This window comes from Notamacropus eugenii, chromosome 5 (genome assembly GCF_028372415.1).
Source record: "Notamacropus eugenii isolate mMacEug1 chromosome 5, mMacEug1.pri_v2, whole genome shotgun sequence".
Lineage (NCBI taxonomy): Eukaryota > Metazoa > Chordata > Mammalia > Diprotodontia > Macropodidae > Notamacropus > Notamacropus eugenii.
Window position 1 is genome coordinate 211,453,581 of NC_092876.1, and position 1,153,433 is coordinate 212,607,013.

The 1,153,433-nt window shown below is 35.2% G+C and overlaps 2 protein-coding genes and 4 pseudogenes across 4 annotated transcripts; 1 reads left to right on the forward strand and 5 right to left on the reverse strand.

The window, feature by feature from the left end:
- The first annotated feature begins 98,592 nt into the window (after nucleotides 1–98,592).
- On the forward strand, nucleotides 98,593–899,548 carry GALNT13 (polypeptide N-acetylgalactosaminyltransferase 13). Of its 3 annotated transcripts, XM_072612001.1 has the most exons (13): nucleotides 98,593–98,866; nucleotides 222,664–222,909; nucleotides 425,385–425,553; nucleotides 546,146–546,312; nucleotides 547,632–547,839; nucleotides 552,292–552,462; nucleotides 570,268–570,385; nucleotides 626,230–626,410; nucleotides 766,041–766,180; nucleotides 800,470–800,568; nucleotides 859,944–860,078; nucleotides 887,917–888,114; nucleotides 893,795–893,882. In XM_072612001.1, exons 2-12 carry the CDS (start codon nucleotides 222,768–222,770, stop codon nucleotides 888,100–888,102), a joined length of 1,716 nt encoding a protein of 571 aa, XP_072468102.1. In that variant the 5' UTR covers nucleotides 98,593–98,866; nucleotides 222,664–222,767; the 3' UTR covers nucleotides 888,103–888,114; nucleotides 893,795–893,882. The 3 variants fall into 3 exon arrangements, with proteins under 3 accessions (XP_072468102.1, XP_072468103.1, XP_072468104.1); XM_072612002.1 differs by lacking the exon at nucleotides 887,917–888,114 and having other exon boundaries at nucleotides 893,795–899,548; XM_072612003.1 differs by lacking the exons at nucleotides 98,593–98,866; nucleotides 222,664–222,909 and adding an exon at nucleotides 320,603–321,067.
- Nucleotides 412,270–413,485, reverse strand: LOC140505731 (muskelin pseudogene; annotated as a pseudogene).
- On the reverse strand, nucleotides 718,832–722,391 carry LOC140503210 (large ribosomal subunit protein eL8 pseudogene; annotated as a pseudogene).
- On the reverse strand, nucleotides 745,066–746,878 carry LOC140505732 (methylsterol monooxygenase 1 pseudogene; annotated as a pseudogene).
- Nucleotides 825,339–825,705, reverse strand: LOC140509088 (large ribosomal subunit protein eL31-like). The gene is given in 1 exon segment (XM_072616969.1): nucleotides 825,339–825,705. A coding segment is annotated over 1 exon segment (333 nt). The 3' UTR covers nucleotides 825,339–825,372.
- Nucleotides 899,549–986,573: 87,025 nt separating the features above from the next.
- On the reverse strand, nucleotides 986,574–986,833 carry LOC140507799 (elongin-C pseudogene; annotated as a pseudogene).
- Between the last annotated feature and the right edge of the window lie 166,600 nt (nucleotides 986,834–1,153,433).

The following is a 1,153,433-nucleotide window of genomic DNA, read 5'->3' on the forward strand; positions in this document are numbered from 1 at the left end:
CCTTACACTCTCTTCTTATTGGAAGCAAGGCATTCTGTTATCAATACCTTTTTATTTGTATTGGGAGTTTTTAAAAACAACACCTATGGCAAACTTCTGAGACAAATTACTTGTTTATTCTTGTTAGCATCTATGTGGGCACAACTAGTTAGAGTGCATCAGTATAGTTATATTAACTTGTAGCAGACATCAAGCATTTTCATGTTAAAATTGATTTTAACTGTTTAAATGCTTTGTTTGTCCTTTTGTTCTTATGCCACAATAAGTTCCCAGTGATATTTCCACAAGGCCCTCCCTTATGTCTTTGGTCTCCTTTAAGTCACATAGTAGGATGACTGGGTCAAAGGATAAGTGTAGTTTAATAATTTTTCTCTTATAATTTTAGAATGTTTTCCATGACAATTGGATAAATTCAAAGATCTAAAAGTGTGTGTTTAAATTCCCTTAGATCTTTCAATACTATTTCTTTTTTTTTTGCTATTTCTAATTTGATAAGTATAAGGTGAAACCCCAGTACTTTTGAATTTCCATTTCTCTTATTGTTAGTGTTTTGAAAGCTTTGTTCCTAAGGTTGGTGTGGTCATCCTTCATTGCTGAAGAAGACCATGCCATCAGAGAAATAGTGACATGACTTGCACTTGACTTTGTTTTTTTTTTTTTTTTTGAATGAGGGAGAGCTGTGCAGGTCACCAGCCTCTCTTCAACTCCAGAACCATCTGGATCCAGTGACCAGATATTCATTAGGATGACTGGAAATGATCCAGGATGAGGCAATTGGGGTTAAGTGACTTGCCCAAGGTCACACAGCTAGTGAGTGTTAAAGGTCTGAGGTGAGATTTGAACTCAGGTCCTCTTGACTCCTGCACTGGTGATCTATCCACTGCACCACCTAGCTGCCGTTCATGTGGTTATTCATAATTTGACTTTCTAAATTTGAAAGCTTTTTATATGAAGAATGTCTAGTCTTTTTTCTTAAATTATTCCTTCCTTGTTCATTTGTTTGAGATCGGTAATTGTAAGTTTCTGTCCCCCAACAGCTCAATGACATGCTTATTACATGGCATTAAAATCAGAAAACAGAAAGTGAATACAAAAGAATAGTGTCATAAATGTTAAGTATTAGAATAAGCTGATGTTAGTGATAAATGCTAAAGAAATAAAGTAGGCTTCTTTTTGGCCATATTAAGGTTAAAAATTCAATAAAAGTTCTGGACATTGCTCAGTTTGGCTTATGTGATGATAATATTTTACCTTAATAAAGTATTGGTATGTATTTTTGTTTTGTTACTTTTCTTTGCTACAAGGAGAATTCAATCCAAAGGCAGGGAGACCTTTTTTATTTACTCCCTAAAACAACTATGTATGCTATAATAACAAAAAGACATTGCAATGCATTTTTGAAGTAAAGAAAAATATACTTAATTTTTAATCAGTTTATTTATTTTTAGCTATTTAGAAAAGTACTTTTATAATGGAGTTTGCTCTTGCTAATCCATGTTGAACACTAGTCTTCCTTGCCTTAAACTAATTTGGTAGTTCATCAAAAGAAATGTCAAAGCTTTTGGGTTAAAGACCTCATATCTTAAAGCTGAAATAATTAAAATCTAGAATCAGGGAGCTGTGTGGGGACATTTTATAGTAATTTAATATAGTACCCATTAAAGAGGAGTGCACTTAAATCATTCAAGACCAATCATAGCTATACTCATTCTACTTTTTATATCGATATTAGGAAAATATTTCATTTAAGTGATATGTAGAATATAATACCAGCAGGAAGAAGAGAATCATAATTGATTATGAGAAAAGTGAAAATATTTTTATAATGTTTGGATTAGACAAGGACTACAATCATTCATTTTATACCCTACTTTACATGCATCTCTTTCTTAAAAAGTCTAACATTCAGCTGCCAGAACAAGAGGCCCTAGCACACAAAACCAGTAATCAGACTTCTAGCCCCCAGCATAAGAAGCATGGGACAGAGCTCCTTGTGTCCCAGAAGCAGAGAGCCACTTTAAAAGCCAGGAAAAGGGCAAATATATTGAGCAAAAAGCAACTTAGAAAAGTAAAGATCATAGATTCTTACTATGGGGACAGAGATGATAAAAATACAAATTCAAAAGGTGACAACATTGTCACTATATCTGCATCTAAAAACTCAAAGGGAATGTGAACTATAGTCCGCCCCAAAAAGCTCTCTTGGAAGAACTCAAGAAGGATTTCAAAAGTCAAATTAGAGAGGAAGAAGAAAAATTGAACAATTCCTTAAAAATACAATTAACAAAATGAAAAAAGAATCACTGAAGAAGATAACTCCTTAAAAGTAAAATTGGCCAAATGAAAAAGGAGGTACAAAAACTAACTGAAGAAAATTATTAGTTAAAAATTAGAATTGGGCAAGTAGAAGCTAAAGACACTATGAATCATTTAATTCTGTGTTTATACCACATTTTCAGTGCTGCTGAACAGCAAGTCAATTTTAGCAATTATAGCACACTGGAATGTTGTGATGGGAAGCTAGGTGGCACACTAAATAGAGTGGTAGGCCTAGAGTCAGGAAGACTCATCTCCCTGAATTCAAAACTGGCCTCAGACGCTTGCTACCTGTGTGACTCTTGGCAAGTTAACCATGTTTGCTTCAGTTTCCTCACCTATACAATGAGCTAGAGAAGTAAATGGAAAACCACTCCAATATTTTTAATATGAAAACATCAAATAATATTCTGCAGAAGTGAATAAGACTGAAAGGACTGAGCAAGAAAAACAGAAAATTGTAGTATATTTTCTATAACTTGCACATTGATACAAACATTAAATAAGGTAAGAAAAAAATGAATAACATGTTTACTAATTTCAGACCTGAAAAGGAGATTTCTTTCCACTAAAGTAACTACTGGGCTATATTCATTGACCTTGGAATGGATCCACACTGCTAACTGTACCAGTAAGCTACTTGATGATTTTCTTGACCCAAACAAGTTGGACATTCAGAAAAACTACTTCATGAGATTCCTTAATTTTTTCCTCCAGAACTTGGTGGGCAAAGATTAAGACTCTGCCTCCCAGACATGACTTTTCTGCCACTATAAATATTGCTAATGTGCTGCTCTTTATTTCTGCTTAAATTCAAGACAATAATTAATCAAAAAGTAGTTTTTGTGACCCAAAGTGATTGTGGAAAATTTACCATTTAAGGGGAATATATCATGTTTGTATATATTTTTCAACAAGTAAAAGCTCCTACTCAATTTGTTGAGCAACTTATATTCATTCTACAGTAGGCACATCTCAAGGATGGGGATGTCATGATAAAACAATTCGAGAATTATATAAATCCCTAAACCTGTGAGCTAGGAGAAGATAGACATGAATTTTTGCTGTTCTTTGTTCTGCTTACTCTCTAGAATAAAAGCAAGAGAGTACTCAGGGAGAAGCAGTGGGATCAAATAGAACTACTGGCTAATCCTGTTACTTGGAGATGTTGAAACTGCCCTCTCCTTTAATTCTTGCAGATAGCTGTTTCTTATTCTGGATTAAAAAAGCAAATTAGAATACCTTCACTCCTTCCTTTAATATCACTTCGTTAATGGATATATTTCACTTACAGTAGCTTATAAGCAAACCCTTGGTTCTAATGAGATATTTGCATTAGTTTAATGCAAGAAGTAACTCATTTTAAGAGATAAGATTGGAATCAACGAGTTACATCATTATTAATGGCTGTCTTATTGGGACAGTTACAGAGAAGGAAAGCAGCATATAATTATTGAGAGAAGAGAAGAGAGAAAGGGTAAGTTGGAAAGTGGCAGTCATTCTTTTATCACATGGGCTTCTTAACAAACTTTCTATTCTTAAGGAAAGGGAGGTGTTCCCTGAGTCCCTTGCTCAAGTTCAGAATGTTTCTCATGTTTTAGAATATAGTATTGAAATCCTAAAAGCAGAAGCAGGAGCTGGCAGTCATAATCATGTTCATCTGATCAGTCTGCTTGACAATACTGGACAAGTAATTTCCCTTAACACATTTAAGTTCTTGAGATGGCTATCTGACTCTGATAATCAAAAACTACTGCAGAGAACAATCTTTTTCAAAAATTATTCTGATCAGAAATTTGCAATGAACAAATAGGATCCAAGCACATCCCACAAGTATACTCTAATGCATATGTAGTGTACTTGCTTTGAAGTTTTACTAAATATAGACATGAGTGAAAAATGTTTGCAAGTTGACTCAAAAGGTATTGCTTTCAGAATAATTATATATTTTTATATATTTTTATTTTTCATAACATGAAAGGTCATTATGGAAAATACAGAAGTCTGGGGAGGGATTTAGAAATGGGAAGCTAGTCAAATAGCTTTTCTTAAGATTACTACATACAAGGCACTATAGTAAATGTTGAAAAACATTTATGAGCAAAGTAGTTAACGTCATAATGAAAAAATAAAGTAAATAAAAAGAATCTAGAAGGAGGTTGTTAGGTAATATTATCTGAAAGGGCCTCCAAAAATGGAGGTTCTAGGATCAACAGTGGGAAAAGGGGGGTGCAATGGTGGAGGAAGAAGACAGTTGAAATATTCTGGCAACATTATGAGAGCAAAATGAAAGAAGAGGCTGACGATCCACTAAATTTTTCCCGTGGTCCTTTTCAACTGGCATTTACAATGGCACCTTCAAATGGCACCACTGCCCTACATACTCCATTTCCTTGTTATCATGAAGTTAAACAAAAGACAGAAAGACTCTTTCTCTTGCCTCATGTAGTGGTTTAAGTTTTAGTGTTCAATTCATTCAATACCTTTTCAGTAAACTTAAAAATATTGGCTTGTTTTGGTTTTCATGTTGCAGACATTTACAGAGTGCTTTCGTTTCATAAAACATTGTAACAAAACAAAAGAGTTAAGAAAAACTAAGAATAATGAATTCATCTGAAAGTTCATGAAAGATTTCACATCTGTAGTATCCCCACAACCTCTCCATTAAAAAAATATTAAAAAACTCTTTTCCCTCCTCTCATCCACCCCTCTTCATTGAGAAAAAAAGAAAACAAAGATAAATTTCTTATTATAAATATGCATAGTCAAGTAAAACAAATGACTGCAAACATCTATTTGTGTATATATATATATATAATATATTCATTTATTTATTTATATGTGTATGTGTGTATGCATATATTATATATATATATATATATATATAGTACACATACAAATATCTTTCTGTGCAATATATTTTTGTCTATACAGCTACACTATAGACAGGTAGATAAAGATGACAGAGATAGAGATAAAGATAGAGACAGAGATGTTCCTGAAAACCTATATCTATCCTTTCTCTTTAATGGATAGTATGTTTCATCACCAGTCTTCTGGAATGGATGAAGTCATTCTGTTGATCATAGAACTTACAGCTTTCAAAGTTATTTACTTTGATTGTATTGTTTATCATTATATAAATTGATGTCCTACTTTTTTCATTCTTCATCAATTTATGTCATTCATTTTTATAATATTGATAATATACAGATTTAGACATATAATACTTATATATTGATAATATTATACACATTTATAATATTGATAATTATGTATGACATATACATGATATATTACATATACTACATATAATATTGATATAATATAGCAATATTATATATTGATAATATCATACAAATTTATAAGATTGATAATATAGTCAAATTGTTCTACTCATTCTGTTTCCTTCATTTTGTATCAGTCCATATGAATCTTTCCTAATTTATAATCATCTATTTATTTCTTTTTATAGTAATATAAAATATTTATTTTCATAGCAATTTATAGCACTGTAACATATTCAGCCAATCCTCACATTCCCCAGTTCCTTAGTTTTCAGCTTTTTAGACACTTGAAAAAAGAATAGCCATAAATATTTTTATACCTAAACGATGTTTTCCTGTTTCTTTGATCTCTTGTGGACATAGACCTAGCAGTTGAATAGCTAAGATGACAAGCATGAACTGCTTAGTAACATTTTGTGTACATTATAAATTGCTTTTCAGAATAATTGAACTCCTTCAAAGGTCCAACAATAGTGCATCAATGTGCCTGTTTTCTCACAGCCCCTCCAGTGTTTATCATTTCCTTTTTGGGGGGAATCATCTTTACCCCTCAGATGGGTATGAGGTCAAATCTCAGAATTACTTTAATTTAAATTTCTGTAACTAGTAATGATTTAGACCATTTTTTCCCCATCGGCTGTAACTAATCTAATTATATACTAAATTGAGGTTGGGTATCAGGAATTTAGGGTTGCTTTAGTATTAGGAAAAAATATAAATTCAATTAACCATATTAATAACAACATAACAGTCATATATTAACAGATGCAGAAAAAATATCTATAAAATCCAATACCCAGGTCTCTTTAAAACACTAGAATATGTAGAAATAAATAGAAGTTCCCTTAAAATGATGAACAGTATACCTCTAAAACTAAGAGCTATCGTTCTTCATGGGGATAAGGGGAAATCATTTCCAATAAATTCAGGAATTAAACAAGGATGCCCATTGTCAAAACTTCTATTTGATACAGTACTAGAAAGATGAGCTATAATAATGACAAGAAAAAGAATTAAAGGAATTGTCACAGGTAAAGAAGAAAAAAAATGTCACATTTTGTAGATGATATAATATAAAAAACATAAAGAGACAACTAAAAAGTAATACCAGCAACAAATTTACAGGATATAAAATAAATCCACACAAACATCATATATAAAACTCAGTAGGATATGATATAACAAGAAATTCCATTTAAAAATACAATTGAAAATATAAACTACTTAGGAGTCAACCTTCCAAGGTATACATGAGAATTTTGTAAATAAAACTACTATAAATTTTACTAGAAATAGGGACCTAAATACATGAGCCAATATGATTAAAAAACAGCACCACCAAAATAAATGTATTTACTCAATGACATATCAAAGTACCAAAGGATTAGTTTATAAAACTTGAACAAATGATTTTAAAAGTCCAGATGGGGGAAAAGTCATTAATCTTAAGGGAAAAACTGAAAAGAATTGTTAAATGTGCCTAACTATGCCAGATCACAAACTTTATTACAAAACAATAATTACTTCAAAAATTTTGGGGCACAGCCATGATGACAGAGTAGAAAGATGCAACTACTCTAGCTCTTCCCCCACCACCCATAAAATACTTGTAAAAAATGACTCTAAACAAATTCTAGAGCAGCAGAAACTGAAAAAAAACGACAGAGTGAAAGAGATTAACAGCCCAAGGTAGCCTAGAAGGCAGACAAGAAAGTTCTATCACATTCGGCACAGAGGGGAGAGCAACCCACAGAACCCTGCCCAGCCTTGGCCATGCAACACCAGCAGAAAGAGGAAGGCACCAGGCCTCAGGGGTGTAATCCCCAGCAGTAGCTGTGGCTCCCATATCCCTCAATGCAAAAATGCCAAAGGTATCTTCAAAGGCCAGTGAGAAGGGAGCAGGGTCCTCCCCTAGCCCTAAACCCAGGTGGTGGCAGCGTCCATTTATGGGGTCCTCGTCATAAAGACCCTGGGGTAATTGAGCCATTACTCTGGGTCTCAACCTTGAGCAGAGGCTCAGGGGTGAGGAAGAGTGCTGGCTGGCCTGATGGAACAGGTGGAGGCTCTGGAAAGGGAATTCTAAATTGCAAATCCTGGACAGAAAAGCTTTGGTAGCTCCCAGACCAGAGTGCAGGCCAGGACAGGAGTAAGCTCTTCTCCTTTGATGTGCCTCTTTGGAGGACCTGAGAACTTACAGGTCTCCAGAGTATACCCTCCTTTTGACAAGGGACTCAAAAATCAAGCAACTGGCTGGGAAAATTCCCCAAAAAGGGGAAAAAAAATAAGACTATAGAAGGCTACTTTCTTGGTGAATGGCTATTTTCTACCATCCTTTTGGATGAGAAAGAACAATGCTTACCATCAGAGGAAGACATAAAAGTCAAGGCTTCTGCATCCAAAACCTCCAAAATAATTATGCAATGATCTCAGGCTGTGGAGTAGCTCAAAAAGGATTTTGAAAATAAAGTAAGAGAGATGGATTAAAAATTGAGAAGAGAAATGAGAGTGATGTAAAAACTTCATGAAAAGCAAGTCAATAGCTTGCTAAAGGAGACCCAAAAAATGCTGAAGAAAATAACATCTTTAAAAATAGACTAACTCAATTGGCAAAAGAAGTCCAAAAAGTCAGGGAGAAGAAGAATGCTTTAAAAAGCAGAATTAGCCCAGTGGAAAAGGAGGTTCAAAAGCTCACTGAAGGAAATAGTCCCTTAAAAATTAGAATGGAGCAGATGGAAACAAATGACTTTCTGAGAAACCAAGAAATTACAAAACAAAACAAAAAGAATGAAAAAATGGAAGATAATATGATATATCTCATTGGAAAAACAACTGACCTGTAAAATAGATCTAGGGGAGATCATTTGAAAATTATGGAACTATCTGAAAACCATGATCAAAAAAAGAGCCTAGACATCATCTTTCATGAAATTATCAAGGAAAACTGCCTTGATATTCTAGAACCAGAGGGAAAAATAAATATTGAAAGAATCCATCAATTGCCTTCTGAAAGAGATCCAAAAAGAGAAATGCCTAGGAATATTGTAGCCAAACTCCAGAGTTCCCAGGTCAAAGAGAAAATATTCCAAACAGCTAGAAGGAAACAATATGAGTATTGCGGAAATACATTCAAGATAACACAAGATCTAGCAGCTTCTACGCTAAGGGATCAAAGGGCTTGGAACGTGATGTTTCAGAAGTCAAAGGAACTAGGATTAAAACCAAGAATCACCTATCCAGAAAACTGAGTATAACACCTCCAAGGAACAAATGATCATTCAATGAAATAGAGGGCTTTCAAGCATTTTTGATGAAAAAACCAGAGCTGAAAATAAAATTTGACTTTCAAACACAAAAATTAAGAGAAGCATGAAAATATAAACAGGAAAGAGAAATCATAAGGGACTTATGAAAGGTGAACTGTTTACATTCCTGCTTGTAAAGAAAATATTTGTAACTCTTGAAACCTTTCTCAGTGTTTGGGTAGTTGGAGGGATTATACATACATAAATACACACACACACACACACACACACACACACACATATATATATATATGACAGAAGGCATAGGGTGAGTTGAATAGGAAGGGATGATGTCTAAAAAAAAAATTAAGGTGTGAGAGAAAAATATATTGGAAGGAGAAAAGGAGAGATAGAATGGGGCAAATTGTCTCTCATAAAAGAGGCAAGAAAAAGCCTTTTCAATGGAGGGGGAAAAGGGGGAGGTGAGAGGGAAAAAATGAAGCTTACTCTCATCACATTTGGCTTAAGGAGGGAATAACATGCACACCCAATTTGGTATGAAAATCTATCTTTCACTACAGGAAAGTAGGGGAGAAGGAGATCAGTGGAGTTGGAGGGTGATAGAAGGGAGGGCAAATGGGAGGAGGGAGTAATAAGAAGTAGTCACTTTAGGGGAGGGATAAGGTGTAAGGAGAGAATAGTATAAATATGGGGCAGGATAGGATGGAGGGAAATATAACTAGTTTTTCACAACATTACTATTAAGGAAGTCTTTAGCAAAACTACACATATATAGCCTATATTGAATTGTTTGTCTTCTCAGTAGGGATGGGTGGGGAGGGAGGAAGGGACAGAAGTTGGAACTCGAAATTTAAGGAATGCATGTTGAGAATTGTTTTTGCATGCAATTGGGAATTAAAAAATACAGGTAATGGGGTATAGAAGTCTATCTTGCCCTACAGGAAAAGAGAGAAGATGGGGATAAGAGAAGGGAGAGGTGCCATAGAGGGGACAGCTGATTAGGGGAAGGGATAATCAGAATGCATGATGTTTTGGGGTGGGAAAGGGGAGAGATGGGGAGAAAATTTGGAACTCAGAATCTTGTGGAAATAAATGTTAAAAACTAAAAAGAAAAAAAAAATTAAAACTTTTAGTTTCAAAAGAGAGATATTTCAATGACTGGAAAAGATTTGGTATACAACATCCAGAAGGAAATGAATAAAGAAACAAATAAACAAATAAACAAAATCCCCAGTTCCTGGGATAAGGACTCTAAATTTGAGAGTAACTGCAAAAAAAATAGGAGAGTAGTATAGAAGATAAAAATCTTTGCATCAAAACTTCCTATCTTATATGAAGATAATCTCTAAATCAGTAGATGGCCTACATATAAAAGATCACATTATTAAGCAATCAGAGAAATTTGGACAAAGTGTTTATCAACTCTCTGGATAGAAGAAAATTTCATGACCAAATAAGAAATAGATTGGATAACAGAAGATAAAATGGATAATTCTGATTATATAAAGTTTGAAAGTTTTTCTACCCAAAACAATCTTTGCAGTAATTTTATCTGATAAAGTTCTCATTTACAAGATCTAAGAAACTGGTACAAATTTATAAGAAAAAGAGCCGTTTCCCAATTAATAAATCTAAATGTGCTATCAAGCAGTTCTGAAGCAATTCAATTAATTTCAATAAGAACTTCTTAATATTAATCACATACTATGTGCCATGCACTATTCTAGTTTGTGGGGATACAGAGACAAAAATATAATAGTCCCTGCTCTCCAGCCATTTCATTCTACTATGGTAAAACAACTTATGTAAAGTCACATAAAACTGAAGCATTCATAATAAATACAAATTAATTATATGGAGTGGGGGCATTAGTAAATAGAGGAAACGGAAAAGGTCATTTGTAAAAAATGGCACTTGAGTGAAAGAAACAAGGTATAACTATAAAGACTGAAGATGAAAAAAATGAGAAAGCAAGACATGGAGTTTAATCTCTACAAGGGCACAGAGATGGGGAATGAACTCTCATGTATAAGAAAATCAAGTGTCCAGTGTATAGCACTATCTGCCCTTGGGAAACTTAGTAAATATATAAAAAGTAGTTACAGGGGAAAAGGGTAACTTCTTCCAAATGTTCTGAAGTGATCAATCAAAAGAGTTACTTGGTTCATCAACCTTATTTTGCTCTCATTTTCAATAAATGAAAAGTCACTTTTGTATCTTTAATATTGTCTGATCTTTATTATCAAAGTAAGAATTACTTAATGAGAATATGGAGGTGAAAGATAACCATGAAAAGTACAATTTATGCTTACTTAGTCAGTGGAAGTTCAAGTGAGACCAATAAAAATGAAAATGGCATAATAAGTATGTGAGTGAGCTTCATCAGGGGCAGAAAGTTTATTTACAGTAAGAATGTGTCATACTCATTCTCAATCTGTGACAGAAGTAGGCTCCAAGGCACCATCCTTAGTCTAAGAATCAGCCACTGGAGAGCAGTTTAGTATTTTTCCCTAGGGATCTGGAAAGCACAACTTAGTGAAACCTTCACTCCTAATACGAGGCTGGTATATTCTAATTTTAGTTTGACCAAAGGTCCTTTGTAAACCATTTTCTGCTAGAGAATATCCACTTCAAAATGGTTCACAGAAGAGCAATTGTCTTAAAAATTAAGTACATTGGCTCAACATGTTTAACCTTAAGAGATCCCACTTGGATTTTTCCTACTTTATTCTGTTCCTCCAGCCAGTATTCCTTGAACAAAAAGTCTGGAAATGGTTCCCTGAAGATCCTATCAGCCACACTCCTTTTGTCACTGGCAGTGGGTTATTAAAGCAATGGAAAAACCTTCCACCCCTTGAAATCTGAGGCTGTTGTCCTGACAGCATTCAGTTATTTTCCTAGACAAAGAAGTTTTGGAATAGGCTTGAGGCAGGAGACACAAGGAAGAAAGACAGATTCAAAGACCTAATCTTTATCCTTGGAGAAATTCTTGTTCACATCAATCCTTTGTCTGGAAGCAGTGAAAATATTGCAACAGTGAAACCTGAAAGAACATTTTATACTATTTTTTCAGAGATGATTTGAAATGTTGACATGAAATTCATATTCTCTTTCATAGGTCCCAGACCCTCAGCCACCAACCTAGTTTTTGACTAGGGCACTGCCCTCTTTCAAGTTGTCCTACCCTTGAACCTTTCTTCTCTCTCTCTCTCTCTCTCTGTCTCTGTCTCTCTGTCTCTGTCTCTCTGTTTCTCTGTCTGTCTCTCTCTGTCTCTCTCTCTCTCTCTCTATATATATATGTATATGTATATGTATATGTATAGATACACAAAAAGAGAGATATAGATATGAATATATATACATATCTATAAGTATATACATATTCATATATACTGATGCAATGCAGCCAGATGTCTCATTAGGTAGAACGCTAGACAAAATAAGGAAGATAAGATTGAATCTTGCCTCTGAAAGTTCTTAGATATGTGACCCTGGTCAAATCCTTAAACATCTTTCAGCCTCAGTTTTTTCCCCTGGAAAGTGGTGATATAATGTCACTTATCTCACAGGGGTATTGTGATAATCAAATGAAATAATACATGTTAAGCACTTTTCAAACCTTAAAGGGAGATATGCATGTTGTATGATATAACTTTTTGTCATTATATGTATATGCATATATAATTATTAAAAGGCATGTGTGCATATAGTCTTTCACTCCAATAGATTTGTGATTATATTGATGTTACTATGACCTTCAAAGATGCAGAAGTGTCATCCAAGCCTGTACATTTTATGTGTCTCTAATTCATATTCTCTTGCATATTTGACATAACCAACAGACCCAACAGACTGAAGTCCTCCATTTGCCCTTTTGCCATTGTCTGAATGCCATTGAAGCACATAGACTCCTCATAAGTTATCTCTTGTTATTTATAAAATATCAGTGCAATTTAATGTTCACAAAACATTTTACCAACATTATTTTATATTCATAATAATTGTTAGGTAGCTGCTATTATTGTTCATTGGTGGACAGGAACGGTAGGATTGCTCACGTGACTAATAAGAATCTGTCGGAGGTAGAGTTTAAACTTATCTTCCTGATTCTAATTCCTGCACTATATTCATTATATTAGAAGAATTAGAAGCTATCGCAATATGTTGCTATTTTTCTGTTCTGCAAATTACTTTTCTTACTGTTTACCTTTGCATCCTGTTTTAATTTTTTTAAGATTATGAGATTAAGATATTTTTCTACTGCTGACTAATACACATTTTTTGATAATAAGTCATTGCATTTTCCAATCAATTTCCCAAATATGAATTTTCTGTGACTTCAGCATTCCTTTGAATGTTATGATATGAAATCCATATCATCCAAATGTCACAGTGTGAGAGAAAGCAGGGAATGTAGTTAACATTTGAATGCTATCCACTTGCTTTGGGTATTTCTACCCTTTTAGCCAGCATTTAATGCATTGTGTTTATGAGAAGTGCAGGAAGAGGTTGCATATATTTTCATGTGAAGGATGCCGTCTTTATTCCTGATAATTTAATAACTGAAGAGTTGAGTGCAATTACTTCAAATATAAAATGGGGACTTTAACTGACACAGCACTAAAAATGACTTGGTGAATTTCATAAAGACATGTCTGGAATGATGGTTAGCCCATGTTTCCCAATGGACAGTTAATGACTGAAGGGAAGACTCATTTGTATTGACATCCTTAAGGAGCAAAAAGCCATTACAGTATGGTATCTGGAGATGTACTTTTATTTAAATAGTTAGAACTGGCACATTGATTCTCTAATTGGGCTTTTACTAAAGCTATCCTTCCATATTTGGATTCTCTCCACAGGATATTTAGTTTTCATTTACTTACCCTTTACCATCTTGGGCTTAAAAGTAGAGGAAATATAGTTTGTCTGCATTATATCAATTTCTCATGCACTATATCATTGCTGGTTTCAGGAATGTTGTATTACTTGCATGTGCATTGTGGGTATATAAAGAGATGCACAGGTGGCTGGTAATCTTTTCTGCACCATCTAGATGTGAGCACTGACTGCCATTTGCTTCGTAGCCCAAGAAGCTGTTGGGGTGGCCTGTTGAATTCAGTGGTTCTGACTCCTCTCTTCATAGCAATGCACAGCTAGTGCCCCACCCCAAAGGACCACCCTGACTCTAATTGTTCCTATCTAAATTATGCCTTCTAGCATTCCATAGCCCTGGAATGATTTAGGCAGACAGTTAACATCATGTACCGAATACCTGCTGTGTACAGAAACTGTCGCATTTGATGCTATGCTTGAGCTCATCACTCCCGTGCAGGTTGTCATATGGCTGGTATTCCTGCCCTGAAGCATTGCTGTATAAAATGAACCAGTTTAACATAATCTTCCTTCTGCAACCATACTTAACAACACAACAAGGAAATGTGGGCCTGGTTTAGATTATGTTTAGTGTTCTATGAGAAGCTCTGAAATTAGTAGGCTATAAGCATCAGGAAAAAAAGCCCTGTTTCTCAACTAGAAGATAGATACTCTATATATATTGCTGTGTTCTTAAATCATACATTCAAACCAACAGGCAAGAAGTCACAGAGGTTGCATTGGGTAGTGAATAGAGTGCTAGACTTTGAGAAAAAATACCTGAACTTTAGTCTTATTTCAGATACTTATTACCTGTGTGACCATGGGAAAATTGCTTGAATTTTCTAAGCTTCAGCTCCTCATCTGTAAAATGCGGGTAAAATACCCATATAACCTACCTTAAAAGGTTATTGGCAAGCTCAGTTGAGATAATATATGTAAAACATTCTGCAAACTTGAAAGTACTATATGTTTGCTCTTGCTATTTTGAACCCATTTTAGAAATAAAACAATTACAATCTGACAATAAGCCAAAATATTAATGTCTTATACTATTCTTTCCAATATTACCAATTCAATATGGCCCTTCTTAATAGTAGCAATACCAATAAGATGAAGGAATATAACAATTCCTCCAACATGGATATGGTACTCTATTACCTTTGATGTCATACATATAAATTTGGGCTATAGAGAAAGTCATGTTTCGATGTGAGAACCTTAAAGTGAAAGAGCTTTCTTCCAGCTGGAAATTGTTTTAACTTTTCTTAAATCTATCATGGAATGTTTTTGTACATTTCTTATTAAGCTGATTTGTTTTACATTATAGTCATTTGCAAATGAGTCAGATTCCCATTACTCAATTCCAATTCCTTGAGGATATGGGCCATGTATCTGTTCCTTGAACAGTTCCTTACATATAGTAGCCTATCTATTATATGTGGACTATCTGTGCCCAACCTGTGGTAGAGCATTCTGAGCTCATATTGGTCTGATCAGCCACAGTCAGACACACTGAAATTTCACTTTACAATGGTGGTATCATTTTGGTCCTCTTCGAAGATGAAGGACAATAACCAACAAATAGTAAGTAGCCATTTAATAAATGTTGAATTCTGTCTAATGAAATTTCATCAGAATAGTCTGTCGTACTTTATTTCTATTGGTACATTCATCATGTAGCATTTTTGCTATGTTCCTCACTTTTTTTCCCCTTCCATGAATGGAGTTATTACACGCCCTTATGTTTGCATTGAAAGTATAATAAGTGAGTGATTATTAAGGTCTTACTTTTAAAGCTATTCCCAGAATGTTTGTGGATTATGGCAGAGAAGTCAAAAAAAATCCAAATACCATGATTGTTACATGTAGAAGATTCACAAAGGAAACCTTGAAGCATCCCCCCACACTTCCCCCCCAAAAAAAGCCAAAACAAGGCAATTACATGACCTGGAAAAGTTCAAAACCTTTCTCTCCGTATATTAAAGAAAATATTCCCTCTGTGTGTGATTGTTCCACAGAGGCTTTAACCCTTCATTATAACATGACTTTGTCTTTCCAATCAATTGAAAAGCATCTACTAAGTGCCTGTTCTGTTCTATTTACTATGTAACAGTCGATTTGGCTATACAAAACCGAAACATGGAATACTCTCTACCCTCAAGAACTCATATTCTATCAAGGAGAAGAGCATTCATTTATATAAATAAGAAGGTAATTAAGTCAAGATTAAAGTGAGGAGAAACGTGGAGAGAAATCATTATGAATGGATAGTTATCTGTGCTTCATTCTTGAAGAACATGACATCATGGGGAGGATATAATGACATGTAAGTGAGTTGGATTTAAGAGAGGGAGGGCTGTTCAAAGTCATCAGCCTTGCTTTTCCTTCTGGAGCCATCTAGGTCTAGTGGCAAGGTATAGATTAAGAAGACTGAAGATGGCACTGGATGTAGTGAGAGACCTTGACCTTTTTAAGCTAAGGTCTTTCCCACGTCTCAGTCTGACTGAGGCAATGACCATTTCTTGATTAAGGCTAGGTAAAAAATAAGGCAGAGTATGTCTTCTTTTACCCAGTTAAAAAAAATCAGTCTGGGAGGGGAAGACTCTCAAGGTTTCTGGCCAAAACAGAAACAATTGCCATTCTCACTTACTCTGAACTATCTGGACCCAAACAATGACCAAGAAAGGTTTGAACTAGAAAGTATTGTTGACCAATCAATGAGAGCCAGAGTGATTTGCATTTAAGACATGATCTTTAAGAAAGAAGTCTAATCTTAGAAATCTTGCCAGTTTTTATTGATCACAATTTGCATTCCTTTGGGCAGAACACCAGCAGATGTATGATTCCCTATGTAGACAGAGAGAGAAAGAGGAAAGGAAGGAGAGAAGGAAGGAAGGGAGAGAGGGAGGGAGAAAGGAAGGAAAGAAGGAAGGAAGGAAGGAAGAAAGGAAAGAAGGGAGAAAGAATGGGAGGGAGGGAGGAAGGAAGCTGCATTTCTCAACTGAAACTTACCAATTTGGTACCCATTACAGTAGCTACCACTGCCCACAAGTTGTTTGCCATAACTTACAAACAAATTGGATTTAAATGAGGGAGGGCGATGCAAAGTCACCAGTCTCACTCTGTCCTCTGGAGCTATGTGATTTTACTGGCAAGATACAGATCAGGATGACTGGAGATTGTCCAGAATGCAGTGGGAGGCCTTGTCCTCTTTAAGTTAAAGTCTTTCCCTGGTCTCAGTTTGACTGTCTACTAATACAATACTTTGAATGTAATATATTCACAGAGTAAAATTATAGTATCTGTATGCCATGGAGAGCAGAATTGGTTATCATTAAAATGTGGGTAGTCATTAGAATCTAGGCTCCTTGAGCGAAGGGACTCTTTTGCCTCTTTTTGTATACTCAGTGCTTAACACAATACCTGGCACATAATTGGCACTTAATAAAAAATGACTAATTGATTAAAATAAATTTTTACAATTTCCCATGCTTCACGCATAGAGTTCTGTTCTATTTAGCTATCTCCTTTTCCTATTCTTAGTCTGTCCTCCTGTGCTAAGTCTGCTATGATCCTTGTAGGTCCTATGTACAGAGGTGCTAGAAAAACAATCCAAGATGTGTGAGTCTACAAATAAACTGGGTTATAAGACAGAATGGAATGCAAGGAAAATCAAGGTGAGCTCAGAGCAGAGTTTAACCCAATTCTCTGGGGCTCTGTGGCCTTGCTCCTGCTTTTAAATATGCTTGCCCGCACTATCTTGTTTTATGAAGCAAGTCACTGTGCCAGGAACAGCCACTGACAGCATAAAACTTCCTTTGTTTCTCTTTGCTGTCTGAAATACATATTATAGTGGAAATCTCATCCATCTCTTATTTTTTGGATTTTTATTTACTCCTTTCTAGTGTTCGTTCTAGTATTAATCACAGGAGATGAGAACTGCCTTTTTGTTCATTTTTTTGCTTTACAATTTTGTTACATACAGTATAGTGATGGAAAAAGTACTCTATAACAAACTGTTCACTCTGTCGTGTTTATGGGTCTGTCTAATGCTTACAATTACCTTTTAGGTTGACAATTCTTAAAACATCAGTAGATATGGATGACAATTTCATGAAATATCTTTGAACATGTGACATTTAGACTTCTTTAAAACATCTTAGAATATTTCCCACACTGAAGGGATAGATTCAAACCTCTCAATTTCCCCATATCCAAATAGTTAATCAAACATATATTTAATCATGCCATTATAAAATCTAAAAGCACAAAGTAACAGTATAAAGCACTGGGTATAATCCAGGCATGAACAGAACAGAAACACATGGAAAGGTGCCAGAATAAGCCCCAGAAAGAAAAAAAGTGTAGTACCATGGAACTATCTTCTTTTAAAGCCTCTCTCCTGAATTCCAGTTTTAACAGCCTCATACTGCAATATGAATATTCAGTGTCCCTCTCTGTGTGGCAGGGTTGTTCTTTGTTGGCAGAAACCCATGCTAATGGCTTTTTCTCACCATGTTCCACCCTCATCAAAACTTACCTCTCCTGTCTCCTATTCCCTTAGAGCCCTATTCTTTTTCAATTGAAAATACCTACCTGTGTGAGCTTGGAGAATTTGCTCAATCCCTCTGGATATTAGTTTCTTCATCTGTAACATCAGAGGTTTGGAACAAATGACCTGTAGAGTACTTTTTGACTGAAAATCCATGATTCTATGTTATCAAATGAATTCCTTTCCAGACAACATATTATATTTTATCAAGGGATTCTTGAAATGATTATAATAACAGAATATCAGAACTGAACAGGACTTTAGAAATCATTCAGTATAACCTACTTACTCATATTCCTTACTTTTGGATAGTGTTTTATAAAGTGATTGCACTTACATTCTCTCATTCCATCATCATGATAACTCTGTAAGGTAAGCAAGATAGAGATCATCACCAGAATTTTACAAATATAAAAACTGATCCTCAGAGAGTTAAAATGACTTGATCAAATTCACACAGATAGCATGTGACCATGTCAGTTCTAGATTCCAGGTATTCTGACTCATATATCATTCTTGACTCTACTATATCCTATTTTTCAGTGGTCAATATCTTAACACAAAGGAATGAACCTAATTGTGAGTTTGCAAAGCACAATAGCAGGTCATTTGAGAGGAATTAGGGAATATTTTGATGACAGTTGGTCTGCCTTGGCTATGTAATCTGTCTATGAGGTGTTTCATGAATAATACTCAAGAGATTCAAATTCAAATTTGTCTCCTTTCCCCAGTAAACTATATAAGTTGAGGGAAATAATCCTAAAGATAAAAAGGGATAGAATTAAAGTATAAACAGCTCTCTTAAGACCTGAGAGCATACTAATGAGGGAGGAGGAAGACAGACAGGTAGATACCCAATGAGAGAGAGACAGAGAGAGAGAGACGGAGAGAGAGAGACAGAGAGAGACGGAGAGAGAGAGAGAGAGAGAGAGAGAGAGAGAGAGAGAGAGAGAGAGAGAGAGAGAGAGAGAGACAGAGAGAGAGAGAGAGGGAGAGAGGGAGAGAGGGAGGGAGGGAAAGAGGGAGGGAGGGAGGGAGAGGGAGAGGGAGAGGGAGAGGGAGAGGGAGAGAGGGAGAGGGAGAAAGAAGAGAAGAGAAGAGAAGAGGAGAGAAGAGAGAAAGAAAGAGAGAGAGAACTTTCCTATATGCTTCTCATCACTAAAATACAAATCAGTGATGATTAGGAGTTTCTGAAGTTTCCATAGCCTGCTACTCAACTCCCAAGTTGTATTGTGTGCATTTCATAGTGTCAAATTTCATGTCCCACTGATGCCATTTTGGAGGTGATGAATCATGTTTATGGAATAGGAAATTTTTAAGTCAAAACAGTTCAGTGCTATTAAGAAAATAAAGCTGCCACCTCAATCTAGTCATGCAACCAACTGTCTCACTTTAGCAAATGTCACATAAGATTCCTTAAAATATTTAATGGCAAAAATGAATTTTAGAGACATTGTAACTATTAATATTAAGCAAGGTATAAAATAAGATGATGGTTAAAATTTGTAACATATAATGAGGAAAATAATCTATTGTATTAAAATTTTTTAAAAAACAAGGTGATGTATACTCATCAAAAATACTTCCTACTCTCATGTTTTCCTACTCTGAAGACCAAATGCAAATCAAAGAGGGATTCACTATACATGATAAAATCCTCCAGAGGGCTGTACTTTGGATGACACTGTGGTGACTGCACCATGTCCTGGAACTTTGAAAAAAACAAGCTATATTATCCCTCAAAAAATTGACTACACCCATATGTAACAATATACAATATATGTATGTATGTTTATACACAGACATGCATACATCATGTATAGTATCCTCAAAGTCTTATTGCAATTTTAAGTTATTAAAGCTTAATTATGCTTGCATATAGACTCACAGATATTACAAATGTACAATGAATTAGGCTCACAATTAAAGAAGAGGATTCCCTTAGGGAAACTATTCAGTGCTTTCACATTTCTCCTTGAACAAAAATCTTATTTTTTAAAACAACTTTCTTTTAGTGATTCTAAATTGGCCGCAAGTCATAAGATACTGTTATCACCAAAGAATGAAAATTGAGGATCATCCAAAGGGCAAAGAAAAAGTATATGATAGAGATGAGCAAGCTGAAACCCATTACCAATACATAATTGCACAAGTGACATAAAGATTTCAGACTGATGACCAGAAAAATTAAGATGGGGTGTTGCTGTAGGAAGAATAAAGAATCACCAAGGAAAAGCTCTTGTGCATCACTGGTAACCACACAATTTCAAGAGATCTAAAGGATAGCACCAGCAGGTACCTATTGCTTCTGTTTTCTTGATTGGGTTTTTAATAATGGTCATTTAAAATGAATTTTCGTTTACTATCATTTGCTGGCTGAAAACCAATATTAATGTTTTCTCAACCTATTAAAATAGATATTTTTAAGGGACAAAGGAGTGACTATGACAGGAAATGGTGCTAGTGAATATGGGAGAGGCCAATGCTCATTTTTCTTCTTGAATAGAACTTTTCTGGGCCTACTGAAAACTAGAAAATTATTTGTAAAGCTGCTAGAGAAGGAAAAAAATGGAATTTCATTTTAAAATACATGATAAAATGAAAATATACCTTTAAAATTCTGTCATTATTACATTCCTTGAAAAAGTATCTAACATTTATTTGGCACTTTTAGCTTACCCCCTCAAAAACTTGCAGAAAACAAACAAACAAAACTTTCCCAAACATATCAATAATTGTGCTCCACGACTGCACAAATCTTGCCAGCACAGACTATCACTGAACTATATGATCCAACTTCAGACTGGCCCTATTGTATATTGATTTTATGTGGAACTGAAAGATGTTGTTCTAGTTTTTTTTTTTTTTAAGAAAATCTGATAGATAAAATTACAAGCTACACCAGTGTCTTCACATACCTTTCCTAAGTAAAAATGAAAAAAAGAGCAAGAACCTTTAAGCAAATATAAACCATATCGCCTATTGTGACAATAAAATATCATCACCAAAATATTATCACCATCACAAAAATTGTGTAGTATGTGGTATTAAATAAATACTCCCATGGCTGAATTTCATTATGAGTTGTGTGGGTTGCACTACGACTACTGACCCAGTCAATACTCTCATGAAAACAGGCATACAAAGGAAAAGTTATTGATAGATAACTCAGGCCTTCCTTGAGGAATACACAACCTATACTATAGCACTGCAGAAGGTACTTGGGGAAAAAAATCAAATTAATATGGTTTCTGTCCTTTATGATTACATCTTAAATGTATGTCATATGAACAAAATGATACTAGAGTGAATTTTTTATTATTCTGGTCCTGTAAGAAGTAGTGATCTAGGATAATATTGATCTGAACAAATTCACAAGGGATATGAAAACAACAGAATAACAAGAGAAAACAGAACAGCTTGGTAGTAAAATACTTGCATTCTATGACCAATACAAATAAGTATATTTTAATGTGGTTACTGGGGGTCTTTTTACTTGTTTAATCATGCCTGTTTCTCCTTCTGTGTTTCATGTGTGTGTGTGTGTGTGTGTGTGTGTGTGTGTGTGTGTGTGTGTGTGTGTGTGTGTGTGTGAGATATGCTATTATTTAGACTCTCCCTACATTTCATTCTGGGAACCATTCTTCCACTTCAGGTGGTTGCATCCAGATACATGATGATGCCAGGTTTGTTACGAGGCTTTCCCTAGGCATGAATATACTGAATCAGAACATTTAGCAGACTCCATTCAATTACACTTTTTCTTAAAATGCATGATACATTATTTAACTAGGATAGTTATTTAGGATTTCTTAGAAAATAATGCAATTTTTGTAGGATTTGAAGACATGCAACTTTTAGCATTTCCTGAGTAAGATGTAACTTTTATTTGGTGCTCATTCATTGGACTCTGACTTTTCACTTTCCTTCAAGGAAAATCCTCTATCTCTCCTTCCCATTTCTCTACTAAAGGTAGCAAAATGCTTTAGGGCCAGACCCAGTACCTTGACTTAAATAAGTGCTACTAGAAATTCTCTTCTACTTCTGATAATAATTACTCTTGAAGAAGAACCTTATCTATGATTTCTTTCTATGGTTCCCTGGAAAGGCCTCAGGACTACCTTATCCTGCACTCTTATCATTTCTGTGCTATGCTCTCCCCTTCTTTTTCTAAAAAATAACTGCTGTTTTTCTATTCCATACAGGTTTTGTTCCACACTGCTTTATTTAAGCTGGGTTGGAGAGAGATTATGACTACTTCATTTACATGTTCATATGTAGAGACAAGATTCTATTATTTCTATTTGTGAATAATTTCTTTTTTAATATACCTTTTGTCTCTTCATTTTGAATGCAAAAACTTTAAAGACTCAGACACTTCCCTTCCCAGAATTCATATTGAAAAAAATTATCATATGCATATGTGCAAAGTTAACCACCAGTGCAGTCAGTCTGTATGACCTCATGACCTTTTAGGCTTTAGATATATGCTGAGATGGCTGTAGTGAAAATACCCTTAGACGTTTCTACTAACTCTATCTCTCTATGACCCTGAGTTTAAAAGCATGGACTAATAAGTATAGGGAAGATTTTACTGCAGTCTACAAATATTAGAGAAGACAATTAACTCAGCATCAGAGAATTCATACAAGAGAAGAGGATGTGTATATGAATACAACATATATACAAAGGCTTTTTTAAGAGGTTGATGTATTGTTCAATTTCTTTTTCTAAACTAGTATGTATAATATGATTAATATAGTAAGTGTTTATGTTGTATAATTATTACATTTTATATCTATATTTCAGATTGTATAACGATATAATATAATTATATAATGTACTAATAATTAATATAATTATAAATAATTGTATTTTATAAAATAGTATTCTAAAATGGTAAGTATTCTATTTTCTCTTCTGTTAATTTTGACAACTTGCATGACTTATAGATATTCGTTTCACTTAGATTGTCAAATTTATTGGCATGTATTTGGCAAAATATCTCCTAATAACTGCTTTAGTCTCCTCTTCTTGTTGAATGTACCCTTTTAACTTTTTTCCTGATAATTTAGTTTTCTTCTTTCTAATTTTTAATAAAACCAATGGTCTATTTTGTTTTACTTTTTTATAAAACCAGATCTTAATTTTATTTATTAGCTCAATAGTTTTCTTACTTCCAGTTTTATTAATATGTCCTTTGATTTTTCAGGATTTCCAATTTGTTGTTTAACTGGGGATTTTTAATTTGCTCTTTTCTATTTTTTCAGTTGTATGCCCAATTCATTGATCTACTCTCTCTGCTTTTATTGATGTAAGCCACTCTGTCCCTCCTCATCGCTATTTTGGTTTTGACCACTGACTACTATGATCCAACTTCCCTTCTATCAATCCCTCCCCTTCTCTTGTCCCCTTTTTAACCTATTTCCCTAAAATGTAATATAGATTTCTATACCCAACTCACTGGGTCTTTTACTCCCTGTATGAGTCAATTCCAATGAGAATATGGTTGCCCACCACCAATTTGCTCCTCCTCTGTGATAGATCTTTTATGCCTCTTTTATATAAAGTAATTTGTCCCATTCTACCTCTTTCCCCTGCCAAGGGTTTCTATACTCCCCCCAGCTTTAGAGTGATTATCAACAGTAACTGTTGCTGTTTCCCACCCAGCCTGATGTCTTTGTTTTTCTTGACCTCATTAAAAGGTCCTTGCCTGGTTGACTTCTTAAAAAGTCTATTCAATGAATGGGTGTTGCCTCACCCTAAGTGAGCACCTGCAAAGACCTTGGCCTAAAGGGCCCAATGTCTCCCAGTGCATCCTGGGCCATTTCCAGTCATTCTGAGGAATATCAGGTCACTGGATTCAGATGGCTCTGGAGGAGAAGTGAGGCTGGTGACCTGCACAGCCCTCCCTCTCTCAAACAAAGTCAAGTGCAAGTCATGTCATCATTTCTCTGATGGCATGGTCTTCTTCAGCAACAAAGGACAAGCACTATCCTTCTCCTAATGCATCTCTGTTTCTTATCCCATATTTTGTAGGGGGCGGGGGAAATAATTTTATTGTTTTTATTTATATTTGATTGAACTATTTTATTGCTCATACCCACACCCTCTATCTATGGATGTGACTTTTAATTGCCCTAATAGTGACAAAGAATTACAAATAAAGTGTCTCCTGTAATCTCCTTCCAACCAGTTTTCTGAACCCCCCCACCCCAATTTTCTGTGGGCTGAAAATCCCAGGAGTCACTGATACTGATTCAAGTTGCCTCCAAGGCCTGAACTGGCTTTCTGGATTAAGGCCTACTGCTGGCTTGGGCAAAGCAAGGGTCCCATTTCTGACTCCTCCCAGGGCTCAGGGCCTTACTCCTGGTTTGGGATAGGGCCCAGAGCCTCTCTTATGCCTTGCTAAGGCATTGCCTTTTGCTGGCTTCCCAGGGCCTTCTGTGCTGAACTCCAGTGTCATCTCAGTGAGGTAGACATTTCCTGTCAATCTTTTAAATTGTCTTGGGCTAAAGGATTTTTTTCACCCCATACTTTTGATGATTTTGCCATTCCAGAATTTATATTGAGGTATTTACCATTGTTTGGAGGGTAATTTGGGAGAGCACAGCAAGTTGTAACAATACTGATGTAGAATCTTTGCTACAAGGTTGTAATATACCTAAATCGACAAGAAAAAGAAAATATATCAAATCATTTTTAGACTATGGATTTACTTCTAATGATGAAGTAGGAAAACCTCTTTGCTTAATTTGTAATGAAGTTTTGACTGCATAGAGCATGAAACCAGCCAAAATAAAAATAATTTCTTTATGGTAAGCATGCAGCATACTACAAGAAAAAAAGGAATATTTTGAATGACTTTTAAAATCTTCAAATGAAGAAATGCAATGTTTTGAGAAATTTGTTACTGTCCACAAAAATATTTACTTGCATCTTATAAGACTTCCTATTTAGATGCAAAAATTAAAAACTCATATGTGATAGGAGAAGATCTCATGTTAAGTGCTGCTATTAAAATATCAGAAATAGTTCATGGGAAAGGTATGGGGATGAAATCCATAAAATTCCTTTATTGAATGATACCGTTTCCAAGAGAATTTTAGAAAGTAGCAATGATCATTTCCAGCAATTTGTTATGAGACTTAAGGGAAGTTCATAGTTTACATTTCAATTAGATGAAACATCTGAAATTTCCAATATGTCGCAATTCTTACTTTCTGTAAGATATGTTTATGAAAGAATCATATATGAGGAATTATTGCTTAGTTGCCCTTCGGAAGAACACACAGGAAAGGAAGATATATATATATATATATATATATATATATATATATATATATATATATATATATATATATATATATATATATATATATACATACATACATATAAAGTCAATGAAGTTTTTCAGAAATGACTGTTAACAATGGAAGAATTGCGGAGTCTATGCAGACTGTGCTGGAGCAATGATAGGTGAGAATGTTGGATTTGTAGCAAAGGTTAAAGCTGGTGACAAAGAACATTTCTCTTTTACTTACTGCATAATCCATTGGGAGGCACTTATAGCCAAAAATTATCACCAGAGTTAGATGTTGTGCTTTGCAATACTATCAAAATCATTAACTTCATTAAAGGCTATGCCCTTAGCAGTTGCTTGTTTTCAAACCTTTAGAAAGATGAATTCTGATTACAAAATAACTTGTTACTACATGCAGGGGTACAGTGGCTTTCAAGAGGGTGAATTTTAAACAGCTTATATAAACTGAAAGATGAGGTTGTTATATTTTTGACAGAGCAGAAATACATTTTTTGTTGTTTTTCACATAATGACTTATGGCTTTAAAAACTGTACTATTTGTTGGATATTTTCAAAAAAACTCAATGATTTGAAAATGTCACTTCAAGGAAAATATTGTCGTATTTATGTTAAAAAATAGAACTGAAAGTTTTATTTGAAAAGTTAACATATGGAAGAATAGGGTGGAAAATGATTCTTTAAAAATGTTTACTGTTACAGATGATTTTATACCTGAAAATAATCCTTCCCAAAGATTTAATTTTAACAGTTATAATTGATCATCTGAAGTGCCTGGAGACACTTTTCAGAAAGTTTCAGAAATACTTCACTTCAAATTTTGATTCTAAAAAAAGTTGGATTCATAAATCATACTCCATTGAAATAAAAAATGTCAGTCATCTGCCATGAAAAGTTCAAGAAAAATTTGCTGAGTTATCAAATGACATAGGTTTAAAACTTGTTTCCTAAAAAAAGTCATGAAGTGAATTTTGGCTTGGGATTAGGACAGAATTGTCAATAGTTTCTGAAATGGCCCTAAAAATACATATGTCATTTTGTGCTATGTATTTATGCAAAGTGGCATTCTCAGCATGGATGATTACAAAATCAAAATATCAATCAACTCAGAAAAAGTGTTGAAGATGCTTTCCTTCCTGTAGTAGCAAATACTCCATTAAGATTTAATTCTTTAGGTAAAAATAAACAAGCATATCCATCTCACTGGTGTGCAAATCTACTTTCATTTTTAATAAATGGTAAACTTAAGTGTATACTAATGAATTATTTTAAACATTGATGATTTATTATCAGTAAATGTTTGATTTGCATACCTTTATATACCTATATACTTGGTACTACATAAAAATTTCTCAGGCAAAAAGGGGTCATGAATGAAAAAAAGTTTAAGAAGTACTAATCTAATCCATGTTCCTTTATCTCAACTGCAAGAATAGCTTTAAAGACTTTGTCAACTGCTTTCTCATACAGTAGTTCTATAACATTGCCTCAATTTCTCTCTCTCTCTCTCTCTCTCTCTCTCTCTCTCTCTCTCTCTCTCTCTCTCTCTGTCTCAGAGACAGAGACACACACAGAGAGAGATTGAGAGAGAAGAGAGAGAGAGAGAGAGAGAGAGAGAGAGAGAGAGAGAGAGAGAGAGAGAGAGAGAGAGAGAGAGAGAATCTTTTAATAATGGGATTGTTCTAGCATAATATGTTCTTATTGAAGCCATGAAATGTAATCACCAGTTACTTTCTAAAGACTCACAAACCATTCATTTCATTGAATGTCTTAGAGTTTATCCAGGAAAAGAAATCAAGTTTTCTACCCATATAATTTGATTAGCCAACCTTTTTTCCCTTTAAAAAATGTAAGATAGTTGCTTTCTCTAGGACTATAGTGTTTTCCTCTTTCTCTGGAATTTTTCAAAGATCTTTAACAGTGGCTCAGCAATCAGTTTTGAGAAACCCCTGATTCAGTTCATCCAAGCCTAATGCTTTGAATTCATTGAAGGAAAGTAGATGTTATCTTAGAGCCTGCTCATTTATCTTGGCTTTCCACTCCCCAGTAACCACTTTTATTCTGTCTTTCCCAGTTCAAAGATTATTTTCCTTAGAAGAGAAATGAAGAAACCTAAAGCTTTGCTAGTTCTGTCTTCTCATCGTTATCCATTATCCTTATTCTATTTACTGTAATCAGGAGTTTTGTCCTTTCTTGAATCTTCTTTCCCCAAATATGTCTTTATATTTAAAAGGACAAAAATTCATTGTATTAGGCATTAATATCTAGCTCTAGATGTATGTGAGTATTTTTGCTTCTTTCTGGACTGTGCACATCTTTTGTATTTATCCTTCGCTAATTGCCTTTTCATTCAACTTCTACATATTTCTGTTAAAAATAATGTTGGTTAGAACAGGTTTATTTGATGTGGTGGAATGGAAAAGGCACTGAATTTGGAATCAACCTGGATTTTAAGTCTGCCTCTGTTACTTGCTAACCATGTAAGTTTGGACAAGCCATTAAATGTCTCTCTGAAAAAAAATGTTTCTTCAGTAGGCTATCTGCAATCAGTGCCTTTACTCCCTTTCCTCTTATTCTTTTAACTCTCTGGAGTTTGGCTTCTGGCCTCATCATTAAACTGAAACTGTCCCCTCCAAAGTTCCTAAGGATCTCTTACATCCTCAAACTAATTTTTTTGCCTCAGTTCTCATTATTCTTGATGTCTTCACAGCTTTCAACACTGTTGACCACCCTCTTTGCCTTGACTACCTCCCTTCTCTCCAAGTTTTCCTCATGCTGTTCTCTCCTCATTTTCCTCCCTTCTGCTTGACCACTTTTTCTCAGGTTGAATCTGAGAGCTAATAATATAATAGTTAACAGTTACTATGTGCCAGGCACTGCACTCAGCACATTATGATTATTACCTCACTTACTGTTCACAGCATCCTGGGAAATTGCATGTTATTATTCCTATCTTACCATTAAAGAAACTGAGGCAAACAGAGATTAAGTGACATTCCCAGAGTCACACAGTCAGTAAGTATGGGGCTGTATTTGAACTCAGATCTTCCTGACTCACCTATGCTAAGAACCTCAGTGCGGCAGCTTGGACTACTCACAGGTTGTTTGTCTTTTGTTCGCAAAGAGGACCATGATATCAGGAAGATGATGTGATGATGTGCAGGTGAAGTGAGGGAGAACTGTGCAAAGTCACCAGACTCACTTTCTCCTTTGGAACCATCCATTGTCCACTGGCAAGATATAGACCCAAATGACTGGAGATGGCCCTGGATGCAGTGGGAGATCTTGGCTTTTTTAAGCTAAGGGCTTTCCAAGTTCTGACTTTGACTGAGGCCATGCCCATTCAGTGATTAAGGCTGCTTAAGAAATGAGCCAAGGAATGACCCCTTTTATTTAACAACAACAACAAAATCAATCTGGGAGGGGAAGACAGAAACACTTAATACTTACATTCACTCTGAGCCATCTCTGCCCAAACAATGACCACTAAATGGTTCTTGGGCTGGGGCCCATTGTTAGCTAGTCAAGGAGAGGCAGAGTGAATTGGGTTGAAGGCATGGTCTTTAAGAAACAAATCTTGCCAGTAAACCTCAAGACATCTTGCTAGGTTTCAGCCACGAAAATTTACATTCCTTTGGACAAAGCATCCACAGGTAAGGGCATGATACCCGCTATGGACAGAGGGAGAGGAGAAGGACAAGGGGAGAGGAGAACAGAGGAGAGGGGAGGTTGGGTCCCCAGTGGGACAGCTTGGATTACTCACAGGGTGTTGTTTGTTCTTCATTCTGGAAGAAGACCATGACCTCAAGATGATGATGCCATGCCTTGCAAGTGAATTGGATGTAAGTGAGGGAGAGCTGTGCAAAGTTACCTGTCTCGCCTTCTCCTCCAGAGCCATCCAGGTCCAGTGACAAGATATAGATCAGGATGACTTGAGTTGTCCCTGGTTGCAGTAGGAGACCTTGACGTTTTTAACCTAAAGTCTTTAACAGTTTGACTGAGGCAAACTAGTGATTAACTGCCCCTAACTTCTCTCCTAACTCCTAACACTGTTAACTGCTGATCTCCACTCTCAAATTGCCACCTTCCCAGTGGACATCTGGATCTGGATGTCCATACACATTTTAAACTTAACATTCCCATAACTCAATTCATATCACCCCCACATGCACATAGACACAAATCTCTCCTGTTCCATACTTTCCTAATACTGCTAGGGGTACTACAATTCTTCCAGTCATCTAGTCTTCACAGCCTAGGTTTCATCCTTAACTCTTCGTTCTCACCCTATCCCCATATCCAACCAGTTGCTAAGTTGTATTAGTTCTACTTTGGCAACATTTCTTGTATATGTACGGTTTTTCACTCTGACACTAACATTAACTTATTGCAGACATTTATTCCTTGACTAATACCTTTTGTTTGGTCTCTTGCTTAAGTCTCTCTTCTCTTGGGTCCATCTTCCAATCAGTTTCATATTCATCCTCCTAAACTACAATTCTGACCACATCATTGCCACCCTACTCCTTTCCCCACACCCATTCAGTAACTATAGTGTCTGGCTTTTACCTTCATAATTAAATATAAAATTCTTTTTTGGATTTGTAAAGTTCTCCATAACCTGTTCCCACCCTATCCTGCCTTTGGAAGATGAAAGGTGACCTTTCATCTTACTCCCACAGTATTCTGTGATAAACTCACCCTGGCTTCCTTGCTCAGTGCTTCATTCTGAAATCAGACCATTGTCACTAGTTGTATCCTATGCCCAGAATTCCTCCTTTCCACCTCCTGGATTCCCTGGATTCCTGCAAATCTCAGGTAAATCACACCTTTTGCAAGAAATTTTTTATGGTGGTCCTTGATGCTAGTGCCTTCCCTCTGAGAAGATTTTTAATTTATGCTGCTTAAATCTTTTTCATAGATAATTGTTTGCACTATGGTTCTCTCTTTAGACTGTGAACTCCTTGAGAGGAGGGACTGTCTTATGCTTTTCTCTGTATTTTCAGTGCTTAGCATCATGCCTGGCATATATTTGACCCATAATAAGTACTTGTTTTGTGATTGACTAAAGTGCAAATCACCCTACACTTCAAAATCAAATATCCTACAAAGATAGATATAATAATTCTTTGTGGTAAAAGATGGACCATCAAGAGAATCATAGGTTGTTAATTACACCTGTGGAAAGGGAGGTAAATAGAATCTTTAATATGTAAACTGCAAACAAAACAAGCTTACTGATGTTATAGAATTTCATATAAAGCCTGAAATTCCTGAATAAAATGTCAATCTTTGTATATTACAAGGAAGAGAAAAAGATTTGTTCTTTAGAAATCATGACTTTCAGGGACTCATTGATAACGTGAAGATATTATCTATAGGGGATAAAAGAAAATCCATATGTGAGGGATAAAGCAAGAATATCTTGTAGGAAGGAAAAAGAGAATACCAAGAATTTCAATGGTATTTCTTAGAATCAAAGAACCACAAAAGAGACTAATTTGTACAGGATCCTTGACTACATTATTTGGAGAACAGGTAAAATAAGGATTTTATGTAGTGAGAAACATCATATCCAATTATAGCACTGACCATTTATGTTTAAACTTTACCCATGAAAATGTAAGAAAACTACAAAATTCATTAGAAAGCAGAACACAATAATTTCCCAAATAAAAGAGATGCACTTAAACAATGAGATAGAACAAAATATGGTATTATTTAAATAAATAAAAATGAAAGTATAATCATGAATTCAAGTAATATAAAAATAAACACTGCAATGGAATGAACAGGGAAATTACAGTATGCTGAAAATAAGAATTTGTAAATTGTTACCGGAATGCTTGGTACACAGTTGATGTCTAACAAATGGTTGTTCCCTTGCTTTAAGGCACAATAGATCATAGCCAATACCAGTAATAATTGTATATGCAGCAAATGGCCAACCGTGTGAGCGCTCAAAGAAAAGTCTTTTTTCTTTTAATTATTTATTTATTTAACTTTTAACATTCATTTTCACAAAATTTTGGGTTCCAAATTTTCTCTCCTTTTGTCCCCTCCCCCTACTCCAAAACACCGAGCATTCTAATGGCCTCTATCACCAATCTGCTCTCTCTTCTATCATCCCTCTCTGCCCTTGTCTCCATCTTCTCTTTTGTCCTGTAGGGCCAGATAACTGTCTATACCCCTTTACCTATATTTCTTATTTCCTAGTGGCAAGAACAGTATCCAACTGTTGTTCCTAAAACTTTGAGTTCCAACTTCTTTACCTCCCTCTCCCCGCCTCCCCCTTCCCTTTGGAAGGCAAGCAATTCAATATAGGCCATATCTGTGTAGTTTTGCAGATGACTTCCATAATAGTTGTGTTGTGTAAGACCAACTATATTTCCTTCCATCCTATCCTGTCCCCCATTACTTCTGTTCTCTCTTTTGATCCTGTCCCTCCCCATGAGTGTTGACCTCAAATTGCTCCCTCCTCCCCATGCCCTCCTTTCCATCATCCTCCCCCACCCTGCTTATCCCTTTATCCCCCACTTTCCTGTATTGTAAGATAGGTTTTCATACCAAAATGAGTGTTCATTTTATTCCTTCCTTTAGTCGAATGTGATGAGAGTAAACTTCATGTTTTTTTCTCACCTCCCCTCTTTTTCCCTCCACTAAAAAGTCTTTTGCTTGCCTCTTTTATGAGAGATAATTTGCTCCATTCCATTTCTCCTTTTCTCCTCCCAACACATTTCTATCTCACTGCTTGATTTCATTTTTTTAAAATATGATCCCATCCTCTTCAATTCACTCTGTGCACTCTGTCTCTATGTATGTGTGCGTATGTGCATGTGTGTGTGTAATCCCACCCAGTACCCAGATACTGAAATGTTTCAAGAGTTACAAATATTGTCTTTCCATGTAGGAATGTAAACAGTTCAGCTTTAGTAATTCCCTTATGACTTCTCTTTGCTGTTCACCTTTTCATGGTTCTCTTCATTCTTGTGCTTGAAAGTCAAATTTTCTTTTCAGCTCTGGTCTTTTCATCAAGAATGCTTGAAAGTCCTCTATTTCATTGAAAGACCAATTTTTCCCCTGAAGTATTATATTCAGTTTTGCTGGGTAGGTGATTCTTGGTTTTAGTCCTAGTTCCTTTGACTTCTGGAATATCCTATTCCACACCCTTCAATCCCTTAATGTAGAAGCTGCTAGATCTTGTGTTATCCTGATTGTATTTCCACAATACTTGAATTGTTTCTTTCTAGCTTCTTGCAATATTTTCTCCTTGACCTGGGAACTCTGGAATTTGGCCGCAATGTTCCTAGGAGTTTCTCTTTTTGGATCTCTTTCAGGTGGTATTCTGTGGATTCCTTGAATACTTATTTTGCCCTCTGGTTCCAGAATCTCAGGGCAGTTTTCCTTGATAATTTCATGAAAGATGATGTCTAGGCTCTTCTTTTGATCATGGCTTTCAGGTAGGCCCATCATTTTTAAATTGTCTCTCCTGGATCTATTTTCCAGGTCAGTTGTTTTTCCAATGAGATATTTCACATTCTCTTCCATTTTTTCATTCTTTTGGTTTTGTTTTGTGATTTCTTGGTTTCTCATAAAGTCATTAGCCTCCATCTGTTCTATTCTAATTTTGAAAGAACTATTTTCTTCAGTGAGCTTTTGAACCTCCTTTTCCATTTGGCTAATTCTGCTTTTGAAAGCATTCTTCTCCTCCTTGGCTTTTTGAACCTCTTTTGCCAATTGAGTTAGCCTATTTTTCAAGGTGTTATTTTCTTCTACATTTTTTTGGGTCTCCTTTAGCAGGGAGCTGATCTGCTTTTCATGCTTTTCTTTCATCTCTCTCATTTCTCTTCCCAGTTTTTCCTCCACCTCTCTAACTTGATTTTCAAAATCCTTTTTGAGCTCTTCCATGGCCTGAGCCCATTGGGTGGGCTGGGATACAGAAGCCTTGACTTCTGTGTCTTTCCCTGATGGTAAGCATTGTTCTTCCTCATCAGAAAGGAAGGGAGGAAATACCTGTTCACCAAGAAAGTAACCTTCTATAGTATTATTTTTTTTTCCCCTTTTCTGGGCATTTTCCCAGCCAATGACTTGACTTCTGAATATTCTCTTCACACCCACTTGGCCTCCAGATCCTCCCAGCCAGTGCTTGGGGTTTGAGATTCAAATGCTGCTTCCCAGCCTCAGGGCTTTCAGTGTGGGTGGGGCTGCTATTCAGTGTGAGGTTAAGTTCAGGTGCTCAGGTTGGGGCAGGGCTGCCACATGGGGCTCAGTTCCCTCAGAGGGTTTATGCAGAGACCTTCAACAATGGATCCAGGCTCCTGCCTGCTTGGGTTGCCCCAGTCTGCTGCCACCTCTGCTGCTGCCTCCCGAGGGGGCCTGAGTTATGGGGGCACCCCACTCCCTTCTCAGCAAGCCGAGAAGAACCTCTCACCAATCTTTGGGGCCCGTGGGTGGAGGGACCTGCGTGGCTGCTGGAGATTCCATTCCTGAATCCTGCTCGGATGCACTCCTCTTGGTGCTGTGTGGCCAAGACAGGGCTGGGCTCGGCTCTGGGTCCGCAGCATGACGGACCTTTGGCGTCAGGTTTTCAGGGCTCTCTGAAACAGAAATCTCATCTGCTCTGTTGTTCTGTGGCTTCTCCTGCTCCAGAATTTGTTGGGAGTTCTTTTTTACAGATATTTTATGGGCTGTGTGTTCGGATCTAGCGTATGTGTGTCTTTCTACTCTGCCATCTTGGCTCTGCAGAAAAGTCTTAATAAAATGAGAAAAAAAAAAGACCAATATATTAAGAAAATAGTTGCAGGTGAATCAAACATTTCTCTTTCAAATTTTGTGAAACTAACAGCAATGTAATAAAAGCAAATTTATAAATCTGAACAAAATACTCTTTTTTTAAAAAAAAAACTAGTTTTGCTTGACGGAAGGATATTATTGAATGAGGATTTTAACGAATATACTTTTTTAGTATCACACAAAGATCTTTTCAAAAGAAAGTAATCATATGCTTGGACATAAAGAATTTATAACATTCTATATAGACCATAGGACAGAATTCTAATAAGCAAAGGAAATAGGAATAAAAGTTAGATATAAATTGAGAAAAATCAAAACTTCCCAAAATAGTATAATGAGTTATTACATAAAAATGATAAGAGAAACTAATTAAATGTGTGAGAGGCAGCAAAAGTAACAGGAAAAAATTTTCTTTCTGACTATATTAACAAGGCAGTAGACTAATGCGCAGAGCATGTAATTGTTCAAAAAAAAATAGAAAGAAACCTAATGATTCCAAAAGAAACACAAAGGAAGAGATTTTTTAAAAATCAAATGAGAGATAAATGAAATTCCAAAGAGTGCTGAATTGATTGATAAAACAGATATATTTTTAATTGACAAAATGAATAAAATACAAATAATTTGGTTTTGAAGCAATATCAGTAAACCAAATTTCCAAATTTAAATATTTAAATTAATTCATAATGAATGAAAAATAATGAAAAATGCAAACAACTAGTATATTCAATTAAGTACCAAGAAATCTAAAACCTTTTACGAAAATTGCTAATAACTACAAAAATACCAAGATTATAAAAAACAGGCTATTGGTAATTTTAGAACATTAGAGATATGTTTGTCTTCTCTATCACAAATTCTTCAACGAAGTGGTCACCTTTCCTCACATAAATCATAGCCAGTTCCATTGTCATGGATAGTATTTACCTGTTCCATTCCATATATATTTTTGATGATGTACCTGCACTGTGAATTCTGGGCTCATCCCTTACGATGTATGAGAGATATATGTTTATTCATAGGACACTGGTGAATATATTGCTGTCTGTTTACCTTTTAAGCAGCATGACAAACAATTATACCATGTGACAATTACACAATGAAAAGTTACAAACCAATTTTTGGACTGAAAAAAAATAGGGTGTGTTGATTATTCAGTGGCAAGGATTATGCATTTAAATATGGTACCCTCAATAAAGATGATCTTCCATTAGCTGAGTTTCATGAAGAGGTTTTAGCAGGCTTATTTTCCCCTCTACTTATTTTTATTCTTTTGTGTTCTTTATCATTTTTAGTGTCATATTCTTTTCAACTTTTTACAAGTGAGCTTATACTTATAAGGTTAGGTATCAGCCTAAACAATTACCTTACTCTACTTACAGTAATGGAAAAAATGATAGCCCTTTATACTTTTGTGAAAACATATTCAATTAAATCAACAAATTAGAGGTATGAATTGTCTGTGAATAACTATTGGAATCCATCAATTTATCCGTCAATCAATCAACATAAAGATATTTTAGTTATTGCATTGGTGTAGGACTTGGTGCCTCAGCTTAAATCTTTTGAGAGTTAGGTAAAATAGTACAGTATGACAGAACCCAAGAAATTTGAGCATCTACTTGATGGTGGAGAGTAGAAAAAAAAGATACTCCCTAAGAAACTACACGGGAGGTAGGGAATGCATTGCAATTGGCCTAAATCTCATCCCCCTTCAAACAGAACCTAGTGAATTTTGGAGAAAAAGAAAATTTGAACTTTCATGAACATCCTTCTAGTGTCCCCTAAAAATAAATGGCTCACAATTCTGTCTGCATTGATGGCCAAGGAAATATTGTAAATTACGAGAAAAGACTGACCCAATGCTCTACAAAGAACATAGGGGGAAAAATCACCTATTTTTTTCCACAAGGGTACACCTTGAGAACTTCAGCAAAATTACTTCCTAGAGCTGTGAATTACTTTTATTCTCTATATGTGTTCACTAAACTTAATTACCAACTAGTGACTGATATGAGGGGATTTTCTTTTCATTATTATTATTCATCATCATCATTATTCAACTGTAGTAAAAAAGCATTTAAAAAAAAGTAAATTAAGCCTACCTAACAGATATCAACTGATAATCATGAGAGAAACAACCAAGTGGAGTCTACTAATTTCTAGCATTAGATATATACTCCAGTGTCTCAGAGCTACCACTTACTGACAAGTTAGGTTTCCATTGCTCAGTTACTAGGACAGGGTCTGTGGGAATTGAGATGGTAACTTTGTTGCATTGCTACAATGAAGCAATTGATCAATAAACATTTATTAAGCACTCACAATGGGCCAGGGCAATGTGCTCAGTTCTAGTGATATAAAAAGAGGCAAAATAAGCTAATGTTTCTCTTGAGTCCCATTTTCCTTTGTATCATGGAATTTAAGTGCATTATTTTTCCATTGAGACAATTTCTTGGTTCTTTTAACCTCTTTATTAGTTTGACTATTTCATATTGTTTAAACATAGTAAAAATCAAAGTCTATACTTTTTACTCCTCCCCCCATTTCCTGTTTTCTGTTTCAAGAGATTGTTTAAATAAATCAAATTTAAACCATTGTAGTTCCATCCAGTGTCTACTCAAATATTTGTTTTTTCTTCTAATGTGGTATTGATTTTGTCCTTTGATGAGCAGACTGCAAACAAGCGGCTGATTCTGAAAAAAATCCTGCATCAATAAAACGTTGTTGTTTGTCTGTTAAGACATCCTCAATTTCATTTTTATGATGTTTGTTCTTGCTACATTGGTTGCCTTCTGATTCCATGCTAAAGTCATAATGCTAGTCAAGTATTTGCATTTGTGGTTCTCTATAAATCATTCACCTCTTTAATTTCTTACTGTTGAATAATTTTCCAACATCTTTCAATGTCTTCAACGGTTCACCTTTACGTTTGTCAGTATCATGGTATATGCTAACAGTGACTTTGTCACATTCTTAGGAAAACATCCTCCCTTAATTTTCTTCAATAGATGTTGATAATTATCTACAATTATATTCATTAAAGTCTGTTTATTTTTCTCATGAGTACTGGAAGACAATATGACTTAGGTTACATAGACTGACAATTATCTTTAGCTACCCAATTCTCCAAATGCTTTATTAACCTTTCTCAGAAAAACCTATGAATTTTTCTTTTTTTTCTTTGTAAGTTCTTCATGTCTTTGGTTTTTATTTCTCGCCAGGCTGTTAAGACAAATGTGGTTCATCTTTTCTAATAAGGTATTAGATCATTGTTAGAAAAAAAAACTTACAAGAGAAGAACAATTACATTAATGCATGTAAGTGACTGAAAATCGCATCGTTCTTAATACTTTCATTCCTTCCACCATTCTGCAAAAACAATTCTCAGGGTTAAGGCTCATTTTAAATTTCTATTTATTTCCTGGGTTACCATTGCCAGAGTGTTCACCATCTACTAGCCAATTTTATGACATTTAGCCTGTCTATACTTGGCTAATCTTGCTTTTGGAAGCTCACAAAGGTCAGTTATTAACACCATCCCAGCTTGGAAAAAATACCTAGAACTTGAGCTCTCTTAATATACCCCAGCATAACAGACTTAATTAGTTAGATGATTTTTCAGAGGCTATTTGGTCCAAAATGCATATGACCAAAAATTCATTCTGTAGTAATACATATAAGTGGTCATCTTGCTCCATTATTGAGATGAAATTCACAAACTTTTCAAGTAGATCATTCCACTTTTCCACAGAACTGATTAGAAGCTTCCCACTCCCCCATTCCATATTTCAATTTCCTTTTTTCTCTAATTCTTATACATTGCTCCTTCTTCTGACCTCTGGAGCTAAGCAGAGCAAATATACTGCAACTTATTTCTATTTTCATCTAATTCTGAACTTAATAAACAAAATAAAGTACCAAATAAAGTAAATGTTTCCATATACAAAGAAAAACAGAAAAAGACAATTTTATATGATCCCGAGAATCTCTAATAATAGTGGGCTTTTTTTTTTACATTAAGTATATAACAGTTCAAACTAATTGCTTTTCCATACTACAATACTGCTAAGCACTCCACAAGTAGTATCTCATTTGAACTGCACAATTATCCTGGGAGGTAGAAGTTATTAATATCTCTATTTTATAGATAAGGAAATCAAGGAAAACAAAGATTAAGTGACTTGTCTGGAGTTACACAAGTAATAACTATCTGAGGCTGACTTTGAACTTAATTTTTCCTATTCCAGGCCTAGAACTCTATCTGCTGTATCACCTTGTCATTATCCAGAGACATTCCCCTTCCAAAAGGAATTTCTTTTTATTTTTTTTAATTTTAGACAAATACTAGAACTTAAATACATAAGGAAAGAAAAAGAAGCATTATAAACACATATTAAACTTAAATATAAAATAAGAAAAGGAAAAATACATGTCATGTGCACAGCAGGACATAGGGAAGGATTGTAAATATATAGCAATAGCTAATCATTTCAAGAAAGCCTATATATTAAATACTGCGCATTAAGTTGAAAGCTGTCCATGTTTTCTTTGCTTCCTTGTAGATTTTCTTTTGTTCCCTGCCGTAGACTTTTCAGTTTGTTCTTCCCCCGCTTCCTCCCCTCTTCCCACCACACCAAGGCTACAATTAAGCATGGATATATCAAACATGGATATATTTATATAGAGGTATTGATACATATATATACATACACATATACATATATACACACGTATAAACATGTACTTTTTCTAAGAGATTCTTGTTTTTGTTCATGCATATCTCTTTTCCTATTTCTTCTAACATCTCTGATTTACTTCTACCTAATACCTTGCCCTCCTATTACTTAACCTACCCCCACTCCAGCAATCCCTCTCTAAAACTCCCATTCCTCTAAATTTAAACTCCCTTTTGTACACTCATTTAACCTATTCTATCCCCTTCCCCTCTAAAACTCCCTCCTTCATCCTCCCATCCCACTAAATCTAAACAACTTTCTATACCCTCCTTTTAACCTATTTCCTCACCCTCCCCTCTAGAGATCCCTTCTTTATCCTCTCCACCTTCCTATCTCCTTGGAGTTTGATTTCTTTTTTTTTTTTTTTGTAATTTAGAATACTCTTCTAGATGCTTATGTATTTCCCCCTCTTAAATCCATTCCCTGTGAAAGTAGGTTTCCTGAACTAACAGCCTTCCTCCCCCATCTAATTCTCTGTATTGGTTCATCCTCTTGAACCTCATTTGTATAATTACTCTTTAATCTGTTCTTGAAAGGTTTTACTTTTTAAAATTATTTCATACCCAATCTTTCTTATAAGCTACCTATGTATTAATAACAATCTTAGCGATATGTTTACATTTTCCATCCATTCTAGTCTTATTGAGTCCCTGGTAGTTGGTCATTGGCATATACCTTATATTTCTCTTGGCTCTTGCATGTCATATCTTCTATTGAGTTCAGGTTGGTTTTTTAACAAGGTCCTGAAAGTCTGACAGTTGATCAAATGCTCATTTTTTCCGTTCAAAATGATGCTTAGCTTTGCTGGGTATGATATTCTTTTGCTGTTCAATATATAGTGTTCCAAGACCTGTGATCTTTTAGTGTCACCAGTTCTAGGTCTTGTGTGATTTTAGTTGTGGTACTATTACATGTAAATTGTTTTATCTTGTTGCTTGTAATATTTTGTCCTTGATTTGAGGGCTTCAAAATTTAACTATAATATTCCTGTGAGTTTTCCATATAGGATCTCTTTCAGGTGATGATTGGGGGATTCTTTCTTTTTCAATTTTCCCCCCTTGTCCTAATGCTTCAGGATAATTTTTTAAAATTATTTCTTGTATTATTGTATCAAGATTCTTTTTTTGATCAAAACTTTCAGGTAGTTCAATTATTCTTATGTTTTTTCTTCTTGATCTGTTCTCTAGATTCATTGTTTTCTTATATGTTTCACATACTCTTCTACTTTTTCTTTCTTTATGTTGTTTTTTTTTTTTTTTAATATCTTTGTCTCTTATGACTTCGCTGGCTTCCCCTTGCCCAGTTCTGATTATCAAGGAGTCACTTTCTTTCTTAAGATTCTGGATACCTTTTGTAAATGGTTGACTTTCTTATCATAATGTTTCTTTTCTTGTATTATTCTTTTTTCTTTTAAAATTTTTCCTCAGTCTGTCATTTTATTTTTTAAGTCCTTTTTAAGTTCTTCAATGAATTCTTTTTGAGCAGGTGACCATTTCACATTATTCTTTGGGGTAGAAGAGAATTTCTTTGTTCCAGTATCCTCTTCTGAGGATTAACCCCCAGTCTTCTCTATCCCCATAGTACCTCTCTATCAATGAATTTTTTTCTCTTTTGTCTGTGTAATTTTTTGGTAATAATTTAGTTTTTATAATAACTTCTAGTCCTGGGGTGTGGGGGAATGGTGCCTTTGGCCTCTGATTCTCTTCAGTTCTCCCCTCTGATCTTGAACTCAATCCAAGACCCCCAGCTCCTGTAAGTGCCCACAGCCAGTGGTGTCCCTGACTCACTGTTTCTATACTCACTGGGCATGTACTGGTTCCTTCTCACCTCTGCCTCTCTCCACAATACAGCTTGATTCCTTGTCAGCAGATGTTCCCTAGATCTTCCCCAGGTCAGATGTCCAACTCCTCTTACTGTCCTGGGGTAAAAGTTCCTGTGCCTTCAGAGGCAGCTTCCCAAAACAGCTAATCCCAGGGTTTACCCCTTGTTATTTAAGCAGTTTGCTACTTGTTAACAGGGACCTTAGCCTGGGGGTGTTTACTCTTTACTAGGAGGAAATCTAGTCCTGGGATTTTTCTTCAGGTCTTCACTGATCATTCCAAGATGACCCCTGTTCTGCCCCTTCTCTTATTTATTTTTCATGGCTTTCTGTTTGCCCAGAGTTGCTATTTTATCTCTTTTGTGAAGGAAAATCTTGAGAACTTGAAATTTTCTGATCTACTGTGCCATCTTCTCAGAATCCTCTCCCAAAAGGAATTCTTATCTCCAAACTAATCTCCCCTACATCAATCAGCTCATCACCCTATGATATGTTCTCCATTATACTCACCTTCTTCTTGATCTATTCTAGATTGTCTATGTCCTTATCAAAATGTGGTACCCATAATTGAACATTACATTCCAGATGTAGTCTGACCACCCAAAAAGCATTGAAGATAGATTTTCTCATTCAGAATTCTTTCCCTTTTCATTTTACAGTCAAGAACCTAGGGTTAACCTCAAAACTCATTTGTGTCAAGTAATATTTTTGTAGAATATTTGTATGCTTATATATATGTGTTTTTATATTTGTCACAAAGTATGTGTATGTGTACATGCATGTGTGTGTTTGTATACATACATATGTGTATGCATATAAAGTCTGATTCTTTTTTTAAGCCATTCCAAATATTTTAATAAGAGTTCTCTGCAAGGCATTTAAAACACCAGTTTGTAAGGATAAACTCTGTTGGAGAGAGAGAATATAGAATGCAGATAGATAGCCAAGGAGCTGAGGAATTTTCTTGATTTGGGCGAGGATCTGAGTCTAGTTTTCTATTCAGTCTTGTGCTGCTGTGTAATCTCGTACTTCTCTTTTTCTGTAACAAAATTTTCTTTCTTGGTGTCTAGGTTTATGGAGCCTCTTCCTCTTGAAGTAAACATCACTAATATGATTTTGAATTTTTACACCTGAAAGGTTAACCCTGATAGAGGTGGCAATGACAAATTTCCAATGGGCCTTCTCCAAGGAATACAGTTGATGGTCAGAGTTCAAGTCACCAGTAGCAAACCACTAGTCAGTTCCTTCAGGAAAAGCACTGACTTGCTCCTGTGGTGGTCATTGAGCATGATCAGAACTGTGCCTGGGGTGATGCTAGCTCCAAGTCTCCTCATGTGCTGGCTGAAGCTCTTTTTGCCATGACTTAGTGGCTTTCTGGGCACATCCTCTGTAGGGTAATACCTAAGCATTTTGTGAATCTTTGCCATATGGGTTCCTCCATCTACCTTTGATATAGTAGTAGACACCTTGTCTTGCTTTTTCCTTTCAGTCTGGTTTTTGGTGCAGTGTATTTCTGCTTGTACGTGATTGTCCAACTTCAAGTATCTACCAATCCCTTGGGCTGGGCCTGGGTTCCAAGTGTAATGCTTTGAGTCTTTTTCACCACTTTTTCAGCCAGGTCTTCCTTTTTCTTCTTCTCCTTTTTTCCCCAGTTCCTTTGGGTTCTTTTTTGTCTGCCATATTGAGAGAAGAGAAAGAGCTAAAGGCTAGTTTTTACTTGAGCAGTAAGATATATCTGGAGAGGCAGCAGACGGTCTCAGGCATTCAGAATATTATTTTAATCTTAAAAGGTCTTTTGTCCAAACAAGAAATGCAAGAAAGACTTTGCTTAGGAAGCAAGGCTTTAATAGTACTATGTATGGCAAAAAACTATCCCATTATATTCATAGGCCATAATTTGTTCAGCTATTTCCCAGTTGATGAAGACCCCTGAAGTTTCTAGTTCTTTGCCACTACTACAAAAAGAGTAGCTATAAGTATTGTTGTACAAATGGATACTTTACTTCTTTTTTTCTCTTTAAAATATAGGATTATTGCTTGGTGAAGGGTATGCACAGTATAAATTGTCTTAACTGGTTACATTCTTTTCTCCCCATTTGTGTGGATATATAAAATCTCTGTGTGAAATTTACTCTTTAGGATAGAATTTTACATTTTCTTTTTCTTTTCAATCTCTCTATCCTGTATGCAAAAATAAAGCTTATTCCTAAGCATAATTATTGGTGTTACTGAATGATTTCCTTAAAGAATATGTACACTTACGTATGTATTTTTTAAAGATCTTGTTGATGTGAGAACTGTTTCTAGGTTTTTAAAACCCAGAACTACATTTTCAATTATTTTTTTTCACATATTTCATACTTTGTTTATGTGTGAGATGTATTTCTTGTCATTTATGATTCCTTCTGGCTCTCTTTTTGAAGTTTTATAATATTTAGCAAAGAGGCTTATATAACTATAAACCTTTTGTCTCTTTTATAACTCAGTCTTTAAAATATACTCTCAAACAAACCTTTCACCTTTCTCTCCATGTTTGATGGTGTCTTGAATTTACAAAGTACTAAAGCATATGTTGAACAAGTTTGAAGGTTATTATCAAATTCTACATAAAAATTCCCTGCCTCCATAAACTCTGCAACAGATATTGGTACATAAGATTCAGTTGTGTGCATAGCAGGCTTTTTAATTATGTTCATCACGAATATCAGGGTACAATGATGAAATTTTCCATGCAATGATACTTTTCATTACTATTGGGTACATTATGAAACTAACTTCAACAACTCATTTATTTGCCTATTCAAAGAAAATCTCAGATACTTTAGTTGCAACTTCCAATATTTCCAGTTTCACTGATCCAGAATACTTATATTATCAAGTCTCAATTAATGTTTTTATATAGTCCAAGAACTAGTCATTTATTTAATAGTAAATTACTAACTTCATTAGTAATTTAGTAAACTAATTAATGAGTAATTTAATAATTAACTAATTAATTACTAATTTAGTAAACTAAATAATTATTAGTGTTCTCTGCCTCCTTTGAGTAGGCTACCACCATCACTTTGGAAATAGAAGGGAGGGTGTATAAAAGGCTAGCCTTATTTTTTATTCTTCTTTATTTCTTGTATTGCCATTGCCAAATAATTCAACTCATAATTGCAGATCTACTGGTATTCAGTTTCTTTAGTCTTATCTGGGATAGTCTTCATAGAGCAAAAGTGATTTATAATGAAATGGTTATGAAAGTCTTTTCATAATGATGAAATCTGTCATAGTTTTCATTCCACTGGTACAGCCTTTGAGAATGGACAGTACCATCCCTGATGCAATACTAATTACAGCTCAATAATATTCCATTATATTCTTAAACCATAATTTGTTCAGCCACTCCTTCATTGACATACATTGCTGAAATTTCTAGTTTTTTCCCACCACTACAAAAACATAACTAGAAATATTTTCTACATATGGAATCACATTTCTTCTTCTTTTGGAACTTTTTATAGAATCATTGCATATATGAGTATGTATTAGTATATACATATATATCTATGTGTACACACATATACATATACAGATCTTAAATTAATTCATAATATAATATTTTGAATTGATAAATTAGCCCAAAGGGAATTTTTTCTTTTTAGTAGTATCACTATCAATATTTTTTATCTTTTATTGGTATATATGAATTTCAATACATGAGACTAATTTTGATTAAATACTTTTGATTCTTCCATCCTTTGTGATAAAAAGATGGAGCACTGATACTGTCTCATCCTACCTGGTATTTTTTTTTGGATGGCTGTGAGGGAGTGGCATAGCCTGGATTTGATATCTTTGATGGCTTGTTTAGTCCTTTAATAGATGAGGAAATGGAGGTTTGTGGAGGTTCAGTACTTTGCTTAAGGTTACTGTCAGTAAATGCCACCAGTAGGATTTCAGTCCAGGTCTTCTGACTCCAAAATCAGTTCTCTTTACATTATGACTCAGTGCTTTGATTTCTAGGAGAAACCTAAAACCCCTGGTGTTCAAAGTGGTGTTCTATCCAAATATTACCAGGACTTGCTTGGCTTCTGGGGTTGAATAAGATCAGGCAATGTCTATGAACATTCTTTTACAAGAAAGAATAAAAGTACATGGAAAGCTTAGTCACCTCAGTGACAATACTGGAACTGTTGAAAGAAGTAATGGTAAATGTATAACCTCAAGGTTGATTATGTGGAAGGAGCTTTCTGTTCTTAGATTTCTCTCTATGGAAAGTACATGCTCTAGAGAAAATTCCATATTTTTGCTAGAGTACTATGATGATGATGATGATAACTAGCATTTACATGGTACTTTTAGATTTGTATTGCACTTTAAATATATTATTAATTTTTCTTTTCTGGGAGTTAGGTTTAATCCTCATTTTAGATGGGGACTTCCTGACTCCAAGTCTCACAGTCTATCTACTTCATCACATAGCAAGAGTGGAAAGAGCCCTCACCTGAGAATCAGAGGTCTTTAATTCAAATTCCATCTCTGGCACTTACTGGCTGGGTACCTTGAGAATGCCATTGAACTCCCATGAGTCTAAGTTTCCTCATCCAGAAAATGAAGGGATTTAACTTGATGGTTCCTGAGACCTCTCCCCACTCTATATCCCTGTTCCTTTTAACCAAGTTTATCAAGTAAGTCTCAAAAGAAAATAAAACAATTAATAGTCACATAAAAATATTCACACTTTAAAAGCCAGGGAAATGTGAATTACAAGTAATCTTATATCACTCTACATTCATTAAATTGACAAAGGCAATTAAAAATTATAAAATTCAGTGAGAATAGGGATTGCGGATAATGATAACAGTGTTAAACTTATTTTTTGCTAATGGTAGCAAGAAGAAGCATGCACTCTGAATTTAAAAGTACATTGTCCTGGGTGGAACTAAGGATCCATGAAGTCATGGTATGAAGCAGGCTTGTCCAACTGAGAGGATTTGGGCTCCTCAAAGGCACCATTAAATCTGCTCCAGGCCTAATTATATAACAGTTATCTCAAGAATATGTTTGAGATTTAGAAAAGCCCTGACATATAAACCACCACACTTGCTTTAAGGATAATTTTATTCTTCAAACAATAGAGGAAGGAATGAAAAGACCTGCCCCACTGGAACTGATCTTGATAAATAGAATAAATAGATAAATCTGGGCATGCCCAGATATTTCCCAGCAATAATTTCCTCCTCCTTTGTGTCACATGATAAGGAATGTAGTCACCTTTGACAGAATCCCTTGTCATTGATGTAGCAAATGAAGTTCCTAGATTTGAAATTAAACACACAATTTTAATTCATGTGCATACATTGGCCTTTGGACTTGGGCTTTGAGAGGATCCACATTGTACAGGGAATGAGAGAAGAAGAACAAGAATAAGAATAAGAACAAGAAGGACAAGAACAAGAACAAGAAGAACAAGAACAAGAAGAAGAAGATGAAGAAGAACAACAATGAGAGATGATCAGAGACACAGAGACAGAGACTGAGGAAACAAAAAGATAAACAGATATTGAGAAAGAGAAGAGATAGCATATAGGAGTCATATATATTTATGTATAATGTAATATATATGAAATGTTTTATATAAGTATGTTTATGAATGTGTGTAAATATACACACATAAATACATATATGTATGCATTTGTGTGCTAGCCAAATAATCTTAGAAAAAAATTAAATTCTAGGGATAAAAGGAGCCAACTTCTTCTATTTTCATGGAAAATTATACATAGGAAAATAATCTCAAAATGTACCCAAAAAAAATCTTTGGAGAGAAATTCCCAAGTCTGAGTATACTCTATATGAGCTCATAAATAAAGGCTTGTGTCACAGGTTATAACAGTAAGAAAAAATGTAAATTATGAGCTCCTTGAGACTAGGGGCTTTTTACCTCTTTTAGTATTCTCAGCACTTAACACAGTGCCTGGAACAGAGTAGAAACTGTATAAAGACTTATTGCTTCCCTTATGGCCCAGGTAAAAAACTTCATCGTAGAATACTGAATTAGCTAACATGATAACAGAATGGGGTATGTAGGTATAGGACTGGAGATCATAAAATGTCGTCCTTATTTTTAAGAGGGGAAATGGCGTTGTAATTTTAAAAACTGGTCAATAAACTTGAGTTTTATCCCTGACAAATCTCTAGACCGTATCATTACAAACTTTCTGTGCTGTATTACTCTATGACAAGGACAAACACATCAAGTGAGCATGCACCTCCCTGTTTTATGTCTTGCTTGATACTAATTATCAGAAGGTTGTTGAACAAGAATAACCTGTAAGGGGGCATTTTTTTCTGTCAAACCAAATGTTTTGTTTTGTTTTTTTGGTTTTGTTGTGTTTTAACAAATGTAGCTGACAATTACCCCAGAGAGAAATTATATTCTTCTTACCTTCTCAATCAATTGGGTAATTGAAAAGATATGGTCAATTATGGGATATTGAAGGCAGAAGGCTGTTCCTTTATTGTACTCTGAAGAATTCCCACAATGATTTTATAAATTATTCTCATAAATATTTTATATAGATGGGAAAGTATGCCTCCAATGGGCTGACTTCCACATATTCTTCAGAATTATAGACATTTCACTGAAAAATATAACAGATAACCCAATTAGATAACTCTGAAAACTAATATCAAGCAAGGAATTAAAAAATAAAACAACAGAAAAAAATACAAACTCTTGAGTGTGGTTCACCCATATCATGTTGAAATCTAGTATAGTTATACTTTGATTAAAAATGTGGCTCATTATGTCCCCAGAATTTAGAATTAGACCAGGATTAAAACTCCACCTCACTTATTGTCAATTGAAGTAGGATAAAAGAGAAGAGTCCTTTTGGTCTGTACTAGTTTATTTTCATCACAACCTATCCTTTCCCTCTATATAGTTTCACTTCACCTCTATTTGGGCAGATCCAATAAAACTTTCATGAGAATGGCTACAACAGGAAGAGGTGTATGGATGTCATTGCTGTTATCTGGGGAGGGGAGAGAAATTCACTTTCTCTGTGTCTGTGTTTAGTGCTTTGTCTTTGCCCACATTTTTTTGCCTAAAATTTTATCTTAGGTAAAGGATGCTATCTTCTAAGGATGTTGATTTTATGAGATCCTTGAGTCTCCTCTAAAGATGTCACTTACAAACTTATCTGGGACTTTTTACTTATGTGGTTTGTTTTATCTCATTCATTCAAGTTAGTTACAAGTTGAAATGTGCAGAACATACAGAAATATTTTTTCTTTATCTTCCTCTTTCTTTTAACTCTCTATATTTTATCACTTCTTCACAGACATCAGATACTTTCTTAGGTTCACCATGCTATTATTATTCTGTACTGAGTTTTGTCTGGTTGTGATTTTGTATCTTTATCTTTTTCTTTGAATTACTAGGAACTAAAGGTTATGCTTCTGAATTCCAAATTCATATATACCATTCACTAAAGGGAGAGAAAGGTAAATATGTGCACTCTTTTATTTTTTATAGTTGTTAGAAGCTAAGATTTCCACAGCTAAAAAAAGGAAACCATTTTTAGAATCACAGTATTTTTTTTTAATTTACCTTCTACTATCTATAAAGTTGTCATATCAAAATAAGATCAACACAAAGACATTGGAAAGATCATTGGTAGGGTTTTTAAATGGATATATACTGTCAGGGTGTTCTTAGAAAATAAAACAATCAATAGAGGATTACAAAACCACTCATTGGTTTATAGTGTCTAGTATAAGGAAAGTGATTGCCTCAAACTCTGCCTAAGCAGACTAGATCTGTGGTATTGAGTTCAAACCTGGACAACATATTTTAACTGCATCAGAAACAAAATGAAGTAGGTCTGAAGGAAGATGATCAAAATAGTTGAGATGTAAATCATGTAAAATATATGAAATGCATGAAGACATTGAGAATGTTCAGCGTCGAGTTAGTTGTTTTACCCTCAAACACAGATCTGCAACTCTGAGGGAAGTGGATAACTGAGCTGTCAGGATTCCTGGGAGTGAGCAGTGGATAATTTCTGTGCAATTCAATGTCCTTCAGATAATAAAAGAAATTGACTAGTCATTCAAAGGTTGAAACAGCTTTGAGGTAAATTCTACAATCAAATGCTTCCAAGTATAGTGTATTTCAGCAGCATATATGTTCATCTCATTTTGCTAAGAGATGAGAACAAGGAAGGTCCACAAGTTCATGCAGACATTCTAGGTGTCTAATACATATTTGAAAATCCACTGAGAATCAATACAGTTTCTTTTGCTTGAGAGATCATCTGGTTGCAATAGTATATGGGACATAGTGCAACAAGTATATAGATTGTTTTTACATTAACAAATTGACTGAAGTTACTTCCCATTCCTTGATATAACTTTCTGATTCTTCAAAATTCTGATTAAATATTGTTGTATTTACTTCCTGATTTTAACTGAAATGTGAAGTATTTATCAAGTGTTACATATATATGTAAACCACAGGCAAAAAGCAGTCATTTTCCAAATGGAGAGACTGAAGCTTTAGTTTGTGAAAGGCACTAAGGGCCATGAATCAACAATTAAAGTGAGGTTTTTGTTGCTTATACTGTGAGGCAGGGCTACAACTGTGGAAATTGAAATCTTCCTAATGAAGCTCAATAAGAAGACAATCACCATCTTGATATATGTATTCAAGTCAAAAGTTCTGAATTATGAATTTATTGCATTCAATCATTCAGATTGACCACGTCCTTTGATCATAAGATCACGACAGAGGGAGAGGGAGATGGAAAGGAAGAGGGAGAGAGAAAGAAGATGGGAGAGAGCGACAGACAGAGACAGAGAGAGAAAGAGAGAGAGAGAGAGAGAGAGAGAGAGAGAGAGAGAGAGACAGAGAGACAGAGAGACAGAGAGACAGAGAGACAGAGAGAGACAGAGAGAGATTTAGAAACAATATAAACAATATAGACTAATGGGTTCTTTTCATTGCAACAATTCCATCCATATCCTACTGCAAGGTGTACAAATGACTCATCATGACCACTCTTGGGAAAGAGTAGAAGTTACCAAAAGTCAGTCTATATTTGAAAACACTAAATAAGAGCTTCAAAATACTAAAGAACAAGTCATTTGGTCACCAGTACCAGCTACATAGGCTAAAATCAGGACAAATTCTAATAAGGGAAAATTGAATAATGATAAACATAAATGCTTATATAGACATGAAAATTTTACTAGATTGCAGTCTATCATGGTAGCTGAAATGTGGCCTTAGATTACTAATGTTTAACATTAAAACATAATATTCAAAGTAAAAGAGGCTATATTCCTTCTGTACCCTGTCCTGGTTAGTTTATATCTAGAACATTGTATTCAGTTCTGGGAGTCATAATTTAAGATGGACATTGAAGATCTAAAGCTAGTCGAATAGAGGGAAATTAGCATTCTGAGAAGACTGATGCCTATGGTGTATAGGTATTGATAGTGACATTGTGAATGTTCACTATGCCAGAAACACTCAGAAGTGACAGATAACAATTTTCAAATATTTGAAAAGCTTTCATGTTTTTCTTGGTCATTTTTGTGATACCCTCTGAAACTGCTGAATAAATTAACAATTCATTTTCCTGTATCAACCACTGAATGATTCCTTATTTTACTTTTGTCCCCTCTTACTCTCAGTCCATCTAGCAGTCTTGTTTATGTTTTTCACTCAGTCTTCCTTGAGGCTTGCTTCCTTGATTCAAACAAGGGTCTGGATAGCTCTATACCTTACATTCAATACCTACCTTCAATTTTATATACCTGCACCTAGAAAAATAATATTTTAAAATAAAGTTTTAATTTCTCCACTTTTAAAATGAATGATCATTTACTGAATAGGAAATTTCTTGAGAGCAGACCTGTCATGATCCAATTCATAAACAAAAGATGTGGGAATGTGAGGGCTAATGGGAAGGGAAAGAGAATCACTTGGTGAGAGGAAATATTATTTGTATGAATGGGCTCAGAGAGCTGAATTTTCATTTGAATGACCTTGAAGATAGGAAATTGGCATGTTCTGAGGCTGTGTACAATTCTTAGAAATAATCAATGGTCATTCCCTCTATTTTTTGGACCCCAGCTTCCCAAATTGTTAAATAAGGAATTGGATCATATAATGTAACCATCTCTGAGATCTCCCACTCTGATACCTGTGATCTGGGATCCAAGGGGTTATTGCAAAGAGTGATGTTCCTGTGTGTGTGCTAAACTGCCCTCTTGAAATACCTGCTCCAAAGAGCAGTCTCAATATGGATTCAGCATTTTATTCTGGTCTATTCAAAGACAAGACATTTTTGGATCAAGATGTCAATGCTATGGAACTTCTGAATACGTGTTCTTTCACAGAGTCATGGAGAAGATAACTTCTTCAAAAAACTGATCATTTCCTGAAAGATAGCATCCTTTTCCACAGTGTAAATATAAAAATCACAAAAATTCCTTTTTACCTATTAGATGTTATCTATGAAGTGAAATAAAAGGACTTCCAAGAAAATCATATTATCTCTGAAGATGAGTGCCATGGCATACAAATCAGAAATACCAATTTCATTAATAAACACGTGTAGATTGTGATTTGTCTTTGTGATAGTAATTCACTTTCCCACATAAACAGATTCTACTAAGATAAAGACCTACTTCCCAAAGGAGAAGACCAAGGATATGTTCAAGTTGATAAATAGATTCAGCTTTCCAGAAAGGAAAGCATTGAAATGGATGCATTTACCATCTTAATCATTATCTAAGCTGAGAATATTCTTGAAAAGAAAAAGCAGTTTAGTTATTGAATATGATCCCTTAACGTATAACTTTCTAGAAAAATCCAACTCATTTGTGAAGAAATTGCTTTTCCTTATGGTGGCATCAGACTCTGCACACTAGAACTAAGAGCTACATGGTTTCTTCCTACAGAATAGATGTCCCTGAAATAGTGAGTTAGACTATTTTAACAAGAGTGAACAGGAAATCAGTAGAAGACACGCATCTTGATGGAAGGATAATAGTTTTTGCTATGTTGGCCATGGGCTCATGAGATGTGTGTAAAGAGCTAACATGGAAAAGCACTTCAGAAATGAGTTTTCACTCCATAATCTGCTTCATGGAATTACCAAGCTCAACATTTCCAATCTTCTTACACCTTACTCCCCTCCATAGTACTTTATATTCCATTGCCATTGTTTTCATTCCTATTCCTGGAACAAGACATCCATTTCCTGACCGTTCATTATTACTAACCATCCCTCACATTTGGAACTCTCTCCCCTATTGTTTCTGCCTGCTAGTTTTCCTGAATTCCTTCAAGTCTCAACTAAAATCCCATTTTCTGGACAAGAAAGCTTCTCTGATTGCCTTTATTACCTTCTCCACTTTATCCTGTATACATTGTTTTTACGTAACTATTTTCATGTTGTCTCCTATATCAGATATTTGACTCCATGATAGCAAAGGCCATTTTTTACCATACATGGTAGCCCTTGCACTTGGTATAATGTCTAGGGGTGGGGAACCTGCAACCTTGAGGCCACATGTGGCCATCTAGGTCCTTGAGTACAGACCTTTGACCAAATGGATTCACTGCACTTGAGGACCTAGAGGGCCATACATGGCCTCAAGGCTGTGGATGCTTCCCCTCTGGTTATTCTATAGCACAGTAGGAGCTTAAAAATTGGTTTTCGTCTTAATAAATACTCATTTAATATGTTAAAAAGCCTAATGTAGAAACAAATTTTATTGTTTCTGGTTCATTTCATGGTATTGTGCAAAAAAAGTTCACATACAATATTTTAAAAGCAAAAATATATACAGTTTCTCTCTCATACACAAAGGAAAGGCATTTTATTTGCTTCTCCATACATTCTTCACCTGTCACCACAAACTAGAAGAAAAATACAGTATATAATTTGGGGGTTTGAAAAAATTAGCAGTTGATTCAGAGATAACTCCTTTAGGAAGTTTGTTAATGGAGGTAGAAATCCAGATCACTACTTAAATGTGTCCAAAATATTATTACATCCAGATGACCTCTCTGTCAAAATAAAGCTTTGAATAGAATTTCCAAGTCTTGAAAATGCTATTACTTTAGTTCACAGCATTATTTGATAAAGTTGGTGTTTTGATTTTAGAAACATCCCCGGCATAATGTGACCAAAAGAGAGCAATCTCCCATTCTGGCTAATGTTGAAGAGGTTTTGAAGAGTGTGTACCAAAGTCCTAGGGGCAGTATTCTGGCACAAATTAAAGATGTTTATTACATTTAATAAGGGAGTCCCTGGACTTTTATAAAGATAAAAAGATCATTTCCAAAGGAAAATCTGAATCTATTATTTATATGAAGAGAAATGAGAGGCAGAGTACAGGAAAACAGGCATTGGTAAAATAATACCAGCTGTAGTACAAAATGACAATTATGGTTCCAGAAGAACTAGTGTTTTGAAGTGAATATATATCTCATTGACAGTGTGACCAGTAAGAGTGCGAGGGCAAAATTTTATTTTCTTAATGTGATAGTCTTGATAGGCCAATTATGCTATATTCAAAACAAGGATAAATGTAGTTATTGTAGAATTTAAGTAGTTCAAAGGATTAGATATAAAATGCTGGATAAATCCTTTTTTGACTAAAGTGCTTATTTATTAATGCAGTTACCATTATAAAACAAAGATGAGTAGTTTAGTTGTCTGAGAAGCTGTATTGGAAATTTGCAAACAGATTTCAGTGTAGGGGCATTTTACAAATGATAGAAATAAGATATTTTTCACTTCCATTAAGGCCCAAATGAACTCATAAATATTAAAATTTACAACTAGGGAAACCAATCTACTCTAAGGGTGATTGATATAATATGATTTTTGAACTGCAGGTAATGTACAACTTTAGAGAGTTGAGGAGAGAAGTAGTGCATATACATTTGCCAGGTGGCTAAAGTAGAAGCATACAATTTCTGTTTTAGACTTCTACTTTGATAGAATACCAAACTATATTAGGGAATTGTAATTTCTTTAGCAATTCATCCTCTTCTGTTTCTCATCTCTACTTTTTAAGGGTGTACCATAGTCAGATACCCAAATGATCTTCTCAGGGTCAGTGTTGTATGATCTATGAAAAGAAGACCTGATGTCAGAACTCTGAGTAAGATAGAGCCTACCAATTGAGTTCAATTGAATTTAAGGTCTTTTCATATAGAGAATGATTTGCTTTTATCTCTGTGTTCCCAGCATTTATCCCAGTGCCTTGCATAGAGTGGACACTTAATAAATACTTATTGAAGGACAGAGTGGATGAATTATCTTCTTCCTGTTACTAATGAGTGCTATGGAATTATCTTTTTAGGGAATTTTAAAGAATGATTAGAGGAGACATGAGATTCATTATTCTGTCTTTCATTATGATCAACAATGGAGGGCTAATTGTGAAAGAAAAAATATTGGGAACCATGGGAGGCAGCATGAATGATATTAGAGCTCATGAAAGAAAAGCAGTAGAATAACGAGCAATACAATGACAAAATAGGGATCCCCGAAATTTAAAAAAAGGAAACTTGGGTATGGGAGAATTTGAAGAATAATATTCTGCAAACAAAGTTCAAGAGGGAAAGGGAAAGGTATCTAGCAATGCCATTATGGCTCACTAGGGAGATTATAAAACAATTAAGATTTTTAAATGAAATATATAAAACCCAAGTTCAAATACAATTTCAGGCATTTGCTATCTGTGTGACACAGCAAAAAGAAATTACTACCTGTATGACAAAGCAAGTCATTTAACTTCAATTTTCTCATCCTTAAAACCAGATATAATAGCACCTACCTTCCAGGGTTTTGTTTGTTTGTGTGTTGTTGTTATTGCTGAAGATAAAATAAAATAATATTTGTGAAGTCATTTCCTCTGGTGTTCAAAGTCCTTTGTGACTTGCTCCACATAGACACATACACATGCATACATGCGCACGTGCATGCACAAACACACACATACACACACACATCCCTTTCCAATCTTCTAAAACCTTTTACCCACCTACATAATTAAATTCATTAAAAAGGCCCTTTATTGTACTTGGAGCAAGACATTCCATCTCCTGACTTTGGACATTTTCACTAGCTCTTCTCCAAGAATGGAATGCTCTCCCTCCTCATCTCCATCTCCTGTCTTCCTTCAAGTCCCAGCCAAAATCTCACCTTCTATAAAAAAAAGCCTTTTCTAATTTCATCTAATTTGCAATGCCTTCCTGCTATTGTTTTCCATTTATCCTGTATATACCTTGCTTGTACGTAGTTGTCTGTATATTTTCTTTCTAGTTTTAATGGGACCTCCTTGCAAAGAGGGGCTATCTTTTGTCTTTTTTTTGTAGCACAGTACCCAGCACATAGTAGGTGCTTAATAAATGTTTATTGACTGACAAAGGTTGAAGTGTTATATAAATTCTAGCTGCTGCTCCTGTTGTTATAGATAAAAGCAAGTGTAGCACCTGAGAATAAATACAAGCGTCCAATATGCTATGTGTCAGGAAGTCTAAAGACCCAGGAGCTGAGCCCAGTAATAAACGCTAAAGAAAAAATAATTATTATATTGGTTGTATTCATTATTAAATAATGTATTCATAATTTCATTCATATTCAAAATAAATGTCAGATAATGAATATGATCATTGCTTAGAGTAGATGAGACAACAAAGGAAAACATAAAGGAAACAGAATTACATATTTTCCTACTGCTTTGTCTATTCAAGAAAATGTTTCCAAAATGAGAAAATTATAATAAAATTATTAATTATAAATCAAAAGTCAAGATAGATAAGGACATGATAGGAGAACATCTAGCAGTTTTCAGTGAATTAAATTCACCTGATCTAAATGAATTAGTTCCCATTGTACTCAGAGAACTTTTGAGTATGATTGCTGAAACTCCATTGGTGAATTTTTATGAATCCTGGAGAACAGTACAGTTTCTGGTTTTCTGGAGTTGGCCAGATGCCTGAACTTTCAGACAGTAGGAAAGTAGCTTCTTAAGACTATAAGGTACTATGACTTCTGGGAGCCAAGAGGTTGGAATAAGAAGTAAATTGCTATAACTCTCCCATACTCACCTTCAAATAACCATAAAATTGTGCCCCCAAACAAATTTTGCAATACTAGAACCAGCAAAAAGACAAAGGGAAACAATCTTTGAGCCCAATAAACTTGGAAGATCAGCAAGATGGGTCTATATCAGTCTTGTAAAAGAGGAGCACAGTCCAGGACAGGAAACATCCCAGCAAGCCATCAACAAGCCACCAACAAGCCTCATCCCAGCAAACCAGTGGATGCTTCTGAGCCCCAGTACAGTACAGTAGTGCAGTAGACAAACACTGACACCGAGACCCCCTATGTGCGTCAACATAGCTAGAGTGAGGTCAGATTCCAGCTTTGAGAACTGCCTCTTGCTTCAGTATAGCCCAGGGCTAAGAAGAAACCTACAACCACCAGACTTCCACATGCTTCAGTGTAGCTGCAGGCAAACAGGCAGCCACTAGCAGCCAGACTATCACATGCCTTAGTGTAGCTGCTGGGAAATGCAGAAACACCCCCATCAACTTCAACACATTACAAATACCACCACTAGGACCCTGGATAACCAACAAGCAATTTGCCAGACCCATAAAGCTTCTGGCAGTGCCAGCAACACCCCACTCCACTTGCTCAGTGCAGCACTAGACACAAGAGTCCTGAGTGGGCCTGAAGCAACACCATTGCAGCACCAGGAAAATAACCATCACCTGTAGCTTCAGGCACAAGAAACCCGAGAGAGTGCCATTATCACCTGGGGAGCAGAGCTCAAATATAAAAGAAAGGGAAAAGACCAACAAAGGTGAAAAAACAGAGGATCTGATGATAGAAAGTTATTAGGGGGACAAGGAAGATCAAGACACAAACTCAGAAGGGGATACAATGTTAAAACACTTATGGGAAAAACCTCAAAGAAACAGGAAGCAGAACATATGGAAGAGCTCAAAAAGGAGCTGAAAAATCATCTAAGAGAAGTAGAAGAAAAATGGGGAATGGAATACAAGAGAATTATGAAAAAAATGTACATTCAACAGCTTGAAAAAAGAGAACACCTACTTAAAAAGGAGAATGGGCCAAACAGAAAAGGAGATACAAAGATCTGCTGAAGAAAGCAACTCCTACATAAGTATAATGAGCCAAATGCAAAAGAAAGTACAAAAGTTAATTGACACCTTAAAATTTAGAATTGGGCAAATGGAAGCTTATGATTCTATGAGACGTCAAGAATCAATCAAATTCAAAAGAATGAAAAAAAAATGGGGAAAAATGTAACACACCTCATGAGAAATCAACTGACTTGGAACAAAGATCCAAGTGAAATAATATCAGAATCATTGTCCTCTCTGAAAGCCAGAATCAAAAGGAGGACCTGGCAGCATCTTTCAAGCAATTATCAAGGAAAACTGCCCCGATGACCTGGAACCAGAGGGCAAAATAGGCATTCACAGAATCCACTGATCACATCAACAAAGAGATTCCAAAATAAAAACTCCAAGATACATTATAGACAAATTTCAAAGTATAAGATCAAGGAAAAAATAATACAAGTATTTTTACAAGAAAGAAAGAATTAACATATCTGGAGACAATCAGGATTACAGAGGTCTTGGCAACTGTAACATGATATTCTGGAAGGCAAAGGAGCTAGGACTACAACCAAGAATCATTTACCCAGCAAAATTAAGAAACTACAACAAAGGGAAAATGGCCATTCAATGAAATAGGAGTTAAAAATTTCATAAGGAGAAGATCAGAACTAAACTCAAAATTTAATCTCCAATATCAAGACCTAAGAGAAGTATAAACAGGTAAAAAAGTGGGGGAGGGACAGAAGGGATTCAATAGAGCTAAGCTTTCCATGCCTACATGGAAAGATGATATTTGTAATTCTTTAAAAAAGCACACACACACATATATGTAATAATATAGCTATAAGGAACATACATAGAGTGTACAATATAAGGGAATGTGAGGGAATGACATAAAAAAATAAGAGATAAGAAAAGGGAGTACATTAGGTGCAGAAAGAAGGGAGAGGTAAAATTGGGCAAATTATTTCATGTGAAGAGGCATGAAAGACGTATTAAAGTAGAGGGGAAAATGGAAGGGTGGGTGATTGGCATCACTAGAGCCTTACTCTCATCAGGATTGACTCAAAGAGTGAATAATATATACAATCAGTTGAATATGGAAATCTATCTTACTGCACAATGAAATAGGAGGGGAAGAGATTAAGTAAAGTGGGGTTGGGAACTGACAGAAAGGGAGGCAGATCAGGGTGGGTGATAGACAGAAGCAAAACACTGGTGAGGAAGGAAAAAATGAGAGAGAAGACAAATCAGGAGTAAGAACAGGATGGAGGGAAATACACAATTAGTAATCATTACTGTGAATGTGATGAACTCTCCCATAAAATGGAAATGGATAACAGAGTGGATCAAAAATCTCATTTCTACAATTTGTTGTTTAAAGGAAATATATTTGATTCAGTGATACACAGAATAAAGGTAAGGGGCTAGAGCAGAATGTATTATGCTTCAACTAAAGTTGAAAAAAAACCCACCAACAACAGGATAGCAATCCTGATCTCAGACAAAATAAAAGCTAAAACAGACCTAATTAAAAGAGACAAGGAAGGAAACTACTTCTTGTTAAAAGATACCATAGATAATGAAGTAATATCATAAACATATATGCACCAAGTGATAATGCAACCAAATTCTTAAAGGAATAGTTAAATGAGTTACAGGAAGAAATAGACAGCAAAATTATACAAGTGGGGAACTTTAACTATCCCTTCTCAGAACTCAACAAATCCAATCAAAAATTAAACAAGAAAGAAACTAAGGATGTAAAGAGAATATTAGAAAAGCTAGAAATGGTAGGCTTCTGGAGAAAATCTAATTGAGATAGAAATGAATAAACTTTTTCTCAGAGGTGTATGGCACCTACACAAAAAATGACCAATGGTGCATAAAAACCTCAAAATCAAAGGAAAATATTAAATATATTCTTTTTGGATCATAATGCAATAATAATTACATTCAACAAAGTTCAATGTAAAGGTAAATTAAAAATAATTGAAAATTAAATAGTCTAATCCTAAAGAATAAGTGAATCAAAGAATAAATCATAGAAACAACCAGTAATTTCATTATAGAGAATGACAGTAATGAAACAATATGCCAAAATTTATGTGATTCAGTCAAAGAAGTACTTAGGAGAAAATGTATTTCTCTGAATTCTTATATCAACAAAATGGGAAAACAATGGATCAGTGAATTGAATATGCAACTAAAAAAGAACTAGAAAAAGAACAAAGTAAAAATCCCCACTTGAGTACCTTATTGAAAATCCTGAAAATCAAAGGTGAGGTTAGTAAGATTGAAAGAAAAATAAAATTGTTGAGCTAATAAATAATCTAGGAATTGATTTTATGAAAAAGAAACCAATAAGATAAATAAGCCATTGGTTAATTAGATTAAAAAAAAAGTAAGAAAACATTGTCTGGTACCAAAAATGAGAAGGTTGAAATCATCATGAATGAAGAAGAAATTCAGGCAATCATTAGGGAATATTTTGCCCAATTACAGGTCAACAAATCTGACAGTCAGAGTGAAATTGCTGAATATTTAGTAAAATGTAATTTACATAGATTAGCAGATCATGAAATAGAATGCCTAAATAACCCCATCTTAGAAAAATAAATTAAGCAAGCCATTAATGAACTCCATAGGAAAAAAATTACCAAGGCCAGATGAGTTCATGAGGGAATTCTATCAAACATTTAAAGAATAATTCATTCCAATACTATATGAACTATTTGGAAAAATGGGGGAAAAAGAAGTCCTACCAAACTCTATTTATTTTACTAATATATTGCTGATACCTAAATGAGGAAGAACTAAAGCAGAGAAGAAAAATCATGACCAATTTCCCTAATGAATATTGATGCAAAACTTTAAACAAAATGCTAGCAAGATGATTAGAGCAATATATCACAAATATTATACACTATAACCAGGTGGAATATATACCAAGAATGCAGGGTTGGTTCAATATTAGGAAAACTATCAACACAATTGACTATATCAATTTCAAAATGAACACAAATCACATGATTCTCTCAATAGATGATGAAAAAGCTTTTGAGAAAATACACCGCCCATTTCTATTAAAAACACTAGAGACCGTAGGAATAAAGGGTCCATTTCTTAAAATAAGCTGTGTCTTTCTAAAACCAGAAACTAGCATTATCAGTCATGGGGATAAATTAGAAGCTTTCTCAATAGAATCAGGGGTGAAACAACAATGCACATTATCACTACTACTATTCAATATAGTACTAGAAATGATATAAGAGAAGAAAAAGAAACCAAAGAAATTAGAATAGGCAGTAATAGAACAAAACTATCATTCTTTGCAGATGGCATGATAGTATACTTAAAGAACACTAGAGAATCAACTAAAAACTATTTGAAATAATTAACAACTTTAGCAAAGTTGCAAGTTATAATATAAATCCATATAAATCATCATTAATTTAAATGACCAACAAGGCCCAGAAGCAAGAGATTCCATTTAAAATAACTGTAAACAGTATAAAATATTTGGGAAGCTAACTACCAATACAAACCCAGGAACTGTATTAGCACAATTATGAAATACTTTTCAAATGAATAAAATCAAATTTAAATAATTGGAAAATGTCAATTACACATGAGTAGGTGGAACCACTATAATAAAAGTGACAATTCTACCTAAACTAATTTACTTATTCAGTACCATACCAATCAAACTAACAAAAGTTGTTTTATAGAGCTAGGAAAAAATAAAAAGAAAAGTCATTTGGAACTACAAAAGGTCAAAAATATCAAGGCAATTAATGAAAGAAATACAAAGGAAGATGGTCTACAAATACCACATCTCAAATTTATTATAAAACAATCATCACAACTATATTATATTGGCTAAGAAACAGAGTGGTGGATCAGCAGAATAGATTAGGTATACAAAACACAATTGTCAATGACCATAGTAACCTAGTGTTAGATAAACCCAAAGATATCAACTTTTTCTATAATCACTCACTATTTGACAAAAACTGCTGGGAATAGCCAAACATCCCAGTGCTTAGCACAACAACTCCAAAAAGTAAAACTACAGGCAAGCAGATATCTTCCAATAGCCAAAACTTCCAGTGCTTCAAAGCAGCCCAGGTAAGCAGGTGTTCTCCAGGGGCCAGATCTCCCGAACAACATGAAGAACTTCAGTGTTGCTGACTCCAGCTTATCACCACATAAGCTGCCAGACCCCTATACCTCCAGATGCCAGAATCTGGAGCCCCAGCACACAAAGCCAGGGACCAGCTCTTTGGCCCCCCAACACAACAAATTTAGGTGAGTGCCCCCTGTAAAACAGCAGGATACCTCAACTTCAAAAGCCATAAAATAGGCAAACACCATAAGCAAAAAGCAGAAATAGACAACGATCGTAGATTCTTACTATGGGGACAGGGAAGATCAAAACACAAATTCAAAAGATTACATTGTCAATATATTGTCAAAGGCACTATAGAAAACAAAGTAATATCTTTGCTAAACAGATGAAACAAGTGGCATAGCATTCAAATTCTTAGAGGAGAAGTTAAGGGAGTTACAGGAAGATATAGACAATAAATCAATACTGGTGGGGGATCTCACACTTCTCCACTCAGAACTAGATAAATCTAACCACAAAATAAGGAAGAAAAAACTTAAGGAGGTGAATATAATATTAGAAAAGTTACATATGGTAGACCTCTGTAGAATATTGAATGGGGATAGAAAGGAGTATACCTTTTCTTAGCAGTATATGGCACCTACACAAAAATTGGTCATAAAGTAAAAACTTCACATTCCAATGCAGAATGGTAGAAATATCAAATGCATCCTTTTCAGATGATGATGTAATTTTTAAAAAATACATGTAATAAATATCCATGGGAAGATACACTAAAAATTGATTGGAAACTAAATAATCTAATCCTAAAGAATGGGTGTATCAAACAACAAATCATAGAAACTCTCACTGACTTCATCCAAGAGAATAACAATAATGATACAACATACAAAAATTTATGGAATGCAGCAAAAGCGGATCTTAGGGGAAATTTTTATCTCTAAATACTTACATGAATAAAATAGAGAAAGAGAAGATAAATGAATTGGGCATGCAACTAAAAAAAAAAACTAGAAAAAGAACAAATTAAAAATCCCCAATTAAATCCCAAACTAGAGATTTGGAAACTCAGAGATTAATAAAATTAAAATTAAGGAAGCTGTTGAACTAATAAATAAAAACTAAGAGCTGATTTTATGAAAAAAAGAATAAAACAAAATTTTGGTTAACTTGATTAAAAAAAGGAAGAAGAAAATCAAATTACCAATATCAAAAATGAAAAGGGTGAATTCACCATCAATGAAGAAAAAATTAACACAATAATTGAGAGCTATTTTGCCAAGTTGTATGTCAATGAATTGGACAATCTTAGAGAAATGACTATTTACAAAAATATAAATTGTCCAGATTAATGGAGAGAAAATAAAATATTTAAGTAACCCCATCTGAGGAAAAAAATAAACATGCCACCAATGAACTCCCTAAGAAAAAATCTCCAGGACCAGATGGATTTACAAGTGAATTTTACCAAACATTTTAAGAGCAATTAATTCCAATAATATATAGAGTATTTGTGAAAATTGGAAAAGAAGGAGTCCTACCAAATTCTTTTTATGATTCACATATGGTGCAGATATCTAAACTGGGAAGAGTCAAAACAGAGAAAGAAATTATAAATCAGTTTCCTTAATGAATGTAGATGCAGAAAAATTTAATTAAATATTAACAAAGTGATTACAACAACTTATTTTGAGGATAATACACTATGACCATGTAGGATTTATACCAGGAATGCAGAACTGGCTAAATATTAGGAAAACTATCAGTATAATTTACCAATCATGCTGATATCAACAACAAAACTATCAGAAGGCATAAAATTATCTCCGTAAATGCAGAAAAAGCTTTTGACAAAAATACAGCACCAGTTCCTATTAAAAACACTTAGGAGCATAGGATAAATGGAGTCTTCCTCAAATTGATAGGTAGCACCTATCTAAAACTATCAGCAAGAATTATATGTAATGAGGATAAGCTAGAAGCACTTCTAATAAGATCAGGAATAAAGAAAGATGTGCATTGTCACTACTGTTGTTCAATATTGTACTAGAAATGTTTGCTTTATCAATAAGAGAAGAAAACTAAATGAAAAGAATTAGAATAGGGAAATAAGAAATAAAGCTGTCACAGTTTGCAGACTATATGATTGTGTATTTAGACAATCCTAAAGATTCAGGAAAAAAATTATTTGAAATAATAATCAAATATAGCAAAGTTGAAGGATATAAAATAAACCCACATAAATCATCAGCATTTCTATATATTACTAACAAAACCCAACAAGAGATAGACAAATTCCATTTAAAGTTACTGTAGATTTTGGAACAGAGCCAAGATGTCATAGTAGAAACAGGGACCTACTAGAGCTCTCCCTCGAAACCCTCAAAAAATCCTTTAAAAATTACAGTAAACAAATTCTAAAGCAGCAGAAGCCATAACAGGACAGACTAAAGCAAATCTTCAGCTGAAGAGGATATGAAAAGTTAACTAGAAAGGTCTATTGTACTGGGCTTGGAGCCCAGTTCAATGTGTGCCATGTAGAAAAAGCTGGAGCATGTCTTATGGGATTGAATCACTAGTGGCTGCTGCAGTTTTCAGACTTCTCAACCCATAACCACTGAAGACAGCTTCAAAGGACACTGGCAAGTGTCCCTCATCTGGCTGAGAGGGGAGCTTGGTCCAGTCTCAACCGCAGCCCAGAACCAAATCCTGGATCCATCCCCAGGGCTTCAGCAGCCACTAGTGAAATGAAGTTTGCTTCTTGAGCCCTCTACTTAACAAACAGCTCAAAATTCAAGTAATTGGTGGGGAAAATGAGCAAACATGGGGAAAAGAAACAGATTATAGATTCTTACTTTCTAGGTGAAGAGGTATTTTTTTTTTACATCATTGGTGATGAGGGAGATCAAAACATGCAACCAGAAGAAGACAACAAAAGCAAAACTCCTATATCCAAAGCCACCAAGAAAAGTATGAATTGGTCTCAGGCCATGGAAGAGCTGAAAAAAGATTTTGAAAATCAAGTAAGAGAAGTAGATGGAAAATTGGGAAGAAAAATGAGGATGATGCAAAAAAATTGTGAAAAATGAATCAACAGCTTGTTAAAGGAAATCCCCAAAATTGCTGAAGAAAATAATCCCTTTAACATTAGACTACCCCAAATGGCAAAAGAGGCCCAAAAAACCAATGAGGAGAAGAAAGCCTTATAAAACAGAATGGGCCAAAGGGAAAGAGAGGTCCAAAAGGTCACTGAAGAAAACAATTGCTTCAAAATTAGAATGGAGCAAATGGAAGCTAATGATTTTATGAGTAATCAAGAAATTATAAAACAAAACCAAAAGAATGAAAAAAATAAAAACAGAAGACAATGTGGAGAATTTCAATGGAAAAACAACTGATCTGGAAAACAGATCCAGCAGAGATAATTTAAAAATTATTGGTCTACTTGAAAATCATGATAAAAAAAGGAGCCTAGACATCTTCTTGCAAGAAATTATCAAGGAAAACTGCCCTGATATTCTTGAACCAGGGGGTAAAATAGAAATGGAAAGAATCCACTGATCCCTTCCTGAAAGTGAGTCCAAAAGGAAAATTCTTAGGATTATTGTAGCCAAATTCTGGAGTTCCCAAGTCAAGGAGAAAATATTACAAGCAATTAGAAAAAGGCAATTCAAGTATTGTGGAAACATACTCAAGATAGCATAAGATTTAGCAGCTTCTACAGTAAGGGATCACAGGGCTTGGAATATGATATTCCAGAAGTCAAAGGAGCTAGAATTAAAACCAAGAATCACCTACCCAGCAAAACTGAGTATGATACTTCTGGGGAGAAATGGAACTTCAATGAAATAGAGGATTTCCAAGCATTCTTGTTGAAAAGAACAGAGCTGAATAGAAAATTTGACTTTCAAATGCAAGAATCAAGAGAAACATGAAAAAGTAAACAGGAAAGAGAAACTTTTAGGAATTCATTAACGTTGAACTGTTTACATTCCTACTTGGAAAAGATGTTATTTGTAACTCATGATACCTTTCTCAGTATTAGGACAGTGGAAGGGAGTGTGTGTGTGTGTGTGTGTGTGTGTGTGTGTGTGTGTGTGTGTGTGCATTATGATAAAGAGGTCTCAAGATGAACTGGATATGAAGATATGAAGGGATGATATCTAAAAAAAGAAAAGTGGTGAAAGAAATATATTAGGACAAAGAGAAAGGGAGAGGTAGAAAGTAGTAAATCATCTCACATAAATGAGGCAAGAAAGAATTTTGACAATGGAGGGGAAGAAGGGGAAAATGAGAGGGAATAAGTGAGCCCTTCCTTTCTTTGGATTTGGCTTCCAGAGGGAATAACATACACACTCCAAGGGGTATGGAAGTTTATCTTACCCTACAGGAAAACAGGGAGGGGTAAGGAGATAAGTGGGGGATAATAGAAGTGATGGCAAACTGGGAGAAGAAGTAATCTACTTTGTTAGACAGACAGGTCAAAGGAGAGAACAGAATAAATTTAGGGCAGGATAAGATCTTTTACAACATGTTATGGAAGTTTATTGCATGACTGCACATGTATAACCAATATCGAATTGCTTGCCTTCTCAGTGAGAGTGGATGGGAAGGAGGGCAGGGAGAGAATGTGGAATTCAAAGCTTTAAAAATGAATGTTAAGAACTGTTTTTACAGGTAATTAGGGAATAAAATATATAGGCAATGGGATATAGAAATTTATTTTGCCCGATAGGAAAATAGAAGAGAAGGGTATAACAGGGGGGTGATAGAGGGAGAGAAGATTGGAGGAAAGGATAATCAAAATACACACTGTCCTGGGGTGGGAGAACAGGGGAGATAGGGAGAAAACTGAAATTCAAAATTTTGTGGAAATCAATGTTGGAAACTGAAAATAAATTTTAAAAAGCTCAAAACAAAGTTACTGTAGACATTATAAAATATTTAGGAGTTCACCAGCCAAAACAAGCCCAAGAACTATATGAAGAAAATTACTAAACACTTTTCACACAAATAAAGTCAGATCTTAATAATTGGAAAATATCAATTCCTCATGGGTAGGTCAAGCCAATATAATAAAAATGACCATTCTACCTAAATTAATTTACTTATTCAGGGCCATACCAATAAAACTACCAAAAATTATTATTGCTAAAAAAAAAATATAAAATTCATCTGGAAGAACAAAAGTTCCAGAATATAAAAGGAATTAATGAAAAGATATTCAAGGGAAGGTGGCCTAGCTGTAACAGATTCTAAGTTATATTATAAAGCAGCCATCTTCAAAACTACTTAATACTGACTAAGACATAGAGTGATGGATGAGTGGAATAGGTTAGATACACAAGACAAAACAGTCACTTCCTATAGTAATCTACTGTTTGTTAAATCCAAAAACTCTAACTTCTGGGATAAGAACTCACTATTTAACAAAAACTGTTGAGAAAAGTGAAAAAGAGTATGACAGAAACTAGGCATAGACCAACATCTTACAGCATATATGAAGATAAAATCAAAACATCTACATGACAGATAGATAGACAGATAGACAGACATGGACATAGGCATAGGCATAGGCATAGACATAGACATAGACATAGACATAGACATAGACATAAATGGATATTCCATACAAATTCAGAGAGCAAGGAATAGTTTAATTGTTAGATCAATAGAGAAGGGAATAAGTTATGACCAAACAAGAGATAGAGTATATTATGAAATACAAATGAATGGTTTTGATTACATTAAATTGAAAACTTTTTGCACTACAAAGCTAATGCAACCAATATTACAAGGGAATCAGAAAGCTGGGAAAAATTTTTTATAGCCAGTATCTTTGATAAATATCTCATTTTTGAAATATATCGAGATCTGAGTCAAATTTATAAGAATACAAGTCATTTTAAAGAATTCAAGTCATTCCTCCATTGACAAATGGTGAAAGTAGGTGAACAGGCAGTTTTCAGATGAAGCAATTAAAACTATCTATACTCATATGGAAAAATGCTCTAAATCACTATTGATTAGAGAAATAGAAATTAAAATAACTCTGAGGTACCACATCATACACATCAGATTGGCTAACATGACAAACCAGGAAAAAGATCAATGTTAGAGAAGATGTGGGAAAATTGGAACATTAGTGCATTGATGGTGAAGTTGTGAACTGATCCAACCATTCAGAAGAGCAAGTTGAAACTATCCAAAGAGGAAAAAAAAAAAAACAAAACTGTGCATACCCTTTGACCTGGTAATACCAAGTCTAGGACTTAATCTAAAAAGAGATTATGAAAATGGGAAAAGGATCCACATGTATAAAAATATAGCAACTCTTTTTGTAGTGGCCAGGAACTGGAAATGGAGGGGATGGTCATCAACTGGGGAATGGTTGAACAAGTTGTGGTATATGAATGTAATGGAATACTATTGTGCTGTAAGAAATGCAGAGCAGGCAGACTTCAGAAAAACCTGAAAAGATTTATGTGAATTGATGCTGAGTGAAGTGAGCAGAACCCAGAGAGCATTGTACACAGTAACAACCACATTGTGCAATAATTATCTTTCATTGACTTGACTCTCCTCAGCAGCGCAAGGATCTAAGACAACTTCAAAAGACTCATGACAAAAAAAGCTATCTATATCCAGAGAAAGAATTATGGCATCTGAATGCAGATCAAAACATACTATTTTCTCTCTCTTTTTTTATTGCTGTTGCTTTGTTTTGTTTCTTCTTTCTTATGGTTCCTCCCATTGGTTCTAATTCTTCTTTCCAACATGACTAATGTAAAAAATATGTTTAATATGATTGTATATGTAGAGTCTATATCAGCTTTCATGCCATCTTGTGGAGGGAGGAAGGGAAAGATGGGGAGAAAATTTAAAACTCAAAAACTTATGGAAGTGAATGTTGAAAAATAAAAATTAATAAATAATTTTTTTAACTGCTGGGAAAACTGGAAAACAATAGGACTTTCACCAGGTATTCACACTAGGTATTCACCAACATTTCATACTGTATGCAATTCAGGGTCAAAATGGGTCAATGATTTAGACATAATGGGTAACACCATAAGAAAATTGGAAGAGCTAGAAACAGTCTACCTGCCAGATCTAGGGGGGAGGGGAATAAATCATGACAAGGTAAGAGATAGAAAACATTGCAAAATGTCAAATAGATAATTTTGATTATATTAAATGAATAAGTTTTCATACAAACAAATCCAATGCCACCAGGATTAGAAGGAAAACAGAAAGGTGGAAAATAATCTTTACAGCAAGTGTCTAAGATAAAGGCGACATTTCTAAAATATATGGAGAAATGAGTCAAATTTACAAGAAAAAATCCATTCCTCAGTTGTGAAATGGTCAAAGGATATGAAAAGGCAGTTTTTAGATGAAGAAAAAAACCTATCTGTAGGCATATGAAGAAGTGCTACAAATCACTTCTACTTAGAGGAATACAAAGCAAAACATCTCTAAGATACCATTTCATACCTTTAGATTGGCTAATATGACAAAAACAGGGAAAATGATAAATGTTGGAGAGGATGTGGGAAAATTGGGACACTAATGCACTGATTGGTAAAGTTGTGAACTGATCCAACAACAAACAAGTTGGGGATATGTCCAAAGGACAACTGCAATGTGCATGCCCTTTGATTCTGCAATACCACTACTATGTCTGTATCCCAAAAAAGATAATAAAAAAGGGAAAAAAGACCTATATGTCCAAAAATATTTATAGCAGCACTTTTCATAATGACAAAATATTGGAAGTTGAGGGAATTTCATTCAACTGAGAATGACTGAACAAGCTATGGTATATGAGTGTAATGAAATACTATTATGCAAAAAAAAAATATTTACAGACAAATTTCAGAAGAAAAAAAAACTTGGAAAGTATTCTATGAACTGATGCAAAGGAGAATGAGCAGAACCAGGAAAACATTGTACATAGCATCAGCAACATCATGTGATGGTCAGCTATGAATGTCTCAGCTCTTCTTAGCAACACAATGATCCAAGGCAAGTACAAAAGATTTATCAAGAAAAATCCCATGAACATCTGAAAAACAACAAAAACAAAGTGATAGACTCTGAATGCAGAAAGAAGCATATTTTTCTTTTATTTTTTTAATTAATTAGGTTTTAGTTTTCAATATTCACTTCCATAGAATTTTGAGTTTCAAATTTTCTCCCCATTTCTTCCTTCCCCCACCCCAAGACAAAGTACATTCTGATTATCCCTTCTGCCAATCTGCCATCCCCTCTTGCATCTCTGGCCTTCTTTTATCCCCATCCCTTCTATTTTCCTTTAGGGCAAGATAGATTTCTGTACACCATTGCCTGTATAACTTATTTCCCAGTTGCATATAAAATCAATTTTTAACATTCCTTTTTAAAACTTTGAGTTCCAGAGGCGGAGACAAGATGGCGGAGTGAAAGCAACGACTCACCTAAGCTCCTGGAAAAACTCCTCTGGATATCTCTGGGGGGAGAGTCTGACCAGACTTTGGAGGTGTAAAATCCAGTGGGTGACGGACTTTGACGGATTCGGAGCCCAGGCTGGACCGGAGGGTCCACGGGAGGGATCTGTTCCGCGGGGGTAAGACCCCGGCGCACAGTGCAGCGCTGTCGGCGCGGCAGGGCGGAGGGGACCAGAGGAGCCCGAGAGTGGCGGGCGAGACCAGCAGAGCAGGAGATAAGCCAGGCCGAGCCGGTGAGAGCCGCTGAGTACCAGACATCACCGCAGCAGCCCTTGAAATATTCAGCCTGAAGACGGACTTCGATGGGTCACTACTTGAACTTCCAGGAACTGGGATGGCAGAGTGATCAGTAAGTGCTCTCTCCTCCCCCCTGATGACCGTGAGGGAACCATAAAATTCTTCCCCAGATTAATCCTGGATCAGCGGGAACAGCAGAAGGGGGCGGGTGGTTTCATAACACCAGAGGCTGGAAAAGTGGCAAAGGGGGATTCTTCCTACTGTGGTGGAGGCGATCTGGAGGGACAGACCACCCAGGGCAGAGAAAATTCGCACTGAGACCCAGGCAAGCCTCAGAGCCAGGAGACGAGCCCCAGGAGGGGCGGGAACACGCGTTAGCTTCTAGGCGTGCCCCAGCCCTCCAGGGGAAAAGGGAAGACAATAGGGAAGCTGGGATTACCATCCCCTGACCTTGCCTTTGCCTCAAGTCAGCTGAGGAGATAGCCTGAGACCAGACCACACCTCCCACACACCTAACAAGCTAACCCCAGGGCTGATCTGGGAAACAAAAAAAAAAAGCCTGCTTTTAGCCCAGACACACATCAGCTCAACTTAAAGATCTGTACCTTCTGACTGAAAGAACCAAAAGCTACAACACTCAGCCAACATCATGAATCGGAAAAAGCAGACGAAAAGTGAAAAAACCATAGAATCTTTCTATGGGGATAAGGACCAAAACACAAACACCAAAGAGGTTAGAGCTGAGACTGTACTTCCATCTGAAACCTCAGATGGGACTATGAATTTCTCGCAAGCACAACTAGATTACCTGGAACGTCTGAAGAAGGATATAAAAGAAAAACTGGCCAATGATTTTAAAACTATAAAAAAAGAATTCACTGATGAGAACATCACCCTGAAAAAGAAAATTGAAGAAATGGAAAAGGAAGTTCAAAAATTAACTGGAGAGAATAATTCCCTAAAAGGAAGAGCTAATCAAATGGAAAAGGAAACCCAAAACCTAATTGGGAAAATTGATCAGATGGAAAAGGAAACCCAAAACCTAACTGGGAAAATTGGTCGATTGGAAAAAGAAGTACAAAAATTAAATGGAGAAAATAGCTCCCTAAAGGGAAAAATTGGTCAGATGGAAAAGGAGATGGAAAAGCTAACTGAAGAAAACACTACGTTGAAGATTAGAATTGGGCAAGTAGAAACTAATGACTCAATGAGGCAACAAGAATCAGTCAAACAAAATCTAAAGAATGAAAAGATAGAAGAAAATGTAAAATATTTAATTGGAAAAACAACTGACCTGGAAAATAGATCCAGGAGAGAAAATCTAAGAATTATTGGCCTGCCAAAAACCCATGATGAAGAAAAGAGTCTGGACAATATCTTCCAGGAAATCATCAAGGAAAACTGTCCAGAAGTACTAGACTCAGAGGGCAAAATAGTCATCGAAAGAATCCACCGTTTCCCTCCCGAAAGGGATCCCAAACTCAAAACCCCAAGAAATATAGTTGCCAAATTCCAGAGCTATCAAGTGAAGGAGAAAATACTACAAGCAGACAGAAAGAAACAATTCAAATATCAAGGACACACAGTCAGGATCACACAGGACCTTGCAGCTTCTACATTAAAACATCGAAAGAATTGGAACCCAATATTCCGTAAGGCAAAGGAGTTGGGACTTCAACCAAGGATCAACTACCCAGCAAAGTTCAGCATAACATTTCAGGCAAGGAGAAAGTCATTCAATGAAATAAGGGATTTCCAGAGCTTCCTGACCAAAACACCAGAACTCAATAGACAATTTGATCTTCAAATGCAGGTCTCCAGAGAATCATAAAAAGGTAAACAGAGGGGAAAAAACAAAAACAAAAACTTGCTACTCAATTAGGGCAAACTGTTTGCCTCCCTATAAGGGAAGATGATACCTGTTAATCTTGAGAACTGTGCAGCTATTATGATAAAAGGGATATATGTAGAGGGAACGGGCATAAAGTAAATGATGTCATGTCAAAAATATGATTTAAGTATGAGAAGGGAATGTAATAGCAGGTGTGGAAAGGGGGAAGCAGAAAATGGCAAATTATATCACATGAAGAAGTACAAAACTATAGTAGAGGGAAGGAGGGGAGGGAGATGAGCATTGTTTGAGAGGTACTCTCATCTGATTTGTTCAAAGGAGGGAACAATAATCTTAAGTAGATAAGCCTAACTAGCTCTATAGGTAGTAGGAGGGGAAGGGGGAAGAAAGGGGAGGGTGGCTAAAAGGGAGGAAAGAAGCAATAAGAGTAAAGGGAACTAAAAGGGAGGGGGGTCAAAAGAAGGAGGGGAAGGCTGCAGGAGGAGGGGGAGAAAAGTGAATACTATGAGGAGGGGAAGGGAGACAGGAGAGCTAAAAGCACAAATGGTGGGAAAGAGGTTGGAGGGAAATACACAGATTGTAATCATAACTGTGAATGTGAATGGAATGAACTCTCCCATAAAACGGAGACGGATAGCAGAATGGATTAAAAGCCATAATCCAACAATATGCTGCTTACAAGAAACACATTTGAAACGGGGGGATACACATAGGATAAAGGTCAAAGGATGGAGCAGAACATATTGTGCTTCAGCTCATGTAAGAAAGGCAGGAGTAGCAATCCTAATCTCAGACAAAGCAAAAGCAGAAATAGATCTAATCAAAAGGGATAAGGATGGAAACTATATCCTGCTAAAAGGCACCATAGACAATGAAGCAATATCATTACTAAACATGTATGCTCCAAGTGGTATAGCATCCAGATTCTTAGAGGAGAGGTTGGGGGAGTTGAAGGAAGAAATTGATAGCAAAACTATACTAGTGGGGGACCTCAACCTCCCCCTCTCTGAACTCGATAAATCCAACCTCAAAATAAACAAGAAAGAGGTTAAGGAGGTAAATAAAACTCTGGATAAGGTAGATATGATAGATCTTTGGAGAAAATTAAATGGGAATAGAAAGGAATATACTTTTTTCTCAGCGGTACATGGAACATTTACAAAAATTGACCATGTACTAGGACATAAAAATCTCACAATCCAGTGCAGAAAGTTAGAGATAATCAATGCATCCTTTTCAGATCATAATGCATTAAAAATTACATGTAATAAAAGGCCATGGAAAGAGAAACCAAAAATCAATTGGAAACTAAATAATCTAATTCTAAAGAAGGACTGGGTTAAAAAAGAAATCATAGACACAATCAACAATTTCATTCGAGAGAATGACAATAGTGAGACAACATACCAAAACTTATGGGATACTGCAAAAGCAGTTATTAGGGGAAGTTTTATATCTCTGAATGCTTACATAAATAAAATAGAGAAAGAGGAGATCAATGACTTAGGCTTGCAGTTGAAAAAGCTAGAAAAAGAACAAATTGAAAATCCCCAAGTAAATACCAAATTAGAAATACTGAAAACCAAAGGAGAGATGAATAAAATTGAAATTAAGAAAACTATTGAATTAATAAATAAAACCAATAGTTGGTTTTATGAAAAAACTAATAAAATTGATAAACCTTTGGTCAATCTGATTAAAAAAAAGAAAGAAGAAAACCAAATTACTAATATTAAAAATGAAAGGGGTGAACTCACCTCCAATGAGGAGGAAATTAAAACAATAATTAGAAACTACTTTGCCCAACTTTATGCCCACAAATTCGATAATCTAAATGAGATGGATGAATATTTTAAAAAATACAAATTGCCCAGATTAACAGAAGAGGAAGTTGAATACTTAAACAACCCCATCTCAGAAAAAGAAATTGAACAAGCCATCAATGAACTCCCTAGGAAAAAATCTCCAGGGCCAGATGGATTCACAAGTGAATTCTATCAAACATTTAAAGAACAGTTAATTCCAATACTACATACACTATTCTTGAAAATTGGGGAAGAAGGAGTCCTCCCAAATTCTTTCTATGATACAAATATGGTTTTGATACCCAAACCAGGAAGAGACAAAACAGAGAAAGAAAATTATAGACCAATTTCCCTAATGAATATAGATGCAAAAATTTTAAATAAGATTCTAGCAAAATGAATACAGCATCTTATCATGAGATTAATACATTATGATCAGGTAGGATTCATACCAGGACTACAGGGCTGGTTCAATATTAGGAAAACTATTAGCATTATCGATCACATCAACAACAAAGCTAACAAAAACCACATGATTATCTCAATAGATGCAGAAAAAGCTTTTGACAAAATACAACATCCATTCCTACTAAAAACATTGGAGAATGTAGGAATAAAGGGAACTTTCCATAAAATAATAAGCAGTATCTATCTAAAACCTTCAGCAAGCATTATATGCAATGGGGATAAGCTAGATGCATTCCCAATAAGATCAGGGGTGAAACAAGGTTGTCCATTATCACCACTATTATTTAATATGGTACTAGAAATGTTAGCTGTAGCAATTAGACAAGATAAAGATATCCAAGGAATTAAAATAGCCAAAGAAGAAACTAAGTTATCACTCTTTGCAGATGATATGATGATTTACCTAGAGAATCCCAGAGATTCAAGTAAAAAATTACTAGAATTAATAAACAACTTTGGCAAAGTTGCAGGGTACAAAATAAACCCACACAAATCTTTTGCATTCCTATATATTAGCAACAAAGTCCAACAGCGAGAGATAGAAAGAGAAATCCCATTTAAAGTTAGGGTAGACAGTATAAAATACTTAGGAGTCTACCTGCCAAAACAAACCCAGGGATTATATGAACACAATTACAAGACACTTTTTGCACAAATAAAGTCAGATTTAAGTAAATGGAAAAACATTAGTTGCTCATGGGTAGGCCGGGCTAATATAATAAAAATGACAATTCTACCCAAATTAATATACCTATTTAGTGCCATACCAATTAAACTATCAGACAATTACTTTCTAGAGCTGGACAAAATAATATCAAAATTCATTTGGAAAAACAAAAGGTCCAGAATATCAAAGGGACTAATGAAAAGAAATGCTTGGGAAGGTGGCCTAGCGCTACCAGACCTCAAACTGTACTATAAAGCAGCAATTATCAAAACCACTTGGTATTGGCTAAGAAACAGAGAGGTAGACAAGTGGAATATACTTGGCACTCAAGATGCAGTAGGCAAGGAATATAGCAACCTTCTGTTTGATAAACCCAAGGACCCCAGCTTCTGGGATAAGAACTCATTGTTTGACAAAAATTGCTGGGAAAACTGGATAATAGTGTGGCGGAAATTAGGCATAGACCCATACCTGACACCGTACACAAGAATAGAGTCCAAATGGGTACATGATTTAGGTATAAAGATTGATACCATGAATAAACTGGAGAAGCAAGGAATAGTGTATTTATCAGATCTATGGAGAAGGGAAGAATTCTTTACTAAAGGAGAGATAGAATGCATTATGAAATGCAAAATGGATAACTTTGATTACATTAAACTGAGAAGTTTTTGCACAACCAAACCCAATGCAACCAAAATCCGGAGGGATGTAGTAAATTGGGAAAGAATTTTTACAGCTAAGCTCGGGGATAAAGGCCTCATTTCTAGAATATATAGAGAACTGATCCAAATGTACAATCATACAAGTCATTCCCCAATTGATAAATGGTCAAAGGATATGAAGAGGCAATTTTCAGAGGAAGAAATTAAAGCTATCTATAATCATATGAAAAAATGCTCTAAATCACTATTGATTAGAGAGATGCAAATCAAAACAACTCTGAGGTACCACATCACACCTATAAGATTGGCAAACATGACAGAACAAGAAAATGATAAATGCTGGAGAGGATGTGGGAAAGTTGGAACACTAATTCATTGTTGGTGGAGCTGCGAGCGCATCCAACCATTCTGGAGAGCAATTTGGAACTATGCCCAAAGGGCTACAAAAATGTGCATACCCTTTGACCCAGCAATATCGCTACTAGGACTATATCCCCAAGAGATCATAAAAATGGGAAAGGGTCCCACATGTACAAAAATATTTATAGCAGCACTCTATGTAGTTGCCAAAAACTGGAAGTCAAGGGGATGTCCATCAATTGGGGAATGGCTGAATAAATTATGGTATATGAATGTAATGGAGTACTATTGTGCCATAAGAAATGATGAACAAGAAGACTTCAGAGAGGCCTGGAAGGACTTATATGACCTGATGCTGAGTGAAAGGAGCAGAACCAGGAGAACTTTATGCACAGCAACAACCACAGTGTGTGAGAGTTTTTTCTGGTAGACTTAGATTTGTGTAATAACACAAGAACTTCTTACCAAAAAAAAAAAAAAAAAAAATCCCAATGGAGGATCTCAAGGCAAAATGCCTGCCACACTCAGAGAGAAAAATATGGAAGTCATTCGCAAAATGTAGCAGATCATGTTTGTGTATGTGTATGTGTTTGTGTATCATGTTCTGATTTGTTATATGATTTCTTTCATTTATCTTAGTCTGACTACATAGCATGACTATAGTGAAAATATACTCAATAGGAAAGTATATGTAGAATCTATACAGAATTGTATGCAGTCGTGGGGAGGGAGGGGGGGAGTGGGGGGCAGGTGGGGGGGATAAAATCACAATTGTATGGCAGTGATTGTTAAACATTACAAAATAAAAAATAAATAAATAAAAAACAAAAACAAAAACAAAAAACTTTGAGTTCCACATTTTCTCCCTTTCTCCTGCCCCACCCACCCTCCTTGAGAAGGCAAGCAGTTTGATATAGGTTATACATGTGTAGTCACTCAAAACACTTCCATAATAGTCAGAAGCATATTTTTTAATTGCCTTGTTCTTTTTGTGTGGTTTTAATCCTTTTGATCTGTCACAACTGTGAATAATATGAAAATATATTTTACATGGTAGCACATATATAACCTATATCAAATTGCCTATCATTTTTTGAAGAGGGATGGAGAGGGAGGGAGGAATAAGAATTTGAAACTCAAAATCTTGTCAATATGAATGTTCAAAGCTGTCTTGACATGTACTTGGGAAGAAAAACAAAATACTATTTTAAAAAAACTCTAAAAGGCACTATTCCAGACATTGCTTCTTGGTGAGATTGAAGGGAAGCAGTAATCACTAAGAGGTAGACAAGGATTTAATAAAAAGTCTTCCTTTATTAAGTTTATTTCATTTCATACAGTTTTACTAGAATTGTAGATCTGAGGAACTGTGGACATAATTAATAAAGATAACAGCAAGGCATTTGGAAATTCTCCCACAACATTCTTTTGGGTTAAATGGGGAGAAATCCCAAAGGGAATCCACTCTAATGCCTTTTCTCCAAATTGCCTTCCTTACGCAGAAAGAATCAGTTCCTAAGTCACCCTAAACTTTTCCCTCACCCTCAGAAACAATCACTTGCCAAGTCTTGTCAGTTCTCCTTTCTCAGCAGTTCTGGATCCATCCTCTTCTCTTTTACTCCACAATTCCCCCTCTCATTTATACATTATCTCTCACCTGGACTACTGTAATATAACAACTTTAAAATAATAATACTTGTATCGTGCCCCTTTCCATTTACTTCACAAATGTAAACATAATTTACCTAGAGCCTAGATGAGACCATTTTACTAGCCTACTCTGAAGGCTTCTGGGACTTCTATTTCTTCTGGCATAAAGCAAAAATGACTCATTGGCAAATCAATCCATCCAAAGTCTTGCTCTCATCTACTTTTCCATAATGTATTTCATGTAACTCTCACGCCGTCTGTATTTCAGGCAATCAGTGCATTCTATTTCTAATATCTTTGTAATTTATCAGTCTGTCCCTTTTGCTAGGAGATGTATCACCCATTCACCCCCGCCTCTCAGAGTTTTTATATTGGTCCAAGGATTAGTTCAGTTTCTCTCCTCTCTGAAACCTAATTTGACATCCCTGGTTGTCTGTCCTTTCTTCCACTTAAATTGCATTACTTTTGTTTATCTTTAAACACGTCAGGTCCCCCCATAGTATACAACCTCCTTAAGTACATGGACTTTTCCTTTTGTCTTTGTATCCTCAGAGTCGACCGTTTAAGACTAAGTTATACATAAATTGTAATCTATGTCAGTGAAGAGAATTCCTTATGGAGATGAAATAACTAACACTTGGTGTATTAATGGCTATACCAATCACTTGCAATAAACTGGACTTGAATTGAAAATTAACCTTACGATAGCACAATTAAGTAGACTTTGAATTGGTACTTACAACTGGCCAAATCATTAAAGGACTGATATCAAAGTAAGAGGCATTTTCAAGTTTTTTTTTTTTTTCGGTGATGTTGAAAAAGAAATAGAAGCCACACTTACCCAACCCTTGAAAGACATGAAGTAGGTAGAGATGGTTAATATACTACTAGTAGAAATGATAGCCCAAAAGAATTTGACAGGCTAAGAGTGGTTGAATGACTAGTGAACTGAAATTTAACAAGAATGATTATGGAATCTTGTGTTTAGATTAAACAAGTAGATGCTATAAGCAGGGGTTGGGGTGAATGTACCCAGGCAACAATTTGTGTGGAAACAATTTTGGAGTTTTAGTGAACTGAAAGCTTAATATGAGCCAAAATTATGACATTACATACACATGCATGCATGCATGTGTGCACATGCACACACACACACACACACACACACACACACACAACAAAATTAGTTGTGTCCAAATGGACTGTGCTTTCCCCTGGTCAGAATATATCCATTGTACTGAATGTTGTTCTGTTCTGATAACATTTTAGGAGGGTCACTGACAAACTGTTCCTTGAGAACAAAATTAGGACCAAAAGAGGCTGATTTTTGCTTAGCACATGGAAAAACATTCTGACAATTGGAACTACCCCAAAATAGAATGAACTGCCTCAGGGATAGTGAGTCCCCTATCAGTGAAGGTCAAGGTTTTACGTCGCAGTCTATGTTACTTGTTTTGCCTGCTATATCTAGATTCATGACTTGGATAGGGATGGTGATAGATTAGATATGAATGAAAGACCCACCCATTCTGTAATTCTATGATTTACTGATTTAGTGATGATTAAAGCATCTAGGAAGAAATACTAACCTTGGAGAGATCTTGAGATCATCTTGCTTTTGTAGTCCTATGATACTCTATATATAATATATATGATAGACAACTTTACAAAATGTTACGTGACATATAGTTCCAACTATGAAATTAATTCCATGTGTCTAGTTCTTAAAATAAATGGGAACTATTAGCTGAAGTTGTGAAAGGCTCTGATTCACCATTAAATCAACTGTTAAGTTTTTATTCCCTGAGATAAGGTGAGGAAAATACGTATTTTTGTTAACTTTGAACAGCTAAATATTATATAAATATTCCTTTACACAAAATAATTTGACAAGTATGGTGTCGAACAACTGTGCTCTGTGCTTTCATGACAAGTGAGGCTTATGAATTGCTTGTGCTCAGGAGTTCTCATGCTAAGTTTTTTGGGTGACTGTACTAAGGCTGAAACCAATATGTTAGGTCCCTGGGATTAGGAGGTCACCAGGCTGCTTAGAGGGGATTAATTGACCCAAGTTAGAAACATAGCATATCAAAATGCGTGGTTATGGGATCAACCTTGTAAGTGATCATTTCACTTCTAGCTTTGAGGAGCTAGGGAATAGTCTCTAAACATAACAGCTACAACTACAAAAGCAAAACTCATCTAAACTCCTCACCCTGAAAAATAAATAGCTTGAAATATCTATATTTGAGAATAAGATATTTTCAATGCATCATGGGACTCCCTGGAACTTCTATGTGTATATATATGTGTGTGTTTATATATATATATATGTGTGTATGGATATGCACCTGTAAATGCATATATGTATATATATACACTATATATGTATATATAATATACACACATGACTAAAGCAAAGAGCATAGTAAATGATCAATTAGAATGAGCTCTTTGGTACAACAGAAATATTTTCTTTTCATCCAATAAACTGATATTATGTTTCTTGTGTTTAAATATATTCAACAATTCAAGGAAATGTTACTAAATTGAGAATAATGGTGTGAGTGATTAACTTCATGCTTTGTTTCAATATCCAGTAAGTAAATTGTCATGTAAGTCAATCTTCTGTTTGTGGAGTATCAGAAATATCAAGCCACATGGAAAAATATGGACATTTAAAGTAGAGAAAGTTTACTAAGTAAGTTTAGTAGAAAATATTGGTTTTATTATTTTTAATAATGAAGAAAATTTCTCGTCAGCCCACAGTTATTCTTTTTTAATGTCCAAGTAAAATATATGCTTTGAAAATCTTAAAAGTAATTAGAAAGTTCAACTCTAAAGATGCTTACAGTTTAGCTTAGAAAACTAGAGAGGAAATGTAGAATATAGAGATCTGGTCTAAAATGCAGAAAGAATAGAATGATTAACACCTGTGACATTCCCTAACTGTGCAACCTTGGATAGGTCATTTAACATTTCTGTGTACAGGCATTATTTTTTTAAATATACATTTCAGATCTGTATTGAGAAGACATTTCCACACTAGATTTCCTCATTTCAATTAAAGTATAGGCTTAGACTTTATAAAAAAAAAACATTATTTTGATAAGTAACACATCACATCATTTCTCACATGAACAGTCTGAGTATATTTGTTTTAACAGCCTTGACTGGGGGGTGAATAAGGTGGATCCATTAGGGGTGTCTCTGTGAAGTACAATCCAACTGGCTTTCTAGTGTATCTACTTTTCCCTTTCCTTTCAAGGAGCCTTTTCTGCTGTCTTTTTTTGTACAGTTTGTCTGGTTTAAGATTTGGATTGGTTTATTAGTGCTTGGTTTCTTTTTGAAAAATTCACAATATACCAAAAAAGGGGGAGAGGCTTCCGTTTTTTTATAAACTTTTGTAAAGACTTTTGTAAAGTATTTTATACTCTTTTTTGGAGTAAATACTTCATTATTTTGATTTAAAAAATAACCCAGCAAAACTATTATTAAAGATTATAATATGGTATAGCATAATATAAACTCTCTAAGATCCTACCATAATATCAAAATATGATTTATCTTGACTTATTTTATATTATAATTTAGATAGCATTCTGCTTTAGCTGTCAGAGATTGGGAAAGCATAATGCAATATGATGCTAAAATACTATGTGCAATAATATAGCATAGTTGAAGACCCAAACTGATATAAACCAAGATAGCAGCTTCTAGACTTTGATGAATGAACAGCATTCTTGTTCTCCCTGCTATGGCTTGACCACTTGGAGCTGTTTCAGATTAGTCCATTCTAAGTAGTGTTTGTATAATTATAGCAATTCATCACTTTAGAATTGTGATTTTAACGTCTAAGTTAAGGTGTTGTTTATACACTATTGAAAATGAAAGGATATGTATTGATCCTTTTTTCTGGTGCTATAACAAAATAAAATAACTTCATGAGAGTTTTAGCCTTGACTTTTTCATCCTGATAGCCTTTTGTTTGAAGATATCTAAAGGATCTTTTCAACATTATAATATCAAGAGTAGTATATTCAGACAGATTACTAAATAGTAAGATAAGTACCTAATGATCAAATATTTTGAAAATTATGCTTTTACATATGAATATGAAATGTACATACCTGATAGATTACTCATCCCTAGAAACTACATGAATAATTTTTGTATTTTCCCATAAAACACATTTAATTCATATTCATATTGTATGTAATGTTTACTAATGTTATTATTAAAAATAAAATTAATGTTAGGTGAACAGGTGCTTAGATAAGGAAACTCTCATAGCTTTGCAGTATGGAAGCTTTCAATACCTTTTTTTAAAGAATCATAGAAGCTAACATGGATCTTCCAAAAAAAAAAAAAAAAAACAGATTAAGTATAATAGTCATTTTTTCTCTCAAGTTACTGGGTGTACTTTCTTCATGGTACACAATATTTCCAAGAGGTTATTTTCAGAAATACATATAATTCCAGGTAATGACATAGGAAACTTGAAAATCTGATTCAAATTCTATTTAATCAAGTATTTCTTTGATGCAGGTGAATGAAGCCAGATTGGTTGACATGGTCCTAGGAGGTAAATATGTTTATAATCTTTAAAGTCATTTAATGTAGTTGGAATGTGGTTGCTTAATTGGTTTAATATGTAAATATGCTCCAGGACAATAAGTGCAGTTGCATACACAGAAATGGAGATATATAAACAAATGGCAATGTAATGCAAAATCTGTGGGCAATAAAATCATAGAAATAGTTCATTCAACCTAGAAGGAACCTTAGATGTCATATGGTCCAACCCCCTCATTTTCAGATGAGCAAACTAAAGTCCATGGTGCATACCAAATTTACACTTAATCAACTCTATGGGTTGTAAATCATTTGACTCTTGGGGCCACAACAGAACTCTCATGTTTTGATGGTTTCATTCATAGGTGACTCTCTGTTCTTGGTAAAGTACCACATTGCTATACAATTTTTTCTAGGTAAATGTATTTAGAAGAATTATCTAGCCATATACTTTCTGACCAAAACCAATATAATTTCTTTTTAAAAATGTGAAAAAATGGCATTTTAGTGATTGGTAAAATATTAAACAATCTAATCCCTATCTATCTGTATATCCTCCAAACTTTCTTTCTATAAATACTAAAACAAAAATATTATAAATATCTAGAGATTTTCTATATTTCAGATATATGATTCACTCTTAAGAATGCTTGAGATCAATGAGGCAAAGTTTAAATAGTTGTTTCATCAGAAGAGTATCCTTGGTAATCTCAGGAAATCCTTATCTTCACAAAATAGTCCAAAATGACACCAAATTAAAGGAATAATGAGCAAAACAGTTGCATATAAGATATAAAGAGGGATATGAAATAGACACATGAAAGGATCTCCTGCACACATTACTAAGGGTTGCTATATAGAGTGATAGATACATACAGAAAAGTCCAGATTAATGATATATCTTGGAAAATTGCATAATATAACCAACTATTTCCAGAACCCTAGAAACATTTCAGTTTGAGTCATTCACCATGCAACAAATAAAACTGCCCAAATTCTGCACAATAAACAGCAGGATATCTTTTAATACATTTTCCTCCTCTCAAGTCCCCACTACATACTGCCTTTATTAACACATAATTAAGCACTGCAATCAATATGCTATCTACCCAATGGCATACTTTCAATCCATCCACACATTTGCAGCTTCTTGTAATATCTTAAGTCTAAACTGGTAGAATAAGGCTGCCTAGCAGGCTTGGTTCTGTCTGTAGTGCTGATTCAGCCCTTTCTCAGCTTCAGCAATATCACTGACCATGGTACCAATACAACAGATATAAGTACTTCTTGCTTTCCTAAATTTTAATATTACTTAATTAGTTAAGGGCCAATAGCATTTGTTTTTATTTTGCTTCATTGTAATTATACCTGCCAGCTCCACAAATGGTTCATTTTTTTTATATTTCTAACTTTATACAGCATTACAGTGGTTATTATTATTTAGATTTTATATTGTGTAATAATTTGAAATTTTCTATTATAAAAAGATTGTACAAAATAATCTGCATGTAATGTTAGTATCCTATGCACTATATTAAAAACAATGAGCTCAAAGATGTTTAGACTGGTAGAAAACTGACCTGGATTCTGTACTGACTAGAAAAATCACTTCAAGAAAGCTGCTTAAACTTTTGGTCTTAGTTTTATGATTGATAAAATAAGAGAGTTGGACAACAAAATCTCAAAGATCCCTTCTAGCTCTAAAATTACATGATATCATTATGAAAAAAACTATATTTTCTGGGCCCAGATTAAGGAAGTTTTAATATAATTTTGGGATAAGCTTATAATCCATGAAAGCTCACTTCTAATACCACCTAATTTGTCATTTCATCTTATGGTTCCCATTATTCTTATGAGTACAGATGAAGCTGGCCTTATAGTTCACAAGTTCCATAAGATCTTAGTAATTTGTGACATTTTTATCCATCAGTAGAGAGGTATTTCTTTTTAGTTTCATATATTTTCCCCAAAATAAGGACAAACTTTATTTGGATAGCAAATTCTTTTCTTCTTCATATCCTTAAAATTGTTCAAATAAAAGATAATATTCTATTACCATCCTTTAAAACAAGCTGAAACAATAATATTGAATATAATTCTTGTACAGGTCTTGATAATAGTTGATAGTGACTTCTTAAAGTATGTTCAGAGGCATGAAAGGAGAAAACATGAGTCCTGCCTACCTTTATATTCTTACACATTTAAAGAATGTTTTTTCACTATGTCTCAAGTTTATCATGCTTAAAATGAAAGTGAATGATACTAGATGAGATCACGAATTTAGATCTGCAAGGAGCTTCTCCAACTATTTCATTTTGCAACTGAAAAAAAAAATCTGATGCTCAGGAAAGTTGTAGTACATGAGCAAACAGATAGTAAAGTTAAAAATTAGACCCACATCTTCTAATCTCCTAGCCGTTCTTCTTTCTTCTGTAGGAGAGTCTCTACAATAATAATAATAATAATGTCTGAAAAAAATCTCCAAGTTTCTTTCTTGTCCTGAGATTATGTGATTCTATAACATAAAAGCAGTTAAGAACATCTTTTGTATTTGGTCCCCCATACAGAAGATACTGAGATTTCCTAATACCATAATAGTTGGGTGAGAGGAAAGGAGTTAGACAGTAGCATGTTTTAATGATTGAAGTTCCAGAGAATGAGTGGACAGCATGGTCAGGAGTGTGAGATCAAAAGGAAACAATCCTTATAGAATGTCAAAGCTAAAAACAGCTTATATACCTGAATATCACAAACATCTGGAAGATAGATAAATGAAATTAATGGAATTAATTAATGGAATTAATAGCCAAAAGAGACAGGACAGAACAAAGGGACAAATATAATAAGACAAATTTAATAATAAATATTAACATTTCATAGGTTAAAAATCAGCTAACTATAAAATGAAAATTATATATTTTTATGATTGCTTATAATATAAAATGAGCATTTTAATAGAGTACAAATTCAATGTGTATCAAGTGTAATTCAGCAACCCAATGATAGAATATTTTCTTAACCTTAATTAAGAGACACAAATACAGCAGTTGGGTATAGTTAAACAAATTATGATGCAGAAACATAATGGAATGTTGCTATGGCATAAGAAGACCTGAATTAAAATTGAATCTTAGATATTTCCTAGGTATGTGACCCTGGATAAGTGATCTAATCTCTATCTGGCTTAATTTGTCATTGGTAAAATGGGGATAAGTATAGCTAATATCTTGTAGGATTATTGGAGAGGTAAATTGAGATAATGTATGGAACTCATTTTACAAACCTTAAAATGCTTCCAAGTGCCTCCTAGCTATTATTAAGAAGGTGGTTGACATAATCTTAGATGTACCATTTGTGGATATAGATGGTTAATGTGGTTTTCCAATTGAAATGACCATGAAATGTTTCCTTTTGGATAAAAGAAACACAGAGTTGAGGATGAGTTGAGATTGGGATAGCATGTGAGAGAATTGTCACTTACATTACACTATGATCCTATATCTTCCACATGGAAAAGTAATGTGGAGTCACAGGATGGAAGCTGGGGTGAAGCATTATCAATAGCCTTACTAGTTCCTGGTCACCAGTGGAATGTATAACTTTCTATTATATAGTCTGCAGGTCCTTACGATGTCCATAGGCAGACGTATAATTTAATCTTATACTTTGTGCCTACCTCCACCCTATTGCAAATGAGGATTTTCCAACTTGTTCTAAATTGGTCTCATCATAAGCTGAATCACTATATCAGAAGTTAATAGAAGAGGCTACTATCTTTTGGTAATTGCAGTGAAGGAACTGTAATTGGGCAAATGTCTCTTCATCATCAAGAAGAAAATGATTTTAATAAATGTTGGGATATTGTTTTCACTTCAGATATAGAGTTAATAAGCCTTGATGGACCTGGACTCTGTACATTAGCGTTATGGAACAACCATGGAGGTAGTATTTCATTTTGTGACATGGCTTTTATTTTGGCTTCAGTAAGACTTAATATGTGTTGGTATTCATTGTATTTCCCTGACTGTCTTGGACTGTTCTAGTATGTCAGGATTGTCTGGAGAGAATGTAACAAGTATCATTGGCAATATTTGAAAATTAAGATCAGTTTGTTATTATAAAGGAAAAGGTTAAGCTATGCCATTTTGATCACTTGGCTCTGATACCACAAAGACAAGATTTGAGTATATCAAAGATACTGCCATGCTCTTTTTTTACACCCCTGGGCTATCACCATGAGTAACTATATTGAGGGTAAAGGGTATATTTGAGTACTTTCATAACCACAGGGTCAGTTTTCATCCAGGGTATACTTTATATTTATTTGGTGAGATAATTATTTTGTGAAGGTCTCCTTAGGCCATGGAGAGCACAATGGGTACTACTTGATGCTTCTTAAGCTGATAAATGGCATGATCATTGGTAGGTGAATGATATGAGTAGGGGCAGATAGATGATGAAATGGAAAGAATGATAGACCTAGAGTCAGGAAGAATGAGGTAGAAATCCTACCTCAGAAACTTACCAACTGTGTCAGCCTAGGCAAGTCACATAAGCTCTGTCTGTCTCAGATTTTTCACTTTTAAATGGGGATAATAATATCTGTCTCCTAGGGTTGTTATGACAATAAAATGAGATCATTTTATTTAGGCAGATAAGTAGCAGAGTAGATAGATTGCAAGAAGTACCATCAGGACACTTGAATTTTAATCCTGCTTCAATCACTTACTATATGTATGACCCTAGACACATCACTTAATCATTTAATCCCTTTTTGTCCAGGCTTATACATCCACAAATAGCAATAATAAAAATAGTACCTACATTGCAGGGTTATTTTGAGAACCAAAATGAGTTAACACATGTAAAGTGCTTTGGAAAACTTAGCATCCTGTTTTAATCAAGGGCTGGATACCTAGATTTGATAGTCTTTGGATAGATGTGATAGTTGGGACCTGATGAAAAAGTCTAGGGAAAGAACAGTCTAAGTATGGAGTCCTGGGGACATTCATGCATAGGTGACAGGGCATAGATAATAAATTTGTAAGGAATAGCAAGAATAAATTGTTCCCCAGATAGATGGAGAAATATGACAGAGCAGTGTCATGAAAATTTAGAAAGGAAAGACTATCCAGAAGGAGGATCTGGCTGATGAAATCAAGTAATTTTATTGGTCATTTCAGTCATGTCTCACTGTGACCCCATTTGGTGTTTTCTTGTCAAAGATGCTGAGGTGATTTGTCATTTCTTTCTCCAGTTTATTTTACAGATGATGAAACTGAGGGAAAGATGATTAAGTGATTTGCCCAGGATCACACAGTTGGTAAATATCTGAGGCTAGATTTGAACTCAGGTCTTCCTGCCTCCAGGCTCTGCACTCTATTCACTATGCCATCTAGTTGCCCTTCTATATTCTACAGGAAGGTTAAAAATAAAAGGATGACCACTGAGAAAATACTATTAGGTTTCTAAATAAATAGATCATTGTTGACTGAAGGACAAGTAATTTAGGTGGATTGTTGGAGACAAAAGTCAGGTTTTTAAATGACTGAGGAGTGGGAGAGAGAAAAATAGAACATAGAGCAGAAAGAACTATTTCTAAATATGGTTCTTTGTCAAAAATCACTTGGAACATATGGATAAAGTCTTATTATTGAATAAATAAGACATTGCCTAATAGATAACCTATATAGCCAGGATGTTGACCAAATAACTCATATTTGCAAATTAATTGGGGAATATGATGGAATCTAGCCCCATGTAAAAGTGAGCCTAGGAGAAAAAGCTAGGCTAATGCCACTGAGAATCCCTCAAATTGGCTGGGTGTTTGATGGGTCCCTGGTGTCAAAACAATTCAATATAAGCACAAAACAAGTTATTTCATTCAGGAGAGTTATTTAATTATGTTGTTATGCTAGTATAGATGATTGTTGTGCCATGGGGTGCAAAGGACTTCCTTTAACCTTCTCTTCTCAGCAATAATTTTGATTGAGACTTGTGATTTCATAAGGATAGGGAATTCTCTCAACCAACACAAATTGGCATCTATTTAGCAACTTATTTTCTCAGAGTTTTTCCTGGGGCATTGAGAAGTTAAAGGATATGCCTAGCATCACATTTAGATGTCAAAATTTGAGGTTTAGTTTTCCTATCTTTGAGACTAACCCTATCTGGTCTGCTATACTTTGTCATTAATATTAAATTTATAAATACAAAGTATATTACATATTCATAGACTATGAAAGTGTTTTCATATTCTGATCCCCTAAAGAAACTGTACAAGATAATTACATGACATTCACATGAGACTTAGAAGACATATCGCATATTGATTCCCTTCTTTTCCTTTGGTGATGGTGCTAATAACTAGGAAATGTACAAAAGCAGGCAAAATGAGAAGAACAGCAGAAAGAAGGGGAAGTAACAGTCCTGAATAATCTATGTGTGAATAATAAAGCTGCAATTTTATGTTGTTATGCAGATTTATTCAGAGACTTTACACTTTCTTGTGAAATTCTGGGAATTCACCACTTTCAAAGGCAGACTATTATCAGAAAACTGAACTCATTTTTTTAATACTTTGCAAAGCATAGTTCTGAATTGTTAGGGAGCTGGACTTACTATCAAAGAGGACCAAGATTTTAAAGAATAGATAATTTTTAAAATCCTTGTTCCTTCTTGCATTCATACTATTCTGAGAGACTTAGGGCAGATTATCACAAGCAAAAATAAAAGAAAAATAAACTTTCTTAAGTTAATTACACTTTTCAACCAGTGTCATTTGGTGCCAATTATATGTTCTTTATGTAGAACAAAGTGGGAACATTGGGAGCAGGAGGGAAGAGGAAATATTGGGATAGTCGAATTAGAAGAGATCTTCCATTCAAAAGAGGTCATAAGCTCCTTCCCCCAAATACAAAGGAAGCATCACTTAGTAGTTGAAAAGCCATTGGACATGTAGTCTGGAAGAGCTAGGTTCAGATCCTACCTAAGATATTTACTAGCTGTATGACTGGACAAATTGCTTGACCTCTCTGAATTTCAGTTTTCTCATCAGTAAAATAGAGATAATAATTGCTCCTGCTCTTTGAATGGTCATAAGTATTAAATGAATGAAGTATATAAATTGTTTAAAAAATTTTTAAATGGTATTGAAATGTAAATTTATATTACAACAAGAATTCAATAAATAGCAGACCTTTTCTTCTTTGTTCCTAGGTTTAACTCACCTGTGATGAGATCAAAAGCTCTAACAGGATGAGATTTTTAGGGGGGAAAATCTAGTGACTTTTCCTTCTTTTTTTCTTGACTATTTGCATAAAAGGATATACATTTAAGATTTCTGAGATGTGACTAGGGTGTGGTTTTGAGGTGTCAAGGAACAGTTAGCTCCAAATATATGAATATTTAAGTATAAGGTTTCAATATGAAACTTCAATGAAAATTGTGACTGGAGTTGTTGAAATATAAGGAAAGAAGAGGCTGACTGACATAGTTCTTTACTGTTGAGATATGCTAAAATATTCCTAATAGTTTTTATTCCTTCTTTATTTTTCTTTATAGGAAGAGCAACTGGGAAGATTTGTTGCTGAATTCACCTCAAACCCTCACTGTATACCCTATGGACTGGTTCAAGCAGCTTATAGAAGGCAGGAAAAAAATCCCATGAACCTCTGAGATTGTGGAGTAGGAACAATTACAAATAAAAATTTTATGGATTGGTAAATGCATTTGTTGGGTTATTTTCACACTCGTGTATCATTTGTGTTATTCTTTCTTAGTGTATTCTTTGCTATTTTGCAGTTTGTTAAGGTTTGGTAAAATTAGGATTCCTATTCAAGTTCTGAGATGCTGATTCAATTTTGGTAGATCTGAGTTCACATTTTAGTCAGGAGTTGGAATAGATGTTCTTTAAGGTCCTTTCCATTTCTGGGACTAAGCTATTGCGTGAACTTTTGTTTCAATTTCTTTAATGTGTGCCCAGAGTGAGTGAAACTAAGCCTTTTTTATCAATATTGAAGATCAGAACAATGGCAACTCATATATATGGAAAAAGTTCACAGGGAAGTGTTATTTTCAGTCATTTTCATTCACCATTTTCCTTCTCATTCTGTGGTATATGGTAAGTTATAAAAATATCTAGAAGTAGCCATGCATGATATGTAGTATCTGAGTTCAAATTACACAATTTATTTTTATTCTCTAGTGAAGAAATAACCAAGGAAAGCCCCTGGAATTTTTTCTAATCAATCAGTCAATAAACATATATTAAGTGCTTGCTATATGCCCGGCACTGTGCTACCCAATGAGGATACAAAAAGCCAGTTTCTGCCTTCAAGAAATTAACTACCTGGTGGGTGAGGCACTAAGCAAAGAAATATAAACAAGGAAACTATGTACAGGATAAATAGAAATTTATTATTAATAATAATTATTATTTATTAATTATTATTAATAATAAGGCACTTGAATTAAAAGAGGAAAGACTTCCTGTAGCAGGTGGGATTTTAGGTGGGATTCAGAAGGAATCAAGAAAAATCAGTAGCAAATTTGAGAACAGAAAGCATTCCACACCTGGGGGGGCTATGCCAGAGAAAACTGCTATAGCTAAGAGATGGAGACAGTGACATTATCACCCTGATTGTTTATTTATAATCCTAACCAGGTGAGAAGAAACATGAAAGATGATGATTCTTCATTTTCATTGCTTGATACTAGATACCAAATTTAAAAAGTAAAAGGACTTTATACACTGTCTAGTCTCATTTCATAGGTAAGGAATTGAAGGACTAGAAAAGTTAAGTGACTTGCCAAAGGTCACAAAAGTAATAAACCACTAAGCTGGGAATCCAACCCAGATTCTCTGACTCCAGATATAGCAGTCTTTCACTATAGCACAATGCCTTCACTAGCCTGGGAGAACCAAGTCACTTCCAGGCAATTGTAGTAGCATCTACCATCTGGGTTTAAAAGTGATCCCAAGGAGTAGGGTGAATGTTTGAAGATATAATCCTTACACTGGCTACTGAAAGACCCTCTCCTTATCCAGGGCCCACCTAGATATTTTTCGTTGTCAAGGAACTGCTAAGGACATACAACTAGCCTGTCTGCCAACCATAATTGTTATTGATTCTGATCGTAATTACGCATTCTTGTCCTATGTTTGACAATTGTAATCCTTATCACCTAAGCTATATATGTGTACATATACACACATAAATATGTGAATACACCCACATATGGGTAGATATACAAGTATGCATATATTTGTTGATGTAATAATCTATATATTTATTTCTTATTTGTTTGCTTTTGCTTATAAAGCTCCCTGGCTCATGGGCCCAGACCTTACAAGTAGGGTCGTAGAAGTAGGTTCAAAATTTCTTTTGAGAGAAAGAGGGAAGGAGAATATTGTCTACATATATTCTCCAAATCAGATATGATAGCTACAACACAGCAAGAATAGCCATGGAAGTGTTGAGATATTTTCACAGGAGATTCAGCCTAAAAAAATTGGTAGAAATAAACCTCATGGCCTCAGATGTTTATGCAGGAAAGCACAAAGTAGCAGGAGCAAGCAAGATTCTAGAGATTCTGGCATAAAGAGAGATAAATTTGACCTTACATATTTGGGATAAGTTTCATGCCTGGAATTTGACTCATGCAGGTTGTGTCTTATTCAAAAGAAACACAATAGGTAAAGGGGGACATGGATGGGGACATAAAATTGTATATTAAAATATAATCATGGGAAGAAATTCTAAGTACCACAAGAGGGAATTATGGTGGAGTGTATTTAAATGAAGGCTAATGGGGGTAAAAACAGAAGTGATATTGTCCTTATACATTTACTACAGAGCACCTGGACAATAAAAGGGAGGAGGGATAATGTAGATTTCAGGAAGCTGACTAAAGTTCTAGCATGGAGGCATGATTAGGGATTTCCATTAGCTGGATATGTGCTGGAACTCTCTTTTCAAAGATTTCAAAACAAATCAGCTAAGAATTTCTTTGTCCCCTTTAATCACATCTTTTTTCAAAGAGCCAAGGAATAAGGGAGAACTTTTGTTCTGGACCAAATTTTCACTAAAAGAGGAACTAAGTGCTGAAATAGAAAGGATGAGAACTTTTTGAGGAAGCCACTGTTTCATTTTACAGTTTGTGATAGAGGAGAAAAAATGTTGGGTATAACCTGACATGATCTAGTCAGTTTTTTTAGACAGATTTTGAAGGATTCAGTGAAAATATTGGTAAAGTTCTAAGGACTATAATCTAACAGGAGATGCCAACTGAGGAGGGAGAGAAATCTATAATGAATCAAATTCTGAAAATACCAAAAGAAACAATTTTGATGAAAAGAAAGAAAACAACATAGTTGTTTAAAGAGACATTGTGGTGGAGAAGAGGAAAAAGGAGAAGAAGAAGTAAGAGGGGAAGGAGGAGAAGGAGAAGAAGAAGAAGAAAAGGAAGGAAAGAAGGAAGAAAGGAAGGAAGCAGGATTATTTCACTCTTCTTTTTGTTTCTCTTTTCACCACTAACGAGAATGATCATTCCATTAGAACCTTCAGAACAAAAATAACTAACAGTAGTTGATTGATTATTGACTGATAGCCCAGATGAGTGGTTAGACAGTCAAACTGAGAGGAACTCGACAGGAAAATTATGCTGGAAATTGAAAAAAAACTGGCAGATGTGAATGCTGAGATAGTGTTAGAAATTCTGAAAATATTAAGGAGAGGGATAGTACTACAGGATGGAAAAAGAAGCAAAAGAGCAAAAAAAAAAAAAAAAAAGCAAAGGTAAATAGACAATGGAATTTTTTTTATTATAGGCCAGTGAAGGGAGTCTGACTTCAAATCTTGGAAGAAACATAGTAACTATTAAAGAGAGGTTTACTGAAGTCTAGAAAGATAAGAAATAATCCTCCTAAGTCAGCATGACTTCATTAAAAACAGGCTATGCCTTATTTCCTTTGTTAAAAAAAAAAGTTACAAGAATGGTTATATCAGAGCAATGCTGAAAATGTAATTTGCCTGCATTTTAGCAAGGTATTTGACAAGGTATTGGATTGTTCTCTAAGTGGGAACATAAATCCAAACTTCACAGAAAAAAAATCCCCTTAATAAGGTAATGCGTTCTATAAAACTTGGACTCAGTCAAAAGGCCACACCCAAGGACCTAGAAGGCCACCAGTGGCCTTGTGGCCGTAGGTTGCCCACCCCTGGCCACTAGATGATAGTGCAATTGGTTAGATTCAGACCTATTTAAGGTTTCGTTCTGTCATTTTCAGTTGTGTATGGGTCTTTGTGAATCCATTTGGTGTTTTCTTGGCAAAGATACTGGAGTAGTTTGCCATTTCCTTCTCCAGCTCCTTTTAGAGATAAGGAACTGAGCCAAGCAAGGTTAAATGACTTGCCCAGGGTCACACAACTAGTAAGTGTCCTCAAATTTGGAGGATATCCAAATGTTGTAAGAAACATCCCCCTCCCCATGCTTTTGATGAGTATTATTTCCACATTATATATAAATTAACCTTCTTTGGAAAACTTTTAGACAGACTTTGGGTGTTCATTTCATTGTAATTTGCAAGGTGAAGTACCTGACTGGCTTGAATCAGGCCAGGCCTTCAAAGAAACTTCAAAAGCTATCTAGTCTTAGGTATATTTGAAAAGAGGATCCCTTTTGCAACATACCTGACAAGGAAAGACACCAAGTGAGGTAAAAACTATTACCTTTAGAGGCATTCTATTCCATTTTTTTAATTCATCTGCTTATTAGAAAGATTTCTCTTATATAAAGTGGAAATTCATCTTTTTTGCAACTCTCTCCATTGCCCCTAGCCCTACCCTCTGGAATATCTAGTTTTGTTCTTTATTTATGTGTGTCTTCTCTTCCAAATCTAATATTGTTCAGGATCTTCAACATCCTATCTGCTCTGTTTAGTTTGATGTTACAAGCAAATTTAATAAGAAAAAAAAACCTTACTCATTATCTAATCCATTAATAACATTTTAAAATAGTACCCAGTTCAGAATCAACACTTCTACATTGCTCAGTGATGTCCTCCCTCCTGTTCTCTGGCTGACACTGAATAATTTATACTTTCACCTGATTTGAATTTTCCTGGTCATTACACACAAAAAGAGCAGCCAGTAATTTCTGTTTTATGCAAAGAGTTAACGACCTAAATAGTTTGCTTTGTGTTTACACAAAGCTGAAGAAAAATGGAGAGTTTGGTTTTACACTGGAATGGGCCTGAGGTAAAAAATCTGATCTGAATTCTGGGGACAAATTGTTTTGTAAACCTTTGAATGGACTTCTAAAGCTGCTTTATTCCTTTTTCATTCCCTGCTTCTTTTTGAAACACATCCTAGGCCTATAGGGCAGTCACTTGCCTCCCTAGTCTTTTGATGAGCTATGGAGCAGTAGCTGTCTCTTGACTAAGCCTGTCAGTTTCACAAAGGACTATAAAGTTGTGACATTTTGTGTGTAGGAGTTGCAAGTAAGGCTTCAAATATCTTATTGAAACACATCGGAAGACCCTTCATCACAAGAGGGAGATATTTTAAGGATTGCTTGAAAATGAATTCCAAATGAAATGAATGAGATTTACAGTACTATATAACTCCTTCTGGCTATCATTCTGGTTCAGTGAAGAAGTAGGAGTACCCAATGAATGTCATTACTTCAAAGTGAAAAGATACTATTTTGGATCTCTGAATGTCTATGTACATTTGACAAATTATTCTTGATTTGGTCTAAGCTATTCTAGGCAGAAGAAACATGATCAGTAAGGTGTATATAGTTTGATAATCATATGATATCATAGGAAATTATTTTTTAAATGGTACTAGAAGGTATCTGAGAGATCATTCTAAATAGTTTCTGAATTTTAGAGGTAAGGAAACAGATCTACAGATATAAAGCAGTTTTCTCAGTCACACAACTAGGATGTGGGAAAACCTTGATTTGAACACAAGTCATCTGAAAACAAATCCAGTGCTCTTTCTACTACTCGTGTTACCTTTATGCTAGCGTGCTTCTCCTATTCACAATAGTTTAAAATACAAATATGACTTCGTATATTGTACTCTCCTCTATTCCTGAAGCATTTGAAATCTGTACTTCTCAATTAGCACTTAGTATAATGTACTCTGTACTGCTTATGTATGTGCATAATATTTCCAATTTGACTACAAAATTCCCCTTAGGGGCAGAAATGAATTTCCATAAACTATGTGCCATGATCAGTGCCTGAATACAGTAGACATTCAGTACATGGATATTGATAATTTGGATTATAAATGCGAACTTTTTGTCCTTCATGGAGGAATTAATCACCCCTTTGAGTTCCATAGCACTTTAGACTTTTCAGAGTACTTCCACATACATTATCTCAGTTGATGTCATGGTAATACCACTGACAAAGGTAGGCCAGGAATTATTTATTATCCTAATTTGATGGATGAAGCTGAAACACAAAACTGGGGTAAGTGACTTGTTCAAAGTTGTCATGGAAATCAGTGTGAGTGATGGGACTAGAACCCAGTTCTCCTGACTTCCAGCCCAATGTTTTCTGCAGGGCACAATTTTCTCCAGTTATTTGAGACTATTATATATTGGGTCCCATTCTTCTCTGGAGAAGGAAAAGACTCTCAGAAGGAGGTTGTTTTGCAAATCATCCTAGGTAGCAGATTTCAGGTTTTTGTTTTTGTTGACAGATTTATCTCAGGATATGCACCAGATGCAGTTAGATGACACATGTGTTTTCAGGGATAATGATTCAGACTTTCCTGCATGGTACATTTGTTGTTGTGGTTCATTCATTTTCAGTCATTTTTGACTCTCCATGCTCACATTTGGGGTTTTCTTTGCAGAGATACTAGTTTGCCATTTTCTTCTCTAGCTCATTTTAGAGATGAGGAACCAAAGGCAAATAGGGTTAAATGACTTGCCCTGGGCCACATAGGTAGTAAGTGTCTGAGACCAAATTTGAACTCAGGAAGATAAGTCTTACTCCAGATCCATCATTCTATCTACTGTGCCACCTATCTGTATGGTATATATTAGGTTCCTGATAGATATTATTTTATATTATTATTAAATTATTAATTATTAAAATGTTAACATTTACATAGCCTTTTAAAGGTTGAGAAGTATTTCACATATATCATCTCATTTAACCCTTTCAACACTAGGAAACTGGTGCATCAGCATCTCAATTTGTGGACAAGGAAACAGAATAAGAGAGGCTAACATGCAAGGTGTCATAGCCAGTTATGTCTGAGGAGAGGTTTGAAATCAGATGTGAAATGCATGTCATCATTTTACCCATGCATCTGTTTACCAAGAGATGTCTTAACTGTCACCTGTGCTGACTGTCTTTCAACACAACCAGAAAAGTAGAAATAGCTAAGGTGCTTAATAAATGCTACTTGAATAATTTATAAGAGGAGAAGAGTCCTTGGATGTCTGCAAGTAAAACACATTTTTTTTTTAAATGACTGCCTCACAGGAAAGCCAATGTTCATGGGAAGGAGTACCAGGACAAGAAATCCAAGACCTGGAGAGGATGTTTATAGTATAAAGAAGACAATGCCTTTTATAAAATTCCACACAGAGGATAGCATTAGTGGGTGCTTAATCCCTGATTCTCTTCAAGAGTCAAATAAAGTTCACTTTGGCAAGAGAACTTTTTGCATCCTCCCAACTCTTCCCCATCCAGAACTCCTTGTATCTATTTTCATGTGTTTGATATCTTAGATATGTTTATGCTGTCTCTCGTGTCAAAAAAACAAACTCTTTGGGAAAAAGGACTCTTGTCTTTTATAATCCCAGGACCTACATAATGTCTGGCACATAGCAGATGTTTAATGAATGCTAGTTGATATAGTCTAGTAAGAAGATGGAAAGAGCAGAATAGATGAGTGGCCAATTTGAAATGGTAAATACTGAAATGCACTCAGGTTCTCAAATAAGAAAAAAGTAGATGTTCAAATATGTATGATTAATGATATAGTTGATTAATTGTCTTGTAAAAAGAGGAAAGAATCTCCTTAAAGGACATGCCTCTTTTTGCCCATTCTTTAAGGTTCTCCTTCCCCAACAGCATTCTTATACTTGTGTGGGTTCCTAATTTCACTATGGGGATACTCCCTTCACCAATGCAAATCCTCACCATCACTTTTAGAGATTTTTGTCATTGTTTTCTGATTAATCCTCCATTCACTGTCTCCTCAATCCACTAAAGGCCTTCCTCTTGTTCTTTTAAAATATAATGCGGTACCAGGGTGCTTCTTGGCTGCACTTTTCTGTCATTTTTGAAATTGCACATGCTCAAATACTTGTTCTCCATGTCTTTTATGACATGAATCTTCTCAAATACAATTAATTATTAATATTATTTTATGTCGTGTTAACAATTTCAACTTTTTAGGAGAATTTCTTTTACATACCCTCATTTCCTTTTCACAATAACCTGATGATGTTCCGGAATTCATTCTTGTCCCTACTTGACAGATGAGGAGAAAAGCAAAGAAACGTTAAGTGACCTACACAGAGTACCTCACAGAGCTGACATTAGACCCCAAAGATCCAGTCCAGACCCATATGCTTTCCATTAAGCTGCTTCAAAAGCTTAACCTTTTGTTCAAGAATTAAAGGCTGCATGTCTGAGCGCTAATTTATGTGGATCTGTTTTAAAGACATAATACGGTACCTTGTCTTGATGGTTCTAAGAAAAGGATCCTGAGAAAACACAAAATTGCCTGGGAGGTAGACCTAGAGATCTGATTTCCTCCCGCCATTAATTAAAGGTTTGCTTTTGCCACACCCCTCCGGAGCAAATTAAGGGCACCCGTGCTCCTCGGTTTTCCAGCATAATCCGACAGGGAGAATCTGTAGCCAGTTGGATTACTCAGAGCCGATCACAACGTTTGGACAGCGCTGTGTTGGGAAATCATTCCATTTGTTCCCTTCCCGAATAAACCTAAACTCTCCAGTTAAGCAATCGTTTTGGATGGCAGAGTGCATGCATGGGAGGAAAGGGGGCAAGATCTTGCTTGGGACCCAACCGCATCCCTGTAACCTTCCCCCCCCTCCCCAGAGGGCATTCCACTCTTTGGTGTGATGGACCTGGTACCCGCCAGCTTGCGGATTCTTATCTCTCTCCTGATTCAGGACCCTTCCCGGTAGCCAGGGTTCCAAGTGCTCGGTTTCTGGAAAGAAGGGACCGACCCCAAGGCTGGAATCCGGGGCCAGGCAATGGCCAAGTATCGCGGGACTTGTGTACATTTCTCGAGCTGCCGTGGCTGCTACTAGTACAGCTGGAGCTTGTTCGGCGCGCAGAGCCCAAGCCCGGGGTTGGGGAGAAGGGGGTGGGGAGGATGAGGGATGGAGGGGGGGACTGGTTACGTAAATGATACCAGCCCAGCGAGAAGCCTCCAGGCTTCTGCTATAGGAAGAGGAGGGGTAGAGGGAGGAGGAGGAGAAGAGAGAGGGGTAGAGTGGGAGGGATGAGGGAGGGGGGCGGGGGCGAAGTGACCAAGCAGCGGCAGCGGCGGCGGCGGTACTGCTGCTGCTGCTTATCCATAGGTGACAGCGTTCCCTTTTCTTTTCCCATCCTCTGGCTCATTCCCCGCTCTTCAGCCACTCTCCGAGCCACTGTCATCCCGGGGCTGCGATATGAAGAAGCCTCTCTGGGGTGGGCAGAGGCCGGAGCTGACTCGCTCTTCCCCCGGGGAAGTGTGAAGAGGCTTTAGGGGGAACTGGGGGAGTGATCCGCGGAGCAAAGGGAGGGCAGCCGGATATTTCCAGGTGAGCTCCCCGAGGTTTGCTCCCCAGGCACCTCCACTGCACTGTGGTTTATTTATTATATATTCCTATGGCATTTATTCACTTCACTCCCCCTTCACAGAATCATTGGCAAAGGCGAGCAGGTCTTGTGCTTGGTTGTTTTGCTTTTTTTTTTTTTTTTTCATTCCCTTGGGAAAGGAGGGCACGCGGAGAATAAGGATGGTGGTGACGGACCAGTGGGTGCAAGAAGGTTTCAGCAAGCCCCCTTTGGCCCAAGCTCAGCGGGGTGGGCATGAGGTAGAGTCCCGCTGCAAGTAAAGCGAGGGAACGAGAAAGGGGAGCATCCGAGCTGTATTGGGAGTCAGGGGGAGGCGTGGACTGTCAAAGAGAAGTGGAAGGTGGAACTAGTGATAGGGCTCTGGCCGGGAACGCTCTTTACCCAGTGCCGGCAGTGACGGCAGGTGTAGGTGCAGCGGGGAGAACGGGAGAACCCAGGATGCGCTGAACTTTCTGCAGCCGCTCGCCGCCTTTGCTCCTTTAAATGAACTTGGGGAGGATAGGGGTGAAGGAAAGGATGGCAGTGCTGCGACCCCCAAGGGAGGTATAAAACCATTCAGTCTTCCTGAAGGGAAGTCGGGAATCCTACTATTTTTATTTATTTATTTTTTTGCGCCTCTGCTCTTGGATCTCTACTATCAGCCTTAGCAACTTTCTCCAGTGTATTTGGTCCCCCAGTGTTGAGTTACTCTGTCATGCCAGAAAAGAGGCTTGGGGTAAGCCCTGGTTTCTTCTCCGCCAGAGCCCACGAACTCTGTATGCTTGTGTGCATGGGTGTGCTCGTGTATGTGTGGTGGGAGTAGGGGTGGAAGGAAGGAGAGAGTGTAGTAAAAGGACAAGGGACAAAACCATGTTGTTTTTTATTTACACACACACACACACACACACACACACACACACACACACACACACACACACACACACACACACACACACACACACACACACACACACACACACACACACACACACACACACACACACACACACACACACACACACACACACACACACACACACACACACACACACACCCCCGTTGGTCTCTGTTACCACTGAGGAGGGGAAGAGGGTAAATGAAGGTGTAGGTTCCGGAGCCTTGATGCTAAGCAGGTGCAGAGATTTATTATTATTATTATTTTAGGGTAAGGTAAGATTTTGAGTGGATTTATTTTATTTTTCTCAGTTGCTAATGTGTTGGGTGTCAAGGGTAGAGGATGTGTTTCTACCCTTGACCCAGCCTAAATGTACTGCTTTTCTGCGAAAGAGGCATGGACTGAGGCTTTCCCGTTTGGAAAGTCAAATCTGCTGATAGCTCCCCATGCCCCCTTCCCCTACATTTCCACTTCTCCAGGCTTTAGTGACAGCCCAAATGGGAGCAAGGATAGAGAAGGAAAAATATACAGAAGCATCAGGGGTTCAATGAAACACTGACCCCTAACTAGGTAGCGTTAACCATGTAAGCTGCGTTAGAAGGAAAATGTGCGATGGGTTTACCAGCCCTGGGGCTGGATGAAGTGTTCCCAGTGCTAATCTGCCATTCTCGGAATCCTTTAGATAAGTGGCTTCTTTTTGAGGACTCATTGAGACTTGCTTTAAGATTCTACCTCACAGGAATTGGATAGGTGGTAAAAGACTGGGACCACTTCATCTCTCCATAAATTCAGTTTTCATGTGTGTCCCCTAGATTGTCAAAATCATTTTATGTGAATACTGTCCTTGCCAAGCTTCTTGTGTTTATGTATATATGGGTCTGTGTTTGTATGCCCTCTAGCATCACAGCAACCTACTCATTTGGGGATATTGGACAACATAAAAATCAGATTTCAGTGATTATTTTTGTATTCTCTTTTACCTTGTCTTCTCATTGTGTTGATTCCATCTTTCTTGAGTGTCCTATTCCTTTCAACTATCACCTTTTTAATATCTTCATAATACATAAGCTTTTGTCATACTTAATATAAAACCTGTTCAGATGCACTTAGAGGTAGATAAACTTGGATAAGTTCTGTCCAAATGACAGGTGTTACATATAGGCAACTTTTACGTTTTATTCGGTACAATTTTACAAAGGCAAGAATTTCACCCTGTTCTAACTTCATGGGGGCCTTCCCTCTATTAGCCTTCATTCCATTCCTTAAACATTTCTTTCCTTGCTTGGCAAAGACACTAACTCTGGAGACCTCTCTCTTTCTTGAATGTATAGCGGATACTTTTGAAGCTTCTCTGCTGGTGGCCTGAGTTTCTTTGATTATACCTGTGGGAGACTGTAAGGTTTTTCCATTGCTTAATGTTGTTTGTTGATATGTGTGATGTTTTCTGCATCCTGAGACATGGGCGGGAGGGAGATTACCAGCTCAGGTATTCAGTCCTTATCATAGTGTTACAAAGAAAGTAGATGCTCCATAAAAACTTAATTTGTGATATGCACAACACTTTAAGGTTTCTGCATCTTCTCATTATAAGAAAAATATTGCAAGTTCAGAGTGTAGGCATGTTCTGTACCAATTTTTTTGGTTGCATTGATAATTTTTCATCTACTTTATAGCTAGGATATTTCTTGATGAATGAAAATTGAGGACAAAAAAGGGACATTGGATAATGGCAGCCACTACTTTCTAATTTATTTTATCTGGAATGGAATCTTATCTGTTAATCTTGATTACTATCTAGTGACCTTTTGTAGTCAATTCAGTATTGACAGTATGGAACACAAGATATGATGATAAAGAACCTGATGAGGTGACACCCATAGCATTCTAAACTGAAAGTAAACACGGCATTTAGTATACACTTCGGTGCAACTCTTGACTGTGGAATGTACTTTGAAAAATCTTATGTCAGATTAAATATATTTTTTGGATATATACATTATCTGTTAACTTGATCACTCATCCCAAGTATCTTACCAGGTTCCTCTATGCTATCAAAATAATAAAAAGAGGTGTAATATTTCATGCATATGAGAATCTCCCTCTGTGAGCCCATGGACATGTAATACCTCCTGTTGCATGATGTTTTTAAGACTCTGGGATCTGCAGTTTTGCTTTTCTAGGGCTGTGATACTTGGCTATGATACTTGCCTACTAACAATAGATAGAAATTTGCCATTAATACTTTGGATACATAAAAGCAAACCATAGTCTGTGTTTTAGAAATTACTTTAAGAAGTGAATTACTGTTTATTCCTCACAACAATTGATTGTACTAAAAATCAAAGAAGGGACAGTGGAGGTGGAAGTGTCTTTTAAACAATGGGAGTGAAGTAGAATGAAAATAAGCATATTTTAACATATCATATTCATGTTTCATATTTTTTCTAGCCTTTTCAAGTGCTTTGTATAGGGAAGTTGTGACAAAGTAATAGAGTATAAAAATGTTACCATGATTTAAACTTGATTTTTAGAATTGGGAGTGGTAGGAGAAAACATAATCATTGGAGAGAAAGATTATATCAAAAAATGGTAAAACTTTAGGAAAAGTAATTAACATATTAAAGTACAATAGGAAAAAGCTGATACTATCTATTATTATTATTATTGTTATTATTCCTCTTCTGTTGAAGAATGAAAAGATGCTGGATGTTTCTGAATAATGAGAATAGTAAGGGAGAAATGATTAATGAGAGTAAGACATGAATAGAATTACATCCACTGAACACAGGGGATAATAAGGGCTCATGTCACTGCTCGTTGTCCATTGTGCTTTACAAAATAGGCAGTTTGCAAAATTTATTTCTCTAACTCAGTTGCATTATAAGATACAATATATTGAATCAGTGTTGTAATACATAATACACACCTGTCCATAGCTTTTAATAAACACATCTTTTTAAGGGGTTTGTCTGTAATGTCTGGGAAATGTAGTCATCTTCAAATTAAGATATAGTTTAATGGGAAGAGTAGTTTGAAGCTCATGTTTAGAAATGAATAACTTGGGCTTTTAGGTCTGCATTATTTTCTTTGCCCCTGTCTCTAAATTAGCTGCACCTAAAATATTAAGAATCATGGCATGTATTTAAAGAGTAGAAATCTGTTGAGACAGCTAGGTGGCATAGTGGATAGGGCAAACCAGCCCTGGAGTCCAGTAGAACATGAATGCAAATTGAACATCAGACACTTACTTAGCTGCGTGACCCTGAATCAGTAACTTAACCCAGTTTGCCTAAAAAAATAAAGAAATACAATAAGAGTAGATATCTGTTGAATAGACTCAAAATGAATTTCTGTTTAAAGACTTTTTTTATAACCTGGATTATCAATGTGTTAGGTCATGTTTGTAAATATGTATCATGGCTAAATATGTAAACTTGACTTATGTCCCTATTAGGGAAATTAATTAACAAATTCATATGTTGTACATTTGCTCAACCCTAAGAATTATGTATTTAATTAAAGATTTCTACCTTAATAATGACTGATAGAAAATTTGCATATCATTTTATATTTATTTTTTTACATTCGCGCTTCAGAATAATCCTGTGATATATTTTAAAAATCATAAGATCATAGGTTTTGAGCCTGGAAGGGGTTATAGAGCCATCAATTTCAAATTCCTCATTTTGCAGATGAGGAAACTGATGCACATATAAGTTAAGTGACTTGTTCTGGGTCACAATAGCTAAGTATCTGAGGTAGAATTAGAAACCAGGTCTTAGAAATTTCAGCACTAGAGTTCTATTCGCTCTTCTAGGCTACTCTAGAAAAATATTACAGAGAAATTGATCTACTTGCCTGGGTTATAGTTAACTCTAAATCTATGATCCTTGCATATATATATAATATGTAATAATAATACTGTAATATTTTATATTATGGATCAGTTATTATTGTTATTATTACTATAGCATTTATATAGCATGTTAAGGTTTGTGTACATCCAAGTTGATTTTTAGTTGTAATTATTTGGAACATTTCAATCAATCAATAAGCCTTTATTAAGCACCTATTATGTACCAGGTACTATGGTAAGGGATACAAAGAGACAAAAGACAGTCCTTACCCTTAAGGAGCTTACAATCTAATTGGGGAGATGTCATGCAAACAAATTTATACAAAACATGTTATATGTAGGATAAATAGGCAGTTATTAACAGAGGGAAGACTTTAAGAGGTTTGGGAAAGGCTTCCTGTAGAAGGTGGGATTTTGGTTGGGACTTAGAGGAAGCAAGGGAGGTCAGTAGTCAGAGAGGGAGAGGGAGAGAATTCCAGAGGTGTAGCCAGAAAGAATGCTTCAAACCAAGAGATGGAACAACCAGGAGACCAGTGTCACTGGATCAAAGAGTGCATGTTAAAGAGCAAGGAATAAGAAGGCTGGAATAGTAGAAGGGGACTGGGTTATGAAAGGTTTGGTATGTCAAACAGCTTTTTATATTTGTTGCTGGAGATAATATGAAGCTATTGGAGTCTCTCTTCTCTGTCTCTATCTGTTTCTGTCTCTGTCTTTCTGTCTCTCTCTGTCTCTGTCTCTGTCTGTCTCTCTGTCTCTCTGTCTCTCTGTCTTCTATCTCTCTGTCTCTCTCTCTTTCTCTCTCTGTCTCTCTGTCTCTCTGTCTCTCTCTCTCTCTCTCTCTCTCTCTCTCTCTCTCTCTCTCTCTCTCTCTCTCTCTCTCTCTCTCTCTCTCTCTCTCTGTTTTGGACCTGTATTTAAGGAAAATCTCTTTAGTGCCTGGATGGAGGATGGACTAGAGTGGGGAAAGACTTGAGACAGCCAGACTCACCAGTAAGTCATAGCAATAATCAAGGCATGAAATGATGAGGGCCTCCACTAAAGTGGTATCAGTATCAGAGAAGAGAAGTGAGCATATCTGAGAAATTTTGCAAAGGTAAAATACACAGGCCTTGGCAATATATTGGATATGGATGGTGACAGATAATGGAAAATCCAAGATGACTCTTAGGTTGTGAGCCTAAGGGACTGGGTGGATGATCTTGCCCTCCAAAATGACTCTTAGGTTGTGAGCCTAAGGGACTGGGAGGATGATCTTGCCCTCTACAGTAATATGTAAGGTAGGAAGGGGAAGGATTTAGGGAGAAAGATAATGAGTTCTGTTTTAAACATATTGACTTTAAGATGTATATTGGGCATCTAATCCGAGATATCTGAAAGGCAGTTGGATACATGAGACTGGAGACAGCAGAGTAATTGGGGAAGAAAAGGTAGATTTCAGAATCATCAGCAAAGAGATGACAAAGTCATTGGGGCTGCTTAAATCACAAAGTACAATAGTATAGAGGAAGAAGAGAAGAGGGCCCAAGAAAGGATATTGAGAGACACATGATTAGAGGGCATAATCTTTTGACAGATCCAGCAAAGGAGACAGAGGAGTGATTAGACAAATAGGTAGGAGGAAAACCAGGAAAGGTTGATGTCCCAAAAGCAGAGAGAGAAGAGAATATCTAGCAAGGGTGATCTACAGTTTGGAGAGAAGTAGTATGATACATCAAAAACCAGATTGTGAGGAGTTAAAAAGAGCATGAGAGGAGAGAAAGTGGAGGTACATCCAAAAGTAGAAAGCTTTTTCAAGAACATTAGCTACAAAGAAAAAAGAAATCTAGGTTAGTAGTTAGTAGGGATTCAGGGGTCAGGTGAGGGATTTTTAGGTTAGGTGAGACATGGACATGTTTGTAGGGAAAGATCCAGTAGACAAGGAGAGACTGAAAATAAGTAAGAGAGCAGATAGCAGAGGAGTCAGTGTATTGGAGGAGATGGATGAAATGGGATCTCTTGAATAAGCAGAGTGGTTAGTCTTGGTAAGGAGTAAGATTACTTCCTCATGTGAAGCAGAGGTAAGGGATGTGAGTAGCAAAAGTCACCTGAGTGATAGGAGATGAGGGAGGTCATGGTGAATCACTTCATTTTTCCCCCCTATAAACTATGAGGCAAGGAAAAAGAAATCATATTAGGAGAATTCTGCCTATGACAGGGTGACTGCTTTATTCCAGGTACTGAAATCTATGAGGTTCTAACTACATATTTCACAATTTCAGCAATGTAGAATACCTATTTAGCAAATGTAATTAGTTAGAACAGAAGCTAGTCCTTCCCTCCACCTGAGGCAGGGCTATTCCAGGTGAATTCCTTTCTGGGTCTTGCTCAGTCCTACTTCCTCCGTTACAGGTGGTATCAATATCCTAGTATTTTCTTCCTATTTCTAATCTTAGAAGTCAGTGTCCTTGGGACTGTTACTTCTCTTTCTCCCATGATGCATGGGACAGTATTCTGGGTGCTTTTTTATTTATAAGGCCTTATGTCTTGGAATGTCTTCCCTTCAACTAAATCCAACATTGATTGACAGTGACTTTTCATACTTCTTGCTGAAGACCTATTTTATGAAGCTTTCCCTGGGTACCAAAATTGTCATTTGTGGATCTAATATTGGTAAGAAAGTTAAATATCTCACCAAGTATGAAGTAAAAAAGTAGGTCAGTGCATTGTTGAAGTGTTGCTCAATTATGAAGGTAGATGAGAATTCTCTTTGATATTGAACATTGATGACAAATAATGGAGGGCTAATTTGGTGATGTTGTAGTGTTATTATATTGTGCCATTATTTATACTGTATGTCTCAATGTGAAGCAAGTCCTAGAAAGTATTTCCTATAAATTTCTGGGTAATTTATCTAGTTACATAACTCTTATTATAAAAAATATAACATTCTTAAGGAATATCTACTGTGAATAGATTAGTAAATTTCAAATGGAATGCTCATAAGGATAAGCTCTCTAAATACAATTTAGGATGGAATTAGTTGAAACTATCAGATTAGATAATTCAATCTAATTAAGTTCAATACAAATGAATTTTTTTAAGTGCCTTCCTGTGCTATATCATGGAGGCACAAATAAAAAAAAAATCACTTCCTGTCTCTTCACAAAGAGTTTACCTTCTAGTGGTCTAGCTACTTGTGTTTACAAGGTAGCATGAATGCAACACCTCCTTATTAAAGAGGTTTTGGCATCAATTTTGGGAAGAAAGCATCGATGTGTAGGTTGATAGCATGGTGTGCAGGTAAATGTTTAACAACTGAATCTCTGGAAAGTATCATACACTTTTATATTTAATGTGCATCATTGGTACTTTCTATGGTCTGGACAATCAAGAATACAGTAAATCAAGTCCTGATTTGTAGAGTTTGCCGATTTCTGAGGTGTAAATGCTCACACTGAAAATTTCACAATAGGCTCCTGTAATCCAGTTTGAACTGATTCCAGCACAGTCTGGATAGAAGGGTATCTGTCTGTGTGATCTCCTCTTCCCATCCCCCGCTCATTCCCTATTCTTAGGGTAATGTGGGGGAAGGCTGCATTGCGTAGTGTATGAATATAAGAATACTTTTATATTTCCACTGTAATCCTGAAGGGAAAAAATATCTTTTAACTAGTTGGTTTTATGTAGTCTGTGCATCAGTCATCATGTTTAGAAAAGTAAGAGAGGAAGAGAATACGATGTAGATTATAAAAGGAATAAAAAGTGGGGTTTAAATGATGGGTTCACTTCTCAATCAAATTCCATGTTATGTTAACATCTAATTGCTGCATCTTCTACTTACTCCTTTAGTGGCACTTGTTAATGTGGGAGACTCTTAGGTTTCTTGATAGGTTATTTCATTGATATACACTATTTATTGCCAACAAAATATGATGTCGACTTAGAGTTAATGGCCTTTTTGGGGGGACATTAGTGTAGCCTATGATCTCTTGACTATCATGTGCTTCTCCTGACTCATGTTGAGCTTTGAGATTCCTAGAACTCCATTGACTTTTTCTTTTGAATTGCTTTTTAGCCATATTCTCCCTAACTTCTCTCATTTGCCTGTGTAGTTGATTTTTTTGAGCTCAAGTGTAAGACTTTATCCATTCCTTACTTCTTCCCATTTGAATAGCAGCAGAATGGTGTGGATGGTATTTGCAGAATTGTACATTGCTTCTAATGCCTCAAGACCTTTTTCTAAAAGGAAGGTCTATCTTTATAACACCAGAATTCTTCCAATGATACTTTATGTCTGTGTAGCATGGAATACTATGCTAGTAAAGAACAAGTTTTAAGTCATACAAAGGTCAATAGAGAGATGAATGGTGGGTATAAGTAGGTGACAGCATATTACCAATGACTAAATGCACTGGAAAAAGCAATGCAAAAGAAATGTATGAACCATTCAATGAGGTGGGCTAGTTATGTATCAAGTTCAAAGAATAACTGACATATGACCCTTTTGTTTCGCTGGTATCCACACGATGCTAAGAGATCTAGAGAAATGTCCCATATATGTTTATTGGAATCTCTGTGGAGGATTTACAGAAGAGATATGAACAAGGGTCAAATAGGGAAGCCATGAATAGTCTCTATTGCACATCATTGGAGAGAGTGCTCCCATCATTGATATAAGTCCCTTGCTATATCAGAATTTCATACTGTTAATTTTTATATTTTATTTCCAGTCTGCTGATATTTTTGAATTTTTGAATCTCATATCCAGTGTGTTAAATACCCCCTTCATATCCATGTTATCCAGAAATCTGAAAATCATACTGTATTGTCTTCACCCAAGCTACTGTAAAGAAAGCCAAATGCCACAAACTTCAAAGACCAAAATCCAAGTCCAAATTCCCCTGACATTCTGCTGGAAATGTCCATTCCAGTTGAAATCAATTAATTAGTTCAGTCATTTATAGGTCATTTATAACCCATTTATAGTCCACATGACTATACTAACACATAACCTTATTTTCTTTATCCTGCCCACAAGATTATCAGTCATCATAGTAAAGTTCCCATATACTGCTTTCTTCTAGATTAGTAGCTATGTTTAAAAAAAGGATAAGTTTAGCATGGCATATTCTACCTTTATGGACTCATACTGGATTTTAGTTATCATCTGCTTAAAAGAAGAACAAAAAAATAGCGTTGAAATAGATCTTTGTGGCCATCTAGTCCAAGTTATATCCCAAAATATTACCCTTTATAATGTATTCATGAAGTATTCATTTAACCTCTTCTTGAACATATTCAATGAGGGAGAATCACTCCACTCAAGACAGTGCATACCACAATGGGACAGTTATAACTGTTAGTAATATTTTCTTGATACCAAGTCTAAATTTACCTTTTTAAACTTCTGCCTGTTGATTCTGGTTTTGTTTTCTATGGCCAAACAGAACAAGTCAAATTAATCTTCTACATGATAACTCTTCAAAGATTCTTAGTCATTCGGACAAGTACAACTCAACTATCCTCTCAGGAAAAACCTAGTAGAGGAAGGATGTCTCTTGTCTAATTTATGATATGGAGTTCCAAAGATAACTCATAGAGCTAGTTCATGAACACATACATCTTGGACAAACACTGCAAATAGAAAACTAAAACCAGAATTGGACAAGGCATATAGACTTAGTTTAGAAAATTGCAAACTTGTTTTTATGATCCTATATGTTTCCCTGAGGAAGTAAGTGCCTTGCACAGTGTTCCTTAGATGATATGTGTCAGAGATGGAACATGAATGCAGTTCTTCCTGACTCCAAAGTTACCTCCAAAGTAGGCTGTGTATTCAAAACTAGGCCACTTCTTATTTTATTCAATCAGTTCCTTTCAAAAATGTTATCTTTCCATTGCCATATTTCAGTAATATCATATCTCTCTAAATATCAATTATCCATAAGACATCATATTTACTTTTACTCATTAATAATAGCTTATCATTTGTGTACTACTTTAAGGTTTGTGAAGCCCTTAACAAATATCTCATTTTAGCCTTGCTACAACCCTGGAAGGAGCTTCTCCTTTGCAGATGAGGAACTCAGAGCAGATGTAGGATATATGACTCGCCTAGAAGTACACAGCTAGTAAATGTCTGAGGCTAGATAAAATGTAATTCCAGTCTTGTCATAGAAACAATTATGCACATGATTATTGCATTATCATTCCCCTAGTCAATGCCTCCTAACCATTCCTTAGTTTTGTTGTTGTTGCCACTGCCACCATTTTCCCTGTAACCCATCTCCCAGGCCCAAAGGCTCTGGTTTTGTGTGGACCAGATTCACATAATTCTCTTTGTCTTATTCTCCCATCTATGACTATAAGAACATCAGTTTGGGGCTCATATGTAGGTCTCTAATAAAAAAAGGGGAAAGAGCCATTATTCCCACCTGGTCTCAGCACTCCTCTGATAGATTTAGGTACACTTCTTTCTGAGAACTCAGCTTTATCCAGGATCTCCTCCCCTTCTTTTTAAAAGCTTGATCCAAGAACTTGGTATTTTCCAGGAACACTTCCTAAAATACTTGGTCCTAGAATTCCTCTGTTTGATAGGAAACTCTCTGTTTGCTGTGACACTGTAGTTCTACTGCTGCCAACCCAATCCTGCATCTCTGCATCTTCTTCCTTCACTCAGGAATGCTTGATGTTTCACTATTAACTCTGTGGCCATGTGGTTCCCATCTCCTGGAAGACAAGTTTTCTGGAGGGCCTATGGAGACCATTCTGGTTTCTCTTCAAGGAAATTGGAGTGTGTGTGTGTGTGTGTGTCTGTGTGTGTGTGTGTGTGTGTGTGTGTGCGTGTGTACGTTTGTTCAAATCTGAAAGACTTCTCTTTGATTTTATCAATTCTAGCTTTCTCTACATGTCTGTGTCTTGTGTTTTTATCCCTCCTTTTAAAGGTCAACTCCAAAGGTGTACTTTAGGAGTATGAATCAACCTGTTATCTTTAATGTGGAGTTAACTTCAACGGAAAATTTTAATTGGCTAGAAGTCTGGATAAACTTCCTCAAAATGAGAATTGTCTAAAAGTGGAGTAGGATGCCACCTAGAGGTGTTAGGCCATGGATATGTTCAGAAAGATGACTGCTTGGGAGACATTTTATAAAGGGGAAATCTTTCATGTATGGGTTGGACTCATCTAGCTCATATTCCTCCCAACTGTCAAATCCCTGATTCTATGAACACGTAGGGCAGGGCAAGGACGTACCTTTTCCAAGAGACATTATCCATGGAAAACAAAAAGCCTCATTATTATTAACATTATTAACAAGTAAGAAACATTTCAGAAATATAATAAAGAGGTCTTTATTACCTTCTTTTTTGTTATGTCATATCTTATTCTCTTTTACATCTAATTCAAGAATTCCCTCTTACTTCATGTACAGTATGTACACACATACTGTAGTCCAAATGTACAGTACTCTGCCTTTTAAATTCCTTTATAATCTGTTCTTTCCCTACTTATTTATTCTTCTTACACCTTACTCTTCTCCATATACTATAATAACAGTGACACTGACCACCTTGTTATTTCTCATGCAAATCACTCCATCTCCTCACTCTTTGAATTTTCTCTGTCTGTGTCCTGTGCCTGGAATTCTCTCCCTCTCAGGCTGTACCTCCTCCTTATCATCTTACTTCCACTCTCAACTAAAGTCATACCTTCTTCAAGAAGGCTTTCCTTGTTGTCCTAAGTGCTAGTGCCTTCTAATTTATTTTATATCTATCATGTTTTTACATAGTTGTATTTCTGTTGTATCCTCCATTATAATGTGAACTTCTTGAGGGCAGGAAATTCTTTTTTGCCTTTTTTATGTGTGTTCATAACACTTAGTAAAGTGCCTGTTGCATAGTAGTTATCTAATAAATATGTTAACATGTTACCTAGTTCAGCAAATTTCTCAGCATACTTCCTTCTCATATATTAATCCCAAACCACCTTAATCAGACCAACTAATCTCCAAAAAAAAAATATACTTTTTTCCTATATTTAGCATCATTGAATTGTAGAGTAGTCAAGAGTGTTAGAGACTGCAATTTCAAAATGAGAAATGAATAAAATATGAGGTTAAATAGTGTATGCTTAATAGTAGTATGCCCACTGAGTTCTGTTTTTCCACCAATGCACATTCATGTTGATGTTTCTAGATTTTGGTCCTATGTCTTTCTCTTCAGAAATTACCAATATTGAAAGACACCTCATAGATTATCAGAAGTGAAAAAAAGTTCCTTATAGATCAAAGAGATTTAATTCTTACTCCAAATGAGGAAATTGAGGCCATAGTATTTAATTTACTTTCTCAGAAACCAGGTTAGGATTTTTCACTTAATAGTTCAGTGCTATTTTTGAAAATGGAAATCTCCCCAGAGAGAACAAGTTGTATTTTCAAAATAGGGCTTATAATTTTGCTCTTTGAAATCAGATTGTCAGATTAATCAAGACAGAAAGTAGATTATAAATGAAATTTTGTAATGCAGCAGTATATAGTAATTCCTCTCAGCTTGATTAATATTTATAGAAATCTCTAGGTAAAATTAAGGAAAAAAGATTAAAATTAATTTTAAGTTCACATAGCATGATCTATGTATTTTTATTAGATTTTATTTTCTATCTTAGTACCTTGAAAATATTGTTGTTTGAGCTCTAGGGAAAGGAAAAACGTTGGATGGATCATTGTAGATAATCTGAGTTTCTGACCCTCATGATAAGTCATATGGTTTTGTCCTCATCTTACTTATTTTTAAGCATTTGGCACAAGAGAAAACATCAAAATTGGAAATAGGAGTCCTGAGAAAAGCATGGAGTTTTGTGTACTGTAGACAAGAATTATATATTCTTAATGCATAGCCAATTATGAAAAAATAAATAAGATTATTTTACGTCTCATTTTCATAATTACATTGATTTGATGTATAATAGTGATGTCTTTTGTAAAGTAGTCACATCATTTCAGTTTTTCTCCAAAAATAGTGTAGTCAACTATTTCTCAAAAATAGTTCTCAAGATACTTTCATGACAACATGGAAAATAATAAATTGTAATCACTGAGGATCCATAAGAAAATATTATGTTAATCTATGATAATATACATTGTAATTACAAAATAGATACTTTCTTTTGTATTTTCTAAGATCATCATAATTATGGTTTGCCTTGTCCTTATGACCATTCAGTTGACATTCAACAGATCACTGTTTATTACTAAATTTGTTTAATTTGTGGAAACATTTTTAAAATGTAGCTTTTTAGCTTTGATATACATTTTATTTAGAGATTAATTTTTATGCTTGGTCAGATTTATATGTTATTTAAATTGGATCTCTCCAATATTTACTCACTTCATACTCACTAGTTTGGAAGAGCAAAAAGTGTCCATAAAAGACATTCTTTACAAAGCATGTAGCATCTAGATAGCTATTTTCAGTTTTCAGAGAGACCAAAATATTTATTGTGGGGTTGAGTGGGAAGGTGATTGTGAAATATACAATTTCATGGTTTAGTTCAATATTTTCTCTTCACTCTAAACATTTCCTTCTCCACCTGAATCCCTCAGGTTTATATTTCTTTGATCTTGTTAATAGTTCCTTCTCAAGTGGGGTTATTTGTCATTTGCCTTGAGAAATATCAGAAACCATCCATCTCTAGGGACTCTTTGGGCTTTTCTCACATCCTCAAATTTTTAGTTCCATTAACTATTTTTCTCCTTTGTAGTATCCCATAGGTCTTATTCCTGATTAAATTTCTTCTTATTCAGTATACCTGTCTTTAAAACAAAATAACAAAAGCCACCAGTATGTTCCTATATTTTAAAATTGTCACCCTTTCCATAAAACTTACTAAATACTCATATGGGATCAGCAAAACAAATTCATGATCCCTGCCCATTCCCTACTGTGAAGAAGATAATTATTCCTGCTCCATCCATCAGAATTTCTGAATGCATACGAGGCAGACTTCATAGTTCCTGTATTTGGGTCATTTAGCAGTAGTTCAAGAATGTTAAATCAGTATCTTGTTAATGTTTTCTACTTTTAGAATACTGTATTGGACCCTATGGTCAGTTGGCAGAACCATGACACTAAAATGCCATGCTTGTTGAGGAGGTGCCAATTTTAGTTTGCTTGCAATATTTTTTAATCTTTAAATTAGGCATTGCCTATTAAACACACACACAGACACACACACCACATCACATCACATCACACCACATCACACCACTACTAAAGACTGGTCTTGAATTAACCCCAGAGTAACTACAGTGATCTTCATATCTAAATGTTTTTTCCATATTATTTATTCTGATTTATTCAGTGATGTTTCTTATTTTCCATAGAAGTCCTACTCTGATGCCCCATAATGGAAGGGAAAGCTTTCAGAGGGACAAACTCCAAAACTGTTAAATTCTACTAAGTATGAAAGACTTTGAGTTTGGATCTCTGTCATCAGCAAACAAGACTAGCTAAGTACAGAGTATGTATTTGCCTAAAGGTTGACCATAGCAACTGCATAAAGAATACATAATAAGGTAAAAGTGGTTGTGGTTTCTGTTGGTTGCTGATCTTCATTGGTAAAGGAAGTTTTTTGATTGAGAGAACTCTAAGCCAATTAAATCACAAGGACAGAATAAAATGATGTGTTTTATTTTAAACCCAATTTAACCACTAAGGAACTGTTGCATACCCTTTTCAATTGAATAATATTTATTCATGTCCTTTTCCCTATTTATATTCCTAGCCAGCTGTCTCTATTTTTTTTCAATCTAGGCAGGGTTAGAATCCATGAACAATATATATTACAAAATATTAATTTTATCTTTTATACTCTGAGGCTGGTATAGATATGGAGCTCCCTAATTCTGTTTATGATTGTGTGTTTCAGAATTTTATTGTGTCTCAAAGCTTTGCTCAAATCTGAACCTCATTCCTAATTGTTTTAAAAGTAGGGATGTGTTCCCTTTTAGAATATTTAATAGCTGGGGATGGTAAGATCCCTGGGTATATGGAGAAACTAGGTTCTGGCATACCAATTGATTAAACAAGAAAATGACTCAGAAGAGTATAACATAACCCCTGTTTCTCTCCTGTTTGATAAAATTGTCATATAGAGCAATGGCAGCTAGGTGGTGCAGTGGATAGAGCACCAGTGCAGGAGTCAGGAGGACCTGAGTTCAAATCTTACCTCAGGCCCTTGGTACTCACTAGCTGTGTGACCTTGGGCGAGTCACTTAACCCGAATTGCTTCCTCATTCTGGGTCATCTCCAGTCATCCTGATGGATATCTGGTCACTGGATTCAGATGACTCTGGAGGAGAAGTGAGGGGATTTAGACGTGTAAGAGACCTTTTGAGGGAATCTTAATAAACCATTTTATAGATGAGGAAACTGAGATCAGAGAGGCTAAGTTATTTAACTGTCATGGAGGGCTAAATTCAGGTCCCTTTTCTTAATTAGTGCCCTTTCCACTCTATTATGTCACTTCTCTAAGCCCTGTTATGATGTATCATCATAGCAGAAAGATAATGTTGATTTCTTCAGGGTTATGCCATGGACCTTGAATTCTTAAAGGTTCTGTGAAACAGAAGAGGCATTGAGTATGTCACAGATTGTGTCTTTTCTTTGCAGATCAGCCAAGTTAAATTTTGGAGAAGGATATTGTTAGAAATTTAGTCTCCATGAAAACATGAACTATGTGTCAGAGAACACTGACAATTGCTTTTTATGAATATGGGACCATATAGTTGAAATCACAGATCTAAGGACCAAAATAAGATAATTCCATGTATAGCATATAAATAACCATATATAAACATATAGTCAAGTATATAATATATACATGCATGTTGTATAGTACTTTTGTGGGGTAAGAGGAGGACAAGCCATGAAATTTAAAAATTAGTGGCAATAATAGTTACAGCATGATGTGGAATGCTGCATTTCGAGTCACAGGAACATGGCTGAAATTCTGGTTCTGCTCCTTACTACCTGTGTTGCCTTTGACAAGGCACTTCATATCTCTGTGCTTCAGGTATTCCATCTCTAAACTCTATCTCTAAAACAAGAGGGTTAGACTAGCGAGTATCTCAATTCCCTTCTAGTTTCAGATATGTTACTAGTAGAGTGTCACAGTTCTGTAAAAATTAGAGATCACTTCATTATGAACAAAGAGTTGTGAGTAGTGATTATCATCCATTCTATGACACATTCCATCTTGGAGACATATGGGATCAGAACACAAGCAAATCAGCATGACCCAAGCAGCCATAGCATAATTTATGTTATGTACATGGAGTTTTCCAGCATTGATAGTATTCCTTCTATATTATAGATTCTTAAAGTGTCATTGTGCAGCATAATTCATTTTATTTTTAAATAATATTTTATTTTGTCCAATTACATGTAAAAAGCTGTTTTTAATATTTGTTTTTTATTTTTAATTTTGAGTTCCAAATTCTCTTCCTCCCTTCATTGTAACAATATGCCACAACTTATTCAGTCATTTCCCAATTGATGGACATCCCCTTCATTTCCAACTCTTTTCCACCAGAAAAAGAGCTGTTAGAATAATTCATTTCTAAAAACAATACTGTGACTCCTTGATTGGAAAAAAATTATTCCTCAGCCTGGATACTTTAAAAGACTAATAATGCCAAAAGTTGCTTAGATGGGGGAGAGGGGAGGGAGGGAGTTGGACTAAATATCCTTGTAAAATAAATCCATTATCTTGGGGGAAAAGGAAATATAGACCCAGAAATGTAATTTTTTTTAAATAATGTTTAGTAATCCAGTTATTTGCTTTGTTCTCCAAATATGATCTGTGAATGCACTAGTGTGAAGGCACAGGAGTTTTATCTCTACCACAAATAATAGAGAAGTGGATGACAGAGACTCTGCTAAATGCTGAAATATAAATTGACAAAAGTGTATTTATCTCATAAACATGGAAAGATCTGAAATCTTCTCTTTCGGATAGATTCTAAAGATTGTATTTACTGCTGACATCAGGCATTCATGGGTAGTTGAGTAACCTACAGTCTCATTCTCTTTTTTGGTCACTGGCTTAGTTTTAATTGTATTCTTATGGATAATCAGTAATTTTTTCTTATAAATGCAACAAATAAGGAAAGTTTAACATTAAAAGTTATCCTACCCTTATTCCTTTGAATTGGTAAGGTGACACTCATGTTTTTTCTATTTTCCATTCCATTAAGTCCAGTTGTAATTTTAGAATGTGAGGTTGTTTGCAACAACATAAACAACAGTGCTAAGTTGAAGATTGTCAGTTCTCACAAAAAAAGATGAATTACAAATAACAAACTGCCGCTGATTTCTTATCTAGAAATAGTTGAATTCTAATTTTCTTATCATGTGGGGGGGGGGAATGTTGTTTTGAACACTGATGGTTTCTCAGTTCCTTCACAATAATTTGTGCAGATGATAATTATACATAAATTAATAAACTGCTAGTGGGAATCTAATGATGCTTCATGCTGTTTCTGATTTATTCCTAGGTTATTTGCAGACTGTTGGAATATATCTAGACTTCAACTAACCTAAAAACTCTAATTCCAAAAAAGTAAGTCTTTACTAGAAAAAAATCATTTTCAAAACACCCTTGTTAAATAACTTTATTAAGCTAACTTATTTTAAATGGCATTTTTTTTCAAATAAAGGATAAATGTAGTGCAAAAAGACTTTATGAACATTTCTTTAGGGAACTGATTTTATTAAGACTTAATTACTAGAAATTTTTTTATGAAATCATCCAATAGGAAGGCTACAAATAATACACAACTTTATTATTTTTATTTACTATTATCTTTATTTTATTGTATTGTATTTTGGAGTAGGTAAAGCATCAAAAGTTTTTGAGCATACAGTCAATTGAAATGATTTTTTTTTCTTTTACAAGGATATTTAATCCAATTCTACTCTCCCCCACCCCCAACCTCCATCTAAGTGACTCTTGGCATTATTAATCTTTTAAAGTATCCAGACTGATGAATCATATTTTCTTTTATTTAATATAAACATGTCTACTAAAGAATGACTCTTCTTGATCATTTTCAAATACCTCACAAGGTAGCTCATTCCAATTTGCCCAGCCAACTTTATTTGGTAGAACAATGATCAAAAATATCTTTTTTTATATTGAGCTTTGTGTTTCTACCCATTCAATCTATAACTGCTTCCCTCCTCCACATAGCAACTCTTTGCATATTTCCTTTATAAAAATTAAATATGTTTAATGAATGAAAATCTATCTTATTCTCTTCCATTTGGAGTGTCCCACTGTTGGAAAAGAAAGAAATACAAAACCCTCCTAGGATATATGTATAGTCAAACAAAAGAAATTCCAAAATCTACCTAGCCTGACTCAAACTTTTTGCTATCCTCTAAGCCCAAATCTCTAATTGCTTTTCAGATATCTCAAGCTGGATATCTGGTATACATCTTAAACTTAACATGTTCAAAATGCAGGTGATAGTCTTTGCCCCTAAGTTCTTCGCCCCTCCTAATTTCCCTGTTACTGTAGAAGGCAACACCATCTTCCCAATTTCTCAAAATCCTAAGTAGATGTCATCCTCAACTCCTCACTGTCTCACTCCCTCTCCCAACCCCCATATCCAATCTGTTGCAAAGGTTTGTTGATTTCATCTTTGGAGAATCTCTTGAGTACACTGCCTTAACTTCTCTGATGCTACCACCTTTCTTGTGCAGGACCTAATCACCTACTGCAATAGCCTGCTTCTATGTCTATGTGCTTCAAGTCTCTCCCCACTCTACTCCATCCTCCATTCAGTATCCCAAGTGATTTTCTTAAAGTCTGACCTTGTCACCACCACCCCAGTCAATAGATTCGGGGTCAATTACAAAATCCTGTGTTTGGCAGTCAAAGCTCTTCATAACATAGCACCTTCCTACTTTTCTAGTCATCTTACACCTTATTCTCTGAATAAGCTACTCTTTGATCCAGTGACTCCAGTCTTCTTACTGTACCATGAACAAGGCACTCCATCTTATGTTTGGTCTTTTTTTTTTTATTGTCCCCAAAGCCTGGAATGATCTCCTTCATATCTACCTACTGTCTTCCCTAAATTCCTTAAAATACTATTGAAAATCTTGCCTTCTTCAGGATTTTCCAACTCCTTTTAATTGTATTGCCTTACCTCTCTTAAATACTTCCTATTTATCCTGTGTATAGCTTCTTTGTACATATTTGCTTGTTTATTTTCTTTCCCCATTATATTGTGAGGGCACGGAGTATCATTTTGTATCCCTATCCCTTAGCACAGTGCCTGACACACAGCAAGCATTTAATAAATGTTTATTTACTGACTGAAATCCTTTCAATGGCCAGTACCAAAAATATATTTTACCCTATGCCCTGAGGATATCACCTCTATGTAAGGAGGTGGATATCATGCTTCATCTTCATTCACATGGAAACATATTTCTATGAATTTTTCTGAATCCTTCTCTGCTTAGTCTCTGATACTCTAAGCTGAACATTCTTAAGTATTATAACTATTTCTTAAAGACATGATTCTGGGTTCTTTTTCCCCCAATTATCATCTTCTGGTCTTTTTTCTGACTTGTTCTTGTCCATCTAAAATCATGTTATTCAGAAATGAAAATAATATTCCAGATGTAGTTAAACTATGGTAGAGTAAAGTAGCATTATTACAACTTTGTTATCTTAACTTCATATTCTGTTGATGGATTTGTATTTTGGGGTAGCCAAAGTGTCAAAGCTTTTTGAGTTTGCAGCCAATTAAAATAATTTTTTCTTCTTGAGTGAATTGCTTTTAAGCTAAATTTCCCTCATTCTGTATTGGTGCTGTTGATTTTTCTAAGCCTAAATACATGCTTTTAATGAGATAAGATTAAATAGCTACAAATGTAGTTTCATCCCATCATTCCAGTTTGCTGAAATCTGTTTGGATTCTGATCTTGTCATCTAGCATATTATGTATTCCTTTCAGCTTTGTGGCATCTATAAATTTGATAAGCATGCCAACTTTGTCTTCATCCAAGTTATTGATTAACAAAAAGAGGACAGAGCTAGGAAAGAGTCATGGGGTAAAGGCTTTTCTCTAGCTTGACCTCAATCCATTAATCAACATTATTTGTTTCTGGTGTTCCAACCAGTTACACACTGAACTAATTGTACCATCGTACAACCTATATTTCTTAGCCTTGTCAACAAGGATATTATAATATGGTCTACATTGGTTTTTGGATTTACCAGTCCTGTAATCTATCAGAAAAGGAAGTAATGACAAGTTTCTCAGGTTTGCAGGGGGTCTAGAATTCAAAAGATTAACTAGGGTACTAGGGACCAACAACAGAAGAATTGTATAAGCTTGTGATGTAGGCAGGTGTTTCAGAGAATATTAAATTAAGTGTCTCCAATTTAGCCTGCTTAGTGACAAAAGAAATTTATTACCATGTGCTAAGTGAGGTAAACTAGACAGAATCTGTGAATTAGAATCATTCCTGGAAGAACTGGATAAGCAAGTTGTAAAAAGTTTTCTGAAGGTACCCAAACTGAAGGAAATATCTAAGGAAAGAAGTTTGGTCAGAAGTTTACAAGCAAATCCAGATGAGATTGAAGGGATGAATCCAGAATATATGAATAGTTAGAACTAAGACAAATAGTTAGAACTAAGTGACTCCATTGAAGCCACTATGTTTCAAAAGCTCCAGGGAGTTCCTGTGGCCCTGGCTCTTCTAGTATATAGAAAAGGTTCAACTTTACTTGGCTGTGGCAAGGTTGGACCAACTTCTTTTTTGTTTTTGCACTATGTGAGTGGCTCTTAATCATTGATTTCTGTCATAAGTGAGTTGAAGAATACTAGATGTGAAATTTCTTTCAGGCTTCTCCTCCAAAATACCAACATTTCATATGGCATGAGCTTCTACTGTCTTAGCAATCAGTCAGTATTCCCTACTGCCAATAGGTCTTCTACAGTTTACTGGTTTTCAACCTCTGTAATCTCATATTACTACCCTAGATAAAAATCACATGCCTTGCTATTTCTTTCCAAACTATATCCCTGTTCAAATCAGCCTTACTGTCTGTTTCCCAGGTCCATTACATGAGAGGGATCTCAATATCCATCAAAGTGCATCTTTATCTGAATAGGAACTCCCCTTTACAATATTCCTGGAAAGTGATCCTAGAACTCCTTGAAGATTTCTTACTAATGTGGACTGTAATTAGATCTGAAGCCACTCCATCTTCTTTTGGTTTGGACTATAGAGAACTTTTTTTCCCCCTAACATTGAGCTCAGATATGACTGCAACTTTTGCCCATTGCTAATGATTCTGTTATCTGTATTCAAGGTGAACAAGACTGATCAGTCTTTTACATTATAATACTTGAAATATGTGGCTATTGTTTCTTTTTAAAATCTTCTCTATATTAAACATTCCCTATGTCTTTAGTCGATTTTCAATATTCTCTAATATCTTTACTCTCCTAGCCTCCCTATTTGGAGATACATCCAATTTTTTTTCCAAAATTGTACCCACAACTTGTCATCAGAACTAAACATCATATTTTAGGTTTACCTCTCCTATCATGTTCTATTTTGACTTTTGAAACTGCTATTCTAAAATCCCAAATACCCTCTAAGTTTTCCTCCAATATTGTTTGAATCTTGCTTTATCTGATGCTTGACTTTCCCCTGAGGAAAATCCATATCTTGCAACATTTTTCATTTGAAGGCAAATTCTGATTCTATTTTCTGTTCCCTCTATTCATAGAGTTAGAAAGAGGAAGACAATTACTTTCCTCCCACAATACCATTTTTTATTCTTCCTATGCCACCATCTAATAACTTTTCCTCTTTTGAAATCAATTCAGCTCAACTATGCCATCTTCTCTCCATCAAAATTATTATTGTCAATTGACTTACAGATTATTCTGATAACTTTCTCGATAATTGCACCAGTTAGCTCTAAGTTTTCCTCTTCACTCTATCCACAGGTGTCTCCTTCAGGAATACCATTCACCACATTATTCCCTCAAGCACAAAATTATTTCATCTCTTCAAGTCCAGCAGCCTCTTTCTGTATTCCACTTCTGCTACAACCAGCATGGTTACATGATCTTGTGTAATATCAATGTAAACTATTATTCCTCTCTACCAAAATCCTTTTCTGATGGCTTTTCACATTGTGGAGGTGGCCAGGGAGTCCTGAAGGCTCTACCAGAAGAGTGGAAGACCTGGCAGTTGAAAGACTATAGATCTGGGTTAAAATACTTCCTTATGAGCTCTTTGAGGATGGGGACTTTGCTTTGCATCTCTTTGTATTCCCAGTGTTTGGCACAAAGCCTAGCACAGAGCAGGTATTTCATGTTTATTGAAAGATTTATCCCAAGGCTCAGGTTAGCAGCTTGGGTAAGTCTGGCTATGAAGTGAAGCTCATTTATTGATTTGTTTGCTTGTTGTGTAGGCTACTGCAATTCTTAAAGAATAGTTACTTAAAGTTTTGGGAGAGGGTTTATGATAGAGGGGATAGTTGCAGTAATTTGATTATAGGTTTTTGTGTCACTGAAGTATTTTGACTGTATTTGCTCCATATTTCCTCCTTCATTTGCCACTTTATGGATTCATAAGTCACTGCCCTGGAATCTACAACTTTATTGATTTTCACAATTTTTGACCTAATAATTAACTGTGGAAAATCTCTAGCATGCAATTTTTTCTAATCGTGTTGGGCTGCTGAAAGTTGCTAGAGAACATCATAAGGGGAAGGATTATCCATTTTACTTCCCTAATTAAAAAGATCCAGTGCTCCCTATTGCCTTCAGCATCAAATATCAATGCCTATGTTTGATTTTCAAAGTCATTTTTTTAAAATATGGCTTACCATATAGCAGACTACCTTTTTAGGTTTATTGGACATTACTCACTTTCACATATTCTGCAACCCAGTCACACAGGAATACTAATTCATTCCTATACATGGCAGTCTCTATGCCTTGTAAGGCTGTCCTCTGTACCTGGAAAGCACTGTCATCTTTTCTGGAAACTGGGTTAAGTGACTTGCCCTGGCTCACACAGCTAGTAAGTATCTGAGGCCAAATTTAAACTCAGGTCTTCCTGGTTCACCACCTAGCTGCTCCAAAAACAACTTACTTTCACATGTTTTGCTGTGCAGTCATGCAGAAGTGCTCTTTCCCTTATACATTATACTCTGTGCATTGTAAGGCTGTCCTTTATACCTGGAAAGCACTCACTCATATCTTCTGCATCTTACACTAATCCCTCACTGCTTTCAGAGTTCATGTCTAGTCCCACCTGTGGTATAAGTACTTTCCTGATCCCAACCCCACTGTTGTTGTTATCTGAAATTAGTCTGTATTTACTTTGTATATGTGTTGTATTTAATTATATGTGTGCATGTCCTTTTCTCTCAGTAGGATTTAAGATCTATGTGGGCAGGGCCTATGATATTTTTGCCTTTGTATTCATAATGTCTAATACTGTGATTGACATATGGTAGGCATGTAAAAACATTCTTGGTGATTGATTAATTGCATTTTCACATGGACTGTTCCCAGTCATTTGTGTTACTCTCAAGTCCCCAACTATGTCACCTATTAGGAGAGGAAGCTTGAAAGAATAGAAGAAATCTAGTTCTGGAATTAGGGGACATGAGTTCTCCTTCCCATATCCTGTGTAATTTAATCACTTCACATCAGCAGACTTCAGTTTCCTCCTTTATAAAATGAAAGGGGTAGGACTAAATGGTGTTTAAGGGCACTTAGAACTAAAGTTATATGATTCTAAGATACTTTGATCATTTTCAACAGTGACAGCAGATATCCCAGGGTTGAAATTCAATGAGAAGATTATGAACAATCCAGAAGTAGGTCCCTCAATTTTCCTCCCTCTAACCTCTAAACTTTTCTCTATTGTCATTTTTTTTCTCCTCTTTCCCCATTGTCCCAGAGGAAGAAATGACCTTACTATCAGTAATACTCCTCACATACTGCTGGCTCCATTCCTTTTACCTGCTCAGGAACATTGGTATTAAAATCCTAATACTCAGATCTAATCATCCATCTTCAACTTTTCTTGCTTATCTTAATATTTTTTCCCACAGACCTGCAAAAATATTCAACTCTCACTATTCTTTTAAAAATTATTTATTTATTTAAAATATTTTTTTTTTGAATTTTGAGTTCTAAATTCTCTCCCTCCTTCCCACCCCTCCCCTACCCACTGAGATGGTAAGCAGTATATCAGTTATACATGTGAAATCATGCAAAACATTTCCATATTTCAAAAAAAGCAAGAAAAATAAATTGAGAAAATTATACTTTAATTCGTACTTGGAGTTCTTCAGTTCTCTCTCTGGAGGTGGTTAGCATTTTTCATCTTGAGTTCTTTGTAATTATCTTGGATCATTGTATTGATCAAGTAGCCAGCTTTTTCACAGTTGAATATCATTACAACATTGCTGTTACTGTGCACAGTTAGCTCCTTGTTCTTCTCTATATAATCAGTTCATATAGATCTTGCCATGCTTTTTTTCTCCCTTAAATCACCTTTCTCATCATTTCTTATGGTGCAACAGAACTCCATCCCAATCAGTTATCACAACTTGTTTGTCTGTTCCCCAATTGATGAGCATCCCCTTGATTTCCAATTTTTTTAACATAAATAGAACTGCTACACATATTTGTTTACGTATCTCTCTCCTTATATGTATATGTATATGTATGCAAGTATGTATGTATATGGTTGGTTGTTGTCCTTCATTCTCAAAGAGGATCAAAATGACATCACTATGATAAAGTCAAGTTTCAATGTGTCTGACTGTTGCTGATCACACCAATGTGAGCTGAGAATGCCCTACCACAGATTGGGCACAGATAGTCTGTTTAAACATTTGGGGTAGACACTCTAAATTTATGCACCCTACATTTTCTTTTTGCTGTTTCAATTCTGCTTTGGTTGTAGAGCACAGTACCCTTTCTGATGTGTGCACGCCATGCTGAGCAGTCCAGTGTCAGTGTCTCCCATGTCACACAATCAATTCCAGAGTTCTTGAGAAAGACCTTGAGAGTATCCTTGTATCTCCTCTTCTGACCAGAATGTGATCGCCTGCCCCATGTGAACTGTCTATAAAATAGTCTTTTTGGCAAGTGTACATTTTGCATTCCAGCAATGTGACCAGCCCATTGGAGGTGCTCTCTGTGAAGCATAGTTTGAATGCTTGGAAGTTTAGTTCAGTTAAGGACCTCAGTGTCTGGGACCTTATCCAGCCAGGTGATGTTCAGAATCTTCCTAAGACAGTTCAAATGGAAGCAATTCAGTTTCCTCATTTATCTCAGGTTGAAGTCAGTCCCTCCTTAGGTGAACTTCCAACTGAAGAAGAGGTTTTGAAGGTCATTAGGCTCCTTTCATGTAGCAAAACACCTGGCGCTGATTCTATTTCAGCTGAGATTTACAAGGTGGGGGTCCATTACTCATACAAAAGCTGACTGAAAATTTCCAGGTAACATCGCAAAAGGAGGTTATCCCCCAGGAGTTCAAGGATACCTCCATTGTACATCTCTGTAAAGATAAAGGAAATAGATTTCCTGCACCAATCACTGGGAGGGTGCGGGGAGTTCTCTTTCTTAGTCATTCCTGGCAAGATTCTTGCTAGAGTCCTTAATAGGCTGATCCTTCACCTGGAAGATGGTCATCTACATGAGAGCCAAAGTGGCTTCAGAAATAATCGAGGAATAGTTGATATGGTGTTTGCTGCCTGACAACACCAGGAGAAATGCCAGGAGCAGAACAGAGGTCTGTCCACAACATTTGTAGATCTGACCAAGGCCTTTGATACTGTTAGTCATGAGGGTGTATGGAAAATTATATCAAGATTTGGTTGTCCAGAGAAGTTCATCAATATTGTACATCAGTTTCATGACGGCATGCTTGCCCAGGGTTCTGGATAGTGGACAATGCTCTCGTGCCTTCCCAGTCACCAACAGAGTGAAACAGGCCCGTGTGCTTGCTCACATGGTTTTTAGCATGGTGTTTTCATCCATGTTGTTTTCAGCCATATATATTACATATATGAATATAAACACATATAAATAACTTTTCCTTTCTTCCTTGAATTCTCTGCAATACAGACCTAGAAGTTGTATAATTAGGTCAAAGGGCAGGCAGAAGTTTATAGTCCTTTGGGCATAGTTTAAAATTATTTGCTAGAATAGTTGGATCAGTTCACAATTCCACCAACAGTTCGTTAGTGTACCTATTTTTCCCTTATCACTTCTAGCATTTTTCATTTCTGATAAGTGTGAGTTGGTATTGGAGTTGCTTTAGTTTACCTTTCTCTAATCAATATTGATTTATAGCATTTTTATTTGACTATAGATAACTTTGATTTCATATGAAATTTACCTATTCATATCCTTTGAGCATTTATCAATTGAGGAACAGCTTTTATTTTTATAAATTTGATTCAGTTCTATACTCAGTATATATTTGAGAAATGAGATCTTTATCAGAGAACCTTACTGAAAATTATTTAAAATTACTTCAAATCTATCTCTTTTGTCTATTTTTGCTTTTGTTTTACCTGAGATCTCATTTACTACCCCTGCCTTTTTTTTACTCAGTTGAAATATATTATATTCTGTTCTGGTCCTTTATTTTAACATTATGTGTGTGTGTGTGTGTGTGTGTGTGTGTGTGTGTGTGTGTGTGCTCGTGTGTTTCTGTTTCAGGTGTTTCTCTTGTAAAGAACATATTGGTGATTTCTGGTTTCTAATTTATTTTGCTATCTACTTCCATTTATGGGTGAGCTCATCCCATTCACTTTCACTGTTGTGAATATTAATTGTGTATTTCCCTCCATCCCATATTCATTCATTCATTTTCTCTCTCTGCCTCTCTCTGGTTCTGTCTCTCTGTCTGTCGCTCTTTGTTACTCTCTCTCTCTCTCTCTCTCTCTCTCTCTGTGTCTCTCTCTCTCATCCTGTCCATCCTCAAAACTGTTTTGCTTCTAACCACTGCCTCCCTTACTCTACCCTCCTCTTTATCTCATCCCCCCATTTCTGTGATCCACTATACCTCCTATTTCCCTATTTGATAAGTTACATTTCTATATTTCTATATACAACTAAGTGTGTATATCTATATCTATGTATATATAAAATTTTCTTCTGCAAACTCATTCTGATGAGAATGAGGTTCAAGCATTGCCTAGAATGCCTTACCCATTTCCCCTCCATTGTAACTCTCTTTAATGTCAGAAAAATTTCCCAAGTCTATTTCAAATCAGAAAAATTTCCCATTCTCCTTCTTCTTTTTCCCTTCTCCTAGTGTTTCCCTCTTTCTCACCCCTTCATTTTTCTGGACATCATTCAAATATAATTAACTCACATTCATGCTCTCTGTCTATGCAAACACCTTTTGATTGCTGTATAATTATAAAATTCTAACTTAGGAGTTTCATGTATCATCTTCCCATATAGGAATAGAAACAGTTTAACTTTATTGATTCCCTTATGATTATTATTTTATATTTACATTTTTATGTTTCTTGAGTCTTCTGTTTGAATGTCAACTTTTCTATTTAGCTCTGATGGTTTTATTAGGAATGCTTGGAAGACCTCTATTTATTAACTATCCATCCCTCTCCCCTACCCAAGGATTATACTCAATTTTGCTGGTTAGATGATTCTCGGTTTTAACCCTAGCTCTTTTGCCTTCTGGAATATCATATTCCAAATCCTTTGCCCCTTTCATATAGAGGTTGATAAATCTTGTGTGATCATTATTGTGGCTCCATGATCTTTGAATTGTTTCTTTTTAGCTGCTTGAAGTATTTTGTCTTTGATCTAGCAGTTCTCTAATTTGGCTATAATATTCCTGGGCATTTTTATTTTGAGATCTCTTTTAGGAGGTGATCAGTGGATTATTTTGATTTCAATTACTTTCTCTATCAAAGATATCAATGGAATTTTGTATTATAATTTCTTGAAATATGTATGATGTCTAGGCTTTTTATTTGATCATGACTTCAAAGTAATCCAGTAATTTTAAAATTATCTCTCCTGAATCTATTTCCCAGATTAGTTTTCCCCCAATTATTTCACATTTAAAAAAAAATTCTTCTTTTGGTTTGATTTTATTGTTTGTTAGTGTCTCATGCATTCATTAGCTTTTACTTGGCCAATTCTAATTTTTATGGAATTATTTTGTTCTGGGAGATTTTGTGCCTTTTTTTTTTCATTAGGTCATTAAAAATAGTTCTTTTTTTCAGTGAATGTTTGTGCTTCTTTTACTGTTAGGCCAATTCTATTTTATGGTGTTATTGTCTTTATTATTTTTGTGCCTCTGGTATCAACTTGTTAATTCTCTATTGCTACTGAGCTTTCCTTAAACCAATAAGTAATATCTATCTAAAACCAAGAGCGGGCATTATTTTAATGGGGATAAGCTAGACACTTTTCCAATAAGGGCAGGGCTAATGCCAAATCCATGCTGTCCATTATCATAATTATTATTCGGTATTGTATTAGAAATGATAGCTATAGCAATAAGACAAGGGAAAGGAGTCAAAGGAATAAGCCTAGGTCATAACAAAATAGAATTATCATTTTTTGAAGATACGATGGATTAGTTAGAAAACCATAGATATTTTACCAAAAAAATAGAGTTAATTACTTTAGCAAAGTTCAGCAAAATGTACACACAGAAAGCATCACATTACTATATATTACCAACAAAATACAGCAGGAAATGATAGAAATGAAAATTCTATTTAAAATAACTACAGACAGTATAAAAGATGGGTATCTACTTGACAAGACACATAGGAATTACGTGAACACAATTATAAAGCACCACACAATTAAAGACAGATCTAAATACCTGCATCAATGTTAATTGATTGTAGGTAGGCCGAGTCAATATAATAAAAATGACAATATAGCCACATCCAATTTACTTATTCAGTGTCATATGAATCAAACTACCAAGGAATTACTTAAAGAGCTAGGAAAAATAGATTTTTTTCTGGAAAAAGAAGAGGTCAAGAATATTCAGGGAATCAGTAAAAAAATAGAAAAATAAGAGGCCTCTTAGTACCAGATCTCCAATTATATGACAAAGCTGAAATCATCAAAGCAATTCATTACTGGATGTGAAATAGAGTGGTTGATTAATAGAACAGACTAGATATGTACCATACAGTAACAAAAGGGTGAGGTGACCTAGTACTTGATAAGTTCAAGGATTCTAGCTATTGGAGCAAGAACTCACTATCTAACAAAAATGTTGGGAACATTGGAAAGTATTCTGACAGACCTGGGCTTAGACCAACATCTCATACCATATACCAGGATAGCTCAAAATTGGTACGTGTTTTAAACATCAGAGTGATATCATAAGCAAATTAGTGGAACATAGAAGAAATTCCCTGTCAGATATATGGAGAGGTGAAGAGTGCATGACCAAACAAGAGGTCTGTAGGAAGTAAAGGGGATAATTTTGAATGCGCTAAATTAAAAATTTTATACAAAGTGCAACCAAAATCAAAAGAAAAGTGAGAAACTGGAAAAAAATCAAATTTCTTTGATAAAGATCATATTTCTCAAATATATAAGGAATTGAGCCAGATGTAAAATAATAAAAGTCATTCCCCAATTGATTAATGAAATTAATTAAATTGAAACAATTCTGAATTCCCATTAGATTGGTTAAAATCACAGTAAAGGAAAATGACAAATGCTTGAAGGGATATGGGAAAACAGGTACATCATCGCACTGCTGTTGGAGGTACGAACTAGTTTAACTGTTCTGGAAACCAATTTGGATCTATGCTTGCAAATCTATTAACTGTGCACACCTTAGCTCCATTGATACTGTAATTTGGTCTTTAACCAAAGGCATCAAAAAAAAAAAAAAATGAGGAAAAGGGCCCATGTGTACAAAAATATTTATAGCAACTATTTTTGTGGTGGCAAAGAGTTGGAATCTGAGAGGTTGCTCATCACTTGGGGGATGGCTGAACAAGTGCTTGTTCATGAATATGATGGAATAATATTGTGTTCTAAGAAGTGATGGAGGCAATAGTTTCAGGGGAAAAACATTAGAAGACTTATATAAACCAGTGCAAAGTGAATTGAGTAGAATTGGAGAGAAATGTGTGTTGTAACAGTAATATTATAATAAAGATAGACAAAGGTGAATAACTTTTAGCTGATCAACCACATATCCCACCACAATTCCACAGGATTTAGGATTAAAAATACTATCCACTTCCAGAGATATCACTGATGGACTCAGAGGGCAGACTGAAGCATATTTTTTCTCTACTCGTGCTCATTTTTCAGTACCTTTTTAATGTGAAAAATTGCTTTGAATGACTTCAGATTTGTCATGAGTTTTCTGTCTTTTGTCTTCTCAATAGATGGGGCAAGGGAAGGACAGGGAGAAAAATTGGGACTTAAAAATAAAACAAAATGTTTTTTAAAAAAATAACACTATAAAATAGCCTTCCCAATCATTAACAATGACTGTTGATTCACCAAATCCATGTATTTCCTCAGTCATCATCCTCTTGAAATCTTTATCTATTTGACACTTTTCGCCACATATTTCTTCCCTAACCCTCAAACTGGTATAATGTCTTCGGCTTCAGAGATGCAAAGCTTCTCTCACTCTTTTGTTTCAAACCACTGGCTTCTCTTACTTTTTCTAAAGTAAATGGATTTCCCCTAAGTGGATATTCCCCTAAGAGTCTTTCTTCTGCACTCTTCTCATATTCCCTACATTCCTCCCTCCTTCATTGACTTCACTTTAATAGAAATTAGCTATCAATTGTAGGGATAGCTTGACCAGAGTTAGTGACTGCAAGATCTACATCTGTAGGTGTAACTTTTCTTCAGAGTTCTTGAGCAGCATTTCCCATGTTTATGGCATCTATTTACCTTAATATTTACCTCAAATTTAGCATGTTCCACTCCAGGATCACATACTTTACACACAAACCTACTCCTCCTCATCCCACCACTTGTGCCAGTGGTACCTCCATTTATCCTTTATTCACTTTTCAAACCCAAATCCAAACATTATTTTTTTCCTTTTCCTTAATCTCAGCCATTTAAATAGTCTAAAGTCTATCCTATTCTGTATCCCCAAGATCTCTAACATCTCTGTTCTCCATTTAATTCTCAGTCACCAGCCTAGTATGGGCTTCATCATACTACGCATTTGGTTTAGGGCAGCAGTTTCCATTCTACTCTTTTGACTTCTTCTCTCTTTCCTTTGCTTCATATTTCTGCTAATATTCTTAAGACATAAACACTGTAACAAATAATAGGAATATATAATTGATCTGGTCATGTCAACCCTCTACTCATAACTTTTTAATAAACCTTTAATGACTATTAGATAAATGTCACATTTTAAAGCCTAGCACTAAAGGCCCTCAAAAATCTTGTGTTTCTCCCATTTACTCATGAAATCTTGCACATCGTGGAGCGTGATTTTTTGAAACATTTTGGAACATGGGATAAATTTTTGCAATGAAGAAACATTTCTTTTAAATTTACAAGAAAAATTACACATTTATTTTGTACCAATCCTTCAAATGTAGGGAGAGTAGTCATTTGAAAATAGATGCCTACCAAATCATAAGCAATTAAAAGTTTATTCAAAGCAATATTATGTAGTGGGAAGAGTGTTGGATTTGCAATCAGGATACCTGGCTTTGAATCCTCACCTCAATGTTGATCTGCTATGTCAACATACAAAAAAGTGTTTTATTTTTTCTGGGTCTGAATACTCTATGAATTGGGAAGAGTTTTTAAAATTTTTCTTCTTAAAAATTTCTGATCTTAAAAAAAGAATAAATTTGGTTTAGCATATACATAGTAGAACAAAAAAGAGGATTGTACATGAAATGGCAGAAGTCATATATAGGTTGCTTTGCTTTTTGAATATGTAAGAAATTCAATAAGTAATTTTCCAAGCTATGCTGCTTGTCTGTTGTTCTTTCTGACTTTCCTCTTGTTTTCTTCTGTTCATTTTTAGAAAGATCTTTTAGTGAGATTTCTTCCCTCTCTCCCTCCCTCCTTTCCTTCCTTCCTTCCTTCCTTCCTTCCTTCCTTCCTTCCTTCCTTCCTTCCTTCCTTCCTTCCTTCCTTCCTTCCTTCCTTCCTTCCTTCCTTTTTTCTTTTCTTTGTCTTTCCACCTTTTTTCTATCCTTAACCTCTTCTTCCACCTAATCCTCTGTTGCGAAGAAAAAAGCAAAACAAAGTATTGTAACAAATATGCATAGTTCAGCAAAAACAAATTCCCTCTTTGACAGTATTTGAAAAATGAATGCTTTATTTTGCATCCTGAATCTATCACCTCTCCATAAGGATGTAGATAACATGCTGCATCATCAGTCTTTTACAGTCTTAGTTGGTTGTTACATAAATCAGAGTTCATGTCATTGAGGTTTGTTTCAATATGAAATATTATTATATAAATGACTCTCCACTTTCTGCTCACTACAGCAGTTCATATACTTTTCCAGGTTTTTCTTAAATATTACTTTCCTCATGTCTGATGATGCAACAAGATTCTGTTATAGTATCATACCATAATTTCTGCATTTATTCCTCTTAAGTTCCAGTTCTTGGCAATACTACCACCACCACCACCACCACCACCACCACCACCACCACCACCACCACCACCACCACCAGCACCACTACTACTACTACTACTACTACTACTACTACTACTACTACTACTACTACTGCTACTACCACCACTACCACTACTATTACTACCAGCAACAATAATAGCTTTTATAATATCTTGTACATGTAGGACCTTTTCTTTCTTTGATATCTTCAGGGGGCATAGGTCTAATAGTTCTGTCAGTGGGTCAAAGGGTATGCACACTTTAGTTACTTGTTTTGCCCTAGTTCTAATTGCTTTCCAGAAGTCTATATCAATTCAAAGTTCTACCAACAGTTCATGAGAGTGCCTATTTCTACAAATTATAAACTCTCCTACCCCAACCCCTTATGGTTGTTATGAGGAAAACACTTTCTAAACATTAAAGTTGTACTACAGACATTTAATATTACAAAAGATACTAAAATATATAATAATTATTGTGCTACATAATTCTATGTAATGCAGCCTTATTTCATTATATAAAGTATACATTAGTGATTAAACTCAGTAACTTGCTTTTTTTATTTATCATTGTCTTCCATCAGCAGTTTGGAGGGAAAAGCAGGTTATAACTTTTTACTTATAGGACAAACCAAGATCCAGAAAGACTTTGGATTCTGATCATTGTCACAGAGTAGTCTTTTGTCTAACTCATCACTGAAATTCGAAAGTGTATTTCTAGCAGTTTACCAAAGACTTAGTAATAGTTTATAGAAATTTGTGTTGAGCACACTCAATAATGGATCATTTTTGCCTGTATTTATCAGAACTAAGTTCTACCCTCCCACAACTTTTCATTTCTTGTTCCCGAAACTTGTTTCCCTTACCAAGCTAGTACCCTCAAATATGATTGCTCAGTTGTCTTCATTCCTTTCCTCTGCCCTCCTTTCCATAAATTGCAACACCGACTTATACTAATAAGCAAAAAATTATTTTTTATTTGTTGCACATGCAATATACTTCTGACCTTGAAGTGCTCTATATCTGTTTTTCCCTGTCTTTATTCTGTAAACAACAATTGCTAGAAGATTACCTTTATTTTGCTGTTTGTGGAAGGTATGCTATATAAAACCAGAATTTCATTATCATACTCTAAGTTCCCAATAAGCCTGAGTTGCCTACAATATCGGTCACTCCTCACACTTACTGGTATTAAGCATTTTTTTTTTTTTTTTGTATTATTGAATGGTTGCCACATTCAGACCCAGAAATAGCCACACTTCATTGGTGCATGAAATGATTCCGGCATAAACAGTATGCATAATCAGTTTTAAAAGTTGGTCAGCGGTTTGGGGATCCACTTAGCTGAAAGGCACTATGTAAATGCAAGATCAGGCATTCCCCAAATTTCATTAACTGCCACCTCCTTCCAAATGGATTTTAAGCTATGGGATCATGCTCAAGGCACAGAATTACCTATTGCTGTTCCAAGTCTCAATTCCCAGTGGGAGTACAAAGCAAACATTTTTTAAAAAAATATGTCTGCATTTCTGACTGCTTTCTGATCAGGGGCTGCTTTACTAATGTGCCGTGCCATTATGGGAATGATTTTGTTATTCCTTTAGTGCCTCACTTCCTTATTCAAGGTTGAACTGACTTTGCAAAGTAGGGCAAGACATTTTTACAATGCCAAACTGCAGGGTAAAGTACTAGAAGTGATTTAATCTTTTAGGGGCAAGGAACTTATTTTTTAAAAAAATGAACTGGAGTTAATCTGTTTTGTTATAAAAAATCATTTATTTTATGCAGAAATTCTATATACTCTTGTGATAAACATGCTCACTTTTGGAAGAAAATACTTGTGAGGCCAGGAAAGTTCTCATTACATTTATTTTTCCATTCATTGTTTCTGAATGGGTTGCTTCCTAATGGAGTATGCTTGCTTAGACAAATGCAAGGCCTTTTATTTGTTCCCAATTTGAATTTCCTGCCCCTACTCTCATTGGTCAGCATCTAACTGCACCTAAACCCCACCCCACATGGGTGTCCTTCCCTGCTTACATTTCTCATTTTCTTTATACTTAGTAAGAGAATGACTTCACTTCATAAATTATTTTAAAGGAGTTTCCTCAGGTGAAAAGAGATAGAAGCCAGGATGTTTAAGTTTCCTTCACCATTAAAATAAGAAGAGTCCTAACATTCAAAAAAGTGGTGTGGAATGAAGTTCTCCTCTGGCCTTTGGAGTTTTGGATTTTATCCAAAGTACAAAGAAGAAGTTATTCACCTTTAGATATGCTGATAAGAAGACACACACATTGTGTTGAGTGAAGTGTTAATCAGCATTCCTAAGACTTTGCATTTGTTTTTCTGCATTCCACAGTAAATTAAAAAAAAAAAATCTGATTTACATTACATATTTTCTGTGGAAACAAAAGTTTGATTCATCACTTATACTCTAGATTAATATTATAAAATTTATTAATTAGAACACTGATTCAGTATACAGTACTTGAAAACTAACTTAAAGGAATTCTCAGGTTCTCTAACATGTGCATGTCAATAAATGTGTTCCCCACAGTTTCCTTTACTGTTCTGTTTATTTTGCTAAATTTTTGCTTTTGTTTGTTCATTTACTACTGTTCAGGGTCTTGGAGATCATGGTTAGGCTCTCTAGTATTTATTATCCTGTCCTGATACTATATGTGGCTCATTGCCACAAAATATGTCATACAGAGATCATGGAACTTGCCTATCTCAACCAATGGCATTTCTGCTTTCAGAGATAAAATTACAGATAGCCTTTACTTAAATTTGTTACACTGATAATCCATTTTCATGCCCACTTCTCAGCAAAATTGTTAGTTACATTTCTGCTGTTACTAACACCTTACCAACACCTGAGTCAGATTCAGTATGTTCACAAAAAAGTAAAAAAACAAACAATTTGCATTCCTGAGGTCATTTCTTCTAATGGTTGGGCTCTCTATTTGTGCTTTTAAACTACTAGTAGAAAGTGCTAGTACAAAGTTGCTCCAGTGTCTCTCAATTCTATTGTGTAGAATCTGCATATGGTTAAAATTTTATTTCTTTCTATCTTGGGATCTTTATCAGGTTGCTCACAATGACTGCTTTACCTTCAAATGTGGTTTCTTCAGCCTTTTCCTGCTGGTACACACCAGCTCCTTCTAAATTTTCCTCTTTGAATAGAGATGAAGATCTATCTTATTTATTCATGGTAATGAAGTTTTAGTGTCATATATCTTGGATATGCATATCTATGTCAGTGTGTCTATCTTAAATTATGAACTCCAAGGAGTTCTAACATAATTCAACATAATTCTTCCTGAACACTGACAAACACAATGCCACATGCAATTTAAAAGCACATATATTTGTGTGTATATACACACATATATATACACATACATATTTAAAATTAGTTCACATGTACATGGAACATGGCCTTATCCCTCTGACAGCAGAGGGAACTTTGAAAATCATTCTAGGCATAGGAGATCATTTCTATCCAGGATTACTAAAGAAATACTTGAAGGCTTTATTGAATTCTTTCTTCCCTAATCACAGACCATCTACATTATTCCTTCTTGTGAGTCTTATTGGGTGTTTGAGGTAGTGATGGCTTAATGGTATTCTAATAGGGTGCAACACAAACCCTGCCACTTAATACCTATGTAATGTTTGGTAAGTCAGTTATTCTTTCTGGGCCTGAGTTATCTCAGTGGAGGAAGTTGTATTAGATTACCTTTAAGGAACCTTCTAGCTCAAAATCTATGGTCCTATGAGTATAGGAAACATTTGTATTCAATGGGCTGCTGGAGCTAGCTTAAACTGTCTCCTAAGAGCCAGTTGGCAAATTATCAGTGTGAGTATAACTATCATGGAAACCAGGAAATTCTCCAAATCAATCAGTTATTTATTTTTGTTGATTGTATATACTGAAGAGAGTTATGGAGAAAATATTAATAATGCAGAACAAAGTAAAAAGTGTGTCATATGTACTTTTCCCCTCCCTCCTCCCCTCCCTATAGCCACTTGTGAGACATTCACCAACACACCACTGGTTTTATTTGCCATTTCCTATCAGTGACTAGTACAGTGTCTGGCATGTGCTAGGTGTTCAATATTTACTGAATTGAATTCCCTAGAGTAATTATTTCCATACCAAGTCTGCTTTTTGTAGGTGCTTGCCTCAAACTTGTTTTCTTTTCCATTGATAAATAGCTTCTTTCAAATCTTTAGGTGTAATTAAGGATTAATCTTGTCTCACCTACATTTAGGCAATATGGTATTTCTTAATTCTCTCAATAAGAGCATTGGATTATTTTAGTAACAAATATCTAATGAGTAATATTTCAGGAATTATTTTTTTAAGTCTAAGTTAAATATTTACTACCATTGTTAAAGTCTATTCCAATACTTTTTTCTATTCTAATCAAGCATTGCTTAGACTTCTTTATAATAAATCTTAATAGAAGAAAATGAAGTTTAATCTACTGTTGTCTCTTCAACAGACGACGGATGATTTCAGTCCAGTTAGATATTCTTTAGGTATATGCATGTAACACCAAGCAAAGTAGAATCTTTTGCTGTCTGAGTGTTAGCCCATCAAGTGCCTTTGATAGAGTCTTGCCTTTGATTGAAGCAGTCAAGTCTTTGACTAGAAACCTTACATATGTTGTAGAGAGAATGCAGTCAGAACCTGAACTGAGAGAAGAGAGAAAAACAGAGCTGAGAGAGATGTAACAGTGAGTGGGCTAGGGGAACTTGCTTGTGGGGAGGTCTAACAGAAAGAATGTTTGAGATATTGACACTCTGTGTGTTGATCTGTATTAACTCCTCAGACAGAATCCCTATCTTTTAATCTGTGGTGATTTCTCAGACAGAAGTCCTGTCTGTTGGTCTGTGTTGATTTCTCAGACAGAAACCCTGTCAGTTGGTCTTTATGAGTAAATTGAGATGATGGCACTGGTAACGTGTTTAAATATTATAATAGCTCTGTTAAGCTTTGTTTTCCTAGAAAAAGAAGCTATGGGCAGGAATTCCTAGAGCCTGCTTTCAGGCAGAAGCAGAAAGAGTTTGGAATGGAACAGTCCCCATGAGCTGGGACAAGGAGCAGGAGCAGAGAGAACTACCTGTGTGAACCCAGGCAAGAGTTGGAACTGGTTGGCCCACTGGAGGAGGAGCCCTGGGGTTTGGAAGTCAGCTTTGAGTCAAGATGAGAGAGGACTTTACTTGGATATTGGGTATTGATTAAGAAGATTGTTATTACTGTGATCTAGGGGTGGATGGTGTGGTATTTTGAAAGAGGCCTTTAATTGGACTCTTGGTATTGATTAAGGATGTTGCTATGAATGTTATTTATTTATGAATGTTACTTTATTGAACAATGTGTAATTTATTGCTGAAAAAAATAGAGAGTTCATTATACTATGAGATTAGACCCTTGAAATTATTCACAGCAGCAGTCCTCAGGTGTGCTGCCCTGATTGGTGTTACAATACATGATTCCCTAAACTTTTCTATTGTTGTCATTAGTGTCCAATGGACCCATTCAGATTTCTCTAGATTTCTAGTAAATGTGTACCTACCATCTGGTGCCATTCTGTACATTAATGAAGATCTAATCTGCAAATGCTGTGGGGGAAAAATGTTTCCTCACTCTTACACGTGGCATGTAGAAATCATTTTAGCTTTTTAATAAAAGCATCAAACAGCTAACTTAAGTTCAGCTTTTGTTTACTACTATTCCCAGGCAATTTAATGCTATATTTAAGTGGCTCTTAGAATTCTTCATCCTATAGTTTGGAAGTTTGTATTTCTCTAAATGTACTTTATCCTACTTGTGCCCAGTAAATTGTTAAATATTTTTTCTGACCTCTTATTTTGCATACTGCATTGCTTTTGAATTTTAACAAATCTGACAGAACTCCATACCCCTGTCTCAAAATTTCTCTCATCCACAATCTTCATGAACCTATTTCTTGTTCTGTCATCTGACCCTCTGAAACACTATTTGTTTTGCTCCATTAAAGAAAGGTCAACTGATTGAATTACTGGTAACTAGTTATCCTGCCACCTAAGGCATTTGATATGGTTCACATTGTATTTTCTTTGTGGATTAATAAGAATATCATAGAGAACAGAAATAAAAACCTTATTGAAGCTGAGATATATTACTTTCATCTCCCTGCCACCCTGCAGTTACAGGTCCTGTCACTGTTTCATAGAAAAAATTATTTTGACCTGAAGTAATTCACTTTTTATATAAAAAGTCACATAGGTAGCTAACCTATTCTCTCAGCTCTTCAGGGTACCTTAAAATAAAATTTTTATTTATTCTATTTTCATAGGTACAAAGGAAAGCCACATAGTAAATAATTTCTAGTGTTACCACTGTTCCCCCCTTCCTCCCGCAAAAAAGTAACCTTATTCATTTGTCCTTTTGTATTTCCAAAGGACTTTACATGGTTGTATTCTATTATAAGCAACACCTACTAAAGATTCTGTCTTAATAATGTTAGGATTTGGAGTGCGTGTCATCAGCTCTACTGCTTTGAGTAATTGCCGATTTTAAATGTAAACTCCACCTAATCCATTAACCTCTTTATATTTACACTTGACTCCCTCCTGGGTTTTATTGCACAGTTAAATTATTTCCTGCTCCCCCTACTAATTCTAGGTTACTTTGACCTTCTACACTGTCTGCTATGGCAATCTCAAGTCCACTATCACCCCAAATATCTTCTTTCTCTAGTTCTCAGGAACTGCTGCTGCAGGAAAAATGCATAGAGCTGGGCAGACATGACCTGCTACAAATACTTGCTACTGAATTGTAACTAGGTTTTTCTTGAATTTCAACATTCATTCATTCATTCTTTTCATACGAATTATTTAATGCACTTTCCCAAATAGCTGTTCCAAATATTTTCCAGTGCTACCTACTTCTACACATTTTATGCTGTTAACAAATAGCCTAACTTCTTAATTTACTGGAGAAGTTTAGGCCAGATGTCTCAAATTCTATCATTCCTTCACCTTAATTCAGAATATTTGATTGTCCTTTCACTCTTTTCCTTCCCTCATCTTTCAAAGAAAAATTCAATAATAATTTCAACTTATTTTGTGAAGATAAAAACTGAATCTGTGGTCTTAATTCTCTTTGTTCCTAAGACCTTTGGAACTTTGCCTTCCCATAGGTTTCCCTTCTCTCCCCTTCCCTACAAATCATCAGTGTGCTTTCTTGTTATTTTCAAGCTGCCATGTATCTCTGCAATCAAATGACATATTTGTGAAGTGCTTAGCATAGTGACTAGCTATATTAATGCCTATTCCCTTCTTTTCCCTTACCCCATTCAACCCAACCCTCTGACCCCCCAAGTTAAAAGTCTCTAATTTCAACCCAGAATTCAAACTCTACCCTGAGACCCTAGGGTTCTGATAGGTGAGCACTCACCTTATGTTGCTTGGAGCCAGACTTACCTTACCACTTTCTGGCCATCTTCATAGCACCCTTCCCACCATTCCTCCTTGCTGCTTTCCTCCATGCTTCTATCTCTGAGAATATTACTTGAATCAGTGTGAGAGTTTCTGGAAAGGTTAGAAATCTAATACCTTCATTTTTGAAGCTTCTATCTAGTGCAGTGGCTAGGGCAGTGTGCTAGGATTCAAGATGACCTGAGTTTAAATCCAGCCTCAGGTATCTGCTTGCTGTGTGACTCTTGGCAATTAATTTACACTCTCTATGTCTCAGTTGTCTCAGCTGCAAAATTAGAATAATACTAGTGGGTATGTCTGAGGGTTGATGTGAAGATGAAATGAGATATCTTTAAGGCATGTTGCACTATGCCTGGAACATAGTAGGAACTAAATAAATCTTTTTTTTACTTCATTTAATTGATGATAAAACTGAGATAGAAGCAAAGCACCTTGAATAAGCTCAGAAAGATAAATAAAAATGTGGCATTTGAAGCAAGATGCCTCAAAACACAAATGCAGGACTACTTTCTCAGTCCTCATTTGACATGTGTTCTTTATAAATGTATCCTTTTAATATATTTGTTATACCCTATTTATTTCTACTTCCATCGGAGGGAAAACACACACACACACACACACACACTACTATCCATGTTCTAAAAGTACTTTTTATAATGAAAACAGTTAAACTAATTGTGTGATTATTTTCAATAGTATACTACCTGTATCATTAAAATAACTGAGTTGGTTGATGATTTTCCTTAACAGCTGTATCAGTCCTTTATACAGTCTGCCCTTTGTGTCCTCATTGGATTATTTGTTAGTTGTGTCATCAGAATATTGTTCACAAACATTTTATTTCTCTTCAGCTACCCCCTCCTCTCCCTGTAAGTCTTGGATTCATAGCTTTAGCACTAGAAGACATCTCAGAAATAGACTAATAAAACTTCTATTAACTTGTTATTTATTAAATTCCAGGCATTGTGCTAAGCAGGGAGAATGCTAATTCAAGTGAAAGGTAGACTTTGTCTGTCCTCAACAAGCGTACATTTTAATGGGAAACTAACACATAAAAAAAAAAAAAAGATGCTAAAAAGCAGTGGGGTGTATGGTGATGGAGAAGATAAAGAAGTCAAAGAACAGTGAGTATGGATACATTCAGATTGAGAACAGAGGAACTTAACCACTGAAGGAGGGGACAAAGACTTTTCCAATGCAAAGAAGTTGCTGGGGTGAAAGCAGAAATAACCTGCTCCTTTTACGGATGAAGGAACTGGGTGTCATATACGTTAAGATATTAGGTTTTTTCCCCTGATGTCACAGATATTAGTTATCAGAAGGGGAATTTGAACCTAGGTTCTCTGACTCTAGGGTCAATGATTTTTGCACTGGAGTCTGACTCATCATTGCTGTAGGCTCTTTGGCATTGCATTTTTTCTAAACATAGGATACACATAAAGCTGTATCTGGTATTCTTTTCTTTATTCTTTTCTCTAATTTGACATGGTCACCTTCTCTAAGATTATTCTACTTTTATTTTCTTACTGATCAGAACCTAGTCAATAGTAGTCTACCGTCTTTTAAAGAATAACATTTTCAAAGCAGATCAAGAATCTATCTTTAATTTTAGCATTGTGAAATTATTAGCAAATATCTAAATCGTTGAAATCCTCATTCATTATGGTGGGATTACTGATTACTGTTCTAGTTTTGTAATCTAATTATGAAACTTATTATGTATCCACGATTTCCTTCTGGCTCCATGCACATAATAATGTTGCTTCTGTTTCTCATTCTGTGGGTCACAAATGCTTTCTAAGATAATGCATGCTATTTCAAAACAATCAGCTGTCATCAAGTCATGTTTTTAATGAATTCTGTCTTTATATAAATACCCCAGGGAAAGGGGGAGCTACCATTGATGATATGAATTATTGTATTTTGTATGCAGTGCAGATTCAATGGAGTCAGTAATCATTTCAGTGCCTAGTATGTGCTAGTTAAACACTGGGGATACAAAGAAATACATGAAACAATCCCAACCCTCAAAGACCTTACAATCTGATGGGGGAAGATAACACATTAAAATAAGCTAAAAGATGGGGGAAGGGGAAGATTATGTGGCTGGGGAACATGAAGAGCTTCTGCAGTCCACGTGGGAAATGATCTGAGGAGATGCAAGTTTGAGAGTTCATTCTTCTTTCAAAATGATAAATTTCTAGAGATGATGGAGAGGAAAGTAGCCTGGTGGGAAATAATGAGAATTTGCTGGGTTCCCTTCTTAAATGGTGAAGGATCTAAAAGTTCTTCAGTGTCCACCCTCTCCAGAGGGAAAACTCTGGTGTAAAGGTTACTGAGGAGGTATGAATTTCAAAATTGGTTTTATCTTGTAGAATAATGAATTTCTGGAGATCATGAAATACAGGAACAAGCTAGAAATGATAAGAATTGCCTGAGTACTCTCCTTAAATGGTAGAAGATCTGGAAGGAGCACTCAGTGGGCTATTAAATGTTTGATTGAATAAATGATCTAGTAAACCAATGAATTGGGATTAAAGGAGTTATTGTTCAGAATAATTATATTCTATAACAAAATATTTTTTCATCATTCCATAGTATATATAATTCACAAATATTATTTTTAAATTGAAATTAAATACTTAGGTCACATTAGGTCTTATTTTAATTAAAGTCTAAATCTTAATTTTTATGCATAATGAGTAAATATAAAATCTCAACCTTACTTTTCTTTTTATAAATTCTAATTGCAAGACCACAATATAGTCTACCATTTAATTTTTTCTATTTCCATTTCATTGACCAGTTATTCATACTTGGAGTGTGCAAATCTAACTCAGTAGAATCTGTAGGCCATACTAAAGTGTCAATAAGATCATGCATCTTAGAACAATTGTGCCAGCTGGAGTTCAGTTTTATTCTTGGGGTCTTTCACAAATCTGAGGGAGATAAATTAGACTTTTCATACCATAGGTCCCGTCTGTCTGCACATAGGAAATCTTGATGTGATTACCTTTGTACAATTCTTATTAGGTATATAAGTACCGCTTTATTCGTCTATATTCTGTTATTTCTCCTGAGGATGATGAAGTGATTTCCATTCAGGCAACAGCTCTACTTGATGCTCCCTAAAGGCTAAACTTGCTTAAGTCAAGACACATTATACAACTGAAGATTGAGCAGTTTAAAAAAACATGTCATATGTATTAAATGTCATAGGAGAATTTTGTTTTTTACTCATTGTTAACCTGGCATCCTCTTGTGAATGCTTAAAATGTGGTCAGTTTTAATTCAATTGAGACTTTTCCTTTTGAATTGGTATTTTACAGGATAATTTACTGGTTTTTTAATATCACTTAAAATAAATATCCTTTTGATTTTGAAATGAAATATTCTTCTTCCTCTTATACTGTGAAGCTGTTTAATTACTTTCTCACTACTATTCACTTTGACTTACTGATTAAGCTAAAGTTACATTTTCTGCTTTACAATTAAAACATTATTTTTTCCAAATTTTCAATACCTTCCTTTGATGCAAAGGTTTATTTATATGTTGAAGTGAGTTCTGTTAACAACATACATATATATTTTTTTCTTTTCTGGAGGGGCCTGGGTTTTCAGTTAGGATATGTCCATGAATGTTGTCTGTTGAAATAGTTATCTGGGTTCTTCAAGCAAAAAAAAAACTGTTTTAAAATATTGATCTAGATAATTCAAGAAAAAGCAGATTTTTTTTCTTTGACCCAGCAATATTGCTTCTAGGACTGTATCCCAAAGAGATTAGAAAAATTGGAAAGGGACCTACATGTACAAAAATATTTATAGCAGCTCTCTTTTTGGTGGCCAAATACTGGAAATCAAAGGGATGTCCATGGAGAATGACTGAACAAGTTGTGATATATGAATGTAATGGAATACTATTGTGCTATAAGAAATGATGAATAGGAAGACTTCAGAGAGGCCTGGAAAGACTTATATGAACTGATGCTGAAAGATGATATGAACTGATGATGAAAGAAGCAGAAACAGGAGAACTTTGTATACAGCAACAACCACAGAGTGTAAGGAATTTTTCTGGTAGATTTAGTCCTTTGTAACAACAAGGACCTAAAAATTTCCCAATAGACTTTGAGGCAAAACACCTTCCACATCCAGAGAAATAACTATGGAACTGGATCTCAGAATGAAGCAGACTATTTTCTTTTGTGTTATGTTTGTTTTGTTTTATGGTTCCTCCCATTCATTTTAATGCTTCTATTCAACTTGACTGTGGTGAAATTGTATTTAACAGGAATGAATGTGTAGAACCTATATAAGATTGCAGGCCATCTTGGAGAAGGCATGGGGAGAAACAGGGGAAAGGGGAGAAGGAGGGGAAAAAAAATCTATGATATATGAGAGTGATTACAGAACACTGAACACAAAATAATTATTTTTAAAAAATAATTTAAAAAATTAGCTAGCAAAAAAGGTGGATTTTTTAAAAATCCAAGTTTTTGAGTAATCAACTCAATTATCTATTTCTTTTTGTAGATGGGAATATCATTTTTTCCAAAGTTATTTTTAACTGTGTCCGTTTTCAGATTATCATGATGTCAATGTTAGGGGTGGACTCTTTTCATTGCATACATTTTATTTTTGTTACTCTTATTACTTCATATTCTACCACTTGCCTCTGTGCTTTTACTTAGGGCTGCCTCAGTTCTTGGAAATAGCTTCTTTATCAAGTAATGACTCTAAAATTCTTATGTCCCTTCAAGCTTCACTTGCTGCTTCCTAAAGGAAAAATTTTCTTAGAATTCTTTACCTAGGGTGAATGCTGTTCTCCTCCAATTGTCTTGAATTTACTTATCTGCTTCCATAACGTAGATTCCAATAGAATGTAAGATCCTTGAGGTTAGAGACCATTCTTAGGTTTTTTGTTGTTATTTTGTGTATTTTGGTTTTTTTTTTTCTTTTGCCTTTGTATTTCCAGTGCCTTGCTTATACAGTTGATTTCAATTTTTTCATTTTAAGAACTGATATTTGTAATGCATTTTGTTGTTTAAATGTGTGCAGGTAATGTGTCATTTGATTTTTATAACAACCTTGTGAAATAGTTAATGCCACTGTTTTTCCTATTTTATAGATGAGAAACATGATACTCAGAGAGATGAAGTGACTAATCATAGATTACACAGCTAATTAGTGTCAGAGCAAAAATTTAAACTCAAGCTCATTGAAGCTCCAAATTCAGTGGGTATCTTGTTGCAAACTGTTAACATATTTTTATTTATTCCACTAAATATTTCCCAAATACATGTACAATATTTTTAAATTCATTTAAAAGAACATTTCTTCTTCCTTCTGGAAAAGGTAAGTAAATTGATTTGATGACATGTGAAGTTACATAAAACATATTTCCATTATTAGCTGTTGCAAAAGACAATACGGACAAAAAATAGCCAAAGAAAAGTAAAGAAAGTGAAAAAAGTATGCTTCAATCTTGCATTCAGATTTCATCAGTTCTTTTTTTGATGGTGGATAATATTTTTCATCATGAGTCCTTTGGAATTGTCTCAGACAATTATCTTGATCAGAATAGCTAAGTCTTTTACAGTTGATCATCGTTACAATATTACTGTTACTGTGTATGGTGTCCTCCTGATTCTACTCACTTCACTTTGCATGACTTCATATAAGTCTTCCCAGGTTTTTCTGAAAGCATCAACAGGTGCTTTTAAAATGACTTTTGAATGTATCAACTGTTCCTTAATGGATCTTCAAAATGATCATTTGGAATCATCTTCGATAGAGATCTTTTGTTAGAATTTTTTATGTCAGCACTGTCCTGCCTACATAAATATGTTTTGTGCCTACTCCATATTTTCTGCAGCCACTCTTCAATTCATTAAAATAGGGTCTGGGTGGTGGAATACACGCATATCAAAAATTGGAGATCTTCCTTTCTATGACATTAGAAAAACTACTCTTGATTGCTCTTTTTCTGTTTCTACAAATGCATACTGTAGGAGTATTGTGCATATGAGTGTTTACAAAGCATTTTGAAATTGCTAAGTGCCATATTCAGTAAGTACTATGTATTTTTATTCCATCACTGGATTGTAGCCACACTGAAAGAATTTGGCAGGCATTAAGACAAGCCACATTTTTAGTTACAGATTTATCTCAGGATTTCTGTGCAATGAGAACAATATAGGAAAGAGATTTTAAAAAATAATGTGGAGTTTAAAAGTCTGAGCAGAACTGTAGTCACTTAAAGGTATCTAATCAGGTATTTTCCTGTTTTCTCAGAAATATTTCTTGTATCACATTCAATACTTGTTTTCTTTATACTGTTTTCCTTACTCTTTTTCTCATATTGAGGAAGGCAGGAGTGGCAGTGGGAAGTGGAAAGAAGGGGCTGGATTAGTTATAGTCAAAATTGAAAATTAATCATAGGTATAAATACATAGATTTATGTCTATAGACACATATACATATATATTGACATGTAGATATAGCTATATCTATCTCTCTCTCTCTATATATATATATGTATCTATAGACACTCTCCCCTATCCGCATATTATCTATCTGTATATCTTTGATTTGAGGTCTCAGACCTCACAGAGTTCAATACATACAGTAATCTTTTGAATTTTATTTCTGCCTAAGAGTTAGCTTGAAAGATTTGTAGATTTTTTTCTCTTATTCTCTTACAGTTATTTTGATTGGTACCTTCTGATGCTGGATTTAGCCTGTCATGAAAAATGGGAAATGTGAAAATATGAATTAACTGAAAGAAAACAGTTAATTGACTGGATGTTTATGGGAGTTTTTTTTTTAAATTAGGTCAAGTTTTTATTGACTCTGTTCCCAAAGTCTCCTACCTTTGCTTTATTAAACTAATATTTTATAACAAGAACCAAGTCACTAGTCTGGAATGTAAGAACCAAAGTATAATGATAATTGTATTAATGTCAATCCAGTAAGAGTTCTTTAGTGGACTGTACTTATTTTGTTTCACTTTTTTTTTCAGCAAATTGAACAGAATCATAATTCCTTGTCTATCAAATCTATGGATGAGACCAAGCCAGTATAGTTAATTAACACTTTGAATGACAGAATCCAAAAGAATTAGATTTGTTTATATTAGAAATGTCAGGCAGAACTAGTGTGAAGTGCAATACAGTTAAGTATCAAACATTTTACTTTGGTTACCAAAGGACCTGGCCAGACTATTATTGGATATGCCACTTTAAGTCTGATGTGCCATATTGCAGGAAAGTTATTTGAAACCATAGAAAAACCATGGTATATAAGGACAAATTGAAGTACGTGGGCATGTTTAACTTTGGAGAGAACATTAATAATCTTTTCAGGTATTGTTATACCACACTGGAAGAATGATTAAACTTTTTGATCACAGAGGGAACACTACTGAACAGTGTATGAAAGTTGCAGAGAGATAGATTTCAGTTCAATAAAAGGAAAAGCTTGTTAACAATTGCATCTCTCTCAAAATTAGTTTCATTTTTAATTTGATCATTCCATTTTACTTAAAAGCAGAAGGCAGATAAACACATGTTATGAATGTTATAGAGCAGAGATTTGGGGGTCCATATATTTCCCATTAATAAGTTTCAGGGCATGTGTGAACTTGGATGAGGAAATTTGTAATTCGTATTAAAACAAAATCAGTTTCTCATGCAATCCCACATATTTTATTTTATGAATAAAAAAATTCTGAAAAGTGGTCCACAAGCTTAATGAGAATTCTAAAAATATCCATGTCACAAAAAATGTTTAAAAAAATCATTGATGGACCAAGATGGTGGAGTGAGAGGAATGACTCACTTAAGCTCTTAGACAAACTTCTTCAGATACCAATAAAAAGAGAATCTGACCCAATTTTGGAGTGCAGAATCCAATAGGAGACATACTGTGGCAGATTCATAGCCCAGGACAGATGAGAAGGTCCATGAGAAGGATCTGTTCTGCAGGGGTGAGCCCATAGTGCACAAGACTGCATGTCCAGTGCAGAGGAGCAGGAGGGCCCCTGAGAGACCTGGCAGAGCAGCAGCCCAGAGTGAGAGACCAACAGAGCCAAGCAAGTGACAGCCGCTGAGCCCCAGATTTCAGCCACAGCAGCTCCTGAGACTTTCAATCAACAGATTAAACGTGTGTAAGTCACCTACATGAACTTCGGGGAGCCAGGATGGTGGAGTGATCAGTAATGCTCTCTCCTCCCCCCTGATGACCTCAAAAGAACCATAAAATATTTTCCCAGAAAAATTCTGAATCAGTGGGAACAGCAGAGGGGGCAAATAGTCTCATAACACCTGAGGCTAGGAAAATAGCTAAGGGGGATTCCTCCTACTGTGACAAAGGCGAACTGGAAGGAGAGGGGCCCCAGGGTGGAAGAAACTAGCACTAGGGCCCAGGTATGCCTCAGCACTAGAAAAGGAGCCCCAGGAGGGGAGGAAACTCACACTAGGACCCAGGCAAGCCTCAGCGCTAGAAGAAGAGCCCCAGGAGGGATGGAAACTTGCACTAGGATCCAGGCATGCCTCAGCACTCCATGGGAAACAAGAAGACAATAGGGCAGCTGGGATCACCAACCCCTGAGCTTGCCTTTGCCTCAGCTCAGCTGAGTAGATCTCCCTTGACCAGACCACCCCTCCCCCATGCTTAACAAATTAGCCCTGGGATTGATAGGGGAAACACAAAACAAAAAGATAAAAAGACACTTGCCCTTAGTTTTTTCACACCAATCAGTTCAACACCAAGTTCTGCAGCCTCTAACTGAAAGAACCAGAATCCACAATACCCAATCACCATGACCAGAAGGAAAAAGTAAAACAAGGGTGAAAAACTCATAGAATCTTTCTATGGAGACAAAGACCAAAACACAAATACCAAAGAGGTCAGTAGTGAGACTGTAGTTCCATCTGAAACTTCAGAAGGGACTATGAACTGCTCGCATGCACAAACAGGTCTCCTGGAACAACTGAAGAAGAAAATAGAAGAAAAACTGACCAATGAGTTTATAAGTATGAAAAAGAATTCACTGATGAGAACATCTCTTTAAAAAGGAAAATTGAACAAATGGAAAAGGAAGCACAAAAACCTAACTGGGAAAATTGGACAAATGGAAAAGGAAGTACAAAAATTAACTGGAGAAAATAACTCCTTAAAAGGAAAAATTGGACAGATGGGAAAGGAGGTGCAAAAGTTAATTGAAGAAAACAATTTGATAAAAGTTATAATTGGGCAAGTAGAAACTAATGACTATGAGACAGCAAGAATCAGTCAAACAAAATCTAAAGAATGAAAATTTAGAAGAAAATGTAAAATATCTAATTGGAAAAACAACTGACCTGGAAAATAGATCCAGGAGAGAAAATTTAAGAATTATTGACCTTTAAGAAAGCCTTGATGAAAAAAAGAGTCTGGACAATATCTTCCAGAAAATTATCAAAGAAAACTGCCCAAAAGTGCTAGATCCAGAGGGCAAAATAATCATCAAAAGAATCCACTGTTCACCTCCAGAAAGGAATCCCAAACTCAAAACCCCTAGAAATATTGTTGCTAAATTCCAGAATTATCAAGTGAAGGAGAAAATACTACAGGCAGCCAGAAAGAAACCATTCAAATATCAAGGAGCTACAGTCAGGATCACACAGGACCTTGCAGCTTCTACATTAAAAGATTGAAGGAAATGGAATGTGATATTCCAAAAGGCAAAGAAACTGGGACTACAACCAAGGATCAACTACCAGCAAAGTTCAGCATATTATTTCAGGCAAGGAGATGGTCATTCAATGAAGTAAGGGATTTCCAGACCTTCCTGACAAAAAAAATGCCAGAACTTAATAGAAAATTCGATCTTCAAATGCAGGTCTCAAGAGAAGCATAAAAAGGTAAACAAGGGTAAAAAAAGACCCCAAAAACTTGTTACTCAATTTGGGCAAACTCTTTACCTCCCTATAAGGGAAGATGATACCTGTTAATCTTGAGGATTGTACATCTCTTATGAAATATGAAAGGTATATACACAGAGGGAATGGGTATAAAGTAAATGATGTGATAATAAAAATACGATTTAGGCATGCGAAGAAATTGTAACAGGAGATGTGAAAAGGAGGAAGCAGAAAATGATAAATTACATCACAGGAAGAAGTACAAAATTATTGTAGAGGGAAAGAAGGGAGGGAGATGAGCATTGTTTGAGAGGTACTGTCATCTGAATAGGTTCAGGGAGGGAACAACAAACTTAAGTATATAATTCTAACTAGTTCTATAGGTAGTAGGAGCAGAAGGGGGAAGAAAGGGGAGGCGGCGCTTAAAAGGAGGGAAGAAGTAGTAAGAGTAAAGGGGATTAAAAGGGAGAGGGGAAAAATAAAGGAAGAGAAGGCTGCAGGAGGTGGTGGTGAAAAGTGAAAACTATTGAGGAGGGGAAGGGAGACAGGAAAACTGAAAGCACAAATGGTGGGAAAGAGGATGGAGGGAAATACACAGATTGTAATCATAACTGTGAATGTGAATGGAATGAGCTCTCCCATAAAATGGAGACAGAGAGCAGAATGGAGTAAAACCCATGATACAACAATATGTTGTTTGCAAGAAACACATTTAAAACGGGAGGATGCACACAGGGTGAAGGTAAAAAGTTGGAGCAGAATATATTGTGCTTTAGCTGATGTAAGAAAAGCAGGGGTAGCAATCCTAATCTCAGACAAAGCAAAAGCAGAAATAGATCTAATCAAAAGAGATAAGGATGGAAACTACATCCTGCTAAAAGGCACCATAGACAATGAAGCAATATCATTACTAAACATGGATGCTCCAAGTGGTATAACATCCAGATTCTTAGAGGAGAGGTTGGAGGAGTTGAAGGAAGAAATAGACAGCAAAACTATACTAGTGGGGGACCTCAACCTCCCCCATTCTGAATTTGATAAATCTAACCTCAAAATAAACAAGAAAGAGGTTAAGGAGGTAAATAAAATTCTGGATAAGGTAGATATGATAGCTCTGTGGAGAAAACTGAATGGGAATAGAAAAGAATATATCTTTTTCTCAGCAGTACATGGCACATTTACAAAAATTGACCATGCACCAGGACATAAAAACCTCACAGTCCAGTGCAGAAAGGCAGAGAGAGTCAATGAATCCTTCTCAGATCATAATGCAATAAAAATTATATGTAATAAAAGACCATGGAGAGATAAACCAAAAATCAATTGGAAAATAAATAATCTAATCCTAAAGAAGGAGTGGGTTAAAGAAAAAATCATAGAAACAATCAATGACTTCCTTCAAGAGAATGACAATAATGAGACAACCTACCAAATCTTATGGGATACTGCAAAAGCAGTTCTTAGGGGAAGTTTTATATCTTTGAATGCTTACATAAATAACATAGAGAAAGAGGAGATCAGTGACTTGGGCATACAGCTGAAAAAGTTAGAAAAAGAACAAATTGAAAATCCCCAAATAAATACTAAATTGGAAATACTCAAAACCAAAGGAGAGATTAATGAAATTGAAATTAAGAAAACTATTGAACTAATAAATAAAACCAATAGCTGGTTTTGTGAAAAAAAAACTAATAAAATTGATAAACCTTTGGTCAATTTGATTAAAAAAAAGAAAGGAGAAAATCAAATTACTAATATCAAAAATGAAAGAGGTGAACTCACTTCCAATGAGGAGGAAATTAAAACAATAATTAGGAATTACTTTGCCTAACTTTATTCCCATAAATTCGACAATCTAAATGAGATAGATGAGTATTTTAAAAAAATATTAATTGCAAAGATTGACAGAAGAGGAAGTAGAATACTTAAACAACCTCATCTTAGAAAAAGAAATTGAATAAGTCATCAATGAACTCCCTAGGAAAAAGTCTCCAGGGTCAAATGGATTTACAAGTGAATTCTATCAAACATGTAAAGAACAGTTAATTCCAATACTATATATACTATTTTTGAAAACTGGGGAAGAAGGAGTCTTCCAAAATTCTCTTTATGATACAAATATGGTTTTGATACCTAAATCAGGAAGAGAAAAAATAGAGAAAGAAAATTATAGACCAATTTCTCTAGTGAACATAGATGCAAAAATTTTTAATAAGATTTTAGCAAAATGAATACAGCATCTTATCATGAGAATAGTACATTATGATCAGGTAGGATTCATACCAGGAATGCAGGGCTGGTTCAATATTAGGAAAACTGTTAGCATTATTGATCTTATCAACAACAAAACTAACAGAAACCACATGATTATCTCAATAGAAGCAAAAAAATCTTTTGACAAAATACAACAGCCATTCCTATTAAAAACACTGGAGAATATAGGAATAAAGGGAACTTTCCATAAAATAATAAGCAGTATCTACCTAAAACCTTCAGCAAGCATTATATGCAATGGAGATAAGCTAGATGCATTTCCAATAAGATCAGGGGTGAAACAAGGATGTCCATTATCACCACTATTATACAATATGGTACTAGAAATGTTAGCTGTAGCAATTAGACAAGATAAAGAAATTGAAGGAATAAGAATAGGCAAAGAAGAAACTAAGTTATCACTCTTTGCAGATGATATGATGATATACTTAGAGAATCGCAAAGATTCAAGTAAAAAACTACTTGATGTAATAAACAACTTTGGCAAAGTCGCAGGTTACAAAATAAACCCACAGAAGTCTTCTGCATTCCTATGTATAAATAAGAAAGTTCAACAGTGAGAGTTAGAAAGAGAAATACCATTTAAAGCTAGGGTATACACTATAAAATATTTGGGAGTTTACCTGCCAAAACAAACCCAGGGGCTATGTGAACACAAATACTAGACACTTTTTGCACAAATAAAGTCAGATTTAAGTAAGTGGAAAAACATCAGTTGCTCATGGATAGGCTGAGCCAATATAATAAAAATGACAATTCTACCTAAATTAATTTACTTATTTGGCGCCATACCAATTAAACTCTCAGATAGTTGTTTTCTAGAACTGGATAAAATAATATCAAAATTCATCTAGAAGAACAAAAGGTCCAGAATATCAAAGGGACTAATGAAAAGAAATGCTAGGGTAGGTGACCTAGGGCTACCAGATCTCAAATTGTATTATATAGCAGCAATTATCAAAACCACTTGGTACTGGCTAAGAAATAGAAGGGTAGGAAAGTGGAATAGGCTAGGTACTCAAGACACAATAGTCAACGAATATAGCAATCTCCTGTTTGATAAACCCAGGGACCCCAGCTTCTGGGATAAGAACATTCTATTCAACAAAAATTGCTGGGAAAACTGGATAACATTGTGGTGGAAACTAAGCACAGACCCATGGCTGATACTGTACACAAGAATAAAGACCAAATTGATACAAGATCTAAGTATAAAGATCGATACCATGGACAAACTGGAGGAGCAAGGAATAGTGTATTTATCAGATTTATGTAGAAGGGAAGAATTTTTGACTAAAGAAAAGATAGAAAGTGTTATGAAGTGCAAGATGGATAATTTTGATTACATTAAACTGAAAAGTTTTTGCACAACCAAACCCAATGCAACCAAAATTTGGAGGGATGTAGTATATTGGGAAAGAATTTTAACAGCTAATCTCAGGGATAAAGGCCTCATTTTTAGAATATATAGAGAAGTGAGTCAAATGTACTACAAAACAAGTCATCTCTCAGTTGATAAATGGTCAAAGGATATGAACAGGCAACTTTCAGATGAAGAAATTAAAGATATATATATATATATATATATATATATATATATATATATATATATATATATATATATATATATATATAATCATATGAAAAAATGTTCTAAATCACTTTTGATTAGAGAGATGCAAACCAAAACAACGCTGAGGTACCACATCACACCTATCAGATTGGCAAACAGGACAGAACAGGAAAATGATAAATGTTGGAGAGAATGTGGGAGAGTTGGCACAGTAATTCACTGTTGGTGGAGCTGTGAGCTCATCCAACCTTTCTGGAGAACGATTTGGAACTATGTCCAAAGGGCTACAAAAATGTGCATACCCTTTGATCCAGCAATATCACTTCGAGGACTACATCCCCAAGAGACCATAAGAATGGGAAAGTGTCCCACATGTACAAAAATATTTATAACAACACTCTTTATAGTGACCAAGAACTGGAAATCAAGGGGATGCCCATCAGTTGGGGAATGCCTCAATAAATTATGGTATATGAATATAATGGAACACTATTGCGCTGTAAGAAATGATGAACCAGAAGACTTCAAAGAGGCCTGGAAGGACTTATATGATCTGATGCTGAGTGAAAGGAGCAGAACCAGGAGAGATTTTTGCACAGCTGCGACTACAGTGTGTGAGAGTTTTTTTCTGGTAGACTTGGATCTTCATAGCAATGCAAGGACTTAAAACAAAAATTCCCAATGATCTTCTAAGGCAAAATGCCTTCCACATCCAGAGAAAGAACTATGGAATTCAATCACAGAATGTAGCAGATCATTTTTTGTGTGTGTTTAATGTTTTGGTTTGTTATATGATTTCTCCCATTTATTTTAGTTCTTCTACACAGCATGACTATAGTGAAAATGTATTTAATAGGAATGTATATGTAGATCCTATAGAGAATTGGATGCCAAGCCGGGGAGGGAGTGGGGTGGTGGGAGGCAGGTAGGGGGAAAAAGTCTAAGTTTTATGGTAGTGATTGTAGAACACTAAAAATAAATTAAAAAAAATAAAAAATAAATAAATGAAATAAAATAAAAAATAAAAAAAAATTAAATTAAATTAAAAAAATAATGAGTAGAATTTGGAGAGACAAAGAGAAAGGGAGGTTTTCCAGGCATGGGGCATACATAGCATGAACAAAGAGGCAGATGTAAGAATTTGGCTGGAATGTTTGTGGGATGCTAAATGATTGATCTTATAAAATAGAGGATGTATGTTGGGAATAATTGGGAAATAAATATTCAAACTCAAAAAAAATCATTGATCTAGAAGATCTTTTATATTAATTAAATTATTATGAGGACTACTGGAATTCATTTCAATTCTGAGGTTTTGATTTTGACTTGAAGTTTTTAAAAAATCATGCTATCTCCTCATGCCATTTGGAATGTTAATAGAATCAACTCTGTGTTTGTTTAATTGCAGTTTCTTCTTGGGTTAAATAAAAATAAAAAAGTTATTGAGAATGTATGACTATGTCTTAAATTTTTGTTTATCTCACGTTACAGTCGATGAAAGAGTTGATAGCAGGCCTAAAATAAACATTTGTCTAAAGGAATGGGTACCCATTTTGCTCCTATGCCCTAAACTCTACATTTTATGACTTACAATAAGTCCTCATCACCCAATAGTGATTTTAGATTGAGAATATTTGTTGTCTGAGGAGGACTAAATAATAGACTAGTATCCCATATTCAAAAGAATATTTTATGTACTTTAGGCAAAGTTTTTAAATAGTGGTTCTCAATGATTTTTGAGCCTTTGGTAGTCTGATGAAGTCTGTGAATATCTTCACAAGAATCTTTTTTCTAAATAGCATTTTTTTTTCCCCAATTACATGTTAAAACAATTTTTGGCTTTCATTTTCACAAGATTTTGAGTTCCAAATTTTTTCCCACCCTCCCTCCATTCCCCTTTTCCTAAAAAGATAGGCAATATAATACATGTTATTCATGTGCTATCATGTAGAGTTATATTCCTTATTAATCACAGTTGTGAAGGAAAAGACAGATCAAAAGAAAAAACACAAAAAAAGACTGAAATGGAAAAAATAAAAGAGTATTATTTGATCTACGTCCAGTTCTTTATCTGGATATGGATAGTATTTTCCTTTGTGAGTTCTTTGTACTTTTCTTAGATCATTGTGTTGCTGAGAAGAGCTTAATTATTCATAGTTAATCATCACACAATGCTGATGATACTGTGTACAATGTTTTCATTTCAGTTCTCATCAGTTCATATAAGTTCTTCTAGGTATTTTTTTCCTGAAATCTACCTGTTCATCATTTTTTTATTGCACAATATTATTCCATTGCATTCATATATGACAGCTTGTTCAGTCATCCCCAACCAATGAGCATCCCATCAGTTTCCAATATTTTGCCACCATGGAAAGGGCCCCTATAAATATTTTTTGCACATGTAGGTCATTTTCCCTTTTTTATGATCTCTTTGGGTTACAGACCTAGTAATAATATTTCAGGTTTTCAAGGGGTATGCACAATTTGTTTGTCCTTTGGGCATAGTTCCAAATTTCTCTCCAGAAGAGTTGGATCACTTCACAATTGAATCAACAATGCATTATTCTAATTTTCCCACATCTTCTCCAACATTTATAGTTTCCCTTTTTTGTCATATTAGCCAGTCTTCTAGGTGTGAAGTGATACCTCAGAGTTGTTTTAATTTGCATTTCTTTAATCAAAAGTGATTTAAAGCACTTCTTCATATGCCTTTAGCTAGCATTAATTTCTTCATCTGAAAACTACCTGCTCGTATCCTCTGACCATTCATCATTTAGGCAATGACTTGTATTCTTATAAATGCGACTCAGATCTCTATATATTTGAGTAATGAGGCCTTTATCAGAGACACTGGTTGTAGTTACCAGAGAGAGAAGTACCAGCATCTAGGTTTTCAAAACTGGGGGCTGTTATCAGCTTCCCAGAGTCTCATCTGGCATACAAACCTTTTTCCAAAAACTAAGCCCCAAAGTAAAACATCACCTCAGAGTATTTATACAATTTTCAGAGCCAGAGGGCATCACAACCCTTGAGAATCAATGCCTCCTTAACAAAAGGTGTAGACCTTCCTATAAATCTTCTCAGGCTCATTAATAGGTGGGGAAGATCTTTTTTAATCATATTATTCAATCAGAGGCACTTGATTATACTAAAACAAAAAAATGCATTATCAATACAAAATGCTATCTGGTAATTGTGCATAATCCTTGTTATATATTTCTGTAACTGCCTTCCTAGTATTTCATCCAAAATATTTCCATCAATATTCATGAGGGAAATTGGTGTATAATTTTTTTCTGTTTTATTTCCTCCTGGTTTAGGTATAAGCACCATACTTGTGTCTTTTTTTTTGTTTTTGTTTTTAATAATTAAATTTATTTATTTAACTTTTAACATTCATTTTCACAAAATTTTGGGTTACAAATTTTCTTCCCTTTTATCCCCTCCCCCCCCAAACACCAAGCATTCTAATTGCCCCTATGACCAATCTGCTCTCTCTTCTGTCATCCCTCTCTGCCCTTGTCTCTGTCTTCTCTTTTGTCCTGTAGGGCCAGATAGCTTTCTATACCCCTTTACCTGTATTTCTTATTTCCTAGTGGTAAGAACATTACAGTTGATTGTAACACTTTGAGTTCCAACTTCTTCACCTCCCTCCCTCTCCACCCCTTCCCTTTGGAAGGCAGCAATTCAATATAGGCCAAATCTGTGTAGTTTTGCAAATGACTTCCATAATAGTTGTGTTGTATAGGACTAACTATATTTCCCTCCATCCTAGCCTGTCGCCCATTACTTCTATTCTCTTTTGATCCCATCCCTCCCCATGAGTGTCGACCTCAAATTGCATTCTCCTCCCCATGCCCTCCCTTCTATCATCCCCCCAACCCTGCTTGTCCCTTTGTCCCCCACTTTCCTGTATTGTGAGATAGGTTTTCCTACCAAAATGAGTGAGCATTTTGTTCTTTCCTTTAGTGGAATGAGATGAGAGTAGACTTCATGTTTTTCTCTCACCTCCCCTCTTTATCCCTCCACTAATGAGTCTTTTGCTTACCTCTTTTATGAGAGATAATTTGCCCCATTCAATTTCTCCCTTTCTCCTCCCAACATATTTCTCTCTCACTGCTTGATTTCATTTTTTTTTTAAGATATGATCCCATCCTCTTCAATTCACTCTGTGCACTCTGTCTCTATGTGTGTGTGCGTGTGTGCATGTGTGTGTGTGTGTAATCCCACCCAGTTCCCAGATACTGAAATGTTTCAAGAGTTACAAATATTGTCTTTCCATGTAGGAATGTAAACAGTTCAACTTTAGTAAGTCCCTTATGACTTCTCTTTGCTGTTCACCTTTTCATGGTTCTCTTTATTCTTGTGTTTGAAAGTCAAATTTTCTTTTCAGCTCTGGTCTTTTCATCAAGAATGCTTGAAAATCCTCTATTTCATTGAAAGACCAATTTTTCCCCTGAAGTATTATACTCAGTTTTGCTGGGTAGGTGATTCTTGGTTTTAGTCCTAGTTCCTTTGACTTCTGGAATATCCTATTCCATGCCCTTCGATCCCTTAATGTAGAGGCTGCTAGATCTTGTGTTATCCTGATTGTATTTCCACAATACTTGAATTGTTTCTTTCTAGCTGCTTGCAATATTTTCTCCTTGACCAGGGAACTCTGGAATTTGGCCACAATGTTCCTAGGAGTTTCTCTTTTTGGATCTCTTTCATGCGGTGTTCTGTGGATTCCTTGAATATTTATTTTGCCCTCTGGTTCTAGAATCTCAGGGCAGTTTTCCTTGATAATTTCATGAAAGATGATGTCTAGGCTCTTCTTTTGATCATGGCTTTCAGGTAGTCCCAAAATTTTTAAATTGTCTCTCCTGAATCTATTTTCCAGGTCAGTTGTTTTTCCAATGAGATATTTCACATTATCTTCCATTTTTCCATTCTTCTCTCTTTGTTCTGTGATATCATGCTTTCTCACAAAGTTCTTAGCCTCCATTTGTGCCATTCTAATTTTGAAAGAACTATTTTCTTCAGTGAGCTTTTGAATCTCCTTTTCCATTTGGCTAATTCTGCTTTTGAAAGCATTCTTCTCCTCATTGGCTTTTTGAGCCTCTTTTGCCAATTGAGTTAGGCTAGTTTTCAAGGTGTTAATTTCTTCAACATTTTTTTAGTTCTCCTTTAGCAGGGGCTGATCTGCTTTTCATGCTTCTCTTTCATCCCTCTCATTTCTCTTCCCAGTTTTTCCTCCACTTCTCTAACTTGATTTTCAAAATTCTTTTTGATCTCTTCCATGGCCTGAGCCCATTGGGTGGGCTGGGATATAGAGGCCTTGACTTCTGTGTCTTTGCCTGATGGTAAGCATTGTTCTTCCTCATCAGAAAGGAAGGGAGGAAATGCCTGTTCTCCAAGAAAGTAGCCTTCAATAGTCTTATTTCTTTTCCCTTTTCTGGGCATTTTCCCAGCCAGTGACTTGACCTCTGAATATTCTCCTCACACCCACCTCACCTCCTGATCCTCCCAGCCAGTGTTTGGGGACTGAGATTCAAATGCTGCTTCCAGCCTTAGGGCTTTTGGCGGGGGCAGGGCTGCTATTCAGTGTGAGAATTAAGTTCAGGTGGTCAGGTTGGGGCAGGGCCGCCTCTCAGGCTCAGTTCCCTCAGGGGGTTTATGCACAGACCTTCCACAATGGATCCAGGCTTCTGCCCACTCGGGGAGCCCTGGTCTGCAGCCGCCTCTGAGCTTCTACCTCCCGGGGGGGCCCGAATCATGGGGGCACCCCACTCCCCTCTCGACCCACCAAAGAGACTCTCTCACCAACCCCCGTCACCTGTGGGCAGAGGGACTTGTGCGGCCACTGGAGATCCTGTCCTTGAAGCCTGCTCGGGTCTGTTTCTCTTGGTGCCGTGGCCGCAGCAGGTCTGGGCTAGTCTCCGCGTCTGCAGCACGACGGACCTTTTGCGAGAGGTTTGCAGGTCCCTCTGTGGGTGGAGCGACCCGCGTGGCCGCTGGAGATCCCGTCCCAGAAGCCCGCTGGGATGTTTTCCTCTCGGTGCCGCGGCCGCGGCAGGGCTGTACTCACCTCCCAGTCCTGGCGCCCAGTCGGCAGTGCGAAGGACCCCCTGCGAGAGGTTTGCAGGTCTCTCTGGAACAGAAATCTCCCTCGCTCCAATATTCTGTGGCCTCTGGGTGCAGAATTCGCCATGAGTTACTCCCCTGTAGCCGTTCTATGGGTTGTGGGTTCAGAGCTATGTGTATGTGCGTCTTTTTACTCTGCCATCTTGCCATACTTGTGTCTTAAAAGGAATTTGGTAGGATTTCTTCTTCAAATATTTTTCCAAATAATTTTTATAGTATTGAAATTAATTGTTATTTAATTTTTCGGTAGAATTCACTCATGAACCTATCTGGCCCTAGGAATGTTTTCCTAGGAAGTTCATTAATGGCTTGTTCAATTTATTTTTCTAAAATGGTATTATTTAGACATTCTATTTCCTGATCTGTTAATCTAAGTAATTTAATCCCCATATACCACTGGTGAAATACATTCTTGCTCTGTTTACCTTGTAAGTGGTGTGAGGAACAGAACTATGCCATGTGATGATTACACCACGAAAGGTTATAAATCAGTTTTTGGACTGAAAGAAAAAAGGTTCAACAATCAGGCAGTGGTAACGATTATGTGGTGAAATCTGGTATGTGCATATGGCAACTGAGTGATAATACTATCTGTTCACGCAATCATTTTGACCAGAACTGCACTCCTTTTTTTCCTATGCTAGTTCTGTATTTAGACTGAAGTGAAAATTTGCAGGAATAGTCATTACCAATTTCTATATTTGAATTTCCAGAGGCTGGAGGCAGGGGACTATCCTGACAGTTGCAATTCATTCTTCAGTAAATTTAGAGTAACTTATGTTACTCTGTGCTCACTAATGTGGGAAGAGATAAAAGTATATGACTTAGTCCTTGTCTTGCAGAAGCTGCAAATATAATGATGGAAATTGAAAAGCAGACATATAGTTATAATACAAACAATGTAGATAAGTGTCATATGAGTCGTGTCAATGGATTGCTAAAATAATTTAAAGGAAGAGATTGTTTTTAGTTGGATGGCCAATAAAAAATATTATAGGAAATAGCATTTAATAGAAGTCCTTGCTGAATTTTGACAGGTATATGAAGAGGGGACTGAAGCAAAAGGAACAGAATGAATAAGGGCAAGGAGGTGGGAGAAGGCACTTTCAGTGAAGAGTCTGAGCACAGTTTAGTTTCACTGAAGTTAAAGGGAAGTTAGGTTGGGAAATTATCAGCCTAGGGATCAGATTATGTTTAAAGGAAATGATATAATGAAAGGAAAGCTTATGGAAAAGAAACCAATTTAGTCCTCTATTAATTTTGGCTGAAGGAATGTACAAATGAATGAAAAACAATCAATAGTATTTGTTAATGGATTGAATTTGAAAGAGGAAGGGAAAGAGAATAATCGTAATCATAAGATTATAATCACATTTATATAGCCCTTCACTCATTATAAAATACTTTCCTATAGCAACCCAATGTAATGTAAATATAATGTTTATTTTATATCTAAAGAATATAAAGTTTAGAGGAATTAGGATATTTTCCCATGATAACAAAGTTAACAATCAGTTTTGGAACTGGGACTTGAACCTTTATCTTTAGTTGAAAAGCTACTCTTTTTCCTGTACCATATTCTTATATAGAAAGTGACTCCAAAGTTTTGAGTCTAAGTGATTAGATGATAGTAGCACCTCCATAGTATCCTGCAAAAATGTACATAGAATATTGCAAAAATAGATGCTGTCATCACATACCAACCTTTTATAAGATACAGGAGAAAAATTTTCCTTTAGCTATTTTAAATAGAACTTCCTCTCATAGCTGGTAATGGATCTGTTGTGCACATATATTTGGATGCTTTGAGACAATAGGGACATTTTTATTTATGATCTGACTGTTATAAATTAGAATAATAAATATGTTATTTAGTGTGACATGTTTTCATCCTAAGCAAAACTTCATACAGAACAAGAACAGAGTGCCCAATTCAAAAATTTAATTTTTTTGAGTTCATGAAAAATCAACCTTTTTGGTTTGCTTTGCATGCCTTCTAAATGACTGGTAAGAAAAAAAAGATTGCCTTTTCCAATTTTGTGGCATGCACCATCATTTTTATCTATCACTTATGATTTTAGAATGAATTGTTTCCAGTTCTTATTATTTCTTACCATAACTCTTTGAGTTGATATTACCTCGAATTTGTAAGAAATGGAGACAAAGGGGATTTGTGAGCAGAAGGAGTTTGTAAATCTCTGTCCTTGTTACCATGTGATTTCTGAAATAGCCCAAATCATTTCTTCTTGTAAGGAGAGGGTGCTGTTTATCCATGTTATTCAATACTAATTGATATATGATTTTTTTTCCTAGAACAAGAATTGAACATTTGAAGAAGTAAAGTGTAATTTCTTTGCTTTTTTAAATACAAAGTATGATTTCTATTTTGTGCACAATCAGTGATCAGTTTTGTATCAGGAGAATTAGATTTTGAAGTTTGACGTTGTGAGGTTAACTCATGTTGACATAAGTACCAACCTATGAGTCAGGAGACCTGTATTCTAGTTCTAGCTACTAATGAATTATGTGACTTTTTACTATGCCTCACAACATGTAGCAATTTAGCCTCAGAGTGAGACAACTTCACTTGTTGGTTCTGATCCATTTTGATCTTCAACCAGTTATAGGCAGACAGTCCTTTGTGGTCTAGAGAAAGCATCAGTTTCTGCCCTTGTCAAATGTAGGGTTATACTAGATAATTTATAAAGTCCTTTCTTAATCTAATATTATACTGATTCCTCCTCAGAACTTCTAGTATTCATATTTTTTATCCAAGATTACATTGAATATATGCATATATGTTGTTTTTTGTTTCAGCATACATGTGTACCTATACACATGCGTAAGCATGTACCTTGTCCAAAAAGTCTTAGTGCACAACCTATATATGTAAACATTCATACATATGGATATATATTGGTATACATATGTGTTTATAATATAGGCATTTATGGTACATATGCACATGCATACATTACATGTGTACACATTAAACACATAATGTAATATATGTATTATATAGTGTGTGTACATATGTTTTGTAAATATATGTATATTGATGTATATGGGCAATTAGGTGGCATAGTGGATAGAGTGCTGAAAGTGCTGTAGTCAGGAGGACCTGAGTTTAAATCTGGCTTGAGATACTTATTAGCTGTGTGACTTTGGGCAAGTCACTTAACCCTGTCTGCCTCAGTTTCCTCATTTGTAAAATAAGCTGGAGAAGAAAATGGCAAATCATTCAAGTATCTTTGCCAAGAAAAAACCAAATGGGGTCATGAAGTGTTAGATACGACTAAAATGATTGAACAACAACAACAAACTTATGTATATATACCTTGACCGACATTGAATAACATGGATAGTGGGACTTGGCTTGGAATCCATTGTTGGCCAAGTGGTGAGAACCAGAGTGATTTGGATTTAAGGAATGGCCCTTAAGAAAAAAGCTTTCAATGATCAAAATTTATATTGCTTTGGGCAGAACATCTGTAGGTAGGGTATGTTGTCCTCTGTGGACAGAGGGAAGAAGAAGGAAGGAAAGAAGGAAGGAAGGAAGGAAGGAAGGAAGGAAGGAAGGAAGGAAGGAAGGAAGGAAGCAAGCAAGCAAGCAAGCAAGATAGCTGTGTTGCTCAGCTGGCCAGTTATAGTTAGGTCATCCCCAGTGAGCAGCTTCTATATGTACTCACAGAGGTTGTTGTTTGTCCTTGCTTCTTGAAGAGGACCATGACATTGGGGAGGTGATACCATGACATGCAAGCAAATTGGATTTAAGTGAGGGAAGGCTGTGCCCTAAATGGCTGAGTGAATGTAAATAGCAATTGTTTCTGTTTTGGCCAGCTCTTCCCTTCCCAGACTATCATTATATTTTTACTAGGTAAAGAGGCCATTCTTTTCCTCATTTCTTATGTATGTAGCCTTAATCACTGAATGGACATTGCCTCAGTCAGACTGAAACCTTAGCTTAAAATGACCAAGGTTTCCCATTGCATCGAGGGCCATCTGCAGTCATTCTGAGCTATGTCTCCTCACTGGACCCAGATAACTCTGGAGGAGACAGTGAGACTGGTGACTTTGCACAGCTTTCTTTCAACTGAAATTTAATTCACTTGCATGCTATGGTATCACCTCCCTAAGAGGAGGAAGAGGAGAATCTCATTATGTGTTGATGGGCTTAATAACATGGAGAAGAGGAAGAAGGAAAGAAGTCTGAATCATTGAATTTATAGCATAGGTATTTAGGTCTTCCCATTAAAGGATGATACAGATTTTCTGAGAGAATCAGCTTTCCAGTTTTCCACTTATGATAAAGATACATTTCTGTATAATCATTACTCTCTGATTACATGATGTGAGAGTTAAAAAACTCTTCCAAAAGCCCCCATTTAAAGAAGACTACCATCTACTCCATTCCTACCAGCTTGCAATCCTTGAACTGCATTCCACCATACCCAAATGTAACTGGTACTTTCTTCTCCAAATGCTCTCCTACCACCACCTCTTCAACTTCCTTTTGTGCTCTGTCTTCCTTTATTAGATTGTAATAAGTACAGAGACTAGCTTTCTTTTTCATATCTGTATCAGTAGAATTTAGCACAATGCCTCAAACATAGGTACTTAATAAATATTTTTTTATTGACTGATTGACATAATTCCCAGAGGAAATCTGGTACCTTAGAAGGAAATAGGTACTAGTGGTCAGTATCCTGGTGATTTTATATTAATCTGATAGAGGCAATGAATAAGTTTTCTGCCTTCCTGGTACTGACTTCTGAGATACACTCTAGAGAATCCCAGGACCTCAAACTCTCTTTTAATGAATCATGTGGGAATTACTGATATCCTGGAAGAAATATGGAAAGATTTTCTTGAGATGCTGACGTTCTGGAACAGAAACTAAATGTTAGGACTTGGAAAGGAACATCAGCTGGGGAAAGGTAACATCTATCTATAAAGATGTCAGAGAAAAGAATTGAATAGATTTTGGGACATGAAGAGACTTATTCTAAAAAAGAATTCAAGACCAAAAATTTGCTACGTTAATCCGTAAAAATTTATAACCTAAAAATAGCAGAATGAGAGAAAAAGTGTACAGATAAAGTTACTAAATGATAGATCATAGAAAAAAATGTAGAATACAGAAAGAAAATTAGAAATGGAGGTAATTGAAAATTCCCCAGGGAAAAAAATAATTTGGAAGAAAGCCATAAAATGGTACTACTGCCCTCTTATGTAACAAAGGAGAAGGATGAGTAATTAAGTAAACTTGAAATTTTAACTCAAAATGGTAAATATGTTCTCATAGGTATTACTGTGATATGATGGGATGTATAGGTAGAATTAGACAATTGAGAGATTCATCTTTGGAGCAGTTTAATTGGAATGGTAATTGTATTTATATTAAAATATAGATTTCTGCAGAATTTGCTTAACCTGAAGGGGAAAACTTGGTGAAAAGTGTTTGGTTGGAATAAGAAGAAAGAAATAGAAGTGATAGAATTGCAATAATACACTAGAGATCACACAGTCAGATGGAGGAAAGGAGTGATTAATTAATACTCTAGAATCAGTGGTGGGGAATCTATGGCCTCTAAGTGTTCAAGTGTGGCCTTTTGACTGCAAACTTCACAGAGCAAATTCCCTTAATAGAAGAATTTGTTCTGTAAAACTTGGACTCAGTCAAAAGACTGCACCAAAGGATATAGAAGGTGACATGTGGCCTGAAGGCCACCGGTTCCCCACCCCTCCTCTACGTCATAAAGTTCTCATGGGGCTAAAATATAGTTTTCATGGTCGACTTTGAAGATTGGAGCATCTGCTAGAGATATCACTTTGGTAAAGCTGATAATTGGATTTTTTTTTTATTATTTGCTTTGCACATAAGTAAGTTTTTCAGAACACAGAGGAAGTGACGAATGTAGTAGTTCTGTTGGTGAAAGAACCCGTGGAAAACGTAATGATATAATGTTAGAATACATGAAACTCCAGAAGTGAATATGTACCAGGTCTGAAGTATAATCTAGACTTTAGGAAAGGGGAATAAGAAAAACAAACATACTTTAATTTCCCACTATTCTGAAAAAATAAATATCTCAAGAAAGGTGCATCTAATGAGCTCAGAATGAGAAAATGATGAGAGAAGGGTTAGATAAGCAACTATGAACACAAAGGGATGGCAAAGTTCTGTAAGAATAGTGTCAGGAAGCTGAGCATGATCTGATGTTTGCAATGACTGCTAAATGAGACTGGGGTGTTTTCTTAAGTTATATGAGGAGTCAAGGGAAAACAACAACAAAGAAAAGGCTTTCTCCTGAGCATGGCTAATAGAATATGACTCAGATGAAAAGTAGAGATTCCACTCTTATTCAGTTTTCTTTATCAGAGGGAATAATCTTAAGAATGAAAAAGATAAAACAAAAATGATTAAAGGGATATTGAAACTCAAGATAAGCGAGTAAAGACAATATATAACTGTCCTAAATGAATTTGTCTTGTTTCAGATGAATTACATCTCAGGATATGGAAAGAGTATGCAGATTTGATCACTGAGCAGAAGACTTTTATTTGTGAGAACACTTGGAGAAATAAAGAAGTCTTGTAAGAATAAAGATGAACAAACATCCTGATTTTTCTAGAAAGAGATTAAGGATAGATTTTGCAAACTATATAGAGTGGAAATTAACATTGATCTCAATGAAAATTCTGGATGTAAGCATTTACTAAAAAAGAACAAATGATCACTTTAGAGCCAGTTTTCTGGAATTGTGTGAGCAGAACTATGGATCATACTGCCAAAGTAATAAATACACATAAACAAATAACTCCATGTGGTGGGGAGTGGGGAGTGGGAAGCAGCAAAAAGACAGAAAATGAGCAAAGAAAGAAAAAAATGCTATAATGAAGAAATATTATGGGATAAGAGGATCCTGGTATAATACTGTAAAAGAACAATATTATGCTCTATTGTTAGAGAATAAGAAGAAAAAGAAGTCAGAGACTTTAGAAAGTTCAAGAAAATAACTGAAGTAAAGATAAGGATGATAAAGTTAAGGAATTTCCAAAAAGAAAATTAAGCACTTGAAAGATAAGATAGAAAAACTTAGCACATCAATGGATATCTTGAAAAATAGAAGAAAAATCTTTAATAGCACAACAAAAATTATGATTAAAAAGTGGCAGCAAAATCTGAAAAAAACTGTAATCAGACTTGATAGACCTGGAAAATAAGGTTCAGAGGAATAATATAAGAATTCTAAACTTTCCATAAAAACATGATAAAAGAAAACCCTTGAATAACATGTTTTAGGGAAAATATGTCTTGTGATATTGGAACTGGAAAGCAAAATCCACAATAGGATACAGCAGAAAGAGAATCTGGGGTTTTTAACTGATTTTTGTTTGCTATCTTCTTGCATCCTACATGAAAGTAAATATTTCAAGGAGCTAAGAATAAATATATTTACATTACAAAAATGTAGTTATGATTACACAGTTTTATGTAGTATGGAATTAAGGGGGAATTTTAAAGTCATGATCCAACAAAAGGAAAGTGGAACACACCCCAGAATAATATTCTACAAATGTAAAGTTTTAAATGAGTAGAAGATGGATATTCAATGTGTTATGACTTTTGAGTATTATTTTATTTTATTATTTACTTATATTTATTTTTATAGTATCTTCACAAGAAAATTTTCAGCATTCAGTTTTACAAGCTTTTGAGTTACAAATTTTTCTCTCTCCCTCCCTTACCTCCCCTCTTCTGAGAATGGTAGGTAGTTTGATATAGTTTATACATGTGCTACCATATAAAAATATTTCTACATTATTCACAAGTGTGAAAGAAGAAATAGATCAAAAGGAAAAATATAAATACGAGAAAGAATAAAGTAAGTGGAAAAAATGCTTCCATCTGCTTTCAGATTCTATCAATTTTTATCTGAATATGGATAACATTTTCCTTCGAGAGTTCATCATTTTTTTCTTGGATCATTGTGTTGCTGAGAAGAGTTGAGTCATTCATAGTTGATCATCATATGATGTTGCTGTTACTGTGTACCATGTTTTGCTGGTTCTGCTCATTTCACTTTGCATCAGTTCATAAAAGTGTTTTCAGGTTTTTCTGAAATCTGCTTGTTCATAATTTCTTATCTCACAATAAATAGTATTCCATTATATTCATATATGACAGCATGTTCAGCCATTCTCACCTGATGGGCATCCCATCAGTTTCCAATATTTTGCCTCCATTTAAAGGGCTGCTATAAATATTTTTGCACATGTAGATCCTTTTTCTTTTTTTATGAATTCTTTGAGATACAGACCTAGTAGTGGCACTGCTAGGTCACAAAGTATCCAGTTTGGTTGCCCTTTGGGAATAGTTCCAAACTGCTCTCCAGAAAGGCTAGATCACTTCACAATTCCACCAACAACTAATTGGTGTCCTAATTTTCCCATATCCTCTCCAACATTTATAATTTTCCTTTTTTTTTTTTTGTCACATTGGCCATTCTGCTAGGTGTGAGATGGTACGTCAGAGTTGTTTTAATTCATATTTTTGTAATCAAAAGTGATTTAGAGCAGTTCTTCATATGCCTATAGATAGATTTGATTTCTTCATCTGAAAACTTCCTGTTTATATACTTTGACCATTTGTGAGTTGGGGAATGGCTTGTAGTCTTATAAATTTGACTCAGTTCTCTATATGTTTGCTATTCACCATCTTAGTTTCATTTTTGTTTATTTTTTGGCTATATTTATTGAATTCTCAAAGGGTACAGTTAAGGTCCCCTACTAGTACAATTTTAATGTCTATTTCTTCCTGTAACTCACTTAACTTTTCCGTTAAGAATTTGAATGCTTTACCACTTGTTGCATATATATTTAGTACTGATATTACTTCATTGTCTATGGTATCTTTTAGCAACATGTACCTTCCTTCCTTATTTCTTTTAATTACATTTATTTTTACTTTTACTTTGTCTGAGATCTGAATTGCTACCCCTGCTTTATTTATGTCAGCTAAAGTATAATAGATTCTGCTTCAGCCTCTTACCTTTACTCTGTGTGTGTGTGTGTGTGTGTGTGTGTGTGTATATCTACTTCAAATATGTTTCTTGTAAACATCATATTTTAGGATTCTGGTTTTTGATCCACTTTGCCAACTGCTCCAGTTTTATGGGAGAGTTCGTCACACTCACAGTTATGATTACTAGCTGTGTCTTTTACTCCATCCTATTATTCCTCCTATTTGCCCTCTCTCTCCTTTCATCCTTTTCCTCCCCACCAGTGTTTGTCTTCTTTCTATCAGTTACCTTGATCTGCCCTTCTTTCTCTCAGTCCCTATTCCCCTCACCCCAACTTTACTTAATCTCTCCCCATCCTACTTCCATGTTGGGTAAGATTGATTTCTATATTTAACTCATTGTAGATATGTTTCCCTCTTTGAACTAATTCTAATGACAGTAAGGTTCAAGTGATGTTCATTGCCCACCCTCCTCATTCGCTCCATTATAATAGGTCCTTCATGCCTCTTCATGTGAAATAATTTGTCCCATTCTACCTCTCTCTTTCTTCTGCTTCTTCTTTCTCATCACATAAGTTTACTTTTTGTCATTCCCTCAAATTCAGCTTATACCCATACCCTCTGTCTTTGTACATTCCTTCAGGTTATACTGTTAGTGATACAATTTTTAAGAATTACAAGTATCATCTGCCCATATAGAGATGTGAATAGTTTAGCTTTATTGAAACCTTTGTGTTTTCTTTTCCCTTTTTTGCCTGTTTATGCTATTCTTGATATTGTAGGTCAATTTTTTTTTTGGTTTAGTTCTGATCTTCTTCTTATGAAATCTTGAAATCCTTTTACTTCATTGCATGATTTTTTCACCTTGATACACTGTACTTAATTTTGATAGGCAAGTGATTTTTACTTGTAGTCCTAGCTCCAATGCCTTCCAGAATATCATGTTCCATGACCTCCAGTCCTTTAATGTTGCATCTGTCAAGTCCTGTGTAATTCTGATTGTGGCTCCTCAATATTTGAATTGTTTCTTTTTGACCACTTTCAGTATTTCTTCCTTGACAAAATTTGGCTATAATGTTCCTTGGGGTACTTATTTTGGGTTCTCTTTTCTGAGGTGGTCAGTGGATTCTTTCAATGCCTATTTTGCCCTCTGGTTTCAGGAAAATGGGTAATTTTCCTTGATAACTTTTTGAAAGATGATGTCCAGGTCCTCCTTTTGACTTTGGCTTTCAGTGAGCCACATGATTTTGATATTGTCTCTCCTGGATCGATTTTCCAAATCAGTTGTTTGTCCCATGAGGTATTTTACATTTTCTTCCATTTTTTCATTATTTTGAATTTGTTTGATTGATTCTTGATGTCTCATAAAGTCATTAGCTCTACTTGCCCAATTCTAACTTTTAAGGTGTTGTTTTCCTCAATTAACTTTGGTACTTTCTCCTCCGTTTGGCCACATGTACTCTTTAATTTGTTTTCTTCATTGAGTTTTTTTTTTTTAATCCCTTTTACCCAATTCTACTTATTAAGCAGTTTTCTAAGCTGTTGACTCTTTTTTCATAATTCTTTTGTGTCACTCATTTATTTTTCTGATTTTTTTTCTACCTCTCATGTTATTTTTAAGCTCCTTTTTGAGTTCTTTCATGAGTTCTTTTTGAGCTTGAGACCACTTCCTATTTTTCTTTGGGGTTTTGCCCATAGGTGTTTTGACATTGTTGTCTTCTTCTGAATTTGTGCCTTGATCTTCTCTATCACTATAATAGCTTTTTATGGTCATATTCTTTGTTGTTGTGTGCTCTTTTGTAATTTTTTTTTTTTTTGCTTTCTCCCTTTCTTTTAAATTTGAGCTTTGCTCCCAGTGTCAAAGGGGGCACTGTCTTAGGCTACCTATGCCACTGGCTACATGCCCTGGCTGTTTACTTAATGCTATGCTGTTGTTGCCTTGAGGCCTCTGGGGCCATTCGTATGTGGTGCTGTGCTGAAGAGGTGGCTGGAGCTGCTCAGGAGGCCATAAGGATCTGGCAGCTTACCTGGTGCTGAGCTGGGCTCCTAGTGGTGGTGTCTACCATGTGCTGAGGCCCAGTGAATTATTTGTACATTTCATCAGAGCTACACTGAGCACATGGTTCTCAGAGTTGGAGTGTACTGGTTTCCTAGGTATGCTAAGGCAAATGTGGGGTGTTCTTATTAGTGTTTGCCTACTCTACTATGCTGGGTCAGGATCTCTCTCTGGTTTGCTGAAGTGGGGCTTGTTGCTGGCTTGCTGGGATACTTCCTCTCCTGGTATGGTCTCCCCTTTTATCTGAATGAGAGGGAACTTTCTTGATGATCTTCAAGGTTTCTTGGGTGAAAAGATTGGTTCTCCCCATATTTTTCCTGGTTCTGCTGTTCCAGGATTTGTTTGGGGGCATAATCTTCTGATTGTTTGGAGATGAATATGGGAGAGTTACAGCAGTTTACTGCTTACTTTGCCACCTGGGTTCCTAGAAATTCCTCTGAAAATTATTTCAGAGGGATCCAAATTGACTCAGAGTCTCTGAAATATAGTGTGAATAAATGAGATTTAAGAAATGTAAACAAATTTGAATAATTAAAAATGACTATGATAACCTCTAGTCATTGCTTATATTCTGAAGTTGACAGAAAATAAAATTATTCCTTGAAATCATAACTTGTTCAAAGTTAATTGAGGAATATTTAAAGATAAGATCAAATTTTAGATGTTCAGCAATCACTTTAAAAAAAGAAGGGAGGAAATTAATATTTCTTATAATTAGGAAATGAAGGACAAAATCATTCAAATATATAGATGAGGGTCAGGATAAGTTTGTTTCTAATGTACCTCCCTCTTATCCTGACTAATTAAGGGAAAGCATATATTTAGTATATTATATGTATAATTTGACATAACATAATTCAAATTTTGTATATATTCAGAGAACCATAGATTTAAAGATCAAGAGCATCTTGTAGGCCATTTAATCCAACTCCCTCATTTTAAACTTGAGGAACTCAGATCTGACAAGTATAATTGGCTTCCCCAAAGTTACAGGCTAGGACCCAAAATGAAGCCTTTAATTCTAAATCAGTGGAAGTGCAGTCAAATAAAGAGGTGTTTGGACTGCAGTAATGAGGGAAAAGACGATTGCCTAGAAGGCTGGAAATGTGGAGGGTATTGCTTAAAGTAAAACTTCAACTGTGGTAGACTAAAATGAAAGGGTGGAAGAGGGAAGTCAAAAACCAATGATTTGGATCTGAACTGCAAAAGGAGAAGAAAGAAAAATGAGAGGCATCACTTTTTCTATGTCATGTTAACTATGGATACCTAGTCATCAGCTATTTCTTTATTTAATAATTATTGTTTCAGTATTTCATGGAAGGGGAAAAGTATGTTAAAACATTACAACTGTAAGTCTGAATGTGAGCGTGTTGAACTACATTACAGTAATGGAAGACATCACATAATGAATTGAAAACAAAACTCAACAATTTTTTATATGAAGAAATATACTTAAAATGTAAAATGTTATGTAATTAAAATGATATTTTGGCTTAGAGTGTATTATTTCTCAGCTAAATCCAAAGAAGCACAAATAGTCATGATCTAATGCAAGGCAATAGTAAAAATAGAAATAGCTATGAGAAGTAAGGAAGGTAACTGTGTTTTGCTTAACAGCACCATAGATCAGGGAAAAGAATGTAAAAAGAAATTTACATGCTACATTGAGTAGCTTAGCAACTAAATCAGCAGTTCTTAATCTGCATCTATAAACCCCTAAGGGACAGATAGGTGGTATAATGAATAGAACATTAAGCGTGAGATCATGGAGTCCTGATTTCAAATCTGACCTCAGATATTTACTAGCTGTGTGATCCTGGGCAAGTCACTTAACCCTGTTTGCCTCAGTGGATGAAGAATCATCTGTAAAATGAACTGGTGAAGGAAGTGAAAAACCACTCCAGTATCTTTCTTTGCTAAGAAAGCCTCAAATAAGGTCACAAAGAGTCAGGAATGACTAAAAAGACTGAATAACATCAATATAAACCCCTAAGGCACCAATGGATGAATTTCAGAAAATTCATGAAAGTGGGTTTGAAGAATTATAGTTTTTTTCTCTAATCTCTAATTGAAACTTAACGTTTCCTTCAATTATTTTAAAATGAAATCTAAGAAGGAGTCAATAGACTCTACCAGACTGTTAAAATGATCACAAAAGAAAGTATAATAAATCATTAATCATAAGCCTGAGTTACAGAAAGTGCTACACAGTGATACAGTATTTTTTGGGGGAAATTTCATATTCTCCCTTTAGACATATGTAAAAGAAAGATAAGCAATATTTAAATTAAGGATCTTAACAGAATAATAGAAAAGCTATATATTATAGGACTTTGATGATTATTGAGTGGGAGGTTTACAGAGGCATAAAGCCTTGTTTGTTTAGCAGAAAGTAGCACCTTTAAAAATATGATTACTTTACAGGGAACAGAGGATACATAAGTAAAAGTAGAAAGGCATAAATATTAAATGTCCTTTACAAATCACAACTTAATCAAAATTGTCATCAAAATGGGGCATATGAACAGAAGATGTGGATTCAAATGGATACTAAATTATGTAATTCTAAATAACTAGGGGTCAAAATAATTTTGTTAAGGAAAATTATAACAATGATATAATACCAAAATTATTTGATGTAGCAAAATTAATCCTGATAGAAAAGCTTCTGTCTTGAAATATTGACAAATGGGAGAAAGAAAAAGTTAATGAATTGAACATGGAACTAAAAAACCCCCTCTAAAACAGATAAAATAATCCATAAACACAAATTTAGCTATTTTGAAAATCAAAGAAAAATCAATGCAATTAATAATAAGAACTATTTTAGCCAATAAAGAAAAAGCTATTTTTGAAAAAACAGCCAAAATAAGAAAACATGAGATATTTCAATGAGACAGAAAAACAGAGATGCAATTATCATTTTCTTAAATGAATGGATGATCCACAAGCAATGGCGAGGAAATAAAGAAAAATTTCAACACATAACTATACTAACAAAATTGAGAATTTCGAAAGAATTAATTATTATTTGTAAAGACATAAAATATCCAGTATAGCAAATCCAGAAATAGAGCATTTAAATAAGCCAATTTTAGATGGAGAACTTGAGCACAACATAAATGAACTCCTCCGGTAGGGGAAAAACTATAGATTATATGAATTTGCATCAAATATATTCTATCAAATATTAAAAAATAGATAATTTATATAAACTACATATGTTATAAAAACTATATGTGGAGAAAGAAGTCATTCTACCACATTCCTTCTATGACTCAAATGCAGTTTGAATATCCAAACCAGGAAGAAATCATCATCCAGCATCACTAACGATGTAAAAATATTCAATAAAATATTAACAGAGACTACAACAATATATTCAAAATATTCAGTATAACTAGGTTATATTTGTATCTTGAAAAGAAGACAGATTCAAGAGTACATGGATTCAAACAATCATTAATAGCATAAAATTATGTAATTATGTCAATAGACAAAAATCTTTGATATACTTTGTTAAAATTCAAAAGCAGAGGAATAAATTGATCATTTATTAATGTGATACTAAATATTTGATACTAAAAGCTATGATTTGTAAAGGAAAAACACTTCAAATTCTTTTAAGATGCTTAGAATTAAAGCAAGGATTCTCAATGTCTCTGTTGTAATCTGGGATAATTAAAGAATTTTAGTTATACTAATGTCAGTCATTCAAGAAGAATTTATTCAGTGCATACTCTAAGTATATACTACACTTAGACAGTATGCTGAGAAAGACATATATAGTCCCTGCCCTTAATTTAAATAGGGGAGAAACATTTGAAAAGGTCAGAACATACAAAGTATACACTGAGAAGAAGAAAGGTAATCTTAACTCAGAAAGCACTAGCAGCTGAGGAGAGGCAAAAGGACTGGAAATACCATTAATAGAAAGAAGGTCATAACTGACCTAAATCTTCTTTTAAATTTTTTTTATTTTTCCCCTTTCACCCCAGAAAGCTCTAATTAAGTTTGGGTATGTTTTCTATAAGCATAGATATATACATACACATATACTTTGCCAAACAAATTCTATTCCTAATCTTTGCTTTTATGTTTGTCCATATCTCTTGTTTTCTATCCCTCTGCCTCATCTACTTCTAGTTACTACTTTTTCCTCCTATTATGTGTCTATCCCCCTCCAAAAATCCCTCCCCTATCCTCCCATTCCTATAAATCTAAACACCCTTCTATATCCCCCCCTTTACCTATTCCCTCACCTTCCTTCTAAAGATACCTCCCTTGTCTTCTCCTTCCTCTCTATGCCCCAACATTTCATTTCTTCTGAATTTGGAAGACATTTATACTTTTCTAAATATATATATATGTATATATATACATGTATATATATAGATAGATAGATAGATAGATATATAGATATATATATATGTATGCATGTATTGTTCCCTCTTAAACCCGTTCCCAATGAAAGCAGGTTACCAGAAGTACCAGCCCTCCTCCCCCATCTAAGATGTATCAATTCTTCCTCTAGTACCTTGTTTGTATAAAATAATTACTCTTCTTAGCTGTTCCCAAATGATTTTACTTTTAAAATTCATATCATAGGTTTAACCCAATCTTTCTTATGAGTTACCCAATTATTAATAAGAATTTTACACATATATAAAAGTATATATATATATTTTATATATTTACATTTTTTTGAATATAAAAAAATTTGTCCTTATGAATCCCTTATATTCAGTCTTTGGTATGTACCTTATATTTCTCTTGGCTTTTGTATCTCAAATCTTCTGTTAAGATAAGGGTTTTTTTTTTTTTTAACAAAATCTTGAGAAACTGACAATTGATCAAATGTCCATTTTTTTTTTCATTCAGAATTATGTTTAACTTTACTGGGTATGATATTTTCAGTCAGAGCCCCAGTTCTGTTGTTTTTTCATATACAGTGTTCCAAGACCTGTGGTCCTTTAATGTCTCCACACTGCTAGGTCTTGTGTGATTCTAATTGTGGTATGACCATATTTAAATTGTTTTATTATTGTTGTTTTTAATATTTTATCCTTGAGCTTTAAGGAAGGGACAGCAATTAAAAAGACACCATGATGAGAGATGGAATATTGTGTTTGATGACCAACCAACAGGTAGGCTACTGTATCTGGACTATAGTGTTTGTAGAAGGATGTAAAATATACAAGGACTAAAAAAGGAGGCCAAGTTATGAAGGACATTAAATGCCAAAAAAGAGGATTATAATTAATGTTGAAGATGATAAGTCTCCACTGGAGTTTACTGATTAGGTAGATGACTGGTCATATCTGAATTTTAGAAAAAATCAGTTGATAACAGAGTGGTGTATTGGAGTGGAGAGAAACTTGTGGCAGGGAGAAAAATCAGGAGGCTATTGTAATAGTATAGGCAAGAAGTGATGAGCTCCATTAGGAGCTCAACTAGGGTTAGTGACTGCCTCAGTGGAGAGATGGGAACACATAAAGAGATATGAGAATATCTCTTAAAATAAGAGGTATCTCTTACAATAAAGTGATGTGTCATAGAATAAGAAAAGGTAAATTGAGAAAATAAAAATAAGAAAATAGGAATAAATGTATCTCTACTCATAGATAATACTTTTAAAATAATTTTCTTGAAGAGACATAGAGAATTAAAAAAAAGAGATACAGAGAATCACTGGGAAAAAATGAGGCCATTAATACCCTCAGTAAAGAAGCATGGTGTAAAATTAATCCATAGAAATGCACAGAAATTTTCAACCTCTCATCACCTAGTTTAATGTATATCTTATAGTAGGTCCCTAATAAATACCTGTTGATTGATTGATGTATTGCTTTTAAAAATAAGAGGGTATGATAAGAAGAAAAAAATGTCCATTTAGGATAACAGCCCAATATTATAAATATCTGAGGATTAATCTATCAAGAAGCACTAAAGATTTATGAAAAATGCAGGCACAAAACTCATTTTAATTAGGAAAAAGGACAAAATAATTGGAAAGATTTTCTTGTTCATAAACAAGCCATACAAACATAATAAAAATTATAGTACAATTGAAATTGCTTTATACATTTAGTACCATGCCAATGAAAATAGTGAAGAAATGCTTTATAGAATATGACCAAACAATAATGACATTCATTTGGGGGAGTAAAATTTCAAAAATATAAAGGCATCTAATATTTAAAATATAGGAAGAAACAGTTTTGGTGCTTTAATATTTCAAAATAAACTACAAAGCAATAATTATTTGGTACTAAGGAAAAGATTTTTGAACAAGTAAGTCAAGGACAGAAGATAAATGCACACACATCAGTATAATGTTCATCAAACCCAAGAATGCAAAAATCTTGGGAAATGACTCTTAATCTTACAATAGCTGTTATGAAAAAGGGAGAACAATTTTAAAAAATAGATTGCTATTTTGTATCATATCACTACAAATTCCAAATAGAAAATGTAAAAAAAAGTCTTACTATAAAAAGAGAAATATGGAAGATTATTTCTTTCACATTTATTAATGGTGAATTATCTATAACCAGACTAAGGGTTCTAAGAAGCTACAAAATACAAATAGATTAACTTAATTACATTAAACTGAGTGATTATCTTAATTATTTAGAATTAATAGATTATAAAAATCATATGTTATCTTAATTGTGTAAAACTAGAATGAATTTAAACAAATAAAACTCAGTATAGCTAATATGTATGGGAGGGAAAGGACTTTGCCTTAAATGTGTTTGATATGAAGAATTTAGAGAGCACATCGAAATACCAGTATGTTGGATGAATTCAGATCATTTGTTAAGTTTTTATTGAGTGCCAAGTACTGTGACACAGAATGAAAAAAAGTAGTGCCAGATGAGCAGAATAAAAAATGACTTCATTTATGTAAATAAAATCAACTGATAGAGGAATTAAACCTGATTAGATGCAATAGTCAGTGTCAATAGCAAATAGCTGAAATTAAAGGACACATTTTGGTTTTCAATTAATAATAGGAAAATCATTTGTGGAAATGTGTCTTGTAAAGAAGCTTGTTCAAGTATTTCTTGGGAAGTACTTGTGTGAATTAGCTGTTTTAAAAAAAAATGTGCTTTTTATGTGGAGGTGTGGATGGAATCATAAAAAATAAATCATTAAGAACAATAAAAGTTCCATAACTTGGGTGATGATGCAGCAGGAATTCTGGATTTGTAGTACCTCAATTCAAACCCTTCATCTGCCACTTACTCCCTACTTTGGGTCACCCAATTCACATAATCTCTGTCTCAGATTTTTCATGTGTAAAATGAGAAATTTGGATAATATAGTCTATAAAATTCGTTCTCACTCTAACAATGCGATTGTATTAGTAAGGCAGGCCAGTTATCCTGCTGTTAGTTCATGAAACAACAAAGATATTATTCCCCTCCAATGTCCATTCTTGTGGAAGCTGAATGAAATAGAAAGGTGGAACTTGAACAGTGCAAAGAATGCTGATGAGGAATAGATGACTGGAAACTTAGATAGGCATAGTGTGTCCCCAGAATATTTCCTGGAGAAAATGTTTTGTAATGACGGAGAATTGCTCAAAGTAGTAGAACGTACAAGCATAATTTTAAGGTGGAAAGAACCTTAAAGTCATCTAGACTAACTCCTTCATTTTATGAAAGGTGAAACTGAAATCCATGGAGGCTGAAGGTCCCATGGGTAGTAAATGACAGAGTTGTGAATTTAACCCAGTTCCTTCAACATGAAATCTAATGCTTTTTCCACTACATTGCACCCAGAATATACACTGTTTGAAAGGCTCTAATATTATGTTGTCACAATGAAGTGATCATAAATCTATAATTTAGAATAAAGACTAAGACCTTGGTAGAGGAGGAGTAGTCTGAAGTAGACCTGAAGCCTATTGGACAGGCATTTTGTCCTAGCCTTATATCACAAATGATTGTTTCTAACTAAATGTATTATTTAAAACCAGAACCACCAAAATCTTGGGTTGTCTACATTCTCATGTCTGACTACATTTTTATCTTTCTAGAATACACATTAGAATGCTTCTCTAGAAGCCCATTAGTGATGGTTTTCATTTATGTAAAGCAGGGTTTCAGTCTTTATTTAGGATAGTCAGGAATGTCTGGGTGAAATTATCATGGTGTTTCTTTAGTTGTGTGTACTCAGTTATTGCTAACCATGGTACTATGGCTATAAAATTTAAGAGTTTAAGCCCTGCTTAGTTTGATAGATTTCTGTTGGGGCCCTAAAACTCTGGTTTACAATACAAAGCATTAGTCTAAATGTTCTGTTTCCCTGGGACATGATCAGGAATGTGTTGAACCCATCTCCAATTGACTAGAACCAATTGTTAACTTCTCAGTGAGCATTTATATATCAAAATTGTAAACTGCTACAAATCAGGGCTTCATTTATTATATTGTTGATTACATAGGTTTATGAAAGTGTTAATAATGAAGAGCAAACTTAAAAACATGTGAATCCTTTTTTGTTTGTTTTTCCAGAACTTGGTTATTAAACATTTAGGAGGACATTCTTGTATTAGGGTATAGATATTGCTTGAGCTCAGCAGGAATGCAGCAAAAAACTCAAGTACTGAATTTATTACCAGACTAGAGTGCTGGTGACTACAGGATGATGATGATGACAATGATGACAACAATGATGACAATGAGGATGATGATGATGATGACAAGAACAGTAATAAGCTGACGTTATTAAAATACTTTAAGATTTGCAAAATGCTTTACATTAATTATCTCATTTGAGCCTTACAATATTCCTCAGTGTATAAGTCAAATATTCTAAAATTAAGCCCAAGTAGGAATGTTTCTCCTTGAATTTCTGGGGCTACAGTGCTTAAGTTACAGTGTCCCAAATCTTCAGAGTTAGTAGGGACTCCAAAGCCCTCTAGTCCATACTATTTGTGAAATGAATCTCCACCCTAATATACCCAATAAGAGGTTATGTAGCTTCCGTTGGGAAATCACCTCCACTTCTCAAGGAAAGTTATTCTCCTTATTCTAGAAACTTATTCTAAATGTGGGAAATTCATCCTGACATCAAGGCTAAAGTTTCCTCTTTTCAGCTTTCATCCATTGCTCCTGACTTTGTTCCCAGAGGTCAACAAAACAAGTGCAATCTCTATTTGGCAGTTAGGTGCCACATTTGATAGAATGCTGGACCTAGAATCAGGAAGACCTGAGTTCAAGCCTCAGACACTTACTGGATGTGTGTCCTCGGGCAAACCACTTTATCTCTGTCTGCCTCCATGTTCTCCAGTGTAAAAGAGGTATAATCATACCATATACCTCATAAAATTGTTGTGATGATCAAATGAGATATTTGTAAAACTGTTAGCTACTTGGTACTTAGTAGGCACTATGTTTATTCCCTTCTCCATTCTCTTCCACACGACAGTCCTTCAGATTCTTGAAGACAACTATTATGTCTCCACATATTCTGGTAAATATTCTCTATTCCTACAACCTATCCAAATATGACATGGACTTGAGGACCTTCAGCATCCTCATTGCTCTCCTACTTTTCTTAAACAGTGGTGCCTAGAATTGAATACAGTAGTTCAGATATGGTCTGAATAAGTCAGAGTACAGAAGGTTTATCACCTGATTCTGTTGACTAATCTAGACCAACATTCAAAGATAACTTCCATCATTATTCAAAGAAAGCATTAATGGCAAAACCAAACTAAATAAAAAAAAAACAAAAACATCTCTTTTCAAATAATACAATTCTACTTCATTCATTCAGTCAAAAAAACATGCCTTAAACATTTAGGGACTTGGTACATTTATTCAGTGTTATGAGCCACATACACAATACAAATGAAACAAAAACTGTGAGACAACAGGGAAATAGTACTGCACGTATAAGATATACACAGTGTAAAAGGAGCAAGATCTCAAAGACAAAGCACTAAAAATGGAAGGAAGTGAGAAAAACATCATAGAAGTTGAGATTTGTGCTGAGTCCTGAAGTAGGAGGGAAGTCAAAAGGTACAGATGAGAGTATTCCTGGTCTGAGGGACAGTCATTAAAAGGGCTTGGTTTTGGGAGATGGAGTGTTTTGTGCTATTAAAAATCTGAAAGTGCAGCTGGATCATAAATTAGAAAAGGTATAAGAAGACTGAGAAAGCCCAAAGGACCTGAATCAGAAAGATCTTTAAGTGCCAAAAAAGGAATTTTTACTAGATATTGGGGGCAACAATGATCCACTGGATTTTATTGGTCATAACTGCTCTTTAGGGCAATTATTTTGGAAGCTGAAAGGAGTAGGAGTTGGAATAGAGAGAGATTTGAGGCAAGGAAACCAACCAGAAGATCATTCCAATAGTCTCTGTAGGAGCTGAGATGGCTGTGAATACCAAATAGTGTGTAAGAGAGATGTTAGGAAGGGAGAAATGATAAGATTTGATAACAGATTGGATATGTGGGGGAAGTACAAATGAAGAATCTAGCATGGGTGACAAAGAGAATCCTAGAATCCTTGTCATTAATAAGAAAGTTGGGAAGGGAGGGGGAAGTATAAGAAACTGTAACAATTTCTATTTTAGATATGCTGAGTGAGGCTGATTTCTGGATGAACACAGCTTAGGAATGAATAATGCATATGACATCATTGTCAAGTATGAGAGACAATGCCCCCGATGGCTGTGTTACAAACATCTGATTATCACCAGCGGTGGAGAACTTGTGGCCTTAAGATCACATATGGCCCTTTGACCGAATCCAAACTTCATAGAGCAATTTGTTCAGAGGATTCAGTCAAAGGGTCACACTTGAGGACCAAGAGGGCCACATGTGCCTCGATGTCGACCCCTGAATTGTTGTAGCCTCTTTCTCCTGAGTTCCACCTCACTTAACCAATCATCAGAAATTCTGGACTGGATCTTCTATAATCATCTCAATTCAACATTTAAATAAGTATCTTTCTCATTATCTCTCCCAAAATATATCCATATTCCAAAATTACCTGTTCCTCTCTAATGCATCACTATTCTCCCAGCTAACCAGGTTCACAATCTCATTGAAATCATTGACTCCTCACTCAAAGTCATTAAATTTTTCTTTTTTCTGCCTCTCCTGTGTATATCCCCTTCTCAGTAATTGTTCAGGCTCTCTCTTTGACTATTTCAATAAGCCTTTGAATTTATCTCCCTTCTTCAAGTCTGCAAACTCTAATCCTGCCTCCTTGCAGCTGTCAAAATGATTTTCACAAAGTGCAGGTGTGTGTTTGTCCTTTGTTGCTGAAGAAGACCATGCCATCACAGAAATAATGATATAACTTACATTTGACTTTGTTTTGAGTGAGGGAGAGCTGTGCAGGTCACCAGCCTCACTTCTCCCCCAGAGCCATCTGAGTCCAGTGACCAGATATTCATCAGGATGACTGGAGATGACCCCAGATGAGGCAGTTGGGGTTGTGACTTGCCCAAGGTCACACAGCCAGTGAGTGTCAAGTGTCTGAGGTGAGATTTGAACTCAGGTTCTCCTGACTCCTATACTGGTGCTCTATCCACTGCACCACCTAGCTGCCCAAAAGTGCAGGTATTATAACAGGACAGATATTCTAGGATTACTTAGGAAACTAGATGGTATAGTGGGTAGTGGGCCTGGAGCCAGAAAGACAGGAATTGAAATTGATAATCAGACCTTAGACACTTTCTTGTCCTATGACACTTGAGAAGTCATTTACCCTCTGTCTGTTTAGTTTCCTCAACTATAAAATGAATATAATGACAACAACTATTTTCTGGGGTTTTCATGAGGCTCAAATGAGATAGTTGTAAAACACTTATCATGCTACCTAGCACATTGTAGGTACTTAATAACGTTTATTTCCATCCTTTCTTTCTTCCTTCTTCCTTTCTCTATTTGGCATTTAAAGTTCTTCATAGCTTCCCACTTTTGTACATTTCTAATATTCTTATACATTACTTTCCTCTACAAACTCTACAGAACTGCCTCCGTCGTGTTCCTCAGACATGACACTACATTTCTCGTCTCCATGCATTTTCACTTGGTGGTCCCTCTCCTCATTTCTACCTCTTAGAATTTCTAACTTTCCTCAAGGTTCAACTTAAATGCTATCTTCTTCCGAGGATATAATTTTGACTATTGTTAGTACTTTCTCCTCTTAAGTTGCCTTCGTTTTACTTTGTATATATCTTGTATATGTGTAGTTCAATGAAGGAGACAGCATCTAAGCAGCTATGTGTACAACAAGATACACACGTGCAAACACACACATATAATATGATAAACTGGGTAGTCTCAGATCTAAGGCATTAAAATTGAGGAGGACTGAGAAGGGCTTATTAAAGAAGTGGTACCTTACTTGGTGCTTTGGAAAATACAGGAAGCTGATATAAAGAGTGAGTGAATTCCAGGCTTGGGAGACAGCCTGTGAAAATGCTTAGAGTCAAGTGTTGGATTACCATGTTTAAGGAAGAGCAAGGAGGCACATATCACTAAAATATAGAATACATGAAAGTGGGGTAAGATAAAAGGAGACTAGAAATGTAAGAAGGGACCAGATTAGGAAGGGCTTTAAAAGCCAAACAGGGCATTTTTTATTTGATCTCGAAGGAAACAAGGAGCCGCTGGACTGTTAGAATGGGGAGGAGGGGTAACAAACGGTTACATGTTCATATTTACACTTTAGGAAGATCAATTTGACAGCTAAATGGAAGAGGGATTGGAGTGGGGAGAGACTTGAAGAACAATCAACATTCTATTGTAATAATTGAGGTATGAGTTGACAAGATCCTGCACAGTGGTGTCAGGATTAAAGGAGAGAACAAGCCATATTTTACAGAGATATTAAGAAGATAGAAACAGCAAAATTTGAAAACTGATGTGGGGAAAGAGAATAAAAATTTGAGGATAATACTTAGGTTTTGAGTGTGAATGACTAGGAGGATGAAAATAATGTCACAACCTCTGACATGAGGTCTTCCATGAGGCTTACATCCAGTGAATTTGATTTAATTTGTATATATCTTGTGTAGACTCACACACATATGCAGTTATACATTGTTTCCCTCAACAAAATGTAATCTTGAGGACAGGGGATGTTTCATTTTTTTAAAATGTATTTGCAGCCTATCACAGTTCTGACCTAGGGTAGTCACTTGATAAATACTATATGTTATACTATATGTGTCATGCAGTACTAACTAACATTAACCCTCCCTCTAGCACAGGTGGAAACAGGGAAAACTAGTCAGTTGAAGGTTTTCCTGATAGCTGCTTAGGAAGACTACCCAGTAGACAGATATCTTAGGTGACAGGCCATATACTAAGAAAGCAGTAATCAATCAGTCCCATTGTTATTAGAAAGATACAGAGTTGGCTGGAGTTCTTTTTGCACTGAGGCAAATTCAGGTCTTAATAGTTATGGGATTAATGCATGTACTACAAAGACTTATTGATCAGTGAGCTTACAGTCTCATGGCAAAGATGGATGAGAGAGGATCCTGACCCTTGACTTGAAGGAAGGGACAGAATGTAATTTCTTTGAACACTGTATTATTAATCTCTTATGGTCTCTTCTGCCCCCCTAGGGGGTCTTGGTTAGTCTAACTGCCAAGATCAAGTGATACCAGGAAACATTTAGAAGGTGTTAGATGATAAATTAAAGGCAGTGTCTTTCTGGGGTTCATGATGCCCCTCTGCTGATCAGTTCTGAAAATGAGCAAAGGATATAGTTAGAGTATCTGATAAGATAATATGAGAGAATGAGAATAGAAACTAGAGCTAATGCTTTGAGAGATAGATGAGTCAGTCACAGCAGAGATCACTAGGACGTAGGCCAGCTCTACCAGTGGCTTAATTTTCAAGGCCAGTTTTCTAGGATTTGTGGGTTTTTATGTGGAAATGCAACCCTCACCTGTGGATACTTCTGTCTGCTCTCTTCATCTGTAGTGGAGTTGGGTTGTTGGCAACCAAACAGGATTTCACTAAGAAAAAATCATATCAGGATAATACTATTTATTGTTAAAATTACCTTATTATATTGATGAATTAAGGCCATGCTAAAGAAATTATATTCTTTGAATTCAGCAAGATACTTGACTTGTTTTATTCTCCTGTACAAGGCAGAGGGAAATGCATTGGATCATAGCATAATTAGATTAATTCCTAGTTGAAAAATATTCCCAAAGAAGGTTGGCTAATGGATCAATGCCAAAAGAAATGTATGTCTCTACTGGGCTGCTTTAGGAATTGGTTCTTGGCTGTGCAAAATTTTTATCATTTATTTGCATGAATATAAAAGTGTCATGCTTATTAAATATCTGAATGATGTGAAACTTAGATAAATTGTGAAGACATGGAGTGACAGATTCAAAATCCAGACAAGCTGGAATCATATTCCAAGTCTAACAAATTTGCCACAATGGAAGCAAACATGAAGTTCAGTACCCAATTTTAAAAATAGCTGCACAAAGATAGAGGATATATAGTTAGATAGCATTTTGTGTGAAAAAGACACAAGAATTTGATTCTCCTGCAAATTCACTATGCACAAGTAATTTAATGTTACCGCCCTTCTCCTTAAAAAGGAAAAATTCAAAAAAAAACACTTAATAGGATATTATTGTTCAGTGATTTTTTCAATCATGTCTGACTCTTTGTGACTCCATTTGTTTTGTTTTTTGTTGTTGTTTTGGCAAAGACACTGGAATGGTTTGCCATTTTCTTCTTCAGTTAATTTTACAGATGAGCAAACTAAAGCAAACGGGGTTAAGTGACTTGTCCAGGGTCACACAGCTAGTAAATATCTGAGGTCAGATTTAAACGTAGGAAGATGAGGCTTTCTGGCTCTTGCCCTGGTCCTCTATTCACTGTGCCACATGGCTGCCAACAATAATAGGACCTTAGTTTGCTCTAGTCAGACTCTATCTGGAATAGTGTTATGTACACTTCTGTGTATCATGTTTTGATAATTTGGAGAATGTCAGAGAAGAGTAACCAGGAAGATCACTCAAAAGTATTTTATAACTATTTGGAGATGTTTATAATGGAAGAATAAAAGTCTTGTGGACATCTTCATTATTGTCCTCAAATATTGGAATAATGTCATGTGGAGACAAGGAGTTTACTTTGCTTTTCCTGAGATGAGAGAATTAAAACCAAAGTGTAAAATTTATAGGAAGGAAGACCAACTTCAATATACAGGAGGATTTCTTAATGATTAGAGTTGCCTCAAATGGAATGCTTTGCCTTAGCAGACAGTGAGTTCATCATTCCTGGAAGTCTTCAGAGGCATGTCTAATGAGGGAATGATATACAGTTGATTTATATTTTAAGAAAGGGTTTTATTAGATGACCTGTATGGCCCCTTGCAACTCAAAAATGCTATCATTTTCTATATGTAACTAAATAAATGACAAATGACTTTTTTTTCTTTAGCACATCAGAGAATAATTTGTAAATGAAATGTCTCTGATGTAGTGAGGCTGACAATTCTGAAATGTCACAGCCATGAGGTCAGGAGCACCTATCTCTTCTAGTGTAGAGGTCCAAGAATAAAATGTATTGGAAAAAATGTGTTAGATCTCCATCACTGTGTTTATATTAATGTTTTCACCTTTTTATGTTAGTGGATAGCATTCAAAATAAGAGAGAATTGCTGACAGATTTTCAAGGTACTAGTATTATTTTCCTTCAACTCAGTATAAAATGCTTCTTTAAGGTAAAGCTCCATTTCTCTTATTTTTCTGTATCTATACCCTTTTGCTTCTACCACTGTGGAATAAAGCACTTTTTTTCTTTTGGTGTGTAGTTGTAAACTCTTCTTGAGTTTACTAGCATGGATTGGCGGTTATGATACCCTCTATAAATAGAAGTATTAGTAAATGCTTGGGTGCCATATGGTAAAATGCTATATATTGTTAAACTGATTAAACTTTGTAGTAAAACCATTTATGCTCTGTAAGAAGATGATGTTTGCTGGAAAAGAACAGAGAATATAGACATGGCATTTTTCCCCCTTAAAGCTAAATAGCTCTCTCACTAGATATATAACCAACCATATCCAAAGCATGTTATATATTACTTATACACTTATACACACAGTCATTTTATATACACATATATGCAGTTATTTTTCTATAGTGTTCATGTTTACACATAAACCATAGATATTATTACATGGTTATTTTATTTGAATATTTTTGAAGAATTTACCATCTTGCAACAGACATCTAAAATAGGGTTAAAGAAATTGAAAAAAGTTTGACTGTAAAAATTCTCTGAGAGCATTTACTCTTGAGAGGATAAAGAAAAACCTCCAAAACATTGCTAAGTAATTTGATGATGAATTTTATCAAAATATGTCTATAGAAATGCAATACTTTAGCTACATGGAAATCTCATCAAATTTTTCCCCAAATTGCCTGCTTGCAATCCAAAAAAAAAAAACAAAAAAACCCCAGAATCTCCACATGTGCAAGGAAGAATTCTGCTGTTTGTGTTGCCAGGCAACATCTATCAGTATCAGAGGCTCCCAAGTGAGCAGCCACTGGCTCATATGAGAAGATATCTGATACAATAGAAAGAACCTCATATTCATCTTGGTTCTCTATACAGAAACCATATTGTGAATTGTGATTGTTAACTGTGTAGTTCAATCCATCCCCAACCCACTTTTCCCAGAAACATACAGAAACCTTTGCACAAATGAATATTATCTCAGTTTTCTTTTCTTTTTTTTTTTCACGTGTGTTTCCTGGACTGGTAATAATTAGGATGAGACTTGGGGAGAGGTGGAGAGTTAGCCTTGTCCTACAGGAAAGATAAATAACATCCCAGAAAATCTTTAGGCTGTTCTCTTCAACGCTGTTAACATTTCAGTTGTTTAGTGTTATATTTGAATTGAAACAAAATGACTGACATAATGTTAAACTTTGTAAACTTGAGCATAATCTTTTAAACTGTTGAAAGCTTTGAGGAGAGGTTTTTATTCAGTGATGCAAATTATGTGTTGTGACTACATTGATTATGTAATTGGCTGCTGTTTGTCTTTGCTGCCATTATGCTGGTTATTTTATGGCAAATATGGCAATTAACTCTCATCTTCATAAAGATGCATAGAGTTTACCATTGCAATACTGTTTTCCCCCCTTGCAGAGTGTGTAGCCTCGTCCTGAATTTACAAAATGATTCTAATTCTCTCAGTCAAGACCTAATTGATTTTGACTTCAGTTATTCCAGTTGCATCCAGGTTGAAATATCCAATTTATTTGGTGTTCATGGTTGTGTGTAAGATGGCAAGCACTATTTCTTGCTGATTTCTCAGAGAGGACATGGGCAAGCATTTAGAGATCATTTTGTCTGTTTTTTTTTTCTTTTCTTGTTTTAAATTTGAAAGGTGTGCATGAGAGTGAGCTTAGCTGGAGTTCCTCTGACTTGTTTATTCTCAGGTTAATTATAATCTTTCAGTTTTTAGGGATAATGATGACTCTTGATTACTACAGAATCATCATATCAGGTATAGGAAAGTAGGAAACAAATGAACTCTAAAATTCTAGTTTGACTGTAAAAGGTTTTATTTTCCTGATTACAAAGAACAAAGCCTTCCTATATTTCTACAGTGACCATTCAGTCTGTGAACAGATGGCAAGATCACTTTCATGATCTGCACATACTGTTTGCTCCAAACTGAACATCCTAAAAGCTGTCTGTTGTGAGATATGCTTGAAAGAAATGTGATTATGTAACATATTCTAATTTCCTGCTAATGAAATCTCTGAGGAAAAATCATTAAAATATCACAAATATTGGAATTAATGCTAATGAACATATAATATGTCTGAGATTGAATAGATCAAGGAGGAGACTTAAGAGAGTTTTCAGGCTACGAATTTGTCTCTTTCTGGAAATCCTGTTCAGAATAACTCATAGTCAAGTTATCTGTATGGCATCACCAAAAAGACAATGGAATTTTTTTTTTTTTTGCAGATAGAAATTTTTGTGAACTTTTGCTTTAGAAAAGATTACTCTGGTCAGGAAAGTCCTAATGGTAATCCTTAAGTGGTTCTGCTTTTTTTAATGTGTGCATACATGCATAAATATATACACACATGTATAACTGTATGGGTAGGTGTAGGTATATGTATGCATGTATGGTATGTATATATATGTGTGTGTTTGTCTATACATATACGTATGTATATTTATGGTTTTTATATACACACATATGTAAACACATGTAAAGTCAAGCAAGTTGAAACTGATATCCTAATGCAAGGCAATTTGATTTATTGGATTCCATGGAGATATACTCCATGCCTTGAATATAACTTTACCAGAAATAGAATAAGTATAAATAAATGGTTGGAGTAGGATGAGATATTAAGAAAGCATGTTAATATGAGGAAATCTAGGAATCAGAAAGAGAAGCAAGGTAAGAAAGCACTTGGATGCAGATCACCACATATAGAAATATAAGTATCATTGTCATCAGAGTTTAATATGAATCTTCAGAGCAGAAAAATTAATAAATATTTAAGGAAACATCACAAACCTGGCACGGGACCATGATCTGATAGTGATAGGGCAATATAAATTCCCTGACTCTTATCTTCCTGTCTCTATTTCTCTCTTAGTCTCTGTCTCTTTCTTTCATTTAACCTGACTCTCTGAAATCTGTATGAATGTACACATAGGGAACAAAATCAAGAGTAGCAGTCCAAATCTTAAAATATATGTGTAGTAGGTAATATACCCAAGGTGAGAAGGGAATCCTCTGCCTTTTAGAAGCATTGACACTAATCAGACTTTGAGAAAGGTTTGACTTCCCCAAGGACAACTGGCTTAAGAGAGAAAGCCAGAGCAACACAGGCAATTTGAAGCAAATGAAAACAGTACTTACCTCGTAGGGTGGTTGTGAGGCAAATGAGATATTTGTAAAGCTCTTATCACAGTGCCTGGCATGTAGTCAACATTTAATAAATGCTTGTTTCCTTTGCCCCCTCTTTATTTTGTTGGGACTACTCTTTCTCCAGGATTTCTTTGCTTTACTTTGCTCTATGAACCCTTGATTTTCTTTTGGGACTGTGTCTTCTTCAATATCCTCAATTCTTAACCCATACGTATGAGCACAGGGGAATGATAATTTCTCCCTCTCCTATCACTTTTCCACATAGTAAATGGGAATTTGTCATCTTTTTTGCCAAACTTTTATCTTTATATTAATTCTATGATATTACTTAATTATATTCTCTTTTAGAATCTATATTATATTTGTCATTGATTAATCTAGAATAGCATTAATCACAGTTTTCTTGTGATAAGGGTTCTTTCTTAATCTAATAAAAACAAAGATAATGCAATTTTAAATCTGTAGGATTCTTTAGAATTCATTTGATTTTTCTCTTATTCTTAATTATTCAGTATCCAATTACTCAATTCATGGGTGAGTTAGATCTTCTTTCCTGGCTATCTTAGATCATTTGCCTTTTACACTATGTCATTACACTTTAACTGCAAAGCCAGCTGTGAAAAAACAGGGCTGCTACTATTCAAACTAGTGTTCAAACTAGTGTTTCCTTAGTTGATAGTTCTAGTAAAGGGACAGAGGTAAGGTAGAAGTAAGAAGACTTCACTCATTTTGTCTTCTAGTGCTTTATGCTACATGGCAGTAATCCTGACCTCTCAAATGGTACAAAAACTGAGTACAGACTCTGGAAGTTTCCACCAAAGACTATGTGCCTGCAATTTGATGCCCAGACAAGATAAGTTCAAAAAGGTTTCTCAACAAGTTGGCTGGAAGGTACCAGTAACTTCAGGGGTCACAATTTGTGAAATATACCCTCCAAGTGACAGAGGGATTATGTTACGATTTAGTGGTGCAAAAGTATGGATCCTTGAAGAAATCGGTTTTTAAGATTTTAGATTTCTCTAACATTCATGGTAGCTTTCCCACAATATAATACATGATTGAGCTCTGATTTTTAAAAATTGTACATGGATGTTATTTTTGTTTGTATAGTATTATATATTCAGATTCATATATTCAGGTTCTTTACCCATTTTTTATTGCAAAATAAAAATATCTCCAAGTAAGACAGAATCCCCCTCCTGTTCTTCCTTGTATTCCAGGAGAATGCTCAGGCATTAATAATCCTTTGTCTCTGCTTTCTCTCTTACACTCTCCACTGTTTCCTATGTGAAAGATGGAGCACCTACCGTTTTTATGCTATTACTGTATGAGTTAACATGGTGCTTCATTCTTTGTGTCACTCACATACAGTACTTTTATTTCAAAAGGAAAACTGAAATAATAAAATGCCATCATTATTAGATACATTTCAGAATAATAGCATATGGTACCATGTTATTCTGAAGTTCTTTTAAATGAAAAAAAAAACCCAAAACAACAACAACCAGTAAGTTGGGGTTAAGAATTTCTGATGGTCTGATAACACATTGGAAATAATCTGCTTTTTAAAATTTAATCAAGAAATTTGCTGCCAAAATGGCTTGGTAGGTGATAAATGCATTTTTGGAATTGTATAAATGTACTCTGCCTTCAGATCATTTGAGAGGACAGGACCACTGTCATGACAGCCTAAAGTGTTTACTTTTTATTCACGAGGTGGCTGTTAATGATCAGTGTAATTCACTGGAGTACCCATTTTCAAGATAAATAATGGATAATTGTTAAACTAATGTAAATAAGTAATGAGTAATTATTTTAAAAATAAGAAAAATTAAAGAATGAACTTAATCAATTCTATCATTTTTAATAACTAATTACAGTTTTACATAATAATATATTATTGATTTTGCTATTCAAACATGAATCAGTTGTAATTCATATAATCAAGTAATACTGAAAACTGACCCCTGACTTACAGTCTAGACTTAATGTCACTTTTAGATTGGAGAATGTGTATCCTTTTATAGATTGTGTCATTTTCTTTCAAGGATATAACAGTTTAGTGGGCAGAAGGAAATATATGCAGTTATACTCATAAACTCATACACACATATATGTATAGGTATATATATCATATATGATATAAGAAAGTTTAAAAGATGATGTGGTATAATAACATGCTAGATTTAGAGTTAGGAAAATAATTCACAGATTTTATAATTGTCTCCCAGATGATTAAAAGTGATTGAGATATGGATTCCAAACCAAGTTCTGACACTATTTATGTAATTATGAGTAAATCACATAAACTCTCCATGCCAAAGCTAATTCTCTAAGGCTAATTAAAGAGTAGTTGTAATCTGCATTAGGAAAGATGAGTCCCCACCTATGCTTACAAATTCACAAGTTCTTAGAATAACAATATAATGACAAGGGAGAATATGATAAGTGCAAAAAAAAAAAGTTCAAAATACTATAGCACAAAATACCATGAGATGTTTGAGAACAAAGTGATTGCTTTCGTCTGTGAGAGTCAGGGAAGATTTCCAGAAGGCAAAGACTAAACTAAACAGTGAAGTACTTTAACAATTAGAGAGAGAGCTGGGAGGGTCAATTCTTGGCATGGACAATTACATGAGAAAAGGCACTGAGATGGAAGAAGGTAGGGGAAGAATAAGGAATGGAAAGAATTCCAATTTGACTGGAATTTTGGGTAGGTGAGGGGGAGTACAATGTTTTAAGTGATAACTCTTTGAAGTGGGAGGAGGATGAACAAAGGGTTTAATCCATGCAAAATAAAATCAAAATGTATCAGTAAAATGTATACTTTTTATAATGCATTATATTGCCAACAACAAATTATATTCAAGAAACATGATAAAATTACAATCTAAGGGATATATGGAAGAAAAAGCACATGGTCCACCATGTAATGAGAATGAGAGATAACAGATGGACAGCTAATGTGTTTCAATAGTGTTAAGAGACTTAAAGTAAGATTAGCATACTGAATAAACCTCCTTCAGAGATTTACGAGAGGACATGGCTAAGAGTCAAAAAGATTAAGGATCAATGGACAAGTAAAATAACACCTTATTATCAGAGGGTACTGACACTGATGTTACGGATTCATTATGGCATAAGAATCATAGTTATAGAAATTCATTTTAAAGGGACTTCATAGTTGTTTCAACTGATATATAAGTAAGAATTTCTTTTCTAATAGACATAACTAAAGATCAATCAGTCTGAATATTTCTAAAGAATTGCCTTTGTCTCGCTAAACCTTAACAGCCTAAAGATGCCCATTTCATTTCTTGATAGCTCATTAGGAAAGTGCCTTACATTTAGGCTATGAGAATTTGCCTTTTTTGAAATTTCAACCTCTTGTTCCTAATTCTACCCACCAGAAAAAACAGACCAGGCCTCTATAACAATCAGTCCGTTGTTTTAGTGACCTCTGCCTCTAGATTTGGTGACTTAAATTCATTGAGGAAAGATAGATTACCTCTTACTATCTCCTCTACATTTCTGGTTTCAACTTTGTATTAGTCACTATTGTACCTTTTTGCTTTTTGCATTCCAAAAATCATTCCCTTTGACGGATAGTTGAATGGCTGATTTGTGTCCTTCATTCTTAAAGAGGACAAAATGACACCACCATGTTAGAATTAAGTACAGTGTGAACAACTGTGGCTGATCAGATGCATATGAGAATGGAAGGCTCTACCACAGAATGGACACAAATTGTTTACATGAACATTTGGAGTGGAGTTGTCTCTAAATTTGCACATCATGCATTTCTTGTAAAATTTTTTATTTAGTATATTATTTTACATGTAAAAACAATTTTAACATTCATTTTTAAAACTTTGAGTTCCAAATTCTCTCCCTTCCTCCCTTGTCACCCCCCTCACAGAGAAGGTAAGCAATTTGAAATAGGTTATACATGTATAGTCAGACAGAACACTTCCATAATAATCATGTTGTGAAAGACTTGATTTCCATCCATCCTATTCCCCCCTCCTTGCATATTCTATTCTCTCTCTGTCCTTGCACCATGTCCTTCCTCAAAAGTGTTTCCTTCTGACTGTCCCCTCCACCTGTCTTCCCTCCCTTCTATCACCCTTCCTTCTCTTATTCCTTTCCCCTCTACTTTCCTGTAGGGTAAATTTCTATACCTGACAGCATTTGTATGTTATTCCCTCTTTGAGTCAATTTTGATGAGAGTAAGGTTCACTCACTCCCTCTTTCCTCCTCCCTCTTCCCCTCCACTATAAAAGCTTTTTTTTGCCTCTTTTATGTAAGACATTTTGCCCTATTCTGCCTCTCTCATTCTCTTTCTCCCTCTCTCACCTCTTAATTTTAAATATCATCCCTTCATATTCAACTCAGACCTATGCCCTCTGTACTCATACATATATACATAGATATATATGTATGTATATATGTATATATATACACATATATATATATATACACACAGACACACATATATAAACCCCATATATACAGACATACATATATGTATACATACACATATACACACACACATTCTCTATTTAGCTTTGGTCTTTTCTCAAGAATGTTTGAAATTCCTCTGTCACATTGAATGTTTATTTTTTCCCCTGAAGGATTACACTCAGTTTTGCTAGATAGGTGATTTTTGGTTATAATTCTAGCTCCTTTGTCCTATGAAATATCGTATTCTGAGTCCTGCAGTCCTTTAATGTAGAAGCTGCTAAATCATGTGTTCATGATACTTGAATTATATCTTTCTGGCTGCTTGCAATATTTTTTCCTTGACCTGGCAACTTTGGAATTTGCTATAATATTCCTGGGAGTTTTTATTTTGGTATCTCTTTCAGTAGATCTATGGTTTCTTTCAATTTCTATTTTATCTCTAGTTCTAGAATATCAAGTTTTTTAAAGCATCCTTCTCCTCATTGGCTTTTTGGACTTCTTAGTCTATTTATAAGGTGTTATTTTCTTCATTATTTTGGGAGTCTCCTTTATGAAGCTCTTGACTCATTTTTCATGATTTTCTTACTTCACTGTCATTTCTTTTCCAAATTTTTCCTCTATTTTTCTTGATTTTAAAAATCATTCTTGAGCACTTCCATTCCCTGAGACCAATTTATATTTGGAGCTTTGACTTTATTGTCCTCTTCTGAGAGTATGTTTTGATCTCCCTCCTCACCAAAGTAAGTTTCTATAGTCAGTTTGTTTTTCCCATTATTTGCACATCTTTCCAGAATATTATTTGATTTTTTTAACTCCTTGTAAAAGTAGGAATCTGTTCCCAGTGTTGAGCGTGAACTGTTCCAGGCTTCAGGGGTTTTGTGCATGTATTTTAAGAGAGACTTCTAGGGACCTGTGTTTTCAGTTCTTCCAAGGTGGTATAATCTAATAAGAAGTGTTTACTCCTTTCCTGGTCTGTGCTCTGGTCTGTGAGTGACCACAAGCACTTCTTTCTGCCCTGGAACTGTGAGGAGGGTCCCCTCTCCCTGCTACCACAAGGTCTATTATGCCAGTTCTCTTTCTTGCCCTGGGACTGCTACCTAGATCCAAGTATGGGCAAAGCAACAGAGTCCTGCCTCAGTGCTAGCAAAGAGACCCCTGCAATATCCTTCTGGCCACTTGTTCAATCCCCTTATCATCTTATTGTTGTGAGCTCAGTAAGCAGCTACTGCCATTGCTGATTCAATCACTCCAAAGATGTGTTCTTTGTTGGCTGGGACCAGGCCTGTGCAAACATTACTCCTCTCTCAAAAGCAGGTCCAACAGAATTTTCCTGCTGACCTTATAAGCTGTCTTCACTGTTTGTGGACTGAGAAGTCTGGAAAATGCCACTACTGCCAGTGATTCAGCTACACAAAGAGTTAGGGGGGAGAGCTCAAATGAGTCTCTGCCTTTACTCCCACCATTTTGACTCCACCCCTCACATTTCTTTTGAGATATTGCACTTCTGTTTTACAACTGGAGTAGCATAATTTCTTTGATGTAGGTAAGCCATACTGGTGGTTTTTGTCAGTATCTCCCATGTCATATAATTCATTCCAGTGTTCTTCAGAGACACCTTAAGAGTGGTTTTTGTATCACTTCTCCTGACTTCCATGTGAGTGTTGACTTGTGTGAGTTCTCCATAAAATAGTCTTTAAAGCAAATGCACGTTTTGTATTTCAACAACATGGACAGTTTATGAGCAGAAAAAACTGAAACCAAGCAAAAATCTAGCAATTTTGGCCTATTTATTGGCATTTATCACTGTTAACATTATTACTGTCACTTGGCTTTCATTTTATTCACACTTCCTCTGCCCAAATGGAACTAGCAATCCTTTGTATTTCCCTTAGTTTGCCTGTTCACCCTTAGGCCTTTCCAAAGGTTTAGTGCTTCTGCTACTATTCTTAGAGAATCTTATGCACATGTTTCTCATTCAAGACTGGAAAAGTAGGTTGGAGATAAATGGTAAACTGTCTGGAAGGCTAGAGACAATAGTTTGTATATTATTCTGGTTGGAGGGGAAGGCCAGAGAAAGTTTTCTAGTAGAGGATTTTGATATAGAACAGTGCATTAAAAAAATATGTAGGCAGAAATATGAAAGACTGCTTACAGAAGGTAAACTTTCATCAAGAAGACATAAATTATTACAATAATCTAAGTAAAAAGACAAGTATCTGAATTAGGGTATTGCTGTCCATGTTTGGGTCAGCGGGGAACTTCTTTTCAGTAGCATGTGAATTTACTCTTCTAGAATTTCATCATTTATAGTGGGACTACATACTTAGAGCCAGCTAGGAATAGTGGAATCTCAGAGACTGAAGAAACTAAATCTTACTTGCATATGGATCATAGCCCTCCAAACAAATGATCATCATATGCGCTTGACTATGTCTAGTAATGGAAAACTAACTATTCTTTCCCTCTGTGCTTCTAATTCTATCCATGTCTTCCCTATGGGCCATACTGTACTTTTTCTTAATAATAAACATTTTAAAACTGTCTTCCTTTCTTTAGGCTGACCTCCTTCAATTCCTAGAACAATACAATCCTCATATGGCATGATTTCTTGCTTCCTCACCTTCTTACACTCCCTTGTGGGCATGTTCTAACTTGATAAAGTTCTTTCTAACATTGTGTATCCAGAACTAAACAAAATAATTGTACTGAAATGTAATTTGACCAAAGGCAAGGATAGTTTGTACTATCCCCGTCCTCTTCATGCACATTGATATTCTATTAATATATCATTACATAAATTTGCTTTTGGAGGACTGTCATATAATTTAGTTGACTCATAGTAAGAAGTTTATTAAACCTACAAATATTTTTCATATGAACTGTTATCTAGTCATACTTGCTCATCCTCTACGTGTAATTTTTTTAATTAAGTGTAGGATTTCACATGTAAGCATATTAAATTTTGTTTTTAATAGATTTAACTAATCATTTCCCTTGTCACAATCATTTTGGATCACCATTTTATTGTTCATCATTCTTTCTATCACTCACACTTCCATTTAAGAAGAAAAATGGATAATTATGTCATGTATGCCCTTGGTCAAGTTAGGGAAAGTTTTTGAGCAGAGTACAGGCACAAAAAGAACCTTGTGATAATGAAATGAAGAATGGATTGTAGCTTGACATTAATCTATTAATTACTGTTCTTTGGATACAATCATTCAACCATTTCCTAAATTCACTTAACTGTATTATGATCCTGCTTGAATCTCTGCAAATTGGTATAAATATTTGTATATGGAATTTTCTGAATGACTACCTGAAGCATTATGATTTTTGGTGTTTTAAATTTCCCAGAGGAGCTTTGAGTTTAACATTACATTCTAGGTTCATTTTGGCAGCTTAGAGTATTTCTATATAAAATAGATTGAATAAATTTCTACCTATTATGTAACTGCAATGCTAAGAGAACAAAAATGAGAGTACTGAGACAATTATGGCTAATGGAAAGCTATGTTATCCTTTGGTAAGTTTAGTGCATTATAAAGATAACTACCTGATATTTTTCCATTGCTTTATTGCTAACTTTAAAACGCTGTTTGCAACATTCTAAACTTTGTCGTGGTTTTTACTGCTTCATATGCTAGAAATGAATCCCTGAAAAGGATAGGAGAAAAAGGTTCTTCAGTCTTTATAGTAACTCAAGCCATGTAGAATCTCACAAAATTTCTGAATATCTACCCATGTGCAGAAAGGATAAAAAGATGAATTTGGGAGATGGAAGTTAACTGGCAAAATGAGCAAGAATCCATTACTACTTTTTCTTCTCTTAATGGGCTGCTATCCAGATTCATGTTTAAACATAATAATCTTTTTAAAAGTTTTTGAAAAAAATAGGCACATCATGTTAGACTTAAAGCTCTGAAAGCTACAGCTTTATTTTATTTCATTAAGATAATCTGTAGTACCGCAACCACTAAAAGCCGTAGGTCTAAAACCCCAACTAATGGCTTTTATGATAAATCTGTTCAAAGCATTAAGAAACAAGAAAAAAATGACTCCATATACACCTATTGTGTACACTAGGTTACCATTTCACTAGGACATACATATAGAGAGCATATGAAAAAGAACATGTACAAAGTGGTAAACATGCCAGGTATGCACGGAACCAGGGCAGGATGAATGCTGAGTAGAGAAATGTGTAGCCAGGGTATATTGTGACTGTGGCAACTCATAACTCAAGTTTTAGAGTCCTCTGAGGATGACGATTTGCTGATTTCTTCTGCTTTCTGTTGGATATGGTTTCTTCATTTTGCATGCCACCATTTATTTTTTTTCTACTCTAAATTTATTTATTTTTTTAGCTTTCAACATTCATTTCCACAAAATTTTGAGTTCCAAATTTTCTCCCCATTTCTCCCCTACCCCTACCCCAAAACATCGTGCATTCTGATTACCCCTTCCCCCAATATATCCTCCCTTCTATCACACCCCTCCCTTCCTTTATCCCTATCTTCTCTCTTTTCTTGTAGGGCAAGATAGATTTTTATACCCCATACCTGTATTTCTCATTTCGCAGTTACATGCAAAACCAATTCTCAACATTGGTTCCTAAAATTTTGAGTTCCAACTTCTCTCCTTTCCTCCCTCCCCACCCATCCCAACTGAGAAGGCAGCCAATTCAATATAGGCTATATATGTATAGTTTTGCTAAAGACTTCCTTAATAGTCATGTTGTAAAAGACTACCTACATTTCCCTCCATCCTATCCTGCCCCTCCATTTATTCTTTTCTCTTTTATACCCTTGTCCCTCCCCTAAAGTGTTTACTTCTAATTATGCCCCTCCTCTCATTTGCCCTCCTTTCTATCATCCCCCTCCACACCCAACTTATCCCTTTCTCCCCTACTTTCCTGTAGTGTAGGATAGATTTTCAATACCAAATTGAGTGTGCATGTTACTCCTTCCTCAAGCTAACTGTGATGAGAGTAAGCTTCACTTTTTCTCTTTCATCTTCCCCTTTTCCCCTCCATTGGAAAAGCTTTTTCTTGCCTTTTTTATGAAAGATAATTTGCCCCTTTCCATTTCTTCCTTTCTCCGCCCAATATATTCTTCTCTCACCCCTTAATTTTATTTATTTAGATCTCATCCCTTCCTATTCAACTCATCCTGTGCCCTTTGTCTAAATATATGTGTATAATCCCTCCAACTACCCAAACACCGAGAAATTATCTTTCTATGTAGGAATGGAAATAGTTCAGCTTTAGTAAGTCCTTCATGCTTTCTTTTTCCTGTTTACCTTTTCATGCTTCTCTTGATTCTGGTGTTTGAAAGTCACATTTTCTATTCAGCTCTCCTCTTTTCATCAAGAATACTTGAAAGTCCTCTATTTCATTGAATGACCATTTTTTCCCTTGAAGTATTATACTCATTTTTTCTGGGTAGATGATTCTTGGTTTTAGTTCTAGTTCCTTTGACTTCTGGAATATCATATTTTAATCCCTTAAAGTAGAAGCTGCCAGAGCCTGTGTTATCCTGATTGTATTTCCACAATACTCAAATTGTTGCTTTCTGACTGCTTGCAACATTTTTTCCTTGACCTGGGAACTCTGGAATTTTAGTACAATATTCCTAGGTGTTATTCTTTTTGGATCTCTTTCAGGAGGTGATCAGTGAATTATTTCAATATTTATTTTATCCTCTGGTTTCAGAATATCAGGGCGGTTTTCCTTGATGATTTCATGAAAGATGATGTCTAGGCTCTTGTTTTGATCATGGCTTTCAGGTAGTCCCATAATTTTTAAATTGTCTGTCCTTTCCATTTCAGTTGTTTGTTCAGCAAGATATTTCACATTGTCTTCTATTTTTTCATTCTTTTGGTTTTGTTTTGTAATTTCTTGGTTTCTCGTAAAGTCATTAGCTTCCATCTGCTCCATTCTAATTTTTAAAGAACTATTTTCTTCAGTGAGCTTTTGAATCTCTTTTTCCATCTGGCTAATTCTGTTCTTTAAAGCATTCTTTTCCTCATTGGCTTTTTGGGACTCTTTTGTCATTTGAATTAGTCTATTTTTAAAGGTGTTAATTTCTTCAGCACTTTTTTGTGTCTCCTTTAGTATGGTATTGATTCTCTTTTCACCATTTTCTTGCATTGCTCTCATTTCTCTTCCCAATTTTTCCTCCACCTCTCTTACTTGATTTTCACATTCCTTTTTGAGCTCTTCCATGACCTGAAACCATTGCATATTTATTTTGGAGGTTTTGCATGCAGAATCCTTTACTTTTAGGTCTTCTTCTGAAGACCTAAATTGTTCCTCCTCATCTGAAAGAATGGAAGAAAATAACTGCTCACCAAGAAAGTTACCTTCTATTGTCTTATTCTTTTTCCCTTTTTTGGGCATTTTCTCAGCCAGTTACTCGACTTTTGAGTTCTTTGTCAAACAGAGGGTATACTCTGGGGACCTGTAAGTTTTCAGTTTCTCCAAGGTGGCACAATCAAGAGAGAGGAGTTTTTTTCTCTCCTGACCTGCACTCTGGTCTGTGAACAGGATTCCCTCTCCAGTGTCTCAACTAGCCCCATCATGCCAACCAGCACTCCTCCTCACCCCAGGGCCCCTGCTCAGGGCTGAGATCCAGATCAGCTGCTCAATGCCCCCAGGAGCTTTAGGCCAGGGCTCCAATCAAATGGAAGCTGCCACTACCTGGGGCTGGGGCTAGACCACTGCTTTCCCTTCTCACCCAAGTGAAAGAGCTTTCTCACTGATCTTTGAAGCTCTCTTTGGCATTTTTGAGTTGAGGAATCTGGGACCCACAGCTGCTGCTGGTCGCATGGTGCCTTGAAGCCTGCTACAGTCCTGTCCTTACCATGGCGCAGCCCATGCTGATTGGTGCTTGTGCAGGCTGCGCTCTGCTTCACACTTGTCCATACTACACCTGTCCATTTATGTTGGGAATGGTATCTTCAATATCTACTGTTTTCTTGATTGTTGTACTGGTCTCTGCTACCAATTGTTGGATTTCAGTCTTTGAAGGCTTATTTTCTACTCTTTGCTATTCTTTTCTAGGGCAGAGTGACTAGTAAGCTTCTCTTGGCAAAAAAGGGTCTCAATTTCCTTCAGTTCATAGGGAAGGGACTGTGTGTTGCCACACCCACCCCAACAACCAACAAAATAGAGTAGAATATTCTGGGTTAAGAAAAAGATATCTTTTGTACTTTGCTACTCTGATGCCTCTTCTGACTATTTTTTAACTTTTATATTAGTTATGTCCAGAAATCCCTTTTACTTCTAATCATATCCCTTGGAAATGTTTGCCAGGGCAAATGGGTGAAAAAACTTAGGTGCAGAGGTTGCTTTCAAGCTTCCCAGGCATTCTTACCCTGTTGTTCTATAAAAATCACAGAGACTGGGATTTATGGAGAGTACTGAAAGGAATAGCTAATTTTGACCTATTTCATCCAGAAAGTTTGTTACCACTTTTTGTTAATGACTGTGTCTGCGTACTTGGTGCCCTTTACTGTTGCATTCTGTTCTGTTATATTAAGACCATAGACTTTGATCAGGAAGGTAACTTAAAACCATCTAGTCCAATACCTTCTCAGATTGATGTGGAAACCTAAGCAAACAGATATGAAATGCTTTGCCCTGGATCATTTAGTAGAAGAAACAGTATTAAAAACAAATTTATCTGATCATTAGTACAGTAATTTTCCCAAGTGAACAAAAGAAAGATAAAAAATTAATCATTCATTTTGCAAAAAGAAAATGACCTGTCTTTGAACATTTTTGGACACTTCCTATCAATTGAATTATTTCTACAAAGCAAAGACATTTTGGAATTTGTCATCTTCCTTAATATTTATCCTTCCAAATAAGGAATGTGTTGTACCTACTTTGTTAATGTAGAGATATTTATATTAAGTGTTTCAGTTTAGAATCTAATCTATAGATAATATGCTCTTCAAATTCATTCATCATTCACATGGAAAAGAATATATAATGCATACAAAGGCCAAATAAAGTGATTATTTGTGGTCAATCATATTTATTGTAGAATATAACTCCATTGTTTGTGGTTATTTCTTTTTTTAATATATATTATTTATTTATTTTCCAGTTCTTAACATTCACTTTCACAAGAATTTGAATTCAAAATTTTCTTCCCATCTCTCCCCACCCCCACCCCAGGACTGCATGCACCCCATGCACTCCTTCTTCTAGTCTGTTCACTCTTCTATTACCCACCCCTCTTCTATTCCCCTTCCCCTCTGTTTTCCTGTAGGGCAAAATAGATTTCTCTACTCCATTGCCTGTATTGCTTAATTTCCAGTTGCATACTAAAACAATTTTTAACATTCATTCTTAAAGCTTTGACTTCTATATTCTCTCCTTCTCTCCCCATTCACCCTCATTGAGAAAACAAGCAATTCAATATAGGTCATACATATGTAACAAAGCAAAGCACTTCCATAATATTTATATTGTAAAGGACTAACCACATTTCACTCTGTCCTGTCCTGCCCTTCATTTATTTCATTCTTTCCCTTGACCTGTCATCCCACAATATTGTTTACTTCTGATTATCCCTTTCCCCAATTTGCTGTCCCTTCTATTATCTTCCTTCTCCTATCCCCTTGCCTGCCTACAGAGTAAAATAGGTTTCCATATCCAATTGAGTGTATGTTATTCCCTTTTTAAGCCAAATCCCATGAGAGTAAAGCTCAATTATTTCCTTTCATCTCCTCCCTCTTCCATTGTAGAAGCTCCTCCCTCCCTCTTGTGTGTGTTATGATTTGCTATATTCTTATTCCTAGTACATTCCATTCAACAATAAATTTTATTTTATTTTTTTAGAGATTCTCCTTTAATATTCAGCTCACCATGAATTCTCTGTCTATGTGTGTGTGTATACACACACATATGTATACATACACATATACATATATACACACATGCACACATGTACATATACATACCTACACATATATAATATGCACCTACATATATATCCCCTCTAACTATCCTAATACTGAAAAATGTCTCATGAGTTATAAATAACATCTTTCCATGTAAGAATGTAAGCATTTCAACTTTAATGAGTTCCTTAAGGCTTTCCTGTCTACCTTTTCTTGTTTCTCTTCTTGTATTTGAAAGTCAAATTTTCTGTTCAGCTCTGGTCTTTTCAACGTGAATGCTTGGAAGTCCTCTATTTCATTGAAATTCCACTTTTTCCTCTGAAGTATTATACTCAGTTTTGCTGGGTAGGTGATTCTTGGTTTTAGTCCTAGTTCCTTTGACTTCTGGAATATCACATTCCAAGCCCTTTGATCCCTTAGTGAAGAAACTGCTAAGTCCTGTGTTATCCTTATTGTATTTCCACAATATTTGAATTGTTTCTTTCTGGCTGCTTGTAATATTTTTTCCTTGACCTGGGAACTCTGGTTCCTAGGAGTTTTCCTTTTTGGATCTCTTTCAGGAAGTGTTCAGGGAATTCTTTCCATTTCTATTTTACCCTCTGATTCTAGAATATCAGGACAGTTTTCTTTGATAATTTCTTGGAAGGTGATGTCTAGGCTCTTTTTATTTTATCATTGTTTTGAGGTAAACCAATAATTTTTAAATTATCTCTTCTTGATCGATTTTCCAGGTCAGTTGTTTTTCAAATAAGATATTTCACATTGTCTTCTATTTTTTCATTTTTTTGATTTTGTTTTATAATTTCTTGAAGTCTCATAAAGTCATTAGCTTCCATTTGCTCCATTCTAATTTTTAAAGAACTACTTTCCTCAGTGAGCTTTTGAATCTCCTTTTCCACTTTGCTAATTCTGCTTTTTGAAAGCATTATTCTCCTCATTGGTTTTTTGGACCTCTTTTGCCATTGGGGTTAGTCCATTTTTAACGGTGTTATTTTCTTTAGCATTTTTTTGGGTCTCCTTTAGTAAGCTGTTGACTCACTTTTCATGATTTTCTTGCATTGCTCTCATTTCTCTTCCAAATTTTTCCTCCACCTCTCTTACTTTATTATCAAATTTCTTTTTGAGCTCTTCCATGGCCTGAGACCACTGCATATTTTTTGGAGGTTTTGTAAGTAGAGACCTTGACTTTTATGTCTTCCTCTGAGGTATGCTTTGTTCTTCTTCATCCAAAAGGATGGAAGAAAATACTTTTTCACCAAGAAAGTAACCCTGTATAGTCTCATTTTTTTTTTCCTTTTTGAGGGCATTTTCTCAACCAGTTACTTCATTTTTAAGTCCTTTGTCAAGTGGAGGGTATATGCTAGGGACTTGTAAGGTCTCAATTCTTCCAAGATGGCATAATCAAGGGAGAGGAGTTTCCTCTTCTCCAAGCCTATGCTCTGCCCTGGAAGCAACCACAAACTTTTCTGTCCAGGATCTGCAAGTAGGATTCTCTCTCTACAACTTCTACCAGCTCCACCATGCCAGTGCTACAACTCACCTCACGACTGCCACTCAGGATTGAGACCCAGATCAGCTGCTTGATTCCCCCATAGTCTTTAGGCAGAGGGCTCCACAAATGGACACTGCTGCCACAGTGGCTGCCATCACCTTGGGGCTGGGGCTGGGACCTGACCTGCTCCCTTCTCACCCAGGTGAAAGACCTTCCTCACTGACCTTTTAAGCTGTCTTTGGTATGTGTGGGCTGAGAAATCTGGGGACCACATTGGCTACCCATCATTCTACTCCCTGAAGCCTACTCCAGATCAGACTGTGCTCTGCAGCAAAGGCTGGACTGCACTCCCCTCTGAGCCTGATGTGATAGACCTTTCCTCTTGGCCTTCCAGGCTGTCTTGGACTGAAAATCTTTTCCACGGTGTTGTTTTGTGACTTTTGCTGCTGTAAAATTTGTTTAGAGTCATTTTTACAGGTATTTTATGGGCTATGGGTGGAGAGCTAGAGCAGGTTGTCTTTCTATTCCACCATCTTGGCTCTGGTCCCACATTCCATCCCCCAGCCCCTGTTTGTGGCTATTTCTTTAACAAAATCCACATCTTCTTACCTACATTTCTTCATTTTGCCACTAAAACTAGAAATAGTGTGTGAGTATGTGTTCATAAATGACTACATCAGTTGCATGTTACAACACAAATTCTTTACCCCAATCAACTCATTTTAAAAAGTTTGTTTTCTGTTGGAATATATAGATGTTCTTGATCCTTTAGGAAACAAAAATGAGATAACCAGGGCCTAGGAAAATTGGAGTGGGGGTATGATTCTGTATTTTGGCATAAAGATCTTATGATTTATGTAGATTCTACACATGCTTTATAGATCTGGGGTAGATTACTAGCTTTATTTAGCTTGGGTTCCTATAGCTTTAGAGACTGAGAAGAATATATCAAAATAAAAATCAGAATTCACAAATATATTCACAGCTCTTAGCATAGTGCCTAGTACATATTAAGTACTTGGTTTGAATATTGAAATAAAAGAAACATCTAAGTATTAGTTATCTTAATAACAAAGAAATAAATTGCATTTGGGTTGATGAGATTCATAGTATTTTTTATGGTATGGATCCCATTTTTATTATTTGTTCTTTTAAGCAGGAATAACATTGAAATGCTATATGTAATATTCCTGTTTTGTTCTCTAAGACAAATTACAGTAACTATCCTGGATATGGGAGTCAACTAGCAAGATGAAAAGATAACCTCTGTATATAAATGTCTTTAAAGAATGAAACGGCTGATTGTTTTCATGAGAAATAAGAAAGTTGGCTTTCTCTCAGTACTGTAAGCTTTCATACATAGAAAACTGATGATTTATTAGACTAAAGAAAGTATTGCAGCAATTATAAATTGTATGACAGTTTTAGTTTTATATTCTTCCTAGACTATTTTAATTCAAATTATCAATGACTTTTATTGACATTTATTTCAAATAATATTACAATAAATTGACATTTATTACACAATCTCCTTGTCTTGAAATTTCTATATTTAATATTGAGTGATTTCTGATTTTTCTTATTTTAATAAAGTATAATGCTTTATACTTTAAAATTTGATTTTTACCTAGGTAATCTTCTTTGATCCTTAGGACATTAGATTAAGGTAGGAACAAACAAGGAATAGTACCCACATTGGCTTTCAGTCAATTGAAAAGGAAAGATGCATAGTGACATAATTCAAGCTAAATGCCTAGTTCTACCATGATGAGGACTAGAACTCAGAACTAATTTTACAGGTGTTCTTATTGTAAGGTACTTCTCCTGAACATAGGGTTTACATTTTCATAAGTGAAACTACTGTAGTTTTGCAGGGGACTTTGTCCATGAGAGTAGATTATGGTAGTACAAACTAAGTTCTAAAATTTAAGACATATTTGTCCATGAGACTGGATTCATGGTCCAAATCAAGAATTCATATTTTTATCAAGTACGATATTATTCAGAATTATCCTCTAGTGTTTTAGGTTTTGAAGTATGACATGTTCAAAAAGATTTCTCAGAAAAGAAATGAAAAAATAACAGAATCCAATTAATTAGCATTTCGTGTTTAAGTTGTATAAAAAAAATTTCCATGAAATAAGATACAATCAACTTCCCTTTTCCTCCATTTTAACTTTGAACCTTTGATGAATCTGTGGTTTTACGGGTGTGAATAGTTGCTCTTCAGACCTCATCAGTCCATGTAAATATTATTCACGAATTTCCATAAATTTTTTAAAGAGGATACACCCAATTGTCTAGAAGTATTCTTTTTCTCATCTCATTTTGCAGGAGTACCTTCATGCTACTTGACTTTTTCATCTGCTGTTTCTCATTGTCATTATAGGACCAATTTGCTTCTTTTTTATGGTCCTATATTTCCTTGCTGAGGTCTTTCAGGCAGTCTTTGTTCTGAGTGCTGAGGCTCTAAAAAAGCCAAACCAAAAAAAAAAAAACCAAACCAAAATGTGTTCATGTCATCAAGACACTGTTGGAGGGGAGAGAAGAAGAAAGGGAGAGAAAACAGTAAGCCCATAGATAAGTAAATACAAATTCATTTGGAAGAGTGAGTTAACAACTAAGGTACTACTGAAATGTCTATTAATGAAAATGGCACTAAATCCAATCTCTGAGCAGTTCGTAGAACCCTGAGAGGCAGAGAAAAGGAGAGGGGAGAAGTACAGTTATCCCTTCCCTATCAAAGGTGTTAGGGGAGCAGTGCCCACACGATGTGAAAAATTGGAATACAATTTTTTGCCCTCCTTTCTTACAAGAAAAGGAATGTGAATGTTTTTTCTTCGTCTTTTATGAGGTGTTTACAATACCTTATTATAAAATTTAGGTTAGGTATTTGGTCATATTTTAACTTAAAAGAAATTGTGTGTATTTGTGGCATAAAAAGGTAAAACATATTACATAATACCCTGTGTAGATTTTATGCATTTTTGAGTTCCTGAACTTTTTCTATATTGTATGCCAGCTTTTATGTATCATCCGCAAAACTCCCCCCAAATTTCCATTCAATTCCTTATGCCAATCTGCGACATATTGAAATCATGATGGGGAAAGTTGCAATGTGGAAGGTATAACTGTATGCAGGTATGAGAAAAAGCATGTGCAGAAATACAGAGTCAGAAGGCTAAAGAAATAAAGAAACCACAGAGAAGGCCTGTTAAGTTGGCAAAATAAAGTATATGAGTGGAAGTTAAGGGAAATAAGCCTGGAAAGATGGGTTGGGTTCATATCTTGAAAAGCTTTAAATGGTAAACAAGAAATTGATAAGATATCCTGGTAGCAATAAGGAGCCAATAAGCTTCTTCAGCAAGAAAGTGTCACATAACAAGATCTATGATTTAGAAACATTAGTGTAACAACTATGCAGATGATAGTGGCAATGGTGATTCACAGCACATGAAGGATAATTTTCCTTCCTTCCCACTGCCCCAGAGGTGGCTACCATTAGACACAAGTTTATGTATGCGTGTATGTGTGTTATGCATGTATGTATGCACATGTACATATGTGAATACACATATGTATTGTGTGCATACATATACACACATATACATACTATATAAAATTATATATATACATAAAATTATTCTGTGCATTTATCAGTTATTTCTCTGGATGCAGATAGTATCTTTCTACATGCATTCTATATAGTTCATTTGGGTATTTATAATAAACAAAATTTATTTGCTCAAAGTTGTTCTTAAAACAAAATTGCTGTTACTGTATACAATGTTTTCTTACTTTAATAAAATTTGGAGCATAATTCCAGATTGCTCTCCAGATTGGTTGGATCAGTTCACAATTCTACCAACAGTGAATTAGTGTCCCAATTTTCTACATCCTCTCCATCATTTTTCACTTTCCCTTTCTATCATTTTAGCCAATCTGGTAGGTGTAAATTGATATTTCAAGGTTGTCTTAATGTATTCTTCTCAAATCAATAATGATTTAGAACATTTTTATATGACCACAAATTGTTTTGATTTCTTCATTGGAAAACCCAACCATTGATAACTACTTTGAAGTAAAACAAAAATGTGGGTTCATGTTCTGAGAGAGATAGTGAGATTAAAATAACACTCCTACCCTAAAGAGATATTTTGAGATGTATCTGTGATTTGTTTTTATTGAGATATCTGCATTCATTGAAAACTATGCTGAATTCCCTAAATTTAAATATGTATTGCTTACTCTTTTGTCATCAGCTTAGCTCATTTCTTCAACAGTTCTCTCTCTCTCCCTCACACACACACTGATATATAACATATATACATATACAGACAATAATAGTTTGCTTGATTCATTACATATAGTTTTGGGAATGTGCTTTTTTGTTCATTTTAATTTTCTAGATTAATCTTTCAATCATATTTAAAAACTCTAAGATTCTAAAATTTGAACAGTATAAGGATTTCTTCAACTGCCATACATTTTGATATCATTAGAGTTCATTAGATAGTCTATGTAATTTGCTATAGCCAAAATGAAATTCATCATTTTGTGGCCACACTACTGCAACTAGATGTCACTGAATTCAGTAAAAGTCATTGAATAACAGACATTAAGTTTCTTATTTAAAACCCTTTCAGCTTGGAAGAACATGTCAGAGTTTACATTCTAATGACAATATTAGAAAACCCAGAGTTACTTCTATGTCACTGTGGGGTATCACAGTAGAATTTTAATAGAAATTTTTTCATGAAATACAGACTAATTGTTTTGCATAAATGTGAGCAGAAATTGCAGTAGTCAAGTCACCAACTATTTATCAAGTATCTACTACATTCTTGTCACTGTTAAGTGTTAGAGATACAAAGTAAAGGCAAAAATAGCCCCTTCAAAGAATTTGCAGTCTAATGAGTGAGACAAATTGAAAAAAAATTAAAACTAAGAAATTTTCAGGATAAATTGGGAAGGTCTCGGCATTAAGTGGGGACAGCAATGTCTTATACACAAGGCAGAATTTTAGCTGGGAGCTGAAGAAAGTCAGGGAAGCCAGTAAACAGAGTCGAGGAGGGAGAGAATTCAAGGCAAAGTGGACAAAAAGTGAAAAAGTTCAGAGTCAGGAGATAGAGTAAAATATTCAAGTGACAGCAAGACGGCCAGTGTTACTGGACTTTAGAATATTTATAAACAACTAAAGTGTAAGAAGAATAGAAATGAAGGAATATGTCAGGTTAACAGGGAATTTAAATGCCAAATACAGGATTTTATACCAGATCCTGGTGGAAATAGTGAGCCAACAGAGTTTATTGAATAGAGGGCTAATTTGGTAAGAGTTGGTCTTTAGGAAAGCAAATTTGATGTCTGAGTGGACTATGGTCTGGAGAGACTTGAGGCTACCACAGTAGTCCAGATGTGATGTGACAAGGGCCTGTACCAGGGTGGTGGCAGTTTTAAAAGAGTAAAGAAGAAGGAAGATATTATTGGATGTGGGTGGGCATAACAGATAGTAAGTAATCAAAGATTATACCAGGGTTGTTGTCCTGGATGCCTAGGAGAATGGTAGTGTCCTTAACAGTACTAAGAAAGATAGCAAGAGGAGAAGGCATTAGGTAAATATCCTAAATTCAATTTTGGACATATTGAATTTAAGATGCCTATAAGGCATCCATTTTGAGATGGCCAATAAGTCATTCAAAATGTGAGTTGGTATGAACAGAGAGATGTTAGGATGAAATGAGTAAATCTAAAAATTATCTGCACAGAAATAAAAACTGATTTAAGAAAATTGTTTGGTATAATGATAGGAGTTTAATATAAAGTAACAGTACATAAAAAACTAAAAGCCTGAAATCATAATGGATTTAAATTTTTACAGATATTTCTCAATTAGATGTAAATATTTTTTTCAACAATTATTTTTTTTAATTGAGTTCAAAATTCTCTCCCTCCTTCCCTCCCTTCTTACTTATTCTTGAGAAGGTAATCAAATGGATATTGGTTATACATGCAAAACATTTCCATATTAGCCATATTGTCCTTCTATCCAAAAAACCTCTACAAAAATAAAAAAATATACAAATAAAGATGGTAAAAAGAAATATATTTCAATCTGCATTCAGAATTCATCAGTGTTTTCTCTGGAGGTATATAATATGATTTTGTCATGGGTCCTTTGAAATTGTCTTGGGTTTGTTTGTGCAAAAACTTTTCAATTTAATGTAATCAAAATTATCCACTTTACACTTCATAATGTTCTCTATCTCTTATTCGATCATAAATTTCTCCATTCTCCATAAATCTGGCAAATACACTATTCCTTACTCCCCTAATTTGTTTATATTATCAATCTTTATACCAAGATCATGTATCCATTTGGACTTGATTCTTGTATAGAGTCTCAGGCATTGGTCTATGCCCAGTTTCTGCCAAACTGTTATCCAGTTTTCTCAGCAATTTTTGTCAAACAGTTGGTTCTTATCCCAGAAGCTGGAATCCTTGAGTTTATCAAACAGTAGCTTGCTATATTCATTGACTACTGTGTCTTGAGGACCTAACCTATTCCCTGGTCTACCCATCTATTTCTTAGCCAGTACCAAATGGTTTTGATGATTGCTACTTTATAACGCAATCTGAGATCTGGTTGGGCTAGGCCACCTTCCCTAGCATTACTTTTCATTAGTTCCCTTGATATTCTGGACCATTCGTTCCTCCAGATGAATTTTGATATTATTTTTTCTAGCCCTACATAATAATTATTTGGTAGTATGATTGGTATGGCACTGGCTAAGTAAATTAATTTAGGTAGAATTGTCATTTTTATTATATTAGCTCAGCGCACGAGCAACTGATGTTTATCCACTTACTTAGATCTGACTTTATTTGTGTGAAAAGTGTCTTGTAATTGTGTTCATATAGTCCCTGGGTTTGTTTTGATAGGTAGACTTCCAGATATTTTATAGTGTCTACCATACCTTTAAATGGGATTTCTCTTTCTATCTCTTGCTGTTGGGTTTTGTTAGTAATATACAGAAATGCAACTGATTTATTTGGGTTTATTTTATAATCTGCAACTTTGCCAAAATTGTTTATTATTTCAAGTAGCTTTTTACTTGATTATCTAAGTATATCATTATATCATCTGCAAAGAGTGGTTACTTAGTTCTTCCTTGCCTATTCTAATTTCTTCAATTTCTTTTTCTTTTCTTATTGTTACAGCTAGCATTTCTAATACCGCAATGAATAATAGTGGTGATAATGGACATCATTTTTTTCACTCCTGATCTTATTGGAAATACATCTAGCTTCTCCCCATTGAATATAATATTTGCTGATTCTTTTAGGTAGATACTGCTAATTATTTTATGGAAAGTTCCCTTTATTCCTGTGATTTCCAGTGTTTTCAATAGGAATGGGTACTGTATTTTGTCCAAAGCTTTTTCTGCATCTATGAGATAATCATGTGGTTTCTGTTAGTTTTATTGTTCAGAGGATCAATAATGTTAATAGTTTTCCTAATATTGAACCAGCCCTGCCTTCCTGGTATAAATCCTACCTGATCATAATGTATTATTCTTGTGATAAGTTGCTGTATTCTCTTTGCTAAAATCTTATTTAAATTTTTTTCATCTATATTCATTAAAGAAATTGGTCTATAATTGTCTCTGTTTTGGCTCTTACTGGTCTAGGTATCAGAACCATATTTGTATCACAAGAAGAATTTGGGAGGACTCCTTCTTCCCCAATTTTCCCAAATAGTCTATATAGTATTAGAATTAACTGTTCTTTAAATTTTTTATAGAATTCACTTGTAAATCTCTCTAACTCTGGAGATTTTTTTCATAGGGAGTTCATTGGTGGCTTGCTCAATTTCTTTTTCTGAGATGGGGTTATTTAAGTATTCAACTTCCTCTTCTGTTAATCTGAGCAATTTATATTTTTTAGAATAATCATCTGTCTCATTTAGATTGTCAAATTTATGAGCATACAGTTGGGCAAAGAATTTTCTAATTATTGCTTTAATTTCCTCCTTGTAGGAGGTGAGTTCACCCTTTTCATTTTTAATATTGGTAATTTTTTTTTCTTTCGTTTTTTAATCAAATTGACCAAAGGTTTATCAATTTTATTGTTTTTTTCATAAAACCAATTCTTAGTTTTATTTATTAGTTCAGTAGTTTTAATATCAGTTTTATTAATCTCTCCTTTTGTTTTCAGTAATTCTAATTTGGTATTTACTTGGGGATTTTCAATTTGTTCTTTCTAAACCTTTTTCAGCTGCATGCCCAATTCATTGATCTCATCTTTCTCTATTTTATTCATGTAGCCATTCAAAGATATAAAACTTCCCTTAAGAACTGCTTTTGCAGTGTCCCATAAGATTTGGTAGGTTGTGTTATTATTGACATTTTCTTGAATGTAGTTGTTGATTGTTTCTATAATGTGTTGTTTAACCCACTCATCCTTTAGGATTAGTTTATTTAGTTTCCATTTAATTTTTGGTCTATCTTTCCATGACCTTTGATTAGATATAATTTTTATTGCATTATGATCTGAGAAGGATGTGTTGAATATCTTTGCCTTTCTGCTCTGAATTATGAGGTTTTTATGGCCTAGTACATATGGCCAATTTTTGTATATGTGCCATGTACCGCTGAGAAAAAGGTATATTCCTTTCTATCCCCATTCAGTTTTCTCCAGAGATCTGTCACATATACCTTATCCAGAGTTTTATTCACCTCTTTAACTTCTTTCTTGTTTATTTTTAGGTTAGATTTATCAAGTTCAGAGACAGGGGGGTTGAAGTGCCCCCCTAGTATAGTTTTGCTGTGTGTTTCTTCCTGTAACTCCCTTACCTTCTCCTCTAAGAATGTGGATGCTATACCACTTGGAGCATATATGTTTAGTAATGAAATTGCTTCATTGTCTATGGTGCCTTTTAGCAGGATATAGTTTCCTTCCTTATCTCTTTTGATTAGATCTATTTCTGCTTTTGCTTTTTCTGAGATTAGGATTACTACCCCAACTTTTTTTACATCAACTAAAGCAGAATATATTCTGCTCCAACCATTTACCTTTACCCTGTGTGTATGCCCCCATTTCAAATGTGTTTCTTGTGAACAACAAATTGTTGTATTATGGGTTTTACTCCATTCTGCTGTCTGTCTCTGTTTTATGGGAGAGTTCATCCCATTTACATTCACAGTTATGATTACTATCTGTGTCTTTCCCTCCATCCCCTTTCCCCTTGTTTATGCTTTAATTCTCCCTTCTCCCTTCCCCTCTACAATAGAGTTTTAATTTTTGATCATCACTTCCCTCAGTCTTCCCTTCCTTCTTTCAGCACCCTTCTCTTTTAATCCCCTTTTCTCTTACTACTTCTTCCCTCCCTTTTAGCCTCCCCTACCTTTTCTTTCCCTGGTTCCCATCCTACTGCTTATATAGCTAGTTGTACTTCTATACTTACCTGAGTTTGTTGTTCCCTCCTTGAACCTAACCAGATGAGAGTAACTCTCAAAAAATATTCATCTCCCTCCCCTCTTTCTCCCTACTGTTATATAATTTTTGTCCCTCTTCCTGTGATGTAATTTAATTTTCTCTGACTCCTCCTTTTCACATCTCCCATTGTAATTCCTTCACACTCTGAAATCCCACTTTTGTCATGACCATTTACTTTATACTGCTCCCTCTATCTATGTATATCCCTTTTAAATATCATAGTAAATATACAGTTCTCAAGATTAGCAAGTATCATCTTCCCTTATGGGGATGTAAACAGTTTGCCCTTACTGAATAATTTTTTTTTTCCTGTTTACCATTTTATGCCTCTCTTGGGACCTGCATTTGAAGATCGAATTTTCTTTTTAATTCTGACCTTTTCATCAGGAAGATCTGGAAATCTCTTATTTCATTGAATGTCCATCTTCTAGCCTGAAATATTATGCTCAACTTTACTCTGTAGTTGATCGTTGGTTGTAGTTCCAACCCCTTTGCCTTATGGAATATCGTATTCCCATACCTTTGGTCTTTTAGTGTAGAAGCTGCAAGGTCCTATGTGATCCTGACTGTAGCTCCTTAATATTTGAATTGTTTCTTTCTGGCTGCCTGCAGTATTTTCTCCTTCATTTGGTAGTTCTAGAATTTGGCAACCATATTTCTTGGTGTTTTTAGTTTGGGATCCCTTTCAGGAGGTGAACGGTGGATTTCTTCAATGACTATTTTGCCCTCTGGATCTAGGACTTCTGGGCAATTTTCTTTCATGATTTCTTGCAAGATATTTTCCAGCCTCTTTTTTTCATCATGACTTTCTGATAGATCAATAATCCTTAGATTTTCTCTCCTGGATCTATTTCCCAGTTTAGTTGTTTTTCCAATTAGATGTTTTACATTTTCTTGTACTTTTCATTTTTTTTATATTCTGTTTGCTTGATTCTTGATGTGTCATATAGTCATTAACTTCTACTTGCCTGATTCTCATTTTTATCAAATTGTTTTCTTCAGTTAACTTTTGCATCTCCTTTTCCATCTGTCCAATTTTTCCTTTTAAGGAGTTATTTTCTCCAGTTAGTTTTTGTACTTCCTTTTCCATTTGTCCAATTTTTCTTTAAAATTCTTCTGTGACTTCTTTTTTCATATTTTTAAAATTATTGGTCAGTTTTTTTTCTGTTTCTCTAGTTTTTTAAAATCCTTCCTGAGCTCTTCCAAGAATGCTCTTTGTGCTCATACCAGTTCATATTGCCTTCTGAAGTTTCAGATGGGAACTACAGTCTCAATGCTGACCTCTTTGTTATTCTTGTTTTGGTCCTTGTCCCCATAGAAAGATTCTGTGGTCTTTTCTTTTTTACTTTGCTTCTTACTCATGATGATCACCTGTTTCCTGGCTTTTAAAGTAGATCTCTGCATCTGGGGCACAGGGAGCTCTGTCCCACAGTTTTTGTGCCTTAACTTGAGGCTTTGTGTGTTGTGGACTCTGGTTCTTTCAGCTAGAAGCTAAAATGCTGCAGCTTTCATGGTGCTGAACTGTCTGGTGTTGGAAAGCAGAGGCCAGGTGAAGTCTTTTTGGGTTTCCCTGGACTTACTCTGGAGCTAGTCTCATTAAGTGTGGAGGAGGCATGGTCTGGCCACAGGAGGTCTCCTCTGCTGAGCTAGAGCATAGGCAAGTTTAGAGGTTGGTGGCCCCATCTACGCTTATGTCTTCCTGATTTCCCTGGGGTGCTGAGGCACACCTGGGGTCCTGGTGTTGGCAGTTGGAGGTTTCACTCCTTTGAGGGTCAGGATCTTCTCCTAGTATGCTGTGTTGGGGTTGTCTGCCACAGCTCTGGTCCTGCACTGCTCCCCTTCAGCCACAGCAAGAGGGACCCTCCTTAGTGATTTTCCTAGACTCACAGGCTAAGAGACTGTTTACCCCTCCTGCTGCTCCCACTGTTCCAGGGTTTTTCCTGGGGAGATATTCTTTGGACTCTTCAAGGTCAACAAGGGAAGGGAGACAGCAATTACTGATCACTTCATCTTGGCTTCTCTTTGTTTTCTTCTAATTTTGGCTTCATTTTTTTTTTTGTTGTTGCAAAAGCTTTTTACTTTCATGTAATCAAAATTGTCTGTTTTATGTCCTATAATTTCCTCTGTCTCTTGTTTAGTAATAAATGCTTCCTTTATGCATATATTTGTCAGCTACATTTTCCATGCTTCTGTAATTTAATAAATGTCCCAGGCTTTCTTCACTAATTTAAATATCCCGGGCTCCCTACGCTAATTTTCCCTCCCTGGGCTTCGCTTGCAATCTTACCTCAAGATCTAGATCTAGATCTCTATTGGTCTTCGGACATCTCCGGCCCCTCCTGTGGGGGAGGGGAATAACTAGACAGAGCACCCGAGTTGGCAGCTGCACACACTTTAATGGTTACATCACTCCCCCTGGAATCCCCCCAATGCCCCAGTATATCTTTGGTCACCTGAGCTCCTCCCATGTTCCTCCCCATAGGCGGAGCCTATCCTGTTATTGAGGCATTCCCAGTACCACATAGCCTACTAGACCAGCTAGCATGCCACGTAAGCAGGTTAGCACCTCCAGGTGTCTCAACTTTCCATACAGGAGGCCAAGGTCCAGAGCTGGGCCCCAGCAAATTATGATACCACTCTTTATGTCTAAATCTTTCATCCATTTTGACCTATTGTTGGTGTATCTTACAAGGTATTTGTTTATGTTGAGTTTGTCTTTTTTTTTTCACAAAATTTCAAGTTTATATACACAAAGCTTGGATCATCGGGTTTATCAAACAGTAGATTACCATGTTTTTTACTAATATGCTTTATGTCACTTATCTATTACACTCATTCACCACTTTATTTCTTAACCACTACCAGATTGTTCCAATAATTGTAATGTAATTTGAAAACTGGAACTGTTAAGCTGCCTTTCTTAATATATTTTATTCATTGATTCATTTGATTTTCTTGACTTTTTTCCCCCAGATGATTCTTGGTTATTTTTATCTAACTTTATTAATAAACCTTTGGTAGTTTGTTATAATATTGAATAAGCTTGGGTAGAATTGTCCTTTTTATTATATGTGCTTAGTCTACTCATGTGCAATTAATATTTCTCCAATTGTTTAAATTTTTCTTTATTTGTATGACAAATATTCTGTAATTGTATTCATATAATCCCTGGGCTTTGCTTGACAGGTAGACTCCTAAGTATTTTATATTGTCTGCAGTTATTTTGAATGAGACTTATCTTTCTATCTCTTGATGGAGGGTTTTGTTTGTAAAATATAGAAATGATGATAATTTTGGGGGGTTAATTTCATATCCTGCAAATGTATTGAAGTTGTTAATTTTTTCAACTACTTTTAACTTGATTCTCTATGGTTTTCTTAATGTACCATCTTATTATCTATGAAGAGTGATAGTTTCATTTCTGCTTTGCCATTTTTTATTCTTTCAGTTTCTTTTCTTATTGCCATAGCTAGCATTTCTAGTACAATATTGAAAAATAGCATTGAAATTTATTATTGGTGCTTTGCCCCTGATCTTACAAGGAAGAATTTTTGTTTATGCTCATTATAAATAATGCTTGCTTTTAGATAGATACAATTTATCATTTTAAGAAAAGCCTCATTTATTCCTCTGTTTTCTAGAGTCTTTCAAAGGAATGGGTGTTGTATTGTGTCAAAGACTATTTTCTTCAACTATTCAGATAATCAGATGATTTTTGTTGGTTCTGTTATTGATATGGTCAATTATGCTAACAGTTTTCTTAATATTGAATCAGCCAGCCTTGCATTGCTGGAATAAGTCTCATCTGGTGTAGAACCTTTGTGATATATTGCTGAAATCTCTTTGCTAGTATTTAATTTAAAATTTTTGCATCAATATTCATTAAGAAATTTGGTCTATAATTTTCTTTATCTGTTTTGGCTCTTCCTGGCTTAAGTATTAAAATCATATTTGTGTCATAAAAGGAATTTGGAAGGATTCTTTTTACCTATTTTTTAAAATACTTTGCATATTATTAGGATTAACTATTTCTCAAATGTTTTGTAGAATTCACTTGTGAATCCCTCTGGTTCTTGGGATTTTTTCTTATGGAGCTCATTGAATGCTTTTTCATTTTTTTTTTTTAAGATTGGGTAATTTAAAAATTTATATCTTCTATTAATCAGTTCAGGTTAAATTCTTATAAATATTTATCCATTTCATTTAGGCTGTCAGTTTTACTAGGATATAATTGAACAAAATTAGTCCTAACTTGAATTTGATCTTCATTGGTGGTGAAATCACCTTTTTCATTTTTGATGCTAATTATTTGATGTTTTCTTTTATAAATCAAAATAATCAATGATTTATCAATTTTGTCCCCCCATAAAATAAGACCCTAACTTTATTTATCAGTTAAATGATTTTACTTTAAATTTTATTTTTTGTATTTAATTAGAGATTTTTAATTTGTTCTATTTCTATTCTTTTAAAAAATTTAATGCCCAAATCTTTGGTCTGCTCTTTATCTCTTTTATTAGTTTATACATTTAAATACGTACATTTTCCACTAAATATGGCTTTGTCTGCATCCCATTAATTTGAGATGGTTGTTACTTTTTTAATGAAATTATTCGTTGTTTCTATGATTTGTTCTTTGACCCACTCATTCTTTATAATTAGAGTAGTTTGTTTCCAATTACCTTCTAATCTGTGCTTTCACACCTCCTTATTATATGTATTTTTATTGTGCTTTGGTGGGAAAAGGATAATATTTCTGCTTTTCTGCATTTGGTTGTGGGGATTTTATGCCTTAATTCAAGGTTAATTTTTGTGAAGGTGTCATATACATCTGAGAGCAAGGTACACTCCTTTCTATTCGCAGTTTTCTTTTTTTTTTTTTAAATATAATTTATTTATTTTCAGTTTTCAACATTCACTTCCACAAGATTTTGATTTCCAAATTTTCTCTTCATCTCTCCCTTCCCCCATGCCAGGACATAATGCAGTCCAACCACCTCTTTCCCCAATATGCCTGTCCTTCTATCATTCCCCACCCCCACCCCCGCTTCTTCCATCCCTTTCCCCTCTATTTTCCTGTACAGCAAGATAGATTTCTATATCCCATGGCCTGTACAACTTATTTCCCATTTGCAAGCAAAAACAATTTTTAACTTTCGTTTTTAGAGCTTTGAGTTCCACATTCTCTCCGTTCCTCCCTCCCCACCCACCCTTATTGAGAAATCAAGCAATTCAATATGTCATACATGTGTAGCCAGGCAAAATACTTCCATAACAGTCATGTTGCAAAAGACTGACCACGTTTTCCTCTCTCCTGTCCTGCCCTCCATTTATTCAGTTCTCTTCCTTGATCTGTTCCTCCACAATTGTGTTTACATCTGGTTACCCCTTCCCTCAATCTGCCATCCCTTTTACATATGCTCCTTCTGCTATCCCCTTCCCCCCTCTTTCCTGCAGATAAATTGAATGTGTGTTATTCCCTCCTTAACCCGAATATGATGAGAATAAGGCTCACTTATTCCCTCTCACCACTTCTCCCCTTCCTTATACCCTCCCCCTACCATTTTCCTCTTCATTATAAAAGCTCTTCCTTGGGGATTTTATGTATATGCACAAATACACATGCATACATATGCACATGTATATATAGGAGATAACTTTTCCAAGTATTTCCCTATTCTTCCTCCTTCTGTCAATGCATTCGTTCTTCTTGCCTATCCATTGTTTTACATCATCCCAGCATAATCAACTCTCTTCTGCATCATCTTTCTTATGTAGAATTCTTAACTGCCAAGTAATGATAATATTCTTTTAAAAAATGTGTCATATTCCCATATAGAAAGGGAAACAGTTTTACCTTATTGAATCCCTTCTGATTTCTCTATCATGTTTACCTTATTGTGCTTCTCGACTCCTATGTAAAAGTCAGGTTTTCTATTCAGGTCTGGTCTTTTTCATAAGAAATACTTGAAAGTCCTATAATTCCTTAAATATCCTTCCCCTCAAAAAGAATTATACTCAGTAGGTTATTCTTGCTTATAATCTCAGCTCTTTTGCCCCCCAGAATATCATATTCCAAATCTTCTACTCCTTTTTGGTGGTATCTGCTATATCTTATGTGATCCAGATTGTTACTCAATGATAATTTAATTGTCTCTTTCTGACTGCTTATAATGTTTTCTCCTTGACCTTAATACTCTAGAATTTTGCTATAATATTTCCACGAGTTTTCATTTTGGCCTCTCTTTCAGGAGAGGAATATTTGAATTTTCATTTTACCTTCTGACTCTAGCATTTCAGGTCAGTCTTCCTTCAAAATTTCTTGAAATATGATGTCTAGGCTCTTTTTGGTCATGGATTTTAGATAGTTCAATAATACTTAAATTATCACTCCCCAATCAATTTTCCGGTTCAGTTACTTTTCCAATGACATATTTAACAATTTTTTCTATTTTTTTCATTCTTTTATATTTTTTTTTATGTCTTGTGAAATTATTAATTTCTACTTGCCTAATTCTAATTTTAAGTAATCATTTTCTTCAGTGAGGTCTTTTCTGGAACATTTGGTCATGAACTCCTGTTCATTCAGGAGTTCTTATTGGTCTTATTTCCAATTAACAATTTATTTTGAGGCTTTGGTAGTACCTGTTTTGACTTCATTTTCTTCTGACTTTATGTCTTGGTTTTACCTGTCACCACAGTTGCTTTTTATGCTCAGGTTATTTTATTTTGTTGTTGTTGAAGTTATTATTTGATTATCTTTTCTACCCATTTTCTCAACTTGGAACTTTATGTTAATGTTGGGCTTTGTTCTCTTTTTAGTTTCTCTCTCTCTCTTTCTCTCTCTCTCTCTCTCTCTCTCTCTCTCTCTCTCTCTCTCTGTCTCTCAGACTTTTTCACACTACTCATACTGCTGTTTTTAGAAGTAGTTCTGGGGATTTGGAAGGTTTTTGTTTGTTTGTTTTACGCTTTCAAGGTGATGTGACCTGGGGAGAGATGTGGTACCTGTTTATTTGGTTTGCTCTCTGATCCTTCCCCAGGATGGATTCCTTGGGATTGCAATCATTTTTCTTCCTTAGAATCTCTTCTCCCTTGGGACCAAAAATGTTGCTTTTCCTCTGGTCTTTGAAGTGATACTGCATCTCAGAACTTCCATTCCCATTTGACTGAAACTATTCCTCTCTGCTCTTGAACTATTATTCAGAAGTGGGTATAGGCAATAGAATGGCTAAATAGCATCTGGTCTTAAGGCCAGTGCAAGCACTGCAAGTACCCTATAATTTTTTTTCTGAGTAGTTGTGAGGTTCCCTTTTTGTCTTTGGCTTGAGAGCTCCTGAAGATGTTACTGCTTTTGTCTGTACCATCTAGTCCCATCACTGACCTTTTGTTGACTGGCACTCTAAAGTTTGATTTGAGGCTTTATTTTAAACTTGTTTGGAGGGGAATGTTGGGAGACCTCAGTTGGGTCCTCTCTCTACTCTACCATCTTTATTATGCCCTCAGAAGTTCCAAAAATCATAACTTAAAAAGAAACAATACCATACATTGGAAACCCCGGACAATCCAACATTCTTCATCAATGATATCAACTGATTTGTAAATTGCAGCAGAATTAGAATTTGCATAATGCATTCTTTTATACTTTGTTAACTGTCAGTCTCTTGTAAAGTTTTCTGAAATGAGCATTAGACTAGGTAGGCCATGAAGCTTTTGTGGTGCTGTATAATAAGTGGCCTGCCTTTCATTCAGTTTGGGTATTGAAGATGTTAGGCCTCATGAAATTGAAACTTCATGTTTCCATTCTGAGACAAAGATTTGTGAAATATCCCTAGGATCTTTATATTTAACTCTTTTTTGTTATACGTTTCAACAAATAAACTACATATCTAGCTTGCACAAAGAAATTTGCAAAACAATTGTAAAGAGTCCTTTAGATACAATAAGTGCTGTGTTTGGTTTGGGTTTTAACTTTCTGAGTCATTGTGAGTGTTTTATTCATGCCATTTTTGTACTACTGTAAATCATTCTGATTGTCCATTTAAACACACACACACATACACACACACACACACACACTCTTCACAACTGTATCAAAAAATAATCAAGGATTCCAAAAATGTATTATGTTTATCTCAGCAAATAAGAGTTCATGTCAGAAAAGGAGGAGAAGGTAATTTAGATTACTTTGCATTATTATGTTGTGCCTCCATCACAAAACCAGATTTTTAAAAAAAATCTCATATCATGTCAGCTACTTAGATATTTTATTTACAGTTCATTGTAGTTTTTTTCATCATATTTAACATTTAGCAGATCAGAAAAATAGAAAGAGATAATTCAAGGGAATTGGCTAGATGTACAGTTCTAAAGAAATAATAAATTTAGAATCAGATGTTAGAAATTCAGACTTCTAGGCTACTTGTAAATTTAATTTTGTTGGATTCTAGATTTAATATTTAAATTCTGAGTGCCTCTTTATACTGAAGTATTTGGGGACCTTTAATATGTGACTATTTTGCCACCTCAAAAAACAAAAAACAAAAATAAAACCAAAAAAGACTCTATAGTAAATCAAATTTTTCTTTTCATTACAGTGGGATGCCCCTGCATTCATGCTGGATCTTTATCTCTGTGGCTTGGATTCAACATAGTAGCAGCTGCCCTTATTTTGTGTGTTAACTAGAAATCAAGGAGAGACATGAGAAGATTTGTTTACTGCAAGGTGGCTTTAGCCACTTCCCTAATGTGGGTTCTTGTCGATGTCTTTTTACTCCAGTACTTTAGTGAATGTAACAAATGTGATGACAAGAAAGAGAGGTACCTGCTACCTGCGTTGAGGGGTAAGTATTCTAAACATGAAAATTATTTTTTAACTAAAAATCAGTGACTTCCGATGAAACATCCTAAAATGCTGCCAACTTAGAAAGAAGCAAAATTACAAGAAAAACTGAATATTTCAAATTAAGTCACTCCTATACCTTATTGTCATAAATTGACAAAATACCCCTTTCCAGCCTTCTTCTTTTTAGGTATCATTTTCCTCATATGTAACATAAAGGGATAAGATGAGATAATGCTAAAATCTCCTGGAGAGCTAGATTTTTTAAAATTTAAACTTAAATATGAATTTCTGAATTTTAAAAAATTAATCATTTGAAAGATATATAATTTACAATACTTTCAAGAATATAAAGTAACAACTAAATGTTTTTAGTAGAATAAAAAAATGATTTCTTCAAAGGACCTAGTTTAATGATTAAGGATTATATGAAACAGTGTATTTGTTATATGCAGATATAAGTGTAATTAGAAATAAAGAAATGAGATTTGTTTACCACAAAAGATTCTAGCCCTTTCTTTAATGTAGGTGTTTTATTAGTGTTTCAATAACTGTAACAATGTTTGTGAAATATACTTAGTAAATAGGTTTTCCAGAAGTAGGTAATGATGCTTGGCATTCCACTTGAATAATTTAAACATATTACCAGAAACCATCTGCATATTTTTAATTTCCTTTGAAAACACTCTACTTCACAGCAAATGTGGGATTAACTTTTAAAGTTTTGTCCAAAAGGGGAGTAATTATAAATATCAAATATGTAGTAGCACCATTTTTAAGAAGCCTTATAAATTATTTATTCTTTTGATAAATTGTTTTAATTTCTAAGGTTGTTTACTAATTGAAATATACTTCAAAATAGAACTGGGTTTACATACTTTAGACATGTGGAGAGTACCACAATATGTGGGACATTAACTTTCTTAGGTGCTTCAATGGTTCATTGATTCATTGTGCATGTGCTGTGTGTATACACACATAAATGCATATCCATGTACAATGTATACATATAAACACACATGCACATATATGTGTATATATGCACATGTGTATACTTGTATGTACACATGTATCACAAAATCTCAGAATTTTCTTGTTAGAAGAAATCTGATTATCAATCTAGTCCAATCCATACCTTCAAAGAACACTTAAGAATTTTTTTTTTAAGTTTCTGCTTTACAATTTTCAATATATTTCCTTCCCATGTGTTCTGATCCACCTTTGCAATTCTCTAATTGTTAGGCCATCATCAAGACTGAATTTACTTCTTTTTTTTTTTTTTAATTCAATTTACCTGGTACTATTCTATCAGATCAAATAAAGCAAGTTCAATTCCTCTCCTATATGATATCCCTCCAAATGCTATTTGGGCCTTTAAGCCATTTTTAAGATACTCATCACTGACTACTTCAGCTCATTCTCATACAGCATGGACTCATGTACTCTATAATCCTTCTTCATTGAGAGGTTCATCAGCTTATTAGCATTTTTTTAAAACTGTAGTGTCCGGAACTGAAGATAATACTCAATGTGTGGTCTGACTATGAGAGAGTGTTCAAAAATTATCATTAGTTTTCTTGTCTCTATTAATGCAATGCATTATCCAGTGGGTTTTGGATCTTTACTCATCTAGTAGTGATCTCTTCCACTTTTTTCATCATTTACATATTTGAAAAACATGCCATCTGTGCCTTCTTCGAAGTCTCTGATAAAAATGTTAAATCACACAAAACACAAGATCTATGGCACGCAACCTAAGACTTCTGGCTAAGTTGACATAATACCCTTTATCACGGTACATTTTATATCTGGCTTTTCAGTCAGCTCTGAATCCATTTAAATGGACTATTATCTAGTCAAAATCTCTTCATATTTTATGCAGAATGTTTTACAACATGTTGCAAATGCTTTGCAGAAATCTAGGTAAGTTAATCCATGGTACTATCCTGATCTATTAATTTAGTAATCCTATGGCAGTGGAAAGGGAGCTGCTCTCATCACTGCTTTGGTTTACCAGATTCAAGATGCTGGACAGTGATAGAGAAATAACTGAGCCCAGGAAAGAAATGCTGGAGGCTTTCTTGACCATCTCCTTTTTCCTTTTTTTAGAAGAAAAAATCCTTTGGTAAATTGTAAGTGAAATTGCACCATGCTGAATCTTCATCCCCTTGTGTCACAGACTCCCTTGCCTTTTGGTTCTTTTAAAAAAAATTGAGAGGACATCATGGTCTTGAGTTTTGTCTTGAATTCCTCTTCTAGAGTTCTGTTGAGTGCCTAGTACCCTGACCAAATGTCACAAGTCCAATCAGTTTCTGTCATTTCCCTCAATAACCAGGCCCCCATTAGTCTTTACTAACCTCTTCACAATGCAGTGATATTGAATAAGATTAAAATTTAGTGCCTCTTAAGGTCTCCATAATTCCTCTCCAGTCTGCATGAAGTACATATCTGTAGGATCTTTTGCACTCATATGTTTGATAGTACTGTGTCATCTTTTTAGTGGAATCTGTTACCCCAACAGCTTAGAAGTAGCAAAAGCTCGGAGATGTTGCGTCCCTACCTCAACCCTAGGTTTAGGGTGTGAGACATACATATGGCTTAAAATGCATCAGAGTCTTGAGGAAATCCTGATTATCTTCAGAAAAGGAGGATTGGATTTGAATAAAAGGGACCTGGAGGCCCAGTCATGGGAGTAGGGAGGTAGTTGCCTCTCCTGGTTCTGCACACTCAGCCTCCCACAAGCCATGAGCCTGTTTGCTGACTTCCTTTCCCCTTCCTCTAGAAGTGAAAATAATGTATCTTCCAATTATGTTAATAGAATGAGGTTTATTTAGTCTGTGAAGTCAGTCTGCACCTTCATGCTGATATTTTAGGTAATTCATGAAATGTAGTTGTATTTATATGTTTCTTTTGTGTTTATATTTGTGTTGTATTTACATAGTTTCTTTTATGTACATAGTCACAAAAACTGGTCAGACTATCCATGGGAATAATTTTTTTTTTTTAGTTCAGACAAAAAAAAAAAAGTAATCCTATCAAAAACAAAAATAAGTTTAGTCTGCAGTGACCTGTTCTTGATGGTGCCATGCTGGCTCTTAGAAATTACCAATTGTTTTTTCTGGGTGTTCATTCACTATATTTTTAGTGATTTATTCTAGAATTTTTTTCTAAGAATTGAAGACAGTCTCACTGGTCTCTAGTTTGCAATGTCTTCCTCATCTTGAAAATCGGATTTTCTCTTCTCCAGTCCTCTAACATACTGCCCATTCTCCAAGAACTTTCATGTATAACTGAGATCAGTTTATCAGTTTCATTCACTGAAGGGACCCAAGGATATATACTTTTATAACAAGTGACTTCAGTGTAAATGCAGGCTTAGAAGAGAACATTGAAAAATATATTGGAAAATAGGATTCAGGAGGAAAAAATGAGAATGACCAAAACATTGAGGAATGTACAAGTTTCATTCTCATTAGTTATGAATACTTTTATGGGGGGGAAAGCTACAAGGGACTGGGCCTTATAAGCACCAAATAACACAATAAATAATGAAATTTTTATTATAAAATAAATTATATATCTTAGGATTCTGATATGAGGATCATTTCCCAATCAGTTGTTTGTGTCAGACAAACATCTTGTTAAAGGTCTAAATTAATAGCAAACTAGAAGAAGAAATTAAAATTAGGGAAAAAATAAAGTATACAGTTAAAACAACTCCAACCTGCATTATTTAAATAAAGTGATGGCATTGCAAAATAGGCAAATTACTTTTTTAAAAGTTCATCTTTGTATATGAAATTTTTCCAATGTGCACTTTCTATGTTAAACTGCAATGCTGTACATACTCACTTTCTCCTAAGGGTAGAACCAATATGAAAAAGAAAATTCAGTAATTATAGTTCTTGAATAGCTTACAAAATGAAGAAGTGATTTAAAAGGAAGAAATGTTGGAGGCAAGACTCATTTAGCGGGTATATAAACATTTTTATGCCTTTTTCCTAAGGTTATTCAGGGAGGGGAACTTTATGAATCCATCAGCTTTTGATAAATGAATATGTGGATTGATTTGCTGATCTATGTATAATGTTTAGAATAAATCAGCCCGCCCTGCATATTGGAGGGAATCAGTTGAGCCATTCACTTGGCTGAAAATGGAAATACTTTGTGATAGAGCTCATCTGTTTGGAATGATCACTTTGTCATTTATTGAACTGAGCCATTTAGCTCAGTCACCAAAAATACCAGAATTTGACTCGGCAGAAATATGACAGAATTTTCTATAAAGGCGACAAAACCAATGTCACTTCACTGAATTAAATCCTTAATTTTCTGTCTTCAATCTTAATCTATAACTAAATCTTTTCCATAAACTAAAATCCATTAGTTAATTTTCAAGCTCAAATAGTGATTCTTTTCACCTTGCATTTGAATTTAGTAGACTTTTTTGCATTAAAAAAAACAACTTGTTTACAACTTTGGTTGTTTGAGTAAATACAAAGTACACCTTTAGAGTTATATTTTGGTTTTTCATATTTGTATCTTATTAAGTATATTTATTTCTGGTATAATGTTATTACATTGTAAATCATAGTGGACATTATATGTGCACTGGCAGCATAGTATGTCAGAACATGGAAATGAGAATTAAGAAACCATGTGTCGGCTGGTATTTAGGATAGTATCTGGCACAGAATAGGTACTTAATGGTTGTTGCTTAATTGCCTGTTCTCTTGTGGACTAGACCAGAGGTGGGAAACCTGTGGTCTTGATGTCACATCTGGATTCAGTCAAAAATCTGTGCTTAAAGATCTAGAAGGTCATATCTGGTACCCAACACTGGGCTAGACACTAAACCTTTACTGGCCTCAGTTTTTTCAGTAGTAAAATGATGGAGTGTGATTGGTAAGACATTTTCATTCTCAGAAAATAAGGTCAGAAGTTGTGTACTGATCTACAGTGGGATAAGGTCTGTCAGTAAGGGAAGAATGGACGGGATAAGTAGTAATTAAATGCATTATATGTGCCTGGCATTGTTACAAATATTGTCTCATTTGATCCTCACAATAACCCTGTGAGATAGGTAGAACTGCACTTTCTGTCTGAAAGATAAGAAAATCCAGTCTTCCATAACTTCTCAACTGTCAGAGAAAATTCTTTTTTAAGGCTGCCTGGAATGTGGCTAATCCTTCAAGCAGTCATTAGATAGACATAGTATAATTCTGACAAGTTACTTGCTAAAGAAATTTGAAGGGGTAAACCTTTTACAAAAGTGTGAATGGACCACTAACACCCATTAAGCATTTCACACCCTTAACAAGCTGTGAATATAGCCTCTCATAGTCTGAAAGGGTCAAAACTTTAACACCTCCTTGTCTCTGTCACCTGTCTTTTACATACTACTATTTTATCAAATGAATTGGGAGTACTCAATATATCAGTATCAGAAGATCCACTGATCAACACAAAGTCCCAAACACTCACATCACATATAAAATAAGAATGTTGGACTAGATTATGACTAAGTTCCCTTCCAGTTTAAAACACTATGATAATTTTTTGTGGTGTGGGCCTGATTCTGGTTGGTCTAGTGGTTAAGTGCTAGACTTTACTATAGACCATCTCACATATAGCAGAAAAAATGTTTACTTAGCCATAGAATAGAAAGGATAATTAGAAGCATATATCTTTGATTTAGTTGGGCATGACTTCCCTGCCTCTGTCATAGATGTGATGGTGCCATGGTAAGTGTGTTGGCTTTTGTACTTAGATTAATATAGTTGGAAGTAATTCTAGCGTTGGTCCCCTAGACCAATAAAGTGTTGAAAACAATTTCAATACATATTAAGGAAAGATTAGCCTAGTTTGCATCATATTGATACAGATTTACTTGTTTCCATTTTGATTGTTCTGGCCCATTTGTTGCCTCTACACTTTCTCTTTGATCCTTTTATCACTCTGTCTTTGAGTGTCAGTAAAGAAACAGGACATTTTCTTAGTAGATATAGGAATGAACACTGGCCTGAAGCTATTGAGTTCTAGAATAGCGTAGTGGTTTGCAGTGGAAGATGGAAAATCAATACAGAAAAGTTATATCTCATGGTTCCTAGTAGTACTTTGTATATTAGGGAGTTGTTCATTAAATGATTTAAAAAAACTCACTGCATTTGATCTTTGGTCATTGTGAAGAAAGTGACTGTGCTTGGTTTCAAATAAGTCTGACAGAGGATAAATCAAAAATAAGTTTAATTAATTATGGGGTTCAATGTCCAACAAGGTTTTTCTAATATTTTATTGGCCCTTTAATCATGCTTTAACTCCTGTAGGTAAGATAGACCAGATGCATGATAATATATGAGTGATATTGTAATTACTCTGAGCTGGTGATAGTGACTTCTAGCATATGCAGATTATAATTTTATCTGTAGTCAAATAAGATGTGATGCATAAATTATAGTGTACTTTAGTTTCAGGACATATAGATTTCCTGGATAACATATCCTTAAAGTACAAAATGTGAATGGCCATTCTGCCATTCTTGCAAATGATTTTGCAGAAGTTATTATTAGGGCTACATAAATTTGTTTTGACCTTGGGAATTTACTTTGGATCTGCTTATATTTTCCAGGTTTCTGACTGTTCATTCAAACCATTTCTATCTCAGTTTGCCATTGGCTAAATAAATAGGATCATGATATTTGCATATAATACATTTATTGTTCCCAATAAACATATATGATCTTGAAAACTATATAAGAAAAAAAGGAAAAATGACAGGCAGATAGTATGTGTCATTTCCTTTTCTGAGTCTGTTGGGTAAGAATTTCAAGAGCCATTTCTTTTATTTTAATAAATGTTATGTATGAGTCTGCCTGCCTCAAGTCTATCCCTACTACAGTCTATTCTCCATTCAACCACTGAAGTGATTTTTCTAGAACACAAGTCTGATCATCTCCCCCACTCAAATTCCATGGCTCCCTATAACCTCCAGGTTCAAAAACAAAGTTCTAATCGGCATTCAAAAGTCCTTTATACATAGCCTTCTCCCATCCTTCATGTCTTCTTACAACTTACTTCCCAAACCATATCCTTCAATCCAGTGATAAAGGTCTCCTGACTGTTCCAAAAAGATGACAATCTATCTCTTGGTTGTGGGAATTTTCTCTGTCTGTTCCCCATTCCAGGAATGCTCACCCTCCCCACCTGTGACTACTGATTTACTTAATTTCCTTTAAGTTCTAACTATACTCTTATTTTCTACACTAAGGTTTTCCTAACTACTCTTAATTCTAATGCCTTCCCTCCATTAATTATGTCCCATTTGCTCTGTATTTATCTTGTTTTGTATGTATTTGTTGCCATCTTGTCTCCTCCATTAGATTGTGAACTTCTTGAGTGCAAAAACTATCTTTTGCCTCTTTTTGTATCCCCAGGGCATAGCATAGTGTGTGGTTCATAGTAGGCATGTAATAAAGGTTTATTTAATTATTGATTGACTGATAAGTGATGCATCCATCTTACCACAAGGTCTGACTTTGATGATTTCATGTCTCTAAATTTAAAAAAAAAACACTTTTTTGCAAACTTTTAAAGTTCTGAAAGTGACAGTTCCTTTTTAGCTACTTTAAATATTTTCATTTTATTTTGTGTGATGTAAATTTTTAAAATATATATTTTTAATTTTTGAATATCAAAATCTTCAGAAATTTAAAAAGGTTTTCTAGTTTATTTCATAAGCATCCCAATGGATAAAATAAAATCTGGTATTTTTATGCTATATATTTTAATATGAATTTAAGTAAAATTTTAAAGGATGAAAGCAATTTATTAATTAAAATCATTTGAATTAAATCTTAGCTAAATTGCTCTGAGAGATCATTAAATACTTAACCTTATCATTAATTAGTGGTGACAAAGCATCCCTGTAGGTTTGTTGAAGCAGCTTAATTCTTCTTTGAAAGAAAGAAAAAAAGAAGAAAGTAGGAAAGAAAGCAAGGAAAGAAGGAAGGAGGAAGGAAGATAATCATCACTTAAATTCTTTACTTATGTAAGTCTTGTGTCATAGATGTTTATAGAACGAAAGGCTTGAGTCATTTTATGTAATTGTCACATTGTTCTTGACTAGAGCACCCACCTGACAAGCTAGAAACATCTTCCCACATGATAGTACAGTATATTTATATTCCCTCCTTTAGGAGTAAGAAAGGAACAGTGCTTTCATTCACTTAGTGAATGTAGGAATACTGGACTGAAACTGAAGATTTAGAGCTAAGTTGAGCATGTTGAATAGGGCCCTGGAGTTTGGATTAAGGAAGACATGAGTTCAATTCCTACCTCAGACCCTGGCTGTGTGACTCTGGGCAAATACTTTAACCTCTCACAGCTTCACTTTCCTCATCTGTAAAATGGGGACAACAGCAGCACCTCACTTATAGGGTTATTGTAAAGATCAACCAAGATAACATGTGCTGTGTTTTGAAAACCTCCAAGTGCTATATAAGTGCTTGCTATTATTATATTATATCGCCATCACTACTTTATCTGCAAGCAAAGTGGCCACAAGTAGAAAAAAAAAATCCATCACCTAGTTACGAACAGGCCATGAAAGAACTTAAAATGTTCCTGACAGAAGGGACCTTTGAGATCCAACCACTTTGTTTTGCATATGGGAAAATTCATGTTTGAACAAATGAAGTGGTTTGCCCCCTCACCAAGTTAGTAGTAGAGGTGGGAATAGAACTCAGGTCTCTTTATGCCTACTACTGTGCTGTTTTCACTACACTATGCTGAACCTCCTTGTTCTCCGTTTCCCAATGCCCTACAATCGTAGTGTCATTTATAATCCATATATAAGGGTTTTTTTCTTCCATCTAGAGGAGTCTCAGATAACTTTCAGATCACTCCCTCTTCATCCCAGTGAACCCACCCCCATGGTACATCTTTCTTTTGTCATGACTTTTGTCATGTGGTGAGCTTGCCATTCTGTGAATAAGCAGATTGCTTAGTCTTTTTCTACTGGAAGGGTTGAGAGATAAATAAAATATATAAATATAAATATATAAATATATATATATATATATATAAATATATGTATTTTTTACCATAGAGACTATAGTCTTTTAATCAGTCAATCAGTTGCTAAGTATATATTAAATGTTTACTATGAGCACTAGGGATACTAAGAGACACTAAACAATTCTCATGTATCTCATGGGGCAGACAATAGACAAAAAATTATGTACGTATATGAGATATACTGAATAAATTGGAGGTAATCTCAGAGTATAGCTTGGGGGAAGGAGTTGGGATAGAGTGGGAAGGGGCAGGAGAGGGGAATAGAAAGGCTTCTTTTGAGCTAGGATTTGAGCTGAGTATTGGAGGAAGTTAGGGAATCCAGGAGGTTGTGATTAGAAGGGAGAATAATATAGACAGGGGGACATACAGTGAAAAGTCAGGGATTGTGTTCATCCTTCATTGCCAAAGAAGACCAGGTCATCAGGGAAATGATGACATGACTTGCATTTGACTTTGTTTTGAGTGAGGGAGGGCTGTGCAGGTCACCAGCCTCACTTTTCCTCCAGAGCCATCTGAATCCAGTGATCAGATATTCATCAGGATGACCAGAGATGACCCAGGATGAACTGGGAGACCTTGAACTCAAAAGATGGAGTATCATGTGTGAAAACCTGCAAGAAGTTTACTGGATCATAGAGTACAGAGAAAGGCATGAAATGTAAGAAATCTAGAAATGTAGAAAGAGGCCAGATTGTAAGAGGATTTAAAAAATAAATAGAAAACTTAATGTTTGATCTTAAAGATAATAGTTATCACTAGAGTTTATTGAGTAGAGTAACAGATGCTACTATTTTTAGGAGGTTGCACTGGAGTGGGGGGAGAGACCTTAAAGTAGGGAGAACAACTCAAAGATTATTGCAATAGCCAAGGTATGAGGTGATAAAGACCTGAATCAGAACGATAGCTATGTAAATGGAAAGAAAGGAACATAAATGAGAGTTTTCATAAAAGTAAAAAGGACAAGATATGGCATAAACATAGATATAGATGGTAATATGAGTGAAGAGATAGAGATGATACCAAGAATCAAGCCAGATTACCAGGAAGTTAATGTTGATCTCAACAGTAATAGAAAAGCTGTGAGGAGGATATGGTTTGAAGGCAAAGATAATGAGTTCTGTTTTGAGCATGTTGAGTTTGAAATGTCTACAGAATATCAAGTCTGAGATTTCCACTAGGCAGTTGATGATATGAGACTGGGGGTTAAGGAGGTTAGGGCCAGATAAATAGATTTGATAAAAATTTGCATAGAGATGGCAATAGAAACCATGAGATCACCAAGTTACATATATAGAGGGAGAAGAGAAAAAGGTCCTGGGGAGGGTCATGGGACACATCAAGATTTAGTCAATATGACTTGGAGGAAGATCCAGCAAAGTAGATTGGGGAGATGCTAGACATAGAAGGAAAACTAGAAGACAGAGGTACATGAAAACCTAGGAAGGAGAGAGTATGGAGAAGAAGGAAGCAATCAGGAGTGAGAAAGGCCAGAGAGGGATCCAAAGTATGTGAAATGAGAAAAGGCCAGTAGATTTTGTATTTAAGAAATCTTTGTTAACTTGTCCAGGGCAGTTTTAGTTAGTGATAAGGTTTAGAAGGAAGTGAGTAGATAAGGAATAGAATAGCTATTATAGAGAACTTTTTATTTTTTTATTTGAAATGTTTTATTTTTTCCAATTACATGTAAAAATAGTTTTCAGTATTCATTTTTGATAATTTTGTGTTTCAAATTTTTCACCCTCCTTTCCTTTGCTCCCCTTCTCCCCAAGACAGCAAGCAGTCTGATATATATCATACATGTACAATCACATTAGACATATTTCTACACTAGTCATGTTGTGAAAGAAGAATCAGAACAAAAGGGAAAAACTACAACAAAGAAAAAACAAAAACAAATTTTTAAAAAAAGTGAAAATAGTATGCTTCAATCTGCATTCAGACTTCCTAATTCTTTCTTTGGATGTGGTTAGCATTTTCCATCACGAGTCTTTTGGAATTGTCTTTGGATCATTGTATTTTTTTTTAATTAATTAATTTGTTTTCAGTTTTCTACAATCACTTCCATAAATCTTAGATTTTCTCCCCCTCCTTCCCCTCTCCCTCTCTGAGACAGCATGCAATCTTATATGGGTTCTACACATATATTCTTATTAAATACATTTTCACTTTTGTTATGTTGCATGGAAGAATTAAAATGAATGGGAGAAACCAATAGAGAGCTTTTTAAAGGATAGCTAGTAGGGATGGTTAAATCAGATTATTTAACATAATAATAACAATTATGACAATAGGAAAAGAGGGATAGGGATCAAACCTATGTGGAAAATAGCATTATCCCCATTTTTCAGATGAAAAAAACTGAGGCTGAAGAAAATTGTTCATGGTCATTCAGCTACTAAGTGTAGTAACAGAATATTGACATCTGAAACCCAGGAACTTTGTTGATTCTTCTAGATGTTAAAGGTTTTCTGACAGATGTCACAGCTCTAGAGAATGATCAGATGGTCACACTATCAGATAACTTTTTTTTGAGATATATCCCCTCTCTTCAGAGTTAAGTACATAGAGAGAGTTTCTGGTTTGGTTTGGTTTGGTTTTACTAACAAAGTGATAGTTGTAGGCTTTATCATATACAGTCACTTTAATTATATTTAATAGATAAATAGAAATATTTTCCCAACCCTGGTGAGCTTCCTGCTTCTTGGCATTAGGCTGGGGTGTCTTTTTCCCAAGAGACTAATCTCTTACTGATTAAGTCTTATAAGATTTCCAGTGATAAATAGCAAGGCCACTATCTCAATCCCAGATGAAACTGTGATTTTTAGAAGCTCTAAAAGTATACATTCTATTCCTGCATATAATTTTTCCAAGTCAACTTAGGGAGAAGGGCAATCAATTTAATTTATTTCATTTAATTTCTATTCTGAAATTCAATAAGCATTTCTTAACTATCTACGACTGCTGAATGTTAGGAAATAAGATGACAAAAATGAAATTTTCTGTCTTTAAGAAGTTTTTCATTCCCATCATAGGTAAACATGCAGATAAATACATATCAAATACAAAGTTATTATGAAATTATTTTTATGAGGAGGATAGAAAAACAAGTGTTAGCCTATATATGAACTGTTGTGAAGAACCTAAAGATATTTGGAAAGAAGTGGATAAATGCACTGATAAGACTTCAAGGACTTGATGGATACTGGAAGGGTGGGGAAAATTGAAGGTAAACTTGAGTAACCAAAAACTGCCATAGCAGGAATTCAAATATTTGTTCAAATTAATGAAAGCAAAATGTGTTAATGTACAGTATGATGAGATAAATTCATGTATATATGTGTGTGTGTGTGTGTGTGTGTGGGTGTGTATATATATATATATAATATATATATATATATATATATTAAAAAGGAATACAGTGATTAAGGCTATGTGTATTACTCCACACTTTTGTAGAAAAGACCTGAAACCTTGAGATCACTATAATTGTGACTGAGGGCAGTATGACACCTTGAAGATGTGTGAGAGAAAGATCACCATGATCAATATACCTGTGCAGAAGTCAGTGTCAATGTGGTCTGAAGGCCAATGTGGGTAAAATAATCAAAATAACCAAGTGTTAATAGGATTATTTTTGTCATCTAGGCATAGTTTAAATATAGCATGTTATTTCTTGTATGCCTTAGTGACCCGAAGAATGTTGATTTATCTCCTTAAGTGATAAATTTATACCCAGGGGAAGAGCTCCCTCACTTTAGAGCCAGACTTCTTTCTGGCATGTAATTAACTATGATTAGATGAATATAAATTAACAGGATGGCAGTGCTGTCACTGAGGAGAGATTTCAGTGGAAAAACTGTGTCAGGTGGGCAGATGAAGGAACTGAGTGAAGTCATAAATAATGGGCAAAGTAGAAGAGGTCATGGAAGGTAGCTTGAAATAAGACAGAAAAGCTATATAGGCGGTATACTTGATTCATCAGCATCAGAATGTAGGGGTGGAGGAAGGAGATGAGAAAAAAACATGCAAAGAAGAACAGAATGCTGAAAAGCTTTCAAGATAATGAAAACGTTCTGCCTTAATGAGGAAAGCTACAGGCAGTGAGTAGATAAGTTTGTACAAAGGGAAGCAGAGTTCGAGAAACTAAAAAGAGTCAATGATAGAGATACAATTTTAGAACCTGAGTAGAAGGAGAATATCAGAATTGAAGGGGAAAGGTGATTTTAAAATAAACAAAGGCTTTGTTTGTGAAGATTAAGACAAAGGTTTATATTTTAGAGACTGTGAGTAAAATATTGGTGTAACTGTTTTAGTGTAGTCTCTTCTAGAGTTTTATTATTTTCTGTTTCTGAGAAATACTATGTGAATTGGTTTAACATATTTTACTTTTAGATTTTATTTTATACAATTTGTATTACTCTATGTCTGTTTCTGTGATATGAAAATCTCATGGGGTAAAGTGGAGACATTCAGAGGTTTCCAAACCTGAATGTTTGGAATTTAGTAAATAGTTATATGCATGTTTTCTTTTCATCTGGGTGTTCTTATGCCCTCTAAATTTTAGTTATTCCATTTAATGGCAACTTATGGGAACACTGCAGAACAGATTCAACTTTGATATGAGTATTTGATTCTAGTCATTCATCTGAATAAGACCAGGATATGATAATGTGATACGCTGTGAGAATTCATTCTTATAAAGTAAAATGGATACAAGGTATAGATACATACTTACAATTAGTTTGACACCTTGTCATCTCTTCCTGACTTTCTTTGATTACATCTTCAGATTCCTGGGGGTAGGGGTGGAGAGAGGTGTAACAGTAAGCACCCCAACATACACAGGGGGTCTGCTATCACAGGTTCTTAGATCTGCATTCATAAAAGGAAAGACAAGTTTTGAGGGGTTAACAATCAGTTTAAAGAAGCACAGGTATCAGAGAAAATGAAAGTCAAAATTTCAGAGAAATTAAAAATCAACACAGTGCTTCCAAATTACTTGACCATTATATATATACATCTTTCCCAGAGAGGGAAGCACCAACATCTGAGCTTTCAAAAAAGCAGAGGGGGGTGCTGCTTAGTAGCTTCCCAGAGTCTCATCAGGAACACAAAACTTCTTCCAAAGACTAAGTCCCCCGAAGTAAAGGCTCAACCTCAGAGTATTTATACACTTTTTAGGGCCAGAGGACATAACACACTGACTCAGTGCCTCAATTGAAAAAAAAACTAAAGATACTTGAGACCCTCCTAGAAAACAATTCCCCTAATCAAGGGGCAGGCCCATCAATGGGTGGGAACGATCCTCCCCAATCAATTAGAGGCACTTTTAAGTGAAACAAAAACAACAAAATTTCCTAATTTGATTGCCATTACAAGAGAAATTGGACAGAAACTGACTGCCCTATACTTGGTATTCAAGAAACCTGCACTGCTAGGGGATGTTGGTGGAGTGGTAACCTTTATCACAAATTGATGCATTTGGGGAAGGAGATAAAAGAAGAGGAAGTTGAAACCAACCTCTTTCCCATTCCTAAAGAATCTGTTAGAGCTGGAAAGGACCTTACAGATGAACTATTACTGCTAAGTGATTTTACAGAGAAGAAAATACATGCCCCAGAGAAAGAAAGTGTTTTGCCTAAGATCACAAAGAAAAATTCATTCAGCTTTTATTGGAACTGAGACCAAATTGAAGTGGATTCAGATAGAGCCCAAACCTTGTAAACGTATAGACTATTAGAACCAGAAGGAGAGATCTAGAGTTATTGTCAGACCAGGGACTAGAACTTAACTATCCTGATTCCCAGAGTCTCTACTTTTATAACACAGGATGAACAGCTGAGGCAACAGGCAGATATCTAGGCACACCCTAACACTAAACTCAACTCTCGAATTTCAAGGTTAACTAGGTTGGGAGGTCACAATTTTGAGGGGAGAGGGAATCCAGAACAATGATACAATCTCAGGCATACCCAGAAAACCTTAACTCCCTTCCCTGCCATGCCCTAGCCCAAGTGTCTCTTAATCTGCCTCAAGATTTCATGGGCCTTTTGAAACATAACCTTCCTGAAGTACTCCTCTTTCCCCTCAAAGGATTTCCCTGTAGTGCCTCCATTATTTTCTTGGGGCAGCTTCTTTACCTGTAAAATTGAGAAGGAGTTTACTTGTAGGTAAACTGGATTTGAACTTGGATCCTCTAAATCCAAATTGAGTATTTCCCTGTTCTACCTTGCCTTTGAATCCATATTCTTTAGAAAGATCAGTTATTGATTTACAGTTCCTACTCCAAATATGTAATTATCAGCAGCTCTTGAAACGAATAACTTCTCATACTTGAGGAAAACACAGGCATAGGTCCCTTCTAAAACTCTCTGCCAAAAAATAAAACAGAAAGGGCACTTTTTGGGACAGGGAACCAGAAGATCAGGTTTCAAGTACCAGCTCTATATTGATCCTGACAAAATCACTTCCCTGTCCTTATTTCCCTTCTCTATAAAAAATGAATACTCTGCTAAATGGTCATGAAAGTTCTAGTTCTGGATAAGAAACATATTCTTTTTGTTTTTTTTTTTCTATTTTCTATTGTTTTTTTTATTTTGTCAAATATTTCCCAAGTATATGGAAAAAAATAACAATCATTTTCACATTTTTGTGTTCCAAATTCTCTGCTTCCCTCTTGAGTCTTCCTCCTTGGGAAGAAAAGCATTTTATTTTCTATTATACATGTGAAATCATGCAAAACATATTTCCATATTACCCATGTTTGAACTACTTGACAAATCCTTTAAACCCAAATCAATCTAGCTTTCCTTGAATAGCTCTCATCATAGCCCTCAACCCAAGCCTTAGTGACTCATTTTTTAGGTCTGATGACTTAGAATTAGTGTAAGTAGCAATTGTTTTCTATTTTGGCTAGAAACTCTAAGAGTCTTCCACTTGGAAAATGATAGTTGTGTGATGATACATTGGGCTATCTCTGTCTCATTCCTAACCTAGCCCGTAGTCACTGAATGGTCATTGCCTCAGACAAACTGAGACCTGGGAAAGACCTAATTTAGAAAGGCCAAGTTCATACATTGCATCCTAGGACATTGCTAGTCATATTGACTTTTGTATAGCTACTGGATGTCAATGACTATGGAATAGAGATTGAGGCTGATGACTTTGTGCATCTCTGGTTCACTTAAATCAAATTCATTTGAAAGTCATGAGCCTTGTGATATTATTGATCCTATTCAAGAAGGAAGAATGAACAGTACCAGCATTAGCCATGCACAAAGAAAACACACAAAAAATAACATAATTAAAATGAAAATTTTTAAAAAGTATGCTTCCATCTGCATTCAAGGTGCATCAGTTCTCTTTCTGGAGGTGGATAGCATTTTTCATCATATGCCCTTTTGGAACTGTCTTGGATCATTGTCTTTATCAGAGGGGCTAATTCTTTCATAGTTGATCATCTTTACAATATTTCTATTATTATGTACATTGTTCTCCTGGTTCTGCTCACTTCACTTTGCGTAAGTTCATGTAAGTCTTTCCAGGCTTTTCTGAAAACCATCCCCCTTGTCACTTCTTATAACATAATATTCCATCACAGTCATATACCAGAATTTGTTCAACTATTCCCCTATTGATGGGTATCCCCTCATTTTCCAATTTTTCTCGCTCTGAAAAGAGGTTGGGAGATGTATTCTTAACCAAACAAGAGATAGAAGTGGTTGCAAACATAGACATCTTGTATTACTTGAAACTAAAAAGTTTCTGCATAGACAGAATTAATGGATCTAGAAAAAGAAGGGGAGTGGTCAAATGGGGAAAAAACTGTATAAAATTTTTCTCATAAGGGTTTAGTATCCTAGTTATGTAAATAAATTATATATACACATATATGCACATATATGTTTATTTAGACGTATATAAATATACATACAAATATGCATTTGTATGTGTGTGTGTGTGTATGTGTGTGTGTGTATACACATACCCACATATCTAGTTGCTGCATGGAGCAGAACACCGTGCCTGGAGTCAGGAAGACCTGAAATTCAATATGGTCTCAGACATTTACTAAGTCATTTGTGTGACCCTACTGTAGCAGCAAAATGCCTGAGATATCCAGGATGGCCTGCTAGCCCAGGTTCTTAGATCTGCTTTTCTAAAAGGAAAGAAACTTTTGAGAAGTCAACAATCTTCTTCAATAACATATACCAACAGAGAAAATACAAGCAGAGAAATAAAGACCAATAGACAGAGCTTCCAACTGTCTGACAATAAACAATGCACGCTTCACAGATCAACAAGTAGATTCAGTTGTCTGACCATTACATGCGGAAATACACAGTTAGCAGAGAGAAGGGGCGAGGAGGCAGGTGGTGCTCCTTAACAGCTACCCAGAGTCTCATCTGGAACATGAATGTTCTTTGGAAGAATAAGGCCCGAGGCCTATTAATTATTGGGGAAGATCTTTATATTACACCTAGTCAAGTCACTTAACTCTGTTTGCCTCAGTCTCCCCATATGTAAAATGAACTGGAGAAGGAAATGGCACACTGCTTCAGTATCTTTATCAAGAACACACCAAGTGGAATAACAAAGAATCAGACAACTGAAACAACTGACTAACAATATATTTGCGTGCATATGTATGTATGAATACATATACATATATAAGTATATATATATGACGTTTTCTCTAGTAGATAAATGGTCAAAAGAAATGAATAAACCATTCTAAAATAAACTGCAAAGTATTCATAGTCACATGAAATAATGCTCCAAATAACTACTGATAAGAGAAATGTAAATGAAAACAACCTTGAGGTTCCTCTCCCACCCTGGAGATAAGCAAAAATGATAAAATAAAAAGTCAGCAATCCATGTTGGAAGAGTTGTGGAAGGATAGGCCCACTAATACATTTTTAGTGGATCTGTGAAATGGTACAGCCATTTTGAAAAGAAATATGGAATTTAATAATAAAGTGACTAAAATAGTCATACCTTTTGAACCAGAGACTCCATTTCTAGGCTTACACTCCAGGGAAGTGATCAATAAAAAGAAAGTCCCCAAATACATCAAAATATTTATAGCAGCACTTTTTGTAATAGCTAAGGTTTGGGGGATCAAAAGGAGATGTTGATCATTGGGAATGGGTGAACAAATGATGGTACATGAAAGTAATGGAAAATCACTGTGCTGTAAGAGATGTGTGATCACTGCAAAAAAAGCACAGAAAAATCTGTATGAGTTGAATTGATGCGAGTGAATTTAGCAGAGCCAAGGAAACAGCATGTACAGTAACTACAACAATGTAACATCAAAAAATCCAAAGTAAATGTAATAAAATTATATGGATCAAGCAGGACTCAAATGAAGAAATATGAGAAGATACTCCCCTTCCAACCTTCTCCTTCATGGAGGTGGGAGATCCATAAGTTTTATACATGTTTTGGGACTTTTTCAATATACTGACCGGTTGTACTGTTTTATTTTGTCTAAAATAATAATATTTGTCATACCAGAAGGCTCTGTGAGGGGGGAGGGATATTTGGGATATATAACTATTGTGATATAAGAAATAGAAAATATTAATAAAAATGTTTTTAAAAGTGCTATTTGTTCATCTTCACTTCTTGGTTTGGGAAACAACTAAGTCCCTTGCATTGATTGTTGGAGTGTAACTTGATAACTTAACCTGTACTTACTTTACACTCTGACCCATATCCGCCTACTTTAACCCTAACTCTTAGGATCTCTGTTCTTTTTCAGTCTTGCTATCATAGATGTTTTCCAAAAAAATAAAAAAAAAAAAGTAATGTCCATGAAATTTTCAATTTGAAAGACCTGCATTTGAGGCCTAAAAGACTATGGAGGATCAAATAACATTATATCTGAGAACTACTTTCATTGTCTATGTCCTTGGAAACTTCAGCTCTGGATATGATCACCATTTAATAACAAGTTCACTAAGGCACAGGACAAATCCATGGTGTGTGTGAGGGAGAACAAAAGAAGGATCTGTTATTACTAAGTATCTTAAAGCTTTTTTCTCCCTTCTCCCTCCATCAGAATTTAGGAAGCCGTCATCGCCCTCCCTGCAGCCCCCCATTTTAAGTTAAAATCAGATATTGCTACTCTTATTTTTATATTAATTCCTTCAACCTGCTTCTCCTTTGAACCTCTTGGAATTCAGGCCTCTAGAAAGTTTGAGAACCTAAGACAGGCTAAATTATAAGTGAAAAGAAAAGCTTCTCAGGATAAGGGAGGTGTCCATAAGAAGGTATATATAGGCTTAGCTTGGTACTCTCTCCTTTCTTTCTTCTTTTTTGTGAACCACTTGTGGGAGGGGAGGGAGCAACTTCCAGCCTCTCTGTGGTCTCTAGTTGTCTAATTTCCTAGGAAACTCTGGGCTTGCTATTCTAATTCTAGGCGTGGTCAGAGCTTGAGTAGTCTATGGTTTTTTGGGGTTTTTTTGCCCTAAGAAGCCTCTCCAGACAATACAAACATTCTTTTCCTCTTCCCCTCTAGTCATTTAGTTACCTACTTCCCACTACTCAACCTCTAGCCCACCTGGCTGCCATCTGGTGTCTAGACCGAGGTCCTTTAAAATGCCTCTCCCTGGGGTAATGTTTCCTGCCCTTTAGCAATTCCCCACCCTCGTCAGTTGTGGACTCTGGAATTTTACTAGGAATTTCTCCTCTCAAAAGGATGAAAAGGAGTGGAAGCAAAAATGAATCTATAGAAAGTGTTGTAAAAATATTCAGCGAAACCAGGTCATCTTGAGAGCATTTATAGATAAAATGGGAAGTAGAGCAACAAATAAATGTGAAATGGAACAGATGTGTCAGCATTTCCATAGCAATCTATTCTCATAGTCTGGGAAAGTGGAAATGACCACATTTGGACTCTAATGCATCTATACCCAGTATGCTATATGAGGAAGGTGAAATAATATTAAGAAGATGAAGACAGGAAGCACAATAGACAAAAGCTGACCGAATATCTGCCAATGAAATTAATGATGATGACAACACAATTTTAAATGATGCAAGGATTGATTTTCAAGGTTTCTCAGAGAAGTTTACAAAGGAGCAGAAAAGATCATAGATCATAGGTAATATCAACAAACTAGATGGGTATAAAGATATTAGAAAATACTAACCTTACGCCTATTTTCTTATCTCTATTAAAATAAGTAGGAAATTATTTATCTATGATTATTTATCTATATTTTGAGCTTATCCTTAATGAACATATGTAAAAGGGACAGTACAGTTTGTAGAGACAGTTTGTTTATGAAGACAGTAACTTCATAGTAACATAGGTAACAAAGGTACAGAGTATAATATCATATTGTGCTTATTTGTGGATTCAAAAAAAAAAAAGCATTATATTCTGAGTAAAACACATCCTTGAATATTGTGCCAAAGAGGAGTATGTTTATATATGCAAGGTGTCCCAAAAGTCTTAAAGCAGTTTTAATTTTAATAGCTAGAGATTATTCAAGATTTTGTCCTAAAAATCTTAGTGTGGTTTTTAACTCAAATAGGTATTAAAACTTAAAATTCTAAAGAATTTTGAGACACCTTAAATTTACACTATACATTTAAAGACTATATAAGGAATCTTTTTAGTTACAACCATTGAGGTGATTTGGTTCAATGATAGTTTGATTAGCAATATCACCTGAAACATAGGGAAATCAGTGGTGATCAGTGCAACAAATGATTATACTCCATTTCCCTGCTTTTGCACTGGATATTCTCCTAGCCTGGAATGGTTTACTACCTCATCTCTTCCTCTTGTTCTCTCCAGTTTTTTCCCCGCCCCCCAAAAAAATGTAAATCCCACCATCTACATCAGGCCTTTCCTACTCCCTTTATCTTCCATCACATTTGCACATATCTTGTTAGTGATTTGCATATTGTTTTACCTATCATAATGTGAATTCATTGAAGGAAGGGGCTGTTTTTTTCTTGCTTTCTATCCCTATCACTTACCACATTGTAATAATTCAATCTTTTCAGTTGAGTCTGACTCTTTGTGACTCCCAGTTTGGATTTTCTTGGTAAAGATCCTGGAGTGGTTTGCCATTTCCTTATGCAATGCATTTTACAAAAGAGAAAACTGAGGCAAACAGGGTTCAATGACTTGCCCAGGGTCACACAGCTAGTAAGAGTCTGAGATCAGATTTGAACTCATCTTCCTAACTCTAGACCCAACACTCTATCCACTGTTCCACCTAACTGCCCACACTTAGCACATCCTAGGTACTGAATCAATACTTATTGACTGGGCTGCGTAAAGTCCAAGTTGGAAAAGTAGCTACCTAAAAGTCAAATGTTAAAATTTGTATGTGATATTGTGTTGTTTGCATTGAACCCTGGAATGCTATGTAGACTCCTTTAGGATTCATACATGATAAAAAGTAATCAATTTAGCAATGCACACAAGAAAAATAGATAAATAGTGCATATAGAGATTATGGTATGCAATTAAGTGAACTCATAGTTTGTCAGTATGCATATTTTTTTTTCCCTGCACTAAAGATGGTGTATGAACTGAGCCTAGTGTAGAATAGGAGAAAGTAAGCTAGATTGCCTGAGAAACTATATAGTATTTTTAATGAATTTAAATTACTTTCTGGTACAAAAGCCTATATAAAAGTCTACAAGAAGCCTATAAACCTACAAGTCAAGGAACATCATAATTTCAAAAAATTCAGAATTCTGTGACTCAAAGGACAATAAGAAAACACATGGTAAGTATTCATGAATTGTAGCATATTAACAGCAGTGACATGCATACAAGAAAGGACATAAAAGTCATTACTAAGAACATATTGACCAGGAAAGAATATAATCAGGCATTCATGTAACAACAGGGAAGGATACTTGATAACTAACCCAGTAATGGTATTGATAGTCAAAGAAGCATTTAGAATAAGATCTGTGGCACATTGAGTACATTGTCTGTAGGAAATTTATAGTATGAATGGACAAGAATCCCACAGGATGCAAAGCCATAAATGAATTGTGATCTTACTGTTGGAAAGAATGACCACATCACTGTAATCTGTTGAAATATATAAGTATAGTTATGAGTACAATATTTTGGTCTCTAGAACTGGCTGTATCAAGGTATTGTTTGAGTGTGAGGTGAAGATCAATCAGAGATTTTCTTTCAACAAACACTGATGATCATTGATTCTGTGCATAGGATTCTTCAGTGTATTTGGTAAGATATTTTGGAACAAAATACAAAGCATAACCACCAACAATTAACCAGTGTTATTGCAACTTACTAATATGGTTGGAAATCTGAAGAAATGTTATGTTCAATATAGATAATATTGTCAGAGGCAGGTTTTAAACCCACATGTTCCTGTCTTTCTTTCATATCCAGCCTGCTATCTACTGTTCACACACACACACACACACGTATATACGTATAGATAGTATTCTGCATAGTCATATCTACACACATACTATATGTATACATGTGTACATATACTATTTTATGCATATTTATATTTGCATATTACATATAAATCTATATCAATGTATACCAATATACTTATCTATCGATTTCTGAACCTCCATCTATGTATCAAAGGAATTGTATTAGACACTGTAGGGAGTAGAGAAATGTAGAGAAAAAGCAGAGAAAATAATTATTGCTCTTGAGGAGTTTATAATAGAGTTGGAGAGGAGATATAGAAATATAATAAAAAAGATTCAACATCCAAAAATATCCTTATAATGGAAACTTGCATATAGGGGACTTTAGTGAGGTGCTTGGAATAGTAGAGGCAGCCTCAGAATCAGAAAGGCCTTAGCATAATTTGTGGAATAAAGTAAGCATTTTCATAAGATAGCACAACAAAAAAGATGCTTGTGCATGAAACTTCTAGCTCTAATATTCACGACTTGCTTTTCCTTTCAAATATACAACAAAATTATCATGTAAATTTCCTTTCTCTTTTTTACATAATAATTATATAATATTAAAGAGAGGTTAAAAATGGAATCTCTTATACTTTTCCCTATGAAGTACACACAAGAAATAGGATTTTATATCTATGTCCTTTGGACTCCCACAAGACAAAGCATGATATCATTATACTGAAATGGAGGTAGAAGTGTCCACATTCATAGCAATGATGAAATAAAGATTGGGGGCATGTCAGAGATTTTACTTGATGAGCATTTATTACTATCAACTGCTGTGCATAGGACACATCATTAGGCTCACTGAGATGTTTTGCATCAAATGGAACCATACAGTCATCGCTTCTTTGACAGTATAAATGCAGTTTACATACTTTGGTTGGATTTGTGAAGGAGAGCTAAGAATAGATTCAAAATCCCTGAGAAGCTATTATGAGGAAAAATAAACTGGAACAAGATAGTCAAAGGAGACCAAAAACATCTTGGAAAAATATCAAGCAATAAGTGAGAGAATAAGTAATAGGTAATTAGGGAAGGGCAGGAAGTCAATAGCATATTTACATTCAGCTAATCAGACTGGGACCATTTTGTTCCTTTTCATTAAATTGTCTAAACCATGAAGCAAAGAGACAGAAGTAGAAATAGTGACTAGACCAACCTACAGTTGCAGCTGGAGTTTCTCTGGACAAAAGTGCAGGTGGAGGATTCTAATGGGAAATGACATTTCAATTCTTTGTGCTTCAGTTTTTTTGTCTCTTGAGTATATTCTTTCAACTCTGTAGATTGTTCCTTTATTTTGAATTTAATTTTTATTTTATTTTTCTCAATTATATATAAATAAAAAAATATATTCTTTTTTTTAAAGTATGGGTGGTACTGCTGATACAAAGAATATGAGCTGTGTGATAGCCCTTTGACATAGTTCCAAACTGCTTTCCAGAGTGGTTTCATCAGTTCATAACTGAAACAACAGTGTATTAGTGTCCTTATCTTTCCATTTCCCCTCCAGCATTGTCATTTTCTGTTATATTAGTCATTTTTGACACTTGTGAGGTGGTACCTAAGAGATGGTCTCCTTTGTATTTCTCTAATCAATAGTGATTTAGAGCATTTTATATGCCTATAGATAGCTTTGACTTTTTTCTTCTGAAAACTGCCTGTTCATATTTTTTAACATATTCTTGCAAATTTGATTTTGTTCTTTATATATTTGAGAAATGAGACCTTCATCAGAAACACTTGCTATAATCTCTGTTCCCCCAGTGTCCTATTTCCTTTATAATCTTAACTGCATTGGTTTTGTTTGTGTACTACCTTTTTAATTTAAGGTAATCAAAATTATCCATTTTACATCCCACAGCGCTCCCTATTTCTTATTTGACCATAAATTCTTTCCTTATTCATAAATCTGACATGTAAAATATCCCATGTTCTCCTAATTTGCTTATAACACCTTTTATGTCAAAATTATTTACCCACATTACCTTAACTTGCCATATGGTGTGGATCTTTCATTTTCAAAACAAAGATTTGTGACTAGGTGCTCCATAAGTTTCCTCCTAGTTAAAGTAGGCTCTAACTCTAGAACAGGGGTGGGGAAACATGTGGCCTTGAGGTCAATGTAGCCCTCTGCACCTTCAAGTGTGGTTCTTTGACTGAATCTAAGGTACACAGAACAAATCCCCTAAAAGGATCAAAGGAGTTTATTGTGTGAAGTTGGGATTTAGTCAAAGGGGTGGACTCGAGGTCCTAGAGGGCTTCATTTGGCCTTAAGGAAGCAGGTTCCCTACCCTCCTGTTCTAGGACTGTGGTGGTCATTTTAGCTGTACTTTGTTTTTTTTTCCATTTAAAACAAATTGTCTTGTTATAAAATCTGAGGTCATCAACATTAATATGTTTGTAATATTTTATATACATATGTTACACATATATAAATATAAATAAACATTATATATATGAATGATATGTATGTGTATATATGTGTGTATGTATGTGTATATGCATGTGTCTATGTATTTATGTATATATGATGATGAACCATGGAAATCATTGCTATAACCTAGCATTTTAGAGTAAGTAAAATTGGAAAATTTTCTCTTGAAATTATATTCCCTGACTATTTTTTTCAGTTGAGATAACTATCTAATTAGTCACTCAAATATTTATCTAACTATAAAATGTTTCATATATTTTTTATGATCTTGAGAAGGAAGAAAATGTGTATGAGAGAATATTGACTTCAACATTAAGTCATCCTCATTTCATTTTATCCCTAGAAGTATCATTGAGTTATTTGTGTGATTAAGAACAAACTAGCTAATTTCTTTTCCTGTGCATTTCTAGTTGCGGTTCTCTGAAAAATGAGATGTCATGACCTAAGTCATGATTGATCCATTTGTATGGAATGTAAAATTCAGCATATATCATAATGCTTAACTGTTTTAAAGTACTTTTTGTTGCCCATATTCAAACTGGAAGGTGAAAGTGTTTACATAATGGTCGTGTGATTCTATTTCAAGAAAAAATAATTCTAATAAAATTTTTTAGAACCCATTCTGGTGTTTATTTTTTTTTTAACATAGATGCAAAGTCAGTTAATATAATTTTAGTACATACCATAAATCTAATGCTTTAAGGACATGGGCAAGTGGAGGAGGAGAATGAAATAGATAAACAATATGTAATCCAGGTTTTGGAGGAGATTTTAGTCCATTTGAGAAGAGAGTGTGGGAGTATTGTGCAGTTGGTGGTGAATATGTTTGAAGTAGAATAAACTTGCCAGAATCAGACTGGGCAATCAAGAATGATTTCCTAGAGAAATTGGATGCTGTGCTAGATTTTTCAGAAAGGAGTAAGAGAAGTGACATGGTATAAAGATAGAGAGATATCCTTGGTGTCAGGAAGATTTGAATTCAAGTCTCACATATTCATTGACTGTGTGAGCTTGGTTAAGTCTTGTAATTTCTAAGTGCTCCAAACTACTTTCTCAGACTATAAATTGCAGAGCACTTGCTTATCTTCATTGGCAGAATGAGTTTTCCTTATCCAGAGTCCTCCTACAGATCTGGATCATGAAAAAAATGGAAATAAAAGAATGGGAAGGACTCATGATGAAAAGAATTGAATGCTGCAAAGACACAATTTAGAACTGAAACACTGTCCAAATCAAATGAACAAGGCTTGAGAAGATCATTTTGATTAGCTAGTAATGAAAAGATAAGTTGGTGGGGTGGTGGAAAAACTAGCATGGGATGAAATCTCACAGAACAGTAACAACTTCAGATGAGATACAGAATTGGGTTGCCATTGGGTCTTAAAGTAGGTAAGGATTTGATTTAAAGTTAGGCAAATGTAATAATGCAATTAGTAAATGATTTGGGGATGATTAAGGATATGAATATGGAAACAGAATTATAGAAGAAATTATAGGGAAAATAGGATTTTTATGGTGAGGAATAAAGAATGAAATATAGGTAATAAGATTAGGAGAAAAATATTTCAAATCTGTGACACTGGAAGACCAGGAAGAGCATGTTGGAATATATGAATTTTGGCAAATTGTAAAAGAATTGAAAAGTTTAGCATAGCCAGTTTTCAGCATGTTAAAATTCAGTTGTTGGGATTTGCTAGTGTGGATATTTCAAAATATGAAAATGATCAGTGAAATAAAGTCCATGGATATAAAGATATCACCAAGTGAAGTAACAGAGGGACAAGAAAAAAGGGCCCAGGACAGAACCCTGCAGGATACCCAAGGTTAGTGCACACCACTTGATTGACAATCCAGTTGTAACAGTTAAACTAAGGCATATTGAGGCACAACATTCCAAGAATGATCGATTTATTAGTAAAGCATGATTTTACCAAATAAATAGGATTTTAGCTTTCTCAGCAAAGCTAAGACCTCAATTGAAGGGCTGTTCTCTTTTAAAGTTTTGGGGAGTACAGAACAAAGAACAGGACTTCATAGACAGGGAACAAGTTATGATTTGTTAAAAAGAACTGGGCATCATGAATGATGAAATCAGTATGGTTGATTATAGAACTGAAGCATGGGAAGGTAATATCATTCGTTGGAAACTGGGAATGAGAGGCTAGCAACAACCCCTCCTTTTCTCCTGTGACTAAGAAATGTACATTGTTTGAGTCCACCTGTAAGTTTAGAGACAGGGGACCAGACTTCTTTGGAAAGCAAGTCAGACACCCTTGAATGACAGCTTGGAAGCAAACAAATAAAAATGGAATAATGATGATAATTATCAAATTAATAATAGCAATAACAATATTAGTAATAAAACTAATAGCTAATATATAATAGCACTTTAAGGTTTGCAAAACATTTTACACATATTATCTTATTAAAGCCTTACAGAAACCATTTATCTCCATTTTACAAATGAGAAAACTAAGAGATTAAATGATCTGCCCAGAGTCAAATAGTTACGAAGTGTCTGAAAATTCAGGGTTTCCTGACTTCAGATTCAGGGCTATATCTGCTCTGCCACCTCTCTGCCTTAATAGCTCAGCCTTCAGAACCACTGTCCATTACCATCACTATGAACAGTAGTCATCACTTCTTTTATAAAAATTGCTATTCTTATAAAACTCTTTTTTTGTGCTTTGAATTGTTCTACAACCTCAGATTGTTATGGGATTTATCCATCTACTTTTTAATGGGTCACCTTAATCTTCAGTTTTCTTTCTTAGTTACTTTTCACCATTTCCTTCTCCCATAAAAAAAGGAGTCTGACTCGGTTAATGAATTCCTTGTGAAGTCACATATCTCCTTAAGCTTTTTTCCCTTTTTCTTATTAGAAATGTGATCGTTTTGATTTTTAGATTTTTATTCTTAATAACTACCCTATCTTTTTTTTATCAACTTCTACTTGTAAGATGAATGTAGCTTATTGTTTTTTATCTGTCTTTTCCTTTCATCTTTTGAAATCTGTTCTCTTAAAATCTTTGGCGCTTGTAAGACCAAGCCCGGATTTCCTCTTTGCTATTACAGAATTTTTTGGTGTGTTCTCTTTTTCCAAAGGATCCTGTTATTTTTACTTAAACCGTTTCTTCCATGTTAGTCAAATTTAGGCCGAGGATAACAACTCTCCTTGTCATTGCTTTTTCTACCTTTTGAAGGATGAAATTATCACTTTAGGCAAATCAAAAATTTTTCAGCTGCTTTTCATTTAGCAGAGAGAGAACTTCATAAAATGTCTGGATAGCTGAAGTTACCTATCATTACTGTAGCATCTTTTTTTTTTTTTTTTTTGCCAGGTGTGTAATCAATTTCCAAAGTCCTGACCTAATTCCATCTTTTACTCAAGTAATCTGTATTGTGCATTAATAACAATATCACTTCTATTTCCTTCCCACCATAGATTCCTTCCAAAATGCTCATTATATCTTTTCAATGGATTGTTGAAACTATTAGATTTACTTGAGGAAAGAAATTTACTTATTCTTATACAATGTTAATCTGCTCTCCTCTTTTAAAATTCTGATGCGTTTTTTTTCAATAGGATATATCTTTCAAGAACCACAATCCAGTCATTAGACCTATCCCATCAAATCTCTGTATCCTGTTAAGTCAAATTTAACTTCATGGGTTAGATCCTTTACGTGTCCTCATTTATTACTTATACTTTGTACATTTGCATATTGATTTAGGAGAATGTTGTCCTAACCATGAATTTTCTTTGTTGCTTTATTCTCAGATGTTACCTGCACTGAATTCTTGATCCTCCATCTTACTCTTCTTTCCTTGTTTAGACCTTCTAATCTATTTCTGTAAATTTACATCAAACATTTTCCCTATTCTCCCCCTGCTTTTTTGCTGAAATTTCTTTTGCTCCAGTTTCTGAAACTTTAAACAGAAATATTTTACCGACTCTTATTAATTATATTTCATTAAACTCAGTCAGTTCATATGTTTCAAGTATTTGTCATTTCCAAACTAAATTAGACAATAGTTAAGCATCTCTTAGAGAAGAACATATCCCATGCCACCACTAAATCATCCTTCAGGGGAGGGGGAAAGGACTTAATAGTAATATGGTCAGTACTATCATAAAGTATTTAAATGGCACTTTAAACTTTCCAAAGCTCTTTCCAAATATTGTATCATTTGATCATCATAACAACTCTGGGAGTAGGTGATATTATTAACCCTATTTTATAGGTAAGGAAACTGACTTAGTCAAGTCAAGTGATTTGTCACAGCTCATACAACTAATGGATCATTGAGGCTGCTTTTGAATGCAGGTCTTCCTAATTCTAGGATCTTTTTCATGGTTGCATTTGGTTATCCTCAGTTTTGGCAGGCTTGTTTAAGGAGCCCCTCCATCACAAATTGGACAGGTTTTCCAAGTTGACTGTTCTCTCGTGTTTTTGACTAGTTAGTTAATAAATGTCTCAAAGCTTGTAAACAGGGAGACATGAACCAGAACTGCTCACTTATTTTTCTTCACATCATTAGTGTGTGATCTTAAATACACAGGTATTTGTGGTACCCTTAATATAATGTGAAGTCTTGAGGGCAGGTGAAGTTTTGATTTTATCCCCCATGCCTGTCACTTACTAGGAGCTTAATAGAAGTTTGTCATTTGAATTAATGATTCACCATTCATCAAAGCCCAAAGAGGCGCTTTCTATCTACTGTAAGAACCTCAGTAAAATATTCAGTGATCTTTTTTTCCTTCCCTTTCCTCTCTACATTGTATCCATCCATCCTTCAGCTACCGGATAAACATTCCTACTTTTTCACATTTTTTTTTCTTGTTTTTGAACCTTCATAAACTTTTAAAAATCTTTCTGGAAACATTTTGTTTCCCTGATTCCCTGACGAATCAAGACACATTGCTTCAGCCTTGGGTACATTCTTCTATGAGAAAGAGATAAATCAACATTGTGTGTATATGTAGCTGTTACTAGGGACTGTTATAAAAGTAAATACTCCTGGCAGGTCACAATTAAACTTTTGTCTTTGGAATCAGACTCAGTGAACTTCAGAATTGGAAGGAAGCTTCATGGTCTTCCCATTCCAATAAATTCTTGAAAAAAAGAATCTCTGTTATAACATCAATTAGTTTTATTCTAGGGCTTTGTTTCATTTAAATGAAATTTCTCCACTAGAATTTATAACAAATGTTCTCTGAGTGATTTTGTGATAAACTAGTGACCATATCACAGAGACAAAGGCCAAGACTTCCTAATGAGGTTCATTGAAAGATATTCTTCACTTCTTGTACACTGTATACAAGATTCTAGAGGGATGGAAATGGGGAGAAGGAGGGGATGAAAAGGAAGTGCTTTGTTTCTACTAGTTTGCATCTCAAATTGAATCTTTACCAGTAAAGTAACATAGGTTGTTCAGTTGTTTCAGTGGAGTCCAATTCTTTGTAACCTCATTTGGGGTTTCACTTGCAGTGATACTGGAATAGTTTGCCATTTCTTTCTGTAGCTCATTTATAGAGAAGTAACTGAGGCAACAGGATTAAGTGATTTGACTAGGATCACATAACTAGTAAGTGTCTGAGGCCAGATTTGAACTCAGGAAGATAGTCCTCCAGACTTCAGGGCCAACATCCTACTGCTGTATCTACCTGCCCAAATAAAGTAGCACAGGGGCCTGTATTCATTTTCCTTTTGGTTCTTGATGAAAACAACTCCCCAAATGGCTTCATAAATTTCCTTTTTTTATCTGAAAAATTTTTTCTGATTAAGTGTCAATTTTTATTTCTGATATGTGTCAATGATGTTGAGCAATTAGTAGGAAAACAGGACTTTTTTTTTCCTGTTCCCAGACCTACAATCCAGTAACTTTGAGCATCATCATTGTTTTAATGGGAAAAAGAAAGGGAAGTGAGGGGGAGAATATAACATTCTGTTGTTTACTTTGAAAGGATATTGGATCTATTACTGTTACCTTAGCTGAGAACTGGGAAACTATGTCTGTAAAGTTCCCAAAGCTCAGAGTATATTCTCCACATAGTTTATAATAGCTTATTGAGAGTTTGCCTAAGGAGAATACAGAGTTAGCAAATGGTGAAACAAAAATAGAGGAGCTAGGATCTGTCCATTCGCTCCATGTCAAAAATTTAGCTCTCTTGACATAATCTCCAGGTCCAAGAACTGAGTTATTATTGACTCAGAATTTGTTTTCAGCACTTCATATGTTAAGGTGTCTTGTACCTGTATTATTAACCAACAAATCAGTACTAGGGGACAGAATAGACCCGGGAGAAATAATACAAGTAGTCATCTTTTCTTTGCTTAAGGACATCCAATAAAGCAGAATCTATTAATACACTAACACACAAATACACACACATATGCACATGTGTATAAATATGTGCATATGTGTATATATGTATGTATATATGCACATGTACTTAGATTTGCAAATATTAAGAAGGGAATGGGAAAGAATAAGTATGTACATGTTGCCTACTTTGACATAACGATCACTGGGCTAAGCACTTTGCAAATATATCATTTAATCCTCACAACAATTCTGAAAAGTAGATGTTCTTATTGTCTTCATTTTAGAGTTGAAGAAACAGTCAAATAGAAATTAAGTGACTTGCCTAGGTCACTTGGTATTTCAGATTGGATTTGAAATCACTGTTACTGACTCCAGGCTCAAAACTCTATCCGTTGCCCCCTCTAGCTGTTTATTACTTTACCATCATGCCTTTTAAATCATATAGTATAATGGCTGCCAAACTTCCACAAATTACTGAAGAACTGCCAAAAGAAGTTTATTTCTTATGGATTATATCTATGGGTTTTTACTGAATTAGTAATTAAAGTGTGATTTTATACCCCTACAATGTCCTGAGGTACCTCCAGGGATCTTCAGATAACACTTTGAAAACTGTTGCAAAAGTAGAATGTAAGGGCCACTAGATAGGGAATTTTTCCTACATCTTTGTGACATCCACTCATTGTTCCTATTTCTACCCTGAGCCAAACAGAATGAATATAATCCCCTCTGTCACCTGACAGCTTTTCAAATACTTGAAAACAGCTATTATGCTCTCCCTTAATCTTAACTTCATACCAGATCTCTTCTTCAATCTAAGAATCCACATTCTTTCAAAGATTCCTCACATGGCTCATGAACTTGAGGCTGTCAACTATTCTAGGCATCCTCCTGTGAGCATCCTCCATTTTACTAGTAGCCTTCCTAAATTATATTTCCAGGACAAGTACAGATGTGAAAAGACTAGTATAGATGTGTGCTCATCCAGGCAAAGGAGAACATAAGTACTCTCTCTTTGTTCCTAGACTCTGTCTCTCTACATTCAGCCTGAGATCACATTAGCATTTTTTGGTTGCCATTTTATACTGTTGTTTCATATTGATCTTACAGATTACTAAAGACCCCCTATCTGTTTAGACAAATTCCTGTCTAATCATATCTCTCCCATCTAATTAAGCTAATTTTTGAATTGAGGTGAAAGAAGCTGCTTTTATCCTTACTATATTTCATCATTTTAGGTTTAATACAGTGTTCCATCTTCTCAAGATTTTTGGATTATTATAATCTTCCATCGTTTTTCCTCCCAGCTTTGTGTCATGCTTATTTGATAAGAATGTCGCCTATGCTTTTATGCCTTGTCATTGACAAAAATGATAAATAGCCCAAGGGCAATCCTGGGTCACTTTGTTAGAGTGTTTTACTTTGTTGTATTCTTATTTCCTTCAAATGCTAATTTAAATTGTTATTGAACCAGTTCAAAATCTATTTAAAATTATCTATAGGTAGCATAGTGGATAGAGTGCTGGGCTTGGACACTTACTAGCTGTGTGACCTGCTTAAGACCCTGGTTAATCCTGTTTGCCTCAGTTCTTTATCTGTAAAATGAGCTGGACAAGTAAGTGGCAAAGCATTATGGCATCTTTGCCAAGAAAACCCCAAATGGGGTCCCAAATAGTGGAATATAACTGAAATGACTGAACAATAAAAATAAAATATAATCTATGCTGTAGCGTATAGTATTATCTATATGCTGTTGTTTTACAGCCCACGTCTCTCCATACTTCACTGAAGTCATTGTTTTCTTTCTGGTAGGTCTCTTGGCTCACCTTTGTGTTTATCTGCAGCTGCAAAGTGCTTGCTTCCACCCCACACACTTGATTGGCTCTGAGTGTCATCTAGCTTATTTGGGGTCCTTTGGAGTTCAGTTGAGTTTATTTAGGGAAGTCTTCATTTTTTCTTCCAATAGCATGATGCCATCTGTTCCAGTGATTTGAACTGGCAGTTTTTGTCCTACCCAAGCACAGATGTAACAAACAGTAATTCATCCAAAATGAGAGTTAGATCCACTCACTTTATTTCTCCTGACTGATATTTTCCAGATACCTGTTCTATTTCTTTTGCTGCTTGGTGGATTTTTGTTTGCCGTCACTGCACGCTCTACCATGGCGTAGTCACAGTCAATATTTACTATCTTTTGGGTATTGGCATTCATATTTATGATACTGAATAAAAACTAACTTATTTTTCTAGAGGCTTGTAAAAATGAGAAACCTTTTCATCAATCATTGTTTTTAGAGAAGGGGATTTTTGTGCCATGTAGTTTTAAACAGTGACACATAGGGAAGTTTTCTTATGTGTCTCTTTAGCTCTGTCAGAATAGTCTGCAGTCAGAATTAAACAAACAAACCAAAAAACAAAACAAAAAAACCCCAAAAAAACTAGAGCCATGGCAGGAAAAACAAAGGTCCGAGAGTTTTATATGATCTTTATGTGTAGATTGGAGTTGAAATCATGTGAGATGATGACTATCCCAAGTGATTAAGTGTATCTAGAAAGTGAGGACAGATTATGAAGGGACCTTGGAGATTCCCAGTTAATTTGGGAGGAGAGGAAGGGGAAAAGGAAGAGGAATTAGAAAAAGAGAAATAGCAGAGACCTGAGAAAAAAGCCAGCAGATACAGTGCAAACCCATGCAAAGTCTTCCTCCTGTGATTTCAAATACTTGCAGTGCCATAAGAAGAGCATATCATAGAGAACAATGGTGATTTGTTCCATTAATTCTGCTTACAGACAGTTCTGAGGAGGATGGGGTTGAATGAAAGGAAGGGACACCTTTTACTTTAGCAGTTGAATCTCCGAATGTCTGTACTAACCATAATAATTCAGATGAAAGTGAGACACAGATATGTTTATACTCTGGTTATAAGCAACATCTACATAGAAACTGTCAGAAATTCTTACTTTATTTAATATGGGTAATCCAGATGGAATTCATACGTAGCCTTTTCATATAGCTGTCCTTATTAATAAAAAATAACATGAAGGAAATAAATAATAATATACCAAATCATTTACTTAAAGTGTTTGCCTGAAATATAGATAGATAGATAGATAGATAGATAGATAAATGGATAGATAGATGGATAGATAGATAGATGTTGATTTCCTACCCATTATGCTATATTGTATCCTAATTTTAAGGGCAGTAGTTTCTATAATGAATTCACAGAATATAAGAGCTGAAATGGACATTAGAGATCAAGTATATGCCCTAATTTTTCTGATTAGGAAATTTAGGACCTGAGAGGTTAATGACTTACTTGTACAAGATAACATGACCCCTCAATGACAGAGCTGAATTTGAACACAAATTTCCAGAGAGTAAGAATAATGCTTTCTGCGTTACATCTTGTTCCCTTCAAATTGATCAGATATTAATGAACTTGAATTTGACGTAACAATTAACACCAAGGAAACACAGATGCTCCATCAGCCATCACCACACCACCCTTAAGTGGAACCATTAATTGTAGCAAATTGAAAAGTTTTGAATGTTGTGATTAAGTTCACTTACCTTGGTAGTATTTGCTCCAGGGATGTATGCATTGATAATGAGGATAATGCATGCACATTACCAGAGCTAACTCAGTGTTTGGGAGGCTCCAAAGTACTGTATGGAAGAGAAGTATTAGACTGACTTCCAAACCAAAGGTCTACAGAGCTGTTGTGCTGATCTCATTGTTGCATGCCTGTGAAACACAGATAGTTTACCAGAACCATGCCAGGAAACAGAACTGTTTCTATTTGAATTGTCTTAGGAAGATTCTGAAGATCATTTGGCAGGATAAGGTACTATACACTGAGGTTCTTTTTCAAACTAAACTGCCAAACATTCAAACTCTGCTTCAGAGAAGGCAATTCCAATGGGCTGACTCTGTTGTTTGCATGCAAAACATGCCAAAAAGACTACTTTGTGGAGAACTCACATAGGGCAAGTGGTCACACAGTGGTCAGAAGAAGTGATACAAGGACAGTCTCAAGGTCTCTCTTAAGAACTTTGGAATTGATTATGTGACATAGGAGACAGTGGAACAAGACTGCTCAGCATGGTATACTCATATCAGAGGTGCTGTGCTCTATGAGCAAATCAAAATTGAAGAAGCACAAAGGAAATACAGGATGTACAAGTCTAGAGAATCCACCCCAAATGTTCACATGGAACATTTGTGCTTGATGTGTAGCAGAGCATTCCAAGCTCATATTGATCTGATCAGCCATAGTTGGACACGTTGAAATTTGACTCTACCATAGTGATGTCATTTTGGTCCTCTTCAAGAACAAAGGACAACAACTAACCAACTTTGCCCAAACTACAATTATTCATTAAAAGAGAAATAGACTGTGCTAAACTCAAATGAATTTGTGTGAGTTAAAAGACCCTTACCAAAAACTTTAAATAAATGAAGAGGCTTCTCAATAAGAACAGAAAGTGATTTATTCAGTTCTTGTGAGAAAGGGGCGTCTCTCCACCAGGACGGGACTGATGGAAGGAAGCAACTTACAAAGGATAAAACACTACTATATACACTAACACAGAGAATCCCACCTCTCCACTATCCCACCTCTCCATTGGCTGGGAGGCAGGCTTACAATCTAAGTATGAAAAACTAATCAAACCCCCGGAAATATTCATCCATCCCAACACACTTCCTTATAACTAATCCCTAACTAACTACAGATGTGGCTTATTCTATAACTAAAGTAAAAAGGAGGGGAAGGGGAAGGAGGGAGCTGATACTGTAAAAAACAAAGGGGAGATTTTAGTCCAAGTTTCCTCTACAATCCACAGCACTTTCACAGAGAGAAGGGAAAAGAAGGGAGGGGGTCCAACTGCCCACAAGGCTGGATTCCTGGAAATCAGGTATCCAGAAAGAGAGGCCTTATGGAAAAGAAATTTTATTTTGAAAATACAATATTCCCATATATTTTATTATGAAAAGCCTTCACAATGTCCTCATTTCACTCAAATTGAATGAACAAAATAATTGGTAGAAGTAATACAACTCTGAAACTTTGTCCAAATTTGAAAAAGGAGACCTTCATTCTAATAGCTGCTTCAGAAACAGATTTATCTATGAAACTGCTGTTTGGGAGCATCTGACATTGAAACCATAATAAATAGATATAATCTCATCCACTATTCATGATTTAATTATAGCCATATCATTTGTGGCAGGATTTTTGGCAAAAGATAAAAAGCAGGGCATTCTGAAAATGAAGTAAATTTTATTGTTTAATCTTTAATTTCCTTCACTAGCATGTTGTGTTTAAGTGTAGTGTAAAGGTGTTCTGAGTTCTTGAATATGAAGCCAGTGGAATACAAATTCTGATAGTCTTTACTAGACTAGAGAGGGTTTGTATATACACCTGGTAAATATGTTATCTGAGTGACAGTTTAGCTAAATTAGTAAAGTCTCATTTCCTGGTTAGTTGCAGGATGGTGAATTTTTTATTCATGACAACTCAGTGAGACTAGCTACTAAGTAAGGCTTTAGGAGCTGATGATTTGCAGAGTACCCCTACATGCTGCAGTGGATAGAGTGCCAGGAATGGAGTCAAGAAAACTCATCTTCCTGAGTTCAAATCTGACCTCAGACACTAGCTGTGCAATACTGGGCAAGTCACTTAACCTGGTTGTCTCAGTTTCCTCATCTGCAAATTATCTGGAGAAGGAAATGGCAAACCACTCCAGTATCTTTACAAAGAAAACTCCAAATGGTGTCTTGGTGCGATGGCAAAGAATCTTTTGCTTGATCTTTTGCCATTTCTGTTTTAGTATTTTCAAGTGCCTCTGATTGTAAGTACAAAAACAAAAAGTTTCTTTAACTTGAAATAGTGTATGTATTTGTATTGTTAATTATTGTGATTAAAGAGCTTCCTCACCCATTAATGGACCTGGGAAGATTTGTAAGAAGGCCCACACCTTTTGTTCAGGAGGCATTGGTTCTCAAGGGTTGTGATGCCCTCTGGCTCTAAAAAATGTAGAAGTACTCTGAGGGTGAGGTTTTACTTTGGGTAACGATGTGGGTGCTTCCCTCTGTGGTAACTGTGGTCAGACAGTTGGATCTGTCTGTTGATCTCTGGTGTATGTATTGCTTATGTCAGACAGTTGGAAGCATGTCTGTTGATTTTGATTTCTCTGTATTATCTCCAAAGTTCAGGGTGCTAATTTTTTACCCTGAACTAAGTGAATGCTGCATGTGCTTGATTAAACTGATTGTTGACCCCTCCAAAGTTGCCAGGGTGCTTTCTGTTACACATGGAGACTCACACATGACTGAAAATGGCTGAACAACAATAGTGATTTGCAGTGGGGGTGAAAATACCAGCATAGACAAAATAGCCAATTTTGGGGGCATTAGAGCATCTCTTAAATTTGTAGGTTTAACTTACTTAGTGCTAGTTATATAGGAGTGAAGAGATTTTTTTTTTTGGATTTTATTTTTGTTGATTGAACTGTGCTCAAAATAAATTGTAGCTATTTCATCTATAGAAGAAAAATGGACCCCAGTTAAAGGCTAGTTAAATTTGAAATGCATGAAGTTTAAAATGTCTTTGATTGGAGTTAAAGGAAAGATGAATGAAATTTATATTTAATTTGAAAGCACTTGACTGTGACTGTCCAATGTTTTTGTTGTTAATATAAGGGAATACTTCCTTTTAGGGAAAAAAAAACAAACCTTAAAACAAGTATTTTATTAGCAATGAAGAAATTAGAACTCTTTTAACAACTTTGATCAGGTCCAATCTAGAGGCCATATCTTATCTGCCACCACTTAATATGTAACAAAATTCAAATTATCTACAGATATTCTAACCAAGCTAAAGTCCTTGATATTTCCTGTCTTTTACTTTTTTCTCCATTATATCTTTGTTTATGCTATTCTTTTACCTGGAATATAATATTACAATAATTTAGATGTTATGGTATTAGAATTTGATTAGATAATACAATATATCCTTTTAAAATCCTATATTCCTCATAGTGCCACCCTATAATTATTCCCTCCAATTAACTGAGCCAGTCAAGATCTTTTGTCATTTTGTTCCTAATAATTTTATACTCATCATAATCTGTCTTATATTATCTGTGTATATTACTTATATGCTTTGGTAGATTAAAAGCTTTTTGAGGTTGGAAATATGTCTAATTTGTCTCAAACTCTTTAAAATATCCACAGTATCTTACATATTGCAGATATTTATTGAATGAATATATTTTGAACATGGTCTTTTGGAGAATATTTAGGAAAAATATAATTTGTGAGTGAAATATATATGACCCCTATATTTATAAAGGGAATAAGGAAGAAAATTTTTTATGGAACCACTATTATTTAATTGCTGGTTTCTGGAAATTGGAACCTTCCCTTTCCATATAAAGAGAAGGGTAAAAGAAGGTTCCATATGTATGTATTTGTGTATGTACATGTATACACACACACACACACACACAGAAAGAGAGAGCTTCTTCCAGTTTTCCTAATTGGTAGAAACATTCATAATCTGATCTTTTCTTTTTAACTTTAGAGGGAGATTCCTGTTGAAGTACAGCTTTTTTGTTTTGCTTGAACTGATCTACTTGAATTTCAGTTAAGTACTACCAAAAGATACAGAAGATAATAAATCAACTACTGTTTCTTAAGCATCTACTCTATGTTGGGTTCTGGCAACAAAATGTATAGTGAATGAATGGCAATTATCTATATCTACATATCTACATAAACATCTGTCGGTAGATAGATATATGTATGTAAACATATATGTACACACATATATACACATACATGTATACATTTTAGTTGCCATAATTAAAATCTGTTTTTGATTTGAGGGGGAAAACACTTTATGTGTACTTCCTGGGAACTATCAAGGAACAGCTAGTTACCAACTGAAGGGTAAATGATTTAAAAAGCCAGCAAATCAAACAACAGCAACAACTAATGATGGGGCAAATGCTTTTAATTAAATCAGAACCTTCAAGTCAAATCAGAGTAACACTTAATTAAATATCATAAAATGACTGAATGAATTGAAGGTGATGACTAATGATTATTGGTGGAAGGGATCTTAGAGGCCACCAAGTCCTAGCCCTGATTATACAGAAGAGAAAACAGACTTAGACATTAAGGTACTGGGCCAGGATCAGATGGATAGTAAATGTCTGAGAGTACCTATGACATTTGAAGACCATTGAATGGCAAATAAAAAGAAGTACTTCTTGAGTCAAATAAGCACAATCTCACCTCTTAACATAACATAAATTCACTGGACTCACTTCTAATTAAAGGATGTTGGAGACTGAACCAAGAAATCTTGTAATTTTACCACTTTGGTTGATATCAGTGGAAAATAGGAATATGAGGAAAAAGACAAATTAATTTATGATAAATTATTGAGATAAAAAAGCAGTAAAAGTTCAAAGCATATTATCTTTTTTGAGAATGAAGTCACATATTATAACTGCTCTTTTCCCCCTATGAATTGTCTCTTTAGTAATATTATCTGAGATAGGTTACTGAACTCTATAGATTCATGACCCAATTTCAATTTGAAACATGAAAAATCTTCCTAATTATTAGAACTGCTTAACAATGGTGTTAGGGGAAGGCCTGAGTCAGGTCTTTACCCTGTTAGTGTTGAAATGAACTGGCACATTGGTAGGTCATCCAATGATTAACAACATTTTACTTATCTTCAGTAAAAGGCTATAGCAGTTCTTGGCTCATGTAGTTTTGCCCTACCTCCTTATAAAATGTTGCAGGTCTCTTTAGGAAGGAACTTCTGGTTAGCAGAAGATAGTTTAGTAACTGGGGTACCCTCAGCATATCTGCCAAGTATGAAGAAACCAAACTCAGTGTGGGTGGGACCTTAGATTTATACCTTAGATGAATAGCAAGCTGAGGCATTGTAGCCAAAGACTACCCAGAAGGCTACCACTTTCAAGAAAGACAGAGCTTGAGCACTGGATCTCTGGACCATTGGGTTCTAGGAACAACTTTTTTTTTAATTTTCTAGGAAAATTAGCAAAGAACCCTGGTAGAAATTGGCCTTGTTGTTACCTTTCTTTGAAGCCTTCAAGCAAAAGCTGTATGACCATTTTACCTGCATATTGTAGGGGGGATTCATTTTTTGATCCATTTGACCAGATGGTTACACAAATCCTTTCTGAATCTCAAATTATGCGATTGTTTTTTTCTGACTTATAATGATATAACTTATGTTTTAAGATAATTCACAGGAAATATTTTTCCAAGATCAAGAAAATGAAATCTTTTAGTTTGGGGTCTTGTACTAGGATTTTCTGCAATGTTAATAAAGACCACTAACTCATTTCATAGAGATCATTAACTAGAACACAGGTTCTTAACATTTTTGTGTCATAGATCACCTTGGAAGTCTGGTGATACCTACAGGATCCTTTTAAGAATACATACATATATATACACATACACAAACATAAATATGTATATATAGATACACAAGTATATATAGGTATTATATCTGTATTATTTAAATTATTGATTGAAAGAAATATAAAATTTTAGTTAGAGGTTATTGAAAATAAAGGTATAGTTTTCCCCCCCATCTATGTTTATGGATATTGTGGAGTCCATGTTTCTTGGATACCAAATTCAGAACTCCTGTCTTGGAGGGTGTAGATATAGAAATATATCTTAGACTTTGCCCAGCTGCATTGAATCCAAACAAGTGATCCATATCCAATCTTCTTTATCTTAATACAGTCTTTATTTATCTTCTTGCTTATTAATTTTTCTATATTCTTTTTTTATTAATTTACTACATATTTTACCATGTCTATTTCAGTAATGTCACTTGATAAGTGAGTAGCCTTGCATCTTTTTCTTACTGTGAAGGACAAAGAATTACCAAACATTGACTGCCCCTTGACTGGAGGGGTTGAAATAGTATTATCTCAGCTTTCTGGTGCTCTTTCAATGTGACACCAAACTTTAACAAATGTGTGCTGGGAGAAATTAACAGTTCTTTCTCATCATATTTCACTACCACCCACAACAATAAACACGTTTCCAACATTTATCATTTTGGGCAAGTGAAACATTAAGAATCAAAGTGACAGGATCAGGGAAAAGTTATGTTGTGGAATAAAACTTAATGATCCATTTGCAAGCCTGGAAACATACTTGGCTCATTCTAGTAACTAAATATGGCAAAATTTATTTAAATATTGATCTGATTTGCAGTAGAAGCATTTAACGAATTACTCAATGTGGGGGTCATAAGTGCACGCCAAGTTGTTTTTGTTGCAGTCTCAGTATCATATTTTGTCATTCTGCAGGTTCATAAAAGGGTGGTCATTGATAACAGTAACTCCTCTTGTAAGTTGTAACCATGCCATCCATCACTGAGCTTGTGGGCTAATGTCAGTATACTTAGGGGAAAAAAAGTGACAGAGACAGATTATTCTGCATATGTGTGCAACATCTGTCAGAGTAAATAGAAGCCCAATTCTATATGTTTCTAGATCAGGGCATAAGCATCATGAACTTTAATGTGAAATATTGTCAACATCAGGGCATTATAGTGTGCTGTAAAATTGATCCTTCTTCCTTCAGTTGGTAGATTTTTCCTATATTTGACTTTGGGACACATACCAGGAATCATAATTATAATCAAAATCCCAATAGTAATAACTTACATGTAGGTAGCACTTAAAGGTTGGTGATATGGTTTACATACATTATTTCATTTATTTAGTGACATATTGGATTAAAAAAATGTTTATAATGATTCCAAAGAATATCCTAAATGTTACCTTTTTAAAAAATGTTTCTTTTTTAATATACTAAACTTTTCAGCAGAAAATAAGAAAATGAGAGTTTGTGTAATGGGTGCATGAGTCAACAATTCAGTTTCTCTACATGTGGTAAGGTACTGTAGATGGATATTATTAGAATACGACAAAAGAGAGAATACACAGGATTTATTGATTTTGTTGAAAGGAAAGATTATTTTCACACAAAAGGTAGCTTATTGAAAATGAACATACTGCATGAAGTTGATCTGACAAGAATATAAACTATAACTTTTGAGTAGTCTTGTTTGTATTCAACGTTATTTCATTTTTCACCTGGAGGATGAAAGTTTGACAACAAGAGTATTCAATGAGATTGCATTTGGCCTCTACGGAATTCTCCCCTCCCCCAAATTTGGAGTGCTGATACAAATTTGCTTTTCCTTCAACTACTATTCAGGATTAAGATAGGATTAGTTATAATCCTATATAGGATTTAAAAATAGACAAGGCTGCAAAAGCAGGAAGGCAGAAAAATATGACATTATTGCTTATCTCCAATTTTGCTTTTTTTAATGTGTAGAAGTGTTTTGTTTTCTTGTCTCTTGCATTTTTAAAACCTATGTATGATTATTTTTGGAAGTATTAAAGTAAACATTAATAAAGCTTAACTCACGAAGGCAAATTTAGATTTGGACATTTCCATTCTGCCCCTCTTCTCTAAGCTCTACAACTCTGGGCTTTAAAATAATTGCATTATCTTTTAAAAATGCATCATCTCATTCATTTTAGTTTCCCTCCTTCCACCCCCGTCTACTTCTTGATTGTTTGGGGTATTTGGATCCAGGGTCTGGGACTCTTAACAGTAGTTTTCACAGGAATGGATCATGTTCACAATAATGAAAGATTTAAACTGTAGATGTTCTCCAGGGCTATGATTGCCAAATCTGACAACCTAAAATGAGCTTGCATTTGCATAATAAAGTGTGAAGAAGGAATTAGAGTGAAACTGATTCCAATGCTCTCCTTCATGTCCCTGGCAATCTATTTTAACTCTTTAAAGTCACTTTTTAAATATCTAATTGTCATGTAGTAAAATATGTATTAGTGTAAATTATATTACATATTGAATATGACATTTTATTATGTACTATATCATATGCCAAAGACTATAAACATTTTCAAGAAAGGTGCCATTTACTTTATACCTTTTGAGAAAATATTATGCTGCTTTATAAATGAAAAGTAAAGAGAAAGTGAGACCAAGGAAAGTAAATGTTTAATGGTACCTCAGAAGCTCAATAAATTTCATGTATTAGATTAAGGGTGTATAAATCTTATTTGATTATATCCGTCATCTTCAATTTTGGAGTTTTATTTTTTATAATAAAATGCTTTTTAAAGGAATTCATTGAATCTTGAATTTTATTTCTAGGAGATATAGCTTATAAAAGTTAAATGAAATACTCTGATCATCAAAAAATAATTTGATCAGGAACACTTTTTTTAGTATAGTCTTTTTCTTTGTATTTTAGAACGTATTTAAAGTACAAAAATTTTAAAGTTTTTCTTTAGTTAAGCTTAATTATTTTGTATACCCATAGTTCTACAAATAACATTTATTAGATACTCTTTCAGAGACATTTGAAGATGCTAATGAAATAAAAGCAATACTAACCTTCGTAGATTTTTTTTTCAATCTTAAAGAGGCTCATAATAGTTTAATTTCAGCCTGTATAAGTGAAAGTCTCAAAAATAAGTAGAATGTTTGATTTTATGAGATGCTTGGGACACTTGACTCTTCTACCTTGGATCTTATGTCATATGACTCTAGAGTTGTCTCCCTTAAGCTTGAATGTATGGGTATTATCCTGCAAGAGAGTGCATTATGTGAGTTGTCACCAGGTGGTGCTCCATTTGAGGTAGCAACCAAGAGACCTTATCCATTTTTCTCTGGCACAGACAATCTGTGCAAGACAATCTACCTGTTGTGTTCATCCTTCGTTTTCGAAGAAGACCATGACATCAGAGAAATGATGACATGACTTGCACTGGACTTTGTTTTGAGCGAGGGAGGGCTGTGCAGGTCACCAGCCTCACTTTCCCCTCCAGAGCCATCTGAATACAGCTACCTGATATTTCTCAGGATGACTAGAGACAGCCCAGGCTGCACTAGGAGACTTTTGGCCCCTTTAGGCCAAGGCCCATTCAGGTACTCACTTAGGGTGAGGTAATACCCACTCAGTGAATAGGCCTCTTTAAGAAGTAGTCAGGAGATAGTCCTTTTAATGAGCCAAAGAAAAAAATAACTAAATCATGCTGTGAGGGAAACAGCAATAGTTAACACTGATAATCAGTCTTAAGCCAGGAGGGTCCAGAAAACAGCCCTTAAGTGGAGCTTGGGCAGGGACTTTGTGTTGTTCAATCTATGGGTTTCAGCCTTCACTTCAGCTAGGTTTAAGGTTTTGGGAAGCGAAGGGGAAGGGAGGGAAGAGAGGAATTGCAAATTGATAACATTGTAAATCTCTATAGTACAAGACACAGTTGTACTCAGTAAATGACTAGCTAATATATCTTCTCAGTTCCCCAGAATAAACTGGTTTTGTGTTGAATACAGAATGGAAGTAAGTCATTCAATGATGATAATTTTCTGATATATCCTATTTTTAATGGAGGAATTAAACTCACAATCATATTTTAACAACACTTTTCAGAATCTGTAAGAGCATGATATATTCTCTATTACTTTAAAAAAAAAAATCAAAGTAAGTCAGTAAACATTTATTAAACTCCTACTATGTGCCAGGCCCTATCCTGGGCACGTGCTAGGGACACAAAGAAATGTAAAAGATAATTCCTTTTCTTAAGGAACACAGAGTCTAATGGGGTAGAAAATATGGAGATAATTATGTACAAATAAGCTATGTACAGGATAAATTATGTGCAGCAGAGGAGAGGCACTAGAATTAAGAAGGATTGAAACAAGCTTCCTATATAAGAGAAGATATTAGTTGGGCCTTGAAGGAAGCCAGGAGGCAGAGATGAGAAGGGAGAACATTCCAGGCATGGGAGAAAGCCAATGACAATGTCAAGAGTTGGAAGACTGAGTATCTTGTTTGAGGAAAAGCAGAAAGGCCAGTGTCACTGGTAGGTAGAGTATGGAGTTTTAAAGTGTAAGAATACTGTAAAGCTGTGTGTGAAGACAACTTTGACAGCTGAATAAAGGATGAACTAGAGTAGTGAGAGAATTGTGAACGGCGGATCAGTCAGCAGGGAACTAAAACAGTCTGGGCATGAAGTGATGTCTTAGAAAGGGATGTAAGAGTTGAAAATTTAGAGTGAGAAATATCCCTAAAGCATTTCAATAACTGAGACCAAATACACAGTCTAACATACGTACTTATAGCTTTTTAATAAAAATAATAAAAAACAACTTTGTTCCATGACTTTGAATTCTTCTGTTTAATTTTTTTCTCCAGAAAGGGCAAGCTAGTGTACAAACACAATAGCTATTATTTCAACCTTTGATTAGCAGACTGAAACTTGAAAATGGCTATTAGCCTACAGCTTAAGTTCTTTGTAGGGAGGGAAAAACAATTGAAGCCAGCAAATTGACTTCCACTGGGGATGAGAGCCTAGGGTCCTGACTAAGCTCACTTTCGAATCACTTAAATCTTTAGAGAAATATGCTCCACTGGCCTGTGGGCAGTAGAATAAGGAAAGCTGGGCAACTTTACATAAAACTACCCTTTAGAGAATAAGCAAAACCACCTCAATGGCCAGAGGCATCAAATTGTACAAATTCAACATCTATAAATAACGTAGCAAGGACATTAATCTGTAACAATATGGAAATATTTTAGAAAAGGCCAGAACAATACATTTATGAATTAGGGCATTCTCTGTAAGACTTATTCTAACATGCAAGAATATTAGTGCTGAAGGACATATAGTGCTGATTCTAGGTAGAGTCAGTCTGCCCTCTTGGTTGTGGGAGGAAAAGTGCTATCAGGGTTCTTCTCTTGCATTAGAATGGCAAAGTTCTGTAGAATCTTAGACTTTCCAAAGAAAACGAGGTTTGAGGAGCCCTTTACCTTTTTTATAGTCTTTGTTTATTAAAATACTAGATGGTACAGTGGATAAAGTACCAGCATGAAGTTGGGAAGTTCTTATTTCTAAGTTCTTGTGACCTCAGACACTTACAAGTTGTGTGACCCTGGGTGAGTCACTTAATGCTGTTTGCCTCAGCTTCATTATCTGTAAAATGACCTGGAGAAAGAAGTGGCAAACCACTCCAGTATCTTTGCCAAGACAACACCCAATGGAAGCATAGTCCGACAGGACTGAACAGCAGCAGCAGCAGCAACAATCAAATATATACATATATATATATATATATATATATATATATATATACACATATATATATATATATTTTTTAAGACATTTTTAGTAAGACAAGTATTTTTTTTTAAAAACTTTTTTCCTCTCCAACTCCCTAGCTCTTGCTTTGTGGCTGCATGGAGTATCATTCCAGAAAATTAAAGCTGTTTCATATATATATGTAAATTTCATATATGTATATATAAACATCATGTAAGGGACTTTGCAAGTGGAAAGTAAATTTAGTCTATTTCAGCAGTCAAAATGGAATAGGTCTTCTCAATAGATAAACCAACAAGCATTTATCAAGCAAATGACTGACTAGGAGGTACGCACTAGATGCAAAATTTTTAATTACATTCTATCTCATTTGATCAAATCCCCTAAATTCAATGGGCCAAAAATCCCTGCCTTAACTCACATTGAGTCCCTCAGCCTTAATTCACACAGATATAGAAACCACCAGGATTCTTTAGTTGTCAACACTCTTTGATACACCTCTTATTCCTACAGGTATTTCCCCCTCCCCCACCCCAATCACTCTTCCATTTATTCATCTGTAAGCTTTCTCTTGAGGTGTTGTTAAGACTCCAGAAAAAGTGCCTTCTTTCTTCTTTTGACTTTTTGGTCATCCTTCCTCTAACTGACCTGTCTCTAGGGAAATGGTTGTTGGGACAGAAGATGAGCATTTCAACCTCATGACAATTGTTTTTCACCAACAGTTTCACTACTGGTAAAATATCCCTGCACAACTTAAAATGAGGGAGTAATTGGGAGTACCTATGTGTGTCTTCAGTCCTTTGCTACTATTGTCAAGTTATAACAAGAGGTGAAACAACATGACATATTTGGAGAATGATGAATAGCACAGTTTGGGTGAAATTTTGGAAGGCAAACTAGAAGTGAATTGTGAAAGAACATGATAGAATGCTAAGTGCAGTGATACTGTATTGAGATTATTTTCTAAAAGAAAAGGACAGCCATTGAAAAATGGTGATATTAAGGATGTATTGTCCTTTAGGAAATTTTCCAAGGGCACCTGGAAGAAGGAGGTTATAAGGTGGGAGATGTTAGGAGGCTAGGGTGCAAGCAGGGGGAATGGAAGAGGGGACAAAGGCAAAAGCCAATGAAGTAATGAATTGACAAGATTTAGTAAACATTGATTCAGGAGCATTTGAAGAATTTGTGTGTAAATAAATAGAAGTGGGGGAAGCAGGAAAATAAAGTTGGCTTTTTGACAAATAACATTTGAGGTTCCGGAAGGATATCCAGCTGGAAGTGTCCAGCTGGTAGTAGGAAATGAACATAACATCTTGGAAGAGAAATCAATAGTAGGGATATGTATTTGCTAGCATCTGCATAGATATAATGGTTGAAGTTATGTGTTGGAGGTGTGATCTAACACTAGCACCCTCAGTTCTGGTTCATGGAAGGGATGAAGGAGCGACTAGGCAAGTCACTGAATATTTAACAAAGGAGGTTTGCTTTGCTTTAATGCAGAAAATGTAAGCAACAATCATAGAGCAGCACATTAATTCTCTGGGCTTGGATCATCTCACCAATCCCTCCACTCCCTCCATATGTAAATACATCTGGTCAGCAAATCACCAGGTTTTGGCAGTTCACATGGTGGTAGGCAATCATCAAGTTTGAGAGGCGCAGAATATACACTGCTGAAACTTTTTATGTCCTCAGACAACCCAGAAGCCAGGTCAGGGAAGCAGAGGCCAGTAAGGCACCAGGTGCAAATTCATATTCTTTTAGGCAAAACCTCCCCAGTTTTTGGGTTGAAGGAAAGAAGTTGCATCACCAAAATGTTAGTCCTATCATACTATGGGAATAAATGTGATAGCTAAGGGAGAAAAAATAAAAAGAAAAGTGGGGGAAGGGCAATTTTGTATTTAGAGAACTAGAGAATAAAGAAGAGCCAGTGAAGTAGAAAGAAAATTATGAGAGAGACAGAAGGAAAATCCAAATTTGCAGTTACAGAAGCCAAGAGAAGATAAAGTTTCTATATGGAAAGTATAGTCAATAGTATGATCAGCTACAGAGTGATTGAGAAGGATGGCTAAGGAAAGGCATTTGATCTGGTGATAATCAGGGCATTAGTAATGTTGTAGAGAATGGTTTTATTTTGAACAGAGGTCAGATATTAAGGCATTGATGAATAAATTTAAGCATAGGAAACAAATACTATGAGATGATGTAAGAAATTAAACATGCACACTGGTCTCTGAAAATACTTTAATAATAAAAGCCAAAATGTTCTTAAATGGGATTCTTATTGTCTATTGAGACCATATATTTTCTATGAAACTGACATCACATACTAAATGGAAGGAAATCAGAAAATATGTATTTACTTTTAGTCAATCAACAAGCACTTCTTAAATGTTTACTATGTGTCAGACATTTTACCAGATTATGAATATAAATATGTTAAAGTTAAAATGTCTCTGCCTTCAAGGAACTTACATTTTACTGGGACAGATGCAATATGTTCACAGATAAATAAATAAAGGATAAACACACCCCCTACAAAAAAATTACACAGTGATAGAGTACTAACAACTGAAGAAATACGGAAAGGCCAGAGAAGATGGCAACTGAGCCAAACTGGAAGGGAGATTATAATTCCATAAGAGCAGAAATTTGGAAGAGGAGCATTTCCAGCCTGGTAATAAAATGTTGCATATAGGGATAAGCAAAAAGTTCTTTTTTTTCCAGGACTACATATAGTATGCAATATGAGTTCAGGCTTCATTCTGAAGGTTTTTATTGTGCTATTTGTTTTCTGGGTTGTAGTAATAGTCTTACAGTTCACAGAAAAAAAAATCTATCTTCCCATACCACTAACAATGTAGTAGGACTACTGAGAAGAAATGAAGAAAATAATGTATGCTTCATGGCATATTAGAAAAAATAGGACTCAAGAGAAGATATATTTCTAGACCCGCAACTGCCTGACTAGGTGGGATTGAACAATTTGCAACTTTGGGCATAAATTCCCTTGATTTTAAAATGAAAAGTTATTCTAAGTTATTTCTATGGTCTCATAATTCTGAGATCCTGTTGCATGTGACTCATACCATCTTTCTATAAGAAAAAGGTTCTCTTGATCCAGTATTGCTCAGGGAAAAGTGTAATTGTTTCTAGTCATGACAAGTTGCACTGATTGGCCCATACACTTTCATTGTCTTTCTGACTAATGACATGCATTTTTTAATCTTGATGACAGAAGTTAGTGGAAAGGGAATAGAACAGCACTTCCTGAACTATTCAGAGATTAATCAATCAACAATCATTTATAAAGGAGCCAGTATATGCTAACCACTATGCTTGGTGCTGGGAATATAAAAATTAAAATGTCACCATGCCTGCCCAATATCTATATGAACAGGCATAAATCAAATAAATGCAAAGGAAATTTTGGAAGTGGGGAGCATATTAGTAACTAGAAGAATTGAGAAAAGATTCATGTTGAAGGTAGCATTGGAAGTAAGTTGTGATGTGTTAGCCAGCCTTCTTTGGAAATGCCTGGATCTAACATAGAAATGACATTGAGGGGTCTTTTGAGCATGCCCAGTTTGCTTAACATGGAACCATCTGCACCCTCCGTCATGTGGATGGGGGTAGCCTCCTTTGCTTTTCCTGGCAATATGAAGCCATTCATTTGGCCACGCCATTTTTCAGTTATAGTCACTTCAGTGACTCCTATCTGATACTCTAATTATGGATGCCATGAACTGAGCTAGTGAGAGGTGAAGGATTTTACTTTTCTTGATCACTCTCTTGTACTCCATTTTCAATAAATGGACCCTAAAATATCTGTTTCTGCTTTGTGTGTTGCCTGTTCTTGGTGTCTGATGCCAGTGTCCATCGTCACAGGACTGGGAGTTCGATCCATGGTGACCTTGGAGTCTAGATCACAGACAGGGAGGCATAGTCATATTGGTTTCTGGGAAAGTTATCCAAGACAGCACAGGTTTTACATAGCCTTGGTCACATTGAGATTGTATCTATATTTGAATCACTGATGGACAAGTTCTTGTTTCAGGTATGGCTGGGCAGGATCTACTTTTATTCCTTCTACCTTGGAGCATTGATTCTAGGCTGAATGCAGAACCCACCACAGACTTGGGCACCCAGATTCTTCTGCTCTCGGAAATGTGAAACTCTGGTGGCTCAATTTTTTGGTCTTTTAAAATTCACAGGACTATAGCCTCCAATTTCCTCCTCCAAAAATAAAGGAGCAAATATTGAGGCAAACACATAACTAAGGTTTGTATTCATAGGTCATACAGTGCCCACAAAGAAGAGGTCTCAAGACTCCCCTCTATGTAGCTGGACTCTCAACAGAGATCAAAAACAAAGGAGTCAAACCAAGAATAGAGATCCAAATGCCTCACCATGTGAGGAGTAGCATCAGAGAGGGACTCTGCACATGTGCTAGTTGGCCATCACACAAATAACAATCAATTTGCCATTATTTCTAAGAAAAGCCCTTTTCATTGTATTCTTAGGAAATAACTGATTTTCATGGTTTTTTTTTTTATATTTCATTTTTCTCTAAGATTCAACTTCCTTCTCTCAGTGAAATTATAAAATAGTTAAATGTTCTCCTTATTGGAGAATATATTGCAATGGAATATATAGTATGGTCTAGAGAAACATTTCCCCCATTAAGAATAGTTTGGACTAACTTTTATATTCTATGGAAGTAAATCTAAGGTATTTTTAGATGACATAAATGACAAACCATTCTAGTATGTTTGTTAAGAAAATATCAAGTGGATTCTTGAAGATTCAGGCACAACTGAAATAATTGAACAACAATGCATATATATGGTTTTACATTTTCTTAGAAAGAAAAAAGTCATACTTTATATAGAACAAAGGGAAAGAAAGGAAAGGATGAAAACATTTATTAAACATCTGCTATGTGCCAGATACTGTTTATATTTTTCCTATATAATTTCCTCCCCCCTTCCCTCTCATAATTATATAGCAGAGAACTAAAAATTGAGAAAATAACTTAGTCATCAATTATCTGGATTTTTAAAACTGAAGTAACTATTTGGTTCAAATTAGGACCCTGTTTAGAGCATAGGATTTAGTTAGAAGGAATGCTAAAGATCATTTATCCAGTCATTTCTTTTTATATATAGGGAAATGAGGTGTACATGAAGTCATTGATAAATGACTCGATTACGTACAAGTACTTGAAATGAGCAGTGACATAATTTGAATGTTGATCTTTTCATCCTGAATCTTATGTTTTTCCACTACACTTTAATGTTTCTTTTATGTGATAAATATGTCATCAGGCCATGATTCATGAAGCATTTATTAAATGCCTTCTACATTCTGGGAACATGATAGATGCCGGTGATACATATAAAAAAGGAGGATAATTTTTGCCTTCAAGGGCATGTTTTACTGGGATCAATACAAATAGACAAATACTGGTCATATGCAATGAAAATACAAGGTGATTTTAGAAAAGGAACTCACTAACATCTGAGAAAGTCAGAAAAGACCTCTTGAAGAAGATAATGCTTGAACTGAGCCCTGAAGGGAGCTTAGGGTTTCTAACACAATGAAAGTACAGAGACTGACACATAGTAGGTACTTATTCTGTTCTTTATTCCTGTAATAGAAGGCAATAATATAGTTAAATACTAGTACAAATATTTTAAAAAGAAATATATGGATATGAATATAGTTTTATAGTTTATAGATATGAATATAGTTCAGTAAAGTGAACATTTTCTAGGAATAATTTCTTTATTCTATTTCTCTGGAAATAATTTGTAAGTCCACTATCAATCCATAATTCATATTTTCATTTCTTAGCTTAAAGTTCGTGCTATCCTTATTATGTGACTGATCTATGCATGAAAAAGGATTTATCCAAGCATTTCCTAGTCTTTTTAATAGTACTCTAAAAAGATATCACCATTTAATGGACAACATTTTATTCTTAGAGAGGCTTGGTTTTGTATCTTTCCAAATAATAAATTTAATATTTTCATGAATATTATTCTTTGCTACAATATTATGCTACATCAGGACATCAGATACTCATAAATGATATGTCTACATAGAATTAGTGAGAGTCTTTTTTCTTATAAATTACTCAACGTTAGCATTTTTAATATTGTCTATTCCGGATAGGTTGGTTTAAAACATCAGCATACTCTCAATATAGGCATTAAACATTTCTTTTTATTTCCAGGGTAGTCAATAGGGTTTTTAAAAAACCCATTTATTCAGCAAATAATTACTGAGAAATCGTTCTATACTAGATCCTGTACTAGACTTTTAACAGACAAGTGAAGGGTTGAGGAATGATATTGGTAGCAATAAATTATAAATTGGAAATGGTACTTCTTAACAGAAAGCTTATAGGCAACCTGAAACTATTAGCAGTTGTTTAATGACATATTAGCTTGTTTTTCATATTTATTGTCCTTGAGGTTTCATCATAAAGTTTTCTATTTTCTGTTAGAACTTTATTTTTCACTGATTTATGCTTACAATTTCTTTTCTGTGTGTAAATACCAGTAAGGACCCTCCTCCACCAATCTAATAAGTCTCCTGTAAATTACGATGGAAGCGGATTGCCTGAAGCTCTGTGAAATATTTTGCTCTGTGACACACAAAGTTAGGTTGTGTCAGAGGTAAAACATGGACCCTAGACTTTTTGAATCTAAGGACTTCAAGCTATATAAGGACATAGTTCTTATATATAAGAATTATTTATAAGAATTCAGTCTTTTGCATACTAAACTTAAAAAAGTCTAAATGTAAACTCTCAAGTATTAGAAAGAAATATAATTGTAATATTGATTAGCATGTAATAGTCTTTGGAACTTTTGGAAATCTTGGCCAAGATACCTCTGTCAATTGTTTCCCTAATAAGGTGGAAATATTGCTGGTGATTATGTATATATATATTAGGGATCAAAAACTTGTAAAAAGCTTGATCATTATGCAGTTGTGTTAGTTTTATGTGAAGAAATTATACTCTTCAATGAGTGAAAAATGTTATCTTGGCACCAGCAAGTCATTTCACAAATACAAATCAATGATCACAAGAGGGACCAAACAGAAATATTTGCTAAGTTCAAACTCATCTAAGTTGCTGGAAGAAAAAATATTGCAGAGAAATACATTATTGACGATAGGCTACAACACTTGTTGTGAAGAAAAAAGTGAACTGTATAGAATTTCCAACCTTGGCCAATTTTCAGAGGATCCTAAGTTCCTAGAAGAAATATGACAGGAAATGTGGTCCACAAAATATCAATTAAAAGATTTAAAAATTTCAATTTAAAGATTAAAAAAAGGCCCCAATTTTAGACACTCTCTCCTATAGGATTTTGTTGATTCATAAATTCTGTCTCTGTATAGTAGAAATAATAATCTCCTAATTTTAATTTGCTGTGAATATGCGTGTCTTTGTATGTATGTGTATGTGTGTGCATCTATTATAAATACACACATAGGTGGCATAGTGGATACAGCTCTTGGGTTGGAATCAGAAAGACTCATTTTCATGAGTTCAAGTCTGACCTCAGATTCTTACCAGCCATGTGCCCCTGAGCAAGTCAACTTTACCCTGTTTGCTTCAGTTCCTTATTTTTAAAATGAGTTAAAGAAGGAAATGACAAACCACTCCGGTATGTTTGTCAAGAAAATATCAAATGGAATCATGCACTATTGAAATGACTGAACAAGAACACATATCTATGTGGTTTTACCTTTTTTAGGAAGAAAAAAGTCATAGTATATACAGAACAAAAGGAAGGAAAGGAAAGGAGAGGAAAGGAGAGGAAAGGAGAGGAAAGGAGAGGAAAGAGGAAAAAGGAAGGGATGGGATGCAAACATTGAATAAACATCTGCTATGTGTCAAGCCCTGCTAAGTGCTTTCCAAATATTATCTCATTTGATCCTTACAACATCCTGGGAGGTAAGTGTGCTATTGTTTTCTCCATTTTGCAGTTGGCAAAACTGAGGTAGACAGAGGTTAAATGATTTGCCCAGGGTTACAGAGCAACAAAAGTCTGAGGTAGGCTTTCAACTTGGTCTTCCTGACTCTAATTCCAGTGCTCTAAACATTGTGTCAATTAGAACTCTTTACATTAATTAAGTGCCTACTATTTTCCAGACTTTTTCATCTCATTTAATCCTAATAATACACTTGAAAAGTAGATGCTATGATTATTTCTATTTTACAGTTGTGGAAACTGAAGCAAAAAAGAGATTGAGACTTGTTCAAAGTCACACAGATAGGATGAGTCTGCACCTAGATTTGAACTTGTCTTCCTGGTTTTGATCCCAGAGCATTATCTACCGTACAACCTTTATATTTCTATTGTCTTAGATCACAAACACTATTTTCTGATGAATGGCTTGTTAAAAGATTGGAGATAATGGATTCCATTTTCAGATGGTTGAACGTGTTGCTAAATCATATTTGCATTGATCTTTGTAGGATGTAATAATGTTAATAGAATCTTCTCTTTAGCTTTCAGTGGAACTCCAGATTTTCATTTGAAAAAGCTCTATTACATATGTGACCATTTTTTTGTATTTGTTTTGATTACTAGCACAGATTTTCTGATTCCAAGGTCATCTTTGATTGTGTGTGTGCATGTGTGTGCATGTGTGTGTGTGTGTGTGTGTGTTTCACATATGCTATGGAACCATGTTCAATAGTGCACTTTTCTTACTCTAAAAACTTCCAGTATACCTATGCTATCTTGATACCAGGCCACCTATGAGTGGGTTCCTGGAGCAGTAGCGATTTAATATCCTTTCACTTAAGATACACCATAGCTTTGTGTGATTACACAGTGAACATGCATTGCTGATACCACTACAGCTGGACTAGTTTGGCCTAGATTTTGTAAAGGCTGAATTGTCTCTCTGCATCAGGAGAAAATGTTTAAATAGGGTCTAAATAGGGTTTAAATATGACAAATCACATGCACAAGCTTGATCAAATCCCACTTACAACTGGGCATGCCTGTCTATAAATGAGTAAGTTTCTATGAATGATTTTATATATATATTACATATATTTGTCAAGGGATAAAGTCCAAATTTTACAGGTATCTGAATCATCCAGAGAAGTCTGACTGACATATGAAAAGAATAAAATTGAAATAAAATAAATATATTCATTGATTTGATCTAGACAGATGTTAACTAAGTGGTCAGAACATATATGTAAACCTTATCCTACTATATTTCTTTAAGAAAAGAAAGGGGACCTGAGTGATCCACATAGGACTTTTGAAGCGCAGGTAGGCCTATAAAAACACCATTAGTTGATTGCCTCATAGAGTGTTGTACTTGGTATTCTGAACCTCTGTTTCTACCTTTCTAGTTGTTTCTGTTCTGGTCAAAAACTAGGAGGGTCTTCTCCTTCTAGACTGAATCTTTTGCAAAGTCAACCTAAGCCATCTTTTGCCTCAATTCATACCTAGCCTTTAATCACTGAGTAGGTGTTATCTCAGACAGACTGAGACATGGGAAAGACCATAGCTTAAAAAGTCCAGGGTCTCCCACTGCCTCTGGAGCCATTGGAGCCATGGATGACTCCAAAGGAGAGAGTGTGGCTCATACCTCACTGAAATCTAATTCACTTGCAAGTCAAGACATCATCCTCTTGATGCCATTGGTCCTCTTCAAGAGTGAGAAGTTGTAGCTGCCTCCTTAGGGACCCAATGTACCAGTTTCAGTTAGGCAATGCTGCTATTTCCTATTACTTCCCTCTTCCTCCCTCTTTTCTTCCTCTTCCTCTTCCGTCCCCCCTCCTCCTTTTTTCCCTCTGTCCATATGGGGAGTCATATCCTTACATGTAATTTTCATCAGTTATTGCATTCAAGATATTGTGATTTGAGGGCTAGATTTTTTTCTTCCCTATTATATGTCTGTATCTATCTATCTATCTATCTATCTATCTATCTATCTATCTATCTATCTATCTATCTATCTAATCTGGGACAATTATCTCTTTCTTCTCATGTAATTTTCATTCATGATTTCATTGATAATTGTTGTAGTTGGTCCTTTGTTCTCAAAGAGGACCATGATATCAGGGAGGTGATGTCATGGCATGCATGTAGATTGGATTCAAGTGAGGGAGAACTGTGCAACGTCACCAACTTCACTTTTACTTCTGGAGCCATCTTGGTCCAATGGCAAGATATAGATCAGGACAACTGGAGATGACCCTGGTTGCAGTGGGAAACCCTGGCCCTTTTAAACTAAAGTCTCTCTCTACTAGGTCCCAGTTTGACTGAGGCAACATCCTTTAATGATTAAAGTTAAGTAAGAAATGAGGCGGGAATGGCCTTTTTTACCTACTCAAAAAAAAAAAAATCAATCTGAGAAGGGATGACCCTCAGGGTTTCTGGCCAAAACGAAACAAATGGTATTTATATTCACTCTGTCCCAATCAGGGCCCAAAATAATGACCAAATGGGACTTGGACTGGGATCTATTACTGACCAATCAATGAGAGCCAGAGTGATTTGGGTTTAAGGAATGATCCTTAAGGAAAAAAATATACCCTATAAACCCCAAGATACCTTGTGAGATTTCAGTGATCAAAATGTATATTCCTTTGGGCAAAGTGCCTGCAGGAAGTGTAATACCCTATGTGTACAGAGGAAAGGGAAGAAAGAAAGTAAAAAAAGGAAAGAAGAAAAAAAGAAAGAAGGAACTCTATTTTCCAACTGGAGCAGTTCTAGTACTAACAGAGATGGTTGTTGACCAAATGCCAGATAGAGAGATTCACGGGAGATAAATTGGATAATTTTGTTTATATTAAATTTTAAAAGATTTTGCAAAAACAAAACTTATATAGCCAAAATTTGAAGAAAAGCAGGAAACTTGAATAAATCTTTGCATCCCATTTCTCAGGTAAAATTCTAATTTCTCAAATATATAGGGAACAGAGAAAAATTTACAAGAATAAGAGCCATTCCCTAATTGATAGATGTTCAAAAAACATGATCAGGTACTTCAGAAGAAGAAATCAATATTATCAAGTCATAAAAATACTCTGAATCATTAATAGTTAGAGAAGTACAAATTAAAACAACTCTTGAGGTACCACCTCATACACATCAGATTGGCTAAGATGACAGAAAATGGAAATAACAAATGCTAGAGGGCAAGTGATAAAATCAGGATATTAATACACTATTGGTGCAACTGTGAAGTAGTCCATTCTGTAGAGTAGTTTGGAATTATGCCCTCAAAGCTGCAACATAATATATACTCTTTCTAGTAACAATACTGCTAGTTGGTCTATACCTCCAAAGAGATTAACAAAAAAAAGAAAATGATCTTCATGTACAAAAATATTTATAGCAGCCCTTTTGTTTTGGTGGTGATTTGTAAACTGCTGTCTGATCACCATCAATTGGGAAATGACTGAGTAAGTCGCAGTATATGAATGTGGTAGAATACTATTATGGTGTAAAAATGATGGAGACAATTATTTCAGAAAAATCTAGGGAAGATTTATAAGAAGTGATGCAAAGGAAGTGAGCAGAAGTAATAGAATAATTTACACATTAATAGCAGTATTGAAACAATGATCAACTGTGAAGTTGATCATTACGGTGATCTACCACAGTTCCTAAAAACTCATCATGAAAAATTCTATCTATCTCCAGATAGAGAAGAGATGGGCTCACTTTGCTGATTGAAGTATTTCTTTCTTTCTTTTTTTAAATGACTAATGAAAAAATATCTTTTACATAAATTCATATGTGGAATGAGTATTGCATTTCTTGCCTTCTCAATGAGTGGGGGAGAGGTGGAAGGCAGGAGAAAATTTAGAATTAAAAATAAAGTTTAAAGAAAAGATATTTAGATTGAGCTACACTTTGCCACTGATTTCTTGTATAATTCTTCTCTTTTCTTCCAGTTTTTAAAAATTGGAACTATCAGGGGAATAAAACGTGAGATTACATAATTAATATATAAATTTTCATGTGGTATTATGAGATGGTAATCATCAAATTAGTTGTTTTATAATTTCTCTAAAATAAATATCAATAATTTTCTTCACCAAATATGACTCATATGGACAACACAAGATAAAAAAAAGAACAAAATGCATATGTGAAACTCTATGAGTTTATATGGTGAATGAACAGGACAATTGTTGAACACAGGAAGCTCTGCATGGTAACAGATGCTTCATTTCTAATCACCTTTCTTCAGGAAATAAATAATGACTATAAATTTAGATGTGGTCATTATGTTGTTGTGGTAGTGAGAATTTATTAGCATATTTATATGCAGGGGAAGTTCGAGCTTTTCTAATCTTTATAAATGTGCTTTCTGGATTTTTTTCTTTCATCTCTTAATTATCAGTGTTCACCAGGGCTCTGGCATTGACCACCACTTCCCCCACCCCATAGATCTGCCTTTCTGTCATTTCTATAATTATTTTACTTCTTCATGATTTTAGCTATTACCTCTATGTGAATGGTCTATATTACTAGCTCTCAGCTCTCAATTTCCAATTCTATATTGCAATGAGCCTATAAACCATTTCCACTTCATTTACCTGTCATCATCTTATGTACACCCTCCCCCAAACATATATGATTTAACAGGTTGTTAGTTTTGATGGCAGTTATAACAATATGTATTTAATATGGAATTAAGGGTTGCAAAACATGTTACATTTATTATCTAATTTGATCCTCACACAAATACTGGAAGGTAGGTATTGTGATCATCCCCATTTTGCAGATGAAGATAGTACTGAATGCTCTGCAATGTTGAAATGATCCAATAGTTTTCTCACACAAATGTGCACTGCAATTTTTCTTTATAAATGATATACTTGAGACATGTTTTTTGTTCCAATATTGTTCATTAGGGTACTTTGCTATCTGAGATATTAGCATAAGATGCAAGTTTCATTATATTCTTACCAAAAACAGTCCAAAATCTAGAGGGAAGTTGAAAGGCCTGAGCAAAAGGAAAAGCAGCAGACTGTCTTCTTTAATTGATTAAATCTCATGATTAAGCAATCCTTTTAAAAAAGAAATTATTTTCTGTTTGCCAAAAATTAGGTTATGTTTATCTATCTATGGGCCAAAAATATCATCCATTAACATTTGGCATTTATTCATGTGAATGAATCCTACTTCTTTTTCTTAAAAGAATACATGGATATATCTGTTATCTATAACATATATATATATCTATATATATATATGTATGTGTGTATGTTATATAGTGTCCTCTTATGCAAAGGAATGAATATTGATGGAAAATATATGAAATTCAGTGAAATATACGAAATCTCAATCTGATTTTAGAGCTACTGAACTATGTACAGTTTGCAAAGTATCCTGCATAAATTACCTCACCTATAATTTGTCATAGCTCTTGTGAACTATAGAGTATGTCTTTGAACACGTGAAGCATCATAATGAATAGATTACTGGACTGGAATTAGAAGAATGAATATTTTAGATATCTAACCTTTTTGACTCTCATTTACTTAACAAATTTGGACCTGATTATTTTTAATTATGAATTGGGGTTAATGACCCTGCCTGATTCACTGCTGGGTTGTAGGGATAAATGAGATATCAGATCAAATAATTTGTACTTTGGGGAAAATGTAATGATATAAACCAAAGGTTGTACTTTTATTGTAATTAGTATATTTCCTTCTAAGGGGAATATACTTTAATTGACTTTTTCACTTAACCTCTTAAACGCTCCCTAAAGATATAGTAGGCTACCTCTTAAGATATCTGCTACTAGCAGTAGACTTGCCTTAACAGTGGGATTAGCTATAAGGTCAGGTCATTTGCAACTACTCTGAAAAATTACAAATATAATTCAGCTAAAGAAGACTATTCCCTAAATATACACATGTTCATTCTTGGCAGGAATGGGAACAAAGCCAGTGTGTACCTCCATAGTCCCCCTGTGGCCTTTACCACCTGTCCCTTTTCCTCTCCTGCTCAAAAATAATAATACAATTGACCTTTTTCTCCACCACTCACTCTGGCCTGAGTGTTGCGATAAGCTTGAATTTCCAATTCTGACTCTATTAGCTACTTGATTTTCGAAAGTCGTGTGAGTCTCAATTTTTCTCTAAGTACCATGGAAATATTCTTTCCTCCCCTTTTTGCTTTATAATAACGAATGAACTACAGGATTGTCCTATAATGATAAGTTATTATTAAAAAAATAATTTGATATTATGATCTCATGGATTTGGAAAAACGAAAAGCAAATTCTGTTGGAGAAAAAAAAAAGATTGTTGGGTCCCCTATTCTATAACGTGCATTCTGCTATGCTAGTGGCATAACACTGTTATTTTACACTATTTTCAAATTTAACTCATTTACTTCCTTTTTTGATGTTCTAAGGCTGCCAGCTTAGATTCTGTCTCTTCTTTCTTCTCATTTGAAAGTCTTATATCTTTACTTTACAGCAATTACATGTAACAAAAAATGGATATTAGAAAAAATACTAAAAAAACTAAAACAAGGATTTGAATATTTTAGATATAGCCACAGGGGTTCCAGTCAAACTGAGTTCAATAAGTATCTGTTTCCACTATGCTGTTATCAGCACAGATGGTAGCCAATTAGGTTTTTCCTTGGCTCAATACATTATATTAATGATGCAAAATTTCAGATATCTTATCATTTTGTTATTTGTTACATTATTACAGAATAATGTAAAGTCATTTAGAAAGATATGCCCTTGGTTGTTAGTGGACTTGCAATATTTCTTGTTAAAATTAAATATTAGTAGTTTTTCTATATTTTCTTATTTTGGTTACCTTTTCCCACATATCAAGGTAGGCAGTCAATAAGCATGTACTAAGCTCCTATTATATGCCTAGCTTTGAAGATACAAAGGAAAGCAAAAGACAGTCATTGCTATCAAGGAACTAATAGTCTAATGGGTAGACAACATGCAGACAATATTGTACAAAAAAGGCTATATTGGACATAATGAACAGAAAAGGGGAACTAGGATTAAGAGGGATTGGAAAAGTTTTCTCTAGAAGATAAGGTTTGATTTTGCCTGGGACTCAAAGGAAAAAAAGGTGATCAAGAGGTAGAGATGAGGAGGGAAAATATTGCACACATATCATATTTTTACTGAAAGATAATATATTAATGCTAACTTAACATGTTCTGAATTTTTACTTTTTAAGATTAAAAGGAAAAAAAGTGTGACAGCAGCCGTACTGTTTTGTAGGTGTTAATATTCATTTGTTCAAGAAATATTTAGTTAGCATCTTCTAAGTAAAAGCAATGAAAAGTAAAGGGGAGGTGACTCTCAGCAAACTGATGACCTCAGGTACTGTCTGGGAGACCACTATTCTGAGCTGCTCACCACAGCATTTTCTCTTTGGTCCCCTTCCTACTTTCAGGTTTTTTGGACTGGGCACTGATGGACCTCTGTTCAAAGTTAATATTCTTCCTACTTGACTTTCATTTATGAAGAGAAGCAATGACATCACAGGGTGATATCTGGACTGGAGCATGAATTAGGTTTAAATGAGGCTAAGTTGCACTAAGCTGTCAGCCTCATATCTCTTCCAGAGTCATAGAAATCCAACAGCAAGGGAAAAAGTTTGGATGACTGACAATGGCTTGGGATACAGTGGAAAACCTTGGTACCTTTGATATCTGACCGCAGAACTTGCTTCAGTCTCCTTCTTGTCCATTGGTACCAATTGTTCTCATCTACTCACTTGCCAGGGAAAGTCTTCATATGCTTGGAACAGACATCCCTCTAGTTACTGATAGTTTTGAGATGTGTTAGTTGCCCACAGACTGGTTTTGCCTGTCTTGTGAAATGGTTTGCCAGGGTGTGCAGTTTCTTAGAGCCACAGGTGAGAATTGGATTAATCAGGTAGACACCAAAGGTGGATGAGCAGCCTCAAAAAGGGCTAGGGAAGCCCTCACACCAGAGGTGCTAGTCCTCCTTGAACACCCCACAATAGAAAGAGTTGTTTAGCTTTTACAGGTTGAATATATGGTAAGAGTTGGCTATGAGGATTTTTCTTCTGACCCATATCCTTCCCTGAATCTTTTGGATGGAATAGAAGTAATTCTTTTCTCACTTATGATTTCTCTGCCACTGTGAGTACAGATTGTTTCAGTCTTTGCCCTTGTATTCCCACAACCTAGCACAGTCCCCAGTGCATATTAGTTGCATAATAAATACTTTTTGATTTATGCTTGATTGTGTCAAGATGTCCAGATAGATCAGCTGCTCATCAAACCTCTAAGCCCCTCACTGTAAAAATGGTATCTGGAGAAACTCAGTCAATAAAATTCTGACAAGCATTATTATGATATATCTGACATCAGTGTCATCATTTGCTCCTGCAGTGTCATGTGTGACAAAAACTAACGATTATAATACCTGATGTTCATAGAGACTTCATAGTTTCAAAGAACTTTGCATATATGATATCATTTGAATTTCACAACTCTATGAAATTGGAACCACAGGTGGTATAAACCCCATTTTAAACATGAGGAAACTAAAGCTTGTGTTTCTCCTTTATTTTCCAAGAGGACCATGACATCAAGATGGTGACATGATTTGCAGTTGACTTTGATTTGAGTACAAGGTCACCAACCTCACTTTCTCCTCCAGAGCCATCTGAGTCCAGTGACCTGATAGTCATCAGGATGACTAGAAATGGTCCAGGATGCAATGTGGGCCCTTGGCCATTTTAGACTAAGGTCTTATCAGATTCTTACTTTGAGTGAGATACACCCATTCAATGAATAGCCCTCTTTAATTAGTTACTCAAAGGATGGCCCTTTTTAATTAAAAAAAAAAAAAATCAAACTGAGAGGGAAAAAAAAATCAAACTCAGAGTTCCTGGGTAAAAGAGAAATAGTTACTATACAGTGTTAACATTCACTCATTGCCAGTTGAGCAGGGACCTGTTGTCCAGTCTATGAATTCCAGAGTGAATTGGGTTGAAAGCTTGATCTTTGAATAAAAAATCTAGCCAGTAAACCCAAAGGAAAAAAAGGCAGCTTTTGGCCATGGAAGTGTACCTTCCCCTGGGTAGAGCACCCCAGGCAAAGACAGAAAGAAGAGGAAAGGAAAGAAGAGAGAAGAGGAGGAGCTGCTACACTCACTCACAGGTTGTGTTTGCCACTTGTTCTAGAAGAGGACCATGACATCAGGGAGATGATAATGTGACTTGCAGTTGACTCTGATTTGAGTGAGGGAGGGCTCGGCAAGGTCACTTACCTCACTTTCTCCCCCTGAGCCATCTGGGTCCAGGAGCCTGATATTCATCAGGAGGACTGGGGATGGCCCAGGATGCAATGTGGGGCCCTGGCCATTTTAGGCTAAGGCCTTATCAGATTCTCACTTTGAGTGAGACACACCCTTTCAATGAATAGGCTTCTTTAATTAGTTACTCACGGGCTGGTCCCTTTTAATAAAAAAAAAAAAAATCAAACTGGGACGGGAAGGGTTCCTGGGTGAAAGACAAAGTTTGCTCAGAGAGAATAAATTCCTTGAGGAGCTTATCTCTTTCTGTCTATAGAACCTTGCACAATGTTTGGCATATAGTAAAAGATTTGTTGATTGACTGAGTGACTTGCCAGTGGTCATATGTATAGACTCATGAGGTTCATACTGGGCTGACATCATCATAACATGCCTGCATTTCAAATATGACCATTTAAAGGAAGGACAATCCCATTGCCAAGATGTCACAGGGCAAGAATTTTGTTTCTGCTATCCTCTCCCAATAATTCTTTAGAATTTTCTTCCTCTTGGCAGTATCTTATATCAAATAACCCACTGCTCACATAGAACTTTCTAAGCCCTCCCAACCCTCTTCCCCAAGAGTATTCTAATATATCCACCAGTAGCAGTCTATCTACTTCTGGATACCCTTAAAGAACCCCATGGAAATTCAAGACTCCCACAGCACTTTGGAAGTAACTTTCACAATAAACAGCTCTGTCTGAATTTTCTTTTCTTTATCAGTCCTAAATCATCCCAAATTTTGGATTTCTTAGTGGGATAGAGTATGGTTTCAGAGGTTGCAAACCTGACAAATTGAAGTAAGATGCACTATCCTATGGGCCAGTGTAATAGGAGGTTTGTCTGGAATAAATTGGGTAATTCTTAGTGGCATGGCATGGAAAGATGAAAAAGAAAAGATGAGAATGCTTCATGTTCAAGGGACTATGACAAGATAGACACACTCATATATTGTTGGTGGAACAATAAATGTAAATAGAAAGATCACTAAAAGACATTTTAACTCTAAGGAATGGCAGCAAAAAAAACCAAAACAAAACAGCTAAGGTCCTAGAGAAAAATGAAACATGCATCCTTTCTGGTGACAGAGAGGTAGTCTTTTAGGGATGATGACTCATGTATATCGCTGCCTCAAATATTTGGTATCTGTAGGATCATTATTTTTATCTTTGATATCCTTGTGATTTTTCTGGTAAAATGATATGAATAGTTTAGTAGTAACTTTTACTGCATAATTTCAATTGTTTTCCTTATGAATTCCTAGCCCTATCAATAGCACAAGCCAGAGGGTGCCTGGCCTTCTAACTGGTGAATTTTTCTACAATGCTCTGATACAATTTGTGAATAACTGGTCAGCAGAGTGGTTTAATATAGCAATGCCACTGAGACGTAGATTTCCTGATGTGGGCAGGAACCTCAGAATTTTATTGGTCGTTCCTGTCCTTAGAATAACCATGACTGGTAGACCATTCTAACTGGACTAGGGAAGTAACTACCAAGCAAGAAAAGAAGCCCAATCATTGACCTACATAAAAGGAAAGCCCCAGTTTATAATTCTCTAATCCTTTCTTCCTTAGTTTCTAAGCAGGAATCAGACCACCTAACCCTGTCAAAAAGCTCTCTATTACAATGTGGTCAACCCCCACCCCAAAGTTATATTAGGTCTTGAAGCTATTATTGTAGGACCATAGATTTAAAGCTCAAAAAGATTTAGAGATTTTCTAGTCACTCCCTTCATTTCATAGATCAGTAGACTGAGGCCCAAAGAGATTACATGACACTTTGGGGTTCACAAAGGCAGTAAACAATAGAGCCTGGATTCAATTTCAGGTACTCTGACTCCAAATCCAGTGTTAATTCCGTTATGTCACAATTCCTACTTTTTACATGCCAGAAAACCTTTGTTGTAGATCTCCACTTGCTTTTGTGTATTTTATTAGTTATAACTGATCATCATTTTTACAAGACTCCATTCTCTTCCCTTTCAAAGCTTCCCTTCATCAGAGTGATGTGCCCTAGACCCAGATAATTTGTAATTAGTCCCTTAGATAAGGCCATATTTCTTGCCAAGCAGATACTGGGATAGGAATGGAAGAATAGTATTCAATATTTTCCTTAAGCCACCAGGCACATTTTCAAACTTTATAACCTTGAATCCAAGTTCTCTGGCCCTCCAACAATTTATTAGACATTTAGCCTTAGTTGCACTAGTGCCGAGAGATGGAATGTTTACTTGAAAATCATTCATTCATTCAACAAGCATATGTGTTCCAAGCAGTGTTTTTTTTTTTTTTTAACATAGTGGTAAATATGAGAGGTACAAAAAAGAAAAATGGTATCTTTCCTCAAATTGCTTTTGTCATAGAATAAATTTTTTTGCCCAAATAGCAACTTGAGGGCTGGTGGCATTTTTCTCCTTTTTCCTTTTTTATGTCATGTCAAATGAACCAATTGGTCTCTCTTGAGTATGTATTTATGTATGTATATATGTATGTATGCACATATATGTATATATGCATATACATGTATATTTATATACGCATATATGTATGTATATACATAGATAGAAGTTGATCACTTTAGTTTCACATGGAGAGCATAGCAGTACAGAAAATGGGAAAATGGGAAGGGTCTGAACAATATTTCAGAGGTAGAATCTAGAAGACTGGGAACAACCAAATGGACATGGTAAGGGATGAGGAGGGAAGTTAAACATAGCTCTGGCGGTAAACAAAGGCTAGAAGGAGGGAAATTTAGTGGAAGAGGAGAGAGTCTTGGAGAAAAGTAATGCCCTTTATTTTAAACATGTTGATTTAGGGTTGACCATGAAAGTTTCCAAAAGCCAGGTGTCAGGGACAGCTAGGTGATGCAGTGGATAGAGCACCTGCCCTGGAGTTTGGAAGACCTGCGTTCAAATCCAGTCTCAGATACTTTGCACATTTACTAGCTGTGTGATCTTGGGCAAGTCACTTGACCCCAATTGCCTTGCCTTCCTCCCTCCAAAAAAAAAAAAAAAAAAAGGTAAAAAACAAAAGGGATGTGGCAGTGTGAGAGTAGAATTCAGAAAACAGACTGATCGATATATAGGGAATGATATACAGATCTGTGAGTCAACTGTATATCAATGATAATTTGAACCTAGGAAAGGGATGCATTCACCAAAAAAGAGAGTATAGAGAGTTGAAGAGATGAAGGTCCAATACTAAACTCTGAATTATATCCCTAAATAAAGAAGAATATATGTATGTATATATATGATATATATATATGTATAGATAGATAGATAGACAGATAGATAGATAGATATGATAGGGACTGAGAAAAGATCTTTGGATTTGACAATTAGAAAATTATTGCTAAATTTGAAGAGAAGGGTTTCATTTGAGTAAAGAAGGTGTAAACCATGTTGAAGGGGATTGAAGGATAAAGTGAGTGATCTTCACTCACAGAATTTGAGGCAATAAATATAGACAACTTTTCCCCCCTCTGAGTTTGGTTCTGAAAAGGAGAAGAAATATATGATTGCTTGAAGCGATAGCAGGATAAAATGAAAAAGTTTTTTCTTTGTTTGTTTTAAGGACTGGGAAGATGAACAAGATTTCACACACAATGAAAGAATCTTGTAGGAGTTAGGGAAGCATACATTGAAAATCAAAGAAAGTGGATATGACTACAGGACCAAGCTGCTGGATAAGATTGGATAGGATAGCACAGAGGACAACCAGAGACCGCAGTCTTTCCATGAGCCTGAAGCAAAAAAAAAAGCAGAGAAAGAAAGATGATAAAAAGGACATTTGAGATTTAGAACAGGGAAGAAGAGAGAATTCATTGACATTTGTACCCCTACCCTCTATTTTGAAAAATATGTGCTAAGGCCCTCTGCTGAGAAGTAATATGAAAGGCTCTAAGAAACAACTATTGGAAGAGCCACTATAAAGAATTCAATAAATACTGAGGAAATTATTCAATTTGAGAAGATTAAAAGGATTGTCTTTCTGAGGGGAGGGCAGAATTGAGATTAGATTGCATAAATATGTAGTTGATCCAATTGGAAATAGTGCCTGACTTTCTACAGCACTTTTTAGCAGCATGAGAACAAGGAAAGAAAGAATATTAGACCTGGAGACAAGAGTCTTTGGTTTTCTGAATATAATACCTTTGGTTATAGACAAGTCACTTTATAAAGACATAAAAGGTGCTATTAAAAACAGCAGCAACACCAAAAAGATTTAAGTTTTGGAGATGAGTAAAACAAAAACTCCTAGGCACTTCCTGAATTTTGGTTTACTAGTCTACAAACTTCCTCGGCTCTAAAGTTTTTAAATGGCAAACTTAAACCGCTCATTTTACCAAGTAATATCTTGCAGTTCTGCAGACCCCTAGGCAATTGTTCTCTGACTTTTTCTTCCCAGTTTTAACCCTAAGCAAAGATTATCCCTAACTATACTAAAGTAATTTCTTAATTATTCAATTCTAGGTGCTCTGCCTTACATGGAGGCATTGATCCTGATAATGAAATTTAGTTTCTTTGTCAGAAAAAAAAATGACAAAAATTCTTTTAGTGGTATTGTAGGGAAAACATTTTGTAAAGCTTTAAACTGGTATATACATAAGTTATTAAGAGGTTAGCAAAATAAAATTAAAGGATAGAATTTATTGGGTTCTTTCTGTGTTATCACTAAGCTTTATTCAAAATCTTTTGATCCGTAGGGTGGCTTGCTAGCCATGTTCCCTGATAGCCAGAGAAGAGATACAGGACACTTGGAAAAAAAGTCTGATCTTAAGCAGAAAAGGGGAAATGGAGAGATAATCAGGTTAATGGAGATGGAAAACATGTACAACTTTTTAGCCCTTCCAGTGTCTGTTCTTCATAGTATGTGTGTTTCTTTTAGGTTTAAGGTAGAGAGATTCCCCCAGAGTATATATGATATGGTCAACTCATTTCTATTCTCAAGTAACCTAAAGGGATACTTACAATCACCACTGTTGGTTCAGTTTGGTCTCAGTTCTAATTCATTCCTTTGTCACATAGTTGTCTTCCTACTCTGGCTCACTGGTGCATATGTCATTGTCTTTTTCCTTGATTTGTGTGTTATCCATGGATCTGGACTAAAATCCCCCTTTCAAGATCATTTTAACCCCGATACCAAGTTAGCATGGACAAAAAATGCTGTGTTATGCTCAAAATTTTCTATAAATTGTCTATCTTTCTTTCCAGAAAAGTTCCCCAAAGGGTTCTCTGATTCTTTTAAAGAATCAGTTTAATGTCTCTATGACCCTGAGTTTCTGTAACCCATGGTTACACTACAAAAATGCTTAATGAAACCAAATGTAAATAATTCTACAAATTATTTGCCAGTTATAGAATGCTAAAGAAGGAAGGGACCTGAAAGATAATCTAGTTTGCCCTATTTATCTTATAGATGAAGACTTGCCAAAGGTCACAAAGTAAGTTATTGGAAGATCCAGAACTACAACATACGACTTTCAACCCATTTTAAATTTTTTTCTCATTCTTTTCTTTTTAATTTTTTTTTATTTTTAGTTTTCAACATTCACTTGCACAAGATTTTGAGTTCCAAATTTTCTCCCTATCTCTTCCCTCTGCCCAACCGAAGATAGCATGCATTCTGATTATCCCTTCCCCTAATCTGCCTTCCCTTCTGTCACATTCCTTCCTTCTCTTATTGTCATCACCTTTATTTTCCTGTAGGGCAAGATAGATTTCTATACCTCATTGCCTGTATATTTTATTTCCCAGTTGCATGTAAAAAACAATTTTTAATACTCATCTTTAAAACTTTGAGTTCCAACTTCTCTCCCTTTCTTCCATCTCCACTGAGAAGGCAAGCAATTCAATGTAGGTTATACGTGTGTAGTGATGGAAAACACTTGCATAACAGTCATGCTGTGAAAGACTAACTATATTTCCCTCCATCCTCTCCTGTCCCCCATTTATTCTATTCTCCCTTTAACCCTGTTCCTCCTCAAAAGTGTTCTTCTATAATACCCCAGCCCCTTATCACTTTTCACCTGTGGTTTTCATGTTCATGTTATTCCCTCCTTAAGCCAAATGCAATGAGAGAAAGGGGTTACTCTTTCGCTCTCACCTCCACCTCATCCCCTCCATTGAAAAAGCTTTTTCTTGCCTCTTTTATGTGAGAGATAATTTGCCCCATTCTATTTCTCTCTTTTGTTTCCCAATATATTCCTCTCTCACCCCTTAATTTTACTTTGTTTTAGATATCATCCCTTCCTATTCAACTTACCGTGTCCCCTGTCTATATGTATACAATTCCTCCAAGTACCCTAATACTGACAAAAGTCTCAAGAGTTACAAATATTATCTTTCCATATAGGAATGTAAACAGTTCAACTTTATTAAGTCCCTTATGATTTCTCTTTTCTGTTTGGCTTTTCATGTTTCTCTTGATCCATGTGTTTGAAAGTCAAATTTTCTATCCAACTCTGGTCTTTTCCTCAAGAATGCTTTAAAGTCCTCTATTACACTGAATATTCATTTTTACCCTTGAAGTAGTATGCTCAGTTTTTCTGATTCTTGGTTTTAATCCTAACTCCTTTGTCCTCTGGAATATAATATTCCAAGTCCTTCAATCCCTTGATGTATAAGATGCTAGATCTTGTGTTATCCTGATTGTGTTTCAACAATACTTGACTTGTTTCCATTTTCTCCTTGACCTGGGAGCTCTGAAATTTGGCTGCAATATTCCTAGGAATTTTCCTTTTGGGATCTCTTTCAGGATGCAATCTGTGGATTCTTTCAATATCTCTTTTACCCTCTTTTTCTAGAATATCAGGGCAATTTTCCTTGACAATTTCTTGAAAGATGATGTCTAGGCTCTTTTTTTATCATGACTTATAGGTAGTCAAATAATTTTTAAATTGTCTCTCCTGGATCTATTTTCTAAGTGAGTTGTTTTTTCCAGTGAGATATTTCACATTTTCTGCTATTTTTTCATTCCTTTTGTTTTCTTTTTTAATTTCTTGATTTTTCATAAAGTCATTACATTATATCTGCTCCATTCTAATATTTAAGGAATTATTTCCTTCAGTGAGATTTTGGATCTCCTTTTCCATCTGGCCAATTCTGCTTTTTAGGGCGTTCTTCTCCTCATTGGCTTTTTGGATCTCTTTTGCCATTTAGGTTAGTCTATTTTTCAAAGTATTAGTTTCTTCAGCATTTCTTTGGGTTCCCTTTAACAAACAGTCATTTTTCATGTTTTTCTTGCATGCTTCTCATTTCTCTTCCCAATTTTTGCTCTACTTCTCTTACTTGATTTTCAATATCCTTTTTGAACTCTTCCATGGCCTGAAACCAATTCATATTTTTCTTGGAGGCTTTGGATATAGGAGCTTTGACTTTATTGTCTTCTTCTGTTTGTATATTTTGGTCTTCCTTATAACCAAAGTAAGATTCTATAGCCTGATTTTATTTTCGGTTTTTGCTCATTTCACCAGCCATTTACTTTACTTTTGAGTTGTTTATCAAGAGAAACTGCTTCCAGTGGGGGTAGTGGTGTACTGTCAGCCACTCAATCCACCCCAGTCTGTGGACCTAGAGCTCTAGAAACAGCCACTGCTACTACCCCTGCCCCTGCTGCCACAGGTTCCTTAGCCCTCTCCACCACACTGGGACTGGGGCCAAACTACTGTCCTCTCTCACAGGTTTTTTTCCACTAACCTTACAGTTTGTCCACAGTGTTTTGGGGTCATGAAGTCTGGAAACTACCACAGCTACCAGTGATTCAGTCCCCCAAGGCCTGTTCAGGTCTTATCTGTGCCATCACAGCTCATGTTGGACTATGCTCTGCTCCCAGTGTTGTACAATAGGCTGTCTTGGGCTGGAGATTGGTTTCACCCTGTCATTCTGTGGGTTCTATAGCTCCAGAATTTGTTTAGAGTCATTTTTATAGGTATTTGGCTGGACTTTGGGGTAGAGTTCGAGCAAATCTACGTTTTTACGCCACCATCTCGGCTCCACCACATATTTAAACTTTTAAAAAAATATTACTTTTTGCTACCTTTGGGTAATTCTTGCCCCCATTGCTTCTCTGTAATTCACTCTCATTTGTTTGACTGATGATTGACTTCTGAGAGACTTCTTGTGTTTCCTTGTTATAGTTAAGGTGGGGTGACATCTCTGTTTCCTGAACAAGGAATTTACAGAGTAAGAGTAGGCAAGTTAAAGTTCTTTAAATCGAACAATATAATAGAAAATATAAGACTTAGCAGTGGAAGCACCTAGTCATTCCTTATCACTTTCTTAATATTTTGGTGAGTAGATGTTATGCCAAGTGCAAACTTGTTATTATTATCTATGACTAGGGAAAGACTAACTGCCCTATCTACATAGCCACCATGCTTAAGAGTATTTTTTTTTTCTGATTTTGAACTTCAGGTTTCATAGGTATTGATGTTAAATGATCCAAACCCAATAAATAGTTTTGATAATGATGACACTCTTAGGTCAAAATGAATAAGTTGTTCATAAGGGAATAAACTAAAGACCACACTAGAGTCATAATATATTGTGTCTTATTGATTTTTCTGCTCTACCAGCCTTGTCACTATTCCATTAGTCTGATAGGATTTATTCTTAATAGAACCATGCTGATGTTTTTTGTTTTTTTTTTGCCTTGTAGTCCATAATATTGTAGTTGCTTACAAATTGACTTCAATTATGATTTGCTCCTTTCTTTATTTACCTAGAGATGAGAGTAGGAATTACAGTTCTATCATCTCCAGAATTATATTTTTTCCTTTAAATATAGGCACTATATTTGCCCACTTCATCTTCCAAAATCTAATCAATCTTCCACAAGTTCTTCTTTTTCCTATTTATTTATTTATTTTTAGTTTTCAACATTAATTTCCACGAAATTTTGAGTTCCAAATTGTCTCCCCATCTCTCCCTTCCCCACCTCAAAATGCCAAGTATTCTGATTACCCCTTCCACCAATCTGCCCTCCTTTCTAACACCCCTCCCTTCCCTTATCCTCACATTCTCTCTTGTCTTGTAGGACAAGACAAATTTCTATACCCCATTACCTGTATTTCTTATTTTCCAGTTGTATGCAAAAACAGTTCTCAACATTTGTTGATAAAACTTTGAGTTTCAACTTATTTTTCTTCCTCCCTCCCAACCCATCCCCACTGAAAAGGCAAGCAATTCAATATAGGCTATGTATGTGTAGTTTTGCAAATGACTCCCATAATAAACATGTTGTGTAAGACTAACTGTATTTCCCTCCATCCTATCCTGCCCCCAATTTCTCCTATTCTCTCTTTTGACCTTGTCCCTCCCCAGGAGTGTTTACTTCTAATCTCTCCCTCCTCCCATTTGTCCTCCCTTCCATCATCCCCCCCACCATGCTTATCCCCTTCTCCCCTACTTTCATGTAGTGTAAGATAGGTATTCATACCAAATTGTGTGCATGTTATTCCTTCCTTGAACCAAATGTGATGAGAGTAAAGTTCACTTTTTCCCTCTCACCTTCCCCCATTTCCCCTCCATTGTACAAGGTTTTTCTTGCCTCTTTTATGAGAGATAATTGGCCCCATTCCATTTCTCCCTTTCTCCTCCCAATATATTCCTCTCTGACCCCCTAATTTTATTTTTTTTACATATGATTCCTTTTTATTCCATTCACCCTGTGCTCTCTGTCTCTCTCTCTCTCCATATATATATATATATATATATATATATATATATATATATATATATACATATATATATATATGTATATATGTATATATATATATATATATGTATATATATATATATGTATATATGTATATATACATATATATGTATGTATGTGTGTGTGTGTGTGTGTGTATAATCCTTCTAACTACTCAAATAATGAGAAAAGTTTCAAGAGTTACAAATATTATCTTTCCATGTAGGAGTATAAACAGTTCAACTTTAGTAAGTCCCTTATGATTTCTCTTTCCTGTTACCTTTTCATGCTTCTCTTGGTTCTAGTACTTGAAAGTCAAATTTTCTTTTCAGCTCTGGTCTTTTCATCAAGAATGCTTGAAAGTCCTCTATTTCATGAATAACCATTTTTTCCCCTGAAGTATTATACTCAGTTTTGCTGGGTAGGTGATTCTTGATTTTAATTTTAGTTCCTTTGACTTCTGGAAAATCATATTCCACACCCTTTGATCCCTTTATGTAGAAGATGCTAGATCTTGTGTTATCCTGATTGTATTTCCACAATACTCATATTGTCTCTTTCTAGCTGCTTGAAATATTTTCTTCTTGACCTGGGAACTCTGGAATTTGGCTACAATATTCTTAAGATTTTCTCTTTTGGGGTCTCTTTCAGGAGGTGATCAGTGGATTCTTTCAATATTTATTTTGCCCTCTGGTTCTAGAATATCAGGGCAATTTTCTTTGATAATTTCATGAAGGATGATGTCTAGGCTATTTTTTTGATCATGGTTTCAGGTAGTCCTATAATTTTTAAATTGTCTCTCCTGGATCTTTTTTCCAGGTTGGTTGTTTTTCCAATGAGATATTTCACATTGTCTTCTATTTTTTCATTCTTTGGTTTTGTTTTGTAATTTCTTTGTTTTTCATAAAGTCATTAGCTTCCATCTGCTGCATCCTAATTTTTAAAGAACTGTTTTTTTCAGTGAGCTTTTGAACCTCCTTTATCATTTGGCTAATTCTGCTTTTTTAAAACATTCTTCTCATTGCCTTTTGGACCTCTTTTGCCAATTGAGTTAGCCTATTTTTAAAAGTATTATTTTCTTCAGCATTTTTTGTGTCTCCTTTAGCAAGCTATTGACTTGCTTTTCATGATTTTCTTGCATAGCTCTCATTTCTCTTTCCAATTTTTCCTCCACCTCTCTTACTAGATTTTTCAAAATCTTTTTGAGGTCTTCCGTGCCCTGAGACCATTGCATATTTATTTTGGAGGCCTCTGATGGTAAGCATTGTTCTTCCTCATCTGAAAGGATGGAAGGAAATACCTGTTCACCAAGAAAGTAACCTTATATAGTCTCATTTTCCCCCCTTTTGGGGCATTTCCCCAGTCAGTTATTTGACTTTTGAGACCTTTGTTGAGAGGAGGATATACTGTGGGTACCTTTAAGTTCTCAGTTCCTCCAAAGTGACATAATCAAGAGAGAGAAGTTTACTCCTCTCCAACCCTGTAAACTGGTCTGGGAGCAACAAAAAAAATTTTCTGCCCAGAATCTTGTAGTAGCATAATTCCCTCTCCACAACCACCTCTACTTTAGCCATACCAGCACTCCTCCTCACTCCTGGGCTGGGAGATTCAAATCAGCTGCTCAATTCCCCCAGAGGCTTTAGGCTGAGGGCTCCACAAATGAACTCTCCCACCACTGTTACTGCTGCTGCTACTGCCTCCACCACCTCCTGGGGCTGGGGATAGGAGAGAATCCTGCTCCTTTCTCACCCATTTGAAGAAGTCCTCTCACTGATCATTGAAGTTATCCTTGGTATTTGTGGGTTGAGGGATCTGAGCACCATCACTACTGCTGGGGATTCTGTCCCTGAGGCCTGTTTTGGTCCTGTTCCTCCAGGTGCCATGCAGCCAAGGCTGGGCTGCATTTCACTCCAAGTCTGATGTGACAGACCTTTCCTGTTGGCCTTCTAAGTTACCTTGTACTGGAAATCTCTTTCACTCGGTCGTTCCGTGGCTTCTGCTGTTCTTGAATTTGTTGAGTCATTTTTTACAGGTATTTTATGAGCAGTGGGGGAAGAGCTAGCATATGTGTGTCTTTCTATTCCACCATCTTGGCTCCACCTTTCCATCAGTTCTTAAAAACAATTGTTAGTTTTCTTTGATGATTCCAAGCAACTCCTTAAAGTCACTTGGAACTTGAAGATGTAAAATGCTGAATAGTGTTATTCTGTAACATGTTCCTGTTGGGTTCAATTTCTATTATAAAGGTATTTGTAATTGTGGTAAAGTTTTCTTTGCCATCACTCCTTCCTCCTCTCCTTATGGGCCTATGTATTTTATAATATATTGTCAAGCATGAACAACACTTTCAGGTGTTATTTTATAGTTTTCAAAGTATCTTTCCATACATTATTTAACTTAAGACTTATAATTACCTTGTTAAGTAGGTGAGGCGGGGATTATTAGGTCCATTTTACATACAAGCAAACTGAGAATAGTAGAAGCAAAGTAACTTGCCCAAGGAAGAATAACTAAAGAGTGACAGGGCTGCAACTCAAACTTAGGTCTTATTGGTTTAAATTTAATGATCTTTTTATTATGTCATGTTGTTCTCTATGTAGTTTGTAAGAAAGTTCATTTCAGTTTCTCATAGACAGTAACATATTTCTTTGCATACAAACTCAAGGTACCATGCCTCTGTTCCTTTGCTCATATTGTTCTCCATGTCTAAAAACAATCATTTTCTCCTTTCTTTTTTTCCTTATTGAATTCTTGCCCATGTTTTATAGCCTATCTTATATGTCACCTTTTCCAATCAGACTCCCTAATATCACTTTGTGTTGTTGTTGTAAGTCTCTAACAGGCTCATCTTGCAATATTCATCATCTTATATATTTCTATTGGTGTCTCATTCCCATCCTAGACTCTAAGATATAGATGGCATCTTATATAACAGTTTTTCCCACATCTAACACAGGAATCAATACTCAGCAAATGCATTTTTGTATGGTTTGCATCGTGTAATGTGGTATGGTATGGTATGGTATGGTATGGTACGGTACAGTACAGTATGGTATGGTATGGTACAGTATGGTATGGCATGGCATGACATGGCATGGTGTGGTGTCTCTTGGTGTGGTATGGTAGGCATGCCATGCACACCTTACTTACCACATTTACTATGGTGTGGTGTGGTATGATATACTACATTATACTATGTACCATGCCATACCATATCATAGTATAGGATGGTATGGTACTTTATTATATTATAATCTAAGTGTAAACAATTGGTATTCCTATTTTAAAGTTCAGAAAACTGAGGCCCTAGGTTCGTGAAGGTTCAAGACTATATGAATTTAGAATAAGGAAAAGAAACCAAGACCCTTATTACAACATGTTAAGCAACATATAAAATAGGATACCATATTCATGAAAAGGTAATGTGATATCAGCACATCATATTAAAATAATAACAGAAAATCTTATGCAAAATTTCTACAGAATGACACAAGAATGAAGGTAAAGTAGCAATTGTGGAACCTATTTTGGGAACTTTTACTTTTAATGAATTCCATTAACCTAATCTATTTATAGATAATATGATTATAAGCTTCATTTTTATCAATTTTCATTATTCTTGAATGGAATACATTAGTAATTTTCAATTTGCAAACCTGTGCATTTTTTTGAAATTACAATTAGACTTCACCTATTAGCATGTTAGGGTTAATTTGTGACTTTTGCATTTACTGAATCAGTGGCTTTATGAGAAAGGCACTTCAAATAGTCTTTTTTGATGCTTTGTGCAAATAGGTTTAAATTTCCCTAGACAACTTGGGGTAAAATGGTTCTGAATCTTCCTGGATCTGCCCTTGATTTTCTATTTCACACACTGTCCTTACCAGAGAGTGAAAAGTGTGATTCTGCGAAGAGTTAATCAATTAACATTTATAGAGTGCTTATTGTGTACCAGATACTGCGTTCAGCAGTGGGGTTACAAATAAAGGTCTAAGGTATTCCCTCTTCTCACAGAGCTCATAGTTTAATGGGGGAGAAAACATGTAAATAACTATGAGTAAACATATACAGGAAAATTAGAGATAATCAATGGAGAAAAAGCACTAGAATTAAGAGGGATGGGGAAAGGCTTCTCATAAAAGAAGTAATTTTAGTTGAGACTTGAAGAAAGCTGGAGAAGCCAGGAGGCAGAATTGAGTAAGGTGAATATTCCACAAACACGGACACATTGGCACAATTAATATTAATATGTAAGATTATTTGTAGGAATCAGAATCTAAGTAAAACATGTATTTAATTTCTAGGTGAAAAAGAGATTCTTTAATTTCAAGGTCTTACACAGGTTGTACACTTATCTACAAGTTCTTTGATCAGTAAACAATGAATAGTAGAAAAAAGTCATCTAAATAGCACTGTTATAGCCCCAGTGACTGAAATATTTTCATCTGTTATGTTGGTTTAGGGCCTGTTGGACAAGTAGCTCTTTTATCATTCAGTTGTGTCTGACTCTTTGTGACCTCCTTTGGGGTTTTCTTGTCTGGGATTTTTTCTGTTTCCTTCTTCACCTCATTTTTTGGAGGTGAAACAGAAGCAAGCAGGATTATTAAGTAACTACACCAGGGTTACACAGCTATAAAGCACCTGAGGCCAGATTTGAAACTCAGGAAGATGAGTCTTCCTGACTCTAGGCCCAGCATTCTAGGCATTGTGTCACCTAGCTGCTCCTAAGGATGAAATCTACTTTCATTTAATCCTTTTTAGAATCCTAGTAAACTTGAAGGCAAACATAATCAATCAAATGTAATATAATATATACATATATACATATATATGTATTGACATTGATATAGAATGTTAGGACTTACAAAACTTTATGCAAATATTTCTCAGACATATGAACTACTGGGAAATCAGGTATAGAACTGTCAGAGCACTAAGAAATTAAAAGTGTTTACCTATCCTTGTTTGTCTTTATTTCTCTTCAGTAGTATTTGTATTATCAAAAAAAACAATTAAGGGTTAATGTTTAGCGCTAGATAAAATACTAACAATTCATTGGAGGAAGAAAATATATAGAATCTCAAATAAAATAATAAGAAAGAATGATGAAGAAGAGTACTTCTAAACCTCAAATTATACTAGGAACAGTAATCCATAGTATTGAGTACTTCTTAATAGGGAAAAATGAAGTAGTAGAACAATTCAGGTAAGGATGAATCAGAAATAATTGAGGTCAAATCCTCATTTGGATAAACAATGAGAACACAAAGTTCTTGAGGAAAAACTCTATTTTATAGGAAATAGCTGGAAAAAATGTAAAGAAGTTTGCAGAATTAGATTGAGAGTACAACTTGTACTTTATATCATAGAGTGGTCAAAATGAATACATGACCTGGATATTGAAGAGTGTACACATGCACACGTACAATATAATATATGTATCATTTACAATTAAAGTTATAGTACCACAGTTAGGCAGGCAAATAGAAGACAAAGTAGAGAATTTCAGCGAATGAAATTGAAATTCTTTTACGCTAACAAAATCAATGCAACTAGGATAAATGGGAAACCAATATGTGGAGGAGAGAACCTCTAATAAAAGCTAGCTATCCAATATTTTAGGCAACTAACTTAAACATATAAAAATGATAGCCATTCTTCAATGAATAATTTGCGAAGTGATACAAATAAAAAATCCTCAAATAAGATTTAATAAAGAATCCTATTCATAATAATTAGAGAAATGAAAATAAAAGGAACTAGAGGATTTTATGTTATACCCAATAAATTTTTAAAGATAATGAAATACAGAAATAGTCAATATTGGTGGGGCTATGGAAAGATAATAAGGCTAAATCACTTCTGGTGGAGCTGTAAATTGGTTATGATCATTCTGGGAAGCAATCTTAAAGTATTCTAACCAAGTGACTAGAATATCCATAATCATCAAGCCAGATATCCCACTGCTGGTCATATACTCTAGAGACAAGAGATAGAAAATTCTAATATGCACAAAAATATTTTCATCTTTAGTTCTAATAGTCTATGTTATTAGAGGTTTATCATTTGAGGAATGGATGACCATGAGCCTAATGTTACACTCCTATCAATTGGTCAATAACAGTTTATTAAACACCTACTGGTCAGCTAGGTGGCACAGTGGATAGAGTGCCAGATCCTGAAGTTAGGAAGACTCATCTCCATGATTTTAAATCTGGCCTCAGACACTATCTATATGATCCTGGGAAAGTTATTTAACTCTGTTTGCCTCAGTTTCCTCATCTATAAAATGAGATCTCTGCCAAGGAAACCCTAAATGATATCACAAAGAGTCTTACATGACTGAAAACAACTGAACAATAACAAAAAATACCTACTGTGAGCCAGGCACTGTGCTAACTAAGCTCAGGGGTTGGGAAGAAAGGAAAAAACAGTCTCTGTTCTCAGGAAGTTTAAAATCTGATGGGGAAGATGACAGGCAAGCTACTTGTGCAGAAAAACTGTATAAAATATAGATTAGAGATAATTAAAAGAGGACAGGTCCTAGATTTAAGGAGGATCAGGGCAGCTTTGTCATACATGGTGGGATTTTATCTGGAACATGAAGGAAGCCAGGTAATTAAGGAAGAAGAAACGAAGAGGAGAAAATATTCCAGGCATGAAGAATAGCCAGTGAAAATGTCCAGAGTTGTGACAAGGAGTGTTTTACATAAGGAACAGCAAGAAGGGGAATAGTAATGGAGAAGTTTGGAAGGGGACGGGAGGTTTGGGCAAAAGCTAAGTTCAGTTTTGACCCTTTTGAGTTTAAGATGCCTCTGGGATATTCAGTTTGAGATGTCTAATAGGCAGTTAGAGTTGTGAATCAAGAGGTTAAGAGAGAGGTCAGGACTGGATAAATAGACCTGAGAATCAGCAGCACAGAGACTATAACTTAAATCCTAAGCTAATATGATTGCCAAGTAAAATAGTAAAGAGGGTCCAGGGCACAGCCCTGGGGGAACAGTAACTTTTAAGAAGGTGTGACCAGGATGAAGAAGTAACTGCGAATAGAAATACAGTCAAGCATGGGGAAAAAAAATAGGAAATGATGTAAAATGATTTAAGTAGAACAAGGAAAAATATACACAGTGACTGCAGCAATGAAAACAGAAAAAAAAGAAAAAGAAAAAAAGAAAAACAACCACAAATCAAAATTGAACACTGCAGTTACAATCTTGACAATCTATGGAGAGATGAATAAATTCATCTCCTTTTTTTTCAGAAGTGTGGGACTCTGAAGGTGGAGCACGGTATAAAGTGTCAAATTTGATTGATGTGTTGGTTGTTTCGCTCAGTGGCTGTTTTCCTGCTCTTGATACCTTTCCATCTAATCCTGGCCTACTTGCTGTCTCTGTGCAACAATCATTATGGTGTCCTTGTAGAGGCTGTCACCCATACCTGTAATATGCCACCTCCTTATCTCAAACTCTTAGCTTCCTTCACCTCCTTTTCAGTCTGACTTCTGAACTCATTTTGCCAAAGGTACCAATGACTTTTAATTGCTAAATTAAAAAGTCCTTTCTCAGTCCTCCTCCTTCTTTCACTTTATGCCCATATTCGACACCTTTGAGCCTCTCCAGGATTTGTTGACTGCTTTATTTTGCTGTTTTTTGTCCTCCTACCTGTCTGGTTGCTTCTATTCATTTTTCTTTGCTGAATCATGATCCTCAATATACTTTTTAACTGCAAGTTTATTTCAAGGTTTTGTCTTGATCCACTTGCCTTTTCTCTCTACATTCTCATTTGTTGTACCCTATGGAGATAATTCTGAAATTGTACAAACCCACAGTAGAGAGTCCATGACCTCTTATCAGTTTCCAAAAGAGAGTCTTTCCAGCATGCTGGATATCTCCCTTTCTCTCAACATTGTTAAGATATCAGGGGAGCACTTTGGCTATCCACCTGATAATCACTTACTCTTGCTCCTGTCTTCTCTCCTGGGCATACAATTCCTTGATAACCCCTTTTACTATTGAGATTCCTTTGAGTTTCTCAATTGTTATATCTTTCAATGTGCTCACACTTAACATATGCTTTTCAATTGCCCTTGAGTGATACTTACATTCATTTCTTCAGAGGTAATGATATTCCACATCTTACTGCCATAAAAAAAATTGGTAAAACATTTACATTGATAAAAAAGAGGAAGTTTAAGTAAGTTAAAAAAAGGTCTTTGTAATTTCCAAAAATAATCCAAGCAACTTTCCTTCTATTCCATCCTTTGTCCTCTTCCTCTATCATCCTTTAGTACTGTGTATCCCAGCTGTGTATGTATATGTGTGTGTGTATGTGTGTGTGTAGAACAAATTCTATAGCATGTGTAGCCAAATGAACAACAGACAGTCTTCATCCACTTTTTGCTTTCTATGTGGATGGGCCAGACTCTTCTGAGTGATTAGAGTTTTTTTTCTAGGAGACTCCACATCATTTTCAAGCAAAAACATCTAGACTATATCATGATCTACAGGAAAACCATGATATTATTTTTTTTTAAGTGTCAACACAAAACCAAACAATTATTTCCCAATTCACTCCAAAATTTCCCCATGAGACAGACCAGCTATATGAAGGCAAATATTTTCTATATAAAATAAATCCAAGGTATAAGAGTGATATATAAGACTTACATTGATATTTAGAAAAAACAAGATATCAAATCTAGTCCCTTATGACTAATAAGGAATAATAGTTTCAACATTACAGGCAACTCCCTAGTTTCCTCTTGAGAATAAGATGCAATGACTACTCATGGTACCATACCATTATTAGAACCCAGAGATATGCTTCATTCTTCTGAATTTGCATTTTCCTGCTGGAGATAAAATAAAACCACTCCTTTTCAAAAATCCAATCCTTGCCTCTAGGTTAAAAGGGTAAGTTGTTCAAATTCTTCCAAATAACTTCAAAGAGACCAAACAACAGATTATGCTTTCCAATTGGATTCCTTCTCTTTCTGTGGATATCTTTGGAAAGAGTTGAGCTATTAGGAGTTTATACTAAAAATTTGCCCTTGAGCCAAACCCCTTAGAGATATCTCATTAAGAAGTGCAGTCACTATAATTTATGCTATCCCATGTTCTACAATCTACACATCTGCACATGCAAATCCTTGGAATATCCTCTCTTCCCATCTCTTCTTAGTAGGATCCCTGGCTTCCTTCAGAACTCAACTGAATTCTATCTCCTACAGAAAGCCAAATTCAAGTTGCCCCATTTCCAAATGATGACCTCATTTCCTTGTCCCATTGATGTGTATATATTTTTGTTTGTTTTTCTTTTCAAAAGTACCTTTTCTTGATATAATTCATTTTATTCATCACCTATATTTTGCACTTAGCAAAGTACCTAGCTTAACATTTGTTATATTGTATTTCATTATTTCTCATCTTGAAAAACAATCCCTAATAATAATTAAAAATGAGGACTAAAAAAATAACATTCCAAACTAAGCAAAATATCCAAAAAACTTGATTTTATATGGAATATTTTGCACACACACCCCTATATTCTTCCAGTTATACTAAGAGATGGAAAGTAGTACTGTGTTTTTTATGTTTTCTTATTTGTGGCTGTTTTGTCATTATAATTTCACAACATTTAGTTTAGCCTTGATTTTTTTCTCTTGCTCTGTCCAGTTTCTTTACTATATGTATTGTCCACTGTTTCCCTGATTTTGCTTGCACTGCTTTGTGTCAGTTCATACAACTTGTTTGTGATTTTTAAAAAATTTAACATGTTTGTTTTCACAGCACAATTATTTCCTATGTGCCACAAACTTGTTTACCTCTTTTTCCAGTCAATTGACATATATCTTACTTTTAGTTCTTTTGTTACTATAAAAAGTTTTGCTATAAATATCAGGTTGTATGTGGGGCCTTTGTTTTACTTTTTGACGTCCTATTTATCCTCCTAGCAGAGTAATCCCTGGGTCTTCATCATCATTATCATCTACAAAAAATCTATTAAGCACTTACTTTGTGTTAGATACTGTGTTAAGTAATAAGGATATAAATAAAAGCAAAAAAAATGTTTCTTACCCTCTAGGAGCTCACATTCTGATGTGTCAAAGGGAATGCACATTTTCTTTGCATAATTTAAATTGCTTGCTAGAATTATTGTACCAATTCATAGCTCAACCAATCGATTTTTGTGTGTACCATTCAACAATCACTCTAACCTTGATTATATATTTAAATTTCAATTATACATTTTTTTCCTCCCAATAGAATGTAAGCACCTGTAGGGCTGACACTTTAATTTATGTGTTTGTATCTCCAGCAGTTAAGGTAGTGCCTGCCCCAGAGTAGCTGTTAAACAAATATTTGTTAAATGAATTAATGAATAAGTGACTGAATTAATTCCATATATAAGAGTCCAGTTGTCTGCCTATTACTGCTTATGCTTTGGTCACACACATTTGGCAAGGCCTTCTGGTCAGATGACATTTTAATCAACCAAAGTATATAGAGTAATCATTTGGATTTGCCATTCTGAGATTTCAATTTTTCTTCTCAAATTTTGAAGGGAATTCTGAGAAATACAGAATCAGAATTTCTTTATGGTCTTATGAATCTTTTGTATATGACTCGAAGGAGTAGTCTGTCTTTACATTTTCTTTTTTTTGTGAATAATTCATTTTAATCATGAACAAAAAACATAAATAAACAAAATTGAATCAATGAAGTTACACCCTCCACTATTTAATGAACATCATATGCTCTGTAACAACTATGAATTAAAAGAAATTCTTTTTAAAAATTTACTTATTTTCAGTTTCCAACATTCATGTCCACAAAATTTTGAATTTCAAATTTTCTGCCCATCTTCCCCTCCCACCACCCCAGGACAGCACATATTCGGATTGCCCTTTCCTCCAATCTTCCCTCCTTTCTATCACCACCCACCTCTAATCCCCTTCTGTTGTATTTTCCTATAGGGCAAGATAGATTTCTATATCCTATTGCCTATATATCTTATTTCCTAGTTGCATGTAAAAACAATTTTTAACATTCATTTTTAAAGCTTTGGCTTCCACAGTCTCCCCCTTCCCTCCTCCCCATCCACCCTCATTGAGAAGGCAAGCGATTTGATATAGAAAGTACATCTGTAGTGATGTAAAACACTTCCGTAACAGTTATGTTGTGAAAGACTAACTATATTTCCCTCTATCCTGTCCTGCCCTCCATCTTTACATTTTCTAAGAGTTTGCAACAGTTAATTTAATATACAATGTGTCACGAAAACTTGTCACACAAAGCTATTAAAAAATTGATATCTCTTGTTTTTATATCACCACTATTCCCCAATATAATCCCATTATTTCTCACATAAAGCCATTTCTTATAATAAGAATAAAAGAGATGGAGAAAGAAAGAGCTCAGAAAAATTTACCATCACTTTAAAAAATTCTACATTTTATATAGTCTTCCACACCCTTTTTCAAAGAAGTGTAAAAAAAAGTCTTTCTTTGTCTAGGCAGAAACTCTGAACCTCAAGAAGTCACAAGGAAAACTTTCATACATCTTTAAGCAATTAAAAACAAAAGACCTGCAACTAACCAACTATGACAATTTTAACCCCATATTTCCTTTCCTTTGCGTCATATTATACTTATGGAGTATAGGGGGAAGGGAAGAGGAGATAGGGAAAAGGGGTGAGGAGTTGAGGGAAAGGAGGGTGCTCATGCACTAAGACTATCCAGTTCCACTGAGATGAAGACAGATCACTTCTGAAATCTAGATAACTTAGTGGATAGAGCATTTGGGATTAGAATTAGGAAGATATGAGTTAAGATTCTGCTATGTGCTTTGAACACTTAAACTATATGACCGTGGATAAGGCATTAGACCTCTTATATTTAGTTTCCTCATCTATAAAAAAATGTGAGTTAGACTTAATAGTGCCTCAGGTCCTTTCTTGCTCTGCATCTATGATCTCATGCTATTAATGTCAGAGGCCATTAATGAGACTACAGGTGATTTGCAGAAGGATTAAGTGAGTAAGTCAACATCAAAAGCAATAGAACCTCATTATTTTTCCCCATAAATCTTTCCTTCTTTCCAAATTTCTGTTATACTGTCAAGGATATAACCTTCTTCTCAGTCCCGGGGCTCACAAACTAGATGTAATTCTCAACTCCTCACTTTCTCTCATACCTTCCCCCATATCCAGTCTCTTGCCAAGGACTTTGTAGCATTTCTTGAATATGCTCCCTTCTGTCCTCAAATACTGTGCTATCCCAATACATGCCCTAATCTCTTCATGCCTAGATTAATTCCATACCCTGCTGAGGATCATGCTTATCATAAGTCTTTCTCTACTCCATTCCACCTCTATTTAACTTCAAAAGTGATTTTCCTAAAGCACTGGTCTGACCATGTTACGATACTCAGTAAACTCCTCTCATCTACAGGTTCAAATACAAGATTCTTTAGCATTCAGATTTCTTCACAACCAACCCCCACTACACCTATCTTTCTAGTCTTATACCTTCTACTTTGCTATCTCCTGATTAGACTGTGAACTCCTTGTAGTCAAGGACTATCTTTGTTCTTTCTTTGTATCTCCAGTTCTTACTACATTACCTGGTATGTTATTAGCTGTCTGGTCTTTTTATTTGAAGCAGTTAAAGAAAAGCTCCTCAAAAGGAGAGTCAATTCTATCAATTCAAGACATCCAAAGGAGCAGGAGCCTGAGATATCAGGAAAGAGGAAATGGACTAATATGCTTATCATTCATATTTTACTATGATTACTACTTAAAACTATCAAAGGAAACTGATAAGATTAGGGAGGAATGTTACTAGGCATCCAAGAGCATGATGGTGTCTAGGCCACTACAGAAAAGAATAAACAATAGTTTAGTAGCACTAAGACTATACTTCCAAACAGTCCAAGGCAGCTCCTGAATCATTTTGAGTATCTTGGCCCATTCCCACAGCTGCTCATTGTTTTTATAAAGGCAGGCATCCTTCTAAGCAGAGTCCAATTGTTTTCTCACCCCTAAGGTGACAGTGTGATCTGTTTTTCAGTCATTTCAGTTATATCTGACTCTTTGTGACCCCATTTGGAGTTTTCATGGCAAAGTTACCAAAGTGGTTTGCCATCTCCTTCAGTTCATTTTACAGGCAAACTGAGGCAAACAGCATTAAGTGACTTGCCTAGGGTTACATAGCTAGTAAGTGTCTAAGGCCAGATTTGAACTCACAAAGATGAGTCTTGATGATTTTAAGTTCAGTGCTCTATCCATGCCACCTAGCTGCCGGACAGTGTGATACCACTTGGCTAGAAAAATTAAAGTTTCCAGTTGGGGGTATGCCAAATATAAAGTTTCTTGATAGGGAGACAGCACAATATAGTAGTTTCTGAGAATGGAAAGGACAGAAAAGATCAGGGAACTAAGCAGAAGGAAAAGGAAATATGCTTGAAGAAGAAATAACCTTTTTCCCAAAGAAAGACTAGGCTGAGGGTAGGATGAGTGTGAAACAGGTTTTTTTCAAACCACAATAAAGTTCTTTTTTTATGAACTCCACTGGTACTCCCACCCAGGAATCACTCTCCCATCTATACATCTATTTTAGTTCCTAAGAGAGTACTATCAGTCTTAAAGTGATTACTACAAAGTATCATTCCCTACCAAGTTCATTACTGGCTGTAGCATAGCTGATTTTTAAGAACCACTCCCTGGAGTGCTATCAGGAGGTGCTATCTTGTCTTCTAGACTGATTCACTGTTCAAATGGGTCAAGCAAGTTGCTTCTCAGAACCGAATCCTCAATAAGTTTGGCAGCTGCCATCACTAGCAGATTCTACCAGGGACTACAATTGCTTAAACTGGGTGACCCTTCTGAATTTTTGAAGCTCAAAAAATGGTAATCTGGTCCATTCTATTGCCCCAAGTTCAGGTAAAAATAAACAAAACATGGAAAGAACAAAGAGATGCGTCTATTGTTATATGGTAAGCATGGTGGGGAGAAAATATAGCCAGTGGTAGCACTTATTTTTCTTCCTAATCCAGAGGATTATGGTAATTCTTGCCCCACCTTCCACTTGGGAACTGATATGGATTTCTTCTGTTCAAGTCTTTTTTTATGCTGGTTAATTCTGGCTAGATAGCCAATTAAGAGGCTTTTCATCAAACTGGCAGGAAACAGTAATAATATACCAGCACAGATTGTTCATAAGGAAGAAACAGTCCGTCACATCACATATTTCTGCTAGTTCACCAAGTCTCCAGTATGGTGATGCTAGATGGAGCACACTGCCCATGATTAAAGCACTGGGTATTCATTGGCCAGCACCACCATTACATTTCATTAAATCCAAAGGAATTAGGCAAATATGTGTTACCATTATTTTATAGCCATGCTATGTGGATTGAGATATTTAATGAGTTTGAAGAAAGATTGCTTTTTCCCTAGTGCTTCCCCAAGTGGCATTTATCAACAGCTAATTATCACTCATTCTTCTTAGAAATCAATTGACATCATGCAGTGATAGCTACAATAATTTTCTTTATCATAAGGGTTCTGATGAGCAGAGTAGTGGTAGTCACCAGTGAGGATGCAACAAATGGCAGCTGAAACAGTAGGAATGTGAGTCAACCAAGAAGAACCTAAGAGGTTTCCTAGGAATTTCTTTTGAACAATTTGTAGAATTTCTTTCCCTGATACACATACACACACATGTTGTTGTTCAGTTGTGTCCAACTCATTTTGACCCCGTAGACCATATCACTCTATTATTATCTATGAGGTTTTCTTGGCAAAGACAGTGGAGTGGTCTGCCATTTCTTTGCCCAGTGCATTGAAGCAGAGTGTGACTTGCCCTAGGTAACACAGCTAGTAAATATCAGAGGCTGTATTTGAATTTAGGTATTCCTGACTTCAGGCCCAGTGACCTATTCATTGATCCGCCTAGTTGCCTCCATAAACATACATACTTATGTATATAAGAGAATTTTTTGATTTTTAAAACCACAATGGATCAATAAATCTTTATGAGGTTCAGAGACCAATCACACCCTAATCCCCTGCACCAGACTTCCAGCCCTTGACAAATTCTCTTCCAATGAAGATATCTAGAGCAGAGGTGTCAAACACTTAACCTAGGTTACATGTGCCCAAATCAGATTAAAATGTACTTTGGAAATGTTTATTTAAAAAATACAAAAAGCATAGGTGATATTACATTTTAAAATAACTTTTTTTACATTTAAATTAAGTCAATGTTGCCCACAATAATCCTTATGAATGGTTTGTTGGCCTTCATTTCTATTTTATTTTGATACACTATTTTAGAGAATCTAGAGACTCAGAGAACAGTGATGTTGCAGTTCCAAATATTAAGTGCATTTTATAATAAATAGTTGTATCAATATACAGTGTAGGTATGAGAGACACCATTGTAAAGTAGTTAAAGAGCAGGCCATAGCAATAGGGAAATCTCTAATAGTGCAATTTCCTTCTGGTAATTTCTGGCTGTGTGATTCTAGGCAAATTTGTTAACTTCCCTGTAACTCAGCAAGTCTCTTAAAACTGTAAATTGTAGAGCAGATGGTACTCTTCATTGGTAGAAATTTCCTCAGAGGACATTCTGTACACCAATGAAATCACAGGTCAGGTTTAATCTCAATATATGACCAATGAGATGAATAAGCAGATATACCCTTGATATAAGTGATAACCTTATGGAGTGTACAGTGTGTTCAGGGAAAACTGGTGCATGTGTGAGGGCAACTGAGCACTTTTTAGGGTTGCTTTCCACATTTGGAGTTCACTCGACTCATCTATCTCTCACCTGTAGGTCCCTAAAATGCTGTAGGATGTGCTTCAGACACACTCCAGTAAATCATTTTGGCAGATGGGCTAAATCGAAATGAGTGTAACTACAGGTCTCAAACCCATAGATGAGTTAGGTGAGGTATCCACCACAAGCTTGTGAAGACTTCCTCTGATGGAATGGGCAGATGAGAACAATTTGTTCCAATGGCCATGAAAGCTGTTGAAGATTAGAACTTGGTCAGACATCAAAGATGCCTGCAGTGGATGACCTTGGCATCAACAAGTATCAGTTTTTACAGTGATAACTGGCATGTAGTCAATCTTTACTTGAAAACCACCAGGGTGTAGTGGGGAACCTATTACCTCCAGAAATACCTCTTTTCACTTTTAGAATAACACTAATTGTTAGAAAGTTTTTAAGTATCTAAAGTGAATTTTTCCCAATGTACTAATTATTTCTTTTTCTAATCTCTTTCAGTTTTGACAATTACACTTTAGAATAACAACTATTTTTAAGCTTTCTGGGTTCAGCCTAGTAAATATTTGTTTTACTTAGAAAATACGAGTGTTTAAACCTATTCATAAATAGATTATAATTCATTAAATTATTTTAATGAAAGAAACTTATCTCGTCCTCATTATGAAGAAAGAATAGTTAAAGCATAGAAGCTACTGTGGCAAGGAATAAGAAATAATACAAAACAATGAATTTAGATTCAATGCAGGGGAAGGTTGTAACAAATTGGAATTAGATTTGATTTCAGATATGGAAAAATAAGCATGTTATTGGATTTGGAACAAGAAACCTCTTTAGAGATCAAGTCCAACTAAATCTCTCATATGACATTAATTTATAGATGTAGAAACTTTGCCCAAGAATAAGTAACTTGCCCCAAGTCACTCAGTAAATAGAACAACTTGGTTCTGAAATTATCTTTTGATTTCAAATTCAATGTTCTACTCTATCACGTTGTCTTTTGTATTTTTCTCCCATGTACTAAAAATGTTCATATTGATGGTGATCACTCTAGTTAGTATATGGGTGGAAAATCCTGTCTGAGACGATTTCATATTCATCTCAAAATTACCTTCAGTACAGGCACTATCTACTAGGGTGGTTTAGAACTCTTTGTCACATCCATAATTTGTAGGCCTTTTACTCTCTAGCATGGTGCTAGGAATGTAATAGATTCTCACTAAATTTTTTGCTAATTGATTGATAGGTTTTTCTATTATGTCTTGACTTAGGAGATTTTCTTTGGAACAATTCATTTCAACTTCCCTCCAATGTGAGATGATATAAATAACTGTCACAGAAAAGTTAATATGATTGCATTGCCATCTGAAATACTGTGACTTTATTTCATTAATAAAAAATACAAGTTCTGTTTATTCCATTTTGAAGCAGTTTACCAGACATTAGTGTCAAAGCTAAGAAATACTTCTGCAGCAAGACAGTATTCACAAGGGGCCTTAATGAATCATAAAATGATCATATTTTTGTTTACATGTATCTTTCCTGAAAATAGAATGATTGATCCCCTGATATGCTAGATATATATTTTTTAATTGCCTAGCATATAAACCACAAATTCTGCATTGCAGATATGCTGTTTAACTGATGTAAAATTTATGGCATGATGAGCAAAAAGCCTCTGAGAGAATGATTGCTTTACCACAAGCAGTTCATGAATCTCAAATTCCTTTCCCAAACTTTAAATTGGCCTTGACTTATCATTGCTTCATGTTGGCACAAAATAGTAAGGGTCAGATAATGTCCAGCATTTGTAAATTCTTGTACCTATTTTTTTTTCCTTAACTGAGAAAAACAAATCTTTACTTTCTTTTAGATAATTTTGGACAATATTAAATTGCATGTATTAAAAGGCACTGTGAAAATAGCATTGTACATAGTCTACATCTATTTTCACTGAATTTAGCATTATGTAAATTTGAAAATGATGCATTATATTCTCCTTCACACATGGTATCAGCCTTTAGAAACACCAGCATACTCTTTAAATATATTTTTTTTAAATGTTGTTCTTTGCTACAGAGTACACATGTTGTTGTTATAGTAGTGCAGTCCAAGGGTTATAACCAACTTATTACTTTTGATAGATAATTAGTAGAACTCTGACTTTGGTCTATATCATATGCAATGTTGTGCAATAGGTCATTCATTTGCTGCAACTGGGAAAATATACTAATTGCTGCATGTCGACAAAGTTAATACATGCAGTGCTTGAATTTAATTCTTTCTTTTTATTTGTAATGAATTCCCTCAGTATATTGGTGATGATCTGTTACAGTGCTATCTATAATTGAAGATATAGAATATTTCCATCTTTAAAAAGAAGTAAGACATGGATATCATGAAAGCATAGAGTTATGAGTATAAGTTTGGGAAATGAAGAATTTTGCTTATTAAAATGAAACTTTTAAGGCGCATCTAGAAATTCCTTTCCCACAAATTAGTTTAGGAAGAAAACCCAATGTAAACAGCTCCAAAATCTCTATCCAAATTATTTTTTAAATTTCATTTATTTTTAAATTAATTTTTTATTATATTTGCTATTGTGTGAAATAGGCTATTAGCTGGGACAAGGAAAAAATTTTGATCACACAATTTTCATTTTGTTAGTATTTTTCATGAATATGCTGCCATAAAGAAGTAATGGAACCTAGTAGATAGAGATGTGGCAACACTCAATAAATCAATAGACATTTTTAAGTCCCTAATATATGTCAGACACTCCTACAGTATGCAAAATTAAGGAGACGGGTTCAGGTGCTGTCTTTGATAAATACTGGCTCTTGTGAAACTGGGCAAATAATTAGTGCCCCCCCAAAAACCTCTAAAATGACTCTAAGTTGAATTCTACGTTTCTAGAAGTTTCCTTAACTGGAGTTCCCTTGACCAATGAAATCCTAGGTCCAGAACCCCTTCCTGAAAACTGTTGCCATAAAAGGGAAAATTGCTTTATTGTTTTGAGTAATCACGATCAAATTAAAGTCTTTTATTCATGAAGTGAACGCTAATCTTTTGCAAGACACAAGATTAGATGACAAGAAATATATATGGAATAGAGGTTATCATTCAACATCTTCTAGTTTTCTGCTCAAACTCCCTATCACTATACATTGTGTCTTTACATTCCCCATACAGTAAGAACAGGTTAATTTTGGGGGGAAAGTTTATGTGTACAAAATACTTTTTGAAAATTGAACTACAGGGAAAAAACATAGAAATGACATATAAGTAACTTCTAATGCATGGAATTATGGTATGTTGATTAAGAAAATTAGTGGAATAATAAAAAAATTCAAATGGATTTGTATTGTATAATCTGTCATCTTGCTCTTTTGAATAAGTCTTTACAATGTATATCAGATCATGTTTTTCAAAAAGTACAGGAAATGTTATGATACCTTATTCCATGGCTGAATTTCTTTGCTATTTAATTACCAAAAATGTTTAATAAAAAAATCATGATTTAAGAATACTGCGAAAGGATCATTTGTGTGTGTATTATATTTTGATTTGTTATATGATTTCTTCCATTTCTTTTAGTTCGTCTACACAGCCTGACTATAGTGAAAATGTATTCAATAGGAAAGTATGTGTAGATCCTATATAAAATTGTATGCTGTCTTGGGGAGGGAGGGGGGTTGTGGGGGGTAGCCAGGGGGGAAAAAAATCTAAGTTTTATGGTAGTGATTCTAGAACATTAAAAAGAAAAAAAAAAGGAAAAAAAAGAATACTGCAAAGGACCAAGCTCTGTCAATTGACCAATGGATTTTTTTTACGTTCATAAGACACAAAAAAATAGCAATCGCAGTATGTTTTTTCTTTTATTTTGATGTAAATTATAGTGGTTGTTTGTAATTATTTGTATTCACATTGAGTTTGTACAGTTAGGAAAAAATTGCAGTAAACAAAAATATTATTTTGTCAGTTGACATGCTTAGTCCTTATAGTATTGAAGAAATACACTGAAAATCTTTAAAACAGTGAATCTTATTTCTCTGGAATAAGTAAACTTTTATTTGGAAATCATGATGGAAAAAAGAGAGGGACTTGGCATTTTTAATTCCTTATCTCTAGATAGGCTCAGAAAATGCAAATTTGTTTTTATTAGTAGTTGCAGTTCTTTACTTCATAATTTAATGTTTTTTCCTTCTATGAAAATATTAAAACAAAATAAATTGAATGCAATATAAAACAGCACTAACTTTATGCTGAAGATAGTTGTGTGTAAAATATCAAGACAGCTATAACCTCTATCCACAAATGAGTAATTTAGAATTCCTTCAGCCTGGATGATGCCTTTGAGGCCACCCTCTTAGTTAGGCACCTACATAAATACTGTCACAATTTTTGCATCATGGTATGAATCTCAGATTTTTCTCACAGTTACTATTAATTATAGGACAGCCTCCAGCATTTTCCAAAATTATCATTATGTTGAAGATTATGTCAGTGCTGCACAGCTAAATTGGATCTAGAATGGTAGATTTTAATTTTAGTTGATATATTTTCTCAGCTGTATTGCATGATATCTGCACAATTTGTTGTCACTATCTAGTAACTGTTGGAAATACCAAATTAATTTGGTTTTGTTTTGATTTCTTAGTTTGTTTTAATTTCTTTTTTATTGCCCTTAATGAAGAGACTGTCCCAAATATTTATTTGCTCTCCTTTTCATCCTATGGACAAATTCCCAACATTTGTTTCCCATGTTCAGACAACAAATAAGTTAGAAGTTAGGCTCTCAAGAAACTCACAATATAGAGGAGGAGACAACATGCAAGTCACTATGCACAAACAAGTCATACACGGGTTAAACTGGATGTAATTGGTGAAGGGAAAGCACTAACGTTAAGGAAGATTGGTATTCACATGAACAGTATCATCATCCTTTTGTTTAACATTTCAAATGAGAAGCATTTGAAGGAGAGAGAGGATCAAATGTTTTTGGTATCAAGGTACTTAGGCCATTGATGTGTGATTTGAAGAATGATTAATAGGACAAACTTCTAAGTAAATACTAATAGTTTGACATACTAAGTAAAATTTATTCTCGTGTATTTCTGGAAAATATATGCATTGGCTTAAATGGATATCTAATACATCAGATCAAAGAAGACTTTTAAAGTTTCCTAGCTCTGTATCAGAGGAGAAGGGAAAATTATATACTGTACTGGAAAAATCTCAGAAGGGTGAATTAGGAGACCTTTCTTCTGGTCTGGAACTTGTATTAATTTTTACTTAACTGGCTGTTTCCTATCCATAAAATGAGGTTAATAATACCTGCCCTTATATCCCAGAGTTCTATTAGATGCAACAAGAATTTATTGAGTATTTACCATATACAAAGTATCAGACAAGAAACTGGGGATGCAAAGATAAAATAACATCAATAGCAATAATAGTAATAGTAATTGCATAGCACTTTAAATTTTAGAAATTACTTTACAAATATAATTTAACTGTATTCTTATAGAAGTCCTGGGAGTTAAGTGTTATTATCCACATTTTATAGGTAAAGAAACTGAGGCAGCCAGACATCAAATTATTTGCCTAGGGTCACACAACTAGTAAGTCTCTGAGGCTCTATTTGAATTCTATTCTTCCTGACATGGGGGGGAAAAGCTGACATTATGTGCAATGTTCAATACTTACTTTTGCAAAGTAGTATGGAGATTTCTTACATCTCCTCTTTGGGGTCAAGCTTGCTCTTTGTAATTTTGCAACATTTGTTTTCATTTTTTGGTGGTTGGTGTTATTTAAATTTATATCACTTTAGCCATTGTGTATATTGTTCTCTTTGCTCTGCTTACTTCACTTTGTGTTAGTTCATATAAATCTCCACATTAATTATATTTGTGATTTATTATAATATGGTAATATTGCATTCCTTTTGGATTCATGTACACCAATTTGTGTAGTCATCCCCTCAAGTCATGGTCATCAAGTTTTGTGCTGACCTATGGTACTTTGGATATGTTACTAGAGTGAAAGAGAGCAATGAGGGATAGATATAGAACCCATAGGAGTTTGTGAGATTATGAAGATAGAAAGTGTAGACGCAGAAGAGTCCAGAACATCGTCTGAGGACACCCTTACAAAGGGGAATGGGACAACGATACAATCCAACAGAGGAATCTGAGGAAGAACAGAAAAGTCTTCTGATGTCAGATGGGGCAATCTTTCTACTATAATAGGTTTTTGTATTAACTGATGCTTTAACTCATTAAACAAATACTTTGTGACAGCTTAATATATACATGCTGAACATTGTATAGGATGTAGAAGTTATATAATCAGTTCTTCATGAGATCTACGTGGTTCAAGTGTTTTGATTTTTTTATGTTCTAAAATAAGGAAATAGGGGTTTTCTTGAATGAAGTAAAAATGCTAGTATAGCCCCATTATATGTATTAATTTGGGGATGTATTTGCTCTAATATGCCTTAGGTGAATAAATAAAGCTATTAGAACCAGGAAACAAAGTGGGGGTTTAGTTGTTATATTTTGAGTGTCTACTGTGTGTTGATAAACAAATTTCAGAGCAAAATATCTAGGCCTATCTTGAAGTAGTTCAGTGAGGTAATTAAATATTCATAAGCATTCTCAAACCTGATAATATACAGGGAATATCAAATGCAAAAATTAAATGTAATACAGACATATAATATATGATTACAACTATGAAGAAGGGCATAAGAATTATTACATTTCATTGTGGTTGATTAGTAAACGCATAAGTTAACAGAGAAGAGAGGTGAAAGACTATCATGACTAAAACTAGGTAATAGTTAAATTCATGGGGCATGGCAAACAGATTTTATTGGTGGAGTACCAAGTTAGGCTGTAAGAGAATATGAAGTGGAAACATTTGAGGAGGCTACATATTTGAAGATTTTGAATTCTTGACTGGCAATTGTATATTAGAAGTGTACAAAGGAAATTCTTGGTCCACTCACTGTAATTAGAAGAAAATCAACAGTTTAAAAGCAGATTGTGCTAAAAAACCTTTAAGTAGCCATGTTGCTAAGTTACACACAAGCTGAAATTATGTATGGTGTTCATGAATAAAGCTTTGCAACTGACATTAATATCAGCTAAGAGATTCTTTTTAAATTATGTTATTAAAAAAGAAAAAATGACTAAATCTCCCTCTTGATGTCTCTGTTCTGATTTCTTACAGCCAAACAGTCTCCTTAAAAACACTATAGAAGTATAAATAATATTCTTTTGATGATACAGATATATGATTTCAAAATAAGCTCTTGGACAAATCAGTAAAATCCCTGCATTCACTTATTATTGAGTGGGTAGAAAATTGTTATTCAGTAATACAATGGAATATTAATGCATTTTCTCATATTCTAGAATCTGTGTGGGATATTTCAGAGGAGAATACCATATTTCACATTTATCATCATATCTTCTGATTCAGACTTTCTGCTTCACTACTATTAACAGACTCCTACTCATTTAAAAAGTGATTCATCATGTTTTATGACTTACCCCATTATTATTTACTTCACACATATGTTTATGATTCAGATGTTCAGTGCTATTATTTTTTTAAAATAAAGTTTCCTGAGTTACTTTAGTAGTCTGTAAAAAAAAAAAAGTGCTTATACTCTGTTCAAGAATCTCATTATCCATGCATTGTGTTGAGCCTTAACATGTAGAAACTCAATAAATTTTTGATGGTAATGATATTGAAGTTTAAATAATTAATAGATGTGATTCAAGAAATCACCTAATTGTAAGACTGAGTAGGCATTTGAAAGGTGATGTAATCATTTTTCCTGTCTTACTAAGGGTTGTTATTCCATACAACAAATATTTAGTAGGCAACTACTGTGTGCATGGCATTGTATGCATGTGTGTAGATAGGTATATATACATATAATGTGTGTCTATGTATGTACATAAAAATAATATATACATGTATATATAATATGTACATATTTATGTATGTGGGTATATGAATGTGTGTATACATGTAAACACTTCCATGGAAGTTTCCCTAGTTCATCTCCCCCACCCCCAGTATTATTCATCTCTCTTTCTTCAAATTACCTTATAGGGTACTTATCTATATATCTACATCTATCTATCTATCTATCTATCTATCTATCTATCTGTCTGTCTGTCTGTCTGTCTATCTATCTATCCTCACACAAATGTAATATACACATACATACACACACATAAACACATACATATTGCCTCTAACTAATACTCAGAAAGCTCTCATGAGTTACAAATATCATCTTTTCATGTAGGAATGTAAACAGTTCAACTTTAATGAGTCCCCTATGGCTTTTCTTTCCTGTTTACCTTTTCATGATTTTCTTGATTCTTTTATTTGAAAGTCAAATTTTCTATTCAGCTCTGGTCTTTTCAACAAGAATGTGTATTATCAAGGCAATATTCACAACACTGGTAGTGACTATGAATATGCCAGTGTAGTTCTCAATTTTCAAGTATAAAAGACTCTCTCTATAGAAGGCAGAAGAAAAACATTTAGTTAAATTCCAGAACCAGTAAGCAAAATTCATCATGGGGACCAAAATCATGATTGCAACAGAAGGCAAAGCCATTCTCAACTCTCCCCTCCCTCACCCAGGTCATTCTCACTATCAACTGTCACATCATGTCAGTTGGCCTGTGCTCTATCCTTCTGACCTGACCATGCTCACTCACTTCCTCCAGATTCTCCACCTTTCCTATTCTGCCTCTTCAGCAAGCCCTTCCTACCACATGTGACTCAGGCTTCCAGGTGATTTAAGCAGATCATATGGGTTTATTAATTAATGAGAAAGATCTTTCCATTTAAATTACTATTACAGAATGTTTGGAAGCCCTATATTTCACTGAAATTCCACTTTTTCCTTTAAGTATTATACTCAGTTTTACTGGGTAGTTGATTGTTGGTTTTAATCCTAGCTCCTTTGACCTCTGGAATATCATATTCTAAGACCTCCAGTCACTTAGTGTAGAAGCTGCTAAATACTGTGTTATCCTGATTGTGTTTCCCTAATACTTGAATTGTTTCTTTCTGGCTACTTATTATATTTTCTTCTTGACTTGGGAACTCTAGAATTTAGCTGCAATATTCCTGGGAGTTTTTCTTTGGGGATCTCTTTCGGGAGATGATTGGTTGATTCTTTCCGTTTCTATTTTAACTCCGGTTCTAGAATATCAGGACAATTGTCCTTGATAATTTCTTGGAAGATGAAGTCTAGGCTTTTTTTTTTTATCATGGATTTCAGGTAGGCCAATAGTAGTAAATTGTCTCCCTGGATCTATTTTCCCAGTCACTTGTTTTTTCCAATGAAATATTTCACATTGTGTTCTATTTTTTCATTATTTTGTTTTTTTTTTAATAATTTCTTGATTTCTCATAAAATCATTAACTTCCATTTGCTCCATTTTAAACATGCCTTAGCATAGCCAGGGGAATCAGGAAGGCACTAGCTCAGAATGGGGCTCACCAACCACTGAGCCTGCCTGTGCTCTAACTCAGGAGAGGAGACCTCCTGTGACCAGACAACCCCTCCCCCAAGCCTCACACAGTAAGCTCCAGGGTGACTCTGGGGAAACTCAGAAAGACTTCACCTGGCCTCTGCTTTGGCACTTAAGCCAACTCAGCACCAGGTAAACTGCAGCATTCTAGCTGAAAGAACCAGAGGTCACAATATACAAAGCCTCAAGTTCTAAGCACAAGAACTGTGGGACAGAGCCCCCTGTGCCCCAGAAGCAGAGATCCACTTTAAAAATAAAAAAAAAATTCACATAAGAATTTAAAAAGAAAATTGGATAAATGGATAAAGAGCTACAAAACCTAAGTGGAAAATTGGAGAAATGGAAAAGGAGACACAAAAAGTAACTGAAGAAAACAATCTATTAAACATTAAAATTGGGCAAGTAGAAGCGAATGACTCTATGAGACATCAGGAATCAGTGAAACAGAATCTAAAGAATGAAAAAAATAAAAGAAAATATCAAATATCTCATTGGAAAAACATCTGAGTTGAACAATAGGTCCAGGAGAGAAAACCTAAGAATTGTTGGTCTACTTCATTCAAGAGAATGACAATAATGAGACAACCTATAAAAACTTATGGAATGCTGCAAAAGCAATTCTTATGGGAAGTTTTATATCATTGAATGCCTACATGAATAAAATAGAGAAAGAGGAGGTCAGTGAATTGGACATGCAGCTAAAGAAGCTACAAAAAGAATAAATTGAAAACCCCCAAGTGAATACCAAATTAGAAATACTGAAAACCAAAGGAGAGATTAATAAAATTGAAATTAAGAAAATAATTGAATTAATAAATAAAACTGGGTGGGTTTTATGAAAAAAGAAACGATAAAATTGATCAACTTTTGTTCAATTTCATTAAAAAAAAGAAAGAAGAAAACCAAATTACCAGTATCAAAAGTGAAAAGGGTCAACTCACCTCCTACAAGGAGGAAATTAAAACAATAATTAGAAATTGCATTGCCCAACTGTATGCCCATAAATTTGACAATCTAAGTGAGATAGATGAATATTTTTAAAAAAATATAAATTTCCCATATGAAAAGAAGAGGAAGTTGAATACTTAAATAGTCCCATCTCAGAAAAAGACATTGAATAAGGCATCAATGAACTCCATGGGAAAAAAATCTCCAGGGCTGAATGGATTTACAAGTGATTTCTATCAAACATTTATAAAACAGTTATTTCCAATACCATATGGACTGTTTAAAAAAAATTGATGAAGGCTTCCTACCAAATTCTTTTTATGATGCAAATATACCTGATACCTAAATCAAGAAGAACCAAAATAGAGAAAGAAAATTATAGACCTATTTCTCTAATGAATATAGATGCAAAAATTTTAAACAAGATATTAGCAAAAAGAATATAGCAGTTTATCACAAGAATAATACTTTGTGATCAGGTAGGATTTATACCAGGAATGCAAGGTTGGTTCAATATTAGGCAAACTATCAACATTATTGATCATATCGACAACAAAAGTAACACAAACCATATGCTTATCTCAATAGAAGAAGAAAAAGCTTTTGACAAAATATAGCACCCATTACTATTGAAAACACAGAAGAACACAGGGCTAAATGGAGCTTTCCTTCAAATAATGAGTAGTATTTATCTAAAACCATCAGCAAGCATTATATGCAAAAAGAGATGAGCTAGATGCATTTCCAATAAGATCAAGGGTGAAACAAGGATGTCTATTATCACTACTGTTATTCAGTATGGTAATAGAAATGTTAGCTTTAGCAATAAGAGAAGAAAAAGAAATTGAAGGAATTAAAATAGACCAAGAAGAAATTAATTATCATTCTTTGCACATGATATACTTAGAGAGGGATTTTGTGCAGCTGTTTTCAGAGATACCTCTAGAGACTTGTAAATTCTCAGTTCCTCCAAAATGGTATGATCAAAGGAGAAGTGTTTACTCCTCTCCTGGATTGTACTCTGCTCTGTGAGCCACCACAAGCACTCTTTTCTGCCCTGGAATTGTGAGTAGGATTCCCTCTCCACAGCTACTGCTAGCTCCACCAAGCCAGAGCTCCTCCTCACCCCAGGACTGTGACCCAGATCAGCTGCTCAAGACCTCCACCATCTGTAGGCACAGAGCTGCAGAAGCAGCTGCATCTGAGACGGTGTCTGCTGCTGTCCTGGGGCTGGGGTCAGGGTTGGATCATGTTCCTCTCTCACCCAGGTAAGAGAACTTTCCCAATGACCTTTGAAGTTATCTTTGGCGTTTGTTGAGAAGTCTGGAAACCACCATAGCTGCCAGTGAATCAGCTCCCTGAGGCCTACTCCAGTCCTGTCTGTCCCTGCCTATGCTGGGCTGTGCTCCACTCCGAAGCTGGTACAATAGACCCTTCCTCTTGGCCTTTCAGATTATCCTGGGCTGGAAATCTGTTTCAATCTGCCATCTTGTGACTTCTGCTTTAGAATTTGTTTAGAGTTATTTTTACAGGTATTTTGAGGGGTTTGGGGTGACTGCCCAAGCAAGTCCCTACTTCTACCACACCATCTTAGTTCCACCCTCTTTCTCAATCTCTTTCAGCAGAAGATCCCAATAGCACTATAAGTAAGGAGGATTTTAGCGTGTGAATTTTTGTTATTATTTCTCAGAGTTCAGTTTCCCATGATCCATAGCCATAACAATCTCTAGTTCCCAGATACTAGATATGAGTTTCCACAGTTATGGTTCAAAACATTTCCACCATGCTTGTGCGGTGTTATATAATGATAAAGAATATAAACATCCCCTGGAGCTGTGCAGTGAGATACAGTGATACGGTGATATAAACTTGTAAGGCTATTGCTGCCAATATGCCTTCTTTATCTATTGGTCTATAAAACAGGTGGTCACTAGACAGTGAATGGGGAACCCTTAGGGCTGAATGCATAAATGCTTTTATGCCTCAACTGGCCCCCATTGAGGCTTGGGGGGAAACTTAGTATTGAGTGCACAAGATGTAATGTTATGTATGCCTTGATTGGCCCCCATGAAGGCTTGGTGGGAATCTGTGTTTGCCTCAACTGACTCCCATTGAGCTTTGAAGGAATTTAGGAGAAGCACAAGCTGTGCCTGTTTCAATTTACCCCATGGAGACATAAGGATAGTTGCCCCCCATTTTGTCAGCCTCTGTGAGAGGGGTGATTAGGGAATGTTGTAGGGAATGTCATGCTCCGGTTATTAGCAATCCTCTACTGAGAAAACTAGACTAGAAAAAAGTAAGATTATTAACCCGCTGTTAGTGTCTTTCCTGTTTGACCAAATCAAGAGTGAAACTGTGCTAGTAGCCCTTAAGTGTACTGTGTTTATCTGTCTTCAAGTGTCTTGGAATCATATGCTACTTTACTAAGAAAACAGAGATTATCCACCTTCTCCTGTACTGTACAATTCAGAATCCTTCTATATTATTCCTTATTCTCCATGACCTTGCTCCAATTTCTGTGAAAAGGTCATACATCTTGCTAAGCAAAACTCTATATTTGTGTCTTTGATCCTATGCCCTTCCATCTCCTCAACGAGCTTTTCTTTATCATCGTTTCATTCCTCTCCCTTGGCTTCAGTTATTTCTTCTCTTCTGACTCTCACTGCTGTTTAAAAGCATATTTGTATCTTTCTCATGGTTATTAAAAATGTTCTTAATTCTGCCATTCCTTCAAGATATTGTCCTACATCTTTATATTTTACAATCAAATTCTTAGAAAGGGTCTTGTATGCTAGTTGCCTCACGTATTCCCACTCAACTTCTCAATTCTTTGCAGTCTGCCTTTTGAGACTTATTTTGAAACAAAACTGCTTCATCAAGATTAATGCAGATCTCTTATCTGGTATACAGAACAACTATTTATCAGTTCTTATTCTAATTGACTTTCCAATAACTTTTTACAATGTTGACCACTCCTTCCCACTTGATATTTGATTCCTTAGGTTTCCCTAACACTACCCATCTAACCGCTCCTTCAAGTCATTATCAATGAGTGTTATTTAAACTGGCTTAAAAAAAAAAAATATTTGTGGTGTGAGAGGTCTGATGTAATAAAGGCATAGAGTGATGGAGGCAGGACCAGAGCAGAACAATCAAATACCAGTGTGTTAAAACTATCCATACCTTCTACTCAGTATAGTAAGTTTTTAAATAGCTAGTGCGTAGTGTCACTAATGGGAATTAAGACTGAAAAGACAAACCTAGAAGATACATACAAAGTCTTTCAAAAATAAAAATAAAAAAACATGCCTTATAAATTACTTTAAAAATTACATCTCATTTTAATCAAAAAATCACATCCAGGAAATATGTCCTCAATCATGGAAACCATTGCTGATAGTGCCTTTTGGCCCTATGATATGTAGATCTCAGACAAGTTACAGATATCTTTAGTAAGATGAACAAAAAAAAAGTGCTGATAACTTTGAGATGACATGAATAGGTAAATTTTTACTAGAAACTCTCAGATTATTTGGATATGTTAAAGAACTAAGCACAAGATGGCACAGATAGGAGTTGATCTGTTTCCCAAACACCCCTGTAAAATGACATATCAAACTCCTGTCCTCTACTCACTTTTCTGTCTCCCTTGGGTCCATGCTGCCTAGTGCTCCAAATTCTAATTCATGATTGCAAAAGTGATTGTCTGCCTCTCCTTTACTACTCATCCTCTTTTCATACTGCCTGCCTTTCTTTACCACCTGGCTTCCCTTATGCAGGACTTCTGACTCACTACTCTCTTTGCCACTTATCTTTGTACTTTCTGCATCAATTGCTCCATACCCTCTGTGGTGGTGTGATCCCAGCATTACTCCTCATGACCATTATAGTCTTTCCTCCTGAGTAACCAAAGAATCAGGTATGCCTGCCCCATTTCATAATTTCATAGACTGATGATCAATTCAACTATCTAACAATAACAGTTAGCATTGACATAGTGCTTACTATACATCAGACACTGTACTAATTTATAATTTTTATCTCATTTGATTCTCACAAGAATCCTGCTGCTATTACCCCCATTTTACAGATGGTGAAATGAAGGTAAATAGAGATTAAGTGACTTGCCCAGAGTCACACAGCTAGTAAGTATCAGACACTAGCCTTAAACTCGGATCTTCCTGATTCCAGGGCCAGTGCTTTATCTACTGTACCATTTAACTATCCAGTTGGAGTTACTTGGAAGGTATAGAACTTGGTGACAAATTGGATATAAAAATGACAAGGAGGATAAAATGAACATTTCTTGGGAAACGGAGCATAACTTTTCAAATCTGATCCATTCTATTGTTTATCTGACTTACACATTTGAATATCTGACATACCTGAAATAGTCATTATTGTTTAAGTTATTTACCTTCCAGCAGATATTATTTTAAAACTTTTTTTCCCTGGAAGATTTTCTTTAGTAGTCATTCTTCCTTTGATGTATATATTTGTGTTTGTATATGTATGCATGTGTGTGTATATATATTACATAATATGTATCATAACGTACACACATAAGCATATATATGCATGCATGTATGTATACATATATGTGTTCATATGCCTGTACATACATATGTGCATATGTTAGTACAGTTTTTGATAGATTATTTTATGTACTATCATGACAGAACTTAGAATCAGAAAACCTAGGATCATGACTCACCCCTAATGATATCAAACTTTGTGATCATAAGATCCAGAGTTGGAAGAGACTTCAGAAATAATTCATTCATGCCCTCTATTTTAGAAATGAGTAAACAGGTTTCAAAACACAAACCACTGATTCCAAAGTGAACGTTAACTCCACCATACCTTCTCTGTGACCATTGGTTCCCTTATCTGTAAAGTAGGATTTATGATATTTGGAAGACCTGGGAAATAGTCACTGAGACTAACTATTCCATAGGGTTGTGATGAGAGGGGGATATTTTTTTAACTATAAAATGTGGTGTAATATTGAGAACATTAAAATTACAATTATTGTCTTAAGAGTGGGAGGATAGCAAGTAGGAACTAATATTTGTTTGGGAATTGTATGTTATCTTATAAGTGAGGTTATTTGGAGATTCTTTCCACCCTGAAGAGATTCATTCTGATATATTCCATTCATCTTTTTTCTACCACAAAAGGATCACTTGGGGATAAGATGTTTCCACATATGGGAGTTAATGGAAAATGGGATAGTTGCCCTTGTTTCCTGTATCATCAGATTTGAAAAAATAAGATGCATAGATGTTTAACAGTTTTTGATTGTTACTGTTCATGTGCTAGAAGAATGTTACTTTTCTTTGTTAAAAATGTGATTTAAAAAAAAGAAAACCTAATACATTTTACATGTGGGGCTATTTTTTTTTTTAATGACTGAAGGCCAGGATACTTTCTTTCAGAATATGACTTTGAAGTAATCCTCTAAAACAATAGAAAAATAAAACTGCATTTATATCACTGATAGATATAATAAATATCCTGCAATGGCTCTAAGATAATTAAAATATTAACATAATTTAAAATAGCAGAATGATTTGAGAATGATTATAGTCAATTATAACTTTATCTAAAATGGGCAACTTAAAAAACTTGATGAATTATTGCTATATATCTTAGAAATATACTCGAGAAACATGGGTATTTGTGAGAACTTTGATTGATTATGAAGATTTAGAAAAATATAGTTTTTGAGGTGGAGAGGAAAACTAAGGGAAAATCAAAATAATCTTCACCCATTTGAATGCTTAGGAATAGTTTATTTCTAAAGCAGATCATCAAAATAATGACATGTCAAAGAACTGTACATAAAGTAGTATCCTTAATGTAGTACTGGTCATAATGTAGCACTTATATAAAGTATTTCTTTTAATCCCCCCAAATTGAAACTTGGATGAAATCTGAAGATTTATCTTTATTCCTTTGAAGCTCAGATATAAATAGCATGAGATTTGGCCCATCTGAAATACATTTGAAGCTAAATAAGAAGATAAACAATAATAAAAAATATGGCAGGTGAAAGGTAAGATGGTGGAGTAAAACAGGAACTCACCTGAGTTCTCCTAAATTTCCATCCAAAAAACTTCTAAATAGTACCTCCAAATGAATTCTGAAGTTTGAGAACCAACAAAAAGGAGTAAAACAAATTTTTCAGCTCAAGTTAACTTAGAAGGAACAGTCTTTCTCCTTGAAGTGAGAGTGGAATGTAGTCCAGCACAAGCTTGTGGTTCCTCACAGACCAGAACATGGGTCAAAAGAACAGTGATGAAATCTCTCCTTACATCATATTACCTAAGAAGAACTGAAAAATTATAGGACCCCAGAATTAGCTCTGAAAACAGCAGCACAAAAATCTGAGGCTTTGGACAATCAGTTCCCACTCTACCATAATAATTCACCATGAAACAGTGAAAACAAAATCAAGAACAAAAAATAGAAGAAAATTTGAAATGCATCATTGGAAATACAACTGATCTGGACAATACTTTGAGGAGAAACAGTTTAAGGTTTATTGAATTATCTGAAAACCATGATCAAAACAAAGCTTAACATGCTCTTTCAAGAAATTATGAAGGAAAACTGATATCTTGGAACCAGAAGGTAAAATAAAAGTTAGAAGAATTCACTGATCACCTCCTGAAAGAGATCCCAAAATGAAAACTGCAAGGAACAGTATAACCCCAAATTCCAAAGGCTCACAGGTCAAATACTATAAGTAGCTAGAAATAAAGCAATTCAAATATCACAGAGCCATAATAAGAATTTCACACTGTTTATCGGCTTCTATATTAAAGGATCAGAGGAGTTTGGGAAATGATATTCCAGATGACAAATGGACTAGGATTACAAACAAGAATCAGCTAGTGACCAAAATTGAATACAATCCCTCCAGGGAAAAAAAATGAATATTCAAGAAAGAAGGGAACTGTCAAGAATTCCTGATGGAAAGATTCACCTAAACACAAAATTTGATTTTAAAACACAACATTGAAGAATAGCATAAAAAGGAAAACATGAGAAAGGAAACATAATGGATTCAATAAGATTAAAATGTTTACATTCTTACATGTGAAGATAATGCTTATATCCCTTAATAACTTTGTTACTATTAGGACAGTTAAAAGGAGTAAACGAGACAGAGGGTATGGGTATAAGTTGATCATCCCAGCGTAAGTTGGGTTGATATTAAAAAAGACAAGTGAGATAGAAGATTGCACTGGGAGAAGTGGGGAGCAAGAGGGAGAATGGGGTGTATTATCTCACATAAAAGACACAATTGCATTGGAAGGGAAAATGGAAGGGGGGTGCTTGAATCTTAATCTCATTGGAATTGGCCCAAGGAGGAAATGAACAGTTGGGAAAAGAAATCTATTTTCTTCTAATGGGAAGTAGGAGAGAATAGGAATAAGAGAAAGAGGGGAATAATAAAGGTAGGAAGGATTGGGAAAGGCGGGTGTCATAAACAAAACACCTTTGAGGAGAGAGAGAGAGAGAGAGAGAGAGAGAGAGAGAGAGAGAGAGAGAGAGAGAGAGAGAGAGAGAGAGAGAGAGAAATATGGAGTTAGTAATCAAAATTGTAAACATGAATGGAATGAACTCAATCATACAACAGAATTGGATAAATAAAACTAGGAGATAGTTTTATGAAAAATAAAATAAACTATAGATTAACCGCTGGTTAATTTGATTAAAAGTAAAGAAAGAAAGACCAAATTATTGTTATCAAAAATGAAAAGAATGAATGTACCACAAATAAAGAGGAAAATAAAGCAATTAGGACTGATTTTGGCCAATTATATGCCAGTAAATCTGACAATCTAAATGAAATAGATGAATATTTTAAACAATATAAGCTACGCAGATTAGCCAAAAAGGAAAGAGAATACTTAAATAGCCCTATCTTAGAAAAAAGAGATTGATCAAGCCATCAATGAATTCTCTAAGAAAAAAATCACCTGGGCCAAATGGATTCAGAAATGAATTCCACCAAATATTTAAAGAATAAAGAATCCCAATACCATATAACTGTATAGAAAAAAAAAAGAGGCAAAAACAGAACCCCTACCAAATTCCTTTTATGACACCAAGATGATGCTGATACCCAAACCTGGAACAGCACAAAAAGAGAAAAAAGCAAAACAACAGACCAATTTCCATAACAAATATTGATGAAAAGAGATTGCAGTAATATATCAGAAGGATCATATATTATGATCAAGTGGTATTTATACAAGGAATGCAGGGATACTTCAGTATTGAGAAAACTATCAGCATAATTGAATATATCAGGAGCAAAGCCAATAGGAATCATATGATTATCTCAATAGATGTAGAAAAAGCTTTTTGACAAAATGTAACATTCATTCCCATTAGAGACAGTAGAAAGCATGGGAAGAAATGGAGCTATGCTTAAAATGATAAGAAGTAATTATCTAAAACCATCATCCAGTATTATCTATAATGAGGATAAACTAAAATGGCAATAGGAGCCTTCCCAGTGAGATCAGGGCTGAAACAAGGATGCCCATTATCACCACTATTATTCAATATTGTTCTAGAAATGCTAGTTATAGAAATAAAAGAAGAAAAATAAATGGAAGGAATTAGAATAGTCAATGAGAAAACAAAACTACCACTCATTGCAGATGACATGATGGCATACTTAGAAAATTTTGGAGAATAAACTTAAACACTACTTGAAATCGTTAGCACGGATGTGTAACATAAAATTAACCTAAATCATCAACATTTCTATATAATACCAACAAAGCCTGGCAGAAGAGATAGAAAAGGATATTCCATTATAAATATCTGTAGACAATACAAAAATCTTTGGAATCTGCTTCCTAAGACAAACCCAGGCACTATATAAACAATAATTATAAAACATTTTTAACACAAATAAAAGTAGAACTAAACAATTGGAGAAATAGTAATTATTACTAGGTAGAGTGAACCAATAAAATAAAAGTGACAATCCTACCTTAATTAGTTTACTTATTCAGTGCCATATGAATCAAACTACCAAAAATTATTTTATAGAGCTAGAAACAATGGCAAAATTCACCTGGAAGAATGAAAGGTCAAAAATATCAAGGGAATTAACAAAAAAAATGTGAAAGAAGGTAGCCTAGTCATACCAGATTTTAAACCATATTACAAAACAGTAATCATCAAAACAAACTGGTTCTTGCTAAAAGAAAAAAATAGAGAGGTGGATGAGTGGAACAGGTTAGGTATACAGTACACATTAGCAAATGACCATAACAATCTGTTCTTTGATAAACTGAAAGATCCAAGCTTTGGGTACAAGAACCCACTATTTGACAAAATCTACTTGAAAAACTGGAAAAGTTAGGCCAAAATTAGATATAAACCAATATCTCACAATGTAAATCAGGTAAGGTCAAAATGGATACATGATTAAGACATAAAGGTTGATGCTATGAGTAAATTAGGGAATTATGGGCTAGTTTATTTCTCAGATATATAGAGAAGGGAAGGAAACAAGAGAGAGAAAATGTTAAGAGATGAAAGGAGATGATTTTGAATATATCAAATTAAAAAGGTTTTACACAAAAACAATGCAGTAAAGATTAAAAGAAAATCAGTAAGATGGGATGTTTTTTTTTTCAGAAAATGCTCCTTATAAATGGCTCATTTTACAAATACATAGACAACTGAATCAAATTTATAAGAATACAAGTTATTCATCAATTAATAAATGGTCAGTGGACATGAGGGACAACAAGAGGCTCAGTGGATAGAGCCTGGAGTCAGAAAGACTCATCTACCTGAGTTCAAATCTGGCCTCAGATCTTTTCTAGCTGTGTGATTCTGGGCAAGTCATTTAACCCTGTTTACCTCAGTTTCCTCATCTGTAAAATGAGCTGGAGAAGAAAATGGGAAACCACTCCCATGACTTTGCTAAGAAAACCACAAATGAAATTGTGAAGGGACAGACATAAAATTACTGAATAGCAGTGAGAAGAAAGGATAAGAACTGGCAGTTTTCAGATGAAGAAATCAAAGCTCTCTATAGTTATATGAAAAAATGCCCTAAATCACTGTTCATTAGAGAAATCCAAATTAAAATGATTCTTGGTATTACTTCATACCTGTGAGATGTAATAATATGATAGGAAAGGAAAATGATAAATATTGGAGGGGATGTGGGAAAAGTAAAATATTCATGCCTCTTGGTAGAGTTGTGAATCGATCTAACCATTCTGGAGGGCAATTTGTGTGAAAGGGCTTTAAAACTGTGCATACATTTTGGCCCAGAAATACCATTACTAGATCTGTACTCAGAGATAAAAGGACCTATTTTTGCAAGTATTTGTAGCAGCTCCTTTGGTGGTGACAAAGAATTGGAAATTGAGGGGATGGCTATTAATTGGGGAATGGCTGAATAAGTTGTGGTTTATTATTATGATGGAATACTATTGTGCTATGGGAAATGATAAGCAGGATGATTTCATAAAAAAAAATCATAGAAAGATTTAAATGAATTGATGCAGAATGAAGTAAGAAGAACCAAGAGAACACTGTAAATAGTAAGAGCAATATTGCACAAAGATTAATTGTGAATGACTTAGCTATTCTCAATAATACAGTTATCCAAAACAATTTCAAAAGCCTCAAGATAAAATATCCTATCTACCACCAGACAAAGAACTGATGGAGTCAAAAGTGATTGTCAGATTTATTAGCATAGTGTTTGGCAAAATCAGTTCCTAATTATTGTTTTAGGTTCCTTTTCATTGGTTGTGGATTCATTCTCTTTATTTTAGATAGGTAATTTGCTTTTCCTTTTTCTTTAATCAAATTAATCAAAGGTTTATTTTTTTTAATAAAACATGCCTTAGTTTTATTTATTAGTTCAATAGTTTTCTTAATTTCAATTTTATTAATCTCTGCTTTGGTTTTCAGAATTTCTAATTTGGCATTTAATTGGGGATTTTCAATTTGTGCTTTTTCTAGCTTTTTTAGTTGCATGCCCAATTCATTTATTTCCTCTTTCTCTGTTTTATTCATGTAAGTGCTGAGAGATATAAAACTTCCCCTAAGAAGAACTTTCACTGCATCTCAAATGATTTGATATGTTGTTTCATTATTGTCATTCTCTTGAATGAAGTTATTGATTGCTTTTTATGATTTGTAGTTGGACCCACTCATTCTTTAGAATTAGATTATTTAGCTCCCAATTGCTTTTTTAATCTATCTTTCCATGATCATTTATTGCATGTATTTTTATTACATCATGATCTGAAAAGGATATATTTAATATTTCTGCTTTTCTGTACTGGATTGTAAGGATTTTATGCCCTAGTACATGGTAAAATTTTGTGTAGCTGCCATGTACCACCTAGACAAAGATATATTCCTTTCTTGACTCTTTCATTTTTCTCCAATCTAACTTTTCTAAAATTCCATTCATCTCCTTAACTTTTCTTGTTTAGGGAGGAGGAGTAAAGACAGTGACATAGAAGCAGGGACCTGCTAGAGCTCTCCCCTGAAACTCCTCAAAAAACCTGTTAAAAATGACTCTAAATAAATTCTAGAGTAGCAGAAGTCACTAAAGGATAGAATGAAGCAAATTTTCAGTCCAAGACAATCTGGCATATCAATATGAAAGGTCTATATCACCAGGCTGGGCGAGGAGCATAGCTTGGCATAGACCACACTGACGTTGACAGAACTGGAGCAGGCCTTAGTTGACTGAATCACTAATAGCTGCTGCGGTTTCCAGACTTCTCAACTCACAAATGCCAGACAGCTTTGAAGGTTAGTGGGAAGGGTCTTTCACCTGTCTGACAGAGGAGCATGGTCTGGCCCCAGCCCCAGCCATAGCCACAGGTCCAGCCTTGGCTCCAGTCCCACAGCAGCAGTGGTCATTGCTGAAGCAGAGGCAGCTTCTGGATCCCTACATTTAAAAAAGAACTCAAAAGTCAAGTAACTGGCTGGGGAAATGAGCAAACAGGGGAAAAGGAAACAGACTATAGATTCTTACTTTCTCAGTGAAGAGGTATTTGTTTACATCATTGATGACAAGGAAGATCAAAAGATACAACCAGAAGAAGACAACAAAGCCAAAGCTCCTGCATCCAAAGCCTCAAAGAAAAATTTGAATTGGTTTCAAGGCATGGAAGAGCTCAAAAAGGATTTTGAAAATCAAGTAAGAAAAGTAGAGGAAGATTTGGGAAGAAAAATGAGAGTGGTGCAAGAAATCATGAAAAATGAGTCAATAGTTTGCTAAAGGAGACTAGACTAATTCAAGTGGCAAAAGAGGTCCAAAAAACCAATGAGGAAAAGAATGCTTCAAAAAGCATGATGGGCCAAATGGAAAAAGAGATCCAAAAGCTCACTGAAGAAAATAATTCCTTCAAAATTAGAATGGAACATTTGGAAGTTAATGACTTTATGAGAAGTCAAGAAATTATAAAACAAAATCAAAAGAATGAAAAACATAGAAGATATTGTGGAGTATGTCACTGGAAAAACAACTGACATGGAAAATAGATCCAGGAGAAACAATTTAACAATTATTGGCCTAACAGAAAACTGTGATCAAAAAAGAGCCTAGACATCATCTTTCAAGAAATTATCAAGGAAAACTGCCTATTATTCTGGAACCAGAAAGTAAAACAGAAATGTAAAGAACCAACCAATCATCCCCTGAAAGAGATCCCAAAAGGAAAACTCTTAAGAATATTGTAGCCAAATTCCAGAGTTCCCAGATCAAGCAGAAGATTTTATAAGCAGCCAGAGAGAAACAATTCAAGTATTGTGGAAATACAATCAGAATAACACAAGATTTAACAATTTCTACACTAAGGGATCAGAGGATCCAGCAAAACTGAGTATGAATAGAAAATTTGAGTTTCAAATACAAGGATTAAGAGAAGCATGAAAATGTAAACAGGAAGGAAAAACCATAAGGGACTTATTAAATTTGAACTGTTTACATTACTACATGAAAAAATAATATTTGTAACTCTTCAGACTTTTCTTAGTATTAGAGTGTTTGGAGGGAATGTATATATGTGTGTGTAGTGCCCATTGGCACTACCTTCCAATTTTTCTTCTACTTCTCTTATTTGACTTTTAAAACCCTTCTTGAGCTCTTTCAAGAAGGGTTTTTTTGGTTTGAGATCAGTTCACACTCTCTTTTGAGGTTTTTGATGTGTTTATATTGACAATGTTGTCCTCTTCTGATTTTGTGTTTTGGTCTTCTGTCTCCATAGTAAGACTCAATGGTCTTTGTCCATTTCTGCTTTTTGTTCACGGTGTTTGACCGTTACCCAGCTTTTAAAGTTGAGTTCTCCTGCTAGAGCACAAGGGGCACTGTCCCAAGTTTCTTGTGCTGGGGGGTAGGGACCTGGTCACTGGCTTTTTGTGCTGGGACCTCAGATGCTGCCAGATTGAGGCTGTTATGGTCTGACAGTTTTCCTAGTTCCTGAGCTAGGGTCAGCAATAATGAAGCTCTCAGGATGAGGGGGAATGGGAGGGGGGTGTCTGGACCCTGGAGGATGACTGCTCCTCTATGCTGCTTTGAAGCACTGGAAAGCTTGGCTTTTTCAAGATGCCTGTCTACCTAGAGTTGTGCCTCCTCAAACTGTGCTTCCTGTGCTGAAGCATGAGGAAATTTGGCTGATGAAGGATACCTGTTTGCTGGAACACATGGTGGTTTTCCAAACTAGAGTCTACCAATCCCCCTGCTTGTACCAAGGTTCTTGAGGGGTCCTGGTGTTGGCACTTTCCTGATCCACCACACTGGTGCTCAAGATCTCCTTCTGGTTTCCTGAGGTGGGGCTTACCACTAGTTTGCTGGAATACTTCCCATCCTGTACCACTTCCTTTTCACCAGAGTGAGAGAGACATTTCCCATTAATCCCCCAAGATTTCTGGGCTACAGAACTGCTGTCCCTGGTCTTTCTGCTGGCTCAGCTATTCCAGAGTTTTTTCTGGGATGATATTTTCTGGGTTTTTAGAGGTCAGTTGTCAGGGGCGGAACCCTGATCACCGCATCAACTCACCCTGCCCAGGGGTCTTCAGACGTCTCTGGCTCCCCCCTTGGGGATCAGAGGGAGAAATTACCAGGCAGAACTCCGGAGGTGGATAAGAGCACCTTTATTACATGATAGTCAGCCAGAAGTCCCCCCGTCCCCTTCCGTGTTGTGCCTTATATCTCCCAGAACTCGCCCCCCTATTCCGGGTAAGCCCCTCCCCAGTTCCTCCCTGAGGGCGGAGCCCAGCCCAGTCCAGTAGAGCCGCCCCAGTGCCAGCGTGGCAATGCCGCATCAGCAGTGCCACCGTGGCAAAGCCACGTCAGCAGGTCCAGACCCTTGGGCATCTCCTATCCTCTCAGGGGGGCCCAGGTCCAGAGCGCCCCTCACAGTCAGTAAGGAAGAATGGGAGTGATGAGAATGACTTCATTAATCCACCCTCTTGACTCTTGGAAGACTCTCAATTATACTTTTTAAGAAGTATTTTCTTAAGTTAGCTTTTGTAACTCCTTTTAAATTTGGCCAATTTTGTTTTTTAAGGAATTGCTTTCTTTAGTCAGTTTCTATGCTTCTTTTTCAAAATTGTTGACATTTTTTTCATCATTTTACTGTAACTTTCACTTCTTTTCTCAGTTTTTCTTCTACCACTTTTACCTGATTTTTAAAATCCCTTTTGAGCTGTTCCAAGAGAATTCTTTGGCTTGAGAGCAGTTTATATCCCACTTTGAGACTTGATATGTAGGCATTTTGACATTGTTGTCCTTTTCTGAGTTTGTATTTTGATCTTCCTTGTGGCCATAGTTTTCTATAGAAGGTTCTTTTTATTTTTTCCTTCTTTTTTTGAAATTGAGCTCTCTCCTGGGGCACAAGGTGTACTATCCCAAGCTTCTTGTCCTGTGATCCAGGGACCTGGCCACAGACTTTCCATGCCGGGGCCTCAGGTACTTGTTGCCTGCCTGCAACTGGCCTGCTGTGACACTAGCCTGCTGCTCAAGGACCATGGTCACCTTAGTTGCTGATCAGTGCTGGATCTCAGAGTTTTCTACTGGCTTGCTTGGACACCATCTGCACTGGATACCTTTTGTACTGAGCTACCATCTCCTTATTCAAATGAGACAGGGCTTTTCTAAAGTCCTTCTAACTTCTCTTAAACTGAAATATTGTGCACCCTGTCTTTGTGTGGGTTCTGTCACTCCAGCATCCATTTAGTGATTTGATTTGATGTTGGCTTCTCTCTGCCATCTTGGCTCTGCCTCCTGAGAAGAAATTCTTAAAATAAATTTTTTGGGGCAGACTAACTCACTGTACTCAATGATCTACACATTTTTGTTTGTACTTTATTCTCCTCCTTTAAACAATTGATATTGTAGCTTACCTTCTTAATGAATCATCTTAGAGGAAATAAGAAGGTAATGTCAGCAAGACATGTACTGTGCCAAATGTTCATGCTTTCTGGTAATAGAGCTAGTTAAATTTCACTCTTGTTTAACTCTCAATTACTGAAAGAGGTAGAGACTGGAAAGATAGGTCATGCATTCTTGAAGTTGAAGCCTTTCATAATTTATATTTAATTGGAGCCAGAATAAAGTTTTAAAAGCCATTTCATTCAAACATTGTTTTTCTTCCCAAATAACACATATAGCCTTATTATTAAAATTTCTATATGATTTTTGACATATAAGATTTGAGTGCATATTAATGTCGTTATTAGTTCTTACGTGTGTTCCTCTGTCCTTTGTTGCTGAAGATCATGCCATCAGATAAATAATGACATGACTTGCACTTGATATTGTTTTGAGTGAGGGAGGACTGTGCAGGTCATCAGCCTCACTTCTCATCCCAGATGACCCAGGATGAGGCAGTTGGGGTTGTGACTTGCCCAAGGTCACACAGTTAGTGAGTGTCAAGTGTCTGAGGTGAGATTTGAACTCAGTCCTCCTGACTCATGCACTGGTGCTCTATCCACTTCACCACCTAGCTGCCACTAGGTCTTATGGTGGTGGGATGGATGGTGCATTAAGGTGAATGTGTTACTGTTGTCCAGTAACAGTGAAGATTTGTTATGCAAAAGACATCTGTGATAATGATTTGTTGAGACTATTTGATCTATAGCCCCAAATAAAGACTTCATTTATTCCCAGAACATAGAGTGAGTTCAGCTTATATGTAAGGGTTGTAAGTGACTGTGGGAAATGAAAGGGTATTAGTTAGAGGGAAGCAAGAAAGCATATTGGTCAGGAAATGTGTGTGTGTGTCTATTAGAATATTAGAAATATATTAGAAAGTGTGTTAGATATGGAATCAATAGGTACCTGGGATCAAATACTGACTCTATCACTTACTAATTGTGTGAATGTATGGGCATGTGAAAACCACATAAACTCTCTGACCCTCAGTTTCTTCATCTGAAAAAACAGGGATAATATCTATTAATATATATGCATTTTCAGCAGTTTGTGAATATCTTTTTCTCTCCAAATAGTGTGTGTATGTCTGTGTAGTTGTTACCCATCATTATCCCCTTCAACTATATTCCCTCCCTCCCCAAAATGGAGGAAAGACATCTTTATCTAAGTGTAGAGCAGTCATTTCCTAGGGATTTCACACTTTATCTATGAGCATTTTCCTTTCTTTCCTCTAAACCACAATCTTTATGAGGATTAATTCTAGGTAGAGTTGAAGCTTCTGTGGTCTGTTTACCAACACTCTCTACATTAATGGTAACTAATAGACACACCATATGCTCAGGATGATAACTGTATTGTTCTTCCCTTAGACACCGGTAATTTGCTTTATAGTTTTTTGGGTTGTTTGGTACCCTCCTTGGATTTAGTGCACAATAGAAAGCTATAGATTTGATTGAGAATGACTCTGGATGGAGTAATTTCTTGTGTTTGGCTCTAGAGAACAAACAAAAATTCCTTTCATTGAGATGATGACGATAATCAATTACAGAGAAGATATTAATTCTGAAGCAGTGGCCTTTACCAATTATAATCTAGCTATATCACAACTTAATATGTTTTAGCTATGCCATTTTGATTTGCTATTCTTTGGACTCCGTTCCTCCCCTCCTATCTGTCTCCCACTCCCCTTCCTTCTCCTCTCTAAAGGAAGGTAAATTTGGATTGGCAAAAGATGCCCATGGGTTTTTTTTGGCTAGTTTCCTTTCCTTTACCTTCCCTTCCCTTCCCTTCCCTTCCCTTCCCTTCCCTTCCCTTCCCTTCCCTTCCCTTCCCTTCCCTTCCCTTCCCTTCCCTTCCCTTCCCTTCCCTTCCTTTCCTTTTTCCTTTTTCCTTTCCCAAAACCTTAAACCTACTGCACTGTGAAGGTGAGTGCTCGATGGGCCTCTGCCTGAGGGCTCCTCTGGACCCTCCTAGCTTTACAGTGATTATCAATAGTAACTGTTGCTGTTTACCTCCCAGCCTGGTGTCTTTCCTTTTCTTGGCCTCATTAAAGAGGCCATGCCTTGGCTACTTCTTAAACAGGCCTATTCAATGAATTGGCGTTATCTCACCATAAGTGAGTACCTGTAAAGACCTTGGCCTAAAGGACCCAAGATCTCCCAGTGGGTCCTGGGCCATCTCCAGTCATCCAGATGGTCCTGGTCACTGGATTCAGATGGCTCTGGAGGAGAAGTGAGGCTGGTGACTTGCACAGCCCTCCCTCACTCAAAGCAAAGTCAAGTACAGGTCATGTCATCAATTCTCTGATGTCATGGTCTTCTTTGGCAACGAAGGACAAACGCAGTGGTTGATATCACTTATTGTCTTGGTTCAATCTGCATATCTGAGAGAGATCCTTCTTCTATCTGCTGGATCTTAGATCTTTTATCTTCTATAGTTTTGTTTCTCAGAACTTCTCTAATTCCACTTGTTCAACATACTTTCTTGGCACTGTACCCCTTATCTCTGTGGGGTGATTTTTTTTGTAAGAACTCTTTTTTTCTCATTATACACAACATTGTGATTGAGAAAGATAAAGAATATCTTATCTTTCTCACCTTTATATTTATATTGATTGAAATTGACATTTTAAAGGGTGCATACTATGCACAGAATTTGTCTCTTGTTGTTTCATCCCTAAGCAATATTATATCAGTCTTCTATGTTAGCCTGAGGAAAGTGGTCAAAAGCTTTCATTTGCACAGAACAGTTCCTCTTACCACAGGTTCATGACTCTTTGCATCAAGTGTTTGACTCATAGGAGAAGGTTCTAGATATATACACTTGGTTCTAGGCCCCGAATTCTAAAATATTAAAGGGAGAGTTTTCCTCAACAATTCAAGATTTACTAAATCTGGTACCAGGTGTTATGCTGACAGTGTTTATACAAAGATAAAAATGTGACTATCTGCCCTAAGAAACAATAATGAAAAGATGAAAGGACGGTTTCTATAACACAAAGTTCAGGAGACTAAAGTGAAAAGGATTTCAGTCCAAAAGTGCATGCTATTTACAAGGAATTTTCTTTTCTGAGATTTCATATTTCTACTACATTTCTACTTTTCATAAGGTCTTGTACATTCTATCAGGGAAATGACATGTACACATATAACTGAAATGTGTATGGGGTTTGTACTTAGGAGATCCAGATCAAAAGTTATGTTCAAAGTAGGGAATGCTGGGAGCAGCAAAAGTGTCTTGTAGCGACCAGATTTTTCTAAGTTGAAAGTGTCCTTGCCTGTAGTATGAGCCATGTGGGGACTTAGCACATGTTTCATATCAGGGACCAGAGGACAGTAGGAAAGACCAGACTAAGGATGGACCACATCATAAACTAGCCGAGAAGAGCAGGTAAGACAGAAAATATCTAGGCATGTTTACAGAAGGAAGGGTTGGTTAGAGAATCCAAGCAATTTGGCAGCAAGAGACATCTGAGTATCTTAGCATGTAGGTGAATGCACTATGTCAAGGGAGTCTAATGGCAGCTTATTACCAGCACCCCTAGCAAAAGATACTGAAGGCTGGAAGTTTCATCAGTCCTAAGAGTATTGTCTAAAGCAAGGCAGAGCCGAAGTCCTGAAGTTAAGCCTTAAGGTAAAGTTTAAGTGGTGCCAGGTGCAGGTCAGAAGTCGGGCTACTCATTATTGAGGAAATAACACATATAACAACAAGATTGTTATGTTTCTCTAGAGTATATTATGAATTGCATATTATTCTGCCATCACATGGCACATTCATGGTTTTTCAAGGAAATCGCATAAATCTAATTAAAGCATAACTTGTATTTTTGTTCAGAGGATTTTTCTATCCCCTTTATTTTAGAATCCTGAATAATCTTTAAGAGCACAGTTTTATTTATAGAATGCAATTAGCATTTCTCAATAGACTTTTTCAAATCACAATCAAAGATACTGTGTAAAGGGAAATTGCTTATTTGTATTGATTTACATATGTTTGTTAATACCTTTGTGTACTATGTAGCCTTATCCTTATTTCAAAGCAATATTTCCAATGCTCACATTTGGTAATATAGAGGAACTATTGAAAATTTCAAAGGAGCTTAAAGAAACAAATTGGAAAAATGAAAATGGCTTATGAGTATAATTTTTCCAATATCATCCCAGTTACTCTATTCTGTGGCTATCCATCTTTTTCTTTATTGCTTCTGTTTTCTCCATATTTATGCAATTAGAAGAGGTATAACTCTAACTCAGATGGAAATAAGACTATTTCTGAAGTAGATAAAAGCCAAAGAAAGGTGCTTCCTTTCAGAGGCAGGGGAAAACTGTCACAGTTTGGGGGCAGAGTAGATCGATGGAACAAAGTTAGGGTTAGATATCCTAAGGTTAAATTTAAGAAAAACTGATCAGCACAGTGCTACTTCAACTTAATTCAAATGATTATGATGAAGACATTTGACTATTTACATTTTCATGATTTGTAACTTACATTTCAGAATTGATCCTTAATATATTCATTCTAATGCAGTATTAACAAGAGAAAGAACATTATATTTATTTGTGAACTTGTAGCCCTTAGTAGTTTTCTATATTACTATATTACTGTCCCAAACTATCTCCCTGTGTCAGTATTTTTTCATATGAAATGATTAAAACACCAAATGATTTTTATCTGTCTATGTATCTCATTGGTAGGCTTTGAGGAAAATCCATGCTCATCTAAGTATACATACATACATATAATTTCTTTCATGCATGTAAAATTATACAGATACATATAAATATATGCATGCTTGTATATTCATGCATGCATGTATGCATATAGACATATATATGTAATTCAACTTTTCAGGTCATCACCTCTCTTTTGGATTATTGTACTAGTCTACTAATTGATCTTCCTGTTTACATCTCTCAATACTGTAATCCATCATCCACTCAGCTGTTAAGGTGATCTTTCTCAACTATATGTCTGACCATATCACTTTTCCTGCTCAGCAAACCCCAGTGATTTCCTATCATCTTTTGGATTAATTATGGACTCCTCTGTCATTTTAAATCTTTTCATAATGTGGCCCCTTCCTTCATTTCTAGCCAGTCTTTTTCCCCTACCTACACTTGACAGTCCACCTATACTAGTCTATTTTCTGTTCTTCAAAAATGACAATCTCCTATACCTGTACTTTTGCACATAAAGTCAATCATACCTTGAATGTTTTGCCCTCCTCAACTTCACCTTTTAGTTTACCTGGCTTTCATTAATACTCAGCTTAAATACCACTTTCAGCAGTAAGTCTTTCCTTATTATCTTTCTTCCCCTAGATGCTGATATTGTCCTCTTTCAGATTGTCTTCATTGACTCTGTATATATCTTGTATGTATCTAGTTATTTGTATATTTTCTTCTCTATTATAATATTTGGAACAGGGACTGTTTGATTTCTTTTTCTTTTCTTGTATTCCCAGTGCTTTGCATGGTGCCTGAGTCATAGCAAGCAATTAATAAATTTTTGTTGACTCACTGGTGTCATTGAAACACTATGATAGAAATTCAGCAGAGAGGATTCTGGGTTGATGGCAGAGTAGGTCCAAAAATTCCAGGCTCTCAAGATTTTCCCCCTCAAAAGAGCTAAAATAGCACCTTAGGGCAAACAAAGTGTGGTGAAAATAAACAAGATTAGGGACACAACCCAAGACTCACTGGTACAATTAGAGAAGATCGGAAGAAAAACCCCAGAATGAAATTTTGGTCCCTGTGAAGAGTGAACACCTCCAGACTAAGGTCCACTTTAACAACCGCAAGCTGCTTTAGCAACAATATGCAAACCCTGGGGTTAGTTGGTTTGAGAGACTGCCTTGGCCCTAGCCACAGGAACTTTTATATCCAGGACAGTGAGGGGAGTTGGGCATCTGAGTCCAGGAAGACTGAGGGAACCTCTGGTGACAAGGAAGAGTAGCAGGGTCAAGAAGGAATAAGAACTGGCCTGATGAGTGCAGAAGCAGTGGGACAAAAAAGCTATGGCTGTGGCCACTTGCAGGAGTTTGGAGGTTTGGCTTTGGTTCCAGGTTAGGAGAGAGAACTGAAGATCTGGAGCAAAAGGCACCATCCCTCATATCCTAGGGCTAGATGTGATTGCAAAAATTAAGCTATTATCACAAAAAATGCACAGAAAAAGGAGAAAGAATCCAACCATAGAAAACTATTATGGGAATAGAGAAGATGGGGGATTCATCTTCACAAGAGGATATTGAAGTAAAGAAACTCCCAAAGAGTAACATCAAATGCTCACCTGCCCAATAAGAATTCATAGAAGATCTTTAAAAACACTTTAAAAATCAAATGACAGAGATGGAGGAAAAAATATGAATAATCCAAGGAAAAGAAGAAGATTATGAAAGGAAAGTCAAACTGATTAGAAAAGGAGATCCAGAATCTTAAGGAAGATAATGACACCTTGAAAATTAGAATTGGGCAAGGAAAAGCCAGTAAAATTATGAGATCAAGAAATAAACAAAATAGAAATAATGAAACGTAGAAGATAATGTAAGACATCTTATAAGACAAAAAACAGATTTGGAGAATAGATCAAGAAGAGAAAACATAAAAAATAATCAGATTAGCTGAAAGTTATGATCAAAAAAGAATTTTGATACAACAATACAAGAAATAATTAAAGAAAATTCCCCTGAAGCATTGGGGGGGAGGGGAATAGAAATTGAAAAAAATCTATTCATCATCTTAAAAGCGATCCTGTAAGGAAAACTCATAGGAATATCATAGTTAAATTCTCAAACTCCCAGCTGAAGGATAAAATATTAAAAGCAACAAGAATAAACAATTTAATTACGATGGTGCCACAATTAGAATCACCCAAGACCTAGCAGGAGAGACATTAAAGGACCAAAGGTCTTGGACACTATATCTCAAGGAGCAAAAGAAGTGGGGCTCCAGCTGAAAATATCATAACCAGCAAAGTTAAACATAATCCTGAATGACAAAAAAATAGACATTTGATCAACTGTCAGACTTTTAAGACTTTGTTTAAAAAAAACAACTTAATAGAAAATGTGAGATACAAAAGCCAAAAGAAATTTAAGGTACACACCAAAGACTGCCTATAAGGGATTCAATAAGTACAGATGTTTTGCTTCTTATATGTGCATATATATGACTAAGATTCTTATTAATAATTGTATAGCTTATAAGAAAAATTGCAGAAAACCTGTGTATGGTATGAATTTTAAAAGTAATACCATCTAAGAACAGCTAAAAAGAATATTTTATACAAATAAGATGCAAGAGAAAGAACTGATACAGAGAAATTAGATGGGCCAAGAGGGCTGGTAGTTCTGATGGCCTACTTTCATATTTTTATCAGGAATGATTTTAAGAGGGAAAAATACATACATACATACATACATGTATGCATGCATGTGTGCATGTATATATATATATATATACACACAGACATATGTGTGTGTATGTGTGTGTGTGTGTGTGTGTGTATATTTAGAAGAGTATAAAAGTCTTCCAAATTCAGAAGAAACAAAATGGTAGGGGCATAAAATGGGGGCGGGCAAGAGGATACTGGAGGATTCTTTAGAGGGAAGATAAGGGAATGGTTGAAAGGGTATACAGAAGAATGTTTGGTTTAATGGCAATGGGAGGATAGAGAAAGGATCCTTGGAGGCAGGTAGGCAAGTAATAGGAAGTCAAGGTAGCAGGTAGAAGTCAAGTAGAGGAGTCAGGAGGCATAGGAAACAAGAGATATGCACAAACATAGAAATAAAAATCAAAAGTAGAATTTGTTTCAGAAGGCATGTGTCCATACATGTATGTATATATGCATATGTGTAAGCATATATCTATAGCTATAGAGAAACGTACCCAAACTTAATTGTGCCCTTTTGTGGAGGAGGAGGGAGAGGAAATAAGAAACAAAGTTAAAAAATGCACAGCAGAGGTGGATAGTTCTCAATACAAAGTGTATTATGTTTCATACAGTCTTTCTTGAACTGAAAATTTATTGTTACTGAAATCTTCTTTGTTCTCCTATGCACATGATATGGTTTTTTTCTTTCTTACTTTGTATTTAAGTTTGCGATATGTTTTTGTTTCTTTTTTCTATTCTGTGTTTGTGTTCTGGCATTTGAGTCTAAAATAAAATTTTTAAAAAAGAAACTTAGAATTGGAATGGGCTTTAGAGGCCACTTAGTTCGACTCTCAACTGAATATCAATCCACTCTGCAACTTTCCCAGTAAATCATCATTGAGACTCTACTTGAAGAGTTCTAATGGTGGGACATCTTAAGGAAGTTTACAATATGTGACCTGATACCTTTTTCAATTGCTACTAGGGAACAATGCTGTAAGAGTAGGTACCTAGTAAACATTTAAGTGTATATAAGTATTATCCTTCATCTTTTCTTAACTTAGTTACAACCTAGTTATGTAACTAAGTATTTTACTTCTTTCTCTGAAATTGACTTGTCCAGGAACATTTGGCATATTATTGCTTCTGAAGTATGGCCACATATTCTATTGCTTCTTCATGTTTTTCTTCTTGATCTCCTTAATTGTCAATGGTTGGTTGTCGATCACAACCACTATGACGTTAACAAAAATTAAATTTTAATCTGAGTGGGACTACATTGTCTAGCAGAAAGAGTTCAGGATTAAGAGTTACTGCCCTAAGCTTTACTATCAATTAGTTTTCTAAATTTTAATAATTAATTGAATCTTTTTTAATGTCATTTTCCTCACCAATACTAGAAGACTTCTAAGAGTCTTTCCAATTCTAATGTTTTATGAGTTTATTCTTTGTTATCAAGATAAAATTCTTTTTTTCTGCTTCAGTTTTTTTCATTCGTAAAAATATTTTCTGATTAAAAAAAAATGAGGCTTCAACAAGAGTGTATTTAGCCTCTAATCTGGAGAAGGCCTTCCTTATGAAAATATATTTGTCATTATTACTCTTCTATAATAGTCCCATGGTATCTAAATCTTGTATTAGCATCTCTACTATTTCACTTTCATATGAGAAACATAATAATAGTGAAATCTTAATTTTGTGACACTCTATGACTGTTATGTTAAGTGGAGAACTTTCATTTCTTCTTATCAGTCTCAGAGTCCCTTTAACCAGGAGAAAAACTGCCTCAGAATTTCATAGACTGTGTTAATTTTGTGATTCAATTCCATCATTCAGTATCTTTAATTTAAAATTGGAATCATTTAGCCACTATGTTCCAGGTGATTGGTGAATTGACTACATACACTGCTAGGAGAATAGCAGATTTTCCTTCCCTCTTGGATTTGAATAATTGATACCTTGACTTTTTTTCTTTAACATCGGATGAGTAGTTTTTATACAGCCTAATGAAATCAGGGGAAATATAAATGATGATTCTCTTATATTTCTGTATTTGTTTCATCTTTCATTAGTTATAGCATCAGTCTCATATGATGAACACATTTATTATACTAGCTACAGCTTTATTATATATGGTTTGTATGAAGTTTTTAGCTTTTTGATACCTTTCTGTTTAAATCTTTCCACTTATTTTAAGCATAGTACATTAGGATTGGTTTATATATTCTTAATTGTATTCTCACTATGCTCCCCTCCCCCTAAACTTTTACATGGTCCTTGTGACTAAGTCATACTTTAGGATTGTTTTGGTTTTATGCATGTATTTAGAAGTAAGCTTTTCAATTAATCTTCACTGTTACATTTTAATTTATCTTTATGCTTATGTAAGATTTTACTTTGATAAGTTTTCTTCCCATAGAATTTATGTTGTTCTTTTTTCTGCATGTTTTCGGGCTACTTTTTATTGCTCTGTCTGGGTAAATGTGCAGTGAATATTAAATATCCTAATTATCAAATTATAAAGTGACAATCTGGTTCTATCATCACCTGTATGAAGAACAAAGGGAGGAAAAGATGCAAGAGGTAAAATGAACTTTTTAACAATTGATGATTTCTTCTGGACCTTAAAGATGTATTAATGAATACATGAATTTGCATTTGATATAGGAAGTCTGCTGTATAAAAGGGCAAGTCAGACCTGTCATGGTTATGCATAATCCTGTTAAAATTGTTCTCTCAGATATAAATATTCACATATTATTCTTTCATTATCTTCTTTCTTGTTGATAGATAGGAGCATAGATGTCATATTTTCTTTAAAAAAATAAACCCAAATAGAGGTACTGAGTACCAGTAGCCATTGATGCTACTTCTGTGTGAGAGGAGAAGTCAGTTAACCTAACAGCGCAATTAATGGCCAAATCCTTGCCCCCCACCCCCACAGCAAATTGTTAAGTGAAGTCATAGCTGTAGGAGAAGCTCTGAGAACCTTAAATCACTTGAGACAAAAAAGAAAATACCTTAAAATGGCCTTTAAAGCTTCAATGTGTTTTTCAGTGAAGGTTAGATGACATTCACTGTATAATTAAATTGATGAATTTTAATTTAGTACTTTGAACTTCAAGTTAAATTATTCTTGGTACAATCTATCCACTCATAGTTCAGTGGAGTTTATGTTAATATCTCAGTCATCTAGTCATTTGAAAGAGCCAAACAAAAGACTTTCACATCTTTTCCCATAAAAGCAGTATCTTCATCACAATTTATTCAGAAAATTAGCTCCCTTTTGCTTTTTTTTAACACTTTGATTGAGGTTTAAAGTCATATTGCCAAGTGCCTAATAGATAAATTTGTCAGAAAAAAAAAGGAAATGTTCACCCCTGACATTATTTCCTTCCTTGAAATTCTGTCTTTTGATAATCTGATGTTGCTTATGGAATTAAAGCTGTGGAAGAGCCAAAGTAAATGTATTATGTTCTTTGTGGGAAAACCTCAATTAGTCAACCAGAATGTACTGATTTATCTCAAATACACCTCTTACGTGAGACCTTTTCTCTTCCCCAAAGTAATACTACTTTGTCCAAATTACATTTTATACATATCTATGCACATACATTCATATGTGTATATGTATGCACATATACACGTATATACACATATATATTTATGTGTATGTTTACATGCATATGTATGGATTAATTAATGTTTGTGTCTACTCAGTGTCTAAAACAGCACCTGACCCATAATAGACACTTGATAAATAATTGTTGGTTGCTTTTACTCTCCATGAAGTGCTACTATCAAAGCCCTAGAAGCTTAGGTACTAGAATCTCTATAGTTGTAAACATGTACAATTTAATAGGTAGAAGAGTATATTGAAACATGATAATTATTGCCATGTACAGTACAATGCAGAATTATGAAACTACATTAAGTATGGATCAGTGAGAATGGAGAAGCACAGCTTTGGGGGGAAAAAGACCTTCTAGAACTGCAATTTAAAGGGAGTCAGCCATGTTATTTGGTATAAGAGAGAATGGGCATTATACTTTACGTTTAATTCATCCAGGACAGACATAGTAAAAGGGTTGTAACATAGGTGGGGGAGAGGGAGGGAGGGATAGAGGGAGAGAGGGAGGAACAGAGGGAACAGAGAGAAAGAGAGAGAGAGAGAGAGAGAGAGAGAGAGAGAATTTAGTGGAAAGATTAACAGATAATTAAATATGATTGGAGATAGAGATGATAATGAAAGAAGAAAGGACTTCAATATATAGCTAGTTAGTTAAGAACTTTCATTTAAGCATTTTCCCCATACCTGGAACACTGTCCCTCGTCTGCTCTGACTAGTGACCCCTTGGCTTCCTTTAAGTCCCAACTAAAATCCTAACTTCCACAAGAGGTTTTCCTCACTGTCTTTTAATTCCTGTGCTTTTCCTCTGTTACTTATACCCAATTTTTGCTGCACATAGCTTGATTTGTATATATTTGTTGCACATTATCTCTCATTAAATTATAAGCTCATTGAGGACAAGGGCTCTCTTTGCCCCTTTTTTTGTATAACCATTGTTTAGCACAACACTTGATTTATAGTAGGTACGGAGTTAGTGATAATTGATTGACTATAAGCTCTGCCTTATTTTTATCTTAACTCTTACCTCTTGAATAAAGTAAGTGCTTAAGTGTTTGTTGACTTTTTCTGTTGTGATAGTTGAATTTTATTCAAAATGTAAATAGAAACATTGCAAAGGGAAGTAATGGAAATAATTTTGTTACAATCTTTAAAAAATTATTTTAAATGAACAAATACAAGAGATTATAATCATTGGAATAAGGAGAAGTCTTAGAAATGTTGGTGGGGCAGCTAGATGGCAGAGTAGATAGAGGACCTGTCATGGAGCCAGGAAGACTCATCTCCCCGACTTGAAGTCTGGCCTCAGATACTTACTAGCTATGTGACCCTGGTCAAGTCTCTTAACACTGTTTGCCTCAAGTTTTCTCAAATGTAAAATGAACAGGAGAAGGAAATGGCAAACCACTTTAATATCACTGCCAAGAAAACCTGAAATGGGATCATGAAGAGGTAGACATGACCGAAAAATAACTGAATAACAAAAACAACTTGGAAATATTAATTTTTTTCCTTTCTCTGTGATCATTTTAGATAGTTTTATAATTAGAAATTCCATCAAGGCATTTTGTTGTTTTCATGTAAATCTCAGAATCATGAAACAGATGAAGAGTTGTATGCCAAGGACAGTGAGAAGTGTCATTAAGACTGCATTCTTTTGCCTCACAATTTTATTTTTATTTTCACTTGAAGCATTCTATTCTCAGCCCAGGGCCTACACATGTGTATCTTAAATGGAAGAAAAGAAGAATGCTGTAGTGGAAATATGCCTGCAGTTAATGTACAGTGGGTCTCTTGCTCTGTGAAACTCAAAATATTACCTAAAGCAATACTGTAAGTTAGTATTTTCCTGAAAATTAAGTTTTAGTTGGCAAAAAGGGCAGTCACAAAAAGTTTTCATTTGAATGACTACATAATTTGGCCATAGACTTTTTTCACATTCAAGAGGAATTGATTTTTGATGTTAAGTGGTTAGGAAAGAATCCTCTATTGAATTACTTTGTTGAAAATCATAACTCTCTGTTTTTACATTGCCAAGTTAGACATTAGGGAAAATATAATTTCAGTTATAAGGCAAACTTTTTCCATTTTGACATAAAATGAAGGGATGAAATGAGGTTGAGGGATTATCTCTCTCTCTCTTTCTCTCTCTCTATCTATCTATCATCTATCTCTCTCTCTATCTCTATCTCTATCTATCTATCTATCTATCTATCTATCTATCTATCATCTCTCTATCTCTCTATATCTATCTATCTATCTATCTATCTATCTATCTATCTATCTATCTATCTATCTATCTATCTATCTATCTATTTTTGTCTCCCCAATTTTTCCTCTGCTTCTCTTATTTGATTTTGAAAATCCTTTTTGAGTTCTTCCTTGACCTGCAACCAATTCATATTTTTCTTGGAGGTTTTTGAAGCAGGAGCTTTGACTTTGTTTTCTTCTTCTGCTTGTATGTTTTCATCTTTTTCACCAAAGTAAGATTTTATAGTATGAGTTTTTTACACTGGTTGCTCATTTTCCCAGCAAACCACTCAACTTTCTAACTCCGTTAAGTTAGTACTCTGATTCCAGCGTGTAAGACGTCCTGGTAAATTGATTATGAATTTTTGCTTATTGTTAATATAATTTTGCTTCTTAATGGGAAGATCTTCTCCACTCATTAATGGGCCTACCCATTAAGAGGGGTTTAATTAGAGATTTGTAGGAAGGCCCACACCTTTTGTTGATTTTCTAAAGAAACTCTGGTTCTCAAGGGCTGTGATGCATTCTGGCTCTAAAAAGTACATAAAGACTCTGAGGTGTGGTTTTGTTTCAGGGCTTAGTTTTTGGAAGAAGCTTTGTATGCCAGATGAGACTGTGGGGAAGCAGTTAAGCAGCCCCCTGCCCAGCTTTGAAAACCCAGAGGTTGAGGCTTCCCTCTCTGGTACGTAATGGTCAGACTGTTGGATCTATGATATATGTATTGCATATGTCAGACACTTGGAAGAATGTCTGTTGATTTTGATTTCTCTGTATTTTCTCTGAAGTTCAGGGTGCTGACTTTTTCCACTTGAAATAAGTGAATGATACATGTGCTTGATTAAAATGATTGTTGCCCCCTCAAAAGCTGTGTTTCCTTTTAGAAAAGCAGATCTAAGAACCTGTACAGCAGGCCTCCTGTGTATGTCAGCATGCTTGCTTTTACATGTGTCCCAAACTTTAGAGGTTTTGTGCAGCTGTTTTCAGAGATACTTCTAGGGCCCTGTAAATTTTCAGTTCTTCCAAGGTGGTATGATCAAAGGAGAGGTGTTTACTCCTTTCCTGGCTTGTGCTCTGGTCTGTGAGTGACCTCAAGCACTCTTTTTTGCCTTGGAACTGTGAGGACGATTCCTCCTCCTCAACCACACCTCTGTCACACCAGCACTCCTCTTCACCCTAGGACCACCTCCCATGACTGTGACTCAGATCCAAGCAAGTCAACTCAAGAGATTTCTGCCTCAGGGTTAGCAAAGATATCCCTGCAATAGCCCTCTGATCAGTTGTTCAATACCCACACTGCCTGTGGGCCAGGAGCTCCTGAAGCAGTTGCTGCTACCCCCACTGCCTGCTGCCCCAAAGCTAGGGCTGGACCATGCTCCTCTCTCACCCTGGTGTGACAGAGTTTTCCCACTGACCTTCTATGTTATCTCTGGCATTTGTGGGCTGAAAAGTCTGAAAACTGTGACAGCTGCCAGTGATTCAATCCCCCGAGGCCTGCTCTTGCCCTCTATGAAAGGGCACCCAAAGTGGACTGTGCTCTGCACCCAACCCAGTGAGATAGACACTTTCTGTCAACTTTCCAGGCTGTTTTGAGCTGGAAATGTGTTTCACTCCATCATTTTGTGGGTTCTACTGTTCTAGAATTTGTTAAGAGTAATTTTTTACAGATATTTGGAGGGGTTTGGGGAAGAGTTCAGGCAAGTCCCTGCTTTTACTCTACCACCTATCTATCTGTCTATATTTTGCAGTGAAGGATAGACACTATACTATTACTGAAGACCTGTTTTTTTCATCCTGCCCTTAACCCTAGGAGCCTTAAGATTGGCTTAAGAGAGAACTTTACTTAAGAAGCACACTGATTCCCACACAATCCCAAAGAAGGATATATTTGGACAGATGGTGGCTCTTCCTATAATTAGGAAAAACTCTATATAGACCTTCTGGGTAGGAGTTAGTGACCAGATATTCATCAGGATGACTGGAGAAGGCCTGGGATGCACTAGGAGACCTTGGCCTATTTAGGTACTCAGAGTGAGGTAATGCCCATTCCGTGAATGGGCCTCTTTAAGAAATAAACAGCGAATGCAGCCTTTTTTCTTTTCTTTTGCTCTAAAACCGTGTTATAAATCAGTAACCAACAAAACTATTTGGTACTGGCTAAGAAATAAGAGAGGTAGATCAGGGGAATAGGTTAGGCACACAAGATACAGTAATCAATGATTATAGTAATCTCCTGTTTGATAAGCCCAAAGACTTTAGTGTCTGGGATAAGAACTCACTATTTCACAAAAACTACTGGAAAAACTGGAAAACTGTACACCTATATTATGAAAGATAAAGTGAAAGTGGGTGCAGATATATAGTCTTTTTTCTACAATTGCTGTTTCTAGTATCAGGATAAGAGGCTATTTTTGTTTTGGAAAATAAGTGGAATCTGACATCTTGGACAGTATGTAAAGTTGCTGCTTTGACAGAACCCAGTAAATTTGTAGATGTTTCAATACAGTCACTACTGGCTAACTATGGGAATATCAATCACTAAGCCTCTCTGACCTTAGTTCCTCATCTTTATAATGAAGTATTAATGACCTAGAAGGTTTCTACTAGTTCTAAATCTATGCTACCATAGAAAGGTAACTGGGAAGGATGCTAATAAATATACTGTGCAAATTCATGATTAAATGAGTCCCTACAAGGTGAATGTAACCCTATCCTTAAAATGAGACATAATAAGGTATAGTATATGCAAATGCTTAACATCAAGCTAAGGCAACCTAGGTTTAAATCTGGCCACTTATTTATACAGTCACTTATGTGACAGAGGGCAAGTCATGTAACTTCTTTGAACCTCCATTTCCTCAACTGCAAAATGGAGATAATGATTTCTGTAGTAGCTACCTCAAGTTATTTATATACTTCAAAGCCCTATGCAAATATCAATCCTTCTTAATTTTAAAAGAATAACCATTTCATAGTGAAATTTTAAAAAAAAAGTTGTATACAGTTTTGGGTCACCTTTTTAATCTTTCTTTATTAGTTACTGATACTTTGATGTCAACATTTTAAATATAAGAAAAAATACTACTCCACCTATCTCACCTATATAGTTAATATAGTAGTCAATCAATAGCTTTCTACTGGTACTTTTAGGTTCATAGTTCATTTTTTGTTGTTTTGAACAGAATTCAGTTTCTTTGATTTGAATAAAATTTTAGTCTTTATTACTATTTTGAGATGTAGGGTCTGTACTATAAAGAAATTCATCCATAAAGATCTAGGATCAAATCTTATCTCCGACATATATTGGTTGTTTCCCTGGGCTAATCTCTTATCCATGCCATGCTCTTGAAAACTTTCTAATACACATTGCAGCTTTTTTCAAAAAACAGTCTTCCTGGAGCTGTAGTTGAAAGGGAGTGGTAATGTTCTTTGTTACAGAGGGGAAGGGTCATTATACTTTGGGTTTATTTTAGCCAGGACATGGTAGAGGTGTTGCAACTTAGGAGAGAAAGAATTCAAAGGCAAAGAGTTTCCTCTTTGGAATTCTCTATAATAATGAAAGAATAGTTATTGTTCCTATCTTACACCTTTTGTACTGAAAATTTTTGGTGGCATAGGCTGCGTTTAATGTGGCATTTAAAATATATATATAGAAATACTATAGGGAAGTAACAAATCTAAGACTTCAAGTTAAGGCCAAGTTGTTGATAGGCAGTGCTGGAGATTTGGGAGATGCAGTTTCCGCACTGAGAGCTCATGATTGCCCTATCTTCCCCTTCAAAAAAGGAAATAATCATCAAAAATTATAGCATGCATTTTCTTGAGCTAGTATCTCTCTGTGGCTAGAAATGTAACAGTCATTGATCCCAATCTCAATACTGTTTTTTTTTTCTGCTCCAATTTTTCTGATCTTGATGCGTTTACCACTTCTTAGCAGCCTGGTGGTTATGTTGTTGTCATGGTATACACACCTGATTGATTTTAGTCCTACTGGATTTCTAAACTCCCTAGTTTAGAGTATACAACAACTCCGGTAGCAGGGCTTGCTAGCATGTGCACCTGACTAGCAATGCACTTACATATAGATTTTGTTTTGTTTTTACTTTGAAAGTCATTGACTGCTTTTCGCTTTAATTAACAAGCTCATTTAGTTTTCTTCCTGTTCTAGAGACAGATCTAGAGATTGCAAATCATTTAATGAGCGTAATTATATTAAGCCTTGGAGAAAGGCACTCACTTACTTGCAAGTAATCTCTTTTGGCAGGCAAGTTGAATAGAATAGCTGATTTCATTCATTTTATTGTACCATATCTTCATCAATAAAGAATATATTAATGTTTGCCTGAATATTCGTTTTGCATATTTATAATGTATATGTGTATAAGTATTCATGCATCACATATGTATATATGTAATTTGTGTGTATGTTTGCAAGCATATCTATATGCATGTGATGCACATGTGTGTATACATAACACAAGCATGCACACATGCATACACATGCATATGCAAATATACATGTATACATATAAATACACGTATATAAATAATATTTATATATTACATACACATATAAGTATATATATTTAGAATATAATATATATTTTATATATATTTACATATACATATATAAATAAACACATATATACATATAAAATTATATAGATGCAGCTAGTTGTTACAATGGATAGAGTGCCTGGCCTAGAGTAAGGAAGACTAAACTTCATGTCTTCAAATCTTGCCTCATGCACTTACTAGCTGTGTGACCTTAGGCAAGTCACTTAATCCTGTTTGCCTCAGTTTCCTCAACTGTAAAATGAGCTAGAGAAGGAAGTGACAAACCATTCCAAATTTGCTGCCAAGAAAATCTCAGATATGGTCATGAGATGTTGAATATGACTGAAAATGCCTGAACCACAACAGAAATATCTATTTTGTATTAGAGAAGATTCTAAACCTAAGACAGGAGAGAACCTCACTCCTTCATAACCAGGAGCCTTCTGTCTGAAAGCTTTTCATCGGGAGCAAAGAAAGCACATGTTTGGAAATGAAAAACACAAAAAGAGATGGCCATATCAAAGGCTTGCTTAATCTTCAGAGCTTCTTTCTAGCTGCTACAAGTCTCCATTTTACCCCTGCTGGTCTTGGGTGTCTAGGACGTTGATGACGATGTAGAATTCTTCTGTCCTACAAAAATATGGAAAGCAAGATAGTTAGAGTAATACTAATTTATAATGCCAAAATACAATTAGAGATACAATGGGACTGGTTTGGTTGATAAGATATTGTCTCCTATACCATGCGCCATTGAATTTATTTGGCATACATCACTCCACAAATTGAACAAGGGGAATCTAGGTTGGGTCATTGGTCACTTTGAATTTTATGACATTATTATATTATGAAAAAAGAAAAATCAAGCACTTGCATGTTTTGAAGGTGGCACTAAAGTAGTTTATTTTGTGCAATCTCTTAATATTAATTGTAAAAAGCTCATTTTTGATTTTCTGTGTTAAGCTTTCTTCTGACAATATCCCCACTTCTCTTAAATAGGACCTCTTACTTTATATAAAAGTTAGAAATCAAATGATTGAACTTTCCTACATTAAATATTTACTATTTGTTAAGCACTGTGTTAAGTAGGAAGAATACAAGTAAAAAAGCAAGCTAGATCCTGCTCTCAATGGGCTCACATTCTAATTCTGATTTCATATATGGAAAATTTCTGTGGAAGATCAAAAGGGCCTGGTGGTCTTGATGTGGAGCATTGCAATGAATGAATATGTCTTGGGGTCCTTAAGATTTATTGGAAAATCAGAAAGCAATGTCTGGATGTTTGTGGTATAATGGTGTTATGGCAAGTAAAGTAAGATATTTTGCTGTTTTGTTTTACTTTAATCAGGAGGTATAATACTTCTGTTTGTTCCAGGATTCATGGCCATTTAGATTGTAAGGCCAAGGATCCTGGAAAGGTAGATTTTAAGGGCAAGAAAATAGGATCTTTTGCTGTTTTTGTTTTAATATAATCAAGTGCTTCTGATTGAATTTTGCCTTTATCATCCAAGAGTCCTTACTAAGGGTAAAGTATAGAAACAAGAGTTTTGTTAACTAGAAACAGTATATATTTCTGTATTATTAATGTGATTAATGAGCTTCCCCACTCAATGGGTGTTTGATTAGGGAAGATTGGTAGGTAGGCCCATACCTTTTGTTAATGAGGCACTGGTTCTCAAGGGTTGATATGCCTCTATATCTCTCTGTATATATTTACCTATATTTATTTATATCTGTATCCATGAATCTATATGTGTGTCCATTTACATCAGCAAATATCTATATATTATCTCCCTTTGATTCACTGTAAGTCTTTTTGAGACCATGAACTTTTTTACTTTCATCATTAAGTCCCAATGAAGTGGTACATGGTAAGCATATGATAGGCATTTGTCACCTGGCTATACTATTTGGGACTTTTTTTGAATATTATATTCTGTACCCCAAGCTCATTATTGAGGAAACCTCTTAAGACTTTTCCTCATCCCCATGCTTTTTCCTTCTGATTGTAGGGTGGTTCTATCAACTCATAAACCTCCATTTAAGGAAGAGACATGGGCTAGAACATCTCATTTTGTACCTGGTTGCACCCTGCTTTGAGATTTATTTGACTTTTCCACCATGCCCCTTCATTGGGTTACCTCCCCTGTCCCTGACCCACTTTTTAATTTCCTTTTACATATTTCTTTTCCCAATTAGACTGTAAAACTCATTGACAACAAGAACTCTGAGAGTATATGTATGAGTGTATATATGTATGTGTGTGTGAGTTTATGAGTCAGAGGGATCCCCTCTGACTCTAAAAAAAAGGTATAAATACTCTGAGGATGAGGTTTTACTTTGGGGCTTAGTTTTTGGAAGAAGCTTTGTGTGCAAGATGAGCCTCTAGGAAGCCACTAAGGAGCCCCTCAGCTTTGAAATCCCAGATGTTGGTGCTTACCTCTCTGGCAATTGTGGTCAGACAGTTGGACCTGTCTGTTGATTTGATATATATGTATTGCTTATGTCACACAGTTTGGAGGTGCTGTCTGTTGGTTTCTTGAACTAAGGGAATGATATATGTGCTTGATTAAAGGAGTTGTTAACCCCTCAAAAGTTGCCTTTCCTTTCAGAAAAGCAGATCGAAGAACCTGTAATAGTGGGCCCCCCAATGTATATTGAGGTGCTAATTGTTACAAATGGATTGGACAGATGGTCAGGATCAGCAGAACTCCATCTTGCTGGAATGATTGTAATTGGTGATTTCCTTTACATCCAAGTGAGAAGAATAATCATTTCTGCTAATCAGTCAGTTGGTAATTAAGTATTTACTAGTGCCTACTATATGCTAGGCTCTGTGTTGTGTTCTGGGGATATATGAAGAGGCAAAAGACAATCCCTGACCTCAAGAGGCTCACAAATTTAATGATGGAGACAAAAAGAAAACAAATATACACAATTTATATAGACAATGAATAGGAAATAATTAACAGAGGGAAGGCATTACAATTAGGAAGGGTTAGAGAAGGATTTCTGGAAAGGGGGAATGATGTTCTGAATAATGTGGACATGGGGAGGTTGGTGGCCAGCCAACAGGACAGGGAATTTTGGCAGGAAGATTGGAGAGGTAGGATTGTTTCTTCTCACAAAGATTGTTTCTTCTGAGTGCTCTCACTGTAAACTGAGGCAGAGGGTAGATTGGCTGAAGATGAGTATCATACTGAGCCTTCTGGATAAGAGCCATAAAAACTGTTGTTAAAACATGAACTGATCATTGCATTTTATTCTGGAAACTCCTGGTTTATTCTGCAGGTCTTGAGTAGACTTATCTCCTTTTGACTTTGGGTACATTTTTATTTCTAGTGGATATGACTCATCTCCTACATGCCTTTAACCCCAAAGTTCATTCGTTCTTTTCTATCATTGTCCTTCATCAATCTTTCTGTTGCTGGTGGTTTTCTGGAATTACATAGCTATGCTACCTTATTCAAAATGTTTCACACAACAGATTAATGATGACTTTGCAGAGTTTGCACAGCACTCAGGATAAATCATATACTAAAAAGCCTAAAGCCATGCATTGCAAAGGAAAAAGAAATTGTCACTAAGATAGTCAAAAGATGCCACCAAGTTCTGCTGCTTCAGCTTCTTTGTTCATATGGTGTAATGAATGTCTAGTTATGAGGAAAACAAATCAAGAAAGTCAGGGTGATCTTGTGGACACTGAAACAAATATTTTAGAACACATATCATTAAACTCCCCAAATCCGAAAACCTACATGGTTACAATGAACCTTTTATAGCAAGAAGTCTTATGGGTCAGTGGAAAGAACATTGGGCCTGCCATCGGGAGAGACTTGCCTTCAAATCTTAGCTTTTACACCATTATTTGACCACCAATAAATCATCTGACATTTTGGATCCTCAGGTTCTTTATCTTTAAAATGGAACTAGATATATTTCCCCCATAGGATTGTCTTGAGAATCAAACTTGATAATGGAGATAAAGTGCTGTGGAAATATCAACTTTTGTTAAGACCTTAAATTGGGATAAATCCTTCAACTGACATTCACTCAGTGAGGAACTGAGCTAAATGCTGAGAATACACACACTCACACACATACATACATCTATACACACATATACATACACACCCAGTTCTTGCACTCAATGAGTTTACAATCTAATTGGGAAAGGCAATATGCAAAAGGAAACTAAAAAGTGGGTCAGGGATAGGGGAGGTAACCTAATAAAGGGGCATGGTGGAAAAGTCAAATAAATCTCAAAATAGGGTACAACTAGGTGCAAAATGAAATATTCTGGACTGTTCCTCTTCCTTAAATAGAGGTTTATGAGCTGATGGAACCATTCTCCAATCAGAAGGAAAAAGGATGGTGATGAGGGGGAATCCTAAGAGGTTTTCCCAATAATGAGCTTGGTGCAGGATATAATATTCAAAGAAGACCCAAGTAGTACAACCAGGTGACAAATGCCTATCATGTGCCAACAATATGCCACTTCATTGGGATTTAATGACGAAAGTAAAAAAAATTCATGGTCTCAAAAAGACTTACAGTGAATCAAGGGGAGACAATATATAGATATATGGTGATGTAAATGGACACATATAGATTCATGAATACAGATATAAATAAATAAATGAATATATATATTATATATATATATACACAGAGAGAGAGAAAGAGAGAAGAAGAGAGAGAGAGAGAGAGAGAGAGAGAGAGAGAGAGAGAGAGAGAGAGAGAGAGAGAGAGAGAGAGAGAGAGAAGGTGAGAAAAACATTAGTGTAATGGATAGGGAGAGAGAACCAGGAAAGATGTCATGTAAAACATGGCACTTGATATGAACCTTGAAGAAAATTAAAGCTTCTTCAATAAGGTGAAGAGCCATTTTATTTCACAAAGCAAGGCTAGCCAGTGAAAAAGCTGTAAGATATAAAGTAGAGTTCTTTGTTTAAGGAATACAAAGATGGTTAGTTTAACTGGATGCTATTGAGCATGTATGAAAGCAAAAATCTACAGTAGAAGCTAAAAATTTAGATTGGTGTCAGGTTGTAAAGAACTTTAAATGCCAAATAGGTTTTATCTTGATCTTAGAGGTAATGGGGAAACACTGGAGAGTTCTGAATGGGTTGTAATAATCAGAAGCTGTACTTTAGGAAAAATAACTGATAAGTATATGAAGCATAGATTTGATAAGGGAATGACCTGAGGTCATTTAGGAGACTATTGTAATAATTCAGATGAGAAATAATAAAGGTCTAAATAATACTGTTGGGTATATGATTGGAGAGAAGGGAATGGATATGAGAAACACAGTGACAATAGAAAAAAATGTCAATTTGGCAACCAAGATGGTATGTGAATCAATTGAGAGTGAGGAGTTTACAATGGCATGAGTTTCAATATCATTGCCTACACATCTGTATGTTTAAATATGTTTATCAGCATTTAAATAACATTAAAATTTTCTATCAAAGCCCAATAAATACAGAATTTCTGAGTTGTAAGGCATTTCAGAGGTCATCTTGCCCAAACTGTACCTCAGTAACAGTCTCTTCTAAACATCTTTGACAGGTGACCTACTTGAAGACCTATAGGAAGGGGAACGCATTTGTGGTAATCCGTCACACTTTGGGACAATTTTAATTATTAAGAAGTTTTGTTTTTTATTTGTATTACATAAGAATAAAATATTCTTACATCCTTGTTTTCTCATGGACATAATCCTAATATCATTTTCTTATGTTAAATCTCTCTCTTTGCATTTCCTACCAACTGGTAGCAAAACAGAACAAAAATACTTTCTTTTTTTTTGCACAACACCACTTCAAATACTTGTTAAGAACTATCACATCTCTCCTAAGTTTAACATTTTCAAGTTCTTTAGTTGTTTCATCTGTAGTGTTAACTGAAATACCCTGACCATTTTGATACCCCATTTCCAGAACTACTCATTCACAGGATGCCTTTACTAAATTGAATATGATATTCTAGATGTGACCTAACCAGAGCAGTATACAGTTGAATTAACTCTCTTGGTACAGCTCAAAATTTTGTAAGATTTTTGACTGCCGTGTCATACCCTGATTTGAGTTTTCAGGACATTCAGCAACTCAGATCTCTTTTTTTCTTTTCATAGAAACTATTGTCTTCCTTTCTTACTTTGTGTGTGTGTGTGTGTGTGTAGTTGATTTTTCCCACCTCATACAGAACTTTGTTGAAGTTCTGCTACAATGCCTTTGGTATAGAGATCAGCTGAAATATAAGTTCTTGTAGTCTCTATTAAGCTAGAAAGCAGAATAATGACTACCATTTTCAGACATCTGGAGGAAAGCATATCAAAACATGCTGAGGGAAAACAATGAAAAGTAAGCTTAATAAGCTTTTAAGGGGAAAACTCAGTTATGGTAGGGAATAGTATTAGAAGGTACTTTATTCTTTACTACACAAGTCTCCGTGGGGGTAAAGGGAGGGATTTTTGAATAACACTAAGGCTTTCTCACTTAGAAGTCCTAGACTGGGCCAAAGGTGAAGCCCACTGAGATTGAGTCAAATTTAGGCTTGAAAAAAAGTTTCTTAAAAGGTTATAGATTCTCCTATCACTTTTTTAAAAGCAAAGGCTAGATAACAATTTTCTACAGGAGTAGAGGGCATTCCTAGTCAGATATAAGTTGAACTAGTTAGCCTCTAACCTTTTCATTACTTTGTAAATTTGAAGCTGTGATTTTCAAGTAGAAGTAAAACTTGAGCCACTAATTAGAGCTTTGAGTAAAAGTGAGTAAGGAATATATATCAAGTGAACACTTCAAGTACAGAAAATTCACTGCAAAGCGCTCTTGGTGGCATAATAAGCATCTAAACTGCTCTTTTTGTCTGTATGCTGTAAGTGACACTTTCTGATATTCTAGAAGCTACCAAAATTGACTCAAAAACTGGTTTATTTTAGCAGCTATTTGAAATAATAAATACTCCCTCAGGCTGCCACATACAAGCATGAAGTTTTAATGTCTATTGAAAAACAAATAATAAAATCTATATGAAGTGGTTAGCGTGACAATGTGAGAAGGGAAAAGTGATCAAAATATAAAATAAGCTATTTGTTTTCTGCTGTAATGTCTACATTATTGATGGGATTTATAAATGAAGCTGGGTACACAGTAAAAAAAAAAAACAAAACAAAACCTCACTAACCTTGACATTGTTCATTCAAATCTTAGAGTCTTTGTGGGAATGTGGGTTTTCAAGACTATAAACTTTACAAAACCATGTATCCCCTTGATTTAATCTTGTTTCCAAGGGTCACCATGATAAAAATTTATTTTTCCAAATCAAAAAGCCTACAAACAAAATAACTCAACACATATAATAGAAGTATATGCAAAATGTCCTAAAGGAATTGTTTCTTCTGTGGAACATATCTTAAATTGCTGATGGTTATCAGGCTTGGAAGATGACCTTCATTATGCATTGCTGTATTTGGTTACTCATATACTTCATGGGTATAAAGGGTTTCCCCAACTATTAATATTAACTGTAAAAACTATCTTTCATTTATTTTATTTCTTGTCAGAGACATTCAAAACATAGTGGTTACATCTAGATGTATATGTTGATATCTTGGAACAGAAAATGTATTTCTGTAGAGTATGTTATTTCAAAATCTAAAGACAGGATGAAAATAAGCATTTACTAAACATCTACTATGTGCTAGGTACTTTCCTAAGTGTTTTAAAAAAATATATCATTTCATTCGCACAACAAACCCTGGGAGATAAATGCTATCATTATCTACATTTTTAAAATAGTTGAGGAAACTGAGCCATACAGAGGTTAAGGTGTTTGACCAGCAGCACACAACTCATGTGTCTGAGGCTGGATTGGAACTTGGACTTTCCTGAATCCTATCCCAGCATCTGTTGCACCATGTATCAAGTAGCATATGAGAATGCAGAGCATAAAAACTATGGGATTCTACCTGTCTATTGAAAATTAATTTGGAGGTACAGAAAATATGTTTGAGATTCTGTTAGTTTATTCCTAAGGAAAATTCACCAGTGTTTTTATACAGTTGTTTGAATAGACTTATTTTTATTCCCTTGAGCTTTTATTAAATGGCAACTTTTTAAAGGGCATGGAATCTGTCTGTATCAATCTCCTTCACATATTTCCACAGCATCTAGCACACAGGACTATACCAATGGGCATTCAAGAAAAGCTAATGAATGCATGTGTGCTTTCTGGGAATAGTTTAATAATTTAAAAGGGCTCATTCAAAAATGCAAACGTATTGGTTGTTTTCAAAGGTTCTAAAAACTGGGCCATCCATTAGAAGAACATCTTTTATTGAGTGGCGCAATGGTAATTAACACACACTGCCTGCATTATTTGTTTACTTCAACACTAGCTATTACTGATGAATTCAAAATGAGGAAATAACATGACAAAGTTTATGTTGCATTTCTCCACTCATGTCCTCCTCCTTCTTCTAATACTTATCACTTATTACACTTTAAGATTGCAAAATTAGTTTATAATTAGCATCTCATCTGATCCTCACAACAATCCTGGGAGGTGTATGATGCCATTATCCTCGTTGTACATATGAGGAAACGGATAAACAGAGTTTAAGTGACTTGCCTAGGGTCACACAGCTAGTAAGTGTCAGAAGCACTTTTTGAACTCATCTTCCTGACTCCAAGTCTAATGTTTTTTCTACTCCACCAAACTGCCTCATTTTGGCATGATTCTTGGTTTTTGAAGGCTATGCCCCTGCAGCATACATTCTTACAGGTCCTATCTATCACATTAAAAAGGCTGCAGATCTGGGCCCAGTAATATCTATCACATATAACCACTTTATCTAAATGTAAACAAATTTATTGCAATATGGTTTGCCACCAATTAATGATTTTGGAGGGCCACAAAACATGTGAAGTTTGTTCACTAAGGTGTAGAAAGTTACATTAGTACTACATTAGTAACCACATAACTGAAATTATGCATTTTCTGAAATGTGAAAGAAAGAGACATGGTTGAACAGAGTTTAGGACATAGAACTATTAAGAAATTTATCAAATAGACTAAATGATAGTAAATATGTTTAGCTGTTCAGCTGGCAAGAGTTATTAAATTCCTATGTTATACTAAAAATTGTGCCAAGTATCAAGGGCACAAAGGTAAGAGTGAAGGAATCTTGAGAAAAAAAAAAAAACCAATCTATGTTTTCTTCATCTAGCTGAATTCTCTCTTGTAATTCATCAAAGACTTTTTGATTTAGAGTTGTGATTTCGTTGGTGTAGAGAGCTTCTATGAAGGCAGTTACCTCTATTAGAGAAGAACTGTAACTGTTCTATACTATCTAGTCATTGACAGGTGTTTGGAGCATTAAAAGGTTTTATAGTCAGTGATATTTCAGAGACAAGACTTAAACTCCCATCTTTGTGTCTCTAAGACCAATTCTATTCACCACACTATGATGACTCTCCTATAAAGAATGTGATTAAATAAAATAACCTGGGGATCAAAAAAACTTATAAGATTAAAAAAAAATATAGCCCCATTCTTCCTACTTTAAAATCCTGAAAATAGATGAAAGTAAATTATTCAGAGTGAAATATAATTTTATACTGTCGTGACTCATGGCCCACTATCCCTCCAAATAACTGAGATCAAATTTTCTAAATTTGATACTAGGCAGAGGATGAACCCAGAAACATAATTTTCCCTTGTTTTTTTCTCATTGTCTCTCTATTGACATTCTAGCAAATCTCAAAAAATAAGTCATAGGAACAATTTATGGCTATGCTTCCCAAAATTTGGACAAAAGGGCTCCTGAGTTCTGGGTAAGCTCCCAAGTTCAGAACAGTTAAACTGTGTATCATACAGTCTTTATACATTACACAAAATATTCAGAAGATGCTGAGGTCTCACAGGTGCTCATATACAGAAATATGAGTTGATATTACTGATTATGGACAATGAAATCTTTATCATCAAGCATCCTTTATTGTACTCTACATGTGCAAATATATGTAGAAACAATCATTTATATGTAATATTTTAAAAAATGATGATCTCTTTGTCTTTACACCCTTATGTAAGACTGAATTCATTTGAAAGAAACCCACATTTAAGATGTTTGGCTGTATTAACTCCACTCTTACATCTTTATATTATGGCTATTTTCCTTGTTCAATTAATTTAGTTTCTCTAGGGTTTTCTAGCCATTGGTTGTCAGTGTACTCTGGAGTTTTCTAAATTTTGAAGGTTAAACGGCAATGGGAAATATTGTTGTACATGGTCAAATGCAAGTCCTTTATAAATGTATTCACTTTTCAAAATGAAAAAAGTACAAATTAAAGAAAACAAATTAATACTAACATAGTAAACTCTGCCACTCAATACAACCCATCGGTTACTTAACATGGCACATCTGAAGAGGGTCAATTTGAGTTGAAGTGTGCGACATAAAACAGATGAGTAGTGTTATCATTACGTTCAAACATAAAATATGCAAACTCAAAGTTAACTTTTGAACTTTTTAAAAGTTCACTTGCTAACTTCATGTGGAAGTTAAAAAGTACTCTAACATTAAATTTCTCACTATCATTCACTTTGGTAAGTACAAAATAATTCATTAGTTCCAGAACAACTACAACAGTAAAACAATAAAGTTATTTAAAATTATTTTATTCATTTTAATTTTTTGTCAACTTAATTTAAATATCTAATTTTTATAAAGTAAAATGATATCTTTTAGTGATGGATATTATATCACAGAATTACATTTTGGTCCAGGCAAATTGGCATTCCTGGTATTCCTAATAAATGACACTATCTGTCTTGTGTCTGTTCTTTTGGATTAGTGTTCCCTCATGTTTGTATTGAACTTCCTCCTCCCCTGCATCCATTATATTCTTTTGTTCCCAAAACTTTGATCAAGCATCATCGTTTACATATGACCTTTCCTGACACTTCATCCAAAAACTGCCTTGTTTACTTTATATGTATTTGAAATATCCTTACGTAACACCAACTTCAATAGCCCCTAAATGGAGACTACCCATTTTGTAAATGTAACTTTAAGAAAAAAGTGGAAATTGGAGTAGTTACAAGTTAAATGTGATCTGTGATGAATCTATGACAAGACTGAAAGTTTAACTTTCATTCTGGAGAGGATGCTAATTATGATGGTTAGAGAGTGACTATTTGTGCAAACAGTAAAAGGACCAAGAGAATTTATTTACTGGTAGATTAAGTGAATTATTTCTTATCTTGCGAAGAGATATCATGAATAGCATTATTGAGAAGCCACTTCAATTTCTATCCTTAGAGAGATATTCAGAGAGAGTACAGCAATCATGGGACATAGACTGTGGGGAAGTCTTTAGCGGTACTCAGTCATTAGAAGTGACATCATACGATTTTTCTCTGTGATATATTGTTGAGATATTTACTTACTTTGTATTGTTTGTTACACAGTAAACAACAGTACTGATATTTATTTAAACTTTATGAAACTAGGAGGTTTTATATGGAAATGAGCATAAATTTAAAAGGAAAAAAAGGTTCTCCTGGCTTATTTAATAAGCTTGAACATTTCTCAAGAGTAATTGATTAGAGGCATTCTTCATTTTGTCATACATAATTTATTATGTTTCACAGATGTTGTATCTTTTACAATTTGAAGGTTTATGGCAATCCTGCATTGAACAATTCTATTGGCACCATTTTTTTCCCCAGTAGCATGTGCTCACATCATGTATGCCTGCCTTATTTTGGTAATACTTAAAATATATCGAACTTTTCCACTGTTATTCTATTTGTCATGGTAAACTGTGATCACTGATCTTTGGTGTTAATATTGTAATTGATTTGGGGCACTATGAACTATGCCTATATAAAGTAGCAAACAATTGATAAATGTTCTGACTGCTCTATTCCCCATCTCTCTGTCTCTTTTTGGGCTTCTCTGTTCTCTGAGACACAACAATATTGAAATTAAGCCAATTAATAACCCTCCACGTGTTGAAGTGAAAATATGGATCTATAATATAGCAAACTTCATTGTTGTCTTATTTTAAGAGATTGCTACAACCACTCCAACCTTCAGCAGCCACCACTATGATCAATCAGCAGCCGTCAATACCAAGGTAAAACCATCAGTCAGCAAAATATAACTCTTTGAAGGGCCAGATGATAGTTAACTTTTTTTATAAATAAAGTATTTTTTAAAATTATTATAAAAATGATAAAAATATAAATAATACATTGTGTTTTTTTCAGACATAACACTATATAGACTACAGCATAGTGTAAACATAACTTATACTAGGAACCAAAAAAAATCATGTGAATCACTTTGTGATATCTGCTTTACTGTGGTAGTTTGGAACTAAATCTGTGTCTCTGAGCTATGCTAGTAATTAATGAAAGAGATTTTGTATTTTATTTCTTTACAAAGAAGTATCAGAATATAGCCTTTAATTGCCTTGAAACCCGAGATGGAAATTAAGAAACTGATGAGTTAAGTAGAAGGCTGAGCTTTTGGGATTTAGTGTTGGTATTGCATCACATAGTCCACCTAAAAACCACAGATGCTATACATGAAAATACTTACCTTAAATCATGCCATAATTATGTATACTATAGTGGAAACTCCTAGATGTCAGATGCTGTTTTGTTTTTCTCATTTTATCCCTAGAATCTAGCGCACTTCCTGGAGCATAGTAAAAGCCTAATAAGAATTTGTTGATTGTCCAAAACAAAAATTTACTAGAAAAGCTGAAACAAATGCAGGCAAATAAAAAAGGGGAAAATGTAGCAACAGAAAACCAGAAACCCAAACACTCCCCCTTCCTCCCAAAACACAACTCATCATATTTATCTTTTAAATTCATAAATACTTTTACAAATAGAGAGGAAATGCTTTGTGTTTGCTTAGTGAAGATCCTTGAGACACAGATCACTTGAAACCTATTAAATGGAAATAACTTGAAATTTTAAAGGAAAAACGTGGTCAGATTAAAAAAAATAAACTTTATTCATATCATTTTTTTTTCAAAATCAACTATATCTTCCCTTCTGTTCTACCCTTTAGTCCTTAAGAGACACATCCCTCTTGATCTCGGCAACTCTCAAATATAAATTGTATTGATGATGCCTAGCTGAGTTTGTAGAGGGAATTGATTCATTGAGAAACTCATTAGAACAATGAAATCATAGGCCCAGTACCTATCACTATAAATTTGAAAATTGTAGAGGATTTTATTACTGATCTGTCTATCTATCCATCTGTCCGTCTATCTATCTATCTATCTATCTATCTATCTATCTATCTATCTATCTATCTATCTATCTATCGTCTGTCTGTCTGTCTGTCTGTCTATCTGATCTATCGATCTATCTATCTAATTTATCATGAACTCACAACTCTCCAGGCCTAGGGGATGCCCTTAACATGCCCTCAACCCTATAATAACATCAATAATTTGACATAGGAATTATATTCCTTTCTTTTATTCTCATTTTTTCATTTTATTTTTTCAATTTATGGAATAGCATAAGCATTTCCATAATATGGTAATGTATGTCTATGTTTGTCAAATGACAATGCAGAATCACCTGAATGGCTAATTAGGGATAACTTTCTTTGAAACAAAGTTCAGGTACCACTTCTTACAGAATGCCTTTCTTGATCTTCCCAGTTGTTGGTATATTTTCCCCTGACCCCTAGATATTTCATATCTACTTCATATATATTTTGTGTGTAATTTTCTATGTTCCCCTTTTAAATTTAAACTCTTTAGGGGAAAGGGTTGCATTGCTTTGACTTGAAACTGCCAGTGTCTGCCACATAGAAGATGGATAATAAATCCTGGAAGTGAATTAAATGATTAAGTGCTGCGTAGTATAAAATGGGACTGGAACAGTTATTATTACATCTTTTTGTATATTCTCATTCCATATTGAATTTTTAAAAATACATGGCCCAAAGTTTAAAAAAACCTGCCACCACCAAGAAAAGTGGTATTCTCTCATGGTGTAGCTCATAGTTGACTGCTAGCACTCTTGAATACCTTTCTTTACAGTGATAAAAAAAAAAAAAAATTAATCAGATACTAAGGATGAAGCTATGGTTTGTTGTGAAAATAGAATCCTGCCAAATGGCCATTGATTTCTCTCCCCCATATTTTTATAATATGTCTAGTCAGTGTTTAACTATATGAAGTGGCCTTAACCTTTAATGGACACCTATTGTTGATCCACAGTGAAATACTGGGGCTCAAACCAAGACTTTCCTAGACCATGGGCAATGAGTCAAAACATTCTCCTGTTCATTCAAAAATACATTTCAAACATCTTATTGATGTGGCAACTTTCTTCTCAGTTAGGGCATAAACATCTATTTATCTCAGTTTCCTTATGTGTAAAAATGATGATAAAAGTAGCAACTACTTCCCAGGGTAAATGTGAGGATAAAACGAGATAACATTTGTAAAATGCTTTGCAAACCTCAAAAGCTCTCTATATATGATACCATCATTCTTGTCATCATAATGCACATCACACACATGTGCCCCCCCCCCACACACATACACACACACACCCCTACCTTGACTGTGCTCAAATTTAGGTTAAAATATGAAGTCCATTTCTTATACTCTAGCAAGATGCTTTGAAAGCATTTAGAAGCAAACAGATTGCTATCTCTCTGCACATATTGTGCCACTTCATCTCCAGGGCAGACAATAATGGAAGAAAATGCTTTTGTAGTTGAATGTCCAAAATACATTTTTTCCCACAGAAGAGCTATTTTATTCTCAGCATCACAGCTCCAAGGAATAGATGGGTCACTCAATCTACAAATCACTTAACCTTTCTTGTTTTCCTCAAATCTATTAGAAGCAAATATTTTTTCCTTGAAGAGAGAACAAAAGGAAACCAGCTTAAACTGTAGCAGGAGGCATTTAGTTTAAAGATAAGGGAGAAATTCTTGGCAGTAGAGTTTGTGAGATATGGGTGTGAAATAGTCTTCCTTAGGCATTTTGGTGAAAAGAGATTCATTTAAGTAAAGTCTTCCCTAGTAGGAAGGAAGAGGTTATTTTGAATCATCTCTTGTGATTACTCATTCTTTCTGATGTTTGTTTAATTTAGCAGTTGCATTGCCCTTTTAAAAATGCTAAGAAATGAAACCACAACATTGAAGTTTGTATTATACTGTGTGATACATTTCTTTAATTCTTTCTAATTGAGTCAATAGTACTTTCGTGGTTATTCTTCTGTCACTTGGTCAGCTTTGTCTTTAGGATAGTCAATATTATATGTAAATCCTTACTGACCACTTATCAATTGATTTTTTTAAAATATCACTTTCAAGTTGAATGTGTTCTGGCTATAATCAGAATAGAATTAAATGAAATTATGATTTGTGAAACAACATTATGTATTTCTATTAAACAAAATTGATTCATACAAATTCTTAAAATTAATTGCTGGTTAAGGTCACACTTCAATTCTTATAGGAACTACATTAAATAGTGAAACAAAGTTCAAAGTCACTACTGCTCTCTTGTATCATAGGAAAAACAAAATGGAAGAAAAAAATAAATATCATGTTTATATGTCAACCTTGCCATCTGTCTACCTTGTATTGTACTGCAAGTTTTATTACATTGTATTACAAGTTGCATTGTAATACAATTAATTGATAATTAAATTCATCTAAATTTAAAGCATTTTTAAGTGCTTATTATGTACAAGGAATTATGCCAAAGGGAATGCTATGCAAGGTCACTGATAATTCTTTGGACAAAAATGCAAACCAGGTTTGTTGTCTAAGAATCACAAGATATATTAAGCATAAAGTTTCCTGAACATTTATCAATATCCATCTTTTTTTAAAAAAAAATCAACTTAAACTGATTATTTGTGACAATTTACATGAAGCAATTTAAATATTACCACAGATAGAATAATATTCTATTGAACATTGAGTTCCCTCTGTTAGCTTTGTTACTTAAGCATGAAATTCCTTTTTACTTTTTACATTTTAGCAACATTTTTTCCCTTGTGCATTAAAGCAATTTAATTGCTTTAACGTAATGTCAAGGTTGTACCATTCTTGTTCGTGCTATGATTGATTCTCTGCTTTGTATGGTTTTTAAAACTGAAACACAGTGGGTTCTGAATCTGCCAAATAGATTAGTATTTATATAACTTTCTGGTTGTAATATCAGTATCTCAATTTCAATTTTTGTTTCCCATGAAAGAAAAATGTTTGGCAGAAATAATTCCCTGCTGATATTTGTACCAGAAGCATAAGGAAATGGGACCTTAGAAAACATCTTTGTATGGGAACTTAATTTGAACAGAAATGTAACTTAAATTATTGTATTAGATTTGAATTCTTACAATTGATTAAATATTTGTGAAAAATTAGATATGAAACTAACTTAATTAATCAAAATTTAATATTAGTTATAATGTAAATATGAAAGGTTATGAGAGATGCTTCTTTTTGTATGCAGTTCATTTTGTGTTTTCTGGTACATGTGACTTCTTAGCTTTTATTTTTTCTCTTATTCTGTTTTGTTTTTCTCAGTGACATGTAAATATTGAAATTCTTTTTTAAAGGTCTGAGTTCCAAATTATCTCATTCTCCCCTTCCTTGAGAAGGCAAGCAGTGTGATATAAGTTATACATTTGAAGTAATACAAAACATATTTTGGTGTTAGCCATGTTGCCAAAGAAAACACAGACCTCCCACCCGCCCCCCCCCCCCAAAAGTTAGGAAAAATAAAGGAAAAAAATATAATTTGATCTTCATTTAGACTCCATCAGTTTTTTGTCTTGACAGAATTTCATCATAAATATTTCAAAATTTTCTTGGATCATTATACTTTACAGAATAGGTAAGTCATCCACAGTGAATCATCATATAATATTTCTATTATTGTATAAAATGTTCTCCTTGTTCTACTCACTTCACTTTGTATCAGTTTACATAAGGCTTGCAAGGTTTTCTGAAAGTCTGTTGCTAATCGTTTCTTACAGTATGTTAAGATGCTATCATAATCTTGTACCAGAACTTGTTCAGGCATTCCCCAATTGAAGGGCATCTCAGTTTGCAATTATTTGCTACCACAAAAAGAGCACTTATAAATATTTTTGTGCGTATAGGCTATATTCCTTTTTCTATTATGTTTTCTGCCTATTCATATCCTTTGACCATTTATCAATTGGGGAATGACACATATTTGTATAAATTTGACGCAGTTCCCTACGTATTTGAGAAATGAAGCTATCAAAAATGCTAGCTATAATTTTTTCCCAATTTCTTGCTTCTAATCTTGGCTGCTTTGATTTTGTTTGTGTAAAAGCTTTTTAAATTTATTTTATTAAAATTAACCATTTTACATCTCATAATATCTTCTGTCTCTTGTTTGGTCATAAATTATTCCCTCATTCATAGATCTGAGAGGTAAATTGTCCATGTTCCCCTAATTTGTTTATAATATCGCTCCTCATGTTTAAATCATATGCCTAATTTGACCTTATTTTGGTATACAGTGTCAGATGTTTATTTATACCTAGTTTGCCGAACTACTTTCCAATTTTCTGAATAATTTTTGTCAAGTAGTGAATTCCTGTCTCAAAACTGTGGATTTTGAGGTTTATAATACACTGGACTATTATGGTCATTGACTACAGTGTATAGTATACCTAATCTATTTCACTGGTCTACCGCTATTTTTAGTCAGTCCCAGATTGTTTTGATAATTACAGCTTTGTAATACAATTTGAGATCTGCTGTGAAGAATGCAATACACTTCTTTCACATTTTTTATTGATTCCCTTAATATTTTTGACTTTTTCTTCTTCCACATGAATTTAAAAGTTAGTTTTCTAGATTTATGAAATACTTTTGGTCATCTGATTGTTAGGACAATGAATAAGTAAATTGATTTAGGTAGAATTGACATTTCATTACATTAGTCAGTTTTAACCACTAGCAACTGATATTTCTCTATTTGTTTATTTCTGGCTTTATTTGTGTGAAAAGTGTTTTGTAATGGCGTTTAAATAGTTCCTGTGTTTGTCTTGGCAGGTAGACTCTTAAGTATTTTACATAATCTATAGTCATTTTAAATGGAATTTCTCTGTCTCTTTCTGCTACAGTATTTAATATCTTGTAACTCTGCTGAAATTTTTTTTTCAACTTTTTAAAGTTAATTATCTAGGTTTTTATAAATATACTATCATATCACTTCAAAAAGTGATGGTTTTATTTCTGTATTGTCTATTCTATTTTTGTATTCCTTTTTTTTTAATTTTCATTCCTTTGACATTGATGCTTCAAACCTGATCTTATTGGGAAAGTTTTTTTTTTTTAACTTATCCCCATTACAAGTAACACATGCTGATGGTTTTAGATAGATAGTACTTATTATTTTAAGGAATTTGTTGTTGTTCAGTAGTTTTTTAGTCATGTCCAATTCTTAGTGATGCCAGTTCTTTTATTTTTATAAAACTATTGGAATGGTTTGTCATTTCCTTCTCCAGCTCATTTTACACATGAGAAAATTGAGCCAGAGATCAATGACTTGCCCAAGGTCAGACAACTAGTAAGTCTCTGAAGCCATATTTGAACTCAGATCATCATGTATCAAATATCATGATAAGTTCAAAATGATCACCTGATGTGAATATTAAATATCATACTATTCAAAAATTAGATGAGGAGGTCGTATTAATTTTACAGTCATGAGTAAGAGATGAATTTTTAACCAAGAATGGAATAGAGGCAATTTCAAAGGATAAAATATTTAATTTTGGTTACATAAAACTGAAACACTTCTATATAAATACAATTAATGTATTTAGAAGGTAAGAGTTTAACGCTTACCTTCAAGGCAAAACAGTGAAAACAGTTTGTATGAGATTTCTTAAAAGAGCATTTGATGTCCAAGATGTATAGGTAAGTGATAGAAATATCAAAGAATATACAAATCATTCCTCAAATGATCAGTGGCCACAGAACATAAACAATTCTCAAACCAAGAATTGTAAACTATTAAAAATCAAATGCGATGCATTGACATGTATAACTTTATTAAATTGTTTACTGTTTCAGGGAGGGGGGAAGTGGAGGGATAGGTGAACTAAAGACTTTCCAATGTACATATGGAACATTGAAAGTATGTGAAGAGAGTTGGGACCCCTGAAACTTACATTTGGGGAACAGTTAAGTGTTACTCATACCTAAACTTTAATTAGGAGACTTTCTCAGATTAACTGCATATGAGGCTAAAAAGATTGAGAAAAAAATTAAGATTAAGAGTGCATTGGGGGGTCCAGACCTTCATAGTCAGATGTGTATCCCTGTGATATCAGAATTCTTAGGGATTCTTTGGATCTTGTCTCCTCTCACACCCTGCCCATTTGTTTATCTCTCTGTATTGATATAGTCAACTATGCTGATAGTTTTCCTAATGTTGAACCAATGCTACTTGGTCATAGTGTTTGATCTTTCTGATATATTGCTATAATCTTTTTGCTAGTAATTTATTTATAATTTGCATTAATATTCAATAAGAAACTTGGTCTATAGATTTCTTTCGTTCTTTTTGCTCTTCCAGGATTAGGTACTGGCATTGTATTTGTATCAGGAAAGGAATTTGTTAGAGCTTATTGTTTGCCTATTTTCCCAAATGGTTTATATAGTATTAGAATTATTTGTTCTTTAAATGTTTCATAGAATTCACTTGAGAATCATCTGGTCTTGGGCATATTTTCATAGGAAGCTCATTGATTGCTTTTCCAATTTCTTTTTCAGAGATAGAGATATTTAAATATTTGTCTCTGCATGTTTCCTTCTATCTCCATTTCAATCTGTATTTTTCTCTTTCTCTTTCTTGACTCTCTCTAGCTCTCTGCCTCCTTTCTTTCCATTTCTTCTTCCCTCTTGCCCCTTCTCTCACTCCCTCTTTCTACACACACAAATATGCTTGTATATACACATTTTTGTATAAGAAATTAGCTTTCATATAAAAAAGATATGAAGAAAGCTTTATATCTATGGTTATATGTATGTGTACAATATACACATTCATACATGCTTAAATGAGTTTTCTTTTTTCCAAAAAGTTTTTTTTTTTTATTAAACAATGAATTTGTGCTTAATTTTTGAAAGCTAATTTCTTACCATTTTTTCTACACCTGTGGAGGTGATTTGATGGCAATGGGAACTCAGATCAATTCCTTGGGGAAGAAGAATGTGACAAAACACTGGCTCTGAATCATTTAACTCTGAAAGAGATTATATCTGAACTCACGGTTGAAATTCATAGGTTTCAGTCTGGTTCTTTGATGGTAGGTATACTATTTAGGAAATTATAATTACTTTTTAGTGTACTTTGGAATGTCTCTGTACATTTGATTTTCTAAATGATTTCATTAATTATTTTTATGAGTATGATTTGACATTCTACCTCATTTTAAGTATACTTAATAAAAATACATGAAATATATGCTACCACTATTTCTGTCCTGGGTCATTAAATGATTGTCATATTTTATTCATCTGTAGCTATAAAGAGTCATTGTATATAACACAACAGCAGCATTACACAGTGATTAGAAGGCTTGTTTTGGAGTTAGGAGTGCCTAGATTGAAATATCAACTGACACTTCCCAGCTCTTCGACCCTGTGGAAATTGCATAGACTCTTGGTCTTCAACAACTCCTTAGGTCTTAAATCTACTGAGTCATAGATGGTCTGTTTCGATTTCTCTTGGTCTGAAGGAATGACCACACTGAGAGATTTCCACACAGATGAATTCACCAACTATTCATGTATTTCCATAATGTACTAAATCATTATGACATGTAAAAAGAGTTAAAAAATGAAAGAAAAATGAACATATTTAAGGCAAATATATTTTATCTAAAAATGAATTCAACTGATATTTAAATTAAGTTAATATTTTTTTAAAAAAGTAGTAAACTGTATTAACACTCATTTTGGAGACATGATAAAATATTACTAATACTTATTAGCACAAAAATGATGCGACAAACTATTATTGCTGATTTCCTTGTCTTTAAAATACAAATAATGTTATATTTACAAAAAGTTTTGACAGGATTAAGAATGATAAATTTGAATGGGAATGATACTAAACACTTTTAAATAACATTTTAAAAAAAGATTACAGTTTTGAACAAAGTTTAAGGCTGTTTTGGATAGGGAAGAATAATAGAGCCTAGCCACAGAAAATATTAAGTAACGCATATTCTTTTGTTCTTTTGCAGCTCTGGAAGTGTATTTTAGAATTTTTGTCACATTAAGAATATTAAAATAAAATGTTTGCAGATATGTGGAAAAATATAAGTATAATAAATTAATCTGGTATTTATTAAGTGCTTATCAAGTGTCAGACCATGCATTAGTCATTGGGTATGCCAAATTCCCATTCATAATGAGTATATATTCTAATGGAATACATGGTATTTGTTCATTTTACTCATGCTATTTGAGAGGCAGCAGTATAGGGGGAGGAGGACTTGATTTTGCTGTCAGAAGGATAAGGTTTGAGTTTGGCTCTGTCACCTATTTAGCTCTGGAAGCTTCGATAAAGTTGTTTATCCTATCTGTGTCTTAGGACCTGTTAAATAAATAAATCTATCTTAGGATCTATCTGTTAAATAGAAATATTAATAACCTATATTATGAAGTATTTTATGAATAAAGTACTTTATAAATTGATATGCAAATGTAAATTTTAATAATATTATCACTTAATGACTCATCATAATCTATTGGAAAACTCCTGAGTCAACATACCTATGAGTTATATATGATTTTAAAATATATATATCATAAAAATATGTATTATGTGCCCCAAATTTCCTAGAATTTTACATAAATTAGATTAACCTTCTATGTCATAATATCTTTTATTAAGTCCTACCTTTTTATGAACTCATGTTGGGCACTGTATCTATTATTGATATTTAAAAGTATTTAGTTTTGTGCTATCGTTGAAATGGGTACATTCTTTTCCAACAACAAAGTTAACTCTGCTGTTGTAGATCAGTTATTGTAGATTGATTACTGTAATTCTCCCAAAATATGACCATCTGCTAAAATTTTGTCAATAAATTTCATCAAAAACCATTAGTCTTGTCCTTGAATTAGACAAACAAGACAACTATGGTAATAAAAAGAGCAATTGAATTCTGTGTAATCATAATGAACAAACTTGACACTTCAGAAGAATTGAAAATGTGAGAGAATATGGATGTAAAAGTGAGATTTGAGCTAAGTCTTTAAGGAAGCCATAGAAGCTAGAGAGTAGAGGTTAGAAGTAAAAACATTTAAGGTATGGGTGGCAGTCAGTCAAAAAACTTTGAGTAGAGCAACAGGAGAGCAAATGTTGATGGATTACAGAATAACATGAATGAGAATAAAATGTAAGGAGACTCTGAAGAAGGACAAAGTTATGAAGGGCTTTAAAAACCAAATAGACAATTATATATTTGATGTTTGAGGTAACAGGGAGTCACTAAAAATATTGAGAGTAGTGGGGACATGTGGTCAGACCTCCACTTTAGGAAGAATATGTTGACAACACAATGGGAGATGAGTAAGATCCTCAGTAAGATGAACATAACTTACCAATGACTATTACAGGACTCAAAAGTCAGTGGAAATATGCATGGTGGATACATCTATCTTAGTATATTACCAACAGTAATTTTCGCATGTGAAATAGCATAAAAGATATCATTGTAATGTCAATGTAATGTTAATGAGATTTATGTTAACGGAAATTAAAGATCTTCCTGGCCCATTAGTAGGTCTCACCTGGAGCCCATTAAAGGACTCTGATTAATTTCTAATGAGACTGGGTCAGGAAGGTCATGGTCAGGCTCTGAAAAGTGTGTGTGTGTGTATACCTATGCATATACATATGCATGTATACATATGTGTATATATACATGTATACATTTACATATGCATGCATGTGCATATGAGTGTATATACATATACACATGCATATATACATGTATGTATATGTGTGTGTGTGTATATATATATATATATACACACACACACACACACACACACTCAGGGGTGAGGTTTTACTTTGGGGGCTTACTCTTTAGAAGAAGGTTTCTCTGCCAGATGAAACTCTGAGTAGCAGTTAAGGAGCCCCCAACTCCCACCACCCCAGCTCCCTTTTGAAAATACAGATGTCAAAGCTTCTCTGTCTGGAAACTATGTATATACATAGTGGTCAGACAGTTGGATTTCTCTGTTTTGATCTGTGATATATGTATTGCTTATGGTTAGACAGTTAGAAGTCCTGTCTGTTGGTCTTTATTTCTCTGCTTGTATTTTTTCGGTTGGTATATGTAATTAAAGAAAATTGTTGACTCCTCAAAAGTTGCTTTCCTTTTAGAAAGGCAGATCTAAGAACCTGTGCTAATGGCCACCCTGGATGTGTGTCAGGGTGCTTACTGTTATAATCATAAATTACATACATACATATACACATATTCATATACACACATACATATACACTCAAATAGATGTATATATGTATGTATATTTTCTTTAATGACAGTTAACAATTAGAAAATCTGAATGTTATATCAGCATCCACAAAATATATGATAGTTTTGGAGTAAGATTTCTAGCACACTGCCTCAGTTCTATAGGGAGAATATGTTAAAGAATGGAGGAAGAATTTTTCAAGGTAAAAAGTCAGAAATGGGCAAAGAATTAGAAATTGTGGGGATGCCCATTAATTGGGGAATAACTGAACAAGTTGTGGTATATTAATGTAATGAGATACTATTGTTCCTTAAGAAATGATGAGCAAGTAGATTTCAGAAAAAAAATGGACTTACATGAATTGATACTGAGCAGAGAAGGGAGCAGAGAACCAGGAGAACATTGTACACACTAATGGCAACACTGTGCTATGACCAACTTGGATAGACTTATGTCTTCTCAGCAATACAATGATCTAAGATAATTCCAAAAGACTCATGAGGGAAAATGCTATCCACATTCAGAGAAAGAACTGTGGAGCCTGAATGCAGATCAAAGAATATTATTTTCCATCTTTTTGTCTTTCTCGTTGTTTTTCCTTTTTATTCTGGTTCTTCTTTCACAATATGACTAATGTGAAATATGTTTAATATGGTTGTACACATATACCCTATATTTGATTGCATGCCATCTTGGGGAAAGGGGAGGGAAAGGAGGGGAAAAATGTAACATTTAAAGTCTTATGAAGAGGAATGTGAAAACAAAAAATAAACAAAATGGAAAAAAATGAAAAAAAAAAGGCAGGGATGGGTTGCATTCTGCTCAGTCACATAAGAAGAACCCACAATAAGATGATAAAACCTTGCCTGGGTTTTCATAATACTGTTCTTCCATGGTTTTGTTTCTACCTGTCTTTGACAGATGATCTATTCTTATCCAAAACCCACCCCCTTTGCTGTCTCTGTCTTTTTCTCTGCTTAATCTAATTAGCTACTGTGATTTTAGCTATCATCTCTAAGCAGATGACCCCCAAATCTAAATATCCAAGTTTTATCTCTCTTTCTTCAGCTGCTATCTGGTGTCATCATTGGCTTGCTAGATACCTACACCTGAGTTTCCCATAGATATCTCAAGGTGAACATACACAAAATGGAATACATCTTTTTCTCCTAAATGCTTTTCTCCTCTTTATATCCTTATATTGTATTAGGGCACCACTATTCTTCTAGTTGTAAAGTTTTCAATCTAGGAGTCAGTCTCAATTCAATATTCAAACACCCCAGAAATCTAAAAAGAAAAGATAAGTTTTATCATATATATATATATATATATATATATATATATGTATATGCAAAAATTAAAAATTTCAATGAACCAAATAGTTATTTAGGCTCCCTGGTTGAAAATGAAGGCTTCTTACACTACAAAAAAACTTCAAGCATTCTTTACAATTTATTTTAAAATAACTTTGGTGATTGAGACTCTACTGCTTTTACACGAAACTGTTTCACAATTCATTTGTTGTTCATACTCAAGAAACCTATCTTGATATGTCTTTTTTCTTTATAAAAATAACTTTTTGCCAGTGGGATATTTCATATTCTTCCTAAACGCCTATCTCACTATTTTTCCCAGTTTGGTCACAAATTCTAATATCACAGTCATCTAACTGAACCACATTTTACACATATATTCCTGTTTAAATTTAAAATAGATAATGCCATGCTTTTCTCCCTTCGCTTATAAGAATCACTTATTTTTCAAAGCTAGAATGGAGATAGTATATTTCCTTTTATGATCTGGCCTAGGGCAGGGTTAAGGTTTTTTCCGTTAGTATGACAACCCATTACCTAAATGCCATATTAGCTACATGTATAAGTAGAGAGAAAGGAGACGAATTAAGTCTAATTGCCTACTGGACATTTCAAAATGGGTGACCTATGGATAGCAATATGTCTAAAACTAAAATCATTCTTTCAAAACCTTTTCAAACTTCCCCTTTACTGTCAGGGATACCATAATTCTTCTAGCCACCCAGGGTGACAAACTAGGTATCATCCTCTGCCTTTCACTCTCTCACTTTGCGGGGTAAAAGATGAAATGAATGACTGAATAAACAAAAGTTCACACTTCAGATCTTATCGACTTCTTAAGCATTGCATTCCAATTGCATAATTGGGATCAGGCCTCCTCAGGTCCAGGGGGAGACATATTTATGCATTAAAAAATAATAACAAATAGAATACATGAAAGTATATATAATCACTTAATCTAATTTCTAATTAGAGGGAAGATTATGGGCTTCCTGATTTGGGAGAAGGAGTACACACAGTTGTAATTCCATGATATCTGAAAAAAAAGTCATTTGCCTCACCCCAAGTGTCTGTATTTAATGAAAAGAACATGAAAACCATAACTGATTGACAAGAATGGGGCCATTTTTCAGATAAGACATATAAGTTGCTTGAGATGTATAATTATGAGAAAATTCCTTGTATTATGTAATGGTGGGCAAAGTAGGATCTTCTGCTTTTTTTATTTCAGTATAATCAAGTGCTTCTGATAGAATCTCCCCTTTATTAACCAAGAGTGTTTACTAGGAGTAAAATACAGAAACAAGAGCTTCTTTAACTAGAAATAGTATATGTATTTGTATGGTTAATTATTTTAATATGATTAAAGAAGATCTTCCCCACCCATTAATGGGCCTGGAAAGATTTGTAGGAAGGCCCACACCTTTTGATAATTTTCTAATGAGACACAGATTCTCAAGGGCTGCAATGTTCTCTGGCTCTGAAAAGTGTATGAAGACTCTGAGTTGCAGTTTTATTTTGGGGCTTAGTTTTTGGAAGAAGTTTTGTGTGCCTTATGAGACTCTGGGAAGTGGCTAAGCACACCCCTCCCCTCTCCACTCACTCTCCTTTGAAAACCCAGAGGTTGATGCTTCCCTCCCTGGTAACTATGTATGGATATAATAGTCAGACAGTTGGATCTATCCGTTGATCTATGATGTATGTATTGCTTGTGTCAGACAATTGGAAGCATATCTGTTTATGTTTGATTTTTCTGTTTTTTCTCTAAAGTTCAGGGTGCTGACCTTTTCCACCCTGAGCTACTTAGCATGAATGATACATGTGCTTGATTAAAGTGATTCTTGACCCCTCAAAAGTTGTCTTTCCTTTTATAAATGCAGATCTAAGAACCTGTGATAGCAGGGCATCCTGTGTATCTTGGGGTCCTTGCTTTACACATCAATCTTCAGATATGACTAGGTTTCTGATCAGTATAACCTAAGTCTTTAGGTAAGGGTCTCAAAGCAACAGGTAGAGGTAATCCATTTTTCCAACCATTAAGGGCCATCTTCAAATAATTCAAAGGAAAAAGTTTTCTCACAAAAAAGAAATTGGATCAGGACAATAATTTAATAGAAAGGGAATTATGCTAGGTCCAGAAATGTGTAACAAGATAGAGTTCACCCAGTTCCCACATTTGCCTCATCAGCCATCATATCTAATCTGTTGCTAAATTCTAATGATTTTATCTTTGCACCTTCTCTCATAAATGTTAAACTTCTTTCTTCTAACAGTGCTACCATGTGGGTACAAGCCTTCATCATCTCAGGCAATAACTTGCTTGACATCTCTCATTGTCTAGTCTATCCTTTACATTGCTTCCAGAGTAATTTTCATTAAGTACAGATATGACTCCCTTTTTCAACCAATTCCAGTGACTCTCTATAGCTTCTAGGATATAATATTAACTCATTCATTTAGTTCTTAAGACCATACTGACCCTGACCCGAACTTGTCTTTCCAGACTCAGTGGACATTACACCCATCTCATACAACTCTGTGATTTTGTCAAATTGGCCTTCTCTGTTTCTCACACATGACACTCATTCAAAAGGATGATGCTCTTTGAAAGTCCTAAAGTATAGAGAGAGATGATAAAGGTGTATAAAACGGTCAAGACTGATAAAATATTGAAGAAATGGGGAAAATATAGGCACTTAAGATTAGAAAAAGGAATTTCAGGAGTTTTGTTAATCACGGAAGTGGAATAATTGTGATTTGGGGTTATATAGAAGGTATGACCAGCCCTGTATGTAACTGAAGTATAGTGGAATATTAGGTCTTAAGAGTTGAATAGTTTGAGCAATTGATATTTTAGGGTGTTTATGAGAACATGAATTGTATGTCCTAGAATAAGGACAGGAATTATGGTTGAGAGGACTGTGATCCAGGTATTGAACACCAAGCTCCTATTGTTAATAACTATCCTCTCCTGAATTTCTTTGATCTTCCCTTTCTTCATGCTGTTTGCAACTTACTGTTCACTCCTCCATCATGGCTTCCAGAAGTTGAAACAGATGACTTTTACACATTCTGTCTGTGATCTGACAGCTCCAGGAGCATCCATTGCCACTGCTGCTGCAGCCAATTCGGTCACTCCCAAGGCCTGCTTCTGGTTTGCTGGTCCCAGAGCTGGACTGTGCTTCTCTTTCACCTGATTCTGACAGACCTCCCCCCACTGCTAACCTTCTAAGTTGTCTCTGACATCTGTGACCTGAGAAGTCTAGAACTGCCACTGCTGCAAGTGATTCAGATCCACTCTGGTCTGCTCTGGCTATGCTGGTGCCAGTTCTGTGCTGTCAGTCTAGACTAGACTGCACTCCTCTCTCAGCTCAGAGGAGCAGATCCTTCCTGCCAACCTTCCAGGTTGTCTTGGGCTGGAAATATGCCTCACTCTGTCTCTGTGAGTTCTGCCACTCTAGAATTTTTTCAGAGTCTCTTCATAATGGTATTTGAAGAGGTTTGGGGGAAAGCTCAGGCAATTCCTTGCTTTCACTTCAATATCTTGACTCTGTCCTCTGTTTCCACCGGTCAAATTCTTTATGGTCTGTAAGGTGGTAGTTCTTGTAATATGCCATGTCTTGTCCTCAGTTGTATTCTTCTCTTTAATAAGTTGCTAGTGTGAGTAGATAGAAACAGCAAATTCAGAAATTATTTCCATATAAGTAACGGATCACTTCTTTTCTGTTAAAATATCAATTGAATCAGTTTCATTTTGGATGGTGATATTTGGTGCTCACCATGTCGTATCTTATAATAATTTTCTTGAACAAGTTACTCATGAATTATTGACATGAGGTTACTTTAGCGTTTCTCATTCTTTATTACTGAATAACATTCTAATCCATTTGCTACCATCCTCACCCATGCCCACCATTGTCTTGAAGTCAATCCATTCAACATTGTCATATGAGATGATGAAATATCTGGACAAGTTGTTTTTTTTACTGCTTTTAGCTATACAACTAAACCAACTCTAAAACAATCCCTTAATTGACTCTATGTCCTGAGAATGTTTGAGCAGTCCTTTCATTTAATCACAACTTTACTTCATCTCCTAGATGCATTTACAGTAAGGATATTAAGATAAAAAGAAGTCAGTTTCTGCATTCCCTGGTTGGTCATTGGATAAGGGTGCTACATTTAAAGTAGTGCAAGGAACTTAACGTCTATTGATAACCTAAGAACTGTTATTCTTAGCATCTTTTGAAGGGATGAATAAAAACAGCACCCATTAAATGTTAACTATGAGTAAAGCAGGAGACAGCTGATGATTCAATGGATAGAGGACTGGGCCTGGAGTCAGAAGACCTGAGTTCAAATCTGCATCAGAAACTGCCTAACTGTATGATCTGGGCAAGTCATTTAATCTCTGATTGCCTGACCAAAAAAAACAAAAAAAAAAAAAACAAAAAAGATCCACTGCATCAACTGGAGAAATAAAAAAGGCAAATTACTTCAGTGTCTTTGCCAAGAAAACCTCATGGACAGTTGGTGCACAAAAGAGTTAGACATGACTAATCCCAACAAAGATTCTTGAATCCACCAAATATTTCTCATTTTCTTTCACTGGGAAGAATGAGATAAGTGTCAGTTATCTAGTAATTATCTTCTATGATATTTGCCTGTTCAAAGTTATACTGTAAGATTTGGAGCTATATTTTAGTAGATACACGTAGCCTTTTTGCTAACACACTGGACTTCCCTTCAGTAGTAGAAAAGGTTTTACTTTTCTTAAAGGAATAATAAAGATTAACATCTTATCGGTTTATTATAGATAATTTCTAAGCATTTTATTTTAAATAATATTAGATGAGGAATGTGGGTCAAAATAAAGAATTACTTACTCCCCAAATAGTATAAACTAAATGAACTTTCTAAACAAGCATCAAAATCACAGAACTTCTGCTTTGGAATGGATCTCAAAGGACATCTAACCCATGCTTAGAAAATAATTTTCTTACCAGGATACCTGACAGATAATAAGCAAGCCTTTCCCTGAAATCCTCCTATGAAAGGAGCAACTGCTACTCTTTGAGATAGTCCTTTCTAATCCTTTGAGTTCCTTCTCTCACTTCCTGTTTCACTGAATAATATGATCATTGTCTTGGTGAGATTTATTAATTATTTATTTTCTTCATATATTAACCTAGGAAAGTTATTGTGTTCTCTCATTAATTTAATATATAAAAATATATTGAACACAAAAGTGTATATACACCCCCATCCACCCACCCATCTATCTATCTATCTATCTATCTATCTATCTATCTATCTATCTATCTATCTATCTGTCTGTCTGTCTGTCTGTCTGTCTGTCTGTCTGTCTGTCTGTCTGTGTATCTAATCTATGTCTATCTCTATTGCTATCTAAATATCTGTATCTATCTAACTACCTATATAGTTTTTCTGGTTATATGACTGCGACTTTAAGCAAAGAGGTGGACCATACCAGCCCTTAAGGAGTCTGTGTCAAAGTTTGTAGGATTAGATAAATATACAAATAATACGCAAAATAACAATGAACATGGAATACAGTGCTTTGCAGTCTGAAAGCACTTTACATATACTATTTCATTTGATTATCACAATGGTAGTTCCTTTTTACATATGAAGAAACTGAAACTCATAGAGGTTAAAGGCCTTTCCCAGAGTCATACCACTGCCAAGAGTCAAAGGGTATCAAACAATGATTTCTTCTAATTCAAAATCCAACACATCACAAAGTACTTCTAACATGGCAATTGTGATGTTTTACACTGTGATAAGAGAATTGTAAAGAAAACGCCATAAGGTTTTAAAGGAGTCAGAGATGTCTGTACTTTTCCTTAGTACATATGTAGAGTTTTGTGTTCAATGCTGATTGTTGCATTTTAGGAAGGATATTGTTAATTTGGAATATGTTCTGTGGGAGAGTTAACAGGATGTCACAGCAACTGGAAATCATACCAATCAACATTTAGGCAATAGAACTGGAGATACTGGTGCTTGATAAGGGAAGATTTAGGGAGGCTATAATAGCAATCTTCAGGTATTTGAAGAGTTGCTATGTGGAAGACAACTAAGGCTTATTTTATTTGTCCATAGAATACAAAACTAGGAACAATGGTTGGAAGTTGGAAAGAAGCAGACTTAAACTTGATGTAAGGAAGATTTCCTAATCAATTGAGTTTTCTAGAAATGAGATGATCTGTCTCAGGATGGAGTGAGTTCCTGGGCTGTCACAGTTGACAGTTACATATGTTGACTACTTATTATAAAGGTTAAAGAAAAAATATATTTTAAGTATAGGTTAAACTAGATGACCTTTGATATCCATTTGAATCCTGAAATTCTGTGATTCTATAATCTGGTTGAAGGAATTGGGAAAGAAAGAAGTGGGATGGGGAAGAGATAATTCAGGAAATTATGAAAAATCCCAGAGGGTACTTAGGTTCTAAGATTTCTATGTAAATGAAAAGTACTACATTAGTACTAAGCCAATATTTATTATGATCATCAAAGATTGACTGTATTGTTTGGTGGATAGAAAGCTGGATTCAAAAATCAGAAAGTCCTAAGTTAAAGATGTGTCTCTTGTTGGTACTGACTATGTGACCTTGGGCAAGTCACTTATCTTCTCAGTACTCTAATCAACATTCTAACACTAGAAATGACAGAGAAGGAACTAACCTTGCTTAGTAAACAGATTTTCCTGACTGGGAGATTTTCTATACCAATAAAGTTAAATGTCCAGTTCCCTCCATCCAGTTCCTGCAGTCAGTGAGGATTCAAGATGAAAGTAGATAACATCTCCCTTTGCCTCATGTAGGTTCATCATGAGGCCTGGTGTTAGTAACAGACAGGAGCAAGGTTTTGTTTTTCCCTGTGAAAAGAGATATAACCAGTTTTGGGTACAATGTGATGTTAGTATCAAGGCTGCTTCCAATAGCTATTATCTAAGAAGGCAGTACTGCTCAGGAGGTTGTCTAAACATGATTATAAAAGCAAGCACTGAATTTCATTTATCAACAATCTTTCTAGATTTGCAAGTTACTCTAGGACTTAGGAACTTGATCCTCTTATTTTCTACATAATTAAAGTTCTATTGCTCTACAGCTCTTCTGATATTTTATATTTATTCACCTGGGGCTCAATCTGAGAACACTTCCACATTTCCACAAATGCAATAAGGAAAGTGCACGCTACACAAAAGGACACATTACCATCCTCCTTACATTAGTCCAGCCATATCTTCCTACATCCTCAAACAGGATGCTTCATCTCCCATGTTCTTGCCTTGCATGGGTCTAGAAGGTTACTTTTGTATCCTTTGTATCCTACCCTACACGTATCTTGTATATATCTATTTGTATGCATAAAGTCTCTCCCATTAGAAAGGAAAGACATAAGCATTTCTGAAGTACCTATAGTGTCCCAAGCACTGCACTAAATATTTTATAAATTTTATCTCATTTGGTCCTCATAACCATCCTGGAACCTGAATCATCACCTTCATTTTACAGTTGAGGAAATTGAGACAAACCAATTTTAAGTGATTTGCTCAGGGACAACTTTGTTAAGTGTCTGAGACTGAATTTTGAATTTTTTAGATCTTTCTAACTCAAAAGTTAGCTCTCTATTGCTTTCCCACCTTGCTGTCATTAGAATACAATCTTCCTCAGGCCAGGAATTCTTCTAAGTTATTTTTTTAAAATTATATCCCTAACTCTTAGCACAGGACAATGGAGATGGGTTGAGGGCAAGGAGGGAAAGTGGTAGCAAATACAACTGGCAATATGCTTTGGGACCAGATATAGAGGGACTTTAATACCAAAATAAATACTTTAGCCTTCATTGATGGTGTACTGGGACAAAGTTTTGTTTGTTTGTTTGTTTTGTCTTGTTTTTGTTTTTGACAAGAATAACATAATAATAGCTGTACATCAATTAAAACTAACCTGGTCTTGTTGTTCATGACTTAATAGATTGGTGACCTTATTTGAAAGTAGGTAGGAGATTATTGCTGTCATCCAAGTGAGGAGAGAGCCTCAACTAGTATAATGGCTATTAGAAGAGGCAAAAAAATATGACAGATAGATAGATAGATAGATAGATAGATAGATAGATAGATAGATAGATAGATAGATAGATGTGAGAGGCATTTTGGAGGTAAAATTCATACAACATGGTGCCTGGATATTGGGGAATATATATTGGGGTATATGAGGAGGTAGGCCAGGATGAACTTATGTTCTCAAGTCTAGTGGTTCCAGAGACTAGTAGTGATATTAAACAAAAAAAAGGTATCCAAAATAAGTGAGGTTTTAGGGAGATGGTGATGAGATTAATTATATACTTGAATCTCTGACTTTATTTTTATCACATTAGGTTCTTTATTTTACATTATCATTTCTCAAAATTAAAATGATAATAAATACTTGTTGAATTACATGGAACATTTTACTTTCTAATTCATAATACCATTACAGTTAAAATGACTTAGTAATGGTCTAATTTAAATTTTGTGTTTAAAAAAGTGATTGTAGGAGCATTTGAAAACATTATATCCTATCTACTTAGAAATAAAAATTCTTGTAGTATATTCCAGTCTTAAAAATAATCAATAATTCAATTGAGTTCTTAAATGTGGACTTAGAAAATAATTATCCCAATTTATTAAATATTAAATATATGCATAGAACAATTTTTTACTTCTTTTGTAAAACTTAATTTCATTTATGCACCTGAATAGTGGAGTGCAAAATTTAATTTCCATTCTATACTTTAGAATGTGAAATATTATTAGCAAATCAAAGCAAATGAAATTTTAAAAATGAATGACAAATGTTTTTGCTCTGTTCCTTTCTCTGTTTGACTCAATTTGATCTACTCCTGTACTTCTTAGGCTTTCCAGTACCACCTGACCTATATTTATCCTATGTTTATCATTATATTAAGATATTAATTGGGGTTGAAGCATATTAAAATAATCGTATTTGTTAAATAATAAGTTTCACTCTACTTTTTTGTATAATTTTTTGTATGATTTTCCATTTCAAATTATACAAAGGTGATAATAGATAGATCTAAATTCTCTTTGGATAGAGAACTAAATTTTAACTCAGAAAGAACTGGATTCAAGCCTTGTCTTTGAAGTATTCTCATTGTGTGACCCTGGAGACCTTGAACCTCTCAGAGCCCCAGGCAACTCTCTAACAAAATATAAGTTGCCTGAGCTGTACTGGTAGAGGAAATAACTTTATGACAGCTTTCTACACTGATGGACATACAAGCGCAATTAAAAGAGAAACGCAGAGAAATATAGGTAGGTGTGGTAATAATTCTGAGCAAAGAATAAATTTAGAAAATATTTATTTAAGTTCACAGAGAGATATATGTATATGTTTATATATAATGTGCATATCAGTGCATATACATGTATATACATACACACAGAGGTGCATATACATAGATATATATCTTCACCTGTAAATCTCTTTCTACATATGCTAGATGATAGAGCCATATAGGTTGAAAGAGATTGATGATAGAAAGAGATGGATATCAATGTCTCCTTTATATGAGCATAAAATGGTTCTGATCTTCATTCTGTGCATGTTAGAAGATTTTTTTTATTTCAGTCTCATCTATAGCATATAGATACTTATACTTCGTAATACATCTCATTCCCAGATGAGGTAGAAATCTACTGCAAATATGAGAAAAGAAAATTTACTTAGAATATTTTACCATGTCACCCAAACCCTAACTTCTGCTGCCCATAGCAAAGTTTATTTTTCTCTGACAGATTCTTAGTGCTATAATTAGCTTACAGATATTTAGATACCTATGTCAAAGGAAGTATCACCCGGTGGGTGCCCTGGAGTTTTACAAAAGCAGAATTCATCTATAAGCCTTATAATTAAGTTCTCCTTGGAAAAATGGATATCAAATGGATCAGTCTGAATGAATAATTTCTGATTGCCTAAAATATTTAGTCAAAATAGTAAGAATAATGGTTATCCAGTATAGTTTAATTAACTTTCGATAAATTTTAAGGATTTTCCCTATGATAGTTAGTGATAACATTTATTAGAAATTCAATGGGTCTTCCAAAAATTTATCTTTAATCATTTCCTTAAATTTTCTGCCCAAATAAAAATGGCTTATGTGATTGGTTGATAAATATCTTTGCTGCATCTGACAACCATAGTTCTGCACCTCACATTCCCTTTCACCATAAAGTTGAAAATCAAGGGAGAACTAAAGAGCTAGATGTCTTGTTTTGTACCTCTCAGCCACTGGAAACAAGAACTGAAAGTTCTAAAGTTTGGAGACACCCAAGGAGGAAAAGCCACAGAACTTTCTTGCTGGGACTTAACTTCGAATATTCATCCTTTTCTCCACAATTACTAGGAAATGATGAGTTGTGGAAAGAAATAGTTGGAATCCCTGCTAAGCACAAGTCACCAAGGAGAAAAAAAATCCTTCAGCTGTAGCAGCTTCAGTCTACACCAGAGGTGAGGAACCTGCAGCCTTGAGGCCACATGTGGCCTTCTAGCTCCCTGGGTGCTACCTTTTGACCGAGTTCAAGTTTTACAGAACAAATCCTTTTATTAAGGGGATTTGTTCTATGAAGTTTGGATTCAAAGGGCTGTACTTGAGGACCTAGAGGGCCACATGTGACTTGGAGATCCCAGATTTCCCACCCCTGCTGTGGCTTTCCTAAGGCAATGCCGTGAGTGATAAGCAGGAGTCAAGATACAGATCAGGAATTACAAATTCTAGTCACTGTCCCTACTAAATTCAAATAGTTGAATATTGAATATTGTAAACTATTTTCTAAACTCATTTGTTTTCTCTCAAGATTACCTATGAGAATAATAGTGAATGTTCCATTTCTCTAATACTCCCTCTCAAAATCATAGAATCATAGAATATTAGAGTTGAAAGGAAATTCAATAGCTACCTAGTTCAGTCAGTACATGAAGAAATACCCATTCTAACATAATCAAGTCAGCTCCTGCTTTAATACTTCTAAGAAAGAGGAAACTACCACTTCTTCAAGCAGTTCATTCTCTTTTTGGACAGCTCTAATTATTAGGAAGTTTTTCTTAATATCAGATGGAAAGAATGGATAACCTCTAAAGTGAGTACTTCTCAAAGGGTAAGCCTTTTTGTTAAATGGAATCAGCTTAGTATCCATAAGAATTAAACCCTTGTTCCCCTTTTCTGTCCTACCACTTTGCTTAAGTAGCATAATATATGTGATTTACCTTAGAAGCTCTCTGTCTTTCTGTATCTGTCTCTTTCTGCCCCTCTCTGTGTATGTATGTATGTGTGTGTGTGTGTGTGTATGTTAAGAAACTGAGGCCCAGAAATGAGAAGTAAGCTTCCCTATGTCATGCAAGTAATAACTTCCAGAGTCAGGATCTGAATCATATCCTCTGACTGCAACTTCAATGCTGTTTTCACTGAACTCCTTCCCCAGAGAGTTATATATCTATTCATGGATTTCATTGAAAATGTACTACGTACAGTAATAATATAATGTGTGTACTTTGACATATATTAGTTACAGAGTATTATATAGTATTTGCATAGTTTCGTATGAAACATTTTCTGAAAAGTAAATAATCTATTTTTATGCATTGGCTTAATTTTTAAAGCTGGAATTGATTGGTTTTTTCTCCTATATTTTATGACATTTTTTTGAATTCATTATCAACCTCTGTAAGTTTAATGTATTCATTTCAAAATTAGGCTATTTGGCCATGACATCCCTTCTTTTATTTTGAAAAGCAAATTGGAAGAGAAACAACTACAATGAAATATAGATAAAATATTCACATTAAACTAAGTCAGAAGTGTCGTGACCATATGAAATAATCTTATTTTAAAGGGATTTACCCTCATGCATTTGTAAATAAAATATAGAAACAATTTCTTCCCTCTTCTTTCTTCTTTTTCCACAGATAGTCATTAAGGGGATGTGAAATTCTATTGAAATAAGCCTTTCAAGTTAGTACTGGTTGTACGAATTTGTAATCCCTCCAAATGTGGGAGATTAACCCATAGGGTGGCACATTGCTCCAGAGTTCTGTGATACAGTAGAGTTAATGCTCATAGATGTCTGGTGGACACCAGTTTAATGAGACCTCAGAAGCAGGGGGCCACTAGACTAGCCAAGGAGGTATAAACTGGGCCCAGATTTGAAATAGAGATCTGTCCTATTATGACATAAGTTGGGGGGGGGGCACAAAGGTGTCCTGCTTTATGTCAGGGCAAAAGTGCTTTTTTTTGTACTCTAAGAAAGGGCATGCTAACCACAAGTAGAGGACTGATGCATCAATCACACTTCAATGAGGTACAGACAGTACAGGGGCAGATGGCATAGAGACTGAGCAGGAAAGAATTGAAGAGGAAGGCAGACCAAGCTGGGACAGCGCAGCATCGAGACTGATTGGAGAGGGAAATAGGTAGCTCAAGAAATAGGGGAGGGAGAATCATTTTTGTAACTACAGATTGGAATTGGAACACTCCTGCAACATGGACCCCTGACTGGTTGCTATTTATCTTTTGTTCTCAAAGAGGACCAAGACCTCAAGGAGGGGATGCCACGGCATGCCCATGAATTGGATTTAACTGAGGAAAGGCTGAGCAGAGTCACCAGTCTCACATTCTCCTCTGGAGCCATATGCATCCAGTGGCCAGATCCAGTCAGCACAACTGAAATGGCTCAGGATGCAGTGGGGGACCTTGATTTTTTTCAAGCTAAGGTCTTTAATAAGTCTCAGTTTGACTGAGGCAATACTCATTCAGATATTAATATTTAATAAGAAATGAGAGAAAGAATGGCCTCCTAGAAATAGATTTAGGAGGAGAAGAACCTCAGGGTTTCTGGCCAAAACAGAAACAATTGCTATTTACATTCACTCTGAGACAACTTTGGGGCCCAAACAATGACCAAGTAGGGCTTGAACTGGGAACTATTATTGGCCAGTCATTAAGAGCCTGAGAGATTTGGGGTTCAGGCTTGTCTTTAAGAGAAATAAAACAATTCCAGATATTTAAATTTACATTCCCTTTGTCAGAGGTCCCTCGAGTAGTGATGGAAGGTAAGGGTTTTGGGGTCTCATTCTTTTAGGGTCTTGTAAGGGGTGCAGATTAACTCAATCCAAGTATCATTAGAGTCAGTTCATTAACATATCAATATCATCTCTAAGTTATCAACACCGAATTTGGATTCCTTAATTGGTATAACATTTTTCTGGTATTACTGAGCATGTCCTGAGCTTATCTGCAGTTTCCAGACAAAAGGGACTGTTAGTGGAGCCTAGCTGGCTTCTCCTAATTCTTAGTTCTGGATGTGGTCTTAATCAATTTAGTACAGTTTTTTCAGTTGGCTTCTATGTTCCATTCTACACTCTTAATTCCTAATTTTTAAAATAATGCTTTACTTGTTATTCAGTTATTTCAGTTGTATCCAACTCTGTGACCGCTTTGGGGGTTTTCTTGGTAAAGATCCTGGAGAGATTTGCCATTTCTTTCTCCAGCTCAAATTACACATGAGGAAAATGAGGTAAACAGCATTAAGTACCTTGCCCAGGGTCACACAGCTAGTTTGTATGAGGCCAGGTTTGAACTCACAAAGATGTCTACCTGACAGCAGGCCTAGCACTCTCTCCACTGTGCCACTTAGCTCTTCCTTTAGTTACTTCAAACTATTTAAATACTTACCATTCTAACTGGTAGAGGTACTGGGGGATGGTGTTGTTCAATAATTTCATTTGTGTTTGACTCTTCATGATCCCATTTTTGTTTTCTTAGATAAGAAGATACAATTTTAACACCCTGAAAGGTCAAAGCTTTTGAGATGATCAGCCATGGGATGAAGTAGTAGAGTGACTGCTGTACTACCATCCTTAGTACAATAGGGAAGATGAATGTTAAAAAAAAAAAAAAAAAAGAAAATGAAGGCCTTTGAGGGCACTGTGAAAAATATTGTGTTTTATTTTGATCAGTACTTATTATTTGTATTTCATGTAGTAGTTCACATAGAGTTATTTTCAGGAAAAGATCCACTTAAAAACATTAGATTATTTACTAAAGTTATTATTATTTTGAAAGGGTAGTGACTCCCCCCACCTTTCATTTTTTCAAATGAATTGTAGTGATTTGGGCCAAGTTTTGTAGTAGATAAAGTATGATAATAAAAAGTGAATTGTGTTCCAAAACTTGCACTTCACAGTAATTTTTTTGTCTTTACATAATATATAGTATTGCATATCATAAGCTTTCATGGAAGATGAATGAAAGTATGAATCTTTTACTTTCACATACCAATTGTATCTTCACATACTAGTTTGAAGACCTATTACCCTTTACTAATGGGTTCTACTAATTAACTGCTTTTATTTATTTATTAATTTTTAGACTTCAACATTCATTTTCACAAAATTTTGAGTTCCAGTTTTTCTCCCCATCTCTCCCCTCCCCCATCCCATAATACCTTGCATTCTGATTAGACCTTCCCTCAATGTACCCTCCATTCTATCACGCCACATCCTTGCCTTATCCCCATCTTCTCTCTTTTCTTGTAAGGCAAGATAAATTTCTATACCCCATTACCTGTGTTTCTTATTTCCCAGTTATATGAAATAAAAATTTTCAACATTCGTTTCTAATACTTTGAATTCCAACTTCTCTCCCTCCTTCACTTCCTCCCTACCCATCCCCACTGAGAAGGCAAGCAATTCAATACAGGCTATATATGTGTCATTTTGCAAAAGACTTCCATAATAATCATATTGTGTAATACTAACTATATTGCCCTCTATCCTACCCTGTCCCCCTCTTTTTTTAATGCTCTCATTTGACCTTGACCCATCTCGTGTTTACTTCTAGTTGCTCCTTTCTCCTATTTGCCCTCCCTTCTATCATCTCCCTCACCCCACTTGTCCCCTCCTCCTCTACTTTCCTGTAGTGTAAGATAGATTTTCATACCAAATTTAGTGAGCATGTCCTGCCCTACATAAGCCATATGTGAAGAGAGTAAGCTTCACTTTTCCCCTCTCACCTCCTCCCTTTTCTCCTCCATTGAATAAGATTTTTCTTATCTCTTTTATGAGTTAAAGCCTGCCCATTCCATTTCTCCCTTTCTCCTCTCAGTATTTTTCTCCCTCACCCCTTGATTTTTATTTTACTTTTTTATGGATATTATATCTTTTGATTCAGTTCAACCTGTACTCTCTGTGTGTGTGTGTGTGTATGTGTGTGTATAATCCCTCCACCTACCCAAATGCTGAGAAATGTTTTAAGAGTTACACATATTATCTTTCAATGTAGGAATATAAACAGTTTAGCTTTAGAAAGTCTTTTATGCTTTCTCTTTCCTGTTTACCTTTTCGTGCTTCTCTTGATTCTTGTGTTTGAAAGTCAAATTCTCTCTTCAGTTCTGGTCTTTTCATCAAGAATGCTTGGAAGTCCTCTATAACATTGAATGACCATTTGTTCCATTGAAGCATTATGCTCAGTTTTTCTGAGTAGGTGATTCTTGGTTTTAATTTCCGTTTCTTTGACCTCTGGAATACCCTGTTCCAAGCCATCGATTCCTTAATGTCACAGCTGGGTTCTACTAATTAACTACTTTTTATTTATTTATTTATTTTTAGGCTTCAACATTCATTTCTACAAAACTTTGAGTTCCAGTTTTTCTCCCCATATCTCCTAAGAGTTTCTCTTTTTGGATCTCTTTCAGGAGGTGGTCTGTGGATTCTTTCAATATTTATTTTTCCCTCTAGTTCTAGAATATCAGAGAAGTTTTCCTTGATAATTGCATGAAAGATAATGTCTATGCTCTTTTTCTGATCATGGCTTTCAGATAGTCCCATAATTTTTAAATTGTCTGTCCTGGGTCTGTTTTCCAGGTCAGTTGTTTTTCCAATGAGATGTTTCACATTATCTTCTATTTATTCAATCTTTTGGTTTTGTTTTCTAACTTCTTGGTTTATCTCATAGTCATTAGCTTCCCTGAACTGGATTCTCTCTTTTAAAGAACTGTTTTGTTCAGTGAACTTTTGAACCTTCTCTTCCATTTGGCTAACTCTGCTTTTTAAGTCTCCTTTTCCTCATTGACTTTTTGGACCTCTTTTTCCAATTGAGTTAGCCTTTTTTTAAAGGTGTTATTTTCCTTAGCATTTTTTTTGGTTCTCCTTTAACAGGCTGCTGACATGCTTTTCAAGCTCTTCTATGGCCTGAGCCCATTTCATATTCATTTTGGAGTTATAGGAGGCAGAGGCCTTGACCTCCTGTGACAATATGCCTTGTTCTTCCTCATCTGAAAGGATGGAAGGAGACACCTGTTCACCAAGAAAGTAACCTTCTATGGTCTTAGTTTCTTTTTTTCCCTTTTTTAGTCATTTTTTCAGCCAGCTACTTGACTTCTGAATCCTTTGTCAAGAGGAGGGTCCTAGTACCCCTCCTCTTCCCAGTACAGTGCTCAAGGCTGAGATTCAGATCAGTTGCTCAACTGCCCCAGGTGCTTTGGGTAGGGGTGGGGCCACCACTGAGAGCTGAGGTTCAGATCAGCTGCTCAAAGCTGCTCAATTCCCCCAGAGGTTTTAGGTGGGGGCAGGGCTGCCACCAAGGACTGAGGTTCAGATGAGCTGCTCAATTCCACCAGAGGTTTTAAGCTGAACTGCCTGGACAATCGACCCAGGCTGCTTCCATGTAGCCTCCCACCACCAGCTACTGCTGCTGCTGCTGCAGCTGCTGGTGCTACCACCCAAGGCCAGTGCTGGGGAACCCTGGTCCCCTCTTGCTCAGCTGGGAAAGCCCTCCCACACTGACCTTTGGAGCTTTCTTTGTTGCTTGTGGGTTGAGTGATCCAGGACCCTCTCTGATGGGAATTCTGCCCCGGAGGTCTGTTCAGGTCCTGTTCCTCCCAGTGCTGTGTGACCAGGACTGGGCTCCACTCTGCCCAGCATCCTGTGAGATAAAACTTTCCTGTCAGCTTTCCAGGTTACTTTTGGCTGGAAACCTCTTTCACTCTGTTGTTCTACAGCTTTTGCTGCTCTAGAATTTGTTGAGAGTCATTTTTTACAGGAATTTTGTGGGGTGGGAGGGAAGCATTAGAATATATTTGTCTTTCTACTCCACCATCTTGGCTCCACCCCCTAACTAATTTTTTAAAAGCTCTATTTCTAATAGGTTTGAAAATCTATTGCTCTCATTGTATTTACATATACTTCAATCAAGTTTGGTTTATATACCTTATTTAGTTCTCTCTAGAATTTCCATGAATCCCCGAGTCTCTATCTCTTAACTTAAACATATTGAAACCTTTATAATATTGAGGCAATGGAGGAATGGTTTGTGAAGGAGATATTCAAAGTTTATATATCCTATTACTCTACCTAAACATAGGTTTGTGTCTTCATAGAAAGCTAATTAATAATCTATACTTGCATTAAAACTCCTAAGAAAGAAAAATCTCCTGCCTAATTCTGTGCCAACATATGATGGTCCTATTTTTCTAGTGACATTAGGTATTTTTATACAATTAGTTCATAACCTATGAAGAATTAACTCTGACTCAGCAGACATGTGCCCAATACACAGAATATGCAATTATTCACTAAAATATATCTTTATATACTTTTTATATTGAACTACACAATTTTTGAAGAATGACTTCTTATAACCCTTGCACTATTTCTATGAAAATGGAAACTCATTAATTTACTCATGATTGTTTCATAATGAGTTTAATTTCCATCACACTGTTCAAGACTCTGCATGATGGCAAATACATTTTGGCTGGGGATCAACTACTGTTTTGTCACAGCAGGGCAGCAGCACAGCTGACCTGTGAGAGCTGGAGAGGAAGCAGGTACACACATTTACACCCGAAATCCACACTGGTGTTTCCATACCAGCAGCAAGGTCTTCATTTAGCCAGTAAAGCTTCCACTTTCAACTGACACAAATGAATGCTGTTAGAGCTTCCCTTTAAATAGACCTATTAACTGTTAATGACCCATATTCTCCAGAAAGGAATAAGCATTTATTTAGTGCCTACTATGTGGTAGGCACTGTAGTAAGCAATTAACAACTATTATCTCATTTGATTAAGCTTGCCATCAAATGTATATTCAGAAGACTGAGATTAAGACTTTGAAGACATGTCCCAAAGCTCCAAACATATTTTGGGAATCTGCCACATTTCTATAATGTATAGCCCCCTCCCCCTAAGTGCCTGTCAAAAGAGAAAATAATCTTTATTCACATTATATGTTTGGACATGTTAATATTGAAGTGGATATATGGCTTTGTTCATGTAAATACTTCCTCCACCAATATAGATCATAGCCCACCAAGGCTCCCTTTCTGTTGGATAATTTTCCATAAACACTAATTTTATGTGTTTTCCAATAAGTTCTTCACAGAAATTTTGCCCCAAATATTTTTAGATCAGTTTTATTTTTGCCTTTTAGACATATTCTGTGCTTTGATAGGGTATCAATATATGCTTCCAAATTTTTATTTCAGTAACCAAAATTATTATTGCTTTATTTGGGGGCTCTTTGGAGATTAATAGAGATATAATGCTTAAGACTAGAAATACATGACTGGTTCATGTTTAATTTTTCATCTTTTCATTTCAGGTACTGGGAATCAAGGTTTGTTAATTTGTTCATCAAGAGATATTTGCTTCAGATTAAATTGTCTATTAGAATTTCATTATTAACAAGGGAGGAGTGTACTGGGACTCTTCTGCTTAATTTTAGTTTCAAGTTGTTTTGGCTCTTACCAGACACTAGATAACTGACAAAGACATTTTGGATCATAAGAGGAAGCCGCATGAGAAATGTGAAATATATGAGGCAGAAACAAATACTTATTTTCCCATAAGCTGACAATTATATGGTGACTTAAAATCTGAATACTTTGAAAAGATCATGGAGTTGGAAAAATTATAAAGTGACATGAATTATTTAAGATAAAGCAAATAAAACCACATAATTCCTTGAGAGATTCATTTATTTTCTTCTGTTGTACATATTCTTAGCTGCAAATCAACACTTGTTAATATTTTAGTGGATAAAACAGAGATCCAAATATTTTTGGTTTATATAGATAATGCCAAAATTTACAATATGTTTATGTAATATGAATATTTGGCTTTTGTTGGGGTTTGGAAAGTTGAATCACTGAAGCAAGTGATTTTCCCTTCCCTCCCCTAGCAAATCGGGAAATCTATGCAGATTATCCTAGAAAACACCTGATGGAGAGATAGAAGTTCAATACTAGTTAAAAATAAATATAGGTGGACCTTGAATTGAGAAATCTTCATATATATAATACTGAACTTGTAATGCAGGGAAACTGTATTCATGAAATTATTCATCAGAGTTTTATTTTTTTTGTCCTCAACTCTTCTAATTCATGTTGAATATGATCAACTCATAATCCTTTAATTGGCTCATTATATCTTCCACATGACACTAAGTGGACTTATGGGAAAACATAAAATGGGTATTTATGGGAAATTATCCAAGAGAAAGTGAGTCTTGGAGGGGGGCACCATATTCTGCATTGATGAAAGGAGTGTTTACTGGAACAAAACCACATGTCTATATCAATATAAAGTGTCCAAACACATAATATAAATAAAGATTGTTCTCTTTTGGTAGCCATTTAGGGAGAACATTACATACATTATAGAAATGTGGCAGATTCTCAAACATATGTCTTCACCTAGAGAATTTTGGTTGGGAAATCCAGGGAATCTTCCCTTTTTGAGATTACCTAGAATGTGTTCTTATTCACTAGGAGAACGTAGTTTAATGCTTATTTTCAAAGCTGAGCTACAAAGCAAGAGGGGAAAAAGTTTCCATTTTGTAAATTGATGTGGAAGAACCTCCAAAAGTAATTATTTTTTCCAGATGTCCTTGAAAATATCCAGCATAATCCAAACCTATAAACATTAGAGACCATGACTGTGCATATGTAATTAATTGTACAATATTAATAATGAATAATTTCATAGCATCTTGAGTTTTGCTCAGAACAATCAAAGAAGTTATTTATTGTTATCCATATTTTATGGATGAAGAAATTGGGGCTAAGAATATTGAACAATTTGTTCAGGATCATGCATGGATCATACTTGTCAGAGCTATGATCGAAGTCTAGATCTTCTAATTCTAAAATCAGTGATTTCACAATAATATCATAATGTTGTACTAATTAGAACAAAAGGAATACATTGTTAGCATAAATGTGATTATGTTCATGGGCCAATAGTAGTGTATTCATAGTTTTTAGAGTTGTAAAGAACCTTAGTGATTCTAGCCCAATGCCATCAATTTATAGATGGTGAAACCACAGTCCAAAGAGATTATGCTTCTTGCTCAAGGTCACAATGGTGAGTAAGTAGGTAGCAAAGCCAAAATTCAAGATCAAGTCTTTGACCTATAAATTCATTGTTTTTGCTTCTGGGTTTTTTTTTTTCCCCAATACGCTCTGTGTATTCTAAGGAAATATTCCAAGTAACTTTTATTTTATTACTTCCTCTCATGGAGTAATATTTGAACTTCTATACATTGCCAGAATCTCCCAACAAAACAGTAATAATGAGCAGAAAAAAGGCAATATTTTCCCCAATGGATTACATACTAGCTACACTAAAAGTACATAAATACTAGATTTAAAAGTTACTTTAAGTTGGAATATGTGGATATACAGCAGGCTAATCATTATCTAAGTAAAGTTATATGATCATAGATAAGACCAATAAGCCCAATTCTCTTGGTATTTCTAGTTTAAAGATAAATTTAATTATTTCTAATAGAAGGGAAGTCTCCCTACTCAACATGAAGGATGGTCAGTTCAGCAGTACAGAACAGTCATTAAGCTTAAATCCATGAGGGAGAGATTGTTACATCAATTAAAAAAGGAAGTAGCATAGGGCTCTAGAAATTATTCAGTGGAATTTCATGAAGATAGTGTTACAGTTTAAATATGAAACATTAGTGTAGTGAGATCAGGAACACAAAATTAAGTTTTAGGTTGCTGTTGACCAGGTGGTTAGAAAAATTGTGCTGTCATCATAATCAATTTAAAATGACTATTATATAATCTCTTTCTTTAGTGATGTAGGACTACCTGGCTGCTACTAGGCTTTTAACATTTGATTTTAGTTCATGTGTACTCATATGAATACTCATAACTTCTTATTTCCTCTGAATTTCTTTCCCTCACTCAATCAGAAAGTATTCATTATATTGTGATAGGTCAAACTGAAAATTGAATGATCATTGAAATGTGAGGTAAACAGCAATGAGTATAAGTTGAGTTCTACGTTCTCTTATCACACGTTCCAACAGAAACCTTCCTCACACCAGGTGTTTATTATTAGTTTAGTTTAACTTAGTTTAGTTTTGGGGGGAGTTGTGAGTTCATGCATTTCATCTCCTTTCTTTGTGTTGCAAAGAAAACATGCATGCACACATATGCATGGCATCATGACTTGCCCAGTAGATGAACACTGAGCTCTCAATGGTTTAACCTAGCACTGTCTCAGCACTAAACTAGAACTAGCGCAATGAAACCTCAGAGTACTGTAGAAAAGTGGGAAAAGGTTTCAAGATCTTTCAAATTCAGAGACACTAGATTATGTTCTCACAATTTCCAATGCAGTGTCCTTCATTTTATGCCAAAATGCTTCTATTGGTTTGGCAAAAATGAAACACAAAATATGTAATGAAATTCTCTATCATCTCCAGGTTTTGTTAGGGTTCTATATTCTGTTCTAGACTTTATCACTTAAAATATAATTATAGTTTTATATAAGCTGTAATTTACCACCTTCCCAAAAGTTATGTTCTGATGCCTCATTATAGAGTGGTGCTTAACTTAGGTCCTTGAAGGGTAACAAAAGAGAATACGAAATCTTAAACTATAAGGAATTTGAGTACAATCATGGTGACAGATTCTTATGTGAAGTCCAAAGCTCAACCTAGCTAAATACAGAGAAGTACCACACCTACAAGTTGGTGATTAGTTAATCAATTGCTTAGCCATATAATGTAAAATTTGTCTTTAGACATTGTGTGACCATGGGCAAATCACTTAATCTGTCTACCTGAGTTTCGTCACAGATAAAGTATAGATCAACATAGTATCTGCTTCCCCAGGGTTGTTGTGAGAATAAAATGAGATAATATTTATAAAGTACTGCAAAAAACTTGAGTATCATTATTATTTTGAAACTTATAAATCAAAATGAGCTTTGTCCTATATGACCTATTGCTTGCAGAATGACAATGGATTTCAGATTTCTTTGATGTGGGTATACTTTCTAATCGTGCAGGTCACAATCCATCCATGCCTTTCCATTCTGTGAATCTTTTGTCCCTCCCTCCCTATAAATTCCCTACAGGAAATCACCTTCCTGTGGATTCTTTTGTTATCATGAGCCTTGCAGTGGAATGTGTAGGCTATTCATGTGTATATTTCTCTTATTCTCTGTCTTGGCACTCTCAGTTTGAAGTAATTGGGTCACTCATGCTTGAAGTCTTTAATAGAGAATGATGCTAAATCTAACTTCTGATAATGGCATAGTGGGACATAGAAAGTGGGACTTAGATTTTGGTTATGGGATAGAGGGAATTCCAGTGCAGAGACAGAGTGGACTAAACAGGTTGTTTTTAATTCTGAGATTATGTGAGTCTATACCTGTGTGAATCATCTCCTCTTCTCATAAATCTTTCATGGGTACTTTCATTGGAGTCTTATGACAGTCCAAAGCAGTGGTGCAGCTATTTGTTTTTCTTCTTTCATACTGAATGACTAACCCCCATGATGAGTGATGTTTTTATTTTCTTTTACTATAATCATTTGGATATCATTCTTTTGCTTTTCTTTCTTTGTTCCACATAGTTCATATGTCTTACATATTTCTCTGATTTCACCTTATTCATCTCTACTTAGGATATAATAGTATTCCGTTACATACCACAAATTTCCTCAATCACTCCCTTATTTATTAGTGTCTATTTGTTTCCAAACTATTGTTATCAGAAAAGTACACACACACACACACACACACACACACACACAAACATACACAATATCTTCAATGTCTAAATTAATTAAAAAGGATAAATTAATGATTTTATAAAATCCACCCATCAATTAACAATCTCTAAATGGTACAGAACTCACTACCTCCTGAGCAGGTGCATATCCCATTCCTCCTTAGACATCTCACTAGTACAGATCATTTTTCCCTGACATTGATTGAAATAGCTCTATATAATATCATTATCATCAAAATAGCTAGCTTTTATGTAACAACTGCTATGTATCAGGCATTAATGTTAAGTGCTTTAAAAACATTATCTCATTTGAGCCTTACAAAAGCATCTTTTTGATTATATCAAATATCACCATTGATCTTCATAAAAATTATGAGTGTATGTGCATGCATGTAGACATACAAACATATACACACGTGTGTATGTGTGTGTGTGTGTAAAACAACTTTATTTCTTCTTTGAATTCCTTGGGATTACATGCCCAGGAATGAGATCACCAAGTCAAAAAATCTGAACAGTTTGAGAATTTTATTTTATAGTTACATTTTTTCTGAATAGTAAAATAAATGCATAACTCCCCCAGCAGTTATCTATTTTTATAGTCCATTTAACAGTGATCATCTATGCAGTTTATATCTTTACCAATTTGATGGACATGAGGTAAAACATCATAGGTATATTTTTTTATTATTTGGGATTTAGAGAAAACTTCATATGTATATTGCCAGAAGTCATTTTTTTGAAAATTATTTATGTCCTTTGTCACTTATCTGTTAGGGAATCTCTGTCCTCTTTTTCAGCAATTCTATGACTATCAATTCAAAATCAAAATAGGATCATTTGCTCTGCGGGCCATTTTGTGATTTTTTTTTTTGTTTGTTTGTTTTCATGAATTGTCATGGCTTGATTTTTGATTAATCTGACTAATTACTCAGTCACCTGGTTCTTGGACAACAGACTCAATCTATATACCTTAGTAGAATTATTAGAGCTTGTGTGGCACTGTGTAATCTGATGTTGCCTTAATGGAAGCCTAGTGTAATTAACGAGGTGACAGCCTCACGGTAATTTTCCAGGTTGGAAAAATCTACAATATTACATTCAGTTCAGAAAACCAGCATTGGCAAACTGGAATATGTTCAGAGAAGGGTAATCAGGTTAGTGAGAAAAGGGTAAATCTTTGACACAGTAAGAGAGTTTGAGGGTACTCAACTCAGAGGAAATAATATTTGGAAGAGAGACAATAACATTTTCCAAGTACTTCAGAGTTTGCAATATTGAACAACTATGCCTGTGGGAACAACTTGGCAAACTTGAAAACAACTGGTAAGGCAGATAGGTGGATCAGTGGATAGACCCCTTGGCCTAGGTTCAAATCAGGCCTCAGATACCTCTCAATTGTGTGATCCTGGTCAAATGACCGAACTACATTTTGCTTCTATTTTCTGATCTGTAAAATGGAAAAAAATATTTCTATCTCCCAGGGTTGTTGTGAAGATCAAATTGAGTGAATATTTGTGAAGCACTTAACACAATAATTGACACAAAGTAGATGCTTTATAAATGCTAGCTATTATTATTATAATTAGACACATTTCAAATCAATATCACGAAAATTTTGTAATAATGAGACTTCTAAAAAGTAATAGCATGTACCTGATCAGGAGGTACTGATCTTGTTCCTTCTAAAAGCTGTTAGTTGATGGATGAATATGAGGCAAGGTTCTTTATGATGTTACTATTCTATGGTTCTGTTATTACTATACACTTCTGTAGATCCTGAACATATTATTTAAAAAAAAATCTTTCAATTCTACAAAAATAAAATGAGTTTTTCTGTTTTTTTATAAAAGGTTTGGTAAAGAAAATTGATGGAGATTTTCTTACCGATATTAAGAATCACATTGGAGATCAGACCCTCCAAAAATAGGACTGAGCTATCTTGAAAACAACAATATTACTAGACAAAATATGAGTTGCTTCAAATAGCCATCAAAGAGTATTTATTAAGCTCTATAGCCATGTGTGCACAAAGTAAATGAAACACCTCATTGTCAGTTTGTGAAAAGTGATGATCATTGACATATTGTGAAAGAAGAAAAGCAGTTTGAAGAAAGTAGTAGAGGAGAGTGAATTAAAATAAAGCAGTACAAGGTCTAAGAAAACACAGATATGCACATATGCATGTTTGTATGAGCAGATAAACACAGTGCATGACTAAATAAAGCTATAATGAAAACAGAAGCAAGGTTACATTACTTTTCTGCAGACTAAGAGACCCATGAATATGACTATTGTAGGAAAGACCAAATGGATGATGGACATTTATTTCCCAGATTATGATAGGAAGTTGGATGTACAACCTATTCAGGTTGTTTGTCAGTCTGCATAATTGGAATAGGCAAGAGAAATGGGCAATGAGTTGGGTTCAGAGTTAAATAGAAGACTGAGCTGAATTAATTTCAAGAAGTTGCAAAGTTATTTCAATGGTCCTAAGTTTCTCCCAAGTAGAAAGGTCTATGTTTCTAATACCAATATTACACCAGTGTTACAATATGGCTATTAGACATGAAAAACAGCCTCTGGAGAACTGAATGTGAATATCACACAGAGTTGAATGGAGAGGCATATTTTGGACATAAGCAGGTTATGATATGTGAAAAATGAGAACCTTAGAAGAAGTAAATTAATATCTAAGGAAATGTGTGATAGGAAGAGAATTCCTGAAACCATTTGAAGGGTTAAGCAGGAGAAGATGCTATGAAAAGCCTTTCTGTCTCAATTTTCTCACCAGTACTATCTTCTCCTTTCCTCCTTTTTGCTGAACACAGATATCCCCACATAAATCCTCACTCCTTTGGGAGGGTACTCAGAGTCCTCATTCCACTTTAGCTCTCAGGCTCACTCACTTCTTTTCCAAAAGTTGTGGACTGAATTCCTACAGTACACCAATCCTTTTGATAGATTTACTATGGTTTCTCAAAGAACTTAGAGTCCACAGTCTCCTGTCTTTCTAGTAACATGGAAAACCCTTTGACCTTACCATCTTCTCTGCCACTATGATTCCATAGCCTCAATCATTGCAATTCAACCTTCTGATGAATCTTAAAAATTTACCTTAAGGACCCTTGCGTCTTAAGATCTACCTCAATTGTGCCCTTAGGACTCTAGGCCCTTGCATCCTCCCTGCAGCTAACCATACACACACACACACACACACACACACACACACACACACACACACACATGCATCCTCCTAATTAAGATGGAGCTATTTGAAAGCAGAAGCCATCTTGTTTTTCTTTTTGTATGTCTAGTGCTTAGCACAGTGTTTTCTCATAGAAGGCACTAAATAGTAAACAACTGTGGGGTTTTTTAATCATCCTTTTACTACTTGATTCAGTGCCATTCTCCTTATAAGAATTATATCTTAGCTGGCACACAATAAATGACTTCTTAAATTTATTCATTTATTCAAGATACAATGGGTTGGTCATATAAGGATGAGATATGATAAGTATACAGCCCAAGGATTTCCATGGTATCTTTGCAATGCCATTAGAAAACATGGTAATGCCACCAACACCTTGGCAGCTATGGGCAGGTTGTAATTTTTATTGTTGTAGGAAAAATCCAAATCAATGGGATGATATTAGTATTTGAGATCACTAATGAAATCTGGGCAATGTATAAGATTAAGGATGTCACTTATAAGAAATACTGGATCTGTAGGATAGGAGGAAAATAGTAGGAGTTTAGATCATGGGAAAGAGAGTTTGCAATGCTCATGAAAATTTTTGTGAGAGGTAAGAAAATAAAAAGTGCTAGTTGGCAGAAATCTGATACTGGTGCTTTTTGGCTATATTTTGATTTTCGTGGTGACAGTTTGAAAAGTGCTTTTTTTTTTCTTGTAGAATGCAATAAAATGTTTTCCACTCTATGGGTATGAAATACTTATCTATTGATCACCTTGTTGACTAAAGTATTGTGTTTTGTGAAAGACTTGGTATTAATATATTGGTGTTCTTTTTAAAAAATGGTGGAAAAATGTTAACAGTGACCTTAGATTTTAATAGCATACTTTGCTAAATCAATGAACTTGGGCATTCTTCTGTTTCAGATTGTTGAAAAAAATCAAAGGCCTTCTTCCATTGTTCATGATTACTCTCACAGTTGCTTTATTAGTACTAACAGTAAATGCCTAGAGGCACTGGATATCTCAAAACTGAATCTGAAGTAATGTTAAACATAAGATTTATCATGCCTATAAACAAGTACAAATACAAATATGTTCTTTATATAGATGGCAAAATAAAACCAGATAGTTGCAATACACAAAATAGAAACATGAAGCAAGGAAAGAGGTATAAATAGGAGATGAGCATAAAATTAGTCATTACTTTTGCCAAATCACCTTGAATTTTTATATACTATTGAGTAATCTCTCTGTTAGTAAACTGTATAATTGATCAACCTGGGGTGAGGACCCTTATTACCTTGGTCTTGTTTAACAGTCAGACGAGGTGCTGGGAAATTCCATCTGACCCTAGCAGTTGTGAATTCCAACTATTACCAATGGGTATTTAGGGATAATGCTAAACTCTTAATATCACATAGATTTATGGCACCTCTGTTGCTGAAATCTACCTTTCTAGCAGATGACTGTGCCCTTTTCATCAAGGGGTATGGGTCAGCATTAATTTTCCCATTAAAATCTTGATTTATGCTTCTACTTATAGGCAAATTCCACCATTCTTATTCTGAGCTCTATTGCCATGGATTGTAAACACCTGAGCATAACATAATGATGCTGACAACATAAGCATGGTTTAATTGCATACTTTATTTGCCTGACATACATATATGTGTGTATGTACATGTACGTATGTAAATGTACACACATATATACATGCACATATACATATGCATATATACATACACACAATATACATACATACATATATACATACACACATTCACTACCATTTAATTTTGGGGGTGCTAGGTGGTGCAGTGGATAGAGTGGAGGGTCTAGAGTCAGAAATATTTATCTTCCCAAGTTCAAATCTGGTCTCACACATTAGCTACATGACCCTGGGTAAGTTACTAAACCCTGTTCACCTCAATTTTCTTATCTGTAAAATGTGCTGATGAAAGAAATGAAAAATCACTCCATTATCTTTGCCAAGAAAACTCCAGATGGGGTCATGAAGCATCAGACATGACTGAAAACAAATCAACATCAACAAAACCATTTAGGTTACCTATCTGTAGCTCCTCTAAGGGCTGGGCCATGCTTTACTAGTTTGTGAGATCACCCTAAACTTGGAATTTCTTAGATACATAGTTTGGTTGTGTAAAAAGCCTCCTTGACAACTGCTCCCACTGGGTGACAGCAAAAATTACTCAATGCTATTTCATTCATGGCCTCTAAAAGAATTCATATTTAGCTAGTTAGGGAATTTGTGATCTTGCTGATTCAAATAGTCTCTGACGCCTTGTCAAGAGCAGTTAACAATAGTCTGAATTTGGGAAGAGATCACTCCTCTGGCTATTTTTTCCTTACTAACAGCTGATCTTCTAATGACCATCCCTCCAGGTTCAGGTTCTTGCCTCACTGCTTGTCTTACAAGTCTGTTCTATCTAGCACAATCCTCAGTTTTACTGGGTGTGTCTCATTACAGAAATGATTGAAGATCGAGAATATGGCTCTTTTAAATCTGATGCCTTCAAGATTCCCTCACCTTCCAAAATTCAGAAATAGCTGTCTCTATATCATATCCACTTCTTCAGCAATTTCTGTATAAGCCAAAGGTATAGAGCCAATCTAAACCTCAACAGAGGACTCGGTCCATTAGTTGCTGAGCAAATATAACACCTGCTACAGAACAAAACTTCATTAAAAAAGTCATTTTCCCTACTATGATCATTTTATATAGCAAGCTAGCATCATTTCTGAAGTTTCATAAGTAGATGGCATTCGTTTCTAAGATACCAACCCAATTTAATGTGAAAAAGTGTTTAAGGTGATGGGAGATTTAGATTAATTTCTCCCTAAGTTAGTGCAGGAGAAGCTACTGCTCTACTCTGCTGGTGACTTTCTTTAAAAATTGAGATGAAGGAAATTTAAAGATAGCTTTCTAATAGCATAAGATCATTAGTATTACATGAAAACTTAGGACTCCTAATTTATAGAATTGTGTTCTTTTGCCCATTTGTATTTGAGTCCTCTCAAAATTTCATTTGTTTCCCAGTTGCAAAATTCAAATAAGGACATTTTATTTCTTAATGTTATTTTCTAACATTTTGAGCAATTCACATCCTGACTTTTTGTTTTTTCTAAACCAATATATTTGAAGTATTTCTGAAATGTTTAATAAAACTTTGTAAATAAGAACAAATGTTCTCATTCTATTCAAATCCTTACTAGTATTCCTTCCCCTACATAGGGGAATACAGGTAGCAAAGTTAATGACATTAACTTTTTTCATTTTTATCATGAATGATCATGCTTTTTTAAACTAGTTAGTTATACAAGTAATAATAATTAAGATTTTATGGGGATAATGTCTGAATTACTTTGATAACCAGGTGATTATTCATTAATTCATTTGTTCATTCAACAAGCATTTATTAAGTGACTACTATGTGCCAGATAATCTGCTCCATGAAATGATACCGAATGAAACAAAACAAAACAAAAAAACTGTTGGTCTTCCTAAAGGGCTTATAAATTATGAGGGAAATATATGCATAAATCATGTATACTAGATAAATAAATTTTAAAAAAGTAAATAAAAAGCTATATTAGTGGTAGGGGAAAGAGTAATTATCATCTGGAGATATCAAGAAAAGACATATAGGAGGTGGCCCTTAAGCTGAACCTTGAAGAGCCCTAGAGATTCCAAGAGTTAGAGGTAAGGAAAGAGAACATTCAAAGCATGAGGTATTGTTTTGTCAAAGGCATGTAGGTGGAAGAGAGAATGTCATGTACAGGGAACAATAACAAATGTAAGTTAAGCTTGAACATAGAATGTGTGTGTCATTGGCTTAGGAGTTCCTCTAATGTGAGATAGGCACAAAACTGGCAAAAGTCTTAGTTAACTGCAGAAGTAGTGGGAGCAAAAATGACCGAAAGAGAAAGCAGATGTGGGGGCAGGGACCTGTTAGAGGCACAGAGGAGGTAGAAAATAGGCCTTGAAAATTCACTTTCAGAGTCATCTGGGTCACTCTGGACAAAGCGTGCCACCCATTTTAGGACTCTACATTAGATATGTGGATAAGGTTCACAAACTTGGCTGAGTGGTGTTGTGAACTAAGGGAAGCATACTAGCTTTACATGTGAGAAATTTTCACCCAGTCGTGGCTCTGGTAGGCTTGTGGCAGCAGATTTTGAGTAGGCTGCTAATCAGAGAGGAAGGGAAACCAAAGGACCCAGTAGACTCCAGGGACCATTGAAATCATTTTCTAGAAGTTTCTTCCATCTTTGTCTTAAGGAAGCATGAAATTGAATGATATACAGAGACCTAGAAAAGCAGACTGGAGACAGATTGTGACAGACTTTTATGTGTCAAAAGAGGAGGCAATGTTGGCCTTAATCAATAGGAAGCTGTTACTATTTCATGATATGGTGATACATGTGTTTTAGGAAACTCATTTTTGGCAGATATGTGAAAGATGGTTTGAAGAGATAAAAGAAGATCATAGATTTAGAGTTGGAAACTCAATTTTGTTCAACCACATCATTGTGCAAAAAAAGCAAACTAAATCCAAAAAGAATTAAGTTATTTGCTCAAGGTTATGCAAATAGTAAGTGAGAGAATAAAAAAAGAACAGATATGAGAAAAACTAAGGAGGTAGAACTGACAAGATTTAGCAACTAATTGAATGTCTTGGTGAGGGTAAGTGAAGAGTTCTCATCTGAGAATATGAGCCTGGGTAAATGGAATAAAAATGGTGTCATCAATAGAAATTTCTTTTTAAAAAATCTGGATTATAGAGTTCCTTACATGATGACCCCTCCCCCTAGAATTTTTTTTCAATAAGAAAGAATACCAATTCCACTTTATTAGCCTAATTAGCAAGAGGAAAGTGTGGTGAACTGAGGGTATAAAGGAAGAGGGTCAAAACTGAAAACAGTGAGATCCCTTCAAAGATCTGATGTAGTCCTCTATCACTGCAACTTGTCGGTCAAAATCCCACATACTGAACGTAGACTTCTTTTCTTCATAGATGAGACTCAAATGATTCTTTAGTTACAGTGTGATGAGGTCAACCAGGTTTCCTTTGTGAGGGGTCATGCTGTCTGGAAAGAAATTTGGTAAGATATCAAAGAGCTGAGTTCTTTGAGCATAGGTGTGATCCACATCCAAAAAGCTGAGTTCTGTGAAATCTGAGCCAGACTTGAACAGAGCTGAAGCTGGGAGCTGAAATTCTTTTGTTTCCTCTGAGTCTGAATGATCCACAGTTACATAAATGTTATTCTGCAAATATTTCAGAGCACTAAGAGGATCAGTCTGAGCTTTTTCTTCCAACCTGTGTTTCATTATGAGATATTTACAATGCCTCAACAAGTGTTCCTTTGAAGGATGGCAGAGTTTCAGTGACCAGAAGTCATCTAATCTCATCTTTGGAGAACAGGATTTATTAGGATTTCCACCAAACAAATAATGAACCTTGTGTAATTCATCATACACAAGTTGTTGGGCAGATCTCGGGCATGGTTCCTCCTCCTATAGACTTTAACTTGGATTATTTTTTGCAGCTTGATCATTTTTATAGACACAAGACCAACTATTCCTCACAATGTCATAAATGCGGAAGGAGTTCCTGACATTCTCATCCCTCATTTGTTTGTCTCTGCTGAGTTCAGACAGGACATGTATTTCATTCAGTTCTGTATCAATGGTTGCTTTTCGTGTAAAACCCATCATTGGGACCATCCCAGAATCTTTCTTGGTGCTATTTGATATGATGTCCACATGGTCACTGTCTATATCATAACTGAAGAAATCATTCAAGTAAGGTTTTGATCGCTGACCATCAAATACATATAAGCAACAATTTTTTGAGTAAAAAAGCGTGCAGTGTCCTATTCAGGACTGGATGTCCTCCAGTGTAGCATTACAGGAATCCTCTCAAAGAAGTTTCCATGTGTGACGTTGGCAGTTAAAAGCAAATAAACCACTGAATTGATGTTCACTGACTCTACTGTCATCTACACTGCCATTATAAGTCAAAATTCTTCCACCAAAAGTATAGATCATGTGTTTTTCAGAATCCATACACATCTGATGATCAAACACCAATTTGGGTCCTCCATCAGTAGCAGTGTCCTCACTTAGCAACATCCATGGGTTTGCATTGATGTCATAGTGGTAGAAGTCACTTTTCCGATTTGCTGTTTCTCACAGAGGAATCCAAGTAATGTCTCAGTGTATAGATCTGTCTTCACTGAATGTTAATACACATTTTATGACAAGATCTGGCACTAGTGGCCAAATCTGGCATTAGTGGTGGAAGAATTTTGACTTGTAATGGCAGTGTAGATGACTCCATCTAGAATTCTTGGGGGTAAGGTACCATGGGGGTGCCCTGGGGGTAGGGTAGGGAAATGACCCTAGATTCAGTTAAAATTCTGCTTCTGACACTTTCTAGTCATGCAGATATGGGGAAGTTATTTTAATTCTTTAAGCCTCGCTTTCTTCATCTGTAAAATGGCGTATGATAACACCTGTACTACCAATCTAATAGAGTTGTGAATATTAAAAGAAGTATTTTATAATCCTTAAAATATCATAAAATTTTTTTTTCAAAATTCTTTCTAAAAAATTCTTATAAACAGCATTAGTTTTCTAAACCCCCCACATTCTTAAAAAAAGTTCCTTTTGATCAATGATCTTGACTCTATAACTTAATGTTTAAATAAATTAGTCCTAGAATGAAAAGTATATTATTCTCACCACACAATAGTAATAAGCTTTTGATGGTTTGAGTATAGATTACTCAACAAAAGATTCACTTTAAAAATAAATTTACTAATCATGTGGCCTTCACGAGATAGGATTTATACATGATTTGAAATGGAAAAGTATTTTAATTTTAGATAGAAATTATTTTAATTCAATTTCAACATTTCATCACATTGGTGAGTATTCTGAAAGTGTAGTGACTTTTTTCCAGGAAATGTTTCTAATGGTAGAATATGTCAAACAACATTTTTATACATCTAAAATATCTTACTGTAATGACAGATTATTTTGGGTTTCATTAACTTTTTAAAGAAAAAAGTCACATTTAATTATAAAATAAGAAACAGATTTTTTTTTACAGATAAGGATTTGCAAACATGCCTTGTACACTGCTTCTAAACACATTTTCTTTGTCTATGGAATCCCTTATTCCTTTCTTTTGATTCATCCCTATTGGACTTCAAAACCAGACTAAAACTTTAAGTACTTCAAAACACTTTTTCTGACTCCCCCAATCCCACTATGATCAATCTTATCTTTTCCGCTCAATTTCCTAACTCCCCCTTCACCAGCACTTATGAACACATTTATACTGAGGGTAAAATCCCATTATATTGAACTTCATGTGACAGGCAGTTTGTTTGCTTGAAATGGAATTTATTTTCAATGAATACATTGCTGAAAAATCACATTTCTAGTCATTAGAAAGCTAATGCCAAGTGACTATCATAGTTTAAATTAACCAGTGAAAAGTAGAGGTCTGAACACCACAGGCAAGAATTGGCAACTTGTTTAGACTTGAATGAGAATAGCTAGCTTTTATATGGCACCTACTATGTGCAGGCACTGTGCTAAGCACTCCATAAGTATTATCTAAGCAGACCTTCACAACAGCTGTGGGAGGTAGGTGCCATTGGGTTCCATTATGATTTCCATCTTGGAATTGAGGAAACTGAGAAAGACAGAAGTTAAATGACTTGCCCTGAGTCAAACAGGTAGTAATGACATAAGGCTACACTTGAATTCAGGTTTTCTTGACTTTAGGCCCAGCCATCAATACAATGTTCCACCGAGCTTCTTAGGTTTAATGCTATTAACTAAGCCAAGCAATACCTAGATCGGTTACTGAGAGATGAGGTGTTGATAAGGGTGAAGAGAGAAAGGGGAGAATCAACGTTAGTTAGAGGTGGGCAGGAAGAAGAGAAAAAGATCTAGATCTATAATTTTGGTAGGCCACAGTGGAATACCGCTCATCTGTCTCCTAGTTACCTCTTGATGATTTTCCCTTATGTGTTCTTGAAACTCTGAGTGTTTTCATTTGAGATGTTTCAGATAGGAATGACGTGATAATTAACAAAATGATACTTTTGAATATGGGAAGAAATTGTGATACAGTTTTCCTATTTCTCCTTTTTTTCCCCTCTCCTTTAGGTGTTAACTTTCATAAGTGATATTTTTCCCCTGTAAATAGCACATAGTAGTGTATTGTTATGGTAGAGGATGGAGAAAATGTTTACTGCGCTGGAGAGAGAATTTCTCACACTAACAGGAAAGTCCTAATATTGTGGGCTGATACAAAGGTCAATTAGGCTTTAGTTATAGTGGAAAGAGCACAGAAGTAGAGCTGGGGATTGACACTGATTAGCTGCACAGCTATAGGCAAGTGATTGAAACTGCTAGATACGTCAATTTCCTCTTCTGTAAAACAGGGATAATAACCCACTATTACCTCACCAACATATCTCACAGGGCACTTATGAGAAAAATCCTTAAGCATAAACTTGTCTGTAATAGACTCTTTGCCTTCTTCTCTTTCCTTCTCTCTTATCTCTGGGCCCAGAACCTATCCGGGGCATTTGATTGCTCATATGACTTAGACAAGATTGAATCACCAAGTCTACTCCTTCCACTGAGATGGAAGATCAGCAGGCCTATCCTGCAACCTTGTTGCATTAATATGTGATAGAAGCTAAGGGCTCCTGGACCTTCCCATTTGCACCACTGGTATACCATTAAAACTACTATGTCTTTCCATCTTCCCTCTGATTGAATTTTCTTGAAAATTCAGTTGAAGTGTGACTTCCTTAAAAACAGAAAGGTCTCTTTTTTTTTAATATTTGTCATCACTTACACCTAATATGGCAGTGTTTATCATTGGTGTTTAATAAATGTGTTTCATTTATGCAGTGATATTTAAATGTGAACTATTCAAATGGTCCCTTTGTCCTAGTGGAGTAATCACTTTTATTATCATTTTGCAAAAATGTCATCTGTTTAGGGTTAGTTGAAGCACAAATACATCCTACAAGTTATCTGTTAAAATTGCGATTTCACGTGCCAGTTGTCTGTGGTAGTATTAAAAATGATATTTGCCTGCATTTTGGAGAAAACTTCTTACCTACTCAGGTGGCTGATGGAAAAGTGCTGCCTTCTTGATTATCTAATAAGAGTTTATCTAATAAGAAAATGTAGTTTAATGTCTTCTGAATTCGATCCAGTCAGAGTTTATTGTCTATAGTTTTTGGGTTTTTTTCCCTGTATAAAATCCATTGACTGAAATGTAATACAGAAAGAAGACCATTTCAAAGAGATGTAATGGGTAAAAAAAGATAATGTTAATTTTCAGTTAGAGCAGGTTCATGATAAATATTAGCAAAGAAATAGAAAATCCTTCAGTACTATTCTTATATATGTTAAAGTAGCAATGAGAGAGAAATTACCCTATACAAACCTAAGGATATTGTGCAAAAGAGAAGCATGACCTAAAGGACCATGCTAAAGGCAGGATAACAATGTACAGCAGCAGTACTGTCCTGTGAGTCGACTATCTACTAATAATGCTATGGTTAGCTCTTAATCTCATAGAGCATAAAGGAAGTATGGTGATAATTTTACCTTTTTTCCCCTTCATTTATACTTTTTTAATTTAGGCAATTATTCTCCAGGTCCATGATTTGTATTCCTGGGTCCATGGTGCTGTTAGCTGTAAAAAATGAAATTTTAGATGATCTAAAAGACTCCTATTATTATTGCCTCTTCTACTCCCAGTTCAGATATAACTAAGTATGAAATCATGCTTATTGACTTAGATATAAACCCTACTTCTGCTGTTGTACTGGGGGTAGTCTAGACATTACTGATGTGAGGAAACTATGGAAAAAAGAAAGTTCTTTCCTGTAATAAAGTATGATTTTTTTTTCAGAATAATCTAAATGCTTGTACTCCTTACTGAAATCAATCATCCATTAACATTTTACCACTTTCAAATGATGACCCAACAATGTCCACCCTCTTTCAGCTGTTGTGCTTCACTAAATACTTGTATATTTTCATTATCATACCTAATTTTTTACCTCCATTAGTCTCTCAGCTTTGTATACATCTATTAATCTTTTCAAAAACCTTCATTTATTTTTTTTCACAGTGTAAAAATATTTAAGCTTGCACAACTGGATTAGAAGTTTTCCCTTCTATGCAGAAAACTTTCTCCCTTGTGGCATATGATATGATTATAGCATTTGATTAAGCTATAAATTGAAATATTCTGGCTTATTTCTTTGACAGCACAAGATAAAATATTTTCCCCTCTTTCCTCTCCTCTCCTCTTTTCTTCTTCTCTCTTAGATTCCCCCACCCACATATATATGCTTCTGCCTCCACTGGTCCTCCAACCCTACTCAAAGCATTCCACATTTTCAGGATCTATTTATCAGATGTTGGTCAAGTTTCAAACCAATATAGCATTCTAAGTCATAGAATTTGTGACATCCATAGGACTAAGGCTTCATTTATTAGAATTCACTTACTCTCCTTTTTCTGCTTCAGCTTTCATTTCCTAATCAGTAGCATCCTGACTATATTCTTCTAAGCTGGACTGGAAGAAGAAATTACTGCTGTTTCTCTTTAGTCTTCATGACCATTGTCCTCCCAGTTACCTATTTACAACTTTGCTTCAGTCTGCATAGAAGAGCTGGGCTCCTCTAGGAGCCATCTTGTTAACAAGTACGTTTAATCTGCTACCATCCGTCTCTCTAGTAGTCTACAAATGGATTAATATTCTAAATTTCCATAATCTTTCACTTCTTTATGTAGTCACTTGACAATGTCAGCAGTTTGTTGATGGAGGTCTTTAATATACATTTGGGTTCTTTTTCCAACAATTGACTCACATTGGTAAAGTTTCTATTTGAAATTACTTTCAACAGTGAAAATCCTTTCTTCCACCAATATTTCATTTATCAAAAATGCTTTAGTTATATACTTCAGGATTTAGTTATTTTGATGCATGTGCCATATTTTTCTTGAGTAGCTAGGTGGTGCAATGAATGGAGACCTGGCCTGGAGTCAGAAAGATTCATCTTTGTGAATTCAAGTCTGGCCTCAGGCACTTACTATCAATATGATTCTGGACAAGTCACTTAACCCTGTTTGCCTCAGTTTCCTCATCTGTAAAATGAGCTGGAGACAAGTAGCAAACCATTGCAGGATTTTGCCAAAAAAACTTCACAGTCATGAAGAGTTGGACATGACTGAACAACAATTTTTTTCTCATGCTTTCTTCTAGATTTGGACTAATTTTGACTTTGTTTTTGTTTTAAACAAATAAATAGTCTGAATTTACATAGGCAGCCAATTCAAGAATGACTTGCACATTAGTCACAAGTCATTTCCTGTCCCTTAAAATGTAATCAATTTCACTTTTTTGGGTCGTACCATATTATTTGGTACTAGCCATGATCACAGCATTCTACTTCTTTACTTGTCATATTGATACAAGGCTTCTTTGGAGCCTGAAATTCTTTTCATTTATTTAGCTACTTATTCCTGATCCATACTTTCCAATGTACTTTTTGCATGCTCACTTTTTCTCATATTTGCATTGAAGTCACTAAATGTCAAGGTATGTAGAAGCAAAACATATTAGATTTGTGCAAAGACTGCAATTTGATTATAAACTTAAAAAACGGGTCAAGCAAAAAAATAAAATAGATGATTCTTAAAAAACCTCCCCTTCAGATGTTTATGCATTGGCTATGTGAATAAATGCTTTTCTGTATAAATGTCTAAATAAATGCTCGTTACTGTATTATTGTAAGAGTCTGAAGGATAATAGTCAAAAGGATTACCAGTTGCTTTCAGTTGCTCTCAGCATGTCTGTTGACATTTGCATAGAAGGTTCTTCGGCACTTTTTTTAAATAGAAGAGGTGCTGCTAAGTACATGTAGAATTGTTGACCTTGCCTTTATGGAAATATGTCTATAATGATGAGACTCTTGCAGCCTAGCAGCATACTCTTTTCCATCTCTTCTTTGTATTACATGAGAATGTTGGATAAGATGATCTTAAAATCCCCAGCACCAAATTATAAGAGCCTATGACCCTGCAAATGACAATTTTTAGCTTAGAAGGTACATTTTTTTCCTGGCAAAATGTAGGAAAAACAAAGGCTAGTCTTGTCTTTTAACTTTTCAGTCTTTTTTTCTCTTAAGATGCGGGGAAAATTCCCAAAGGTCTACCCATGCCCAGATAAAAGCATTTTTTGAAATGTCAGATGTGTAGTCAGTAGCAGCTATTTGAGGATGGTGCATTTAGCTCTGGGGAGGCTTGTGTTTCCTTGATACACATTAAACGTTTAGCTAGTAATTCACACAAGAACTGGGAATGATTAAGCAACTATAAACTTTAGAAAGCACTATAAATACTCCCAAAATACATCTATTTATAAAGATATAACTGATGGTCATCTTATGTTTGCTCATTATAACAGTTGAAGCGATACAGATTTGTTCCTATAGCAACTTAGCAAACTGTACTCTGGGTTCAAATCTTGATTCTGCTATTAAATATTTGCATGTCTTTATTTTAACAAAGGGATGATTTAAATTCATAAGTAAATGAAAGCAAAATCTCATTAAAAATATGGAAGGTTATGGTCCTTTGTATGTAAGAGAAAAGAGAGTCCAATAGCCTTGTTTTTGAGAGAGACAGAGTAGAAGCGGCAAAGGAGACATCTAGGGTCCTTTCAGTGAAGACATACACATATCCTTCCTCTTTTTCTTATGTATTCTTAACTCATGTTTTGAAGATGTTTTACTTATTAATTACCCTTCTTCAGATATAATTACTCTCAGGCAGCTAGGTGGTCCAGTGGGCAAAGGATGTGACTTGGAGTTAGGAAGACAAGTTGGAATCCATCCTCAGATACCTACTAGCTATGTAATTCTGAACAAGGTATTTAACCACTCAGCATCAGTTTATTTTTTTTTTAATTTGTTTAAACAATTAATTGTTGCTTTTCTTTGGGTCCTGGCTCATACCTTACAATGTTTTCTCAAGTGGTAGGAAAAAACAAATTTAAGCATAATCAAGAAGTGATCATGAAAATGCCTCCCAAGAGTTGCAACATGAATATGTAGAAAGATCTTCCATAGCAATTAACAGGGGTTTTTTTTGTAGGACATTATGTTGAAATTGAAGAATAATCATCTTTTCTTCTATATGACATAGCTTAAATTGTATAGTGGATTAATTTGTGTGACATTTGATGGGGGGGGAGAGAGAGAGAGAGAAAGAGAGAGAGAGAGAGAGAGAGAGGAGAGAGAGAGAGAGAGAGAGAGAGAGAGAATATTGATATGTTGATATAAACTTTGTCCTTAATTATTTTACAGGTTGTATAAGCCATCTCTGACTCACTCCTTTCCAGCCTATCTTTGCTATTAAAGCTAGATTTGTCCTTAAATATAATCTAATCATGTTCAAAACCACTACTCAAAAACCTTTATTGAATTCTTCTGTGCCTAGTAAAGTTTCATTTCTTAGTTTTCCCTTCCAGGATCTCTGCAATCTGTCACTAGTCTTATCTCTTTCTCAGCCTAGCTGATGTTACACCTCTTTCAGTGTTGTTGCATAATTGAATCTATTGTTATTTCATGAATAGTCACCACCATGTTTGGCTTCCTGGCCTTTGCATCCTGTGCTTGAAATGACCTACTCCTACTAAATGAAATGGCACTTTCCATGATTCAAATGTTGTGCCTTTCATGAACCCTTTCCTGATCTCCTCAACTTTCAGGATCCTCTCTTTTTTCTCTAATTGTCATCATATTATTTTTTAGACTTGTTTCTGTGTCCAATTCACAGCAAGATATGCTTTGAGAGGGCAGGGTTATTTTGGTTACTTTTTTGTATTTTTTACTGTAGTAGTTGATTCATAAAGGTAGATTTTGCATAAATTTGAAGCCAGATTTGTGTCAAAGGCTTTTACTTCACAGGAAGGGTCTATATATATTTTTGAGATTTTTGTTTTTTATGTAACCGGCCTTTTCCCTCATCTAACAAAGAGTATATAAGAATCTCACTTTGTGATGTTGCCATGTGTGCTATGAACAGCTACTCTTATAAGCACACAGTTCACAAAAGTCCAAGAGGGAAAGTTATTTTTTTAAATAAAACTTATATTAGAGCTCAGGAAAAAACCACACCAGCAAGAAAAATATCCTATGATGAACAGCCCTTCCATTGGAAACCTATTTAATAACATTCTTGTACCAGATAAGTTTTCCAGGGGGTGTCTTCACTTGAAGGTCTAAAGTAGAACATTCTTCTTATAATTCTGCTAAACTCCTGTCATGTAGCAGTGGTATTGCTTCCTGTCAGGGTGCCTCCTGGGGCTCTGCTTAAAGTAGCTCCTCAAGTCCTTTGCTAGAGAAAACCATCTGTGTATCATCATTCCATGCCAGAGAATCCCTCATTTGTCAGTAGATTCAATTCTCCCTGTTTTCACAGCTCTAATGAAATGCCTGCCAAGATAAGTTTCACTCTGAAGCATTCCTTGTGTGCTCTGTTTTATCCTAACCTGTGACTTCTCCAAAGTTTGCTACAGAATAGAAACATATTTTGTCTGCAGGTGGATCTTAGTCAATGATCACAGGTCCAGGCATAATTTTCAAAGTGTGATTGTCCTGTCTTCTTCAGACTGCCAATATGTTTTATCTCTCAACAGGATGGACATTCACCATTGATCTGGAAGCATAACAAAGTATTACAGCAACTCTAAATGATTATTAATTCTTCTAAATTTCTTTTGAACAGTTGTGTAGAATTGTTCAAGTTCTGCTAAGCTGAGAATTTTTAACTTTTTTTGTGTGTATGTGAGTATATGTGATATGGATCTATTTTGTGGTAGAGTAAAAGCTATAGACACCTCAAATTTAATTTTAAATACGTAAAACAAAATATGGAAAACTGCAAAAGAAACTAATTTTATTGGAATATAGTTCTCTTTTCTTTTTAAGTTCATGGACCCTAGGTTAAGAATCCCTGCTTAAGCTACCATGAGCCTTCATCTGCTAAAGTAGAGAGAATTAGTAGTATGATACTGTACATTCCTTGAAAGAAAAACAGATAAGAAACCCAATCCTTGCTATTATTAAATATACAATTATATTATTATTATTATTAATTAAATATATAAAAATATAGTTAAATATACACATCTATATACACATATGTGTGTATATATATATATATATATATATATATATATATATATATATATATATATATATATATATATATATATATGGAAAACTTGAGCAAAATACAGAGGAAGAGAAAAGCTACAAGGGGTTATAGACATGACTAGAAAAAGTAATAAAAGAAAAAAGGAAGTTTGAGTGAATAAAACAAAAGCCTTACTAGTTACCATTTATTAAATGTCTACTATGTGCCAGTCACTGTAGTAAGTGTTGGGGATACAATGAAAGATAAAAGATAGTACCTGCCTTCAAGGAGTTCACAGTACAATGGGGGAGACAGAATGCATAGAAGTATGCAAAAACTATATAAAGGATAAATGAAATAATCAACAGAAGGAAAGCACTAGAATCAAGAGAGATGTGGAAAGTCTTCCTGTACAAGGCGCTGTGCTAAGCCCTTTTACAAATATTATCTCATTCGATCCTCACAACAAACCTGGATGGTAGGTGCTATTATTATTTCCGTTTTAGAGTTGAGAAGGTTGAGTAAGCAGAAGTGGTTAAGTGACTTGTCCAGGGTCACACAGCTAACAAGTGTCTGAGACTGTATTTGAATTCCTGATTCCAGGCACAATGCTTCATCCACTGTGCAACAAGCTGTCTCTGATCCCACAAAGTATGCTAAGAAAGAGCAGTCATGTAGATGGGAAAAGAACCAGGAAAGAGTGGTGTTGTAAAAACCTAGAGAGAAGAGATTACCAAGGAAAGAGAGTGAGTGGCAATGTCTCAGTCTGAAGTGAAATCAGGAAGGATGAGGATTGTAAAAAGGGTGCTGTTAGCCATACTGTTGTCCTTTTTGGTCTCATAGTTTCTACAGGGTGTTGCTCTGCTGAACACACCTGACAGTAGATGGTTCCCATAGCTATGGAGTGATCTACTTCCTGGCTCATCTGAAAGCTGTGACTCCCTTGCTCAAAAAAAAAAAAAGAAAAGAACAGGTGCCATTAAACTTTGGGGGCTTAAAAACTTGTCAGTTTAAAAACCCATAGGCATTTCTAGCTTTTTTCTTTTTCAGAATTCCAGAAGCGCTTGCCTAAGAACCAGCAGCATTCTTCTTGGATTTTTTTTGCTTTCTTCCCAAGAATCTTGGCTATGGGCATTTGCAAAGCTATTATTTTAAACAAAGAACAGGGTTCTCCCTGCTAGCTAATGTTCTTAAACATAACCTTTCCTTTGAAGTACCTACTGTATGTGTTTGGGTTCCTTCATAAGAGACCTTGCCCTAGCTTATAATTAGTATTTTTTTTTTTTTTACTTTCTGAAGGCTATGCTCTTAAGGCAGACTATTTTGATTTGGTCAGTATTTATCAAACAGTTATGGTTTTCTGTTTTTAAATGCTAATTCTCTTTGATTCTCTCATTTGAATCCATGGTCAGAGAAAAAGCCACAGAGACATCCTTAGCTCAGGGACCAGATTTTTGCTTCTTTTACCAGTGTAACCCTATTCCTGGCTTTTTTCAATGTGGATATAGCCAGGTGAAAGATTCACGGAGGTTTGGGGGCCAACCCCAACATTTTATTTTGTCTTAATTTTACTCCTAATAATTCTTTTGCGAAGCACCATATCTAGGGAATGTATGGCTGAGGCTCCCAGTGGATTTTCTGTTCTCTTGGGTCATAAAATATTTTAACATTTCATTAAGTTTACCTGATGACACATTTTTGTATGAACTTACATGACTTAGTATGTTCAGTTTTAGATTTTTTTTTAAAGAAATGAATAGAGAAAATTCAACAGCTTTAGTGTGTATATATATATATATATATATATATATATATATATATATATATATATATATATATATATATATATATATATATATATATATATATGAGGAACCTGAGGCTCAGACTTGGAAGCTCTTGCCATTTACATTGATTTCCACTTGTATTTTCTCCTCATTGAATAATGAAACGCAAAATAACATGGTAATACAATTTTAATTAACGAATACATACAAGTAATCAAAATCAAAATTGACATTGAAATTATATATCATCACTAGAGAACAGATTCGGTGAAGAATTTAGGGAAAGGGCAGTGCCTTTTTTAAAATATTGCATTAAATTGTCTTCTTTAAAAAGTTCAGTTTTGTGTTCCTGCCAAAAAATAAATAGATTGTTATAACTGAAACTTCCTGCTAGCGTTTCTTTGGATGTTGAAACTAACTAGCCATGGTATAAATTTAAACTCTGAGCAATATTTTTGATTAGGTGCCTATCTTCATATGTCTATAATTCAAATCTTTTCAATTAATATGTACAATGTTCATATTTTAATGTTTTGTGTCTGCTAATGACATTTTCCTTCATTAGAGTGTCAAGGAAAGCTTAGTTCTTCAAGGCTAGGTAGGATATTAGAACCCAAGCTTTGCAAAGGCGTTCATTTCAGATTCTCTCTATCATCCAGCCTAGTTCAAGAAGGCTAGATGCTTATTGCTGGAGGGATTTATTTTTATTTATTTATTATCCATAGCAACTCACAAAAAATAATCTACTAAGGCATATACATATTGTTACCTATATTAGTAGAGAGAATACCCATAAATAAGAAATCATAGATCCTTGAAATTCCAAAGAAATTAGATTTTATCAACCATTTATAATTCACCTTTTGAACCTTTATAGGTTATATATTTTTTGATATTTTGGAAGATGGTTTCAGCAAGGTAATACATTCTACATGGAAAATAGTATATGAATTTGTGCTTGTGTCTGGTCTTTTTTATGCAGTCTCTTTTGCATTAGACAGTGCAGAAAGTGTGTAAATTTGTAAGACTTGATTGTTAGTGTATGGAGCTACTATATAAATAACACATTGCAATCTTGTGTACATGTACTTATACACATATGTCTTACAGCTGTTATTTCAAGAAACCAAGAAGGGCCAGGAGAGATGGGGAAAGCAGTGCGGATTCCTAAAGATGACCAGGAGAAAATGAAAGAACTGTTTAAAATCAACCAGTTTAACCTTATGGCCAGTGATTTGATTGCGCTTAACAGAAGTCTCCCAGATGTAAGATTAGAAGGGTAAGTTGAAAATTGTTTCAGAATCATATCTATTTAATACTCAACAAATCACAGACTATTTTAGTCTGAAAAAATATTATAGTGAACAGTTAATGCCATTTCATTTGCAGAATTTCTTTCAGAATAGCACTGAAACTTATAGAAATATTTGCTGTGAAGTCTACATGTTTGATAAAAGAATATTGTAGTTACACTGGACCTGCAAAATATGTGATTTGCAAAAATCTCAGACTACACTGGTTTAGAAGACTTTCATGGGCCTTTTTATCCTCTTTTGCTTTATGGTGAGCAGAACAGCTGTATTGGCAAATTTATTTGTCGACATAGGAAGGTCTGTTTCCTTTTGCTACAAAAAATAATCAACTTATCTATTCCAATATAAGAATAAACTGTAACCTGTGTGATTTTATATGCTTTTTTATTTCTATTTATTATGACTACCAGTAGCTGGCTAAGCAATTTGCCCAGCTATCTATAATGAGAATACTCAGTTATCAGACAGTAGTGCAGGAAGTATGTATGTGGAACTAATAATTTTACATGAAAAATGCAGTTACAAAATTAAAATTGCATTTGATTAATTGGAATTTTTTTCTAGATAGCAGAATATATTGTGAAGTGAGCATAGCAAAAACTAGAGTATTTAGTACCACTATTTTTATTTTGGGGAAAATCTGAAAACTCAAACAACAGAAAGAATATCCAAAAGCTCTAGCAAAAAAATAGATAATTTAGATGAATTTCAATGTCTTATTTTTATTCTTATAATTATTATAAGGTATATAATTGTATTGCTATTTATTAGTCTATGCTAATAATTATATGTATGTGCATTTTGTGTATATAAAGAAAAGTCTCTACATGTAATTTCAATGGGTAGAGAGGTACAAAGGGAGAAATTTTTCTCAACCAATTTAGATCAGCAGATGTTTTGCAACTTAAATTTTAGAGACTTCTGGGTGGTACTGAAAGTTAAAGAAGAACCAGGTTATGTCAGAGCTGGACATGAATCCATTCTGAGTATAAGGCTGTCCCATCATCCTTCATGCCACAATGCATTACACAAGCAATTTTATTATAATATAAATTAGATTGAAACTGATTTCTTCAAATCACTTGCTATCCATAACAAATGGAGAAAGAATATTTTAAGATTTTAAATTTAGAGTTAGAAGGGATCTTAGAGGTCACAGAGTTCAAAGACCTCTTTTCAGAAAAAATAAACTGCAAAATGAAGGGTCTTGAATAGAAAACCCTCCAAGTTATCTATCTGTACAATCATTTTACAAATAAAATTTCAATTATGCAAATAAGATCCCTTTCCATAACCTCTGATCTAGATATTTCACTCTTAGGCATACAACACAAAGAGGTTACTGACAAGAAAAAATTCCTCATATACACTAAGCTATAACAGTACTTATTTGTTATTGAAAAGAATTAGAAACTAAGTAAATGCCCAACTGTTGGGGAATGGCTAAACAAATTGTGGTTCATAAATGCAAAGAAATATTACCATGATGTGAGAAAGGACAAATTCACTGAATACAGAGAAACATGAAAAGATTTATACTCTCTGAAGCTGAATGAAGTAAACAGAGCCAAGAAAACAATATATGCAATGACCATTGCAACACAAATGGAAAGGATAACCGTAGAATAATCTAAAATGAATGTTGCAAAACTACAAAGAACAAGCATGGCTCCAAAGAAGAGACTCAATATACCTCTACCCCAACTTGGCAGATGGGGAAGGGCTACCAGTTCAGTACATTGCACATATTAGAAGCTTTTTCAATATATTGTTCAATTTAAGTAATTTCTTCTTCCACTTCCACCATCACATTCTTCTCCTCTCTTCTTCTTCTTCTTCTTCTTCTTCTTCTTCTTCTTCTTCTTCTTCTTCTTCTTCTTCTTTTTCTCCTCCTCCTCCTCCTCCTCTTCTTCTTCTTCTTCTTCTCTTCCTCCTCCTCCTCCTCCTCTTCTTCTTCTTCTTCTCTTCCTCCTCCCTCCTTCTCCCTCCTCTTCCTCTTTCCACTTCTTCCTTCCCTCCTTACTATCCTTCTCTCTGTCTCTCTACCTCTATCTTTCCTTCTTCCCTCCCTCTCTTCCTTCCTTACCTTCCTTCTTTTCTTCCTTTTTTCCTTCATATTTATAAAGTTATCTGTTGTTATATGAAATGGTTCTCTATTTGGGATAGAAGTGATACTGGGAGAAATTTTAATGATAAAAAACCCAGTTGTATCAATACAAATTTTATGGAAAATCCTTTCTATTGTCAGATTTAGAAAGACTAGGGAGATAAATGAATATATGTGGAAAACAGATGCAATATGTTACTTGGAAAAATTTAATACACATGCATTTCCAGGAATAATATCCATTTTTTTTTATTTTAGGAAAATAGAACTCTGCTTGACTGAATAGTTTTTTTATTTTAAATTGCAGTTTTGCTCTAGGTCTATGATTTCTGGAAATCTTGCAGTTGTGGACAGACACTTTTCACTGCTACAGTTCAGTATCTTATTTATTACTTAGTCTCAGAGAACTGTATGTAATGCTGAGAATTTAAGTGACTTATCACTTGTTACACAGCTAGCATGTGTCAGAAGCAACATTTAGGTTTGCTACTGATAATTTTCTTTTAAGTGTAAAATATCAGATGAGATATTACCAACAAAGAAAATCATGCTAAAAGTTATACAGTTTTAGTGAACAACTATTTCATTTTTTATGAATGATTTTAGAACACTTAGATACTTTTAAGCATAAAATTTAAAAAGATTTTAGACAGCTTGGTGTGAAAACCAACAATTAAAATAATACTGGAAACCACCTTATTCATATTCACTTTTTGTCCCTATATTTTAGTATCTTTGGAATGATGATGCTTCAGTGAAAAATAGAATTAAATACCAGCTCATTTTGTTTGACTTGATAGCATAGGGTTACAAAATATCTCAAAAATATGAAACAACATTCAAGACATTGACATAAACTTTATAATTTAGGTAAATTTTACTAGCATTAGGTAAATGTTTTCTTATCAAAAATAGAGTGGCTAGGCACAAACGTAAGAGCAATACACCTAGATGGTAGAGTGAAACATTATTCCATTCAGACATATTAAAATGCATTTTGCTTTGCTTGCTCTTGTGAATATTGTGATATGTTCCTCTTGGTTTAAAGTTCAAAATCTAGAAAATAATCCTTTCTGTTCTTGGCATTGCTCAGAGAAAGACAATTTTTATTTCCATGTTTTAAACTCCATATGGAGAAAATAAAGCACATACTGAGATGAGTAAGATAAAAGAAATCAAAAGAAATGGTGGAATTAATGTATTCCTAGGGAAAGGGATCTATGGAGACACTTGGGCTTTATTTTTCACCATGTCCAAGCACATAATTCATTATGCTATCTAGGCATTTTATCTGCAAAACACTAAATACCTGGTTTAACTGAATATTTAACTGAATTTATCAGATAAGTCAGATGTTTTAGCACCATATTTTGGTCTTTCTGGGTACCTTGAAATATTTGAAGATATTTTAGAAAAAAAGGCTCTAATTTGATTATCACTATATTTTCTGATAGTAGAAAAGAAGGAAGAACTAATTTCACATTGACAAATGCCAAAACAAACAAGAGGGTCAGGTTAAGGAATTGATATGCTTAGAAGCATCAAAAATTTCTAATGAAATAATTATATTCTTTGGACAATTTGAGTGTAGCCCTGGTTAGAAGGTGGGAACTAGGTTCTAAAGGTCATCTTCTTCATTGTTGTTGTTTAATCATTATTCAGTTATGTCCAACTCTTTGTGACCCCATTTGGAGTTTTCTTGGCAGAGATAATGGAGTATTTTGCACTTACCTTCTCCAGCTCATTTTATAGAGGAGGAACCTGAGACAAACAGGATTAAGTGACTTGCCTGGAGTCACATAGCTAGTAAGTGTCTGAGGCCAGATTTGAACTCAGGAAGAGAGATCTTCTCCATGTCCCAGTCTCTATCCATGGTGCCACCTAGCTGGCCTGGATCTTCTCCTATAGTTAATGCAGCAAATATTTTACAACATAAAAAAGGCTTGATAACTTAGTGGAAATAAGTGGTGAACTATGAGAAAGATATGTATGTGAGACATTTTGAATCTGAGGTAGTAATGAGATATTGCAGCAAAAAAAAAATATTAAGTAGTAATTTGGAAATATGGGACTGGTACTTGGTACAAGGTCAATTTTGGTGGCATCAGCATAAGATGATAGCTGAATCCATAAGAACGAATAGGTTTTCTAAGCCAGAGAGAAAGTATAAAAAGAGAAAAAATGGTTAAGGCATAAGCCCTGGGAAATTCATCATTGGGGGCAGGAAGAAGAATCATAATTCACTGATTCTATGATAATAAAATTATTTCAGTTACTCTTCTTTGTCAAATAATGTATAACAAGAAAATCCTTTGAGAAAGAGAGCCAATCAGTCAGAAAATATGTAGGCAATGCCTATCATTCAACTTGCACTTTGTGAGTCATCCAGAGAGGTTTTCTTAAAGATGTTTTTGTTTTTTTTTTAAAGAGGAAGGGAGGAAAAAAGCACAATCAATTACTGATCATTTTCCTGGCTGTATTCAGTGATTCTAAGGATACAAGTAATAAAATGATAAATAAATTCTGCATTCAAAGAGCTTATAGTCTCCTAGGAAAATGTAAACCATTCACAGATAAAAAAATACAGAATATACAGAAAATGAATATGCAGTGATAAGGAGTTCTAGCAACTATGGAAATAAGGAAAATTCTCTTAAGGGAAGTAATCCTTGAGTTAATCTGTGAAAGGAGATATGGACTCCAAGAAGTAGAGATGAGAACAGAGAGTATTCCAGGAATGTGAGATGGCCTATTCAAAAGTAGGGAGGTATAAGTCATGCATAGTATGTAAAAAGTATGCCAATACTTGAAAATTTTCCCAGAAATTAGGGCTATCTAAAAGTGGACTACTCTGCCTCAGGAGTTAGCAGATTCTCCTCATTTGAAGCTTTAAGCAAGGGCTACATGATCACTGCCAAGTGTGTTTTAGGGGGCATTCTTCTTCAGAAATAGGTTATGATAGATAGATAGATAGACAGAGAGACAGAGAGACAGATAGATAGATAGATAGATAGATAGATAGATAGATAGATAGATAGATAGATAGATAGATAGATAGATAGATCAACAGATGATTTATTCAAGTTCTTAATATATTTCAGGCACAATTCTGTGTTCTGGGGATCCAAAAACAAGAAAACAGCACTATTGATACTCTAAAAACACTTAAATTCTAATAAAAGAAAAGAAAAAAGATAAAGGAGAAGTAGAAGAATAGGAGAATTTAAGAGAGTCAAGTGCTAGGTGTGAAATTACCTCTAAGAACTGATCCAGCTTTAAGATTTTGTGATTCTCTTATTCTACGTGTGATGCTATGTGTGATATTTAATTCCCTATGGAATTCTGTTGTTATTCAGTCATTTTTTCAATTGTGTTTAACTTGTCTTGACTCCATTTGGGGTTTCCTTGGCAAAGGTACTGAAGTGGTTTGCCATTTCCTTTTTCCAAATCATTTTATAGATGAGGGTTAAGTGGCTTGCCTAGGGTCATGTAGCTATTAATGTCTGAAGCCAGATTTGAACTCCCAATGATGTCTTCCTGTATCCAGACTTGGCATTCTATCTCCCGGGACACCTAACTACCCAGTGTAATCCTATGTGTGCATAAATTATACTCCCATGTCACAGTGACATTTATCAACTCAAGACTGCATCCTTAAATATCAGTTGGCTTTTGTGTGCAACATGAGAGAAACTTCAATGCTAATGTGGTCATTTGGAGGAGAAAAATCCATTACTTTCATGTCTGGCTCAAAATTAGGGCTTTCAATGTATTTTTGTTGTAACATTTGCAAATCATTTATAATATTGCTTTACTGGGTTTTAGAGAAATAATAGGGTCTCAAACGATTGAATAAAGAAAGAAGGTTGAAATTACCAAGGCAAAAAAGCATTTGAAATGTTAATTTTTCTGACTTAAAACAATTTTCCAATAACACTGACTTCAAAAAGTCCCTCAAACAAAAAACACAGTAACATGATCAAATTGATTTTTTGGTCACAAAAATGATGCCTCATACTTAGCCTGCTACACAGAACAAATTAAGTGGAAATATCCCTTGCCCTGTTGATGTTTACAATAGAAGATCAAGAAAAAGCAGGCAGTCACACAAAAGCACATATGGACCCAGAGGTAACTGTACAAATATTAAACAGCTTTAATAAAAGGAATAGATAAATGTATGCAAATTGGCATAACAATGATAATAACAAGGTTTGCAGATATTAGCCCTCCTGACTTTCCAGAGAGTCATTTGGAAACAGTTCTACTCACTTCTAGAAATGTAAGTGATTGGAGAAATGGGTTGCTCCAAACCCAATTCAGTGTTTATTTTTGAAAGGACTTATGTAAAATTGAAAACTATGTTCAAACCCACATGTGCCTTTATTGGCCTATTTTCCATTTTTAAAATTGTGCAAACCAAACTCCCTCAACAATGTTTGTGAACAATAATCCCTGTCCCTCATTGATATACAACCCTATAAAACCTCTCCCTTGGGCCAAGGAAAGACAACATGTTCAAGTCACAAACAAGTCACTCATTTTCTATAAAACCTTTTAATTTCAGACCTTGTGGATTCCAGTAAGTGAGTCTTGTCCTAGTCACATCTAGATTTCTGTACATGAGATTTAATATCTTTCTGTTGAAGCTTTTCCTTTATTTTATTTTCAGTCTTGCCTTCCCATCTCTTCCCTCTTTCCATGAAGTTGCCAAAATAATATCCCTAAATTACAGTTCTGTGACACTCTGTTAAAAATATTCTATGACTTCCTATTGCCTTTAGAATAAAATAAAATTTGTTTTTGAATTTAAATACCTTCATAACATGGCTCCAAACCAACCAACCTACATGCTGTTGTCAGAACTCAAAATTTCATTCCCACTTGTGGGATTTTGCTCAAACTTTCTCTTTTACCTAAAATTTATACTCTTGTTATTGCTGCAGTTTGTATTATTTTGTTTGCCTCAGGTGCCATCTTTTGCACAATATCTTTTCTGATCTCCCAAGTTATTGGTTGTTTCTTTTTCAAATTTTATATATACACATATATACATATATATTTACATATATACATACATACATATATATACATATATGTATATATATACATGGGTTTAAATGTTTTATTCCTCAGCAAAATTTAATCTCCTTGAGAGCAATGATTTCTTGTCATTTTTGTTCTTATATACTTGTTCTAAACACAGTTCCTTATCAAAGCAAATAGATGATCAACATTTCTTGAACTAAATTTAAGTATTTTGATCAAATGCCCTCATCTGTCATCTGCAACATCCTTCCCAATCATCCTTCCGTATCTACCTATTTGCCTTGTCCCAAGTCCCCTCTCTACAGTATCATAGCTTTATAATATTGCTTTATACTACTTGGGTCTAATAAATCTCAAAGGCTCTCCATTTGGCATCTGAAAACTAACTTGTCCACAGCAATTATTTTAAATCTTACTTTCTATATTTTTCTTCTCAATGTTCATGCCTGAACTAATTCAATTAGAATGTTGTTGAATGAAAGCATTATCAAATGGTCAGTCACTGAACAAATACTTAAGCTCCCTTTGCTTCATTTTCATCACTATAAAATGAGGAGTTAAGACTATAAAGCCTCTGGGGTCACTAAATCCATGGATAATAGGTCCTGTGAATCTAAGAAGATATATACTTCCTTTCATCTACTACCTCCCCAACTAAGAAGTTGATCTGGAATCCACATGCCAAATTCTGTTCCATTCTTAATTTAGTTGTTTAATTACCCTTAATTCTTGAAAGATACGTGTAGAAATCAATCAGACATAGACATGGAAACACAGAAATCCATATCAAATAATGTAACACCTCTGGATAAAAGGGATTCTCTTTCTTCATAAATTATTATCTACCAAATAAAGGAATTTTAATCTTTGAAATATTAAAAGCATTTCACTGAAAATATCAAACCCCCAATATCTGTACCATTATAATTTGAGACCTATTCCATAGTGTTAGCAAATTTATATATGTAAATACTCCATTTAATTATTTTATATATTAATATACAAATTAATTAATAAATTAAACTCCAAAAGTGAAACATACAAACATCCCTTAGGAAGCAAATATATAAAAGTTCCTGAGCAATATGTCTACCTAAGATATAGCTCCCACCCTATCCTCCAGAATAATTTTTTTACAGCTATGTGAAAACTAAAATTTGATACAGCATTTAAGTTAGTTAAGACTTTTCATTTTATGACTTTCTTAAAAAAAATTTAATAGCATTTTGTGGTTTTAGAAGTAAACTACTTAAAAAGTGTTTGTGGCTTGCATTTATATATACATCATCTAGGCTCATAGTGTCATAGAGTTAGTCAGAAAGGTTGAAAAATGGGAAAGCAGAAAATCAGTTACAACTTCGTAAAACATAAATAAACCATTGGTTTATACATGAGCACACTTACAAACCTCTATGGAAACAACGATTTAGGCAGCCCTGCTTATTAGTACTAGAAGAGATGCAGCATATAAAATTTATACAATTCTACAATTTATATACATCCTTTAAAAAGCATGACAAGATTATATATCATAAAAAATTGAAATGATTTAGAGTAGGTATATTTTTTCTGTGTCTATCTTGTATACATAGCTGTGATTTACTATGAATCATCTTTCCAATAAATTTAAATATGTTAAATGAAGTTATTGATTCCATGAGGAAGACATAGAAAGTCAGAACATTAATTGAATTCTTAATCTTGGCTCCATATCTTCTCTTTTTTATTTGAGAATTACAGTCACTTTCAGCTGTTGACTAAAATCTTGCTTGAATAAATAGTGATAATAATTACAAAAAATACTTTGATTTATGTAATGTTTCATTTCTGGAATTTAAAGTACTTCTCAGGCTCAGTAAAGTAATTGAGGCACGTGGTGGGATGCGTGTGATTGCATATGTGACAGTAACTCTACTACCTACTATTTATGCAGCAATTCTACTCAAGAAGAAAAAAGAAGAGTAAAATATGTCTGGGTTTGACATATTATTGGGCTTCAAAGTCTCTATCAGTGAAGAAACAAAAGCATATTTCATAGCATTATTTATATTTCCTTTCACAGTCTCTCATTCAAATTGATTCACTGGCTCTTTTTGTTGCTGGGGTTGTTACTGGTGTTGTGTATATGTGTGTGTATGTGTGTTTGTGTGTGTGTGTGTGTGTGTGTGTGCGCACGTTTACTCTCTGGTGAAAATAAGTGATTATTTTTCATTCAAATATTCATATAATATTGACATACAAAAGTATATATCCTTCATATCTTTCACTATTCATAAAGTTTCTAGTATGTATCCAATATCCTATGTATATACAACAGAAGTCAAGACAAATTACTGTCTTGAGGGAGATCAAAAACTTCTTGAATATCAAGAAAACATAAATACACACACACGCACAAACACACACACACACACTAGAAAATTGTTAGGCCCAATAATGTATGTCCAAAATCAATGTTGTGTAGTACAAAATATTAGTTATGGATTTGGTAAATAGATTATAGGCATCAAAGCTTTAGATCTAGATGAGAATTTAGATGTAATCAAATCCACGTGTAAAAAATACTTACTATGTGTAAGGCATGGTTTTAGCCTTCAGGAATACAAAGACAGAACAAATAAAAAATATGCAAAAAAAGCTTTGATTCTCATAAAAGTTGCATTCTGCTATTCATCTTTCTATCTATTGTAGCCTCCTCATTTTGGAGATGTGGAAACCGAAGCTGAGGGATAAAGTGATGTGCCCAAGGCACACAGCTGTTTGGTAGTATGGCTGGGATTTAATCTAGGAGGCTGGACCCTAATTTTGATGATCTTTTCATTTCATGACTAATAGAAGGAATACTATTTGATCGCCTACAATCCATGGTCTAGCCGCCAGTTCTACCATTCACTGTACCCTATACATGACACACATTTTCCCCCTTCCACATCTTTATTCAGATAATTTTATCTCTCCCCTACACATCTGTATGTGTTTTTGTAATAAGAAAAGCATGAAATAAACTTTAAACTGAACCCCTTTGAAATGGTTGAATGAATTATGACATATGAATTCAAAAGCTTTACCAAGCAAGTAGAACTCATGTTTGTCTTATATAGGAATTGTATTGTCAGAAACAAAGGGAAATAGAATGACATTCAGGGGAGAGGGAGTACTGTACTGGAAAGCAGTGATTGTTAAGGGGGAGAGCTTTTAATTTCAGGAGGAAAATGGGGAAATAAAGCACTTATTAAACTCCTGACATGTCTCAGACACTGTGCCAAATGTTTTATAAATATTATCTCATTTAATCCTCTCAACAATCCCACAATTATTGCAGATTATATTGTTATCCCCATTTTACAGTTGAGGAAACTGAAGCAGACAAAGTTGCAATGACTTGCCAAAGGTCACATAGCTACTAAGTATCTGGGTGCAGATTTGAACCCAGGTCTTCCTGACTCCAGGTCCAGCACTTTATCCACTGTTCCTACTAGTTGCTTCAGTAGGCATTGAATATAGAGAAGACATCATGGTGAATGGAAAGAATACTGGATTTAGGTAAAAAGAAAATTCCCTGGTTTGATTCTAATCTCTTGATAATTTTGTGATCCTGTACACTGCATTAAATTTTTCTGAACTTCCATTTTCTTATCTCAAACAAGGTTACTCATCACTATTGTTCTTATTTTAATTCCTTGTCTTCAGTATCTTTTTACCTTTATCTATTCAATCTCAACTCATTCGTAAAGGTGTGGCATCAAGTCTTATCTTTTCCCCAAAGATTGACTCAACTACTTTTTTTTTTTAAACATTGATTAGCCTAAAGTTTTGTCACTTTGGAGCTTTTATAATAAGTAATATATTTTTCTCTCATTATTTCATGGTTTCTGTTTTGTTTTTTTCTTCTTAACTAATTTGTCAGTGTGATAAAACTCTCCCAGGAGGGGTAGAAAGCATAGTATAGAAGAATAAGGGGCATAAAACTATGACACTTTGCTTCTCCTACCTCTAGCCCCCAGGAGAAAATTTTGCCCATTACATTCTCTATTCCACTAACTTCCTTACACACAAATTCAGTGATCTTTCTCAGTTCTTATTTTCTTTGACCTTTACAATATCATATAAGATCTATCACATCATCAAAATTCGTTTTTTCATAATGTTTGCAAAAGCACATTCTTTTTAATCTCCACAGGATCTTCTTTCTCTTCCTTATCATTTAAGGCAGGGGTGGGGTATATTTCCTCATTTAAGAGTCACCTATACCTATGAAAGCACAGGTCTACTACCTATCCTTATCTTATGCTGTCATATTCTGTTCTGCGTTATAGTCACTGAGGAATGAGATCTAGCATAGCCTAATGGAATGAAGAAATAAAAGTCGGGATGTTCACGTGCTGCCTCTGAAACATACTGAGTACATGACCATAGACAAGTCACTTGCCTTAAGGCCTTCGTCAACTATCCAAGATGACAACTTACAGATGTGTTGTAGGTCTCTATCAAAAACCAAGTTTCTAGCAATCAGGAAACATTTTTAGTTACCTACTATGTGCCATACAGGGTGCCATGCTACAGCAGGCCCAAGGCAAAAATGGAATAATCCCTTTCCTAAAGGAAACTACATTCTTTCTAAGGATACAACACACAGTAAGTATATACACAATAGTGACAATGTGGGAACAAAGTAAACTTGGACAGGAAGTCATGAGCAGCAGAGGGCACTAGGAACGGCCTCATGAGAAGAAAGAATTTTGACTAAAAGCCACAAAGTCTAAGAAGTATAGATAAAAAGGGAAAAGAAAAACATTTCAAGTAAGGCTAAATGCAGTGCAAAGCTGAGAGGTTGTGTGTGATGAATGACAAGTAGGCCAATATAGTGGGAACACAGAGCACATTGTAAGGGGTAAGGACACTGAGAAATAGAAATGATCCATGTTGCTAACTAGCAAAAAAAAAAAAAAAAAGAATTCATATTTGACCTAGAAGATTATAAAAGTAACTAGAGGTTATTTAATCAAAGCAAGGTTTACTTAGTAAGATATTTGAAAACCCTGTAGAGGAGGTGAATTGAGCCTGAGCTGAAATAATGGTTAGATGAATAGAGAAAGGTATGTATGCAAAAAGCAATTTATAGATAGAAAAGACAAGATTTTACAACTGATTGGAGATGGGAGATAAGTAAGAATGAAGCAAGGATAACAATATGTTTGCAAACCTGAGTGACTAAAAGCAAGGTGGTGTCTTCAAATATAGTAGAAGAATAGAAGAAGGCTGGGTTTTGAGGAAAAGATAAGTTCTATTTTGAACATATCCTCAGAATTCTTCTAAAATATTATCAAGATCTATCTTCAAAATCTGGTGCCCAGAATCAGGGTGGTGAGCTTGAATGTGCCCTGTCAATTCAATGGCTCTATCATCCCTATAGATGATTTTATCTTTTGTCCTATTATCATAGTCCCATGGTCACTTAAGCATTGAAAAGACTGACAATGAAACAAAAAGTTACTTCATGCTGACTTAAAGAGACTTGCAAATATTCCCACCCTCCTATTGTACTGTCTTAAAGTATTTTGTATTTATGTCCTGAGTCGTGCAGAACACATTTCTAGTCCATATATTAATAGACCAATTAATAAAGATCATGTTAAATTTAGAAATAATGAGTGCTAATGTAATAATTTAATATTGAACTTTACTATTATAAAATTAGGATTCTTGTAGTGTTAAGAATGGTCCTTTGAATGTGTTGGTTCATTATGTAAAAAATAGTTTCCTATAACAGACATCTAATTTAAAAAAAAAAAAAGAAAAGGTTATTTGATACAAGTTCATGGATATTTTCTGATTAAGAAAATAGACAGCTCTGTTCTTGCTGGAAAACTCTGTATAATGTGATTTTATATATTAGAGCAAATTTGATTTCTACAAAACATTCTTTTCAATTTCCCTAAAAAGATCCTTTTTGGTACACATATTGATATCTCAAGGGAGCATTAGTTATAATGCCAAATTATATCATTGAACTTTTTTGTTTTGTTATATTATTTTGACTGAGGGTAAATCTGATAGATGACTAATATGTTCATCATAGGAGAGATATTGTTATTAACACAGATGATTTTGGCACTTGACTAAACAAATTCATTACTTAGCATGCAAATACAATTTTAGAATGGAAGTCATTGCATTTTTCTGAATGGTCATTATTATAGGAAGGGGAAGTTATTTTGTGACATGGGTTATAAATTTAAATCATGACAGTGAAGAAGCTTTATTGTTAAGAAAATCATGTTGAAAAGGGGCCTAAAAGAGTAAATTTCATTCTTTCTTGTTTATTCCAAGTATTTTTGACCTCCTTCTTTCTTATATCCCAGATATAAACAAGTCCTGTCAATTGCACCTCCCTAATATATCACATTCATTCATCCTTCTTTCTGTCACCATCATCAGTGCTCTATTTCATACTCCTCAATATCTCTTGATTAAACTGTGATAATAAATTCCTAACACCTTCCATTTCTCCTTCCTCCAGTCTCTCCTATATGTCTCTGCCAAAGTAATCTGCCCTAATGTAAGCTCTGACAACATCACCACTTTGCCTAGAAGTAATGTCTGACATCTGTATAGCAGTTGACATCCACTACTTAATTTGATCCTCACAATAACTGTGTGAGGTATTACTACAGAATCTTCCTTCTACAAATGAGGAAAATGAGATTCTGAAAGTCTGTCCCCTTTTTCAGTCACAGAATTTATAAAAATGGGAGGTGGAATTTGAATCTGTCTTTCTGGTTGAACTACTTAGTAAAACCCATAATCTTTAGCCTCACATTTTGTGTTCTCTAAAACCTACAACCAATTTGCCAATGAGTAAGAATTCATTAATTACCTACTATATACCCCGTGTGCTAATTACTAGGGAGACTAAGAAAAACGTGAAATTGTCACTGACATTGAAATTTTTAAAGTCTTCTCAGTGAAGGTAATATACATATATATACATATATTTGTTAGTATGGACAACATATGCACACAGTAGACACAAGGTGATGGGGGAGGATGTCTATAGCTGGTGGCAGTCAGGAAGGCTTCATGGAAAAGGGGGGAATTGAACTGTGTCTTGAAGGAAACTAGGGATTTTGAGAGATGGAGGTGAGGAGGGAGAAAATTCAGTACATAGGGGTTATCCCATTCAATAGAAGGAAAACAAGAGATTGAGTATCATTTATAAGAAAAAATAAGGAGGCCAGCTTGCATAGACTATATTGTTCATGGATGGGTTAAGGTGAAAAAGGCTAGAAAGGTTGGTTAGTGCCAGATTGAAAAAAGTGATGGACTTTGAATCAAAAGACTGGGTTTCTAATTCTCGAGCTGCCACATATTAGCAAGCTGTTTTACCATGCAAGTCATTTTACTTCTCTGACTCTTAGAATCCTCATATTTATAATGAGTGTTTAGACTAAATGAACTCTAAGTTACCGTTCATTTCTAATATTCTGTGATTCAGTGGTGTTCCCCTGCATGAAGTACTCTATAGTTCAGCCCATTAAAATTACTGTTTTCTGAATTTGCTCTTCACTTGCCTGTCCAGATGCTTTTCCTTAAGTAATCTTGTAGACTTCTTATGTCAGAAAAGCATATCTTCCTTGCCACATTTCCTTTCGGTCTTCTCCTATATCCACCTGTTGAGAATTTCCCCATTTTTCAAAGCCCAACTCATTCCAACTCTTTTGTGAAGATTTCTTTGAATATCCTGAGTTGATAAATGTTGGGATTGGAAGTTCAAATCCGTGTGGACGGTCTCGGGCAGGTAAAAGTGGGACTTCTAAATCTTAGAGTCTTACGAGGCCCTCCATGAACAGTGGGGATTCGAGAAGGTCAGACTGAGCTAGCTCAGCTAGCTCAGGTATTTCCGCCTCTCCCCGGGAGATACGTGATGGGTGGAGTCTCCCTGCCCTCAAGGTCGTCCCGGATCCGGGCACACTATTGTTATCTAACAGCACGGTATTGAGATGCAAACTGTGTGGCTGAAGGTTAAGTAGGATTGAGGAAGCCTGAAAGCTCTCTTAGCACGTAAGGAGCCAAGAGGACAGTAGGCTCCGCTTTCTTCTTTCATCTCTCCCCTACCCCTCTCTCCCCACTTGTACTTCTACTTCCAATCCCTTAAGATCCTAGCCTCCTTAGGAAATCTCCCCCTCTTCCTCCTAAGGAAGACCCCCCTTCACTTGTAACCTAGACCCAGAAATAAAGCTCAACCCTTGTTCGACTCTGGAACGTCCTTTCTCTCATATGAGCAGCCGGTTTTGGCCAACCGAAGACCTTGGAGGTGAGGTAAGAAGACTCGGGTAGCCCACACAGGCCTCTAGGCCTGGTAAAGTTGTATTCTCTTGAACTTTCTTTGAGAATATCCATTTTTACCTTTTCTAAGAATAACAGAGGGACTGTGCTCAGATTTATTCTTCTTAGTGACCTATACAGAGCATTGATAGTTAATTACTGCCTAGTTTCAACCTAACACAGAAATTTTTGAAACCTCTTTCTGACCATTTGTGACTTAAGTTGGTATTGTATGATGATGAGAAGTTTTCTCACTGCATAAAGAAGAAGAATAATTAATAACTCAGGATCTGCTGAACCAGGACTGTGTGTCAGTAACAAAGATGATGTCAATCTGAATCGCTTTCATTTGACTCTGTGGAGTCAAGACTTTGAACAAGAACCTAGTGCTCCCAGTCACTCACTTGACAAATGATACCCTATAGTAATACCTCACACAGTTGTGAGAATGAAATGAAATAATGGATATTGAGAGCCACACGGATATCAGATATTACTTTTAGGCAGAAGCATGGCCAACAGAAGATATCCTTTTCTCTCTTTGTGTTTATTCTTTCTTTAAATCCGGAAAATGGGTCTTCAGAGGTAGCTCTGTCCATACATTGTGAATACTGGAGTTCCAAAGGTTTCACCAGCAGCCAAAGGCAGTGGCAGTTTAGGCAATCCAATCCAATCAACATTGATTAAGTGCCTACAACATATGTCAGGCATTGTGCTAAATGATGGGGGTACAATTAATGAAAAGAAAGATAATCCCTTGCCCTCAAGGAATTTACAATCTAAAAAGGGAGGAAATATGCAAAAGGAAACAGGAACCTAGGATGGGGACCCTGTAGTGAGTACCCTGTGTAGGGTATATTGTTCTGTAGGTGCTCTGTTCTGCAGAGCACCATATGCAAAGCTGAGGGAGTTCAGAGCCTGGTTTTTGCCCTTTGTAGAGGGAGCTATTCCTAAGACTTTGTTGCTCTACTCTCCAGCCCTCTAATAAGAATGGAGAGGAAGCTGAGGGAAGTAATGTCAATCAGAGTTTGAGTTAGCAAGGTGCTGAGTTTAGAAGAGAAGAGCTTATCCTGGAAGCAGCATTTTGTTCTTTGGAGTTGAAACGAGGAAGAACAGTAGATGTAAAGTGCAGGCAGTGCCATTGTGGGCATTGTAAGGTCTAGAGAGCAGCAGGACAGCAGCTGAATGTCAGTCAGCTCAGTGGTTTCTCTAAAATTAACCAGGCCTGGCACAGTGCCAGCCCAGTAGCAGGATGACAGCTGGCATTTTCCCCTTCCATGACACCAAAGCAGAAAGTGGGGGAATGGGGAGAAACAGCAGTTATGGAGTGGTCCAGCTTCCTGGAAAGAAATCTTGGCCCAGTAGCAGAGAGATTACCTCCTCAACAGGGAGCTATACATGAGGAGAACTTCACAAGGACTCCAGGAAGGAAAAAGAGAATCCCCAGGGCCATGAGATGGAGATTATCTTTTGGGTACATGTGTTCTTCACATGTGTGCCTCACTATTGCACTTTTATTTGGAGCCAGCTCTCCCTAGGAGTCATGTTTACACAAGTGCACCTTCATTAGCAGAAAATGTTTTGTACCGCTTGTTGTGACTTTACCCTCTTATTAAATCCCTTTCCTAAAAGTTAATGAAGTCTGTCTCACTGATTGACATTGAGATGATTTCATGTCTATGGAGCAACAAACCCCATCCTCTCAAGGTTATCCCAGAATACTGAGAAGAGGAATATTCATTTGTCCTCTATGCACCTGATTCACCAAATATGAATAAATGACCTCACAGGAGGTGTTGCATATGCATTTTCCATATTCTGATTTGTATTATAATTATGTTTGTTCTGTGTTCTGCAATTGGATCATAAGCGTGCTGAGATCAGGCATTCTCTCTCCATGTAACTAAAATGTAGGAGATACATAAAACTGTATGCAAGGTAAAGGCACAATTTAATTGTTTCAAGGGGTGCAGCAAAGTAGACATGATTCTTGCCGTTGAGGAACTTATCATCTAGTCAGGCAGAATGACCTACCACATAAGAATTGGAATAATTATTTGCTAAATTATCTTAAGTATGAAATTACTCAAAACCTGAAATAAAAAAAAATAACACATTTTATAGCACTTTAAAATTTAGAAAGCATTTTTTTCTCTCAGCATTTTTATGAGGTAGAGAGTGCAAATTTTATTAATATTTTATAGATGAGAAATTTTAGTAGAAGTTAAGTGATTTGTCTATGGTTCCTGATCTCACTCCAAATATTCTGCTTTTCCTACTTGTTACAAAAATTCTACATAAGAAACACATTTACATGACACTTCTTTTTAAAAAGCATTATGCATACATATGTTTGTATAAGACAAGTATTGCACAAGATATCATGTTACATTGAAATCAAGTTTAAGATGACTTAAAAGATCTCTGGAAACTTTAAAAATCTCCTTTCATGCAAAAGCCTATTTTTCAGGCTGTGGGACAGAACACCATAAAATATATTTATTACTTCAACCTGTACTCCAAGATTCCAAATAAATGATTGGATTCAGGAAGAATAGGGCAGGAAACCAGATTTTTGTCATGAACTTTACTTCTGTCCTGTTACCCTTTGAGTAAAATATAAACACAATTTTCTCATTTGTGATTTTAGTTTCATTTGTAATCATGTGATGAGCATGGATCAGAATATTTCTTATTTGACTAAGAGATTTTTTGGCATAAAACTGATGCCTAGAAAAATAAAGATAAGTTAAATAAGTCACTTAAGGCAATTAAGAGGTTTCTGTCCCTAATTCGCCAGGCTCCAAAGGAAACCCAGATTCTCTATAGCTCAGAGAATGGTTTCCAAGGATGAATAGCTCTGGAGGTTTGCATTGTGAAGGAAAAAGCAAACACAAGTTAACAGTTTTCCCATTAAGGTAAATAGTAATTGATTAAAAAGTGGAAACAGTTTAAATTAGAGACACCTCAAAGTATCCAGATGTTCATTTGATTTAAATTGCTTCTTCCTTTCCTAAGGCTTTTTTACATCAAGTCTTAGATGATTAATATTAATTTTATGCTATATTAATGCTTGTGATGTGTATAGGACTAAAAAGTGTTTTTATGCTTTGTACTTGCTAGGGACATTGACAGTACTCTTTCAGATATGAGCAAAGATAGCACCTTCTTCAAGAAGGCTTTCCAGTCTTCCCTAATCTTTGTGTCTTCCTTTGGAGATTATTTCCAATTTACCCTGGATAGATCTTGTTGGTACCTAGTTGCTTGTATATTGTTTTCACCATCAAACTGTCAGCTCCTTCAAAGCAAATACCAGTCTTTTTGCTTTTCTTTGTATCCCTAGCACTTAGTACAGTGCTGGTACATAGTAAGCATTTAATAAATACTAGTTCATTTGACTTGATTTTTACATAAGCAAATTTATGTAGTACCATGGTATCTCTTATACAGAAATATGTTTTTCTAAAGGTGACTCACCTTGGAAATTCAATAAACTATTCCTGCTAAAGAGAACTAGTTTTTTATAGGTGACAGTTCCAACATAGATCTATAAGAAATATGATTCAAAGTACATTAAATGAGAAGCAAAAGTCATGAGGTGGGGTCAGTAAGTTATATGTAATGCCAGTCAACTAAAGTGCCATATTGACTCCCTGTCTATCAGCAATTTATCTCAATGTTTCCAGTCAAGAATGCTTAGCACCCTTGGGAATTTAGACTTTCTTGGACTATAGATTTGAACTTTAGACCTGTTCTTCTGCATGTCCTACCTGGTAGAACCCCACCTTACCGAATTACAGGAATATCATTTTGGTTTTCACTTTTTGGCTTGACTTAAGATCATATCCTTTTTGGCTATAAGTTTGGTCTCCCAGATTTAACTCTCCATGTTGTTGGGCTGCTTCATCCCATGGTCAATAACAAGAAAAACAAAACAAAACAAAAAAACCCAAGAAAATAAACCTTAAAGTCATCTGTTTGCATCCTCTCCAACTTACAATGAAAAATTCCCAGAGGCCATATGAAAATATTCATAATATTGGCTTGGAATTTGTTTAGGACCTTGGACAAAGTGACTTATTTCATATAATTTTATAGCAAAAAAGAGTTTTGAGGTCACAGGCAAGTCATAAATCAGCTGTTTAGATTTGTAACGATTTTTTTCAAATGGAAGTATGGTACTGGAGTGCTTTTATTATGCATATGGTCAAAAAGGAGATCTTTGAGAAACTTAATTAAGTTATTTGAAAAGGTCACAAATAAGGGAAGAATCAATATTAGAGACTTGAGAAAAATAAAATCAAACTTCTTTCTTCAGAAAAAAAGATAAAGAGCAAAGCAGCCACATTGATTTAATAAAGGCTTTCAGGAGGACATTAAATACATACAGGCACATCACCCAAACTGAAAACTCCTCTGTATTTCCCCTTACTATGTTTACCCTGTAGAAAACAGTGGCATTGTCTGGAAGCTATCCACTATGGAATCTTTTTCATGTAAATGAGGAAGGAAAGTTAATAGCATCAGATACTTGAGCTGAAAAGAATATCAAAGTATGGAAATACTTTTTGTTCAAGGATGATCTTGTTGGAAATCAAAGTTTTTTGAAATTTCCTCATTATTTGAATCCTCATTATTTCCCATTTGGCCTGTGACTGAACTAATCTCCAGTCCCCTTACACCCTTTTTTATTTTGTGCTTGCTACTCTGAACCATCTAAATAATGTGACTCAACTTCTGTTCCTGAACCATCGTGAAAAGAGACTTAATAGTGGAGACTATCAACAAACCAACCCTTTCAGACCCCAGAGAGCACTATGAAGACTGAACCACTGATTGGCTGTGACCAGAGCCAATAACACACAGACACACACAGACACACACAGACACACATACTTACACCATTACATGTAGAAGGGACCTGAAATTAAAAAAAAAAAAAAAACTGCAAGGAATTAAATGCCAATTTCATAAGTGGGACAACTGGATAACTCTGTGAAAAGCATATTTTGCCTGGAGTAAGAAAGATAGTTCAAATCCTTCATTAGACACTTACTAACTGCATGACCTGGAACATGTCAGTTAACCTCTGTTTACTTCAATCTCCTTGTATGTAAAATGGGGATAATAATAGGACATGCCTCACAGGGTTATTGTGAGGATCAAATGAGATAATAATTACAAAGTGCTTAGGAGAGTACCTGAAACAGACGTGCTACATAAATGTTAGCTATTATTAGAAGAAAAAAGGATTATAAAGCATTCAAGATCATATTTAATGGTAGGAGTTAGAAAAGATATCTTCTAGTCCCTACTCACTCATAGTTTTAAGAGAAGGATTATGTATGAGGTTGTCCTTTATGCATGGAAGAAAATGATTAATAGATGACACTAAAAAGAAGAGACTATACTATTTTTATTTCTAATTCTGGAGGAAAAAGGGCAGTCATAGTTAATATTGAAAGATAATTACATATATATGATTTTTCAGTCTCTCCCAGCCCATGTATGTATATTTATATCTATGTCTGTGTGTATAATGTACATTATATATACATATATACATAGCACATATGTTGTATACATACATGTATGTACATACATAATTATACTCATACATTCTATGGTTATTATAATGTTAATTTTGATAGAAAATATATTTATGCTTCTATATAATCAGAATATATATATAATCAGAATAATAATTAGTGCAACTACTACTACTATTACTACTACTACTACTACCACTACTACTACTATCCTGTCTAAATTTACTAGCAAATACTTGACATTTCATTGCAAATTATAAAAGCTTGAACATGACTTAGTTCACTGTATATTTTAACTTTCAAGCAAAAACTGAATTGGACACAAGAAGAAAGAGATGCAAGAGCAAGCTGATATGAACATCATCCTTCACTTGCCTTTTTAATAAAATGACTCTTTTTCCTCTCCCCAAAGTCCTTTCTGAAATGAGCACATACAAATTAGTTATAGGATTGTATTTGATGATACATCAACTCACTATACTTTGCTCATTTGAAACCTATTTCAGCATTGTGTTTTGGCTCATCTTGTACATCTAATTATAATGAGTAGCATAACACATTTTTCCTCTTCTTTCTCAGTTCCTAAGTTAATTTAAAATAAATTATATCAAATTTTTCAAAACTGTTGATCTTCTCTTCATTAGAGCACAGATGTTCTCTTACTTATGGAATCTGTTCTACAAACCTTCCATAAAATGAGATTTGCTTAACTCAGAATTATGCTGAAAGGTTACTTTATCACTGAGAGGAGGAAATAGTGGCTTGTTGTTGACTGGAATGCTTAGCAACCATGATGTCAAGAGTAATTTGAGAACAATTCAAGGTTGTCACTGAACTGTGATCTCACACTTTAGATTCTGGTGCTTCTTTCTAAGTGTTGAGTGCAACATGGCTTCATTTTCTCCTTCTGGTTCTACCTAAAGGATGTGCCTGTCCATCTCTTCTGATAACTGGTTGTTTTTGTTTGTATGACATGCCTTGAAGTACTAGATGAGTAGAAGGTGTAGGTATAATCCTTGCTCTTCACCTTCAGTTCTAGTCTTTGATTTGTCTTCAATAATCTTTTCAAACTAGGTCTAAAGATGTACTATAAAAGCCATAGACATTTAGGAAAAAGAGAGAAACTCTGGAAGCTGTTGTTTCTGGCTTAAAGGTACTCATTTTTAAAATGTTCCTACACTTAAGAGAGGAGCCCAAACAACTACAAAACTTACCTCAGGTGGCATTCTTTCTGTTGAATACAGTAAATAGTGACATCAAAAAAATCATCTTTCTTTTGAATAGAATAAACTTTATCATTACAAATGGCCTTTTAGTTCAGATGAGAACAAGTTCCTGGGCTTTAACCTGAAGAAACTTATTTATGTTTATTTCTCACTCATATTATGTTATCCCTTACATCAGATATTCTGGATTGTGTCCATGCCTTACATAGGTCTTGGTTTGCTGGAGAATGTACTAATAAAATAGGAACTCATTAATGCTAAGCATTGTTTTCACATTCATAACCTTATTTTATGATCTATTTCTAAATTTCAACTCTAGAGCATGGTACTTTAAGCTTGTTCCTAGTGACTAAAAACAATGAATTCTGAAAGACATAGTAAGTTGCTTTTGCAATAGTATTGCATGTCTGTTTTATTTTTATGAATAGTTATCAATTTTTGTTCTGTTTGAACAATCTGGAAACCTGGGAGTTTTCCAGACTATATGTTAAGAGGAAGTTATCCCCTTGGAGTTCAAGGATGCCTCAATTGTTCATCTCTGTAAAGGTAAAGGAAATAGATTGTCCTGTTACAGTCATGGGGGGGATCAAGTAGGTCTCTCTCTTAGTCATGGCTGGCAAAATTCTTGCTACAGTCCTTCTTAATAGACTGATCCTTCACCTGAAAGATGGTCATCTACCTGAGAGCCAATGTGGCTTCAAAAAGTGCCAAGGAATGGTCAATATGGTATTTGCTGCCCAACCACTCTAGGAGAAATGCCAGGAGCAAAACAGTGGTCTACACATGTCTGTAGATCTGACCAAGGTCTTTGATACTGTCAGTCATGAAGGTTTATGGAAAATTACATCAAAATTTGGTTGTCCAGAGAAGTTAATTCATATCATATATCGATTTCATGATGGCCTTCTTGTCTGGGTTCTGGATAATGGACAAAGCTCTTGCACTTTTCCAGTCACCAATGGGGTGAAATAAGTCTGTGTGCTTGTTCCTATACTTTTCAGCATGATATTTTCAGCTATGTTGTCAGGCACCTTCAATGAGGATGAATATAGATCATCAAGGTCAGCTCACTGATGATAAATTCTTCAACCTGAAAAGGCTACAAGGCAAGAACAAAGTGGAGGAAGTGCTGATGCATAATTTTTTGTTACCAGATTATTGTGTGCTTAACAGATCTTCCAAAGCTAGATGTAGCAAAATATGGATTGATTCTGTCTTACTTTTGTTAATTTTGGCCTAACAACATCAAGAAAACATAGCTGCTCCATCACCAAGCACTATACCATCCTTAAATGGAACCATTGGTTAAAGAAAGTGGAGAAGTTTGAATGCTATGGATAAGTTCATTTATCTTGGCAGTATACTTTCTAGCAATGTACACATTGATAATGAGGTTGATGCATGCCTTGCCAGAGCTAGCTCAGTGTTTGGAAGGCTACAAAGGAAAGTGTGATAGAAAAGAAGTATTAGACTGACTACCAGACTGAAGATCTACAGAACTGTTGTGTTGACCTCAATTGCTGTATGCCTATGAAACCTGAACAGTATACTAATGCCATGCCAGGAAACTGAATCACTTCCATTTGAATTTTCACTTGACAGGATAAGATATCAGACACTGAAATCCTTTCTCAAACTAAACTGCCAAGCACTTGAACTCTACTGAAAAGAGCACAACTCTGATGGGCTGGTCACATTGTTAAAATGTCAAATATCAGCTTTCCAAAAAGACTACTTTATGGAAAACTGATACAGGGCAATCATTCACATGGAGGTCAGAAGAATCGATACAAGTGTACTTTCAAGGTCTCCCTTAAGAACTTTGGAATTGATTATGAGACATGGAAGACACTGGCATGGCCTCATCAGAGAAGGTGATGTGCTCTATAAGCAAAGAAAAAACTGAAGTAGCACAAAAGAAATGTGAGATGCACAAATTTAAAGAATCCACCCCAAATGTTCACATGAACTATCTGTGCCTGACCTGAGGTGAAGCACTGCAAGTTTGCATTGGTCTGATCAGCCATAGTCAGGCACATTGCAACTCAACTCTGACATTGTGAGAGCATTTTGGTCATCTTCAAGAATGAATGACAACAACCAACTAATCACCTGATAAATACTCCAATCAAATTTATCAAAAGAATGCATGTAGACCTTGCCATTTGGGGAGCTAGGATATCACAAGTCTATTAAATTGAAGATAGGAAAAGAAGGCTCATCTAGACTTACTGAATAAGAGGTACTTGGATGGTGTGAAAACATGTAAACTTCTTGATCTTTTCTGAGTCTTGTTGCCTCTCTAATTAATGGTGGAATAATGTAAAGATAGCCTGGGGTTCTTCCACTTCTAATGCCAAATGTTATAGTTTTTTGTTCTATGCTTCAAGAACATAAACATGTTGAATAAGTTCTAGGCTTGTCAAATTATGGCCCTGATTGTTCAGGTAAAAACAACTGCTTCAATACAAATTGCTATGTTTGACGGAGGAGTGGGGCACAGCTGCAGTATAAATAATCTAAGTCAGGATTTGGGACTTGTGGCTGAGATGGAAAAACTGGTCCTAAATGTACAAAAATATATTTTTAAAATTGCTTTTTGACCACCACTCAAATGAAAGCTTTGGGAATTTTTTGATATTATAATAACAGTATGGATATCACAGGATCAAACGTAGTAAAATTACCAAGTACATATGTGTGCATTTTAAAACATTATTGAAATTTGTTTTTATGTAGTTTTTCCTGATACGCATTCCCAAAGAACCATCCATTTTTACATATACATAATGTCAGGACTTCCATCAAAAGACTATTTGTCATTTTACTCCTCTCTCTTTTCTTACTATTAACAGACACCTTGTTTTTCAGATTTAAGGCTCAGCAAATAAGCTGTGCCCCGAAACTGGCTTAACAGTCCTTTGTGCTCATTCTCTCCGTGAATTCTGCTGCATTGGCAGCAGATTGGCTCATACCAGCTCCAGGAGGTTGCTGAGCTCAAACAAGCACCTGTGGAACCACATTCTGGTCATGAAGCCCTGCTAGAAATAGACCTCTTGTCTCTAGGCATACTTGGCTCATTGTTGCTGTTACACTTTACTGCCTGTTTCTTTGTTTAGTTACCACTATATGTATCAAGACCAAATCTCACTGCCTTGGGTCTTCTTGGTCTTTTGCTCTGGCACTGCTAGCATCTTCATATAAATGTAAAATTGTTCACTGATGCCATTTTTGATGATTATTTATAATCAGGGCTACACAACGATCTGCACACCTAAGCTATTCAACTCGACCTTTTAAAAGGAGAGTAACAGAGAAGTGAAGAGTAACATAAGCCAAACAAAGCAGTTTAGATACATAACAGAAACATAAATGCATACACTCAAGTTGAAGAGGGGAAAGAATTGTCTGTATATTTAGGGTTCTCTGAGTCGACTAAGGAACTATTTACATTAAAGGAATTCATGGGCACAGGAGAATCCTATCAAGTGAGCCTGCAGTGGGCAGTGTGGATTGTAACAAGTATTCCTTTCCTAGCTGAGGCCACAAGTAGGGGGAACAAAATAAGAAAGGAAGAGAGTAGTGCCCAAAAAACACAGAGAGAGAGAGAGAGAGAGAGAGGGGGGGGGGGGGGGGCAAACAGATAGAGACATAGAAAATTAATCAATAAACATTTATTAAGTACCTGCTATGTACCAGGCATTGTACTAAGCCCTGTACATACAGAAAGAGGCCTTGCACTAAAGGAACTCATGATCAAACAGGGAGACAACACGCATACAGTTACTTTTCAAAAGTAAAGCAAACACAGAGACAAAGAACTATGTACAAACAAATATGTACAAGGAAATATGTACAATTATGTAAGACAATATGAAATAATTAAGAGAGAGAAGACACTAAAATCGAGAGGTTATAAAAGGCTTTCTTTAGAAAATAGGATTTTAATTGATATTTAAAGGAAGCCAGAGAATGCAGTAAGTAGAGATGAGTAGGAAGAAAGTTCCTGACATGGAGTAGTCAAAGAAAATGCCAAGAGTCAAGAGATGACATGCCTTGTTTGTGGAACAGCAAGGTTGTCAGTGTCACTAAATTAAAGAGTACATGGTAGAGAGTAAGGTTTAAGAACACTGGAAAGGTCAGAGGTGAGACAGGTTTTGAAGGGTTTTGAAAACCAGAGAATTTTTTATTTGAACTTAAAGGTGATTGGGAGCTATTGGAGTTTATTGGGTGATATGGTCAAACTTTCAATTTAAGAAAATCAATGGTGACCAAATGAAGAATGGATTTGCCTAAGGAGAGATTTGAGGCAGGCAGCCCCATCTGCAGCCTATTGCCATAGTCTAGGCATGAGGGGATGAAGGTCTATACCAGAGTAGCATCAGTGTCAGAGGAGACAAGGGTTCATATTTGAGAAATGTTGCAAAGATGCAATTGGTGTTCCTTGGCAATGGATCAGATATTGAATGTGAAACATAGTGAGTTGAGGGGGACACCTACAAGCCTGAGGGACAATGATTGGAAGCAAGGATGGAAAAGAGTTTCGTTTTGCACATGTTAAGTTTAACACTTTACTGCCAGTTCAAAATGCCTGAAAGACAGTTTGAGATACAAATTGGATATTAGCTGAGAGGTTGGGGAAGGAAGAACATATTTAAGACTCTTCAGCACAGAGATGGTAATTAAATCTATGGGCACTGATAAGATCACCAAGGGAAATTGTATAGAGGGAGAAGAGGTCCCAAGACAAAACCGTATGGGGCCGTTGAGATTAAGGGTGTGGTCTGGTTAAGAATCCAGCAAAGGCTATTGGGAAGAAACAGCCAGATTGGAAGCAGAACCAAGAGAAAGTGACCAAAAGTGTAGAGAAAAATGTATCAAGGAGGAGAGGGTAGAAAAGTCTGGAGAGATTCATAGACAATGACGTCTAGAAAAGGCCATTAGATTTGGTAACTACTAGATCACTGATAATTTTGGAGAGCAATTTCAGTGGAATGATAAGTAGCAAAGCTGAATTGTAGAGGGCTTGAGAAGAGACAGAGACAGAAAGAAAGTGGAAGCATGTATAATAGATGACTGGAGTTTAGTCACAAAGTCCAGAAGAAATACAGAGGGACAGTAGGGATAGAATGTTCAACTGAGTTTCCCACCCTACCCCTTGCCCCCAGGATGAAAAAGACATGGACATTTGCATGTAATAGGGAGCAAGCCAGTAGACAAGGAGAGATTAAAAATAAGGCAAAGTGTAGAAAGGACAAAGGGAACAATTTGTTGAAAGAGACTGGGATTGTTAGAGAAAATTTAACTTTAGCAGAGGAGTAAAACCACCTCATCATGTGAGATGAGGATAAAGGAGGAGATAGTGGATGAAAACATGGGATGTGAAATGAGGAAGAAAAAGAAATTCATGGCAAATGGCCTCAATTTTTTTCTGTTCATCATGAAGCACGTTTCTCAGTTGTGTATGTGCAGGGAGGGAAAATCATCAGAAATCTGAGGAGAAATGAAAAGGTTTGGAAAAGTGCTATGGCCAGCACCATCTGGCAGGTCCCGGGCTGTTACGGGGCTCACAGAGTGAGGATGAAAAAACAGGCGGGACGCAGCAGTCTGAACAAGCTGAGTTTATTCTAGACATACTGAGCCAATAGATCAGGGGGTTGAGGTGCTTAAATAGTAAAAAGCTACAGGGGTAGCGATTGAGGCATGAAACAGAACAGATCGTGGCAAGTAGAAAGGGAGGTCTCAAGTCCTCTTTATCAGAATGTTATCCTGTATAGCACAGGCCCTGATTCCTGGAACTTCAACACCTGAATTCAAGGACGTGCACCTGAGAACAATATATCACTTAACTTTGCAAGTCAGCTATCACTCTCCCTTGGAGGAGGGGAACTCTTGATCAGGGGGTCTTTCAAATCCCTCAAGGTTCTCTACAGAAAAAAAGCAGCTATGAAGAGTAGGATAATGAGTTGATAAGGTAGCTATAGTAGAATTGCCTGGCAGCAATGGTGACCCAAAAGAGACAGAGAGAAATTATATAACCAGAAAGACAAATTCAGAGTGATAGAGACAGGCACAGATAGAGAAATACTACAAATACAGTGTTATCTCCTAGCAGATAGAATTTCAATCAGAGGTGATTGTAAAGATACATAGGGAAGTGAATTCTTAGGGAAATGAAACACTAAAACAAGAGGAGTCAAATTTCTACTCACCCTGGGTGCTTTTGTTTGTGGGGGCCTTCCACTCTAAGATAATATTACATAGTCCTTTGAAACTATGTTATATTACATAATCCTCCAGGCTACATAAGCACCAGTGGGAAGTAGGGCTCATTGGAGAGAGGTTTGCTTAACTGTTTCTAGACTTGGGTGAAATTTCTTTCTGCTTTGTAATGTTTTTGGCTCAGATTTAATAAAGCCCCTATTCTGAATTGTTGGCCAGAGTACTTGAATAAAGGTTGAAGACACAAAGGACATAACATTTTTTTTTTTGTAGAGACACAATTGGGAGCCAAATTCTAATATTGTCAGGGGAAATATCAAGTGATAGACATGAGCAAAAATATTTTTTGTAAGATGTCCCCAAAATTAAACCCAGTCTATGTTAAACGAGCTTTGATTTTGGGTTCCAAGTCATGCTTATATGTATCAATATACTACATATATAATATTAAATAGAATTAGCATTCTCTGTGAATTTTGTTTAGAGACACTATGGCTCTTGATTAGGCTGGCTTTCATTTTCCTGAGTGCTTAGAGCATGAACATTACAGATGCACAGAAGAATCATACAAATTCATCCATAGCAGATGTCTCCTGTGATAATGTGGCAGATTAGCAAGGCATCCACAACAACGTCAGTGAGTGTTTGAATGGAACACAAATCAAGTAACGTAAACGTACCAACTGTTAAAGCAGTACTGTTATTCTTGAAGCCGCGGCTTAGGCTTATGGTTTATATACTATCTTGAGCACAAACAATAAAGAATGACCACATAGAGAAAAGCCTGACCCTAGTAGCTGAAAATTTCCTCAAATATCATGAATCTTAAATGAGCACCAAGGAGGGAACAGTAAGCATGGAGATTTTAGTCATAGTTCACCTATTAGTTCTTGAGAGGCTGTTTACCAGAAATATGTGTCTAGAAACTATTCCCTTAACAGTTATACAGGACCTATACATAGCTTAGTCTGCCACTAGATACAACATGGAGAGCACAATTGTTCCATTTAAAGTCCAAGACAATGGTGTCAGACTCAACAGAAAGAGATCCTAGATCAACTTGGAAACCTCAATTTAACATTATTCATGTATCATATTTCAAAATTTATTTTGTTAAATATTTGCCAATTACATTTTAGTCTGGTTCTGGCCCTCAGGTAGGCAACTTGGCAATGTGAACCTCTAGGCTAGGAGACAATCTTGTTTGAGTCCATGACTTTAAAGAGGCAGCTGAGTAAAGAAAAAACATAGAAGATATGGTCCCTTGCTATCATTCTTGTGCTGTGAAGGATACCTCTCTTCAAGGAAAGACTAGTCTCAGACAGTCTCCTGTATCTCAGATAAGAATTGTATCTTCCCTTTGCAAGGAAAGGGGAGGCCACAACAGCCTTCCTGACTGTACAAGACATCCAGAGGTAGTTTTAGGGGCACAGTGGAATGAGCGTTGTATTTGGAGTCAAGAAGACCTGAATTCAAATTCAGTGTCAGACGTTTACTAGTTGTGTGACCTTGGGCAAATTACTTAGCTTCTGACTGTCACAGTTTTCCCAAGATAAAAACTGGAATAATAATAGCAGTTATCTACTGTGGTTGTTCTTCTGAGGTAACAAATGAGATAACATTTGTAAAGTGCTTTGCAAACCTTTAAGAATTAAGTACGTTAGTTATTATTAAGATGGGGTTGCTTGAAAGATTGCTATTAAGATGGAATTCTTGAGACATTCATGACCATGACTGCAAAGTGGCATTATGCTATTATGTCTAGTAGAGTGAAGTAGGCATCTGAGGAGAGGAATTGTCCATGAACAATATGCATTCTTGGAAGGAAGTGGGGTCTCTGATCTATACCATCCCAAACAAGTCATGGTCTCAAATTCTGTCAATGTGTTCTGGGTCAGGGTTACTATCCAAGCCCACAACTGTCTTCAGTGGCCGACTTAGGTATGAATCAGACTGAGGAAGTGCTGACACATCAATGCAGGCTGATAATTTGGGGAAGAAGGCTGTGGGAGACAATTAGCTTTCTCAGGCTCCCTGCAGCTTGCTCCTTACTCTGTACTGACAGAGCTCATGCACATAATCTTTCTCAGCACATAGCTTTTTCGTCTATTTCAAACCCTTGGATTCAGGAGAAAAAAACATCAGGCTTCTAGTCTGCCAGTCATATTTGATTTATACTCAGTTGGATCCTGATTTGGACTGTGATTTTTTTTCCTCTTGGAAAAGGTTTCTCCCCTAACTCTCAGTGATTTCTCTAATTAATAGCACCTGTTGACTCCCCCCTGATACCACAAACTTAACAGAAGAGTTTAAGGAAATGATTGCCCATTTTGAAGGAAAATGTTCAAGACTCCCTTTATTCTGTCTCCAGGGAACAGTCCAATGAAAAGAGCCAATTCAGTGATTCGGAAAGGTATCACACATGTAATACAACAGTGTTCTAAAATGTAGTATGCTTCTTGCCCATAAAATCCCTGTTTATTCTGTATTTTCGAGCAATTATTTGAAAGACATGGCAATGAAGTATTATGAATCCTACCCTGTAATTCTTCATTTGCAATTGTAATTCACATTATAATGTGACATTTTACATTTTTAACATAGCTTTTGGGTGGTTTTCTTTCATTTTGACCTGAAGAAAAGACCATAATTGTATTCCCCAAGAATAGCTATTTTAGTGGAACAAAAACCTTTTTAATCACGAAGCCAATGAGGAGAAACTCTTTTAACTGTTTCTAGATAACTTCGAACTATTTTAGAATCAGTTGTGACTTAGATAATATAATGAGAAGGATCATCTATATAGAGCTGGATTAATCCATGATGTATGCTCATCTCATCTTGAAGTATGGGAAAAGAGGGGTTCTGTTATTTGAGAATCCTGTCCATGGTCTCAGACTATCTCTCATGGAAGCAGCTGCTTCTTCTCCTAATTCTGCATATTAATAATAAGAATAGAAACTGGTAAGACTACATCATATTCAAACAGTAACTTACCCAGGGGTAATGCTCTGCACACAGCAGATGCCTAATATTTTTTTCAACTGAATTCCACCAAAATTTCTGCCACTTCTACCTTGGAGTATGTGTGTGTGGGGGGAGAATATGGGAAATGATATTATCATGGTTGAACAATTTATGAAACTAAAGTAATCATAATAGTTACCACTTATGTAGTGCTATAAAGTTTACAAAGAAGCATTTTACAAATATTATTTCATGTTACTCTTACCACAAACCTGGAAAGCAGGTACTACTATTATTCCCTTTTTATAGTTGAGGAAGCTAAGGTAGACAGAAGTTAAATGACTTACCATGGTCAAGCAGGCAGTAAGTATCTGAAGCCGGATTTGAATTTAGATTGTTGAGCCTAGTCAATGCTCTATCCATGGTGCCATCTAGCTTGATGTATTAATTCAAGGTCCTTTTTAACTTCCCATGCTTTGACATTGAGAGTATGTAATCGAAAGAGTGCTTTCTATATTATGAATATATATATGTATTTATAACAATACATATATATTTATAACTATATATATATTTATAACTATATATATATATTTATAACAATCCCTCCCCTTCTTTAAAATCTCTCTTCTAAGTATCATATTTTCCCCACCCACTAAACAAACCAAAGCCACCACAAGAAATTTGGGAGTGATATTAGTTATTCATCTTCTCTTTTAAAATAATGATGGGAGAACATCCATTCCTATTAAAAACACTAAAGAGAGGAGCCAAGGTAGGGATTCACCTCAGCTTTCTCCTAGCCTCAAAATACCTTTAAATAATGATTCTCAACAAATTCTAGCATGGCAGAATCCAAAAAAGATGGTGTGAAACATTTTTCCGGTCCAAGACTACTTAGAAGGCCAACAGGAAAGTCTATTGCACCAGGATGAGAGAGAAGTACAGTCCAGCACATTGCCAGTACAGAATAAACCCCAGTAAACCAGGAACAGCCTTTGGGGCGACTGAATCAGTGGCAGTAGTGGTGGTTTCCAGCTCTCTCAGCTCACAGATGCCAAAGACAGTTCAGAAGATCCGCAGGAAATGTCTGTTGCACCTGGGTGAGAGTGCAGCACAGCCCAGCCAAGGCCACACCAGCACAGTGCTGGCCCCAACAAACCAGGAGGAGGCCTTGGGAGTGATTAAATCAACAGCTAACCATCTCCAGAGAAAGCACTGATGGTGTCTGAATACATACTGAAGCATCCTTTTTTTTACTTTATTTTTCTTAAGTTTTTGTTGTTTATTTTTTCTTTCACAACATGACTATTATGGAAATGTCTTACATGACTACACAGATATAATCTATATTAAATTTCTTGCCTTCTCAATGGGGATGTATGGAGAGGGAGGAAAGGGGAGAATTTGGAACTCAAAATTTTAAAAATGGATGTCAAAAATTATTCTTACATATAACTGGGGAAAATAAAATACTAAACAACAGCATATAATTGGGGAAAAATAAAGTACTATTTAAAATATAATTTAAAAAACTGCTTAAAGTCAATAGGTCTGAGCAGAAGTGAGAATACATCTATTTTAATCTCTGAAAAAAATGTGTGTATATATTTTGCATACTTTTGATTTTGCATAGAACACATTTGTGTATGTTTATATATATATATGTAATGTAGGTATGTGTGTGCTTTCATGTGCTTATATGTGTGTGAATAGATTTGTGTATATATAATGTATTTGTACATGTAGAAGTCAGCTTTTATGATTACTTTATTTCTACTGTACAGTCACAAATGAAACATGAAGTCAATTTAGAAACAGTCCATTTCTTCATCTACTGTACCTTTTTTTTTGCTAGGTGGTAAATTAATATATTTCTATTCTCCAATCTTAACGTGTATATATATATATGTACATATCTATGTATATGTGCACATATATATGTATACATACATAATACTAAAGCATATTCAGATTTCCTCACACACTTAGTATCACTTGGTATTTTGCTTTTCCCATTGGCATTTTGCCTAGGAATGAATTTTTATTTTCTTTATTGCCTTCTCCAACACAGGAATTTAGTTATTTCTTTCTATAACCCACGTATGTAAAAAAAATTTTCCCTTATGACAGCTTCTAGTCAAACTTAATTACATTGTGCCTTTATTATAATGAATCCCAGAAGAAAAGGAAAATTTTATTATGTATAAAATTTTTGGTACAAAGAAATTAGTTTGTAACTTTCCCTTGTAAAATAACAAAAAACTAACTCCTCTCCCTTGTGATTCGGAATGAACATGGGCCTTGGGAAAGAACTGGCTTTGCCAGTGATTTAATACCAGGTCAGGAAACCCAAATGATGCCTTGAGAACCAGGCAGGATCAGGTCCCATCATTCACACTGTTGATACATACATATCTACCTCATGATCTTTGCTTGGTGATTGATAACCAATGTAACATTACCATAACTTCTTGTAAGTATATGACTATTTTCTATGTTCTCTCTCCATACAGAATCATAAGAATTGTGACTTGTCAGCTGCCCAGGTGATACTAGGTGTGTGAGATAGATAGTAGGTTGCCCAGGTAAAAGATTCCTTCCCTGGACTCCATTCTTCACTCCCCTCCTACACAGTCATATAGGTGCTAATTCTATATCTTTATTCCACTCTCCCTTGCCCATCTATATCTCTATCTGGAAAATCCATTCATTTGTTTACAAATTTTCCTTCATATTGGGTATATACCTTCCCCTTAATTCTAATACCTTCCCCCTATTGATTATTTCACATTTGTCCTGCATATAGCATGTTTGTATATTGTCATTTTGATGTTATCTATCCTCCTGCCACTCCCTCCCATCTTAAACTGTGAGCTGCTTGAGAGAAGGGATGCTCTTTTATCTCTCTTTGTATACCCGGCATTTAGCCCTGTGTCTGGTACACAGTAGGCAATAATTAAAGTTTCCCAAGTGATTCCCAGAAATTATTTTCTGTATATTTGGTATTTTCTATGTAAATATTCTTTCCTCAATGAAACATAAGCTTCTCCAGGGCAAATATTGTTTTACTTTTGTCTTTATATGCCAATTTTCTGTGACGTATAGAAGGTGCTTAATAAATGCTTGTTGAATTGAATTCAGTGTCAGAGTTTTGTCTCACTTTTGGACTCATAAAATTCTGTTGTCCTATGAAAGCATATGAGAACTTCAAGGTAACAACTATTTGGCCACATATCAGATTAGTTGTGAATATATGAGTATGAAATGAAGAAACTGTACACGGACTTCTTTGAATGCAACCCTCTATGTCTATCTAAAAGGGAAATCTCAGAGATTCAGGGTACTTTATGATAGCTAAAGGAGTAGAGCAACAAGATCTGCCCTTCAATGAATAACAACATGTAATGAGGTCCTACCATTAAAAACTGGCATGTGCCCTGTTGCCACTCAGCTTCTTTTGTTTTTTAAATTAATTTTTAGTTTTCAACTTTCAGTTTGATAAGATTTTGATTCCTAAATTTTCTCTGTCCTCCTGCTCAAGATGGCATGCAATCTGATAAAGGCTATGCATGTACAATAATATTAAACATATTTCCACATTAATCCTGTTGTGAAAGAAATAACATAAAAGGAAAAAATCACAAGAAAGAAAAAAAAAAGAGAAAACAGTATGCTTCAATCTGCATTCCGACTCCATAGATCTTTATCTGGATGTTGATAGCATTTTACATTGAGTTGTCTTGGATCATTGCTCAGAAGAGCTAAGTCTATCAAAGTTAGTCATCATACCATGTGGCTGTTACTGTGTACAGTGTTCTCCTGGTTCTGATCACTTCACTCAGCATCAGTTCATGTAAGTCCAGATTTTTTTCTGAAATCTGCCTGCTCATCATTTCTTATGGAACAATATTATTCCATTACATTCATATATCACAACTTGTTCAGCCATTCCCCAACTGATGGCATCCCCTCAATTTCCAATTCTTTGCTACCACCACTCAACTTCCTTTGAAAAGACTCTATGGAATACATCCCCTCCCCCTCCATGAGCTAATCACCTGAAATCTCATATGAGGCAGACTGACTGGTTTTGGTAATGTACAACTCCTAAACTTACCCTCTGTTACCTCTCCCCTCTGGAGACCCAGAAGGTGGACCACTAAATACCTTTCAAAGCCTTATTTTGTAGAAGTATCACAAACTTTCTGGTTAACTTTTTTTTTTCCGTCAGTCTCCGTGTTTGGTCTTAACTCCACAAAAGGGTGTGTTCCTATTCTGGGTACCCATTGCTGCCTCTTCTTAAACTTCCTTTTATGTGTTGCTTTTTGCATTATTTTGTGGGTTACTTGATTACAGGGATTAGTCCTTTTCCATATTTATATTCCTAATGCTTAGGACAGCGCCTGGCACATGGTAGTTACTAGGTAAATGTTTACTGAATTGAAATCTTCCATTTTTTGCCACTTTTCTTTTCTCCATATCCCCCCCTCACTATTTCTACAAATGTCAAGAATTTCTGAAAAGCTAATGCTTATTATTCAAAGAAACTATGGTAACGTGTGTAATCTATATGGTGATAGGCATAAAATGATATGGTCTCATGTAGAGTTAGCCTAGATCAAACTCTCATTTTAAAAATCTTTTAAATGAACAATTTCTCTTAAATGAATATGACCTCCTTCTAGCATAGCGCTTTATGTATAGTAAGGGTTGGTTATGGTTTTGTTGAAATAGGTTTTTGTTATTTGAATTAATTTTTCATATTTCTGAGTTTCCTGGGAACCATCTTTGAACAAAATATAACCCCTGAGAGTATAAGAAGGATAAATAACTGGGAAAGAAAAGGAAGAGCAATAGAAATTTCTGACCTTATTTGTGAATCCCTTCTTGGATTTGTTGCAGATTGCAGAAAATTCTGCCAGTGACTAAAAACCTTGGGCAAATAACTGATCTTCTTTGTCTCAGACTGTTCATCCATTAGAAAGGAATGAATTTTATATTCCTATAATTATATGCTGCTTGTATCTAGATGAATAGGATGCATCTGTTTACAATCTATAAGTACTCGGAAGTATGTTGTAGTCTGTTCTTTACCATTCTAGGTCAAGGTAATGGTAAGTAGAAGAAAAATATATCATATGCTGCCTTTAAGCCCTCCTCCAGTAGCTCAAATATTTTGTCAGGGAGGGAGAAAAAATAATGTTCACTTTTCTATTAAAGAAAACTAAAAACACTGTCTCTTGGAACTAAAAGTTTGTGTTTCTGTGGACTGATGAATCTGAGATCTCAAAGATATGGATCATATCTCCAAATATTTGGATTGCAACTCATCCATAGCAGTCCCTTCTATGTAGTTCTTGACTATGACAAATAGTTATGATACAAGGACAATACATTTGATGAAGTTTTATATTTCTGTTGACATTAAAATTTGCCCAATAACTGAAAATAGCCAAATCATGTTAATGCTAAGTACCTTATCTGTAATTCATATTTGGAACATTGTAAAGGCAATTGGGAACAACCTTTAGGAGAACAGCAAAAAGATTGTTAATTCTCAATTATTCTGCATTAAGAAGGTAGTAACTTAAGTACTGCCAATTTGGACTAAGTGATTCATAGTAATGAGCTGCCCTAAGGTGAAAAGGTTATTTTCTATTTAAAAGTTATCTTTTTTTTTTTACATCCTATTTCATTTTTATATGTAGATTCTATGAGTTGTGAAATCTTGTGATTACTCAAAACTCTTAATACTATTATCAACTGCAAATGTAAATTAAGATAAGAAGTTATCACATGGCTAATGTGATATATTCATTTTAATGTCAAGTTAATTTAATGTCAAGTTCCTTAAAACTGTTACTTCATTTAGGGACTTAGGAGAAGGATATATGCTAATGCAAATGAGAGCTTGCTAGAAGTGTGAGAGTCAAAGAAAAGTCTTTTTAGTTTAATGTCTCAGTATGGTTTTTTCTTTCCTAAAATAAAATATTCTTATAAAATAGATAATTTTTATGTGCATTTACATTTGTCTACCTATCTTCCTTTAATAATCATACAGGTTGTTAAAGACATTCTTGGTAAATATGGTAGTCAAAATAAGTAGCAATAACAATGAACTTTTTTTTAAAAGATACTTACCCAAATGGAAATGCAAGGAAGGAATATATGTGTTTTGTCATTTTTATATTGTTCTTTATTATTCTTCATTAAATAATTAAAGAGAACAAAAGAATATTAAATAAATTGACATGTTTTACATATTAAGATAAATTGATATTGATTTAAAATAAAGCAAGCTTTCTATTTGTATGGAAATACAAATTGACCAATGCTTCCCACACTGATGAACAGAGTCTGCGTGCATTTTAAACAGCTTAAAACAGGAAAAGAAAAAAAACAGAAACTGAAATTTTTATGAGAAAAGCTACAGATGTCACAAATTACTTTTCAGGCATTGATACCTCCAGTGCCATCTGTATTATGTACTTTTGGGTTGGTTTAAACAATTTGATGACACCTTCATAAATTGATATTCATGCTGAGTATGTGAACTGAACTATAAACTAAGCAGCAAATTTCTATAAGTTTTGCCCTGAAATTTGTTTTCAAATCAAGCAAATAACATATTGCACACTTGAAGTAAGCTAAGATGAAATGTGTGTCCAAAAACATCTGTCTCCCAGAGTAGTTGATTTGATATACTTTCAATGTAACAAATAGAATTATGTCAGAGATAGCCAACACCAATTTCCATTGAGAAAGAGGGATTTGAGAAACCAGAAAGAGAATATTAAGTGTTCTAACTTGGAAACCTCCTTATTTTATCTGGTAATTGAATGTGAAGTTGTATTGTGCCACTAATACACACACACACACACACATACACACACACATACACACATGCATTCATGCACATACAAACTCTCACTAGCAAATATATACATATATATGTATATATATAAATATATACATATATTTATATATAGTGTGTATATACATACATATACACACGTATATGTCAGATGAAAGAAATAGCATTTTCAAATTGGCACTTAGGAGGCCATCTTTGTTTACAGCAACAAAGCCAAGTCATTTTACAACTAAGTGAACTTTTTTTAGGATCCAGTAATAGTAAATTTTCTATAGATTTGGGCTTTTTAAGTAAATATGATATATGTGTACCATCTTCAAGACCAGGCATATTTCCCACTCTTTCAAAATTTTATATTTTCCCTCCCCCATTTATTATTTTAAAATAGTCTGTCCTGCTTGTGATGTCAGGTTGGAAATTTTCCAAAGCAAGAGTTGGACTACTGTATGGTAAGAAACAGCCCTAAGAAGCTATATTATTGGGCAGTCGGCACTGAAGTGTGCTGACATTTGGAGACTTTATGTTAGCTTTGGAATAGTAGCCCACGTAAATAAACGCATATTAGAGGGAAAGGTCAATTGCCCCTGCTCTTCCTTTGCTACATGAATACTATGCTTCCTCAGGAGAGCTCATAACTAGCATTTCTCTGGATCAATTGTTTATTTCCCTTATTAACCCATAAAACTCTCCCAATTCTCTGTCCCCTCTTCTCCTAGCCCTGCTACTCAACTTTTCCAAAGAAACTACACTCTAAGGCAGCTGAATGAATGAAGTGACGCAAACAATTGTCTCTTTTTCAGTTTCTAATTCTTCATCTCCCTTATCTACCTTTCTCTCTGTCTATAAAATATCACCAATTAACCTACATTTAATCATCAACTCTATATTGGTGACTCCTATATATATATATATATATATATATGTATATATATATATATATATACATACATATAGATAGATACATATAGATATAGATGTAGATATATAGATAGATAGATAGATATCTATATCTATATCTATATCTATATCTATCTATCTATCTATCTATCTATCTATCTATCTATCTATCTATCTATATATATATATGATGTCTATTTCTGGCCTCTTTCCTGCACTACAATCCCTATAAAAATGATTTCTTCCTCATTTATATTGTGTTCTACTATCCTTACAGTCTACTAGGTATGCGACTTTGGGATCATCCTTGACTCTTCCTCTCTCCACAAATCAAATCAATTTCTAAATCTTATCATTCTTGCCTCTAAATCTCTCATCTCTCTCTACTTATAAAGCTGCCACCCTAATTTAGTCCCTCCTCACTTCTTTCCTGGAATACCATAGTAAATTCTTTTTGGACTCTCTATTTCAAGTGTTTACTTACCTCAATATATCCTAGCTTTCAAAAGGGTATTCTCATACACACATAAAACCATAGCACTCTCCTACTCAGTAAGATCTTGTTATGCCCTATTATCTCTAACATCATATATGAACTCTTTAATTTGGCATTTAAAATTATTCTCATCTTGATAAAATTAGGATTTGAACTCGGTGGCCCCTTAATGCTTTTTTACATCTAAATCTATGATTCTATGATCTTCCCCACCCCACTCCCACTAGCCTACATGAAGTAATTGAAACATCCAAATTCTTTAATCTATTATCTCTGCTGATCAAATATGGATTAAAGGATTCTCATGCTAGGATGGACTTTCAAGAATGGAAGGAATACCTTGTGTTTCTCAGTTGACAATGTATTTTGAGGAAGACACTGGAATCCTACTTTTTCAATAGTTTAAGAAACCATTATTTCATGTGCATGAGCACTCTCTCTGTACATGTAGACTACCAGCACCAACCATCAACAAATTCATAAATGGTTTAAAGAGCAGTTCTGGGAGTAAAAAGGAATCACAAGCCAGTGACAAACTATTTGGTGATAAGGTTATAAAGAAAGATGGAATTTTACATAATGGTTTAGTTTACTTTAGATGATCAATGAAGACCATCCCAAAACTGATTCAGCCATGGTATTCAGAAGTAATCACAAAGACAACCAAAATGAACAATTTGACTGTCACATGGTCTAGTCTATTTGTCAGCTACAGCAACAATTTAAGAGACACAAAAATAAGAGAACAGACAATAAAAATAAAAATCATATGAAAAAAGTACCAAATCTTTATTGGTGGCTTGCATTCTTTTGATAATAATATTTTGTTATTTAACTTCTTTATGTTTTAAAATATCCAAAAGTTCCTTTACAATTGCATCAATAAAATGACAAGAAACACTGATATTGCATCTGATATATTTTCCATACCTAAAATTGCTATATGAGAGATCATCATTATAATCATTATTAAAATGACAAAAGACTGGTTATTAAAACTATATTGAAGTGGATAAAAAAATGAAGTCCTTAGATTTCATTAAACAATAAATTCATTTCTAATATCTTGAGACTTTTTGAAAGTGACTATAAAGTTGACAAATTGATTTTATTACCTTCCAAAAGGCAGAAACTACTTACAATATGGAAAATACATATTTATCAAGATACTTTCTGTTTTGGTTAACAATTGAAAATAGCAGATAATAATCATCAAAAAGGAATTGAGGAACTGAGTCATGGCACATTTGCTGAATATCTTCATAATAGAAAGAGGAAAAAAGTCAAACTGTCCTATCAAATTGGACTGTGAAGCTATATCCAGAACTAAGTAGGGTGATATACGTTGTCTAATTGAAGACAGAAAAGCTTTGCCATCCCCTAATGGATGCATAGTAAAAGAATATAAAAAGGGAGTTCGTAAAGTAATTGTGGACTACCAACAACCATATGAAAGGTTGCAGCACATACTACTAAGAGAAATTGTCATTAAAATATTTCTAATGCATTGACACCAAGAATATTGGTAAAGATGAATACAAATTAAAAAATAGTTAATGCTGGAGAAGATAAGGACAGGTTTACAGGATGATTTGAAATATGAACTTATCCAAATCTTCTGTAAATCAAGTAGCAATAATGTGAAAAAGTGACTGAAATTTCTGTAATAGTTGACATAAAGCTCTCATTTCTAGGCATATACTCCAAGAAACTCAAGACCAAAGAAAAAAGTGTGGCAACAAATCTTGTGGTTAGGGAAAACTAGAAATAACATAGGTTCTCACTGTTTGAGAGATTTTTTTAAATTTTATTTGAATTTTTTAAAGTAAAAGTAAAGTAACTTAAATTTAAAGTAAAGTGATTTTTAAAGTAAAAAGTTAAAAAATGTGTTAAAAATATAACTCCTATGTCACATCCACAATTAGTTATGTTAAGGTTTAGGGGAAGTGGGACCCTGAAATAGTAGGTCCTGTCTAAATGAATTAGACTCAAGTATTCTTTTGGTCAAAAAAAAAAAAAAAAAAACCAATGTTTATTAAAAACCTACCATATTGGACAGACTCTTAAAGAATCAGAACATTTGTAAGCGCATTGTGAACTGGGTCAGATTGAACCTGAGCACCTTAATGGAGGCCAACATGGCTCTCAAACTCAGAAAGACTGTGGGAGCAATTTAGGCTTGGCCAAATAATCTGGAGTGATTGGAGAAGTGTAAGGAGGATCCTGATGGGAGTGGCCAGAAGGTTGGGGTGACTAGAGGTTGGATCCCAGGAGCCAAGAGAATGAGGTTTTGATAGAATCAAGGGTGGGAAGTAGCTGGAGGCAATCCAGAGATAATAGACAATGGAGGGCTAGGCTAGGTTAAAGGTAGTAGAGAATTGTACTGGTTGGTTATTGTCCTTCCTTTTCAAAGAGGACCAAAATGACACCACCATGATAAAGTCAAGTTTCAGTATGTACCACTGTGGCTGATCAGACCAATATGAACTCAGAATGCTCTACCACAGGTTGGGCACGGATAGTCTGTGTGAATATTTGGGGTAGATATCCCAAATTTGCCCATCCTACAATTTACTCAATTCTGAGTCTCAATTCTGGTTTGCTCACATAGCACAGCACCCTTTCTGATGTGGGCATGCCATGCTGAGCAGTCCTGTGCCAGTGTCTCCCATGTTGCACAGTCAAATCCAAAGTTCTTCAGAGAGACTTTGAGAATATCTTGTATTGCTTCTTCTGACCACCATGTGATCGCCTGCTCCATGTGAGTTCTCCATAAAATAGTCTTTTTGGTAAGCATACATTTTTCAGTCGAACAATATGACCAGTTCATTGGAGCTGTATTCTCTGAAGCATAGTTTGAATGCTTGTCAGTTCAGCTCAAACCAAGACTTCAGTGTCTGATACCTTATCCTGCCAGGTGATCCTGAGAATCTTCCTAAGACAGTTCAAATGGAAGCAATTCAGTTTCCTGGCATGGTGCTGGTAGATTATCCATGTTTCACAAACATACAACAATGAGATCAGCACAACAACTCTGTTTTCAGAGCCTTCAGTTTGGTAATCATTCTAATACCTCTTCTCTCCCAAACTTTTCTTTGGAGCCTCCCAAACACTGAGCTTACTCTGGCAATGCATGCATCAACGCCATTGTCAATATGTACATCCCAGGAAAGTACACTACCAAGATAAATGAATTTATCCACAGCATTCAAAACTTCTCCATTAGTTGTAACCAATGGCTCTACATATGGATGGTATGGTGGTGGCTGATGGAGCACTTGTCTTTTCTTGGTATTAATTATTAGACCAAAATTAGCACAGGTAGCAGAAAATTGATCCATACTTTGTTTCATCTCAGCTTCAGAGGCTTCATAATCATTTGCAAACAGAAAATCATGCACCAATACTCCCTCTAATTTGATTGTGGCTTGTAACCTTTCCAGATTGAAGGACTTACTCTCAGTACAGTAGTTGACCTTGACACTGTGTTCATCCTCATTGCTAAAAGCATGGGAGCAAGCACATGGCCCTATTTCACTCCACTGGTGAATGGCAAGGCACGAGAGTATTGACCACTATCCAGAACCTAGGCAAACATGCCATCGTGAAATTGACATACAATACTGATGAACTTCTATGGGCAACCAAATTTTGAGACTGTTTTCCATAAGCCTTCACAACTAAAAGTGTTAAAGGCCTTGATCAGATCTACAAATGTTGTATACAGACCTCTGTTCTGCTCCTGGCATTTCTCCTGGAGTTGTCGGGCATCAAACATCTTATCAACTGTTCCTCGGTCCTTTCTGAAGCCACACCAACCATCTTCTAGGTGAAAGATCAGTCTACTAAGGAGAACTCTAGGAAGAATTTTGCCAGCAATGACTAAGAGAGAGACCCCTCTTAACACCCCATGACTATAACAGGACAATCTATTTCCTTTACCTTTATAGTGATGGAGAATTGAGACATCCTTGAACTCCTAGGGCATAACTTCCTCTTCCCATATAACCTGGAAAATTTCAGTCAGCTTTTGTATGAGCAATGGATGCCCCATGTTAGAAATCTCAGCTGGCATAGAATCAGCATCAGGTGTTTTTTGACATGAAAAAAGACTAATGACATTCAAAACCTCTTTCTTGTTCAGTTGGAACTTCAGCTATGGAGGGATTGATTTCAACCTGAGGTAAATGGTCAGTGGCTTCAGCATTAATTGATGATGGTCTGTCCAGAACACTCTGGAAGTGCCCAGCCAGTCTTTCTAGGATCATGTCCTTATCAGTAATCAGTGTGGTTCCATCACCACTGGTTTGTTGAGATGCACCATAGTTCTTTGGCCCATAAATAGTCTTCAGGGAATCAAAAAAGGACTTTGGATTGTTACTATAAGCATAAAATTGAATTTTACCTCCCTTCTTATTGAGTCAAGAACACTGTATCTCTCTAAGCTTCACTTGTACTTTTGATGGAATTAAGTGCTGCCTTCATAGAAATGGATGAACTATTCTTCTGGTAAACACTGTGGAATTCTCATATTTTATGTAGCAGCTTCTGAATTTCCCCATCATTTTCATCAATCCAATCTTGATGTTTGTAAGTGTTCTGTTCAAGATGAGCAAATGTGATGCTGTGCTCTAAATCTCTGAAAGCTGCCCATTCCTTTTCTGCTCCACTGTTGCTAACTGTGTTTTCTCAACTTTCCCTCCAACTTAGTAAAGAAATGTTCCCTCTCAAAGAAGTGATCTAATTTGCTGACATTAATTCTTCTGGTGGGTATTTTGCCTTGGGGTCACCACTTTTGCTGAATGTGAATATTTAGTTTGGAGGATAAGTCTCTGATCAGTCCAGTACTCTGTGCCACACATTGCTTTCATTACTCTCAGATCCCATCTGTCTCTTCTCCTTACAATCACAGTCTATTAAATGCCAATATTTGCTGCGAGGATGCATCCACAAAGTTTCCCTCCAATGACTCCTTGACATATCCTGTGATCTAACCCTACTCTAGCATTAAAGTCACCGAGAATTAGAAGCTTGTCCTCTCTTGGTACATTGATGATAAGGTTTTCCAGGTCTTTATAAAATTTTTCTTTGACCTGATCAGAAACCTATGGGCTAAGTGTTAGAGGTACAAAAACAATAGGAAAAATAGTCCCTGCCCTCAAGGAGCTTACATTTTACTGGAGAAGGGAGGTATAAATTTTATGCAGCTAAACATGTACAAGGGTACATTCATTTAACTAGGCCATGTCCAGAAAAGATAAGAATTCCTTGAGAACTGGAGTAGAGTCTCCCAAACTAGAACAGTGATGCTATTTTGGTTTGTCTCACCCATATGACATGAATGTACCAATATGTCTCACATGGGTGATGGTAGCTGTAATCATTTGTTCTCTGTAGGTTTATCCTTAATTGGGGTCCATAAACCCCTCAACATTTTGTCCCATTAAAATGATTCATATCCAAGGAAAACCCTGCCTCATTGTCAAGAAGGTATTTTATTGCCTGTGATATTTAGCTCTGCTCCATCTAAGGGACATGATTTGCCCCTTGATAGTTTCTGCTTCATAAAAGGTTTCCAAAGACTACAGATTAAAGTCTTTTCTCTTTCAATTGCATGATTATTTGTAGGGTGCATATTGATAAGTTAGAATTTACCCATCCAAATTAAGTTCCTAGGAAATTTCACAGTTTCAATTTTGAGGCCACTAAACTGTAGTTTCTTAGATTTGTCCAAGATTTTTCTGGTATTTGGAACCAAAGCACAGAGATTGGGAAGTATGTCACAAATATAGTCAATATCATTTCTCATAATTTTTCTTGGCAACCACTTGAGCAGAGAGACCAGTGGTTTTGATTGAGGATTTCTTCATTCAGATTAAAGTGCTGAGATTCGCTGCTTCAGTGCCAACAGGGAAGATCACGTTCTTTCTACTGACATCATTAACACTATAGTCTCTGAAAGAAAAACACAGATGTAAGCTGGGAGGTGGCAGTGTCAAGGGTTTGCCTGAGAAGAATCTTGGGTGGTATTGATAATTTATTCTATCTTGGGAACTTTTTGAAAGTTTACTTGAATAAAGTCGATGATTAGAAAGTACAATAAGTAGCATTTTCTAATAAGAAACATACAAATAAAAAATCATACAATTTTTTATATAGTGCGTGCATGGAAGGGACATATTTAATTTGCATGGTATTTGTTTTTAGCAGTTTTTGGCTTCTAGGCTGTTTTTATTTTCAAGTACTCTTTCTACTGCTCTAAATACATCTTAATCCTTTGAAATGATGTCAGCGGTGAGATCTGGACACTGTAGCCTGATAAATGTTTTCTTTAATTTTATTCACTTTGAAAAGTTCCATTGTTGAGATATATGCAGTGGAGAAATACAAGTCTATTTTCTTCTTATTGTCAAGATCTTTGTACTACAATAATAAAACTCAGGAACAGGTAAAAGCTAAAAAGATTGACTATGAACTGACAATTAATTTTCAAAAAGAAGGTGTATTGTAATAGCAATGCCAACTGTTTTCATTTTGTTAAAAATTAAATCGTCTAGCCAGATTCCAAACCCACCTACTACACAACACTGATTCTAGGGAGAATTAATGGATTAATGATGGAATTAAGACTAGTCAATTCTTACTAAAGAACAAAAAAGAAAAAAAAAACGCTGACCTCATTTAGAGGGTTCAAAATCGGAAAAAAGAAAACAAAACTTTCAAACTGCTGTTTTGGGAAGACTCTGAAAGAGATTTAAGTATAATTTGAACTTTAGGACATTTGGCATTCGTATGTGACAGGTTAGAGTCAGCTATAAAAACTCATGATAGAAACCATTTTCAAACGAAAATGTAGGATCATAGAAGTATTGTTATCTGCTACATTTCAAATCTGTTTCTTACTAGTCTCTCATCCTCCGGTGAAATACTCACGAATGCTGATATTGATGCCCATCAGAGGCAGGCTTGCTCTCTGCAGAGTCCAAGATGTGAACTGACTGTGACTGGATTTTCTGATTTAATAGTACAGGGTTATTCAAGCATGAAATTACCTCCTTCATGTAGGGCAATCCCCTTTTGCCTGGCAAGTCAAGGCTTAAAAACTTGATGTCTACTGTGATTACAGCTGTTGACCTAACCAATTGTTGCTAGAAAACAGAGTCAAGCATTTCTGCCTTCCACTCTGGAGAAAATAACCTCTCTTAAAAGAGTTCAAAGGTGTGAGAAAATGTGTGACATATTTCAGAATCACACTAGGCAATTAACATGCTGGGTTAAAATGCATTGAGTATAAATATGACACAGATGGAGAAGGATGTCCTAAGATTTCTGTATAGTTTTTAATAAACCACAAAACAGCTGAAAAATAAAATCAAATGAAAGTAGGATAAATTTTACAAAAATAAATTGTCACTAAAACATAAAACAAAATATCCAATGTAAAGCCTCTAAGAATTTAATTCAAATGCATGATTCTCCTCTTTTAGAATATGAAAAATATTATTCCATCTCTGCTTAAACTTCTTCAGTGACAGAGAAATTACTAATGTATGAGACTAATCATAACATCTTTAGCCCTCTCTAATTGTTGGAAATTCTTCCTTATATTGAGCCAAAAACTGTACCTATTCATCATAGATATCAAAAGGTAATAGATTTAGAACTAGATCTAAAGTTCATTTCCACTTTCTTCCCACCTGAACCTTAGATTCCTCAACCTAAAACCACCCAGGGAACCTGAAAGGCTGGGTTTTTTACTTATTTTGGCTATCCTTAGGCTTCATGCACACTTTCAGGCAAGTTCAGCCTTTCTCATCTTGGTTGTTTCACTTTACTTCCTGCTTCTCTGTTTCCACTATCTTTCCCCGTAAGAATGCAGGCTCCTTTATAACCAGGACTTTCTTGTTAGTTTGCATTTTTATGCCTAATACTGAACACATTGCTTGTATGTTCATCCTTCATTGCCAAAGAAGACCATGCCATCAGAGAAATAATGACATGACTTGCACTTGAGTTTGTTTTGAGTGAGGGAGGGCTGTATAGGTCAGCAGCCTCACTTCTCCTCCAGAGCCATCTGAATCCAGCGACCAGATATTCATCAGGATGACTGGAGATGACCCAGGATAAAGCAATTGGGGTTAAGTGATTTGCCCAAGGTCACACAGCTAGTGAGAGTGAAGCTGTTTGAGGTGACATTTGAACTCAAGTCCTCCTGACTCCTGCACTGGTGCTCTATCCACTGCACCACCTAGCTGCCCTGTTGAGAGTGAAGACTTAAAAAATACTCTAGCAAACTATTCCAACTCTCTTATTTTGCAGTTGGGGAAAATGAGGACAAAAAAAAGAGATTGTTTCCAAAAGTTTCGTAGTTTTAAATTTGCTGAGTTTCAGCTGTACAAATTGAGTCTTTTTACCTGAATGGTCTTTTTTCACTGGCTAGTGCTTTTTTTGAGAATTTTGACTGATTTTACAATTCAAGATATTCCTGAAGTATGAATTTCTATCTGGAAAAGGGATGGTTCAAACAAGTACTAATACTGTTACTTACCACCATATTTGATTGATCCTACTGAAACTTCAAGTAAAAATCCCATTTGAGGAGACTCCTTTCCTAAGGAAAAGACAAATTTGTATTAGCTATGATTTACTATAATAATTTTTGCTTGCATGTTGAATTAATAGATTTCTTTGAACGATAGCTGCTTATAGCCTCGTAAGAATGCATGCCAAAAGTTCAAAAGGTATTTCTTCCATTTGCAGTGTTTTCAGAAGTCTTCTGACTTATGTGCATGTGTGCATGGGCATACACATACATATGTGTATTTCAAGACAGTGATTCTTCAACATTTCCAGGGTTTGTAGAATCTTTTAGTTTAAACAAAATTAATGTGCATAAACTTTGTTGTAAAATTCTCCAAAATTAATATTTTCAAATCTATTAACAAACAATATAAGATTCATTTAAAATGAACATTTTCAGGGTTCCCTTCAGCTTGGTTTGAGAAACACTGTTCTAAAGAAATGGTTCCTCTGATTTTCTAAGGATCTTTGTCAGCACCTAAACTGATTGTTGCCCTAAGATAGTGCCTCTGATTGTATATCATCCTTGGATTATTTATAAGAAACATTATAACATTTCCTCAGAAAATAGGAGCCTACAAATAAAACCTTTGAGAATGTTGAATACGTGTCAGGAAATCTCTAGATTTTTCTTTATCTAGATGTACATAATGGGGCCTTGTCAACTTTTTCCCTCTCTGCATTCTTTGTATTTTATATCCAGTCAGCTATAACACGCATCATTCAAGAAATAATGTTGTATGTGTGGCTTTTTAATAATGTGGAGGTAACATGTATCATATAACTATACATTTTCAGAATATTTAAAGGTGGGTAGATGGCTTAATGGATAGAATGGTGGACCCAGAGTTAGGCAGAGCAGAGTTCGCATCTAGCCTTAGCTATTTACTAGCTATATGAACCTGAGCAAATCACCTGACCTTCATTTCCTTACATGTAAATGATTATGAGAGACTGATCATTTCTTGAATGTCTTGGAATGAATCCTACAAAACTACAGGCTATCTTTCTTAAACTTTTTTTTCTAATTTGGTGCTAATTTGCCCAAATGAGAATTACAAATAATAAATAGCAAACACTTAATATGCTAAATGGGAGCACTAGTTAAAATCAGCAAATACCCAGATGATTTGCTAGAATATTCTCCCTTCCTTTCTAAATTACTACCCTTTGTTTTTCTTGTCATTCTTCATTTAGTGTTTTATCTTTCCCCAATTAAATGTAAAAATAATTTTTACCACTCATTTAAAAAATGATTTCCAAATTTTCTCCCTCTTTCCCTGCACCTCTCATGTGATATAGGTTATATATGTATAGACATGCAAAACATATTTACATATTAGTCATGTTGTTAAAGAAAATATAGATCCCTCCAAAAAAAAAACAGAAGATAAATAAAGTTTAAAAAAGTACACTTTGATAAATATTTAACCTCTTTCAGTTCTGTCTCTGGAGATGGATAGCATTTTTTCATCATAAATCCTTTAGAGCTGTCTTGGGTCATTTTATTGCTGAGAATAGCTAATTCATTCACAGTTGATCATCTTACAGTACTGCTGTCACTGTGTACAGTATTCTCCTGGTTCTGCTTGTTTTGCTTTTCCTCATTTCATATAAGTTTTTCCAGATTTTTCTGAAAGCATCCAGCTCATCATTTCTTGTATCATAGTAGTATTACTTCACAATCATATACTTGTTCAGCCATTCCCCAGTTGATAGGAATTCCCTCAATTTCTAATTTTTGCCACCTGAAAAGAACTATTATAAATATTTGCATACATATAGATCTTTTTGTTTTTGTTTTATATCTCCTTTAAGAGACAGACTTAGTAGTGGTATTACCGGGTAAAAGGGTATGCATAGTTTTGGGCATAGTTCAAAATTGCTCTATATACTGGTTGAATCAGTTTACAACTTCACCAACAGTGCATTAGTGTCTCAATTTTCCCATATTTCCTCCCACATTTGTCATTTTCCTTTTCTATACTGTTAGCCAATCTAATAGGTGTGAGATAGTACCTCAGAACTATTTTAATTAGCATTTCTCCAATCAGTAATGATTTAGAACATTTTCTCATATGGCTATAGATAACTTTGTTTCATCTAAAAACCGACTTCATATCTTTTGATCATTTATCAGTTGAGGAATGGCTGTTGTTTTTATAAATTTAACTCAGTTCCACAGATGTATATATATGCACATATAAATATGTGTGTGTGTGTGTGTGTATGTGTGTATTTGAGAAATGAGGCCTTTTTCAGAGAAATTTGATTCAAATTTTTTTCAAACCTGGAAAAACTTACATGAACTGAACAAAATAAAGTGAACCAAGCCAGGAGGTCATTTTACAAAGTTACAGCAATATTGTACAATGAGCTATAAACAACTTAGCTATTCTCAGTAATATAATGATCCAAGACAATCCCAAAGGACTAATGATGAAGCATAATATCTGTCTCCAGAAAAGAAATGATATTGTTTCATTTAAGTCAGAAGCATGCTATTTTCACTCTCTTTCTTTTTCTTTTGAGATTTCTTGTACAAAATGACTATCATGGAAATGTTTTACATGATCGCACATGTATAAGTTATTTCTGATTGCTTACAGTCTGAAGGAGGAGGGAGGGGAAGAAAGCAGGAAAAGGGGATAGAATTTGGAACTCAAAGCTTTAAAAGAGTTGTTTTATCATGTGATTGGGAAAATTTCATACTTATATGTATATATATATATGTATATATGTAAAGAAAAAATCAGTTATGATTGCTAACTGTATTTCCCTCAATCCCATTTCCCCCCTATTTATTCTTCCTCTCCTTTCACTCTATCCCTTCTCCAAAGAATTTTACTTCTGACTACAGCTGTTCTGAATCTACCTTCCCTTCAATCTGCTTCTCCTTCTTTAACCTCTTCTTCTTTTTTCTTTTTTGGTAAGAGGTGTTTGTAATTGAGTGTGTATGTTATTCCCTCTTTGAGCCAATTCCAATGAGAGTAAGCTTCTCCTCCTTCTTTTTCCCCTCCACTGTGAATGTTCTTTCTTACCTCTTTTAGGTGAGATAACTTACATCATCCTACATCTCCTTTTCCCTTTTTCCCAGTGCATTGTTGCTCTTTCTCACCCCTTAATTTTATCTTTTTAAAATTTCATCCCATCCTATTCAACTGTGCCATCTGTGTGTGTATGTATGTATGTGTACACACACACACACACACACACACACACACACACTTTCCTTCTGTCATAGAAATGGGAAAGTTCTTATGAGTTATAAACTTCATGTGTAGGAATGTAACAAGTTTAACCTTATTAAGTCCCTTATGCTTTCCTTTACCTTTTTTTGCTTCTCTTGAGAATTATTACTCAGTTTTCCTGTGTAGATTATTCTTTGTTGCAATACCACTGCCTTTGCTCTCTGGAGTATCTTATTCCAAGCCGTTTCCTCCTTTAATGGAGTAGCTGCTAAATTTTATGTTATCTCAATTGGGGCTCTATGATACTTGAATTATTTCTGTCTTGCTGATTGAAATATTTTCCCCTTGATCTGAGAGCTCTGGAATTTGGCCATAATACTCCTGGGAGTTTTTATTTTGAAATCTCTTTTGGGAGATGATCATTGGATTCTTTCCATTTCTATTTTACCATCTGGTGTTAGGAATATCAGGACAGTTTTCCTTGATAATTTCTTGAAAAAAATATTTCTAGCCTCCTTTGTCTCATCATGGTTTTCAGGCAGTCCAATATTTTTAATATTATCTGTCCTGGATATATTTTCCAAGTTAATTATTTTTCCAATGAGATATTTCACATTGTCTCCTATTTGTTCATTCTTCTGGTTTTCTTTTATTGCTTCTGGATGTCTTATGAAGTCATTAGCTTCTACTTTCTCAATTCTAATTTATTTTTTGTGTAGTCATGAAAAATTTTTTCGTATCAGTCATTTTTTACAAGAAGAATAACTAATGAAAGAAAGTGAAAAAAATAGCATGCTTCAGTCTATATTCAAGCAATATTATTTCTTTCTCTGAAGGCTGATAGTATGCTTCATCATTAGTACTTTTGGGATGTCTTGGGTCATTATATTGCTGAGAGTAGCTGTCATTTACAATTCTTTGCCATATAATATTGTTGTTACTTAAGCAATGTTCTCCTGATTGTGTTCACTTCACTTTGAATCAATTCATGCAAGTCTTTCCAGGTTTTTCTGAAATCATCATATCATTTCATATAGCACAATAATTCCACCACAATCATATACCACAGCTTGTTTAGCCCTTCCTCAATTGATAGGCTTCCCATCTATTTTCACTTCTTAGCAACCAGAAAAAGAGCTGCTGTAAATGTTTTTTTCTTTTTCATTTTTTTTATAAATTTGTCCTTTCATCCCTTTTTTGATATCTTTGGGATATAGCTCTGGCAGTGGTTTTGCTGGATCAAAGAGTATGCACAGTTTTTTAGCTCTTTGGCCATAGTTCAAATTGCTCTCCAGAATGATTAGATCACTTCACAAAGAGCACAATGAGGAATTTCACATTTTCTTCTATTTTGTTTTCTTTTTGTTTAGTTTTATCATATCCTGATATCTCATGTGGTCATTAACTTCCACTTTTTCAATTCTAAATTTTAAGGAACTATTTTCTTCAGTGAGCTTGTGTACTTTCTTTTCTATTTGGCCAGTTATTTTAGAAAGTTTTTCATTGTTTTTTTATATCTTTTTTCAGTGCTATTGAGTCTTTTTTATGATTCTCTTGCATTACTCTCATTTCTCTTGCCATTTTTCTTCTACTTCTGTGATTTGCTTTTTAACATAATTTTAAAGCTCTCCCATGAGTTCTTTTTAGGCCTGTGAACAAACTGTATTTTTCTTCAAGGCTTTACGCATTGACATTTTGACACAGTTGTCCTCTTTATGTCCTGTCACCATTGAAACTTTCTGTAGTTAAGTTTTTTTTTTTTTATTTTGCTCATTTTTATTCCTATTTTGTGACTTGGTATGTTAATGTGTGAATTGAGCTCTGATCCTACTGTCCCAAGCTGTTTTTGCTGAGGCTTAGTATCTTGCTTCTGGTTTTCACTGGGGTTCAGGACTTAGATGCTTTCTTGCTCTGGTAGATAGACTTCCATTCTGACTTGCACTGGGGATGGGAGGGGGGCTCCCTATTGGCCTCTCCTGGCTGGTGGCCTCTGCTTTGTGGAGGGGGTCTTTCTGTGCTGCCCAGACTACTGGCTTGCCTAGAGGGTTGTTGGCTTTCAGGAGGGTGGTGCCTCCCTGAGGGATTGTCACAGTAATGGAGAATTGTTGTAGGCACCCTGATGTAAGGCTTACTGTTACTGCCTTCAGACCTTGCTTCTCTCGCCCCAAGTAAGATAGACCTTACCTGCTGTGATGGTAAGCTGCTTCCTAGTTCCTAGATCAGTTCTGAGAGAGTTTTTAAGTTGTTTGGAGAGGAATTTTTTTAGGGGTGGCAGGGCTTTACCAGGTTCTTTCCTAACTGCTATCTTTGCACTTGAAATCTCAAATCTAATTTTTAAGGAATTATTTTCTTCTCAGAGTTTTGTACCTCCCTTTCCATTTGGCCAGTTCTATTTTTCAAGGCATTCTTTTCTTCATTGAATTTTTGTATGTATTTTACCATTCTGTTTTTTAAGGTATTATTTTCTTCAATATTTTTGTGCCTCCTTTATCAAGCTAAATTTTTTTCAAGATTTTCATGCATCACTCTCATATCTCTTTCCAGTTTTCCTCTACTTTTCTTACTTGACTATAAAATCATTTTTAACTCTTCCATGGCATGAGACCAGTTTATATTTTTTGTCCTTTGAGGCTTTGATTGTAGGAGTCTTTACTTGTTGTCATGTGTATGTGTGTGTATGCATTTTAATATTCCTTGTAACTGTATTAACTTTCTCCAGTCAGAATTTTTTCTGTTGTTTGCTCATTTTCCCAGCCTATTTCTTGATTTTTAACTCTTTGTTAAAGTGGGGCTTTGCATCTAATATGAAGGATGCTCTATCCCAAGTTTGTGGAGTTTTGTACAGCTGTTTTCAGAGATACTTCTGGGGACCTATAAGTTTCCAGTTCTTTGAAAGTGATATGATCTAAGGAGAGCTCTGTTTACTACTCTCGTGGCCTGTGCTCTGGTCTGTGAGTAACCCCAGGTAGTCATTTCTGTCCTGGAACCATGGTGAGGATCCTTGCTGCATGGTGGACACAATATCCACAGTGCTAGTGCTCCTCCTGTCCCTGGGACTGCTACCCAGGACTACAGCCTGATTCTGAGTATGGGAAAAGTGACAGAGTCCTCTCCCCAGTGCCTGAAAAGATATTCCTGGAATATCCTTCTGAGCAGTTGGTCAACCCTCTTACCCTTTGTGGAAGTGAAAGCTCCAGAAGCATCCACTGCTGCTGCTGATTCAATTGCTTCCAAAGCCTGCTCCCAGTTCACTGGGGCTCAGTCTACGTTGGCGTGGCCTGCGCTGGACTGGGTTTCACCGTCACCCCGTTTGACAGACATTTCCTACAGATCTAATAAGTTGTCTTGGGCTGGAAAATGTTTCGTCCCATCCTTTTGTGGGTTCTGCTGCTTTAGAATTTGTTTTGAACCATTGTTTAAAGGTCTTCTGGGAGATTTAGGAGAGAGCTTAGGTGTTCCCTGCCTTTTCTAAGCCATCCTGATTCCACCTTTTTTATCATTCTTTAAAATAATCTACTTGTTGCTGTTTTTTAACTTCTGATATCTAGACTCTTAAAAGCTAAATTCCAGCCAGGCTTATAGACAGAAAATTTTGAACCTGGGGCAATTTCATTTGAGGTACTTCAATATTGGAATTGGGAGAGGTAATGGCATAGAGGGCATTATAACAATAGGTTGAGTTATACCAGGAGATGATCTTGGAGAGTCTGATCTGTTCATTCACCAGGGTTCTAGGGGAAGGTAGTCCCTGAGATATGAGCACCATGGTAACAAAAACTGAAGATGGGAGTCCTGTCAATGTTTGCCTAAAGCAGTGCTTCAGACTAGCAGAAGACTATGAGGTGAATTTCAGGGATAATGGTCATCAATCAGGAAAAGTATACCACTACCCAGATGCTAGTGTCCTGGAGCAAAGCTGTACTCACACCATGGTATTTGTAACTACTTGACCCCATCTCCAAACTTTCTCATTTAACTGAATGCTGATTTGTACATTAAAAGCTACAGATAATTTATTCAACTCAACCCTATTTCCAATCAGCAAACTTATCAGAAGACTTAATAGAGTGTTCCTTGTTTCTTCTTGTACTTTCTCTCTGCTTCTGCCACTGAAATCTCCCTGTTTTCCACTGTGCATATATTGCTGCATTTGAGAACATTAAAAGTGTAGCTCTGGTTTCTAAGAAGTCATTTGTTACCAAAGGGAAAAAAAAAAACAATTTTACATATTACTATCCACACCTTCAAGGCACAAAACGATTACTTCCACAAAACAGACAAATTTATGTGTTCTGCTGATAGTTTTGTAGACTATTCTGGAATAGTCTACAAGTAGACCCAGGGGGACTGCAAATATCCTCTCATGACTCAAGATAGTTCCTAATTTCAAAATCACTGTAACAGTTGGACAATTCTAGAAATAAGAAGGGACTTCAACCAAAGGTTGGGTAGTATTGAATAAAAGGTAGATTGGCAGGCTCAAAAGATGATAAGGCATAGTGGATTCATGGGCTAAATTAACATGGATGCTTTATGAACATATGTAGGATTAACAATAATAAAGGATTAACTAATAATTGATTGTTTTGTATGGAATATTCATGGTGGGGGAACATAATGTAGTATGGTGGATAGAGCAATGGGTCTGACCTACATTCGGGTCTTACTTCTGGTAGTTTTAAGTTGCGGGACTCTAAGCAAGTCATTTAACCTGTATGATTGGGCAATCCCCCAGGATGTAGTTCATTTGTAAATTTAAGTGATTGGATTAGATTGTCCCACCCTCTCAAATTCAAATATGGTTTTGATACCTAAACCAGGGAGAGCCAAAAGAGAGAAAGAAATTTATAGACCAATTTCTCTAACAAATATAGATGCAATAATTTTAAATAAGATTTTAGCAAAAAGAAAACAACAACTTATCATGAGAATAATATATTATGATCAAGTAGGATTTATACCAGGAATGCAGAGCTGTTTCAATATTAGGAAAACTATTAGCATTATTGATCATATCAACAGCAAAATTAAGGGAAACCACATGATTATCTCAACAGATGCAGAAAAAGCTTTGACACAATACAACACAAATTCCTATTGAAAACACTGGAGAAAACAGGAATAAATGGAATTTTCCATAAAATAATAAGCAGTATCTACCTAAAACCTTCAATAAGCATTATACTCAATGGGGGTATGCTAGATGAATTTCCAGTAAGCTCAGGGATGAAACAAGGATGTCCATTATCACCACTATTATTCAATGTGGTACTAGAAATGTTAGCTGTAGCAATAAGAGAAGAAAAAAGATTGAAGGAATTAGAATAGGCAAAGAAGAAACTAAGTATTCTGTCTTTGCAGATGATATGATGATACATTTAGATAATCACAGAGAATCAAGTTAAAAACTAATTGAAATAATAAACAACTTTAGCAACATTGCAGGTTACAAAACAAAGCCACACAAATCATCAGCATTCCTATATATTACTAACAAAGCCCAACAGCAAGAGATAGAAAGAGAAATCCCATTTAAAGCCAAGGTAGACACTATAAGATATTTGGGAGTCTGCTTGCCAAAACACATCCAGGGACTATATGAACACAATTACAAAACACTTTTCACAGAAATAAAGTCAATTTCAATAAGTGGAAAAAACATCAATTGCTCCTGCGTAGGCCAAGCCAATGTAATAAAAATGACAATTCTTCCTAAATTAATTTACTTATTCATTATCATACCAATCAAACTATCAGATAATTATTTTCTAGAGGTAGAAAAAATAAGATCAAAATTCATCTGGAAGAACAATAGGTCCAGAATATCAAGGGAACTAATGAAAAGAAATCCTAGGGAAGGTGGCCTAGCTCTACCAGATCTCAAATTTTATTATAAAGCAGCAATTATCAAAACCACTTGGTACTACCTAAGACATAGAAGGGCAATACAGTGGAATAGGTTAGGTACTCAAGTCACAGTAATAAATGAATATAGTAATCCACTGTTTGATAACCCCAAAGACCCCACCTTCTGGGGTAAGAACTCACTGTTTGACAAAAGTTACTGGGAAAACTGGATAATAGTATAGTGGAAAGTAGGCGTAGACCAGTGCCTGACATCACGCACAAGAATAATGTGCAAATGGATACATGATCTAGGTATAAAAATTGATATTATAAACAAATTAGTGGAGCAAGGAATAGTGTATTTATCAGATTTATGGACTAGGGCAGAATTTTTTGAGTAAACAAGAGGTAGAAAACATTATGAAATGCAAAATGGATAATTTTGATTATATCAAATTGAAAAGTTTTTGCACAACCAAACCCAATGTAACCAAGAGTAGGAGGGAAATAGAAAACTGGGAAAGAATTTTTGTAACTAGTGTCTGTAATAAAGGCCTCATTTCTAAAATATATGGAGAACTGATTCAAATGTACAAGAGTACAAGTCATTCCCCAGTTGATAAATGGTCAAAGAATATGAACAGGCAGTTTTCAGAGGAAGAAATTAAAACTATCTAGTCATATGGAAAAATGCTTTAAATCACTTTTGATTAGAGAGATGCAAATCAAAACAACTCTGAGGTACCACATCACACCTATCAGATTGGCTAACATGACAAAACAGGAAGATGATAAATGCTGAAGAAGATGTGGGAGAGTTGGAACATTAATTCATTGTTGATGGAGCTGTAAGCTGATCCAGCCATTCTGGAGAGAATTTGGGAACTATGCCCAAAGGGGTACAAACATATGCACACCCTTTGGCCCAGCAATACCACTTCTAGGTCTATATCCCCAAGAGATCGTAAAAATGGGAAAGGGTCCCACGTGTACAAAAATATTTATAGCAGCTCTCTCTGTGGTGGCTGAAAACTGGAAATCAAGGGCATGTCCATCAATTGAGGAATGGCTGAATAAAATGTGGTGTATTAATGTAGTGGAATACTGTTGTGCTATAAGAAAAGATGAATAGGAATACTTCAGAGAGGCCTGGAAAGACTTACATGAACTGATGCTGAGTAAAAGGAGCAGAACCAGGAGAACTTTGTACACAGCAATAAACACAGTGTGTGAGGAATTTTTCTGGTAGACTTAGTACTTTATTCCAATACAAGGAATTAAATAATTCCCAATGGTCTCTTATGTCATAATGCCTTCCACATCCAGAGAAAGAACTGTGGAATTCGTCACAGAATGAAGTAGATCATTTTCTTTTGCATTATGTTTTAGTTTGTTTTATGATTTCTCTCATTCATTTTAATTCTTCTATGCAACATCACTAATGTGAAAGTGTATTTAATAGAAATGTATATGCAGAATTGTATATAAAACTGTATGCCTTCTCAGGGAGGGAGTGGGAGGTAGAGGTGAAGGGTGGAGGGAGGAGAAAAAATCTAAGATATATGGAAGTGATTGTAGAACACTTAAAATAAATAAAATAATAATAATAAATTTTTTTCAAAAGAAAATAAGCAAACAATAGAGTACTTTAGTAAAAAAGTCACAAAAATTGTGTTCAATGAACTGTCATTATTCACTTATGTGCCAGACATTGTGCTAAGTTCTGGGTATACACATTTCAATTAATATACCAGTAAAACATTGAATCTCTACTGGAGAATCTCTCTAAAGAAGTGAAAGAGGAAATAAGAAATTTGGAACACAAAGACATAAAAGTAAAGGAAATTTTGACAGAAAAGAAAGAAAAGGAAACAATGGTATATGGACACATTAAAAAAAACATGAAGAACATGACAAAGCAAATAAAACCTCATTATCACTATGTGGAATATAACCGAAAACTTTCTAGCAGTTCTGAGTATACATAACAAAGCATTAGTGAGAGAATTCATTTTGTGGAGGGGAATGACACAAAACAACTGTCTCTAATTCAATTTCTAAGACGTGTAGTGATTAAATTGAGAAATTTCCATGATAAACACATTTTGTAGCCAGAAATGGGAAAGACATTCAAACATAAAAGGAAAGCAATTCAAATATCACAGGATTATTCTGCATTTATAAGAAATTGAAGAAGGGAAAGAAATAATGTTCCTAAAAGTGGTAGAGCTCAGATTATAATCCAAAATGATGTATCCTGCAAACTTGAGCCTAATTGGAAAAAAAGAGAGGTTCAAAACAAAAAGAAGCATTTAAGGCATTACTCAAAAATAAAAAGACCAAGCTGTGACTAGGTTAATTTATAAATATGTCACATAGGAGCTCAATAAAATTAAATAAGTACAATTATCAATACGTGTGTTTGTCCTTCATTGCCGAAGAAGACCATGCCATCAGAGAAATAATGACGTGACTTGCACTTGACTTTGTTTTGAGTGAGGGAGGGCTGTGCAGGTCACCAGCCTTGCTTCTCCTCCAGAGCCATCTGAATCCAGTGACCAGATATTCATCAGGATGACTGGAGATGATGCAGGATGAGGCAACTGGGGTTAAATGACTTGCCCAAGGTCACACAGCTAGTGAGTGTCAGGTGTCTGAGGTCAAATCCTTGATGACCTTTCTCCCTTCACCAATACTCCAAAAATCTGCTCTCCCCACCAACTTCCCTTATAAAGATAGTCTTTGATTCGATGGCACTGGTATCCATCTCCCAACTCTGGGTATTTCACTAGCTGTCAATTATGCATCAAATGCTCTCCATCCTGATGTCCACCCCTATAATTCTCTGGCTCCCCTCCAGGCCCAGCTAAAATCTCACCTTATATAGTAAATGTTTCCTAATCCCTCTTCATTTTGGTGGCTTCCGTCAATTATTTCTTCTTTATCCTGGATATGGCTTGTTTGTGCATAGTGGTTTAGGGAGGTGTCTCCCTCATTAAATTGTGAACTCCTCAAAGGCAGGACTATCTTTTATCTTTCTTTTTATTCCCTGTACTTATCAGGGCACTTGAACATAGTAGGCACTTAATAATTATTTTTTGATTACCTGAAAACAGAAGAAAGAGGATGGGGAAAAATATACAAAGACACTAAGATAAAAATTGGATAAAAGAAGCAAATCAATTTTGAATCTCAAAACTTATAATTATGATGATGCAACCAGAGAAAATAAAGAGACAAGTTAGACTATAACTTATGAATAAGAAAAAAAATTTTCTTTCCAGAGGAAAACATCTGATGTAGTCAAAGTAGTACTTAGAGGAAAATTTATATTTCTAAGTGCATAGAACAATTAAAGAGAGAAAGAATAGATCAATGAATTAGGCATGCAACTGAAAAACAACTTGAAAAAACAATTAACAATGCCCAATTAAACACCAAAGTGGAATTCCTAATAATCAAAATAGAAATTAATAGTAATTGCTTTATGTGCAAACCAATAAGATAGATAAACCGTTGGCCAGTTTAATTGAACAAAAAGAATCATATTAAAGATATTTTCACATTAGTTGTGTTGTGAAAGAAGAATCAGAACAAAAGTGTTAAAATCACAAGAAAGAAAAAAAAGAGCAAATAGTATATTTTCCCCAGCATTTAGACTCCATAGTTCTTTCTCTGAAATGTGGATAGCATTTTCCATCATTAGTCTTAGATCGTTGCATCGCTCTGAAGAGCCAAGTCTTATCAAAGTTGTTTATCACACAATGCTGCTGTTACTGTGTACAATGTTCTGCTAGTTCTGTTCACTTTACTTAGCATCAGTTTTTCCAGGTTTGTCTGAAATTCACCTGCTCATCATTTCTTATACCACAAGAATATTCCCTTATATTCATATATCACAACTGGTTTAGCCATTCCCCAAATGATGAACATCCCCTTAATTCCCAATTCTTTTCAACCACAAAAAGAACTAATATACATGATTTTGTACATGTGGGTCCTTTTCCATTTTTTTTATGATTTTTTGGGGATACAGACCTAGAAGTGGTATTGTTGGGTCAAAGAACGTGCACAGTTTTACAAACCTTTTGGGTATCGTTCCAAATTGCTCTTCAGAATCATTGATCAGTTCACAACTTCCTCAACATGACTTTAGTATTCCAATTTTCCCACATCTTTTCCAATATTTATCAATTTCCTTTTCTGTCATATTACCCAATCTGATAGTTGTCAGGTGGTACTTCAACGTTACTTTAATTTATATTTCTCTATTCAATAGTGATTTTTTCTATATGACTATAGATAGTTTTATTTTCTTCATCTGAAAACCATCTTTCCATATCCTTTGACCATTTGTCAATTGGGGAATTACTTGTATTCTTATAAATTTGACTCAGTTCTCTGTATAGTTGAGAAATAAGACCTTTATGAGAAATACTTGCTATAAAGATTGTTCCCCAGCTTCTTGCTTTTCTACCCTTGCATTTCTTCTCATTAATTCCTTTGGTATTCTGGACCTTTTGTTCTTCTTGTGGAATTTTTAAATTATTTTTTTTTATCTCTATAAAATAAATTTTGGAAGTTTGGTATGGCATAGAAAAAGTAAATTAATTTAGATAGAATTTTCATTTTTATTATAGGCCTACCCATATGCAAATAACATTTTTCCAATTATTTATATTTGACTTTATGTGTGTGAAGTGTTTTATAATTGTGTTCATGTACTTCCTGGGTTTGTCTTGGCAGGTAGATTCCAAAATATTTATATCGTCTACAGGTATTTTAAATGAAATATTCCGTTCTTTCTCTTTCTGATGGACTTTGTTAGTAGTATATAAGAAATGTTGAATATTTATATGGGTTTATTTTATATCCTGAAACTTTGTTGAAGTTGTTAGTTATTTCAATGAGTTTTTTAGTTGATTCTCTAGGGTTCTCTAAGTATGACTTCATATCATCTGCAATAGTGATGGCTTTTGATTCCTCCTTGACTAGTGTAATTCCTTCCATTTCTTTTTCTTCTTTTATTACTAAAGCTAACTTTTCTAGTACAATATTAAATAATAGAGTTGATGATGGGTATTCTTGCTTCACCCTGATCTTATTGGGAAAGCTTCTAGCTCATCCTCATTACATATAATGCTTGGTTATGGTTTTAGATAAACACTACTTATCATTCTAAGGGAAACTCCATTTATTCCTCTGTTCTCTAGTGTTTTAATAGGAATTGTTGCTGTCTTTTTTTAAAAGGTTTCACAATCTATTAAGATGATCATATGATTTCTTTTCATTTTTTATTGATATGATAGTTTTCCTAAAATTGAATCAGTTCTGCATTCCTGGTATCAGTCCTACCTGATCATAGTATATCATCCTCATGATATTTGCTATAATCTCTTTGGTAATATTTTATTAAAATTTTTTGCATCAATATTCTTTAGAGCATATGGTCTATAATTTTCTTTCTTTGGTTTGGTTCATTCTGGTTTAGTATTAACATCATTTTCATATTATAAAAAGAATTTGGTAGGACTTCTTCTTTACCTATTTTCCCAAATAGTTTATATAGTAATGGAATGTGTCCTTTAAATGTTTGGGCAATTGATTTGTAAATCCAATTGGCCCTGGAAATTTTTTTTGTTAGGGAGTTCATGGATAGCTTGTTCAATTTATTTTTTTATGAAATGAGGTTAAGTATTTTATTTCCTTTTTTCTTAATCTGGATAATTTGTATTTTGTAAATATTTATCTATTTCATTTAGATTGTCAGATTTATTGGCATACACTTGGGCAAAATAGCTCCTCATTATTGTTTTAGTTTCTTTTTCATTGATGATGAATTCACCCTTTTCATTTTTGATACTGGTAATTTGATTTTCTTCTTTCTTTCTTTTTGTAGACAAATTAATCAAAGGTATATGTATTTTATTGTTTTTATAGTTTCTTGTGCTTGGGTCCAGGGATCTGTTCACTGGCTTTCTGTGAAGTACCCTTAGATACTTGCAGTTTGCCCACTCTGTGGGGGTGACCAGGCCTGGTTGTTCCTGTTGTGCTTAGGTTCTGGGACTGGCTATTTGCCTTCTTCATTGGAGCTGGAGTCCTCACAGCTCACCTGCTCTGCCAGGAATGTGAGGGCTTGGTTGGTTTGTTGCTGATCTATTCTGTGCTAAGAATCTCCCCTTGACTTGCCTGGACACTGACTGCACTGGGTTCTACTCCCCTTTTACATAAGTGAAACATATATTTCCTGAAGTACTTTTAAGTTCTCTTGAGCTGACTTTTTGTGAAATCTGTTGCTCCTAAATTCTTTTAGAGGCTTGATTTTATGTTCTTTCTCAGGGAAATTGGGGAAAGAACAAGCATCTTCCTGACTTCTCTCAGTCATTTTGGCTCTCCCCCTTTATTCATTAAAAACATCAGGATAGTCTTCACCTATCTCTGGCCAGCTGGACAACTTCTACTCTTTGTGATTTATAAAGCTCACTCATATATTCTCAGCATTTGCATAAAAAGCTTCTTGTTAACTTCCAGTGAAGTTTCTATGAGCCTGGTGTTTTCAGCTCAATGAAGGCAACTTCATTGAGACATTTTTACTTATCTAAGGTTTTAATTATGTGCTAACCATTTTCATGCTTCCTCCCCACCCCCTCAGTCTGAAACTCATTGTCACCACTAGAGAAACTAGAAGCAAAGTAAGAAATGAATACTTCTCCTATCACTCTCTAAGTGATTCCCTGATCTTTTTTATTCTAAGAAATCAGCATGGAACAGAGAAAAAAAAAAAGATCACTCACTTTGCAATTAGAAGACCTGGTATCAATTGAATATAAGGACCTAGTTTCAAATTTTATTTCTCTGTTTAATGTTTCTTGAAATGGACAAGTTAATAAGATTCTCAAGGCCTCACTTTTCTTATGTATTAAAAGTGAATTAGACTGGATGGAATCTATTGTTCCTTCTATTTGTCAGTCTGTTTTATTATGATCTAGAATCATGTTTTATTCCATATTTTAAACGTAATCCTATGGATTATATGGATTATAGGAAACCAAAAAGTAAAATTGATAGTTATCACATCCTTATATACAATTTGGGTTTAGAACTAAGAGCTGTAGTTGATTGAGCTTTCCCTTTTTATCATCATCATCATCTTCATTTCATCATGAACATCATTATTATTATTTCTTTTAAAAATATAATCTTTAACTTCAAAGAGAAACTATATTTCAGAACGTAGATGGTTCTGACATGATTGATGAGTTAATTTTAATTAGCTAAAATATTTTAAATTATACATAAAAGAGAATATAATTAGATCATAAATATACAAATTGTGCTCCATTAACATTTAACCTGCAGGCTATAGGTACCCTTGACATTCATTGTAACTATGTACATGTAATTCATGTGTTGATGGAAGACAGATGGATGAGACTCTAAGAGACATAAATGACTGCAGTTTATGTCTCCATCATGAAAAATCTGAGTAGATTGAAATTAGAATTTCCAATTCTTTGCCACCATAAAAAGAACTGATATTTTTGTACATATAATTATATTTTATTGGTGACCTAATCACATTCACATTCACTCTTATGATTTCTAGCTGTATATATACCACCCCACCCACCATGAAATTTTATTCTGATTATTTTTCTTGCTTTTAATCCTACCCCTCCTCAAAAATCTATTTTGCCTCTAACCACTGCTACCCTTAATCTGCCCTCTCTTTTATCACTCCTCACCCATTCCTCTTGTTTTCTTATCATTTTTCCCCTATTGGTTTAAATAGATCTTCATACATAATTTTGTATGCAAATATATTTTTCCCTCTTGAACCAATTCCAATGAGAGTGAGGTGCAAGCATTGCCTACCACCCTCCATCATTTTTCACTTCACTACAAAAGCTCTTCTTTGTGTTCCTGTCTTATATGAGAAAAATTTCCCTACTCTGGCTCTTACTTTCTCCTTTCAATATACTCCTCTTTCTCATCCCTTCACTTTTTTGGGAGATATTTCCTACATAATTGACACACCTAAGCTCTCTGTCTATATGAACTACTTTTAGCTACCCTTATAGTAATAAAGTTCTTAGAAGTTACATAAACCATCTTCCCATAAAGGAATATAATAGTTTAACCTTCCTGAGTCTCTTATGTTTCTCTTTAATCTTTACTTTTTCATGTTTTTTTTGTTTTTGAGTCTTGTGCTTGAATGACATTTTTTTTTCAAATCAGGTCTGATCTCTTCAAGAAATGTTGAAAGTTCTCTATTTCATTAAACATCCATTTTTTAAAAAGAATTACACTTCATTTGCTGGGTAGATTATTACTGGTTGTAATCCTAGTTCTTTTTCATTCTGGAATATTATATTCTAATTTCTCTAGTCCTTTATTGTGAAAGCCACTAAATCTTATGTGATCTAGACTATGGTCCCATGATATTTATATTATTTCTTTCTGGATGTTTCCAGTATTTTTCCCTTGATCTGGGAACTCTGGAATTAAGCTGTAATATTCCATTTTTTTGTATCTCTTTCAGGGGTGATCAATAGATTCTTTCAATATTTATTTTACCATCTGGATTTAAAATATTGAAGCTATTTTCCTTTACGATTTCTTTAAATTTCAAGTCCAGGTCTCTTTTTTTTATTGTGGCTTTCAGGTCATCCAATAATTTATGTTATTTCCCCTTGATGTATTTTCCAGGTCAGTTGTTCTTCTGATGAGACATTTTTCATTTTATTCTTTTTTTGCCTTTTATTTATTCTTGTTGGGTGAGGTCTCATTAAGTTATTGCCTGGCAGTTGCTATGTAATGATTTTTTTAATATATTTTTCATGATGGAGACATAAATTGAAGTCATTTATAAGTCTCTCAGAAAAGATGAACTTTTGTACCTCTTTTTCCATTTCTCCAATTCTGCTTTTTAAGGAAGTCTTTTCTTTACTGAATGTATGCCAGTAAACCAATTCTGGTTTTAAGGTGTTATTTTCTTAAATATTTTTTGTGCCTTTTAGCAAGCTGTTAATTTTATTTCGTGATTTATTCACATCAATCTCATTTTTCTTCTCAATTTTCCCCCTATTGCACTGATCTCTTTCCTTTACTCTTCCAGGAATTCTTAATGTTCTTTAGTCCAACTGGCATTTTTCTTTGAGTATCTATTTGTAGCTATTTTCACATTATTGTGTTCTGAGTTTTTGTCTTGGTCTTCCCTGCCATCACAGTAGCTTTTTATGGTCATTATGTCTGTTGTTTTTGATCATTTTTCAAGTATATGTCTTGACTTTGAACTTGATATTAAAATTGGGTTCTGTTAACCTTGGGGTGGAGAGAGACTTTCTAAAGCTTCAGACTTTTTCATGGTTTTATTTTTAGAGCTAGTTTAGGGGATCAGTAAATTTTTGATGCTTTACTTTCTTACAGCACAGTGATATGTCAGTATATTTAGGTACCAAAAATTTTTCTTAATTGATTGACATATTCTTTGTTTCCATTTCTTTGCTATCACAAAAAGATGGCAATAAATATATTGGTACATATGAAGATTTTCTTATCAACGGGCTCCTTGAAGTATCAGATTGGTAATAGAAGCTTTGTGTCAAAGGATGTGGATATTTTCCTCATTTTATTTGTAGAATTATGCCAAAAAAGGACTACATTGTTTTCCAGAATTGTTTTATTAATGCACAGCTCCACCAAAAGTGTACTGGTGTACCTGTCTTCCTACAATCCATCTAGCATCAACTATTCCCATTTTTTGTTATCTTTATTAATTTTCAGCGTGTGAAGTAAAATCATAAAATTGTTCTGATTAGCATTTTAATTTGGATCACTCCTTCATATGGTTGCTATTTTAAATTCTTATCAGAACAGTTTGTCTAGTCCACCATTTTATCTGCCACATGATCCCAAAGTACTATGATAGCACTGTTTAGATAATTTTCCTACTGTGGTTTCATTGCAGGAATTTTGAAATAGTACTTACTTGTTTTGTAATTACAAGCATAGGTAAATCTGGAAAATGGGCTATTTATAAACATGTTAAGTGGTCATGCACAAAAAGTGATGCATTTCAACACATTGAAAGTAAATGAATAATAAATGTAAGTTAATTGATTGGTAATAATACTGTTAAACACTTCAAATTGATGAACTCTTTGAATATGTTGTTTATGTTATTTGACCATCTGTTATATAGACCAAGGGTGGGTGAGAATGTCAAACCACATATTAAGTAGTAGGAAAGTATAATTTGCTTCCTTTTTGCATATAAATACATAGAAATTAAAAATATACCTTCTTCCTTAATTCTCATGAATCATTAAACCCTATTTTCATAAACAAATCATTAATTCTAGACCAAAAAAATCTTAAAAATGATATACTTAATTTACCCTTTGCTATATTTAGTGCTCAACATGTTGTGAACATTTTTTCTCTTCTTTTAAAATGTATTCTTTTTGTATAATTATAAGACTTCTAATTATTTTAAATGCCTTTAGCCTGTTTCCTTCTCAAAACTGAACCATGTTTTCTAACGTAACTTTTGCCTTAACCCATTGTTGTGAGTTCATTTATTTGATTTGCTTATATATATGTGTGTGTGTATATATATATATATATATATATATATATATATATACATATTTCTTGCATCAATTCAAAAAAATTAAATTTTATTATTCAAAAATGATTCTGTGTAGCCAAAATGAAGAGCAATATATTACCTTGGATGATATCACCTTTTTATAAATGTGTGAAATTTATTACTAGTAAAACTATCATTTTTGTTATAATTTTATAAAAACTTTAGAATTGATGAAGGAATTAAGATAGAGAAGAAGAAACAAAGCTTTCCCTCTTTGGAGATGATTTGATGGCATGCTTAGCAAATCCTCAAGAATCAAGTAGAAAATTACCTGAAAAAATTAATAAATTTAGAAAAGTCATGAGATATAAAATAAACCTACATAAATCATCTGTGTTTCTATATATTACTAACAAAGTCCAATAGCAAGTGATAGAAAAAGAAATTCCATTTAAAGTTACTGTAAGTATTATAAAGTGTTTCAGAGTCTACCTGCCAAAACAAACTCAGGGACAAAACATTTTTCACAAAATAAAAATCAGATCTAAATACTTGGAAAAATATCATTTGCTCATGGTAAATTTAATTCAAATGATTATTGCATATATTGTTATGGGCAAGAATCCCTTAGAAGACATGATAGACAATAAATGGTGAAAAAAGCAGGACTGGGCAAAAATGACTGAATGATATCTGTTTGAATCCAAGGCAAGCTGTGCAGTTATCACACCAATAGAAATCTATGCTCCAGATAGTTGTCACATACATTGATGATGTAATTCCAGTGACTGTACATTTAGGAAACTATATTGCTGGTAGGTAATAAAGATTATAGAAAGTCTTGCATACAAGTATATGGATGGCAGTGTAGGAGAATAATTTTCTCTAAGTACATTTGAAAATCCTGATGTGATAGCAGTTGCATTTGATTTGTTGCTGTTGCTTTCTTGACAGAAATTCAATTTAGGGAAGAAGCTCTAAGACCTCAGCATTTGTTACCTGCTTGGTGAAGCATGACATTAAAACTGTCTTGTATGTATTAGCAAACACAGAGAGAGGATTAAGTGAGTGTGACACGTGTATCTCATCATTCTCTAACTTTATTTAGAGTGATAGGAGATCATGTCTCTTACATGAAAGTTCAAAAAATTCCCTTATATAATGTCAAATCATTAATGTAAATGTTGCACTTCTAACACATACTTGTTGGTTGGCCCTGGATAAGTCAGTTATTCTGTTAGTGCTGTGGATAAGTCTCTAAGACTAAAAGTTAAAAGACAGTTACCAATTGCATTGATGGAATTTCTTCACTAGGAGTCTCCCATACCAATAAATTAATGAGACTGAAAAAAGAAGCAAAAAACAAAATAAGAATAAAATCCCCTTCCTGCCACCCTCACATATGTATATGTGTGTGTACAGATAGCGATGCTAGAGAAGTCTGCCATCTTCTTTGGATTTTCTTATTTTTCTGAATAAGGTAAACTTTTAACCACTAAAGCATGGTTAAAACTTCAGTCACCTCTGATTCTTCTCTTTCATTTGTAATCCATATTCATTTTGGCTTTCCTAGTTACAAAGTCATTTCTCAATGATTTTTGTGAATAACCCCATTTTCTATTCATACACTTCCACCAAAATAGTACAAATTCAATTTAATATAATTTTATTAGTTGGCTACTATGTGCTAAGCACTGGGGGTATAAAATCACTATTCTTAAACAACTTGCATTTAATGGAAGAATAGATACAATATGTATATAATTAAGTGCAATAATTTTATGAGGAATACTTAGGAAAGAGTAAGCACTTAAAATGGTAGAATCTGGGAAAGTGAGCTGAACCTCAAGGGAAGACAAAGTATCTGAAAGGATAAATGAAAAAGAAATCTTTGCCAAGCCTGAGAAATAGATTTTATGAATGTACAGGTCCTGGAGATAGATTGCTAAGACAGAACACACAGTAGTATGATTTGACTGGAATATAAGAGTTTATGAAGGAAAGTAACATGAAATAAAGTATTGAGAGATATAGTTAAAACCGGCAAAGTCTTTAAGCTTGTCCTCAGAGAATTGTCTGAGCAATTTTCTGGTTAGTAACTGGCAAGAGTGGAGGGTAACCAATGAAGAGGGAATGTACTTCAATTGTATCTTCACAATGTTGGTCAATAGTTAGGTAATACTCGTTGTCAAAGCATCTAATATATTCCAGAAACTATACTGGGCGCTGGAATACAAAGAATAGTTGTCCATCACCTGAAGGAACTTAAAATTCAATAGGTGATACCATAAGAAAGAGAGGAAGACTATACAAGAAGAGATATATAGTACTGAATTTATATGGGAAAAAATGGAAAGGTTTAGAACAGTAAAATCAAAAATGGAAGAGTTCTGTGTATCAAGGAATACACACACTAATGAAATCATAGTTCATCAGACTATTTGAATATGTGTAAGTATGACAATCATTCTTCTCTACCTCCTCCTTCTTTGACAATTCATAATGAATGTTACTTAAACATATTCTTTGGAATTTCAACACATAAACTGTAATAAAAACTTTACAGCATCAAATCTTTATCAGAATTCTTTATCCATTCATTCTCATTCAGTTTTTCTTTTATATATATATGTATATATTTATAAATATATAATATATATTTGTATAATATATATAATTTGTATAATATATATGTATATTTGTATAATATATATTTGTATAATATATATGTATATTTGTATAATATATATATATATTATATATATTTGTAAATATATACATATATATTTATATGTGTATATATTTGTAAATAAATCATTTGTTCTAGTTCCATTTTTTGTTTTGTATGATTTTTCCTTTGCATAATTTCATGAAGATTTTTTCCAGGTTTATTAATTTTGATTATAATTGTCAGTCTCAGTTACATCATAGAATTCCATTAAATAAACTTAAAGCAATTTATTTAACCATCCCATCCCAACCACTGTTAAGCATTTTTTTATGATTTTTTAAAAAAAAGTTAAGCATAATACTGCTATTTATTTTTCTGCACAAAGAGATTTAAAACAATATCCTGGACATCATTCTCAAGACCTGTATGTTACCAATCCTAGAAGCAATAGGTTATACAGTAAGTAGAGCACTGGGCCTGAAATCAAGAGGAAATGGATTCAAACTCAGCCTTTGATACTTATTCACTGTATAACTGACAACTCACTTGTGTTTAGTCATGACATTGATAGGCAAACTTAAAAGGATGCCTATATTGTATAAAAATGAAAACAAAGCAAATAATACCTAAAATACAAGTTTCATGTTTTGTTTTGGTTTTATGTGGATATAAATAGCAGAATAGTATAGTAATACAAACTTAATTCACTGTTATATATTTAGCTGACATGAAGGACAGGTTTAAAAGATGGTGAGTATTGCTGAAGTTTGAAATTGTGAATTCACAGAGGTTTTTAGGTTAAACATTTTAGTTTACTAGAGATATCACAACTCCAGTCCTTATCCCCTTCCATTCTTGAGATTGAACATTTTGTTAGTATGTTTGCATTTTGTTTCTCAAACTGACCTTTGAACCTTTATAATGCATGCTTAAATGTTACAAAAATATTTAGCAAGTATAATCCTCAAGCATTAGAGCATTAGAGTTTTTTTTTAAGATTTTACATGAAAAAAACTCATTAAATTTCACTAATTCATTTCCAACTGTAAAATGTTCCTTACATGCATTAGAAATGAACTGTGACCTCACCCGGGAGTGAGATGGGGAATATAGTTAAGGAGTTCATGAAACACCTACAATATAATATGCTATTTCTATTCTAACATAGCAGAGTTGTGAGATTCCAATAACAGATATTCCTACATGAAACAATATATCAAGCCCTAATACTCTATTTAGTTTTAAAAACCCCTAAGGATGATTTGATATTGGAAAGTACATTCAGAGTATGTCATCATTATGAAAAATCACAGCTGAAGGTGTGAATGAAGGGCCTTTGTTCTTACAAACTGAAAACCCATTTCATTGTATAATGGAAGATGAGAGAGCCACTTTCTCGATATATATTTATATCCATCATTTTCTAGATATAAAATTGATTGGCTTTTAAGTATTTTTGATTCAATAAAATCCAAGAAGATAGTACCATACTGTTGCTTTATAGTATTTCATTTACATGAAATAAATTCTGTATTAATTATTTTATTAGTTGTCACAGTATGAAGTTGTGGATTAAAAATGAAAATGGCTACCATCATTTTAAAAATGAGTTAAATGTAAAATGTACTAATGCATTCAAATAAAATATCTCAAATTTTTATTTTTTCTCTTGTCCAATTATCACTAAAATAGATAGGATTTAAAGGATGATCTGCATTAGTAGTTCCTTCTTCAATGTCTTTAAGATTTGTTACCACTCAATTATTAAGAAGAAAATAAAGTACAATGTGACGAAACCTATTTCTTTGAAATATCATTTAATGACAAGTTTTTTTTTCTTCTGTATTGCTGATTGCCTTTTGCTATTTAATTTACTACATTTAAATTAAACCTTAGAGTTTCTTAAGTCATTCCATTTTTACAGGTTTTGAGAAAGAGTTTCTTGTCAACAATCTTACACTGCTCTGCTTCTTCCCGAAGTAATGCATGGCTGCTGCATATGAATTTTAGCTGCAGATATCAGTCATAAAATACTTCCTACTTCCTTTTAACCTATTTTTTAAAACATTAGACTGATCAATACTTTTTCTGGAAGTAATCATATCTAACCATACTTTGGAAAAAAAGAAAATAGATGTCAGAGGAAAGTTAAGTGAAATCATTTTAGTTATTAGCAAATGTATCAGTAACATCTAGAAACGCTGCCTAAGTTTGCATTTCATTTAGAAAAATTAATAGCATCAATTTCTAAAATATCCTGCTTTATTCTTTCTCATATGTTGGTCTAGGGCGGTTATTGCTGGAATGACTAGATCACTCAGAGTCTCATAAGATTTTACGTAGAAATATATGAAGGTAGACAGGTTGATAGCTGCTAATGTTCTTTTCTGTTACTTTTTTGACTGTTAAAAATTACATTTTCTTTTTACTATTTTGAGAGTATAATTTTATTTTCTATGCTTTTGGAATGTTCTGTTTTTGAGTTGTCCTGAAGAATTATCCCTGAGTTCTGTCAAAATTGTGTGAATTCTAGCATAGTATGCATATTATAAGTCATTCACAATTGATTTTCATATAATATTGAGGATACTGTGTACAATCTTCTCTTAGTTCTTCTCTGTTCACTTTGCATCAGTTCATATACGTCACCCCAGGCTTTTCTCAAATTATCCTGGTTATCATTTATTTTAGCATAATAGTATCCCACTATAATCATATACCACAACTTGTTCAGTCATGCTCCAACTGAATAGCATCCCCTCAAATCCCAATTCTTTACTAGTACAGAAAGAATTATTGTAAATATTTTTATACATTTTGGTCCTTTTTCCTTGATCTCTTTGAGGTATAGATATAGTCATAGTATTGCTGGATCAAAGGGCATTGCTGATGATTTCTGCAGTTTTATAGCCCTTTGGGTATAATTCCAATTGCTTTCCAGAATGGTTGGATCAGTTAACAACTCCACAAACAGTGCATTATTGTGCCAATTTTTCCACATCTCCTGTAACATTTGTCATTTACCTTTTCTATCATATTTGCCAATCTGATAGACGTGAAGTGATACTTAGAGTTGTTTTAATTTGCTATTCTTTAATAGCTAGTAATTTGGAGCATCTTAAAATATAACTATAGATAGCTTTGATGTCTTCTGAAATCAGTTCATGATCTTTGAACATTTATCAATAGGGAAATGGCTTATATTAGTATGATTTGAGTCATTTCTCTATAGATTTCAGAAATAAGACTTTTATCTCAGAAACTTAACTGTAAAATTATTTTCCCAGTTTCCTGTTTTCCTTGTAATCTTGGCTGCATTGGTTTTGTTTGTGTAAACCCTTTTTAGTTTAATATAATCATCATAATTATCCACTTTACATCTCATCATAAATTCTCTCCTTTTTCAGGTAAACTATTCCAGGTTCCCCTACTTTGCTTATAAATCATATACCCATTTTCTTGTTTATGTTGTGAGATGTTGGTCTATATTTAGTTTCTGCCAAACTGCTTTCCATTTGTTCCAGAAGTTTTTATCAAATAGTGAGTTGTTCGGAAAACTTGGATCTTTGGCTTTGTCAAACACTAGATTACTACACTCATTTACTACTATGGATTGTGTACCTATTCCCTCCATGGATCCACCACTCTATTTCTTGGCCAGAACAGGACTGTTTTGATGATTACCACTTTGTAATACAAGTTGAAATCTGGTACTACTAAGCCACTTACCTTTGCATTTCATTCCCTTGATTTCCTTGATATTTTTGAACTTTTGTTCTTTCAGATGAATTCTGTTATTTTTTTTTCTGTTGGTAATTTGATTGGTAGTGACCTGAATAAGTAAATTATTTTCAATAGAATTTCCATTTCATTTTGTTGCATCAGCCTATCCATGAACAATTACTATCCCTCCATTTTTTAAAAAAATCTGTTATTATTTGTGTGAAAATTGTTCTGTAATTGTATTCATATTGCTTGTGAGTTTGTGTTTGCAGGAAGACTTCCAAGTATTTTATATCATGGGCCATATTTTAAATGCAATTTCTCTTTCTATCTCTTGCTGATGGATTTTGTTGGTAATATATAGAAATGCTGATAATTTCTGCACTTTTATACTTCAGCTTTGCTGAAGTTATTATTTCAGCCTTCTTTTAGTTAATTATCTAGGGTTCTCTAGGTACACCATTATATCATACACAAAGAATTATAGCTATGTTTTCTCATTGCCTATTTTAATTTGTCCAATTTTTTCTTGCTTCTCTTATTGATATAGAATTTTTAATGCAATATTGAATAATATTAGTGATAATGGTCATCTTTGCTTCACATCGTGGTCTTATTTGAAAGACTTTTGATTTATCCATTTCATATAAGAATTGCTGATAGTGTTAGATACTACTGATCATTTTTAAGGAAAACTCCATCTATTCCTATACTTTCTAGATTTTAGTAGACTTGCATTGTGTCAAAAGTTTTTTTTCTGCATCTATTGAGATAACCATATGATTTTTGTGAATTTTGTTGTTGATATAGGTTATTATGCTGATAGTTTTCCTACTATTGAATCTGCCTTGCAGTGCTGGCATCAATCCTACCTGGTCATATTGCATGATTCTTATGATATAATGTTATAATCTACTGGGTAGTATTTTATTGAGAAATTTTGCGTCAATAATCAGTAGGGAAATTGGTCTATAATTTTCTTTCTCTTGTTTTTTCTGGTTTACATATCAGTACAATATTAGCATCATAGAGGAAATTTGGTAAACCTCCTCTGCCTTTTTTCCCAAATAGTTGGCATAATATTTGAAATTAATTGTTCTTTAAATGTTTGATGGAATTCACTTGTAAATTCATCTGATACTGGTTTTTTTTTCCTTAGTAATCTCATCCATAGTTTATTCAATTTATTTTTCTATGATAAGTTATTTAAATATTCTAATTCTGTTTCTGTAAATCTGGGAAATTTATGTTTTTGTAAAAAGACATCCATTTCACTTAAATTTTCAGATTGGCACATAAATTGGTAAACTGGCTACTACTAGTAATTTATTTAATTTCATGTTCATTGGGGGTCGATTTACTCTTCTTATTTTTGATGCTGGTAATGTGGTTTCCTTTTTTTAAAAAATCAAATTGGCCAATTATTTATGTTTATTTTGGGATCTCATTCAGGAGCTGATTGGCAGATTCTTTAAGATTCCAGTTTATCATCTTTAATCTCTCTGGTAGTTCAATACCTGAAGTTATTTCTCAAAGATATATATTTCTAGGTCGTGTTCTTTTTTGTAGGAATATTTCACATTTTCCTGTCTTTTTTTTATTCTGTTGATCATGTTGGGTTTTTTTTTTTTTTTGGTTTGTTTGTTTCTTGATGTGTAATACAGTTGCCCCACTCTAATTTTTAAGGAATTTCTCTTTTTACAATTGGTCAATTCTGCTTTTTAAGGTAATATTTTCTTCAGTATTTTTTGTGCATCCTCTACCAAAAGCTCTTTATTTCATAATTTTCTTGCTTCACTATGACTTCTTTTCCAACATTTTCCTCTACCTCTTTTATTTTATTTTGAAAATTCTGTTTGAGCTCTTCCAGGATTTCATTTTAGACCTGTGGTCTGCTTATATTTCCCCACCTCTGCATCTTTGTTTGTAGCTATTTTGACATTGTTTGCTTCTTCTCAGTTTGTATCTTGATCTTCCCCTTCACCATAGTAAGTTTTATGGTCAGGTTCTTCACTTTTGCTAATTTGTCTAGCCTATTTCTTAACTTGTTAAAGTTGGGTTTTGCTCCTGAGGTGGCAGGGGCACTGTCTCAAACTTCAGGTTTTTATACTGCTATTTGCATAGTTCTGGGGGAGATCTTTAAGTTTTTGGTGCTTCCAAATTGATATGAAGTGAGGAGAGGTGTGGTCCCTGCTTTTCTGTTCTCTGATCTGGTCTTTATCTAAGAAAAGACCTTAGTAGCTTTCAGCCACAAGAACTAGTGGTTCTTTTTCACCTTGGAACTGACACCAGGCCTCCTGCTCCCTTGTGAGTGACCCTAAGCACACTTCTCTATCCTGTGACTGTGAACAATGTCCCTGCTGTCCTTCTCCACATTACTATTCTTTGCCCTGGGACTGTAATCTCGAACTGCATATGTACAATGGAACAGAATCCTGAACCCAGCACTATCCAATGTTCCCCAGTTATCTCTTTCTAGCCAGTTTTTTAACCTCATTTTCTTCTGTGGGCTGAGAGATCCTGAAGCTATTATATTGCTATTGCAGCCACTTCCAAGGTCTGCTTTTAGAACTGCTATGACCCAGCCTATGCATGACTCCAGGCCTGATCTCCATGCTGATGGGACTGATCTTTCCTGACAATCTCCTTAGCTGTCTTGGACTTTAAATTTGTTTTGCCCTGACTTCTATTGACTCTGCTGCTCCAGAATTTGATTTGAGGCATTTATTTTGGAGGAGAATTTGGGAGAGTTTCAGGTCAGTTCTTGCTTCTGCTCCACACTGTCTTGGTTCCATAATTCACACAAATCAGTATGATCCTCTGAAACCATTTAATTCATAAATCCCTGTGGCAGTCTAGAATGCCATTATATTCATATGTCATGTTTTGTCCAGCCGTTACCTAATTGATGAGCACCCTCTTGAGTTTTAGTTCTTTGCCACTACAAGAGGAGCTACTACAATATTTTTGTATATATGTGTGTTTATTCTTTCTTTTATTTCTTAGGGTTCTAGGTGTCATAGTAGCATCCCTAGATCAAAAACTATGCACAATTTAGTAACGTTTGAGGTATAGTTCTAAATTACCTTCCAGAACACCTGTGTGAATTCAAAGCTCCACCAAGAGTGCATTAATGTACCTATTTTCCTGAAATCCCTTCATCATTTTTCATGTTTTTTTATCAGCTTTGCAAATGACATGAGTATAATGTAAGATCTCACTGTTCCTTCAACATGAATTTCCTTATAATTAGGGTTTGGGAACAAAATAAAATTAGTAACATGCAAAATATTCTTCCACTGTAATTCTCTAGAACTCTGTGACTTTTTGTGCTAATGTATCTATAAAATTGATTTCATACAATATCATTTTCATAATATATGAAATTTACAGTATCATAATACTGTACCACAAATAAAATTCTTAAAGCTAAAATATTTTTAACTTGGATCTTACCTTCTCTGTGTCAAATGGCAGTATGATGGCATTGTACTATATGTTACATTGCTGTAAGTTTCTCTACCTTGGTGACCCTCTGAAAGCCAAGAAAGAGGCTGCTGAAATTTTAGTCATTGCTGTTAGAAGACAATGAGACTGGAGCAATTTCAACATCACCTCCAACATGCATGGTTGGTAGATGGTGTTGAAAATCATGATGGATGAACCAGCTTGAAATGATCCATCAGTAACATCTGCTTCATGAAGTTTTTCAAGGGTTTCAGAGTATGGGAGCATAGCAGAGGCAAACTGACAATTAACCTTAACACTGTGATCACTGACATAATTGAAAATCTTGATGTCTCTAGCCAACTAGTTGATAGGTTTACCAGCAGTTACAGATATTTTTGCAAGAAATTTATTTAACACCTATATTTTCTCATAAGCCATATTATTGACTTTCCACACTTGGGCTTAGAGTCCAAAGCACTTGCTCTATGCTTGATTGGTGGGGCACAACTGCAACATGAAGCTTGAACTTTAAAGGAAAACAATGAAAATACAAAACAAATACAGGGAACTCCTCTGTGCATCAGTATGGTAAACAAGACCAGTGTATCTTGTATGTAGATACCAGCTGCTCCTTAAAATAATGGGCATTGTACTTCTTTTTATTTCTCTACTGTACATAGCCACGAGTGTTTCAGGTTACCTATGCAAAAGTGAAAATGAAGTTACCAACAAAATCATGCAAATACTTGAAGTTGCGAAAATTCAATGTGTAAGTGTTCAGGACTTACTTTATACAAGTTTTTAGAATGTACTGTGGAACTCACTGTTTGAAGTTTCATTTAATCTCAACTGGATTTTGCTATTTTCTGAAGAAATATTATATATGAATTTTGCCATCATGTTCTATAATGGTTGGGAAATAAATAGTGTTGTCTCTAAAATATCTCTGATTAATAAAAAAACACAATCATGTGCAGACTGAGGCAGTTTCTAGATTGTTTTGGTTTTTGGTATGGTAGCTGCATATACTTTATATTAATTGAACTTCTAAAATACATTTTTTTTAAACTTGGTGTCCTTACTTTCATCTATTTCTTTTTTTGTTGAGACTCATTAACCACTTTTTTAAACAGGTCAAATTAGAGCTACCAATCATCACATAAGGTGACTTCTCTTCCTCATATTTGCAATTTGCTTTTGATTTTTGACTTTCCTTTTAACTAATGGCTGACCTGACAAATGGTTTAGGAGAAAAATACTATTATATTAATAACTCAAAATTCCTGTTGAAAATGTGGTCAGTTTTCTACAATGACATGAATTGAAAAAACAACAACAAAAATTGAAATTTTATGGTGTCTAAATATTATAACCAAGCTAGGACAGATGTACGAACTGAGCAAATATTTCTCTCTACATTCATTGAAAAAAAGGGTAAGGGTGGAACATACATATTCTATTAGAAATTGCTGTTTTATTTGTAGGCTAATTTATGTAGTTTTAATTTTTGTTTTTGTTTTTTTAAAATATCTGTCAAAAGGGACGGTGTTGAATGGGCAGGGGAAGCATTGGAGGAAGGGAACGAATTTGCAACTCAAAATTTAAAAGAAAAAGTAAATGCAAGGTCTTTAAAAAAGGGAGGACACATGGGAGATGTCAGAAATGAATGTGACATAAAAGCAAAAGCTTAAGATTAATTTTAATAAAGTCACTTTCCTTTTCTAGTACTGTGTCATGTTCAGCAATTTCAGGTCAAAATCCTTTGAGGTCTATTTCTTTAAGAAAATATTTGTTAAACTTTGAATCCTCTCTAAGCTTTTTGTTACTTTTATTTCTCATTCCTGGCCATGTTTTCTACTGTTTTCATTTTCCTACTTTTCTCAGACGCTCACTGAAGTTACTAATAAGGGAAATGTTGACTTGACTTGGAAGATCTTGTTAAATTCTTTATTGCTTTTTATTCTTTTTCACACTCTGTGTGATACTTGTGCACAAACTGAAATTTTCTTCATCATTACTATGTGTGCTTGCACTTATTGTTAGCTGTGCAAGATTGGCTGACCTTGATATGCCCTGTGTCATGATTTTTTTTTTATTACTTTTCAGCATATAATAAAGTCAACCTCTCTAAACCTTTTATTTGCCTCTCTAAAGAGAACTTGTGGGCTGATAGAAGTACATGCAGATATTGACTTATTGTCTCCTATTTCATTTAAAATTTTTTAATAGTATTTTTTCTCTAGCTACATGTCAAGAAAATTTTTAGCATTCATTTTTACAACAGTTTGAGTTCCAGAATTTTCTTCCTCCCTCCACTCCCTTCTTCTGAAAATGGTAGATAGTTTGATATAGTTTTATGTTCTATCATGTAGAAATTATTTCCACATTAGTCACAGTCATGAAAGAAGACACAGATAAAAAAGCCAAGAGAAAGAGTAAAGTAAGTGAAAAAAAATATGCTTTCAATCTGCATGCAGGGCCAAATAGTTCTTAATCTGAATATGGATAACATTTTCCTTTGTGAGTCATTTGTATTGTCTTGAATTGTTATGTTGCTGAGAAGAGTTGAATCATCACACAGTGTGGCTGTTACTGTGTACAGTGTTTTCCTGGTTGTTCTCATTTCACTTTACCTCATTTCATACCTTACCATGCCTTTCCAGGATTTTCTGAAACCGATCTTATCATCCTTTCTTATTGCACAATAGTATTCCATTATATTCATATACCACAACTTGTTCAGCCATTTCCCAATTGATAGGCATCTTCTTAATTTACAATATTTTGCCACCACAAATAGGACTGCTAAAAATGTTTTCATACATATAATCCCTTTTCCATTTGTCATGATCTCTTTGGGATACAGACCTTGTAGTGGCTTTGCTGGATCAAAGAGTGTGGACAGTTTGGTTGCCACTTGGGCACATTTCAAAATTGCTCTCCAGAAGGTTGAATCAGTTCATAATTCCACCAACAGTCTATTAGTGTCCTAATTTTCCCACATCCTCTCCAACATTTATCATTTTCCTTTTTTGTCATATTAGCCAATCTTATAGGTGTGAAATCGTACCTCAGAATTGTTTCCATTTGAATTTCTCTAATCAAATAAAACATTTGAGCACTTCTTCATATGTCTATAGATTGCTTTCCTAGTTTCATCTTAAAACTGCCTGTTCATATGCTTTGGTCATTTATCAATGGGGAATGGCTTATAGTCTTATAAATTTTACCTTGTTTGCTATGTATTTAAGAAATGAGGCCTTTCTCAGAGACACTTGCTATAAAGATTGTTTCCCAGCTTTCTACTTTCCTTTTAATCTTGCTTGTATTGCTTTTGTTTGTATAGAAGCTTTTCAATTTAATATAATCAATATTATATATTTTACAATATTGTAATACTCTCTGTTTCTTATTTGGCTATGAATTCTAACCCTCCTCATCAGTCTAACTGGTAGACTACTCCTTGCTCTTCTAATTTGATTATGGTGTCACGCTTTATGTCTAAATCTTGCACCCATTTTTACCTTACTTTGGCACAATGTGTAAGCTATTTGTCTATACCTCTTTTGTGTCTTATTGTTTTCCATTTTTTCCAGCAATTTTTGTCAAATAGTAAGTTTTTATCACAAAAACCGGGCTCTTTGTGTTTATCAAACAGTTGGTTACTATGGTTATTGACTACTGTGTCTTGTGTATCTAATCCACTCCACTGATGCACCGCTGTATTTCGTAGCCAGTACAAGAGAGTTTGATGATTCTGCTCTATAATATAGTTTGAGATCTGCTATTGCTAGGTCTCCCTCCTTTGAATTTTTTTCATTAAATCCCTTGATATTCTTGATTTTTGTTTTTACAAATGAATTTTATTATTTTTCTAGATCTATAAAATATTTTTGGAAATTTGATTGGTATGGCACTGAATAGGTAAATCAGTCTATGCAGGATTGTCATTTTTTATTATATTGGTTTAGCCTACCCATGAGCAATTGATATTTTTCCACTTGTTATATCTGACTTTATTTGTGTACAAAGAGTTTTGTAATTGTGTTCCTATAGTTGCTGGGTTTGTCTCGGCTGATTCATTTTTTTATTCTTTTTAGTTATTCTGAATGAAATTTCTCTCTCTTGCTGGTGGGTTTTAATGGTCCTTTGATGAAATGCTGATCATTTAAGTAGGTTTATCTTATATCCTGCAACTTTGCTAAAGTTGTTAATTATTTCGAGTAATTTTGCAGTTGATGCTCTAGGGTACTCAAAGTAGGCCATCGTATAACCTACAAAGAGTAATAGTTTGTTTTCTTGTACCCTATTCTTATTTCTTTACTTTCTTTTTCTTATTATTGCTATAGCTAACATTTCTAGTGCAATACTGAATAATAGTGGTGATAGTTGGCAACCTTGATCCTTGCTTCCTTCACACCTGATCTTATTGGGAAGGATTCTAAGTTATCTCCATTATAGTTAATGCTTTGTTGATTGTTTTAGATACTGCTTATCATTGTTAGGAATGCTCCCTTTATCCCTATGCTCTCTGCTGTTTTTAATACAAGTGGGTGCTGTATTTTAGCAAAAACTTTTACAACTTCTATTGAGATAATCATATTATTTTTTGTTGGTTTTATTATTGGTATGGTCTATTGATAAACTATTATGGTAAAACTATTGATAGTTTTGCTAATACTGCACCAACCCTGCATTACTGATATAAATCCCACCTGGTCATTGTGTATAATCTTTGTGATATATTGCTGCAATTGCCTTACTAGTATTTTGTTCAAAATTTTTGCATCAATATTCATTAGGGAAATTGATCCATAATTTTCTTTCTCTGTTTTAGCTCTTCCCAGTTTAGATATCAACACCATATTTGCGTCATAAAAAGTACTGGGCAGGATTCCTTTACCTACTTTTTCCCCAAATAGTTTATATAATATTGGAATTAATTGTTCTTAAATATTTGTAGAGTTCATTTTTGAACTCATCTGCCCCCCCTTTTTTTCTTAGGAAATTCATCAATAACTCTTTCAATTTCTTTTTCTAAGATGTTCTATTTCCTCATCTGTTAATCTGGGTAATTGATATTTTTGTAAATAGTCATTCATTTCACTCAGTTTGTCAGATTTATTGGCATATAATTGAATAAGATAACTCCTAGTTATTGTTTTAATTTCTCCTTCATGATGGTAGTTTCATCCTTCTCATTTTTGATACTAGATATTTATTTTTTCTTTTAAAAAAATCATGAGTAAATGTCCTGTCTTATTTTCCTTTCTTCATGAAACCAGCTCCTATATTTATTTATTTATTAACTCAATATTTTTCTTATTTTCAATCTTGTGAATCCTATCTTTCATTTTCAGGATTTCCAGTTTGGTGCTCAATTGGTGATTTTTCATTTGTTCCTTTTTTTTAGTTTTTTTTTTTTTTTTTTTTAGTTTCATGACCCATTCATTCATCTGTTCTTTTTTTACATTTTTTTGATGTAAGAAATTAGAGGTATAATTTTTTTCCTAAGTACAGCTTTGGCCGCATGCCACAAATTTTGATATGTTGTCCCACTGTTGTCATTTTCTTTTGTAAAATTATAAGTAATTTCTGTGATTTGTTCTTTAACCCACTTATTCTTTATGATTAGATAATTTAGTTTCCAATTAATTTTAATCTGCATTTCCACTGCCCTTTGTAGAATGTAATTTTATTTCATTATGATCTGAAATGAATACATTTGCTACATTTGCCTTTTTACACTTGATTTTGGGGGGTTTAATGCCCTGTTTCGTGGCTATTTTTTGGGTAGGTACCATATACTGCTGAGAAAAAGATGTATTCCTTTCAGTTTCCATTCAGTTTTCTCCAAAGCTCTGTCATATGTAACTTTTCTAATATTTCATTTACCTCCTTATTTTCTTTTTGGTTGTTTTTATTGAGTTCTGAGAGGGAACAGTTGAGGTCCCTCACTAGTATAGTATTGCTCTCTATTTCTTCCTGGAACTCACTTAACTTTTTTAAGAATTTGGGTTTCTGTACCACTTGGTGCATATATAATTAGTACTGATATTGATTCATTTTCTATGTTACCTTTTAGCCCCATGTAACTTCCTTCTTATCTCTTTTAATTAGATCTATTTTTCCTTTTACTTTGTCTGAGATCAGGACTGCTATCCTCACCCCCCTTTTTTACTTCAGCTGATGCATAATAGATTCTGCTCCAGCCCCTTACCTTTATTTACTCTGTTTGTGTCTGTCTGTTTCAAATATGTTTCTTGTAAACAACATATTGTAGGATTCCGGTTTTTGATCCACTCTAGTATCTGTTTTATGGGATAGTCAATCATATTCACATTCACAGTTATGATTACTAACTGTGTATTTCCCTACATCCTATTTCTCTTCCTGTTATCCTCCCTGTCCTTTCTCCCTTTCCCTCCTCATTTGTGTTTTGCTTCTGTCTATCATCTCCCCTGATCTGCCTTGCTTTCTGTCAGTCCACCCACCCCCTATATGATATCTCACCCTCCTATTTCTCTGTCTGGTAAGGTAACTTTCTAGGTTCAACTGATTGTGGATATTATTCTCTTTCTGAGCCAGTGCTGTTGAGAATAATGTTCAAATAATGTCCATTGTCCACCCTCACATGTTCCCCTCCACTTTAATAGGTCTTTAGCTCCTCTGCTGAAATAACTTACCCCACTCTACTTCTCCCTTTCTTCTGTTTCCATTGTATTCTTCTTTCCCATCCCTTAATTTTTTTATGTCATTCCCTCAAATTCAACTTATAACTGCACCCTCTATGTATATTCCTTCTAGTTTTACTATCACTAATACTTTTTTTATTAAAAGAATTACAAGCATCATTTTCCCATCAAGGGATATAAATAGTTTAACTCCCTGCCCCCCCTTATTATATGTTTATTCTTCTTATGGATCTTGATATTGGAAATCAAATTTTTGGAATAGTTCTGTTCTTCTCCTTATGAAAGCTTGAAATGTCTCTATTTTATTGAATGACTATTTTTTCCCTTCATATATTATGCTTAATTGTGTTGGGTAAGTGATTCTTACTTGCAATCCTACCTCCTCAGTCTTCCAGTATATCGTGTTCCATGACCTCTAATCCTTTAATGTTTCGGCTTCCAAATCCTGTGTAATCCTGATTGTGACTCCCTGATATTTAAATTGTTTCTTTTTGCCTACTTGTAGTATTTTTACTTGACCTGATAGTTCTGAAATTTGGTTTAAATGGTCCTTGAAGTTTTTATTTTGGGATCTCTTTCCTTGGGTGATAGATTGACTTTTTCAATGCCTAATATTCCCTCTTGTTCCAGGACATCAGGGAAGTTTTCCTTGGTAATTTCTTGAAATATACTGTTCAAATCCTCCTTTTTATTATAGCTTTTCATACTCCGATGATTGTGATATTGTCTTTTCTGGATCTGTTTTCCAGGTCAGTTATCTCATGAGGTGTTTTATATTTTCTTCCATATTTTTCATTATTTTTTTATTTTGTTTGATTAAGTCTTGATGTGTCATAGGGTCATTAGCTTCCACTTGCCCAATTCTAACTTTTAAGGTATTGTTTTCCTCAATTAGCTTTTGTACTTTATTTTCCATTGGGCAAATTATACTCTTTAAAGAGGAGTTTTCTTTAATCAGTTTTTTGTACTTTCTAAGCAGTTTTCCAAGATTTTGCCTACTTTTTTCATAATTCTATTGCATTACTCTCATTGCTTTTCTCAATTTTTCTTATACCTCTTTTAAATTATTTTTAAGTTCTTTTTTGAGCTCTTCCATAACTTCTTTCTGGGTTTGAGTCCACTTTCCAATTTTCTTTGGGGTTTTGCCCACAGAAGTTTTGACATTATTGTCCTCTTCTGAGTTTGTGTCTTGGTGTTCCCTGTCACCATAATAACTTTCTATGGTCAGATTCTTTTTTCTGTTGTTTTTTGCCCATCTTTTTTTTTCTTTTGGATTTTTTCCTTTCTTTAAATTGAATCTCTTCTCTCAGGATGAATGGGATTGTGCTCAGGCTTCTTGTCCCAGTGACTGAAGGCTCTAGCTGTTTACTTGGTGCTACACTGATGTTTCCCTGAGGCCCATGGGGGCTTCTTGTGTCTGATGTTTTGTTGAAGGGGTGGTGTGAGAGGTAACTGGCACTTCTGAAGGCCTTGGGTGTCTGGCAGCTTACCTGGTGATGTGCTTGGGTCCTACTGGCAGTTTTTGCTGTGGGTTTTTCTCTGCAATTCCTGGGGCTGTACACTGTAGCCCAGTAAGGTCTGCCCACCAGATAGTAGTCACTGCCTTGTTGTGTGCTGAAACACATAGAGGTTCAGCTATTAGTGGGTACCTGTTTTTCCAGGGCTACACTGAAGCATATACTGGTTCTCAGAGCTGAGGGTTTTTGAGTTACCTGGATATAGTAAGGCAGTAAGGAGTCCTCATATTGATCTTTACCTGGCTTGACCACACTGGGGCTCAGGATCTCCCACTGATTTCCTGAAGTGGGGTTGGCTGCTGACTTGCTGTCATGTTTTCTGTCCTGGAATGCATTCCCCTATCACCTGAAAGAGATGAATGTTTCCTGAAGATCCTTAGTCTCCTGGGCTAAAAGATTCTTCTACCTCATCTTTCCAATGGCTCTGTTGTTCCAGGATTTGTTCTAGGGTGCTATTATTTTATGAGAGTTTGGAAGTGAATGAGAGAGTATAGTGATTTACTGCTAACTTTGCCATCTTGAATCCTGAAAGTCAATTTCATTTTTATTAAGGTTTTTTTTTTAATCAGATCTTTAATTTCACAAGAAAAAGAAAGGATTTCTTGAAAATGAAATCTCTACCAGTGCAGGTCAGCATCTGATTTGTAATTTGTACTGGAGGGTTGTGTGGGATCACTGGATATTTCTAGAGACTGGTCCAAGGTCATAGTGACAGGCTTTATCACATATAGAACTACAACCTAGAACTTCCTAATTCCTACGCCACCTATTTACTATGATATGGTTCCTCTTATGCATAGTGAGGTCAGTAGGATAGGGATGAGGACAAGGATTGGATTTGTGATGTAATTGATACAGAAAACTTCTGGATGGCTAAATTCTTTCTTCCTACATTCTCTGCAAATAATAGTTGCTTAAAACCCAGGCATTTTGAATTAATTGCACAGGGTGATGGTCTTTTATGTCAGCGTCAGTATTTGTACTAAGGTCATCCTGGCTCTGATGTTGGCTACTTTTCCTCTGTGTTATGCTTCCTCACATGAAAGTCTATGTGGATAAGAACTAGTTCCTCCAATACTATGTCTACTTTGTCAATGACCAAAGATGGCTCATTTAGAGTACTAAAAGTTAAAGTAATATTTGTAGATAGTCCGAAATATGATTCATAGCATTGTGTGTCCCATTTTTAAAAAAATGCTATCATAGTAATAGGTTTCCATGGAGAACTGAGAACCATGTTGTAGTTTCTCTGTTTTATGGGTGAAAACCCACAATGGAGAATCTTTTCATGATGAAACTCTTCAGTTTCCTAAGCTGGTCCTAAGAAAATAAATGTTATCACTAACCATGTCTAAACATTAATCTTGATCAAAACAAAACAAAACCAAAAGCACTAGAACTTTAAGAATCACTTTTTTGCCATGATGTGAGATCAAAATAAGGAACTTTAAATTCCACTAAAATAATTTTGTAAATAATTTTGACATATCTCATTTTGCTACCTCAATTTTCATGGGCATATGAATTTTCCACAAGCTATATAACTGAAAAGTAAATATTTTTGTTATGACTTTATATTATAGTTTATTTGTAACTAATAGTGTTTTTACTATATTCATTCTTTTTACTTTGGAAATGTAAAAGTGCTTTGTAAACCTTAAAATAATCTGTATGATGTATAATAATGATAATATAGTTGATGGTGATGATAGTGACATTGGACTCTCAAACAACCTTAGTTCTAATCTTGATTTTGTCTCTGGTAAGCTCTGTGAATCTGAACAATTCACTTCATCTACCTCAGTGTCAGTTTTCTCATTTATAGATTTAGGAAGGTGCACTTGATGACTTTTGTCCTTTCTGGTTCAAGATGTATGATATTATGTTTTCTAGATCTCAGTATTCACATCTGTAGAATGAACCTCTTGAACTAAGGTGCTTCCCAGGTCTAAAATAACATGTTCTAGCTGATCTTTATTACCTTTAGAAAATAATAAACAAAGTACCAACATGAAATTTCTCCCATACCAAATTCAAATCTAGGCCACTTTGTATTTTAAAATTCTTATTTGAAATTGCACAGTACTTGTTCTGTGATATTTCTTTTTGCTGATTTAGTTAAACTTACTGGTTTCCTAAAACTAATTTCCATAATTAAAAGACCTCATAAAGTACCATTCAAGATCCAGTAATAATAACTTTGAAGAAAATCAGATTGAACATTAACCACTGCATCCACTTCCCCAACCTGACCAATTGAATTTTTTTTTGAAGGCTGTATTGACTCATTCAAGAAACATCTTACTCCTTCCTGTAACTTTCAAGAAAAAAATGAATTTCAGACATAAGTTCTATTCACTACTAGTATAAACATTTTCTATGACAGAGAAACCATGTTTTTCCTTCAAAAGCAAAGACTGACATTTGAAAGAACAGATTTTTTTTCTTGTCCTGAGTTGGGGGAAAAACAAACAAACACAAAACAATCTGTCCTTTAGGCCAAGAAACATTTTTTTTTCTTTTTTCTTTTCCTCAGTGGTTGGAGTTGGTGACAAAGTGATTATTGTTCTTCTAAAATGCCCTTCAGCCATTTCACTGACTCATTTCTTCAACATAAGTGTTACATCAACTATCATTTCTGCTTCCCCCTTCCCACAACTATACTAGTTTTTTGCATGTTAGTCCTGTGTTGGTCCATTTTTGTATATCCAGCATGTTGCTCCATCCCAATGGAAAGGACACAACAGGTGTTAAATTCATCTTCTTTTACTTAAATGTATTTTGTTGAGCATTAAGTGCTGCTCTCTATATTTAGAATATCTCAGGATGCTAAGGATAGCAATGTTTCCTACTTAAAAGGAATATAATTCTTGTTCCCTCAATATTGGTCTCTGTGCCTCTTAGCTTTTTAGCACTACCTCTACGGGCTACTATTTCATTTTTTTCATTCTTTGCTCTTTTGAAACTATTTTCACTATCCTGGGGAAAAGAAAAGTATTGTAGTATTAAGAATACTGCCTTAGAGAGACAAACATTTCATTTTTCAGGGTTCAGTTTTTTTAAGTCCATCATTGTTTTCATTATTTATATGTCTCTCAGTGATCCCTACTCATAATTAAATTTTCTGTGAAAAGCGTCTCCTATTGTAGTGGCATTCATCAATTTGAAACAAACATGTCAATTAAGTATTTCATACCACAGATTCAATTATTCCCTTATGCAGTCAATGCTTACATTGCATCAGTGCTGGTTACTGGTTTCCAGATTGTTTGTGTGTTTCTGTGTAGACAAACTTCTGGCCTCTGTGAAACCATGTACTTGTCATATGGAAATATTGACAATAACATAAGACAGAATGAAGATCATAGAGAAAAGTCAGTGACTCCCCTGAGATCTCTCCAAAACCCCTTCAAACATCTTCAGATAATATCATAACACAAATTCTGGAGCAGTAGAATCCAGAGAAGAGCAAGTTTAAATAATGTTTCAGCCCAAGACAACTTAGAAGGGCAGCAGGTGACACCAGGTGCCAGTGGAGTACAGTCTAGTGTAGGCAACGCCAACACAGATCAGGCACTGCAAACCAGGACCAAATCTTGTAAGTAACTGCATCAGCAACAGCAGCAGGTACTTCTGGAGCTCTTTACCCACAGACTTTAAGTTGGTTGAACAACTGATCAGAAGGAGATTACAGGGGTCTCTTTACTGGCACTAGGGACAGGACTCTGTTGCTCTTGGGGTGAGGAAAAGCACTAGCACACCAGACCTTGCAGCTACCCTGGAGCAGGGACCCTCATTATGATTCCAGGACGGAAAAGAGTGCTTGTGATTGCTCACAGATCAAGGTATTGGCCAAGAGAGTAGTGATCTACTTAGATCATATCATTTTGGAAAAATGGAAAAAGCATAGGCCACTAGAAAGAAATTTTGGGAAGATGAATGATGAATCATGGAAATCATGAAATCCTGGGAAAAGAGTCAACAACTTGGTAATGGAGGCACAAAAATACTGAAGAAAATACATCTCAAAAAACAGAATAGGCCAAATGTAGAAGAGCTATAAAAAAAAAAAAAATCAATGAGACGAATGCCTTAAAAATCAGGATTAACCAAATTGAAAAAGAAGCATAAACTTCACTGAAGAAAAGAAGTCTTCAAAAAGTAGCATTGGTCAAAAGGAAAAGGAGTTACAAAAGCTCAATGAAGAAAATAATTCCTTAAAAATTCAGCAATTTGAAACGAATAACTCAAAGAGTTATCAATAAACAATAAAACCAAAAGAATAAAAAAATAGAAGACAATGTGAAATATCTCATTGGTAAAAGAACTGACCTGGAAAATATATCCAGGAGAGATAATTTAATAATTATTAGATTTCCTGAAACCGTGATCAACAAAAGAGCCTAGACATCATGTTTCAAGAAATTATCAAGGAAAGCCATCCTGATAGTCTACAACCAGAGGATATAATAGAAATTGAAAGAATCCACTGATCACCTTCTGAAAGACATCCAAAATTAAAACTCCAAGGTTAAAGAGAAAATATTGCCAGAAATCAGACAGAAACAATTCAAGTATCATGGAGCCATGTCAGGATAACATAAGATTTAGCAGTTTAAACATTAAAAAACTAGAGGACTTGGAATATGATATTCTGGAGAGCAAAGAATCTAGGATTCCAACCAAGACTCACATTTTAAAAAACACTGAGTATAACCCCTCAGGAGAAAAAAATAAATATTCAATGAAATAGAGGACTTTCAAGCATTTCTGATGGAAAAAACCATAGCTGAATAGAAAATTTGTCTTTCAAATATGACTCAGGAGAAACATAAAAAAGTAAATAGGAAAGGGAAATCATAAGGGACTTAATAAGTTTAAATTGTTTATATTCCTATATGGGAAAATGATATGTGTAACTCATAAGAATATGTTTATTATTTGAACAGTTGGAGTACCTATGGACAGAGAGCACAGGTATATATTAAATATGAAGGGATAATATCTAAAAAATGCAAGTAAGAGTGAAAAAAATGTATTGGGAAAGGGAAAAGGGAGAGATAGAATGGATTAAGTTTCTCAGATAAAAGAGATACAAAAGTCCTTTTATAGTGGAGGGAAAGATTGGAAAGTTGGGGGAAAATACTTGAATTTTACACTAAATTGGCACAAAGATGGAATAACATACATACACAATTGTGTATAGAAATCTATCTTACTCTACAAGAAAATAGGAAGGGAAGTGGTAAGAGAAGGGTTGTGTGCTCATAGAAGGGAGGGCAGTTTGGGTGAGGAGCAGTCAGAAACAAAACAATTTTGAGGAGGACCAGGGTGAAAGGAGAGAGAATAGAATAAATGGGGGAAATAGGATGGTGAGAAATACAGAAAGCAGTCATAATTGTGAAAAATGTTCTGAAGCAAGTTTCTCAGATAAATGCCTATCTGTTCTTCTCTATCTATATGCATTAATGTATGCATATATGTACATAAGCATGTATGTATGTATGTATGTGTATATGTTGGTGTATATACACATACATATATAGGGAGAGGGAGAAAGATAGTGCAAGAGAGAAATGAATCAAATTTGTAAAAAAAAAAAAAAGAGCAATCCCCCATTCGATATGATAAAAAAAATGAACTGACAGGTTTCAGATGAAGTAATCAAAGTTATCTATAGCCATTAGAAAAAGACTATAAATCATTATTGGAGAAATGCAAATTAACCAATTCTAAGACACTACCTCACACTTATTAGTTTGTCTAGTTGGACAGAAATGGAAAATGAGAAATATTGAAAGAGGTTAGAGAAAATGGAAATATTAGTTTATTGTTGGTATAGTTGTGAACTGGTTTAACCACTATGTGGATCATTTTAGAACTATGATCAAAGGCCTATAAAACCATGCACATACCCTTTGACTTAGCAATATCACTACTATGTCTATATCCCCAAAGATTATTTTAAAAGGTGAAAGATCTATATGTACAAAAATATCTATTACAGCTCTTTTCTGGCAGCAAATAATTGGAATATGAAGGGAATGTCCATTAAGTGGGGAATGGCTGAATAAGTTGTCATTGTGACTGGGATGGAATACTATTGTGCTATAAGAAATGATGAGCAGGATGCTCTCAGAAAAACATGAAAAGACAGTTGAATTGATGCAAAGTGAAATGAGTAGAACCAGAATATTTTACACAGCACCAGCAATGTTGTAAGATGATCAGCTGTGAATGATTTAGCTATTCTCAGCAATACAGTGATCCAAGAGAACCCTGAATGACTTAGGATGAAAATGCTATCTATCCCCAGGGAAAGAAGTGATGGAAACATTTTTGTTTTACTTTTTCATTTTTCTTGAGTATTTATTTTTGTCTATGCTTTCTTTTACAACACCATTAATATGGAAATATGTTTTGCATGACTGCGTAAGTGTAACCTATATCAAATTAGTTACCTTCTCAATGCGGGGAAGGAAAGAATTTGTGACTAAATTTTAAAAATAAATTTTGAAAATTGTTTTTACATATAGTTGGAGGAAATAAAATACTAAAAAACATAACAAATGTCATTAACTTCTTAAAAGAAAGTTTTTTTTTTTTCAATATAGGAAAACAATCAAGAAAGAGAAAGAGTAATAGGAGTGCAACTTTAAGTGGTCTTGCCAAATCTTCGGTTAATATCAGCATTCCTTCCCCATGTGCATGTGTACACTGAGACAGATAATCAACACACAGCCACAGTTTAATTTTATTTTGTATTTTTGGAGTCCCATGATTTTGACCAATATAAGCACCTTGGAATTAGGGACTACATCAAAATAAGCATTTCTGTTGTTTGTTTAAGTGAAGGACATGAATGAGAGGATAAAGCTAGGAATGCAGAGATTTAGTAGTATTTGTGAGTTCATTCATAAAAAAGACCAAAGTAGAGTGTTTTGCTGTGTTCAGAAATAATCATGACATGTATGGGTCATAACTGCTAAATGTAATTTAGGACTGTATTTTTAAATTAAGTTTATAAAATTTTCATTTTAGTATACTAGGCAATCCAAAAACTCTTTCAGGGATGTGGGATATGGGTGCAATTCAGAACATACTCAGACTTTCTATTGCCATCCTTTCTCAGCCCATAAAATCTTCCAGTTTTTAAACAAACCTTCCCTTTCCTTACAGTAGTATGTAGACAAATGGCATTTAGCAAATAAAATAGCAGCAATTATACAAATTATTGGAAGAGAAAACTAGACCAACCTTATACATGATGACTGTATTGATTTCAAGACCTTAAGATTCAGGAAATACTGAGTTGAACGATCATGATAGCAACAAAAAGGTCAAAAGGTAAAAAGAAGAGAAATCAATCCTTTATTGTTTGTTTGTTTTTCAAATTCTACATACCACAGATTCTATAAATGAATGACTAGCTATTCATTTTTTCCATCTCATTCAATTTCTAGTTTGAAATAAATGAACTTCTGGTAATGCTATGATGTGCTGAATTCAAAATAAACATCACAAGAGAATTTGCCAAAATGACATGTATTTTAAATTTGTAGGATGAATATAGCTGACAATTCAAGTATTCAAACAAATGGAACTTAACAAGAGAACAGAATGCTAACATATCACAGTTAAGTGAATAAAATCAATTTGTGTTTTTCAAATGATTTTTTTTTGCTGGTTCAGTGTAGCTGTTATATCGTGCTTGCTCATCCAAGGCCTGAATGACATTTGCATACATTTGTCTGTAATCCATTTCTATATACAACAGCAGAACATTCTTATTTTATTCTTATTGGTGATGACATATTGCAAAGATGTTAAATTTCTACATGAAAAATTTCTATGTAACATTTCTATATAGAGTAGAATTCAATTGTAAAATTAGTCTCATTTGGACCCTTTACAAGTGTATTTAGTTGCTAAAATACCTCCAAAGAATTCATCATGAGGCTCATGTAGAACTTAAGACATTTACTGCAAAATTATTCTGAGGGCTCAGGTTTATATTATATTTCTATTTGTTTCTAAGGGATTTTTTCAATGCATTTTGTTTGTATCCCTTGATTCCCACTATATATGATTCTTGTCCTATTTGGATCAAAATAATCTTAGAATATTATTATTTAAATAGTTCAGTGAATAATGAAATACTGTTCCCAAATGTAACCTACAGGCATTTTGTAGGACTAATTAATAATAATATTATCATTTATGCTGATATATATTTTATGAAAATATGCATATAAACATATTTTCCTACAAAAGTCTCCCCTATAAAAGATCATCGTCAATTAACTAGAAAATCACCAGAAAGCATTTTTTTCAATTACATTTTTATATTTATAAGAATGTTTTTGCCCCCATTGATAGTTATTTCAATTTACAGACAATTCTGAGATTTCAAATGAAGTTATTAAAACTGTGTTTTTTCTTTCATACACATGCATCAGTTTCACACTACAAGGATAAAGTCTCTATAGTTACCTCATTAGGATTTTATTTTTTTTCCAACAGGGAAAAATAATTAATTTTTGTCACTCATTTGACCACAGAAAAGTTCATGCAAAATGCTTTATTTATCTGCCCACTGAAGAACACAGAGAAACATAGAGTCAATTCAAACACATTATTTCTTACTTTTGCTAGGAAATCCATCTTCCATAATCATTTTTGTGGAAAATTACATGGAAAAATAGATCTTGTATTTGGCCTCCAAATTTGTAGTAAAGAAATAAGTAAGAGGAGAAATACAAGGTTAAATATATCATTTATGTTTTGAAGTAGTTGTGCAATTAAAAAATTTTATTGATACATTTTAACTTTTACACCATGCTCATTACCCTGCCATATCTGCATGCACATATACATACAAACATATGCACATGGAAGCATGCATACATGCATTGAGGCCTTTGTGACAAAGGAAAAAATTGGCAAAACAACTGCAAAATGACTATATCTGATGAGGTATGCAAGATTCTGCTCCTCTGTTCCTCCACTCCTCTGTTGAAGTGAGGAAAGCCTGTTCATATCTCTAGAATATAAAATCATCATTGAAATTAAAATAATCGTAAGTCCATTTTAGTGCTATTTCACTTTGCTTTATATTCACCGTGTACATTGTTGTCCTAATTCTACTTGATTCACTGTGTGAGATGAACACAGAATATTTAACTTGAATTTCTGTTATAATAACAGTTTGTGTTTATATATCACTTTAAGTTTTGAAATCATTCTCTGTATTTTACTTATTTCATCTAATTTGATCCTTATCCCATGTATCCAATGAGGAAACTGAGGTAGAGGTTAAGTGACTTGCTCAGTGTCACAGAGCTAGTAAGTTTTTGAGACAGGATGCACACTCCTGAATTCCTTCTCAGCCATCATTTATTGCAACACATCTCTATTATTAATGATAATTTCATGTGGTTATTACTAGTGTACCTTTCTTCTTTTGAAAACTATTCATGTTTTTGGACTCTGACTCTGAGAGTCTGTTCTTAAAAGATCTGTGTAAAATCTCTACATTTCTTGTGTAGCAAAATTGATCAGAAATGTTAGATACAATGATTTGTTCCCTGCTTGATTATTTCTCTCATTTTAAATGCATTGGTTTTGTTCCTGCAAAATATTTTATATTTTGTGGTATCACAATTGTTTATATTCTCTTTTATCATGACCACTATGATTTTTTTAGCTAATAATTCTCCCCTGAACTGTAGTTCTTAATGATACTTCCCGCCTCACACTTCTGTTTTCTGTTCTCATTTTGTTCATGTATGCATGGACAAAAAGTATAAGAGTGAATGTTTCTCAGTTAGAATCCCTCTTAATTGATAGCAGATGTAATCCTTATAATTTGTAAGGATGACAACAGTATTCTATATTTATTTTCCTTAATCATTTGTATATTTTATGCTTTGTTTACTTAATAGCTTTCTTCCAATATAGTATGTGCACATATAAAATATACATGTGTAAAATATATATTATTTCACACAGATATACATATTTATGTGCATTTATTTTATGTATAAATGAGTACATATGTAGGTGTGGATGCATATATGTATATGTCTCTTTAACTTTTTTATATAGCAGAAAAAATTACAGTATTGCAATAGTCAGCATAAGCTTCCATCAACCTTAGCCTTCAAAAACAACTTAAAGCATGAAAATAAGCTAAAAATTACTTGGAAAAACTCACAAAGACAATGGAAATTACTATAAAATATTTCATATATTTTAATCATGAATCAGTGGATGGGAGAGAAATGGAATCACTTTATTCCCAAGTCAGAGAAGCTTTATTTGGGTTGCTAGGGTCTTCCTCAGTTCTCCTTAATCCAATAATTCGTAATTTTTCTTTTTGCCATCTTGGTCTTTGATAATTGCAAATGTGATATTATTTAGTAAGAATGAACCATATTAATGGAAATAAGGGAGCTGTGGGAGAAAAAAAAGTTCAAGAGTATAAGGCTTATTTTTGGGGAAAGAATTGTCTCCTTCGGTCACTGTGTAGTGTAGATGGAACAGAATGACGTAAGATAAGGGTTGACCAGACTTGGAGAGCTTTCATTATTAACATAGGGAGCTTGGACTTTATAAGTTTAGAGTAAGGGAACATTTCTGAGCACAGAAATGACATGGCTAATTTTATGCCAAAGGAAGGCTCACTTGGAAGTATTATGAAGTGCAGATTTTTAAAACATGTACATATTTTTGGAGAGTTGCAGTGAATGAGTAGACAGGAAGAGATTGAAGTCCTTTCCTTTATTTATTTATTTATTTTTTAAAGGTTTATAGACAATTTATTTTATTTTTTTTATTTAATTTTTAACATTCATTTTCACAAAATTTTGGGTTACAAATTTTCTCCCCTTTTCTCCCCTCCCCCCCCCCCCAAACCCAAGCATTCTAATTGCCCCTGTGACCAATCTACTCTTTCTTCTATCATCCGTCTCTGCCCTTGTCTCCGTTTTCTCTTCTGTCCTGTAGGGCCAGATAGCTTTCTTTACCCCTTTACCTGTATTTCTTATTTCCTAGTGGTAAGAACATTACAGTTGATCCTAACACTTTGAGTTCCAACTTCTTTACCTCCCTCCCTCTCCACCCCTTCCCTTTGGAAGGCAAGCAATTCAATATAGGCCAAATCTGTGTAGTTTTGCAAATGACTTCCATAATAGTTGTGTTGTATAGGACTAACTATATTTCCCTCCATCCTATCCTGTCCCCCATTACTTCTATTCTCTTTTGATCCTATCCCTCCCCATGAGTATCGACCTCGAATTGCATTCTCCTCCCCATGCCCTCCCTTCTATCATCCCCCCCACCTTACTTATCCCCTTCTCCCCCACTTTCCTGTATTGTGAGATAGGTTTTCCTACCAAAATGAGTGTGCATTTTATTCTTTCCTTTAGTAGAATGTGATGAGAGTAGACTTCATGTTTTTCTCTCACCTCCCCTCTTTATCCGTCCACTAATGAGTCTTTTGCTTGCCTCTTTTATGAGAGATAATTTGCCCCCTTCAATTTCTCCCTTTCTCCTCCCAATATATTTCTCTCTCACTGCTTGATTTCATTTTTTTTTTTAAGATATGATCCCATCCTCTTCTATTCACTCTGTGCACTCTGTCTCTATGTATGTGTACGTGTGTGCATGTGTATGTGTGTACTCCCACCCAGTTCCCAGATACTGAAATGTTTCAAGAGTTACAAATATTGTCTTTCCATGTAGGAATGTAAACAGTTCAACTTTAGTAAGTCCCTTATGACTTCTCTTTGCTGTTCACCCTTTCATGCTTCTCTTCATTCTTGTGTTTGAAAGTCAAATTTTCTTTTCAGCTCTGGTCTTTTCATCAAGAAAATTTGAAAATCCTCTCTTTCATTGAAAGACCATTTTTTCCCTTCAAGTATTATACTCAGTTTTGCTGGGTAGGTGATTCTTGGTTTTAGTCCTAGTTCCTTTGACTTCTGGAATATCCTATTCCATCTCCTTTGATCCCTTAATGTAGAGGCTGCTAGATCTTGTGTTATCCTGATTGTATTTCCACAATACTTGAATTGTTTCTTTCTAGCTGCTTGCAATATTTTCTCCTTGACCTGGGAACTCTGGAATTTGGCCACAATGTTCCTAGGAGTTTCTCTTTTTGGATCTCTTTCATGCGGTGTTCTGTGGATTCCTTGAATATTTATTTTGCCCCTGGTTCTAGAATCTCAGGGCAGTTTTCCTTGATAATTTCATGGAAGATTATGTCTAGGCTCTTCTTTTGATCATGGCTTTCAGGTAGTCCCAAAATTTTTAAATTGTCTCTCCTGAATCTATTTTCCAGGTCAGTTGTTATTCCAATGAGATATTTCACATTATCTTCCATTTTTCCATTCTTCTCTCTTTGTTCTGTGATATCATACTTTCTCGCAAAGTCCTTAGCCTCCATCTGTGCCATTCTAGTTTTGAAAGAACTATTTTCTTCAGTGAGCTTTTGAATCTCCTTTTCCATTTGGCTAATTCTGCTTTTGAAAGCATTCTTCTCCTCCTTGGCTTTTTGAACCTCTTTTGCCAATTGAGTTAGGCTAGTTTTCAAGGTGTTAATTTCTTCAACATTTTTTTGGTTCTCCTTTAGCAGGGAGCTGATCTGCTTTTCATGCTTTTCTTTCATCTCTCTCATTTCTCTTCCCAGTTTTTCCTCCACCTCTCTAACTTGATTTTCAAAATTCCTTTTGAGCTCTTCCATGACCTGAGCCCATTGGGTGGGCTGGGACACCAAATCCTTGATTTCTGTGTCTTTGCCTGATGGTAAGCATTGTTCTTCCTCATCAGAAAGGAAGGGAGGAAATGTCTGTTCTCCAAGAAAGTAGCCTTCAATAGTCTTATTTCTTTTCCCTTTTCTGGGCATTTTTCCAGCCAGTGACTTGACCTCTGAATATTCTCCTCACACCCACCTCGCCTCCTGGTCCTCCCAGCCAGTGTTTGGGGTCTGAGATTCAAATGCTGCTTCCAGCCTTAGGGTTTTGGTGGAGGAAGGGCTGCTATTCAGTGTGAGAATTAAGTTTAGGTGGTCAGGTCGAGACAGGGCCCCCTCTCAGGCTCAGTTCCCTCAGGGGGTTTATGCACAGACCTTCCACAATGGATCCAGGCTCCCGCCCACTTGGGGAGCCCTGGTCTGCAGCCACCTCTCAGCTTCTACGTCCCGGGGGGGGGGCCCGAATCATGGGGGCACCCCACTCCCCTCTCGACCCGCCAAAGAGACTCTCTCACCGACCCCTGTCACCTGTGGGCGGAGGGACTTGTGCAGCCGCTGGAGATCCTGTCCCTGAAGCCTGCTCGGGTCTGTTTCTCTTGGTGCCGTGGCCGCAGCAGGTCTGGGCTGGGCTGGGCTCCGCGTATGCAGCGCGACGGACCTTTTGCGAGAGGTTTGCAGGTCCCTCTGTGGGTGGGGGGACCCGCGTGGCCTCTGGAGATCCCGTCCCCGAAGCCCGCTCGGATCTTTTCCTCTCGGTGCCACGGCCACTGCAGGGCTGCCCTCAGCTCCCAGTCCCGGCGCCCAGTCCGCAGCGCGAAGGACCCCCCGCGAGAGGTTTGCAGGCCCCTCCGGAACAGAAATCTCCCTCGCTCCAATATTCTGTGGCCTCTAGGTGCAGAATTCGCCGTGAGTTACTCCCCTGTAGCCGTTCTGTGGGTTGTGGGTTCCGAGCTATGTGTATGTGCGTCTTTCTACTCCAGCCATCTTGGCTCCGCCTCCTCCTTTATTTATTTAAGCAAGAGTTAATGTTACTCTTTTCTTGAATTATCTGCATTGACTTTGACCTTGCCTAAATTCACTTTATAATTTCATTTTTTCTTTTATTTGTAGTTTTGTCCTCTGTGAGACCTTTATTGATTTTATCATATGTTGCCTTGTAAAAATATCTAAATAATTAGAATTCTATATTGAGGAAGAGGAGAATGCAAGTATGACTGAAATGTAAAAGAGGAAAAATATTGGAAGATTATTTTTTATACCTCAGTCTTCATCTCCCACACCTATTTCACTAACTTGAAAGTTCCATAGTTTAATAGTTTTATTATTTTGGGGGAAGTGGCCACATAAAAACTCTTTCAGATCCAATTTGTCTTTCACCAAAGAATAAAAAAATAAAAAAAAAGTTGTCAGTCTTCTGCATGCTTCCCCGCAATTATTATTTCCTTATTGCAATTATCTAAGCAATTTGTATAAAGCTAGATTTTCTGTGTCCTAAATTATTTAAGTAATTATAACTTTAAAGACTTATTTCCAGAAGAGTTTAATAGTGATCATCACAATATTAGTGTCATGTAATATGTAGACATGCAGTGGGAAATGTGTCTCATTCAAAGAATTCTTTTGAGATCTGTGTTTATTACAAAAAGAACTTCAAAAATGGCCACAACCAAAACCCATAAATCTCTTGAGTCATTTTCCTGCATATAGATGAAGATGATGAAATTCAGGATTATGAAAATGAAAATTATTGATAAGGAAATATAGAAACAATTCTTCAAGTGTCAATGCAAACACTGAGACTAAAATTATATTGAGCACAAATATCAAGGGACTTTATTTGTAATTACTCTTATAAATCTCTTTGAAGCAAGGCAATAAAAAGTAATAACTGTCTCACTGTTAAGCAGTGCCAAAAACTGAACTAAGTTGTATGTTGTTGACACATTTTGTTTGGGGTCCCTTGGTGGACAATATCTAATTAAAATACCTTGTAAATATGTGCCCTTACTGATTTCACATTGCTGTTTCACCGACAATGTTGCTCTGTTTGATGTGACAAATTTTCAACCAATTTTGTGACAATATCAATACCATCTTAAAATGTATAAAATCATAATTTAAATGCTTGTTATTTCTATAATTTGTTCATAGTCCAGGAAAAAGATCACAAATGTAGACAATATCTTGTGTTTTCATTTTTTTAAATTACAGAACATATTTACCTTATGATATTGTGTAGCTAAATATATTTCACATGGATTTGTAAAGCAACATTTGATAAACAGATCAAGCAGATGTACTTTCCTCCCAAGAAAATAATGCCATCCCCAAAATATTTAGTATAATCAACATTGATTATAACTGAAATGGGATAGAGTGTTACTGGCAATTTGTACTTGCAATTATAGGGGAAAAATGACAACTGACAATATTGATATAGTAACATTCTAAAATGAATATTAATCTTGTGCATCACATTATGAGTATACCATCCAAGGCCAGCAGAAAGTATTAAATGTGTAAGAGTACACTTGAAGTTTAGTTAAATATATTAGGGTTAGTAAATTTAGAGATAAATTAAATTATAACTATTATACAACTACTTTTGTCCTTTACGTCATGTTGCACTAGGTTAATCATTGTGACAATATTTGAATGGAATGAAATCATCTGTCTTTGGATAAAAATTTCTGCATACTAAAGCTAATAATTTTGGCATTGGACCAGATTTCATTATCTCCTTAGTTTGTGAACATCTCAAATTCCATGTTACAATTAACTAAAATTGCTATACATTCTTTGACTTGTAACCTTGAGTTAATTACGTAATTTCCTCTAACATTAAAATTGGATGTTGTAAACTGTAATTGTTGTACATGTAAGTGAAAAAAACTTTAAATTCTTTAGAAGTCAGCTATTATAATCGAGATGTATTGTTGTATTGTCCTTAATTAATGTAAACTTCTTTGCTGAAAAAGCTTTGATCCAAATAAATGCATATATTTATTTATATTTTCAGTTATTTAAAAAAAATTAATGTAGTATTTATCTTCTGTCTAAAGGATCAAAGGGAAATGCTAATGTCTCTGTCTTCTGAAGAATTTTATCAAAACATCTGAGTTTGACATTAATGAACTCAACTTTCTCCATGTTAGTTATCTGAAACATATGGATTGCTTTTCAATCAGTAGCATGGGATATTTGCCTTCTGGGTACTCACCAAAAAATTCATAACAACACATGCCAATCATTCAAGACATCTGGTATTTTAGAAATATATTTTTATGTAAACCTAAACCATGCATTCTATATTTTTAGAATATCAGCAAACAATATTATATATATTTATACACATATATATGGAGGTATGTACATATATACATATAAACATATGTATATACATATATAATAATCAGTATTTCTTTCATGAAAACATAGATTCAATAATAGGAGTAATTTTATATAATTTATAATATTTATATTGGTATATCATACCACATATACTGAGAGCTCCTTAAGGACTTATCTATTTGTATATAGACAGAGACAGAGAGACAGAAAAGGAGATACGTACAGAGCACAGAAATGATTTAGAAAAGGATTGTAAGTGCTTATGGAACTTAGAGTTACAATCTTCCAAGCAGTTTAATTGCAAAGGCTAAAAGCTGGAGACTTTATAAATCACTTAGATCAACTTATACTTGACATATGATTTCTTCAACATTCCCAACAAAGTTTTTTTTCTGCCTTTTCTTGAAGAACTCTAATCAAAGAAATTCTAGTACTTTCCACTTTTTAATATTTCTAATGGTTATAAACTTTTCCCCCCTCCTTATACCAAATTTTAATCTGCTTCTCTGCAATGCTTACCCATTTCTCCTAATCTTCTCCTTCAGACTAAATAATGGAGGTTAGTTTCTCTTTTTCAAAACAGCTACCATATTTTATCTTAAATCTTCATTTTGCTAAACACCCCCAGCATTTTAATTGATCCTCATAGAATAAGTTACTCTGGTCTTTTCATCATGGTAGTCACCCTTTTATACAAATATTCTGGCTAGTGTATATTTAACCTAAAGTGTGGTCTTCCTTTGGTTTTCTGTTTTAATTTTCTATCATATCCTTAAAGTCTTTTAACATTTCTTTGAATTCTTGATACTCAGCTCTTGTCACATTTCGGTAATCTCTATTATATTCATATATCACATTTCCCTCCAATTTTGGGGCAAACATTTTCTCTCCAACAAGTTATTATTCAGGTAGTGTTTGTGAGATTTTTTTTTTCCCAGACAAGTCTTTTCTTGTTGTTAATAACTTTATTGTGGAGGTATCAATCAATCCAGTGTTTTGGTCACTAGTCAAAGAGTATGGAGAGCTTTATAATTTTTCTTAATTCAAAAATGCTTTCTGAAAAGGTCAGATAAATTCACACCTCCACAAGTGTGACTATTTTCAAAGAGATAATCCAGTATTTAATTATTTAATATTGTAACATCTTTGTCAAATTCATAGGAGTAAGATGATGCCTCAGAATTTGCAAAATTATATTCCCACAGTTGTTAGCAATTTTGAGCACTCTTTCAAATGTCTTTTTCTGAGAGTTTATATTTCTTCCTTTGAGGATTATTTATATCATTTAGTCATTTATCTGCCTGCAAGTTGCTCTTTTGTAATGGTTATTGTCAATTCTCTCTTGATTTTAAATGTCATTATTTCACCAGAGGTGATAACACCTGGTATTTTCCTCACTCTGTATCTTTACTTCTGGAGTGCACAGGCCACAGTGGGGAGGAAGGGGGGGGCACCTCTGGACCTTTCTTCCCCTTCTGGTTCCCCCCACCCTTTTCCTCTCCTTTCCAGGTTTGATTTCTCCCCTTTTCTCCCCCTTCTTCCCCTCCCACCCTTCCCCCAGCCCCTTCCTCTTCCACCCCCCTCCCCATACCCCCTGCACTGCCTGGCCTGGCCCCCTCCTGACCCCGACTAAGAAGAACCCAGCCCCAGAAGCACTCTGCCCTGATGGCCACTGCCGGGGCCCTGTGGCTATAGATGCTGCTATATTCTACTAAAGATGTCTAACAGTAACACTACTCAAGAGACTCTGGAAATAATGAAAGAAACAGACAAAAAGCTGATGGAAGAGTCTGTAAGCAAGAATAAGTTTATGTCCAAGTCACTAAGTAAGGAAGAGATTGGGTAGGAGGAGGAGGATAGTAGTGTTCAGCAGGAGACACAGAGATGGGCTTCCAACCATGGACATGCCAGAAAAAGAGCCAAGTCTAATTATAAACTGAAGCTGGTGCAGAGCCTGACAGTGTGTGAGGAGTCCTCTGTCCCTTTTGTTGATGGGCCACTGGAAACCCAAGATATAATTCATTTGCATATCAGTTGCACCTCTGACAAAGAAGAGAAGTCCATGAAAGATGGCTCTGAAAAGAAAGACAAGGACAAAAATAAAGAAAAAGTTCCAAGGAAAATGCTCTCTAGAGACTTTTGTTTCAGCCTGCATTGCTTTATTTGTAAAAAAAAAAAAAAAAAAAAAAAAAAAAAAAAAAAAATTTGTATTTCCTTAATCAATTATTTTTCTCCGAGAATTTTAATCTATTATAACTACTGAAAATAATTTTACCCAGTCCAGCAGTGAAAAATATAACTTTGTCCTATACTTTAACTTTTCTCGATGCAGATTTTTATATTTCCATCTGTGATGCCAAGCAAAGTAGGATCTTTCACTGTTTTTGTTTTACTAAAATCAAGAAATATAATGCTTCTATGTGAATGTGATTAAAGAAGACCTTGCCCACCCATTGATTGGCCTGCCCATTGTGGGAAGCTTGATTAGGGGAGTTGTTTTGTAGGAGGTTTCCAAGTACCTTTTGTTTTTCAGTTGAGGCACTGGGTCAGAGGGTCATGCCCTCTGGCTTTGAAAAGTGTATAAATACTCTGGGGGTGAAGTTTTACCTTGGGCTTTAGTTTTTGTTTTTGTTTTAGTTTAATTAATTTGTTTTCAGTTTTACAGTCACTTCCATATATCTTAGATTTTTTTCCTCCTCCCTCCACCATGTTGCTCTCTCCCTCCCACCTCCATTCTCTAGACAGCTTGCACTCTTATATAGGTTTTACACTTACATCCTTGTTAAATACATTTCCACCTTAGTCACATTGCATAGAAGAATTACAATGAATGGGAGAAACCATAAAAAACAAAACAAACAAACAAACAAAAACAACATAACAGAAGAGAAAATGGTCTGCTTCATTCTGCAATCCAATTCCATAGTTCTTTCTCTGGATGTGGAAAGCATTTTTCCTTAAGAGTCCACTATGAAGTTTTTTGGTCCTTGTGTTGCTGTGAAGGGCTAAGTCTACCAGAAAAATTCCTTGCACACTGTGGTTGTTGCTGTATACAAAGTTCTCCTGGTTGTACTCCTTTCATTCAGCATCATTTCATACAAATCCTTCCAGGCCTCTCTGAAGTCTTCCTGTTCAGCTTTTCTTATAGCACAACAGAATTCCATTACATTCATATACCACAACTTCTTCAGCCATTCCCTAATTAATGAGCATATTCTTGATTTCCATTTCCTGGCCACCACGAAGAGGGCTGCTATAAATATTTTTGTACATGTGGGACCTTTTCCCACTTTTATGGTCTCTCTGGGATACAGTCCTAGAAGTGATATTGCTGGGTCAAAGGGCATGCACCTTTTTGTAGCCCTTTGAGCATAGCTCCAAATTGCTCTCCAGAATGGTTGGATCAGCTCACAGCTCCACCAAAAATGAATTAGTGTTGCAACATTCCCACACTTTCTCCAACATTTATCATCTTCCAGTTTTGTCATATTAGCCAATCTGATAGGTGTGATGTGGTTTCTCAGAGTTGTTTTGATTTGCATCTCTCTAATCAATAGAAGTTTAGAGCATTTTTCTATGACTATAGGTGGCTTTAATTTCTTCTTCCGAAAACTCCGTGTTTATATCCTTTGACCATTTATCAATTGGGGAATGATTTGTGTTCTTGTACATTTGACTCACTTCACTATATATTTTAGAAATGAGGCCTTTATCACAGACACTAGTTGCAAAAATTCCTTCACAGTTTTCTGCTTCCCTCCTAATCTTGGATGCATTGGATTTGTTTGTGCAAAATCTTTCCAAGTTAATGTAATCAAAATTATCCATGTCATACTTCATAGTGTTCTTTTGTTTGCTCAAAAAGTTCTCCATTCTCCATAAATCTGAAAAATACACTATTTTTTGCTTCCCTAAGTTGTTTATAGTATGAGTCTTTCTATAGAGATCATGTATCCATTTGGATTTTATTCTTGTGTATGGAGTCAGTCTTTGGTCTATGCCCAGTTTCCACCATACTGTTATCCGGTTTTCTCAGCATCTTTTGTCTATAAGTGAGTTCTAATCCCAGAAGCTGAGTTCCTTAGGTTTATTGCTATATTGCTATAGTCAATTGGTAGATTCATTGACTACTGTGTCTTGAGTACCTAACCTATTCCACTGGTCTACTCCTCTATTTCTTAGCCAGTACCAAGAGATTTGGATGATTACTGCTTTATAATACAATTTGAGAAGTGGTAGGGATATGCCACCTTCCCTAATATTTATTTTCATTAGTTCCCTTGATATTCTGGACCTTTTGTTCTTCCAGATGATTTTTTGATAATATTTTTTCTTGTCCTAGAAAATAATTATCTGGTAATTTGATTTCTATGGCACTGAATAAGTAAATTAATTTAGGTAGGATTGTCATTTTTATTATATTACCTTGGCCTACCCACAAGAAACTGATATTTCTCCACATACTTAGATGTGACTTAATCTGTGTGAAAAGTGTTTTGTAATTTTGTTCATATATTCCTTGGGTTTGTTTTGACAGGTAGAATTCCAGATATTTTATAGAGTCTACCATAACTTTAGTTGGGATTTTGGATTTTATCTCTATGTATTGGGCTTTGTTAGTAATATAGAAAAATGCAAATGATTTATGTTTATTTTGTAACCTGCAACTTTGCCAAAGTTGTTAATATTTTAAGTAGTTTCAAACTTGATTGTCTGGGATTCTTTAAATATATCATCTTATCATCTGCAAAGAGTGATAACTTAGTTTCTTCTTTGCCTATTATAATTCCTTCAATTTCGCTTTCTTCTCTTATTGCTAATGCTAACATTTCTTGTACCATATTCAATAACAGTGGTGATAATGGACATCCTTGTTTCACCCTTGATCTTATTTGAAATGTATCTAGCTTATCTTCTTTGCATATAATGCTTGCTGATGGTTTTAGGTAGATACTACTTATTATTTTAAGGAAAGGTCCCTTTATTCCTATACTCTCTAGTGTTTTCAAGAAGAATGGGTGTTATATTTTGTGAAAAGCTTTTTCTGTGTCTATTGAGATATTCGTAGGATTTATGTTAGTTTTGTTGCTGATATGATCAATAGTGCTGATAGTTTTCCTAATATTGAACCAGCCATGCATTCCTGGTATAAATCCTACTTGAACATAATGTATTATTCTCATGATGAGCTGCTGTTCTCTTTTTGCTAAAATCTTATTTAAAGTTATTGCATCTATATTCGTTAGAGAAATTGGTCTATAAATGTCTTTCTCTGTTTTAGCTCTTCCTGGTTTAGGTATCAAAACGATATTTGAATTTGAGGGGACCCCTTCCCCAATTTTCCCAAATAGTCTATATAGTATTGTAATTAACTGTTCTTTAAATGTTTGAGAGAATTCACTTGTAAATCCATCTTGGCCTGGAAATTTGTTTCGTTGAGAATTCATTGATGGTTTGCTCAATTTCTTTTTCTGAGATGGGTTTATTTAAGTATTCAACTTCCTCTTCTGTTAATTGGGCAATTTATATTTTTTAAAATATTCATCCATCTCATTTAGATTGTCAAATTTATGGGCATACAGTTGGGCAAATAATTTCTAATTATTGTTTTGATTTCTTCCTTGTTAGAGGTGAGTTCACCCTTTTCATTTTTGATACTGGTAATTTGGTTTTCTTTTTTTTTTTTCAATGAATTAACCAAAAGTTTATCAATTTTATTGTCTTTTTCATAGAACCATCTCTTAGTTTAATTTATTAGTTCAACAGTTTTCTTAATTTCACTTTTATTAATCTCTCCTTTGGTTTTCAGTATTTCTAATTTGGTATTTACTTGGGAATTTTCAATTTGTTCTTTTTCTAGCTTTTTCAGCTGCATGCCCAATTCACTGGTCTCCTCTTTCTCTATTTTTTCATGTAGGTATTCAATATTCAATTATATAAAACTTCCCCTAAGAACTGCTTTTTCATATCCTATAAATTTTGATAGGTTGTCTCATTATTGTCATTCCCTTGAATGAAGTTGTTGATTGTTTCTATGAGATTATTTAATTTCCATTTAATTTTTGGTTTATCTTTCCATATCCTTTTATTACATATACTTTTTATTACATTATGATCTGAAAAGGATGAGTTGACTATCTCTGCCTTTCTGCATTGGATTGTGAGGGTTTTATGCATAGTACATGGTCAATTTTTGTATATGTAACACGTACCACTGAGAAAAAGGTATATTCTTTTCTATCCTCATTCAGTTTTCCCTAGAGATCCGTTGTATCTACCTTATCCAGAGTTTTATTCTTCTCCTTAACTTCTTTCTTCTTTATTTTGAGGTTAGATTTATCAACTTCAAAGAGGGGAGGTTGAGGTCCCGTTCTCGTATAGTCTTGTTGTCTTCTTCTTCCTGTAACTCCCTTAAATTCTCATCCAAGAATTTGGATGCTATATCAGTTGGAACATATAAGTTTAGTAATGATATTGCTTCATTATCTATGGTGCCTTTTAGAAGAATAGAATTTCCTTTCGTATCTCTTTGATTAGATGTATTTCTGCTTTTGCTTTGTCTGAGATTAGGATTGCTACCTCTGTTTTTCTTTTTCTTTTTTTTTTTTTTTTACATTAGCTGAAAGAAAATATACTCTGCTCCAGCTTTTTACCTTTACCATGTGTGTATCCCCCTATTCCACTTTTGTTTCTTGTAAATAATGTATTGTAGGATTATGGTTTTTAATCCATTCTGCTATCTGTTTCTATTTTATTGGAGAGTACACCCCATTCACATTCAGAGTTATGATTAATATCTGTGTCTTTCCCTCCATCCCTTTCCCTCCATTTATGCTTTTAGTTCTCCCTTCTCCCTTCTCCTCCACAATAGAGTTTCAATTTTTGACCTTGGCCTCCCTCAGTCTTCCCTCCCTTCTTTCAGCCCTCCTCCCTTTTACTCCCCTTTTACCTCACTATTTCTTCCTTCCCTTTTAGCCTCCTCTCCCTATTCTTTCCCCTTTTCCCTTCTACTGCCTATAGAACTAGTTAGATATCTATCCTTAACTGAGTTTGTTGTTCCTTCCTTGAACCAAGTCAGATAAGAGTAAATCTCAAATGATGCTCATCTCCCTCCTCTCTTTCTGTCTCTTCTGTGCCCCTTCCTGTGATGTAATTTACCCTTTTCTGCCTCCTCCTTTTCACATCTCCTGTTTCAATAACTTCACACCCTTAAATCTCATTTTTATCATTACATCATTTAACTTATACTCACTCCCTCTATCTATGTATATCCCTCTTATATATCACAATAAGTATATAGTTCTCAAGATTAACAAGTATCATCTTTCTTTATAGGGATGTAGACAATTTGCCCATATTGAATAATAAATTTTCCCCCCTATTTACCTTTTTATGCCTCTCTTGGGACTTAAGTTTGAATATCAAATTCTCTATTGAGCTCTGACCTTTTCATCAGGAAAACCCTTATTTCATTGAAAGTCCATCTTCTTGCCTGAAATATTATGCTCAGTGTTATTGATCCTTAGTTGTAGTCTTAGCACGTTTGCCTTACAGAATATCATATTCCAATCCTTCTGGTCTTTTAATGTAGAAGCTGGAAGGTCCTCTGTGATCCTGACTGTGACTCCTTCATATTTGAATTGTTTCTTTCTGGCTGCCTGCAGTATTTTCTCCTTCACTTGACAGTTCTGGAATTTGGCAATGATATTCCTTGGTGTTTTCATTTTGGAATCCCTTCCAGGCTCTTTTTTTCAGTATGGCTTTCTGGTATACCAATAATTTTCAGATTTTTCTCTCCTGGATCTATTTTTCCAGGTCAGTTGTTTTTCAGTGAGATATTTTACATTTTCTTCTATTGTTTCATTCCTGATATTCTGTTTGACTGATTCTTGATGTCTCATAGAGTCATTAGCTTCTATGTGCCCAATTCTAATTTGTCACAGATTATTTTCCTCAGCTAACTTTTGCATCTCCTTTTTCCATCTGTCCAGTTGCTCCTTTTAAGGTTTTATTTTCCACATATTGTGGAAACACAATCAGGATAATACAAGATCTAGTAGTTTCTACAATAAAGGATCAAAGGCCTTCGAATATGACATTTTAGAGGTCACAGCAGACAGGATTAAAACCAAGAGTCACCTACCCAGCAAAATGGAGTATAATGCTTCAAGTGGAATAATGAATATTAAATACTCAATGAAATAGAGAACCTTAAACCATTCTTGTTGAAAAGACCAGAGTTGAAAAAAAATTGACTTTCAAATGTAAGAATCAAAAGAAAGATGAAAAGTAAACAATAAAGAGAAATCATAAAGGACTTATTAAAGTTGAATTATTTACATTCCTATATGGTAAGACGATATTTGTAACTCATGAGACCTTTTTCAATATTAGGGTAGTTGGAGCAAAGATAGATAGATAGATAGATAGATAGATAGATACATACATACATACATACATACATACATACATACATACATACATACATACATACATACATAAATGGCACAGGGTGATTTGAATATGAAGGGATCATATCCAAAAAATAAAATTAAGGGATGAGAGAGGAACATATTGGGAGAAGGAGAAAGGGAGAGATAGAATGGTGTAAATTATCTCACATAAAACAGTCAAGAAAAAGGTTTCACAAAGGAGGGGAGGAGGGTGCAGGTGAGAAGAAATGAGTGAACTTATTCTCACTGGATTTGACTTAAAGAAGGAATAATATACACACTCAATTGGGTATCTTATCCTACAGGAAAGTAAGAGGGAAATGGAAGGAAGAAGTGATGATAGAAAATTTGGCAGATTGGGGGAGAGTGTAATCAGAAGCAAACACTCACGAAAAGGGGCAAGGTCAAAGGAGAAAATAGAATAAGTGGAGGGGGTGGGATAGGATGGAGGGAAATACAGTTTGTCTCTCATAACATGACTATTATGGATGTGTTCTGCATAACTACACATGTATAACCTGTATTGAATTGCTTGCCCTCTCGATGAAGGTGGATGGAGAAGGAATAAGGGAGAGAATTTGGAAATCAAAGTTTTAAAAATAAATGTTAAAACTAGTTTTTGCATGCAACTTGGAAATAAGATATACAAGCTCTGGGGTATGGAAATCTATCTTGCCCCACAAGAAAGTAAGTGGGAAGGGGAGAAGGCAGAGTGATAGAAGGGAGGGCAGACTAGGGGAAGGGATTATCAGAATGCATGCCATCTCAGGATGGGGGAGGGGAGAGATGGGGAGAAAATTTGAACTCAAAATCTTATGGAAAAGATTGCTCAAAAATAAAAATAGATTTTTTTTTTAAAAAGGAATATAGAATGAAAATAAATAAATAAATGCTTTTGCTTACTCTGAAGGACCTGCCCTTTCTTTGTATTCATTTTTGTCAGTTTACCAAAAACAAGTGCTTTATTTTATAAATGACACTTTCTGCGACTGTTTCTATATTGATGTCTTCATAATTAGTATGATTATTCTGTCAATTGTTTTTTCTACTTTTTAATTATCTCCTTATTTCTGGGATAAATTGTAATGCAATTTGGATGGAGAAACTGGCTTTTATGGAAAGTCCCTTTTTTCTTCTGTTTTAACTGACCTGATGGCTTATTAATTGTGAGCAATAAAACTTGGGGATGAACAACTGAGCAAAACATCTCAAGAAGGAAAGGAAAACAGACAAAAGTCTCACTTCTGTAAAGTTTGTGTGGTAGGCAATATTAAAAAAATAAACCATCCTAGTTTGCCAATAACCTTAATTATTGAAAGTAAACCAAAAACAAAACAAAACAAACCTCCAAAATCTGCCCCTTGCACTATGTCTCCGGGCAACTAGACAATTTTATCTCATATATTATGGACATATCTGATCCTCTCAAAGTAATTACATATCAATTGTTACAGATGGCAGAGAGTGAATGTACAAGATTTTGAATAGACTGATCTGGAGTATAATGAAGATAAAGAGTAATCCTATATATTTTTTCATTAACTAATGCAGGATATTCTTGCAGATAGGTAGTTGGCTCCCTAAAAGTGAGGAAAAATTCTGAATAAAAGTATTAACAGCACTTTATTTTTATGATACATTTACTGATGCCAGTGGAAATTTGGAGAAGTGCACATAAAAGCATTCTTAATAGTAAATGAGTTCATTATAATTTGAACAAACATAATGAATACATAATGAATATTTAAGGGTGGGTTGTATGCTATACAATAAAGCACTCAGTCTGAAAAGAACATGTGGCTACTGAAAAACTCTGGCTACTGAAAAACTGGTGCTATTTTGATAAACTTTAAAGATTCCCCTAAAGATATTTCTTATTCATTTCTTCTGTTTTCATATTCTCCCTCTCATAATAAAATCAAGGAAAAAAATTTAGCTTGTACCTCCTGCTGAAGGGTCCAAGTCTTTTTGCCAAAAGATGTAGCGAAAAGTCACTCAATATATCTGGGCAGTGGGGGACAGTGGTTTGAATTAAGAGATGCCTCATTTTGATTCTGGTTTGGCTTTTCATCTGAAAAATTAATTTAACTTTTCTGAGCCTCAGTTTCATCACAATCTTGCCTGGTTTTTATGGGAATGAGTTTCAGATAAAGTATGTTAAGTGTTTTTTTTTAATTATTAAAACTTATAGAAATATCTATTTAATACAAGTTTATTTAGTATAGGAACTCATTTATTTCTTTTGTATCATCCCCCAGTTCTTTTATAGACTGTCCTACAAAATGGCTAATGTATGTATGTCAATAGGCTTATACAATAAAAGCATCTATTAGTTTGTCACTATTAACACTTCCTTAATTTACATCGATACCATAATTCTTACTCTGAAGTAGAAATAACTTTAAATTAAATGCCCTTCCTTTTTTCTAGGAATCAATAATCACTTTAATCAAGCATATGTATCATTCACTTAGTTCAGGGAAAAAAGTCAGCACCCTGACCTTCAAAAAAAATATAGAGAAATCAAAATCAACAGATATACATCTAAAGGTCTGACATAAACAATGCATACATCATAGATCCAACTGTCTGACTATTACATATATATATAGTTATCAGAGAGGGAAGCACATCTGGATTTTCAAAGCCAGGGAACTGCTTAGCAGCTTCCCAGACTCTCATCTGGCACACCAAACTTCTTCTGAAAACAAAGTCCCAAAGTAAAACCTCACCTGCAGAGTATTTACATATTTTTTAGAATCGTAGGGCATCACAACCCCTGAGAACCAGTGCCTCTTTAGAAACTTAATAAAAAATGTTGACCTTCCTACTGAGTGGGGAAGATCCATAATCACAATAAAATAATCAACAATGCAAATAAATATACTCTTTCTAGTTAAAGAAACTTGTTTCTGTACATTACTCCTAGTAAAGACTCTTGGTTGATAAGGGCAAGATTCGATCAGAGACACTTGATTACACTGAAAGCAAAACAGCGAAAGATACTACTTTGCTTGCCATTACAATCCACTCTTCCAGCATCCTTGGCTTTATAATCTAAATGGCCATGGATTCTGGAACAATGGAAGCATTATACTTTGCAATCCCAAATCCAGGTGATTTAAGCAGGTCACACGGGCAACTTGTATATGAATAGGCTTTAACATTTCTTTAGTAAATATAACATAATTGCCACAAAATAAACACATCATGAACTTTACGTTTACTGAATACATAACATAACATCATTCTTTGGGAGTGAATCTTTGGAGAGTGAGCAACCAGTTTCTTCTACCTCAATACAAAACAAAATGACTAAGAAAAGTCCTCTTGGGAGTGTGTCCTCCCCACTCTGCCGTTGCAAGCACTCTCAGGTATAGCCACTAATGAGCTAGTCTTAACAATGTTCCAGCCCTGCTTCTAAGTCTTGATGGGTGGCTGGGCAACAAAGCCATCTGGATGGAATCTTTGGGGGTATAGGGAACTTCCCCACACACATGGCAGCTCTGTTCCATGGGTCCCAAACTGTATCAGAAAAAAAAAACACAAAAAAACATACTCAGTGCCTTGCTGTACAGTCCTCATCTTGCCCCAGGGCTGAACTCTGAGCTCCTGGGTTCCCCCTTCTCCAGCAGGAGCCCACAGCTTCCATGTCCCACCTGGGTCTCTGCTCAGGCAGCTCTCAGATCCAACTTCTGTTCCTGTTCTACTACTCACCTCTCCAAGGTGGGCACACTGCCAGTTCTACACTTTTGCTCTCACCTCACCACACAGGCGTTTCTCTGCTTCTGCTGGGTTAGTACAAAGGCAGTTTTCCACTTGGGTTCCAGAACTCCATTCCAAGGTCTTGCCACTCTCATCTGGTTTCTGAATACAATGCATTTTTAGGGCCTTCACTCCTCCAGCAGAGTCAGAAGCTTGTCTAATCCACTCCAGCCCAGGCTCTGGCCATCCCAACCTCCCAGGAGCTTCACAGAAACATAGCCACCACAACTGGGAAACAACAGACAATTATCCCAGTCCCATGAAATCCCGTACTTACTTTTTCATTTATGCAGATTCCAACCTCATCACCATAAGGTAAAAGCAAGCACCCTGACATACACAGGAGGGCCTGCTCTCATAGGTTCTTAGATCTGATTAAGGAAAGGCAATTTTTGAGGGGTCAACAATCACTGTAATCAAGCACATGTGCCATTCACTTAGTTCAGGGGAAAAAGTCAGCACTCTGAACTTCAGAGAAAATACAAAGAAATCAAAATCAACAGACATGCTTCCAAGTATCTGACATAAGCAATACATACATCATAGATGAACAGACAGATTCAACTGTCTGACCAGTACATACATACATACATAGTTAGCAGAGCAGGAAGCACCAACATATGGGTTTTCAAAACCGGGGAGGTGGTTAGAGGCTTCCCAGAGTGTCATATGACACACAAAACTTCTTCCAAAATCTAAGGCTCCAATCAGTGCCCTTTCTGATAGGGGACCTGTGCTAGTCAAAAAAGAAAAAAAAGAGCAGACACACTTTATGTCTGATAGATCTTTCTGGTTTGTTTAAAATATTCATCCACAATGCCACTGTGATGTGATGCATTAGAAGTCATGGGTTTGGAGTCAGAGAATTGTCTGTGTTACCACATAACCCTGAGGAAAAATTTACTTTCTCTGGGACTGAGCTTACTCATCTGTAAAATAAGAATATTGATTTGTTCTAAGGTCTTTTTCATATCTAAATCTTGAGAGCTAGAGTTAATGTTAATAACTCTTTAAGAAAATCTGATCTCCATGGTTTGGATTTGTCAAATTAGCAATGTTGGTTTAACAGCCCTGCTCATTCTGAAAGGCAGAATGGAAAGCACTGATAGCTAATTAGTCATATTTTTCTTTATATACCTTAAATTCCTTGAAATGGATAATCACTCAAATTGTATAGGGATATTTTTCACAATAATGTGGTTCATGATGGAGGAAGTAATTTTAAAAATATTTATTACAAGGTACATTAGAGAAGAAAATATTGTGCTCATTTGGCACCCTCACCACACCCCTCTTTTTTTTGACCTTGTCCTTATTCTATCATTTTCTTTTTAAATTAAAAGGTAACTTCAGAGGAATAGGAACAACTGTTACTATTCTAGACTTTGTGAACTTTAAAAAGTTGTTATTTTCTACAATCGGGGTAACTCACTTGCTTTTCTAAGTATCTTTTTGTCAGGGATTGTTGACCTTTTATGTCATAGATCACTTTGCCAGCTTGGTGAAGTCTTTGGACCACCTTCTCAAATTATATGTTTTAATTTTACAGTATTGCAAAGGGAATTAATTATACTGAAATAGCTATCAAAAGATACATGTATATGTGTATGTGTTTAAAGTTCATGGAAACCCTATTAAGAACACCTGTTTTAGAGCAGTTTTTCAGGTTGTAGGCAAAATCTCTTGCCCTGATTTCAATTTTAATTTTTGTTTAATAAGTAGCATCACAAACTTTTCTTTTCTCCAATATTTCATATTTAGTAATCATGTGAATTATTGTCATTCTGTTAACTTACAGAAAGTAACCAACCTTACATGTACATGTAAAAGTTTCTTTGTGAAACTTATATTTTGCAGTGATAGTTATTCTTGTTTAGCATTTCATTTATATTCATATTCATAAATGAAGAGCAGGAAGGGAACTCTTAAGTGATATAATTCCAGTTCCTTCATTAAACAGATGAGGAAAAAGATCTTGCATATTTTATGCTTTGTTAATATCATAATTAGAGTAACTTGCCTTATACAGCTCTTGAAAGGGTGAAATATACTTTACTTACATTCATATGTTCTTACAATAGCCCTGTGTAGCAGTTACTCTTTTTTTTACAGATACAGAAGTTGAGGGTCAGAGAAGTTAGGTGAAATATTTTGCATCACATAAAACAGGAAAACAAGATAAAGAATTGGTTTTCCTTAATACAACAAAAAAAGTATGTCTCTGGTCAAGATGAATGAGTAATGGCAGGGATTTGTCTGTGCTTTCTCAAAATACTATCCAATCAACTTTAAAATAACACTCCAAAAAGAATCGCGGTGCAGTAGTATCAAAATAACAAACAAAAAAAAAAACTTGGAGTGAAAGACCTGTCCAGTCCAAGACAACTTGGAAGGTCATCAGGAAAGGTCTGTCTCACTGAGTTGTGAATGGACCACAGTCTAGGTCACGACAGCAACAGGCCTGTGGACCAACTGAATCTGTGGCAGCATCACCTCAGCCCAAGAATAATAATGGATTCAGACAGCTGATCAGATGATTACAGAGATCATTTTGTTGGCACTGGGAGCAAGACTCTGGTGCATTTCCCATAAGTGGTCCTAGGTCACACCCTCAAAGTGAGAAGGAGCACTAATAGGAGGTAGGACAGAATAATTCCAGGGCAGAAAAGAGTACTTGTGGTTGCTTACAGATCTGATCACAAGCCAGTAGAGCAGTGGCCACACCTCTCCTTGTATCATACCACCTTGGAAAACCAAAAAACTTACATCCCCCCAAAAATAGTTCTGAGAAATTTCTGAAGCTTGGCACAGTGCCCCCTAATAAACAAAACTAGGAAGCAGTTTTATGAAAAAAAGATAGATAAGCCATTGGTAAAAGATTTAAAAAAGAAAGAAAAAATTATCTATAAAAGGGTGAATTCACCACCAATAAAGAGGAAATAAAGGCAGTTATTAGGAGCTATTTTGCCAATCATACACCAATAAATCTAACAGTCTGTGTAAGGGAGGATTTTTTTACAAAAATTAAATTGCTAACATTAACAGAAAATGAAATAGAATTCTTAAATAAATTTATTTTAGAACAAGAAATTGAATAAGTCATCAAGTATCTCCGTAACAACAACAACAACAAAAAACAACAAACCCAGGACCACATAGATTCAGAAGTAAATTCTACCAAATATTTAAAGAATAATTGATTCCAGCACTATGCAAACTATATGGAAAAACTGGCAAAGAAGAAATCTTACCAAATTCCTTTTAAGATACAAATAGGATGCTAATACCTAAACCAGGAAGAGTAAAAATAGAGAAAGAAAACTATAGATCAATTTCCTGAATGAATATTGATGAGATTTTTAAAAATAAAATACTAGCAAGGAGATAAAGCAATATGCTACAGTGCTCATTCACTATGATGAGGTAGGATTCATAACAGTCTTGCAGGGATGGTTCAATATTAGGAAAACTGTCAGCGTAATTGACTATAACATTAACAGAACCAATAACAAACTCATTCCTATTAAAAGCATAAGAAAACAGTAAAAAAAAGATGTTTTTCTTAAAATAATAAGTTGTATTTGTTTAAAACCTCAGCAAGCATTATCTGTAATGGGATAAGCTAGAAGACTTCCCAATAAGATCAAGGTGAAGCATGAATATATATTATCACTCAATTACTACCCTATTACTCAATATCATACATATGAAGGAAAATGCCATCTTCATCCAAAGAAAGAACTGATAAATTGAAGTATGTATAGAATGATTTTATACACACACACACACACACACACACACACACACACACACAGAGGGAGGGAGAGTCTAGTGGTGCAATCTCTAGGGTAGGGGGAAGAAAAAAAGGGAAAAAAGAAATTTACAAGATAAATTTATTATATATTGAAAAGATATAACAAGTTGTACATACTCCATTTGCAGTTTCATGTGTAATCATTTTGTTTTTCTACCATGTTGTAGAATGCTTATTTTATTGCATAAATTAAAAATTAAATCAACAAAAGATAAGTATTTTATTAGTAAAGCTAACTATAGCAATAAAAGAAAAAGAATTTAAAGATATTTGAACAGGCAATGAGGAAACAAAACTATCCTCTTTTTTTTTTGCAGATAACATGATGAGATACATAAAGCATCCTAGAGAACTGACTAAAAAAACTAGTTGAAATAGTTTTAAAACTTAGCAAATTTGCAGGATATAAATGAACCCACACAAATCATTAGCATTTATTTATATTACCACTAAAGTCAAGAAGGAAGAGACAGAGAAATTCCATTTAAAATAACTGCAAACAATATAAAATACTTGGGAGTCTACCTGCTAAGATAAAATCAAGAATAATATGAATACAATTACAAAAACTTTTTACACAAATAAAATCAGATCTAAAATGTTGGAATAATACAAGTCGTGTAGGCCACCTCAACCTAAATTGATTTGCTTGCCATTATACATACTAATCAAACAACCAAAATATTTTATAGAGATAGAAAATATAATAACAAATTTCATCTGGAAGAACAAAAGGTAAAAATATTAAGAAAACTTTTTAAAAAAAATGTGGAGGAAGGTGGCTTAGCTTTATTGAATCTCAAACTTTACTTCTCAGCAGTAATCGTCAAAAGAATTTTGTACTGACTAAGAAATAAAGTGGTGGATTAGTGGAATATATTACGTACCCATTACACAGTAGTAAATAACCATCATGATCTATAATAAATAATATATCAAAAGATCCAAGTTTTGGGGCCAATAAATCACTATTTAGCAAAAACTGCTGTGAAAAATGGAAAAGTCCTTGGTAGAAACTAGGTATAGACTAACTTCTTGCATTGAATTCCAAGACAAGATCAAAATGGGTACATAATTTAGACATAAAGGATGATATCATAAGTTTGGGGAGTATTGAATAGTTTCTCTATAAGATCTATGGATAAATGAAAATTTAGGACCAAATAGAATATAGAGTGCATAAAGTGATATAAAACATATAATTTTGATTATATCAAATCAAAAAGGTTTTTTTTTACACAGTTAATGCAACCAAGATTAGAAGGAAAGCAAAAAAGATGAGAAATAATTTGACAGTTTCTCTGATATTTCTAAAATATATAGCGAATTGAGTCAAATTTATAATACAAGTCATTCTTCAATTAATTATTGGTCAAAAATTATGAGCAGACAGTTTTCAAAGAAATCGAAGCTATTTATAATCATATTAAAAAATGCTCCAAATCACTACAGATTAAAGAAATGCAAATTAAAACAACTATGAGTTATGACCTCAGATCTAACAGATTGATTAATATAAACAACAAAAAAACAAAAGGATTTCTAATACAAAAATATTTATAGCAATTCTTTTTGTATTGACAAAGAATTGGAAATTGAGGAATGCCTGAGCAAATTATGGTTTATGATTGTGATAGAATACTCTTGTATTCTATATTATGAACATGATGCTTTTAGAAAAAAAGCCTGGAAAGACTTACATGAACTGATTCAAAATGAAGTGAGCAGAACCAGAACAAAATTTTACAGGATTGTTTGATGATCAAATGTGAATGATTTAGCTATTCTCAGCAGTACAATGATCTAAAATGATTCTGAAGGAATTACGATTAAAAATTTTGTCTGCCTCCAGAGAAAAGCTTGATGAAGTTTGAATGCAGATAAAGCATATTTTTCTTTTTATTTTCTTTCTTTCTTTTTCTTGGCGTTTTTGTTGAAGTAGTCTGTGTTTTCTTTCACATAAGGCTAGTGTGGAAATGTTTTAGAATGACTCTATAACCTATGTTAAATTCCTTGACTTCTCAATGTTTTTTGCGGGGAGGGAGTGCTGGTGAATTTGGAAGAGAACTTGGAGCTCAAAATTTTGAAAAATAAATTTTACAAATAGTTTTTACATGTAATAGTAAAAATCAAAATATAAAGAAATCTGTTTAAAATAATATCTTTGCCTCTATTCTGGAATAAACAAAATATTCAGTAGAGAAGCATTAGAAGCATTCCTACTAAGAGTTATAAATGTCCACTTTTATCACATTTATTAGACATGATATTAAATATTATAACTACTCCATTAAGCTAACTTCCTGAAATAGAACTCAAGCCTGTTTTCTTGACTCTAAAGTGTGGCAAAATCTACTACAAAATGCTGTCTATCAATATATTAAATGCAGTTTTCAAGAAGTTAAACTCACGGTTTTGTTTTTTTTTTTCCTCTTTGGCAGATGCAAGACGAAAGTCTACCCTGATGAACTTCCAAACACCAGTGTGGTCATAGTGTTTCATAACGAAGCCTGGAGTACACTTCTCAGAACTGTTTACAGTGTGATCAATCGGTCCCCACACTATCTACTCTCTGAAATCATCTTGGTAGATGATGCTAGTGAAAGAGGTATGAACATTTTTTTGGTATATTTTGTGTTCCCTTAGAAAAGCTTTATAACCATCAGGTATGTTGTTAGAGAATTGTTTCTAATGATCTTGTATCTCTACTCACATTTACTTCTCTCCCCCTCCTCCTTATATACTTTTCCAGTTTTTAAAACCTTCTACCCTAAGTTTACCTTCCATTTATTCTCCATATATTGTTTGTACATAAATACCTCCTTTCTCACACATTTGACTGTGAGCTCCTTGATGTTTTTTTTTTTTGTATCCCTGACACATTAGAGGACATAGAAAATGGTGTTTTAGAAAATTCTTTAAAATGATTGATATGTGTCTATGAAATTTTTTTTCAACCAGTCTGCCTTAAAGCATCAGAAACTCATTAATTCCTTTCAAGCCCACAGATCTTCTTACTATGAAAACTCCTGAGAAGTCAGGGAAAATTGCCAAATTGATTTTTATATGATGTCAACAAACAATTAGTTGGTTTCCAATGGTATAATAGATACAGCATTACAGATTTTTAAAACTATGTTCTTCCCACCACCCCCAACTTAGACAAGAGGATAAATGAGTTTCCCTTGACTCTATGATGCCCCTATATTTACCTAGCATTGTGCCCTTCCCTTACCGAATCATGTTTCTGGACCCCAGGTTAAGAATGAAATGTAGATGAGCAAGAGAAGTGGAATGTCGACACTGCTAAAAGTTTGACTTTTCAGATGTTCTTAAAAATAGATGAGCAGAACATGAATCAGAAACTCAGAGTGTCCTTCCACTACCTTCACCCTCTTCATTTTTCTAGCCATTCTTCACCAGACTCAGAGTCCTTCCCAGAATGATGAATTTGTTTTCAGGCAGTAAGATGTACAGCAACAGTGTCTCTCAAGATGGATTTTTTTTTCAAATTTTCCTATTTAAGAGAAGCTACATGAATATATAGATCCCTCCTACCAAACTTTTTCTTCTGTATTTCCTCTGCAGTATACAGAAAGAAGTAACCACTAAGAGAGAAATAATTTATGAGAACTGGATTTGCTGATGTGTAACATTTTGGGGCTCAATTACTAAAGTTATAGTCAGTGATCTAAATAGCTCCCTCTTTTATCCTTGACCTCATCAACTACCTGGAAGATATGGGTCATAATAAATGACAAATGAGTTGAATATAAAATTCTTGGGGTCCTTTGTTTTATTCTCCTCAAGACAGCCTGGCAGAAATTGCCCATAATTTCTATGTCCAGTATCTGCTTCAGCTCAAATCCTTGCTGGTCATTGAACCAGCTTCAGCCCTCTCTGATGAATTCATCTTGCATCTTACAGATTTTCTCAAGATGGCATTAGAGAATTATGTGAAAAATTTAGAAGTGCCAGTGAAAATTATTAGGATGGAACAGCGATCTGGACTGATCCGTGCTCGTCTTCGAGGAGCAGCTGCTTCAAAGGGCCAGGTCATAACTTTTCTAGACGCACACTGCGAATGCACACTAGGCTGGCTGGAGCCCTTGCTGGCAAGAATAAAGGAAAATAGGTAAAGTTCATGTTTTATATCTTCCTGTATTGATTGAGCCTGTTAACACAATTCTGGTGGAGGGCCTGTCAGAGCTTCCATTTCAGTCAAATTTCTATTTTTAGTGACAGTGATATAGAGACATAACAGAGGCACTCAAAAAAGTGATCTGTTCAAATATATGGCAAAAATTATTTTCTTATTCTAATAAGCTTTGTTACAATGTTTGAATTAGTTTAGATAAGAGCTATGAAATTAAATGTTTGAAATTTATTTACTAAGTTCATAGAATTAATCAGGTTATAAATAATGAAGTACTATATTTACATGTGTATGTATGTGTTTACGTATATGTACACACACGCTATATATATATATACACATATTAAACTTAGAAATACATTATATAAGCCAAACAATTCAGTGAAGATAGACTCAAAATCCTCATCTGATAAATTTAAAAAGTCCTATAAGAAAGGTGAAATAACTTGTTAGGGATCCCATAGCTTGTTGCTTGCAGAGTAGTGACAAAAACAACTCTTTGCCCCATGTTTTTTGCACTGTAAAGTACAATAGCACTAATAAAAATAACGCAGGTATAGTAATATTCAATTCTTTTCATACACACATACACATACAAACATACATGCATGTATGTTTGTGTACACACAGAGATAAAAGGAGAAGATAGAGATGGTGAGCTAGAGAGATAGAGACAAAATGTTGGGACAGAGAACATGTTATAATATTATGGAGACTAGAATGACACTGATCCTGTGGTTTCATTCCTATAGGCAATTTCCAATGAGGAAACTCCTTTCATCAATGCAGATTTGTACTTGCTCTTCATCTTATAATATTATTTACCTGGACACTAAAAGGTTAATTGGCTTGTCAATGTCACATTGCTATTACATGCCAAAAGCAGGAATAAATTTCAGGTCTTCCTAACTCTAAGACTGACCTCACTATCTAATACACCATGCTTCTTCTCTCTGTGGACAATTTTCAGAGATATTTGGATCTTCAGAAGAGGATGACATAAAATAATATTTTTTCCTATTTGTGTGTGATTTGTTTATGAATAATGTATATATATGTAATCAAAACATCAAATATACATGATGAAAACATATTGATATTTTAACATGACCCTTTGTATTCTGGTAAGAGTTAGGCTTCTTGGTTCTGCTTTGTCTTTTAAATGATAATAGAGTATTATATAACGTTGTGCTTGTATAGTCATTCCGTACACAACAAAAAGTTCTTTGGGGAATTTAAACAACCATTTAAACATCTAACACAGATGCTCCCTATTCTGGGACTAATTCTGCCGTAAGTTGCAGGATTCTGTGCTAGCCAAGAAGATAAATGAAGGCTGTCAGCAAAATGAACCATAACAGTTGAACAAAACAGCCATAACCTTTCAGTCAAGTGTAGTATGCAACTAATAATATTTTTCTTTTACATTATATGCCATACTCTAGTCAAAGTAGTCATATACAGAAAACTGAAGTAAATCATATAAACATGAATGTATTCTCCTTGGCACCTATGTCATAAATCTTTTCTTATATTTTAAAACTTGTGCAATATTAAGAGTTGTAAAATTAAAAAAAAAACCTTAAATATTGCCCTCAATTTTGGCTGGTTGTTTGATTGTTTGGTTGCTGTCCTTCATTCTAGAAGATGAACAAAATGACATCATTATTTTGGACTCAAGGACCAGTGTGTCCTATTATGGCTGAGCAGACCAATATGATCTTAGAAGGCTCTACCCCACGTCAAGTAGAAATAGTTCATATGAAGTGGAGTGGAGATGTTTCTCACATTTCTTTTGAACTACTGCAACTCTGCTTCATTTATAGATAATAGTGCCTTCTTTGATGCAGACAGACAATAGTGGACAGTACTTTGACAGTGTCTCCCATGCCATGCAAGTATTCCAAAAATTCTTCAGAGAGATCTTGATATTATCTTTCTATTGTTTCTTCTGACCTCTGTATGAGTATTTGCCACATGTGAGTTCTTCATAAAATAGTGTTTTAGGTACCCATATGTTTGTTAATAAAACAGCGTGGTCAGCCCATCTGAGCTGAGCTCTCTGTAACAGAGTTTTGAATGTTTGACAGTTTAGTTCACACATAGACCTCAGTGTCTGGTACCTTATCTTCCCAGATGATTTTTCAGAATCTTCCTAGGACTATTAAAATGGAAGCAATTCTGTTTCTTGGCACATTGCTGGTATATTACCCAGGTTTCACAAGCATATGACAATAGGGTCTTACTTAAAAAACCTGGAAGAAATCTCAGGCTAACTTCTGAAGCAAGGAGGTGACTCTGGAGCCATTCTGACAGAGCACAGACTTTGGCAGGTCATGTCAGTTAGAAATTTTTTAAGTACAGTCTAGGAAATAGAAATATTTATCATCTGAGAACTGACTTCATTGTATCTAAAGAGGCTCATCACTGAGTTAGCAATTTTTAAAAATACATAACTCCTTACAAATATTATGTATTGTCATATAGGTTTTCCAAAACTTTACATTTATAATCTTATAACCCACTTAGACTAGGCTACATGTATTTTACTGACATACTTCTAGTGATAGAGGGGTAGGTTCATTTGAGCGAGAAATACCAAAATTCAGGCCCAGACTCTGACATGTGCTAGCTAAGTGACTGTTGGCAAGGCAACTTCTGCCTGCTCCAAGTCACTTTCTAGGACCATGACTTACAGAAACATTGACAATCTGCACTAATGGAGGGATTTTCCATATCCAGACTTCCTTATACTAATAGAAATCCTAGGTCTACATGCTCCCCAAAAGTTCTTCAATATGTATAGGTACGTGTATACCTAGATATGTCTAGATTTGCACATAGACACACATGTATATACATACATATTATGTATGTGTGTATAGATACACAAAAATGTCTATCATCCAGCTATATCTCTATTTGCATATACATGTTCGTATCTTGGTGTGAATATATGAGGGGGCATAGACACGTAAACTTAGAATAGAAAAGTAATCCAAAAATATGTAGTCCAATACTATTTTTCAGAGACTCATTGGGTTTGTCATTTGCCCAAGATCATAGAGATAAAGAAGGTTAGGTGTGAAAATTTTTGTTCCTTGCCTCCTGACTCCTGAGTCGGTATTCTCATTCCACTAAACCCTGTTGCTCCCCATAAATATTTATACATCTACACATACATGTATGTACACATATATAAATCCAGAAACACATCTTATATGTTAGTAAAACATAGTGCTTAACAATTTATTTTTGTAGAAAAGAAAAAGGGATCAAAAGAGAGAACAGAAGTGAATTAATGGATACATAATTTGCTTTAGTATTCAAACTTCATGCAGTTGTTCCAAATCAAGAAAAGACTATTTTACACTAATTTCGGAGGGCACCTTAGCCTTAATCAGCTCCTTGAATGAGTATACTGATTATTGAACTATTATGATGCTGGTGATGCAAAAAATTTGGCAACAAATACCTTATCTAGTAGAGACTTTTGAGGCATGTCAGTGGCTTGACTTTCTGCCATATATGAAAATCAGTACTGAGTTTCATTGGTAGTCATTTTCCAGAAAACAAATCATTCACTATGCAGTGCATTAGCTGTTGAAAGGCTAGCTAGCTAGCTCTTTAGAAAACAAATGAGAATTTAAGGGGAAAACACATGAAAAAGATAGAAATGACATGACAGAGATCAAGAATAGTATCTAAGCATTTTATAAGTGGAAAATGCTATTTCTGCTGCTCAGAACCCCAAAATGCTTGCTTCCTTTCTCCTTCAAAGAAAATTGTACTTGTGGCATCAGGCATCACAGTTACTAGGTCAATTAAATCACACTGTCTGACCTGTCATATAAGATGATTATAACCAAAATGTCAGTCGTCCCCTCCCATAAAAAGAAATTCCCAACTCTCACAACAACCCCCAAGACTTTTCTCTTCTATGAATCTGTTACCAAAAATTCCTTTCTAAGATAACCTATTTTCAGCCATATCATTTTTAGAATGCAAGCAAAATGTCCAGCTGTATTTCATATCAACCTACCTCCTTCTTAATCATAGCTGAAGTTCAGTGAGTAAAACCACATAGGTGGGGCATGTGTGTATAATCTCTAAACAACCAATAGTTCTTTGAGTGGCTATTTCATGAAAAACAGATTATGGTCAGTTTGCTAAATCAGTACATGGGAAGAAAATTGAAATCAGGTTGAAAGTGAATTTGTATATTCAAATAAATTATCCATGAAAGTAAAAAAGAGATAGACCCATAAGAAAATCACAGAAAAAGGAAGAGAATGTGGAATAGGAAAATAAAAGTTGACTCAACTTGCAAAAATTAATTTTTGATGTATCAAGGACAGAAAACTTTACCTTGAAAAATAGTAAATATTAATGTTAAATATTGGATTTAATTTTTTAAAAATTTATTTGCAGGAAAACTGTTGTCTGCCCAATCATTGATTTGATTAGTGATGATAACTTTGAATACACAGCTGGTTCAGACATGACATATGGAGGTTTTAACTGGAAACTTAATTTTCGCTGGTATCCTGTTCCCCAGAGAGAGATGGACAGAAGAAAAGGGGACAGAACTTTGCCTGTCAGGTATGTAGATATTTTATCACAGGAAAAAAGTCTTGATAATAGTCATTAAAGTATTACTAGAAATTTTTTTTCTCAAAAACAATTGTCATAACTTTTTTATATCCAATTCCTAGTTTGTCTCTAAACCATTTATTCTGTTTCATAACTGCTTCTTTCATGTAGCATAGTGGTAGGTATATAGTGGTTAATCAATGGAAAAATGAATGATTAAGTTAAATCTTCCTGATTATTCCTTGTGTACTTAAAGATATTCTAGGTTTTTTCTTTTACTTTTTCTTGCTAGAAATATTTCTTTAGTTGTGAGCCTTCCCACAAGAATAGAAAATAAGAATATCTTGAGGATTTACCTCAAATAAATATAAAGTGGATAATGTATAAATAAAGCAAAAGTTTTGGAAGAAGATATAGGCACCTTAGAAAACTTAGGTGTTATTGTACATTATCTGCATAAAGTTTGTTGAACAAGAAATCATTTTAAAAAGAGAAATAACTGAAATCAATCTATAAGTTCTTCCATACAAGTCCCTTCAGAGAGGAACTTTCTGATTGTAGATGATAAGGAAGATATAATTTAGAACCTGTTGATGAAATGTAATATTGAAAGAAACATAAAGAAGATTCTAAAGCAAATGGTTGGTTTCCATTTGTTTTTATTTTTATTACATTTGTATATACATACAATATCGCAAAATTTATCTATATATAACATATAGGATATGTATAAGATTATATGTTTGCACATATGTTTTTATGTGTGTGTATACATACATGTGTATATATACACATATATGTGATAAGTATATCCATCAACTTTTGTGTATTTTACAAAAAGTATAATACCCTCATGTTTTATATTTTACTAGGTAATTTCTTTCTCTTGAATACACACCCATCCCACATCTGCACCCTGCACATACACACACACATATAATATATGTATATATACATATACACACACGTATATATAATTTTATGCAATTTCTAAATTTGCATTGTTAACAGACATGAGAGCACAAGGTTATATATTTGGTTATATCCTTTGTCCAGCCTTATTTTTTAAAAAATGTATTTTCTATCTCTTTCACTGATCCCTCCCAAACTGAATGATTAAAAGCAAAGAAACCCTTACAAAACAAACTCATGTAAGCCAGAAAAGCATATTCCAACTTTGGCCATGTCCAAAAATATGTCTCATTTTGTATTTAATCTTACAAGTACTTTCATACCTTTTTCTTCCTTTTCGTTATCCACAGCTTGCCAATAACTGCCTGTCTTTTTACAGGAAATCACCTTATAATTTCCTGTTGGGGTCCTTGTGAAATAACACTTAGTGAAATTGAATAAATTCTGAGAAGCCTAGAATATCATATCATATCTCCTGAAAATTCGGTATATATTTTATTAGCAGTGAAAAATTTACTCATTGTCAAGATATGCCTAATTATATTCTTTGTCAGGTATAACTAAGCTCTGGCAACTGGTTAATGGAAAAATACATGTGCAAATTTCTGCCTATGCTGACTTTATCTTAGAAAACTTTTGATTTGTTTGCAGAACAGTTCCAATGAAAGGTTGTTGGCATAATAAGGAGATAATAGCACATCAATAAGAATAGAGTTCCAGAACAAAGGAGTAATATAAGTGAATTTATTCTGCCAATACTTTGTTTAAGGATGTCTAGTAGTCTTAAAAACTCTATACATTCACTGTTAATATTTTCTACTACTGGAGCAAGGAAATGTGGGGTAATATTTGGCATCCATCATCCAAAACAAGTTTAATTAGTACTTTGGGTTGTATCAATGTCATATTACCAGAAATATTGCATTTAGTTTTTTTTTTTTTTTTTTTAGGCTGTCACTTTGTGAAGAGTATTATTTGTTTTATTGTAGAACATCTACAGAATGGAAGAAAGAATGTTAGATTCATTGTCAGAACACCTTGACTCACATCACATTACTTTTACTTCCTGTATTACCCTGGACAAATCATTTCACTGCCCTATCTCATTTTCCCTACCTGAAAATAAGGTGATTAGAAAAGATAGTCTTTAGGACCTTTTCAGCTCTAACCAATATGTTCCCTGGTAATTCAATATTATATTCGGTTTTGTGTGTGAACAAATTTTAAAAGCATTCATTCTATGACCATTCTCCCTTTAATAAGCACATTGCACACAGTTGTGCTACTTTCAATTGTATTTATTTATTGAAAAACAGTCTAGATAATTGATAGAGAGCTGAACCTTTCTAAGTAAGGAATTATGGACCTCATTCATAAATATAAAGGTCCTAAAGAAGATAAATTATACATTATTTATCATCTGCCACTAATGGTGATGAAAATTAAAATGCAGAATTTTCTATATTTTCACTACAATTTATGGTTTTTATTGTCACATGGGAAGAAAATAAAAGCAGAATGTGTTTGATTTGTTTGCCTCAGGAATTACATGTTATTTCATTTGTCATTTTGCTCCTAAACCTCTGAGGGAATTGAAGCAAACGAAACCTCATTCTTTGCTGAAGTTTTTGGATTCTATGGCAAAAGGTTAATTAATTCAGTAGCTATGTTGTAAGAGCCTGAAGGTAATTTTCATCAGGATTGTTGTAATGTGAACCTTGTACAAGTAATCTAATTCTTGAAAAAGAGATGTGATCATTTCCCTCACATGCCTACAAATATAAAGATAAATAGTTCTGTGTTTTGAACACAGGGTTTTTTTTCCCTCCTTGATTAATGAAATTCTAAAGAGTAAAATGATTAAGATTGTGTAGAATTTTCATTTTCTTAAAAGTATGTGTCATTTAAAATGTCAATTAAGACAGAACCTTCTGGTTGTACAATTGGATGGTAAGACATCATTTAAAAATACAATCACAGATCTGCATCGATTGAAAACTACCTTGAACTTTTGACTCAAAATTACATTGTGCCATTTTAAGAGCAAAAAATGAAAATCATTCATCTCTTCATTCTTTCATTTTCCTAGACTTATTAGTCAGCTTCTAAAATGCAGAACATCAAGAGCATAGAACTAAAAGGAAAAGACTGAGATTCCTGTGTTTGCTGTCATCATTAACAAGCACTATAACCTTAGAAAGCAATTCCACTTTCCTAAGTTTCAGTTTTCTTACAGGTTCAAAATGTAACATCCTTAATTTCCCTTTCAGAACTGAAATTCTATGATTATATGAAAACTGGTTTTTATTTAAAATCAGTCAACATTTTATAAGTACCTACCATTTGCCAGGTATTATGCTAAATGTTGAGGATACAAAAAAGAAGAAAAAGGCAGTCCCCACCCTCAAGGAGCTTACAATCTAATGAGACTTTTTAAAAAACACAGTCTCTCCTTTATTCCTGATTTTTTTGAAATATAAGGGGAAAATAATCTAAATTTTTGTATTTAGCACTATCAATGAAATCTTCTTATCTTAGAAGCAAAAGTGAACTATTTCCTGTTAGATTTCTGAGAGACAAAAATTGGGGGAAAATTTATATTTTTCTGTTGAGAGAGGCATAAATAGGTAGCAAGGTGGCACAGTGAATAGAGTGCTGGACCTGGAATCAGGAAGGCCTGAGTTCAAATCCAGCATCAGACACCTACTAGTTGTGTTACTCTGAGCAGGTCACTTAATCCTGTTTTGCCTGAGAGAAGAATGAGCTGGAGAAGGAAATGGCAAGCCACTCCAGTATCTTTGCCAAGAAAAACTACAAGAAGGAGTGGTATCACCAAGAGTCAGACACCATCGAAAATAATTCAACAGCAACAACAATAAGTAGTCAGCAGATTTTTTTCTAAAATTACACACACATACACACACATGCACACACGCACACATGTGTACATAATACTCATATGACTTTGGGGGATTTCAGTGGAGTACATGTTCAATATGAATAAATAGTATGATATGATAGCATAAGAAGCTGATAATAATTATGTTATCTCTGCCTGCATCTAATACCAGGAAGGTGACAGTTCTGATGCACTAAGCCTTGTTCAGTTCCTATTCAGGATAATGTGTTCAATTCCACATAACACATTTCAGCAAGGGCATTGATAAAACATAGAATATATAGAGGAGAACAATCAGAGAGATGAAAGATGACGAGGTCATGCTATTTCAGAATTGTTTGAAGTTACTGGGGAGTGTGGCTAGAAAAAGAATTCTTTTATGCTAATGCTTTCCAGACACTAACACCTCTACAATATTTTCAATCATCTCCTATTGCTACTATTTAACATCTATATAGACAGTGAGAATATATAACAGTATTCTCATTTGCCCAGTTCTAATGCCTTTTTAAGTCCATAAAGTTCTCAGTGTTGCAGTCTCTGTTAGTGTGTATATCATCACAAATTACAGTGGGATATCATTGAAAGGTCACTAGATTTAGAGTCACAAGAATTGTTTTTGCGGCTGGAGACAAGATGGTGGAGTGAGAGCTGGTACTCACCTAAACTCTAAGATGAACACCTTCAGAAATATCTAAAAAGAGAATCTGAACAAATTTTAGACTGGCAGAATACAATAGGAGTCAGAGTGTGGCAGATTTCAAACCCAGGACAGCTTGGAAGGTCTACAGGAATGATCTGTTGCGTGGGGCTGGAGGAGTGCACAGCACACAGGCTATAAGCACAGACCCTGCCATAGCAAAACCTAGCAGGAACTTCTGGGGGTCTGAAGCAGTGCAGATTCTCAAATATATCAGCCCAGGATATGAGTCCAGTGGAAGTGAGTGAAAGAGAACCACAGAATCCCAGTTAACTGAAGCAGCCACTCCTGAGACTGTCAGCTCACAGATCAAATGTCTGTAAGTTACCTACTTGAACTTCCAGGAGCCAGGTTGAGTGATTGATAAATGCTATCCACCTCTCCTGTTGACCTTGAAAAATCTAAAGAATATTTCCCCAGGAAAAATCCTGGAAGAGTCTGATCAATAGAAAGAGTTAAAGGGCTAAGAGACTGATTACCCTTTCTATTGATCAGACTCTTCCAGGATTCCAGGAAAATTGCAAAAGGAGGTGCCTCTTGCTATGGCTGAAGGGGACCAGTGGAGGACTGGAGCTGTCCCAGACATCCCCACCTCAGTGAACCAGGAGGAGATCTTGAGCCCCAGGGGAGTGGAGCCTATAATCATCAACACCAGGACCCCAGGTCTGCCTCAGCACAGCCAGGGAAATCTGTGGTAGTGTCTACTACTACAGATGGGGTTTACCAACTGTTGAGTTTGCCTATGCCCTAGCTCAGCAGAGAGGACCTTCTGTGGGCAGATCACCTCCCTCACACTTAATGTGGCCAGCTCCAGGGTAACTCCAGGGAAACTCAAGAAAGACTTCGCCTGGCTTTTGCTTTGGCACACCAGCCAGCTCAGCGCCAGGTAAGCTGCAGCATTTTAGTTTTTAGCTGAAAGGACCAGCAACTGCAATACGCAAAGCCTCACATTCTAAGCACAAGAACCATGGGAAAGAGCCCCATGTGCCCCAGAAGCAGAGAACCATTTTAAAAGCCAGGAAAAGGGTGATCATCATGAGCAAGAAACAAATCAGAAAAGAAAAGACCATAGAATCTTTCTATGGGGAAAAGGACCAAAACACAAATACCAAAGAGGTCAGCATTGAGACTGTACTCCCATCTGATACTTCAGAAGGTAATATGAAATGGTCTCAAGTCCAAAGAGCATCCTTGGAGGAACTCAAGAATTTTAAAAATTAAATTAGAGAAGTAGAAGAAAAACTGGCCAATGATTTTTAAAAATATGAAAAAAGAATTGACTGAAGAGAACAGCTCCTTAAAAAAGGGAAATTGGACAAGTGGAAAAGGAAGTACAAAACCTAACTAGAGAAAATTACTGCTCGAAAGGAACAATTGGACACATGGAAAATGAGATGCAAAAATTAACTGAAGAAAACAATCTGTTAAAAACTAGATTTGGGCAAGTAGAATCTAATGACTCTATGACACATCAAGAATCAAACAATCTAAAGAATGAAAAAAATGGAAGGAAACGTAAGTATCTCATTGGAAAAACAACTGATCTGGAAAATAGATCCAAGAGAGAAAATCTAAGAATTATTGGACTACCAGAAAGGCGTGATGAGAAAAAGAGCCTGGACAATATCCTCCAAGAAATCATCAAGGAAAACTCCCCAGAGGTCCTAGATCCAGAGGGTAAAATAGTCATTGAAAGAACCCACTGTTCGCCTCTTGAAAGAGATCCCAAATGGAAAACACCAAGGAACATTGTTGCCAAATTCCAGAACTGTCAAGTGAAGGAGAAAATATTGCAGGCAGCCAGAAAGAAATGATTTAAATATTGAGGAGCTCCAGTCAGGATCATACAGGACCTTGCAGCTTCTACATTAAAAGATTGCAGGTTACAAAATAATCCCACATAAATCATCTGCATTTTTATATATTAGTAACAAAACCCAACAGTAAGAGAAGGAAAGAGAAATCTCATTTAAAGCTATGGTAGACACCATAAAGTATCTAAGAGTCTACCTGTCAAAACAAACCCAGGGACTATATGCACACAACTGCAAAACACTTTTTGCACAAATGTAGTCAGATCTAAGTAAGTGGAAAACCATCATTTGCTCCTCACTAGGCTGAACTAACATAATTAAAAATGACAATTCTACATAAATTAATTTATTTATTTAGTGCCATACCAATCAAACTACTAGATAATCATTTTCTCGAGCTAGAAAAAATAATATCAAAATTCATCTGGAAGAACAAAAGGTCCAGACTATCAAGGGAACTACAGAAAAGAAATGCTAGGGAGGGTGGCCTAGTCCCACCAGATCTCAATTTGTATTATAAAGCAGCAATCATTCAAACCACTTGGTCTTGACTAAGAAATAGAGGCATAGACCAGTGTAATAAGTTAAGTATTCAAGATACAGTAGTCAATGAATATAACAATCTACTGTTTGATAAATCCAAGGACTCCAGCCTCTGGGATAAGAACTCACTGTTTGACAAAAATTTGCTGGGAAAACTGGATAACAGTGTGGTGGAAACTGGGCATAGAACAATACCTGACAAGGTACCAAAGAATAAAATCCAAATGGATACATGATCTAGGTATAAAGACTGATAATATAAACAAATTAGAGGATGAAGGAATACTGTGTTTGTTACATTAATGAAGAAGGGAAGAATTTTTAACCAAACAGGAGACGGAGAACATTATGAAGTGCAAAATGGATAATTTTATTACATTAAATTGAAAAGATTTGCACAAACAAATCCAATGCAACCAAGATTAGGAGGAAAGCAGAAAACTGAGAACGAATTTTTGCAACTGATGTCTGTGATAAAGGCCACATTTCGAAAATATATAGAGAAGTGAGTCAAATATACAAGAACATGTCATTCCCCAATTGATAAATGGTCAAAGGATATGAACAGGGAGTTTTCAGAGGAAGAAATTAAAGCTATCTATAGTCATATGAAAAAATGCTTTAAATAACTATTGATTAGAGAGATGCAAATCAAAAACAATTCTGAGGTACCACATCACACCTATCAAACTGACTAACAAGACAAAACAGGAAGTTGATAAATGTTGAAGAAGATGTGGGAGATTTAAAACACTAATTCATTGTTGATGGAGCTGTGAGCTGATCCAACCGTTCTGGAGAGCAATATGGAACTATGCCCAAAGGGCTACAAAATGTGCATGCCCTTTGACCCAGCAATATCACTTCTAGGACTTGTATCCTAAAGAAATCATAAAAATGGGAAAGTGTCTCACATATGCGAAAATATTTATAGCAGCTCTCTTTGTGGTGGCCAGGAACTGAAAGTTGAGGGGATGCCCATCAACTGGGGAATGGCTGAAGAAGTTGTGGCACATGAATGTAATGGAATTCTATTGTGCTATAAGAAAAGCTGAACAGAAAGACTTCAGAGAGGCTTGGAAGAATTTGTATGAACTGATGCTGAGTGAAAGGAGTAGAACCAGGAGAACTTTGTACACAGCAACAACAGTGTGTGAGGAATTTTTCTAGTAGATTTAGGCCTTTACAACAATACAAGGACCTAAAAATTTCCCAGTGGACTATTGAGGCAAAATGCCTTCCACATCCAGAGAAAAATCTGTGGAATTAGATCACAGAATGAAGCAGACCATTTTCTCTTGTGCCGTCTTCTGTTTTGTTTTATGGTTTCTCCCATTCATTTAAATTCTTCTGTGCAACATGACTAAGGTGAAAATGTATTTAATAAGAATGTATGTCCAGAACCTACATAGGATTCATACCATTTCAGGGAGTGAGAGGGGAGAAAGGGAGAAGGCAGGGAAGGGAGTGGGTAAAATCTAAGATATATGGAAGTGATTGTGGAAAACTGAAAACAAATAAAATAATTTTAACAAGAAAAAATATTAAAAGTATAAATAAAATTTGAGTTAAGTAAAAAAAATAAGAATTGCATTTGGATCTCAGCTCTGCTCATTACAATTTCTATCACTTCAAGCAAGTCTCAGACTCAGTTTTCATAGTGTTTTGAAAACTTTAAAGCATTATATACATGCTGACTATTATCTATAAAATGATCTAGCTATTATGTAAAAGATTTTGGACTGTATAATCTCTAGGTTTACTCCTAGTTGTAAGTCCTATGACTGATTTCAGAACACATATGTTCATTTACATGGTATTATAGTATAATCAGTAAAGTGCTATGCTTGGAATCAGCAAAGGTTTGAGTTTGAATTTTGCTTCTGATATCTACTGGCTATGTAATCATAGTCAAATCATTTCAATTCGATCCACCTTAGTATTTTATTATGTAAAATGGGGATGATAAAAACCTGTATCTACCCTATATGGTTGCTGTGAGGATAAAAATGAAATATTTATAATATATTTTAAAATATCAAAGTACTTATACTTTATAATAATATATTGATAAATGTCAACAACTTTATATGATAAACTCTTCAGTGTTCACAGGAATGGACAACAGGGACATAGATAATCCTTATATCACACACACACACACACACACACACACACACACACACACACCACTTCCCTCAATTACAAAATATTTTTTGAACTAAACATTGTTTGTCAGTGCTTTTTGTGAGACTGGCATTAAGTGAATTTGCATTCCCTGTCCATAATCATATTCATTTATGGTCTTGGAAAATGGTCCAAATATGTGTTAAGTAAGAGAATGAGAGCAGCCCATCAATAAAAGCTTGACATTGCGGATGGAGAGTTGAACTAGTACTACGTAGCTCTCTATGTCAGAAGGAAAAAGAAAAGAAAAAGCTCTAGGGTGCAGGGTATCATTAGATTGACAATCAAAATTTACCAATAAAATTTATAAATAAAAATCATAAAAAGTATATTGACATTCATAACAAGTGTGTTAGTATCTCTTTTACTTTTCTACTTGCTCTAGCTTTCCTTAATAAAAACTGAATGACAAAATTAATGAAATATATTGAAATATTTCAGCCTTGGTGTCTTAACCATATTAGTGCATTACCATTTATCATATGTGGACACCATCTACAACTTGTTTTTGAAATGTCATCCCTTTTGGAATATTCAAGCAGAAGTCTTAGATTGAGACAGTTTTCAAAAAGAATCCTATACTTTGCTTTCATTTTAATTCAAACATTCCCTTTTCAGAGATACAACTCTGATCTCCCATGTATTTGTTGTTGCATTTTTTTTTCAGTTTGAATTAGGATGTTATCAGGTAAATCATTAAAATCTAATACTTGATTTCATATTCTTAAATTAGAAACTTAGTTATGAAGAACTGAAATAATGCTTACATGTAGTTTCATGTGTCTTCACTATATTTATCTCAAATATTGGCCTTAGCCATTTTTAAATTAGAAGGAGAAAAGAAATCATCAAATAGTAATTTTTCTCATTAGTTTTCTTTTTATTTGAGTATAAGGTAAGGCATTGTGTAATAATATTCCATAGTCCCTCTAATAATGTTAACAATGGTGGCAGAGTAAACAGTATTAGAATTAGAAATTCTGCCTCAAACAATTACTAGTTGTCTGACACCCTAGGTAGGTTGCTTAACATGATTTTCTTCCTTTTCTGTATTCATAAAATGAGGGTAATAATAGCAAGTACCTCACTGAGTTGTTAAGAAAACCAATTTAAATAACATGCAAAATCTTTCTTTCAAAGTTTACATTAAAGTGCTACATTAAGTGCTATAAAAATTATTATATGTTAACTATTATTATAGCCCCCCAAATAGAGTTATCTTCTCATGGGAACAATGACTTTGAAATTAGAACAAGAAATTCTAAAAGTAATTAGAAATTTTGAAATCTGTCCTGCAATTGAAGTCCATTATATATTCACATGCTAAACTTAAATATAATAGATTTTAAGTGAAACAAATGGTTTCTTTTTATCTCATTTTTATCTCTGACTAAACTCAGTGATCCTCAACTCTTCAGAAATGGATAGCATACTTTTATTTACAAATAAACCACTCAAAAGTGGAATAAAGACTTCTCAGAGCTTCTTAGAGGACATGAAATTGGTTAGCTTTAGAGATAAACAGAAGTACAAATTCTCATTCTCACAATATTAAATGTGATATAGCCTGAAGATTGAGAAATAGACTTCTTTCCTGAGACTATGCTGTACTCTAATTATAAAAGGGAAAAAAAGTAGATTTCCTCCTCCTTTTACAAACGGAGAAAAAAAAAGATATAATTATTTAGATAATCAAGGAACTGTTTCTTGGTGCTTCAGGAGGTCAAGTATAGATGATTGGTACTAAATTCTGGGTGAAAGATAATAGGAACACAATATCAAATTGTGAGAGCAGTGGTGTAAAGTGGCACTTCATTTTAGTATTGGTTAAGTCATTGTAATACCAATTCCATATTTATAGCACTTATGGTAGACACACATATTCCACCACAATTCTGAATCACGAAATACCACAGATTCTCCACATGGAAGATGTAACAAAACATTTATTTAGACACCAGAAAACTAAGTCCGTCATAGCAAGAAAAATCTACACTCAGTAACAATGCAGAGGACAACACCATCCCCTGGGCTTCCCACAAATCAGCTCCATTAAACAAGTCACAAGCAGGCTTCCTTAAACACAATCACAAACAAGCCCTTTCACTCAAGCTGTCCAGTTGCCTGCATCCTTCCTAGTTGACTGCTCTCTCCCTAATTTTCTCTCACCTCTGATCTAGTTCTACCTCTTCCTGTTCCACCCATTCAGCAAACTCCCCCCACCAGGCTCCTTGTGACTCAGAGTCATGTGACCCAGGCAGATCACATGGGCTTATTAATAAATATGAAAGATCTTCCCATTTAAATTACGATTATAGTCCTATAAGTCTAGGACTCAACTTTCTAATTTGTAAAATGAATGAATCGGACTAGATTGGTAGTATTTGAACTCAGATTGCTCAGCTTGCATTCTTTAAGAAATTTGACATTTCATATTATAATCATATATTATGTCTTATGCATTTATAATAGTAGCCTAAGAGGGGGTTTACCTCATTGGTCTATCACAGGAATCCTTTACACACATACACACACACACGCACACACACACAGACACACACAGACACACACACACATACACGTTAAGAAGTCCTAGACTAAATGATTTCTAGGTCCATACTAGCTATTTACCTTGTGATCAAGCATGATAGCATGAATTTTGAATTTCTTCACTTAAATTCAAATCTTAGCACTACTACTTATTATTTATTTTATATTCACTTATTCAATTAACCTCACACAGGTTGGACTATATGATCTCCCAGGTTCATTTTCTAACTTCAAAGATTATGATTCTAAAAATACAAGTCTCACGTAAATTTCAGGCAGTTGATCATCTTTTCCAATTGATTACTTTTCCAAAGTAGTTAAGAAGCATTTAGTCTTCTTTTGCCTCCATTGCTTATTTCATCAGCCACTTGACCTGAAGTAAAGGAACATAAAAAAGACAAAGTGTTACATTCACTAATATATCCCCTTGAATGCCCAGGGTACCCAGAGAATACTGTATCAGGTAGTCATGGTCATGAATTCAGATTAAAGGAAAAAAGTGCCATTTGTGGAGAATTTAGGTCTTTAAGAATAGATCAGCAGAGTTGCTTCCAGCCCTTGGTAGCTGGTAAATTCTTTAGCAGGTAAAGAAATAATTTTCCCTTACTAAGCAGAGTTTCTTCCTTCATTTTGCTGCTTATCCTTTAAATAGCTTTGGAAACTATTTGTGTTCCATAGTCTCTACAGGGGCTTTCAGTAAGCTTCATCCTTGCTCAGTGCCTGACCTAGCAGAAATCTTTAAGCAACTTAATTCCCTCTTGGCAGAAAGCTCTTTCGTCATGCCCAATATGATGTATCAGAAGATGAAATGGCCAGTACAAGCATTCAAATCATTCCCCTGCCTGGCCTATTCAGCAGCATTTTCAGTAGCACATTTCAGTGTAAAACTTTTCAAACTGAATTGACTCTTGATTTTTTGAAGACTAGCTATTCACATAGAACCTCGTAAAAAACTCAACTCCCCCATCCACTTGGAGGAGAATAGGGTAATAAAGAAAACGTGGCAAATAACATTTTAGAGACAGAAGGAAACCTAGGAATCATCTGGTTCTATCTCCTTATTTGACAGATCTAATACAACCTTTAGAAAGCACCTACCATCCACAAAACCCAGTGCTGGGCACTGGGAAGATGAGAATGAAATAAGACATATATGTAGAAAAGCTGAACTTTAAGCTCAGATCTTTCAGTTCACAATTCACACCTTTTCCAAGACTGATCAAAGAATTCACAGCTAGAAGAGTCCTTAGAGATTCGTAGAATTAGCTCTAGAGGTGCGAAGATTAGAGTCCATCTAGTCCCATGTCCTCATTTTTCAGATGAGGATCCTGAGTCTGAGAGAAGGTATAGCCTTCAAATGGCTTCTTGCTTCCACTTCCTTCCAACATTCTCACTACTTCATCATCATGGTCTCTTTTCTCCCTGCTGTATAGTCTATTATTTTCCAAGGTATTAGCAACTTGCTAATAACCAGATTCAGTGTCTTTTTCTTGCTCCTCTTTTTTTTCTTAACCTGTTTCTTTGCTGTATTTTCCAAAAGGGAGAATTTCCCTTATATTTTAGTATTATCTTTCCCTTGGATTCGTTGACATGATGCTCCTATTTCTCCCTTCCTACTTTGATTATCATTCATTTTTCCATCTCCTTTAATGAATCTTCTTTATTCTTTTGCCCCAGAAATATGAGCCTCCTTCAATGTTTCTGATTCTGATGTATAGATATAAATATAGATAGATACATACATATACACATTTTATATGTATGTGCATGTAGGTATATGTGTAAGTACATGTATATGTATATATGTTCTGTCTTTTCATTGTAATCCATTATCCTTGCCCTATCCACCATAAGCAGTGGTCCTAAATCATCTTTGATCTTTCCTCCAATTTATCTAGAACTTTCAGCTGTAGAAGTTTAATAGTCTTGTTTCCCTTTCTCACTGCATCACACTCTTTCATAGTAGCCAAACTCCTGACACAGATTAGAATTTCCCTCTACTGCTTCACTTTCCTGTTATTTGTTTCTTCCTTGATGTACTTCCTCCATTCTTTCAAGGAAGACGGAGAGAGGAGACATGATAGAGGAGGGACAGAGACAGAAAATGTTTGCATTTCTTTGGTTGTTTCTGTAATGTTACTGGTTTAGGGAAATACTAGTGAGAAAGCTCCCTTTAATAATGCTAATGAAAGCTGACTACTGGTCTGAGCTTCCAGTTTTAATGAAGCACCTTCTACATGTTAAAACATATTAGCCTACTTATGCAAATGTATGGGAGAACATATACAAGATTCTCACAGATTGTCCTGGCACAGATAGGTTGTTTCTACATGATCGGAGGCAATATTACATTAATGAAGTTACAGACCCATCAGAGTATTTGAGTATGTATACACATTTAATCCTCACAAAGGAGTTAAGCAAATTGGTGTATGAACATACAGTGAGTTATATTCTTAGCAACTTGGCCTTCACTTGCTGTTTGAATGCCTTGGTTTGGAATGAGTGCTTTATTATGATTTGACAGATATTTGGAAGACTGTACAACTAAAGAATATGATAATTTTTTGTTGTTACTGAATGATTATACCCTACTAGTCCTATTTTTTCTTTCCAACAGCTTCCAAGTTCTAAAGATTGACTCATCAAGCTCTACTAGTTTCTTAATGCCATCATATCTGCTCCACTCCAGAAGAGCTGACTGCAAAAAGGAGAGACATAAATTATCACTCTCCCCTTATCTTGGTTCCAGAGTATCACTGAAAATGCTTCTCTAGATTTTCTAAATATTTTTTACAACTAATACACCAAGAGAAAAATATGAATAGGATTAAAATGACATAGGGAGATCGATAGATATATTCATACACACACACACATACATACATACACATATTCATCAAAATCTTAATTTCAAAAAACCATTTAGCTTTTAATCTCTCTTAGTTACCCCTACTCATTGAAATATCTCTTGCCTGTGAGTTTCGTCAGACCAATCTTTCTGCTTCAGACATTAGATTGTACTTATTTCTAGCTAATCATTTGGCTTGGCAAGGCTGCTAGGCATGTTACCCCTTTTGGCATCTGTTTCCCTAACCTAATTCTTAATGTAAATGCTGATAGATTATAAAAATAGCATCCTCTATAGTGTTGTAACTGTCCTCACTATCACCATTAATACCATAAATCCTCCTTTGAGTCTTCAAAAACATTTAAATTGCCTTCTTTAATTCCATCTTATGAGCCATGGACCTGGGAAAATCCCCCCTGTATCTTTGAACCAAAAAGGCCTTTCTATACCTGGTTTCAAAATGGCCAAAAGTTTCAACACCTTTTCTCTTTGTGTTTCTGAAATAGTTTTCATTTTATTGTCCCTAAAAAGTCAACTCAGACACAAGAACTATTAACAATACTTGAGTATAATGATAAGTAATAAACAGATATCTGGCAGTGCAAAGACAAAACAACCAATTAAATTTAGTTTGTTCTTCTTCTGCTTGACTCGTGTGAGCCATAGGGAGATACAGCATAAAGGCAGAATTGACAATATAGTGCCTTGCACATGTAGGCATTCTATATTATGTGTTTAACTGAATTTAATTCAACAAATATTTATGCAAGTGCCTGTCAGGATGAGATGATATGATAGGATGGAGATACACACAAAAAAAGAAATATTTTCCTGCCCTCAAGCACCTTATATTCCATGAATGGCATCCAACATGCATTAAGGGAAATAAATAAAATGTAATTTGAATAGGGAAAGAGCCTTACTAACTGAGGAGATTAGAGAACACAAAACTGAAGAGCTATACCCAGAGCTGATATTACCCTGACCTCAAAATAAAATTCAAAGAATGAATGATGAGACAGGTACATTCAGAAATGTTATTGTTTATGGAAATGCATGGAAGTATAAGATGTCTTATCAAGAGAAACTTTAGAGGGCCAATATAAGCTAACCCAATGTACAGAAAAAAATCAGTAACACACATACACATTACATATTTTATGGGAAAGTAGGAACAGGGTATAAGTGATACTGCAAGTGTTTCTAATGACCCTTTTTATATTGAAAACCTTACCATAGGAATCTATTAAATTAAGAAATATGGGTACTTTTTATTTCCATTGCCCTTCATCAGGTATAATGGAAACACATAAATATCCCATTTAGAATTATTAAGTTTAATTTCATTATGTACTTAGAAATAGTTTGTACCTTGTTTTATGTTTCTTCTCTCTGCAGAAATGGTATCCATTTGTAACTGAAAATTTTGATTTGTTTAATTGAAAAGAAAATTTCTTAAAAGACCTTAGCTTTTTATTATTCTTTTGATAAGTGGCTAGGCACTTTGGGGTGGTCATTAAAAATAGATCACTTAACACTTTAAACTATTTGGCAATATTATGGTAGAATAATTGCAACAATGTTTGTCTGTAGTCCTATTAAGGAGACCATCCAATATCACAGTGTCACATATAGTTATTGCCATTGAGTTCCAAAGCCCCACTTAGGTGCAAGGTTGTGGCCATTCAATCATTACCATCTGCTCGTCTTTGTTATTGTTTCTCATTATAACTCGGGAAGGTCAATGATACTGGGCATGGCAGAAGCCCGGCAAGGCCAAAAGTAATAAAGCAGCTTTGAGACCTAGGAAGCTTTAGTTATTCCAAATGACAGACAGTTAATTACCTGAGCCTGAAACATTAGGCACACTGGGAGAAATTGAGACCTCTGCAATATGGTATATGCCCAAGTACAGTATTATTTGATTGTTATTCAGTGAATGGTGCTATCTTATTAGGAGATGTGATTATAATCCATGACAGATGAAGATATGCTAGTAAAAGCAATGAGGTATTTGATTTGGTAAGTGTTGCACCAACTGTGAGAACAAGGCAAGCTGCTTCCTGCTTGGATATCAGTCCAGTTAATAGAAACAACTGTACAATGCATATAAAACGTGTCACATTCAAAAATAGTCCTGACCTTCATTGGTTTATTTGGGAGCATGCTTTTTCAAATGAGAATAGTGTTTGCAATGTAGAGGTAAGGGAAAATGTTTTTCCTCTAAAGACACCTTAACTCCCTCACTTGTAATATCCCATTTAAATTTTTGAGGGGCAGTTAGGTACGAATAGTGGCTCTAGACTTAAAGTTAAAACGACTTGGGTTCACTTTTTGACACATACTAGCTGTTTAATTGTCGTGTAAACTCAAAGTGCTCCAAGTAATTCTCAAGTTAGAGAGGGGCTGTTATCTGTAGCACTGGAAGGACTTTCCATACAAAGAAGTTGTTACAATAATAAATCACAGGTCTGTATCAAAAAATAAAAATAGAAGAAAATTTTCTTTCTAAAGGCACTGTTTATCCTTTTGGATCCTGTATAGTGAGATATTTAGGTAGAAGAAAGAAAGGTCATTTTGTTTAAGGAGAAAATACTATGCAGTTCTGAGTCACTATTAGATGACCTTTCTGGTCTGAAGATTCCACTGATTTATGGCTACACTTATGGTTACACATCTATCTCTTTCCTTGTCGTTCAAGTGAAAGAGGAATAACACATTGGCATGTACATATTTTATGGTGAAAGGGATAATTTTAGAGGCATCATCATGTCAATGCCACCTCCTATAAACATTTTATATCTTCTAAAAAAAGTTAAATGTGCAGTAGAGCTGTTCAGTGAAGGCAATATTCTCATGCTCCTCGAAGAACTGAACTTGATCTGAATGTGCTTGGTTTAATAATTTACAATTTTGCTAAATAAAATTATGACTGAGACTTTTACGATCTGCTCAGCCCTTTCAGAGGAGGACTCAAGGCATTCAATTTGTTTCACATTTTTCCAAGGAGATAGTTCATTCTGTCCCCAGGTCTCACTTAAAAAATCAGGATCCTCAGACCTCCGCTTTTCTCTCTCTTTCTCTGTCTCTCTGTATATAATAGATTCCCCAGAATGTATGCATACATAATCTATATTGTTTTATATATACATATATATAAATATGGTTACATATATGTGTGTGTGTGTATATATATATATGTATGTACCATTATTTTTAGCTTTAAATCTCAGATCTTTCAATGCCTTTTAAAAAAAAATAAAATGTCTCTAGAGATGTATGTTAAAGTCTCACTTATTAAATTCCACATACTGTCTCTCAAAAAATATTGTTTTTTGTGTTATTTTTTCTCAACTAGGACCCCTACTATGGCTGGCGGCCTATTTTCAATTGACAGAAACTACTTTGAAGAGATAGGAGCTTACGATGCAGGAATGGATATCTGGGGTGGAGAGAATCTTGAAATGTCTTTTAGGGTAATTGCTATTTTGCTTCTTTTTTATTATTAAGTATATCACAGGTAAAACATTTAATGATATTTTATAGCCAAAAATGCAACAGGTTGGTAATTTCCATGCATGCTTAAGAAAATTTATTACCTTTTGCTCCATATAGCATTGACTGACATATGGCAACATGATATATGTTGTTCTCAAGGTTATTCAAGTCATAATTTTATTTTGATTAAAAAGGTACAGAACTGTTTGTTTTCTTAATCTGTTTTGGGAAGGAAGTATGGTATTAAAAATTCACAGTTTTTTACCCAAAACTTATGAATTATGTATCATTTTGCATTTGTAGGATCTACCTGAATTGGTTATGAGATTACTTATTAGCATCCTATTCTTAAAACAACATTAGCTACTTGAGTAAAGTCATTTTTTTTCTAATAGCAAAAGACAATTTATAAAATAAAGCAAAGTCCCATTTATTTAGAAATTGGCCTTCTGAGTTAATGAAAATCTTGGATTTACTTTTAAGTCACAAAAGAGATTAGGATTATTAAGTAAAATGACATTTGTATTCTACATAGATACGGACTGAGACTGTGATTTCTTTGATCTAGTATACAATCCAGTGAGGAAACTCTACCTGCAAAGGTTGGTATCTTCTCTACAACCAAAAATCTTTGAAAGTAACCTAGTACATTGAGAAGTGAAATGACTTGCCCAGGATCATACAAGAAGTATATTCATAGACAGGACTTGAATCCAGAACTTTGTGGCTTTGAGATCAGGAGTCTATTCACCATATTACAAGGATATAACATTAATTATATTATTAATTATCTATATGTAATATATAGATAATAATAGCATATATATGTTATATATACTATTATTACATATTTTATTATATTATACATCATTATATATTATAATATTAATTATATTGTATTAATATTTAATATTATTCAGTATTAAAACCATCAACATTTCTGGCTATCAAGAGTCATGAAAATATTAAGACAGACTTTTCCGAACCAAGTCCATTACTATTTAGAAGAGTCAGCACTTCTTTTGTTAGGGACCTGTTGTTCAATTATTTTTCATTTGTGTCTAATTCATCTTGATTCCATTTGGTGTTTTCTTGGCAAGGATACTGAAATGGTTTGCCATTTCCTTCTCCAGCTCATTTTGTAGATGAGGAACTGAGGCAAAAGGGTTAAGTGACTTACACAGGGTCACACAGCTAGTAAGTTTCTGAGATCACTGTGGGACTTTGGGGAATTTATTTAACTTCCCTGATATTCAGTTTCCTCATCTTGAAAATGGAAAGTTATAGCACCTGCCTTACAGGGATATTGTTAAGATCAAGTGAGATAATACATGTAAATGAGAAAGGTGAGAGAAGAATAATCTGTCTTCTATATGTGAGATGCTGGGCTAAGTACTATTTATAAATAGTATCCCATTTAATCCTCACAATCAAACTGCTACATAGGTTGTATTATTATCCCCATTTTAAAGTTGAGGAAACTGAGGCAAACAGAGGCTAAATGACTTGTCCAGGGTCAGTCAGCTAGAAAGTATCTGAGGCTAGATTTGAACTCAACTATTCCTGACTCTAAGCCTAACACTGTATCCACTGCACCATCAGCTGCCCCACATAAAATACTTTGTAACCCTTAAAATGTTATATGAAAACTTAATATCAGTTATTATTTTCAGGCAAATTATTGTGTTATTTTAAAATGACAATTTGTCTTTTCTTATCTCATAAAATTCCATTTTTACCTTTTTTCCTTCTTTTACAAAATTCAATTTTATATTATAGTGTATAGAGATATTGTGCAATACTAGACAAATTTACATCAAAATATGAAAAAAATATTTAGCAGCCTAGATAAAGCATTCTCTTTGATGGTATGGAATATAATAGAAAGGAGATTTATCTTGGAGTCTGGTCATAAGGATTTATTCGAAAAGTACCAGTAAAATCTTGTTATATGAAACTCTCAAGTATTCCCCTTTTCTGTCGTATGAACCCTGGAGATACATTATAACATCAAACTCCAAAACATTTCCTAATAGTTACCTAACAGAATTATAGGTGGATAAATATCTTGAACTTGTCCCAAATACCCAATGTTAATTTCCAAATAGTTTCATCATTGCTTTTCTCATGTTGTCAAGACTACTTCATGTGAATTTATGTGCAGATATAAGCAATTTTCAAGAAAACAGAAAATTCCATGGATTTGCTGGATTTTATAGGTAGAGGGAACCTTAAAGGTTATTTGAATCAATCCTCTCATTTTACAGAAGAATTATGTGACCCACAGAGGTTCAGTTACTAACCTCTGTTCACATCATGAAATTCTGACAAATGCAAAATCAAACCACAAGTTGCTTGCTGTTCCCAGTCTGTCATACTGTCTTCCTTTTAATTTGATTGGATGACTTTCTTTGAGAAAAAAACAATTTGTTCAGTTTTAGCCTTCCTGATGAGGAGCAGTGATGGACAGTAATACTGACACCATGACTCTGATTATGCAGCTGACATCCTTTTCATACTCCTTTTTTTCCTTACCTTAATCATCTATTTTTCTCTCTCCCCTACCTCTCTGTTTTGTTTCTTTTTTCAAAATGTGTAATTGGATATGAACACTCCCCTTGTGCTAGATGGGAAACTCATCTAGAGATATAAATGGCGAAACAAGGTAGTAAAAGTAGGGACCTTGGGTGGTTCATGGGAGAGTGAATGTTGGACAGAATGTATTCTTAATGAGAAGGTAGAAATAAAAAAAAAAGTGTTCCACAAGTAAGTTATATATGAAAGAATATAAAACTTATGTTCACCTTTCCACTGTTGCCATTAATGGCAGTGACATGGTGTAATGGAAAAAAGTATTTATCTCTGAGATCAGGAATAACCTAAATTCTGATTTTGATTTTGCCACATACGTCTTTTTGACTCTGGCTAAGTCACATTTCCTTTTCTTAAATTTAGAATTAAGAATTTTTTATTGTGAACTCTTATTTCTTTAATTTTGCTCACTTGCTCTGAGGGAACCAGGTATTAGCGTAACAAATTCAATTCTTCAAACAGTTATTAAGTATCACAATGTCCATGGCTCTATGCTAGGCACTTGAGATGCAAGGACAAAGATTTTTTTTTATCTATTATCAGAGGATAAAACTTGTCGTAAGTAAATAGTTGTAAAGTCATTTTAAGTATTTAAGAGAATACTAAGGGAGAATCATGAAGGACCTCAAATAGGAGGGAGTACTTAAGCTGTGATTTGTAGGAAAGTATGTATTCTACAAAACACTGTGAGGAGGAAATGCAGGAAGATGAAAGATGCAATATCATGTACATGTAGGCCAGTTTAACTGGAGTAAAAAATATGAGAAGGGAAATAATATGAAGTAGATAAGAAAGGTGGATATGAGTCATATTGTTAAGGGTTTAAAATGCCAAAGCTGAGATAACAATACAGAGAATATTACATATATATATATATATATATAATATACGTATGTATTTTGTGTGTTTGTGTGTGTACAGAGATACAGAGATGGAGAGATAGAGAGAGAGAGTTATAGGAATAGCTATAGGTATTCTAGAGGCAATAGAGAGCCTTTGAAGTAGAGAGTGTCACAATTTTAACATTCTGTGTCCTGTCTATTTCCTATGGCCTTCTGTTCCTCAGCTGAGTGTAGGCATGTCTCTGGAGTTTTCTAGTGTTCCTAATCACTGCCTATAACACTTCCCATATCATGGCCAGCATAACTTAGGGCAAAAGGAGTAAGTCCATCTATAACCCAGACAACTTTATACTAATGAGAGAGAGGGAGATGTATACATACACATACATAACACAGGAGCATATATGCATATTCTTTGTGCATACGTGAAGATATGTTCACATGATCAATACAGGTTCATTGAATTCAGTTCTTACATCTAAATATTCTTTGTTAATCTATTTGCAGCTTTTAAAAGGTAGAAATACAGACCTCAAAAGCCTGACATAGAACAGCCTCTAAACAAATTTTCAAAAATATTATCTGTAAGACAATTGGGATGAGCCAGGTTTCCTGGCTTGATCAAGTCAGCCTAGCATGTCACTTTGAGTCACTATGTCGCTATCTATCTAATTCCAAATTTCCTACAAAATGCAAATAAGATGAACTGAGAATTCTACACATGGTAGTAAAAATTACATTTCTTAGCTCCTAAGCCAATGGCATATGCCCTGAATTAATGTAGGGCATAGCTTAATAGCAGATATTTTCTGGCAACAGTATTTGTAGGTGGATAAATGGATAACTGGGATTGTACTTCTAATATGAAGACATCAACCTGAACACTCACTTTTAAAAGCTTTTGTTCAGGAACTGATGCATCAGGAGAAGTAAAATAAAAGTGATCAAATTGGGCTCCCTGTGTTTAAAGTAAGTGTAAGAATTCATTTTGAATATAATTCATGAAATCATGATTCAGTATGCACCACATCCTTTCAGAAAGCACATGAAGAATGGGGAATTTTGCAAACTCACTAGAAGTTACCAGTCCCACTTCCTTTGCCTTTATAATTTTAAGAAATTCAGACATGGTCATTTTTTCCCCCAATAGGGTTAAATACTTCTTACTCTAAAGGTCAGTGTATGTTTACAAAAAATCACCTGGCAATGTTTCTTCTTTAGAAACTTAAACTTTATATTGGTGACCTCATTAAAAGTATGAAAAGTGAATGATCCTAAAGGAGATATTGATAATATCCAATGAGATATGTAGCACTAACCTCCCCAGTCACTTTATTTTTAAGTTCCCCCCCAAAACATTTCTTCTTTATTAGATTTATTTCCTTTTTAAACTGTTTTAGCACAACTTTGCAAATGACTTATAAAAGTAGTCAAACATTTCAAAAGTATCTCAATCTAGCAGGCATTAAATTATACAATAAGCTAAGTAGTGGTCACACACGTGTTCGTGTATATATACACGCAGATGTTTAAAATACATATATTTCATATAAATACATATCTGTATAGGTATTTAAATATATATATTTCACTATACTATTAAAAATTGGTTGCCTCTTTTTCTCCTGACAACAGTACATATTTTACTTAGAGGCCTCCCATGGGAGAAGGCAATAGCTCTTTAGTTTTTTTTAACTATTTCTGCCAATAAATATGTGCTCACCCATTATCTACAGAAAGAGATAATAAGGCAAATATATATTGAACATCCATAATGAGAAATATAATTGTAAGTTAAGAGAGTTAGAACTGAGGGCAACATCTGAGGTTTTTCAAACTGAGACCCAGAGAATTTGTGTCAAATTTGTGGCAAATCCCAAGGTGACACAGTATTAAGTGGATTTGGACTAAGGACTCTAAATCTATCTCCTTTTTGCTAAAATACAAGCACACATATATGCATACACATTATGCATGCACAATACACACATATGCACACATACACACATACATGTATACTTCTGTATGTGTATGTGATGACTTTTTTTAGATGTGGAAAGACATTTGTTCTTTTTAGAGATTTCGTTGGGGAGCTGAGAAAATTTGTAACTTGCCTGGAGTGACATAGCCACAGTGTGTCAGAGATATGACTTAATCCTACATTTTTCTTACTCCCAGGCAGGTCCTCCAATCACTTTATCAAGCTTTTAAAAAAAAAAAAAAGATGTGGAAAAAAATGCAACCAATAATACAAGTGCCAAGTGAATAATAAAGGAATTTAAAAGGGTAAGAAAGATCACAATCAGGATGAGCAGAGACAGCTTCACAAAGATGGTAGAACTTGAAATGTGCCTGGGAAAAAAAGGGGTGAAAATTCAGTAAACAGAAAGGAGGGGATGAAGGTAATCCAGGCATAGTAAACAACATGAATAATGATAGGTATGTATTGTTACTTCCATTCATATAACAGTCAAAAATGATGAGATGTCATCATTTCTTTCAAAGAACATAGTGAAATGTATTTTGAGAATTTATCTCTCCACTTGAAAAGCTTTTTTTCTTCTTCCTTCATTTTATGTCACTGGAAGGGATATAAAGATTATATGACCAAACATGCTGAATCAAGAAATTTTGGATATTCTTTCTGAATGGCAATGAATAAAATTTTAGCATACATAAAATCAGAACTAGGCTAACTGTTCTGCCTTAAATTCATAGCTAGGTCATACAAACTAAATAGCACTGCTGTTATGATGGCAGCAAGCCAGATATCCCAGCTTTTCAGCAAGTAACAGCACAATTTAAAACATGTTTTGATCAAGAAACTGACATTGTACATGATTTGCATCTATAAAGTAACACAAACAAATTGATTTATTTCAGATCTTTCCATATTCATTTATATCATCATCCTGTCAATGACACACATTCACATTTATCAGTCTCATAACTATTCTTTCCCTAAATCTAAGTGGAACTAATATTAAGGCATTTTAATTTCTTGAAGTATCCTTGCTGAACTCTAGTGGTTCAGTAAATATTCTTGACCCAATATGTTTGACGAATTTTGTTATATCTACTTCTTTACTCAATATTACCTCTAAAACGTTCGACAAGACAAAGCAAAGTGGAGAACTGCGACAAATATAGTAAACATTATTCTATTATTTAACTCTTTTAAAATATTCAGATAAGGGAAAAAAAGTATTTTGATGTGATTTTTAAATTTTATTGTTGTTTCGTTATCCAAACACACACACACACACACATATGGATATATACAATTCACCTTGGTAAGTGTAAATACATTATAAACATATCAAATATATATTTATGTGTAAATGTATCTTTCATTTATATAGATCTGACCAAAGCCTTTGGCATTGTTAGTCATGAGGGCTTATAGAAAACTATGTCAAAATTTGGCTGCTCAGAAAAGTTCATCAGTATTGTACATCAATTTCATGATGGCATGTTTGCCCGGGTTTTGGATAGTGGACAATGCTCTCATGCTTTGTTAGTCACCATTGGAGTGAAACAGGGCTGTGTGCTTGCTTCCATGCTTTTTAGCAGGATGTTTTCAGCCATGTTGACAAATGCACTCAATGATGATGAACACGGCATCAAGGTCAACTACTGTACTGACGGTAATTTCTTCAATTTGAAAAGGCTGCAAGCCAAAACCAAAGTGGAGAGAGTATTGCTGTGTGATTTTCTGTTTGCAGATGATTGTGCGCTCAATGCAGCCTCTGAAGCTGAGATGCAACAAAGTATGGATCAATTCTTTGCTGCCTGTGCTAATTTTGGCCTAATAATTAACACCAAGAAAACACAGGTGCTTCATCAGCCACCACCACAACATCCATATGTGAAACCATCAATTACAACAAATGGAGAAGTTTTGAATGCTGTGAATAAGTTTACTTACCTTGGTAGTGTACTTTCCATGGATATACACATTGACAACGAGGTTAATGCACACATTGTCAGAGCTAGCTCAGTGTTTGGGAGGCTCTGAAGAAAAGTTTAGAAGAGAAGAGGTATTAGACTGACTACCAAACTGAAGGTCTACAGAGCTGTTTCGTTGACCTCATTGCTGTATACCTGTGAAACATGGACAATCTACCAGTGTCATGCCAAGAAACTGAATCGCTTCCATTTGAACTGTCTTAGGAAGATTCTGAGGATCACCTGGCAGGGTAAAGTATAAGACACTGAAGTCCTTGCTTGAGCTGAACTGCCAAGCATTCAAACTATACTTCAGAGGGCACCACTCTGATGAGCTGACCACGTTGTTCGAATGCAAAATATATGCTTGTCAGAAAGACTATTTTATGGAAAACTCACTTGGGGCAGGCAATCACGTGGTGGTCAGAAGAAGCACTACAAGACACTCTCAAGGTCTCTCTCAAGAACTTTGGATTTGACTGTGCAACATGGGAGACAGTAGCATAGGACCTCTTAGCATGGCATGCCCACATCAGAAAGGGTACTGTGCTCTATGAGCAAAGCAGAATTGAGACAGCACAAGGTAAATTTAGGATGCGCAAATTTGGAGTATCTACCCCGAAAATTCATACAGGCTATCTGTGCCCAACCTGTGGTAGAGCATTCTGATCTCGTATTGGTCTGATCAGCCACAGTGGGACACATGGGATACACTGAAACTTCACTTTATCACGGTGATGTCATTTTGGTCCTCTTAGAAAATGAAGGACAACAACCATATATGTATGTGCATATTTGTATGCTTATATATACATGTATATGAAGAGCTAATAAAGTGTCTTTTACCTGAAGTTGTATGGATGCCTCAAATCTAGTAGCAGGTGAGGTTTAAAACTATATTGTATGACTTCCTTGGAAGAGACCATTTACATTAATCCAGGAATGAGATTTTCTAATTCAGCAGTCCCAGATGTATGATAACATGTCAAATAAGTTTATTAAAATATGACAAGATATCATTTAAAATAATTGTGAACTGAAAAAAACTTAAATAATAATTTGCTTTAGGGGTCTTTTTTCCAAATAAGAAAAATCCTAAACTTTCTATAGCAATTACATTTTCGTGTTTCGAAAGCCTAAAAATTCATCCTTAGGATATTTTCACATTGTGGAATACTTAATCACCAGATTTTTTTTGGAGTATGTCTTTTAAACACCTAAATCACTGTAGAACCCAAGACTCTATAGGACTGTGTAAACGGCATATAATCTCTACCAAATCCTAGCGAGATGGAAAGGTTTTGAAAACGGGCCTTCTAACCAAATGTTCATATTTAGAGGTTTGCATATGAAGGGATTTTTTTTTAGTCACAATAAGTCATGAACACTACCTAATAAAGGATGGTAGGCAGCCTAATCTGCATTATTGTAGGGAGTACCTACTCTTGTGTTACAATGGAACATTGAAATATTAAAATAAATCTGTCTAAATTTTGTTTGTGATTTGTTAGAATGTTCCCATGAAGTGATTATTTGTGTTCTTTGTTGATGAGGAGCGTAAGTATGATCTATAAAAATCCAAGTTATGTTCATAAGTGTGTAGTACAATAAGACATTGTGACAGTGAATAGAACACTAGCCTTAGAGTTAAAAAACCTGGGTTCAGGCCCCACCTTTGACACGTATTGGTTATGTGACTGTAGGCAAAAGATTTAACTTTTTAGCACCCCCCCCCCAAATTATCCAAGATCATAAACTGCAGGGAATGTGCTAATATGCATTGGTAGATAAAGTACGTCACTGTGAAGTACCTCTTTTGCAATGAAATCACAAGTTTCATTAAAAAATAAAACATAGGTTTTGTATGTGTATTCTTCAAGAAGAAAGAACACACATGTGTATGTGTTAAAAAGCAATGAAGTCAACTATTATAAACACATGCATTTAAGTACTTACAGGTGTAAGTGCTTATATGTATAAGCCTCTGTCCACTACTTAATAATAATAAAAAATCCCACTGTTCCAGTTGCCCATACAATATCACCACTAATTAGATAATTGCTTAATGTTTAATACCATATGGTGCAATGAAAGTAATGAGTAGCACTGGAGCAATTATTTGTATAATTCAAATCTTAAAATCACTTAAAATAGATGTACATTCCAAGTGGAAAAGCTATATAGCAGTGTCCTTTGTGACTTAGATAATGGCTTCAAAAAGTATTGTTTGTTTTTTCACAATTGTGTCAGGGACAGAGAGTCAAGCTTTGAGCCAAGAAAAATGAAGTTCAAGTAAAGCCTTGATGCATACTGGATGTATGATCCTGGAGAATTCGCTCAACGTCTCAAAGGCCTAGGCAACTGTTCCAAGGCTATAAATACAAGAGAAGGTGATGACCTGTATTTGTTTGAGGGAGTTTTCTTATTTGGGGAATCCCACTATCAGTAAAAATTGTAGATCTCATCCTAGTCCCTATTGTTGATATAGCGAATAGTATCTGTGGCTTTGCAATAGAATTCCAGCCCCTACTTAAATATCCTTTCCTCCATTAAGTATTCTAAGAAGTGATCATCTCTGGCAGTACTGATATCTCCTTCATCTGAGCAAGATGATTACACTTGTCTAATGCATTAAGTGTGAAATTAACTGCCTTTGTTCTCAGGTACAAATTTCAAGATGACTTCTAATGCCTAATGTGTTTGCTTTATCTAAAGACAACATTTTTAATTATGAAGTCAGGCTTTATTTTTATACTTTGCAAGATTGACTTCCTGTGGACAACAGACATTTTCCTGAAGAGTTGTGTGAAAATGTTTCTGTTTGTACATATGCTGAGGGATTCGACAGCTTAAAGTCAGGAAAAGACTAAATCTTTTGTGAAAGAAATAATTACCTTTTAAATGTAGTAAAGTGGAAAAAATTCTTAAATAGTGACTCAACAAAACTAAGTTTTAGTCATGACTATGCCATTTACTTTTTGTGCCATGTTGGACTTTTCTATGTGGCACATGGGATGAAAATTGTCAGCTTTTGCCCAGACTGGAGGAATTTTCTACATGGGATTCATGACCCTGACTTCAGTCTGCAAATTAGAAAATCAAAAGGATATTCCTAAAACTTGTGATGTGTTTATCTTGAAAAAATATGAATTATTGCATAATCCCTCAGAGAGACTCTAAGAGGCTTCTATTTTATCGATCAAAAAAAATATATAGGGAGTGAATAGCAAAGTCCTAGGAGTTAGACTGCTGAAGGCAATTTTGTGTCTATGCTATCTCTCCCCTTCTCTCCTCTCATTTTCTTTTGGCATCGTTACCACCATAGCTGAAAAGAGTAGTAAATAGAAAACTGAACTTGGAATTAGGAGACATAGTTTCAACTGTTGCCTCAGTTATTAACTGTGTGATCATAGACATGGCTTGTTTCCTCTCCTATACAATGGAAATAATAATACTTTTATAATGTATCTCATAAAATTAATTTGGAGAAAGTGTATCGATAGCCATAAGGGGCATCATAAGTATTGATGGTTATCTTTCAGACTCTCATTACCTCTCACCTGAACTACTATAATAACTTCCTGTTGTTTTACCAACCTCCAGTTTCTCCCCTCTTCTAATCAATTCTATATACTATTTCTGGTTTAATATGTGCACAATGCAACTCTTTTCCTGGCACTCATTCACTCAGAACTATCCTATACCAGCCCATAAGAAACATATCCAAATGCTCTATGTAGCTGACATTAAGTGTTTTCTACAATATGGCTCAACTCCAACTGCCCAGGTAAGGAAATAATAATTTTTCCTCATCTGAAATCATAGTACATTGTATATGAGTTTTACTTTTTTTATTTTAAAAAGCAATACAAGCAAGCAAAGTAGCAATTGTGTGTGGCAAGGGAATGTTGAATGTAGTTTTATAGTGGAGAACTGATGCTTCCAAATCTTAGTATTTAATAGCTCTGAGGCACTAAGAAGGTACTTAACTTCCCTGAGACACCTTCTTGAAGTGATTGAACTAAGTGATGTATAAACTCCATTCTTCCACCAAATTCTATGACATTAAGAGCTGCAGATGATCAGAGAATCAGAATAGATGGCATAGTAAAAGTACCTTTGAAAATAGGGAAAATTAGACAGTGGTTGTCTTTAACACAAAAATTGCCAAATAGTTTACAGTTATTTTCTAGACTCTTCTAGTAGCATATTGCACATTAGACTTGAGCTTAGCCTAACATTGTCTAATTTTTTAAATCTTTTTTTAAATGTACATGAATGAAATTTCATTATGCCATTAACAACACATTCTGAAGCACTTGGTTTAGTATGAAAGAATTAATGAGACTTCCATTAAGAGTTCAAGAAATCAATGTAATAAAGTCCATTTATATGTGCTCATATTTGGATTTTTAATTTGCAAAATAGAATTGTAAACCCATTATAGCAATATGTGGCAATTTAGTTAGAAAGCCAAGTACACCTTACTTACCCAAAATTGATCTATTCAAAATCTGATGAATGTGCTTTTTGTTAAAGATCCAAATTTAAATCTCTATAGTAACTACTAGAAAATATGTACCATTCTAAGCTATGATTATATTGTCACAGCTAGGGATATTTATCTTAAGTGGATGACTACCAACAAGTTATATCATTCTAAGTAACTAAAATGTTGGGGTGTTTTTAAAAGAAAAGAAACCATTGTGTGATTTATTTAAATAAAACTCAATTTCAGGAATAAAGAATTAAAAATGTTCACGTGACATATTTCCCAAGGATTGTAAATTATGTGTAAAAGGGATATTGCTTAGAATAGACATCAGACTGTGACCCTCTAAAAATCACTTAACCTAAGGCACCCTGGCAACTATTTGAAGATCAAAGTTATAGAAAAGTTGCTGATCTACATGTATAAGAGGAATTTCCTCAAGGAATTTCCTAGTCTAATGAAATCACAGTTCTGGAACCTCTCTCCCCACCACCCCCACATCTATTTAAATTTTAGTAATAGATATCTAACATAGCTTTTTATTAAGTGGTCCCTAATTATTTCTACTGTGAATTTAGTAAACACAGAACGTATTCACCATTAAATATCGCACAATATAAGTACAGTATTTTATTTCCAAAGACTAACTTGTTTGTACGCTTTTTTTTGTTTTTGTGTTTATTTTTACCCCTTAGCATTCCCACAACTGAGAAGAGTTCCCTGCACATAAGAAGTCCTTAATATAGCATTGCTGGAGCAAGAAAGTACTTTAGAGTTCATCTAATTCAAAAACTTCATTTTATAAAAACATAAATTGAACTTCAAAAATATTGTACACAAATGTAGTAAGTGACAGAACTAGAATTTGAATGCAGATCCTCTGACATCAAATCTAGCACCCTTTTTACTTATACTGTACTGCTGATTTGGATTGAGTCCAACCTTTTTCTTGATGTAATGTATAAATCATTTCACAAATAATTTTTAAAATTGCTTTTTTCCTCAATTCTGAAGACTGAGTGATTTTTACCCCAATGATAAATGATTTCTTTCTATCTTTATTGGTTAATTGAATATTTGGGATCAGAAAAAAAAACATTATTGGACACAAACAAGTTGGGTTTTGGTTTATTTTACTATCCTTTTAAAAATGAGTAAATATTGTTATGATACAATAGCATATAGCTCTTTTTCTCCATACCAAAATCAAGCTTGCAAATGTATTCCATTCCTCTGTAAGTTGTAGAATGATAGAAAAAGGATCAAATTGTGAGACTCGGAGCACCATTCTAGTCTAGGATGTGACATTTAACTAGATATGTTACTTCATCTCTTTGTGTCCGTTTCTTTCTATATGATATAAGGGGATTAGGTTAGATGACTTCTGAATGCCCTTCCAGTTCTGAAATTATGTATATCTATAGCTTAGGAAACTATAATATCTCCTTTCATAGTCTGAGTAACAATGAAAATCTCTTTGCTACCACAAACCATGCAGGTAATGACTTAAATTCCCACAGTAGCATGCCAGAATGGTAGAGACAAACAGTAAGCTGTCATTCATTCCTGCCTTGGAATTCAGGGATGAAACCCAACTCCTCATGACATTCCCCAAAGCGTAATAAGGCAATAAGGAGGCTGGATGTCTTTTAGGCCTCCAAAAAGGACAACTGAATAAGGTGACTACAAAAAAGTAAACATATGTGTGTATATATATATATATATACACACACACACACACACACACACACACACACACACACACACACACACACACACACACATATATATATACACACATATATATATATATAAAACATTGTTTATTTTCTGCTACTGAGAAATATAGCAAAATTTTGTTCATTTCTTAAGCATAACCTAAAGCTGGATATTAGAAGAAAGGAAAAAAATTCAGATGACTAAGAACTGAAATGAGAAAATGAAGGTTATAAAGTTTTCAAAAGTTATTAAGAAAATATTACTTTAAGCACCTATTCCTAATAAATTTGAGGTCTTAAAATAATTAGATAAATATGCACAAGTATATAAATAAAATCATAATATATTAAACATATAATCTAAATCTAAATTTCTCCAAATTGAGGCATATACCCTTCAGGAAGAGCTATTGAAGGATTCGGCCAACTGTTAAATTCAGTGTGATCATTTAAACCTCAAAAACTGGAAATTATACAAATCAGGGCTTGATTTATTATTTTGTTGATTGAGAGAAAATGTTATTAATGCATATTGTGCCATATTTTACTTAAAAGTGGATCATGCTGCTCCTTGCTAAACATTTACCAGAATATCCCTGACTTTAGGAGGTAAATGGGGTTGATTCTTTCTCAAGAACAGACCTATTGATAGTTTGGTTGCATTCCAGTCTCCCCAAGATTACAAATAATGAGGTGTATCCAAAACAGAAGCCCAGGTCTTCCTGACCCCAATTCCACTACTCAATGTACTATACCATTAGGTCTAATTGGACTAGGTCTATTTTTTTATGGTTATATAGACAAAAGTGCTACCTGACAGGTAAGGAATAAAGTATATGTAAATTAAGGTAGGTCCAAATTAGTGAGACTAATGAACCCTAAAGTGGTAATGTTTTCAGATTAGTACTATTTATACTAAAAATTGCATAAAATATGGTCATTGATTTTAGTCTAATGGAAATATCCAAGAATACATTGTGAATTGAAATAATTCATTTATTCACAGGATTCATTATTTATACTTATTGGGACCTAACTATAATGATTTTATTTTGTATCTCATCTTAGAGGAATGTCCCATGATGGACATATATTGTAGGCATAAGAAAACACGAATTTTTGATCCAATGCTAATGTCCCACCCCTTCCTCTTTAACATAACAACTTATCACAGAATATATGGTAGAAAAATTTCTTTTTTAAGTTTAAAATCAAAAGACTAAATTAGATGTGACTCTCTGGAATCCATATTCTAATTCTGATTAGAACAAATTTGAGATAAAGAGAAAGATATATGTACATTCAGCCTGGAGATGAAAGGAGAAATGACCTTTTGAAACAGATACAAGAAGCCAGCTATAGTTACCTGTAATAGTTTCACTTTTGGAAGTCCAAGCACCCCCTCTTAAAGACGTACATCTTGAGAAAATATTGAATGTTCCTTTGTTCTTTAACAGAACAAATAAGCTCAAGAAAGCTCAAGTACATTAAAGTCAAACAAACATATACAACAGAAATAAGGATGGTAAATCTGAAAATTCCTTGAATTTTTTGATTCAGTATTAGACGGGCCTTTTCTGGGCCCAAGTTTCTGCATTTACAAAATAAGGAAGTTATACTACAAGATTGCTTGGGTCAATTCTCCACTTATGTTCTATTATCCTAAGATTTTAATTGTGAATGATCCTGGTGCTTTTTAAATTGGTAACTCATTAGTAATCTTGATTGGTTTCTCCATCTTAGATTGAACTATTTAGATTACATGTTTAATATACTATGCTTTTATTTATGTGTCTGTAGATATTTATTGACTTATTTTTCTCAAATGTATTAGCTACAGGTGCTTAGAGTAATATATAATTATTTTCTTAATAACTTCTGAAAGATATTTTCTCATTTCAATTCTTGATCATCTGAATTTTCTTCTTTCTTTTAATTATCTAACATTCTAGTGCCTAAGTAGTCTCATGCTGTTTTTATTAAATTGTTTTTTATTTGTTTTTAAATTTGTAATTTATCAATTTTATTAGTATTTAACAAAACAATAACTTTTTGTTTTTGTTTATCAATTCAATTATTTTTCTAATTCCAGCTCTGCCACTTATTAGTTATTTGACTTTAGGAAAGTCATTGTGCTTTTCTAAACTTGTTTCCTAATCATTAAAATTAGACATACAAATTAAATGAACAGTAAAGTTACCTCCACACTAATATTCTATGATTCTTTATTTCAAAGGCAAATGATAGTGTTGTTTTCCTTTGGGAGGAGTAGATAATGTATAAAATGAGAGTTGCCTTTTTCACTAATCTATTAGAATCCATTGATTTATTAGATACAGCAACCTTTAAATGTCACAAGAATACCATCTGGCAGTTTCAGAGTAACAGAGATGAGGATAGACTTTTCTGTGCTATTACATAAAGCATCTCATCACGGAGGATAAACTTCGCTGTGCAGTAGATTTTTGTGACTTAGGGTTTTTCTAGACCTTGTATAGTCACGTCTATTTTTCTTAGATGTCATTTTGCCTTCGATGTTATGTCCTACAATTTTTTTTTAGAAATTGAAATCAGCAAAAGAAGAGTAATACTTCCCTCACAAAAGTCTTTGTAGGAATTTGCAGCAAATAATTTTGGTGGTATCAATTTTACAGTGATCTTTTGTATTTCAGTTATATCTTGTTTTACAAAATAGATGTGTTCTCTTTTTCTAAACAGAATCATGATTCTTCATAAATAAATATACCAATTAAAAGATATACACTTCCAAACATTAAAAAGTCTCAGATAAAACATATTGGCCTTTTCTCATATGTCCAAGGAACTTGGTATGGAGCAGTAATCCTTACAGATCACCACATACATGCACAAGTATGTTATCTAAGTGCATATATTTGTGCATGCATAAAATATAGAATATACAGTACATCTATATTGATTTATATGTGTAAATACTACATATTATAGCTGTGTCTATTATATATGAGCATACACACATATGACAGAAATAGCATATATACGTATATGTCATATATAATATATAAATAAAATATAGCATATATGTTACATATACATTAAGAGCATGTGTATAGTCAAATATGGATGTGGATGGATAGATAGATAGATAGATAGATAGATAGATAGATAGATAGATAGATAAAATGGGAGAGAAAGAGAGAGAGAAAGAATGAGAATATAATATACCCAAATTTGTTTTGTATACCTTAAACTCCATGTTTGGATTCCAGTCTTGCTCAAACCTAGAGTTTGAAAAGTAGTTATGTAGATAGTACAACTACTAAAACAAATTTAGCATTTGGAGTTTTTTTGCATTTTTGAGTTCAAAATTCTCTCGATCACTTCCTAACCCTTCCTTGAGAAGGCAAGCACTTTGATACAGATGTATACATGTTCAGTCATACAAAATATATTTCCATATTATCCATGTTGCAAAAGAGAACACAGACCATTAAAAGGAAGAAGGAAGAAAGGGAAGGAGAGTAGAAGACAGAAGGAAGAAAGAAAGAAAGGAAAGAAAGAAGGGAGGGAGGGAGGGAGGAGGAAGGAAGGAGGGAAGAAAGGAAGAAAATTTAAAAATTATACTTTGATTTGAATTTAGATTCCATACGTTCTTTTTCTGAAGGTGCATGACATTTTGCATAAGTTCTTTGGACACACCTTGAATCATTGTATTGCTAAGAACTGCTAAATTATTTGTAGTAGATTATTTACAATATTGATATTACTGCACTATGATCTCCTGGCTCTGGTAACCTCATAATGTCTTTCCAGGATTTTCTGAAGACATCCTGTTCATCACTTCTTTTAGCACAAAAGTTTTCCACCACAATCACATACCGCAACTTCTTCAGTCATCGCCAACTGAGAGCCATTTGCTCATTTTCCAATTTTTATACCATAAATATTCCCACTATAAATATTGTACAAAAAGTCCTTTTCTTTCTTTTATAATATCTTTGGGAAACAGGTCTAGTAGTGGTATTTCTGGGTCAAATAGCATGCAGTTATTTATAATCCTTTGGATAGAAATCCAAATTACATCAGTGGAGTAAATATGGCGGAGGAGAAGCATAGACTTGCTCTAGTTCTCATCCCAAAATCCTTAAAATACCTGTAAAAATGACTCTAAATAAATTCTAGAGAAATAGAAGCCATAAAATGACAGAATGAAACAAATCTCCAGCCCAAGACAACCTGGAAGGTTGACAGGAATGGTCTATTGAATGGAACTGGGAGCACAGCACAGTCCAGCATGGGCCAGTCTGGCACAGGCAGGATTGCACTAGGCTTCAGGGTGCTGAATCATGGAGAGTTGCAGTGGTTTCCAGAGTTCTCAATGCACAAACTCCAAAGACAGCTTCCAAGCTCAGTGAGAAATCTCTTTTGCCTAGACCAGAAGGGAACCTGGTCTAGCCCCAGTCCCAGGGTGACTGCAGCCACTGCTTCAACAGCAGGTGTTTCTGGAACTCTCCACCTACAGATGGTAGCAAAATCGAATGGCTGATCTGGGTCTCAGTCCTGAGTTGTAGTCCTGTGGTGAGGAGGAGTGCTGGCATGGCAGAGCTGGTGGCAGCTGCGGAGAGGGAATCCTACTCACAGTTCCAGGGCAGAAAAGAGGACTTGTGATTGCTCATAGAGCAAAGTGCAGGCTAGGAGAGGAGCAAACATCTCTCCCTTGACTATGCCACTTTGGAGGAACTTAGAACTTACAAGTCTCTAGAGATATCTCAGAGAACAAATGCACAAAAACTCTGAAGCCTGGGGTAGTATGCCCTCCACTTGACAAAGGACTCAAAAGTCAAAATTTGCTAGGAAAATGCCCAAAAGAAGAGAAAAAGAATACAGAAGGTTACTTTCTTGGGGAAAAGGTATTTTTTTCATCCTTTTGGATGAAGAAGATCAAAGCATACAACCAGAGGAAAACTAAAGCTTACCATGAAAGGAAGAGAGCAGGGTCAAGGCCCCTACAACTAAAGCTTCCAAAAAAAATATGAAATGGTCTCAGGCTATGGAATGGTTCAAAAAGGATTTTGAAAATCAAGTAAGTGAGGTGGAGGAAAAAATAGGAAGAGAAATGACACCAATGCAAGAAAATCATGAAAAATGAGTTAATAGCTTGCTGAAGGAGACCCCAAAAATGCTGAAAAAATAATACTTTTAAAAAGAGACTAACCCAAATAACAAAAGAGATTCAAAAAGTCAATTAGGAGAATGCTTTAAAAAGCAGAATTGGCCAAATGAAAAAGATGTCCAAAAACTCACTGAAGAAAATAGTTCTTTAAAAATTATAATGGAGAATATGGAAGCTAATGTCTTTATGAGAAATCAAGAAATTAAAAAACAAAACCAAGAGAATGAAAAAAAAATCGAAGACAATGTAAAATGTCTCATTGGAAAAACAACTGACCTGGAAAATAGATCCAGGAGAGATAATTTAAAAATTATTGGACTATCTGAAAACCATATTCAAAAAGGCAGTCTAGATATCATCTTCCAAGAAATTATCAAAGAAAACTGCTGTGATATTCTAAGACCAGAGGGTAAAATAGAAATGGAAATAATTCACTTAACATCTCTTAAAAGAGACCCCAAAATAAAAACTAGGAATGTTGTAGCCAGGTTCCAGAGTTCCCAGGTCAAGGAGAAACTATTATAAGCAGCCAGAAAGAAACAATTCAAGTATTGTGGAAATACAATCATGACAACACAGGATTTAGCAGCTTCTACACTAAGGGATGAAAGGGCTTGGAATATATTCCAGAGGTCAAAGGAGGAAGGATTAATACCAAGAATCACATGCTCAGAAAAACTGAGTATAATACTTCAGGGGAAAAAATGGAATTTCAATGAAATAGAGAACTTCCAAGCATTCTTGTTGAAAAGACCAGAGCTGAATAGAAAATTTGACTTTCAAATACAAGAATCAAGAGAAATATGAGAAGGTAAACAGGAAACAGAAATCATAAGGAACTCCTTAAATTTGATCTGTTTACATTCATACATGGAAATATTATTATTTGTAATTCATGACACCTTTTTTTGGAATTAGGGTAGTTAGAAGGAATATATGTATGTATGTATAGTATATATGTATGTATATATACATATATGTGCATGCATAAATGCACATATAATGCATAAAATGATTGTTAAAAATTGTTTTTGCATGCAGCTGGGAAATAAAATATGCCAGCAATGGGGTATAGAAATATGTTTTGTCCTACAGGAAAATAGAAGGTAAAGGAGTGGAAGAAGTGGGGTGTGATAGAAGGAAGCACAGATTGGAGCAAGAAGTGGATGGAGTGCATGCTGTCTTGGGGTGGGAGGTGGGGAGAGTTGGGGAGAAAATTTGGAATTCAAATTCTTGTGGAAGTAAATGTACAAAACTGAAAAACAAATAATTATTTTTAAAGAAAACGAAATCCAAATTGCTTTCCAGAATGATTGGATCAGTGTATATCTCCACCAGGAGTGCAATAGCATCCAATTTTTTTCACATTCCCTCCAACATTCATCATTTTCCTTTATCATATTGGACTATCTGATAAGGCTTAGGTGGTACCTCAGTGGTATTTTAATCTACATTTCTCTAATTAATTGTGATTTAGAGCAATTTGAGTATGATCATATAGCTTTGATATCTTCCAAAAATTACCTGTTCTTATGCTTTCACCATTTATCAATTGTGGAATGAGTTATATTCTTATAACTTTTACTGAGTTCTCTGTCTATTTGACAAATGAGACCTTTATCAACAAAATGTGGTGTAAAAAGTTTTCCTTTCCTTTTAATCTTGGTTGCATTTGTTTTGTTTGGGGACATCTTTCTTAAATGAATGTAATCAAAATTAGCAATTGATATCTGCTAATGATTTCTCTCTTGATTGATCATAAATTCTTCCCTTATCCATGGATCTGACAGATAAAAATATTCTGTGCTCCCCTAATTGGGTTATAATATCACTCTTTATTTCTAACTAATCTACCCTTTCTGAACTTATCTTGGTATAAAGTGTGAAGTACTGATCTGTACCTACTTTCTGACAAACTGCTTTCAAGTTTTCCCAGCAGTTTTTGTCAAGTAGTGAATTCATTTCCCCAAAGAGTGGATCTTTGGATTTGTCGACCATGAGAACACAATGGTTGTTTATTAATGTGTACTGTGTACCTAACCTATTTCAATGATTCACCAATATATTTTTTTCAGCTGATATCAGATTGTTTTGATGATTGTCACTTTATAATATCCTCCAACATCTGGTATGGCTAGGCTAGTCTCCTTCAGATTGTTTTTTACTTGATTCCTTTGTTGTCTTCTGCCTTTTGTTCTTCCAGATAAATTGTAGTGTTGATTTTTCTAGCTCCATAAAATGGAATTCAATAGTTCGATTGGTATTGCAATAAATAAGTAAATTAATTTACCTAGAATTGTCATTTTTATTAAATTAGCTTAGCCTACCCATGATCAATTGCTATTTCTCCAATTGTTTAGGTTTGACTTTATTTGTGTAAAAAGTATTTTGTAATAGTGTTAATATAGTTCCTAGGTTTGTCTTGGTAGATAGACTCCCAAGTATTTTTAATTATCTGAAGATACTTTAAATGGAATTGCTCTTTCTATCTCTTCCTGCTGGGTGTTGTTGGTAGTATGTAGAAATATTGATGATTTGTGTGGGTTTATTTTATATTTTCCAACTTTGTTAAAGTTGCTAATTATTTCAACTAATTTTTTTATTGGCTATATAGGATTCTCTAAGATTCTCATATCATGTGCTGAGAGTGATAGTTTTGTTTCACTATTCCCTGTTCTAGTGGCTTAAATTTCATTTTTACTTCATATTAATATGACTAGTATTTCTAGTAAAATTTTGAATAATGATGATAATGGCCATCTGCTTTCACCCCTCCTCCTACTGGGAAGGTTTCTAGCTTATTCTCATTACAGATAATGCTTGCTGGTGGCTTTAGATACTATTTTATTTTATTATTTACATAGGAAAGCTCCTTTTATTCCTTCACTCGCAGATATTTTTAATAGGAATGGATGTTATATTTTGTTAAAAGTTTTTTTCTGCATCCATTGAAATAATCATATGAATTTTGTTGGTTTTGTTAATTGATGTGGTCAATTATGCTGATAGTTTTCTTAATATTGAACCAGCCATGCATTCCTGATATAAATATCATTTCATCATAGTGTATAATTTTTGTGATAGGTTGATTTAATCACATTGCTAGCATTTTATTTAAAATTTTGCATCAATATTCATTAGTAAAACTGGTCTGCATTTTCTTTGTTCTTACTCTTCCTGGTACAGGTTTCAATGTCATATTTGTGTTGTAGAAGGAATTTAGTAAGGACTTAATATTTGTCTATTTTTCCAAACAACTGATATGATATTAGGAAAAATTGTTGTTTAAATGTTTGTTAGAATTCACTTGTGAATCTCTCTGGTCCTGGGTATTTTTTCTTATAGATCTCCTTTATGGTTTCTTCAGTTTCTTTTTTCTAAAATAGAGTTATTAATTACATTTCTGCTTCTGTTAATCTGGATTTAATTATTTTTTATAAATATTCATCCATTTCACTTTGCTTGTTAGATTTATTGGCATATAACTAAGCAAAATAAGTCCCAATTATTCACCAAAAGATGAATTCACCTTTTTTCATTCATGCTTGCAATTTGGTATTTTCTTTCTTTAAAAAAATCAAATTGACCAACAATTTATATGTTTTATTGATGTATTCATCAAACTAGGTCATATTTTTATTTATTAGTAAAATGATTTTCTTTCAATTTTATTAATATCTCCTTTGACTTTTAAGATTTCCATTTTGGCATTTAATTGGTACATTTTAATTTATTCTCTTCCTAGATATTTTTAGTTATACACTCAATTCATTGACCTGTTAGTTTCTGTTTTACTGTTGTATGTATTTAGACATAAGAAATTTTCCCTTAGGACTGCTTTAGCTAAATGCCAAAGATTTTGGTATATTCTTTTATTGTTGTCATTCTCTTTAATGAAATTCTTTATTTCTATGATTTGTTCTTTAACCTACTCATTCTTTCAGAATAGATCCCTTAGTTTCTGTTTAATGTTTAATTTATGTCTCCAGGGGTCCATTTTGAATGTAATTTTGTTGCACTGTGGTCTGAAAAGCATGCATTTAATAAATCAGCTTTTATACAATTTTGTGAGGTTTTTATGCTCTCATACATTGTCATTTTTGTGTGTGTGAAAATGTGGTATATAGCTGAGAAAAAAAGGAAAAGTATACTTCTTTTATTCCCACTCAATTTTCTCCAGAGGTCTTAACTTCTTTCCTGATTATTTTTTGTTTAGATTTATCTGGTTCTGGGTTGGGGAAGGGGTAGTTGAAATTCCTTGTTAGTATATTTTTACTGTCTATTTCCTTTTCTAACTCTCAACTTTTCCTTTAAGAATTTGCATGCTGTACCCTTTGGTGCATATATGTTTGATATTAAGATGGCTTCATTGTCCATGAACACTTTTAGCAAGATGTAATTTCTCTTCCTATCTATTTTAATTAGATCTCTTTTTACTTATGCTTCTTTCTGATAATTATTGTTATGATAATTATTGTCCCTATTATTTAGTTGAGTTGAAATACATTAGATTTTGGTCAAGCTCAATATTTTTACTTTCTTTCTCTGTTTCAAGTGAGGTTCTTTTAAACAAAATGTCAGATTTTATTTTTAGTACATTCTGCGATCTACTTCCTTATAATGGGTGAGTTCATTCTATTCATATTTCCAGTTATGATTTCTAATTGTGCATTTCTCTCTTTCTTAGTTCTCTCTCTCTTTCCATCCCTCCCTTCTATCAATGCCCCATTTCTCTTATTTTCTTCACTGTTTTTCCCTATAGGGCAAGATTAATTAATAAGCCCAACTGAGTGTATACTTTATTTTCTCTTTGAGGTAATTCCAATGAGAGTAAAGTTCAAGCGTTGACTGCCACCTCTGATCTTCCCTTCTTGTCTTAAAGCTCTTCCTTTTATGCCTTTTTTATGTGAGATCATTTTCTTCATTTTTTTCACTCCCTTCCTCTTTATCCTATGTTTTCCTTTCTTACCCTTAAATTTTATTTTTTGGAAGTCAACCTATCACAATAAAGTCACTCTCATGCCTACTGTTTATGTATACTTTTAACTGCTCTAATAATGATAAGGTTCTTATATGTTATAAGTATCATTTTCCTACATAGGAATGGGAACACTTTGACTTCCCTGAATCCCTTCTGGTTCCTCTTTCATGTTTACCTTTTTATGCCTTCATCTTGTATGTACTAAGAATCATAAGAGATAGCATGAGTAGAACACCAAGCCTACACTTAAGGGGATTCTTCTTCCTGAGTTTAAATTTGGCCTCTTACTAGCTGTATAAAGGGGCAAATCAATTAACTGTATTTCCCTTAGTTTCCTCATCTGTAAAACAGCTGGAGAAAGAAATGGCAAATCACTGCAGCATCTTTGCCATGAAAACCCCAAATGTGGTCGAGAAAAATCTAACACAACTCAAAAACAACTGAACAAAAACAAAATGAGTCTTGTATTTAAAGTCAAAGTTTCTATTCATCTCTGTTCTTTTAATTAGGAATGCTAACTAATGCTCATTTAATGTTCATTTCCTCCCAAAAAAAAAATATTTAGTTTTTGTTTGTTTGTTTGTTTTGTTTTCTGGAGAGATTATTCTTAGTTGTTATCAGAGCTCCTTTGCTTTCCAGAATAGCATTTTCCAAACCCTTCAATCAGTGAAGGCAGAAGCTCCTAGATTTTGTGTTATTCTCACTGTGACTTCATGATATTTGAATTGCTTCTTTCTGGCTAGTTGCAATATTTTCTTCTTGATCTGGGAACTCTGGAATTTGACTACAATATTACAGTTATTTTTAGTCTATTTTCCAGGTCAATTGTTATTTTTTCCAGTTATTTCATATTTTCTTCTTTTTTGAAATTCTTTAGATTTTATTATATTGTTTCTTGATTATTCATGGAGTCATTACTTTCCACATACCAAATTCTTTTTTCTCCTTTTTTGAGTACTTATCTTTTTATATTTTTAATTTAAATTATATTTTCTTTTATCTTAATTACATATAAAAACAATTTTTAACAATTTTTTTTTTATTGTGAGTTCCAAATTCTCTCCCTCACTACCTCCTCTAACTCCTTATTGAGGTAATAAGCAATTTGATATAGGCTACACAAGCGCAACCATGTAAAACACATTTTTTATATTAGTCATGTTGTGAAAGTAAACAAAGAACAAAGCCCCACCCACAAAAATAAAGTGAAAGATAGTATGGTTTAATTTGCATTCAGACTCCATCAGTTCTTTCTCTAGAGGGAATCACATGTTTTATCATGAGTCCTTTGGAATTTTTTTGTAGATTATTGTTTTACTGAAAGTAACTAAATTACTCAATTTGATCATTGTATAATATTGTTGCAACTGTACAATATATAGTCCTGGTTCTGATCACTTCACTTTGAATCCACTCACATAAGTCTTTCCAGGTTTTTCTGTAATCATCCTGCTTATCATTTCTTATAGCACAATAGTTTTCCATTAAAATCATATACCACAACTTGTTCAGCCATTCCCTAATTGATGGGCATCCTCTCCATTTCCAATTCTTTGCCACCACCAAAAGAACTACTATCGATATATTTTTTGTAATACAGGTCCTTTTCCTCCATCTTTTTTAAAATCTCTTTGCAATGCAGACCTAATAGCGTTATTGTGGGATCAGTGGTCTACACAGTTTTATTATCCTTTGGGCAATATTTCAAATTGCTATCCAGAATAGTTGGATCAGTTAACAATACCACCAACAGAGCATTAGTCTCCCAATTTCCCAGATCTCCACTATCATTTGTCATTTTCCTTTTCTCTCATACTAGCAAATCTGATTGATGTGAGTTTGTACCTGAGTTATTTTAATTTTTATTTCTCTAATCAATAGTGATTTAGAATATTTTTTCATATGACAATAGATAGCTTTGATTTTTGCATCTGAAAACTGCCTTGAATACCCTTTGACCATTTATGAGTTGGGGAATGATTTGTATTTTTATAAATTTGAGTCAGCTCTCCAAATTTATAAAAGAAAGAACCATTCCTCAACTGATAAATAATCAAAATATATTAACACTTTTCTGATGAAGTAATTAAAGCCATCCATCAACATATGAAAAATGCTTTAATTCACTCTTGAATGGAGAAATACAAATTAAAAAATACTGAGGTATTACCACCTACCTATTAGATTGGCTAATAGGACAGAAAAGGAAAATAACAAATGTTGGAGGTGATGTGGGAAAAATGAGACATTAACACATCATTGGTGGAATTGTACACTGATTCATTCATTCTTTAGAGGAATTTGGAACTATGCCCCAATAGCTACAAAACCTTTCATACCCTTTGGCCTAGTATTGCTACTACTAGGTCTGTATCCCAAAAGAGATTTAAAAAAATAAAAGGACCTATATGTACAAAAATATTAATAGTAGGTCTTTCTGCTGGCAACGCACTGAATTTGGAGGGGATGACTATCAGCTGTGAAATGGCTGAACAAATTGGGATATGTGATCATGATGTAATAATAAGTATGATGCTCTCAGAAAAACCTGGAAAAAACTTTCATGAGCTAACACAAAGTGAAACGTACTGTGTAAAAAGTAACAACAACATTGTAGGACGATCAGCTGTGAATGAATTATCTGTTCTCAGCAATATGATGATCCAAGACAACTCTGAAAGGCTTATGATGAAAAATGCTCTCCACCCCCAAAGAAAGAACTGATGGTGTCTCAGTACAAATCAAGGCATACATTTTTTTTCACTTTATTTTTCTTGAGGTTTATTTGTTTTTAGTCTATATATTTTTTTACAGCATGACTAATATGTAAATGGTTTGCATGCATAAAAAGTATAACCTATATTGAATTGGTTGCCTTCTCAAGAAAGGGAGTCAGGAGGGAAGACAGGAGAGAATTTGAAACTCAAAATTTTAAAAATAAACACTTAAAATTGTTTTTACATGTAAGAGAGTAAATAAGATACTAAATGAATTAAAAATATATAAAGAACAGGTTATTTAAAAAATGACTCAGTTCTCTATAGATTTGAGAGATGAGGTCTGTATCAGAGGCACTTGCTGTCAAAATGTTTCCTGGATTTCTACTTACCATCTAATTTTTGTTGCATTGGTTTTGTTTGTGCAGAAACTATTTTTAAAATTTAAAATAATCAAAATTATCATTTTCATCATAAAGAGTATTACACTTTTTTACCTGATTTGGTCATAAATTCTTCACTTCTTCTTAGACCTGACAGGTATCCTCTTCCATGATCCCCTAATTTGCTTATTCTATCAACTTTTACGTCTAAATCATGCACCTATTTTGACTGTATGTTGGCATATGATCTAAGGTATTGGTTTATCCCTTGTTTCAGCCATACTGATTTTTGTTTTACCAGCAAATTTTGTCAAATAGTAAGTTGTTTTCTCAAAACTTTGGATCTTTTAGTTTAACGCTAGATGACTATGTTCATTTCCAGATGTCTTTTATATTCCTAGTCTATTCCATGGATGCACCACTCTATATTTCAGCCAGAATCAGATTGTTTTGTTGATTATAACTTTATAACACAGTTTCAGATTCTTTATGCCTAGTCCACGTTCCTTATCATTTATTTTAATTTTTTAAAATATTCTTAACTTTTTGTTTTTCCAGATTACTTTTATTATTTTTATCTCTATATAAAACAATTTTGGTAGTTTTATTAGTATGGCACTAAATAATTAATTTAGTTAAAACTGTCATTTTTATCATTCTGGCTTAACATATCCATGAGCAATTGATAATTTTTTCCAATTGTTTAGCTCCATTTGTTTTAAAAGTATTTTATAATTGTGTTCATATAGTTCCTGGCTTTGTCTGGCAGGTAGACTGCCAAGTATTTTTATATTGTCTAAAATTATTTTAAATGGAATTTCTCTTTCTCTTTCTTGTTTCTGGAATTTATTGGTAACATATAAAATGCAATGATTTGTGGGTTTTTTTTCTATTTTTATATTCTGCATCTTTGTTAAAGTTGTTATTTAAAGTTTTAGTTGATTCTCCATAATTTTCTAAGTATATCATCATATCATCTGCAGAGTGATAGTTTTGTTTCCTCATTGCCTATTCTAATCTCTTGAATGTCTTGTTTTCTATTGTAAGCTAATATTTCTAGCACAATATTGCATAATAATGTTCATAATCGGAATCCTTGCTTCACCACTGATCTTATTGGGAATCGCTTGGCCAATTATAATTTTTAAGGATTTTTTTCTTCAGTGAGCTTTTGTGCCTTTTTTAATAAGGGCAATTTTGTAAAGCATTTTTTTAATTCAGTGAATTTTTGTACCTCTTTTTCTATTTGGTCATTTCTTCCTTCTAAGGAATTCTTCTTTTCAGTGGATTTTTGTGCCTTTAAAAAATTTTGATTTATTTTGTTGTTGAAGATGTTATTTTCTTCAGTATTTTTATGCTGCTTTTACCAAGCTGTTAAACTTCTTGTCATAACTTTTTGCATCCCTTTCATTTCTTTTCCCAATTTTTCCTCTATCTCTCTTATTTGATTTTTAAAATCTCTTAGGTCTTCCAGGAATTCTTTTTGAAGTTTTGTACTATTCACATTTTTCTTTGAAACTTTTCATGAGTACTTTTATTTTTCTGTCTTCTGTGTTTGTGTCTTGATCTTCCGAACTGTTTCCATCATAATTTTCTATGGTCAGGTTCATTTTGTTGTTGTTTGCTGTTTTTTCCTCATCATTTTTTTGAGTTTTAACTTTATGTTAAAGTTGGACTCTGCTCTTGGGTGAAATGGGGCACTGTCCCAAGCTTAATGTTTGTTTGTTTTTTTGTTTTTGGCCTGCTGTTTTAAGGGCTTTTTCTGGGGGTCTGAAATTTTCCAGTATTTTCAAGGTAATACGAGGTAAGAAGGGATATGGCCATTGCTTTCCTTTATCTGTGATCTGGCTTGTAAGCCTCCACAAGCCCTTCTCTATACCCTTGAATGACAACCAGGACCTCTCTTCCCCTATAAATATGAATGTTTTTGCTCCCTCTGGTCCTGTAAATTCAGTTTAGTCCCTGCTACCCTGCTGTAAGAAGTGATAAAATTACTTTCTACCCTGAACCTGAAGCATGTGTCTCCACTCACCTGTGAGTGACCACAGGCAATCCTCATCTTCCTGTAGCTCACCCTTGGTTTCAAGCACCTGTGAGCTAGCATGACCCAGGACTGTTATGGGCAATGTAACAGGGTATTGCACTACCAGCAACAGACCCCCTGCAATCCTTCTGACCACTAGTCCAAACTTTTGTCATTGGTGGTTTGAGAGCTCTTGAATCTATTGCCCCGAGGCATGGCCAGTGCTACCTGCATTGTACTCCATGGCTGATTACTACTTCAATGTAATAGACCTTGCCTGCCAATCTCCTTTTTTCAACTGTATGATGGCTTTACCCTAACATTTTGTTGTTTCTGCCACTTCAGAATTCAGTTTGAGGCTTTATTTTAAAATTGTTTGAAGGGAAATTTGAGAGAGTTCAAGGAACTTCTTTTGACATCCTAGCTCTACCTCTCCCATTGATCATCTATCTTAAAAACAAAGAAAATATTTGTGAATTATGTCATAACCATCACTTCCCTATTCTTTCTAATATTTTCAATATCTCATGTGATGCTTCATTTTTCCTGTTTCTATTCTTTAGAATTTTATTATCAAATATAACATAGTCATACCCATTTCCTAACCTGAAGGAAGGGAAAATTGTCTCATGCACAAATAATTCTCATTACAAGGGATACAATCAATCAGTAAAAATCCAATTAGCAATGATTACTAAAAGGTTACTCCACTCTTGAAGGTAAAATTGCCATTTTTCCTTTTGTGCAGTTTTGAGGTACCCAACAGGCTCAGACCAAATATGCATGGGTACTACTGAGAGATATCAAGTATTGACAGCACTCACAATGAGGCATTTTGTCACATTGTTATTTTCCTTTTTTATTGTTAGTACAAAATAGTTGTAAACAGGATAGAGTTTTTGGGTCAAGATGCTGTGATTCCCCAAGCCCCTGTTTCTTTCCTCTATCTCCACTTTAAGTTGAAAACTTGGAAGAAGTCTCTCTAACCTTGTATTTTTCTGCTTATTTATAGAAGCAACCTAGGGTTGAGTTGAAAAAAATGTGTGAGCTAGCATGGTAAAAATAAAATTGAAATCCAGGGATGGTTTGATAAGAAATATTGTAAGAAAAATGATGGACTTGATGATTGCCTTGATGTGAGAGATGAAATGAAAATAACCTGAAAATTTCAATCATGAGTAATTGTGACCTAAATATATATGTGAGCCTAATTCTTTCACTGTAAAGTTTATTTCATGGAAGTTATTATTCAGTTTGGAAAGGTTGCTTATTTATGTCACTAAAACATAATTTAAAGCAAATTCAGACTCAAAGGAATGCTAAGGATCCTAAAAGAGGTATGGGAGAATTCCATGAGATCCATTTGACCCTTTATTTCGTGATTCTGTCACATACTGCTTATGACCTTTTCCCTTTGTGGTCTTTAACTGTTATTTTTTTTTAGAAAGGACAGGGACCAAACTCTATGAACAATATAGCATCACAAATAAGGCAAAACATAGAGATGAGAATGAGCCTGGCAAAAATTTTGGAATGAGATCCAGGTAAGCCAGATCCTCCTGAGAATATTTGTGTATGAAACTGGAAGGACAGAAGAATAGACACAAAGGGGAATAAAATCTGAGTGATGACATTTCCCCAGTTGTACCAGTGGGTCAATCACATTTGAACTTCATATCTTTTTATCAGATATACAATGGGAGGAATGATAATGATCTATAATAAGAAGGTTAGGATCGAAAATGTCTTATACCGACTAAATTCACATAGAAGGAATTTATACCATAGGAAATACAATTTTAGAGGGATTAAGGCATCATTTTTTTAAGTTCTCTCAAAAAAGGGAGTTTCCAAATGAATGAAAAAAATTACAAGAAGTAATAAAGAAATAAGATATTGTCCAATGCTGACACAATTATGGGAACTGGGAATAGATAGTAGAAATCAGCTTCTAGTTCTACTTCCCCTTTACTCTTCTTTTGGAGACCATCACAGGGGAAACAGTAAAAAAGTAATTTATGTGATCTAACCCTATTGCCACAGGAACTAGGTGATCAAAGGAGAGAGTGTGTGCCTTTCTAAACTTCAAAAACAATATTTGCAAAATTTTATTAGCGGAAGGTGCATTATACCAGAACAGGAGAAAGGAGAAAATATAATAATCTAGATGCACCATGAACTGATCGTAAATAGAAATGGGGACTTCTACTGTACACACCAATAAAAAAGTGTTTCCCATAGACAAATGAAGAAATCTTTTGTTTAGAGGAGAGGTGAACAAACTATGGCTCATGGTATAAATCTGACACACTGCCTGTTTTAATGTGCCCCGGGAGGTAAAATTGTTATTTCATTGTATTTTTTTGCTGTAAAGCTATATTTTGAAGATCTTTAATATAGAGGATGTGAGTATGAGAGTATAGAATAGTAACAGATATAAATAATCTAGAGCAGGTTTGGGGAACCTGCAGCCTTACAGCTCCATGTGGCCTTCTAGATCCTTAAATGCAGCTTTTTGAGTGAATCCAAGTTTTACAGAACACATACCTAAGGATTCTGCAAAATTTGGATTCAGTCAAAAAGGTGCTCTTGAGGATCTAGAAGGCTACATGTGCCTGTAAATTTGCAGGTTCAACACCCCTGGTCTAGAATATCTTCTAGATTCCCTAGATATAGGAAACTAAAGCTTCAGTAAAATCTCTCAAAGAACAACAAATTGAAACTCTGAGGTCTGGGGTCTAGCCAGAAAGATCCACCTGTACCAGGAAATCAAACAGAAAGTAAGAAAACGCAAAGAAAGCAAGAAGGAACCATAATTCAAGCTAGTAGCAGAAGGTTGGGACAGCAGAGTGGTAGGGCACCTTTGAGAATAATGGGCAGATGGAAATTCCTAGGAAAAGAACATATTTTTAAACATGGAAAAGCAATGTTCAATGTTGCTCCTTTGTTGACCTATCCTTGGTAGTCATAGGGGTTGTATACATTCTTTGGGAGATATTCACCTACCAGAAAGATAAGTGTTCTGTCACTTTATGAACATGATTATAAATCCATTCTTTGACTTTTACTGTGTAAACAAACAAGGAGAAAAGTCTATTCTATTTGGAAGTCTTGTGAGACTGAGTATTTGTAAATGAATTACAAGCTATTCCTGGAGAAGTTCTCAATACTGGATTCCTAGGTTCTACAAAGGGTCGTGAGCCAGATATCTGAGAGGTGCCCCATGTGTAACTGGGTTCTGCATGTCAGCAGGGTTCTTTTGAAAAAGATTATGATCATAAGATTTAATTTAACTGATAGGAATCCATATCCTAATACTTGATTTTGGAATATAATTTCAATTTTCTCCTTTGGCTTTGTAAAATTAGTCTTTATTATTGAAAGTATATTGAAATGTTCATTATCTTGTAAGAATAATGGCATATATTGTAAAAAAAAAAAAGATACTTTAAGCTTTATCATTAAAAAGTAACTCTACATGCATTACCATTTAAAAAAAAATTGACTACCCAATGAGACAGAAAGCACAGAGAAGGAAAGTGAGGGAGATTTGCCCCAGTTGAAATAACTAGTAAGAAGAGGAACTGAAAATTGAGCCCCAAACTATTTCCTTTGAATCTGGTAATATTTCAATCAATTTTACAATAACATAGGACCTATTTATCAGAGAGTAACCATATGGCAGGAATAGTCATAATAACAAAATGCATCTTTAGGTAATAGGCAGCATGGAAGAAAGAAAAAGGCTGTCAGAGAAGTAAGCTGCTGTTTGATCCTGGAATGACAGATAAAATTGGAAACTGTAGTAGCATGAGAATTGAGATACTCTGAAGATGAAGCCTATCAAGTTTTTGAAACTTATTTAAAATGTCTCAGTTTCAAGTACCAAAAGTAAACATATGAAAAGGTATATAGTATGCTTTAGTTAATAGTCTCCCAGTTGAAGAAATAAAGATTTGATACAATGATGGGAATAATCGTGTTTAGATTTTAATCTATCTCTCCCAAATTAAAAACATTCATGAAAATATTTGGAGACCAGACAAACAAGTAAGTAGCAAGCTTTAATAATCTGCAAATAGAGATCCTAGTTGAACCAGTGTTCACTCTGATAGGCAGTAGAAGCAGGCCAAGCGGAAAACAAATAAGACTTCAAAAGATTACCCTGTTGAAAGTCTCAGACTTCTAAACAGAAAGAAATATCAGAGACAGCCAGTGTCCTACGCAGAAAACAGGCAACTGATGAGATATAGAGCAGTTTAATAGAGGAAGAAGGGGACTTAGGTCATAAAGAGCTGCAGCCAGTCTGAAAAGTCATCTAGGCCACACTGTCTCATTTTATAAATAAGATACCTGAACACCTGAGTTCTGTAAATGAAAATCTGGTACATTTTCCATTACATCATGACCTCCTGGTTTCAGTCTCAGTTTTGCCACCAAAACGATAGGTAACCATGAACATGGGTCTTTACTTCTCAGTTTCTTCTTCTGAATAATGAAGACATTGTCCTAAATGATCTTGTAATGCAAATCAGAGTTAAAGTTCTTTCCCATCCATTAATGGCCTTGCTCATTAAGGAAAGCTTGATTAGGGGAGGCTTCCACCATTTGTTAATTTCTAATGCACTGATTCTCAAGGGTTGTGATGCACTCTGGTTCTGAAAAATGTATAAACACTTTGAGGTGAGGTATTACTTTGGGGCTTTCTCATTGCAAGTCTTTCTTTGGCCAGAAGAGACTCTGGGCAGCCTCTTAGAAAACCCAGATGTTGGTGCTTCTCTATCTGGTAACTATGTATGTATTTAATGGTTAGACAGTTGATATGTCTGTTGATCTCTGATATACGTATTGCTTATCATCAGACAGTTGGAAGCCCTGTCTGTTGGTTGATTTTTGTCTCTCCGTATTTTCTCTGAAGTTCAGGGTGCTGACTTTTTCCCCTGAACTAAGTGAATGATATATTCACTTGATTAAAGTTGATTGTTGACCCTCAAAAGTTGCTTTCTTTTTAGAAAAGGAAATTTAAGGATCTGTACAGCAGGCCCTCTGGTTTATGTTGGGGCTCTAGCTGGTACAGACCTATGTGATTTCTCTAACATTCTCTGAAGCTGTATGTTCAAATGGAGCAGGTGATGCCTTAGGAAATACAGTTTTAGAGTTTAAGTTGTTTTGCTGCCCTATGCCCAAAACATAGAGAAGAGAAAAACTGGAACTAGTTGAATAGTCACCTACTTCTGCATAAAATTTATCTCTTTTGACCTCATGTAAGGGGCTCAGTGAATAGAACAGTGGGCTTGTTTTCAGGAAGACTTGAATTCAAATTCTGCTTCAGATGCTTACTACCTGTGTGTCTCTGGGCAAGTCACTTAACCTCTGTTTGCCTTAATTTCCTCATTGGCAAAATAGGGGTAATAATAGCACTTATTTTCAATGGTTTTGTTAGTATAGAATGAGACAATAATTGTAAAGCACTTAGGATAGTGCCTGACACTATAAGTGCTATATAAATATTAGCTATTATTATTCACTAATTTTAATTTTTTCATCAGTAAAATAAGGAAGTGCTCCCTGCCTTAGACAGTCTATGAAAGTAAAGTAGTACTCTGTTCAAGTCAACAGTTGCTCCTGAATATTTATATACGTGTGTATGTGTATGGGTCTATACATATATATATACGTGTATACATGCATACTTACAAATATACATATAAATATATAATCTATCAAAAGTTAATGAAATCTTTTCTCTACTACATATTTATATATTACTTATTTCTTTTTTCCCCATTTCTCTTTTATCATATTATAATAGATGTTATATGAGACAATCATTCTCCCATGATTCATGAAAATATTATTTTGCTAAGATTTTATTTCATTTAATAACTATCAGCTTTCCTCGGAATCTCTTTATTTGATTTAATCTTTGTCATGATCTTATTCACTATACTTTACTTTTGTCACAGTCACTATAGTTTTGAGTTATCTGAATTTAAATTTTCTTCTACCATTTTGCAAATCCTTGTTATGTTCTTTGATTTTAAAATATAGCACTATTAGTGGTTTGTTGTATAATTCAAACTTAAAATTGAAAGTAAAATTGTGAAACTAACCAAAAATAGTTATTCTCCATACATATGTTCATGCCATTTAAAGGTTTGAATTCAGTATGTAAATCCATTGCAGTTTTCCCTTAGCATTTTGCTCATCTGTCTCCTACTGTTTACCACAAGTGAAGGAGTTGGAACTTGATACGACACCTTAAAAGTTTATCAACTCCTGATCTGTTTCATTCCTTTATATTACATTGCTCATAACCCAGGACTTTGAGTCAGGAAAATCTGAGTCCAAATCCTGTTTCAGGCACAGACTAGCTATGTTACCCTCACCAATTATATAGCATCTTGATGTCTTATTTTCCTTGTCGATAAAATGAGGGCACTGAACTCGATGACCTCTAAGGTAACTTCCACCTCCAAGTTTATGATTCTATACATTTTCTCTTTATGTACCAGCTATAGCGACTTTAAATAAATTATGGAAGGGACTCTGAGAGTAGGACAAAGAAATACTGAAGTGGATGCTTCAGCACAATGCTTCCCCTAGCAGCCCTTACATGTAATCAAAAACAAAGAGGGAGTCCTATGGTGAGACCATCAGGAGGCATGGGATCAAAGCTAGAGAACAAAGTAGCAGGCAGAAAGGTCATGCTGTGAGCAGCACAGAAATCTGCTCCAGAGGAGCTCTTGCAATCTGAAATCTCCCCTTTTCCCTGATTACTACCCTATAGAAGGTTGCCTTTTATAGATTTACATGAGACAGATAATTTGGTTTACTTTCTCCTGGACTAAAGGAGACTCAAAGTCCAATCAAAAAACATTTCTACTAAATACAAGACACTACACTAAGCACAGGATATACAGAGAAAGGCAAAGCAACCCTTACCCTCAAAAGACTCAGAATTTAATAAAGGTTGAAAATGGACAAATGACTACATATGAACAAAATCTATGCAAGAAAAATTGGAGGCAGTCTTGTAGGTAAAATACTTGTTTATGCTTTGTTTTTAAAGAGGACAGTGACATCAAAGACGTGATACCATGACAGGCAAGTGAATTGGATTTGGGTAAGGGAGAGCTGTACAAAATCACCAGCCTCACTTTCTCCTGTGGAGTCATCTGGGTCCAGGGGCAAGATCAGGACAACTGGAGATAGACCTGGATGCAGTGGGTCTTTAAAAGCTAAGGTCTTAAAAGGTCTGACTAAAACATTGCCTATTCAGTGATAAAGGTCATCTAAAGCACTAACATTATGCAGGACTGGTAAAGGCTTTTTACAGAAGGAAAAACTTTAACTGAGGGTCAACTAGATAATGCAGTAGATAGAGTGCTGGGCCTGGAGTTAGGAATTCATCTTCCTGAGTTCAAATCTTGCTTCAGACACTTAATACCTGCACAACCCTGAGCAAATTACTTATGCCTTCTTGCCTTAGTTTCCTCTTCTGTAAATGAGCTGATAAAAAAATAGCAAGTCACTTCAGTATCTTTGTCATAAAAAACCCCACAAATATTGTCATGAAGTGTTCGATATGACTGAAAACAACAATAACAAACATGCAAGCTACAACAGTGATTTTAGCTGAGATTGGAAGAAAGCCAAGAGGTGGAGATGGAAAAGAAAGGCATTCCAGGGAGAGAAGACAGATTGTGAAGAATGTGATGAATATGAGAAACTAAATGACCTGCTGAAGATCACATCATAAATCTTCCAGCAGTATTTGAAGTAAAAAAAAAAGTATAACAAAAGTCTACTCTCTCTTGTTTTCCTATTACCACTCATAGATCCAAATAAGTTTTTTTCTTCTGTATTTCTCTTGATTCTAGAGAACTCCAACCCACTTTGCCTAAAGTTCTAAGCACAATTCTATTGAAATCCATTGTGCTTTTCTAAATGTGTTAGTACACACAGTGCAGTGTGTAGTCTTCTCTCCAGTTTTCTGTGACATACCTCTCAACTTCAGATAAAAATGATCCTCTCCTAGTATAATCCACCTCTGTCCCAAGTCCTGCTGCTGCAAAAAGACAATACCTTGTCAGTCCTTAGGGCGTAGTAATGCCTCTTTAATATATCCTTCAAATAGGTATCTCTTCTCATCATGTTCAAATTAAATATTTCAGCTGTGGAAGACTATAGGAAAAACAATTGCTTTCAGAAGATCCTGCCCAATCATTGGGGGTAGAAAATATACATTTTAGTCTGTAAATTTGATAAATACATGATGCAGTAGGGGCTTAGTCCTAAGCATCTTGAAATAGTAATATAATTGTGATTTATTGCTTAAAATAAAGTAAAAATGCTCATCAACCATTAACCATATGGTACATATTTCAACTGAGCACAATGTGGGATGTTATGGTAGGTCCACTAGGGCTTGCAGATTCAGAGTTAGAATGCAATGTAATATAGCTCAGATATGACATAGATGCATAGCTCACTCGTGTCTTTCTTTGGCCTCATCTAAGGCTAGATTGCTCCCCCTCATCTACAATTCAAATTCTCAGTGTGCTGTTATATAATGGTAAAAGGAGATACACTCCTATTACTTGCTATGTTAGCATTCAAGCCCAAATTCGTGTGCTTCTCATTTACACAAAATAAGTCATATCAATGTCATTACCTCTTAAAAGTGAAATGTTTTCTAAATGATAAATAAACAACAAAAACTGTCATTACAATTACTAAATAACATCCAAGAGAAGGAATAATCAAAATATAATAGTAAGCTAATATAACTAGGTTCTTCTATGCATGTACACAATGTCTGTGGAAGAGTGTGACACCCAGGGAGGTAATATAAGCAGAGAAACTCATGTGGCCAGGATGATTCATACATCCTTGATAATACAGAACAGTTTTACTATGCATCCTCTGCAAAGCAAACTGCTTTTTCTTTTTTCTGTCTGTGTACCTTTAAGTTCATATAGTTCTCCTTTTAGACAGAGTTTCATTTTCTAGCCCTCAGATCACTGAATGAGGGTCAAGACCTTTCAGCACAAATTCTTTCTTCACAGGGTGGTGAGAAAGGCTTAAGTTCTTTAAGGGACAAGCAGTTTCCTTACTTCAGAGAACTTTGAACCTTCTCAGATCTGCTCTGGATCTCTAAAGAGTTTCTACCTTTTACATTTTAGATTACAGTTATTAAGCTCATATCTATTCCACTACCCAAGAAACTCCTGAATCTGTTCCAGATCAGGATAAAATATAATTTGTGCCAAGATAGTGGAGTGGAGGCAGGGAGCTTTCCCAAATTCCCCTCCAATCAACTTTAAAATAATGCCTCAAAACAATTTATGGAGTGGCAGAACCAAGAAGGGGCAGAGTGGAACAATTTGTCAGCCTACAACAACTTAGAAGGTTGTCAAAAAAGATCCTTTTCCCTGGGATGAGAGTGGAGTGAAATCCAATAATCCAGTAACCCTGCAGCAGACCTTGGGGGCAACTGAATCAGCAGTGATGTCTTATAGAGCTCGCAGCCCAGGTAAAGGGGTTGGACAACTGATCAGAAAAAATTACAGGGAACCTTTTGCTGACACTGGTTGCAGGAGTGTGTTTCATTGCCCATAGTTTGTTTCAGGCATCAGTCAAAGAGCAAGAAGAAACATTATCAGAAGAGACCCTACTCATAGTTCCAGGGTGGAAAAGAATGCTTTTGTTTGCACAGGCCAGGGCACAAGCCAGGAGAGCAAGGAACATATTTTTTCTTATTTCATATCACCTTGAAAGTATGTAAAGCTTACAGATCCCCAGGATTAATCCTGGAACTAGTGGCAAAAAACAAACAAACAAAAAAAAACCAACCTGAAACTTGGTACAGAGTTTACTCAATACTGGGAACAGAGCCCAAATTGAACATAAAATTAAACATGAAAAGATAGGCTGGAAATGTGTGAAAAAATAACAGTGTTATAGAAAGTTGCTGTGGTGACAGGGAAGATCAAAACACCAACTCAGAAGAAGACAACAATGTCAAAATAGCTACACTGAAAGCCTTAAAGAAAAACGTGAATTGGTTTCAGGATTAAATTAAAAAAAAAAAAAAAAAGATGACTTCCTCCAAGAGCTCAAAAAGGATTTTTTTTTCCTTTCTTATTCTGTTTAGAATTTTATTTTACCCGATTACATGTCAAAACAATTTAACATTCATTTTAAAATCTTTCAGTTCCAAACTCTCTCCTTTCCTTCCTCCTCAATGCCCCATCATAGAGAAAGCAAGCAGTTTGACATAGGTTATGCATATATAGTCATGCAAAACATTTACATAGTAGTCATGTTGTGAAAGAAAACATAAAGCAAAAAAGAAAAGAACTCAAGAAAAATAAAGAAAATTTTAAAAAACTGTATGCTTCAATCTATATTCGGACACCATTAGTTCCTTCTCTGTGAATGGGTAACATTTTTCATCAGAAGTCCTTCAGAGTTGTCTTGGATAATTGTGTTGCTGAGAATAGCTAAGTCATTCAAAGCTAATTATCCCACGATTTTGCTGTTCCTTTGTACATAGTATAGACTTTGTATTGCTGTGGCTTTGTACATAGACTTTGCATCTGCTCATGCAAGTATCTCCAGGATTTTGCCCAAGCATCCTGCTCATCACTTTTTGTAGCACAAATAGTATTCCATCATGGTCATGTACCACAACTTGTTCAACAAATCCCCAGTTGATTGACATCGCTTCAATTTCTAGTTATTTTCCATGAGAAAAGAGTTGCAATAAATATTTTTGTACATACAGGTTTTTTTCTTCTTTTAGTGGTATTACTAGGTCGAACAACATGGTTTTATAACCCTTTTGGTATAGCTCCATGTTACTCTACAAAATGGTTGAATCCATTTACTACTCTATCAACAATGCATTAAGACCCTCCTCTTCCCACATTCCCTCCATTTGTCGTTTTCCTTTTCTGTCCTATTAGCCAATCTAATAGGTAGGAAGTAGCACCTCAGAATTGTTTCCATTTGATTCTCTCCAATCAATGCTGAGCTACAGCATATTTCCATATAGTTAAAAGTAGCTTTGGTTACTTCATCTGAAAGCTGTTCATTTCTTTTGATCATTTAACAGTTGAGGGTTGTGATGGCAATAAAATTAGGACCTTTGGCTGTTTTTGTTTTACTAAAAGTGCCTCTGATCATATAATGTGATTAGGGAGGATCTTTCCTATCCACTGATGAGTCTGTTATACTCTTCCCCTCCTACATTCCTGGAAGGTAAGATAGATTTCTATATCCAAATAGTGTGTGTGTTATTCCCCCTTTGAGCCAACTGAATGTATATATTATTGCCTCTGAGTCAATTCTGATGAGAGTAAAGTTAAAAACACTTGCCCTCCCCTTCCTGTCTACCCCACCACAGAAAAAAACTTTTCCTTGCCTCTTTTATGTGAGATAATTTACCTCATTCTACTTCTCCCTTTAACTTTCTCTCAGTACAGTCCTCCCCCACCCCTTAATTTTACTTTTTTTTAGATATCATCCCTTTATAATCAACTCATACATCATGCCTCTGTCTATATATACTCCTTCTGTCTGCCCTTATACTGAGAAAGTTCTTATGAATTACAAGTATCATCTTCCAATGTAGGAATGTAATGAATTAAACTTTATCAAATATCTTATGATTTTCCTTTCCTGTTTACCTTTTTTCTTGAGTCTTGTATTTGAAAATCAAATTTTTCTATTTAGCTCCTGCCTTTTTATCAAGAACACTTAAAAGTCCTGTATTTCATTGAATGTCTACTTTTCCCCTTGAAGTCTTATACTCAGTTTTGTCAGGGATGCTATTTTGGTATGTCATTCTAGCTGTTTTGCCCAAGGCTTCTTCCTGATTTGCTGGGGCTGAGGCTGTGCAGTTATGGCCTATGATTTGCAGTGATTCACTCTCACCCTGGTGCTACAGATTTTTCCTGTTGACCTTCAAAATTGTCTTAGGCTAGAAAATTGTTTCATTACATCATATTGTGGTTTTTGCTGCCTTAGAATTTGGTTGGAGTCATTATTTAAAGGAATTTGGATAAGTTTGAAGGAGGACTCAGGCAAGTCTTTGCCTTTCTCTGCCTCTCCTCAAAAAGAATTTTAAACATTAAATAAAGAGGTAGAGAAAAAAATGGGGAAAACTATGTTTTGCTAAAATGTACCATAGGCAGTGAAGTAATATCGACATTAAACATTTATGCACCAAATGGTATAGCATCCAAAATTATAAAAGTGAGTAAGTTACAGAAAAAAACAAACAGTAAAACTATCCTATTGTGGTACCTCAACTTTCCACTCTCAGAGATAGATAAAGCTATCCAGAAAATATACTAGAAAGAGGATGAGGAGATGAATAGAATTTTAGCAAAGTTAGACATGACAGAAAAGTTAGATCTCAAGAAATTGAATGGAAATAGAAGTAACACATGCACCTTCACAAAAACTGACCATGTCTTAGGGTATAAAATCTCACAATCAAATTCAGAAAATTAGAAATATTAGATGTATTTTTTTCAGATCATAATACAATAAAAATTACATCCGATAATAGACCATGGATACATGCATTAAAAAATTGAAACCTAAAGGTTCTAATCCTAAAGAACAAATGAGTTAAATAACAAATTATGGAAACAAACAATAATTTCCTTAAATAAAATGACAAAAATGAGATAATATATCAAAATTTTTAGCATACATCCAGAGCAGTACTTAGGGGAAAATTTGTTTCTCTAAATGCTTACATCAAAAAAATGTGGAAGAGGAACATTAATGATTTGGAAATGCAACTTGAAAAAAATTGAAAAAGAACAAATTAAAAATTCCCAAACAATAAATTGGAAATTCCAAAAATCAAATGACATATTAATAAAATTGAAAGAAAAGTATAATTGAACTAATAAATACAATTAGAATCTGTTCAATGAAAAATCAACAAAATTGATAAACATTTAGGTGATTTGATTTAAAAAGTGAAGGAAGAAAACCTAATTAACAGTATCAAAAATGGAAAATGTAAATGAACTATCAATGAAGATGAAATAAAACATTATTGGGAGTTTATTTGCCCAATTGTATGCCAACAAATTTAACAACCTTGATAAAATGGATATATATGTGCAAAAAATATTAAATTGCTCTGATTAGCAGAAGAGTTCTATCCTATAATAGAAAAAGAAATTGAAAAGACCATCAATGACCTTCCAAAAGGAAAAATAAAAATTCTAAGGAACATATGGATTCACAAGTGAATTCTACCAAACATTGTAACAACAATTAATTCCAACACTATATAAACTAATTGCAAAAATAGGCAAAGAAATAGACCTACTAAATCATTTCTATAGGATGCTGATACCTACAGCAGGAAGAGCAAATACAGAAGAAGAAAAAGAAACATATTGACTAATTTCCCTAATGAATGTTGATGCAAACACTTTAAGTAAATTACTAGCAAAGAGATTCCAGCAATTTGTCTTGAAAATCATACACTATTACTAGGTGGGATTGATACCAGGAATATGGGACTGGTTAAATGTTAGGAAAACAATCAGCATAATTGACCATATTAAAAATTAAACTAAGAAAAATCATCTTCGAACGATGCAGAAAAAAAAACCTTTTGCTAAAATGCAACATTCATTTCTATTAAAATGGAAGCATTAGAATAAATGTAGCTTTCCTTAAAATGATGAGTAGTATCTATGTAAAACCATCAATAAGCATTATCCACTATGGGAATAAACTAGAAGCCTTCCCAATAAGATCAGGGGTGAAGCAAGAACGCCCATTGTTACCACTATTATTCAATACTACAATAAAATTCTAGCTATAAAAGGGGCAGAACACTACCATATTACCTATAATTACATCTGAGTCACAGTCATGGGTCTTAGTCCCAGTGTGAGGAGAAGCACCAGCACATAAGAGCTTGCAGCTACAGGGGAGCAGGGACCCTAGGCACAGTTCCAGGGTTAAAAAGAGCACTTATGGTTGCTCATGAATCATTACACATTATAGGAAATTAGTAAACACACAACTTCCTAGATCATACGACCTTGGAAGAGCTGAAAACTTATAGATCCCCAGAATAACCTCTGAAAACACCTGTACACACACACACACACACACACACACACACACACACACACACAAAACAAACAAATAAAAAAAAAAAAAGTAAAGCTTGGAATACTTCCCTGTCCACTTGAGAAATGGTGCCCCTGTTTAGTATAAATTTACAAGAAATAGGCTGGAAAATGAGCAAACAACAGAAAAAAAAATCTGACCATAGAAAGTTACTATGGTGACAAGAAAGAACAAAGCACACATTCAGAAGAAGACAGAAAAGTCAAAGCTACTATATCCAAAACCTAAAAGAAAAAAATGAATTGGTCTCAGGCCATGGAAGAGCTCAAAAAGGTTTTCCAAAATCAAGTGAGAGATGTAGAAAAAAACTGGGAATAGATATGAGGGTGATACAAGGAAATCATGGTAAAGAAGTCAAAAGCTAGATAAAGGAAGCAAAAAAAATACTAGAAAAAATATCTTAAAAAATAGTATAGTCCAAAAATCCAAAGAAGAAAAAAATCTTGAAAATCAGAATTGGCCAAATGGAATAAAGAGATAGAAAAATTCAATGAAGAGATCTCCTTAAAAAGTAGAATTGACCAAATAGGAAAGGAGACACAAAAGCTTGCTTAAAACATAATTCCTTAAAAGTTAAAATTGAGCAAGGGAAACCTAATGAATTCCTGAAACATTAAGAAACAATCAAAAAAGTGAAAAAAAAGAAGAAGACAATGTGAAATATCTCATAAAAACAACTGACCTGAAAGTAGATCCAGGAGAAATAATTTCAGAATTATTTGACTACCTGAAAATCATGATCCAAAAAAAGATTGTAGATATCATCTTTCAAGACATTATCAATGAAAATTGCCCTGATAGTCTAGAACCAGAGGATGGGGCAGAGCCAAGATGGCATAGTATAAGGACCATCTGTAGAGGCTTTCCCCTGAGAGACCATAAAACACCTTTAAACAAATTCTAGAGCAACAAAAGTCACAAAATGACAGAATGAAAGTGATTTCCGGGTCAAAGGATCCTGGAAGACTAACAGGAAAGGTCTATCACCAGGTCCAACCTTGGCCACACAGTGCTGCTCATACAGGACTGAAGCAGGCTTCAGGCACCACCAGCAGTAGCCATGGGTTCCCAGATTCCTCAACCCACAAAGGCCAAAGACAGTTTCAAAGGTGAGTGAGAAAACTCTTTCACCTGAGTGAGAAGGGAACATGGTCCTTGTGTAGCCCCAACCCCAGGCAGCCATGGCAGCAGCATCCATTTTTGGAGCCCTCAGCCTAAAGACACTGGAGGAATCAAGGTGCTGCTCTGGGTCACAGCCCTGAGTGGCAGCTCTGGAGTAAGGAGGAGTACTGGCTGTTGAAGCTGGAGGCAGTTGGGGAGAGGGAATTCTACTCCCAGATCCTGGGCAGAAAAGCTTGTGGTAGCTCCCAGACCAGAGCACAGGCCAGAAGAGGAGTAAATTCCTCTCATTTGATTGTGCCACTGTGGAGGAACTGAGAAATTACAGGTCCCCTGAGTATACCCTCCACTTGACAAAGGACTCAAAAATCAAGTAACTGGCTGGGAAAATGCCCAAAAAAGGGGAAAAAAAGTAAGGCTATAGAAGGTTATTTTCTTGGTGAATAGGTATTTTATTCCATCCTTTTGGATGAGGAAGAACAATGCATACCATCAGAGGAAGACATCAAAATCAAGCTTTCTGCATCCAAAACCTCCGAAAATAAATATGCAAATGTCTCAGGCCATAGAAGAGCTCACAAAGGATTTTGAAAATTAAGTAAGAGAGGAGGAGGAAAAATTGGCAAGAGAAATGGGAGCAATGCAAGAAAATCGTGAAAAGTGAGTCAACAGCTTGCTAAAGTAGACCCCCAAAAATGCTGAAGAAAATAACCCCTTTGAAAATAAATTTACTCAGAGCAGAGCCAAGATGGCAGAGTAAGAACAACTACTCACCTAAGTTCTTAGACATATTCCTTCAGATACCTCTAAAAAGAGAGTCTGACCAAATCTTGGAGGGGCAGAATCCAATACTAGACAGACCGTGGCAGATTCACATATTAGGACAGACTGGAAGGTCAATGGGAAGGATCTTTTCTGTGGGAGTGGAGGAGCACACAGCACACAGCACAGTGCATCCCAAGGCCAATCAGGAAAGCCTTGGGGCAGTCTGAAGCAGCAGCAGCAGCATTATAGAATTGCAGCCCAGGGTTGGAGTCCAGCTGAGCCAGGCAAGTGAGAGCCAAGGTGACCCGGGTATCAGCAGCAGCTGCTCTTGAGACTATCAGCCCACAGAATAAATGTCTGTAAGTCACCTACTTGAACTTCCAGGAGCAAAAATGGCAGAATGATTGGTAAATTCTCCCTCCTCCTCCCCTTGTTGACCTTGAAAGAACTATAAAATATTTCTCCGGAAAAATCCTGGATCAGTGGGATCAGCAGAAAGGGAAAACAATCTTGTAACATGTGAGACTAGAAAAGTCACTAAGAAGGATTCCTCTGGCTGTGGTAGAGGATTGAAGTTGTCCCACACAGTTGCACCTCAGCAAACCAGGAGGAGATCCAGAGTTCCACAGGGGTGGAGGCTCGCAAGTGCCAACATCAGGACTCAGCACTCCAGGAGAAACAGGAAGACACTAGGGGAGGTGGTATCACCAAGCACTGAGCTTGCCTTTGCTCTTGCTCAGCTGAGGATATCTCCTGTGACCAGACAACTTCTCCCCCATGATTAGCAAGCTAGCTCCAGGGCTAATCTAGGGAAACACAGAAAGAAAGAATTCACCTGGTCTCTGCTTTCTCACACCAGCCAGCTCAGCACCAGGTTCTTTAGCTTCTAGTTGAAAGAACTAGAGGCCACAATACACAAAGCATCATCATCACCATGAGTAATAAGCAAAGCAGGAAGGAAAAGACCACAAAATTTTTCTATGGGGACAAGGACCAAAACACAAATATCAAAGAGGTCAGTATTGAGACTATACTCCCATTTGAAACTTCAGAAGGAACTATGAACTGGTTGCATGCACAAAGAGCACTCTTGGAAGCTGAAAAAGGAAATAGAAGAAAAACTGGCCAATAATTTTAAAAGTATGAATAAAGAATTTACTGAAGAGAACAGCTCTTTAAAAAGAATAACTGAACAAATGGAAAAGGAAGTATAAAAACTAATCTGAGAAAATTAATCCTTAAAAGGAATAACTGGACAGATGGAAAAGGAGATACAAAAGTTAACTGAAGAAAACAATTTGATAAAAATTAGAATTGGATGAGTAGAAGCTAATGACAATATGAGACATCAAGAATCAGTCAAACAAAATTGAAAGAAAGAAAAGATAGAATAAAATATAAAATATCTAATTGGAAAAAAAAAACATCTGACCTGGAAAATAGATCCAGGAGAGAAAAAGTAAGAATTATTGGCCTAACAGAAAGCCATGATGAAAAAGAGAGCCTGGACGATATCTTCCAAGAAATCATCAAGAAAAACCGCCCAGAAGTTCTAGATACAGAGGTCAAAATCGTCATCAAAAGAATCCACTGTTCACCTCCTGAAAGGGATCCCAAACTAAAAACGTCAAGAAATAACATTGCCAAATTCTAGTACTATCAAGTGAAGGAGAAAATACTATGTGCAGCCAGAAAGAAATCATTCAGATATCAAGGAGCTACAGTCAGGATCACACAGGACCTTGCAGCTTCTACATTAAAAGGTATGAGGAATTGGAATGTGATACTCTGTAAGGAAAAGGAGCTAGGACTACAACCAAGGATCAATTACTCAGCAAAGTTCAGCATAACATTTCAAGCAAGGAGATGGACATTCAACGAAATGAGGGATTTCCAAACCTTCCTGATAAAAAAGCCAGAACTCAATAGAAATTTCAATCTTCAAACTCTGGTCTCAAGAGAGGTATAAAAAGGTATACAGGGGAAACTAAAAACTTGTTACTCAATTTGGGCAAACTGTTTACCTCCCTCTAAGGGAAGATGATACTTGTTAATCTTGAGAATTTCATATCTATTATGAAATATAAAAGGGATATATATAGATAGAGGGAACAGGTATAAAGTAAATAATGTTTTGATAAAAATGTTGTTTAAGCATGAGAAGAGATTGTAACAGGAGATGTGAAAAGGAGAAAATAAAAAGTGGTAAATCACATCACAGGAAGAAGTACAAAATTATATTATAGTAGAGGGAAAGAGGAGAGGGAGGTGAGCATTGTTTGAGAGATACTCTCATCTGATTTGGTTCAAGAAGGGAACAACAAATTTAGTTAAGTATACAAATCTAACCAACTCTATAGGCAGTAGGAGGGGAAGGGGGAAAGAAAAGTGAGGGGAGACTAAAAGGGAGGGAAGAAGTAGTAAGGGTAAAGGGGAGTAAAATGAGGGGGGCTGAAAGATGTAAGGGAAGACTGGAGGTGGTGGTGGTCAAAAATTAAAACTCTATTGTAGAGGGAAAGGGAGAAGGGAGAACTAAAAGTACAAAAGTTGGGAAAGAGGATGGAGAGAATGACACAGATAGTATTCATAACTGTGAATGTGAATGGGATGAACTCTTCTATAAAACAGAGAGGGATAGCAGAATGGATTAAAAGCCATAATCTAGCAATATGTTGTTTACAAGAAACACCTTTGAAATAGGAGGATAAAGATAAAAGGTTGGAGCAGAATATATTGTGCTTCAGCTGAAGTAAGAAAAGCTAGGGTAGCAATCCTAATCTCAGACAAAGCAAAAGCAGAAATACATCTAATCAAAAGAGATTAGGAAAGAAACTATATCCTACTAAAAGGCACCATAGAAAATGAAGCAATATCATTACTAAACATATATGCTCCAAGTGGTATAGCATCCACATTCTTAGAGGAGAAGTTAAGGGAGCTACAGGAAGAAACAAACAGCTAAACAATACTAGTGGGGTACCTCAACCTCCCACTCTCTGAACTTGATAAATCTAGCCTGAAAATAAACAAGAAAGAAGTTCAGGAGGTTAATAAAATTCTGTATAAGGAAGATATGATAGATCTCTGGAGAAAACTGAATGGAGATAGAAAGGAATACACCTTTTTCTCAGTGGTACATGGCACATACACAAAAATCGACCATGTGTGAGAGCATAGAAACCTCACAATCTATTGCAGAGATAGTCAAGTCATCCTTCTCAGATCATAATGCAATAAAAATTACATGTATTAAAAATATACTAACTCAAATGGCAAAAGAAGCCCAAAAAACCAATGAAAAGAAGAATGCTTTAAAAAGGCAGAATTAGCAAAATGGAAAAGGAGGTTCAAAAGCTCACTGAAGAAAACAGGTCTTTAAAAATTAGAGTGGAGCAGATGGAAACTAATGACTTTATGAGAAATCAAGAAATTACAAAACAAAACTAAAAGAATGAAAAAACAGAAGACCAAAATGTGAAATATCTCATTCCAAAAACAACTGACAAGAAAAATAGATCCAGGAAAGACAATTTAAAAGTTATGGGACTACCTGAAAGCCATGATCAACAAAAGAGCCTGAACATCATCTTTCATGGATTTATCAAGAAAAACTGCCCCAATATTCTAGAACCAGAGGATAAAATATTGAAAGAATCTGCCAATCACCTCCTGAAAGAGATCTGAAAAGAGAAACTCCTAGGAATATTGTAGTCAAATTCCAGAATTCCCGGGTGAAGGAGAAAATATTACAAGCAGCTAGGAAGAAACAATTAGAATATTGTGGTAATACAATCAGAATAACGCATCACCTTCTACATTAAGGGACTGAAGGGCTTGGAATAGGATATTCCAGAAGTCAAAAGAATGAGGATTAAAACCAAGAATCAGCTACCCAGCAAAACTGAGTATAATACTTCAGGGGACAAAATGGTCTTTCAATGAAATAGAGAACTTCCAAGCATTCTTATTGAAAAGACCAGAGCTGAATAGAAAATTTAACATTCAAACACAAGAATCAAGAGAAGCATGAAAAGGTAAACAGGAAAGAGAAATCATAAGGGGCTTACTAATATATATGTGTATATATATATATATATATATATATATATATATATATATATATATATATATATATATATATATATACATGTATATATATATATATATAAAATACGTGTGTGTGTATGTATAACTACATATATATGTATAGCCACATGTATATATCTATATTTATATCTATCTATATCTATTTTTATCTATCTATCTATATATGTATATAGACAGAGGGCACGGAGTGAGTTGAATGGGAAAGGATGATAAGTAAAAAAATAAAATTAAGGGGTGAGAGAGGAATATATTGGGAGGAGAAAGGAAAAATGGAATGGGACAAATTATCTCTCATAAGAAAAGCAAGAAAAAGCTTTTTCAACGGAGGGAAAAAGTGGGGATGTGAGAAGGACAAAATGAAGCTTACTCTCATTACATTTGGCTTAAGGAGGAAATAACATGAACACTCAATTTGTCATGAAAATCTTTCTTACACTATAGGAAAGTAGAGGAGAATGGGAGAAGTGGAATGGAAGGGTGATAGAAAGGAGGGTAATGGGAGGAAGAAGTAATTAGAAGTAAACACTTTATAGGAGGGATAAGGTCTAAAGAGAGAATAGAATAAGTAGGGGGAAGGATAGAATGGAGGGAAATATAGTTAGTCTTTCACAACATAAGTGTTATAGAACTCGTTAGCAAAACTACACGTATATAGCCTATATTGGTTTGCGTGCTTTCTCAGTGGGGATGGTGAGGGAGGAAGGAAGAAGGAAGAGAAGTTGAAACTCAAAGTTAAAGAAATGGATATTGAGAATTGTTTTTGCATGCAACTGAGAAATAAGAAATGCAGATAATGGGGTATCGAAATCTGTCTTGCCCTACAAGAAAAGAGAGAAGATGGGGATAAGGGAAGGGAGGGGTATGATAGAAGAGAGGGCAAAATAGGGGAAGGGGCAATCAGAATGCATGGTGTTTGGTGTGGGAGGGGAGACATGGGGAGAAAATTTGAAACTGAAAACCTTGTGGAAATGAATGTTGAAAACTAAAAATAAATATATAAATTAAAAAAATATATAGAATCAGAGGGTAAAATAGAAACTGAAAGAATCTACTCATCATCTCCAAAGATATCCCAAAATGAAAACTTCCTGGAATATATAGCTAAATTGCAGAACTTCCAGGTCAAGGAGAAAATAGCAAAAAAAAAAAAAAAAAAAGAAAATAACCAAAAAGAAATAATTCAAGTATCTTGGAACCACAATCAGGATAGCATAAGATTTAGCAACTTCTACATTAAAGGACAAGAGAACTTGGAATATGATATTTTAGAGGGCAAAAGAGCTAGTATTACAAACAACAATCACCTACCCAGCAAAATGGAGTATCATCCTTCAGGGGGAATAGTAGACATTCAAAGTAATAGAGTACTTTATAGTATTCTTAATAAAAAGACCAGAGCTGATCATAAAATTTAACTTTCAAATTCAAGATGTTAAAGAAAAATAAAAAAAGGGAAACAGTAATGATAAGTCCTAAGGAATTCAATAAGGTTGAAATACTTATATTCTTCTATGGGAAAATGATATTTGTAACTCCTAAATCATTTTCATTATAAGGGCAGTTAGAAGTATAAGTAGAAAACATGTGATGGCATAATACTCTTTAAAAAAATAAGAGATGAGAATGAAGAATGCACTGGGAGAAAGAAAAACAAAATAAGCAATAAAATGGGATAAATTATTTTACATAAAAGAGGCCTGAACAAGATTTAACAGTGGAGGGGGAAATGGGGGAAATGAGGAGGAGACTACATTAACCTTATTCTCATCAGAATTGGTTCTGAAGGAGTAATATGCACATTCAGTTGAAAGTTGAAATCCATCTTACCATACAGGAAAGTAGAAAAGAAAAGGGAAAAAACAAGGGAGGTACAACTGATGAAAGGCAAAGAGGTTGAGGGATGTAAAAGTCAGAAGCAAAACACTTTTGAGAATGGACAGGGTAAAAGGAGTGAAAGAGAGAAAGTAGGATTAATGGGAAAAATAAGACGAAGTAAAATACATATTTGGTAATCTTTACTGTAAAAAAATATATAGTTTCTTAGGTACAGACTTCATTTCTCAAAAATAAAAAGTCAGATTTATAGAAATAAGAGCCATTCCTCAATTAATAAATGGTCAAAGGATATGAATAGACCCACAAAGAAATTGAAGTTATAGTTGCATAAGATTGCTTTATATCACTATTGATGAGGTATACTGAGCTATTACCTCACACCTACTAGATTGGCTAATATAATAGAAAAGGAAAATGACAAATATTAGAAGGCATGTGGGAAAATTAAAACACTAATGTAGTATTAGTGAAGTTGCATACAACCATTCTGGAGAGCATTCTGGAACTATGTCTAAAGGGCTATAAAACCATGCATATTCTTTGACCAAGCAATACCAGTACTACTTCTGTATCCCAAAGAGATAAAAACAAAAGCAGAAAAACCTGTGTTTACAAAAATATTTATAGCAGCTCTTTTAGTGGTGGCAAAGAATTGGAAATTTAGGGGATGCCCTTCAGTTGGGGAATGGCTGAACAAGTTATGGTATGTGATTGTGAGGAAATACTATTCTGCTATAAGAAAGGACAAGCAGATGGATTTCAGAAAAACCTGAAAAACTTACATGAACTGAGGCAAAGTGAGGTAAGGAGAACCAGGAAAACATTGTCCATGGTAATAGTAACACTATGTGATGATCAGCTATGATAGATTTAGCTATTCTCAGCACTACAATGATCCAAGACAGTTCCAAAGGACATGATGAAAAATGCTGTCCATCAACAGAGGAAGAATTAATGGAATCTGCATGTATATGGAATCATGTCTTTTTTTAAAATTACTTTTCTTGTTCTTTTTAAAATTTTTCTCTTGTGTTTTTGGGAAGAACATGACTAATATGGAAATGTACTTTATATGACTCAACAAGTATAAACCTGTATCAAATAAACCTGTTTGCCTTCTCAATGAGGGAGAGAGAATTTGGAACTCAAAATTTAAAAAAAAAATGAATGTTAAAATTGTTTTTATGTGTAATTGGAAAAAAAATATTTTTAAATATAAGTGGGAAATGTTTAACTGAATGAGTAAAAATACCATACTTTATAATGTTAATTTGTGATTTTCATAGCCAATATGTAGCCCACAGGGATTTCTATGTAAGACTGACCACACTGCTTGAGGTAGTTTTAGGGCCATACTCCTTTAATTCTGTTTTAGGCTTTGCTCCTTTCCTTTTTGCACTTTGTTTCCCCCCATGTCCCCATACCCTTAAAAACTTGGAATCTGCCTTAACCACCTCTCACAAGCCACCTTGTCACCTTAGAAGTTTTCTCTACCTCTGCATCCACATCCTTGATCATTTTCTCCCACATTCTCCATCTGAATGACAGGCACTTGGCAGGCCTTGATCATACCTTCATTCTCTCTTGGTCTCACATCTGACTCTCTGCACTTCTTTCTTCACCATGTCCCCATTTCTCCACCCTTCCTTTGTAATACTTTTCATCTTCCTTTTAAGTACTATCTTCTCCTATTAGAATATGTCTCTACCTTCCAAGAGACACTCTTTCCCTTTGTCTTAATTTGTATCCTCAGAATTAGTCATATCTGGCACACAGTAAGCACTTTATGCATATTTGTTAACTTGACTTACAGCTTTTCCATAGTTGGCAATTTTAAGACCAGTTCCTATCCCTATCCTAATTATAATGTATAGAATAGGTGTTTGTGGTCATATAATTTTTATTTATACACATAAAATTTGATAGCATAAGTATCACAAATCCAATACTACATGGATGATGGGGAAATATAATAGTTCTTTTAAAAAATTATTTAATAAAGATAGTGAGCTTTTGGTTTCTGCCCCCAGTGTCTCAGTTTTTCTTAAAGAAGCAAAGAATCCTGGAGGAAACTTTTTAACATAAAGTCAATGTTTTCTATTAAATTCTATTAAACCCAATTAATATTTTTATGATCTTTGAGGAGTTTTCAAGAAGCTGAATATTGTTATTCACCAGAAATCCTTTTGTACTTAAAAAAATATGGTGTTGCTGGGTTCCAGGGAAGGAGAAATTACCATTAAGTTAAGTATTAGAGAAACACAGAAGAGGTTAAGATAAACAAAGAAGAAAGATTACAAGTTTGTAAAAGTCTTAATACATAGTGCCTGAGTAGCTAGCTGGCTCAGGGAATAGAGAGGCAGGACTTGGAATCAGAAAGATCTGATTTCAAATTTAGCCCCAGACACTATGTCTGAGCTATGTGTCCCTAACAAGTCTTAAATTCTGTTTGCCTCAGTTTTCATATCTGCTAAATGTGGATAATAATAGCACCAAATTCACAGAGTTGTGAAGGTCAAAGGAGATAATATTTTAAGAGTACTTACAGTAATGCCCGGCCCAAGGTAGATAGTTAATACATATTTATTCCCTTTCCTGGCTATCCTTTTCACAATCTTGAATTCAGAGTCAGTTGCACAAATACTACTTAGACTGAATACAAGATAAGATCTAGACTTCAAGCTAAAGAGGATTTGGTTTGCTTCAACAGATAGATCTTTCAGACTTCCTAGGACTGGATTTTGATACATAGCTCTGACTTATTTATCCTTGCAACGAGTATATGCTTCTCTGGGTTTTCTCTTATCTTTTCCTGGGAAATTTAAGCTTTGAAGGATTACATCTCAGTATCACCAACTATAAATTGTTTGAATCCTCTCCTTGTTCTTTAGTGCTATGGACAAAAAAGATCTCCTTCTCTGATCCATAAGAAGCTCTTCTATGAGCTTTAACACTTACTGCATTGTCTCAGAAAGCCATCTTTTACTTTTTATGTTTGCAGTTTTGCCTGAAGCAAATCTATTTGATAGGTGCAACATCTGGCCTGTCTTTGGTGGAATTTTTTTTTACCCTTGCTCATATTGGCAGCCTGGTCTTCTCTAGAAGCCAAGGGTCAACTTCCAGGATCCTTTTCTTTAATTCTCCATTGTGTTTCTAGCACGATTTTGGTCAGATTTATTTTTCTTTATCCATCCAAACCTTTACTTCCTTATGAACTGCCTCCTTACACCAGCTTGTTTGAGCTGTCTTACTTCAGTTGCTTTCTCCACCCACTTTCCCAATGTCAGATCACCCTCTCCTAAGAAAAGGGATTTCATAGGATGCTGAGTCACATTTTTTGAAGTACCACTGGGTTAGCTGAGGAGAGGAAGAACTCAGCCAGTCTCTTCCAATATTCTCTTCCAAATAATTTTAAAATAATGCCTCAAATAGAATTCTGGAATGGTAGTATCAACAAAAGATGAGAGCAAGACACTCATGTAGCCAGTGACAGCTTAGAATTTTGAAAGTTGAGATCTGGGATACAGGAGTGGAGGCTGTCCCAAGGCCCATGTGAATGTAACAACAGTGGTGAGACTAGGTAGTAGTGACAGAAGTTTTAGGAACCCTCAAGCTATAGATAGTAAAGGGGTTAGGGAACTGGTAAGAGATTACATGGATCCTTTGTGCTAGCACTAAATGCAGAACTGGAAATTGTTTGTAACCAAATTACCTATACTCACTTCTGGGTCATAGAACCAGAGAAGAGAGGCACACTTTCAGTCAAGAAGGAGCAGGGGCTCTAAGCAGCAGTATCACTTCTAGTCCCAAAGGAACTGGAGTCTTGATGAGTAGTATTATAGTATTATTTCTGGTCCCAAGATAACAAGAGGCCTGAGGAGCAATATTGATTGCAATCCCAAGGGATCAAGCATCCTTCCTGGCTAAAGATCATAGTGTGAACCAGGAAAGCATTGACCACATCTCTTCCCAGATCATACGACATTGAAAGCACTGAAAACTTCCAGATTCACAGAACTACCTCTGAAAAAAGCAGTGCTAAAAACCTGAAGCTTGAGACAGACTCCCCCATACCATTGGACCTTCCCCCCAATTTTAAGAACAGAGACCAACTTTAACATAAAGTTCAAAATCAAGAAATGGAGTGAAACATTAGAAAACGATAACAACAAAAAAATCCTAACCATAAAAATCTACTGTGGTCACAATCAAGACACAAATTCAGAAGACAATCAAGTCAAAATAACTAAAAGCAAAGCCTCAAAGAAAATTGTGAATTGGACACAGACTTAGCAACAAGTGCTAGGAGAGCTAAAAGAAATGATTTTCAAAACCTGAAGGAAATCAGAGGAAAAACTATGAAGTACAAATGAAAATAAAGGAGGAAATTTATGAAAAGATAATTAATTTGGTAAAAGAGGCAGAAAAATATTGAAGAAAATAATACCTTAAAAACCAGAATTGGTCAAATGGAAATAAAGAAGTACAAAATCTCACCAAAGAAAAATAATTTCTTGAAACCCCCCCCCCACACACACATATACATATATACAAACACACACACACATATAAATGTGTGTGTATGTGTACACAATTAGGTTGACTAACAGGTATTGGTAGATTAGAACCACACACTGAAAATCAGTATATTTGATTTTCTATATTTTAGAGATATGGCAGAGAGCTAGAAAACCAAAATTCAATGAGGAGATATAAGCTGAAATTCTTTGCTAAAAGTAAATGTCAATTTATCATAAAAAATCCTTTGTGTGTGTATATGTACATATATATATACACACATACATATATATATCTCAAAATGATGTATCTTAAATTATATTTCAGAATATCTTCATAATTTCATATCATCATTTTAAAATTGAATAGTGTATTGTCTTTCATTCTTCTTATTCCACCTTCATGGGTTTATTTATGAGACTAATATGGTTTCCCCCCCTCTTTTCAGATTTGGCAGTGTGGTGGATCATTAGAAATTGTAACCTGTTCTCATGTGGGTCATGTGTTTCGCAAGGCGACCCCATATACATTTCCAGGGGGCACTGGTCATGTTATCAATAAGAATAATAGAAGGCTGGCAGAAGTCTGGATGGATGAATTTAAAGATTTCTTCTATATTATATCCCCAGGTAAGCAGTTCTGGCTGTTTTATTTTGTTTGTTTTGTAGAAGAATAAATTAGAATTCCATGCAAATATAGACATTTTCCTTGATGGATCTCCTTAATCTGATGGTGATTATTTGAATAGGTACATTTGTTATTCAAATATTCAGAAGCCTACCTTTTTGCAAAGATCTTCTTGATAAAATAATTTTAAATCTAAAGTATAAATTACGTAGTATAACAAATACAAAATTATACAGTTTAATGCTTCATTTAATCCTATATATCATTTTTTTCTTACCAGTATCATGGAGGAGAGAATGGTATAATGTAAAGAACTTTGAAAGATGGGTCATTAACATTATTCAGAATCTTATCCTGACACATGGACACTAAATACATCTATTGGTTCATGAGATTTTTTTTAAGCCTACGGGGAAACATTCTGAGAATTTTTGGTCCTTTGTCCCAGGGCTTGTGTCCATTTTGTTTTTGCTGTATATGTCACCTAATTGTATTAAGACAGTTTGTTTTTTTGTTATGTTCTGTTTTGTTTTTTTTTTTTAATAGGGGCAGAGTCAATAGGATTCATCTTTAGCACAGATTTTGAGGAAAAGGGAACTCTTCCATGCAGATTCAACATTATTGTACAGAGAGGAAAAATAAGGACAATGTGTATATACAAGTGTAATTAGGAGATAGTGTTTTTTCCCCATACATTTTCATACCTCTTCTATGTCAGGAAGCTATTGCCAGATATACTATTTCACACACAGATCTATTTCTCCCTGCAATAGAGATCCATCCCAGATGTTGACACAATACATTTTATCAACAGTATATACAATTCACAGTGAGACAGTGACATTTATGCAACCTTTTCATTTTCATTTTCATTTAATGTAACTGCTAGAATTCAAATGAAATGGTAGAAGAAATGTACAATAGAAAATAAGAACAGTTGAAATAGAAAAAGAAAATGTAAATGCTGTACATAATAACATGCAAGCTGGGATTTCAGAAGATAAGTAATTGATGCTGATCTTACACCTTTGAATCATATTCATTCCTTATAACAAACATTATTTTAAAAGTGAGCAAACACTGAAATCTGCACTATTTCTATTCGAGGGGAAAGAAAAGACAGATATTCTCCCTAGGAGCATTTCCCAAACAGTGGTATGTGTTGTAAAATGACAAGGCTAATAGTTAAAGGATGAAAAAGAGAACATTGTATCTGGAACTAATATCATTATGTTGCTCAGTAGGGAGTATTTGTATGTGGTAAAAAGTGTAGTTTTCACATCATAATAAGTATTATTTTGAGAGTTACTGTTCTTATAAAATGGACTTATTTGTATACAAACTAGGGACTTTAAGAAGCAAAAAGAAAAAATTGTATTTGGGGAATATGCAGAAATTTTCTCCTGTCTTCCTCCAGTCTGTTTTACATGCCCCCAGAATCAGTCAACCAGATGTGGACTTTGCCTTTACTATGCCCAAAAGAGTGTTTGTATGTGGCTGGGGTGGGGGAAGGGAAGAGATACCTTGAGGGAAGGAGAATGGGATTCAATTCTCCACTTTGGTAACCAAAGGTGTCTACCTACCACTGGCCCATTTGAGCATTAATGAGGTCATAAAACAATGTGAGATTTAACATGAAGTCCTAGACGTCTCTGAAAACTTTTTCAATTACCCCTTGCTACTTTCCCAAGTTCGATGCTGCTGTTTTGAGTAAGCGGTTATGCCATTCATAGCTGAGTGCTCAACCACAATTAAACTATCTATTACCAGATATTGCAAAAGTCATGAAGCCAATTACAATGCATATAAGATTCCAAGCAATGTAAATAACAAAAAGAATTAGCATCTCTATGCAGATGATTCTCAGACCTATTTATCTAGGCCCTTGCCTTTCCCTTGCCTTTCTGTTTTACCCATTCAGCTTCCTATGGACATCTATGATGAAATGAAAGACATCTTAAATCTAGTATGTCTAGAAATATACACATCAAACCTACCTCTGTTCTGAACTAACTGTGAAGAATATCAACAAATTCCTACTCACTCATTGTTGAAAGCCAGATGTCACCCTCAACTCCTTTCCTCTCATTCTTCTCACTCACCTTAATATTGAATTTATTGTCAAGTCCTGTTGATTCCATCTTCATAACATCTGACACATGCACCAACCTAGAACAGACTCTTATCATCTCATACCTGAACCATTGTAACAGTCTACTCTTTGGTGTCTTTGCTTTAAGTATCTCCCCAATTCAGTCCATCTTAGAGTCAGCTGCCAAATCGATCTTTACAAAACATATCTGACTATGCTATTTCCCTATTTAATAAACTCCAGTATTTCCCTATTTCATCCAGGATCAAATATAAAATATTTTTCTTGGAATCCTTCACAACCCAACTCCGTTCTACCTTCCTAGTCTTCTAACAATTTACTCCCCTCCATAAATTCTACAATCTAGTAAAACTGACATCCTTTCTTTTCCTCACATAAGAGATTCTATCTTTGGTCTCTGCCTTTTTAATGGTTTCACCTTATGCTTGGAACCCTCCCCCTCTTTGTCTCTTTCTTTTTTTGTCTCTTTTGTCTGCTTTGTCTCTGGATTCTCTGGATTCTTTAAAATGTTGACTTCAACCTCACCTTCATCAAGTAGTCTTTCCTATTTTTTCCCAGTTCTACTGCCTCCCCTCTGAAATTCTCTCTCATTTGCACTGCATATATTTTATACATTGGTAGTTATTTGTGTGTTGTCTCCCTCGGTAAAATGGAAGCTTCCTTGCTGTGTGCTTGAAGCTACACCGGATAGTTTCCATTAAGAGTAGAAACATAAACTCTTAAAAGGACAACTAGCTGGACAGCTCTCAACACAACATGTAGTATTTATTGTACAGGCTTTCTTAAAATGAAAATTTTTTGTTACATACTTTGAATTCTCTCTTATGTTCTGCTATTCAAATGACATGCTTCCCTCCCTCTTACTTTGTATTTAAGTTTATGATATGTTTTTGTTTCTCTTCTCTATTCTGTATTTGTGTTCTGGTGTTTGAGTCTAAAGTCATATTTTACAAAAAGATAAACAAAAGGACAACTATCTTTGCACTTAATCTGACTGAACAATACGGGTTTACTTGATAATGATAACTAATATTTCTATAGTACTTCAAGATTTGTGAATCATTTTGCATATCTTTTCTCATTTGATCCTCACAATGACCATGTGAGGTAGGTGCTATTATTTTCTCCATTTTACAAATGAGGAAACTGAGCCAGAGAGATTTTAGTTACTTTCCCAGAATTATAAAGCTTTAGTAAGTTGAGAAGGACTTGAGTTCAAGTCTTTGTGACTCACTGTCTGTTGAGTCACGTAGCTGACATTTGGTAAGGCAAGGTTTTGACATGTATTGCCTTAGTTCTGGTGAGTGGAAGATTATACTCTTATCAGTTCTCATAGTACAGTTGTAAAATACTAGCCACAGGACACATTAGGTTAAAGAAAAATATAATCAACTCTTTCACCATCAATGGCATCATTATAATTATTATGACTAGTATTTATGTAGCACCTACTATGTGCTAGCAACTGTGTTATGTGTTTTACCTCATTTCATACTCACAACAACCATGGGAGGTCAGTATGATTTATGACACCCATTTTACAGTTGAGGAAACTGAGATAGAGATTAAGAGATTTGCTCAGGTTCATATAGTTAAAAAGTGTCTGCCTCAGATGTGACTCAGCCTCAGACACTTCCTGATTCTAAGCCTAGCACTCTACCATAAAATAAATATAATAAAATTATTATATCATGATAATTATAATAAATATGTATAACGAATTATCAATCTAATAAAAACATTTGTGATCTAAAGTCATTCATAAAATAAATGACAAGTAATATTATCCATACACACATGGGTACCTTTTCTCATGATTTAACACACCCAGTTGGCAGGGGACACAGAATGGGAACATATATATCCATGGAACAAACATGGAGTGTTGAATACATAGGGAACAAATATGGTGGGAGCACATACATAGATAGTCAAGGGAAATCATGCTTCTTAGACTGTAAAGTCACCATTGTCTTCTGGGAATTCCATCATTGTAGGAATGCTATAAACTGTTATCAATCCATATCAAGTCAACAAAAGTCATCATTTAGTAATGTCAACTTCCTCTGCTGATCCAGGGTCTTTTGTGAGCCTTATTTGCAAGTCTACTTTCCTGATGATTTTCCCTATCTGTTGATCTGCTCTGTAGTCTCCTTGATCCTAATCCTTTCTTTTTCTTCTCTATTTCTCTGCCATTTCCCCTACTCTCTGACCCAAAGATTAAATTCTTACAGGCAAGGCAATTTTCTCCTTGTTCTCCCCTATGGTCACATAAACATTATGTTGGGCTATTCTCTGCTGTGTGTGGGGAAGAGACAGACTCAATGAGGAATGCTAAGACTGTTCCCTAAGTATATGGAATATAATGTGTTCGAATTTGATTGCTTCTAGAAGAGTCATTTAGTTTAATTTCCACTGTTCTTTGGGACTTCTAGTCTTTACCAAAGATGGGTACTACTCCCAAGACTACTCCCAACTAGGAGGCAAATTAGATTGAACAGAAATACAATGAATAAGAGGTTATGCATATAATAATGTCATCATCCAACATGGTATTTATAATTCAGAAGCCTAAGGCTAAATTTTTAATAAGGTCATTTTTAACATGTGCAGTGATTCTTATTCTTTTCTGACATTTGCCATTCATTTAGGGAATTAACTATGGTTGTAAATAACTATGATTAAGGATACGTGCCATAATAATATAATGGTTTATCATTATTGTCATTTGCATTTATGATGGAGCTAAATGTCCTGAGCTATTTCTGTCCTATTTACTTTGGAAACATCTGTAAGGAACTCAGTATGGTTTCTGGATGAGAGAGTTGGCAGTTTAATTTTGGCCAGGGTACAATTTAGACTTTGAAACTTTGACCCTTGTCTACTTTATTTCTATAATAACTTCTAATGATAACTTGAAAATTATTAAGTTGCTTTCTGAGTAATTTTCTAAGTATACACATACTAAAGCAACATCTTTATTTTACAAAACCCTGTAGACTCTTAAAGCCAAAAACAGGGTTTGGTTTTGTTTTGTTTTTTATTTTACTGGTAATTGGACTAGTTAAGTTTGAGACAGTATGATTGTGACAGCAAATTCTGTGAAAGGAGCTGATTATATAGGAACACATCAGCACAGAATAGCCTCTCTTACAGATTAAAAAACAAAACAAAAAAAGCAAAAAAACTCCTTAGTCTCAGGTTAGAGTTAGGAGAAAGCTATAGGTGTGATTATAAAACTAAGTGTTTATCTTAAATGCTGGCTCTTCCATAAAGATCATTTCCTTTATTGTTGAGATTCTTCAGGCTCTTTAAGGTTTTTTTTTATTTTTTGGTTTGTTTGTTTTGCTTTATTTTTCTGATGGGCAATAATCTGTACTCTTGTTTAGGACTAAAGCACATTGAAAATAAAGTTTAGTATTTCTAAAATATATATGTTGAAAAATTTTGTCAATGTTCTGTTAACATTTGAAAATATCAACTTATTTTGATCTATATTCCAGATAAATCTCAAACTTTTAAAATGGGATATAAAATCCTCAGATTGGGAATTGGATTAGATTATAGGACCACTATCACCATTCTATCTCCTCCTGTCATTTTAAAATAATTACATTTATTTTGCTTTTTGGTTGGTGACTTAAAAATCATCAAATTACATCAGCTTTTCTACCCTCACCACATCAGCACCCTCTGGAGTCATGGTCCATATTTTTGGAGAACTGATGGAAAAAGAAAATAAAAAGCCCACCAGAACTTTAAATTTCAAAGAGACTATTGCCCAGCCATTTCTCATAAACTACCACCACCCATCTTTTATCCCAGTTTTTTCAGATACTTTTTTGTATCTTCTCTTCAGCCATTAGATTGCAAGCTTCTTGAGGGCATGGACTCTCTTTTTTTTATTCCTATGCCCAGCTTAGATAGACTGGTAATTTTTGTCATTTGAACCTTGAGATAGTAAATATGCAAATATATACTTACAGAAGTTGTCTCAGAAGTCTTAATATAAATGTATATATGTAAATATGTATGTATATATGCATATTTACCTTAATTTATATGATGAATTCTCTTGCTATGATTAATAAATATTTCAGCACAATATGAGTTGTAAAATACAAATATTTTGTAATCAACTATCAATGTAGTGCCTAATGGTCTTTATAATGCATAAAAATGTAGCTCAAATTCTCACAAGCTGATCTCATAAACATAGGTTTTCATGTTTCCAGCAAAAAGTACAGTAATTTTGTGTAAGCATGAAATATTTTTTTCTCCAGGGATATAAGTTTTTGGTTGAGTTAACATGAATTCATCTGAACAGAAATGCAGCATACCAGAAACTAGCATATATCTTTGAACTATTATGCTTGTTTTCTTAGCACAGCTTTGCTATAAGCAAATAGATATTTTATGAGCACATTGAACAAGTGAGTGATATGATGACCTGAGGAGCCTTATAATGACCATATAAGATATATTACTGAGATATGTAGCATCTTTAAAGAGATATTCTTTGGGAGGGAGGTAGAGGAGAGACATTTCCTCATTCCCCCCTTGTTATTCCCCAAGATTCTATTTGGAGCCAAGATTCAGGATACTCTGTAATGTCTTAGATCTGTCCCACTAGAAATTCTTCCCTCTTTAGATCTAGTCACTTAGGCTTAAAATTCACTTAATCTCATATAATGATAAAATTATTTTGTTTAGATTAGAAAGCAAAGTGTACTATCAACAATGTAACCAACAATGACAGAAGAAAATTCAGGTGCATAATCATATCACATGGTGAAGTTTCTCCTTGAATATCCATCTTTATTCTGATAATCAAATGATTAGATTAAGATGCCATGAATTCAGGGTACTCAGTTCAAGCCTCCATCTCAGAACAAGCCTCAGTCTAGTTAAAATGGATGAGGTAGGAAAAGGGCTTTCAATCACTGTAGGAATATTAACATCTTCACTGCTAATGTACCTTATAAGAATATCACTTTCATAAATGAGATGAAGTCTTCCTACAGTCTGAAAAAAAGTGGATTGTACACATGTGCAAACCAGGCATCCTCAGTAGAGCTCAAACCTCTGAAGTCTTCATTTGGAGTATATCAGTACTAAACATCCAACCTTGAAAAAATACAGGACAAATCTTAGCCTTGCAACTCTTAGCAGAACTAATATTTCATGCTATTTTCCTTGTCCCTTACTTCCTTTTTATCCCTTTTTGTTCTATTCTTGCCAGTGTGGATTTTGAAAAAGAAAACTCCTACTCCTGCATGCATAAGAATGTTTCCAATCAGAGTCCATACTAGGTCACTTTCTATGCTCTGTTTATATAATTTTTATTTTTTTCTCTAGGGACAGAAATTACAAATACATGAAAGAATATTTATACATTACTGACACTTTCAACAGATATTTTTCTTTTAATCAGTCAACATTTTTCCCACTCTCTTTTTTTTTTTTACCAAGCATTAAGTCATTAAGATTTACTGAACAATGAATTTTCCCGAACACCTATAATGCAACAACAGGCCTTGTGCTTGGGAATTAGGAAGAGCCAGAGTGTTTACTGCCTACAGTTTTATAAAGCATTGAGAATCTTTAAAGACATAGTCTGAATCATGAATGTCAGTGAAAAAATCAAAGTAAACTGAGTGATCTGGGCAGATAATATTTTGTCAAAAGAGTAAAAAAGACAGCAAGGAATGTTTATAATTTTATTTATTGAAAATAAACAAAAAAAAAACTAGAAAGAAATCCAACAATGCTGTGTTGAGGCAGGGATATTAGTTCATATGATGGTATTGATTCTCATTCAGGTAATAAACTTGATTTTTTCCCTAGTTTCCTTTTTTCTCCATGAAACTTAGTAAACAAATACCACAAACACTGTGTGGAAAAGTACCCCAAAATAACTTCTGAATTTATTTATGATTTTTGCCCTTGAAAAGTTAGAGGTGATTATTCCAGCTCTGAGTGATAATCTACTCATGATTAATAGAGATTTTGAAGATCATTGTATTTAAATTTGAAAAGGGTCCTAGCCATCATCAACTCCCCCACCACCCCCTGCCCATTTTACAGAGAGAAAACTGAGGTCTAAAGGCATGAAATATTTGTCCAAAATCAAATAAATCACAAATAGCATAGCCAATCACATATCCTCTTCCTCCCAATCTAAGAATTCTTTCTACTATATTGCTTGCTATATTATAGTATTATTAGTACTGTATTACCATATTACAGTGTTTCAGAGATGATCAGTTTATTCTAACAAGAAATCTGACCACTACTAGTGCTGAGCTTTTGCTTCATATTTGTACAAAATAGCACATGATAAGGCCCATATTGTTGTGGGTCTGATACCAGACATCAACAAGATAGTCACTACCATAGAGAAGTTGATATTCTAAGCTTTCTGCTACAACATTTAGCACATTTCCACTTCTCCAACATTTTCAAAAACATCCTATACTATCTTGATTGCCATTCTATAAATAATTATTAGAAATGAAGGACAGACTTTTGTCACAAACTTCCTCTAGTCCATAATTTTGTCTAGAAACAGCCTTAGCTAAACAAATATTGTTTATAACAACATGCCATTCATCATGTAACAATGCGTGGCAATCATGAAGTTGGAATTGGCCTATTCCACCCACTGGCTTTTCTCTATAGAGTAACACAAAGCAGTTAGAATAATGTGAGCATAAGTATATCAAATGAAAGATAATGAAAGCATCCATTTTTTAGCACATGGGAAGGAAAGAAGCACTATTAAACACCAAGCAAGTGCCAGGCATGCTGCTAAGTTTTTTGCGAATATTATTGCATTGGATCCTCTCAACAACCCTAGTAGGTAGGTGCTATTATTATCTGCATTTTACAGATGAAAAGATAGGCAAATTCAAATTCAAAGATTTCCTAGGGTCACATCATCCGAGGCTGGATTTGAATTCGGGTCTTCCTGATTCTAGTCCTTGACCTCTCTATCCACTGTGCCAATGACTGTCTCACAGTATGAGAAATGAAACCAATTCTAGCAGGGAGGAACTACGATTTTATTGTTGTTTCTTATATTCCTTCTTAAAAGTAAGAATCCAGTGCAAAAGACAACATATATTTTGTTTTGATTTTCTTTGAAATGCATTTTAACCAAAGTGGCAGATAAAATAATGAATAAAAGATTCACATTAGTCTTTATCTTTGTCCAGAGTGCTTTATAAAGTATGTTTTTTAATCTGATGTATTGTTAGCAAATGGAATTAAGATGCTCTGTAAGTATCTGGGAGCAATATTTCAATTTGTTTGAATAAGTTAACTAAACGAAGTTAAACTGATAATATTCCTACTACTGTTTTTGAAAAAAATGCTATTATCAAATAATCTCTCTTATATTGTAGTTTTGGAAAAAAAACCACTCCGATTTATAACCTTTGTGGGCATTTTCTTTGTATAGTGCTTCTTAACTGTGAAAAAAATACTGTATTAGATTGGAAAAGTGTTATTAATTTCTATGTGTTTAACTTTAGATAACTTCTGTCATTTTGGGAATTGAGTTTCATTTGAAACAAAAATAATTATATAATTTGATGGCTGAATTATAACCCTTAGCGCACGAGAATGTTACTAAGCAAGCTGTTTATATTTCTCATTTTGCTGCAGCTTTTACAAAGTGTGAACCAGTTATTCTCTATGAGATACTTCTAGCATTGGATAGTACAGCACAGCTGCATGAACTGACCCTGCAGACCTCAAATATGAATGGCCTTTCCTAGTTGCTCAATCTATTTACAGGCAGTAATTTATGTAAATTGAACTTATTGTTTGGAGATAATATGTTATCATGGGGTAAATCTCCTCTATGAAGAATGTTGTGACATTAATTCTTTTATTAGTTTGTGAGAGGTTATTTTTCATTGCACATGAAAAATTCAGAGTGCAAACAGGTAAAGAAGATCATAGAATATCATATTTGAAAGGGACCTCAGAGGCCAGCTAATTAAATCTGCATGTGGCCATGAATACTTTTTACAATATTACCCCAAACTAGCCTGCCAACCCTCATTCAAAGACCTCTAATGCAGAGATATCTACTCCCATGTGAAGCAATCCATTCAACCTCAGGATAGCTCTTAGTCTTAGGGTATTCCTCATATGAAGCCTAAAGCTTCCTCTGTGACTTTTTCCCATAGCTTGCAGTTCTAATGTCTCTTATGCAGAATAGTCCTTCATTTATTGTAGGTACTATCATGACCCTCCAGAATTCTCTTTTCCAATTGAAATATCCTCATTTTGTATATGATGAGATTGGTTAATATGTTTTATAGAATTATCTCAATGTCCTTTACAGTCCTATTCATTCTCCTTTGCACTTTCCATCTTATCAGTAATCTTCCTAAAATATAGTGTCTAGAATTCTGTCAGATCAAGGCAGGCTGAGATGACCTTGGTTTATTAGATTCCATGATTCTACTGTTCACTCTCTAATTAATGTTTTTAGAGGAACTGCTATCTACTCACGCTCCTCCCTCTTTTAATATGCATGTGAAGTCTATGTATGTGTGTGTGCTTAATTTATCATAAGTGTTGGACTTTGTATGACACTGTTAAATTTGTCTTATTAGATCTAGCCCAATGTTATAGCCTGTCGGAATCTTTTTTTGAAACCAACAATGTCCTCCAATGCATTTACTAACTGTCCTCAGATTTATGTACTAGATTATCAAAATCCTTTTATCAAACTCAGTATAAAAATATTAAATAATGAAATTCTTGGGCCATCCTACTAACAACTTTCCTCCAAGGTGACATTCATGGTGACTCTTAAGGTCTGGTCATTTAACCAGCTCTCTAAATCCTTTCAATTATGATGTTTACTAGCTCACATTTTTTTCTTTTGTCACTGATGATTCCAAATTTCAGTTTTGCCATATGATAAAGTACCTCCCAAACCTATCAAAACTGTACTAATTTTAGTTCATATAAATTTGTACCCCATCAATAAGTGCTGCACTGTAAACTCTCTTGTGGGTAAGTAAAGAGGAAAACAGATAGGCAATGATGTCACAAAACCATTCAATATTTCCTAACTCCAGAAAGGTTGTTTATCACTGAGGTAATTAAAACTGAAATTTCCTAAGGAATCATTGGTAAAGCAAAGGTTAGGAAGCTACATATCCTAGCTGATTGAGCAGGTATTCATACAGAGAACTTTTGTTGTTGTTCAGTCATTTAGTTGTGTCCAACTCTTCAGTAATAAATAGCACAGCAGATAAAAACTGACTTCTAAAGCTACTCTGCAGTCCAGAACACGGAAGCCATGTTCAGATTTTTTTTTGCCCCTCTCACAAGTATGTACCTTAGGTAGAAAAGTAGAGTTAAAAAGCAATAGAAGGTCGTATAAACATCTAAGAACATGTTTGCATTTTGGAGGGAAGACATAATTAAGGGAATTAGAAAAGGGGATGGTGGGGTGCAAAAGAAACAAAATTAATGAATGGAAAAAATAAGTTCTTACTATATACCAGGTATACTACTAATCAACAAAATGAAACTTTGAACTGTGGCAAAATTGGAACAAGTTGACTTGCATCAGAACAATGCATGCCAAGGTAATTTTTTACAAAACAAACAAACAAACAAAAACAGAAGTCAAATGATTTAGCCATAATATAGTGGAAGTTACCAGGAGGAGTTATTAGTGTTTCTATTGTGATTGAAAAATAATTGAAAAATGATTCTTAAATGTTTTTTTTTCCTTAAAGATCCAGCTTAAGCAAATACTTTATACAATGGTCCAATGTAGCATTAAGTTGCACTAGGAAGATTAACCATCCTTCCATCTGCTAATATTTTTATTTCTTTTGGAGAATTTCCATTTTCACTGTTTTTAATTACAGTTAAGTTGAACAAAGCCTTCATTTCATAAAACACAGTGTAAAAGTTTGGATTTATTAACTATAACAGGCAGAAAAGAAAAACTTGACTAAGAAAATAAGTGTTATAAATGTGATTCTTAGAATTAAAATTTAGGTAGTGATGCCCTTAATTGTGAATTGATATAATTTTGTTAATCACTTAATATAAGCAATGGTCACAAAATATAATATTTGTGAAATTGAAATTCACTGAAAAGACTGAAGGGGAAATTTGCGTATTTCAAAAGCAAAGTAATATACAAACAGCAAAAAAAAAGTTTCTATATCCCTGTCCTTTTCACCTAAGGTACTGAGGATATTTGCTCTCTAAATAATGTAGTTTTTAACCCACCTATTCCCATTCCCATTTACTGAAAATATTCATCACTGAGGTAGTTTTTAAACTAGACATTGGTTCTTCCCTGACCCTTTATCCATAGTCATCGAGGTATTCACGTAAATTGTCCTAGACTCCTGTTGCATATCCTAGCTCCAGAAAGGTTGTTTATCACTGAGGTAATTAAAACTGAAATTTCCTATGGTCACAAAGACCAATTTTCATGTTTTAAAAATCACATTTTTCCCTATTTCAATTTAGTACATATACTTCTCCTTTTTATCTCCTTTCAGAGTCATTTGGCTATTTGTGGGCTTACTGCTATTACTGCTGCCAATAAAAGATATAAATCAGATTATATCTTAACAGATAAAAAGAATTTTCAACAGATTCAACTCCCTAGTAGTTGGCTAGTTTCATTTAACATTATAAAAGAATATCACTCCTGTTGGGATTGCTGCTGTTGACAAGAAATGTGGAATCACAGAAAGAGCATCTTTCTGTTGAAGTCAGCTGAATCAGTTTCAAATCATAGTTTTATTATTTACTGCTTGGTGACCTGGGTTAAGTCACTTAGCTAGGATTTATCATATCTTAGAGGGTTCCTCCATTTCCTTCTAGGAAAATAAGACCATTGGATGAAATGATGCACAAAATTCTTTCCTGTTCTAAATTCAGTGATTTCTTATTTTGAAATGTAGTTCTCAATTTTATATGTAATTCTTGAAGTATAGTTCTTACCACTTACAACTTCATTTGTCTTGCCATTTGGCAGAAAGTTGGCACAGCGGTTAGAGTACTGGGATAAGGAGTTATGAAGACGGGTTCAAATCTGGATTCAGATATTTGTTAGCTGTGTGACCATAGGCAAGTAATTATAATAGCCTAAGGTTGTTGTATAATAGCCTACTGCCTAGGGTTGTTGAGTAGATGACATGAATTACTCCTTGTAAAGGGCTTAGAATAGTACTTAGCACATAATAGGCACTATCTCAATGTTTGTTCCCACCCCAATTTTTCCCCATTCTATGCAATTAAAAAAAATCTTCAGATACAATTTTCCAGATGGAGAAAGAGAATAAGCACCTACTATGTGTCAAACACTGTGCTAAGTTCTTTTTCTTTCTTTTTGTTCTTTTTTACAAGTATTTCATTTGATACTCATAATCATTCTTCATTCTCAATCCCATTTTACATTCGAGGAAACTGAGGCAGAGAGGTTAAGTGACTTACTCATAATCATATATCTAGTAGATTTCTGAGGGCAGAATTGAACTCAGATCCATATAACTCATTGTGTTCCAACAAAATAACCTGAGTCTTTATATTTTTGAAAGAAAAATGTGACCACATATATGACTTTTGAGAGGAAATTTGGAGATCTAATGAATATGGATGAAATAAAGACTGAATTAGATTTTATAGAATGCATCCTGAGTAGACTTTTGGTGTAGGCCTAGAAGGAACCTCAAAAGCTAAGTAGTCAAAATCCTTAATTTTAAAGATGAGAAAAATTGAGGCCTAAGGAGGTCAAATGTTTTACACAAGGTCACAGATGGTGTTAGAATAGTTGAAGTAAAAAGGAGATCAGCTTATCTAACCTCCTTATTTTAGAGCTGGTATTACTAAAAATTGCATAACTTTCTAATAGCAGAGTACTGCACAGTCTGTTTGTGATGCCTGTTCCATTATGTAGCTCTGCCCTTGATGGAGCTATTACTGTTCATTTTCTTTGGTAGGGCTTTTCTGTGTGTGTCCTAAATTCAGTTCTCAATTCAATTGTCCTCTTTACCCACCTTCCCAATATGTCACTTTAAAAAATACTTTTACTTCTCTCAACTGCATTAACCTCTGAGCTTCCACAGTGTACAAACATATGCGAACACATATGCGTACCAACATTTGTGTGTAAATACATGTGTGTACATATACACATACCTACAAATATATTCATGTTTAAGCATACATACACATATGTATAATTAATACAGACATATAGTTTATTTTCCCAATCCATGCTGACCATTTAATGATTAGTGTAATAATATCAAAGTTTACTGTTTAAGTAGTCAAAGATCTGATTTCTCTCAGTTTTGTACACCTGAGGAAGTCTCCTAACTTCACTGAATCTGGTTCTTTGTAAAATGAACTGATTAGATTTCATAATCTTCAAAATTCCTCCATACCTTTAGTCTATGCCATTTAAACACACTAACATTTCTTAAACTTTAAATAGTTTAGACTTTTGTTTTTGTCTACATCTGTGATTTTATTGATATAGGCTATTTTTGGTAATGAAAATCCCTGCAGATCAGCAACTATGCTCCTTTTTATAGTATTATACAACTGCCTGGGGTACTTGACAGATTAAGTTCCTTGTTCAGGGTCATGTAGCCAGAGGTGAAACTTGAGCCAAGACCTCCTGATTTTGAGATTGAACCTCTAAATACAATGCTATGCTGTTTCCTTCTTATAGAGCTGCCCACCATTGAAGATAGTTACCTGCACATTATTGTACATCCAACACGAACTTAAAAGTACTGCATTTTAAACACTGAAAATTCATCTTTGAATATTACAGATCATTCCTTTGCTTCAGGGGTAGGGGAAAAATCATCTTTTTAGAGCAGTGGGTAGAGTACCAGACCTGATGTCAAGAAGACTCATATTTGTGACTTCAAATCTGGCTTCAGATACTTCCAAGCTGTGTGACCCTGGACAAGTCACTTAATCCTGTTACCCTCATTTTCCTCATCTGTAAAATGATCTGGAGAAGGAAATGGCAAACTACTCCAGTATCTTTGCCAAGAAAATACCAAATGGGGTCGTGAAGAGTCAGATATGGTTGTAGAAGTAGACTTCTAATGGAGCATTTGTTTGCCTTCCTTAGAATAATGATTTTAGTTAATTGTCTGAAATTCATCTTTCAGCATCTGTACCCTTGAACTCTTCAGGAATTCTCACTCTGTTTTTATCCTTATCTCTTTCTGTCTCACTTTTCTATCTGTCTGTATTTCTCTTTTTCTGTCTTTGTGTTTCTCTCTGTCCTGCCTTCTTTATCCATCCCCACACATACCCCTCATCTGGGGAAAGACTTGTGCAGTCTTTCAATGTCATGTACCAGATACCCAAGTAAAAGGAGGGAGGATAAGTGACTTGTTCAAATTACCACCTTACCAAAACTGATCACTTATAACTGATGTATTTGTTTTCCTAGCAATGCTGTCAATGAGTTCCAATTCTAAATGGAAGTCCCACTGTCCATTTAACTTACTCCTTTGATTGAGAATGTATTAACAATAACTTTCTCTTTTGATAATTTATTTTGACCTTCATCAGTTGAGGTCTACCCTCGAATATTCTCTTTCCTCTTTTATGTTCTCCTTATCCTGTTCCCTCAGGTCCTTGAGAAAGTGGCTAGGAGGGAATGGTTTGTGAAAATCTTTATTATTATATGGTACAAAGATGATTATTATTCACATAACATCAATTAAGAGAATAACTAGTTGTTGGAGTCCAAAATGGTTCAGTGAAATTTTAACCTAATGAATATTTCATAATAGATCTAGTGCTGGAAAGGATCTTAGTAATCACTTATTTGAATCCTTTCATTGTATAGATGTGAAAATTGAGCCCCAGTTAGAGTGAGTTTTTTTACTAACATTCCCTTTGCCAGTCTCTATTGTTATAAATTAGAATTCTTCATAAGAGGTCAAAACAAAATGCTATGGAACATTCAAGGATAAGGAGAGAATTTTAATCTAGGAGAATCTAGGTTTTATGGAAGAAGTAGCACAGGGTTAAATATTTCACGAAGGGAAGGATTTATACAGATGAGGACAGGGAATATTTTAAAACTGAATGTATAGAATTTGGAAAGAGCAGAATAAAATAGGGAAAAGACTATTATTTCAGTTTGACTGGCAAAAAGTGCAGACAGGATAATAGTGTGAGAAAATGTTGGAAAAGAGTAATGAAGCCACCTTATGTATGTTGAAGTGTGTGTGTGTGTGCATGGGTGTGTACATGTGTGTGTGTATCATTACATGTCTGATTAGAATTTATAATTTATTTGAAAAACAGTGTGGAATAACAAAGGTTTTTTGTTTGTGTTTTTTAAACAGGAAAGTCAGTCAATAAATCTTTATTAAACACCTGTCATATTCCAGAGACTCTGCTAAATGCTAAGGATACAAAGAAAGACCAAAGTCAGTGCCCTCAGGGAGCTCATAGTCAAGACTGCTACCGAAGGAGCAATAAGAAAGATGGAGTCAGATAGACAGCAAAGATTTAACGACTATTGTTTTCCTTTCCTAAAATTTGAGATATACATTCCTAATTCATGCCAACACTCTTAGGAATGAATTTACATTTATACGGAAGGATATCCAGGCCAACCCCATACTGATTATGTTGACTGCGATCCTCTGCCTTCTGTAGCCCACGTATTTCATCTGATTTTTCTTACTTGACTTAGAAACATTGAAATTGATCAGATACTGGAAGAAACCCCAAAAGAAAACATCTAGAGATATTGCAGATGTCACAATAAATAGGATTAATGCCAGAAAATCACCTGTTCTGGATCTGAGGTTTCCCAAGACAGATTTTCTTTCCTCTACAAGTACTCATTCGTAGAAGAAATATTACTGAATATAGACTTTTCAGCCTTAACAACATCATATTACATGAATGGATCAACTATTTTGAGTTTATGGACTCATTTTAAAAGTAAAAATACTGTATACTTTCTTGTTGATTAGAAGGTTCACATATTGAGAAAGGACTATGATTAAATCAGTGACTATTTAAAATGAACCTATAGTCTATTTATTACCAACTTCTATCTATGCTTGAAAAATAGTAATTTATGTATGTGAAACTACACTTTTGCCTTCTACAGAAGGTGTAGTTCATATTTTTCTGCATTTAGAGAGAAAAATGACAGTACTCCTATATGCATAAGATTCATAGATCCCTTATAATCATTTTGCAAGCATTCCTTAATTCATTCAAAGTTCATGTATTTAAGTTTCAAATAAGCAAGCACACTGCTCCCTTTCGTCAATGTTTTCCTTTATCTGTTTGTTATGGAAACATCCTCGGACTATGGAAGCACCCTCTCTTGGCACTAGGGCCCTTGGAATTTTCAGTCTATTCTATTGGATCATAGAGAGGTCTTTATCTGTATGGAAAAAGATGGAAGTTTGGGGTCAGTCTTTGCTCCATTTTTAAACATTTTAGAATAAATTGAGTGAAAAACACCTGGACTAATAATTTAAAATGTTAAATTTGAAATCTTCCTCAAATTAATCATTTTTCTTATATTCTTCCCAATATAGAGACCATAGTAGAGTTCCACAGGGATAGCAATATTAGGTTCAAATTTACACATCCGTTGTCAGATAAAAAGAAAATTTTTAAGGAGGGTTGGGAATTTAAAGTCTGAGTAAGGTGTTACTGTAAAATTTAATTGGAGTTATGGAAATCCTTAGTGGGAGGATATAGGACAAGTATAAGATAATAGCAACTGACATTTAAATAACAACTTAACTGTTTTCAAAGCATTTTTATGCATTATCTCCTGTGATCCTCACAACAGCCCAGTTAAATAAGTTCTCCCAAAATAGTATTTCCCCTACATAACAAATGAGGTAACTGAGACTTAATGAGAAACAGATTTCCCCAGGGCCACAAAACTAATGGGCAAGATTACAGGCAAGATTAGATTAAATGGGCAACAAGAATTTATTAAATACCTACTATGTGCCAGGGTACATGTACTGAGTCAATTTTCATACTTTATTGGAACTGAAGCTCAAAATTATAATGCTTTTAAGCATATGGATTAATATATTCCTCACAATTATTTTGTATACCTGCATTAGTTCATTCTGAAGGACTAAAGTGCTGAAAATAAATGCAGTGAAACCTGGGCTCAAATCACACATAATATATTTACCAGTTGTATGATTAGTTTAGTCACTTATCATCTCTAAATCTGCATTCTTTTCTGTCAAATTGAGATTTGACACCTCATAAGGTTGTGTCAAGAGTAAATGAAAAGATGTGTGTAAAGAAAGTCCTTTGGAAATTTCATGTTATGCGTATGTCAGCTCTACCTATTCCATACTTTAATCACTGGTGTTGTCCACTACAGCAGACTGCTTCTCTTGAGCATGAATTTGTTCCCTAAATTACATCATGACTGCTATAACAAGTCCTAGATAGCTACTTCAGAACACCTGAAGGGGGTTCCCATATTACCATAGCTTCAGGGTTGGGGAACTTACTGCCAAAAGTCCATATATGACCTTATAGGTCCTTGGTGCATGCACCCTTTTGACCAAGTTCAAGTTTTATATAACAAATTTTGTCATTAAGGGGATTTGTTTTGTGAAGTTTGGATTCAAAGGGCCCCCTCTTGGGGACTTAGAGGGCCACATATAGCCTCAAAACTGGAGGTTCCCCATGCTAGTTAGAGCTAGTGTTTAAATAGTATTTTGAAGTTTTCAAAGCACTTTACAAATAATATCTCATCCACATACCAATTAAATGAGGTATTCATATTTCTCCCATTTTACCAATGAAAAAATTGAGTAAGACAAAGCTTAAATGAATTGCTCCTTTGGTATCTGAGTAGAATTTCAACTCAGTTTGTATTCCAGCTCAGCACTCTATCTATGGAACCAGCTAGTTATTTGTATAAGATATATTCTATTGGCCATGTTTGCAAGAGATTTTGCCTTACATTTCTTTCCTCCCAGGTCTTTATGGTTGTTAGACTTTTATTATGTGAAATCATACTCTAATAACAGTGACTAGAAATAAACACAGTGCTGTGAACCCTGACAGCATGTCTGATATAGTTGGTTGGAACTAAGGATGCAAGCTCATGAATGAATATTTCATTACAGCTCAATTTTTGCTTTGTTTTGAGTAGATTTCCCTCCACCCTCAGTGATGTTAGGATCAGATTTCATTATGTCCGACTCAGTAGTTGAGCCATTTATCTCATATTGCCTTTGCATGCATTGCCACTACTTGAAGATCATTTGAACTTCACCAATCTATTTTCTTAATAGCTGTTTTGAAGGATTTGGTATTTTCCCCCTTTTTTTCTGTAATACAATGCGGAGGAAAATAGTATTTTTGAAATGATAGGTACTTTTTTAAAAAAAAAGACAATTTTATGCAGAAAATGAAGGAAGGAATACTACTTAATAATGTGTTGACAAGATAATCAGAAAGATTCTATGAACAAGTCCTAAGGAGACGTAGCAAATTCTTCCTTTTTAAAAGAAAATTCCTAAAAGAATTTATTGCTAGCAATCAATTCAGTGTTTTATTCCTACACTCTCTGTAAAGGGCATTTTACTAGATAGGCTCCAGGAACACAAAGGAGCAAAATGATAGTCTCTGGTCTCAAAGAATTTATACTAAAAAAAAAAATCCCTTGTGACGTGAGTTCTTATCTTTTACTGTGTCATGGGTACATTTGTAGTCTGGTGAAGCCTATGGACCCCATCTCAGATTAATTTTTTAAATGTATAAAATAAAATATATTTGAGTTATAAAGAACACTAATTGTATTGAAATGCAGTTATAAACACCAACAAAAATGGATCTCAGGTAAAGAACTTCTGCTTAATGATATTATTGCACATTGATTTGGGAAGTGACTGGAAAAAAGTGAAAGTGCCCAGTGTTTTTGATAAAGTGGAATATAAGCCCAAACTTGCTGATTTAGGGTCAGTCTATCTTTACAAGCTACTGATTTTTCTGTATGGACATCAGTTTTTGATTCTTAAGTGAGAATCAATGTTAAAACCCTAGGTATTGTTTTTTTGTTTTTTCTACTTCCCAGAACAGTTAATTATCAGAATAGACATATGGCTCCTGCATGTCACAGAACTAGAGCAGGGTAAATAAATATGAGAGATAAGTATTTTGAAATTGAGCTTCACTTGAAGAAGTAATGCATTTGATTCATTTAAAAACCTGTTGTGTATGTTCTTTGTGGTGTGACCCACATTTTGTGTCTGGATATTACAGCCATATGCTGTAAACAATTCCTTTCCCTTTATAACATTCATAGTGAAGTTTTTGAGATTAAGGATTGTTTTTTGCCTTTCCTTGTATCACCAACATTTACCACAGTTCTTGGCACATACATAGTAGGAGCTTGATAAATGCTTAATAACTGATATATGAAATCTAGTACTTTCTGGCTTTCCAAATATGTTGCATGGCTTTATAAAACCATCCATTTTCTCATTTTTAGTAACACTGTAAGTCAGATACTTTAGGTATTCTTAATCTAATTTTTCAGTGCAGGAAATAGAGACTCAAAAGGAGTTTATTAAACTGAGACTTCTACATGCACACACAGCTGGTCAGTCAGGATATGAAACCAGGTGTCACCTGAATTTCAAATCCAGAATACTTTCCTTTATTCAATGTTGTCTTTCAGAGCATTCTTAGAGTTAAAACCTCTTGAACACAATATTTAAAATAATATAAAACGTTAGTTTGACATTTTCTTTTGCACAAAGAATTGTCATAGGAATGAAGTCTCCCTTTCCTGATTGCTCCTCATCACCTCTAGCTGCTAATGCACCCCCCATTATAAATAAATAAAATCCTCATTTTATGTTGTATTTATGTTGTATTATGTTGTATTATTTATATTCAAGTTATCATCTCCAATAGGAAGTAATCTTCTTGAAGGCAGGGATAGCTTCATTTTTGTCTTTATATTACTAGTATCCTAGGACAGTGTTTGGTACATAAATTCCTAATAAATATTTTTGATAGGTCTTTTTTTAAATATAAGAATATTTTGAAAAGAGTCCTTTTAAAAAAATTAACCTTATCTGAGAAATATCTTGGTGTCCAATTTTTAATTTAAGATTATGGATTTAGATTTGGAAGGGATCTTGGAATGCCACACATTTTCAACTGAGGAAAGAAGTTAATAGATTTGTCCAGGTTCACATAGCTAGTGTCTGAGGTAGAATTTGAACTCAGCTTTTCCTGACTCTGTAATCAGTACTTTATCTACTTTTCTGCTTATATTCTTGACTATGCCACTCACTAAATGCTTAATAATTAATATGTGAAATCTTCTACTTTCTGACTTCCTGAATACTTTGCATATGTAATAAGACACTTAAAAAGACCATGTATTCATTCCCTCATTTGTAATAACACTGTGGGATTCTTTTGTTTGCTTGTTTGCTTTCTTGTTTATTTTTTTGAGCTTATTTTGAAATAGTATTTTAATTTTTCCAATTGCATATAAATATGGTTTTCAACATTCATTTTTATAAGATTTTAAATTCCAAATTTTTCTCCCACCCTAGCTTCCAAACCCCACCCAAGAGACAAGCAACCTAATATAGGTTATGTCCAAGTCATGGTGATATATTTTCACATTACTCATGTTGTGAAAGAAGAAGCAGAATAAAAGACAAAAATCACCAAAAAAATGAAAATAATTTACTCTGCTCTGCATTCAGACTCTATAGTTCCTTCTCTGGATGTGGATAGCCTTTGTCATCATGAGGGTTTTGGAATTGTCTTAGATCATTGTATTGCTGAAAAAAGCTTAGTTAATCACAACTGTTCATCACAGAGTATTACTCTTTCAGTGTACAAAGTTCTCCTGGTTTTTGTCACTTCATTTAATATCAATTCATGCAAGATTTTCTAAGTTTTTCTGAAATCCACCTGCTCATCATTTCTTATCGTACAATAGTATTCCATTGCATTCCTATGCCATAACTTGTTCAACCATTTCCCATTTGCTGCATATTCTCTCAATTTCCATCTTTGCCACCACAAAAAGAGTCACTATAAATACTTTTGTATATGTGGGTCCTTTTCTCTTTTTTATGACCTGTTTGGCATACAGACCTAGTACCTGGATCAAAGGGACTTCATAGTTTGATTGTCCTGGGCATAGTTCCATTTTGTTGTCCAGAATGATTGGAGCAATTCACAACTACACCAACAATGAATCAGTGTCCCAGTTTTCCCACATCTTCTGCAACATTCTTCATTTTCTTTTTCTGAAATATTTACTAGTTTGATAAGTATGAGGTAGTACCTTGGAGTTACTTTAATATGCATTTCTCTGGTCAGTAGTGATTTAGAGAATTTTTTCATATGACTATAGATAGCTTTAATTTCCTCATCTGAAAACTGTCTGTTCATATTCTATGACCATTTATCAATTGGGGAATGACTACTACTTTTATAATTTTGACTCAGTTCTCTATATATTTGAGAAATGAGGCCTTTATAAAAAGTACTGGCTGTAAAAATTGTTTCCCATCTTTCCGCTTTCCTTCTAAGCTTGATTATATTGGTTTTGTTTGTGCAAAAACTTTTAAATTTAATCTAAGTAAAATTACACATTTTTCATTTCATAATATTATCTATCCCTTTTTGTTCCTAAATTCAACCTTTTTTTCATAGCTCTGACAGGTAAACTACACCTTCCTTTTGCTAATTTGCTTATGATATCATCCTTTATGTCTAAATCATGTACCCATTTTGAACTTACCTTGGTATAGGGTATAAGATGTTGGTCTATGCTTAGTTTTTGCCATAGTATTTTCTAGCATTTTTTGTCAAATAGTGAGTTCTTGTCCCAGAAACTGTATTTTTGGATTTATCAAACAGTACATTACCATTCATTAATTCTCTTGATATATTATAGACCTTTTGTTTCTTCCAGATGAATTTTGTTATTATTTTTTCTAGCTCTATAAAATAGATTTTGGTAATTTGATAGGTATGGCACTGAATAAATAAATTAATTTAGGTAGAATAGTCATTTTTATTCAATTATCTTAGCCTGCCCATGAGCAGTTAACATTTTTATCTTGTTTTAATCTGACTTCATTTGTATAAAAAGTGTTCTGTAACTGTGTTTGTATAGTTCCTGGGTTTGTCTTGGCAAGTAAACTCACAGATATTTTATCTTGTCTGCAGTAACTTTAAATGGAATTTCTTTCTATCTCTTGTTGCTGAGATTTTAGGTAATATATAGTAATGCTGATAATTTTGGCGGGGGGGTAAAGTGGTTAATTATTACAAGTGGTTTTCAGTTGATTCTCTAGGAGTCTCTAAATACATCATCACATGATCTGCAAAGAGTAATAGCTCTGTCTCCTCATTGCCTATTCTTGTTCCTTCATTTTCTTTTTCTCCTCTTAATGATAAAGGTAAAATTTCTAGTATAAAACTGAATAATACTGATGACCACATATACCTTTTTTTTCTCCCCTGATCTTATTGGAAAGGTTCCATCTCATCACCTTACAGATAATGCCTGCTGATGGTTTTAGATAAAAAAGAACTTTATTGTTTTAAGGAAAGCTCCATTTATTCCAATGCTGTCTAGTGTTTTTAATAGGAATAAGTGCTCTATTTTATGTCAAAACATTTTCTGCATCTATTGAGATAATCGTATGATTTCTGTTAATTTTGTTATTGATGTGGTCAAGGATGTTAATAGTTTTCTGAATATTGAACTAATCCTTCATTCCTGTATAAATCCTATCTGGTAAAAGTGTATTATCTTAGTGATAAATAATCTTTTGTTTCTCTTTAATTTAATTTTTTGCTTCAATATTCGTTAGGGAAATTGGGCTATAATTTTTTTTCTTTGTTTTAGCTTTTCCTGGTTTAGGTAACAGTAGCTTCACAGGATTCTTTCTTTGACTATTTTTTTTCAAATAATTTAGATGGTATTGAAATTAATTGCTCTTTTAATGTTTGTAAGACTTCACTTGTAAATTGATCTGGCCTTGGTAAATTTTCTTGGGGTGAGGAGATCATTGATGGTTTGTTCAATTTCTTTTTTCTAAGGTGGAGTTATATAAAAATTGTATTTCCTCTTTTGCTAATCTGAGATATTTATAAATATTTTAAAACTATTCATCCATTTCACTTTTACTGTCAGGTTTATCGGCATACAGGTGGACAAAATAGCTCCTAATTATTGCTTTAATTTCCTCTTCATTGATGGTGAACTCACTCTTTTCATTTCTGATGCTGTTAAGTTGGTTTTCTTCTTTCTTTTTTTTAAATCAATTTAGCCAAAGGCTTATCTATTTTATTGTGTTTCTTCTTGTAAAAATAACTCTTGGTTTTATTAGTTTTATATTTTTCTTACTTTCAATTGCATTCATCTCTCCTTTGAGTTTCAGAAATTCTTATTTGATGCTTAATTGGGGATTTTTTACTATTCTTTTTCTAGCTTTTAAAATTTCATACTTAACTCATTGAATTGTTCTTTCTCTATTTTAGTTATGTAAGGTTTTAGAGATATAAAATTTCCACTAGGTGTAACTTTGACTACATCTCATATATTTTGGTATGTTTTTTTCATTATTGTCATACTCTGATGAAATTATTGATTGTCTCTATGAATTATTGTTTGATTCACTCATTCTTAGGATTAGGTTATTTAGTTTCCAATTGTACTCTATCTTTCCCTGGCCATTTTAGCAATGTAATTTTCATTGCATCATAGTCTAAAAATGACGTATTTAACAGCTCTGCCTTTTTGGTTGAGATTCCTCACTTGTATAGTTTTGCTGTCTGTTTCTTCCTGCAACTCACTTGACTTCTCTAAGAATTTGAATGCTATACCACTGGGTGTATATATGTTTAGTATTGACATTGCTTCCTAGGGTACATTTTATCAAGATGTAGTTTCCTTCCTTTTCTCTTTTAATTAGATCAGTATTTTTTTGCTTTTCCATTGTTTTTTTCCAATTTTCCATTGCTATTCCTGCTTTTTTTTTTAACTTCAGCTGATGTATAATAGATTCTGCTCCAACCTTTTATCTTTACTCTTGTGTGTCCATCTGCTTCTATGGTCTTATTTTTTTTTCCATTTTTTGGGCATTTTCCCAACCAGTTACTTGACTTGTGGGTCCTTTGTCAAGAGTAGGGTGTACTCTGGGGACTTGTAAGATATTAGTTCCTCCAAGGTGGCACAATGAAGCATGTACTGGTCTGGGTTCAGGGAAGGATTTTTGTGCCCAGAATCTTAGCAGAGCTTCCTCTCCACAGGCACCTGACCTCCAGTTCCACCAAGGTAGCACTGGGGGGGGTGGGATTCAGTCAAGCTGTGGGGGCAGGGCCACCATTCAGTGCAAGACAAAGACCAGCTCCCTCAGTGCCCCCAGGTGTTTTTACCATCCAGAAATGGTCTCGGGCTGCTGTAGGGGCTGCTGTGAGATCTGCTGCCACCTGCCTGATGTGGCTTCTGTGAGCTGCTGCCTAAGGCAGGAGCCATGGGAAGACCCTTCTCCTTTCCTGGACAGCTGAAAAAGCCCCCGTCACTGACCTTTGATGCCTGTGGGCTGAGGGATCTGCAAACTCGCTGTTACTGGGACTGCCCCCGAGGGTTGTTCCTGAGCTGTTTCTCCAGGCCAAGGCTGGCCTGGCCTCCACACCAACCTTTCCCATGGGCCTTTCAGATCACCCTGGGCTGGAAATATTCTCCACTCTCTTGTTCTCCACTTCTGCTGTTCCAAAATTTGTTGAGAGTCCCTCTCTACAGGTGTTTTATGGGCTGTGTGGGGACAACCTGCATTTTTTTTGTCTTTCTACTCTGCCATCTTGGCTCCTCCCCCTGTCTCTCTGCTTCAGATGTGTTTCTTGAAAACAAAATGTTATAAGCTTCTGCTTTTCAATCCACTCTGTTATTCAATTCAGTTTTATGGGAGAGTTCATTCCATTCACAATTATGATTATTAACTGTGTATTTCCCTCTATCCTCTTTCCTTCATTTGTACTTTTCTTTCTCTTTCTTTTCACTCTAACTCTCCTTACCAGTGTTTTAATTTTGACCACTGCCTCCCTCAATCAGCCTTCCTCCACATCTTTTTCCTCTTCCCTTTGGGTGAGATAGATTTCTTTACACAACTGAATCTGCATGTTATTCCCTCTTTGAGTCAAATCCAATGAAATTCTTATTCCTTCCCTTCTTTCCTGCTAATGTAATAGGTCTTTCATATCTCTTCATGTGATGTAATGTACCCCATTCTGCCTCCTTTTTTGTTCTTCTCCCTGTACAATACACTTTTACCCTTTTATTAATTTTAATCATCACATCAAAATCAGCTTATGTTCATACCTTCTGAGTACATGACTTTAACTACCCCAATTGAGATACAGCTCTTGAGAGTTACAAGTATCATTTTCCCTTATAGACATGTAATAAATAGAATAACTTTATTGAGTGCCATGTCTTTTTTTCTTTCCTGTTTACCTCTTTATGCTTCTCTTCAGTCTTGCATTTGAAAATCAGATTTTTTGTTTAACTCTGATATTTTCATCAGGAAAACTTGAAAGTCCTCTATTTCATTGTATGTCCATCTTTCCCCTGAAAGATTATGCTCAATTTCTTCTGAATTGTTGATTCTTGTTTGTAATTCAAACTCCTTTGACTTTCAGAATATATTTGAAACTGTCTAAACCTTTACTGTAGAAATTGCTAAATCCTGTGTGATCCTGACTGTAGTTTCTTGATATTTGAATTGTTTCTTTCTGGCTGTTTGCAGTGTTTTCCTTTGTTTTTCTTTTTGTAATTTATTTATTTTAGTCTACAACATTCATTTCCACAAGATTTTGAGTTCAAATTTTCTCCCCATCTCCCCCCCCCCATATGACCTACATTCTGATTACTCCATCTCCCAGTCTATTCTCTCCTCTATCATTCCACTCCCCTCCTATCCTCCTCCCCCTCACTTTCTTTCAGGGCAAGACAGATTCCTATGCCCCATTGCCTGTATATCTTATTTCTCAATTGCTTATAAAAAGCAGATTTTAACACTCATTTTTAAAACTTTGAGTTCCAACTTAACTTCCTTCCTCCCTCCCTACCCATCCCCACTGAGAAGGCAAGCAACTGGATATAGGTCATACATGTGTAGTCATGCAAAACACTTCCCATAACAGTTATGTTGTGAAAGATTTTATTTCCCTACATCCTATCCTGCCCCCCATACATTGTATTCTCTTATTTGATCCTGTCCCTCCTCAAGAGTGTTTGCTTCTAAATACCCCCTCCTCCCATTTTCCCTCCCTATCATCCCCCTTTATCCCCCTAGCTCCCTAGTTTCTTGTAGGGAAAGACAGATTTTCATACCCAATTGAGTGAGCATGTTATTCCCTCCTTAAACCAAATCCAATGAGAGTAAGGTTCACACTTTCCCTCTAACCTCCCGCCTTTACCTCCATTATAAAAACTTCCTCTTGTCTCTTTTATGTGAGAGATAATTTGCCCATTCTATTTCTCTCTTTCTCCTTCTCCAAATACATTTCTCTCTCACCTTTTAATTTTATTTTTTTAGATACCATCCCTTTATATTCAAATCTCTCTCTACATATATATATATATACACACATATGTGTATATATACATGTATATGCATATACATGTATATATACATATATAATCCCTCCAACTACCTTAATATTGAGAAAACTCTCAAGGGTTATGAGTATTTCTTTCTATGTAGGAATGTAAACAGTTTGACTTAAGTAAGTCCCTTATGATTTCTCTTTCCTACTTACCTTTTCATCCTTCTCTTGATTTTTGTATTTGAAAGTGAAATTTTCTGTTCAGCTCTGGTCTTTTCATCAAGAATGCTTGAAAGTCCTCTATTTCATTGAATGGCTACTTTTTCCCCCTGAAGTACTGTACTCAGTTTTTCTGGCTAGGTGATTCTTGGTTTGAATCCTAGCTCCTTTGACCTCTAGAATATCATATTCTAAGCCCTTCAACCCCTTAATGTAGAAGCTAATAGATCTGATGTTATCCTGATTCTGTTTCCATAATACTCAAATTTGTTTCTTTATGGTAGCTTGTAATATTTTCTCCTTGAGAAAAATTTCACATTGTCTTCTATTTTTTTCATTCTTTTGGTTTTGTTTTATAATTTCTTGATTTCTTATAAAGTCATTAGCTACCATCTAATTTTGAAGGAATTAATTTCTTCAGTGAACTTTTGTATCTCCTTTTCCATTTGGCCAGTTCTGCTTTTGAAGACATTCTTCATCTCATTTACTTTTTGGCTTTCTTTTGCGATTTGGGCTAGTCTATTTTTAAGGTGTTATTTTTGAATCCCCTTTAGCAAGAAGTTGGCTCATTTTTCATGATTTTCTTCCATCACTCTCATTTCTCTTCCCAATTTTTCCTCTACTTCTCTTATTTGATTTTCAAAATCTTTTTTGAGCTCTTCTCTGGCCTAAGATCAAGTCATATTTTTCTTGGAGACTTTGAATATAGAACCTTTGACTTTCTTGTCTTCTACTTGTATGTTTTGATCTTCCTTGTCATAAAATTAAGATTCTGTAGTCTGATTATTTTTCCAGTTTTGTTCATTTCCCCAGTCAATTTCTTGATTTTTGAGGTCTTTGTCAAGGTAGTTCTCTGCTTCCAGTGATGGTGGAGAGGTATAGTGTCAGACTGATCTCTCCACAATCTGTGAGCTTAGAGCTCCAGAAATAGCTATTGCTGCTGCTAGTGCTGCTGCTGCTGCAACTGCCATGGGCTCTTTTTTTTAACTTCCCTGGGACTGGGCCCTGGCCTAGCTACTCTCACATAGGTTAGACAGGTTTTGTTACACTCACCTTACACATTGTCCTTGGTGTTTTGGGGTTGAGAATTCTTCAAATCTCAAATGTAATCTCATCTTCTATAGGAAGCTACATCCAACCCGTCTTAATTCCAGTGGATTCCTTCTGTTGGTTATTTACACTTCAGTCTATATGTAGTTGTTTATGTATTGTCTCTTCCATTTGACTGTTTGTTCCAGGAAAGTACAGATTGACTTTTGTCTTTATTTTTTATCACCATTGCTTATCACAATGTCACATGGCAAGTGCTTAATAAAGGTTTATTTATTTATTAACTGAGTGTAAAGTGGGTGGTTCCTAACTGTAGAAAGCCTTAAAATTTAGGCAAAGGATTTTGAATTTACTTGGCTGGTAATAGGGAGCCAATGAAGCTTTTTACCAGGGGAATGACATGACCAGATAGATATATACATATTTTTTTTTTATTATTGTGCAGTTAATTCAGTCATACCCAACTTTTTGTGACCCCATTTGGGGTCTTCTAGGCAAAGATACTGGAGTGGTTTGCCATTTTCTTTGTCTATCTCATTTTATAAAATAGAAAATTAAGGGAGGCAAACAGGCTTAAGTTCCTTTCCCAGGGTCACACAGTTAGTAAGTGTGTAAGTCCAGATTTCAACTCAGAAGGAGGAGTTCTCCTGACTTCAAGAAATGGGCTCTATCCACTGTTCTATTTAGCTGATCTCACACACACACACACACACACACACACACACACACACACACGAGTGCATAGATGTGCAAACACACACACAGATATATATATATATATATATATATATATATGTAGCAGAATAATCATATTCATATATATGCATAGGAATATGATTGTTCTGGGAATAGTATGAAGGCTGGATTGGATCAGAAATAAAGCAAAAGTAGCAAGACCTATAAGGAGAGTTTTGGAATATTCTAGGTAAGAAATAATAGTGTCCATAACTAGGTCAATGACACTGAAAATGTAGGGTAGGACACAGGCAACGTTGTGGACATGGATTTTATGGGAATTAGTAACTTAGATGATATGAGATATGATGAAAATTTCATAGTCAAAGATAAACCAAAGGCTGTAGATACTTGAGAGTAGATGAATAGTTGGAAAATGAGTAACAGCATTCCGAGCATGAAGACAGCTAAAGAAAATGTCCAGAGTCAGGAGATGGTCCAAATGATCTGTTGTATAAGTATTGCAGAGATTTGTGGGAGTTGTCAGGTGAAAGAAAACTAGAAAGGTAGATGGGGACAGATTACAAAGGGCTAAGATTTCCAATGGCACATAGAAGATTTTATATTTTATTCTGGGGATGATTGGAAACCTCTGAATTTTCATGAGTAGAAGGATGGAATGGTGAGAGCTGCACTTTAAGAATATCACTTTGACAGCTAAGAAGAGTGGAAAGTACAGAGAGACTCATGACAGTGAGACCAACCAATAGGCCATTGCTACAGTTCAAACATCAGGTGATAAGGACTACAACAAGGTGATAGTAATATTAAAAGGGAAAAGGGAAGGCATGAAAGAGATGTTATGAAAATAAATTGAGAGACCTTAGCAGTAGAATAGATATTAAAAGTGATAAAGAATAAGGTATTGAGTATGATACTCAATGGGTTGAATATGGGTTGAGAAGCTGAGAGATTAGGAAAATAGTGATACCCTCTTCTGTAGCAGGGAAATGTGGAAGGGGAGGGTTAGAGGGCAAGTGTGAGTTCAGTTTTAGACATATTGAATTTAAGATGTTTACAGGATGTTCAGTTTAAGATGTACAATAAGCCTTTGAAGATGACATCTTGGAGATCAGAAGAAAAGTTAGGCTGTAATTAAACATATCTTAGAATCATTAGCAAAAAGATATGACATTTGAACTCATTGGACTTGATGAGATCACCAAGTGAAATAGCAAAAGGCATGGAAAGGTCTCATGACACACTCCTGAGGAAAACTCAGTTAACAAATGGGACTGGATAAAGATCCAGCAATATTGACTGAAAAGGAATGTTCAGATAAGTAGGAGGAAAACTAGAAGATGTTAGTGGCACAATAACCCAGAGAGAACAGAGGATCAAGAATAAGTGGGTGATTGATGGATCAAATGCTGCACAGTAGTCAAGAAGAATGAGAAAATGCCTTTCAATTTGGCAATTAAGAGATCATTAGTAATTTTAGAGAGAGCAGTTCCAGTTAAATCATGAGGTCAGAAAACATATGGTAGAGATGAGAGAGTAAGAAAAAAGGAAGTGTAATCATTTATTATAAATGGTCTTCCAAAGGACTTTAACCACAACAAAGCAAAAGACTTATTGGATGATGGCTAATGGAGATGAATGGATAAAGAGAGAGACTGCAAATAAGAGAGATAAAGAGAGAGGGAGGGAGGGAGGGAGGGAGGGAGGGAGGGAGGGAGGGAGGGAGAGAGAGAGAGAGAGAGAGAGAGAGAGAGAGAGAGAGAGAGAGAGGGAGAGAGAGAGAGAAAGAGACGGAGACAGAGACAGAGAGACAGAGACAGAGACAGAGGGAGGGAGGGAAGGAGAGAGGGAGAGAGAAGATGAAATGGGGATAATCAGCTAGAGAAGATGGAATGGAATGGGAAAGAATCACTTGGGAAAATGGAGGAGAGGAGAAAAGCTACTTTATCATGAGAAACAGAAGTAGAAGAGTAGGTAGTGGCAGAATGCTTTTGGGTGATATGAAATGAAGAGTAAGGGAGATGAAGAAGCTTTGTTTCATCCTTTTTTCATGCTACTCCAACCAAACTGGTTCAATTATATTTCCCTTCCCTTTAGATATGCCCTGGTCTCTCATGCCTCTTTCATTTTGTTAATACTCTTTCCTTAACAGTCTTTGCTTAATTCTTATCTTTATTTTAAATCCTCTTCAAATATTCCTTCCTCTATGAAGCCTAACAGATCCTTTCTGATGGGTAATAATCTTTCACTTAAGACCTCATATATGCTTTTAGTTTATAAAATTCTTGACATAATGTACAATATTACTTTATATATTGGTGTATTTTCTCTCTTTACTCTGTAAACCCCATGAAGATGGGAAACTAACTTTTTTTTTTTTTTTTTTTGGCATTGTGGTTTGTATATGGTAGGCAGTTAAAATAAATGTCAAATGTGTTGGATGGCATATGTACTTAATAAAAAATTCATATTTTCTCTCTCTGTCACACATTCACACACATATTCCACAAAATTTTAGTACTCGGAAAGGTATTTTTATTCATAGCAATGTCTTTTAAGGCTTCTGTAGATTAGAATGGTTAATTGCATTCTTTATATGATTTAAACAAAAGAAACAACTTTAAGTGGAAATAAAAGCATTTTTAAAAAGTCATTTCATTCAGTGACATGCAGTAATTTTTCAGAAACTGAACTACTTAGAGAAAGCTGAAATTCTTAGAATTTATATTCCATCAGTGCTCAGAAATTAGATTTGTGAATCTCTTGGAGCAACTTCATAGTCAACATTTGTGATATTCAATTAAGCATTGCTTCAAAGGAATTGGTTTATATACATATATATAGCTGTGATATAGAACTTATAAATGTTTTTTACATTTTAAGTTCCCTATTGGTATGAAGTTAGAAAAAACAAGTTGACTATTTAAATGACAATCAATAAAATATTCTGTACACATGATGTAACTGTTATAAAATGACAGTAAGTCTTTGATGAAGAATGTTGTTTTCTCTAATTTCAGTAAGAACATTTTTTCCCTTCTGAGGCCTTAATAGGAAAGAAAGAGGGAAACTTACTTTAATGTTTTTAAAAGATGCCACAAGAATTGAGGAGAACCAATTTGTCCCCATTTCCCAAAAGGGAAGAAAATGTTTTCTACACTGTAAGCCAATGAGATTAACTACAATTCCTATCATATTTCGGGCATATACCATGAAAAAGAGGGTTAGAAAATATCTAAAAAGAAAAAGACGATCACAAGCTTCCATGTCACTTCCAAAAATAAAAAAAAAAAAAAAAACAAATGCACACATATAACAACAACAGCAAAATCAATAGGTTACTCCAGGTTAATTTAATTTTCCTTTTAAATGAGATACTGTATTATACTGTGAAGCAGGAGAATCTCATCCATATAGCTTACCTAGATTTTAAACAAATATTTTTCAAAGTACCTTATGCTATTATTATTGACAATATAAAGACATATAAGTGGGAGTTAGGTTTATTTGGACCTAGTTGAGTGGCCTGACTGAAAACATAGTCATTAATACTTTTTAGCTTCCCCCATAGGCTCTTGGGTAAGCCCTTGTATCCATTTCATGATACAATACAAAATTTTGTCAGAAATTGAAGTCCAACTCAATGGAGAATGTAGATGCTATTATCTTCCCTTTCTGAAAATTTGTTAATTTGTTATTTTCAACTCTTACTGAGTGTCTTCAATTTTCATTGAACTTAAAAAAAAGTTCTGACCCTAAGTAACTCACCAATCATATCTCCAAGTTCTTTCATCAAGCTAGTTCATGGTAGGATGATTTAAATTTATCAAAGGGAATTAGAAACTCTCTTTCTATGTACATATTTGTTTTGAATGTCAAACCCCTATTTATTTGTTCTATCTTTTTCTAAGATTATTCTTCATGTGAGAGAAAAAAAAAGAAACAAAGTAAGGTTTCTCTATATTTTAAATCATCCTTTCATTTATCCTAAAATAGAGCAGTATTATTCTTTGTAACTCCTACTCTTTTCACCAAGATGTCTTAAAATGCATTTTTGTTATCTTTGAAGTTTCTTTTACGGTCTTTTACAGTCTGAGCCATTTCTTATGGAGCATGCCAAACTTTTGCTTTGATATTTCGTTACCTGTCTTTGTTTCTGTCTTGTATATGTCTTCGAAATAAATGAACTCCATTGATTAAGTTATTCATAAGTCCACACCAGTCTCTTTAAAACAGCGTCTCCATTTCCTACTTTAAAGAATGTTTTCTTTGTCCTTTCAGAATTCAGTTGTTGAGAGTTCTCTTTCCTCCCCTGTTCTCTCCTCTTCCTCTTCTCTCTCTCTCTCTCTCTCTCTCTCTCTCTCTCTCTCTCTCTCTCTCTCTCTCTCTCTCTCTCTCTCTCTCTCTCTCCTTATCATCTCACTTTCCCTCTGAGATTATTTTAATTCATGTTATCATACCAATTCTTTCCTTTCGTTACTTGAACAGTTATAGTTTCAAAGTCTCGGATGCAGATCAGACTATTTGTAGCTTTCTTACCTATGACAAATTCTAAAATGGAGTGGTCATTTCTTTTCGGGATTCTCATCACTGACGTTCCAAAAAACACTTTCTCCTTATTAAGGATCAGATCCAAATTTCCTCTTCTTTGGCCCCTTATCCTCAAGGTTCAGCTTGGTGACAACACTTCCCTGCAGCTTTCCTTGATTTTTTGGTTGCTGTTGTTGTCATTGTTTCCCACATCAATTGTTGTCAACACCAAAAATAACCCAATTACTAAAAACAAACTGGCCCAGCATGCCCCAACACCACTCTATCACTTTTGGCACTATGAGGACCTAAAAAAAATGTGAACCACTGTGCTTGATTTTAAAAGGAGTATCTCTAACATTTACGCATCTGTCAATGTTCCTCTAGTATTGGAACAATCATATTCTTAATGTAGGGAGTGCCTAAAAGGCAATTTCCTCATGAAGAATCTACTGTCTGAGCATGTACTTATCATCATAGCTCTTATTCCAGGGGAACATGTGCCAGCCCCAGTGTAGCAGTGAGCTCAGACAAAGCATTGGCATGAAAGATTTGCGAGCATTTTCTCCAAGGGAATCACTAACAGAAACACCAGTAACTCACAGGAATGGAATGATCCCATGGTGCTGACCACTTGAGACCTAATTACCTCACCTTGACTGCAGACCTCACTTGGCTTGCTGTTCTGGTCGTTACTTAGGAAATCATATTTGAAATTCTGACTCAGTTAGTTGTGCGACTTTGACAAATCAGTTAACATCTTTTCCTCAGTTTTTTTTTCAGTTTGTAAAATATGTGTAATAATGCATCCAGGGCATATTTGACTAAATAACTCAGCATATAATGAGAGTAAGGGATGATAGATGGAGAGCCCAAGTGTGACCCTAATAAAAAGGCAACATTTTAAACATCAGAGGAAATCTTCTAATGAAGAGTTTCTTAACCTGGGGTTCATGAACTTGTTTTGATTTTTATATTGTTTTGAATTTTGATTGCTATGTTTAAATAAGATTGGTTTTCATGTTAATACTATGAATTTTTTAAAACTTTATTCTGAGAGCAGGTCCATTGGCTTCATTGATCATATCCTTGCCCAGTGGTTTAACAAGATCTACTGTGGAAGAGGGTCTTATGAAAGGGCATGGATTGAAAGGCTTGGATGAGTTGCAGTTAGCTTCAATGGAAGAAGTACTCACATCAGTGAGATCATCAGCCAAAGTATAGATATGGCACAATGGATAGAGTCAGGAAGACTTTTCCTTCTGATTTCAAATCCAACCTCAGAAGTTTATTAGCCATGTGACCTTGGGCAAGTCATAACCCAGTTTGCCTCAGTTTCTCATCTGTAAAATTGAGCTGAAATGGTAAAACCACTCCAGTATCTTTGCAAGAAAACCTAAACAGTATCACAAAGAGTCAGATATGACTGAGAAATGACTAACCAACAACCTACCTTGCGACTTTGTTGTGAGGAAAACAAAAAACTCCAAAAAGCATTGAAGTTCTATATAAATGCAAGTTATTAACATATCTGCAAACTGAAGCATTGTCAGGGCCACTATTTTTTAAAAGCATGTGGCAATGCTGTTCGTTCTGTCCGCAGCGTGGAAAGAGCATTGAATCTTAAAGCCTGAGGACCTGGTTCAAGGCCATGTTCTGCTGCTTGTATGGTCAATTTTGCTCTCCATGCCTCAGTTTCCTCATCAGTATAGCAAACAGTAAAATAGACTAAAAGTAGGTTTCAGTTATAATTCTGTTATACTAGTTAACTAGCTTTTATTTTTCACTTAGTGGGGGGGTAGGGGGAAGACAGTGCTGATAAAACCAGCCAGCCTTGCCTCCGCTGTTCTCAGGAGCTGCACAGTGGAAGCCTCTTGGAGTAATCTTCAGGCCACAGCATGCTGCCCCACCTGTTCTCTCTTAGCCTGTGTGCCCCGCTGGGCTTCTTTCTCCTTATACTGCTGATACCAGAATGGGGAAAAAAATCTTATTTCCATTTTATTCCCAGAAAAATCTTATAGGAATCATCCAGAAAGTCATTCGTGAGGAGATAGAATGGAATGTTTAAACATCCCTTGAAATAGAGAAGAAAAGAATTGTCCATGAGGAAACATAACAAAGAGAGTTCAGGAGTACCATGAATTGGTGGAGACATGATTGACAGCACCAACATAATGAACTTAGCTGCCTGTGAAACATTGAAAGTTGCCACTAAATGCAGATAAAGGCTTCCCTGTTATTATCATCTCATTAGTATCCAAGCAAAGACCTAGATTCTTTAATTCCTTAGAACAAAAGTCTAGTCTCAAGTAAGGCAGAAGATGTGCCTTACAAATGTAGTGAAAGATTAACTATCACTTCTCCTTTAATGAGAAGGAATATTCATCACTTAAATTTGTCCACCAAGAGAGATAAGCTGCTAATTGCCTTTATAGTAGAGGTAACTCTCCATTTATAACTATTATTAGTCATTACCTAACCACTGATACTTCAAAGGCTTTTTTTCTCCTATTGCATTAGTTCTTTTATAGTTATATACAGATAATATAAAGTCCTTTGTTTTTCTTAAGGAATACTGGAGTAGAAAGAATACATGGAGAACCGAATTCTAGTTTCAAATCTAGTACGTATTAGCAAGTCACCCTCTGAGTTTCAGTTTTTTCATCTGTAACATGAATGTAACTACCTTATAGGGTTGTTGGAAAGCATTTAGTCAATAATAAATGTGAAGCCATGTAAAATTAAAAAATATGAATAATCAGATGTACTTATATTCTGATATTTTCATTCAACTACAAAAAGCAAATACTGTATTTACCTATAATTTTTTTCCCATAGATATTAGAAAATCATAACTAGGTAACCATTTGACCCTGAATCATTTCTATTTTAACTCCACTCAAAAAGATAATACCTAAGTGGCCATAAAATTAGTAATAATATTAATCCAAATGAAATAATCCAGAGGTCTGTGGTGGGGTATAGTAATGAGTTGTCCTTAGAGTCAGGAAAAATCAGATTCTAATTCCACTTCTGAGACACACTGATATTATAACCCTAGGGTAGTCATTTAAGAGTATCAATGCCCCAAGCAAATTTCTTGAACAAATCTTAGAGAAGGTGCACAGTCACATTAGAAGGGGAAGTTTCACACTTGATGCTCCCTTCACCAGGGAAATTACAGGCCCAATGAGAAATAGAAATAGTAATAGTAATAATACTAAGGAGACGGAAAAGTTAAAGGAATAGTCATAGTATCACAGAGGTAGAAAAGACCTTTGAGGTCATCTAGTCCAACTGCTTCATTTTTACAGCTGGTGATACTGAGGTATGGCAAGGTTAAATCATATGTCTCAGGCCAGACAGATAAGAAGTGGTAGAGCCATGATATGAAATCAATTCCTTTCCTCTGGCTTCACATACACCCATCTTTTTACTAAATTATGTTGGTTTTCATAATTTACACATGAAGAAATTTACTTTGCCACATACAATGATCTTTTTCACAAATATTAAATATTTAATCCTTTTTTATTTAAGCAATGATGTTGCATTATTATTTTTTTACTTTAAAAACATCTTTTGATAAACCTATTTTTTAATTATATATACATATTAATAAAATAAACTAAAAGGTAAAAAATTCTATCAGTAGATAAGATGTTTTATCTCTGTAGCCCCCATTATCTTTTCTCAATGCATTCCCTTATCATATGTCTGCCCCCTCACAGCCTGGTCCTGTTGAGGACATCAACTATTTAAGTATTCAACTCATAAGTTGAGTCCCTATTAATGCTTATTTTGTTAAACTAAACTAATGACTAAAATTTCAAAGGAAAGCATCTATTGAAACAAAAACAGGCACTAATGTAGAATTAAATCACATATTTAAACTCTCCCAACATTCATCTCCAAATGGCTAACATCTATTTCCTACTATGTGTTGCCCTAGACTAGGACTGGGTAACCTTTGGCCTTGAGGTCACATGTGACCCTCTAGGTCCTCAAGTGTAGTCTTTTGACTGAATCCAAACTGCGAAGTTTCAATATGAGGGTTGCATGCAGCCTCAAGGCTGCAGGTTCCCCACCTCACTGACAAAAAACCTTGGTTTCACTCCTAATTAATTCTATTTTCTCTCCTGTAAAAGGGAGTAGAATGTGTGTGTGTGTGTCAATAACTCATCACAGTCAAGATGGGCAACCCATTGTTCTGGATTCTTCTTGCTAACTTACTGTTCCCAGTTTAGCACTTGCCTTACAATTTGATTACTTCAATCCCTCCAGGTCTCAGTCACACTGCTTATTTACTTTGTGCTCAGATTCCCTAGAAAGTTTTCTCCTCTATTTCTCACTCACCTCAAGTGAGATTATCACCTTCATATAAAAATAGGCTAAAATCTGATGTTTCTAAAACTGAAGTAAATTAGGAGCATACCCCTTGGGCCCATAGCCTTACCTCTGAGTAGATTTGCTCATTTTTATTCATTGAATTTTTTAAGTTTATAGTAAGCCTTGTGTAGACACCATCAAACATGACTGTACATATGTCTATATAATGGCTAAATCTTTTCATATGGATGAAAAGTGAAAAATTTAGTTATTCATGCTGACACTTTTTTAATGCAGTAAGACAAAAAGCAGTATAGAAAATTGAGGGAAGTAAAATTCAAACAACTCCCTATCTCCTTCATATATACAAAAATATGGTATATAAAGAATACAGTCTATTATCATAAAATCTCTGGTAATGAAATGTTCTGCTTTCCCTTAAAAGTAGCCCCAAATTAATAAGGTGTGGATAAATGAAGGGATGCTAGTTACAATGTTGGAAGTCCTGCTGATGGAAGTCTAAGCACACTTTGATTATCGCTGTAGTAATACCAGGTGCACTCTTGACTTCCTGCTCATTTGTTAGGCCTCAGTGGCCACTTTATATTCCAAGTAATCAATTGGATTTACATTTCTTGTAGAGCTTTGCCTATTAGGTAGAAAATGAATGCAAAGTTACTGTGTGTAGAACATATTATTTTAAGCGTTATTGTAATTGAAAGAGGGCTTCTAGAATTTAATTTTAGGACACTGAGATCATGAGCATTTTCTTTTGCCTAGGTAAATGGAATTTTGCAAAAAGAAAATTATTTGCAGTCTTGCTTGTTTTAGTGTAATTACAAAATTGTTTTCAGAATAGTTGCATTCATTTTCCAAGTAAGAGCTCTTGGTGGGCATTTTTATTTAGTATTCAATTGTTGGCAAGTCTAATTCCAAAAGTTCTTTTTTGACAGTGAGTTGATAAAGCAATTTTCATTGATGGCTTTTTTGATCTTTCAAAATAAAATTGTTGTCAATACAACAGTGGTTGGTCAGAGAACATAATACAATATTTCTGAGGGAATTTGATCATTGTGATATCCTGACTCTCTAGCCTCAAGAACAGAGTTTAAATTCTAACATTAATGTGAGCACTTGAGATCTTTGTAAAGTGATGCAACCTAATTGAATTTTGGAATCTTTATCTATAAATCAGAAAATGTGACATGGTAGAAATGGAATATTCATTACAATTCCACTCTCCATAGTTGAGGAACACATGTAACTAAAACCATTTTATTTAACAAATGTGTTTAGGTCAGTCAAAAACCATTTATTAACCTCCTACTATATGACTATGTATGCCCAGCACAGGGGCATAAGGGTGAAGTCCAAAGTAATGCAACCAGGTGGGAAATGAAGAGATGGCTAGCCTGGAGACCTTGTAAAGTGAGGTTCTGGCAGGAACTATTCATCTACACCATCTCCAGTTGGGGAAGACTGGAGGTCCTGGAGGAAGAACCTCATAGGAAGGCGATATTGATGAAGTATGAATTCCTGAGATGAACTGATCTTGTCAGAGTATGAGGTTCCTAGTGTATGACTACAAGGTCCAGAGGAATACAGTTGGATCAGAAATGAAGAGGTGACTGGCTTGGGTGCATTCCTGAAATGTAGGTTCTGGGAGACTGAGTCCTTTATGTTCTTTAAGTTAAATAAATAATTTAAATGATGTTTAAAATATACTCACTATATTTCATATTCTTCTCTGGTTTCAGGGTAATTATTTAAGAAATTTTTAGCATTCTATATTGAAAAAATACTATTAAATAATAGGCATATAATATACTAGAGGTATCTTAAGCCATTTATAGATGTTTCCCTTGATTTTTCCTTTCAATCTGGCAACATTTCCATTTTATGAGAGAAAGATATAAAAAAGTAGGTTAAAATGATTTGCAAATAGAAAGTCACATTATTTTTAATAAAATATGATTTTGACTATTTAAAATATTTTTTCTGTAAAATAATATTAACTTTCCTCAGATGTCATAAAAAGGCAGTGTACTATCCTGAAATGAGCCTAAAGACTGGGAAATTAAAGCATAGATTCTAGAGGGAATAATATACACACTCAATTCTATATAGAAGTCTATCTTTCCAGAAAGGAATGTAGGGGCAGAGAGTGAAAGGGAGAGATTAAGTAAAGGGAGATGGGAAATGACATAAAGGGACGGCAGATCAGAGAAGTAGTAGACAAAGTAAAACACTGGTGAAGTGAGAAAGGGTGAAAGGAGAGAGAGGACAAACAGGAGGAAGAATAGAATGGAGGGAAATACACAGGTAGTAATCATAACTGTGAATGTGAATGGGATGAACTCTCTTATAAAACAGAATTAGATACCAGAGTAGATAAAAAATCAGAATCCTACAATATGTTGCTTACAAGAAACATACTTCAATCAGAGAGAAACACCTAGAGTAAAAGTAAGGGGCTGAGACAGAATCTACTATACTTTGCTGAAGTTAAAAAAAAGGCAGGGGTAGCAATCCTGAATCTTGACAAAGTAAAAGCAGAAAAAGAGTAAAAGGGATAAGAAAGGAAACTGCATCTTGCTAAAAGACTTTAGACAATGAAGCAATCACATTAGAAAAGTAAGGAATAGCTTGCCTTTCAGATCTATGAGGAGGGGAAAAATTCATGACCAAATAAAAGATAAGAAGATATTACAAAATGTAGAATAATTTTGATCATATTTAATTTGATCATATTTAATTGAAAAATTTTGTACAAACAAAGCCAATGCAACCAAGATTAGATGGAAAGCAGAAATCTGGGAAATAATTTTTATGATGTCTCTGATAAAGGTAACATTTCTCAAATATATAGAGAGAACTGAGTCAAATTTATGTGAAAACAATCAGTTCACCAATTGATAAATGGTCAAAGTATACAAACAAGCAGTTTTCAGATGAAGAAATCAAAGATATCTATAGGCATATGAAGAAGTCATCTAAATCATTTTTGATTAAATACAAATTAAAACAACTCTGAAATAGCACCTCACACCAATCAGATTTGTTAATATCACAAAAAAAAGGAAAATGATAAATGTTGGTGAGGATGTGGGAAAATTGGGACACTGATGCTCCTTTGGAGGAGTTGTGAATGGATCTAAACATTCTGGAGAACAGTTTGGAACTGTATCCAAAGGGCAACCAAACTGTGCATACCCTGTCATCTAGCAATAACACTGCTAGGTCTGCATTCCAAAGAGATCTTAGAAAGGGGGAAAGGACCTATATATGCAAAAGTATTTATAGCAGCCCTTTTCTTCATAGCATAATATTAGAAACTGAGGCATGTCCATCTATTGGGGAATGGTTGAACAAGCTGTAGTATATGAATATAGTGGAATATATTGTGCAATAAGAAATGATGAACAGGCAGATTTCAGAAAAACCTGAAAAGACTTGTACAAACTTATCCCAAGTGAAATAAGCAGAACCAGGCAAACATGGTGCACAGTATCAGCAACATCTTATGATGACCAACTATGAATGACTCAGCTCTTCCAGGCAACATAATGATTCAAGACAAGTACAAAGGACTCATGAAGGAAAATGCTATCCATATCTAGATAAAGACCTGATGGATTCAGAATGCAGTTTGAGACATATTTTTTTCACTTACTTTATTCTTTCTCATGGGTTTATTTCCTTTTTATCTGTTTCTTACACAATTGTGATGAATATGGAAATGTGTTTTACCTGACAGCATCTGTATAAACTATATCAAACTGCCTACCATTTTCAGAAGTGAGGAAGGAAGAAAGAAAGGGAGAAAATTTTGGAACTCAAAATCTTGTATAAATGAAAGCTAAAAATGTTCCTCTTATGTAATAGGGAAAATAAAATAATATTTAAATTTAAAGGTATAGGTACTGTTTTATATACTATTTTCACATTTCTGATGCTGGATAAGTCACTCCACATACTTGTATATTCTATAACAAGACTGTGAGATTGGGAATCACAGTACTCCATTCAAATTCTGCATCTGGTTGATGAATCCTGGATGATGTTGGACTAATAGTTAATCTCTCTAGATCTTAGTCTCTTTGTCTAAAATATTACTAAATGACTTCTCAGATCCATTTCTACTATAAAAGTATGATTTTATTATCTTATGTCTCCAGTAATCAGTTGATTAAGCTGTTCAATGATAGATTTGATTTAGATTATCTCAGAAATTATTTTCAGCAGTTATGGTCCAGATTCAAAGAACCTCTTCTTGATCCATTAACATAATTGTTCACTGGAAAGAACCCTGATGCTAGAGTCCAAGACCCTGGTTTCTAATTCCACTTTTGATATTTATTGCTCTTGTGCACTTGAGAAAATCATTTCAACTCCCAAGGTCTCATTTCTTTCATTTATGTAAAAGGACAAAATAGAACACCTCTGATATTTCTTCTAGATCTAGATTTGCAATCCTATAGAATTATTCTAGGTATTTTTCAACCTAAAAGAGACAATTTCTATTTCTAGGTAGTTACATGATAAAATTTTACAACATTAATGAAGGCTAATATTCATAATTAAATTAAAAAATTACTACAGTTTTCAAAGTGCATATTTTATACAGATGATCAAATTTTGGGTTTAGGGTTCCCACTATGAAGATACTGAGAGATTTGATACATCTCCCTGGAAGACACTAGGTTTTATGAGGGGATAGTAAGGAAAAAATGCTTGCAACTATTGAAGTGGAAGGCCTATTCAACCAATGTGTGCAAAATATGAGGCACAGAAAAACACAGTAGTGGGATATTTTGACAAAAAAAGTATTTGTAGTGAAGTCCGAATGAGTAAAGAGAATAATCCAATATATAAAATAGGATGAGGAAAAGTTAAATAACATTTGTCATATGCTTAATTAATTATCTTCCATAATTAATAATCTTCCATAATGCCAAATTCTATTTTTATGCTATTAATGACAACTGGTGCTATTAGAAGTGTTTGTGGGTTAATGGGTGAAATTGGTTGTCTTAGCAACTCATGAAGTAAGATAAAAATATGGTGATTGATGAAATCCCATTGAGAATGAATATAAATAGTAAGATATGTACTGGGTTGAAAAGAGGAGGTAAGAGTTGAAAAATAAAGAGAAAAAATAATTAAGGAGAGACTCTTAGAAAATAGAAGAAAGAGGATGAAGCAAAGAAAAATCCAGTAGTTATGCCATGAGCAAAGATGACTCCCACTTACTTAACACTTGAGAGTTTTCAAAATATGGAAATTCCTCAGAGTAACATTGTGAGACAGTGAATGCCAGTGTTAGTTTCAATTTGCAGAAGAGGAAATTGAGGTTAAGAGACTTGCCTAGGGATACCCTACTAGTAAGTGAATCAGGATTCAAATCCATATCTGCCAAATCGCTGTTTAGTACTCTTTTCAGAGCACCAGACTATCTTTCATTACAGGGAAATTACAAAAGCTCATTCAGATAATAATATTGCATTCACTGGTAAAATATTAATCTGTCATTTTAAAGAAAGTTATATAACTTCCTTCATGCAGTGTTCCAAACAAACAAACTCGGTATCTATTGCCTAAACCCAATATATCTTTTGTATTCCTGTCTTGAGGTAGTTAGATGGCATGGTGGATAGAGTGCCAGACCTAGAGTCAAGAAGACTCAACCCCCTGAGTTCAAATCTGACCTCAGATACTAACTGCATGACCCTGGGAAAGTCACTTGACCCAGTTGGCCTGTTTCCTCAACTGTAAAATGAACCAGAGAAGGAACATTACCCCAATATCTTTGCCAAGAAAACCCTAAATGGGGTCAAAAAGAGACAGACACAACTGGAAACACACAGACATTCCTGTATTAGCTTAGGCTGTCCCTTATAAATAACTTAAATACTTTCTTTCCTCCCCTCTGCCTCTTAGAATCTCCATTTACTTTCAAGATTCTGTTAAGTTGACAGCTACTACAAGCACGCTTTCCTAGTTCCCCTAGCTTTTAGTTCTCAGAACTTCTTGAAATTCTATTAATTATCTGCACTCAAGCTCTATTTTCCATCAGTGGAATTTAAGCTCCTTGAAAGTAGAGACTACTTTTAATTTGTTTTTTTTTTTTTATTTTCTTAAAGCATTTCCGTCGCATATTATAGGCATCTAATACATTTTTGCTTAAATTGACTTGAATTGAAGGTTTCTACATAAACCTGCTTATGGACTCAATGCAAATTATTCTCTATCCAAAAGAAGTTCTATGTCTTTTTTTTTTTCCTATGCAAGAGTCAGTGTAGCATAGTGGACAAAGAGAGCTGCTACATAAAAATAGCTATAAGAAAAGATATATGGGTTCAGATCCTGTCTTTGTTATATAGATGAGTCTGGAAAAATCACTTCTCCATGCTTTCAGCAACTCTTTAAGGCTGCATATATCAGAGAAGCTTTCAATCTTAATTAGTAGAAGGAAGGAAACTTCCTATACTAATAAGATCAGAAGTCCAGTTCCTAACCCCTGTGTTTTACATTAATCATGGTTCTCATGATTGACAAATTATTTTACTGTATACTCTTTTGGTAGAAATTTTATATGTAAGTCATAAGACTTTGATATAGCTAAATAATACAATCCATTAACAAGTGTTTTAGACAAATGGAAATTCTTGGAAAGTACTTAAAAGTTCAGAAAAAATGCTGACCTTTTTCCTGTGCTTTCATACATAGAGACCGAGAAAACAGTCACTCACCCGGAAGCAACCGGATCAGTACAAAAATTAACATTCTCTGTTGGATTTTGGGAGGGGATTTGAATTTGAATCCTATCCCGTTTAAACACAGTAATGGATTTTCACCACAGTAAGAATGGAATTTAAATTATTAGGATGCTGAAGTTTCTTAATGTAAAGCCTGGTTCTCAAGGAATTATGTGAACCAATTTAGAGAACTTCTTTTGAGGACCAGATTTGCTACCTAACCCCTTATGCTTTTGTATTTACATAAGGAGAAATTGCTCATATTGATGGCTTATTTCTGAATGATTGGGAAAGATTTTTATGCTGTGATCCTGGAAGCTAAGCTGTAGTTGAAATATACTATGCAGCTGCAATACATACCTTGTGAAATTATATTTTACACATATTTTGTTGCCCCAAGAAAATTTTACAGAGCATAATAAGTGACATTTTGGAGCTGAGTTTAATGCTAGCTATCAGATCCTCTTCTTCCAGGAGCAGGCTTTAGCAGAATTTGAATTATGTCTGTCCTGCCATTTTTTTAAACAATAGACTTTGCTGACATTTCCAATACGAGATGCATAGTATTGTCTTGGAGTACAATATTAAATTTTTGCCACTCTTATATTCAGACAAATGTCTAGAATTCTGATTCTTATATTTAACTAGATCCCATGACTTTTAATGATAACTAAGTGTCTGTTTTATAACTAAGCCACATACATACACATGCACATTGATGAATAATTATGAAGGATTTGCCAACTAGCTGGCTTTCATTTGCCTATGTTGTTGTTGATGATGATGATGATGATTAGTTGTTTTGATTGTGTCCGACCTTCTATGACCCCATTTGAGGTTTGCTTGGCAAAGATACTGGAGGAGTTTGCCATTTCCTTCTCTGATTTGGCTTAGTTATTAAGCTGATTTGATAGTTCCTGGAGTAGTATACCTCCTTTTTTAATGCAAATGGATTTCAATTCATTTCATGATTGCGTCACTGAGTGGGCAATAATCTATGGCATATCAAAAGTGTTTTACAATGCATGTATTCTTGACTGTACCAAACCAATTAAATTACTAAACTGAAAAAGGTTTTGTGTAGGACCCTTTAAACAAAGCCTACGTAAAGGCCTATTTGGGTTAGCCTTTTAGTAAAGTGCAAAACTAATAGAATGCAATTTTTGACATCTATTTTTTTTTCCTGTAAGGTACTGGGCTGGGTGCTGGAAATAACAAGAATGGTAGGAACAAGAAATCCTTAGAAGTGAAGTCAGCATGGTGCATGTGTCAGGTGTGGAAGACAGTTTATAAACAAAGTCACAGAGGCAAGAGAAGGGACACTGAGTTCAGGGAAGAGAAAGCTGGGCAGCATGACTGTAATAAATAGTCCATGAAAGGAATTAATATGCAATACACTTGGAAAACTAGGCTGAAGCTGGGTTTTAATTGGCTTTAAATAAGAAGAAATGGAATTTCTATTTAAAAGAGAGGAAATGGAGAGCCATGAAATTTCTTGAGCAGGGGAGTAACATGGAAGGTTCTTAGCTATGCTTTATTTAGGTGAAGATGTTGGACAAATTTTTTCTGTAATGAGATGTTGCTCAATGATGAAAGGTGATTGTTTAGAATTAACTTGAGGGGGAAAATGATTCAAAATATTTATGCCCTAAACTATCATTTATAAATAAGGAAAGAGCCCAAAAGTCTCCATTAATGTCTTTGAAAATACTGGCTTGATGACTTCATCAGAACAAAAGAAAGTGAACTATAAAGCAAATTTTCTCTCTCCTCCTGTCCCCTGTGAAAAACTAAGTGGCATTTACACATAAAATATTGAGTAAAGCTCTAATTATTGCACCTTAAGGCAATTATCATAGACTTGGAGACTCCTATAAAAGTAGCTAAAGGAATCAAGGTAATGGTCAAAAAAAGACTTCTTTATTTTCTTTTTTTTTCCAAAAAGCATGTAAAAACAATTTTAGCTGAAGAGCCATTTTGAAGACATGCTACAAAGATTATTTTTTAATCTGAAAGGACAAATATTTTTGAAGTTCTAAAATCATGAGGAAAATATAGAGTTTACTAGACGTTTCTGTTGTAGGAAATAATCCATGAAACATAAAAGAGAGAAAGTTTGAACAAAATAGATGAAAGTATCACTTTGTACAGCAGATGGGAGACACATGGAACTCATTAACCCCAAAAGTGGCTATGGCTGAAAAATAGTTTCAAGAAAATACATGCATGAAAATTCTAATGTATGCCCTCTCTTTATTGTGTCCAACTATTCCTCTTTCTAGCTTGTTTGTATTTCTTTATGTAGTCTCTATCATTAGATTGTGAACTCTTTAAGAACAGGGACTGTCTTTCATTTTTCTTTGTATTTCTAGCCCTTAGCTCAGTGTCTAGAACATACAGAATAGGTACTTAATAAACATTGAATTACTAGCTAACTTAAATGTGTAGTGTTCTAGGAGTCATTCACAGAAAGCAGTATATTTAGAGGATCATTCCTAACTCTTGAGTTTGACATTAAGGATGACAATAAAGCAATAGTCAACCACTCCACCTTTATATAATGTGTCCTTTGGTGGTAATATCTAGGTAGACAAATTCAACAATAAGCATTCACAAAACAAATGGGACTATTAGGGATTCCCAAAATTCCCCCAAATTTCCTTCCCATTCTCCTAGCTTGAAAGAGTTTGTCCTACCTTATTTCTGAAATTCAGTATCTCCTTTGTCACTTAGAATTCCTAACTCTTATCAATGATTAACTCAGTTGTCATTTCCTAAATTAAGTATTTTCTTTTTTAAAAATTTGTTTATTTAGTTTTCGTTTTCAACATTCACTTCTGTAAACTTTTGAGCTCTAAATTATTCCCCTCTTTCCTCTACCCCTCCTCAAGATGGCCTTCTATCTAATATAACCTACATATGTACAATTATATTACACATATTTCCACATCAGTCATGTTATGAAAGAAGAATCAGAACAAAATGGAAAAACCCCAAGAAAGAAAAAAACAAAATAAGAGAAAATTATACTCTTCTTTCTGTATTCAAACTCCGCAGTTCTTTCTCTGGATGTGAATAGCATTTTCTATCATGAATCTTTTGGAATTGTCTGATCATTGTAGTCCTGAGAAGAGCTAAGTCTATCAAGGTTGGTCATTTCACAATGTTGCTGTTACTCTGTACAATGTTCTCCTGGTTCTGGTCACTTCACTCAGCATCAGTTCATGTAAGTCTTTCTAGGTTTTTTTTTCCCCAAAATCTACCTATTCATTACTTCTTATGGAGCAATAGTATTCCATTACCTTCTCATACGACACCTTGTTCAGTCATTCCATAATTGATTGGCATCCCATCAATTTCTAATTCTTTACTATCACAAAAAGAGCTCCTGTAGATATTTTTGTATATTTTAGATCCTTTCCCTTTTTTTATGATCTCTTTGAGATATAGACCGAGTAGTGGTATTGCTGTATCAAAGGGCATGTACAGTTTTATAGCCTGTTGAAGAAGTCTTCTAATGATCCTAATTCACAAGTTCTTAACCATCAATCCATGATTTGAAAATATGTGTGTATGTAAATATACATAAAACTGTGTTTTATCATATTTAGTTTCCTTTTACATACATATGCTATTTTATGTATTTAATAACTTGATTGTGAGAAGAGATCCATGGGATTCACCAGATTGGCAAAGGAATACATAACACACACAGAAAGGTTAAACTTCCCCCCTGCCTTTGTGCTTAATCCTCTCTCCTTCCTCAAACAATTTTGTTCTTACCTGTGTACCTGGTGTATCCCTAAAGTGCAATGGAAGCTGCTTGAGAGCAGAGAATATTTCTCCCTTATCCTGCATAGTAATTTACACAGAGTGTACATTTAATAAATATTTGATGCATTGAATTAAACTGAGGCTAGCACATGAATCTAAAACAGTCTCTTTATTTTTCTGTTCTATCAATTATTTATTATGAATATTCCATAACTGAGGTTCCAGCATTATTATGTCTATCTAGTAAGTAAAAATAACATCTTTCTTTACTGCAATCTACTTTAAAAATTGAGTAGTGAATATCATAAAGGTTTTCTAACTACGACATCAAGGCTATATAGTCTTGTCATTAAGGCAAGTAAGAAAAATTTGAAAAAATTAACCCGGTAGTAATATTGTAAAAGCTGTTGACATTAGAACCAAATATCTGAATAATTAATGAAATGGGCTCTTCAGTAGAATATATAAGAGTCAAAGGTTCATGGATTTAGAGATGCAAGACTACCTGATCATTTTATAGATGGGAAAACCAAGGCCCAGAGTGTTTAAATGACTTACCTGAGACTGTACAGGTAGAGAGTGACAGGATCAGATTCTAATCCTAGTTTTACTCAAGACATGTCAATTGACTTCTCCATTTTAGATTCTTCATTTGTAGAATATTGATAATAAATACCCTATTTACCTCACAGTGTTTGTTTGTTTTTTTGTGAAGATGCAACAAGATAATGCATATTAAGTATGCTTTAAGAATGTTATTGTTGTGTGAATAAAATATCTTATTGTTTGGGGCCCTGATGGAATCACAGAGGTATGCTGTCCCTTTGTCAAAAGGATATGTTTCATTTTTATCCTTAGATTCTATAGTATATCTTCCTCTTTTTTTTTGACATTTATTTAGCTAATTTATTTTCTGGTTGTTGAATAAAACAAGCATTTCCACAATACAGTACGATAAAAATGTGATTAAACTTGAAACTGCAATCTATGTGCAATTTGTAATTCCTTTCAAATATACAGCAGAATTTTCATGTCAATGTTTTACCTCCCTTCCTACCCTAGAGGTGACTACCATTAAACCCTAATGTATATATATATATATATAAAATGCAAAATTAGTCTATGCATACTTCTATTTATTAGGTTTTTGTTTTCCTCTGGATGCATAGAAACCATCTTCCTTCATATGTCCTTTGTATTTATAAGATAAGATAACTTTGTTCAAAGTTGTTCATAAAACAATACTGTTGTTACTATATACATTCTCTTGGTTGTGTTGCTTCCTTCAATGAGCTCAAGGGCCCAGAGATATGACCCTGTTTTCAAAAAGTAAACAATGAAAGGTTTCATAGAATCAAGAGTTCCAGAGGACTTTGACATTTATCTAATGCAATCAATTCTTTTGTGACTAAAGAAATTTAGGACTTATAAGTTTAAATGATTTACCCAAAGTTACTCAGTAAGTAAGTATCAGAGGAGGGATTTAAATGGAGGCTTCTCTTTACTCCAACTAAGGGACACTTTATATGAAACTATTTTCTTCTTTGGAACCCATAATCTCAAATTTGGAAGAGATCTAAGAATTCATCTAGTACAATTTGCACTTGAACAAGAATCTGTTCCACCCTCACCCTTATTTATCCTTTCTCTGTAACATACACATTAAGAAGTCATCTTGTTTGTACTTCCTTCTTGAAGAGGATCATGACATCAAGGAGGTGATACCATGGCTTGTAAGTTAATTGGATTTAAGTGAGGGATGACTGTGCAAAGTCACCAACCTCAGTTTATCTGGAGTTCATCTGGATTCAGTGGCAAGATATAGTTCAAGACAAATGGAAGAGGTCTTCTGGCCTTTATGTAGAGGCTTCTAATTAGGAGGATTCTTATAGTTCTCCTTCCCCAGGCAGCCCATTCCACTTTTAGTTAACTGATTTGGTAGAAAGTTTTTCCTTACTTCAAGTCAGTCTGTCTTCTTGCCATTTCCATCCATAGTTCTTATTTCTGCTTTCTTGGGCTATGTATAGAACAAGACAAATCCCCTTTCAAATGACCCTTGTCCTTAGAATACTTGAAGAACTATCATGCAAGTCTTAGGTAATCTCTTCCACTCAAGAAAGAGGGGGAATTATTTCCAGTGGTTTCAGCAGACTCTGATCTCAAATATAATTAAATACTGTGATTTGTTTTTAATTTCTTTTTATTTTGAACTTAACAAACACCAATAAAATGAGCATTTTTTACACAAAAAAGAATAGATCAAAAACACATTGTAGATGAAACAATGAATTTTTTTGTATGCTTTTTTTCTTTAAAAATGGTATTTAATCAATCTAACTAGTTACTTTCAACAAGTCTTGCTTATGTCATCTTTCTTCTGTTCTTGCCAGCACATTAAAAGCTATTTCAATTGTCACATTTTTATTTGTTTTTGACATTATTGCCCTCCCATTCCCCATTCTACAATTAAAACTAGCCCTGGCAAGAAATAAAATAGCAAAAAAAAAATTAGCAAAACAAATACATATTGTGGCAATGCCACAAAAAAATTTCCTATGTCCATGATCACTCTATTAGTAGGTAGGGAATATGCTGCATCAAAAGTCTCTTGGAGATGTGGTTGATCATTGCTTTGATCACAGTCCTTTATTCTTTTGAAGTGATTTTCATTACATCATTTGTTTTTTTTTTTTTCATTGTATAAATTGCTGTCCAGGTTCGACTCACTTCACTGCACTTCAATTCATGCTTTTAAAGATTCTCTAAAATTATCTCATCTATTATTTCATTAAATTTCACTGCATTGATATGCCATGTTTTTGTATGATTCCTCAAAAATAAGTTGCTCTTTCGTTTCTTTTATTTTTTTATTTCTGTTTTTAAGTTTTCAATATTCACTTCTACAAGATTTTGAGTCCTAAATTTTCTTCCCTTTCTTCCCCCCCCAGGCAGCATGTAATCTGATATAGATGACACATCCACAATCATATTAAATATATTTCCACATTAGTCATGTTGTAAAGAAAAATTAGAACAGAAGGGAAAAAGCATAAGAAAAAAACAAAAAAAAAAGAAAAAAATATGCTTCAATCTGCATTCAGACTTCATAGCTCTTTTTCTGGATGTGAATAGCTTTTTCCATCATGACACTTTTGGAATTGTCTGATCGTTGTATTGCTGAGAAGAGCTAAGTCTATCAAGGTCACTCATCGCACACTGTGGCTTGTTATTGTATACAATGTTCTCATGGTTCTGATCACTTCAGTCAGCATCAGTTCACATAAGTCTTTCCAGGTTTTTCTGAAAGCATCCTACTCATCATTTCTTATTGTACAATAATATTTCATTACATTCATGTAACAAAACTGCTCAGCCATTCACCAATTGATTGGGATCCTATCAATTTCTAATTATTCACCACCACAAAAAGAAAGGATCTAAATATTTTTGTAAATTTGAGTGCTTTTCACATTTTTATGATCTCTTTGAGATGCAGACCTAAGTGGTATTGTTGGGTCAAAGGACATGCATGGTTTTATGGCCCTTTGGGCATAGTTCCAAATTGCTCTCCAGAATCACTGACCAGTTCACAACTCCACCAACAACACATTAGTGTTCCAATTTTCCTACATGTCCTGTTTTGTCATGTTAACCAATCTGATTGACATGAGGTTGAACCTCAAAATTGTTTTGATTTGCATTTCTCTTATCAATAGTGATTTAGAGTATTTTTTTCATATGATAATAGATAGCTTTTATTTCTTCATCTGAAAATTGTTCATCTCCTTTGACTATCTATTGGGGAATGACTTCTATTCTTATAAATATGTCTCTTAGAAGTGAGCCCTTTATCATAAACACTGACTATGAATATTGGTTCCCAGCTTTCTGCTTTCCTTCTAATCTTGGTAGCATTTTTTTTGTTTGTACATAAACTTTTTAGTTTAATGTAGTGAAAATTATTCATTTTACATTTTATAATGCTTTCTTTCTTTTGTTTGGTCATAGATTCTTCCCTTCTCCATTGATTTGAGAGGTAAATTATTTCTTGCTTTTCTAATTTTTCTCATGGTATCACCCTTTATGTTTAAATCATGTATCAATTTCAACCTCATCTTGGTAGAGAGTGTGAGACGTTGGTCTTTGCCTATTTTTTGCCAAACTATTTTCAAGTTTTCTCAGAAGATTTTGTCAAATAATGTGTTCTTATTCCAGAAGCTAGAGTATTTGATATTTATCAAATATTATATTGTGGTCCTTGTTCCCTACATTTCCCTTAGTTTCTTGTAAGTTTGATTTTAGTTGTGTACTTTACTTCTACCTGCAGTGTAAATGCCTAGGAGTTACTCTTCTTTTAAAATTTTTTGGACAGTACTACTACTAAGACAAAATGATGATGATGATGATGATGATGATGATGATGATGATGATGATGATGAAGTTTTAAGAAAGAAGTGGAGTAGAAGGAGAATTTTTATTTATATATTGCTTTATAGTTTTGAAAGTAGTTTCCACATGATCTCATTTTATCCTCACAACAATATGGGGAGATAAGTAATATTATTATCCCTGTTTGACAGATAAGTAAAATGAAAGGATGGCAGCTATGTGACGCAGTGGATAGAGTACCAGTGCAGGAGTCAGGAAGATCTGAGTTCAAATCTCACCTCAGACACTTGACACTCACTAGCTGTGTGACCTTGGGCAAGTCACTTAACCCAAATTGCCTCATCCTGGGTCATCTCCAGTCATCCTGATGAATATTTGGTCACTGGATTCAGATGGCTCTGGAGGAGAAGTGAGGCTGGTATCCTGCACAACCATACCTCACTCAAAACAAAGTCTAGTGCAAGTCATGTCATCATTTCTCTGATGGCGTGGTCTTCCTTGACAACGAAGGATGAACACACACACTCACACAAAATGAGAGGAATAGGTTAAGTGACTTGCTCAGGGAGATAGAAATAGTAAAAATCTGAGCCAGGTCTTCTTGACTTTAGATGCAGCATTCTAACCACTATGAAACATGGATGCTATGTAAATGAGCGTTTATGCAAATTTTGCTTTTTAGGTAAATCATAGCACCTTGGATTTGGAAAATAAGGTTTTTAGTACGTTAGTTATTGAAGCATGAGATAACCTGTGTGGAACTATAGGACCCAAGTGAGAATAGTACCCTAATTCCATAACTCTATAAACCTCCAGTAGGTATTAGTCATGTGCCATTCCACTTCCCCATTCCTTGTCACCTTGGGAGGGTCTTGTTTTATTTTTTTTTTACTTCTGTGCCAGATCTCCCCAGATATGATAATAGGAAAAATACCAGTTTGGAACACTGGGAATACTCCACTTGATATGTGCTTCTTTCTGTCCATTCATTTTTCCCTGAGACCACCAAATATACGGTGATGTAGGGAAAACTCAAGCACACATTTATTCAGCCTGAATCTTCACTTTCATGACTCTGCAGAGGATATGCTAGTCCTTTACCTCCTCTGCTTGCATCTGGCCCTCACTACTATCTGAAAAATAAGATACAGATGCTGGGGAAAGCTCTCATATAAATAGAAAGATAATGGTAGAAGAGAGAGAAGAGGTTTTGATTCACTCACTTTCATAAACTAATACCTGGTTAACAATGATAATGAATTAAAATAAAAAGATTCTGACCCCTCTCTTTTATTCCTCACAATAAATCTTCTTGTAACTTAATAGCGAGGCTTTGGTGTCTGATTTCCTATGTTTTAATCCCAGTGCTTCCACTCTTCATTTAACCTTCAACATATAATTTAATCTCTCTGGACTTCATTTTCTTTATTTGCAAAATGAGTGGGTTGAACTAGATGACCTCTAAAGTTTCTGCTGGCTGTAGATCTACAATACTATGATTTTAGAGTTACATATCTACCCTCCTCTCTTGCACTTTATCTCTTCTCATTTATTTTTTTTAAACTCTTAAAATTGGGTTTCAAAGTACTACTATTCTTCTGGTGTACCTTTAAACATCACTGAATATACTATCAAATGGGCATCATGAAATGTAATGGATATAAAATATCACCTCCAAAACATATCTTGAAGCCATCTCCTTCTCTATATTAATATGGCCACCACTCTGGTTAAGACTCTCATCATTTCTCACTCAGATCATTGCCACATCCTCTCTTTGGACTCCTGGTAACATTCAGTTTCTTCTCTCTCTAATCCTTCATACAAATGCCCAAATAATGCCCCCAAAGTCCAAATCCGTGTAAGTGAACTTCTCCTCAGAAGCCAACAGCCACAAAGAAGTGTAAAGACAGAACCAATAAGATCTTTCAGATGTGAATGTCAGAAGACAAGAAGTCCTTTTCATCACAGAAATATTAATTCCTAGCAGAAACATTAAAAATAGAGATATGGAGAAGAATAAAGATGTACTTTGTCTTATTATATAACTATTTCTGTAATTTTTTGTGTAATTATGTAAGCTAAAAATATATAGCTATAAGGAAGAAGAGTAATCAAAAATGGGAATTATAACCATGTAAACTGAAATGAACAGCTCTCAATAACCTACTTTTTTAACTGCACTGAACAGTATGGAAATATTTGTTGAACTCTATTCATCATAGCTGGCCTCCATGACCATGTTTTCTAGTGTGAACCACCAGAATCACTGATTATATCATTCAAGCAACAGTAATTCAACTATGCACAAGTGTGAGCAAATCGTTATTTGAAACTGTTTGATCTAAGTATGGTTGAATACAAAATGATAAGCACCATTTTGGAATAGTCTCCTCATCCCAAAACACAAAGGGGACAGGCTGTTTGGAGGAACAACTAGCTAATGTTCAATTAAACCCATAGGAGCATTCTCCTAAAATTTCAAGGGGTATACATTTATAACTTGCTAATTTAGTCTAACAATCTGAGAGTCAAATTATCATTTCACATTATATCTCTTGCCTATCCTTATCATTCTATAATTTCAAATGTTATGGAAAAGACTCAGAAAATCAAATGTATCCTCCAATCAATTCTTATTACTCCTGTAGTCTCAGTTGAACATGGTAGGACTACACATAATTTATTTATTATTTCAGCAAATAAAACATTGGCAATTCCTTTTTCAAAGTTTGAATTCAATTCATATTTTATGTATTTTATTTTTGAAAGTTTCTAATTGTGAACTTTGAAGTCTAGAGATATGAATCCTATTTTATGAGCCTGTTCAGTGTCATTGATATACAAATAAATCTCATAAAAGTTCTTATTGATCTATACATCTTTAGCACTTGAAAATATAGTCTCTAAATAGCTATTGATCAGTAAGAAAAAGTAGTAATAAAAAATTTTGCATCAGAATATAGACTAAAAAGATGAAAAATTCCCTAAAGGAGAAATAACACACACATATTAATCATACATGGATGTTTGGTGATTTTTATCACTGGTTTCATTTTTCTTGGAAACAGATCTCTTACTAAGTGCACCATATCTCATGGAGTTAGAGTTATTTATACATTTTGGATGGTGACTTTCAAAACTGTAGAAAACAAATATTTTCTTTGGGTTCTGCAAACACACACACAGAAATGTACATATCTATTCACATGTACACACATATATTTGTATACGCATATATGAGATATTCACATATATAGAGACATAAAATCATACATGTGTGTATTTCTTTCTCTAAATTTGCAAGCTTGATTTGAGTTCGGTAAATTAAGTAATAGTTATGAGATTAAACTAGTTTTTAAGTTTAGGTGTCAATTTGTCATGCAATTTGAAGGGCACTGCCCTAATTATCATCCACAGGAACCTGACACATACCTGAAATTTAATCTTTAAAGAGTTATTCTGGACTTTTGGAGCAAAGATGGTGGATTAAGAAGGAATTCACCTCAGCTCTGCCAGAGTGCCCTCCAAACAACTTTAAAGTAGTTCTTCATGGTGAATTTTGTAGTGATCAAACTAACAAAAAGACAGGGTGCAAGAATTTTCCAAACCAAGACAACTTAGAAAATCAACAGGAAAAGTTTGTCACACTGGGTTGAAAGTAGAGTCAAGTATAGGCAACACTGGCAAGCCAGTAGAAGATCCTGCCCTACCAAGCTAGTACAGGCTTTGGGGGCAACTGAATCAACAGTAGCACCTCCCAGGACCCTTATCCTATAAATGGTTAGGGGGACGGGCAGCTGGTCAGAAGGAGATTACAGAGCATACTTTTCTGGCACTGGATGCAGGACTCTGCTGCTTTACCCAAAAGCGAATCCAGTGCACAGACCTTATTCACAGTACCAGAATAAGGAGGAGTTCTATTATGATAAAGTATGCAATCACAGGGGAACAGGGGTCCGGACCACATGTCTAGGGAAGAAAATATCACTTATGATCACACACAGAGCACAGCACAGGCTAGAAGAGCAGTGACTACATCTGTCTATAACTCATAAGCACCTTGAAAGAACTAAAAACTTACACATCTGCAGAACTAGTTCTAAAAAGAGAAGCATGAAAAACCTGAAGTTTGGAATATTGCCCCTGTTACCCCAGAAGCAGAGCCTGAAGTCAAGATATAGGCTAGAAAAGTATTAACATATGAAAAAGAACCTGACTATAAAAAGTTATAATAGAGAAAGGGAAAATCAAATCAAAATCTCAGAAGAGGACAACAATGTTACAACATCTAGACATGAACCCTCAAAGTAAAATTTTTATTGGTGTCAATATCAAAAAGAACTCTTGAAAGAACTCAAATAGGTTTTTTTAAAAATCAAATAATTGAGGTAGAAGAAAACTGAGGAAAAGAAATGAAAATTATGCAAGAAAATCATGAAAACAGTCAATAGCTTGGTGAAGGAAACACACAAAACAAATGTACAAAAATTAACTGAAGAAAACAAATCTTAAAAAAGTAAAATTGCCCAAATGAAAAAGGAGGTACAAAAGCTCACTGATGGAAATAATTCATTAAAAATTAGAATTGAGCAGGTAGGAGCTGATGATGTCATAATACATTAAGAAAAAATAAAATAAATCAAAAGAAGAAAAAGAAGAAATTGTGAAATATCTAATTGGAAAAACAACTGGCCTGGAAAGTAGATCCAAGAGAGAAAATGGGTGAATTATTGGAGTATTAGAAATCCATGATAAAAAGAGAGCCAAGTCAACATATTTCAGGAACAAAAAAGGAGAGAGAAAGGGAAGGAGGGGGGGGCAAGAGAGAGACAGAGAGAGAGACAGAGAGACAGAGAGAGAGACAGAGAGAGAGACAGAGAGAGACAGAGAGACAGAGAGAGAGAAACAGAGAGAGAGACAGAGAGAGAGAGAGAGAGAGAGAGAGAAAGCTGTGAATGTGATTGCTATACTGACCTATAAAAGGGAAGTGGATTGCAGAATGTGCTGAAAACCAGAATCCTATAATATGTTCTTTACAAGTAGCACATTTGAAACAGAGAGACCCACAGAGAGTAAAGATAAGGGTCTAGAGCAGAATACATTATGTTTCAGCTAATATAAAAAATAAAAATTAAAAGCAGAGGAATAAAGAAAAAGCAAAATTAGATCTAATTAAAAGACATAAGGGAGAAAACTATATTTTTCTAATAGATACCATAATAAAGTAATATCAATACTAAACATATATGTACTAAATGTAGCGTATCCGAATTTTTGAAAAAGTTAAATGAGTTGTAGGAGAAAATAGATTATAAAACTATGCTAGTTACGAACATCCACTTCCCCCTCTCAGAACTAGATAAGTCTAACCAAAGAAATAAACAAAAAGTTAAATAAAAAGATTCTCAGAAAAGTTAGATGTGATAAAACTGGAGAAATTAAATGGGAATATGGAGGAATATGCCTTTTTCTCAGTAGTACATGGAATCACCTACATAAAACCTGACCATGTATTACACCATAAAAACTTCACAAACCAAATTCAGAAAAGCAGAAATATTAAATGAATAGTTTTTCAGGTCATAGTGCAATAAAATTATATTCTATAAGGAATCATGGAAAGATAGATTAAAAATTGATTGGAAACTAAGTAGTCTAATCCTAAAAGATGAGTAGGTCAAAGAAAAAAAGTTTAAAAAAATCAATAATTAATGACAACAATGAGAAAAAATACCAAAATTTATGGGACGCAACTAAAGCAATGTTTAAAGGAAATTTTACATATCTAAATACTTACATCAATAAAATAGAAAAAGTAGATCAAGGAATGTGGAATGCAGCTAAAAAAAAACTACTAGAAAAAGAACAAATTAAAAATTCCAATTAAACACCAGATTGGAAATATTGAAAATCAAAGGAGAGATAAATAAAATTGAAAGAAGACATTGAACTTATAAATAACACTAGTGACTGGTTTTGCGAAAAGTAAAATAAAATAGGCAAATCAGTTAGTTAATTTGACTTAAAAAAATGGAAAGAAAAAAATGAAATTACTAGTATCCAAATTTGAAAAGGTGGAATTTACCACAAATTAAGAAGAAATTAAAGCAATTGTTTGGAGCTATTTTGCTCAATTATATGTTAAAAAAAATCTGGCAATCTAAGTGAAGTGAATGAATATTTACAAGAAATATAAATAACCTAGATTAACAGAAGAAGAATACGTCATTTAAAAAACAAAAGAAGCCTTGAATAAATCATCACAAACTCCCTATCAAAAAATCCCCACTGCCATATGGATTCACAAATGAATTTACCAAACATTAAAGAAGAATTAATCTCAATACTAGATAAATTATTTGGGAAAATAGATAGAGCCCTACCATAGTCATTTTATGACACAAATATGATCGAATCATTGTGACTAACTTTTATTGTGATTAAATTTCTAAATACTTTCAAAATTTGCATTAAACATAATAAAATTCTTGTTAGAAAATAAAAGAAATTTTAACACATCATTTTGAATGAATAGACAGTTTCACAGAGGCTTTTTGATAAAATAGTAGAATAACAAAGAACCAGTCAAAACCCCTGTTCTCTCATTGTCATATAGAAACCAATATGTGATTCGCATTGTTTTGTATTTATGATCCTGATTTTTTTAAACTGAGTTTATTAGTGTACAAATTGGTAAGAGAAATGGTTATTGCTTTCTGATTTGTCATCTTTTTATTATTGGCAAATAAAATTTTACTGTAAATACTGTTCTACTTCTTTTCCTGAGGAAATGAAATATTGCAGTTGTCATGGAATATAAAAGAAATATCTCCATGTGTCTGCTTTTTAACTTTCTAGCTTTAGAATTACAATATTTCACTGTTCTAAGAGTCTGAAAAATCACATTAGGCATATTTTTTCTATTTTACTGTGACATTTTCTCTTTTTGATGAAATGTGAAGTGATTTTTAAGTAATAGAATAACTATGACCAAAGAGCTGGAGCAGAAATTACTGTATTGAAATAGATATTGAAGATAGCACTTTATTTGACTGCTATTTCATGATTTAAAAAAATAGAGACATATTTTCTTTTTCTTGAATTCTCCTTTGATTAAAACTTCCTATATTTTAAAGAGAATAAAAGATTAAATAAGGTTTTATATTTAATGGACTCCACTGTGCAGAAGGGTAGAGAGTGATGTCTTAAATATGTTCCTGAAAGTTAGATTTTTTCATTTCACTAATGAAATTATTTTAAATTATTTAAATACATTTTAAAGTATCTTAAGAGTTATACATTATAAAAAGGTCAAATCTATTAAAATGTATCGACTGCTACTTTGGAGTATATATGCTCAGGAAAACTTTGCTTCTCTGAAGTCAATCTCTATGACTTATTGGGTTGTGTCTTCCAGTTTACTTAGTTTTTTGAATATATGACAGTCAGGATATAAAATGTCATGAGGACTCTGTTCAGTACCTAGGAAACCATTTTTTTTTTTGCTTGAATGGATTTCTCTAAAACCAAGAAAGTATTCAAAATGGAGGCACAAACTTACCCAAAGATAGTGTAAGGAGGCTCTCTGAAAAAAAAAAAAAAGTCAGATGATCCCTAAACATTTTTAGTGCTCTTAAAAAGGAGGTCAAACACAGTAACCAAAGGAGAATCAGATTCTCAGACCCCAGGCAAGTCCTCATGTTGTTGGTTATATCCCAGGGGTATGAGATGTCACAAAATGGCTCTAGAACAATCACATAAACTGTATTCTGTAATAAGAAAATCTTTCTCTATATACTGAAGTTGAACTTTTCTCATATTTCCTCTCTCACTATAATATAAGCTCAGAGTCTAAGAAGAAATATCAAAACCAAATTTTAGGCATGAATCATGTATAGGATCTCCTAAAACAGGAATACTAATCTGCCTTCTAGGAAGATAGCTGGTGCAGTGCATTGGGCTCTGTACCTAGAGCCAAGAAAAACTGAGCTCAAATACTACCTCATATACTTGCTAGCTGTCTAATACTGAGGGAGTCATTTAACATTTTTCTGTCTGAGGTTTCCCATCTGTAAAATATGGGTAATGATGTCAACTATGTCCTAGGAGGTTGTTATGAGGACAAAATGATACAGTTTGTAAAATGATTCATGAAAGCACTAGATAATTGCTACACATAAGAAGGTACTCATTGCACTAAGCAGTAGTTATCAGACTTAGGACAGATATGAATTTCTTCTACCATGAAAGAAATACTTTTTAAAAGAATGCTGATGGGGAATTAGCAGAATGTTAAAATATGAGATTGGTTGAGAGTCTACCAAACAATGATTTCATTTTTAGCTCCGAATTCTTGTGTATGGCTCCACCATTTGAAGTGGGAGATCCTTGAGTACACAAATTAATTTTCTTTTAAATTTATGTATTCAGAACTTAGCACAGTGCCTGTCTTTGTAGTAAGATTTAACAAGTGCTTTTCTTATTCTTTAATTCCACATGGAAATATTATATCGATTATAGATATTACCTGATAATCTTTCTGTTCCTGTGAGTGTAGCCTCACCTGACAGTACTTATTCTATAGAGAACAGTGGGATTTGGTTTTGCTAAAATTCTTTGGAAGATTTCTTTTTAGTGGATGATGCTTATGATGCAAAATGATGTGTTGCCATACAATCTATTTCATTTCTAATATCTTGTCCTGAAAAAATTTAAGGTTTAATATACTCCTGTTATAGATATATGAAATGGCATTTGCTTATTTTCATTATTTTAACATACCACAATTTAATAGCCTCTGCCCTTATTTATGAATATAATAATAAAAACTGAATAACATCTGCCAGGACCTCCCACAGACTGAAAGATGGAACAAAAATGAGTCCTTCTCATGCACCCACTCACGCAAAGTTATCTATCTAATAATATCTAAAGCTTTACAAGTTATTATCCTCTAAAGTAAACCATTGGGAAGAAGTGACAATAAGCTCCCTTTCTTCTCCTTGTTTCAGAGTTATACAGTAATAACTGACATTTCTATTACACTTTAAAGTTCACAAAGCTTATTACATACAATTTCTTGTGTGAGGCTCATGACAACACACTGAAGCAGGTGGTACAGGGACAATTATCCACATTTTACCATTGAAGAAACTGAGACCCAAAGTGATTTAAATTGTTTTCCATGATGACATAGCTAATAAGTTTCATTGCTTTGAACTTGGATCTTCTTGACCACAGGATTAGTATTTCATCCACAGTAATGTGTTGCCTCTTGTTTTTAAACAATAATTTGACGGTAACCCAATACAAAATTTAGAAAAATGGGCAATGTAGTTTTTAATATGAGCAGATAATAAATCAATGAATCGCAAGTCAGTGCTGAGAAAATAATTACAATAGAATAATATTGAAAGAAGAAATTCATGAGTTGGAACTAGATCAGGGGAAGGAAGAAATAAATTTTAGAGGATGTTATTGTATGGCGGAAGGTCTAGTCTCATTTGTCTTGCCTTTCTCCATGCCACTCACTATGTTGAGTCATTTGCTTTTCTCCAATTTCTATTTTTATCTGATTGACATCAAAGTTTGTTGGTATTAGAAACAGTCCAGATTTCCATATTCTACATTAAACTTTGTGAAGGTTGGAGAAGTTACTGCTTCATTTTAGAAATGTGGTATAGAAGGAAAGGAAAACCAGACAAAGGCTAAAATGCACTCTAGATTTTAAGAAGGAGATTCAAAGAGAAAGGATGGAGAATATCCCATGAACTAAAATTACAGAATTGCAGCTGTCTCCAAAAGCATAAGAAACTTGCAAAAATGACATTCTTAAGTCACACAGAGAAACAATTCCAAACAGAATGAAAAGAGAGACTTGTATAAAAGGAAGGTGGAGATATACTAGGAACTAAATGACATTTATAAAAGATGGAAGCAAGGAAAACAGAAAGGAGGAGACACAAAAAAGTTCACAATGTGATGAATAGTTTCAGAGTGCTAAGAATCAGAATGAACTGAGGAGGATGAACAAAACTAAGGTAAAAAAACTGCTTTTAATTAGATTATGAAGAAAAGGAGAATGAAGAACAGATATGGGCAGAGCCAAGATGGCGGAGTAGAAAGACGCAAATACACATAGCTCCGAACCCACAACCCATACAACATCTGTATAAAGTAACTCATGGTGAATTCTGGAGCAGTGAGCCCACAGAACAGTGGAGTGAAGGAGATTTCTGTTCCAGAGGGACCTGCAAACCTCTCGCAAAAGGTCCATCAGGCTGCAGATGCGGAGCCCAGCCCAGCCCAGACCTGCTGCGGCCGCGGCACCGAGAGGAACAGATCCGAGCAGGCTTCAGGGACGGGATCTCCAGCGGCCGCACAAGTCCCTCCACCCACAGGTGACTGGGGTTGGTGAGAGAGTCTCTTTGGCGGGTCGAGAGGGGAGTGGAATGGCCCCATAAGTCAGGCCCCCTCAGGAGGCAGAAGCTGAGAGGCAGCGGCAGACCAGGGTTCCCCAAGCAAGCAGAAGCCTGGATCCATTGTTGACGGTCTGTGCATAAACCCCCTGAGGGAACTGAGCCTGAGAGGCGGCCCTGCCCCCACCTGAGCACCTGAACTTAATCTCACACTGAATAGCATCCCTGCCCCCACCAAAAGCCCTAAGTCTGGAAGCAGCATTTGAATCTCAGACCCCAAACGCTGGCTGGGAGGATCAGGAGGCTAGGTGGGTGTGAGGAGAATATTCAGAGGTCAAGTCACTGGCTGGGAAAATGCCCAGAAAAGGGAAAAGAAATAAGACTATAGAAGGTTACTTTCTTGGTGAACAGGCATTTCCTCCCTTCCTTTCTGATGAGGAAGAATAATGCTTACCATCAGGCAAAGACACAGAAGTCAAGGCTTCTATATCCCAGCCCACTCAATGGGCTCAGGCCATGGAAGAGCTCAAAAAGAATTTTTGAAAATCAAATTAGAGAGGTGGAAGAAAAGCTGGGAAGAGAAATAAGAGACATGAAGTCAAAGCATGAACAGCAGGTCAGCATGCTGCTAAAGGAGACCCCAAAAAAATGTTGAAGAAAATAACACCTTGAAAAATAGGCTAACTCAATTGGCAAAAGAGGTTCAAGAAGCCAATGAGGAGAAGAATGCTTTCAAAAGCAGAATTAGCCAAATGGAAAAGGAGATTCAAAAGCTCACTGAAGAAAATAGTTCTTTCAAAATCAGAATGGAACAGATGGAGGCTAATGACTTTATGAGAAACCAAGAAATCACAAAACAAAACCAAAAGAATGGAAAAATGGAAGATAATGTGAAATATCTTATTGGAAAAACAACTGACCTGGAAAATAGATCCAGGAGAGACAATTTAAAAATTATGGGACTACCTGAAAGCCATGATCAAAAAAAGAGCCTAGACATCATCTTTCATGAAATTATCAAGGAAAACTGCCCTGAGATTCTAGAACCAGAGGGCAAAATAAATATTCAAGGAATCCACAGATCACCGCCTGAAAGAGATCCAAAAAGAGAAACTCCTAGGAACATTGTGGCCAAATTCCAGAGTTCCCAGGTCAAGGAGAAAATATTGCAAGCAGCTAGGAAGAAACAATTCAAGTATTGTGGAAATACAATCAGGATAACACAAGATCTAGCAGCTTCTACATTAAGGGATCGAAGGGGGTGGAATATGATATTCCAGAAGTCAAAGGAACTAGGACTAAAACCAAGAATCACCTATGCAGCAAAACTGAGTATAATACTTCAGGGGAAAAATTGGTCTTTCAATGAAATAGAGGATTTTCAAGCATTCTTGATGAAAAGACCAGAGCTGAAAAGAAAATTTGACTTTCAAACACAAGAATGAAGAGAACCATGAAAAGGTGAACAGCAAGGAGAAGTCATAAGGGACTTACTAAAGTTGAACTGTTTACATTCCTACATGGAAAGACAATATTTGTAACTCTTGAAACTTTTCAGTATCTGGGTACTGGGTGGGATTACACACACACACATGCACACATGCACACACATAGAGAGACAGAGTGCACAGAGTGAAATGAAGAGGATGGGATCATATCTTAAAAAAAAAAATGAAATCAAGCAGTGAGAGAGAAATATATTGGAAGGAGAAAGGGAGAAATTGAATGGAGCAAATTATATCTCATAAAAGAGGCAAGCAAAAGACTCATTAGTGGAGGGATAAAGAGGGGAGGTGAGAGAAAAACATGAAGTCTACTCTCATTACATTCCACTAAAGGAAGGAATAAAATGCACAGTCATTTTGGTATGAAAACCTATCTCACAATACAGGAAAGTGGGGGATAAGGGGATAAGCAGGGTGGGGGGGATGATAGAAGGGAGGGCATGGGGACGAGGGTGCAATTTGAGGTCGACACTCATGGGGAGGGATAGGATCAAAAGAGAATAGAAGTAATGGGGGACAGGATAGGATGGAGGGAAATATAGTTAGTCCTATACAACACAACTATTATGGAAGTCATTTGCAAAACTACACAGATTTGGCCTATATTGAATTGCTTGCCTTCCAAAAGGAAGGGGTGGAGAGAGAGGGAGGGAAGTAAAGAAGTTGGAACTCAAAGTGTTAGGATCAACTGTCGAGTAATGTTCTTGCCTCTAGGAAACAGGAAATATAGGTAAAGGGGTATAGAAAGCTATCTGGCCCTACAGGACAAAAGAGAAGACGGAGACAAGGGCAGAGAGGGATCATAGAAGAGAGAGCAGATTGGTCATAGGGGCAATTAGAATGCTTGGTGTTTGGGGGGGGAGAGGGGATTAAAGGGGAGAAAATCTGTAACCCAAAATTTTGTGAAAATGAATGTTAAAAGTTAAATAAATAAATTTAATACTTAAAAAAATAAAAAATATTAAAAAAAAACGAAGAGATATGACTAAGGGCAGATGGGGACAATGACTTTAGAGAAGGTACAATTGCTCAGTTTTTACTTTGCCTCTGTGTGCTATGTAAGGAACAAACTCTTTGGTTTGGGAGAAAATAATAGAAAACAAAAATAATTTGTAGAGAAGTAATACCTTATATAAGGAAGTAAATGAAAAAAAAACCCTTAGCTGCCCTTGATGAGTTTAATTCACCATGTGCATATGAACTGCATCCAGGAGACCTGGAAAAAACATCTGGATGTGATATGATTGATAAGACATTGTCATCAGTCTTTGAAAATAAATGTAGGAAATAGAAGAGTGCTGCATATTCGGAGAGGTACAGATGTCCAGCTTTCAAAAACATCAAGAGATACTGTTCTGGAGATATTAGACCAAGAAGTTTTACTTTAGTTCTTGAAAGAATTCGAGCATGCCTTATTAAAGAGATGGCTAGCATATTTCTAGAAAAGAAAAAGCAATCACAAAAATCCTATATGATTTCATCAATAATATGTCATGTCAAACCAATCTCATTCTCTTTTTGATAAGGTTACTAGTCTTGTAGGGTAGGGAAATGTGGTTTATATGCTTTACCTCTATTTTAATAATACAGTTGGTAAAGTTTCTATTTCTTTTGTTGTGGACAATAAAAAGGGATATGGACTAGATAAGAGTAGTCATTAAGTATACCATCAATTTGGAAAGAGGTTTTCACAGTGATGTGTTCCTGGACTTAAAATATTTATCCTTTTTTTTTTTTCTTTTAGTAATCAGTGACTTCAATTTTAGATCTGCAAATTTGATTTTTGCGTAAGAACCAAACTAACCTCTAAAGGATAGACAAGAAAAAATATTATCTAAGAACCAGTCATTAAGTAAACATTTTCAAGCGCCGGGTATGCTGCTAAGAGCTGAGAATGGTACAGCAAAAAAAGAAATTCACTCTGTCTTCAAGGAGCTTACAAACTAATGGGAGAAAATAGCACACATAAAAAAGCCAAAAACTGGGAAAGCGGGGAGCTCCATCACATAGGGGCATGATGGAGAATTTAGATGGATGCAAATAAAGAACCTATGGTCCAAGATGACTAGTTGAATTGAACAAGGTCACATCAGAGACGAGTTTGGAATCCAGGTCCTTCAGAGCTAGTATTCTTTCAACCATGTTACATTGCCACATTCTCTTGTAGTATCACATAAAATTATGAAATTTAGTTCTTTAATTGGTGAACTAGAATTCTTAGAAATATTTGAAGAATATTAGTTTGCTATTAACAAAATCATTTTAACAGTTGATTTATCCATTGATTCTTTGCAAATAAATCTTAAAACATCTTCCATTAAATCCGTATTCTTAAAATTTTCATTGTGATGATGATTGGGGCATCCATTTGTAGGGTGTTTTGTCTGTTCACATATTCTAATCTTCACTTACTATCTTATATTTTTATTTAAGCTCTAGAATGTAACTTGATAGCATTTTTCTTCTTATATTTTTTAAAAGAATAAGTAACTAAGAATGTCAACATTAGTTACTGGCATCCTAAAATCAATATAGCTAGAAGGTAAAATTATATCATTTTGTGTAACATTTTATATAAATGACTATAGGAGGATGGCCTTCTGGCTCTATAAGAAATTATATTATAATCCAGATGGAATGTTCAATTAAATAACTCTATTAAGGTGAACCCTGAGGATAACTTACCTCAGCTGACATATATGTGTAGTGATACTCTGTATTTACTATCTCAAACCACACATACATCATCAATTTGGGTTCTAGGAGATATCTAAATCTACTCTCATAGGGTTCTATGAGTACCATTGAAGGACTGGAGATATATTTCTTGTGTTACAGGCTCAAGACCCCTCTGAATGTGTTCTCTTCAGTTATATTTAGCATCTCACCTAATTAATTGATTGGTCCAATGAATATTACCACATTATCATTCAACCAATTAACATCCATTAGAAAGGATTATTTAATGAAGAAGATATTACAAGAGCTAAGGTAGAAAAAACAAAATTCCCCAAGAATCTGGTCTTTATAGTACCGTGGTTTCTAGGGAGGAAGGACTAACAGTTCAAGGCAAATTCTACAAATCATCAGTCCCGCCAAGTTCACTTCTGAATGTGCAAAGCTAATGAAAAGAGCTACTCCTTTGACAGGCTAGTTCAAGCAGATTGTTCTTAAGGGCCACACAGGTACATGAGGTTCAGCTGGTAGCAAAATCCAGCATGAATCTCAGTTATTAAATTCGGACTTTTTGTTCTGTTGAGTTTTCAAATATTTCATATATATCTTCAGAATTTTAGCCATGGGCAGGGAAGAATCAACACAATAGAGGCATGATAAAATGAAAAATTCCACATCTAGTTCTTGGCCATGGATTGGCAAGAGTTGGTAGATAAGCTCATACCATCTTCCATCTCAGAGGTTTACAGCAGTCTTGTAGATCTTGTAGATCCTCATGATAAAAGAGATAATGATTTGCCCAATTAATGTCTTCTGTACATATCCACTCAATTCAAGCTCAGAGATCAATCAAAAGGCTCCTCTTCCACATTCAGTAGGTACACAGGAAACAAAAGCAGAATTTATACACATATTCTGAAGTGAAGGACTGGGTCCTCCCACTCCACTTCACCATAAAACTCTCAGAATCAGTTTCAGTATATAAAGATCCATGAGTCTTATTGCATCAAATAGAGCACGTTATTGATGCCTCTCAATATTAGTCTCAATGGTCAATTCCTCATTATACATGTATATTATAATTGCATTAAATTTGTATTAATCATTATTAGATCCTTGAATCATTATCTTATGAGTTGAAAATGTTATTGTGTGAATGTTATAAGTGAATGTGCCTTTTTGAAGGAAAAAGACTGACATATAGTGCCATAAGATGACTGACAAAACAATTGCGATTTAGGTCCCCATTTGTGATTAGGAACTGCTCTACAACATACCCAACCAGTGATCATCTGGCCTCTACTTAGAAACCTCCAATGAGGGTTAACTCACTATCTGCTAAAGTAGTCAATTCTATTTTTGAATAGCTATAATTACCAGGAAGTATGCTGTATTTTTTTCCTTTTTATTTCCTTTTATTTACCTTTTATTTCCTTTTTTCCTTACGTAGCATATGCTCTTGAGCTCTTCTCCCAATCCCCACTCTCTCTGGCAGGTTGAGTCATGAAAGGATTGCCACACCTCTTCATAGTAATTCCAGAGTACTCTTAAGGACTAGGGGTATTGTTCTAATTCTGTAGTACAAGAGACCTCACCTGTGTGCATCCACCGTGATTATTGGTTAGTTTACTAGGTAATTATTTTCTAGAGTGGTGCATTTACCAAGATAATACAATTAGAACGGTTCATATAAAGCAATCCTCCAAATATCTTTGAAACATAAGTTTTCTTTGCAGCTTTATATCACTATTAGAAGTATAATATATTTTTGTTGAATTTGAATTATCCTTAGTAACAATTAAAAAGTAAACTACATGGAAGTATGAATAAATCCATTTATAAATCTATAGCAGAAAAGTTCATCCTGAAGGACAAACCTTTAAAAAAGCCATCTATTGGTCAGAAATTTCTACATTGAATATAAACTTGTGATTCTGAGCTCCCAAATAGGGTTCCATTAAATAAACTTAGATTGTTTTTTTTAAGGTCCAATTGTATCATTTGTGGCAAAGTAAACATAATTGCAAGGTTCACTACTTCCAGTTTTTATGACTAAGTCACTGCTTCTGGCCATATTGAACATTGCATAAGTTATATATAAGAATCTTTATGACTTAACTATCACACAATCATCCTCCATAAAAAATGTGGTTTGGTCTTCAGAAAAGTTTTCTTTTAAATTTTTTTTTTAAGATTAACCATTGTGAATTGGTTGTAGGCAAATTTATCTTAAACCAATTTGCCTAAAAGTAATTCAACTGGAACTGAAACTAGTGATACTGTGACACTAAAAAAATCAATGCAAGAACAACATTTAAAGAAATGAACTGTATTCACACTGTTGCACTTCAGCCTTAGTGAAGAATAGAAAACTATAGGAAAAGAGAAAACTAATCCATTTAGTTAAAAGGAGGATAGTGGGAGAATTGGGGATTTTATGGAAGGAATCAGTTCTGAAAAAGAGCAGATATTTGCAAAGACCAGTTTGTGAATTCTAAAGTTTGAAATGAAAATAAAATACTTTTATCTAGGAGTACCCCCCATATGCACATATATGCATACATACATATATTCCAAAAGTAGGTCTCCAAAACAAGACTATTTCAACCAATTATTCAAGAAACAAACTTGAAAAAAAAAAAAACCTACTTTATGCCCATATCTTTGAAAAGTGTTCTTGAAACAACAAAAAATAAATCAGTCCCAGCCCTTATGGCAATTGTATTGTACTAAAGCTATCTTTTTTTTTTTCACAGAAAGATAAGTATAGGACATAGTTAAAACCATGCACAATCATAAGGGACCTTGAAACTAGAATTAGAACCAACTGGCAGAATAAATAAATGCCTTTTGAAGAAGGTAGAACTTGAGCACTAAGTGTTGGAGAAAATGGAGTTCCAAGAGTAAAAGGTAAGGCGGGAGACCCTTCCAGGCATTTGAAATGATCTGTAAAAATACATGGAGATGTGAGATGGAATGTAATATGCAATGAACTTCAAAGATTCTTATATGGCTAGAATGTAGAGTATATGTAGGAAACTAATGTATCATCAACCTGGAAAGATAGGCTAAATCCAGATTGTGAAGAACTTTAAAATGCAAACTGAGAAATTGTTACTTTTTCCTAAAGGAACATAATATTGAAGGGAAAGCACTGAAGATTTTTTATGCTGAGAAATCGCATGATTAGACCTGTGCTTTAGAAATATAATTTTGGCAGCTGTGTGGAGACAGAGACAAAAACACTTGATGAAAAAATAAACTCAAATAGGATGAATGGAATCACCAGACAAAAAATTAAAATGGTTTTTTAAAAAAAATAATAAAATAGATAAAATTCTACAGAATCTATGAAAAATGAACTGTCAAAATTAACATGAGATTACAAAATGATGTAGTTGTTTCTGATTAAGAAATATTAGGACAAAAGGATGAAAATAAAAAGTTTAAAAATATAATTGTTAATATTAATAGCATTTATGTAGTGCTTTAATGTTTGCAAGATATTTTGCGAATGTTATGTCATTTATATCCTCACAAGAATATTAGGAGGTATGTGCTATTATTATCTCCATTTTGGTGATGATTGATCTGCAGCAAGTAGAGGTAAAGAGAATTTTACAGTCACATACTAGTGTCTTAGACACTTAGTAGCTATATAACGTTGGGCAAGTAATTTAAACTATTTGTCTCGGTTTCATAAATTGTGAAATGTGGACAATAGCAGCAATAGTCGCAGAAAGTTCTCAGATGATGAAATGAAATAATATGTGTAGAGTACTCTTGGCATATTGTAAGAATTATGTAAATGTTTGTTCCTTTCACCATCCCTTCCCAGTAAATCTATAAATATTTTATTGCATTTTCCAATTACAGATAAAGACATTTTTTAATATTCATTTTTTAAAAATTGAGCTCCATATTATCTCCCTCTCACCATCATCACCCCTCCCTAAAATGGTTAGCAATTTAACATAGGTTATATATATGCAGACAAATAAAATATATTTCCGGGGCGAAGCCAAGATGGAGGAGTAGAAAGACGCACATACACATAGCTCCGAACCCACAACCCATGGAACAACTACAAGGAGGTAACTCACTGCGAATTCTGCACCCAGAGGCCGCAGAACATTGGAGCGAGGGAGATTTCTGTTCTGGAGAGACCTGCAGACCTCTCGCAAAAGGTCCTTCATGCTGCGGACTGGGCACCAGGACTGGGAGCTGAGTGCAGCCCTGCCGCAGCCGCAGCACCAAGAGGAAAAGATCCGAGCGGGCTTCAGGGACCAGATCTCCAACGGCCGCACAGGTCCCTCCACCCACAGGTGACAGGAGTCTGTGAGAGAGTCTCTTTGGCTGCTCGAGGAGGGGAGTGGGGTGCCCCCATGGCTCGGGCCCCCTCCGGAGACAGGAGCTGAGGGGCGGCAGCAGACCGGGGCTCCCCAAGCAGGCAAGAGCCTGGATCCATTGTTGAAGGTCTCTGCATAAACCCCCTGAGGCAACGGAGCCTGTGAGGTGGCCCTGCCCCAACCTGAGCATCTGATCTTAATCTCACACTGAATAGCAGCCCTGCCCCCACCAAAAGTCCTGAGGCTGGAAGCAGCATTTGAGCCTCAGACCCCAAGCGTTGGCTGGGAGGATCAGGATGAAAGGTGGGTGTGAGGAGAATATTCAGAGGTCAAATCACTGGCTGGGAAAATGCCCAGAAAAGGGAAAAGAAATAAGACTATAGAAGGTTACTTTCTTGGTGAACAGGCATTTCCTCCCTTCCTTTCTGATGAGGAAGAACAATGCTTACAATCAAGCAAAGACACAGAAATCAAGGCTTCTGTGTCCCAGCCCGCCCAATGGGCTCAGGCCATGGAAGAGCTCAAAGAGAATTTTGAAAATCAAGTTAGAGAGGTGGAGGAAAAGCTGGGAAGAGAAATGAGAGACATGAAGTCAAAGCATGAACAGCAGGTCAGCACCCTGCTAAAGGAGACCCCAAAAAAATGTTGAAGAAAATAACACCTTGAAAAATAGGCTAACTCAATTGGCAAAAGAGGTTCAAGAAGCCAATGAGGAGAAGAATGCTTTCAAAAGCAGAATTAGCCAAATGGAAAAGGAGATTCAAAAGCTCACTGAAGAAAATAGTTCTTTCAAAATTAGTATGGCACAGATGGAGGCTACAGACTTTATGAGAAAGCAAGAAATCACAGAACAAAGCCAGAAGAATGGAAAAATGGAAGATAATGTGAAATATCTCATTGGAAAAACAACTGACCTGGAAAATAGATCCAGGAGAGACAATTTAAAAATTATGGGACTACCTGAAAGCCATGATCAAAAGAAGAGCCTAGACATCATCTTTCATGAAATTATCAAGGAAAACTGCCCTGAGATTCTAGAACCAGAGGGCAAAATAAATATTCAAGGAATCCACAGAACACCGCCTGAAAGAGATCCAAAAAGAGAAACTCCTAGGAACATTGTGGCCAAATTCCAGAGTTCCCAGGTCAAGCAGAAAATATTGCAAGCAGCTAGAAAGATACAATTCAAGTATTGTGGAAATACAATCAGGATAACACAAGATCTAGCAGCTTCTACATTAAGGGATCGAAGGGCATGGAATAGGATATTCCAGAAGTCAAAGGAACTAGGACTAAAACCAAGAATCACCTATGCAGCAAAACTGAGTATAATACTTCAGGGGAAAAATTGGTCTTTCAATGAAATAGAGGATTTTCAAGCATTCTTGATGAAAAGACCAGAGCTGAAAAGAAAATTTGACTTTCAAACACAAGAATGAAGAGAACCATGAAAAGGCGAACAGCAAGGAGAAGTCATAAGGGACTTACTAGAGTTGAACTGTTTGCATTCCTACATGGAAAGACAATATTTGTAACTCTTGAAACTTTTCAGTATCTGGGTACTGGGTGGGATTACACACACACACACATGCACACACACATAGAGACAGAGTGCACAGAGTGAATTGAAGAGGATGGGATCATATCTTTAAAAAATGAAATCAAGCAGTGAGAGAGAAGTATATTGGGAGGAGAAAGGGAGAAATGGAATGGGGCAAATTATCTCTCATAAAAGAGGCAAGCAAAAGACTTATTAGTGGCAGGCTAAAGAGGGGAGGTGAGAGAAAAACATGAAGTTTACTCTCATCACATTCCACTAAAGGAAAGAATAAAATGCACACTCATTTTGGTATGAAAACCTATCTTACAATACAGGAAACTGGGGGATAAGGGGATAAGCAGGGTGGGGGGATGATAGAAGGGAGGGCATGGGGAGGAGAGTGCATTTTGAGGTCGACACTCATGGGGAGGGATAGGATCAAAAGAGAATAGAAGTAATGGGGCACAGGATAGGATGGAGGGAAATGTAGTTAGTCCTATACAACACAACTATTAAGGAAGTCATTTGCAAAACTACACAGATTTGGCCTGTATTGAATTGCTTGCCTTCCAAAGGGAAGGGGTGGAGAGGGAAGGAGGTAAAGAAGTTGGAACTCAAAGTGTTACGATCAACTGTAATGTTCTTACCACTAGGAAATAAGAAATACAGGTAAAGGGGTATAGAAAGCTATCTGGCCCTACAGGACAAAAGAGAAGTCGGAGACAAGGGCAGAGAGGGATGATAGAAGAGAGAGCAGATTAGTCATAGGGGCAATTAGAATGCTTGGTGTTTGGGGGGAGAGGGGACAAAAGGGGAGAAAATTTGTAACCCAAAATTTTGTGAAAATGAATGTTAAAAGTTAAAAAAAAAATAAGACCTAAAAAAAAAAAAGAAAAAGAAAAACCACGCTAATCCCTATGTGGGGGCATGGACTGAAGTGGAGGCTTAGGGAAAGGAGTTCAGTTACAAGGCTGAGAGGTGACAAGGGGCTGAACTATAGTAGGGACTATGTGAGTAGAGAGAAGGGGATAAAGATGACAGATGTCATAGAGGTAGATATGAGGAGAATTGGCAGGTAACAGAGGGAAAGGGGATGTCCAGGATGATCATGAACCTGAGAGCCTAGAAAATGGTGGTGCCTTTGACAGAAATTATGAAGTTTGGTTTGGGTGGAAAATAATAAATTCTGTCTTGGACATATCAAGATCAATATGCCTCTGGGTCATCTAGTTAATTCCAGGAGGGTAATAAGCTCTAATGGTTGCCTATTACTGCTTGGCATTTCAAAGCCTTCATAGCTTCCCTTCCTACTTCTTCGTGGAGGTGGGAGACTATGGGTGTGTAATGCTGTATAGACTTGTTAGATTTATTTTCAAAATGTTGCGCAGTTTTGCTGAACTAATGTATGTTTTGTTATAAGAAATTGCCTTTGGGAGGAACATTTCATACAATGAAAAATGTAGGTGATATAAAAATTAAAGATAGCAATACAAATTTATTTTGAATAAAAAAAAATAAAATATATTTCCATCTTAGCCATGTTGCGAAAGAAAAAAAGGCCAAAAGAAAAGAAGCATGAAAAAAGTGAAAAATTGTATGCTTTGATCTGTGTTCAGACTTCATTAGTTCTTTCTCTGGATATGTATATCATTTTCCCTCATGAGACCTCTGGAATTGTCTTAGATCATTGCATTATTGAAAAGATTTTTCAAAGCTGCTCATCACACAAAGTTACTCTTACAGTGTACAATGTTTCCATGGTTCTGCTCATTTAATTTTGTATCAGTTCATGAAAGCGTTTCCAGGTTTTTCTGAAATCAACTTGCTCATCATTTCTCATAGTACAATATTATTCCATTACATTCATATACCACAATTTGTTCAACTTTTCCCCAATTGATGGTCATCTTCTCAATTTTGAATTTTTTGCCACCACAAAAGAGTTGTTATAAATATTTTTGTACATGTAAGCCCTTTTTATCTTTTTGTGATCTTTTTTTTTGGGGGGGATACAGACCTAGTAATGCTATTTCTGGGTCGGTATGCACAGTTTTCTAATCCTTTGAGAATATTTCTAAATGGCTCTCCAGAATGATTGGATTAGTTCACAACTCCATCACTAATGCATTAGTGTTCCAATTTTCCCATATCCTTTCCAACAATTTTCTTTTTACTTTTCTGTCATATTAGTGAATCAAATAGATGTGAGGTAGTATCTCAGAGTTTTAATTTGCATTTCTCTGATCCATAGTGCTTTAGAATATTTCTTCATATGAATATAAATAGCTTTCATTTCTACATCTGAAAACTGTTCATAACCTTTGACCATTTATGAACTGGGAAGTGACTTGTATTTTTACATATTTGAATCAGTTCTCTATGTATCTGAGAAATGAGGTGTTTATTAATGACACTTGCTATAAAGATTATTTCCCAGCTTTCTGCTTTCCTTTAAACCTTGGTTGAATTAATTTTGTTTGAGCAAAAACTTTTTAATTTAACATAATCAAAATTGTTTATATTATATTTCATAATTCTCTCTGTCTTTTCTTTGGTCATAAATTTTTCCCTTCTCCACTGATCTGACAGGGAAATTATTCCCTGCTCTCCTAATTTGCTTATGGTATCACCCTTTATTTCTCAATCATTTACCTATTTTGACCTTATCTTGGCATGTAGTGTGAGATGTTGGTTTATGCCTAGTTTCTGCCATATTATTTTCCAGTTTTCCTAGAATTTTTTGTTACATAGTGAGTTCTTATTCCAGAAGTTGGGGTCTTTGGTTTTATCCAACACTAGATTACCATGATAATTTGCTACTGTGTCTTGTGTGCCTAACTGATTCCACTGATCCACCACTCTATTTCTTAGCCATTATCAGATAGTTTAGATGATTACCACTTTACAATACAGTTTGAGATCTGATATAGCTAGGACTCTTTCCTTTCCATTTTTTCCCATAAATTCTCTATAAGTTATTGACCTTTTGTCCTTCCAGATGAATTTGCTCTACAAAATAATTATTGGTGATTTGTTTGGTATGGCATTGAATAAGTAAATTAATTTAGGCAAAACTGTCATTTTATTATGCATAATCAGCCTACTTATTAGCACCTGATACTTTTCTAATAGTTTAGATCTGTTTTTATTTGTGTGAAAACTTTTGTGATTGTGTTCATATAGTTGGCAGATAAACTCCCAAGTACTGTCTATGCTGTGTTTAAATGGAATTTCTGTCTCTTTCTGCTGAGGGATGATTTGTTTGGGTTTTTGTATCCCACAACTTTGCTAAAGTTGTTAATTATTTCAAGTAGTTTTTAGTTCATTCTCTAGGATTCTCTAAGTATACCATCACACCATCTGCAAAGGTGATAGTTTTTCCCCTCATTTCCTGTTTGATTTCCTTCCATTTCTTTTTCTTCTCTTATTGCCATAGTTAAAATTTCTAGCACAATTTTGAATAATAGTGATGCTAATGTACTCCCTTACTTCACCCTAGATCTTATTGGAAAGGCTTTTAGCTTATCCCCATTACAGATAATGCTTGATGATGGTTTTAGATAAATAATTCTTATTTTAAGGAAAGCTCCACTTATTCCTACACTCCCTAGTGTGTTTAATTGGAATGGGTGCTATATTTTGCCAAAAACTCTTTCTGCCTCTATTCAGATAATAATATAGTGTAAGTTTGTTTTGTTGCTGCTATGGTCAATTATGCTGATAGTATTCCTCACATTGAATCAACTGGGCATTCCTGATATAAATTTTCCCTGGTCATAGTATATGATCCTTGTGGTATATTATTATAATCTGTTTCCTGTATTGTATTTAAAAAATTTCCATCAATATTTGTTAGGGAAATTAATTTATTCTTTTCTTTCTCTGTCTAAAGTTTTCCTGGTTTAGTTATTAACACCATTTTTGTGCTAATAAGAGGAATTTGAGAGGAATCCTTTTTCAACTATTTTTTCAAGTAGTTTATATAGAATTGAAAGCACTTGTTCTATAAAGGTTTGATAGAATTTTCTTGTGAAGGCATCTAGCTCTGTGGATTTTTCCTCAGAGAGTTCATTTATTCCCTCTTCAATTTATTTTTCTATGATAAGGTTAGTTCAGTATTCTATTTCCCTTTCTGTTACTATGGGCAATTTATATTTTCTTATTCATTGATTTAGCTCAGATTGTCAGATTTATTGGGATGTGATTATACAAAAGTATTTTATAATGATTGCTTTAGTGTTTTTCTTTGTTGTTGGTGCATTTACTTTTTAATTTTTGATGCTGGACAATTGGTTTTCTTCTTTCATTTTTTAAATCAAACTACTTGTGATTTAACTATCTTATTAGCTTTTGTTATCATTCTTTCCATAAAACTAGCTCCTAGTTTTATTTATTAGGTCAATAGTTCCCTACATTCAGTTTTTTTCATCTCACTTTTGAGGTTTTTAGAATTTCCAATTTGATACTCAGTTGGAGATTTTTAATTTGTTTTTTTTTAGTTGTTTTGGTTTTATGCCCAATCATTGATCTATTCTTTCTCTATTTTATTGATATAAGAATTTAGAGACATAAAATTTCCCTTAAAACCGCTTTGACTGCATCTCATAAATTTTGATATGTTGTCTCATTGCTGTCGTTTTTAATGAAATCATTGTCTCTATATTTTTTCTTTGATCCACTGTTCTTTGGGATTGGATTATTCTGTAAATAATTTTTAATCTATCTTTCTACTGCCCTTTATTGAATTTAATTTTATTACACTATGACCTGAGGAGGCTGCATTTATTTTTTCTGCTTTTCTGAATTTCATTTTGAGGTTTTTATCCCCTAATTTGTGGTCAACTTTTGTGTAGATTGAGATGTATTGCTGAGAAAAAGGAATATTTGTTTTCTGTATCCATTCAGGTTTCTCCCGTGGTTTGTCATATCTAACTTTCTCTATTCATGTCCTTAACGTCTTTCTTATTTATTTTGTGGTTGAATTAATCTAGTTTTGAGAGGGGAAAGTTCAGTTATCCCACTAGTATAGTTTTACTGTCTATTTCCTCATGTAACTACTTAACATCTTTAAGAATGTATTGCATAGATGGTTGGTACTGATATTATTTCATTGTCTATGACACATTTTAGCAAGTTGTAATTTGCTTCCTTATTTCTTCTCATTAGATCTATTTTTTTGCTTCTGCTTTGATCATGATTGCTACCCCTGTTTTTTTTTTTTTTTTTACTTCAACTGAAGCTTAATAGATTTTTCTCAAGTCACTTATCTTTACTCTGTGTCTCTCTGCTTTGAATGTGATTCTGTAAACAACATGTCATAGGATTCTGGTTTTTAATCCACTCTGCAATCCATTTCTATTTTATGGGAGAGTTTATCTCATTCACATTCATATTTATCATTACTAGATATTTCCCTTCATCTTATTTCCCTCTCTGTTTATTCTTCTCTCTTTCTGTTCACCCTTTACCTCCTCACCAGTGTTTTGCTTCTGGTCACTGCCTCCCCTAATCTGCCCCCCTGTCAATTATTTCTCACCCCTTAATCAGCCACTACCGTCATACTTCTCTGTAGGGTAAAATAATTTCTCTTCCCAACTGATTATGTAATGCTATTCTTTTTTTGAGCCAATCCCAATGAGAATAAGGTTCAAGCATTTCTGACTACCAACCTTACCACTGTCCCCTCCACTGTAATGTCTTTCATATCTCTACCCCATTTTATCTCTCCTTTCCTTCTGCTTCCAAGGAAATCTTCTGTCACCCCTTATTTTAATGTTCTCCCTTCAAAATCACTTATGCCTGCACCTCTGTCTATGTATGCTCTTTCCAATTCCACTAATAGCAATAGAATTCTTAAGAATTACAAATACCATTCTCCCCAGAAAGCATATAAACAGTTTAACCTTATTAAATCCCCTATGTTTTCTCTTTCATCTTTTAAACCTTTTCATGCTTCTCTTGAGTTTTGTATTTGAATGTTAATATTTTTTTCAGCAGGAAAACTTGAAAGCCTTCTGTTTCATCCCAATCCCATCACCTTGAAGTATGATGCTGAGTTTTTTTGTATAGGTGGTTCTTTATTATAATCCCAGCTTCTTTGCCTTGCATAATATTATATTCCATGATCTCTGATTCTTTAATGTTGTGACTGCTAAGTCCTGTGTATTCCTTACTGTGTAATTGCCAAGCCTAGAGGCCTGTGTGGGCTACCCGAGTCTTTCTTACCTCACCTCCCGAGGTCTTCGGTTGGCCAAAACCGGATACACATATGAGAGAAAGGACATTCCAGAGTCGAACAAGGGTTGAGCTTTATTTCAGGGTCTAGTTACAAGTGCAGGGGAGTCTTCCTTAGAAGGAAGAGGGGGAGATTTCCTAAGGAGGCTAAGCTCTTAAGGGGTTGGAAGTAGAAGTACAAGCGGGGAGAGAGGGGGAGGGGAGAGAGAAAAGAAGAGAAGCGGAGCCTACTGTCCTCTTGGCTCCTCACCTGCTAAGAGCACTTTCAGGCTTCCTCAATCCTACTTAACCTTCAGCCACACAGTTTGCATCTCAATACCGTGCTGTTAGATAACAATAGTGTGCCCAGATCCGGGACGACCTCGAGGGCAGGGAGACTCCATCCATCACGTATCTCCCAGGGAGAGGCGGAAATACCCGAGCTAGCCGAGCTAGCTCAGTCTGACCTTCTCGAATCCCCGCTGTTCATGGAGGGCCTCGTAAGACTCTAAGATTTAGAAGTCCCACTTTTACCTGCCCGAGACCTTCCACACGGAATTGAGCTTCCAATCCTCACATGTAATATCCTCACTGATATTTGAATTGTTTCTTTCTGGCTGCTTGCAGTATCTTCTCTTTGACCTGGAAGTTTTGGAATTTGACTATAATGATTCTGGGAGTTCTCATTTTAATATCTCTTTCTGGAATGGATCAGTGGATTCTTTCAATGTCTATTTTACCCTCTGATTCTAGGATGCCAGAGCAATTTTCTTTGATAATTTCTCAGAATATGATATCCAGGCCCCTCTCTTCCTCATGGCTTTCAACTAATGCAAGAATTCTTAAATGATCTCTCCTGCATGTCAGTAGTTTTTCCAGTGAGGCATTTTTCATTTTCTTCTATTTTTGTATTCTTTTGACTTTATTTGCTTGATTCTTGATGTCTCATAGAGCCATTACCATCTATTTGTCCAATTCTAATTTTTAAGAAGTTATATTCTTCAATTAGCTTTGTAACCTCTTTTATTCCCATTTGACCAATTCTACTTTTTGCCTTCAGTAAATCTTTGTATATAGTTTTACAATTCTGTGCCCCCTTTATCATGCCATTTACTTTTTTTGTGACTCTCTTGTATCACTCTAATTTCTTTTCCCAATTTTTCTTCAACTCTCTTAACTGGTTTTTAAACTCCTTTTTGAGCTCTTCCAGGAATTTCTTTTGGGCTTGAGGCCAATTCTCCATTTTATTTGGGGCTTTGCATGCAGACATTTTAATATTTTTGTTTTCTTCTGAGTTTGTATCTTGATCTTCTGTTTAGCTGTAATAATTTTTTATGGTCAGTTTTTCTTCTACTTGTTTATTTGTTTGTTCCAGTCTATTTTGTTACTTTTAAAGCTGAGTTCAGCTCCTAAGGTGGAAGGGGCACTGTCCCAAGCTTCTGGTGCTGGACACTAGAGACCCTGGCTGTGTGCCTGGTGCTGCCCTGAGGCCCATGGGGGTCTCACAAACTGCACCAGGGTTGTGCAGGTCAGGCCACTGCACTAGTGATATGCTGAGGCAAAAATGTGGTGGAGGTAATTGCTGGTACATGGTGCCTCTGGCATCTGGTGATTTACCTGGTGATGAGATGAGGAATATGGAGAGAGATCTGGTGCTGGCATCAGCCTATTTGCTAGTTCTGTGTTGATACATGTGGGTGATTTAATGCTGGGATCTACTCGTTCTTGGCCTACTACTGTGCTGAGTCACATGAGGGTGGGAGTATGTGCTCATATCTGCCTGTTCCCCTGGTGCTACACTGAAGCACATGTTCTAGTCTTTTGCTAGCATCTGCCTATTCATCTGATGCTGCACTAGAGCTCAGGGCCTTCTGATGACTTGTTGAGGCAAGGCCTGCTACTGGCTAACTGAGATAGTTCCTGCTCTGCACTGTGCTCCCATTTTGCCTGAGACAGACCTTTCTTGCTTACCTTCTAAGTTGTCTTAGGCTAGAAAGTGGTTTCACACCATGTTTTTGTTAGTTCTACCATTCTAGAATTTTGGGGGGTACTATTTTATAGTTGTTTGGAGGTGAATATGAAAGAGTTCAGGTAATTTTCTGCTTACTCTGCCATCTTGGTTCTTTGAAGTCCAAAATTTATAAAGTTTTAAAAGTAAATTGCTCTCCAATATCCCAACTCAATAGTTATTTATCAGTTGTTTCAGTTATTCCTGATTCTTTGTGACACCATATGGGGAATTATTTGCAAAAATGCTGGAGTAGTTTGACATATCCTTCTCTAGCTCATTTTATAGATGAAGAACTAAGGCAAACAGAGTGTGTGTGACCAGAGGCACACAACTAGTCAGTGTTTGAGGTGAGATTTGAACTCAAGAAAATGAATCTTCCTGACTTTAGGCCCAGAGCTCTATCCACCAAGCCATCTACCTGCCCTATTCTTTCTAATTCCAATTTTTAAAATTCCTTTGTTTCTTCTGAGACAGGGGAGATTAGCTTTAGAATTTTTTTTTAATTTCTACATATAATTTTTAATTTTTAAAATTTTTAATTTTTAAAATTCCTTTGTTTCTTCTGAAACAGGGGAGATTAGCTTTAGAAATTTTTTCCCTAGAACAGCAAGACATCCAAAAACCCATGGACTACCAGAAAATATATCTTCCATGCTTATCTTTATTGTCTGTAAATCACAACATATCAGTACACTAAGCATCAGGATTTTACTACTTTAAATAGTGAGAACACCATCCCCTTTGCTCCCAAAGCATCCCAATTATTATTGATTTTTTATCATTATATTTTCTGTTGCATCTAGCAAATATTATTTTCTAAGGGAGCTATATTATATGTGTTTAATTTCAAAAGCAGCTAGGTGGCACAGTGGAAAGAGTGCTGGACCTGCAGTCAGAAAGACTCATATTTCTGAATTTAAATCTAACATCTGACACTTATTGACTATGTGACCCTGGGCAAGTCATTTTTTGCTTCAAGTTTCCTCATCTGTAAAATGAGCTGGAGAAGGGTATGGCAAGCCATTTCAATATCTTTGCCAAGGAACCCCCAAATGGAGTTATGAAGAATCAGAAGTGAATAAAAAATGATTTACTAAGACTAATTTCATTTATATATATTAACAACTTAATGCATTCTTGTTCAAATGTCTTTACTTTTTATCTTTAAATACATAATTTTCTCTGTAGGAATGTCAAGCCAAATTCCTTTCCTTATGGAGGATTCGTGTAAAGGCTAATCTCAATATTTTTTCACCCTAAGACATGTCACTATTTTTGTCTACAAGAGTATCAGAAGAAGTGTATTCATATTTAAGTTAAGTTTTTATAAGGCATCATTTAATAATTTTAATTCCTTATAAAAACTCAATTCCTTAGTGGCAGAGTCACATAAATACTATTTTTAAACTCTTCCCAACAACTATGCAAAAGCTGTAAAGTCTTAGGGAAAATAGCTTTAATGAGCCTAGGACTCCCTAAACCTCATTGTCCCACTTCCCTGTAACTATTCTTTGTAACCAGCCATAGTGATGTCTCCCACCATGTTATTTTATGAATGACTATGATTAATTTAATAAGGAACTAGCATCTTTGCCATTATGAGAATGTTATCAATAAGTCACAAAAACTATGCCCCAATTTGTGGTTGTTGTTTCTTTCATGTTGCATACCATGTCTAGACCACAGCAATTCATTTAACTGAAACCTATCCCTTTGTCTATGCAATGTGAAAACCTGGAAACATTCATTCTATGGCTTACAGAAGTGTTTTAGTGAATCACAGCAAATTATTCTAGCCTTGTTCTTCAGTTTCAGACAACTCTACCATGATCACATTGTCTAAAAAATGAAACAGAAGAGGATCCTGATGACCTTCTTAGTTCTCTCCGATAAAAATTCCTCGACATTTTGCTTCTCATCTCCTTCCATTTATTTGCAAGAAACTTAGAAAAGCATACTTTATTTTGACTCAGAGATCATTTACGCTTATTCCTAAAGCATATTGGGCATTCTCACTGTGTTTCCTTTAAATGTAAGCAAAATCACTGAACAATAAATAATTATTTCACTTCTTCATTGATTGTTTAGTGCATATTGATGCTTATAGATGCACTGATTTGTACTAGCCTAGCAGCAGATGGGTATGGAAGAGGTTTACTCATAATCAATGGGAATTAGATTACTGCTCTCAAATAAAATTGATAATAAGATAGGATTTTTTTTCTCTTAAAGCTAATGAAATTGAATACTATGTGAGGCAACAAATTAAGGTGACCCGATTTAATATTTATACTTAAAGTTAAAAGCTAACAAAAGCAAAACTTTGTAATTTTCTTTGCTTAAGTAAAAATTCCACATGAACTTACCATGACATGTTTGTTTACCTGTTATCTGAATGTTTGTTAATCTCAAAAAAAAGCAAAGAAAAAAGAAATTGTCCTGCCAAGAAATACAGTGAAATGGAAAAATTGAGAGTGTCCTTTTAAATCAGGCAATACTGAAAATAACTGACTTAGAGGCCTTTTATGCATGAATGCATGAAGATATATGTGTGTCTATGTGTATGTATACATGTATATTTATGAATATGTATGTGTGTGTATACACACACAATATACGTATATACCTATATATACATTTGTTTAAGCACTGAACTTGTTTTGATATGAGGCTGATGATGGTATGGCTTATAAAAAAATTAAAATCTATTTCCTTGTAAATTTCAATTACTTGTCACATAAAAAGGAGCAGCACAGATAGAATCCTGGGCTTGGATTAAGCATAGCTGAGTCTCAGATTCTGCCTTCACAGTGAATAGCTATAACACCTCTATGTACCATCGGCTTCTCCTTAAGGTTTGTTTATTAACTCGTAGTTGGGTCATAATCTCAAATGGAAAGATTTTCCACATAGTCCCCATTAGTTTTCTAATGTAAAGAAAGCATAGCTCTTTCATGTATGATATAAAACAACAAGAATACTGTATATGTAGTGTATTTCTTTTGTTCAGCTTTATATATTATGAAATTTCCAGCTCCTTCTTCCTATTTCTGGAAAGAAACACAACAATTATACCTGTTCCTGGAAGCAGAGGAGATGAGGATCCTCTCTGCCTTCTCCTCTACTATGCTGGGCTCCATCAGGCTAGACAAGTACATACATGCATAGGCTATACTTCTCAAAAGGACAGACTTTATGATGAATTTTAACCCTTCACTTTGGTGACTAAATGCATCAGTGATATTAAGCAATGACTTTTTTTTCTCATCATCTACTATGTCAATATTTTATCCATTCAAAAGCTTATCACTTAACACATCATTGGCCTCACATTTGCCACAACATCTTCATCCATCTATGTTCTATTGCCCCTACATAGAGGGCTTGAATTATGTCTTTTTATGTGCAGATCTTTCAATGGTAAAACAGAAACCTAATGATATCACTTGCTTTTTGATTCTGAGAAAATCATCATAGAATTAGGAACTCTATGATATACCTGTATGATACATAGCATTTATATGGCACTTTAAGGTTTGAAAAGTGCTTTACAAAATTTTATCTCATTTTATTCTAACTATAGCTTATGTGGTATGACTATTATCCCCATTTTATAGAAGAGGAAACTAAGACAGATAGAGGTCACGTAACTTCCCCAGGATCACAGCTAGTAACTGACTGAGGCCCGAATTTACTGCATTTCTATATGTTATTTTGCTTCTTCCTCTCCTCAGTCCAAATCAAAATTGTTCTTCATTTATTGAGTAAATGTTTGCTATTTGTTTCAGAATTATTTATTTAAAATATATAATACTTGTGAGAAAAGCATCCACATTCTTGTGAGAAAATCAGCAGATATAGCATAAATGATCATGCACTTAGATTGTGATCTGCTTTGGTAAGAGGGACTCAAAAAGGGAGTTATTAATGATTCAATATCAATATTGCAAGAAGTCTCCAATGAGGCACCCTAGGGACCGGTGATGTTTAGCATTGTGATCAGTAACTGATAAAGGCATATATCCTCATCAAGTTTTCAGATAATACATATCAGGGAAGTATTAATATACTTGATGAAAGAGTCAGAATCAAAAAGAATCTTGACATAGTGGAACATTGGGCTCAAACTAATAAAATGAAATTATAGGAATAAGTGCAAAGTTTTGTGCTTTTGTACAAAAACAGTACCCTTCATAAGAGTAAAATGGAAAAAGCAGATATAGTCAGTGTGTGCTATGGAAAAGATTTGAGGGCTTTAATGGACTGCAAATTCAATATTTAATCATTTTTTTTCAGTCAGACTTGACTCTATGTGACCCCATGTGGAGTTTTCTTGACAGAGATCCTTGAGTAATTTGCCTTTTTCCTTCTCTGGCTCATTTACAGATAAAGAAACTGAGGCACACAAAGTTAGGTGACTTGCCCAGGATCACACAGCTAGTAAGAGTCTGTCTAAATTTGAATTTACATCATCCTGACTCCAGGCTGGGCACTCTGTTCCCTGAACAACCCAGCTGCCCAGACAATCAATATGAGTTAGCAATGTGCTGTGACAGCCAAAAAAAAAAATACTGTCTACTAAGAATATTTAAGGAGGACATATTTGCCAGCAATGGGGAGGTTCTTTTCTCATATTTACCTGAAAAAATTGTTCAATTCTGGTCAATACAGAGAAGCAGCAATGTATAATGAATAAAGAACTGGTCTTGAAGTAAAAAAAAAAAAAAAGATTAAATTCCTGCTTCCAGAAACTACTGGTTGTGAAACCATGTGCAAGTCAATTAATCTCTGAGTGCTTTCAGGAATTGTTTTACCTGATAAGAAGAGGTTTGAACACTACATTAACAGGCAAAGTTTCCTCATCTGGGAGTTCTTTATGGCACTGAAATCTTAGGTCTAACACTATTCCCTATTCCTAATATCCTTGCCCCTATCTCTACTTTGACACCCCCCCCCCCCAATTAAAAAGATATTGATAAAATGGAAAGTGTTGAAAGGAGGAAAACCAAGATGGTGGTCAGCTTGAACTCATGACCTGTAGGGATCAGTTATGGAAACTTAGCATGGATAGCTTGGAGAAAGGAAGACTCAACAGAGAAATAAAAGTATCTTCAAGTATCAGAATGGCCATCATGTGAAGAAGGGTTTACTTGTTCCCTTTGGCCCTAGAATTCAGAAACAAAAGCAATGCAAGGAAGTTGCAAAAGGAAAATCTAGGCTTGGTGTCAGGAAACACTTCCTAATTATTCACACTGACCAAAACTGCAGTAAGCTTCCTCAAGATGCGATGAAACTCCCTTCTTTGGAGGTGCTCAGACAGAGACATGATAACCACATGAAGGCTATTTTACAGTGGAAATACTTTTTGGTTAAGAGTTGGAATATATGGGTGCCAAGGGGTCTTCTAATTCACAAATTTTGTGGTATTGTGTGATTCGATATTGAGTTTCTTGCTATCTCCTACGTTATCTTATACCCCAATTGATTGACAAAGAAGTTCTAATGTACTCATTGCTATTTTGCATTAGCATTTAGAAATTTTAGCACACTGCAATGGTGAATTGAATCTCTACAGGAATTGGCCAATGTTTGAAATAAAATGTGTATTACATTTTAAATTTTAAGATTTACTCTTTTTGTGAACTTACAAAAAGTTATTTGACTTCTTTCTTGTCAGCAAAAAGAGAATGTCAGACTAATTAACTTTCTGTTCCCTTTAAGCTCAAAAATCCATGATCCTGTGATCTTAATTTGTGTACTATTACATTTCTACATCTTCTGACATATTGCAACAATGAAAGAAAATTAAATTCCTTTCCAAACATGAATGAACTGAATAACGTAGAGCAACAAGATGCTTTGGGAAGGTTAGCTTTATGGTGTGGAATTGAAAACAAGATAGATCCTTTGTTGAGTTTTATTTTGCTTTTTAAACCGAAGGCATTTTAGCATAAATAAAGGAGACAAGGACCAAAGTTAAATAGAAATGTTGAATTGGTGCCCAAGGCCTATGCTTTCTACATCCTATTTATACAATTGTATTTTTAAGTCAATATCTTCATTCAGTCAGGAAAATAGCACACTCATGGTTTATTACATCAGCAAAGGAATCACAGGACAATGGATTGGTATCAAAGTTTAAATCCCTTTCTAGGCATCAAACCAAACTATTTTTCTAAAATTGAAAAAGATATCTTAGTTATTTGCCTTTCAATAATTATACAATTCATTTTCCTGAGGTAGTGAGTAGTTAAAATTCACAATATGTGAATAAAAAAATAAATACATTAAAATATAGAGAAATTCATGCAGGAAATATAGTATAAATTATACAATGAAAACTTTCAAGTAAGTAGGGAAATAGGAACTTATTCCTAAAGAAATCAAGATGATGATGATTATGATAAGACAAATCTAATGCATTAAAGTTTATAAAGTACCCAATATATACTATCTAAATTCACCTTTGGGCCAGCTCAGTGGTGCAGTAGATAGAATACCATGTCTGCAGTCAGGAAGACTCATCTTCATGAATTCGAATCTGGCTTCTCACTGTGTGACCCTGGGCAAGTCACTTAACCCTCTTTGCCCCACTTTCCTCATCTTTAAAATGAGCCAGAGGAAGAAAGAGGCAAACCACACGATGTTCTCTGCCAAGAAAACCCCAAATGTTGTCACAAATAGTTGGACACAACTGAAAAATGACTGAATAACAATAGTTTCATCTTCATAATGACCTTACAAATTAGATGTTATTTTGATCTTCATTTTATAGATGAGATAACTAAGGGACAGAAAGGTTAAGTGGTAATTACCAATTGTATGACTGGGTCACAGTTTGAACTCAGATATACTGCCAGGGCAGCATTCAGGATACCATTATGTAAAGCAATCAATAAATTGCTATGTGGAAATAATTACAAGGACTACATATTATTTTTTCCATCTATCTACCTACTTATTGTGAGCCAAAACACTAACTAGACTTTAGCTGAATTAAGAGAATTAGCTTTAGAAATAAAGAGGTGGAATAATCTCCCAATACTCTTCCCTGATAAGACAAAATCTGGAACACTGTACTCATGTTCTGGTGGACATTGAAAGAACTATTTAATTTTTCAGTTTGGCCACAGAAAGCAAGAGCAAGAACAAGGAAAAAAAGTTACTGAAAGGAAAATTTAGGCTTGATATCCCCCCCAAAAAAATAATAACACTAATACTATACAATAAAATACATTTCAGAAAGTTCCAAGCAGAGTTCTCCATAAGTAAAATGGGCTGACTCTGGAAGTAGCAGGTTCCCTCTCATTGGAGGCCCTCAGTCAGTGGTTATATGACAACTTATGTTGTATATAATAGCACACATTCTTTTCATGGTGTGAGTTGGATAAGATGACCACTGAGGTTCCTTCCCATTGTAATGTTCTGTGATTTTGTAATACTCCTTTCCATCAATGAGGTTACTATACATTATAATACAATCTATGACTGTATGTGTGTACATACAGCATATAAGAAGAGAAATAAATGCAAATTATATTTATACAAAGTGATCAACTGTTTTAGTAACTCTGTTTAGGTATAAATAGCAACAATGCTTTTTTTGGCAAGGACCACGTATACTTTAATCATGTAACTTCATAAAAATTGCAGTATCACTTCTCAATTTAGCAATTTTGATAAATTTTGACTTTGGGTAGATGTAGCAGTTAGCAGATACCAGTAATTCTTCTTGAATGTTATAAAACCTGTGGAAAGTTATGCCAGGATTTTAGAATATGCCAAATTGTCATTAGAAGCACCTTCATTACTCTTAGTGATGGTCATTTTGTAAGCAATAGTTTTTTCACATGAGATTGTGCTAAATAGTATAATAGCTCTGGACCCCCTAAAATAGGGAAGAATACACTCTCAAACTAAAATGTAAATTTGGAGTTTGAATTTATGTGCACAGACTGGGGAAGCTGTACTCAGCAAGCACCCAAATAGGTTTTCAACCTATTTTAGATGCAATATGTTAAGGTTAAAGAATACCAAAAATTATTATAAAGAGATGTGTCCCTGCCTTTGAAGAATTATAACTTGGAGTGCATTTCATACAAAATAACAGAATGTTTAGTGAAAATTGGCTTGTGTAAATTAAATTAAAATAGATTGGATATGTTTGAGATTACTCCCATAACTTTGATTTTGGTGTCAGGTTTTTCTCTTAAATCTGACTCATACAAACTATGAGTTGAAGATGCTTAGTCAATTTTAAAAAGAAAAATCTTTTCATTGTCTGTTTCTTGATCTTTCTGCTTCTCTTGTCTTTCTCTTTAGTTCCGTGTCTTTATCTGTCTTTTTGTCTCTCACTTTTTCTCTCTCTCTTTCTCCCTACATTCATGAACAAGATTTTTCTACAAGACAAAACAAAACATAAAGACATCAAATAAGATTGCATTGACCCACAGTGAATCCCTTGGATAAAATGAAGAACATTCTGAAGGATATCTTAGGATATATTGCTATTTTCAGTAGGTAATGGCAAATGTCCTCTAGAAGGAACTCCTCCTTTGCAATCAAATCCTGCAGAAGAATAGTAATACCCCTTGATCACCCTTTCCTTCACCCCACAAAACACACACACACGCGAGAAAACTAATCATATTTTGGGTGGTAGTGAAGACTTTTTCTACCATTAAGGATAAACCTGTTGAATAGTTTAAGTAATTATTCTTAATTAACAACATATTTTCCCAATGTTGTTCATTTAACAAAGATGTAGTTTTTTTGAGGGAATGTAGTTGATATATCAAAGCCAATGAGATAATTAAGCCATATCATTTCCTTATCCTCACTTCAAAAAAATGTTTTTAGTCAGCAATAACCAGTTAATTTAAACTTTATATCTGATCTGTTAACTTGGGCTGTATCCACTACTTTTGAGAGTGATTTTTAATATTTCTTGTATGAATAGAGACAATCTGGCATAAAAGATTTTACTATATTTTTATATTCATCTTTATGGAATGGGAGACTGGGAATGACCAATAAGAGCTTGGTCTTTAGAAGAGTGTATGGCATGCTCTATTGATTCAATCTCTATGTGAACTTCAAAGCTTTGGCAATAATTATTTCTGTTTTGCTTACCACTGAAAAAGAGGAACTTTTTGATTAGCTGATAACCTGAAAGTAAGAATGTTTATAAAAGGCCCTAACTAGGTGACTCAGATCCTTTTCTGATCCACTTGTATTCAAATGAGGATTATTGTAAACTCCAGGGAATGGGGGGCAGGGTAGAGGCCTTAGGTCTTCCCACCCAAACCTGCCAATATGTGACCCATGAGAACATGGCCATGCCATTTCACTGCTTCTGTCCCTGTTGGTTGGATTCTTTACTAACATCAGTTTGAACAATACCGATATAGACTGCAGTCTTGTAAGTTTCAAAAGAACAAGGAAAGGGATCCTCTAGAAGTCAGAGAGCCAAAGTCCCTAATTGATTTTGAAATCAGCCAAGCCTAGAGAGAAGCAAAGTTCCAAGAAATCAAAAATATGAATATTGATCAGCAAATCACCAACATTTTAGTGAGGCAAATCAATACTTCTCATACAAGCTGCAATATCAATATTTGCAAAGGATTTATAATATAACAGAGGTCATTTAATTAATTATATTTATATATAAATAAACATTCAAAAATGGAGAAATCTACAATATTTATCTCAAAAGAAACTGGTTTGGCTTGTAAAAGAAACAATTTGCAAAATATGACTATACAGTTACAGACTCAAACAAAAGAGGAAAAATATTGCCAAGCTTTCTCAAGGAGAATTTTCTCTTTCTACCTGGATATTTAAAGAACTTTTCACTTGAATAAAATCAAGCAGAAAAGAGAGAGCAAGCATCCACTTAGTTCCTTTTGTGATCATACTCAGTTCTGTCTCTCCAAGCATTTGAAAAGCTGCTGTTCTTCATGTAGTAAACATTTTAGAAACAATGGCTGTGCATGCTCTAAAGTCATCCTAAAGATTTAATTAGCAAAGAATGCTTCACATGCTTATGAAGACTGAACTTTCTTTTGTTCCCTCCAGTGTCCTGTTTCTTGTCCTATACCTAAGGTCACACTTTCTAATTTTGTTGGTTTGTTTCTTTTTTGGTTTTGTTTTCATTTCATTTGTTTTTTTATTTTTATGTAGGGAAAATCAAACATACTTTTAACACAATTTGGTTGAAAGTTCCTTAGCTTTTGCCTTTTCTAGCTTGGCATTTGTGAATCACTGATTTTGGACCCAAACATTGTCACCCCAGCGACATATCTCATCATATCTGTAATTGTAATTGGTTTTGGCTGCTTCTACCAATTTAGGCAGGTTCCCTTACCTCCAGGATTAACCTGTGTGAAGGCAATGCTTATGCAGATCTTTGTGTGAACAAATGAACCAGTCTGGCTTTATCTTTGATAATATAGTAAGCAAATGCCATTTTTCAGCACAAAAGAGGTAGGAAAACCATTAGCTCAATTGCATCTACATCATGTGTAATCACTGTGAACTGTGCTTTCTTGTTTTCTTTTCTTTTTTAAATTTATTTAGTTGATTTTTAACATTGATTTCCACAAAATTTTGGGTTCCAAATTTTCATCCCATTTCTCCCCTCCCACAACCCCAAAACACCAAGCATTCTAACTGCCACTATCACCAATCTGCCCTCTCTTCTAACATCCCTCCCTTTCCTTATCCCCAGCTTTTCTTTTGTCCTGTAGGGCCAGATAACTTTCTATACCCCATTACCTGTATTTCTTATTTCCTAGTAGTGAGAACAGTACTCGAGAGTTGTTCCTAAAACTTTCAGTTCCAACTTCTCTTCATTCCTCCCTCCCCACCCATTCCCTTTGGGAAGGCAAGCAATTCAACATAGGCCATATGTGTGTAGTTTTGCAAATGACTTCCATAATAGTTGTGTTGTATAAGACTAACTATATTTCCCTCCATCCTATCCTGTCCCCCATTACTTCTATTCTCTTTTGATCCTGTTCCTCCCCATGAGTGTCGACCTCAAATTGCTCCCTCCTCCCCATGTCCTCCCTTCCATCATCCCCCCCACCCTACTTATCCCCTTGTCTCCCACTTTCCTATTTTGTAAGATAGGTTTTCATACCAAAATGAGTGTGCATTTTATTCCTTCCTTTAGTCGAACGTGATGAGAGTAAACTTCAGGTTTTTCTCTCACCTCCCCTCTTTTTCCCTCCACTAAAAAGTCTTTTGCCTGCCACTTTTATGAGAGATAATTTGCCCCATTCCATTTCTCCCTTTCTCCTCCCAATATATTTCTCTCTCACTGCTTACTTTCATTTTTTAAAGATATGGTCCCATCCTATTCCATTCACTCTGTGCTCTCTGTCTCTGTGTGTGTGTATGTGTGCATGTGTGTGTGTGTATGTAATCCCACCCACTACCCAGATACTGAAAAGTTTCAAGAGTTACAAATATTGTCTTTCCATATAGGAATGTAAACAGTTCAACCTTAGTAAGTTCCTTATGACTTCTCTTTGCTGTTTACCTTTTCATGCTTCTCTTCATTCTTGTGTTTGAAAGTCAAATTTTCTTTTCAGCTCTGGTCTTTTCATCAAGAATGCTTGAAAGTCCCCAATTTCATTGAAAGACCATGTTTTACCCTGAAGTATTATACTCAGTTTTGCTGGGTAGGTGATTCTTGGTTTTAGTCCTAGTTCTTTTGACTTCTGGAATATGATATTCCATACCCTTCGATCCCTTAATGTATAAGCTGCTAGATCTTGTATTATCCTGATTGTATTTCCACAGTACTAGAATTGTTTCTTTCTAGCTGCTTGCAATATTTTCTCCTTGACCAGGGAACTCTGGAATTTGGCCACAATGTCCCTAGGAGTTTCTCTTTTTGCATCTCTTTCAGGCAGTGATTGGTGGATTCCTTGAATACTTATTTTGCCCTCTGGTTCTAGAGTCTCAGGGCAGTTTTCCTTGATAATTTCATGAAAGATGGTGTCTAGGCTCTTTTTTTGATCATGGCTTTCAGGTAGTCCCATAATTTTTAAATTATCTCTCCTGGATCTATTTTCCAGGTCAGTTATTTTTCCAATGAGATATTTCATATTATCTTCCATTTTTTCATTCTTTTGGTTTTGTTTTGTGATTTCTTGGTTTCTCATAAAGTCATTAGCCTCCATCTGTTCCATTCTAATTTTGAAAGAACTATTTTCTTCAGTGAGCTTTTGAACTTCCTTTTCCATTTGGCTAATTCTGCTTTTGAAAGCATTCTTCTCTCATTGGCTTTTTGAGCCTCTTTTGCCAATTGAGTTAGCCTATTTTTCAAGGTGTTATTTTCTTCAGCATTTTTTTGGATCTCCTTTAGCAAGGTGTTGACCTGCTTTTCATGCTTTTCTTTCATCTCTCTCATTTCTCTTCCCAGTTTTTCCTCTACCCCTCTAACTTGATTTTCAAAATCTTTTTTGAGCTCTTCCATTGCCTGAGCCCATTGAATATTTATTTTGGATGTTTGGGATACAGAAGCCTTGATTTCTGTGTCTTTCCCTGATGGTAAGCATTGTTCCTTCTCATCTGAAAGGAAGGGAGGAGATATCTGTTCACCAAGAAAGTAACCTTCTACGGTCTTATTTTTTCCCCCCTTTTCTGGGCATCTTCCCAGCCAGTTATTTGGCTTCTGAGTGTCCTCTCCACACCCACCTCACCTCCAGATCCACCCAGCCAGCCCCTGGGGTCTGAGATTCAAATGCTGCTTCCCAGCCTCAGGGCTTTTGGTGGGGGCAGGGCTGCTATTCAGTGTGACATTAAGTTCAAGTGCTTGGGTTGGGGCAGGGCTACCACATGGGGCTCAGTTCCCTCAGGGGGTTTATATGGAGACCTTCAACAATGGATCAAGGCTCCTGCCTGCTTTGGGAGCCCCTGTCTGCTGCTGCCTCTGCTACTGCCTCCCGAGGGGTTCTGAGTTATGGGGATACCCCACTCCCCTCTCACCAGCCAAAAAGACTCTCTCACTGACCTTTGCCACCTGTGGGTGGAGGGACCTGCGAGGCTGCTGGAGTTTCCTTCCCTGAAGCCTTCTCGGATCTGCTCCCCTTGGCGCCATGTGGCCAAGGCAGGGTTGGTCTCTGTTCTGGGTCTGGTGGACGACAGACCTTTCTCATCAGGTTTTCAGGGATCTCTGGAACAGAAATCTCCTCCACTCTGTTGTTCTGTGGCTTCTGCTGCTCCAGAATTTGTTGGAAGTTCTTCTTTACAGGTATTTTATGGGCTGTGGGTTTGGAGCTAGCATATGTGTATGTCTTTCTACTTCTCCATCTTGCTTTCTTCTTTTCTTCCAGGATAGCAACAGTGTTAACATCTCCTCTGAGCACTGGTGGTCTCTTCTTAGAGACATTCCTTTATCTACACTTTTTATTCAGCCTAAGTCAGCTTTTCTTCTGCTGCTGTTTTGTCTCAGGTTTGTACTTGTGAGCCACTTCAAGCATTTAAATAGCTGTGTGATGTTCTAAAGCTTGGTGAGCTGGTTAATTGCCAGTGGCACTTTCAAGTGTTTATAAAGGTTAGACTTTTGATTCTTCAGTTTGGGTATTGAGGCCATCTGAAAAGTGCAATGAGGTTTCTTTTGAGTCTGGATGTCCTGACCAAAGTCAAAGTGCTTGTCCTACTTCTCAAAAAAGAGTATTGACAACTCTCTTGGTCTCCTAGTTCTTTGAAATAGTGGGTGCTGGAGCAACCTTCTTCCCTTTTGGCATCTTGGCTGGCAAGATAAGAAAGGACAAGTGGGTTTACTTTCTAATAATCAAAGTTTCTATTTTGCAACTTTGGGTTCATTTGGTGTATTTAATATAGTAGCAATAAAATAATAGTGTGATTATCTTAATATAAACCAGAGATACACAGAGCTTTAGTACTTGCACCATTGACTCCATCAAGTAATATATTCTTATCATATCCCAACATCCTTCCCCAAACTTTACCCTCATGAATATCTCAAAACCTTGGGATAGCTATATGGCCTATACTCACACAGAATGAGGTCACTGGTGGCAAGAAACTCTACATGTCTTTCAGAGGTCTTATAATCAACTAAACCTTCTTCCAGTGACTTTTCAGTTTGAGCAAGAATATGTCTAAAAATATGTCTATATCTAATTGAAACTTTCTTAAAATCCAAAATATCACTCCTATTTGGAATTCTTTTAATGGAATAACTGCCATTTAAAATAAGATCCATGCTTATTGTATGTTACACCATCTCATGTATTGTTCCTGGAGCTCCAGGATGCAGAGCCCGGAGTCTTTATACCCAAATCTCTTATTGAAATGGGACTCAAAAGGAACAAGACCTTTTATTGACATTATTACTAGAGGCCAGTCTCTGAAGAGTTCCAGACCACCAAAGATGATCTATATGAACGATAACAATAGAAAGTAATAAAAAAGAGGCTGTGAGAAATAAATGGGATTTAAGTGCTAAAATGGCAGGGGATATATATGTAGTGAATATAAGGAAAAATATTTGTACTATAAAAATAAATGTATATATGATAAATATGTATACACATATTATATATATATATATATATATATATATATATATATATATATATATATATATATATATATATACACACACACATGCACAATTAGGAGGCCAGAGATAAGAGAAAACTTGTTTAAATAATTTGAAATTGAGGAAGGGAGGTAGAATTGGATTATAATCCTCTCAGCATCAAAAATTCTTCTTACTGGAAAAATGTAAATATAGAGAGTAGCCTTGAAATGTGGCAAAAGTGATAAAGAACTTGAACATAATGGAGAGAACATTGTAGAAAAAAATAAGAGAGAAAAATGAAATGCAAGAAATCAAAAACTACTTTGATTTCAGTAGAAGAGCCAGGGAGAATTACACGACAAAAGGTATGTGGGAGCCATATCTTGGGAACAAGAGCACTTATGGTATTAGTTTAGAAACAAGCTGTTTAGAAATGATTAACTACCAAGAGAGAGCCAATTATGGGACCAAGCTATTTTAGAATGATCTTTCTTCCTTAAGGGAAGATGGTAACAACAACAACAAAAGAAGGATGGGATAGTACACAATCAATAAAAGAAGCATTTATTAAATCTCATGTCCAGAACTCTGAACTTAGAGGAAATGATTCTTTCATTAGTATTTCATAAAATGATAGTATAAAAGTTAACAGCACCCAATTGAAAATGTAAAAAGTCACTAAGCTATTAATTCAGCAAGAGATAACAGAAGTCCATAAATAATGATTTTTTAAGGAAAATCTGCATATTACTCTAATGAAATCATTGCAGTGGAAATACAATGATGGAAAATGAGATAGTTTATGTTTAAAAGAAGAAACAAAGCAGCACTTTGGGTTCTAAAAAGGTGGCAATTTAGAAATATATAGATATTTTTCAGATGAACTCATAATATCATACTCATATATCCAGCTCTTTCTATACAAAGTGATGGCTCTTCATATTGAGGCACATAAGTAATTTCTTTTCCTAATAAAACCAGTCCTGTGAGCTTGATCCCAAATGGGATTAGTCAATAATGCCCAGATTAGTGTATGATGTCAAAGCTGGGAATGGTGACTTGGTCTCTGTTGATGTTTATAGCAATATTAAAGACCTCTCTGAGAAAAATGTCTGCCAGATATAGAGAAGTTCCCTCTTCAGATGCTTTGGTTATCTAAAGAATGGTTATATGTGGAGAAAAATTAAGCTAAGAAAAGAGAAATCTGGTCAATTTGGTCATGTTTACCTTTGATTTTTCTCACCTAACATGGAATGGATGCTACAGATATTTGCATGATTCATTTGGTAAAAGTTATAAGATTGATAAACATTTCAGTTATGTGGGGTATATACATTTGACTTTACCACTTGGGAGACTCAGACCACATTTTCTGACAGAAATAATTCCTTAATGGGATAGAGCATAATGTCCCCCATTGTGCTAACCAATTTACATCAACAAATAAGAAATTACTGGATATGATATAAGAAGATCTGAGTTGAAATCCTAGCTCTGGATTATGACCTGTTCAAATTGGACAAATTGCTTAACATCTCTGGAGCTCAGTTTCTTCAGTACAACAATTCAGATCTATTAAGACTATGATATCTCTCTTTAATTTGCTTCATCAATTTAATGTCACTAATTATTTAAATTGACATTTCCTCACTTGGATGCCCTGTTTTCACTTTGTTTTCTTCTTATTTAGTCATGATTTTTCTCTTTTTTTTTGATAGCCAAATGGTAGAACCCAAAACATTTATTTGGAAATGACTCATATTGGTAATTAATCTTTTCATTACTATTACGATATTTTAGTTGGCATGTATATATTATTATGTTGTGTTTTCTATGCATAGTAACTTTTTTCATGGAGTATTTATGCTATGTCAGAAGATTCTCAATAGTTTCTAAGCCTTTGAACATTGTTATTTTCCATTCTTGAATTATGCTTTCCAAAGTATTTTTACTGTCCTTCCTTACCTTTGCATCAAAGTTGTCACATACCAAATTAACAGTTGATTTAACTGAGATGGCTTTATAGAATTCATCATGGAATTATTTATTTTTCACCCTCTACAACAGATATTGTCATAAAAGCTGCAATTATCGTCATGGTGATTTGATTTTTACAAATGCTTTCATGAACCCTGCAATATGAGATGAAATCACCTAACGGTCCATGGAAATGTTTATTATTGCTTTTGGACAAAGGCATCACAAAAATACCTCTTTTAGTTGCCTTTCTCAGGAGAACCTGTGAACCACCCTTCCACACAGGTGTGATTTCCTTTTTCTCTGATTTCATTTATAACTATAATGTCAAGAATGGAATGGTTCAGTTCACCCAATACTATTTCCACTCATTGGTCATTGGGCAAGGGGTAGAATCACACTGAAATTAGGAACCAGAGAAGGCTTTGGCTGGTAAATAAATTGACTAATGGACTTATTTGTGTGCTAATTCTGCAAGTGCCCAACATTAATAACAAAGATGTGATTGACTGAGTAGCATGAATGCAAATATCACAAAAATTTGAATCACCTTAAGTGGACCATTATAAATATCATCTACATTTTGGCCATTATCTGTGTCCCTTTAATAAAATGGACATCTGTACTTTTAACCTATTGTTTTGTGTGAAATTTATTTAAACATAATAGCCATTTTGTCTTTAAAAGCATAAAGATTGAATGGACAAATGAACTTTCAATGAAATATGAGCTGATTAAGTGTACTTAATACATATAAAAGTAACGAGTTCTTAAAAGCTATTATCAGAGTTGAAGTTCTCAATCATAGCTTAACTCTTCTTCTCTTCAGAACTGAAGTGCAGGTCTAAACCATTACCTCAACATGAAATGTACCTCTGGGTATGAGGTAAGGTTGATTACAGGTACCCTAACCACACTGCTTCAGATTGTGGCAGAGTATACATTTATTAGTTTGACTTATCAACTCATTGTAGAAAGCCACAATTCTTATGATCCTTTAAAGAGTCAACAATATTCTAAATGAGTTCAATCCACTGTGTCAGTTCTATACATAGAATAATTTGAAGGCAGGTCTATACATCTATTTAATTTCCACCAAACTAATTAATTTTGTTTTCTTCTTCCAAATGTTATAGTATTTAAGCATTGAGCAATGGATCAGATTAATGAAATACCAATCCAATTTCTTTCTGACTATTTCATCTATGTTAGTGATCAAAACAGATCAATTGTTGGGAGAGGCAGTTGATTTTTTCATTGCAAAACAGTGCATTTTCATTGTAAAAACAGTGTGTTTTTAGAGAAAATACACAAAAATGTTACTTAGGTTGGGGGTAGGAGAGAGAAAACAGCTTAGACAAGAGGAAAGCAAGGACCAAGGGATCACTGGAAAAGGGCAGTACTACTGATGTCTCTGATCAGAGAAGTAACCTTCACTGATATACATATTGCACATCCTAAAATGGTTTAAAAGAGAGAAGACAGATTCCTGCAGGCTATGATGTTTTTAATGAAAAATATTGATAGTAAAGTGACATCAGTGTGGAAAGGCATGCATCACTTGGTAAGAACCACAGCAATATACTGATTCCTGAATCAGTTAATTTGGTTTTCTGTTCCTTGAGTGAAAATAAGGAAGATCTAAGTCCAAGCTGTATATCTGATACATGTTAACTGTGAAATTTTGGTTCAATCACTTGATCTCTCAGGGATCTAGGTAACTTTAAGACTCTAAGATCCAGAGAAGATACTTATCTACTTTTGTAGGAATTTCATCATCCACAAGTTTCCAATATCAGTGAAATTATAGGTACAATCCCTATTCCTGATGTTTTAAGGAAAGGAAAAATAATGAAAATCTTATATTCCAATTTTAAAATTTTCTCAAAATTCAAGTAAATTGTAGTTTTAAATTTGTGCCATTTGGGATAGCATGTATCTTTTTGCAGTTTCTACCATTTAGATTATCAGAAGGAAAATTTATTTCTGAATTCTCAATAAATTTAAAAGGAAAATGCTTCCATCTACTGGCTGCTATGTGTAAGAGTAGATGCACCAAGAAACGTAAACTCCTTTTGAAAATAGGTTTGAATTTTACAATAAGGTTAACCTAGAGAATTAATAATGTTTTTAAATTGGGTCTAATTAGAAATACTAGATTTTTATAGATTTAATAAGCAGAGTGACATAAGCAAACACTATCACATGAAAAGTTTATGTACATTCATAGAAATTCATGACAAATATTTTCTAGAAAAAGATTTTTATATAGCAGCTACTTTACACTAAGTAATCTGTAAAATGAAATCGAAATTATTTAGACAGTTCATGTAAAAAAGACTCCTGATTAACAGTTAAGCATATATATGCATATATATGTATATGCATAATATAGACACTTGTTTCCTATGTATTTTACATACAAATGTATATGTGTGTTGAGAGAGAGAGAGAGACAGAGAGAGAGACAGAGAGAGAGAGAGAGAGAGAGAGAGATATTCAAGTAGAGTCGATTTTTTTGTTTGTTTGAATGATCCTAGGTAACTGTTTCAGTTTTTTATTTCATTTTTCATGAACAGACCTGGCCTTAATTGAATCCCTAATTAGACTTCACATTGTATATATTTAATGTGAAGGATAGCTTAATATTATTTTCTCACATACCTTATTGATATGATCTGTGGTTTAGTTTTTACTGATATAAACCTAGCTAACCTCCTTCTAGGAACTGTCATCCTTGGTTTCTGAAAATATATGCTCAAATCCCAAGCCTACACCTAACAGTGGTATCTTAGTCAAATCACTTCACTATCTAGTCTATTCATCTTTAAAAAGAAGTGAGGTGGGGAGGAAGGGAAGTAGCCACCAAGGACCCTACCAATTCTGTCATTTTGTGATTTCACATATAAGTCAGTGACATAGTTTTCCTCTCTCCTGGGAATACTCTCCTCTAACAGTCTTAAGCAGTGATAGGACTTCATCTGAATGAGTTTCTTAAATAGATTCTTTGAGATGAATCCCAGAAGCTATTTTGACTTCCCTTCTTTTGTGTCCCCAACCTAGTAACAAAGGATGCTGATTAATTCCTTGATAAAATAATTATTCCAGAAATGTGACTGTTTAGTAAAGTTGAATAAACTGCATAACTTCAGTTTAGTTTCTTAATTTTTTCATTATGCTTGAATTTATTTTAAACTTAAATACAAAATAAGAAAAGAAAAATAATTGTCATATACACAACAGTACATAAGAGATGATTCAATATAAAGCAATAAATTTTGATTTCAAGAAAATCTATATAATAAATACTAGTTATTATTTTCCAAGCTGTACCTTTTCTTTTCTTCCTTGTAAGTTTTCATGGATCCTTTACTGTGCACTTTGTATTTTATTTTTCCCCTTCCTACCCCCCAAGACAGCTACAGTACACACATACACATACACACGCTATCTAGCACAGCTATGTAAATATATACACATATATACACTTATATGTACATATGTATGCATAAATATCCATGAACATACACATATACACTCAAATACGTATTCAAAAGACCACATTACAAATATTTCCACTTTTCTTCCTTTTCTCTGAAGGCGAATAGCATCTTCCTTCATAAGGACCAAGTCTTTCCATATTTTTCTAAATCCACCAGCTCATCATTTCCTGCACCACAACATTATTCCGATCCAATAACTTTCTATTTAGGAGATTGTCTGTGAGAATTTTCCCCCCAATTTTCTGTATTCCTTCTATTCTTGGCTATACAGGTTTAATTTATGCAGGAAAATTTTAATTTAAAATAATCAAAGTTATTCATTTTATACTTCAACACTGCTCTCACCTTGTAATATGATTTAAGGTCTGACACTACTGAATCTAGTTCCTTCACATGTCTCCTCCTCTCCTTGGTTTCCTTGAAGTTCTTGATCCTCTGCTCTTCCAAATGAACTGTGGTATTATTTTTTCTAACTCAGTAAGATTTCTTTAGTAATTTAATTGGGATGGTATTACATGGCTAGGTTAATTAAGTAAAATTGCCATTTTTATTATATTAGCTTTATCTACCTATGCACAATAGATATTACTTCAATTATTTAGATCTAAATTCATATAAAAGGCATTTTGTATTTATATTCATGTAATTCCAATGGCTAATTTGGAAGGTATATTCTCATTTTTGTACTATCTAGTTATTTTATGTGGTCTAAAACAAATGATTAATGGGGCTGACCTATAGTATTTCTCTATTTTTCTCTTTTGGTTAAATGTAATTTTAACTTTAAATTTGTCTGAGATTATGATTACTGTCTCTGATATTTTCATAATAAGTTCTACACCTCACATTTATTTTATGTTTGCATATATCTCTCATTTTTATAGCATTTCCTTAAAGCAAAATACTATAGAATTCCAAATTTTAATCAGCAATCAGTTTCCATTTTATGGGTATATTCATCCCATTCACATTCTAAGCTATAATTTTGTGAATACTTTTCTCCTTTCTATTTTCCTCACTCTCCTTCTCACCCTCTTCTTATCCCTCTACATTCCTCTACTTTTACTCACTATCTTGTCCTCCTATTCCTTCATCTACCACCCTCTAAGAATTCCTCCATTATCTTCTCCCTCCACCCTATCTCCTTACTCTAATTTCATTCTGAATTTACATTTTATAGTCTTCTAAATATATGTTGTTCCCTCTTTATCCAGTTCCTGTTAATCTACACATCCTTTTATACCTCCTTATCCTATTCCCTGTCCCTCCCTTATCCTCTCCCTCCTTCCTATTCCCTTGCCCTCTTTTTTCTGTCTGTATTTATAAGACTTTCATACACACACACACATACATACATACATACATGTATACATACATATTCCCTTTTTAACCTATTTCTGATGGGTAGGTAGGATTCCAAATCTATCCACCCTCCTCTCCCATCTAATTCCTTTGTATCACTTCTTCCACTTGTACCTCATTTGTGTGAGATAATTACTTTTTGCCTTTTCCTATATTATTTTGCTTTTTAGAATCACATCAAACCTCACTCTTTCAAACTACTCAATTGCTAATAACCATCTTAGACATGCAGTTTACACTTCTACATATAAAATGCAAACAGGTTTTCCTTATTGAGTACCATGTCTTTGAAGTTTGCTTTCTATTTCTCTTGAACCTTGTATGTCAAATTTTCTATTTAGTCCTAGTCTTTTTCGCAATAAAATTCCAAAATCTGACAATTCATTGTATGCCCATTTTTTTTCATTTTTTTCATTCAGGATTATACTTAACTTTGCTGGGTATGTGCTATACCATAACTCCAGTTCTTTTGCTCTTTGATATATAATATTCCAAGATCTGTGGTCTTTTGGTGTAGTCACTGATAGGTCCTGTGTAATTCTAATTGTGTCTCTGCCATATTTGAATTTTTTTCTTGTTGCTCATAATATTTTCTCCTAACCTGGGGGTTTCAGAACTTGGCTGTAATGATCCTGTAGGTTTTCCTCTAAGGATCTCTTTCAGGTTGCCATCAGTGGTTTTTTTTTCCTATTTTACTTTTCCCTCTTATTCTATCACTTCAGTACAATTTTCTTTATTTCCTGTATCATTGTATCAAGACTTTTTTATTGTTGCTTTCAGGTGGTCTGATTATTCCAATGTTTTCTCTTCTTGATTTGTTCTCCAGATCAGTTGTTTTTCTAAGATGTTTCATATTCTCTTCTACATTTTTATTCTTTCTATTTTGCTTTTATTATTTCTTTATCTCTTATAACTTCTGGCTTCCCTTTGTCTAATTATAATTTTCAAGGAATTATTTTCTTTGTTAAGATTTTGCACCTTCTTTTCCAGTTGGCTGACTTTCTTTTCATAATCTCATTTTTCTTGGATTGTCATTCCTTTTTAAAATAGAAATCCTTGTTCTTTTATATGATTTTTGTAGTATTTTTTTAGTTCTATGAATTGCTTCAGTAACCTCCTCTGAAGATGAACCCTGGTCTTCTCTATTTCTACTGTAACTTTCTATTATTTTTCCTTTGCCTGCTCATTAAAAAGAAAATAGCAGCTTATTGTTCTACCTATCTCTGATATTTGATTGTGGAGGATGATGCCTCTAGCCTCAGGGTCCTTCTTACTGCTATTTTTTTGAATTTTGTCCTGGGCTCAACCTCTATCCTTCTTTCCTCTTCGCTTTCTTCCTCCTCCATGCCACAGCTAGGGCTGCTTGGCACACTATGCTGGAAATGCTCTAGCTCCCTGAGAACCCACCATTAGCTATGACTTTTAGTTCTCCTCTCTGGCCTGTAACCAAGACTGAAAACTCAACTCTCTTGTAAGTGCCCAAAGCCAGCAGTGCACCCCTCCCCCCACTTCTCCCTTCACTGGATGTGTGCTGGTCCTTTTTCATTCAGAATCTCATCTTGTCCGCACAGCTGCATTGCTAGGCCTAGCATCTCTTGTCAGCTGAGGCTCCCTCAATCTTTCCCTACTCAGATGCATGACTCCCCATACTGTTTGGGAAAGGAAAATTCCTGTGGTTGGGGTCCAGAGTACCTCTCAACCCACCTGCCCCCAAGGCTCACTGTTAGCTGTTTCAAGGGTGTTTATACTTCACTTGGGCAGAGCCTCTCTCCTGGGATCTTTCTTCAGACCTTCAGTTTTTCCAGGAGGACCACTGTTGTACCCCAACTCTTCTTATTTTTGTATTCTACATTGATCCTGAGGCACTCTTTTATCTTGTTTGTGGAGAAAATCTGGACAGCTTGGAATTTTATGACTTAGTCATCTTCCCAGAATCCTCTCCTGTTTCATTTCTTTAAAAATTATTATTCATTTTAGACATTATTTTAGAAAATTGAATTCCAAATTCTCTCCCGTCTTCAACTCCCTCACCCTTTGAAAAGGCAACAATATATCAATTATACATGTGAAATTATAAAAAAAAACATAATTCCATATTAATCATGTTTCAAAAGAAAAATGAAATAAAGAAAATTGTACTTCAATTTTACTCAGAGTTCACAATTCTCTTTCTGGAGGTGGATGGCATTTTTTAATCATAAGTCCTTCAGAACTGTCCTTGAATTAACTTGATTGGAATAGCTAAATCTTTCACTTAATTATCCTTACAACATTGCTGTTACTATGTACAATGATTTCCTGCTCACTTCACTTGTCTTACATTTTTTCTGAAACCACCTTGCTTATCATTTTTACAGGAAAATAATATCTGATTACAACCATATAGCACAACTTGTTCAGTCATTCATCAATTGATGTGAATCCCCTCAATTGCTAAATGTTTACTGCTTCAATAAATGCTTTTGTAGACATGCATCTTTTATTTTAATCTCTTTGTGACACAGAGCTGGTAGTGGTATTGCTGAGTAAAAGGATATGCTGAATTGTATATCTTTTGGCTATAGTTCCAAAGTGTCGTTTAGAATGTTTGGACTACTTGACAAGTCCACAAATAGTGCATTAGTGTACCTATTTTTCCACATTCCCTCCAGCATTTGTCATTTTTTTCTCTCATATTACCATATCTGGTAGGTGTTATGTGGTATCTCAGAGTTTCTTTTTTTATCTAGATTTTTCTAATCAATAGGAAAATAACTCTGGAGAAATCCAGAGAATATTTTTCATTTGACTGTTGATAACTTTGATTATTTTCTTCTGAAAACTGCCTGTTTATATCTCTTACAATATTTCAGTTTTTGATAATTCACATTTTAATTTCAGAAACAAGAATTTTGTAAGAGGAACTTGCTGTGATTTCCCCCTAGCTTCATGCTTTCTTTTTTAATTTTGTCTGTATTAGTTCTGTTTGTGCAAAAACTTTTTAAAAAAATTTCATGCAATCAGAACAACCCATTTTACTTCCTCTGTCATCCTCTTTATTTTGCTTGGTCATAAACTATTCCTTTATGTATAGATCTGACATGTACAATTATCATGCTCCTCTAATTAACTCATGAAATATCCCTTTACATATAAATTATAAATCCATTTTGACCTTATCTTGGTAAATTTTGTGAGATGTTGGTCTATGCCTTCCAAGCTGCTTTGTAGTTTTGCAGTGATTAAATATTGGAATCTTGTCCCCAAAGCTAAGATCTTTGGATTTACCAAACACTAGATTATTTAGTTATTTACTACTGTGTCTTAGGTACCTATTCTATTCCACTGTCCTACTATTCTATTTTTTAGACAGTACCAAAGGATAACCACCAGTTTGTAAGACAGTTTTAAATCTGATATTTCTATGCCACCGTTATTCATAGTTTTTCATCAGTTTCTTTGATATTCTTGACTTTTTGATCTTCCAGGTAAAGTTTTCTTAAAATTATTTTTTCTAACTATAAAATAATTCTATGATAGTATTTTTTGATATGGCACTGTATAAATAAATTAATTTAGTGGAATTTTCATTTTTGTTACATTGGCTTCACCTATCCATGAGCAATTGATATTTCTCTCATTGTTTAGCTCTGCTTTATTTGTGTGAAAATTATTTTGTAATTCCTTTTATATAACTCCTCCTTTTTACTTGAAAGGTGGGTTTCCAGTTATTTTATGTTGCCTACAGTTGTTTTAAATATAATTTCTTTTTTATCTCTTCTGGATTTTATTGGTAGTATATCAAAATGCTAATGATTTCTGTGGATTTAAGTTTTTTTTTTGTTTCGTCTAGCTTTTTTATTTCATTCTAAAGCGTCCTCTATATTGTAATATCATCTGTTTTGTCTCTTCATTGCCTGTTCTCCTTCCTTAAATTTCTTTTCCTTGTCTTTTTGCTATAAGTGGCCTTTCTAGTGGTGGTGGTGGTGGTGGTTGTCCTTTGTCTTCAAAGAGGACCAAAATGACATCACCATTTTAAAGTGAAATTTCAGTGTGTCCAACTGTGACTGATCAGACCAATATGAGCTCAGAATGCTCTACCACAGGTTGGGCACAGATAGTCCATGTGAATATTTGGGGTGACTATCCCAAATTTGTGCATCATACGTTTACTTCGTGCTGTCTCAATTTTGCTTTGCTCAAAGAGTACAGAATGTTTTCTTCTGTGTGCATGTCACACTGAGCAGTTTTGTGCCAGTGTTTCCCATGTTGCCCAGTCAAATCCAAAGTTCTTGAGAGAAACCTTGAAAATGCCCTTGCATTGTTTCTTCTGGCCATGTGATTGCCTGCCCCATGCAAGTTCTCCATAAAATAGTCTTTTTGGCAAATGTACATTTGGCATTCAAACAACGTGGTCAGCCCATCGGAGTTGCGCTCTCTGAAGCATAGTTTGAATACCTGGCAATTCATCTCAATCAAGGACTTCAGTGCATGGTACCTTATCCTGCCACGTGATCCTCAGAATCTTCCTAAGACAGTTCAAGTAGAAGCAGTTCAGTTTCCTGGCATGACACTGGTAGACTGTCCATGTTTCACAAGCCTACAAAAAAGAGGGCAGCACAACGGCTCTGTAGACCTTCAATTTGCTAGTCAGTCTAATACCTCTTCTCTCCCAAGCTTTTCTTCAGAGCCTCCCAAATGCTGAGCTACCTCTGGCAATGTGCACATTCATTGTTAATGTGTACATTCCTGGAAAGTACACTACCAAGGTAAGTGAACTTATCCACAGCATTCAAAACTTCTCCATTTATTGTAATCGATGGTTCCATGTATGGATGGTGTGGTGGTGGATGATGGAGCACCTGTGACTTTTTGGTGTTAATTATTAGGTCAAAATTAGCACAGGAAGCAAAGAATTGATCCATACTTTGTTGCATTTCAGCTTCAGAGGCTGCACTGAGTGCACAATCATCTGCAAACAGAAAAACATGCACCAACACTCCCTTCTCTTTGATCTTGGCTTGTAACCTTCTTAAATTGAAGAGCTTACTATCAGTACAGTAGTTGTCCTTGATGCCGTGTTCATCCTCATTGAAAGCATTTGTCAACATGGCTGAAAACATCATGCTAAAAAGCATGGGAGCAAGCACACAGCCCTGTTTCACTCCACTGGTGACTGGGAAGGCGTGAGAGCTTTGTCCTTTATCTAGAACCTGGGCAAACATGCTATCATGAAATTGATGTACAATATTGATGAACTTCTCCAGGCAACCAAATTTTGACATAATTTTCCATAAGCCCTCACAGCTAACAGTGTCAAAGGCCTTGGTCAGATCTACAAGCATTGTGTACAGACCTCTGTTCTGCTCCTGGCATTTCTCCTAGAGTTGTCAGGCAGCAAACACCATATTGACTGTTCCTCAGCCCTTTCTGAAGCCACACTGACTGTCAGATATATGACCATCTTCCAGGTGAAGGATCAGCCTATTAAGGAGGACTCTAGCAAGAATTTTGCCAGCAGTGATTAAGAGAGAGATCCCCCTGTGATTGTCACAGGACAACCTATTCCCTTTACCCTTATAGTACATATGTACTATATGTACTTATATGTACCTTATATGTACAGTGGAGGCATCCTTGAACTCCTGGGGGTAATCTTCTCTTGCCATATAACCTGGAAAATTTCAGTCAGCTTTTGTATGAGCAATAGTCCCCCTACTTTGTAAAACTCAGCTGGAATAGAATCAGCACCAGGTGCTTTACCACATGAAAGGACCCTAATGGCCCTCAAAAACCTTTTTTTCAGTTGGAAGCTCAGCTAAGGAGTGATTGAATTCAACCTGAGGTAAAAGGTCAGTAGCCTCAGCATTGATTGATGATAGTGTGTTGAGAACACTATTCAAGTGTTCAGCCCATTTCTCTATGATCATGTCCTTAGCACTGAGTAGTTGTGATGCACCATAGGTTTTTGGTCCATAAATAGCTTTCAGGGAATCATAAAAGTGCTTTGGATTGTTACTATCAGCATAAAAATTTCATCTGCCTTCCTACTGAGCCAGGAATCCTGCATCTCTCTAAGCTTTGCTTGTACTTTTCTTTTGATAGAATTGAATGCTGCCTTCTTAGAGGTGGATGAACTATCCTGCTGGTAAATCCTGTGGAATTCTCATTTTTCATTTAGCTGCTTCTGAATTTCCCCATCATTTTCATCAAATCAGTCTTGGTGTTTGTGAGTGTTCTGACCCAGATGAGCAAATGCAGTGCTGTACACCAAATCTCTGAACACTGCCCACTCCTTTTCTGCTCCACTGTTGCCAACTGTATGTTGTCTCAACTTTCCCTCCAAGTCAGCAGCAAACTGTTCGTGCTCAGAGGAGAGCTCTAATTTGTTGACATTAATTCTTCTGGTAGCCATTTTGCCTTGGGTTCGGCACTTTTGATGAATGCAGATATTTAGCTTAGAAAGGATAAGTTTCTGATCAGTCCAGCACTCTGTACCACACATTGCCTTTGTCACTCTCACATCTTGTCTGTCTCTTCTCCTTACAATCATATAATCTATTAGATGCCAATGTTTGCTGCAAGGGTGCATCCATGAAGTTTTATTGTGTTTTGGTAAGGGGAAGACTGTGTTGATGATGAGAAGGCCATGTGATGCACAAGTCTTCAGCAGTAAATGACCATTGTTGTTGCTGTTTCTAATTCCATTCTTCCCTAGGACTCCCTGCCAAGTCTGGTAGTCTGACTCTAATCTAGCATTAAAGTCTCTCAGAATTATAAGCTTATCCTCTTTTGGCTCATTGACAATAAAGCTTTCTAGATCTTCATAAAATTTTTCTTTGACTTCATCAGGGTTTGTCATGGTGGGAGCATAGGCACTGATGATGCTGCATGTCATTTTCCTGCAAGTGGCAATCTCATTGTCATGAGCTTGTCATTCATTCCTTTTGGCAGGCATGCCAGCTTGCTGATTAGATTGGTTTTGATTGCAAAACCCATTCCAGCTTCATGGCACTTCCCTTCACTGTGCCCACTCCTGAAAAAGTTGTATCCAGCTCCAACCTCAGTAAGTTGGCCTTCATTTGCCAACCTTGTTTCACTCAGGGCTGCTATTTGGATGTGATACCTGTTGAGTTCCCTTGCAACAAGAGCAATTCTTTCAGGTCTACTGGATTTTGTGCTGTCTATTAGTGTATGCACGTTCCATGCACCAATGGTGAGTGAAATCATCTTTGTAGATGTTTTCGTACCTTTTTTTTGTGTTTCGGCTGCATAGTGAGATTCCTCACCTGGGGCAATAATCAAGTCAGGGTTGGGTAACTAGGCAATGTTTAGGGCACCTTTTCTAGCCCCCTTCCTCACACCAGAAGGTGAGCAGTGTGACCCTTAAGAGGCTGCTCAGACACCCAGGAGGCTTCTGAGTCCCACTGCTGCTTCCAGTGAGAAATGACCCTATGGCCTGGGCCACCTGTGTGCAGGGTTATAACTACAGGTCCTAGTGTATCTGCACCTGCTGCTTCATCACTTGCCTATCGCCACAGGACTTTGAGACACAATAGTGAAATGGTATGGGTGATGTCTTTTGATTGGTACATAAACTGGATTTAATTGAGGCAGAGTTGCACTAAGTTGTCAGTCTCACTCTCTCCTCTGGAGTAGTCATAGTGCAGTAGCAGGACAGAGTCAAGATGGCTGATGATGGCTCAGGATGCAGTGTATGACCTTGACATCTTTAGTGTCTAACCAAGCTCTAAGTGCTCCACATTGCCTGCTTCATCTGCCTTCATGGCCGTTGGAACAAATTGTTCTCAACCACCCATTCCACCAAATGAAGTCTTCCCATGCTTGAGGTAGACACCTCCCTAACTCACCAACGGTTTTGAGAACCCTTGGTTACCCTCACCCTGGTTTGGCCCATCTAATTAAACAGTTACCGGAATGTGGCCGCTGTGCATGCTGCATCATCTTGGAGCCACAGGTGAGAGTTAGGTGGAACAGGTAGACACCAAAGATGGAAGAGCCCTGAAAAGGGCTCTGCAGCCATCACACCAAAGGTACTGGTACTGATCCTCCCTGAATGAACCCTACATCCCTTTCTAGTAGAATATTGAATAATAACAGTGATAATGAACTTCTTTGCTTAATCACTGATCTCATTGACAAGGATTCTAGTTTATTCCCATTATATAAAAATAGCTTGCTCTTAGATTTAGGTAGATACCACTTATCATTTTCAGAAAAACTCCATTTATTCCAGTTTTTTAGTATTTTAAGAGAAATAGATGTAATTTATCAAAAAAGATGAGTATATATTATTTGTAATGTATCTATTACTATAATCTTATGATTTTTATTAAACAGATCACTTGTATTTATAGATTCACTAATGTTGAACCAGTCCTATAATACTAGCTTAAATCTCACCTGATTATAGTGTGTGATGTTGGTGATATATTGCTATAATCTTCTTCAATACATTTTATTTAAAATTTTTGCATTGATATGCATTATGGAAATTGACCTATAGATTTCTGTCTTGGTTTTTTATCTTTCTGGTTTAGGTATCAAAAGTATATTCTGTCATGAAAGGAATTTGGTAAGACTCCTACTTAACATATTTTTTTTCAAATAGTTTTGAAATATTGCTATTAATTGTTCTATAAATGTTTGATAGAATTCACTTGTAAATTCATCAGGTCCTGGGGTTTTTTCTTAGGGTACAAAATTATGACTTATTCAATTTCTTGTTCTAAGATAGGCTTTTTAAATATTCCATTTCCTCTTTTAGTCTGTGAAATTTCCATTATGGGGAAATATTGATTTCACTTAGCCTGTCAGTTTTGTTAGCATATGATTGGGCAAAATAACACTTAATAGTTGCTTTAATTTTATCTTCATTAGTGACATATTTATCTTTTTTATTTTCATTTTTGATACTGGTGGTTTTTTTCTCCTGTCTTTCTATATTAAATTGATCAATGGTCTATCTCTTTTATTGTTTTTCCCCCATACAACCAACTCTCACTTTTTATTTATTCAATACTTTTTTCTTTCCATTTTATTATTCTTTATTATTTTTAAGATTTCTATTTTGATATTTTTTTAAAAACAGATTTTTAACATATTCTTTTCCAAGTTTATTTAAATTCCATACTCAATTCATTTATCTGCTCTTTTTCTTTTCTGTTAATATAAGCATTGATGGATAGACATTTTTTCCTAAGTACTACTTTGGATATATCCCACAAATTTTGTCATGTTGTCCCATTTTTGTCATTCTCTTTATTGAAATTATTTGTTGGTCTTTTGATGATTTGTTATTTTACCCATTCATTGTGTAGGATGAAATTATTCTGTTTGCCATTAATTTTAATCCATGTTTCCATTACTCTTTGTTGAATTTAATTTTTATTGTATTATGACCTAAAGATGGAACATTTAATTTTTGTGCATTTTTGCATTTGACTATGAGGTTTTTATATCCTAACACATGGTCAAATTTTGTGAAGGTATCATGTACAGCTGAGGAAAAGGTATACACCTTTCTATTCCCATTCAATTTTTGGCAGAGGTCTATCATATTTTTTTTGGTATTCAATCTCTTGTCACTCATGTCTGACTCTTCTTGACACCATTTAGGGTTTTCTTGGCAAAAACAGTAGAATGACTTGACATTTCCTTCTCCAGTTCATTTTATAAATGAGAAAAATAAGACAAATAAGGTTAAGTGATTTGCCCAGGGTTACAGAGCTAGTCAATGTCTGACAAAATATTTATCTTCCTGACTCGAGGCTCAGCACTCTATCCACTGTGCCACCTACTTACTGGTCATTACCATATCCAACTTTATAAAAATCCTTTAAACTTCTTTTCATTTATATTATGTTTAGATTTATCTAATTCTGAAAGGGGAAAATTGAGGGTACCCTCTAGTATAGTTTTGCTATTTCCTACTGTATTTAACTTTCCTCTAAGAATCTAAGTTACTGCCTTTCAGTGCATATATGTTTAGTATCAAAATTCCTTCATTGTCTATAGTACATTTCAGAAAGATAGATCATGATTACTATCTCTAAATTTTCTTCTTCAGCTGAATCACAATAGATTCATTAGAATAGATTTCATTATTTTAACTCAAAATTTGTCTTCCTATTTTGTGTGTTTCTTGTAAACATGTGGGATTTTGTTTTCTAATCCATTCTGCTATCTGTTTCTGTTTTATACATGAGTTTATGCTATTCATACTCACAGTTATGATAACTGCATATTTTCTTCCAATCTATTTTTATTTCTTCTGTTTCCTCTCTCTCTCTCTCTCTCTCTCTCTCTCTCTCTCTCTCTCTCTCTCTCTCTCTCTCTCTCTCTCTCCATCTCTCTGTCTCTTTCTCTCCATTCCACCAAAAAACTGTTTTACTTGTGACCACTATCTCCCTTAATCATCCCTCATCCCAACCTTTTATCACCTTGCCCTTCTCTTATCCCTCTCTCCTCCTACTTCTCTTTTGGGTACAATACATTTCTAAGTCCAATTTTGTGTGTATTCATATCTTCATAATTTTAATGAAAAGGAGTGAAGTTCAAGCTTTGCTTGCCATCTCCTTTTTTTCTTCTCTATATAAAAAGCTCTTCTTTTTGTACCTCATTTACATGAGATAATTCTCCTCATTGTTTCTCTCCTCCTTTCATCCTTCTTTTTTCTTTTCCTTTCATGTTTCTTTTTCATCCTTCATCTTTTTTTTTAAATCATCCTAACATAATTAACTCACACCTGTGTTCCCTGACTATGTAGATTCATTTTAACTTCCCTAATAATGATAACATTCCTAGGAATCACATGTATCTTCTTCCCATATAGGAATATAAATAGTTTAACCTTGTTAAGTCTCTTAAGATTTCTTTTTCATGTTTACCTTTATATACTTCTCTTAAAACTTGTTTTTGAATGTAAAATAATCTTTTCAGCCCTGGTATTTTCATCAGTAATTCTTGTAAATCCCCTGTTTCATGAAATGTCAAATTATGCCTCCAAAGAATTGTACTCAGTTTTTGGAAATAGGGTGTTTTTGGATGTTATCCTAACTCTTTTGCCTTCTGGGATATCATATTCCAAGACCTCTATTCCTTTAATGTGGAAACTGCTGAATCTTCTGTGTTCCTGACTATGGATCCACCATAGTTAAATAGCTGTTTTCTGGCTGCTTTAAATATTTTTCTCCTTTATCTGGGAGCTCTGAATTTGACTATGATATTCCTGGGAATTTTCATTTGGGGATCTCTCCTACTATTTTTTTCTCTTCCTTCCTTCCTTCCTTCCTTCCTTCCTTCCTTCCTTCCTTCCTTCCTTCCTTCCTTCCTTCCTTCCTTCCTTCCTTCCTTCCTTCCTTCCTTTCTTGCTTTCTTGCTTTCTTGCTTTCTTGCTTTCTTGCTTTCTTTCTTTCTTTTTTCTTTCTTTCTTTCTTTCTTTCTTTCTTTCTTTCTTTCTTTCTTTCTTTCTTTCTTTCTTTCTCCCTTCCTCACTCTCTCCCTCCCTCCCCCCTCTGTCTTTCTCTTTCTCTCTCTGTCTCTTCTAAACATATAAGTAATGAAGGGAAATAATCTAGATTCTAAAAGGAAAATTAAGTGCAAGACAAAATAGACAGTAAATTATTTTAGGAATTTGATCCGTGAAGTTTGGATTCTGTCAAAGGGTCACACTTGAGGACTTAGAGGGCCACATATGGCCTCAAGACGTCAGGTTTCCCGCACCTGGTTTAGGATATTGGGGAAATTGTCATTTATTATTTCTTTTAATATGATGTTTACACTCTTTTATGAAGTAGTCCGATAGTTCTTAAGTTACCTCTCCTTGATCTATTTTCCAGGTCAGTTTTTTTTTTAAATTTCAAATGTTTCACATTTTTCTATTTTTTAAATTCTTCTGGATTTTTAAAATTATTTTTATCATATCTCATGTAGTCATTAGCTTCCACTTTCCCAATTCTAATCTTTAAGGAATTATTTTATTTAACGGGTGAATTTTTGTACTTTTTTTTTTTTTGCCACTTGGCCAATTCAATTTCTTAAGGAGATCTTTTCTTTAATGATTTTTTTATGCCTCTCTTGACTAATTCTGTTTTTAAAGTGTTGTTCTCCTCCTAAATTTTTGTGTTTCTTTTCACAACTTATTCATTCTAGTTTTGTATTTTTTTGCATTGTTCTCATTTCTTTTCCCAATTTTTTCTCTCCCACTCTCATCTCTTTTGTTAACTCCTATATGGACTCTTGTTGAGCTTGTGTCAACTTTATATTTTTTCTTTGAAGCTTTACTTGTAGCTATTTCCACATTGTCATCCTCTTCCAAATGTGCCCTTATTTTCCTTGTCACCATCATAGGTTTTTATGGTCAGATTCTTTTTTGTTGTTTTCTCTTTTTTTAGCCTATTTCTTGACTTTAAATTTAGACTTTCCCCACCTGAATGTAGGAAATTTCTTTTCAAACTTTCAGGCTTTTTCCAGGTACTATCTGACCGGCTAGTTCAGGGGGCCCAAGAAATTTTGAGTGCTTTCAAAGTAGTATGATCTGAGGAGAAAGGCAGGCACTGTTCTTCTGGTCCATGCTATGGTCTTTACAAAGGAAGGGATCCTGCTCCCCTGCAGGTGAGCATTAGTGTTACTCTCTGTCCCTGAACTGCAACCCTTGTGTATAAGCAATAGAATTGCCCCATAGCACTTGGCCCTATGCCCAGTGTCAGCACAAGGTTGCCCGTAATTTCTTTAGGGCCAGTTGTCTAATCCTCTTACAATTTCTCTGCTGAGATCTGAAACTACTAGTGCTACTATAGCAACCTCATCTAAGGACCACTTCTAGTATTCTTATGATGTGAGCTCTGGATTAACCCTCACACAAGTGTCACAAACACTTCACCTCCTGAGTTTTCTTAGGCTGTAAAAATCTCACCCCCAACCTTTGATTGGCTATGCCATGCCAGAATTCGATATGAAGTGTTATATTAAAATTGTTTGGAGGGGAATATGGGGAGGTTTAACTGGGTGACTGCCTCTACTCTTACATCTTGGCTGTGCACTTTCAGTTTTATTTCTAAGAAGTTTATTTCTGAGAAGTAATCACAGGACATACAGGAAATACAACTATTAACTATAAACTTAATAGCGTTAACTATAGAGCCTTATGAAAATTAGCCTAATTAGCCTCATTATTACCTTTTAAATAATAGACTTATGGTAGTAAATGAGATATTTATTAATGATCCTGATACATGTGAGGCAAAATTCAATTTATATAATCAAGAAATAAGCATTTATTATATTTTTAATTATTAACTTTATTAAAACAATATTCATCAAAGCCATAGGCATTCAAAATTTGACTTGTTCATTTGTTTCTCTACCACAAAGCCATGGATAATGGTGATATTTAGATCATTACATGAGTATAAATATAACATTTTTGGTGGTATATTCTTCAATATTCCAGAGTTCCTTGTTTATACAAGAGTACGCATGATAACTTATTAAGGTAAATTATCACTCTTAATAGCCTTACTCACCATTCTAAAATATTAGCAAATAGTACAAGATTTAAATTGGCAGAGTAAGGAAGTCATATAGAAGTTGCCAGATCAGGAATTCCTAGAGAGTGAGGACCGAAGATACAGATTTTTTTTCACCTTGAAGCATTTTTTATGTTCTTAATATTAAAAATTGAAAATTTACTCCATTAATTTTTTTGTAAAAATTTTTCCAGTGGTAGTGCAATACTTCTTTTCTTTCACAAACTTCATTTATATGTAATCCATTTCCACCAGGTGAAACCAAAGAGCAAGAAAAATGAAGAAAGAAATCTAAAGACAGAGATCAAATGACAGATTCAATTTTAAACTTCATTTGATAACCTACCAATGTTGCACTTTTATGCCCATATAATAAAACTTCACTAATATTCAAAACAACTTGCTTTTGTTGTTTTCCACACCCTGAAGAAACAAAACCACACAAGTACATTATGATTGTGCTACTTCCCCACAGAGTTTTGGCAGCCTTCCTTTCTCACAGCTGCCTGAATTCCCTCATAGACTCAGAATATTTAGCAGAAGAAATGGCATTATAGAACTCCTCCTGGAATGACAGTTTGAGAATAGACAAAGAAATGAACAAGAATGAAATCATCATATATTAGATTTGGGAGGACACTTAGAGCTTTTCTACTCCAATTCCTTTGCTTAATTAGTAAGGGAATTGAGGCTTAGAAAAGGAAAGCAATGGTGTGTGTGTGTGCGTGTGTGTGTGTGTGTGCGTGTGATGAAACTGTCATCAACAATAAATCATATGTGACTGAGGGGAACACCACTGTGTAGTCTAGTGAGTTACAGCTAACTGGAGTATTATTAATTTTTTTCACATATCAAGAATATCTTTATTTGAATAGCCACAAATGCAAACAGCACCAAGTCAGTTCACTGTTACAGCATACAGATCAAAATCATGTAAACGCTAGAGACATAAGAAAAGCAAAACCATTGGAGTAGCAAGAAAGTTTCCTCAATTAAAAAAAAAAAATTAAGTACATTGCAAAAATCTCTAGCCTAAAATCCACTACTCAAGTCAATCAAGAACTGTTTTAACTTGATTATACCAGCAGTACATTGCAACTAAACAGGAATCCTTAGAAAGGAGATGCAAAATTTTCTGAATGAGAATACCATCAAAATTTAGCCCTTCCCATACATCCTGTGCTTAATGGCAATGCAAGGCTACTGGTGAATTGTGTATGCAGCTAATACTTCCTTGAATTAGAAGCTTGATTTATTCCTTGTAAAATCTAATCTTACACAAATTCTTGATATTTTGATCTTTTGGCAGACTGTAAAAAATTATGCTCAACTTTCAAAAGAAGGGAGGTCATGACCACAAGCTTGGCTTCCCACAAGGAGCATTCTCTTTTAAAAAGGCTAATGTTCAATTTCATCTTCCTTCAGGATCTATGGTCTCACCAATTTCAAAAAGATGTTTGAAAAATTTACATAACATTTTAAAAACTTTTTCGCCTTTTTTGTAAGATGACCTTTTAAATCTGCTCATTAAATCTGTAATTAAATATATATTATGTACATACATATTTCTACATACAAAGAGGCTGCATGTAAAGTAGAAAAAAAGTTCTCACTAGAGTGATAACAGAAGACTGTTAAGGTTCTTATCACTTAGACAGGATACATGCTTATTTTGGCCTCCTTGAAGCAATTTTAGCTACCATTCTCTTATGTATTTATCTTCCAGAAAGTTTATAAATGTTTAGTTTGTCTTTTTATCCAGCTGTTGCAATTTCTTCATCTTTTCAGCATAGGCAACATATCGAAAGTCGATACCAAAGAGTCTATCCCACCATGTAAACGTTGAAGCATAGTGTCCAACCAAGTTCATGTGGTGTAAATCATGATGCTGTGCACCAGTATAAAATAGTATGCATTTCAGATGGTTGAGAGGAATATCATCACCACTATACACATCAAAAGTTTCTATTAAGCAAACTGTGACCCATGCCCAAAGGAGGACTACATGGCCACCAAAGATGAAAATTCCAATAAAAATCCTGTTCCAAGAATGAGAGTTTCCAGAGGATGTGCATATTCAGCTTCCATTCCAAAAAGAACCTGAAACTCATGATGAACTTTATGTATATATTTTTATGATGTAAGTCTATAAATAAAATAGTGCCAGGTATCTTCAATCACTGCATAACCAAAACATCTGGTCAATAGCATGTGCCATCTTGGCATACTGTCCCAATCACAGGGAATATCAAAATACTTTGTAAAGAACCAGGTACCAGAAATCAAAGGTAGCTGAATGCAAAAGTAATTGAAAAGAATTAGTTTGAGACATTTCCACTGGCCTTCCCAAGTTTCTTGTTTTTCCTTTCTAATTTTACATTTTTGTATATAAGGTATGAACTGAAACAAAAATTCTGGCAAACAAAACAAGAAGTAGAGCACTTCATGAACTATGAGTGATCCCCATGCTGCAATCTGAAATTTTGTGTAACTATTCACCATGTAAATCCAAACTTTTTAAATGGGGTTTGTAGACGATTGTCAGGTAATAAGGAGTCTAAATACTCCACTGCCAAGGATACTGAACCAAAGATGCTGACACTTTCATTTGCAGCCATTATTAAAATTTCTTCAAACAGCCTTATTATTTGAGTTTCTGAGAGTCCACCAGTCACCTGTTCCACGGCCCACCCTCCCTGAGCCCACCTGGATGCCGAAATAGCAAGGTGCCCCTGCTCTGCATTCCTCTGCTCCTTTGTGGGCTTCACGATGGAGATGGGGGGCCCATGTCTTGTGTCCCTGGCTTGGCCCAGCCAGGCCTGCCTTGAGTATTATTTAAAAGAAAATAGAAACTTTCTTCCCCTTCCACTCTCCCCCTCCTCCCAATCCAGTGTCCTTAGAGGAAGAACCAGAACTAGAACTCAAGTCTTGACTCTCACGGCAGTATTCCTTCCATTATACTTTGCTAATTATCATCATTGGAGGCTAGAATTGCACATTCTGCTTGCTAATTCAATTTGCATCAGAGCTGGAAGTTTCTCTAATAGCAGCTTTCAGGAACATCTCCCAAGCCAAGTAATTTAAAGCTTGACTTGCGAACTGTACCATACATACCCAACAGATAATTCTCCCTTTAGTTTTCACATTAATCCTTTGTGATGGCAGATGCTGGAGAAGAAAGAGAGCTTGATACTGTTCCAGGCAGAAGTCTCAGGGGCCTTTTGGCACTTTTTTGCATAGAAGCAGCCATGCATGTGATCCCTGGGGCTACTTAATGATCTCCTATATTCCCCTTTCCATTTCATCACTATTAGCAATTCTAAAAGAGGAGAAAAAAAGACATGATCTGATGATTGCTATGAGGTACAAAGGATCATTTGAAAAGTTTTTGACATTTGTCTACATAGTTGCTTTCTTATAAAACATAATTCCTTCTAATTCTTTCTGATCTGAGAAGCTTCATGTCTAGACTGAAAAGTTACTACTTGTATTACATCATTTAGAATAATTTTGAGTTCTTTTTTTTAAAAAAAAAGCAAGTTATACTTTTTTGTATTAAAATCACCTTGGGGTAAAATGGCTAATCATGGAATATGGCAATTCTATGTCCTCTGAAACTACTATCCAAGTGTAAAGAATAGCAGTTTCTAATGAGAACCCATATTAATGCATGACATTCACCCATCAAAAATACATTTTCAGAAGACACCAGAAGAAGCTGAATTAACCTGCTCATCAGGAAACGGAGAGACCTGTATTTCAAGTCTATCTTAAATACCTGCTAATTGTTTGATCATGGATAAGTCACTTAAATTCTCAGTCTCAGTTGTCTCATCTGAAAAGGGGGATATTAATACAAGTACTACCTACATCCCATGGCTGTTGTGAATAAAACAATCTGCAGACTTTAAATTAGTATGTATTATTACTGACTTGTTTAAAGAAAATTGTGCATACATCTTTTTTGTAGTGGAATTTGACAAGTTATTAGGTCAAGATTTTTGGAATTATTCACCTTTGTCAATATACTTTATATCAGATATACTATCAATTAGCATTATGGAAATACAGAAGCCAGCTTTTTCAGCCAAATAACAAAAATTAGTAGTTCAACACTTTTGCCATGCTAGGAAATATCAGGTCATGATATCAGTACCAGAGGGTGTTAAGAATAAGATTATACAGCAGGGCTGGGACCTTTAAGGTTCAGTTCATGTACTATCTCCTACACAAACTTTTCTATTTCCCTTTTGTTGTTAGTGTTCTCTTCCTTCCTTAATTACCTTATTTTGGATGTAATTTGTTATTTATTCAAGTAGACTGGTATAATGAATAGTGTTGGTCTTGAAGTCAGTAATCCTTGATTTCAAGTTCCACTACTGAGACACACTGACTGTTTGACACTTGGACAAGCACTTAACCGCTTACAAAGAAAGAACCAATCTGAATCGGTGGGGAAAGTTCCTCACCTTTAATAACAAAATCAAAGGTTCAGACAAAAATTGACATGTAGAGGTAGAGATAGAGATAAAGGGCTAGAGATAGAAATATAGGTAGAGAGGGATAGGAATAAAGTTATAGTATTTACCTATGCATACATTGTACTCCTACCAAAAAAATGTAAACTGCTTGGGGGTAATGACTGCATCACTTTTGTTTTGTTTTGTCTATCTAGTGCCTTTCATATAGTAGAAACTTAATTACTACTTGTTAAATCAAGCTAAATCCACATATAACACATCCTGTAAATTACCTTATTCCCAAATAGGTTTCATATCTCTCAACTGAATCAAGATTTGTTTTGTTTTGTTTTTTTCTTTTTAGTAGACCATGTTCTCAGAGCTCCCCCTGGAAACTTCCCCCCCCCCCCCATGCTTTTTAATGATATATTTTTAATTATTGTTTCACAAATTGTTCTCCTTGGGACCTTGATACAACCTATGATTTAAAGAAGGTGCCACTAAAAAAATTTCAGGTTTATCACTTCCATGCAAAATGTTTAATATCCAACACTTATTACATGTAGTCATGTTTAGCATAAAAATTCATATTAAAAAACCTGCCCTTTACTTCCCAATTTCCTCAAACTCTCTTAGGGAGGAACCATGATGAAATAGAAAGAACGCTGGATTTCAAGCACACAACACCTGAGTTCCAGTTAATGTTCTGCTATTGTATGACTTTAATCAGATCACTTGCCTACTTTGGGCCCTTCCTCCTTTATAAAGTGAGCAATTTTAGCTAGATCATTGTCCCTTCTAGTGCTAAATCACAGGATCACGTGGAAAGCCTAAGTGAAAATCAATCTGATATCTCATGGATTAGTGTGAATATGGATTGGATATACATATAAATATAACAAGCATGATTAAACAGCTACTATGTTATAGGCACTGTGCTAAGAGCTTTACAAATATTTATCATCTTATCCTCACAACAAACCCTTGAGGTAGGTGACATAATTATCCCCATTTTAGAGATGAGGAAACTGATTCAGACAGGTATTAAGTGACGTGCAAGGTCATACAGATAGTAAATCACTAAGGCCAGATTATAATCCAAGAATTGGATTCTTGACTCCACATTTAAGACTCTATTCACTGTGTAACATAGCTGCTTCTAATAAGCATGTATACATATGCACATGCAATATGTATATGTACATATTTAAATATAATACACCTATATCATAGTGCACATATTCATATAGTCATGTATGTATATGTTCAATATATGCATGTATACTCATTTGTGTTTATGAATTCTCTCTCTCTATATATATATACTTAAATATATACATATATTTGAAATATATGTGTATATATTTTTTAAGCCTTTCTTTTATTATTTTTCTAGGCTTTCCTGTATTTCCCATATTATTTCTTATATCTCTATACTATATTTAGGGCAAAACAGAATTTTTCTCCTAAAACCTAGATACTGGGCATTTGTATTATTATATATACATATACATAATCACCAAACCAATTTAACTACTGTTTTCTAAACTAATTTATATAGAAATTCTTCTCCTGACTTCCTCATAAATATAAATTGAATGTATGTGGCTTTTATTCCTTCAATTCTATGAAAAAGTTCTGTAATATAATTTTAGAAATTATTTTAGTTAATAAGATGTGACACAGTCATCTTCCAGAATAGTGTTAGCTCCTTTTTTAAACTAATAACCACAGCTCACTAGCATAATTAGATTTTCTGATTACCTTAGTAGAAAAGAATGCTGAATCAATACATTAAAGTGGCAAGAGCATTTTAATAAATACTGAAAATTACTTTTAGTTTGTCATTTTGGTAATGAAATCAAATAACCTTGCAGGAAAGTATATATACACATTCTCTCTCTCTCTCTCTCTCTCTCTCTCTCTCTCTCTCTCTCTCTCTCTCTCTCTCTCTCTCTCTCTCTCTCTCTCTCCCCCCCACCTCTCTCTCACAGAAATACACTTGTGAACGTATCAGTATTATTTTTTAATATATAAACCCTTAGCTAGCAATACAGAGCTCAGAGATCTTAAGTGACTTGCCTGTGACCATAAAGTTAGTAGGTGTCTTAGTTCAAAACCCATGTCTTTCTCATTCCAAATATTGCACTCTATTCATCATGCCATTCTGACAGCTTCTTTGGTTCTGAAGATAGTTGTGTCCCAGTAGGCAGAGTGTTGGCTTTGAAGTCAGGCAGACCTAAATTCAAATTCTGCCTAAGACTTTTACTAGTTGTATTACTCTGGGCAAGTCACTTAATCTAGTCTGAGATTCTGTGTTTCTAAAATGGAGGTAATTATAACACCTACCTCATAAGGATATTGTGAGAATCAAGTGAGCTAATATGTGTAAAGGCTTTGTAAAGCTCAAAGTTCTATGTAAATGCCAACTACAATTATTAAGCATGGATTGTCACCTTAAAATGTTGCATGAATGGTGAACTCGATATTATTCAGGAAGATAAAAAAATCAAAATCATTATTTTGATTATTCTAGTATACACATGCTAATTACTAATTGAGAATAAATTTCTCAATTTATTTAAGTCAAATATTAGCTTTTCATAGCATTTGCTACCAGTTGAATAGAATACATGGTTTTTTGGAATTGAAATTATTTAAAATTTTTTTAGGTGGAGGACTGGGAAGGGACATTTGGAAGAGAGGATTTTTGATTGGTTGGTTGGGTTTTCTTGAAGTTACTACTTACAGGAATCTAGGTCACTTCTGGCCTGAAAAGTAGGCAGTAACTGCCTAGAGAACTTTTTATCTTTTTAAGTATATATTCCTTTGGTCTCAGTAACCCCATTTGAAGGGGACTCAGATAAAAGACCTTTTCTCCCTTGTTTGGCTTCTGTATTTAAAGAGTAGGAATTTGTATATACCTAGTTTTCCTAAACTTTTTTTTTGCTAGTTACAAATATCCTCAGCTTAAAATTATTCAGCTTTCTCTAAGTTTTGTACTTATTATAATCACTATTTTATAATCTACAAGGACTTGCTAACACATCAGATTAGGACATAGAGATCTAATACATAAACTCTGAGTTTAATTCTCATGTGGAGCAGTTAACTTTACTATTTTCCACAGACAAATACTGTAGCTGTCTCATGCCTCTAATGGGACACAAATGTATGTTTTGTGGAGAGACATAATTTCTCTTTATGACCTAATTTTGCCTAGCTAAAGAATCAAAACACAATAGTGAACAGGAAGGCAGCCTTTGAGTCAGGAAGATTTCATTACAATTCCTACATCTAAGTGAGACATGCTGGTTGTATGACCCAGGACAGGTAACATAACCTCTCATTGACCCCTGACAATACTCTAAGACTTTCAATTGCAGAGCATATAATAATCAGCATTAGTAGAAGTAATTTCCTCACCAAAAATTACTCATCTAAATAAAATCACAGATTTGTTCCAACTATAAATGTAAATAGACTTATATAGACTGATGCCAAACCTACTTTGTCTCCATGGTTATTTTATTTCCTCTGTCTTGGACAATCTTCTAATCCATATTCATCTTGCCATTTCTTCAATGAGATGATTAGAATAATGCAGAGTATTCTCTAACTGTCCACTCTGTTGTGACACTGGATGGCCTCCCATATGACTCCTGAAGAATAGATAGTTCTGGAGTTGCCCCAGACTTACTGATCCAGCTGCAATGGAATTTCTACTTCAGTCTTGAATAATTTATGGTCTCATATTCCTAAGCAGTTCTGATGTGTCCAGAGTATGCCAAAACTCTCAGGAAAATCATTGTCATTCCTGTCCTTCTTCGTTAAGTATCAGTGGGAGCCTCGAATTTCATTGTTTGATACAAACAAAAAGTAATTCTTTTGCAGAAAGTTGTCTCCATAGCAAATCTCCCAAATCTTCTGTGATCTAAGGGTCCTTCCCAACATTGTTCCAGGAAAGAGCAGCTTATAAAGTAACTCTTTGGTATAACTAAATTAATTTGGGTAGTGTGTCATTTTTATTCCATTGCCTGGCCTGTCCATTAGCAATTAACATTTAGATATCTTTATTTATATATTGTTTCCTATTTTTTCTGAGTTCATGAAGTATTAGGATTATTTTTTAAAGATTTGATAGAATTTGTTTGTAAATTCATCTAGTCCTTTTTTATTTCACCTTTGTGGAATTCATTTGTGGCTTGCTCAATTTCTTTTTCTAAAAAAAATATATTTAAGTTCTCAGTTTCTGAACCGATAATTTAGGCAGTTTATATTTTTGGAAATATTCTTCCATTTCATTTATTTTGTCACTTTTATCAGCACATAATTGGGCAAATAGTTCCCAATAGTTTGTCATTGTTGTTTTTATTTTCATGGCTATACCTTTTACATTTTCAATACTAAGAAATTGGTTTTCTTTTATTTTTTACTAAAGTTAGTTAATGGTCTAATGTACTGTTTTGTAAAGACTAGTTTTATTTATTAACTCCAATGATTTTTATTTTAATTTTGTCATTTTTTCTTTGATTTTCAAATTTTTATGATAATTAAGGCATTTTATTGAAAATTTTCCAGAATTTTTTTAAGGTGCCTAGCTAATACTTTGTTCCAATCTTTCTTTCTTTTATTGCTAAAACTCTTTAGAGTATAAGTTTTCCCCTAAATGCTCTTTTACCTGTATACCAAAAACTCAGACATGATATCTGATTGTTGTCATTATCTTTAATGAAAATATTGTTTCTTTGATTTGTTCTTTGACCCATCCATTCACATGTATTGGGTTATTAAGTTTCAATTACTCTTTAATCGATACTTCAATGAAACTCTATAAAATCTAATTTTTAGTGCATTATGGTCAGTAAAGGATGCATCTAATAGTACTGCTTTCTGTATTTTGTGAGTTTTATAACATTTTAATATGTGATCATTATTTTTTGTTAAAATGACATGCAGTGCTTAAAAGTATGTATACTCCTTTCTATTCCAACTTAGTATTCTCAAGTCATTTATCATATCTATCTAACTTTCTCAAAACTCTATTCAGGTCCCAAATTTCTTTTTTCTTCATTTTATTAGTAAGATTGAGCTAGAGCTAGGTGTGGGGCAAAAATTGAGAGTCTCCACTATTGTAGTATTACATTAGTTTTTTTTATTTCATGTAACTCATTAATTTTTCTTTAACAATTTAGATTCATGCCATCTGGTGCATAAATTGCATATTATAAATGTTTTCAATATTTATATTAATTCATCTTCTATAGAACCTTTTTCGGAAAATATAGTTTTCCTATTTATCTCTTTTAATTAGATTTATTTTTGCTCTTGCAATAGCTGATATGATGATGGCTAACCTTATCTTTTTAATTTTAGCTGACTCATAATAGATTTTTCACCAGCCTTTTATTTTAAATCTGTATGTATCAGTTTCAGCTTTGTTTCTTATAAACATCATATGGTGATTTCTAATTTCTAATTCATTCTGCTTTCTTCTTCTGTTTTATGGATAAATTCATTCTATTAACAGTCACAATTATTAATGATAACTACATATTTTCCTCCCTCCTCTTCCTTCATTTTGTTTCCAAGCCTTCTTTAAGATTTTGCTCTATTTCTGTCCAATCCCTTCCTTAGTTTATCTTTCTCCTTTTTCATAGCTTTCCTGTTGAATGAACCGTATTTTTTTTACTGAACCATTACACATTTGTATTTTTACCTTCTTTGACCAACTCAAATTCAACTGAGGTTCCAGTGTCACTCTACCTCACTCCCTACATCTTGATATATAGAATATTTCTTATTTTGCACATTTATGTGCAACGATTAGCCTATATTTTTCCTTTCTCTTTAACCTGCCTCTCTTCCAAGGTATTAGTTTTTCTCTCCCTTTCCATTCTCCTTTTAAGATCCTCAAAGCATAACAGAACCACTCTAGGACCTCTGTCTATTTAGATGTTATTTTTCCCCTGATGATAGAGTTGTGAGACAAAATACACTGTCTCTCCATATAAGAATGTAAAGCATTTAACCTTATTTAGTCCTATTGATTATTTGTTCATTTTTACCTTGTTATGATCCTAGAATTGTCAAATTTTCTATTCAGTTCCACTCTTTTCATCAGCAATATTTGGAGGTCCTCTATTTCATTACAAATTCATTTCTTGGGGTACAGCCAAGATGATGAAGTAGAATCAGGGACCTGCTACAGCTTTCCCTCCAAACCCCTCAAGAAAAACCTGTAAAAATGGCTCTAAACAAATTCTAGAGCAGCAAAAGCCACAAAGTGACAGACTGAAGCAAATTTCCAGCCCAAGACAATCTGGAAGGTTCAAGGGAAGGGTCTTCTGCCAGCTTGCACCAGGTTAGGAGAGGAGTGCAGCTTGGCATGGACCATGCCAGCATGGACTAAGTAGCAACAGGACTTAAGAGAGTAAATCACCACCTGTTGCTTGGGATTCCAGACTTCTTAACCCACAAACACTAAAGACAGTTTCAAAGGTAAATGGGAAGAGTCTCTCACCTGGCTGAGAGGGAAACATGGTACAATCTCTGCCCCAACCCCAGAGTGGCTACAGCTACTACTGAAGTAGAGGCTGTTTCTGTAGCCCTTCACTTAACAAAGCCCTAAAGTCAAATAATTGGCTGGGAAAATGAGCAAACGAGGGAAAAGAAACAGACTATGGATTCTTGCTTTCTTTGTGAGAACATATTTTCTTAAGGAATGTCTTGAGGAATATCAAAACATACAGTCAGAAGAAGACAGCAAAACCAAAGCTCCAGCATTCAAAGCTTCTAAGAAAAATATGATTTGGTCTCAAGCCATGGAAGAACTCAAAAAGGATTTTGAAAATCAAATAATAAAAATAAAAGAAAAATTGGGAACAGAAATGAGAGTGATGCAATAAAATAATGAAAAATGAGTCAACAGCTTGGTAAAGGAAACCTCAAAAACTGCTAAAGAAAACAATACCTTTAAGATCAAACTAACCCAAATGGTAAAAGAATTCCAAAAAGCTAATGAGGAGAATGCCTCAAAAATCAGAATGACCTAAATGGAAAAAGAGATTCAAAAGCTCACTAAAGAAAATAATTCCTTAAAAGTTAGAATGGAGCACATGGAAGCTATTGACTTTATGAGAAATCAAGAAATTATAAAACAAGACCAAAATAATGAAAGAAAAATAGAAGACAGGGTGAAGTATCACATTAGAAAAACAACTGGCCTGGAAAATGAATTCAAAAGTGATAATTTAAAAATTATTGGACTCCTTGAAAGCCATGACCAAAAAAAAGAGAACCTAGACATCATCTTTCAAGAAATTATCAAGGAAAACTGTCCTGATACTTTAGAACCAGAGGGTAAAATAGAAATGGAAAGAATCCACCAATCACCTTCTGAAAGAAATCACAAAAGAAAACCTCCTAGGAATATTGCAGTGAAAATCCAGTTTCTAGGTCAACGAGAAAATATTACAAGCAGCCAGGAAGAACCAATTCAAGAATTGTGGAAAGACAACCAGGATACACAGGAGTTAAGAACTTGTACACTAACAGCTCAGTGGGCTTCAATATGAAATTCCAGAGATCAAAGGATATAGGATTAAAGCCAAGAGTCACCTACCCAGCAAAACTGAGTATAAAACTTCAGGGGAGAAAATGGAACTTCAATGAAATAGAGGGCTTCCAAGTATTTTTGTTCAAAAGATCAAAGCTGAATATAAAATCTGACTTTCAAATACAAGAATCAAGAGAAGCATGAAAAGGTAAACAAGAAAGAGAAACAATAAAGGACTTATTAAAGTTAAATTGTTGACATTCCTACAGGGAATGACGATATTTGAAACTCATGAGACTTTTCTCAGTATTAAGATAGTTGTAGTATGTATATACATACATATACATGTGTATGTATATATAAAAGTAATAAAGCAAAGCAGAGTTTTCATCTTATCAAACACTGTCATTGTATGTCTGCTTACCATCACCTTATGAAATATCTCTCATTTTCAGCAATAAGAATCATAGCATTGATAGGTACAACTAGAAATGATGAAATGCTTTTGTCTGACCAATGACAGCTTAAAATGTAGTACAAGCTTCAGGGAAAGGAAATAATTTGAAACACTGAATTCTAAAATTCTTTATCATTTCAAATAATTTTATTTGGTTACTATTCTCTGAAGCAATTCAATAACTGTTCTCTTCTTCATAGAACTATGTTTCTTTAAAGTGTGTGGTTGGGATTCAGTTGTGAGGGACAGAATTTTTGAGAAAATAGATGTATAATTTTGAACTAAATATAAAATTCTAGGCTTTATTGTTAAAACCATAAGACAAACTTTCAGATGTTGGCATAGGCCAAAATTATTATTATGATTTGCACATTTCTAGTATTTCTGAGCAAATATTTTTATATCAGCAATAATACTGAGGTCTTTTGTCTTGAGGTGATAAATAATTTCCTTTTATATAGGAAGGATGTCTTCCCATAAGGCAGCCTTGTACAGTACTATGTGCCTTAAGTGTACTTTGACTGCCCTAGCACAGCTTACAAGAAAGAGTACCTTGTATTTTTTTCTGTTTTCAGTCTTTTGATATTTTTAATATTTTTTGATATCTCATGGAGTCATTAACTTCATTTGGTCAATCATCATTTGGGGTAATTATTTTCTTTTTAAAGATTTTGCACATATTGTTCCAAACTGTTAGTTAATTTCTTTTTGCATATCTTTATTCTATAGCTCTTATTTTTATTATTTTTTTCTATAAAACTTACTTTTGGCTTTTTAAAATCACTTTGACACTCTCCTTTTAAAAAAAAATTGTTTGTCTCTTCTAAGAGTTCTGATTGAACTTGGACATAAGTTGTATTTTTTCTTTGAGTCTTTGCTTATAAATCTTTTAGACTCATTTTTTTCTTCTCAGGTTTTAAATTGAACTTCCTTGTAAACATAATGATTATTTTTTGTGTGATTCTTTTGGTTTGCTTGTTCATTTAATGTATTTCTTTGCTTTGACTTCATTTTATAGAGTTAGGTTTTGCTTACCTCTGGTTGGAAAAAAGAGTGAGCTATTTCTTTCTCCTTCGATCCCTCTGTCATTTCCTTGTAGCACTGAATGATTAGATCATGGATAGCTCATCCTAAGAACCTGCAAGGTTTCCATGCTCCCCAAGTGATGTCATCTGGAACAAAGTTTATTCATTTCTCTCTTCATCTGAGCTCTATAATTTTGTGACCCAAGTTTTCATCGGAGGTAAACATCTGTTGATTTGTCTATGCTTAAATTTCATTTGACTGATGCTGTATTCAACTAGTATTAAAACACCCAGACACTTGGAAAGTGAAATGTAAACAAACTGCAGATTCCCCTTTGGTATGGGATTCCTGCCCTAGGTTTTGTTTTGTTTTGGTTTGGTTTTTTTGGTTGTTGTTATTGTTGTTGTTGTTGTTTTTTAATGGCAGGTTTCAGTCTGGGTTGGAGGGTACAACTAAGTTACTATTCTTGTCCCATGGTGAGAGTCACACAGCTACTTTGCTTCTGAACTTATGCTTCACTTGTGAAACAGGTGTCATGATCACTATTCTCAATCACTGTAGGCAAAGATTCCCTTATTAATCTACCTTGGCTCTATGATGCAAAACTGAGTAATAAGTGACAGAACTGCCAGATAGCACCAATTCCTGTGCATTGCATTAGTTCAGGCATGTCCTGTGACCTCTTCCTCCCCTGGTACTCTCTGACTCAGAACAAAGTCTAGTATTCTCTGGGTACTGAGATATCCTGCGCAATACTCTTAAATAAATCTGTTCTTAGTGACCACAAACTTCACTGGTTGCCTCTTTAAGCTTATTTAGGCAGGAAAATGACTCAGTGTGCTTTTTTCTTTGATTTCCTAATAATGATTGAATCTGATATATTTTCTAGTTCCTTGTGGAGTTGTAATGGTGAAGGTGAACTTAACTTCCTGTGGCACCACTGTTGTCTTAATGGTATTTTATTACTGTAGACTTACAACAACTAGCTAGCTAACTCTGAAAAACAAAATTACTTAATCCTTTACCATATATTCCAAGGAACATTGACAGAAGTAATACGAAATCATTGTCAGTTGAGTTACATAGATGATAAAACCATTTTCTCAAAAATCAGAGAATAAATTCCTGGGTATACACTTTAAAGAGATCAAAGACAAAAAGGTCCCCTATAAGTCAAATTATTTATAGCAGTTTTTTTGTGGTGGGAAAAAACTGTAAACAGAATGGTGCTTCTCCATTGGGAAATGCATGAAAAACTTTGAAAACGTGATGAAATAACATTTTGCTATGAGAAACAATGAATATTGGGAAGTTAGATAAAACTTTTATGAACTGCTAAATAAAGCTATCAGAACCAGAAAAAAACATACACAGTGACTACAATAATGAAAATGAGAAGAGTAAAATGGTGCTGTATGTTGTTTAACACTAATAATGAAACTTTTCCCCAGAGGAAGTATGAGAAAATGAATCATTGTCTTTTTCCTTAGGGAAGTGGGGTGTGGTGGAAAAAACACTGTAGGTTTGGAATAAGACATATAATGTCAACTGTTGTTAATCTGAGTTATTTTTCTGTTTACTTTTTTTATTTTATTTTTACAAGAGGGTTATGAGGAAGTTGAAAAAAGCAAAATGAATAGTAAAACATTTTTTAAAAGAAAATAGATAATATGGTCTCAAAGGAAATCAGATTTTATTAGGCTATTCATCAAAATACTCAATTTTCATGAAATGGAATCTTCAGCACATCATCAGTCACTAGGGCATGGAGAAGTGGTAAGTGTGATGGATTCAGAATTCCTAAATTCAAATTTAAATTCTGTTTTTAAATATCTCTGTGACCTTGGGAAAATAATTCAATTTCTTTAGACCTGAATTTCCTAGGATTGCATGACCTCAAAGGTCCCATCCAGCTCTAAAGCTATGATTCTATGTTCCTTCATCAACAATGGAATACCATTCAACAAATATCTATTCATTAGGAAACTAGTATTGTGCTAGGTATGGGGAGAGAGGGGATAGAAAGAGAAACAGCAATTGTTATTTATATGGTTCAGTTCAAATGGAAGAAATTTCAATGAGATTTTTATGAGTTTGCATCACATATTTTGACTAAAATTTGTAGCTACATTCTGAAAAAGATAAATTGATTAAATGATGATGTGTGAGTCTTCATGTTTTCCTAAGTTATTCAAATGATCCAGGTGTATGATACAAAATGCAAAAAATGATTTAAAATAACCATGTGGAGATATTTTAAACACTTGTGCATATGTATATACACATAAATCAATGTGCATAAATACACACACATATGCATATGTAAAACTGATCCTCATATACCATAATCTTCAGGCCTAATTCTTTTTTTTTTTTGTATTTATTTATTTATTATTAGATTTAGACATTCATTTCCACAAAATTTTGAGTTCCAGTTTTTCTCCTCATCTCTCCCCTCCCAACACACCATAATACCTTGCATTCTGATTACCCCTTCCCTCAATGTACCCTCCCTCCTATTACAGACCACCATTCCCCTTACCCCCATCTTCTCTCTTTTCTTGTAGGGCAAGATAAATTTCTATACCCCATTAGCTATCTTTCTTATTTCTTATTATGCAATAATAATTCTCAATATTTGTTTCTAATACTTTGAATTCCAACTTCTCTCCTTCCCTCCCTACTCATCCCCACTAAGAAGGCAAGCAATTCAGTACAGGTTATATATGTGTCATTTTGCAAAACACTTCCATAATAAACATGATGTATAAGACTAACTATATTTGCCTCCATCCTACCCTCTCCCCCCTTTATTCTGTTCTCTCATTTGACCTTGTCCCTTCCCAAAAGTGTTTACTTCTAGTTACTCTCTTCTTCCACTTGCCCTCCCTTCTATCATCCCCCTCACCCCATTTGTCCCCTTCTCCCCTTCTTTCCTGTAGTGTAAGATAGATTTTCGTACCAAATTTAGTGAGCATGTTATTCCTTCCTTAAGCTATATATGAAGAGAGTAAACTTTGCTTTTCCCCTCTTCCCTTATCCCTTTTCTCCTCCACTGAACAAGATTTTTCTTATCTCTTTTATGAGTTAAAGCCTGCCCCATTCCTTTTCTCCCTTTCTACTCCCAGTATTTTCCTCCCTCACCCCTTAATTTTCATTTTATTTTTTTTATGGCTATCATCTCTTCTGATTCAACTCAACCAGTACTCTCTGTCTATGTGTGTGTGTGTGTGTGTCTGTGTGTGTGTGTGTGTGTGTGTGTGTGTGTGTATAATCCCTCCACTTACCCAAATACTGAGAAAAGTCTCAAGAGTTACAAATATTATCTTTCCATGTAGGAATGCAAGCAATTCAGCTTTAGAAAGTCCTTTATGATTTCTCTTTTATGTTTAGCTTTTCATGCTTCTCTCAATTCTTGTGTTTGAAAGTCAAATTTTCTCTTTAGTTCTGATCTTTTCATCAAGAATGCTTGAAATTCCTCTCTATCATCGAATGACCATTTATTCCCTTGAAGTATTATACTCAGTTTTGCTGAGTAGGTGGTGCTTTGTTGTAATTGCAGTTCCTTTGACTTCTGGAATATTCTATTCCAAGCCCTTCCATCCCTTAATGTAGAAGCTACCAGATCCTGTGTTATCCTGATTGTATTTCCACAATACTCAAAATATTTCTTTCTAGCTGCTTACAATATTTTCTTCTTGAACTGGGAACTCTGAAATTTGACAACAATATTCCTAGGAGTTTCTCTTTTCAGGTCTCCTTCAGGAGATGATTGGTGGATTCTTTCCACATTTATTTTGCCCTCTGGTTCTAGAATATCAGGGCAATTTTCCTTGATAATTTAACGGAAAATAACATCTAGGCTCTTTTTTTATCATGATTTTCAGGTAGTCCCAGAATTTTTAAATTGTCTCTCCTGGTTCTATTTTCCAGGTCAATTGTTTTTCCAATGAGATGTTTCACATTACCTTCTATTTTTCAAACTTTTGGTTTTGTTTTCTAACTACTTGGTTTGTCTCATAGTCATTAGCTTCCCTGAACTGGATTCTCTCTTTTAAAGAGCTATTTTGTTCAGTTAGCTTTTGAACCTTCTCTTCCATTTGGCTAACTCTGCTTTTTAAAGCCACCTTCTCCTCCTTGGCTTTTTGGACCTCTTTTTCCAATTGAGTTAGCCTCTTTTTAAAGGTGTTATTTTCCTCAGCATGTTTTTGGTTCTCCTTTAGCAGGCTGCTGACACGCTTTTCAAGTTCTTCTATGGCCTGACCCCATTTCATATTCATTTTGGAGGTACTGGAGGCAGAGGTCTTGACTTCTTGTGACAATATGCCTTGTTCTTCTTAATCTGAAAGGACAGATGGAGACACCTGTTGATCAAGAAAGTAACCTTCTATGGTCTTATTTTTTTTTCCCTTTTTGGGCATTTGCCCAGTTAGTTACTTGACTTCTGAATCCTTTGTCAAGAGAAGAGTGCTAGTGCTCCTCCTCTCCCCAGTGCCTTGCTCAAGGCTGAGATTCAGACAGCTGCTCAACTCCTCCAGGGGCTTTGGGTAGGGGCAGGGCCACTATTGAGGTTCAGATCAGCTGTTCAATTCTGCCAGAGGCTTTAAAATGAGCTGCCTGGACAACGGACCCAGGCTGCTTCCCTGTAGCTGCCTGCCACCAGCTGCTGCTGCTGCTGCTACCTGACGCCAGTACTGGAGGAGCTCTGTTCTCCTCTCACCCAGCTAGGAAAGCCCTCCCACACTGACCTTTGGAGCTTTCTTTGTGGCTTGTGGGTTGGGGGATCTGGGACCCTCTCTGCTGGGAATTATGCCCCGGAGGTCTGTTTAGGTCCTGTTCCTCCCAGTGCTGCACCAGGTTTGGGCTCTGCTCCATTCAGTGTCTGGTGAGATAGACCTTTCCTGTTGGTCTTCCATGTTACCTTTGGCTGGAAACCTCGTTTACTGTGTTGTTCTGTGGCTTTTGCTGCTCTAGAATTTGTTGAGAGTCATTTTTATAGGTATTTTCTTGGCTGTTGGGGAAGCACTAAAATATATGTACCTTTCTACTCTGCCATCTTGGCTCTGGCTAATTCTTCTATCAGCAAGCTTCCATTGATGTATCCATGGAATAATTTCTCCCATATGGCTAATCAAGCATTGTATAGACCAAGGAAAACTAAAAAATGCCCATAGCATTGAACAAGGTACTGTTCTTCCGTTGCTAGAATTTTCAACATATGACAGACATAGCCAGAGTATAAGCACTTAAACTAGTTTACTGATTCATTCGATTTCTGTGTCATCTATTTGATTCTTCTACCTAGTTTAAGTATAGTAAACAAATGCTGTATGAACCAGCCAATTTTTTAATTTCGCATCCTGTTTGTTTTGACATTATACCATCCTGTACTGCTTAAATTTAAGGCAATTGCATGTTTAATTCAAGGAAAAGTTATATTTTTGTCTGAGTTATCAAGTTGTTTCATGATAAAAGGGATTTTAGGCTCAACTCTCTAGACATCAATTATATCAAAGTATAAAGCATAGTCTCTATATGTTTATTTAACAGACTACATTATTTGCTAATTTGTTTTTCAACATGTGACTTCTTACAAGTTTAAATGGGAACATTACTCTTTATCTCCAAAGAAGCGAACTCCACTGTGTCAGGCACATGACTTGATTATATTTCATCTCAATTCTGAGCCTGGCTCAGTTTCCACTATCCCACATATTGAATATATTTTAAAGATTTAAATTTATTTATTTACTTCAGTTTTCAACATTCATTTCCACAAGATTTTGAATTCCAAATTTTCTCCCCGTCTTTCCCCTTCCCTCAACACTGAAATGGTATATATTCTGATTACTCATTCCCCCAGGTTTCCTTCCATTTTATCCTACCCCCTCTTATCCTCTTCCTCTTTATTTTCTTGAAGGGCAAGATAGATTTCTATGCCCCATTGCCTATCTTATTTCCCAGTTGCATGTAAAAACAGTTTTTTAATATTTGTTTTTAAAACTTTGAATTCTACATTCTCTCCCTTCTTCCCTCCCCACCTACCACTATTGAGAAGACAAGCAATTCAAAATAGTTTATACATGTGTATTTATGTAAAATTTTTATGTAAAATTTATGTAAATTTATGTAAAATTTTATTTATATAAAATACCTCCATAATAGTCATGCTGTGAAAGATTATATTTCCCTCCATCCTATCCTGCCCCCCCCCGCCCAATATTCTATTTTCTCCTTTGACCTTGCCTCTTTTCTAACTTGTTTGTTTCTGGCTACCCTTTCCCCCAATCTGCCCTCCCTTTTATTATCCCCCCCTTATCCCCTTACCCCCTACTTTCTTGTGGGGTAAGTTACTCAGTTGAGTATGTATAGTATTCCCTTCTTAAGCCAAATCTGATGAGAGTAAGGTTCACTCATTTCTTCTCACCTCCTCCCTCAACCCCTCCATTATAAAACTTTCTTCTTGCCTTTTTTTGTGAGATAATTTACCCTATACTCTCTCCTTCTCCTAATATATTCCTCTCTTACCTCTTAATTTTACTTTTTAGATATCATCCCTTCATATTCAACTCACCCTGTGTCATCTATCTATCTATCTATCTATCTATCTATCTATCTATCTATCTATCTACTATCTATCTATCTATCTATCTATCTATCTATCTATCTATCTATCTATCTATCTATCTATCTATCTATCATTTCCTCCAACTACCCTAATAGTGAGAAAGGTCTCATGAGTTACAAATACCATCTTTTCACGTATGATTGTAAACAGTTCAACTTTAATAAATCTCATGATTTCTCTTTCCTGTTTACCTTTTCTTGCTTCTCTTGATTCCTGTGTTTGAAAGTCACATTCTCTATTCAGCTCTGGTCTTTTCATCAGGAATGCTTGAAAGTCCTCTATTTCATTGAACTTCCATTTCTTCCCCTGAAGGATTATGCTCAGTTTTCCCAAGTAGGTCATTTTTTGTTTTAATCCTATCTCCTCTGGCCTACTGAGTATTATATTCCAAGTCCTTTGATCCCTTGATGTAGAAGCTGTTAGATCTTGTGTTATCCTAATTGTATTTCCACAATACTTGAATTGTTGTTTTTTTCTGATTGCCTTCAATATTTTCTCCTTGATCTGGAAACTCTGGAATTTGACTACAACATTCCTAGTAGTTTTCCTTTTTGGATTTCTTTCTAGAGGCATTTGGTGGATGCTTTCAATCTCTATTTTACCCTCTGGTTCTCAAATATCAGGACAGTTTTGCTTGAAAGATGACATCTAGGCTCTTTTTATGATCATGGCTTTCAGTTAGTCCTATAATTTTTAAATTATCTCTCCTGGATCTGTTTTTCAGGACAGTGGTTTTTCCAATGAGTTTTCACATTGTCTTATATTTCTTCACTCTTCTGATTCTCTTAAAATTTCCTGATTTCCCATGAAGTCATTAGCTTCCATTTTCTCAATTCTAATTTTGAAGGAGTCATTTTCTTCAGTGATATTTTGGACCTCCTTTTCCATTTGGTCAGTTCTGCTTTTTAATACATTCTTTTCCTTATTGACTTTTTGGACCTCTTTTGCCGTTTGAGTTAGTCTATTTTTTAAGGTGTTATTTTCTTCAGTATTTTTGGGGAGTCTCCTTTAGCAAGCTCATGACTTGATTTTCATGATTTTCTTACATCTTTCTCATTTCTCTTCTTATTTTTTCATCTACTTCTCTTACTTGATTTTAAAAATTCTTTTTGATTTCATCTATGGCTTGTGACCAATTTATATTCCTCTTAGAGGCTTTTGATGTAGGAACTTTGAGTCTACTGTCCTCCTCTGGTTCCATGCCCTGATCTTCCTTGTCACCAAAATAAGATTCTATATTCTGAGGTTTTGGTGGTTGTTGCTGTTTTTTTGTTTTTTTTTTACAGTGTTTCTCATCTTTCCAGGCAAACATTTGACTTTCTATATCTTTGTCAAGGTGGAACACCACTTCCAGTGGTGATGGGGGTGGGTATGAGTGTACTGTTCCAGACTTCAGAGATTTTGTATCAACCATTTGACACCCCCCCACACACACACTACATGTGGACAAAGAGCTCCAGAAGCAGCCTCTGCTGGTGCTGTTGCTTTTGCTGAGGACTGCTGACACCACCACCCACAATTCCCTGGGGCTGGGGTCAGACCTGACCAGATGACTACCTCCTCTTTCACCCAGATTCCATGGTGTTTTCCTTCTGACCTTTTTGGGGTTTATGGGTTGAGAAGTATGGAAACTTCCACAGCTGTCAATGATTCAGTCCCCTGAGGCCTACTCTAGCTGTTACATACAATGTATTGTGAACTACACTCCAGTCCCTGCTCAGTGAGAAAGATGTTATTGACTTTCCAGGTTGTCTTGGGCTGGAAATTTATTTTACTCTGTCATTTTGTGGGCTCTATAGCTATAAAATTTGTTTAGAGTCATTTTTACTGGTATTTGATTGGCTTTGGGGGAGAACTCTTAGAAGTCCCTGTTTTGACTCTGCCATCTTGGTTCCACCCCTGAATATTTTTTTTTAAATGGTACATCTATGTTATTGTAGAAAAATAAGAAAAAAACTATAAAATGTTGTTTGTTTTGTGAAAATACTTCATGTAAAGAAATCATCATGGAATTCAGTTGTCTTTGATTCTAAGTTACTGAATTAGCAAGAATGTTCACTTAATTAATGATCTTTTCCAAGAAACAAAGGGTTCTTAGAGATAAGAACTGGAGAGAAAATGCAAATTCTAATTAGTAAGGAAATTTTCCATTCAACATTTAATTTGCTAAGTTAGATCATGATAAAAGAGTCAACTATGGTAGCAACTGCATATACAATTGAATCTTGTTGAACGGTAATTATAGCAGTTTAAAAATTATATTTAAAGTGATCAGTGACATTTTTTGGTTACTTTTGCTACAAAGAGACTATAAACTAATTTATGTGTTTCTCTGAAAAATTCTAGGTGTTGTCAAAGTGGATTATGGAGATGTATCGGTCAGAAAAGCGCTAAGAGAAAATTTGAAGTGTAAGCCCTTTTCTTGGTACCTAGAAAACATTTACCCAGACTCCCAGATTCCAAGACGGTATTACTCACTTGGTGAGGTATGAGTTACTTTTTCCAGTTCTTTTAAGTGTATTTTGTGAATAGAGTTATTTCAAAATAGCTAATTTCTTTTCAAAGTGTTAGGAAAATATTTTATGGAGTCTCAAACTTGATGTATTTTAAATCAGGTCTCACTTTCATTTTGAAGGATTTGTCCAGACACCATGAAGATTTTTATTACTAGTGATTTTTTCCCTAGAACAGTAACAGAAGTTGAATCACTAAAAGTCATAGAAGTTTCTCACACCAGTGATTTTATTCTCTTCCAAAATATTGTTAATCTTAGAGAAATGTGGTTGTCCCTATTTCTTCACTTATATGAATAAAACACCAGGCTCAAAGCCTTTTGCATGATACTCTCCTCATTTGTGTAGAATGATAATCTAATGTTCCATGACTGCTTAAGGGGCAGCCTTGAGAAGAGATTGGGAAAATAGATTTTTTTTCTTCCAGTTCCTTTGTAAATGACTTCTTCTTACTGTCTTTCTTTTTCTCCTGGTACATCTCCCTAAAGAAAACCTGGAATCCCATGTGTCTTCTCTCAGAGTCAGCAGATGGAAGACTTATTACCTATCCTCTCCTCTCCTAACCTATCTGTAACATGATCCCTAATGGAGGCATGGAGGACCAAATAATTATTCTTCACCAGTGATGAGCATCTTAAGCAAATAAGCTTGATACTGTGGTTATACATGTATAATTTATTTTAATTTTACATGTAAATTACCTCAAACAAATTTACCTCCTATCCCTTTCTCATATAAAGGAGTGACAAATATTTTTGGTTTTATATTTATTATTGTTTTGTTTTCCATAGTCACTTTTATAAGATTTCAAGTTCTAAATGTCTCCCCCTTCCTCTACTCACCTTTCCCCAATATGTCATGCAATCTGATATAGGTTATACATGTACGATCATATTTAACATATTTTCACATTAGTAAAATTGTGGAAGAAAAATCAGAAAAAAAAGGGAAAAACCATGAGAAAGACATAAAACAACAAAAGAAAGAGAAAATAGAATGCTTTGATCTATGTTCAGACTCCCTACTTCTTTCTCTGGATGTGGATAGCATTTTCTGTCGTATGTCTTTTAGAATTATGTTAGATCATTGCATTGCTCTGAAGAGCTAAGGTAGTGACAAATAAGTTTAAGAATAGTTAAGTCAAAAATGGAATTATATTCCTTCTTAATAAATTCCCTATAATAGGATTAGGAAGATAATTATAATAAACACATTTAAATTTATATACAAATGAGGTTTCAAATATCTCTTAGTTTGCCTCATCTTCCTTGTGGTTGTTCATTAGAGAGAGGAAGAAGCTAGAGAAGAGAACAGAGATGGAGGGTAAAGAAAAGGAAGGATTGACAAAAGATATAAAGGATTTACTAAGCACTTGGTACATGCCAGGCACGTGCTAAATGTTGGAGATACAAATGCAAGCAAGCAAAACAAACCTTGCTTTCAAAGAATGAACATTGTGAGGGAGGAAGACATTTATAAAGAAAATCTAGAAAGTAAGGGTGAGGGGAAAAGAAACATGGTTTGGAAAAGGCAGTAGCAAAATTGTGGAGGTTGAATTTAGGCAAGATAAGGAGAAAACTCACCTACTAAGAATCCCACAAAGTCTGCACTTTAAACAATCCTGTGGAGCTGTATTCCCCCAAAATTAGCTGGATATTTCAGTATGTAGTATATAAAAATATGAAAGCAACACTGTCATAATTTGAAAGTAAATATTAGAGAGATTACATTTCAAAAACATTTAGTTTCTTTTACTTTGTAGGGCCATATATTTCTGCAAAGGGGGGAAGATACCCTTCTCTCTTATCTTTCTTTTTACATTCTCAACTTGGCAGAAATCACAAACACAGAGATAAGACTCTGTCCTTTGAAACTTTCAGCATAAATGATCTCACTATTTTCATCCTTTTTTTTTTTCCTTTGGTTGATCTGACTGCTGGAAAAAAGTCAGCTGAAATTACCAGGACAAAGAATACAAAAAATACTGACAAAATATACTCCAAATTATATAAAACAAAAACATACACACATAAAACTTATTTCCAAAATGTTTTACTTTATTTTTTCTTAATTACACGTAAAATTATTTAATATTCATTTTTTTAAAAAAATTGAGTTCCAGCCTCTTTCCCTCCCTGACTCCCCTCCCTACTCCTTGGGAAGGGAAGCCATTTGATAAAGATTGTACAAGAGCAGTCATGCAAATCATTTCCATGTTAGCCACTTTACAAAAGGAAACACAGACAACCCCACCAACAAAAATAATCTAGAAAAATAAAGCTTAAAAAATGTTTCTATCTGCATTCAGATTCCATCAGTTCTTTCTTTGGAGATAGATAAATATTTTTCATCATAAGACCTTTGGAATTGTCTTGGATCATTGCATTGCTGAAAATCACTAAGTCATTCACAGCTGATAATCATAAAATATTGCTCTTACTGTGTACATTATTCTCCTGAATTTACTCTTTTCACTTTGCATCAGATCATGTAAAACTTCCCATGTTATTTTTTTCCCTAAAAGCATCTTGCTCATCTTTTCTTAGAGTACAATAGTATTCTATCACAATCATATGCCACAGCTTCTTTAACCATTGCTCAGTTGATGGGCATCCTCTCAATTTCTAATTCTTTGTTACCAGAAAAAGAGCTGCTATAAATAATTGTTTGTAATATAGGTCCTTTTCCTTTGATGTCTCTGGAGTTGTTGTTTATCCTTCATTCTCAAAGAATGACATCATGATAGTGATCTTTCGACTTGCTCAGGATATGGATTTAAGTGAGGCTGAGCTCCACAAAGTCGGTCAGCCTCACTCTCTCTTCCAGAATTATCAGAGTCCAGGGGCAAGACAAAAAGTCAAGAAAACTGGTTTTTCTTGCACAGGATTGTGTGAGTGACCTTGATCTTTCTAAACTGAGGTTTTTCTGAGGTCTCAGTTTGTCTGAGGCAATGTACATTCAATGACTAAGGTTAGGTAAGAATTAAGATAAACGATAACTTAATTTGTGGTCACAAAAGAACCAGTCTGGGAAAGGAAGACCTTTAGAATTTCTGGCCAGAACAGAAAACAATTGCTATTTACATTCAATCTAAGCCATCAAATTCTAAACAATGAGCAAAAAAATGCTTAATCAAGGGGTTAATCTTGACCATACATTGCAAGTCAGTGTAATTAGGGTTTGAAAGAGTAGTCAAATAGTTCCATTTGAGTCACAATGGTTTTTTTAAGCCAGTTTTTTTTAAAGCTATATTTGAAGAAATCATAAATGAAAACTTCACAGGAGCAAAAGTAAATTGTGCTAGCTTTGTGAAATAAATAAAGATCTAACTCATTAACCCCAAAATATCTTATTTTTGGATAATTTGATATGACACTTAATAAGTAAATCAATTTATGTTGAAGTGTCATTTTTCTTATGTTGAGTTGACCTACTGATGAGCAGTTAATATTTCTCCAGTTGTTTAGCTCTTACTTTCTTTGTGTGAAAAGTGTTTTGTATAGTTCTTGAGTTTGTTTTGGCAAGTAGACTCCCAAGTGTTTTATATTGTCTGCAGTTATATTAAAGGAAATTTCTTTTTTCTGTCTCTTTTTGTTTGCAATCTCCTTCCAACCAGTTTCTTTTACCCCCCCAAATCCCCTCCCCCACCACTGTCTTCAGGCAGAAACCTACTGAAGCTGCTACTGCTGCCAGTACAGATGCATTTGAGTACTGTACTGGGAGATCTGCCCTACATTCTAGTTCACCATTCCCCTGATGAAACAGACCTTTCCTGCTGACCTCCTGTCTTAGGCTAAAAAATTGTTTCACCCAACCTTTTGTAGGTTCTGCCACTCCAGACATCAAAATGAGGAATTACTTTAGAGTGATTTGGAAGGGAATTTGGAGCAGCTTAGATGAATGCTTTTCTATTGTGCCATTTTGGTTCTCTCTCTCTCTCTCTCTCTCTCTCTCTCTCTCTCTCTCTCTCTCTCTCTCTCTCTCTCTTTTCCTCTCTCTCTCCCCTAACTTTTACTCTTGTTCTAACCTTCCTTCAGAGAATGCACTACAGACATTTAAAAAAGAAAAAAATAGTCAAAGAGTGACCCCATGCTTTGTTGAATATTTTCATTTTCCATTTGGTCCCCCTTGTCCACAATCTGGACTGGAGCTGCCATGTATTGGGACCACATAGCAGGAGAGTTTACTTACATGCCTGACAATAGGATTTGCCATATAATAAATATACCAAATGGTCTAGGTTATAGTCACTTAATATAAATGTATTGACTAGTTATTCAACCCACAGGCTATGTCATAAATAACTGAATCCAGGAACTGTTGCTTTAAGAGTAATTGACAAGTCTCCTTCAGGCTAAGAGGGATTTTTGTCTCTATGTAGAGTTGGGCTTATACAGCCTCTTTCACAATCATTTGCTTTCACTCATATAATTCAGCAACACAACTAAATTGCTTCTCCTGTTAATTTCACTGAGGAATGATTTTACTAAAGTCTTAGTCTTTGCTCTGGCATAGACCAGAGAAAAGATATGTCTCTTAAAGCATGCAGTTTCCCTGATCTGGGCTTTGTGTTCTGCCTTCGTGATGAAAAATTTGGGGAAATGTGTTCCCCAATCAAGATGAGCAATCCCAGATTTGCTCAATCATTTATGACTGGTTGTTTCCAGGATAGCAATGTCCTTCCTATAAAGTCATAACCAATAAATAATTGAATTATCACTCTTTGGCATCTCTTTATATGTGTTTCACTCTGGTTTCCTTTGGACAAAAGAAATTTGGAGAAAATAATTCTTACTTCCCAGTGAGTCAGAGGAGGACATAGTGTTACCATGGGAAGTTGTAAATATAGATAAAATCTGTGACTTAGGCAGGCTCAAGCTGTCCCAGATGTTTGATAACTTCACTAGAATAGAGGGACTTGCAGCTACACCACCACTGTCACCAAATTATCTGGGAATTCTCTCAGCTTAGTGGAATGGGGCATCTGAATAGAGATGAACCTATCACTAGGGATCTAATGCCTTGGGTTAAATATAGAAGTCAAACTGAATTCAAAGAAATGCATTATTATGATACATGTTTCAGTAACGGCAGCATCAGTTCCCTAGTCTACATATTTCTTGCTTTTTGTTTAAATAACTTTTTCAACCCTTTTTAGTACAGAGACAATCAGGAGCATTCAGCAACAACTTAGTATCTATAAGTAAAGTATTTCACAGGAAAGAGAGAAAAAGAGAAACAAGATGATTAACCAAAAGAAAAAATGGGAATATTTGGAATGTAATTAGTGGAGTTTGTTATCAAAATAGGAAACATTCATTTTCAAAAGCAGGAGCCAAGGAGAAGTGACTGAATATGTTTACAATTTTGAAAACAGTCCTTCTGGTTTTTTAAAATTATTTTAATATTCATTTTTGAGAATGTTGTGCTTTCAATTTTCTACCCTCCTCCAGCCCCTTCTCAAGCCATTAAGAAGGCGAGTACTTGGACATCAATTATACATGTGCAGTTGTATATTTCTAAATTAACCTTGTTGCAAAAAACAGGAAGAAAATTAAATTTTAAAAAAGTATGCATTAGTCTGCATACAAGCTAGTTCTCTCTCTAGATGTAGATAATGTGTTTCTTCCTGAGTCCTTTGGAATTGTCTTGGATCATTGTACTGACTATAGTAGCTAAGTTTTTCACAATTGATCATCAATACAATACTGCTATTCCTGAGTACAATAATCTCCTGGTTCTTCTCTCTTCACCTTGAATCAGTGCATGTAATGTTGTTATGATGTTTTTTTCTAAAACCACCCCACTCATCATTTCCTATACCATAATGGTATTGCATTATAATCATATACCACAACTTGTTCAGCCATTTCTTGATTAATTGGAATTCCTCCAATTTCCAATTATTTGGCACCACAAAAGGCAGTACTAAAAATATTTTTGTATGTATTGATTCTTTTCCATTTTCCTTGATCTCTTAGTGGTGGTATTGCTGGGTCAAAGAGTATACAGAGTTTATCAACCTTTGGACATAATTCCAAATTCTTCTCAATAATGTTTGGATAATTCACAATTCCATCAATAAATAGTACATCAGTGTCCCTATTTTTCCACATCCCTATAGAATTTTCTTTTTCCTGTCATATTAGTCAATCACATTGGTGTGAGGTAGTACTTCAGAGGTATTTTAATTGGAAAGCTGATCTAGATGAAACTAAAGGATCTCATCCAAGAACAACAAATAGTTGTTGCAAAAGTGAGTAAAACCATTCACTTTGCATGTCCTTCCATCATTTGTTGTATTTTATTTCTCCATTTGCAGGGGCAAGGACTTTCTACTCTTAGAACATCAGGTGGGGAAGTAGTCTATGAAGAAGCTGCAAAATGATTCTTCCTATTTTCTTCCCCACAATACTAATTGCTGAAGGGAATCACTTGTGAAGACTCCATAGGAATCAAATGTTTTCTTGGTTTATTAGAATAAACCCTTAGCATTCTGTGGAGTTCAAATGAAGTTAAAAATTATAGCCAAATTGTGTGTGTTACATAAAGTTATCCCCTTCTGCTTCAAGGAAACCAAAATTATCTCCCCCAAAATAATACAGATAATGTATTTTAAAGAACTGTAGTATCTTATCTTAGATGAAGACTAATGGAGTAAAACTCCCTACTTTAATTTAAAAGAATTCCCTCTGTTTATCTAATATCAACTTCAATTTCTTCTCCTGAAAATTATATTGTCTTTAAAATATACAGTAACATTATTCATAGTCTTTTTGGGATGGAGTATTGAAAAGGTAATATCCCTTCCCACAGCAACTATAGGTACTATTACTCTCTTTAATAGATTAGAGAATCTTAAATGTTGGCTAAAGAAGCTGAGGGTACTTCTAGAAAAATTTTTTTAAGGGAAACCACAAGATTTTTGAATTTTTTTTTTGTATCATGTTTGTAAAGTTCCTAATATTTCTTTAATCTAGAGGGGCTTAGTCCTAAATTATGCCATACTATTATAGTTCTATTGTTTTCTATTTTCTTTAAAAATGTGCCCTCCACAAATCCATATATACATTTACACACATTTATTTCTATGAAAATAGAAAAAGAAAAGCACAAAAGCAAACAACCCTTTTTGAAAAAAATGAAGCCATATACATGTGTACTTAAGGAAAGCCATTTGATTAACAAGCTTAGATTTAGTTATTGATAAAAACAATATGATTAAATCCTTTTTAACAAAACTTCATCTTTCTTATGCCTGTCACTAAACTTTGATAGATAAAAAAGTTGATTGTCTTCATATATTTCTATTTTCATTTAAAATGCCTGAGCCTAAATTCTATCAGATACCCAAATGACTTGCCGTTTATACAACAGTGTAATATCTTTATGCTCTGTTCCTTTGCTTTTCTCAATTGCAAATTTAATTTAGGAGTTTTTAATCCCAAATATTTACTATTCACATTTGATATGAAATAGATATAGTATAGCACTACTTTAACAAAAAGCATTTATAAATTATTTGCTGTGATACTAGGAAAAAGGCAAATAATTAGTTTTCTAGCTACTTTGCTTTTCTTTTGTAACTTCCCATCTCAAAAATTTGTATCATTGTTACCAAAACACTAGTACCTTTGTCTGCTTTTATCTTCAGAGATAATTAAAATACAGTTTTACCCTTCCTATAAATTATATGATCTGAAAAGTGAGCAATTACTTTGAATTAAAAACTTTAAGTAGACTAATGAATCATATATGCTTTTTATTTTATTTTATTATTGACATTTTAGGTACTTTATTTGCATAATTCCAAACTGACTTGCAAAATAGTTGTATTGATTTACAGTTCTATTTTGCATTTTATTTTCCCCCAGTTATATATTAAATAATGTTAAAAATTGCTTAAAAACTTTTCAGTTCCAAATTCTCTCCCTTTCTCCCACCCCACCCCAACCCCTCATTAAGAAAACCAGTAATTCAATATTGGTTATATATGTGTAGTCATGTAAAACATTTCTGTATTAGTCATGCTGTAAAAAACAAAACAAAACAAAACAAAACAACGACAGATCAAAAGTAAAAAAAAAACTTAAGGAAAATAAAGTAACAAAGTGTGCTTCAATCTATATTCAGATAGCATCCCTTCTTTCTCTAGGGATGAATGCTATCTTTGATCATAAGTCCTTCAGAGTTTTCTTGGATCATTATATTCCTGAGAATAGTTAAGTTATTCAGAGATGACCATCTTACAATATTGCTGTTACTTTGTAAACAGTACTTGTCAATTTACATAAGTTCATGTAAATATTTCCAGGCTTTTCTGACATTATCTTGCTCATCAATTTATATAGCACAATAATATTCCATCATAATCTTATATTTGTTTAGCCATTGCCCAATTCAGCCATTCCCCAATTGATGGGCATCCTCCCAATTTCCAACTTCCAGTAAAGAGCTGTTATAAATATACATATTTATATATATGAATGTACATATGTGTATATTATATATGTATAAGTTTATATTTACATACATACATATATGTAAACACATATACACATACATTCAAACATACCCATCTCTCTATGTTTGTATGTATGCATATATGTGTATATACATACATATGTATGTGTATATATAAATATATACATATACATACATACATACATACATATATATGTATGTATATGTAGGTAGGTAATAAGGTTAATAGAATATATGATCTTCCCTGTTCATTAATAGGCCTATGTGACCATGTGTTCCTTTTTCCCTTGAAACATTGGGCTGAATTCCCAGGTCCAAAGGTACACAGGCAATTCAATCATAGATGCCTTTCTGCTTTGTGCTCTAGCCCTGTTCACAGTTGTGACACATTCTGAGTCACATAGAGCCCTGATACAGAGCCAGTCAGTCTCTGGGCTGCATGGATCTAATTAAGTGCTGAGGCAGATAGATTTTCAAGATTTTCAGCGCTGAGCCAATCAGGCACTGAGTCTTTGTTATATATTCTAGGAGGTTGGTATTTTCCTCTGGGATTCACTAATGGGAAAATTGTTTCTTTGTGATGTGGCCAGATGAGATTCTGGGTAGCTGTTGTTAAGGAGCCCCGTGGCTTTGTGAACCCAGATGGTGGTGCTCCCAGGTCTGGTGATTAGATATCTATTACTCTGTTTAGACAGTTGGATCTCTGTCTATTGAATCTTTCCTGTACACTTATATATCTTTCTGATCTTTCTGCGTTGTTTATCTCTCTGATCTTATGGCATTGTTTAATTAAAGTAAGATCATTAACCCCTTTAAAGTTGTCTTTCCTTTAGAAAAGCAGATCAAAGAACCTGTGTTAGCAGCCCACCCTGTGTTCTAGTGTGCTTGCTAATACAGTATATAGGTCCATTTCCTTTCTTGTATTTTATCTTTTTTTGGATATAGTCTTAGTTGCACTGTTGCTAGGTCAAAGGGCATGATTGGTTTCTTATTTTTTATTTTTTTTTAATTCTAATTTATTTAATTATTTTTAGTTTTCAGCATTCATTTCAACAAGATTTTGAGTTCCAAATTTTCTCCCCATCTCTCCCCTCCACCTATTCCAAAAAAGCTTGCATTCTAATTACCCCTTCCCCAATCTGCTCTCCTTTCTATCACACCCCTTCTTTCTCTTATCCCCATCTCTATTTTTTTTTGGAGGACAAGATAGATTTCTATGCCCCATTGCTTCTGTATCTTATTTCCCAGTTGCATGTATAAACAATTTTTAATATTCATTTTTAAAACTTTGAATACCATCTTCTCTCCCTTCTTCCCTCCCCACCCATCCCTACTGAGAAGGCAAGCAATTAAACATATGTTATATATGTGTAGTTATGCAAAAGACTTCCATAAAATTCATGTTGTGGAAGGCTAAGTATATTTCCCACAATCCTATTCTGCCCTCCATTTATTCTATGCTTTCTTTTGACCCTATCTCTCCTCAAAAGTATTTACTTCTAGTTACCTCCTCCTCTCGTTTGCCCTCCCTTCTATGATCTCCTCACCCCCTGCTTGTCACTTTCTCCCCTACTTTCCTGTAGTGTAAGATAGTTTCATAGCAAATGGAGTGCGCATGTTATTCCCTCCTTAAGCCAAATGTGATGAGAGTAAGGTTGACTTTTTCCCTCTCACCTCCCCTCCCTTCTCTTGAATTGAAAAAGCTTTATTCTTGCCTCTTTTATGAGAGATAATTTGCCTCATTCTGCTTTTCCCTTTTTCCTCCCAATATATTCCTCTCTCACCCTTTGATTTTATTTTTTTAGATATCCTCCATTCCTATTCAACTCACACTTTACCCTTTGTCTATATGTATGTAATCCCTTCAACTACCCTAGCACTGAGAAAAGTCTCAAGAATTAAAATATTATCTTTCCATGTAGGAATGTAAGCAGTTCAACTTTAGCAAGTCCCTCATGATTTCTCTTTCCTATTTACGTTTTCATATTACTCTTAATTCTTGTGTTTGAAAATCAGATTTTCTATTCAGCTCTGGTCTTTTCATCAAGAATACTTGAAAGTCCTCTATTTCATTGAATGACTACCTTTTCCATTGAAATATTATACTCAGTTTTTCAGGGTAGATGAGTCTTGGTTTTAATCCTAGTTTTATTTTTTTTTTACTTCTGGAATATCATATTCCAAGCCATTTGATCTTTCAATATAGGAGCTGCTAGATCTTGTGTTATCTTGATTATATTTCCACAATATTCAAATTGTTTCTTTCTGGCTGCTTGCAATATTTTCTCCTTGATCTGGGAGCTCTGGAATTTGGCCACAATATTCCTAGGAGTTTTCCTTTTGAGATCTCTTTCAGGAGGCAGTCAATGGATTCTTTCAATATTTATTTTACCCTCTGATTCTAGAATATCAAGGCAGTTTTCCTTGATAGTTTCTTAAAAGATACTGTCGAGGCTCTTTTTTTGATCATGGTATTCAAACAGTCCCATAATTTTTAAATTGTTTCTCCTGGATCTATTTTCCAGGTCAGTTGTTTCTCCAATGAGACGTTTCACATTGTCTTCTATTTTTTCATTCCTTTGGTTTTGTTTTATAATTTCTTGATTTTTCATAAAGATGTTAGCTTCCATCTTCTTCATTCTAATCTTTAAAGAATTAATTTCTTCACTCAGCTTTTGAACTTCCTTTTGCATCTGACCAATTTTGCTTTTTAAAGCATTCTTCTCTTCATTGACTTTTTGGTTCTCTTTTGTCATTTGGGTTAGTCTATTTTTTACAATGTTATTTTCTTCAGCATTGTTAGGGGTCTCCTTTAGCAAGTAGTTGACTTATTTTTAATTATTTTCTTTCATCACTCTCATTTATCTTCCCAAATTTTGCACTACTTCTCTTACTTGATTTTCAAAATCCTTTTTGAGCTCTTCCATGGCTTAAGACCAATTCATATTTTTCTTGGAGACTTTGGATGGAGAGAGCTCAGTTGAGTCCATGTCTTTTCTCAGCCATTTTAGTGCCACCCCCAGCATGTGTCTTTTAGTCTCAATAAGTGAATTATAATGAGGAGATGAAATTTGACTGTGTAACTAAATTCTTTACTTAACTAACCTTTTAGCTTATGCATTTTTAGTAAGTCTGTCTCCCTAATCTGGTAAATGTAAAGATAGACAAAGTCAGAGTTGAAGCCTTGCTCTCCCAACTAGGAATGCCTTGCCTCTAGGTTGGAAGAAACTGGTCAGTCCTAAACAAGTTTCCATGTTTATGTGTTTGTTTTGGTGGGTGGAGAGATTAATTTAGAGTAATGCCATTTTGGAAACTAAGGTAAGGATGGAATCTATGTTCTAAAATTGGAATGCAATTAAACATTTTGAAATTGTATGTGATATGATTAACTCTTTGAATTAATGACTAGAGAGGCAACTTTTGTGACAGAAAGGCCTGGATTGAAGACCAGCCTCTGATACATTCTGACTTTGTGACTCTAGGCAAATCATTTAACTTCTCAGTGCCCCAAGAAATATGCTACAATTCTAAATTATAAAGCATATGCTGAACTGCATTAAGAAGGGTTTAATCACCAAAATGTCCTTAATCCAATGAAAGCAGATTTCTAGACCTTACATATATACAGGATGTGGGGTATGTAAACACACATGCATATATAAACACATAAGATATATATATAATGTATATATAATATAAATATATGTGTATATATGTAGGTACATTACATATCTGAATATTTATATAGATGCGTGTATATATAAACATACATAACGGATGTGTATACACAAGCATGTGTTGATATTTTTTGTGCATATATGTGTATGTTTGTATAGTCACTAAGAATAGATAAAAAGACAAAAATCTCCTCAAGGAACTTATGTTTTATTCTACAAAAGACTTGGCAGAGGGAACAGAAAGAATGAAAACTTGAGTTACTAAAGGTATAAAAACCAAAATCACATTTATTTCATGGTCTGTTTTCAAGTCATTTTCTTTAATTATGTCTCATATTACAAACTAACCTATTCACAACTTGATGAGAAGCACAAGTCTCTTGGTTCTCTTACAGTTCCCATTACACTTTGATATATACTAAAGTATATACTAATAAACTTTTTAAAAAAGCATATTCAGAGCCGTTGAACCAAGAAGCAAAAATTACGAGTAAAACCAGAGTGAATATTCACATAGCCATCCAAGAAATTCTTAGAAATTTGTAGGCAGGTGGCAATGGTGGCAAATGAAAAATGTAACACAACTTGATCCTACCTACAGATGATCAACAAGCTGTTGAGATGATTATGCTTTCTTTACACAGCATAGAATATATACTGTAGGCTAATAAACTTTGAAATTATGGCATTTCAGGTATTGAATATAACCTAATGTATTTTTTTCTGTATGCCAATGATTTCATTTCCAAATGTATCTCCATCACTCTGTAATTGGCTCTAAATAATGAAAACTATAGATGTGCATTGAATAGCAGAATATGTGTATGTTGTTTGTTTGTTTTTCTCATCGTGTTAACCTTTAAAGATATGTAGAGAGTAAGAGGATTTTAGAATACAATGTGCTTTTTTATTATCATTTTTAACATTTTCTTACTTCTGATTATCCTTAAGTTACTTTGATTCAGGTTCAGTTCATGTACTGACAGAGCTAAAGCAATAAATGATATTCCAGTTTGGCATATACTGAGTTTTTACTAGGACTTGTGATAGATAAGTTATACTGGGGAAAAAAAGTTGGATTTGTTTAATTTTATTTCTAATCATCTTTGGGAGTTTTAAATGTATCCTATCAAAATCTAAGTATAATAAGCCATGCTCAAGTTCCCAACTCTACGGCCAAAGCAAAGAATTTCACTTTTTGTCTTTAGTATCTAAAAAATTCAAACAGCTTTATTCCTATTATATTACTAATTAAACGGAAATTACTCTAAGAGTATCCTGAACTCACCAATTTGGGAGTTCCTTCCAGTGATGCAGATTGAAAGGCACACATCTTGCCCCATTCTGTACAGTGTTTATCAATGTGCTCCCATAGCCTAGAGGAAAGGGTTGTGAACGTGAAGTCAAGAAGATCTAGGTTCAATTCCTAAATCAGACATTTACTTGTAAATAGGGAAAGTCACCTTACCATTTATATTCCTTTGTTTTCTGTTTTGCAAAACATGAGGGCTGAATTTGATGGCCTAAAAAAGTCTTTTTCAATTCTAATCCTATGATCCTTTTAAGTTCACTATAGGGGATGTATATATTGTGAGAGAGTCTTTATGCACCTTCTCCTAATAGCCAAATAATGACAGTGAAACACTGTGGCTGTCCACCTTTCATCACTTACTTTTGCCACATGATCAGACCTTCTTCCCTTCCTCTTATTAACTTATTTTTACTCCTAGTCTTCTTTGGAGTTCCTCATTGGTCATATATCTACACCCATTATCCAACATCTTAGAAGGGAATAGAAAGCATATAATAAAATCTTGTGGTTCTTGTTTGATCATTTCAGTCATGTCTAACTTCACAATTCCGTTGGAGTTTTCTTGTTAAAGATACTGAAATATTTTGCTATTTCCTTCTCCAGCTCATTTTACAAATGAGGAAACTGAGACACACAGGGTTGAGTGACTTGCTCACTTTCATCCAGCTCAGAAGTATCTAAAGTCACATTTGAACTCAGATTTTCCTGATTTCATGTCACTCTATCCACTGCACCACCTAACTGCTTGAATAAAATCTTCTTGCACTTATAATTTTTTTTAATTTATTTATTTAATTTTTAACATTTATTTTAACAAAATTTTGGGTTCCAAATTTTCTCCCCCTTTGTCCTCTCCCCCCCTAAACACCAAGCATTCTAATTGCCCCTATGACTAATCTGCTCTCTCTTCTATCATCCCTCTCTGCCCTTGTCTCCATCTTCTCTTTTGTCCTGTAGGGCCAGATAACTTTCTGTACCCCTTTACCTGTATTTCTTATTTCCTAGTGGCAAGAACAATACTCGACAGGTGTTCCTAAAACTTTGACTTCCAACTTCTTTACTTCCCTCCCTCCCCACCCCTTCCCTTTGGAAGGCAAGCAATTCAATATAGCCCAAATCTGTGTAGTTTTGCAAATGACTTCCATAATAGTTGTGTTGTATAAGACTAACTATATTTCCCTCCATCCTATCCTGTCCCCCATTACTTCTATTCTCTTTTGATCCTGTCCCTCCCCATGAGTGTCGACCTCAAATTGCTCCCTCCTCCCCATATCCCCCCATCCATCATCCCCCCTATCCTGCTTATCCCCTTCTCCCCCACTTTCCTGTATTGTAAGATAGGTTTTCATACCAAAATGAGTGTGCATTTTATTCCTTCCTTTAGTGGAATGTGATGAGAGTAAGCTTCATGTTTTTCTCTCACCTCCTCTCTTTATCCCTCCACTAATAAGTCTTTGGCTTGCCTCTTTTATGAGAGATAATTTGCCCCATTCCATTTCTCCCTTTCTCCTCCCAATATATTTCTCTCTCACTGCTTGATTTCATTTTTTTGAAGATATGATCCCATCCTCTTCAGTTCCCTCTGTGCACTCTGTCTCTATGTGTGTGTGCGTGTGTGCATGTGTGTGTGTGTAATCCCACCCAGTACCCAAATACTGAAAAGTTTCAAGAGTTACAAATATTGTCTTTGCATGTAGGAATGTAAACAGTTCAGCTTTAGTAAGTCCCTTATGACTTCTCTTTGCTGTTCACCTTTTCATGGTTCGCTTGATTCTTGTGTTTGAAAGTCAAATTTTCTTTTCAGCTCTGGTCTTTTCATCAAGAATGCTTGAAAGTCCTCTGTTTCATTGAAAGACCAATTTTTCCCCTGAAGTATTATACTCAGTTTTGCTGGGTTGGTGCTTCTTGGTTTTAGTCCTAGTTACTTTGACTTCTGGAATATCATATTCCACCCCCTTCGATCCCTTAATGTAGAAGCTGCTAGATCTTGTGTTATCCTGATTGTATTTCCACAATACTTGAATTGTTTCTTTCTAGCTGCTTGCAATATTTTCTCCTTGGCCTGGGAACTCTGGAATTTGGCCACAATGTTCCTAGGAGTTTCTCTTTTTGGATCTCTTTCAGGCAGTGATCTGTGGATTCCTTGAATACTTATTTTGCCCTCTGGTTCTAGAATCCCAGGGCAGTTTTCCTTGATAATTTCATGAAAGATGATGTCTAGGCTCTTTTTTTAATCATGACTTTCAGGTAGTCCCATAATTTTTAAATTGTCTCTCCTGGATCTATTTTCCAGGTCAGTTGTTTTTCCAATGAGATATTTCACATTATCTTCCATTTTTTCATTCTTTTGGTTTTGTTTTGTGATTTCTTGGTTTTTCATAAAGTCATTAGCCTCCATCTGTTCCATTCTAATTTTGAAAGAACTATTTTCTTCAGTGAGCTTTTGAATCTCCTTTTCCATTTGGCTAATTCTGCTTTTGAAAGCATTCTTCTCCTCATTGGCTTTTTGAACCTCTTTTGCCAATTGAGTTAGCCTATTTTTCAAGGTGTTATTTTCTTCAGCATTTTTTTGGGTCTCCTTTAGCAGCATGCTGACCTGCTGTTCATGCTTTGACTTCATGTCTCTCATTTCTCTTCCCAGTTTTTCCTCCACCTCTCTAACTTGATTTTCAAAATCCTTTTTGAGCTCTTCCATGGCCTGAGCTCATTGAGTGGGCTGGGATATAGAAGCCTTGACTTCTGTGTCTTTGCCTGATGGTAAGCATTGTTCTTCCTCATCAGAAAGGAAGGGAGGAAATGCCTGTTCAACAAGAAAGTAACCTTCTATAGTCTTATTTCTTTTTTCTTTTCTGGGCATTTTCCCAGCCAGTGACTTGACCTCTGAATATTCTCCTCACACCCACCTGGCCTCCTGATCCTCCCAGCCAGCACTTGGGGTCTGAGATTCAAATGCTGCTTCCAGCCTCAGGGCTTTTGGTGGGGGCAGGGCTGCTATTCAGTGTGAGATTAAGTTCAGTTCCTCAGGTCAGGGCAGGGCCCCCTCACAGGCTCTGTTCCCTCAGGGAGTTTATGCAGAGGCCTTCAACAATGGATCCAGGCTCCTGCCTGCTTTGGGAGCCCCCGTCTGCTCCCACCTCCGCTTCTGCCTCCCGAGGGTGCCTGAGTTATGGGGGCACCCCACTCCCCTCTTGACCGGCCAAAGAGACCCTCTCACCAACCCCCATCACCTGTGGGTGGAGGGACACGTGCAGCTGCTGGAGACTCCATCCCTGAAGCCTGCTGGGATCTGCTCCTCTCGGTGCCGCGGCCGCGGCAGGGCTGTACTTGGCTCCCAGTCCTCTGTGCAAAGGACCTTTTGTGAGAGGTTTGCTGGTCCCTCTGGAACAGAAATCTCCTTCGCTCCAATGTTCTGTGGCCTCTGGTCCTGCAGAATTTGCAATGAGTTGCTATTTACAGATGTTCTATGGGTTGTGGGTTCAGAGCTATGTGTATGTGCGTCTTTCTACTCTGCCATCTTGGCTCCACCCCTGCATTTATAATTTTTAAAAGATTATGTAATTGGTCTCTAAGGTACATATCTATTTCATCACAGAGTAAAGGGAAACTAAATGAGATTAACCTATGCAATGTAATAATAATACAAATGTAATAATGTGAGTTTGGAGGATAAAGATATATTTGAGTAATTTTTAAACTAATAGTTTAGGAATAATTATCTTTAGAATAAATTCCAAGTATGTGCTTTCTAAATGCAAATATAAATAATGAGTTACTCTTTTCAATTTGAAAGGGCATTGCCCATTTCTGACATAATTCAGCAGACAAAGCACAAATTAGTGAATTTCTGGTTAAGTGACAAAGAAATTGATGAATATCATGAAGAATGAGGAAGAAAAAAGCATTGAGATAAACTCACCTATTTAAAATCCCATTTTTTTCAAAAAAGTAAAAAGTACATAAATGTCTTCTATGCAAATAATGATGAACAGAAATTAGACATCATGAAAACTGAAAATGTGCTACCTCCTCATGAAATACCATGGAAATTAGTTTTCTCAATAATGATGCAGTGTCCATTGTCTTGTCTTTTATTTGCTGGTCCTCTGGAAATATGTCATAGAACAAAAGCTAAAGTGAATCCTGAAAGCATATAGATAGAATTTGAAAATAGGAACCAAAGTTCTAACAGTACCAGTTACCTACCTGGAAAGTTATTTTTGACAGTCATCATTAGCAATATCAAGGTAACCAATTAAAAATAATCCTCTTCCTTGCTTAACAAACCATTCCATCAAGGTTGTTCCACTAGCAGACATAATGGGATATTACTGGCTTGGAAGCAGATGTGTGTTCTGTCAATCTCTGAGTTAATTACATATAACTTATCCTTCAACTGATGTTTGTATTTGGGATATGTTATTCATTTGGAGGTATCAACTGTAGTCAAGGTACTAAAGTGTGCTTCAAACTTTGCTTATTAAGGGATTATCAAGGGGCCCTAGTAACTAATTTTATCATTTGCTGAAAGTAGTCACATTTTATGTCATATTCCCACATCACACTGCTAACTCATTTGGAAGCAATCTGATAGGCAGCATTCTTCTCTCAAGAGTTGTTTATTTTCATCATTCTGGGTTTTAATGTCATCATATAAGTTTCTTTCTGTGTAGTGGCCAAGAAAGTAAAATAGAAATAGAAAGAATCCACCAATCATCACCTGAAAGAGATCCTAGGAAGACAAATTACAGGAATGTCATAACCAAGTTTCAAAATTGTCAGGTTAAATGGAAAATATTGCAAGCAACTGAAAAAAAAACCAATTTACATACTTTAGAAAAAAACAGTCAGGATTTCACAAGATTTAGCACCTTCTGTACTCAGAGACCACAGGTCTTGGAATATTATATATCAAAGAACAAAGGAGCTGGAGTTGCATCCAAGAATGACTTATTCAGCAAAGTTGAGTATATATCTGAATGGAAAAAAAGGATATTTGATGGACTGAAAGACTTTCAGGTATTTGTAACAACAACAAAAAGCAGTACTCAGTGGAAAAAACATATTAAAGATTCAGAAGAAATATAAGGAGATCATTAAAGACTAATTAAAAGGAAGTGATAAAATTAAACTGTTTACTTATGATACATGAAAATGTTAGTATACTTAAAACTGTTGTCATTACTAAGGTAATTTAAAGGAAAGATTCTATCTGAGCTATGTAGACAGAGTGATTCTAAAAAGCAACATTGGGTAGGAAAAGATAAAAAGGATCAATTGTCTCATAAAATGTAAAATAAAGGGAGAACTAATACAAAGGAAACATATGGAGATGGAGGGCTGGTAATGTTGGAAACTTTACTCTCATCTGGATTGAACAAGAAACAGAGAGCACATCTGAAGAGGTTTAGAAGTCTTCTGAACTTCTAGGAGAGTTGAGAAAACTTGGGGACAAAGTGTGGGAGAAAAGGGTGTATAAAGCAAGATTAGGACGGTAGGGGAGAAGATAGGGGAGGGAATTTTATAGGGGTGGGTAAAATAAAGAACAGGGATAGGGTAAAAAGAGAGGCTGAGTAAGATGGATGGGTGGGAGCCAAGATGGTGGACTAGAAAGACACACAGAGGGTCTCACCACACAGCCCACAAAATACCTGTAGAGAGTGACTCTCAACAAATTCTGGAGCAGCAGAAGTGGAGAACAAGAGAGTGGAGGAGATTTCCAGCCCACAGTAACCTGAAAAGCCCATGGAAACATCAGTTACACCAGACGTGGAGCTGAGCATGGAACCCAGCCCAGCCTTGGCCAAGCAGCGCTGTGCCATGAGACTCTGGGAGGAGGACACTTTGGGGTGGAATCTCCAGTCATAGAAGCAGGGCCTCAGATCCCTCAACCCACAGGTGCCAAAGGTCAGTGAAGGGGTTTTATTAGCTGGCCAGGAGGGGAGAGGGGCCTTCCCATAGCTCCAGCAGCAGGCAGCAGCCACAGAGGCTACACAGAAGCCCATACAGACCACTCCTTGTTGGAGTGTAAAAACCCCTGGGGGAACTGAGGGGCTGAGTCTTACCTCAGCCCTGGGTGGAGGACGTCCCCAAGCTGGTCTTTGTCTCACATTGAACGGCATCCCTGCCCATCCAGCTAATCTGAAAATCAACTCCCAGTGCTGACTTGGTCAAATTGGAGGCTAGGTACCTGTGGAGAGGTAATTGCTAAGATTCTGGATGTAAAAATCCCTCTCTGCATCCAGACAAGTGCACACTTGATAGTGCCATCATGGAGGAACTGAGATCTCACAGATTCCCAGAGCATACCCTACACTTGACAAAGGACCCAAAAGTCAAGTAACTGGATGGGAAAATGTCCAAAAAAGGGAAAAAAATAAGACCATAGAAGGTTACTTTCTTGGTAAACAGATATCTCCTCCCATCCATTTTGATGAAGAAGAACAACGTTTACCATCAGGGAAAGATATAGAAGTCAAGACTTCTGTATCCCAAACATCCAAAATAAATATTCAGTGGGATCAGTCCATGGAAGAGCTCAAAAAGGATTTTGAAAATCAACTTAGAGAGGTGGAGTAAAAACTGGGAAGAGAAATGAGAGAGATACAAGAAAAGTATGAAAAACAGGTCAACACCTTGCTAAAGGAGACCTAAAAAAATGCTGAAGAAAATGACACCTTGAAAAATAGGCTAACTCAATTGGCAATAGAGGTTCAAAAAGCCAATGAGGAGAAGAATGCTTTCAAAAGCAAAATTAGTCAAATGGACCTCCATTAGGTCCGAAAGCTCACTGAAGAAAATAGTTTTTTAAAAATTAGAATGGAGCAGATGGAAGCTAATGACTTTATGAGAAACCAAGAAATTACAAAACAAAGCCAAAAGAATGAAAAAATAGAAGATAATGGGAAATATCTCACTGGAAAAACAACTGACCTGGAAAATAGATCCAGGAGAGACGATTTAAAAATTATGGGACTACCTGAAAGCCATGATCAAAAAAAGAGCCTAGACATCATCTTTCATGAAATTATCAAGGAAAACTGCCCTGATATTCTAGAAGCAGGGGGCAAAATAAATATTGAAAGAATCCACCAATCCCCTCCTGAAAGAGATCCAAAAAGAGAAGCTCCTAGGAACATTGTGGCCAAATTCCAGAGTTCCCTGGTCAAGGAGAAAATATTGCAAGCAGCTACAAAGAAACAATTCAAATATTGTGGAAATACAATCAGGATAACACAAGATCTGGCAACTTCTACATTAAGGGATCAAAGGGCGTGGAATATAATATTCCAGAAGTCAAAGGAACTAGGACTAAAACCAAGAATCACCTATCCAGAAAAACTGAGTATAATACTTCAAGGGAAAAATGGTCTTTCAATGAAATAGAAGACTTTCAAGCATTCTTGATGAAAAGAACAGAGCTGAAAAGAAAATTTGACTTTGAAACACAAGAATCAAGAGAAGCCTGAAAAGGTAAACAGCAAAGAGAAGTCATAAGGGACTTACTAAGTTGAACTGTTTACATTCCTACATGGAAAGACAATATTTGTAACTCTTGAACCTTTTCAGTATTTGGGTAGTTGGTAGGATTACACACACACACACACACACACACACACACACACACACACACACACACACACACATAAAGACAGAGAGCACAGAGTGAATTGAATAGGATGGGATCATATCTTTAAAAAATGAAATTAAGTGGTGAGAGAGAAATATATTCGGAGGAGAAAAGGGGAAATGGAATGGGGCAAATTATCTCTCATAAAAGAGGCAAGGAAAAGACTTTTCAGTGGAGGGAAAAAGAGGGGAAGAGAGAGAAAAACTTGAAGCTTACTCTCATCACGTTCGACTAAAGGAATGAATAAAATGCACACTCATTTTGGTATGAAAACCTATCTTACAATACAGGGATGTGGGGGAGAAGGGGATAAGCAGGGTAGGGGGGATGATAGAAGGGAGGGCAGTGGGAGGAGGGAGCAATTAGAAGTCAACACCCTTGGGGAGGGACAGGATCAAAAAAGAGAATAGAAGCAATGGGGAGCAGGATAGGATAGAGGGAAATATAGTTAGTCTTTCACAACATGACTATTATGGAAGTCATTTGCAAAACTGCACAGATATGGCCTACATTAAATTGCTTGCCTTCCCTAATGGAATGGGTGGGGAGGGAGGGATGAAGAGAAGTTGGAAGTCAAAGTTTTAGGAACACCTGTCGAGTATTGTTCTTGCTACTAGGAAAAAAGAAATACAGGTAGTGGGGTATAGAAAGTTATCTGGCCCTACAGGACAAAAGAGAAGATGGGAACAAGGGCAGGGAGGGATGTTAGAAAAGAGGGCAGATTGGTGATAGGGGCAATTAGAATGTTCAGCGTTTTGGGGTGGGGGAGAGGAGAAATGGGGAGAAAATTTGGAACCCAAAATTTTGTGAAAATGAATGATAAAAGTTAAATAAATAAATAAATAGATAGATGAAGAAAAGAAGATAAGGTGGAGGGAAATTCAGAAATAGTAATTAGAACTTTGTCAAATATATAAGAATATGAGTCAAACACCAATTGATAAATGGCTAAAGGATATGGACAGGAAGTTTCACAAGGAAGAAACCTAAACAATTTATAGTCATATAAAATGCTCTAAATCATTATTGATTAGAGAAATTCAGATTAAAACAACCTTGACATATCATTTTACACCCTACCACATCAGCTTAATGATAGGAGAAAGTGACAGATATTATCGAGGAAGTGGAAAAATTAGCCCACTAGTTCATTGTTTGCGGAATTGTAAAATAATCCAACCATTTTGGAGAATAATATTTTAGTAAGTCCAAAGAATTATTATGATACCTATACACTTTGACCTATCAGTACCACTACTTGGTCTATTTCCAAGGATGATATAGGGAAAAGGAAAATAACTTATATGTTCTAAGATGTTTATGGCAGCTCTTTGTGATGGCAAAGATCTCAAAACAGCAGGGATGCTCATAGATTGGGGAATGGATGAACAATTTGTGGTAAATGATTGTGATGGAATACTGCTATGCTATAAGAAATGATGAGCTCAATTATAGAAAAACATGGACTTTCCTGAAATAACAGAGAAAAATGAGCAGAATCAAGAGAACACTTTATATAGTAAAATAAATTTTGTTTTAAGAACAACTTTTGAGTGGATGAGTTATTTTGTCTATTATAAATACCTAAATTAACTATGGAGGACATATGGAGAAAGACCTTATCTAAATACAAAGAAAGAACAAAAAACTTATAAAAAAAAATATATATATATGTATATACATCTGTGTGTGTTTATATATGCATGTGTGCACACAAAAACACACAAACAATAGAATAAAACATAAGAGCATGGAAGAAGCCTAATGAATTCATTTGAAAGTCTAGAACATGATGAATATCTATTTTTTCCCACTCACTCACTTTTTTCTTTATTAATTAATTAATTTATTTTTAGTTTTCGCTATTCAGTACTATAAGCTTTTGAGTTTTAAATTTTCTCCCCCTCTATCTGCCCCTTCCTAAGATGGTGTTTAATCTGATATAGGCCCTACATATAAATTCATATTATCACATCAGTAGTGTTGTAAAGAAGAACTAAGATCAATGGAAGGAACCACAAGAAAGAAAAAACATAACAAAGACAAAAAAAGAGAGCAGGTAGTGAATTCAGATTCCATAGTTCTTTCACTGCATATGGATAGCATTTTCCATCATGAGTCTTTTGGAGTTGTCTTAGATCCTTGCATTGCTGAGGAGAGCCAAGTCTGTGAAAGTCACAGGCACAAATGTGCCTATTACTCTGTACAATATTCTCCTGGTTCTGCTCACTTCACTCAGCATCAGTTCATACAAGTCTTTCCAGGTTTTTCTGAAGTTCGACTGCTCATCATTTCTTTTTGCAAAATAGTATTCCATTATATTCATACACCAAAGCTTGTTCATTCATTCTTCAATTGATGGGCATCCCCTCATTTTCCAATGCTTGGACACCACAAAAAGAGCTGCTATAAATATTTTTCCATGTATACGTCCTTTCCCCATTTTTGTGATCTCTTCAAAATACACTGCTAGAAGCAGTATTTCTAGATATGTACATTTTTTAGCCCTTTGGGTATAGTTCCAAATTGTTCCCTAGAATAGTTGGATCAGTTCACAACTTCACCAACAAAGCTTTAGTGTCCCAATTTTACCACATCTTCTCTAATATTTATAATTTTCCTGTTTTGTCATGTTAGCCATTCTGATAGGTGTGATGTGACATCTCAGAGTTGTTTTGATTTGCATTTCTCTAATCAATAATGATTTAGAACATTTTTGTATGAGTGTAGATAGCTTTAATTTCTTCATGTGAAAACTGCCTATTCATGTCCTTTAACCATTTATTAATTAGGGAATACTTTGTATTCTTGTAAATTTGATCCAGTTCCATATATATTCAAGAAATGAGGCCTTTGTCAGAGACACTGACTGTATAAATTGTTTCCCAGCTTTATGCTTCCTTTCCACATTTGGTTGCATTGAGTTTGTTTCAGCAAAAACTTTTCAATTTTCTGTAATAAAAATTATCCATTTTGTATTTCATAATGTTCTCAATCTCTTTTATTTATTTTATTTTAAATAGTGTTTAGTTGATTCTCTGGGATTCTCTTAGCATAGCATCATATCATATGAAAAAGTGATAATTTTGTTTTCTTCTTAATCTAATTACTTTAATTTCTTTTTCTTCTTTTATTGCTAAAGAGAACATTTCTAATACAATATTAAATAAAAGTGGTGATAATGGACTTCTATGTTTCACCCTTAATCTTATTGGAAATGCATCTAGCTTATCTCCATTCTGTATAATGTTTATTGATGGTTTGATAGGTGCTACCTATCATTTTAAGACAGACTCTATTTATTGCTAATATTCTCTAGTGTTTTTAATAGGAATGACTGTTGTTTTTTGTCAGATGGTTTTTCTGCATCTATTGAGATAATCATGATTTCTGTTAGTTTTGTTGTTGATATGGTTAATTATGCTGATAATTTTCCTAATATTGCACTGACTCTTTATATCTGGTATAAATCCTACCTGGTCATAGTGTATTATACTTGAGATAAGTTGCTGTAATCTCTTTGCTAATATTTTATTTAAATTTTTGCAGCAATATTCATTAGGGAAATCAGTCTATAATTTTCTTCATTGTTTTGACTCTTCCTGGTTTAGGTATCATTACCATATTTACATCATAAAAGGAATTTGGTAAGACTTCTTCCCCTATTTTTCCAAATAGTTTCTATAGTATTGGAATTAATTGTTCTTTAAATGTTTCGGGGGATTCACTTGTAAATTCATCTGACTCTGGAGATATTTTTCTTAGAGAGTCCATTGATGACTTGTTCAATTTCTGTTTATGAAATGGTTTTTTTTAAGTATTATGTTTCTTCCTTGGTTAATTTATATTCTTGTAAATATTCATCTATTTCACTAAGATTGTCAAATTGATTGACATGTAATTGGGCAGATTAGCTCCTATTTAGTATTTTAATTTCTTCTTAATTGGTGGTGAGTTTACGTTTTTCCTTTTTGATGCTGGTAATTTGATTTTCTTCTTTCTTTTTTAAATAAAATTAACCAAAGTTTTATCTATTTTATTGTTTGTTCATAGAACCAGCTCTTAGTTTTATTTATTAGTTCATTAGTTCTCTTTATTTCAATTTTGTTAATCTCTCCTTTGGTTTTGAGAATTTTGAATTTGGCACTTAATTGGGGAAATTTAATGGATCTTTTTCTAGCTTTTTTAGTTGCATGCCCAATTTGTTGATCTCCTCTTTCTCTATTTTATTCATGTAAGCACTGAAAGATATAAAACACTCCTTAAGAACTGCCTTCATTGTATCCCATACATTTTGATATGTTGTCTCATTATTATCATTCTCTTGGATGAAGTTATTGACTGTTTGCACGATTTGTTGTTTGACCCACTCATTCTTTAGAATTGTATTATTTAGTTTCCAATTAAATTTTAGTATGGCTTTCCATTTCCTTTTATTACACATAGTTTTTATTTCATTATGATATGAAAAGGATGCATTTAATATATTTCCTTTCTGCATTTGCTTAGGAGGTTTTTATGTCCTACTATGTAGTTAATTTTTTGTGTAGGTGCCATGTACACAGTAAAAAAGTATATTTTTTTCTACTCCTATTCAATTTTCTCCAGAAGTCTACTATATCAGACTTTTCTAAAATTCTATTCATTTTCTTCTTTCTTGTTTATTTTGTGGTTAGATTTATTTAGTTCTGAGAAGCGGAGTGTGAGGTTTCCCATTAGTATAGTTTTTTGTCTATTTCTCCCTAGAACTCCTTTAACTTCTCCTTTAAGAATTTGGATGCTACACCACTTGGTGCATATATGCTTAGTAATGATCTTATTTCATTGTGTATGGTACCTTTTAGGAGGATGTAGTTTCCTTCCTTATGACTTTTAATTAAGTCTATTTTTGCTTTTGCTTCATCTGAGATCAGAATTGATATCCTGGCTCTTTTTTTTTCATTTCATCTGAAGCATAATATATTCCACTCCAGCCTTTTACCTTCACTCTGTTTGTATCCCCCTGCTTCAAATGTGCATCCTGTAAACAATATATTGTAGGATTCTGGTTTTCATTCCATTCTATCATCTACTTGTATTTTATGGGAGACTTCATTTCATTCAAATTCAGTTATGATTACAATTTGTATTTTTCTCTCCATCCTTTCTCCCACTCTTCTCCCATTTATGTCTTTCTCTATTTATTCTCCCTTTCCCTCCTCACCAACCAATCACCTTCCTCAATCGACCCTCCCTTCTATACACCCCTCCCTTTTCTTTCCCTTTTCCCCTCCTACTTCTGATGGGGCAAGTTAGATTTCCACATCCTGATTATATCATTCCCTCTTTGAGCCAAATCTGATGAGAATAAGGTTCAAACAATCTTCATCTCCCTCCCTTCTTTCTCGCTACCATAGTAGGTCTTTGTGCCTCTTTTTGTCATGAAATTTGCCCTTTGTGCTTCCTCCTTTCCTCTTTTCCTAGTACAATAAATTTTCACCAGTTAATTAGATTTTTTTTTATCATCATATTAAAGACAACTTATATCCACACCCTCTTTCTAGGTATACCCCTTCTGAAGGTCATAGTAACTATACAGTTCTCAGGAGTTAAAACTAACATCTTCCCTTGTGGGGACATAAAAAATTTTTTCCTTATTAATTGCATGGGTTTTTTTTTTGTTTCTTCTCTGTTTAACATTTTATGCCTCTCTTGAGTCTTGTATCTGAAGATCAAATTTTCTACTGAACTCTGGTCTTTTCATTGAGAAGGTTTGGAAGTTCTCTATTTCATTGAATGTCCATCTCCTCCCCTGAAAGATTGTGCTCAGTTTAACTTGGTAGCTGATCCTTGGTTTTAATCCAAACTTCTCTGCCTTATGGAATATCATAATCCAAGCCCTCTAATCTTTTAATGTAGAAGCTGTAAAGTACTGGATGATCAGAATGTGGTTCCATGGTATTTAAATTTTTTCTTCATGGCTGCTTGAAGTACTTTCTCTTTGAACTGATAATTTTGGAATTTGGCTACAGTATTCCTTGATGTTTTCAATTTGGCGTCTCTTTCAGGAGATCATTGGTCGATTCTTTCAATGACTCTTACTTTCTGATTCTAGGACCTCAGGGCAGTTTTCCTTGATGACTTTTTAAATAATTCTGGTACTTGACAATACTGTTCCTTGGTGTTTTCAATTTGAGATCTCTTTCAGGTTCAGTGGATGCTTTCCATGAATATTTCACCATCTGGATCTTAGGGCAGTTTTCCTGGATGATTTCTTGGAAGATACTGTCTAGGCTCTCTTTTTCATCATGGCTTTCTGATAGACCAGTAACTCTTATATTTTCTTTCCTGGATCCATTTTCCAAGCCAGTTGTTTTTTTTTCCAATGACATATTATACATTTTCTTCTACTTTTTCATTCTTTAGATTTTGTTTGACTGATTCTTGAGGCCTCATATTGTTATTAGTTTCTACTTGCCCAATTCTAGTTTATAACAAATTCTTTTCTTCAGTTAGCTTTTAAAGAATGATTTTCTTTAGTTAAATTTTGTATCTCCTTATCCTTTTGCCCAATTTTACTTTGAAATAGCTGGTTATATTTTTTAAATCATTTTTCAGTTTTTCTTTTATGTCTTTAATTTGGCTTTTAAAATTCTTTCAAGAATGCTTGCGCTTGAGACCCACTCATATTCCTTTTTGAGGTTTCAGATGTGAGTCAGTGTCAATGCTGTCCTGTTCTAAATTTGTATTTTATTCTTCCATGTCCCTGTAATAGGATTCTATTGTCTTTGGTTTTCTAATTTGCTTTTGCTCATGCTGATTGCTTTTTTCCTGTCTTTTAAAGTGGATCTCTGTTTCTGGGGCACAAGGGACTCTGTCTCATGATTCTTGTCCTGGGAACTAAGGTCCTGGTTACAGGCTTTTGGTTCTGTGGCCTCTGGTTCTTTCAACTAGGTGCTATATGATTTTGTAGCTTAACTGGTACCGAGTTGGCTAGTGTGTGCCAAGGTTGAGACCAGGTAAAGTCTGAGTTTTCTTGGTATTCCACTTAAGCTCAGAGTTTGAGGTGTGGGAGAGGAGTGATCTGGTCACTGGAGGTCTCTTTCTCCCCTAGGGCTGCACTAATCCATCTATACTGGTGTCTGCCCAATTCCCCTGCCTGTGCTAAGGCACACATGGGGTTCTAGTGCTGGAGCTTACCAGCTCCACTCCTCCCCCCCTTAGGCTTAGGATGTCCTGTTGGTCGACTCAGGTGGGGCTTGCTGAGATGCTTCAGGTCCTGCACTAATCTCCTTCAACCAGAGCAAGAGGTACCCTTTCTTGTGGTCTCCCTAGCCTCTGGAGCTAAAAGAATGTTTATCCCTATTGTTAGCTCCACTATTCCAAGATTTTTCCTGGAGAAATATTCTCCCGGTTTTTTCAAAGTCATCAAGGGAGGGTGAGAGCACTTACAGTTTACTCTGCAGTCTGGGCTCCTGAAAGTTCAAGTAGGTGATTTTTACACATTTAGTCTGTGGGCTGATAGTTCTGTGGGCCTGTGCTTCTCTCTAATCCATTTCTTCTGGAATCTCATCCTATGCTGAGCAGTTTGGCCACCCAAACTGCTGCTGGTGATTCAGCCAGCCAGAGGCCATCCCTGCTCTGCTATGGTTGCATCCCATGTGCTCTGCACTCCCCCAAGCCCAGTGTAACATATCTTTCCAGTAGGTTTTTTGGGCTTTTTTGGTTTGGATGTCTGCCATACTCTGTGTCTCAGTGGATTCTGCCACTCTATATTCTGTTCAGATTCACTTCATAGAAGTATCTGAAGGAATTTGTGGATGAGCTGAGGTGAGTCCCTGCTTTCACTCTGCCATCTTAACTCCGCCCTCTCCTAATTCTACTTTTTAAGGAGTTGTTTTCTACATTCAACTTTCATCCTTCCTTTTCCAAGCTATTGACTCTCTCTTGAATACCTCTCATTTCTTCTCCCCATTTTCCTTCCACATCTCTTATTTGGTTTTTAAAAGCCTTCTGGAGATCTTCCAAGAAGGCTTTTTTGGGCTTGAGACCAGATCATATTTCCCCTTGAGGTTTTAGATGTGGATGTATTGACAATGTTGTCTCCTTCTGAATTTTTGTTTGTTTCCTGTCCCCATGGTAAGAATCTATGGTTATTGTCTGTTTCTGCTTTTTGCTCATGATATTTGCCTATTTTCTTGCTTTTAAAGTAGAACTATCTTCCTGGAGCACAGAGGATACTCTGAAAAGCTTCTTGTGCTCAGGGCCTAGGACCTTGTCACTGACTTAGTGGGTTAGGTTTCAGGTGCTGCCAGCTGTTGGCTGTAGGGGGTCTGGCAACTTACCTGGCATTGAGTTGGCATTAGCAATACTGAAGTTCTTGGGGTGTGGGTGGTATCTGGCTCTGGAGGATGGCTACTCACCTAGGCTGCTTTGAAGCACTAGAAGGCCTGGCCACTGCAGCATGCCTGCCTGCCTGGAACTGTGCCTCCTGGAATTGTGCTTCCTGGAGTTGTGCTGAAGCATCAGGATGTTTGGCTGCTAAAGGACCCCTTCCTGCCTGGACCTGGAGCTCCTGAAGTTGTGCTGAAGCATGAGAAGGTTTGGCTGCTGGAGGACACTTACTGGCTGCCACATGTGGTGATTTTCTGAGCTGGAGTTTCTACTTCCCCTGCCTGTGCCACAGTATTTGGGAGTTCTTGGTATTGATGCTTGCCTACTCTACCACCCTGGGGCTCAGGATCTCCCTCTGGTTTGGTGAAGTGTGGCTTACTGCTGATTCATTGGAGTGTCTTCCATTCTTCAGAGCAAGAAGGACCTTTCCAGTTTAGTCACCAAGATTCCCTGTCTACAAGGCTGTTGCACCTGAGCTTTCTGCTGACTAAGCTCCTCCAGGTTTTTCCTAGGGTGATATTTCCTGGGCTTTCAGAAGTCATGAAGGTCAATGAGAGTGACATTTCTTACTCCACCATCTTGGCTCCCAAAAGTCTCACTCAGATATTTATATATTTAAAAATGGATTTAAAGAGAAAAGGTAATCATTGGCAAATTAGCATGTCACTACTGAAACATGTATACCTCAGTTTTTACATTGTCTTTCCTCTTATTTTAGTGAGTCAACAAACAAGCACTTCTAGGCAAAAATGCTCTGAATTCTGGTGAAATGAAGACTACATGTGCATTGAAAACTCATAACTAACATTATATGTAGTTTTCGTCACTGTATTTTAAGGGCGATAAAAGCACAGAATGTTCTGTGGTCCAGAGAAGAGCATTCAGATGAATAGATAGATGGTAACATATCCTTTTGTGGGTGGTTGGAAAAGATTAAGATTCTTTAGTATGAAAATAAGAAAATTGAAAAGAATTACTTAAAGTCTTTAAAACATGATACGATTGAAGGAGCTAATGGCAAACTTGTTTGTTAAATGCCACCATATAAGAAGAGAGTATGCTTTGAAGCTAGAAAGAATTGAGTTCTGGAAAATTCTCCTTCACATAGTAGGTAATAAACTTATTACCACAAGAGATTTTGCACTTATAAAATATATTTTTAAAAAAATTGACAGAAGGTTGTTCTTATAGGGAGATGGAAATGTTTTAAGGCAAACTTTGAGAATGTTGTAAAGGAACCCCTTCAAAAATATGTCTATTAATGCTATGGCTAAATAAAGAATACTAGACAAGATAGACATGTCCTGATCCACTAGTGTAGTTTTAAGCTGTAAGGATTAAATATTACAACAGAACAAACATTCTGGAAAGTCCTACCAAACCAAATCGAAAATACCCAACTGGTCTGGCTTCTACCTTCATATCTATCACCCAAGGATCAGATTAGTATCATTTGAGGAGGATCATAAATAAACATGATCAGTTTTTTTCAGCTATAACAACTTATGCCATATAATAAGAAATGAAAATGTTGCAAAGTTTTAAGGCCCAAGGGAAAAATCACAGTTTCTTAAATTAAAATTTAAAAGCTAAGTGACACAGACAATGCAGATAGAGACCAAACTACACCCTCTACATTTCCAGTGCTGTTCATTCAGTTTGATTTTTGCCTTTAATATTGTTCTTGAAACATTTAAGAAAATTTTGAAGGATCTTTTAAATCTTCAGAAAATACTAGATAATGATCTTTATAATTCTTTTAAGTATATTCATCAAATACCAATCCCCAAATAATTGTACCGGAATTAATCTAAAGAAGTAAACCAGCATATGATACAAGTAAGAGGAGTACAGCATAGGATAGCTTAGGAATTATAAAGGAAAAAGGAAATATGGTTATTATCAAGGGAATATATATATATGACCAGTGGAAAAAATGAGCGTCATATAGAAAGACTAATCAATGCATAGTGTACATCATTCACAGGTCAATACAATGTTAAGATATTCAGAGGACAGAATTTTTTCTTCCTTGACATTTCCCATGGCAGATTTCTAAATTTACAAATGTAAATGGACATGGAACAGCAGGCATAGATGGGTTGAACCCGCATTGTTGAGAGGGAATGGACATGTAAATGATCACACAAAGTAGATTTTATTTTATCCTAATTCTTTGAAATCAATGATCTATGAATAATGCTATTTATGTCAGAATTCCTAGTTAATAACAATTTTATCATTCTATGATGATAACAAGATTTTACTTGGGAGTCAACATCCTCAGTTTCAGGTGCTGGATTTGCCATTTACTGCTTCTATTATTTAACTTATTTGAAATTGCTTGCTCGTTGGTAAAAAATGGATAATAATATCCACCTATGGCCTCTCCACCTCATGAGGTAATTCTGAAAATCAAGTGAGATTGTATTACGTTTGTTTGTATGTATGCATGTTCTGCTTGCATACACATGCATTTGGTAAGCAATGCAGCGTTGTATATATGAGGTTTCATTTTTAACAATGCCATAATTTAGAAGATATGTTTATGTTGTTTGTTGAATTTGCCACTGTTATTGAAAATAGAAGACATCTATATGTGTATAGTACCTTCTCCAAACACAGCAAAAGAATATTGAATATTGATATGGATAACATCACTTTGATACATAAAATCCATATAATATTTTCATTATAAGTCAAGGAAATTCACTATAAAGTGAAGATGAATATTAATGCAGAAATAGCATAGAGGATCAAAGGATCATAGGTTTAGAACTAGAAATGACCTTAGATATTGTTTGATCCTGTCTACTTATTTTAGAGATATAAAAACTGTGACCCAATGAGACTGAGTCACACATGCAAGGTCAGGAAGAGCATAAGTTGTAGAACTAGAATTCCAGCCCAGTTCCAATGATGCCAAATTCTGTATTCTCTCACCCTCATCATGCTCAGTTGAAGACTTAGCTCTATCACATACTAACTGTAGGACCATGAACATGTAACCTCTGAGTCTCTGTTTCTTCATCTGTAAAATCTGAGGTTGGACTAGATTATTTCTAAGGTTCTTTCCAGCCCTATGTAATTTTATTTCTGCCATTTAAGATGGTTTTATAATATGTATGAAATTTAGAGGTAGAAGAGATTAGAGAAATATATTACACATCTTTTATGCAAATGAGTAAACTGGGAACCAGAGAGACAAAGTGACAGTGAGGATTCAACTCAATGTGTCAGGATGTCATATTCTGTGCTCTTTCTGCTATGCTATGCTGCATAGGGAAATCAACTGAATCTTTTAAAAAATTCTTATGATTCACTAGCTCTATAAACTTAGTAGCTACTATTTGATTTTTACATTTATCCAAGATATGTATTGACTTTATAATAAATGCCTAATTGAAATATTGTCTTGATGGAACAAATATACAGTCTTATGCTTGATTACTATCTTTTACTTTTTTGATGAATTTGTATGATGTAATCATTCAGTCTAATAATAACTTGTCTTGGGGTCATGTTTTTTTCCATTTACTGTGACATTTAAAAATAATCAAGAATATTTACTTTATTCAGTCATGGAAGCAAAATGAAGAACTAATACAGGAAAGGGAACATTTAGTAATTTTAACAGTTTCAGCAAAGAAATTTTTCCGTGTTTACAAAGTTTTAAATATTTTCTAAACCCTTGCAGTTATACAAATTTAATAAAACAAAAAAAACTGCCCTTATTTTAATGTTATTATAGATGTAATTGTCACAGTAAAAGAAAATTCCATGCATTTCCTTCTATAGGCCTATAAATCTAAAGAGTATCTCTTAAGTAGTTGATTGCCTTACACGATTTCCTATTCAATTCAACAATTTTTTAAAGGCCCATTATGTGGTAAGACACACATTGGATAATGATCTAGAAATCCAAAGAGAAACCCAGTTTACGGCCTCACAAAAAGAAAGCCAAAAGCATCAGGTGATGGAAGAAAGGTCCATCTGGGGAAACTAACTCATTGAAACTCAGGTGAACAGTCCAGAAGCCTGTAGAAATGCCTTAACTGGGGATGGCATAGGAAAATATCTAAAAGAGAGAGGAAATTCCAGATATAGGGTGGATGGGAAGCCATATATTTCCTAATATTGGTGTTTCAGACTATAATATCTTCCCCTAGATAAATTCAGAACCCAGACCAGTACTGGTTAAACTAGTCACCTTTGCTATTTGTACCCACATGTAGTAGTGAACAGAGCTCTCTTGTAAATGCACCAGAGATCCTTTGTGGAGAACCCTGAAGATTGGCTTGAGGAGATTGCCATCTGGTGGACAAATTAGATATCACCTCTTGTAATGGCATAATTATTTTCTACGGGCTTAAAGAAAGTATCATGTAGGGAAATACAGGCTTCTTACACAACTATAGTGCCCAGCATATCACATTGTGTACCCACAAACTATCCCATGCTCACCAAGAAGTGTTAAGCACATATTAGTTCATTTGAAAAACATATAAACCCTTTGATATATATATATATATATATATATATATATATATATATATATATATATATATATATATATATATATATATATACTCCATTTTATAGGTGAGGAAACTCAGTCTCAGAAAGGTAGTATGAGTTACAGTGATTACAGAACTATTAAGTGTCAGAGTCAAAAAAAATATATATGGTCTTCCTTATCTGAAGTACAACACTGGTTCACAAAATAAACTTTAGAGTTTGCTAACCTTCCTGGATTTCATGGTTTTTCTCAATTTTCTCTCTTCTCCAGATTAGAAATGTGGAAACCAACCAGTGTTTAGACAACATGGGCCGCAAAGACAATGAAAAAGTGGGCATGTTCAATTGTCATGGCATGGGAGGAAATCAGGTAAATGCCATCTTGTTAATCAGATTCATAATTTCCATCATATATCAAAATATCATTTACTCTGTTGAGATTACACACACACATAAACACACAAATATTTATTGCAATAATGATAATAATTTTCACTGTCTATCAGCAGACCCAGATCTAACACTAATGCCAAGTCTACTTGCCCATTGTGGAATGAGTTATAAAGAGAAAAAAAATGTAATTATTTTCATTCTTCAGAATACCTTGTAGTTCTGAAAAAACAGTGAGACAATTTTATCTGAGCTTACAGTTATTTTCAACAATCTGAGCCTTGGAACATGTGTCATACTACTAAGATGTATGTTCTGTTTATGGGGAATCTGTCAAACCAACTGCATATCATTGTCTTCAAAATAGAGATATTTTAAAACTACTTGCTTTTTTTTTTCTGTGTGGAAACTCTTGAGTTTTTGAAGGTTGTGAACCTCATGTATGAGACTCCTTAGTCTTCTGGGACTTAGGACAATTGATCTAATATAATCTGCAAACAGGAACTGCTAAAGAACTTCCCCATGTGTAAGAAATCTTTCTTCCACTCTCATATAATGAAATTGAACATAATTCATTTTCTAAGAAATGGCTAGCATATACAGATAATAAGTAGCAAAGCGAGGTTTCACTAGAAAAAGCTTTGATCATTTGTTCCACTTACTCTCCTGATGCTACATCCTCAGATTTTGTGATCTGGTTGCAAATATCATCATCAAACTGAAACTGGTTAATACAATGATCCTTTTTTAAAAAATAGTTTTTTAATTGATATTTTTGCATTGCTTGGTTTTTCTTATTTTTAATTTCCTTCTAGAGAGCTATCACTTATTACAATTTATGAAAGAAAAAAAGGAAGAAATCATCACAACTAATCAACATTTAAAAAGAAATATTGTTATATGCAATGTTCTACATCCACAGACCTAGACCTTGACAAAGGAATGCACAGAGGTGTCATCTCATCTCCTTTTTTAGGACCAAGTTTGTCTTTACAATTTTAAAATATTTAGTTTTGATTTTTACATGGTCGTTACTGTTTATACTGTGATAATGACATAAAATGTTTTCCTAACACTACTTATGCCACTTTGCACATATTGTAGAGCTTTCCACACCTTTTTGTAATCATAATGGCTATCATGTATTCTATTGTATTAGTGCACCATAGTTTATGTCACCATTCCTCAAGTGATGGGAATCTATTATGATTTTACTTCTTTGCTTTCTCAAAAAATGTAGTATGAATATTTTAGTGCATACAGAGAATCTCCTTTTGTTACTGACTTCATTGAGAGAATATGCCTAACTGTAAAATCTCCGGATCCAATTTTATGGACATTGTAGCTACTTTCCTTACATAATTACAAGTTAAATTTCACAGGAGTTATACCCATTCACAATTCCACCGATACTGGATTAGTGTCCTTGTCTTTCCACAACCCATCAAATATTGAATATTCGTGACTGCTCTCATGACATACATGACATTTCTGTGTATGAGGTGATTTGATTTGAATTTCATTCTTATTGATTTAGATAATTTTTTCATATGTTTGTGAATAAATTTTATTTTTATTTTGAGGAATGTTGGATTATATCTTTTGAGTACTTCCCAATCACAGAATAGCTTTTGTATCCTGTATTTCTGTATATTTGATATAGTATAAATATCAGCTCCTTATTTAAAAAAAAATAGATATGAGGATTATTTTCAGTTTATTCTTTTAATTCTAAATGTGTTAGTTTTTATGCAAAATTTTAAGGTTCAGGTATCCAAAATTACATATCCTTAGCAATTCATTCTATCTATCAACTGGGTAAGAAGTCTTTCCCTACTCACTTGTAGTGCCTAGGGAATATTCATAGCACCAGTGGTGATTGACTATGCTGGCATAGTTCTGAATCACAAAGTATAAAAGATTCTCAATATAGAAGGTAGAAAAAAAAATTTATTCAGACACCAGAAAGCCAAATCCATCATAGTAACCAAGAAGTCAATACAAGTTAGCACTGTAGGGGAAAAACCATTACCAAACCTTCCTCCCAGTTCCCCACCAGGCCTTCCCATAAGCAAACACTCACAAGACTAGCTGTGCCTGCCCACCTGTATCTTCTCTCCTCTGCTGTTAACTACTCTTACCAATTTCCTCCTAGTTCTGCTCCACCCTTCCTGTTCCACTCATTCAGCAAACTTCTCCTACCACATGTGACTTAGGCTTCCATGTGATTTAAGCAGTCACATGGGCCTATTAATGAATGGGAAAGATTTTCCCATTTAAATTAACATTACCTTTGGGCCCAAGATCTTTTTATTCATTACATAGGTTCAATGGGGCAGCTGGTATCAAGAGAATTGTAACAGGGATAACAGAAATAAGAATATAAAACAATAACTTAAACAACTGGTGTCAGAGTAGGGAGAATATGTTGAATAGCAATCTAGTCAATCAGCATGTGCATTGTAGTCACATTCTGGCATGGTGAAGGCCAGATGAGCATCTATATGAAAAATTGACAAATTAGTAACCAAAGACATGTCCCATATATCTTCCCATAATTCTTTGCCTCAAACTTGTTTGCCATGAATTTATCAATTTGACTTTTCCACATGGTCATCCACGTAGCTAATCCATTACCTACCATCCATGAATCAGTGACTAGATGACACTGTCCTCCTTGTTCTATTTTAGTAGCTTGATGTGCTTCCATAAGTTCAGCATATTGACTACTTCCACCTCTCCCAGTGTTTTTCAAAGTCTGCCTCATACATGGGTTATAGGCTATCACTTTTCAGTGCCTTTTGTGACCCAAATATTTTCCTGTCCCATCAGTAAATTATTCATTTCTCTTTTGTTCTTCAGTTAGTTCATCATATCCTTCATTCCATTTTACCATGGACCATAGCAACTGTTACTTTGGTTGGAGGTGTATCATTTCATTCAGTATCTATGCTTGCTTATAGATTCATATAAAGCAGAAATTCCACTTTTTCCTGTTTTAGATTTATTTTTAATATACCATTTCCATTTTTTCCATTTAATTATACTAGCTTCTTACACATGTCCAATTCTGTGAGAAGCTGGGGTACTCATTACGCAGGTCATAATCAGGATTCCAGGTCTTACTATTACCTCATGGCCCAAAATCAGTTGTTCAGTCTCTATCATAGCCCAATATGCAGCTAACAACTACTTTTCAAAAGGGATATGTTGAATTCCAGATGAAGTTTCCTAGACCAAAATGTAAAGGTACATTTTGGGTTTGTTGTTTTTGCCATAAATTCCAGTTTCATATTCATCCTGTTCAGTCAAGTGTAGTTGTATTGGGCCACTTTGCATGGACCATAAATCTGGGAGCAATTGTATAGAAGCCTTTGCTTCCTCAAAAGCTTTACTCTCCTCAACTCCCTAATCAAATTCATATTTTTTTCCTAGTAATTTTATATAAGGGTTCCAAATTTGTCTTAGATGCAGTATTTGATGTCAACAATATCCAAATAATTCTATAAACTTTTGGGCCTCTTTCTCATTGACAAGAATAGGAAAGTTCTGAATCTTTTTTTGGGCTTGTGGGAGAATCTCTCACAGCTCCTTTTTCTATTGTATAACCTAAAATTTTATAGTTTGAGCTGGCCCTTGAATCTTTGCATGATTAACTTCCCACCCTTTGCTTTTCATATGTTCAATTAAAAGCTTCAAACTCCTCCACTTCTTTTGCATTTTTTCCTGTATCATAATATCACCTATGTAATAAGCATGCTGTACACCAGTTAGCTTTAATTCATCTACATATTCAGCCACAATCCTATAACAAATAGTGAGGCTATTCAAATATCCTTGTGGCAAGTGTGTAAAAGTATATTGTCAACCCTGTCAAATGAAAGCAAATTGGTCTCATTGTTTAGAATCTATTGGAACAGTAAAGAAAGCATTAGCTAAATCAATAACTGCTTACCAAGTCCCATCGTATTTTTGATCCTTTCTATTAAAAGAATGGTATCTGAAACAGCAGAATACAAGGGAGTAGTCACTTTATTCCATTCTCTATATTCTACTGTCATCCTCCATGTTCCATCTGACTTCTTACTAGCCAGACAGAATTATTCCATTGAGTGCCTGTAGGGACTAACACACCTGCATCAATATATTCCTTTAAAATATTGGAAATTTCATTTTGCCTGGCATACGATACTGCTTGAAAGTAATTACTTCAGGGACACCTAAGTGGCACAGTGAATAGAGCACCAGCCCTGCAGTCAGGAGAATCTGAGTTCAAATCTGGCCTCAGTCACTTAACACTTACTAACTGTGTGTCCTTGGACAAGTCACTTAAACGCAAGAGCCTTCCACCTCAGAAAAAAAAAAAATTAAATTAAGTAATTACTTCAGAAGGTTCAGGTAAACTAATTGGGTCCATTTTTATTTTACCCACTAAAACTGTATGAATTCCTATCTTCTTTGCTACTGATTGGTATGTCCCCTCAGGTAAATTTAGTCATAATTCTCGATATATCTATTCTGATGATATACTCAGGAATGGGTACAATTACCCTGATTTATTCTTTCTTAGATAATTTTCCAGTTTTCATCATTAATCTGACTGATATTTCTGCCCCTCACAGTCCAGTGATGGTAATAGGATTTCCATGTTTAAATTTATCAGGGTTTCCACATATAAGGTAGGCCTTCACCCCAGTATCAATTAATGCCCTAGTCACAGTATTCAATCCATTTTTCCAATATATGATCAAATTGTATGGGGTCTGTAATCCCATCTGTGTCTTTCAATAATCTGAGCTGGGGCTCAGCCAATTTTCTATTCTCCCTGAAGGTATTTAGATACAAGTGTTCAGGAGGATCTGTAGATGCAGTTCTTACTTCTCTATTCCATCCAGTATCAAGCCCCTTTTCTTGGTACATTTTGTGTATTTTATTACCTGGAATACCATCTATTCCTCCAAGATCTACCCCTGCTCTCAATAGAACAGTAAACAATTATCTTCTTGTCAATCTATTGGTTATTTACTCTTTTCTCTCAAGGAAATTTATCTTTTTCCCCCGTCCCCTAAATCACCTAACTGTGAAATCTTGTCCAATACCACTGAAAGAGGGTGCCATATTTCCCCAATTATTAGAGTCAAAACTGGATGCTTGAAAGCAGAAGGAGATGTGTTCTCTATTATATTCCTACGGGAAAATGCTAAAGGAGTATCATAGTATGCATGTGCATTTCCAATCATTATGGCACTCTTCATTACCTCCTCCTTTAACTTTCTTATATAGTCCCTAAGTGAATATGAGGGTCTATCTTCAGTAGGCCACACAAAGTCAGTAGGATATGGCTTACTGCATGCTTCTTCAGCAAAAGCTAAGTGATTAGTCATATTGTTACCTCCTTGCATACTGTGATATCTAAAAGCTTGCTGTACAAAAGGATTCTAAATAATACCTATAAATTTCAAGCAATCCATGCCATCTATTGATACTCCTCTGGCTCCTTTATAACTGATTTTCACTATCTAAGATATTGACTATTCTCCCATCCTTTGGATCAACCAACTTAAAATATCTGTGACCTCCTGCTGAGTAAAATCCTCAATTATCTCCCTAAACACTGCATTTCCTCTTTGATTCTCCACTTCTCCCCTTATCATTGGGAGTGCTTCTCACTGAGATGCTTCTCTCTCTAACACTGTCTCATTTTCCAAATCTAACTTTGTCACATTTTCCTCCCATGCACTTTTCTGGTAGTCGTCACTTTTGCAGCTAGGCTGGGTCTGTACAAAGGTTCTATGCTGTCCCAGCTTAATTGCCGTGGGCTTCCCAGGTCACCTTACCTATCTCCAGGTCTTTGGTGGACAGCCAGATAAACGTTTCGAGAGAAGAGACTTCCAGAGTCAAACAGAAGTTGGAGTCTTTATTCTGGATCTTAGCTACATATCAGCATGCAGGGCGAGTTCTTCCCAAGGAGAAAGGAACCCCGCCCCCAGGCTTTCCTGTCCCCATTTAAGCTCTCCAAGCTGCATAGTTCGCTGGTGGATACCATGCATGCCCTCAGCCCCTTAGCTAATTAACAAAAAGGTGTACTCAGACCACGGACCAATCTCAAGGGTGGGATGCTCTCCCCCGCAAGGTTCCACTGAGAAGAGGTGGAAAAACAAGAAAGCTCGCATCTCACTCCTCAATTCCCAGCTGTTCCCTGGGGAGCCTCATGAGAGCTCACAATCAAGAAGCCCTCACCTTTACCTGCCCAAGACCGTTCATGTGAGAACTGAGCTTACACCGCAACCCTATGCACACTTCTTTTGCCAGTCTTTCATTTCTTCTGAGCTAAATGAACAGCTTTTTCTTCCACCTGAGACACCCTAGTTTGCTCTTTTAAAGGACAGCCCAAATGCTGAGAATTCCCATGTGAACTAGCTAATTCTTTTTCCAGCTGAATTTTTTCCTTCAGCAGCTTGTCTCTGCTTTTACACATAATATGGTAATATGCTAACAAAATCCAGCCTCTCCTACACAATACTGCTAGTTCTTTCCCTGTTTTATTGATATTTCTTTCTTTCTTTTTTTTTTTTTATTTAGCTTTTAACATTCATTTTCACAAAATTTTGGGTTTCAAATTTTTCCCCTTTTCTCCCCTCCCCCCCCAAACACCAAGCATTCTAATTGCCCCTATGACCAATCTGCTCTCTCTTCTATCATCCCTCTCTGCCCTTGTCTCTGTCTTCTCTTTTGTCCTGTAGGGCCAGATAGCTTTCTATACCCCTTTACCTGTATTTCTTATTTCCTAGTGGTAAGAACATTACAGTTGATCCTAACACTTTGAGTTCCAACTTCTTTAGCTCCCTCCCTCTCCACCCTTTCCCTTTGGAAGGCAAGCAATTCAATATAGGCCAAATCTGTGTAGTTTTGCAAATGACTTCCATAATAGTTGTGTTGTATAGGACTAACTATATTTCCCTCCATCCTATCCTGTCCCCCATTACTTCTATTCTCTTTTGATCCTATCCCTCCCCATGAGTGCTGACCTCAAATTGCACTCTCCTCCCCATGCCCTCCCTTCTATCATCCCCCCCACTCTGCTTATCCCCTTATCCTCCTCTTTCCTGTATTGTAAGATAGGATTTCATACCAAAATGAGCAGGCATTTTATTCTTTCCTTTAGTGGAATGTGATGAGAGTAGACTTCATGTTTTTCTCTCACCTCCCCTCTTTATCCCTCCACTAATGAGTCTTTTGCTTGCCTCTTTTATGAGAGATAATTTGCCCCATTCAATTCTCCCCTTCTCCTCCCAATATCTTTCTCTCTCACTGCTTGATTTCATTTTTTTTTTTAAGATATGATCCCATCCTCTTCAATTCACTCTGTGCACTCTGTCTCTATGTGTGTGTGCGTGTGTGCATGTGTGTGTGTGTAATCCCACCCAGTACCCAGATACTGAAATGTTTCAAGAGTTACAAATATTGTCTTTCCATGTAGGAATGTAAACAGTTCAACTTTAGTAAGTCCCTTGTGACTTCTCTTTGCTGTTCACCTTTTCATGGTTCTCTTCATTCTTGTGTTTGGAAGTCAAATTTTCTTTTCAGCTCTGGTTTTTTCATCAAGAATGCTTGAAAATCCTCTATTTCACTGAAAGACCAATTTTTCCCCTGAAGTATTATACTCAGTTTTGCTGGGTAGGTGATTCTTGGTTTTAGTCCTAGTTCCTTTGACTTCTGGAATATCCTATTCCATGCCCTTTCATCCCTTAATGTAGAAGCTGCTAGATCTTGTGTTATCCTGATTGTATTTCCACAATACTTGAATTGTTTCTTTCTAGCTGCTTGCAATATTTTCTCTTTCACCTGGAAGTTCTGGAATTTGGCCACAATGTTCCTAGGAGTTTCTCTTTTTGGATCTCTTTCATGCGGTGTTCTGTGGATTCCTTGAATATTTATTTTGCCCTCTGGTTCTAGAATCTCAGGGCAGTTTTCATTGATAATTTCATGAAAGATGATGTCTAGGCTCTTTTTCTGATCATGGCTTTCAGGTAGGCCCATAATTTTTAAATTGTCTCTCCTGGATCTATTTTCCAGGTCAGTTGTTTTTCCAATGAGATATTTCACATTATCTTCCATTTTTTCATTCTTTTGGTTTTGTTTTGTAATTTCTTGGTTTCTCATAAAGTCATTAGCCTCCATCTGTTCCATTCTAATTTTGAAAGAACTATTTTCTTCAGTGAGCTTTTGAATCTCCTTTTCCATTTGGCTAATTCTGCTTTTGAAAGCATTCTTCTCCTCATTGGCTTTTTGAACCTCTTTTGCCAATTGAGTTAGGCTAGTTTTCAAGGTGTTATTTTCTTCAACATTTTTTTGGGTCTCCTTTAGCAGGGAGCTGATTTGCTGTTCATGCTTTGACTTCATGTCTCTCATTTCTCTTCCCAGCTTTTCCTCCACCTCTCTAACTTGATTTTCAAAATTCTTTTTGAGCTCTTCCATGGCCTGTGCCCATTGAGTGGGCTGGGACACAGAAGCCTTGATTTCTGTGTCTTTGCCTGATGGTAAGCATTGCTCTTCCTCATCAGAAAGGAAGGGAGGAAATGCCTGTTCACCAAGAAAGTAACCTTCTATAGTCTTATTTCTTTTCCCTTTTCTGGGCATTTTCCCAGCCAGTGACTTGACCTCTGAATATTTTCCTCACACCCACCTCACCTCCTGATCCTCCCAGCCAGTGTTTGGGGTCTGAGATTCAAATGCTGCTTCCAGCCTCAGGGCTTTGGGCGGGGGCAGGGCTGCTATTCAGTGTGAGATTAAATTCAGATGCTCAGGTGAGGGCAGGGCTGCCTCTCAGGCTCAGTTCCCTCAGGGAGTTTATGCACAGACCTTCAACAATGGATCCAGGCTCCTGCCTGCTTGGAGAGCCCTGGTCTGCCGCTGCCCCTCAGCTTCTGTCTCCCGAGGGGGCCCGAGCCATGGGGGCACCCCACTCCCCCCTCGACCCACCAAAGGGACTCTCTCACAGACCCCCGTCACCTGTGGGTGGAGGTACTTGTGCGGCCGCTGGAGATCCCGTCCCTGAAGCCCGCTCGGATCTGTTCCTCTCGGTGCCGCGGCCACGGCAGGGCTGTACTCAGCTCCCAGTCCCGGCGCCCAGTCCGCAGCACGAAGGACCTTTTACGAGAGGTTTGCAGGTCTCTCCGGAACAGAAATCTCCCTCGCTCCAATGTTCTGTGGCCTCTGGGTGCAGAATTCACCGTGAGTTACTTCTTTGTAGTTGTTCTATGGGTTGTGGGTTCGGAGCTATGTGTATGTGCGTCTTTCTACTACGCCATCTTGGCTCCGCCCCCCTTTATTGATATTTCTTACAAACATCTTTTTAAGTCTTGAGGTTCTCCCTTATATAACCTCAGTTCCTAATTTTCACAAGGTCCAGTTCTCTCAGCCTATTTCCTTCCCAGGGAGGAATAAGATAAATCCTCCAGCCATGGGATATTTGTTTCTTCCTATAAGGCCTTTCTGCCTCAAAATAGAGATTTTATTCCCCACAATCCTATTCATAATGCCAAATGTATCGCCAAGGCAGTATTCACAACACCAAAGACAACTATGAATATGTCAGCATAGTTTTGCAAACTGTAACAGATTCTCCATGTAGAAGGCAGAAGAAAAACATTTATTCAGACACCAGAAAGCCAAATCCCAACACTGGAAAGCCAAATCCGTCACTGTAAGCAAAAAGTTAACACACATTAGCACTACAGAGGACAGAGCCATTCTCAAACCTACCTCCCCCCTACCATGGGCAGGGTATTCTCATAAGCAAACACAAGACTAGCTGTACCTGCCTTCCTGTATCCTCTCTCCTAAACTCCTAACCACTCTCACTACCTTACTCCCAGTTCTGCTCTGCCCTTCCTGTTCCACCCATTCAGCAAGCTCCTTCTACCACAGTGACTTAGGCTTCCATATGATTTAAGCAGGTCACATGGAACTATTAATGAATGGGAAAGATCTTCCCATTTAATTTACTATTACATCATTGCTGTGAAAAATATGTCATCTGCTCTTCTTCTCATTCTGCTGTGTTATGTACTTAATATTCAGCTTACATATCAATTTAAATCTTAACTTTATTGTGGAATATGGTAAAAGAAATTTGTATAATCCCAATTTCTACCAGATTACTTTCAATTTTTCCCCCAAATACTTCTAAAGTAAGGAGTTCTTTCCAGGTAGCTAAAGTTTTGAATGTTTATTTGACATTAAGTTATAAAGTTAAATCATTTCTGAAACTTCTTTGTCTAGCTTATTGTACTGACCTTCTTTTCTCTTTGTTCACCAGTGTCAAGTGTTTTTGAGGTTTTACATTATCGCAGGACGTCTGGAAATTCTATTATCCCTTCTAACAATCTTTTGCTAATTCTGATAATCTTTTCTTAAAGATTGTCCCTGTTGACTTCTCAGAAATATTTGACACTGTTAATTGTCTATTCTTGACAAATACTACCTGCTACTTCTTCCTAAATTTTCATTACATGTTTCTTTCATTCTTTCTCCTATGTGACTGAGTGCCCTTTCTCCATCACTTTTGTTTTTCATAGAGATGTTTCCACTCTGCTGAGGTTTTTACCCATGTTTTAGTAATCTAACACAGACTTTTCATCTGGTATGTTTGCATTATTTAGATATAATGAGCAATAGCACTGTCAGAGATGTAATCTACAAATACCTAAATAACTATATCCACCATAGGAAAAAAATCGAAAGACAAACACAACTCTAAATAATTAACTTTCAAAAATATTAGAATGATGAAATATTTTCATATGCAATTCCTGAAATTGTTCACTTCACTTGAATATTTCTGTAGAGCCCAGATGGTCATTCAGATAATGTCAGAAACAAAAGAATAAAAAACAAAGCTTCCTATAGGAATTGCTTAATGCACTAAACGGACTCTCTTATTACTCAAACTGCAATATACTTATGCATAAATTCAATCATCACATCATTGTCATTTCATGGTATTTCTTTTCAAACTTAGGCTCTGGGGATTTTTAAACTGGGGTGATATTTTTTATTCCGACTTGGTTTGTGAAGAAAACAGGCTTGATCTCCCTACACTCCAGGCTAACCTCTATTGGTTTTTATTGCTATCTTGTTATGTTTCCATGGAAGCAGCCTCTGTTATTGCAGTTACTTAGTTTGGAGATTTTTAAAGTGTCCCTCTACTCATAAAAATAATCAAATCTTATTCTTGTTCATGCATGGAAGACAGAAAAAATGTCAAAGCAACATATGGGGGTTTGAACTCAGTTGTCTTTCAAAAATAACGTATTTTGTAATTGTTGACAATTATGCAATAGACTTTGTATTCCTTGGACATGAGTTTTGATATATTTTTTAATATTCTTAGAGATTTCAATAAGAAATAACCTTTCTGTCATATGTAAAAATGTGCTTTTTTCCTATAGCAATCAAAAAAGAACAGTTGGAGCACCAATTTATTTCAGATCCAGCAGATCAGTTATAAGAGTAGGGATAGATATTCCCATGTTAAAACGTCATCAATGACTGCCTGACCATATTTAAAAAATAGGTTACTCTTCCATATTTAATCACTTTGGGCTTTGTGTTATTGCTGTGAATGGTAATGTTCTAACACATATTGTAAATACTAATAATATGTCAGAATGGAGAGAGGTCTGACCCTTCAGGCAGAAGAACTTGAGTTCAACTTCACTTTTGGCACATAAACAAGAATTATTACAGGCAACACTCTAAGATATTATTGAGCAGTTACTTCTCTGTAGTGCTAGATAAAGTTTCCAAAACAGAATACTCTCTAAACAGATGAAGTCACAAATTCATACCATTCCACTTCTCCCCCCTAAAACTAAATGTAAGTAGTTTCATCTTGACACCCCAAAACAACCAACAATCACTGAGAAGTTTTCTTACCTTCCTTTAAAACTTCACTGTCCTTATTAAAAGTCATTTCATTAAATCTTCATAATTACTACTAAATACTTGAAAAATGTATATAAGGATGAAGAATAAACTGTAATCATCTCCACTGAACTTATGAACTATTTGGAATTGAAAGTGTGTATATCCTTTGACTCAGCAATATTTCTACTAAGCCTGTATCCCAAATAGATCAAAAAGGGAAAAGGATTTATTTGCACAAAAAATTACTCTTTTTCTGGTGGCAAAGAATTAGAAATAGAGGTGAATGTCCGTCAGTTGGGGAATGACTGAACAAGTTGTGGTATGTGATTATGATGGACTACTTTTGTTCTATAAGAAATACTGTAGGGTATGGAGGCAGAAAAATATGGGAAGACATATGAACTGATATAAAGTGAAGTAAGCAGAACTAAGGGAACATTTTACACAGTAAAAGAAATATTGTAAGGATGATCAGTTGTAAGGGACTTTCCCTCCTCACTAGAGTGTTACTTTTTTCCACCTCCTCCCTCAATCTGCCCTCCCTTCAATCATTCCTCTTACTTTTCTTTCCTCTTTCCCTTACTACTTCTTCTCTCCCTTCTATCTACCCCTCTCTTTTTCCCCTTTTCCCTTCTTATTTCCCATAGGGTATGTTAGATTTCTATACATAATTGAGAATGTTATTCCTTCTTTGAGCCAAATCCAATGAGAGTAAGATTCAAACAACTCCCAGCTCCCTCCCTTCTTTACTTTTACAGTAATAGGTCTTTGTGCCTCTTCATGTGATTTAATTTACCTTTTTCTGTCTCCTTCCTTTTTCTCCCAGTACAATCAATTTTAACCACTTAATTAGATTTTTTATTAACACATCAAAGTCAGCTTATTCCCATACTTTCTATGTATATCCCTTTTAAATATTGTAATAAAGATGCAATTCTCAACATTTCCAACAATCATCTTCCCATGTAGGAGTATAAACTGTTTGCTTTTATTGAATAACATTTTTTCCTTTCCTGTTAACCTTTTTATGTGTTTCTTTTTTTGTAATTTGTTCATTTTTAATTTTGACATTCATTTCCACAAAATCTTGAGTTTCAAATTTTCTGCTCATCTCTCCCCTCCCTAGCCCCAAAACACCATGCATTCCAATTATCTCTTCCCCCAATCTGCCCTCCCTTCTATCACACCCTTCCCTTCCCTTCTCCCCATCTTCTCTATTTTCTTGTAGGGCAAGATAGACTTTTATACCTCATTACATGTATTTCTTGTTTCCCAGTTACATGCAACAACAATATCAACTTTTGTTCTTAAAACTTTGAGTTCCAACTTCTATCCCTTCCTCCCTCCACACCTATTCCCATTGAGAAGGCAAGCAATTCAATGTAGACTATACCTGTGTAGTTATGCAAAAGACTTCCACAATAGTCATGTTATGAAATACTAACTGTATTTCCCTCCATTCTATCCTGCCCACTATTTATTTTATTCTCTCTTTTGACCTTATCTGCCAAGCCTAGAGGCCTGTATTGGGCTACCCGAGTCTTTCTTACCTGTCCAGGTCTTCGGCTGGCCACGCCGGATGCACATATGAGAGAAAGGACGTTCCAGAGTCAAACAGGGGTTGAGCTTTATTACAGGGTTTCGGTTACAAGTGCAGGGGGTCTTCTTTAGGAGGAAATTTCCTAAGAAGGCTAAGCTTAAGGGATTGGAAGTAGAAGTACAAGCGGGGAGAGAGGGGGAGGGGAGAGAGGAAAGAAAAGAAGCGGAGCCCTACTTTTCTCTTTGGCTCCACACGTGCTAAGAGAGCTTTTAGGCTTCCTCAGTCCTACTTAATCTTCAGCCACACAGTTTGCATCTCAATACCGTGCTGTTAGGTAACTAGGTGTGCTCCAATCCGGGACGACCTCGAGGGCAGGGAGACTCCACCCATCAGGTATCTCCGGGGGAGAGGCGGAAATACCCGAGCTAGCCGAGCTAGCTCGGTCTGACCTTCTCGAACCCCCGCTGTTCATGGAGGGCCTCGTAAGACTCTAAGATTTAGAAGTCCCACTTTTACCTGCCCGAGACTGTCCACACGGAATTGAGCTTCCAGTCCCAACACTTATCCTTCCCAAAAGTTTACTTCTAATTACTCCCTCCTCCCATCTTCCCTCCCTTCTATCATCCCACACACCTCAATTATCCCCTTCACCCCTACTTTCCTGCAGTGGAAGATAGATTTTCATATCAAATTCAGTGTGCATGTCATTCCCTCCTTAAGCCAAATGTGATAAGAGTAAGCTTCACTTATTCTCTCTCATCTCCTTCCTTTTTCCCTCCAATGAAAAAACATTTTCTTGCCTCTTTTATGAGAGATAATTTGCCCCACTCCATTTCTCTTTCTCTTCCCAATATATTCCTCTATCACCTCTTAATTTTATTCTTTTAGATGTCATTCCTTCCCATTCAACTCATTCTGTGCCTTCTGTCTATCTCTATCTATCTATCTATCTATCTATCTATCTATCTATCTATCTATCTATCTATTTATCTACTTATCATCTACCTATCTATCTATCTATATCTATATCTATATATAGATGGATAGATATGTAATCCCTCCAATTACTCAAATACTGAGAAAAATTTTAAGAGTTACAAATATTATCTTTCCATGTAAGAATGTAAACAGTTCAACATTAGTAAGTCACTAATCATTTCTTTCTTCTATTTACCTTTTCATACTTCTCTTGTTTCTTGCATTTGAAAGTCAAATTTTCTATTCAGCTCTGGTCTTTTCATCAAGAATGCTTGAAAGTCCTCTATTTCATTGAATGACCATTTTTCCCCCTGAAGTATTTTACTCAGTTTTGCTGGATAGCTGTTTCTTGGTTTTAATCCTAGTTCCTTTGACTTCTGGAATATTTTATTCCAAACCCTTTGATCCCTTAATGTAGAAACTTCCAGATCTTCTGTTATCCTGATTGTATATCCACAATACTTGCATTGTTTCTCTCTGGCTGGTTACAGTATTTTCTCCTTGACCTGGAAACTCTGGAATTTAGATATAATATTCCCAGAAGTTTTTCTTTTCTGATCTCTTTCAGAAGGTGACCAGTGGATTCTTTCAATATTCATTTTACCCTCTGATTCTAGGATATCAGGGCAGTTTTCCTTGATAATGTCATGAAAGATCATATCTAGGCTCTTTTTTTTATCATGGTTTTCAAGTAGTCCCATAATTTTTTAATTGTCTCTCCTGGATCTATTTTCTAGGCCAGTTGTTTTTCCAGTGAGATATTTCACATTGTTTTCTATTTTTTCATATTTTGGTTTTGTTTTGTAATTTCTTGGTTTCTGATAAAGTGCTTAGCTTGCAACTGTTCCATTCTAATTTTTAAAGAACTGTTTTCTTCAGTGAGCTTTTGGACTTCCTTTTGCATTTGACTAATTCTCCTTTTTAAAACATTCTTCTCTTCATTGACATTTTAGACCTCTTTTGCTATTTGGGTTAATCTATTTTTAAAGATATTATTTTCTTCAACATTTTTTGGGTCTCCTTTAGCAAGCTGTTGACTTGCTTTTCATGATTTTCTTGCATTGCTTTCGTTTATCTTCCCAATTTTTCCTCCGCCTCTCTTTCTTGATTTTCAAAATCTTTTTTGAGCTCTTCTATGCCCTTAGATAGACTATTGTATATTTTTTGGAAGTTTTGGATGCAGATGTCTTGACTTTTATGTCTTCCTCTGATGGTATGCTTGTTTCTTCTTAATCTGAAAGGATGGAAAAAATTCCTTTTCACCAAAAAGGTAACCTTCTATTGTCTTATTTTTCCCCTTTTTGGTCATTTTCCCAGCCTGTTATTTGACTTTTGAGTCCTTTGTCAAGTGGAGGGCATACTTTAGGGACCTGTAAGTTCTCAGTTCCTCCATGGTGGCACAATCAAGGGAGAGGAGTTTACTCCTCTCTCGGTCTCCCCTATGGTCTGGAAGCAACCACAAGTTTTTCTGCCCAGGATCTGCAAGTAGGGTTCCCTCTCCAGAGCATCCACCAACTCCACCACACCAGCACTCTTCCTCACTGCAAGACCACCATCCAGATCAGCTGATAGATTCCCCCCAGGGTCTTTAGGTTGAGGGTTCCAAAAATGGATGCTGTGCCACAGTGGCTGCTACCATCCTGGGGTTGAGGCTGAGGCTGGATCCTTCTCCCTTCTGACTCAGGTGAAAGAGCTTTCTCAGTGACCCTTGAAGCTGTCTTTGGTTTTTATGGGTTGAGAAATCTGGGAACCACAGCTGCTACCCATGATTCCACACCCTGAAACCTGCTCTAGTCCTGTTCATGCTATACTGTGCAGCCAAGGCTTTGCTGTGCTCTGCTCTGATCCCAGTGTGATAGACCTTTCTTGTCGACCTTCCAGGCTGCTGAGCTGGAAATCCCTTTTACTTTGTCATTTTGTTGCTTCTGCTTCCATAGAATTTGTTTAGAGTCATTTTTATAGGTATTTTATGGGCTATGAGAGTAGAGTTAGAACAGCTCTGTCTCACTCTGCCATCTTGGCTCTGGCTGCTTTTTTATGTGTCTCTTGAGTGTTATATTTAAAGACTAAATTTTCTATTGAGCTCTGCTATTTTCATCAGGAAGGTTTGGAAGTCCCCTATTTAATTGAATATCCATCTCCTCCCCTGAAAGATTATGCTCAAATTCACTTGGTAGTTGGTCTTTGGTTGTCCTTTGTCTTATGGAATATCATATTTCAAGCCCTCTGATCTCTTAATGTAGAATCTGCAACGTCTGCATAATCCTGACTGTGGTTCCATGACATTTAATTTGTTTCTTTCTGTATTTTCACCTTGACCTGATAATTCTGGAATTTGGCTACAATATTCCTTGGTCTTTTGAGTTTGGGATATCAGGAGGTAATCAGTGGTTTTTTTTTGATGACTATTTTGCTTCTGGTTCTAAGACTTCAGGGCAGTTTTCCTTGATAATTTCTTGAAAGATGCTGTCCAAGCTACTTTTTCATCATGGCTTTCAGGTAGACCAATAATTTTTAAATTATTTCTATTGGATCTATTTTCCAGGTCAGTTGTTTTTTTTGTCCTTCTTTTTCCAAGCAGTTGACCATCTCTTGCATATCTCATTTTTTTCCCATTTTTTCTTCTACCTCCTTTATTTGACTTTTAAATATTTAAATAAATATTTAAAAATAAATATTTAAATAAAATTTTGACTTTCTTGAGATTTTCCAAGAAGGCCTTTTTTGGTCTTCAGACCAGTTCCTATTTCCCTTTCAGGTTTCAGGTGTGTACAATGTTGTGCTATTCTGAGTGGTGTTTTGATCATTCCTGTCCTCATGATAAGAATCTATGGTAATTGTCTGTTTCTCTTTTTTGCTCTTGATGTTTGTCTATTTCTTGGCTTTTAAAGTTGAGGTCTCCTGCTGGAGCATAGGGGTATTGACCCAAGTTTCCTATGTTAGGGGTCAGGGACCTGGGCCCTGGCTTTGTGTGGTAGGGCTTAGGTGCTGGCAGTTGGAGACTGTAGAAATCTGGCAGATTACCTAGTGCTGAGCTGGAGTCAATAACACTGATCCAATACAATGATACTGAAGTTCTTGGGGTGCAGGTGCAGAACCCTGAAGAAAGGCTTCTCTGGACCGAATGCCTGTGCACCTAAAGTTATGCTTCCCAGAATTGTGCTTAAGGATCAGGAGGCTTGGCTGCTGGAGTCTACTGATTCCTCTGCCTCTACCAAGGCAGTGGTGGGATCCTGGTGTTGATGCTTGCTGCCCCACCACTCTGGAGCTCAGGATTTTCTGTTGGTTTGCTAAGGTGGGGCTTGTCACTGGCTTGCTGGGATGTCTCCTTTCCTGTACTATTCCCCTTCCACCAGAGCAAGATGGACATTTCCTGTTAATTCACCAAGCTTCCTAGGTTAAAAGAGTGCTGCACCCCATCTTTTGGGTGGTTCAGCTGTTTGAGGGTTTTTTCCTGGGGTGATATTTTTGAGTTGATAGGGGTCAGTAAGGGAGAGTGACAACAACTTACTTCTTTTTTTAAAATTAATTAATTTTTTTAATGTTCTACAATCACTACCAAAAAACTTAGATTTTTTTACCCCTCCACCTACCCCCCACCATCCCGCTTCCTTCCCACGACACCATGCAATTCTGTATATGATCTACATATACTTTCCTATTGAATATGTTTTCACTATAGTCATGCTGTATAGACAAACTAAAATAAATGGAAGAAATCATATAACAAATCAAAACATAATACACACACACATACACATATACAAACATGATCTGCTACATTCTGCAAATAAATTCCATAGTTCTTTCTCTGAGTGTGGAAGGCATTTTGCCTTAGAAAACCATTGGGAATTACTATTTTTTTTAAGTTCTTGTGTTATTATAAAGTTCCAAGTCTACCAGAAAAAACTCTCGCACACTGTAGTCATTGCTTTGTACAAATTTCTTCTGGTTCTGCTCCTTTCACTCAGCATCAGATCATATAAGTCCTTCCAGGCCTCTCTACAGTCTTCTTGTTCATCATTTCTTATGGTGCAATAATACTCCATTATATTCATATAACACAACTTATTCAACCATTCCCCAACTGATGGGCATCCCCTTGATTTCAGTTTTTGGCAACAGCAACTTACTTCTTACTGTGCCATCTTGGCTCCAGGAGTCTCCTTTGATAATTTATTGATTGGAAATGGTTCTCATTTTTTTAAAATAAGCTTTACTCAGGTCCCTATATATTTGAGAAATCAGAGAAACATGATATAATTTGTTATTCATGATCGATGGCACCTTTTAGCAAAATGCAACTTCTTTGATTGATCTCTTTTAATTAGATCTGTTTTTGGTTTACAGGCAGCTAGATGGTGCAGTGATAGAGTGCCTGCCCTAGAGTCAGGAAGATGAGTTTGAATGTGACCTCTAATACTAGCTATGTGATTCTGTCAATTCATTTAACTCTGCCTCAGTTTTGTAAACTGTAAAATGAGATGCAGAACAAAATGGCAAACCACTCTAATATCTTGGCCAAGAAAACCTCAAATGGAGCCACACAGAGTTGGATAAAACCATGACTCAACACTTTTTCGCTTTTGCTTTGTCTGAGAAAATGTTTGCCACTCCTACCTTTTTTTTTTAATTTCTGCTGAAGCATAATAAATTTTGCTCCAGTTCTTTATCTTCATTTTGTGTCTTTCCTGTCTCCTGTTTAACATCTTTTTTTTTGAATGTCTTGTTTAAGGCATAGATGGCACACATTCTAATTTGTAAATGAGTCCTCTCTAAAAATAACTGATTAGAAATTGAATAAGAAGTTAGAATCCCTCAAATTTTGAAAAGCTAAAATTTACTAAGATAAATGTAAGTTTTTCATCTGGGTTTAAAAAATCATGAGTACAAAATGAGAAAGGAAGTAGCTAGACAGGTAATTTTCAGTTCTAAAGGTTTTAGTGAATTGCAAGCTAAATATTAGTCCATGGGATCTAATAGAATCTTTGGCTTCATTAATAGAGGAATAACTTCCAGGAATGAAGAGGGATAGTCTCAATCTCCTCTGTGCTAATCAGACCACATTTAGCATCCTGTATTTAGTTCTAGGAGTATTATTTTATGAATGATAAAGATATTAATTAGAGAGTACTCAAAGATGGTGACAAACCTTGGTATGATGCCGTATATTTATCTGTTGAAGGAGGTGGGCATTTTGGCAGAGACTTTAGATAGAGGGGGCAGGGCATGGTATCTCTCTTAAAGTATTTAAAGATTATCATGTAGAAATGTTAAACTTATAAGATAAGTACATTGAAACTTTAAAATAAGGAAACACTTCCTAACAATTATAGTGAACCAAGGGTGGAATGAACTGCCAAAATGATGAACTAGGCTTCCCCTGAATGAAGGTCTTCAAGTATATTCTGCATGACCACTTTTCATTTATGTTGTAGATAGTGCTCTTGCCTAGGTATTGATGGTTCTAGATTCTTTTTTTGGTTAATTTGGCACATTCATACTCAAATTAGAAAAAAAGAGACTTCAGTTCAAATCTAAAATTTGATGTATACTGCTGGAATGGCTTTTTCTAAGTCCATTCTTCTATCTAAATTTCAGTTTCCTCATCTTTAAAATGAGGGAAGGGAAGGAAGGACTCCATGATGCCTGAAGTCACTTTCAGATCTATATTTTATAATAATTAAGATTTTTTTTTTGTCATCTGCTTTCTATGTGCAAATATTAGTCCCATAATTTGCTCTAATCCTACTGAGCCTCTATCCTACACAGTACATAGAGGACATTGCTCTCATTTTTTTTTTGAATTTTATTTTTCTGTAATATAATTATTTCCTATAAGTTTTTATGTAAAATATATGTGTAGTAAGTTGGTACCTGCATAAAGACTATGTTACTTCAATGAAAAATGACATATTAACAAAAACCCATACTAGAAATTCAAAATAATTACCAGTCCAGAATGTCATATCAAGATATGATTTTTAAAAATGGGTTTGTGGAGGGGGTGAAGCCAAGATAGCAGAGTAAAAAGATGCATATATGCTAGCTCTCCCCCTCATAGCCCATAAAATACCTGTAAAGAAAGACTCTCAACAAATTTTAGAGTAGCAGAAGCTCAGAACAACAGAGTGGAGAAGATTTCCAGCCCAGGGTGACCTGAAAGGTCAATGGGAAACATCTGTCGCACCACATGCAGAGCACAGCCCAGCCCAGCCTTGGCCGCATGGCATGACTCTGGAAAGAGGATGAGAGCAAGTTTTCGGGGGTGGAATCCCCAGTTGCAGCCACAGCAGTTCCACAGATCCCTCAGCCCACAGGCGCCAAAGGTCAATGAGAGGGTTTTTTCAGCTGACTGAGAAGGGAGAAGGGCCTTCCCATAGCTCCAGCCTCAGGTGGCCCACAGAGGTCCCATTGAGGCAGGCTGCAGCAGCTTCTACAGCACTCCCTACAGCAGCCTGCATCCATTATTGGGTCATAAAACCCCGGGGGGCACTGAGCAGCTGATTCTTACCTCAGCCTTCTGTAGAGGCCCTGAAGCAGCCGATCTTTATCTCACACTGAATGGCAGCCCTGCCCCTGCAGCTTATCTGACTCTCAGCTCCCAGTGCTGGCTTAGCAGAACTGGAGGTGAAGTGATTGTGAACTGGAAACTCTGCTAAGATTCTGGGCACAAAAACCTCTTCTTGCTCCCAGACCAGTTTACATGCTTGATTGTGCCACCTTGGAGGAACTGAGATCTTAGAGATCTCCAGAGTATATCCTACTCTTGACAAAGGACCCAAAAGTCAAATAACTGATTGGGAAAATGCCCAAAAAGGGAAAAAAAATAAGATTATAGAAGGTTACTTTCTTGGTGAACAGATATCCTTTGCCATCCTTTCTGATGAGGAAGAACAATGCTTACCATCAGGGAAAGACATAAAAGTCAAGGCTTCTGAATCCCAAACATGCAAAATAAATATTCAATGGTCTCAGGGCATGGAAGAGCTCAAAAAGGATTTTGAAAATCAAATAAGAGAGGTGGAAGAAAAATTGGGAAGCAAAATGAGAGAAATGCAAGAAAATCATGAAAAGTGGGTCAACACCTTGCTAAAGGAGACCAAAAAAAAAATGCTGAAGAAAATAACACCTTTAAAAATAGGCTAAATCAATTGACAAAAGAGGTTCAAAAAGCCAATGAGGAGAAGAATGCTTTAAAAAGCAGAATTAGCCAAATGGAAAATGAAGTTCAAAAGTTCACTGAAAAGAATAGTTCTTAAAAAATTAGAATGGAACAGATGGAGGCTAATGACTTGATGAGAAACCCAGAAATCACAAAACAAAACCAAAAAAATGGAAGATAATATGAAATATCTCATTAGAAAAACAACTGACCTGGAAAATAAATCCAGGAGAGACAATTTAAAAATTGTGGGACAACCTGAAAGCTATGATCAAAAAAAAAGAGCCTAGAAATCATCTTTCATGAAATTATCAAGGAAAACTGCCCTGATATTCTAGAATTAGGGGGTAAAATAAATATTGAAAAAATCCACCAATCACCTCCTGAAAGAGATTCAAAAAAAGAAACTCTTGGATACATTATGGCCAAATTCCAAAGTTCCCAGGTCAAGGAGAAAATGTTGCAAACAGCTAGAAAGAAACAATTCAAGAATTATGGAAATATGATCAGGATAACACAAGATATAGCAGCTTCTACATTATGGGATTGAAGGGCATGGAATATGAAATTTCAGAAGTCAAAGGAACTAGGACTAAAACCAAGAATCACCTACCCAGAAAAACTGAGTATAATACTTCAGGGGGAAAAATTGTCTTGCAATGAAACAGAGGACTTTCAAGCATTCTTGATAAAAAGACCAGAGCTGAAAAGAAAATTTGACTTTCAAACACAAGAATCAAGAGAAGCATGAAAAGGTAAACAGCAAAGAGAAACCACAAGGGACTTACTAAAGTTGAACTGTGTATGTTCCTACATGGAAAGGCAGTATTTGTAACTCTTGAAACTTTTTTCAGCATCTGGGTAGTTGGTGAGATTACATACACACACACACACACACACACACACACACACACACACATACGGAGAGCACAGGGTGAGTCAAATAGGATGGGATCATGTCTTAAAAAAATGAAATTAAGGAGTAAGAGAAAAATATATTGGGAGGAGAAAAGGAGAAATAGAATGGGGCAAATTATCACTCATAAAAGAGGCAAGTAAAAGACTTTTTCATGGAGGGAAAAAGGGGGGAGGTGAGAGAAAAAACATGAAGTTTAGTCTTATCACATTCGACTAAAGGAAGGAATAAAATGCATACTCACTTTGGTGTTAAAACCTATTTTACAATACAGAAAAGTAGGGGAGAAGAGGATAAGCAGGGTAGGGGGGGGATGATGGAAGGGAGGGTAATGGGAGGAGGGAGCAATTAGAAGTCAACACTCTTGGGGAGGAATAGGGTCAAAAGAGAGAGTAGAAGAAATGAGGGGCAGGATAAAATGGAGGGAAATATAGTTAGTCTTACACAACACAACTATTATGGGAGTCATTTGCAAAACTACACAGATATGGCCTGTATTGAATTGCTTGCCTTCCCAGTGGGGATGGGTGGAGAGGGAGGGAGGAAGAGAAGTTGAAACTCAAAGTTTTAGGAACAACTGTTGAGTATTGTTTTTGCATACAACTAAGAAATGAGAAATGCAGGTAATGGGGCATAGAAAGTTATCTTGCCCTACAGGACAAAAGAGAAGATGGGGATAAGGGAAGAGGGGGTTGTTAGAAGGGAGGGCAGATTGGTGATAGGGGTAATTAAAATACTTGGTGTTTTGGGGTGGGGGAAGCGGAGAGATGGGGAGAAAATTTGGAACTAAAAATTTTATGGAAATGAATGTTGAAAACTTAAATAAACTAATTGATTAAAAAAGTGGGTTTGTTTCATTTTGAACAATGATAAATTGTCAAATGTTGCCTTAACCAAAGATGATAAAATTATATATATTTTTGCCACTAGCATTTCTAAAAGTGATAGCAAAATACTTACATTATGTGTTCATTTTAGCAAATGCATTTTTAATGCTGCCATTTCCTCCTATAGCCACTGGAAAGCAAAGGGACCCTACAGATAATTTATGGTAGCAAATGACGCAGAGCCATTTTTCAAGGTAGTAAACCTTTAGGGGAACTTGAGTTAACCATCTAGAAAAGCTCCATTTTCTGCCAGGGTAAAGAAGACATAGTTATTTATTATCTGTTACTCATATAAATAGCTTGACCTCTTCTGAAGTATGATCTTACTCACATTTGAGTTAGAATATTTTTTTCCTTTTATTATTGTCATTCGATGGATTTCTAAGCTAAATAATGTTTTCTCCCCTAATTAGAGATTTCTCTGCTAAAGAATGCTTAATTACTGCAGTAATGCACTGGAATGTACTCATAGATGATAATGAATATATTCATTCATTGAGCAAATATATATATATTCAATTTTAAAATTTGATTTGAGAAATGGACTGTAATTACTTAGAAATCTCATAAATGTTCATTTTACCCTTTCTTAATATCTACCACAGTGAAATTAAAACCCCCTGGGGATTTCTCAATGCTAAATTTACAAATGAATTCCAACAGATTTGAATAGAGCTAATGGCATTATAACAGCTGTATATCTAGTATTTCAACTTGGAAATCTGTCATATAAATGAGCCAGATAACTACAGACATAGAATAATAATCTGTTATCCATGGTTCCCTACCATTTGCTAGAATTCCAACAACCCTTGAAGTTGCACAAGCATGAAGTAGAGATATGTTCCCAACAGCCATTGAATGCTTTTGTTTTTTAGGACTGCACTTCTTTCAGAGAACTTAAGAATATGAGAGGAATTATAAAATGGGTTTGATACGTTGCTAGTGTTTCTAATCATGTCTCGTGTAAGGAAACACTAGAAGGATCTAGATCTTTGTTTCTTAGAATCTAGGTGATGGTCACAGAGAATTAGCCTAATCCTGAGATCTTCAAACTAGAGTAATCTGTTGTGAAACCTTAAGGCTATATTTATCTAAACATAGAATCATCCAGTGGTTCTCAGGTGTATGTGTGTGCCAGAGGAGTTAGTTTTATGGATGTTCTCTGTTCATTTCTCTTCAGTTTGACGTCTTGGATAATACATCAATTCTAATACATTCAATTATTGCCTCTTAAAGTGAGGACTCGCCCAAATCATATTCCTAGTCCTGAGCTCTTTGCCAAGTTCTAAAGCTGTATCAATAACTACCTACTGAATATTTAATGTTTTTTGACATTTTATAACTTTATTTAAATGAAGTTCAATTTAGTTTTCATCCACATTAACTGTGTGTAAGCTTTTGAAAGTGGTGACAGGCACATAAGTAGTCAATGTATATAGCTTGTTTGGAGACTCTTCATCTTAACTGCATTTCCTGGATAAAAGCACTCAGATATGGTATAGGACATTCCTTATTCCTCTGGGCCAAACAGCTTTGTTGAGTCTGGTATCAATGTGTACATCTGGAGTTCCCATTTCTTTCATGGCAAATTTGAGGATTTCCTTCAGGGCCTGAGGAACTACTCCATGAATCCTCTTGTGAATATTGATGGCAGAATATCCCTTCTTTTTCTCTCCACCTTTCTTTGAGGGAGCCATTCTGCCTGGGAGCACGTTGGAAAGGAAGGGTGGAGGATTGTGGGAAACTTAATACACAGGCCTCCTACTGCTTCAGTGCAGGAGAGCCAGGAGGTGGTGTCTGAATATTTAATTTTTAACTGTCCTTTTGTCACTCCAAATGCTGTGAAATGTCTGTTTCCTGTCCAGTAGCTGCCATTATTGTTACACATAATTATGACATGAGAATTAAATTCATAGTTAAATGCCATTATTATTTGCAATGAAGAAATTTACAAGTTTTCCCGTACAAATGGATAAATTAAATAGACCTTGTTTCCCCACTATTATTTAACATAAGTCTAAAATGCTAGCTAAAACAACAAAATGTATAAAATTAAAGATATATATATTAACAAAGAAGAGACAAAATTGTCATTATATGAAGTTGTTGGGATTGTTTACTTAGAAACTAGGTATAGAGCATCTTACACCATATACCAAGATAAGGTCAAAAGGAGTACATGATTTAGACATAAAGGGTGATGCCACAAACAAATGAGGTGAGCAAGGTACGACACCTGTCAGATTTATGGAGAATGGGAGAATTCATGATCAAAATAGACACAGAGAGTGTTACAAGATGTAGTCAGGATAACTTTGTTTATATTAAATAAAAAGGTTTTGTATAAACAAAGCAAATATAACCAGGATCAGAAGGAAAGCAGAAAGCTAGGGAAAGTTTTTTTTTTTTTTTCCAGTAAAAGTCTGAGATAAAGGCCTTATTTCTCAAATATATAGAGAAATAAGTCACATTTATAAGAGCATAAGTCTTCACCTAATATATAAATGGTCAAAGGATATGAGCAGGCAGTTTTCAGACAAAGAAATCAAAGTTGTCTATAGTTATAAGAAAAAAATGTTCTAAATAACTATTGATTAGAGAAATAAAAATGAAAACAACCTTAAGGTACCACTTCACACCTATCACATTGAATAATACGATAGTAAAGGAAAATGATAAATGTTCAAAGGGATGTGGGAAAATTGGGACATTAATGCATTGTTGGTAGAGTTGTGAAGTGAAGATCCAACCATCCTGGAGAGCAATTTGGAACTATGCCCTAAGGGCTATAAAACTGTGCATACTCTTTGTTCCAACAATACCACTTCTAGGTCTGCATCCCAAAGAGATTTTGAAAGAGGGAAAAGGATCTCCATGTGCAAAAATATTTATAGTGGCTCTTTTTTGGTGGCAAAGAATTGGACATTGACAGGATGCCCATTAACTGAGGAATGGCCTAACAAGTTATGGTATATGATCGTAATGGAATATTATTGTTCTATAAGAAATGATGGGTAGGAAGCTTTCAGAAAAACCTGGAAACACTAACATGAACTAGTACAAAATGAAGTGAGCAGGAGGAGAACATTTCATACATCAACAGCAATATTATAAGATGATCAGCTTTGAATGACGTAGTTATTCACAGCAATAACATAATACAAATCAATTTTTTTAGGAATGTTAAAAATTGTTTTCACTTGTAATTGGGAAAATCAGATCATTATCGGAGGGGAAAAAAGAAATCTCCAGAGAATTAGCTATGAAATTAATTCAGATGACTAATAGAATTTTCATGAAGCAGGCTACAGAATAAATTCACAAAGCTACTGGTATTTAAATCCTTTTTTTTAAGAAATAGGAGGGAAAATTTAAAAAATATTCAAAAGAGCTACAAATTGCGTAAAACATAGCTTTCCAGGCTTTCAAATTTCAAAATTAAATGTCATACAATAGTCTTGCAAAATTAGTATAGATTTGATGAGTTTTCAGTTAGTTTACTTGAATTTTGCTTGAATAACATAGTAATAATTGATATCTGTTATTTTATAACAAATTAATAATAACATTTATTTTGTTTTCTTTTTTCTTTTTGAAAAGTATTAACTGTATAGGACTTAACAGTTAGATAACCCATATCGAAAATCAACTCCATCATTTTTTATTTCTATTTCAGTGAGTTCACTATATGCCATTCTCCAATAGTATTAAGCCTTCTCATAAACATCTCCTGTTCTGGGCCCTGTTTAGGATCAATGGCATATTTAGTCAATAAAATTTATTGATCCCTCACTATGTGCAAAGCACTTTATTAAGCCATGCAGAAGGAAATGGAAGTCGTTACCTCTGCCCTCCAGAATTTTAATGAAATCCAAATAAAATAACCTCTAGGAGTAAGCTATCTAAACAATCATTCAGCGAATATTTGTAATGAAAAGAATCATAAAAATTACGGAGACATTCTGCAAATCTGAGAAGTATGTTTTATTTTATTTTGAAGACCTTTGAAGGACATCTGTGTATTTAATGTTTCATAGTGATGATCACAGAGAGGGCTTTTACATGTGCATCTGTGTTCTACTGTGGTAATTATCTCTTGGTCAATCATATTTCTGTTCTATTGTAAAATATTAGTCCAGAGAAGGACAAATAAAAAGAGTAAAGACTGTGATTAAACCAAACAAACACAATGCAGTTCTAAACACACATGTATTATACTGTTCTATTAGGTGAACTTTTTATATTAAGACTAGTTCTGGACTTCATGACTCTTTCTTCTCCCTCATCTATTACATTCATTAAATTTCTATTAATTTCACACCTCCAAGTGCCTCTCATCCATCTCCTTTCTATTTCTTCTTCTACCTTTCCAGTAAGGGCCCATATCAACTGTCTTTATTATTTTAATAACTTCCTAACCAGTCTTTCTCATACTTTCTTGTCAATTTCAAAATTATTCTGCTTATAGATATATGAGTTCATGTCTCTCCTCACATTCTGTAATTGGGTACCACCTTGCCTCTCCAGCTGTCTTTCATATTACTCCAAACTCTTCACTTGACATTAGCTAAATTAGACTCTTCTTATTCTCATATTTTGTACTTTACACTTCTGTTTCTCTTCTTATTTTTTGTGAGATATCATTTTTATCATTATTCATAGATTGGTAGAACATTAGAGGTCATCTTAGACCAACTCAGACTGTTTTTACTAATGAGATAATCAAGGTCCAGATGGGTTAGTTTTCCAAGGTCACACAGGTAGGAAAAAAAGCAGGGATTCAAACCTAAGTCCTCTAAATTAAAAATCCATTGTTCTTTCTAACACACCATACTTTCCAGACAAACAAGTTGAGACTGTGGCAAGGTACCATTCAAGGTTATTTGTAACCCATCTGAAGTCAGTTCTCTCCCTCCCATTTCACAGAGTAAGAAGTATCAAGTTATTTTCCCCTTAGCTTTACTTATCACTGACTACCTGGCTGCCTCTAGAAGGTGTTAGATAATCAATGCCAAGCCTGCTACTACACCACAAGTTTCTGGGACTCAGGTTGAAATGGATGACTACCCCTCTGGTCAGGTCATCAGTTTTAAGCGAAAGCATCCATTTCTCCTTTGCCCTTACTTCTTCCTCTTAAGATCACCACAAAGAATAATTTATGATAGAACAGGGAACTTCTCCATCCTATTCTTTTTTAAATTAATTTATTTACTTTTACTTTTCAACATTCATTTCCACAAGATTTTGAGTTCCAAATTTTCTCACTTTCTTTCCTCCACATACCCCAAGAGATCATACATTCTGATTAGCCCTTCCCCCAATCTGCTCTCCCTTCTATCACACCTCTTCCTTATCTCATTCCCTTCACCTCTATTTTCTTATAGGGCAAGATACATTTCTATATCCTATTGACAGTATGTCTTATTTCCCAGTTGCATGTAAAAACACTTTTTAAGAGTCTCAAGAGTTACAGATATTATCTTTCCATGTGGGAATATAAGCTGTTCAACTTTTGTAAGTCCGTTGTGATTTCTTTTCTTGTTTACCTTTTCATGCTTATCTTGAGTCTTGTGCTTAAAAGTCAATTTTCTATTCAGTTCTGGTCTTTTCATGAAGAATGCTTGAAAGTCCTCTATTTCACTGAAAGACCATTTTTTTCCCCTGAAGTATTATACTCAGTTTTGCTGGGTAGGTGATTCTTGGTTTTAGTCCTAGTTCCTTTTACCTGTTGAATGGCATATTCAGTAACATCTGTGATATTAGTACAAATTTAAAAAAAGGTTATTTCTGGGTTTTTTTAAGATGTAGAAGATGATTTTTTTTCATGAAATTAAAGTACAACAGAGTGAAGTCTAGATAGAATGCAAGTAGAAAATCTAATTCCAAAAGACTAAAGGATCAGTGAAAGCCTTTCAATGTGGAAAGAGGGTCCTTTAGGAAATGTGCATGCTGAAGGAAAATTTCATGCTCCCCATTGTTGTGGCACCGGAATTTTAGTGATTCTTCACTTAAAATTTACCAGTAAGTAACAATTATCTCCTTTATAATGCCATGGTGGCAATATTTTAAAATCAGTAGAAGTTTGTGTGACTAAGTCAAAATATTTTAAATATTTCACATTTTCACAAAAATTAGGGCCAGATTCATTAAAAAACATGCATATAAAAATAGCCTAGAGACTCCAAAACCAATATGTATGGACTTGGCCCAAAGATATTAAGTGTCTTGCCCAAGATCACAGAGATAAAAAGTGATCCAGAATTCAAACTCAGAAACTGTCATTGAAAATTCATTGATAGATCATGTTGCTTTTAATGAATCTCATACAATGCCTCTCAAACAAAAATTAATATTATATCTGAAAACTATACCTCCTTTTTTTTCATATTAACTGTGAAAAAATGAAAACACTGCCATCCCATAAGGTCCAATGTAAATTTATTTTAATGTGTATAGTTTTCAACCTCTTTATCAGATACTTATATCATGTCTGTACTGATCTGTATTTTGCAGTAATCCATTCCATAGCTGAAAATTTATGTTAGCGTATTAGGGATGTTATTCGGGAAGTTGTATGAAGAATAGACTAGATTAAGAAGGGAATAGAGGTTGATTGTTTTGGCTACTCTGTCTTTTCACACTGGCAGCTGAACCTTTTCCTATTTTTATGATCTCCTTGGGATACAACCTTAGAAGTGGTATTGCTAGGTCAAAGAGTATGCACAATTTTATAGCCTTTTGGGCATAGTTCCAAACTGCTCTCCAGAATAGTTGGATCAGCTTGCACCTCTACCAACAATGAATTAGTGTTCCAACTCTACCACATCTCCAAATTTTATTATTCTCCTGTTTTGTCATGTTAGCAGATCTGATAGATATGATGTGGTACCTCAGAGGTGTTTTGATTTGCATCTTTCTAATTAATAATGATGCAGAACATTTTTCATATGACCATAAATATCTTTAGTTTCTTCCTCTAAAAACTGCCTGTTCATATCCTTTGATATCAATTGATGTCAATTGGGGAATTACTTGTATTCTTGTACATTTGACTCAGTTCTCTATATATTTTAGAAATGAGGCCTTTATCACAGATACCCATTGTAAAAATTTTTTCCTGTTTTCTGCTTCCCTCCTAATCTTGGTTGCCTTGGATTTGTTTGTGCAAAAACTTTTCAATTTAATGTGATCAAAATTATCTACTTTGCATTTCATAGTGTTCTATATCTCTTGTTTGGTCAAAAATTTCTCCATTCTCCAGAATTCTGACAAATACACTATTCTTTGCTCCCCTAATTTTTTCATAATATCAGTATTGCCATTATTCTTAAGAAAATTTGTTATTCCAACTGAGATCTCATGAAGTCAGATCCAATATCTCTTGGAATACACTGCAATGCTTTTTTAATATCAGCCTGAACCATAAGTCATTGAGAAACCCATTTTATTTTAATGAGCTCTTGTCATTGCTCCTCCTTATTACATTGCCTAGTGACTGCAATTTAAAGTACTTCCTCCAACAAGTATGATTTATTAATTAAAATAATATCTGAAGATAGTTGAAACAACATAACATACATTTTCTAAAATGTATAGCTATAAACACAAGAAATTCTGTATGATACATTCTAAAATTTGGCAACTGAGAGTACAGAAAAAAGATGTCTCTTTACCATTATCATTTTTATTTGAAAATGCTATGCTATTATCATCATAATCATTAGGACCAGCCAGAAGGAAAATGGACAGGTTGTTGCTCAACTGCCCCTTATGATTGACACATAATGCAATTATTGTGTTCAAAGGAATTAGAAGCTTAGTATCTATCCATTTTTGCTTATAATAGGATGATTTTCCTATTTCCTAAGATATGAATGACAGCTAATAGACATAACTGTTCTTTTTCTGTTTTACAAAACAGTATGAATAGCAATATGTCTTTTCTTTTGTATTCTGCCTGTAGGAAACATGTTAAGTTAGTTTCAATGCTTTCCTCATCCACAAAACGAAAGAAATTTGCACAGATGTTTCTAGAGTTTACAAACTTTTTAAATGTTAGAGCTTGAAAGTTTTTATTCACCATATACTTTATCAAAATGTTTCAAACCACCAAAACCCTTGAAAGTAGAAAAAGGAGAGTGAGGCAAGATGGAGCATTAGAAACAGCAACCCAGCCAAACTTTCCCAACATTGTCTTTGAAACAACTTTAAAATAATGTCTCAAATCAAATTTTGAAGCAGCAGAGGCAACAAAATGTGGGAGTGAGACATTTTTCCAGCCCAAGACAACTTAAGAGGCTGGCAAGAAAGGCCTTACACACCAAAGTAGGGGCCAGACCAAAGTACACAGGGCAACAGCCAGCAAAAATTGGAGCCAGTTGAGATAATTCCAGTGGCAGATGTGGGAACTTTCAGTGAAGAGATTATAAAGGTGTCAGACAACTGGTCAGGAAATGATTACAGGAAACTCTTTGTCGGCACTGGATACAGTTGGCATTGATAATCAACTCTATTGCCCCTATGTAGTTCTGGGTTGTAGTTCTAGAGTAGAGGAAATGCTTGTGGACAGTCACAAGAGAGCAGTGGCCCTGGTAACAATGCCAAAGCTGAAAGGAGTGGTAACACAGCTGCAGAGGAAGAGGGAACCTGTTGACAGTTATAGGGAAGAGAGGACTGTTAGTGCTTGTGGCTACAAGAGAGCAGGGGACGTGGTCACAGCTCCAGATCAAAAAGGAGAATTGTTAATGTTTTCAGCTGTAAAGGATCAATGACCCTTCCTGGGTATACACCAGAGTGCAGACCAGGAAAGAGGGGGAAATATCTCTTCCTGGTTCAAACCATCTTGGAAGCACCAAAAACTTTCAGACCCACAGAACTAGCATTGTGAACACAGTGTACTGTAAGGTCTCTCAACATACTCCCAGAGAATGCTTCTCTAATTCTGTCCCCCATAGTTTCTGCTTGTGATGAAAGTCTGATGACTTAGGACATAGAATTCAAAAGCAATTAAGAAAGTCTAAGAACTTCAGGGATAAAACATCAAAACAAGGACAAAAATATTCTCTTTAAATATTCATTCATTGAGTATTTATTAAGCAGCTACTATGTACTAAGCACTGTACTAAGTGCTAGGGATGCAAAGAAAGGCAAAAGGTAGTCTCCAATTTAAAGACGATTTAATGGGGGAGGAAAATCCAAACAATAATTTACAAACAAGAAATATACAGGATAAATAGGAAATGATTAACAGATGGGAGACATTAAGAGAGCTAATGAAAGACTTTTCATAGGAGGTGGAATTTTAGCTTGCATTTTAATGAAGTTAAGAGATGTAGGTGCAGTGGGGACAGTGAGTGAAAATGCCAGAATTCCAGAAACAGAGTTTCTTGTTCCAGGAACATCAAGCAGGTCAGTTTCACTGGATTAGAGAATATGTGGGAGATGAGAGTATAAGATATAAGAAGACTGGAAATGTAATAAAGGATATGTTCAACCTAAATCTGGACTGCTATCTAATCCCAGAAAGTTAAAGTCATATGCATCTTAGACATAGTAGCTACTATGAGATTAATGTCATGTTTTGAGTTTAGAAGTATAGCCTTCAAACAAAGTAGAAGCTCATTGATTGGAGAATGGCTAAACAAATTGTATATAACTTTAATGAAATATCACTTGTTGTAAGAAACAATAAATATGAAGTGTACCAAGAATCATAGGAAGACATATGAAGTGACAAAATGAAGTAAAAAGAGCCAGAGAAGCAATAACAAGTTGAAAACTTCAATTTGTCACTCCAAATTCAATCAGTTGTTATATACCACAGTATTTTCAGATCTGGGGGCAACCAAGTTGTACTGGAAAGAACACTTGACTAGAAGATAGGAAGGTTAAGTTTTATTTCTGTCATTGCCACTAATCAGCTGTTTTGCCTTAGAAAAAATATTTAAATTCTTTGGGCCTCAGACTTTTCATTTCTAAAATGATGCTGTTAATTGGCTGATTCTTAGAAGCCTTACAACTCTGCGTTATATAATTCTGTTAAATTTTAATCCCTCCCGTATTCTATCCTTGTATACAAATAGTAAGGGTGGCAAAAACAATTGAACCTGACAGCAAAGAGCTTAATAATAAGAGCAGGCATATATATGATACTACTGTATAAAGTCTACTATGAAGAGAGAGGCAGCCTGAAGTGATGGATAGATGGTCAATTTCAGTGTCACGAAGACCTGGATTCAAGTCATATCCATGATACACGTTGGTTGTGTGATGTTTGTTAAAACATTTAACTTGACAGTGACTCACTCAGTTATTTATATGGTGCAGAAGAAAAATGTTGAGCTTCACTGATTGATTAGAAGGCATTTTATCATTGGCAATCACCTATACCAATAAAAGCACAGATCTGCATCAACATCAAAATAAGGTGTACATGATGTATTTTATATACTGTCTCATTTAATCCTCATAAAAGCACTGTGATTTAGATGTCTTCTTTTTTTGGTATGTTGACTCTGCTGCTTTCTACTTTCCCTGTCACTCCCTTTTCCCATTGGTTAATTGTTACTAGAGTCTCTATTTTGAGGAAGGTCCCATAGGAGTCATTCCTCATTGTGTACAATTTAATATCATGACTCAGCTGCTTCTCTCTTCACTCATCAGTCCCTCTTCTCCCATATTGCTGTATAGATATCATCTCCACCTCAGCTTTTCTGCTCCTTTTTATATTTTCTCATTAGAATTAAAGTTACTTGAGGACATAAGTTGTCTTTCTTTTTGCTTGTATTTGCCTGGCAAATAATAAGCACTTAATAAATGCTTCTTGACTTACATACTGACTTTATATATTGTTAGGATATATATTAATTAGGAAACTGCCTCAGAGTATAAGTCAGGTATCCATGGTCACTTGGACCATGTGAGGAAACAGTAGAGGTGAGATTTAAATCCACATTTCCCTGACTCCAAGTATCTCATTCGATCACTATACTATAAATAGGCAATGCTTTGAATTATTCCTTTAAAAAAAAAAGACTAACCCAAAGATGACAGAGTTGTCAGAGACTCCCTTGAGCTCTCCACAAAATCCCTCCAAATGCCTGTAAAAAATGACTCTAAACAAATTCTAGAGCAGCAGAACTTACAAAAAGATAGAATGAAACAAATTTCTAGCTAAAGACCACTTGGAACATGAACAAAGATGGTCTGTTGTGCCAAGCTGAGAGAAGAACACAGTTCAGTGCAGGTCATACCAGCACAGATCAGGCCCCAGAAAAGTCAAAAAAAAGGCTTCAAGGGATTGAATGATTGATAGCTGTGGAAGTTTCCAGACTTCTCAACCTATAAATGACAAAAACCAACTTAGAATATCAGAAGGAAAGGTTTGTCAGACCTGGGTGAGAGAGGAGCACAGTCCAACCCCAGCATGGCCCAAGTTCCAGCAAACCAGGAGCCATTCTTTGAAGTGACTGAATTAGCAGGAGCAGTGATGACAGGGGTAACAGCAGTGACAATAGCAGCAGTGGTAGCAGGTGCTTCCAGGGCTCTCAGCCTACAGATGGAAAAATGATTGAATTACTGGTCAGAAGGAAATTATAGTGGTCTCTTTGCTGCCACTGAGGAAGGACTCTATTGCTTTACCCATACTTGAATCTGGTTTGTAGTTCTAAGGGGAAGGGTAGGACTGCCATAGCACAATTTGTGGCAGCAGTGGAGAGGGAAATCTCCTCACAGTTCCAGGGCAGAAAAGTTTGTGGTCACTCAGACAAGAGCACATGGCAGGCGAGGAGGAAACACAATTCTTCTTAGAAAATACCACCTTGGAAGAATTTAAATCTTACAGCTCCCTAGCAGTATTTCTGAAAATGACTGCAAAAAAATCCCTGAAGTCTGGAACAGTATGCCCTCTACACTGCAAGCAGAGCCCCACCTTAACAAAGAGGTAAAAAGTAAAGTAATTGTCTAGAAAAATGAACAAACAATGAAAGAAAAAACCTCAGATCATAAAAGTTTGCTTTGCTGACAAAGAAGATCAGAACATACAACCAGAAAAAGGCAACAAAGGCAAAGCTCCTACATCTAAAGTCTACAAGAAAAATATGAATTGATGTCAGGCTGTGGAAGAGCTCGAAAAGGATTCTGAAAATCAAGTAAGAGTAGAGGAAAAGTTGGGAAGATAAATGAGAGTGATGCAAGAAAATCATGAAAAATGAGTCAACAGTTTAGTAAAGTAGACTCCCCAAAACACTGAAGAAAATAATACCTTAAAAAATAGACTAGACAAAACATTAAAAAATGTCCAAAAATCCAGTGAGGAGAAGAATGTCTTAAAAAGCAGAATTGTCCAAATGTAAAAGGAGGTCCAAAAACTCACTGAAGAAAATAATTTCTTAAAAATTAGAATGGAGCAAATGAAAGCTAATGACTCTATGAGAAATCAAGAAATTGTAAAAACAAAACCAAAAACAAAATGAAAAAAAAAGGAGAAGACAATGTGAAGTATTTCACTGGAAAAACAACCAACCTGGAAAAGAGATCTAGGATAAAGAATTTAAAACTTATTGGACTACCTGAAAGCCAGGATTAAAAAAGAAGCCTAGACGTTATCTTTCAAGAAATTATCAAGGAAAACTGACCTGATATTCTAGAACCAGAGGGTAAAATAGAAATGGAAAGAATCCACTAATCATCTCCTGAAAGAGACCCCAAAATGAGAACTCCCAGGAATATCATAGTTAAATTTCAGAGTTCCCAGGCTAAGGACACAATATTTCAAGGAGCCAGAAAGAAACAATTCAGGTATTGCAGAACCATAGTCAGAATAACACAAGATTTAGCAGCTTCTACATTAAGAGATCAGAGGCCTGGAAATATGATATTCCTAAGCGCAAAGGAGCTAGGATTATAACCAAGAATCACCTACCCAGCAAAATTGAATGTAATCCATGGAGGGGGAAAATTGATATTCGATGAAGTGGAGAGTTTTAATGCTTTCTTGGCAAAAGACCAGAGAGAAATATAAAATTCAACTTTCAAATTCAAGACTCAAGAGAAGTATAAGAAGGTAAACAGGAAAGATAAATCACAAGGGACTCAATAAAGTTGAAGTGTTTACATTGCTAGATGAAAAGATGATATTCATAACTCAGGGACTTTTCTCATTATTAGGGTAGCTGAACAGAGGGCACAAGATGAGTTGAATACGAAAGGATGACATCTAAAAAGAACAAAATTAAGGGGTGAGGAAGGAATGCACTGGGAGAAGGAGAAAGGGACAAGTATAATGAGACAAATTATCTCATATAAAAGAGGAGAGAAAAAACTTTTACAGTGGAGGGAGGGAGGTGAGAGGTAAGAAAGAAAGATTGAACCTTATTATCATTGGAATTGACTTTAGGAGATAATAACATACACACTCAATTGGGTATGGAAATCTATCTTACCCTACATGAAATTAGGGAGGATGGCTTAAAAGGAGAGTGTGAGAGAAGGGAGGGCATATAGGGGGAGAGATAATCAGAAGGAAACACTTTTGGGGAGAGGCAGGGTCAAAGGAGAGAATAGAACAAATGGGAGGCAGGATAGGATGGATAGAAATATAGTTAATCTTTCACAACATGACTATTATGGAAGTGATTTTCATAACTATAAATGTATAATCTACATCAAATCGCTTGCCTTCTCAATGAGGATGGGTCGGGAGGAGGAAAGGAGAAAATTTGAAACACAAAGATTTAAAAATGAATGTTAAAAATTGTTTTACACTTAATTAGGAAATAAGATATACAGACAATGGGGTATAGAAATCTATTTTGCTCTTTACAAAAATAGAAGGGGAAGTGGATAAGAGAAGGGGAGACAGAAGGGAAGGCAGATTGGGGGAAGGGGTAATCAGAAGCAAAGCACTTTTGACAGAGTGAAAAGAGAGAGAATAGAATAAATGGGGGTTAGGGGAATAGAATGAAGGGAAATATAATCAGCAATTGTAACTGTGAAAAAAAATGAAGCAAGTTGCTCTGACAAATGGCTCATTTCTCTAACATATAAAGACTGTGTCCAAATTATAAAAATAAAAGCCATTCCCCAAATGATAAATGATCAAAAGATATAATCATTTTTTCAGATGAAGTAAGTAAAGCTATCTATAGCAATATGAAAAAATATTGTAACTCACTATTGGTTAGAGAAATACAAATTAAAACAATTCTGAGGCACTACCTCATACCTATTAGATTAGATAACTGGACAGAAAAGGTAAATGACAAATATTGGAAGGCATGTGGGAAAAATGAGACACTAATGTATTGTTGTCAGAGTTGTGATTGATAAAAAAAATCCTATAGAGCAATTTGGAATTATGCTCAAATGAAAACAAAACCATGCATACCCTTTTATCTAGTAATACCACTAGGTCTATATCTCAAGAGAGAGAAAAACCAAAAGGAAAATAACCTATATGTACATATATATAGTAACTCTTTTATGGGGGTAAAAAGTTAGAAATTGAGGTGATGCATATCAATTGGGGAATGGATAAATAAGTTGTGATATGTAATTATGATGGAATACTATTGTACCATAAGAAATAACGAGCAGGATGCTCTCAGAAAATCCTAGAAAGACTTAAATGTCTGAATGCAAAGTGACAAAGTACAAAGTAACAACAATAGTGGGAGATGATCAGCTGTGAATGACCTGGGTATTCTCAGCAATACAATGATCCATGACAACTCTAAAGGTTTTAGAATGAAAAATCCTATCCATCCCCAGAGGGGGAAAAAAAAACTGATGATGACTGAATACAGATTTAAACAACATTTTTTTTCATTTTATTTTTCTTGAGGTTATTTTTTGTCTGTTTTCTTTCACATGAATATTATGGATATTTTTGCATGACTGCACATATATATATATATATATAATTGCTTGCCCTCTCAATTAGTGGTATGGAGAGAGAGAAAGGTAGAGAGAATTTGGAACTCAAAATTTTTAAAACAATGTTAAAAAATTGCATTTGCAAGTAACTGGTGAAAAATTAAATACTAAATAAATGCAAAAAAAAAGGAGTAACTCAAAGCCCAAAAGGCATTTCATGGTCCACCAAGAATGGGTTGAATGAAAAAATCTTGAATTTATGATTGTATGCAATGATTTTGGAGGGATGTAATTACCTAAAATTCTGTAATCTTCAATTATTTTGTACCTGAGTCTTGATCTTAAGAAACTTTTACAGCAATGACTTCTTTTGTGAATTAGAAATATTTTAATAACTCTTTCTTTCAGAAAGGGATTGGGAAAGATACTGGACTTGCAATTTTATTGGTTTGTGGAACTCTCAGATGAGGAAATTCCTTCCCATGTAGGTCACTGACTTCTGTGAGATTTATGTGAGATTTATAGTCTTAGAGAGTTTCCCATAGTACTAAGTTTCCTAACTTGCCCAGGATTCCATGGCAAGTATGTGTCAGAGGCAAAACTTGAACCCAGTTCTCAATGGTTTTGAGGCCAGCACTCTATCCACTATTCCATGACGACCCAGAAAATATTTATCATATCATCGTATTTATTTTTTTAAATCAGACATTTATGTATTAGTGTTTTTTTTTATAAAAATTAGGTTTGCTCTCATTAACTTTGGTGTGGGTTTATTTTTCAATGGTAATTAAGAATTGATGGTATAGATAATCCTTGGAGACATTTGCCTCATTCATATGACAAGTAATTGGCATAAATAAATAAATAAATAAATGAAATCTCCCTATTGACTGCTTTAGGAATGTTATAGAACAAATTTTTAAAAATACAACACAGATAACATTTGACCAAAAACCAGTGAAACACTAAGATCACTGATATGATATTCAGTGAGTACCAGCCTTGTAATTTGTATTGTGCCAGTATGATGAGAGATACAAGAAAAGGAAGAGAGCTAGTCTGGTGTAGTTAGAGAATATTTAGTAAAGAAGGGAAGAAAAGCATGGAGAAAGACACGGAACTATGTGAAGCTATGAGCATAAGTCATGTAGGGTGCATGTGTGGAGAACAGCCTGACTGAACTGGAGAATGTACTGAGGTGTAGTGGGAAATTAGGTTGGCTTTTACAGGGTCAAGTTAGAGGCTTCAAAAGGTTAACAGAAGAGTCTGAACAAGAAAGTACAAAAAGAAACTTTCCAACCATAAAAGTCAACCAGGGATGATTGGTAAACTATTTCTAATGCAACTTCACAAAAATACTTGAGGATGTACCTTTGTCATTTAAAAAAATGTTTTTGTGAATATATGAAATAGAAAAAGGGTCTTTATTCTTGCTAGTCACTTTTCAAGTGTAATTTCGCCACAAGTAGGGACAGAATAAAGACCCCTTTTCAATTCGTTTCCTTTATTCTGTTATACAAAGGTCTTAACCTAGTACAGCCTGAAGAGCGACATGTGGTATATACAGAAATGATACTTCTCATTAAATGAGAAAGACTTCTCCTGGTTTCCATGGCAACTGCCTGCCATAAGAAAGTATCTCAGTTCTCAAATAAAAACCTGTTACATAGACATATTTCCTACTCTTAGTCCATAGAGTCCAACTTTCTAAATGAGTTATATAGTATACATATATTTTTTACTTGGAAGAAAAGGAAATGTGTTTTTGCAAGAGCATGTGTCTACAAGGTTTTTATTATCTTTTGTTTCACATTATTCTTTACCAAAAAGTTGACTGTCATGTGGTTCCTGAGAGCCATACGATTCCCAAAAACACTTAAAATACTCTTTAAGGTTCAATGCAACCAGTCCTGGTAATTCATGAAAGACTTATTGAAGAAAATCAGAGCTTATTAATATTATACCATATTAACACCATATTAATATTATACCTTATAAATATACCATTATAACATATGAATATCATATCGTAGTCTTCCATTTCAGGTCCTGTGGTCATTTCTTTAGGAAGGAAGCTGCCCAGGTTCTACCCTGATGTATTTACAATCTCTTATTCCTTTATCCTTTGATGTCTACCATCTCATTCTTAGGTACTTATGTAAAGTTCGTCACAAGCTCTACCTTCTATATGGAGACCATGATCCTCCAGTCTGACTGTTCCCCTCCACAAAAATATGAATGTGGAATATTGATTTATTTCAAATATTATTTCAAATATAGATACTGATATATGTATATATCACATATATACATATATGTGATAGATATATATGTTCATGTCATCTTCTCCAGGAGAATGTATGTTCCTTGAGGGTAGAAACTTTTTTGCCTTTCCTTGTCTTCTCAGAATCTAGCACAGTACTCAGCACATAGGAGATACTTAAAAATGCTGATTTATCCTTTCTTTTGGAATATTTATCTTTCTTGAAGGCTCAGATAAAGTGCCAGCTTCTCCATGTTAATAATACCTTTATAACTGGAAGAGGCCTAGGAATCATTTATGTCTAACTTTTTCATGGTACAGATGAAAAACGTGAGGCACAAAGAGTCTTAAGTGACTTGCCCAACATCAGGTAGCTAGTAAGAATCTGAGGTGAGATTAAAATCCAGGACTACCTGATTCTAATTTTTATATTTTTTTTTCCAATTGCATGTAAAAACAATTTTAGCATCATCCCCTCCTCCTTCTTTGAGAAAGCAGGCAATTTGATATAGATTATATATTTGAAGTAATGCAAAACATATTTCTATGTTGGCCATGTTTCAAAAGAAAACACAAGACAAAGTAAGAAAAAGAAATTTAAAAAAAATATGTTTTGATGTGCATTCAGACTCCTGCAGTTCTTTCTCTGGAGGTGAATAGCATTTTTTATCAAAAGTTTTTCAGAACTGTCTTGGATTCTTGTGTTTCTGAAAATGCTAAGCCATTCCTAGCTGCTCATCATGTAATATTGCTGTTCCTATACAATATTCTCCTGCTTCTGTTCATTTCACTTTACATCAGTTCTTATAAGTATGAATTTCTTTATATTTCATTATCCATGTGCATATTTTATGCCCTTGTGTTGACTATAAGTCCCATTAGGGGAAGAGAAGTTTTGTTTTGATCTTTTTCCCCCAGTCCCTAATATTCAGAGTATTGGTGAGAAACCTTTATTAAATTCTTCTTACAAGCCAGGCGCTGTTTTAAGTGCTGGGGATAGAAATAGAACCAGGCAAAATAGGCTTTGCCTTCAAGAAACTTATATTCTGAAAAGGAAAGACAGTACCTGTAGGTGAGTTATTGGCTGACAAAGAAAGAGTATTTTGGACAGGAAGTTCACTGGGAGTGGTAAGGGGATTTTAGGGCAAATGATTGACATGTCCTTACAGAGGTAGTATGGATATGATGAGATATCAAATTAGGAGGGGTTTGCACAAAAGCAAGAGAATATTCATAATAAAGTTAAAAACCAAAACATGATGAAGTGAATGCATACTTAAGTGAATGCCCAGTGTCACAGAGGTTTCTCTAGGAGGAGGTAGAAGCTACAGTTGCAGGTACTTAATATAGCTTTTTAACTAAATATATATACAACTTCCTATAGGCATGTTATTTCACTGTCAATCAACAACATTATATTATATGTCAAGTACTATCCTGGGCCCTTGGATACAAATGCAAAGAAAGAAATAATCCCTATTCTCAAGGAGCTTACATTCTATTGTGGGAGACAAGTAGTACATAGATAATTATTTTTGGAATAACTAAAATGTTATTTAGAATGTAAGGGCATGTATTGTGAAGTTTGTACTAAAACAGGAAAAGACTATAGTTAGGAAGACCAGTTAATGGGTGACTTAAGTAGTCTAGGCAAGAAATCATCAAAGTCTGAAAAACTCAATGGATGGGTGAGAAGAAATGTTTATGGAGGAAGAAATGACAAAAATTTTAGCAATTGATTAGATATGGCAGGTGAAGGAGAGTGAGTCGAGGATAATTACTGACATAACATCTGGAGGAACGGAGGTACATAAGGCAAAATCCATCTGGGTCCTCATTGTTCTGTTGTTTCTTTTTTCACCTGTTGGGAAATTGGCAGAGCTTATTAAATGAGTAATTAAAAATTGCTCGAGACATTTTTTACTGGACCTATTATTTCTTAAACTAAGTTTAATTCATAAAATTCTCTCCTAGAGAAAAACATTCTCTTCGAGTGCATGTTAGCAGCTTCTCTGCAAATTATAGTTTCATGGAGTTGCCTGAGGCATGAGTAGGTTATATGATATAGTACCCAGGGTCCCACAGTCAATGATATATAACAGATGATAGACTCCAGGTCTTCCTGGCTCTGAAACCAATTCACTATCCATTGTCTCACATAAAATGCATCTTGTTATTCACCAATGTGAACTGAATTAATGACAAAAGTTTTGAAAAGCAAGCTGAGAGGCTGTCTGAATGTATTTGCACATGCTGTAAAATTGGTACTAACTGGCCTGCTACACCTACTTTGTTTTTGTTGTTTTTGTTACAGGGTGGCTGGGATGGGGTAAGAGATTTGGCATGTAGGAAGGATTCTGTAGGAATAAGTATATGTAGGAAGGCCTGCATGTGCTTATAAAGAATTCATTTCATTTACATCCTTTGAAACCTTAGCTATAATAGTTAAATCTGGTAGAGAATAAAATAACTGCATCTATCTAGTTAGGGCTAAAGAGAGTTCTTTTCCTTTTAGCAACTGAAAGAAGATATGCACAACAGATATCTCTATACCCTTTATTTCAATTTATGAAATGGTTTGTATGCTTTCCTACTGTTTTATATTTAATTTCTTTTCCAACTTTGTGGGGATTCTCATGAGGAACAAATGAAGTGTAATATGTTAAAGTAATTTGAAAAACATGAAGTTCTACATAAATGTAAAATTGTTATCACTTCTTCTGTGTGAATCACTAGGTATATTACCAATCACTGAGAACCAAAATAGTGGACCAATGAGGACTTTTTTTTTACATACTGTGGTCTTCTGACTTTCTGATTTTAGAGAGATTCATTTGGTTTTTTCTCCACAATATGATTTTTTTTTGAGTAACTATAAGAAGAAAAAGTATTGGTTTATTGCTGGTATACATGTGGATGAGGTTTCCAAAATCTTATGAGAACTGATGCAAAGTGAAGTGAGTTATGTATTAGGAATCATGGCCCTTAGAACTAGTTCCTTGGAAGTATGGAATCTTTACAAGACCAAAAAACAGGAAGAGCAAAAAAGAAAACGTGATTGTAGGAAGGTCAATAACTTAAGATGAATTTTCATGTTTCAAAAACCATTATTTACTGTAATGAATTCATTACTTCAAGTTTTTATTGCTATTTTTGAATAAGGAGATCAGGCATAGTTTCTCTTTTATATAGTTAGCTACTTCAGTTAATGTTTCTGATAGTGTTTCATCTATGGCATTATTGACCAACTGATCATCAAGCTTTAGGCTGTGTCTACAGGCAATAGACTCACAAACACAGTAAAATTGAAGAGTATACATCACTTCTGTCACCAGTAAAAGATAAAGAAAAAGATTCAAGCAAGAGTTTGCATGGATGTACAAATAGTTTAATTTTGCCACCTTATTAAAGTGAGCCTACTACAAAATTAAGTTTTGTGCTTGTGCATAAATCACAAAACTAGATTAAAAGATGTCAAATAAAAATATTTTTAAGCAAATTGATTTAGGTAGAATTGTCTTTTTATTATATTAGCTCTGCCTACCCATGGGTAATTGATATTTTTCAAATTGTTGTAATCTGTCCTTTTTTAGTGTCTGCTTCCTTACTGCCAAGAAAGATGCCCAGGTCTTTCTCATTATCAGAAAAAAAGTTTTTAAATCCTTATTTGATTAGTCCAGTCCCACTAGCTTTGTTTTTCCCTTCAAAGATAAGCTATGGGAAAAAGTTATCTACAGTTTGTACCTCCACTTCCTTTCCTCTCATTTTCCTAACTTTGTGTAGTTTGGCTTCCAACTTTATCATTTAACTAAAACTACTCTCTTCAAAGTTGCAAATGATATCTTAATCACCAAATCCTATTTGCCCTTTTTTAGCCTTCATAGTTCTGGACTTTTCTTCACATAGCTTTGACACATTTGATCATTCTCTTCACCTTGACACTCTCTTCTCTCTAAGTTTCCATGGCAGCATTCTATCCCGGTTTTCCTCTCTTTCTGACTACTCCTCAGACTCCTTTGTTGAACATTCTCCAGGTTGTCTCCCACTAGGGCTTTGTTCTAAGGCCTCTTCTCTTATTTTCTCTTCCATTCCTTTTCCTTTCCTTCCATTTTCTTTCTTTTTCTCCCATCCTCCTTATAGACTATTTCATCCTCCAGTTTCATCCTCTGCCATAGATTCAATTATCATCTCTTTTTCTGATGATTCTCAGATTTTCTTGTCCACTTATAATAGTCAGTTTCTACTTTCATAGTGCCTGGTACGCAGTACTGATCTGGCAAACTTTTAAAGAATAAATGAATAAAACATCTGAGGGACAATATACTCCAATACTCTAAGAGAATGTGTGATGGAATATTCTCCAACAGAAAAGTTTGTATAATGCTCTCTAGTATGTGCAAGAGAAATTCAAATAAAAGAGGGACTGGTGAAGGCTTAATTAAGAAGGTGATTGTTAAGAAGTACTTTAATCTCAGAAGCTATATCCAGGTAATTGACTAGCATGGGTTATGGTATTAATGAATAATGTAATAATGAACATAATGTGTGTAGTCAGAGAATTTTTGAAGAATAAGGAGAATTTTATAACAGATATTATGGACTAGATCATGGAGGGGATCAAATTAGAATGTAATGATTTCAGAATGAGCTTCCAGATAATACCTTTCTCTAATATTTCTTTTTTTATTTATTTTAAGATTATGACATTCATTTCCACAAAAAATTTTGAGTTCCAATTTTTCTCCCCATCTCTCCCCTTTCCCCACCCCATAAAACCATGCATTCTGATTATCTCTTCCCTCAATGTGCCCTCCCTTCTATCACACTCCACACTTCCCTTATCCCCATCTTCTCTCTTTTCTTGTAGGGCAAGATAGACTTCCATACCCCATTACCTGTATTTCTTATTTCCCAGTTATATGCAAAAACAATTCTCAATATTCGTTTCTAATACTTTGAATTCCAACTTCTCTCTCTTCCTCCCTCCCCACCCATCCCCACTGAGAAGATAAGCAATTCAGTACAGGCTATATATGTATCATTTTGCAAAAGACTTCCATAATAGTCATATTGTGTAAGACTAACTCTATTTCCCTCCATCCTACCCTGTCTCTCCTTTATTCTATTCTCTCATTTGACGTCCCTTCCAAAAAGTGTTTACTTCGAGTTACTCTCTTCTCCCATTTGCCCTCTCTTCTATCATTCCCCTCTCCCCACTGGTCCCCTTCTCCCGTACTTTCCTGTAGTGTAAGATAGATTTTAATTACCAAATTTAGTGAGCATGTTATTCCCTCCTTAAGCCATATGTGAAAAGAGTACTTCACTTTGTCCTTCTCACCTCCTCCCTTTTCTCCTCCATTGAAAAAGATTTTTCTTATCTGTTTTATGAGTGATAATTTGCCCTATCTCATTTCTCTTTTTCTCCTCACAATATATTCCTCTCTCACCCCTTAATTTTACTTTTTTATAGATATCATCCCCTCTGATTCAACTCAACCTGTGCTTTCTGTCTAAATGTGAGTGTGTGTGTGTGTGTGTGTGTGTGTGTGTGTGTGTAATCCCTGCAACTACCCAAATACTGAGAAAAGTCTCAAGAGCTGCAAATATTATCTTTCCACATGGGAACATAAGCAGTTCAGCTTTAGAAAGTCTTTTATGATTTCTCTTTCCTTCCAAAAGCTTCTCTTGATTCTTCTGTTTGAGAGTCAAATTTTCTCTTCAGTTCTGATCTTTTCATCAAAAATGCTTGAAAGTCCTCTATATCATTAAATGAAGACAATGTGAAATATTTCATTGGACAAACAATTGACCTGCAAAATAGATCCAGGAGAGACAATTTAAAAATTATGAGACTACCTGAAAGCCATGATGAAAAAAAGAGCCTAGACATCATCTTTCATGATATTATCAAGGGAAATTGCCCTGATATTCTGGAACTAGATGGTAAAATAAATATTGAAAGAATTCACCTATCACCTTCTGAAAGAGATCTGAAAAGAAAAAACTCCTAGGAATATTGTAGCCAAATTCTAGAGTTCCCAGGTAAAGGAGAAAATACTGTAACCAGCCAGGAAGAAACAATTTGAGAAATGTGGAAATACAATAAGGATAACACAGAATCTGGAAGCTTCTGCATTAAAAGATTGAAGGTCTTGAAATATGATATTCCAGAAGTCAAAGGAACTAGGACTAAAACCAAGAATCACGCACCCAGCAAAGCTGAGTACAGTACTTCAGGGGAAAAAGTGGTAATTCAATGAAATAGAGAACTTTTGAGCATTCTTGATGAAAAGACCAGAGCTGAAAATAAAATTTTACTTTCAAATACAAGAATCAAGAGAAGCATGAAAAGGCAAACAGGAAAGAGAAATCATAATGAACTTACTAAAGCTGAACTGTTTATATTTCTACATGGAAAGATAATTTTGTAACTCTTGAAACTTTTTTCAGTGTCTGGGTAGTTGGAGGGATTATACACACACACGTATACACACACACACATGTAGACAGAGGGCACAGGGTGAGTTAAATAGGAAGGGATGATATCTAAATAAATAGGATGAGAGAGGGATATATTGGGAGGAGAAAGGGAGAAATGAAATGGGGCAAATTATCTCTCATAAAAAAGTCAAGAAAAAGCTTTTTCAATGGAGGGGAAAAGGGGAAGGTGAGAGGACAAAAGCAAAGCTTAATCTCATCACATTTGGCTTAAGGAGGAAATAACATGCACACTCAGTTTGGTAAGAAATTCTATCTTGCACTACAAGAAAGTAGGAGAGAAAGGGATAAGTGGGGTGTGAGGGGGTGATGAAAAGGAGGGCAAATGAGAGGAGAGGGATAATTAGAAGTAATCACTTTTGGGGAGGAATAAGTTCAAAAGAGAATAGAATAAATAGGGAGCAGGATAGGATGGAGGGAAATATAGTTAGTTTTACACAACATGACTATTTATGGAAATCTTTAGCAAAACTGCACATATATAGTCTGTATTGAATTGTTTGCCTTCTCAACGTGGCTGGGTGGAGAGGGAGGAAGGGAGAGAAGTTGGGACTGAAAGTTTTAGGAACAAATATTGAGAATTGTTTTTGCATGTAACTGGGAAATAAGAAATATAGGTAATGGGGTATAAAAATCTATCTTGCCTTACAAGAAAAGAGAGAAGATAGGCATAAGGGAAGGGAGGGATGTCATAGAAGGGAGGGTAGGTTGGAGGAAGGGGTAATCAGAATGCACGGTCTTTTGGGTTTGGGGGAGGGGAGAGATGGGGAGAAAATTTGAAACTCAAAACCTTGTGGAAATGAATGTTGAAAACTAAAAATAAATAAATTAGGGAAAAAAGAAATATAGAGAAAATTATTGGGGGAAGAATGAAAATATAATTGCACATCCTACAATAGGAGAAATGATTCCTATTCTCCTCATTTGAATCAATAATTTGCTAACGTAGTATTAGTAGCAATAATTTGCTAACGTAGTATTAGTAGCATATTAAAGGAGCTTCACACTGAATAATGATGATCTGGAGAAGGAAAAAGCGTTGAGAGTAAATCCTGGCAGCCTTTTACTATTGTGGGAGCACATGCCAGTGAATCAGTAGTAGCTGTGGTGAACCTAGAGTGTAAAGATGCTTTATTGTGCCTCCTACGTACAATCGTATGGAAACTCCTCTTAATATTAGCACACAGGAAATAGGGCAGCTAAACTTCACCTACTGAAGGGCTTTCTATTCTTCTGGATTGGTAGTTCCCCATCCTTAATTGTTCCAATGATACATTTTATTTATCTGAGAAGGCATATATGATATCAATTATCAAGTGAAATCATGCAAAACATTTTTCCATTTCTGCCATATAACAGAAAAAAAATTAAGAAAACAAAATTATACTTCAGTTTGCATGCAGTCCATCGATTCTCTCTCTGGAGGCATATTGCATGTTTTCATCATGAGTCCTTTGGAATTGTCTTTGGTCATTTTATTGATAAGAGTAGCCAAGTCTTTCACAGTTGATCATCATTACAGTGGTGCTATCTCTGTGCACCATGATCTCCTATTTCTTCTCATTTCACTTTGCATCAGTCATAGAAGTCTTGCCAGGATTTTTCTGGATCCACCCCCATCATTATTTGCTATTAGTACTCTATCACAATCATGAACCATAACTTGGTCCACTTTCCCCAAATTAATGAGCATCCCCTCCATTTCAAATTCTTTTTTTCCTTTTATTTTGATCTCTTTGGAAGACATTTTCCCTTTTTTTTTTTTTTTTTGATCTCTTTGGAGGGGCGTGTACCATTTTATAACCCTTTGGGCATAGTTTCAAATTGTTTTCAAAAATAGTTGGACTAGTTCATTACTGCACCAGGAACTTGTTAGTGTACCTATCCCCCCCATCTCTTCCAGTATATGTCATTTCTGATTGGTGTAAAGTAGTACCTCAGAGTTGTTTTAATTTGATCTTTTCTAATCAATAATGATTTAGTGTATTTTTTCATAAGATCATAGACATATTTGATTTCTTCTTCTGAAAGCTTCCTGTTCATGTTTTTAAACCACTTATTATTTAGACAATGGCTCTCATTTTTTAAAAATAAATTTGACTTAGTTCCCTATGTATTTGACAAGTGAGACCTTTATCAGAGAAATTTTCTGTAATGGTTTGTTACTTCATTATGTGTGGTAGCTTTTAGCAAAACGTAGTTTTCTTGATTATCTCCTTTAGGTGTATTTTGGATTTTGCTTTATCTGAGATAATAATTGCCACCTCTGCCCTCTCCACTTCAGCTGAAACATAATAGACTTTGCTCCAGTCTCTCATTTCAATTTTGTATGTGTCTTTCACAAGTGAGTCTCTTGTACAAAACATATTGTTGCATTCTGGTTTGCAATGCATTCTGCTATCTGCTTCTGTTGTATAGTTCTGTATTCTATGTTCAAGCTCACCTCATTGACACTTACAGATATAAACACTATATATTTCCCTCCATCCTATTTTTCCTTGTATACTTTTCTCCCACTTTATATTTTGTATTGCCTCAAAGGTCTGTGTTGCTTCTGACAACTGTCTCCCTGAATCCATTCCTTCTCATCCTATTCTTCTTATCCCTTCTCATATCGCTTATCTATTTTTCTTCCTATCTCCCTTTTGGGTAAGATAAATCTCTCTCTCTCTCTGTCTCTCTCTGTCTCTCTCTTTCTCTCTCTCTCTTTCTGTCTCTTTGAAACAATTTTGATGAGAGTGAGGTTTAAACATTTCCCATCATATCCTCATTTTTCTCTCCATTATAAAAGCTCTTCCTCATGAACCTCTTTTATGTGAAAAAATTTGTCCAATTCTATATCTCTCTTCTCCTTTCTTTTAGAGCATCTCTATTTCTCACCCCTACACTCTTTAGGGGAGGGGTTTTTCCCAGCATAATCAATTAACACCCGTCTCTCCATTTATGAACATTCCTAACTGCTCTAATAATGATAAAGTTCTTAGAACTTACATGTTTCATCTTCCCATATAGGAATGTAAAGACTTTAACTACACTGAGTCCCTTGTGATTTGCTCTTTCATGTCTACATTTTCATGCTACTCTTGAGTCTTATCTTTGGATGTCAAATTTTCTATTCATCTCTGGTCTTTTCATTAAAAATTCTTGAAAGTCTTCTATTTCATTAAATATCCATTTTCCCCTGAAGGGTTATGCATTCCTGGGTGTAATCATAACTCCTTTGTCCTCTACACTATCATGGCCCAAGCCCTCTGCTCCTTTACTGTGAAAGCTGTAAAATCTTGTATGATCCTGACTGTCACCCCTTAATATTTATTTGTTTTTTTCTAGCTGTTTGCAATATTTTCTCCTTGACCTGAGAACCCTATAATTTGGTTACAATTTTCCTAGAAATCTCTTTCAGAAAGTGATCAGAGGATTTTTTTTTCAATTTCTATTTTATCCTGTGGATCTAAAATATCAGGGTGCTTTAATTTGTAAGTTATTGAAATATGATGTTTAGGCTTTTTTATATAATGACTTTCAGATAGTGAAATAATTCTTAAATTATCCTTCCTCAATATATTTTCCTGGTCAGTTATATTTCCACTAAACTTCCAATTTGCCCTCTGCATTTTGGGGTCATAAAAATTGAAAACCACCAGAGGTGCCAGTGATTCAATCCTCCTGAGGCCTGCTCAGGTCCAGTCTGTGCCCAAGTGGCCAACACTGAACTGTACTTTGCTCTCAGTGTGGTGTGATAGGTGCTTGCTATCAACCTTCCAGGCTGTCTTGGGCTGTAGATTTGTTTCACTCCATCAGTGCCAGCAAAGGGCCCCCTTTAATTGGTGATCAGTTGTTCAACCCTTTTATTGTCCCTGGATTGACAGCTCCTTGCATTACTGTTGTCACAACTACCTTCAAGACCTATCACTAGTACTCCGGCTATGTTGTAGGCCTGCACCCACCCTGGTGTTGCAAACCTTTCCTGCAGATCTATTAAGTTGTCTTATACTGGAAAAATGTGACCTTTTGACCTTTTTTGACTGTGCTGTTGAAAATTTTGTTTAGGGGCATTGTTTTAACGTTGTTTCAGAGAGAATGTTGGGGGAGTTTCACTGGTCCCTGGTGTATACTCTGTCCTCTTGGTTTTGCAATAGGAAAATGATTTTTAAAACAGAAGTCCAATTTAAAAATAACACAGCAGAGATTAAAACATATTTTTCCTTTTTTTCATTTTTCCCCAAGCACATAACTAATATGCAAATATGGTTTTTAATTACTTAATATGTATAATGGATATTGTAATTCTTGCCTTCTCAATAGATGAGGGTCTAAGTGGAGAGAGGAAGAGAATTTGAAATAGAAAATGAATATACAATTGAATTTAAAAAGAGAGAGAGAAGTGTGATGTGGGAACCATGAAATTGATAGTACTACTGATGTCAAAATCCCAGATTCCCAGAGCTGCAAAGGACCTCAGAAGCTATTTAATTCAACCAGTATGTGATGAATCCTTTGTACAATAGCTACTCAGGTTTTGCTTGAAAGATCTCCAGTGAGAAGGAAACTTCTACCTTACAAGGAAACACATTGTACTTTTTAAATCTCTGGACATGCTGGGAAATGTTTTACCCTTACATCAACCCCAAATCTACCTCTTTTTACCTTCTATCCACTGCTCCAGGTTCTGCCATCTAGAACCATGCAAAACAAGTCTGATATTTCTTCCACATGATAGGTCCTCCAATTATTGGCAGTAACTGTTATTTATCTCCAAAATATTTTCTTCTCCATGGTAAATATCCCTCATTAGTTCTGCCAGTGATCTACCATGATCATAAGGCCATTCATTGTATTAATCATTATCCCACAGATATGCTCCAAATTATCAATTCAATTAAACATGAAGTGCTTATATGTGCAAAGCACTGTGCTCAGCAACAGTGACACAAAGATAAAGATAAAAGCAGTTATGTCCTCTTCTAACTTATATTCAATGTTCTTCCTAAAATGTGCCACCCACAAGTAAAACCAGCACTCCAGATGTCTGATCTCAGTCCCCAGGGTTAACCTTATTATCAACTTAGCCCTAGACATTGTGCATCTCTTCATGCAGCCTGAAATCATGGCGCACCTCATTCCCATTAGTACAAAAAATGAATCCCCTGGAATGGTCAAATGAGGTTGAATTCATACTATTCCAAGCTATAATTATGTAAAATATGGTCATTGGTTCCTGCCCAGTGGAAATATGAATACAAATTCAAATAAAGTAATTGCTTTAAAGGATTTTTCATGCAAACTAATCATTTGGACCTAGCATTGCCTTTGCCCATTATTTTCTGTCTATCTACTTGAACTCACAAGGCTCTAAAACTCCCAGATTATTTTCAGACAAACTACTTTCACCCCATGTTCTCATGTCTATAGATTTGCTGGATTGCCTATTTAGACAGGAAGAAAATAGGGAAGTAATGAAGAGTAAAAATCAAAAGCACTTCCCATGCTCTCATCAGATAGTTCTGGAGTGGTTGTGTTCAGTTTGGGGCATCACATTTTGGAAAGATCTTAGACATGATGAGAACATTGGAGATCTTGCCTCATGGGAGTCAATTGAAGCCAGTTTACCCTGAGAAGAAAAGGCTTAAGAGGGATACGATAACTCTCTCCAGGTATTTGGAAGCCTGCTGAATGATAAAATATTTAGACTTTTTCTACTTGGCCCCAAGGGGCAGAATGAGAAGGAACACGTGTTCCAAAGAGACAATTTAGGCTTGATGTAAGGGGACAGTAGAGGTGTGGGAGAATTCTTAATATTTCTTTATAAGTGAGTTGTCCATCTTTAGAGGTCTATAAGGCTGGATTGGGATTCTAGTTTAAGTGCAATATGGACTTTACAATTCTGAAATCCCTTTTAACAGCTCTGAAATTCTGTTATGCTGTGATTCTGAATTCAGTCACCAGCAGAGGGAGCCTGCATTCTCTGGAAATGAAGATGCAAGAATGAACAGCAGTATCAGTCACAAAATTCAGTTAATTTTTCCTGTCCTGGTAGAATAAAGAAGTCTGATAGTGGGGTGAAAATGAGCGCAAAAACCTGGAAATAACTGCAGAGAAAATAATGATTTTCTCCCTTCAAGGGTTGAATGAAATCAAAATAATTGTATTGCTTTACAAGGATGTTGAGGTAAAAAAATATTTCATGGTGGAATATAAGGTCATTATTTGGTCATTAAATAGAAAAAAGGCATTACTTAGACTTTTAGAACCTCTTACCAATGTTCCTAAAATCCTGATTCACCACCATTACATTGTGATTAAAATCTAGGCATTTTTTTTACCTTTACATGTTCAAATTAAAAATATTTTCATCTTATTTTGAAGACTTGGGAGCAGCTCCAGGTTTTATTGCTCAGACAAATAGATCTAACAATAGAATTTGAGTACTCTTTGTTAGAGATTTAACTGCAATCCTTTACTATTACACTGAGCTTTTCAAATCTATTTGGAGGTTCAAAAACAAGAGTTTCTTGTCACAACTTTCAAATTTCCTGGTAAAGGAGCTCTCATCATTCAGGGGTGATGGTTCATGATGTCAAATACCATACATAAGTATCTCCCCCTCCCTCCATTCATATCAACACTTCCAATTGGCCATAGAATCTATCCCTGAAGCATATATGGATGCTATGTAGTAGCTTCTTCCATCATCATTCAAATGGAGGGGCTGTGATAGGAACTTCTCATTGACCTCTCATTTCTACAATAATTTATAAAATGAAGTATGAGTAATATAAACCAAAACTGATTCCTGATCCATATTTGCAGTAAGCTTGCTAAAGATTTGGCTAAAAAGAAGACTGTTTCTTATACTGTTAACATTTTAAATGTTTGCCAGGTATCCATAATAATAGACCTAGACTAAACCTAAAGAATGGTCTCAAAGGAGGTACAGAAGGCACAAGATGACTGAAATAATTTACTGTGAGGTTGTGTTTCTCAGGGACCCTGCTAGAATTTCCTCAAAAGAGCCATTGCTCCACAAAAATCCATGGACGATGCACCTAGCTGTAAGAACTACAAAACAATGGGAGTTTCATAAACTCACTGCACCAAACTTTACCCTTTGTATTTCAAGGCAAAATTGGTTGACAGCAACTAAAGCAAGGAGAGAAGTGTTTAATATGAAAGGAAAATCAGTCAAGCTTGGTATGTTCTACCTTGAACCAGAAAAAAATGGTAGGGAGAATTTTATCACACCCATGCTTTTAGTACCCCTTTTCTGCATTGTTTCTACTATGCTTGAACTTTCAATTGTAAGGATGATAAGAGGCATAAAACTGAGGAATGGGTATAAATGATCTTCTTGGAGCTGTCTGGAACTTCATATGGCATTACCCATACCCAATTCCTATCCAGCACTCTTCTCTAAGGATGGGATATGGGGAACTAAAACAATTCAGATTTGTAACACAAGGCTGTATTTCTAACATAATTGCCTCATCAATGTCATCAAAAAAAAATGTTAAAATGGGTAAACCATTGTCTGGGGTGGGGTGTCAAAGTACTTTCAATCATCTTCATATAATTAACTTATATTGTTGGTCCAGGCATTTAGACATAAATCTGTGATTAAATTGGACAAAAATATAATTTGTTTCAGTGGTTATATTTGGGCATCTTGATTCTTTGTACAAACTGGTACTGAGTCTCTTCATTCCATGACGAAGACAGTGTTAACTAGTAGAAGATAGGAAGCAAATGTGGTGGAGTAGACCACTGCATTTGGAATCAAAGTAGCATGGACTAAATTTCTCCTCTGCTGCATGTATGATCTTGTGCAAATTTGAGCCTCTTTGGGACTCAGTATTAGCACCTTAAAAATGTGTGAATTGGACTACATGATCTCAAAATTCTCCTCCAGCTTTAACTCCTACTATTCTAAACTTGTAATGAGAAGGCACATCATTATAAATGTGGCTGATTACTGACTTGCTAATAGAATTAATTTCGCAGAGCCACAATTTTACATGCATACTACTAAAATCTGTAATGCTTTTAAAATATTAGGCATAAAAAACTTTCCCAATATTGGGTAATTTGGGTAACTTTTCAATTGGTATTCAAGGACAGTCTTTACTTGGCACCACTATACTGTACCAGGGGAAGATATGAGTAGATTAACCCTAATGAGTTTACATACTTAGGTAAGTCGTGTATATGAGACTCTTCTTATGTGGATTCAGTGAGGGTAGCTCTTCATCATCAATTGTCTTCTTTAAAATATTGACTGGAAAATCAATTTGCTTGTGTGGTACTATCACTGGACTGTAGCATTTTGGTCCTTTGTAAATATATTTCTCATTTTATTTTCCTAATGTAAAAATCACAGAATATGACTATGTAGCTTCCCAACATTTTAATATTTATAATCAATTTCATTTTAATATCATAAGTGTTCTTATTTTAATTAAAAGATATTCATTGTCCTGTGGTACAATTTCTTTGCATATGTCTGTGCTGAATTTTCTAAGATTGCCAATATTCACGTGAATTAATATTTCTCTATTTTGGACCAATTAGTTCTGAATATTAATGTAGGATCCTATTTTTAGCATTACTTCATATTTGTAAATATATGATAATAATCACGTTTGCATTTGACTTTTGCAAAACTATTTTGTTGTAACTTTTACATTTTTAGCCCAGAATATCCATTTGGAGGTACTCCAAATGAGTGATATTATCAGCAACCTATAAATAAGGAAACTAAATATCAGGAAAGCTAAATTCCCTGAAGAAAACTATTTAGGCTAATTATAGGACCTAGACTAAAACACAAGGCTATTTCTTTATTCTGTGCTATAAAGAAAAGAGATCAAGGAAATAAACACATTTCTAAATTCTAGGCAAGTATTCTGTACATGTTTAGAATATAAGTTTCTTGAGGATAAGGACTCTACTTTTTTCCCTTTCCTATTCCTAACACACATTATAGAGTGTTGCATACAGTAAATTTTGGTCAGATTGTTGAATGAATTTAATCACTTACATAAGTATTACGGAAAATCACACTTTACTCTTTAATTTAAGCACAAACCGTTCTTAACCTTGCCAGACAAATAGGATGTACATTAATTTGACTGACATTTATTTTCAGTCACTGACTTAGTAGTTTGAGTGACGTATAATTTCATGTACAAAGTCTCTGTAACTGCCCCCAATGTTGTTTATGGAGAGGGAGAGACAGAGACAGATAACAGAAAAGCAAATTATTATAGAACTCTAGAAATGAAAGAAACTGGAAAGGTCACTGATCTTCAAGCTAGCAGGGAGCTTAGGAGAAAATCAGCTGCCATTGAAAAACAGGCAAACACATCAAAATGAACGAGAATGACACAGTTTTAATGATGGTTTTCATATTCTCTATGAGACATTAATGAGGGGTATCATAAGTAAATTTTTTTTTAGAGTTGAATAACACCAATAAGCCGGTGTAGTTTAAATATTTATTTTTCTGTACAGAGAATCAATGCTAGACACCAGGAAGGTAAAGGATTAGGGAAAATAGAGTTTACAGTTTAGCACTTCAAAGATTATCTGTATAACAGCAGTTTTGTAAAACAGGTAAATAAGTTTCGATCTAGCTACAAGAACTTGGAAACAGAAGAGGGAGGTAGTTTTGGGCCTGTACCTTATCTATTCTTCTTAATAGTTCTAATAAGAAATCATACTTATAAATTAATTAATATCTTTGACAATTCAATTCCATTAATAGCTAGTATTTAAATAGCATATATTTATATAGCACTTACTATGTGCCAGGTACTTTATAAATACTCTCATTTGATCCTCACAACAATCCTGGGAGGTAGGTGCTGTTATTGTCCTCATGTTTTACAGTTGGGGAAGCAGGTTGACAAAAGTTAAGTGACTTGCTCAAGGTCACACAGGTACTAAATGTATGAGGCCAGATTTGAACTCAGGTCTTCCTGATTCTAGGACCAGTACTCTATCTACCTCATCACATAGCTACTTGGGAGCCTTAGAGTAAACTGGGTAAGAAATATTTACCAGCTAAAATTTCTAAAGGTTAAGAGAAGCCCATAAAAAATAATGGGAGATAAGGGCCAATTTATGACTGTAAAAGCAGAGTTTAAGAGATTAAGGTTTTGGTTTATGAAATGCTAAACCTTAGGCTATAGAGTGAGATAAGAGGTATTAGAACCCATGTCTTCTGACATTTTTATTAGACCTGCTTTCTCTTAAACTTAATTGCCTTTGCCTGTCTCCTTTGATTTAAATCACCATTTAGTAGAGGTTTAGCAATGTCCCCAGAAGGGGACAATATGGGTAAAAATAAAAATATAGGTAAAATGGGAAGAATTCCCTTAAACTCCCATTTTCACAGTAGAACAACTCAGTTTCTTGGATTTGTCCTTGAGTTGAAAGTAAGGAAATGGCTCCAGCTAGGTTTCAGCTAAGATGAAGCATGGCAATAGATGGGTTGTAACCCTAAGGTTGTAACCTTAGGGTTATGAGGGAAAAGTAGCTAAGAACCTTTATTTTGTCCTTACTGGAACACCAATACTACTTTTTGTTTAGGGAAAATCATTTTTATACACCCGCAATCAAAAGAAAATTTCCAAGGTATGTCAGTCACACTTTGACTGCTTATCTCCACAATGGATGAGGAGGAAGAAAATGTACTTTGTGTTATATTCTTCTGTGGCCAAGCAGTGGGCAATTTTCTAGTCACATTTGCACATCATTTCTTGGCACTTGTTCAGGTTGGCACCACATTCCGCCCTCTGGTCTCTGCATTCCCAATTATAGTGTTCCATCTTGGGGGAACAACCAGCCTCCTCAACTTTGCTATAACAGCAGTCATGTTTTTAGCAACACCAGTCACTTTTGTCCCAGGGCCAACCAGTTCCTCCAATGCCACAGTAGCAGCCATAGCTCATATAAGCCAGTGCTGAGCGGCTTGTGGCACAGCTGGGAGCTCCTGCCAGCTCCAAGAGTCCCCTTCGATGCACATGAGATTTCCCTGAGACAGTTGGGAAGAGCGGTAGTAGCAGCAGGTAAATAAGTTCCATCTCGCCTGGGCTGTAGGTATAAGGGCCGCTCTGGGTGGCTGACCCCCATAAGTAAATTATTGATTCAGTCCAGAAGCAAAAAGAATAGACATTGTCATATTAAAAGTGTAAATCCTCTTCTAAGAGATTTTCACATAAACCAGAAGGCTATTTCTTTGACAGTTTATAGACCAATAAGACAATTCTTTCTAAAGTAATATGAAATTGATAAGTGTTTACTTATTTATCTTTTAAAATAAATTCTCCATTTAAAAAAATGCTTCTTGAGCAAATTTCTTCAGTAAGCCAAGACAATTAATAAACCTTTTATAGAACATTGATACATTGCTGACATCATAACACTGTTCCCCAACAGAATGCATGCTCTTCCCTAGTGGCAACTATTTCATTGAATTTGTATTCCTGGAGCCTACCAAGGTGCATTGTATTTAATAGGCTCTCATAATTGCTTGCTGACTAATAGTTTGGCATTTTGTCAAGTGATCTAGTGTGTTCGTCCTTCATTGCTGCAGAAGACCATGCCATCAGAGAAGTGATGACATGACTTGCACTTGACTTTGTTTTGAGTGAGGGAGGGTTGTGCAGGTCACCAGCCTCACTTCTCCTCCAGAACCATCTGAATTCAGTGACCAGATATTCATCAGGATGACTGGAGATGACCCAGGATGAGGCAATTGGGGTTAAGTGACTTACCCCATAGTGAGTGTCAAGTGTTTGAGGTGAGATTTGAACTCAGGTCCTCCTGACTCCTGCACTGGTGCTCTATCCACTGCACCATCCAGCTGCCCCAGTGATCTAGTATATTTGTAGAAAATACCCTAGTCCTTACAATTTTTCAAATCTTTTAAATGCATAAAAAGCATAACCCTGTATTCATAGTTCAAAGAACAGTTGAACTTATCGCTATAAAGCATCCAAAATCATTGTCAATATTGATCTGTTTTTTGACTAGGCTATAGCAAATCAAGACAGTGGAATGGTCATGGAAAACTGTATTGATCATTTGTGTTAGCCACAACCCTTTTTTTTCAGATGCATGGGCCTAGAATTAATTTTTCTTGTTACAGCATAGCAAAATTCTATCTTCCAATGGTATAAACCTATTAAAATTATTCTCTATAGAATTAGAAACACTATAGATCATTAACTTACCTGAAGATTAGGGTGTGACCTGTTTCACAGATCTGAATTCCTTTTTAATTGTATTTCACTTCTACAGGTATTTTCATACACTGCTGAAAAAGAAATTCGTACTGATGATTTCTGCTTAGATGTTTCTAGACTCAGTGGGCCTGTTATCATGTTAAAGTGTCACCATATGAGAGGAAATCAGCTCTGGGAATATGATGCTGAGGTATGTCATGCCTTTAATTTTAACTATTTTAAATATGTGAGTTAATCAATATATTGCATTAACTATTTACTTTAAGCTATCATTTCTTTATGGATAGAATGTATATACATATATGTATACATATATATACATGAACATATCTATATATGTATGTATGTATATAGCATATATGTGCATAGATACAAGGATATAAATATAGATATACAATCATAAATATGGACATTCATAAACAGTATCACCCTTTGTTGTTGTAAGTTAATTTACTCTTATTGGTGGATTTAATGTTCTATTATTCTTTTCCATACATTTAAGATATATTTTAATTCTGTCAACGAGGAAAGGTCCCATAAGTTTGACTTAAGCTGAATATTAGGCGATAAGTTGAAAAATTATCAAGGCCAAGGAACTCTGTCAACTATTCACTGGATTCAAAGTATGTCTAGTATTTTCGGGACATCTCTACTGCACTTACAGGTTTGAACAGGAAAGAGTAAGTCAGTTTAGGAGGGCTTATCTTGAAAGTAGCATGGGAAGTTGAGGCTTTGAAAAAGGAATCTTAGTAGTTTAGCATAATGACCTTGGTTCTTTAGACCAAAGAAAGGTGACCAAGATGCTAATCTAGGATGATAAATGAGGAGGCAAACTATTCCTCTAATCAGTAGATCCAGGCGTTACATCCAGATAATGGTTTCCCAGAATGCTAAGGGGAGATGGGGGTCAGGGAGGCAATAACAACAATGAACTGTAGGGACCAGAGCCTTTGAGCATTCTGTGACGGTATAAAAGACAACTATCTGAGATCTGTGCAGGAAAGCCTAAATTCTGTAAAAGAAATCTTTGAAGGCCACAGTGGTAAATTCTTTTATCATTTAGGGGCTCAGAAAGTAAGTGAAGGTTTCTGTAAGTCCAGATGCTTTCATGACCATGGCTAAACTCTCCTTACCATTATAAAACCCAACAGAAAACTTACTAAAGGACCAGAGAAAATACTTGATTTTAAACCTGGGTCTCTTTTACTAGAGGAACTTTGAAAAGAAATTCTAAGAGGGGCTTAAACAGGTGGTAGTCTTTTCTGACTAAATCTACTTTACTTAGAAACCTAAAGTTGATCCACTATCTATTCCATACAAATTAGGCCAGCTAATTTCAAAGACAAGACCTGAAAGAAGAGTTTCCAATAGGCATGAGAGAGATCCAGTAAGATTCAGATGAAGTTCTCTATGCAGGGTTTCCCAGAAACTTATTTAAGTTTTAAGACTTAATAAAGTTGTAAACTTAAAATTAATTGATTAATTAAAAAAAAACATTTAAAAGAAATCTTACTAAACATTTTGAAATTTTAATTATTTAATTTTTAACCATATTATATTTCTTATTAAAATTCAAAATAAATATTGACTTGTACTATATGTCACTGTAGCTAATTTTCAGACTTTGTAAATGCTTTCATCAGCTCAATGATAAAAAAAATGCATTTGTAATCCATGTCTTAAAATTATCCAAAGAACAAGGTATTGATGCAGATATGACAGGGTGTATGTGATCCCACAAGAAAAAGTCTAATAGAAATAGATCAGAGCAAATAATAATTAGAGATAGATAACAATATAGTCTAAAGTTGTCAAGCAAGACAACCTCCTCTACCAACCCACCAGTAAAGAAACTGTCATACACACGATGAATCATTGCAGGGTAACTCATCTTGTAAAAATTAAAAACTTGTTATTCAAAATTCATTGTACTAATTATGTATAAAAAGAAATTGATATGAACTTTCAAATAATTTTAACCTCTGAAGTTATTAAAGCTTAAAGATGCTGAGATACGCTGTACTTTGACTTTGAGACCAAATAGTTTATAAGTATTTATTAAGCAGCTACTAAGTGCCAGGTTTTTGTTTTTTGGGATTCAAAGTTAAAAGATAGTCCCTACAATTGAGGTGCTTACAATATAATAAGGAAAGCATTATGCAAACAACTATGAACAAACAAGCTATATAGGATGAGTGGGAAATACTTAAAAGAGAGATGATGAAAATTAAGGAATTAGAAAGGCTACTTGGAGAAGGTGGTATTTTAGTGGAGATTTGAAGGACATCAGGAGATGGAGATGAGGAGGGAGAGAATTCCAGGCATCACTGCCAGCAACAGAAAAGGTCCAGACTTGAAATATGGAGTCTTGTTCAAGAAAGAGCAAGAAAATCAGGATTAATCATTATGATTTTTGTAAATTTTTCCTCCTTGTTATTATAACTATTGTATTTTTCCTGGTAGTACTTAGTGAAAAGAACAAGAAAACCAAAATGAAAGTTTATTTGTTATTATCTGAGAGCAAAGCAAGAGAGAAAGGCAAATCCTGTGTCCTTACCCTACAGGTAAACGTCCATGTTTGGAAACTGATGTATGTGCAACTTTTGGTTATGATTTCTCTTTTTTTATAGATATATCCATAGACCAAGAAAATACCAAGTAGGGATAAGAGAAACATTGCACATATATATTTAAAGAATGATCTAAGTATTTGACTGTACCTCTCTCATCATAAACTAATTGTGTTTAAAATCTTTAAGGATATATTATGCATCTCATCAAGAAACACGTTTTAGAAGCTATAATAGTTTCATGTCTCTACCCCTACATCCTAGAGTATGGAACTCTAGATTATTTTTTTGGTGAATATGTGTTGTTAATTATAGGATGATGATGTTTGTCATTTAACTAACATTTTTGTGACCTACAAAGTGGTTTGCATAATTTCTTGATATCCTTTGTATAGCTTAATTATAAAATGATTTCACACAATGTATATTTAGCACTGTACAGTTTACAAAATATCTTCATACAATGTATGCATAGCACTTGATGTTTACAAAGTGCTTTCCCAAACATAATTTCTATTGATCTTCATAGCCAAGATATTATTATTACCATTTAACAAATGAAGCTAAGTTTCTAGCACCGGAACCCAGGTCTTTTGAGTCCCAATCCTAATGAATATTGTGAAGGCTGTGATCAAGAAACATGGACACTGAAAAAGCAATCAATATCCAGAAAGATATTCTCTTCTCAAAATATCATACTGACTCTCCACTATGTGATCAGCAATATTCATGTCTCATTGAGCATACTTGAAAACTACTTGAAATTTTAGAATTTTCGGAATTGGTCCCATTGACAGTCAATGTCTCTTACTCCCATTAATCATGATTTTTGCATTACAACATCTATCATTGTTGGGAAGAGGTAAAGAGTAGAACAGAAGGAGAAAAGGAGAAAGAAAAAAACTCTAACAAAATTTTAGTGGAGGAATTTATGATGAAGCAATGTGTAAAAACAAAATCCACCATCAGATGGAGCTAATAAAAAAGAAATATTTCCTTAAAGATGCTGAATAGAAACTACTTCATTCCTTTCAGTTACCATTTGAAATTTTCTACTTGATTAAGTGGTTGGTGATTTAACTAAAAAGAGAAGTAAATGCTACTTTTACAGGCTAGTAAGAAACCAGAATTGGGCAAATCACACTGGAGAAGTTTTCACTTACACTCAAATGTTGGCCAAAGTCCTGTGGCTAAAAAGCACTTGGATTTTAATGATCTTGAATAATTGATAAAGTTATATTTTTATTCTTTTCTACTCCTAACTTCTTTTTAATGTCTTCTTAATTTACTAGTACTGGATTGTATCAGAGTTGAATGATAAGGTTACCTAAATTCTTTTGTGATTTGACTATGCTTCTATAGGTAGTTGTCTGAATTAATATGTAGACAGCTTTATGATCCCTTTAAGCTATTAAATGTTTCTGCATCATGTATAGAATCAAAGAAAATCATAATGTAACTTCAACATGCATTGAAACATTTTCCCCTCTTTTTTCTCCACCTATTCTAGGATCTTTTCTTTTCTTTCATATTGCCCCTGTTTCATTTACTTGTTTTTCTTAATTTTTTGCTCTTCATCCAAAACAACTGAACAACAATAAAAATTGTCATGTGATCAATATGCTTTATTCTCCAGTCATACATATTCTTGACAATGTCTTTTTATGACACTTCATATGTAAATAGGTACTGGTAAATTGGCACCTATTTGCAGTAACCATAAATCTACCCCTTGCCCTTTCTGTCACCTTAAATTTTGAGTCATCTGAGATTACCCCATGATCCATAATTATATTATAACGTGAGGGGCAATATTGATATTTAAAAATATGAGTTTTAGGAGCTGGGAAAAATAGCAAATCATTGAAAGATTTTTATAATTTTCTAAATGCCATCTAGCCCTCTTTCTTCCTCTTATACAATTCTTGACCCAGTTCATTGTCCATCTGCATTGACTGTCCAAGAAACATGTATTGACAAAGTAATTCAATAGTTTTTCATTCAGTTGCATATCACAATCTGGGAAACACATATTCCTCACCCACTTGATGTTTTTTCTGTTTAGCTTACTAGGTCAATGTCTTTTTGAATGGTCATGAATTTTCTTAAGTGGGATCTGTAGTGTTTAAGGGCTTGATGAAATCAGTAGAATGTCATGCCAAACCCAAGTATCTGTGTTGAATTCTGATTCACCACAGAAAAACTTTCTATCATTTGAAATTAACACAGGGTAACACTTCATTACATCATCAAACATCTTTGGCAAGTTTCTGTCTACTTATTTTACATCTTGCTTAATTTATATTCATAGTATTGCTAAAACATAATCTCTCTGGTTATCTATCAAGTGATCTTGTACTCTTTTTTTAACTGGAGCAACTTGACATAAACAAGGAATAACCTATAAAAACCCTGCTTGTTCCCTTCTCAGTTCTTCATGAACCATGTCCTTAGTAAATGTATAATTTTGTAAATAATTTTGCTTAAAATAAACATATACTTAGCATCAAGTATCAAACACTATATGACTATTAATTGTATAGAAGAGATCAAGTATTTTTTTCTGATAATGAAACTCATGAGCAGCTGATATTGGTGTTAAAAGAGAATACTGTTGTTTTTAAAAATGGGGTTTGGTGGCAGACAGTAGCTTGAAATCACTGAAAGCACTGCACAGTTTCTCAAAACCAATCCAACCCACTCTCCTCCTTCTATTCAACTCTGGGTCTAACTCACTATCCATCTGCAGTGCCCATCAGAGAGCTAACTCTATGGGAGGCCCATCCAACTGAATGGTACAATCTGGGCCATATTCATTCTCCATCCCCCTGGCTTTTTCCTTGAATAATTGCTAGGCTGATCTTGTCTCATCCTTATTCTGCTATTAACTTGTCCAAAAATATTCCTGATGAAAACATGAAAAGGAAACAAGGTTTTCCGATTATTTTCAACAGCAGACCACATCTTTGTAGACATACTTTAAATCCACTGATGGTAGGATAGAGAGCAATAGTCTCAAACTATGATTTCATTGGTATATGTGATTTCATACTCTCCTCCTAGAGAAATTCCCTTTACTAATGCAGATCTGAAACTATTCTGCAAACAGGCTAATTGAGTTGTTTGAGGACACTGAGGTGTTAAGTGACATGACCAGGATGTATATACCAAGTATGTGTCAGAAGCAAGACTTGAAACAAGGTCCTTCTGATCCCAATTCCAGCTTTCTATCCACTAGGCCATATTGTCTTTCATATACAGGTTGATTCCAATAGACTTTGGCCTCAAGGAAACAAAATGTCATCAGAACCAGTGACAATGGTCTATATATCCTAATTCTTATATCTCTATGACTCCCAGATTTCTATGGGGTGTTCAGGAGAACTAGCACTTCTGGTGTGAGGGCTTGCCAATCTCTTTTCAGGGCTGCTTATCCACCTTTTGTGTCCACCTTATTCAGCCAAACTCTCACCTGTGACTCCAAAAAGCCATAACATACTCAGCAGGCACACCCTAGGAAACCATTTAGGCAGAGGGACTAAACCAGGCTGAGGGTAACCAACATGCCTTAAACCTGCTGGTGAATTAGAAGAATGTCTACCTCAAGCATGTGAAGACTCTCCTTGGCGGAATGGTGATTTAGAACAATGTGTTTCAAGAGACATGAAGACAGCTGAAACATGTGCAATGGAGTCCTCAGAGCTCTTAAATACAATTTACACACAAGTCAAAGCACTACCTGTAATGTCATTAATTTTCTTTGAAAATGAAGGGCCAACAATAACAGACTCTGAATTTGAAATTCCCAAGGTCCTGATTAATATGACTGTCATCTATGGTTCACTGTCTCAGGCCAGCTGCTCCAACAATATTTCTCTAGATCTATTTGTCATATTTTCACCAATTGACTTGCTGCCATGTGTGGCAACCTTCTCATTCTCCTGCTTTCCAATTCAAATTAATTTGTCCATTGCTTCTGGCAAGAGTATGTCAATCTACTCTCCTATTGTTCTACTTATCATTATGTAATTTTATTCACCAAAATTCACTTCTCTTGCCTCCATTTCCCTATACATGTCTCGTATTTTTTGAAAATAAACTCTTTGAGGAAGAGGGACTACTTTTACTTTGGGCTTTGTGTTTCCAGCTTGGCACATATATTAAATGTTTTTTATTCATCCCCTCTATTCCAATAACAAATATGTTTAATAAGCAGATTTGGAAGATTTTGCAAGATTTATTGACAAATGCAACTGGAAAGATAGCTTAACAGCCTAAGATATCAATAAACAAACAAGACATAAAAAAAGGAGACCAGTCCTTACGAAAGGTATTTATCAATATCTTAGAGTAGAGATGTCCCACTTGATGCAGTCCACAAGTTAGCAGCAACTCTAAATTATAGCTTGAACCAAATTAAAATGCAATTAGAAACTGCTTTCCTAACTAATGAAATACACAATACAATATAGGTAGTACTTTGTCATGCTCTAAATCCATATTCAACCACAAGAATTTGTTTCTATTTGAGTTTGACAACCACTGTCCTATAGGACATAAAGTTCATTTTCAGATGGAAAATAGACTGATGAGCTTCTCAAGATGATTTTATTTGCAGGTGGTAGTAAGATGATTGCATCCAGCCCTGGAACATGACAGGACCTCCTTAGGGGAGTTTGTGGAAGTTCACATGAGATCAGTTAGTTGTCTTAGATCTCTTTATTCTTAAAATTATCCACTAATATCTGAGAGCAATTTGGGAAAGTGGCACTGATAGGAGCCTTGCAACCACAACAATTGATGAAGGCTTAATAACTTTTGAAAAGAACAATATCACCAAAGCTTGAAATTGTTTGCTCAGTAATTTTTCTTTTATTGCCAAACTCTGCTCACGTATGTTACTTCCTTTTCTTAAAAATAGGAAGAATGTTCAACAAAAAATGTTTTCTATTTAGGTAAATAAACAATTTCAAAACCACATTGTCAGTATGGCCGAATTTCCTTAATATTTCAGCTATACATATTTATGTAATAATTACCTACTTATCTAATTACATCTCTTTAAATTGAATATATCTGAATGAATATTTGGCTAGAAACATATGTTAAATGTTTGACTTTTCCTCTTTATTAATACCTTTTCCCTTAAGTAACAAAGCTATGAATTTGAATCCTTATTCCTTAGATTCTGAGTTCTAAAGTATCCCATATTCAATTCATTTCCATTCAGTATTCGTGGTGCCAGCGATTTAGTGATGAGAGAGACAGAGACAGACAGACAGACAGAGAGAGATACACAGACACACAGAGATACAGACATAGAGAGAGGGAGAGAGAGAGTGACTCCTTATAACAAGGAGCTTCAACATGTATACAAGGTAGACCCCCATTAAGAGAAAATAAGAGAAAGTTCTATAAGAAAACTTGAAGAGAAACTGATCACATCCAGGAGGAAATCTATGAGTTTCATGGAGGATATGACAGCTTAATTGGGTCTTGAAAAAAGGAAAATATTTAAGCAAATAGAGTTGTAGAGGAGCATATTCAAAGCACATTATGAATACACAGAACCAAGGGAATGTGATACAGATATTTTTAAATATACTTAACAGTATAGTTTAGGCAAGAAATTAAGAATGCATGAACAGAATAATGTTTTATAAGACAGAAAAGGTCAATTTAATGGTCTACAATATAAACATTTTTTAATTCCATAGAATTCGGATGACATAATTCTCACCTTGGGTTTTATTCACAAAACTACTTTATTTCCTTTACACATTCTTTTGATAAGCAAACTTTTGTCATTTTAGATTTACGATTATACTTAGTATCAGAAATCTAGAATGCAAACATCCAGAGAGCAGGAATTGGCTTGCTTTTTGTCTTTGAGTGCCCAGTGCCTAGCATAGGGCCTCACACAAACTAGAGAAAATAAACAAATAAACAAAAAATGAATGAATTAATAAATGAAGAGATATTGCACTTGTTCTTCAAAGTTAAGCTGAAGAGTTGTTATTTTATCCTATAGGGAGCCAGTGACTTTTTTAAACAGGGAAACAGCATAGATAAATGCATTACAAGTACTTTTTTTTGTAGCTGCATGGAAAATGAATTTCAAAGGGAAGAGACTGGAGGTAAAGAAGTCAGTTTGGAGGCTATTACAATACCCTCCAGGGTAAGAGGGATAAGGATCTGTGGAGAACGCAGATTGCACATTTGAGAGAGATTATGGTGAAAGAATCAATTTTTTCAATATATATATATATATATACATATATATATATATTTGTATATACATGTTGACCAATGCATTTGAGATGGAGTAAGGTTGAGTATTGGATTATAATGAGAGCTTGCCATTCCCAGTGTTCTATTCTGTTGAGAACTCCTTGTTTTCTCAGAAGAGGAGTGGAAATCTGTTCCAACCCATTTGAAATGTATATTTTGCTGCAATAATTGCAGATAATGACATTTCTTTGTGAGCATCCAAGCAACTCAGTACAGTACAAAGATCTGGATTTAGTAAAGCACACTTACACTCAACAAACACTAAGCAACAAGACTTTTTAAAAAATAAGGGTCTAAAAATAAGCCTTGTTTTTCATGTGGTAAAGAAAGTAGATTGAGAGGATCTGGTACAGAAATTCAATTGCAACAAAAAGTTTCCTCTATTGACAATAGAAGATTTTTTTCATTTAATTCAAATATCTATTATGATTAAATATATTTTAATAGTTATTTGTTAAAATTCCCATTTGAAGCTTATATTTAGTCATTGATGTTTTTCCATTTTTCTTCTATTTCTGTAAGTATGCAGGAAAATGGGAATATAACTTTAAGGTAAGTAATCTGAAACCAGCTGACAATTAAATGCTAGTTAGTTAATTTCCCTGTGTAGACTTGTAGTCTAGAAGACTATTGATATAGGAAAGTTTTGCCTTTCTACATTTGTATTCATTGTAGTCATAGATGTGACCTGTTGTGGAATCTGTTATTGGATAGAATACTGACAATTCATCAATGCATTTTAATGCCTATTTGTGGATAAAAATGTCAACTAAATTTTTCAGCACACCTTTTTACTTTTACTCAATATGCCAATTATCCTGTTGGAGAAATGTGATTAAATATGTGAAATAAAAATTTCACTATGATAATCTATATTTTACATGTTTTATCATGAAACTACAGAGAAGAGAACTGTATTTGCTATTAATTTTTGTAGTCCCTGTCAGTCTTATTCTCTCTATGAACAACAGTATATGCAATCACTAAACCAATTGTTTTTTACTTTAATGCCTTTATTAGTGTATCACAATCATTAATTCCTATGAAAGTGATATAAATCAGCAATGTAATAATGTTGGGACTGGAAGCTCAATTCCGTGTGGACAGTCTCGGGCAGGTAAAAGTGGGACTTCTAAATCTTAGAGTCTTACGAGGCCCTCCATGAACAGCGGGGGTTCGAGAAGGTCAGACTGAGCTAGCTCGGCTAGCTCGGGTATTTCCGCCTCTCCCCCGGAGATACCTGATGGGTGGAGTCTCCCTGCCCTCGAGGTCGTCCCGGATTGGAGCACACCTAGTTACCTAACAGCACGGTATTGAGATGCAAACTGTGTGGCTGAAGATTAAGTAGGATTGAGGAAGCCAGAAAGCTCTCTCTTAGCACGTGTGGAGCCAAAGAGAAAAGTAGGGCTCCGCTTCTTTTCTTTCCTCTCTCCCCTCCCCCTCTCTCCCCGCTTGTACTTCTACTTCCATTCCCTTAAGCTTAGCCTTCTTAGGAAATCTCCCCTTCTTCGTCCTAAGAAAGAAGACCCCCTGCACTTGTAACCGAAACCCTGTAATAAAGCTCAACCCCTGTTTGACTCTGGAACGTCCTTTCTCTCATACGTGCATCCGGCGTGGCCAGCCGAAGACCTGGACAGGTAAGAAAGACTCGGGTAGCCCAATACAGGCCTCTAGGCTTGGCATAATAATTTTAATGTACAGAGTCCATCTCTTCAATGAAATAACCAAAAATATCCTATTCAACTCTTAAAGATGTATTTCTGATTGCATTGACATGACCTTATTCTATCTAACTAGAATAATTCTTCAATTCCCAAATTGTCTTCTTTATCAGACTTTCAAGTGGTTTCAACGGTAGCTTAAAGTTTGAAAATATTTGGGAAAACAGACTTTGTACATGCATATTTTTAAGCAAAAAAATAGAAAAGCATATGAACATGTTCCTTTTCACAAATGATTAGCTACTTCTAGTGTACTTTACACATCAATTTAATTGGCATCCCTTTGTCATTATTTTTTAATTGCTATGGAAGGGTTTGTGATTTTGCCAGTGTGGGAGCTCTTGCCTCCAATACAAATCGCCACTTCATCTATGATCAAGTAGATAAATATTAGGGAGCTGCCTAAGATATGTAAACTACTTGACCAGGTCATAGCTCTAATTAGTGTCAGAATTGGAATTTGAACCTAGATCATCCTTATCCCAAAGGAAAAAAATGTCATTCATAATTCTGCATTACTTTCATTTGAGTTTTTGCATTAGTCAACAAGTAAATGTACTTAATACACTTACTCTGTACCAAGAATAAAGTAAAGTACCAGGATTTTTTTTAAAATCAGAAGTATAGTCCTTACCCTGATGGAGCTCATTTTCTAATGGGGGAAAAATGTGTGTATGTATATCTTTTTATACATGCATATATGCATGTGTGCATGTGCACACATACCTATATGTGTATGTGCAGACATGTTTTATATGTGTGCATATATACATACAAATGTACATGTGTATTGTTCACATATGCATGTATAGATACATATAAGACATATTTAGGATAAATGGGACTGCCACAACTGGTTATCTAATATGCTAACCTCAGCTAACATCTACTGTTTTTAAATTCAATTGTAGCACCTATATAGTCAATTTCTCACTAGGACAAAGTCTTAACAGTTTTAACAAAGAACTTCAAGAACTTTTTTTCATGTCTTGTGTGACTCAGATCCACAACCATACATAGCTGCTAGCAAAAGCCCTTGGTTTAGGTTATCTCTCTTTTGATCTGCTTTGCTTCTGACAACTCCCACTCCCTGAACACAGGTCATAGTGAGTTGATATGAATATGGGTCAAAGTACAAATAGTAGAAATCATAATAAACATTTCCATTCTCCTTTGAAGTTTTCCATAACAGAGTTGCAGCCGGATGGCAGAACAGAGGCTGAAACTCACCTGCTCTCTCCAAAATTACTCTCCAAACTGCTTTAAAGTACCGTATCAAAAGGAATTCTAGAGACACAAGAAACTGCGGTAAAACAATTTTCTAGATGATGATAACTTAGGAAGTCAATGCAGAAGGTCATCCTCACCAGGGTAATGCTTAAGCCTGAAGTACAGTGCAGCCTATACTGCAACAGTATCAGCAAGCCTTGGGACAGTGTCTGCAAATAGCAAAAATTTGGGGAACTTTCACCCCATAAATTGTAAAGAAGTTAAATAAGTGATAAAAAAGATAGGACAGCAGCGCATTTGCTGGCACTGTGTTCAGGACATTGTTGCATTTCTTGAATGCAGTTCTGGATCACAGTTCAAGGATGAAGAAGACTGGCTACAAGAGAAGAAGGGGCCCTGGTAATTATAACAGGGTGGAGAAGAGTGACTGTTGTTGCTCAAAAGAGAGTAGGGGCCCTGGCCTCACTGCAGGAAAGCAGGGGATCTGACTACAGTTTCAGGGCCAAGAGAAGTGTGCTAGAAGCTGCAGTGGAACAAGATCCCTTCCTGAGCAAACAATAGCAGAGGCCAAGAGATCAGTGACCACAACTCACCTTAGATCAGACCACCTTAGACACAGCAAAAATTTACAGAGCCCTAAAATTAGCTGTGAAAACAGCAACATGAGAAACCCAAAGCTTGGCCTTTCCATGTCAGGAGGAGAACCCAACTTTAACATAAAGTTCAAAGTCAATAAATAGGCTGGAAAAATGAGCAAACCACAACAAAGAGGATCTGACCATAAAAATCTTCTACGGTGAGAGGGAAGATCAAAAGACAGACTCAGAAGAAGAAAACAATGTCAAAACAACTACATGCAAAACCTCAAAGAAAAGCATGAATTGTAACCAAGCCCAACAAGAATTCTTCAAAAGGATTTTAAAAATCAAATCAGAGAGGTGGAGGAAAATGGGGAAAAGAAATGAAAGTTATGAAAAAAATTGTGAAACGAGTCAACAGCTTGGTCAAAGAGGCAAAAAATGAAGAAAATAATACCCCTTAACAGTAAAATTTGCTTAATGGTTAAAAAAAAGCACAAAAATCCACTGAAGAGGAGAAGTCCCTAAAAAGCAAAATTGACCAAATGAAAAAGAAGCACACAGTTAACTGAAGAAAAGAACTCATTAAAAAGAAGCACAAAATGTCATTGAAGAAAATAATTTCTTTAAAATTAGAATTGAAGAAGTGGAAGCTAATGTCTCCAGAAGACATAAAAAGTCAAAAGAATGAAGAAAATAGAAGAAAACATTAAACATTTCATGAGAAAACACAAATGACCTGAAAAAAATTGAGAAGAGATAATTTAAGAATTACTGGATTACCTGAAAGTCATAATAAAGAAATGAACTCTGACATTACATTCCAAGAATTTTAAAGGAAAACTGCTCTGAAATCCTAGAAGAAGGTAAAATAGAAATTGAAAGAATCCACTGATCACCTCCTAAAAATGATTCCCAAATGAAAACTCCCTGGAATACTATGTCCAAATTCCAGAACTTCTGGCTCAAAGAGAAAATATTGGAAGTACCCACAAATAAACAATTCAAATATCATCGAGTCATGGTCTGGATCACACATGATTTAGCAGAGTCCATTTTAAAGGAGAAGAGGACTTGGAATATGATATTCAGGAAGGCAAAGTAGCTAGGGCTACAACAAAGAGTAACCGACCCAGCAAAATTGAGTATAATCCTTCAGGAGAAAATGAATGTTTAGTGAAAGAGAGTATTTTAGTAGAGCATTCTTCTTGAAAAGCCAGAGCTGAATAAAAAAACTGACTTTCAAATACAAGGCTCAAGAGAAACATAAAAAGTTAAACATAAAGGAGAAATAATTAGGGATTTAATAAGGTTAAACTGTTTGCATTCCTATATAGAAAGACAATATTTTTAAATTTTAGAGAGATGTAACTCCTAAAGAGTTTTTCACTATTAGGGAAGTTAGAAAGAGTATACATACATAAAGGCCATAGGTCTGAGTTGATTATGATGCGATGAATTCCAAAAAATAAAATTAAGAGGTGATAAAGAGCTAGAAAGGTTATAACAAGGTGCGTCTGGTAGGAAAAAAGATCAAGAATATCAAGGGAATCAAAGGGGAAAATTATGAAGGAAGGTGGCCTAGCAGGACCATATTTGAAAGTGTATTACAAACTGATAATCATCAAAACAATCTGCTACTAGCTAAGAAATGGAGTGGCTGATTAGGGGGAGACAGTTGAATAAACAATTTATGGTTATAAATGACCATAGTAATCTAGTATTTGATAAACCTGAAGATACAAGTTTTTGGGATAAGAAATTAATATCTGACTAAAATTTCTGGGAAAATTGGAAAACAGTTTGGCAGAAATTAGGTATATACCAAAGTCACACTGTATACCAAGATAATATCAAAATGGGTATATGATTTAGATATGAAGGGTAATATAACAAAACTTGGGGACCGTGGAAAATTATACTTATCAGATCTATGGATACAGGGAGAATTTATGACCGAAGAAGAGACCGAAAGCACTATGGGAGGTAAAATGGATAATTTTGATATATTGAATTTTTAAAAAGTCTTGGGAAAACAAAACCAATGCAACAAAGATTTGGAGGAAAGTTGGACACCAGGGTGATTTACAGCAAGTTTCTCTGATAGAAATTTCATTTATAAAATATATAAAGAACTTCATAAAATTTATAAGAAGTCATTCCTTCCCTAATTGGCAAGTGATCAAAGAGTATTACCAGGTGATTGTCAGAAGAAAAAATCAAAGTTATCTATTATCATGTGAGAAAAAATTAAAACAGCTATGAGGGACCACTCAAATCTGTCACTTGGCTAGCATGACAGAAAAGGAAAATAACAAATGTTGAAGGAGATATGGAAAAACAGGGATGCTATTACACTGTTGGTGGAATTGTGAACTAATTCAAGCATTCTGGAGAGCAATTTAGAAATATTCTCAAAGGGATAGAAAGTTGAACATTTATCCTTTGAGCCAGAAATAGCACTACTAGGCCTGCATCCCAAAGCTATCAAAGAAAAGGAAAAAATACTTAGAACACTTCTTTTGTGGTGTCAAAGGATTGGAAACTGAGGGAATGCCCACCAATTGGGGATGGCTGAACAAGTTGTGGTATATAACTGTGATGGAATACTATTGTGCTATAAAAAAAATAATGAGCAGGATGCTTTCAGGAAAACCTGGAAAAGATTTCCATGAACTGATGAAAAGTGAAAGGAGCAGAATGAGAACATTGTACATAGTAACAGCAATATTGTATGATGATCTACCGTGAATAAATTGGCTCTTCTGAGTACTGTGATGATCCAAGACACTACCCACCTCCAGAGAAACAGAGTCTAAAGGCAGATTAAAACATATATCTTATCAAAAAAAATTTTTTTTCTTTTTTTTTTTTTTTACTATTTTTTTGGCAACACAGTTAATGTAGAAATGTGTTTTGCAGCACTTCGCATGTATTATCTATATCAAATTGTTTGCCATCTCAGGGAATTGAGTAAGTGGAGTATGGGGGGGAGTAAAGAAAGAATTTGGAATTCTTTTTTTAAAAATTATGTCAAAATTTACATGTAATAGCGAAAGATAAAATAAGAGGAAAAACAGTTTTTCAAAGCACTTTTTCACATACCAATTCAGGTATTATTTTTCCTCATACAGGTAAGAAAACAGAGACTGAGGTGTTGTTAAGTGCTGTGACTAGTGTTATGTAACTGCTAAGTATTGGAACAGGATTTAAGTCAAATTGCATGACTAAAGTTCAATGTTTTATCTGATATGAAAATCCTGGAACCAACTTACTATTTTTATGTCAGGAAAAATAACATTTACATAAGAATTTTTAATAATCACATAAATAGGTGTTTAATGATGCCAGAGATCCTGATACTTGTTTGATATTTACTGAAGGAAGAGTATATTTTAAGGAAGAAGTTATATACTTAAAATTAATAAATCTGACACACTCAAATAGTTGTAGATAATTCATGTACACTGGGTAATCTATTCTATTTGCCATGAGAAATTTGAAGTAGTAAAATTCTATAGTTTAGAAAATACTTTTAATGGGTTTGTGCAGGGGTAGAGAACTTGAGGACCTAAAGAGCTCCATGTGGCCTCAGGTTACAGGTTCCCCATCCAATGTTTGATCTTTAAATCTACATAGTATATAGTACTGCATAATACATTCATAACACAATAATATTAGCAGAAAATATTTATAAATAGCATTAATATCTCTAACATGTTTTATGTACCTTATCCTTTTGACCTTTACAACAACCCTATGTAGTAAATGTCACCATGTTCAGCATGTTTTCTTCTTTGTTCTAATTTATATGATATGTACTTATATTATTGTTGACACATAAATATTATATTTATTCTTGATTATTCATATTGATTGTGCTATATAAAACACTACATAAATTTTAGATTTATGGTTGCTTATGTAGGATTTATTTGTAAAGTGCCAAGCATGTAAAGATGATATGAATCATGGGACTGATTGTCCATCACATAAGGATTTGGATCTTAATTTGTCTCTCGTGATTGCCATGACCTAAATATCTCCCAATAAAAACTCAGCTCCTTGAAAGTAGGAATGATTTAAATTTTATATTCATGTCTCTAGAGCCTCACACAGTGTTTCTCTCATAATAGATTCATAATATCAATTTGTTGATCCAGTTGATAGTAACAGAGAACAATTCCTCATGCACATCTTTCGCATCATGAATTCTTAACTGGAAATCTATTTAAATTTGCAGGTAGAAATTAAAACATTCACACTGGTGTCCTAATGTCCATAAATACATTATATCAACAACAAAAATGGGAAGTAGATGCAGGACCAATGTTCAAATGTCTTCTCTGCCACTTACTATCTGTGTAATCTTGGATAAATCTCTAAACCCCTCTGGGCCTTAGTTTTATTATCGGTAAAATAAGAAGTTGGATTATATGACCTCCAAAGCACTTTCCAGCTTTCAGTCTATACTCCTATGATTTTTAGATAGTAAAAACTGTGTCTCAAAAGCAGTCATTGAGGAGCCATTTTTGTGGCACAGCACAAAAATCCTTTTTAACCATTTTATGAAGAGATGTGTAGGTAATACTAGCTTCAAATTCATCCTATGTTTTTTCTATGACAGTCTAGTTTTCTAAAAGGTATTCATGAATTCAAGGGCTTCTGCCCTTGTTTGTGCACAAATAGGTTACTCACAGTTGAATACAGTAGGCCAAGTAGCTTTGTTTCTACCCAGTGAACTTAATAGGTCTATCTTGGTCAGAGCAAGTGTCTGAAAGGAGTCTGTTTGCCAATAATTACCCTCCTGAGGCAGCCTTGGAGAGGAGAAAGAACTGCAGAATTTAGCCTCCAGTCTCATTACAGTCATAGGAAAAAGCAAGCCTTTGCTTTTCCCCAAAGGAATAAACTCTAGTGTACTTCTTTTGACTCTTCAGGAATAACCTCCTTCCACATTTACTTTGTAGTAACAGTAAAGATGCCAATGGACTATATTATCAAGTCACTATGCTGCTAAAGCCTTCCTCCAGAGGCTTCCCCCATATAAAGAATTATACCCTTGTGCTTCATTTAAGATGAGGAGAGAATGGCATTTTCTCAACTTATAAAACTGTTGTACTGGCATTGATAAACATTTAATGACTTTGTATGATCACAAAAGTACAAGCACACTTAGTTTGTGTTTCCAACTTGCCAGAAAAAGATGAAAACTAAAAAATGACATTAAAAATTATGACTTTTCTTCTAGGCATCCATGTTACTAACCAAGTTTGTCAATTCAATTTTTATGATTTTGGGATCATGTAGCACAATTTAAAGTACACAAACCTCGTGAATCATTTAGATATAATCTAAATTTTATTAGATAAAGGAAATGCTTATGTATGGTCTTCCCTGCCCTGTGATACTTTAGTACCTTGTTTCCGCCCTGCACCTATCTTGGTTCTGGAGCTCTAGGCATGGACCTTCACATACCAACATTCTTAAAATATTTGAAGACACATTGAGTAAGGAACTCTTGTATACAGCCTCCATTCAAAAAGAATTTATTAAGTAGTTATTAGCTGAAAGAAAATTTGTAGTCAGTGATTACAAACCACCCAAATGTACAAAAAAGTATAATTTCTCATTTAATAAATTCTATCAAATCCCTTGTTTTGTTGTCATATTTTTTCACTTAGTATGAAAGATCCAATCAATCTCAGATAATGAAATCATGTCTTTTTTTCTTGCTCCCATCCCAGTTAAGTGGCATTTTTGGTGCCTAAAATTGCTCAGTTTAGGACTTTATATGCAAAGCATAGACAGATTCCCCCAGGGAAGAGTTTGTAAATGAAATTTTAAAGGTGAGAAGTCCTTTCTACTAAAGATTTTCTATGACAATGTCTCAACTGGGGACATCTGGCTCAGTGCATAGAGGACTGGGCCTGGAGTCAGGAAGACTTGAGTTCAAATCTTTCCTCAAACACTTACTAGCTGTGTGAAACTTCACAAGTCACTGAAGCCTTTTTGCTATAGAAGGAAATGGAAAACAACTCCAATATCTTTGCCAAGAAAATCCCAAATGACATCACAAAGAGTAAAACAACTGAACAACAAATTCCAATGCCACCATTATACATGTTGAGAAGCTGTGTTTAGAAAGGTTAGAAGAGCTAGTAAGTTGTGGGGCAAACTTGAGAACCCAGGTTTTCTATGCAGGCCAGTAGAGCAGATACATTCAGCTGAGGGTTGCACTGTGACCTGCAACACATCCAAGAGATACCCACTAGATTAAAATGTAATTAGGAGAAATTTATTAAATAAAATATATTAGGATGTGATCAATGTTAATATGTGGTTTTCTAAGTCAACCTTCAGGGATCAATTGTGCAATGTTCAGTAGTCCTTGTTTGTTTTTTTAATTTTGACACCACTATGTTAGTCTATTCAGCTATGTCAATGCAAAGATTGTACTAGAGACAAAAATGACTCAAGGGGACAACTTTGGTTTCCCTAGCATAGCAATCATTTTGATGCACTTCCCACAAAAACACTCATTTGACTGAATCCATTTTTGTTCTCATGCATATTGGTACAACTCTGTCCTGTACTATTACAGATCATAACTTTTTTTTGTATAACCTTTTTATCAATATGAAATAGTGTGTAGTGTGGAGAATAGAATGTCAGTCTCAAAATCAAAAAGACATGGGTTCAGTGGCTACTTCTAGAACATAATAACTGTGTGAGCATTGATAAGTAGTTTCACTTCTCACCATTTTAGCAACTCTCTAAAAAGGTAAGTGCTGATCAGCACCAATAGGGAGAGTTTCTTCTTCTGTGAGTTCCCCATAGTAACAAAATTATAACCTCCCCCACCTCAAGAGAAAGAGAGAGAGAAACACACACACACACACACACACACACACACACAGAGGGAAGGAGGGAGGGAGGGAGGAAGAGAGAGAGAAAAAGAGAGAGAGAGAGAGAACACTACAGATATGGATATTTAGATATAATCTTAATCATATCTTGCTACTAGGGATTATTACTATTGAAACTGACTGATATTTGTTTGCTCACAGATATGTAACTATGATTAGTATTGAAAATGTATTCTATTCCCACCAGTAAAAGAACTGCATGTGGAAGGAAGGAGGAAGGAGGGCTGGAACCAAGATGGTAGAGTAATGTCAGGAAGTTACCTGCGCTCTCCCCAGTTTCCCTCAGAAACATTAAGTCAAGCCTGTAAATGGATTCTGGAGACCCATTAAAAGAGGAAGTGAAACAATTTTTGAGCTAAAGATAACTTAGAAGCATATCAAGTAAGGTTTGTCTCACATGGTTAAAAAGGGAGCACAGTACAGTGTAGATGACATGCTCTTCGCCACAGCTAAGGCCACTTGGTCCTGGCTCATCAGGCTAGTTGCAGAGGATATTAGCTGCAAGGCCTCTAGCCCCAGCACAAAAGGTCAATTGCTAGGCTCAGAACATAGGGCACAACAGACACAACTAGGCATGCCTCCCCAACATAGTGGGCAAGCCTACAGCCCCAGAGGCCCCAGTGTGGAAAGCCCCCTATGCTCCTGGAGCAGAGATCAACTTTTAAAAATGAGCAAAAATCCAAAAAGAGCCCTTAACATAAAAAACTACTACGATGACAGGAAAAATCAAAATATAAACTCAGAAGAGGACAACAATGTCAAAACGCCAATACATGAAGCCTCAGAAGGGAATATGAATTGATGTCAAGCCATAAAGTCCTCTTGGAAGAGTTCAAAAAGAATTTTAAAAAGCAAGTAAGAGAGGTAGAAGAAAAACTGGCAAAAGAAATTGGAGCTATACAGGAGAATTAAGACAAAAAACAGTGAACAGCTTGGAAAAGGAAGGGGAAAATGACTAAAGAATACAACTCCTTAGAAAACATAGAAATGGCCAAATGTGGAAAACATCACTGAAGAAAACAGCTCCTTTAAAAGTTGAATTGGTCAAATGGAAAAGAAGGTACAAAAGATGACTGGAAAAAAATAATTCTTTAAAAATGAGAACTGGGCAAGTGAATTTAATAATTTATGAGACATCAAGAATCAGTCAAACAAAATCAAAAGTATGAAAAAAATAGACAACAATGTAAAATACCTCATTGTTGGAAAAGCCAGTGACCTGGAAAATAGATTAAGGAGAGACAATTTTAGAATTATTGTAATACCTGAAAGGCATGACCAAAAAAGGAGCCTGACAGAATCTTTCAGAAAATAATGAAGGAAAATTGCCTGGATATCTTAGAAACAGAAGGTAAAAGAGCCATTGAAAGAATAGACTGATCGTCTCCTAAAAGAGATTCCAAAATGAAAACTCCTAGGAATGTTATAGACAAATTCCAGAATTATCAGGGCAAAGAAAAAATACTGCTGCAGCCAGAAAGAAATGATTCAAATGTCAAGTAGCCATAGTCAGGATTACACAGGACTTAGCAGCTTCAATATTTAAGGATCTGAGGGCTTGGAACATGATATTCCAGAAGGCAAAGGAGCTTGGATTGCAACAAGAATCAATACCCCAGTCAAACTGAGCATAATCTTTCAAGGGAAAAAATGAACATTCAATGAAATAGAGGATTTTCAGTCTTTCCTGATGAAAAGATGAGAGCTGAAAAAAAAAATTGATCTCCAAACATAAGACTGAAGAGAAGCATAAAATATTAAACAAGAAAGAAAGAAAACATGTTCAATAAGAATAAACTGTTTATATCTCAAAACAGGATGATGATACTTCTAACTCTTCAGAACTATATTTCTATTAGGGCAGCTAGCAAGAGTATAGGGATAAAGGATGTGGGTATAAATTGACTTTGATGTGATGATATAAAAATAAAAGGCAAAGAAAAGGTTATAAAGGAAGAAAAAGAAAGAGGGAGACAGGATAGGGTAAGCTACATTACATGAAGTGAAAAAGACGTATTACAGTAGAGGGGGAAAATGGAGGAGGTTATAATTGTTTGAATCTTCTCATCAAATCTGGCTCAAAAATGGAATGACATACACACTCAATTGGATATAGAAATTTGTCTTGCCCTATAGGGAAGAATGAGGGGTAAAGGAGAAAAAAAATTAGGATCTGAAAGAAAGGAAGAGAGATTGAAGGAAGTGGTGGTAAGAAACAAAACACTGGTGAGGAGAGACAGAGTGAAAGCAGAGAGAAAAGTATAAATGCGGTGTGGGGAAAATAGGATGGAAGAAAATACACAATTAGCAATGTTAACTATAAATTTGAATGGGATGAACTCTCCCATAAAATGGAAGCAGATAGCAGAGTGGATTAAAACCCATAATCCTCCAATATATTGTTTACAAGAAACATTTGAAGCAGAGAGATACTCACAGAGTAAAGGTAAAAGGCTATAGTAGAATATATTATTTCTCAGCTCAAGTAAAAAAAAGAGCACAGGTAGCAATCCTGATCTTAGACAAAGGAAAAGCAAGAATAGATCTAACTGAAAGAAGTAAGGAAGGAGACTACATTCCACTAAAAGATACCCTAATCAATGAATTAATATCATTACTAAACATATATACACCAAGTGGTATAGCATTCAAATTCTTAAAGGAGAAGTTAAAGGAGTCACATGAAGAAATATATAACAAAACTACACAAGTGAGGGACCTCAACCTCCCCCTCTCAGAACTAGATAAATCTAGCCACAAAACAAATAAGAAAGAAGTTAAGTAAATGAATAGAATTATAGAAAAGTGGGATATGGCTGACCTCTGGAGAAAACTGAATGGGGACAGAAAGGAAAACAACTTTTTTCTCAGTGGTATGTGACACCTACAAGAAATTGACCATGTATTAGGGCATAAAGACCTCATAATCCAATGCAGAAAGGCAGAAATATTAAATGCATCTTTTTAAGATCATGATGCAATAAAAATTACATGTAATAAAGGGCCATGATGAAAAGACAGACTAAAAAAATTAATTAAAAACTCATTAATCTAATCCTAAAGAATGAGTGGGCCAAACAACAAGTAATAGAAACAATCAATAACTTCATCCAAGATAATGGCAATAATGAGATAACTTACCAAAATTTATGAGATGCAGTGAAAGGAGTTCTTAGGGTGAACTTTTACATCTCTCAGTGCTTATGTGCATAAAACAAAGAAATCAATGATCTCTAATTGCATACAAGTAAAAAAGCTAGAAAAAGAACAAATTAAAAACTCCTAATTAAATGCCAAATTAGAAATTCAGAAAACCAAAGGAGAGATTGATAAAATTGAAATAAAAAAACACTCTTGAACTAACAAATAAAAGTAGGAGTTGGTTTTATGAAAGAACCAACAATATAGATAAACCTTTGGTTAATTTGATTTAAAAAAAAAAGAAAAGAAAACCAAATTATGAGTATCAAAAATGAAAAGAGCAAATTGACCACCAATGAAGAGGAAAATTAAACAATGTTTCTCCCAACTATCTGCCAATATATTTGACAATAAGTGAAATTGATGAATATTTACAAAATATAAATTGCTTGGATTAACAGAAGAGGAAATAACCCCATTTCAGAAAAAAAAAAGAATGTAAACAAGCCATCAATCAACTCCCTAACAAAAAAAAATTTGCAGGGACAAATGGATTTATAAAGAAATTCTATAAAATATTTCAAGAACAGTTAATTCCAATACTATATAACCTACTTGGGAAAATAAGCAAAGAAATCCTATCAAATTCTTTTTATGATACAATTATTGTGCTGATACCTACACTGGGATGAGCCAAATCAGAGAAACAAAGTAAAGCACCATTTCCCTAATGAATGTTGATGCAAAAATTTTAAGTAAAATATTAGCAAAGAGATTAAAGCAACTTATCATGAGGATAATATACTATAACCAGGTAGGATTTATTCTAGGAATTCAGGGCTAGTTCAATATTAAGAAAACTATCAGCATAATTGACCTTACCAACAACAAAACTAACACTAATCATATGATTATCTCAATAGATGCAGAAAAAGCTTTTGACAAAATTCAGCACCCATTCCTATAAGAAACACTAGGGAGCATGGGAATAAATCAAGTTTTCCTTAAAATGATAAGTACTAACTATGTAAAATCACCAGTTAGTAGTATATGTAATGTGGATAAGCTAGAAGCCTTTCCAATAAGGCTTCTAGCAGGGAGGGAGGGAAATGAACATGCATCTCTAAGAAGGCAGTGTTTAATTCCACGAAAAGTAAAGCACAAGCAAAGCTTAGAGAGATGCAGGATTCCTGGCTCAGTAAGAAGGCAGATGAAATTCAGTTTTATGCTGATAGTAACAATCCAAAGTATTTTTGTGATTCCCTAAAAGCTATTTATGGATCAAAAACCTATGGTGCATCACAACTACTCAGTGCTGATAGAGTCCAATTGATTAGTCATAAAGACGTGATCCCAGAGAGATGGGCTGAACACTTCCCTAGTGTTCTCAATACACTATCATCAAACAATGCTGAGGCTGTTGACTGTTTACCTCAGGTTGAAGTCAATCCTTCCTTAGCAGAATTTCGAATTGAAGAAAAGGTTTTGAGTGCCATTAGGTTGTTTTCAAGTGGCAAAGCACCTGGTGCTGATTGTATTTCAGCTGACATTTACAAGGTAGTGGGACCATTGCTCATACAAAAGCTGACTTAAATTTTCTGGGTTACATAGCAAGAGGAAGTTATCCCCCAGGAGTTCAAGGATGCCTCCACTGTCCGTCTCTATAAAGGTAAAGGAAATTGATTGTCTTGCAATAATCATGGGGGCGGGGGGCAGTCTCTCTTAGTCATTGCTGGCAACAGTCTTGCTAAAGTCCTACTTAATAGGCTGATCCTTCACCTGGAAGATGGTCATTTACCTGAAAGCCAGTGTGGCTTCAGAAAGGGTTGAGGAACAGTTGATATGGTGTTTGCTGTCCAACAACTCCAGGAGAAATGCCAAGAGCAGAATGATGGTTTGCACACAACATTTGTAGATCTGACCAAGGCCTTTAACACTGTTAGTCATGCGAGCTTATAGAAATTTATGTCAAAATCTGGTTGCCCAGAGAAGTTCAGCATTGTATGTCAATTTCATGATGGCATGTTTGCCCAGGTACTGGATGGTGGACAATGCTCTCGTGCCTTCCCAGTCACCAGTGGAGTGAAACAAGGCTGTGTGCTTGCTCCCATGCTTTTTAGCATGATGTTTTCAGCCATGTTGTCAAATGCTTTCAATGAAGATGAACACAACATTAAGGTCAGCTACCATACTGATGGTAAGCTCTTCAATTTGAAAAGTCTACAAGCCAAGACCAAAGTGGAGGGAGCGCTGATGCATGATTTTCTGTTTGCAGATGATTGTGCACTCAATGTAGCCTCTGAAGCTGAGATGAAAAAAGTATGGATCAATTCTCTGATACCTGTGCTAATTTTGGCTTAATAATTAACACCAAGAAAACACAGGTACTCCATCAGCCACCACCACTCCATCCATATGTGGAACCATCAGTTCCAACAAATGGAAAAGTTTTGAATTAAGTGGATAAGTTCACTTATGTTGGTAGTGTACTTTCCAGGGATGCACATGGTGACAATGAGGTTGATGCACACGTTGCCAGAGCTAGCTCAGTGTTTGGGAGGCTCAGAAGAAACGTTAGGGAGAGAAGAGATACTAGACTGACTACCAAACTGAACATCTACAGAGCCACTGTGCTGGCTTCATTGTTGCATGCCTTCAAAACACGGACAGTCTACCAGAGCCCTGCCAGAAACTGAACTGCTTCCATTTCAACTGGCTTAGGAAGATTCTGAAGATCATCTGGAAGCATAAGGTGCCAGACACTGAGGTCCTTGCTCAAACTAAACTGCTAAGCATTCAGTCTATACTTCATAGAGCACAACCCTGATGGTCTGGCCACTTTGTTCAAATGCAAAATGTCTGCTTGCCAAAAGGACTATTTTATGGAGAACTTGCATGGTACAGGAGATTACATGGTGGTCAGAAGAGGTTATACAAGAACACTCTCAAGGTCTCTCTCGTGAACTTTGTATTTGATTGTGTGACATAGGAGACACTGGCATAGGACTGTTCAGCATGGCATACCCACATCAGAAAAGATGCTGTGCTCTATGAGCAAAGCAGAATTGAAACAGCACAAAGGAAACATAGAACACGCAAATTTGGAATAATCATTCCAATTGTTCACCCGACTATCTGTGCCCAAATTGTGGTAGCGCATTCTGAGCTCCTATTGGTCTGATCAGCCACAGTCGTACACATTGAAACTTCACTTTATCATGGTGATGTCATTTTGGTCCTCTTCAAGACTGAAGGAGAACAACCAGCATCTACGTAAAACCACCTGTAAGCATTATATGAAATGGCTATAAGTTAGAAGCCTTTCCAGTAAGATGGAGGGTGAAACAAGGATGTCTTTTATCACCAGTATTAGTAAATATTGTACTATAAATGTTAGCTTTAGCAATAAAAAAAAGAAATTTTAGGAATTAGAATACACAATGAGGAGACAAAGTTATCACTCTTTGCAGATGATAAGATGGTATTCTTAGAGAATCCTAGAGAGCCAACTGAAAACTATTTGAAATAATTAAAAATTTTTAACTAGTGTTTCAGGATATGAAATAAACCCACATAAATCATTGCATGTCTACATATTACTAACAAAGCCCAGAAGCAAGAGATAAAAGGAAATTCCATTAAAAATAGCTGTAGACAATATAAAATAATTGGGAGTCTACTTCCCAAGACAAACCTAGGAACTCTATGATCACAATTACACAACACTTTTTATTCAAATAAAGTGAGATCTAAATACTTGGAAAAATATCGGTTCCTCATGGGTAGGCAGAAGTAATATAATAAAAATGGCAATTCTGCTTAAATTAAGTTACTTATTCAGTGCTATACCAAAAAAGCTACAAACACATTTAGTAGAGCTAGAAATATGACAAAATTTATATGGAAGAACAAAAGATTAAGAATATGAGAAGAATTCATGAAAAAAATGCAAAGGAAGATAGCTTAGCCATACCAGATCTAATGCTACATTAGAAAGTGGTAATCATCTAATCTATTTTTTAATGTCTGAGAAACACTGTGATGGATCAGTGGAATAGGTTAGATACACAGGACACAGTAGTAAATGACCATAGTAATCTATTGTTTGATACCCAAGACTCTAGCTTCTGGATAAGAACTCACTATTTGACAAAAACTGATGGGAATCCTGGAAAATAGTATGTCAGAAACTAGGCATAGAACAACATTTCACACCCTAAACCAAAACAAGGTCAAAATGTGTGCATCATTTAGACATGATGAGTAATACCATAAGTAAATTAGGAAAGCAAGGAATAGCTTACCTGTTAGATCTATGGAGAAGGGAAGAATTTATGACTAAAGCAGAGATAGAGAACATTAGGAAATGCAAAGTAGATCGTTTTCATAACATTAAATTAAAAAGTGTTTGCACCAACAAAACCAATGCAACCATGATTAGAAGAAAAGCAGAAATCTGAGAAATGGCTTTTATAGGCAGTACTTCTGATAAAGATCTCATTTCTAAAATACACAGAAAACTATCAAATTTATAAGAATGCGAGACATTTTTCAGCAGATAAATGGTTAAAAGATATGAACAGGAACTTTCAAAAAAAGAAATTAAAGTTATCTACAGTCATGAAAAAATGTTCTAAATTACTATTGATTAGAGAAATGCACATCAAAATAAGTCTGAATTACAGATTGACTAATATGACAAAAAAAGGAAAATGAGAATGTTGGAAAAGATGTGGGAAAATTAGGACACTTATGCACTGTTGTTAGAGTTGTGAACTGATTCCCATCATTCTGGAAAGCAATTTGGAGCTATGCTGATAGGGATATAAAATTGGGTATATCCTTTGACCCAGCAATATCTCTACTGGGTCTATATCCCAAAGAGATTATAAGAAATGGGTTAAAGGAAACAAATGTTCAAAAACATTTTAAGTAGCTCTTTTTGTGATGGCAAAGAATTGGAAATTGAGGGGATACGCATCAATTGAGGCATGACTGAACAAGTTGTGGTATATAAATGAAATGAAATACTATTGTTCTATAAGCAATGATGAGATGTCAGGAAAACCTGGAAAGATTTCATGAATTTCTGAGTGAAGTAAACTGAACCAGGAGGACATCGTACACAGTAACAGCAACGTTGTAAGATGATCAACTATTTATAAACTCAGCTTTTCTCAGCAATGCAGTGATCCAAGACAATTCCAAAAGACTCATGAAGGAAAATGCTATCTACACCCAAAGAAAGAAATATGGAAGATCAAAGCATACTATTTACAATTTTTTCCTTTCTCACAGTTTTTCCCTTTTTTTGCTGATTCTTCTTTAACAACATGACCAGTGTGGAAATATTTTTATCATGATTGTACATGTATACCAGATTGCTTGCTATCTTGGGAAGGTGGGAGGGAAATTGTGAACCCCAAATCTTACAGAAATGAATATGTAAGGCTATCTTGTGATTTGAAAAAATAATTATCAAGTGAAAAAATACTATGTTTTCATATGATTTTGTTGCTGTTTTATACTTTATTTTATCATCATTCATTCTTTCTTCCTTTTGTCATTTAGACCCAAACAATTCTTCACATAATTACCCAGGGTTGTCTCACAGTGGGCAAACTAACTGATGGCTCCCAAGGTACCACAGTGGAAAAGTGTAATGGTAGTCCTTTGCAAATGTGGATGCTAAGAAACTATACAGTATTGGAAGTTTTGAGGAAAGTTTTTTACAGCCCTCTTGATTACAAGCTCTAGCAATTATGAGAGGTTAGTATTGTAGGCTACATTAAATGATGTATAATTTAAAGTGTTGACTTCATGTTATGCCATTCGTCAAAACTTGGGATTAGAGAAAAATCTTTATTTTGAGATATTTTCTGACTGGTTTTTCTTGTACCTTTTAGATTTTCATTGATTTAACAGTAGTACGTTATTCACTGGTGATTTAACTACAATAACAAGGAAAAAAATCCATCTTTTACTATTTAGCTATAATTATATTATATATGTTACCATAAAAATACAATTGAAATATATTGTTGTTATACAAGATTGTTTTGGATCATGACAGATTTGAGATTGATTACATTTGTGTGCTTCTTTTTGGTCAGGACTTGTAATTTCACTAGTATAGGGAGTTTCAGGTGAGGAACTTCCTCTGCAAAAACAGATTGGTACCTTCTCAATTTGTAGTCTTGAAAAGCAGTGACAGATTGATTGACTTGTCCATGGCCACTAAACCCATATTAATATAAGGCGGTACTTAAACCCATGATACCCTTACACTGAGGCTGGTTTATATCTACTACAACAGAGGTGTCAAACTCACATGTAGTTTGTAAAACTCTCAGTGCTCCCTGATATGGATTAAAATATAATTGAAAAAATATTTAATAGAATAAATAAAATTATGATTAAAATAGTTAATGTTAATTTATTGTTTTCTAAGTCAAAATGGGGCCAAGATCCAAGTTCTATTTGAGTTTGACACCCCTGCGCTACAATAATGCTATTTCCTGACTCTATCAAAACAAAATTTTATGTCAAAATTAAAAGTTCAATTAAATTTCTTAATGTTTTTTCTATGTAACCCTAAATATCTGGATATTTGCTTTCCAGGAAAATGAATGAATAAATAATTTATTAAAATTTAAATAATTTTAAAATTATCTAGTAAGATATATATAGTATATATAGTGTATATGTATATATGTTTAGCATATATATATATATATATGATATGCATGTATGAATATACACCAAACACTGTGCTGAGCTCTAAGAACATAAAACCAAAAGAAAGATACTCTTTGTCTTTATAAATCTTACATTTCAAAATGAATGTGTGTGTGTGTGTGTGTGTGTGTGTGTGTGTGTGTGAAGCTGTGGCCAGTGAATTGTGTTTATATTTGGGAAGTAATTGCTTGTTTTCATGCAGACTCCTCCTATAGATTATGGAGAGTTTATAATGACTATTTTAAAATATGAGTATTTAGCATGCACAATTAAAGTATGTGTAAGCTATATTTTTCTATATTCCAGAAACATAAAGATGAATAATTTTTCTATTGTTTTGTGATTCATTCATTGATGTAAAAAACTATAATCAAAAGTGGGATGAATTTGATATAACATTTTATCCTGAATTGTATCATTGCTATTTTGTGATTTATTAATATCTGTAAAGAAAAGAACAATAACAACCATTCCTGATTATGATGTTTGGTTCACTTGAACAACTGCTTTATCTTTCTATATCTAGATTATGTTGATTGATAATAATTGTACAACAATGTTATTTTTGCAGAGGATTCTTTTGATTCCAGTATTTTATTCATAGATTCAGGATAACATACTAATGTTTGGTCTTTAGGAAAGAGGTTTACTTGCATTTTATTTCCGATTTTCACTGAGCAACATATTCAGTTCATTTGACTATAACATATATTTATTAAATAGAAATATGTCTGCGTGATTGTACATGTTTAACCTATGTCACATTTCTTGCCCTTTAATGAGGGGAATTAGGAGGAAGGACAGGAGAGGATTTGGAACTCAAAGTTTTAAAAAATTGATATTAAAATTAATTTTGCATGTATTTGAGTGAACATAAAATATTAAATAAATTAAAAATAAACATTTCAATAGACAGTGAACAATAGAAACCAGATTTATTAAATGACCACTCTATTGCAAATTTCTGTAATGGGCACTGAGAAATCATGAATAAAGAGACATAATCAATGTCTTCAAGGTGCTTATAACTTCCTTTGAACATCCCATATGCAGGTAATATCATGACAAAGAGAATTAAGAACTTGAAGGGTTGGGGACTGGTTGAGAAGTAGCACTTAAACTGAGTCTTAAAAGAAACTGGAGATTCTAAGAGGTAACAGAAAATAGTAGAGCACATTTTGGATAAAGGAGATCCTTAGCATTAAAGGAATGTGCCTGCACTGAGTTGTGTAAAATGAAAGTTTTGACCTGAACTAATAGATGCATGATCAAACTAAAAGGCTACTTGATTTTACTGAGAAGTGATAATGGAAGACTTTTCTGGGGATAATTGAAAAGAGCAGTGGCAGTCTAGCTACACATAAAAAAATAATTTACTGAATTAAAGGAACGTTAATGTAAACAGTCAGTTGAGTAGCCTCTCAAGCTGCTTTATTTTCTTGGCTTTCTGAAATTGATCTAAAGAATATACAAGAGAAGTACTTTAAGCAACACAGACCAAAAACCTTTGTAAGTAAATTATTGCTTTATTAAAGAACACTGAAATGATAGGTATAAGTAATGTGCCATTTTTTCCCTTGTTCCTAGATATTGGAATAACTTCTACAAGTATATAACATTACTGAGTATTTTCCTAATTTCTATCTTATTCTCCAATCTCCTCTAAAGACCTTTTTATCTTTTATTTTTAACCTCTAAAGTTTATTTCTCTCCCATTTTCATTTCCCTCTACTGTCATATCCTCATCTGTCTGTTTTGAAGGGTTGTAGGGAAATGGTGAGTTTCCATTCCCTAAAACAGTTTGGTCTAGAGCAGTTACAAGTCATTTTTTCTGAAAGAACCTAAGAACTTTTGTTTTGTCTTGGATAATACAGTTAAACTCTCTTAAAGACTGGAAAGTCTTTCAGTGGGACAGAGACCCTCGTAAGAGCAGAACAACACTCTGTGAAGTGTCCCATCTGCTGCCATACCCTGAGGAAACATTGTATTCCTTTCCACAGCAACATTCATGCCCCTTCTGCTACAATATAGATCTCCTATCCTATCTACTCCCACACCCTATGGAGATACTATTTCATCAACTATTAGACCCTAAAGGTGGACTTTTGAAGACAGAAAAATATGACTGTGACATTTTTTAGTGGAGTATTTATTCTATTTGGCAAATCTGCATAAAAGGTGAACCAAGATTCTTCCAGTATGGAGAGTAGAGAATTAAAAATATAAGAAATTGAGAGAATTAGTTTCTACTGTTCCTCATGTACAACTTACAAAATCAAAACCCACCATATCCAAGATGAAACCTGCAAGAATGTTAGGTGGTTAGCTTGATACCTCTAGTATCATTTCCTATCTTTGACTGAGTAGTTAGTACCTATAATAAGTATTATCAGTTTATGGGTACTGAGTTACCACAGAGTATTAGGTACTATCCATGAAGCTAGGCTGAAGTACAGTCTCTATTTATCTGTATCTATATATCTATACCTATAGCTACCTACCTACCTACCTACCTATCTATCTATCTATCTATCTATCTATCTATCTATCTATCTATCTATCTATCATCTATTTATCCATCTATCTACCCATCTATCCATCCATCCATCCATCCATCCATCCATCCATCCATCTATCCATCTTTCTATCTACCTACCTATCTATCTATCTATCTGTCTGTCTGTCTGTCTGTCTGTCTGTCTGTCTCTCTGTCTCTCTATATCTATATATTTGTATGTATGTACAGTAGAGAATGTGTGTATATGTGCATATATGCATGTGTATGTATATACATATATGTATATGTGTGTATATATGTATGTATGTGTCTATGTGTGCACATAAAACCATTAAGCCATGTCTTAGGTTGAAAACATGTCTAAGGCTTCTACTATGGTAGGTACTGTTTGAGGAAAAGATGGGAATAGGTAGGAAAGTAAGGAAGAATGAAAGGGCTATATTTTAATGTTCAATACAGGACTCTGATTATCAAAGATTAAAATATGAAAAGGCAGTACAAATATAAAAATACTTATGTTTTTAGATCCTATAGCTTTTGTTTCCTTTGATATGGTCTAACAAATTCTTCTACTACTACTGATATAGGTAGTATATTTTAAACCCCTGGGTACTATAACAGAATAAAATGGAATGTATTATAATGATACTAATGTCTAGCATTTATATAGTACCTTCTATGTGCCAGGCACTGTTTTAAGTACTTTTTATAATCTCATTTGATATTCACAACAACACCTTGGGTGATGCATGCCGAGGAAACTGAGGCAAATAAAGGTAAAGTGAATTGCCCAAAGTACCATAAGTAGCTTGTGTCTGAGGCTGAATCTGAACTCAGGCCCTCTGACTTGAGGCTCAGAGTTCTATTCTCTGAATTTCTTAGTGAGTTAGAATCATGAAGGCAATGTTGGATCTTTTTGCATTTCCATCATCCAAATAATTCTTGTCAACTCCAGAGCTGAAAGTCACTCCTTTCTATGATGATGTGTTTCTGATATGCGGAACCAGTTTGTCTGCAACTACCATAGCTGCAGTAACCTTCTGCTGTCAATGTCAACTACTCCTTGAATAAGCGTTTGTGTTTGCCTGTTATTTATCAAATACTCTCTCCACTGGGAATATCTTCACCTACTGTACAATCTAGTGTTATATTTTTCGTGTTGATCAAAAGAATAACAAGCAACTAATGCATAAGAAAAGCATCTCCTTGAGACAGCTGGCTATATATTGCTCCATTAAAATTCCCTTATGGATAATAAGCTTTTTGCAATGTAGTTCATGTCCTAGATGATTTTAACTTTAATCTTCTGTTGAATATGATAATATTTTAAATGTGCAATATGTAAATACAGGTGAAAAAAGAATGATAAAGCCCTAGCAGTCATTTTCATTGATTCCATCTTCAAATTATATAATCTTTCAGTGTTTGACAACATATAATCACATGCTTTATTTCAGTTTAATCTCTGCACAACTATTTGAGGTAAGTAAAACAGGTATTTTTAGCAATATTTTACAGGACAAGAATCTGAGAAGTCAATTGACATTCTCAAACTCATACAGCTAGTAATAATAATGATATATATCGTATACCACTTTTTTAACACTCTTTGAGGGATAAAATTATTATTAGCCTTTTTTACAAGTGAGGAATCTGAGATTCAGAGAAGTCAGATGACTTGCCCACAATCAAAAGTAATAAGTGTGAGAGAGACTTGAACCCAAATCTTCTGTCTTCTATACAGTATCCTATCTGGATCAGCAGTTTTTATCTTGATCTATATTATTAATCTTTAATATTTTATAACTGAATTTCCATATAACTAGTTTCTTTTATAATCCTATTAATTGTATTTTATGCATTTAAATAAATAAAATCATTCAGAGAAGGGTTCCACTGGCTTCACCAGGCTGTCAATCAGGTCTATCACACACATACACACACACACACGCACACGCATGCACACACACACATACATAAACACCATTGGGAGTTGCTAATCTAGATTATTGATCAAATGTCACACATGCACATTTTTCTTTATAAATTATATGTCACAATGTTAGCCTGTATTGTATACTAAGGAAAAGTGTGATATTATTAGTGCTAGATTTGATCTGCTGAGTTTAGTTTGATGATTGACATTTACAGACATACATGTGAAAATAAATTTGCCTTGCTTACATTTTTCAGAAACTCACATTGAGACACATCAACAGCAACCAGTGTCTTGATGAGCCTTCAGAAGATGACAAAATGGTACCTACCATGAAGGACTGCAATGGAAGCCGATCCCAACAGTGGCTCCTCCGCAACATGACCTTGAGTGCCTGAAGTCAGGAGAGCGTCACTATGTTTCCTTAAGACCATTGACACTTTTATCTATAATTTCATTCAGGTGAAGACATCATTTACTTGGGGAAATGAAAAGTCTAAAAGGCCTTTGCTATTATCAGACATGGAGTTTTGTGTTTGTTTCCCCTGCTCTGAGCAGATTTGCTGTAGCCCCCTATGAATTTTTTTAATCAAAGGAAGCACAGTTTAGAAGCTATAAAGATCACAGATGCTATTATAAATATTACAGAGAGTTTGGGGATATACACACACACATACATATATATGTATATGTATATACATATATGTATGTATGTTTGTGTGTGTGTGTCCTTTTTGAACTTCATCTCACAGGTCTTGTTTATACTTTTTTGTTTTTATTTTTGGTTCTAGTAATATCACAAAATATTGCTTGAAGAGGTTCATACTGCAAAATGCCTTACAAAAGTAATTTTGTGAAGAATTATGTTGATTGCTTTATAAACTTTATCAATTTCTAATTGTCCTTCATGGGAACATGCAGTGACTATTATTTACTATTGTGTATTTTGTTTTATTTTTAAAATTCAGCAGTGTTAAATTAATGAGATACCTGAGCAGTAAATTCACTATATACGATGAACGTTTCATGCTCTAGTCCAGGATAAATAAGAAATTATAAAACATTTAAATCCTAAGTTCTTCATTTTAACAAATCAAATTTTAAGAGCAAAATCTTTTTAAAAATTAAAATTAATTTAGCCACAAGATGTGGAAGAGAGTTTGATGAACCTGAGTCTCAGGGATCATAGCATGTAAGAGGGAATTATCCAAGCTCCATTTATCCTCATCACTTCAAAGTTGAGTAAAACCCAAAAGAACCAGCCAGAGTTGATGTCTAAAACTTAGCTTTTGATCACTGACTTTTGTGTCTAAATGTAGGAACGCTGAAACCATCTGGCCATTTTGCTCTAAGCTTCACATAATGTGGCCTCCCAATAGTGCAGTATAGAAACTCAGCATGGTAGATTAGAGATTGAATTCTAACTCTCCCTTTTGAATTCTCTAGCATTGCAAGGTTTCATAGAGGTCACTGTTCTTTTTTTAATGTGATTTCCTATAAAAGGAAATAGAAGACCATCAAAATTCCATTGTAATGCACTTCTACCACTGGTAACTCCATAGGAGGAACATTCTATTTTTAACATATGTTTCTAAATATCATTCATAAAGAAATCATCACAGGTTGTATTTTTGCTGTGCTGTCTCTAATGATACAGGCCAAATCCCCTCAATACTTTAATTTATGCAAGTCAATTAAATTCACTAAACAGTTATTTAGCATCTGCCCTATGAGAGACACTGTACTGGCTTCTGGAAATACAAAGACAAAAGGGAAACTTTCCTATCCCTCAAGAAATCCACATCACTGAGGGTAATTTTTAATGACTTGTAACAACAACAATCACCTGATCAACAACCTTTGAGTAATAAGCCTTCGGAACTTAGCTGAGCTAGGCTAGACAAGCAACATGTGGACCACTAAAGTAGAGAACAAGAGTCACTTTGACATTGTAGTGAGGAATCAGTGTAGGACTGTAGTAGAAGCCTAAATATCCTTCACTGAGTTTATATTTTACACATTCAAAAGTATGGGCTTGAAAACATTAACTCAATCCCCACTCCCTTCTATCATTCTGAAAGGCTTTCTTTATAAAATTGCATTGGCTATCAGGCCAGGAGATATGGAAGACTAGAGAATTATGGAGAAAAAAGCAAATTTCTCCTAGTATATTCATGCAGCTATATACATGTGTTTTACACCTCTGAACATTCCCTTGCCTATGGAGATATTCTGAGAGTGATCCTTTCTTTAAATGCTTGAGGCAAATAAGTAATGAAGACAGGAAAGGAAACATAGATATGGGGCTTTTTCAAGAAGCACTTCCATAAGCTTTTCAACACTATTATTGTCCTACATTCTTTACCTTGCACATCTCATATAGGAGAGGAGGATGTGAGCTTAGAACTAGGACTATCATGATTATCAATGATTTCTGCAACAAATAGTTTCCATTCCATATAACTAAGGGCATGATATGTCATAAATAGAGGAGATAATTAATGCAACAACTATGAGCATTCTCTTTTTACTCACAGAAGCCTTCTTCACCAGGGAAAGGATTTAATCAACTCTAAATGACTGGAAAATTTAGAAGTTTCCCTTGTAGCATAACTGCCAGCCAAAGGAAGCATGGACTTTGCTTATTGAATTTTCCTTCTTCTCATACCGCTACCCACCTGCTATCTGACACCCCTCTTTCTGGGCTATGTGGCCTGGATATGCACAGGGCATAGTGCATATCTCTGCATGTTAGAGAAGGTGTGAATGCAAAGCCTCCTTTTTAACAGCCAGGTCTCCTTATTAGTGCTCATTGCATTAAAATAAATAAAATAAAATAAAACATGTTGCCAAGAAAATAGGCCATTGCTTGGATGTTTAATTACATAATAACCCTGTGGCATGGTACCTAATTTTTTTTTTCTATTTTTCATATCTTGCCACTGAGTTTTAAATATTTGATAGATCATTCATGGCCAAATTGGGGAGAGATCAAAATTACATTTTAAAAATATCAAAGAACATTGAAAAAATAAAGAAATCACTTTGATGACTGGATTGACTTGAAATTATATTTAATTTACTCCCGATTCTCATTTGTTTAGACATATGCATGACTAAAATGAGAATAAACAGGTGTTTTAGACAAGTCCATGATGCTAGCTATGGGACTGCCAGATATGTTTATGTGATCCAACATCACTGAGTAACAGAATGAGGCTAAAAATACTTTTCTTGGGTAAGAATCAATGGTCATGCTTCACTTTCAAATGGTATTTAAGTTTAAGAACCCATGCCAAAATGGATGAGAACCTGAAAAAACAAAGATGACAATACTTTGACCTCATACAATCCTTCCAAAACAATCAAACTCATATCTTTTGAACTTCAAATGGAATCCAGTTCAATAATGGTCAGCAAACTGTTCAAAAAGAGTTCTATGAATTTGTACCTATTACATTTATTGTACAACATTTTAAAGCCAAATTTCAGAGAATTTTATATGCACGAGATTCCCTTTGGTTTCAAGAACAGATAATTCCATTGCAAGGAACTTCATAAAATAAAAGCAAAGGGATTTTTGTCTCCATGATAGTGAAATTTTTCTTTAAATAATGAAGTAAGATTTTTAAAGGAGTATCATTTTTAAAAAAAATCTCTGCTAACACATTATACTAATAGAAACATTTTTACTTCAGTTTCATGTTTACTGCCAATTGATGGCATATCTAATATTCAGTTTTTGAATTCCTAAAAAAATAATATGGTAGACATTTTCAATCTCATATGACTTCTATAATGTACTTTCTTAGAGAGAACTCGAACCCATGATAGATAGGAGGAAACTCAGACATCACATAGCCCAACCCCTTAATTTCACAGATGAGAAAACTGAAATTCAAAGAGTTAGTGACTTGCCTCATGTCATATAAGATGTTCTGGCTCCTAGACAATTTCACATTCTACCATCTGACTTTAACAAGCTATCAGAAATCTAAGCCAAAAAGAAGAAAGGCAGAGAAATACCTCAGTTATTATTATTGTGGTCTTTCAGTGGTATTTAAATTATTGGCATCTAACCTGATAACTCCTAGAAATCATAAAACAAACAATGTCATACCTTTATACCTAAAAAAGTAGTTATGTTTCTCTCTTTTTTAAAAGGATAGCTGGCCAATTAAATTCTGTAAAAGACCATTCTGTTTCTACTGTATAAACTAGGTTTCTTAGAAACAAATTCTCTGAAAAAGGGTATTCTATAGTCCTACATAACTATTGCCTTCTTCACTGGAATCCAGGTGAAAAACTAGACTGTGTTTACTTGCTTGCAACCAGGACAGGACAGTTATTTCTATGGACTATGGTTGGGTCCAGTTCCTAATAGCTTTTGAGAAGGTTGAGTGATGGATTCTCAGAAATTACTATGTCTATGGAGCTCAGTACATTGATCATGTTGAATCATACTCATAGAACTTTTAAATCAATTCATTTTGGCAGTGTTTTCTGGGTCCTGCATAAAAGAAAATAAAAGACCCAGTGTGATGTGTGCAGAAGGAATGAGGTACTGCTGATAAAAGCATTTGACTGGAGCTGGAAATATGGGATTACAATCTTGGCTCTTTTTCTTACATGGGCAAGTCACTTTATTTTCCCCATTCTAGTCTCCCCACCTGGAAATTAAGGGGATTGGAAAAGATAATCTCAAAGTTTTCTTACAGTTCTAAATATTTTGAGGCATATATGTATATGGATACATAAACATATATACACATATACATGTGAGGTACAAGTATATACACACATATATCTGTACACAAATATATGTCTGTATATATAAACTATCCCAATAACAGTTTCAAGATGGAGAAATAATTACTCTTAAACTCTATTCTATTTTCTGCACTTTATAAACAAAGATCTTACCTGATAACAAAGGGTTTTGATTATGTCTCACCAATGACTAAACTTATGAGCCTATGAATCTGGTCTCATATAAGACAACTCCTATATAAATGTTTTATGTCTCAAAGCATCTCTGTTAGGTGTACTGTTTTCACTAGCGTGCAGAATTTGGGAAGTATAAGGAATTAAAGAATAAATGTTGCCATCTTACAGTCCTTTTTCAGCATACTTCTTAACTGCATATCTCTAATGTAATTTTAATTCAGTGTATAGCAAGAATTCCATTAATTTTGCAAGATCTTTGGCTTCAGGATTCTGCCCAGTATCCACCATTATTTCGCAGGTATATTATTATATGAGATAGGTAAAACTGAGCTGTTCTGCTGTACAGTTTCTGAACACATCTGGTGTGACTACACCATGTTTAAACTAATTTAAATTAAATAAAAGCTACTGTATGATCTTGAGGTGTTGAATGAACACCAGAGGTGTGTTTGAATTAGGTTGTGTGAACTTTCGTGTCCAATGTCTGTTTTTTTAATATTCAATAACTTCTCCAGGCAATTTCACTGTAAAGAAACAAAATCAAATCTTCTGATTCAGGGAAGCTTTATAAGTTACTTTCTTTTTGAGACAAAGACCATCTTTATAGTAATGAGGTCATACTTGACCAATGTCACCAGGTTTTTTGCTAGAAATGTTAGGTTTTCATGTCAGTCAGTTTCCCATGAATTAGGAGCAACATGTGAAGAAAAAAACTGATGAAAGTTGTGTTTATGGTGATTCCAAAGGGAAAATTATATTGCCTGTTTCACTTGTTCAACCAAAAGTTGTAATTGTTTTCTTGCTGACAGCTAAAAAGGAGATATGATCTCTGGCCCCTTTATTCAGCCGGGATTGACACATCTTTAAGAAGTCATTTCTAAAACTTCCTGAATACATGCTTGAGACATGAATCTCATAAATTTATAAAAGTAGACTGTGCATAAAAAATTACACATTTTAAATGTTGTAATAGTTAAATGGTATAATGATTATCTTTGCTGTAAATTTAAATATTTATACATTTTTGTAGAAATAAAATATGCCAATTTAGTTTTCCTATGGTAGATGTTGTTTTTTTTCTAAAACTAGCAAATCAATTTAAAGTAGTTTATATTTATGTTCCATTTATAGAATGAATTAACCAATGAAGTCCATAGATTGTCATTCAGCTTCAGTGGAATCTTGCAATACTAGTACTAGAAATACTTTTGATTCCCCCAGATCCTCAGACTGACAAACATTAATAATGAATGTTATAAAGGTTTTGTTTAACAAATATATCTCTTGAAAATCAACTGAAAAATGAAGCTGATGTTATGTAACAGAAAACCCTTTGTGAAGTGGTATAATTCACTTTCAAATTATTTTGACATGGCACTCAGGTGACTCCACAAAAGTAAGTTCCAAGATTGGAAAGGTAAAGTAGAATGAAACTGCTTCTCTCCTCAGCATAATGATTTTCTAAACTGGTGTTGGGAACCCTAAAGATCTCAGGAATCATGACAGTAACAAAAGTATAACTATACTTGTAGGGTAAGGTGTGGCATGCTTGGAATCTCTGCTGCTGGTGAAGTTTCAACTAGTGGACCACTTGAGTTCAAGAGTTCTGAGCTGAAGCAGGCTGTGCCAATTGTGAGTTTGTGCTGTTCAATATGATGAGGCCCAAGGAGTGGGGTAGTATAACAGGCCACCAAAGGAGAGGCAAAATTGCTCAGGTGAGAATGGAGCAGATTAAAGCTGTTATGACAATCAGCAATAGAATCAATCCCTTGAGTGATCACTGTTCTTCCAGAGGAAGATAGTTTCCAAGCAAGATAGTAAGATCCAATCTCAAAAACAAAACAAAACACTATGTGCTAATTTTATTTTTTTTTAAGACAAAAAAGCTTTGAAGGGATATACTCCCATGTCATGATAACTTGTTCCTAATCCAAAATATTCTTCATTATGCTTGGGCCAATTGAACCCCCAGAATTCTCATATATTTTCTTGACATAAAATAACACATTCAGCACATGACCTTTTATCTGATATGTTCCTTTTTAATAAAGTATTCATTTTTATGGCCATGAGTTCCTGCCCACTGAGTCTTAGTAATAGGTTGGAAGTCACATTGGTTTTCTCACATTAGGATATCTATTTCATTCCTGAAAAAAAAAACAACAAAAAAAAACTATACCTCAAGAGATGGAACCAAGATGGTGGAGTACAAGTCTGGACCCAGATGAACTCTTCCAACACCCCCATCCAACAAACTTTAAAATTGTGTCTCGAATCAAATTTTAGAGAAGCAGAGCCAATAAAAGGTCAGAGGTGGATATGTCGCCATTCTAAGACAGCTTAGGAGGCCCAAAGTGAAGGTCTGTAACACTATCATAGACCCAAGCCCAGAAAATAGAAACATTGGAAGTGAACCTTGGAGGTGGTCATACATCACTAACAACAGCTTTGGATTCTCTCAGCTCAGAGATAGTAAGGGAATTGGACAGTTTGTCAAAAGAGATAACATGGAAACTTTTGCTTGCACTGGGTTTAGCTGGTGCTGATTCACAACTCATAAACTGCACATAAGCATTTTGGGGGTCACAGTTCCAGAACAGAGTAGAGTACTGGTAGCCAGTCATAACGGAGTGGAGGCCCAGGTTACAGTTCCAGGGCCAAAATGAAGGTTAGTGATTGCAACATTAGGAGGAACAGGAGCTATTCCTGGTTATATACCAGAGTGCAGACAAGGAGAGTTGTGACCAGATCTTTACCAACTTTGACATAAAGTTCAAAGTCAAAAATAGTCTGGGAAAATGAAAAAACAGCAACAAAACGGACTTGACCACAAAAAAGGTACTACGATGGCAAGGAAGACCAGAATATAAACTGGACAGAAGTGAAAACAATGTGAAAACTAGCTACAAGCAAAGCCTCAAAGAAAAATTGCTAATTGACTGATGATCAGAAGAATTCCCGGAAGCATTAAGAAAGAGATAAGAGTAGTTGAGGCAAGAAATAGGAAAAAGAAATGAAATGACACAAGAAAATTTATGAAAAGAGAATTAACAGTCTTTCAAAGCAGCACCAAAAATACCAAAGAAAATACTTTAAAAATAGAATTGACCAAATGATAAAAGAGGCACAAAAATCTACAGAAGAGAAAAAATTATTTTAAAAGCAAAATGGGTCAAATGAAAAAAGGAGGCACAAAAATTATGGGGGGGGGAGAGGGAGAGAGAGAGGGACAGAGGAAGAGGAAAGAGAGAGAAAAGTTGGACAAAATTAGCCAAAAAACATCCAAAGAAGGTGATAGTATAGACAGGTATATACATTTCTGCAAAGAAGGTTAATTTTCATATCCCTTCTGCAAAACCAAATTTGCTCATTATATTTGCATAGTATTCATTGGAGGCAGAGCAAAATTTTTTCCCCATTTATATAGTCCCAATTATTTTATATATTACTTTCCTGGTTCTGTTTATTTCATCCTGCATCAATCCTCTGATCAGATATTTAGAAACCTCTTATCTTTCTGCTTCTCCATAACTGCACTTAAATTTGGCCAAATGTTACAGATGAGAAGATGCTTGCCCCTAAGTGTGTAAGTTCATGCAGTCTTAGTTCCAGTAACTGCATACTGAATTGTAGAGGTAACATAGCAGAGTGAAAAACAGTACAGAATTTGGAGGCAGACCTGGATTACATTGTATCAAAGATAATATATCATTGAATCAGAGCTAGAAGAGACCAAAGAAACCCTGATTTTACATATGGATCAAATAGGTAAGTAGGGGTAAAACTCCTATTTGAACCTAGATTTGCCAACTCCATATTCAGTACTATGATATCTGACCTTGTTGCAGACTAACAACAACCTCATGAATTAGACATTACATATATTGTAACACCCATTTTATAGATGAAAATTTTAAAAGTCAAGCCCAAGTCATATAAGTCCTTTAGGACAACGCTGGGCATTGAATCTAGGTCCTTTGATCCCAAATCTAGAGCTGTTTACACTGTACTATGCTATTCTCAATCTTCCACTTAATATTGGTCTCATTCTGAGGATATCGTTTAACCTCTCTGACTCTCATTTTACTAATAATTATGATATAGATATGCCAGAGTGATCTGCAAGGTCCCTTTTATCTCTCAATTTAATATACCTATTATTCTTGGTGCAGGAGGCCTAGTAGCACTCACCCAGTCAAATAGGCTGATCAAGTGGGCCAAGGACTCAAGGGCATTTCAGATTCTTCTTCTGCTTTCTTATCTAATGAATATTTAAGGCCTTTTAGCTAACCAAAAGTTGTAGAAGGAATTTTCCTGAATAATAATAAATTTAATAAATAATATTTAATGATAAAATAAATAAAATTGTTTATATTAAAATAATAATAATGATTATATGGATAATGAAATTAAATTAAAAAATAAAAATTTTCAATACACTTAGGATGAAAAATATTATGACTGGAATGCATCTTCTTTTCTGATCTGTCCCTCGGTAATCAATCACTTTGTAGAACTATTTTAGGACATATTTACTCATTTTTCAAATTTTCATTTTGTTAAAAATAAGTGCATATGTAGCATATGTACATATTTTGATTATACAGTTATACAATGTGTGTGAGAAAGAGAAAGGGGGAGAGAGAGAGACAGAGAGACAGAGGTACTTTCATTACATTCCCTCATGAAGGCTTTATTGAGTGAATAGGACAAAGTCAGAAGCTGTGAAGAAATAGCTTTTAATTTTCTTAAGTGAAGCAAGAACACTTAAGACTAAGATACCAAACTGGGATTTTAACAAATATAGATGTGTGAATATAAATTGAATATAAATATGAAATAAACTTTAAATGTGAATTTTTAATTAAAGGAAACTGTTTCAAATCCTTTATCTTACATGTAATAACCTGTGTGGTCTTTGACAATTCCCTAAAACTCCACCTCAGTTTTCCTCTCTGTAGCAAGAGGGGTCACACTAGATGACTTCTTAGTACTTGGTGTGAGATGTTGCTTTATGCCAAAATTCTGCCAGACTGTTTTCCAGTTTTTCCTGCAGTTTTTGTAAAATCGTGAGACCTTACCATGATAGCAGGGACCTTTAGATATGCTGAACACTCATTTATTAGGTTTATATGCTTTTATGTGTTGTGTACCTAATCTACTTCGTTGATCAAATTCTGTTTTAGGTAGTTTCAAATCACTTAGATAAGTTGTAATGTTTTAGTGTTATTTTATTTTTTTCTAGTTACTTGTTAAGAAAATCATTAGCATTTGTTTTTAGAAGATTTTGAGTTCCAAAGTTTTCTTTCTCCCCTCTTCTGAAAATGGTAGGCAGCATGAAATAGTTTATACATGTGCTATCAAGTAAGAAATATTGGTATCATTTTGAGAACCTCAGTAAACCTTTCTGGCTCTCATTTTACTAATTATTATGACATAGATATGCAAGGCTTTTATCTATCAATTTAAGATATCTATTATTTTTTGGTGCAGGGGGCCTAGCAATACATATCCACCCATATGAAAAAGAAACAAATTAAAAAAAAAAACATGAAAAAGAGTAAAGGTAATAAAAAACTTGCTTCAATCTTCATTCAGAGTCAATCAGTTCTTTATCTGGATATGGATAGCATTTTCCCTCATGAGTATTTTGCATTTGTCTTGGATCATTGAGTGTCTGAAAAGAACTCAATCATTCATAGTTGATCATCCAAACAATTTAGATTATTACTGCTTTATAATATAATTTGACACCTGGTATTACAAAGCCCTCTTCTATCCTATTTTTCTTAATTTCTTTGACATATTTTACCTTCAGTTATTAACACATATATTATATATAGATACATATACATTTGTGCGTATCTATACATAATACTTGTGTGCCATCGTAAGTCAGTTCCCAAATATTTTAGTGATTTGAGTTGTTAGTTTCCTTTCCAGAAATATTGATGGTTTGTGTGGGTTTATTCTTTATGTTGAAATTTTACTTTAGTAATTAACTATTTCAAGTAATTTAATTGATTCTCTGGGATTCTCTAAATCATTGTAAAATCTAGAGAAAGTGATATATGTATATATATATATAATTTATTTATTTTTCACTTCTTAATACTCACTTTCACAAGAATTTGAATTCAAATTTTTGTCCACATCTCTTCCCACCGCCCACCCCACGACAACATGCACCCCATCCACCCCTTCCTCCAGTCTGTCTTCCTTTCTATTACCCACTCTTCTTTCATCTCCCTTCCCCTCTATTTTCCTATAGGGCAAAATAGATTTCTATACTCCATTGCCTGTATAGCTTAATTTCCAGTTGCATGCTAAAAGAATTTTTAGCATTCATTCTTAAAGCTTTGAGTTCCATATTCTCTCCCTTCCTCCTCACCCACCTTCACTGAGGAAACAAACAATTCAATATAGGTCATACATGCGCAACAATGCAAAGCACTTGGATAATAGTTATGCTGTAAAAGACTAACCACATTTCCCTCTGTCCTATCCTACCCTTCATTTATTCCATTCTCTCACTTGACCTGTCCTCCCACAATATTGTTTGTTTCTGATTATCCCTTTCTCCAGTTTGGTGTCCCTTCTGTTATCTTCCCTCTCCTATCCCCTTCCTCCTTGCCTTCCTGCAGGGTAAAATAGATTTCCATATACAATTGTGTGTTATTCCCTCCTTAAGCCAATCTTAGGAGAGTAAGGCTCAATTATTGCCTTTCATCTCTCTTCTCTTCCCCTCCATTTTAAAAGCTCTTTCTTCCCTCTTTTATGTAAGATGATTTGCTACATTTTACTTTTTTCTTTCTCTTACTCCTAGTATTTTCCATTAAACAGTAAATTTTATTTTTTTAGGTATTGTCCCTTCATATTCAGCTCACCCTGGGACCTCTACCTGTGTAGATAGATAGATCGATAGATACATATATAGATAGATAGATAGATAGATAGATAGATAGATAGATAGATAGATAGATAGATAGATAGATAGATGATAGATAGATAGATGATAGATAGATAGATGCACATGTACACCCATGTACATATACATACCTACCGATATATGACATGCACATACATATATACCCATACACACCTACATATATATATATATATATATATATACATTCATTCATTCATTCATCCATTTATTTATTCATATATTTATTCATTCATTCATTCATTCATTTATTTATTTATTTATTTATTTATTTATTTATTTATTTATTTATTTATTTATTTATTTATTCCCTCTAACTACCCTAATACTGAAAAAATGTCTCCTGAGTTACAAATAACATTTTTCCATGTAGGAATGTAAACAGTTCAACTTTACTGAGTTCCTTAAGGCTTCTCTTTCCTGTTTACTTTTTCATGTTTCCGTTGATTCTTGTATTGGAAAGTTAAATTTTCTATTCCGCTCTGATCTTTTCAAAAAAATGCTTGGAAGTCTTCTTTTTCATTGAAATTCCATTTTCTCCCCTGAAGTATCATACCCAGTTTTGCTGGGTAGGTAATTCTTGTTTTAATCCTATCTACGTTGACCTCTGGAATATCATATTGCAAGTTCTTTGATCCATTAGTGTCAAACCTGTTAAATCCTGTGTTATCCTGATGGCATTTCCACAATACTTGAATTGTTTCTTTCTGGCTGCTTTTCTCCTTGGTGTGGGAACTCTGGAATTTGGCAACAATATTCCTAGGAGTTTTCCTTTTGAGATCACTTTCAGGAGGTGATTGGTAAATTCTTTCCATTTCTATTTTACCCTCTGGGTAGTTTTCCTTGATAATTTCTTGGAAGATGATGTCTAGGCTCTTTTTTTTTATCATGGTATTCAGGTAAATTATCTCTCCTGGATCTATTTTCCATGTCAGTTGTTTTTCCGATGAGATAATTCACATTGTCTTCTATTCTTTCATTCTTTTGGTTTTGTTTTATTATTTCTTGGTTTCTCATAAAGTCATTAGCTTCCATCTGCTCCATCTATTTTCTTCAGTGAGCTTTTGAACCTCCTTTTTCATTTGGCAAATTCTGCTTTTTAAAGCGTTCTTCTGCTCATTGGCTTTTTGGACCTCTTTTGCCATTTGGATTAGTCTATTTTTAAAAGTGTTATTTTCTTTAGGATTTTTTGATCTCCTTTAGCCAACTGTTGACTCGCTTTTCATGATTTCTTTTATCACTCTCACTTCTCTTCCCAATTTTGCCTCTACCAGTCTCACTTGATTTTCAAAGTCCTTTTTGAGCTCTTCCATGGCATGAGGGCATTGCACATATTTTGGAGGTGTTCAGATGTAGAAGCCTTGACTTTGACGTCTTCCTCTGATGGTATGCTTTATTTTTCCTCATTAGAAAGGATAGAAAAAAATACCTGTTCATCAAGAAAGTAACCTTCCATAGTCTCATTTCCCCCCTTTTTGGGCATTTTCCCAGTCAGTTACTTGACTTTTGAGTCCTTTGTCAAGTGGAGGGTATACTTTGGGGACCTGTAAGTTCTCAGTTCCTCCAAGGTGGCACAATCAAGGGAGAGGAGTTTACTCTTCTCCTGGACTGTACTATAGTCTGTGAGCAACCACAAGCACTCTTTTCTGCCTTGGATGTGGGAGTTGGATTCCCCCTCCACAGTTGCCACCTGCTCCACCACTCCAGCATTATTCCTCAGCCCAGGACCACCACTCAGAACTGACAACTGGATCAGCTGCTTGATTCCTCCAGGGTCTTTAGGCAGATGGCTCCAAAAGTGAATGCTGCTGCCACATTGGCTGCTGTCACTGTGGGTTCAGGGCCAGATGCTACTCTCCTCTCATCCAAGTGAAAGAGTTTTCTTACCGTCCTTTGAAACTGTCTTTGGTGTTTGTAGGTTGAGAAATCTGGGAAGCACAACTGCCACCCATGATTCTGTACCCTGAGGTCTGCTCCAGTCCTGTCCATGATGCACGCCAAGGCTGGGCTGTGCTTCACTACAAGCCTGGTGCTATAGAGCTTCCCTGTTGGCCTTCCAGGCTATCTTGGGCTGGAAATTTCTTTTACTCTGTTATTTTGGGGCTTCTGCTGCTCTATAATTTGTTTAGAGTCATTTTTACAGGTATTTTATAGGCTATGGGGGGAGAGCTAGAGCAGGTCAGTCTTTCTACTCTGCCACCTTGGCTCCACACTGAAAGCGATATTTTTGTTTCTTCTTTGCAAAAGTTTATTCCCTCAGTTTCACTGCATCATCTTGACTCTATGACTAGCATTTCTAGCACTATATTAAATACTATCAGTAAGAATATACATACATGTTTTCCCTTTATGTTCACAAAAAAGCCTCTAGTTTATCTAGTTTTGTTTTAACATATAATGTGAGCTCTTGGTCTGATGGAAATAAGATGAGAAGGAAAGGGAATAGGCATGTATGTAGGACCTACTATATGTTAGGCCTAGTGCTAAGCACCTTTTACAGTTATTATCATTTGACCCTCACAACAACCTCGTGAGGTAGGTGCTATTATTATCCTTTTTTTACACTTCAGAAAATGGAGTCAAATGGCTTGCCTAGGGTCTCATAGATAATAAGTGTCTGAAGGTGGATTAGGAATTAGGTCTTTTGAGATAAGGAAGGAAACTATATCCTGCTAAAAGGCACCATAGACAATGAGGTAATATCATTACTAAACATATATACAACAAGTGGTACAGCATCCAAATGTTTAGAGGAGAAGTTAAGGGAGTGACAGGAAGAAATAGACAGAAAAAGTATACTAGTAGAGGACCATATCTTCTCCCTCTCTGAAATAGATAAATGTAACCTCAAAATAAACAAGAAAGAAGTTATGGAGATGAATAGAATTCTGGAAAAGGTAGATATGATAGATCTCTGGAGAAAACTGAATGGGAATAGAAAGGAATATGGCTTTTTCCTCAGCAGTACATAGCACGTACACAAAAATTGAACACATACTAAGGCATAAAAGCCTCACAGTCCAGTGAAGAAAGGCAGAAATAGTCAACGAATCTTTTTAAGGTCATGATGCAATAAAAAATTATATATTATTATAGAAAGGCCAAAAATTAATTGTAAATTTAATAATCTCATCCTAAAGAATGAGTGGATCAAGCAAATTATAGAAACAATCAATGACTTCATTTAAAAGAATGACAATATGGAGACAACCTACCAAAACTTATGGGAAACTGTGAAAGCAGTTCTTAGGGAAAGTTTCATATCTCTGGATGCTTATATGAATGACATAGAGAAAAGGGAGATCCATGAATTATTGGGCATGCAACTGAAAAAAAAATAGAAAAAGAAAAAAATGAAAATCCCAAACCAAATACCAAATTAGAAATACTGAAAACCAAAGGAGAGGTTAATAAAATTGAAATTAATAAAACTATTGAATTATAAATAAAATTAAGAACTGATTATATGAAAAAAAATAATAAAATTGATAGACCCTTGGTCAATTTGATTTAATAATAAAAGAAAATCAAATTGCCAGTATAAAAACTCAAGAGGGTGAATTCACCTCCAATGAAGAGGAATCAAATCAATAATTAGAAATGATTTTACCCAACTGTATGCCCACAAATTTGACAATCTTAGTGAAATGGATGAATATTTTTAAAAATATAAATTGCCCAGATTTACGGAGGAGTATATAAAACACTTAAATAATAACATCTCAGGAAAAGAAATTGAACAAACCACCAATAAACTCCCTAGGAAAACAATCTCCAGGGTCAGATGGATTCACAAGTGAATTCTATCAAACATTTTAAAAAGCAGTTGATTCCAATATTATATAGACTATTTTGGAAAACTGGTGAAGACAATGTCCTATGAAATTGTTTTTTTGATACAAATATGGTGTTGATACCTAAACTAGCAAGACCCAAAACAGAAATAAAATTATAGACTAATTTCCATAATTAATATAGATGAAAAATTTTAAATAAGATATTAACAAAAAGAATACAACAACTTACCACAAGAATAATACACTCTGATCAGTAGGACTTATACCAGGAATGCAGGACTGATTCAAAATTAGGAAAAATATCAGCATAATTGATCATATCAATAGCAAAACCAACAGAAAGTATATGATTATCTCAATAGATGCAGAAAAAGTTTTTAACAAAATATAATGCTCATTCCTATTGAAAACCCTGGAGAGTATAGGAATAAATACAGCCTTCTTTAAAATAATAAGTAGTATCTACCTAAAATCATCAGCAAGCATTATATGTAATGGGGATAAGCTAGATGCATTTCCAATAAGATCAGTGGTGAAACAAGGATGTCAATTATCACCACTGTTATTCAATATGGTACTAAAAATTTTAGGCATAGCAATAAGAGAAGAAAAAGAGACTGAAGGAATTAGAATAGGCAAATAAAAAACTAAGTTATCACTCTTTGCAGATGGTATGATGATATGCTTAGACAATCCCAGAGAATCAAGTAAAAAACTACTTGAAATAATAAACAACTTTGGTAAAGTTGCAGGTTACAAAATAAACACAGATAAATCATCTCCATTTCTATATATTACTAACAAAGCCCAATAGCAAGATATAGAAAGAGAAATCCCATTTAAAGCTACAGTAGACACTATAAATTATCTGGGAGTCTACCTGCCAAAACAAATCCAGGGACTATATGAACACAGTTACAAACATTTTTTGCATAAATAAAACCAGATCCAAGTAAGTGGAAAAACACCAGTCGCTTGTGGGTAGGCCAAGTTAATATAATAAAAATGACAATTCTACCTAAGTTAATTTACATATTTAATGCCATACCAATTAAACTATCAGACAATTATTTTCTAGAGCTCGATAAAATAATATCAAAATTCATCTGGAAGAACAAAAGGTCCAGAATATCAAAGGTACTAATGAAAAGAAATGCTAGGGAAGGTGGCCTAGCCATACCAGATCTGAAATTGTACTATAAAGAATCCATCATAAAAAGCACTTGGTGATGGCTAAGAAATTGAGAGGTAGATCAGTGAAATAGGCTAGGTACACAAGACATAGTAGTCAAGGATTATAGCAGTCTACTGTTTGATAAACCCAAAGACCTCCACTTCTGGTATAAGAACTCACTGTTTGACAAAAACTGCTTGGAAAACTGGAAAATGTTGTTGTGGAAACTGGGCATAGACCAACACCTTACACTGTATACCAAGATAAAGTCAAAATGGGTACATGAACTAGATATAAAGGCTAATATTATAAACACATTAGGTGAGCAAGGAATAGTTTATTTGTCAGATTTATGGAGAATGGAGAAAGTTATGGCCAAATGAGATAGAGAACATTATGTATTGCAAAATGGATAATTTTGATTACATTAAATAGAAAAGTTTTTGTACAAAGCCAATGCAATCAGGGTTAGGAAGGAAGCAGAAAACTAGGAAATAATTTGTACAACTAGTGTACTAAAGACCTCATTTCTAAAATATGTAGAGAACTGAGTCAAATTTGCAATAATACAAGTCATTCTCCAATTGATAAAAGGTCAAAGGATATGAACAGGTAATTTTCAAAAGAAGAAATTAAAGCGATCTATAATCATATAAAAATGCTCTAGATCACTATTGATTTGAGAGATGCAAATCAAAATAACTCTGAGGTACCACATCACATCTATCATATTGGTTAACATGACAAAACAGGAAAATGATATTTCAGAAGATGTGAGAGAGTTTGAACAATAATTCATTGTTGGTGGAGCTATGAAAGCAATTTGGAACTATACCCAAAGGGCTAAAAAATGTTCATATCCTTTGACCCAGAAATATAGCTGCTAGGACTGTATCCCAAAGAGATCATAAAACTTGGAAAAGGGCCCACATGTACAAGAATGTTTATAGCAGATTTTTTTGTGGTGGCCAAGAACTGGAAATCAAGAGGATGCCCATCAATTCGAGAATGGCTGAACAAGTTGTGGGATATGAATGTAACGGAATACTCTTATGCTATAAGAAATGATGGACAGGTGAACTTTGGAAAAACTTGGAAAGAATTATATGAAGTGATGGTGAGGGAAGTAAGCATAACCAGGAGAACATAACAGCCACAGTGTGAAAAGCCTAGTTTTGATATACTTAGCCCTTCACAGCAATGCAAAGACTTAAAACATTTCCAAATGACTCATGATGCAAAATGCCATCCACATTCAGAGAAAGAACTATTAAGTCTAAATGCAGAATGAAGCAGACTATTTTCTCTTTTGTTATGTTTTGTCTTTCTCATGGTTTTTCCCATTCATTTTAATTCTTCTATGCAACATGGCTAATGTAAAAATATATTTATTAAGAATGTTTGTGTACAACCCACATAAAACATGCCATATTGGGAAGGGAAGAGGAAGGGGGGGAGGAAAATTTAAAATGGAAGTAACTGCTGAAAATAGAAAACAAATAAATTAATAAATTAGGAGAAAACAAAGAAATTATGTCTTTCTACTCTAGGCCCATGGTTGTTTGGGTCTTTTATAGAAATGGGTATAGAAATGGTAGAACATCTCTAAAAGTTTTTTCTATGCCTATGTACATATTAATGCTTATATTACAATTCATATGATTCATATTTATATGATTCATATTCATATTCATTATGATTATAGGTTTGCTAATATTGAACCAATCTTGCATTCTTGGCATAAAACCAACCTGGAAATACTATCATAATCTTTCTGATATATTACTGTAGTCTCTTTGAAATATTTTATTTTTAAAGAATGATGTCAATATTTAGTAGGTATAAGGGTCTATAGCTTTTTTCTTCTATTTTGTCACTCTGTGATTTGAAAATCAAGACCCTATTTTTACTATAGAAGGAATTTTATACCACCTTACTATTTTTCAAACCAGTTATATAATATTTGAGTTAATCATTTTGAAATGTTTGATGAAATTCCAGAGGAAATGAATCTGGTCCCGGGATTTTTTCTTTGGATTTTGTCTTTTATTTATGGTTCTTCAATTTATTTTTATGAGTTTGAGATGGTTAAGTTTTCTATTTATTGCTCTGTTAATATGATCAATTTACATTTTTGTAAAATTTCATCTTTTTTATAATAATTTGCATATAATTCTGAATGTTTTAGTAAATTCTTGCTAAATGCTTGTTAAATGGTTTCAGTGAAATTCAATTACATATGACTATGACAATGATATTGACAACAAAAGGACTGCAATGGTGTGCTGATAAATCTTTCACAAATAGCTTTTGTGGGGAAAATGTATGTAGGACACATATTTTTTAAAGTATAATCTGCACTATTAGCATTTTCCCAATCACTTTCATATGTCCAGGTAACCCCAAAAATATCAAGCCTTGATTTGTAGCATTTGCCAATTTCCTGTGTGTAAATGCTCATAATGACATTTTAATAATTGGTTCTTGAGAGGCTAGTCAGACTGGATTCCATCACATGCCTTATGTGATTGCATATATTTTTTATTCATAACCATAGAAGCAAGAGCAATGAAAAAAACCTGCATGTTCAAACTTATTGTTGATTGATACCTACAGCTTCTCTTCATCAGACAGTCAATACTTTTATCTCCTGGAGTAGAGTCCAGCCTCTTTTCTCAAGCCCCTCCAACAGTTCAGGAAAAGCATATTTGTTTTAATTCAAATGTCCCTTCTGTATGTTGAAAAGCCTAAAAGACACTCAGAAATTAAAAAAAAAACTAACAGGTGCTTCAATTCCATTCAAACCAGGTGCTCTCCCTCATCTACTTCCAGGTCAAGGAGCTCTTATAGCCCAATATTTCAGTCCAGTCAGTTGGGAACTGATGACTTTGGGCATTTTCCTTTGTTTTTTCTCACTCACTGATCCTAACATAGTTGATTGATTAACTGCACTTTATGAGACCCCACTCACTCCTTGCTGTTTATCCACTGCTTATGGAAATGCAGATCAGGCTCAAGTACACACTCAGGTAAGGCAAAAGATTCCTCTCATACCTCTTATTCTTGCATTTTCCTCTTTAACAAGTGTATATGTTGGCTACATCCTGGATTGCTTCTGCTCTTGGCTTTTTGACTCTTTATAGAACCTAAGTTTTTGGAGCATGCCTGCCTTTGGACCTTTGAAGGATGGTGTATGTAAGATGGATTTTGTTACTTTTTTTTACATAATAGTTCCCAGGATCCATGGCCATAAACTATCTACTAGTTCCCAGGCTCATTACTTGTAAACAATCTCACAGCACTTGTGCTTCATGTCATATAATCTTAAATTAATGTAAACTTATGAAGCTTCTCCTTAACAAAAATGCCTTCTGTCTTTTACCCTATAAATCAAATGAGCACTGGTCAGTAAGTGAGGAATGCACAGACTTATAAGGATATAAGTGCTATGCTTGCCTTGACCAGACCCTATCAAGGGCTTAGGGGATGCTGTAGGAATTGGTGGTCCCATTATCAGCAACCCCATTGAGAAGAATAAATTAATAAACTTTTATTATGTCTCTGATTCTCTCCTTCTGGCTGCCCAGATTAAGAGTGAACCTGATAGAGTCTGGAGCCCAAAAGTTCCTCTGGTTCCTGCCTAATAGATAGTATTGAACCAAAACCATGAGATAAGAGCTCATTAGATGAGAATATGAAGCAAAATACATACCTCCTCTGCTATACATGTAAACTTATATTTTAATATTTAGCTCACTTCTCTTTATGTACCCTTCTATGATAAGTAAACTTTCCTAGATATGTCAAGTCATTCAGTTTTTCTGAGGTATAGAGTAAATTTAAAAAGCAGCAGAGTATAATAGAAATAGGTTTGCATTTGAGAAGTCAGAGGGTAAGGGCTGGGAACCAATGAATAAAAGGTCCTCAATCCCCTCTTTCCATCTCAAGAATAAATAGGAAGACTTATTATTCCCTAATGAAGATAATGTCTGCTCTTGGACATATGATTTCCATAGATCTGACCCTAGTACTGTATCTGAATTCTTGCAACAGCAATCATTCCAACCTTTGAGGAAGAAAGTTCCCCCAGAAGACCCTAGTCTTCTAATAGAAACAGAGTTCATTCAGGACTCAGTCTTCTGGTAAATAAATGTGGGTGTTAACAATTATCTCCAACCTAAGAACTGCTAGATGAAATCACCCACAGGGAATGATGTGATTACTTCCAAGCTAGGGTTATTTGATCTGGATATAAATATAGTCTTAGATCTGATACCAAAAGAAATTCTCCCTTCCCCAAATTACTTGTCTACTTGTTACTCTTCAAATCTAAGCCAGAATCCCCTGAGAAAAACTGTAATGATGATTTTTCCCATAATCTCTTGACCTTTCTACCTGCTACAGAGTGAAATTGAGGGTCAAATATGTTTCACTCCTACCAAGGACTTAATTTTACTGGTCACACAAGTATAAATATCAGACATCTCAGGCAACTTGTACAAGTGGTTGTTGTTCAGTTATTTCTGTCATGCCCACGCTTCATAACCCCATTTGGGGTTTCTTGGCAGAGATACTGGAGTAGTTTGTCATTTCCATCTCCAGCTCATTTTATAAATGAGAACTGAGGCAAACTTGAGAGCTGTCCAGAGTCACAAAGTTAGTAAGTATCTAAGCCTGAATTTGAACTCAGGTCTTCCTGATTCCAGGTTCAGCACTTTCTCTTCTGTACCACAAAACTGTCCTCCAATTGATTGGTGGAGAAGGGAACAGAGGAAGAAAAGAGAGTCATATAAAAAAACTATGAAATGAATCTACCTCAGGTTATTTGGGTGGGAGGTAGTAAACCATCATTAGGAAAAATCTTCATCTCTCTCCATATTGTTTCCTGCCTCTGTTATGTGTGTAATTGCCACTTGATTTTGATATGTTGTGTCACTTTGAATCATCCACAGGACATAGATTTCTGCCTTTGACCACTAGATTGGCACATAATAAATGTTTGGAGAATGAATGAATGAATTTAATTGAATGGACAGAAAATCATTAAGCCATTCCCTGAGAGAAGAATTGATGTAGCTGTGAGGCGACACATCTAGTTCCTTTTCCAAATTGCCCTGGATAGGAGAGGAAGTCACAAGAACAAGAAGTAGGCAAAAAGCCATCATCTTTTGGCCTGGGTTCTGAAAAGAAAATAGGCAGAAGCAAGGTACGGCTTCATCAGTGCTTGTAGCAGGTGGGAATAGCCCATTAAGATAAGATGAGGGTGAAACAGTGCTGGGATTCTTAATATAGGTTGGCTTCAAAACTTACAACAGTGAACAGGGACCAACTTTGTAGAAGAGACTGCCACAGAAGGCTCCCAGCCAAGAGTGGTAGTTATGTTGCAAGTTCCTCTTTATTTCTGAATACCAGAGAATTTGTTAACATCTGCTACAACAAGCAGATTTCTGAAAGAAAGTTAACTGTCACCAAGGTGAGCAATCTCCTTAGTTTGACTGCCCTGGATTCTTTAATATGTTAACATACTCAGGAAATCTGTCTGAGAACTTGGGTCCAGAGAAGAACAAGGGTTTGAGCAATGAGAACTGGGTGTCACAAGGTCAAGAACACCTGCATTTTTTCACAACATCTACTAATGCTGTCCTTTTTTTTTTTTTTTTGGAATGATGATGACCTAGCCTAGAGCACCTTGACTTGCAGAAGTAAGAGATCAAATGACTATTTAATCTGAAGTTCCACGTAAGCAAAAGGCTAGAAATATTCACAAATTTAGCATCTTAATTAGTACGGTGCATCATGCCATTATCTCCTAGGAGTGATGGATATTTGAAGATGTAAATTCTTTTGAAAATGTACATTCATATTGGAACTCTTTGATTTTCCCTCCTCTTCCTAGAACCTACAAAAAGTAAAGTATTATTAATTCATTTGTGATAAACTCTAATGTTACTAGGTTCTGAGTACTGAAGATAACTCAATATTTTAAATAGATATTAATTTTAAAGCCATAAAATTATGTTTTGGGTAAATATGCAATTAAATACAGAGTTCACATTAATTCTGTTATATATTCCTGCACAAGAGTCATGGAATTTGCTATTGAGTAAGGACTGGCATGTTTATAGCTTCCTATGGCACTGGCCTCAAAATGTCTATTAATCACTATCAAAGACCAATTTAGGAAGAGAGCTAAGCAATTAATTTTTCCCTTTCAAAGTGACTAGTATTTGTGAGGGTGTTTAATATGCACACACATGCACACACGCATCCATGCCCATATGCACTCACAAATTAGGTAATAAGAAAATGTTTGACCTTTCTATGCCATGATTCAATAGACTGTTCTTGCATTTCACTTGAGGTCCATTTGTTTGTTCATCTGATCTTCCCATTGAGTTTTGAGCTTTTCCCAAAGAGGTAAATATTTCTTGATTTGCCAACTTTTACCTTTTGGCAGGGATCTCAACACCTTGGTATGCTAAAATTTTAAATGCTTGTAATCAGTAAACATGGTCATATTAAATTTAACTATACATGTGCATATATGTATATGTATGTTTGTATCCTACCCAAAATGAGCTGGAGAAGGTAATGGCAAAATATTGTAGAATCTTTGCCAAGAAAACCTCAAAAGGGGGCACAAAGAGTCACACAACTGAACAACAAAAGTAACAAATATATACAGTATATATGTGAAGGTATGTATGTATGTATGTGTGAATGTATATATGTATTATTTACTGATTGTAGAGTTAAGACAGAATAAAGACCTGCTTATTTCCATTAAGATTTCAGCATTGAGAGAAGACCATAAATGCTAAGGAATACTAGGCAAGAATTTTAGAGTTGGAATAAGATTAGAAGATTATCAGTGAGAAACATTAAAAGGTGATAGGTACAAACAAAAGTAACACAGAGCTGGTACTAGCTTCTCTAAGGCTATAGCACAAAACTTTAAGGTTTGAGAATTTCTACAATCCTAGAAAGGCTTTAGTATTTTTTATTATTTTTAATTTATTTACTATTGTATTTTTCCCAATTACATGTAAAGCTACTTTTTAATATTTGTTATTAAAATTTTGAGTTCTGAATTTTCTCTCTTCTATCCTTACCACCATCCATTCATTGAGGAGGCAAACAATTCGATATAGGTTATACATGTGAAGTCATGAAAAATATATTTCCATATTAATAATGTTGTGAAAAAAAACAGACCTCCTTCCAAAATAGCCTCAAGAAAAATAAAGCTATAAAGAATACTTCAATCTGTATTCAGTCACTATCAGTGCTTTCTCTAGGGATGCATAACGTTTTTCATCATAAATCCTTCAGAGTTGTCTTGAATCATTGTATTGCTGCAAATAGCTAAGTCATTCACAATTGATTGTTTTTAAATGATGCTGTTACTTTGAACACAGTCCATTTCACTTTGCCTTAGCTCATATAAATCTTTCCAAGTTTTGCTGGGAGTATTCTGCTTATCATTTCTTATAATACAATAGTATTGCATCACAATCACATAGCACATTTTGTTCAGTCATTCCCTCAATTGATGGACATCCTTCCAATTTCCAACTCCCTGATACCAGAAAAGAGCTGCAAGAAATATCTCCATACATATAGACCCTTTCACACTTTTTAAAATCTCTTTTTGGATACAGATCTAATAGTGGCACTGCTAGATCAAAGGGTAGGCATGGCTTTATAGAATTAAGGGCATAGGTCCAAATTGCTCTTGTAAATAGTAGAATCAGTTCACAACTCTACCAATAGTGCATTAATGTCTCATTTTTTCAACATATCTTCCAACTTTTGTCATTCTACTTTTCTGTCCTATTAGGGAATCTAATAGGTATGAGGTAGTACCTCAGAATTGTCTCAATTCACATTCCTCCAATCAATAGCAATTTTGAGCACCTTCTCATATGATTGTAGGCAGCTTTGATTATTTTATCTGAAAACTATTCTATCTGTTCATCATTTATAAATAGGAGAATGGCTCCTATTTTCATAAATTTTATTCACTTCTCTATATATTTGAGAAATGAAGCCTTTATTAGAGAAACTTATTTCAATTTTTTACAGTTATGATTAGCAAATGCATTTTCTCTATCCTATCCCCCCTTTTACTCTATTCTCTCTCTTCTTTCACCTTGTTTCTCTTCAAAAGTGTTTTCTTCTGACTACCCCTTTCCTCAATCAAAAGATATAACAACAAATATATGAACATACTACCCCCAATACATGGGAGAATTATTCCCCTCCATTTTATATCTCAGTCTCTGAGGAAGGGGAGATTAAGTCTTATAGCTTAGTTTGGTTCTCATACAGCACAGTCCTAGTTTCAAGTTCAAACTACTATCACCTTGGACTTGAGTCCCAGGTACCATGGCTTCTCAGAGTTCCAATGCCTGACTGCACCACCCCTTCTGTAATCCTGGCTCTATAGTCACCATAGTTTGAACTTCTGGGTCCCATGAAGATCACCTCTAACCACAAAGAATAGAAAAAAACACAATTGGATCCATTTCGCAGAGCTGGGGTAAAAAAGAGGGAGAAGGGCAAAGCATATCCTTCCCTTTTCAGAGGTTATTTCATGGCCCAAGATGGCTGCAACAGTTATGAGCAGTCAAAAAAACAGTAGCTGAAAGATAGTAAAAGATAACTCAGTGAAAGTTAACACAATCTTGCTTGTTTTGAAGAAGCAGGTGGCCAATCAAATGAGACTATTCTCATGCACAAGGTAAGGGATACAGATGTCTCCATTTTAGGCAATCAGGATGTGTTCTAGACCCTCCTCAAAAGCATCTCCATGTCACCCGAATGGGGCATGCGCAGACTAGTCTAGGTTAAACCACCAAATGTTAACATCCAAAGCAGGACCCCTTTGGCAATCAGGGTGAAGTTTTTGAGAATAATGTTTCTAAGTTCAAAAAATAAAATAAGATCACAAAGGAAATCAAACAAATTGAAAGAAAAATATTTTTTTTGCATCAAAGTTCACCTTAATTTGAAATCAATACACAAGCAATACTTTGGAGAGTTCATTGACCAAGTCTAAGGTGAAATATAAACGAAGAATAAGTTGAAAAATAAGTTAATTTTAACTTTGTTGTAATACATATTTTATTACAGTGATGCTCAGTAGGAAATTGTATTTATAGGTAATAAGGGGCAGGTTGTGCACACAGATTCTCAATTCTTGATCTCCCACGTCACCAAGTTTCTACTACTCACTTATATCCCCTATTATATATGTGCAAATACGTACTCACCATGGATGATGATTTTCTCCATGCCTCTCCAAGCTCTCCAACGACAGACATTTCATAGAGGCAATTGGAAGACAAGTGAGAGTGAGAGGACAAGGAATAGAGGCTTAGGTGAAGAAATGGGATGATATAGGATGGGATGAAGTGATTGGGATGAAAAAGCAAGAATGAAGTGAGTCTAGACATAATTTGAAAGGGAATCAGTTACAGTTTGCAAACATCATTGTTGAATATTTTAATTATTTTTAAAACAGCTTAAAAACATCTTGTCATAAATAGAATTCATTAACATTGAGCCCTAAGCTTATTAGCCTAATATTGCCAGGTCTGCAGCAGATGCTTGGAGCCAAAACGTAATTGAATTCTGTCTCAATTCTCGCTTTAATATTCAATGACCAGTCTGGTACATGAGTATTGATGTGAAGTTCTGGTGAGAAAATATAAAGGAAAGTTGTTGCATTCAACCTGATACTGTGGGTAATATTAAAGGTTGATACTTTGGATAATCAACCCACTTCAAATCATACAATTGTGCATGTCCTCCATCTATGGGTCAAATCTTAAAAAATATAGGGGGATCTAAAAGTGTTATATGGGAGTGTAATAAGATATAGTTTCTTTTTTATCCTTAAACTTTAAACTTCTTTGATTTTTATTTCTTCCATTTAGTATTTTATTTTCCATCAGTTACATGTAGAAATAATCTTTAACTTATGTTTTTAAAACTTTAAATTCCAAATTCTCCTCCTTCCTCCCTCTCTCCCTTCCTCTCATTGAGAAGGCAAGCAATCTGGTATAGATATAGAGTTATGCAAAACATTTCCGTGTTATAAAGGAAACCATAGACCAAAAACTCAAGAAAAATAAATCAAGTTTTAAAAAAGTATGTTTCAATCTGTATTCAGACACCATAAGTACTTCCTATGGGGATGTATAGCACTTTTCATCATAAGCCCTTCAGAGTTGTCTTGTATCATTTTATTGTTAAAATCAGTTAAGTCAGTCAGCTAATCATCTTACAGTATTGCTGTTACTTTGTACATAGTCCATTTCACTTTGCATCAGTTCATGTTAAATCTTTCCAGGTTTTTTCTGAAAGCATCCTTCTCATCATTTCTTATAGCACAGTAGTATCACATTACAATTACATAGAAAAATTTGCTCATCCCTTCCCCAACTGATGGACATTCTCCCAATTTTCAATTCCCTGACACCAGAAAACAGCTGCTAAAATATTTTTGTGCATATATATTCTTTTCCTTTTTCTCTTTTTTTAGAATACAGACAATAATGATATTGTTAGGTCAAAGTGTAGGCATTGTTTTATAGCCCTTTTGGCATAGTTCCAAGTTGCTCTAAGAACGGTTAAATCAATTCACAAATCCACCAATAGTAAATAAACATATCATTTCCCCTACATCCCTTCCACCATCCATAATTTTCCTTTTTTTGTCCTATTAGTCAATCTAATAGGTATGAGGTAGTGCCTCAGAATTGTTTTAATTTGCATTTCTGCAATCAATAATGAGTTAGATAACTTTTTCATATAATTATAGATAACTGATTACTTAATCCAAAACATGATCATATCTTTTGATCATTCATCAGTTGGGTATTGGTTTTTTTTATAAATTTGACTCAGTTATACTCTATCTGCCCTAATACTGCTTAAGTTCTTATGTTACAAGTATCATCTTTCCATGTAGGAATATAAACAGTTTAATGAATCCCTTATAATTTCTCTTTCCTGTTTACTTTTTATGCTTCTCTTGCAACTGAAAGTAAAATTTTCTATTTAGCTCTTGTCCTTCATCAGGAATTGCTGTGTCATCTGTTTCAATGAATATCCATCTCCATGCCTGAAAGATTATGCTCAATTTTCCTGGGTAGTTGATCCCTGCTACTATAGTAACTTTTATGGTCAGATTCTCTTGTTGTTGTTGTTGTTTACTGATTTCCCCAGACTTCTTCTTTACTTTTTACTTTGTATGTTAAATTTGAGCTCTGCTCTAAGAGTGAAGGAAGCAAAGACCCAAGCTTCAGGATTTTTTTCAGGGTTTGTGTTTGTGTGTGTGTGTGTTCATGGATGTGTGTCTGAGCATGTGTACAGATGTTTTCAAAACTAGTTCTGGGAGTCTGTAAATTTTCCATTTCAGTTTCAATTCTTCTAAAGTAGTATTGTCTAAGAAGAGGTGTATTTACTATTCTTCTGCCTGTGCTCTTGTCTGTGAGTGAACACAAGATTCTTTTCCTTTTTGGAGCTATGATCATAGTCTGTACTTCACTGTGGCCACATGTGTGCTAGTACTCTTCTTCTCCTGGGACTGAGACCCATGATTGTGACTCAGATACAAATATGGGCACTGCATCAGAGTCCTACACCCAGTGCCAGTAAAGGGATATGTATAATCTCCTTCTGACCTGTTGTCCAACCCCTACCATCTGTGGGATGAGAGCTCTGGAAGTCACCTCTGCTGCCACTCATTCAGTCACCTCCAAGGTCTGCTGCTTGTTTTCTGGGGTATGGTTTGTACTGGTCAACCAGCATTGGACTGTGTTCCACTCTCATCCCAGTTTGACAGACCTTTTCTACAGACCTTCTGAATTCTGTTGGGCTGGAAAATTGTTTCTCCTTCTTGCATCGGTTCTGCTTCTCTAGAATTCATTTTGAGGCATTATTTAAAGTTATTTGAAGGGAGAATTTAGGAGAACTCAGATGAGTCCTGGCCTTTTCTCTATCATCTTGGCTCTCTTGAGTCATCTTTTCTAACTTCCTCATTCTACAGATAAGAAAATCTTAGAGATACGATAAAGTTTGACTTGAAATGTGTAGGCAATCAGTGTTAGAGACAAGATTCAAACCAAAGATTTCCCATTTCCAGGATAGAGAATTCTTCTTTTATAACATGTTGTTTCCCCCATAAAACTGTTTCTATGGTCCTTCAATAGAAATATTGAAAATGCTTGTAATTATGTTCTTTGTTCATTCATTCAAATGCTTTTTAAATACCAACTTGTGTGGCAGTATTTGTTATGATGGGGTTTGTTAGGGAACACATATTTGGATTCAGTGTGGATATACTGAATAGATTGTTACAGGAGGTAGCAAGGAAGAAGTAACTTAGAAGGAGTTCTTCACAAGGAGAAATGATAACATGTTGCATAGCATGATTAATGCAAGAGATTTATTAAAAGATTTTTAATATTTATAACGTAGATCACCAATTATTTATAAAATTGTGAATCATATACCCACAGATTGTTGCCTATTGAAAAAAAGCTTTGAAAAAGCTGCCAATCAATTTTGTAGGTAATTCTTAATTAAAGCAGTGGTAAATAGGTATCATACCGTTTTAGGAACAGCTTTAAAATTCCCTTCAGGGAGCACTATGGTCTCATGGTGAGGGCCTGGGTCTTGGTAATCCTGGGTTCTGTTCTATAGCTGTTCTTCTGATTTTAGAAAGCATAACTCCATTGGCCCTCAATTCATTTTTGTTTGAGAAAAGGGTAGGGTGGTATAAAGTATTTCCTGTCATAATTTCTCCTAGTGGGCTTGCAGTCTAGTTTGTGACTGTGGTTCCTTGGGCTAAAATGTATTCCTATTGTTTCTAGGCTGCTTCCTGCATTTTTTTTAAATAGTACATACAGAATTACAAAAGACAAGCTAAGAAAATTTTGGAGAAACTTTTAAATTGCAATTCTTCCTTCCACACTCAAATCTGCTGGTCTTTCTACAAAACTTCCATGTCCTCCTACCTACTTCATCTATTCTCTCCCCACCCCAAAACATCTATTTTCACAGAATAGGAGATAGTAAGACATCCATACTCATGAAAAAGTGATCAAGAAAGAATGCCAGTTTTCTGCTTACCATCTCTACCCCCCAACATATACACACACCCACACACAGAAACACACACCACAAAAGTTGAAATCTTCAGGTATTATGAAAGAATTAGTTGTTTCTATCTGGAGAGGATGCTCTCAACTTTATCATGCAATATATTTATGCCTAAATAATAGAAATTTCAAGCCCAGTAGGTATCTTTTCTAAGGAGATATTCCTTTTGAGCCCTTGAATTAAAATACAAACCTACTCCTGCCTCCACCCTGCCATTATATAGGGCTCACTCTGTCCTTCCACCCACTTCTCCACTCAACCACTACTTATCCAGTCTCTCAAAACTTCAAACTTTCCTCCCCCATCCTTTTTCTATAGCACAAATCCACCCTTTTTACTTAAATCCTTGAACAATTTTGGTTCAGCTTTTCTTTTCCTTTTTTTTAGCATTAAAAACTTCTTTTCAGTGGTTTTAAATGTTAGGAATAGTTTCATACTTTTGGATGTATGGTATTGTAAAGAATAAAATAACTTCATCCTTGCTTGATATAATATCTTGTATACACATAGCACTTTTCAATGAGAAGGTAAAAGAAAATGAAACATGTAGACATAGACTTGACAGGATGAATTTGAACTTTGGACTTGACTGACATGAAACACCTTATTTCCACTGAGAGAGATTTTAGAAGATGTTATAGGAAATTCTATGAATTTCACTCATGTTAAATATCCATTCCACTTTTACAGAGCACTGACAAGTACATTTTTTAAAAATGTGGTCTCACTCAACTTTAACATGATGGTAGTAGCTAAATTCTAAACAATGGGGCTTCTCTGTTGAGTCTGTGCTAGAAATGAGGCAGCCATTTACATATCTAACTGCACTGTTCATTAGCACTAAAGCTTTGACTTCCTCTATTTCCAGCTTGATTGGTTTGCCCCTCCCCAGACAGCCTGATACCTGTTTTGCACCCCCTTCAGAAATGCTTTCCATATTATTGTCAGAATTAAGGAAGATGTATGAATAGCTCTACTTATACTGTAACTTAGAATTCCCAAACTTAAATGGTCTACCAGGCTTAGCCTCCCTAAGCAGGAATTACAGTCATGTACCACCACAAGAGGTGAAAAGTAGGTGGAAGTTGTCTACATATATCTATCTGCATCCTTACATGGAAAGACGATATGCGTTAACTCTTAAGAATTTTATCATTATTACAACATTTAGAATGGGTATACATAGGCAGAGTCAAGAGTATATGTTAACTTTAATGTGATGATAAAAAAAAATCGAATTAAGTTGTAAAAAAGTATTGCACTTGGAGAAGAACAAAAGAGGAGGCAGACAAGGATAAATTATATCACATGAAGAGTCATAAAGACCTATTACAGTAGAGCAAAAGAAGAGAGGGAGGCAAGCATTGTTTGAACTATACTCTCATCAGATTTGGCTCAAAGAGGGAATAACATTCTCAAGTTTAGAAATCTAACATACTTTTTAGAAGTAGGAGAAGAAAGAAAATGGAGAGGATGGATAGAATGGGGGGAGATTGAAGGAGGTATTCTATTGAAGTCATAATCCTATAACATATTGTTTACAAGAAACACATTTGAAGCAGAGGAATATGCAGAAAGAAATGGTAAAAGGCTAGAGCACAATATATTGTCCTTCAGCTGAAGTAAAAAAAACAAAACAAAACAGGGGTAGCAATCTTGATCTCAGACAAAGCAAAAGTAAAAATAGATCTAATTAAAATAGATAAGGAAGGAAACTACATCCTGCTAAAAGGCACCATAGAAAATGAAGTATTATTATTATTAAACATATTGTGTTCATCCATCATTTCTGAAGATGACCCATGACATCAGAGAAATGATGACATGATTTGCACTTGACTTTGTTTTGAGTGAGGGAGGGTTGTGCAAGGTCACCAGCCTCACTTTCTTCTCCTGAACCATCTGGATCTAGTGACCAGATATTCATCAGGATGATTGGAGATGGCCCAGGATACAATGGGAGACCTTGGCCTTTTTAGGCTAGGTTTTTCACTTACTCACTTAGAGGGAGGCAATGCCCAGTGAGTGAGTAGGCCTCTTTAAGAAGTAGTCAGGGAATGACCCTTTTAATGAGCAAAAGAAAAAAAAAATAACTAAATTAAACTGTGAGGGAAAAAGAGACTGTTACTGCTGATAATCACTCTAAGCCATCCATTAAGTGGAGCTTGGGCAGGAACCTATTGTCCAACTTACGGGCTTCAGAGTGCACTGGGTTTAAGATTTTCAGCAAAGGTGGATGATCTATCATGAAATGGGCTCAGCAAGAAGTGCTATTCCTCTTTGAACACCCTATGTAAATGTATAAAACACTGAGCAGCTAGGTGGAGTTAGGAAAACCTAAGTTTAAATCCTGCCTCAAACATTTAAAAGCTGGGTAATTCACTTAAATTCTCTAGGCCTCTGTTTCCTCATCATCATCAATGTGGATAATCGTAACATCTGCCTCACAGGGCTGTTGTGAGGATGAAATGAACTAACTTGTCAAGCACTCTGCATACATCAAAATCCTATATAAATTCTAACCTCTAAAACAAAAAGTATAGGATTTCAAAGAAGATTAAACATATATTCACCAAGTGGTATAGCATCCAAATTCTTAGAGGAAAAGTTCAGGGAATTACAGGAAGAAATAGGTGACAAAACTATATTAATAAGTGACCTCAGCCTCTCCCTCTCAGAACTATATGAATCTAACCACAAAATAAACAAGAAATTAGTTAAGGAGGTGAATAGAATTTTAGAAAAGTTGGATATGGTAGACCTCTGGAGAAAAATTGAATGAGGAGAGGAAAGAAAATACCTTTTGCTTTCTGGTTCATGGCACCTACACAAAAATTGACCATGTATTGGGGCATAAAAGCCTCACAATCCATTGCTGAAATGAAAATATTAAATGCATCCTTATCAGATCATGATACAATAAAACATATGCAATAAAAGGCCATGGAAAGATCAAGTAAAAATTAATTGGAAACTAAATAATCTAATCCTAAAACATCAGTGAGTCATACATGACTCTACAGATATGGATATTTTGTGTGCATATATATGCATGTGTGTATACAAATATACATGTGCACAGAGTTATATCCACATAGATAAATATATGGATTAATCTATTTAGCTATATTTATCTGCCTATCTATAATCTTGGAATATATAATTATGTCTATATAAATATATACATGTGTATATGACTCTATACACATATAGACAGATATCTATGTAGATATACTAATATATTACTGTACTGTATATACTATATAGCTACATACTACACTCCATATGCTACATATCTACATGTAGATACGTGTTAATATGCATTCATATTATATATGCAATATTCACATATACACATATAGCTATATGAATAGAATAAATGTAGATAAAGGTATTTAGATAGAAACATATGTATAGATAAATATATACGTGTGTCCAGGCAGGTTTATGCATACATATATATCTATAAATAGATAAATATGGCTAAATAGATAAGTTTGAATAGGTTAAGTAATGACCAGATTCTTAAAGGTTATTTCCATTTGTCTGAATATATACGCATATATACGTGTATATACATATATATGGACAGAGAAATATAACTGTATGTGTATGTACATACAGAAACAAAACCATATTGGCGATCTAGCAAAAATGCTGTGTATACGTATGGTATATATAAATATGAGGGGTTGTTCATATTTATAGAAAAATCTAATTATACTAATTATTTTTATATAGACAAATGAAAGTAACTTAAGGTCTATAAGGTACAGTAAAATCCAGAGATATGCCTATAGCATGATGACCCAAATTTTAGCCCAGGTCACTGACTATTGGAATCAACTGAAAAGATGTTTTCCAACACATAGAAACAACCCACCTATGTATCTAATTGGCAATGCCAAATACTCAAATGTGTGATCTCATTGGTTCAGGAGTTGCTTCCATGTATGCAGCTTGCAACCTATCCATGCCTGCCAGTGCTGTGCTGCTTTTGCCCATGCCTTCCAAAAAGTTCTTTCCAAAGTTCTTCCAACAAACTGGATATTTTGGTTCTGCTTCACATCTTGATAATACCAGCTATTTTTGCTTTCTACCTGTCATCCCACATTCTTGCCATATGAACAGCCTATCATCTTTTCTTTTACAATTGCTTGATGATGTTCGTCATTCATGTTCCTGGTTTATTTTATATTGCAACTTTTATATTCCCACCATTAAGTAACTCACTTCCTTTAAGAAACAAGCTTTTGAAGAGGGATTTCTGTAGTCAGAGAAGAACTTCAGGGACATGTGAGCTCCTTGGAAATGTAACTCAGTGTTGTTTCTTCCCATTCTGGAAGGAACTGGAACAATATTGCAAACTATGAGCCAAGCAAGCATGGTTGTGGCCTCAAAAGTAAGATATTTGGGCTGGTGGTTTCCTAATTTGTCCAAAACTGAACTAATTATAGTTCTCACTAAACCTCTTTATCCTCCAAACTTTTCTACTTCTATCAAAGCATCAACATCCTTCCAGTCTCCCAGGTTCATTACCTTAAAGTTACACTCATTTGATATAGCCAATAAATTTGCCAAATCTTACCATTTCTGCTTCCACAATATCTTTCATGTTTGACCTTATATCTGTTCTCATACAGTTACCCCATTATTTCAGGATTTCATCACCTTGTGACTAAATTATTGGAACAGTTTCCTAATTGATCCCCTGCCTCAAGCTTATCATCATTCCCATAGTGTCAAAGTTATTGCCATTGTGACTTCCATATTCAGTCAATTCTAATAGCTTCTTGTCTCTAGGGGGAAAAATTTATCTCTTCAAGCCCTAAACACCTTGGACCAAATTTTCCAATTTCATTGAAGATTACTTCCTATCCTATATCCACAATACAGTCAATCTAGCTTTCTTTCATTTTCTCCTATGTGGCAATGTATTTCCTGTCTTTGTTGCTCTGTCACAGTCATCCCCAGTGCCTAGAAATCACTCCTTCCCTATTTCTGCCTCAGAAATTCCCTATTTTGTTAAGAAATACCTAAAGCACCATCTTTTGCATGAAGTATTTTATGATTCCCCCAATCACTAGTGCACTTCTTTCCAAACTATTTTGCATATTTTGCAAATATTGAATTTGTATAAATATAAAAAATTAGTGATTGTGCCCTGTTCAAGATTAGGGCAAAAACAGATATGGAGAGAGATGAGGAGAAAACATAGACCTAGAAAAATGTGAACCTCTTTGGGACAGCAGCACCCTTTAATGGAGAGAACTTGGGTATTGGCCCCCATGGAAAACCTAAGATACCCTAGGACATTATGATGCTGCTTTTGAAGAAGCTATTCCCTAGGGGAAGACAAAAGCAAGGCAAGATCAAGGATTGATACTTCTAAGTGCCTGCCATATGTCTTAGCCATAAAAACCAGCCACCATGATGTAGTCCTAAGCTTTTCATCATGTGACAATTTATCTACACTCAAATATATTACTAATTACTTGGTGTACTTTCCTTCCATTTTAAAGGCTCTGGATCAATTGACTATAGAATGGATATCTCTTCCATGAGTTATCCCTCATGGTTGAAAACATGCTTTGTAAAGAGCATGGGAGCAAGAACGCAGGCTTATTTCACTCCATTGGTGACTGGGAAGGCAAGAGAGCATTGCCCATTATCTAGAACTTGGATAAGCATTCTGTCATGAAATTGACATGAAATGCTGGTGAACTTCTCTGGGCAACCAAATTTTGAAATAATTTTCCATAAGCCCTCGTGACCAACAGTATCAAAGGTCTTGGTCAGATCTACAAATATTGTATATAGATTTCTGGTCTACTCCTGGCATTTCTCCTGGAGTTGCCAGGTAGCAAACACCATATCAACTGTTCCTCAGCCTTTTCTGAAGCCACACTGACTCTCAGGTAGATGACCATATTCCAGGTGAAGGATCAGCCCTATTAAGGAGGACCCTGGCAAAAATCTTGCCAGCAATGACTAAGAGAAACACTGCCCCCTCCCCCCATGATTGTCATAGGACAATCTATTTCCTTTACCTTTACTGAGATATACAATCGAGGCATCCTCAAACTCCAGGGGGATAGCCTCCTCTTGCCATATGACCTGGAAAATTTTAGTCAACTTTTATATGAGCAATAGACCCCCTACCTTGTAAATCTATTCCAATAGAGTCAGCACCAGGTGCTTTTCCACATGAAAAGAGCCTAATGGCATTCAAAACCTCTTCTTTTAGTTGGAGCTTCAGCTAGATAGGGATTTAACTTTCAGCCATGTTGTCAAATGCTGTCAATGAGGATGAACACAGTATCAAGGTCAGCTACTGCACTGATGGTAAATTCTTCAGCTTGAAAAGGCTACAAGTCAAGACCAAAGTGAAGGGAGTGTTGGTGCATGGTTTTTTGTTTACAGATGATTGTGCACTCAGTGAAGCCTCTGAAGCCGAGATGTAACGAAATATGTATCAATACTCTACTGCTTGCGCTAATTTTGGCCTAACAATTAACACCAAGAAAACACAGCTGTCCCATCAGTCACCATCACACCATCCATAAGTGGAACCATCGGTCACAGCAAATGGAGAAGTTTTGAATTAAGTGGATAAGTTTACTTACTTTGGTAGTGTACTTTCCAGGGATGTATACATTACGACTGAGGTTGACGCATGCATTGCCAGAGCTAGTTCAGTGGTTGGCAGGCTTAGAAGGAAAGTATGAGAGAGAAGAGGTATTAGACTGATTGCCAAACTGAAGTCTACAAAACTGACCTCATTGTTGTGTGCCTGTGAAACCTTGACAGTACACTAGCACCTTGCAAGTAAACTGAATTGCTTCCATTTAAATTGTCTTAAAAAGATTCTGAAGATCACCTGGCAAGATAAAGTACCATACACTGAGATACTTATTCAAACTAAAATGCCAAGCATTCAAACTCTGCTTCAGAGAGCACAACTCTTATTGGTTAGCCATGTTGTTACAATCCAAATATATATACTTGCCAAAAAGATTGCTTTATGGAGAACTCACACAAAGCAAGCATTCGCATGGTGGCCAGGAGTGATGCAAGGACACTCTAAAGATCTCACTTAAGAACTTTGGAACTGATTGTGTGACACAGAAGACACTGACAAAGGACTGCTCAGGATGGTATGCCCACATCAGAGAAGATTCTGTGCTCTATGAGCAAAGCAGAATTGAGACAACTCAAAAGAAATGCAAGATGTGCAGACTTGGAGTGTCCACCCCAAATATTCACACAAATTATTTGTGCCTGACCTGTGGTAGAGCATTCCCAGCTCATATTGGTTTGATCATCCACAGTTAGACATATCGAAACTTGACTCTAACGGGATGATATCTTTTTGGTCCATTTTTGAGAACAAAGGATACCAACCAACGAACCAACCAATAGATATCCCTTCATTGGCTAACCATTTTAGGATTTCTTTGATGCCCATGGCATAATTTATTCTGATTTTTTTTTTTTTTGTTAAGAACATAGTTACAATTGAGGTAACTTTTGCCCCAGTCTTGTTTATAAATTTTATCTCATACTCACTGTGACAGGATAACAATCTATAATCTCTAATCATCCCCAGTGTGAGGATGATACAAACGAAATTCTTCAGAATTTCTTCAGCTTTAAAACATTTCAGTTTTAAAGAACTCTATAGTAGCTCAATCCAAAAGCATATCATTTCATTGGTACATACCCAATGAACTATTTAAAATGAAGTTTCACTTCTAAACAGTCAAACTTTTGGTGTGTGAGTGCAAAGGTATAATACAATTCAGTAGTATCAGATAATCATCTACTCTCAGGGAGAAAAAAACACTTAAGAACTTAGTTTTCCCATCCTTAGAAAGAGAGCATTGGTTGGACAATATTATCTCTAAATTTCTATGATTCTGAGGGAGAAGGTGTTACCTGTATGACCTAAAGGTCAAACATAGAGCAAGTACAGAGTCAGGATTAGAAACATGGACTTTTCTCCTAGTATAATGTCATCTGTCCACAGGAGTGGAGCCTTGCAAAGGTTTGGACAATCCATCCTTTACATTTCTGCTAACAACCTGTTATGTCTGATTGCTCAGGATACTATTTTCCACCAAAGATTGAATCAGACAATATTTTCAAAAATATATATATATCATTTGTAATCTTGATGAAACAAAAGAAATAATGAAATATCTAGGAAAGCTGAGAATCGTTTGTTTTACAAATGATACCGGAAAATCTGCTAAGTTGCTCTGTGTCATTATCAAGACTGCCTACATTTTTACAGTGATTCCTAATAAAGAAACACCTGTTAACAAGTTAACTTCACTTCCGAAACTAAATCTTCCAGAATAACTTGCTTTGTGGCAAAAAAAAAGTTTAGTTTTAATTTGATTTCAGAATTAATATAGAACAGCTTATCTTCACATGAAAAAAACATGGGATGTTTGTACATAGCTGAAATAAAAATTATCAAGTAAATTAAATTTACATTTGTGTCAGTACATTTCCAAACACACACACATGCACACACACACACACACACACACACACACACACACACACACACACACACCCAACCAACCTTGTGGTAGCAAAAGGAGTTGCTTACTACAGGGAAACATCATAATTTGTAAAGAATTCAGAAACATCAGAGATATATTATTTGGATATTGTGGGGTTAAGAACAAAAAACCTTGCTATTTGGAATATTTTCAACAAAAGGAAAAATGCAATTTGAAGTTCAGAGTCAGGAGTTTCCAAGATAAAGATTATGAATAACTTCTTTTACAGAGAAATATATAGCTGTTTTGATGTCAATACTGCAAGAATCTCTGATTTTCTCAGCATGAAATGTCTCTCCACTGATGCACATTACCTCTTTACATATGGTCTTTGTGAATTACTAGGACCCAAATGAGTTATTCCTGTAAAAAGCCTTTCCAGAGTGAGCTAGATATGTCCTTAGGGGAGACAAACATGTAGTTCATCACTGGGCCATATTTCCTTACCAGTTTGGTAGGATGTGAAAAGGTTTAAGTTCATTGGTATAGGAACCAGGAACTCAGAATCTCCTCCCTGACACACCAAGCCCAAAAGAAAGCTTTCTATGCACATTAATTAAACAGTAAACTATATATTCACAAACTAATAAAATTAGAAATGTAAAGGTGATCTTTTTAAACGCATATCATCAAAAGAACTATTAGCACAAGTGAGGCATCTACAACTGAATAAACATAAGATATTGGCCAAATTTCAAAGAGTAGAAAGTAACTCACAGAGTGGCTTCTTTCATAATGGGGCTCATTATTGTCGTTACGGTCCAACTTCAAGAGAATCCCAACAGGGAAAGGAAGTATTGCTGATAGTACTCCAATAAAATAGTTAACATTTGTAAAGTACTTTATAGTTGTCCAAGTATTCTGCATGGATGATCTCATTTCATTCTCACAATACTATGAGGTACATTTCATTATTATGCACTTTATAGATGAGGACACTGAAACAAAGAGATGTTAAGTGACTTACTGAGGGCCACACAGCTAGTCAGTGTAGAGTGTAGACAGTGTAGACAGTGATTGTGTACTCCCCACCTCTCCTAGTGAACAGAACTCATTCCACCTCCCCTCTCCAAGATTCTTTTAGTAATCTACACTTTTAGCACAGTAATAAAGCATTCATAATTTGAGGTAAAATCCCAGGAAGCCCCTTTTCAGGAAAACATTGAGGATTCATTTTAATGAATGCATGAAACCATTTTTAACATAGTTGATCGAATTTCACAGGGAATATTAAAATCTTCATTCTAGTAGGTCCTTTAACTTCTTCACCCAATAAAATCTATTTTAGTAAGAGCAAAAATCACTAATTTGATTTTGTCTCATTTAATTTCTCCTTCTCATCTTCTAGAGGAGGTGTGAGAAAGTACTTCAATATCGTCAAAAGGAGAAATAAGGAAACAAAATAAATAGATAATATCACATCCTGAATAATTCCTCCTTGAAGACTGCGTAGTCACTGTGTGAGCATATACACATAGGCTGGTTATGTAAAATGGAATGAGCCTCAGAGATCAACTTAATATTTAACAAAGAAAGGTCAATTCCTAGATGCAGAGTTTAAAAAGGATACATGAAAAACCTGAAGACTAAGAGCACTGAATAGTGAGTCCAGATTTCATGCCTTGACTTCAGCATCAGGAGTATAATTGGAAAGTGAATACTTTTCAGAAAAAACTTATTCCACAGATCCACCACTCTATTTCATAATCAATATCAAGTGGTTTTTATTAATGCTGCTTTATAATACAATGAGAAATGAGAGCAATGCAAGAAAATCATGAAAAGCAAGTCAATAGTTTGCTAAAGGAGACCAAAAAAATGCTGAAGAAAATAACACCTTTAAAGGTAGACTAACTCAATTGGCAAGAGAGGTCCAAAAAGTCAATGAGGAGCAGAATGATTTATGAAGCAGAATTAGCCAAATGGAAAAGGAGGTTCAAAAGCTCACTGAAGAAAATAGTTCTTTAAAAGTTAGAATGAAGAGTATGGAAGCTAATGACTTTATGAGAAACCAAGAAATTACAAAACAAAACCAAAAGAATGAAAAAATAGAAGATAATGTGAAATATCTCGTTGGAATAACAACTGACCTGAAAAGAGATCCAGGAGAAACAATTTAAAAATTACAGGACAACCTGAAAGTCATGATCAAAAAAAGAGACTAGACACCTTCTTTTACGAAATTATCAAGGAAAACTGCCCTGATATTCTAGAACCAGAGGGCAAAATAAATATTGAAAGAATCCACCAACTGCCTTCTGAAAGAGATCCAAAAAGAGAAATGCCTAGGAATATTGTAGCCAAATTCCAGAGTTCCCAGGTCAAGGAGAAAATATTGCAAGCAGCTAGAAAGAAACAATTCGAGTATTGTGGAAATACAATCAGGATAACACAAGATCTAGCAGCATCTACATTAAGGGATCAAAGGGCTTGGAATATGATATTCCAGAAGTCAAAGGAAATAGAATTAAAACCAAGAATCACCTACCCAGAAAAACTGAGTATAACACTTCAGGGGGAAAAATGGCCATTCAGTGAAATGGAAGACTTTCAAGCATTCTTGATGAAAAGACCAGAGCTGAATAGAAAATTTGACTTTCAAACACAAGAATCAACAGAAGCATGAAAAGGTAAACAAGAAAGAGAAATCATAAGGAACTTACTAAAGTTGAACTGTTTACAATCCTACATGGAAAGTTAATATTTGCAACTCTTGAAAGTTGTCTCTGTATTTGGGCAGTTAGAGAGATTATGCACACACATACATAAAGAGAGAGAGTACAGGGTGAGTTGAAGAGGAAGAGACGATATCTAAAAAATAAATAGCTGTTCTTTAAATGTTTGGTAGAATTCCCTTGTAAATCCATCTGGCTCTGGAGATATTTTGAGAAACTTCACTGATGACTTGTTCAATTTTTTTTTTCTAAAATGGAGTTATTTCAAGATGGCGGAGTGAAAGCAACGACTCACCTAAGCTCCTGGAAAAACTCCTCTGGATATATCTGGGGGGAGAGTCTGACCAGACTTTGGAGGTGTAGAATCCAGTGGGAGACAGACTTTGACAGATTCGGAGCCCAGGCTGGACTGGAAGGTCCACGGGAGGGATCTGTTCCGCGGGGGTAAGACCCCGGCGCACAGCGCAGCGTGGTCGGCTCGGCAGGGCGGAGGCGACCCGAGGGGCCCGAGAGTGGCGGGCGAGACCAGCGGAGCAGGAGATAAGCCAGGCCGAGCCAACGATATCAGCGCAACAGCCTTTGAAATCTTCAGCCTAAAGATGGGACTTCAGTGGGTCACTACTTGAACATCCAGGAGCTGGGATGCCGGAGTGATCAGTAAGTGCTCTCCCCTCCCCCCCGATGACCGTGAGGGAACCATAAAATTCTTCCCCAGATTGATCCTGGATCAGTGGGAGCAGCAGAAGGGGGCGGGTGGTCTCATAACACCAGAGGCTGGAGAGGTGGCAAAGGGGGATTCTTCCTACCGTGGTGGAGGCTATCTGGAGGGACAGACGACCCAGGGCAGAGAAAAATTCGCACTGAGACCCAAGCAAGCCTCAGCCCGGGAGACGAGCCCCAGGAGGGGCGGGAACACGCATTAGCCTCTAGGCGTGCCCCAGCCCTCCTGGGGAAAAGGGAAGACAATAGGGAAGCTGGGATCACCATCCCCCAGACCTTGCCTTTGCCTCAGGCCAGCTGAGGAGATATCCTGAGACCAGACCACACCTCCCACACACCTATCAAGCTAAACCCAGGGCTGATCTGGGAAACAACAACAACAAAAAAAAGCCTGCTTTTAGCCTAGACAAACATCAACTCAACTTAAAAGATCTGTATCTTCTGACTGAAAGAACCAAAAGCTACAACACTCAGCCAACATCATGAATCGGAAAAAGCAGACGAAAAGTGAAAAAACCATAGAATCTTTCTATGGGGATAAGGACCAAAACACAAACACCAAAGAGATCAGAGCTGAGACTGTACTTCCATCTGAAACCTCAGATGGGACTATGAATTTCTCGCAAGCACAACTAGATTACCTGGAACGTCTGAAGAAGGATATAAAAGAAAAACTGGCCAATGATTTTAAAACCATAAAAAAAGAATTCACTGATGAGAACATCAATCTGAAAAAGAAAATTGAAGAAATGGAAAAGGAAGTTCAAAAATTAACTGGAGAGAATAATTCCCTAAAAGGAAGAGTTAATCAAACGGAAAAGGAAACTCAAAACCTAATAGGGAAAATTGATCAGATGGAAAAGGAAACCCAAAACCTAACTGGGAAAATTGGTCGAATGGAAAAAGAAGTACAAAAATTAAATGGAGAAAATAGCTCCTTAAAGGGAAAAATTGGCCAGATGGAAAAGGATATGCGAAAGCTAACTGAAGAAAACAATACGATCAAGATTAGAATTGGGCAAGTAGAAACTAATGACTCAATGAGGCAACAAGAATCAGTCAAACAAAATCTAAAGAATGAAAAGATAGAAGAAAATCTAAAATATTTAATTGGAAAAACAACTGACCTGGAAAATAGATCCAGGAGAGAAAATCTAAGAATTATTGGCCTGCCAGAAACCCATGATGAAGAAAAGAGTCTGGACAATATCTTCCAGGAAATCATCAAGGAAAACTGCCCAGAAGTACTAGACTCAGAGGGCAAAATAGTCATCGAAAGAATCCACCGTTCCCCACCGGAAAAGGATCCCAAACGCAAAACCCCAAGAAATATAGTTGCCAAATTCCAGAGCTATCAAGTGAAGGAGAAAATACTACAAGCAGCCAGAAAGAAACAATTTAAATATCAAGGTCACACAGTCAGGATCACACAGGACCTTGCAGCTTCTACATTAAAAGATCGAAAGAATTGGAACCCAATATTCCGTAAGGCAAAGGAGTTGGGACTCCAACCGAGGATCAACTACCCAGCAAAGTTCAGCATAACATTTCAGGCAAGGAGAAAGTCATTCAACGAAATAAGGGATTTCCAGAGCTTCCTGACCAAAACACCAGAACTCAATAGACAATTTGATCTTCAAATGCAGGTCTCCAGAGAATCATAAAAAGGTAAACAGAGGGGAAAAAACAAAAACAAAAACTTGCAACTCAATTAGGGCAATCTGTTTACCTCCCTGTAAGAGAAGATGATACCTGTTAATCTTGAGAACTGTGCAGCTATTATGATAAAAGGGATATATGTAGAGGGAACGGGCATAAAGTAAATGATGTCATGTCAAAAATATGATTTAAGTATGAGAAGGGAATGTAATAGGAGGTGTGGAAAGGGGGAAGCAGAAAATGGCAAATTATATCACAGGAAGAAGTACAAAACCATAGTAGAGGGAAGGAGGGGAGGGAGATGAGCATTGTTTGAGAGGTACTCTCATCTGATTTGTTCAAAGGAGGGAACAATAACCTTAAGCAGATAATCCTAACTAGCTCTATAGGTAGTAGGAGGGGAAGGGGGAAGAAAGGGGAGGGTGGCTAAAAGGGAGGAAAGAAGCAATAAGAGTAAAGGGGACTAAAAGGGAGGGGGGCTAAAAGAAGGAGGGGAAGGCTGCAGGAGGAGGGGGAGAAAAGTGAATACTATTGAGGAGGGGAAGGGAGACGGGAGAGTTAAAAGCACAAATGGTGGGAAAGAGGGTGGAGGGAAATACACAGATTGTAATCATAACTGTGAATGTGAATGGGATGAACTCTCCCATAAAACGGAGACGGATAGCAGAATGGATTAAAAGCCATAATCCAACAATATGCTGCTTACAAGAAACACATTTGAAACGGGGGGATACACATAGGATAAAGGTCAAAGGATGGAGCAGAATATATTGTGCTTCAGCTCATGTAAGAAAGGCAGGAGTAGCAATCCTAATCTCAGACAAAGCAAAAGCAGAAATAGATCTAATCAAAAGGGATAAGGATGGAAACTATATCCTACTAAAAGGCACCATAGACAATGAAGCAATATCATTACTAAACATGTATGCTCCAAGTAGTATAGCATCCAGATTCTTAGAGGAGAGGTTGGGGGAGTTGAAGGAAGAAATTGATAGCAAAACTATACTAGTGGGGGACCTCAACCTCCCCCTCTCGGAACTCGATAAATCCAACCTTAAAATAAACAAGAAAGAGGTTAAGGAGGTAAATAAAACTCTGGATAAGGTAGATATGATAGATCTTTGGAGAAAATTAAATGGGAATAGAAATGAATATACCTTTTTCTCAGCGGTACATGGAACATTTACAAAAATTGACCATGTACTAGGACATAAAAATCTCACAATCCAGTGCAGAAAGGTAGAGATAATCAATGCATCCTTTTCAGATCATAATGCATTAAAAATTACATGTAATAAAAGGCCATGGAAAGAGAAACCAAAAATCAATTGGAAACTAAATAATCTAATTCTAAAGAAGGACTGGGTTAAAGAAGAAATCATAGAAACAATCAACAACTTCATTCAAGAGAATGACAATAGTGAGACAACGTACCAAAACTTATGGGACACTGCAAAAGCAGTTATTAGGGGAAGTTTTATATCTCTGAATGCTTACATAAATAAAATAGAGAAAGAGGAGATCAATGACTTAGGCTTGCAGTTGAAAAAGCTAGAAAAAGAACAAATTGAAAATCCCCAAGTAAATACCAAATTAGAAATACTGAAAACCAAAGGAGAGATTAATAAAATTGAAATAAAGAAAACTATTGAATTAATAAATAAAACCAATAGTTGGTTTTATGAAAAAACTAATAAAATTGATAAACCTTTGGTTAATCTAATCAAAAAAAAGAAAGAAGAAAACCAAATTACTAACATTAAAAATGAAAGGGATGAACTCACCTCCAATGAGGAGGAAATTAAAACAATAATTAGAAACTACTTTGCCCAACTTTATGCCCACAAATTCGACAATCTAAACGAGATGGATGAATATTTTAAAAAATACAAATTGCCCAGATTAACAGAAGAGGAAGTTGAATACTTAAACAACCCCATCTCAGAAAAAGAAATTGAACAAGCCATCAATGAACTCCCTAGGAAAAAATCTCCAGGGCCAGATGGATTCACAAGTGAATTCTATCAAACATTTAAAGAACAGTTAATTCCAATACTACATATACTATTCTTGAAAATTGGGGAAGAAGGAGTCCTCCCAAATTCTTTCTATGATACAAATATGGTTTTGATACCCAAACCAGGAAGAGACAAAACAGAGAAAGAAAATTATAGACCAATTTCCCTAATGAATATAGATGCAAAAATTTTAAATAAGATTTTAGCAAAACGAATACAGCATCTTATCACGAGATTAATACATTATGATCAGGTAGGATTCATACCAGGACTACAGGGCTGGTTCAATATTAGGAAAACTATTAGCATTATCGACCACATCAACAACAAAGCTAACAAAAACCACATGATTATCTCAATAGATGCAGAAAAAGCTTTTGACAAAATACAACATCCATTCCTACTAAAAACATTGGAGAACGTAGGAATAAAGGGAACTTTCCATAAAATAATAAGCAGTATCTATCTAAAACCTTCAGCAAGCATTATATGCAATGGGGATAACTAGATGCATTCCCAATAAGATCAGGGGTGAAACAAGTTTGTCCATTATCACCACTGTTATTCAATATGGTACTAGAAATGTTAGCTGTAGCAATTAGACAAGATAAAGATATTCAAGGAATTAGAATAGCCAAAGAAGAAACTAAGTTATCACTCTTTGCAGATGATATGATGATTTACCTAGAGAATCCCAGAGATTCAAGTAAAAAATTACTTGAATTAATAAACAACTTTGGCAAAGTTGCAGGGTACAAAATAAACCCACACAAATCCTCTGCATTCCTATATATTAGCAACAAAGTTCAACAGCAAGAGATAGAAAGAGAAATCCCATTTAAAGTTAGGGTAGACAGTATAAAATACTTAGGAGTCTACCTGCCAAAACAAACCCAGGGACTATATGAACACAATTACAAGACACTTTTTGCACAAATAAACTCAGATTTAAGTAAGTGGAAAAACATTAGTTGCTCATGGGTAGGCCGTGCTAATATAATAAAAATGACAATTCTACCCAAATTAATATACTTATTTAGTGCCATACCAATTAAACTATCAGACAATTACTTTCTAGAGCTGGATAAAATAATATCAAAATTCATTTGGAAAAACAAAAGGTCCAGAATATCAAAGGGACTAATGAAAAGAAATGCTTGGGAAGGTGGCCTAGCGCTACCAGACCTTAAACTGTACTATAAAGCAGCAATTATCAAAACCACTTGGTATTGGCTAAGAAACAGAGAGGTAGACAAGTGGAATAGACTTGGCACTCAAGATGCAGTAGGCAAGGAATATAGCAACCTTCTGTTTGATAAACCCAAGGACCCCAGCTTCTGGGATAAGAACCCATTGTTTGACAAAAATTGCTGGGAAAACTGGATAACAGTGTGGCGGAAATTAGGCATAGACCCATACCTGACACCGTACACAAGAATAAAGTCCAAATGGGTACATGATTTAGGTATAAAGATTGATACCATGAACAAAACTGGAGAAGCAAGGAATAGTGTATTTATCAGATCTATGGAGAAGGGAAGAATTCTTTACTAAAGGAGAGATAAAATGCATTATGAAATGCAAAATGGATAACTTTGAGTACATTAAACTGAGAAGTTTTTGCACAACCAAACCCAATGCAACCAAAATCCGGAGGGATGTAGTAAATTGGGAAAAAATTTTTACAGCTAAGCTCGGGGATAAAGGCCTCATTTCTAGAATATATAGAGAACTGACCCAAATGTATAATCATACAAGTCATTCCCCAATTGATAAATGGTCAAAGGATATGAACAGGCAATTTTCAGAGGAAGAAATTAAAGCTATCTATAATCATATGAAAAAATGCTCTAAATCACTATTGGTTAGAGAGATGCAAATCAAAACAACTCTGAGGTACCACATCACACCTATAAGATTGGCAAACATGACAGAACAAGAAAATGATAAATGCTGGAGAGGATGTGGGAGAGTTGGAACACTAATTCATTGCTGGTGGAGCTGTGAGCGCATCCAACCATTCTGGAGAGCAATTTGGAACTATGCCAAAGGGCTACAAAAATGTGCATACCCTTTGACCCAGCAATATCGCTACTAGGACTATATCCCCAAGAGATCATAAAAATGGGAAAGGGTCCCACATGTACAAAAATATTTATAGCAGCACTCTATGTAGTTGCCAAAAACTGGAAGTCAAGGGGATGTCCATCAATTGGGGAATGGCTGAATAAATTATGGTATATGAATGTAATGGAGTACTATTGTGCCATAAGAAATGATGAACAAGAAGACTTCAGAGAGGCCTGGAAGGACTTATATGACCTGATGCTGAGTGAAAGGAGCAGAACCAGGAGAACTTTATGCACAGCAACAACCACAGTGTGTGAGAGTTTTTTCTGGTAGACTTAGATTTTTGTAATAACACAAGAACTTCTGAAAAAAAAAAAAAATCCCAATGGTGGACCTCAAGGCAAAATGCCTTCCACACTCAGAGAGAGAAATATGGAAGTCACTCACATAATGTAGCAGATCATGTTTGTGTATGTGTATCTGTTTGTGTATCATGTTCTGATTTGTTATACGGATTCTTTCATTTATCTTAGTCTGACTACATAGCATGACTATAGTGAAAATATACTCAATAGGAAAGTATATGTAGAATCTATACAGAATTGTATGCAGTCGTGGGGAGGGAGGGAGGTAGTGGGGGGTGGGTGGGGAGGGATAAAATCTCAATTGTATGGCAGTGATTGTTAAACATTAAAAAAATAAAAAAATTAATAAAAAAAAATAAAAAAATAAAATAGAGTTATTTGAGTATTTTATTTCCTTTTCTATTACTCTGGGCAATTTATATTTTTGTAAATATATCTGTTTCACTATGATTGCCAAATTTATTGGCATACAGTTGGGCAAAATAGCTCCTACTTATTGTTTTAATATCCTCTTCATTGGTAAGATATTCACCCTTGTCATTTTTGATACTACTAATTTGGTTTTCTTTTCAAAAATCAAATTAATCAAAGGCTTATCTATTTTATTGTTTTTTTTTTCATAAAACTAACTCTTGGTTTTATTTATTAGTTCAATAGCTTTCTTCATTTCAATTCTATTAATCTTTCCTTTGGGTTTCAGAATTCCTAATTTGATAATTTAATTGGAGATTTTTAATTTGTTTTTTTCTAGCTTTTTTTTAATTGCATGCCTAATTGATTGATCTCCTCTTTCTCTATTTTATTAATATAAGCACTAAGAGATATAAAACTTACCCTAATAATCACTTTCCCTGCAACCCATAAGTTTTGCTATGTTGTCCCTTTATTATCATTCTCTTGGATGAAGTTATTAATTGTTTCTATAATTTGTTGTTTGATCCACTCATTCTTTAAGATTGGAATATTTAGTTTCCAATTCATTTTTAATCAACTTTCCATGATCTTTTATTACATATAAATTTTATTTCATCATAGTATCAAAAAGATGCATTTAATATTTCCATTTCATCATTGAATTGTGAGGATTTTGTACCCAAATATGTGGTCAATTTTTGTGCATGTGCCATGTAACACTGAGAAAAAGGTATTTTCCTTTTTCTTCCCATTCAATTTTCCCCAGATGTCTAAAATGTCTAACTTTCCTAAAATTCTATTTATCGCCTTAACTTCTTTCTTTTTTATTTTGTAGTTCTGAAAGGGAGATGTTGAGGCCCTTCACTAGTACAGTTTCCTGTCTATTTCTTCCTATAACTTCCTTAACTTCTGCTCTAAGAATTTAGATGCTATATGACTTGGTACATATGATATTACTTCATTGTCTAGGGTGCCTTTTAGCATGATGTAGTTTCTTTTCTTATGTCTTTTAATTAGATCTAATTTTGCTTTTTTTTTGTCTGAGATCAGGATTGCTATGCCTGCTTTTTTTTCTTTTACTTCAGCTGATGCATAATATATTCTGCTCCAGCCTTTTACCTTTACTCTGTGTGTATTCTTTTGCTTCAAATGTGTTTCTTCTAAACAATATACTATAGGATTATGGTTTTTAATCCACTCTACCTGTTTCTGTTTTATGGGAGAATTCATTCCATTCACATTCACAGTTATGATTACCATCTGTGTCTTCCTCTCCATCTCATTTCCTTCCCTGTTTATGCTTTTCTTTCTCCTTTCTTCCTTTCCCTCTTCATTAGAGTTTTGATTTTTACCAATGCCTCCTTAAATCTGCCCTTCCTTCTATTCACTCCCTCTCTTTTCTTTCTCCTTTCCCCTCTTACTTCCTATAGTTTAGGTTAGATTTCTATACATAACTGAGTATGTCATTCCCTCATTGATCCAAATCAAATGAAAGGCTCAAACAATGCTCATCTCCCTCTCTTCTTTCTCTGTGCTGTAATAGGTCTTTCTGCCTCTTCTTGTGATAGAATTTACCCTTTTCTGTCTCCTTCTTTCCTCTTCCCCCAATACACTCCCTATTCACTATACCTTTTCTAAATACCTTAATAAAGATACAGTTCTCAAGAGTTACAAGTATTGTTTTCCCTTGTAGAGATATAATGTAGAAGCTACAAGGTCCTGTGTAATCCTGACTGTAGTTTCATGATATTTATATTTTTTCTTTCTAACTTCTTGCAGCAATTCTTCTTGACCTGGTAATTTTGGAATTTGGATACAATATTCCTTGGTCTTTTCAGTTTGGGATCTCTTTCAGGAGTTGATTGGTAGATTCTTTCAATAACTATTTTACTCTCTGGTTCTAGGACCTCAGGCAGTTTCCCTTGGTGAGTTCTTGAAAGATCCTGTCCAGACTCTACTTTTGTTCATGGATGTCAGGTAGATCAATAATTCTTAAATTATCTCTCCTGGATCTCTTTCCTAGGTCAATTGATTTTCTGATGAGATATTTTATGTTTCCTTCTATTTTTTCCCTTCTTTTTATTTTGTTTGACTGATTCTTTATGTCTCAGAGTCATTAGCTTTCACTTGCCAACTCTAATTTTTAACTGATTGTTTTTCTTTTCTTTTTTTGTTAGCTTTTCTGCCTCCTTTTCCATTTGGCTAATTCTACTTCTTAGGGAATTGTTTTCTTCAGCATACTTTTTTCCCCATTTGACCAACTCTATTTTTTAAGGACTTGTTTTTGTATAGATAATTTTTGTCCTCCCTTTTATAAGCTATTGATTCTCTTTTGCTTACCTCTCATCTATTTTTCTGATTTTTTCTTCTACCTCTCTTATTTGGCTTTTAAAATTCTTCTTGAGCTCTAACAAGAAGATGTTTGGGGCTTGAGACCAGTTCGTATTCCCCTTTGAGATTTTGGATGTGTGTATATTGACAATGTTGTCCTCTTTTGAATTTGTATTTTGACCTTTCCTGTCCTCAGAGAAAGAATCTATAAGGTCATTGTCCATTTCTGCTTTTTGCTTGTGATATTTGCCTGTTTCTTGGCTTTTAAAGTTGAGCTTTCCCAAGGTTCTGCTGGGGACCAGGGATATGGCCAGTGGCTTTGTGTGCTGGGGCCTATGGTACCGGCATCTGGAGGTTGTAGGGTTCTGACAACTAACTGCATGCTTAGTTGAGTTTAGGAACACTGAAACATTCTGGACGGAGAGGGGATTGGCCCCTGAAGGACTGCTGCTCTGAAGCAACAGAAGGTTTGGCTGCTGGAGAATACTTGCTTGCCTGAAGTTGTGCTGAAGCAACAGGGATTGGAGCTACTGGTGTCTATTGGTTCTCCTACATGTGCCAATACACTCAGAGGTCCTGGTATTGATTTTTGCCTGCTCCACCACCCTGGAGCTTAGGATCTCCTATTAGTTTTCTGAGATGGCACTTGCTGCTGGCTTCCTAGAATACGTTCCATCCTGTATTGCTTCTTTTTCATCAGAGTGAGAGGGACTGCTCCCATTAATCTCCCAATCTTCCTGGGTTAAAAGACTGCTACACCCCATCTTTTGTTGGCTCAGCTATTCTAGGTTTTACTTGGGGTGATATTTTCTGGATTTGCAGAGATCAATAAGGGAGAATAAAAGCAGTTTATTTCTTACTTCCATAATGCTCTCCATTACTCATTTGGTCATAAAATTTTCACTTATCCTTTGGCTCAATGAGTAAAATTTTCCATGCTCCCCTTATTTGCTTATAAATTATATCTAAATGGTAAATTCATTTTCATTTCATCTTGGTATGTGGTCAGATGTTTGTCTATACCTACTTGCTACCAAACTGCTTTTTAGTTTTCCCTGCAATTTTTTGGTCAAATTATGAGTACTTGTCTCAAAAACTTAAATCTTTAGGCTCATCAAACTCAAGATTACTATGGTCATTTACTCCTGTATATTGGGTACCTAAATCATTCTACTGATCTACCACTCTATTTCTTAGCCAGTACCACATTGTTTTCTTGATTAACACTTTGGAATATGGTTGGAAATCTATTCAACCTTCCATCACATTTAAAATAAAACAATTGGTTTGATATGCTTGATTTTTTCTTCTTCTAAATAAATTTTATTATTATTTTTCTACATCTATGAAATATTATTTGATAATTTTATTAGAATGACACTGAAAAAGTAAATCAATTTTGATAAATTTTCATGTTTTTTCATATGGTTCATCCTACCCATGAGCAATTAATATTTCTCCAATTGGTTAAATCTGCCTTATTTATGTTAAAAGTGTTTTGTAATTATCTTCATATACTTGCTGGTTTAGGGACTTTTTTTGTTTCCTTTGTTTTGCAAGTAGAAGCCCAAGTATCTTAGAGTATCTGCAATAATTCTAAATGGAATTTTTGTTTCTCTATCTTACTGCTGGATTTTGTTGGTAATATATAGAAATGCTGACTTAAACGGGTTTATTTTATATACTGCAACTTTGCAAAATTTGTTAATTGTTTCAATTTCTTTTTTAGTTTTTTTCCCGTTTAGAATTCTCTACATATAGCATTACATCATTCGCAAAGCATGACAGTTTTTATTTCTCATTGCCTATTCTACTTTTTCTATTTATTTTTCTTGTCCTCTGGTACATTATTGAATAATAGTGGAGATAATAGTCATCCCTGAGTCACCCATGATCTTACCGGGAAGACTTTGGGTTCATTTGTATTACAGAGAGTGCTTTTACTTTAAATAGTTAGAACTTACCATTTTAAAGAAATCTCTATTTATTTCTATTCTTTCTAGTATTCTTAATAGGAATGAGCATTGTATTGTGTCAGTGAGTATTGTACTTTTCAGCAGCTATTGAGATAATATTGATTTTTTTCATTATTACCTATTTTCACTTTTATCTATTATCATTAATTCATATTTTATCTAATATAATTATTATCTATATTTTTATCTGTTATCAGCATATTGTTAATTATGCTGATAAGGTTTTCTCCCCTAACATTAAACCAGTTCTACATTCCTGATATGAATCCTGTCTGGTCATAATGAATGATCTTTGTGTTATATTGCTATAATCTTCTTACTAATATTTTATTTAAAAATTTGCATCAATATTCATTAGATAAATAGATGGATAGTTTTGTTTTGTCTGCTCTTCCTGGTTGAGGGTTAGGATTTTTTTTTTGGTCTGCTTATCCTGGTTTAAGTATCAGAACCACATATATGTAATAAAAGGGATTTTATTGCATACCTTTATAGTCCTATTTTTCCTATTGGAATTAATTTTTCTTTAAAGATTGGTGGAATCTATTTGTAAACTCATCTGGTCTTGTTCTTTTTTTTTTCTTTAAGGAGCTCATTGATGGCTTGTTCATTTTTTTTCCAAGATTAAGTTACTTAAGTATTCTATTTCCTCTTCTCTTAATCTTGATAGCCTATATTTTTTGTAAATATTCATTCCTTTCACTTAGATTGTCAGTTTTACTTGCATGTGATTAGGCAAAATAACTCTTAATAGTTGCTTTAACTTCATGTTAATTGGGAGTGCATTCACCCTTTTCATTTTTGATACTGTTAATTTGATTTTCTTTTTTCTTTTTAAAATCATACTACCAATGGTTTATTTATTTTACTGTCTTTTTTTCATAAAATTAGCTCCTACTTTTACTTGCTACTTCAATGTTTTGTTTTTTTTTAGTTTCAATTTTATTAATATCAGAATGTCTATTTTCATGTTTATTTGGGGAGTTTAATTTGTTCTGTTTCTAATTTTTTTAACCAAATTCCTTTGTCTGCTCTTTTTCTGTTTTACTGATATATGAATTTAGAAATCTAAATGTGCATTTTAGCACATTGTTTCATTGCTGTCACACTCTTCAATGAAACTGATTGTTGTTCATTTGATTTCTTCTTTAACCCGCTCGTTCTCTAGAATTCGATTTTTTAGTTTCTAGTTAAATATTAATTTGTGTTTGCATGGCCCTTTGTTCAATGTAATTTTACTGAATTATGGTCTGAAGAAGACAGAGGTAATAGTCCTGCTTTTCTGCATTTGTTTGTGAGAATTTTAGGTCCTAATGCATGGTCAATTTTTGTAGAAGTACAATCTACATCTGAGGAAACTGTATACTCCATTCCATGCCCATTCTATTTTCTCCAGAGGTCTACTGTATCTAAATTTTCCAAAACTGTATTCACCTCCTTTACTACTTTTAAAAAATATTTATGTCATGGTTAGGTTCATCTGACTCTTAAAGGGAAAATTTGAGGCTCTCCATTAGTATTCTTGCACTTTCTATTTCTTTCTATAACTCCTTTAACATTTTCTTTAAGAATTTAGATGCTATACTATTCAGTGCATATATGTATATGTATTGATATTACTTTATTGTCTTCGGGGCCTTTTGGCAAGATGCAGTTTTCTTGATCATCTCTATTAATTGTGTCTAGTTTTCTTTTGCTTTGCCTGGGGTCTTCTTGCTACCCCTGCCTTTTTTACCTTCGGGAAAAACAATAGTCTATAGTTCAATCCTTCATTTCAAGTCTGTGCATGTCTCTCTGTAGTATGTGTTGCTTATATACAACTTATTTTTGGATTCTGATTTCTAATCCATTATTATTTCTGCTTCCATTTTTATGGGTGAATTCATCCCTTTCACATTCACTGTTATGATTACTATCTGAATTTCTCTCCATCCTATTTTTCTCCTTTATCTTTCTCTTTTTACCCAGTCCTTTCTTAAAACTCTGTTTTGCTTCTGATCAGTGCCTCCTTTAATCTGCCCTCGCTTCTATAATCTCTACTTTCTCTTATTCCCTTCACCTCCAAATTCCCTGTTGGATAAGATAGATTTTCATAACTAAGTGATTGTGTATATTCTTCCCTCTTTGAACTCATTCTGATGAGAATGAAAGTCAACTATAGCCCTGCACACCCCCCTTTTTCCCCTCCACTCCAAAAATTGTTCCTTCTATGCCTCTTTATTTGAGACATTTTTCTCTATTATTTCTCTCCTTCTTTTCCCAGTGCACGCCTCTTTCTCACCCCTTCACTTTTTAAAAATTATCCCATCAAAATTAATTCATATCCATTTAACTCCTAATTAACTCATCCCTCTATCCACGTAGACTTCTTCCAACTGCTCTAAAAATGATATCATCTTTCCTTAGGAGTATATCTAGTTTGATCTTGTGGAGTCTTATGATTTCTCTTTCATATTTACCTTTTCATGCTTCTCTTCAATCTTATATTTGGATGCCAAATTTTCAATTCAACTCGGAGTTTTTCATCAGAAATGTTTAATAGTCTTCTATTTCTCTAAATGTCCATTTCCCCCAAGAGACTCATATTCACCTTTACTGAGCAGGTTACTCTTTGTTGTAATCTGATCACCTTTGCCTTCCAGAATCTCATATTCCAAGCCCTCCAGTCACTTACCATGGAAACTGCTAAAAATGTTTATAATCCTGAATGTGTGATATTTGAATCGCTGTTTTCTAGCTACTTGTGATATTTTCTCCTTGACCTGAAAGCTCAGGAACTTGGATATAATATTCCTGGGTGTTTTCATTTGAGGATATACTTCAGGAGGTGATCAGTGGATTATCTCAAATTCTATTTGTCCCACTTTTTCTAGGATACCAGAGCAGTTTTCCTTGATAATTTCTTGGAAGATGATGTCCAGGCTTTCTTTTTTTTTTTTTATCCTAGCTTTCAGGTAGGCTAATATTTCTTAAAATTATCTCTTGGTATATTTCCAGTTCAATTTATTTTGGATTTTCTTCTTTTTTCTTCTTTTGAATTTGTTTTACTGTTCCTTGATGTTTTGTGGAGTTATTAGTTTCCATTTCCTCAATTCTAATTTTTAAGGAACCATCTTTTTAGTGAAATTCTACTACTTTTTTTTTTCCAGTTGTCCAATTTTGCTTTTTCATGACTTCTTTTCAATGATTTTTTGTGCTTTTTGTATCATTTGGCCAATTTTGTTTTTAAGATGTTATTTTTATTTAATAGATATTTTGTTCCTTTTTATCAAGCTGTTGATTCACTTTTCATAATTGTCTGACTCGCATTTCTTTACCCAATTTTTCATCTACCTCTCTTATTTGATTTTTAAAATTGTTTGAGCTCTTCCAGGAATTCTTGTTGAGCTCATGTCCAATTCACACTGTTTTTCTTTTCCTTTGAGGTTTTGCTTGTACAAATTATAATATCATTGTCTTCTGAGTTTGTGTCTTGATCTTCTCTGTCACCATAGAACATTTTCTGGTTAGATTCTTTTTTCTTGTTGTTTGCTAATTTTTCATATTTCTTGATTTTTATCTTTATGTTAAAGTTAGGCTCTGTTGCTGAGGGTTTGGGAGAGTGACTATCCCAAGCTTCATGTGTGTATGTGTGTGTGTGAGTGTGTATGCTGCTGTTTCCAGAGCTAATTCTTGGGTTCTATAACTTTTTTGGTTATTTATTGCATGAGGAGAGGTACTGTCACTTTATTCTTGCTCTAGTCTTTACATAGGAAGGCCCTCACATAGCTACAAGTATTAGTGGTCCTCTTGGACTTAGAACTGTGATCATGTCCCATCCTCTCCTGTGTCCACAAGTGCTAGTTCTCCTCTCAGTCTTGGAAATGGAACAAAGGACCCCTGCTTCCTTGTCCATGACAACAATTGCTCTTCTACCCTGGAACTGTGATCAGGGACCCTACTTTGCTGCTGCTGCTGCTGCTGCTACTGCTGCTGCTACTACTACTACTACTACTACTACTACTACTACTACTACTACTACTACTACTACTACTACTATTACTAGTAGTTATCCTCTTGGTTCTGGAACTGTGACCAGGTTCTTTGCTCCACTGAGACCAGAAGTGCTATTATTCCTCTCTGTCTTGGAACTGTGACCAAGGCCCTTGCTCTCCTGCTGCCACAGATGTTAGAGCTCCTCTTTTCCCTGGAACTGTGTATAGCCCATGCAATAGAGTGGCAACAAAATGTTCCCCTGTATCCTTTTTCAGACTAGGTGACTGAGTCCCCTACCATCTCTGGACTGAAAACTCCCAAACTACTGTTGCCACTATCACAGCTACTTCTGGTCCCCTCTACTGGTATTGCCTCAAGGCTGGCCCCCAGTCCAGTGTCAGAGACCAATCCTGCTGACCTCGTAAGTTGTCTTGAGTCGAAAAAATTCCTCATCCTGACCTTTCATTAACTCTATTACTCCAGAATTCAGTTTGAGGCATTATTTTAAAGTTGCATGGAAAGAAATGTTGGGAGAATTCAGTGTGGTTGCTGCCCCTACTCAAACATTTTGACTTCAGGTCATTCTCTCCACAATCTTTACTATTATTCAATTTTATACTGCCCTCTCTGGTCGAATCCTCTGGCTTTCTTGGACTATTATTACATATGCTTTGTCAAACCTCAGTATTCTATTTCCAGCATCATCTCCTTCTGACTAAATCATGCACTGCTGAAGCATGCTGGAGGTAGTCACTTGACTTTGTTGACCAGTTCCTCTCCAAATTTGTATTAGCTAATTTCAATTAGCCCATCACTCTTTTTATTTTCCCTTAAAGACTTCTCAAACTCAAAATATTCAAGACAAAATTTATCAGCCAGGTAACCAGAGTTTTTAAAAATCTCCTCTCTTTTATACGGCATTTTTTCCAATAATTGTCATGAAACAAAACAAAATGTAATGATCAGAAAAGAAACAGATGGTGATAGTTTTCCTTTATTAAACTTTGTATAGTTAATCATGCCAGTCAAAAATTTTTTAAAATAAAAGTAAAATCAGTATTACAATACACAAAAATGAAAAAGCAATGCATTCATAATTTTAATTACATTAATGTAGTGTCACAAGTTTGTTCTAGTCACAAAGAAGACCCTCTTAAGCTGCAGAGAGCTGGCCATAATCAGGTTCTGATTTTTTTTCCTGTCTGGATCTTGGATAGTGATTTGTCCTGAAGTGCTGCAGTTTTCTTCCTACCAGTTTCTGGAGAGAGGCTCTGTCTCTTCCTCACTGTCAGAATCCTACTTCAGCCCTCAGGACAGATGCACTTTACCTCTCAATTCTTCCTCTATAACCCATCCAAGTGTGGTATCTATCCCAAATTTGGCAATTCATTTCTCCATCTTTCACTGGACATCTATTGGGGAATCACTTGCCATGGATTCTCCTCTTTCCTAGGGGCTTCTCTCCCCAGTGCACCTCCTTAATACCTACTCTAAGAGTAGACCACTACCACTACAAGGCCGCTGGTACCACTGGAATACAGTGTAGATCTGGACGTTGTTTCCTACCCAAGAAGAGCCGTGGGCACAGGTCCCATCCTCAGTCCCACCTGAACCTGTGACCATGACCTGGGTCATAAGTTACACAACTGTTATTTGGCATATGTTCCTGGACCTTATACAAGTTTTGCCCTCTCTGTGACCCCTTCTTACATGGGTATACAAACTGTCCCTGCTCTGGAGTGCTCTCCACAATGTACTTCTGGCCAGACCCTGCCCTAGGTGTTGATAGAACTTGCTATATATTTTCTAATGCTGGAAAAATGAATAATTATGATGTTTTCTTGGATTTCCCCATTAAGGTTCAGTCTGGGATATATTATAGATCCACTTGGGAGATTTTGGAGTTGAGAGATTACTTTACTTCTTTCTGCTACTCCTCCATCTTAGCTTTGTCCTCCCATTCCCTCCTATTTCACCAGAAGATTGTTCCATAGTCACACTTTCTCTAGTTTTTAATTTTTCCTTTCCTACTGGCTCCTTCACTGCTATCTAATTAAAATAAGAGCAACCATTTAAATAGTATTTTAAAATATAAAGAGAATTTTATATTTTCCTCTTATTTGAGCTTCACAACAACCTTGGAAAATAGGTGCAATTATCATTCCTGTTTTACAGATGGGGAATTGGGACAAAGAAGTTAAGTGGCATGTCTAGGGTCATATAATTAATATATCTCTAGTGTAAGCTTGGAACCCAAGTCATCCTGACTACAAGTCCAGCATTTAATCTACTAAACTATATTGCCTTCCATTCTTTTCATCTCAACAAGTTTTCGACTAAACTTATCAGTGTTACTTCTAATCATCTCTTCAATTGCACTTCCCAAAGTTACCAATGATCATTTAATGGTCAAATCTGATGACCTTTTTCCTAGGCCTTATCCTTTCATCCTTTCGATAATATTGTTTGCCATCTGCTCCTTATTATTTTCCTTGTTTTGGATTTTCATTACACTACTATTTTGGTTTTTGTCTTCCATGTCTTATTTAACTTTCCCACTCCATTTTGTTGGATCAGCATCCATAGCCTTCCCTATGTATATCTCTTAAAGTACCCAAAGGTACCAGGTCAGGGTCCCTCCTCTTCACTCTTTACACTTTCCATTTTTTGTAATCTCACCAACAACAAAGGATTCAGCCATTTATCTATGCAGATAATTCCAGATATCACCTCCGTGAATTCTCCTTTTGAAAAGCTAATTAAGTCTGACTGACTAATCAATATTTATTGATCAATATTATTGATCATTATGAAGCACGTCAAAACTCATAAACTACACGTTAATACAAAGATCCCATCCCTGAGAGCCCTGAGTGGTACATCATAGGCACATTCTGTCTAGGTGACTTGGCAGTATAATCGAAGGTACAAGAATAGGTACAGAGCATGTGCTATACAAGTATTGTCTGAAAAACTCAAGAATGTTTGAGCTGGAAGAGAGAAGACAGAGAAAAGCAATCATATTGAGAGTAAAGCCCATAAACTCAGAAGAAAAAGGAGAGGCAAGGAAGAAAGACGTCTATGGAGAAAAACTAAGTAGATTCTAAAACATTATACTTCTCTGTTCTATTTTGTTGACTTACATTTTAAAATTAAAACCTTTGACCTTTGAAATCCTAGTAAGATCATTAGTCATTCATTGTACACAGCTTTTCAACTGTTTTTGAAATATTATTAAATCTACAAAGAATAATCAAATGCTTTTAAAAATTCCATAAATCTACAAAGAATATACTCTAAAAGGGGTATTCTCATTAACTCAAAAGGAAAGAAATTATAATTATTCTCTGGACTATTAAATAATAATCAAAGTGAGATTATCCTTTACTTGGTGTGAATTTAAGACATAACTATAGTGTTAGGAAGCTGGTAAAACAGGAGAGACTTGAATCAATCCCCCAGCCTCTGGTAACAAAATGTAGAACTGTTGTGAGCAAAAGAGTAACAGAGCAGATATGGGATAATTTGAGTTAACTTTCCCCCAGGTGAAGCGATTTAGAATCCAGCTGTGAGTCTGCTAGGTCCTGAAGTACTAAAAAGACTGATTATAAATACAGCATTACATGGGGATTGTATCAGCTAAGGACCAGCCTTTTTGTGTCTGGTGAGGGCTTTTGGTTTTTGTTTATCAAACACTGGCCACAGGAACTCAGAAAACTGTCTGCCAGTTCTGTCAAAGGAATAGGATTATCAATGGGAAATGGGAAATTATATAGTTATGTGAGAAAATCATTTAGTAGAAAGAATCATGAGGCATGTGGTATCATACGTGTTCTGTTAATTTGGGAATCTTATCAGGAGTGTGTATGTGTGTGGAATAGTGGAAGGAGGGCTGGATTTTTGAGACAGAGAATCTAGTTCAACGTTTCTGCCTTTTCACCTGTATAAACTTGAGTGAATCACTTAAATTCCATAGGTCTCATTATCCTCATCTATAAAATAAGGAGCTTATACTAGACAAACTTCCAGCTCTAAATCTATGAACTTCTTAGGAAACAGTAGGAAAAGAAAATATCTATAAGCAAAGAGATGGTTAAGAGACTGACAGTTGAGTGGGAGGGAGATCAGGATGGTATGATAATATCTACAAATTCTCTAAGAAGGCAAATATTAGCATGCAGAACTCTAACTATTATATGAATTTCTGGGTCCAGTGTAAATTCAATCTCATTTATGGGCAGAGACAGAAGTAGAAGGTTGGGCATTTACTTGAAGGAGAATGTGGGAGTGAGGCAAAGTAGTTACTCACCCTAGCCAGCCATCTGATGGCTTTCTATTTTAACTAATTATTCCTGGTAATGTCAGTACCCTATAAACAAGGCACCCTAGGGGAAAGGTCAGGTCACTGTGCCCTATATCTGTGAAAACATCTATAAGTGAGTCTATGAAAAGAAACTAGGTTCTGATTCAAAATGAAAGCCATCCCCACCACTTCCTCCTCATTCTTTCTACAAAAAGTTAATCCATCATAAATTCAGTGTTCTAAGAATTTCATCTGAAGTAAAAAACACGCTTACAGAGTTTAGGTGTCCTTAATATGTATTACAATAATGTCATATTATTAGATCAACACAGGGCTGAGTATTCTTTAGAAGTCACTACTCAACCTGCAATCTCATTATTATTCTTTGAAAGAGTTGTCCACTGAGGATGTTACAGTGGGTCATGTAAATCCCTCCAATAATCGTACTTTTTGCTCTGTATGCCTCAGTTAGTTAATTAGATAGATAGATAGATAGATAGATAGATAGATAGATAGATAGATAGATAGATTAAATAGATGTATCTATTCATTTCTGTGTTTGTCCTCTCTCTTTCTCTCTCTCCCTCCCTCCTCCCCCCATCTCTCCATGTCTCAGTCTCTCTGTCTGTCTGTCTTTCTGTGCTTCTCTGTGTGTCTGGCTCTGTTTCTCTCTCACACACACAGGACACTTTAACAGCAGTATCATCACAGCAGGACAAGCCACAGAAAGGACAGCCAAGGGTTGATGATACTAGTGCTTAAAATAGCTCTATCTGTTTGGAATTCAGGATGTGAATAGTCTTCATCAGTCTCACTGGCTACAGCCTTTCAACACTGTCAACTGCCACTCGAGGGAGCTAAAATAACTTCAAGGCATTTCATTACCAGATATTTTCCACACACCCCAACAGGATTTAAATGTGTGTTCAGAAGTAGGATGAAACCTACAAAAAAGTTTGATATTGAGTTAATTTCTTTTTTTAATATCACCCCACATCCTAGTAGGTACAAGGATTTATTCTCAGAATCAGGCATAAAGCTATAGAAGATAACAGAAGTCCTTCTGATCTCACCTCTGACTTCAGCTCCCTCAGCACCTAAAATATTGTTCATGAACTGTTTTTTCAAGATCACAAAGATGGAGATTCTACTAGTTTTCTTCATAGCACTTCCTGGTACGGAACATCTTTAAGTGAAAGTTATTTGCTTTTTCAAGCAAATTCCTTATTGCTGTGATTCAAATAATTTGCAAATAGTTTATTAATGCCTCATTTATCTGATGTTGCTGAGCTATTCTGTATAAGGGGATGTTTCAGATGACAATTTACTCCTTTGTAAAACAATCACATTATTTTTATGGAAATATTTCTGAACATTTTATCTATTTTCCTGCCTTTTTAAATAGAATACGAGAATTTCCTGTGTTTTTATTCTGCTTAACTTAAGAACCTGAACAACAGGGACAGTTTGACTTCACACTTTAGCTAGATGGGAGAGGGGGAATTACCTGAGTTTACTTGTCAGTTTCCACTGGTGTGTGATCATCATCTAGTGGCCCATCATCTAGTGGCAACTGCAAACTTGTGTAAGCTTTCTAACCAGAGCCAAAACAAACCAAACCAAAAATGCACAGGCAAAAAGGGAATGATATTCTTTCTGACCTCTAGTGCATAGATTCCCTCACTTTGTTTAAGACATGGCTTAAATATTATCTTCCACTTGAGACCTTTCTTGATTCTTCCCCCAAAATCTGCCCTCAAAAAACTTCTAGCAACCTTCTCACTGTCTTGTATTCATTTTATATTGTTGTGTGAACATGTGTGTTGAGAGAATTATATTCAGTTTGAAGGCAGTGATTGTTTCATTTATCATATTGTATCACAGATGCCTATCAAATTGTCTGGCATGTAATAAATGCTTATTGATTGATTGATTGATTGGGGGTAGTTCTGATAATAACGTAGTCCCTTTAATTTTGCTCCTTCATTTCTTTAGCTCATTGTTTTTAGTTTTGTCTTTACCAGTCAATCAAATCAAGTCAAATCTCTTTTCTGGGTAACACACTTTCTAAAATTTGAAGACAGCTATCACATTTTGTCTTCCTCTTCACCCTCCCTTCACTTTTCCAGAAGTGCTATCTTTAATTGCTTGTATTAATATGGCATGAAGTTGAATCCCTTTATCATAATAAACATTCTCCTCTATATACTCTCCAGTCTCATAAAATTTAGTTTCCAGATCTGAACAAAACACTGCAGGTATAATCTGACCAGGACAAAATATGACCATCCTGTTGTTCAGTTGTGTCCAATTCTTTGTGACACTATCTGACTTTTTCTCGGCAAAGATAATGAAGTGGTTTACTATTTTCTTCTCCTGCTCATTTTACAGATGAGGAAACTGGGGCAAATTAAGTGACTTGCCCAGGGTCACATACTAAAGTATCTGAGGCTCGATTTGAACTCAGGTCCTCCTGACTCTAGGACTGATACTCTATCTGCTGGGCCACCAATCTACTCATAAACATTCTATCACTTCCTTAGTAATAACATAATCCCATTCTTAATTCAGCCTAAGATTACATTTGTTTTCTTGTCTCCCATGTCATGCATGGCAATGATGCATAATAAGCTTGCAGAATGCTGACTAGCAGATTATTTTTGAATGAACTACACTCCAGATACACCTCCTTTAACTTCTACATACATAGTTGAAATCAAATATAAAACTTTACTTTTATTCATATTTAATTTTAACAGAGTAGACTTAACTCATATTTCTAGCCTGTCTAGATTTGTGTATCATTTATACTGTTATCTAAACCACTGATTAAAAAGTTAATTAGAATAAAACCTAACAAATTACTGGGGGACTCCCCAGGAGACACCTGTTTCCAATTTGACTTCTAACTGCTAATGACTGGATCCCATTATTCAATACATTCCAAATGCACATAATCGTGCTATTATTTAGCTTTTATGTCTTCATATTTTTATAAGTGTAGCATAAAAAATTTATCGCATATTTTGCTAACTCCTAGAGAAAATATTTGGAAAGCAATCCTTTGACATATCAGTCTAGTGTGTTTCCCCCAAAAAGAGGGAGGCCAGGGGTGAGATGGCGAGGTGCTGTCTGGAAAGATGAATGAAATTAAGCTATAGTCTGGTGAAGCTGTTCTGATTCTTTGTGACCAATACTGGCTTTGGTTGATGTCAGTCAACCATTGATAATAATATGTTCTAGAACTCAACAGGAATTAAAATCATATTTTCAAAACTGAGGCAATGTTTGCCCTTCTTGAGTCATGATACATCTCTCCTATTAACTACTGCATTTCAAAAATCATTCACAGTGTCTCAAAATAGCATCCATCATCTTTGCCTTATGATACAGTTTATGTGAACTTGAACTAATCAAAGTCAGTTAGATGCCTTGTTACTACCTCTTTGATTTTCTTGGATAACAGCTATTAGATATCCCTGGTATCCATTTTTGTTCTGTCCTTTCTCTTCCAAGGGTCATTCTCCTTGGTACATAAAAGACAAATAACACAAGAATCAAGAACCTGTCTTTTCTTTGTTGTCTTTCACTGTCATTGCATCTACCTCATGCAGCAGTTTTTAATCTTTTTAATCTTTCTCTTCCCCAATATAACTTTAAAAAAAACCTCTTTATTCTTTCTTTTTCTTTCTTCAAGAGCTTAGGTTCCTTTTGAACTTTAACATTCCTGAGATTTTTCTAAAACATCCTGCCATGCTTTGGTATTCATACTCTTTTACAGTTTCTTGCTTCCATCTTTTCAATATGTCCTTGTCCATTTAGTAAACATTTCTGCAACATATTTCAAATCTATTCGGAGCCAAGGGGCAACCATGAATTTCCACTGGGAGATCAGAAGTTTGAAATAGGATTGAGACAACAGGGCTTAGGGTTCCCTGTCTTCTCTTCTTCTGTCCTATACTTCAGCATTTGGGGTGCAAGGAGTAGAAAACCGGTATTTTTTTGTAGTGAAGCTCCCTACCTGCCATTTTTGCAAATAGAAATAGACTCTGGAAGTCATACTAGAAGTCACACCTCTCAGCAGGAGAGCCAAGATAAGTACCAAAACCACACACTAAATTAGTTTCATGGTCCATGTCTCAGCAAGATTAGAGACTCAGTTTGAGATCCTTACTAGAAAATCAACACAGATTTTGAAGCAGAAGGTAGAACTGGAGAAGGACTAGGTCATTAGGACTATGCCTGAGACTACCAGATATTGTAAAGCCTAATGCATTAGTAAGGCAAGTTAGGGTGAGGAGGCAGGGAGAAAGAGATAAACTTTTAGTCTACCTTTCTCTGTTTAAACTTTCAGGTTTAGAGATAGAACCTAAAATTCAGGCACACATTTTTACCTTCCTATTTCCACTCATTCAGTCAGCAGATATTTATTAAGGGCCTACCTACTCTCAGGCCTTGTGCTAGATGTTAAGGATACAAGTACAAATAATGAAACCAACCGTACTCACAAGAACCTTACATTCTGTCTACAACCTATGGATGAGTTTCAGAAACATCCTCAGAATGTACCCCAAAGTAAAGTTTGGATAGACAGGTGGAAGCCTTCAGTGCAGGTCAGAGGAGAACAGCAGAGGGAGACATATGGTTTTGTTTCTTTTTAACTAGGCCTAATAAACTCTTGGTCCCAATATGTTGATTGTCCATGTTTCCTGAATGAGGTAAGTAGTTTGACAGAGAAAAATAAATGTTTATCTAAAAGGTATTAGAGAAGACAGGTTACTATTTTTTAAAAATTGTGAGCAAAATTTTATATCATCTCCTAGTTTAAAATAAATTCTAGATTTGTTTACTCACTTTAGTTTTTAAACAATTCTTCCTTTCTTTCCAAATCAGAATTGTTTTCTCTTTTTACATTCAGTATTTCATTCCTGAGATCTTCCCATACCTGCTGGGCTAGTTTCCCTTACAGAATTTTACACATGTCATCCTTGGCATCTTTTCTTTATCTAAAACCCTTGAAATTCCTCCTCCTCCTCTTCAACAGAAGGCACACTCAGGATGACCTGCTAGTACAGGTCCTTGAATCTGCTTTTTATAAAGGAAAGATAATTTAAGAGGTCAACAATCTTCTTTGATTATATTTACTAGTACAGGAGAAAAGTTGACATCCTGAATATCAGAGAAAACACAAGCAGAGAAATTAGTGTAAAGACCAACAGACAGGGCTCCAGCTCTGAACACAGAGATGTTGGTATGGACTTTATACATATCACTGGATTGAGGAAGCACAGACACCTAAATAGTAGAAGGGGATAAGGGGGGAACATACAGCCACTCATATTCTTGACCAGGAAATATAAAGATCCTTCTTATAAGCAAATCCATATATATATATATATATATATATATATATATATATATATATATATATATATATATATATATATATATATATATATATATATATGTGCTTCTCAGAGACAGAAGGCATCACAACCCTCATGACTCAATGCATACTTGGAAATTAGCAGAAGGTATGTAAGCCTTTCTACAAGCAAGCCTCCCCTAAGCAAACTTCCCTTAATGGACTCTACGTGAGGCCTGTTAATGGGGGGAGGGGGGCACCTTAAATCCCATTAATATTACCTCCTCCTCCTCTGCCTCCTCCCCTCCTTCTCTTCTTCTCTCCCTCACCCCACCCATTAAAAATTCCAAGGTGCAGTGGTAACTTCCCCAGCGAAGGTTCCAGCTTTTCCAGCTCAATAACTTTATTGGTGAGAATAGGTTTAGAATAACATATTTCAGTATTGTTTCTTTCATTTAAAAAAAATGAACATAGTTAGGAAGGTTATAAAACTATGAATTGTGGCACTTTGATCAAAGAAAAAAAAACTCCATACAATTTTTGATTTTGTGGGGGACAGTCCTAGAAGAAATAACAGAATGCTACCCTTTTGATTTCATTGGCATAAGTGAGAAATTCGCTCCTAGCAATACAGATTTACCATTTATTATTGTCTATAGTATTACCTGCATCACTGAGAGTTTAAGTGACATGCCTAGATTCACATAGTCAACATTTGTCAGAAAGAAGATGTGAATTCAAGTCTTTCTGAGTGTGAAGCCAAGAACCCAGAGCTTCTTGGATCTGAGACAGGCTTTTGATCCATTACGACACATTGCCTCTCTTATATATTATATATAATGCCACTGTGTATCTGTTTCCCAAACTCTTCATCTATTTCTTCTATCTCCCTGACACAAATAATTCTTTTTATTCTACCTCTGTTACTCTTTACTTAAAGGCACTCTACCACGTTTCTCACTTTTTTTTTTCTGAATCTTTCATACATGATCATATATGCTTAATATGATACTCTGCTCCTCCATTACTTATCCTATTATTTTAAGTACACTATTCTAGAATCCTATTCTAGTCATACATATTATTCTAACTCTCAGCGATAACAATTAAATAAAAATTTCAGCTTGAGATAGATCTCAGGTTTGCCTAGCTTGTTGCACATACTTTTGAAGTCTCATTCTGAACAATTTAGGGCAAGAATTATTGCATTTTTTTCTTTACATCCCCATTATCTAACATAACACATTTTATGTAAGCGGTGATTAGTCAACTAAACAGGCTCATGAAGATTTGGACATCACTGAAATAGTTGAGGAACAAGTAAAATGGAAGGCACTAGTATCAGAGGAGAAGGGAAGGCATCTTATAGAAGGTAGCAGTTGAGTTGAGTTGAGCAGTCCTGAAGGATGATAGGGATTCTGTTATTGTTGCTTCTCCTTCAGTTTTGAAGGAGATCAGTGATATTACAGGTAATGTATTGACTCACATGTGAAAGGGATTTAAGTGAGGCAGAGGTGCACACAGTCATCAACCTTACTCTCTCTTCCTGAGTCATTCAAGTCCAGTGTCAAGTTAAAAGTCAGGACAATTGGCAATGGCCCAGGATAAAGGGGATGATCTTGACATCTTCAATATCTGACCAAGTTCTAAGCCCTCCACAACACCTGCTTCAGCTGTCTTCATGGACATTGGAACAAATTGTTTCCATTCATCCATTCCACCGGAAAAAGTCTTCACATGCTTGGGGTAGGCATTTCCATAAATTACCAATAGGCTTGAGGTCTATTGGTAATCCTCAAACTGATTTAGCCCCTCTGTGAAAATTAAGCAGAGTATGGCCACTGTGCATGCTACAACTTCTTTGAGCCATACGTGAGAATTGAATGAATAAGGTGGATACCAAAGGTGCATGAGCATCCCCCAAAAGGGGCTTGGCAAGCCCTCACACTAGAGGTGCTAGTCCTCCTGATCACTCCATATACCACAGGGAGTCTGAGGGGGTGGGGTGTATGAAGAGCTATAGTGTGGTAGTTTTTTGTTTTGTTTGTTTTGTTTTTATGGTACTTAATAAATTCTTGTATATTTAAAATGGCATATTTGGAGCCCAAAGAGACAGAGGGGGTTGTTTTAGTGTACCAGCAGCTCATGCTCACTCAGAGTAAAGGATTTGGTTAAGTGAGGCTTGGTTTCTAATTGTATCCCAAATGAGTCAGATTGACTTGCCATCAAGGGTGGGGGATTTCCTCCTCATCTTTGGATATCTTTCAGCAGAGGACAGAGTAAAGAAATAAGCAGAACCAGGAGAAAAAAATGTATATAGAAATGAAAGAGAGAAAAAAGAACACCTCGAAAAGATATAAAAAATTTGATCATGGCAATGAACATCCATGGTTCCAGAAGACGGAGAGTAACTACACTATCCATCTCTTGACAGAGAGACTCACATTACAGACTGTTACATGTTTTTGAACACAGCCAATGAAAGAGTTTCTTTTGCTTGACTATATCCCCCCATACACACACAATGGAATGGAAGGTGAGAGAGAAAAAATAAATATATAGTAAATAAAAAATAAAACTTCATGAAAGTGTTTTAAAGGAATAAGTTGGAAGCTGTATGTCCTGTTTGTAGGCTTTCCACCATTTTGTAGAAATTTTTAATGGTTCTCTGATCTTAGGCCACAACTGTATGTCCTGGGTAAATGGAAGTCAGAACCCCAAACTTTGTTTAATGTGTGCTGCCAATAACACTAAGGCTTATGGTCCCTTGTAGTACAAATGGGCCATAAAGGATGAGTTATGAACTTAAAACTAATTCATCTTTAACCTTGGCTAGTGTTTTATCCAGCAGAATTGACATTGTAGGGTTGAATATGAGTTTACCATTGAGTAGCTCAAAAAGAGCATTGAGTTAAATAGGATAATAGATCACATTTATATGAAGCTTTATACTATGTATAAAGTACTTTACATACCTATGAGTAGTGCCCAGCATATAGTAAGCATTTAATAAATGTTCATTCAATCATTTGTTCATTAACTTATTTGATTCTTATAGCTCTGTGAGGTAAGCATTAATATTCCTATACTAAAGATGAGAACCTGAAACTTAGAAAACTTATGACTTCCCTATAGCCACACTATTAGTAAATAATAGAGCTAGAATTCAAGAGTAGGACTCTAAGATGAGAATTCATTTCAGGGATATAGCACAATGTGCAATAAAGACTGCTAGACTTGGATTTAAAAGAAACCTGAGTTTGAATCTGACTCCCTCATGTACTAAGTGACCCTGGAGAAGTTACTTAATCTTTTTGAACTTCAGTTTCCCAATCCATAAATGACAATAATATAAAAATATTCACTTTAAGCCTCCCTCCCAAGACTGTTATTCCATGCTTCTGTGTATCTATTTCTCAAGCTTCTAATCTTTTTACTGTTTCTGCTATCTATAGTGTTGTCTCGAGGATCAATCAAATATGATAATGTCTATAAAACATGTTATGAAACCTAAATCACTGTATAAATCCTAGTTATTCTTATTACAATAAACAGAATAGAATATGAACAGAGAGCTGGCTTTAGAACCAGGAAGACCTGAGTTCACGTCACACCTCTGATGTACTGCCAAATCAAACAAGATAAAATGTGATTGATTTTGTAAATTGTTTAACACGGTGCATTTCCCGGAACATATTAAGTACCTAATAAATGCTTGTTTGCTTCCATCCAACACCCCCACCCCACCCTGTCTTTTCTTCTGGAACATACTGCATCTGTGCTGACCCCAAGAAAGTCACATAAACTCTCAGTGTTCTGTACAACTTTCTAAGATTTCCACTGGAGTCAGAGTAAGAATGACTTACATTGGAAGAGGAAATTTCTTTATTGAGAGAGTTCCCTATACTAATGAAATTTTGGATCTAATACCCAAATGTGTAATCATTACCCACACTGCCACATTGATCAAGGTCTTGCACCAAGAGAGTGGGAATAATCATTTGTTGAAAAGCATTGCTGAGGTCAGGAATTCCCCAAGAAATGGGGGGAAGTATTCTTTGGCTTGACTCACTTTCTGTGTTCTTGAAAAAAAGGGGTATTCTTTGTACATCATGGTGTTCTGTAAATACTAAATAACTTGTAAACCTCACTGCATGTTAAGAACTTAATAAATGTTTATTGACTGAGTGAGTACCACGTGAAGGTTCTTATCATCAGAAGGAACACAGATGGTGGCCCCATAACCAGTAAATCACAACTATAATTACCTTGGGACTTACTATAATGACAGTCTTTAAAATCATAAGCATAAAAGAGGGAGGTTTGGGGCAAACATTTTCAAAATTAGTATCCTAAGTGTCCATGACATCTATAATCTGACTTACAGTCTGTCATTTTTGTGCATCATGACCAGAAATTTTCAATGCTGCTTCACTTAGTATGTCAGCAGGGCACTCAGTTAACCACATTTAATTAGGGTGTGACATGCATATGCAATGTCCTTTGAAATGGTGGGCTTAGCTATCTATTACCATTCTTTACTACATCAAAATGAATGACTTCTCTAGATCCTTTTGACATGTTGTAGCTACAGGGAGGCATTTAGAGGTTGCCTATCTAACTTACACTCACATATGATTAAAGTCCCTTTACCTCGTTTTCGTGTTTATTGGTAAATATTGTAGCACACAGCACTTTCTTGTGCCTCAGGGAGAAATCACAGACATGGGGGTGGGAAGGATAAACTCCTACTAAAATTCTCTGCTAAATAATGAAGGGACAGTTTGGTTTGGATTGTTGCTCTACAAATAAGCTTAAAATAAAAACTGTGACTTCATTGTTTACTTTTCCTATTTGTTGAGGAAGAAACTGTTTACAATTTAGTTGATGAGAAACTGTCACTCTGTATTCACAGGAGACTGTCCTGTTGTCAGACAACTCAGTCATTAAGAATTAAGCATCTGTGGAAAGAAAATGACACCCAAACACCATATTTGTGGTGTACTTTTCACAAATTGAAATGCTCTGTATTAAAACCTAATAAAGCTGGCTTCATTTTAAGATCCAGTTTTCACTTCACATCTTTACTAAATCAAGCAAGAAAGTTCAGAATCTTTTAAGTATGGCTGCATGGATTTTATTGCCATGCTCTCCCTATTCCTTGACTTCCCCAAATCTACCCATAGCTAGAGACATGCCCCTAACTCATATAATATTTTCTTTGACTTAGAAGATCTTGATTCATCGATCTTAGAAGCTAGATCCAAATTCATTCACTTTACAAATGACAGTAATTAAAATAAAAAGTAGCCATGCTACGTTTTAACGGGAATTTGTCATTTTTAAGGAATTGGAGTGATTTCTCAATTTTACAAATCTTTATTCATGTATTCATTCAACAATTTAAACTTCTTGAAGACAAGTATAATTAAATTTTCTGTTGAATATTCCCAAGCTTAGCAAAACATCTTACACATATTAGGAACCTAATAAATATTCATTGAATTTAGTTTACTTTAATCACCTCTACAATTTAAGTCCCTACTTACTCCTCAGGAGTAGAGAATTTAAGATCTCTCCCTGGTTTCTTGTTAATTCTGTTTACCTTCAGAATGAAGAGTAGTAAGCAGCTCCACAACACTTGACTATAAGACCAGACTTAAAAAGTACTGCTTGCTAATTTGCAACCTACATGTGTACCTGCTACTTTTGTATTTTAAATTTAAATCCACTACCCCTAGAGGCTTTGAGTGTACAAGGGAAATGTGGCCCTAGTTTGGGGAGAATGTTTTGTATCAATTATTTTTTACTATACTGATTACTTTTTACTGTACTATACCATACTATACCAATTACTTTTTACTGTATCCTTTGATAATGTGTAACACTCTGGTGAAGGTGGGGTGGGGCTTCTGAGTGGTAATGTTAGAAAGAAGCCCCATAACTTTAGGGTTCCATAAACTACTGAAAAAGTCAACTGATCTTTTGAGGGTCCCAACTTGCAAAAACAAGTGTTAAATTGGGCAAGCGGAATGATGATGTGGTGCTGCTACAGTAGTGGGGTGGGGAGAGGTTGTGTCCAAAATAATTGGGCCCGCTCACATTTGCCAGAACTCTATACAAAATCACCTTTTGGAAATTTCAATCTTCAATATTCTGGTTTTCAGTGATTCACTAGAAAACAATTAGCATTTTTTTCTTTTTTGTTTTAGACCGTTTTATAAATGAGGAAATGTTTGGCAGTCTCTTTTCCAGTATGTTGCCTTTTAAGTTACATAAGTTGCTTTATGATAATCTTTGTTTGTTTCAATGCGTGAGTATTGTCTGTTGAATTAATATGCTTTAACCTATGAAAGCTATGGACACATGTATTTTTACATTCCCAAAATACTGGCACCTAGTAGATTGCATCAAACATACAATGAGGGCTCAGAAAAATGCTCTTTTTTTTTTTCTTAAGTTCCATATCCAGTAAAGAAACATTTATGAAATGCCTCCAACTTGCCAGGTACTGTGTTGAGCTCTCAACAAGCTTACCAAGTAAAAGGGGGAGACAACACACAATAGGAAAGCTGGGAAGAAGGCACAGAGCATTTTGTTGCATGGAGCTGAAACCAGGCAGAGTAGCAGATTCAGAGCAGAGGTAGAGTGTCCTAAGTATATTTAAAGAGCCTGCCTCATTATGATATGAGCATATACAGCTTGTCTGAGTTCCCTGTGGACTGGCAATCCATGGGATAATATTTGCCTGCTGGCATAAAAACTCCAAACCCTAAGTGACCCTAAGTGCTTCATTCCTTTTCATGATGCTCATATTTTTCTGCAATTTTTCAAGTTTGTTTCTTCTTTTAAATTAACCTACTTATCCTATTGAAGAGTGCATGAGGAACTTCATTTGATTTCCCTCATGCATTGGGAATTTTTGAGAAAATGTAGGGTACGAAAAAGTGAGCAGCTAGGTGGCTCAGTGTATAGAGTACTGGGTCTGGAGTGAGAAAGATCTTAGTTCAAATTTGGCTTCAGAAACTTACTAACTTGTGACTTTGGGCAAATCACAACACTCTTTGCCTATGTTTCCTCATCTATAAAATAAGCTGGAGAAGAAAATGGTAAGTCACTCAAGTATCATTGCTTAGAAAACCCCTAATGGAGTCAGGAAGAGTCAGACCTAGAGAGAAAAAAAAATGTGTTGTATTCTGAGTATGAAAGGGATCTAGGGATGTTAACTTTTCCAGACATCTAGCTAGCTTGCCTTATAATCTAAAGTACATCGTGGAAGAATCTGTACTTGGGACAGGTTGGTTTCTCAACTGAGGCTTAAATGAGTCACTTTTAATTGACCCCAGGTCTCTAATCCCTGCAGGGAGACAGGGAGAGATCTATATGTTCTGAGAGATTTGTAGAGATCAGGCTTTGCCTTCAAGGGGAGCAAGAGGAGATTTAATTTCCTGTTCTTTTTTCCTCTCTTTATTATTTTTGTATTGGAGACTAAATATATTGCTCAAGTCTAGGGCCATGCTTCAGCATGAGCAACACACCTGCTAATTAGAGGACTTCTCCTATTTTTAACTATTGGTACATAGCCACAAGACTCAGCCTAGTTGCCAGAAGGCTATGGATGCGCCTTCTTGATTGGATTCCTCTCCCCTCCCCAATGTCCATAGATCGCAGATTGTTTCCCTTTGCTTGGGAAAAATAATCCAGTGTGCTTTTGGATTTCCCATAAATCATGTTGTGTGGTGCTCTTCCTCAGGTTTTGTGGGAGAGGGGTAGGCGGTAATGCTTCTTTCTCTGCTGTCTTTGATAGTCTCCTACTGTGTGCATTCCTCCTGATGTTCCTTGCCTAGATCCAGTTTTCAAGAAATGATACCATTTCTTGATCTGGGACTCCTTTTCTTCCATCTCATAAAAACCTCAAGTTACTCTACGTGTTTTTTGTTCTAAGTAGACTGGGATTTGTTTTACTAAAGTGGAATTGGCCATCTTTACTGGCAGTTAAACCTGAGTAGGTTTGTGGCGAAAAACCTTTGAGTACTGGATGCTTTCTGCCAGAAGTGCTTGTTTTGACTTAATTAAAATGCTTTATTTGTATTTAATTTGAAAATTAATTATTAATGGGAGTTAAAAGGCAGTAAAGAAATATAGCCTCCAAAAATAAGCAATGTTTCTTATACTAGCTCTTGAATTTGGGGATCATATTTTTCACAATGGAGAAAAAGAAAGAGGGATGGCTATCCATCTCTTGCAGACTTAACAAGGGAAACAGAGAATGAACTTGCAATTTCACTGGCATGGGGAAATCCCAGGTACAGCCACTCCTGTTAGCAAGTTAAGTTAGCATCTTCTCTACAATTCAGTCTTAGAGAGTTAGTTTTCTAGCACACAGAGAAGTTAAACAACTTGTCCATGGTCACAAAGGCAATGTGTGACTTGAAAGCAAGTATTCTTGGATATGTTTCATTTTCTTCCTATTACGATATACTTCTTTTCTAAAAAGAAAAGGAATAAGATAATTACACGTTTGCAAACATTCCCACAGAGACCTTCATGTTTCTTCATAGAATGTTTCCTTATGGATGCAGAAAATGTTTCAGAGGCTGCAATATCCTACACTAACTGCAACATCTATCCTCCCACAAGACCAAGAAAATATGACCTAAGTTTGCTCTACAGGATGTACAGATTTAAAAACGACTAGCTTCCTACAACCAATGAGTAAAACCATAAAAATTATCTCTAGTATTTGCATGCTATCTCTACAATGCATTTTTAAGTGGGAAGCACATGGTAATTACAGAGCTGTTCAACAACCTCATTACCTCTTAGAAAAAGCCCTGAGTATTTCTTTTGAAACAGAACTGTGGATTAAAAACTAGCTAAAGGATAAAGAAAACAGAAGACAGCAATAATGCTTCTTAATGTGTTGGGTGAAAGGGAGTCTGTGCAGAGGAGTGTCAGAGACAGGAGGAGAGAGACCTAGTATTTAACATCTCTCTCATTAATCACCTGGAAGAGAAGGTAAACACACACTAATTAACTTTGCAGATGGTACTAACTAAAATTCATTGTTCAAACTAATTGAGGACAGAGAAATTACACAAAGAAACTCAATGAATTGGGAAATAAGGTCGTAAAATTACTAAAGGAATTATGGCCTAGAAAGAATTTGGGTTTCTCAGGCTATAGGCATCCTGGAGCAGAAGATGTTATCAGGTTTTACTATGAAATATGTCCCTAAAGTTTCTGTTTCATAAGTTATGTGCATATATTTTCAAATAGTTTTTTGTTCTTTAGTTTGCTCAAATAAGGACAGGAAAATTAAGATGTTCAATGTGAATGCTGTATTTCTTTTTCCAGACCTGCAATTTTATCTAGCTAAAAAAGTCCTGGGACAAAACCTTTACAATCAATGAAGATCTGCAACATGCATTTGTAGGGAGATGCCTTGAGGCACTGAGATTAACTTACTTGACCACTGTGATACAGTCATTGTATATTTGACATAGAACTTGAATTTAGATTTTCTTGAAGCTAAAGTCAGCTTTTTTTAATCCACTATTACACAGTGTACCTAATCAATGATTCTTCTCCTGGGCAGATTTAGATCACTTCCATTTTTAGCATTCTTTGATGCTTCAACCTTAGAAACACATCTGATCATTTGAAACCACACTAGAATAGAAGAGTAGAAGACTTGGGCTATATATGTCCTAGGACTCAGATTCTCTAATTAGTAATCATAGTAATACGTTCTTCTCACTTAGACGCACCACTGTGCTTCCTGCTAATCTTTAATACATGTGACCTTATCCATGCCATCCTTCTTTCCCACTAATAGAAATAAGAATGCAAATTAAACAAAACTTATCAATCTAGAAATGGCATTATGATTCTAGTCACTCTATTATTATGTTAAGGAAAACAGCTCTCTGTAGCTGATTCTTTGTGTTGCTTTTCACTATCAGAATTTTATTTCTTCTTTTTTTACTTTTCTATAATTTATTTTTTCCAATTACATGTAAAAGTAATTAATATTCTTTTTTTAAATTTTGAGTTTAAATTCTCTCCTTCCTTTTCTCCCCTTTACCTTCCTTGAGAAGACAACAATTTGATATAGATTACACATGTGCAGTCATTCAAAACATATTTCCATATTAGCCATGTTTAAAAAGAGAAGACAGACACCCCTCAAAAGTTTTTTTTTAAGCATGCTTCAATCCGTATTCAGACTCCATCAGTTTTTTCTCTGGAGGTGGACAGAATTTAATAGAATGCAATTTCACTAATAGAATATATTGAGGATATGGACTGACTGTCTTATTTTTGTATCTGTATCCCCAGTGCCTAATAATTGCTTAATAAATGCTTCTTCCTTAATTTGCCGATGTCAATATTGCTGTTGGAGCTCCCTCCATTGATATAACACACTGTTCTGTAACTCACAGAAATAATTAACTTATAGATATAAGATATGAGACAATATTTGTAAAGAGTTTAGCACAGAATCTGGCATAGTAGATATTATTTAAATGCTTATTCCCTTCCTCTTTCCCTTTCCCAGTAACTTATATTCTCTGAGAGTTGACTGACACTTAAGAGACTTTCAGTGATTTGGGTAGTGATCATGAAGTAGGTATGAAAGGTTGGAGTTGAGCTCAACTTTTCTTTACTTCAGGTTTATCCACTGCCATGTGGTCTTTTTTTTTCTTTCTTTTTGACTATATGCCCATGACCTTAAATATCTGGATAAATGGTTGACAAATTTAGTTATTTTTAAAGTTTATTTTCTCTCTCTCCAAATATCAAGCTATATTAAAGTATTTTGATGATCGACTGGAATTTTTTTTTTTACTTTTCCTATGGAAAAGCCAGTCTTATACAAGTTTATCAAGACTCTAAAGTCCAAATCTCCTCTCTCTCTCTCGATAATACTTGAAATCTAACTGTTAAAATTTAATGCCTGGAACTTAATGGTGAGGACATCATTAATTTAATCACTCCCTGGAGGAAAGGGGCAAAAAAATGGTTGCTAACCTAGTGGAAAGGAAGAATAAGGGTGAAGGCAGAGGTTGATAAAACACCCCAAATCCACTCTTTCTGCTTTAGTATTTTGAGATGAGAAATGAGACCAAGAATTGTGAAGTGACTTGCTTAAAGTGGTGAATTGTAAAGCCCAGGTGTTCTGACTGTTATGCCACAACTTTCTATTATATTTCTCATTTTTATACATAGGAAGTAAAATGTTAACATGTTTATTTTGCACCCCAAATAGAGTGACTAAGGGAGTAACTACAGAGAAATTCATGCCCAAGAGAGGAGTAACCCAACCCACAAAAAAGTGAAAGATATATTAAGAAACAATGAATATGTTAGACTATTCGAAATATAGAAAGATTAGTATGAACTGATATACAACAAAATGAGAGGAATCATGAGATTAATTTATGTGATGACTACAACAACAGTGTAAGGGGAAACAATGTTAAAAGACCTCAGAATTCTGACCAAAACAGCAAACAACCCATCCTGACTTCAGAAGATTGATGATAAATCATCTCCCACTGCCTGGTAAAGAGGTAATGGACAAGAATGAATGAATGAAAGAAAACACATAGTAAGTGCTCACTATGTGCAAATCAGTATTCTAAGCACTGGAGATGTAGATATAAAAGTCCATACTCTCCAGGAGCTCACAATCTAAAGGAGAAAACAACACATATGAAAGGTTTCAGCTGCAAGTTAGATAAAAAAAATCTCACGGTCTTTGGGGCACAACCACAGAACAGATCATAATACCTCTCTTTAATGTCATTTCTAATAATTGAACCACTTGACAGAGCCAAGAACTTTGGTAGTCCAAACTTTTTTTTCAGAATCTTGAGGAGCTGTGGTTGTAACAACTGAAGGAGCAATTGCCAGTTTAGATCTGCGTAGACTTTGCTTTCAAGAATGATAGTTTGAGCACTGGGCAAAATAATAATAATAATAAATAATGCTTTCCCAAGGGCTCTTGGTTTCAGGGTCCTAAGTTTTATGCATTGGTATGTTAAGGAGAGATGATGATTAAGATAATGGTGCTGGTTTCATTTATCTGAACATGCTACCTCCTGTCTCTTGATAAGGGTATCTTACTGCTTCAGCTAGGTAGGTTTGCCTACTCTGAGGGTGGCAATAGTTTGGCACTTACTGAGGAGGGCTGACCCCTTCCACATGAGGGTTGCTTCCCTTCATGATGTCTGTAAGGGCTAGGCTGGAAGTAGAACTAAAGTTTGGGGTGTGGTGTATCCACTCTCTTGAGAATTAGAGAATGAAACAGGAATACAGCTGGACATAGATACTTATGTATTATGTACTTATGTATTAATACATTTATATATGTAAATATATGTGCAATATTGTAGCACCAATGCAATATTCACAGCACTGATGGTGACTATGAGTATGCCTGCACAGTTCTGAATCACAAAATATAACAGACTCTCCACATGGAAGACAGAACCAAAATATTTATTCAAACACTAGAAAGCTAAATCCCAACACCAGAAAACCAGATCCATCACAGTAACAAAAAAATCTATACACAATAAAATTCAGAAAGCACTATCATCTCCAAGCCTTCTTTCTCAGGCTTCCCACAAACCAGCTCCCTTAAACAAAATCACAAACAGGCTCTCCCACTCATTCTAGTAGTTGCCTGCTCTTACTTCCCCAGCTCTTACTGTTCTGACTCACTTTCTGCTCTAACCCTTGTTGCTGCATATGTTCAGCAAAATCCTCCCACCACAGGCTACTTGTGACTCAGACTTCCATGTGACCCAGGAAGGTCATAGGAGCTTATTAATGGATGGGAAAGATCTTCCATTACAATTATGCATATAAATATGTGTGCATTTATATACATGCATACATTCACACACACACACACGAAGAAAGAATGAGAGGGAGGGAGGGATTAAGGTGGAGAAAGAGTTGAAGTGAAGTTCATGTTTCTTTTGAGAAATTATGTAAGGTATCCCAAAAGTCTTTCTGAATTTTAAAGCTTCAATAACTTCAGAAGTATAAAGTTATCCAAGTTTGTGATTTGAAAGACTAATAATTTAATTTTTAAAAATATTTGTTCCTTATTAAAATTCACCAATCACCATAATATTATACATCACTTTTTGAACTCTATGAAAGCTTTTAACAATGGCTACTCAATGACTAAAAGGATTGTATCTACAATCCTAGCCTTAAGATCATTCAGAAAGTTTTTATTCCTACCTGACAGTTTTGATGTGACCCTATAATTAAAAGTCTAAGGGAGATAGATCAGATGACTATAGTGGGCAAGAAAGAGGACATCCTTTACCAATACTACCTTCAGAGAAAGTCACTTCTAGAAATTGTCACACCATAGTGCATACAAAGTGTCCTATCTTGTCAATATTAACATTCCAAACATGTTATTCAAAATTAATCAGCTAAACAGATGCACCAGAAAATTAGATAAATGATGTTTTTGTAAGTTTATAGTGTCTACATTTCTGAAATTATTCAGGTTTAAAATTCCACTATAGTTTTTGGGACACTGTATCTAATCTAATCTTAACATAATATAGTATTTTCTTTAAAAAAACTATTTCATACACACATATGTATATGTGTATGTATATATTTTATATGCGTGTATACATATACATATACACATACACATACATATATGTGTTTAATTATAGTGGAGGGAGGAGAGAAAAAACAAAGTAAAATGTGCACAATAGAGAACAAAAGAAAACTTACAAGAAAGCAGAGAAAAGGACAGTTCTCAACACCATACTTAGTATTTATTATATAGACTTTCTTGAAATGGAAATTTATTACAATATATTAATACCTTACTTTTCTCCACTTACTCTATATTCCAGTTAAACTGGCTCCCTTGCTTTTCTTCAGACAGCACATTCCATCTCCTGACTTTGCATTATCTTTGGCTATTCCCCATCTAGAAAACTCTCTCCTCCCTCATCTCTGCTATCTGGACTCCTTGCCTTCCTTCAGATCAAGCTTCACACAGTTAATAGAAGTATAATCCTTCACAAGTCCCTGAATGTGATCTTTTTAAGGTACTCAATATTTCTGAGTCTCAATTTCCTTATCTGTAAAAGGGGAGTATTAACTTCTACCTCCAAGCACTAATGACCAAACAAGATGTTAAGCAACAGTTGGACAGTATTTTCTTATGTCCTATCCCATGTAGGCAAGACTAGTTTTTCCATACTACATATTGCAACTGTCCTCATGATTTGTTTGGTTCAGGGGACTAAGTCTTAGACCATTAGAATACTTTTCTCATGGCCTGAGTACAAAATAGAGCCAGAACATAAAGGCTGGTCCTCCTCTTTCAGGATCTGACCACAGACTGGCAGCACGACCAATACTAGCACAGGAAAGCGGAATCCAAACGAATTAAGGCTGAGTTTTTAATGATTCTTTTCCAGCTATCTCTTTCCTTCCCCTGCTATGGGTAAAAATATTTCTTTTTGGGGGCAGAGCCAAGATGGCAGAGTAGAAAGACGCACATACACATAGCTCTGAACCCACAACCCATAGAACATCTACAAATAAGTAACTCACGGCGAATTCTGCACCCAGAGGCCACAAAACATTGAAGCGAGGGAGATTTCTGTTCCAGAAAGACCTGCAAACCTCTCGCAAAAGGTCCTTTGCACCGCAGACTGGGCGCCGGGACTGGGAGCTGAGTACAGCCCTGCCACGGCCGCAGCACCGAGAGGAAAAGATCTGAGCAGGCTTCAGGGATGGAATCTCCAGCAGCCACACAGGTCCCTCCACCCACAGGTGACAGGGGTCGGTGAGAGGGTCTCTTTGGTGGGTTGAGAGGGGAGTGGGGTGCCCCCATAACTCAGGCCCCCTCGGGAGGCAACAGCGGAGGCGGGAGCAGACCGGGGCTCCCCAAGCAGGCAGGAGCCCGGATCCATTGTTGAAGGTCTCCACATAAACCCCCTGAGGGAACTGAGCCTGTGAGGCGGCCCTGCCCCCACCCCAGCACCTGAACTTAATCTCACACTGAATAGCAGCCCTGCCCCCACCCAAAGCACTGAGGCTGGGAAGCAGCATTTGATTCTCAGACCCCAAGCACAGGCTGGGAGGATCAGGAGGCGAGGTGGGTGTGAGGAGAATATTCAGAGCTCAAGTCACTGGCTGGGAAAATGCCCAGAAAAGGGAAAAAAACCAAGACTATTGAGGGCTACTTTCTTGGTGAGCAGGTTTCTCCTCCCCTCCATTCTGATGAAGAAGAGCTGTGCTCACCATCAGGGGAAGACACGGAACTCAGTGCTTCTACATCCCAGCCCACTCAATGGGATCAGTTCTGGGAAAAGGTCTTAAAGATCCCAAACAATTTTCAAAATCATGATAGAGAGGTGGAGGAAAAACTGTGAAGAGTAGTAAAAGACTTGCAAGCAAAGTATGAACAACAAAGCAGCACCCTGCTAAAGGTGACCCAAAAAATGCAGAAAAAAATAACACCCTGAAAAATAGGCTAACTTAATTGGCAAAGCAGGTTCAAGAAGCCAAGGAGGAGAAGAATGCTTTCAAAAGCAGAATTAGCCAAATGGAAAAGGAGATTCAAAAGCTCACTGAAGAAAATAATTCTTTCAGAATTAGAATGGAACAGATGGAAGCTAATGACTTTATGAGAAACCAAGAAATCACAAAACAAAACCAAAAGAATGAAAAAATGGAAGATAATGTGAAATATCTCATTGGAAAAACAACTGACCTGGAAAATAGATCCAGGAGAGACAATTTAAAAATTATGGGCCTACCTGAAAGCCAGGATCAAAAAAAGAGCCTAGACACCATCTTTCATGAAATTATCAAGGAAAACTGCCCTGAGATTCTAGAACCAGAGGGCAAAATAAGTATTCAAGGAATCCACAGATCACTGCCTGAAAGAGATCCAAAAAGAGAAACTCCTAGGAACATTGTGGCCAAATTCCAGAGTTCCCAGGTCAAGGAGAAAATATTGAAAGCAGCTAGAAAGAAACAATTCAAGTATTGTGGAAATACAATCAGGATAACACAAGATCTAGAAGCTTCCACATTAAGGGATCGAAGGACGTGGAATAGGATATTCCAGAGGTCAAAGGAATTAGGACTAAAACCAAGAATCACCTACCCAGCAAAACTGAATATAATACTTCAGGGGAAAAATTGGTCTTTCATTGAAATAGAGGACTTTCAAGCATTCTTGATGAAAAGACCAGAGCTGAAAAGAAAATTTGACTTTCAAACACAAGAATGAAGAGAAGCATGAAAAAGTAAATAGCTAAGAGAAGTCATAAGGGACTTTACAAAAGTTGAACTGTTTACATTCCCACATGGAAAGACAATATTTGTAACTCTTGAAACTATTCAGCATCTGGGTACAGGGTGGGATAATACACACACACATGCACACGCACACGCACACACACATAGAGACAGAGTGCACAGAGTGAACTGAAGAGGAGGGGATCATATCTTAAAAAAAAAAATGAAATCAAGTAGTGAGAGAGAAATATATTGGGAGGAGAAAGGGAGAAATGGAATGGGGCAAATTATCGCTCATAAAAGAGGAAAGCAAAAGACTTTTTAGTGAAGGGAAAAAGAGGGGAGGTGAGATAAAAACATTAAGTTTACTCTCATCACATTCCACTAAAGGAAGGAATAAAATGCACACTCATTTTGGTATGAAAACCTATCTTATAATACAGGAAAGTGGGGCATAAGGGGATAAGCAGGGTCGGGGGGATGATGGAAGGGAGGGCACGGGGAGGAAGGAGCAATTTGAGGTCAACACTCATGGGGAGGGACAGGATCAAAAGAGAGAACAGAAGTAATGGGGAACAGGATAGGATGGAGGGAAATATAATTAGTTCTTACACAACACTACTATTATGGAAGTCATTTGCAAAACTACACAGATCTGGCCTATATTGAATTGCTTGCCTTCCAAAGGGAAGAGGTGGGGAGGGAGGGAGGGCAGATTGGCAGACAGGGGCAATTAGAACAATCGGTGTTTTGAGGTGGGGGGAGGGGACAAAAGGGGAGAAAATGTGGAACCCAAAATTTTGTGAAAATGAACGTTAAAAGTTAAATAAATTAATTAAAAAAATATTTCTTTTTATGATCTATAAGACTGACTATGAATATCTCACTTCTTTCCAGTTCTGAATGTGTGATACTCAAGTGGCCTTCTCAGACCTGAGCCCATCAGAGCAGGCCTGCCACAGCATGAAAAGGGTTTCATAAGCTTTAGAATACTTGATGTGTATGCATTATTATTATAATGATTATTTCCAATATAGTTTATGCATCATGTAGTTATTGTCAGTGGAATTTGTTTCTTCAGTCTCCTCCTGCTAGGTTTTATATACAAAGTCTTATGATTTTTGTAGGTTTATGTAATATCCTACTACGTTTCTGAAGTTGTTGTTTTAATTATTTTTTCATTGAATCTCTGATAATCTTTACATAAACCATCTGATCATCTATAAAAGGAGAGGATGGTGTCTTTTCTTGCCAATGCGTATTCCTTCAATTTCCTTTTCTTATGGATATAGCTACCATTTCTAGAACAATATCAAATAATACTGACAACGCTTTTTTTTTCCTAATCTTAAGAAAAGGTTTCTCTAAAACAAATAATACTAATTCTTGGCTTTAGATAACTATTGTGTATCATATTATGGAAAAGTTAATTTATTCCTATACATCTTAGTAATTTTTATATTTGAGAGTACTAAATTGTATCAAAAATTTTTTCATGTGATTTTAATTTTTACTGATTTACCATCTCATTTCCTACATTTATTGCAAGATATATATGATGGATATGATGAATAATTTTAAATTTATTGCTATAGCTTCTTTGTTAATATCTTATTCAATATCTATGTATTCATATTCATCATTGATACAGCTCTGTGGTTTTATTTTTCTGTTTTATCTCTTCCTAATTGATATTTATGGTTATGAATTTTTTGAGTTCCTCCTCCTCTACTCTTTTTTGTTGAGGTCTATTTTCATGTTAAGTTTTCTCAGAATCTTTTAGTCTACTTATTAAAATCCTTATCTTTTCCTTTGATTTATTTATTATACCCTCCAACTATTCTTGACATCCTTGTGATCATTCCACATTCTTTTCTAGAGTTTTCATAAGATTGGATATGTTGCCTCTTCTTGGCAACCTGATCAACCACCCTCTGTTATTCTTGTGATAACTGCTGAATATTTAGTATTTATTGGTCTTGTCATGGCTTTTTGCTGTCCATTTCAACTTTGCAATATTGCAATGACTAGAAAGCGTCTTCCTGATAAGTGTAGGCTGAAAAATCCTAGTTTATAGACAAAGATATGATTCTCTACATTGAGATAAGAGCCTTGAATAAAAGCTGAACAGATTGCTAGACAAAGTGTCCTTTGATGTTCCTGTGTCTAGCACCAAATCTCAGGCCTCTTTTCTAGGAAACCATCTGACTTGACGTCAGGAAATTTCAAGAACTTCTCTTGGTTATAAAGCAAATGAATTTCAGTCAGAATAATGTTAACCAATGGATGATTATTGAATTAAATTAAAATTTATCTATTTAGGATTAGCAAGTACTCTAAATGAGAAGATAAATGTTGTACACTATCTTACTGATTTAGAAGCTGAAATGAAGTTTGATCTCACCCCTTCCCTTTTAAAGTTCAGTAAACATTTGTAAAGTCCATAAAACTTTCAAACCCTCTCTTGGTTTGACTATTTATGGACAGGTCACATTTGGGGAGCAATTGTATAGCTTCATTTCTCCAGATCAGGCAAAGATTGAGAATTAGCAGTGAAGCAGATGTGAATAGATCTTCTTGTATGCATGAATTTATATGTGGAATTTGGGCAGTTTAAAATATGACCTGAAGTCCAACAATTCAGTGTAAGGTTTTTTCTATGTCTTTAAATCCAAAACCTACAAACACACATATTAAGAAACACTTTTACATCTCCAGGAGTTGTATCTAATGATCCCGAAAAGATTTAGCTGACTTCCCCTAGATTTGGAAAACAAAAATTTGGCTCTATTTTAGTCTGATAGTAACAAAGTGCTGAGAAAGTCAGTTTCACAGAAGAAGTCCAGGAATAAACTTCAGAGAGCAATACTAGAAGAAAAAGTGTCCTGAGGATCTCATACATGCTTAAAAACATAAATGTTTCATTTGGATATACATGTGTTATCATTAATCATAAAATTTCACATTTGTAATTTGAAGATTTAATCAATAGCTTTCCAATAATTCTTTAAAAAGTTACAAAAACATCTTCCATTTTGTCAAACATGTATAACATACCCACTGCATATAATATTGCCTCCTTCACTTAATAAGTGCTAAACTTCTGTATTTTTTTTAACATACAAATATATAAACTTATATAATAATACTTCTGGTACTTCTAAACATTTAAAATTTTCATATTTGCCAAGTTTAAAAAGTCATAAGATATTTTAATTTAAAGATATTTCATAGGTAAATAGACTTTTTTTTTCCAGTGTGGAATTATAATTTCAATGGTGTAGGGAACTCCCAGTGAGCAAACTTGCAAGTGTTTGGCAAACTTGAGCCATAGAGAATTACCTGGGGGGCACGGAGAGATTGAACTCTCTGAGATCACATAGCTAATACACTTCAGAAATCAAAAAAAATGTATTGTTGGATCTTACATGAAACAATAGAAGATGGTTTGTAAATATGCTTAAGTGTTTAGATGTATTAAGATTTAGATTCTGATCTTCATTATTCATCCCTAACTTTGGTATAAGTTCTCATTTCTTCCTCATGAATTCTGCTAAGCAAAATTCTGATACTTTTCTATGGATGATATAATACTTACAGTAATGGAGAAGCAGTGTGTAATAGCAGATAGAGGACTGACCTTGGATTCAGGAAGAACTATGATCAAACCTGACCTCTGACACATTCTGGCTGGGTAAGCATGGATAAGTTACTTATTTAATTTCTCATTTCCATAGGCTACTCTCTAAATTATGAATGATTCTCCATTGATCATTTACATTGTTGGAGGGAGGTTTATGTTGAGAATTCCCAACATTGATTATATCACAAATATGGACCTTCCCAAAAGTTAAATTTACAAATATAATATGTATATGTGTATGTGATTTCCATAGTACTTTCAGGCTTATAAAGCACTTAACAAGTATAGTTTCTTTTTATCCTCAAAACAACCTTGGGAGGCATCTATATTTCGGCTACACTTCAATGTTCCTGCCAGGATTTAGGAACTGATATCACAACCTTCCAGAATATAAAATTAACTTTGCGCCACAAGGAATTATCAGGGTAGGATGTTAATTGATACTTACTTGCAGCAATACAAAGAATACCTTGTTTGACGTAGTCAGAAACCAATCTTTTGTCTGAGGATCCGAATTCCTGGGCAGTAATGAGTTCTACAGCTTTAAGGATTGTTACCCCTGTTTTTATAGTAAGAAAACTGAGGGAGGCAGAGGTTAAGTGACTTGTCCAGAGACACATAGCTACTAAGAGTCTACATCTAGATTTGAACACAGGTCTTCTTGACTCTACCTTCCTGATTCTATCTCAACAACCCTGAGGCTCCTACCCCTCCCAGAGTGATTTATCTATCTATTTTTTTCTTTTATATTAAAGGGGCCATTCCTCTGACTTTTAAAGAGGCCTATCCACTGAATGGACATTACCTCACTTTAAGTGAGTACCTAAAAAAGCCTTAGCCTAAAAGGCCAAGGTCTCCCATTGCATTCTGAGCTATCTCCAGTCATCTTGATAAGTCACTAGATTCAGATGACTCAAGAGGAGAGAGTGAGGCCTCCCTCACTCAAAAGAAAGTCAAATGCAATTCACATCATCATTTCTCTGATGTCATGATCCTCTTTGAGAATGGGTAAATACACAACAACACCACCAACAACAACACAGCAACAACATTCCAGAGAAGAGAGTTGAAACCAGGTCTTCCTGGCTTTGAAGATAACTCCCTATCCATTACACTATGATGTCTCTCTATTGAAATTATGTATTGGTTTTTAATTCTGTTCTTGAACATATGAATATGTATTCAAATATAAAACTTTTATTATCTTCAAAGTCCTTTCTATTACAATAACACTTATGTGTACTTACATAAATCCAGTCCTGGAAGCACATTATTTGCAAAGTATTCATATTATAATGCTTCAAAAAAAAAATCTGTGATTTCCATGGTATTGGTATTCTATCCTCTGGTGTAGTTTGCAACCCTTCCAGAACTTAGTATATTATTTCTTTAGCACTCAGCACCTTGCCTGACATATAGGGGGTACTTAATAAATGCTTTTTTATTGCTGAATTTTATGACTTGCTATGCCCAAAATAATTCATCACTTAGTAGAGAACTGCTTGATGCTGAACTTACGGCTGGTTTTTGTATAACAACAACAAGAATTACCATTTGTAAAGTTTGCAAGGAGTTTCACGTATATTATCACACAACAACCTTGTGAAAGAGGTGCCATTATCTTCATTTCTAGATAAAAAAACCTGAGACACTAAGTTTGGCATAATTTAGCACAATCTTGCACAGATTCACTCTAGTGGTTTGTGTCTGGGACTTGATTCAACCTCAGACCTTTGAGTCTCAGTCCCATGCTCTGTTCACTGTGCCACCCACCTGCCTCCTTTATAGAACTGGCTTACAGTCTGGCATAATGTCTATACTTCCCAGCTTGGTATTAATAACATGAGACAGGTTAGTATGGTAGATAAAAAACTGGATTTGAAATGACAAAAATCTGATCTCATGTCCTAGTATTAACATGTATTGGCTAGACAGTGTCAGTATTGCAGGCAGATCTCTAAGACTGTAAATATATAGAATATGCCTATTTGCATAGGTTGAAGGAATTAATAACCAAAAAAAAATACAGGATTGGTGCAAGAAAATAATCACTCACCTTTATACGGGACTTTATAGTTTACAAAATGTTTTTCAACAACAACCTTTTAAGGTAGTTAGTGTAATTAGTATTATCATTTCCACATTAAAAATTAGGAACTTGATGTTCAGAAAGATGAAATGAGTTATTCAAGGTCCCAGAGTTAGTAAACTGGTAGGTCCACAGTTTGTTTGCATATCTTTTCATCTATATTTCTGCTACACTTCAATACTCCTGCCAGAACTTAGGAACTGATATCACAGCTTTCAAGAATATAAAATTACCTTTGCACCACAAGGAATTATCAGGGTAGGATAGTAGTTGAGACTTACTTGCAGCAGTTCAAAGAAATATCTTGCTTGATGTAGTCAGAAACCAGTCTTTTGTCTGAGAATCAGAACTCCTGGGCAGTAATGAGTTCTACAGTTTTAAGGTAAAATGGATTAGAGGAGAGAGGGGAATACAAAGCACCGTATCAGTGGAAGAAAGGGAAGTCCTTATGGTTAGGTAAATGGAAGTTATTCATAAGTGGTTATTCGTATTTCATGATTATATATATCTAGGACTCCTTTTACTTCACCTGTCTTGGTGACCAGTTGGTCCCAGGGCCTGGAATGGGGATGAGCATACATATCAAGCCCCAGTTATGAGGGGTGAAGGATGATGGGAGAAACTAGGCCAAATACTGCAAAGAAAAGTCTCCTCCAATTAATCTTTGCTTTAGACCTAAATCCATCCTCAAAAACAAATTGTCAACAACAAACATAAATATTCATAGGATTTTCATCTTAGAGCTAGAATGGGCCTTCGAGATCATCTTGCTCAATCCCCTCATTTTACAGATGAAGAAACTGAAGCTTAGAGATCTTGATCAGTTGTCTAAAGTTACACAGATCATAAATAACAGAAAGTGTATTTGAAAGCAGGTATTCTTTTTTTATAATATTTAAACTTATTTATTTATTTTTAGTTTTCAATATTCATTTCCATAAGATTTTGAGTTCCAAATTCTCTTCCCATCTTCCCCTAATCTACCTCTAGATGCCATGAATTCTGATTACCCCTTCCCCAGTCTACATTCCATTTTATTATCTCCCCAACTCTTATCACCTTCCCCTTTACTTTCTTGAAGAGCAAGATAGATTTCTATACCTTATTGCCTGTATATTCTATTTCCCAGTTGCAAGTAAATGCAATTTTTATCATTTGTTTTTAAAATTTTGAGTCCTAAATTCTCTCCCTTCTTCCCTCCCTACCCAACTCTATTAAGAAGGCAAGCAATTCAATATAGGTTATACATGTGTAGTTATACAAAATGCCTCCATAATAGTCATCTTGTAAAAGACAAACTATATTTCCCTCCATCCTGTCCAGCCCCACAATTATTCTATTTTCTCCTTTGACCCTGTCCTTTATCAAAAATGTTTGCCTCTGACTACCCCCTCTTCTAATCTGCCTTCCTTTCTAACATCCTTCCTTATTCTCTTCTCCTTTCTTTCCTGTAGAGTAAGATACTCAAATGAGTGTGTATGTTATTCCTTCCTTAAGCCAAATCTGATGAAAAAGTTTACACATTCCTTCTCACCTTCCTCCTCTTCTCCTCCTTTGTAAAACCTTTTCCTTGCCTCTTTAATTGAGATAATTTATCCCATTCTATCTTTTCCTTTCTCCTTTTCCCAATGTATTTCCCTCTTATCCTTCATTTTTTAGATATCATCTCTTTACATTCAACTCACCCTGTGCCATCTATGTATCCATCCATCAATAGATCTATCTGTCTATCTATCTATCTATCTATCTATCTATCTATCTATCTATCTATCTATCTATCTATCTAGCTATCTATCTATCTATATATCATCTATCTTCTCCAACTACCTTAATACTGAGAAAGGTCTCATGAGTAACAAATACCTTCTTTACATGTAGGAATGTAAATAGTTCAACTTTAATAATTCTATGATGATTTCTCTTTCCTGTTTACCTTTTCATGCTTCACTTGATTCTTGTATTTGAAAGTCAAATTTTCGATTTAGCTCTGGTCTTTCATCAGGAATGCTTGAAAGTCCTCTATTTCATTGAATATCCATTTTTTTCCCCTGAAGGATTATGCTCAATTTTATTGTAGGTGATTCTTCATTTTAATCCTAATTCCTTTGACTTCTGGAATATCATATTTCAAGCCCTTTGATCCCTTAATGTAGAAACTGCTAGATCTTGTTTTATTCTGATTGTATTTCCACAATACTCAAATTGTTTCTTTCTGGCTCCTTGCAAAATTTTCTCCTTAACCTAGGAACTCTGAAATTTGGTCACAATATTCCTAAGAGTTTTCCTTTTGGGATCTCTTTTAGGAGCTGATCAGTGGATTCTTTCTACATCTATTTTACCCTCTGCTTCTAGAATATCAGGGCAGTTTTTCTTGATAATTTCTTGAAAGATGATGTGTAGGCTCCTTTTTTGATCATTGCTTTCAGGTAGTCCCATAATTTGTAAGTTATCTCTCTTGGATCTGTTTTCCAGTTCAGTTGTTTATCTAATGAGTTATTTCACACTGTCTTCTATTTTTTCATTCTTTTGGTTCTGTTCTATAATTTCTTGATTACTCAAAAAGTCATTTCCTTTCATTACTTGCATTCAAATTTTGAAGGAATTATTTTCTTCAGTGACCTGTTGGACCTTCTTTTCCATTTGTCCAATTCTGCTTTTTAAGGCATTCTTCTCCTCATTGGCTTTGCACTTCTTTTGCCATTTGGCTTAGTCAATTTTTTAAGGTATTATTTTCTTCATTATTTTGGGGGTCTCCTTTAGCCTGTTGTTGGCTCAATTTTCATGATTTTCTTGCATCACTCTCATTTCTCTTCCCAATTTTTTCTTTTCTTCTCTTACTTGATTTTCAAAATGCTTTTTGACCTCTTCCATGACCTGAGACCAATTCACATTCCTCTTGGAGACTTTTGATGTAGGAATTTTGACTCTGCACCCTCCTCTGGTTGCATGCCCTGATCTTCCTTATCACTAAAGTAAGATTCTGTAGTCTGAGTTCTTTTACAATGTTTACTCATCTTCCTAGCCAAACACTTGACCTTCTAAATCTTTATCAAGGCAGAACTCTGCTTCCAGTTGGGGAGGGGTGGGCGTACTGTCCTAGGTTTCAAGGATTTTGTATCAGCTGCTCAACCTTCTACCATCTGTGGACTCAGAGTTCTGGAAACAGTTTCTGCCGCTGCTGCCACCACCACAGCTGCTAACCATCAGTGCCACCACCCCCATCTCCACCTCCCTGGGGCCAAGGCCAGACCTGGCCAGATATCACTCCTCTTTCAACCAGGTCCCACAGAGTTTTCCCTCTGATCTTTTAGGTGTTTGTAAGTTAAGAAATTTGGAAACTGCCACAGCTACCAATGATTCAGTCCCATGAGACCTGTTCAGGCCAGTCTGTGCTGGTGTGGTCCAGGCCCTAGACAGCGCTCTGCTCCCTGCCCAGTGCAAAAGACCCTTCCTGTCAACTTTGCAGGTTGTCTTGGACTGGGGATTTGTTTCACTCTGTCATTTTGTGGGTTCTATAGCTCTATAATTTGTTTAGAGACAATTTTACAGGTATTTGGAGGAGAGCTCAGGGAAGTCCCTGCTTTTACTTGACCATCTTGGCTCCACTCTCAAATGCAGGTATTCTTGCTGCCCTTCTACTACCCCATTTTGTTCCCCCATGAATTATATAAACTGTTATGTCTTAGTATTTCTTAACACCATCAGCACCATTCATTTACTTCTAGTTGGCAGTGTTGCTACTTTTTTTTTTCATTTTTCAAAATCTCCCTCCTTTTTCTATGGATATATTTTTAGAATGACAGATGAAGTACACTACTTAATAAAGCTGTTTAAGAATGGGGAATGGGCATGTTTTTATACTAACACTGGGAACTCTATTACTACCAGTTGACACTCTCTCTGATATTTATAGTCTTAGAAAATGGCATAGAATTTTGAGAGGGTATGGTTTATCCAGGGTCACCTAGCCCTTGTGTGTCAAAGGTAAGACTTGAGCATGAGTCTTCTTGAACCTGAGGGTGGATCTCATGGCTTTTAATAAAATGTATTCATTCACAAAAGTTGACTTGATTATTTTGATTAATGACCAATCACATCAATTCAAATTTAAATTTTGGAAATCCCCCAAAACTGGATGTTTTGTTTTTTTTTTTCTCCCTAAGCATCACAAACTGGTTCATATGTTTACACAGCCTTCCTGGTCCATTCTGTCTTTCAGTGTAAGAGAAAATATGTCATTATTCATTTGCAACTAAAGAAAAATTCAAGACAAATGATCTGTCTTCAGAATTTTTTAATGTATTTGTTTAAAATACTGTTATTAATATGAATTAAATATTATTCATTTGTTAGTGTTATCTTCCTATGAAAGTCTCAAAAAAAACTAAGAGATTTCTTGATTAGACTTATGTCACTTACATTGTTAGATTATTCATTTTGTATTCTGATAATGGAAAATTATAATTATCAATAAATACATGTCTTGATATTTTTATTATAATTTTTTTCACATCAATATAGGAAGTTCATAACTATCATCAATTTCAATGTAATTTCAGGTACAATCAGGAATTTAGCAACCTTGATAGAGCTGTTCATGTAGTGAACCTTGAAAGTAAAATATATGCTTACTTTCAATAGAATATTATGGAATTTCTCTAAAATTAACCTTATTGGTTTCATTTGACCTGGGTCACTTAACATGGCTTTTATTATTTCTGATATAAAGCATGTTCGATTTTTACAAGAAAGTCATGATCATCAGAGGTCATGAATTGATCTCTGGGGATACAAAGACAAAAATGAAAATGGTCTCCTCAAGAATCTTAAATTCTACTGAAGGAAACTGGTGCTTCCACAGGTAAGTAAATACACAAAATATAAACAACAAAGTTTTAATGGAAGAGGAGAGCATTATGAGCTAAGAGAATCAGAAAAAGCCTACTGTAGGAAAATATACTGGGACTGAGCCTTGGAAGGTGCTAGGCTTCCCAAAAGGTAGAATATGCCAGATCTGGAGGAAGGGTGCAGCCAGTGTAAAAGCAGAATTTGGAATGACACATGTGGAGAAAAGAAAATTGACCAGTTACTGCAACATAGAGTGCATAAAAAGGAATATAAGGAACAATATAAAATCATTTCAGAAGGATAATCTGGAGTTAGAAGCCAAATAGAGTTATTTGCATTTTATCATATGGGGAATAGGATGTCAAAAGAGCTTCTAAAGCAGGGAAGTAACATCATCAGATTTGTGCCTCAAGGATGTTTTGGAAAGGATCAGGGAGATTCTCAGTTAGGAGCCTTTTGTAATACTGTAGATAAGTATATAAATAAGAGTGAGAAGCTAGTGTAGTGTGAAGTGGAGGGAAGCTCATGAAGATAGAATGAGTTGGCAACTAATTTATGTGGAGTGAAGGGAATGAACAGTTAAAGATAACTCTAAGGCTGCCAACCTTGGTCACTTGAAGGATTACCACCACCACCACCCCCCATAGAAATAAGGAGGTTAGAACAGAGATGAGTTTTGGGTAAACTGTGGGGTTGCCATGATTAGTTTTAAGTGGCTTTAAAACTAATATCATGAGAATATGAGCAGTATATGAATTTGGTGTAATTTATGTTGCTTGTTTTGCAGAGTTGGATGTTCCTTGGACTCTTGGAGTTTGCTAGCTCACCATAGTAACAATACCATTCTATGCCTTAAAAAAAGAAGAAGAAAAACAACTATATGCAGATAATACAAAAGAACAAAGATTATAGAGTTCATTGACCAAGGTCTCCTTTTCAATTTAATTTTTTTTTTTGGAATTTGATTTTCAGGAACATATTCATTAAAGGATAAAAATGTTGCTCTTCCCTCCGACTCCATTGAGCTACCATTCTGTCTCCTTCCCTTTCAATGTCAAAATCTAAATGGAAGAGACTCACTGTTTCCCTGTCACCCCCACCAAGTCACCTTAAAGTCTGGGTCTATTCCCATCATTCCACTGAAATTTTTCTGTCTGACATCACCAACTTATATTCATAGAAAGAGTTGGGTTTTTGGGTTTTTTTTTTTTTTTGGTCTAGAGAAGTCAAGCCACTTGTCCATGACCATGCAGCTAGAATATATCCAAGGAAGGTCCCCAAACCTGGTACCCCTTATACCAGTTTGCTATGCCATGCTGCTCCTTCTTAAGAAAAATAGCTGGTGCCAATCTTTGTCTCCCTTCAATACTTCTCATGTGCTGAATATCTGGAAAAATAAATTGATAGACTAAACCATTTCTGAAGCCATTGCAATTTTTTAAAATGATGATAATTGCTAGGATTGTTTCAAAATGTTGTCATCCATTATAGTTTTCTAATCACTCCAAAGTCTTTGGCAGTATTATTTATTCTTATCAGGAAATAAATGTGAGTAATTATAGACAATCATCAGAATCAATTACATGCTTAGTTAGGTTCATAAATAGCATTACCTACTGCTATTTCTTCATCTTAGTCTTTTTCTTCCTCTTCTTCTACCTCTTCCTTTTTCTTCTCCCTTTCTGAGGCGAGAATTGCTTCTGAAATTCGCTATTGGAAGCAATAGAACTATAATTCACTATATGAAGGATAAGAATTTTTATAGCACCTATTTATATAGCACTAATTTGACACACCTTGTGCTAAGTATTTTACAAATATCATTCGATCCCTCAACAATTCTGTTGGGTATGTGTTATTTTTATGACCATTTTATAGTGGAGGAAACTGAGGCAAACAGAGATTAAGTGAATTCCTCAGAGTAACACAGCTAGTAAGGGTCTAAGGCTGGATCTGAACTCAAATTTTTTGACTCTAGGCCCAAAGCTCTATGTATTGCTCCATCCAGATGCTTCCATGATCCAATGTGACACTAGTATGTTTAAACTCTAAAGCTTTTTATCTCTTTAGAGTGACAAAATTTAAGTTATCCATTAACTTTTACATTACTCAGAAGAGTAGCCATCATATAACTTTCCTAGAAGATGTTCATTTTTGCTAGGTTGAAAAACACAACACTGGTAGTCTTCTGTTTTTTCATTGCCTGGCCATCTTCACTGAGTTGGAGAATTCTCAAAATCGTCTGTTTTCCAATTTAATCAGAGTATTGGGTCTGGGATGTGTCTGTATGAACAATTATCTAGTCATTTATATCATTTTTATGTGGCTATCTGGGTGACCTGAGCCTGTATCTTGAAACAGCCAGCTGAACCTTGACTGTAACCAGAGGTTGTACTTGAGATATGAGTCACTTGTCTCATGTATCCCATAGCATGTGGGGATGGAGCCCTGACTGAGATTTTAATGTGTACCATGACCTGTGTCAAGAATCAGTGTAATAAAATTCAGGGACAGGAGTAAGAGACTTTTCTGAGGAACAGTGATAAGGCAGATAATAAGTGAACAAAACAGAGTTCAAGGGACCAGGAGCAAACAATATGGCTGAGTAATAGAGTAAATTACACCTAGAGGGCAGATATGATGGATCTAATGCCAAGGTCAAAATAAGAAACTAGCCACCCTTAAATAAGCAAGATCAAAGTTATCAAACAGCCAAGGAAGCAATTTGTTTTGCTCAAATGCCTAGGCTATCTGCCTCCTATTAAGAATGGAAGTTCGGAGCATGCAGCCTGCCCATTCCACTTGTAGGACTAGAAGTGCACCTGGAAATGTTTGTTTATCTCCTTATTCTTCCTAATGAGTAATGCATGTAAAAGTATCTGAGCCTAGAATTTGATTGTCATGGTTGACTCAGGAATGGGCACAGCTAAATCAGAGAAACCCATCTATCACATGAGCAGAAGGAGGAATGTATCTGCTCCCACAAAAGACTGAAAACATGGAAAGGTATACTGATCCATTAAAAACAGTCATTTTTCTCAATTGCCCTGTCAAGACACCTCTTGATATTCTCCCTGACTTGAAACCTCTATTCTAGCTGTTAACTTACCTATTTTTCCCTTAACCTTATATCTCAGGGTTGTAGGAATTAACCATATCCCCTAATCCTGTCTAACTGTGCATTATCTTCATGCTTTGATTCCATTTTTAAATCCACTCTTCTTTCCAGGTGCAGTACATCATTCCCTCAGCTGTAGTGATTGACAAATTGTGCCCAAGGCATGGCCAATTTTCTTTTAGGTGCACATGAATAAATGCATGTATGTATGTATGTGTGTGTGTGTGTGTGTGTGAAATTTTCTTATAAATGTGTGAAATGATGAACTTAAAGTTATGTTCCCTTTCCCCCTGTGCCTTGGCCTCTTTGTTACAATTGGTATGTATTTTCTGTCTGTCCCATTCCAGGGTAATCTGCCTCTCTAATTCTGCCATACCACTTACAATATTTGGGCGGTGGGCTTACAGAGTTAGGAAGACACTCATGAAAATCTCTAACTCAGTACACTTACAGGTTGATCCAGTACACTTACACTAGAAAATTTCCAAAATTTTCAGTAAGAAAAAGATGGAGACAGTATATGGTACATCAAAGGAAAAATATCAAGCAGAAGATAAAAACTTTCTTTAAAGAAAACTAAACTTTGTCTTTACATCACTTTCCAGTTTTAAGAAAGAAAGCAACAAAATGACTAAATTAATTGAATATGTAATTTCATTCAATCATATCAATTAAATTGCCTAATTTGATCCTATCATTTACAAATGAAGGAAATAAGGCATATATAGGGCAAATGAATTACTTAAGTATGCATTAGTAGCTACTATAAGGCCAAGAGTTTGAATGTAGGGTCCTCAGCCTTCAAATACAATACAAACTTGGTGCTTATATACAAGTAATATCAAAAAGAAATAAAGGAAGGAAGAAAAGGGGGGTGGGCACACTTACTAAGTTTATACTATGAACTGGCACTGTGGTAAGCACTGGGGTTACAAAAACCAAAAAAAAAAAAAAATTAATATGCTTACTTCCAGCAAGAAGTTTATATTCTAATGGGGAAGACAATACGTAGAGGGAGGTAGAGGTTATGGAAATGTATTTAATTTTAGGGAGTCACAGGAAACATAGGTGAAGACGTTTTATAATTGATTGTCATATTCTTTACTTCTTGGTAAATTCTATTTACTATGAACTTAAATACAAAATGAGAAAAGAAAAAATGCTATGCATGTAGCAAAATGTAGGAGAGAATTCAATATAAAACAATAAATTTCCATTTCAAGAAAACCTATCTAATAAATAATACACATTGTTATCAGAGCTACCCAGCTTTTCTTTGCTTCCTTGTAGGTTTTCTTTGTTCTCCGATGTACACTTTGTTGCTTTACTTTCTTTCCTCCCTACTCCTCCATCTCCCAACCTCTTCCCTAATAAAAATACAAATAAGAATGGATATATATATATAATATATATGAATATATATGTGTGTGTATACATATGCATATAAATATCTATAAACATATACAAACATACACATATACACTCTTACACACATATGAAGACCATATTATGCTTATTTCCACTTATCATCTGTTGCTTTGGCAGAAAAAACTTTCTTTCATATGTCTGTCTTTCCTTGCTTTTCTAAATCAACAAGCTCATCATTTCCTACACCACAGGAATATTCCAACCCAATTACATCTTAGCTGAGAAACTGTCTATGAAAGCTTTTTTTCCTCCATTTTTCTACATTCCTTCTATTCCTAGTTTCTTAGGTTTTATGTACAAAACTATAATTTAAAATAATCAAAGTTATACATTTTAACATCTGATAGTGCCTTTACATATTTTTTCTTTCGTTCTTCCATATGAACTTTGCTATTTTTTTCTAACTCAGTAAGATATTTTTTACCAATTTAATTGGGATGACATTGAATAAATAGATTAGATGAAATTGTCATTTTTATTATATTGGCTTTACCTAACTACGAACAATAAATATTACTTCAATTATTTAAATCGAACTTTATTTGTATTAGGTTTTAGGTTTATGTTCATATAGTTCTTGTATCTGCCTTGGCAAGTATATTCTCAGGTATCTTCTACTGTCTAGTTATTTTAAATGGTCTAAAACAATATTAAATAATATTGCTGACACATAGTTCCTCTATTTCTCTTATTTGATTAAATCTATTTTAGCTTTAACTTGGGATCATGATTATTACTCTGCTTTGTTCATATAATAAACTCTGCTCTTGACCTCAACATTATCTTTGTGTGCATCTCTCATTTTTATAGTGTTCCCTGAAATTAAAATATACTTAATTCAATTTTTTAATCTACTATCAGTCTCCATTTTGTGGGTAAATTCATCCCATTCACAACCTAAGCTATTATTACTTGTATATTATCCTCTTTCCTATTTTTCCTCACTATCCTTTTCACTCTATTCCTATCCCTCCTCACTTCTTTGTTTTACTTCTACTGCTACCTTATCCATTCATTCCTTAACCTACCCATCCCTCCAAGAGTGCCTCCCTTATTCTCTTCCCCACCCTATTCCCTTGCCATTTTATTATGTTATGTATTTAGAAGACTTTTGTACTCTTTTAGGTATATGTTGTTCCTCTTTAACCCATTCCATATGAGAAAAAAGATTCCATCGCTACCTGCTTTCCTCCCACTAGCTTCTTCTGTATAATCTTTTTTCTTTTATGCATCATTTGTATGAAATAATTACTCCTTTTTATATCTCCCTACACAGTTTTTTTTAGAATCACCTCATCATACACAGCTCAGCCCAAACCTGTTTTTTTCAAACTGCCCAAATAATGATGACAATTAGAAGAGTATAGGTGATATTTTAGATATAAGAAATAAATAATGGGACCTTATTGAGTCCCTTATAATTGATATTTAATGTTTATCTTATATTTCTCCTAAATGTTATATATTGAATTTTCCTTTAATTTCTGCTCTTTTTATCACAAATACCTAAAAGTCTCTCAGATCATTAAGTGTTCATTTTTTCCCCCATCCAGAATTATAGCTAACTTTATGGTGTAAGTTACTCTTGGCTGTAATTCCAGCTCTTTTCCTCTATGAAATATAGTATTCCAAGATGTACAGTCCTTCGACATAGTAGCTGCTAGATGTTGTGTAACCCTTAATGTAGCTCCATGATAGTTAAGTTGTTTTTTATTCTTGTTGCTTCCAACTTTTTCTCCTTAACCTGTGATCTTTGAAACTTGACTATGATATTCCTGTAAGTTTTCCTTCAGGAATCTTTTTCAGGTGGTGAACAATAGATTTTTTTCTATTTCTGCTTTGTCTTTTTCTTCCAAAATTTCAGGGCAATTTCCATAAATAATTTCTTATACTATTTTATCAATATTCTTTTTCTTATTGTAATTTTCAGGTAGTCTGACTATTCTTATATTGTTTCTGCTCAATCTGTCCTAAAGATCTGTTTTTCTTTGACAAGATATTTCACATTCTCTTCTATTTTTTTTAATCTTTTGATTTTATTTTATTACTTCATGGTGTCTTAGAATGGCATTAGTTTCTTTTTTCCAAATTCTAGTTTTCAAGGAATTATTTTCTTCCTTGTGTTTTTGATCCTTTCATTCAGGTTGGTTGATTTTCTTTTCATAATTTTCTTATTTTTTTCCTAATTTTTCCTCAAACTCTCTTATTTGACTTTTACAGTTCTTTTAAGTTCTTCCAAGAACTCTTTTTGTGTTTGGGAGCATTTGACACTTCTCACTGAAAAAAGAGAGGATTGGGGGTAGAATCAAGTGGTAGAGTAGAATGGACTTGTAGAAGCTCTCCTCCCCCAGCCCATGAAATACCTGTAAAAAATGATTCTAAACAAATTGTGGAGTAGAATAAGCCAGAAAATGACAGAGTGGAAGAGATTTCCAGCCCAAGACAGCCTGGAAGGCCAACAGGAAAGGTCTATCGCACTGGGCTCAGAGTGGAGTGCAGCCCAGCCATGGCCTGACATGTCAGGGAAAGGACTAGAGTAGGCTTCAGGGTGCAGAATCTCAGGTGGCAGCTGCCAGTTCCCAGATTTCTCAACTCACAAATGTCAAAGACAGCTTCAAAGGTCAGTGAGAAAGCTCTTTCACCTGGGTGAGAAGGGGAAGAAGTCTGGCCCTAACTCCAGGGCAGCGGCAGTCCCTGAGGCAGCAGTGTCCATTTTATGAGCCCTTGACCTAAAGGCCCTAGGGGAATCAAGCAACTGCTCTGGATGTCAGCCCTCAGTGGCAGTCCTGGGGTGAAGAGGAGGGCTGGTGTTGTGGAGCTGGTAGAGGCTCTGGACAGTGAATCCTACCCACAGATCCTGGGCACAAAAGCTTTTGGTTGCTCCCAGACCAGAATGCAGGTCAAGAGAGGAGGAGTTCAAGAGAAGAGTTCCTTGATTGTATCATATTGGAGTAAATGAGATCTTCGAGGTCCCTAGAGTATACCCTCCACTTGACAAAGGACTCAAAAGTCAAGTAACTGGTTGGAAAAATGCCCCAAAAGGGGGGAAAAAAGAAGACTATAGAAGGTTACCTTCTTGATGAATAGGCATTTTCTTCCATCCTTTCAGATGAGGAAAAACAATGCATACCATCAGAGGAAGACTTAAAGGTCAAGGTTTCTGCATCCAAAACCTCAAAAATAAATATGCAGTGCTCTTGGGCCATGGAAGAGTTCAAAAAGGATTTTGAAAATCAAGTAAGATTGGTGGAGGAAAAATTGGGAAGAGAAATGAGAGCAATGCAAGATAATCATGAAAAGTGAGTCAACAGCTTGCTAAAGGAGACCCCCAAAAAATACTGAAGAAAATAACACCTTTAAAAATAGACTAATTAAAATGACAAAAGAGATCCAAAAAACCAATGAGGAGAAAAATGCTTTGAAAAGCAGAATTAACCAAATGGAAAAGAAGGTTCAAAAGCTCACTGAAGAAAATAGTTTTTATAAATTAGAATGGAGCAGATAGAAGCTAATGACTTTATGAGAAACCAAGAAATTACAAAACAAAACCAAAAGAATGAAAAAATAGAAGACAATGTGAAACATCTCACTGGAAAAACAACTGACTTGGAAAAAAGATTAAGGAAAGATAATTCAAAAATTATGGGACTACCTGAAAGCCATCATAAAAAAAAGACCCTAGACATCATCTTTCATGAAATTATTAAGGAAAACTGACCTGATATGCTAGAACCAGAGGGTAAAATAAATATTGAAAGAATCCACCAATTGTCTCCTGAAAGAGATCTAAAAAGAAAAATGCCTAGGAATATTGTAGCCAAATTCCAGAGTTCCCAGATCAAGGAGAAAATATTGCAAGTAGTCAAAATGAAACAATTAGAGGTCTGTGGAAATACAATCAGGATAGCACAAGATCTAGCAGCTTCTACATTAAGGGATTGAAGGGCTTGGAATATGTTATTACAGAAGTAAAAGGAACTAGGATTAAAACCAAGAATCACTTACCCAGCAAAACTGAGTATAATACTTGAGGGCAAAAATGGTTATTCAGTGAAATAGAGGACTTTCAAGCATTCTTGATGAAAAGACCAGGGCTGAATAGAAAATTTGACTTTCAAACACAGAAATCCGGAGAAGCATGAAAAGGTAAATAGGAAAGAGAAATCATAAGGGACTTACCTGTTTACATTCCTACATGGAAAGACAATATTTGTAACTCTTGAAACTTTTCTCAGTATTTGGATAGTTGGAGGGATTAGACAGACAGACAGACAGACAGACAGACAGACAGACAGACAGACAGATAGATAGATAGATAGATAGATAGATAGATAGACAGACAGACAGGTGGGTAGGTAGGTAGAGAGAGGGCACAGGGTGAGTTGAATAGGAAAGGATGATACCTAAAAAAATAAAATTAAAGTTTGAAAGAGAAGTATTTTGGAATGAGAAAGGGAGAAATGGAATGGGGCAAATTATCTCTCATAAAAGAGGCAAGGAAAAGCTTCTTCAATGGAGGGGAAAAGGGGGGAGGTGAGAGGGAAAAAGTGAAGCTTATTCTCATCACATTTTGTTTAAGGAGGGAATAAAATGCATACTCATTTTGGTATGAAAATCTATCTCACATTGCAGGAAAGTAGGGGAGAAGGGGATAAGTGGTGTGGTGGGGGGAAGATAGAAGGGAGGGCAAATGGAAGGAAGGAATCATTAGAAGTAAACTCTTTAGGGGAGAGAAAAGGTCAAAAGAGAGAATAGAATAAATGGGGGGCAGGATAGAATGGAGGGAAATATGGTTACTCTTTCACAATATGCCTATTATGGATGTCTTCTGCAAAACTACACATATATAGCCTATGTTGAATTGCTTGCCTTCCCGATGAGAATGGGTGGGGAGAGAGGAAGGGAGAGAAGTTGGGACTCAAAGTTTTAGGAACAAATGTTGAGAGTTCTTTTTGCATGCAACTGGGAAATAAGAAATACAGACAATGGGGTATAGAAATCTATCTTGTCCTACAAGAAAAAAGAGAAGATGGGGATAAGGGAAGGAAGGGTTGTGATAGAAAGGAAGGTAGATTGGGGGAATAGGTAATCAGAATGTACAGTGTTTTGGAGTGGGGGAGGGGGCAGATGGGGAGAAAATTTGGAAGGCAAAATCTTGTGGAAATGAATGTTGAAAACTAAAAATAAATAAATAAATTTTAAAAATAGAATAAAGAGAGGCCTTCCCTCCTTTGAATCTTATCTTCCTCTGAATATGAACCCAGATCTTTTCTATCCCCATAGTAACTATCTGTAGTTGGGTTATTTCTCCTTTTATTACTCTTTTTTTTTCTATCAGCTTTTAGCATAATTAAGTTACAATCCCAAGGCATGAAGAATGATATGCCAAGCCTCAGGTTCTTACTGTTATTTTCTGAGATCTTCTCCAGGGCTCAACCTTGGGCTCTCCTCCCCACTCTTAAGCTATTGCTCGGGCCTTTAACCACACTCTCCCACAAATGATATTGCTCTCTGTACTCTCTCAGGTGGCCACAAACTACAGCTGTCCTTCAATCAGAAGGTTGTTCAATCTCCTACCTAGCAGTGAAACCCTGACACTGTCTTTGAAATGACAGTTTCTAAGACTGGGGCTGCCTCCCACCCCAGCGGCCCCCAGGGTTTGCTGTTTGTTGATTGTGCTGAGTTAGCCTGGAAGTGTTTACACTTCACCTTGTCTGAACTTTGTTAGGCTGGAAGTTAGGCCTTTACTGGGGTGTTCTCAAGTTGTTTTAGGAGAACAACTGCTTAATTGTAACTTGTTGTCTATTTCTGTTGCTTTACATTCACCATGAGGCAATATTCTGTCTTTTTTTTTTTCTGGAGGAAATTTGGAGAGCCAAAAATCTTCTGAGCTATTCCACAATCTTCCCTGATATGGTCTTTCTAGGAATCATAATGTCGATTGCGTTACTGTTCTCAGAGTTAGTATGTGTTCGTTCTTTGTTGCCAAAGAAGACCATGCCATCAGAGAAATAATGACATGACTTGCACTTGACTTTTTGTATTTGTTCTGAGTGAGGGAGGGCTGTGCAGGTCACCAGCCTCACTTCTCCTCCAGAGCCATCTGAATCCAGTGACCAGATGTTCATCAGGATGACTGGAGATGATCTAGGATAAGGCAATTGGGGTTAAATGACTTGCCCAAGGTCACACAGCTAGAGAGTGTCAAGCATCTGAGGTGAGACTTCAACTCAGGTCCTCCTGACGCCTACACTAGTGCTCTATCCACTGCAGCACCTAGATGCCCTCAAAGTTAGTGATGAAAAGAGATAGAGGGTAAGCATATGATGGCATCGCAGTCCTTTATTTGGCATTCAAAGCCCTTTATTACCTGCAACTTTTACTTTTCCACTGTTATACTTTGCTCTCTCCCCAACCAAGTGTTCTGTGATGCTTTGATACTGGTCTCCTTACTGTTTCTCAAACAAAACTTCACTTCTAACTTTCAGCCATTTTAAGTGGCTATCTCCCAAGCATAGAGTACTTTCCTCCCTCTTCTCTGACCCTTGGGTTACTTTTATTCCCACCTAAAATCCCACATCCTACAAGAAATCTTTCCTGATCTCTCTTAATTCTAATACCTTCCTTTTCTTGAGCAAGCCACTCAGTCTCTTTTGGTCTCTAGCCTACAAAATGAAAGATTGGTTGCAGTGATTCCAAAGGCTTTTCTAACTCTAAAATTGTATAGGCCTTCAATAAATACTCAAATACCTGCCAATAAATAGAAGAATTAGTATTCTTAGTAGTTCACTACAATTTTCCTCTTATGTCTCCTTGTGATATAAAAGACGCTAGACTCTCAAGAATTCCATTAGAAGATCATAAACTCTGGCAATCCCTAACAAACTGGAACAGTTCTAAAGTTATGAGCCAAGAGGGAAATGTACATAGTAACCTTTGAGTAATTATTCATCAAATGATAACCACTTCTATTTGATTTTGAAAATTATTTTTAGCTTTTCCAGGAATTTTTTTGGGACTTGTGTCAAATTTGTATTTTTTCATTGAGGCTTTCCATATAGTTGTTTAATATTATTGTCTTTTTTTGAGTTTGTGTCTTGATCTTTCCTATCACCATATTAGCTTTTTAGGATTAGGTGTCTGTTTTTATTGTTTGCTCAGCTTTCTTTCAATCTATTTCTTGACTTTGGATTTTATGTTAAAGTTGGGTTCATTTATCAGAGTATGGGGACACTGTCCCAAGCTTTGTGCTTTTCTTTTGCCCTGCTATTTTCAGAGCCTTATAGAACTTTTGAAGGACATTGTGAGAAAATTTTTGTAAAGATGAATTGAATTAAATGTCTGCTTTCATCCCTCCCAACTCATTGGATCAATGATTCTGAGTTGGCCAATGGAGTTCAATAAAGAGAGAGAGAGAAGAGAGAGAGATACAGAGAACTCAGCAAATATAAGAAGAGAGAAAAGAAATTTAGGTTTTCCAGGAGATAGCAACCGGCAATTGTAAAGAAAGCAATGTTAATAAAGTAAGAGGTTAAGACCAAAGTATTAGGGAATTAGATGGAGGCAATGGATGGCAAGTCAGTGTTTGTGAAACTCTTAGGGGTCAGTGTGAAGCAGGGCTAGGCTGGTAGCTGAAATAGCCATTTCTTTAGTGAGCTCAGTTGAACTAGGGACATTTGCCACCTATTTTATTCCAAAGTTCATTCTTTCATATTATCACACCTTTCTGCTCCCAATTGCTTTCAAGTTTTTCTTTGTAATGCTACCTGTCATAAAATACAGTCTTAAAAAGGTCAAACTCATTAAAAGAGAAAGTCCTCAAAAGACATTTCCTTGTTCCCAGTTTCTGCCTTACTCTCATTTGGATGATTAGAAATCAACTCAATGTCAAATGCTTGGGCTCTAGTTGAAGACAAACAACTCTCCTGTTCCATCTAGAATGTGGTCCATCAGCTTATTGCTAAGCAATGTAAGTTTGCCCATGATAGCAAAATTCTAACTTTTCTACCTAGCCTGGCTTGTTATTTATTATAATGTGGATGGGTACTTATTTGATGTTTGTTTTATCAGGGGAACGAGAGGACGCATAGGTTCAAAATGAAAATCATTCACTTAAATAAAATGCAAAATAAATTGACAAGTCCCTGCCTTCCATTTCCCAAAAAAGTTTTCTCTCTTCCCTAGAATGTTTCCTACTATAAGGTCTTTAGCCTGGATAGGGGGTACTGATCTCAATCACTGCTTCCATATCACCGAATGAAAATCATAAACATGTCTCAAGGAGAAAAAAGTGAATGGTGCTGGTACATTGGATGTGCTGGATCTCAGGTCAGAATTAGCCAGCCTGGGCTTGGTTTGCTATCTCTACACAATTTATTCAGCAAGAAAATGATGTAGAGAGTCAATTCATGCAGCCGTACTATAATGTAGTGTCTGATCACTACGGGTCATGTGCCCAAGTTGATTTCTCCTTTGTTGGCACTGTACCTTCATACTTGAGATAAGGTTCAACTCTCTTCCATTCTACAGGGCACTTCTGGCTAGTGGAACAGGTGACATCCTGGCAGGTACTGTCATTTAGGCAATGGTAGAAATTTACAACTTACACAATGCTTCATCGTTCTTTTTCCTTTTTCTTCTCTATCTAGCTCTCCAAAAACAACTTCAGAAACAATTTTATCCTGAATGCCTATGCTGGATACGAAAGAGTTTCTCTGGTCCCAGTACTACCTGAGAACATTATGAACCTCTAGAGATGCCCATTACTTATGTTTATTCAGACAAGAGCAGGTTCATAGCACGTGTACTTCAAATAAGAATCACAGGGACTCTAATTAAATCCAGGATAGTTTTGTATGTAGTGGTGAGTGTAATTCAATCGTAGTGAAATCTAAGTACCTCCTAAAATGAGAAGAGGGGATTACAGCATGGTCCAGTAGAAAAAAAAAAAACAGTGAGTGTATGTACATTTTGCCATGTCTACCACTTTCTTCCTGTGAGACCTTGAGGAAATTATCTAATTTCTTCAGTATTTAATTTCCTCATCTGTAAAGTGAGAGTGATGGATTAAGTGACCTGTAATGTGTCTTCCATCTTTAAATCTATGATTTTATGATCCTATGGATGTCAGCTTCAACTAAATCACTAGAAAGAGGAATCACCAGAAGAAAAGGCTGAAGGTAAACTAGAAAATTTTTTTATCAGCAGCAATGTGGCCAGCACATTAAGTATTACTTCAGAGTCATCATTGTCAACATTTGACACTATTTACCACCCTCCCTTCTTGCAATCATCCTTCCATTAGCTTCTGTCCTGTTCTTTGATTCTACTCCTCTCAACTCTAAATGTTAAAAAAAAACTAAAAATCTTAACCATTCTGGAGATTAAGGGAAACTGTACAATGACATGTACTGACCAGACTCTCTTAAACTTCTGCCAGAGCTAAATGACTACATTCCAACTATTGACTGATTTCCCTCCTGGAGGAAAAGGTGAAGGAACTTTCAGAACTTTTCTCCATACTAAAGTTTTTAGAGTGAATGAAATAGTCCTAAAGAAAACAGAAGCAAGATTTCAATGGAAAGAAAAGGAATAGGAGGTGGAGGTGGACCTATTCCTCTGTTACATAGAACAGAAAGAGAAAATACAAATGTATTTATAGCTTTATAGCTATACAAATATAACTTGAATAATATAATTTGAAGCTATACAAATATAACTTAGAAACAGATTTGAGATGAGTCTTAGAAAACTACGATCTGGAAGGCAGAACAAAGGTGGCAAAGTAGCAGGAAGATAAATAACACACATTTTCCAACTTATTTATAGAGATCTAGAAAATTATCTAAACTGAGTGCTGATTTGGTAATCCAAGGAAAAAGTCACACTAAGTTATATGTCACACTCAAGTCAAAATAGAGAGATATACAGAGAAGTCTCCAGATACCTTTCTCAGATTCTGGTCAAAAGCAATTGTGGGGCATTCCCAGCACACAGGAATTTAAAGAACACCTGTAAACTAGTCTGTAAACTAGTGAAGAAAAGATTCCAGACCCATTTATGGAGACATCCAACCTTGTTCCTGGGAGTTCTGTTTTTCACTACCCATTTCCAAGATCCTGGATAAAGTGAAATGGCAAGGTGCACCTAAGGATAACATTCCAGGGGGAGGAGTGGTTGGACTCTAGATTCTGTACTAAAGTAGGAACAAGTTTATCAAGAAACAGTAGCAGTATGGCTCTAATCCCAGCAGTAGAGTGGAATCTCAGTTCCAGCCACCAACCCAATTCAACTTTGTAGCCAAATAACCAAGGCAAAAATTTAGAAAAAAGGGAGCCTACAGTACTGTCACTGAACCAGCAAAACTTTCCAGCTGATTTCTACTGGAAGAAGCTAGTAGGAGTCTACGGCAATGACCAACCAGGAGCAAGCAAGAAAAAAAAATGAAGAGACACAAACCCAGGGCAGGAATTTGCAGAGTTCAGACCAAAATTGTGATAATCTGACTTAACAAAAGACCATACCACTTGAAGGTAATGATTTCTAAACATTTTAAGGCAAAACCTTAAAGACAAAAACAAATTATTGTGCCCAAGTCCAACCAGAATTCCTAGAAGAGATGAAAAAATTTTACTTTCAAAATGAACTAAAAAAATTAAAACCAAATGAAAGTGCTAAAGGCCAAAAACAGGGAAATTATATATGTGTGTAAATATATGTGTTTATGTATATTTATATATATGTATATATGTGTGTATATGTATAATATATTATATAAAATTATAAAGAAATTGTGAATGAAAGATTCAGAAAGAGAATTAACAGTTTGGTAAATGAGGTACAAAATGTTGTCCAAGTAGAATTTGCCAAATATTTCATTAGAAAACAAGAATATTAATACAAAGACAAACAACTAAGAAGGGGAGAGTAATACCTATCTCTTAGGAAAAAAACTGATCTCAAAAACACATGGATGAGAGAAAATTTCAAGCTATCTGAAAGACATAACATAAAAAGGAGTATGAATATCATATTTCAAGAAATCTTAAAAGAAACCACCCAATCTCTTAGAATCAGAAGGCATATTAGAAACTTAAAGAATGCCTAAAGTTGTCTTTTATAGGACCCTCCTCCCCCTACAAATAAAAACTTCCAGGAATATTATAGCCAAAATCCAGAGCTTTTAGATCAAAGAAAAATATTCAAGAATTGGATAGTCATTATCCAGATCACACAAGATTTAGACGCCACCATTAAAATGGACCAGAAATCTAAGAATACAACATTCTAAAAAGCAAGGGACAAAGACTTATAACCAAGAATAAATTACCAAGAAAAAAATATACTAGATATTATTCAATAGAGGAAAAATGAATCTCTAATGAAACGAAGGACTTTAAAGTATTGCTGATGAAGGAACCAGGGCCTAATCGAAAATTTGACATAAAAGCACAGGAGCCTAAAAAGGCAAACACTGCAAGCAATGGTAAGAGACAAAACATGATTAAAATGTTTACATTCTTATATAAGGAGTTTATAAATGTAACCCTTCAGAACTCTCTCATCAACAGGGATGAGAGGGATATAAAAAGCCTAATTAGGAAGAGGACCTAAATGTGATTCTGTTGCATGAATGACATAAACATGGTAGAGGGGGTAGAGAAGGTAAAGGGATAGGAAGTATGGAGAAAACTATCTCACACAAATTAGGTGAGCAAGTAGAATTCAATTTGAAAAAAAAAGAGGAGAGAATGGTGGGAAATAACTAAATATTCAAGCCTCAATATCATCTAAACTGGTCAAAGGAAGAAACAATGCAGAGACAGAGAGAGTGAGACAGAGACAGAAACCTGAGTATAGAAATAATTTTCAACAAACAGGTAGACAGGAAGGAAAGGATAGAAAGGAATAAAGCATGGGATAAGAGACAGGATAGGATAAGGGACAGATTCATAAGGAGCAGAACAAACTATTAAGGAAAGGAGAAAGAAATAGATAATTAGGATGGAGGTAAATATAATACTAATCATCTTAACTGTGAATGGAACAAACTTACCCATAAAAAGGGACAAAGATAAAAACTGAATTAGAAATCAGAATCCAACCATATTTTTTTAAGGCTACAAACAGTACACAGAGAGCTAAGATAAGAGGATAAAGCAGAATCTATTATAATTTAGTTGAAATAAAGGGTATCAGTCATGATTTATTACAAAGAAAGACAAAAAACAAACCTAATAAAAAGAAATAAACATGTAAACATGTTGCCAAAAATACTACAAAGAATTAATTTCAATACAAACATACATCCACCAAATGGCATAGCAAGTAAATTATTAAAGGAAAAGTTAAATAAGTTATAGGGAGAAATAGAGAACAAAATTATAATTGGAGACTATGATTTATACCTCTCAAGTATGGATATATCTGGCTCAAAAATAAATAAAGTAATATAAGGACTTGAATAGAATTTTGGAAAAGTAATATCGGATTAACTTAAGATTATTAAAAGGGAAAAAATATATATTCAGCTGTGCTTGGCACCTTCATTAAAAATTACCCCACATGACACAAATAAGGTACTGATGCCTAAACAAAGTAAAACAGAGAAATAAAACCGTAGACCAATTTCATTAATTAATATTAATGCAAAAATTTTAAATAAAATGCTAGCAAGGGGATTACAGCAATATATCACCAGGCAACATTCATACCAGGAATACAGAGCTAGTTCAATATTAAGAAAACTATCTACATAATGTACTTTATAGATAACAAAATCAGCAGAAATCATGTGATCATCTCAATAAATTTAGAAAAGCTTTAGAAAATACAGCACCCATTTCTATTAAATACACTAAAGAGCATAGGAATAAATAGAGTTTTTCTTAAAATGATAAGTGGCAACTATTTAAAACCATCAGCAAGTATTATATGTAATGGGGATAAACTAGAGCTTTCTTAATAAGATGAAGTATGAAGCAAGGATGCTCATTATCACCACTATTATCCAATATTGTACTAGAAATATTAGCTATAGCAACAAGAGGGGAAAAAAAAAATTGAAGGAATTAGAATAGGCATAGAGGAAACAAAACTGTCACTCTTTGACGAAGATGCCATAGTATACTTAGAGAATCCTACAGAACCAATTAAAATCTTAGTTGAAATAATTAACAACTTTGACAAAGTTGCAGGATAGAAGATAAATTCACCTAAACGTCTTTTCAATAAGATTACTAGTAAAGCAAGAATGTCCATTATTACCATCACTGTTCCAAATAGTTCTAGAAATTCTATCTATAGCAATAAGACAAGAAATGGATTTAGGAAATAAGCATAGGCAAAGAGGGGGAAAATATATCATCCCCTTTTTTAGAAGTCATAATTGAAATGACTTCAGCAAAAGTTCCAAGATATTTAACAAACCTATACAAATCATCAGAATTTCTATATGTTACCAAAAAAAAGGAAACCATCAAGAACAGAGAGAGAAAATTCATTTAAAATATACTACAGGAAATATATAATATTTGGTAGTCTATCTGCCAAGACACACAGAAGAAAAATAAGACCATAACTACAACGCATTCTTTACACAAATAAGGCAGATCTAAATAAATATGGACATGTTAATTTCTCATAACTAAGGTGAGAAAACATTACACAATACTGACTAAATTAGTTTATTTATTTAGTGCTATGACCAATAAAATCATGAATGATTACTTAATATACTTAGAGAAATAACATAATTTACATGGAGGAAAAAAGTCAAGAATTTTAAAAGTGTAAAGGAAGGGACCTAGCAGTAGCAGACCTCAAACTATAATACAAAACTCTAATTATCAAAATATTTTTTTGCTGGTTTAAAAAAATAGAAATATCAACTTAATTAGATTAGATAAATATCAGTCAGAGCAAAATGAGCACTTTAGCCTAGCTATTGTTGATTAAGACAAAGATCCTGGCCTTTGGAGCAAAATGTCTTCACTTGATGAAAATAGCTGGGAAAACAGAAAAGCAGTTTAGCAAAACAAAGTCTAGGAAATTATCTTCTACTTACATACCTAGATAAGCTCCCATGTGGGAGCTAGATATAAAAGATAACATTATATACATGAAAAATAAGGTCATAAACAAATTAAAGGAACAAGAAGTAATTACCTGTGTTGATACGAGAAGAGTTTATGATGACATATTAAATATTAAATAAAGATTTTCACAGGAGTAATATGAACAATTCTCATTACTCAATATTTTTTTAAGAAAAAGTTTTTGTACAACCAAACAAATTCAGCTAAAATTAGAAGACAAGAAGGGAGAATGGGAGAGATGGGAGATAAATTTTTGTAGCGATTTTCTCCAATAAATGTCTCATTTCTAAGATGTATACAGAAGTGAGACACATTTTTTAAAATATGAACTCTTAATTGATAGTCAAAAGATGCTAATAGGAGTTTTTCAGAAGAAGGAATCCTAATTCTTAATACTCAAGTTAAAATGTTCTCAATTACTAATAGAGAAATGCAAATTAAAGCAACTCTGAAGTTCTGCCTTAAACCTAATATATTGTCAAAGTTGACACAAAAGGAAAATGGCAAATGCTGAATGGGCCTTGAGGGGAAAAGAAGAAACATTAATGAACTATGGTGGAGTTATAAACTGGTCCAGTTATTCTGGGAAAAAAAATAATTATGTCACAAAACTGTGAACATCCTTGGACCTAGAAAAAAACACTGCTAGGTTTATACCCAAGGAGATCAAAAAAAAAAAAAATGGAAAGGACACATATGTATATTTATAGTAAAAATATTTATAGTTTTGTCTGCAGTGGCAAAAAACTGGACACTGTGGGGGTGACCATTTCCTGTGGAATAGCTAGCTGAGAAAGTTATGGCACATTTAGGTGATGAGACACTATTGCTATGTGAGATATGCTAAAAAGCAGAGGGCAGAGCCAAGATGAAGGAGTTGGGAAGCATTCTGCTATGCTTTCCCAACATTCCTCTCCTCAAATCAAATTCTGGAGTGATGGAGTCAATGAAAAGTCAGAGTAAGACATTTTTTTCCAGCCTAAGACAACTCAGGAGGTCAGAAAAAGAAATCTATGACAGGCTAGCCTGAAGTACATGTGGATGAAATACAAGTGGTGAGATTAGGTGGTGGTGGTGGAAAGAGCAGCAGCTTTGGGAGCTCTTAAGTTAGAGACAGTAAGTGGACAGGGCAACTGGTCAGAAAGAGATTAGAAGGTACCACTGTTATAGCACTGGATGCAGGACTAGATGCTGTTTGTCTTCCAGGGGTGGGAAACCAGAGACCTTGAGGTCACATGTGGCCTTCTAGATCCTTGGGTACAACCTTTTGACTGAGTCCAAGTTTTACAGAACAAATCATTTTATTAAGGGGATTTGTTATGTGACATTTGGATTCAGTCAAAAAGCCACACTTGAGGACCTAGAGGGCCACATGTGACCTTGAGGCTGTAAGTTCTCCACCCCTGGACCCACTTCTGGGTATCTGGACAAGGACAGAGAAGAGCACTTTCAGTGAAAAGGTAGTTGGAGCTCTGAGAGGCAACTGTTTGGCAACTCTGCTGCCTATTCACATTTCTGGGTCATAGTTGAAGGATGGAGAGGAGAACTTTCTGTCAAGAGGGAGTAGAAACCCTAAGAAAGAAGTATCATTTCTGACTTCTAGGAATCAAGGACCATGAGGCATCATTTCTTGCATCAAGGGAGGAAGGGCTTGAGGATCAGTATCAATTGTAATTCAAATGAATCAAGAGTCCTTCCTGGATAAAGAGGAGAGAACTTTAATAATCACTGGAATACCTGAAATCCATGATCAAAGAAAGAGGCTAGACAACATATTTCAAACAAGTGTTCCTCTCCATCCTTGATCGATGATCCATAAGTGTGTATAGGCAACAAGCTGCTGAATAGTTGCCCCTCAGATTTCCAACTACCTCTTCACAAACCCAGAAACTGCATGAAAGCAATTATAAATTCAAAATTTTAAAGAAAATTATTGTGAATTTTTACATGTAATTGAGAAATATTAATGAAATAAATAAAATAATTTACAAAAGAAAATGATGAGGGCAATCATTTCAGAGAAACTTGGTTAGACTTTCCAAAATTGAGGAAGTGTGATGTAACCAGAGCCAGGAGAAAAATGTATTCAATCATAACAATATCGTAAAGGAAATAAACTTCGAAAGACTTAGCAACTCTGATCATCTCAACGAACATCCATGATGTGTTAAAGGGATTTTACTGAACTACTCTTTAATTTGAGAATGATGAAACAGTAGGTCAGAGAAGTGCCGGTAATCAGGTAGCCTTTAATAAGTTTCATTCATAATTTAGTACATTAGTTTAATCATATATTAGTAAATTAATTTCATTCATTAGTCTCATTCCTGATTTGTAAATCAGGAATTGTTCTGATCAGAATTTCACCTTGCTGAAATGAAGACAGAGATTATATACATAAATCATGATGGGAAGGGATGGGGGAAGGTAAATTACAAACAATTTTTCCCAGGGCCATAGTGGTTTCCCTGTACCAGCCCACAAATGGAAAACAATACAACAATTCTGGAGTCTTGTGGGAGCAATATTACTGGAGTCCTTGAGGGCCTTTACTTGATGGGTCACAGGACAAGAGTTCTGTGACAGGAACAGGTTCTACAATCTTTGATATGCTTCACTTCAAGTGTGAGGCACAAGGATGCCAGTGATTGTGAACTTTGTCAAGGCTTGATTTATCACTTCAAGCTGCATTGTGAGTCTGACTCACGAAAGAGACAATTCTTAAAAATATAATCTATTAATATATTCATTATACAAATCCTACCAATTATTATGAAAATCATAATTCCCTTTTGCTATGCCAAAGGACTCATGGTGAAAAAGACTATTTACTTTCTAATGGAGAGGTGATGGACCCAGAGGGAAGAATGAAATGAAAAATTTTTGACATGGTCAATGCAGATTTTTTTTTTACTATGATTATTCATACTTACAACAGGGGTTTTGTTTTTCTTTCTTTCTCAACTGAGGGGGAAGGTATGTAGTAGAAAAAGAAGGTTCATCTTTATCTGAAAAAGTAAAATTAATAGTTAATAAAATAGTTGATTAATAGTAATAATACTAAGTATCCAGAAGCTCTGAGGAGGAAACTACTTTTTCTCCAAAAAAAAACCAAAAACAAAAAACTTGATATTGTAGAACTACCATAACTATAAAAGGAGATATCCACTAAGAGTCAGAGGAAGAAGTATTGCTTAATGATTCCCTTCTCAGAAGTACTGAGGGAGATATTTGTCAATCTATGGGCTGTTGTCTTCTTGAGATATGTATCTAAAATATAATATAGATCCTTGCAAAGGTATCAAAAAGGATGCCAGCTATACACTTCTGATAATTCAAATGGGTTCAAATAATGCTTCTGGAAGGAACCAATTTTTTTTTTCAAAACTTGTAAAGACTTGAGCATGAAACTGAAAATCATAGGAGCACAGGTTATATTTTTCTTACTGAGTCACAATAAAGGCTAATGATGAACAAAAGAAAAATTAATTTCAGAAGTAATTATCTGACTAAGAAGATGGTATCTGAGAACTAGATGTGAACTTCTGGACCATAGTTTAAAATTAAAGCTTGACAGTGTCCTGCCCAGAGACCATTTCATTAACCTTGCAGATATTACTGAGACTTGATTGGATGAAACCTATCAATGAAACTTGGCTCTTAGATTCAAATAGCAGTTCTGCCACTTGGTAGATGTGGAACCTTAGCTAATTCCCTTAACCTCGGTGGGCCTCAATTTTATCATCTGTAAAAATGAGAGTATTGGCACTTGAAGATGTCTAAAATTCTTTCAGCTCTAAATCTATGTCCCTATGATTCTCATTCAAAAGAGATATTATAAGTAAAGGGTGATAGGGGTAAGAGAGAGGAGGTAGATTGCATAAATTAAGAAAGTATACATATTAGAAAAAATTCAGAAACCATGGAGAATGGAGTAGGAAGAGCATGATGAAATGTAGTTGAGTGTAGATCAGTTGAGCGAGAAATAATGATATTGTTATTGGATATGATAAGCAGGATAATGGTGGGATGAGCTTGTACTGGCCCCTTGCTAAAAGATATATATGTAACCTGGCTGATCCATTGTATGACCTTATAACAGGGGCCTGTGTCAAAGAACTTAGGCACTGAATCAAGAAGAGCATCTCATTTAGTAGACTTTAAGAGGAATGACTCCATCCTATTTCTCTCTCTTCCCTTTTGAGCCCAAGGCTCATTCACAAGTTCTGAATTGCTTCTTTTGCTTTGCAGTTCTTTTCCTGAATACAGGTGATAAATTAGCAATCTTGAAATTGATGTTTTTGGTCTTGGCAATAATCTTGTGAGTTTAAACAAGTCAGAGTTGTTGCTTGCTCAGCTGCAGGTGATCTCCACATCAATTCAGGAAAGATGGCAACCACCAGGTGGCTACTTCAAATGAAAAGTGGTTACAAAATTTTAAGCCATATCTTAGATTGCCAAGAGACCAGAACTTCTGAGTTGCACAGACAACATAGGCCGGAGGTGATAGTAAAGTATCTGTGAGGAACACCCCTACATGCCTGGGAGTCTTTTCCTCCCACGAGAGCATAATAAGAGTGGTGAGTTACTATATCACTTTTTAAATAATTGTTCATTAAACATTGTCTAGAAGTGTTTAAGTCTTGTATGTTTTAAACATTTCTTTTGTGGTAGAAGAAATACATAACTATTTTAACTGATATATTTTACTTTGTACATTAAGTAACTGTCTAGAAGGAGCCCTGTTAATTTCTTCAATGTGAAACTACATACATGAGCCAGAAGTAAGTTATATTTCTGTGAGTGGGAACTGTGGCATGTTTTGAGCCAGAGTACAGAAACGAACATGATCTATTTATTTGATCTAACCTCCTCAGGATATGAACCTGGTCTATATAACCCAGAGATGGACTTTCTTAGTGGAAATGAGTTATTCTCCCAGTCTACTGCCAACCATAAATTATGGGCCTTACTAATAAATACAGAGGGCCTTGAATGATAAGCTAGGCAATATGACCTTTTTCTGTGGGGAATTTCTAAATCATTCAAGATCACAGTATTAATATCATATCTCAGGATTGAGTATGCTTTGCTTTTCTAGACATCACCTGAAGCATGCTGGGAAGTTAAACTCATCTTAGCCGCACATCTTCCCTAAAAGAGCTCTATCTCTTGGTCACAATTCACTGGGTATTGCATTTAAAATTCTCTCAGCCTGGTATTGGCACCATTTCTTTCTATGTAGCAAGAATGCAGCTCAGGATTAAAATCATTTAATCCCTTAACCAAACTTAAATACAGCTAGAGGAGGAAAAAAAAATGAAGAGTAAGAAGTTCCTAACCAAACGAGTTGTAGTGGGGAAAAAAAGGGCTCTCATTTATATTATATATTCAGTCATTAGAAATTAGAATATAATGTACTATAGGCCTTTTAAAGGTTTTTTCCCCTTTTTACTTCAATATTGTAATTATTCATTTGACACTAGTAAAAGTCAGTCTGTATAAAATCTATTGCGGAGGAAAGAGAACATTGGTGTTTTCTTGGCAACTCAAGTACAAACCATTGTGTTCACGTAGCAAATTGTCATTCTGTAGGCTGTTGGCCAGGAATGGTATGCTATGTACCTTTCTTCCTGCTTGACATGCACAATTCTGTAGCCCTACATGAGGTAGGTGATTTAATTGTGCTACTACAATCCTAAGCATAGACCAGATGTTATTTCATCAAACCACGCTTCATATCATCGGCCCATACAAATCCCCTGTCCTTGACATACTCTGTCCTTTTTGCTTTCCTTATCCTCTAATGATTAGAAAGAAAACTAGAAAAGTTGACAAGTTTGGTGTATGTTTATAGTGGTGTAATATGGCTCAAGTTAAAGGGCTGTCAACATTTCTCCTTATAAATCCCTGTTTTCAGAGATTTAAGCAGTGAGTTTTAAAGATTGTTAAAGATGGATCTTGGTCTACCTGAGGTCAGTCCAGACACAGGCTACCATATACTTATTTCCCTTCAGAACAAGTTGTTTGTTTGCTCATCCTGCCTGCTCCTCATCGTGACTTCTTTATGTTTATGAATGGAATTATTATCCTAACACTGATAGGAAATCAGCATCATTGTTACTATGTCCCTCTTTCTTGTTCTTTGTATCCATTTAGTAATAGAGACATTGTTTTTACTTCTGTGTTATCTTTGGCATCAACATCCTACTTCCATCTCTCAATGACTCTCATCATCGTAGTTCAGATGTTCATCATCTCTGGCCTCCACTAGTGCAATAGATAGAGTAACTGATTGGGCACTTCCTGATCCTCTCCATTCCAATCCATTCTCTACACCACTGTCAGATTAACCTTCCTAATGTGGAGATATGGTACCATGTTAAAAAACAAAATAAAACAAAAAATCTTGAAAATCTCCTTATACTCTATTAAATGAAATTCATGTTTCTTATCTGAGCATTAAAAGCCTTCCTAAGTTTGACCACCTACCTACCTTGTCAATCCTACAATGCTCTCCTTCCTGGGCCCAATACCATATCTAAATTGGACTGACTACTTGCCATTTCCTAAACCTGAGCCTTGGCACTGACCATGATGCTCCCTATGAATAGAATATCTTCCCTCCATTTCTCTCATTTAAAATTTAACCAATTCAAATGGTACCCCCTCCATGAAGTCTTCTTTTATCACATCAAGGGAAGGTTGTAGTGGAGGGGAAGGAAAAAGAAATAAGCTTTTATATATGCTGACTATGTGTCATGAGCTATGATAAACATCTTAGAAATATTATTTCATTTAATTCTTACAGCACCCCTGAGAGGCAGGTGTTATGATTATCTCAGTTTTACAGTTGAAGGAACTCAGGCCAATAGAGGCTATGTGATTGGCTGAGTCCCAGAGCTAACAATTGCTTAGAGCAGATTTGAATTCATCCTTTCCTGAGCTCAGGCCTAGTACTCTAACCACTGAGCCGTTTAAGTGCCTCTACCCTATCCAGAAATGATCTTTCCTTTACAACTTTCACAACAGTTCCTTTAAACTCTTACGTATTCATCATAGTCTACCATATATTACAGTTAGTATTATACTTGTCTAATATCCTATATTCAATTAATCAACAAATACGTTGAAAAACTTACGGGGCTATGTATATTCATTCATTTAAATACAAATAATTTGTTGACGTTATCCATGAAAATCTAGTTTTTCAAAGACTGAAGGGAGGTATTGAGAAGTGTGAGATTATAATCACATTTGCTCTGTGATAAAGCTTGATTTTAATTCATTTTATTTAACTTCAGCAAGCCTTAATTAGATTGGCTTAACTTGACTTATGCTGTAAATTTTCTAATAGGTTAAGGTCCTTGTTGCTCTGGTGAGACTATCTTCCTGTCCCTGTGCAAGTCCTCTCACGTAATGTTAAAAGTAAAGACTGATGACATTAATGTTATTGTAATCAAGCACACTTCTAATCAATCTACCAGAAATGCTTACTGCTGAGGAATTATGCAAATATTTATTCCAGGTATTGTTCCTCATTTATAAATTTTAGTTCTTTTAAAACCAATATGTTTTTATTTCCTTCTCAAAGATGGCTTTGACCCTCTGATTTGTATATTGTAATCGCCATATTTACATTTTGTTCCTCCTTTTTACTATGAAATGGCTCTGTAAACCTCAGTATTTGTTATTAGTGCTTGAGAGAAACATTGACCCATTTATTGGCAATTACCAGCTTGCTAATTATGCTATTTTGCTTGGAATTTTATCACAACACAACAGGAAACCTAAGTACTGTGTCAGACATGTTGCTAAGAGCTAAGCAAACAAAAACAAAACAAAACTGCCCTTAAGGAGATTACATTTTCTTACATTAATGTGCAAACTTCCTCAGAGGTCTTTTTATGTAATGGATGCTCTACAAATGTTCTTGAATTTCCATTGAGCTTCTTAACTGTTGAAAATGGAAATGCTTCAACTAGTTTGAATGTGAACAATAACATGGAAGCGTATGTATACGTGCATGCACAAACACACATGTTTGCTTCTAGTGGAATGTAAATTCCTAAAAGGCACTTGTTTTTATTCCCAGTGCCTAGCAGGACACCTGACGTAAAATAAGTGCACAAAAATTAGAACTCATTTGAGTAAATAAATTAGTGCTTTCTCACATTTGATGGCATATGTGTTTGCAACTCCACGAGTTAGGAAGAATAGGTGTTATTATCTCCATTTTCTTGAGGAAAAATGTTGGAAAGGCTTTTCCAGTAGTTGGATTTTATGATATTGAATATAAATCTTCCTCTTCTTTTGTCATTTGTTTTTGGAAAAGGTCAGTATTTCAGGAAAAAAAATTGATTATTTGGTTTCTAATATTTTAACATTCCCCTCACCCCATCCCCACTTGTTGACTCATGCAGTACTCTCTCAAAAAAAAGGCGTATAATCTTACTTATATTCTCAATTAATATTCCCCACCTAAACATAGGATCTAGATACCTAATCTAGGTAAGTTATATTGACAATGAGCCAGTTAGGTCACATGATTTCAACTAGCCAATAGAGTAGCATTCATTGAACCAGGGAACAGCAGCTAACAAGGCAGATAGCTATGTATCTCTCTTTCTCCATCTATCTTTCTACCTTTTCATTGGAGTGTCTACTCTAATCATTCAGAATCTTCCTCTTTAGCTTCATGCCTCAAACAGTCTCCCCTTTTCTCTTGTGTAAGAAGACAAGATAAAAAAAAAAAAAACATAAACATGTATAGTCAATCAAGACAACTTTCCACATTGGCCTTGCCCAAAAAGGATATATTTCATTCTGCCATCTAAGTCCTTTACATCTCCATAAGGAGGTGGATGGCATGTTTCCTTCATACTGATAAGAAGTCAACACAATAATGATATATGTCATAACTTCCTAATCTATTCCCCAGTTTATGGACACTCCATCAAATTCTTATTATTTGCCATCTCAAAAAGAGCTATAACTGTTTTTATACACTCATAGATTGGTTGTTTTAATTAGAGCTAATTTCTCCCTTACTATTCTCCTTGCCCTTTGCTGTATTTACTTGTTGGTAAAATGTACTTCTGTACCCAACTGTGTTTGTGTTGTTCCTTTTTTGACTGGATCAGGTAACTTTACGATTCAAGTGTCAATTGCTTCCCCTAACCCCTTTTCTTTGTATAGATATCTACTTGCATACCTTGATTTTATGAAATAATTTTCCCTTACCTTCCTTTCCCTTCCTCACAGTGTGTTCTTGTTTCTCTCTCTTTACATTCTTCTCTCAAGATCACAAAGGCATAACGAAAAACATACTTAACTTTATCCAAGTCCAGTTGGAGCAATGCTGTTGTTCTTTAGGTCCTACTTAATTGTATATTCAGAGTTTATCTAAGAAACGTGAACCACTAAACCAGCTATGTGAGTTATTCATACAATTGTATGTCATAGTCTCAAGAATGGGTATTTTTCAACCACTTGCTTTGTCGTTGTAGATATAATGAAATGTTTCAAATCATTCTAAATACTATTTTAAAGGTTTTGTGATATTCTGGATCTTGATGTATTCAACCCAATGTTATCTGGAAACTGGATTAGTTGAAGGCTCACACCATCAATACTGAATCCTTTTTCCACTTGGAATCTTTATTGAGCATCTTCCATGATGGTGGCAAATATATTTGGTGAACATGTTTCCTGGTTTTACATTTTTCTTGAAAATATCAAATAGAAGGTCATAGAACAAAATGGCTACTGTTCTTTTGTCTACTAGATTTTTTGATATTTGATTCTTTAACACCTTCAAAATTGTGTGGTCTTCAACATAGACTTAAGTGTTTAATTGACATAGTCTATCTAATTTTATTGTGTTTAAGTGCATGTCTCTATGACACCTAATGACGATAGGGCTCAAAGTAGACATATGCATCATCTCTGCATGTTTCAATCAAGGCAGTTTAACTTTGTGTAGTCCTTTATTACTCTACTTTCATGATTTTTTTTCACATTTCTCTTCATCCCTTTGTTTAAATTTTAATGTACTGCTGAAGCTCTTGTCTCTTCATCAGGAATCTTTGGCAGGTCTCTATTTCAATAAATGTTCATTTCCCTTCCATAGCATTATACTCCACTTTGCCAAGGAAGTTATTCTTGTACTGTGAACCCATGTAATTTGCCTTCTAGAATATCATTTTTCAGGTTTTCTGTTTCTTTATAGTGGTGGCTGTTCAATCATACGTGATCCTATGTCACCTTAATACTTGAATTCTTTCCTTCTGGCAGATTGAAATATTTTTTTTATTTGCCCAGGAAACTAGACTTTGGCCATGAGGTTCCAGGAAGGTTTTATTTTGAATTTCCTTTCAGAAGGTGACAGGGACTTTTTGAAATATACTGATTTTTTTTTCCCATGGAGTCATTGGCTTCTATTTAGTTCATTTATACTTTCAGGAAGATCTTGCTTGAGCAAGGATTTTGTACCCCTTGAGCCAAGCTGTTGTTTCCCTTGCCAATTCTTTCTTCCATATCTCTCATTTATTTCCTAATTTTTATTTTCATTAAATGTTCTCATTTCACTATGAGAAGAATGTTTAACTCCTGTTTCATCTCTTCCTGGAACTGTAGTTGAATTTTTATCCCTAATCTATGTTTTTCTATGAGGTCTATGTTTGTATATGTGTGCTTAATTATAAAAATTTTGTATTTATTCTCTTCCACTTTTATCTCTTGAAGTTCCATTACTATAATAGCTCTTTAGTCTTAGAATCTTTGATTTTGCTCATAATTCCAGTCTACCTCCTTACTTTTGAATTGATGTTGGAGTTAGACTATACTTTTGTAGGAAGATCTAGGCTGGAGTTATTCTTTTTTCTTAGAATATTGGGTATTTTGTTAATCCAGGATCCCAGGAAAAGACTGGCGATCTGTGATCTTTTAGTGCTCCTAAAGTGGGCTCTTCCAGGGAAATGGTGAATTGCTGACTCCCTGGACAAAGTTCTTCAAGTTCCTGAACTGGGTTTAGGGCTAAATAAGTAGACTGCTGTGGAACTCAACCCCTATTTGTCAGCTAAAAAACTTCAGCTCATTCAGAATAGCAAGATTGTAGGCTTCTCTGTAGTTGGGGGTTTCTACTCTGGTTCTTCCCCTGCAGGCTGGGCTGGATGCTAGAAATGAGATCATGCTCTGCACCTTGAGACAATGCCACACTGTGTTTCTGAACTTTCTCTTTTCTCTGTACAGAGCCGAGGATGTCTCAATCCAGGAATGCCATCCCCGTGAGTAGATTCTCAGTCTGTCCTGGATTTGTGTCCCAGAAGCAGGTAGTGGTCAACAAAGATTCTGGTTTGTACCTGTATCCAATAGAATATGCCAGTGGGGGTCTGATGCATTCTTATGGCTGTGGTGGTGCATCAGTATGAATTTGGTGGTGCCTCGTTATGGGTATGTTGGTGCTACAGTATAGGTCTTGTCCTGGTGCACAGCTTTTTCCTCAAGACACAGATGATTTCAATTATTTAAGTATGTCCTCTTATAAAATGGAATGAAAGTATAAATAATAATCAATATTTTTATAAAGAAATTCCATACAAACAGTTCATTAGTACATCGAACTTAGGTAGGTACTACATGTGGACAATGTACTGGGCCCAGGATTGAATTAGAAAAGCATTACCTTTGTGAATTTGCCTCATGTTTTTATTACCATCAAGTTTCCCTTTGAAACAAAGGTTTATCTGTTTAATACTAATATTTGCCAGTGATATCATATGACTAGGTGGCATAGAGTATTACATTAAAGTACTTTGAAGAGCACTGGGGAGGTGCATAGTGGACACGAGAGGAATATAACGTACTATCAACCAAGAAATGAACAAGATATGCAAGGCAAAAGTGAGTTCTATGATAAATAAAAGACTGTAGGGACAAGGCATAGTTGATGGATGATGTATATGTTCTACTAGTATTCACCTAATCTCAAGACAGTGAAATGAAGAACTGTTTAAAGTTTGGTGAGCTCCTGAGGAGGATTTGTACAACATGCAAAAACAATTAACCTTATTGAGAAGACATAGATGCCATTTGACCTGCCAGCAGTTGAAATACTGATTGATGAGGTCACAGATTTGTTGACATAGAGAATATATAAATACATTAACATAAATGATATACAATAAGTATATTCATATAAAAATCAATGTAATTTATTTTGTACATTCAAATACAATAATTTATATGTGGATATAAGTATATATATACATATTATATATGCATATTTAAGAAAACATACACAAAACCTATTTTTAATATTTATGTGGTCTTAATAATATATATATATGTATATATATATATATATTGCCTGTAATCATGACATCTTAATAATACCTTTTCAAACTGCTCTACTTTTGCCCATGGCATTCTATAAATTCCCCAAAGAGAGCCAAACCATTTTTACAGGGTGGTGGATTTTTCTCAATTTCTTAATATGACATAGACAGTAAGAGAACACACAAGTTGTCTATTGAGGTTGCCTTCACTTCCTATTATCCAAGCTACACTATAACCAAGTATTTTCCTTTCTTGATCTTGTCTCTTTGAGGATAGTCTTTGTTTGCCCATTTTATATAATTCAGCATGACTAATATATTGCAGTCTACTTATAACCAAGATAGATATACCTTCCCATTGTCTTCAAGTGTAACAAATTAATTTCATGAATTATAACCATAAACCAGCATCATCAGAATATTTATATTTAAAAGGTGGATATTTGTTTTAAGGAAAACTTGAGTTCATTAAAAGGCCAATGTAATTTCCCAAAAGTGATGTTACTGCTTTTTAGGTCCCAGTTAATTGTATATCCTGAGTTTATCTAAGAAACATGAACCAATGAACCAGCTATGTGAGTCATTCACAGACTGTATGTCTTAATAATGGATATTTTTCAACTACTTGCTTTGTCCTTTGTAGATATGATGAATTATTTTACATTATTCTAAATATTATTTTAGAGGTTTTGTGATGTTCTGGATCTTGATGCATTCCACCCAATGATAACTGGAATAGTTGAAGGCTCACACCATCAATACTGAATCCTTTTTCCACTTGGAATCTGTATTGAGCATCTTTCATGACGGTGGCAAATATATCTGGTGAATATGTTTGCTGGTTTTACATTTTGCTTGGAGCTATTAAATAGAAGGCCATTGAACAAAATGGCTACTGTTCTTTTGTTCAATAGATTTTTTGAGATTTGATTCTGTAACACCTTCAAAATTATGTGGTCTTCAACATAGACTTGTGGGTTTAATTTATCTAATCTATCCAATTTTATTGTGTTTAAGTTCATGTCTTCTGTAGGTATTTGGTCGGGTATATGTATTCATTTTAACTTCATCTTCTTAATTCTCATCACCACTTTGGCACATAATGCATTAGACTCTGAAGAAAAAAGTTCAAATTCAGTGGTCTCTCTGATAATAGATTGCCATGCACTGTCAGCAGATCTATTACATACTGGATATATTTGATTTCTTCCTGTAAGTTCTGTTGATAAAGTATATCAAAATGATCTAAGTTTCATTTTATCTCAGGACAAGTCTAGGTCAAGATAGGGTGAGCTGGGAGAGGGGATATGGATAGACAGAAAAATTGTATACTTGTATGCGAACATACATACATGTACACACATAGATAATACATACATATATATAACACATATGTGAGGTTAGTTTGAGAAAAATATATAATATATTTAGATAGTGTTGATTGGAGAAAATTATTTTATGCTAAAGATAACAAATCTACCAGTTTTTGTTTGTATTTTTGTTTGTCAAATGACTATAGGGGTGTTTTTTTTTTTATTTTTGGTGTTGTTTTGATACTTCTGTCATAGTTACTATAGTAACTAGGTTTTTTTTAGAAAATTTTTGGATGAGGGCATCAGTTTGATGGAATTAGATTAGTTTTTGGAAATCCCATTCCATTAGGAAAGTCATGTAGCATAAGAAATGTATTTTCAATGCAATTGGTTAAGTCAGGTGTCAGGCAAGATTTATACTCTCTCCTGAATTACTTACATAGTTTCAGATTTCAGAAAACAGCTTTGAATCCACCTGGATGGTTTAAAATATTTTAGTATGCCTAATTACCAGGATAGTGACCAAAAATATCCAGTACTGCAAAAGGTCAAATTTTCCATGGGAGACAAGGTGAGAACTAAGAGATCTCTAACTGAAAGGAATTTATGTATGCATCCACAGAATTGTTCCTTATTAAGGCAAATTGGATTAATACTCGTGAAATATACTGATTAATATACTTCATTAAAGTCTTGCTTTCCAATAATTACCTAGATTTAATTGCAATCTTGATTTGTCCTAGTCTCTGCTTCTGACTCTGCTGTTACCTCTGATTATTTCTAGCTACAGCTACATTGGGATCACTCAGAACTTTTTCTTGTAGCAGACAGTTTAGTGGGCACTGACAATACCTTCTTGGGGCTGAAGATCTTATTTGATATATCTTAATATATCCAAAGCTAAACTCATTTTATTTCCCTCTCAGCCCCTTCATTCTATATAATTTTTCTGGTACTGTTGAGGTCACCACTATTCTCCCAGGCACCCAGATTTACAACTAAAATGTCTATTCTTCACTTTCATCCTGCTCTCTTATCCAATATCTAACCATGTCCTGTTGATGCTGTCTTCGTATCATGTTTCATATGTGTCCCATTATCTCCTCTGACATGGCTACTATTCTAGTCCAGAGCCCATCATTTCACACCAGGACTATTACAATATCCTGCTGATTGATCTCCCTACTTCAAGTCTCTGCCAATTCCAATCCCAATCCATTCCCCACTCACCATAACTTGATCACCACCTAATTCAATAAACTCCACTGGTTCTCTGTCATCTCCTGGGTCAAAGATAACATAACCTATTAGCATTCAAAGCTCTTCATAATTTAGCTTCCTCCTACTTTTCCTTTCTACTTACACCATTCCACCCACCTTGTTCTTTGTGATTCAAGGATATTGGTCTTCTTGTCAGTGTTCCTCACACACAACCCTCTATCTCCTGATTCTAGACATTTTCACTACTTTCTTCTGCAATTCTCTCCCTCCTTATCACTGTCTCCTGGTCTCTCTGGCTACCTTCAAATTCTGGAAAAGATTTCCTCATTTGTCCTTAACTTTAGCATCTTCTCTCTATTCATTGTCCCCCAATTTATCCTGTCAATATCTTGGTTATACATAGCTATGGGCATTTGTGTCCTCCATTAAAATGTGAAGGTTTTGTAAGCAGAGATCAGTGTTTTTTGGTTTGTTTGTTTTAAATTTCTTTGTATTCCCAGTGTAGTAGTGCCTGGCACATAGCAGGTAAATTATTTAAATGCTTCTTGACCACCTGTATGTCTGTGATAGTTGATACTGCCTTCATTTATCAGTGCTATTCTTTCCCTGAACTTCACTGAGTCCTCCTCTTCTTACAATTTGGACTCAGTTTTTTTCTCTGTTATTTTTCTCAGTTATTTCTCAGCAATAGTTGGATAAAAATATCAGCTTGTACCAGGACATGCTTTATCTCAACCCCCTCCCCAGTGAATACCCCTTTAGTGTCTACCTGAGTTTCTCTTCCTACCACCCAAGTCAGTTTCTAGATCTGTTCCCACCTTCCTCACTTATTCTGAAACTCTTCCACATCCTTATCTCCAATTCGTCTTATCTGTGGCCGACCCAGGAATGAAGCTGGGGGAATAGTGCATAGATTGAAAGTTCTATATAGGTCATCTTACCACATAATTTGTAAAGCAAAGCAAAGACCTACTCTAGGAAGCTTCTGTATCTGCTCCTGATGTTTCTGCTGGGGCTGTGCTGCAAGTAACTAGCTGGAGTAGAGAGTTTTGGACTCGTAGTCCCAGAGGAGGGATAGGGTTCAGGTAATATGGTAATGGCATTGAACAGGCATAGGATAGACACTTTCTGAGGGGGACCCATTAAAGGCAGCAAGGGATGGAGAGAGAAAGGCTACCTTTGTGTCACAACATCTACTTCTTTTTGCTAGGGCCAATCCTCTTAACATACCTCAGGCACCTGCTACAGAAACAGGTTAAACCTGTTTGAATGCTTCCAGTTAATAGGGTCAAATAGCTCTCTAAAAGGAGAATGCAGTTAATTCTGTGTTCCTTCCTTTTGTTATTCATTAAACACAGCACAATTCCCTGGTTCCAAGAGGAACAGCTATGTTGCCTAGACAACATTTAGCATGTTCGGCAAAACTAATTTCTAAGAAATGACTGGTCAGGCTAGACTGGTAAAACATTACCCAGCTCCCAGCTTCCCCTGCAGTGCACCAAGGGACAAAGGAGTAATAAGAGGACTGATTATTCTTTTGTGACTATTAAAAGGAGTGGAGCAAGCAAGAGACCTATAGCACGTGATGTAGTAGAAAACAAATGTAATCAATGTTCTCATGGCAACATAAGCAGGAGCTTTTGTGTTCTCCTGTCGCTCTTCCCAGTGTGGAACTGGGATTCTGGAGGGATGTTCAGGTCAGGAAGCAGTAAATTGTCTGGTTCAGTGAGAGCTGCTTTTCTGTAGTTCTCTCTCTTCTCTTGTTTGTTCTTTTGTCCATATAATTCCAGGGGACTAGACCTAGTGTCCAAGCTTATCTTCACCCATGAAACTCAGCATTATTGGCTTTAGGATTTTTTTTCCAAAATATCTGCCAAACCTGGCAATCACAACTTAAAAAAGAAATGAAGGGTAACATTCATGAAGAGAGGTCTTTCCTATTTGAAGCCAAACTCAACAGAGATGACAAATTCAGATCTGCAGAAGATGTCAACAATGCATCACTGATATCCTAGATATACACATTCATGCTGGCAGACAGTAGGGACCAGGTTGAATGACGGGGTGCACCAGGCACAAGTCATGTTCCTCTATGCAAGTACGTGCCAGAGAAGAAGTTATCCATCACACAGCAAGCCAGCACAAGGAAACCATACATGCTATGCATGGTTATGGGGAGGAGAAATACTGGTAGTCAAACAACTGAAAAATATGCTTAAACAGAGAACGGATCCATTTCCTACCAAATACCAGTAAAGGGCTGTGATAGGTAGGACCTAGCTAACAGTCTACAGTGACACAGAGCAAATTATTTTTAAAGTGGTGAATCTTTTCTAGGAATGCTTTCAAGACAGTTAAAACCATGGGCTGCTGACTAACAGTGCTAGGAATCCTCCCCATCCTGTCTATTCATGATTGTCACTGTCACTTCCACAGAAACAAGTGATTTAGGCTTATGTCTTACAACAGGATCAGTGTCTTGTCTCTGCTACCCAGGAAAGCAGGGATTGAGCTGATGTTCCAAATCTTTAGTTAGTGGACAAAAGAACAACTGTTGCCTCCCTGTGCAGACACAAAAGGTGAGTGAAGACTGATAAAAAATGGTCTCATGTTAGCTAGGCTTGGTGTGTCTCAAATAAGAGGTACTCCCAATCTATGTTTTATCACCAGAGTAGAGGGGAAAAGAGGTAAGCATCTGCACAAAAAAAATAGCATCAGTGATAACATGGGGAGAGAACAATTATATTTAAATAGAAGAACAAATAGAAAGATCAAGACCTAGAAACAGGATACTCAGACATTTAGGGAACTTTTACAAGCTTACTAAGTCTCCAACTGACCTTTGACCTTTTGTGGAAGTATTTAGTACCACACACATGTTTCCTTATTTATGTCTTTAATTCTGAATTGAAAAACAAAGCAACCAAATTGTATGTCTCTGTGGAAATATACTGTTATATAGAAACAGAAATTAAAATAGAAAAATCAACAGATGGGATGGGTAGATGAAATGAATAAACAACTGCATAATTCCTTGAAGAATAAAAATGTGTATGTTTAATAGATGAAAATTTTGTTTAAATCCATTTAACATTTAAAGTGTTTCATACCCATATCATCTGCAAAGTTCAGAAATATAAAAACATATACAGCAGCCTATTAAAGATTTCTCTAAATAACAAGTGTTAGAATTCTCCTAGTGCATGTGAGGTTTCTGGCAGAAAAGAACACGTTATGAGAGCTATTTTAAAATTTAGATATTTTAAAATGGGTCAAATGCATCAAAAAGTCTTTAAAAATCCATGCATTTTAAAAGCTGAGGCTTTAAAAATAATTGCATTCTATACTGAAGGTCTAATATTAAAAGCAGTGAACATATTTCAGTTACTAGATTTTAATAAAGACATTTCTATAGAAATGTGGGGAATTTGAGATTGAGGATAAGGCCTTTGGAATTAGACTTAATAACCTACATATCCCCTATCTGCTTTTTCTAATATCCAGGTTCAGGGATCTCAGATATTTCCCAATTATGATATGGTATCAGATAACCTCTCTGTATAAGCCAATAAGTAGTAAAAAAAATCTATAAAGTGATAGAATCCATCCCCAAATAAAAAAGAGAATCTTTCAATGAATGAGAATATCAAATGAAATTTAAATCAATCCCAACCAGAATCCCAGAATTTGAGAATTGGAAGTGTCTTTAGTGATCATGTTGTCCAACTCACACCTGAACAAGAATTGATCTTGTTATACATCCCATAAGCATCAACAAATCCATCTTCCAAGGAAGAAATGTGAGCTCAATATTAAAATTAATTTTTTTCTTCCAGTTGATTGTTACCTTTTGGTGTTGTGTCTCTTAGAGTTGACTAAGTTCAGAAAAAAAAAAGGAAAAATGAACAGTTAACCATTTAAGGAAGATAGAACCTCCTACAAAACTTTTCCATTAAAGTTTTCTTAAAATGCATCTGTATTCCATGGAGTGATAGATTTATTTCTGAGCTGAATGTGAGTTAATTTTGCTAGTTTTGTTGATGAACTCAAGTAACAACTCTAGAGGCAAATGATTTCACTATTAGAAAGTTCTAGCTATAAGGAAGTGTGTCTTCATACCAACCTCAAATCTGCCTCCTTACAACTTTCAAATATTAGCTTTCAGTTCTGCCCTTTAGGACCTAAAAAGTAAATCTACTCCATTTTTTATATGACAGCCCTTCAAACATTTAAAGACAACTACTATGTCTTCTTAAAGTCTTTCCTTTTTTTTCAAGCTAAATATACCTAGTTCCTTCAAGTGATTCATCTATGATATTAATCAATAAAAAATATATTAAGTGCTTACTATGTCACAGGCATTGTGCTAAGTTCTAGGGATAGAAAGTCTAATATGCAAAAATAGTTCATAACTTCAAAGAGCTTACATGAGGTAGAGGAGGGGGTGAAAAACATGTAACTAAATAGGTCTATACTCCATAGATACAGAACAGAAGTAAGATCATCTTAGAAAGGAAGGCTCCGATGTCTGGACAGAAATGAATGGCCCCCAACAAAAATTTGCATTTGATCTGTGACGTGATAAGAGTCAAAGGTATCAAGAGGTAAAGAGGGAGAGAATTCTAGTCACGGGGGATAGCCATTGAAATGTCACAGATGGGAGAGAAAATGTTATTTGTGAGGAGCAGCAAGCAGTCCATTACTAGTTATAGATTATGTGGAAAGTAATTAGAGCATGAGAACTTTAGAAAGTTATGAAAGAGCCAGGTGATAAAAGACTTCAATTACCAAACAAAGGATGTTATATATGTTCCTAAGAGTAAGAGGGAGGAGATAGAGCTTACTAAACAGAGGAAAAAAATGGTCAGAAATATTGTAAATGATAGATTCCTGTATGGAGAGGCTAGAGTCAGGAAGATCAAATAGAAGGCTATTGGAATAGATGAGAAGGGATGATGGCAATAAATAGCGTGGTGACTGTTTGTAGGAAAGGGAACACGCATAAATGATATTATGAAAGTAGAAAATACAATATTTGATACTGAATTGGATATATGGAATGAATGAAATTTAAAAGTTGAGGATAATGCAGAATTCGCATACTCTGGTGATTGTGGAAATGATGGTATCCACAATAGTATAAGGGAAGTTTGGAAAAGGAGTGGATTATGGGGAAAGATAATGATTTTTTAAAAATATTTTGAGTTTTATATGCCATAGAAGAACCAGTGTGAAACAGCCAGTAGATGGCAGAACCAAGATCATAGAAAAAAGGGAGCAAACAAGCTGAATTCTTTTAGCATTACTTTCTAAACAACTTTAAAATAACTCATCAAATCAAACTCTAAAATAATATAATCAACCAAATGACAAGATGAGACATTTTTTCAGTCCAGGAGAGGTTAGTAAGTCAGAAATAAAGGTCTTTGGCACTGAGTTTGGGGGTACTTAGTAGTGTAGTAATGCTGTGACACCAGCTATGAGCACATAGTCAGAGAGGGAGTTTAAGGGACCCTGGTGCAGTACCAAGTCCTGGTGGCAATTCTACCTTGCATTATCCAGTTCCAGGTCATGGTTCCAAGGTGGAGAGGAACATTTACAAGTTGCAAAGGAGCTGGATGATTTCAGGAAAACCTGGAAAGAATTATACAAACTGATGCAAAATGAAGTGAGTAGAACCACAAGAATATTGTACACAGTAGCGACAATATTGCATGATGATTAACTGAGATGACTTAGCTATTCTCAGCAATACAATGATCCAAGACAGTTCCAAGGGATTCATGACAAAAAATGTCATCCACGTTCAGAGAAAAAAAAAACCCGATGGAGTCTGAATGTAGATTGAGACATGCTTTTTTCACATTATTTCTTTCATGACTTTTTTCTCTTTTAGTTTGTTCCTTCTTTCACAACATGACTAATATGGAAATATGTTTTACGTGATTGCACATATGTAACTTCCATCAAATTGATTACCATTTAAGGAAGGGAGATATGAAGGATAGAGGGATAAAATTTAGAGCTCAAAATTTTTAAAAATTGGATGTTAAAAATTATCTTTACATATAATTGGGAAAATAGAAAATATTATTAAAAATTAAAAAAAAACACTTGAAAAGAATTTTTTCTTAAAATGATACATTGTACCTACCTAAAACCAAGAACAAAAATTATCTATAGCAAGAATAAACTAGATGCCTCCTCAGTAAGATCAAGGGTGAAACAAGGATGCTCATTAACTATTGGACTATTATTTAATATTGTACTAGCAATACTAGCTGTAGCCAGAAAAAAGAAATTGAAATTGAAGGAATAAGAACAAGCAATAAGGAAACAAAACTATCCCTCTTTGCAAAAGCTGTAACAATATACTTAGAGATCCCTAGAGAATGACAAAAAGTACTTGAAATGATAAACAACTTTAGCAAAGTTTCAGGATACAAAATAAATCAATACAAATCATTTGTATTTCTGTAGGTCAGCAACAAAACTCAGCAGGAAGAGATAGAAAGAGAAATTCCTTCTAAAATACATACAGATTTTATAAAACACTTGGGAGTTTACCTGCCAAGAGAAATCCGGGAACTATATGAACACAATTACAAAACACTTTTCAGACAAATAAACACCTAAAGAAATTAGAGAAATATTAATTGTTTGTGAGTTAATAAAAACAGCAATTTGAGATAAGGCTGGAAAGTTACAGAATCATAAAATCACAGCCCTTATAGGAATCTCAAATACCATCTAATCCAACTCTAAAACACTCAACAAATGATCTTTCCAGCTTTCTTAGAAGATTTCTGGTGAAAGAGAAACCATTAATTTTTGTGATAATGCATTTTGTTTTTACATAGCTTTAATAGTTAGGAAGTTTCTCCTGGTTCTAACCTAAATTTGCCCCTTTGAAAATTCCTTACTCATTCCTAACATGTCCATGGTGAAATTTCAGGGAGTATGTGAGCTTTGGTGAGGAAAAAAATACATCTTCATTTTCACTAATCTGAAATTTAACTTTTCATTCTATTGTTTGAAAACAATATTCTGAGAAGTGGTTCATAGCTTTCATACAACAGTCAAAAGTGTCCCACCCCTACCCCCCCACACACACACACACCATTAAGAACTCCAACTGTAAAGACAAGCAGAGTCCTACAATTCCTTCATGTCTTTTCTCTTCACCAGTCAAGCTCCAGAGGAGAAAGTAAGTCTGGTGTCTTTGGACAATCTTCCCTCACTTAAATCCACTTCACTCTCAACTCATGGCATCACCTCCCTGATGTTATGGTCCTCTTCAAGAATGAAGAGCAAACAACAATAACAACTTCACCAGTCTAAACATTCCTGGTTTACTCAGTCAACCCTCATATGGAATTATCTCAGGGCCATTCATGACTATAGAGGTACTTAGAAACTTTCTATCTTATCAATGGCTTTTCAAAATTGTGGACCCAGAATTGAACATAATATTCTAGTCAGGGTGATTAATCCCTTCCTACTGGATATTATGGCTTAGTTAATGTAGCCTGTGTTCACATTCACTTTTGTCTCTACCACATTAAACTTTTATCCCAAATTGAACCAGCAGCTGACTAAAATCTTTAAATATTTTTCAAATAAATTATTTAATAAGCAGATCTCCCCTCCCATATTATATTTGTGAAGTTAATTTCAAACCCAAATGTACTGAGTTAGATTTATCCCAAATATGTTTCATCTTATTCAATTTGACCCAAAGTTCTAGTACACTGAGATCTTTTGGGAGCACCTTAAGCAAGATCAATTTTAATAGTTAAAATTTTGAAAATTTTTCTCTGTTATTCAACGTTATTTATCTCTCGCAGTTTTGTGTCATCTGCAAATCTGGTGAGCATATCATCTATGCCTTGGTCAAAATTGATGAAAATATTCCTTATCATTTACCCACAAATAGATCCTTGGTTCTCTAGTAGAAACTTTCAAAAATTTACATTGACTAATTAATGATTAATATTTGGAACTGGCCATTTAGTCACTTAAAATTCCATTTTTCTGTGATGGCAAGCAAAGTAGGATCTTTTGCTGTTTTTGTTTTAGTATAATCAAATGCCTCTGATTGAATCTTGCCTTTATCAACCAAGAGTCTTTACTAGGGTTAAAGTACAGAAACAAAAGATTTTTTAACTAAAAACAGTATATATATTTATATTGTTAATGTGATTAAAGATGCTTCCCACCTATTAATGGACCGGCCCTTTCAGAGTAGTTTGATTAAGGAAGATTTGTAGGAAGGGAAGGCCCACACCTTTTGTTAATGAGGCACTGGTTCTCAAGGGTTGAGATGCCCTCTGACTCTTAAAAAAAATAAAGGTATAAATACTCTAAGGGTGAAATTTTACTCTGGGGCTTAGTTTTTGGAAGAAGCTTTGTGTGCCAGACAAGAATCTGGGAAGCCATTAAAGATCCCCTACCATCCCCCCCACCCCCCACCCCCCACCCCAACCCTGCCTTGGCTTTGAAAACCCAGATGTTGGTGCTTCCCTGTGTGGCAACCATGGTCAGACAGTTGAACCTATCTGTTGATTGTGATATATGTATTGCTTATGTCAGACAGTTTGAAAATGCTGTTTGTTAATTTCCTGAACTAAGTGAATGGCATATGTGCTTGATTAAAGGAGATTATTAGCCCCTCACAAGTTGCCTTTCCTTTTAGAAAAGCAGACCAAAAAACCTGTGATAGCAAACCCCACTCTGTGTATGCTGGGGTGCTTACTGTTACCTCTCCTAACACATATTTCTTCATTTTGTTTTCTATAAGATAGCATGAGGGATTTTGTCAAAAAAAAATCTTAAAATTTAGGTAAATTATTTCTGCAGCATTCACCTCAGTCTTTTGATCCTGTCAAAATAGGAAATGAGGTTAGTCTGGCAAGAACTCTTCTTGATGACATCATAATAGTTTTTACTTGTCACTGTTTCCTTTTCTACCTGTTCATTAACAATCCCTTAAAAATTATGTTCTAGAATTTTGTAACATCACAGTTATTCTCACTGTTCAATAACTTTAAACTCCATTTTCTTCCCTTTGTCCTTCTCTACTTTTGTGACACGTCTCTCATTCTCCAAAAATTCTCAAAGATCACTGACAGTGGTTTAACAAGTATGATTGGTAATTTGATTTTTTTCAGTATAGGAACACCCAGGGAATTACTTTCTGCCCCAACATTGCTTCATTCACGTTTTTCATATTTCCTTTGTTGCCAGAATAATTAAGTGCTCCTATATACATCTTTCTGTTCTTAGTTTTTCTTAGCAGCCTACTCTCTTTAAAAAAAAGTTTTATTTTTCTCAATTTCATAAAAAATGTTTAACATTGTTTTTTTAAATATTTTTTGAGTTCCAAATACCTCCCTCAATTCCTCCCCTCTCCCTTCCTTGGGAAGGCAAGTACTTTGATATAGATTATATATGTGCATTCACGCAAAATATACTTCTATATTAGGATGTGTTGCAAAGAAAAATATAGACAAAAAAAAAACAAAAACAGAAATTTTTTACAAGTTAGAAAGTATAGTTTGATCTACATTCACCTTCCCATCAGTTCTTTCTCTGGAGGTAGATAACATTTTTCATCATAAGTCCTTCAAAATTATTTTTGATCATTATATTCCTGAGAATAGCAAAGTCATTCAAAGTTAATCATCACACAATATTAATAATACTATATATAATGTTCTCCTGGTTCTGGTCACTTAGTCACTTTGTGTTAGTTCATATAAGTCTTTCCAAGTTTTTTTTAAAGACATCCTGCTCATCACTTCTGTTTTTTTTTTTTGTTTTGTTTTGAACATTCACTTTTCTAAGATTTTGAGTTCCTTTCCTCTTACCTCCCTGCCTCCCTCCCCAAGATGGCAAACAATCTGATATAGGTTATACATATACAATCATATTAAACATATTTCCATATTAGTCATATTGTGAAAGAAGAATCAGAACAAAAAGGAAAAACTACAAGCAGGGAAAAAAATAGTGAAAATAGTATGCTTTGATCTGCATTCATGTTCTATAGTTCTTTCTGTGGCTGTGGATAGCATTTTCCATTGTGTGTCTTGAAATTGTCTTAGAATTCAGGGGTGGGGGACTTGCAGCCTTGAGGTCACAATTGGCCCTCTAAGTCTTCGTGTGACCTTTGACTGAATCCAAACTTTACAGGACAAATCCTTAAAGGATTCAGTAAAATGGCCACACTTGAGGACCTAGAAGACAACATGTAGCCTGAAGGCTACAGGTTCCCCATCTCTGTCTTAGATCATTATATTGTTGATAAAAGCCAAGTCTATCAAAGTTGATCATCTCACAATATTACTGTTACTGTGTACAATGTTCTCCTGGCTCTGCTCACTTCACTCAGCATCAGTTCATTTAAGTCTTTCCAGGTTTGTCTGAAATTTGGCACTCATCATTTCTTATAGCACAACAGTGTTTCCATTGCATTCATATACCACAGTTTGTTCAGCTATTCCGCAATTAATGGATGTCCTCTCAATTCCATTTTTTTTGCCATCACAGGAAGAGCTGCTAGAAATATTTTTGTACATGTGAGTCCTTTCCCCTTTTTTTATGATCTCTTTTGGAATATAGATCTAATGGTGCTCTTGCTGGATCAAAATGTATGCAGACTTTTATAGACCTTTGGGCATAGTTCCAAATTGCTCTCCAGAATGGTTAGATCAGTCCACAACTCCACCAACAATGAAATAATGTCCCAATTTTCCCACATATCCAGTATTTATAATTTTCATTTCATATTAGCCAATCTGATAGGTATGAGGTGGAACTTCAGAGTTGTTTGAATTTGTATTTCTCTAATCAATAGTGATTTAGAGTATTTTTTCATATGACTATAGAAAGCTTTCATTCTTCCTCTGAAAACTGCCTGTTCATATCCTTGGACTATTTATCAAATAGAGGAAGATGTATTCTGATAGATTTGACTTAGTTCACTATACGTTTTCGAAATGAGGCAGTTATCAGAAACACTGGCAGTAAAATTTGTTTCCCAGCTTTCTGCTTTGCTTTTAATTTTGGTTACATTGGCTTTGTTTGTGCAAATTTTTTTTAATGTAGTCAAATCTATCCACTATGCATTTCATAATGTTCTCTATCACTTGTTTGCTCATAAATTCTTCCCTTCTCCATTGTTCTGATAGGTAAACTATTCCTTGCTCTACTAATTTGCTTATGGTATCACACTTTATGTCTAACTATGTAACCATTTTGACCTTAACTTTGTATGTGGTGCAAGATGTTGGTCCAGTTGTAGTCTCTACTATGCTATTTTCGAGTTTTCTCAGCAATTTTTGTCAGAGAGTGAGTTCTTGCTCATCATTTCTTTTAGCACAATAGTATTTCATCAAAATCATACACCATGGCTTGTTCAGTCATTTCCCAATTGATGAGTATCCTCTCAGTTTCCATTTTTTACCACCACAAAGACATGCTATAAACATTTTGTACATTTGTTTTCTTTTTATTTCTTTGGTATGAAGATCTAATAGCAGTAATTTCTGGATGAAGGGATTCGTAGTCTGATTACCCTTTGTACATAGTTCCAAATCAGTTTCCAATATGGTTGCATCAGTTCACAAATCCATCAAAATTGCATTTGTGTCTCAATTTCCCCAAATTCCACCCAGTATTTGTCATTTTCCTTTTCTGTAACATTAGTTAATCTTGTATCTTAGAGTTCCTTTAATTTCCATTTCTCTAATCAGTAGTGATTTAAAACATTTTTTTCATATGTCTATATGTAGCTTAGATTTTTTTTTCTGAAAACTGCCTGTTCATATTTGCTGATCTTTAATCATTTTGGAAATTATTATAGTTATAAATTTGACGCAGTTCTTTACATATTTGAGAAATTGTGCCTTTGTCAAAGAAACATGTAAAATGTTGGTCCCAATTGTGTGCTTCCCTTCAAATATTAGCTTAATTGGGTTTTTTAATACGAAAACATTTTTTAAAAAATTAATTTCATCAAAATTATAAATTTTATATCACATAATGCTCTCATTTTTTATTTGGTTAAATTCATAAATCTAATAGGTAAGATATTCTAGGCTTCCCTAATTAGATATCTTCCTTTATGTGTAAATCATATATCCATTTTGACCTCAACTTGGTTTATGATATAAGACTTGACTGGTAATTTCTATTGCTTGAAATTTTTTGAAAATTGATTTTTTTAGGATCTCTTCATGCTGCACATTTTTGGTAATATATAGAAATGTTAATGATTTATGTGGTTTTATTTTAAATCCTGCCACTTTGCTAAAATTTTTAACTATTTCAATTAATTTTACTTAATTCTCTAAGTATAGTATATCCAAAAAGAATGATAATTTTGTTTCCTCATTACCTATTACAATAACTTCAATTTCTTTTTCTTTTCCTATTGCTATAATTAGTATTTCCAGAGTATAATATTGAATAATAATGATGATAATGGATATCTTTGTTTCACACTGATCTTACTGGGAAAGTTCTGGCTTATCTTTATTACAAATAATGTTTACTGATGCTTTTAAATAGACACTACTTATTACTTTAAGGAAACATTCATTTACTCCTATGCTTTTTAGAGTTTTTAATAGAAATTAATGTATTTTAACTAAAGTTTCTTCTGCATTTATGGAGGTAATCGTATGATCTGTGTTGTTTTTGTTATGAATTTGGTCAGTTATGGTCATAGTTTTCCCAACCAATCCTACATTCTTGGTATAAATCCCACTTGGTCATAATTTATGAATGTTGTGATATTATTGTTGTAAGCTCCTTGCTTATATTTTATTAACAATTTTTGCATCAATATTCATTTGGGAAATGGGTCTATATATTGACTGTCTGTTGTTAGTCTTCCTCATTTAAGTATGAGTAATGTACTTGAGTGATAGAAGGAATTTGGTAGGACTTCTTCTTTTTCTATTTTTCCAAATAGTTTATACAACATTAGAATTTACTATTTTTTTTTAAATTTTTGGTAGAATTCATTGTGAATCTGTCTCGTCTTGGGGATTTTTCTTTTAGGGAGCTTATTGACAGCTTAAGTATTCTTTTTCATCTTCTGTTAATCTATGCAATTTATATTTTTGTAAAAATTTATACATTTCACTTAAGTTGTCATATTTATTGACATATAATTGAGCAACATAGTTACTAAAAATTACTTAATTTCCTCTTCATTGGAAGTGAATTCACCTTTTTTTTATTTTGATAGTGGTAATTTGGTTTTCCTCTTTATTTTCTTAATCAAATTAATTGTTTATCCATTTTATTGTTTTTCATAAAACCCGCTCCTAATTGCATTTATTAATTCAATGCTTTTTCTTTTTAAAAAATTTATTTATTTATTTTTAGTTTTCAACATTCATTTCCACAAAATTAAGTTCCAAGTTTTCTCCCCATCTCTCCCCTCCCCCACCCCAAAATGACATGCATTCTGATTGCCACTTTCCCCAATCTGCCCTCCTTCTCATCACACCACTTTCTTCCCTTATCGCCACCTTCTCTCTTTTCTTGTAGGGCAAGATAGATTCTATACCCCATTGCTTGTATTTCTTATTTCCAGGTTGCATACAAAAACAATTCTCAACCTGCGTTCTGAAAACTTTGAGTTCCAACTTCTCTCCCTTCCTTCTTCCCCACCTCTCCCCACTGAAAAGGCAAACAATTGAACATAGGCTATATATGTGTAGCCTTGCAAAAGACTTTCATAAGAGTCATCTTGTATAAGACTAACTATATTTCCCTCCATGGTCCTTCCCTCCATTTATTCTATTCTCACTTTTGACCTTTTCCCTCCCCAAAAGTGTTTACTTCTAATTACTCTCTCCTCCCATTTCCCTTCCCTTCTATCATCCTCTCCACCCCATTTATCCACTTCTTCCCTACTTGCCTGTAGTATAACATACCAAATTGTGTGTGCATGTTATTTCCTCCTTAAGTCAAATGTGATGAGAGTAAATCTCACTTTTTCCCTCTCACCTCCTACCTTTTCCACTCCATTGACAAAGCTTCTTGCCTCTTTCATGAGAGATAACCTGCTCCATTACATTTCTCCCTTTCTCTTCCCAATATATTCCTCTCTCACACCTTGATTTTATTTTTTTAGATATCATCCCTTCCTATTCAACTCACCCTGTGCTCTCTGTGTATATCTATCTATCTATCTATCTATCTATCTATCTATCTATCTATCTATCTATCTATCTATCTATAAGGTGGGGGGGGAAGGTGGGTGTATATAATTCCTCCAACTACCCAAATACTGAGAAAAGTTTCAAGAGTTACAAATATTATCTTTCCATGTAGGAATGTAAACTGTTCAACTTTAGTAACTCCCTTATGATTTCTCTTTCCTGTTCACCTTTTCATGCTTCTCTTGATTCTTGTGTTGCAAAGTGAAATTTTCTAGTCAACTCTGGTCTTTTCATCAAGGATGCTTGAAAGTCCTCTATTTCACTGAATGATCATTTTTTCCCCTGATATATTATACTCAGTTTTTGCTGAGTAGGTGATTCTTGGTCTTAATCCTATTTCCTTTGACTTCTGGAATACCATATTCCAAGCCCTTCAATCCCTTAATGTAGAAACTGCCAGATCTTTTGTTTTCCTGATTGTATTTCCACAATATTCAAAGTGTTTCATTCTAGCTGCTTACAATGGTTTCTCCTTGACCTGGGAACTCTGGAATTTGGCTACAATATTCCTAGGACTTTCTCTTTTTGAATCTGTTTCAGGAGGTGATCAGTGGATTCTTTAAATATTTATTTTACCCTCTGGTTCTAGAATATCAGGACAGTTTTCCTTAAAATTTCATGAAAGATGATTTCTAGGCTCTTTTTTTTTTTGATCATGGCCTTCAGGTAGTACCATAATTTTTAAATTCTCTCTCCTCCATCTACTTTCCAGGTCAGTTGTTTTTTCAATGATATATTTCACATTGTCTTCTGTTTTTTCATTCCTTTGGTTATATTTTGTAATTTTTTGGTTTCTCATAAAGTCATTAGCTTCTATCTGCTCCATTATAATTTTTAAAGAACTATTTTCTTCAGTGAACTTTTGAACCTCCTTTTTCATTTGACTAATTTTGTTTTTTAAAGCAATTGTTCTCCTCATTGACTTTTTGGACCTCTTTTGCCAATTGAGTTAGCATATTTTTAAAGGTATTATTTTCTTCAGCATTTTTTTGGGTCTCCTTTGGCAAGCTGTTGACTCACTTTTCATGATTTTCTTTCATTGCTCTCATTTCTCTTCCCAATTTTTCCTCCACCACTCTTACTTGATTTTCAAAATCCTTTTTGAGCTCTTCCATGTCCTGAGACCACTGAATATTTACTTTGGGGGTTTTGGATACAGAAGCCTTCACTTTTAGGTCTTCCTCTGATCATTTGCCTTGTTTGTCCTCACCTGAAAGGATGGAAGAAAATACCTGTTCACCAAGAAAGTAGTATTCTATAGTCTTATTTTTTCCCCTTTTTTGGGCATTTTCCCGGCCAATTACTTGACTTTTGAGTCCTTTGTCAAGAAGAAGATATGCTCTGAGGACCTGTAAGTTCTCAGCTGCTCCCAGGTCTCACAATGAAGGGAAAGGAGTTTACTCCTCTCTTGGCCTGCACTCTTGTCTGTGAGCAACCACAAACACTCTGTTCTGCCCAGGATCTGTGAGTACAATTCCCTCTCCACAACTGCCTCCAGCTCCACCATGCTCTTCAACCCAGTAGAACCACTCAGGGCTGAAATCCAGATTGGCAGCTCAATTCCCTCAGGGATTTTAGGTCGAGGGCTCCAAAAATGGACACTGCCACTGTAGCTGATGCAGTGCCACCAGACCCTGTTCCCTTCTCCCCCAGGTATAAGAGCTTTCTCACTGAACTTTGAACCTGTCTTTGGAATTTTCGGGTTGAGCAATCTGGAAACTGCAGCTGCTGCCAGGTATTCAGCCCCCTGAAGCCTGTTCCAGTTCTGTCCCTGCCACCCTGCATAGTCAAGGCTGGGCTGTACCCTGTTCCACACCTGGAGTGATAGACCTTTCCTATCGGCCTTCTAGGCTATCTTGGGCTGGAAATCTCTTTCATTCTGTCATTTTGTGACTTCTACTGCTCTAGAATTTGTTTAGAGTCATTTTTTACCGGTATTTTATAGGTTATGGAGGGGAGCTTCTACAGGTCCATCTACTCTGCCATCTTGGCTCTGCCTCAATGTTATTTTCTTTACTTTCAATTGATTAATATCTCCTTTTATTTTCAAGGTTTCAAATCTCCTGTTTAGTTGAGAATTTGAGTTTTAGCTATCCTGATTCTTACCACCTTTGTATTTTGCCACCTTTGTATTCAATTTTGATTACCTGTCCTTGATTCCATCTTTTCTACATGTCTTATTAAAATCTGAGCTGGTTGGTGAATTACAAGTGTATTTAGGTTGGTCTCCTTAATCAATTCCCATTTTTCTCTTTATTAGTATTGTTTCCTTTGTGTCTTCAGAACTTCATTTTTGAGCACTTCTCATCTCTCTGGGTCTCATGCCCAACTATGAAATTTTAAGCAATGGTTTCCTACCAATATGTTCTCTGAAACCTTTAAAATCTTTTCTCCAAAAAATCTTTGCTATACATTACCTTAATTCCAGATTTTCTCTGTTTACCATAAATTTTAAGATGGAATATTCACTCCCCTACCCACAACAACAACAAAAACGTCCATCATTTCTATTCTAGCAAACTTTTTTTTTTCCCTTCTTAGTGAGAATACAGCTCAGAATTCATGATTCCCTTGTGTATTCTGCCACTGGGAAGGTTAAAATGATCTTTGAGATGTACCAAGAACAGAAGTCTCATCAAATTTCTGGATAATTGAATCCTTTCCTCGTTAGTGTAGCAAGGCTTTCTCCTTCACTTTTGTAATCAGCTATATAACCTCCTGATCTGATCCCTCTTTCTGTCTTCATGATTTGAAATATATTCCAGTGACAATATTGCTTCTATTTTGGGCTTTAGTTCATCTGCATACAAAAGGTTTCCATGATGTTTTCTCCTCTGGTTACTAAATTTCCTCTTATTAGTGTATCTTCTTAATATGCAATGCTACCATTACATTTATGTACTATAATTTGTTCATTATTGTGCTAAAAGAAATTATCAGGGTTCATGGAAACCTAGGTAGGTTCATGTGAACTAATACAGAGTGAAGTGAGCAGTACCATGAGGAGAATTCATATAATAACAAGAACATTGTAGAGATAAACAATTTTGAACTACTTGAGAACCCTGATCAATGAAATTACCAAACATGATTATAGAGGATGAGTAATGAAGTATGTCATCCACCTATTGAGAGAAAGGTGATGATTTGAGATGTAGTATGAGCCAGACATAGAACTGAATTATCTATATGTATTATTTTTTTTTCTTTTCAGAGAGGAAGAGGAAAAGAAAAATAAATGCTTCTCAAATATAAATAAAAATTTTAAAATTATGATGCATATACAACTTATAAGCATATATACAAGTTTTCATGTATATATGCATATTTATGTTTTTTATAGTTACACATTATTCCTACACACATGCTTTTGTTTAACCCTTTATTGCACTTTTGAATGAAGTTGGTATCCTTTTAGAGCTTTATTGAAGCAATAGGTACCATTCCTTCATGTCTGCCTATAATAAAGGATTAATCTTGTAAAATATTTCCAGGTTATTTTTTTTAGAATAAGAAATAGATATATTTGTTCTAACTAAGAGATTTTTGTTAGAAACCTAACCAATGCATTCTTTCCAAACTGAATCTCCCCATTCTCATTTAATCTTATTGCTTTCCAGTGCTTAAGTCCTCATATATTTTTCCTTTCCATCCACGGCAACCTTCAAGTGGAATATGACCATTTCTGTCACTCTCTTGTACAGCCAGATAAATATCTCATGATACAGTATTTATGTTGCAATCATGCTTACATAACACTTGCAATCTGCCATCTGCTGGGTGCCATGTGTGATTATTACTTTCTCCTGATATTATTAGTCAGGTTATATCTTTATTTTTGCACAATTGGCACACCTGTAGAATCGAATGCTTTATATTTTGACTGACTGCATTACATTTTACAAGTTACATTGCAAGTAATCTAGGATGCTAGCACTTGGGATTTTTCCAAACATGATGTGCTGTACCAAGTCTCATGATGTTGTCATTAGTGATGGAGCAACGAGATAATTTGGACTAAATAAAAGTTATCCATAACTGTCAGCTATTTTTGGAAATTTTAGCTTAGACTATTTTTAAATGGCTTGTTTAAAACTATCCTATCAGGATTGAATTTCTAATTTAATTATGCAACATTTTTCAGTAATAAGAGAATGTATTCCCTGGCATTTCCTTATTTATGTTCCAGAGCTAGGAAAAAATACTAGAATGCTGCTACTGCTGCTGATGACAGCAAAACGTGTGTGTGTGTGTGTGTGTGTGTGTGTGTGTGTGTGTGTGATTTAAGATATACAGATAACTTTATATACTGCCTACTTTATTATTCTCATTTACAGATAAGGAAATGAACTAAACCAGTTAAGTGACTTGTCCAGAATCATATAGCTAAAAAGTGTTAAGGCAGGATTTAAACTTGAGTTTTCCTGACTATTTATCTAGTATTTTATCCACTATTTTACTTTGCTTCTAGTTGCAATTATTCATAGCACTTTTCAGCTTTTATCAGCTTCTTCCATCTCCCTTTTCTGTGTTGCAATAACTATATGTTTTAGGGCCCCATTTTCTCCAGGAAGAAAACAGAATAAAGAATCTATCAAACTTTTTTTTTTTCTAATACTAGTGAAGGACACAAGGCTAGTGTTGTGGAACATACTCTGGCATTAAATCAGAAATGGGTTAGCTTTACCATTGATGATGTGACTTTGAGCAAGTTACTTGACCTGTCCAGATTTCAGTTTTTTAATCTATAAAATAAATGGCTTATATGCCTGGTTTCTTAATTTCTTTCTAGCACTAAAACTTATCGATGATGTTTAGTGTTTAACAAATATTTGTTGACTGATTCATTAAATATATATATGTATATGTGCATATATATATACATATATATGCAACTAAGATTAAAAGTTTATTATTCTTCTAGCTATGTAGAAGAATTTGTATATTTACAAAATAATCAGATATAGCTTAAAGGTTCTGTGGTATTAATTTATTGACACAAGTCTACAAGGCTTCAAAAATGTCAGCTCTGAGCAAATAGTGCTTAGTAACCAAAGGTCAGCCTTCTATGACAAGATGTATTACAGATAGATCAGGGGTTCAAATAACTGCCTGTGAGAATCTTAGGATTGGAGAAATATGCTTTGCAGTTAATTTCAATAAGTGACCAACTTGAGAGCAGATGAAGAGATTCAAGTTATTAAAATTCCTCTCAGTCAAAGATCAAAGTGCATGGAATCCAGAGGAAGGTAGCCAGGCCTACAATGGGGAAAACCTGAATTTCCCAGGGAGGGAAAGGGAGAGCTGGTTAAGTTAGCTGAGCAGAGAACACTCACAAGTATCCTTTTTTTTTTTTAAAATCAAAAGCATCCAGGAGTTATTATATGAGATAGTAAAGCCCTGGGAGGTAGAAGGGATGTAAAATCCAGAATCAGGATGAATCACACATGGGGACAGAGTATATGTCAAATTTCAAAGTGATGCATCAGAACAGATAACCAAAAAATTGACATAAATGAAACCAAGTCCAACTTCTTTTAAAGAGGCAAGGCATTTAAAGGGTACACTCATTGCATCATTGAGTAGTGCAGAAGCCTGAAGCAAGTGGTAGTAAAACAAGCAGTAGTGAACCTCTGTGATTTATTAAGACCTGTGACCTAACTAGAAGGACAATCAGATAATCTGAATCTTTTAGTTTGGTGCAATTTTGCCACAACATTCTGAATGCTATGCCTTTTTTGCTTCACTGCTAAATTCTCTTTCACAGAAGGTGAGATATGAAAAAAATACCTAAATTATGTTGCACTTTTGATCCTGCTACTCCTACAGGTCTTACCCTCCAAACCAGACCACTGGAGACCAGCCTCAGATGTACCAAACTACTTGGTTCCTTTCTCCCTGTAACATGGCCTTTATCTTCACTCCAGTCATTTTCCACCATCATCACCTGCAAATTCCCCCTCCCCCATCTCTTTCCACTTTTTTATTAAGAGAATTGCAATTAAATCATCACTATCATTGCCTCTGGAAAGTAATGACAATAGATTGCTCTGCTGATCCACTCATCATCATTGAGTCTTCTGGAATGTAACTTTCCCAGGTCTTTCACTAGCCATCATTCCCCTTTAAATGGTGCTTCACACACAAGAATATGCCAAAGGCAGGTACTGTCTCAATTTGGCGTTTGTATCCCAAGCACTTGATAATGTACCTTAGAATTATTTTCACTCAGCGTTGATTCACTCATCCATGAAAAAGTACGACTACTCAACAAATCACTATCTTTTTATTTAAAACAAAAATCCAAATTGGTAATAAGAGGCTATAAAAATACAAAGTGACAGCACAACTGCAATACCATTGGGTATTTCTAGTCTGCTCAGTTGTCTTTGAGACTTGCTATACAGAAAAGATTTGTATTGTTTTATTTTCGCTTGGAGGAGAAGAGAAATGAATGACTTCCCATGTTCTTTTAGAAGAATAGTTATTAGGGCTCTTTTTAATAGTATATTTTAAGAGTTAAAACCAGAGGGAAGGGAAAATCCTTTGTTTGGAGAACAAAGGTAAAACAAGAGAGAGAAAAATTCTTCCCCCAGTTTTTGATTGTCTAAAGTCATTTCCTTCTTCTTACTCTTCCTCCTTACATCTCTTCTAACTACTTTCATCTGTCTGATACATTCTCTGTGTGACTTTTCTAATCAAGCTCCATGCCTTCCTTTGATGCTCACTATTCCTCCAGTCCATTACTGTGCATTCTTAGTTTTGCAAAGAACGCACACTTCCCACTTTTGAAGAATATGTGAATTCTCAAATCCCATTTATGGTTTTCCCAAACTCCATGTACAAAAAGTCCTAATATTGTCAGTCTTCCAACTTGAAGTTTGTTTCTTCCAACATGAATCTATGCATCAAGAATGACCTCAAGACTAAATTAAGGGATATCTCTGCTTCAACTGCTGTTTCATGATAAATTTAAAGACAGTTGAATGAATGAGATGAAATTTGGCATACTACTAAAGTGTTTCATGTTATTCCTCAAATTCAGTCTGTGGATCACTTTGCAAAATATCAACTGAGATGGTAAAATAAATCTATTTTATGCATTCTTAATTGATTTCAAAGTTATTTTGTGGGTGATAGATATTAAAGGGATCAATCATCTGCCTTCATATGGCAAAGAAATTTGCATAGCTCATTAAAACTATAAGTTATATCACATGGGGCTAATTAAATGGACAGATCATAATAAAGGGTTCTGACAAAAGGTGACCCACTGGAGAACAAAATGGCAGATCACTGCAGTATCTTTGCCAAGAAAAACCCAAGGACTGTGCGAAAATGATAAAAAGAGATGACATCATCCTTCGACTTTGTGGTCCACAACAGAATGTGGGAAGTCCTCAAAAGAATGCAGTACCAGATCTTCTTATCTGTTTCTTGGGGAAAACATGAACCTAAAAACAAAAATTTGAACCAAACATTGAGAAACTAATTGGTTTAAGATTTTAAAAGGAGTGCAACAAGGCTTTATGTTATCACCATAATTATTATTTTTTTATTTATTTAGCTTATATTCACACTGAGTGCCATCTCCAATTGTTCTGATCTCTATCTGATCCTAGACCCAGATGGTTGTGGAGGAAAAAAGTGAGGTTAGTGACTTTGCACAATCCTTCCTCATTTAAATTCAATTCACTTAAATATCAAGGCATCAGCTCCCTGATGTCATGGTCCTCTTGGAGAATGGAGAAACAACAACTTCTGTGAGTAGTAGGAGTTGCCCCACTGGGGACCCAACTGAAACTGGGCAGTCAGGCAAAACAGCTTTTATTTCTTTCTTTTTCTCTTTTACCTCTACCCTGTGTGTATCTCCCTGTTTCAGATGTATTTCTTATAAGCACTATACTACAGGCTTATGGTTTTTAATTTGCATTCTGCTATCTGCATCCATTTTATTGGAAAGTTCATCCCATTCACAGTTATGATTACTATCTGTGTCTTTCTCTCCATCTCATTCTCCCCCAATTTCCTCATTTATGCTTTTACTTTTTTCTTTCCCCTCCTCAATAGTTTTACTTGTAACCACTGCCTCTCTCAATCTCCCCTCCTTTCTGTCAGCCCTACTCCTTTTTGTTCCCCTTTTCCCTCACTACTTCTTCCCTCTCTTTTAACCCCACTCCTTTATCTTTCCTCTTTCCCCTCCTACTTCCTATAGGGCAAGTTAGATTTCTCTCCTTAACTGAATATGTTGTTCCCTCTTTGAACCAAACCAGATGAAAGTAAAACTCAAACAATGCTCATCTCCCTCCCCTCTTTCACTCCACTATAATAGGTTTTTGTGCCTCTTCCTGTGATGTAATTTATCTTTTTCTGCCTCCTTCTTTTCTCTTCTCCTGTTACAATCCCTTCACACTCTTTAATTATATTTTTATCATCATGTCAGTTAATTTATACCCACTCCCTCTATGTATATTCCTTTAAAATGCCATAACAAATATATAGTTCTCAAGATTAATAATTATCATTTTCCCATATAGGGATGTAAATAATTTGCCCATTTTAAATAACAAGTTTCTCCCCCCCATTTACCTTTTTATGTCTCTCTTGAGTCTTGTATTTGAAGATCAAATTTTCTATTGAACTCTGACCTTTTCATCAGGAGGGTCTGAAAATCCCTTATTTCATTGAATATCCCTCTCCTTGCCTGAAATATCAAGCTCAGTTTTTCTGGGTATTTGAACCTTGGTTGTAGTCCAAGCTCCTTTGCCTTATGGAATATCATATTCCAGTCCTTCTGATGTTTTAATGTAGAAACTGCAAGGTTATGTATGATCCTGACTGTACTTCCTCATTATTTGAATTGTTACTTTCTACGCCTTGCAATATTTTCTCCTTAACTTGATACTTCTGGAATTTGGCAACAATATTCCTTGACATTTTCAATTTGGGATCTCTTTCAAGAGGTGATTGGTGAATCTTTTTCATGATTATTTTGCCCCCTGGAATCCAGGACCTCAGGACAGTTTTCCTAGCTGATTTCTTGGAAGGTATTGTCCAGGCTGTTTTTTGTTTGTTTGTTTGTTTGTTTTATCATGGCTTTCTGGTAGACTAATAATTCTTAGATTTTTCTCTCCTGGATCTATTTTCCAGGTCAGTTGTTTTTCCAGTGAGATAGCTGACATTATCTTCTATTTTTTTCATTCATTAGATTTTGTTTGACTGCTTCTTGCTGTCTCAAGGAGTAATTAGCTTTTACTTGTCCAATTCTAATTTTTAATAAATTGTTTTCTTCAGTTAACTTTTGTACCTCCTTTTCCATTTGTTTCCTTTAAGGAGTTATTTTTCCCAGGTAGGTTCTGTACTTCCTTATCAATTTCCCAGTTTTCCTTTTTAAGGAACTGTTCTCTTCAGCAAATTCTTTTTTTCATTTTGTCAATTGTATTTTTAAAATCGTTGGCCAATTTTTCTTATACCTCTCTAATTTGGCTTTCAAAATCCTTCATGAGCTCTTCCAAGAACGCTCTTTGGGCCTGAGACCATTTCATATTCCCTTTAGAACTTTCAGATGTGAGTACAGGGTCAATGCTGTCCTCTTCTAAATTTTTATTTTGGTCCTCTCTGTCCCCATAGTAAGATTCTATGGCCTTTGCCTTTCTGATTTGCTTCTTGCTCATGATGATTGTCTTTTTCCTGGCTTTTAAAGTGGATCTCTGCTTCTGGGACACAGGGGGTCTGTCCCACATTTCTTGTGCTGAGAACTTGAGGCTTTGTGTGTTGTGTCCTCTGGTACTTTCAGCTATAAGCTAAAATGCTGCAGCTTACCTCATGCTGAGGTAGTTGGTGTGTACCATGGCTGAAGTCTGGTAAAGCCTTTCCGTGTTTCCCCAGGGTTATGCTGAAGCTCACAGTTTGTGGTGTGGGGGAGGGGTTCTCTTCCTCCTCTAGGTATGTGCTAGAGCATAGGCAGGCTCAGCAGCTGTTGAACTCCCTTCTGCATTAATGTCTGCTCAATTTTTCTGGCTATACAAAGGAACACCTGAGGTCCTGGTGTTGGTATTTAAGGACTCCACTCCCATGGGGTTCAGGATCTTCTGGGCTCTCTGAGACACCTTCAGTCCTGCACTGGTCCCCTTCAACCACAACAAGAGGCACTCTTCTTGCCAATATCCCTAGTCTCCTAAGCTGAAAGATTGCTGTTCCTCTTCTGCTGATCTCATTATTCTAGGATTTTTCCTGGGGAAATATTCAATGGGTTTTTCAAGGTCAACAAGGGGAGGGTGAGAATACTTACAGTTTACTCTGCCATTTTGGCTCCCAGAAGTTCAAGTAGGTGACTTTCAAACATATAGTCTGTAGGCTGATAGTCTCAGGAGTGGCTGCTGTTATTACCAGGGTCCCATGCTTCCCTCTCACTCAGTTCCATGAGACTCTTGGCATGTGCTGATAATTTCAAAATCTGCACTGCTGCTTCAGATTCAATTCACCCCAGTGGTTCCTGCTCCACTCCACTATCCTGGACCTCTTTCTTAAGGACCATGACATCAGCCCAAATCATTTTACCTTACATTGATTTGCCAACAATAGATTCCAAGCCAAGCCCCACTTGGTCATTTTTTGGGCCCTGATTGGCTCAGAGTGAATCTAAATAGCAATTGTTTCAGCCTTGGCTAGAGAATCTGAGGGTCTTCTCCTTCTGGACTGGTTTTTTTTTGACTAGGTAAAACAGGTTATTCTTTGCCTCCTTATTACCAAGCTTTAATCACTCAATGGGAATTGCCTCAGTCAAACTGAGATCTGGTAAGACCTTAGCTTAAAAAGGTCAAGGTCCTGACTGCACCCAGGGCAATCTCCAATCATCCTGATCCATCTGTAGCCACTGGACCCAGATGGTTCTGGAGGAGAAATGAGGCAGGTGACTTTTCATAGTCCTCCCTCATTTAAATCTAATTCACTTGCAAGTCATGAAATCACCTTCCTGATTTCATAGTCCTCTGATAATGAAGGACAAACAGAAACAATATCTAGAGCACATCATGTGAAATACCATGCTGGATGAATCAAAAGGCAAAATTTAGGTTGCTGGTAGGAATAACACCACACTGATAACAGAGAATAAAGAGGAATTAAGAAGCCTCGTGAAGAGGATGAAAGAAGAGAGTATAAAAATTGACTTGAAGCTTAACATAACTAAAAACTAAGACCCTGCCTACTGGTTTTGTCACTTCCTGCCAAATAGAGGGAGAAGAAATAGAACCCACGTTAGATTTTATATTCTTTAAGCCAAAGATTGCTGCAAATGGTGACTGCAGTCATGAAATTAAAAGATATTTAATTCTTGAAAGGAATGTTTTAGCAGTTCTGGAAAGCATACTAAAAAGCAGATATATCACCTTGCCAACAAAGGTCCATAATACTCAAAGCTATATTGTTGTTTTTTTCCAGTAGCAAAGTATATCTGTGAGAGTTTAACTATAAGGAAAATCACCCACCACAAAATCAACACTTTCAAATTGTGATGCTGAAAAAGAGTTTTTAAAGTCCCATGAACAACAAAGAGATCAAATCAGTCAGTCCTTAAAGAAAATAATTCAGGTGCTTCACTGGAAGGTCCAAAGCTAAAGCTGAAGCTTCAGTACTTTGGCCACATAATTGAAAAGATAGTACTCATTGGAAAAGAGCATGATGCTGAGAAAGATTAAAGGCAAGAAGAAAAGGGGAGGAAAGAGCATAAGATGTATAGGTAGTGTCATGAAAATAATAAACATGAATTTGTACAGATTTCAAGAGATAGTGGAGGACAGAAGGGCCTGGCATGTCATAGTCCACAGGGTCATGAAGAGTTGGATATGACTGAATGAATGAAGAAAAATATGGGCTTGATATATGATTTCATTGGCATAAGAAACTCCTTTTACCGTTGCAGATTGACACCTTTCTGGCAACATAATAGTATTACAGAGTTTCTTATTCCACTGAGAAGTTAAGTAATATGCCCAGAATAATATAGCCAATAAAAATGTCAGAAGCAGAATTTGTGCCTAGGCCTTCCTGTTATGAGTATAAATTTCTGTCCCCTGTATGTGATTGCATTGAATAAACTCTATGGATTGAAATTACCTGTCTGACTGCCTATTCATTTATTTTTCTTACCCTGGCTGATGAGCCTACCTACTCCCATCTGGAGACTTAACCATATCCTAATTTGCAGGGTCAATATTTACTTAAGCAGGAAGAATAGGAGACTTCTAGAATTCATTTGCTACTTCAGTATCAAGTACATCTCTCTTCTGGGCCTATATTGGTCTTGCAATTCTGGTTCCTCAATGTCTGAGTATTTCTTTTGTCTACTCAACAATGACTAAGATTAAACCTTAATTCCCCAATAATTTAGTTTCCTATATTCCCTATAATACCAGCTCCTCCAAGAATTACTTTATGCTTTTTATTCAGTCCCCTTCCCATGACTCTTTTCCAATTTGTTAGCAACTAACCTGAAACAGGGATGTGCTGGACCTACTTCAAAAAAAGCTCAAGAGAAAAATATTCGATTTTTAATGTGAACATTTATACCTTGGAAATTTCCTATACCACAAATCAAGTCTTTGATGTATTGTTTTATTGATTGGTTAGATTTCAAGAAATTATGAAGAAAATTTTAATGGTACAAATTAAACTTCAAAGTGTCATGAATATATTTTTGGAGAGTCAATCGTTAAATATTTACCAGCACGCTGCTGTCAATATTCCAATTTTTCTGTGACTATGTCAAAAATATCTTCATATCTGAACTCCCCAGTGCTGACTAATTGACTTTCTGCCTCTCCTCAGATCACTTACTAATTGAACCTTTGTCTCCTCTTCCATTCTTACTTAAAGATGTAACTGATTTTGACAGGTTTCATCTGTCCTTTCCCCTCTGCTGGTTTAGGATTTGCTAGTTTAGGATTTAATATGTCCTTATGTCCTTAAATAATATTACTATTTCCCGTCATTTTTTGTCCCAATACTTGACTTTTACTTAGCCCTGCTGATCTACTTGAACTTTTTCTTATGTCATTTCAGTAAGAATACATCAAACGCCTCCCTTTTATTGAATCCAGCTTTTTTCATGGGTGATTAAGTTTAAGTTTGCACAGTATATTACAGTTGGGTTGCAATTTGATCTCTTTTATTGTTCTGGACATATTTTATTCTGTTCCTTTCTATGGTTTCTGGTAGATTCACAATAGTCTTGTATTACTCAAATTTCCTTTATTTCATTTCTAAATGTCCCTCTGATCCCTTGAAAAGTTGTTATATGCCATTGCATTTGTTAATTTTAGCCACTGTTGCCTCCTTGAGTTTGTTACTCGTTTTCTTTTGTTTTCTGAAGGTCTCTGAAATCTTTCAGTTGACACTGTTTTCTGTGTTTAGAAATCTTAGTCAGTTTTCTGGCATTATTTCTTGCATTCTGGTGTTCATTGGAGGGGTGTTATATGTCATGTTTTGATTGTATAGAGATTATGTGTTATTTAGTGTTATTGTTTTAATGCTATTGATTTTCTTATTCCAGATTGTGTTTCACTTACATCAATTGTTCTCTCTTGTTTCTCTGGAGAGACTCATCATAGATTCACAGTTTTATTTTCTTATTTTGATGATTATTTCTGCTGCTCAGCACATAAATTCTTCTTTCATGATACTTGTTTTTCTCTTGAACAGATTGCTGTAGTTTCATAGTCTCTTGGGGAGGCACAGATTTCTCTGCCTTATCAAGTTGACTCAATCCCTTTTATCTCATAATGTTAATTCAGAGAATTGAGCTCATTTGGCTGTACTGAAACCCGTCTTTCCCTCTGTTAATTATATCTTCCCTGTTGATTTATCTTCTCATGTTTAGGGTTTTAATTTTTCTTCCTCCTTGGATGATTGATATTCCCCCTATCACTCATTTTCTGTCTCCATTCTTTTTAATGGTAGATCCCCCATGACTACAACTCAATGTGGTCTGAGACTCCTGGTTTTTCAATTCATTTCCCATTGTTATTAGTCACTGCCATGAGTGACTTTTGGAGAGATAGATCTGCCCTTAGCTGGTTTCTGCTCCTATTTACTTCAGATCTGGTGTAGCTCCTTATGTACGCTGTCACTCTGCCTCAAATCCCCTCTATTCTTTAATTCTCTGGCTATGCACCATACAACAAATGTCAATGAAGCAACAAACATGTATTAAGGACTTAGTATGTGATACTCATTGTGCTCAGTTATGGGGATACAAATGTAAGCATAAAAATGTTCTTACCCTCATTGTAAAAAGAGAGGACAACTTATAAAAAGGAAGTGCAGAAAAGGGAGGGGACATGCAACATGGCTCACAGAACTATTCATGCTACCATTTCTAGATCTATAAGTCCCATTGCCACATGAAATGTAAAGGAAAGGGAATTATTTAAATGGCTAGTCATAAGGTCAAGGCTAGATAAGGGTGGAAAAAGAGATTGCAATAAAGTTAATAGACTCAAAATATGGACAAATTGAGAAATAAAAATCATGGGAGGGGCAATGAAAAGTTGTCGGAGAAATAAGGAAGGAGGAAAAATGGAAATGTATAAGAGAAGGACTCTCAGAGAAATTTAAGACTTCAGAATTTAGAGGTGGAAGAATTTAGTAAAGTTCTGATTGATGATTGGCTGAAGTAGAATAGAGATATGTCAGAGGATTTGAAGTGTGAAGGAATTATGAAAATAGGGTGCTAGAAGGATCATCAGTTAGATATTAAAGTCATAAGAATAGAAGAGGATGAGATAGAATGGGAAAGAAGTGGTACAGTTCTCCGAAGTCACACAGAAAATTTAAAAAAAGTTATTTAAAAGAGCAATACATGACAACAACAAGGATTAGATGAGGTAGTGTAATCAGAAGATATGAACCCAAGGTTATTGAAAGACTCAAGTGAGATAATGTACTGTGCAAGCATTAAAGCATATATAAATACCAGTTAATATTAGCATTGCTATAAGTCTGCAGTCACCAGGCCTCTATTCTATGGATGACTTAATTTCCTGAGCCTTGTACTGAAGTCCTATTGAGTTTTAGCAATGCTTACAGAGTAATAGAGAGGGGATGTTTTAAAAAATGGAAATATCCTTTTAATTTGAATTTGCATTATTAGCACTTTCTTAAGTTTAGACAATCAACGAAATAAACCAAGCTTTCATGTATAGGATAGTCAATTTTCAGAGTTTAAAGTTTCACAGTGAAAATTTAATAATGGGCTTTTGTTAGTGTTGATTCTAGCGTGCCACTATACCAAGCTCGAGGGAAAGGATGTTTCTAAGTGACAGGAGCATCATTTGTAAGTGAAAACAATATTTGGTGAAATGCCACAGCACATTGATTTTCCTTTTTATTCTTTTGCTAGCTTGATTTTAATCATTGTAATGAAAATACTCTATGAGTTTCTTAAGTATTCTTCAGTAGCTCTCAAAATTTTTGCCTGCCTCCACTGTAATGAGTAATGTGCAAAACAGCCTCACGATAACCCATTTTAAGCACAGATTCATAAGAAGTAATTCACCCAAATGTTAGGAATAGATTTATCTCATTTGAATAAGAATAGAACTTCCCATTTTCTCCACTCCATGAATAACTCATTATCAAATGAAGCATAGTCATATTAACCATAAAATCTGCAATCTTGGAGCCAGATAGAAATTAAGGAAATATCTAATATCATTAATCATCTAAAATCACCTAATATCATTAGTTCTTATTTCTTATTTGAGGTTTGTGAAGCACCTTTGCCTCAGCAATCCTGTTAGTTAAAATACCTCACTTAAAGCATAAGAAAACAGGTTAAAAGAATTTAAGAGATTATGATTGGTCATAGAGTTATCTAAGGCATGAGTCAGTAACACTAATTAACTGAGGAATAAACTGATCCCAGGACTGCTGTTACTGTTGCTGTTGCTGCTGCAACCTCTACTACCCTGACTAGCTCCACCACTAGAGCCATCATCACCACAATTATCATTGCTAGGATCATAACTGCAGCTGCTGCTTTTCTACTCCTGCTCCTACTACTACCACTGTTACCACTACCGCTATTAGCATTTTATTTATATAGTGTCTACTGTGTGCAAGGCATTGTGCTGAGCACTTTACAAATAATATTGATTTTGTTACTAATTCCAAGGCTAGTGCTCTCTTCACTCCAATTCACTGACTTTCTTACATCCACATTTTACAGATGCAGAAACAAACTTAAGCAGTTGACAGGCACAAGGTGACATAACTAGCAAAAGAAAATTGCATGATATTGACATTTTATGGATATATGTGTGTGTGTATCTATATCTATATATTGTCATGTGTCCAGTAGGATCTTGGTTTCAAAAGAGTTATGTTCCTCTTCCTCATCTTTGAAGTGCATGTTGTAATGGGTTAGCTAATTTCCATTCCTTGGAAAAACAATTCTTCCTAGAGATTGTGATCCAATTGTGAGAGTGGGACCAAAAAAAAAAATCCCCCCTTGATTTTACTTTTTATTAACACATGAATATAAATCTCCCCATTATTTATAGCTTACTGCCAACAGTTACATAATAAATTCAATATGTTACTTTCAAAGTTGACTTGCTTGACTTGTCTTCTGGATTTCCTTGTCCTCTTCTTCATATTATTTTAAAAGCCATTGTGACTCTTTTCTTCCTTTTTCTACTTTTTTTGCATCAGTATTGGTGGTCCCCCTTCTCCCTTTCCCATCTATCCCCCACTCACAAAAGTCTTTCAGAATACCTTTCTAAAAAAACAAACACATGAATGAAAGTAGAATTGCAGTAGCTCATTTGGAACAATGCTCCAAAGGCTATCAAACTGTACACTCTTTGAGACAGCAATACCATTTTAGGTCTATATTCCAAAGAGATAAAAAAAGGGGGAAGGACCTATTTGTACAAAAAAATATTTATAGCAGCTCTTTTTGTAGTGGGTAAGAGTTGCAAATCAAGGGGATGTCCATCAATTGGGAATAGCTAAATATGAATGTAATGAAATACTATTGTGCTATAAGAAAGGATGATCAGATGAATTTCAGAAAAACCTGTAAGACTTACATGAATTGATGCAAAGTGAAGTGAGCAGAACCAGGAGAACACTGCATACAGCAACAGCAATATTGTATAATGAAGAACTGTGAATGACTTAGCTATTCTCAGCAATACAATGATCCAAAATACTCTCAAAACACTCATGATAATACATGCTTTCTGCCACCAGAGAAAGAACTGATTTTTAAATATAGACAGAAGCACACTACTTTTCATTTTCACTTTTTGTACAAAATGAATGATATAGAAATGTGTTATATGATTACACATTATAACATATTTAATTACTTACCATCTCAGAGAGAGGTGAGAGAAGGAAGAAAGGAAGGAAGGAAGGAAGGAAGGAAGGAAGGAAGGAAGGAAGGAAGGAAGGAAGGAAGGAAGGAAAGAATAAAACTTGGAACTCAAAATTTCAAAAAATATTTAAAATTGTTTTGTCATGTAATTGAGGAAAATAAAATGTTATTTAAAAAACAAATTGTAGTAGTTCAAAAGAAATGTGAAATATGCAAGTTTAGAGACATCTCAACTCCAAAAGTCATAAGGACTACTAGTGTCAGACCTAGGATAGAGCTTTCTTGAGCTTGAATTGGTCTGATCAGTCACAATAGGACATACTGTGTACCTTGACCTCAATGTAGTAATGTCATTTTTGTCCCCTTAAAGCAAGAAGAACAGCAGCCAACCAATGATGCAATAAGGATGGTGTAACCATTAAGTCAAAATAATTTTATAAGTTCCAGTTGTCTGAATGGAAGGAAAATTTGAAATCATGTTATTGGTCCTCTTATGCTACAGATGAAAAAATTTACAAAGTCTCATAGATAGCAATTAATAAAGATAGGATTTGAACCCAGGTTCTCACACTAAAAATCCAGTTCTCTCAATAGTAACAACCAATCAGTCAACAAGCATTTAAGAACCTACTGTCTGACAGACACTATGCTAACAACTCATCTTATCCCTCACACCTAGTTATTCTTTGCTTTGATGGAGACACAGCAAAAATCAAACCTATTTTTACCTATATGTGAAGTAATACGTTTTTAATAATTAATCTTTCTATTTACCTTACCCATGACTAAAGGCCTATTACTCTATTTTTTAAATGATGAACAAGTTTATTACAGTTTAAACAAGAGGCTTTAAAATTGTATGAAAGTAGCATCGATTAGTCAAAACATGGGAAAGAAAATTAGCCTTATAGTATTGAAAATTAGCACTGGAAAGAATTGCTTAATAACTCCACTGTGAAAATTTTAATTTACATAATCAAAATATGGCAGCATTCCATCCACTATTCATCCATTATTATAAACTTCCCCATAACCATCTTGGAAACCAAATCAAATCAATGTGATTGTACAGACCTTTTTATGGAGTCAATATGAAAGGACACCCCAACCCTCAAATGATTACTTTGGAATGAATTATCCTAAAAGATATCACTATGTCTTATCCTATTCAATGAAGTTCAGGCATATGCATAATTATAGATACATGGAATGCATTCACATTTTCTTTTTTAACGTATTTAGTTAAAATACATTTTCCTTTCAGTAGAGGACCGATTTGCCTTTGGAAAAAGTTACGCATTTTTGCCTTTCAGAAAATAACAGAAATAAATCATAACACTCACTACACAGTTCCATTTATTCATTGACTTTTACATGTGTTATGATGAATTCTAAAAGAGCCCATTTGAAGTTGGTGATAAGTACATTATTAATTATAGCTGTCTATGCATGTATTGTATATGTGCACTTTTCTCACCCAGTATTTCAACGAGATTATTGTGACTACGTTTTTAGTTAAAGCCAGAAATGATGGTGTGACAGAAGCAATTTTGTTGACTGTCATTTCATTTTCTTTGATGAAAAGTTCTTCTATGGATTTGATATAGTTGACCTCATCATTTTCCTCCACCCACAAACATCTAAACCTTCTTCCTAGTGTGCCCTACTGATAGTAACACATTTCCTCTAGTTGTTCACCCTCAAAATCTCATCTTTGACTCTCTACCCTCTCATCACACCTCATACTTAATCAGTTGTCATTTCCCATTGAGTTTGTGATTTCCTATACATCTCTCCCATCTGTCCCCCACTTTCACTATTTCAGGTCCTCATTGTTACTCATTTGAACAATTGTAACAGTCTTCTAACTTGGTTTCTTCCCTTCGGCTTACTCCCAGTTCATTCTTTATTCCATTGCCAAAATAATTTTCCTAATATATTTGTCTGATCCCATTACTTCCCTGCTCATGAATCTTCTATCACCACTTATTTTCTGCAGAGTAACTGTAGAACAATTCTCATTCTGGCAGCTTGGTTATCTGTAATTTGGCTCCTTTCTACTGTTTCTACTTATTTCAGAATACTAATCGAGGCATCAAACTGAGAATTTTTTTAAAATCCCTTTAGCCTCAGCACTTAGTGCAGTATATTGCACATAGCAACTTTTTAATTAACATTTGTCAATTTAAATAATATATTTTACTGAAAATATTTTATACTGTATTTAAGTAACAGGTTAATGGTCATTTAATGCACTTATCAAGATGCTGTTTCATAGCTCTTCTAGTATAGTTTAAAGGAGGGGGGGGACTAAAATGGCATATTGTCAAAGAAAGTGAGTGAAATGATTTTTGTGAAAGAAATAATATCTCTAAGTTTGCTGGCCCAACTTTAATTTAAGAAGGACATCTCTAAATGCTTCTGTTAACAGTACATAGGATTATAGATGGATAACTACTAGGGACCTTAGAAATTACTTGGGTTGACCTCTTCTTTTTACAATTAAGGAAACCAAGACCCAGAAAGGTTGAGAGAGGTACCCGACATCACAGAAAAAGCAAGTAATAGAGATCGACTCTTAACTCAAGTTCCCAGATAACAAACCTACTGTTCTTTTCACTGAAAAGTGCTATCTCCCTTTTTACATAGGGAAACATTTTGTTGTTGTTAGTGAGCACAACTAATTCGAGGCAGAAAGATAGACAGGTAGTCAGCCAAATGTACAGACAGATAGATGTAGAGAGAGAGAGACAGAGACAAAGAGACAGAGACAGAGAGAGAGAAATGTAGAGAGATGTGTAGATAGATATATGAATGTATAGATGAATCAGTAGATAGAGAGACACAGAGACACAGAGAGATGTGTTGATAGACAGACAGGTGTAGAGAGAGGTATAGGTACATGGATAAACTGTTATAATTTCATTGATACAGGGAACTCTTCATGAGAAACAAACTCTATTTGATCCATGTTGACACCTTCTCTGTATCTTCTAGTCTTAGAGAGCTAACTAGACCACAGAGAGGTTACATATGTTGAGAGTAAAACTGTAAGTGTAAATCAGAAACAGGATTTAAATCCAAATTCAATTATACTTACATATACACAAATACATGCATGCATGTACATATGTGCTCATACAAACATATATAAATATATATACATATATATTCATGCACACACATACATTATGTCCAGATAGAATAAGAAGAGGATTTGATGGAGAGGTTGACTAAACCAATTTCTCAGACCATATTTCAGAACTAATTAAATTAACTAAAATGTGAAATTTTACTAATTGGCAAATAAACAAGTGTGAGTATTGTCAATACATAGTATTTTTTTGTATTCTTTTGGCCATTTCTGAAGCAGTAGAAGGAAGTTACAGATAGAGAGCAGACTTCAAATCCAAGAAGACCTGGGTTGGAGTACCATCTGTGGCACACAATGGCTGTGTGAACCTGGACAACAACTGAGTCTCTCAGTACTCTAGGCAACTTTATGACTAAAGTTCTATAGAAGGTACCGACTTAAGTTGTAGTTTCCTCACCTGAGAGTTCCCCATCAATAAGTCTATCAATAAACATTTACTAAATGACTTCTACATGTCAAGCATTGCTAAGTGGGGATGCTAAGAGAGGCAAAAAATAATTCTTGCCCTCAAGGAGGTTACAATCAAATGGATGAAAAAAAGTGTTGAAAAAATCATCTGGACTTTAAATACAAAGTAAAACATATTCAATAAAATATGTTTACTTTGGCAAATGTTAATTTGTAGATGCTATGTAGAAGATACTAAGCTAACGTAAAAAGCAAGTTATACAATAGAGATAAATAAGAAATAATTAACAGATGGAAGGATCTGGAATTAAGAAGTGTTTAGAAAGGCTTCTAGTACAGGATGGATTTTGTTGTTGTTTGTCCTTCACTCTCAGAGAGAACCATGACATCAAGGAGGTGATGCCATGAAATGCAAGCGAATTGGATATAAATGAGGAAGGGCTGAGCAGTCACTAGCCTCACTTTTTCCTCCAGAGCCATCTGAGGCCATCAGATATAGATCAGAGTGACTGGAAATGACCCTGGATGTAGTGGGAGACTGACTTTTTAAAATAGATTTCAGTTTGACTGAGGCAGCTGCCATTCAGTGATTAAGGCTTGATAAGAAAAGAGGCAAAGAAAGATTTCTTTTACCTAGTTAAAAAAAAAATTAATGGTGGGGGAGGGGGGAGATTCCCAGAGTTTCTAGTCAAAACAGAAACAAATGCTATTTACATTAACTCTGAACCAATCAGGGCCCAAACAATGATCAAGTGAGGCTTGGCCTGGGATCTGTTGGCCAACCAATGACAGCCAGAATATTTTGAGTTTAAGGCATAGTCCTTAAGAAAGAAATCTAGGTGGTAAAACCCAAGATATCTTCTGAGGTTTCAGGGATCAAAATTTACATTACTTTGGTTAGAGAACCGGGAAGGAAGGAAGGAAGGAAGGAAGGAAGGAAGGAAGGAAGGAAGGAAGGAAGGAAGGAAGGAAGGAAGAAAGGAAAGAAGGAAGGAAGGAACTGGCCAGTTCCAGTTGGGTCCTCAGTGGGGCAGCTCCTACTATTCACAGAGGTTGTTTTTTGTGCTTCATTCTCAAAGGAGACTATGACATCAGGAAGATAACACTATAACTTGCAAGGAAACTGCATTTAAGTGAAGTCGAGCTGTACAATGTCACCAGACTCACTTTCTCCTTCAGAGCCATTTGGGTCCAGTGGTTAGATATAGAGCAGGACAACTGGAAGTACAGATTTTAGTTGGAACTTAAAGAAAGTTAGGGAAGTCACTAGGTGGAGTTGAGGAAAGAGAGCATCTATATTGTTAATGTATATTTGCTAAATTTGAAACTCTTTCCCACCCATTCATAGGTCCATGTGACCTGCTTAAATCACATGGAAGCCTAAGTCACATGTAGTGGGAGGATCTTGTTGAATGGGTGGAACAGGAAGAGTGGAGCAGAGCTGAGAGGAAGTTGGTGAGAGCAGTTAGGGCTGAGGAGAGAGGGACATAGGCAGGCACAGTTAGTGTTGTTGGAAGGGGTGGAGGCTAATGCTTGGGAATGGCATTGTTGCCTACAGTGCTAATATGTACTGACTTCTTGGTTACTATGATGGATTTGGCTTTCTGGTGTTGGCATTTAGCTTTCTGGTATCTGAATAAATGTTTTCCCTCTGCGTTCTACATGGAGAGTCTGTTGTACTTTGTGACTGAGAACTAATTTGGCATATTCATAGTTGCCATGGGTGCTGTGAATATTGCCTTGAAAATACAACATCCCAGGCCTGGAGGACAGACAGAAACAAATGTCAAGGTTCCTAGAAGTGGGGTATCTACTCCATGAAACAGCCAGGAGGCTAGTGTCACTGACTTGAAGAATTTATATCAGAGAGAAAGATGTAATAAAGCTAGAAAACCAGGGAGGGACAGGTTATAAAGGACTTTGCCAAGCAAGAAATTTTGTATTTGATCCTAGAGATAACAAGTAGATAGCTACTTAAATTTATTGATAGGAGAATAATATTGTTTCGCCTGCACTTTAAGAAAATCACTTTGGTGGCTGAACAAAAAATGAATTGGAGTAGGGAAGAGACTGGAGACAGGCTTACCTACCTAGAGGTTATGGCAATAGTCAGTTAGGGTTAGGGTTAGGGTTAGGTGATGAGGGCTTGCACTAGAATGGTGGTAGTGTCAGTAGCAGAAGGCAGCATTTCCTGGAGATACTGGATAGAGGAAATGACAAGCCTTAGCAACAACTTAGGTATGGGGTAAGAGATAGTGAAAAGTCAAGGATAACTCAGAATTTGTGAGCCCAAGGAACCAAAAGGATGATGCTGTCATCTATAGTAAGAGGAAAAATAGGACAGGAGGAGGGTTTAGGGAGAAAGATGAATCATTCTGCTTTGATCATGTCTAACTTAAGATGTTTACTGGACATCCAGTTTGAGACATCTGAAAGGCAGTTGGAGACGAGAGATTGGAGGTTAGCAAAGAGACTGGGGAAGGACAAAAAGATCTGAGAACAACAATCAGGAAAAATGGTAATTAAATACATGGGAACTGATGAAAACAGTAACTGAAGTAGTATAGAGGCAGAAGACGATCAGGTCCAGGACAGAATGCTGAGGCATACCTATGACTAGAGTGCATGCTTTGGACAAGAATTTTTACAAGCCTTAATGTGCTATGAAAATGATAGTTAATTATCATTTTATTATTTTCATTGTCATCATTATCATATTGAATGCAGCTGAGTGACCTTGCCCAATCCCAGAGTTAAGAGTTGTCTGAGGGTGAAGGAAATCATTTGAAAAAGGACTATTGAAACCAGTTTTAAAAAAAGAAAAGAGGGTAAGAAAGAGTTCTCATTTTGACCAGATGTTACCATTCCAAAGACTTCCTGACTTTCTCTATGCTCTTTAGGCTGTTATGCAAAGCAACTTACCTAACAGCTTTTGAGGCTATGCCTCCCATGAGACTCCCTCTCTGTTGAAATGCATTTAACCTTGCCCCACTGTCTTTCTTGGGCATTCTTAGACCTTGGTGCTCTGTGGGGATCCTGGACTGCAATCCCCTTGCCTCAATTAAAAGACAGTTTTTTGTTGCTACTTTGGTAGTTGCTCTTTAATTCAAGTTGACATCATCATCGTTGTCAGCATAGGTCCAGTCCCTATCCCCATCTTTGCATATTTTATTCTATTTCATATTTCATATTCAACTACTTTCAATATTAAATTGATCCTAAGTTATTTGTTGCATACAGTCTTTTACATTAGAATCACAATATTCACAATCCACATCTGTAACTATCAGTGAATCTATAATCTAATGTCCAAAGGATTGCGATTTATTTAGTCATCGCCATCGAAATTGACTAGTACTTAGTGGTAGCTAAGCATGAACCCTGAAATAAATCACTGAGTATGGGTATTAGATGACATGGCATGACAGCATCACAGAAGCTCAGAGTTGGAAGGGATCCTAGATGTTACTAGGTCATACTGTACTTCAATGACAAATGGCCATCCAGAATCCAGTTGCCAACTTCTGGTTATGAGAGGTTAGCAACCTCCCAAAGCAGGCTATTTCATTTTTGCTGAGGAGTGATTTTGAGGAAGTTTCTCACCATTGCAATTGGATGTAATGTGTAATTATTTTATGTCAGTCTAACTGAACTTCTGGCTGCTACTTCTACCTGTTGCTCCAAGTTACTTGCCCTCTAGGGTCAAGCCAAATAAGTCTAATTACTTTTGCATATAACAGTCTTTCAAGTACTTTCAAGACAACTCTCACTTTCCCAAGATCTTTTTTGGATTAAATGTCATATGACATAGTCTCATAATCCTGTCACTTGAAGTCATAGTTGCCTATGCTGCTCTGGGCACTCTTTCCCTAAAACAAACCAGACTTGAAAAATGTCTAATTTATATAAGTAGCTTGAGATCAACTCTGATTGTTATCTTCTCTTGACGGCTCTTCCTGCTGCTTTCTATTTAGGATGGAGTGAGGGGTGAGTCAAGGAACCCAGGCTCCCCACATACAGTCTTCCTAGGGTCAGAGCTCAAAGCACTTCCCTTTACTTCCCTTTACTATTCCCTTATGCACCTTCTCTCTACCCCATCTTCCCAAAATTCTATGAAGGCTTCATCAAACACTGAATCCTTCTACTACCATTGTGAATCAGTCAAATTAAAGCCTCTGCTTCTTTTGCCTCTGGTGGACTGCAGATATCCTCTATGCAATGTTTTACTCAGTGAAATCTGATCAAGAATAATTCAGAATGAGAAGATATGGATTGCTTGCAGTCTGCATGAAGAAAAAAAGCCCCTACATGAATGAGGTCATGCATCCAGTAATGCATGGAAGACGTACCCTAGATTGGAGTCTAATGACTTGCATATTATATTTGCTTTAAACATATACATACATATATACATATGCACACATGTACAACACACATGTATATGTATATACACACATAAGTGTATATACTTATATATACACATGCATATATAGAAATATGTATGTACATACACACATACATATATGTGTGTATACATATACATATGTACATACACATACATACATGTGTATGTGTGTGTATGTATATACATCAGTAACATTGGACTGAGATTTCAAAGTTTGAACAACCTCAACTCATCACTAGTCCTACGATATTTTATGTCTTCTCCCCAGTTTTTCATAGATCATCAACAATCATATCTTTAAATTCATTCAGTACTCTCTAGAGTTTTTTTCCCTTGAAAGATTATACTCTATTTTGTTGGGAAGGTGTAATCTTGGTTGTAATCCTAATTTCTTTGCCCTCCAAAATATCATATTCCAAGGCTTAAGATACTTTAAAGCAGAACCTGTTAAATCTTGTGTTATCCTGACTGTGTTTACACAATACTTGAATTGTTTCTCTCTGGCTGTTTGCAGTATTTTCTCCTTGACCTGAGAGCTCTGTAATTCAGCTATAATATTTCTGGCAGTGTTCTTTTTTGAGTTCTCTTTGAGGAGATGATCAGTGGATTCTTTCAATCTGGTACTAGAATATCAGGGCAGTTTTCACTGCTAATTTCTTGAAAGATGATGTCTAGGTTTATTGTTTGATCATGGCTTTCAGGTAGTCCAATAATTTTTAAATTATCTCTCCTGAATCTATTTTCCAGGTCAGTGTTTTTCCAATGAGATATTTTACACTGTCTTCTATTTTTTTCATTCTTTTGGCTTTGTTTTATTGTTTCTTGGTTTCTCAAAAAGGCATTAGCTTCCATTTCTTCTATTCTAATTTTTAAGGAATTATTTTCCTTAGTAGGTTTTTGAATCTCCTTTTCCATTTGCCCAATTCTACTTTATAGGGAATATTTATTCTTCAGTGAATTTTTGTGCCTTCTTTTTCCATTTGGCTAATTCTGTTGTTTAAAGTATTCTTCTACTCATTGACTTTTTGGCCCTCTTTTACCATTTTTCCTAGTCTTTTTTTAAAGTGTTATTTTTTCAATATTACACCTTTACCAAACTGTTGACTTTTTTTTATTATTTTCTTGCATCACTCTCATTTCTCTTCCCAATTTTTCCTCTACTTTTCTTACTTGATTTTCAAAACCCTTTGTGAGCTCTCCCATGGCCTGAGACCAATTCATATTTTTCTTGGAGCCCTTGAACGTAGGAGCTTTGATTTTGTAATCTTCTTCTGAGTGTGTATTTTGATGTTCCTTGTCATCATAATAACTTTCCATGGTCAGAATATTTTTTTCTGCTATTTGTTCATTTCCCCAACATATTAGTTGACTTTTAATGATTAGTTGAAGTAGGTCTCTGCTTCTAGGATGGATGATGCAATGTCCAAAGCCTCAGTGGCTTTGTGTAGCTGTTTTCAGAGATACTTCTTAGGACCAACAACTTTCCAGTTTTTACAAGGTGGCATAATCTAAGGAAACATATTTACTATTGTCTTGGCCTGTGCTCTGGTCTGTGAGTAACCACAAGCATAGGCAGACCACTGATATCACAAATATTGTTTCTGTCAGACCTCCCACAAGTAGGTTCCCCTAGCCCACTCACAGCTGCTTCTTCTCTCTCAGCTCTGCTTCTCTCTCTAAGCAATACAATGCGTATACTGTTTCTAATCAAAGATTCTTGATTGATTGTTTGATTGATTCAATCAAAGGCAAGACTCAATCAAAAGCACTTGACTAGCTAAAACTCAATGCAGAAAAAAAAACAGCAAAAAAATCCTACTTTGCTTGCTGTTATACCCTGGGACTGCCACCTAGGACTGCAGATTTGATTGTGGGTAATGCAACAGAGTTCTGTCCCCAGTGATTGCAAAGAGACCCCTGTAATCTCCTGACCAGTCATTTGACCCTGTTACCAACTGTGATCTGAGAGCTCTGGAAGTAGCTGCTACTGATTCAGTGGCTCCCAAGGACTGTTCTTGATTTTCTGAGGTGGATACTACGCTGGCATGGTCTGCACTGGACTGTGCTCCACTCTCACCCAGGTACAACAAACCTTTCCTGCTGACCTGCTAAATTATCTTTGGCATCTGTGGACTGAGAGGTCTGGGAACCACCACTGCTGTCACTGAGGCAGTCCTGGTTTGCTTGGACCCATTCTGCCCTGGTATGGTCAGTGTTAGACAGTGCTACTTTCTCACTCAGGCACAATAGACCTTTCTTGGTGACCTTCTAAGTTATCTTTGACTGGAAAATTGTTTTATTCCATCTTCTTTTGAGTTCTGCTGCTCCAGACTTTGGATAGAGGCATTATTTCAAGGAATTTGGAGGAGTTTTGGGGAAAGCTCAGGTGAGTCCTTGCCTTTACTCTGCCATGTTGGCTCTTCTTCCCCAATACTAGTTTTCTAGGGATTTGTGGGAAATTAACACACCAACACTTTTGGCAGTGGATGCTCTGTATATTAGAGAAGTATAAATTATTCCAGAGACTCATCTCTCAGTACCTCAAGAAAATGAGATATGGGATAGAATAGATAAGTACCCCAGAAATGGAATAGCATTTTCTATACCCTCATATTTGCCATAGAATAGTAAAAATGCCATATAGAATTTGGAATGCTGGCTATCTCACTTTGAAGCTAACACTTGAGGAAACTTAAGATTTATTTTATTTTATGTTACTTGGTAAATGGAACTGCTTTCGTTTTGTGGAGCAAGGTGGGGGATGAAGGATGGTCACTTGTTAGTAAGATTTCAAAATAAGATGGGCACAGGTCTAAAGTGTTGAAACATTGGCCATAAGTGTTGAAAACATTTTTATTCCACAAATCATGCAACTGACCCCCCTTGCCAAATGAAGAGCATGTGTCTGGTCTGGACTTTGAGTGAGATATGTTTATAGTGTTGTCTAAGGAAGAAAGTCTCTTTCAAGAAAAGATTCAAGAAATCCCCCAGTGGATGTTGGTGAGCCAATACTTTACCATTTTCCACGTTAAAAATAAGAAATCTCAAGGGCAGAGACACGATGGCAGAGAGAAGCCAGGAATTTTCCTGAGCTTTTCCTTGTTTCCCTTAAAAATGACATTAAATAAAGCATCTAAAAGGATTCTGGAGTCACAGGATCTACAAAAAGATTGAGTAAAACAATTTCCAGTATAAGTTAACTTAGAAAGACTTCAGGAAAGGTTTGACTCACTTTGGCAAAAGGCAAGCACATCACAGTCAAGTCAGTGTCTGAGCAAGTCAGGAGGAGGCTCTTAGTTCCAGTACAGATCAGAAACCAAGGTCCATTGGTCCTTGCTCAGCAGGCCAGTAACATAACAGGCTGCCCATGAGGCCTTCAGCTCCAGCACAGAAGGCAAATTGCCAGTCACAGAATCCAGGTAGCAATAGATATGACTAGGGCAGGCCACCCAAGTGTAATAAGCAAGTCACTAGCACCTGATGCTACAATTCATAAAACCAGTGACCTGGTCCCTGACAACAACCCCTGAGACTGAGGAACAGAGTTCAATATTAAAAGCAATGAAATAGCCCCTCCACCCCCCCAAATGAGCAAGAACAAAAAAGAACCTTGAAAGTGATTATGATAACAGGGAAGATCAAAACACAAACTCAGAAGAGGACAATATTGTCAAAATGCTGACATGCACAACCTCAAAGAGTAATATGAATTAGTCTTAAACCCAAAACACCTCCTTGGAAGAACTCAAAAAGAATTTTAAAAGTCAAGTAAGAGAGGTAGAAGAAAAACTGGGAGTAGAAATGAGAGGTATGCAAGAGAAAGTTAACAGATTAGAAAAGCAAAGACAAAAACTGAAGAAAACAACTCCTTAAAAAGTAGAATTGGACAGATGGAAAAAGAATTACTAAAGTCAACTGAAAAAAAAATTCCCTAAAAATAGAATTGGAGAAGTAGAAGCTAATGATGTTATGAGACATCAAGAATCAGTTAAACAAAATTTTAAGACAAAGAAGACAGTGTAAAATACTTCATTGGAAAAACAACTGACCTGAAAAATAGAGCCAGGAAAGATAATTTAAAAATTATTGGACTACCTGAAAACCATAATAAAAAAATAGCCTAGACAGCATATTTCAAGGAATGATCAATGAAAACTCCCTTGAAATGCTAGAACCAGAGTCATTGAAAGAATCCATTGAATACCTCCTGAAAGAGATTCCAAAATTAAAATTCTAAAGAATGTTGTAACTGAATTCCAGAATTATCAGATTATGGAGAAATATTATAATCAGCCAGAAAGAAATGATTCAAATATCAAGAAGTCACAGTTAGAATAATATAGGACTTAGCAGTTTCTATATTAAAGGATCAGATGATTTGGAATATGACAATTTGGAAAGCAAAGGAGCTTGGATTATAAGTAAGAATCAGTTACCCAGCAAAACTGAGCATAATCTTTAAGGGGAAAAGATAGACATTCAGTGAAATAAGGGACTTTCAAACTTTCCTTTTGAAAAGGCCAGAGCTAACAGAAAATTTGATCTTCAAATACAAGACTCAAGAGAAGAATAAAAGTTAAACAGGAAAGAAAAAAAAATGTGATCCAATAAGGTTAAACCATTTACATCACTACCTGAGATAATGATATTTGTAACTCCTCAGAATTGTACCTTTATTAGAGCAGTTAGAGGGGGTATACACAGACAGAAATTGTGGTATAAATTGAATTTGATGTCATGGTATAAAATAATTAAGGGATCAAAACAAGGATTGTACTGGGAGAAGAGGAAAGATGCACTCAGAACAGGGTAAATTATATCACTGAAAAAGCACAAAACACCTATTACAGAAGAGGAGAACAAGTGAGGAAGGGCATTGTATGAACTTTACTCAAATTAACCAAAGAGGGAATAACATACTCAGTAATTTGGGTTTAGAAATTTATCACACCCAATATAAAAGAACTGGAAATTGAGGGGATGTCCTTCAACTGGGGAATGGCTGAACAAGTTGTGCTGCATAAATGTAATAGAATGCTATTGTACTATGAGAAATGATGGGCAGGCAGATTTCAGAAAAACCTGGACTTACCTGGACTGATGATGAATGAAGTAAACACACCTAGGAGAATATTGTACAAAGTAGCAGCAACATTCTGTTATGATAAACTATGACAGACCTAACTCTTCTCAACAATATGATGATCTAAGACAATTTCCCCCAAAAAAGACTCATGATGAAATATGCTATTCACATCCATAGAAAGAATTGTGAAGTCTGAATGCAGATCGAAACATAGTATTTTCAATTTTTAATTTTCTTTTCTTTCTTGTTGCTTTTTCCTTCTGTTCTAATTCTTCTTTTATAACATGACTGAAGTAGAAATGTGTTAATATGACTGTACAGGTATAACCTATATCACATTGCTTGCCATCTTTAGGAGAGGGGTAGGGAGGTTGGGAAGGAGAAAACATTTGGAACCCAAAATCTTATAAAATGAATACTGAAAACTAGCTTTACATGTAATAAGAAAGAATTACTATTAATCGGGAAAATTAGAAATCCATTTTGAAACATCAACAGCTTTGTTCTGTGTTCTGCCTTCTATATTGTGCTTTATAACACAAGACATATTTTACACAGAATAAGTCCTCTGTTCAGCGTTAGGTCATAAGTCACTGTCCATAAGCACTTTCTGTATCTACTGTGTATCATTTGAAGTGAATTGACTGGCTGCGGAAAGCTATATTCTAAATCTTAGTACTGAAACTCTATGAATCTGGCAAACAGACACAGTAACATGGGTTGGGATGACAACTGACCATTCCTGAGCCAGTGAAAGTCCTATTTGCCCTCTCAGAAGCTATTTTAATTCCTTATTAATCTTTATTTTCCACTGGTACCTATCCATCTGGGTGGGTGCACATACATTATTTTGATGGGACTTTATTGTCTATCTGTACTATGTAGGTATTTATAGCATTTTTCCCTTTGGCCTTTATTTATTTATGTCTTAGTCATATGGACAAAATAAAAGTGGACTAAGGAAATATTTTGTGAAACACATTTCTACTTTTGCTGGTGGGTGATAGGTATGTATCATTTACCTATTTCTTGCCTTCTTAAAGTTTCTTGCACTCATTTTGTGGCAGTAAAAAAAACCTTGCCCAACATTCCATAGGGAACAGTGCACTGAATTTGGAATCAGGCAACTTAATTCAAATCTTACCTTACATATGTACAACTTGTGAGATCATGGGCAAATCAAATTAATCTCTCAAAGCCCTCATTTCTTTATCTCTAAAACTGGAGTAATTATCACAGGTTAAACTTGTGATAGTTTAATCATACTGTTATTGTTAGGAAGATGCTTCGTGGTCTAAGAATCATCATTTGTACATGAGATAATTTTCTTTCTATTTAATGGACCACTTGTTCTCCTCATCCTATACCATTCTTATTTGTGGATGTATTGGTCAATTATGTAACTAAAATAATAACCAAGTGTCCTATGGCACTCTTCCTTTTGCAATTCACATGATATCCTTATATCCCATTAAATGAAGACAATGCATGTAAAAATATGATGTCTAATATAGAATATATAGAAACCAGTAATTTTTGCTTCTGTTTTCTGTTTCTGCTTCTTCAAGTAAAACAAAAACAATCAGTATGTTTAGAGGCTAACCTCCCCCAATTTGATCTTAGCAGGAGAAAAAAAACCTTTTTGGTGAGAATCACTTGTTCTAAGCAATCCGTTAGAATAGAAAGGCGACTTTCAATTTAACAAATAAATCAAACCAACAAACAGTAAGTTATTAATAATTGATAATAATAATTAATACAAGACAAAATTTTAATTTATTTAGAGACTAGCTCTCCCTCTCTCATCCAGCCTAGAATTTCAGGAGTTGCTCCTATCCCATTCTGCTTGACACAGTACTTTTGACCTGCTCCATTTTTTAACTTGGGTTAATTTGCCCTAATTTATGCAATTCTGTGCACCCTTCCACTGCCTCTGCAGGGCTCATCATGTTACTGTTAAACTTAGTGTAAATACCTGATTGACTTAGTCCACTACAGCTCAAGGTATCTGGCAGCCTCAGCCTACTGAGGTAACAAAGAATACAAGCATAAGTGGCTATTTTAAGAATTTTTGAGTACATAAAGTTCAAGGTTTCTTAAAAGATCCAGGAGTGTGCTAGAGTCAGTTCAAATAATGTCAGGAGAGCCAACTGTTACATGTTCAGTGTGAGCATTTACACCTAAGAAATTGTTAAAATTACAAATCAATTCTTGATTTATTGTTCTGTTAACTGGAGTTAGGAAAGTGATGGAGAAAATGTTAGTAATGTAAATTGAACATAAAAGTGTTGTGCATACATTTTTCAGAGGTTGTTCAACATTTACTGGAAACCCTGGACCAATCAATGAACCAATCAATATGCATTTATTAAATGATCACAATGTATCAGGCTTCGTGTTAGTCAATGGAGATACAAAGACAAAAATAGTATAGTTCTTGTTCTCCAGAAGCTTAGAAATAAGTAACCCTGATTGTAAATATCAGATAAGGCATAAAATAAGGAAATGTATACTAGCAATAGATATTCCCTACTGAGGTAGAGGAAACTCATCTCAGAATCCAATCGGAAGAGGAATTCCCTGTAGATAATGAGGTTTTTCACTGTCCTGGGTTTTTTTTTATCTAGTGGCACATCCCTAACATCTAGTACTGAAACACTGCAGAACTTCCTTGAAAAGATTTATAACCACTGAAAAGAATTTAGCTTGACCAACTACAAAGGAAACATCGACTGGATAGAAAATGAATGCTTTTATTTGATGGGATAGTCTATAGAGCTTGTTCAGTGACAAATAATGCATATCAACAATGAGTTGGGCCAAGAATTGAAGAGGAGAGTATGAGCTTGATCACCTACTGGAAATTACTCCATATCATTAATGACTCCAAATTTCTCTGTTACTTAAAACCCATCTTTTTAGTACCAACATTCAACTGGTCTTTCAGAGCGTCAATTAGGTATGCAATAAAAGGCTCTCCAGGGGAATGAATATAAATTTGTGCTCAGGCAGGCTTTAACAAATAACCAATGAGGAACTCTGAAAAAGACAAGATGTTATCTAGGGAATCTAGGGAGGAACATAAGATGATTTAGTTACTTGAGGAGAGGGAGGTATGATAATTAAAAAACCTGAGTCCTCCTCCCTAAATACCCTCATGCTATCAGGAAGAATACTTAGAAGATCTCCAGTGTGTGGGGTAGATGCTCTGTGGCAAATGCATGGGAGGTCATAGCTAATAGTCATACAGAATTTGCAGGGATTGATGGATTAAGATTTACATTGTAGAAAACAAGTAAGTCAATGAGATCACAAATATATGCGAGTATTTAAATATATACTCCAGATTTTGAAGATTTAGATCTGGCTTGGACTCAAAAAGGAAATGTAATGGATAGAGTACTGGCCTTGCTCTCAAGAAAATTTGTATTCAAATCCCACCTTAGACACTGTCTGGGCAAATGTGAGTCTGGGCAAATCAGTAAACTTTACTGTACCTCAGTTTCCTCTTCTGTAAAATGAAGGAGTTGGACTCAATGACCCCTAAGGTCTTTTTTCAATTCTAAATATGGAATTTTATGAACATACATCAGTAAAATTTTAAAAGACATCATACAGAAACTTCATTAGCTTTCATGTAGCTTTTTATTTATGAAAATCTTCTAACATGTAAGTCCTTCCATGTCTCTCCCCTGCTCAGGACCCTCAATTGTTGTCAGTTACCCCTAGGATAAAATGTAGTTTCCTTAGTCTAGTATTTTAAGGACCTGCACAGTTCACTTTGTATTTACCTTTCCTATTAATGCCTTCTATCTTCTATCACCCAGAATCCTTGTCTTTCTTTAAAGCTTAGTTCAGGTGACATATTCTTTGTGTAGGCTTCCATCAGTCCCTTCAGTTGTTAGTGCTAAGTCCTAAAATTACCTAGTAATATACTTTCTTGTTCAGATATTCTATTACACTCACATCCATACAACCCAATAAAATACAAGTTCCTTGTAGAGAGGGATTGTTTGCTCTCTGTTTCACTAATGCTAACACAGTGTCTACTTAGGATTTGCTTAATAAATATTTTCAGTTGAATTGTTCTTCAATCCACTTTCTTTGAATTTTCAGTTCATTTTAATAGTTTCTCTGTATTGGGGTAAATGCTGTAATTTTGACACCTCTTTGTAAAGAGAATAAAAGGATTCGCATAAAAGGTTTGATCACCATTTTATTGTGTACTTCATCATAGAATCATAAGAATCAAATTCAACCTCCCATCCACTTCAGGAGAATGTCTACAGCTTCACTGAGAACTGGTTCATCTATTCTCTGATTAAATAAGACCAGTAATGAGAAGCTATCTACTTTGTGAGGCAGCCCATTCTATTATTGGATAGTTCTAATTGTTAGACAATTCTGTCCTATGTAATGCAGTTCTTTAATTGAACCAAAATCCTTCTGCCTTTAATTTCCATCCATTGATCTTAGTTCTCCTCTTTGGAACTATGTATTCATCAATTGCTTTGCAAATCCTACTTGTCCTTTGTTGGATACTCTTCAATTTGTCCATGTCTCTTTTAAAGTTTTACTCCCAGAACTTAGCAGTTACTGAGATAATCAGTCACAAATCAGCCTGCTTTGTGGAACACACTGTGCTTGTCAATGCGAGTTATACAAAGCAGTTCAAGGTCCTGGAACCACAGCCAGAGGATTCTGGACTTAGAGCTTGAAGGGAATTTAAAGGTCCTTTCATCAAGTTCAATCCCCTTATTTTACAAATAATGACACTGAGGATCAGAGAGTTTAAGTGACTTACTGAAGATCATATAATTACAGAGTCAGAGCTTGAACTCAGGTCTTCTTACTCCAAATCCAGGGTTTTTGTCCCCTAATCATGGGTCCTTTCTCACTCTATCCCCCTCTTCTCCTTAATAAACTTATCCAGCTCCTTCATCCAGTCCTTACATAACAAAGTCAAGTACAAGTTATGTCATCATTTCTCTGACGTCATGGTCTTCTTTGAAAACGAAGGACGAACAAGACAACAGCAACATGGACTCCAGGTCCTTTGCAATTCCTAGTTACCCTCTTCATGTTCTCCAGTTTGTCCATATTTCCAGCAAAATGTTGCTCCCAGAATCGAATGCAATTACTCTGAAAATCACTGAGAGACATTTAAATGCTTGCTCTGTGGAAGACACTATGCTGGTCACCAGAAATATATAAAGCTGTGCAAGGTCATAGGATCATAAATTTACAGTTAATTAGTAAGTCACTTTCTTACAATCTAATTGGAAAAATTTATGTGTATATATATATATATATATATATATATATATATATATATATATATATATATATACATACATACATACATACATACATACACATATATGAGTATGTTTGCATGCCAGATAGTACAATAGCACAGACAGTGGATGCTAGAAGAGCTCAGAGCAGGGAGTTATTATTTGCCTACAATGGCAAAAAAAATTTCACAAGAGGTAGGAGAATGTGTGTTACAGCTTAAAATGAGAAAGATTTCTATAGAAAGATTGAGAAAAGCGGTAAACCTTCCTCACAGGATGGTGCTGAATTTGTTGGAATGCTTAGGTGTAGGAATTTTGAGCTGTACTAGGACTAAAGCCAACCAGATGTCTGCTTGCTCTCAAGTTGGGAGCTTGAGAAGGAGCCTTAGGATAGGTAACAGATAGGTAAGAAAAACAAAAGCTAAAGTACCTGTGCTTATCAGTACTGGGATCAGGACTGTGAGTGTTGTATTTCTAGCCTCAATAGAGGAAGAATAAATTTTTTTAAAAGTGAAAAGGAAAGTACTCCAGAAAAAGACAATTTCATGGATTAAGCTGATGTAGTTCCAAGTACCATTGTTATCCCAGTCTCTCCAGTCTCTCCCATGAAAGATGTTTAAGGACAAAAACTCTGAGAAAGAAGGTGATACCCCAATTAACAAATTGGGACCATTTTGTTCTCTTATCTTCTCCTGAATTTATGTCATCAGTGGTGTATGTGGGTGAGAAAGGGCACAGAAGTCCTCACCAGTAACCAATGGCCTCACCTGTCCCGGGTCTGTCCCCGGGACCTTCGAGTGAGAATCTCCCTTCGATGGGCACCGCTTCGGACGTCTCCGGACCTACCCCGGGGGACACGGCGGCAGGCAATAATCAGGCAATGCGCAGGAGGTTCATAGCTTTATTGCATGGAGGAGTCCCCCGAGCAGTTCAGGGCGTTGTCTTATATAGGGAGGTTCTTCCGGGCTGCCATCCTAACCCGCCCCGAGGGCGAGGCCTACCACCCGATTGGATCCAGCCCACCCGACCAATCCCGTGGGCCCACGGCTACTTCTTGGGAGCCGTGTCTCCCTCGGATTGGTGGGCTGCCACTCCCGGGGAGGCCCCTATCCGCCCAGGCGTCTAGGACCGACCCCCGTCAACTCCCCCTTTTTGTTTTATTATAAGGACATCCGCCTTTACCTGCTCTAGGACCCTCTTCCAAAGTTTTATCGTGCAAGAAATAAGGCAGGGAAGCAGCACACACAAGAGTATTACTATCACAACCATTCCAGCAGCAACCCCAATGGTATGCAGAAATGTGGTAAAATCTAATCTGGAAATCCAGGCAGGAAATGTCCCATGTTGTTTCTCCAAGTCCCTCTTATATATCTCAGTTACATTCCTAATCTGTCTTACAATGTCATCTAGGTGCTCTATATAGACCTCTAGATTTCTGTGGTCCTGCAATCGCCGGATCGCATCGTCCAGCTCCTGGCTGGCGTTCAGTCTGAGCGCCGTCATGCACAGGGGCCGTGCCAGCCCGATGTGACATGGGAGTCTCTCCAATATGGCGTTTACTCGGAGGAGTGTCGAGATCGCCTGTACAGCATCAGTCAGCGCACTGAGCTCTAGGGCTACCCGCCTGTTAATTTGCTGTTGCAGTGCCCATGCCTGAGCGGACGTTGCCATGAAATCTGACAGGTCGGCAGCCATCATGTGGACCTGCCGCTGCATGGCAGAGATTTCCACCTGCTCTAAAAGGCTAGCCACTAACCCTACCATATCTATGGCGGATATTTCCAAGCCCCTCTTCTCCCTGACCATCACAGCCCTAAGGACATCAGAGTCGGCAAATGCCTCATCGGACCCAACAGGGAGAAAGGTAACTGGGGGAATGGATAGAAGTATGACAAAGGTGGTATTGGAATGTACATCATTGGGCGTCAAGGTGTTAGAGAGGGTCCCATTGGAGCAGGATACATTGTATTTGCCCCCTGTCTGAGTAATGTTCCCTTCCCTACAGATTAGAAACATATCAGTCCTTTTCAGGGTCTGGACTGCAAGGGAGAAACGATTGCAGTGTCCAGAGACCTGACCCTCGTGGCACGTAAATCCTTTCTTCATGATGAGGTCCCACCATTGGGAGCGGATGGTGTCATTGTCTGTCAGCGGCCCACTATTGTCTGTCATGTGGGTGATGTTTCCAAAGGCCGCTGCCATTTTCCAGAGATGGCTTTGGATGACTACGCTCCCATTTCTCGCCAGGACGTGGGGCACTGGAGCTGCATAATACGGTCCTGGTGCTCCATCCATGAAGTAGATCTGCTGGGTGTCGTTCCACTGCTGTCCCATTACTGCATGCCCTGTGGAACAAACTTGCATACCAATGAACATATTGGGTGTAGGCACGCAGGGGGGTAGAGGGGAGCAGGGGATCTTTCCACTGGGTAGGAAGCTTCCCGTGGCATTAAGGAGCGATAAGTGGTCGCAAGGGAAGTCCTTTGAGCTATTGCATACTACGGTGTTGCGGGTGTTCTGGGTGCTGTTCCACAGCCCTTGCATCCTCTCCCTGAGGAAGGGGTGATGCTGAGTGAGACTATGATTCAGCATGTACATATGGATGTAATTTCCCAGGCCCATGGACCCATGTGGTCCGTGTGGGAGCTCCTGTATGGACTCGTTCTGTACCTGGGTGCAGTGGGTGATATTAGCCCCTTTGGTGAGACATATAGGTAACTGTGCCATTGACCAGTGGACTGTCTTATGGAGATCATGACGGCTCTCCGGGTAGCCACCCCCCGATCCTCCCAACACCAGGGCGGCTTCCCCTAGGATGCTCAGCTCGATAGAATCCCCCTCCCAGGCGGCTGGTTGAGCTGCTGGGAGGCCAGGGACGGCAGCCCAATACACCCATGATGGGTCCTTGTTGCGGGGGAGGGAGCGAAGAGATGCCCCGTCCCCCAGTTGGAGGTTGCATAGCATCCCCACCAAGATTATATACTTATCCATGTTTCTCCTTCTAGTTGTTCTGTTCAGTCGCTTCTTCTTCCTTTTGCGGAGCCTGTGTCGAGCCCTTCGGGGAGTCCTCACACGCTCGGGTCCATTTAAGTGGCAGCCACCTCCGCTGTCCTCCTCCTATATCAAGACACAACCCTTTCCCCTCACCACTACCTTGTTCGGTCCATGCCACTGTCCTTCTGCGTCCCTCCACCATACTGTGGCGGGGCTTTGTCCCTCATTTGTTATGGCGGGTGGCGGACGGCGGGGCGTTTGCACTGCGTGCATCATGGCTGGTGTGATCTGTTGCTCATTTGCTATTAAGTAATTTCGTGTGAACACGGCGGTTGCTAATTGTGCCGTGGTCAGCCGACCTGCCACTCCCCCTTTTTGTTTTTGAAGAGTGCGCTTCAGGGACTGGTTAGCGAGTTCGACAATGGCTTGCCCCGTGGGGTTATAGGGGAGGCCCGTGCCGTGCCGAATGCCGAATTGAAGGCAGAATTGGGCAAATGCGCGGGACGTGTAGGCGGGCCCATTATCTGTCTTTAATGTTTGGGGTGTGCCGTGAGCGGCGAAGCAGAGGAGGCAGTGCGTGATCACATGTTTGGTGGCTTCCCCAGGTTGGAGGGTAGCCATGACAAGGGAGGAGCAAGTATCTACTGTGACATGGATTATGGAAGACTGGAAATGAGTGACATCCATCTGCCATATCTCGTTTGGGAAGGTACCTCGAGGGTTGATGGTGGCAAGAGGGGGTGGTGGCCGGAAGGGGACACAGGCGCGGCAGCGCTTGACTATTTGCCTAGCCTCCTCTTTAGGTATATTATAGAGGCGTGACAGCATGAGGGCTGGGAGGTGGAAATAATTATGAGCGGCAATGGGGTCAGTATAGAAAACCTGAGATGTCCCTAATAAGGAGTCCGCAATGGCATTCCCTTTAAATATAGGTCCGGAGGTGGAAAGATGTGAACGTACGTGTAAAACATAAAGGGGATGGGAGCGAGCAAGAAGGGCCTGCTGTACTTGTATTAGTAAGGGGCGGACTGAGGAGGTAGATAGGGAAAGATCTGCTTCGGAAAGGACTGGAAGAAGGTTATGACAATAAAGGCTATCAGTTACTAAATTAAAGGCTTCTTTTTCGCAAATCTGTAAGGCTACAAGAATTGCAAACAACTCATTCTTTTGAGCAGAGGAATAGGGTGTGGTGAGCACCTTGGTGATCTGTTTATCTGGGATGTAAACTGCCGCTTTGCAATGCTTGGTGGCGTCAGTGAAGGCTATAGGTCCCGCTACGGGCTCTGAGACCACCGGGTTCCTCTGTTTTGTTAAGGGAAATTGGTCCCAAGCCCGAAGGGCAGGGGGGAGATCTCCAGCCCGAATTTCATGGGAGCACAGGAGGACGGCCCACAATTCAGATGATTGTGCTAACTCAGTTAGTATCTCAATGGGGCTGGAGAGCAAAATGACAGGATAGTGGCCAGATAGCTGTCTGCATATAGAGCTGGCCTTAAGCAATAAGAGAGCCTTTTCTTCTAAGGCTATCGGGATACTTTTAGTTTTTTGGTCAGGGTAGACCCACATCAAGGGGCCATGGAACTGGTAAATGACTGCTACCGGCCCAACGGTCTTATTGCCAAGGATGGACAGAAAGAATGGCAACGCTGGGTCACACCGTTCTACCACTGCTGTCTTTACCTCCTCCTGTATTTTTTCTATGAGCTGGAGGGCCTCTGGAGTCCACTTTCTTGGGGAGCCCAAATTAGGTGGGCCCTTGAGAATGTCGTATAGTGGCCTCATCTGTTGGTTTGTAATGGGCACAATGGCGCGTAGCCACTGTATGGCTCCTATGAGTTTCTGAAAATCATTAAGGGTATTGATCTTGGTGACATCTATTTTTGGGGGAACTCGGGAAATCCCACTACCCTTAATTTGGTGTCCGAGATATTGATACTCGGGACCAAGTTGAATCTTTTCAGGAGCCACTTGGAGGCCGTGCCTATTTAATGCTTCAGAAACCCTTTTTAGGAGGTCAAGGACAATTTTCCTCGCGCTGCAGGCCAGTAAAATGTCATCCATATAATGTATTATTACAGCATCGGGACTCTCATCTCGAATGGGTTGGAGAATTTGCGCCACAAATTGCTGACACATCGTGGGGCTGTTGGCCATGCCTTGGGGTAAGACTTTAAACTGGTACCGCTTTGCGGGCTGTTGGAAGTTAGTAGAAGGGACGGAGAAGGCAAAACATTTCCTATCCTTTCTGCATAATGGAATACTATAAAAACAATCCTTAATATCTATCACTGCTATGTGCCAGCCCTTGGGTATCATAGTGGGCGAAGGGAGTCCTGGTTGTAAAGGACCCATGGGTCGCAGTGCCTTATTGACTTGCCGGAGATCAATGAGCATTCTCCATTTGCCTGATTTCCTTTTTATAACAAACACTGGAGAATTCCAGGGGCTAGTGGAAAGCTCGATATGTCCTGCCGCTAATAAATCCTGCACTATTTGATGGAGGGCCTGGATCTTTTCTTGAGTCAGGGGCCACTGATCCACCCATATGGGGCTGGTGTTTTCCCAGTGCAGCGGGATGGGTGTTGGCCCTACAGCGGCCCCTAGGGGTTTTCCGCCTGTCCTGTAAAATCGGTGGTGAGGGTGACGCCCATGCCGCTGAGTAAGTCTCGGCCCCATAAGTTAATGGGGAGAGCTGGCATTCTAAGGGGGCAGAACCGTCCTCGGGCGTCACCTGTGGCCCACTGAAGGTGGCGAGCTGATCTGAGGGCATTTACCGACCCGCCCAACCCGGATATCCCTTGGGCCTCTTGGGTGGTCTCCCAGTCTTTCTGCCAATCTCCTGAGGAAATCACCGACACATCAGCTCCGGTGTCGACTAATCCTCTGAGCCTGACGCCCTCTACCTCCACATCCAGACACATCTTCCCGTGCCCCACTTGCTGGGTCCATGCTACAAAAGGACTCTCTCCTGATGTATCTTTCCACTCTTTATCCAGCCAAGGCAGTGATATTCCTACAGCTATTGGGGTATTAGTAGGTAGTGGAACTTCATAGGCATGAGGGTTGGTTAGTGCAATAGCGGACTGCCCAGGTTGTAATATTTGAGTATGCACAAGGAATTCCTTGATTTTGTCTGACCCTATGATTAATCTCTGATGATCCTTTGGGGGGACCTTAATGGTTGTAGTGGTCCATGGCGGGACTGTCTGCCCTGTTACTGCATACAGCTCTACTCTAGGCGGGGTCTGTTGTTCGGTCCAGGGGCTCCCTTCCCGCTCCGGGAGCCCCTGCCCCCGTTTCCCTGTTCTTTTTTGTTGCTCGAACCCCCGGCAGTTTTTCGCTATATGGCCGGGTTTGCCACAGCCAAAACACCGAACCCCTTTTTTCGGCGACGTGTTTCTGCACTGCGCCTGAAAATGTCCTGATTTCCCGCACCTGAAGCATGGTCCCTTTTTGGTGCTTGTGGACAACTGGAAGGCTTGGAAAGCGGAAGTCAGTGTTGCCACCAACTTCGGGTCTGCTCCACTGCCCTCATCCAGGCACTTATCAACTATTTCATCTACAGAGGGGTCTGCGGGCAGGGTGGAGAGTATACCCCTCGACTTGGTGAGACCTTCCTTGAATAGCTGAACTATGAGTTGCGATGAGGGACCTCCCTTCCCAAACCTTTTCCATACCGCTTCCTGCACCCTAGTCATAAATTCCAATGCTGATTCACTCTGTCTCTGCCTTAGGTGACTTATAAGGGTTTGAGTGCGCGCTGCAAGGGCATCTAGAGCCTTCATGGCTACTTCCTGGACAGCTCGAATTATAGGTTCAGGGAGGGCTAACTGCTGTTGGAACTCGGCATAGTCTCCAAACCCTGTGAGCTGATTAATGGTGTTCTCTACATCATTGGGGTGATTGGCTTCTGCATAAATCTTCGCTTGTCTGTTCCAGTAGGCCTTCCAGGCAGTAAACACAGCGGGATCTAGCACTGCCATCATAATCTCATTCCAATCTCCCAGGAGCCAAGTGGCCACGGAGACGGAAGAGCCCAGTAATTGTTTTACATATGCCGACCCTGCGCCATACTTTGCTACTGCGTCTTTCAAGTCCTTTAAGAACTTATATGGAGTGGGACGGTGGGTACGTTGTACGGTACCGTCTTGTTGGGTCTGCTGGAACACCAGGAAGGCAAGGGCCTCCCGGTCCACTCCTCAAAATCAACTTCCTCCCCCTCCTCCGCTGCTTTCAGTAACGCGGCTTGTAGCCGAGAGTGGGCACGGAGATTTCTAGCCACTGGTTTCAGTTCCTCTAGGGACTTTCCAGCTGGTTTTGGTTCCTCTAGAGACTTTCCAGCTGCCGGGGGGTGTCTGCAACAGCAAGCACAAGCGCCCTGACACTTGGACGGCCGGGGATTTGTCTGCTTTCGTTTTTGAGAGAGATCTAGCTCCTTATCTGTCTCTTTTGGGGGGGCAGCGCTACAATGTCTCATGTCCTCCCAGGGGTAGAGCGGGAGCGGTAGCGCACCCTCCTCCCCCCAAGGGGGCTCCTTCTCCCCCGCCTCGGACCCGCATAGAGAGGGGCCAATCTGTGTACTTATGGCTTGTTCTAAAGGAGGAGGTGAAGGCTGGAGTGCAGAGCTAACCGTGGCATATATAACAAAATCTCTGGAGCTCAGGAATTGAGGATCCTCTTTTTGGTAGGAAGCCATCTGCTGTCCTACTACCCTCCACTTATCATGATCCAAGCCTGTGTGAGCCAACCACGGGGAGACTGTTAGAATTTTCTGCACCCACTGTCTACAATCCTTTATGTGTATTTTTATTCCCACCTGCTTACATATCTTGTACACTTGGCAGGCGAGAACTCCTGCATCCTCCGGTTCCATTCCCTTGGAAATCTGAGAGCCCATGTTTCCTCTAGATAGCCCCGACTATCTAGGTTGCCTGACTCTTCTACCCTTAACTGGGTAGGGTTATACTCACCTCACTCGGCAGGGGCTGCAGTCCCTGTTCAGGCGCCAGCTGTCCCGGGTCTGTCCCCGGGACCTTTGAGTGAGAATCTCCCTTTGGTGGGCACCGCTTCGGACGTCTCCGGACCTACCCCGGGGGACACGGCGGCAGGCAATAATCAGGCAATGCGCAGGAGGTTCATAGCTTTATTGCATGGAGGAGTCCCCCGAGCAGTTCAGGGCGTTGTCTTATATAGGGAGGTTCTTCCGGGCTGCCATCCTAACCCGCCCCGAGGGCGAGGCCTACCACCCGATTGGATCCAGCCCACCCGACCAATCCCGTGGGCCCACGGCTCCTTCTTGGGAGCCGTGTCTCCCTCGGATTGGTGGGCTGCCACTCCCGGGGAGGCCCCTATCCGCCCAGGCGTCTAGGACCGACCCCCGTCACTCACCTAAAACATCAAGGCAGTATTAAGATGGATAATGTATGTTGCCATCACAGAAGTTCAAAGCAAAACAGAAATAATGCTACCAATCATTTTGTATCTCCTGATTCTATATATCAGTGGTATACAAGTCAAATTGAAATGGTGGTCACCAAACTATACCTAAAGATCCCTGCAGACCACATTTTAACTTAGAAAATCACATATTATCATTATGTGTCCTATTGCATTTCCATGTATTTTCTTAACTACTTCCCAAAGACATTTTAATCAGGTTCTATTGTCACTCATGGGTGTTGTTAGCCAGATGCGTTTATGTTTGACACTTCTGCTGTACTCATTTCCCCAGCTGAAAAAAAATCCCTACTAAGTCATTGATTTCATGCCCCTTGGAGTTTGGTGTTTGGGGGGTGGGGAGATTGGAATCCTGGTCCCTGACTTGGATATTTTACTTTTGCTTGGATTCCATTTTGTATTCCATCTTTACCCAAGAAATAAAACATCTACTTAGCCCCATTGATAAACCATCAACACCTGCAGCCTGCACTATGGGGAAAATACAACAGACCTGATTTCACAGAACCCTTAAGGAATTTAGGTTGCATAAGTTAGTGACATGAGGAATTTGATTTTGTCTTCTGCCATGGAATTAATAAGACCCTGACAAGATGATATTGATTCCCTTGCCTCTGTGGGGATAAAGTGTTAAAGCAAAAGGTTATTTAGATTGCTTCCCAAATATAGTTGCTAGTATATAGTCAATCTGGTAGTCTTATAGGCAGAGAAGTAAAAATACACAGTATTGGAGAAATAGTTATCAGGAAAAAAAAACTCTTTCTCTGAATTATCCTAAATCTAATCTTTGCCAAAGTGGATCAATTTAGACTCCAATTCTATTTTCCAGTTCTCTGTCCTTGCATTATTGGCTTCCTTGGACCTTAGCAAAATATCCTCACCAGTCCAACTATATGCACCTTTGTTCAAACTATTGGATTTTAGAAGTGGAAAGACTATTAAAGATCAAATATTAACCCTCTCATTTTGTATGGGAGGAAAGTGAGGAAATAAAGTGACTTGCACATACCCAGTAAATTACAAAGCTGGGGCTGGAACTTTAGTCTTAGTTTCCACTTGCTTATTCTTGTAGATAGGCTTCAGTGGTTTTGAGCACACTCCTCATTGACTGCTTTGAAATAGGTAACACCCACCTTTTAATTCTATTTCTTATTGGGAAATAGTGAGAAAAAAAACATGGAAACATGGATCTGAACAGCATTATAGTAAGTGTTGAATTTTTAACATGTTTAGATTTTAAGAAGCAAGGGACATTGAAGTTGCTTGAATAAGAAATGATAAAATCCGGGTGTTTTAGGAGAATTAATCTGTGAGTATAATACAGAATGGAATGGCTGGAAAGGATTGTAGATAAAGAGACTAATTCAGAAGCAATTGCAATAGTTTAGGCATGAGGTGATAAGAGCCTAAAACAACTGGTGGCAGTTGGAAAAGAAGAAAGGTATGAGATATTTAGAAGGGATTGTCAACAAGACTTATTGAATGCATAGGGGAGAGTTAAGTAAAGAGAAGAGATCGAGATAACTGCAAGATTTCAGGGCTATTGAAAAGGATATGTCCTTATCAAAAATGGCCTCTGGAATTTTCTCTTTTATTTAACTTTCTTAGGTGTCCCTTGTGCGAATGCAAATTCATGTACTTGAGACAAGGAACAAAAACTGTAGTTTGATTCCTCCTAGAAATAACATAAACTAATTGAGAGAATTTTTATGGAATTTAAAACATTATAATCCATTTAGGGAATGAACAACCAGGCCAGTAAGAGGAAAAGTGAAATGGACAAAAATTAATCTTCAATTGGCCCCCATTTCCCTTAGAACTGCTTTCTATCCCTCATCTCCATGGGTACTTATGCCTTCATGTTACTCTTGGCTGTGCACCTGAGACTGACTTCCTGTCAATATCCTATATTTTCAAAGATTTCTTAAACTTATTATTTCTTAAATTTGTTTGAAATATCCATATTGGAGTGAGGAAGGAATCTATAAATGGGAAAATCTACATAACGTTAAAATATATCATGAGTAGAGCCAAGATGGCAGAGTAGAAGCAGGGACCTGCCTCAGTTCTTCCCCCAAAGCCCTCAAAATATGTGTAAAAAAATGACTGAACAGATTCTAGAGCAGGAGAAGTCACAAAATGACAAACAGACTTCCACCCCAAGAAAATTTGGAAAGAGGGGTCTATTGTATCAGACTCGGAATGGAGTACAGCCCAGCATGGGCCACATCACCACACACAGGACTGGAGCAGATCTCAGGGCACTGAATCACTGGGCCATGGTTTCCAGACTTCTCAATCCACAAACACCCAAGATAACTTTAAAGGACAGTAGAAAGCTCTCTCACCTTGATAAAAGAGGAACTTGGTGAGGCCCTAGCCCCAGCCCCAGGGCAATGGGAGCCACTTCCTCAGCAGCTACTGCTTCTAGAGCTCTCTACATGTAGATGGTGAGGAGTTGAGAGATTGATATGGGTTCCAGTCCTGGGAGGTATTGTTTTTTTTTTTTTTTATTTTTTTTATTTTGTAATGTTTAACAATCACTGCCATACAATTGTGATTTTATCCCCCCCACCTACCCCCCACTCCCCCCCTCCCTCCCCACGACTGCATACAATTCTGTATAGATTCTACATATACTTTCCTATTGAGTATATTTTCACTATAGTCATGCTATGTAGTCAGACTAAGATAAATGAAAGAAATCGTATAACAAATCAGAACATGATACACAAACACATACACATACACAAACATGATCTGCTACAATATGTGAGTGACTTCCATATTTCTCTCTCTGAGTGTGGCAGGCATTTTGCCTTGAGATCCTCCATTGGGATTTTTTTTTTTTTTTTGGTAAGAAGTTCTTGTGTTATTACAAAAATCTAAGTCTACCTGAAAAAACTCTCACACACTGTGGTTGTTGCTGTGCATAAAGTTCTCCTGGTTCTGCTCCTTTCACTCAGCATCAGGTCATATAAGTCCTTCCAGGCCTCTCTGAAGTCTTCTTGTTCATCATTTCTTATGGCACAATAGTACTCCATTACATTCATATACCATAATTTATTCAGCCATTCCCCAATTGATGGACATCCCCTTGACTTCCAGTTTTTGGCAACTACATAGAGTGCTGCTATAAATATTTTTGTACATGTGGGACCCTTTCCCATTTTTATGATCTCTTGGGGATACAGTCCTAGTAGCGATATTGCTGGGTCAAAGGGTATGCACATTTTTGTAGCCCTTTGGGCATAGTTCCAAATTGCTCTCCAGAATGGTTGGATGCGCTCGCAGCTCCACCAACAATGAATTAGTGTTCCAACTTTCCCACATCCTCTCCAGCATTTATCATTTTCTTGTTCTGTCATGTTTGCCAATCTTATAGGTGTGATGTGGTACCTCAGAGTTGTTTTGATTTGCATCTCTCTAACCAATAGTGATTTAGAGCATTTTTTCATATGATTATAGATAGCTTTAATTTCTTCCTCTGAAAATTGCCTGTTCATATCCTTTGACCATTTATCAATTGGGGAATGACTTGTATGATTATACATTTGGGTCAGTTCTCTATATATTCTAGAAATGAGGCCTTTATCCCCGAGCTTAGCTGTAAAAATTCTTTCCCAATTTACTACATCCCTCCGGATTTTGGTTGCATTGGGTTTGGTTGTGCAAAAACTTCTCAGTTTAATGTACTCAAAGTTATCCATTTTGCATTTCATAATGCATTCTATCTCTCCTTTAGTAAAGAATTCTTCCCTTCTCCATAGATCTGATAAATACACTATTCCTTGCTTCTCCAGTTTATTCATGGTATCAATCTTTATACCTAAATCATGTACCCATTTGGACTTTATTCTTGTGTACGGTGTCAGGTATGGGTCTATGCCTAATTTCCGCCACACTGTTATCCAGTTTTCCCAGCAATTTTTGTCAAACAATGAGTTCTTATCCCAGAAGCTGGGGTCCTTGGGTTTATCAAACAGAAGGTTGCTATATTCCTTGCCTACTGCATCTTGAGTGCCAAGTCTATTCCACTTGTCTACCTCTCTGTTTCTTAACCAATACCAAGTGGTTTTGATAATTGCTGCTTTATAGTACAGTTTGAGGTCTGGTAGCGCTAGGCCACCTTCCCTGGGAGGTATTCTTGGGGCAAGGAGGAGGACTGGCATGGCAAAGCTGGTGGTGGCTGTGGAGAGGGAATCCTACTCATAGTTCCAGGGCAGAAAAGAGTGTTTATGGTTGTTCACAGAGCAGAGTGGAGGCCAGGAAAAGAGTAAACACATCTCCTTTGATCATACTTTGGATGAACTGAGAATTTATAGATCCCTAGAGGTATCTCCAAAAACAGCTGCACAAAATTCCTGAAACTTGAGTAAGAATGCCCTCCACCTAATAAGGAGCTCAAAAATCAATTAATTAGCTAGGAAAATGACCAAAAAAGAGGAAAAATAAGACCAGAGAAGGTTACTTTCTTGGTGAAAAAGAACTTTCTTTACAATGAGGAAGATCAAAGCATACAACTTGAGGAAGACAGCAAGGTCAATGCTCCTACATCCAAAGCATCCAAGAAAATATGAAGTAGTCTCAGACCATGGGAGATCTCAAAAAAGTATTTTGAAAATCAAGTAAGAGAAGTAGAGGAAAAAATAGGAAGACAAAAGAGAGTGATACAAGAAAATAAAAAAATTGAGTCAATAATTTGTTAAAGGAGATCCAAAAAAAAAAAAAAATGCTGAAGAAAACAATACCTTTAAAAATTGACTAACCCAAATGGCAAAAGAAGTCCAAAGAGCCAAGAAGGAGAAGAATGTCTTAAAAAACAGATTTGGCCATATGGGAAAGGAGATCCAAAAGCTCACAAAAGGAAATAATTAATTCAAAATTAGAATGGAGCAAATGGAATCTAATGACTTTATAAGAAATCATGAAATTATAAAACAAAATCAAAAGAATGAAAAAATAGAAGACAATGTGAAATATCTCATTGGAAAAACCACTGACCTGGAAAATAGATCCAGGAGATATAATTTAAAATTTTTTTAACCTACCTGAAAAATCATTATATAAAAAAGAGCATAGAAGAAATTTTCTAGGAAAACTGCCCTGATATTCTAAAATGAGAGGGCAAAATAAAAATGAAAAGAATCCATTGACAATCACCTCCTGAAAGAGATCCTGAAAGGAAAACTCCTAGGAATGTTATACCCAAAATCCAGAGTTCCCAGGTCAAGAAAACAATATTACAAGCAGCCTGAAAGAAACAATTCAAGTATTATGGAAACAGAATCAGGATGACACAGGATTTAGCAGCTTCTACACTAGGGGAATGAAGGGCTTGGGATATAATATTCCAGAGGTTGAAGGAGCTAAGATTAAAACCAAGAATCACTTACCCAGAAAAACTGAGTATAATCCTTCAGGGAAAAAAAGTGGATATTCAATGAAATTAGAGGACTTCCAAGCATTGTTGTTGAAAAGGACTGAGTTGAATAGAAAATTTGACTTTCAGATACAAGAATCAAGAGAAACATGAAAAGATAAACAGGAAAAAAAAAGCCATCAAGGACTCATTAAAGTTGAATGGTTTACATTCCTACTTGAGAAGATGATATTTATAACTCACGAGATCTATCTCCGTATTAGGGTATTTAGAGGGAACGCATACACACACACACACATATGCATACATAATTATATATGTATGTGAATATAATGTATATAATGTATGTGTATGTATATGAATGTGTAGGTATACATATATGTGTGGTGCATGTACATATAATATATATATATATATATATATATATATATATATATATATATATATATATATACAAATACACACATATACACACAAACATACATATATGCAAAGAGAGAGAGAGAGCGCACAGGGTGAGCTGAATATGAAAGGATACCTAAAAAAGAAAATTAACTGTTGAGAGGGATGTACTGGGAGAAAGAGAAAGAAAGAGGTAGAATGTAGTAAATAATCTCACATAAAAGACTTTTTTAAAATGGAGGGGAAGAGGGGGAAGGTGAGCAGGAATAAGTGAGCTTTACTCTCATCCGATTTGGCTTAAGGAGGGAATAAAACACTTTCAATTGGGTATGGAAATCTATTTTACCCTGAAGGAAGATAGGAGGGAAGGGGATGGGAGAGAAAGGACAATAGAAGGGACAGCAGATTGGGGGAAGGGGTAATCAGAAGCAAATACTATTGTGGAGCTGCTGGTCAAAGGAGAGAATGGAATAAATGGAGGGCAGGATGGGATAAAGGGAAATGTGGTTAGTCTTTGCAACATGACTGTTGTGGAATTGTTGTGCATTGCTATACATGTATGACCTGTATTGAATTGCTGGCTTTCTCAATGAGAGTGGGTGGGGAGGGAGGAAGGGAGTGAATGTGGAAATCAAAGCTTTAAAAATGAATGTAAAAAGTTGTTTTCGCAAACATCTGGGAAATAAGTTGTACACGAAATGGTGTATAGAAATCTATCTTGCCCTACAGGAAAATAGAGGGGAGGGGGATGGGAAAGGGGAGGTGATAGAAAGGAGGGCAGATTGAGGAAAGAGGTGGTTGAGGTACATGCTGTCCTGGGGTGGGAGGAGGAGAGATGGGGAGAAAATTTGGAATTCAAAATCTTGTGGAAATGAATGTTGAAAACTGAAAATAAATTACGTAATATATATATATATATATATATATATATATATATATACATATATACATATACATTATATATACATATATATCAATAAGAATATATTTGAACAAAGAAATTCAATGTAAAATTTAAATAAAATAAATATACGTTATATGATCATGACTAGAGATATAAAACAGGGAATGAATCAAATACAGCCTTTTTCCCCACAATAGAATTCTTCCTCCCCCCCAGACTTGGTGAGTTATAAGTGACTCCTAGGAGGTGGGTAGGCATTACCTGGAATTAAATCATGAATATTTTCTTTGAAGGGAGTTCTGAAGAGAAGTTCCTCACATAGTAATGTGAGGAAGGGAAGAAAAGCACTGCTCATGAACTGACGTCCGTGCTGACTGGATGTCAGGACACCTTTAAAGAAAGAAACCGAGTATGATGGAGGGAGGGGTGGTAAGGAAGCCAGGAGCATATCTGAGCTAATCAGGCATGATCAAGAATTGAATGAAGTCTTGGGAACAACCAGAAGGGGCAGCAAACTAGAGCAGTTATACTCTGGGGTGATGAGATTCACAAACCCACTTCAGGACACTTTCTTCCTCCTCTGTCCTTAGAAACAAGGATACATTCTCCTTAATTTGTTCAACTGTCCACTTTCTGTATACCTTTTGACCCAGTGGGAGAAAGGAAGAAACACATTTGTCCCCTCTCAATTGTATCCAAAGCACCTGGTATTTAGAAGTTTTATTTCTTTAATTACTTACCCTTATTTCTAGGCTACTTGAAATTATTTTAAAAGTTATATGATCATCTAGGGATAAAATATAACTCTCCTCTATTATACTCTCTGTTCTAAGTGTGGCTCCCTCAAAGTTATGCTTTCAACTAGGAGACTTGCTAATTGAATAAACTCACCTCTGATGCTAATGTGTTAATGGCAGCTGACATGTTACTCTTGTCAGGTAGACGTTAATTAGATATGGAACCTTAAGTTCCTTCCTCCCCCCAAAAAGGTAGAAGAGATGGTAGTATTAGAAATTCAGGAACTCTGGTAATTGAGAAACGGCAAAAAAGGAGTAGGGATGGAAGCCAAGATGTTCTTTAAATTGTATTACATGTAGCACTGGCTTTGTAGACAGCTCACTGACAAAATGAAGCTGCTATATACCAAATCTATATCAAGGAAAGAACAAAGTGATATAATTCACAAAATTTGGAACACTGCCAGAGTCTTTCAACAAATAAAAGAAAGAAAGGGATAACAAATATAACTGCTCAGGGGCTCTCAGTAATCTTTGATAGATTATGAAGAATGAGAAGGTGATTAGAAAAGGTAAATGCCACCTTTGTTTGAAAAGAGAAGGAAATGAAGTCCGGAAACTAAATGACAGTGAGTTAGACTTTGCTTGCAAAATTATAGACTATATTACTAAAATGATGCTTAGTGAATAAATAGAAAAATAAACAGTGCTAACAGCTTATTCCAAACTAACATCATCTCATTTTTTAACTAACTTTCTACCAATAAATAGAACAGAGGTATACTGAAAATTCAGTTTACTGGGGGTGGATCCAAAATGATGGAGTAGAAGGATGGACCTACTCTATCTCTCCCCCCATAATCCATAAAATACTTGTAAAAAATTATGATAAACAAATTCTAGAACAGCAGAAGGTGTAAAATGACAGAATGAAACAGATTGCCAGCCCAAGACAATCTGGCAGGTCAATAGGAAGGGTCTATCAAACTGGGCTTAGAGTGGAGCACAGCCCAGCCTGGGCCAGGTAGCAAGGACAAGACTGAAGAAGGCCTCAGTGCGCAGAATCACTGGTAGCAGCTGCAGTTCCCAGATTTCTCAACCCACAAACACCAAAGGCACCTTCAAAGGTCAGTAAGACATCTATTTCACCTGAGTGAGAAAGTAGCATGGTCCAGCCCCAGCCCTGATCCCAGGGCAACGGCAGCCACTGCAGCTTCAGTGTTCACTTTTGGAGGCCTCTCCCTAAAGACCTTGGGGGAATTAAGCAACTGATCCAGATCTCAGTACTGAGAGGTGGTCCCAGGGTGAGGAGGACAGCTGGTGTGGTGGAGCTGGTGGTGGTTATGGAGAGGGCATCCTACTCATAGTTCAAGGGCAGAAAAGAGTGCTTGTGGTTGCTCACAGACCAGAACAGAGGTGAGGAGAGGAGTAAACTCCTCTCCCTTGATTGTGCCACCTTGGAGGAACTGAGAACTTACAGGTCCCTAGAGATATTTCAGAGAACAGCTGCATAAAACCTTTTAAACCTAGGGTAGTATATCCTCCACTTGACAAAGAAATCAAAAGTCAAGTAACTGGCTGGGAAAATACCCCCCCCCCCAAAAAAAGGAAAAAAATAAGTCTGTAGAAGATTACTTTCTTGATGAAAAGGTATTTTCCTACGTCCTTTCAGATGAGGAAGAGCAAAGCATAGCATCAAAGGAAGACATCAAAGTCAAGGCTTCTACATCTAAAATCTCCAAAATCATTATGGAATGATCTCAGGTCATGGAAGTGCTCAAAAAATATTTTGAAAATCAAGTAAGATAGGTGGAGGAAAAATTAGGAAGATAAATTTGAGCAGTGCAAGAAAATCATGAAAAATGAGTCAACAGCTTGCTAAAGGAGATCCAAAGAAATGCTGAAGAAAATAACACATTTAAAAATAGACTAACTTAAATGTCAAAAGAGATCCAAAACGACAATAAGGAGAAGAATACTTCAAAAAGCAGAACTGGCCAATGTAAAAGGAGGTTCAAAAGATCACTGAAGAAAATAGTTAATTAAAAATTAGAATGGAGCAGATGGAAGCTAATGACTTTATGAGAAACCAAGAAATTATAAAACAAAAACCAAAACAATGAAAAAAATAGAAGACAATGTGAAATACTTCATTTGAAAAACAACCGACCTGGAAAACAGATGCAGGAGAGATAATTTATAAATTATTAGTCTACCTGAAAACAATCATTTAAAAAAGAGCCTAGAAATCATCTTCTAAGAAATCATCAAAGAAAATTGCCCTGATATTCTAGAACAAGAGGATAAAATAGAAATGGAAAGAATTTACAGATCACCTCCTGAAAGAGATCCCAAAAGGAAAACTTCTAAGAATATTGTAGCCAAATTCCAGAGTTTCCAGGTCAAGGAGAAAATATTACAAGCAGTCAGAAAGAAACAATTCAAATACTGTGGAAATACAATCAGGATAACACAGGATTTAGCACCTTCTACACTAAGGGGCCAAAGGCTTTGGAATATGATATTCCAGAGTTCAAAGGAAATAGGATTAAAACCAAGAATCATCTACCCAGTAAAACTGAGAATAATACTTCAGGGGAAAAAAATGGAATTTCAACGAAATAGAGGACTTTCAATCATTCTTGTTGAATAGACCAGATCTTAATAGAAAATTTGACTTTCAAATACAAGAATCAAGAGAAAAATGAAAAGGTAAACAGGAAATAGAAGACTTAAGGAACTCATGAAAGTTGAACTGTTTATGTTCCTAGATGGAGAGATGTCATTTGTAACTCATATGGCCTTTTTCAGTATTAGGATAATTAAAGGGAATATTTACATACTTACATCCAGATAGATAGACAGATAGATGCATATCTATATAGATATGTAGAAATACACACAGAAACATATACACACATATACATATATGTGTATATGTATTATATATATGTACATACATATATGTAAGTGTGTATGGATATGTTTGTGTATATATTATATATGTGTATGTATGTATATGTACATGAGTGTATTTATGTATGTGTGTGTATATATATATACACACATACATACATAGACAGAGGGCACAGGATGAGCTGAATATGAAGGGAGAATATCTAAAAAAATAAAATTTGGTGTTGAATGGGATGTACTAGGAGTAAGAGAAAAAGAGAGTTAGAATGTAGCAAATCATCTCACATAAAAGAGGGAAGAAAGAGCTTTTACAATGGAGGGGAAGAAGGGGGAGATGAAAAGAAATAAGTGAGCCTTACTCTCATGGGATTTAGCTTAAGGAGGAATAGCATACTCAATTGGATATGGAAATCTAATTTACCTTGCAGAAAGGCAAGGGAAAAAGGGATAGGAGAGAGAAGATAATAGAAGGGACAGCAAATTGGGGAAAGGGATAATCAGAAACAAACACTATTGTGGGAGGACAGGTCAAGGGAAAGAATGGTATATATTGAGGACAGGACAGGACAGAAGGAAATGCAGTTAGTCTTTTACAACATAAATATTATGGAAGTGCTTTGCATTCTTACCCATTTGACCTATATTGAATTGCTTGTTTTCTCAATGACAGTGGGTGGGGAGCGAGGGAGAGAATATGAAACTCAAGGCTTTAATAATGAATGTTAAAAATTGTTTTAGCACTTAGCTGGAAATTAGTATATACAGGAAATGGAGTATAGAAATCCATTTTTCCCTATAGGAAAATAGAGGGGAAGGCAGATGGAAGAAGGGTGGGTAATAGAAGGGAGGACAAAAAAAAAATTCAGTTCACTTAAATTTTAGTCAAGTTTTTAAAAAAGTCTAAAGTGTTCAAGGGATCTAACCCTGTGCTACATAGTATTTTTTATCAAAGTCTTGAATAGAAGTAGTTAAAATTCTTTAAGGTATTGCCCTTTTATATGAATCACTTTAGTGTTAAAAGGGGCAAAATAATGCATTTGTGTGTAAAGCAAAAGAGTTATATCAACTGGTAAAGGATGTAACTGACAGCTTCTTTTGGAGATAAACAGGATAGTGCCTAAAAGGAATCTGAAAATAGCTGGTATTTAATAAAAACTGTTAAAATAGAAGCATAAAGAAACAGTTTTCCTATAGAAATTTAGCTGCTTGCTATGGGAAATGACATGTGGAATAAATATATAGGTTCAAATTACCTTGAAAAAGATATAGAGTAATGTGTGTTATGCACAGTGCACATTTAGATTTTGTATTCTTAGTGCTGTGAAAACACTAAACCAAAATTATGACTGTCAGTGAATATGGCACCACTCTTTATTATCTGTTAAACAATTTAAATATTAACCCTTCTAGGAATAAACCACCAACATAATTCCTAGGGGCCCCAGTAATCATCTCATACAGCTACATTTGACAAGGTTCCCTTTCTGCCCAATCAGAAATTGTGTTTTTTTCCTCCAAAATGTCATTCAGGTGAGTCTCTATCAATCAGCACTGCTCTCATGTTAACGAACAAAGGATGCTTGAGCCTTTGAGTAAAGGGAATTAGAAGTCTGTCCTAATGGCAACCTGGGATCTAGCTGATCACTGGAGTTTAGATAGGTTTATTATAGTTCTGGCTAAGTGTGTTTACTACTTAAATGCCAAAGTTCTAATTGATGGTGCATTGCCTAAATTTTTTAACCATATAATTTGATTGATAATTTATTACATAAGCTGATGATAAAAGGAAACTAGATTGTTTACAATATTTTTATAGTCTCTCCTTTCTGAGAGTTAGCATAGTTTTATTAGTTGCTTGAGAATATACACAAGATACTTATGAAACTATACAAGTGCATATCTTATTGAAAAATCTTTTACAGAAAAACAACATGAGCACAAAATGGAGGCTTAAAATAAAATGAAGTTGCTATATTAACATTCTTATTGTTACTACAATACCTAGTTTGTAAGTAAATATTTGAATGGTTTAAATAGGAAGGGAATTGTTTTATTAATTAAACATTAATAAAATGTTATTATGAAAAAACAATTACAGCTATGTGGGATACCAGTACAAAAGAAAAAGGAATGAGAAATGTCCTGGAATGCCTAAGGAACAAAGAGAAAGTCATATAGGCTGAACTTTTGTGGTGGGGAGGGACTATCACATACAATCAGAAAAGCTTTGACTGCTAGTTTCTGGCTGACTGAATAAAAACTGGAGCACCAATTATTGCACTTCAGCACCTACGGAATTTAGGAGAGGTGAAACCTTTCAGGAGGGCCTGTTGATCTTTACACACACACACACACACACACACACACACACACACACACTGTCAATAGGCAATCAAATCTTCACAAAACTTATGTGAAACTAGGATTATTACAGGAAGAATAAACGTGCATGTGGAACTCAAAGTTTTCCCAGTCCTTACAAAAGTTTGCATATTTATGACCGTACAACAAAGGAAGGAAGAGGAAACACAAATCTTCATCTAAAGAGGCATGACATGGGAGGGGGAAAAGTGCACTAAAGGTAGAAAAAGGATGAAACCCCTCCCAAAAAGGAGGGATAAGACAGTAACAAAAGCCATGTTCTTTTCCCTTGGGAACCATTAGACCATGAAGATATGATGCTCAGTTTATCTATAAGGGTCTCAGATGCACAAGTAGTTTCTCAACCTAGAACAGATTAACTGGCATTTGTCTTGGCTCCCCAGGATACACACAGAGTCCAGTTTGAGATGCAAACAACACGTTATCTCAACTGGAGGGGAGAAGGGGTGGCCTTGACACATCCAAAGTCTCCTGCATATCCTATATTAGTGTTTTTGGGAAAAGATGGTAATTCAAAAAGACATATTCAGGGGACACTTTTACATTATTTAACATCACACACACACACACACACACACACACACACAGAAAACACAGAGACACCTTATTTGAGAGGGAAAAGCAGGAAGGGGAAAGATTGGTTTTGTAGATGTCTTTTATACAGGAAAGGATGCAGAGCCTTAACTGGATGAGTCAGAATCTTTAATTTAATTTAATTAGTTTATTTATTTTCAGTTTTCAACAATCACTCCCATAAGTCTTAAATTTTCTCCCTGTCCCTCCCTCCTCCCTCCCTGAAATGACTTGCAATCTTATATGGGTTCTACATTCTTATTAAACTCATTTTCACAATTAGTCATGTTGCATAGAAGAAATAAAATGAATGGGAGAAATCATGAGAAAAAAAAAAAACAGACCAAAACAAAACATTACATAGGAGAAAATAGTCTGCTTCATTCTGTATTCTGATTCTATAGTTCTTTCTCTGGATGTGGATGGCATTTTGCCTCAAGAGTCCTTTAGAAATGTTTTAGGTCCTTGCATTACTGTGAAGGGCTTAGTCTGTCAGAAACAGTCCTCGCACATTATGGCTGTTACTGTGTATAATGCTCTCATGGATCTGCTCATTTCACTTAGCATCAGTTCATATAAATCCTTCCATGTTTTTCTGAAATCTGACTGTTTGTCATTTCTTATAGCTCAATAGTATTCCATTACATTAATATACAACAACTTATTCAGCCATTCCCCAACTGATGGGCATTCCCTCAATTTCCAGTTCTGTGCCACCACAAAAGGAGATGCTATAAATATTTTTGTACATGTGGAACCTTTATTCATTTTTATAACCTCTTTGTGATATAGCCCTAGAAGTGATATTGCTGGATCAAAGGACATGCCCATTTTTGTAGCCCTTTGGGCATAGTACCAAATTGCTCTCCAGAATGGTTGGTTCAGCTCACAGCTCCACCAACAGTGAATTAGTGTTCCAACTCTCTCACATCTTCTTCAACACTTACCATCTTCCTGTTTCGTCATGTTAGCCAATCTGATAGGTGTGATGTGGTACCTCAGAGTTGTTTTGATTTGCATCTCTCCAATCAATAGTGATTTAGAGCATTTTTTCGTATGAGTTTACATAACTTTAATTTCTTCCTCTGAAAAATGCCTGTTCATATCCTTTTATAATTTACCATTTGGGGAATGGCTTGTATTCTTGTAAATTTGACTCATTATCTATATATTTTAGAAATGAGGCCTTCATTACACATACTAGTTGTAAAAATTCTTTCCCAGTTTTCTGTTTCCCTGATAATCTTGATTACATTGGCTTTGTTTCTGCAAACACTTTTCAATTTCATGTGATCAAAATTATCCATTTTTTACTTCATAGTGTTCTCTGTCTCTTGTTTGGTCATAAATTTCTCCATTCTCCATAAATCTGATAAATACACTATCGCTTGGTCTTCTAATTTGTTTACAGTATCAGTGTTTATACCTAAATCATGTACCATTTGAACTTTATTCTTGTGTACGGTGTCAGACATTGTTCTATATCCAGTTTCCACCACACTATTATCTAGTTTTCCCAGCAGTGTTTGTCAAAGTGTAGGTTCTTATCCCAGAAGCTGGGATCCTTGGGTTTCTCACTCAGTAGACTTCTATATTCATTGACTACTGTGTCTTGAGTTCCTAACCTATTTCACTGATCTATCCCTCTATTTCTTAGGCAGTATCAAGAGGTTTTGATGATTTCTGCTTTATAATACAATTTGAGATCTGGTATGGCTAGGCCACCCTCCCTACCATTTCTTTACATTATTCCCTTGATATTCTGGGCCTTTTGTTCTTCCAGATCAATTTTGATATTATTTTTTCCGGTTCTAGAAAATAATTTTCTAGTAGTTTGACTGGTATGGGACTGAATAAGTAAACTAATTTAGGCAGAATAGTCATTTTTGCTATATTAGCACAGTCTACCCATGAACAACTGAAGTTTTTCCAATCACTTTGATCTGGCTTCATTTGTGTGAAAAGTTTTTTGAAATTGTGACCATATAGTCCCAAGGAAACAACTTTGCCAAAATCTTTTATTATTTCAAATAGCTTTTTACTTGATTCTCTATGATTCTCTATATCATCATATAGTCTGCAAAGAGTAATAACTTAGTTTCTTCTTTCTCTATTCTAATTCCTTCAAATTCTTTTTCTTCTCTTATTGCTAAAGCTAACATTTCTGGTACCATATTGAATAATAGTGGTAATAGTGGTCATCTTTGTTTCACTCCTGATATTATTAGAAATGCATCTAGCTTGTCCTTCTTGCATGATGAGCCAGAATCTTAATGACTGAAATGCTAACTAGGTTAGTTTGCCTTGACCAAAGTATCAGCCTCACAAATCTCTTTTGCTACAAGCTCTGATCTGATTGAAAGACATGGAATCCTGATAAAAAGTAAATAGTTGGTTGGACTGATGTATATTCACCAGAAAGAGTCAGCCTGGTGACTATTGCATTTCTCTTGCTTAAAAATATCTGCTAGCCAACTCAGTCCTATAATACTTTTCTAATTCCCTTTCTACTTGTAATTAGAAGTCACCTTTGTAAAAGTGATGGCAAATTGAAAAAGCTTGTAAAACCTTCATCAGTTTGAAAATAGCAGAGGAAAAGATTTTCCTAGCAGGACAACAGTGAGAACCAAGAGAAATGCAGCTAGCAGAGAAACAGCTTCACATGATGCAAAAGTTCCTGAATGAACCAATGGCAATATATTTTAAAGCACACAGTTGTATAATTCCCTGAATACATTCCTTTTTTTCCCTCATGTGTTTCCTGCCAACTTCTTCTAAATGTATGCCTGCTCTTTCTCACATATACTAAGTATAGCTCATGTTTATATGTAGATTGAAATATGCTATTCCTGAATTTGCTTTAACATATGATTTCCTTTTATAATCATCATCATTATTAGATATATCATTAAGTAAATGGATATATTTAAAAACAAAAACTGTCATAACTTTGAGTGGTTGGTTGGGATAAATGGAATGGCATAAATGTGGGTTCAAGTGCAAAAATAGTATGTAGGAGAAATATATTCTTGTACAACAGATTCAGCCCCCAAATCCTGAGAGAATTTCAGCAGAACCATAGTGCAGTGCTCAGTCTCTGGGAACCTAAATTTACTACCATATAAACAGGTTGGAGTAAGCAAGTCACTTCAGAAATTGTTATATCTCATGCCTTGTATGGGCACCTTAAGGGATTAAAATAGTGGTAGGCATCCCCATGTAGCTTTTACCAAGATATAGATTATATGCTTATCAAATCTGCAGATGACACAAAACTGTAAAGCCCACTGAACCCCAAAGCCAGGATCCAAAGAACTCAGAAAGTTTGGAAAACTAGTTGCAATTTAATAAAAATAAATATAAAATTTTATGCTTGTGCTAAAATAAAATCAGTTTTGTAAAAGTAAGATGTTGGAGGTGTCACTAGAAAGCATATTGCCTGAAAAAGAATTGGAAATTCAGGTGAACTTAAAGTCCAATATGAGTGAATTCGATTCTACATAGACTAGCTGTGCACAAGTCAATGTGATAGATGCTGGAATTATGACACAAATGGAACAATCACTATCTCAAAGAACTTATATTCTACTAAAGGAATATACCATGCATACAGACAAGCAAATAGAAAAATTATATAAAGCCATGTCTGTATAGTAAAATCACTGACAAACTTAGCAGTTATTTAACAAGATTGGGTATCAAAAATTGGTGTTGTAAACAAGAAGCTAACCCATGAATGAGGAGAATAAGTCACACTGAACTCTACCTAGACTATACCTATATAGGTATCTAACTATCTATCTATTAATAAATAGATATACATATACCTAGACTATACCTAGAGTATTGTGGTCATTTCTAGGTGCCACATTTTATTTTTTCAAATGATTATTATATTAATTTTTGTTAATTTCTAGAAATATCCTTCTCTTCAAAGTATCTTTTTTTGCACCCTAAGGGGAAAAACAGCTGAGCAAATCAAACTTATAGGATATATAGCATTTATAGACCAAGAGATCCCCACTTCTCCAAAAGAAGTAAAAGGAAGTTTATTTTCTCATTTCCTCCCTCTGGAGCCAAAATTAATCATTTTAATTACACAGCATCAAATTTTATTTTAAAATTCTTATCTTACACTATTGTAGTTATTATGTGTATTACTTATCTGGTTCTCTTTTCTTTTATTCAGCTTTATATAACTTTCTATGTTTTGGAGAATTCATAATATTTAATCTTTCTTGTGGTATGATAATATTTTGTTACATTTATATGCCACAGTATGTTTAGCTACTGAGTGTTGCATTTTGTAAAGAATATTGATAAGCAGAGTAGTATAACTAAGGGGGTGAAGAGTCTGAAATTTATGCTATATGAGGATCAATTGAAGGAACCTGGGATGTTTGGCCCATGGAAGAGAAAACTCAAGAGACACAATAATTGTCTGAATGGCTTTCCTATGGAGGAAATTCAACTTGTTATACTTAATCCCAGAAAGCAAAACTAGAATAATGTGTACAATTTTCAAAAATTGCTATGAAGAAAAACTTCCTTACAATTAGAACTATCCAAAAACGAAGTGGGCTGACACAAGGGGTAGAGAGTTTCCTTTCGCTGAAATATTTTAGGCACAATGACTATTTTAGGGGATATTTTGGTGAGGGTATTCTTGTTCAAGAATGGGCTAGACTATTTGTATTCTGAGGTCCCTCCCAAATCTGAGAATCTAAAATCATTTGCAAAATGTTCAAGTTTCATCCAGAACTGGTAGGACTTGTATGAATAATTAGACTGTAGAACCAGACCAACAAAACCTCATTGCTACAGTCCTCCTTTGTACATGAAATAAGCATTCTAACTGATCATAGCAGTAATGTTCATATGTCCTTTTTGTTGCTAAGAAAGGGAAAATGAAAAAAAAAATCTTCACTGCTAGTCTCCTAATCTTAGCTGTATGCAAAAATGACAGTTAAACTCCTCTGTCCATTAATAGTTATAAATGCCGCAAGGCTTAACAGTTTCTTACCAAGCTAATAAGGAAGAAAATAGGGGGAGACAATCAAGGATGCCTGATTGTGCAAGCAAGAGCTACCATCATGCTGCTGAAAGCAACAGATGCAATGGAGGAGAAAGAAGAAAAACGGCAATTCTGCATTGGTGATACTGGCAAGTCATCCCCAAAGGAAATTAAAAACAAGACATTTTGTTGTGTTTTGGTGCATTTCTCACTACACATTCAATTAACAACCCAATTAACTTTTAGCCTTCATAGTGCCTACCCAGCTGTCTAAGGAAAAACTAAAACTATTGAGGTGTGGGTGTGCACTTGCACGTGTGTGTGTGTGTGTGTGTGTGTGTGTGTGAGTGATGGCATACTTACTACAGTAACAAAAAAGAAGTAAGCATCCCTAATTTTTCTATTTCATTATGTGTTTCAGTATGGAAAGTCATAAAGACATTATATGTTCAGACATTCTTCTGATTATTTGCTGATTATTACTATCTCTATGCAGAAAAGTCAACCACATCTATCTATCTGTCTGTCTGTCTGTCTGTCTGTCTGTCTGTCTGTCTGGAGAAAATACAGTAAATGAAATTGTTTTGTTCAGATGGAATACCTTCCTTACTCAAGATTATTTTTTTTTAAATGGAATAGACTGTTTACTATGGACCATTTGGGAATGCCAAGGAAATTGCATGATAGAGTAGACTAATGAATTTGGAACCAGGAAGACTTGGATTGAAATCTCTCCTCAAACATTAATTACGTAACCCTGTGTGAGTCACTTAACCTCTGTCAGTATCAAGTTCTTCATCTATAAAATGGCACTTTACACATACACACATATATACATATACACATGTAATATATAATGAATACATGTATATAACATACACATGTGTATGAAATCTTATTATTATGTTTAAGTTACTTACTGTCCCCTCCTAAAAAATATACATTTTCGTAGGTATGAAAGCTCTTTTTTGGAGTCCTGTTAGTACAAGATCCCCACATATGGTCCTAAAATGGAATATTTACCACATTTAACTTTATCTGCTTCCATTTCTCAATTCAGTGTAAATACATCATATTTCAACACATTTTCAAGGGGATCAGAACAGCACCTGCCTGCTACCATTGCTTCCTCAAATAATGTGTTCTTGGAAGGATAAGTCATTTTACTGTGCCAGGACTACAGCATGTGAATAAAAAAGGAATTTGAAACTGCAGAAAAATAACAGGCCAGATCTTGTTAAATGAATCAACCAATACTTAACTAATTTTCTTTTTCATGTAAATACTCATTCTCTGAAGATTTAAAATCCATGATTATTCAAAGAGCAAAGGAGAGGTGCATGATAGACATGAGAAGGCTGAAAAACATTATAAATGAGGAATTACTCAGGAGAATGTGGTTAAAGGTTGTTATCAAAGACATCTTGGCTAGAGATTTTTTTTAATTATCTAATCTTGTAGCAATATTGAAGGACAACAGGTAGAGAAGCATTCTAAAAGCTACACTAATATCCATGTGATGTCAAAAAGGATACAAGGAAGGCCTCTAGCACATTGGATGGACACCCCATGGAATCAGATGAACAGATATTGAGGAGTTTTGATCTCACTGGAAGGCATACCTACATTAAATAAATTACAGACTGAAATACATTTTACTACTTTTGAAATCTCAGGGTACTTCCCAATGAAGCTAAGTCTACTTATTTATCTACTCTAAAGAATGAAGGATAGGAAATGACAATTTATTACGTTCAAATATTCCATGTATAAGCAGACTTCTATAACTACATATATCCAATTATATATACATACACAAATGTACATTTAAGATAGGGATGTTATGCCAATATGCACCTTACCCAAAAAAAAGATATTTGTAAGGTACTTATGCCACTGTGTGGATTCAGCTATGTTAATTTTTGAGGACTCAGAAAAGTAGTGCTCCACCATAGCATTTTACATTCCTTCCATTCTCGTATATAGAACCCTAAAGTACATGTTAAGGGCATTTCTGTGCATGATTGGCCTCAATGAGGTAGGATAGTACTGCACAATTTTTCTTTGGGGCCCAGAATCAAAGCTTACTCATCTGTATAAATTTGTCAGTGTGACTAGGAACTGAGAAGATGTCTCAGGCTATAAGGAACAACTATCAGTTATTTTTTGCTTCCCAGGAAAGTGTCCACTTCTATTAGTAATTATATCAGTCTGAGTTTCAATATTGGAGACTTTCAGTTAGTCAGCACATAAGGGTTTAGCTAGGGTAGGACTATATAGAAATATTTTGTGCTTTGAGGGTTGAGAGAATGAATGAATGAATTATTGTCTTGAGAATTAGACCTTTAATTTTTTTGTATATTGACCTAAAAAGGTGTTGCCTGGATTAAGCAGATCATTTTCTCATCTTTTGGTGTAAAAATGAATTTAATCAGGATGATCATTTTCAAAAGCTACTTAGATTTTTCCCTTTCAGAATAACAATGATTAATCACTCACCATTGAATTTTGATTATGAGTGAGACAAAAAACATCACATTATTTCATCTGATTGAGGGTTTCAATATCCAAAGAGTTTATAATTGGAAAGATAGGCACCTGTGAGTAGAAAAATTTCTTCACAGTGTTAAAAATGAAAGCTCTCTGGATTAAAGGTGCTTTCTAATGTTAAGTCTAACTCATTTTCTCATGAAGCTTAGTTTTTTTTTTATTTTATTATCAGTCAATACAGTATTTTTCAAAGCCTTACTTTACACCAAGCACTTGCAAGATAATGACAAACTCATGTTCGAGTGGAGGAGTTACTATATGAGTATATAGGTATACATAAAACAAATTTATAAGAATTTAGAAATCACATACAAATCAGAGACAAGGTTACCTTGGGTTTCCCTTATCAGCTACTGCCTAGTAGTGAGATAAGCAGCTGTGTGTAAGAACACAGAGAATGAGGGAGAAGCATCACTATGCTAATTCATTCAGGCCACCTGCAACTTGTTAATCACTCACCATAATAATAATTCATCAACGTTTTTGAGTCATAAAGGTGACTTCCTTAGTTGACTGTTGATTGAAAAAGAAAATTAGTTTATTTAAGACATGGTCAACAGAAATAATAAAGGCACAGAGATGGAAAAGCTGAGAGTGAAACACAGAATGGAGAGTCATCCAATTTGGATAAAATATAGAATACATGAAGTGACATGGTATGTATAAGATAAAATTACAAAGGAAATTTGGAGCTAGAATATGGAAGATTGTGAGTTTATACTTTATTTGATAGGTCATGTGAAGCCACTGAAAGTAGTTTAGATGAAAAAGAGACATGATCAAAATGATACATTGAAAGATTATTTTGCAGAAAATGAGTAAAAATATTCACTGAAGAAAAGAACTCCTTAAAAAGTAGAACTGGCCAAATGGAAAAAGAGGTAAAAAAAATTCTCTAAAGAAAATCATTTCTTAAAAATTAGAATTGAGCAAATGGAAGTTAATGACTTTATGAGACAACAAGAAAAACATAAAACAAAACCAAAAGAATGAAAAAATAGAAGACAACTTGAAATATCTCAGTGTAAAGACAAATTAGCAGGAAAAGAGATCTGGTAGAGATAATTTTAAATAATTATTGGGCAGCCTGAAAGCCATGATCAGAAAAAGAGCCTAGTTATCATCTTTCAAGTAATTATTGAGGAAAAGTTTCCTGGCATTCTAGAATCAGAAGGTAAAATAGAAATTGGAAGAATCTATCCATCACCTCCTGAAAGAGATTTCAAAATGAAAACTTCCAGCAACGTTATAGCCAAATTCCAGAGTTCCTTGGTCAAGGAGAAAATGTGGTAAGTAGAAAGAAAAAACAATTCAAATATTGTGGAACCACAGTCAGAATAACACAAGATTTAGCAGCTTCTACATTAAAGTATACCAGGGATTGGAATATGGTAGTTTGGAAGGCCAAGGAGCTAAGATTACAACTAAGAATCATCTACCCAGCAAAATGGAGTATAATCATTTAAGGAGAAAAATGGATATTCAGTGAAATAGAGGACTTTCACGTATTTCTGATGAAAAGACCAGAGCTGACTTTAAAATACAAGACTCAAGAAAAGCATGAAAAGGTAAACAGGAAAGTGAAGTTATAAGGGACTTACTAAGGTTAAATTGTTTACATTGATGAATGGGAAGATGATACTTATAATTCATAAGAATTTTTTCATTAGGACAGTTAGAAGGAGTAAATATAGACAGAGTGAACAGATGAGTTCAATAAGATGAGATGACATCTAAAAAACCAAAATTAAACTTAAGAGATGAGAAAATAGAATGTATTGGGAGAGGGGAGAAAGGAAAGGTAGAATGAGGTAAATTATTTTACATAAAAGGCAAGAAAAAACTTTTACAACGGAGGAAAAGGTGAGGGACGTGAAAGGGAACACTTAGATCTTATTTCCATTAGAACTGGTACAATGAAGAAATAGCATGCAGACTCAACTGGATATAGAAATATATTTTACACTACAGGAAAGCAAGAGGGGAAGAGGATAAGAGGAGGGGGTGCTGATAGAAAGGATGGAGGACTGGAGGGGGTGGTGGTCACAAACAGAACACTTTTGAGGAGGGAAAGGGTGAAAGGAGAGAGAGAATAGAATAAACAAGGGGGGGAATAGGATAGAAGGAAATATAATTAGCAATCATAACTGTGAAAAAAATGAAGCAAGTGTATCTGATAAAGGCCTCATTTCTCAAAAATACAGAGAAATTAATAAAAATTTAAAAATAAGTCATACCCAAATTGATAAGTGATCAAAAGCTGTGAACACTGTTTTCACATGAAGTAATCAAAACTAATTATAGCTACATTAAAAAGTGCTCTAAATAACAATTGATTGGAGAAATACAAATTAAAATAATTCTGAGGCACTATCTAACACTTCTTAGATTATTGGAGGGGTTGTTGGAAAATTGAGACACTGATGCACGGTTATTGGAATTGTGAACTGATTGAACCACTATATTGAGCAATTTGGAACTATGCCCATACATACAACCATGCATATTCTGTGATCTAGCAATACCACTGCTAGGTTTGTGTCCCATAAAAAAATAAAAACCAGAAGGAAAAGGACCTATTTGTACAAAAATATTTATAGCAACTCTCTTCTGGTGGCAATGAATTAGAAATTAAGGGGATGCCCAACAGTTGGGGAATAGCTGAGCAAGTTGTGGTATATGATTGAGAGAATATTATTGTGCTATAAGAACTGATGAATCAAATGCTCCCAGAAAATTCTGGACTTATATGAACTCATGCAAAGTGAGATGAACAGAACCAGGAGAACACTGTACACAGTAACAGCAATATTGTAAGATGGTCAATTGTGAATGACTTAGCTATTCTCACCAACACATTTATCCAAGACAACTCTAAAGAGTTTATGATGAAAAATGCTCTCCATTCCCAGATAAAGAACTGATGGAGTCTAACTACAAAAAAAAAAAAAAAAAGCATGCTTTAAAAAACATTTTCTTTGTTTTTCTTGCTTTTACCAATTTTCCTTTACAACATGACTAGTGTGGAAGTATGTTTTGCAGTAGTACATGTGTATAAGCTATATTAAATTGCTTGCCTTCTGAATGAGAGAGGCTGAGAGGGAGGGAGGGAATTTGGAACTTGAAATTTTAAAAAGAAATGTTAACAAGTGTTTTTACATATAACTGAGGAAAACTAAAATACTAAAGAAAAAAGTCATCTAGTGCAACCAATAGGCAATAAAACATTCTCTACAGTAATATATATATATATATATATATATATATATATATATATATATATATATATATATATATGGGGCATAGGGTATGTTCAGGGAGGACCAGTAACTTTGGAATGATGGCTGCTGAGCCCTTTTCAGGGCTCTTTCCACCTTTGGTGTCTACCTGTTCTGCCTAACTCTCACCTGTGGCTCCAAGAAGCTGCAGCATGTGCACTGGCCACACCCTGGTATACCATTTCAGCAGACAGGTCGAACCAGGCTGAGGGTAACCAAGGGTTCTCAAACCCATTGGTGAGTTAGGAGGGTGTCTACCCCAAGCATATGAAGACTTCATCTGGTAGAATGGACTGATGAGAACAATAGTTCCAAAGGCCATGAAGGCAGATGAAGCAGATGATGTGGAATGCTCAGAGCTTGGTTAGACAGCGAAGACTCCAAGGTCATTTGCTGCATCCTAAGCCATTGCCAGGTGTCTTGACTCTGTCCTGCCACTGGACTATGATGATTCTGGAGGAGAGAGTGAGGCTAACGACTTCATGTAACTCTGCCTCACTTAAATCCAATTGACGCACGAATCAAAAAACATCAAAAAAAACCCCAAAATATATATATATATATATATATATAATATATATATATATTATATATATATATATATGTATGTATGTATGTATGTACTATATGCATACTTATATGTATAGGAAGCCCTTAGTAGGTTGTATAGTACCATTTTAAAATTCAATCCATAGCTCAAAATTTTACGACTAATTCAATTTTAATTATGTTGGCCTTCAAAATAAAAGACTAGAAGATGAGTATGACTTTTAGAAAAATAATACTGCATCTTTGACAAATTACATGTAAAAACATTTTAAACATTTGTTTGTGTTTTTTAAAGTTCTGAAATCCAGATCCTATCCTATCTTCCCTACTCTGAGCTGAGCTACATTGGTCTTTGAATCTGACTGGATTCTTGGACAGTGAGTGAATTAAGAGTATTAGAACAGCAAGTGACTAATTGTGGGAACTGAGTGAACTACACTGACTCCATATTATGACAGTTCTTTTTCTGTGTCAGTTCTTTTTCTATTCAATTATGGGTCTAGTCCAACTTTTGCCATATGACAAAATTTTACTCAATTGTGGGAACTGAGAGAAAACCTTACTGTATTGTGTAATCCTAGCTTTACATAGTTGGGAAGCTGGACCATCTCTACCCACTGTTTATAAACCCTTAGCTAAGCACCTAGGCTGTTCTGACCAGAAACTTAGTCAGATCCAAAGACTGATGAAAGCAGTTTTCTCACAATTGTACATCTCCAAAACGTTATATTTCTTATCTGAAAATTGGATCCATACTGATGAATTCATTATTGCTTCCATGTTTCTTTGATCATATACAGACACTTAGTAGGAAGTTAGGTCGTGCAGTGCATAGAGCACCAGTGCAGGAGGCAGGAGGATCTGAGTTCAGATCTCACCTCAGACACTTGACACTCACTAGCTGTGTGACCTTGGGCAAGTCACTTAACTCCAGTTGCCTCATCCTGGGTCATCTCCAGTCATCCTGATGAATATCTGGTCACTGGATTCAGATGGCTTTGGAGGAGAAGTGAGGCTGGTGACCTTCACAGCCCTCCCTCACTCAAAACAAACGTCAAGTGGAAGTCACGTCATTATTTCTTGGATGGCATGGTCTTCTTCAGCAATAAAGGATGAACACACCATACAGACACTTGGGGAAGTGGGATACCTATTTTTCTGAATTGCATCTGTTCTCCCTTCCCCTTACAACTTGGAAAGTCCCTAATCTTTCCCCCAATTAGAAATCAGATGATCAGATCCTAGTTCATTATTTTGTTTAAATTAATTGATCTTATTTGATTGTTTTAATACAAATAAAGGTCTACTCATATTCAGAGTCCAGTGCTGATGCTAAGTATGGCTACTGGTCCTGATTTATTGGGCAATTGACATGCATTGAACTTAGAAGACTTTTTCTTCTCACCTGCCCTCATTATTTGCAATGAAAGGAAAAGTAGGGATATAGTTTCATTGTGTCAAGAAAAATCCTCTCAAAGCTACAGACTGACCTGACATAAACCATAATAGAGGAAAAACTCTCCTAAACTCTGTTTAATTCCAGGCACAAGTCACATGATAGCCAATAATAGTCTTTGTTACTATTAGTTGTTTCAGTCATGTCCAACTCTTCATGACCCCATTTGATATTTTCTTAGTAAAGACACTGAAATGTTTTGCCAAGTCCTTCTCCTGAGCAAAACAGTTTTAAGGCATTTACCCTGGATTTAAGGGACTTGACTAGGGTCACAAAGTTATTAAGTATCTGAGAAAAGATTTGAACTCAGTTCTTCCTGATTTTAGGACCAGTGGTCTATTCACCGAACCACCTAGCTGTTCCCAAACATGTAGTCATAGGTTATCAAAAGCCAGGTTCAGGATTAATCAGGTGGGAAATTTTCCTGTTCAGAAAAGAAATAGCACATTGAAGAAATTGAGCCAAGAGAACCTTACCTTAATATATGCCAAGGTCATCCATTCAATTTTTCACAGGGACAGACATCCAACTGTAGCAGTTTTCAGACTGTGGTCAGGCTATTTTCTACTATTAACTTTATGACAATTGAGACAACCATCCCTTTGATCAGAACTAGAAACAAAATTAAACTAGAGTCCCAATAATTTTTATCTCAAATAGCAAAATTTTACTAATCACAACTTAAGGTTTGAATATTGTCTTCTCATTTTTCCTTAACACTTACATTTTATTTATCCTCTACTAACCACATTCTGAAGTTTAAGATATACAGCAAATATCTGGTAGTTGATTCATATTAATGTATTGAAGTTACATCTTTAAACTATCCCATATATTTTCATAAGTTTTATAAGTGGTAGCCAATTTTTAAATGAGAACTCAGTCTTTATCATAATAAATTTATTATTGTCTTAAATATATCCTATGAAATACTGAACAGTTTTCTAATGTCTATTTTATCACCTTTTTAAAAAGCTCAATAAATAATCAAACAGCATCTAGATTTGTAAAAGTTGCTTTTCTTACAGCAATTCTGATACATTGATGTCACAATATGAGAAAATTTAAAAATACAATAAAAACATATACTTAAATACATGGATTTAAGACATGAAACAAAATAATACCTGTCAAGTGATGTCAATTCAGGTACTGTGTTAAGCAGTTCAAAATCACTATATCATTTTAATCCTTACAACAACCCTGACAGATAGGTACCATGATTGATCAGGAAATTGATATAAACAGAGCTAAGATAACTTGTTTAAGATCACACAGTTGATAAATTTTAAAGATCAGAGTATAACTCAGGATTCTCCGCATTTTCTTAGCATATTTTTGCTTTTGGTGCCACAATTAATGAACCGTATTTTACTACATCATAATTTATTTATAAGACAAAGCTCAACCCAATTAAATCAGGATTTATAACCACAATAATCAAAGTCTCAATTTTCCAGGGCTATTAGGAACCTACACATTAAAATTTAGATACCTATTTTAATAATTAGCTCATTTTTAAAGGTCCCAAGTAGAACTTTCACTTTTCCATAATCTTTTTTTGAAATTTATGTTCTTGCAAAAATCAACCAAAAAAGCAAATCAGCTAATTATATGTTCATAATCTAGTCTCATCCTCTCTTTGCTCGAGGCTTTTCAGTTTGTAACTCAAGGTCAAAGAGAGGAAGAGATTCCAAGTGATAGTCTAGCATTTCCATCCCCTTTCTTTGGAGCTCATGAAATTCTAAAGATGGGAATATGCTCCAGGAATGGTTTTTTAGGGAGGTTATGTAGCATACCCAAAGTCACAAAGGTATTTAATCTGTATGTAGGGACTATATCTTAAGTTGCAGAAAATTCCTGAGTGCTAGTATGTGCTACAATAAGCAAATAGAATCTTTTGAGTTGAAAAAAATGCCACATTTATCATTCTTAGGAAAATAAATCTATTTCTACTTGGAAGGATTTATCATGCAATTTTTTCTATTTTGCTTAATTACTAGTCTAAGCTCAGTGTGAACAGACTCTATATCTCTCTTGTACTTAGCACAATGTTCTATGCACAGTAAGTGCTTAATAATTTTTCATATTTGTACTATTTACTTATTTATGTTATACACTTAAATGATATAGCTTCCTACTTGGAGAGAGAGAGAGAGAGAGAGAGAGAGAGAGAGAGAGAGAGAGAGAGAGAGAGAGAGAGAGAGAGAGAGAGAGATTTTTACTGTCCAAGTACAAAATTCTAAGTAATTGGGTTCTCATTTTCATTTTCAAGGTTCACATGCACAAATTTTGTTTAACCCAGAATTCCTCTGTACATTACAGTCACTAAAGTTTATGGATTACATATAACTCTTGAGGGATGTCTCTAGAAGTAAATTGCTGTTGGATATTTAAGAGTACATAACAGGTACAACAGGGACTATCCAAGCTTTTTATATAAATAATTTATTTTCTAATACAAACCCCTTTGAATGTAACTAATACCTGTTATAATTAAACGATTTTATTATACACTCTCATTCCACATTTCTGGTAATTATGCATAATAAAATATTAGGCAGAGTGTGTTACTGAAGTTTCTAGATAGCCTTACATAGAAGTAAAATAAATTTTAAAATAGTCTTGATCTGATGAAACAGATTAGTTGAAGGAGGGAGACCTAAATTATTGCATCATATTTTTTTCTTTGTTCTTGGAAGATAAAACTCATTTGCTTGAACTCATTAAGCATATATTCACTGTACACCTGAATCAAGTTGTACATATGCTGATTGAGTCATTATGTACACTTCAAATAGCTTCTGTTGGCTAACTTGCAGTAAAGAGTACTGGATCTGCAGTCAAAAGACCAAGACATAAATCTTTGATCTGTTATTTCATATCTTCATGATTTTAGATGCATAAACTCCCTGGGTTCCTTTTTTTCATCTGCAAAATGATAGTGTTAGACTAAGAACTCTTTATAATTGGATGGTAAGATAGATTCCATCTAGCCAACACCTACCAGAAACATGATATCCTTCTATGTTATCCAAGGCAAATAGATATAAGGGGGTATGGCCAAGGAGGAAATAATATACGTGAAGCATAATATATACTGTCAGACTCAATTGATGAATGGTTATGTTCACTGAACATTTTTTTTCTGGTCTTTCCTTTTTATTTTTGTTACAGTGGAGAAAGATAGAATATAGTCAGAAATGAAGTAAAGGATATTAATAAATGCAAAGGATATTAATAAAGTTTAAAATTTTAAATTTAGAACAGACTGGGATAGGTATCAGAGCATGACCCAAGTGGGAATTCTTCCCCATAGTTAAATGTCAAATATGAACAGAAGTTTATGGGTGTACCAGGTGCTAATGGAGAAACTTGTTTCTGTTCTGTCATGATTAAAAGTTGGAATTTGTTTTGTTGAGGAATAGGACAAATGATTAGCTTCCTTTTCTGAATGAACTAAGTATTTGAATGTACACATGGTTTGTGGAAGGGGAGAGAGAGAGACAAATGAAGAAGGAGAAAGAGAGAGAGACAGAGAGAGAGAACAAAAATGAAGAGGAAGAGATGGTGATGATGATGATGATGATGATGATGATGATGATGATGATGATGATGATGATGGTGATGACGATGATGATGATACAAGATTGGTTTCCACACCAAAGCAGTTATGGGCATCTAAGTAATCTCAGTGGTCACTATATTGTAAGTACTGCTGAGAAGATTGTGCAAAGCAAGAATCTCTGGGTGAGTTACATCCAATTAGTTCATAAGTACTTACTAAGCACCTACTATGTGCAAGTCACTGTGGTAAATAGTGAAGATGCAAAGAATGGTTAAGTTAAAAATAAAACTCTTGACATTACTTCAAGTAGTATGTTAGTGATTCCATGGCAAAAGCTGAATCACTGTAAGACATGTTGTCAAGATGGGGTGTTTCTATAAATCCTGAGCAGTTCTCCTGACACTTGTTGGGAAGAGGAATTCTAAAAGAATTGGAATAACAAGAGGACCTGGAAATGGTCAGAAAGAGATTACAGGTGACTCCTGGGTTAGCACAGGACTGGAAATCATTTGGCAGCTCCATTTTATCTACCCGCTTCTGAGTAAGAGTTCAAGGGTGGAGCAGTGCATTTTGAGTCAAGAGGGAGCAGCAGTCCTGAGAAACAGTAGCACTTGTGATCCAAGAGAGCAAAGACCCCAAGGAACACTATTACTTTCAGTCCCAAGGGAACAGGGACTTTGAGGATCAGCATTACTTCTGGTCATAAGGGATCAGGAATCCTGAGGAACAGTATTGAATGTAATCCCAAGGAATCAGGGGCCTTTCCTGGGAATGGACCAGAAAGTATAGCAGAAAAGAAGTGACATACCCTTTCCCCAGATCACACCAACTTAGGAACAATGGAAACTTCCAACACCACTGAACTGCTCTGAAAAAAGTAGTGCAAAATAATCCTAAAGCTTGGAAAAGTTTCTTTTCCCATACCAGGAATGGAGTCCAACTTTAACATAAAGTTCAAAGTCAAGAAACAGACTGGTAAAATGAGCAAACAACAAAAAAAGTGACCACAAAAAACTACTAGGGTGACAGAGAAGATCAAGACACAAACTGAAAAGAAGAAAATTATGTCAAAAACAACTTTAAAAGAAGAACTCAAAGGGAAAAAAATGAGAATTGGATGTAAGTCCAAAGAGCATTCCTGGAAACACCATTTTTTTTTTCAAAATAAAAAAAAAAAAGACTGATAGAGGTAAAATGAGGTAAAGAAATGAAAATGAGGGAAGAAAACTATGAAAGGATAAATAAAATGTTAGTAAAAGAGAAGTAAACAATATTAAATGAAAATAAAGTCATAAAAAACAAAATTGGTCAAATGGAAAAAAAGCAGTTTAAAACATCACTGATTAAACAACTCCTTATAAAACATATTGGAAAATGAGAAATAGAGGTCCAAAAGCTCCCTGAGGAAAATGATTTTTTAGTTTATTTTTTAAACTTACTATTATTTATTATTACATTCTTTCCTTTTTTTAAAATTTTGAGCTCCAGATTTTCTCCTCCCCTCCCCCTCCCCATCCTCTGAGAAGGCAAACAAAATTATATCCACTACATATGTACAAACATGCAAAAACATGTCTATATTAGCCATATTGCAAGAAAGAGAGTGAGAGAGAGAGAAGAGAGGAAGGAAGGAAGGAAGGAAGGAAGGAAGGAAGGAAGGAAGGAAGGAAGGAAGGAAGGAAGGAAGGAAGGAAGGAAGGGAGAAAATTGTACGTTAATTTGTACTCATAGTTCATTAGTTCGGCTCTCTGGTGGTAGATAGAATTTTTTCATTGTAAGTCCTTTAAAATTATCTTGGATCATTGAATTAATCAGACTAGCCAAGTCTTTCACAGTTGATCATCATTACATTACTGTTAGAGTGCACAGTGATCTCTCGCTTCTTCTCACTTCACTTTGCATCACTTGATATAGGTTTTGTCATGTTTATTTTTTTTAAAACTACTCCACTCATCATTTCTGATAGCACAATAATACTCTCTCATAATCATGTCACAACTTGTTCAGTCATTCTACAACTGATGAACATGTCATCTATTTCCAATTCTTTGCCACCACAAAAAGAGCTGCTATAAAAACTGTTGCACATATATATGTGCTTTTCTTTTCTCTTTGATTTTTTGGGGCACAGACTTCATAATAGTATTGTTGGATCAAAAGGTGCACAATTATGTAACCTTTGGGGCATCATTCCATATTATTCTCAAGAATAGTTGGACCTGTTCACAACTCTACCAGCAGCTCATTCTTATACCAATTTGCTCTCATTCCCTTTAGCATTTGTCATTTCTGATAGGTATCAGGAGGTACTTCAGAACTGTCTTAATTTGTTTTTCTCTAATCAATTGTGGCATTGAGTATTTTTCATATGACTATAGATAACTTTAATTTCCTTTTCTGAAAACTGACTCTTCATATCTTTTTTAACATTTGTCAGTTGGAAAATAGTTCTTAGATTTATAAATTTGACTCAGTTTTCTGTACATTTACAAAATGAAGCCTTAATTAGAGAAACATGCTATATTGTTATATTACTTCATTGTTCATATTTGCCTTTTAAATGTACTTTCCCTGAATTAGACCTATTTTTGCTTTCATTTGTCTGAGATCATGATTGCTACCTGTCTTTTTTACGTCAGCTGAAGCATAATAGGTTCCACCACAGTCCTTCATTTTAACTCTGTATATATCTTTCTGTCTCAGGTGTGTGTCTTTTATACAACATATTGTAGATTACGGCTTCTAATTCAGTCTGCTACACATTTCATTTTATTGGTTAACTCATCCCTTTCATGTTCATAGTTATGATTAATGGATATTTTCTCTCATTCCTATGCTCTATTTCACTTTTTCTCTTTTTTATTCTGTTCCTCCTCAAAAATCTGTTTGGTTCTGATCACTACTTCCTTTGATTAGCCTTCCCTTTTTTTAATCATCTCTTTCTTTTATCCCCTTCCCCTCCTATTTCCTTATTAAGTAGATTTTTTATATACTTTTCTAAGGAGAGTAAGGTTCAAGCATTGCCTCCCCCACCCATTTTCCCTTCAATAAAGAGCTCTTCCTTTCATGTCTCTTTTATTTAAGAAAAAAATTCTCCATTAGGCCTCTCCCTTCCCCTTTCTCAGTGTGTCTTTCTTTTTTTTTTTTAACAATACATTGTGTTTTGTTTAAAAATCATCCCAACTAATTCACACCTATGTCCTCTTTTCTATGCAAACTCTTTTTAATGTCCTTAGGAATTACAAGAATCAGCTTCCCATATAGGAATGTAATTATTTTAACTTTATTGAATTATTTATATTTAATCTCTCTTGTTTGCCTTTTTATTCTTGAGTGTTTTCTTTCATTGTCAAATTTTCTCTTCGGCTCTGGTCTTTCATCAGGAATAATTAAAGGTGCCCAATTTCATTATACATTCATTTTCCCCTGAAGAGCTCAGTTTTTCTGGGTAGATTATTCTTCACTGTAATGCTAGCCACTTTACCTTCTGGAATACCATGTTCCAAATCCTCTACTCCTTTAATATGTTAAGCTTAGCTAAGTTGATAAGTTGTTATACTATCATGACTGTGGTTCCATGATATTTAAATTGTTTCTTTCTGGCTGCTTGCAATTATTTTTCCTTTACCTGGGAGCTCTGGAATTAGTCTGTGATATTCCAGGAAATTTCATTTGGGGATCTTTTTCAGGAGGTGATTGGTGGACTCTTGCAATTACTGTTTTACCATCCGGATCTAAGATATTGAGGCAGTTTTCCTTGATAATTTCTTGAAAGATGATATTTTGACTTTTTTTTTTTTAAACTACTAAATCAGTGTTTTTTCTTTTTTTTTTTATTTAACTTTTAACATTTATTTTCACAAAATTTTGGGTTACAAATTTTCTCCCCTTTTACACCCTCCCCCCCCAGACCCAAGCATTCTAATTGCCCCTGTGACCAATCTGCTCTTTCTTCTATCCTCCCTCTCTGCCCTTGTCTCCGTCTTCTCTTTTGTCCTGTAGGGCCAGATAGCTTTCTTTACCCCTTGACCTGTATTTCTTATTTCCTACTGGTAAGAACACTACAGTTGATCCTAACACTTTGAGTTCCAACTTCTTTAGCTCCCTCCCTCTCCACCCCTTCCCTTTGGAAGACAAGCAATTCAATATAGGCCAAATCTGTGTAGTTTTGCAAATGATTTCCATACTAGTTGTGTTGTATAGGACTAACTATATTTCTCTCCATCCTATCCTGTCCCCCATTGCTTCTATTCTCTTATGATCCTTTCCCTCCCCATGAGTGTCTACCTCGGATTGCATTCTTCTCCCCATGACCTCCCCTCTATCCTGCCCCCCACCCAGCTTGTGCCCTTGTCCCCCACTCTCCTGTATTGTGAGATAGGTTTTCCTATGAAAATGAGTGTGCATTTTATTCTTTCCTTTAGTGGAATGTGATGAGAGTAGACCTCATGTTTTTCTCTCGCCTCCCCTCTTTATCTCTCCACTAATAAGTCTTTTGCTTGCCTCTTTTATGAGAGATAATTTGCCCCATTCAATTTCTCCCTTTCTCCTCCCAATATTTCTCTCTCACTGCTTGATTTCATTTTTTTTTTATGATCCCATCCTCTTCAATTCACTCTGTGCACTCTGTCTCTATGTATGTGTGCGTGTGTGCATGTGTGTGTGTGTACTCCCACCCAGTACCCAGATACTGAAATGTTTCAAGAGTTACAAATATTGTCTTTCCATGTAGGAATGTAAACAGTTCAACTTTAGTAAGTCCCTTATGACTTCTCTTTGCTGTTCACCTTTTCATGGTTCTCTTCATTCTTGTGTTTGAAAGTCAAATTTTCTTTTCAGCTCTGGTCTTTTCATCAAGAAAATTTGAAAATCCTCTATTTCATTGAAAGACCATTTTTTCCCCTCAAGTATTATACTCAGTTTTGCTGGGTAGGTGATTCTTGGTTTTAGTCCTAGTTCCTTTGACTTCTGGAATATCATATCCCATGCCCTTCGATCCCTTAATGTAGAGGGTGCTAGATCTTGTGTTATCCTGATTGTATTTCCACAATACTTGAATTGTCTCTTTCTAGCTGCTTGCAATATTTTCTCTTTCACCTGGGAATTCTGGAATTTGGCCACAATGTTCCTAGGAGTTTCTCTTTTTGGATCTTTTTCAAGCGGTGTTCTGTGGATTCCTTGAATATTTATTTTGCCCTCTGGTTCTAGAATCTCAGGGCAGTTTTCCTTGATAATTTCATGGAAGATGATGTCTAGGCTCTTCTTTTGATCATGGTTTTCAGGTAGTCCCACAACTTTTACATTGTCTCTCCTGAATCTATTTTTCAGGTCAGTTGTTTTTCCAATAAGATATTTCACATTATCTTCCATTTTTCGAATCTTCTCGCTATGTTCTGTGATATCTGTTTTTCTCACAAAGTCCTTAGCGTCCATCTGTACCATTCTAGTTTTGAAAGAACTATTTTCTTCAGTGAGCTTTTGAATCTCCTTTTCCATTTGGCTAATTCTGCTTTTGAAAGCATTCTTCTCCTCATTGGCTTTTTGAACCTCTTTTGCCAATTGAGTTAGGCTAGTTTTCAAGGTGTTAATTTCTTCAACATTTTTTTGGTTCTCCTTTAGCAGGGAGCTGATCTGCTTTGCATGCTTCTCTTTCATCCCTCTCATTTCTCTTCCCAGTTTTTCCTCCACCTCTCTAATTTGATTTTCAAAATTCTTTTTGAGCTCGTCCATGGCCTGAGCCCATTGGGTGGGCTGGGACACAGAATCCTTGATGTCTGTGTCTTTGCCTGATGATAAGCATTGTTCTTCCTCATCAGAAAGGAAGGGAGGAAATGTCTGTTCTCCAAGAAAGTAGCCTTCAATAGTTTTATTTCTTTTCCCTTTTCTGGGCATTCTCCAGTCAAGCCAGTGACTTGACCTCTGAATGTTCTCCTCACACCCACCTCGCCTCCTGGTCCTCCCAGAAAGTGTTTGGGGACTGAGATTCAAATGCTGCTTCTCGCCTTAGGGCTTTTGGCGGGGGCAGGGCTGCTATTCAGTGTGAGAATTAAGTTCAGGTGGTCAGGTCGGGGCAGGGCCGCCTCTCAGGCTCAGTTCCCTCAGGGGGTTTATGTACAGACCTTCCACAATGGATCCAGGCTCCCGCCCACTTGGGGAGCCCCTGTCTGCAGCCGCCTCTCAGCTTCTATCTCCCAGGGGGGCTGGAGCCATGGGGGCACCCCACTCCCCTCTCCACCCGCCAAAGAGACTCTCTCACCGACCCCAGTCACCTGTGGGTGGAGGGACTTGTGCGGCCGCTGGAGATCCCGTCCCTGAAGCCTGCTCGGATCTGTACCTCTCGGAGCCGCAGCCACTGCAGGTCTGGGCTGGGCTCCACGTCTGCAGCGCGACAGACCTTTTGCGAGAGGTTTGCAGGTCCCTCTGTGGGTGGAGGGACCCGTGTGGCCGCTGGAGATCCCGTCCCCGTAGCCCGCTCGGATCTTTTCCTCACGGTGTCATGGCCACTGCAGGGCTGCCCTCTGCTCCCAGTCCCGGCGCCCAGTCCGCAGCGCGAAGGACCCCCCGCGAGAGGTTTGCAGGCCTTTCCGGAACAGAAATCTGCCTCGCTCCAATATTCCGTGGCCTCTGGGTGCAGAATTCACCGTGAGTTGGTCCCCTGTAGCCGTTCTGTGGGTTGTGGGTTCGGAGCTATGTGTATGTGCGTCTTTCTACTCCGCCATCTTGGCTCCGCCCCGATATTTTGACTTTTTAATCAGGCAGTCCAACAGTTCTCAAATTATCTCTCCTCAATCTATTTTCTAAGTCACTTGTTTTTCTGATGAATTAATTTAAATTTTCTTCTATTGTTATCTATTTTTTACTTGATTTTATTGTTTCTTGTAATCTAATGGAGTCATTAGCTTCCATTTGGCCAATTATAATTTTAAAGTATATTTTCTTCAATGAGCTTTTAACCTCTTTTTCTATTTGACCTATTTTTCTTTTAAAGGAGTTCTTTTCTTCAGTGTTTCTTTGTGCCTCCTTTACCATTAAGGCAAATTATGTTTTTGAATATGCTATTTTCTTTAGTAATTTTGTACCTTTTTTGGGAAGCAGTTAATTCATTTTCATGATTTTTTGCATCATTATTCTTCTTCTTTCCAGTTTTCCCTCAATAACCCTTTTTCCTCCTTTAATTTTTCCAGAAATTCTTTCTGTATTTGAATCTAGTTAGCATTTTTCTTTGAGGTTTTGTTTATAGCTGTTTTCACATTGATGTCTTCATCAATCATTTTTTTGTCTTGGTCTTTCCTGCTGCTACTAGGATAGCTTTTTGTGGTCAAGTTCTTTTTTATTGTTTGCTTATTTTCCCAGCATATTTCTTCAGTTTGAACTTTATCTAAGGTTGTGCTCTCCTAACCTGAGGGTGGTGAGATACTGCCAAGCTTCAAGCTTCTTCATGCTGCTATTTCAGACCTAGTTAGAAGAGTCTGCCAGTTTTCAGAGCTTCCAAAGTGGTGTTAACCTGGGAGAGGTGTAGCAATGATGCTCCAGGTCTGTACTCTGGTACCCTGGGAATGTTCCTACTCCCCTGCAAGCAAAGTAGTAAGGATACCCTTGGACCTGGAATAATGACCAGGTCCATACTCTCCTGCAGGTGCAAGTGTTAATGCTCCTCTTCACCCTGGAACCATGACCAGGGATCTTACTCTCTTCTAACCAATTACAAATGCTCCTTTCTGCCTGAGAATTGTGACCCAGAACTGCTTATGGGCAAGAAGGTTGCCAATCAGTGCCAGTTGTACCTATTATCAAAAAAGGGTTCTCTGTAATCTCTTTTTGACCAGTTGTCTGACTCCCTTAATATCTTTGGATTGAGAGCTAATGAAATTGCTGCTGTTGATGCTGGTACAATTGCAGCCACCACCAAGGTCCTCCACTGGTGCTGCTGAAAATGCTCTGAGCCTGTTCCCACCACATGTTACAAACCTCTCTGATGAATTTCCCAATTTGTTTTGGCTGGAAAAATTTCTTTCTCTGGCCTTTTCTTGACTCTACTGCTCCAAAATTTGATTTGAGGCCTTATTTTAAAATTGTTTTGAGGGCAATATTGGAGAGTTCATCTGGGTCCTGGTCTATATTTCATCATCTTGTCTCTTCCTTAAAAATAATTTGATAAAATTATAATTGGCAAAATGGAAGCTAATGACTCCATAAGACACCAACAAACAATAAAACAAAATGTGAAATGTTCCATAGGAAAAATAACTGATCTCAAACATAGATCAAGGAGAGATAATTTAAGAATTACTGAATTACCTGTTGAATAGGGAATCAATCAATGAAAGAGCCTAGACATTATCTTTCAAGAAATTATCAGGGCTAAGATGGCAGAGTACAGGCAGGTAATGGCCTGAGCTTTCCCAGATTCCCCTCCAAATAATTTGAATTAATGCCTCAAAATGAATTGTGGACCAGCAGAACCCACAGCAGGATGGTGTGAAATAATTTTCTATCACAAGACAACTTAGAAGGAAGGCAGGGAAGGTCTGTCACACCAGACTGAGAATGGTGTACAGTCCAGTAACAGCACAAGCTGCATCAATACAAGCTGTGTTCCAGTAAACTATTGTAGGCCTTGGGGTGGGGGACTGAAGCAGCTGTGGCAGTGACATGTTTTGGACCTTTCAGTATACAGATGGTGAGAGGGTTTGATGACTAGTCAGAAGGAGATAGCAAAAGTCCCTTTGTTAACACTGGGTTCAGGACTCTGGCACATTGCACATACATGGAACTGGGTCACAGTTCTAGGGAAAGGAAGAGCTCTAGCATATCAGAGCTTTTGGCCACAGAGGAGAGGGGACCTGGTCACAGTTCCAGGGTGGAAAAGAGTCCTTGTGGTCACTCACAAACCAAAGCACGGGGCAAAGAAACAGTAACCATACCTCTCTTTAGATTATACCATCTTAAGAAAATTGAAAAGGTATAGATTCCCCATAACTAGCTCTGAAAACGTCTGCACAAAAAATCTGAAGCTTGAGTCAGTGCTCCCTTTACTCTGGGAGTAGAGCCCACCTTTAATTTAAAATTTAAAAATCAACAAAAAAAAGACTTTAAATATCAGCAAATGACAAAAAAAAAAAAAAGGAACTTGACTATAGAAAGTTACTATGGTGACAGGAAAATCAAAATACAAACACAAAAGACAATGAAATCAAAACTGCTACATGCAAAGCTTCAAAAAATATATGTTAGTCTCAGACCAATGGAAGAGTTCAAAAATGATTTTCAAAATCAAATAAGAGAAATAGAAGAAAATTGAGAAAACAAATAAATGATTCAGAAAAGTAATGAAAAAAGAGTCAAAGCTTGGTAAAGGAGGCAGAAAAAATATCTAAGAACATAACACCTTAAAAAATAGAATAGGCTAAATGGTAAAAGAGGCACAAAAGATCAGAAGAACACATTAAAAAAAGTAGGATTGGGCAAATGGCAAAAAAGATATACCAAATTTCACTGAAGCAAAGAACTCCTTAAAAAGCTGAATTGGCCACAAGGAAAAAAATATGTAGAAAAATATACTGAAGAAAAGGCCCCTTAAAAAGTAGAATTGGTTAAATGGAAAATGAAGTACAAAACCTCACTCAAGAAAATAAATAAATTGTGCAAATGGAAACTAATGATTCCATGATTCAGGAAGAAGCAATAAAGCAAAATTTCTCCTTAGAAAAATAACTGAACTGAAAAATATATTGAAGAGAAATAATATAAGAATTGTGTTGGGACTGGAAGCTCAATTCCGTGTGGACGGTCTCGGGCGGGTAAAAGTGGGACTTCTAAATCTTAGAGTCTTACGAGGCCCTCCATGAACAGCGGGGGTTCGAGAAGGTCAGACTGAGCTAGCTCAGCTAGCTCTGGTATTTCCGCCTCTCCCCGGGAGATACGTGATGGGTGGAGTCTCCCTGCCCTCGAGGTCGTCCCGGATTGGAGCACACCTAATTACCTAACAGCATGGTATTGAGATGCAAACTGTGTGGCTGAAGATTAAGTAGGATTGAGGAAGCCAGAAAGCTCTCTCTTAGCATGTGTGGAGCCAAAGAGAAAAGTAGGGCTCCGCTTCTTTTCTTTCCTCTCTCCCCTCCCCCTCTCTCCCCGCTTGTACTTCTACTTCCAATCCCTTAAGCTTAGCCTCCTTAGGAAATCTTCCCCTCTTCCTCCTAAGGAAGATCACCCTGCATTTGTAACTAGACCCCTGTAATAAAGCTCAACCCCTGTTCGACTCTGGAACGTCCTTTCTCTCATACGTGCATCTGGCGTGGCCAGCCGAAGACCTCGGAGGTGAGGTAGGAAAGACTCGGGTAGCCCAATACAGGCCTCTAGGCTTGGCAGAATTGTTGTACTACCTTAAAGCCATGATCTAAAAAGGAACTCAGGCATCATCTTTCAAAAATTATCAAGGAAAACTATCCTAATATTCTAGAACTACAGGGTAAAATGGAATTTGAAAGAGATCATTGATCACCTCTTGAAAGAGATTCCAAAATGAAAACTCCCAGGCATATAGCTACATTCCAGAATTCCTTGGTCAAGTAAAATATAGAGTTATTGCTTCCACATAAGGATTAGGGGTGTAGTACCCCCAGGATCTGGACAATCCATGTAAAATTTTTTGGCCCTCTGTTCATGCTATATTTAAAAAATATATGTATATTTTATATATTTTATGCATTTTTGAATTTCTAAACTTCTGTGTTATCTGCTGGCCTTTGCATGTCATCTGCAGGTTCCAGAAAACTCCCCAAAATTTTCCACTTAGATTTTTATTTTGACCTACATGTATTGAAACTACAATGGAGAAAGTCATATTATGGAAGAGATAAGTGTATTGTAAGCACCCAGAAAGAAAAAATTCATGTATCATGGAGCCATATTCAGGATAATACAAGATCTAGCACCCTCTACATTCAAGGACTGGAGAACTTAAAATATTGTATTCTAGAGAGCAAAGGAGCTAGGATTACAACCAAGAATCACCTACTCACAAAACTGAGTATAATGATTCAGAGGAAAAATGAATATATAGTGAAATAGGGGACTTTCAAGCATTCCTGATGAAAAGTTCAGAGCTTAACAGAAAATTTGACTTTCAAATACTAGAAAAGGATACAAAAGTAAACAGGAGAGAGAAATCATGAAGGATTCAATAAGGTTAAATTGTTTACATTCCTACATGGGAAGATTATAGTTTTAACTCCTAAGACCTTTCTCATTATCAATGCAGTTAGAAGTATACATGGACAGAAATCATGGATGTGAGGCGAATATTACGGGATGTCATAAAAATAAAATTAAGTGGTGAGAAATGCAAGAAGGGGGAAAATGAGAGGCACAATGGGGTAAATTTTCTCAAATAAAAGAGGTGTGAAAGAATGGAGGGGAAGATGGGGAAAGAGGAGGAAAACAATAGAACCTTACTCTCTTTAGAACTGTCTCAAAGAGGCAGTAACATACACACTCAGCAGGGTATAGAAACCTATTTACACTACAGGAAAGTAGAAGAGGAAGAGAATAAGAGAAAAAGGTGGCTGATAAAAGGGAGGGTGAATAGGGAGAGGTGATAGTCAGAAGGAAGACACTTTTGAGGATGGACAGGGTGAAAGGAGAGAGAGAGAGAGAGAGAGAGAGAGAGAGAGAGAGAGAGAGAGAGAGAGAGAGAGAGAGAGAGAGAGAGAGAAGAAGTAATAGGGGGAATAAAATGGAGGTAACTATACAGCTAATAAAAATAACTGTGAAAAATTCTGCAGCAAGTTTCTCTGATAGAGGCCTGATTTCTCAAATATATGGAAAACTGAGTCAAATTTATAAAAAAAAATAAGAGCCATTATTTGATCTGTACTTGGTCAATAGATATGAACAGATAGTTTTCAAACTATTGGCTGGTTGTTGTCCTTTGTTCTCGAAGAGGACCAAAATGACATCACTATGCTAAAGTCAAGTTTTAATGAGTCCGACTATGGCTGTTGAGACCAATAAGAGCTCAGAATGCTCTACCACAGGTCTGCACAAATAGTCCATATGAACATTTGGGTTGTATACTTGAAATCTGTACATCCTACATTTTATTTGAGCTGTTTAAATTCTGCATCGCTCACAGAGCACATCACCTTCCCTGATGTGGGCATGCCATACTGAGACACCCTGCCAGTGTTTCTCATGTCACACAATCAATTCCAAAGTTCTCAAGAAAGGTCTTGAGAGTGTCTTTGTAGTACTTCTTCTGACCACCATGTGAATATTTGCCTTGTATGAGTTCTCCATAAAAAAAAAAAAAGACTATTTTCATGGAGAAAATAAAGACCATTTTCAGACTATAAGATGGATATGGATATGTAGATATGAATGTGTATAGACAGAGGTATACAGATATCTATAAATCTGTGTGTGTATACACACAGATATATAATCTCTCTTTGAACCAATTTAGATGAGAGTAAAGTTGGAAATTCACCTTCCCAACTATTTCCCCCTCATGATAAAAGCTCTTCCTTAAATGGTTCTTTCATGTGAGTTAATTTTCCCCATTCTTCTTCTCCTTTCTGCCGAAGCATCCCTCTTTCTCACACCCTGATTTTTTTACGTCATCTCTACATAACTGACTCACTTCCATGTCCTCTATGTATGTAGAATTCTTCCAACTATTCTAATAGTGATAAAGTTCTTGAAGTTATACATATCTTTCCATATAAAAATATATGTTTTTTTCTGTCCTCATTTCTTAACCCATATCTTTGTGTTTACAATATAATTTTTTCTGAGATAAAATGTCAAAATAAATAAATACCCATTATACTGCAGGAATGGAAGAAAATCTGAGAGAGATAAGAACTCATAGTTTAGTAACATCAGAGACTGATAGGGAAAAAAATTCCCTGATGTCTGCAGTTCCAGCAAAATTAAAATTCAAATAGGGATAAAGATTACTCAATTATATGAAGAAAAGTTTTACAATATAAGCTATTTCTAGTCAAAGTAACCTAAGAAAATCAAGAGTCATTAATGCAGGGATCTCAAAACTATTGATTTATATAGTAAATACTTTGCTTTTAGTCTCAGTGATTATTTATTTCCTCTGAATACAGTTGCTGCCAAAAGTGCAGCTGTCAGAATTTGTACATATTTTCAAAGAAACTGACCAAGATAATTTATTCAGACTCCTATCCTACATCCAGGGCAGTAACTTGCCCCCAGGCTTACCCCCTCCTTTTCAGAAGTCAATATGGTATTTTTAGCCAACCTACTGTCAGTGTACTAGAAAGTACATTTCCATTTCTATTTCTTTACCAGTCTAATTGTCTTGCCCAATCCAGCACCACCCGCCTGGAAGAGATTATCAAGTAAACCCCAGAAGATTAAATGAGTCTGAGAATCATTATGAAACAAGAATGCAGGAAGCTTTCCACAGAGTATGAGTTCAGCAAATGAACGAAGTATATTAATGTAACTGTTGTTAAAGAGAAAGATATCAACACAAATACATCCATTTTCTTTCCATCACCCAGATGAATCTGCTGGTCTTCTATTTTATATTTTGTATTTTATATTTGTAGGCTGGTGTCTTTTTCTGAAACAACAAATGATCATTATCCCCAGATATCAACACAACCTCTCTATTTACTAACATCTGGAGTTAGCTTAACTGGCTTAAAGAGAAATGAATTTCAATTGAACAATTTCCTTCCTGAGCTGACACAGGTTAAGATTTTAAATTCAGTAGACTGTTGTGTATGAAATATTACTATACCAGGTGGTGAGACTCATTTCTTAAACCAATTACCAGTTTAAGAAAAAAAAAGAAGAAAAAAAGAGAAATTTGCCCAGGGAATAAAAACATAGAATGTCTGTTCCCTCAGATAATAATTCTGCCTAACAATTAAAATAATAGAAAGCCTAGGCCTTGACAAAATGTATCTTTAGGGTTTAGGAAGCAAAGTATTTTGTAATAAATTATATTTACTCATTACTTAAAATGCTAGTGTTAGAATGGAACAAAAGGCAAGCTAACATGAGTGTATTCCTTAAAAAATATACTAGAAATCAGATATAAGGAATCTATGCTTGAGGAAACTCTCTCTTCCAGTGCAGGTCAACACTTTGTTCATGGTATTTAATTTTAGGTTAGTCTAGAGTATTGAAAAATTAAGTTATTTGACCAGAGTCACAAGGTGGCATTTGAAACTAGGTCCAAATCCTACTCTATCCACCATACCACACTGAAAGTAAGGTATTCCATGATGATGATGATGATGATGGTGGTGGTGGTGGTGCTGATGGTGCTGGTGCTGGTGCTGGTGCTGGTCCTAGTGCTGGTGGTGGTACTGGTGCTGGTGCTGGTGGTGATGCTGGTGCTGGTGCTGGTGGTGGTACTGGTGCTGGTGGTGTCTATCAATACAGAGAACTTTTCTTTTGGAAATACTGCCACTACAGATCCTCAATTCACATCTAACTTAAAGTTATAGAGTGTTGCTTGGAGCATTCATGATGTAAATTATTTACCCCGAATCATACAGCTCTTAAATGTAGAACTTGAACATGAGTCTTCCTGATTCCAAGGTTTCCAATGGATAAATTTCCTCTAATTCATTATGCCACAGTGTTTCTCTCCCTATGGCATTAAAACATATGAATTACAAAATATTTCCCTTAAGAAAAACAGTTTACAACATGAACTAAGAATCATTTTAGAATGTTCTATGGTATATAGTACATATCTAGTCTCCCCAATAAACTGGTAGGTTTATGAATAATCTACTATTTCTAATCTAAAGCCAGTGGCAACTGAAGCCTGTTAGCAATCCTGTATTGGGTTAGTGCTGGAAGAGATCCTCAGAAGACAATGACATCATCTCTCTTCAGATCTTGCTCCTTTAGATCCTCTTCAATTCTTCTACTGTAACAGCAATATTCATTTGAGGTCTTTGGTATTTTCCAGTGCACTTTTATTGTCTCTTTTCTGCGTAAGACTTTATTTACCTCCTTTCACCCAAGACCCTTTAATGTTTTCCAAAGATGACTAATTCTCTCCCTGCTGAATGCAGTGAACTATAGGAACATCTGATCTTCCGGAAGGAATTTTTCAGATTTCAAACTTGTCCAAATAAGAGACTGGCAGCCAAGGACCTATGTAGTGCATCTCAATTGCCATTATGTTTTTATCAAAAGAAAAGCAACCCTACGTTGCATCAATAGTGGTATTTAAAAAGATAAATAAAACTCTTAGAGAAATATAAAGTTTAGTTCTATGAGCATGAAAGAAAGAAAAGCCCTAGATTTTTGAAAAATGAATCACTATCTGAACTTAGCAGTTCATAGGCATGCATACTACATTTTGTATTTAAGAAGCAATTCTGCAGAGTCTTTAGGTACCATGAATCATTTTTAAATAATTGCTTTCATCACCATGCCTTCATTTTCTTTTTATTTTAGTTGAAAATAAAATCAATCAAAGCAGCCACTGCAAATTCTTTTTTTTCTTTCATCTTCTAACCACTTTTTTTTTTTGTGGCAACAAATACTAAAATGACCAGTGAAAAGAAAAAAATATCCAACAGAGCACTGGTGTCAGCACTAATCTTTCCTTTCTGAAGGTTCTAAGAAGACCTCTTCTTCCGATATTAACATTTCCCAATGCCTTCTTCCTTTAGGAGGCTGTGTTTAAGGAAGGTCTGAATGTTGTTGATAAGGCACTCGAGCACTGTTCTGTTGTTTGGTTCTACTTTTAAACTTTCCATGAATTCTACTTTAACTTTATGTCACTTTCCCTCTACAATTTATACCCTTACTGCTGAGGTCCAGCTATGTGATAATAAAATAAGTTGCTTTTTCAGTAAAATTATTGAAATGATTCAATGAAAATTCCCTTCCCTAAACTGCTATAGGACTGCATGCAATTGAACAAATTTACATATGTATATATGTATTATCAAAATTATTCAGAACAGAAGTAAAACACCATTATTTATCATTATGGGAAAGATAGAAGGAAGAGAGGAAAGAGGAAAAGAAGAAATAATTGATAGATGCAATTCACGTTTATATAATACTTTAAGGAATACAAAGCACTTTTTCATAATAACCCTCACTAATACTAATGATATTTAAGTCCCTATACATACTATACTAGGGAAAATGAAATTATTCACTCACGAGGCAATATGATGTCACGAAGCAAGGTGGATTCAAGGCTCTGCTGAAATTAAAAAATATCATGTTTGAAAAGCAAAGTACATGTGTCAAACTTTTACTTCACCAGCAACTACCCTTTACTTTTCTTCTATGTCCTCAGTGATTCTGGGCTCATTTCCCTTTTTCTTCCATATCCCATCCCCTCACTGTGGGTATGCCTATAAGTCTCTGTCCTTGTACATGTTCTGGTTTTCTCTATTTTCATTCAGGGAACTGACTTTAATTATTATTTCTATGTAAATGTTCTATAGATCTAAATATATAGGTAGATATTACTGCTACGATCACTTATCTAAATATCACTTGTGACCTGTAGTCCCACTTTAACAACTTACTCTCTTGTAACTAGATATCCCATAGATATGTCAAACAATACATCCCAAACATAACTCATTGTATTTTTCCTAAACCGACTCTTCTTCTAACAGTCCTGTGGAGGATACATTATCCTTCCAGTCAACTTTCAGAAACTCAGGGTCACAACGTTGGACCCCTCCTTGACTCTTCAAATCTACCTGCCCAATTAAATGTCATATCTTATCAATTATAATTCTACAACACCTCCTACAGCAGATCCCTTCTGTTTCCTCATGCAGCCTCTATTCTACTTCAGACATTTCTCCCTGACTCAAGTCATTCCAACCCATTATTCATTCAGCTGCCAAAGTAATATTTCTAAAACACAGGTCCAACCCCATATTACTGTAGTATTCAAAAAACTCCAATGATTTATTATCTTTAGAATTAGATTAATCAATTAATCAAAATTTGTTACATTCCCACCATGTGCCCTAACTTTCTGTGCTAAGAGCTGAGGATATAAAGAAAGGCAAAAACTATCTCAGCCATCAAGAATTTACCTTCTGATACAAATAACCCTAAGGAAAATTAAAACACCTTCTTAACCTAAAAAAAAAAAATAACCTGAATTTTCCAGGCTTATTAATTAATGTTTTCAATATCTACCCAAAGTCATTTTCTGACTTTTTTACATCTCCTATATCTATATTTTATACAGGCTATGGCCCGACCCTCTCAGAATCTATATTTTATTTCAAACCGTAGCTCAATCCTTGATCAGTCCTTATTTGAGTCATCTTATAATGCCCCTCCTACTAAATTATCATGTATTTAATTTGTAAATATTTTGTATGTGTTTGTCTGTGCTTTTTTCTAAAATAGAAATTAAGCTCCTGGTGGCCAGGGGCTACTTCATTTTTATCTTTGTATTCCTAGTGACTAGCCTTCTATCTGGCATGTAGTGGTCACTTAATAAATGCTTATTTTTATTTTTAATAATAATAAAACTAGAGATCACTATCTTTCTGGAGAGGAGAGGAAGAGGTATCTGAAGTCTGATCAGTTAGAACAGGATAGAAGTAGGGAAAATAGTATCATCTGACTGATAATTAGATTTCTATTCGAGAAACTCCAATAGTATGGCTAAGGGCAGCTTCTGTTTGCATTAGAAGTTAAAACAGTCATTTACTAATTATAGCTGAACAAACTCGTGTAATATTGAAAGAAAAGGTCAGAAGATGCTATAAGCAAATAAAGCTTTACTTAGACGTCCTTTTGTATAAATTGTGTATATACTTTCAGAACCATATACCAGACATGAGTCCCATTCTGACTGCATTTCAGGGGACTATTTCTGGAGTCAAATTTGCTTAATTCTATTAGGGTCTCTAGTTCAATCTGTTTATATATTACTGGAACCAGGGACTAGAAGATCTAGTTCAAATTCTGCCTCTTAAAGTTATGATCTGAGTGATGAAAGACAATTCAACCTCTCTAGCCCTCAGTTTCCTCATCTGCAAAAAAAAGGAGTGATGCTATTCATACTAGTACTGTACTTCAAAAGGTTATTGTGGGACTCTTATTATACACTATAAGACATGCAAAGTGCTTTGCAAACTTCAAAATGCTATATAAATGTGAGTTGTTAGTAGAAGTAATAGTAGTAGTGATAAACAAACCATGAATTTTACTGTTGTATCATTTATTAGATTCTGTTTTCTTTGCATAATTGAACTTCTCTACTAACAATCTTGTTCATGTGTTATACTTTCACTCTCTTTGGTATCTGGTTTGACTGATATCTCTCCACTCTTTTCCCATCTCTCCTTGTGTTCCTCACTTTTCTGCTCAAAGTTCTCCCTTGAGAAGATCATTGTAGATTGTCTACTTGTGATTTCTGTGTGCAAGCCATGGTCCAGAAATCTGAATCCCATGAGTTAGAAAAGGTATTGGATGGTAGAAATTCTCCTTAATTTGAAGTTTTCAAAAGAATTTGAACAATTTATTTTAAAGGATAAAATAGACTAGATTTCTAGTCTAATTTATAGCTAACCAGTAAGGTACAGTAGGAAAGAACACTGTTTTTGGAATGAAAGGACCAGAGGTCAAATCTGGCCTATGATTTACTGTACTTGTAACCTTAGGCAAATCACTTTAGCCTCCTGGTTCTTAGTTTCTTTGGACCACAGCTTTGATATGAGAGTACTCTTCTCTTTGGTCCATTAATTGTTCCATAATCAGTAGTACACACACTATAATTACACACTAGAGACTACATTATTGTCACATCCTGTGACCCAAAAAATCTATATCCTATGCTGGAGCTCATAAACAGGATCAACAATTTATTGCACATCAGCATCGCTACAGAGGCCCAGAGACTTCTACAGAATTTTGCTCTAATAAGAGCAGCCTTTGAAACCTTTCATAAAGTGGGCAAAAGATCAATAAGTAGGTGGACCCTTATAAACAGTAAATAACTGTTTATATGTAAACAGTTCTGATAAAACAATGAATAACCCAGATTATTTCCTCTGATGGATTGAAGAACTTCAAGAATCGCTGACCCACTACAGTTTCACTGAGTTCTTCCTGGTATATCCACAGTACAACATCTCTTTTTGTTTCATCTTTCATCCTGTCTGAAAGTGAGGCGAAAGCTATCTGATGGGCCAATCGCCATCTCCCAAGAAAACAACCACCTTTTGAGCAATATGGTTTCACAGAAAGGACAGGTGGATTTCCATGCACAAATGTTCTACAGGGGTAATCAAAACAGGAAATATGGGAAGTTTCCAAGTGTAAAACTGATGGCACAAAAAGAAATAATTCCAAAAAATAAGAAAAGGGAGAGTTATCCAAAAAGATTGTTTTCTGGAGTAACTTCATCTCTTGGCAATGCTACACGTGGAGGTGAACTTGGTAGGGCAGATGCTTTATAGCAAACACTTTAAGTTTGAGAACACTCTCTCAAGGGATCAAAATGTTATCATACAGAGTGTGCTCCTGAGTGAAGGGAGAGCGGTAGAAATTTTGTATTTTTATTCTTATCATGTCTTCTTAGTAAACATCCCTATCTAAAAGCTAATCAAAATAACTTGGTTAAATATACTGGATGCTCATTATGAGGTCAACCAATGATATCAGGAAAACATTAACTGAAAATGGCGAATGATGTTAGGAAGAACATGCAATAATGCTAGTGCCCCCCTGAGATTACCTCCAATCTCTGTCCAGTAAATATGTGTGCGTGTGTGTGTGTGTGTGGGGGGTCATTATTATAACGACATTTAAGTCTCTCTCATTAAACTGTGAGATCCTTGTTTTTTGCTTTTCTTTGTATCCCCAGTGCCTAGCATGGTTTCTGACACACAGGGTGCTTAATGAATGCTTGCTGACTTAACTGAATAGATGCACAGGGAACTCATCAACCAAATTAGATTTTTAAAAGACACAAAAGAAGGAAGCAAAGCCAAATAATGGAAGACCAAGACAAAATCCTGACATGATGTTTTAAAAAATAGTGTCAGGACTACAAATGATTAAAAGAGGCTGAGGCTGACAAGGAAATGTAATGCAAATAAAGATGACTTGCTGTTTAGATATATCACAGAAAAGAGGAAGATCAAAGAAAAGCCTGCATATCTGCCTTGGGTGGTTCTTGGGTGATGATGACAGTAGATGACAAAGAAAAGGCAGAACTATTCACCTCTTACTTTGCTTCTAATGTCTTTAGCAAGAAGAATTATCTTTGGTCTCAAGAAAATTAATAAAATAAATTATAGTACTTTTCTTGGAAAATAAGAAAAGAGATAATAAGAAATCACCTTATTGCCATTGATTATTTAATTTTACTTCCACAGCATCACTCCCTGACCCATCTGATCCCTTCTCTAAAGTCACGTAATAAGCTCCTTAATTTAGGTCCTCATCACTTCTCAGTTTTCACCTGTGCTATTGATTACCAGACTCCAGTCTCATCATCCTATAATCTAACCTTTACAGATCTTCCACAAACCAAAATCTGAAGGCACAGGTCTGAGCATTTTACTTCCATGCTCAGTGCCCTGTACTAACTGCCCATTGCCTCTAGGATAAAATATAAATTCCTTAACCTGGAATGTAAGGTTCATGACTATTTGTAGTGACCTACCTTTCCAGGTTTATTTCATATTATACCCCTTCATAAAATTAAGGAATTTTATTTGTTTCTGAACTTGGAATTCTGCTTCCCATTTGTACGTATTTCCTAAGCCATTTCCCATATCCAAAATCTCCTTCCTCTTCTGGTTTTCTCAGAATCCTTTTCTTCTTTCAAGGATCATTTCAGGTATCAGTCCAAAAACAAAGATCTTCATGAATCACAACTCCTCACTTGGTTTTTAGTGTTCTTCTTGCTCCTCAATTTTATTTGTATTATAATTATTTTTGTACATTTTTATTCCCCAATGGAATTTTAGATCGCTGCAAATAGGCAGAAATCTATACTTGTCTTTGTATGCAGATCATTCAAAACAGGGCCTGATTCATATCAGGTATTTGACAAATACTTCTTGAATTATTTTGAGTAGTTTCAAGTTACTTACCATGAATTTTCTGCATGTTATACACTGAAAGAACCTAAAATACTATATGAATTAAACTACAAAACACTGTTTATAGAAATAAAGGTAGATGTAAATAACTGGGGAAACATTAATTGCACATGGTTGGGTCAAGGTAAGAGAATACAAAATACAATGTTTTTTAAACTAATTTTCTTATTTAGTGCCGTAACAAACTACAAGAGAATTACTTTATAAAGCTAGACCAAAAAAAAAAAAGAAATAATAATGAAATTCAATTGGAGTAACAAAAAGAGAAAAGCATCTCAAAGGGAATAATGGGTGAAAAATGAGAAAGGAAAAGACCTGGCAATAGCAGTTACCAAACTACACTAAAAAGGAGTAATTGTTGAAATGATTCAGTACTGGTTAAAAACAATAGAAAGATATACCTGATAAATATATTAGGAATAAAACAAACACAAATAAATAGGCCTAGAAGCCTCCTATTCAGCTAATGTAGTAAGAACTCACTATTTCACAAAAAATTCTGAGAAAATGGAAAAAAGTCAGGAAGAAACTCGGTATATAGTAAAACCTCACATATGAAAAATCAGCTACAAATTAATACATAATTAAGATACAAAAGGACCCTTGTGAAATAAATTAGAGGAATAAGGAAGAAATTACTTTTTGTACAGTGAAATGGTTTGGGTGATGTCTTTTGATTTGTGCTTAAATTGGATTTAAATGAGGCAGAGTTCCACGAAGTCATCAGCCTCGCTCTCTCCTCCAGAGTCATCATAATCTAGTGGCAGGACAGAGTCAAGATGGCTGGTGATGGTTCAGGATGCAGTGGATGACCTTGGAGTCTTTGCTGTCTAACCAAGCTGTAAGCATTCCACATCCCCTGCTTCATCTACCTTCATGGCCATTGGAACAAATTGTTCTCATTTGCCCATTCCACCAGATAAAGTCTTCACATGCTTGAGGTAGACACTCCCCTCACTCACCAATGGGTTTGAGAACCCTTGGTTACCCTCAACCTGGTTTGGTCTGTCTGCCAAAATGGTTTACTGGTGTGTGGCCGCTGCACATGTTGCAGCTTCTTGGAGCCACAGGTGAGCGTTAGATAGAAAAGGTGGACATCAAAGGTGGAAAGAACCCCCAAAAGGGCTCAGCAGCCAACACACCAAAGTTACTGGTTCTCCCTGAACATACCTTACACCCCAGCTTTTTGTATATGTGAATATGGGAAGAGTTAATGAACAAGTAAGAGATACAATCACAGAAGATTAAACAGATAATTCCTAATATATGATTAAAAAAATTTGCATAAACAATAGCTAAAACTAAGTGGGAAAGTTACTTGGGAAAAATCTTTGCTGCAAGTTTCTCTTATCAAGGTCCCATACCCAAGATATATATAGAACTGATTCAAATTTTTAAGATTAAGTGTCATTTCCTAATTGATAATCAGAGGATAAGAATAGGCAGTCTTAAAGGGAAGAAAGCCAAGTGATTAATAGCCATATAAAAATATTCCAGCTAATAATTAAACAATTAAATAAGTGAAATAATAATTAAGTATATGCAAATTAAAGTAACTCATGTTCTACAGAATGGCCATAAGTTGACAAAAAAAAAAAAGGAAAAATACAAATGTTAGAGGAGCTATGGGAAAATAAGCACCTTTAATAAGCTGTTGGTGAAACCGTAACTGGTCTAGTTCAATGACTAGAAAACAATTTGGAACTGTGCCAAAAGTATTACTAAATTGTGCATATCATCTGATCCAATAATCCTTTTATTATTAGGTACATACCTTAAAGAAATCAAATAAAGAAGAAGGATACACACTCATATTTATGTATGTATTTATAGCAGTTCTTTTTGTGATGGCAAAAACCCCTAGGAAACTAAGGTATTGTCCATTAGTTAATGCATGACTAAACAACTGTTGGTATGTGAACTAATGAAATATTATCATGCCATAAGAAATAATAAAAGGAAAAGTTTCAGAGACAGCTGAGAAGACTTCTAAAAATTAATGCAAGTTGAAGTGAAAAGAATCAAGAGAACCATTTTTATAATAACTAAAAATATTTTTATGTGAACAGCTTTGACTTGAGGATATTCATCAACATGGTTAAGGTCAAACATGATACCAGAGGAATTGTGAATAATGCTATCCAAAAGCTAGAAAGGAAATGCATTTAAAATGTCAAATTGACATACATTTTTGGGCATGGTGTGGGAATTTGTTAGCTTGACTATGTGTATTTATTATAAAGGTTATGTATTTTTCTCTTTTTTACGAGGATTGGGTATTGGTAGGGAGAGAAAATATTACTTTTTCATTGAAAAGAATGAAAGTAGCAGATTTTATTACTGAGCTAATTTCAATAATCTCTGAAAGAAGTACCAAATGAGATTCACAGGATTGAAAAAAGGCAAATGTTACCATATTTTTTTAAAAGTAAAAGAATCAAGTCTCTATACCATTGGGTAGTGAATTTGCTTTGATTCTTGGCAAAGCTCTAGAACATATTACTAAAGGTATGATTAGTGAACGTTTAGAATTGGACGTAGCAATTAGAATTTAACCCTTGAGATGAGAGCTTTGCACAAGTTTCTTAAGGTCTACCATGTACAAAAGATATTAGACTTGTTCTGCTTAATCACCAAGTGAAGAGCTAGGAACAACACGGATAAGTTGCAGAGGGACAAATTTAATTTGAGGAAAATCTTTCTCACCATTAGAGATAACATGAGAGGGAGAAGTTTATAAGTATATTGTTCTTCACCAAATCTCTTAAAGAAAAGGTTGGATGACCACTTGCCAGGTATTTTGCAGATGGAAATTCTTGTTCTGTTCTAGTTTGGACTGTAAAACTAACCTCTGAAGCTTCTTTCAAACCAGAAATGTGATTCTGTAAGTCTTTTTGTAATTAACTTAAGGAGATGGATATCTCTACTCTCTGCCCCTTGAATTAAATGAAACTCTATGCAAAGTCATTCACTAATGTTAAAACACAGTATATCAGCTATTATCATTCTCTAAAATTGCCAACCCCTCAAATCACCAGCTCAAGTAGAGACAGGTGTATATGTGTACCAGGATATGACTTCTGGCTGAGTGGGTCAATATTCAGAAGGAATGGCATTCCTGTCCAAATTGAATTAACTCCAGTGGATGTGACCATCAGCAAGTCCATCAAGCTATCCTTTTCTAACAGTGTGTATTCACATTAAGTCCCACTTTTTTTTTATCTCCCAGTAGTAATTAACCAATTAATATCAAATAGTTTTTACAAATGATATTTACTGTGAAGGTGTAGCAAAGACTAAAGTGCAGTACCCCTCAATCTTGGGGTACACTCTCTCCCTTAGACACACAAACTAGAGTAGATGAAAGCATAAAGTAGTTGCTACAAAATATATCCCCCATTGAGGCTGGGATATGATTGGGGAGCACGATTGGGGTGCTTCAGAATCCACAGCAAGTTAACTTCTTTGTATTGTGTACCAAATAGATGAATCTCTCTCTTTCTCAGACCAGTCAACCCTCCTGGTTCTGCTCCTGACTTTCTGGAATTCAGTACTGTGGCTTAGCTGCTGTCTCATCCTAGAACTTTCCTCAGCACCTGGGTCCTCTTCACCATGAAATATCCAAATATTCTTCTTGCCTTCTCTCCCTGGAATATCTCTTCACCTGGGCAGTCCTCTTCTCTCCTTGGTGAACTCTTCCTGGAGCCTCTATTTTGTGGAGAGGTTCAGGGGCCAGCCAAATTTCAGTCCCCTCCTGGTTTTTTCTTGACTTTCTGGAAGTAGTGAAGCTTCCATTACAGATCCTTCCCCTGTTTTCAGTTCCCTTTTGTGTGTCATTTTCCCTCATTAGAATGTAAGTTCCTCAAGAATTGGAACTATCTTTCTTTTTGTTTGTATTTGTATCCCCAGTACTTGTTACAGTACTTCACACATAGTAAGTACTTACCTCAGCTGTGCTAGCACTTTACTGGACTGGGTCAGGTGAGTCATTTCTTGGAGCTACTACAGTTTCCTCACCAGTTTGCTGTCAGTTGATACAGAATTCTGAGTGATCAGTGTGATTCTGGTTAGCTGTGATAAACCTCTAGGTCTCACTGGTCACCTGAGCACTCTCATCTCAGTCACCTATGATAAGAAAAGAGATACTTTGCATTCCTGGAAACATGGCAGTCTGGTAGGGAGGCAAAGTAGCTATAGCTCCTGCTTCCCCACCTACAGAGAGGCTTACAGAAATTTCTTATCCTCAAAATCTCTCTGGGAATACATTGGAAGATTACCCCATCGTTTTTTATGTGTACCCAGCACCAGCTCGGCAGACAACTAAAAGACATTTTCATTACCATGTAGTAAGCCAGACAAACAGGAAACCATCAGAGGATACAATGTCTCAAGGGGGAGAAAAGGTCCTTCCATTAAATACACCCAGAAGAAAGCTCACTAAACATACATGCACATTGATTAGAACAAAAGAGGGCATGTTGTTCATGCACCCTCATTGGCCAACCCCACCATGATATATAAAAGGGGAACACTGGCTTATGTAGATGTAGATATGATAGATATAGATATATCTCTATATATGTACAAAAATAGAGATATGTCTATCATATCTCTCTTTGTCCTTCTATATGCATATGCGTGTAGGTATATATGTTACACATATGTATATGTATATATAAATGCGTGTGTGTGTGTAATAGTACCTCATTCACTGAGGCAATGCTGATGCCCTTTCATTTCTATGCTTTCTTTCAGTGAATGGTTAAACCAATGATAATAACATTAATCTTCTACAATTCATCTCATAGATAAAACAACTTAAAATTCCTCAGTGACATATGTAAGAAAGGCAGCTTGCCCTAAATGATAACTTTAGTAAATGCCCTTAGGACAAATGCTGATTTTTCTTGGAGACAGCTTCAAAGTATCAGACTCATGGAAGCACTTGCAGTTGGACCCAGGGATTGTCTCAAATATCATGTGAACATTTATAAGGATGAGAAAAGAGGAAACCATATGGAAAGAGGAAGAAAACAAAATTAATGTGAGGTATCCAGAAATCCAAGAATAAAGAAAGATGGAAAAGTAAGACATGGTCTGCAGTTGGAATAGGGAAGCAAACGTTTAGTGTGTGAAGCAGTTCTGCCAATCCTAGGGAAACCCTGAAGAACAGAAAAAAATTGACAGTTTTTGGAAGAATCTATCTTGCCCCTGAGAGATTAGCAGATCTTTATTTTTGTACTGAAAATAAGTGTAGAAAAATAGTTTTCCTGTTCCACCTACCTATATAATGAAGCATATTTTCACCACTCTCTCAAAAGGTTTCTCTAGGAGGCTTTTATCACAACTACCATTATTTCCTCTTTCTGTTTTATCATTTCATGTCTTATTAAATTTTCTTAGAGTTGGAATGGTGAGCATTTCATGGGCTAGTAAAAGAAGGGAATTTTTAAAATTATTATTATTGATGAGACACTGATAACCCTTAAATAGCCAATTTAAACCTGAGAAAAGTAGCAAGAACCTCCAGAGGCTCTATTTTCAGAATTATCAGGAATCTAGTTTTTATATTTATGTTGGTTCCTCTCTAATATTTATGTATTTGTAGTGCCAATGTGATATTCACAGTGCCTAAGGCAGCCATGAATATACCGGCACAGTTCTGAACTATGAAATACAACAGACTCTCCATATGGAAGGAAGAAACAAAACATTTATTCAGACACCAGAAAGCCAAATCCATCATAGTAACAAAGAAGTCTATACATAGTAACAATTCAGAGGGTAATGCCAGCTCCAAGCCTTCCCTCTGTTATGCTTCCCACAAACCAGCTCCCTTAAACAAATCTCAAACAAGTTCTCTCACTCACGCTAGCCAGCTGTCTTTCTCAGATTTGACTGCTTTCTGACTAATTTCCTCTTAGCTCGACTCTAACTCCATCTCTTCCTGTTCTACCCATTCAGCAAGTTCCTCCCACCACAGGCACCATTTGACTCAGACTTCCATGTGACTAAGGCAGGTCACATGGGCCTATTAATGAATGAGAAAGATCTTCCCATTTAAATTACCATTACAGTATTAAACAAGACTTTTTTTTTGTGGGCATTCATTCAAATGAAAGCTAACCACTCTAATATAGCAAAAATTCCTTTGAATTTTAATCAGAAGGAAAAGGGTAGAGAACATCAGGACTACACTGATATTTCAAAGTATAAACTGCATATACAAGTAACCCTAAGATTTTGGGTTTTTTATTTTGTTTTCTAAAGTCTAGACTATAATTTGACAATATTTTAGTACAAAATCTCTTCTCAGGCCAAATAAGTTTATTCAATTAGTCATTGTAACCTTTGGTTGGGAAAATAGCATTATTTTTGGTTAATTGCTGAAGTCACATTAAAGACTGAACACAAAACACAAGTCGAGTAAGGAAACTTCATTGAAGTAAAATACAGTGGTATTGAAGTAACTGTATAAATGGGCATTCTGAAGTAACATTGTTGAGTTCTCATTATGCATTCCCAGACTGAATACTTGCCATGGCTACTCAGTCATTAAAGAATTGGTACATAGCAGTAGAAATTGATACTCACTAAGGACCATTGTTTAGGGGTTTACCTAATGACTGATAATAATAATATTGAAAGGCAGAGTTTGGATAATTTCTATTACATTAAATTAAAAAAGTTTTATACAAATAAAACAAATGTAGCCAAGATTAGAAGGAAAGCAGAAAATGAGGGTGGGAGGGCAGAATTTTATAGACCATTTCTCATCAAACAGCATCTTGAGAAGCAGAGACCAGAGCTTTAGAGGTTGAGTGGATTCAGTTGTTGGGAAAGATTCTCCTGGCAGGATGCAATTCCAGGAATATGAATAATGTTAGAAGAGAGAATTTGGGGAGATGGGTAATCTCCCACTGGTAATGTGGCAACCTACGGAAGATTGAATCCCTTCACTCATGAGACATCAGAAAATGGTTTAACAACTGAATTTTCTGTTTGAAAAATTGATTTTGGGTATGCTCCCTGTGGTAAATTTAAAACATGGATTAAAATTGTACAAGAAGCCTAGGCATGAGTTAATTATGACATAAATCACTGAAGATAATGTCAATATTAATGAGATCATAGCTCCAATAACATAATGAAATATTCATTTTGGTATTGTTTCCTGATTAATATTGTGTGTGGTCTGTCCTACCTTCTCAAAGAGGACCATGACATCGGGGAGATGATGAAATCACTTGCAATTGACTTCAATTTAAGTGAGGGAGGGCTGTGCAAAGTCACCAGCCTGACTTTCTCCTTCAGAGCCATCTGGGTCCAGTGGTCAGATATTCATCAGAACAACTGAAAATGGCCCAGGATGCAGTGGGACACCATGAACCTTTTAAATTAAGGCCTTTTCAGTTTTTTGGGGAGGGGGGGCCCTCCTGGATCAGAGTGAATATAAATAGTAACTGGTTTTTTTGACTAGCAACAATGACAGTCTTCCCCTCAGAGTTTGATTTGATTTGGGTTTTTTTGGTTTTGTTTTTTTGTTTTTTGTTTTTTTATGAAAGGGACCATCCCTTGACTCACTTCTTAAAGAAACCTAGGTCTATTTACTAAATGGGCATTGCCTCATTCTGATTAAAAACTTTGATAACTGGTTATAGATCCTGATGACTGGTAGACAAATCCTCACTATATGAAGATATAAGCATGAGGCACAACTATATTACCCAAAGCGCTCTGTATCAAACTAGTGACAACAAAGTATCCTAGAATAGCGGAGGTGATGGGGTGCTTCGTTGCATGTACTTGGGCCCCAATTCTAAAATCACTCTTCTCTTTAAAAATCACATTTCTCCCTAGCCTCAAAATACTATTTCAGGCAGTTTCTCCCTCAAGGGCACAGCCTGCTCTAGCAACAACCGTTTTCTCTCTTCCTGCTATAGTAGCCAGCTGCACCTGTAGAATTCATTAGGCTTAACCAGCTGTGAACTGGCATAACAGGCTGTGCACTGGGCCATAACATTTACTGCTCACTGACCAATCATACGTATCCTAGACGTGGACATACCTATACTCCCTTACATTTATCTTGTCTAACAAGACACTGATGAGAACAGATTGGTTTTTCTGAGCCAGCCCTGACCTCTGTTTGACTTAGTGATGTTTCAGGCCTAAAACCACACCTCCAGGTAGTCCCTCCTTGGGCTATTTCCTGATGAATTCTGGGTAAAATACCTGCTCAGTGGATACCAAAAGTGCATGTTCCTTTAAGAATTGACTCCTTAACCATTCCTTAATTCCTTAACCATCACTCCTTAACCATTCCCTAATCCCACCCCAAAACACCTAGTTAGCAAATTTAACGCAAGCGATACTATAGAATATTCTATATAAACCTTCCCTGTACACCGCTAAGGTTGCAGGTTCTCTAAGAACTATTGCCGGCTGAAAAGTGTAATAAATCTTTACCTAGACTTCAAAAGTGTTTGAGTCTGTGAATTCTTCTCCAGACCACATGCCCCTGGTATCCTGGTCTTTGTGGGGGTCTCACACCCCCTTATCAGCCCTCACCAGAGGGAACTGATTATAAAAATGTAAGAAATCTTTTTCCCTTTTATATTTACTCAACATGCTTTTCAGGAGAATATAGAATACTTTATTCCCTCTCCAGTTTAACATTACTTTGCACACTAAATGAAATCACTCTGGAAATTGGTAAGGACTAACAAGGAAACCTTTGATGCTATATTTGGTCACATAACCATTAGAAATTAGTCCAGAAATAACAATAACAAAAATTGGGAAGATCACAGGATCATAGATCTAGAAATGATATTACAGGTCAAGTACAACTCTCTTCATTTTACAGATGAAGAAACTGAGGCATAGAAAGGTTATGTGATTTGCCCAGTCATATAAGTAATAAGTGTCTGAGACACAATTTAAACTTCCTGACTTCAAGCCCTATGCTGTATCCTATTCACTACACCATGCCACAAATTGGAGAACTCTTTAGATAAGTTAGTTTTATGTCAACAGCAACCAAAAAAAATTAAATGAGAAAAATTGGAGGCTGTAGAACAAAGTAAAATAATGATAATAAAATAAGCCTTATATGTAAGTGGACAGAAGTGTTTTTCCACATTCAATTTTGTTCCTGTTCATGATGAGAACAGTGAGCAATTTAACATTTTTATTCCATGTGCAGCACATTTTATTTCCAAATCTGGAAGACAAAAGAAAGCTTTTAAAGGTGAATCATGGATATAATTCACCTTAAAGAGAATTGTTTCTGAGGCAGTAAAGAAGAAAAATCACTGTTTTGAGATGTTTTTTATGTGGCCTTGCCCTTAAATATTTTAGAATACTTTACAAGAGCCAGATCTGACTTAGCTAAAGAAAAATAATCCTCTAAAATAAATTATTTGTTAAATCACAGAAAAGCTATATGGTGCCAGAAGCTTTGTCTCTTGAAACAACAGATTCCTGATTCATTGAAAACAATGAAACCAGAGCAATAGCTACTGTCCTTCACACATCTAAAAATATTGGTGCTATTGCTCATGCCTAGGAGGGGTTGAAGATGCTGAAATGTGACCCTTATTTCACTCTCCACTGGAATGAACAAGGACATTGGAATCTCATTATAATGCTAAAGTCCAGTAGTCAAACCATGTGCTAACAAATCAGACTTCTGATTGCTGAATCTCCCCTTTGATGGGACTGAGGATAATGTTTTTTTAATTACCCAATGAATTTATCCCTGTAGTTCTTCCCCCACTAATTCAGGAAGCACAATGCAATTAGTTGTATACAGATTATACCAGCAGTGTAATTAGTCCTCAGATTTGCAAGTGACAACTGCTAAATAGTTGAATACCTTTTTGTGGCTCTGTCAATTTACTTCAAGGATGAAATGTTTTCATTTAATTTGTGCCAAATCCTTTTGCATTCATAGCATCACAGCACCATAAGACTTAGAAGTGAAAGAGACCTTAAAGGTCACCTAGTGCAAGACCCTAATTTTTCAGAGGAGTAGAATGAGGGTGACAGACATTAAGTGACATTTCATTGATACTCTATGGTTAAGACCTCAGGCATTTTATAGCTTGGAGAGACAATTTCTTTAGGGCCATATATGATTCAATTCATTTGAAATTCAGCAAACATTTATGAAATGTCTATGATGTAAAGATCATTGTACTAAACATTTGAAGAAAGGTAAGGTTTATTTAAGATATAATTCTTTGGCTTCATAGAGCTTATTGTCTTGTAGTGGAATAAGGTACAAAAACATATAACTATAATACACTATTATATATGATAAATACATTAGAGAGGTGCAAGTCAGGATGAGGAACAAATGGAAAAAAATAAAAGATTATTCCTAACAGGGATCCTAGAGTAAAAGGGAATACTGGTACTTAGAGAGTCATCAGGAATGTGGGACGCTCAAGTCATATTGCTGCACCACAGAGAAACTTCATCTGATCCAAGATCTCACAGAATCAACTTTACAACATCTGTAAGCCAGCCCAGAAATGGTATCTTTTCCTATTATCCATTGCCTACTAGCAAGACCAAAGTTAGGTGTAAGGGGCATGGTGTGGGGGATGGGTCGTTAGTTATCAGGGCTATTGTCTGAAGCTTCTATTTGTCTCAACAGCTCTGATACTCTGCATTTCTGATGACTTACATTCATATATTTTGCAATTTACAAAGAACATTGCTTATATAACTCTATAAAACTCATGAACAGTACAACTCTTAGTACGTCCATTTTTTTCAATGAAGTAACTGAGGCTCAGAGAAATTAAGTGATTTTACCAAGGACAAATGACTAGTAAATGATGGGCACTTAAATCCAAGTCTTCTATTTCCAAGTTTAGAGCTAATTGCATTATGCCATACATCTTTTCAAATATGATAACATTCACAATCATCCCATGTGATATAATCTCCAATGACATCAACAGTGAATCTTTCCTCTTCACTATTGTTTGTGTGTGTTTCTCCTTCATTGCTGAAGAAGACCACGTCATCAGAGAAATGATGACATGACTTGCACTTGACTTTGTTTTGAGTGAGAGAGGGCTGTGCAGGTCACCAGCCTCACTTCTCCTCCAGAGCCATCTGAATCCAGCGACCAGATATTCATCAGGATGACTGGAGATGACCCAGGATGAGGCAATTGGTGTTAAGTGACTTGCCCAAGGTCACACAGCTAGTGAGTGTCAAGTGTTTGAGGTGAGATTTGAACTCAGGTCTTCCTGACTCCTGCACTGGTGCTCTATCTACTGCACTACCTAGCTGCCCCTTCTATTGTTTGTAGTTTTAGCAGAGTGAATAACATATTTTAATTGAAGTTACCTCAAACAATTCATTGAATAGTAGTGCTATTTTGGTGGCTATTGGGAAATAGTTAATGACTTAAGTGTGTTGTGTGTGAAATTTAATAAAAAGGTAAACTGAGATAATTCTCTGAACAAGATAACAGTTTACTAATAGGGAACTGAACTTATTACTAAAGGATGGGTTGATCCATGACACTGCCTCTGACCAAAGACCTTGAGTTGAAGATGCATCTTATTTTTATAAGCATAGAACAAAGAATAGAAAAAAAAATCTATCATTAGTTATGGGCTTGAAAACATCACAGAGTTGCGGAATCATGACTGGTTACATTAAAGAAAGCGGGCATAGCCCGGCTTGGGATAAAGATTATCTATCTAAGAAATGCTTTTGTAAATTTATGACTCCCAGCTGCATCTTGAAGTTACTGATAGTGATTCAGGTATACAGACTCACTGGCACCTGGAGGATTAGATAAAACCACCCTAAGTGCTAAAGATGGGCAAAGTCAGGTAGTTCAGCTTCTCAAAGATAGCACACAAACCTTGCAACAAACACTAAGATAATATTTTATGAGAGTATTAAAAACAAAATTTTTCTTTAAAAGTGATTATGGAAAGCTTCCAAGGGTGGGGAACATGCAGCCTCAAGGCCACGTGTGGCCCTCTATAATGTTAATGAGATTGAAGATCTTCCCCATCCCTTAACTGGCCTGCCCTTTAGAGGAACCTTGTTTAGCAGGAGCCCACACCTTTTGTTAATTTTCTAATGAGGCAATGGTTCTCAAGTGTTGTGATGCCCTCTGGCTCTGAAAAGTGTATAAAGACTCTGAGGTGAGGTTTTACTTTGTGGTTTACTCTTTGGAGATGTTTGTTTGCCCAGACAAGCTAAGGAGCCCTCCAAACCCCTTTGAAAATCCAGATGTTGGTCCTTCTCTCTCTGGTAACTATGTATGTGTGTAATGGTCAGACAGCTGGATCTGTCTATTGATCTGTGATGTATGTATTGCTTATGGTCAAGCTGCTGAAAGCCCTGTCTGTTGATTATTATTTCCTTGTACTTTCTCTGAAGTTCAGGGTGCTGACTTTTTCCCCTGAACTAAGTGAATGATATATGTGCTTGATTAAAGTAATTGTTGACCCTCTCAAAAGTTGTCTTTCCTTTTAGAAAAGCAGATCAAAGAACCCGTGACAGCAGGCCCTCCTCTGTTTGTTGGGATGTGTGCTTTCACACCTTCTAGGACCTCAAGTATAGCCCTTAGACTGAACCCAGACTTCACAGACTCTGTCAAAAGGCCACACCTGAGGACCTAGAGAGCCACATGTGCCCTCAAAGCTGCAGATTTCCCCACCCCTTTGGAGAAGGGGTAAGCCTTTGGTATCTAACTCCAGAGAGAAAGACTAGACTTTGAAATTCATAAGCTTCTTCATTCAGAGACAGAGAAAAGGCTTTAGATGTGTTATGTATAAAATAGTATATGGTTACAGAATAAAATCACTTACAGAGTAAAGTCAAATATAAAACATATCAAGAATTAATTCTCTTAACTGTTGATTTTTAGGGAAAGTTTCTCAAATCAAAGCTAACCCCAGGCAAGATGGTGAAGTAGGAATAGTCTGTTTTTGTTTTTTCCTTCTTAGTTCATTCTCCATTCTATCTTTCCATGCTCTCAAGGATATTGCATACATTCATGTTCATTCCCATACCCCAGGGTTTCCCATGTTTCACCTAGTCTAGGCACCCTTATTGTCCATACCAAAGATGACAAACTCCCTATAGATCCCATGCTGCCCACAAAACTTAAGAGTACAAAATAAAATGTAATTGGGAAATGTTCAGTAAAATAAATAAAATACAACCCAATATAGATAATTTGAGGTTTTCTAAGTTGATATACTTTCAGATAGTTTCTATTCGAATTTGACATCTCTGGTATAGACAGACTTCAACTTACTTCCTCTTTCATTGTGTCTCCCACCAGAACAAAGCATATGTGTCTGCTGTTCTGAGAGTGCCTAAAATGCCGAACTATTCTGATCATTTCATCTATAGGGATATAAACAAATTAATACTTTGATAATAAAATGCTAAGTAATATATAAGAATGGATGCTGTTAATGTATTATCTCTCACAAGTAACTTAATAATTAATAATAATTAATAACTACAGTTTAATATTAACAACTATCTATGGGCCTCATGATTTCTTCCAAAGGAGGAGCTGTAAGAGTGGGAATTTCAGGCACTATGATGATATCTTCTAAAGAAATTTTTGGGTAGGTAGGACATTTCAGCACCAACTGCCTTTGCAAAGGACTGGTCTACTCAGCAACCACAGTTCTGGAGCGACTGGCCATGGTAAGCAATGTTTCAGGTGCCAGAAGAATCTCTTAATGCTCACTATCCTTTTCTGTCAACCAATATAGGGCGTGTCAGAGAAGTTTGTGGATTCAGCACCAGGACACTGGAGAGTTCAAGATTCTAGAATGCCACAGATCTACTCTATCCATTCAACCTACCTTATAGGGTTGTTACAAAGAAATGACAGCAAGGATACTAAAGCAGTATAGAAGTGTGAGAGGTTATCAGCATTTTTATCAACAGCAATGGTGCTTCAACAACAATAATATCAGAGGAAGATCAAATCTCATCTTTTAATAATTAGGTAACCCTATGAAGGTCATTAATATCTCCTTGCCAAAGCAAGTCTGCATCTTATGTAGCAAGTAATCAACAGACTATTTTCTACTTTGATAAAAGGAATTTCTACACATAAATCCCACATGCTGAAAATATCACAGATCTTTTGTATATTCAAAGATCATCTTGATTGCATTAGTACTATGGTTTATTATTGGTTCTCAATTTCTACCTACTTCTAAATTACCAAAGTAATGGACTCTCTGAGTGCGCAGGTATGATCCAATGGTTCTAAGCAAATTAGAAAACCACAAATTCACCGGGTACCAAAGACTACAGTATCATTCTTAATTTTCACATTGCAAAAATTGAGTGCTACCAGCCCTAAGGCAAATGCAGAAAAGGGAATAGGTTTGGAATTCAGGGCAACATCATGAATGTCTTATCCATTTAAGCTGCAATAAAGCTTCATTTTGTTATAGAGGTGGCTGTGACTATATACATCTCTAAAGATATGCCAGTGAAGTAACAAAGTAAAACTCCAGCAACGTGATACAAATGGTGATGATGATGACGCTGCTGCTGATGATGCTGCTGCTGCTGATGATGATGATGATGATGTACTTACTATTACTACTAATGAAAGCAACTAGAATTTATAGAATACTTTAAGATTTGCAAAGCATTTTAACTCATATTTTAACTCACTGCAAGAGCACTGGATTTGGAATCAGATGACTTGGGTTCAAATCCTACTTCTAATATTTATCTGTGTCACCTTAAGCAAGTCATTTCACCACTTTGCAAGTGGTTCAGTTAACTTATCTGTAAAATGAAAGAGCTGAACTAGAGTCTCCTGATGTCTCTTATAGCTTTACATCTGTGTACTGTAAGGCTTCAAGGATAGTCCAGACAATAGATATTTTATCTTTTATCCAGGATCCAGGCAATCTATGTTTCAAGAATAAATATCAAAAGGCTTGAATCCTGTCAACCACAATAACTCAAAAATACCACTTACTTAAAGCAAAGAGTTGTGATCTGTGTAGGTGGAAGGACACACATTAATGAAACTAAAGAGCCTTAAAGTATCATAAACATTAAAAGCCTCTTTGGGTTGTTTCTGAAATTCACCAGGACATTTTCTTCACTATACTGTTCAACAAAGACTTCTTGAACGCACATGGAAAAAAAAAAAGTCTTCCAGCAGTGGAAGCTATGAAGTCTAGATAAAATAAATTGTCCCTACCTTCAGTGCTTGGAACAAGGTACTGCAGTCACTTCAGAGATATCAATTAAATTATTGTATTATCATAATTATCAGAGGTATCCATTCAGAAATTTCCTTCTCCTACTAGGTCTACATTCCTTTACTTTTATGTCTGTCTTCTGTGTTTTTCTTATGTTCTCTCTTTCTCTCCATCTCCCTCTCCCTCCCTCTTTCTCTCTCATTTCCAACAGTGGCATCTTAGGTCTGCCTTTTATTTTTTCTTTTGAATTTACCCACCCACACTGTTTCTTTGTACTTTGGCCTTGTTGTTTCATGGATCAGCACCATCAGACAACACAGCTGACTTATGTAAAGACTATTTGCATAATTGAAAGGCATGACAAATGGAAATGTGTTATGATAGGACTCATTAAAAAAATCATTGTTTAAAAGAAGTTTAATAAATGATGTTTGGGGAATAAACTTAAGAGCTTCACCAAGACATAGAAGTTTTTTGACTTTGTCAATCAACTGTCACATTCTGCCTCTTGTGATTTCATTTACAGGAATGAATGACAAGGAATTTCTTACACAATTTTTTGGCATGAATTTGTAATACTGGTCTAGGACAAAAAAAATATGTATACCACATAGGAATTTAGGAAAGGTGACAAAATGTTTAATCTCATTGAAAAGTGTGTATGTGTGTGTGTGTGTTCCCAGATCTTCATGTCTTCTTTCAAAAAAGAAGTTTTGATATAATGGTGAGGAATCTGTTTTTAATCTGTCCCCTCACATTTGCTTGTTATGTGCAAATAACAACAGTCTGGCTGACTAGGGAAGGCCTTATTTCACTTCCCTCTTTAACAGATCATAGCTTTTTCTCTGTCTGGTCTTCTTTATAGCTAAATGCTTTGAAATGTTTGTCAATCCTAGTAATCTAGATGTATGTCAGTTTACTCCCAATTTCCTCTAATTTTCTATAATAAATCCAGTATTGCTTGCCCCCAATGCGCTTGCTGCTTCCATTTCAACAATCAGTTATTTCTTTTTGGTCTCGATCAGTCACAGTCACAACCAGAATAGCAGTTCCTCTCACTGCTTACTCCACTTTTTGAAGGAAGAAATTGTTATCAGCTATGTTTATGTCAGAGGAAGGAAGTCCCTTGGGTAATTGGAGACCCCCATCCCAATAATATCATGTTTCTGTAATTTAGCACATTACCTCCTGTGTTAGATAGGCCATCTCTATATATGAATACACATACATATTCACGGACTAATTCAATCTGCTGCCCATCAATCAATAAATAAGTATGTACAGATACAAAGACAATAAAGAAATAGCCCTTGCCCTCAAAGAGCTTTTCTCTAATAGCAAAGTCAAGAGCTTTCCTATTCGATCAAATAACATATGCGTTAACAAATATATAAAAAAGATAAAGTCGGTAGGATTGGAGGGATATGCTAGCAGTTGTAGATGACATATTAACTGTGTGGGGAAGTCACTTAACTACTGCCTGCCTCAGTTTCCTTAACTGTAAAGTGGGGGTCATAATAGGATTGTGAGACCACATGAGATAATATTTATAAAGTACTTAACATAGTTTTGGCACATAGTAGATGCTTAATAAATGCTTGTTTCCTTCCTGCGTAGAGGAGGATGAAGAAGAAGGAGAAAGAGAAAGATGAGGAAAAGGAGGAGGAGAATTACCTCTATTCTTAGAACATAAAATCTTATAGGATTTTTTTTTAATTTATGAGCTAAAAAAAGCATTTTTACAACATAGTACAATAAAAAAGATGATTGTACATGAAATTACAGATCAACTGCACAACATGCTGTTCCTTTCAAATATACAAAAAAAAATCATGCAAATTTTTTTCTTCACCCTTACTCTAGAAATGTTTACCATTAGATTCAAATACTTAAGTGTGTGCCACATGTGTGTATGTGTGTATGTGTGTGTGTGTGTGTGTGTGTGTGTAAAATTATTCTATACCTATTTCTATTTATCAGTTCTTTCTCTGGATGCAGATAGCATCTTTCTTCCCATGTCCTTTATAGTTAATTTGGATATTTATAATAGACAAAGCAACTTACTCAAAGTCATTCTTAAAACAATATTAATGTTACTGTATACAATGCTCCTTTGGTTCTGCTGATTTCACTCCATTATTTCATGCAAATCTTTCATGTTTTTCTAGAGTCACTGAGCACATCATTTCTAATAGCACATTAATATTCTATCACAATCATATGCCTCAAGGTTTTCAGCCACATGCATAGGAGACACTTTTTAGGCTCATGTAGGATAATAGATGTAGAAGTAACAAGAACATAGTGGTCAATCAAACTAATAGCTTCATTTTACAGATGAAGAAACTGGGGCCCAGCTAGGCTAAGTGACTCTCCCAGGGCCACACAAAGACCTATGTTTCTCTGACACTAAATCTAGGACTCATGTACAAGTTGCAAAGGCTTTGCTTTTTCTAGTAGCTTGTAAAATGTTTTTATTTTTTAAATCAATACAGTTAAATCTTATCATCTCTATGACTCAATCAATTATCTGACTGGAGAAATTATAGTCTGTTATTGAAAACCACTTTGCATGTGATCTTTCATATTTTTTCAGAAATGTCCTTGATTCTGAATATCAGAATTGGAAGTAATCTGAGGTCAACAGTCCAATGTGTATATTTTAAGGAAAACCTTTGAAGTGCTTTAGAAAACAATTTCCTCTTCATTTCCCCAATGTTGTTATCTCAGGCCCCCTCACTATTTAATCATCTTCTTCATCATCATCATTAGCCTTTATATAATGCTCAGGTAAGAAAGTACTCATATTACTATATTTTAATCTCACAATGACTCTGGGAATTAGGTTTCATTACTGTGCCTGTTTTACAAATGAGGAAATTAAGGCAGATGGTATCTAAGTAATTTATTCATTTATTAAGTATCTGAGGCAAGATTCAAGCTTGTTTTCCCCACTCTATGTCCTGTGCTATATCCACAGAGCCATTAACTGTTAATGTTATCACTCCCTGGCTCCCATTTATCCTTTTCTGTCAAACTGCCTCAAAATCAAATCACACTCAATATCATTTTATAGACATGAGTAAAACATCCATATGAGCAGTTAGTTGCTGATCTCTGATCATTCTTATTTTACAAAATAAATGTTATATATGTGTGTGCATATATATTTATCTATAAATACATACATGCACATGAATACACATTTGTGTATATGTATACACAAATATACACATACACATATATATATATAAATTTTTCCTTGTCATTCTTTTGAAATCATTATAATAACCAGCACATTAGTCACTGATGGCTGTTATAATTGTGTTGCCTCCACACAGATTTCTTTTATGTTCATTTAGGCAGATATAGTTACTAAACTTCCGTTATGTCCTTACGTAAAATTGCTAGGTCCTCAGTTCATGGAGGATTAATGTGATACATTCTACATATGGTGGTTCTACAACTGTTTTCAATGAAAATAGATCTCATAGATCTTTTCTTTTCCATCTTCAAGTTTCATATAGAAGTATTCTCAAGGCATTCTGGTTCAGCTGATTTCCACATGAAACTCTCTAATGGCTTCTTTCCCATCAGCTCCTTATTTCTGTTTGGTGACTAAGGTTATAATCTTCTACCACTACTGTCTTTAATGCTTTGCAAATGAGTTGCTATTCTAAATCCATGCTGTCTTTGGCTGCCAAGCCTTTCTGCTTGACAAGATAATCAACTAGTGTGACAGATAATTGTAGGGATCTTTTGACTTCCTCATTGTGATGACTCTTACATTGAGGAAACATTTTTAAGAAATGGTGAGAGTCAATCAATCAATCAACATTTACTAAGGATCTACTATTTTACTAGCACTATGTTGAGAATTCAAAATGAGACAAATGACAGTCCCTGCCTGACCTCAAGGAGCTCATATTCTAATGGGAGATAAGACATGTAAACAAGTATTCAAAGCAAAGTGTATATATATAAGATAAGCAGGAGATAATTAATGTAGGAAAGGCACTGGATATAAGAGCTGGGAAAGATTTCCTGTAGAGGATGAGATTTTAGTTGGGACTTAAAGGAAGAGTAAGCATCTATATTTTTGCAGACATCTTAGATCATCTTTCTATAAGCAGACAAATATTCTCTTCTGCCAAAGCTTGCAAATCTAATTTGAAGTGGATGGGATATAGTAAGGTATTTGCACCTATTGTGTAATCATTCTATTTACTACACATAATGTGATAACATTACATATATATATATATATATATATATGCTATAACATTTTATATAATATATACATGATATATAAGGATATTTGCCCATTAATAAACAATGTTCAAAATTTCTACTAACCAGCAAGGGTAATGTTACAGAAAGCCATGATTTTTCCCTCTAAAGCCATCATTAGACTTATTGACTATATGTACATAGGGATTTAGATTTACAGCTGAAACTTTAGAGATCATCAGATCCAACCCCCTCATTTTAGAGGAGAAAATGAAAGCATAAAAAAAATTAAACCACTTTGAGTTCAGGAGTTATAGACCTCAGTGAGATGTCAATTGATATCCATCCTAAGTCTGGCACCAATATGATGAATTCTCAGAAGCAGGAGAAGGAAAGGGAATTAACATTTATAAAAATCTTATCTCATTTGATCCTCAGAACATTTCTGTGAGCTAGGTGCTCTTATCAACTCAATTTTATAGTTGAGGAAACCGAGACAAACAGAGATTAAGTGATCTGCCCTGTGTCACACAACTACTGAGCATCTGGGGTTAGTTTTGAATGCAGTTTTGAATTCCTGACTCCATCCCAGCATTCATATCAATGTGCTACCTAACCTCCCAGAAGAATACCGGGGTACCTAGGAAGGAGAAAGCCAGTAGGGATCAGGGATAGAATAGATCTGGGCTCCCTTAAGAATAAATGGTAGTACTAGCCAGTTAGTTAGTGATGGTTGTAACTTCCAGCTTGGGAGAAATAAAGACACTCAGTCTTCCCCTACCCCATCAAAAAAAACAAAAATGCTTATGATCACAATGGGAGAAAAGCAGTGGACTCAGAGTCAAATGTCCAGGTTTCAGTTCTCATATGAACATTCTCGTTTATGTGACAATAAGTAGATAACTTATTTCAAAGGCCATAAAAATGAATTATTAAATTTGTATAATGTGTTGATTTTGTTTCATTTGTAATTTTTGGTATACCGTATAGTATTTTAGTATTCAATATAAAACTTATTGATATATGATTAGATTATAGAATATGTCATTAAAATAATCTCTTAAACTGTTATTTGATAAGAACTTTACTGAATGTGGATTAGCGAAGTGAAAAGCTAGATAAACTGTATTTCTAGAAATTTTAGGGTTCATTGGGAACAGCTTCTTACCAGAAAGGAACGTGCAGATAAAATTCTATACGATAACTCTCCTGGAAAATAGTTGTTAAAATATCAGAAACAGCTTTATTATAAAATTATCACATCTTCAAGATGATACTATTATATTGACCCCAAAGAAAGCTTTCATAGTGAGTCTAAAATGAGCCTATGCCTTCCAGTGCCTTTCCAGTTTTCAGCCTATCCACTCTTTTCCCCAGTGACCAGCCCTTCCAATCTGAGCTAGTTTAAATCATGCAAACTTTCTCAGGAGCCCCAGAACTAATAAGATCTGTACTGAAAAACATCATTTATCCAGTATTTTTTTGGCATCTCTCTTAGCTTTGTATCAAAGTAAGTATTAATAACTGAGGTTAAAGAATGGTATTCTACTGCAGAGAGTAACCATGGGAAATTAGACCGAGTGAATGTTTGAGTCCAAACTTGTGCTTGTCAGAACCAAAATGAAAAGGGCATTCTGTACCTGTCAGTGTGAAAGAAGTACCTCTAAATGCAATGATAATTAGCAACAATAGACCCAGTTGAGGAGTCATGAATGTTTTGAAAGAGGGTAAAAATGTGTTTCATTTATTTCCTTGGCCTCCCACCCAGAAGCCTCAGAGCATCATTAGTGATTACAGAGGTTTACCTGAAGGTAAAACTGTATGCAGGCTTCAATTGGGCTATCTCTCTCTGCTTTCCAGTTAACAATATGTGCAGAAAAAAAGATGAACCTCAGAGATGCCAACTAAGTGAAGTTTGGAAAAAAGGAGTTGTGTTAGTGAGATTTATAGTGTGTTCACAATTAGCACAAAAATGTCAAACTGGTATGTGTGTATGTGTATATAAGTAGCTATGAGGATAAACGTGTATACACACCGTGAATATACAATATTTTACATATTATAAACATTTCGGATGCACATTTATATTTATATGTATGTATATATGTTAACCTCACAAAGACAAACCATACACATATGTATACAAACACATGTATGTTTGTTTATATATACATATATATACACATGGGCCTATTTTTTTGAAGGGTGTATATATGTGTGTATGTAAATATGTGTGTACATTTCTATGTGTACAAATGTGTCTCATGCATATGTATATGTATTAATATACATGTGTTTATATGTACATAGTGTATTTATAGTACTTCTACATATTACACGTACACATAATATTTTACATTTATCATATACATGTATCTATATTACACAGTAGCCAAACTGTCCTATCTCTGTGAGGTTTACCTATGTGTGTGTATATATACACACACACACACACACACACACACACACACACATATAGTATGTATGCAGTGTATATATGTAGAATATATAAAGATAATTTATGTACATGTATATGCATATAAAATATACGTATTTACACACAGCTTCATATAGTAATTGTATCTCTGTACATCTGTCTCAAGTTTCATTGATGAGGTGAGGCATTTCATTTCAGGTTCATTTTTGCCAAGAACTGCTTTTGTTCATTTTTAGGCATTGACAGGAGGGCTTTAAAATGATTTTGCTTTGTACTGTATAAGGCCTCTAAAGCTCCTGGAAAAAGAGAAGAAAAGACCTAGTAAAATCTGGAAAATAGTAGTTACTTTCCTTTGACCCCAAGTGCTTTCATATGGGAAGAAGAAGCAGTAGCAACTGCCTGTTATCTCAGAGTAAACTGCAGCCTCACTTGACTAATGCACCAGATGGGCAGTTTAGAGGCAACCATCAGCTAGTAACCTTTTACACCCAAACTGTAAGAGAGAATTATGCTGACTATATCTCATATATATGGCTGCTCTTCTGGAGTCAACTGATACTGATCTAGTGTCTTTTGACCACCATGTACTGTGTTCTTTGAATCCGTAATTCTAAGATCAGTTCTTCCTTCCTTCCTTCCTTCCTTCCTTCCTTCCTTCCTTCCTTCCTTCCTTCCTTCCTTCCTTCCTTCCTTCCTTCCTTCCTTCTCTCTCTCTCTCTCTCTCTCTCTCTCTCTCTCTCTCTCTCTCTCTCTCTCTCTCTCTCTCATACTTTACCTCTAAGTGAATGAAAATAGCACTTGTTTCTGTTTTGGAAAAAAACCCTGAGGGCCTTTACCTCCCAGATTAATTCTTTTTTTTTTAATTGGATAAAGAGGCCTTTCTCTGCCTGATTTCTTAATCACTGAATGGATGTTGCCTCAGTTCAACTGAGACCTGTTAAAGACATTAACTTAAAAAAAAGCCAAGGTCCAAGATTATATCCAGGGTCATCTCCAGTCATCCTGATCTATATCTCACCACTTGAAACAGATGGTTCCTGAGAAGAAAGCACAGACCTCCCTCACTTATATCCAATCCAATTCATATCATGGTATCACCTCCCTGATGCTGTGTTCTTTGAAAACAACAATTCTAATAGCATAGAATCAGAGGAAGTTTCCATTTAGCTGATAGGAATTAGATTTCTCTAGGAAAACTGTGTCTACCCTCTCTAAGATTCACTGGTTAGATGGCTGAAAATAACTGAAGAGTTAACTCAAACATCAAATAGATTATATTCTGAGAAGATAAAATAAGGAAAAAAAAACATTCACTTGCAAAACAATTAGCTTCCTGACAAGATGAAATAATTAGTGGATTATGCAAGGCTACTTTATTTCTTTAAGGAGAACCTAAACTACAGATGTGCTAGCATTTTATATTTCTTTACAATTTATCCTATTCCTTTTCAGCAACCAAGAGGTAGAGGATATTATAAATGCAAAATGGATAATTGTGATCACATTAAATTAAAAACATTTTGTATAAACAAAGCCAGTCTAACCAAGATTAGAAGGAAAGCAGAAAGCCGGGAAACAATTTTTATAGCCAGTGTCTCTGAAAAAGACTTCATCTCTAAATATACAGAGAATTGAGTCAAATTTATAAGAATACAAGTAATTTCCAAATTGATAAATGATCAAAGAATATGAACTGGCAGTTTTCAGATAAAGAAATTCAAACTATCTATATTCATATGAAAAGATGCTGTAAGTTATCATTGATTAGAGAAATGAAAATTAAAACAGTTCTGAGGTACCACATAATGACTAACAGATTGACTAACATGACAGAAAAGGAAATGAAAAA

What these genes read in the sequence shown, in the direction of transcription:
- GALNT13 (XM_072612001.1), top strand. Translation starts at nt 222,768, where the DNA reads ATGAGAAGATTTGTTTACTGCAAGGTGGCTTTAGCCACTTCCCTAATG. An exon ending in ATCTTGAAATGTCTTTTAGG is followed by an intron (nt 570,386 to 626,229) that starts GTAATTGCTATT and finishes CCCTCTTTTCAG; the next exon opens with ATTTGGCAGTGTGGTGGATC. An exon ending in CTTCTATATTATATCCCCAG is followed by an intron (nt 626,411 to 766,040) that starts GTAAGCAGTTCT and finishes GAAAAATTCTAG; the next exon opens with GTGTTGTCAAAGTGGATTAT.